Source organism: Homo sapiens, chromosome 7 (genome assembly GCF_000001405.40).
Source record: "Homo sapiens chromosome 7, GRCh38.p14 Primary Assembly".
NCBI classification, from domain to species: domain Eukaryota; kingdom Metazoa; phylum Chordata; class Mammalia; order Primates; family Hominidae; genus Homo; species Homo sapiens.
The window spans coordinates 81470127-82506779 of NC_000007.14; the positions used below are offsets into that span (position 1 = coordinate 81470127).

General features: G+C 35.2%; 2 protein-coding genes, 6 long non-coding RNA genes and 1 pseudogene across 31 annotated transcripts, besides 15 other annotated features; 2 read left to right on the forward strand and 7 right to left on the reverse strand.

Annotated features, from left to right (window-relative positions):
- Nucleotides 8109-9308: an enhancer, noted in NCBI's record as "MED14-independent group 3 enhancer chr7:81107551-81108750 (GRCh37/hg19 assembly coordinates)". NCBI's record gives its function as "activates an origin of replication core promoter dependent on BRD2, BRD4, P300/CBP and CDK7 cofactors, and independent of MED14, by STARR-seq in HCT116 cells {active_cell/tissue: HCT116}" and the evidence as "EXISTENCE:reporter gene assay evidence [ECO:0000049][PMID:35650434]".
- On the reverse strand, nt 45621-91693 carry LOC105369146 (uncharacterized). The gene is made up of 5 exons (NR_136264.1): nt 91588-91693; nt 90604-90825; nt 89994-90139; nt 58303-58450; nt 45621-45646 (listed from the first exon to the last, which is right to left on the reverse strand). It is a non-coding gene; the product is annotated as an uncharacterized LOC105369146 (long non-coding RNA).
- Nucleotides 79436-80000: an enhancer, noted in NCBI's record as "OCT4-NANOG-H3K27ac hESC enhancer chr7:81178878-81179442 (GRCh37/hg19 assembly coordinates)". NCBI's record gives its function as "activates a minimal SCP1, AML or CMV promoter by ChIP-STARR-seq in primed H9 embryonic stem cells {active_cell/tissue: H9 hESC(primed)}" and the evidence as "EXISTENCE:reporter gene assay evidence [ECO:0000049][PMID:30033119]".
- A 14566-nt stretch (nt 91694-106259) lies between the features above and the next one.
- On the reverse strand, nt 106260-221280 carry LOC100128317 (uncharacterized). 2 transcript variants are annotated; one of them, NR_126025.1, is made up of 11 exons: nt 221203-221280; nt 155026-155100; nt 154247-154317; nt 137350-137517; nt 127530-127700; nt 124395-124530; nt 118727-118849; nt 114169-114314; nt 112994-113144; nt 111596-111778; nt 106260-109607 (listed from the first exon to the last, which is right to left on the reverse strand). It is a non-coding gene; the product is annotated as an uncharacterized LOC100128317 (long non-coding RNA). The 2 variants fall into 2 exon arrangements; NR_126026.1 differs by lacking the exons at nt 112994-113144; nt 118727-118849; nt 154247-154317; nt 221203-221280 and adding exons at nt 116821-116857; nt 155988-156090 and having other exon boundaries at nt 124399-124530.
- Nucleotides 140758-141281, reverse strand: DDX43P3 (DEAD-box helicase 43 pseudogene 3; annotated as a pseudogene).
- Nucleotides 152743-153942: an enhancer, noted in NCBI's record as "P300/CBP strongly-dependent group 1 enhancer chr7:81252185-81253384 (GRCh37/hg19 assembly coordinates)". NCBI's record gives its function as "activates an origin of replication core promoter dependent on BRD2, BRD4, P300/CBP, MED14 and CDK7 cofactors, with strong dependence on P300/CBP, by STARR-seq in HCT116 cells {active_cell/tissue: HCT116}" and the evidence as "EXISTENCE:reporter gene assay evidence [ECO:0000049][PMID:35650434]".
- Nucleotides 202635-203168: an enhancer, noted in NCBI's record as "OCT4-NANOG hESC enhancer chr7:81302077-81302610 (GRCh37/hg19 assembly coordinates)". NCBI's record gives its function as "activates a minimal SCP1, AML or CMV promoter by ChIP-STARR-seq in naive H9 embryonic stem cells {active_cell/tissue: H9 hESC(naive)}" and the evidence as "EXISTENCE:reporter gene assay evidence [ECO:0000049][PMID:30033119]".
- Nucleotides 213168-213337: an enhancer, noted in NCBI's record as "experimental_100136 CRE fragment used in MPRA reporter constructs". NCBI's record gives its function as "activates a minimal promoter by MPRAs in K562 erythroleukemia cells, with activity observed for both the introgressed and non-introgressed 7:81312695 variant alleles {active_cell/tissue: K562}" and the evidence as "EXISTENCE:reporter gene assay evidence [ECO:0000049][PMID:34662402]".
- Nucleotides 215049-215098: a silencer, noted in NCBI's record as "silent region_18335". NCBI's record gives its function as "represses an Ori minimal core promoter by ATAC-STARR-seq in GM12878 lymphoblastoid cells {active_cell/tissue: GM12878}" and the evidence as "EXISTENCE:reporter gene assay evidence [ECO:0000049][PMID:35858748]".
- Nucleotides 228884-299921, reverse strand: HGF (hepatocyte growth factor). 6 transcript variants are annotated; one of them, NM_001010932.3, is made up of 18 exons: nt 299758-299921; nt 292581-292746; nt 288566-288678; nt 287063-287177; nt 281994-282121; nt 274874-274994; nt 273227-273345; nt 259479-259653; nt 255764-255891; nt 250619-250721; nt 247106-247239; nt 241355-241393; nt 240021-240117; nt 237164-237238; nt 236161-236301; nt 235521-235627; nt 235264-235409; nt 228884-232631 (listed from the first exon to the last, which is right to left on the reverse strand). In NM_001010932.3, exons 1-18 carry the CDS (start codon nt 299843-299845, stop codon nt 232455-232457), a joined length of 2172 nt encoding a protein of 723 aa, NP_001010932.1. In that variant the 5' UTR covers nt 299846-299921; the 3' UTR covers nt 228884-232454. The 6 variants fall into 6 exon arrangements, with proteins under 6 accessions (NP_001010932.1, NP_000592.3, XP_047276249.1 ...); NM_000601.6 differs by having other exon boundaries at nt 281994-282136; XM_047420293.1 differs by lacking the exons at nt 228884-232631; nt 235264-235409; nt 235521-235627; ... (6 more) ...; nt 255764-255891; nt 259479-259653 and adding exons at nt 271873-272227; nt 272783-272823 and having other exon boundaries at nt 281994-282136.
- Nucleotides 375627-375706: an enhancer, noted in NCBI's record as "active region_26211". NCBI's record gives its function as "activates an Ori minimal core promoter by ATAC-STARR-seq in GM12878 lymphoblastoid cells {active_cell/tissue: GM12878}" and the evidence as "EXISTENCE:reporter gene assay evidence [ECO:0000049][PMID:35858748]".
- Nucleotides 388206-389405: an enhancer, noted in NCBI's record as "P300/CBP strongly-dependent group 1 enhancer chr7:81487648-81488847 (GRCh37/hg19 assembly coordinates)". NCBI's record gives its function as "activates an origin of replication core promoter dependent on BRD2, BRD4, P300/CBP, MED14 and CDK7 cofactors, with strong dependence on P300/CBP, by STARR-seq in HCT116 cells {active_cell/tissue: HCT116}" and the evidence as "EXISTENCE:reporter gene assay evidence [ECO:0000049][PMID:35650434]".
- Nucleotides 454680-454739: an enhancer, noted in NCBI's record as "active region_26212". NCBI's record gives its function as "activates an Ori minimal core promoter by ATAC-STARR-seq in GM12878 lymphoblastoid cells {active_cell/tissue: GM12878}" and the evidence as "EXISTENCE:reporter gene assay evidence [ECO:0000049][PMID:35858748]".
- Nucleotides 476318-973830, reverse strand: CACNA2D1 (calcium voltage-gated channel auxiliary subunit alpha2delta 1). 17 transcript variants are annotated; one of them, XM_011516571.4, is made up of 40 exons: nt 973239-973830; nt 879442-879523; nt 865009-865125; nt 700424-700483; nt 666509-666550; nt 646918-647047; nt 614643-614774; nt 596329-596398; nt 594178-594228; nt 590302-590401; nt 567951-568109; nt 562671-562775; nt 544275-544353; nt 543335-543384; nt 542028-542117; nt 537553-537630; nt 535639-535713; nt 535297-535371; nt 531533-531589; nt 527053-527109; nt 524742-524813; nt 521059-521120; nt 514509-514585; nt 513188-513208; nt 512441-512501; nt 504329-504426; nt 501651-501738; nt 500549-500611; nt 499755-499858; nt 498761-498847; nt 497470-497537; nt 497043-497081; nt 495468-495539; nt 494081-494233; nt 493930-493982; nt 492314-492369; nt 491768-491897; nt 489594-489703; nt 489149-489231; nt 476318-480382 (listed from the first exon to the last, which is right to left on the reverse strand). In XM_011516571.4, the coding sequence occupies exons 1-40, from the start codon at nt 973331-973333 to the stop codon at nt 480266-480268; spliced, it is 3318 nt and encodes a 1105-aa protein (XP_011514873.1). In that variant the 5' UTR covers nt 973334-973830; the 3' UTR covers nt 476318-480265. The 17 variants fall into 17 exon arrangements, 16 of the variants coding, with proteins under 16 accessions (XP_011514873.1, XP_006716181.1, XP_006716183.1 ...); XM_006716118.4 differs by having other exon boundaries at nt 527053-527124; XM_006716120.4 differs by lacking the exon at nt 973239-973830 and adding an exon at nt 940374-940511 and having other exon boundaries at nt 527053-527124.
- CACNA2D1-AS1 (CACNA2D1 antisense RNA 1) lies at nt 539051-559829 on the forward strand. 2 transcript variants are annotated; one of them, NR_110076.1, is made up of 5 exons: nt 539051-539136; nt 550684-550808; nt 550996-551079; nt 553717-553771; nt 557529-559829. It is a non-coding gene; the product is annotated as a CACNA2D1 antisense RNA 1 (long non-coding RNA). The 2 variants fall into 2 exon arrangements; NR_110077.1 differs by lacking the exon at nt 550996-551079.
- LOC124901687 (uncharacterized) lies at nt 624629-641168 on the reverse strand. Its single transcript, XR_007060404.1, has 2 exons — nt 629630-641168; nt 624629-629292 (listed from the first exon to the last, which is right to left on the reverse strand). It is a non-coding gene; the product is annotated as an uncharacterized LOC124901687 (long non-coding RNA).
- Nucleotides 814680-815331: an enhancer, noted in NCBI's record as "OCT4-NANOG-H3K27ac hESC enhancer chr7:81914122-81914773 (GRCh37/hg19 assembly coordinates)". NCBI's record gives its function as "activates a minimal SCP1, AML or CMV promoter by ChIP-STARR-seq in naive and primed H9 embryonic stem cells {active_cell/tissue: H9 hESC(naive and primed)}" and the evidence as "EXISTENCE:reporter gene assay evidence [ECO:0000049][PMID:30033119]".
- On the reverse strand, nt 853139-865002 carry LOC107986813 (uncharacterized). The gene is made up of 2 exons (XR_001745254.2): nt 857474-865002; nt 853139-854982 (listed from the first exon to the last, which is right to left on the reverse strand). It is a non-coding gene; the product is annotated as an uncharacterized LOC107986813 (long non-coding RNA).
- On the forward strand, nt 871141-884221 carry LOC124901688 (uncharacterized). Its single transcript, XR_007060405.1, has 3 exons — nt 871141-871225; nt 879032-879143; nt 884155-884221. It is a non-coding gene; the product is annotated as an uncharacterized LOC124901688 (long non-coding RNA).
- Nucleotides 940179-941666: an enhancer, noted in NCBI's record as "VISTA enhancer hs2419". NCBI's record gives its function as "enhancer in: somite[12/12] | limb[11/12] | branchial arch[9/12] | eye[10/12]" and the evidence as "EXISTENCE:transgenic organism evidence [ECO:0001131][PMID:17130149]".
- Nucleotides 972093-972656: an enhancer, noted in NCBI's record as "OCT4-NANOG-H3K27ac hESC enhancer chr7:82071535-82072098 (GRCh37/hg19 assembly coordinates)". NCBI's record gives its function as "activates a minimal SCP1, AML or CMV promoter by ChIP-STARR-seq in naive H9 embryonic stem cells {active_cell/tissue: H9 hESC(naive)}" and the evidence as "EXISTENCE:reporter gene assay evidence [ECO:0000049][PMID:30033119]".
- Nucleotides 1001416-1002615: an enhancer, noted in NCBI's record as "CDK7 strongly-dependent group 2 enhancer chr7:82100858-82102057 (GRCh37/hg19 assembly coordinates)". NCBI's record gives its function as "activates an origin of replication core promoter dependent on BRD2, BRD4, P300/CBP, MED14 and CDK7 cofactors, with strong dependence on CDK7, by STARR-seq in HCT116 cells {active_cell/tissue: HCT116}" and the evidence as "EXISTENCE:reporter gene assay evidence [ECO:0000049][PMID:35650434]".
- Nucleotides 1034436-1035016: an enhancer, noted in NCBI's record as "OCT4-NANOG-H3K4me1 hESC enhancer chr7:82133878-82134458 (GRCh37/hg19 assembly coordinates)". NCBI's record gives its function as "activates a minimal SCP1, AML or CMV promoter by ChIP-STARR-seq in naive H9 embryonic stem cells {active_cell/tissue: H9 hESC(naive)}" and the evidence as "EXISTENCE:reporter gene assay evidence [ECO:0000049][PMID:30033119]".
- Nucleotides 1036250-1036653: part of an enhancer, noted in NCBI's record as "H3K4me1 hESC enhancer chr7:82135692-82136192 (GRCh37/hg19 assembly coordinates)", that runs on past the window's edge. NCBI's record gives its function as "activates a minimal SCP1, AML or CMV promoter by ChIP-STARR-seq in primed H9 embryonic stem cells {active_cell/tissue: H9 hESC(primed)}" and the evidence as "EXISTENCE:reporter gene assay evidence [ECO:0000049][PMID:30033119]".

Sequence of the window (1036653 nt, forward strand, 5' to 3'; positions counted from 1 at the left end):
AAAATCACAGCTTTCGTGATCATTTAGCTGACAGTTGCTGTGGGAACACTAGGAGTGGCAACTTCCCAGTACAAGGGCGCCACCTGCCTGAAGCAAGTAAATTCCTTCTAAACGGAAGAGAGTTTTTGTCCTGCTGAAACTGAGCAGCTGCAAGCTGGAAGTTTTGAGTCCTCCCATATTAGGGTGGATCAATCAGACTCCATGACTGACAAGAGACCAGCAAGCCTTGCTGATCAAATGAAATGGTATAGTTGGCTTGGCCCTGGTGGCATCTCGGTTTTACATGAAGTGGTTGCACCTACCCTTTTAGGGGAAATTTTATTTCTCATTCTGCTGTCTGAATCAAAGCTGCAAGCTCAATGGAGGCCTTGATTTACAGAGTTTCCTCTAAAGGCTTGGACCTGATTCCCTGATGATTCAGCTGAGTTAATAGCTGATAGTGTCCACTGGGTGGCATCCCCAGTCTTTCCCCGATAATAACTCTGGAAGACCAACTGCAGTAAGTTTCAGAACGAGGGGCTGAATTGAAAGCCATCATCACATCACCGTTGCCTTAGATAATACTTTTAAAGACTATATAATACTTTTAAATAATAATTTTAAAGACAAAATGTTCGATTTTGACTCTCTCTTAGACAATTGCCAATAGCATACCCAACTGCACTGCCACTTGGAAAACTGGCGAACTGTGGCAATAAGCCACAGCTGCCTATCAGATGTTTGAGTTGCTTAAATACCCATGCTAATAACCTGTTCTCTGATAAGACTGGCTGAAATCCAGCTCCGAATAAAACCTGCACTGCCTAGATGACCATGACTGCCAACTAGCTGCAGCATTAAACCGCACATGACAATTCATCCAACATTAGAGACTGCGCACAAAAATAGACTTTATGTTTTGATAAGTTACTGTTGCTTATCAGACTTTTGACTCCTGCTGAAAGATAGCCATTTGTCCAGTGGTAAAGAAGGCCACAGGATGTAGAGCCTATAGTGACCCCACCTGCTCCTGACAGATTGACTACATTGGACTTTTGACCTCCTCTCAGGGTTATCAATGATGCCACACTCATTGCTGTTGACATGTTATCAAGTTACATTATTGCTCTTCTCGTCCAATTGGCCAATTCCAGCCACACTACTATGGCCCTTGAAACTAATCTGTGTCACCTTTTCAGGTTTCCAGGCCATTTGCAGTCAGAAAATACAGTGTCTTTTATCACAAAAGCCAGTTAACAATGGACCAGTAGTCAAGAAATGTCATAGATATTCCACATTCCCTACCTTCCATAGACATCTGGTATTACCAAATGGGGAAACAGCCTCCTCAAAATTCAGCTCAAAAATTTCTGACTCTATCTCCCTCTTCCCCTACAAGTCCCTATACTTAATAAGGCAGTTTGGGCATGAAATAGTCATCTTTTTGAATGGATCATCTCCTCTTAGCCATTTCCTGAGTAATGATCAGGACAAATGGAGTGAATGGTTATATAGACCTATATTAAAGATTCAGGTTCTGCACTGACAGTACTTGGGTTTGATGCCTTCTTCATTCCCTTGACAACCACCCCTTAGGGTTGGTAAATCTCTGGGTGGAAGCTGAGACAAAAAGGGGTTTGAGCACTCAAACTTAATTCTAATTGAGCTATTTTGATTATTGGAACAAAATAAATATCATGACCACTTTTGTGAGCTACCTCGTCTTCCTGCATTGAGTCTCCCTTAGTGACCCATGCAGGCCAAGTTGGGAGATATAATAGATATAATGCCCTTGTCCTACATGTGCCTGACCCTTCTAGATAAAGATCTGGGTGAGAATCGGGGATGACTGGAGAAAAGTTGAATGTATAGCCATTGAAATGGAACATGTGGATTTTTTAGTAGTGGAGGAAGAAAAACCCTGGCACATAGGGAACACCTCAGCTCCAGGAGACTCAGGAAAGAGCAGAACAATTAATGGTCCCTTTTCCCCATAGGTCTAGCACCACAGTGTGGTTAATCAAGAGGCAACTACACTTGACAATCTGAGTCAGTGCTGTGTTTGTCCAGAGCATCCAAGTGCTATGAAAACAGAAAAACTCATATGTATATGGTTTGTCCTCTACCACTCTGCTGTTCTTGATGCCCTAATAGCAGCTCTGGAACATGGAGCCTCATTATGTATAAACAAACCTATGGATCTGCACAAACTTGTCTTAATTTTCCGAATGCTACAAATCCATATGTTTCTCCTGAGGCCCAATCAGCCTTGGATAACACCATGTATGATCATCATGACTGAAGATCTTCGGTGATTCTGCCTATTTACTTACCCAAATCAATGTTATGTGATCCAAGTCAAGTTTAACAGCAAATCCTGAACTGGAATAACCAGTGCCCCTTCATGTAATGTTTGTATACTGGGGAGATTGGCAGTGGAATGTCTCTGGGGGGTGGCTTTTTGGCCCATCTATTGCTTGCTGTAATTATTGACAATGACAGCAAAGATCAACAAGTCAGTCTTAAGTCCCTTGCAGGGCTCTCCATGTGCTGAAATTTATATCATATTCTGTATCCCTTCATCTAAGGCTTTACAGTATGAGCCTTATTGTTTCCAGGTGTAACACTTGTATCTTAAAAACAAAAAACAAAAAACAAAAAATGATACAATTTCAAATCTACTGTTTTCAGAAATCTAATTTGAAAATAATAGTTGAACACTTAATCTTTTGTTCTACCACAGTATTCCCTGTCCTGAGAAATTAAGTAAACGTTTCAAGAAGTAAAGTACATCACATCACTGATTCATTGATGGAGCACTGCAGGGCAAAATGATTTACTGAGATTTTTTAAAAGGGGTGAGTTTTCTCTCTTCTGTCAGTATTGATTAGATTTTCAGAGGGAACCTCTCCTTCAGAACAACTAAGACAGGTTTTTGAGCGACTTCTATCTTCAAGCAACCCATTAAAAGGATTAAGGGAGATAAGAGTAGGGATCTGGGGACTGGGTAATAGGATAACACTCAGGGTATATGTGCCCAGAAGCACAACTATCCAGGCACTGGGGTCCTGGACCCTGCACCAGCAGTAAAAATGGAAGCTTAGTATACAACATGTGCAGCATAAAAAATCAAATTCAGTAGATAAAATTCCTTTGGGAAAACTGATTAACAATATGATGACAAAGTTGCTTCTTTACCTCTTACCTTTGAGAAAGTTATTCCAAGATTGTTCAAAATCAAATGAGAGATAAATGATAAGTAAAATAAATAAAAGAGGAAGTACTTTTTAAACATGTCAGAAACCACGAACCAGGCCAGGCACGGTGGCTCACATCTGTAGTCCCAGCACTTTGGAAGGCCGAGGTGGGCAGATTGCTGAGGCCAGGATTTCAAGAACAGCCTGGCAAACATGTTGAAACCCTGTCTCTACTAAAAAAAAAAAAAAAAAAAAAAATACAAAAATTAGCCGGGAATGGTGATGTGTGCCTGTAATCCCAGTTACCTGGGAGGCTGAGGCACGGGAATCGCTTGAACCCAGAAGGCGGAGGTTGCAGTGAGCCAAGACTGTGCCACTGCACTCCAGCCCAGGTAACAGAGTGAGACTCTGTCTCAAAAAAAAAAAAAAAATGCACAGATGTGCAAAGACTGTTAAAGATTATTGCCAGAATCGAGTTAATTCGACATGGGTATCTAGAATATAAGGTGAAGTACTGAAGATCAATATAAAAATTTTAAAACCTAATTGGAAAAATATGGATGAAAATATAAATCCATTTTTCATGGAAGAGAAAATAAGGATTGCCAAGAAGTATGTTTAGGGTGCTCAACTTCACCGGTAATGAGAAAAATGAAAGTAAAGAAACAATGAAAAATCACTCGATACACATTATGTAGGCAATGAATACAATACTGGTTAAGCCAATGTTTATGAGGATGAAGTGTAAACTTGGGAACATTCTAGAGTGCAGTCTTGAATTAAAGTTGTGTATATCCCATGGTCCTGTAATATCTCTTCTAAAAAAGGTTTCACCAGAGAAATTCTTGGATAGATGCATTAAAAGGCATGTATAGACACTTTATTCAGTATGGTGTGTGTTTAATTGCAGGATCTGTTGCTGTCTATTACTAGGCATTTGTGAATACAATTTGGTGAATGCATAAGAAAGAATATTATATAGCCACAATATTAAAGCATCAATGTGGGTATACATAAAGCAATATGGATGGCTCTTAATAGAATAATTTTGAGTCTGAAAATAGCAACAGAATATGATTCATAACTATTTCATTTATGGAAATTGAAATATACACACAAAACATCATTGTTTATTTTTCAATTTAAGTACCTATATCAATCACATTATAATGAGCCCCTATTGCAGGAAGAAGAGAAGGCATGAGCAATGGGAGGAAATGAAATAATATAAAATAAGAAAAAGGCCCAGTACAGACGAATGATAATTACTTTTTATGAACCAATGAGTTGTGAACTAAATTCATCTCTACTTGAGACCCAAATATGGGTGGCGGTAGGTCCCCATTAAAAGCCTCTCCAAAATTCTTAAATTTCTAAGAGATATGTTAACAGAAACATTCAGTGAGTTAATTCAAATGATTGACTAATTTGGGGACTTTGAGATACTAAAGTGAAGCGAAGGAGGAAGTCTTTTTTTTTTTTTTTTTTTTTTTTTTGAGACAGCCTTGCTCTGTCACCCAGGCTGGAGTACAATGGTGCCATCTTGGCTCACTGCAACTTCCGCCTCCCAGGTTCGAGCAATTCTCCTGCCTCAGTTTCTTGAGTAGCTGGGATCACAGGCATCCGCCACTACGCCCGGCTAATTTTTGTATTTTTAGTAGAGACAGGGTTTCACCATGTTGTCCAGGCTGGTCTCGAACTCCTGACCTCAGGTCATCCACCTGCTTCTGCCTCCCAAAGTGCTGGGATTACAGGCTTGAGCCACCACACCCACCTGGCCAGGAGGAAATTTTTAGTGTTTTCAAGCATATAACTCTCCCAAAGCTGACAAAAGCAATGCTCATTAAGTGGCAAGTTCTGTTACAGTGAGCTCTGGAATATTTTAAAAGATGCCTTAGAGGCTCAGTGAATGAAGCTTTGGTCTCCTCTTTCAAGAAAGCAATTTTGTATATATTTGCTTTAGTAAGATTTAATTTGGCACAATAATCTATCATAAAAAATTATTTCCATTTTATATTTCATTACAAACCTTGAACCATAACTGAATTTAATACTCTGACTTTGGATTACATATAATGCTTTTGTAATATATGAATGTTACCTTTATAATGTCTTCCTATTTTATTTCATCAAGAAAATAATGGCAGATGTAAGCAGTTATTCTTTGGTTTGTGCTAAAAATGGAACACAACTTAGTACTACTTATTATTTTAAAGTGCAAAGAATTATGTAAGGAAGTTATATTTGAATATTATAATAATTTTGTTTTAATGTTTTAGGATTTCATGCAGAAATATGAATCATCTGATCTGATTAAAAACATAGTTAAATTATTACATTTTAAAATCACTTTTAGATTTTTAATATAGCAAATAACAAATTTAAATACTAATTCAAATTTATTGCATTATTTTCTCTTAGTACATGTACTATAACTCTTATTATGTCTTTCATTTCTCTGATGATAATACGGATTTTGGAAAAGTTGTTTCAATAGAAATATAGTGAAAGATATATAAAAACTCTAAAAATTAAATTATTAAATTTAAGATATAGATGGTGGGGATGATCAATTTTATCAGGTATTGAGAATGGGAAGTATTCATTAAACTAGCCCAGCAAAATTCTTGCTAAAACTGGATTAAGTGTGCCAAGGACTGAGCCCAAGGTTGAAACCTAGTTGAGAAGAGGGCTCAGAGGAACCTGACTCGAATTTGGTCAAGGAGAGGATCTTTGTCAGTGATAAGGGATTAGAAACTGATTTGTTTTACGGTGTTCAGGTAAAATGGAACAGTGACTTGTTCAGGTAAAATGGAACAGTGACTCGTTCATACAAAGAATGTTTTCTGCTCAGAAAACAGAAACTTAATGCTACAGTCTTCGCAAGACAGTCTTGGTGCCAGCACGGTCAAGGGTGAGGACCCTTTTCTGGGTTGCAGACTACGAGCTTCTTTTTGTTCCTCATGTGATAGAGAGCAGAGCACATCAAGCTCTTTCCTGACTCTAATGTGGGCATAATACCATTTCTGAGGTGTCTGCCCTCAAGATCTCATCTAATACTAATGTTCATCCAAAGGCCCTACCTCCTAATATCATCACATTGGGAGGAGAGTTTCAACTATGAATTGTGGGGAGACACAAATATTCAGTCCATCACAGAAAATATACTCTAGCTCCTAAAACAGAGGTCCTGCTGCTTTGGATAAAATATTCTTCACATATTAATTCCTTATTTCTGATTCTGACAAATCACTTCTATGTTCATCTATCAAAAAGAAAATTCCCATTGAGGTATTTTTTTTAGTTAAAAAAATGTAGGTATAAAACATTAGATTGAACCCTATGAAGTTTCCAGTAATTGACACATTTTGGCCTACATATAACAAGAAATTTTAACCAACATGGCACATGTATACATATGTAACAAACCTGCACGTTGTACACATGTACCCTAAAACTTAAAGTATAATAATAATAAAATTTAAAAAAATAACAAGAAATTGTATAGGTTTCAATTTAATACCACATGTCCATTTTATAAAGCTGGGAAAATAAGGACATGTGGACAAAAATATTTTTCAGTAATTTTATCTTTTAGTTATAATCACTAAAAATGTTTAAGTATATCTCTTCAGACTCTTTTTCTTTTTATAGAGTTGAGATTATGTTTTATGTTACTTATGTTTTAAACTACTTTTTCTAGTTCATAAATATCTTAATATCTTTTTAAAAGTGTCCCTGAATGTTTCTAGATAGTGAGAAAATATTCCACTGATAGATGTAATGTTGGAGGTTTTGGTTGTTTCCAATATTTTTGCCATTGTCAATGATGCTTCTATAAATCGTTTATATATATAACTGCTTAATAGTTATCCATATTCTTGATCAAATTACTTTTTATATGGTGTCAATTTAAGCTCTCAGTAACAAGATTTTAGAAAATTCAACTTATTATACTTACATCACATGAAATGCTACTTGTAACTTGGTAAAATCTTAAGTGATATTAGAACCAAATTGATGCTTGAATATGCATTGTCATAATTTCTAATGAAAATAAACTTCTGCTGGGAGCAGTGGCTCACGCCTGTAATCCCAGCATTTTGGGAGGCAAGGCTGAGGTGGTTGGATCACAAAGTCAGGAGATCAAGACCATTCTGGCCAACATAGTGAAACCCCATCTCTACTAAAAATACAACAATTAGCTGGGCATGGTGGCACATGCCTGTAGTCCCAGCTACTCAGGAGGCTGAGGCAGAAGAATCGCTTAAACCTGGGAGGTGGAGGTTGCAGTGAGCCGAGATCGCACCACTGCACTCCAGCTTGGTGACAGAGTGAGACTCCATCTCATAAAATAAAAAATAAAAATAAATAAATAAACTTCAAACAATGTGCTTACATTTACTGAAATCTTTGCACATTTCTGTTTTCCGTTATGATTTTTAAATATCCAAATGGTAAAACAGGACATTTTTATCAGTTTCCATATTCTGTGTTTTAAAATTATATTTGTTATAATAAAATAGTAATTCATATCATCCAAGTCCAAATTTATTTATTTTACTGTTAACAACAATACAATAAATATTTATAGAAGCCCAGTATAGTCTGGGAGAAAACAGTTTTGGGTTTTCCTAAATGCTGTCTTCTCTGACGCTGTCATTTGAATCCGCTTATAATCAGCAACCATTCCTTGAGTATCTGCTATGTGAAAAGCACATCTTCTGACTGCAGCTCCATGAGATAAATGTAGGGCAAATGGACAACAAAATTTCAATTGCAATTCCAATTTCGAAGTGAGTATCACAAAATAAGCATACCTCTAACTACCTATTAAAAAGTAATTCAGAGGCCGAGTGCAGTGGCTCCTGCTTGTAATCCCAGCACTTTGGGAGGCTGAGGTGGGTGGATCACTTGAGTCCAGGAGTTAGAGACCAGCCTGGGCAACATGGTGAAACCCTGTCTCTACAAAAATACAAAAACTAGCTGGGCGTGGTGGCAGGCACCTGTAATCCCAGCTACTCAGGAGGCTGAGGCAGGATAATCACTTCAGCTGGGGAGGCAGAGGTTGCAGTGAGCTGACGTCATGCCACTGCACTACATCCTGGGCAACAGTGTGAGAGTCCATCTCAAAAAACAAAACAAAACAAAACAAAATGTAGGGTTCACTTCCAAGATGGCTGAAAGGTACAGCTTCAATCTACAGCTCCCAGCGAGATGGACAAAGAAGACAGGTGATTTCTGCATTTCCAACTAAGGTACCTGGTTCATCTCACTGGGATTGGTTGGACAGTGGGTGCAGCCCACAGAGGGTGAGCCAAAGCAGGGTGGGGTGTCGCCTCACCCCGGAAGAGCAAGAGGTCAGGGCATTTCCTTTTCCTAGCCAAAGGAAGCCGTGAGTGACTGTACCTGGAGGAACAGTACACTCCTGCGCAAATACTGTGCTACTCCCACAGCTTCACAACCAGCAGACCAGGAAATTCCCTTGCTTGGCTCCGCAGGTCCCATGCCCACAGAGCCTTGCTCGCTGCTAGTGCAGCAGCCTGAGATAGACCTGGGAAGCTGAAGCCTGGCAGGGGGAGGGGCTTTTTCCATTGCTGAGGCTTGAGTAGGCAGTTCTATGCTCACAGTGTAAACAAAGTGGCAGGGAAGCTTGAACTGGGTGGAGCCCAGCGCAGCTCAGCAAGACCTACTGCCTCTCTAGAGTCCACCTATGGGGGCAGGGCATATCTGAACAAAAGGCAGCAGACAGCTTCTGTAGACTTAATCGTCCCTGCCTGACAGCTCTGAAGACAGTAGTGGTTCTCCCAGCACAGCGTTCGAGCTCCAATAATGGACAGACTGCCTCCTCAAGTGGGTCCCTGACCCCCGTGTAGCCTGACTGGGAGACACCTCCCAGTAGCTTCCAGAAAGAAGGAAGCTTCCAGAGGAAGATCAGGCAGCAATATTTGCTGTTCTGCAGCCTCCGCTGGTGATACCCAGGCAAACAGGGTCTGTAGTGGACCTCCAGCAAACTCCAACAGATCTCCAGCTGAGGGTCTGGTCTGTTAGAAGGAAAACTAACAAACAGAAAGGAATAGCATCAACATCAACAAAAAGGACATCCACACCAAAACCCCGTCTGTAGGTCACCATCATCAAAGACCAAAGGTAGATAAAAACCACAAAGATGGGGAGAAACCAGCACAGAAAAGGTGAAAATTCCAAAAACCAGAACACCTCTTCTCCTCCAAAGGAGCACAACTCCTCGCCAGCAAGGGAACAAAACTGGATGGAGAATGAGTTTGACGAAGTGACAGAAGTAGGCTTCGGAAGGTGGATAATAACAAACTTCTCTGAGCTAAAGGAGCATGTTCTAACCCAAAGCAAGGAAGCTAAGAACCTTGAAAAAAGGTTAGATGAATCGCTAACTAGAATAAACATTTTAGAGAAATGCGTAAATGACCTGATGGAGCTGAAAACCACAATACGAGAACTTCGTGAAGCACACACAAGCTTCAGTAGCCGATTCAATCACGTGGAAGAAAGGATATCAGTGATTGAAGATCAAATTAATGAAATAAAGTGAGAAGACAAGGGTAGAGAAAAAAAGAGTGAAAAGAAATGAACAAAGGCTCAAAGAAATATGAGACTATGTGAAAAGACCAAATCTATGTCTGATTGGTGTACCTGAAAGTGATAGGGAGAATGGAACCAAGTTAGAAAACGCTTTTCAGGATATTATCCAGGAGAACTTCCCCAACTTAGCAAGGCAGGCCAACATTCAAATTCAGGAAATACAGAGAACCCCACAAAGATATTCCTCAAGAAGAGCAACCCTAAGACACATAATCTTCAGATTCACCAAGGTTGAAATGAAGGAAAAAATGTTAAGGGCAGCCAGAGAGAAAGGTTGAGTTACCAACAAAGGGAAGCCCATCAGACTAACAGCAGATCTCTCAGCAGAAACCCTGCAAGCCAGAAGAGAGTGGGGCCAATATTCAACAATCTTAAAGAAAAGAGTTTTCAACCCAGAATTTCATATCCAGCCAAACTAAGCTTCATAAGAGAAGGAGAAATAAAATCCTTTACAGACAAGCAAATGCTGAGAGATTTTGTCCCCACCAGGCCTGCCTTATAAGATCTCCTGAAGGAAGCACTAAACATGGAAAGGAACAACCAGTACCAGCCACTGCAAAAACATGCCAAATTGTGAAGACCATCAAGGCTAGGAATAAACTGCATCAATTAATGGGCAAAATAACCAACTAACATCATAATGATAGGATCAAATTCACACATAACAATATTAACTTTAAATGTAAATGGGCTAAATGCCCCAATTAAGACACAGACTGGCAAATTGGATAAAGAGTCAAGACCCATCAGTGTGCTGTATTCAGGAGACTCATCTCACGTGCGGACACACTTATGCTCAAAATGAAGGGATGGAGGAAGATCTACTAAGCAAATGGAAAGCAAAAAAAAAAGCAGGGATTGCAATCCTAGTCTCTGATAAAACAGACTTTAAACTAACAAAGATCAAGAGACAAAGAAAGCCATTAGATAATGGTAAAGGGATTAATTTAACAAGAAGAGCTAACTGTCCTAAATATATATATGCATCCAGTACAGGAGCACCCAGATTCATAAAGCAAGTTCTTAGAGACCTGCAAAGAGACTTAGACTCCCACACAATAATAACGGGAGACTTTAACACCCCATTGTCAATATTAGACAGATCAACAGGACAGAAAATTAACAAGGATATACAAGACTTGAACTCAGCTCTGGACCAAGCAAACCTAACAGACATCTACAGAATTCTCCACCCCACATCAACAGAATATACATTCTTTTCAGCACCACATCACACTTATTCTAAAATTGACCACATAATTAGAAGTAAAGCAAATGTAAAAGAACAGAAGGCCCAACAAACTGTACAATCAAATTAGAACTCAGGATTAAGAAACTCACTCAAAACGGCACAACTACATGGAAACTGAACAACCTGCTCCTGAATGACTACTGGGTAAATAACAAAATGAAGGCAGAAATAAAGATATTATTTGAAACCAATGAGAACAAAGACACAACGTACCAGAATGTCTGGGACACATGTAAAGCAGTGTGTAGAGAGAAATTTATAGCACTAAATTCCTGTAAGAGAAAGCAGGAAAGATCTAAAATCGACACCCTAATATCACAATTAAAAGAACTAGAGAAGAAAGAGCAAACAAATGCAAAAGCTAGCAGAAGACAAGAAATAAGATCAGAGCAGAACTGAAGGAGATATGAGGCACACACAAAAAAGTAATTCACAAACTCACAATTTCTTTTTTCTTTTCTTTTTCTTTTTCTTTTTTTTTTTTTTTTTTTTTTTTTTTTTTGAGACAGAGTCTCGCTCTGTTACCCAGGCTGGAGTGCAGTGGCACAATCTTGGCTCACTGCAAGCTCCGCCTCCCGGGTTCACGCCATTCTCCTTTCCCCTGCCTCAGCCTCCAGAGTGGCTGAGACTACAGGCGCCTGCCACCAAGCCCGGCTAATGTTTTGTATTTTTAGTAGAGACAGGGTTTCACCGTGTTAGCCAGGATGGTCTCAATCTCCTGACCTCGTGATCCGCCTGCCTCGGCCTCCCAACACAATTTCTTTAGCACCAGTCTTTAGAAATGACTGTGGGAATAGTTCAATTTATTGAGAAATACCTTTCTCCTCTTGCTTTATTTGGTGTTGTAACTCCTTCTTCTACCTTAGTTATTTCTATGCAGAGGTAATTTTCTAGTTGTAGAGTTAGTCACTGATGGACGCCACCTGATTATAGCAAGAGAAGGACTAGAATCATCATGTTCACTAGCACTAGGTTCTTGTGTCAGAGCACAGGACCAGGTTTCTGGAGGCTTCTATTCTGCCAGCAGAGCACAACATTTTTCAGTCACCAATGTGAGGTACAAAGAATGGGGATGATCAATGCCTTAATTCAAAAGTGTGATACATGTTTGACAATGAACAATTTATAGGTTGAAAAAAAAAAGATGTGGCAAGAAGTTCCATGTAATGAAACTTGAAAGCTTTTTAACATTCTGCTTTATAAAAACAGAAACATGAATCGTATAAAAACTGAACTAGTTTTAGATATTTCTTAATATAACATTTTCAAGATAATTTATGTAGAGCATCAGTCTAAGTGTATATTTACATTAACATGTAATAGAAAAAAGGGGATCAGGTCTGATCATCTTGTAAAGAGTTATGTTGGTGGTTGGAAGCGTGGAATTCAGACAAATAGATTATATTATGATTTGATGACAAATTATTACTTTTCTCATGACATTGTATGCATAAAAATATGCATTGTAAGAAATCTATGAAAAACTATGGGACTTCAATTCAATAGAATTTCTCCCTTAGGGTGGCATATATAAAGATTCATAAGAATAAGCAGAAGTATAGTACGCTAAGAAATGGAAATGTTATGAATTTGTAAGTGAAGTTTCTTTTAGTGCCACTAGATGGCATATGTTAGCTGTAAATCTCCCTTGAATAAAGTTTAAGATTTAACGTGACTTGTTTCCCCAGAGTATCCAACACATTTTATTTTAAATATTAATGGATTTTTATATGTTTTCTCAAATATATGACACTCAATACAATTAATAAATAATTGGAAAAATATCACATGATTATTTTTATATCAAGTTAAAACAAGAAGAATTATGTCATCTGCAAACAATTTTGTTGTCTTCCTTTCTAATTTGAATGTATTTTAGTTCTTTTTCTTGCCTAATGGTTCTAGCTAGGATCTCCAGTACTATGCTGAATAGAAGTGGTGTTAAGAAGCATTTTTGTTTTGTTTCTGGTGGTAGAGGAAAAGCTTTCAATTTTTAACCATTTAGTATGATGTTAGCTGTTGGTTTGTCACATATAGCCTTTATTATGTTGAGGCAACTTCCTTCTATACCTAGTCTGTTAAGAGTTTTTATCATTGTCAGGATGGCTGCAATATGGCGGAGTAAAAAGTCTCAGGCTACACACACTCCCCCCACCCCTTGTAAGCTTATCTAGCAATTATCCATAGACCAGAACATCTTCTTCAAAAGCCCAATATTGGAAACGAGCCTGAGACAATGTGGTACACATACCTAAGTGAAAATTGAGTGAGAAGGGTCAGAAGAATGGTCTCCCCCCCCGCCACCACGAAGTTGGCACAACACTGGTTGAAGAGCATTACCCTGGACCCATAGTTTCTGCAGTGGGGAAAGAGAACTGGAGGCAGTCATTCAGCTTCCCTAGCATTTTGAGATGCTTTCTTTCCAGGAATCCCGCCTGTCTCACCTCATAGGGAAAGAAAAGGGTAAAGGCATGGCTAGACCACCTGGGGTCAAGTAGAAACAAAGAAAGAAGGCAGAGGCCACAGTGACTAGCATATGGATCTGTGTGGCACCTCTGTGTTCACACCAGCTGCGGTGCCCAATCAGAGTTACCAGCCAACTTCATAGCCCACCCAGAAAGCTGAACTGATCTTTTTCAGAAGCACAGTGGGAAGTTCAGCCTTGCTTGAGTCCCTAGATGGCTAGCCTCCATGGCCAGGCACACAGCCTACTCTAACAACCCTGCCCAGGTAGGGAGATGCCCCCCTCTGCGCATTTTGAGAATCACACAGGCTAGATATCTTGGGTCAAGCAGTGGCTCCACTCATCCAAAAAGCTTGCCTTATAATCCTGCTGAGGCAGGGAGACAGCCACATGCATACATTTCTAAGAGGCACAAGGGCTAGACCTGTAAAACCTAGGAGTCCAAAGAGTAAGTAACTTAGCTCAGCCAAAAAGCCTGCCCAACAACCTCCCGTGTGCATTTTGCAGGAGTGTAGGAACTAAACCTGCTTGACGCAGGAAGTCAAGTAGCATCTTGACTCAGGCAAAAGTCCACCCTACAGCTCTGACCTAATGGAGGCAACCCTTAATCACACATTTTTAAGGAGCATAGGCTCTTGTCTTGCCCATCACAAGCAGCAACTTTCAAAGCCCAGCCTGAAGCCCTGCCCAAGTGCAGATTCCAAATAGTAAAATTGCCCAGCCAAGGAATACATCTTCTGACTACCCTGACCAGAGAGCATCACAGTACCAAGCCGGCAACTCTTCCTAATAGCGGAGCCCAACCAGTAGCTTCCTCTAATAGCAGAGCCCAACCATTGGTCTCTGCCTAACCAGTGGTCTCTCTGGACAGCAGAGCCCAGCCATCAGAGCAAAGGCAGTGGCCCAGCCAACTAGAGAAACCACAGCAAGTTCTGCCTGGAGTTGTCAGCCCTTTCAGAATCACAGGCTAGACTATTAGTGAAGGTCTGTTCCTACAATGAACACCTGTAAAGGCCAAACGAATGGACCATTTCTTCAAATGCACAGCAAATGCAAGGACACAAGTATTATAAAGAATCAAGGAATCATGACACCTCTACAGAAACTAATAAAACTGCAACAGCCAGAGGCAAGAAAAAGCTAAGCTCAAGCCCAGGACATATAAGTATAGTGGAGCTCCAATGAAAATTTAATTCTCATGGATGTCAGCTCCACCATGGTCAGGATCTTCATTATAAAGAAGTGAATCCTGGAATCAAGACGTCTGAAATGAGACACTTGATAAACTTGAAACTCAGACTTCTCTGAACTTTGTGGGCCTACAAAAGTGGCCTATTCCTCCCTGTTAAGAACTAGTGCTACCTACTGGCTTGAAGACAATCCCTTGCAATTTTACTTTCAGGTCATTCAGGATGAACCTCCAACTCCTCTCCTGGATATCAGACCAATAACTAGGATCAAGTCAAAATATAACCCAACTGACAAAGAGCTGATTCTATGGGGGAAGGAGAGCTGTGCACCAAAGAAGCTGCAAAACCTAGCTAGAGTGTACCAGCAGAAGCTGGGAGAGTACATATGGGACTAAATCCTGAGGGTGTCCAGGTTGAGGGATCTAGAGTTCTGGAACATAAAATTAATAAGGAAGAATTTATCAATATGAATATTGATTAATACCCTAGCACAAACCACAAGAAACAGTGTTAACATATTCCTGGAATCTTGGAAAAATGAAAAGGCCACACCAAATGAAGAATTATAGAATTCTCATAGCAAATGGTCAAGAAGGGATCAAACAGCTCACAAAAATGAGATTCTAGAGTAAATACACCATATAAGGGTAGAATACTCACCTCCAAGCTGTGTTCCACAGGAGGACCCACAGAAACTGCACTTACTAAATCAATAAGAAATTCATTGGTGAGAGTGGCATCACCATTGAGAACCTCAGTGGTAGCTGTTTTCTGTAGGCCAGGGCTGATAGTAGGAGGGGTCATTATAGAAACTGGGCACAATGATTGCAATGGTGATATTAAGATGCTAGAATGAGAGAAGCCGTGCACTTAAGAGTCATAAATAACGCCTGTAAATCCCAGTACTTTGGGAGGCCAAGGCAGGTGGATCACGAGGTCAGGAGATCATAATAAATAGTCATAAATAAGAAACATCATAATGAGAAACATGGTCAGAATAGCAGCTGGAAGTACCTGATCCAGAGTTATGGAGATTGTTACTAGGACATGTTGTTCCATGTACAAGATTGATGGACAGCCAGTTAGCATATTTCTTTTTTTCTTTTTTTTTTTTTTTTTTTCTGAGACGGAGTCTCACTCTGTCCCCAAGGCTGGAGCGCAGTGGTGGGATCTTGGCTCACTGCAAGCTCCGCCTCCCGGGTTCACACCATTTTCCTGCCTCAGCCTCCCAAGTAGCTGGGACTACAAGTGCCCGCCACCACGCCCGGCTAATTTTTTTGTATTTTTAGTAGAGACGGGGTTTCACTGTATTAGCCAGGATGGTCTCAATGTCCTGACCTCGTGATCCGCCCACCTCAGCCTCCCAAAGTGCTGAGGATTTTAGCATATTTCATAATTTATACAACCAAAAAGTAACTCAAAGATTCATGCTCTAAAGTTTTAGGGCAGCCACTCCAATAAAAAGCCATAATCCCATGCCCAGTACCCACAGCTGAGATAATTTGCAGACCAAGAGCTCATTAACTGAAGGAGCAACTTCCTCGTGAGGAAGAAAAATACCTTTCAACATCACAGCCTGTGTATATGGCAGTAATTGCCCCAGTGTTTCTTTCTTTCTCCAAGGGAATCATAGGCCATTTAATTCTATAAGTGATCAGTGTAAAGGGCAATACCAAACATTTTAAGAACTATTGGACACAGTGCTCAAATTGACATTGATTCCTATGGTCTGAAGCATCACCCTGGCCTCAGATTTAGGACTCATGGGAGCCAGGTAAAATAAACAGAGGCCCAGCCCAAGTCTAGTTCACTATTGGTCTGCTCAGCTCATTTCCCATCTGATGAATATCTCCATAGTGCCCAGATGTATAATTATATACGTGCATGTGGATATACTTGATTGTTGGCAAAATCATGTTAACTCCTTGGCCTATGGCAAAGGTCAAATGTACATCTTCAAAACTGCCCCCTCCATGGAAAAGAGAGTAAATCTAATACAATATCACAATCCGGGGGTAGGTGGTGCATGGCAGAGACTTGTGCTACCTGTAATACACAAAGAATGATGGTGGTGCCCATTCTAGCCCCATTTAAACTGCAAGTCTTTCCTCTACAAAAAGTAAATGGCTCCTAGTGGATGAGAGGGTGCTACCTCACACTCAACCAAGAAGTAGCCCAAATTTTAGCTGCTGGGCTGAGTATAGGAATTCTGCTAGAGTTAGCATCAATATCAATATTAATAAAGTTGCTATCGATACCAATACTGCCTCAGGTAAATGGTATAATTATGGACATTGATTTTGTGAGTGCGTTATTTTTATCCATGTGAAAAATGCATTCACATTCATGGAATAAACAATAATATATATTTATGATGTTGCTCAAGTTTGGGATTAATTCTCTCACCTTCTGTCACAATGTAGTCCAAAGGGACCATGATTGGACATAACATCACATTGTTCCATTATATCTATGCCATCAAATTAATTGTACAGATGAGCAACAGGTAATAATAAAGTTGGAGGCTTTGTAAGACATACGCACATCAGAAGGTGGGAGATGAATCCTACAAAGATTCAGGGGTCTGCCACCTTAGGATATTTCTTATTGTCGTTCCCACAGTTTGGAATATGCTGTATGACATACCCTCTAAAGTAAAGGAAATTTTTACTTTGTACTTCCCACCCACTAAGATGGAAACATGACACCTCGTAATCTTACAGTGTATTTGTTCATTCTTACACCGCTATGAAGATACTGAGATGGGGTAATTTATAATGGAAAGAGTTTTATTTGACTCACAGTTCCACATGGCTGGGGAGGTCTCAGGAAACTTATAATCACGGTGGAAGGGGAAGCCAGCACTTCTTATATGACGGCAGACAAGAGAGAAGTGAACGAAGGAGGAAATTGCCAAACATTTACAAAACTGTCAGATCTCCTGAGAACTCACTCACTATCACAAGAACAGCAGGGGGGAAAACTGTCCCCATGATTCAATCACATCCCACCAGGTTCCTCCCTCAACACGTGGGGATTACAATTCAATATGAGATTTGGGTGGGGACACAAAGCCAAACTATATCATACACCCATCTATTTACCAGGTGACATAAAAAGCTAACAACTTTGAGCAGGGCTTAGAGCAGGAAAAAGCTCTGTACTAGGTCTAGACTGTAGAGTAAGCATTCCTACCTCCTGGACCATATGACCCAGCAGGATTCTATACTACTATAAGAATCCATGGCAAAAAAAGAATTGTGAAGTTAACGAGAAACCTTCATAAAAGAATGACCATGCAAACCCATAGAGCTTAAAGGTAATGGCAAGTCCATGCAATCTGCAGCAGAAAGCCCTCCACCATTGAAAATAAATTTAAAATTTTTTTAAATCCCAGTGTGCTAAAAATAAAGAATTTGATCTTATCATAGAATATTAAGTGACCCTCTGGCCACAGCTACACATCATGAACATTCTATCAGAACAACTAAATCAAAAGTTGGGTGAAGCCAACAACAACTCATGGTAAAACGGAAGTACATCTGGGATCAGGCCTGAGCCGAGCCAGAGGGCACACACTAGCTGCATGCTCTGGTGACTCACACCTCCAGGTTTGCACTAACACCTCTCCCTCAACCTAAGGTTACTTTGGGTGTCCCAGCTGACAGAGGAGGGAAAAGGCTGAGTCTGTTTAATGGGTGAGCTAGCTCAGTATATGGATGCAAACATAAAAAGGACTTTTGCTGCTATAGCTAGGCTGAAAAATCACAACTATTTAGTATCTCCCTCCATTAGTCTATTTTGGATTACTTATACTCTAGGCTAGAACCTCTGGTAAGTTCTCTTTGCTACTATACCACAGTTCTATTTCTGCCCAGTCCTGCTTCTCTCACAGCCTAGATGTTATTACCCCAAACAGACTTCCAGTAAACATCCTGCAAGCAAGTATCTGCCTAAGCACTGTATTTTCAGAGAAGCTGCCTAAGCACTGTATTTTCAGAGAAGCTGACTTAAGATACTGTGTGTCTTGAGACGTACACTTAGGAAAAATTTGAGCAAGTTTGTTTTTTTTCAGTATTGCTACTCAAAATAGCACCAATTTTGCTGTAGAACTCTAAAGTTTCTGAGGTATGTTGGGAAATTGGAATTAAGTAAGCACATGGGATATTTTCAAAATTTATCAAAGGTCATCATTAAAATGGTACAAAATTTTTTATCACTGATTGTGCCTTTAGAAAATAAGAATCAAATCCAGTTTCTGAGTAGTCTAATAAAAAAATCAATCGTTTTGTAACATATTTTATAAATTATTTTATATGAATATCTATTTTAAATACCTTAATATTAGTTATTGAAATACAATCACAATCTAAACACAGTTGGAATCCTCAATTTATTTTCTATTGGTGATTGTCTAGCACTGTAAATGTTTTAAGCAAAACAAGCACATCTCTATGGCATATAAACCTTAGCATAGTTGCAGCAGTAAAATTCAGACCTATCAAAATATGTGACATATTACATAAAAATATTCAGCTATGTGAAAAAATGGATATAGTTTTATTGTTAAAAGCTGTGATTTTAAAAGACCTTTTCAAAGAAAGCAAGTGACATGAAGATATGGTGACCTTTATGCTGGTTAAAGTCAAGTGTCTTCCATTGGCATCACATTCTTTTCTTAATTGTTCAACATCTTGACTTCTCCTGTCTTACTGTCAAATAGTTATTGTATTCCTGTCACTGAAGAAAAAAACAAAAATTTTTCTAAGTTATAAAATTTATTAAAACTTAAATATTTATGAAAAGTTGTTAACATGCTTAAAATATTTTAAAACTGTCTTAAAATTTAAATATTTAAAGTTAAATATTTTTATAAATATAAATTATTTATAAATTAATATAATTAATTATATTAAATTAAAATATTTATAAAATATTTATAACAACTTGAATGTCTGTTAAATATTAGACATATAAAGTTCACAAATAAAAAGTAACAAATTAAAATATTTCATAATGCTAATATTTTGGGCAGATAACTTTTATACTTAATTATTAAGTATAAAAGCAGTATATATGCTTCAAAGAAACCTGATTATGATAAAAACCAGAATCAATCTTTGGCACCACTTTAATCAATAATTAACAATATCACAAATTCTTTATAATATATGAACAAGGAGAGAGGGTGCTTATCACTCTACTCTACTAATGAATTTTCTTGACTCTCCTTCAAGAAATCTGACAAAGTTACCCTGTGCTCTTGAAGGCATAGCTTACTATTATTTTTTTTTTAGAAACTCTCCTCTCTACTGTCAGTAGCATCTGCTGACTCCATCTCCCAAAACCTTGCAGAATTTTCTCATTCAAAGATTAGGAAAGAGGTGAAATCTTCAAGATGATGCAAAGCATACACATAGTAGGTGCACATATATGTACACCCAAACAATGTGATGAATCATTAAAAATAGCCTAATCCCCGTTCACTCATTCATTCAACATATAGTTATTGAGGACATTCAACATACACAACAATCTCTGAGTAGTTGGGATTTCAAAGCTCTGGAGCCGAACTACTGGAATTTGAATTGTCTCTATATTTACCATCCAGGTAACCTCATTCAAGTTACTAGACTTTGCTCTGTCTCACATCCTTACATGCAAAATGGTACTGGTAAATATATTACTTATCTCCTAGGATGGAAGTGATCATTAAATGAGTTTATGCATATGCCTGGCAAGTTAAATTTGCTCAATAGTTGAGAAATGTTTGTCAACTTCTGATAGAAGAGAAGCAAAGAACTTGTGTATAGTGCCTCTTGGGTATAATGCAATATGAAAATATATTAATGTAGGAATGGAATTGACATTTTGATAAATTTTCCGTGGCATACATGATGTTTCTCTAGGTTTGTTTGGTAGCATGTAATAATAGTAAGATGATATTTTTAATTATACATATTTATATTCAAAGTATACCATAAATAATAAGGAGCAGATATACTTTATGTGCTTTATTTTGTTTTATTTACATTTTATTTCTAAACTCAGCCAATGAAATGTTTCTCTTCATCTACATAACCAACTGTTTGATGTTTTACTTCAGCTATCTTTCCACTCAAGGAACAAACAACTCACTCTTCCTATTGGCTCCCTCACCCTCATCCTTATCTATTAGCTCCTGCTTCACTTATTTTATCTGTACCTTTTAGAGTTCCTCTCACTTGTACCTTCTGATGGGTTCCACCTATGCCAATCATAAACCTATCATCAGCACTTGAAAAAGAAGGACATTAAGAGAGTCAATCCCTCTGCATAGTGCAGTGTTTCTCAAGCCTGCTTGCATATTAGAGTCACCTGAGGGGAAAATGGTCTTTTTAACACATCCCACCCCTAGTCAATAAATACTTCTGTTAGTAGTACACAGGCATCAGTATTTCTTAATAACACACATACATCCTATTTACATATGAGGAAACTGACGTTCAGACAGACTAAATGGATTCCCTATGACTGTGTAGAAATTAAAGGATGAGCTGTGACTCCAATTGAGCTCTATCTTATTCTCAAACACTAATTGTTACCTCTACATGTTTATGCCTAAAACAAACCTTATCTATTGTTTACTTCATCTATGGTTCCAGTAAAAGTTTCCCCTTAGCTTATTATACACACATGTGCACACACTCACACATGTACGTGTGAGAGATACCACATCTCTGCTCTACTCTAGAGCAAAAAATATTTTTATAACTATTGCTTAAAATTATATTGTGTCATCCTGCACTCCCATATCTTCCTTCTCTTTTGCTAGAAACCCTCTGGAAAGGACAACTTACACCTGATTACTTATTTCCGTTAAGTCATTAATCCCTTGTACCATGATATTTACCTTCTTAAAGGTTACTAGCAAGCTCTTAAATGGCAAATCCTCTCTTAAATAAACATACTTTGAGTGCCTAGTATTTGCTTTGCACTGGAGATAAACATTCAATTAATATCTCTTACTGTCTTCCAAGAAGTTTACAGTAAGAACGACAAAGAGGCCAATGATATTATATATGGCGATAAGTGTTTGAGGAGTACAGTGGAGAGATGCCCATTCAAGTAAGCTTATAAAGGGGATGTGATGTCTGAGGTACCTTGCTTTGCAAGTAGAAGTTAGCTATTTAAAGAAGAGTGAAAGAGGTCGGAAACGATATAAAGAGAATATGTGCAATAAAGTCCTATGCAAAAGAATAAAGGCATGGCATTGTGACAAGCTTTGTAAGCTACAAATCGTGCTATATTCCCAGGATTAATATATCTGGGATTGTATAGGTCTTAGGGATAATAAAGAACATGCTTGTTTTCATCAACTAAGAATTTGGAATTTGGGCAATGGGAAGTTGGCCCAACTATTTATTTTCTTAAAAACTGGAATATTACCTTCCTCCTCATGGTTTCATGAGTATTACATGTTAGTGTGCTTTTTGCTCACTGGCACTTAGTACCTACTCACACAGTGTGGCTCATAAATATTTTGTGTCATTATACAGTGGCAGTGTAGGCACTATTTGAAGCTTTTTAAGAAAATGTGGAACAGAAACCCTGAGGTCAATTAGGAGCCTACTGCCGTGGCAGGCAAAAGTGATTAATTAAGGCTATTCAAGTGGTAATGGAGATTAATGGGAGATAACAGAATGCAGTTAAATCTACTTAAGAGGGGGTTTGTGAACTTTCAGAATATAGTTTCAAGGAAAATATTTCAAGAATTTATGAATTATTGTGATTAAGAAAAATTAAATAGTGGATTTTTGAATAGTAGAACAACTTATTAGACTTTTAAACAAAAGTATTTATAATTCCTTTAATTAGGCATCTTTCATTAACTAAAACTGAACAATACATTAATTAATCACACCATAATTCTTCTCTCAGCATGGTGAAACTTTTTCCACACTTTGGAAATACTTTTTTAGACATAAGAACATTGATATTATAATGTGCTTCTTACCAGGGTCAATTCTGCATCCATCATGAACTATTCATGGCTAGAGGAAATACTTTACAATTATTATTCCATTTTAAATTTGTATTCCTATATAGAGAGGCTGACATTATCAATGACCTTATAATTCCTAATAGGATTACCACTTTGATATTCACAGGCTCACTATACTAGAATTATTTACAAAACAAGAAATCTGACAACTGAATCAAATGATTGTCTTGTTTACTCCTATTACTCATGTTTTAAGTAAATACACTTACAACATAGAGGATGCTTCCTTATAGTTTCATAGCAATTTACTTGTTGATATTAAAGCTTTACCCAGGCCATATCCAAGACACTCGTCACTATTATACCATGTCTCCAGGGCAGCTAAGAAACATGTGCACTGTTACATTTTTATTGGCTCCATAACAATAGATTTAGAGAAATCAGGCTTGGGCCACATCTCTCCTAAATTGTAGGTCATTGCAGATATGGATAAGGTCATTTCAATGAAATGTTGGAGCATAACCCCCTTTGGAGTGAGTTGAATAGATATTAGAAGGCAAAACAAATTGTATATAGCTAGTCTAGAAAACTCTTTTAAAGGGTATTTACTATGAAAATAACAGAAATGGGTTGGTTGCTGAAGGAAGGAAGGGGGTAGAGAAGGTATTTTGAAAGTAGAATATTTTAAGTCACGTCAGACAATGTGAATAATCCAGTAGAGAGAGTAGAATTTTCCATGAGAAGACCAGAGAGATGGGTGTCCAAAGCATAACCGGAGAGAACAACCTTAGAAAGGAGCAAGGAGTCTTCTGGAATGAGAAAGGTCAGGCTTTGTAGTACTGATGCAGACATGTTTGTAGAGTTGGTTTTAGGAGTCAGGGAGAGTTTGTGAAGCCAATTGTGTCTTTTTTGTTTAGGAAATGTGAGGAGATACCACAGATAAGAGTGAGAAGAGATGGAAGCATTAGAAAACTGTGATACTGTTTTTACTGTAAGGGGTAAAGTGAATTTATGAAGGACCTAAGGTTAGGTGTGTCTGTATTGAGCTGCCATTTGAAGGAATGGTCATCAATCCGAAATGAGTTCAGAGGGCATACTATGTTATTTTCAACAGGAACACACTGCTGCTTAGGTGCAGTCATAGAGCAGACTGCACCTAGTTGGATTTCATCACGATTGAGATTTTTTCCTTAAGTTTTAAGGAGGCTGTTGGGACAAAGGAGTTAAGAGTTTGCAAAGACAGTAATTGTGCTGGACAATGGAATCCAAACCATATAAGAAAAGTGACACATGAAAGAAGTAATGGATAAAGAAAAAGTAATAGGGTCATCAGCTTAGACCCTTAAATAAGCATATAAATATTTTGGATTAAGTTGGGTAATGATCAGAGAATGGGCTCCTTTGTAATCTAGATTTTTTTGACAGTGTTGCAATTACTGATGATGACAAAGTCTTGAGTGAGACCATGAGAATGGATGTTTGGAACAGGGAGAAGGACCAAAGAGTAGGAAGAAAGGAGTTAAAAGAACTGATCAGCCATTATATTGGTTGGTCGTTTTTGTGGAGTTTCAACATGCCAAAAAAACATGCCAGGAAAAGTAGTAGCGAAAAAACCCTGTGAACCAGAAATTAAAGTCATTGATGATTTTGAGGATAACAGTGATAGCAATTAATGGCTGTTAAAATCTGATGATAGATACCTCAAAAGGCAGCAATTTGTGAAGGAAGAAAGAGACATATTCCGGAAGAGGATGAAATGGGGAATAAGTAAGTCACTTATTCCATCTTTAAACTCTATGATATTGGGATGTGTATGCAAGTATGAACACCTCCACAGCAGTGTTCTTCAAGGTAAAAAAATCATTAGTGCAGGAGGTGAAAGGAATAGTATGGTGGGAAACACATATACAAGCATATGTATGTACATATATATGTATGTGCATAATGTATATTAATATGGTGCGATAAATGCAATTATGAAGCATGTATGGGTTTCTCTAGATATATCTAACTTGGTCCAGGTGTGAGATTGGAGAGGGTGGCAGTATAGATATCTGAATTTAGTTCCAAAATATGACAACGGCAAAGAAGGAGAGACAGCTGGGTGAGGTGAAAGGGAAGCTTGCTTGTAAAAAGTCTGGGAGTTTGTACACGGTGCTTAATGCCAGGACTGTGAAACCTCTTTCCCACTGTTCTCCATCTAGAAAAAGACATATATTCTTCATGTGACCCTCCATACTAATTCTCCAAGTTTCCTCTGACTGGTTTAGCTCACTTGTTGTTCTCTGAATTCCTACAGGGTGTATTACATGCTGGCATGCACAGTTATCAGGAATTAATAAACTACCACACATAATTCCCTACAATATTTTTCATATCTTTTCACAACTAAAATATCAGTTCTTGAAGAGTGAAGACCATATTTTGTACTTCTCTAAATTTCTTAAGTAATCCATAGATAACTCTGTAGAGCTCTACAGTTGTGTTGCATAAATACCTGTTGAATTAACCTTATAGATCAAATTGGGTACAAATTATTTTGATATTAACTGGAAAATATTTTACCAACACAAAGACATTGAGTCAAATATAATTTTATGTAAAAACTAATTCTGTAATTGAGCAAAACTATGTGGTTTGGGGTTAATTCAAAAGAAATATATGTTAAATGAATGTTTCAGTGAGAGAAATCCCATAAGACAATTTGGCATACAGTCAATATTTGTTAAATATCTGAGTGTTATAAGGATGAATGGGCATCATAGGTATCCTTAGCTACACCTCTACTAGATTATCTATGTAATTTAATTTCACCTAATATTTTTCAGACTTCAATAGGGAGAAATACAGAACAATAGAAAATTGAATGCCATCTCACTAATATACACCATCAATTGAGTCTCCTACTGATATATCAACATTACTATATTATTTCCCCCATCACTGATGTCACCAATGTCAATCACTTAAAATTGAATTCGCTCTTTCTTTCTTAATTTCCACCTCAACAGAAATGTCTAAATTCTCTCATTTTTGTTTAAGAGTTACCATTCAGTATGACATATTTGCAAGTGCTTGTTTATTGTCTGGACACTATGAAAAATAAGAGTAGCTATTGTAATAGCTATGACATGTTTTTTCTCTTTGTCCTTACCTGATGATTTCCAGGCAGCAAGTTTGGTCTCATGTTTGGTTTGGGATCACTACTCAATAAGTTTCTATGCCCATAAAAAAAATTAAGACATACTGGAAGTATTTATTTTATCCTTTAATACAAATAATATATTTTAGTGCTTTTCTGCATAAATCCTAAATAATTTAACAGTTTAGATTTTTTATAAAGAAGTAGGTAAGCAAATACTACATAATGCTATATTTAAATAGCCCTTACATTAACTGTTGATAAACTTCTATATATAATAAATCAATCATTTTGTGTTCTTAGGTTCAAAATTAATAATTCCAGTTAATATCTTTTCTAGATAGAGATAATGGATCTTGATGCTGCTCTGAGTAATAAATTTATATATTTCATCTTAGATTCTTGAAAAACAAACTGTATTTGTTCTAATTTCTGTGGCATTTATCACCCCTAATCATTATATAAATAACTTCACTTGAAAATAGTAACAACCTTGTAGAATTGGCAGAATACCAGTAGCAGATCCCAGTGTTCATCTATAAATCTGATTTTGCTCTCTGCTATTTCCCCATGCCTAGAAGAATATTATGTAGTCAATAGATATTGTTGAATGAACATAGAGTCATTTTTGAAAATTCCTCTGTTAAAGAATTTAGGAGCAAAATTTAAACTTCTAAAATGCTAATTGCTGTGATCTGAATGTCTGTGTGCCCTATAATTGATATGTTTAAATTGACCCCTAAGGTAATGACATTAGGAACTGGGGCTGTTTGAGAGATACGTCATGAGGGCAGAGCCCCTGTGAATGGAATTAGTGTCCCTTACAAAAGAGGTCCCTGAGAAACCTCTCACCCCTTCAGCATGTGAGGTTGTAGTGAGAAGGCTCTGTCTAAGAGGAAGCGGGCCCTCACCAGACACCAGATCTGCTCCTACCTTGACGTTGGACTTCCCAGCCTCTGGAACCGTAAAAAATAAATGTTTTCTGCTTATAAACCACCTATCTTATGGTATTTTTGTTATGGCAGCCAGAATGGACTAAGGTACCAACCACTATTTTGTGGTTCTCTATGTGAAAATTAATAAAGCATTAAGGAACTCATCTTACTGCCTAAAATTTCTTTCTTTAAAGCATCGACTCTGCTTTTACCTTGGTACCAGTCCAGGCCCTTTGGTCGTGAGACTTGGTTGGCTCTGGTGATGTTTGTGACACTGGGGAAATAATCTTGAAAAAAATGGGAGAACTACAGTAAAAGAACAAAAAACAGGGGTGCAGTATGTTTGAAAAAAGAAACTGAATGCTTATTTTCTGATCAAAATTGTCAAAATTTATCAAAATCAACTCCCTGCTTTGATCTTAATCAAATAGCCTTAAACTTCTAGTTAACCGTCCACATGTAAAAAATAAAACAGTTGCACATAATGCCAATAATAATTTATTTTGAATGTGAAAGTAAAAATGTCCTTAAACTATTTTAATAAAATCCAATAAGAAAATATCAGCTCCTCAGAAAAAAATATTTCAGATTACTCTGCCGTTTCTACATTCAGAAAAAAACCTATGAACATGGTAGATGACACTGGAATATCTCAGGAGAAGTTTCTAGTGTAATAGATTCCATTCTAGTGGAATATCTGGGGAGAAGTTTCTAGATACACTATGGTAGCACTATTATTCTGCAATATTCTTCTTGTCTATTGCACATCCACAGATCTCCTTCCATGATACATCTGAACAAGATTTCATTCAGGAGTTAGTTACAGGGAAAAGGAGGAAATGGGTGCAACACTTACTTTTAAACCTACTTATTACACTTTAATTCACTATATTTTTGGACAAATGGTTCCTTTTTAAAATTAAATAATAAATTGCTTATTTATTCAGACACTTGATATCACCATTATAAATCCAAATATTGTGCTAAGGTATATATCACCTTCAAAACAAAAATTCAAATTTACTATACTATTTCCATTTTACATAAAAGTGGCAGCTTCTCAGTTGTCCTTAATACATTTTTACTTTCATGCTAATACAACTATTATCTTTAGGTTTTATTACTTTACCTTGCAGAATCTATACTCCATATTCCGGGATAAAAGCCAGACTTTTGTTGGTGAGGAAATATAGTAGTGTTCATATAATCCTGTTTCCATTTTTATGCCTCTCAAAAAAAAAATCACCCTTAAATATAAACTAAATTATATTTTATGTATTTCCTTTATATTTTCTTCCATTCATTCTTCTACTGCCAGTTTCAGTGGCGTGTTCTCTGTGAAACATTCCCTGCCCAATCTCTCTGAGCCAGAGTTAAGTATGCCATAGAAAGATATTTAAATTTCAATTACCCTGTCTTTTTACTCTCTCTTCTAATCTATTGTAACCATTCATTCTCCTGAACCCTTTCTAGTCAAGGCTGTGCTCCTGGAGGGTGAGTACTTCTTGTTAGCATTTCTGTATTCTGCTCACCTGGCACAATCTTATCCCTGAAAGCTCAGGAGACATTTCCTGAATTAATTCACTCCTTCTATAATTACTATTGAAATTTTTTCATCTTACCTTTTTGAGACTTCTGTCTATCCTTTGACAGGAAAATATAGGCAGAGGACTTGATCTTATTTAAATATGTACCAACTAAATTTCATCTCTTCCTTTTCTATGGGAATATTAAAAATCTCATTTCTTTCTTTTTTTTTTTCAGACGAATGGTTTTAGCTTGAATCATTTGATTGATCACTTAGCAAAAGAACATTAGCTTTAGAACCAGAAGATCTTGGTTAAAATCATTTATCTAAATCAAAAACACTGATGCTGTTACCTATCTCTCACCATTGTTGTGATTATCAGCACGGATAACATCAGTAAAGCACTTCTTAAAGTAATAGCTGCTCAATGACATTTTCTCCAATCTCTTCTTTCTACTTTCATCCTGCTCTTTTTAAGGCATCGTTGATGGACTTTATGAGCCATGAACAAATTCAAATAGAAACAGCAATTAAAATCTTACTCTTTGAAGAGGCACCATGCAATAGTATAGAGGCACATCACAAAAAGAGCTCCTGTTAATAATGCAGGAATCCAGTTATCAGGGATCCAATAATATGAAATCTTTATTAATACAGAAGTAGTAATCTGAGAAATATAATAAATATGAAGTATTAATAGCAGTACAATGGACAAAACTATAAAGACGTATATGCTGTGTAGAATATCTTGCATATTTCACTCTATTTCTTCTCTTTGAATAATTAAAAACAAATACAGCAAATTACAAGACAAAATAACTAACATCTCTTAATGTCACAAAAAACAAACATCATTGTTTTTTAGAAACAAATGTCTGTTTATAATATTTCTTCTGGCCAGAATTCTTTCTCCTGTCTTGCCTTGTTGGTGAACATTTGTTCATTATAATGGTTATCCTCTACCATTGCTCTTGCAAGAAGCCTGACTTTGGGGTAGAAATTACCATACCCACGCCCTCTTTTCTTATATTTCTACTGTAACATCTAGAATACCTTGCCACATTTACTTCTTTTGTGATTCTTCCTACTAGGAAATAAACTCCTATTAAACAGAACCATTCCTTGCTCATCTTTGTGGATTCTCTGTAGTTCTTGGCACAGAAGACAATAATTAGTGTTGGCTCAACGACAGATAGAATGAATCAGCAAGTTTTTAATAGGGCAAAGCATTATTTCAAAAATGGGTCAGACCATTGTAGCCCTTTCCTGCTTCCTATCATAAAAGCACAAAAAGTTTTTTACCCAAGTAATTTTCCATTACTATCTAATGTGTGACCATTTAAGAAGCTAGCAATACAAAGTTCAACACAGATTTTAATGTAAAGTCCATGACCAAGCAACATTACCTTCCCAGCAGATGGCAGCATAAGATAGGATAAGTTTTGTGAACACTCAAGTACTAGGTGTCTTTTCTTTCCTTCCTTCTTTCTGTCTTTCTTTTTTTGTGTGTGTGTGAGGATGAAGTCTTGTTCTGTCACCCAGGCTGGAGTGTAGTGGCAGGATCTCAGCTCACTGCAACTTTCGCCTCTTGGGTTCAAGCGGTTCTCCTGCCTCAGCCTCCTGAGTAGCTGGGATTACAGGCATGCACCACCACACCCTGCTAATTTTTTATATTTTTGGTGGAGATGGGGTTTCACCATGTCGGCCAGGCTGGTATAGAACTCCAGACCTCAAGTGATCCACCTGCCTCGGCCTCCCAAAGTGCTGGGATTACAGGTGTGAGCCACTGCACCCGGCCAGGTGCCTTTTTTTTTTTTTTTTCAGCTGGAGTCTTGCTCTGTCACCCAAGCTGGAGTGCAGTGGTGCGATCTCGGCTCACTGCACACTCCACCTCCCAGGTTCAAGCAATTCTTCTGCCTCAGCCTCCTGAGTAGCTGGGATTACAGGCATACGCTACCATGCCTGGCTAATTTTTGTATTTTTAGCAGAGATGGGGTTTCACCATGCTGGCCAGGCTGATCTCCAACTCCCGACCTCAGGTGATCTGCCCGCCTCAGCCTCCCAAAAGTGTGTCATTTCTTATGCCAACATAATTCATGAGGCTGATTTCACAGAAATAATAAAAGTAGAAAACAGACCTCTGCAAAGAAGGATCAGTCAACAATGGTAGTAACAGAAAAAACACTACTTATACAATTGAGTGAGAGGACTCCTGATTACTTTGTCGAATTTTGATAGTTGCAGAGATCAGCTACTATAGGACTGAACATTCTGTTTTATACAACAACAAGGGCATGTCTGGACAAAGAAAGATCGAGAAAGGCTCCAGTAGTGTCAGGTGAAGTATTGTGGCCTTGTTTTCTTAAATAAATACTACGCTGTATTTCCAGATCATAGACTAAAAGAATGACAGACAACTTGATCACCACACTTAATCACCTAGCTCTATTTACAGCTCGTTAAGAAATAATACCTGCACTAAGCACAGGTATGGGGAAGAATGTCACGACTAATATAAGTAAAGATACCACAGCCCACACCTGTTTAACTTGCTTTCTCATTCGTTCTTCCGTCCTTCCTTATGTCCCTCCCGACTTCCTTCCTTTTTTTCCTTCTTCCCTTCCTTTCTCTTTCTTTTAATAAATATTCGTTGAGCAGTTACTACATTTCAAGAATTGCCATATGAAGGAAATAAAGAGCCTGACAAAGGTGTTTGTGAGAAAACGTTTGAAAACATACTCTTAGAACATGTTTCTTTCTTCATTGGGCACATTTGGTGACAGCACGGCAGATTAAAACCAAAAAGAGTAGGGGTAGCATTTATTTAAAAGCAACTATTTGTCATGATTGGTGCTGAGCCTTTTAGCTATATTTTTTAGCTATATTATTAACACAGCCTTTTAGCTATATTACGTGCCCATTCTAAAAGAGATGTTTTCAATACCACCAATTTATGAAGGAGGAGCTGAAGCTCTGTATGTTAACAAAAGTTCCATAGCCACTAAGTGGCAGAATTGGTATTCAGATAAAAATTCATGTATCTCCACTAAGTGGCAGAATTGGTATCCAGATAAAAATTCATGTATCTCCAAGACCACGTTCTTTTCAGTGGACTAGGCAACATCCCCCAAAATGAGGATATATGAGAGTTTTGAGAAAACAATCCAATTCCTCTATCAAGGTGTGTAGGCATCATTTTGTAAATCACCATTATATTCATATAAAAGTAACTACAAATTTTCATCCATGAGAATTTAACTGTGTAGAGCAAGTTCGAGGCATTTGAAAATTGCTTAAAGGTTAGTTGAAGGAATCATCCTAACTTCCTGCACTTCACTTGCCTGACAAAAAAGGGTAGATTTCCTGATTTCTGTTTTCTCTGTCTTTTATTTACCTCTCTCTCATATACACACAACTAAAGCTTTTATCTTAATTAATTCACATTTTTTTCATATTTCAAAATCTAAGATAAGTAGGAATATTACATTTTTCACTAGTAATGTAAAAGCAAAATCTTTGTATAGGGATTAAATAGAATATTAATGGTTTATATTTATATAACATTTATTACAAGAGCTTTCATATCTCTTGTTTCATTTAATCCTCACAAAATTCTTTGTACAATACATATAGCTATTCTAATCTAATAGCTTTAGTAATCCATGTACACAGAGTAAATCCATTTACACAGAGTAAATACTGAAGTGTACATTATGTGCAAGCTGGACCCTTTCAGCATATCCTTTTTCAATTGGTGAGTCAAAACATTTTTAAAGAACCAAATTTGAGGATTAGCATTTGATCCTCTCAGCACTTCCATAGCTTATTCCATTATGCCTTTATGTTTTCATCGTTTGTAAACTCTTTGGAGGCCCCAGTAGGTAGTAACCACGAGGGTAAAGGCAAATGCCTGGCCTTATCTCTGGCAATTGCCTGCTGCCTGAACCTGCTACCTCCAGTCTTCTCTTCTGCATTCTATCTTTCACTCGTCTGGTTTAGTTTCAATTATTCATTTACACTTCCTAGGAATCTAACATGGCTTTGTATTGACTACAAAACAAAGTCTAAAACCCATACCATTGACTCTAGGCCTTCGTCAATCTACCAAGTATCTCCCTTTTTGGCCTTGCCTCTGGCCAGTGCTCCTCACATGCTCCAGACATGCTTGGTTTCTTTCCCTTCAAGAAAAGACTATGCACTCCTATATCCATGCTCCTCAATTTCTACCATGTTGAAATGTCTTTGCTTCTCATTCTATCCATCAAAGACCTACATAAAATACAAATATCTCTTCTGGGAGTTTCTCAATATTCTTCAAGTCAGAATTTGCCATGTTATCTGTCCTACATTTATTTACACTTCCTTTACAGCACTTGTCCAAATGACTTGTAATTTGATTAATTGGAAATCAATCTCTATACTTATTATGGCTTCTAAGTCTTTGCATAATATGATCCCTGTCAATCTCTTCACCTCGTTTTATTATCTTTTTTCCAACTCACTTGCCTTACAAGTGAGGAGACTCTTCAAGCCTTGACCATTTCTCTGTCTCTTTGCCGGTCTTTCTGGTTCTACCACTCACTAAGTCTGTGACCTTGATAAAGTTATTTAAACTTCTGGTGTCTTCATTTTCCCCTTTGTAACATGGACAAAAACGGCTGACACTAAATATGATTTAATCAAATGATTTTTTAATGTGGAAATTTTACATATAAATAGATTTATAAAGATCATTTCCATGACTAGGAAGTTTTTTGTCAGATATTAATTAAATTAAAATACTAAAATTTGATACGATTATTGCATCGTAAAATTTCTGAAAGTTATTTTAGATTACGTATATAGAATTATGCAAAGTGTACCTTTTTATATTTACTTTTAAAATGTAACTTAAAACTTTTTTTCCCACAGCTTACAGTTTTGCCTAAGCAGAAAATATGAAGATACTTATACTTGGACAATTGAGCCGTTACTCCTCCCTGTCAGGAACATGAGGAGTGATGAAATAAATGGCTAAGGATTGACAGGACGCTGGTTTTTGTATGTCATCAGACATTTATCTCACCATTAGGTAAATCACGAGTGAAAACAAAAGAATTTCCCATCTGTCATGTGGTCATGCACTAAGCTTCTTACAGCTGTGCACAGTTAATTTGGTTTGATTCATAACCTTAATTACTTAACTTGTTATATTTTACAGAAAAGACAATAATAATAATCTTCCCTGTCATGAAATCTTTCGTCAGTGGGCATTATAGTCTCAGCAGATGTGCAAGGCTATGACCTAGAAGAGTAAAATTTATACTATTTCTACTGGCTTCCAAATTATTTCATTTAATTCTCACTGGAAGAAGATTATTTAAAGGGTTGCAATTAAGAAATTTTCTTTCAAGTATGTCTAATGGATACTTCTCATGATCTGTTTCAAATAGTGGTAAAAATTCTAATTTAAGAAGAAATGCTGGTCTTGCCCATTTGCTAAGAAAATTACTATAAAATTTAATAAATATTAAAACATACTTTTTAAAATATCAGTATAAATAATAAATAAATATAAAATAAATAAAATAATAAAATAAAATATAACATTTTTTTCCTTAAGGAGAACTGTGAATGAGAACTGGAGGTTTGGTAGCTATATCAGCAATCACTTACACTTGATGTTTTCAAACAGTCTTTCTGTGTTTATAATCAATTAATAAACATTTATAAAATAAAATAACAATTAATAAACATTAATATAATGCCACTAGCTATTAATCACATTCTATATTCTGGTCACGGCACCAGGAGAGGCTTCTAAAATAGCTTTTAATAATTTCTATTGAAAATTGGAAACTGAGGTTCAATGGTGGTGAATAACTCAACCCAGTTTTACAGGATCATCTAGTGAAAGCTGGAATTCAAACCAAGACCTGTCTTATTCCTAAGGCCACACTCTTTCTGTTGCACTACTTGGACCTTAAGATTGCTTACTATAAATGTAAAAACTGTTTTGATGCAATCTATGTGAAATTGTTGTTTGCATTTCTTTAATTTCAAAATTTCATTTGAAAACTTTACTTCCCTTTGATTAGAAGGCCTGGTCATATTATAAATGATTGAATATGATTAAAATTTAAAAATTAATATTGTCAAAATTGTTTTCTGAGCCTTGTTACTATAAAAAAGTTAACTGCTTTTTTCTTTTACTATAATATTACTCCTTGAGCTTCTTATTCATTCTTAATCCTATGTACTAATTCAATTAATATATGTCATGCAAATTAGAATAAATGCATGAAAAGAAAAAAAGGAAAAAATATTTACAAATATAAAGACAGAAATTTTAAGCCATTAATTGCACAACTAGTATTTTTCTCGAATGAAAGGTCATTATTTAGGAGATCAAAACAAAATGATCCAAACCTAAAAATTGTTTAAATCTCTTTAATCAGTGACTTGTCTCACTTTGACTATCCACATCATTACACTGGAATGACATGGGGCTTCCTTTATATTGTGTAAAATATTAAGTACACTATTAGTTTCTAGCTTATAGGTAATCTTTAAAAAATAAGTCAATTCTGCTAATAAAAACTAGTGTAAGTAGTGTTCTCTTTTTAATAAGGTAAGACATTATTTTCCTTAAAAATAAACTCTAGCTCTTACGTTGAATGGCCTAGGAAGACTTCATTGAGTATCTTTAGGCAGCAGTCATCAAGTGGAATCAGAAAAGGAAATGTATATCAAATGTATATCAATTACAGGATGTAATTTGCTTATGAAATGACAGGCAGATATATGTCATGCTGGTTTTCCTTGACTTTGTCTACACCCTTTTAAATAGCTCCTTCCACAACTCTTCTCATTTTTTTCTGTCTGTTTCCTTCTGAGAGTCAGATGGACACAAAGACCAATAAATAAATTAATGTAAAATGTGATTCTCACTATTTATTCATGCAGCTTGTTTTTTATAGAGTGGTTAAATGTGAAATAATACACACAGAAATAGTCAAACAGTTGCATAACTTATGTCCCTTATCAAACAGAAGAAAGTGAAATATTTTGAGGGTCACCAAGAGAATTTGTTCCCAATCCACAAATAGAAGGGTGACTTAGCCCCTTAGTTCCCATATTCACAATTTAAGAAGAATGATTAGATAGTTTATAGGTTGAATATCAGAAGTCCCAAGATAAGCAGCAAATATTTCCATTGTCCCCCAGTAGGTCTAAGGGATCTTTTATTGTTGTTTCACACAGGGGTAAATACATACATCATATCTCATCATGCATCTGTCCTGTATGCTTGGCCAGACCAGATAAAAATGGGCATGCTTTCTTTTTAATATGTTTTGTCACAGCCTCTCCAATTTCTGGCATACCATAAAGGTATTATTTTCATCATCATCAACTCATTACATCAATGCTTCTTTACTAATTTTTTCTTAGAAACAATTTGAGGTAAGAGAGGCAGATTTGTTATAATTCTGCTACTACATTTAAAGATATATTATTTAATATATTTTTTATCCCTCTTACAAAAATAATATAAATCAATATTGGATGTCTGGGGGATTCATTTTTCTTTAAAAAGCATGCATGAGTTAATCAAGTTTGAAAATATAGAAATACTAGTATAATGGAGCAAACATGTTCTCTGGAAATAGACATATCTGGGCTAAAATTATGACTTACACTTAATTTGAGCAAGTTAATTTTTTTGTTTGGAACAATGTTGCCTAGTTTGTAGAGTTTCTATGAGGAAGAAAATACCTTATGGAAGTTTATAGCATTCAGTAGGCTAACAATTTGTGACCATTATTATCCACTACTATTATTTTGCAATTTAAGTCTTCATCTTAGGAGAAGACAAAGAATAACAAGAGAACCTTAATTCATGGGTTAGAGACATCAGGTGATCATTGAAATAACCACAATGAGCTCCACTTCCTAGGTTGACAAGGCAGGGTGGATATTAAAGCATAGTTGACAGGAAGTAATATATTTCTCTAATCTCTACAGGTGTTTTGGATAGAGTCTAGTGAATATTAGACTCAGGCTAGCAGATAGTGCTGGTGGCTTCCATGGGTACTCTGACTTCAAAAAAATATCCATATCATACATAAACATTGCTAATTTCTCTTAAATTTTCTTCCTATTCACCATAAATTTTTCTGCCTTTCTATGTCTACTAAAGAATAAAACAGGTCCAATAATATGCTGGTAAACCAACTCTTAAAATGTAAAACAAAACCAAAAACCTGGTATGTAGTATTTGCCAATTTTTGTGACATAAATATTCCCATCATTACCTATTTCAAGCTACCAAATGCTTAGCAACAAGACTACAAAATTTCTGCATGCTTAACAATAGGCTCTCTCAGCTGGGATAAGCCAGCTCCAGCATACTACTGTTCCAAATTATCAGCTGAAAACAAAGTGCCAAGAGTATTTGGTTGTAAATTATCTTATGAGGTATATGTAGTAAGGGTTTGGTGTTTGATGAGTCAAATCAGCCTTGGAAAAGTAATGTGCCTGTGCAACGAGCACAATAGAAGAAAAAACATATAAGGTTACAAAGATATAAGTCTCTGGTGTGTCTAAGCAGCCATAATATCCTCAGGATTCATCTTTAATGTCCAAATTAAGTGAAAAGCACTAAAAATTCCAGTTTTGTCACTGTACGCAGCTCTTAAACTTTTTTTAGTTCTTCACTGATGGTTTAAAACCTTTTCATTACTGATTTGCATCATGAAATATGAATGGTTGAAATAATGAAAAGATTGGACAGAGTTATTTATAGACCTTCTCCTTCCTAGTCTTCTGCTTATACACTGTTTATGTTGAAATCAGAGTAAAAAAACATAGTTATAAACTTTGATGATTTAAATATACCTTTCTTTCATTTTGTCAAAGTGGACATTAGTTCTGGAATTTTTATTACGGGCTCAATTTGCTACATAAAGATAGTTTCAGGAATTTTGATTCATAATTCCTTGGGGATCACATTTGCAGGAAATAGTGTCTAGCCAGTTACCTCATTGTCTCTTTAGCCAATCTGGACTCAAATTGGAAGAGTTTAATTCAGTTCATGAAACATGGCTTAATGTCTTCTCTACCTGCCCTGAGAGAGACCTTTGAATAATCACGTATAGGTTCAAAGACTAAGGTTAATCAGGAGACAGGTATGGGTTCAAAGACTAAGGTTAATCAGGAGACAATATACAACAGTTTTGTTTATTTTGTTTAATTTAGGGTTGGGCTTATTTATCATCAGCTTTTTTAACTAAGTTTTTCTACATTTAAGATAAAAGGATTTCTTTCTATTCTCCTTCCTAGGTTTCAAGGTATTATTTTATTTATTCTAATGTCTACTAGTGCATGCCAAATATTGACATATTTAAGGAATATATTATGTAAAACTTTCCCTGTAGCTATGTGTTAGTGACTTTTACTATATACTAATAGAAACATATTTTGCTCATGAAAACATTTTTTTTTAACAAATTCAAAAGCACTGATAAACTCTTGTTTTCAGTCAGTGTTTTGCAACCTGGATTCCATGGATGGGTTTTACAGGCTCTAAAATTGAATATAAAATTCATACATGTACACACATGTAATATGTATGTGTTGTTCTAGAGAGAGGAGCCATAAGCTTTCATCAGATTTTAACACAGTTCATGAACCTCCCCTCCTCCCAATTATGAACTATCACATACCTTTCTGATAACATATGACATTGGTCTTTGATTTATCAAGTACCATATTTGGCATTGTAAAATGTGCAATGATCTTTATTGAACGCTTTCAGTAGATACAGTTTATGGGATGCTCTAATTTTTTTCTAAAGAAAGTAGAATGAAGTTTTCCTTAAAAAATCTGCATTTATAGTGAATTTCATGCTGAAGTTGTCTCCCGTAATATTTGTAGTGTAATTGAATTTGTTCTTAATTACTTTGAACTTTTTATCATTAGGCCTTTTTTTCCCTCTAAAATTCATAGACATTGCTAGCAATCTGGCTTTAAGAATGTTCTATTTCTGAAATAGACTTTTATAGTTATATTTTAGAAGCAGATAAAATTCTAGCAGTATATTCTAACCACTCAGAAATGTTTTTAAGTTTTCATATCTCATCCAATATTCTAAATAGAAAGATCTGCTTTGTATTAATAATAATAAAATATACAGTCTATAATAATAATGGCTAGGTCCTAACAGAAATTCTCTTTCCCATGATATATCATAATACATATATTCTAATGCACACATTTTAAATAAAATAGATGGTGAATTCTATTAATTATGTATATTTTTGATGGAGCAGTTCATCTTCACATAAAGTACTATTGCCTTGGTTTGGAGCCTAAGTCTTTCATCTGGATTATTAAAACAAGCTCCTAACTCGTTTTGTGAGCACTTTATCTCCATCCACCAATCTTCCTTTCATATTTTCATATTTTTACATCTTTATTCTAAAATCATTCATACTTAGAAATAGCTGATACTGTCACCCTCTCTTGTAATCTTTCTTTAGATCCTCTCTGATTGGAAGACAAAGTCCATCTTCCTTAGGATGTTGTACAGGTATCTTCAAATTTATGCTGTAATAATCCTCCACTTTCTGAACATGAATGTTTATTATTTAAACCAGTTACAGTTGGATATTCCACCATTTATAGTAAGAAGGATTTTCTCTGACTTTCTTAACTTTGTTCGCCAACACCAAGCACAAGGTTTGACCATACAGTTGGGAAATAGTCAGATAGTTGGAAATACAGGTGACCTTTATAACATACTGATATGGTTTGGCTGTGTCCCCTCTCAAATATCAACTTAATATGTTTTGTATCTCCCAGAATTCCCACATGTTGTGGGAGGGACCCGGGGGAGGTAATTGAATCATGGGGGCTGATCTTTTCTGTGCTATTCTCCTGATAGTGAATAAGTCTCACGAAACCTGTTGGGTTTATCAAGGGTTTCCACTTTTGCTTCTTCCTCGTTTTCTCTTGCCACTGCCATGCAAGAAGTGGACTTTCATGACTCTGAGGCCATGACTCTGAGGCCTCCCCAGCCATGCGGAACTGTAAGTCCAATTAAAACCCTTTGTCTTCCCAGTTTCGGGTATGTCTTTATCAGCAGCGTGGAAATGGACTAATAGAGTAAATTGGTACCACTAGAGTAGGGCATTGCTGATAAATACCCGAAAATGTGGAAGCGACTTTGGAAGTGGGTAACAGGGCAGCAGTTGGAACAGTTTGGAGGGCTCAGAAGAAGACAGGTAAATGTGGGAAGGTTTGGAACTTCATAGAGACTTGTTGAATGGCTTTGCCGAAAATGCTGATAGTGATATGGACAATAAGGTCCAGGCTGAGGTAGTCTCAGATGGAGATGAGAAACTTGTTGGGAACTGGAGTAAAGATGACCCTTGTTACGTTTTAGCAAAGAGACTGGCGTCATTTTATCCCTGCCCTAGCAATTTGTGGAACTTTGAACTTGAGAAAGATGATTTAGGGTATCTGGAGGAAGAATTTTCTAAGCAGAAAAGCATCCAAGGGGTGACTTGGGTACTGTTAAAGGCATTCAGTTTTATAGGAGAAGCAGAGCATAAAAGTTTGGAAAATTTGCAGCCTGACTATGCCATGGAAAAGAAAATCCCATTTTCTGGGGAGAGATTCAAGCCAGCTGCAGAAATTTGCATAAGTAGCAAGGAGCCTAATGTTAACCTCCAAGACGGGGGGTGGGGGTGGGGGGTGGTGGGGGGGTGTGGAAAATGGCTCCAGGCCATGTCGGAGACCTTCAGGCCAGCCCCTCCCATCACAGGCCCAGAGGCCCAGGAAGAAAACGTGGTTTTGTGGGCTGTGCCAAGGGATCCCGTACTGTGTGCAGCCCAGGGATTTGGTGCCCTGTGTGCCAGCTGCTACAGCGTGGTGGAAAGGGGCCGACATACAGCTCGGACTGTGGCTTCAGTGGGTGGAAGCCCCAAGTCTTGGCAGCTTCCACGTGTTGTTGAGCCTGCGGGTACACAGAAGTCAAGAACTGAGGTTTGAGAACCCCCGCCTAGATTTCAGATGTGTGGAAATGCCTGGATGTCTAGGCAAAAGTTTGCTGCAGAGGCAGGGCCCTCATGGAGAACCTCTGCTAGGGCAGTGCAGAAGGGAAATGTGGGGTCAGAGCCCTCACACAGAGTGTCTGCTGGGGCACTGCCTAGTGGAGCTGTGAGAAGAGGGCCACCATCCTCCAGACCCCAGAATGTTAGATCCACAGACAGCTTGCACCGTGCACCTGGAAAAGGCACAGACACTTAATACCAGCCCACAAAAACAGCCACGAGGGAGGCTGTACCCTGCAAAATCACAGGGGTGGAGCTGCCAAAGACCATGAGAACCCATCTCTTGGATCAGTGTGACTTGGATGTGAGACCTGGAGTCAAAGGAGATCATTTTAAAGCTTTAAAATTTGACTGCCCCGCTGGATTTCAGACTTGGATAGGCCCTTTAACCCCTTTGTTTTGGCCAATTTCTCCCATGTGGAATGGCTGTATTTACCCAATACCTGTACCCCCATTATATCTAGGAAGTAACTAGCTTGCTTTTGATTTTACAGGCTCGTAGGCGGAAAGGGACTTGCTTTGTCTCAGATGAGACTTTGGACTATGAAATTTTGGGTTAATGCTGAAATGAGCTAAGACTTTAGGGGACAGTTGGGAAGGCATGATTGGTTTTAAAATGTGAGGAGATGAGATTTGGTGGGTCCAGGGGCGGAATGATATGGTTTGGCTCTGTTCCCACCCAAATCTCAACTTGAATTGTATCTCCCAGAATTTCCACTTGTTGGGGGAGGAACCCAGGGGGAGGTAATTGAATCATGGGGGCTGGTCTTTCCTGTGCTATTCTCGTGATAGTGAATAAGTCTCACCAGATCTGATGGGTTTATCAGGGGCTTCCACTTTTGCTTCTTCCTCATTTTCTCTTGCTGCCAACACGTAAGAAGTGCTTTTCACCTCCCGCCATGATTCTGAGACCTCCACAGCCATGTGGAACTGTAAGTCCAATTAAACCTCTTTTTCTTCCCAGTCACGGGTATGTCTTTATCAGCAGCGTGAAAACAGACTAATACATGTACCCAAATATAAATAATGGCTAGTCAACGCTGCATTTAACAAATGTTTAGAAATATTAGTTTTTTAAAGGCTATCGTAAAATATATAGGTGTGTTTGTGTGTTTACTCACTCTCAAGCAAATGTAAGTGATAACCTATCTGCATATCATTTTCCCTTCTTACACAATGAATTAGTTGAAACACAGAATTTCTAAGGTTACTTCTGGTTTGGTTACACTTTTTGCACATATGTCTCCCTGCAGAGATGTGCGTATTATATTAGTACACATATAAATATAAAAGCTGATACTGGTTATGGAGAAAAGATGGACCATTTGCTACAGTCTTTGGTAATAAATTCATAAGTCACAGGTTGGTAATCATTTCAAGACAGTATTAATTGGTTTGCCTCTTTTAGCAAGCCTAATGTAGATTACTAAAGGAAGTATATAGATTAGAATACCCCTTAGCTCAACTACAAATTTTAGAATCCTTTCACATCTTGTTGCAAAATTTGTTTATCTATAATGTTTTATTACAATGTCTTCTGCTTTGCTAGATTTTGCTTTACTAATTGGGAAACTGAATGATGGAAATCCATGTGTTAACATAAATTAGGAACTTTTTTTTCCTCGATGATACAGGCTAAATATGATCTCTCCCAAAGGAGCAAGATCTATTATAGCAGAGAAAATTGACTCAAAATTAAAGAGATGAGGTTCATGTTGAGCCAGAAATGAAAAACAACATTTTTTAACTGTTTGAAATTCTACGATAATACCTTACAATATCACTGACAATATAACTTAGTCTTAGGCAATATTTACCTGACTTATCAAACAATTTTAATATATATTTGTGGAATATGAAAGAAAGTTATATTGTCATATGCCATGGAGTGGGGAGCAGGACTCAGAAGCATTTTGCTGATGACCAGGAGAATATTCATGATTTAAATAATAAATTATAGAGTTTAACTATATAAAATGTATGACTAAAAGCTCTAAAGCAGATAACACAGTTTTAGTGAAGCACTAAATAAGTGAGAATATTTTATCTGTGAGGGTAATTTGAGGAGCACTTTACCATATTAAATACTAATAGTTTTACAAAGTTCATGGGCATCTCAGATTATTTTCCTTTCAATTATTTTACAACTACTTTTTATGATACCTAACACATACACAAAAGTATAAAAATATTACAATAATCCACCAGATAGCCATCATACAATACCAATAGTTGTCAATGTATACTGTTTTATTTAATCTTTATTCTTTCTTACTCCTCTCCACCCCAAATTATTTTAATCCAAAGGTTAGACATCCTATCCTTTCATCCGTAAGAAGTTCTTAATTCTAAAGTATTCAATTTTCTAATTTTTTTTCTTATTCTAGTTTTGTGTTGTCTTATTTATGAAATCTTTCCCTATTACAAAATTAATAAGGTAGTCTCTTAAATTCTTTCTAAAGTATAGTTATTTTATTTATTATTGCCATTTTATGTCTATAATGCATTTAGACTTGATTTATAGGGGATTGTTTCTACTATGTCTATATGCATATCAGTTGCCCAGTATAATTTCTTGAAACTCTCATCTTTTTACCATTGCTCTGTAGTTTCATTTTGACAAACATCATATGACCCCATGAACATTTACAAAATTGAATCATGTATCAGACTGTAAAGCAATTCCCCATCTATTTCAGTTGATTGAAGTCACGAAGGTTATAATCTCTGATCCTAAATAATTATACTAAAAATTGAAACAGATAACTAGAAAATTCTCCATATCTTTAGAAGTTAAGGGAACAGAGAATATTTTAGAATGAATGAATAAAAATACTATGAGATCCAGTTAAAGCCAAATTGAAAGCTTATATATTTGCCCCTAAATGTATTTTTTGCTGGGTATAGAATTCTAGGTGGAGTTATTTTCTTTCTGTTACTCAAACATTTCAATTTTTCTAGCTTCCATTATTTTTATTATAAAGTCAGCTGTCTTGTGAACACTCATTTGAAGGAAATCTTTCCTTTTTTTCCACAACTGATTTTAATATTTCTTGTTTTATTTGGATTTTATGTAGATTTTCTATGTTGTGTTTAAGTATAAATTTCTTTTCATTTTTTCCTCTAGGGAATCATAAGACTTCTTCAATTTACAGTTTGTTATCTTTAATCAATTTTGAAAATATTTAGACACTGCTTCTTTTCCTCTCCCTGTCTCATCTCTCAAGTTAAAATAAACCAGCTCTTCTCTTTCTCAATTTTATGTCCTCCCTCTCCGTTAGTAATTCCCATCATTTTTGTCTTTCCATATCTCATTCTAGATAGTTTCTTCTGACATATCTTCAGTTCTTAATTGTCTCTTTGGCTGTTTCTAATCAGCCATTAAATCCATCTATCAAGTTGTAATTTGTTATTGTATTTTCAATTTCTAGATATATTTGAACTATTTTAACATATTCTATTACCGTTATAGTCTCCAACACCCTAACCAAATTTCAAACTTGGTTTACATTTCATGAGCTTAATAATAATTGAGTTTATGTTTGATAATCCATTACTTATAGCTACTGTGTTTCTGCTTTTTGTGGTTCTGTTACTTCTCAGTTGGTTATAGTATCTTATCTTCTTATGTGCCTGGCTATATTTAATCATGTGGTGTGTCAATTGGATTGAAAAATTATTAGACTAATTGGAAGGCTAGAATACTGTTACTGTGTTACAGGGAAAATTTTAATTTGCTTCTTTGAGACACTTGGTAGAATGACCAGTCCTATACCACCCCAATCAATTTTTTTCCCTGTGGATCAAGAATATTCAAATTTGTATTATACTGATTTTGTATAACTAAGGCAAAACTTCTTGACTATTAAGTCAACCAATGGGAAGGCTTTTCTGTAACTTTTTAAATAAATGTGTTATGGACTGAATGTTTGTGTTCCCTCAAAATTAACATGTTAAAATCCTCACCCCTCAATGTGATGGTATCAGGAGGTGGGACATTTTTTAGGTGATTAGGTCATGAGGGTGGGTCCCTCATGAATGACATTAGAGTCCTTATAAAAAAGACCCCAGAGAGCTGTCTATCCCTCTTTCCACGGTGTGGGAACATAGTGAGAAGATAGCCATCTATTAACCAGAAAAAATACTAAATGTGCTGATACCTTAACATGGGGCTTCCCAGCGTCCAGAACCATGAGAAATATGTGTCTGTTGTTTATACCACCTAGTCTATGGCATTTTTTAAAAGCAGTTTGAACTGACTCAGCCAAAGTGTATATCTTGTCTTCCCGTCAGACTGCATATTTTTCAAAAAAACAAGCTTGTTAAATATTTTATGAGCTCAATATGGTGTTATTTACATTAAAAACCTTTATAAGTTCTAATTTAAATCAAGAAAAGTATACTGTGATGAGAATCAACAGAATTACTAATAATTCTGAACTAAATCTTGAAAGGGCCCATAAAAATGATTAACATTGATATATTTACTTTGATTCAAAATTAATGCTTAATGGCTTCAATAATTTCTCCTTACACTGATGATGAGAATCCAAATGTATTAAAATAACTGTTTTATTGATGTCTTTCATTGCCAAAACACAAGGTTAACTCCTGTGAGAGTTTCCAGGCACTTTCTATGTTTATGACTAATTCAGATGACTTTAGAATTATATTTCATCACTAAGTACTTACTGTAGTTGTAGTTGTTTTTGTGGAAGAAGTTGGCTGTGTTGTGGTCCAGGGAAGGACATGAATTATGACTGTTGTAGTGGCTGACAGCTGACTAGGCTTATCCCACCTAATTCATCAGTGACTTCAATAAGTAGCTGGAAAGTCATAGGGCTCTGAACCCCTTGAAATACCTCATACTGGAAATTTTGTGTGACGGCCAGAAAGGAGGATTAACACCTAGTCTCCTAAGTGTGAATTGATTATTTGTATTTCCTGAGAATGATTAGGTAATAAAAAGGAAATAAAATTACATTATGTATTGTGATTTCGACTGTCTTACATTTTTATTTTAAAATATGTTTCATAATATATTTCCAATGGTTACAAAATATCTCACATGAGTATTTTGTAAAATAGCAGAGAAATAACATTTTTGAAATTATATGACTTACCTCCTACAATTGAATAGCTCAGATGTTCCTGTGGAGAATCTTTGCTAAACAGTTGAGCTGAATGAAAGGACTCAACAGTGGAATAAATTTGAGTTTCCAAATGTGGTGGATTGCATACAGGAGGCTCATCATTCATATTCTATAAAACAAAAATATATTCTATTTCAGGTTATGTCTTAAAAATCTTGCTGTACTTCATAAATTATTTGCCTAATTTTAGATGCATTATTTTCAGCTTTATAACTGCTAATGATTTATTGCTCATCACTTACAGTTCATCTTGAATAATATATTTTAGTGTTTCATCACAGATACTTTCTAGTTTGGGGATACTCAGAAGTAAATTCTACATCTTATTTTTAATTTTATGAATGAGGAATTAATTTTTATTTAATAGATGCCTATTTCCTATGTAATAAGGCTAGGACAGATAATCATGACATTTATGAGATTATTGAATTTTAAAGTTAGATTGGAAACTTAGTGGTATAGACATTATTAATCTTTAAATTATTATAGACAGTATTAATAATTTCCCTTTATTCCAGAAGATACATGACATGAAGTCTCTTAAACAATATCTCAGGAGCATTCACCACCTAAAAGGAAGCGTATTTCACTATTAGACAATCTTGTTGTTAGAAACATTCACTTTTAATGATTTCAAGTCCTTTTTTTTTGCATGTAAACGCAGCATAGATTTTGTTCTAAAGAAATTCACATTCTAGTATATCATGTGACTTGTTTCAAACATACCGATGATTTCAGCAATTAGATTGACAGCGGAATTATATTATCTTTGGGAATGTTTACATTATTTGACTCTAGATTATAGAATCAAAGAGCCTAAGCTTTGACTTTGATACAAACTGTCTGATAAGCTACTTGCCACCATCTTTCTTCTTCCCTGTAACGGACATTGCTAGTCTATTAAAGTAACTGTTTCATTGATATCTGTCATTGCCAAAACATACGGATAACTCCGTGAGAGTTCCCAAGCATTTTTTATGTTTACAACTAATTCAGACTATCTAGAATTACGGTTCATTCCTAAATTCTTACAATAGTTATGGCTCCTGAAGAATATACACAGTCTCAGAGTTATTTTCAAAGTAATACTCAACGAAGACACTACTAATTTTTCAGAATGAAATGTAAAATCAATCCAATTTATGCCCTTGATTTAAGAAAATGAAGTGCCTACTTCAACTTATACTTTCCTTACTTTCCTTAGTAATACTTGAGCATCCTTGGGCTCTTCCTCTTTGAACAGTTAGTTTCTTAGAAGCCCACCTGAGAGTGCAGAGCAAATTCCACTGTATTTTTCTCTCCACTGCAGATGCAGCTTGGTTTGCTGGATTGTCTGCTGGAGGCCATAAAGGACAGTTGCTAATATTTAAACTCAATTTCACTATTTAAATACTGATTCCTTTAAAATTAAGGCATTGTTAACCATATTTCCCAGGAAATGACACATCATTAGTCTCCCTCTCTCCTTCCAAGTATAGCTTAAAAAAGGGAAAGATAGCATCTGTTCATTCACAATATTTTTCATAGCTGCTTTAGTAATAGTACATAATAATAAAACAATTAATATTTATTGAATATCTACCTACATTAATACATATACCACACAATAACACCATGAAAAATATCCTGTAATAGAAAGTGAAAACAGACAAAATAAAATGTGCAAGCTCAAACACAAATAGAGAGAACCTGAAGTCAAAACACATAACTCTACAGTCCAAATTTTAACTGGTGTGCTATACTGCCTCTCTACTTAATACTGCTTTCTACTTCACCATTATCAGAGTTTACACTGTTACCAAATGTTCTGCTTCTGTTATGTGCTCTCAGAAAAAGTCTCCTTTATATCTTAAAAGATATTCTGAATAGTGTCACTTCATTGAAAGAGGGGCATTTCTCAGTCTTTTAAATGATTGTTCAGTTTCCATGCTCTCAAAGCTGTTTCACATCTAACAAACTCTGGTTTTTCTGTTTTATGATTTCTTTATGTTTAATTTTTTTTTTTTTTTTGAGACAGAGTCTCACTCTGCCATCCAGGCTGGAGTGCAGTGGTGTGACCATGGCTTACTGCAATCTGGACCACCTGGGCTCAAGTCGTTCTCCCATCTCAGCCTCCCAAGTAGCTGGCAGCATGCTCTATACCCAATCAATTTTAAAAAACTAAAATTTGTAGAGATGAGGTCTATATTGCCCAGGCTTGTCTTGAACTCCTAGGCTGAAGTGATCCACCTCCGTTGGCCTTCCAAAGTCCTGGGATTACAAGCATGAGTCGCCATGCCAGGCCATAAGCTTACATTTTAAATAAAATTCTAAACACTTTCCCCTTGCTGATCAAATATTTTTTAAATTAACCAGCCATACTTGTAACATTTTAAAGTGAAATTTTAGTTATAAAACACTTTCAAATCAAACACAGGTATCTAGGTTTGTCTATGAAAAGAAAAATTATTGCCCAGTATTTAAACTAAACTCTCATTTCTTCCTATTTGTTTCTTTCCATTTCATAAGAAAGGAAAAATATGTACATATATATTTCAAGAAAATGCCTGTATAAAACCAGATGTGGAAAAGATATTGAAGGCACAAACAGAAAAACATTGCAGAAATCAATAATCAATAGCTATAATAAGATGTGGGTGGAAATTACTGTTAAAATACATTTGTTTATTGTATTATCTTATATTCTGATTTTCCCTGGAGTAGAATAAAAATTTCAGAAAAACTGTTTTCCTTTGGGTTAGAGAGAATTTGCTATTAATATGAACACACACTGAAATCCACTCCATTACTTAAATAACTCTCACGTCCTATAATACTGTTATTTAATTTTGTATTATCCTTAAGATGCCCCTCCCTCTTAAGGAAATGATATTTCTTCCATGTAAGGAATGCTTAGTAACCTTTCTAGGAGTAAGCTGAGAGTTCTTCAGATAACTATATTTTTTGGACCTACTGATCTACATAGCTTTCTTGCTTTGCAGAGTGTGAGTGCTAAGTTATAGAGTTTTATGCTATAGATACGTTCATACAAACTACAGATACATTTCACATACAAACACACACACACACATATATATCTAATGGCTGAGATCCTATGATTACAGAATAATCAAGCTGTTTTAAATCCTCAAAACTGGACATTGGCAGGGTTCCTCACCTCTACAACTTTGCATGATGTGTCTCTTCACAGAAAATTCATTTTACCACTCATTTGCCCACTGGACTTACTCATTCCTTCACCTTTTCCTCTCTCCTGAAGTATTCATTTGTGAAATAAAGCAGATATACTGAACTACTAATACTACTGATTGGAATATGCAGCAGGTCTTCCATGAACAATATATTATAAGACAATATATTATTTAAATTTCAATTGTCTCACACTAAAAAGTCATAGAATAGCACTTATGACCTCTAATGGCTTGATTATGGGGGTTCTAGCGTAGTATCATCACTGTAAGCATAGTGTCAATTTATAAAGAAGCAATGAGAATTGTTTAAGAACAAGCACTTTATGGTTATAAGAACAAGAATTATTAAATGGGAAGAGCATGAGTTAGTTAATTGAATTGAAATTATCCATGGATTTTCTTATGAAGCTTGTTACCTTTAAAACTGAATCCATATCAATACTATGCAGCCATAAAGAAGAATGAGTTCATGTCCTTTGCAGGAACATGGTTGAAGCTGGAAGCATCATTCTCAGCAAACTAACATAGGAACAGAAAACCAAACACCGCACATTCTCACTCATAAGTGGAAGTTGAACAATGAGAACACATGGACACAGGGAGGGCAACATCACACGCCCGAGCCTGTTGGGGGTTGGGGGGGCTAGGGGAGCGAGAGCATTGAGACAAATACCTAATGCATGCAGGGTTTAAAATCTAGATGACGAGTGGATAGGTGCAGCAAACCACCCTGGCACATGTATACCTATGTAACAAATCTGCATGTTCTGCACATGTATCCCAGATCTTAAAGTAAAATTTTTTAAAAAAGGGAATCCATATCTTTAATGAGGAATCAACAAGCCTAAAGAGAGTAAGCATTATTAAAAAGGATAAAGTAGAAGGACAATATCCTTAGTGAGTATAATAATATTCGTTATCCAGAAATTGTCAAAAGACTTTCAAAAATATTTATATGATTATTTATGGCTTTTATTTATTGGTGGCTTCCAAGTTCATCTCTTGACCTAATTTTCTAGACCTGTAATTTTTCAACAATCTTTTTGCCATCTCCTCTATATTTTTGGACTCTGAGAACATGTTGGAAGGAAGAATTATTCCTTCTCCAATATCATTATGACTACCCTTTAAGCTAGTTCTTAACATTAAGCACTAGGAGACTCTGCCAGTCTTGAATCCTCAGTTCCCATTTCTGAGGTGCTGTTTCTATGACATGGGCTTTAATATATTATGCCAATGTTGCTTGCCAGAATTAATCTTGGCAAAAGACCATGATTTCTCTAACTGAATCTCCAGTTACAACACAATATAGCACATCCACGTTTCTAAATGTTCCCAATTAAAATATTAGAACTATTGGTCTGTGGAAAATTGTTTGATACAAATCTACAAGAGAGAGAGAAAGTTTTTAGCTATTTATAACCTTTAAATAATTGGAATTATTAAACTTCTGGAATGCTCATACTCTAAAATTTTGTTACATTTATTTATTAAATAAATTTCAATAACTAAAACAAACAGCCAATTTATCTGGGATATTTTTAAAAACTGTTCCCTATTAAAGAGACATAAATTAAGTTGGAATTATCTTTAATAAGAAAAAGATTTTAATTTCTGTATTGTTATATACTTAGCTAATATATTATACATTTTTAAATATTTATTAAAGAAACCAAAGCTATCTATATTTTATTTTTAATACATGATCTCAATATAGAAATTATAATTTTAATATTATTTCTTATTATTTTCTTCTTGCATTCTGGAGATAGGATAGATTTTTTAAGTGTAAAATTTGTGTCAATTATTAGAATACAAATAAGATAAACTTCTGGACAATTTGGACAGCTAAGAGCCATTTCCTTAATATAAATTTCAGTTAAATGAATTATTTTACATGAACGCTTAGTAGAGTTGAGCCAATTTTTAAATAATAACATGCCAAGCGAAAATGGACACTATATACTGTTTGCTATTACCTGAAGGAGGGTAGTAGTCATAAAATTATGAAGCTGAGAACTCACTCTGCAAGAGGAAAGTAAGAGCCTGAGTACTTGTAAATAAGGCATTCTCTTGCAGAAATGTTTAGAGAAAGTGTGAAATTTTTATATTTCTTTTAACATGATAGACAGTTATTTGTATGAATATTCAATGCCTATTGGGGGTTCATGGACAGACAAACAGGTTTATATATTACCCTTAGTGTTTTAAAATTTTGGCTCTCATAGATTAACAGACTAAATGGTGATAATTTTGGCAAAACTCTTTGAATGTAATATTCTATAAATTATATTACATATAAGTTGGTGACAAGTTCATGAAGCTTTTATTTTGGTCTCTACCTATATATTTACCAACTATAAAAAACAAAATGGAATTCTGAATTTCCCAAATCAGGTAAAATTAGTAAATTTTTCAGTTCATAAAATAATCAACTCTATTAAAGAATCTCACTGTATTTCATGTTATTTTTAACTATATTTGACACCAAATCTCTCAAGAACAAACCCATCTTCAAATGTGAAGAATACTTACTATATATTATAAAGATTACAAACACCATCACTTTTAAATTTATACAATACTAATTTAACATAAAATGATTCTTTACATTTTTGTTAACATAAACTAGTTTGCTTTTATTCTTGTTGAAATTAGTACTTAACCTGGGCAACTTCTATTATTTACAGTGATATAATGTTTTAGTTTTAACTAGAACTTTAATAATCAACATTAGAGTATGCCATAGCGGTTAAGCTCAAGGAGTTTGTTTCTATTTGATAAGATAGAACTGGAAACATGAAACAAAAACGATGTGCTAACTCCAGTGTTACTGTTAAAGTTCAGAAGACACAGTGATAACAGTTAAGAAACAGTTTATAGAAGACTAACAGGCAGTAACATTCAGAATTTACCATAATGTCATATAAATATTTTTGGCTTGTTTACATTTTGAATAATCAGACAAAAATTCTCTAAATTTAGGATTTTATTATATATATTTAAAAATAAATGTATAAGCCATTATTAATTAATGTAAACTCAAATTATTTTATTGACTTTGAAAGGTAGAAGAAATTTAGAGATTTTCTAGATTAGAAGTCATCAACTGGGCTGTACATCAAAATTTGTGGGGCCTTTAAAATGTAGCTACTCAAATCTTAACTATTCATGTCTTCTTCCCTATTTAATTTATATATATATGGAACTAAAGCCTCATCATTTCAAAACACAGTTCAAGTAAAAGTGTTTAACACCAAAAGGCGTTTCTTTTTCTATTGGCATTTATGCTTTTGCACCTGTAGCTGTCTCTATCTTTTGGTACGTATATGCATATTTATATATGTATTTATATACATATCTATGTATATATAATATTATACCTGTTATATTTAGGTATATATTTGTATATCTATATTTATATATGTTTATACTTGTACAAATATATATTTGCACATATATAATTACATATATTTATAATCGTGTGTGTGTTTGTGGTTATAGACACATATGCACATGAGGGGATACTTGGGGATACCAGAGCATAAAATGCTAATTATAATACCTAATTATGTATGTTTAAGACATGGACAGATGAGTGAGGGAGATGTCTTCATGTAAAGGCAAGATAAGTGCTTTTTCTTGTTTCAAAACAAATGGAGAACAATATAGTACATTTATTATTCCTATAAATGAGAATAGCTGTGATCTCTGGTGAAGAGCATACTCTGTGACTTGGAAAGGAAGGAGATCCCAGAAGGCATTTTTGGTACAGTGGTGCACAATCAATCAAACCAAAGAATTCCCAAGTTCCTAAACTGGACATTGGTAGCTTGATTGTTTTTGTTTGTCAATGTAACATGCTCTCTGCTAAATAAAAAAATCATAAATGTAATCGCAGTATTACATTTGTAAGTAATTGTACATATAATCCATAATATAAAACTACCAAACATTAATAATGTGTTTGTACACTTTTTAAATATTGTTCTAGAAATTGTGGGAAAACATAATACCATATGGCAATATGTCTAACTCCAAAAAATGAACATTATAGTTGTGAGATAAAACATTTATATATTAAATCTTTAAAAAATTCTGTATGCTAAATCAATCACCTGAGAGTGTTTTAGGTTTTTAGAGCACAGAAAGAGACAGCAGTTAGAAAAGAATTCTTACAGGAAGTAGAGGAGAAAATACAGTACAGAAATTCATCTTCAGCTAGAAAAAAATTACAATTTATTATTATTTTCTTTTTTGCCATTATAAATGGTCAGATAAGAAAACCTCAAATCCTTTCAAAAATTATGTTTCCATTTTAATTTTACTAAATAAATGTATGTCCAATTGTTGGTTAATGTAAGATCCAATTTATTTCACATAATTTGAGTATAAGAATTAAGTTAGAGATTAGTCTGTTTTTGAATTGTCTGTTCCAGAATTATCTGAAATTCTTAAAAATTAAAAATACCTAATTTTCCAAGGATTCTAATTTTGTAGGCCTATGATGGGTTCCAACAATTTCTGTTTTGAGCAAGCTACTCATCTGATTGTGATGTGCAGAATGTGTAAGATCACTGTTTCAATGAATTGTCCAATAAATACTAAATATGGTTGAGGATTTGATGAAAAATTCCAAGTCTTTGCAGTAGAGTTCAAGATGCAAAATGATAGTTACAGATTCCTAAAATGTTCCAATTCCCCAATTAGATTTAGGTTCAAGTATTTCTATTTGTTATATGAACTTTGTATTTGCCTTTTGTAAAGTGACAGATTTTCCACTATAAACTGTATTTTGTGAGTGCTTTATGGCTTTATTTTTTCTAACACTAGTATGATGGATTATGTATGATTCATTATATGATACAAGTCATGATTCAATTTTGCAGACTAATAATCTAAATCAACAAGAGCTATACTAGCACTACTACTATTCATATGATACATTTCATTGAGTTTACATGAAATTTCAGTAGAGCTGTAAAGTTAACGATTTATTGTCCGCATAAATGTAGCTCTTAGATTTGGGTTCCCATTTTTACTAAGTTAATGAGAACTAAATTTTTTATCTGCGTGGAGAAAATGTTTAGGTGGCAATTAAAAAAAATCATCTGGAACATGCGCTTAAATATCTCTTTAAGTTTTATATATCAATATTTTTTTAAAACCTTTAAAAATCTCAAATGGAAACTCAGAAAAACATGATGATGCTCATCAGATAAAAAGTTAAGAACAGTGGGGGATAATTCTTTAAAATTTGTAATCAAAATACATAATTTTTACTCTAAAATATTCTTAAGTGCGTTGACTGTGTGCACCAGTGATTTCCAAAGAGCAGGTTGTAGTACTATCACCAGCATACATTAATTGAATGAAAGTAATCAAAAAGTCTATTTGAGAATTTTGTTTTTGATGGTAATCAGATCAGCAGCTCTGAAGGGCTGTACTGCTACAAATAAAAAGGTTCTAGTAAAATATTATGATTAATGTGTACCATGGGATCTATAGAATTGACATTTTATGGTCAGGAGAAATTTTTTTTAAAAAAGAGAAATTGCAACTCAAATTTGCAAGTAAATGATAAAACTGGCCAGTGACTTTATCAGCACTTCAATCCTGAGGTTCAGATTTGAAGCAGCAGGAAATAAGATAGCTGAAAACCAGGTACAAAAGGCTGCTTGAAGAAGATTACAGTAGTTTTTAATGGGTAATGAGCCCTGTCTCAAAACAGAAGCAAAAGGTAAGTTCTTTTTGGAAGAAGGCATCCTCAGCTTTCACTCCAGGATTCCCATTAGATCACTCATATGTGAATCAAAACCAAAGATCTCATAGAGGAAAATGACCCATTAAATGAGCATTTGCTAATACAGCCAGTAGGAGTTTAGGCCTCTAAGTGCTTCATATATTTAAATTATTAAGAGATAAATATAAAGTGTTTAAAAAGTAAAACATAGACTATCAGGAAAAAGAAGCAAAGACTATAAAAAATGATCCAAGCATATTTAAAAAGAATTAAACGTAACTTTTAGAAATTAAAAAAAATGGTTTAAAACAATGAATAGGTTAACAGTAGACAAAACGTAGTCGATGAAATAATCAGTAAATTGGAATGTAAATGTAAAGAAATTGCACAGAATGTAGTACAAAGAAATACAAATAAAGAGGAATGATTAAGAGAAATGGAGAATCAAATGAGAGTGTCTCATATCTAATTGGTATCCAAGTTCTAGAGAATAAAAAGGAAGGAAAATATGCACCATTTGAAAGCATGGTGACCATATATTTTCAAGAACAGATAAATTCACATATATAGAAAGCATAATGTACTTCAAACAGTATATCTAAAAATGAATCTATCAGAACACATCATAAAACTAACACTAAAGAAGAAAAGATGTTAACAGAAGTAGTATTTGCCGACTTCTCAATGATTGCTACTATTAATTTGTGTTAATTACATTATCTTTCAAGAATATTTAAAATAAAATATTAAATGAAATAAAAAAGAGTTTATCATTACTATTCCCACATTCTAAAGGCATTTATAAATATTTATTTGAAGAAAAGAAAAAATCATCACAGAAGGAATGTCTGAACTTGAAGAAAGAAGGAAAAGCAAAGAAGTGGGGCAATGTGTTGGTACATCTAAACCTACAACTTTCCATTTCTGCTTAAAATCAATGATAATAAAAATAAGTAAATAGTGTTATTAAAAATACAAACACTGAATACATATTAATCATATGTATATCAAAGAGACAAAGGTAATTTAAGTATTTTAAGATTTTGAAGTTGACTGGGAGAAGCTTTCAATATTTAGTACGAATGTTTGTTAAGCTTTTATACCAGTTTTCCAATTATTGTCTTTCAGCTTTAAATCACTCTTTTTGCCTTGATTGTGAAGCTGGAGTGCTCTAACTTTTGAACATTTCTCTTTACTAAGTGATATAGTTCTAGGCTTTGTGAATAGAGAGTTCTGGAGTTACAGTACCAAGCAAAACCCTCAGAAGTATGCCTCTCTTCCAAGTTTCAATCCTCCTTTTATTATTTTTTATTTTTGTCATGGGATTCCAGTAATCCTCAGACAGTGTCCTACCCACTATCTGCTCACATTCTCCACCTAGCAGCTTCCAAGCAACTCCAGGAAATGACTTCCACTGGTAGTTCCACCTACACCCTCAGGCATGCTCTCAGAGCAGCATTGGTGGGCTGCTTTCCCATCAGTGGACTACTTTCCTGGCAATGCCAGCTGTGTCTTCAGGGTACTCTGTCTGTTTCTAAAGACCAGTTCAGGCCAGAGCCTTCTGGCAGCTTTCTTTACCATGAAGAGGCTGCATGTTCTTGTAGTAGCTACATCCTCCTCCAGAGGTAATATTCTCAGCCTCAGAGAGGGAGGCCCTCTCCTAATCTTACAGTGTTTTCACTGTCCTTTCTTCCTGAGCCTAGAGTTAGTAGCTATTCTTTTATACTTGCTATTTTTGAAACACTTAGTGTTTTCTTATAGCACCTTTGTAATTCATTACAATTTATTAGTTAAAACATCTTTATATTGAGTTTTAAACTGTATATTATTTTATGGTCTGCGTTTTTAAATTGGCAAGTTGCATTTATTTACATTCATTGTGGTGGTTGATATATTTGAATTGACTTGTATAATCTTACTTGTACTTTTTAAGTAAAATTCTTTATATTAAATTTTACCTGTTCAAATGAGTAAGGTTTTTGTCTATTTAATGAATTCATTCTGACTGGTTCAAGAAAAATTTTCAAGGTGACCACTAACTGATAAAAATATAATGTATTATTCTGAAACCAGTGGAGGGAAAGAATAGAAAAGAATTCAGTGTACCAAAAGAGAAAAAAATTAAGAAAAGGAACAATAGACAAAGTTTTTAGAAAGTACAGCTAAGATCATAAAAGTCAAATTCGGATATATCAACAACTAAAATAAATGTAAATGTACGCAGTTGCCAATGAAAAAAATACAGACCACAATATTGAGTTTAAACATTAGACTACAGAGTTACACAAAGAGCGTTTTACATAGCAAAAATATGAGGACACAGAGAGGTTGAAAGTAAAATGAAAAAGGACAGATAGTTGATAAATACAAATGGCAGGCCAGTATTAGGTATAAACAGCATTCATATATTAAAGAATAAAAGAAATGTGGTCATTAAAGCAAATATGCATAGTTTAAACAAATAAGCATAGGAAGAGATGCTCAACATGTTATTAGTCACTAAGGAAATGCAAATTAAAACCATAACGAGATACCACTACACATTTATCAGAATGACTAAAATAAAAATAGTGACAACACCAAATGCAGGTGAGGATGTGGTGGAACTGAATCACTCACACTTTGTTGATGGGTATGTAAAATGGTCTAGCTGCTGGACCAAGCTTGATAGTATAGTCTTCTTATTTTTAGTTTATTTTGTTTTTGGTTTTCTAGTTTCTTGAGGTAGTAATTTAGGTTATTAATTTGAAACTTTACTCATTTTTAGCATTTACTGATATAAATTTACTTTCATGTACTGTTTTAGTTGCATCCCATACTCTGATAGTGAATTCGTATTTACACATTGAAGCATATTGATGATAAATGTTTTAAAATCCTCCTCAGACAATTCCAAAATCAGATTCAACTCAGTGCTAAAGTCAGTTGATTGCTTTTTCTCATTCCATTTGTGATTTTCTTACTTCTTTGTAATACAGGTGATTTTCTATTGTATCTTGAATATTTTCTCTTATATAAAAAGATTCTGGGTCCTAATTAAATTGTTTTGCAGCAACAGCTGTCATGTTTAGGTTTAACACACGGGCATTGCTCACTTTTGTGAGCTGTGTTCCCAATGACTAGTTTAATTATCAGATGCTTTGCAATGTTATTTCAGTCTAGTTTGTATATCTGGTGCCACTGGGACTTTTGCTGTTCACTTTGGTCCTTTCTGAGGTGGTAAAAAGGATTTTCCCACTGGGTGTCGCTCCATCAAGAGGTGGATCTGAAGTCCACAGGGACAAAGTGTCTTTCAAGCCTGATGACTCTGTCTGCAACTTTCTAGTTACTTCCACTTGCCCCAGTGTTTACTGGTGGAAGGGAGGAGTCACAGGCATACATAGATAAAGATGCTTCTTTGACTAGGCACTTTTTATGTTGAAAAGCATTGCTTTTGCCTTTAGGAGACATAGACCACTTTCTGGGTCAGGTCCTTGTTGTACTGAGAATTCCCCCTTGCAGTGTCTTCTGCTGTCCCAGTGTCCCTAGGCAGTGGAGGAGAATCTCAGGCCTATGAGGTTGAAAGGTATCCCAGGGCTGGCCACTTATAGTGGTTGTGTGTCTTTTGCTTGTTCAGCTTACCTGCCTTGTTGTCTCTCTGTAAGAGATCTAGTCGCAAGAGAGCGCTTCTAACAGCTGCTTATTGTTGGTGAAAATCCTGATTAATCCTCAATTTTTTTGGACATTGCTGACATTGTCAGAAGGATTCCCATTCCCTCCTGAGGAGAAATGAGTACTCTGTAGGCTGCCTTCTGTTCCTAGGTTGGGCTCAGGAAATAAAGTCTGGTTTACCTTCTCCTGTTGGGTGGGAAGACGTGAGGTGATATGCCAATATATTGTTCCTCAAATCCTGGGGTTCCAAGAAAGAATATATTCTTCCCATCTTTCAAAGTTCTTCCTGGGTTGCTTCTTGTGTTATTTCCAGGGTTCACAGTTTTGTCTGGCAGGAAAGCAGGGAGAAAATGGACTATGTGATCTTGACTGGAAGTTAACCTGCTCTTATTGAAAAGGTATTTAATAATTAGTCTATTCCTAAAAACTCCAAGACCAGGGAGAAGGCAGAGGTCATAGAACATTATGGACCTTAGGGAGAGAATATTAATTTGCAATTGGTTCCAGGGTTCTTTTTATCTATTTAACTATCTTAACTTTTACAGACATTCACCAAATATTCAATAATCTTTCCTTTCTCTGGAGAAAAGGGAATAAAAAAATCTTTGTTAATTATATTTTTCTTTAAAGTCACAATAAGATTTTCCTTCAAAAAGTTTAATTACACATTATTGTGACAAATGACATATGCTGTGCTTACCAAATTTTTGTGAGACATCTTTATCTCAATATTGTCAGTTTATTTTTGTATGGTACCATAAAATATCTGCTCAACCAGTGAATCTGTCTCAAATGAAATAATGGATCTATGAATTAATCTCATCATTACTGGTTATTTCTGTCATAAGGAGACTATAAAAGGGACATTAATACCCCCCTAGCTTGATGCAGACACTTTTGTGTGCAATCCCACACAATCCTGCTTGGGGCTGCAAAGTAAAAAGAAATTCCACAGAGGGCTGAAAGCAGTGTGGTAATATTCAAATTTTACATAATGTTGTTTGAATTGAAAATAAAGAGGTTACTAAACAGTGCTCAAAGAAATCAGAGATGACACAAACAAATGAAAACAACATTCCATGCTCATGGATAGGAAGAATCAATACTGTTAAAATGTCCATACTGCCCAAAGCAATTTAAAGATTCAGTGCTATTCCTATTAAACTACCAATGACATAAATGACATTCTTCACAAAACTAGAAAAAACCTATTTTAAAATTTATATAGGACCAAAAAAGAGCCCAAATAGCCAAGGCAATCCTAAGCAAAAAGAAAAAAGCTGGAGGCATCATGCTACCTGACTTCAAACTATACTGCAGGGCAACAGTAACCAAAACAGCATGTTACTGGTATAAAAATAGACACATAGACCAATGGAACAGAATAGAGAGCTCATAAATAAGGACATACACCTACAACCATCTGATCTTCCACAAAGGTGACAAAAACAAGCAATGGGGAAAGACTCCCTATTTAATAAATTGTGCTGGGATAACTGGCTAGCCAGATGCGTAAGACTGAATCTGGATCCCTTCCTTATACCATATACAAAAATCTACTCAAGATGGATTAAAGACTGAAATTTAAAACCCATAACTATAAAAACCCTGGAAGACAACCTAGGCAATATTATACTGGACATAGGAAAGAACAAATATTTTGTGATAAAGATAGCAAAACCAATTTCAACAAAAGCAAAACTTGACAAACTTGATCTAATTAAACTAAAAATCGTCCACACAGCAAAATAAACTATCAACAGAGTACACAGGCAGCCTACAGAATGGGAGAAAATATTTGCAAAGTATGCATCTGACGAAGGTCTAATATCCAGCCCCTATAAGAAACTTAAATAAACTTACAAGCAAAAGATAAACAACTCTATTAAGAAGTGCATAAAGGACATGAACAGACACTTCTCAAAAGAAGACATACAAGCAGCCAACAAACACTGAAAAACTGCCAATATCACTGATCATTAGAGGAATGCAAATCAAAACCACAATGAGATATCATCTCACACCAGTCAGAATGGCTATTATTAAAAGTCAAAAAAATAACAGATGCTGATGAGGTTCCCGAGAAAAGGGAACATTTATATACTGCTGGTAGGAGTGTAAATTAGTTCAGCCATTGTGGAAATAAGTGGGGCAATTTCTCAAAGAACTTAAAACAGAATTACCATTTAACCCAGCAATCCCATTACTGGGTATATACCCAAAATAATATAAATCATCCTACTATAAAGAAACATGCACACATACGTTTATTGCAGCACTAATCACAATAGCAAAGACATGGAATCAACCTAAATGCCCTTCAATGGTAGACTGGATAAATAAATGTGGTACATATATACCACAGAATACTACGCAGCTATAAAAAAGAATGAGATTATGTCCTTTGCAGCAACATGGATAGAGGTGGAGGCCATCATTCTAAGCAAACTAACACAGGAACAGAAAACCAAGTAACACATGTCATCACTTATGAGTGGAAGCTGAACAATGAGAACACAAGAATACCAGGAGAAGAATAACAAACACTGGGGCTTACTTGAGGATGGAGTGTAGGATGAAGGAGCGGATCAGAAAAACAATCTATCAGATACTATGCTTATTACCTGGGTGACAAAATTATAGGTATGCCAAACTCCCATGACACACAGTTTACCTATTGTAACAAATTTGCTCATATACCCTTAACCTAAAATAAAAGGTAAAAAAAGAAAAGAAAAGAAAGGAGTTTGAAATTAATATATGCCTAATTATGAGGTTTTTCCTGCCCCCATTGTTTCATTCTTCTACCTGCCTTCAAGATATCATTATCATACCCTAAAATCCTTGACTTGACTACTACACAATGTGTGTCTGTAACAGAATTGCACATATACTGCATACATTTGTACAAATTTAAAAATAATACCATCATCAAATATAACCTTCATCCTGAAACGAGTATTCAATATTGTCTTGCTTTGTTTTAACTTTATAACTTTACAAAGTGTCTATAATGATGTTTGTAATCTTTTGGTACTCGAATTATTAGCCTAATCTTCCCCTTTAATTAAGTCATTAAAAAAAATGAATGGCGTATTGCTAGGTCCCATGCATATTGCTGGGTGTTATTACTGGTCATTTCACCATAATTTCTTCATTTTGACAACTGCATTGCTATTTACCATTGTTTTTACACAACATCAAGATCTTGGGTATTATTTTGTATGGTAGGTGCTAATTTTTAATAAAAATGACTTATCTAATGAAAGAAGGCCATAGCATAACAATGATGACAGTGAGTCATGAATGTCCAATTTTGTGTACTTGAAGTCAACTTTATGAATTAAATGAAAATGTCCTTTCAGGCTTTTGTTTCCAAAAATCTGGCAGAAGCCTCTTTGTATTATTCAGAATTTTTCAGAGAAACAGAACCAATAGGAGATGGGTGGGTAGGTAGATAGATAGAGAATTGGCTCACATAATTATGAGAGGCTGGAAAGTCCCACCGTCTGCTGCCTGTAAGCTGGAGAACTAGGAAAACTAGTGATATAAGTCAGTCTCCGACCAAAGGCATGAGAACCAGGGTTGAGGGGATGGGGTGGAAATCTGCTGGTATAAGTCTCAGAGTCTGAAGGTCTAAGAAACAGGAGATCTGATGTCCAAGGTCAGGAGAAGATGGATGTCCCAGCTCAAGAAAAGAGCAAGATTTGCCCTTTCTCTACCTTTTTTTCTGCTCCGGCCCTCAGTGAATTGGATGACATTCACCCACATCAACAAAGGCAGACCTTTACTCAATCTACGGATTTGAATGCTAATCTATTCCAGCAACACCTTCACAAACACACCCAGAAATAATGATTTACCAGCTATCTGGGCATCTCTTCAACCAGTCAAGTTGACAGATAAAATTAATTATCACAATCTTCTATTACAAAATACCTGAAATGATAAATCTGAGCGTACAGAATTGAATTTACAGGATAGAAGGGGAAGTTTATAGATGTCACCCATGGAGAAGAAACTGAAAGCCAGAGCAACAAGAGTGCAAACTCACTTTGCAAGGACACTAGAGGCTCAATTTGGGCAGCTTTGCACATGGCCCAAACGGTAAAAAGGCTTGCCATTTATGGTTTGCTCAGGGATTATGGGACGCTAGGCATTGAGACTGTGTGAGAAAAGAAGTTAAAACTGGAAAGTCTGTGCAGAGTCACAAGTCATGAAAGCTGGTACTCTCACTGGGACTAGAACTACATACATTCCACAGCAAGAAAGATTTCTCAGCCCAGAGATCTGGTAAGGAAAATCAAAAGTTCATTTAGATAAATTAAAGTCACAAACTTGTGTTTGTTCTGGTACAGAGTTCAAATTTACCTTATTTTCATACTGTGGAAATCCTGATGAAAAGATTAATAAAAAATTTGATTCAGAGTACACGGTATTCACAGAGTGCAAGACAGAAATAAAGGCAAATTTGTTCTAGAGGGATAATTTTATGAGCTAAAAACAATGGGCTTTTTATTTTTAAAAATCCCTATAAGCGCGCAAAATGGTAAAACAGAAGTAATCTTCCAGGAAATAATAGGACTACCTAAAATAGACAATAAATATAAGTATATTTGAATTATACTTATTTTATATTAAGTAAAATTTTAAATATTATAAACCACAAGCAAAGCATAAGGCTATATGAAAAATATAAGATTTGATCAAATGTCATTATTCCTGCCTTATAATTTGGAAATTATAGTAAACACCATGTAACAAATATTTTTATGTAAGGACAGACTTTATGTTAATTATAGTTTATGATCTCACTATTGAACTCTACTCTGCCTTAATAATTATAAACAAATGCAATAAGTAATTTCCCAAATACAGACAATATGGCCTGTCAAGTATCCCTACATAGTGGGAGGCTCTCTACAACTTAGGCAAGATAAATTTGCTACCATTCAACAGCTTTATTTGAAGGAAAACAAACACTAATCTGAACTACCATATAATACAGGAACCAATGAAAGTAATGGAAAGTAATGATCTCTTTCTCTCTCTTTTGAAAATGGGTTTAGTTTGCAAGTAACAAGTCAGGGTAGCCATTTGTACAAAGGTTTGCTAAGAAAACCAGAAATGGTACTTGAATTATTACTCAAATCCTCCCTTTTAATTCGGTTGTACTTTTTGGAAATTAGTTTGAAAGACTGGAATATATCCCTTAACTGGCATAATGGGATTCAAAAATCATTCCTTTATTATGTTTTTCTCCTTAGTTTATGGGATCAATTTTCCATATGGCATTTGTAGTACTTACAGGAAAGTTTGTATTTTGGCTTTCTCCCTGGTAAAACACATGTTCTTGAGTTCTTGGAATCTGATTGAACATCCTCTGTCTCAGAGGATGCCCAAAGGCTATTTTTATGCTATCTCTGGGGTTTATACATACACAGCCTCCAGCCACAGGCTGGACTTTAATTACTTTAACTTAGGAGGGCTTTCCAGCTGAGGAATTCTGGGTGGGCATGGACATAATTTCCCTTTGTCTCTTTTTCCCCCTCATACAGACTCTTCTTTTTAAACAAAATAAAAAAGTAATAATAATGCTTCCCACCCTTGCTTTCATCCTGGCTTCTAAGATTTGCTGCATTAGAAAAACACGAGTAAAGTAGTAAGGATTAAACAACATCATTAAAAATCTAAGCAAATTCATATTCAGGTTCAAACAAATAACAAAAATAAATCTAACATCCTTCTGGCTTTATTTCTGCATTTTCTTGTTTGGGCCAAAGAAGAAAAGAGAAAACTGAGAAAGAAAACTTGCATGTGTATATGTATCCAATGTTGTTGTCATCCTAATGTTCAGAATCTCATGAGAAATCTGTTTCCCTTGCAAGTGCAGTTTTCTGTCTGACACACAGCACTAATATATTAAGATGGTATGAATGTTGACAGAAAGCAAAATGGCACTGAAGCCAACACAAAAGTCTCTGCTAAATCATAATCTGGAATTTCCTTTGTTATGGTCTGGCAAATTTCCCACTATCAAACTGGAGTAAAAATATAATACTACTGGGGATTAACCAGTATTAATTTGTCCAAATCTTTTCCATGCCCCTTAAGTTTCCAATACTATTTATTTATATTCAGCACATGGCCTTGTCTACTTTAATGAATTAATACAGGGCATTCCAGATTAAATCCCCTAATTTTTATCCCCTAACATAAAATTTCAATGACCGTTTGTCCATTTAAAAAAAAATACCATGTATCTATCATACTTTACCTTTTACAGGCACAATTTATCAAGTAAGCCTCATAATCGCTCTAGGAGTTAGATGAGAAACAAAACATTGTTCCTATCTGATGAGTAAGAGAACAGAGACTCTGAGTAGTAAATGGCTTGGCTAAGTCACCAGCCTGGTGAATGAGCAAACAGGTGCCAGCCACAGGCTTCTGCCTACCAGCCTACACATTCTTGAGTCAGAATTTGGGGTTCAAATTTTGTCTCCATGGCAGTTCCTAGACAAGGAACCTCACAGTTACTTTCTTGTAAAATAGAAATGAAACCTTTTTATCGTTTATATTTTTGTAAGAATTAAAGGATATGTTCTATACAAAGTATTTAGAACAGCAACTATATGGTATGTTGTTAATAAATATAATTGTTTTTATTTTTTCCTAAGAAATAATTTTTTCATCGCTTTGTAACCTTAGTACCCCTACTTATATTCTTTTTCTCATTATAGTCTATAAATATCCTTCCTCCTTTAAATATTGTAACTTACTCTCTACCTCAGATCTTTTCTGTCTACCAACATTTTCAGGATTCTTTATTATACATGCAAAAATGAACATTGTTACTCTAAGTATCATCTTTTTTTTTATCCTCTACTGACTCAATTTTTTTCTCTCAAAGAACCATGCATGAATCATGTAACTTTCCAGCTGGAAATGACCTTCCAAGTCATCATCTTTGTTTCACTGATTAGGCACATAGACCACAGAGAAGTTACCTCTTTGTGCAAGAAAAAAGGCACCACCTAAAAAGTAGAATGAAGCCTTGAAACCTAGTCAGGTCTCCTGATGGGAGGGAACAGTGTACTCTTTCACACTCCCACACTCGTTCTGCCTCCACTTATACACTCAATTATCCATCAATTTTTGCCTTTTGGATTTTAGCTCCACTACTCTTCTAAAAAAATAGTAACTTTTGGCTCACTCTCTTCAGAATATAAAACCCTTGACTTCCTTTTACACCTCCAGTTTGCAATAGAATGCACAAAGTTGAATTTACATTTTAGTTCTGATATGCACAGGAGGCAAGAGGGCGGGGTCCCTGGTGAGGGCTCCACCCTCAAGCCTGGAAACCCACGGCCCTAAATAAGAACAGGCATTCCTGTTTTCATGTCCAAATGTTGCCTTTTCCAAGACCACTCTGGCCCACCACACCCCTATCCTGTACCCATATAAACCCCAAGCTCCACTGGCAGAGCAGCAGAGCGGCACAGCAGAGAAGGAGAGAAAAAACAAAGAGCTGAACGTGGAGAGGCGAAGAGGCAACTGAATGTCAGAGACTGTGGATAGACGTGGCTTAACTTCAGACAACACGATTTTGGAGAGAAGCCCGGCCGGAGGCAACCAGGCTTCAGGAAAAGATTATCTTCCCACTCCATCCCCTTTCCTGCTCCCCATCCCACTGAGAGCCACCTCCATCACTCAATAAAACCTCAGCATTCACTTTCCTTCAAGTCTGAGTGACCTGATTCTTCCTGGATCCTGGACAAGGACCCAGGTAACAAGAGGGTAGGGTGAAAAAGGCTGTCACCCTGACTCTCCACTGAGCTGGTTAACACTTAGCTGCCCATGGATGGCAACTGCTAAAAGAGCACTGTATCACCCCTAGACACTGCCATGGGGCCGGAGCCCAAAGTGCTTGCCCTGGCTCCAGCACCTGCTCACCTGTGTGCTCTCCCTCCCATAAGGGGTTTGAGTTAGAAGCAGCCGAGCAAATGAGCCACACCCCTGTCACAAGTCTCTCTAAGGGGTTAGGGAACTCTCCCATTTCAGTTCTTCTGTTAAAATGTACCAAATTTTTAATTCTTATATTACCTACTAGAAATGCTCTACCAAACTCTAATTTCACCCTCTTTTCTCAAATGCACTTCCACCTTTGGTGACTGAGTTCTCTCATTTGGCTTCAATCATAACATCACTGTAAAATCATTTTATAAAACTGATTAATCAATTTAATGTATATTTTTTGAACTCCAACTATGAGACAGGCCCTATGCCACAATAGAAACTTTACAGGCTAGTGGGATTCACTGGTGTGCTGGTACTTAACAACTGACTCAACCCCTTCTCCAAAGAAAAAGAAGTCTGTAATCCATAGAGTTTGCCAAATTCCATGATGTAAATATTTTAAAAATGTTTAAGCTACCAAGGTGTTACTAAATGAAATGTTGGGAAGAGACACTAATAACAAACATTTGCAATCCAGTATGAGCTCTTTCTAACATGCCAGTGAACTTGTGAATATTCAATGGAAAAATCCAAGTAAACATATATTTATAAACTTCATAAATGCTGAGTCTAACTTGGACTTCTTTCACAAGTATTTGCAAAGAACCTAGGTTAATTTTCCATTACAGACCCCCAAATCCTCACAATATTCATCATACATTTCTTTTTCCCTTTGCAGAAAAAAACGCACTAAAAGTGTTACTACAGATATTACTGAAAAGGAGCCATTCTTTGATCTGTGTGCACCTTTTAAAAAAATTATTAAACTTCATTTGTTAGAGCAGTTTTGGGTTCATTGAGCAGAAAGTAGAGAGTTACCATATACTTCCTCTTCCCATACATGCACAACCTCCCCACTATGGATATACTGCACCACAATGGGACATTTGTTGTAATCAATGAACTACATTGACACATCATTACCAACTAAAGTTTATAATTTACATTAGGGTTTACTCTTGGTGTTGTATGTTGTATGGTTTGGGGCAAAAATATGACATGTATCCACCATTGTAGTATCATACAAAATCCACTGCCTAAAAATCCTGTGTTCTCCCAAGCTAAATCATTCCTTCTTCTCCCAAACCCCAGAAACCACTGATATTTTTACTATATTTATAGTTTTGAATTTTTCAGAACATTATATAATTGGAATCATATAGTGTGTGGCCTTTTCAGACAGGCTCTTTTCACTTAATAATATGCTTTTATGTTTCCTCCTTATCTTTTCATGGCTTGACAACTAATTTCTTTTCAGTACTGAATAAAATTCCAATGTCTAGATGTACCACAGTATATTTATATATTCACCTACTGAAGGCCATTTTGGCTGCTTCCTCATGTTGGCAGTTATGAATAAAGCAACAGCAAATATTTGTATACAGGTGTTGTATTGACATACGTTTTTAAGTCATTTGGATAAAATACCAAGGAGCACGATTGCCAGATCATACAGTAAGAGTATGTAAGAAACTACTGCACTCTTCCAAAGTGGCTGCATTGTTTTGCATTCCCAGAGCAATGAATAAGGGTTCCTGCTGCTCCACATACTCACCAGCATTTGGTGTTGTCAGTGTATTAGAATACTTTTCATCATTCTAATAGGTTTGTCATGATATTTTATTACTGCTTCAATTTGTAATTCCCTAAAGATACATGATATTGAACATCTTTGCATATGGTTACTTGCCATCTATCTATCTTCTTTGGTGAATTACCTGCTCAGTCCTTTCCTCATTTTTTATTCTGGTTGCTTGTTTTCTTATTGTTGATTTTTAAAAGTTCTTTATATATTTTGAATAACAGTCTTTTGTCAGGCATGTCTTTTACAAATACTTTCTCTCACTGTGAGTTTTCTTCACTTACTTTTGATATTGTAATTCATAGTAAAGGGAAATTTGATCTTAATGAAGTCCAGATGATCAATTCTTTATCTTCATGTATCATTCCTTTCATGTTGTATAATATCTAAAAAGTCAGTCCCATCCCAAAGTCCTCTAGGTTTACTTCTATGTTATCTTCTAGGAGTTTTACAGTTTTGCATTATATATTTAGAGGTATGATCCATCCTTAATTTTTTGAGGAAAGGCATAAGGTCATTGTCTCGGTTCATTCCTTTGCATGTGAATTTCTGGTTGTTTCAGCATCATTTGTTAAAAAGGCTATCTTTGTATTGCTTTTGTCAAACGTCAGTTGACTATATTATGTGGGTCTATTTCTCGACTGTCTATTCTGTTCTGTTATTCTGTCGTATATTCTTTCACCAGTACCACACTGTCTTGATTACTGTAGATTTATAGTAAATTTTGAAGTCCCATGGTAGTATCAATCTTCTTTCTTCTCCAGTAGTGTGTTGAAAATTCTGGGCCTTTTTCCTCTCCAAATAAACTTTAGAATCAGTTTGTCAATATTCACAAGATAAATTGCTGGGCTTTTGACTGAGATAGCATTGAATCTATAGATCAAGTTGAGAAGAACTGGCATCTTAAAAATTTTGAGTCTTCTATCAATGAACATGGAACAACTCTCCATGTAGTTTTTCTTCAATTTTTTTAGAGTCAGTTTTGTAGTTTTCCTCATATACATCTTATACATATTTTGTTAGATTTATACCTAAGTATTTCATTTTTAAGGGTGCTAATGTAAATGGTATTGTAGTTTTAATGTCAATTTCTACCTGTTTGCTGCTGATATATAAAAGAAAGCAATTGACTTTAATATATTAAACTAGGCTTGGCGCGGTGACTCACACCTGTAATCCCAGCACTTTGGGAGGCTGAGGTGGCCGGATCACGAGGTCAGGAGATCAAGACCATCCTGGCTAACACAGTGAAATCCCGTCTCTACTAAAAATACAAAAAAAAATTAGCCGGGCGTGGCGGCGGGTGCTCGTAGTCCCAGCTACTTGGGAGGCTGAGACAGGAGAATGGTGTGAACCCGGGAGGCAGAGCTTGCAGTGAGCCGAGATGCACTTCAGGGTGGGCCACAGAGCGAGACTCCATCTCCACATAAATAAATAAATAAATAAATAAATAAATGACATATATATATGTATATGTATATATATGTGTATATATATATGTATATGTATATATATGTGTATATATATATGTATATGTATATATGTGTATATATATATGTATATGTATATATATGTGTGTATATATATATATATATAAAACTAGTATCCTGCAATCTTGCTATAATGGTTTATTAGTTCCAGAAGTTTTTTGTCTATTCTTTTGGGTTTTTTTACATAGAAAAATATGTCATCTGCAAACAAAGACAGTTTTATTTCTTATTTCCCAATCAGTATACTTTTTAATTCCCTTTCTTGTCCTGTTGCCTTATCAATGATGTTGAAAGCAGTAGTATAAGAAGAAATCCTTGCTTTATTCCTGATCTTACCAGGAAATCCTAGTTTTCCACCATTAAATATGATGTTATTTGTAGTTTTCTGTAGATTTTAAAAATCAATTCAAAGAAGCACTCCTCTATTCTTGGTTTGCTTAGAGATTTTTATCATGAATTAGGGTGGATTTTATCAAATGCTTTTACTGCATCTATTGATGTGCTCCTGGTATTTTTCTACTTCAGCCTGGGGATTTGATGGATTACATTCATTGATTTATATATTTTGAACCAGCCTTGTATACTTTGGATAAACACCAGATCATGACATATAATTATTTCTATAGATTTTTGGATTTGATTTGCAAATATTTTATTGAGGATATCTGCATCTACTTTCATAAGAAATATTGGTCTGTAGTTTTCTGAATAGTGTCTTAGTCTAGTTTTGATATTAGACTAATTCTGGCCGCATGACACCTCTTTAAAATAAATAGATAAATTGTACCTTTTCACAAACAGAACACAAAATTCTTACAAAGTACTTCTGACAGCTTTGTCCAGAAACGGAACCAGCTTGCACTGTTTGTAGTTAAAAACAAGAGAGGTGCCTGCATATTAACATGACTCAAAATAAGCAATACGTTTATGGTTCTATGAAATTACTGCCAATTATTTTTGCCCCAGTGAGGTTACAGCAAGGGTCAGAAAACTTCTGTTTACAAGGAGGCATATGGTTGTGGGTATAATACTTTGGGACAATAGTATCTTCAAAATTTGACAAAAATTTGTTCTTATAAAAGAAAAAAACTTTGTCATTTATTTTATCAGTAGGTAGATTCTAAATGCTTCATAATATTGTTTTGGGTAGAAAACAAAGAAATGCAAAGCAATCATTTGTCTGTTGTCTTTTTTCTTTTCTCCTTTTTTGGGGGGAGAATTAAAATTTGCAGTCTTAAAAGTAAGACCAGTTTCCTTACTTTAAAAGATCTTAATGTTAGTCCGGTATTAACAAGACATTCATCCTGATTTTGATACCTAATTTATAAAGATCCAACCTATTTCTATTTCCTTTTATCTATCTTCAAATTGGTTCCCTTTCACTACTTGAAGCCTGAATCATAATTTCACCTAGGTCCTATTCTATACTTGCATAATCAAGTTCAAAACCTCATATTGATTTTAACTGTTCTTACTCTTTTTTTTTAATCTCAGGATTCATTTAGTTACAAGTTTCACAAACCTGGCCTCTTTAAAATAAATTTTTTCTATCCTCCAGAGCATTTTGCTTGTGACTCCTTTTTGGCCCATTTGCTTTGTACTATAGTTATGTGTAAGTGAATACTAACTTCTCCGATAGACTGTACCTTGAGAGCATATAATTTGGGGATGTTATGTCTATTAAGTTCTAGCCACTGTATTTTTCCTCTTTAAATTTGTTGAACTAAAATATGACATATAAAATAGATACATGTTGTTTTGAAAGTAAATAATTTTTTTGTCTTGAAAAAGACCAATTGAGTGTTAATGTGAATGTAAAAAAATATAAAACAATTAGAAAAGTCAAGTAGATATTGATGGTCTTAATAAGATAAAAAAAGAGGAATCAGGACGTGTCAACCAAAACATTTTGTTTTAGTTCAAATAATTTCAGCAGTAATATCCCTAAAACTAATCCCTAAAGCTGCCATCCAGAACACTGCAACAGATAATTTTTCCAAAATGTTTTATCTGGGCTGGGCGCAGTTGCTCACGCCTGTAATCCCAGCACTTTGGGAGGCTGAGGTGGGCAGATCACAAAGTCAGGAGTTTGAGACCAGCCTGGCCAACACAGTGAAACCCCATCTCTACTAAAAATACAAAAATTAGCTGAGCATGGTGGCAGGCGCCTGTAATCTCAGCTACTCAGGAGGCTAAGGCAGGAGAATTGCTTGTACCTGGGAGGCAGATGTTGCAGTGAACCAAGATCACATTATTGCACTACAGCCTGGGCAACAAAAGCAAAACTCCATCTCATTCAATCAATCAATCAATCAATGTTTTACCTGTCAAAATGTATGCGTAAGTGGTTAGACCGCTCATTAGTACTTAGATAATCTAAGCCATGTTGTTATACTCACAGTTCCCGATCTTATTTTTCATCTCAATTATCTAATTTTTGTACATTATTTCTCAATGCATGTTGTAAGGAGCATTGCTTTCCCAAGATATGCCATAAAAGTTATTCTATGGGCAATGAGTTTGGAAACTATTATAAACTATTACTCCCAATCTTCTCAGAGAAATTCATAGGGCATAAGTATTAAACACCCTGAGAATTTGATCAGAGGATTTAAAAAATTGAAATTATTGATCTCATACTTTCCTATATATATCTACATTTATCTATCTATCTACCTACCTACTTAACCTATCTACCTACCTACCTGTCTGTCTGTCTACATTATAATCTAGTTCTACTTTGATTAATGTTACTGAATTCTGGCCAGGTTTCCCAAATAACCTTTACAAAAAAGTATGCTTATCATATTAAGTAGGTAAATGCACATGACAGTGTAAAAATTAGAGAGAATTTCAGTCTCTCTATGAAACCATTCAAAGTCGAGTAAAACTCAAGTAGTGATTGTAACAGCTAAAACAATAATAAATACTAAAATGTATTCACTATGTCCCTGGCACTGTGAGGGATTCAAATTTTTATTTAATCATCTGCCAAACCCTTTGAGTAAGTATTCTTAGCAGATGTCACTTGTGAGTAAACTGAGGCCCACAGAGTTAAGTAACTTTCTTAAGTTATTCAGTCCATAAGGAAAAAATGGGAATGTCTGCCAGGTTTACCTAATGCCAGAATCCATGCTTCTAACCATTATTTTAAACTTGCTTTCCAAAATAGAAATTGACTAAGATGACATATGTGATTGCTATGATTTGAATTGAGCCCTTCAAAAATATATGTTCGAGTTTTATCTCCTGATACCTATGAGTTTAATATTTTTTAGAAATATATTCTTTGTGTATGTAATCAAGTTAAGATGAATCATGTTAGAGTAGTGTGTACTCTTAACCCAAAATAATATCCTTATAAGAAGGGGAGAATCAACACAGACAGAGACACACAGGGAGGGCATCATATGACAACAAAGGCAGAGATGACAAAAAAGACAGAGATGGGAGTAATGTGTCTGCAAACTAAGGAATGCCAAGGCCTTCTAGCAACAGCAGATGCTAAGAGAGAGGCATGGAAGAGATTATTCCCTAGCGTGTTCAGAGAGAACATGGCTCTGCTGACACCTTGATTTTAGACTTCTAGCCTGCAGAACTGGAAGGGAATACATTTCTGCTGTTGTAAGCCACCCCCAGTTTGTGTTACTTTGTTACAGCAGCCCTAGAAAACAAACAAAAATAATCAAATACACTCAGTATTTAAAGCTAATAGGATGCACATATTTCTCATATTTTCAGAAATGTTTACAGATCATTAGGAAAGTATTGTTATAGAATATAAATCCCATCCCCAAGATTATAATGCCACGAAAATAATTAAAATTATTTTAAGTTCATGCATCTGAAATAATAATAATAATAGTATGTGAATTATCATTTAGGAAATAAATATACATGCTTTTATTTAAAGATGTGTTATATATGCTTACTTTTTATTAATTTTGCTAAAATTTAAATTAAATAAAAGATTCTGTATTTCTGGTTAATAATGTATTATGGGGAATAAGTCCTGTGATTTATTTTTCCCCCACTTAACAATGGAATAATTTACAGAAGAATTTGAAATTTTCAAGACAGGAAATGCCATTTTATGTCCATTTTTGTCTCTTGGTTTTGTTTAATTATCAAATCTCTCTCTCTCTCTGTAGATACATATATGTATATTATATATATAAATATGCACACGTGCAGATAAACACATATATCTATATGTGAGTATATATTTGTGTGTTTTTTCCAAGAAATACACTGGTTTCTTGTAATGATATATAATACCCTCATATAACATTGAGTCATTAGCCCCAGGTCAATTGTATTCCAGTAAAAATAAAAGATGAGGCCAAATCAGAGACAATGTTCATCTCAAGTAGTTGATTTAATAAATCACTTAATACTGGAATAAAAATGCCAATACAGATAAATTTCAGATTGCACAGATATTTCAATATCATTTTCTGTGATTTTCAAAACACAATATTATCTTTTATTATTGTGGAAGCTGAAATAAATATTTGTTAAAATAAGTAAATATTAAACTTTACCAAGAAACCTCTGGGTTTCCTTATATTTTATCATTTACCAGTACTGCAAAAAATATCAAAGAATTAGAAAAGCACATAGTTTCAAAGAATATTAGCTGGTAAAATTGAAACCTATAATTTTTCCCCAAACCAGTTGCTTATATAAATTTTTACATAATCTTATAACCTAAATAAAACCATGAGAGCATAAAAGAAGTGTCTTGATACTAGAAAAAGATTGCTGTTGCCAGGTGTGGTGGCTCATGCTGGTGATCCCAGCACTTTGGGAGGCTGAGGCAGGCGGATCACAAGGTCAGGAGTTGGAAACCAGCCTGACCAATATGGTGAAACCCCATCTCTACTAAAAAAATACAAAAATTAGCCAGGCATGGTGGCGTGTGCCTGTTATCCCAGCTACTCGGGAGGTTGAGGCAGGACAATTGGTTGAACCCAGGAGGCGGAGGTTGCAGATCACGCCACTGCACTTTAGCCTGGGCAACAGAGCAAGACACTGTCTCAGGAAAAAAAAAAAAAAAAAAAAAACAACAAAAGATTGCTGTTTGCTATAAAAGCATGCAACATAAAGATGGGAAGAAACTTGTGGAAATTCCAACTATTTGGGAAAATCTGACTATCATCCAGGAAATTCTGCATTAGGCAAAATAGACTATACCATGTTGCAGTAACAACTAAAACATGAAATCTGATTCACTTAACTTGGAACAAGGTTAATTCTTCCCTATCGCAATAAAACATGTTAAGAAGCTCACCTTGGAAGAGTTTTCTCAAGGAGTGACTTAGAGATCCAAGTTCCTTTCATCTCATAATGTTTCTGTCTTTAAAAGACGACCTAAAATCACCTTGCAAAGGCAAAGTGGACTTTACACTTGGGTTTTTATTGCAGGCTTGGGAAGGGGCATCTGCTATATCTGAGTCATGTGGCCCCAATCTCACTGAAAAGAAGTCAGAAAATGTAGTATCCCTCTGTACCCATAAAATAAAACAGGATCTGGTAAGCACAAAATAATTTCTCTGTCATTACTTCAACTACATGACTGCAAAGCTGCACGTTTGAGAAAACATCGATAGTCACATTGCTTTTGAATATCAGTGAGGCAAGTCTAAGTTTCTTTTGTGTAAAATGATAGAGAAATATAAGTTTCTCCTAGGTTTTCTCCAGCTCTAGAATTCTCATACTTACTGACAATAAGCACTTAGGCCACAATGCATTTTTTTCTACTCAGAGTTCCTAAGAAATTTACAGATAGATAGATAGATAGATCAATAGATAGATAGATAGATAGATGTGTAGATAGATAGATTGATTTACAGACAGTAATTATGTACTTATTTACTGAATATATACATATATATACATGAAAGAAATTCTATGCTTATTACATAGAGATAAAAGATAACAAGAAAGAATCCTGCCTTCAAGGGCTTAACTACCTCATAAGATAAAGAGTGTTTATTATTATATAAGCCAGAAAGATTTCTGTGACAAAATATAGATGTAAAAAAATCACTGGGACACTGAAAAAGAACAATTAATTTCCAATTTAAATTTCTACTAGAACTGTGATGGGTTTTTTCCTTCTTCTTCTTTTGTTTCCTTCAGCTTGCATTTTTCAAAATTTTTTTCTCAAAGTGTGATCTCACATCTTATAAATAAAATCTGTAGTAGGTTAGTTCTTTATGCTATATTTTTAAAATTTTTAAGTTATGCCATATTTAGTGCATGCAAGAAATTGATTTACAGTTTCAGTTTTATATTAACATAAACAAGTTACGAAACATTATGCTTTTTAAAAATATCCAAGCTTAGTGATTTTTATGCTGAGGCTTTTATTCCATAATCTGCAAAAAATTAGAATATTTTTGAAGTGTTTATCAGTCACACTTAAGTGGTTTCTAGTTTTTGTTTTGATGAGGCAATGACGAAAATCCAATCTTAACTATGTACAAGCAAAAGAACAACAATTTTCATCACTTTCTTCTCCAGCTATGGAAATGTTTCTAGTTTATTCATTTATGGAACACTTGTATAGTGCTTATTACTATGAGCCACTCAGTACTTTACAAATATTTGCTTTTAAAAACCTCATGTCTACCTTCAGGGGTAGGCACTACTATTATCACCATTTTACAATGAGGAATCAAGTTAAGAAAGGTTCAATAACTTGCCCAGCTTCACAAAAAACCTTAAGTGGTGAACCTGGGATTCTTAGCCAAGCATTCTGGCTGAAGAATCTCTGCTCTAAACATCATGCAGTGGTATAAAAGAAATTTGGCAACATCATTGTCACTAAATACATGTGCATATAGTTAATGGCTCTAGCGGTTAGTAGGCATCCAGGTTAAAGATGAATAGATTCAGTATCCATTTATTTTTATTTTTTTGGCATGAAAAGCTTTCCAAGAGAAAAATAGCCACAGACAGACATTCAGCTCTTGGTAATGCCTTCATGCTTCAGATGGTCATTTCTGAATTTTCTAACATCTCTCTGTTAGAAAGCAAAATTCTTAAAATTTCTTTTCCAAAGAGGCAATTTTCTTATAAAACTAGATAAATTTAATGGGGTTGTTGCCATGTACTTTCAGACTAGTTCCTTAAAACAGCAGTCAGTTTTAAGAATTTGACTATTCATAAACACATTCAAAGAAAGACAAACATTAATTTATATCATTGACTCTATTAGTATTTTTAGAGGTAAAAGAAATAGCTTATATTTTTACATGTCCAGTTTAAAGCACTATACTCCTTTTAGTGTTTACAAATAAAGGGCATGTGTTTGGTAACAGTTTCTTTAAAAGAATCACTGAAGTGACAGTGATTATTTAGAAAATATGCTCTAAGAAAATTTATCATGCTCTTTGCAGGAGACAAAAGAGCCTTCCATTTTTTTTAATCCAAATTCTTGTCAGCAAGTACATGATGGGGTAATAGACAATATATGATTATGCTACTTTTTTATATATCAGTAAAGATATTCTTAATTTTTCTTCAGATCTAGGCAGGAGCATTATCGGTGAATATTGATTTACTTACCTTGTGTGTTACAGATACAAAAATTTTGTCTTTGATTAGATAAATGTACATTTCCTTGCAGTTATTTTCTTTGTTTCACAAGAAAGGCCTCCTTCTATGTGCTTTTCCTAATTTACATAAGGTACAACACTGATAGCCAAGAGAAGCCACCAAGGTCACACCCATTTAAAAGGACAAGTTTTTATAACTTTGTAAAAACTTGTTTCAGGTATCAGGACTCAACTCACAAATTATGATTTGATAAGAAAATCTGTTGAAACTTCTTCAGCTCATCTGGTCTCAGAACTATTTTTCAATTTTCCAATAAATTGTTTTTCTCACTTTTTACAAATAACGTGAGGCTCCTTGTCTTGTAACAATGCAACTTGGTTGGATGCTTCTAGTAACAAGTTCTCAACCGACACAATACTAAATGACCTACAGCTTATTTTATTACAATAAATAGTGCCCTTGTAAATATCAGGACCACATTTAATTTTCACTAATGAGCACTTTGTTGAAATATTCAGAATGCCTTGGTGATTTGAAACTAGGTACAATGTAAACATTGTAGTCACTAATTTCTAATCATTGTCATTGCAAAAATGATCTATAAAAAGTTATTTTTTCATATTTCTTTTACAAAAGGTATACTCAAATATGCCAATACTACCTAGAGCTTCTGTGCAGATTTATTGTGAAGTAAACACCATAACATATGTTAATAATTAGCATCTCAATAACAATTAGCAGCTCACTAATATAAAATAAAGCCACAACACTGTCATATTATCATCTGTACTGAAGTCAGAAATAAATCTCACAACAGGAGGAAGTAAACAATACCTGTTCACGAAGTCAACTTACAAAAGTACACTAGCCTGTGCATTGTACCCAGGTTCAAAGCCACTTCTCCCCAGTCATTTCGGGTTACAGCCAGTGAAATGGGTGTGAAATAGCTGTGCATTGGTCTGTAAGTTATGGCTGTTTTCTAAGAGTTCGTAATTTTAGATTCTGAGCCCATTTTCTGCCAAATTTTTTTCTTCAGGAATTTTCTGCTGCTTAGGTGGATGTTAGGCCTCTCTAGGGAAGCTTTGCTTTTGTTTCTGCCAGGAATTCCTCACAATAAAACACCAAGACCCCTTTCCTTTTAACGTCTTGTCTGGGTTTTCCAATAATTTGCAGTGTGCATAATTCAAACCCAATATATTTCCTTTACATTTTGGAGGACGCGTTTTCCCCTTAATTCAGAGCCTAGGCCTAGATGGGCAAACTTTCTTATTGTCTACTCCAGGCTAGCGTGTGAAGGTGTCCTTTCCAAGTTTTCATCCTGAAGGACCTCTTATTTTATGAGGTTCCAACTGCCTGCCCTTATTGCTCCCAAAGTTTTACTTCCTGTTTCCAAGTGGCTGTGAAACCTAAACCTCTTCTTTACAGAGAAGATGCTCTCAGGGCACTTGGCATCATTGAGGAGCCTCTGTTTTTGGCCCCTGAAATATCCCCTAATTTTTTTTGAGGTCACATTTCCACATTAAAGGCTAGTTATATTCTATCATACATTTCCAGGTGTTTTGTGCCAGGAAATTCTTTGGAATATTTACCTTCTAGGTGAAAATGGAAATAAATTGTAAATCGTGTAAATTGTAATACTGCTGATTATGGTGCTCCTGGTGGGGCAGGAAAATAGGGTCTGGAGGCAGGGAACATAAGGCCAATTCACACTTCAGCTATGACAGGAAATATCCTCTCCACAGGGCGAAGGCCAAGTAAATGACTTTGTAACTTTACTTCATCCTCTTCATTTACATAGGGCATACCCCCAAGTAGAGGGTAGTTAAACGCCCCAAAATTCTGTAACAAGGCCTTTGAGCCCCTATGCTCAGGCCTGCTCCCACACTGTGGAGTGTACTTTTCTTTTGAGACAGAGTCTTGCTCTGTCGCCAGGCTAGAGTGCTGAGGTGCGATCTCGGCTCACTGCAACCTCCAACTCCCTGGTTCAAGGGATTCTCCTGCCTCCGCCTCCCAAGTAGCTGGGATTACAGGCATGCGCCACCATGCCCGCCTAATTTTTGTATTTTTAGTAGAGATGGGGTTTCACTATGTTGGCCAAGATGGTCTCGATCTCCTGACCTCGTGATCCGCCCACCTTGGCCTCCCAAAATGCTGGGATTACAGGCGTGAGCCACCATGCCCGGCCTGGAGTGTACTTTCATTTTCAATAAAACCTTTCCTTCCTTCCTCGCTCTGTTTGTGCGTTTTGTTCAATTCTTTGCTCAAGAAACCAGGAATCTGGACACCCTCCACTGTTAACATATTTTGGAGAGCCAGCCAGGAGGAAGAGGTTAGCCCAAAGTTTGGGATTTATTTTTCTCCTTTCTCCTTTTCCTTTCTGCTCCATACAGGGGAATTTCTCTTTCTCTTTCTCTCTTTCTCTCTCCCTCTCTGTCTGTCTCTGTCTCTGTCTCTCTCTCTCTTTTCCTTTCCAACCGGGGATCCTTGGTGGGCAGCGCCTAAACATGGAAGCAACTGCAGGTTTCTGGCCATGGCCAGTGAAACTAAGGGGTTTCCATGCGGAGACGCCTAACTGCCAACACCAGGTTTGCTTAAGGAATCTGGGTCTGTTTGATTTTTGTTTCCTTTCTTTTTCAGTCTTTCAGTGGCTGTTTATAATTGCTCTGCCCCATAGGGGAAAGGACTTTTTAAAAAATCTTTTCTGCAGGTGTTCCCCGATCCCTGCGTGTGGTGCACCTCAGAGCAAACTCACACATGTTTCAGGGGACTTAAACATTCTTTTCTTATGCTAAATTCTTCCCTTGTCATACTCAACTGGCTAAGGACAAAAAGGCCCACCTGGCACCCAGTTCTCATTACAGTTCATGGCTATTCTTACAAAGCTCATAGTATGCTCTGGAGGGGAAAACCGGCACTCGCCGCTGGTGCCCACCTAAGGTCAGATTGGACCCCACAGGAGGACCGTCCGGGGGGCCTGCAGACCTCAACCTTCCCCAAGGGGATGCTCTCTGCTCTCCGCAGAGGTTCTGAGGTCTAGTACTAAGCCCTCCTTAGGATTTTCTCTCATAGTTGCAATGCTGTTTGGCCCCAACATTGTTTGGAATCTGGAGTTTACTGTTGAATGGGAAAGCAGAATGGCATTGCATGTATCCACGCTTTTGTTCTGCGGTTCTAAGCAGGGGGACTGATTAATGTGTGACACCCCCCTTTGGTACTGTTTGGCACCAGGGCTCTTTGGAGTCTGGAGAGGTTTGGCCTTTAAGAATCAAACTGCCAGGCCAGGTGCGGTGGCTCACACCTGTAATCCCAGCACTTTGAGAGGCCGAGGCGATGGATCATGAGGTCAGGAGCTCAAGACCAGCCTGGTCAACATGGTGAAACCCCATCTCTACTAAAAATACAAAAAAATTAGCTGGGCATGGTGAAGCATGCCTATAATCCCAGCTACTTGGGAGGCTGAGACAGGAGAATTGTTTGAACCGGGATTGGGAGGTGGAGGTTGCAGTGAGCCGAGATCATGCCACTGCACTCTAACCTGGGCTACGGAGTGAGACTCTGTCTCAAAAAAAAAAAAAAAAAGAAAAGAAAAAGAAAAATCAAACTGCTATGGAGACTGCTTTACCCAAAAGTTTGGTTCACAGCCTTTATTGGATTATCTACTGGGGCAAAGAAGTAAAACCAGCAAGCTTTTATTGCTATCTCATGGCTAAGGTTCCAAGCCATTGGATCTTCATTTGTGTGTGCATACATGTCTAGAAGTGTTTATTTGTATGTACACTTATTGTTATATGTTTTACCAAAATTGGCTTATAAGTAAAAGAACGCTCATAAATTAAGTAAATAAGTGTAAGCAGTTTTCAAGTTCACGTGACTTAAAGTGTAACTTTACTAAACAAGCTAGCTTTAAAATTATGGGTGGAATAAAAATAGAAATGCCATCAGAATTGTCAGTATACATTTTTGTCTGAATTTTATGTTTGTCTTTGCTAGATATTTTAAAATGTCAGTGTTAATTCAAGCTGGGAGCTGCTTGGGGAAAGCCTGCCTCCCATTCTATTCAAAGTCTCACTGAGATAAATACATATCTGATTGCTTCCTCTGGAAAGGCTAATCAGAAACTCAAAAGAATGCAACCATTCCTCTCACACCTACCTGTGACCTGGAAGCCCCAACTCCCCTCCCACTTCGAGTTGTCCTGCCTTTCAGGACCAAAGGAAGGTTCATTTTACATATGTTGATTGGTGTCTCATCTCCCTTGTTAAAAGTAAAAAATTAAGTACAGTGATTAGGATAAATGTTTGAGGTAAACTTTTTGTGTAAATTAAAATCTTAAAGTTATTCTTAATGCTCATTTAATATCTGGGTCATTTCCAATTAAGAAAGTGTTGTAATATGGGGAAGTATGCTACTAAAATTGTGGAGTTGTTCTTATCTATAAATGCCCATATCTAATAGTTCAGGATTTCTTGCTTTTTAGGGTTTCACTAAAGTTTCAGTTTACTAAGGATAAAATTCTGGTTAACACATAATTCTGTATACAAAATGTGCCAGAAAGAGTTATGTTATGAGTGGAAAAAGAATAATTTTGTCTAATTCAAAAGTTATCTAAAAGTTAAATTACAGATTTAAAAAGGTTGTTTATGAAACAATGTAGTAAGGAATCATTAAGTAAGGGAGAAAGATGTGGAAAAAGTTTATATAATAAAATATTCTTAAGAACCTAATAAAGAATTGGGGACATTTTGCAAATTAACATGTTCATAGTTAAAGCTCTTAGTCTTGATTAAAGTCAAATAAGAAGTATTGTAAAAAATGCATAGGCAGTTTGGCAATTTTTTTTTAATATAGTTAAGCATGAAGCTGGATTTAGCATGGAGCCAAATTTCACATACATGCTTGCTTTGCTTCACACTATGTTTACTGTTTTTCATAGATAATGCTAGAGTACTTATTGGTCAGGTGCCTAAAGTGGATTTCTTGATTGGACAGAATGTATAATGATATTGGTGAACTTAAGAATATTGAATTGTGTGTCAGGAATGAAATATTCATTATGTGGGTTTTGGGGGCCCTAGGTAACACTATAGTCTCCAGGGTAAATTGAGTAGGAAAATTTAGGGTTGGTTTCCTGTTTGTTTTTGCTTCTAGTTTTCATTTGTTTGCTGTTTATTCTCCTCTGGCTTTGCTTGTGTATCCTTATATATAAAAGCATGATGCTTTTTAGTTTCTAGTGGAAGGCTTGTATTTGGTTCTATGAATAGTTATTTTGTTTCCTATGCATTTATAGGGAGTCATCATTTATTCCATTTATCTGGAATTCCCAAGGTACCTTGGTCAGGCCGCAGTAATTAATGGAACACACCAACTTTTTATCCTTATAAACTAACTTTTTAGATTTTAGGCTAATACTTTAAGCATGTTGAGTATACTTTCATAAATAGAATTGGAGTCATATTTCTCTCTCTCTGCCTAATTTCTCCAAAATTTGTAAACTATTTGTGAATATTCTTAATTCATGGCAATATGTTTGTTTGCATACAGTCAAGCAGGGTCACTAAGGCTGCTTAGGGAGAGAGAACTCAGAAACCTGGCATGCCAGCAAAAGGATAAGAATTTCTTACCAGTCAATCTCTGGCCTCTTTCTTTCTGTGCAAACTGGTTAATCACCTCTGTAAAGTTTTAAATTAATTGGTTTAATAATAATGAGAGCTTAAATAAAATATTTTGCCAGAAAAGTAGAAAACGTACTGCCTCTTAGTTCACATGACTTTAGCAGTCTTTGGGAAATAAAGACGGTTTTACAGATTATTGGTAAAATACAATGTATTCAAAATATACACATGTGGTCTAAATTATGTTCAAATATTAGGTTTTCTAAATGCTTTCAGGTCATAAACTGCTTCTTTGGCTTTTGAAAATTGTTTAACTTGCCTGCTTTCCAGCTAGATAAGGCCAGGAGAAACGTGGAGTTGGCCACACTCCTAACTATGCTGGAAATAGTCAAACCTTAGAACACAACTTACCAGGTTTTACATTAAAGTTAAAATTGCTAAGAGTCGCCACTGTAACTTGCAGTTAATACTACTAGAAACAGTTTCACATGCAAGGTGTGTAAAAACAGTAGAATGTATTTTTTCTTTTGTAAAATGTTATAAAAGGTTTTTGCTTCTTTAAAATTTCTGCATCATCATTTTGACAAAATAAGTAATTTATGGTAAGCTGGAATTCCAAAATCAAACTTCAGTTTCAAATTTGTCTTTCTTAATGCCTGGTTTTCTGGATGGATCAGAGGGCCCCTGAAAACATCCAGAAATGAGGTAAACAGGGGTATTTGTCATGTTTAGGTACATGGAATTGCCAAAATGATGTTCAATATTCTTTAGGTTATATTTTTGTGAATAATACTAATATATGTTCCAAAATAGTATGGGATTTCTGAAATAGTATATGCTATCAATTATAATTATGGTTATTATGCTAAGTTATGGTAAACCACAGAAATAACCAAATTTCCTTGTATAAAGCTACTAACTCAAGTAGAACAAAAATTAATTAAACACCAGGAAAATACCTTGTCAGATTTTCATGTTAAACCAGCTGATACTGAAATTGTTTAAATAGTTTATAAACAGTGCTTGATCCTATATTCCTGGGCACATAATTAAAGCTTCAGGTACAGTTGGTCACTTGGTGGGCCATTTAAACAGTTTATAAAGGGTCATTGTCAATGCATGTTTTCTGGTTGTATAAAAGTTTTCCCATGGAAGAGGGCTGATATTATAACAGATTATTATGCTACACTGTATTTTCACCAGGTAAAAAAGCTTTTTATGGTTTGTATCCTCTGAGAACATCGGAGAAAGACTGTCCTTGCCATCCACACTACAACAAAACTTCAGGACCTTGGGCTTTGGGTTCATAGTCTCAAAATTGAGATCCCACCACACTTTTGGAACTGTGTACCCATTGGAATGTATTTTACCAATAATCTGTAAAACCTTAACAAGGGTAAACTTAACCAGGGAAATTTCTCCCAAGAAGAACATGGCATCCTTGATGTGAACAGCCTTTCCCAAGTTCACAGGTTAAGACTTTTACTGTCGTGAAACTCTTTTCTTTGAATATTTTTTTTCTTGCTCATGCCTCTACAAACAAACAAACAAAAAAGCGGTCTGTTATGTGCACTTATGGGGTTATACTTTTATTTGTGAAGGAGTTTGCAGCCAGCCTTATACATGGATAACCTTATCTTTGATAGATAAAGACAAAGGCCCAATGTAGGCAAGAAACTTTAATGGTACATACATTGCCTCATAATCAGTCAAAAACAAAACATTGGTTCACTCCTCTAAACCCACATCATGGGTTAAAGAGTACACTGCCAGGAGGCCTTCACTCTTCTAGAAGGGCATCATTTGTTAGGTCCTTTTTCCATGGTTTAAAGTAAAAGAAGCAATGATTAGAAATGTATACCTCATGATAGGCTCTGTAGCTAATTCTACTTTAAAGGTTATTGTTACACAACAGACTTTGAATTCTCTTGTGAAAATTATGCTAAATAATAGAATTTAGTAAACAGAAAAGTACCTGTGCAGCTGCTGACACTTGTGGCCTATGGAGAAATACATCAAATGCAGATTATAAAAATTCAGTTGTAGAGGATTAATGAAAAGACCACGTAGTCAAGCAAGTAGACTCTTCATTTAGCTCATTCTTTAATCTATTTAATTTTAGGTGGTTTGGTTTATGGGGACCCTGGGTAAGGAACATACTCTGAACTATTGGTATTATCCTCCCAATAGTCATAGTAATAGTCTCCCTGGTGAGCTGTATTCTCTCAAAGGTTTTAAATGCTTGCATGCAGCCATCTCTAGAATGTCTTATGGTCTCTCTTCAATGGGAATGACAAGAGCTGAAAGAAATGTGCAACAGTAAGGACACTGTAATCTATAAATGACATGCTGAGACCAGAAACCCAAAATGATGGTAACTAAGAGTGGTGCTGAGGCCCTAAGTTTTGGTCATACTTTCACCTAAGTGAGAACCTGACCAAAAAGGGGGAATTTTTAAAACAAAAGTCTGGGAGGCCATTGTTTTGGACTCAGCTCATGCACCAGGCCCCAACAGACCAAACCAAACCAAAATGGAGTCTTTGTGCTAAGACTTTAAGGAAACACATGGATTCGAGAACAACCAAGTTTTGTTTTTTCTTCTGCAAATCTTTATAACAAACATTTCTGACAGCATAGGTATCCACCCCCGGAAGTTCCCATTAAATATTTTAAACAAATTCATTTCCTCTAGCCTAGAGACTATCCTCCTTCAGATGATCATGCAACAAAGGTTCCAACCAGTTCCAGGTGAAGACACCACCCCTGGCCATCAAGACGCTACCCTGCCTCCACTAGATAGAGCAGGATGAGTTCTGTGATCCCCAACAGATAGGGCCACTATGCCTCAAGCCAGCATGAAGCAGTTACAGAAAAAAGATCATTGGTCCCTCTGCCTCCCACAAAGATTTATGGGGATCACATCTCTCCGTGGGGAGATGAGGCAGGAAAATAGGGTCTGGAGGCAGGGAACATAAGCCGATTCACACTTCAGATATGACAGGAAATATCCTCTCCATATGTCTGTAGGCCAAGTAAATGACTTTGTAACTTTACTTCATCCTCTTCATTTACATAGGGTATACCCCAAGTACTGGGTATTTAAACGCCCCAAAATTCTGTAACAGGCCTTTGAGCCCCTATGCTCAGGCCTGCCCACACACGGTGGAGTATACTTTCATTTTCAGTAAAACCCATCATTTCTTCCTTGCTTTGTGTGTTTTGTCCAATGCTTTTTTCAAGAGGCCAAGAACCTGGACACCCTCCACCGTTAACACTGGGATCAGGAATAGCAGGAGGCAGCAGCAATTTGTTCTTTCGTAACTTAATTTGAGTTGTCTATAATTTACATTTGAAACAAATTTGTACATCTTACAACCCCAAATGGAGCATCTTAGTGAGTGACATGCAACCTAGATAAGAATAACTATACCAGGCTGCAAGCTTTTTGAAAGTAGATAAGTTAGTTCTCAGAATGACCAGAGGCACCACCATACAGTTTGGCCCAATGTTTGCACTGTATTTTAAAAGTGAGGCTTCATGTAAAAGGAATGCATTGGGCCTTGAAGGATAAGAAGAATACTAAGAGGTACAGAAGAGAGTAAAGGATGCATTAAATTGAATTCAAAATCCAGAGTTCTTAAAGCTGATGCTATAATCCAAGGATGAAAGCAGATGAGTAGATGTCATTACGTAATGACAGTAGCCAAAAGAGATTTCAAATATCCTTGGAAGTCATAGTGGTTAGGAATTGCCTTTATTATAAAACACGTGATATGGCCGGGCGTGGTGGCTCACGCCTGTTATCCTAGCACTTTGGGAGGCCGAGGCAGGCAGATCACGATGTCAGGAGATGGAGACCATCCTGACCAACATGGTGAAATCCCGTCTCTACTAAAAATACAAAAATTAACTGGGTGTGGTGGCACATGCTTGTAATCCCAGCTACTCGGGAGGCTGAGGCAGGAGAATCGCTTGAACCCGGGAGGTGGAGGTTGCAGTGAGCCGAGATTGCGCTACTGCATTCCAGCCTGGGTGACAGAGCGAGACTCCATCTCAAAAACAAACAAACAAACAAACAACAAAAAAACAGGTGATAATTATTTGTAGGGTGAAAGTGGGATGTGTGCTGAACTTCCTTCCTTTTAAAATGTTCCTTGAAAATCTAGTGCCTGATTTTGTCAAAACAAAGGTGTGTGCCACCCAATTCTTGCTTCTGTGAAATATGCATTTTCTAGCAACCAGTTTATCATCATGATGCAGTTTATTACCATGACCTAAGAGTTTTCTTAGAAACATGAGCTTCAGATCAATAAATCAATTGGCAATAACAAATTTGAAGTTGGCAATAGCTAATGGCATCTGTAAAATTTATCTCATTAAGACATGCTAACATACATTTGGAAATTAGTTTATCTGGGAGGATATAGCAGAATCTTGTGTACGTGTTTTTTGGGTGCTATATTAGGAGTCTTTTGTTGTTGTTATTTTAGAAACAAAAGGTAGACACTCTATATCCGAACTGCTTCAATTAAAATTTTCAAGACATAGAGATCATGTGGAGAAAAATATTTAATCACATGGGAAATCATCTATGAAAGATTTCCAGATGTTTATAAAATAATGATTGCTATGATTTGAGATACTTTTCCACCACAGGAATCGTGAGAGTAGTCTTTGTGGTTATGTTTTTGTCAGATGATAGAAGGGTATTGTAACTAAAGGGCTGGGACTAAGGATTGGCTCTACTTTCAATAACTATGCTAGGTTGGTTATTTAACTCTGTAAACAAGAGCTTCTTCACACATAAAATGTGAATATTAATTTGTATGTGTTGCCAAAAACCTTCAGAAAAACCTTGTGCCAATTCAATTTGAATTCCCACAGAAATGAGCTGTCAATTCCCCATACCATTTCCAACAAAAAATATCATCTGCTTTATTTTATAATTCAATACAAAAAAAAATTAGATTGTTTCATTTTCCTTTCTTTACTTGCTAGTAAAGTTGGTAATATTTTTCATATATTAACTTTCAATTCCTGTTGAGATTTTTTCTTTCTGATTATAAAAAACACTTTATTGACTAAAAATATTAATATTTGAAATTACTTTATAAATGCTTCAAATATATTTGTGCTAATGTTTTGTTTCCTTTTTAATTTGCTTTATGCTATTTTTGGACTGAAGACAGGTTAACTGTCTTTGTAGTTAGACCTAGCAATCTTGTCCTACATGAGGTCCCAACTCTCTTAGATGTCACACAGGTTAATTTGCATATAATGAGAATTCATGCTTGCCTTGTGATGACCCTTCCTAAATTAACATTTCATAATTATTTTCATATGTTTCTTCATATTAAAGATTGTTACATATTAATTTTTTATCTTTTTAAAGTAGGAAACAGTGTTCATTGTTTTCCAAAATGGATTCTTATTCTAACTTCATTTATGTAATAATTTATCATTAACCTACTATTTTATATCTTGGATCCTAGATGTACTATTATTTTCCATTGATATATATATATATATATATATATATATGTATCTATCATTTACTAGAAATATATATTTTAATGCTATAACTTTCTAACATTTTTATGTTTGCTAAGCCAAAATTGGTATTTCTCTTAGGATACTTTGAACAGCCATTACAAAATACCATACATAGCATGGCTTAAACAAAAGAAATTATTTTTTCACAGTTCTAGAGGTTGGTAAGTCCAAGATAAAGATCTGGCAGTGTTCAGTTTCTGGTGAGGGCTCTCTTCCTGGTTTGCAGGTAGCCACCTTCTCATTGTGTCCTCATATGGCAGAGAGGGAGAGCAAGCTCTCTGGTGTCTTTTCTTAGAAGGACATGAATACCATCAGACCATGTCCTCACCTTCATTTCTTCCTCTAATCCTAATTACCTCCAAATACAAACATGAGTAATTTCCAAATGCAGTCACACTGGGAGTTATGGCTTCAATGTGTGAACTGAGAAGGGGGGGTATAATCATTCAGTCCATAACAGTATTGAACTTCCATTTATAAATAACATAAATTTTTGTTATTTGTTTATTCTTACAGATAAAATTCATCCATCTCTGCCCTGGCTTTAGGTAATAATACTCTATTGAGTTTACTTTCATATGTCAGCTTCAATCTTTTTTTGAACAAAGTGTAGTATAAAAAATTTTATTGTACTAGAGAATTTTGGCTTCAACTTATTTTTTCTAAATGATGCATTTTGATAACTTCCACCTAAAGTTTGGTTGGAAGTATTTTTAGAGAAAAGGTATTTAAATTTAGTAACAGTGTCTTCAGTAAAGTTAAGCTCACCCATCTGATGGTAGGAAATGTATAGCTTTTTGCCTACTCTCAAGAAATCAAATATTCTTTCCTGAACCAATACTTCTAGTCCCATAAGAGAAAAAATTTGAATGATTTTATACATGAAGAACAGAGATCATTTATTCTTATACCTATTGGAATGTAGGAATTCACACATGAAATGAAAGTGACACTGATAAGTTTGCAGAAGTGCAACTATGAAGGACATCTACTGAGAAACTGTGTCTTAGAGTGTATTGGGATGTATTATTGAAAGCTGGCATAAGGAGAATAGGTTCATTAGCTTATGACATCTTCTGAGTCATGGTTGAAGCCATTCAAGTCACTTTATTAAATTTCTCCCTACAAAGATTTTTGGCCTGGTTTATTGTGTTTTCCAGACATAATAAGCCTAAAGGGGGGATTGTAACAGAGTCATGACTACCACTAACCATTTTAGCTCACTAAGAACACATATGAAAGTGTTCACCATGCAAGAGTATGCACAGGCTCTAAACAATGTCTGTGGTTTTAAATATTTTTTTATGAGAAGTTATTGTCTTTTCCATAGGATCCAGTGTTAGAATTCTAACTGTTCTCAAGTAGCAAAAAGAGTGTAAACAAAATCATAAGATTAAAAAATTGGCACTATCTATAAAGGCAAATTTTCTTTCTATATGCTTCTGCCAATGAAAGTAATGTACAGAATTTTATTGATGTAAGTCTTGAACAAGCCAAGTAAAATATATTCTTGCATTAAAATTTTTTTTAGAAAAACTTAGAATTTTTGCCTCTATACTTCATGTTTGTGAGACTCTGAGGCTGATCTCTCAGAATCTTTATCAGTAAAGAATATTAAGATATTTCTTCCTTGAAAACCAGAGAGGGTGAGAAGAGGAAGACAAACCACCAAAACAGATTAAAATGTATCAAACTAACTTCTTAAAACTCTAGGATATATGTTTGCTTGCTTATGGAAATATGTTTAACCACAAAATAATCCTTCCAACAACTTCTGAAATACAACCAGAGGTATCAGCACTCTTCATCTAAGTTCAGATTTGTAAGACAATCAAATTAGTTTAGAAGTCACACAGGTTAATTTGCATATAATGACAATTGTATCAATGTATGTTACAATTAGAATATTTTTGGACCAACATGCTACTCTCTCAATTTAGATCCATACCCAAGACTCTGAAATGTAACCATTTACAACTTTCCCTCATTTTTATTTCTCTAGAATGTGCTTTCAAAGGGATAACAATGTCACAAGCAGTGACTCATTCTTACCAGAACACTGATGGTCACCTGAGCAGTACCACTTCTCTGTCTGAGGGGGTCAGGGATGGCATCGTTGTCCAAGTCTGTTACTTTTACAGCTATCTTGTACTGTGATTCAATTTCTCTGTTTAGTGAATCTAATAGCTTTATCACTCCTGATGCAAAAATAAAGGGAGACCTGTTATCCCAGGATTAGTAAATATTTTCAATTTATTCTAAAATGTTAATTCTATAAATGAAATCATTACAATAATGAATAGAAATTAACTAATACAAATCAATTCATTATATATTCATACCCCTAAAGTGTAATTATAACAGGTATTAAAGTATGCACTATTTTACTCACCTGTTAAGTCATGTTCTTGGATACATGGAAAAGCACATGTGCATAGCCTTTCTGAAGATCAATATAGCAAAGATCAAAGCTTTAGTGCTTTGCCTTAGGTAAGTAAGAATTTATGGATACAGCTAACAAATCCAGGTGAACATTAAATAGTTCAAGAGAAAGTTTTTAAGATGTTCTCATGATCATAGTTTCTAAATAAAATAAATTTCCAATGAGTGTATATGAGCTCTTTACTTTTATGATTAATTGATGTCAGCGTTTTTACAATACCTGTATCTGGTTCAATGTAAAATTTGGGAGGTGTTCCCAAATTGCCTCCAACAATGGTATATTCCATATTATTAAATGGCCAGTCTGCATCGGTAAATGTAACTTTTCCAACTAGTGTATCAACTGGACTATTTTCAAATACACTGAAGGTAAATGCTGACGCACTTCCAATTGGATTCAGTTCATTTATGCGACTCACCCTTACAATGACTGTAATAATTGCTATGGAAAAGAAAGCACGTAAAAATGCAGCTTAGGCAATAATGTGTCTTCTTCAATAATCCTTTTTTTCTTTTATTTTTTAATTAACACCTCATATTATATATTACATTTATTATATTTTATACTAAAATCTCAGGGCATAAATTATACATTTATATTGATAAGTTTTAACATTAAATTATTGCCTTTTCACTTATAAAGCATTTTAAAATAAGTTTAGGAGTAAAACATTCCATTGATTCTTTTTGAACACTTGTCAAAGCAATTGTCTTTTACAGTGTGTTTATATATAAATGCTACTATTCTGAATTAAAGATCATAGTTTCCAAAATCTGACATACTATTCACCAATTGAAATATAATTAAAATACTTCAGCATAATAATGAAATAAATGCTATTTACTATGAGAATCTGAGTATTAGTATTTTCTCTAAAGTAGAATAAACAAATAATTCCTTGAGAAAGATTTTAAATACACAAGTATTCTAAAAATGTTGATTTTTGACATTGTCTTTTAATAACTGTAATGTGCTGTATTAAACATTTGGGTTTCATTCTCTCTAGTTTGTTTTTATGTAGACTCTCAGTTTTTAAATAGTTGTGCATGAGCACTAAATAGGTTAATATAAGAATATATTGCATACTTTAACAGATTATTGGAATACTTATAAATATGACAAACTTCTCAGATCCAATTTTTAAATGCACTGGGTGTTTTCTATGTCAAACTATTTTAATATTTCAAATTGGTAATTTCTTACTTGATAGTACAGGACTTCCTTCATTAGACACTTTCACAAACAATGTATGTTTGAAATGCACTCCTGCAAAAATAGCATTATCAAAATCTAGATGTCTAGGTCCAATCTGTAGATGAAAAACAGTATATCAATGGTTCACTTTGTTTTCTTTGGTTAAAACTCTCTTTTGTCATTTACATGAATCCAAAATGAAGACATATGAAACTTATATTGGTAACTAATTAGTGAAAGTGATATTCTAGAACAGCACTGTCCAATGGGAATATAACGTGAGCCATAAATGTGTGCCACCTATGAAATTTAAACCTTTCTAGTAGCCATATTTTAAAATACACATAAACAGTAAAATTAATTTTAATAAAGTATTTTATTTAATCAAACATATCCCAAATACTACCATTTTAAATTACAATCAATATCAAAAATACTGATATGTTTACATGTTTGTTCATTCTAATTCTATGAAATTCATTGCTTAATTGAAAACTGTAGCATATCTTAATTTGGACAAAACATATTTCCTGAGCTCAAAGGCATATGTAGATAGTGGATTCCGTACTGGAGAGCAAAGTTTTATATAATATACAACTATAAATTTATTGCAAAACTAAGATGATATTACTGTATATTCTGGAACTTTGTAATTACCATACATTGTAAAAATATGCTAAAAGCAAACGTAGGGTGTCATATTTATGTGCATTTGTTCAGCCTGATTCATTTGTCATAGATTGCCATTTTCTTATACATTCTCTTCATAAACAGTTACTATGATGTGTAAAAAGTAGTCGTCATGAATTTGTGTTCTTTTGAAATGAGTTAGATCTGGGTTAGTATTAGTGGAAATAATCTGTAGGCAGCAAGCTTTGAATTGCCAGCTTCAAAATTATGCGAAAACAGAACTTGAGATCCATTCTGCTGGGAGAGGTCAAAGCATCTCATATTTTTGCTCTTTCACTTTACTCTCCTGGGAAGAATGTGCAGGGCAGGCATGATGCTTTCAGGATCTTTAATAACGTTAAATACAAAGGGAAGTGGCAAGAGTCTTCCCCTTCACAATCCTCAGGGTGGTTGTAGCCTAGAGTACGTCTGGGGCCATCCAAGGGGAGGAGTGGAAAGAATGTGATTGCGTGCTGTGTCTTCAGTTCTTCTGAGGTCTTTTTTGTGCCTCAGCCACATTCACATTAACTATTTTTCTCAACAAACAGCCAATACCTATTAGGGAGGGAAGTTATGTGTAGCAACTGGATGCTGAGTTCGTGCAAAAAAGGATAGGTGAATAAAACTGTTTTCTTAAAATTCTACAATGTTCCCAGTATTATAGAAATCAGAGTCTGTAAATGAATTAGTCAAATGGGGGAAAATAGTTTTTCATCAATGAAGTAGCATATTAAGTGATCTCTAAGGTGCTTTTCAATATTAGAATTCTGTAGTCTATATTCTAAATAGATAAAGAAAAGTAAAGAGAACAATGGCACTGAATCATATATCAGTCAGGAAGTTAATAATTTACACCAGTAATTATTTTGTAAATTTATTGTATGCCTTTTCGATCTATCGATATTGAGAGAATATGAAAATACAGAAATAAATTTAGCAATGAAAAGAACTACAACTACAATAAGGAAATAGCCAGAGGCAGACACAGCATCTATGGAAATTCTGTATGTGTCAGAGATAGCATTAGAAGTCTGTAGAAATATCACTGTGACAGTAGGTGCTCCAAATAGTGAAAAATAATTAATTGCATTCCTACTTTACTGCAGATCACAAAATAAGTTCTTTTACATTTAGAAAAAGTTAAATATGAAAGGCCACTTGTAAAAATATTTACAAGAAAATATAGGATATTTTCCAAAATATCAGAGTATATCACACCAACAATAACAAAACAAGAATGGATAAAGACATGATTATGCTTTTCACACAAAGGAAATACAAATATTTAATGTTTATCCACAGAATTGGTGAATATATGGAATGATGTGCAATCTCATTATCAATCAGGCAGAAACATGCTAAACGATGTGACAGTAGAAGTTATTATAAGAATATTGCTCAAGAGCAATGCATATCCATTTCAGGTGACAGTATAAGCTGGTACAACCTCTTTGGAAAGCAACTTGGCACTAACTCATATAGTTGAACATTTAAAAACATTATAACATGGCAGTTCTGTTCTGGGGGCACTAAGAGAAACACACAAGAATGTTCATTACAATGATACACATAACACACAAAAACCAGGAGGAAATTCAAATCTCTACCAATGGGAGAATGGTTATAGTCACACAATGGAATATTAAGATATATAATGGGACATTACAGCAACTAAGTGACTGATAGGTAGATAGACAGATAGATGATAAATAGATAGATGATAGCTATGATAAACGAGTACTCCCTGTTTGACTCAAACACGTAATGAATCAAATATCAATCACAGAAGACTGCATAGATATACCACGTTTTTAAAGTTCAAGAACTAAGCAAACATAACCATGTTATCTAGTAATATGTACATTGATGACAAAACTCTAAAATCCCCAAGTAATGACAAACACAAAATTCAGGATATTGGTTGTGTCTAGAAGACAAGCAGAGGGATGGCAAAGGGTGGCAGCACAGCTGTTAGTAATATTCTAATTCTGAAGTGAGATGATGGGCTCAGGGGTTCATTTTATTGCTATGCTTTATTACTTGCAAATATGTTACTTATGTTATCTAATATCAAATATTACCTCATAAAATAATAATTAAAAAATGAATTGACTAGTAAAAATATATTGGGGTGTTTTTCAGGTCAATGCTCATTAAAGAGAAATAACCTCATAAAATACATGATTAGTAATACTGACTTAAATAAATATTCATTTTTTATTATTTTATTAATAAGTTCAATATATTGCATATGAAATCATTTGGATTCATTAAATAGTAATTCATTGTTAAACATTACAATTACATGGCTATCACTGGTACCCTGGTGAATATCATTCCTCAATGAGTAAAGGTAAATTTAAAGTTAATATCTACTAGTCTACTAGAGCTGTAATCATTATTTTAACATAAAATTCTTGATGCTTATTATAAATCATAGTTTTGAGTGACTGCTAAGCTCTTTTTATCTCATTAATATAATACACATGCCAATGTATGGCATCTAAGAACAAATGTTTTATTTTTAATTTTTTAAAATTTGTATTTTAATTATGCCCTTTTATGAGTTTAAAACTCAAACATCATTGGAAAGCCAAACACATGTTCTATGTTCTTCTAGTAAATGTTTATTCCCTAAGCATTAAAATTGTGTCAGTTTCTTTTTTTACACACTAGCTTCTTTTCTCTAGCTGCTTTAAGATAAGGATGTTGCCACTTTATGACTCTTTTTGAACTTAATCACCCTTTGAGAAAAATACTATTGTTCTCATTCCAATAATAGTTGGAAAAAAGAAAAAGAGGTTATACCATATGCCAGGGAATTTAATAAAGATTAATATTTCATAATTTTCAGGCAAAGGTAGAAAGCCATCATAAAATACTCTGGGTCAATAGTTTTGCTTCTAGGAAATTTATGTGGCTGGTTTTATGATTTTAGTCAAATTAGAACAGGTCCACTACAAAAATTTTGTTGTTGTTTACTCATGTATTTTGTGTGCTTGTTTTATTTGTTTTCTTCTTGTTAGAGTTGCATGAATAAGGGAGATTCAAAGAAATGTTATTCAGTGCCATGATCTTCATATTCCTAATTGAGGATATTTTTAATGTTTTATTATTTTCAATGTTTATCAGGATACAAATGTAATATATGTAGTTTACAAGTATCTGTTTTGATATTCTAGTCATATCAACAATATATTCTAATTGCAAGGAATTATGAAAATGTGGCATTGATGCATCTGGCAATAATGTTACTAAATCCTGTCAATGTCTTACAAAAATGACTTTTACAGTATAATTTTGTTCATTTTATTTACTCATTCATTCAGTATTTTATTTTTTATTGATACATAGTGTACATATTTTGGGGTACATGCAACAATATATTTGTATGATTTGTAAAGATCAAATCAGTATAATTGGGATATCCATCACCTTAAATATTTGTCTTTTCTTTACACTAGAAATATCCATATTATTTTCTTCTATTTTGAATTATACAATGGATTATTGTAAACTACTGTCACCCTACTGATGAAACACTAGGTCTTATTTCTTCTATCAAATGGTAGATTTGTACCCATTAATTGCTCATTAATAAATATATATATCTCTAAAAACACTGAATATATGTCAGAAACTAGTTTAATAACAGATTTTTTTCTTTTACCATCTAATGGGAGAAACAGATGGAATGTGTGATTAGTGCTATGGTTGGAGAGATACAAAATGCTGCAAGAACCCAATGAGACGTGCCTAATCCAGACAAGAGGGAGAAGAAGTATTAGGGATGGCTCTTAAAAGAAACAATCTCTAAACAAAACCATGAGGGTTATGCAAAAGTGTGTGAGTACTGGGGATACAACATAACAGGAGGAATTTCTAGCAGTATGAATAGCATGAACAGCAGGACAAAAAGGCAGAGGTGAAGGACATCCATTGTTTTAAGATTGTGAAAGTGGTTCTGTGCCTCTCAGCCACAAAGTATAAGACAGAGAATGATAATGTTAGGGGTTTGTGTGAAATGCAACTTGGATAGAGGTCCATTTACAATGAATTCAGTATCAAAATAAGGTAAAAAAGAAGTGCTTGTTACCTGTGTCTACTCATCCAGACCATGTTTGGTTTCTTATCAGTTAATGAAAACAAACTCAACATGGGTTTGAACAACTTTTTTCACACCAATGTTCAGCCATTACCCAGGAATCTTTGTTGAACACAATGTCTAATCTAACCCCACCTATTCTTTTAAAAATATGTGAGTATAACAACATATAGCCTGACTTAGGTCTCAAAATTTATTGGAAATAAAGTTCTAAATTTCTTTAATTGGTAAAATATTTGAGCTATGGTACATCCCAGAATACAGTAATAAAGTATGCATATTAATTATCTTCATATACCATATTTGATAGTTATTGAATATATTTATTAAAAGTAACTATGGTAGTGATATGGACAGGAGGCAGGGAAATACTGGGTAGAAGAGGGTGGTCCCCGGCTAAGGCTACACCCCCAAGCCTGGGACTATGGCCCAAAGTGAGCACATGTATTCCTGTTTTCCCATCCAAATGTTGCCTTTTCCAAAACCATCCTGGCCTGCCCCGCCCCCCATCCTGTACCCATAACCCCAGGCTCCACTGGTAGAGGGGCAGCAGAGCAGCAAAGTGGCTGAGCAGCAGAGAAGGAGAGAAGAAAAGCAGCAGCTGGACATCAGAGAGAACAGCTTGACAGCAGGACTTCAGAGTTCAGTTGGGGCCAAATTCCAGGGGAAGACCACCTTCCCACTCCATCCCCTTTCCCGCTCCCCATCCCACTGAGAGTCACTTCCACCACTCAGTAAGCTCTTCTACATTTACCACTCTTCAGTTCATTTGTGCAGCCTGATTCTTCCTGGATGCTGGACAAGAACTTGGGTACCAAGAGGATGGGTGTGAAAGGCTGTCACCCTGACCCTCCACTGAGCTGTTAAGCACTTAAGCTGTACATGGACAGCAAAGCTAAAAGAGCACACTGTAACACACGCCCTCTGGGGCTCTGGGGTCACAGGTACCCCCTTAGACGCCATGGGGAAGCACAGAGTTGTACTCCTGCCAGTGCCCAGAGGCATGAGTTCCAGCCCCTGCACCCACTCACCTGCATGCTCGCCATCCTGTGAGGGGTTGAGAGCTGAGGGCTGAGCAAATGAGCCACCCCCTTCGCAAGTCCTGCATAGGGGTCAAGGGAATGGTCCCGTTTCAGTAGTTTTGGCACATTCCAAAGAAATAGACAGTATTTTATTATAGAGCCATTTGTTTTAGGAAATTTATAACCTTCCTAGTTCAGTTCCAAAGATCAAAATTGCATTCCAGCATTCATCTCAAACTAAGATATGTTGTTGGTAATTTAAGGTTCAATTAAAAATCCAGGAACAAATTCTGCCATCAGCTATTTGAATTACTGTAGTTCATTAAGAATTTTATAATCATGAAAATAAAATATTTTTCTATCTAAGGTTAATCACAGGGGCACAATCAGAGAGCAACTTAAAAATACTCTCAGTTCATTGTTTGTGAGGGTAAATGTTCCATTTGAAAAGGCATCCACAATCAAATGATACGTTATATTGTTATTGGGAGCAGTTCCATCCTTATCTGTACAAGTTAGAGAGACTAAAAGAGTTTCAACTGGGATGTTTTCAGGATGTTCAATTCTGAAATGAGTAGAATATGGAAAAATGTGGTATAACATGTTAATCTAGATTTATGCAGATGATAATATTTAATAGATGTTTTAAAATGTGCTCATATTTTAAATAGTCACTTCTGCCAATAAGAAAAGTACAGTGTTGATGAAAAATTGTGTAAGATAAGAAATTATTCGGCATCCTTGCTGAGGCTAAGGGAATTGAATTGCTATTATGCTGGATGAATAAGCAGCAACTTTAGTATTATGCACACATATTATCATTGAACAAAATGGAAATTAGTATCTCCGATTAATAATTTTATATTTATAAATGCTAGACCTCTATGTGATCTCTTGAGATTAAATATTCCATGCTTTTTCTTTACTCAGATAATATATACTTGTCTCCCACTTAAAAATAAGAAAACTGAGAACTATTGACTATTAAATTTGATGGTTAGCAGGGACTGTTTATTCTTACCAATATTCCTGTGTCCCTCTACATATCCCAGTTTCCCTACAGCTACTGAAGTAGGCTACGTGAGATGTGCTGGCAAATGAAATGCAAGTGGAAATGCATTATATCAGTTCTAGGTATGATGATTAAAATTTGGGGGTACCTTCCACATGCTGTCTTTCTCACTTCTCTTCATATGGTTGGGAGCACAAGGCAACATACTGCAAAGCCAAACAATTGAGTAGTCTAGGATCCCTGAGTCACAGCACAGAGTGCCACACAGTAGAGCCCACCAACCTGCACTACTCTTTGCATAAGGGGCAAAGAAATGCTTATTGGGTTTAGCCAATGATATATACATATGTTATTTTTTAAAACAGCAATCAGTGGTATCTTGACTAGTACACAAAATTATAATGGTATTTTTCTCTTTTTTAAAAGAATACATCTAATGTTAAGCATTTAAAATACCTTAGAATTAAAATAATAGAGGAATAAAAGGTGAGTTGTCTAATTTGTTAACATGAAAAATGTTTTAGAAACAAAAAATTCTAATACCTTCCAATATGAATCTGTAGACTACTAGCTGGAATAGAAAGTAAAAGCAAACAACTATTGGAGTGGCTACAGAATTCTTCTTTGTTCTTTGGCCTTTTGGTTTTATCAGAACATCTCTGACAAAAAGTTTACAAACAAACTAAAAGTTGATTTTTGAGTATAATGGAGCAATGGCACCATTTTTGTATGTGGATTTTCGACATTTTTTATTATAAAGTGATCAAATATATCCCTGCATTTGTATTTATAAAATATTGTTTTCAGTGGGAGAAAGTAATTCAAGCGTAGACCACCAAAAACCTTTTATAATGTATTATAAAATATCATTTATGCTATGAAAGTGAAAATTTTAAGTAAGCAGGAGCTTTTATTGTTCAACTTGCAGGACTATCAAAATTCTACTGCGTATAATTTATTTTAGGTCCATCTAAATAGTCTTTTGTTGCTGGAAGCACAGACTGCTATGGTTTTCCACAAATTTTCTATATGATATATAATAGTATTGATCATCATGTGATCATTATTAATAACAGATTATCACATGATCTGTTAATTCTGTAATCACACACTGTTGGAAAGAGATATGTTACCAGAATATCAAAGAAGAGTATGTTACCAGATTACTCCTAGACTAAGTTAAGTCTTTTTGAGCCCTCCAGTATTCTGCAGAGAACAATACACTAAGGATCAGAAAATCTAGGTTTCAGGATCCAGCCCACTATGTATTAACTGTGTAAACTTTGTGAGTAAATGAACTCCATTTTAATAATAGAAATAACATATCATACTTGCATTTTAAATTTCTATGTAATTTAAAAGCCAGAACAAAGAAAGTAAGTTTGTATGTGGCTTTAGAGCTATCATTAAGTTAATGTCAGTAAAATACAAAACGAATTATACCCTTGCATTTATACAAATATATGATTTCTAATATAATAGCTCTTTTATCTCCCTGAAAGCATGAGCTAAACAAAATAATCCTTTGGAATCCTTTCTAGCTTTAATTTTTATACTTTTTAAAGAATTAATAAAGCAGATTCACTTGTACCAGGTAGGAAATGGAAAGAGAAGCTGCATAGTGTCTGAAAATAAAGGAAAGAATGAAAGGCTTTGGCTTCATTCCAGGGATGGTACGATGCTTATCCATTTATTTTTCTCCTGCTTCTCTCTGTGCCAAAATCTGAAGACCAAACAATTAGTATCATAACTTACATGTAAATATCCTGCGAGCATTGAGGTGGATTGTTATTTACATCTTGTAGAAATACTGACTGTCCCAGTTGTTGAATGTATTCGCTCATTGTCATAAGCTCTAAAATATAATACCCAAGACTTTGGTGTGCCTATGTCTTCATAATCCAAAGGATAGGCAAGTGTGACCTCTCCTGAACCTAAAAGGCAGGCAGATGCAAATTTTTTCTTTACTCATAAAATGAATAAGTTATAAATTAAAAATAGTGGCATGGATAAAATAGTTCTAAGGATAAAATAAAGGTCAGTCATTGATCTGATGAAACTCACACGCTAGTCACAACTGTGTATCTGTAAGGAATGGTGGTTGGGTAAGTGACCGGGAAAGAGAGAAGTCTTCTTAACTGCATATTTCAGAAAATATTTCATGGGAGGGTCATGGTGGGTGGAGTGGGGAGCACAGAGTGCAGGCTAGGCTGGGTGTTGAAAAATGAGTACAGGAAATCCAGGCAGAGACGACTGAGGTGAGGTGGGGATGTTGAAGAGGGTGTAGGTGGAGTGGGTGACAGTAGGCAAAGAGAAAAACAACAGAAATCAACAAAAAGAAAAACTGACAATGTTTTCATTGGGAATTCCTTTTTAAATAATTTTATCCCATCTATATTTGCAGAGCACGTAACCCTTATGTGAAAGGTGCTCTCTCCTTTATAACCTTGATTTTTAATCTACAGGTAAAAATATAATTGATGGTCATTCTCATTTCCTGCGTTCTTAGTTTCTAGGTATTTTGGTTGTCTAGAGTGCATTCTCTAGCGGATGCATCAGGAAGAACTAATAGGAGATATTGTTTCCCATGTTCTCAAATTTTTATATGCTGCCTTTTATATATGAGGTCATTTTGTTGAATGTAAATTTGTTAAATCACATTTTGTGTCCTCAAGTTTCCTAAATTGTTACTCCGTTAACTTACAGAAAGGATTTATAGAAAAGTCTGTTAACAATGTATTAATATTATTCCCTTGTAGGTGACCTACTCTTTTTGCCTAAAGGCCCAAATACTTTTCTAAAAAATTAACATCTAATAGTTTATTAAAATCTGGCTCAGATTCAGCCATTATGGATTAGTTTTTCCAAGAACCTAGTTTGCCTTTTCAAATCTTTTATTTTAGGAATTTTTTTTGGATGATACCTCTGAGCATTTGTTGTATTCCTTTGCCTTTTGTTTGCTTCTTCAGGAATTTTTAGAACATGACTTAAGGCGTTGGCTCTTCTCTGCCTATCTTCTATAGCTCTCATTTTCTCTTTCATTTCTATTTTAGTATAATTATTAATTTTTTTAAAGTTGATGGAAGAGCTTTTTTTTCTTTCTCAGAACAATTTGAGAGTAAGTAGCTGACTTGTTGCCTCAACATACATTTCCTAATAGCAGGGTATTCTCGAAACAGCCATGGTTCATCAAAATCGGAAAGTTAACATCAATACATCTAACACCAAGACCTCCACTTAAATTTCAGTAATTGTCTCAATATATTTTATAGCAAAAGATCCAGTTCAGAATCACGTGTTGTCATGTGTCTTTAGTCTCCTTCAATATGGGAAAGATCTTCAGTCTTCCCTTGAGTTTCATGACTTTGAACTTTTTGAAGATTACAGACTAGTAATTTTGGAGAACATCTCTCAAGCTGGGTTTGCCTAATGTGAGCTCACAATGAGATTCAGGTTATGTAGCTTTTGATTAAATATCATAGAAATTATATTGTATCCTTATTGAATGTAATCAGTTTGTCTCACTACTGATGAAGTCCATTTTAATTACTTGACTCAGTGAGTATCTGCCAGTTTTCCATACTCCAAAGTTGCTACTTCGCCCTTTGCAAATAACAAGTATTTTGTAGGCTGGGTGCAGTGGCTCACACCTGTAATCCCAGCACTTTGGGAGGCCAATGCGGGTGGATCACAAGGTCAGGAGTTCAAGACTAGCCTGGCCAACATGGTGAAATCCTGTCACTACTAAAAATAATAATAAAAAAAAAATTAGCTGGGTGTGGTGGTGGGCGCCTGTAGTCCCAGCTACTTGGGAGGCTGAAGTAGGAGAATCACTTGAACCTGGGAGCCAGAGGTTGCAGTGAGCTGAGAACACGCCACCACACTCCAGCCTGGGTGACACAGTGAGACTCTGTCTCATAATAATAATAATAATAATAATAATAACAATAATTTGAAAAGAGATACTTTGAAACTACATAAGCATCTTGTTTTTCATCAAACTGTCCATTTATCTTTGTATTTATATCTAATGGACTCATGGACTCTCATTTTATGATTTATAATCTGTATTATTTATTTTGATGTTCAGATTGCTCTAGAATTGGAAAGGGGAACAATTGAAGCTGATTTCTGGCATTTTTGTTTTTGACATACCTTCATCATTCTTCAAGCATGTTCTTGCGTTCTTGCTCGTTTTACACTTTAACTACTGTGGCCTCAAAAAGAGCCATTCCTCTAAAGAGCTTCTATAGGGAAAAATGGTATTTAGAACTCATTGTCTGAGTAATAGCTGTTCTCATGGCTATTCTGATATTATGCTCCTAAGTTCTTTCACTCTTTAAGTAGGGACACAAAATGTATGTATTTATGTTTCTGTGTCTCTGCATATTTGTACACATACAATTACATCAATGTTTGTTAACTACACACACATGCACATATACATAGATATACATGTACAAATATATATATATTTTTTCCATATATATATATGGAAAAATAGAAGTTCATTCTGATGCCTTCAATTTTAATGTATCCCCACATGGTTCATTACAGTTTTCTCATTTTCCACAATTGTTACTCACATCTCTGACAGGAGAAACCATCCTTCATTTATCTTTAGCTTTTTATCAATCCCCTGGTATGTAATTAATCTCCCATCTCTCCTACCATCCCCTTCTCACTGCCAGTTCTGGCACCCTTCTCTCTGTCTTTGTATCTCTCTCTCTCTCTCCCCTTAACTTCTGACTTGCCATACCGAACCTTCTCTCCACAAGTCATCTTCCTTCTCCTTCTCAGATTCTGGCTCTCTACCAGGAGATCTTTTGGCTGATATGATAGATGGTTTGGGTTTAACCCAGCTCTTTTCATGTGTGAAAATGTACATCACCTCTTAAAAAGAGAAGACATCTTTCTTTTCTTCTTCTTGTTGTTTTATATTTATGTCTTTAGGGTTAGAAACTCCAAACTTTTGGCCATGTGGAAGGTAGGTAGAGTTACAAATGTCAAAATCCAGCAGATTGAATTCAAGTGCTGGTTCTGCCACAGAAATCAGCTGCATGAGCTTGGATAAATTAAAATATTTTCCAGGCATCATATGTTATGTGAGAATTAGGAGAGTAAAAACCCAAAGGGGTTATTATGTATGCAAAGTTATTATATATGTGATATATAATAAATATTCAATTTATGTTTACTACTGCTCTGGTTTCCATAGGAAAATTTACTTCTCAGAGAAAAAAAAATCATACAATAAAATCCCAGGGAATGCTATTGTGAGTTCGAATTGTTTGGGAGCCTCCTGGAGCAACCAGATTATACAGACCATTTCCATACTTCTGAGAAGGAAGAAATAATCATTTCTACCTCATGAAAATATGCTAAATATGCTGCTAAATATTTTAAAGATGGTTTCATCTTAATAGAATGATAATCAGGTTTATTTTTCACTAGTAAAAAACACTGTTGAATATATTTTATAAAATCATTCACAATAAAAATATTATTGTACCTTCATTTATAGAAAATTATTTTTGTGTCCCTATAAGTTCATAATGTACCGAGTGCCTTATGTCTCTATCAGTTGCTGTCAACCTGACCAACTTTGTTCCAACAGACAGATTTTCATAAATATTCATAGGTGCATCTGGTATATATCTGTGGGACAAAATGATTTTTTTTTATCAGTCAGTATAAACAAATGTATTTTTTCATTTATGTCACACAGCAAATATTTTACATTTCATATAATATGTATTGTGTAACAGTTTCAAGTCTGGCCTTCTTAATGTTTTTTCATTGTACATTATTAAATCTATTAGAGAATGTTCACATTTTATAAAATGAACTTAAATTTTCTTTTACCTGTATCCTTTTTTCAAGTCTTTCTGCTGATTGGTAAATGCTACTTTATTCCACATTACAAAATACTACAGACGTTTTTGCAATGATTTTCATTATTTTTGTGTTTGGTCATATGTCCATATCAGCAAGTGTTTTTTGCCCAAATTCTCTTAAATACCTACATTGACTTTGCAATATGAACATATCAATGTACATTTTCTAGAATATTTTCATTATTAAAAATAAATACCAGAAAAATATGAAGCTTTGGATTATTCCATCAAAAAAATATTGGTTCTCTTCTGTAGTTTCAAGGCTGAAATATAAATGAGTTGGCTTCCAGTGCATGTAAAAAGAGCAATAAAATACAACTCATCAAGGTTTACTTTCTAGATCACTTAAAATATTTTTAAAAAATTAACAGTGGAAACAATAGCCAAACACTGGTCTTTATCCTGCTATGAGAAAAATTTCTGTGGCTTAATCTTATCATTTAAATATTTAGATTACTCATTGCTTACGTAAGAACAGGACTCTTATCATTGACATTCTGGACGTTGATACTGATGGTGCTAATGCATAACTCCAAAGACAGGTTTTGCCTATTTCTCACAGCAATCACTAAATGGAAATGCTGAAATAAATAAGAGAAGCTATAATGTGGGGTTTTTTTTAAGTGCTTAAAATATTTAATTTCGGCCAGGCACGGTGGCTGATGCCTGTAATCCCAGCACTTTGGAAGGCCAAGTTGGGTGGATCACCTGTGGTCAGGAGTTCAAGACCAGCCTGACCAACATGGCGAAACCCTGTCTCTACAGAATTAGCCAAGCCTGGTGGCAGGTGCCTGTAATCCCAGTAACTCGGGAGGGTGAGGCAGGAGAATCACTTGAACCTGGGAGGCAGAGGTTGCAGTAAGCAGAGATTGCCCCATTGCACTCCAGCCTGGGCAACAAGAGTGAAACTCCATCTCAAAATAAATAAATTAATTAAAATAAGTAAATAAAATCAAAATGGCAATATGTACTTTCTCAATAAAGTTAATCCTGAACTTTGTATGAGAGAACAAAGAAAACGAACAAAGGCAATTTGTTTAGGAGTGAATGGAAAACAGCAAAGTTGACTATAGGAGAAATGATCCTATAATACCAGGGTGGAAAGTATTATTATAAGCAACTAGCCAAATGTCCTGGAAAAATAGTTGTTGCTTTTTTTTTTCTTCAACTCTCACATAGTGGTGTTATCTCACTATGGATAAGTTCTGGCCAAAACATTTGCAGTTTAGAAAGTCATGTTTTAGTTAAGATGATGTTAAAACAAACAAACACAACAACAAAACACAACAACATCAACAACAACAGACAGCCTGATAAGTCTACTACTGGAAATGTTGAGAATTGCTTAAAGAAACTGGAAAACATTTGAAATTTAAATAGTCTCATTTTCCAGGATGATTTGGTAGGAAAAAATGATTTGTTATGTGTTTTCATCTCCTTATACCTCACCCTTCTTTCCAATTATTTGCAAATTTCAAATTTGATCAGGACATTGCAGGGGAAAAAGGCCACACCAGGTCTCCACAATCACATAAAGCCAAAGAGAGAGGCACTTTTTTAGATAATTCAAGACTAAAGAAGTGTACTTTTATTTAATTACCCAGAACATTGCCTCTGTTCCATGCTGTTGAATATGAAGACAATCCCTTCTCCAACTTTTATATACAGCCACAGAAACACACACAATGATTGAAATAATATTTAACTAAGGTCTAATGAAAAAGTACACATAATGAATCACATAAGCGTCTAAATTTATTTTCTTTTAAAATGAATTTCTGCTTGATCTCAGTGAATATGAAAATGCAATTACATAAATTTGATAACTTTTTATTTCAACTTAGATATGTTTTTAAAAATTATTTTATTGAAGGGTATTTAAAGGTATTCATTGTTTTATATTCAGTTTTATAATTAGTCTCACCTTAGGATTTGTTTCATAGTCCAAAAGAGGTTCAGTGGTTTTAGAAATAACACCATTATGCGAATCCAAAGCAAAGTAGGCAGTGGCATTAATTGAAGAATTTAATATTAAAAACTGCAACACACACATACACACACAAACATGGTTAATACATTATTGAGTAAGCATGAATTCTGAACTGACAGCTTTGATGCAACGATTTGGCAAGATGTAAACCAAAATAAATTTTGCGAAGACTGCCTATAAATTAAAATCTGAACTTACTTTCAGTTCCAGACTTCAAAAATAATCTATATATTCTTTCACGTTTTAGTTGTATTTTTTTCCAATGCATTTTATACTAAAATATTAGAGCATTTTTGGTGAATAGCTTTCAATAATTTCATAATTAGTTTACTTTCTAGTGTTGCATTTACAGATTTTTCCAATATTAAAAAAAAGCTGTTCCCTCTTGAATACTCAGGAAGTATATCTAAAGGAGGCACATGAACTGAATTATTTGGAAGAAGCCGTTTGATTCCATCTCTGAATTGATTTTCTGCATGGCAAAAATAAAATATTGCCTTGGACAAAGCTATTATTTTTATGGGCATCGGCATGTTTCTCTCCATTGTTATCAAGACAAATATTAAAGATTTTGAAAAGGATTTCATAAAGAAATTATATTATAAACACTCACATCCAGATTCCAGCTCAAAAAAACCCTGCAATAAAACCTGGAAGATCTGATACCCAATGCCATTTCCAAAGAATGCATAATAGCCATTTTGATGGTCATATTAACCATCTTTCATTTGCCTGTAAGTGAACAACAAAAGTTGGCTTATATTAGACTAAAATCCTCTTAAATGTCCTTATGAAAATAATCTCTTTGTTTTCCCCCATTATTATGGTTTTAGATTTGTTAAACATCATCATTTTCCAAATGTTTGTTTTCTCTTTCCTAATGACTTTTACAATAAAATCTAGATATTACATTAATTTTTGGTAATGGAAACTATGCATGTAAGCACATAATTATAATGGATACTTTTGTAGACACCCATCCTTCACACATATGGACATATTCTAGTTTAAATGCACACACCCACGTACCCCAATATCCTAACTCTATCCTCCCAACACACACACTAACACATTCACACAAATAGATGAGCTGAACCTGATATGCCAGGAATTACATTGTTCCTGTGTTGTAATCTGTCCTCAGTCTGAAATTCACATGAGCAAAAAATGTAATCAAGTGGATTAATCAATATCTCATTATAATCAGGTAACCAGAAAAATTACATATAGACTAAATTCTCCACAGAGCTTTCTCCCAAACTTTAGTTTCAACCATATTCCCAAGTGATATTTATGTGTATCTTTATAGCAAGCATGAACAAACAGAAAAAAAAGTTAGTCTCTTCTATGGAGAATTTGACTCACTAAATTTCGGGCAGAGTATTCCAGTGTATTAATCAGATTTATGATATATTGCATCATCAAGAAAACAATTTTTTTCTTACAAATATAATTAGATTAAAGGTCATATGTATACCAGAAAAATTTCTGAGAAAATACACAGTGATGAATTATCTTAAATTTCTTCTTTACCCCCACTTAAGCTGTAACCATTTTGTCACCTAAAATTTATTCTCTCCTCTTTATGAATTATTGCTAAAACCAGAATTAATATGAAGGCCTAAAATATCCTTTACTCACATTGTATGTATAATAAAGAAAATATGCCTGATTGGGATGAATAAAAGGCAATGAACAATGAAAGAACATTCTATTCATGCTCGTAAATGTCATCAGATAAATGCCAATAGATGTAAGCTCTAGTTTTTCACAATGCTTTCAGACCATTTGAAATCTGTTTCTTTCATTTTGAAGCCAGAGCATTTTAATTCTATGTTACTAGTCCCAAAGGTTTAAGTCTCCTCTCTCACTTCAGTGACTACCATACACATAAAGAATACTTTAATTAACAGCCTGGCAAAATAATATTTTGTGCATTAAAAATTGAGCACTCTTTTGGGTTTTTTTTCTCATCCAAGTTGGGCAAAAATAAATAGATGAAAATAAAAAAACTTACTTCAACTTCCTGTCCTAGATCTGGATCTCTTGAAAGAATCATATATATAAAAGTAGATGCAGGAATGTTTTCAGGAACAGACACTGAAACACCTATACAATTACACAATCATGAACAATAATTTAAATTCAAATGTCTTTCTTTCACTTCTTGCTTCATGCTGGTACCGTAAATTACCATGCTGTATTTTCCTTAAAATGATCTTCTTCATATTTGTTTCAGAGAAACAAAAAACCCCTACAAATACTTACTCCCATTAACATCAACATTTAAAAGAGCCATCATAATTCAGGTTGATATTCCTACCTTTAAACTTTGGGCTACTGTATAGAATGGGATATAATTGCTCAAAGTCAATGGCCACTAAGATATGATTTCTACTTTTATTCTTTTATATTAGGATATTGAAGCTTTTTGTCTCCTTTCACAATCATGTACAAAAAAGTAGAGCACAGCCTGTGAAGACAGGAAGAAATGCACTTGAATTCCTGCTCCATCACTATTCTCACCTGTACAATGGGGATAAAGTACTTCTCCAATCTTAGAGTAGTTTTAGAGATTAAATAGAATACTATACATAACACATCTCTCAAATGCTCAACAAATGCTACTTGCCTTTTTCCAACCATCGCCCCTCATCCTCCTTCCAATGCTACCAACTATGATTCTGTGTAATCCCAAAATCAAATAACATAAATGCACATTTAGACTACTGATAGTTTCTTTACCTGTTATGTGATTCTACGAATACTTTTTTTTAAAAGAAAAAAGGCTTAATGTTTACTGTGCAGCTGAATCTTGGATATCAAATCCAGTGAATATTGTATCACAATCTAGACTGGGTAGTCCTGTAAGGGTCTCTTTACAGGACTTTCTAAGGATGTTATAGAACAACTTTGGTGCGACTAGGACTTGCTTATTTTGAACCTTTGTTTCAAACTGAACATGTGTAGGCAGATTCTCTAATTTAGTGATTTGTTCTGGTTAATTATAGCAACTGGATAATTAAACCCAGTAAATGAATTGAATATGTGTGTGTCAAATCAGCAGCTTGAAAATCATGTCAATGTCTTTGGTAATTCTTGGTCACAGAGACCCACAGAGTTGCCCTACTTTAAACAGAAAGTGACTTCTTGTCCTCGCTTCTCTTATGTCCCAAGGCCCACAGCCCAGATGATGGAAGAGGAAGACATCCCGATCTTGGTACTGCTCTAGCAGTTTATGCTGGTTCAGCCAAGCTTGTAGTAGAAATCGGGTCAAAATGACCTTCTTGAGATCCACGTGTATCTTTTTAAAGTTTACTATAATTTTGGAAGACTGAAAGGAAATTACAAAGAACATCAATTAAATTGTTTCAAAGTGGTCCAAAAGATCATATCTTCACAAACACCAAACCCATTCGTTGGTACCTTGCCAAGGCTCACCTAGGAGACTTTTCTTGGTTAAATTTAATTTCTGTGAACAAATTTCTTTAATATAAACTTCTATTTTTAGATATGTTTATTATTATGTATATCAGAAGATATGTTCTGATTCAAAGTAATAAATCTGTGTGTTGTGCGTTTTGGAACTTTTGGGTTTCCAAAAAGGTGATGTTTCTGAACATTGAGAAGAGATCATTCTGGTGGTAAGAAATAGAGCAGCAATGAACAGGCATCCAGGAAAAACAAAACAAAAAAGAGACTATTTTAATGAAGTTTGCCTTGTTCCACTTGCCCTCAACTTCTTTTTTATCTCATTGCCTCCCAGTTATTTGGGTAGTTTCTCTTAATAGAAATAGAGAAAGAAAAGCAGTAAAACAAAGAAAGCAGAAGGAGTAAAGTCTTTATGGTAGGTGAGCAAGTAAAGTTAGAAATAAATGGAGAGAAAAAAATGAAAAGACTAACTAATAGAGCAAATATAATTGTTGAGATCCAGTGGACCCAGCCAAAATTAAATCAAGCCAATCTATGTTTTCTGAGATCCAATCATGTGCAAAGTCTCAAGTATATTCAAATGTTTTAAAGATTGTGTTTTTAGGTCCTCATGAAAAACACAAATACACCTAAGAGTGAGGTTAGGGAACAGTATATGAGGTTGTGATTGACACAAAGTAGAATAGCATATTTTAACATTTTATCCACAAAGACATACTGATTCCAATAGATGATGCATGCTTTCTTTCATGAGGTAAGTGAAAGAATAAAATTTCATTTACAAAACTTAATTTATCAAACTTTTCAAGACTATGCCTATTGTAATCATACTGAAAGCTACCTCTATATATTACTTTAAATCTATTATAGTTTGTACAACTGAAAATGTATTTTAAGCAAGTATTTTGGAGGCAAGAATAGCAGATGAAATAACTACATACTACTAGGAGTAATGATGACACTTAAGAGGCTGAAATTTTATATAAATACAGCTAGAATTTTTAATTTAAGAAACATTAAAAATGAATAGTGGAGCAGGTTTACTAAAATGTTGGAAAAGAATAATTTATTATAATCATACAAAAATAAATGATTCTATACAAATGGTATATGTGTTTATAATTATCTATTTATATGTGGTATATATATTATTGTATACACCAAATTAAAGGAAATGTGTTTATAGTTTGTATCATGTATCATTTCATGCTTATTATTTTTTGAAGATAATCTTTAATGGTTAGATAGCAATTCATCAAATGGACATAGTGTCTTTTAATCAATTTCCTATTCTTAGACATTTTGGTTATTTCAAACCTTATACTATTACAAACTTTGAACATAAATCTTGATTATATCTCCATTATTTCTGTAAAGATGAATTCAGGGAGAAATACTCAGGTAGAGATTATAATCATTTTTAAAATAACTGTTCATGAAATAGTATTCTAGGTGGTTATTCTAAAATCCCACTTTATGAAAGTGATAATTTCTGTATACTCTAGCCAATGCTGATTTTTTTCCTATTATTTTAATATTTTGGCCAATTTAGTAGGTGAAAATTGTATTTTATTGTTTAGATTTGTATGTGTTTGATAACTTGTGAGGCTACATATCAATCCATATGTTACAGATACAATCAGAATAATTTTGTCATTACTCCTAATACCCTATCTGCCACACACAGAAATAACTATAATTTGAATTCAAATTTGAATTATAGTAACTTTATTTTTTTTCTTTTTAGGAACATGCTATGTCTCTCACTTTATTTGCTTTTATTTACTTCCCATTTATAAAACTAGAAAGCTTAAACTATAATTCCAGTTTTATTTTTAAATTTTATTATTGTCTCATGAATTTTATCAATAAAATTGACTTGTATTATACCTGCTCCTGTTGAAAAACTTGGATCACAGGAAATAGGATCATCTACATTCTCCACAAAAACTGTAAACGTATAGCTGCTGGTATTATTCCCATTATCTGTTGCCTCAGTTTCCAAAGAGTAGATTTTGGAGTTACTTGGGTTGTCAAGATTCAAAGGCTGAAGAAGAGTGATTGTTCCTGTGACTAATAAAAAGAAATAAAATGAAGAAAAATGACCAAACTAAGATAATCAAGCCTATGTTAGCTTATTTATGTTAATGATGTTTTAATTCACTTAACAATATACTTTTTTCATACATGAGAAAAGCAATATTTCGCAATTCTATGTCCATTGGAAATATTTTCTTAAAAGCTTCTGTTTGCTGGGTGCAGTGGCTCACGCCTGTAATCCCAGCACTTTGGGAGGCTGAGGCGGGCAGATCATGAGGTCAGGAGTTCGAGACCAGCCTGGCCAGCATGGTGAAACCCTATCTCTATTAAAAATACAAAAATTAGCTGGGCGTGGTGGCGCCTGCCTGTAGTCCCAGCTACTTGGGAGGCTGAGGCAGGAGAATAGCTTGAACCCCGGAGGCGGAGGTTGCAGTGAGCCGAGATCGCACAACTGCACTCCAGCCTGAGTGACAGAGCAAGACTATCTCAAAAAATAAAATAAAATCAAAAAAAGCTTCTGTTTGCTTTATGGTTACATTGTAAATATAATTAAATATTAAAAATGGTTGCATCATATTTTTCAAGTTTCTAAATTATCATTCATTTACTAAGCATAGATAGCATCCCTACTTAAAAAATATCAAACACAAACCAGAATATTTTACTTTAATTACAACAATAAATGCTGTTTTTCAGCCTGAAAAATTAGTCAAACCATATTAAAATCTTAATCATTCATTGCTTCTGCCTTCTATCTTAACTCAATCTTATTGTGTACAAAAATGAAAAATGAGCTCAAATGTCAAACTTATAAAAAAATGGCAATAACAGAACTCTTTATTTCTGGTACCATCACCTATCTTCCCTCCCAGAATTTCTCCTTTCTTGTTCAAAAATCTTCTACCTTGACCCTACCCTGAATGTCTTCATAATTTCCACAAGGCCTTGTGGAATCTCTTCCAAATTTTCTCTTGCTAGTACATCATTATTTATTAAATGGACTTCTTCTCCCACTGATATTTGCATCTTGAAGTTAAATGCATAAGTTGCCAACGACTTTCAGGATTCAAATAAATTATCTCAAATATTGAATGATTAGTATGATGGCTTTGTAATGTGCCACATTTGCTAAGCCAAACTGTATTTCTCAGAATTCTATTTTGTGTGTGTTTCAGTTTGGTGAGACACAGGGAAATTCTTGGCCAACTTGGAGGGTAGAAGGGTAGCAGCAGCCATTTTGTTTCTTACCCATGTTTTTGTTGATCTGCTGTGTTACTGTTGGTGTGAACTAGCTTCAGCTAAATCTGAAATTGCTTGACCTACTGCTGGATCTTCTTTCAGCTTCTCTGACTCTTAGAACAGGTCTGTATACTCAGCCACGTGATGAAAGGCTCAGCTTCTGCAGAACACCCACACAAGCAAGGTCAGAAGCACAAAGAACTAACATGGGTTTCAGTTGATTCTTATGGGGCCCAGCATATGCTTGTGTGTTCCAGACTACCCTTAACCTCCCCTACTTTGTATGCATCTTCTCTTCCTGACTTCCTGCCTTAGGGGTGAAAGCTTCAGCATCAGACACAAAGCCTTACAGAGACTACTTAACTCACTGCTACAGGGTACTCTTTTTTTTTTTTTTCTTTTTTCTACGAGATGAAGTCTCGTTCTGTAACCCAGGCTGGAGTGCAGTGGTGCAATCGTGGCTCCCTGCAACCTCCACCTCCCGGGTTCAAGTGATTCTCCTGTCTCAGCCTCCCAAGTAGCTGGGACTACAGGCACCCACCACCACACCCAGCTAATTTTTGTATTTTCAGTAGAGATGGGGTTTCATCACGTTGGCCAGGATGGTCTTGATCTCTTGACCTCGTGATCCACCCGCTCGGCCTCCTAAAGTGCTGGGATTACAGGTGTGACCCGCTGCGCCCAGCCTACAATGTACTCTCAGTGGTTATTTTTCTCTGGTTGTACCCTGATTGATAAAACCAGCTAGTGTGACAACCCATAAGAGAGAAATATTTCAGAACAGCAATCCTGTTCACACAGGCAGAAATCTGTTCATAATAAATATCCAAAACCTAGTCATTCTGGAAAAGTCCCAATTTTCTCAAATCAAATTGAGATAGATATGACATTTCATCCTATAATTTATAAGGATGCACAGAAGCATTTGTATTGAGTGCCTCTGAAAAATGATAGTCAGTTATAAAAGCAAGGTATTACATCACCCATTATTTCACAAGAATGTCATTTTCAGAAATAGGAAAGCAGCAACTGTCAAATACCACATGTTTGGGGAATGTTTTATTCTTCAGATTTCATTTAATTTTGAAAGGGCAGTTTTACCAGCCTAAGATCTAATGGAAGTGCAGAGATTAGATAGTGAATGTTTAGCCAAAGTAGGCTAAAAGTATTTATTTAAAACTTACAGGGGTCCAAACAAAACATTTTCTGCTGAGTCTTAAAGGAATAAATGATACTGCTATCTTCATCTCGATCTGTTGCTTTTACTCTTGCTATAATTTCTCCAACAGATTTCTTCTCAGTCACATTAATAGAATCCAAAGGAAATGGCCTTAAGAAAAAATGGCGATAAAAAATTTTGAGGATACAAATTTGAGAATTCTTACACACATAATTGCCAAGTTATGATAAGCTGTAAATAATCTTTTGGATTTATAATATCACCTTCCTCTTGTCAAGAATTTAACAAGTCCCAAAGCTATTCAAATATTGAACAAATCAATTTGTGGCACAAAGTTATTTAACTTTTTGCAAAAGCACTAATTTTTAATCACATAGTCTCTAGCACCATGTACGTGAAAGACATGACATAAGAGAGATGGAAAATGAAAAACAAAATGGAACAGTGCACCTCCATTATTCCAGATATTCAATTTATGGAATAATTGGCAACTGAACATAAAGGACTAAATATATTCGTTTTCATCTTGTTATCTGATATGATGAAATTCTGTCCAAAGTCATCACTTACTAGGGCAAGTTTCCAGATAGTTCTCATAAATATATTGCTTAACCTCTTCAAGTCGTACGGAAAAGTCCTTGATCAATTTCCAAAACATTTCTGAGAGTTACATTTAGTTCTTATTCAGCCTTTCATTCAGGCATCAGACATTTATTGATAACCTACCATGTGTCACTCCAGTTAATGTACATGACTAAGTCTTAGTACTTGTTTAGATCTCACTGCTACTGGGAAACACAAGGATAAACAGCTATAATACTAGGTAATAGATGCTGTCAGTTTGCTGCAAATTTTAAAAAGAGAGAAGACTAATTCTGGGGATAGAAGAGAGGTTCAAGGAAGTCCTCAAAGGAATGTAAATTCAAAGGAAAAGTGAGTGATGCCATCCCTTGGGAAACTTTCTTGATCACAGTAATCTAATGTGGTTTCTCTTCTACAAAGTGTTTTCTCCTTTGTGCCATAATACAATGTAAATTATAATATTTATATTCTGGACCACATTAAATCTTTCTCTTAATTAATTGTTACTTAACATGCAGTATCACTTGAGAGATGAAAAAGGTAGTTCAGGGCAATATTTCAATAATTTTTGCATTGTTTATAATATCTAGCATTAAATTCTACAAAAAAGTAAAATCAATAAGTTCATGCTTATTGAAGACATGAAGGCAGCAGAAAATTTTTCCAAAAAGTTGATGGCAACTCTATTACAAACACAGTTAGGAAAGTGATTCCTACAAATAAAGGATAAACTAAGCTCCAAATTACCTTAAGTTGTTCACATAATATAACTTAAAATGAATTTGGGGAATCAAACAATGAATTACTCTCCTTAGTCATCTGTAGAGATACAACTTAGTGATATAAGGAAAGTACTTGAAAACTATTTTTCTTTTTCTCTTTCATAATCTAAGAAGTATTTGATTCCTCTTAGATTGTAGTAATACATTTCATTACTACATTTTGAAGTATAGAAAAACATCTAACATTCATTGCGTTCATTATCTGCAAACAGTTTTGAATGCTACAACTGTACCTCCAGAGTATGAAAGTAAAATATTTTAAATTAAATACTTTAAGCTTAAGGTCTACCTTTCTCTTTATTTAAAATTAATGTAATTATTAAAAAAGCAATGTAGCAACTATGAATAATCTTCAGCAAAGGAAAAAAAAGATACACCAAGATCTTTTACCATATTACAATGTTGGTAACTTCTAAATTTGCTTTCCAGTATTTTCTAATACATAGTTTACTTTTTATCTGTGTATACCTTAATCATTGATATATAGTCATATATTTTAACAACATCAAAAAAAAATTCTGAGTAGCTACATAATCTTTATTATCATTATTTATAACACAGTCATCCTTGGTATCCATGGGTTTTATTTTCATAGACTTAACCAACCATGGGGGACAAAAATATTCCCTAAATATGGTATAACAACTACTTACATAGCATTTATACTATATTAGGTATTATAAGTAATACAGAGATGATTTAAAGTATACAAGAGGATGTGCATAGGTTATATGAAAATAAAACTACCGGTGTGGTGGCTCACACCTCTAATCCCAGCACTTTGGGAGGCCGAGGTGGGCGGATTGGAACATTTGAGGTCAGTAGTTCGAGACCAGCCTGGCCAACATGGTGAAACCCCATCTCTACTAAAAATACAAAAATTAGCCTGGTGTGGTGGCACACACCTGTAGTCCCAGCTACTCCACTTGGGAGGCTGAGGCAATTGCTTGAACCCAAGAGGTGGAGGTTGCAGTGAGCCAAGATCGCGTCACTGCACTCCAGCCTGGGCGACAGAGTGAGAATCTGTCTCAAATAAATAAATAAATAAATAAATGAAAAGAAAAAAATAATACACCATTATAAAAGATTCTTGAGCATCCATAGCTTTTGGTATTCAGGGGAGTCCTGGAATGCATGCCCCACAGATACCAAGGGCCGACTGTATATGTGAAAAGTTTATTTTAACCATTCTCCTATGTATACACTTTGAAATAAATATGCTCACTCAAATTGAGGCTTCTCATCATTTATGTTTCTAATCAAGATAATTAGTGTCCCTTGACAGAACAGACCTGTTGTATCTGTTGCTTTCAGTATAAGGTGGAAAACCTGGAAAAGAGTTTTTTAAAACTTTAAAAATACTATTTTATAATACATATATACTTTCACAATATGCATCCTGTTAGGTTTTTGTTTTGTTTTGTTTTCTCCACCTAAATATAGCTTCTTATTTTTCTTCTCATTAGTTAAAAGAAATACAAGTGCTTTCTTATTTGTATTTACTTATCTTTCCTACTTAGTTAGATTCATTATAAGTTGCTTCATTTCATATGGAATTAAATTTCACACAAAAGTCTGTGTAGCTTGGCTATATACCTCAATCCAGAAAAAAATCAAAACCCCTCCCAAATGAACAAATTCTAGATTTAATCTTAAACCAAAATATGATGCACTGAAACTACTGACAAAGCAAGCTGATTGATGTTAAACCCTAGAAATAGGAAGATGGGCTACTCTTTGGGATCCATGACACAAGGAATTTCTGAAGAATTGAGAATGTCATCAAACATTGAATATTCTTCTCCTCAGCCTGTCACTCATCTCACCCCTTAGAAACCATTTACTCATATCAGGAAATGCCCTTTTGAAAACAAAAACAAAAACCAAACACCATGGAGGCGGTAAGTATCCACTAAAAACCCTTTTTGAGCAGATATTCAATAAAACTCTACAGCGTATAAGACTCCATGCTGAGGAAAGGGCTGACAATGATTCTACCAAATTTCAGTCCCTTGGATAAGTAATTACATGTCAGATGTCATATAATGAATTGATCAGTTATTCAGTGGAAAGATGAAAGTGATCTTAAAGGACTTGGTAGAAGATAGGTTGAATGTCGGTCAAGGCAGGAGGTGAAGAGGCCCAGGAAGAGTCAGAGATACGGAGCTGAACTGTTTACATGCATGATGTCCATTTATCTTCCAGCTAACCTATCTCATATTGTAGTCCTAATACTCAAGCTGCTTAAAAGATATGTATCATTGACTTCTCCACCATCCTCTAACATACAGCACATCAAATTGAAATTTAAATGGAATTCATTGACTTTCTTCCACCATTTATGTTCTTTCAGGCCAGAAAGTTAGTATCTTCAAATATTAACTCTTCCCTCGAATTATCTTATCAGCAGCAAATTCTCTATTTTTACTCCAATCTCTTGCATTTTCCCCTTCTTGCTATTTTCTCAATTACCTTATTGAAATAATAAATTTGAAGACACTTCTGAAAACAGAAATTTTTTTACAATATTGTAAAACATTATTTTACGATCATAATAATACCAACCTTTATTTCTCGAACTACACACTTCATTTCTATGTGGACAGACTATCTCCAATAGCTGGTTTCTTTCCAGTCAGTTGTTCATACTTACATATCCTTCATTTTCCACTCAGAAAAATCATCCCTGAATGCTTTCCTTAAATTATATTTCTCATGTAAATACCATCTAATGTTCTTCTTTCTTACCATGTTAGTTTCAAATTCACCTATAAGGTTTATGCCCAATCTTACATTGGCTACCTAAGTGAGTTAACACTCTAAGTGGGGTAGGGTGTATGAATCATAATAGTTTCAATATGAAAACTTGACTGATTTAAGTTTCTTTCATTTCTTTGATGTTCAGAAAGATTTAAATTTTAATGATTTACTGATTTGGTTTTCCCAGATTAAAATGACAATTTTTTTCATAAACTTTTTTTGGTAGAACTAAAATGTTAAGACATAATCTCTATATTTGGAGTAACCATAATGATTGGATGTAGGATTTTGGTTAACTGCACAAATCCTCAGAAATGAATGACACAAAATATTAATCTTCCTTCAAAATAACAAGGTGTCTAATTTTTCATGAAGAGCTCAAAGTGATAAAAATTCTGTTTCACTCTGCATGGAAAAATAAATAAACATTTTAATTACATGATATCCAGTATCCAAATCCAGGGGATCTTCACCTCTTAATCTAACAACATCACTTATAGGATCCGTTCCAAAAGAGTTTGCTCCTTTCTTTGGTCCAGATAACTGTGTCTCAATGGTGTACTTGAAGAATAAAATATGCATTACTCGAAACTGAATAAATGAGAACGCATGGAAGATCATTAAGACATGATATTGGGGCAAATATATAGAAAGTTCCCTATTTTCACACTGATTAATTTCAGTTTTTCTTTATGATCTACTAGTATTAGAACCACTGACATCATCTTTTTCAGAATAAAGGAAAAACAATATGGTTGTTTAGCCTATGAACATAACCAAAATGTTTGCTATTTTTTAAATAGAACTGCACAACCCTTTACAGTTTTCTCACATAAGTTTTTAAAAGCTTAATTTTCTTTTTTTTTTAAATGGAGTTTTGCTTTGTCGCCCAGGCTGGAGTGCAGTGGTGTGATCTCAGCTCACTGCAAGATCCACCTCCCGGGTTCACGCCATTCTCCTGCCTCAGCCTCCCAAGTAGATGGGACTCCAGGCACCCGCCACGACGTCCAGCTAATTTTTTGTATTTTTAGTAGAGACGGGGTTTCACCGTGTTGGCCAGGATGGTCTCGATCTCCTGACCTTGTGATCCGCCCTCCTCGGCCTCCCAAAGTGCTGGGATTACAGGCGTGAGCCACCGTGCCCAGCCAAAAGCTTAACTTTTATTAAGTATTTGTTTAATATTAATTTAATTCTGCAAATTAATATAACACTGAAAGAGTGTACAGAATAAACTCACTATCACTATCATTATCATTAAAAGTATACAAAATAAACTCATTATCAGTTTTAAGAAACAAAAGAATTATAATGGTATAAACCCGTTTCAAGTGTTACCATTTCAAATATTAATGTAGTTTATAATTTATCTTATGCTCTTAATATTCCTTTTTATTTATTTGCTACCACTTCTTAGAATAGGTAAAAGTAGGTAAATATAGCCTCAAAAGTATCTGAAAACTATTTAGTTTGGAAGGAGGTAAAATTTCACTGAGGAAAAGTTTAATTACTTCTGTGTGCTTCTTTGTAATCTGATATGATTTCTAGGCTCTAAAAATAGAACTATTTCTCAAAACACTGAATTTTAAAACAATCACCTGTTTGGTTCCTATTATGTTTCTGAAAATGACAGAAGTGGTAATAATTACTGTCAGCTGGAGCACAGCGTTTTAAAAAATTTATTGAAAAGACATCATGTAATGGGAAAGATCTTGTGTTTCTAAACAATTTAATTTTGGCTCGTCCACAACAAAATATTTTTGGAGTATCCCACAGGGATTTTAAATACTTTGACAACGGCACATGTATCACTGAAGGTTAATGGAAGGAAAAATTATCTCTTATAATTGCGAAAATCAAACACCAGGGGTATTAAGTGACTTCCCCAGTATTACAGCTCTAGTTGGTGGTAAAGCCATACGTAGCCCAAGTCATCTGACAACCCCACCGCCATTTGGTGGTGCTCCATTACTTTATACTGTGAGTTACTACATTAGAAGTAGTAAACTATTTCAATGCATGTTCAGAAAGAACAGCTGCAGAGCAAGCATGCTGACTTTTGTAGTCCATTGCATTGCTAAAGTCTCCAAAACAAACTTTATAGATTCTTTTCATTTTGCCAAATCTCTAAGAGACTTCACATCCATGAATCAATTAAGAGAAAAAGCGAGTCTCTTAGGGTTAAATACTTAGTAATTAGGATACTGAAACATCAAAAAATATATAATCACATTCATATGTGTCATTGAAATAGCTAGGAAAGAGAAATAGTTCTGATTAGTTCCAAAAGGCAAAGCCCCAGTTTTGTCTCAGCATTGACATCTTCCTCCCAGTCCCCCACCTCAATTAGAAGTCATGTAATTTTCCTGTATGCCTCAAGAAAATAGCTTCTTCTAAAAATGCCATTTCCAACATTAACATGAATATTGCATCATGGTGGTTGTAAACTTCATACAATCTTTAATTATCAAATTATATTAACTGTCCTTGAAAATTTTTTGAAAAGATTACACTTTACGTTGAAGTGATAAATGCACCTGGCACAATGATCGCCACCTACATTCAGCCTATCACCATTTGCGAAGACCTCATCTGTGGCCGTCACTCTATAAATGGACTGAAATAATGGATAGTCCTCATCAATTTCTAAGGTAGCTGTGAAGCAGAAATCAAGTTGTATCAGAAAATTAAAGTATACTAGGCATTCACTATCTCTTTATATAATAAAAACAGAACAATATTAATTTCAGATTGGATTCTGAGTCTGGGACAATATTTTAATATTTTAAGATAGTAATTTATTTTTTCTCACTTTTGTGTTTTTCCCCCTGGCTTTGGATCATCCTTCCTGCCCTCACCCAGTGCCTTTTCCTTACTTCCTGGCACTATTTGAGGCAACTATAGCTTAATGAAAAAGAACATGATACATATGCTGACAAACTGTCCTATGGGAAGCCAGAGTGGTAGCTTCATAAAATATTTCTGTACAATTTCTAGACCTGATTGGGTCATAATGGGGAGGAACTCTGTTTCTTACAAAAGCACATGTGTGAACAGCTGATTAACATCCAGCTCTCACACACCTCCTAACATCTTCTCAGCCTTGACCATGGGTGAAAAGCTCAATCTAAAATATAACATGGATGCAGTGACTTCAGGAAAGAAGTGGGTAAAATTGTTCCATATGGAGTAATAAGACATTTTAAAATTTCTTATTTCTTACATACAGAAATGTGTAGACCAAATGTATATGTTGTTATAAAAATAAATTTTAACAACTTGCTCAACTAAATTTAATTTTTTCACATGTAGTTATATTTAAAGTTAATGACTAGGTGATTTTTGAGTAGCTAAAGATAATGGTGGTTACCTAGAACCATGTCTCCCAGTATTTTCTCCAAAAACAATACAGAAAAAAAGAAGAAATAATATTAGACAAAAGCCATGCCCTCAGCATAAATTGAAGACAGAATATGACCAAACTTCATCATAACTTTAAGTAAATTTTAACATGTCACGTTTCTATCCCACCATGAGCCCTCGTGGCAAGTCAAGAATGGCCCAGAAAACTACAGGTATGAGAAGAAGAGAAAGCTAACAACAAGCCTAAGATTGATGGGATGTAAAATTATTTCCAGAAAGAGTAAGTCTACTCAAAGTGTAAAAATACAAGCTGGGCATGGTGGCTCATACCTGTAATCCCAGAACTTTGGGAAGCCGAGGCAGGCGGATCACCTGAGTTCAGAAGTTCAAGACCAGCCTGGCCAACACGGCAAAACCCTGTCTCTACTAAAAATACAAAAATTAGCTGGGTGTGGTGGCACACACCCGTAATCTCAGCTACTTGGGAGGCCGAGGCAGGAGAATTGCTTGAACCCAGGAGGTAGAGGTTGCAGTGAGCCGAGATTGCGCCAAGAGTGAAATTCTGTCTTAAAAAAAAACAACAAAAAAAACCACACAAAAACAGAAAATTCTATGATGTTAAAAGTATTATCCATGCTTAGTACTGTGACAGATACATAAATGAATAAAAGCAAGTTTATCATACACCAATTTATATTTTTCTTAAGGACAAATAAATAATAACAAAATTGATTTTAAGATAATAAGCATTTTAAACAAAATAATGAATTAGCTAAAACATCTATTAGAGGTATAAAAACATCTAGAAAAGATTTTGACTCAAATAATCAGAACAGTGAACTTAAATTTAAAAAAATTTCCAATAATTAGATAAATGTCAGATTTTGTGATACTTCATAAACATAGGCCTGAGCTATTGGTTGCAAAGAGAATTATTAGAGGAATAATTAGAATAACTCAGTGCCCTTAATTAAGTCTCTGTTCTGTTACTCTTCAACTTTCTACAATAGTTGTTTCAAACCTTGCCTTTTTGACTAAAACCTCTTACACCTACCCTTCCCCTCTATCTCACTCTTCATAGAGGATCTCTCATCTTACTGCATAGAAAACAGATACCATTAGATCAGTGGTAGCTCACTTTTTCTCATGGGATCTACAAACTCACTTCTGTTGGTACCTTCTTTACTATAAAAGGCAAGAACTTGTTACTAAAGATAATCCTTGTTCATTGGGTGGTAACACACCCTATACTTTCTCAAGGACTTGTCTCTTTACCTCCCATCTTCAGTCACTCCCTCACTTTCTGGGTACTCTCTATTAGCACTTAAACATGCTCAAGTCTCTTTCATTTTAAAAGAAACACCCTTGACCCTAAGCTTACCCTTACAATGTCCATATCTCTCTCTTACCCTTCAGGGGCAGAGTCTGTACATTTCTTTACCCCCTGTTCAGTCCTTAGTTCACACTATTAGAGGTTCTGCCTCTACAAACAGAGGCTATTTCCAGCAAGTCATCAAAGTCTTCCATGCTGCCAGACCCACTGGACACTCAGTGTCCACCTTACTTAACCTCTCTTCAACATTTACACAGTTGACTCTTCCTTCTACTCTTGGCAGAAAAGGAGAATTGCACATCTATAGGAATCACCCCTAAACTTCTGAGTACCTTTGGAAAAACTGCCTGTGAAAATCAAAGTTGGCAAGTTTCTCAAACAGCCATTAAGTTCCCCGATCAGGCAAAGTCCTTATTACAGCTTTCCAAATCTTAACTAACAATTTCTTAATAATCTGCAGTCCTCTCTAGCTACTGCCCTATTCTCTCATCCTTGAGTGTATTTTTTACCTTTTCTTTGACTGGACAGAGTCAGCAGTGGGAATGGAAAACAGGAAGCAGAAGCAGGTGGTTATAAGACTCAAGGGCCCTCAGTGACCCTTGAGGTTTGACAAAAGAAAGGGGCTAGGAATTCAGGAGAGCTCAGAAGAGATGACCTGGAGTCTAACCCCTTGACCAAGAGAGTAAGAAAAAACATGAAGAGATTTCAGTTGCTTATTCATATTCATAGGCAATATCATTAGTGAAAGTGGCTGTGTATGCGTCCATGTTAGTTTTGAAAAATAACTGCACATGGTTATGAGACAACACTGCCTTTAGTAGTGAAAATTTAATAAATAATGACTTTATATCAACAAAATGGAGTAAACATTACATTTCTGAATGTAATCAATGTTCCTGCTGTAGCTTTTAAGGTGATAAATGTAACATTTGAGCACAATGTAATAGAGATGTATTCATGAAAATCCTAGTTTATTTTATAATCAACTTAAAATGTTCTTAATATGGCTCATTTAATGAAATAATTGGTTTTTGTTAGTATGGTCCAAATTTAAAAATGGTAAGTTTTTATTCATTTATATTTTCAAAAGAAATTGATAGTTTACATTCATGATCTTTCAGAGCATGTTTTCAGAGTATTATATATTTTAACTGCAATGATAAAGAGAATTTCTTTTAAGCATACACTCAAATTGAGACTCCCAACTCACTAGTACTTTTCCAGAGATTCAGCTGCAAGTAAAATCTGAATAGAAAAATCTTAAAGCTTCAAGGCATTTCAAATTTATTAAACATAAAAAATTGAAATTGTAAATAGAGACATGTAAGTGTTTAGGAGATACATAGATGGGTAGACAAGATTGACAGATGATTGATTGACTGATTGCACCTGTGCTTTGTTCCCATTTCTCACCTACTTTATTTGTCTTCAGCCTCCTCATCAAATGGATTCTCCATGTTGTAAAATTACTCATGTCTCCCTTTAAAAAGAAATCCAGCAGACCCAACTCTTGCAATCCCATATGATTTTGTTTCTTCATTCTCTCCAACTTTATGTGCAAATTAAAAAAAAAAAAGATGTTTTCTGTTTTTACAATCTCACTAATCAATCTGCTCCATTCTGGCTCCCATCCCTATAACACCCATAAAATAGTTCTCAAACTCATTAGTTGTCACTTTCCTGATATTGTTAACTCAATGCATTTTACTTGTTGTGGAATATAAGACTGCTAACCACTGGCACTCTTGAAACACTATTCTCCTTTGCCATTCATGACATAATTCCCCTTTTTCTACCACCACTTTAGCAGCTCCTTCTTTGTCTCCTTGGCAGGCTGAGTTTCTTCCCCACGTCATTAAGTGTAGGAGTTCCTCAGGGTTGGCCCTCTGCCCTCCTTTCTTCTAATTCTCTACTCTTGGGTTAAGTAATCTCATCCAAATCCATGGTTTCAATTACAAAACATTAATAGCCCTGGGTAAGACCTCCAAGCCCAACTGCTTACACAAATCTATCCTTTGATATAACAAAGGCATATCAAAAAGGACCTTTGCAAAAGTGAACTCTTGATTTTTCTCTCCAAATTTGGTATATTTCTTTCTTTTTTTTTTTTTTTTTTTTGAGATGGAGTCTCACTCTGTCACCCAGGCTGGAGTACAGTGGCACCATCTCGGTTCACTGCAACCTCCACCTCCCGGGTTCAAGCAATTCTCTGCATCAGCCTCCCAAGTGGCTAGGATTACAGGCGCCCGCCACCACGCCCGGCTAATTTTTGTATTTTTAGTAGAGATGAGGTTTCACCATCTTGGCCAGGTTGGTCTTGAACTCGTGACCTCGTGATCCACCCGCCTTGGCCTCCCAAAGTGTTGGGATTACAGGTGTGAGCCACCGCGCCTGGCCAAATTTGGTATATTTCTAAGTTTTCCTATATTTCTTGAGGATTTCCACACCAGTTACACAGATTAGAAAACCCAGTCCCTTCTCTCCTTCATTCTACTAAATTCATCACCAGCTATATTATTAAAATGTCCTAAGATTATCCTTTTCTCATCTCTATCATCTTCCTAGGCCAAACTATACCATTCCTTGCCTAGATGACTGAAATGAACGTCTTCTTTTTTCTACTCTATGGGTCTTCAAACCACCACCCTTCAGCCAAATCTAGACTATTGCCTGGTTTTGTATGCTCTGTAAGCTAAGAATAGTTTTTGTACTTTAAATAAAAATGGTTTAAAAATAGTTTAAACAATCAAAAGAAGTCTAATATTTTGTGACACATGAAATTTATATAGAGTTCAAATTTCAGTATTTATAAAGTTTTAACAAGACATATATACTCATTTATTTATAGATCATATATTGTTGCATTCTTGCTACTGAGTTGAGTGATGGAAATATATGGTGTTCTCATCACCTCAAATACCATGAATTCCAATAATCCAGTTATAACAGCATTCTGAGTACCATATTCTTTTTAATTATCATATCTACCCACCATGGCAAAACAAGAAAAGAAGAGAAAAATAAACTGAATGACACACTTTTAAGGCATGATGCAGTGTGGATTGTTTTGTTTTTAAGTTATGTGTCCAAAAACTGTTTTTATTATGTAATAACATTATAACTTTGATATTAATAAAAGAATACAATACATGTCTGAAAAAAAAGACTAAGTACTCATCCCAGTATTCCCACTTGACAGAAAAACAATGATCAGAAAAAGTAGAAAATTTAAAATAAAATATTTCATGAAGACAGACTTTATTCACAAAAATAATTACCAATGAAACTGCAGTAAAAAAAGATTCTAAGCAGTTCATTAGTTAGCTAAGTAAGGAAAGAGATTTGCTGATGGTATTTAATGTCCCATCCAATAAAGAGAAACTCCAACCCCTCCCAAATGAAAATTCACTCCTCTCATTAGCAGAGCTGTAGTACAAAATTATACCCAATTGTTACTGTTATTATCTTTTAAAAATTTATCAATAAAAATTGTAGATATTTATTTCCTTGCTTATAAGTACTACCTAAATAATAGACTCAATTTATCTTTTGGCTTGCAAGGCCTAAAATATTTACTTTCTGGCCTTTTACAATGCTTGCTGACACCTAAACTAACTTTGTCCCCTTCTCATCTTTCTCTATACTCAACAAGATGGATATATTTGAAACATCTATCAGCTTAAAATACTTCATAGCATTCCCACTACCCTTAGAACCAAGACTGACATTCTTAAAATACTCTTCATTACTTTTCAATTATCATTTTGTACCATATTACTTAGTGCCCTATTTCAATTATACTAGACTTCCCATTATTCTTAGTCAACATGTTCTATGCTGCCTCAGGGAACTTATAGTTCCTTCTGCATGAAATGCTATTCTCCCTCCTCTTGCTTATTTACTATTATCAGAGTTTAGAACTAAAGTAAACTGCCAAAACTTTAGAGAAAACTTTTCTGATATCTCTGACTTGGTCAACCGTTCCACAATCCTACACAGTATTTGATTTTGTAATACAAATGTCTCTTATTTCTATGATCATATTATAATTAAAATTCACATTTATTTTTGTGCATTTTTGATTGATGGCTATCATCCTTACTTTTTTGGAAAACTAAAATACCATTTGAACCTTAAGCGTATTAAAACTAAATTATTCTTTGTAGCATTTTTACAAGTGAAGGTTTAACTTTGTGTATTAAGTTATGAAAACCTTTTATTCATTTTGTTTCTCTCCTGCCTTGCTTCTCTTACGGCAAGTCTTTTGTAGAATCTCTATTGCTGTTTTTAATGTATTTGCTCTCCTACCTCATAATTGTGGCATGAAAATTTTTATAGGGTAAACATGTTTTTCAAATTATTCCTTAGAGAGATTATGTTTTCTTACAAACATGAAGGTCTGCACATATTTTTGTGTATTTATATAAACACACATTATATGCATAATTTAAAGAATCACTGAATCATCTCTCACTGAGGGAGTATGCCTGGCCTCTTTCATTATACATAGCTTTTAGAAGTAAACTATAGGAAGATAACGCATCATACCTGTGCCTGAAGAAAATTTGGGATCAGCAGTACAGTTTGGAGATTCGGGAACATCAATAATATTAATGGTCAAAACATGTCTATAGAGCCTCCCAGTATCAACAATCAGAAGAAACCTTATTGGATCTGTTTCATAATTAAAAATTTTGGTAGCAGTGATTACACCAGAACCTATGAAAGAGATAAGCCACAATTATAATTACCATCAGTACTTAGAAACATAACTTTTATATCTTAAAAGATTTTGGCATTACGGGTTTTAACTCCTTAAAAAAGAACTTAAATTGGAGATTATGTTGGCAACCCAAAGTCACACAATTAACAAGCATCATCTGAATCTTTAGTTGAAGAAAAGGAAAAAAAAAAAAAGGAAGTAGTTCTAAATATATTTCAGTTGCCTCACAAGGAAAATATTCAAAATATGCAAATGATAGAAAATATTAAATATTGACTTATTTTCTTTTCAAAATGTTTCATGATTCAGACTTCTATTATTAGTAAACCATATATGTCTCTTGAAAGTTTTCATCGAAAATCATTTCCAAAGATCACAGCACCATCAGTGACAGAGATCATATTATCATCACAGTACATGCCTACTTTTTATTGAGAGGAAAAAAATTGTCATTTGTTTCTGTTCAATCTCATTAATTATTATGAGTTTATCCCAAAGTCATAAAATAGATTTGACATCATTTTTTTGCTGGCACCTAGATAAACCGTATCACTGAGAATTCTGTTGTCAAAAGTGGCATATTGCCTTAAAAAGGATACTTTTATATGGTACTTATTGTAACAATAATCAATTCCCTACTAGGCCAGACTAAGACCTGGGTGTAAAATAATTAGCTGATTTAAGTGAAGATAAGAAAAGAAAGTAAGGTTGTGCCCCATTATCCATATAGAATATGCTTCAAGACCCCCAGTGGATTTGTAAAACCACAAGGGGTACAGAACCCTGTATATACTATGTTTTTTCCTGTACATACATACCTATTATAAAGTTAAATTTATAAATTAGGCATGGTAAGAGATTAACAACAATAATAATAAAATACAACAATTATAACCGTATACTCTAATAAACATCATGAGAATGTGCTCTGTCTCTCTGAAAATAACTTATATTAATGAAAATAGGCCAGTCACAGTGGCTCATGCCTGTAATACCAAAACTTTGAAAGGCTGAGGTGGAAGGATTGCTTGAGACCAGGAGTTCAAGACCAGCCTGAGCAACATAGTAGGACTCCATCTATACACACACACACACACACACACACACACACACACACACACACACACACACACAAATAAAAAATTAGCTGGGCATGGTGGCATGTGTCTGTAGTCCCAGCTACTTGGGAGGCTGAGGAAGGGGGATTGCTTGACACCAGGAGTTTGAGGCTACAGTGAGCTACAATTGCACCACTGTACTCCAGCCTGGGTGACAGAGTGAGATTCTGTCTCAAAAAAATAAATAACCAACATGATTTTCTGTGAGTAACTGAAACTAGGAAAGTGAAACCATGGTAAGAGGGCCGTACTGTATAGATGAAGAAAAGAATAATACAGACACTAATACACTTTTTAAAATTTTTGTTATTATTAGCAATAATAGGTCCACTTAATCTGGGCATTCTTTAAAGAATTTATATCAAGTTGTAGCAAAGAAACAAATGTAATCATTGAGATTTTTTTTTTTTTTTTGAGATGACATTTAGCTCTTGTTGCCCAGGCTGGAGTACAATGGTGCGATCTCAGCTCACCACAACCTCCCCCTCCTGAGTTCAAGTGATTCTCCTGCCTCAGTCTCCCCAGTAGCTGGGATTACACAGGCATGCACCACCATGCCTGGCTAATTTTGTATTTTTAGTAGAGACGGGATTTCTCCATGTTGGTGAGGCTGATCTTGAACTCCCGACCTCAGGTAATCCACCCACCTCAGCCTCCCAAAGTGCTGGGATTACAGACATGAGCCACTGCGCCTGGTGAGATTCTTTTAGAAAGTCCTGAGTCACAAAAGCTACTGATTAGAGGAAGAATAAAAATATTCTTAATTTTGAGAAAGCCAGTAATATGCATAGGCAATACTTTATAAAACTATATATACTAACTTGTCTTAGCTAATGGATTTAATAGAGACAAAATGTGAGTCTCACTGGAACAAATACATTTCTTACACATTTTTGTAGAGTTTCTTTTTCAATCTTACAAAATAAGAATCAAGCAAAATCAAATCATAACAAAATGAATAGCCCAATGCTGAATTTCTTCCAAACTGAAGTGCAGCTTATATATCCCTTCTTATAGCACAAGAAATAATCTCAAAACGCAATGTTGGATCAAAGCTGGAAGAAAGAGAATAGGTTCAACCACTGAATGGTTATTGATTATGACGTCTTCTATTAAATCTCCTCCAGCCAGATTAAAAGAACTAAAACTTGACTGAATAATCCTGTGGGCCTCCCTTCACTCCCAAGAAAGATTTTTTACCCCTTATATTTAGTGTCAAGAATACTAATTTACTGACAATGTATCAAACAACTTGCGGCACAGCATAAACAGCTGGATTCATCTAGGGAATAGAGGAATAGGCTAACAAGGGAAGAATTTTCTACAATGTGATTGATATGATTTGTGTTCCCACCCAAATCTCATGTCGAATTATAATCCCCAATATTGATGGTGGGGCCTGGTAGGAGGTGATTGGATTATGGGGGCTGATTTTTCCTTTTGGTGCTGTTGTCATAATAGAGTTCTCAGGAGATCTGGTTGTTTAAAAGTGTGTGGCACCTCCCCCTCTCTCTTCCTCTTCTTCGTGCTCTGGCCAGGTAAGACGTGCCTGCTTCCCCTTCACCTTCTGCAGGGATTTTAAGTTTCCTGAGGCCTCCCCCGAAGCCAAGCAGATGCTGCTATGCTTCCTGTACAACCTGTGGAACCATGAGCCAATTAAACCTCTTTGATTTATGAATTACCCAGTCTCAGGTCTTTATTCATAGAAATGTGAGAATGGACTAATACAGTGATACTAACTGGAACATGTCTCTCCAGTGCTATATAGCACTATGACTTTGTAGATGAGTCACCAGGAATAGCATCGGAAGGCTTTGGCATCTTAAAGAAGCCAAAGATAGACTTTGGTTAATTTAGACAACATTGCTAGATTAGGTTTCAGAGGTTAACATAGACTTCCATTGGAATAGACATGAACAAGCCTTTGGAATGCAGCCCTATGAATGAACTCAAGTAATAACAGTAGAATAATTATTCAGCCAACCCACAGAATTTTAAGAGATAAAACAGCGTTGTTTGAAGCCACTATGTTTTGAGGTGGTTTGTTATGCAGCACCAGAAAACAGATACAGGAGGCATGCAGATCTGGAGTTGGGTGAAGAATTAGAAATACAACTAAGAATTTATTAGCATAGGGACATCCACGTGTATATTACATCAAGAGGACCAACAACTAAATCAGGCATAGTCCTTGTGCTCAAGGGATTCAATCAGGGAAATAAAATTATTAAAGAAAAATGGTTTAAAAATACATAAGAGGAGCATATTCCCTGATGCTGAGAACAGGGTAGATGCTGAACTAATGACACTATTTCTGAACTAATACAGGAAAGATGTGAATGAGTTGGTCAGGAGAAGAATAGAGGAGGCAGAAGACATGCTATGTGCAAAGGCTCAGGGGAGAAGAAAGTTTTGCATTGGGAGATGCATATTTGGACTAAAATATAGAACATACAATGGGGAATAGTAACTTTTCAGTCTACAAAGATAAACAAGAGCCACATTTTAAAAAGAATTGTGTGTCAGTTTAAAGAACTTGGATTTTACTTTGGGGGAAAATAGAAAGTTAGCAAAGAATTATAGGTGGTATCACCTATATAGAGACAGCAAAAAACTGTGGGAATATGATCCTGTATGTACATTAGTAAAATTACTTTCAGTGAAGAGAAAATTGTGAAGGAATTCTGAAAGGAAGGGATCAAGTGAGAACGTTGGTGCAAAAATCTAGAAGAGGGGTGCTATGGTTTGGATGTTGTTTGTTCCCACCAAATCTCATGTTGAAATTGATCCCCAGTGTGGTGGTGTTGGGAGGTGGGGCCTAGTGGGAGGTACTGGGGTCATTGGGGTAGGTCTCTCATGCATGGCTTGGTGCCTTCTGTGTGTGAGCTGTCCCTCCCATGAGACTGGATTGGTTTTGAGGGAATGGATTAGTTTCCAGAGGGTAGGTTGTTATAAAGCCAGGATGCCACTCAGATTTTGTTCCTCTTCACACATGCCTGCTTCCCCTTTGACTTTCTCTGCCATGATTTGATGCAGCATAAAAGCCCTCAGCAGATGCCAAGCAGATGCTGGTGTCATACCTCTTGCACAGCCTCCATAAGCATGAGCCAAACTAACCTCTTTTCTTTATGAATAGCCTAACCTCAGGTACTCCTTCACAGCAACACAAAATACACTAAGACAAGAGCTTATAAGGATGTGACATGAGATAGTAATCATGGACATGAGATAAACATACCAAGGATTTAAAATCTATAGAATTTGGTGAATGACTGGAAGCAGAAGGTGTGATAGAAGGAGTCAGTAAGGCATGCCTGTCACAGAGTTTTCTGAAGGGTAGATGGCAGCAAGGCTACCATACATGATGGTGTTTATGATGTCCTGCAAAATAGTAGATGACGACTGGGGGCAAGAGTAGCTGAGGACTACATACCTTAGTGCTTGACTGCATCTGCTCCGGAGAGAGCTGTTTTACATAATTTACACAGAGGTTATATTAGAGGCAGGTTTTTGGAGAAAATAATCTGTGCAGATTTGAATAATTCAATTTAAAATATTTAAGAATATGTCTATAAAGTAGATATATTGGTCTGAAGTTAAGTCATAGTGTTTGAGCTTTGTGTGTGTGTGTATATATACATATTTATGTAATTGAGATCATCAGAATATATATTTTAATTGTAGTTAATGGATACATAGATGGGTTTGTAGTCAAGGGATAAATGCAAGGTAAACTGTGTAGAATATGGATAGAAGAAAACCTAAGTAGACCTGAATAACACAAATATGTACAGAATAAACAGAGGAAAAATTTAGGAGGAAGAAGAGGAGGGAAGGAAGAAGAGATATATGGGGAAAACTAGCAGAGTATATAGTGCCATGAGCATGTTTAAAAAACTAAAGAGTGGTTTTCACCTCTAAATTTTAAAGAGAGGTTATATATAAGATGAAGACTTAAATATGGCATTGTTTTTAACAATAAAAATATTGCTATGTATGGTGGCATGTCTTGTTGAAGTGACCTGTCACAACTCTGTTCAAAAATAAATGGAAAGTGCAGGAGTAAGAAAAATGTAGAGAACTCTAAAAATATTTAACCAGTTAGATGAAATGCCAGATGTTCTATAAAACGTCAAAAAAAAGACAAGACAGTAAAAGAAAAGAGACATAGGGCAAGAGTGAATTTTGTTAAGATAGGGAAGGCTTATAAGATCAGTTGAAAGTTATTGAAAATAATCGGGAGAGAAGAATAGAAAATATAGGAAAAGGGGATAATCAGTGTAGAAAGAAATATGAGGAGTGGGGATATGGAACTCAACCAAACTGAAAGGAATGAAAGTAGACAAAGGAAGGCATGAATCTTCTTTTGCAACAGAAGAGTAAAAAGAAGGAATTCATTGCAAAGAACTAACTATAGGAAATAGCCTAAGGAATTTCCCTCTTGATTGCTTATAATTTTCCTCAAATTTGTAAGCTGATTTTATCTGTTAAGAGAAAAAGGTTTCAGGTGAGTAAGAGATTTAAGATGAGACTGGAGAAATTCTATCATAACCAACTTGGCAAATTAAAGAGAGATCTAACTAGAGAAATATTGAAGAACTACCAAAAAGCATTTAGGGCCAAGCAAAATCTAGAGTGCAGAAGCTGGCTCATGTGATTTTTTTTCCAACAGTATTCATAAGCTTAGGCACATCAATAATTGGGTCTCAAATTGGAGTTTTCATGGGTAAAGGTTACAGAAGAAGTACAGGCCAAATTATCTGAAGATATTGTCCAGGAAGGGTTGAAAGATGGATTATACTGCCAGATTCAGAAGTAAAGAGAAGTGGTAATGACAGAGAGCAAAAGAATAAATCAATGGATTGTTGACGTCAGAGATGAAGCATCTATCCCTTGACTACAATTAAAATGTAGAGATGATAAAATGCATAGTAAGGGTAACTGAATAAAAGAATTGAAAAAGCATTAGGAGTGGGATTCTAAAATTAAGAACATGAAGTAATATTGTTCTGGGTGCTGATGAAGTTCTGACTGCAGCCATGGGAGTGTATGGATGGAAGTAAATGTTCAAGTCACAGAGCTTTAAGTAAGCTTTACACCAAATAAAGTAAAGGACCTGAGAATTTGGAGGGCTGGATAGGCCAAAATGTGAGTATCAAAGAATCCTAAAAGATGGCGGCCGGATCTGAGACAGGGAGAAACACTGTGAGTGATATATTCAAGTCCTTAGGACTCAACGGAGAGTGATTAGTACGGTTTGGTAAGGAGCCAAATATCCTGAGCTTCAATTGAGCAAGGGAGTTTCCAAAGAGGATCGGGGCAATGGTCAAGAATCAGCTCTGCGGAGTGAAAAGAATGCCGACTTCCCACTTCCTGACCCAGAGATATGAGATGTGTGGGAGAATGAATAACATGAGTTTGAGGCATGCTGCGGTCATCCCATAGGACAGCAAATTTCAGTTAATGCCGAGAGGTAGGGAAATGTCACAAAATAGGTTGAGAAAGTAAGGGATTTTATTTGTCTATTTATTTACCATATAAAAGCCATGACCATTTCACAGGACACCACTGAAAGGCATGAGAACGTAAGAAGCTTGAGAGGTTAGTTTAGGGGGCACATATTTTCCATGTAATCAGATTCAGATATTTCAATACTATTAGGTAAGTGTTATGTAAAGAGGATGGGAGGTTCATCTGGGAGTCAGGCCAAGGTTTGCAGTATCACTTCTAGCAGAGGACAAATAGGAAAAAATAAAATAAAAAAATAAAAAGCCCTGGGTCAGAATGGCAGGCAATCAGCCGCCTGAGACGATGGGCCTTATTGCAGTCTAACTATCAGAAATCAGCAACTCTCCTACTAAAGGAAGGTTTCCAGTATCTGACCCTAGTCAGAAGGAAACAGTTGTTCAGATTTTACTCAAAATTTGAGGTTTCGAGCACAGTCCTGTAGACTGAGAGAAAAGGGAGCAGGTGAATCAACAGAAGTTGGAATTGATTTCTGTGGAAAAGACTGAGCTTGTTCTATGTGTGTGGAGTTGTGTTCAGCCACTGGTAAATCATTCAAGTGAGGTGACACTGGGTGGTGAGTAAGATATCAAATTCTTTTTGTTTTAAAAGCCATTTTCTTAAATTTATAAAAATCACGTCCAGCAATATTTTGACATTTTCTGAGAATGCCACACAAATAAACACACACACATTTTTAGAAATATCTGAAATGTAAATAAAACAGCTATGCTACCTTATATCTCATTTCAGAATTAACATCTAATTAAAATTGTATATAACTGTAGAAATCATACACTGAGTAAAAAACATCATAGTAAGGAAATAGGTTGATCCTATGTCAGAGGACATCAGAAACATCATTTGCCTTTGCAATTTAGCATTGGTTGGATTCTTAATTGTGAAAACAAATACTTTTGTGTTTTGTTTTTTTTTTAAATGCGAGACACTGTCCCACTTTTTCATTGAACCTACTGAGAGTCTACCATCCAGCCACCTGGTTAGGCACAGGGTGATGTGAGGAGTACGATGTATTTTCTGCCTTCACGGACTAATGTATTAATACTTCTTCTTGGGAAAAATTCCACTCCACAGTCAGTTCTCAAGCACTGACAATATCAGGGTTGGTAGTCAGCAGACCAGGATTTGTTCTGGAGAAAACTAATGGAGAACTTCACCATCTTTCGCTGTGTTCACAGATCGAATTCGGTTGATGCAACTATCCATCCTAAAGTGTCATCTCTCACTACCATGGGCACTGCAATTCCCCACAAGCACTTTGGAAGAAAACAGGCAAAGTCAACCTAAAATTGGCTCTAGAATTTTGGCTAGGGGTTCTTTTAAAAAGGGGCACAATCTTAGCATTTAATTAGTTAATTTTTAATGTAATTTCAAACAATTAGATTATGAGCCAAGGATGGTAAACAATGCAAGGTAAACAGAGCTACCATATCGTGATTTTATTTAGTGATACTTATCTAGTTTTTAAGCCACATGGATGTAAAACTTAATAAATGATATTATTTATTTTGTTTATCTTCACTGTACCGAAACGAAAACATTTTAAAACAAAAAATAAGTATTAATTATTTTTCTTGAAATTAGTACAAACATATCTGTCTTCACTCTATTATCTTTTTTGCCATAAAGGAACAATTTTTGGTCAACCTTTTCAGAGCTTGAATTTAGGACTATTAAGAAATAACTTTGAAATGTGATGATGCTTAAATTAATTTTTGAAATTCAGTGATGGGGTAGAACTAGGTCAGGAAATTGAAATTTTTCCAATGGTATGAGACCTAGGAGACACGGTGATTCACTTTATTATTTAAACCAAGGTTAATTTTTAGTTTTTAGTTCACTTTATTTATTTAAGCCAAGGTTAATTTTTAGTTTTTATTGTTTAAATGCACTAGAAAGTTAAGTTTGCACAGGGATTGTTTTAAAATAAATAAAAGAGCTATGCTAACCCACAGATGAGCTTTGTTGGTAGTATCCCTTTATTTTCATATAAATGTTTAAAATGTTATCATTGTTATAAAGCAAAATTATCTCTTCCTATTCTAATATTATTATCATATATTTCAGGCATGTATTGGAAAACAAGTGTAAGAGAGGATATAAGAAAATCCTACAGATAATGCATTTGCTTGATTGATTTACATAATCACTGTGTTTCATAATAACTGCTTATGGAATAATGGGAAGTTTTATAAAATGCTGGCCTTGCATATATCTTAGAATGCCAATTTAATAAAGTGTGTTTACATGCATTATATACATAGATAGATGATAGATAGAAAATGGATATGTCCTCTTTCCTATTTTTCAAAGAATATCTTTTTTCGTAAAAAGAATGAGATGACTCTCACGTCATTTTTATGAACAAAAATTTTATGTTTTCAGGAAACAACACTTGTGACAATGTTGTGATATCACAAATATGGGGCAAGGCGGGAATGGGAAGCCCCCTGAGAAATTGTGTTGAATTTATGTGACTATCTGCAGCAAATTTTGACCAAGAAATCTAATGTACCACTTGGGTTCAACAAAATAATTTTCTTCAAAGTCTAAACTTTAAATATGTTCTCACTCATATGTGGAAGCTAAAAAACAGTGATCTCATGGAAGTAATAAGTACAACAGAGGATACTAGAGACTGGGAGGGATAGGAGGAAGGGAAGGAAGGATAGGGAGAGACTTGTTAAAAGCTACAAAATTGCAGCTAGGTGGAAGGAATAAGTTCTGGTGTTAAGCACTGTAGTATGACTATAGTTAACAATAATATATAGTTTCAAAAAGCTAGAAGGAGGATATTGAATATTCCAGACACAAAGAAGTGATAAAGGTGTGAGATGATAAATATGCTAATTATTCTGATCTGATCACTATACATTATATGTGTGGAAACAACATTATGTACCCCATAAATATGTACAATTATTATCTGTCCATTTTAAAAGTAAAATTAAAAAGTAATAACTATAAAGCAAATAAAAATATAAATGTCACAATTACTTACTTGCATCGATGGCAAAATCTTATGTTTTATTCAGAAAACGGTAGACATCTCCCTTTCCAGCCACATCTTTATCATAAGCACGACTTAGTTGTGTTCCAGGGAGCATATTTTCAGGCAAATTCACTGGGTTAATTAAAATCTGAATTTCTGTTTTAATGTGTGAAAACACTGAAGAGATAACACAGAAAGACTTCTTAATATCAAGAAAAATATAAAAATGAACAATTTTATCAATATCAATATTTTATCAATATTTCCATTTATTTGTCTTGATACGTTTCAAGCTGAAACTGGAGTAAAAAGTTTCATCTAAAACTGAGTAAGTTTTTTTTTTCTTTAACATATCAATATTGTTTTTCAGTGATGAATTGTGTAGAACAAACTCGCAGGAAAGTACAAGTTTAGATCCCAGCTTTAATATATCTTTAGTTTATTCCTGTGTTCAACATGAATTTAACAATTATCATGCAGAATGGTTATTTCACAAGCAAATTTTGCTAATTTCTTCCTTCAGTTTATTGACCATTTCAGTGAAATCATTTCACATGCTCACACAAGCTGTATTTTTAAATATGAAGTTTGTTGTATTACAATTTAAAATGCTAATTGAAAAAAATCAAGGAAAACACATCTCTTCTTTAATTTGCTTAATTATTTTCATTGCTTTTCTTTTTATTAGAAAGAAAAGATCTGTTTTTGGTTTAGTTGTGAGTCATTGTAAATTACATTATGCTGTACCTCTGTAGTGGAAAACAGAAATAGGCATATTCTGAAACTCATTCCCAGAATATGTAATATGACTAAAAGGAAATAATATATATAAGAAATATCTAAAACAATAATTTAAATGTTAAAAATATTAATAAACTGATAAATAATATTTTTATGACTTTTTGTTATATAATAAATATTTTTACATAGCAAATTACTCTACAAAAAGAAGACCCTTACAGAAAAAAAATACCAAAAGTAGAATCCTGTCTAAAATAATCCAAGATTAAGAGTTGAGTTTTTTGTTCATTATTTAATATCACTTTCTCTCTCTCTCTCACACACACCAATACACACACACAAACAAAAGAATGAAAATGAGAAAGAAATATTCAATGAATTAAAAGGATCTCAGCAGGGATTCAAATTCCATAACTAACAATTAAACTTAATTTCCTTAAAAACGAATGAAATATCAAATTTGTATAAACCTGTGCATATTAAAATATCTTGACGATGTTCATATTTAGACCAGCTCCCCATTTGCCCTTAGCAACGTCTACAAACATATGCATGGCTTTGGCTATTAATACAAATTCAATCTTTACACAAATTAAGCCAACAAGTCACTACGTTGTTACTCAATATTGAAGTCAATAGTTTTATTCTATTTAATTGAGTGATTATGCACGTAGGTCATATTTCAGCTTCTGTGTCTGTTTCCCGTTTGTACCTGGTGAGAAGATTATCAGCAAGGCTAGGATCATTATATATCAACAATTTAAAATGTAAGTCTTTAGAGTTGACGTGGAGTAACCTATGGATAATTTTTGGCAAGTAGTTCAGGTGATTTAATTTTTAATCCCTGTTTACCTAATAGAAGCTGTTCTGCAAGTAGAATAAAGAATTATTTTTAATATGACTGCATAAATATTTGCAAACCCTGAGATGATTCAGTATTATTTCTGAGTGGGACTAGTTGTATACTCACCGCTCTACTGTTGGCTGAGTAACTCCAAAGTTAAGCAAGACCCACTCTTAGGTAATTTGTAACCTAGCAAAGATAATGGCTGGATAAAAATGGCTATACCACAACAGAGTGGGTAACATGTTTCAGTAAAATAACATGAAAGTTCAGAAGAGTAAGGAAACACTTCCAAAAGAGGACGAAAAGGAGAAACCTTCAAAGAAGTGGTGGCTTTTCAAAAATGAGGCTTTGATGCTTTGAAGCACCAAAGTCTTGATAACAGCATCCTATTAGAAAAATAGTTTTCAGCCTGTTTCTCTCAATATATGTGCATTTCTATATTCATAAATTATTTAAATGCACCACAGCATGGTATATTTTATATGCTCATGAAATACACATGAAAACGAGAATAAATGCAAAAGAATGATATAAATGTGGAAAATATTGTATTACATTATGTTATACCTATCACATCATATTATATTGCAAATGATATAAATATACTACAGTAAATGTTTTTCTATTTCTAAAATGTTACTAATAACATTTTAGATAGTACTTATTACTACATTACTAATTTTCATAATGAGATGACAAAGATAAATCAGTTTTAAAACTCATTTTATTAATTAATTATACAATAAATGTTAAATATTAATCATACATGTATAATAAAGTACTTAATATTTATTTCATAATACTTGGAGTGGAAAAAATTAATATGCTTTATTCTTGTTGAAAACATGATTTTACATTATATGATATTACATGTTCATAGCAAAGATCAAAGTTCAGTTTATGTTCATACTCAGAGGATCTTAAAGATACAAAGGATCCCAAACATCCCTCACAAATATATGTATAAGTAAATAGGAGTGCATCATTTTATACTTAATAAATCATAAACTCATTTTTCGGTTTTATCTATCAACACTGAAAAGTATTGAATATAGCCAGCTGTAAAATATTCTTCATCGTTGATGTCAATCCGATTTTATTTCAAATCAATTGGATAGTATTTCATTTTACATTTTTACTAGTTTAAAACCTACTGACATTTTTTATGTGGAAGATTTTTACACTGATTAGAAAATTCTGTTTTCCAGTACAAGTAGGCAGACAAGTGTTTACGTAGGTGACACAACTGTAGTGGTCTCAAGTCTAGAATGATGGAAACATTTTCAAATAAGCCTCTCCATACTATGAGTTTCTTTCAGATGACAATTGCTTTCTTATTCATCAGTAAATGCCAGAATTATCTTTATGGGACTGATAAAGTACTTATTATTGTCTTTCATGAAGCAATTGTATATTATAAAATATTTTAAATAAATTTCATAGTCTTTATTGTATTATTAAATTGTATTTGTTTAATAATAAATTAACAAAGTTGGAAAACTTGACCTTTTCTAACGGAAAAATATGTAGCTCATCCTTAAATTTGACAATTCTATAAACACGATGCCAGGGAAATAAATATGTAGGGTACAAAATATTTTTATTATTATGCCTGATCTCTTTATAAAACTGTATGATTCTTAGGGATCTGGGTTTTTGTTTTGTTTCCCAAGTATAAATACTTCTGATTTTATTAAAGAAAGTATAAAACATTGAATTCTACATCTTTAAACACTGGTGTTTTAATAAATAGTCGAATCAGTTTGGTCTCTTCATAGTGCCGGTATGTCCAATACTTCTCCGACTAAGTTTTTCTTCATTGGTGGTAAATCAAGTCTGCATTCCGAATTGTAGTTTTCTTCTGGCTTTTTAATAAAATTATCTATCGCTGCTTTCGCTTTTGTTTGCATTGCCTTGCCGCTAAAATTTTTGAGTAATGATTCTAATTGTTCTTGTATTGTTTAGATTGCGGTGTTTGTTGTACTTTGTATATTCTTTATTTTTGACCCACCGCGCGCGACCCATCACCACACCGACAAAGTGGTTCCTCAAAGCAAAACACTGCGGCAGTTCCCGGTAACCAGCAGCCAACCGCCTCCTGGAGCCTATAGGGGCCTCTCCAGCCGCCACCACCTCAGCCGTCCCTATGTCCCTCAGGACCTCTTCGATTCACCTCCTCCGCCGGCCTCCTCTCCGGTGCCCGGGACACTGTCGAGCCTCACCAGCTAGCAACGACCCATGTAGAGGCCTGGGAGGCTTCTCCTTGGAGAGACTTTGTTCCAAAAATAGGCGCGTCCGACTTCGTTCCCGTCCGGCTCTGCACCATCTGACGGTGCCGTTGTAAGACTAGAGTGCGATCTGTGTTTGATGACTGCTTTCCGCTTCTGGCTTAAATTTTCCCATCTTTTCTGTAATAAACTTTATTATGAATATTGCAAATGAATGTATTTCATATATAATGCTATTTCTATAAGTAATTCTTAAACTCTTCGTTTGCTTGCATTAATTCTGGGCAAACAGCCATTATATAAAAATTACCCTTCAATTTTCCCCCATGAATTATCAATTATATTTTCTTTCCAGTAGTCACTTTTTGATGAGACCACGTTTTGCTTAGCGAATGTTTCCTTTAGTAGTTCAAAGAAAGTGATTCTTTAAGTTTTTCATTATTAAAATAGAATATTGCAGATATCATAAACTAAGACATGTTTAAAAACCTGAACTTTCATTCAACTGTAGAGCAAATTTTTCACTCTAAATGATTAATTCTAATCAATTTCTTTATATCCGTAACATTTCTTTACATCTTACAAAAATGTGATAACAAGCAATACATTTTACTTTGTCTTTTATTTCACATCATCTCTTTTAGCCAATTTCCACTGTAGGAAGAAAATTTATTACCTCAGTCAAATGTGAACTTCTGTCTTTTGCTATTTATTTATTGCTGAATTGGTAAAATTTTGTCAGATTCAAAATGTACACATAATTTATAACATTGCTAAAATATTGTATAATTTTGACTTCTTCATGTTCTGGGTGCTAAATTTTAACATTTTGCCACCTGGGATGTATTCATGCTACCATGAGCAAAAAATCTCCAGTGAAAATGTACACTACAGTTAAAATTCATTATTAACAATAGTGCATGTAAATATTTACTGCAACGATTTCTTCTGAATAATTCTGAATGTTGTTTGGCTGACTTCTGGGCAGATCAATTTTTAGCTCCTAACCCTAGAGGTAAGCATGCCCAGTGTCATTTATTTGCCTCAACTGCCTCCGCGCAAACCTTTTTATCCTCATTCTGGCCTCATTGAATTTAAATTTCTTTTTTATTTAGTGAAGAGAGATTTAGTTTAAACAAGATTATATAATACATAAATCCAGTTCAACTGCATTTATATGAAGTCTAAATGATTGCAATATGCTGAACATGAACAAGTCTGGGAGAATTTCTTTGTCCGTGCAGAACTCCTACCCTGCCTTCTACTTGTGAATGTTTGACATGAGAACGCCATAAGAATGCCAATACCTACTTAAATATTAAAGCTGAGTTTTTTCTTGTATTTGAGATTTTAAAAGAATAAATGTAAATAGAAGTTCTAATATTTCCTTCTAGCACCAAAATAGATCATTTAACACATTGCCTTGTGTATAAGAATCACATTTTGGAAAATGCTAATTGATTTAATGTTTATGAACTATTACACCAGTAAATATTTGCTAATTTATTCATTTATGAATGTATATATTCATATAATAAATGGAAGATGAAAAGGGGGAAACGAGGCATTGGTGGAGACGGTAGCACGACCAAAGTAGGATAGCAGGAAAATATTTGTTGTTTAATAAAATTCACAGGCAGTTTTCATTATTCGTTTTTGAGAAAGGCTGCAACATGACCACAAATGCATTTCAGAAAGATTCACATGGAAGGACACTGAGGGTTGATTAGCAAGATGAGAAAATGGAGGAGCAAATAGTAGATTTATAACTTTCTATGTGAGAGGTAATGAGTACCAAAAGCAAGATGTTGTCAGGAACATATAAAGATACTTAAACACTTTATACTTGTAAAACAATCTCTGGCATGTGAAATATGTACTTATATCATAAATAATCATATATACATATAAAGTACTTGCTTTATATAGTATTGCAGTACTATAAAAATGCCTGTGTAAGCTGAAATTGTGTAAATCAATATTAATAATCCATAGGAAAAATCATAATTGTTACAGTATTTTAAAAAAATTTGTCAAAACATACAAATTTTATTATAGCTTAGAAATTGATAGAGGTGATAGAAATAGTATAACAAATATTTAGTTGATACACTGTAAATGAGAATTAAAATGTTTTATTTCTTTGTTAAGAAGGATATTTCAGGAGTAGTTTAAACAGTGCTTGCTGTCCGCTATGGAGCAAGGATCTTTTCTGGGCCTTAGCAAATTATCCTGTTCCTTTCTAGGTTTGGATCAGCTTCCCACATTTTATTATTTGCACTTTCAGTGTTGTAAAATATCTTTGAGATTTCCTTTAATGTGAAGTTTTTTCACAATGTCATTTCCTCCAGGACATCATCATCCTTTGAAGCACAACCACTTACTTAATTTTGGTTAATGTCACCTTCACTAAGTTCTTCTGGCTGCATACATGTTGTTTCTCAAATAGTGGCAGTGCCAATATTCCCATGATCAGGGATTTTTTTTACCTGTTAACTCCATTTATGTTAACTTAGAATCCTGAAAAGTTATTTTCACAGTGTGGCAAATGTTTCTGCAATACTTCATGAATATTACTCAGTTTACTTTCTGAATGTCTTCATGATTTCTAATGCTTGCTTTAAGTGATATTTATCCAGAGATGAGCTAAGGTTAATTGCCTGATCTTCAGTTGTAGTGTCAATGGCTTGTCTGAAAATTCATCTAAAGTTATAGGCTCTAAAAGTTGAAATAATTCCTTGGTCTGTCCACTGACTGACTTAATAAAGTTGCATTTGGTGATAAAATACAATTTTTACATCATAACCTTAAGAAATTCAGGGTGACCTGGAGCATTATCCAGCCATAATAGTTCGTTAAAAGTTAAATTATTTTGGCAACAGTATCTCTCTACTGCTTAGAAAAAGAAGGGTGTATATGATTCAAGGAGTCACAGTGCTAGAAAAATATACTTAATCATACTCACCCTTCAACTGTGGCATCACAAACTACCAAAGAGTGATAGCTTTTATACTTTGATAAAAATAAATTCCACACAGTCTTATTAAACATATAATAAAATAAAATAATCTTCCATATGGCAGTGGAATAGAACTTAGCTTAGATTACCCAGGTCAAGTTCTCAGAAATGTTTGCATTTCAAGAATTCCATGGGATTTCCAGTGTGTAAAGTAGAAATGGTGGGATAAGCTCTCCTTCCTGGACAAAGATCAGGTAGACTTAATGTCCCTTATAAAACATTGGCGTTCCCTAAGCCCAAAATTCCTCTTCTCTAGCCCAACCCATGGCATGTGCAAGCATCACTTGGCCCTCTGCCTTACTTTTTAGGATTTGGGACTGAAGGAACCAGTGTGAATGCTGGCACTCTGGCTTCTGCAATTTCTGTGAATAATAATAATAATGTCCTGTGTATCTGACCCCAAAGTCTTATGTCTTGTACCAGTATACATGAACCTGTGGGAAATCAACCTCTCAGCTTCCAAGTAAGGCAAAATTTCAGACCCTTCACATTTCTTGCCACAAGAAACTCATTATTTTTCTAGTCACCAAAACATATTTTGTGAATGCATAAACCAGCCCCAGGTCAAAACCTGTAGAAGAGAAATCATTTCAGATGTGTGCTATGCCTTGATGGCAGAATGCTACAAACTCCAAAGTCTTACACATTTTCAGGGAAGTGGTAAAGCATCACACTTGCAATCAAAGGTACCAGATTTTTTTTAAAAAAAGCTATTTTATCTATGCACATAGTTTAACTTCCCCTGGAAATCTTTCTTCTTCATTTATAATATGTGGAAAGTTATAATAACTACCTCAGAGCTGTTATGAATATATGAGGTAATGCATAAAAGGAACTAGCCCAATACAGGATATATGAGAAACACTCAACAAATATTTTATATTACTTTAGAGTTACTTAGGATACCTCATTAAATAACTCAAAGTCTAGAATGGAATTTTGTAGACCCTCATATTGAACACCCCCATGGGATTGTGATTTGAATATTTTCGGAAGTAACCTATCCTATTCTGAGTTCTGTTCTCCATCAACACTAGCAGTAAGATTCCTACGTAATGTTATAAAGCTTTCCCTGAAGAATTAAAGCATCTTTACACGTATATATACAGGGACCTCTCATGAATGGTTGGTAACTGGAGATGGTTGCCAGCATGGTGCAATCCATCCTCCATATCCACCATCAAATAGTTGTAATTTACAAACCTGATTATGTCATTTTTATACTAAAACTTTCTTCCTACAGAAGAGAGAGTCCAAACCACTTAGCATGCAGTATTTCACATTTTACTCATTTCTTCTTTTCCCCCTAATGTACCATACATTCAGTGAATTCAATGCTTTTTCATATTCTCTTCCATACTTCCATTACAGATATGATTCTATGCCCAGAAATGCATCTCTCTCATTACTTTCTTGTGAAACTTTACAAAATCTTTAGGAGCCAGATCAAATGTCACTTCCTTAGTGAAGGCATTCATGACTTCCCCGGGATACTTAGACATTCCCTCCCTCTACTATTACCCAAAAGTGTTCTGTGTACTCTCCTATGGCATTTATTCTATGGAGTGTAACACTCTGTTTACATGAATTTTTCCCTATTTGTCTAGCTTGTGTTTGTGTTTCCAGTGCTGAGGACAAGGAAAGGCTTGTTATATATCTAATTGGCCTTTGAATGAATGAATAAACAAGATTTTGTCTATCATATTCTGGATTAAGTTCTATCACGAGTTTTACTCCCTTTGAGTCTTAAGCATGTATATTCTCTTAGAATCTAATACTAAAATCCCAAGCTCTTTGTCAAGTATGTTCTACCAGACACACTGCTGTCCCAAGTTCTTGGAAATGACCATTCTCTCTGCCTGGAAAATTCTTCCCTTAGATGTTCATATGTCTTGGGTCATCACCTCCTTCTAATTTTTGCTCAATTATCATTTTCTCATTGAAATTTACCCGCATCATCTGATTTAAGTAGGAACTCCTCTTTTTTCCCATTCCTTTTTCCCTATCTTATTTTCTTCCATAGAATTTATCATCCTTTAACATACTACGCAATTGTTTAAATTATAATATCTGTTGTCTATGTACACTCACTACTATGTCAACAGTTTTAGGGAAGGTTTCAGGGAAGGGTTGTAGTAGTTTTTTTTTTTTCCTTCAAGGAGGCATTTTCAGTAACTGGAAGAATGTCAGTTTCAATCATTATTGGGAAGAATAACCGTAAGGGACAAACTATGGCAAAGATTTTACATCACATTCTTTCTGAATTCAGTCTCCTATAAAACCTGGCTCAGAGAAAAGTGTAAGGATTCGATTTATGATATTGAAATAAATTTTGGAATGCCTCTAACACAGATTTCATAGTTCTACCTAGGACCAGACAGATAGATTTAGAGATTTGTATGTTTATATAATAGGTGTGTTTGTATGTATGTGAGATATATATGAGGGAACTTCAAAAAGTTTATGGAAAACTGGAATTAAAATACTAAAAATAAAAATATAAACTTTACTTGTCAACATAAGCTTCATCAAGTTCCAGATACTTTTGGAAGCAATAATACCAGCCATTTAGTCCATCTGTAAAGAACTGAGAATTTAACCATGTCAGTACAATCTTTTTTACATTATTAACTGAGGAAAAAAATGAGTGCCCTTTACAGATTTTTAAGAATAGGAAACAGAAAGAAGTCAGAGGAGCCAAGTCAGAACCGTAAGGTGGATGACTAATGATTTGTTATCGAAATTCTCACAAAATTGCTCTTGTTTGAAGAGAGGTATGAGAAGGAGCATTGTAGTGGTGAAGAAGGACTCCCTGGTGAAGTTTCCCGGGGAATTCTTCTGCTAAAGCTTCAGCTAACTTTCTCAAAACACTCTCATAACAAGCAGATGTTACTGTTCTGTGGCCCTCCAGGAAGTCAATAAGCAGAATGCCTTGAGCATCCCCCAAAAATTCTTGCATGACCTTTGCTGTTGACTGATCTGCTTTTGCTTTGACTGGACCACTGCCACCTCTTGGTAGCCATTGTTTTTATTGTTCTTTGTCTTCAGTTCACTGGTAAAGCTATATTTTATCTCCTATTACTACTCTTTGAAGAAATGCTTCTTGATCCCAATTTTAAAAAATTTTCATTAAAAGCGCTGTTCTTGTCTGCAGCAGATCCAGGCACAACAGTTTTAGCACCTATTGAGTGAAACTTTTGCTCAGTTTTAGTTTTTCCACAAAATGTGTGGTAAACAAATTGAGATGTCTATGGTATTGGCTATTGTTTGTGCTATTAATCATCAGTCCTCTTCAGTTAGGTCATGGACAAGATTACTTTTTTTCTTACAATTTGATGTGGATAGTCTGCCACTTTGGGCTTCATTTTCAACATCATCTCATCACTTCTTAAAATGAGTTACCATTTGCAAACTGCTGATTTCTTTGGGGCATTGTCCCTATAAATTTTTGGAAAGCATCAATGATTTCACAATTCTTACACTAAAACTTCACCACATATTTGATGTTTTTGCTTTAATTTTGGTAGAATTCACACTGCTCTTATAGGGGCTCTTTTCAAACTGATGTATTGTCTTTTTCGGTGCCTTAAACTAGGTCCTGTTCAGATATATTATAGCAAATTAGCATGCAATTATTTTGATGCAAAAATATTTTGAAATCCATGCATTGATTTGTCATAATATACAGTTTCCATGAACTTTTTGAAGACCCCTCGTGTGTGTGTGTGTGTGTGTCAGAACTGTCAGACACTTTTGTAAGCGATGAAACCAGCCATTTAGTCCATCCCTAAAGAACTGAGAGTCCTAGGAATCTAACCATGTCAGTGTAGTCTTTTTCACATTATTAACTGAGGAAAAAATGAGTGCCCTTTACAGATTTTTTAAGATTAGGAAACAAAAAGAAGCCAGGGCAGCCAAATCAGAACTGTATATGTGCGCATATATATACAAATTTGTACGCTTATACCAAGTATTGCAAGTATTAACATCTCTATTTAACATTATACAAATGAAATATAAGTAAATAATATATCCAATCAAACATTAAGTCATAAAACAATATTTTTCCCTTTCATTGATTATTTGTTAGCTCCTTCTAAAATATAGCCTAGTTATAAAATAGCCATAGATTTTTAAAGCATCTTTGAATGTCAAGAGCTAAGATAAACAACAGAAGGGCATGCTAAAAACAGTCAATTAATTTGTATTTTCTGGTGAAGCAGGAAAGAACAGAGGAGAGAAGGGGAGGGAAAGGAGATGCCTGGCCCTATTACTCATCCTGAGTCACTGATTGCGTGCCTGAAAAAGTACAGACCTTTCATGGGGAACTCAAGCTCTTTTGAACCAAAGGCTTAAGTAACCCTTGGAGAAAATGGTAGTTTATGCTTTCTGAATTATTATATAATCTTATTACTGGGACAAATTCCCATTCATTATATGAATTCTTTCATATAAGATATCAAACTAACAGATATAGAAAGTTTAATAAGAAACATTGTATTTCTCCCAGTTGATACGTTTATTTAGGACCACAGTATTTTAGCAGTGCTGTAAGACCGTTCAGGTATTTGCTTGTTATTTGGTTGGTCAGTGGGTTTCAATAACTTTGTATTCTAAAATGCCCCCAAACACTTCAAAGAAGCGAAACTTTAAAAAATTGCTGCTAATTTGTCTCTAATGAAAAAAGGTATCCAGTTTGAAAAGCACTGTTTTTGGTTTTGTTTTTCCCTAATAGGGTGTTTATGTTGACAGATGAGGAATGAAGGGGAAAATTGAGGGTAAATGATTTTTTTTCTCTTTTTGCTTTCTTAAAATGTTCTTTTCAAGGTTTAATAATGTATGCAGTTTGGAAAAGTAGTCAGGCCTTGAATTCTTAGTTATCAAGCAGTATATGGATCACACCCAATCAATCTGTCGCAAAATGAAAATTGAACAAAGTTTTGCTGAAATTGAAGTAGGCAGTTTTAAAGGATCAAAGTTAATTATACTCGTCCCTCAAATTCCCAAGGTTATGATAACAAAATAACTCATCAATACTCTTACAAATTAGGCCTGAACATATGAACACAATCTTTGTCAATTTGGTGTCTCTGTAACGAGTGATGAATCTAGCAGAACATGAGGCAAGGTGGCATTGTTTGGAGATGGAAAAAAGAATTATAACAGTCACTTCTAACATTCTCATTTGCACATTAAAAAATCAAGACTACAAGGAAGGTGTGTTGGACATTTCACTCCATTCTTGGAGAACTCAATTTATATATATGGTTTGATGGGGAACAGAACAGGAAGACGGCCAGCCTCTTAGCAGCTCTATTATTTATAGCTTCTCCAAACCCCTCACTTGTCTTATTTTTAAAATGAAGATAATATCAATTTCCTCACAGGTTTTTAAATAATTTACTTATATATAAATACAAACCTATTTACATATTTTATACTATATGTTTATATTTTAAAATTATTCATATTTGTGTATATATATGACATAGACAACAGGCATATGACACCCTTGGCTGAGAGCTATTCAAAATTTTAAACCCCATTGTCTTTCTCTGCATTGTGAGTGAAAACTGCCTCTTTATCTTCCTTTTTATCATCTTAATCTTGCTCTTTGGAGCTACCTTTAAAAAGCTTCATTGCAATTATTTTCATTGTTTCGTGAATTTGAAAAGGAATATCACAGTTTTACTTAATTGTTCATTTGTTCTATTCTCTAGGTTAAATATTACTAAGCCTGTAATTGTTTTTTAGCTGATATAATCTCAGATGCCCTCCAAAATATATGCATGTTTTTGAAAGGCATATCTGTAAATTTCTTAAGTGCAATGTCCCAAACTGTACTTGGTTATTTTGCAAATGGAAGTTGATTGGTTCAGAGTAGTATATAATCCTCTTGAGGTATACATTATACTTACATGATAACAGGGTAAGATTGCATTGACCTTTTATTTTCTACTAACTTTTGTTTGGATACTTCTATAAGAAAGACAAAATGGCTACTAATAATCATATTCAGAGATACTTAGGTTTGAGTCCTAGCTACATAGTCACAAAACTTAAAATGTATCTCATAATGTCTATTATATTATTTGAATAAATGTTGACTTTAAGTCTCATTGTTCTCTTTTGTAAAATAGGTATATAGGTTGTGCTAAGTATGGTGTCTGGTACATAGCACACACATTATGTGTGATATTAGCAGGAAATTATCATTTCTTAATTTCATTTTCAACATTATAAAGTATTCTAAGAAGCCACGTCTTACAGCTAATTTGCCTTTTTCCTTCTTGAAAAGGAACTCATCTTGATAAGCATAGTTTTAAAATACTCCCTTTCTTTTCAGTCAAGGGAATTTTAACCAGTGAAGCCTTTTCCTTGAAGATGGGGAAATCCATAATATACAGGAGATGTCTTTGATCAAACTCAATATTTTCTGCCTTGGCCATCATATATATTAAGATGGCATGGTCACTTTTCTCCAAATGGCATTAACTTTACTTAATCCTTGTTCTTGCAGATTCAAATCCAAGATAGCAGCTCACCCTGCTTACTCCCTTTACCTTCTTGAGAATCCTCTAAGACAAAATAAATATATAATAAAGGCTCTTATTTTAGTAAAACATAATTTGTACCTATCTATATTTATTGCTATCTGAGTTGTCACATTTCCACATCACAAGTACTTCTTGTCTCTGACATAGTTTTGTGATCAAATCCTCGTCATATCCTGTAGCTCACCTTTCAACTCGTCCTTTTAAATGGCTGACACATTTACATTAATACCATACAGCCTACCGTATATTTCTATTTTCCTTCTCCTTAAAACTTCACCAAAATTTTCCCCACCATCCTATAGCTTTTTATATATGTGGATATTTTCTTGATACCAAATATAGCTATATTTGATTTTTTTGTGAGAAAATCTGCCCTTTCTTTTAAATATTACAGGCACGAGCCCAGTATGACTAGTGTTAGTTATTTTCTGATTTCACATTTTTCCAATGAGTATTTATAGAAACTTGTAGATGTCTGAAACATACTTTCTGTCAATTACTGCTGTGATTATTGGTAAGATGACCATCTACTCTATCCTGGCATAATTACCAAGTGTTCTTTCACTCTCAAAATGACTGTTTTGAAGGGTGAATTATACAGTTTCTCTTATTGGAAATATAAGTTTGCTTAGAAATGTTATATCATATTGATAAAACTATTAAAAACTCAATATAAACTGAAGATGTTTTCAATCATATATATAAGATTTCAAGGCTAACTGTCGACATTGTATTTATACTCTGATTTTAAAAAGAGTTCGATTACATATTAATTTTAGTATAAACATTCTAAGGCAAGCAGCCATCAGACCCATTTGCTAATATGTTAATGAGGAAGTGCATACATGTATATTAGTTGCATTATGACAATTCTCACAGTATATGAGGATGATTATTATGGTGTCTATGCATTTCAAGATGTATTTGAGGAAAATAGCCAAACATATACATATGAATGATATGCTAATAATGTGATCATATGATCAATGTTCATATTTAGCAATATAATGTGTTCTATAAGATATTCTCGTAAATCTATATATTTTGGTTTTCCACTAGTCCCAATAACATCTCTGCTCAAGCAGTATAGAACGTTTAGATTTTTTTTTAACTTCTTCCTATTGTTCTAAACCACCTAGGTTATGTATACTGCACTTTCTGTGTCTTTTTCCTGTGGCAACTCCCACTTATCATTAAATACCATCCCCAGATGGAGTTAATTATTCCTTCCATTATCACTGCACTCCCTTCAAAAGCATTTTAATTGCCTGTTGATGTATTTCTTTCCTATCTCAAATTATGAGCACCTTGAAAGCAGAGATCATTCATTTCTATCATCATATTGTATGTCTTGCATACAATATGGAATTCAGTTAATAATGGAATAATATGTGAATGTATGAATTACATGAATGAATGAGTGAATAAATGAAAGTGTGAGTGACTTACTAAATGTGTAATGGTTATGAAATTTAGAGTACAACCAAACGTGAAGAATGCAGCCTTTTTACTTCCTACTTATAAAAATAATTGAGTGTCAGCCAGGCGCGGTGGCTCACACCTGTAATCCCAGCACTTTAGGAGGCCAAGGCGGGCAGATCACCTGAGGTCGGGAGTTTGAGACCAGCCTGACCAACATGGAGAAACCCTGTCTCTACGAAAAATACAAAATTAGCTGGGCATAGTGGCGCATGCCTGTAATCCCAGCTACTCAGGAGGTTGAGCCAGGAGAATCACTTGAACCCACGGGGCAGAATTTGCACTGAGCCAAGATCATGCCATTGCACTCCAGCCTGGGCAACAAGAGCGAAACTCCATCTCGACAATAATAATAATAATAATAATAATAATAATAATAATAATAGTAATAATAATAATTGGGTGTCAAATGGGACCATATTTTGGTATTACAGATTAGAAATCCATTTTCCTCCCAAGAAAAAAAGTGAGCAAAATGATAATAATTAAAATCAGTTTTCACATAAAAATCCAAATTCCTAGCTTCCCTTGGAAAATCATAAGATTTGGCAATACATAGTATGCATTCCTAAATGACAACCATTGGCTCGAGTTAAACAGTAGCTACTTCTTTGAGTACACAGTCCCCATCCCTATATTCTATACAGGATGTCTCATTTATTATTCGTGTATAAATTTGCCACCCAGGATTCAGTGAGTTCTATTAAAGCACTAACGTGGGATTGTTTTAAGTTAAACATCACCAATTTCAGTAAAAATGAGTGACAGACATTTTAGGGAGGAGAAAAGGAATGGAGAAATATGTAAAACTGAGGCATATTTAATGAAAATAATGTAAAAGGCCTTGTCTGAAACTTAAAGGAAGCAAAATAGTGCAATGTTTAAGAGCCTGAATTTTAGATTTGGAGAACTGATCTAGAATTTTGCTAGATTGGACAAACTGCTTAATTTCATAGAGGTTAAGTTCCCTCATTAGAGAAATAGAAGCAATAATAATTATAATAGTTTAGATCTACCTCTTAGATTTGTTGCAAGGATTAAATATAACCATATATATGTAGGCTTGGTTGAGTGTAAAGGTTTTAGACATGCCTAGACATGCTCAGACATTTATGATAGCCTAAGACAAGTCTTATCCTAAGACAAGTCAAAGACATATATAGAGAAGGGCTACAGGAAGAAGGTGAAGGAGAAGGGGGAAGCTTTCTGAGAGACAAGCATCAATGCCTGGAGCCACATCTAACAGCTTCATCCACATTTTGCAACAGTACTTAGTGTAATCTGGACATCCCAAGGGCCTCTGCTGTCTTCCCTTCAAATGTGCATATTCTGTTTAGACACAGCAGTATCTTGCAGATGATTCATTGGGAGATGGTAGGTTTCATTGGAAGTGGTACAATAAAAAGGAGAGATAGTGATACCCAGAAGCTGCCTAGCAGACAAAAGGTAGTACGGCAATAGCAAGTGTCTTCATGAGTGCCAGTGAGACACTTTCAGAAACATGTCTGAGGGTTACTTTATTAGGCAGCTAATATCCTTTGTGATAAGAAGAGGCAAAGGCCAGTAACATTTGTAAAATAGCTACTATGACATTATCTGACAATTGCATTATATAGGTAACAAAATACCAAGTGTGGTATTTTAATATTTGAAGAATTTTCTATGTATTCAGAATCCTCTGTGTAGCAGAGGTAACTTTGCATTCACCAACACCCATATCCTATTCTTCCTGATTCACGGCTACATCTGAGTCCTTTATGTGTGGTTAGTGAATGTGGAAGTGCTGTACACAATTCCAGGCCTGTCACCTAAAAACCTCCAGAATGAGCCTATTAACTCTCTGTGATGATCAGACACAGAACCATCTTCAGTGATCTTTGAGCCCTACTTACTGGGAGAGCCACACAATTTAAAGAACTTTGGTCCCTAAATGACAATGCTGAAAACTACCCATCAAACAGTAACATCTGCAATAGGCTTGAGTGAAAAAGAAATGTCTGTTGTGTTAAGCCACTGGTATTTGGGGGTTACTTACCATAACAAATAAATGTGGTCACCCAAATATTCTGAAATACCATCTCTTCAGGTCATTTCAGTTATCTGAGTCTATGTAAATAAGAAAAAAATAACAGCCAGAGCTAGCTAAAATCAGAAACCACAAGCAGTCTTTGTTCACAAGTAAGTAGTTATTTGATCTGTCCCACAACCATCATTATTTCCAATTTTGCATTGTCTACCTGAGAACTATCAAAAGCACGTCTGTCCTACTCTGTTCCCCATCTGGAAGAAAGTAGACATGTTCAAACTTCCATAGCCATTTCTGCAGTATTGTTAAAAAATCAGTGCACACTCACAAACCTGTACTTTTCTTCCTAAAATAGGGTGTTGACCTCAAACAAAAACAGGTTTAGGCTACATCTACATGGGTGACCATGTGTGGCATAAAATAGATTTTCCAGCATGCGTTTATTTGGCAATGACTTAAAAGTGCAACCAGATGTTTTCATAGAGAACAGCTCTTTTAGCCACAAATGTTTCCAATTTAAATGCATTTGTTTTGACTCTATTTTGCTGCAGATGGAAAACATCCATTTTCTTTCTTTCCATTGGGGATAGACAGTGAACGTTGGCAAATCTCATAGAGAATGATTACCAATGTAGACAAAACTTCGGTGAGAGCTGAATCTCCAGGAGAAAATTTTTAAAAGACAAGTTTGCATTTTAAACAGGTTGGCTCTTTTAAGACCATTTTCCCCCTCTAATTTGTACCATAAGTCTTAAACATCTGTATGTGTTTGAGCCTAGGGAACTTACCTTACTTTTAAGTGATAAGTCAAACAGATCTATTCAGAATGACAGCATAGCTTCCGGGCGTGCCATTGATAGTTACTGCAAACAGATATTTCAGATTTTCTTATCAAAATGTGAATTATGTAGGTGTGCTTTACTAAATTTTCTTGCAATTAGCAGGTTGAAATATTACAGGAATTGTAAATGTCTTTATAAAAATAACAGAAAAGCTTTTCTTATTTTTTCAAAAACAAACTAATGTGTACGTGACAGAGTATAAAATGATCTTGGCAAGAGTACAGATTTCTGTTTTAAGAAGCTGGGAGTTATATTTTAACTCATGAAAAGTAATGTTTTCTTTAACCAAATTATCCTTAACATTTGTTGTTTTAGTTTAACTCTATGATTTCTGAGAAGCTTTTGAAAACAAGAAGATATTTTAAAATTTTATTTCCTGTTTTAGACATTTAAATGAGTAAAAAAGGTCCAAATACTGTTTTGAGCAGTAAAAGTATTGTTTTTCCCCTGGAAGAGTAAAATCTCTGTCAGCCAGACTATAATACTTTCACAGACTGAGCACTGTGATACACATATGCTATTTTAAATGTATAGACCCTGTAAGAAGGAGCTAGAAATGCTAAAATGAATATTAATTTTTGCAGTAGTAATTAGACTGATGCAAGAACAATTGTCTGTTTTTCTCCTATGTCTTCCCACTTGCAAGTATTTCAGTTAAGATGTCATTCTTTGTGGAAAGTATTTACATATATGTTTTCTTAGTTTTTCCTTCTAGATAATATTAACTTTTGTTAGATATCTTTTGATTACTTTATCTGTCATAGATATTCCAATGAATTTTCAGTAAATTAAAGTTCATCTTTTAAAAAACCACTTCACCCACTCTTCAAACTACCTGAAAGAGTTAAGTATTCACCACCTACTACACATAGTCACTTTGGCCTCATTATACAGGATATTGTTCTTACCAATGATTATCTGTTGAGGGAAATCTGGGTTTCTCCTAGACCCCACTTAAAGAGAGGAACACTGTGAGATCTTGGCCCTGTTGCAAAACCTCTCCAGTCATTCTCCCAGTTTGTTATCACTGGGGAAATAACTTATTTTGCCAGACTGCAGAGCTGGACAGGGTTCTAAGAATGTAAAGTAGTCATAGACTGTTTAAATGATCCATTGGAATTGACTGTTGGCTGGCAGAAGTTATCGAAGTTATCTGGAAAAGAAAAAAGCCATGGTTCTCCAATTTTCCCCTAATAGTACTATGTTGTTTAATTTGTAAATTATAATGATAAATAGCAAATATTTTCACTTTACTATTATCTCAATCTGAAATACTATATATGATGTGAGTTTCTAATGGGAGAATAAAAGAGAAGACTATCTGTATTCTACTTGGGCTACATAATTCATGCTACATTTAATTTTTAAAAATTCTACAGCTCTATATTTTTTTCTAAGTAGTTTAGCTTTTTAAAATTATAAAGCATTTTCAGTAGGAATATTTTATACTATCATAAAACATAATTCTTTCTTTTTAAATTCGTTGATATTATATTATGCTTTTGTATGCATTTTTACATTACATTATGCTTAAAAGCATAGTTTTTGTGTTTTATTTAAATTAAATGTCTCAATATACCCTTGCCTCTTTTAAAATACTATTGAATGTTTTCTAACGTGTAAAGAAAGACACTCTCTCCTGCATACACAGCTTGACATTTAGTTTGTCAACTTAATATATGAGAAAAGTGTAAACAGAATATGGAAATAATCACCATAAAATTTTTATTTTTTTAACTATTATTTGGAAATAAAATCAAATTTCTAAAATTATATTAACAAATTAAATATTTACAATTATTTTTCCAAGTATCAGAAGAATTAATGTTCAAGAATTAGCCCATAGAATTAACTTATTTGGTATGGCTTATAAATCAGTTTTCAGATGAATAACATGAATTTTCCCAAGTAATCACTCTTATTGCCATTCTTGTCTTAATGTGAAAATTTATTTTTTTGTCCACTGGTTTAAAGTCTTTAAATGTAGCTAATCTATTTGAAAATATCTTGAAAAATTGCTAGGCCAGTGAGATTCATAAATATCAAGTTACTGTCTTGTGAATTACATTTTTCTTAAAATGTTTGCTTTTACTATTTCACATGCACTTAAGGGATGAATGTTAAAGTTTTTGAACCTATGTATATAGCTTTCAGTTACTTTCATAAATGTATGTGTGCCTTTTTAAAAATCAGAAATTCAAGAGAATCCAATCAATACTTTCTATTACTTTATAGTTACAGAATGTAGTCAGAGTATAGATAAATGCTACTTTGATGATTATTTGCTGCATAGACAATGAAAATCAATGTTTCGTGCTCTATGAAAGTGAAAATAACTTAATTTTAGGAATTTCAAATAAGAGTAGATTTGTGACATAATTTTCCTAAATTTAGAAAGCTATTGTTAAAATATATGGTACAAAAAGTATAAGACGATGAATGTAGTAAACAATAATTTCCTTTCATAAATGATGTCATTGACTTATGGGAATTACTAGGCTGTACATCTGGTACTTAGTGACTAATACTGAGCAATCGAATCAGAAGATCTTAATTCAGTAAAACTGAGTAATCATAAGGATGTTAAGACTTCCTATAACAACTCAATCTAGCCTATGAAAAACATGGTTCTGTAAAATCAGAATACTTGTCTTTGAAATTTATTAATATATGTTTAGCACAATTTATTGAAATCTGTGGAAAACTAAAGTTCCCATTATTCTCATCACAAATAATTACTTAAAATTTAATGTATCAGGAGCCATGAACTAAAAAATATAAAGTAGTCCCTAAAATAAATAAGGTCTGAACAGAGACTCAAGAGGATAATCGAAGAGTCGAAACTTGGTAAACAACAGACTCTTACTTTATGACTAATCTTAGTCACTGATTTATATCTATATTTGTGTAAATTGAACTTTGGCGAAAATAGGATAAATTAATAAGGCAGTAAGGCTTCTAACAGTGACCTTGGGATATTCATTATAATTATGTTCCTTTGTATTCCTTGTCTTGAAAGGGAAGCCACGGGAGCTTATATTCTTGAAATACAGATTTTGCCTAGTCTTTCTGAGCCTTCATTTAACTATACTTTATTCTCCACTCCTAACTCTTTATCCTATCACTTACTTCAAGAAACAAAAATAACAGACATTTCAAAAATACATTCTCAATTTAATGTACATGACATTCTATTCTTGTTTTGTTTCTGCATTAATGAGAATTATTCACTCATAAATCTGTATCAGCTGTTGATGTGAAAATTACTAGAATTTTAAGACAAATAGAGTACCAGACAATGATATACAATTAAAATGCTTTATGATGAAAGCCATAAAATCTTGACATTACACCTATAGATTAATTAGAAGTAATGTAGGTAGTATTCTCTGTATATGCAAATAATTTATGCTGAACATGAAAGCAAATGGTTAGAAATGAAAATGTAATCTGCAAATTGCTAAGGAGATTTGATTTCAAAATCAGAAAGCCTAGATGACCATACTGCTTCCAAATCTGCTCTAGTATTTGCATACCAATTCTATGTATTTGGCAAGTTACGTGATTTCCCTAAGCTTTAGTTTCTTTTTCTGTAAAATGGATATAATAAAAATATCTACCCCAAAGTATCAGGTGAACCAAATATGAATTTATGCAAAGTTCTTACTACAGAGCTAGGCAGATAGTAAGCATTTAATAAAAGGCTGGCTAATCTTAATAAAAATAATACATTGTAAAACAATTTTAGTTATTTTATGTTTTGTACCATCTAGACATGTCAAAAATATAGATTACTATATTTGTTTTTAGATTCATGTGGTGTAATTAGATACTAAACTGCATATGCAGACTATTGTTTATCAACTGAATCTGTCACCATATTCATGCATGTGCTGGGTCTTTTGAAAGACCAATTATAAGCAACAAAAATACAATTTCAATGCTTATGCTTGCATGTTTACAATCTTGTTAGTACTCTGTTAGCAATGAAAATTACAATATTGAATTTGTTAATATGCTGGAAAACCACCATCCCATGTATGTTATTAAAGTCATGTTTAATTGTTTCTCTAAGTGTAAAAGACAAAACTTTTTTCAGTCATAATTTACAGTTTAAAAAGCTTTAATTTGGTATCATGAAAATGAAAATATGGTGATATGTTTTTTAATGAGAAAAGGAGAGAAAGACATAAAATGTAACCAATATGGCTAAATGAATTGAAGTAAAATAAGTTGACATTGTGTTTCATGAATAACAATTGCATAGTAATTAAAGAAAAATAATATTGTTGGTATAATTTATCATCTAGTATGTGGAACTCATGTTTTGACCATTAATTAATTAACTTGTTTTGCTGAAAAATGATATATTAAACTAGTTTTCATTTGAATTTAATTTTGTTCTATTTGTAAATATGCTTGGGATTTATAGTTCTATATAGCTATAAACATTAAGAGTTTATTCTATTCTGACTATAAACCATTTCCAACCTAGTGGTATGTTCTGAGCCATTCCAAACTTAGTGGTGAAAAAGAACCATCATTTTATTTTGCTCATGGATTTTGCAAATCAGGAATTCATACAGGCCACAGTGGAAATTGCTTGATTCTGCAAAAGCATTGGCTTATAGCTAAAACTATCTGGAGGTTTCTTTACCCAGGTTCTAGCGCTGAGATGAAACTAAGAATGGCTTAGCTGGGATTATCAACCAAAGTGCCTGCAGGTGACCTCTCAATGTGGCTTGGGCTTTTCAGACATGAGTCTTCAGACTTCTTACATTATGACTTAGAAATCCAAGACCAAGTTATCTAGGAAACAAGGTGCCTGATCTTTTATAATGGCCACACAAGTCACGCAATATTACTTCTGGTATACTCTATCAGTTACATTGTCATGGAGCACTCAGATTCAAGTGAAAGAGACCTAGACCTGATTTCTTGATGGGAGAAATGTCAAAGAATTTGCCACCATTTTTGAAAACTACACTTGTGTGCCTTCTGACCATAAATTGTTTATGCACATAACACACAGGAAAAATGAACTTACTCTCTTCCAAGACCCTCAAATGACTTGTAAGATCAAGTTCATACTACATAATTTCATTATTTAAATAGAACCAGATACAGTTGAGGCTCCTCAGATGCAATTTTTTTATTATTACAGTTCATTTAGATCCATCTGTCTCCTACCACTACCACATCTGACATTCAATGGTGGGATTACTTCAACAGACATTTTTTTTTTCCTAGAGTGAAAAAGAAGGTACATAAAAGTTGCTTCTAGTTCGTAACAATTCTGTAAACCAGCCAGCCCTACCTGCCATTATTTGATTAGGACCGAGGCCTGCTCCCTGAAAATGATTATCTGCAGCATGTGGCTCCACCTTGCCATTTGTATCATGTTCACATTTTAGTTTACTGCCCATAGACATTTGAGGCTATAAAGGCCTCTTTTTATTTTATATTGTTCACATCCCTTTCAATCTAGGCTGGATTCTACTAAAAACTCTGTCAGTGTTTTATGCATCAGTATAATTCAATTCATTAGGCAAAAGCCATATCTATAAATATCTTTCACTTATGCCTTTTGCTGTCTGTCTTAAGTCCCATTACTGTGTGGGACTGCTGTATGACGAAACCCTTAAGGTTCCTAGAAATCCTATTTAATAGTATCTCCAAGACTTGTTATCCTTAAAATCCTTGGGAGGTCTTATGTCTTCCTGAAACATACTTAAGAAAAATATTTTAACTCATTTTGGGATCTTAACACAGAGTTTTTCTCCCAAACATTGGCTTCATTTTTACCCCAAAGCCATGTTTTCTTGACAGCATTCCGGATCTGATCTTCGTCTTGATGTCTTTCTTTGAGATTCCTCTGCTGGCTGGAAAGACAGTTCTGGGTTCCCTGTGTGTTTTCTCTAAATTCTACTTGAAAACGAATGGTTTGTTCTTTAGTTTATCTCTCTACTCTAAAATTTTAGTATAAGAAGCTAGAAGAAGTCAGGTGCTACCTTTTAACATCATGACTGGAATTCTTACCCATAATAGGGATTCCATTAGGTACATTTCATTTTTTTTAATGTTACTACAATGCAGTGATGTGAAATTTTCTTCTACTGCATGACCAAAGTCCCCTTTCCTCAAGCTTCCAGCAACATTTTCCTCACTTCCATGTAAGCCTTTATGGATAGGTTCCTCAAGGACAGCAGACTTCTAAGTAATTGGTCCCCCAACTAGCATGATATAGGTTTTTTAATGAAACTCCCCTAAGATTTTTGTCCTATTCCCAAATTATCTTCCTGTTTTCTGTTTTTATATAGCAAACCCCCAAACCTTAATGACAAAAACAAACAAACAAACAAAACAAACAAACAAAAAAAACAAGCAATCTTCTCTTGCTCATGGTTCTGTGTCAAAACAGGTGCTGGAGAGGATGTGGAGAAATAGGAACACTTTTACACTGTTGGTGGGACTGTAAACTAGTTCAACCATTGTGGAAGTCAGTGTGGCGATTCCTCAGGGATCTAGAACTAGAAACACCATTTGACCCAGCCATCCCATTACTGGGTATATACCCAAAGGATTATAAATCATGCTGCTATAAAGACACATGCACACGTATGTTTATTGCGGCACTATTCACAATAGTGGGTTGGAACCAACCCAAATGTCCAACAACGATAGACTGGATTAAGAAAATGTGGCACATATACACCATGGAATACTATGCAGCCATAAAAAAGGATGAGTTCATGTCCTTTGTAGGGACATGGATGAAACTGGAAACCATCATTCTCAGCAAACTATCGCAAGGACAAAAAACCAAACACCGCATGTTCTCACTTGTAGGTGAGAATTGAACAATGAGAACACATGGACACAGGAAAGGGAACATCACACTCTGGGGACTGTTGTGAGGTGGGGGGAGGGGGGAGGGATAGCATTAGGAGATATACCTAATGCTAAATGATGAGTTAATGGGTGCAGCACACCAACATGGCACATGTATACATATGTAACAAACCTGCACATTGTGCACATGTACCCTAAAACTTCAAGTATAATAATAATAATAAAATTAAATTAAATAATGAAATAATACAATTAAATTAAATTTAAAAAAAGATTTAAAGACAGTATGGTAGAGAGAGCTTGCCTCTGCTTCATAATATATGCAATCTCAGCAGGAAAAACTGGACTATCTGGGAGTAACTTAAATGGCTGGATTGAAATGATCTGGACCCTTTTTTGTTCATGTATCTTGTACCTGGGCTGGGAAGACTCAAAGGCTAGATTCATCCAGAATTGTTGAGCGGAACTGCTATACAAGGTTTCTCCATTTGGCCTGGCTTTCTCACAGCATGGGATTTTTGGGGTATTCAGACTTATATGATGACTCAGTTCTTTAAAAAGCAAGAGTTCCAGCAAAAGGTAAAACCCACATAGCATTTCATTACCTAATTTGGAAAGCCACATAAGGTAACTTGCCACATTCTTGCATATGAATTAGTCACAAGCCTGAGCAGATTCAAAAGAAAAGACTAGAATCCACTTCTCAATGGGATAAGTGTCAAAAATTATGGCACTATGTTCTAAAACAACCATAATATATAAATCATACATATAAATAATAAGCAAATAATAGTGACTTCTTGTTTTTAGTATAGAAATAACTCCATGTACATATTCTTAAAATACATGCTTCACATATTTATTGTTGGAAAACTGATCTAGATTTTTCTACAAATATCCAACTTAACATAAATATTTCTTTAGTTTATATTTGGTTTGAATATGCAACACAGTCTCCAGGAGTGAGCTGATCAAAATGTGAATATATGGAATAATGTTATACACACTTGCAAATTTATCAGAAAGCAAATTAACTTTAAAAATCCAAAACAATACCAAATATATTGCCCTTTCTTTTTATTAGTCTTTCCAATTAATAAAAGTATAGTCTTCTCTTTCTGACTTATTTAACTATTCCAGTTTTTTATATTATATCTACTTTTTAAAAATTAGAAATTCATACAAGAAATTTTGGACAAAAGTATGTAAGTTGTTTCATATTAATCTTTTAATTAAAACAGCTTTCTGAAAGCATCAGGCAGCTAGAATTTTCAGGGCCAAATACAGAAGAAGAGAAAAGAAACACAAATTGACCAGTATTTTTCTCTGCCCTTAAGATTATACCTAGACCAGCTCTGGTACCTCACACCTGTAATCCCAGCACTCTGGGAGGCACAGGCAGGAAGATCATTTGGGGTCAGGAGTTCAAGACTAGCCTGGGCAACATAGCAAGACCACTTATCTACAAAATATATATAAATAATATATATATTATAATAATATAACTTATATATTATATTATGACTCATATATAAGTGTGGTGGCACACATTTGTAGTCCCAGCTACTTGGGAGGCTTAAATGAGAGGATGGCTTGAGCACAGGAGTTCAAGCTTGCAGTTAGCTATGATCATGCCACCACATGCTAGCCTAGGCAGCAGAGCAAGACTCTATCCTGAAAAGTAAATAAATACATAAAACCGTTTTTTATTCTGAAAGCTGGAGGTGAGAAACTAAGTAGGCAAATGTTTTAGTAGAATCAAAGATTTTGTTAAAGAAGAGGATACTAATAAATCCAACAGATTTTCCGATGAGACTCAGATGTACTACATCACAGGAGTCATAGCACTGCATTATAGAAATTTACCAGGTTTTGGAAGTACCAAAGGCCATATTTGATAAATTTTGCCAAATAAGAAAATGTTATTGCAGAATAGAAAACACAAAAAGATTACAAAACTGAAAATTAAAAATACAAAAACTGGAAAGACAGCTTGAGCTCAGGAGTTCGAAGCTGCAATGAGCTATAATGGCGACACCGCAGTCCAGCCTGGATGACAGAGCAAGACATGGTCTCTTAAAAACAAACAAACAAATATAATACTATAACTGAAACTAAGAAATTAATATGTAAACAAAGTTGAAGAGAGACTTAGTAAACCGAGAGATGAGAATATATCCTACTAAATAAAGCTACAAAGGATGCAAAGTGTGGAAGTTACACCAAAAACTATTAAGCAAACATATAGAAGAGTTTTTAAAAGTCTAGCATACATGTAATTCAGTTTAGAGATGGAAAGAAAGTATAAAATTGAGAAAAAACAATATTTGAAGAGATGACAGCCAAGAATTTTCCAAAACTGACAAAAGATAACAAATTACAAATTCCAGAAGTACTACATATACCTAAGTAAGATAAATACGAAGAAAACCACATCTAGTGGCAAAATTTACATTAGCTTAAAACTAAACATAAAGAGAAACTTTTATGACAATCAGAAAAAATTACATATTAGCACCAAAGGAAAAAAGTCAAAAGCAAAAAAGTCAAATCAGTGACTTCTCAATAATAAAGGACCATCACAGGAAAAGGGAATTACTATATCTTCAAAATGCTGAAAAACATTTTTAAACTCAAAATCTATATCCATGAAGCTTATGCTAAAAAATTGGTCATAATTTTATAATTTTTATGTAGGCAATCTTTTTGCAGAAAACAAAAACCTCAACAATAAAATAGAAAAATATATAAAAGATGACCTTAACAAAAATTATGAATTTCTGTTAATCAAAAGCTATCATTAGATAAACAGACAAGCTATACAGATCAATAGAAAATGTTTGTAATACTCATACCTTAAAAAAGACTTTTATGAATACCCTAAAAATACTCCTAATAGTCAGTGATAGAAAAACAAGCAACACAACCAAAAATGGTTAAAAGACTTGAATAAACACTTCATAAAAAAATATTTTTGGTTGGCCAAAAGCTCATGAAAATGTGCTAACATTATAAGCATCAGGTCAATGCAAATTAAAATTACTACGAGATTTCATTTTACACACAATAAAAGGCTAAACAAACAAAAAGACTGATATTGCCAAATGTGGAGAGGATGTGGAGCAGCTAGAGTTGAAGTGTAAATGTTACACCACCTTTGGAAGACTGGCAGTTTCCTATATGTTAAATAGACACATGACTAAATAATTCATTTCTGGGTATTCACCCAATAAAAACATATGTTCACACAAAGACTTGTGCAAGACAGCCATAGCCATCTTATTTATAATATATATAAAATGGAAACAACTCAAATGTCAATTAATAGAAAATGGATAAATGGTGATATATTCATTTAATGGAATAATATTAAGTGATTAACAAGGAACAAACCATTTATGCAACACTGAGGATACATCTCAAAAACATTATATTGAGAGAGAGAAGGTAAATACAAAAGAATATATACTATGTGATTTCACTTATATGAAGTTCATAAAACAGGTGAAATTAGCCTAAATGGATAGAAATAAGAAAATTTCAGTATTCAGACCTGAAGGAGGATTAGATTATCCTAATCTAAATAAAGATTAGAAACTTTATTTCTTCTTCATCACCCCCCTTTTCCATTTTTAATCAAGTTAGAGATTTTAAAGTATTGCTAAAGTCAGCTGTCCTTTCACCATTCTGTTATCTAATAATAAAGTAGAGCAATAAACCAATTTTTTTTCAAATCCAGTTTCAGAGTGATTAGACAAACTGATCTCACACTAGGAAACAGCTTGAAGTGATGTAAAGTTGGGTATGTAAAGTAGTTTGAACTTAAAAAATTTTTTGTTACATAAATATATTTTAATGAATAAAAAATACAGATAAATGTATAGTCTTTAATCATTACAGAAATTGAATAGGCGGTTAATCCTCCCCTCACTCCCCAGCAAAGAAAACTGCAATTTATACATACTGACACAGAAGTGAAAGTAATGTTTTCCAACTTAGTTTAAGAATGTAGCTTTAATACCAAAACCTGACAAGGACAACACAAGTTCCAAGCCATTCCTCTCGTGAATATAACTTTTTAAAATTATAAGTGAAATATTAGCAATTCACTGATGGTATGTGGGGGCTGAGAGGAGGTATAAAACTACAACTAAGCTGGGTTTATCCCAGGAATATAAGGTTTGTTTAATATTTAAAGATCCTTCAATATAATTCACTGTATTAAAAGAACATAACAGAAAACTCATATTTTAGGTATTCAAAAAGAATCTGGTAATATCTTTTTCATGACATAAAAGTCTTTGTAAACTAGAAATATAAAGGAACTTCCTACAAATGATCTGTAGAAAATGTAAGATTAATGGTGAAATAGTGGAAACTTATTCTTTAAAGTTAGGAAGGAGACAATGCTATCTGATATCATTGCTTCTTATTTGAACATTACTAGATACTTTTCCTAGTCAGTTAAAAAAAAAAGAGAGGTGGTCAAGTGACCATTGTTTCTCTATAGTGTCAAAGCTTTTCTGCAGTATCACAGAAAAATATCCACAATTATCTGAAAATGACATTAAAACAAACTTTCCTTCCAACTACATAAGATTAAACTTCCTTAAAGTATTCAACCAAACAAATGTAGCAACAGATTGAATTAAGGAGCTGATGTAAATATTTCAAATTTCTTCTATTACTTCTATTAAAGAGATTTGCAAAAATGTTAACAATGCCATTCGGCTATTTTTGTTTTGGAAAATATTGTTATTTTCCATAAAATATTTATGAAATATTTATGATAACATATGATTTCATTATTATATTAAATAAACATTTTTAAATAGTTTCTATTTAATTTCTAATACCTTCAATATAAATGAATATAGATATTCATTTAGTAATAATTTGTTGCTTTATACACTTATGATGTGTATATATTTATATGTGTATATTTTATTTCAATATAGTGTGGTAAAATATAAAAATATTCAATGTGGAAATTATGATTTTATGTCACAGAAGAGGATATTCTAGCTTTTCCCATTAAAATATCTTACTTTTAGATTATACTAAAAATTTTTGATTACCATTTTCGAAAATGAATAGGGCCTTTACCTCTAAGACTAGAAACTGGATTTCTTCTTCATTATTCCTCTTTTCTATATTTAATCAGAGGTAGGGATTTAAAAGTATTGCTAAAGTTCTCATAATTTTTAATGAGGTAATTATTTGGCTACCCTTTAAGCATTCTGTTATCTTCATAAGAGAGTAATAAACCAATTTTTTAAAAATCCAATTTCAGAGTGGTTGGACAAATGGATCTCACTTGAGATGATTACCAGCAGGGGAGATATTATTTCAATACAATCAAAGACTACCAATGGAACACATGGAAATATACCCTGCAATTCTTTTAGGTCCTAGTCCTAAGATGTCAAGCAAAATGAGCCAAAGTCTTGAAGAAAAAGAAAAGATGGATTGTGCATGGAGAACACATATTTATTTCCTACCATAAACTAGGAACTGTCCATATGTATATTAATATTGTCAATAACATTATGAAATAGGTGGGGATTTTTCCTGCTGCTGTTAAACAGCAGAGAGTCTGTCACATAACTATTAATGATCCAGCCAGAGAGCAAATAAAAATCTGCCTATTGCTAAGGCTGGTGGCCTTCTAGTTTATCATAAATGCATCATGGTCACAAGAAGTGTTTTAAAGATGGCAAATCCCTAATCATGACACAGTTATTATTCTGCTGTCACTGGAATTATAAACTTAGAAAAGTAGTAACCAGGTTGACACGCCACCTGAAAAAAAATTCAATGTCAGTCAACACTGAGGATCCTTGGTGCCCTCAAAATGATCCATAGACTAAAATATATGAGAACTAGTATTCTAGAAGATATTTCCTTAGCCAAATTCTTGTCTTCTTTCATATAATCACATTTCAGTAAATTTATCCTTCAGATGATCTAATTCTCTCTGGATATATGTGACTTTTCACTTGGGTCTGCAGATTTGGACAAACTTATAAGGGTCATATAATATATTTCCTTTTTAGTTTGTAGCAACTTGGTCAGATTAAATATCTAGAGGTAGAAAATAAAACTAGAAAGGCTTTTTTTTTACTTTTTAAAAAATTTTTTATACTTCGAACATTTTCTCTCATGATTCAGTATTAACTTTCACTTAACAGCAATCTCAAAAGTATGCCTCTTAGTCAGTTCCCTAGGGAAAATGGTAAACCAATAAAAACAGAGACAGTATAATCATTTTTGGCACGAGAGCATAACTTATTTGAACAGATCAGGAAGCATCAATAAAATATAGTGACGCACAAGATAAATGGAAATGTGATATACTGTAGAGTTATAGACTAACAAGTGTCTCTTCTCCTAATATACATGTCAATCTAGCAAGGCGATGGTCTAAAGCTCTCTGATGTCTATCAGGTCACGGGGTCATCCTGGGAAAACATGGTGCAGATTATGTAGAAATCTGTAAATAGAACAGTGCAAATAAAGAGAGGGATTTATATCTTCATGTGTTTCAAGAGATAATGTTTCAATTGGAAAATTATAGTATTTGGGCCTTGTGGGGAATGTCACAGTTTCCGGATTTAAAAAATACCTTTGTTGAAACAGCCATTTATGAAATACCCAAATCCTTGATTTAAAAACAAAAAATAGAAAAACAGAAAGAAGAAAGGAGAGAAAACCCCAGATTTTGTACTGCATTTTTCAGAACATAAAGTAAGAGAAAAATTAACTACACCTTCTGAGATAATATCTGTGTGAAATGTTAAGCCTCAAACCAATTGATTTCTAGCAAAAGGATTAATAGTTGATATGTTAAATTTTCTCTCTATTTCAAATGCTTAAATGTGAAAACATTCATTAATCTTATCTTTGGCAAGTAGATGAATTAAATATATAGATTGATAAATAATGTTTGGCAGGCTCCAATTTTATTTGATTACCATATCATTACCCACAAGACAAATTATATGCTACCATTAAAATATCTGTAATCAAAAAACTTAATAAGTATAAAGTTTATTACATTTATCAGACTTTTTTAAGAAGAAAATCTAAGCCTGAAAACTTTTTAATTATGCATCTTTCCTGAGGCAATATATTATATATATGGTTTTTCAGTTCAAAATGTAAACCCACATCAAGGAACTCTTACTGACTTCACTTCTGAACCAGGCATTTCTCGGCACTAGGAAAGAAAGATAAACAGGATACCATGCCTGCCAGAAGAAAACTTACAGTGTCATAGGAAAATGAGGAAGCAAAAGTAATTTAAATTTACTATGGTAATTTAGGTGAGAGAGATTTGCACTGAAGAAATGTAGTTAATTAAGTTTTTAAATAATTAGAAAGCTCTTCCTTGCGGAAGTAATACAACAGCTGAGTCTAAATGTATTATACTGACTCATCGAATTAGAAATGAAGTCCCTTCCAGGGAAAGAAAACAGCATGAACAAAAGCAGAGAAGTGTGAAATAGCATAGTGCGTGCACTAATGTGTGTGTGTGTGTGTGTGAGAGAGAGAGAGAGAGAGAGAGAGAGAGAGAGAGAGACAGTCCAAGTATGAGGGAAGAGGAAGGGAATAACAGATGATGCAGCTGAAATAGCAGATCATGATGATCTTACGTGATTTTTGTTAATGGATGATACAATCAGACTTATGTTTTAGACTCACTCATTTGTGTGTATTGCAAAATTTTGAGAGGTACAAGCTGATGCATGAATCACATGGGACTCTGCAGTTACTCAGGGATAGGTAATAAGAATCCAAGATAAAGCAATATATATACAAATGGAACAAAATGGGACCTTTTTTTTTCATCATATGCAAGTGATGAAAAGTGTAAGACTTGATACTTAATTAGATGTAACTAGTAAGAGCGAGGGGTAGCCTGGTTAGCTCCCCAATCCCTATCTTAGGTGTTATATAGATGGAGGTATCACTAAATGAGATGGAAAATACAGGAAGAATACTAAGACTTGTGATTTAAAGGAGGAGAGAACAGTGAATAATGATGTGAGCGTGGGTTACATGTGAGACATCCAAGTGATATGCACTGGGTAATTTTATATATTTTTTCTAAAGGTCAAAATAGAGATAAGGTCAAGAAATAAATATCTGGCATAAAAATAAGCCCAGGATTGTTAGCTACAATTTAGAATATAATTAAGATGGTCTAAGAAAAAAAGAAAACTTTTTCTTAAAAAGCTAGTATTTGAAAGGGAGTTCTAGAATGACAACACTGCAATGGAGAATGGGAAAAAATATACATATATATATAAAGCAACCAAGAGAAAGGGTTTCAGAAAACTAAAAATACAGAGTTCAGCCATTGATTTTACATCATGAAAGTTATTGGCTCATGTTCCTTTACCAGGATAGAGTGACTGGGCTTGAAAACAGTTAACAGTTGGTTAAAAAATTGGTAAGAGGTGAAGAACCTTGAAGAATGACTACTGGTCCTCTCTCAAAAGAACTATTCTAAAAAGGGAGGGAGGCAGAGAAAAGAGGAATCCCCTACACCTCCACTGTAGAGGAGGGGAAGAGAGAGAGAATTAGAATTACTTAGAATTTAAGAATAAAAAGAAGTTATTTAGAATAGGATTTAAGAATAGAAAGAAGTTATTTAGATTAGGAGAAACTGTCAATGAAGCTGATAAAGAAGAGAACGGATAAGCAATGGTTTAAGCTCCCTGAGAAGAAAGGACATGGAACCAAGAGCTTGAACACAGAAACTGGCCTCCGTGGGGAAGGCCCCTCAAATTCTGAGAAGAAAAGAAAATATTACAGTAGAGTAACATAGATAACTTGGGCTGTGGGATGGGATTGAATTTGAGTCATATGTGACTGTGCATCTCAATTTTTTAAAGGAAAACAGGAGAGGAGATTAAAGAGAATAGATTTGATTTGGGAGCTTAAAGAAACCAGTGAAAACTATGACAAAGTATGACTGTAGGAAAGAGTTTTCCTTTACCCTCTTAGGCTCTATGGCTGGGCAAGAGAAATAAACTGACAAAAGACAAAATAACAGGAAAGAAGTGTAGACATTTATTTAATGTCTTTACTTGCATATGAAGGGCTGTATATATAAAAAATGAAGAGCCCAAAAGTAGATATGCCTGAGACAGCTTATATACCATTTTAACAAAGAGTGATAAGTTGTGGAGACATGAGAAAACAAATTAAAAGAGAGAGAGATTTAGCTAGGAGCAGTAAATTGGAGGAAAATGACTGGGAAATATATAAGGAAAACTAATTGAAGATAAGGGTTATTTTACTAGATTTGTTTGTACAGATTCATCTTAGCACCAACTCCCCAGCTCCAGTGATAAAACAAATATTCTCTCCTTGGTACAAGGACTTCTTTTTCAGAAACTCATGCCCTACTTTTCGGTAAAAAGGGAGAAGTAAGAAACCCTTTCCTGCATCTATCTTTTCTCAATTGCCTTCAGCTCAAAATAATAAATATACCAAAATGGCATATTTTGGGGTAACATATTCTGATTCCCTTCAGAGCTAAAAGTAAAAAAGGTAAAGAAACATAGAGGCTATAGTGGAAGTGAACTTTTCTATTCTACATTTTTAATTAGAACTTTCAATCCCAATGTCAAATTCAGCATAATTTCAGCACATCTCCCCATTCAAAGGATAATTTAAATAACTCAAAAATGTAAATAAATGACAAGAACTATAAAGATGTTGGTAGAAAAAGAAAACACAAGGCAGTCCAGAGACTATGAGAACTCTTGGAATATCTAAAACAAATGGAATTATGAGAGAAATAGAAAAAGGAATACTACAGTCCTGAAATTAAGAGCAACAGGGCCTGTAAGAAGTTTCATGCTGAGAGTCAATAAACTTAAGATCCTTGAGTAAGGTTTCTCGACTACTAATCATAGTCATTAAATGGAACTTCATTTTGAACAGCTCAACCAGATAGGTCCAGGGGGTTTTACCCTCAGCCTAGAAACCAAGAACTGCTATGAAAGCAAAATGAAACATCTGCCCTGGGAGTTATGCAAATATGGGTGTTGCAGACTAGGAATCATTTGGAAACTCACCTTGAAGTAGCTCTAGAGTCTTGACCAACATACTCCGAGATAAATAAAAGCAAAGATAGCTTTACCCAAGAGTGAAATACAATGAGTACAAAACTCTTCTTGGATTGGTAATGGTGGAGACCATAGCTTTCCAACTTGCTGCACATGTACACACACTGAATCCTAACCAACAGTAAGCACTGATGTAGAGCCCTCAGATGTGCTCCTCTACAGAACATGCCTATTGGAGAAATTTACCTGAACCAAAGCAGAGGAAAATTATAGCAGCTACCTAGATAATTAACCCAGCCCTTCATTTTCAAATATAAATTAGTAAGTAGACAAGGATCATCAGATGAAGAAAAGGACAAAACTAAATGAAAGGAAGCAAGATAAACTGAACTGGAAAACAAAAATAATTCAACAAAGAAAAAAGAAACTTGTTTCAAATTTGTGATTAGTGTAACAATAGATAATTAAAATAATATTAACATTAATATTAATTAAAGGTGTACTATAAATTCTTAATATGTAATTAATATCTAATTTTATAAATAAGAATAAAATGTAATTTTCATAGGCGTCCTTTTATAGATACCATTTGGTAGATAAATAAATTTTGCTACAAGTTCAAAGTGAATTTTTTCTAATGCAAATGGTATTTAAGTATAGTTGAAGCCAAAATATTAATACCTACCTTAGGCAAGATTAGATGTAGGCAGAGAAAGATCATTTATTCTAGCCTGGGTGCGATGACTCACACCTGTAATCTCAGCACTTTGGGAGGCTGAGGTGGGTGGGTCACCTGAGGTCAGGAGTTCGAGCCCAGCCTGGCCAGCATGGTGAAACCCCATCTCTACTAAAAAATACAAAAATTAGCCAAGCGTGGTGGTAGACACCTATAATCCCAGCTACTCGGGAGGCTGAGGCAGGAGAATTGCTTGAACCTGGGAGGCGGAGTTTGCAGTGAGCCACGAGTGCACCACTGCACTCCAGCCTGGGCAATGAGAGCAAAACTCTGCCTAAAAAAAAAAGAATAAAAAGAAAGATCATTTATTTTAAAAGAAAATAACTTTTATCAATATAAAAAAGTCATTAAGATGTGTCCATTTAAATATGAGACTTTTATTACAAGAAAATTTTAGAAGTGAGCAACAACTAATGAGATTAGAAAAACTTAATTTTATTGAAGTATAGATTTTGTGCCCACTTAAAAGAAAGGAAAATGTTTTTAACTTGTGTTTTTTAACAGCAGTTTTAGTTCTATGATAGTTAAGCTCACTTGGAGTAGTAAAATATGAAGCAGGCTGGAATATGAAGATGCCACACTGTCCTGGGTGCTTTTTTAATTTAATTTTATTTATTTTTATTTTTTGCAACACAGAGCGGGCAACCTATGCTACATGTTTTGGCAATGCTATTTTTTGTTACATCTCATCAGGAGGCACATAACATAAGGTTGTTCCATTTTTACTGATGTTAAGATTGATGATGGGGCCTGGGAAAATTCCTGAGACCCAGGTGCAAGCTATACCAATTAAATCTGAATATCCAGAGTTGGTGGTCAGGCATAGTAATTTTTAAAAGATACTCAGGTGATGCCAATATGTGTGTGGCAAAGTTTGGAAAACAAAAGGTCAAAGTGATTCTAGCCTCATCTATTCATTTATATAAATCGCCATTAACATTTAATTCATGGTTTCAGTGTAATGATTAATGCTTAGATTCAATATTCATTAGGGTTTATAAATGATGACTTATCAAAGTTCTATCTATTTCTGAACTCATTAGCTGGACTTCTATAAAGAAATTTTTGTCATCAACTATTTGGTTACCCTATAATACAGTTTTTACAAGAAATCCAGATAAATTTGTTATATTCATGGCTATCTTTTTATTCTAGAAATATACTGGATAACTGTAGTCCATAAGTGACCCAAGGCCTCTTTTTGTATTGCCTACAAGCTGAAATTGCTTTTCATTTAAAAAAAATTTTTCAAAGGGTGTTAATAAAAACAAGAAAAGACTATGCAACAGATAACAGTATGCAGACCTACAAAAGAAATGGAGGAAGAGGAAAGGGAAGAAAAAAGAAAAGAAACAAGAAAGAAGAAAGCAGAAGGAAGAAGTAGAAGAGACTGATGTGAATCCCAAAGTCTAAAATTCTTATTATGTGGTCTTTCATGGAAAACATTTGCCAGTCCCTGGTTTAGAATAAAGAGTTTGTGTCCTTATAAATTCTCAATGGTAAAAATAACCAGTATGTGTGTTTCATGATAAACTCATAATTTTTAACATTGCAGCTATTATTTTTTCATGCTGTATCTCTCTTATATTTTAGTCCAGTAGGAACACTTTCACATAATTTTTAGTTTTGTTTAGTTAGTTTAGTCTTGTGATGTTAACTGGAGTCCAGCAATATTTGATAGCTTCCTTTGTTTCTGGCAGAAAAAGTTCTAGAAACATCTGACCCTTTTCCTGCTCCAGAGCTGGAACCAGCCATTTCATCAAGGAGTCCTCCTTTCCTTTAGTGGGAAATTATATTTAGAGATGAAAATCTGGGTGATAATGGAATACTATGCAGCCATAAAAAGGAATGAGATCATCTCCTTTGCGGGGATGTGGATGGAGCTGGAAGCCATTATCCTCAGCAAACTAATGCAGGAACAGAAAACCAAACACTGTATGTTCTCATTTATAAGTGGGAGCTAAACAATGAGAACACAGGGAGGGAACAACACACACTGGAGCCTGTTGGGGGTTGTGGGGAGTTGGGGAGGGAGAGCATCAGGATAAATAGCTAATGCCTGCGGGGTGTAATACCTAGGTGATGGGTTGATAGGTGCAGCAAACCACCATGGCACACATTTACCTATGTAACAAGCCTACACATCCTGAACATGTATCCTGGAACTTAAGTTGAAAAAAAAACAAAATCTGGGTGATAGAGGCACTAATTGCTAATGAGTTATTTTTGCTTATAGCCTACAATTGTTATTGTTTCTATGCCTTTTCAACAAGTTAGATAATGCATATTTATTTTAGAGATGTAAAATATTAAATGTCTCTGATATTTCCAAATTACATTTAAGTCACTTTATTTTATATTTCCTTTCTCTTATGCTGAAAGCTTAATTCCTAACAATATAAACATAATTTCTTATTTGATTTATTCTATATTACAATAACAGCAACATTATTAATATACTCAGTTCAAATTACCTAGCCTTGTTTTATAGGTGATTCTGTTTAAAGACATCTCATGTAAAATATAGTGTTGATTCATTAACACTGAACTTCTAGCCAACCGCGGTGTAACTCATGCCTGAAGGAAGCCGATGTGACACATCTATTTTCTGTGTATGGCACATCACAGCCATCTTGCAGTCAGGAACATCTGTGTATGACCATCTGTGTATGGCACATCACAGAACATCTTGCAGTCAGGAATGTAGACAGCATTGCGGCACTACGCTTGGGGACCATTTTAAAAGCAAAGTCACCAACAACAAGCACAAGAATGTGAAAATGTGGCATTAAATAGACCACAAAAATGACACTGTTTATAGTACAACAACTGAAACAAGAAAGTAGAGTGTCTCCTTAGTCAGTGTCTACTGGGAATAAGCACCTTGGGCAATTCAATTTTTCTGCCACTCTTACTGTCTGCAATTAACTGCCTGAATGTCTGCAAAGGACTGTGAAAGTTTTGTGAATGTTGATTTGGAGGTTACAAATACATTTTAATGTGTAGGTGGATTCTCAAATATGGAATCTGTGAATAATGAGGATTGGCTCTGTGTGAAAGATTCATAGGTAACATATATACAGAGAAAAAATATGATGCTGGAAGAGTGAGGAAGGGTAATATCAGACTGACTTCTCAAGATTAGAAGCTTTAGCCTGTAGGAATTTTGCCATGAGACAGGAGCATTCAAGGATTTTTAAGCTGAGGGGTGATAAAATGGTATTTCTGTTTAATAATAATCACTCTATATATTGTGGGAAGGAGAGTGGTGAGGCAGAAGTTGGAGACTATCAGACCCCAGCGATGATCCCAGTAAGAAGTCATGAGGCCTCTACTAAGGAAGTGGCAATGGGCATGATGTGAAGGGGGTGGCCATGGCGAGTGCTTCAGTGTGAAGGACAAGAGAAGAGAAATCAAAGATGACCTTCTGGGTAATCAAGGTGCCATGTCATGGGACAAAATTTCAAAGAGTCAGAACCAGTTTCAACAGGGGAAAATGCAAAATTAAGTTTAGCCAGGTTGAGCTTTAGTTGCCTAGAGGTTATCTAGGTGTAAATTTCCAGAAAATATTTATAGATAGAAATCGGTTTTTAGATAACATTTAAGTAATAAGTTGAGGCCTGAGAACTGAATTTAAACAAAACAAAACAAAAATAAAATAAAACTAAGAGGTTAAAGAAGGTAGAATATACCAAAAAAAAAAAAAAAAAAAAATTCAAGCAGCCAGAATGCTAAGAAGGCAAGTAAAAGTAAAACATTTTCATGAAAACTAAGCAAGAGAAAGTTTCAACAACGAAGAAGTGGATAATAATGTTAATTATGGCAAACAAGTATAACAAGATAGGCTTGGTAAGACATAAAAGAAATTTGGCAATTAAAGACATGGTGACTCTAGCAAGGAGAGTTTCACTATAATACAAGCCAGATTTCTTTTAGGTTGAGAGAGAAACGTGGTAAGAAAATCTAGACAACCTATTGGTGATCAAGCACTTAGATTCAAGTACATCATTCAAATTTCAATTCTGCCACTTGAAAGCTGTGGTAGCCTTTGATAATTTGTTCAGTGTCTGTTTTTGTTTTGTCATCTGCAAAACCCATCCAATAATAGTACTTAATATATTTGAATACTGTTTTGAGAAGGAAATAAGTGAATGCATGTGAGGTAATTAGAAAATTTTAAAAAGTTTTTAGCCCAAGTAGAACTAAGATGTGAAACATCATAATGTACGGTATAAAATTTATTTTAAAATGAGGATACTAAAGATGAATATGTACAAGGAATATTATGAAGGCTCTTTGAAGGCATATTTCAAAGGTAAAAATAAACATTGGTTTGTGAAATTGAATTACATAACGTAATTAAACATAAATTAACATAAAAATTAGTAAGATAAATTTCTAGAAGTGATGACCTGAGGCAAAATAAGCACTTAATAACATAAAAAAGATAGACTGTGATAGCATATTTTTCTGATAAACACACTGTCAAAAGAAATACAACAATCCAAAGAGTATGTTGGCATACACACACACACACACACACACACACACACACACACACACAATGTATTTTCTGGAGAAGAAGGAAGGCATATAATCTCTATAAATATCTTTTTGCAGTAGTCTCACTACATACGTATTAAAATAGCCAAAACTTGGAGCACTGGCAACACCAAATGCTGGTTAGTATGTGGAACAAGAGGAACTCTAATTAATTGGTCGTGGGAATGCCAAATGGTACAACCACTTTGAAAGACAGTTTGGTGGTTTCTTAGAAAATTAAACAACCTCTTACCATATATGATTCAGCAATCATACTCCCTGATATTTACTCAAAGGTGTTGAAAACTTATATCTGCCCAAAAATCTGCACATAGATATTTATAGCAGTTTTGTTAATAGTAGGCAAAACTTGGAAACAAACAAGATGTCCTGTAGTAAGTGAATGGATAAATAAACTGTGGTACATCTAGACAATGGAATATTAATTAATGCTAAAAAGAAATGAGTTACCAAGACATGAAAAGGCAGGGAAACTTAAATGCCTATTACTAAGTGAAAGAAGCCAATCTAAGAAAATTACATACTGTATTATTTCAACATATGACATGGAAAAAAAGAAACTCTACAGACAGTGAAAAGAGCAGTGGTTGCAGGGGTTGAGTGGACAAAGAGGGATGAATAGGCAGAACACAAAGGATTTTGAGGGTAGTTAAAATACTCTATATAATAATATAATGGTGGATACATGTCATTTTACATTTGTCTAAACCCATAGAATATATAACACCAACTATGAACTCTGGTGTAAACTATGGACTTTGGGAAATTAGGATGCGTCAATATGGCCTTATGAATTATAACAAATGTACCACTCTGTGGGAGGACGTGCATGTGTGACAGAAAAAAGTATATGGGTAATCTCTACTTTTCTCTCAATTTAACTAGAAACCTAAAACTGTTCTTAAAAAGGTTTTAAAAAAATAAAATTTTTTAAAAAGTGTAGTCCTTGTTTACCATTAAGCAAAAACAGACAGCAGAAAGTTTAATTGGGTTATATACTTCATTTTCACAAAACCAATGTTTACTTTTAACTTTGAAATCATGTTGTCTTCAAAGAGCCTTTATAATATTTCTTGTATATATTCAACTTCAGCATTACCATTTTAAGAGGCATTCTATACCATACATTCTGATGTTTCACATCTTAGTTTAACTTAGGCTTAAAATGTTTTCAAAAGTTCTAAATTTAAAAAAAAAGGATAGATTGTACCTTTATTTGATTTCTACTTTAATAAAAATGTTAGGTTTCATTTATTTATCCTTTAACATCATGAAGTGTTGAAATTTTTTTTTAATGGTGTGGTTTTTCTGGATGCTACATTACCGTGAAACTGCAATGTTTTAAGTGTGAAAGCATTAGAGTTTCAAGTTTGATTTGGCCTGAATGTTTTTCTTTGGCAAACCTTCAACTTCAAAAACATACATGCTTATTTGTGGTTTCTTATGGTTTTGAGCCTCTTTGGGGAAAGAGTTTGGCTTAATATGGTTAAAACTATCTGTGTGGGGTGCTGGCAGGTACAAGGGGAAACACAGAAGAAACTGACTAAACAAAGGATTTTCCAAAGATGTCCCATCCCAGGAGGAAAAAAAAAAAATCATTCTTTTAACCATGTTAAAATACCCATATTAGGTACAGTTCATACTTGACAAAATTGTGCTTAATGTTTATTTTAGCTAGATTTGCCTTGGTATTAATCCAAGCTATTCAGTTTTCTTTTTTTGGAACTTACTGTTAGAATTATCTTTACATTAAAAAATGTCTCCTCTCTCCTAAGCAATCCACAGTTGTCCCACCAAACTTTAAGCTCAATTTTCCCAAATACATAATTATCAGCTTTCTCCTACCATTCCACATCCTCCTACATAAATATATTTTTATCATTATGGGAGTTCAGAATCTTTTTTTATTCTTTCACTATAATAATTCAACAAAAAATGGGGGGGTAGCTAATACATATTGTACATTTTCTGTAGGGATTGGTGACAGACATGAAGAAAATCCATTCAAAGATTCCACTATGGGACATTCAATCTAGAAAAGAGCCAAATAAAAAAAATTTTTTTGGAGATATAATTATAATTAAATTCTTGTAATGAGGCATGGTGAGAGTGATTCATAAGCAGACCTACCTTGTCTAAAATGAGAAAGCAAAGCTAAATTCTGGAAGTAAAAAGGGAAACTGTAGGTGAGAAGACCTTTTAAAACAGTAGGTGCAAAGACCACAAGGAATAATGACCTCAAGTCATTCTGAAGCTATACCAAGGTCAGTAAGGCTGGAGTTAAAGAATTGTTGACAGGTGAAGGAGGTGAGATGATATGTTGAAGTAAATACAGAGATAAAGGTAAGGATTATATCATGCAAAATTTAATACCTATCAAGATAATTATTGTGCTTTTTAGGCACTGTTCCAAATTTACTATCATTTAAACTCATTTAATCTTCACAATAACCTCATAATGTGTATATATTTTTTCTCCATTGTATAGAAGAAGAAACTTGGCACTGAGAGTTAAAAACTTGCCCAAAATTACATAGTTGGTAAGCAGGAGAACTAGGATTTGAAGGGGCTCCAGAGGATGTTTTCTTAGCCAGAGTTCTACAGTCTCACTAGCTGGACTGCTGGGCAATGCTAAGGACTTAGCCTTAGTTTCTTTTACATATACACTGTTCTAAAGCCATTTTTAGAAATGGCATGAAAAGCTACTGAAAACTTTCAAGAAAAGAAGTAATATGATTTTTTTTTTTTTTACTTAAAAAATCACCCTGATGGTTTATTCATGAGTAGAATTAAGGAGCTGAATGTGTCTACTACAGTTACTAGGTGTGCAATAATGGTGGTTTAGACTCGGTTGATGGCATCAGAGATGTAGAAAAGTGGGCAGATCTGAGAGCTATTAAGGATTTAGAATTAAAAATGATTGGTGATTGCTTAGATTTGGGGCAGGGTGATATCATGAAAATCTTTTAGGTTACCCTCATAAACAACTTTCATTCCTACATTATAGAAAATACAGCCCCCTTGCCCAAAAAAGTAAATATACTAACACATGCATATATACATGGCTATTGTTTACATACTTCATGAGACTAAGAACAACATAAAGCACAAGCAATAGACACACAGGGTTCATGGATCTCAACTTAAGAAGTGCTGCCCTATATATCCTCCGCACTGTAGATTACCTGTATCACAAAAGCATCACAGGGTGGTTACAAATTTCTTGAGATGACAGCAGAGTTAAGTTTCAATGCTTAGAGAACACAGCTAGATCACCAGAAATTTGTCCAAATAGTGAAAGCAGAGTGAAAGCAGAGTTGAATGGAAGTTAAGTATGGATCCAATTCAATAGCAGAAAACACCTAGTCTGCCAAGTAAACTACAGAACCAAAATCCAAACAGTATATTCCATATTTAAACCAGCAAGCAAAACTTAGAAATCAAATGCCATGATTCCAGAGTTTGTGTGACTGCTGTGGTAGATACTCATGAAAGGGCATAGCTAGGTGTTCCAAAGTTTTTCTTGACTATTCTTCTAGGTAACATATTTAGCCTAGTGCCATAAATTTATAATCAGTTTACAAAATTCCTTTAAAGAGTTACTAAAAATCTGACTCTCTTTTCTATTTCTACTGTAACTGTCCTATTTCACTAGACTATAAGTTCCATGTTAGCAGGGATATTTGCCTACTTTGTTCACCTCCATGTTGTCAGCATTTAGAAGAGAGCTCACATCACAGTAGTGCCTCAATAATTATTTGTTTAAAAATTGGTAAGTTTCCCACCTTCTTTGTCTTGCGTATAAGCAAACAAAATAGCATCCTGCTCAATCTCACCTTAACTATACATCCTGAAAGTGTCCAAAAGATACAACATGAATAAATACATTTTTGTCTTACCCTTCCAACTGTGATGGACTAAATTATAGGAGACAAATCCTCCTTCTGAGAATAACTATAAAAACTAAATGAAATAGAAATATATCATCTGTTAGGAAACATTAGAAAAGCTACAGTGGCAGACAGGACTTGAGGAGTTATGCTGTAGAGATAGAAAACCACAATTAAGGTAAGCACAACATTTTTCATTAATTTTCAACTCAAAGGATTACACATATGTAACAAGTGCTAGTACAGGCTTATCAATGGCTTCATACTTTTGGAAGGCTGAAGATAGGCAGAAAATAGAGATGAGCAGTACAAGGTAGCCAGAAAATGAAGGTCTGACATCACAGAGAAACCAGAACTGTAAAGACGTGAGCATGACACTCTCTACAACTTTTCCGAATGTACTTCCTGATCCCTATGCTGCATATGGTCAGTGATTAGAAAGCCAAGACTGAAGCAGCAAAGGTACGAAAGAAAAGAAAAAGAAAAAGAAAAAATGCAAACTTTAGCAGCAACATAGTGCTAGTGAGACGAAAACTGGAGCTTAGGGCATTGTAAGACAGAAGATACCTAGAACACAACCCAGACCTTCGGCCAAGACTTCTGAAGGGCCTCATCATAGGAGCAAAAGCAGACAGGATCAGTCATCCCAAGTGCTGAAATACAACTTCAACTCATTTGTTGGTGATCTGCTCCTACTCTTAACAGAATGCTGAGACCAATCAAATCTTTCCTGAAATAAGATAGTGGCACCCATAGAATAAATAATGTTATAAACAATAGTCATTAAGTCAATATAAATACAGACATATCTGGAGGATCAATTAACCAAAAAACAATAAAAAGAAGTGAAAATAAAAGTCATTGGAAGAGTGACTATGTATTACAGTTTTCAAATATAAATTTTAGATGAACAAATCTGTTCAAGAAAATATACTTTTAGAAAAACTAGAGAATTTCATCTGAGAACTTGAGGTCTTAAAAAAGAAACAAGTAGAAATACTAGAATGGCAAAACATAATAATTTCAAAAAAGAACTCAGTGGATGAGGCTTACAGTCAAATAGATACTGCAAAAAGAGGGTTACTAAATTGGAAAACAGGTTGGTAGAAATAGTTAAAACTGAAGAAAGGCGAGAAAAAAGAAAACAAATACAATTGTGTAAAAGATATTTGGATCATAGTAAAAAGTTCTGACATATAGCTAACTGGAATCCCAGAAAAACAAGAGAGAAATAGTTGGGCAGAGGAAATTTTTGAAGATTCTGGCCAAAAAAAAATTTCAAAAACTTAATTAGGTTATCAAACCGCAGAGTCAAGAAACTCTGCAAATATCCAACAGGATAAGTGTAAGAAAGCCATACCCAGCTACATCTTAATAAAACCCTGAAAATCAAAGACAAAGAAAAAAGTCTCAAAGGTAGCCACCATCTCCAATGGGCCAATAATTAGGCTGACTACTGACATTTCAATAGAAACAATAAAAGACAAAACAAAATTGACATTTTAAAATGTTAAAAGAAAATAACTAGTGACCTAGGATATTATCTAGATGATGTCATACAGAGTGTGAAGGGGAGCTATGGGTGGCTATGAGCTGTTGGCACCAGCACTGAGGTTCTTCTTATGTGAAGTGGGTGGCAGCAGAGGCTGGACTTGGTGGGGAGAGATTGTCTTTGCCCTCACAGCACTGTTTATTCCCCAGTGCTTCTGCCCTAATGCACTGCCCACAGAGGGATCACCTGGGGTTGGGTTCTGGCCTGAGACAAGAGGGCACAGGCAGTCCCCATCCAGTTGCTTACTGAGAACAGACATTCTCACCCTGTCCTCTTTTGCATAAACATCCCTTAAATCACTTCCTGGAAGATTCTCTCTTGTCCACCAGCTTCCACAGGAAGGGAGATATTGTCCTTATTGGCTAAGTTTCTATAGAGGAATTACTCTGGCTGGAGAAGTCTAGAGGATCAATACCTACAGACTGCCTCTTCAAGCAGGAATGATAGGAATTTCAGATTCAAACAGAATGGTCCCTGAATACCTATTATTATTTTGTCAGGCTCATGTATAGCTACAATAAGCCTCCCTGTACAATTCAACCATTCATCTTTATTTCATCTGCCTGCATTGATCAGGCAATCCCAGTATCACTAGTACCAGCACCAGGACAAGCTTTAACATTGTGTCCTCTACTCATTCTAGCTGGAAATCTCTCTTTATTGCCCACCTCTGTGCATCGGTGTCATGACCATTGAAAAAGACTAAATGTCATCTACTTCTGCTTTTAGTATTTCCTACTTTCCAAATGAGAAGCCCATCAGTCCCCTCAAGGAACACCAACTAAAGGCTTATGTCAGAAGTATCCCAACAATGTGGTGAGAGAGGTGGCGGGGAATGGTTTATTGGTTACAGGGATTAGGCATCCAGCAGCCTTGGCCTATCTGCCTTTCGGGTAGGATATGGTAGCAAAGTGTTTCAGATTTTAATGGATAAAAACAGCTACTGTTTATGTTGTTGAGGATCAGCTCTTTGATGTGTAACAAGCATTTAGGGCTGAAAATTTGGCTAAAACTCAAGTGCTTCAAGGATGGAGACATCATCTTAATTGGCCAACCTGTCTGTGGAGTTACACTATAGTCAACGTTGAGGTAGCACTGAAATATTAATAGATGCTTTATCAGCAGGAATGGTGGTGTTCTGTGAGAATTCACCTAGTTTGAATACATAGACTGCCAAGTAAAGCTGACAAATGTGGAAATCTGTGGATCTGATAGGCATTTTGATCCAGTTTATAATTCTTGTAGTAAAAGGTACATAATAGCTGTGTATAATGGCGATTTATCACATAGTTACACTTGACAATCTACATCCAGCAGCTTCTCTCATCATCCTAAGGAAATCAGATAGAAATCTCTGTAATGTTGCCGTATCTAATATGAATATTAGTAGTATGTTACTGGAAAAAATGATCCACACACAGCATTTGCAATGGGAAATGAGTTTTGTTCAAATATGACCGCCTTAAATGATACTGACACTCTTCTCATCAGCATAGAATGGTCAGTCCTAGTGAGCTATTCTTAGCTTAGATATCAGCACTTAATTGAAATTTTTGATCAGACTAAAGCTCCTTGTTTTTCAAGGAACATAACAGGGAGATGATAAGAACACTTGGGGGGTTTCAGAAATGTGGTACTCTTATGCCCCTATGCTTATAAAGCCATGCCAGCTGCCACCAGGAAGCCAGAGCTCCTTCAATATTTTCTCAGGACTCTCAAAGGAATAGAAGCTCCTGCTATCACCAAAGTGGTATCTTGGGACCACTCAGGCAGCTGAAGCAGCAGAGGATTCTTAAGGTGATGGTCAGCTTTGGTTTTTGTTTGTTTGTTTTTGAGATGGAGTCTTGTTCTGTTGCCCAGTCTGGAGAGCAGTGGTGTGATCTCAGCTCACTGAAACCTCTGTCCCGCCAGGTTCAACTGATTCTCCTGCCTCAGCCACAGAGTAACTGAGACTACAGACGCCCACCACCACGCCCAGCTTTTTTTTTTTTTTTTTTTTTTTTTTTTTGTATTTTTAGTAGAGACAGCGTTTTGCCATGTTGGCCTCGAACTCCGGACCTCAAGTGATCTGCCTGCCTTGGCCTCCCAAAGTACTAGGATTACAGGCATGAGCCACCATGCTGGGCCTAGCTTTGGATCTTCAAAATGAAACTCTACATGCCTCTGTTATCAAGGTGGAAATTCTATGCCATCCGCCATGGTTTGATCACAAGATCCTACCTAAAGTATAATTTTAAAAGAAAAATATGGCATTACACCCACTGCTATTTGGACCAATTACTAAACAGAATATACAAAATTTTGTGTTAAATTTTTCCACTAGAAACTAGACTGGGGAACATTTTTAACCTAAAGTATATGTTTAATTGCTGGTATAACAAGTGCTATTTTAAGATGTTATAGAAGATTCAGGAAAACCTACTAGAGGGAGATGCTTCTGGGTTATTTTGTTTTGAGATAAGACTTGGAAAATGTGAAATGCCTTCTTAATCAAGGTTTTCCTTGATGGAAGTCCTCAGCCTGAAACACATGTTGATAGAGTCTATTAGGATGAATTTAAGTCAGGAGTTCAACTATAGAAAGTGAGTCAGAAACCTTCAGCTTCAGCAGTGAGTATGTTTTTTGTGTATGTTTGAAGAGAGTAAAAAGGAAGGCTAAGTTTATTTTTGATTAACTCTGTCACGAAATAGGTTGCAGTTTTCATTTGAGCTTTTTTGAGCAAATATCATCACACAATGTAAAAACTATTTTTTATAATCTCTAATATTATACAATGCTATTTCAAAGGAATATGATGAAATATCCATATATAATATGAAGAACAACTTTGTTGTTCATACCTGCATATAAATCTTCTCTTTTGACTTCAGTAGGGGAATGGAATGATCGTTTACTTCCAGTGGGGGAATAGCAAGTATTTTAGCAATAGGATTTATCTTTTATATTTAGCAGTTAGGTATTTGGGGTTTCATGGAAATGTTCCAGAAAATGTCCCTGCAATGTGGGCAGATCAGCTTTAAAATAGGCCATTTGTAACTTTTTTTTAAATGCATGTAAAAATTTATTGCAGATGTTTTTATATGTTCAAAAACAGTTATCCATCTCATACCCTGTGTTATTTTAAAAAATACCCTGTGATTAAAGAAAAAAATGAAGGCAAAGTAAAAATGTTTTCAGGCAAAAAGAAAACAAAAAACAATGAAAGAAAGAAAAAAAAATACAGGCTAGGTGCCGTGGCTAATTTCGATAATCCCAGTAATTTAGGAGGCCAAAGCAGGAGGATTGCTAGAAGTCCAGAGTTCAAGACCAGCCTGGGCAACATAGTGAGACCACATCTCTACAAAAAATAAAAATAATAAAACAAGGAAACTTATTTTAAGCTCTTCAGGTAGAGGAAAAATCACCTGTGATGGAAGCATACAAATTCAGGTACGAATGACAAACATAAAAAAAGGGAAAATAGGCAAATCTGAATATTAATTATGTAAAACAATAATAATCTGAATGTCAATATATCTGACAAAAAACAAAAAAGACAAGAGAGAAGTAAAAGGAAAACTAAGTGATCTAGAGCCCTTGCATTGTCTTGGAAATGATGAAAATACCAATAGACATCACACTGTAGTAAGTCAGGGATATATATTGCTATCTCCAAGGTAACAATCAAAACAAAAATTTAAAGAATGTATTAAGAATAGCTATCACAGGGGAAAGACACAGGATAATTAAAAGAAAACCAATTCTTAACCCAAGATGAAGAATGAAAGAAGGAAAACAAATACAAGAAAAAAGTGATGCCAGGAGACAAAAAAGTGAAATAGTAGTTATAAGGGTAACTTGAAATTGAATTGTAAGTAAATAGTAAGTAGTCCAATGAAAAGGCAAAATTGTCAGATTCCACTAATCAATCAGCAATAGATCAACCAATTAACTTAAAGAATGTGGAAAGAAAGAAATAACAAACTATAAAAAGTATTTATTTAAATAACAAATAAATATGTAATAGCAAAAGCAACTAGCCAGATTTACCTTTCCAAAAGATGAAAAAATTGGTCATTTCTAGGGAGGCTAAATTTAAAAAAGAGAGAAGGCACAAGTTAGTATCAGGAATAGGAATGTGGATATCTCTAAGCTCCTTTTGATATTTAGAATATAATAAAGATTTCATAAACAATATCATGCTAACAAATTTTAAAAATATAAATTCAATGAATAAATTACTGAGACAAAAAAAAGCAAAATTTACCCAAATTATACAAGAAATATGAATTCCAAATTGTATACCTTAAATAAAAACTTTTTCACAAAGAAAATTCCAGACCTAGATGCCTTCTTTGAACTTTTGCAAATATTAAAAAATAAATAACATAAATATCGCATAAACTTTTTCAAGAAATGTAAAAAAAATGGAAAAACTTTCCAACATGCTTTATAAAATCAGCATAAGAGTGATACAGAAGACTGACAAAAACATCACAGGAAAGGAGAATTATAGGTTAAACTTTCTCATAAGCATTGTCACAGAAGTTCAAAACAAATATTCACTAACTGAATCCAGTATATCTACTCATATAACTGAGTATATGTTATATACTCAGCTACATATGTATATAGCCATACAGATATATACATTGCTGAGAAAAATTAATTACCCAGAATGTATACTAGTAATAGATATGCTTAATAATCAGTAGAACATCCATATTTGTTTCCTGGCCAATGAAGTAAGGACTATTATGAGAGGGAACAAAATGTGGCATCCCCTGGAACCATTCTACCCCCACTGCAGCCAACATTGTGTCTAAAATAAAAAGCAATGCCAAATCTCTGGATTGTGCAGGCCAGGATTTTAGAATGTACCCAATTCCCACATGAGCTATAGGGCATTGTGTGGAGGGAGTTCTAGTTTCAATTACTAGTGCCAGATTTGGCAGGGAGTGCAAGACTAGCTGCTCTAAATTCCATTCTGTGTTTTAATCTAAAAAGAAGTTCAGGAAATAAACCCCAAGATTCATGTGAATTGTCCATAGGATTTTAAAACTCACCCTCTACTCTGTGGTCTCAAGTTGGCCCTAACTTGGTTAATTACATAAATACTGATAATATTCTGCTTCACCTAAATGTCAGCTTCACCCAGAGAAACATAGTAGTTTTTATTAATGAGCAACTGAAAGGAATATAGGCCTAATGTATAGGACTTTCACTTACTCATTAATAAAAACTATGTATATTTACAAAAGAAATATACATCTTCTTGGATTAAAATAAGACTGAGAGAAATTATCCAAACCCATGTATAAGAAGGTAAATAAACAGGGCTTTGATACAAATCTGTATCTGCACCTAACAATCAGGTTTCTTCAAATAGAAAATATGGTGGCTTATAAAACTTGCTTTGATATGAAAGGAGTAGCTAATAAAAGGAAAAGAAAAATAATTAAAAGAAGACAGGCTAATTCAACTGGAAGAAAAGAGAAATGCAATTTGAAAAAAAGATTGACATCCAAAGTTTACACTAGAAATATAAACTAGAAAATGATATGCTGAAGAGAATAGTCGATGTTTCTAGAGCTAATTACTCTCTTAAAGAGATAAAGGAGAAACATGTATTAGCTGTTACCAGATTTTATTTTTCTGAAAGAATAGATTGGATTATTTTCCCCCAAAACTAAGACACAGGAAATGATGGGGAAGTGTCTCTTAAGTCTTCATAGTCAATTTGTACCTTGAAACCCTAACACCCCCCACAACCCCCCACCCCGTGAGATGGTATTAAGAGGTAAGGCTCTGGGAGGTGATTAAGTCATGAGGGTAGAGTTCCCATGATGGATTCATGCCCTTATTGAAAGAGGAAGAGGATCTGGTTCAAGATGGCTGACTAGAAACAGCTAGTGCAAGCCACGTTAGATTAGCATGGAAGTGAGGAGGCTTGGCAGCTTTGTGTGCTCTCAATAGCAAAATCCAGCATCACTTGTGTGGGAGGGAAATGCCAGTGGGCCACCTTCCCCACAGCCACCAGTCTCCATTGCCCCAGCTGAGGGGTGCTGCCCTCTCCACAGAAGAGCTACCCTCCCCCTACATGAATATTCCAGCTGCAGCCCATAACACTTCTGAAACTCCAGTCCCCAGAGGCCTGTGACATTCCCTCAGGCTCTCACCACCTAAGTGTTCTGCCTGCTCCTGCCTGAGAGTTCGGATGGTGATCCAGGGACCAACCCATTTCACTCATCACAGCCAGCACCTGAACACTGGGCTAGCCCAACCCTGTTCCAGCGCCTTCATGACTCATACACACTATCCAGTGGGCCATCTAGGGGCCAAAGAACTGAGGAACTACCTACCCCATTCCAACTCAGCTATTAGCTGACCACTTCCTTAAGGGCAGAGCCTGAGGTGGGGCTGACCCAACCAGCTGACAACATCACAACCAACACCCACCCACACAGACCTAACAGTGGAGCTCCCACTTTTAAACAAAGTGGCAATGCTATAATGTTGGAGAACAGGTGAGAAGCAAAGCCAAAAGACCCTTCTGAACATACTCTACAGTCACACTCCCTAGGTGAGCAATAAATCTATCTGTATTGGGCTCAGTGACAAGGTTCTGACCTGAAAGCAATATCACAGAGAGTCACAAAACCAGGTATTTCCCATGGCTCTCAAGCACGTCATGGTCTGGAGATAGCCTACAGTGTATGCCTGAACTAGAAGTCACCATCCCTGGAACAGGGGTGAGATAGGGAAACAGATCACATTCCTGCTTCTCTAGGATGGGGAGCCAGTGCAAATCCCTCACCCTCCCACAGACACCTCGATGTCTTTCGACAGGAGCTGCCTGCAGCCACCCTCATCAGGGTTGGTGCTTGTGCTCACCATTGGGGTATTCGAGGGCAGTTCAGGGACTCTAGCTCTACCCAGCTGTGTCTTCCCACCCACACAGAATAGGAAGCTCAGGGCACTGGGTACTCCACTGTCTAACCCATCACCTGAAACAACAGAGAGCACCTCACAGTAAACAAAAATCCACAGCTGGCTCTTGCCCAAAAGTGCCTTCTACTGGCCTGTAGGTTAAACCACACAGCCCAATATAAAACCTGCCAACAGAAGGGGCGACATACTCTATAGTCACACTCTCTAGGGAGGAAAAGATGGGAAAGAGAAATAAATATATAAGGAAGGAAAAAAAATCCTATCTCTACTAAAATAATTACAAAAATTAGAAGTGCCAGCCACTCCAGAGAAGAAGGAATCAGCAAAAACACTCTGGCACTGTGAAAAATCTGCATGTTGTGAAACTACCAAAGAATCACACCAGCATTCCAGCAGTGGACCTTAACCACAATGAAAACTCAGAAGTGACAGGTAAAGAATTCAAAGCATGGATTGCAAGGAAGCTCAATGAAAGCCAAGACAAGGTTTTAAATCAACACAAAGAAACTAATAAAGCAATTCAGGAAATGAAGGAAGAGATAGATATCTTTTAAAAAAATCAGTCAGAATATCTGAAATTGAAAAACTCACTTAAGGAATTTTAAAATAAAATTGAAAGCTTTATCAAAAGACTAGACGTTTCAGAAGAAAGAATTTCAGAGCTTGAAGTCTTCCAAACTTACCCAATTAGAGAAAAACAAATCCAAATTTTGAAAAACAAACAAATTATTTGAGAAATATGGAATTATATGAAGCAACCAAAACTATGAATTATTGGCATTCCTGAGAAGGAGAAGAAGTTTAAAACCTGGAAAACATATTTCAGGGAATAATTCAAGAAAATTTTTCTAATCTTGCTAGAGAGGTAGACATCCCGAGGACATTTGTGAGACATTATATAAGATGAATATCACCAACATGTGTAGTCACCAGACTATCCAAAGTCGATGTGAAAGAAAAAAACCTTAAAGGCAGCAAGAGAAAAGGGAACCCCATCAGGCTAACAGCAGGTTTCTTAGCAGAAACCATAAAAGCCAGAAGAGATTAGGGAGCCTATTTTCAGCATTCTTAAAGAAAAGAAATTACAACCAAGAATTTCATATCCTGCCAAACTAAGCTAAAGGAGAAATAAAATCTTTTCCAGATAAGAAATTGCTAAGGGAACTTGTTACCACTAGACCAGTTTTATAAGAGACCCTTAAGGGAGTTATTAACATGAAAACAAAAGAACAATAGTTGCTACCACAAAAACACCCTTAAATACATAGACACAGACCCTATAAAGCAACTATACAATTGGTACTACTAAGCAACTAACAACATCACAACAGGATCAAAACCCCACATGCCAATATTAAGTTTGAATGTAAATGATCTAAATGACTCACTTAAAAGACACAAAGTGGCCAAGTTGGATTAAAAAGACCCAGCCAAAGTAAAGGATTGGAGAAAGATCTATCACACAAACAGAAAACAAAAAAAGAGCAGGAGTCGCTATTCTTATATCAAATAAAACAGACTTTAAACCAACAACAGTTAAAAAAGGACAAAGAAGGGCATTACATAATGATAAATGGTTCAATTCAACAAGAAGACTTAACTATGTATGCAACCAATATCGGAGTACTCACATTCAAAAACAAGTAATTCTAGATCTAGGAAAAGCCACAGCGTAATAGTGGGGGACTGTAATAGCCCACTGACAGTGTTAGGCAGATCATTGAAAAGGAAAACTGACAAAGAAATTTTGAACTTAAATTTGACACTTGACCAATTGGACCTAATAGAATACTCCACCCAACAACCATAGAATATACATTTTTCTCATCTGTACATGAAATTTACTGTAAATACCCCATGTTGTCACTTGTAAGTGGAAACCGAACATTGGATACATATAGACATGAAGATGGGAACAGTGGGGGGCACTGCTGAAAAATTACCTATTGGGTACTATGCTTACTACCTGACTGACAGATTCAATCATACCCAAAATGACAACATTGCACGATATACCCTTCTAACAAACCTGTACATGTATGCCCTCAATCTAAAATAAAAGTTGAAAAGAAATCTGCATAGTTAGAGCAATTAGGAAACTATCTCTTTATAGACATATCTAGGCCACTTGATTAGATAAAATAATTCACTGACTTGAAATGGGAAGACCAAAAATATTTAAGTAAAAAATTCAAAATATTACAAGATGATTTTCAAGTTGATATGATAAATATACACGTAGCTACAGACATTGCCTGTGCCTAAAATATGTGTGAAATTAGTTTCCAAGGAAAGGTCTAGAAAAGAGAAACATGTTGAAGTACAGAGGTTAGAGAGGGAAAGACAGGGATAGTTTGACTCCAGGCCTTGGTGACGTTCTTATGCGGGATACATCCTGAATGTGATTCTTCCAAATTAGAAACTTGAAGATGGAGAAGATTACCTGAACAGGGGTTCATTTGGGAAGTCCCTGAACTAATTTTCACTCTTTACGCTATGGAACACAACACGAGACAGCATTAAGAAGATTATGAAGGTGGGTGCGGGCCAGCTATTAGGAGAGAAAAGGAAAATTAATGAAAGAAAACATTCTGTCCCAGAAATCAATTTGAGCCCAAATGTACTAAAGATGTAAAGGAAACAGGCCAGGCACAGTGGCTCATGCATGTAATCCTGGCACTTTGGGAGGCTGAGGCAAAAGAATCACTTGAGCCCAGGAGTTTGTGACTATCCTGGGCAACATAGTGAGACCCTGTATTTAAAAAAAAAAAAAAAAAGTGTAAAGAAAGCAATGGACACATTGATTCAGCTGGGCCTCCCTAAAAGAGTTAAAGAATATAGAGGAATGAAATATTAGAGGTATGAGAGGCATGACCCACTACTGCGAAAAAATGATGGAGCAGACAGAATGTTGCTCAAGGCTATGAAGCCACATAAGCCTTTCAAAAGCTGAAGAAATACACAGACACTGTGGAATGACTAAATCTAGCTAATTAACATGTATTAACTCACAAAGTTATCATTTTTGTAGTGGGAAAACTTAACATCCACTGTCTTAGAATTTTTTGTACATGATAAATACAATTGTATCTGTCAATTAAAATAAATAAAATTAAGAAATGCAAAAATAAATAAATAAATAAAATGTCAGTGTAGAAGAAAAAAATCCTGAAGAAATACAGTGCCTCGGGAAGGACACATTCTGATCTGACATACTGACTTGACATCTTCAGACATTCAGAGCTTACTCCTCGTTCTGACTTGAGCCATGGGGCCCAAGTTCCAAGCATCAGTGGCAGCCTCTGTTCAGAAATCTCCTGAGGACAAATACATATCTGAAACAAATGTGGAAATGAAAGAAAAACCTTGCCTAAGAGGCAGATATATCAGCTGAAAGACTGTGGAAGACATGTCGTCCCTAGAGGCTGTACTCAGCACATTAAGGGGCATATTAAGTAGGAGAGTTCACATGTGCTGGATGGGTACACCTTGTGTAGGCTGGGCCAAAATGCCATTCTCTGAGAAAAGAGAAAGGATGAATCAATGATGTTTCCTGCAACAGAAAAATGCACAATGTCAAATTTATCATTTGAAAGGAGGGTATTCTAATTACATCTTAAGTCTCAAGTGATGAACTCTGGACAACTAACTAGTGCAGACAAAATGGTAGCTATTGAGGCAAAAAAAAAAAAAAACCTTTCCCTTCTGCTCTTATTGAGATACTACTGATTCTCTATTTTATGTTTTGGAATCACTCTGGAGTCCCAGATTTGCCAGGAGTAAATGCTTTAGGGGCTTTTTATTTAAAAGGGTGGACTTTTAAATTTTATTTATTTATTAATTTGATGGATGAGGAGCTGGTGCTACGATCATCTTATCTATCCCACTAACTTTTGAGCTCCTTTAAAAGGCAACACATGAGACTAATTAGGACTCTGAAGTACTGGAAAAATTACAGTGATTTTCATGGAGAAAAGCCCAAAATACAGATGCTTAAAGGTGCTCACATCTAACCAGCCATTGAGAATGTCTTTGGCTGAGGCTGAGTAGAATAAAAAATTAGGGAGATCAGTTTTAGATTTTAATTTATTTGAAGTTTACATGGTAAAAAGAATTTCATTTTGTTCTTTAGTCATTTCTACCCTTTGAACTAGCAACTGGAAACTTGGCCAAAATCAGCCACATAGAGCTCCAGAAAAATTGGCCAAAAATAATTATTACTCTTACATGTTTGTGATAGAGAAAGTTTGGTAAAACATTCATAACCAAAAATAGGACATTAGTTGGAAGAATAATATCCAAGAATTGGTGAATGCATACATATGTATTTGTAGGTTTACATAACTGTACACATAATGTTCTTATAAAGAAGATAGATAGAGTTGGGGCATAGAGAATGATACCCCAAATTATGGTACTCCGGCATGCTAGGCACCTTGAGTTTTAAAAAACTGGAATGACTTAAAAGATGCTTCAGAACCCATAACTTTCTAAACTTCTTTTGTTCCTCCCCCCTATTCTCCCCACCATTAGCAACGGGAGGAAGTCTCTTAATTTCCTTATTCAACTAAAGAAACTTCTCTCCAAAAGAAATGAAACTGTCTTTAATACAACCCCTTCCCCCAGGGATCTCATTAAATAACCAGGAAAGATTAACCACTGGAGAAAAGACTAAGAGAAAAGATTAAAAGTCGCCCTGCTCAGACAGACTTTTCATCTGTTCTCCTGAGGGCAGCACTGAGAGATTATCTAGGGGGCTGTCTGCGTAATAAGAACCTTTGTTCATGGTGAAGTTCCACCCTTCAACTTCTCTAAATTTGCCTCCACCTCCCCCAGAGCTCAGAGAAACTCTTTTCCAAGTCCACTGTCTGTTCCTTGGGCTCTTGCATTTTCCCTGAAAGTTGTTTGTTGCTACGCATAATTACCTACATCCCCCATTTCCCCACTTCCCTATAAGAGAGTATCTAACCTTCAAACATCTGGCCCTTCTTTGAGTCTCGTATTTGTAGGACTCCCACATCCACGTGCATGTAAATAAATATGTATGGATTTTTCTCCTATTACTCTATTGCAAGTTCAGTCTAGTGAATGTTCAGAGAGGACAGAGGGGAGCTTTCCCTCTGCCCCTACGATACACAGATACATGCACGCATACATACACACATACATAGAATCGATGACTCTTAGTGATTACATCATAATTTATCAATAAAGGTTGCCTCAAGGTGAGAAATACTAGTGATATGTATTGTGATTTTTTTTGCTTTCTGATGATTTGAGTTATATGAAAATATGATCAAGAATTGGGCAGAAATAGGTACTGTTTGGGGAGGACTGGATATTTTTCCTGCTCTGAAATAAAAGAGCTCCAAAATTAATTCCTTTGTTTTCTTACCTGCCTCCTTTTGATATATTTGAATAAACTATATATGTATTATCTTCTAAAAGATTACCTACCGTACATATTGATTTTTCAGTGTTTCCCTAACACAAATTTGGAAAAAGAAAAACAGCTGATTGAAAATGAACGTAATAAAACAATACTGACAATAATGGGTAAGATTTAATAACATTAACTTACTAAATGCCAGATGCTGTTCTACAGGCTTTACAAATCCTAACTATTTAATCCTCATCATACCAATATGAAGTTTTACTCTATTATATGAGATTAAGTGCCTTGCCCAAGGCCATGCAGCTGTTTCTGAGAAAATGATTATTAGGGTCGGGACATCATTGTTGCTTTGCACAGAACTTGATCAAAGACATTTCAATTTTCAGAACCTGGCTGGGCATTTCTGAAATGTTTTTCTATGTTTCTTCACTTTTTAATATATTGTCACCAAAAGAAAAAAAAAAAGGAAAATCATCTAGGGTGATTTCAATTTGCACTTGATCTAACAAATTACTAGTTCTGGGATCTTAGCAAGCTTATGAATTTGATATTCATTCCTTCAATAAAAACTTAAGTGCAGGAAGGTATTCCCGGCACTGAGGGTATGGTTGTGAAAAGACAGAGCAAGATATCTTTTCTGGGGATTGCATTCTAGTGAGGGAGATCTATAATAATCAAACAAACATATAAAACAAAGTAATATCATTTTAGGTGCTTAATATTCCTTAGCCTCAATTTTCTTTTCTATGAATTAAGAAATATACTACCGGCTTCAGGGCTGTTGCTGAGATCTAATAAACTAATACGTGGAAAGCATTTAATACAGTAAAAATTGCAGCTCTACTCTGGCTACTATAGAAATATTTAACTTTTGTTTGAATCTTTCTTTGTACATCTTTTTTTCTTCTAAAATAACACATGCATACTTTTTCATTTAAATAATATAAGCGACTTTCTTAGGTATTACACAATAGGACCTCAGTTTATCCTCGAACATCTAGGCCTCCCTGCATTCCCAGTGTTAGCAATAATCTATTCTCTGTTTAAATTTTTGCTTTTATTAGTAGCTTTAAGGAATTTAAGATAAATATTTGCATAAGAAAGAGTTTTTATTGAAATGATCCCAAATCAACATATGCTTTGTCATTTGTAATATTCCCATTAGGGAGTAGAATGAATAATAAATGGCCAGCCAGATGTAGGACTTATTTAAGTACTTAACAGCGAGTTTATATTTGAAGCATTTAGCCATAACCATACTTCAGCTGTGTTTTTGCCTTAAGACACATTTTTTAACTCCATGAATACAGAGAGCTTCAGACATCTCCTCTGACTTTCTCTCTCTCTGGGCTCAAACAGAATTCAGTAGTAGGAGTGTACATAATTAAAACATGGTAAAAAAAATTCAATTAAATTTTGTTTTAATCTGCTGTGAAAAATGGCATTGCTCATGGGGAACTACCTGTAGGTCAATGGTCAGTTTACTATAAATATGAAAACATAGTCAATTGTAAGATATGCCTTGAGGCACTTTATCCTGGTCAGAATTCTACAAAGTACTATAAGCTTATATATTAAACATAGCAGACAATTTACTGTACATTTTTAAAAACAGACATACTAAGGTTTTCTGTATTAATTTAACAGCTCTTTTATGAGACTTAGCCTGTGTCAGCCCATTTTAAGCAATTTACAAATATTAATTCATTTAATACATTGCAAAAATCTAACGAGGATGGTTCTAATATAGACCGTATTTTACAGATAAGGAAACAGAAGCCAGAAAAAAAAGTAAATTTCTCAAGATTGTAGAGCTAGTAAGTGGCTGCAAGTTGGATTCAGCGCTAGCACATGGGCTTCTGAGTCCAAGTTCTCAACCATAGCCCTCTGCTGCCTCTTATTTGAAAAGCATGTGGGCAAAGTAACTTAGGGGTAGTAAAAGAGACTTCAAAGCTGCTTTTGTTTAATATTATAAATTCCTGAACTTTTGCTTTCCCTTACTAAAAATATTACTATTTTCAATAATAAGTAATAATATTTTAAGATAATTCTTGTATTTTTCAATAACTATAATTTGGTCTACTTAGTTACTGAACTCTTAGTTACTGAACTTAGTTCTTAGTTACTAAGTGCAAAAGAAAATGAATTGTAATTCTCTAGGAAGTAAAGATGTAGCCACACTAGGTAAAATGTCCATATATGTTTCATCAGGTGTTTTTATATTCTTAGCAAAAGGTAAAATATAAAAGTTTGATATGTAACACTAAAAACAAAATACATTTTGTGAGACTTGGCAAATAATATTAAATAGTATACAATAATATTCACTTAGTTTGCAAAGAACTTTCGAAAAGAAGATTAGATATACTTGGGTATTGACCTTTAAGTTTCAGGACTTTCTAAAAAAATTGTGTGGCTCATGCTAGTTTCCTAGCAGACTTTATCTATGATGTGTAACTATCAGCAATAACATTACGAAAACAATTGTTTATATTAGACACTAGAGAGTTTTGTAACCCTGATTCACATACTAATTAAAATCTTTGAATAAAAGGAAACAAAAATGTTATGGAGAAGAAAGAAGGCATATATCAGGTAACTAATAAAGAAAAAAGTATTATTGAATAAATTACATTTCACACTAACTCTGGATAATTTTGCCATTTGAAACAGGAATGAAATTGCTATTAACTGTTAATCCCTTTGCATTCTGAGCATAGTAATCTAGATAAACCATTAATCATATGCTGCTATTTACCCCCATTGGGCCATCATGTTCTCCTGTATCATAATCACATGTGATTGTATGGCAAATGCACCAGACAGTGATAACTTAAGCATACCCTTAGAATGACCCTGTATGGCAAACACACCTGAATGTGTGTTCCCAGTTCTGAGCTAGGGAATCCAGGAATGACCAACCCAGAGATTTGCTCTATGAGGAGCATCTGAGCCTCTGTCCTGTACCATGGAGCACGGGCTGGGCCATATGGAGAATCAAGGCCACAAGTTTTGGGTTGACTGAATGGTGCCACGTGGAAGTTGTTAGGGAGAAGGTGCTAAGTGAAAATGCTATATAAAAACTGCGTGCTTTTTGCAAGCAGTTGCAATTCTTCTGCCCCTGCCTGCCACCATCAAGCCATGCGATTCTCCTTTCCAGTCTGCCACCAGTGGAGTCTCTTTGAGATGTAAGCCCCTCTAAAACCCCTCATTTGCTGACTCTGGGTCTCTTTGGCTTCTTGAACCTGGTGCCATCCCCATTGGCATCGATACAGGTTGGCCACAACGGTGATTGACCCTTAACCCAGATCAGCTGCTTGTCAAAACACAAAGTCTTCAGACTTGACCAATAAAATTAGATGGCTCTAAGTGTGGTGGTTCACACCCATATCCTCAGTATGTTGGGAGGCAGAGGCAGAAGGATTGCTTGAGGCCAGGAGTTTAAGGCCAGCCTGGGCAACAAAGCAAGACCTCATCTCTAAAAATAAAAAAGTTTTAATAAAAAAATAAATAGCCAAACATCGTGGTGCACACCTGTTTCCCAGCTACTCAGGAGGCTGAGGTGGGAGGATTGTTTGAGCCCAGGAGTTCAAGGTTACAGTGAGCTACGGTTGTGCCATTGCACTCCAGCCTAGGCAACAGAGCAAGACTCTATCTCTAAAATTAAAAAACAAAACAAAACAAAAAACTAAATAGCTCTATATAGGTACCTAGAAGTTTCATCTTGTGTTCCTTTTAATGTCTATCAAAATTCATCATTATTAAACAGTAGTTGATGAATCTGTATCCCATCCCCTTTTCTAAATTTTTCCCTGAGTTAATCTAGAGTCTGCATGATCAGAGAACAGCCTATTGTACATCATTAGGTGCACAAGTTTCCTGAATTGTTTCTTATGCAACGGTATTAGTTTAGGTTTTAAAATATTGTCAGAAATAGGCCCGTGAAACATCATCACTGCAAGGATTTTGTGAAGTACATTGCTTATTACTTTAAACTGCCTTCTTTATTGGAACACTTAGAACAAATTCATTTCTTGTCTTGGCATCAAAAAGAGCTTTGTCTCTTCTGAATAATTTTTGACACAAACTTTGTGGCTACCTACATTTCCCTCTTTGATTTGTTTGTTAAAAGCTGCCTCTGTTTATCAGGCTAGTATGTTTTGGGGCAGAGTTTTGTGTAGTACCTTCATCTTTGCTCACTGGTGTGCTCCTATCATTGTTTTCTTTTGGAATCACGTTATCCACTTCCCATTTATGTTATTGTGCCAGTCCTGGGGCTCACACTTATCTATGATTGTCTTCCCAGCTCCTCTCAGTTGGTTTCCACTGTGTTCAGCCAATGAGAGGCACTTTGGGAAGGCTGGAGTCCAGAGGCTGGGAAAGGCCAGGGTACTTTTCCCTCTTTCTTTCTCTTTCCAGAGATGCAGTCAGCAACTACATATCTGCTGAGGCCCTGGTTCCTGCCAGAGAGCCCTGCAGTGGTTCTAGCTCCTATGGGAGGATTCAGTCCTTAGGTTCCATTAACACAGCCTTATCACCTTCTTCTTTCAGCTGTAGGATGGCAGCTGTCTCCTGCTGTTGCTAATTTCTGTGTACCTCATCATCCCCTATTTGCCCTCTTCCTCAGTTTATTGCCTGTGTAAACACTCTTTTCTATTAAATTTACTTTATTAAACATGTTTAGACCAGTTTCTGTTTTCCTGGTTAGACCCTGACGGTTATCTTGCGAAATGTCATATATTTCCATATAAGGTATCTTAAATCCTTTTGGAAGACAGCCAGAAGTCTGGATAGATAGGGAGAGGGGCGGAGGAAGATAGAAAGAAGGAGACAGAGATAAAGATGAAAGAAAGTGTGAGACACTATGTAAATATTCTAAGTTCATAATGTTTGTAAATAGATTTCTAGGGCATAATTGCGTTCAAACTTGCATTTCACAGACTCTCTTTGCACTTCATTCAGATTTTTAAATTCATTTTTGCTTTCTTAATGTTACTTATAAGATTTTTTGATAGAATGTTAAGGAATCTAATTTATGAAAATAAATGATTAGCTATTTTTTTCATGACTGTGAAAGTAGCAGTAATCTTTTAAAACTTTCCATTTTTCATTTGGATTTATTTTAAGCATTCTTCAGTCTTGCCTAAAATAACATTTCTTACTTACATACTCTTACACTTTAAGTCATGTTGAAAATTATGTGCAAAATCTGATTTTTTTTGAGAAAGATACACTTGTTTTCCTTTTAATGTCATTAATATTAATTACTCCTAGAAGGCCCTGATATTAACATGTGGGAAGTATAATAGCGATATTATAAATCTGGTTAAACTTACAACAACCTAACAGCTGTCTTATTCCATATGTGCTCCAGATATTTTTCTAGGATCTTTTAATGGGACATACTTGTATTATTATGTATACACACAATTTTCATATGTTTGTTACGAGGTTTTTTTTTTTTTTCTTTTCATTTTTTGGAACATTCCTCCCTGATATACCATATGTCAAGAAACAGACTTGTAATATGTGAGCTATAGCTCTTCAGTGGCAGTCATATGTTCATGGGAGACCTTGGGTTTCCTTTTGTTAAACATTTCTGTGACATTTACACCACAAGCTAAGCTCTCAACAAGCACCCCTGATTTTTTTCCTCCACACAAATCTTTATTTAATGAATATATTGGCAAAGGCAGCTACTCACCACTATGCCCAATATTAATTATCAACATAAAATCAGTAATTATTACTAATTAAAATTTAAATTCTTGAACAAAAACTTTCTCTTCCATCAAAAGCAGGGATAAAATTTCACACTTGGTAATTAGTATTTCTGTTAATAATGATGGTCTTTATTACAACATTTATTATTTTTTCAAAATTCATTAATTTTTCTGATCCTAATTTACTTATGACATATACTCCACTCTCTTCCAGTAAGATTTTTGGTAGAATAAAATTAAGTGTGAAAAAAATGGGGAAAACATTATATTATGAAGTTAAGGAATGAATTTAAGACCACATATATATGGGTTGCCTATCTCTAGATCAACTAATTATCAATATTAAGTGATAAATATGGTTATATATTTCCAGACAAGATCAAAGAATCCAAACAAATATTGTCATTCACAGACAAAAATATGGCAATTCATGTGTAAAGATCTTTTTTTCCCCCAGAATTCAATTACAGATTTACTCTCCATGGCATTTAACAATTGAGAAGGCAAATATTTTTAATTACAAAGTTATCTAAAAATTTATTTTAATTAGTTCAGTTACACCTGTTTTAGCTAAAAATTTCCAGAAGATGCAGAGTTACTGTTTACGTGGTTAATTCTTAAAACATCCTTCTATGTAGAAGATATGATATTAAATCAATATATAAGACTAAGACATAAGGTCTGGACACTTTGCTACTTTTTTTTAATGCTATTAATATTGGACTAGAACATGGCAAATGTATTCAAGTAGATAGTAAACATGCCCATTAGGCTTTCCTGAAACTTCTGTCTTGAAAGAGCCTTTGGCAGTAGCTGTATGGCCGTCAAGACATGATTGGATCCCCTAAGTATATTTCACTCAGTTATGTCGCTTAATTGAAAGTCATATGCTCTATTTAGCAGAAGCGAGGAAGACCAGTCCTCATCCTACTTTAAATTTTTAAGAATTTGATATTTGTCTCAAAGACAATTCAGAACTGATATAGGTAGGCATCAGGCACTAGCAGTTAGATCTAGGTTCATACACAGAAAAAAAGCTTTGAATCTTCTTAAGTACTTTCAGAAAATGTCAAAAGTGTGGACTTTAAAGCACAGAAGATAGGACAGTATGAAAACAAAAAATGAGGAAAGTACTAGTTCTGTATAACTAATAGAATGTCTAATATATATTTCTTATATAAAGAATTGTACCTGGAAATGGTGAAGTAAGCTGTAAAACTGAAAGAAAGATTTGACGCTATTATTTAAATCTACTGGTTTAAATGTTGAAGAACACATATGGAATGCAATCATTTTTGATTAATCAGAATTCATACTGAGATGCCTTTCTAGGCATCTGTCAGTCATCAAGCCCAATCTCAATATAAATCTACTACCAAAACAATAGTGATGCTTTGTTTTTGTCTTTTCATAGATAAGAAATATTTTTCCAATTCACTTGGAGGCTAACAGGTGGTTATACAATAAGTAGTTTGAAGACATGAGAAAATGGCTATTTCACAATATTTAAAAGTTGAAGTTATATGTAAATGTAACTGATATGGGAATACACAGCATGAAAGATAACTAGCAAAGATTAAAAGAAAGTATTAAAATTTGTGAAGATAGAAAAAGAATAAGAAAATTAGAAATAATGTTTGAAGAATCATCTTGATAAATTGTCTTTTATTGGCTATCCCGGGGGACTAGTTCTAGGGATTTGGTATATCATAGAAAGACAGAAGATGATAACTGGCTTGTGATGTTTCCAAAATTAATTTTGGTTTACACTCAAGGCTTTACATGATAGCCACCAAAAAGTACCTTGTTTATTAAGCCCTGCTTCTAAGTGGTTTGAAGGACTAAGAAAATGCAGAACAATTCAATAAACTGTATTAAACTCCTTCTGAAACTGCATTTATTTATTTGTAGTTTTTCTTACAAGACTCTATTTTGTGAAGTAATACCTACTGAGAATGAAATAATTCAAAGTATGTAGGCAGACTATTAAGAAAAGCTAAGTCCTTTGTGTTTGTTTGATGCCACAATTTAAATAGGAGAATTCCTTTAACAGCTTCAGGGGTTGCTATTGTTTGGATGTGGTTTGTCTCCACTAAAACTCAAGTTGAAATTTGATCCCAAATGTGGCAGTGTTGAGAAGTAGGGCCTAGCGGGTAGTGTTTGGGTCAAGGGGGCAGATCCCTCATGAATAGATGAATATCCTTCAGTGGGGGTGAGTTCTCACTCTCATGGGAAAGGATTAGTTCCTGTGAGAAGGGGTTGTTAAAGAGTCTAGCTTCCTTGGTTTCTCTCTCTGGCCCCCTCTCTTGCCATATGATCTGTTTGCACACACCTGCTCCCCTTTTGCACTCACAGTAGATGAGGGCAATATGAGGCCCTCGCCAGATGCAGCTGCCCAATTATAAACTTTCCAGCCACCAGAATCATGAGCCAAATAAACCTCTTTTCTTAATAAGTTACCCAGCCTCAAGTATTTTCTTACAGCAACACTGAATGGACTGAGACAGTAGTGGTGACAGTAAATTTTAAAGACTTCTTTTTGAGACTTCTGGCTTTTTTTCCACTTAAACTTAATTGCCTTGCAGTCAACTTCCAATTATGTCCACCTGATCCTAGTGATTACAAAGTGCCCTACCACTTCACCAATATGTGTTGTCACTAATGATTTTAGTTGGAAAAATAATAACTATGAAATGCATGGTTGTAATAAGGAAAATATTTTATAATTTTGAATTAGTAGTATTACTTTAATTCATCTGTTTTGTATTTCTAGTCTATGTAAACTAGGACCACAGCTAAAATGCAATACCAGCCACAAACTCTTATTCAAAGATTGTACTCTCCCAAAAGACAAAGGTAAGGTAAATCAGTAACTTTAATCACAACATTATCTATGAAGAGATTGACAAATAAATATAAGATAGCTGAATTTACCCACAAAAGTGCAAAATAGCTGTCAGTAGTTCACATGTATGTGTAGAATCCTCACATTTCGAATACCTAACAAAACGTAACTATAGTCCTAAAGTAAATGTTAAAATTAGTTAAAGCTAAAATGTGTGTCTTTAAGCCAAAGTTGAAAGTGTCAGAAAGTGCTATAGGAACTTAAAGGCAAACTCGGTGACTTCCTTTCTCTGAAAGGACTGAAAAATGATTTCTTTGTACTTAGATTCACAGGAGTATATTCTCTAGTTTAAGGCAAATTAATTTAACATTTGATCTTACTTTATGATTTGGTTTAAAATACATTTGTGTATTTTAAATTAACTTATTTGTAAAGGAAATTTTTGTCCAACTGTGGTAATGTTCTCTTCTGCTCTGAAAAGGAAGGAAGGAAGGAAGGAAATTTGAAGTTATGCTAATGAAACAACTTGAAAATACAATATATTTTATCATACAACAGCTTTATATTTGTGCAGGGGAAAATTGTGGCTAAAATATCCCAAAGGTAAACATTAAAGAAAAAAAAAGTTAATTTGTTTCTGCAATTCAACTAGGACAGTCAGAGCAGCAAGCTAATTGGAGTAAGGAGGGTTGCATTGAGGTAACAGTTTTCAAATTTAAAATATATACCTTTCCCCTCTTAAGAAATACTTATTTGTTTGCTGACTTCCTCACTGCTAGTATTTATCATTTTTTTTCCCATGGATTTTTTTTTTCCTTCTTCTTCTTCAGTCCCTTCTAAAAAGGGAACAGGAACTCCATTCTGGAACTGACTTCCTTCACTAGGAGCCAAGAATCTACCCTACGAACTTTCTGGAGGAACTCTCAGTTGCTGAAACGTAAGCTAAAATATAGCAAATAGAGTTATCACTTGTTACAAAAATAATATATAGGTGTTTATATGGCTATACTACAACATTAGCACCACTTCCTAGATCATAGCAATGGAATAGACTGAACATTACTTCAATAACCATCTTAGTCTTAAAGCCAAAATAACTTAATTTTAGAAGTCCTATTTTATAACAGATAAAAGTGCAGTACTGTTGCATTCACACATTATTGAAAGCTACATTTGATTTTATGTCATTCTTTAGAGAGAATTTTACTTTTAGATTTATTTTTTGGAAAAAAATAAAACAGCTGCTTTTAGTTTAAATAGTTTACTCTTGCTGAATGCAATAGCAGTCTAGAAACATTTTTCTTATCAAGGTTTATCTCCACTTGTTAAAGTTTAGAAAAGAGACTGCCAGATTTTCTGCTTCAAAAGCGATAAGAACAAATGTAACTATAGATTCTGCTCATTTATCATTAGTATGTATGGTTTCACAGAACAAAGTAAAAATGCATCTAGCTCTGCTTAGAAAGAAGATACATTTGATTTAGACCAAAAGGAAACATCAGATATTTAATTTCAAAAGACAGTGGTACAGGTTTTGTAGAAGAGGAGAGAATAATTCATAAATAATATAATAATGGAATTTGAAGTATAAAGGTATTGGTTTGAAGTTCACTAGACTCAGGTATTTTTAAGGGTTTGTGGGGAAGACAATGTCTTAAAACAGTCACTTATTATTCTAATGCTTAGGGTTGAAACACAGTGCTTTTTCTATTCAAGAAGATTTGCAAATACTTTTTATACCTACATAGTATCATTTCTAATTCAGCAATTAACATTTACATGCACTTAAATATTGCACAAAATAACTATTAGGAATTATAGGACAGATAGTATAGTCTAGGCATGCTAAACACAGCAAGATAAAAGATAAAAAAGAATGCACAGGGGGATGATATACAAAGATACAAGTAGTCCAAATGTAGTATGATAGGCATTATGGGTGAAAAATGGGTGAGCAATTTATGGACAAGGCACAATTCATGGAGGGAAAAAGACTAGATCTAGGACTTGAGGAAGAATAATCAAGATGATTTCAAGTAGAGAATGAGAAAGGGAGAAGACATTCTGCATAAGGGGCATAAGTAAAGGCACTGAATCATAAAAGGATACCAGGAGTTTGGGAACAGAAATATTGTTTAAATTGGTCATACATCATCAGTTGTTGAAATGGTCTTGTAGGAAACAATGGAGGAGATACAGATTTGAGCCAGGATAATGAAGGAAATTTAACTGAAGCTTTAGCAAAATTGCATGATACATATCTGTAATGGCAAATAGGTCACTATGGCTAAAATATGTGATATCTTTGACTAACGAAAGAAAGCAAGAGTCAGATGAAATGACTGGAAAGATACATATGTAAAAAATTGAGAAGGGTCTTGCAGAGTGTGCTAAAATGTTGTATTTTAGCTGCAGTCAATGGGGGTCCACTGAAGCATTTAAGCTGGGAAATGGCATGATGAGTTGTCATTTGGGATGACTGTGGTGATGCTGTGTAGCATGAGAATGTGAAGGAAGTGAATTGCATAAGACCGGGTCATGTTAATTTTGCCTTCCCATCATTCTTCCTTCCCCTTCTAGTGAAAGGACCTTTTCCTTTCTCTCTTTTTTTGGCTGGTTCTTGGAGCAAAAGGCATCCTATTATGCCTTGGCTAGGTTAATTATCTGGGCTAATTATAGTATTCTTTATCCCCGGCTACAGTGAAAGAATCAGAGATAGGTATGTATCCCTAGTGGGGTTTACCCTGAGATATTTTTTTCAGATGTTTCTTCTGAGGAAGAATGTAGTTTCATTTTAAGTGCAGAGCCACTTGCAACTTTAGAACCAGCCTCGTGGGAATAGCTGGCCTGAAAATTACAGATTAGAACTGAACAGAGGAAAGGAGAAAGGAGACTCCTGATAGACTCTATCCCCATAGTCAGTCTTCTCTGGAACTAGCTCTATCTCATTTCCAAATTGTATTTATGTGATTATAGTAGTTTGAAAGTGGCCCCAGTTCTTCCCCTCCCTTTATCTGTGCCCTTTGCAGTGTGAATTTTCAGCTCCTGCCATCAAAAAAATGGATTCTATTCTCCAATTCTCAAAGCCAGGATAACCTTGTAACTTGCTTTGGCCAATAGAATGAGGAGGAAGTGATCATGTACCAGCTCTGAGCCTGAGTTTCAAGAGGCCTATGACAATCTGTCCTTTTGAAACCCTGCCATTGCTGTAAGAACAAACCTACACTGGCTCACTGGAGGTTGGAAGACCTTGTGAAGGAGAGCTGAGTCATCCTGGCCAGATGGCAGCCGACTTGCCAGCCTACCTCAATTATGCTAGCCCAACCAAAAATATTCAAACCCAGTCCAGCTTAGCAGTTGTGCTCACCTAACCTATAGGCTTATAGGGCAAAATCAATGTTTACTGTTTATATTCCACTGAGATGTAATGGCTATTTCTGACATTGTTTATTGTGACATTATATAATTGACAGTATATGACTGTGACAATATATAATTGATGCGATAAGCCAATACATTTACCCTTTTTAGAATAAATTAGCTGGATGTGAGATTATGAAACAACTAAGTGAATCCAAACATAACCAGTTAGCGAGGCATTTCAATCATCTAGATGAGAGTTCATAGCCTGAAATACCATGGAATGCACAATTATTTAACATTATAAACAAATTAGAGAACCTAAAGTTGCTCTAAAAGAGTATTTTAAAAAACAACAAATGTGATGGGTGATGCACAAAACTTGTTATACAGTTGGATGCAGTCTGGGAGTAAGGGGATATTGTTAAAAATGATGCTAAGATTTCAATTTAGAAAAATTAGGAGTTTGATAACTAAAATGGGGAATAAAGAAGCAGAGCAGGGGACTGAGAAAACATGATCTAAGTGACAAACACAGAAGTTAGGGAAAGAGTGGAATTCAAATGTGTTAGCATTTAATGATTTCCATGGTTATGGAAAGATCAAGTATGATTGAGTCTAGAATGAAGGCATTGGTTTTGATAATTAGAACAGAGTGGTTGAATTTTCCATTGCAACTTCAGTGAAAACAGAGTGGAATGTATGAGAAAATACAATCTGCACCAATTATTAACCACTATTATTTATATTGTATATATCTGTTTTTAAGTATATATGTCTATATTTACTTTGAAAGGAAGGCATACATGTATATTTACTCATTGATGCACTCAACATTTACGTATTGCCTGCTTTTTGTCATGTTGATTGCCAGGGATATGGATAGTGTCTCTGCTGATATTCCTGTGAAGGAGATATTATGTAGACATATATATGAAATATGTAAAAATAAGATAGAAGAAAATATTTAATAACATAAAATATCATATCACAGAGAGAGAAATCATCAACTCTACCTTTCAGAAGGCTTCCTAAAAGACAACATATGAATTGGGTTTTGAAGCATGAATCTAAATTCTCCATTTGGATAAGCAAATATGTGACCATCTAGTCAAAGGAAACTGTTGCCTAAATGGTCATAGATTGTAAACTTGTACTGGGTATGATAATGACATTTCAACAACTTGATTCTGATGAAGCACAAAGTGTGCTGGGAAAGCTGTGATCATTGAGATTGGTGACGAAGGCAGAGGCCAAATCTGCCTTTGTCGCAGTCTCAATGACCACAAAGAGATTTGTGCATTCCTAAGGTTGAGATCTGCACTATAGAGAAGGCTAAGAGTTGAAGACACCTAAAGCAAGGGGGCCGCAGAGTCAGATTTTTGTTTGGAAAGGTAATTCAGAGGATAGTAGAGAATTGAAAAGAAGTAGGGAATGAGAAAAAGATGGTCAAGATAAAAGTCTTTCTAAATATCAGTGACTATTCCTACAAAATGCCATCAAGAATTTTTTGCGTATCAATGTATTAACCATATATGTCTTTACTTAATGCTTTATTTTATATCAATGTGCTTGAAAATTCAAGCTTATTCAGAACAAAACTAATTTCACTATCTTAAAACAGAGTAACTTTATTTTTATGATTTATTCTTACATGACATCTAAAATAATCTTCTGTACTACTAGTGCCAAGTAAACGACTTGGAAAACAGTGCCCTCTGTCATCCATGGTAAGAAAAAGGAGAAGATAGAGTTGAGAGACACAGAGAGAGATTCACCAAGGCCTGATAATTGATTGGGTGATGGTGGTAATGCTAACTTTACATTTAGACACTTCATATGTGCTGAACACAATTGTAAGCACTTCAATATGCTTACAATGAGAGCAGAGCGAGTTGTCTCATTTTTTATGGAATTATCTACAATTTACGAATGGGAAATGCAGCGTAGAGTCTAGTAGAATGGTTCTCAGGTTTCTCATCCCACTGGTTTTCTCTAAAGACTCATCTGGATAAAATAAAGGTTCCATAACATTGTGAATAAGCTAGCATTTATTGGGTGCTATAACTTACTAGTTATTGTAACGGGATTTTGATGGTGTTCGGTGATACTAAGTCCAGGAACAAAAAAAGAACCATAGTCTCCCCTGCTAATAAAAACTAACCTTGGCCTGGTGCGGTGGCTCACACCTATAATCCCAGCACTTTGGGAGGCTGAAGCAGGTGGATCACAAGGTCAGGAGATCGAGACCATCCTGGCTAACACGGTGAAACCCCATCTCTACTGAAAATACAAAAAATAGCCAGGCGTGGTGGCATGCACCTGTAGTCCCAGCTACTCGGGAGGCTGAGGCAGGAGAATCACTTGAACCCAGGAGGCAGAGGTTGTAGTAAGCAGAGATCACGCCATTGCACTCCAACCTGGGTGACAGAGCGAGACTCAGTCTCAAAAACAAACAAACAAAACTAACCTTTTGTCTCCCACTACGACATTAATATCCCTGTGGAATTATTATTAAAGAATGGTAGCAAACTTAGGTAAAGTGCCAATTGATTAAGAACTGAAGTTGTATTATTCCATATCCTAAAGAACTCTGGTGAAATTGAGTTGGAATGTACAGTGTGGACATTCTACCTTCTGCTCATTGATCCATATTGCTTTGTTTTTTTTTCCCAATTATTTGGTAAATATATATTAAAGACTGACTCTGTGACAAGTACTCTGGTTACAAGATCAAAGAAACACCTGTCGACCTTCATGGAATTTATATCCTACTGACGAAAGAGATAATTCACAAGTTAATTAGATATTCCATATGTTAGATGGCCATAAGTGGCTTGGGCAAATACATAAAGCAGTGACAAATGATAAGGAAAGCCAAAAGGCTCTGAATGCAGTTTATAATGGGATGGACAAGGAAAGGTCTCATTGAGAGCTTTGCAATTTTGACAAAGATCTGAAGGAAGTAAGACACAAGATAACCCAGGTAGAAGTATTCTATACAGAGGAAACAGCAACAGAAAAAAATCCCATATGTTTAAACAGGCATGGGGAAAATCCTCTCACCTGAGTAAGGTAGAGAGAGCTAGAACGCTCTGCAGGGTCTTAACCTCTCAGCTACAAAGAGGAAGTAGGAGAGAAAGAACCCAATAATAGCAACTACTTTTTAAGCCATAGTGACTCCATTGGCTAGTTATTGTGGTTTATAGTACATTCAAACTCTGATCAAGTGGATTAGCAACTAGTTCCTCCTTGAGGAAAAGCTAGAAATGAGTTTAACAGGAGCAGGTGTAGCATGAAAAAAGGGCAAAAATTGTTCTCTCCAGTGGCAGTCTTAGATGAAAGATAGGTGAATCGGGGATCTTCCTTCAGATAACTCCAGTTCATGCCAGATTGCATTTAAAAGATTGCTTTTCCAAACTGGCTTCCCTGTGTTATCATCATGTATGCATCCAAATCATTTCATTTATTGCTGAAATAAAGCCAATGCTATGCTTAAATTCAACAGCTGTTTTATAGTATATTATGGAATAACTAAAGATAGGAAGTTTAAACACCATAATAATGCAACTAACAATCACGTTTCCAGAGTTCTCTCACTTAAATGTAATCTTATTTTAATAAAGTAATTGAGTTTCAGTTTATAGAAATTCATACCTTATTTGAAAAGATTTTTATAACAGCATAAATATGCATATAACCAGTAAAGTTGCTCATAAGATGAGAACAACTTCCAAATATAGGATACTGTTGAAATGAACTTACTTCTTTCACTTGAAAGATTATTTCTAACATAAGAAGAAGGTGCTTATAAAAAATAAATCAAAAGTAGCTCAAACAGCAGCAAAATCCAATAAAAGAGACATTTGAATGACTTTTCAGTATTGGATTTACCAGAGCTAGAAAATTATAAACAGAGAAGACATAGATGTCATGAAGTTACACAAGACTCTGATGCCTTAAAAAGAGGCCAGGGGACATTTCCCTAGGTCTTTTTCTTGTGCCCAGTGAAACAACATGCATTGGACCTAAGTTCATAGTAAACTCTGGCAATAACTGTTGGATTATTTAAATGGTCCTAGAGTGGAAAGAAATCTGTCCTGTATTCTCACCTTTTCATGACAATCCTAGAGTAAAACTGGCTACAGTAATAGAGAAGGTTTGGGACATAATTAGTATCATCCATCCATACAAAAATACTCATCCCTCAAAGATGCAGATTTAGATTATTAAAGCTGATCTATATTCTCGCGGTAGATTTGGTAATGTCTTATTCAGTGGTCAGGGTAGGAATCTAACCTCAAGTTAAGTATTCTGTGGTATTTATTTAGCTCTAATTTCTTGAGCACTGACTATTTGCTACCCAAGGAACTAGACTGGGTAGAATAGAAGTTACAAATACAAATTTTACTTTCTAAAAGTCTGTGCTAAAACCATAATTGCACTATATTATGATATGATATATAATATGGTAAAGGCATGTCTAAATTGATATAGCAGCTCATAGAAGGAAGTGACTGTTCTCTCTGAGGAAGTTTAGGAGGGCTTCCCAGAGGTGTCGACAATTTAGTTGTATGGAAAATACGAATATAAGTTTACCATGTATAGAAGGAAGATATAGTAGCATTTGAGAAAGCGATATGCAAAGTTGTGACATGTAATGTTCGGTGAATGAAAATTAGTTCTGCATGATTATAGATAGAGGGGTTGGAGACAAAGGAGTTTAAATGGCTTTGAAACACCGTTGAGTATTTCAGATGAGATCCTCTAGAGAACTGCAAGCCATTGGAGGTTTTTAACTAAATTATTAAATTTTTAGGAAGATGAATTGTGAAACAATATAAAACAAATATTATCTATTATAAACACTTAAATGAGTAACATTAAATGGTTTAATAGAAAAATAAAGGCTATGTTTTTATACAGACATGTTCAAATACTATCACATCCATTTATCACCTTTAGTTTTTAGCCTCTTGAAGTCAGTTTTCTCTTCCCTTTATGAAATGATCACAATATATCTAACTTGCATGACAGCTAGTTCACACAACATTGGGCACAAAGGAGGTGTTCAATAAATATTGTATTACCAATGGGTTTTATTCACACAATTTTTATAAAGATAAAAAACATACATTTAAAAGTCCTAGTATAAATCCTGGCACATATTAAGCATGATGTTTCATTTCCCTTTCTTTTTAAATTTTTGACTGAAATAATTGGATTTTGATACTTATTTTTATAAGAAAAGGCAAAGAAAAATTACTCAGTTTGAAAATGCCATAAGGAAATCTAGGGGATTAAGCAGTGTGATTGAAAGAAAAAGACAATAATATAGTTATGTGATATCCATTCACATAAAAAGCAATAGCTTTCCAGTGGAATGCTGATCTATATAAATATATACACCTAAAGTATAGAATAATTTCAGTTATAGAGGATGGAAATGGTCTGTGAATGTGATCATGGAAAAACATATATGGTAGAGTGTTGAGAGTATTAAAAAAATTACAGAACAATATCTGTAGGCTGATTACATTTTTGAAAAGAAAGCATCAATTATATACATAGAATAGCATTTAAATGATATATGCCAAACTGTTAATATCATCTCTGTGATGATGTGCTGTTTTCAGTTTTACCGTGTACTGTTCTGCATTTCTTACATTTTTTTATATTCATAGGCATGTATTACATTTACACTGTAAATACAAAATGGTAACACACACACACATATACACCTCTCATCAAGCTCTTTATTTTTTGCTAAGCTAATACACAAAAGATAGCACTAAAGAACAAAACACCAGCTCCTTTTACCAAGGACCTAGCACACAAAAATGCAAAGGGAAAGTGGTAGCTTTGCCTTAATGAAGATAAAGCTGACAGTGAGAAAGTCCAGGGGAGGGTAATTGAAGAGATGTGCAGACATATGCCTCCACTCACTCATGGTTACTGACTACCAACGCTGCTGCTGTGTGTGGATGGCAGAGGCAATCTCTGAGGCTTGAAATTAAGTAAATAAAGATAAATTTCCCCTTTTATTACACATAGAATTAGAAGCAAAAAGGATGAGGGACCGTGGTGATAAATAGTGTAAAGCTAAACCTTAGCATATGGCACCTACAGCCACACAGGATATGTTTTTAAGAGACTCCAACCACAGTTAGAAACAAAAGTCTGAATCATTTTTAAATGACAAATTGAAGGTATAAGATTATGAAATTGATTAATATGGAGTCACAAAGAGACTCGTTCTAAATTGCACAAGAAAATTTGGCAATGTTAAGGGGAAAAAAATGCTATTTTTCATGTCCATGAAAACTCAGATTTTCTCTTTTAAACACTTTATGAGCATTTTGTATTTGTATATGTTATCTGCTTAATTTCAAGGCTGAGAGAGAACATTTGGAAAAACACAAACTAAAATTACCTGCTAATCCAATACATCATGTTGAGTTTCTTTTCTCCCTCAATTAAATCTTGTTTTTCCAAGATCAACCACAAAACCCTACCTGCCAAATCCTGCAGGCCCTATTTTGTTCTGTATTAAGTGTGTGTGCATATACCATAGGGTGATGAAATTTTGTTAAATGTGGCAAGAATAATTTAAAATCACTCTTTTCTCCACCTTATGGCTACAGATGCCACATTTTTTGTTCCTTGCTATCCAGAAATACTAATTTTCAATTTTTACTATGTTTTATATTTACACACAGACATATACACACATCACACATATACATCATCACAAGCATTTTCACAAGTAACCCTTAGCAATGTGACATATTTTAATAGCAGCAAAATATATCTGAGTTTATACTATATATTAAGCCATCCTAAAGTCAGATATTTAGGTTGTTTCAGGGTTTGAGTATTATAGAAATGCAATGATAAACATATTAGCACACTTTTTTCTCCGTATATATAATTCTATCCTTAGGCTAGATGAGTTAGCCTCCTCAGCCTTGCTCTCAAGAATCAATAATAGTACTTACGACAATAAATAAGTCTCTGATGCCACTCATCATAAACCAAACCACAGTCATCTGTGAGTGACAGGTTAACTCTAAATCAACACCTCTTCATTTGGAGTTTCCTCCTGTCTGAATTTTAATTTTGACCTCATACATGAAACCACTATTTGTTTTCACATTCCATAGAATCTGAATGCGTATTGTGTGCTGTTACTGATTGATCGTCATGTAGCAGTCTTAGTGTGCCTTCATTTCAATCTTCTGAAGTGTAATTATTTCAGTCAAGGTAGTCTAGGTTATGCCACAGTGATAAACAACACGAATATCCTAGTGTTTTTCAAGACAAAGGCTTATTTCTTTCACACCATTTTCCATTGCAGGTGGAGACGACATGAAAAAAAAAAAGCCATCTTCAGAGCTAAACACATGAAAATTGTAGCTCTTCTTACAAGCCAGAGCAGGAGAAAGTACCCCTATTATCCTATATCAAAAAACCAAAATATAAGAAGTCAGAAAACAAACTGCTAATGATGCTTCAATGACACTTAAAATTCTCATATGTTAAGAGCTTAAATTCAGGAAAATTCTCACATATTGCTGATCACAGCATAAATTCATGCACCCCCATTTTGAAGGCAATCTGGTTATATGTTAAAGAGCTTCAGAAATAATTATCTCCCTTGCTTTAACCCAGTCATTCTTTTTCTGGAGCTTTCAATAAATAAAGCCAGACCTATCTGTCTGGCTGATCTGTTTCAATGACATAGCTGAATTTTTTTTTCTTGCAAAGTTGGGAAAAAGTATTTTAAATTGTATGATTTAAATGCTGTCATATGGAGTATATGAAATTCATTTGGGGGCCCAGAGGACCCTCCAATTAACAGACAGTTACTTGTGATAGGTTGTGTTATGATTCACACATGTTCCTTGCTCTTCTCTCAGGGATAATTACATTCTGGCTCACTGACTCAGGACTGGCCCTGTGACTCACTCTCATCAATGAACTCTACACAGAAGTGACGTGTGTTGCCTCTGGGGAGCAGCTGTAAGTCCCTTCTGCAATGCTGACTGGCAGTGGTCCAGAGTGAGGCTGTTCCCTCAATCTGAGTAAGCAGAGCTTACTACTAAACTCCTAACCGTAGCCTACAAAGCTCTCCATTTATTATCTGGACCCTGTCTATCTCCAAACCTACTTCTAAGCCTCCTCTTCCACCACTCTCCAAATTCATCCAAACATGCAGACCTCCTTGTTGCCCTAGAGTTCTCCAAGCATGCACCACTTCATGTCCCTTATGCTTGCCCTTCCTCCCCATGGAGTATGGTGTTTTGTTTTTTTCCTTCTTGTGTTTTCTGTCTCTGCTCAGATATGATCTCATGAAGAGAAAGGTCTTCCTTGATCATAGATCTTATACCTCAGACTCTTCCTTGGATTGCTTTATCTCCCTACTTTTTTTTATTTTTTAAAACTGTTGTTTTTATTATTTTCAAGTTGTTTATTTATTGCCTAAGTCACCCACTACTGTGTTCTCAATGCTTAGGCAAGTACCTGACACATAACATCTGTTTAATAAATATGTCAAGTTAAATTAACAAATGTAGTTTAGAGCAGGGCCGAATTTCACATTCTTGAATAAACGGTTTGTTCTATTGCTACAAGGAATTTTCATAAATAGCAACAAGCGAAATAATTTAACTCCTTGAAATATATACTTAAAAATAAAGGAGACAGAACACAGATACAATAACATTACCATACCTTTCAAAATAGATATGTTAGATATTTCATCCTAAGATTATGAAACAATGAAAATAAAACATATCATGGTGGAGCAAGATGGAAAAATCTTGGTGAAGAGTATAAATTGGATGCACATCACTTAATAATGATCACCATGCCTAGTTCCTAACTTTTAATTAGCTTGTTGGTAAAATGAAGATATAGAAATATATTAGTCTGTTCTCACACTGCTATGAAGAACTGCCCAAGACTGGATAATTTATAAAACAAAGAGGTTTAATTGACTCACAGTTCTGCATGGCTGGGAGGCCTCAGGAAACTTACAATCATGGCAGAAGAGAAAGCAAACACATCCTTCTTCACATGATTTCAGGAAAGAGAAGAATGAGAGCCAAGCAAAGGGGGAAGGAAGCCCCCTATAAAACTGTAAGATCTTGTGAGAACTTACTATCACCAGTCTAGCATGGGGGAAACTGCCCCCATGATTCAATTATCTCCACCTGGTCCCACCCTTGACATGTGGGGATTATTACAATTCAAGATGAGATTTAGATGGGGACACAGATCCAAACCATATCGACAGATTATTGTGAGATTAAAAATCTATATTCATGGCCAGGCGCGGTGGCTCACACCAGTAATCCCAGCACTTTGGGAGGCCGAAGCAGGCAGATCACCTAAAGTCAGGAGTTCAAGAGCAGCCTGGCTAACATGGTGAAACCTCGTCTCTACTAAGCATACAAAAATCAGCAAGGCATAGTGGCGGGCACCTGTAATCCCAGCTACTCGGGAGGCTGAGGCAGGAGAATTCCTCGAACTTGGGAGGCGGAGGTTGCAGTGAGCCGAGATTGTGCCACTGCACTCCAGCCTGGATGACAATGTGAGACTCCATCTCAAAAAAAAAAAAAAAAAATCTATATTCACTTTTTTTTTATATAGTGTCTGCACATAGAACGTATTCAATAAGTATTGGTTCATTTCTTTACCTTGGCTTATTTATATTATCATTAATTTTAATATATTTTAAATTTTGAACATATAACACATCAATACTTAAAAGTAGATTACCTAATCATAAATATTTTCCAAATAGAAAGTCTATCTAATGATGAAAAAGCATTACGTTATACACTTTAACTTAAAAATTTAACCATTGTAAACTAAAATTCTCTTTCCTCATGAATATATGAAATTCATATAAATTTCTGTAGATTATTAGGCTTTAGTGAGATTTAAAAAATGTATAGCTTACTTTATTATAGGAACATAAGTATGTTTAATTTAAGTTGAAATGGTTGCTAGAAAATGTATTAAAAAATCACTCTACTTTTTTTCCCATATAAAACCCAACTCTCATAATTATCTAGCATATCATCAAATCACATGAGTGTTGCTTGAAATAGTCATGACCAGATGTTAAGTACAGTTTTGTCTTCATAATTTTAACAAGATATGGTTTAGTTTTTTTCTTGTCTTTTAAAGCTCACTGATTACACAATACATTCTCTCTCCACAAAGTATATAAAGTTTGTTCCAACAAAAGTATACAAAATAAAAAAGTAATATATATTTAAAATGAAATTTTAGGACTGCTATCTGCTGAAAACAGTAGAAAATGAAGGTAAGAGGAGAAATTTGGAGATAAAAATTTTTTTCAGTAAATATTCTTATACTCACTCTGAATCACTAGAAATGATATCTCTAATTGTCCCTTTATGTAGCCTGATCCTGTAATTCAAATAAAGTTCTATTGTCATTAAGTGGGTTAAATAATTGTATCAATACTCCATCTAAGGAAGTATACTACTACTTTACCTTTCCACCCTCACCATTTATGTTCTGCTACACAAGGAAAAGAAAACTATATGTCACATTTTCCTCCTTAAAATTATGAAGAATTCTGAATCTTTGGAAAGAATGGAAAAGAAAGTTTAAAGTTTTTCTTTACAAAAGTAAATATCCTTTAGCACAGAGTTAGCTGGTACTCCCCCAAATCCATTCTCTACTAATGTTAGTAATAGAATTCCAAATATTTAGCTGGGCACGTGAAGCCTAAGTCACCCTTTCAGCTAGGTTTGGCCATGTAACTAAGTTCATGGCCACGGGAACATAAGCAGGAGAGCCATGCCTGGGCTCTTGGGATATGTTCTTAAGGAAAGGCTGCACTTCCTTCTTTTCTCTCTCTGGTTGCTTGGAACACAGACTTGATAATGGGTCCTTAAGCACCCATTTTGTACATGAAATGGAGCTGAGTATTGGGAATAATTCAGCTGAGTATTGGGAATAATTCAGTAACAGACAGAATCTGAGTCCCCAGTGATTCCTGAAACTACCGTGTCAACTTGGGACTTCTACCTCTAGTTTGATTTTATATGAAGGAAAAATAAAATTATTATCTTGTATTTTTGTCAATTTAGCAAAACCTAATTCTAACTGATAAAACCACATTCATGAGACTTTCTTTCATATTAATAGCATACTTAATATATATTGCAAACAACAACTCATAAAGGCATAGATAGAATCCCTTAATATCACACAAATGATGTTAAATATTTAAGTGGAGGGAAATTACAGTGATTCAAACTACTGCTGATTAACTAAAAATCTAAAATTAAGATCAAACAAATCCAAGGTCATAACTATTTTAAGAGCTACTTATGTGTACCTTATTCTAAATTTTATTTCATGGGAGAGAAAGCAAAAATATCAATTCATGGTTCAGTGTGTGCACACTAGCAACACTTGATGTAGAAGCTGAAGCTCCCAGCAAGAGAGAACAGCTTGAGAACAATGTCTAAGTGGTTTTATGTGCAACAATGTCAAGCTGTAAGTGGGCTAAGCTCAGTTACAGAGCTGAAATCCTATTGCTTCAGGGAAAGTAGGTTCTCTAAGGTTATCCACTTAAAAACAGATGAAACAGATCTAGAGCAGTGTTTCATGCCCAGACAATAGGGCTGGTAGGAACTAAACTAGAAAGGCAGGACCCAGCCAGCCACTTGGTTGGGATAACGGCCAAGAGGAAGATAAAACTGAAGTCAAACTCAAAACCTAAGTAGGATTTAGCAAAGAATAGAGACAATAGGTAGAACTACATAAGAAAGAACACCATGACAAAACATTGACAAATCACCAAAACAGAACACCATGACAAACACCATTGAGGCCAATAAAACAAAGGGACAAATAAAAACAAACAGCAAAACAAAACATATGAGTATTCTTTCAAAGTAGGACCATGCAATCTCTTTGCTTAAAGCAGAACTAACAATTAGGGAAGAGGTGAGGGTGAGTTCTGAGGTCACTAAAAACCTGCGGTCTGCATCATGGCAGATGGAAAGCCACAGAAGGACTATAGTGTTGGCTGCCTTTTCCACTTGTGCCCTTGAAAGAGATCACTCCGACAGAACAGGTGAGAAGGGCTTGAGGAAAAACTAGTTTGGAGTCAGCTTTTTAGAACACTGAGGCAGTGGAGGGAAATAATGACAGTTTCTACCAGAGCGAATGAGGCAAACAGGAAGAGGAATGGTAACTTTGAGGGCATAATTAGAAGCACTTAATGAAGGCAAGATCAGAAGCACTTAGAGAGCTGAGCTGTGGGGCAGTGGCAGAACAATGGGATGAGCCAGGGCTCTGGCTTTGGTGGTTTTGCAGATGGTACTGCCAGAACTGGAATAGAAACTTGAAAATTTTAGAGAAAACCCAGTTTTAGGGGGAAATGACATGATAGGTGTTTGTAAGATGTAATTTGAAGTACCTATTGGACATCCAGGTGGGTAGATTCACAAAAATTTGTCTTTTTGAGTATACCTCAGAAGAGCATCCAGATACACTAAACTCCAGGCATGATGCTATAAGAGGGTTCCAAAAAATTTAGCTAAAATTTGGGCCATATTGCTATGATGTTACTCAAAACATGAAAGTCAAGATAATACAATTGTACATCATTGACGACATGCAGAAGTGATCAGGATATCTCATTTGCCAGCCCTCTCTCTTCCCCCAAACAGTACTATTTCGTAAAGGAGACTGCAGAGTTTCCACAGGGATCATTAGACTAAAGAGGGCTTTTGTTATATTTTTAGATATGTGAACATCTTGAGAATACTCATAATATTACAAGGTACACAGAGCTTGAAGATTCAAATTAATGAATTAAGGTGGCTGAGAAATATACAAATCACAAGCATGATATTGAGAACGATAAGAACTATTTACTAAGCCTGTAATCAAAATGTACAATCTGTATTTGGGAAACATCAAGTTAGAGTCTCAAACTAGTCTATTTAAGAACTCATCTCACAGGTTGCACAGCCACAGAACATCCCTAGTTCTGTAAAAGTAAGTGAAAGCAATTTTAAATCTGCAAACAAAGACAGTCGTCTAAAGCTGCTTAAAAAATAAAAATAAAATCACCTCTCTAGGGCAGGAACTCTTGCGGGTTTCTGAATTGGCAGGGTCATTTCCCCAGAGGTTGAAAAGAACGGACCTGCACTCATTCCATTTTATGCTACTGCTTGCTTGCTTGTGCTCTTGTTTGATTTGCATTTCAACTCCATTTCTGCCAACAAATGCAGCCCCAGGTTCTCCTTAGAATAACTTCTTCCCGGCCAGGCACGGAGTCAAATTACAAACTGAATTGGGGAAGGAGGCCAAACGAAGATCCACCTTGTCTTGCTCCTTATGTAGGAGTTTACTAGGGCTGCACCTGGGATTGGCTTTCTCTGCCAGGCCTTTTCTATTATCTAATTCAGCTGTAAGGTAAGTTGAGTCTCTCCTTTTCTCTGACAGTGTTTTAAATTTTTTAACTATTCATGCTTTTAAACTCTTCTAAAAGTATTGCAGATCCTTCAGGATTTCGATTAAACTTTAATATACATGAATATGATTAAAAATAAGTAAATAATAAAACTAAGGTTTTGAATGTAAAATAGAGTAGGTCTTGTTCCCAGGACTGGCTCTGCCTCCAGCTATGTGACCCTGGGCAAGTCATTATACTTTTCTGTTCGTGTGTGTGTGTTTGTGTGTGTGTTTGTGTGTGTGTGTTTGTGTGTGTGTGTTTGTGTGTGTGTGTGTGTGTGTGTAAAATGAAGAGGTGATTTTTAACAGGCCTTGGCAGTTGTCAAAGTCTCTGTAATATAGACTTGTAATGTAATGCAAAACGACCCTATGAAAAAGATGGTAATTTTCTTTGAAGGTGTTTCTCTCTTTCATAAAACACCTTCTGGTATCAGCAATAAAGGGCAGGGACCATTACTGCTTTTCTTTGTTTCAGAATAAATTTTGAACTTTTTCCCAACGAAGTCCCTTAGAATTTTTAGCAATACACATTTCTCTGCAGTTCTATTTCTGTCTCACAAGCCTGTTGCTTTTCTTTTTCAATAGCTACACTCCCTTCCCCCATTAAAGATAAATAAATCTCCTCTGCTAAACTGGCCTTTCCCTGCTAACTTTCAACTTCATGGTAAGAAGCAACTCGCCTGTTAGCCAGGTGTATTTAGAGATGAGGAGGCCATGTTCCTTTAGTTGACATCTCAAAGAGCTTTGGGCAAGGCCTGTGTGAAAAGCAGTTTGACCTCTGAATAACTTCTTGCTCATATCCTACCCAGATGATAGCAATGTTTTCTTGTTTAAATAAGTGTTTTCCCTCCCTCCTACTTTCCTGGAAAATAATTAAATCAAATGTCCACGACACAGTATAAAACAAAGGGCCAGGTGGAATTAATATTGAAAATCCACCCCTAAATGTATTCTAATTATGAATTATTTGAACACTTCCTTTTCTCTAAAACGGATGTAGTTTTAGAACCTGCCTATGTAAAGTTGTAATGGTGATTAAATGAGATAAAACAGAGCCTGGAAAACAGCACTGAATAAGCATTATCTATTGTTATTTGATCATCTTCAGATGTAATTAAAAGCTTACGATGAAACATTTGTCAATTTCATGCTAACTAGAGAAATCTTTGTAATTTCATGTGTAAAATGTGCTAGTGTTTTCACCATTTGAGAAACTATGTTATTCCCTTGATAATAAATACACAGACCTCTTGAATCTATTAAGTGTGATAAGACACTTGGGAAAGTAAGAAAGAAGGGGCAAGACTTAAAAGATTAGGAATCTGGAAAAATTCAACAAAGAAAGAGGAAAGATAAAAGAGAGAAACACTAAATATGATTAAATAATTATGTCATAATGGAAGTGTTCATAAAATAGAAAAAAATAATATTCCAATAGGCAGGATTTGAGATTACCACAATGTTGAAAGATTAAGGAAGGATGAACTGAAAAGCACAGTAAAATCTTGCTATATACTCCAGAAGCTATTTGCACTTCTCAGTTAACACTTTCAGATTCTTGGTTGATGCCTGTTTCCCAAACTTGCTTGTATTTATAAGAAGGGTAGGGGTCAAGGTTTATTTATTCACCATGGTATCCCCAGCACTCAGTACTATCATAGTAAATGCTCAATAAACATGTGCTGATTTAAAACAGAAGTGTATGACAGAAGCCAGTGGAAACCACCTCCCCAACACTACTGCCAAAGGAATTTGGAGATGCTATTACTAAAAGAGTAAACAAAAGAGATTATAATGCTATCGTATTTTTGAATTGAAAGAAAACAAGACAAAAACTGTGAACATAATTTCTGACACATTCATTTTAAAAATATTTATCATGTAGTACCTAGCCTAGCCCATGTTCTCCTGGAGCTTAGAATCTAGTAGTAGAGACAATATTCATATCTGTGTATGCAAACGACAATTTAATTAATTGAGGTAAGTGTCCCGAAATAGAAGTGTGTCATCCTGTGCAATGTGTAACTGGATCAGGAAGGTGGGTGGGGGGATGATTGGTGATATTTAAGCTGAATGATGAAGTAGGCATTAGTCAGGCAAAAGCTGGTGGGTGGGGGGATAATTCCAGGCAGAAAGAACAGCATATGCAAAGGTTTTGAGGCAGGAAAGAGCTTCCTGGCCTACTCCCAGAACTGAAAGATACTAGTGTAGCTAGAATATAGTGGACAAAAGGAAAAGAGGTGAGTGAGGAGTTGAACCATCAGGGATAGTTCATCTGTTGGTCAGCTGATAGGAAATCATTGAGAATATTCAAACAGGAGAATAATACAGAGTTACATTTTAAAATGTGTATTCTAGCTAGATGTGGTGGTGCATGCCTAGAGTCCCATCTGCTTGGGAAGCTGAGGTGAGAGGATTGCTTGAACCCAGGAGTTCAATATGGTATTGAGCCATGATGGCACCACTGCACTCCAGCCTGGGCCACAGAAGAGACCCTGTCTAAGAAAAAAATAAATAAATAAAAATAAAAAATAAAAAAAGGATAGAAGGTGGAGAGTAAACGTGGAGAAACACATTTTTGAGGTTACTACAGTAATGAACACAGTTTTGAGATTACTATAGTAATGAAAGTGGAAGAAAATTGTGCCTTGGGCTAAAGTGGAGCCACTGGAGACAGAGACATGTGAGTGATTTAAGATGTATTTAGAAGGTAAAACTTTGGCTGAATGGAGAAAGAAGGACACAAATAGGTTAAAAATGACTTTCTGGATCCTAGCTTGAGCAAGCCCGATGGATGTTCCTTTTATTGAGAAGAAGATTGAAGGGCAAGGAGAGATTGGGGTTCAGTTTTAGAAATGTTCAGTTTAGATGCTGAGAGCACATCCAAGCAGTGACGTTAAGTGCACAGATGAGCCTTTGCTTTTATCTCCACCTGCTTCAGTGCTATCCCATTGAGCTGCTTTGCTGAGATCCAGCCAACCTCCCCTGTAAAGTCATGGTGGTGGAAAGATGCTAAAGCATTTGAAGCTGAGAAGGGAGTTGTGATATTTTAGAGAGCAATTTTAATAAGTACTAGAGCCCTAATTACAGCTTGGTAACTATAGTTAAGAAGATGTTGTAGACTTGAAATTTGTTGAGAGTAAAAATGAAGTGTTCTCATCTCACACATACACGGTAACTGTGAGGTGATGAATATATTAATTAATTTGATTGTGGTAATCATTTTGCAATGTGTACATATATCAAACATCATGTTTTACACCTTAAATATATACAATTTTTATTTGTCAATCATACCTCAATAAGGCTGATAAAAAAGACATTACTGAGGAAGTTTAGAAGTAAAAAGAACAAGAATAAAAATGGGACATTGTGAATGTGGAAGAACTGCATTCTCTGTGCTTGTTAATTTTGGGATGACTCATTGTATTTGGTTTGTAAGTGGATTTTGGAAATACAAGTGATTGTAATTAAGAGGAAAGAGGCTAATAAAGAAGAATAATGCTTTAGATCTTTTTGTTGACCTCACTTCTAAGGACATGTAAATGCCTTCAGAAAACTTCTCCCAGCTCCCCTCAACTTCTTTTTTAATCTTTTTTTTTCCTTTTTCTTCTTTCATTTTTATTTTCTTTCATAATCTTTACGTGTCTTTCTTTTCCTTGGTGCCCTGTTTCTAGAGCTGGAAATTTAGGCAGAGGAGGGGATGTTGTAAACACTAGAAAGATTTTAAAAAACAGGCAATTTTTTTAGCTTTAGTACTGTTAAAATAGGACTACCTTCACAGTTTTGTGTAATCAATTTTGGTTCTGTATTATTGATAGGAAAGTTCCTATAGATGGTACGTATATGTCAAGAAAAATGTGCATCAACTCCTCCTGTCTGAATTTTACTCAAAGTAAGTAGAAAAGAGTAAATCATGTAAAAAAGAAGTTTGATCTGGGAAAATTTTCTGTGAGATGCTTTTGTAGAGAAAACATATTGTACATTATAAAGACATAGAAATCTCAAACCATGTAGTAATAACTGCCTCTCATTTAGAAAGTAAATTTGGAAATCAAGTTTTTCCGGACTGCATTTATCAGAACTCTAGTGTCTTAAGACGAAATGAAATATTGGCTCTGTAATTGTAAGGGGGTTCTGTAATACAGTAAATCTGAAGAATGTCCTCTACCATACTCTCTCATGGAGCTTCAAGACACATATGAGCATCTAAAGGCTCTTAACTATCCCACAGCAAAGTGGCCTGTATAAAGCATCCCAGCATCTCCAAAGCTTACTTAAGCCTTGAACATTTTGTTCTTCTCAGTATAGCTTTTAAGGATCCTGCAAAAGACCAGTTTGGTTAAAGCTTATGAAAGTCATTAAAGAAATATTTCCTTCTTTAGAAAACGTTTGTAGTTAGAGATTCTGTTCTTCTTGTTCATTCACATATTCTGCAACCTTCACTATTGGGAAGTACTGCCTGGTACCTAAACTATCTGATTGAAATGTCAATCTTATTTTTCACAAATTCTTACTTTTTTAACCAAAAGGACCTGAGCATTTCCTCTCAGAAAGACTTTTTGGACAACTGAAGAAACATATTTAATCATATTTGCACCTTCTCTTCTCTAATCTAGATATCTTTAATCACTTATTTCATTAAGTCAATTTTCCACGTGTTACATTACTCATTATTTTTAATAGGATATAAATTCTTTGTTTTACGGCACAACAATATATTTTGAGCTATTACTACATTTAGGTTTTAATTCATCTAAAAAGTCAGAAACTTGAAAACCTCACACTTTTGTAAAGCTTTAAAACTACATGAAAAATAATTAATATGAAAATCCATCTGCCTTTGGTTCACCTCATTTCCTTGCAACATGCTACGCATGTTCATTTCTCTCAGTTAAGAAAACTCATCAAATGAAAACCTCTTGTTCCTTAAGTAATGATACTGTGAAACTTCTCAATGCACAACAGATTGGATATTTGCACGTATATAATGAGTGGACTATTGTGGACTCAGGATATTTTTGCAATAATTTATCCTTTAACTTTATCCTCCAATGTTATGACATCAACCTTTCATGGAAGAATCTTTTTTCCAGATGGGAAAAAGTATTCACTAGCATAATCTAAACTCTATTAGTTTGATAAAACAATATATTTATCCATAAGCAAATTGAAATTTAATTTTTTATTTCTATTTTTAATAACCGCATTGCAAATATAAATGTATAAACTCTCTAAAGTTAATAATTTCTCTTTTCCAGCTGCATTGTCTATTGTATAAATACAATAAAATATTTTAAAATAGCCCCACTTACTAATTCAAATCTAAATAATGCAACTAAATATAAAATCTTAAAATTCTTAATCCTCATTGAGAGTTGCATAATTTTTACAAAAATCCCAAATGTCTTGTTAACATTGATAAGGCTTCAAGAAGAGGGTGAATTATAGAATATTAATAATTATAAAATGTATATTGGATACCATAATATGTGAAGCACTGTACAAAATAGTGTGCAAATATTACTAATATGACAATGCTAAATGTCTTCAAGGAGCTCAAACTCACTGGAGGTGATTGCACATTGAAACAAAGCAGAATAGCTGGGCGTGGTGGCTCATGCCTGTAATCTCAGCACTTTGGGAGGACAAGGTGGGTAGATCACAAGGTCAGGAGTTCAAGACCAGCCTGGCCAAGATGGTGAAACACCGTCTCTACTAAAAATGCAAAAATTAGCCGGGCATGGCGGCATGCATCTGTAATCCCAGCTACTCAGGTAGTTGATGAAGGAATTGCCTAAACCCAGGAAGTGGAGGTTGCAGTGAGCCGAGATCATGCCACTGCACTCCAGCCTGGGCAACAGAGCGAGACTCCATCTCAAAAAAAAAAAAAATTAAAAAAACAAAGCAGAATAAATCGAAACTGATCTAATTCAGTCATACACACACTATTGTAACAAATGAAAAGAAAGCATCAACAATTCACAATTGTCAAATCTTGGAAACAACCCAAATGCCCATCAATGAGTAGATGAAGAAACTGTGATGTGTGTATGTATATAGATGGAATACTATATCTATACATATGGTATACATATATATGGTGAGAGAGATATATATGTGTGTATATGTATATATTTATATATACATATATAGATATGTATATATGAATGATGGAATACTACACAGCCATAAAAAGGAATGAATGAACAGCATTTGCAGTGACCTGGGTGAATTTGGAGACTATTATTCTAAGTGAAGTAGCTCAGGAATGGAAAATCAAACATCGTATGTTCTCACCAATATGTGGATGCTAAGCTATGAGGACGCAAAGGCATAAGAATGATGCAATGGACTTTGGGGGCTTGGGGGGAAGAGTGGGAGGGTGGTGAGGGATAAAAGACTATAAATATGGTGCAGTGTATACTGCTCAGGTGATGAGTGCACCAAAATTTTGCAAATCACCACTAAAGAACTTACTCATTTAACCAAATACCACCTGTACCCCAATAACTTGTGGGAAAAAATAATAATAAAATAATAAAACATTTATATATATATATATATATATATATATATATATAAGAAAGCGTAAGCAGCCACTGCGGCAAGCTGAGGAAATGATGATTTTTTGGATAGGGATGTTGAGGATGGAATCACATAGGAAACCCAGTGACATATGAAGGTTTTTAAATGTTGAAGAAAAGCATGATGTTCATGGGGACTGTTTGAACACAGACATGAAGTTTAAATATGAAGACATGTTCAAAAATGATGAAAATAAAATAATGTTAAGTAGTATTTGAGTGGGATGAGGGTCTGAAGTTGGCTTGGAGTTAGATTGTATGTCAGATTGATAAGTTTTTTGTTTTCATTGGTGCTTTTTTGATGTTATTATTTACTTTTAAAATCCATAAATAAACATATAACCTATGATCCCATACTTCTTTTGAATTATATAAAATAAAATTAAGTTTCTTTCCTTTGCCAGGTATTTTCTGTCTTGCTTAGCTGTTCTTTAGGCAATAATATATTCTTCATAATACTGTAAACTCTTCGCCAATTACTAGAAGTATTCCTTTCATCGTACTTTTAATTCTTGGCTTTTAAAAATAACACGTGCAATCGAGATATTTGTAAATATAAGGGACAAAAGAAAACTATAGAGTGCCAAGAATAAACCTTTTAATGTGAATTATACATGAGAGGCTTGTAATTTGGTGAAAGTGATGTAGAAAACTTTTTAAGGATTGTATAGGTTAAGGATGGCCCCTGTGTAGGAGAATAATAAAATAGAATGGCAATTGAACTCCGGGACTAAAACACAGAGGAAATGCAGACCAAGATGATTCTATTCAGGACACTGACAAATGGTAACTATTTAGAGCATCACAATTTATAAGAGTAAATAAATAAGAAACCAACAAAAATATTTTCTAAGTATTATTTATCAGACCCCAGGTATTTAAACAATTCACTCCCTAAATTTTACTGAGGACCCTGTTCAAATATCTCTTAAAGAAGATTTGCTGGACTATTCTATTTAAATAGCAGAATATAGGTTTAGAATGGAATGGGATTCTAGAAAAGAGAGAAAAAAAGGTCAAAATTTAGAGAAATCAAAAGTTAATATATTTGAAATATTCTTACTGCCACCATAAATGGATAAGTATATATTCTGCTTTAATCACAATCACTTAAAAGATTAGGTATTTTAATATGGGCTATAGAATTAGATACATTAGTCATCACTTGAGATCACTAGCTATGCCAGAATAAATTAGTACAGCAACCTTTTGGGGGAAAAAGGCAGTAAAATACAATTTGAAATAATCAGTGGTGTTATAGAGCTCTCTTTGCTTAGATCATTGAGGACTAGTTCTTCCAATTTGAATTAAATGAATCCATTGGATTCTTATTTATTCTTAACTGAATGCACACTTTAAAGAGATACCCAAAGTGATTCATTAAATAATTTAAAATCACCTTTGTATTATATAGTGGCATGAGAAAGGAAATTAGGTGAAAATTCATGGGAATATTTTGTATATATTGGCAAATAACAACATAGCACCATTCTAGCAAATATGAAGAATAAACAAATAGTTACATTTTACGGTGGGAGAAACTAAAGTACATAGAGATTAATGGTTTACTGAAGACCAACTATATTGCTGTGGATATTAGTTGGAATAAAATAATGATTTTTGTCTTAGTTCTATAAACAAGTTGTATTATAGTTTTTGCAAGAACGTGTATGTAATTTTTGTCAGTGAAGTCAACATTGCTATTTTCTGCATTTAGGCCCTAAGACAGATATAAATATGTACATGTAAATAATCATAACAGAGAAAATAAGCATTTTGATAAAATATTTTATTAATAATAATAATATAATCATGGTTATAAAAATAACAACTTTATTAACTACAGAAAGTTTATAATACAAGTCATAACCACAGTGTTCCCTTTTTTGGGTAAGCATACAGCTATACCACTCAATAGGCAGCTTATTAATTTCCTATTTACATACAAGACAAACAGTCATAGCATCCACAGTATTTCATTTTCAGTTTCCTAAAGACAGAAACTTTCTGTGCAAATGGAAATGAACCTACTTAAAAGTTACACTGTCAAGATATATATGGTCCAAAAAATTTTAACTTTTTTTGTATTAGTAAATTCTTAGCTCCAACCTTAGTTGAATGTTGAATGATAACTTCTTTTTGGACTTTATCATGACAAGTGATTTATTTTAAAATTATGTATTTTAAAAACAAAGGCCATGTACTTTTACCAAAATTAGTTTTATTTTTTAAATGAGTTTGCCTATATGTATGGGATGTAATTAATTATAATAGTATTTTTTGAATCTCAATAAATTGATTTAAGGCTTTTTAGTATAAGATCTTATTAAAATTCTTTACCACATGATCTCTATATTGCAAAACCAGTATTTCTTTTAAAAAAGTTTAAAAACAACAATGAAATGCCTGACAGCAATTTCCCACTTCTTGACAGTGTTCTTTTCAAGAGAATGTTGTGGCTATAACATTCACTTTGTACAGTACCATTGGTACCAACAAGAAATATTCACAGGAATAAGTGAAATACAATTTTGCTATCACATGCCATTATTGTTAATTTTCTTGCCTTCCAGTGTCTCACACTTCCCATAATTTGAAACACTTAGATAGCAAGCAAAAGCCTGTTAATACTAGAAATTGACTCAATAGATTTTACTGAGGACCTGCCCACAGCATATAGGTAAAAGTCATTACACATTTTACAATAAAATTAAAGAAGTATACAAAAGGATTATCATTCCTTCTGCACGGCAGAGGCATTATGAAAAATATTTTAGTTTTACACTTCAATTCCTGGTAGACGTGAGAAAATGTCTACAATTATAACAGTACATAACCATTATTCAAACAGCCAAACCAAAAATTGCATTGAAACCTTCTGATTTAAAAGATCCTTTTGTCAATGACACAAAATAAAGTGGATTGTTGGATTTTTAAAAATGTTTAATGATTTATTCAGCAAAGAACACCTGGTAAATAGTGTCTTCCACCAGCAAATAATGACATGACTCTACCCTGTTCTACCACCTAAAATAACATGGACCTTGTTCATCTAAGTTTCATTGTCAATTCCACCCATGTCCCTCTATCACGAAAGGAGCCTCCCAAAGAGAGAATTACTTTGTACGGTTTGTTTGATGATTTATTGGTGGTATTGTTTTTAGCCTTTAATAAAATGAAAAATACTAGCCTCAAAATGTCTAAATACTTAGCTGTATCTTGTATCTAGCTAATCTTTATCTGTATTTCCAGGAAATTTAGAGGAAGAGTCATTAAAGAAGTATTTTTAAAATGTGAGTATTTAAAATTATGACAATTTTTATAAAAGTTTTACAAATATCATTAATATGCAATAATAAAATTTCACTGGTTCAGCCAGAAGAAACTATGAAATATACTTTATATTTTGGCAATATGCTCTTGAAATTTCTAGGAGTTCTTACTAAAATGGTGTATTATATAAGGAAAATAGAAATACCATCAGATAAGATGATAGAGACCAGCAACTAGTTGGATGTCTTTTTGCTTCCACTTTAAGTTTCTTGATGCCAGCACATATCTTATTATGAAAAAAAAATTGTATAAGCATTTCTGGACTCGCCGCCCTATATTCTGTGGACTAAGCTCTCCATAAACTTAAAACCATTTTAGTCCAGATTGAACAGTACTCTAAAGAGCTGGTAGGGAATTGTTTGGGGACTTGGCCTTGATAAAAATCACTCAAGAAAACTAAGTCAGAGAAATGGGACTACTGGATTCACACCATTCAAAAAATTATTTTTAAAGGTGTTTTGTACAGGAAGATTTCTGCAAAAATTCAAAGCCTATCCTATTACTTTTTGTTATTCTATTTCTCAACAAATACATGATCTTTAGCTAAGCATGACAAATACAATGATAAATATGATAATTTGGCTGTTATACAGAACACAAAATTTAAATGTCTGTTACATATGGCATTAGGAGTGAACTTTGTAAAATGAAATAAGAAAAAATAAACATATCTTGATAAAATATCTGATTCAACAGATTCCACTCTACTTCAAAAAAAAAATAAATGAATACAGAGTTGAGACAAACTAGTTTCTTTCCTTTTACAAGTTGTCTTTTACTTCAAAAAAGCTTTATTAGGCTAAAATCTTCCAGGTTGAGAAAAGTATTTTTATTTTTTTCTCCAATATATACTTTAATGCATGACTTGATGAAGGGTATTTATAAAACTTTGGAGACTTGGAAATTTTCCTCTTAAATTTTTTAAAATTTAAAGGCAGTGAGCTAGAAGCCAATCACAGCAGCAAGGCTTAGATTTAACCTATTTAAGTACATTTTTAATGACCAAAACACTTTTAAACTTCTTCAATTAGATACTGATCTGAGCACTTAAGAAATGCTTTAGGAAAATAGATCTACAAATATCTTGTGTAAATAAGTGGCCTTAAGTTTGGAGGAAACAAATTACACAAATAGAACTATTACCCTCTTTCCTTTAAGAATTAGAAACTACATGAAATAACTAGGATAATGAATACATGTAAACACCTAGATTAGGTGTTATTTAACTCTGGGTGATGGCCACACCTGAAATGCCAACCAAAGAAGATCATCTGCAGATTATGTATGGAGAATTAGCTAATCATTTTGATCTTGCATCATTTTTTAATATTTCTACTGGTCTTTAGAGATTTCTGGTTTTTTTGAGGTAAAACTATAGGTACATACTTCTAAAATATTTAGGGGTTACATTAGGTACACCATAATTTAAACTGTAGTGCATGCACATGTGTACCTAGGCATGTGTACATGGGTATGTGGTTTTGTAAAAAGTGTGTTCGTGTACCAGTATTGCAGGATACATGGTGAAGAGAAATGAATGAACTATAACATATAGCATATGAAATGTAATATAATTTAATATAGGGCTACAATTTAGGGACACAAGGTATAAATTGTTTTGGTGAGGTTAAAATAACATTTAATTTGTGGTTTACTCATTATTAAGAAACCAACATCAGAAAGCAGCTTAGACAGATTAATTGATTTTTTTTCCCATGAAATCTTTATCATCCAGCAAATATACCTGTGTGTTTTTTTAATCCATTCAAGTATCTTCAGGAGATATGTTATTACACTTGCATGTACCTTAATTCACTTCAACATTGACAAAATAACACTGACAAACAAAACAACAGAAAACACCCATAAACATTAATGAGAATTTCAACAAACATGACTCTCCAGTAGTTGTCTTAGGATTGTTGTAAGTGACATTTTAAATTCCACATTCTCTGAAATCTTCATGTAAAAGACAGTTGTATTGGTGGGTGCTTCAGACACACTTACTTCAGCTATGACTGTGGTACCTTATATGTTAAAATAATTTTGTGTATCCATTTTGCATAATATGCTACTCGGACAAAAATACCAGGACGATTTGGAATGGCACATCCACGACCAGGAACAATGACACCAAGAACCATTCTCATTTTATGTTGCTCACAAACAAGTGGGCCACCATAATCCCCCTAGGAGTAAGACATACAAAAACAAAGTATTATTAGGAATTAAAAAAAAGCTCATTAACATAATCATATATAGATTTGCATCTCAGAGATATATACAGAAAAAGAGAATAACTGCAACTGAAATATGAAGATATAAAAATTAGTGTACTAGACATTTGTTGACTTTCTACTGAATTAGCCAAGACTGAGATAAGTACAAAGTTTAAAGTGTTCTATTATGTGTGGTATTCTCCTAAAAATGACTTGCCTTTTCCAAAAGAGTCAACCATCCTTTTAAGTGTGCTTTGCCTTTGTTGGATGCAGACTAACATATAACCATCGGTGCCTATTTAATAAGGTAGATTTGATATTTATTTTGATCTTCTTATGTTCAATATAGGAAATTTGGAACATGTAGAAAAATACAAGTATAAAAGAAAATAACTTGTAATCATATAGTTTTAACAATTAAACTGCATTATATTTTTTCTTATTTCTAAAGCTTTTTTTTTTTGCCTCTCCCAATCCTGCCCTACATGATCTTAACAAGTTAAATAAAAAACTTGTTGTCAACAAAATAATTCTGTTAATTGAAATTGCTTTTCCAGGCAAGGAATATTCCTCCAGTTACTGCTGGTATTAGTAGTTAATATAGTTATAGTTATATTTTATACCCTCCTTTCTGTAGCGTGTCCTGTGATTTCATGGCATTTCTTATATGGTAAGCCTGTTGCATCATCAGATAGAGGAAAGATGAACAGATAGCTTTATTTGTGTTGTGTATATATACATGCATATATTCATTTATGGTTTTATTTATTCATATAAATATAATTATATAAAAATATATAATAAGTAAATATAAATAAACAATGCACATAGTGTTATATGTAACAACTACAACTGTGCTGCACCACTTTCATGAACCATGTAGCCTCCTTAGAATGCAGTGGCTGGCTTTTGGTATCTTTATATGCAGAAGAGTGTTTGGAACTACCTTAATTTTCCCTAAACAGCGATGGGGGAAACCACTGCAAAATTAACTTATGTGATTCAAATGGAAAGAAGAGAGCCATTGGCATTCTGTGATGGGGAAAACCAAGTTAGGGGTAAAGTAGAATTTCACACAGTAAAGAAAAATAGTTTATTCCAAGAGACTATATAAACTATGCCAGTTGAGGAAAGAAAACTGATTTTTAAACAAATGTACTAGTGATTACTGAGACAAACTCCTCAAAGTAATTCACTCTGGAGACTTTCACTAAATATGATGTTACTGCTATTATACAAACATTTGGGAGATATCTCCTTCAAATTTATTTCAGTGGCTAAATTACCTTGATTTAAATGTCAGTGACATATATATTTTTAAAAACATTCTGGAGGATAAATACATTTTTGAGAAGTGGCGGAATCTACTTGAGGTCAAGTCTTATCAATAAAGTTAAAAACAACATATATAGTATACAGATATGAATAATTCAAACTGAAGAGGGAAGTGAAAAATATATAGGTGATAATCCAAATTAAAGGCTATTCTTCAAAAGCAGTTGTCAAATTGGTTTTGGTAATGACAATAATTAGATGATCTGTAAGGTTGGGTCTAGTTAGAAACTTCTGTGTTTCCCGGATGCTTATTGCTTTTTCTTTTTAAAGTATAGTCATTTATTTCTCCTAGTAAATGTTCCCTTGTTATAATGAACAATGGTTTCATTGTTCATGATTTACTAGAAAGGCAACAAATTTGAAACTGGTTATAAACATATAATCTGTTTCTAACCATATCATTTTTAAGCAGTTCTAAAAACTCAGTAAACAGTAAACATTTTCTCTTCTTTTCAGAAATAAAATCTCAGAGCAAGGTGTATAACACTTGCATTTCAATACATATTTATGTTCCATACTTACAGCATGCATTTTCCTACATATCAAAGGACATTTCACTATCATTGAACTCATTTCATCTTTTGCCACACACAGCATTCCACAATCCCACAGCCCTGAAGCTTGGAGAACATGTCTCTCACATTCAAAATCTAACTAAACTAACAGTTTAACAGCTTGTCTATGTAAAATAGGGATAGGAACATTGCCAAGCCGAAATAACAGTTGCCTCACAAATGAAATGTCCAAGCTCGTAAAGTCACAAACTTTGACCTTTAGGCTTTTTAAAATAGAATCTGTTTAAACACATACACAGAGCGAGAGAGCAAAAGAGGGAACAGCTTACCCAAAAAGAGATTTAAAAGTTTAAAGCCAGGCATCTCTGAATGATATAATTAGTGGAGTTCACTTCGAGATAATTTGGGAAGATAAAATAAATTTAGAAAAACATTAGAAAAATGCAAACCATTGATCTAACTGATTTGGATACTTCTCATTTGAATAGCTCTCCCTTGGAGTTCCGGCTCTACACACTTATTATTTTTTGAGTGACAAATGTCATCATAGTTTGCTGCTAATAAAACATTGATTATCTCACTGCTTAGTTGAAAGAAATGCAGAATATTACAGAGTTAATTTTCCCAATTCCTCTTTCCTAGAATAGGTTGGTATACAATATTTTTGATTTGAGAAAAATAAACAGAAAAAAATAAACATGAAACACTAAGCTATGAATCACATACTCCTTATTAAAGAACTTCCTTTTTACCTCACATGGTCCTGATCCAATCTTTTCAGCCCCAGCACATATTTCAGACTCATTCAGAGTCACCTTCCCTCGATGATGCTGGCTGCATTTCTCATTTCCCATTATATAGAGATGTGCCACTCGTAATAGGCCATCATAGTTGATCACTAGATTGATGCAAAAAACATACAATAAGGTGAGAAAAGTAAGAAACAAAGACAAATGTGTTCTTTTTAAAATAAAATAAATATGGCCTCATCTTTTGAAAACTAGCTTACATCCAGTGTAGCCCCAGCCATAAACACTGCAACTGGTCTTTTCAGGAATTGTGCATCCATAATTAGGTAAATCAATCGTACTAACAAAATCATCCAGGACAGCAGGCCTGAAAACACAAAATACAATGGTAAGTACTCTCAACTGGATTCAACACAAAATTAACATATTAAATGTAGTGTTCATGTTTAATATGGCATTTACAGAGAATGAAGTCCTGTTTCTTAAAAAAAAAAAAAAAAAGGTGGGAATGTCCAAATGTAATGATGACATTTGGAATAGGTAGTAAAGAAATGAGTCATGTATTTGCCAATATTTAAGAATAAATGGTCAATGCTATTTTTTAAAATAATTATTTTACATTTGAAAGTTATCAAATAACTGCTGAGTTTCCATTTTAAAACAGACTGATCAGACTGTTGGCCCAATGTTAGTTATTCATTTTTTTACAGTTTTGCAAATACCTTTCTCTCTATACTCACAGAGAGACCCAAACGCACGCATATATACATATATATACAGCATGTAACATATGTTTATAATGCATCTGTATGAGAGAGAACGAACTGCCACACAGCTGAAGAAAATGCTCCAACAATTCTTGTCCAGGTGAAAAATACAAAATCTTCTAAAGTAACTAACCTGGCAAGCTTCATTAAAACCAGATCTGATCCTTCAGGGCCATATACCAGCTGGGAAACATTGAGAACCTGTTTGCATTTCTCATCTCCTCTTCCGTGGACATCATGAATTCCAAGCCAAGCTTCATAATCTTTCAAGTCTCTGTTTTGAAGGAAAAAAATTTAAATGTAAAACATAATAATTCCAAATTCTGTAGTATTATTCCTATCTATTGTTATTTTAGACTATTAAGGCACATAACCTAAATTTAAAATTTGATTCATAGTATAATAAAGAACAACACATTTGTTATGGCAGATTCTGAATACTACAAACATACATAAGCAGAAAGAGGCTTTAAATTGCTGAGATTCTAAATGACTATTTTAGAAACTTGCTTATGCTTGCTAGAAGTCACTTGTGAAAAATGCTCAGGTAAAGCACTTTACATGAATTATAATTTTTTCTGCAAATTTTGCTTTGTTTATGTCAGCTGTGTATATATTTGGTTTGGTAACAGGGGTTGAAGTTTTCTACAAACAAAATCAAAGTGACCTTGCTGAGAAGCAGGAAGGAAGTTTACAAATGCTGCCTCTTTATCTTTTCCTTAGGCTAATTTTCATTGAAAATTATGCCCAGGATGATCCTGAGGCTGACTCTACAGGAGAAAGAAGTAGTGAGGACTGAAAAAAGCCTATTGACAATTTAGAAAAAAAAAAGAATTATATCTAGAAATACAGGGTACAAGTAGAAAGTTGGGATATAAAACATTTACATAATTCTAGCAAAATTTTCCCCAACTGAGGGTAACACTAATTGTGAAAAGAGGTGAACTGAAGTAGTGTCTTGTAAATATCTGTGAAGTCAAAGTAAGTTTTGTAAGCCAAATTCTAAAAATGAAATAATTTGTTCACCCCATTTGTGAATCTCTGTAAAATGAATACATATTATAACCTTAAGAGCAAAGTGGAAGACATACACATTTTAAAGGCTCAAAATAATACTAGTTTTAAAAACACTTTACCGAGAAGGGAAACACTGTCGTGCAGTAAGAACCCAACTCTCCTTTATCAATGATCCTCCGCAGATATGTTTATTTCTGTGAAAAAGAGGAAAGAGAAACAAGTAACATCTGTGCAGAAAGAGTGACTGCCAATTAATGCAAAGCCTGTGGCTCCATTTGTTAAAAATAAATACACTGCAGAGGAAAATATAGAAATTAACCCAACTGGAATAAAATGAGAAGTTCTTTTATCTGAAGGGTGATATTTGGTGATTGTAGCGTTAGCTTTTTTTTCATAATGTGACTATAAATTTATGAAATCAATTTGACTTTTGTGTAGTCTAAAGTTATTACACATCAATAGCCATCCCGAACACACATATTCGTGTGTATGTGCATCTATCCTTGTGAGGAACGTATGTGCTACAAATATAGGATAATTATAATTTCTTAAAAATGTGAATCTATTTTAAATTCAGTGTTTGCTTATTAAAAATGCAAAGTTGAGTTCTTGTTTGAACCCTGAAAACCATCTAGTGGTAGCAATTTTATTCGTGCACTATTTCCTTCTTCTACTACCATTATGTAGTTTTGATATATTAACATAAAATGTAACTGAATCTGAATAAATTACTTTGTCCAGTATAAGATCAGGAATATAATATTTCATCTCTAAAGTAAAACAATTTTGCAAGGCAAATCATTTAGGAAATTGTAAAATATTTGCAGAGTATGATGAGTACTAGTACATTTTTTTGATGATATCCAAAATCTGTAAATCCATTTTTTTTGGCAGAGACATGGAAAAAGCACAACTTTTCATAATTTACATTTCCAAAGAGTACAGATGTTCAGTGCTTCAGAGGGTAATACTAGAAGATTCCCAGACTGAGACCACAGTTATTTATGGCCTTTACCACACAGGAGGATAAGAATATATATTGACTTTTAATTTCTATCCTTTTCAGTATGAGTTTTGGAAGAATAACTAAGCAGCTGTTGTTGCTAAGAACTTGGATTTAAAAAGGAAAAAAACTAAAAATTTACAGTACTCTAATCTGATGGAAAAATAGCTTCACCTGCTTTTCCAACAATGGAGATGACCAAAGCAGTATCCTTGTGAATTCTCTTACTGGAAAAAATAACTTAGAAGTATTAATATATGTCTTCTTTTATCCTCTGGGGTTATAAGATAAGCAAAGAATCACCAATTAACTCAAATGTGGATTATTGAAAGATTTCTCCTTCCTTCCTTCTTTTTTTTTTTTTTTTTTTTTTTTTTTTGAGACAGAGTCTCGCTCAGTAGCTGGGATTACAGGCATGTGCCACCATGCCCGGCTAATTTTTGTATTTTTAGTAGAGATGGGTTTTACCACGTTGGCCAGGCTGCTCTTGAACTCCTGACCTCAAGTGATACACCTGCCTCAGCCTCCCAAACTGCTGGGATTACAGGTGTGAGCCACCACACCCAGCCTCTTGAAAGATTTTCTATAATTAAGAAAATTAAACACTCCAACAGAATTCTAAAGTCTTTACTAAATCCTCATACTGCACACTCAGCTTTAATATTCTGGTTAGTTTCACAATTCTATTTTAGTACTACACACCTAGGACAGCTATACTACAATTATTGGCATAAATATTTATAAAATCTGATAAGCCATTCCTTGAGAAAAGGGTATACTAAAAAAAGAACTTTAGGCCATCTCCTACAACATTGTGGTCATCTAAAGTCATATATATCAAATTATATAAACTCTTGCTTTCCAATAATTGGTTTATTCATAAAAGGACTTCTGTTTCAAGTTGTCTCTATTCTAATGTCACTGTGATTTAATAATAGTAACAGACATTCTTTTTCTCTACTCTAGGAGGCTAGCGGTAAGGGAACAGGAGGGTATTCTAAAAGAGGGGATATTTAGGTTGAAATTTGAAGGAGAAGGAATTTTCAGGCATAAAACATGGAGGAAGAAAGCCACAGTGTGTTGTGGGAACAACAGCATAAAGGCTTAGAGGAAGAAACGTGAGGTATCTAGAAAACAAGAGACAATGTGGTTCAAATTCAATGTATCTTGGGGTGTGTTGCATGGTAAGGTTCTGATAGAGATAGCCAAAGACATAAATATTTTAGCATTCCAATTAACATACAGAATAATATATGTAGTATATGAAAGTTGTAAGATCAGATTTTAAGTTAACTTATATTTTCAGTATTTAATTCTTATGACATAATTATTAAGCATAATTTTCTCTAACAATATGATTTGCAAAGTGATTTTATGTAGAATATGTCATTGATTCTTAAGAGCATTGAGAAATAGACATGTCAAGAATTTTGTATCCCCACTGATTATTATAATATCAAGACTATTTAACTATTGGCCTTTTTGTAAAGATAAAATGCTCTAGAATTTAAAATTACCATTTTTCATTTGATTGACAAGGAAAAAGTCAGAAATTAAAAACAAATATAAATGTTTTGACATGATCATGCATAAACATATTAGAAAATAAACCCATAATATCCTAGATTGGAAATTTAATAACAAGTATCATAACTACTATGGTAATATTAAGGTTTCAATAGGTCCTCCGTATTTTGCTTAATCGGAACCAAAGTGTCTCTTAGAATCAGGGACATTGCCAACACATATGGGACCTTTGTGAAGATTTAAAAAGGCACTACCTCTGGAGGCACAAATTATAGTCCAGAGCTTACAGTCTGGCAAGCAGATGTGATCAGCTTCCTCTTTTACTGCCTCACCCAGGTGCCCTGTGGAGGGTACAACCTTCAGGACCACATGTGTCCATATTTCTGGGAATAGGACTCTCTTGTACATATTCTGGATATGCATGACTTGCATCTATTAATAATTACCTGTATCTCAAACTAACCATCCATCCTATGTTTGTTCGTGTTGGAATCCCATTTACAACTCGCAATTGTTTCGTTTTGGCACAAGATATTACGGGATCTGAAACAGGACCAAACATAACATTTTTTAAAATAAGAATTTGAAATAATCAGTGCCTCTTAGTTTTCTTAAATGCAATGATAATTACACAAATGTAACTATTCTTATTGTGTCCAAAGAACAGTTTGGTGAAAGAGAAGTTTAATATGACCGCAGCATTATATTAAGTCCTTAACACTTGCCATCTTCATCTAAGAAGTTGAGTAACTCAGAAAAACAAATAAACTCAAAGCAGACAGGATTGCCATGAGAGTGACAATGGCTTTGCTCACAATACACTAAGACCAAGCTCCTCAGGTCTAATCCCTCACCACCCTCAACATAAAATAAACCAAAGTTATTTACAATGGTTATTTCTAATGGTCAGTAGAAATCAATAGATTCAGTGAAAAAAACAAAACCAAGCTTTACTTGGATATTACTTCTGAATTTGTACAGTTAGATTGTAGATTTATTCAATATGTCTTACCAACATTTGATTTATTGAAATCATATCCAAATGATATAATTATTATTTTCAAATCATTATGTCCAAAGACATAATATAAAATTTATTGGAGTAAATGTTTTCCTGACCCTCCTCTGTGCTCCTCGCCTTATCCCCTCTACTTCTGCCCATGGTCTAGAATAGATATCCATTTGCTTCCTGAGCCTGGGGCACAGCAGGTGGTATTCTAAATCAAAAACACTTGAGTAACTTCCTTCAGCTCAAGAGATATGTGAAAATAAAATACAAGTGGCCCCCAACAGATTCTTAAACTGAGGATTAACTGAATATCATAGACTGTGTCATCTTGTGCCCACTTGACTGTAGGGCATGCAGAGAAGTTTACAAATAGAGTAGAATAGAGGCACTGAATAACTTTCCAACTTTCAGGTTTCATTCTCCTGAATTCAGCATCCTAATTTTATTAAATCATGGTATATATAAAGGTGGTCCATTATACGCATTGTGCCCCAAATTAAAAGTAAATATAAACACTCTTTTCGAAATCACATATACCATCTTATAGATTTTTTGCAAGAGAATTGAATTTTTATATTCAGTATGCAGTTGCCTTTGAAACTCCTTTACACCTATGCATAGAAAAATATATTTTAAAAAGTAAAAATAAATAGATTAACTTCTTTTTATAATGGAAGCTAATATAGATAATTTTCTTTGAAAGAAATAATGACACTTCTGACACACAGAGAGAGACTCAGAATATACTTTATATTGTGAAATATTACTTACGGTCTAAATTGACTATTGTAGGTGTGGTATCACCTTCACCTGTAAAAATAAATGTATAGATAAATACACAATTCATATATGCATATATCTGTTATATAAAACCAAATATATATTAAAATCCAAGTATCAATGAATTCAGTAATTTACTAAAATTTTTGTTGTTGTTGTTTTGTTTTGTTTTGAGACAGAGTCTCATTCTGTCACCCAGGCTGGAGTCCAGTGGTGCTATCTCAGCTCACTGCAACCTCCCCCTCTCAGGTTCAAGCGATTCTCCTGACTCAGCCTCCCAAGTAGCTGGAACCACAGGCACACACCACCACACCCAGCTACTTTTTGTATTTTTAGTAGAGACGGGATTTCGCCATGTGGGCCAGGCTGGTCTCAAACTCCTGACCTCAAATGATCCACCTGCCTCAGCCTCCCAAAGTGCTAGGATTATAGGCATGAGCCACCACACCTGGCCAATTTACTGAAATTCTTGACATTTTATTCAGAGATAAAATGTAAACTCTTTTGAGTAATTATACATCACGTTTACTGGATAATATTGTAAGTATATGCCCTCTGGTACTAGGTGATATGAGCAGAGCCCTATTTTATGACTGTGGAGGCTCTCAGGTGTGTGTTTTGATGATCATTGGCCATTTGAATTACATTGCCTTCATCAAGGAGCTGCCTCGATCCACCAAGATGTCCAACATCCTACACCATGAACATTCCATTGAATAGCACTCGTGTTCATTATTGTCTACTTGGACTCTTCATATTGATAGGCCATTTGCTTCTGTAATTTGAATCATTTAATTTTTTTTCTGAAAACTTTTAGTTTTATATGGTTAAAGATAATTGCAACTACACCAACTTCATAAATCTCTGCAAGGATTCTAGAAGATAGATATCAATGTCACTAATGGAAAAAGAGGAATAATACAATATAATTATGCTTTGTTGCTTGAATATTTCAAGGGTTGATTTTTCCAGATGCGAGTAAAAAAATATGGAAAAAAGAGAACACTGAAAACTACAAATTAATTCTAATTAAAACCTGTAGCTTACTACTTTTTCATCTCTACTGGGGCTTAATTGCCACAAATAAGAGAAAGTCTTGGAAGATGCAAGGATTTTGAAATACTTATGCTGTAATGAATGAGACACAAGACATTTCCTGGAGCTTAATGTGTGACTATTCAGAATTGATGGCATAGAGTTCAGTCAGGCACTGTTTAGACCCAGATGGTTGTCAATCCCTGGAAATGCCCTGAGCTCAAATAAGCCAGCAACAAACCAATAATGTATATGGATTCCTTTGTAATAGATGCCAATGTGATTGTTATTTATGAGGATAGTTGTGAGAATTAATATATACTTATTTAAGTTCATTTTTCAGATCTAGATATTTTAAATGAATAGGTTAATGGTAAACATACAAAATTCATCATTTCTCTTTCCCTGTAGCTTATCCTAGAGGAGGGTTTGTCAGTCAGCTGAGGTCAGAGTTTTAGTTCATTAAGTATGAGTTAAGATTGAGGCGGACTATGGTAACAAAACTTCAAGGATATTGGTTTTCCACGTAAGTCAAATACTTGAAAATGTTAAATAAGTAGATATTTATTTCTTATTTTGTGAGGAGAAAGACTGGTTATTTGTTCTATCTTGTATATTAAGTCTCTTATTTCTAAGCATTAAGCTAATAGGTCAACAAAATGCTTAGTTAACTCTTGTATCTTACAATATATTTAGTTTTAAAAATTTGTAGATATGGCCTTGCGTGGTGGCTCGTGCCTGCCTGTAATCCCAGCATTCTGGGAGGCCGAGGCGGATGGATCACAAGGTCAGGAGTTCAAGACCAGTCTGGCCAACACAGTGAAAACCTGGATCTACTAAAAATACAAAAAATCAGCCAGGTGTGGTGGCAGACACCTGTAATCCCAGCTCCTTGGGAGGCTGAGGCAGGAGAATCGCTTAAACCTGGGAGGCAGAGTTTGCAGTGAGCCGAAATTGCTCCACTGCACTCCAGCCTGGGCAACAGTGTGGGCAGCAGTGTGATACTCTGTCTCAAAAAAAAAAAAAAATTTGTAGACACTATACATTTTGGGTTTTAATAATTAATAGTAATGTATATGTTTTGCTTTCTCTAATCCAGTATTTCTCACACTTTAGCATAAACTGAAATACGTTTTAAAATTAAATTTCTGGGGATTCTGGGTTGGTGGCCGGATGCATCCATTTAACAAGCATCCTAGGTTCTTCTGTTGCATGCCTGGAGTAAAACTTGAAAAACTACTTTCTATGCCTTTTCCATTTCACTGCCAAATACTATTCTCACTTTTCTTCCTTTACTTTCACCACTGTCTATACTACACTATCTATACCACACTACTTTCAGACTCATGTCTACAAAAATATATGTGATACAATACTTATTTTTTATTGGTTCAACTTAAATTTGAAGAAAGAAAACATGTCAATGATAAAAGTTTTACCTACGGAAGGGTAGGGGTGTGTGTGCGTGTGTGTGTGTGTGTGTGTGTGTGTGTGTGTGTGTGTGTATGGCCTCAGAACCAAACATGGACTTTTTCTGAAAACATAAAGAAAACTTTCTCCCACTCTTCTTAAAGCTTTAACTCAATTTCAAAAGTTTACGAACATCATGTATTTCTCCATGAAGAAATCGATGTTCACATTCTCATTTTATATATTGTTAATATATACATATTACATGATTATATTGCTTTGTAATTATTTCCATAAATGTCTCCCTTCTATACTATGAACTATTTAAAATTAAGAAGAAGTGTTTGTATTTTTATAAACATAGTATGTTATATATGGCTTTGTACACAATAGCAGCTCAATTAACAATAATGAATGAACAAATAAAAACAGAGATGGAAGTTAAGGTTTTGACTCTTTACTATGCAACAGACACTGTTCACAATAGTCCCATATAATAGGTACTTTTATTATAAAATATTGCAAATACAAATATGAGTCCTAAGTGGGTTTGGTAACTTGCCCAAGGTACTTAAAAGTGATGGGTCTGGCATTCTTAGGAAGTCTGGATTGAAGTTCTTAACCACTACGCTCTTGGTAGTTAAGATTTTTCTAAAATAGTATACTAACTGTGTCTGTGTATACTCAATCATATAGGCACCTCTACATTTTTATGTTTGCATATTTGATAAACTTAAAAATATGTAAAATATTATTTTGTAAGCATGTTAAAAAAAAGAATAAAAACCTTTACATGTTTTGTAAAAGAATTTTACAGTGTGAAAATGATTTATACAGTCTCTGCAGTTATATAAATAATAAGAACTCAAATCTTCTAAAGATAAATATTATCACCCTTTCACCAGGGAGAAAATGTAAACAAATCCTGGCTATAAATATTAGTTAGAAAAATGACACTGTAAAAATCTTTATTAAAATTAATTTGTGGTATACATTGAAATAAAATGATTTATCTGCAATAGTATTTAATCAAATACTAGTAACCCCCTCAAGTCTTTCAACAGCACATTACTTTTAGTTTAAAAATATTAGTTGAAAAAATTTTTTGAAAACTTGTAAATTATTAGAGTCCTGGCTCCCTTGGTTTGTGATTATAAATGAAATCACAGTGCCTTGAGATACTATAGGGCATTTCACTCTTAACCATGCATATGTGCTAGATAGAGCTGCTGTGATTTTTAAAAATCTGGAAATCTGTAGAGGAAGCAAAATAACTTGTTTTAGAAGGCAGATAATTGCCTTTTTCCTTCTTCCTACACCATTATATATTCTATGAGCCTCCATTAGTCTTAACCATAGAGACTTAACAAAAACATAGTGCTATAAAACTGTACTTAGAAAAATAATAATCTTTTAATAATTTTTAAATATTTTTGTATGGCATTCTCTGAAAAAGTAGGTGTGTTTCTTTTAGTATTAACATTGAGCCTATGCCAACCTTAATATGGGAAAAGTGAAGAACATTAGGAAAACAAATTAATTTGAAAGGCTATGATCATGGCTGATAAAATGAAAATAAACTTATTAGAAATGCCATTTATTTGCAAACATATAATATATTTAGTTATTTATTATTATACAGAGTTTCCCAACCTATTAAAAATAGATGGAGCAGCTCCAAGTCTTAATTATAGGTAGACTTGATTAACATCATATTTTAAAAGTTTGCCTTTAATGCTAGAATTTCATAAAACATGACTGCTGTTTCCATTTAAGGTGAAATTTACCTCTTTAATTTGACATAAATTCTAGAAAAACACAGACTTCTGTTGTATTTCATTTTTTAAAAGCAACATTATTATTTCTTCAATTTAATCTCTTTTTAGAGTAGATATTTTTGCTGCTGTTCTCAAGGTACTTGCTACTACTAGCTTGTCTCACAAGAAAAACATTCTTAAAACAAAGTTTTTATCGAACTTATAAAAGTATTTCCTTTCTAAAGAGAAGGTGGTTTAACATTGTGGTAAAGGATGTTCGTTGTAAACATAGAGTTACAGATACATAGTATAGTAAAATGGTCTCTTTCTACTGACACAGCTTTATAAAAAGGCTTTTTCACTCAATAACATATTTAAGACGTACTTCCATCTCAATACGTATTACTAGACATCAGTGGTTACCAGTGGAAATGATTTTGCCCTCCAGGGGACATTGGCAATGTCTAGAGATAGTTTTGATTGTCACGACTTGGGGCAGGTGTCATGCTACTGGCATCTAGTGGATAGAGTCCAGGAATACTACTAAACATGCTACAATGCACAGAACAGCATCTACCCCAAAATGTGGGTGTGCGGAGGCCCAAAAATCCTGATCTATGTCAACATTATTACTGCTTTTGATACATTTTATCAAACTAACTTCCAAGCAGGATTTTGAATTCACACTGTAAGTAGCATAGAATTGAGACAGACTGATTACCCAGGTCCTCACTAATACTGGATATTTACAATCATTTTATTTGCCAACCTGACAGGTAGAAGTGACTTCTCATGTCTTAAACATTTTTTTCCTACGAATATGTTTTAATGTCTTTTCATTTATTTATTAGCTATATTTTTGAAGATTTATTTTCTACTTTTTTCTCCTGAATTCTCACATCTTTTTCTTACTGATATCTAGGGACTTTTTAATATGAATTATACCAGACATGTATTTTATATGAACTATGTCAAACATGTATTACATGTTTTTTATATAACTTTTACTTTATACACTAATATCTTTTTAACAAAGCCATCTGGGAATCAGATAACTGGGTGGAAAACTCCAGGCTCTTCTTTAGTCTTAAATTAAAGAACTGAGAAGGAAATAGAAGTACCACTAGTTCAGATCTGCTCACGGCTTTTTAGTGGGCTGGGAACTTTGCTGAGAGCTCTGCTATATTCAGAAGCTGAACAGGTAGTATTGGTATTGGGGGGTGGGGAGATCTTTCTAGCCCAGTCATATTAGAACTGTGGCCAATTAATGCTTTCGGAATCCCAATGGAAATCTTCTGAGGGAAGAGAATCTCCATTAAAATGTTAAAATTTCTTCTTATCTATACGAGAGATGGAGAGAGAGAAAGAGAGACCATGTGGTGTGTCTGTGTGTGTGTTGTGTACATTTGTGTGTGTTGCTCTCTGGAGAGCTTCCTCATTTGGGAATAAATGCCAGACCACCTATATTATTTACAACTTTTAGATGAAATGTAGTACATTTAAAATATTTCACAAGACACCAATCCCTAACTGTACTTACAACGAGAAATAGGGCAATAATCCCAAGGAATGAGTGGATTTCCCGTGTAGCACCAGGGTCCATGAGCATCATCATCTGGATTTCGGCAGTAATTCTCATTCAGCTTACTTGCATCTGGTTCCCAGAAGATATGACTGTGGAAACAACAGGCCTTGCACATCACAAGATGCTCATTCCATCCAAGAGACACAAAATATTACAAAAAGATATAATCTCAGCACATTACTTTCACTGTAGATACAGCATAACCTTTTACTTGGGATGAATTTTAGCTATTTTGTTTGAGGTCTGTTTGGTTGCTACTGTTGTTCCTACACTTTAGAAGCAGATTCTCTAACTTGGAAATATGGAAGAGGGCTCCATAATTGGCATATTAGGTTTTGTGATTTTGCCTCTATTTGGTAATCCCAGTGGCATGGTAATGATACTTCTGTGCATAGAAATAAGAAAAACATTGTCTAAAGCAAGCAGATGGCAAAGATTAAAACTATAAAATACATAAAAAATACAAGCTATTATACAAGTATTTTTTTACATTTTAGATACAAATGAAGCATCACTAGCCATATCACTATGACAGAGTACAAGAAGATATACTGAAATGAATAATGTGTTAATTAAATAATTAAAATTCTAAATTTTACTGATCAGTTACAAAATATTATTTTGACAGATAACCGAGCAATACTTTATTTCTAATTCACATCTTAACTAAATTTATTACAAAAGAAAAGCAAAGATTGTAAATTTACTGTAAATTATTTTATAAGGCCATTTTCATTCATGTAACATCAATATTTACATTTACCTCAATAACATGAATGAAGTCAATTCTACATGGCCACTTTGACTGATCATAAAAGTCATTAAAACTATTCATCTTACTGAACTTGTTTCCAGTTATTAATTGCTACCATGCTTGAATATAATTAATGTGTCATTTTAAATAAAATTTTAAAAAGCTTGAACATGGAAACTTGGACTATATTTCCAGACCAAGTTTCATTTTTCTGGACCAAGAATAACAGTAAACACATATAGTACTTATTACATGCCACATTGTGTTGTAGGTTCTTTGTAGATATAACCTTAGACCAATCTTATGAGATAGTCTTTAAGGTTATGCCATATTACATTTGTGGAAATTGAAATCCAGAGAGGAAAACTAATTGGTGTAATGTCACATGACTTGCAAACACTAGAGCTGGGGTTTGAACCCATGGCTATTTCAAGAGTCAGTGCTCAAAACCGCCATGCTCTGTCTCCTACTTACAAAGTTTGTCCTTAAGCCAAAATGGTACCATGTGACTTAATCCTTGATCAATTTCCTACAAATTGTTTCCAAAAGTCAAACCTAAACTTGATGAATTAAGTATTATTAGAGACCCATTGATAGTTTCTAAATAAATATATCACATATTTTCAGTGGTATGCTGGTAAAAGTTTACCAACTGGTACTTTGAGGTATGTGTACGGTGAGGATGAAGATGAGGAATCCTCGTCTGAAGTTGTTGCTGATTTCTGTAGTGTAAATACTTCTACCATGAAAATTTCAACCTTCTAGTGTAAAATCACTGAAGGCAACACTTTTGAAAGACGATGAGAACAATTCTCTCTCACAAGTCCATAAGAGCAATCCACCCCACCCACCACTGCATGTTTCTAAAAATGCTTTAAAAAATAGCAGTGCTGAAATTAGCATTTATTTTAATCATGCCAATTCTTACTTAAAATTATTTAATAAATCCTTTTAATCCTCAGGATAAAATTTAGATTTCTTAACTGAGCTTACAAGACTCTCTATATGGTGTTACCACTTTGTGAATTCCTTCTCTGTGGACATTGACCAAGTTACATTCTTTCAGTCTTACCAAAATTATTTCCTATATTCAAATAATCTAATGCTTTGGCCTTTGCACATGCAATTTCTTGTGTCTAATGTCCTCTTCCTCCTCTACTTCCCTTGCCCAGTTCCTACTCATCATGTACATCCCAGCTAATTTCCCTTCCTTTAAGAAGCCTTCCTGACCACTTACGTCTGAGTAGGCACTTCTTTGCATTCCCATAGCATAAAATATGCTATCTTTCATAGTTTTCATATGGCATTCCCTGTTTGCTTGCATCCCACACTAGAGTGGGAGATCTATAAGGACAGAAGTCTGCTGCTCTTTGAAGTCCTAGAACTCCAGTGTCAATATAGTAGCCACTGGCCACATATGGCTACTGAGAAATTGATTCAGTCCAAATTGACAGGCGCTGTAAGTGTAAACAGACACCAGATTTTGAATATGGAGCATGAGAATATAATGTAAAAGATATTTTTAATTATTTTGTATTAAATACATATTGAAATGAAAAACTGTAGATACAGTGGATTAAATAAAATATATTAAAATTAATTTTGCCTGTTTATTTTTACCTCTTTAAAAGTGGCTACTAGGAATTTAACAGAACATATGTCGCTTACATTTGTGAGCTGCATTGTCTTTATATTGGAGAGCATTATTTTAGAACTATCCTTTTGTGTGAAGTAAATTAACTGAAACAATATAATCCACTATTGAGTACATTTTGGAAGAGAATAAGGAACTTAAAGTTAAAAGACTGAAGCAAAGTCACTCCATCTCTCTGAGCCCTTAAATTCCTATCCACATATGAATCTTTCCTATAGGATTATGATGGTCAAATGGCATAACTCATGTAAAGCAGCCATGTTATAGGCACTTGATCAAATGACTGTAACTTGTTTTTTCTTTTATTCTAGTGCATATACTCTGGGATGTTTATGAAAAAATCTGCTTTAGGTCACAATTATGTGTCATACTTCTTTTGCAATTTTGTAAACACTAGCACTATTGCTAGGGTTGAGTGGGTGCTACCTTCTCTATGAGTATATCTATGGTAAAAATCTGTAATTCTCTAAAATTTGTAGATTTTTTCAACTACATATACATTCCTGTAATTACTGGAAAATTTTATGTATCAAAGCTACATAAGGAAACCTGTCATTACACATTTTTAATAGTTAAGGTTTAGTATTTTAGAAATTTAAATTATATGAGTGATTATTCATTGATTTTTCATAAACTATCAATTATTAAATATGAAAACAATAATCCCATAACATGCAATATTTCAAACACCAGATTTGCCACTTACTTATACACTGTCTTATTAAGTTATGTAACTATTGTGTCAATGTGACCGTATCCTCCTTGGAGGTTGGAACCAAAACATTATCCACTTTTTGTTGATGTTCCCCATGGTACCAATTACAGTACAGAACACATAGTAAATGCTCAATAAATATCCACTAACTTGAATTGCATATTTAAAAGTTTGCTACATAAAGAAACAATGTTATGATGAGTTGTAAAGAAAAACCAATCTAATGCTTTTATTAGCTTACCATGATATATAAAAGAATAGAAAGAAATAGCAATGTACATATCTAAATACACAGTCTGTTGGTATCACTACATTCTATATATTGAAAGGAAGAAATTTACACACCGATGTAAGTCTTCCATGTTCTTGTCCCACATTGAACATGTTAGTCCAGATCTTGTTTGGGATAAGTTGCCCATATAATTTTTGCCATTCCCACGATAACAATCTAGACATAAAATATACAGAAATAAGTCCAATGAATATCAAGGCAGATAAAACAAAAAGGTTTTTTACAAGTATATGGAATCATGAAATCAACATAAAAATTAAAGTACTTGAAAGGGCTGGGTGCGGTGGCTCACGCCTGTAATCCCAGCACTTTGGGAGGCCAAGGCGGGCCCATCACGAGGTCAGGAGATCGAGACCATCCTGGCTAACACGGTGAAACCCTGTCTCTACTTTAAAAATACAAAAAATTAGCCAGGCGTGGTGGTGGGCGCCTGTAGTCCCAGCTACTCGAGAGGCTGAAGCAGGAGAATGGCGTGAACCCGGGAGGCGGAGCTTGCCGTGAGCCGAGATGGCGCCACTGCACTCCAGCCTGGGCGACAGAGCGAGACTCCGTCTCAAAACAAAAAGAAAAAAAAAATTAAAGTACTTGAAATCTGTACAAATCAAAAATACTCAAATATCTCAGATTAAAAAATCTTTATTTTAAGCCCAGTATCTTCATCAAAATAAGGGCTTATGCAAATTCAAATATAACAAATAATAATTTAAAAACAAAATAATTTAAATGAGTGGCCCTTTGGAACAACAAAGAAATAAGAATTTTTAGACTAACACATGTATTTCCCAACATTTTCTTCTGAAAAATTTCATTCCATAGAAAAGTAATATAACGAACATTCATCTCCTAGTCACATTCCTTATGTTTTGATTTTTGTCTTTTATGACATTGACATTCTGAGTCACCCAAGTCAGCTGTTTTACAAATGCTCTTTAAGTTCATTTTGTTTGATTTATTTTCTCATGAATAAAACCAAGTTAAAGATATTTGACAGGAATATTGCATCAGTGATGCTTTGTCCTTTTTAGAGCATAACATCTTGTGACACATGATGTCACTTTGTTCCATCACTGGTGATGTGTTTGATCACTTGGTTAAGTGGTGCAAAGGAAAAACTCCTCTGTATTTAACAAAAAAATCGGTTGGGGCCTTTGAGTCTGAATAAATATCCTAATGCCAAACAAATTTTCACAAAATAGCTTAGGCATACGTTAATGAATTTTGCATGAACCACTTATTGTCATGCTGATGATAAAATGGTTATTTTGCTATTTCTAACATTTCTTTGTATTTGTTCGTTAGCATTCTTCTGTAAATAAAAATTTTTCCTTTTCCCTTACCCCATTCATTTAGGTATTAGTAGTAGAAGTGCTAGCACTAGCTGTAGAAATAGTAAATTAAATGTTGACCAGTGGATTTTCTTTTTATTTAATATGATATATAATCTATTCCTGTTATTCATTTTGATGCTCAAATTGTTCCAAATTTGGCCAATGGAAGCCACTTTAAACTGACTCCTGGGTCTCTTACTATGCTCCATGAGGTTTTCTATTTCTCTTTTTTTAATTGAGCAATTTGTGTTCTCCTGCCTTAGCCTCCTGTGTAGCTGGGATTACAGGCATGCATCACCACACCTGGCTAATTTTTTATATTTTTAGTAGAGATGGGGTTTCACCATGTTGGCCAGACTCGTCTCAAACTCCTGACCTCAAGTGATCCGCCCGCCTCGGACTTCCAAAGTGCTGGGATTACAGGCATGAGCCACTGCGCCCGGCCATATTGTTCATATTTTTAATCAAAAGAAATGTAGTCAGAAATCAAGTTCTTCAAAAAATATAAGTTGGTCAGGCGCGGTGGCTCACACCTGTAATCTCAGCACTTTGGGAGGATGAGGCAGGTGGATCACTTGAGGTCAGGAGTTCAAGACCAGCCTGGTCAACATGGTGAAACCCCATTTCTACCAAAAATATAAAAAATTAGCTGGGTGTGGTGGCGTGTGCCTGTAATCCCAGCTACTCAGGAGGCTGAGGCAGGAGAATTGCTTGAACCCCAGAGGCAGAGGTTGCAATGAGCCAAGATCATGCCACTGCAATCCAGCCTGGGCGACAGAGCGAGATTCTGTCTCAAAAAAAAAAAAAAAAAAGAAATTTAAAAAGGTATATATATATATATATGTTGCATTGCAAATTTAAAAAGAATTATTCTACTTTTAAAAATATTCTATACTTTTAAATAATACCGAACGTTTTTAAAGTGACTTTTTATATTTAACATTCTTAATTTTTATATGAATGAAAACTGTACATTTGACTATGAAAGGTCATCTGCAAATTTACATCAACGTTAAGATTTTATGCTGGGAAAAATAACTAATGGGTACTAGCCTTAGTACCCGGGCGATGAAATTGTCTGTACAACAAACCCCCATAACACAAGTTTACCTATGTAACAAACCTACACATACATTCCAAAAAAGTAAAGAATGGAAAATACTCAAGAGCCATAAACAAGAAACTAATGAAATTGTCTACTTGCAATGGTGAGTAGAAAGTAGAAATGGAATGGCATGGAAGCAAGAGAAGAGGACACTTCTCTGAATTTACCCTTTCATATAGTATTTACTATTATCCAATGTTAAGGTTTTAAATATTCAAAAACTAATATCCAGAAAGATGAAAATAAAGACAGAAATATGCCTATGGATATATCAAATGTATACCATTAATACAGAGCAAGAAAATCCAGATGATTTTTGGTTACAATTTTCTGACTGTATATACTCTCATTAGAATATATTTTAAGACTGAAATAACTGTAAATACATTTTATGATATTGATATAAATATTTAAATTATATTGTTTACTGCCTTAAGTATACAATATATAGTATATATAATATGTAGTGTTTTATCAACATTTTAAAGAAATTCTGTAATTTCAGTTTTCATTTTTCTTTAATAGTGTTTTTAATATCCAGTTGGAAGAATATTTATATATATATTAATTCAGATGTTGCAAGATTTGAAAAATGTTTCCACTCATCTAACTATATGTAGAACTTATATTTTCTGTTTTATGGAGAAGGATAAGAGTAACATCTTTCATATATATATATAGATAGATATACACACATATAGATATATATACACATATATATATATCTGTGTGTGTAGATTTATATCTATAGAAAAATACCTAGATCTAAGTAGATAGATCTATCTGTAGATATATCTGTATTTGAGAATTTAGGCAAGTTACTTAAATTCCATAAAACTAATATTTTCACCTATGAATGAATGATCTGATAAGCAATAACATGTTTACCCTCCAGAATCCAAAATTTTCATATTCTATTACCTGATCCTTTTTAAGTGACGTATATGTATATAAAATATCTTAATACACACCAAAGGTTTATCAAATAATTGTTTTCCTTTATCACTCACAAATTATTAACAAATGTTCAAGTAAATGAGACAGGAACACAGAAGACTCAGCTGGTACCAAACTTCCCTTAATCATTGGCTTCAACTTTATTTCTAACTGATCCTTAAAGGAACAGTGAAATTGACTGAAAAGGGACTCATCCCCTCTTCCCTCTACAACTCTATTTTCAGAGTTGCTCGTGAAGAATGACACTGTGGAAAAAGTTAAAGGATAGAAGTATGCCTAGGGCAGTAGGTCTATGAGATGGAGCTTTAAATTTGGCTTGGGATTTCAAGGATGATTTAGGGCTAACCACGATCATGACCATCACAATTAAGTCTATGTGAAATAGAACATGATCATTTAAAAAGGATAACTCTCAATTTACTATACATCAGTAATTCCCAGGATTCAACTTTATTATTAATATTTAACAAATTATTTCTTTGAAAAATCTACCTTTTAAAAAAATTATTTTACGTTCATGGGTACATAGGTAGGTTTGTTATATGTAAATTGTGTGTCACCGGGGTTGGGTGCATAGATTATTTTGCATGCATATGCATGCATGTTTCTTTATGGTAGAATGATGTATATTCCTTTGGGTATACACCCAGTAATGGGATTGCTGTGTTGAATGGTAGTTGTGTTTTAAGTTTTTTGAGAAATCTCCATGTGGCTGAATCAATTTACATTCCCAACAGGGGGATATAAGCATTTCCTTTTCTCAGCAACCTCACCATCATCTATTATTTTTTGACTTAAAAATCTATTTCAATCTGATTTTACTACCGCTCCCTGAGGCAGTTATCTTCAATGGCATCTATGTTTCCAAATGCAATGGTGATTTCCCTCAAACCCCACCATTATCCAGCAGCTACACTGCTAACAACCAGGGTCAAGTCACTCCCATCTGTAGTCTGAATTACTGAAACAACCACTTCATTGGTTCTCCTGTTTTAACCCTTGTCAAGAATTCTAGCTATTTTCCGAAATGCAGCCAGAGTGATCCAGTTAAAACTTAGTCAGATTGTGTAATTTCTCCCTTCAGAGAAGAGTCCTAAGAGTCCTTTCTCTTTCAGAGCAAAAGGGCAAACAATTCCTGAAAGGCTGATGCAATTTTAGCCCAATTGCCTCTCTAATCTCATCTCCTACTACTCTTCATCTTACTTATTTTGTACTAGCTATAGTGATGTGCTTATTTATTTAACTTTCCCAGAACTCCCTCATCTCACACCATTTGCATTTGCAGTTTTCTTTATCTAGAATACTCTTACACATATATGTGCATGGCACATGCTGCTCCCTCACTGCCCTTGGGTCCTTCTTATATGTTAAGCAAGTAAGATCTTATAGCAAGTAAGATCTTCCCTGAACATTAAAATATAAAAGAGCAGCACCCCTCTTTTCTAACTCTGCGACATTTTTCTCTCTACTGCTTATGACAAACTACTGTAATATTCCCATTCTCATTTTTATTTTGCTTATTTTCTATCAGTTGAATATTAGCTCCAGGGGGTCAGATAGCTTAGTTTTGTTTACTGGTATATCTCCAAGGCTTAGAACTGTGGCTGTCAGTAGCATACACTCAGCTAAATAAATAAATCTTGAGTGAATAAACATAAGAAAAATCCAGCTTCAAACTTGGTGATTTTGTTTGCAAGCCAGCAAAACCAGTGCAGCAAGAAGTAGATCTTATGCTGTAAAATGTGTCCTCCCTTTAGGCATTTCCCCTGAATTTAATCATGCCCACCCTGCAGAATGTCAGCTATTACCTTGTCCATGTGACATATCACAGTTTGGAATTTGGGAGCAGTAGCCAACTCGGATGTTTGGATCAGTGGTAAAACACCAGGGTGATTCAGACCCATCTGGATTTCGGCAGTAATTTTCTCGTAGGTCCCTATTGAGAATAAGCATGTTAATGTAAATTGCCGGAGTTCTTACGTTGGTGAAGTCAGCGCTATTACATTTCTAGAATTCTAGAATGTATGCATGTTTATAAATAGAGTTCTAACTTTTTGGACTCAGAATAGCTATAACAATTTAATATTCAGTATACATAACTGACTCTGCCCAAATTACTGAAATAAATGCTGTCATATGTTAATATTTTTTTCCTTCCACAGGCCTAGAGTTTCACCCAAACATTACTGCTTCATAAAAGAGAGAAACGGTACCGCTGCATTCTTCTCACTCAGTCTTAAGATTGAGACTCTCAATTGGTACCATTTCAAAACATTGGCCTGTTATTTATTACATGTTCATGGCCCACATATTGTGTAGAAACAACACATATCTCTCTTTGTGGAAGAAAGGTTATTATCAATAGTAATTAATTACTCTCATTTAAAATGGAAGTTCAATCTATTCAAATATGTGCCACAAAAATATGATAGCTATTTTTCCTTGAGTTCTGCATTTCTTTGATTTATTTAATTTGATGCATTGATTTATTTTAATTACAAAGCAATTATTTATTGATTTAGAGAGGTTACCTAAAATCTTTATATATATTTCTGTAAAATTAAGGCCCAGTTATACTATAGAAAAACGAACTATAGAACACATTTTCAATGTAGTACACGTATATTCTTCATTTTACCAGTATTTTAATTAGAAATTTAGAGTTCCTAATAAGAAAAAAATCTATGCTAATATTCTCTGTATGTAGAAGACTTTTAATGGTTTTCTATCAATATAAATAAGGTTCACATTAAATAAAATATGGATTTCATAATAAATAAAATTTATTAAATATGCTAATTTTAAATAAGTAGGTGCTTTCATTTCATAGATTCCTTTTTAATAACTATATTAATATTCAATCTTTTGGAAACCACAGTATTTGTATCACTTAGGTCCAATTAGAAGTACTATTATACAATTATCTTAATATCCAAATGGACCATTCGAAACTGAGGTTTTTTTTTTGTTTTTTTTTTAAACAGAGTCTCGTTCTGTCGCCCAAGCTGGAGTGCAGTGGCGTGATATCGGCTCACTGCAAGCTCCGCCTCCCAGGTTCACGCCATTCTCCTGCCTCAGCCTCCCGAGTAGCTGGGATTACAGGTGCCTGCCACCACGCCCGGCTAATTGTTTTTTTTTTTTTTAGTAGAGACAGGGTTTCACCGTGTTAGCCAGGATGGTCTCAATCTCCTGACCTGGTGATCTGCCCACCTTGGCCTCCCAAAGTGTGGGAATTACAGGCATGAGCCACCGCACCCGGCCGAAACTGAGAAATTTTTAAGGAAGAAGCTTGTGTTGGGTTAGAAAGTCAATAAGTATTAGTCTTATCTCATCAAAGTAAGTCCTGACACAAACTATTATTTAAGGATATGAGAACATCGGCCACCAATAATTAAAGCCACTGTATAGTTAAGTGTTCATAACCCATATTCAAACCTTTAGCCTTCTTATAAAATTATTAACTGGAATAGATGAGACAAGCAATTTATACTTACATTTTTAAAAAAAATCTATGTCAGTATAAAATATGTGTGTTAAATTTTACATGAACTTTGCATACACTTTGGTTTTATTTTCTATTATTTGGTAGAGATGGAGTCACCCTTTGTTGCCCAGGCTGGTCTTGAACTCCTGACCTCAAGCCATCCTCCCGTCTCATCCTCCCAAAGTTCTGGATTGTTCATTTAGACAAGCTAATTAAGTGAAGATCGAGGGCTATCAAAGTCTTAGTTTGGACTGACTTTAACATCTGTATTAGAAGCACCTCAATCAATAATCTAGATTAAGCAAGAATGAAAGTCAAGATTTGCCCAGATATTTTTACTAGGTCCTTACTTTTCACTTGAAGAAAGGATGGTTTACAATTACTAAAGTAAATTGATGATTTTATGATTCATGTCGATTCATCACAGGCAGTGTTGTTCAGTTACAGTGTTCCAAAGATTGCCATTTTTAAGGTCTCAGTACTGGGGCAAGTGGGCAAGTAATATTTCATGTTTAATGTTTAATAGAGACACGTGACCAGTACGCCCCCTCACTACTGGATCACAAATAGTAAATGGTAAATCAATGTCCTGAGAAAAATGTTGAATCAGATTTTATCAGTTTTATAACACCGCACAAGCTTTGTTTCTTAATACTTATGTTTGGTTATTTAAAACAAATAACAAAATTAAGAAAAGATGGCTTAAATTCTACCAAGATATAACAGGTAACTTCTGATACTTAAGCTTCACTTGTGAAGTCTGTGAATTAAATGTTTATATCCATTCTGTTTTTCTTACAGATGAATTTCACTAGGTATCTTTACGTACACAATTTCTTATTGGGTATTACTAGTCATTAGAAGTTAACAAAAATGTGAATGGCAGTGACACTATCTCCTTTGTCCCTTATAACTAATATTTTCTCTGTTTCTTTGTTTTTTCTACTTTGATATGTATTTCTCAGGTGTGAAACCCATGGGTCACGAATAGAGAGTGAATTGCTGTGATGGAAATGAGGGAAATAAACCCAGCATGACAACTGTCAATTTTGTTATTGTAAACTAATGGGAAAAAATCTTAGATTAATATTTACTATTTAAACAAATAAATTACAGAACTAGCTAAAGCTTGTGCATGCACACACACACATACAACACAAATCTCCCCTCTCCTATGGCGGATGGGCCAACTAGTGCTCATAGCTCTTCATTCAGAAATGTTAGGCTGTCTTATTAAAAGCCAATTACATAAAGCCAATATATGTTATTTATAGGTGCTATTTCAGAAAAGCCACTATGAATGATGTGTGTTATTAATTTCAAAAGCAATCACTTTATGTTCCTCATAACAAGGTGGACAATTTAAAAACACATGGCATTGTGTCTGTGCCTGTCTGCAAAAGTCAAATGGTGTGAAAAGTACCCATAGAGAATGCACAAAACAACTATGTAATTGATACTCAAGGGCAGTTTCTTTGGCTTGAGTCATCTACACAATTGATTTGCTTCCCCACTTTTCAAAGCAAATCCAGAAACAACTGAACACATTCATTTAAGCTTTGAAAAATTATTTTATTCACAGATCTTTAAGGCTAATAACTCTTCAGTGGTAGGCCTTTTCTTTCCATTCTTTCGAAAGGAAAAATGTGTAATCCTCCCAAAGCTAATACGAAAATTTAAGAAGGCAGTATTTTGAAACATGCCTGGCTGCCATGACTATTAACTGATTTACTAAACAGACCCAGAAGAGCAAAACTGTGATCAGAAATCCACCTAGGGATGTGTTTCCCAAAGCATAGTGAATCTACCCTCTGGATCTGAACCACCTAGGGTCCTTAATGAAATGCATATTTGAGGACCAAATCCCAGATTAAGAGAATCAAAATCTCTGAGTGGAGGTGTAATCTGCCTTTTAACTCCTGATTATCACTGGGCACGCTGAAGTTTGATCACTAACACAAAATTAGTAAAAAGTAACCACTCTACCTCATTTTCCCCAGGGCCTACTGAAATGTATAACATTTGCCTACTTTACTCACTTGCACTTGAAATTTTCAGGAGTCATGTCATGCTCGTGAGGATACTGAGAATCCCAACGCTGACATGGAATTCCATTCCAAATGGTATTGACAGTGCCCCTGTAGCCTTCTCCTTGACCTTGGATGCATTCAGTTGTTTCCAAAGGAACATCAGTGTCATTCATAGTATTGTCAGCTATTGGCAAAAAACAACAACAAAAAAAAACTTATATAAAATCTTTGAAGATGTCATTTGCCTCTTAGAGTTCATTGGCATTTGTATTAGCAGATTTTTTTTTCTGTTACTTATAAGCTTTTATAATAATTGAGTGGAATAAGAAATTTAACTTAACATTATTACTAACTTCATTCCAATTTTCCTTTCATTCAAATCCTAAATTAGTTTTTTCTTGAAAAGTTACTTAAATGCATTTTACCTCCACATGTATAACTTATATATGCTGAATATATAGTGTTTCTGAAATGACTATACAATTATTTCTAAAATCAGCTTGCTTATAAGTACATACAAAGTGGTAATGAAATTAACCATAATTTTCCTCCAATATAATACATATATTCTGGCCAGGTATGGTGGCTTATGCCTGTAATCCCAGCACTTTGGGAAGCTGAGGTGGGTGGATCACCTGAGGTCAGGAGTTTAAGACCAGCCTGGCCAACATGGTGAAACCCCATCTCTACTAAAAATACAAAAAAAATTAGCCAGGAGTGGTGGTGGCAGGTGCCTGTAATCCCAGCTACTTGGGAGGCTGAGCCAGGAAAACGGCTTGAACTCAGGAAGTGGAGGTTGCAGTGAGCCAAGATCGTGCCATTGCACTCCAGCCTGGGCAAGAAGAGTGAAAGTCTGTCTCAAAAAATAAATTAAATAAATAAATAAATTCTAAGCTAACATGTTAAATATATTTTTAGTCATCTTGTTGACAATAAAGAAAAAATCAGTTATTCCTAGGAAGATCTATCTCCTGCTTTTTTTCCTAGTCCAACTTCAATGCTTACTATACGTCATGAAGATTTGAAACCCTCAGTCACTAAGTAATAAAAGTATAAAATTAAATTTTTACCACAATTTGGTCTCTCTCTCTCTCTGTAATGTTTAGTCAATCAAAATGTAACTCAAAACATTCCAGAGCAACTAAAATTCATATATCTTCTTAAAACATACATGAAAATGTTTATGGTTTGATAAAAGTGTAAACTTCCCAGCTACCTTTACAATCTAAATGGCCATTCAAGATGCCTCTGGATGAAACTCAAGTTGGCAGCCTCTAGGACAGTTTAAGATTTGAGTAAATTTCATTGATTTATCCATTTTGGAATTGGATGTACCACTGTACGAAGGACAGGCCAGAATTAGACATGCTTTCAGTGACTAGGGATGCCTATGAAAGTTTTCTATAGTTAATAGTGTAAATATTTTTAATAGCTTTTAAATTTCATCTAAACACCTCTCTCATACAAACCATTTCTACCTTATGTAGTTAGTTGAATGCTTTATTTCATTGCATTCTATGAGCTAACCTAGGCAAACTAAACAATAGCTTATGTTTAGAGTTATTCTACGAAGCTTTGTGAAGAAAGGGAAAACATTACCTTAATGACTACCCTAATTACTGAAATAAGTTGTACTGTGCAAATTTTCAGTAAATTCCTTTTAAATAACTTTATTGCAGCCCATTTAAAAAGTGTTTCAATGTTTTGTATATCTGCTTCAGAGAATAGAAATATGACTCAGAAATATCCAAACTTAAAAAGAAACTCAAATGAAGATGAAAAATGTTCAGTAATTGACCCATAAAGTGGTAACTGAGAGCTGATAGCCTAGAGAATTCATCTATATTGATATTGATGATATATATTGATTTTAGGAAGAACAAAAATTATTGGACTTGGGGAAATGGCTTGTATAGAAAAAGTTGATGCTGATTATGCAAGTCTTTTATAATTTCAATACTATCCAAAGGTCTTTGGTGAAATACAAAATAAGATGGATTTCATAGGTCCTAAGGAACTATATTTCATCAATATAAATGCCATTAAGTTACTCTATTTCTGACTATTTGAATTAACTGTTAAATGATATGAGGAAACTGAATGTATGGGGAAAGTCTTAAAAGGTGATAACTCTAAAACAGGTACAAGGTCAAGTTTGTACTGCTATATTTCATATCTAGTTATAAAACTGATGGGAAAGGAGACAAAAATAAATGTCCTTGGGCATCTATCAGTTCATTAGCTTAACATGCTAAAAGAAAATTTGGGGGCACAAGCTCTTGGGCAGCAAACTTGTGACCTCAGTCAGGACTAAGTCCTGACAATGGAAGGGAGTTCAGAGTTAGAACAGCCAGTGTAAACACACTTCCACTAATCTCATAGACTTCATTGTCTGCCTCAGGTACCTCAACTCTTTTACTTTCCTACTTAATTGTATGTGATTTATTTTGATTATTTACTACTGAGCCATTCTTCTCAAGCACTACTCTTATGCTGTGCACATAACTCACAGATCCAGTCTTGATGAGTCCAGGTGTCAATCAGTGCCATCTTTGGCTAGATATGGGTCCATCCATTGCATCTCACTGAGAAACTAGTTCAAGGCTCAGTCCATGAAAAATTAACCCACCACTCCTCGGACACAAGTATGATTTGCCAGATACCAATCAAGACAATAAATAAAATGAATATAATATTCAGATATGATTAAGGATTCGAACATTGTTGAAATTTCTAAATATGGAAGCAGCTTCAAAAGGCTGTTTGTTTCCTCTACTATGTGAAGGTAACTTCCTACTGTAAGGATATGCCTGGGTAGGGGTGAGAGAGTAAAATTTTCTGTCTACATTGTCAACGTAAGATTAAATACCAACTATCATTTCTAGAGCATGTTATTAGTCAAGGGTGATTCGAATTTCTAAGTAATTTTTCCAAAAATAACATTTTAAAGTTACACTCTTACAGAAATGACCCATGATAGTTACAATCTGAAGCAATACTTAGACCCTTAAACTCAGACACAAGTGGAAATATACCTTATAAAAATGGAGACAGTAAGGTAGACATAGGTTATCACAATTCATTAAAAAATCAATATTTGGCAGGTGCAATGAGCAACTATAAGCAATCACGTGATAATCAGGAAATATTAAGAGGAATGATAAAAGGTAAATACTGATAAAGGCTAAACATATTCCTAATTTGAGAGCAAATTTTGAAATTTTAAGAACCTCTGTGAAATGAAAGATCTATATTACCAAAACCCCAAGTCAAAGAAACGCCTACTTGCTTTAAAATATACAGGAAAATAGTTCACTGCTGATTTATCCACTAAAACTTCAATGTCAATTCAGACATGCATTGTTAGTGCTAATTCTCTACTTCAGCTGGAGGTTTCCAACAAGATTTAATTGAAGAATCTTTCACTTTTAAAAATAGCAATGATATAAATCTCATCACTTGAGCTATTATGCTGAATAGGTTTTTTTCTAAACTTTCATTAGCATATTTTAAAGCATTTACTATAAACTTGAAAAGTCATTGAACATTCATTTTTTAAAAAGTATGTAAAATCATTAAATAAAAACCCAAATGCTGGCTTTGGATTCAATAATTTAAACTATTTAATATATTTTAATTTGGAGACGGAAAATAAAACCTTTTCAAATTTTTTAAATTATAGAATACAAAGAATTACTGTAATTAATACAAATATAATATTTTACCAAATAAATATAACTTTTTCATTAGGCTTTATTAAGATGTAAAGAATCTAAATAATAACATTATTATTTTTCATCTTTTTAAAAATAAATATCCATAACTTTAAAATGTGTATAACTCTAACAACTTAATAGTTTTATTTTTCTTGTGTTTTAATTCATTGGAAATATTTGTCATTATTTTAAACACAAACTAGAGTATTTAGCTAGTATTTTTCTTTAACTCCAAAGTACCCTCTGAAATCAGTGCATTGTATTTATTCCCTTTGACATTCAACTGCTAGAAGTCACCCCATAAATAAAAACTACATAATTCTGGTGGCAATGTATAGAATAAATAATACAGGCGAATAAAGATATATTAGTACGACAAGGTAACTAAATAGTTTTCATCAATAAATAAGAGTTATTATGAGTCTCCATGAAGCTGTTTAATAAATATCTGATGAGGACCATGATGAATGATTTGTCCATAGACCATTTAACTGTGATATAAATGTTTGATCTTTGCTGCTCACATACTTACTATTCAAACAAAATTAATTATTCCTCGATGGCAGTAAAACAAACTCCTCCTGCAGCCCTGCTGTATAAATATCAAAACTGGGTGTAAAAATAAAACAAATGTTTCATGACAATTGATTTGAAGAGGGCTATTAAATGTTGGGAAAGGCATTCCTTTGTACTTAATACTTAACATGGGACCTGAGTAAGGGAGGGTTTTGAAAAGTCTCCATTGGCCAAACTAAAATGTCAGAAAACACAGAAACATTCCCAAATATCAGCTGAAGTTGATTGTTTAGACAAAGCAACAAGTATTTTAAAATACAGCATCCCCCCATACACAAATATTTTTGCAATCATGTCTACCCAGTTAACATTGAAAATATCTGGAACTCTTCTGAGAGTTCCAACAAAGAAAACATTTTGCCAGGGGTATCAGCAGTGGCTACCCATTGGAAGCAGAAGCAAAGGTATTTATGTAATCATCAGTGGTCTATGAGTAAAGGAATGCTTTCTTTTGATGATTGACACAAAATTTTCTGTTTGGAAATGCTTTAAGTAAAACAACATTTGCTATCGAAATTTTTCACTGTCCTGTTTGAATATGAACAAATACAATGCATGCCTCTTGGAACATTAATTTCACTTTGCTGGTGTGGTTGTGCTGTGATCTGATTGCTACAAAATTTGGAAGTGAATTTTAAGATTTGAACAGATTTTTTTTGAGACAAAGAGTATTCACTGTTGTCTAATTCTTGGTACAACCATCTTGCCTCCCAACAGAGACCAAGAGAACAAGATCACTAATTAGAAAAAAAAATCTGATTACTTCTTTCTATAAAGTGCTAGCCAAAGCCTTGCAGAGAGGCCACAGGGCCCTGATAGAGGTCTGAATGGTAACTGGAGAGGAGGAGTGCATAGTATGTTACAAACAGGGACACCCAGGGCTCTGTGAGCTTCATATGAATGATAAGTAAATGCTTACATCTACGGTTTTCACCAAACCCACCCTGCCCTCAACATCCCCACCAAAAGAAAACCCAGATTTCCCAATGGAGACAAGCTATTGCTTCTCTTTTCCCTATAGCTAAGAATAAGTCAATTCATAGGCTGGTAGACAAATACCCGATAACCTCCTGGAGCAGTTCAACCTAACCCACTGCTTCTTCCCAGCTACTAAAGAGCAACTGAAATAGAATTTACTTTATGAAGGTCCCTCGGGATTGAGAACAGTGTGTAATAAAGCCACTCTCCCATCAACAATACTTGTGCTCTGTGGGCCATGAAGACCAGGATCCAGCTCATTATAAATTTAAAGAGCTTCTTGTTTTAAAATTGACATGGGAAAGTAGTAAAGACCTCCAAAATATGAACCTCAAATTGCTTGCATGTTTGCTTTCCATGTGAAGCCAGGATTCATACCTCAAACTTTTCCCTGGAATTTATCTAAGCTTTTTCTGGTACAAAATGCTCAGGAGACAAGACTTTCATGAAAGGTCTTCAATTCTATAGCCTTATTCTTTAGAAGATGATTTGGAAGAGACATCCAAGTAAAAGATTTTTCCCTTGAAAAAGGGTATTGACGGCATTGTTTTTTTCTGACACAGGACACAAGATTTTATTTCTGTGAATCTCTATTCTGGCCTTGGATAAATTAGGAAAACTCAAAGAAACAATCAGCTTTGTCTAAGAAAGAAAATAATTTGTAAAAATTATTTTGTAATTGTATACAATTTGTAAAAAATATTTTCTCATCATATAAACACACTGAATTTTAAAAGACGACTATGTTCTTTTAAAGTTATGTCCATGTTCATTGGTTACTAAGGGAAAGGATTTTTTTGTATATTTGTTTCCAATGGAAACATACCTATATTAGTCTGCTCTTGCTGCCATAACAAGGCTGCAGATTTGCTGATTTAAACAAAAATAATTTATCTTCTCACATTGCTGGAGGCTAGGAAGTTCAAGACCAAGGTGCTAGACAATTGGGTCCTTGGTGAGGGCTCTCTTCCTCACTTGCAAATGGTCACTTTCTTGCTATGTCCTTACATGGTAGAAAAACAGAATTCTCTCTTTCTTCCTCTTGTTATAAGGCCTCCGATCCTACCAGATTAAGGCCCACTCTCATGACCTCATTTAACATTAATTACCACTTAACAATCCCTATATCTAAATATAGTCACAATGGGAGTTGGGGCTTCAACATATGGATTTGGTGGGAGACACAATTCACTCCAGAGCAATACCTCGAATAGACACCTTAGTTATCAAAGATCTACCCACGTCTCACTTCTAAAGTGTTTCTGGGCACTTAAGTATAGTAGTTCCTCCTTAATTGCAGTTTTGCTTTCTGCCATTTCAGTTACCTGTGGTCAACCGTCATCCAAAAATATTAAATAAAAAATTCCAGAAGTAAACAATTCATACGTTTCAAACGTACACTCCGTTCTATTTTGCCTCAAATGTGACTCATTCCTTTGTCTAGCATTGTATATGCAACCCGCCCATTTAGTCACTTAGTAGCCTTCTAGGTGATCAGGTCAACGGTCATAGTTTTGTAGTGCTGATACCCAAGTATCCTTTATTTTACTGAACAATGGCCCCAAGGCACAAAAATAGTGATGCTGGCATATTGTTATCATTATTCTATTTTATTGTTGTTGTTAATCTCTTATTGTGCCTAATTTATAAATTAAACTTTATCATAAGAATATATGGAGATGATACAGTAAGGGAGCTCAAATGAAGGAGCTGATGTGAGGAAATCATAACTTAGTTGAAATGTGAATGAGTAGCTGCCAACTAGGTAAGGAAGAAAGTAAAATTTTTTGAAAGCAGAAGGCATGGCTGGGGTAAAGAGACTATAATGAGAACATGGAAAATATGAGGCAAAGGAAGAAAATCATTGTGGCTGGAACAGACAGCATGAGAGCCTGGAGAGAAATGTGGAGGTATATGAAGTCACATATAAGGTTAGAAATATAGATAGGCGGTAACAGATGGTTATGTTTTGTCATTGCCCTAAGATCAAAGGAAATCACTGAAGGGTTTTTAATTTATGTGTAGAGGGGTGTGTGTGTGTGTGTGTGTGTGTGTGTGTGTGTGGTGTTCTATAGATGAGGAATGATATACTTTTGAAAACATTCTCTTTTGCAGGGAAAAATAGTGGATATAGATATTTCATTCTGAAGGCCATTCATGTTAAAAAATGATACTCTCTTGGACAAAGGAGACAATGATGGAGTGAAATGCTCTTATGTGAAAGGTATGTAGAAGATAAAATTGACAGGACTTAGTGATAAATCAAATGTGAAGAGTGAAGGAGAAGGCTATATCTAGGATTATACCAGGCTTTTGGATTTTAAACTGGGCAAATAATAGAGCCTAAATCATGCAAAAGAGAGCTTAAAAGGTGAAACAGACCCTCCCATCTCCCCTTTACAGGATTCATGAAGAAAATCAGGGTAAAAGATAATCAATAAGAGAAGAGGCGAGTTTCTGGTGCCGAGGGGCTGAGGGAAATTGGAGTAGCTCATAGGTAAATACTAATTAGTGTACTCTTAAGGGGACCATATCAGTCTTGCATGTTCTGATATATAGCAAGAAGTTGTTCTTAGAGCGTCCTGGGACACCTGAGGTTCCTGAGATCCTTTCAGGGGTCCAGGAGATCAAAACTATTTTCACAGTAATGTTAAGACATCATTTGTTCTTTACACCATGAAACTTTCAGATGGCACATGATATGTGATATCCTGAAAGACTGATGGCAAAAGCAAATACAAGACACCCAGCTGTCTTCATTTAAGGTGCCATTAAAGAAAATTTTTTTAAATGCCAAATTTGTAAAAAGTTGACAATGCCACTGGTTTTACTATTTTCCATTAAAATATATTTATTAATAGCCAATGGCCTTATTGCTATTATAAATGAATTAATAAATGTTTTGAATTTTCTGTTTTAATTTCTAATATAGAAAAACATGGATTCATATAATCCACACAGATAATTTGGGCTTCCCAATAATGTCAAAGAGTATAAAGGTATCTTCAGTCCAAGAAGTTTGTGAACTGATCTAAATACTCAGTGTGATTTCTAAGGGGTATCAATCACAAGAGAGCTTTTAAATTGCCAGGCACCTGTTGGAGTTTACTTCATAAAAATACTAATACTGCATGTTCTTACTTAAAGTGGCAGCTAAATGATGAGAACACATGGACACATAGAGGGGAACAATAGACTGGGGCCCACCAGAGGGTGGTGGATAGGAGAAGGGAGAGGATCAGGAAAAATAACTAATGGGTACTAAGTTTAATGCCTGGGTGACAAAATAATCTTTGCAACAAAACCCCATGACACAGGTTTACCTACATGACAAACCTGCACATTTATGCCTGAATTTAAAACTTACAGAAAAAATACAATAAATTTAACAAACATTATTATTTGTCTCTGAAAAGCAGGAAACTAATATATAGAACCAACTGTTATTCAGAATATGAAGTTATAATCAGAGAAAAACATAAAAAAATCAGTACTTCATTCAAGCACTATGCAGGACTTCCAATTTTATTACATATTCGTGATGTCTTAAAATTCCATGTGCCCAAAACGCTGTTAAAATTTTATACACAGAATATTTGTGGGCTGATGACATTTAGGTATATATCCCCTCCTGAGAAATACAGTGTGAAGGAAGTCTGAAAAGGCCCATCCCAGAGCACCCTGGCACACATTTGTCAGACAATGAGCAACATTAATTCTTTACTTTTAGTGATACATTGATTGTAACATAGAAGCTTGGAAGCAAAGTGACTAGAACACATTTGTAGTTCAGCTTTTGAACAAATAAAAGGAGAGCAGTATTCAAACGTTGGCTGGCAGATGTGAATATCCTAATATTAAGGCAGTGTCATCTTTTTCTTTACTGGTTTGTGTTAAAAATTCTGAATTTTCTATCTTGTTATAGGCCTTGGTCTGTTTTATTCACTTCTGTATCCCCAGCTACTAGAAAAGTGTTTATTTGACATATAATAGCTGCTCAGAAAATATTTATTCAATGAATGCTATGGAGAAAGGGGCAAACAACCCTCTTTGTGTTCTCAACATGCTGGGTGGAATTGCTGATGCCCAAGGCTTTTGCTATCCCTGTTCACTTGTGACTTTCCTTGACTTTCCGGAGAAGAATGAACTTAGATGTGCTATGAACAAGGATGCCAAGCACCTGCATCTCAATATAAGCAGAACTAAACCTGTGATCTTTCTCCTCAAATTAATGCCTCTCTTATATATATGTCATCTACCCAATAATTTTAAAATATTTTAGGCTTTTCTCTCTCCCTATCCCATTTCCTAGTATAACCAATTTGTCATTATATACTGTACATTCCCCCTTTTGATATTGTTCACATCCTTCCCCACCTTGTTTTTCTCACTGCTTACTGCCTTAATCACACTCTTTATTTCTTACTGGCCTGTGTTGTATTTTGTGTTGAATAGTCTTTTATTCTTCACCTCATCATACTTCTCTGAAAGCTTTTTATTCATTGAAATTACATTTTAAGATGTCTTGTGACCTAAGGTTTTAAGAGAAAAATACACACATACAGTGGACACATGCACGTATGTATACACATATATAGTGTATAGAGATACAATTATCAGTACTCCATAAATTATAAACAGCATGAATATATGTTTAATGTATTTTCAAAGATCTTTTTGTTTAGTGTCCCCAGGGTTTTTAAACCCCAGGGCAATGAGCTACAGTAAAATTCAGGTAAAGTAGGAAAGAGCGGCAGTGTGGGAGGGTAGAGGTGTTGACATGCCTGGCTTCTGAGAAACACATGTATCTCAAGAAGGGACCTTTGGGAAAGAATTCACCTGAGAGAAGAAGAGGTGGAACTTGAGCCCCTTAAGCAATCTATGCCCAAAGGCCCCTAAGAGAGTCTTTGTGTTTTCCTGGGTCTCATGGACACCAGTTTAGAGATCACTATTCTAGATCACAAATGAGGTAAGATCCCTCCCTTTGCTTAATTTTTCAGTGTTTCTCATGGCAACTGAATGGGCTACTCTTGGATCTTACTTGATCTGCCTCATATCAACTTAATTTTTCTCAACTTCTTTCAGTTTTCTGTTTTTACCCCATACCCTACCCATATCAATCATGTACCTTGTCTTGAATTACCATACTGCTCCAGCCATCCATCTCTTTACCCCCTTCCTCACTGGCCTAATTGCAACCATTTGCTAAGAATGAAATAAGGATTGTTAACTCTACAATGGAAAGCACCTCTTTGTGGGTGTTAAATAAATGATATTAATTATGATTTTCTAATACAGTTAGTATATGATAAAACACGAGTTTAGAAATTCCCCTCCAACTTTCTAGAGAGTAAGTGACATAATCATTATCTTTATTCTTTGTTTTGGAAACATTGAAAACCCAGAATGAGTTCAGCTGGACTGGACTAAGAGAAAACCAGAAAACTGGCCCAGTTAATGATACGAATAAAAAATAATAATTAATTATCTCTTACAACCAGTACAAGTAAATACATGTGTGGTCCCCCAGATCCCCACCAACTTGTGTACACACTGCATAATCTTCTCCCCTTGGGTATGGATGAAACTTTTGAATACAATGAGAACTACTCTTGTGATTAGGTTATATTATACAACAAAGATGAAGAGATTTTGCATATGTAATTAAAGTCCCTAATCAGTTGACTATAAGTGAATTAAAAGGGAAATTAACCTAGGCAGGACTGACCTAATTAGGTTAGCTCTTTAAAAGAGAGTCTGGAGGTCAAAAGCTCAAAGCAGGAGAGATGCTATCCTGTTGGCAGGAGTAAACTGCCATATTGTAGAGAGGGTTATGTGTCAGAGAAAGTTAGGCAGTCTCTAGAAGAATTAAACTGCAGCCTTAAAACCACAGGAAACTGAATTCTGTCAAAACTAGTGAACTTTAAATGCAACATGGAGTTTTAGATGAGACCTGAGGTGAGGTAGGCACCTTGATCAGGACCTTTTGAGACCCTAGCAAGGAGCCTGCCTGAGTTATGGCTGGACTCCTGACCTACAGAAAATATAAGATAATAAACGTGTGTTGTTGTTAGCCTCTAAGGTTTTGGTAATTTGTTATGCCACAATAGAAAATCAATGCACAATTGAATCCACCACCAAATTTTTGGTTTTGCATTATAGGCTTTACTATATATGTGAACCAAAACATTTAAAAGAATATTCATAAAACATTATCTCTTATGGTTTCCAGAATGTCAATTTTATTTCATCCACTTTAATAGAAGTATCGTCTCTTTATAGTCATATCTATATCTCTTTCATATATGTATTTTTTAAACTAAAAGCTATCCTTTAATAAAATATTTCCAAAATATTCCCAAAGCTCAGAAGACTTTTTAAATTTGAGTGATATAGGTTTGGCTTACAAATTCTGGTATCATTTTTTTAGAATTAACACCCTATAAACTCTATCCTCTGCTTAACAAAGACATTGGAATTATATAGCATGTTACTTGCATAACTAGCCAGCTCCTTTTTGGACAGAAGAGAAAAAAGAAACCTACTTAATAGCTAGCCAGTGTCATAGTCATTCTATTTCTTGCCTCTCTCAGTCTCTTTTTAAAAATACCCTAAAGATTGGTTTGGAACTGAAGAGGAGGGCAACATTTGGATTTCTTGGTGTGTGCATGCCAGTTGGGTGAATATGCAGGTGAGTGTGTATGTGTGTGTGTGTGTCTGTGTGTGTGTGTGTGTGTGTGTGTGTGTGTATAGGTTTTATTCCAGAGAAAATTTATAAGAGTACCTAAACCGGCCAGGCCTGGTGGCTCATGCCTGTAATCCCAGCACTTTGGGAGGCCGAGGCAGGCAGATCACCTGAGGTCGGGAGTTCGAGACCAGCCTGACCAACATAGAGAAACCCTGTCTCTACTAAAAATACAAAATTAGCTGAGTTTGGTGGTGCATGCCTGTAATCCCAGCTTCTCAGGAGGCTGAGGCAGGAGAATCACTTGAACCCAGGAGGCGGAAGTTGTGGCGAGCTGAGATTGTGCCATTGCACTCCAGCTTGGACAACAAGAGTGAAACTCCATCTCAAAAAAAAAAAAAAAAAAAAAAAGAGTACCTAAACCACACATACATACACACACAAAAAATCAGAAGGGAAACAGTTGGTTTATTATACCTAACTGGTGTAGAACAATGGAAAGACTAATACAATTTAAAAAGCAATGAGTGGAACCAACCCAATCTATGCAGAGAAACACTGTCACAGGAGTCATCTTTTATTTTAAAGGACAAAACACATGATTCAATTTCCTTGGAACACAGTGTTTTACTCTGAAAGGCTTCCAGATTCTTCAGTTATTTATTGTTGTCCAAAGTATTAAGAGTTGTCCAAAACATTTCCTTTTATTAGCAGGTCTAGATTGAGAGAGATTTACCTCGGCAGTACCATAGTGTGGATAATATTCAGTTAGGTTTGTTCAGAGGAACTTCCCCATCATTCTGCTATAGTGAAATATATGAAAATCAATCCATGCCCTCTTAATTATATATTTTACTCTAGGTGCTGGTGCCTGATCTTATGTAGGTTATTTAGCTTTACATGTCTGTCCATATATACATAACTTTATATTATCAGGCCAATTTATAACATTATTATACCTTACTAAATTTATGCAATTCTATTGATTTTAAAGAATTTTAATATCCAGTTGAAAAAAATTAGCCCTGTATTCAAAGAAATGAAAACATTATGTAATATTGTTTAAGAGAACAGTGAAAATGTGTGACTTAACCATAGAGGAGAGGACCAAGTTCACAGATTGAAAGGAACAATATAAAACACGTTAAAAAATAGTTTTTATTGTAAATTCAGAAAAGCTAGGTAAGGGCCAGCATGTAGAAAAATGATTGTATGGACTGCTAAAAGACAGATCGAAACAGAATGCAGGCTGGGTACAAAGACAGCGAGAGAGGTAGGGATCAGCTATAAAGATTAGAGACATCTGTGATAAACTTCTATTAGACTCATTATTCTTCACTGCAGCCTCTGTCACTCACCAGAAGAAGTTCACCATCAGTTGAGAGCCCATGTTATGTCTCTGGGGAGGAAAGGTAGGTAAAGGATACAGGATTGGAAGGTAAGGAACTAAGGTCCTAGCTTTTACTCCCCTAATGACTTTGTGATGCTGCACACATTTCCGATCTTTTTCTCTCTCTGTGGTTTTTTAAATTTTCTTGATAACATTAGAATGTTTAGGCTCTTGCCATAAGTAAAAATGTTTTCTATGGATGTGTGTATTTGCATATTTATCACAGTCAAAATAATCAGTCTCCAAAAATGCAAAAGATTGGGTAGGATTATGTAACACATTCTTAAAATATTAAAACCTGCACACATTAAAGCATCAAGTTAAATAGTTGTTAACCTGTCTCACTAATAATCGCCTGCTTAGATCCAGTCTGTGAGAGGAAAAGGAAGCAATAAATTTGACCTTCACTTACCGCATGTTTTAATTGCACAGTACTCCCAGCGGGTGTGAGGGTCAAGAGTATAGCACCATGGCCTCGGCTGGCCATCGGGATTGCGGCAATAATTATCATCAAAGCCCTTGTCGGGATATCTGCAAACCACACCAAGAAAAGTGTCACGTAAATCTGCCTGGAAACACCACCCACCCCTCAGCTCACAAAATAACTTTCCACTTAGGTTGTCTACACCTAGCTGGGGAAAGAGGACGTTTTCTATGTTTTGCCTTACGAGGACTGCTGATCACTGACTATTGAATCTACTAATTTATATATCCCACTAAGGACAGAGTATCATCCCCTGGCTAATAAGTTAGGTCTATGTGGTACCTTTCCACTAGCTGAGGTTCCAAATCGAGTCTCTTTCTCTTAGAACCCACTTAAGGGCAGATTACAAAAACATGACTTCATGTAGAATGCTCATTAAGAAAACAGGTCCTCTTCTAGGGAAGGCTTAAAGTTCAAACTGAAAGTTCAGTTTCAATAGCGCTGTTACTAATGATAACTCAGTTTTGGAAATAGAGCCCTTCGAGGTCATGCCCTCACCTTCACCAGATCATGAGACAAACTTCATCACACTACTTTCTCCACACCCCACCTCCCTTCAAATGAACAGAGTCCTGAATTGGTGACTTGATTTTAATTGCTACCATATCCCTTCTGCTCTCACTTAAACGACAAGACAAGCATTTATTTGGAAAATAAGCTGGAGTTTTAATTTCATTAAAAATAACACCAAACAAAAAAGAATAGAGAAAAAGAACAAAGAAAAAACACCTAACAGCAATTTCCAAAGAAAGGTGGGGGACGGAATTTCCTGTGTAATTATTTGTATTTTTATTCTTTATAATCAAAATAAATGAACTTCTTCCTTTTTTTTCCACCTTAAAAGTTTCATGTAAAATACATGGGCAAAAGTAGACATGATTTTTTTTTTTTTTTTGGCGGAGATGGGTAATAATTTAAGCTCAAAACCTATTCCTGGGGATAAAAGATAGATTAGTTGCCTGACTTCTCCAAATTGGCTTTTTATATGGGCAATTTCAAAACACACCAGGACAAAGCAACCTGAATGGTTTGCTCTACTTTTTACTCCCTATGACCACTACTTATGTCATGCTGTTATGTGTGTGGCCTGCAGTACCTGAGTCTCTGAAGATGCTGCTCCAGAAGGAGATTTGCCTGCAATTAGTAACAATACCTCTAATCACAGCTAAGACTTGTCAAAGTGGTCATTACTGAATTGGTCCTGTGGTTTGCTTTGGTTTTGTTTTGTTTCTGCTCTGAGAGAGAAAGAAGCTTCTTTTTGTGCTTCCACTCTATACCCTGCTGATGATTTTGTGTTCAGTACCATGCTGATTTTAGAAACTCTGACCAGTTGGCTATGTAGTCAGTGTTCTCATGTACCTCATCATAAATCTTTTTGCCCTTAGACTATTTCCTCCAAATATAATGGCCAGAAATTCTGTCAGAAGAACTCCTGAACATTCTGGGAGTTCTAAATGTTATGTTCATGTCCTATCGGGAAAACATAATATAAAGAGAATTTCCACAGCAGTGTGTCATAGAGTGAATAATAGTTTGTAAAAGAATCACTGAAAGCATGATTCATTAATATTTTACCTTTCAGGCAAGAATTTGTGCCGGTGTGGTGTCTGATGATCCCAGCGCTGACAAATCTTGCCTGATTCTGTATGATCCATGAGACCTCGATAACTCTCCCCATTGCAGGTCATGCATTCAACTAATAAAATTAAAGTATGGCATGTTAATTGTTTCTGACAGCAAAATCAAAAACACCACTGTTGCATTTAAAGAACAGCACCTGTTTAGTAAACAGATTTTTAAAAAATCCTACACATCATTCTAACTTTTTATTAGGGCCTAATGTCTATAAATAGTGACATAAACTACTCCCTATAGAACACATCATACAGTTTAAGTGGGATTTTTGTACTTAGTGTCACACAGATTTACTATAGGGCCACGACGCTGTCTATCTATTTTTTCAATAACTGTCTCAAAGGTATCTAGAAAATGGAAATAAAAGACAGATCCTTGGAAATTTTTCCCGTGTTGGTCTAAAATGCAAAGATCTCAGTATCTATTTGTCAGCACAATAGTGTTTCTCTCTCAATTTGCCCTCCAAATACATACACAGGAAATACAAAGTTTAATTGAGTTTGTGTCATACTTTTATGGTTAATGACATAATCAAGACCACATAGATTTAAGAGACTGGCTTCATATAGAAATCTGGTGCAATTCAAAGAATACGGATATTTTTAAAAAATAAATCACAGCTCCTTTCTGTTAGCGAACATCCATGTTGAATAAGCTGGGCAGGTTTACATTCCTGTCTGGCTTAGGATAGAAGATGACCTGCTATTGAACTCCATGTTCCCACTCTTTTTAAAATGTATAAGCTAATGTAATTAGGTAGGCTCTTACTGATGATTTTGTGAGGTTAATTCATTGTTCTCTTCTGGCTGGCCTCTTATGTCACACAGAAAACTGAATCACATCAATTGCTGAAAGTGAGACTTCTCAAACAGACAGGTTGATTTGTAGCACAGAAAGCATCCTGTGGAATAAATCATTGCTTGGCTTTCCTATGAATCAGGCAAACTTCCTTAAACACATCATTTGTATCTTGCAATTACTGATCATCTAACTTTAGCTGAAGTGGGAAGAGGCATCAATGTTTAGTTTTATCCAACGGAATCTAGCCTAATGAGTATTTGTAGTAATTTGGGATTATAGTATTAGAATCATCACTTTTGAATCCTTGATTCTTATAATCTAATAGGGACATTAACTATTAACTTTCTGAAACATGCAACAACTTGGCTTGATCCATCTGCTTTCCTTCATTTATATTAATACATTAGCTAAGAGGCCAACTCGGCTTCCCTTCATTTGATACTGAGATTTTCCAGACTACACCCAATAAGCACCTGAACTGTAAATGAGTGGAGTCCATGAGCATATCAATAAAGGTGCTCAGGTTGGCCAGGGTCATAGCAGTGCTCAACATAGGTGATGCAATGTTACATTTCAGCTTTCCATTTGAATGCTTAACAGGTTCATTTAGGTATCTCTCTCTTTTTTTAAAGAACACAAATTTTGATACCGTCAAAGAAAATGATGCAGCATTTATCGTTATTTGTTCCTTCGTGTTGGATGAAATGTACAATAGAGTACTAGGGTCACACATAAAAGATAAGTATTCATATGTACAATTTCTACTCTTGTATAGTACTCAGGAAAGAGATTACATCTATTATGCCTCCTTCAGCAAATGCAGCTTGTGATAGTATATTCCTTTCTAACGAGGGTGAATAGAATTATTTTCTGGTAATCACTACATTGAGCAGTATTATAAAAATTTTTCCTTGACTTACACATTTTAATGGTTTTAAGAAAAAATAGCTACATGAATGAAACAGATGGTTCCATAAGATGACCACTTTCCATTATGAGTGTGGCAGATCAATGCTTGTTCAAATATGAATGTGTGCAAAAACCTCCTTGAGATCCTGTTAAGAGGCAAGTTCTGAGTCAGTGGGTCTGGGCTGGGGCACTAATAACAAGCTCCCAGGCATTGCTGCTGTTGCTGGTACTTGGACCTCACTTTGCTCTGCAACTTTCTAGATAACAGGATCTATTATAAAAGTTCTGGCCAGGCACGGTGGCTCACGCCTGTAATCCCAGCACTTTGGGAGGCCAAGATGGGCGGATCACGAGGTCAGGAGATCGAGACCATCCTGGCTAACACGGTGAAACCCCGTCTCTACTAAAAATATAAAAAAATTAATCAGGTGTGGTGGTGGGCACCTGTAGTCCCAGCTACTCGGGAGGCTGATGCAGGAGAATGGCGTGAACCCGGGAGATGGAGCTTGCAGTGAGCCGAGATGGCACCACTGCACTCCAGCCTGGGCGACAGAGCGAGACTCCGTCTCAAAAAATAAAAAAAAGAAGTTCTAAGTATTTGGCCGTAATAGTTTTATAAGAGAGACTAGATTTTACTAGGATCTTGAATAGATGAGAGTTGGATAAATTATAAAGGGACAAAATAACATAAAATCAGAAGCATAAGTATACTATGTTGATAGTAAAGGGAAGAGAGAGTTATGATTGCAGTTGTGGGCCTAAAAATAAATAAATAAAAGTTAGCAAGAATAATGTTACATTTTAGAAAGCAATGAAAGTTATTGTTGGGGTGGGAATTAAACATGCCATGATTGAATTGAGATACTTAAATATATTACAGTTACATATTATTTGATTGTTTATACCATACTTTTAACATAAAAGGTATAGGCCAGGTGCAGTGGCTCAAGCCTGCAATCCTAGCACTTTGGGAGGCCAAGGCAGGCAGATTGCCTGAGGTCAGGAGTTTGAGACCACCTTGGGTCTGGTGGTGCGTGCCTGTAGTCCCAGCTACTTGGAAGGCTGAGGCAGGAGAATTGCTTGAACCCAGGAGGTGGAGGCTGCACTGAGCCGAGATGGTGCCACTGCACCACTCCAGCCTGGGCGACAGAGCAAGACTCTGTCTAAAAAACAAAAAACAAAAAACAAAAACAAACAAATAAATATGAAAACATGAAAAGTATCATCTGATTCTTACAGTGAGGAAAACAAGTCTCACAAAAGTTTTAAGAGACTTACCTAAAACACAAAATGTTAAACCTGAGCCAGGAACACAAATCTTCTGACCCATAGTCTTAGTATTTTTTTTGCATTATCCCAAACTGCCTTTTTGTTTTATATATTTTAACTTATTTCCTACATATTCTAACTGGTTATACTTTATGATATACTGATAGCAATAACTTTAGAAAGTTGGTATCCCTACCCTTTTCAACATTGTCCTCATTGCCCTCTGCTTTTTTGTTTACAACAGTTAACTTGCTCTCCTGTTGAAGTCTCATCTATTGGAGGAATTGCAGGGAAAGTGCATGGGAATGTAACTAGATTGGACACCTTATCCAAAGTCAATGGCTGAAAAGTTGGCTGTTTTACCACGGAATCAAGCCATCAAGTTAGTCATAAGAATTATCTCAAGAAAGCCAAATTTTTAACTCATATTCACTTTTCAAGCTTTGGGAATTCTCAGATTCTTCTAATTTTTCTTAAAGTCAAGCAGTTCAGGTGAAACCAAGTCCATGTATTCAAGGAAACAGGTGAACATATAAACGATGTAACAGTTTATATGTAGGAGTGCCCTTTGGCTCTGTCTATTGCTGTCAGTACATTATTTACCTGCTCCAGCAAGTTCTCCTCTAAAACAAAACAAAACAAAACAAAACAAAACAAGCTAACTACTGCCCTAGATAGATCACAAAAACTCACAGAGTAATGGTTTCTGTTCATCGGTTCAATATTTGTTCTAAGTACAGTTCTGGACTGAATAATAGTAGAATACTACAAAAACTGTATATGAATTAGAAAACACAGAGGATTAATTTAACAGCTTTCTCATCATACTAACCAACCAAACTTTAAAAATGTGTTTCATTTTTCTCCGTCATAAAACAGGAGTGATATGAGTATACAGACTAAAAGAGTTATTTTGAAAGTATCTGAATCTATTTTTAATTAGTGTTTGTTTTATTCCATTAAAGACAGTCTCAGAAAAATCCATACAGGTGATTACTTCAACAAAACTGAATGTTTAAAATATAAATAGTCTCACAAATTAACATATATAAATAAAAGTTTGTCAAATAAATTATGAGTTGCCATTTAATCTTTGTAACTTGCCATTTAATCTTTGTTTTTAAAAGTCTTCACACAGAGTATCGAATTATACACATAAACTTATGTCAGTATTATGTGGGATTTTAAATGTATTGTATTTTTTAAAATAATGATTATGGCTTAATTAAAATATATTTACTTGATCATTTGACAATCATTAGAAATGACATCTGTTCCAATGACCAATGATTGTTTTATTTTAAATTTCAAGCAAACGCTAAAGCAAGAAAATGGATTTTGCATACCTCAACTTTCTAAAACTTTTGAATCAAGCACTAATTATTTTCTCTGTATAACTCTATAAGGTTCTTTCTTAAAACTGTCCAATAAAAGTCTACATATTATGTACGACATGATGTTTTGAAGCATATATACATTGTCAGTGGACTAAATCAAACTAGTTAACATATGCATTACTTCACATAGCAATTTTGTGGTAAGAACATTTAACATCTAGTCTCTTAGCATTTTTTAAATGTACAATATAATATTATTATCTATAGTCACCATTCACACAATAGATCTATTGAACTTATTCCTCTTATCTAACTGGAAGGTGATAAATGTGATAGACGAATATTTGTTTTCTTTTGGAATATTGACTATATTTTCAAGTTTTAAATTATAAGAAAATAATATTAATCATTGACTATCAGATACAATTCTTTTAATTTTAAACAAATTTCAGGTGATTATATAGCCAAGTTTTAAGCATAATTACAAAAATTTCAAAAAATATATACTGTTCTATATGTCTTTTTCATTTGAACAGTCTAAAGTTTGATTATGGGTGTTTTTCTTGTTTAATTTTAAATATGCAAAATGACTTTATAGTTGCTACCTTAGCCATAATAAAATAACCTTTATAACTTACCATTTAATTTGTATCCATGGATAGAAATGGCCCATCTATTATACAACTTAAGCATTCTGGATTTTGAGGTTTCCCCCTTATATGTATTTTAGAAGAAATTTATATCATGTCACATTATTTTGTATATTTTATATTATTGATTTTATAAGTCACTCTTTTTCTCTGCCAATGTTTTGACAATGCTTCTTATTTTGGATCTTTTTCATTAAAATCCTGCTAACACATTGCTTGTGTTAGCTGGAATTTAAAATATCACAGTTTAACTCATAGTCTCCAAAATATGTTTAACCTACAGGGCAGATGTTGGTTCCCTTCTCCCACAGGAGAGTTATTCCACTATTGCCAGGCCACTAATTATTTCCAGAAAGAACATGTCTGCAACCTTTGGTGCCGCGGTGACCAATAGCATCATGTGCCATTAATACCAACGAGCAATGCCCTTTTCTAAGGGAGGTGTGATGATCTCAAATTATTAAAGATACTAGACAGTTACATTCTAATGAGATAAGAATAACTGAAAATAGGATTTATTCAAGGACTTCTTTTCTAGCACTTTTAATCTATGTCGCCTAGCAGTCCAGTCCTATGTTAAGTAAGTATATTTTGATGAATGTTTTCCTTATAAACCCGTAGTGGAAAAATCATATTCTCACAAGAACCAGGCAGGTAACGAAAATAGTAAGCTGTTTAAAGTTTGGCCAAGGTACCGGCCTTTGAAAACACGTTTTCAGGTCAAACAAAACCCCTTGTCAATGATTTTCAACCTCAGAAAACTGTAATAGGAGAGATTCCCCTAAAAGTAGGGTTTTTTTTCTTCCATGTGCAAGTTTAAGACAAATATTAATTCGTTCAGACTTATTCATACAAAACAGACTTGTTCAAAACGTGATCATAGAAAAGTTTATTATTTTTAAAAGAAAAGAAAACAATGAAGAGGTTATAGGGAACAGAATATGATATGGAATGGAAAGTAAGAATTTACAAACAGAGATGGAACTGGCTGTAGCACATAAAGTCAAGGATTTCAAATTCACTAACAACAGAAAACAAATCCTTCTCTGTGACAATTAGCTAACAGTAGCCTTTACTTTTTATGTGATAAATATCAACCTAATATTAAATGAATATTTATGGAGGAAATATTTTTAAAAATATTTGGTTAATAACAAACAGGTAAGATATCTTAGTATAAAACTTGGACAGCATTCCAGTAGTCCCCCTCCCCAAATACTCCAAAATCCTAACAATTTTCTAACAGAGTTTCATCCATGTTTCACTTAGATTTTTGGAAATTTAGAGTTTCTGACAGAACTGAAAAATCCGGCTATTCAGTAGCCAGATAACTAAGAAAAATGAAACCACATACAATGCTGAAATGGTTACTCTTCCATCTTGTCAGCCATTCAGTTTTCCACTGCAAAAGTAAGGACAATGCCCTTTTATGCTGTGAGAAGAGCTGAAAACATAGACATGGACTTAAGGTCCATAGACATGCCTTCAAGACAGTTTGGTGGTCTCCATTGCTTTGATCTCTTCAGATCCTATTCTGAATGGTACTCAGTTCCAGCCTACGTGTCACATTTGATTCTAGGCACATTTTCACCAAAATGTGCATGGGGTCAAGCTTCCAGTGATCCCTTCTTATATTGTATTATCTTCTGGGTCCATATACCCTTGTCACACCACTTCATGATAGTTTGGACAGAATTTCTGTGGAAGCAGGTGCTGGTTGAATAGAATTAACATTGCTAATGAAAGGCTAAGCTTCATTCAACTCCTTTCAGGTGCCACACAGTAGTAGATTTTGAGGTATGTGAGCTCAAGACAGTAGGTAAGTAAACCCTCTCTTTCACTTTCCCCAGAGGGATGTCTCAGGCAGTGTTGAAATTCAAACTGATAACTCGCTCTGTTATTTTGCATTAATCTGGTGATAATCCAACAGTTTTAAAAACATTGTATAAAAATGTTTAAATAATTATTTGTAGTTGCATTTGCACGAACAACATATTTGTTATGATTGATTCGTTGCTGTTAACCTTTAATGTGAGTTACAGTTCTACACATAGGGGGAATAGAATGGCCCACATGGCATTCAGGTTTATTTACCTTCTGAACACTGAGGAATGTCACAGACTTCGTAGCGTACCTCTGGATTGCTTGTGAAACACCAGGGTCCCCCTTCTTCCCCTCGAGGATTTCGACAGTAGTTTTCCTGTAGGTCTTTACCCCGATAGCTCGAAGGCAAAAAGCTAGTTTTAAAATGATAATCATTACAGTATAAGAGCATGCAACTTTTTTTTGCCTATTAATTTTACTAATTAGTGGGTATGTTTTTGCTGAAGGTAGAAAAATCCTTTATCTTATATTCCTTCATATATTTTACCTTAAAATTCTGTCATTTTCATCTGTCCTTAAAACGTTTGAATTTTATTAACATCCATTTAGCTGAATTTCCATATTCACCATCAAGTTAGAAAGATGAGCCTGTGAATTTGCTGAGTCAAACATTCTAGAACTGAATCGAAGTTGTCTGAAACATAATTTCAAAGCTCCACTAAAAGATAGCAGGTGATTGAGCAAGGCCACTTAGGACAGAACTGAGAAATCGCTGCCACTGATTTTGAAATCTCACTATTTCTTGCATTACTTATTTGAGATCATTACTTGTTTGTTTATTGCTTTTCTTATAAATAGCCCCCTTTTTTCTGCACAATTGAGAAACAGATTCATGAAGTAACATGAATAAAGAGCCCAGAATCCAGTTAAATCTGGGCTGAAACTTCAGCTCACTTTCTTACTGTGAGACCCCAGTAAGTAATTTAGCTTCTCTCAGCCTATTAGCTTACCTGTGCACTGAGTGTAACCATAACCTTTAACATCTTACACCTTATATGGTTATTTTGAGAAGCTCCAAGGGATAATAGAGTAATTGACACTTAACAAATGCTACCTCTTATTAAGCACACTCCACTTTGTAGTCTGTATCTACTGTGTCCTAATAAAGAACAGAATTGCTTATTCTCTTCAATAATTTTGATCATTTTGACTGACTGGAGCTTAGTGATCCCAGTTTTGGTTTATAATAGTAAGCCATTGAGTGCAGTAACTGCAACACATTATCTTCACTTAAAATTTCTAGTGCCCTACTCTTAGTGTTATTACCAGCATAAAGTATTTTAACACATTAGAAAAGGCCAAGTCTTTTTTATACTTTTGTACTGCTTGTGATATTGGACTCAACAATTAGATATTGCATTTGTCTGCCAGACTTTACACAAAAGATCATAATAAAGAATATACATCTACAGGTAATACCAGTAAACATTTCTTTGAAAATCCAGTTACATTTTTAATATTCAGCTTGTGTTTTGTTAACAGGCTTTATTTCTACTTTTACTGAGACCTTGAGTTCTAAATGGCACTAAAATTAGAGTGAAGTCCAAGGATTTTAGTATCTTAGTAAATACCATTCAAATGTGTTTCCTACCCAATGAAACTTCTAATAAACCATCATTTTTCATGTTGTGACACAAAACAAATACAGGTATGCGTCATGTACCAAGCAATATTTTGCAATGAAATTCTTTCATTTTGACATGAGTGTATTCTAGAGTTAAGTCTTCAGAAAATATAAATTATTGGACAAAACAAATAGTGTAAGAGACTTATTACTAACTAAACATTTTCAGGGAACCAGTGAAGTATTATCCATATTATGCAACTTCAATGCATCTAAGTAGTAATAGTTAATATCCATACTTAACTAGCATTCCTCATATGGGGAAATAGAAATAAGACAGGTTGTCAGACCGTATGACTGACAAAAATTATAATGCAACTAAAATTCAGCATAATTTCACAATTCCTAACAGTAAACTTTTTTAAAAAGTCATTTTTCTTACTTTTAGCTCCATCATTCCAGAATATTTTAATGCATCTTTTGTTTGGGCCATGGCTTACTCACTTTTCTGATAGAATCAAATGTGACTTTTGCTTTATATGTTTTCAAGAAGTCATGCACTAATCAAATTTATTTAAGCAAAGAATACTATAGCTCTCTTTTATGGAAAAGTTGATATGGTAGAGTGGTGAGAAGTTTATTTGTTAATCATAAAACCCATACGGTTGCCCCATATCTATCACCTAAATAGTATACAACCTTAGTCCTTAGACAATTTATTTACTCCCTGGGTTTTAATCTCTTCACTTAGATGAATAATACGAACTATAATTTCCCTTTTTCTATATCATTTTATATATTAAGATTATTTAAGAAACCTAGTAGTTATAGCAAATGTTCAATACACAAATACTCAATATTTATAGTTTGAGAGAGGATTTTTGTCCCCTCTACACATGCACACCGAAATACACAAAGTGATACACCCATATACCTTTCCAGTGGATTTGTAAAGCCAAAAAAAAGCTGTGAGGAAGTAGTGAATTAATAAGTCAACAATTTATTAGGACAAATACAGGTAGAAAGGAAGAGAGAATAATGTAGAAATCAAAAGTAGATATGGCCAAAACACGAATAAAATTCCCCCATTGGAGTTAATAAAATCAAAATGAAGAGAAAAGATGGGCTCCTTTCCACAATTCTGAATGCAATTCATATCAAAAACCTCTCTAGGACATGAAGGTTAAAGAGCAGTCTGGGTCATCTCTTTTCTTCATTCTGTGGTGTATTTTATCTTTTACCTAAATTAACTGTTTTTTTTTGTTAGTGTCCCAATGTATTTCCCCTGCTTTTCTTTAGCACCCCATATTTGACCAAGGGATGAAGCCTAGCCATGCTCTTTCACTTATGTGTGTTCATTCAACAAGTGTTTATGAGAACCCATTACACACAAAGCATGTGCCAGTCAGCAGATTCTGTAATAAGCATTTATTCATATATACACTATTTTTGGTTCTCTGTCCTTGCTGTTGGCAAGGCTTTAAGAGAGACAAGTGAGGAAATGTTTAAAATTGGGTTACATCCAAATATACTTTGAAATATAAACTAGGTCTTCTAGGTGCTAGGCTCCCTTTGTTTTCTTTTAATATTCACTGTGTTCCTAGGAAACTTGATCTATTCCATCATCTGATTCATTAATGAATGCTGGGTGGCCAATGAAGGATACAGATGTAGATATCAGGTCACCTGATTTTCTAGTTAAGCTTCTACATTAATTTCATCATCTTTCATCATCTTTCCATTAAGCCACTAGTAAAATATTTCAATTTAGGGGTCAACAATAAATCATTCCTCCAGACAGAAACATATTTCTTTTTCTATTTTCTGTAAAATTAATCTTTAGTCAACACTTAAAAGTGTTAAACCATCATGCAGATATTCCAATAAGCTGCTAATTGATGAAAATTATGTGTTTCCCTCATTGAATACAAAAAGGGATTTTATTAATATACTGGATCCTCTCGGCCATAAACATCTATATCACAAGGAAGTGTTCATTGGTAAAAGAGCTGATTGGACTAGGAAGCCAGTTCCCAGAGAGATCTATTTCACAATTACTCCTCCAGCAGAGAATCACGATCATAGAAAACTCAGGGTGAAATAAGACCTCTACTAGGTTAATCTAATGCATTCTCCTGGACTAGGGTAGGATTGATTTCAAATGTCATTCCTTTGTTCATGAAAAACTTAGATCCATCTACTTAAATAAAATGTTTTCTTCACTATGCAGGGAGTAACACCATGCAAACTCTCAAAAGAGGACAAAACCAATTATAATTTTTGTTTTTGTAATATAAGGAAAATACTGTGTTTTAGAGGCATTTCTACATAATTGTAAGTAACTAATTTTGAAAATTGTTGTTTTCTGTTATTGAAATGTTGTAGAGATGATCAGCTTGGACACTTACTAGCTAGTGTTAATTAGGCCAAGATCATAGGTTTAATCCCAGTGTGGAGCAACAAACTCTTTTTCTTTCTGTGTTGGTCAATAACTCATCTCTGTTTCCTAATGAAGAATCATCTTGCAGAATTGTGTCCCCAAAATGGAATAGAATAAAAAGTGGATTCAACAAGGCAGTCATCACCACCACTGCAAAAACAAATCACAGCATGGGTTCTACTGACCGGCCAAATGTGTCATGCCCTGAAGTTGTTAAAAGCGCAGGTTATAGAGTGATGGTGACTGGGCTTATATTCTGGCCATGTCACTTCCTAGTTGTGCATGACACTGAAAACTTACTAAGTGTTTTTATGCTTCAGTTTTGTCATGTAGGTAAAATAGAACCAATAAAACTACCCGCTGTGTGGTTCTCATTACAAGTAAATGAGATTAACAAGGTACAGTGCTCAGCAAGGTACATGGTAAAGTAAACCCTCCAATGCATTACTAATAAGGGGAGAGCTGTTTTAAACTACTTTGGTTTCTGATAAAATTGTGTGTGAAATAAGCCTTGACTAATACTCCAGTCAGTATTAGATATCTATGTTTTTCCTCAGTGATGATTAAAACTCTCAGTCTGACGAGCCTAAGTATATTGTGTTTACTCATCTTTAAATAGTACCCATCTGTCGTAATGAACACATTTATCCAATTTGGTCTTTAGGCGATAGGTGAGATGGAAAAGCTGGTCAATCTGAAGCTTGAGCTTTTAGCAGTGGTTCTCAAATTTGGCTGCACTTTGGAATCATGGTGGGAGCTCAAAAAATACTGGTGCCCTATTCTCCCCAGAGATTCTGATTTAATTGTTCTGTGTTGTCATCTTCTAAGTAAGATTCGTCAAGGGCTTGCAGCAGGTGATTTTAATGTGCAACCAATGTTGAGATCCACCAAGGTTAAAGAACCCTCAGCCCTCAGTAAGATTCTCATCTACCTCTGATTTTTCACAATCAACCTCTCCCCCTGCACAGTGCCGTACTTTCTCAAAGACAGGAAGAAGAATCCTTTTAAACGAAGTTTACGTTATTATTTCACAAATACCGAGATCTACAAATTGAGGCATTAAGGTAAGATATTGTTTTGGCTACATTTTATTAACATATTAATTAATCATTTGCTAAATATCAGTCATGAATTCATATAAACCTTGCCGTAATACAATTCAGCAAGTTGGCTAAGTTATTTTAGGATTGTAGAATTATTCTGAAGGACTAATATGAGACTGTTAACATGTAAAAAAGACAGAGGCTTCATCTCTTTTCTTCATACTGTTCTTACCTGTGTTCGTGTGGTATCATGGAACTCCAGGGCTGACATTTGATGCCACTCTTAGTGATAGATACTGTTCCCTTGTAGCTGCGTCCTTTACCAATGATGCAGTTTCTAATGTAGTCTATTGAAGAAAGTAGATAAAATTATTGCAACTATGCAAAACATATGCAGTATTTAAGAAAAAAATTCCGTTCAAACCTGTAAGTAATTAACTCTTGTAAACTATTTCAAATAACATTGAAATTTCTTGCCTAAAGCTTCTACTAGTATTTTCAAAATAACACATTTCTGAATAATCCAAAACAAACAGATGATTGAGAAGTTTTAATTTTGTGTATATATGCATAGATAGCTCCAGAGAGCAGTCGCTGTACTTAACATAGTCTGTATACTCAGCTAGCCAAGCAATTATGATTTGCTCAAATATATAGACCATTTTAAGAAAATATTAAAAACAAAAATTAAATGATTTTTAAAACCTATATTGAATTCAAAAAGTTACCTAAGATAATTAATTTGTCCTTCTTAGTAAAATTGTGTGGATTTTTGTTTATATATGCATATGCATGAGGTAGCTTGCTTATTAGTTTCCATATTTTTGCAAACATTTCCACTGCTGATAGGACAACCAAATTGTAATAACCTATATATTCCTACCAAATAATAGTACATGCAGTTGTTAGCAAGCTAGAAGACAGTTTGAAGTAAGAATGGTGTTATACTAGATCATGAATTATGTTCAAGATTTGTAGTATTATTGAGGTGTATAAAGATTAACTTACTTCTACCATAAATTTATTTTTAATTTTATTTAAACATTTACCCTATTAACTTGAAAACATCTATATATTGTACCAGGTTATGTATCTGAATTTAATAGGACATGGTTGTTTAACATTCTTCAATTATTTCATTTACTTGATTCTGCTTTTGAACAAAGTAAATACCTAGTGAACATAATATCAGACCACCAGAATAGGCAATCAGCAAATAATATGGTCTCAATTCCTCCTTTAAATATTTTTTTCAAGTATATGATGAAACATAGTCCCAACTCATTTCTCCAAAATCTCCATATTTTGTTATCATCAGTAATCATCACTATAATTTAGTTATCCAACATTGTTAAATGCAAAATACTATAGCAAACTCAGAATTTGCTGTAATATAAAGTGTTTTAAACTTTATAATGAAAGAAAGTAGCACTTTCTAAAATGAACATGGAGAATGCCAGTTCTAGGAGATGCTCCAAAAAAATAAAAATAAAAATAAACAGAGGGAGGAAGGGAATCAAGATTATGAAAAGTTTTGAAAATGTTCTCCTTAAAGTACCATACTAAAAATAGTCAAGATACTAGTTTCAACTGTCTTAATGGATGAATTGACTACATAAAATATCTCATATATAGTAGAAAAATCAGTGAGAAAGACCACTCTGGCAGGAAATTACAAACATACATTTCATTATACTTTATTTCATTATGCAATATTTAGGGAGAAGTCAGTTACCTTTGTTTTCATAGAGGTCAAATTCATGGCCAAATTCTTTTTTCACTCCACTTGACATGCTATTGAAGGGGAACCAGAGGCATTGTTTTCTTGCTTTATCAAAAACAAAAGCCCTGAAAAAAATATCAGAATGAAAAGAAGAAATACTACTATTTATACAGTATTTAAAGAATGGGCATATGGTTCATCTTGTCCATGGGCATATGGACAATATAGAAACAAATGCATAATTACATATACATAATAAAAATATGAGTAAAATTTGAACCTACCATTTTGATAGCCAAACAAGAAAGAACAAAATTAAGTTTTTGTAGGAGTAGATTTAAATATCAGATTGAATACTCTTTGGAATATTCTCATGTTATTCCAAAAGGCTTGTAGAAAAATAACAGTTTTAACATGCAAAATCAATATGTAACACAACTATTTAAATTATTTCTGAAGGCTTTATTTTTCTGTAACTTCACAGAAAGTTGGAATATTTTTATCCACACTTGTACAAAATGGTATTATATTTGAGATATTTAAGCTATCTCAATTATATCTGAGATATCAGGAGTAATTTACAAAGTGTATAACTGTAAAAAATATATTCTAAAATGACATTTTCTAAGGTGCATTAGATATATCAATGCGCTAGGGATTCTCCTAAAAAGTGGGATCTGAAACCAAGTGTTTGGAAATTTTTGCATATAATGTAATTTTTTGGTGAATTATAAAACATTGCAGTTTATTAAAAGCTATGAAAATCTTGTTGAGGATAACTATTTAAGCTAATATTTCCTAAACAGGTTTGCTTATATAAGCATTTTTTGTTTTTTTGTTTTTGAGACAGAGTCTCACACTGTCGCCCAGGCTGGAGTGCAGTGGTGTGATCTCGGCTCACTGCAAGCTCCGCCTCCCGGGTTCACGCCATTCTCCTGCCTCAGCCTCCCGAGTAGCTGGGACTACAGGTGCCCACCACCACGCCTCGCTAATTTTTTGTATTTTTAGTAGAGACGGGGTTTCACCATGTTAGCCAGTATGGTCTTGATCTCCTGACCTCGTGATCTACCCGCCTCGGCCTCCCAAAGTGCTAAGCATTTTTAATTTAAAGAAAACTAGTAATATTAGAGAATATCTTTTTGACATAACATCTTAAAGAAAGTTATGAAGACATACCACCCCTACTATTCCTATAGCTAAGTATTATATTGGTTTTTTGTTATTGTTCACTAAAAGAACCTATTTATATAACAAAATGATAAATACGCAAAAAAATGATAAATTTGTTTTTAAGTGATTCCATCTGTAAAGTGGGTGACAGGATTTCCAGTTTGCTGATCTCATTCACTCTTTCTCTCGTTCCAATACAATGACAAATTCTTTAAGAAAAGTGTTTCTTATATTATTTTACACCTCCATATAAAGTGGGTGGAAGCCATCAAATTCCGTAAGTTGCATCTTCTTTTAGGTTTGACTTTTAGAGTCTTTATCTTAACATCGTTCTAGTTGTAATCTTTTCCACAGCTTATTTTGTCTATTTCCTATTTGTTGATGGCAGGAAGGCAATTCTAGTACCAGTTGCCAGCCATGGCTAAAAGAGGAAAGCTTCCTATCTTATTAAGTGAATTTATGAATGAGCTATTTCCTGAAGAGCTTAGAATCAGGCATTCTTGGTCATCTTTCCTACCCAGCAAAGAATAATTTGAATCTCTAGGAAATCAATATTGTTGATAACTTCTCAAGGAAAAACAATATTTAAGAATGTTCCACCTCACACTCATTCACGTCACAGATGGTTTCGCACACTTCTTTGGTATTTTATAAGTGGTTTACGGTATTTTTCATTGTTTTTAAATAATTATGTTTTATATAACATGTCTAGAAACAACATCCTTTGATTCATTAAGACCCTAAGTTCATAGTATCATAGTATGTTCATTCAATTCTATATAGCTAAGATATTTAATAATCCCAAATACATATGTGTGTCTATGTGCGTGCGTGTGTGTGTGTGTGTGTGTGTGTGTGTGTGTGTGTGTGTGTGAATGAGGAGGATTTTACCATTTCTGGGCCAAAAAATCTTGGCTCTAATACATAATATTACCTGTGGTTTTCTGCACAGGTTGCCATAAATTTGGAGAATAAATATAACTCAACCAAAATATGGTAGGAAAGTATGAAATCTCATATATATGGAATATGTGAGCACTTACTAATTTATTAATGTCTTCTCCAGTAAAATCATTTTAGTTCCTAGTAAATAGAACAAAAGGAAAGTTTTTCTTTCCTAAGTATACGGTTGACTAATGTGAAAATTGAATGGTAGCAATACTTTCCTTACTTGTGGGTCCAAGAGAGCTTATTTTCAAAGTTAAAAATCAGCAATGAGGTGTCCTCTCCTTCCCTTTTCCCTGCCCTTCCAGCCCTGAGAGGGGAAAATACAACTCTATCCTCCTCAACTGCTGGAACATCTCCATGAATCTACACAGCTGAGATGTTGATTGAGAGTAGTTGTCTCTATTTCTAACAATAGCAAGGCTTTTATAGGAAAGTCAGGGAATAAAACAGAATTATCATAGGAATATACTTGCAAAGTCAATTCCCACTCCTCTTGCCAGGAACTATCTCCCGGAAATTGGCAGTTTCACTCTAGAAATGGAAAGCAGACAGTCTTTCCTCAACCTAAACCTGATAAAGATCTTTTCTGACCATGCTCTTCCTCTCAGGCCCATAACATTTATTTCTCTGAAAAAGGCAAGATGAAATTAGGACCACTTGCCATGACATTACTAAACCCTGTGGTCACATTATGGGTCACTACCTAAATGTAATTGAGTAGAATTTAATATGTACAGGATTTTATGCATGACCCTGTTAAAAAAAAAAAAAAGATAAAATAGGGAGTGAAAGAGTGGGAAATAAGTGAGGTAAGATAATGAAGAACTAAAAAAATGTGTCTTCTTCTGACAGTTTAGGAGACGATTCGAATGAAATTGTCACCCTCTTAGCCCAAAACAAAGAGTTTTATCTTCTGGGATCACTGGCAAAGTAATAAGGCATCAGTTCCCAACCTTTTTGGCACCAGGGACTGGTTTATTTTTCCAAGGGTGTGGAGTGGGGGTGGGGGTGGGCCGGGGAGCGGGGAATGGTTTTGGGATGAAACTGTTCCACTTCAGATCATCAGGCACTAGATTCTCATAAGGAGCGCACACCCTAGATCCCACTCATGTGCAGTTAACAATGGGGTTCAGCTCCTATGAGAATCTAATGTGGCAGATCCAACAGGAGGTGGAGCTCAGGCAGTAATGCTCACTGGCCTGCAGCTCACTCCCGCTGTGAGGCCTGTTTCTTAACAGGCCACAGACTAGTGGCAGGGGTAGGGGGTTAAGGACCCCTGTAGTAAGGAATTCTTCCCTATGAGGTCACACAGGGACTGTCAAAAGACATGAAACTCTCCATTTAAGTCCCCTCATGCCTCTTTAAATTGCCCCATCAATTTTCACCTGAAACTTTACCATTGCTATCCTCTTCTTTTAAACAGTCTCTGCTGACACCAGTCTCTCTAATTTTTAAACTAATTCTCTCAACACCTTTTATTTAAATCCCTAAATGCAATGATATAATAAAGATGAAGTAAATTTTGGCTGCTGCCCAAATTCTGTTCTAAAAATTCCTCCATTCCTCTTGCAAGGAAAAAAAAAGTTACTCTGAATAGATATTTTAAAACCCAAAGCCAATTGAATTTCATTTTAGTTACTCAAATTCAATTGCTCATCAGATGAGAAAACAAATTCCATAACCAAAGCCACTGTGGATTTTAGAAGGTAGCAGTTTTTGCGCTCTCCCTTACTCAAGCTATGTTTCCATAAACTGAGAGCTAAGTCTTCGTTTGTAGTGAGTTAAATCTAGAGTCAAACTTACAATTTTATGATCAAATCACATTGACTACAACACAAAAGACACATGATTATAATACATGCATGCTATATTTGGAAAATTATTCTAAGAAGAAAATGAAGTAACTTACTTGCAAGTGAATGGAAGTCCTTTATTCCTAGTACATCTATTAGCACATTGGTCTGCAGTATTCACTTTTTTGGTTTTTATCTTCAGTGCTGGATCTATTTTGATTAGGGTAGTCTTTGCTGATTTTTTGAATTCATGAATTGTATTTCTTCTTTTCCTTTGTCCCTCTATTAAATACAAAATGTTTTAAAAAAATAAACATTGGAGAAATGTTTTTAAGGCTCATATATAAAAAAAATCCTAAGGATCATCTACAAGAAAGTGATTTTACTTGACAATATACTAGATTTCCAGGGGTTAGGAGCAGAGTGAGGTAGGGAATAGTTAAGAGAAAGAGAGGAATATTGTAATCAAGGAAAAACAAATAACTTGTCATGTAGAGTCACTCATTTACATTCTTTCAAATTAAGGAGCTTTTAAAAATCAGGACAGAGTTCACACTAAAGAAATAAATAACATGATATTTTCCAAACATCATGAAAGGAAATATCAGTGCTAGAAGCATATCATATCATGCTTTATAATTAAACTTTTCATTTCCTTCTACAATTGGTCCTCATATACGTTATAGTATTTAATGAGATAAGCCAACACAAAGACAGGCGAGAAACGTCTCACTAAAAACTGTACAGTGGACAAATTCTTCTGACCTACTCTTTAAAGTCTTTCATGTTATTCATATTTTAGCCCCTCTCTCCTCCTTTAGTGCATAAATGTTTTCTGTGCTTTTGGACACTATTTCTTGGTATCACCGAACTATTTGTCTTGAGATCAAGCCAAATGCTGTAAATCAAATGTATGTAAAACTTCATCCTTTAATGCAGCAATATCATTTTTCTTCATGAAAATACAAGGCGCCTAGATAGCATGAAGCCTTCTACTGAAAATCTGAAAAACAGAACTAAAACATTCTAAAAGACCTAATCTTATGGATAACTTTAGTGTTTCAAAAACTTGTTCTCTGTATTCTCAATTTGCCCAAAATAGCCCCAATCTGTTAGTGATCAGCATCTTCACAATGCAGATCAAAATGTTTAATAGAGTGCAGCTATTGTGTAATAAGGATAGATGTGCTTGTGCCCCTCTGCCTGTCAATTCTTTTCAAACATGCTTATACCAAAGGCAGTAAGGATACATTCATTTTTCAGCCAAAGAAACCAAGACATAGAAAAAAATTAATTGACCACTTAGAAGATCTCAGATTGGAAACCCAGCAGGCTGACTTAAAAACCACCACTCTGAACCACTGACCATGCCATCTGTAGCTAAGAATGGCTAAGATTGTAGTGGAAATATGGCATGTAACACTTTCCTGAAAATTTGGTTTAGAGCTAGCAGTAGAGAAGAAATGTGGATAGTAGAGCAGGAAATACATTCCTGATCTGAATCTGTGTTGAAATGTGTCAAAAAAGGAGAGTAAAAATTTGTGTGCACAAAATTTGGAAATACAACTAGCAGAGTGAGGTACCAAAAATGCCATCATACTCTAAGTTTGTCAGCAACCACTGGCTCCAGTTGGTTTATGAGATGAGCAGATGCTACTAATTAGTGTCCATCCTAATTTGAAGGCTGCAATAAATTAGAGAAAACACGAGGTCCTCTAAATTTCTGAATCTCTGTAAAACTCCAAAGCACAATCTCCAAAAGACAATACTAATTCCTGCAATGATGCTTTCATTTTTAATTTTGCTTTGCCTTACAGGATAGAATGGCTATGGTACAACAGATACAGTTTAAAAGACATTTTAACATGAAAATGAAATCAACCAAAAATCTGTCAACATGTTATTTATTGAGCATGGACCAAATGCCTTGTACAACACTGGCAATCTTATTGACTTGTCAAATGACTTTTTAATTACCTGAAATGTTAACATCCCAATTTCTCAATCTAAAATATAAAAGTTATGTTAACATTAAACTGTAACCATTAAGTAAATATTTGAAAATCAATTTGGATTTTTAAAAATGTTATAAATACGCAAAGTTTTAGTTTTGTTTTTGAAATTTTATCCTTTAATCTCTGGCATGAAGAAGAAACTGTGATTCTTCCAAGCAAAGAAGGCATAATTCATTTCAAATTTTGATTTCTGTCACAGAACCATGTTAATAGGAGATAAGTTTTTCCATTAAGAGTTTCTCTTTCCTTTGACCTTATTACACTATTTCTAAGGTGCTTTGAAATGCTTCATAGCATAATAGTTTTATAATTTCCTGTATAAATTTGAATGTTTCTTAGAAATAAATGATAGTTAATTGATGAAAAAAATCTATGAAACAACTATTCACCAAAATAGAAGAGTTTTATACACGTATTTCTTAAATATGTGTATAATTATATTAACTAAAAATATAAAATTGAAGTTGGCCTGATATATAATCTATTTAGTATACATGTCTAAGTGTGAGGGAAAAGCCTAAAAATCAAAAAGTCTAAGACAAATATTAAATGTGTAATGTATTTTAATGTATCAAATGAAACAAAATCTCTGGTCAATGCTCTGGTTTCTTTTCTCAATGCCACGCAAAATGAAGGCAAGCCATGAAGAAGATTCTGGAGAGCAGAGGTCTCCGTGGAATTTTTGATTGTATTTAATTCTAAATCTCCTCAATTGTCCTACTGAAATGTGTTAATGTTTTGTTGTACCTCACAAAAACAGTCTACCCTTGCTTGCTGACAAATTTTCCAATCACTACCTTTCATCTAAAGATCGAAAAGCATTTTGAAAAACAAATAAATCTATTATTTCCCTTTACTAGATAACAAATAGAAATGAAAAGCTTGTCTGGGGCTACAAAGCTATCAGGGGCAATCAGAACCAGACACCAGAATTCTCTTCTCACTATTTTGTTCTCATGACATAGAAACTTTCCCTTTTAATTAAGTCATTTATACTAAGCCAGTAACTAATTACTCAAAAATATGAAGTTGGAGCTAATTGTACATCATGTAATCCACACATCTATAAAATTAATTCCTTATACAATAAAAGAAAAATTCAAAACAGAAGTCATTCAAAAACAGCATCTGAAAATAAAATTCCTTTGCTGAAAATAGTTTCAACTTTCTCCTCCATATGTATTAACAACTGATGCTTGTTTTACTGAAAACAGTTAAAAGCCAAGCTTAATTTGGGAAGAAACTCAAAAATATCTTTGGATCAGATTTTTCCCTACTATTTTTTGTGCGTGACTGTTAGCTGAAGTTTATAAACAAAATATTGAAATGAAATCAAAGGGTGAGAGATCACTACAAATTTGTCATGCTTTCCTGTGCTTTAAATTACAACTCCTTTTTCCTCTTCTCCCAGTATGGGAAAACATTCTGGAAGCTATATTTCCTGAAGAACCTGAAGTCCCTGTTTTAGAGCTGAAATCATTAGGATCCTAGTGAAAACCTACACACAGAAAGTAGGGTCAAATGTATCAAGGTGCTTGAAGAAAGACACATTTCTCCCTCTGGTCCCGGCACCTCACACTCATTTCTCTCAGTACCTCATATATTTTCTTCTCTGTGTGGACTAACCATTGACTTCAAAGGAAAATCATGCAAGGAAAGGATTTGCAGGGTGTGGAAAGAAGCAGGAATCTGGCTCCACATATTCTGAGAAACCTATCCACATGATTAGTGATGAAGAGATTCAAGTGGCAAGATGTTAAGATGAAAGTACACAAATAATTAATGGAAGGGAATGGTTGAGACTGGAGATTGTAAACTCTCCAAAGCCAAGAATTTCAAATAGAAGTCTAAATTTTCGTTGTTATTATCTAAGACATGGATTTTTGCAAATCGGCAGTCATCTCCCTTTCTTTAGAGAAGGCAACAATATCACAAATAAAGATACCAAGAAGACAGAGACTGTGTCAGATGTAAATCAAATGCTGATATTTGAGAAGCTGCAGCATCATCTCTTCCAAGGGGATTTACAAAATGAAGTGATGTTCAGTGTGATTTGAGGGGCCTCCCTAGGTATTTTCTTCCTTCTCCTTTCCAGTTCTTATTTAAGGTTTCATTCTTCTAGAAGCCTCATCCTGGCCTCCACCTTCACTGTCTGTTTCTGCCTACAACTTTCCTTCCACACAGGAACTGAAGCAACCACACTGAAGAACAACTTCAATCAAGTACATTTTCAACAAAAAAACTTTCAGCTGCTCGCATGACATTCATTTTAAAGACCACATGGTTGAGCATGACCTTCAATCCTATCCATTCTACCTCATCTTACTTTTCCACTCACAGACAATATTCCCCATCACATGCCCAATACTTCTGCCTCAAATGCTTGCCTTCAGTTGCTGTGTGGGGTCCTTCCTGGGACATTCCTTATACTTACGAACCTCTGTACCTTGGGCCACTTGTGATCCTGTGCTAAGATACTGACTATTCTACCATCCATCTTTTCATATGGACTTCAGTACCATATAACCCCTTCACCTGGTTTGATTCTCTATGCTGAAAATGAACTCTCAACCATAGTACAAAGTATTTCTAACAGGGTTTTTTGAAAATATATCACTTGGCCAAATGATTTTTTTTAAGTAAATTTCAGTTGATTTCACTGCTGCTCGCTTCAATATAAATGAAAAAAGAAAAAAAAAAAACACCACATAGTTCATTCACATACATTTGGGTAGAAATCTCAGCTCTGTCCCTTAACTCACAAAGAAATAAGATAACTGAGGTCTTTGAACCGGCTAAATGAGTCCAATAGTGCCAATCTTATTAGAATTAAGTGAGATGTACTTTACTACTTGGTTCATATCAGTTGCTCAACAAATTTAAGTTCCTTTCTTATTTGTTCATCTTTACATCCCCCACATACTCTTGAATATTAGGTGCTCATTTAATGCTTCTTTTATTACAGAGGATTGGATATTTGTTTCCCATGTAGGTGGGAGTGAATAGAGGGTAATTCTATATAGGCTAACTCCTACAAAGATGGCGGGGGCCCATTATATTGAATATTTCTTAAGCTTTTAAAAAAGTATCTCCATAGTGTATTCTGTTGATAACTGGTTGTCAACTTACAGTATATACTTCTTTCCTAACAATGTGTTATTTTACAATACATACAAATATAAATTCATAGAATAAATAATTATAATCAAAGCTAGTAACAACAAAAGAAACCTCTAAATAGTCAATATTAAATGTCATTTAAAAAAGAACAAACTTTGTGTGTTCTAAGAGGCTACCCATATTTTTTATTTTAAAGGTTATTAAAAAAAACTATCAAACTGGCCATCTAAACAAAGGCGCACCCTCCTTTGATGACAATTTTAGAATTATCCACTTCAGGAATTATTCACAGCATATTTGTAATTCCCAACTGGACTCTCCTTGCCTGCCAGCACTCTTGGGCTGCATTCTGCCTGTACTCAGGAAACACAGTCATTTCTACATTAGGCAAAGTGAAATATAATTACAAATGTATGTCTCCTGCCAAAAGTTCATAATGCATGCCGAAAACAAATAGACACTGCCTACGGTTGATCTACTGTTTGGGTTTTCCACACTGCGTTCCCCTTGCGTTAGCACAGATGAATTCAGGTAACCAGATTCTACTTAAGAACAGTGACATTTTAATCTTTAAAAATGAAAACCCTCAAAATATTAGCCATTATTTCAATTTAAGCTCAAAATCCCCTAAACCAGCAGTCATCTGTGAAGCATTTTTTTCTTCTTCTTCTTGAGATGGAGTCTTGCTCCGTTCCCCAGGCTGAAGTGCGGTGACACAATCTCGGCTCACTGCAACCCCCACCTCCCAGGTTCAAGAGAGTCTCCTGCCTCAGCCTCCCAAGTAGGTGGGACTACAGGTGCCTGCCACCACGCCTGGCTAATTTTTTGTATTTTTAGTAGAGACAGGGTTTCACCTTGTTAGCTAGGATGGTCTCAATCTCCTGACCTCGTGATCTGCCCGCCTCGGCCTCCCAAAGTGCTGGGATTACAGGCGTGAGCCACCGCACCCGACCCTGTGAAGCGATTTTAACATGACACATGTCAAGCATGATAACCTGCTTGATTTGAACTCACTGCTTTTTCACTTCTTCAGAAATCTTACCTAAATGCTTTCAGAGTGACCCTTTCCAAACAGTGTCATTTTCCAAACGGGCCACTTCACAAAATAAAAGAAAACCAGGTGGGTTGAATGATTTTCCTTTGCATTTAGAAAATTCTTGAGTTTTTTAACCCTTGTACCATATCAAAAACTAGATCAAAGGTCTGATAAATGTCATATTTACCATCTCAAAAGATACAGCCAGTTCTCTTTTTTATATTGTAAAAAGGCCATGTCTCCATCTGGGCATTTGTTCCCACTCTTTTATTCCCCTGCGCCTACCCTTGATATTCACTGCCTTCTCCCGTTGGCACCTCAGCCTCTACAATGATACAACAAAATACAGATGTTTCCTCTTGCCCTGATAACAAGAGAAACTTCCCAGAGCAGCAAACGAGATCTCTAAATCTCCAAGCAATATGAACTTTCAAGCAACTCCTCCCCAAACGGCAAATCCAAGGGAGAAAGTGGGAGACAGAGATGGGCAGTTCTGCAGCTTTAATCAAAGTCTCCGTGCACTGCAGTTTCAAAGGGCAGGCATCCGTACCCAGAAAGAATAAGATCTTTAAAAAGAGGCTTTCTCTTTCATTTTTATGATATGCAAATACTCAGAGTTTATTCTGCCTCCTCAAAATGAAAACCTGTACAAAGTCGTAATTTGGCTCCAAATGTTGACTAGGTGATGTGGAGTAGTGCATTATCATGAAAAATTGTTCTCTGGAAAAGGATGACTTCCTGCCGGACTGACCATCACTCTTGCCTCTTCAGACCAGACCCTCTCTTTAGCTTTAAACTTGTCCAAAGCAGCCAAGTTCAGCCAGTATTAGCACTTCCTCCCTATCTCATAATCCACAACTATTAGGCTAAGTGGGACGGGGCTTGGGTTGGAGGTGGAGGGGAGTTGAGGGAAAGTTAATTATCATTTTAAATGCTATTCAAACAACAACAAAAAAGAATGTCAAAAAAAGCATAATGAGAGCTTTTAGAAACCTATACTACATACTGAGTTCAGAAAGGATGCTGGGAATAGGGTAAAAAGAGGGTGTTAAAAGGAATAGGGAAGGTTAGCAGGAGAGTTAAATACTAATACTAATAATGAAGAAGAAGAAGGGAACTAACCTGCATAGGGGATGGCGATGGGGAGCAGGAGGAGATGCAGGAGGACATGCTGCAGCAGCAGGGCTGGCAGGAGTTTGGTCACCCACATGGTGCTGCTGGACGGGCTGGCGGATCCCTCTGGAGGAGATGCCTGGGTGAAAGAATCCTGTTCGGAGTCAGTGCCTAAAAGAGCCAGTCGGCTCTGAGCTGCTTTTTATTGCGATGAGCTAAGTTTGTTGTGTGATTAACTGGAAAGATCTAGGTCTGAACTCCCTCTTACGGTAAGAAACTGTTTAACAACAGCCCTTTACTCTCTTCCAGCCCCCTCCTTTCCTCACTCGCCCCCCCTTCAACAGCACCAAACAGATCCCTGCAACCCCCCCCATTCCCCGCCTCCCCCCAACCCCACGCTTAGGAAAGAAACTTACAAAGAAAAGGTCACCTGGCCTGAGGCCAGCTTCAATTTGGAAGCTGGAGCTCCAGATCCCAGTGGCTCCTATCCGAGTAAGGAAGGGAGGAGCAAGGCTGAGCCCAATGGCTAAATCAAGGCACAGGCAGGGGACCAATTCGCTCAATTTAAACAGGAAAATACATGTGTTTATATATCTATTTGGGAAAAGAGGAAGGGGAAGCAGCATAAGAAGAAAGCGAAGAGCTGTCTTTCAGCCAAATGTGCCCCAGCTCCTAATCTGTCTAGTTTTCCTGCTAGAGCAACTGAGGGATTCAAAACACTGACACAGGTTCTCTAGGGGTTTAGAGACCTGGGAGAGGTGGGAGCGGGGCCAGGGAGGAGAGCCCAGGCACGTCCAGCCCAGGTAGAAAGAGGTTAGTTAAGAAAAGGGTGTGGTATTGTGGGGCCAAAATAAGCAAGCAAAACAAAAGCACGCAGATTGTCAGATGAAAAAATTGCCCCTGCCCCATGGGCTCAGAGCAGGCAGCTTTTTTTTTTTTTTTTTTTTTTTTTTTTTTTCACAAACTGCCAAACTCACGAAATACCACACATTTACCCAAAGTATACAAAATAAACTTGTCTGATCTGACTTTTTAAGAGAAAGTCCAAGAAACAGTCATTGTCCATAGCCTGTCCCTGACAGGTAAATATGCCATGTGGACTTGTACAGGCACACACGTGCACACAACACATTCACACATGTTGGTGTGTATGTACGTATACACTGGTTAGGACTGACTTTCACCGGAAATCCCTCAAGCTGTTTGAATTCGTGAGTACTGAATATGCCTCTCTTTTCCAGCTTCATCTGCCTGTACACGACAGCCAGCTTCCCAAAGTGTAAGTGGAAAGATGAGGAGCTTGTATGGGCATGGGGGGACTCCTAGGTATCAAATCCTTGTGAGATCATTGCCCAGACCCCTCACTTGATTCAGAGAATTTGTCTTTGCACCCAGAGGTGGATGCTCTGGTAACTTTAAGCAAGAGCCTGCTTTATTTCTAATGGATGCTGAGGGATACTTGCCCCTGTATCTCTCTGAGATGGATATTAGTAGAGAACAGTGCCCCTGTCCACAGAGGAAAAGAAAGCAGGCCAAATGTGGGAATGACTAGAGCGGTGGGTAGCTGTACAGAAGTGATTGTGGGGCTGAATTAAACTCATCCACAGAACAGCCTTCCCTCCACATACCACCTTCATTTGTCCTCCAGCTCCCTTACCCCCACTTTCAGGGAAAAACAACCTGCCTGATAAGTCCCTGAGGTTGTGGGATATCTAGAGAAGCTAGGGATTAAGAGAATTCCTTTTGAGGGATCTATTTTATATGACCCGTTTCTATTGCTAATCCTTCTCTTTTATCATTTTCTCCTTACTTAAAAATCATTTGTCAGCCTCTGTCTGGTGTCCCCAGGATCCATTTTACTTTCTTTTTACTGTTCAGTAGACTTTTTGGGAAATCTCAGTTCAATGCATAGCCTGACCGTGACCCTGAATTGCTCCACTGCATCTCTTGTGCTTTATTAGGGTGTAGGGGCTCAGAAAAATGATACCCCAAATGAAGACCTCAGAATCAGCTCTCTCTGACCTTCTCCTGCTCTCCAGTCTCCGGCCCTTCATTCTCCCCCAAGGCGAGGCATAGAAACTAGAATCCCTCTTTCCCAAGGTGGCTCCTAGAAACCAGAACCCTTTTTCCCAAACCAGCCATAAAACCTAAGCATATCACTCTAACACCTCAACTTTCTGTGTGAAATCTGGCCATAAAGACATTATCTGACCTACCTTGTTTGATCGTAGCTCATAAGACCCCATTCCAAAGAAGGTCCTGCCCCATACCCAGAAGGAATGAGTACTGCACAGAGATACCAGGAAGAATCTCACCTTGCCAGGCGTCCCCACTCAGTCTGTTAGCATGAGATCATATTCCTTTTGTCCAGTTGTATTTCTCCACACCTGCCCACACTTTGTTGAACCTAAGCATAAAAATGGACAATTTCTTTTGTAACTTTGGGTCTTTGTTCTAAAGGCTCTCGGGTTGTGTAAAATTATGATCAAATAAATGTGTATGCCTTTTCTTCTATTGATCTGCCTCTTGACAGTAATTTTTTTTTTAGCAAACCTTCAGAGAACAATGGAAAAGTTTTCCCTTGGCCCAACAAGGGATTAAGGCTGTTTTTAAAAGAAGTTAGATTTTTCTGTAAGTAAATTCCTGTAGGTAAGGAAAGAAAAAGAACAGTGTTTCTATTTATTTTTTTCTCTCAGAAAAAAAAACTAGAGTCAGGGTTGTAAATTATTGTTATAAGTTTGGAGCAAAATCCATCTGAGATAAGGGGTTCAGGACATTAGAAAACTGAATAAACTTATTAGGTCACACATTTTCGTGACTTTTTTTACTGTCACATTAAATATGGTAAATACAACTTAAAACCTATATAATTTATATATTCATATTTCTTGACAAAAATTATTTGGTCTTTCTTTACTGAAATTGTTGCTAATATACACTGAGATCTTAATGTATGCTAAGCATCATATTACATACTATTGAAAATTATTTCATCCTTACAGTAAGTTTAAGATTATTAAAATTCTCATTTTATAGTTGAGGAAACATAGTAAGTTATTTTTATTCTTAAATAACTTGCCTAAGATCCCAAAGTAATATTCAAGTGTGAGATTCAGATTAGTCATACCCCATAGGATGGTATAAATTTTTTTAACCCCACGAGGAGAAGAATCACATGTTCCAGAGTATAATCACCAAAATAAGTCTGAGACTGGGTATATAGGAGATCCTCCATAATAATTTATAAAATAATACATAATTTTAAATCTCTCAAAACTATAAAGAAATACTCAAATGAAATTCTAATTATGCTATTAGTTTAGTCATTTTGATAACATATTCTCTTTGTTTTTTCTAAATCATGCAATGTTTTTTTCCCATCATCTACTGATTGCCTTACATAGGCATACATCATTTTATTGCCCTTCACTTTATTGTACTTCACAGATAATGTGTTTTTACAAATTAAGTTTTGTGGTGTCCTCGAATTGAGCAAGTCTGTTGGTGCCGTTTTTCCCACAGCATGTGCTCACTTTGTGTCTCCGTGTCACATTTTGGTAATTCTTGCAATATTTCAAATATTTCCTTATTATTTTACATGATGATCTGTGATCAGTGATCTTTGATGTTACTGCCATAATTGTTTTGGGCACCACAAACCACAACCCAAACTTAATCCATTCATGTGTGTATTCTGACTACTCCACTGACGAGCTGTTCACCCGTCTCTCTCCCTCCCCTCAGGCTTCTCTATTTCCTAAAACACAACATTATTGAAATTAGGCCAATTGATAGCCCTGCAATGACCTCTAAGTACTCAAGTGAAAGGAAGAGTTGCGCGTCTCTTCCTTGAAATCAAAAGCTAGAAATAAATTAAGCTTTTGGGGAAAGGCATGCCCAAAGATGAGTTAGGTCAAAAGCCAGTCCTCTTGCACCAGTTATCCGAGTTGCAAATGCAAAAGAAAAGTTCTTGAAGCAAGTTAGAAGTGCTACTCCAGTGAACACACAAATGATAAGAGAGCAGAGCAGCCTTATTGCTGATATGCAGAAAATTTGAGCAGTCTAGATAGAAGATCAAACCAGCTGCAATATTCCCTTAAGCCTTAAGCCAAAGCCACAGCAAGGCTCTGAACATCAAGCAAGACCCTCCATCAGCAAAAAGATTATCACTCGCTGAAGGCTTATATGATCGTTAGCATTTTTTAACAATAAAGTATTTTTAAGTTAAGGTATGGACATTTTTAAACATAATGCTGTTGCACACTTAATAGTCTGCTGTGTAACTTTTATATGCACTGGGAAACGAAAAAAAAATTCATGTAACTTGCTTTATTGCGATTTTTGCTTGATCACAGTGGTCTGAAACCAAACGAGCAGTATCTCCAAGGTAAGCCAGTACTTCTTAAGTGTTAAACAGTTTGAATAAATCCCCAAAAAATTGTGTCTGAAAAGTTTTTGATAAAATAACTTGTAAAGAGATTACTTTAAGTACTGCAATTTATGTAAATACTTAAATACTAGATGGATACTCATTACCCTATAATACCATTTTAAATCTGTCCTATGATTGAGGGTTCTAGTATCTCATGGATACTAGATGGATTTAATGGAAAAGCCTCTATTACTGTGCTCTTTAAAAGGCTGCTGCTTTAACACGGTATCTTTCTTTGTCTTAAGCCCAGGTTTCTCCACAAGTGATGCTTGTAAGAACGTACGTGAGGAATAAGCTGACATGACCTTATGATCTGTAGATTACTAATGAGTTTTGTGTTATTGAACTGGTCATTTTGTTTACTAAACGCCTGTGATTACTAATGCGTTTTGTGTTCTTGAACTGTCATTTTGTTTATTAAATGCCTGTCACATGCCAGGTGCCATTCTGTTTCTGCTACCACTTGGATAGGCTCAGCTTAGTCATAGGCCTGCTTTCAAATCCCAGCTGAGTCACTTACTAAAACAATTACAAATTGAGGAAGCTAATTTATCGCCCTAATACCTCAGTTTCCCTATCACCAAAATGGGGCTGTATGTGTCAGGTGCTGTACTAAACACTTCATATGTGTTATCTCACTTGCCCTTACACCTTGCCTCAGGAAAAAAAAGGTACGTGTATCTAAGAGGTATATCTTATTATTGTCATTGACTTACAGGTAATGAAATCAGCATTTAGAGATGATAACTTGGTTTAGGTTAAACTGTTAATGAAATGTGATTTCAGGACACCAGCTATCCAGGTATCAAATCACTGCTATCAAACACTATGCCACATTGAAAGAGATCCAGATTAAGAAATTTCCGGCATTCCTTCTCCCTTTAAAATTAGATTATTCTACTTATCTGAATTCTTTAGTAGCCACTATACTTCTATATAATTCTTACCTTCCAAACCTATGAAGGAAGCACTTGTGTAATCTTTGGTATTGCTTACTTTTCCTACAAAACCAGATATTCTCATTGTTTTCCTGTTTGTTGATTCTACCCTCTAACTGGTCATTTTTTATCTTTAGACCTTGCCACTGAATATGTTGACTACCTTTAATGTAGGAAATATTACAAAATACATTACAGTTTGAATCAGACAAAAACCACTTCAAACACATGAAGCAGAAACTAAAATCTATATGACACAAGCAAGCATGATGACATATTTATTTGCAAAATTATTGAAGAGTGGGTACAACATCCATGCAGCCACCTAGACCTGTGATGTCTAATATAGTAGCTATAAGCCACATGTTCCTATATATATTCAAAATTAAATTAATTAAAACTAAACTTTCTCTGTTGTGTTGTAATCACATATGAGTGGCTGGTGGCTCCCACAGTAGATAATGCAGATACAGAATATGTCCATCATTGCAGAAAGCTATATTAGATAATGTTGATCTAGTCTAAGATGATTGGTGTAAATGTACTCTAAATGTGATTATGGGCAAAGCAAGATAACGACTATTAAAGGCATAATTTTAAAAGATACTGAAAAGTTATCTGTATGTTGGTGGCACTTTAGTTTGAAACCCCCCTTTCTTTCTACTAGTATTTTGCAGTAGTATATTATGAACAAGGATAACACGACCTTGATTACTTTGTCTTTTGAACATAAGGTAACAATGACTGAAGATAGCTCCTTGTTCAGAGAGTATGCCAAGCACATACCACAGACACAAGCCCAGAGAAAATGGTTAAAGAAAAGTGTTTTAAAATAGTTCTAACAAAACACCTGTCTACTAAGGAATGTGAAGCAATCTATAGAGTCAAGTATAGAGTCTGTGGGAATTTGGTGAGTCTTTGTCCATTACATAATAAAAATGACCTAATTGAAAGCAACTGACAGGACTTCAGTGCACATTATAGACTTAATGTAAAGGTTTTATTTTTATTAATTCATCATTGATTAACCACTAAAAGGAGTCTAATGGTTACTCAGTCAAATCATAGTCTCAACCACTCACCCGGGACTTTGCCACACTCCCAGGAAATCTGTTGCAGAATTTGTGGTGAGACCACAAAGCAACATCCAGGAAAATGACAGTAACAGTTAAAGTACATCATCACAGGGTAGGAATTGTCATGTGTGTAAAAATAGCAGGGTTATTTTTTTCCTGTAGAAATATGCCATATATACTTAAACAGCATTTTTATATTGTTCACTATGACTATAAATAATAGCAGAGTACATATTAAAAGAAATTCTTCTCAAACAGAAAAGACTGTCATGACTTGAGCTGTGTTTTGCCTTCTGGGAGTAAAGAGAGGATAGGCGTTGAGAACACCAGGAAATCTGAGCTAAAACTAAACTCTGATGCTGCATTTTCAGTTTTCTTTTCTGAGCCACGAGGGGCCATTTTCTGAATCCAGGGGGCCTAGTTAACTAACACTCATCACCTTGTGCTTAGAGGCCAGCTTTTATGTATTTCCAGGTGTTGGCTGTTTTGTTAAATCTGAAGTGCCCCCAAACTTATAAAGCCCAAGCACTCCACACCTGGTATGTTGGACACTGGCATATTAGTAAAATGCATGAATTGGAGGAATCTATTTCTTTTTTCCCAGTTTAGAATCCAACCATGATAAAATCATTAGTGTAAGAACATGGGAATATTCACAATAAGGTACATTTCAAAGTAACTGTTTAATCCATTTATTTTGCATCTTAAAAGCCATGTAATAAAATTGAGGTTTCCCTTTTACTATATGTACATGTTGCATGTTTATTGTGGTCCTGGGGATATCTGAGGGCGATTCCACTTACCAGGTGGCACTCAATACCAGGAATTACATTTCAACCCTGGGAGGAAAAGACTCCACCTGGTGGAGCATTGCTTTTTTTTTCTGTACGGGGCCGAGGGTTGGGGGGCGGTGTTTGTTTCTTTATAATATACTATTCTGTACACCAGTCATCTGGTGCATTGGCCCTTCTTAGGAATTACTTAAAGAGTTATTTAGCTAACGCTGTGATAGCATGGCCCCATATGATACATTAATCTTGCAACATTTTTTAAATGACTGAATTTATATCTAGTTTATCCTTAATAAGATAGTATGCTTTAAGTTTTTTAAGAAGCTTCTACTTAAATTCCTAAACTATGAGCCTGGGAATCCTCATTCTAAATGGGAGGGTTCTTGGCAGACTTCTTACCATTTTCAAGTTTGTGAGGATTTGCAGTTACTGGACTTCTGGAGACTTGACAGAGCTAAGGGACTATCAAATCCACCAGAAACATTGCTTTTTCTAGCCAAGGAACAAAGGATGTGAGGAGGCAAATTCATAGTTCCTGAAATTTTCTATATTCTTTATTTAATCTTGTTTTATTTATATGTTTTTACAACTCACAATAGTGAATATAGCAAAATTATGGAAAATGGCAAGTGTAAAGGACAGATGAAGTATGTTGCCCAATGCTTTAATCTAGTCCTGAATGAAGGGACTAGAAGGGAGAAACATCTCTAGAATGAACCTAGTCTCCTCATGCTGCAACTCCAAAACAGAATTATGCCTTGCATACTGAGTAAGTGATGACATTCAGCAGAACACCCACTATGGAGAGCACCAGATTATAGCTGTCCTTAAACTGCTTGTTTGCTTTGCCCTGATAAAAGAAAAAATGTTCATAGAGTTTTCTAAGTCTCTTTTGTGTGGTTAGTTTATTTGCTTGTTGTATGTGAATAAGAAAGATTACATATGGCCTTCTCTTTTAAGAGTTAAGTAAGAGAATTCTCTTTTTCAGCTATCTCTGTCCAGCCCCAAAATGATGTATTTATCCTAGCATTTCTCACATTTAAAGGTGCACTAATGTTTTTCTATAGTTTTTTTTTTTCTGTCACTTTCCTAAGAGACAATCTTTTACCTCTCCAAAGTGCTATTACATCTTATGGTTATTTAGCCATTGTCCCAAATATTACTTATCAGAAAAAAACTTCGTGTCTTGTTTAATTTTTAATTCAGGATTTCTGTACAATATATAGCTTGAATACCCTACCAATTAACATTTCTTGTTAGGGATTTATTTATTTTCTTCCTGATGTACACAATGAGATAACACAGTGTAGACCAGCTGGTTGAAGTCTTTATTATACCACTTACTAACTGAGAAAACCTGGACAAATTATTTTACTGTATTCATTTGCAAAATGATTATAATAAGAGTTGTAGCAGTTATTTACACTTAAATGTATTACATGTGAATTATAGTGATGATTAGAGAATAAACATGCAAAACACAGATGACATATTTAGGAACACAATACAATTTTATTACTAGCCTTATTAATACTGAAACATTTAAGATAGTCTTTGAGTCATTTAATATCTCAAACAGAAAATACCTAAATTAAAATGCAGAGTGAAAGCATGATCTTGGCATAATGATATTAGGGAATGCCTTAGTGTTTAACAATTATTTAATCCGAAGTATCTGTTAATATTTTACAATCAGTTTTAAGTGAAACTAAACATGAATTTAAGTTTGCTGCATGCATCCATGTGTTAACTAATGCAGGGAAGCAGAAGAAGCCACATAATTCCATGTTATAAAATATTGCTAGTAAAAAATTATATTTAAGTAAAATAATTTGGTATTTTAAAATATAAGAAGTTTTGAGCATACTTAACTTTGCATTGGCATCATTTCTTGATAAATGTCATTAAAATAATTTTCTTGAAGTTCCGTAAGGGGTATACAGCACCCAGGAACTCACAGCATTTGTGTTTTGTACCATTAAATCAGCAAAAAGAGAATAAATACCATCATCCTCTGTCCAAAAAATTCTTATTGACTCAGCTTCTCAATTTTATTAATAAAATGTTAACTGAATTTTCCTATTTCCAAAGAACTCAAGCTAGCCACTGATTCTATTATTAGAGTACATGATTGACTATATATTGTCCACCTTCTGAGTTAGAGCCTATAGCAGTGTCTGGCATATCTTAGTGACTACCAAAAGGTATTTAGCAGTCACTAAGTAGGCTTTAATTGTTTTCACCTAATATATGCAAAGTATTTGATATTTTCATTCAAACAACATTGCAAGGCCGACACAGTGGCTCATACCTGTAATCCCGGCACTTTGGGAGGCCAAGGTGGGTGGATTATTTGAGTCTAGGAGTTTGAGACCAGCCTGGACAACTTCGTAAAACCTCATTTCTACAGAAAAATACAAAAATTAGACAGGCGTGGTGGTACGCATCTGTGATCCCAACTGCTCAGAAGGCTGAGGTGGGAGTGTCTGAACCCAGGAGGTTGAGGCTGCAGTGAGCCATGAATCACACCACTGCACTCCAACCTGGGCAACAGAGTGAGACCCTGTCTCAAAAAAAAAAAAAAAAAAAAAAAAAAAAGATAATAGTAAATTCACTGTTTAATTCCTTTCACACAGACACATATACACAGACACACATCTGTATATACATGCATACGTACACACACACTCACAAGAATGCATAAGTAAAATCTGTTCATCAAAACCACCGTGAATTACTCCAAGTCAGTTTACCACTTAGACTGCTAGATTTATAAGTGACTCAAGGTCTGTCGATTTGCAATAATAGAAATTGAAACTGAGAGCAGAGTTCTACTTTTCCAGCTGTCAAAGATTCCCATTCTCTGATACATATCTTTATATATAATTTAAAGACAAAACCTAAGATCTACGCCTATTGGCATTGTATTGAGATTGTGTTAAGCTCTAATAAATGGCATTCTAAATAGTATATGATTTGTAATAGCAAAACTTATGAGCAATATATTAACATGTATTGACACTAGAATTTATTTTTCATAATTGTAACACCATTCATTAATACATTTATAAGTACATACTTTTAAGTTCTTTTTGAAACATTTATTTTTAGAGACGGAGTCTTGCTATGTTACCCAGGCTGGAGTACAGTAGCTATTCACAGCCACCATCATGGCACACTACAGCCTCAAACTCCTGGGCTCAAGCAATCCTCCTGCCTTTGCCTCCAGAGAGCTGGGACTACATGCGCCTGCCACCTCACCCAGCAGTTTATAAGTTCTAAACGGAATCTTCCAATTTTTGACTTGAAATAATTAGACATTAATTAGATATTACTGTTTCAAAAACAAGTCATGTGAATTTATGTACAAGAGATGTCTATTTCCATAAACCTAAAAGCCCTTTTCTTATGTCATCTTTATTGCTTTATACATCTTTCTATTTATTCATTGATTAAAAACATTTATGAAGTATTTTCTAAGTGCTAAAGATACCATAGTTATTTTATATGTTGTGTTAGGCAGAATAATGTTTCCCAAAGATGTCCATGTCCTAATCCCTAGAAGTAGTGATAACATTACATAGCAAAAGGGACTTTGTATATGTGGTTGAGGTTAAGAACTTTGAGATGGGAGATTATCTTGGTTTATCCAGGTAGGTCCATCATATATGAATACTTTAAGTCAGAGAACCTTTCCCAGCTGTGCTCAGAGAGAGCTGTGCTGTCTGAATAATGGTCAGAGGAATGCAACGTTGCTGATTTTGAAGATGGAGAAAGGGGGCCAGAAGATAAGAAATATGGGCAGCCTCTAGAAGCTGAAAAAGTTAAGGAAACAAATTCTCCCCTAGAGCCACCAGAAATGAACACTGCCCTGCTGTCACCTTGATTTTATCCCAGTGAGATGCATATCAGTCTTCGGAGGTACACTAACAAGGAATACAATTGTGCTGCTGTAAAACCAACATTTTTTGTTTGTTTGTTTTTGTTTTTGTTTTTTTGTAATTTGTTATATCAGCAATTAATACCTACTATCTTCTAGGTATGTTTTACTTCTCTGAATGTTTTGTAAACTCTTTAAAGATAGTAATTAAGTCTTATAGTTCATTATATCTTTCCAAATTACCTATTTCTATGCTTTGCACTTAGTATTAAAGGAAATCTCTGAATGATTGATATAATAAGGAAAGTTTGTTTTTTAAGAAACTATTTGTATTGATTAGGTTACAATGATAATCTTAACCTCACAGTGGTTTTTGCCTTACCCTGTGCAATGATACATTAACTGATCTTTAAGAGAAACATTTTGCAATGTGCTGTTTATTCAAGTAATCAGGAGAAAGCACAAATATTACACTTGACTTTGCAGGAAGATTGGCAAACAATAGTGCTGTTTTGAAAGACAGAGATCTGTATCTTTGAAAAGGGAAGTGGCAAAACTGTCTTTTCCTTTATCTATTCAGATTCCTTAGGAAGGAGGATTTTACAACTGGTATTATCCTTGTTGGAGACTCCTTTATATGGCTGGCACTCCTCCAGTCCAAGTTTATCTGATACCCTAATGCTTCCCGGAGCCTCCTCTGGGATGTAGATCCAAAGTTTTTGTGCAAAATGTAACGGAAAAAATTTGATGTAGCAGTGCAGAAACTTGCCAAATAATTTATTAAGAAGAAGCAGAAAAATAGTTACAGAAATTGCACAAAGTTTGTCAAACAGATGATTTTTGCTAAAAATCCTGGCCACACCCTCTAGAACTTATGGGTGTAAAGTAGGTAATTGAAAATATTTTTATTCCTGCCCCTCTTACCTTTTTAGCTCGTTAACTACACCTTGGATGACTCTTGTATTTACATATCTTATTACATACATAAATCATGTGTTAAAACCCACTCTAATTCTTGCACCTGCTGGGAAATGACATTAATAACCATTGAATGCCCCATGTACTAATAGATATGAAATCATTCAGAGAAATACGAGAAAGCTTCCCCACCTGAAGGGGAAATTATCTTCTACCAATAGGCCTAACAATAATAACCTGAGTAGAGCCACTAGAGATTTTATATAATATATATTTAAAGTTATTTCATGTATTTTTATACTTAATTTTGTATTTCCATTCTTTGTACTGTATTTCTTGTAATTTTTTTGACTCAGTAACTAGAACTCAGTTTATTCTTTTGTTCCTTTTTGCTCAGTTATTATAATCTTTGGTGACCAAAACACTAGTATATGGCAAAACTGAGACTGGAACCCAAACATTCTGCTTCTGGAACCTATTCTATTATCCTTTAGAAAAAAGGACAAAAATAAGGCACAGCAGTCTAGGGAAAGAAGATAAGGACTTTCCTCTCAATTGAACTTGAATGTAATGTAGAAACTGGGGAGAAATCCATCCATTAGTAATAAAACTGATTTCTCTCCATCGGTAGGTGACACCATGCATAAGTCAATTGTTGCAATCATTACTCAGGACTGCCCTATTCCCCACATGCATTGATCTATAATCCCTTTCCATTTTTTTCGAACACTATTAGTTGTTACAAGTTTTTTTGATATTGAAATGAATTATTGATGCTAACATTCTAGCTTTACCCATTGCTGCTAACAACACTTCAACTACTAGTCATTTACCCTCTCTTACTTCTTCAAAGACAGGAAATATACCATCATTCTTGGCAGTTCTTTTACTAAGCCGTTGTATGTTTAGAAAATGCTCCTTCACGTTGATCTGAAATCTACCACCTTATAATGTTCATGTATTTGGTTGTGATACTGCTTTCCAGAGCCAAAGAAAATAAGACTGCTCTCTTTAGAATACGTAAAGATGTGTAGTGCTTCATAGGAGGCACCCTACTCCAGTCCTTTCAATATTCTTTCTCAGCTGTTATGTTCAAATGCCCTTTTAAACCACCAGGTCCAGAAGAGAATAGAACATGATAAACATGATCCACTCCATGCAGAATGGAGCTCTGATTACCTCTATTCATGAGCTAAAAACCAAAGAAATGTCAATTAGATTCAATTATTATAACACAGAACCTGCCATCTATTGACAGGCTATTATATGTCCAAAACTGGGAAAGAACTTCATATAACACCGTATCATTTAATCCTCATAACAACTCCCTAAGGTGGGTACTTTGGGGAGCAAGGCATACTATTTCTATCCAGATGTAATTTTTCTTTCTCCACATTTTGTTCACTGTGGTCTCTCAGTGCCCACTCAGTATCACTTCTTCAGGCAGGCTTGTGAAACTTCTCTTGCATGCTTTGTGGATATTTAGGAACAATAAAATATAAAATGTACATAAATATATTTTATAGCAGTATTAAAATGATGTAGTAAAACCATTCTCACATAATAAATCCTCATAAATGCAGTTATTTAAAAGTGTTATTTTCTCATGTAATCCGTTCTTTAACTCATGCTTATAAGGTTATGTCAGCTCAAATAGTTACATATGATTTGATTATTTAATATTAACAGGTAAACATTTGGTCATATAATTTTTAGCTGTTTGTCAAAACTGAAATCCACAATAATTAGGAAAAAATCATTAAGAGAAAGCTGTTTGGAACATGAAAATTCAAGCAACCATAACAAAAGTATCCATAAATCACAAAAAAAAAGCCTATGAGAAATTTATCCAGATTTAAAAACAAAGATCATTGTTTTTCAACTGGAATAAAATTTAATTATAATACCATAGGATCAAGAGTCACTGTCCAATAATGTGTTTTAAATTAACTAAATGACACCTTACCCTCTTTTTATATCTACTCCAGGAAACCCTGATCTTTATAGTTCACAAAAATATAAACATACTTGTCAGACCTCACTAAATTTATTAAGATCTGGCAGAATGCCTATGCAAAAAAATATGTTTCAGAAGGAAGTTTAAAATGAGTGAGAAAAATAACCTCTTGAAGTCAACCAGCAGAGCAAAGCAGGTTGCAGCTAACTAGTGATATAATGAGTTCCTTTAGTACTTACCTATCATATACTAACCATTTCATTTTTTAAACAAACTTCTAAAACAGATTTGCTGCACCCTGAGTTCTGTTCACTTTGGCAGTAATAAAAATTTCACTGAGATAAATCTGTGTCATGAAAATGAGAGATAAAGATGAAAAACATTAAATACGTGATGCTATCACCTACACTGATACTTTAAATTTGTTTTCACCTGTGTCTTGAATTTATATAGTCCTTGGTTAATCACCTCTGTATTATGCTGGCTTGGCCAACATTAGGCATAAGACAGGGAACCATGGTTACTTCAAAATAAGTAATAAAACAATAGATAAGAAGTCTTTCAAAATATTCATAGAAATAAAATGCATTTGAATCACCATTTATTTCCTTATTTTGTATGCTGACTGATTAGCATTTTATTTGCCCTTAAGAAATTAAGAAAATTTAATGAAAAATACACACATATAAATATATGTTTATATATTCAAGCTATGTGCAGAGAAAAATAGTAAATTCACAAATATTCTTTAAAATAATTGATCATTTTAGTGTCATTATTCTTAAAGGGTCACCTCCCCAAAATTGTATTTCCTTTTATTTCTAAATATTTTAATGTTTAAATATTAAATAATTCGTTAAGAATTTCTGGTGGGGTAACACTTTTCAAAGACAAATTTCTTTTTTTTTTTTAAGTTTTTTTTTTCTTTTATTATTATACTTTAAGTTTTAGGGTACATGTGCACATTGTGCAGGTTAGTTACATATGTATACATGTGCCATGCTGGTGCACTGCACCCACTAACTCGTCATCTAGCATTACGTATACTCCCAATGCTATCCCTTCCCCCTCCCCCACCCCACAACAGTCCCCAGAGTGTGATATTCCCCTTCCTGTGTCCATGTGATCTCGTTGTTCAATTCCCACCTATGAGTGAGAATATGCGGTGTTTGGTTTTTTGTTCTTGCGATAGTTTACTGAGAATGATGATTTCCAATTTCATCCATGTCCCTACAGAGGACATGAACTCATCATTTTTTATGGCTGCATAGTATTCCATGGTGTATATGTGCCACATTTTCTTAATCCAGTCTATCATTGTTGGACATTTGGATTGGTTCCAAGTCTTTGCTATTGTGAATAATGCCGCAATAAACATACGTGCGCATGTGTCTTTATAGCAGCATGATTTATAGTCCTTTGGGTATATACCCAGTAATGGGATGGCTGGGTCAAATGGTATTTCTAGTTCTAGATCCCTGAGGAATCGCCACACTGACTTCCACAATGGTTGAACTAGTTTACAGTCCCACCAACAGTGTAAAAGTGTTCCTATTTCTCCACATCCTCTCCAGCACCTGTTGTTTCCTGACTTTTTAATGATTGCCATTCTAACTGGTGTGAGATGGTATCTCATTGTGGTTTTGATTTGCATTTCTCTGATGGCCAGTGATGATGAGCATTTTTTCATGTGTTTTTTGGCTGCATAAATGTCTTCTTTTGAGAAGTGTCTGTTCATGTCCTTCGCCCACTTTTTGATGGGGTTGTTTGTTTTTTTCTTGTAAATTTGTTTTGAGTTCATTGTAGATTCTGGATATTAGCCCTTTGTCAGATGAGTAGGTTGCGAAAATTTTCTCCCATTTTGTAGGTTGCCTGTTCACTCTGATGGTAGTTTCTTTTGCTGTGCAGAAGCTCTTTAGTTTAATTAGATCCCATTTGTCAATTTTGTCTTTTGTTGCCATTGCTTTTGGTGTTTTAGACATGAAGTCCTTGCCCATGCCTATGTCCTGAATGGTATTGCCTAGGTTTTCTTCTAGGGTTTTTATGGTTTTAGGTCTAACGTTTAAGTCTTTAATCCATCTTGAATTGATTTTTCTATAAGGTGTAAGGAAGGGATCCAGTTTCAGCTTTCTACATATGGCTAGCCAGTTTTCCCAGCACCATTTATTAAATAGGGAATCGTTTCCCCATTGCTTGTTTTTCTCAGGTTTGTCAAAGACAAATTTCTTAAAATTTAATGATTCGATATTTTTAAGAATAAAATAATTTTTTCAATATCATATAAATTATGCCAAAGGTTCAGTAATAATGGTCCATTAAATGTGTTCATAATTAATCTAATTTTCTGCTACTGTGGTTAAAAACATTTATAGGATCTAGTCCTGAAAACATGACATGTAAATTTGCATAAGTTACTGCAATTTAATCTGATTGTTGCTAATTACAAAGGAAAATGACTTCAGAAAACAATAGAGTTTCTTTATAAATTCCTTATTTTGCTTTAATTCTGGCAATAAAAACAAAAGAAACTCAACATTTTTGGCCTCACATTGAATATATTATAACAGCCAAGATGTTCAAGATACAACAGGTGAGACCCAAATGATTTTGGAGACTAAACTATTAAGGACATAATTACCCCAAAAGTTATAGATTAAGTTTCACTAAAATAAAACTTAAATGAAATTAATTAAAATGTAATTATAATTTTCTTCCAAGAGAAATATTGTTTTCCTTCTTGCTAATCTTTTCCAGGTATTGAACTACCGTTAATATTACATTTGTTTCTAAATAGGGCCACTGATTTCAGAGGAAAAAGATCATATATAATAGTCCAAATATTGTGCTGTAATGTATAGAAAGATAATTCCACTTAACTGCTCATATGTAGTTCATGTTGCTATACTTTTTCCTATTATTATTATTATATATTTATTATACTATATATACTTGATATGAAAACACATGCAAATTTATATTTAAAACATCACTTAAAAAAACATTTCAAGGATATTTGGGGCCAAAAGCAAGAATGCTTTACTGTAATTTTTTTAACTTGTTACTTATTTTGAATAAAACTGAAAGGCTAAAAGTAGAATTAATAAGTTAGCATTTAAGTAGGACCCATTTTTTTTATTATCTCTGGCATTCATTGGTAAATGGCAATTTAATTTTTTATCCTATCCCACTAATATTCACCATAAAGCATCTTTATCACTTGGTTTCCACAATATCATACTGTCATACTTTTTTACTATGTGCTTTTATTTTTCTCATTTATTGGATCAGTTTGTCTCCATACACCCTATATTTGGCTACTTGCCAGAGGCAGAGTACTTCATTGTGTTCCTTTGCCTAAACATTCTTCCTCAGAGGGCTGCTTTATTGTCATGGCATAGCTCCTTAATGACAAATAACATTTCATTAAATTATGATTCCTCAGTATTTAACTCAGAGACCCACATATGTTTCAGTCAAATCATCTATATTCATTCATTCTTTCTTTTAGTTTTTTTTTTCTGTGAAAGTTTAATGAGGGCCTATTTTCTGTCAATAATAATTGTAGGCTGTGAAGCACTGGTGAATGAAATAGGCAAAGGTCCCTGGTCACCTGTAGATGATATTTTAGTGAAAAGAGACAGCAAGCAAGTAAATACACAATTACTGAGATTATTTTAGATAAATAGTGCTCTGAAGAATATAAAACACGGTGATGTGTTAGGAGTGCTGAAACAAATAGGGATGGAAAATTTAGATTGGACTAAGAAAGACTGAGTAGGAGAGGTGACAAGAGAATTAAGACAAAATGTCAAAAGCAAATGGTTTTGGGAAATCTGGGATAAGAGCTTCCAGAGCAAGTATGATTTGAAAGGTATATGTCCAGAATGAGCCTGTCCTCTGACTGCACCTTCTCAGTCCCTTCTGGTCGTTTTGATCAATATTTGAATGTCAACCCAGAGTTAGTTTAACAGACCACCATACTAACTTCCTCAAGACTTGCTAACTCCTTTAACATTAAAATGTTTTTTGGTGACATTACCATTTTTCAGATCACCAAGTTAGGAATCTTGAATTAGCTGAGACCCTCATCTTTCTTTTTCATGAAGAATCAGCCAAGATTCTTTTCAGATATGTTTTCTCTCTCCCCCGCCGGCTCTGTTTTTCTGTTTGTTTGTTTTTTGAGACAGGATCTCACTCCCATTGCCCATGCCAGAGTGCAGTGGTGCAATATTGGTTCACTGCAGCCTCGACTTCCAAGCCTCAGGTGATTCTCCCATCTCAGACTCCTGACTAGCTGGGACTACAGGCATGTGCCACCACACCTGTCTAATTATTATTATTATTATTATTATTATTATTATTATTATTATTATTATTATTTGTAGCGAACAGGCCTCTCTATGTTGCTCAGGCTGGTCTCTAACTCCCGGGCTCAAGCAATCTGCCTGCCTCAGCCTCCCAAAGTGCTGGGATTACAGGGCTGCGCCACTGCGTCTGGCCTCTTCTATCTTTTTCTTTCTACTTCCCTAGATGTGTCACCTGGTCCAATTACATGATTTCCTGAAAACATAGTACTTCATCTGTGAAACAGAGGTGATACTCCTAGTGGTAACGTAACTGCCGGAAGTGTTCTTCCTGCCCGTTACAAAGAAAGACCAGGGGAAATAACATGAGTTTTGCAAAGAGGCACACAGATTAAAATCTGGCCCACTGCTTATTAACTATCTCATCAGGACAGCGCCAAACTATTTTAATTTTTGCTTTCTTGCTTTGTAAAAAAAAGAATTCATTAAATAAAATGATGTGCTTGCTTCACAATACTTTTGTAAAGAATAAGGAAGATATCACACAAAAATAACCTAGCATACATATTTAGTGAGTGTTAAATAGCCTCCCTTGTCCTTTTTTATTATGGCACCAAAGGAATTAATATATAGGAAGCACTTTATTGATGATATAAAATATTTTGTAAAACATTTTTCTGTTTTTCTTATATTCCCAGTGTCCCTAACTGATCTAAACCCTCAGCTCTTCCCACTTGAATTTTTCTTTAATTTTTGGAGGCAGCTGTGGTTTGAATGTTTATGTCTGCTGAAAATTTGTATGTTGAAATCCTAACCCCCAAGGTGATGGAATTATGAGGTGGGGCCTTTGGGAGGTGATTAGGTCATGAGGGCAGAGCTCTTATAAATGGGATTAGTGCCCTTCCAAAAGAGGTTCCAGAGAGATCCCTCTACCCATCCACCATGTCAGCACACAGCTAGAAGGCACCCTCTGAACCAGATGTCTGGCCCTCACTAGACACCGAATGGGCCAGCACTTTGTTCTTGGACTTCTCAGCCTCCAGAGCTGTGAGAAAAAAATTTCTGTTGTATATAAGCAACCTAACTCTTGTTATTTTATTAAACCAGCCTGAATGGACAAAGACAGATGCTAAATAAGGAGCTAATCATTCTTTTCCTTAAGATCTCTCATATTGAGCTCAGTGAAACAGGGGCATCAGAGCTTGGACACCAGAGATTTTGCCTAGGATAGATTATGCGGGGGATATAACTGAATATGAAACCATCAAAACTTCATTACACTTCCCATGAATGAGTTTCTAAGAGTGCAGAGGTTCACATGGAGAAATCTGTGACCCCTGGCACCATGCTGTTTGAGTGACTGGTTATTCTGAAAAGACTGCAATCACTGAGCCAATTGGGAGAGCAGTCCTCAGCTTAGTCCTATACACACCACACCACCCATGATCAGGAGCCTGGCAGCTTCTCCAGAAGATTTTGCCAACAGAATGACTATACTATCATAAAGCAGGTCATAGCCCTCAAAGATCAAGAGAAAATCTCTTTTTGAAGCTACCATTCCCTTCACTAGAAGTTCCAGCAAAGAGGAGGTTTTGCTGCAGTTGTTTTTATTTGTTTTGGGTTGTTTTTGCTCTTGCTTTTCTTGTTTTGTTTTGTTTTGTTTTGTTTTGTTTTTAACCAAGTTCAAGGCCAGAAAAGTGTATCACCCATAAAGTAACCCCAGCACTCCATGCCAGAGGAATTTCTGACAAAATGAATGGTTTCAAATACAACAGCCTGCTGACTAAGTTCCCAGCTTGCAACCTCCCTGGAATCTGCAGTCTTGGATTAACCCTCAGCAAAAAAGACCTTCATTCTGGTGTCTTTGCCATATCTATTGTCTGCTCCAATCCTATGAACCCTCTAGGAAGTGTAAGCTAATTTGGACAACTAGATGTGCAGTCATACTATAAAACTATTTTGTTCTACTTCTTCTAAATGTATTTTAAAAAGAACGTAAGGAAAAAGTAGCAAAGCCTCTTTAAAAATCCAAATTCAGAACCAGCAGAAGGAACACAGGAAGCTTTACTGAGTAATTGAAGTGATTACATGCAAAGCACTTTCCCATAATCAGCGAGTTTCAAAGAAGGGCAGAGGGTGATTGACAGTGTTGGCCACCCTTGAAACTACATCCTGATTGGAGAAAATAATTACAAGCAGGGAGAAAGAGACTCAGTGCTCTACATCTCTTTTATTTTTAGATTTAATCTGAGAGAAGAAAGATTATAGAAGAAAATAAAGTTTAGAAAGTTTAGAAATCTTGTTCTTGGAGAATAAGAAAGCAAAAAGTCCCTGCTATACCAACCGCAATAGCTTATTTTATGTTTTATTTTCCTTTTATTCATTTACTGAGCACCTACTATGCTCCAGGTTGTAGAAAAGATCAAAGGATGTTTTGGCATAAAAACATGTGAACTGTAAACCTATAAACAGATATTAAGCTGTCATTGTGGATATAAACTTTTCAAGAAAAAGAGGGTAAAATGACAAGCTAAGATTCCATATCAAGCTTGCTGTCTGTTTGCTGGAATGTATAACTATGTACACATATGTGCAATAGATAGGGTAGAGCAATTTCAGTTGAACCAGACATGGAGTCACTAGACTCGAAGGATTCCAGAGCTCTAGGAAAGCCTTTGAAAGCCACTGGCCTATGAGAAAGTATTAATGCATCCTTGTCTGCTGTTGGTGTTCTGGCCCTTCAAAAGGAGTCAGGCTGTTTTGCTATCTTTGAAATGCTTCCTCCTTTCTTCCTCTGTCTTGTTGAATGCTTCTACCTTGAATTCTTGATCTCTCTCTCTCTTTTTTTTAACAAAAGGCTGCCTGCCCTCTTCCCTGAAGATTCCCAGATTCACATTTATCTTTTGATTTCTCCCAAATGCCTACAGCAAGTGCTAAAAACACAGTATTTGCTTGCATACCATTTTTCTATCACTCAGTGTGTGAATTTCTCATAAGTCCTAAGAAGCTCATGATATACTTACTTACCTCTTTTGGATTTCTTTCTACAAGTGCCCAGCCTTTGCAGTCAGCTTTTGAGGGTTTAAATTCTGGTTCGACCACTTAATTGCCAAGACCTATTAGCAAGCTATTTACCGTCTCCTCATGTCATTTTCTGCATCTATAAAATGATGATTGATAATACTCATATATACCTTATATGGTTGTTTTAAAAGTTAAATAAAATAATGCATACTCGATACAGTGCCTGGCACTCAACACATTTGAACTATTATTATTATTATCAGTATTATAATTATTTTCTCAGGAAAGATTTACTGAGTGGAATTCTGTTAAATAAAAATTAGAATAAGTCTGTTCCACATTCTTTCCCAAGGAGAAAAATGGAAAGTTTTCAGAATGTCACCCATTCACAAGAATGTGTTGCCAAAGCCAAATGGGAGGGAACTAGAAAATCCTGAATGGAACTGGCTAAGCAGAAAGTATTAATATATTAGACTAAACAACAAGCCGGGTGATGTAGGGGAATAAGGCGTTAATATGAAAGCATTGGCTTGGAAATTCCTGGTTACCCATGGTCAAGTTGGATGAGCAGAAAGTGATGCAGCCCAGCTGCCTCCCTCACCACTGCTCCTCCCATGTTGCAAGCACTCTCTTAGGAGAGGCTTCATATCAGCAGCATTTAGTCTTACCTTTAGGTATTCTGTTCCATTTTATGACTAAATCTAAATCATTTCCTAAAATCTTCAGTGGGCTTCGTAAGTGAATTATCGGTGGCAGAATTTAACTGGTCTAGAAACGAGTGCAGAATCTGGGTGTTTTTAGAGACACAGATGCAGGGCTACTCTCAGTACAGAGACTAGACCATTAGTTCCGTTGTGTGCTTTATTTTGGCAACAAAGCAGTGAACTGTGAAACACTGAGCAAAACTTCAGATTGCTACCAAACAGAGAACGTCGTGATTTACAAAATGAAACATTTCATAGATAGTATGCGCAGTGAAGCCTCTTAAAAGGATTCCTCCTTTTAATCATGTTTAATATTTTATTCTTGTCGATTTTTCTAATTTACTTGACATTCTCTCAGCACTCTCGTTAACTACAAATTGTTGGCCATTGGTCTGACATCATCTTCTCTGATTTCCCAATACTCCTCTATGGTAATTGGGGTTTTTACAATGAGCCATCACATGGTTTTATCTGGTAAGTGTCTGTCTCTCTCACTTTAGGCTCCTAGCACGTTGAGGGCAAGGACTTTATTAATCAGCCATGTAATTTTAGTTCAAGGCACACACTAGATGAACAAAATATTAATGTTGAATATACAAATGCTAAATATTTTGTTAATAAAGTTTTGGGATTTTTTTTTTTTTTTTTTAGTATTTCTACTAATTCTCAGGCCTAGGCTTTAGAACTCTTCCAAGTTACTTTCTTAAATTCAGAGGTTTATTCAACATCTATCCCATTTCCAGAAAGCCCATTAACAATGTCCTTAATATGGTTCACCAATAATCTGCTTGCATACAATATTCTGAGTTGTATTCCCTTGTCTGCAAATAGGAATAATTATATCTATTTCTCAGATAATATATTAAAACAAACAAACATGAAACAAAAAAGGAAAGACCAAAAATTCAGGGCAGTAATTAGCTTTTACAAATGCAGAAGTTATTTTTGGCACTAAGGACTAACAGCAAGACAAGCAATCATCTTTGAGAGAGTGCTCACTGAAAGACCACTCCCAGGAGGGAAGATTTGTTGACCATATTTGAACAAACTCATTCTTTTTTTTTGTGGAAAGCTCTAAACCTACCTTTCAGTAAACAATCCACTGAATATGTTAATGAAGATGCCATATAGTAATCTTGCAAAGGACGAAAATAGGTATTTATATATCCAAAAATTTTCAATGGCTAATAATTACCTCAGGCTTACATCATTCAAGATACTACATTAGGTGACCAACAGTTTACTCTAGATTTGGCTGTTTCTCCATTTAGTGTAATTAATTCTGGATTAAACGTCTCCTCTTCTAAAACAATATCCTCTCATTAAGAAGTAGACTGAATATTGTAGATTCTGTGTTTTGAAATGCATTTATTTCCAAGAGAATAATATCATTTGTTTCTAAATATTCTTTGGCTTAATATAATTATTTGATCCTATATAAAATAGAGATAGATATATAAATTTCTCTGTATTGATTGCAGATATATATACATATATATGCTTTCTACATCAAAATGCACAAAATCATTTAAAATTTTCAGATTTATATGCCAACATATTTAGCCATGCCTGTAAGATCCTTTCTGTAATCTGTACTAATTTAAAAGAACTTTAAAATATACATGTTGACAGATTTTATTTTGAGACATGGTCTCCCTTTGTCACCTAGGCCAGAGTACAGTGGCACAATCTTGGCTCATTGCAGCCTCGACCTCCCAGGTTGAAGTGATTTTCCTGCCTCAGCTCCTCAAGTAGCCGGGATTACAGGAAAAGGCCACCACAATTGGCTACTTTTTGTTTGTTTGTTTGTTTGTTTTGTAGAGATGATGTTTTACCATGTTGCCCAGGCTGGTCTCGAATTCCTAAACTCAAGCAATCCACCCATATCGGTTTCCCTAGTGCTGGGATTACAGGCATGAGTCACTGCACCGGGCCAACAGATAGTTTTTTTAAAAAACCGAATTCCCTGATAAACCTTAATCTCCCTAAGTAGCGCCTTAATAAATTTCACATCTTTGTTGTGTAAAAATGCAAAGACTTTCAGGTGAATTTTCAAGTATAATGCAGATTGTCCAGTGAAGTTCATGAGATGCTACAAATGATAAAAGATTTTTATTTAAATTGATCTCAATGAAAATGTAGATGTAGCTTAGAAAATAGTCAAGATGCAATACAAAATAGAAAACTGAATAGAAAAGTTGTGTCCATATTTCTTTATGGCTGGGAAAAATAAATGGTAGTTATTTACTTCAATATGATAGCCCTAGATTGAAAAGGTTAATAACAGATTTTCACTAATTAGACAGTGGTTTAAAAGAATATTTGCACAGAATTTTAAATCCTTGTTTAACCGGTGTTGGTTAAGAAATGTCCTCCAGCACCAAAACATGAAATCAAAATGTAAATAAAAGATCAAAGGCTTTGCACAGCTGGCCATGGTGGTCCCTCAATTCACACCAGGCCTCACTGAGCAGTTAGCAAAATCATGTTTAATAGCTATGCTGAGTGTCAGTGTCACCCTGAAAGCAGTGTAGGTTTGGAGATCAGGGAAGGAAAATGAAAAAGAGGTTATAAAAAGGAGAAGCTGAAACTATCAGCAAAATCTTCAGGAAAAACTTGCCCAAACAGAAAAGAAAAATGATTTTGTCTGTAAAACTTATTTCACCTTTAAGTAGCAGATTTGTTCTGCAGACAATGGTCTTAAATTGTTTCTTAAATTAGCACGTTTTGATTTCTCAAATAAAATCACAGAACATTACAAAGTAACCTTAAATAAGATGTGACACACTGTGCATCATCAATTTTTCTCTTTAAATCAGGCATGCAAATTCCAAGTCATTTGCTAGGGTGCAAAAGTGAATTATGTCTTGCTTAGATGAAATTGCTTAATGCAGGAGTCTTCATTCATGGAATAGTTTCAAAGAACATGATAATAAATATTAATTGAATTCTTCCAGAATGAGATTATAACACAGAGCAACAATGGGTGGATCCCACAATTTTAGAAGTAGCCCGTTCCCCCTCTTCTGTTTATAATGCCCTCTAAAGTCTGTCTATAATACATCTGGTGTTTGTTCTCCTAGACTGAAACTAACTAGTAGACCACCAGTAATTTAAATTGTACCCTGTTTCAAGGATATTTGACATGTGGTCCCTTTGGAAGAACTAATGCAAAAAACTGGCTCTAACCCTGGAAATAAGGTTACTATAGACTAACAGAAGGTTGCAATTAAGTAATATCAAGAAGGTTAACCTGTAAATTTCTCTCTCAAATACGTACTAATCTCATTTGTAAACCATTTTATGCAGTTACAGAGAATGAAAATAATAAGGGTTATATTGTTTAATTTTAAATGTGATTTTTTTTTCCTCTGGAAGGAAAAATAAAAAGAAAATGTCACATTTAGTTAATAGTTACCAGTCTACCAAACACAAATACACACACACACACACACACACACACACACTGAATTTATTTAATGTCTAAACTTTATTATAGATAGGTAGATGAGAGAGAGAAAGAGAAAGATTCTTTCTAAAAACCATGATATGTCTTTTATTTTTATTTAAATGTTTACAAAAATAAAACAGTATATTTTAAGGTCTCCCTCCATCATTCTCCATCATTGTGATTTCTTAATAGACAGGAAAATCAGACTCATTAAAGTATCAGAGGATGAAGAGTTCAAAATTATGTAATTTAACCACTGCACTTCACAGATTAGAAAACAAAAGTGCATATCATTGAAGCGACTTGCTGCAGTGTGCATAGCCAGTCACTGGGTAATGCAAACTAGAAATCTGTTTTTCTGATTCAACGTCCAGAACAGTTTTTTACAATACCATAGTGTCTCTCATAAAATATTCTGCATGTATCTCCATAATTGATAAAATGTGGGCATACTTAACTAGAAGATTAAAATAGTAGCATATAAAACTTGATGACAAACTTTTAAAAATTCTTGTATAATAGTTTCTCTTACAATATTTTACAAATGGATGGGAGAGGCAAAGAGAGTTAATTTTCTAATGGGAAAAAGTAACATTTATTTGCATTAAAAAAAACAGAATCTGATCACTAAGCATTTAACACTTACATATGGTTTAAAGAATTACTTTAGTTTCATGTTGACTATTTAGAATGAAGTGCATAAATTAAGGAGGAACATGCTACTACAGTATGCTATGAATTATGGTGCTGCCTATCCATGGAAGATAGGATTAATAGAAATCATTGTGATATTTTCTTTTTTACCTCTGTTACTCAAAAGAACTTTACAGAAGCACATGCCAAGCTTAAAAAGCAAAATAAAATATAAATTGAACCTCACCTAAAATATCAATTTATATGACAAAAAAGAATTGTTTATATAGATATATAAATATACTGAAAATAAGAAATTTATTGACATAATAATACTGCTGAAGAATTGATCTTGATAAGCACCAAAATTCAGGAAAGATAATAAATATGAATAAAAACAATATTTTGCAAATCCTGTAAGCATGATAAAATTAATTTCCAAAATAGGTCTAGGCTACCTTTATTTTTTGACACAAAGTCATCCTAAAGAGAGTATATCCAAGTTTATGCCAATTTTCTCTTCAAGGTCTGGAGAGAAGGTCTCCAAGAGGGTGAAGTGATAAAGTAGCAATGAAACCATGGAGATTATTGGTGTGATTCATTGCTTTCATTTCTTAAGGCACACTTTTCTCATCTCAAAACTATGGAAACTAATAAATATCTTGCAAAGTTGTGTTGAGTTTCACAAATAATATATGTAAACTGCCTGGTGCAGAAGAGGAATTTAATACATGCTAGCTAGTGTTATTAATGTGACTGGAGAACATAGGCTCAACATAGCATGGGAGACATCTCTGAAATGAAGGAGGAATAGAAGACACCACTGTGTTGCTGAGTTTGGCTCTATTAAACATCAACTTGGCAAGAACAAATATTTTGTATAATGCAGCATTTTTTCCATGCAGGTGCAAATGCCTGATTTATGTATTTATAAATAAATCTGACTTTACACATGGTTAACTATGTAAAATGAGGCTTTTTTCCCAGGGGATATATGATCATGGTATACATACAGAGAAGAAAGCGGGACTGTTGAGAGCCAGTAACAATAGAAATTGTGGAAATGATGATGTCAGGAAAAGCTTGAAATATTTGAAAATAAATTTTAAAAAAACATGCCTAAGCCCATGGTCATAGTTTACTTTTTAAGAAGTAAGTTTAAGAAGTATTTATGTTGCTACAATCAACATAAATATGCAGAAAATAATGTTCTTCAAGCAATTATATAAATGAAAAGGAGTTTAAAACTCAAACTATAGGCAGTGTGCTATCATTTAAATAGCTATACTAGGGTCGGGTGCAGTGGCTCATGCCTGTAATCCCAGTACTTTGGGAGGCTGAGGCGGGCAGATCACCTGAGGTCGGACCAGCCTGACGAACTTGGAGAAACCCCGTCTCTATTAAAAAGATAAAATTAGCTGGGTATGGTGGCACATGCCTGTAATCCTCGCTAATCGGGAAGATGAGGCAGGAGAATCACTTGAGCCTGGAAGGCGGAGGTTGCGGTGAGCTGAGATCGCATCTTTGCACTCCAGCCTGGGCAAGAAGAGTGAAACTCAGTCTCAAAAAAAAAAAAAAAAAAAAAAAAAAAAAAAAAAATCTGTACTGAAGAGATCAGTCAGTAATCATTGGGTAGTGGTTCAGTTATTCACTTGCTATGTGTGGGACCAGAGATAAAACACTAGACCTTAGTTTTATTAACAGTTATCTAGGTCAGTGTGTCTCTAATTCCCCTTTATTTTATTTTACTTTTTATTTTTATTTATTTATTTATGTAGGTAGGTGGTAAAGCCAAGAAATCCTTCCTTCAAAAGATAGCTTATTCACATGCCTACCACTTAAGACAGGCAAAACTCTATCTTCTCTGATTGAAGCAGAAATAATGGCCTGGAAATCCAGTCTTCCAGCTTCCACTTTGCTCTATACTCTATCTTTCTAATGATGTTAAGTGCATCATGGAACCTAATTTAAAAAATCTTTCAAGAGTCTTTTGATAGTAAGAAATATTCTGGTCAAATGGTTTATTTAGAGTGTTCCACTTTCCTCAAGAAGTTATCTCCCCTTTTGGTTATTAAAAACAGGATAATTACTCCCTCCAATTTATTTATAAAATAACAATTTGATATGAGTCATTTACAGTTGTTCTTCTGAAAATACAGCATAGTTAAAAGTAAATAACAATGAGTTTTAAGCTACAAAATCTGGTTTGGTTCTGCTTGCCTCCATTTACAATATAGGTGACCTTGATCAAACCATTTAACTTCTCTGAGCCTCAGCTTTTTCAAGTATCTAATGAATACAATGATCTCTACTTACTTCAAAAACTTGTTGTGAACTTTCAATAAGATAAACATATCAAAGTGTTTGTAATATTTACCTCATTCACGTTCTTTACCACAGCCCTCATTCTTGCAGGTTCAGGTTATAAATTTTTGTTTAATATACAACTTAATTACAGATTTACTTCTCAATTTAACTTTTTAAGAAGTAACTATATTTTTCATAGAATACCAACCTATAGAGTCATCATTAACTATTGCAGAATTTTACATTTGCAATAATAATTATATACTTGGACTACTGATAAAATTTCAACAATGACAGACATACATTCTTTCAGTCCAAGGGAAGAAAATACTCAGAAATGAATAATACATCTAAATGACACAGCTTGTTCCTTTTAGTGGCATCAGTATGGCAATAAGACTTCTTAGGAACCCAATAACTTTTCATACACATGCTCAGGAACACTAAAAATGATATGGAAATAGACATTCACCTTTCTGGCTTTCCAAAGGCCAGGGCTGAGGCCAAAGCCAATAAGCAGATTTTGGACAAATCCAAGGACTGAAGGTGAACTTTGGTGCATCCTTAAATATATTTAATCCCCATGAGTTCTTTCTTGTTTTCTATTTGCTCATCTCTTTATTTTGTCTTATTCGTGTTTTGTGGACATGATTGTCTTTTCAAATATCTTCAAGAGTATTCAGTAAAAACTTATTAAAGTCCGATTCTGTGTTGCAGGCAGGGACTGCTTTACGTGTGTGCAACCTGTGGGTTCTCACAGGGCCCCATGATGGGAAGGAGCAGTTCTTGGTTTAATGCTCTACTGTGGCCATCTTGAAAATTTTACTAATTTTAGAAGGGTCTCATGTTATTATTTTTCACTGGGCCCCACAGATTTTGTGGCCATTCCTGTTCTAAGTGCACTACTCCTTCCTGGGCCAATTTTGTTTTCTTCTTTTCATTGTTTACCTTGTTCTCTCATTTTGATGTTGATTCTTCCCCGCAACTCTTTAGTCATCTTTGGTTGCCCACTCATTTTCTAAGAGTGACACAATAAAAAAGGCTCTTGGAATACCTGTGTTTACAGGGAGAGTTTTGCCTTAAAATGCTAGTTAGAGAACCTTGCCCTCCCTCCAGGGACTTGAAGCTTGCTCCTGCAACATTCAATTTCTCCACAGAACAAATTTCTAATTAACAGTCATATTGATACAATCGCCTTTCAAGTTAGGGTCACTCCAAGGTACAGATGAAAACAGACCTTACTTTATCTTCCCTGCATATAACAGAATATATCTATATAAAATTTTTTCCAGAAAATCCATTTTCTACAATAACCCACCTGCTATTTTATCATCACACATATAAAAATGATTTATTTCAAGAATTAAGCAATATAAAGTGTTAAGGTTGAGTTAGTGAAAGAAATGTTATTTTGAGTAGCTGAAGGAAAGCCACTTTATAAATAAGATGGTTCAGGCAAAAAAAATTATGAGGGAACTTCCAGATAAGATATTTTGGTCTTTATTGTGGACATGATAAAATACTAGCTTCTGTGTGTATCCACACTAGCATATATGGGTACCTCCCTCTGCATATTTTTTTCTTTTTTCTTTTTTCTTTTTGAGACCGACTCTCACTCTGTTGCCCAGGCTGGATTGCAGTGGCATGATCTTGGCTCACTGCAACCTCCACCTCCCGGGTTCAAGCGATTCTCCTGTCTCAGCCTCTGGAGTAGCTGGGATTACAGGCATGCACCACCACTAATTTTTGTGTTTTTAGTAAAGACGCAGTTTCACCATGTTGGTCAGGCTGGTCTCAAATTCCTGACCTCGTGATCCTCCCGCCTCGGCCTCCCAAAGTGCTGGGATTACAGGCATGAGCCACTGTGCCCAGCCCCCTCTGCATATTTTTAATGACAGAAATAACAGGTGCATTGAGAAAAGTAGTGGATATACAGACAAGGCTAGAGATGCTGAGAAAAGTAAAATCACGTCTCACTTTTACCTGTCTTACTTTTACCCATTTCATATTCAAAGTGTTTGTTAGTATTTTAAAATTTGGAAAATATCCGATAAATGCAAGTTTTCCAGCACTCAGTAATTCCTTGCTTGAAAGGGCTCAAAATATTAAAAGTTCAGGATACACCCACAATGCACATGACAGAGATACAATTTAAAATTGTAGCAAAATAATATATGAGCTATTATGGATATCACTGCATATAAAGAAAGACCATATTTCCTAGTTTAGTCCTTCAATACATATTTCCATTGAGTATAATATATATATAATGTACATATAATATATATAATGTATGCATTGAGTTTGTATATACAGATGTATACATATATGTATACATATATGTGTATATATACGTATATACGTATATACATATGTGTATACATATATGTAACTATATATACATAGCTTTTTTTTCTGAGAAGAGGGAAAGAAGACTCAGGGTTATTATCGAATTCTAATTCTCTCATGGATCTGAAACTCAGTAAAGTTAAAAATATTGGTCCTTTTTAGGAAATTAAGAACACAAAGCACTGACAGAAATTGGGATATAGCAGAGGGATACATTTTTCAATTTATTACTGTCACTACTCATATAATTTCATTTTCATCTTCAAGAAAAATATAAAAGACATTTAAGATTTGGAGATATATAAGTTCAATCAATTGATAGCTTTTGCTATTATCTGGCCATGATTCTCAGCCAGAAATATCCCACAGATGTCAAGGAGTCTGTGTGTTCTTTTAAAATAAGGCTATTTTTAAGATTACACATCACATTTACAGCTAGAGAATGCTACTGGCAGGCGTTAAAAGCAAAAAGAGATTTTTGCTTTGAATGCCTCAATATTTAAATTTTAATAAAATTATTGGCAATTTTAATTTTTTATATTTTAAGATACACACATAGTATACAATAATAAATTACCTATGTAGACAAGAAAGATCTATTTATCAAAAGTTCTAGAGGAAGCAACTTCAAACTCTTTTTTAAAACCTTTTTTATTTTTTCCTAACATGATACTGACCTTCATCTACAGCTTCACTTATTTGGCTATTTTTAAACACAAAAATAATACTAGAGACCTTTTCCGATAATATACTTAAGATGTATTTTCAGAATATGTTTGATTGCATATGCAGAGTATTCAGCGAGCTCTAATTTTACATTTATATTTCTAAGAAGCAGCTGTATGAGGATATGTTCCGCATCTGTTTTGAGACAGCTCTTAACAGCGTTTGTAGAAATTAAGAACACAATCCCTGAAGTCAGATTTGAATCCTGCCAGGTTCCATCACAGACCATCTAGGTGACCTTGGCAGTTTACGTATTACAATTATAATTATGAGTTAGTGTACTCTCTTCTTTGGGAGGTTGTGAGGATTAACAAATGTGAAGTACCTAACATGGTGCCTGGCACATGGTAAGACTCAGTAAGTGTCAGATAAGATACCTCTACTGTTGTTGCTGTTGCCACCTCTACTGGGCATTGATCCTGTTTAGATTGGTTGCCCAGCAATTCATTTCCTCACTTTCAATAGCACGCTGGCTTCCTTTCGGGGTAATTGTCATTCCCCACTCTGTGTAACGCTGCTGGGATTGTGAATTCAGGTGCCTGGTTTCCCACTAAGGAAGCCCGTGGGGTCCCTAGAAAAGTCCTACATCAAAAGCTTCCTCTCACTGTCCCATACAGGTCAGAGGTATGAATGTCCCCTAAGCTCACTGAGCTACCCTCTCACAGGAGTTTTAATTCTGAGCATCACACAGATAGGGAACCATTTTTAAAAACAGTCGTTCTTTTGTTTTATCAGGAGTGGCTCTTTGTATCTCTCTCTCACTGAAGGTGATAGGTTTACCCTCTCCACCTTCTCCTTCCTCCTCTACTCTGGCCTGGGGTTAGGGGTAAGGAGGAGAGAAGGTAAGACTCCCAATTACAGTGTTTCAATGTTTTCTGAAAAATTCTGTCTGGTGCAATGATATCTACTCTTATCAGATTATTACATTTTACTCTTATTTCAGTTCAATATTTCCTATCCCTTAAGCATAGTCAATTTGCTTAATTACATTTGTCTTGACCAAATAAGTCTACATGGACCTGGCCATTGACAGGTGAGAAGGGGTGGGAGGAGTTGATGGCAATAGAAGGAAAGCAGTTGGGTATCTCAAGTGCCTGCCACAAGTAAATAGTTGTAAAAGCAAGGACAATGGGAAAGTCAGACTTATTCATGAGAGTGCTAGTGCCCGGGAGAAACTGTTAAACTCTTTCTGCTATTGAGAAACAAGTCACCTTATTATAGTCACAGATAAAAACACAGCAGAAAAGTGGGACTTATTGAATAGCTATCCCCTGGGAGAGGCTGTCAGACTGTTTCAGCTACTGAGACTCTAAAACAGCCTGGTTCCTCTTGGGTCCAAGCTGGTTCTTCAACCTATCCTTTGACTCTGTAAGTTCTCTCATATCTTTCATCACTTAAGTTTTCCGGGTTGAATTCTGTTGTTTAAAACTGAAGACTTACCAAATCACTGCTTTACAGTGAGGTGTATAAGATAAATTCCTCCTAAAAATTAGTGCTAGAAGATTTGTTTTCCTGGCATTCTGTTATGTTTTGCATGAGATCATTTATTCTATTTCTCATTTTGTGCTTTTTCTTCTTGGAAGTTTAGGGCTAGAATTAGTTCACAACTACAGTAGCTATCTTTAAGCATGTATTTTGAAAAAAAAACACCATATTTTTTCTCCCTTTAGTACTTCTTTAACTTTATTTTAATTTTTGATTATGTATTTATCTTTTGTCACAAGTTCCTTATTTTATGCTTAAATGGATGAATAAAAGAATCCAAAACTTAATAAAAACCAATTAAAGATAAAGATGGCACATTTAAAAATTTCAGACTATTAAAGTGTCCATCCATTCTGCTATTCACCTACACATATACAAAAATGAATTACCTATGAAGTATACATTTTTATTCAATGTGACAAATTCATCTTTAAGTTTCTTTTATCAGATTTCTTTTAAATCTGATATTTGCATGTATTATAGGCATGAAGCTTTAGTAAGGCAGATTATCATGAAAATGTACACGACTCTACTTTTCCTTCTGATATTTAATGTCATTGAACGCTTTTCTTTAAACTCTTCAGTGACACTCACTAATGATTAATGACCCACTGACTCGTGCTGCCTTATAACATGAAAGTCACCGCAATGCCTTTTCCCTAGAGAGCAATTATTCTATGGAACAATATCCCTTACCTGGTGCATTGAAGTCCCAAAGGTTGGCTGTTAAACTTGCAGTTGTAATTCGTGAAAAAGTCCAGAATGCCAAGTTTTGAACTGCTGGGGATTTTATGCACAGTTTCATTTTACTAGAAACAACTTGTTTCTTTTCTGCCTTTCCTTGCAAAGATTTTGAATAAGTAGCTGAAAAGGCAGAAACTTGAAATAGAAGTTTTCATATTTAAACCCAAAGTTACCTAACTGAAACCTGTGTATCTTCTAGCTTCTTGATTTGTGAAATTATACTGCTGACTTGGAAATGTAGACATTTGGGTGTTTGTATGTATTCAGATGATCATCTATTTTGATATCCCAATGAGGTAAAATGATTAGAAAAAAGGAGAAAACACAGGCCTCAGAGTTACATTTCAAAGTAGTAGAGAATTTCAATACATAATACAATTGTGCATATGAATCTCTGGGCCTTGAAGTAAAGGATTCTTTCTGAACACTTCTCTTATCTGCAGAATATTTGGAATATTTCACTCAGCATGTACGCAAATAAAGCTACCATCATTAGACGTGTAAAGTCTAAAGAAGTCACTTACCTCCTTGAGGTATTTGATATTGAGGGAGACCTTGCCAGCTTTTCCTGTGCTTATAAAAAATGATAACACCTGTTCAGTGTGAATTAGTCAATTAGGAAAAATATTGCTTTTATGTGCCTTCAGCTATTTTAATGCTATGAATGGTACAAGTAATATTAGTCTTACACAGTAAGTATTTATGGCCTTTTTGGTAAGAAAAACATATCATATTTATTAGAGCACAGTAAAGGATTAGAGCCTATGATATTGATGAAAATCATATGATTCAGAAAATGGAGAAATTATTATTAACTTGCTTGATCATAGAATATGTGGGACAAGTATTTTGAGCTGAGCCTCCAATTACAGTTAAAGTTTGAAAGAAAGGAAAAGAAGGAAGAAGGAAGGCAGGAAGAGAGAATAAGACAAACTTTTGAAGTAGAAATAACATGACTTGTGTAGGATAGTGGATGGAAAATGGCCTCTCTCAAGCTTAAATGTTGGACTATCTTAGAAAGTAGACGTAGATTAGAAAGACCCAGACATCCCAGAAGAAGTGTTTGGACTAGCTAGGGGCTGTGAATATTGACAGGCCACTGATCTGAGGCCAGAGTGGTGGATGATGGAGTGTAGGCAAGGGAGTCATCCTAAAGGCTTTTTTAGTAATTTACTTCTAAGGCGATGAAAGCACGGAGTAGTGAGGTAGCTGCGGGAAGGAAGCAGGGGAGGAGAAGATGAAGGAATGATAACGCTTGGGGACAGATCATAATTAGATGATGAAGGAATAGAAAGAATAAAAGATGGCTCCAAATTTTCTAGTCTCATCCAGATGACTAGAAGAATAATAGCACCTGTGAGAGACACGATGCACTTAAAACTTGATAAATTGAATGTGGTGGAAAGAAAGTTCAGTGGTAGCACCCTACAAGCAACTGGACTCAGGAGAAATGCTCAAAGATCCAAGCCATATATTATGTATGTGTAACTATATACATACATGTATATTATATATGTGTAAATATAATAGAATTATATACATGTATGTGTATATATACACATATATATAATTCATGGATGAGTGTCATAGGAATAAATAAACAGGAAACTGGGAGACCTAAGATAATTTCAGTTTTGATATAAGTAAAATAAAATGCTATATTCAGAAATGTCATTTATTTAAACTTCACATCTAAGTAATCCCAGATAAGTGCCCTTCAGTCTCCTCATCCGTAAGCTGGAAATAATAACCATGGCATTTCCCAACTCAAAAAAAGTATCTAAACTTTTTATCCTAAATATGCATTGTACTTATGTTTTTAAAAATGCTTGTTTAGTGAATCAGTCAGTAAGTAAAAAATGTTTCTGTGTTTGCATTTTGTATTATCTCTTATGATATAAAGATATACATGCAATATATAGAAAAATATATTTAATATAAAACATTGCAGTTTCTAAGTGGTATGCACATTTACATTTGTTACTTATTGCTAACTACCTCGACTAGCCAGCTATGAGGCCTCTGTAGAGTTTTTACTTATCTTACCCTCTATTTTATCCTACTGAAATCTAACATGTCTACTGCAACTCACCACCATTTCCTCCCACTTCTGTCACCCTGGAAGCCCGTGGGGAGCAGTGGAACACAGAGACAGGGACATGTGAAGAAGGGAAATGACTGAGAAGGGTGTACACTGCTACCCAGATCCCATTAGGCTATTAGCAACCAAGTACCCACCAAGCCTCCCGCTGCAATAGAGAGGATGTAGAATGAAAGAAAGAGAAGGAAGAAGCAAAGAGGAAAATTAAGAAGTTAGTAACAACCTGGGCAGCAAAAGGAGGCCCCCATCTCTACAAAAGATGAAAACCAAAACAAAACAAATTGGCCAAGTGCAGTGGCACACACCTCTAGTCCCAGCTACTCAGGAGGCTGAGGCAGGAGGATACCTTGAGTCCAGGAGTTTGAAGTTGCAGTGAGCTATGATTGTACCACTGCACTCCAGAATGGGTGACAGAGCAAGATTCTGTCTCAAAAAAGAAAAAGGAGTTAATAAATCATGGGAGAAAAAGAGAACAAGTCCTTTTCAATCCTCAAGGAGTGTCCTAGAGTCATTCTTTATCACTTTAGCACTTCACTCCTATTTCTGAATCCCTAACAGCTGATACTAGAATTCTGCTCTGTCTCCTCTACCCTCTACCTAAAGTTCTTGCTTTGCATAAACTTCAGGTCCAGGGTATTGAAGGCAGTGCTGCCAGTCCAGAGTTGGGGACGGTTCTTTTTTATCATCATCTATTATGGTCTAGCAGGACACAAAGAAGTGGAACACAGGGAGACCCTTTGTCAATCAAACAATCAATCAATCAGTGGAACAATGAGAAACAGGAGCAAGAGAGATGGTTTTCTGCCCCTCACACTATTGTGTGATCTTCCTGGACTTCACAGGCCATGACTCTGAAAGAAATTGATCTCACTGAAAATGTAAAGATTTTGTTGTTCATTTCTTCTTCTTTCACTACATATGATGCATTTTCAAAAATTTTCAGCACTTAAACCTTGGGAATTATATTTTACATTGTTCTAGTCACAATGTGCTTATAATTTTTTAAATCTTTAGACTAGACCCAGTCATTGATATTTTCTGTTTCCTTCATTTTTAAAATTAAATATTAAAAATCTGCTCTATAATTCTGTGTGGAAGAAAGCCTTGAATCAAAAGGAAATATATTCACAGCTCATGTGAAGACAATATATATATATACATATGTATGTTGATATATATATTCTTGTCCCAACTCTGCCACAATGGCCTTGGGCAAATCAGATTTATTTTGTTCTTTTTAAAGTGTATGCCATCTCTGAAATTCAGTTGCCTCAGTGTAAACTGGGGATAACATTTATCTTACTGGGCTCTTCTGATCTTTAAATTAGGTAATGTATTTGATAACTATTATTATTAGGTGATAGCTTTTAAATTTTACCTTCTTTTCCCTTTTAATGAAAGAATCAGGTCAGGCACAGTGGCTCATGCCTGTAAACCCAGTACTTTGGGAGGCCGAGATGGGTGGATCACTTGAGGTCAGGAGTTCGAGACCAGCTTGGCCAACATGATGAAACCCCATCTCTACTAAAAAAAAATACAAAAATTAGCCAGGTGCCTTTAATCCCAGCTACTTGGGAGGCTGAGGCAGGAGAATTGCTTGAACCTGCGAGGCGGAGGTTGCACCGAGCCGAGATTGCGCCACTGCACTCCAGCCTAGGTGACAGAGCAAGACTCCATCTGAAAAAAATATATATAATAATAATGAGAGAATCACAAATGTTTTGGGATATGAGGTGACTTGGGAGTATGGGATAATAGGTGGGATAAAATCTATTATAGATGGGATGAAATTGGGAAATCAAACCACTTTACGAATTAAATATTATTTAATTCAGAAACTCCTGATTTTATAAATATTTTATAAAATGTTTATTTATTTATATATTTATTTATTTTGGAGACAGAGTCTCACTCTGTCACCCAGATGAGTGCAGTGGTGCAATCTCGGCTCACTGCAACCTCTGCCTCCCAAGCTCAAGCAATTCTCCTGCCTCAGCCTCCTGAGTAGCTGAGATTACAGGCGTGCACCACTACCACCCCGCTAATATGTGTATTTTCAGTAGAGATGGGGTTTCACCATATTGTTCAGGCTGACCTCGAACTCCTGACCTCAAATGATACACTCGACTTGACCTCCCAAAGTGCCGGGATTACAGGTACGAGCCACGACACCGGGCCTAAAAATGTTTTTGAGAAGAGAAAAAGGGACTTTAAGCCAAAATACAGCTGGATAAAAATAGATTAAATAGATGTTTATATCTTCAAATGAGTGGAAAGATGTTGCCATGTTCTTGCACAATAAGGCAGTAAAATCACTACTGTCCCTGATCCACTGTCCACTTGCTAAAGGTAGAACTTTTGTTGTTGCCACCTGCTGTGTATTTACGTAGCATTTTAGTCCCATCGTTAGGACAGCATCAGAGAAACAGATGCATAGGGAAATACCCAGGTGCCTGCTTCTGGGTATAAGAAAAAACAACTAGATTGATGTAATGCTGTCACAAATACATATTTTATATAAATTGTACATATTTTAAATAAATTTACATGTTGTACATATTTTAAATAAATTTAGCTTTTTGTTGATTATTAAAATCACGAGCTGGATACAGTGGTATATGCCTATAGTACCAGCTACTTGGGATGCATGGCAAAGGATTGGTTTAGCCCAGACATTTAAGACCATAGCAAGACCCTGTCTCTAAAAAAAAAAATAAAAATAAAGATTAAAAATAGACATTTAGTTCATCAATGCTAGACTGGATAAAGAAAATGTGGTACATATACACCATGGAATACTATGCAGCCATAAAAAAGAACAAGATCATGTCATTTGCAGGGAGCTGGAGACAATTATCCTTAGCAAACTAACACAGAAACAGAAACCCAAATACCACATGTTCTTACTTATAAGTGGGAGCTAAATGATGAGAACACATGGACACCTAGAGGGGAACAACACACAGTGGGGCCTTTCAGAGGGTGGAAGGTAGGAGGAGGGAGAAGATCAGGAAAAACAACTAATGGGTAGTAGACTTAATACCTGGACGATGAAGTAATCTACAACAAACCCCCATGATACACATTTACTTATGTAACAAACCTGTACTTATACACCTGAGCTTAAAATAAAAGTTAAAAAAAGTCTTTTAAAATAAAAATGTAAAATTGAAAGATTAAGGAAAAATTGACATTTACATTTTTAAATTTATAACATAAAGTAGTTCAATACCAGTCATTTTAAAAATTTACATTTTACATGTTAAATATGTTTTTCAGTTCTCTCACTATATCTTAATAGATTTGGGTACTATATTCATTTTATGCACAGATGAATTATAAATTGCAGTTTTATTCAATTAAAATTTAAACATTTTAGTAATGAAGCAACATAATATTAATATATCTGTATTTTCCGTTTTAAGAAATTTTACCTTATTGTATTTTATATTATTATAAAATAATAAAAATTTTATTTTATTTTTTGAGATGGAGTCTCACTCTGTCACCCAGACTAGAGTGCAGCGGCATGATCTCAGCTCACTACAACCTCCGCCTCCCGGGTTCAAGCAATTCTCCTGCCTCAGCCTCCCGAGTAGCTGGGATTACAGGTGTGCACCACCATGCCTGGCTAATTTTTGTATTTTTAGTAGAGATGGGGTTTCACTATGCTGGCCAGGCTGGTCTCAAACTCCTGACCTCATGATCCGCCCGCCTCGGCCTCCCAAAGTGCTGGGATTATAGGCATGAGCCACTGCACCCGGCCCAATTTTTTTATATCTATAATCTTTATACAGATATTTCTATATTCAATAAACAAGATATATAGTTACATGTTTATTCCTCTGGAAGTTAGTAATATCATTTTTGTCTATTCATTCACATCTTTAGGGAAACAAAGTCATGTTTGTGTTATGATTTCTATCATAAAATATATTGTACCAATTGTTCACAAGCATCCTACTATATTCTCTGGCTACCAATGAGCTCGAAGGGAAAAGATTCGATTTCTTCTGTTCCAGAATTTTGCATATAGAACTCTTTTTCTAAAATATTGATTAATTTCAGAGGCTTAGTCTTAGCCCTGTTCAGAGGTAAAATTAAAAGTATATAAACACCAGACTAAGGAAGAGTTAGTCAAATATCAGCCGAATTCGTAGAGCATCACTTAGTTTCCCTTTGCTTCGTTCTGTGAAATAGGATTGTTAGGAGCAAGGAGGCAGCTCATGGGAAGACAACACATGACCTAGTGAGACAGTGTTAAGCACCCAGATGAGGCTTGGCACTGCCCTGGAAACTGGCGGTTGAGGGCATGAGCATGCGTGCATGAAAACACACAGGTACACAGCCACCCACACCCCCACCCCCGCCCCGACACTTTCCTTCTAAGTGCTGAGAGATGCTATAGCACTGCTCAGAAAAATCCTCTCTGTATTTTCTTCTAATGAAATCATAGTTTATAAATACACCAAGGTGCACATTAACATGAAAAGCAATAGAGTTAAATTATTTTTCTCTTTGGTCCTCCTGTACCTCACTTCATCAAACTGCAGACCCTCAGGACAGTGAGACAGAGACAAGGTTTACTCTCTACACTTGATTGCCAAGTGGACCAGAGGCATCATTTCAGCTTCCTATCAGCTGGTTTATAACAACCTCCACTCAGGTCTCACTTAGAAGAGAACACAGATCCGAGGGAAAGTCATTCTGTTTGGGACATTTTCCAAAACATATTAAACTGAACATTAGAGAAAGTTGTAAAGAGAAAAATTATAGAGACCCAGCTTGAATGCCTCTTTGCTACGCTGCTTTGGGGTTACTGGCAGCCTGCCGGAAGGTACCTTATGTGCTCATGAGAGAGGCCTTCTTAGACGGTTTAAAAACGGCTTCATCTAGACCCAGAATGAGATAATATAAGACTGAGACTTGACTCCCTCAGAAATGAACATTGGGTGGGGGAAGTGTAGCTTCATATGTCATCATACCAGAAATACTGAAGTTCGTTTAGGGAACTTAGAAAGGGTTTATGACAAAAATATATTTACAATGGCATAATCTTCACATTTTCATACTTTCTAAAGTTAGTTTTGCCATGCTGAAAAGAGTCCGGTTTTAACTAAGACCAGAGCAATGACACTTTGCAGATGAAAAGAGAAGCAAGTGATACTGTCCTTAGATTAATCCTGTTTCTCAGAGATTCAGAAGGGAAGATATGCTAGGAGGCATGCCCACAGTGGTTTAAGATGCTGACCTTACCCCACCAGTCTATACAGATCATGTGATCCACCCAGAGTCTTGTGCTCACATGTGGACTGCTTGCTGATACAGCAGGATTATTTTTAAGTATTATTTGATGGTCTTGAGTCTTTTGTTGGGAAAAAAATAAAAGAGTGAGATGGAGAATTCCTCTTTTATCATAAGTAAGGGTATGCATTTCTGGAAGCTCTGACCAGATCACCAAGACCTGAGGCAGTGAAGCTAACCATCTGGAATAAAGTTCCACTTAGCCATCTGCAAGCCACTTAACAAAGACTATTTTAGGCACAAAGTAGCAGCAAATTCTGTAATTTTCATCCAAGAGCCTGCATTTCTGAAATTTCCTCACAATATTTTATAAAGGAAATCAGTCACTGAATGAGTGGGTCTACCCTGTGTCTCTAAAATCCAGTAAATACTAACACCAACTGAAAGTACTGCACAGGCCAGGCGTGGTGGCTGACACCTGTAATCCTAGCACTTAGGGAGGCAGAGGCAGGTGGATCGCCTGAGGTCCGGAGTTCAAGACCAGCCTGGCCAACATGGTGAAACCCCACCTCTACTAAAAATACAAAAATTAGCCGGGCATGGTGCATGCCTATAGTCGCAGCTACTCCAGAGGCTGAGGCTGGAGAATCGCTTGAACCCGGGAGGTGGAGGTTACAGTGATTCGAAATCATGCCATTGCACTGCACCCTGGGAGACAGAGCGAGACTCCATCTAAACAAATAAATAGATAAATAAATAAATAAATAAATGTACTACACATACACACCCACACACACATATAGGACATGGAGCCATTATGAAATGAAAACAGCTAAGGTGAGACTGGGTTCGGCCAGCTACGTGACTTCTAAGAGGCATCACAATTTGACAGGTCTTTTGGGGAGTTCATAATTGAGAAGTACAGAAACTTTATCTGGTCAACACACCATAAGTGGTCTGTAGAAATAGATGCATCTAGCTCAAAGTAAACACTAAATTAGCCATAATGGCAATGATCAATTTACAACAAAAATGCAGTTGCATTTGAGACTGAAAACATCACCCCATGGGACCAGCTCATTTTCTTTCTGTTGTGGACTGGCATGGGGATGCAAATCATAACTTGAAGTGATAAGCACAAAATCAGCATGGGAAGAATTCCATATATCATCTGAACAAGTATACAAATCTGGATCACCAAGGAGTGTACTAAAAATAGATTATCTAGCCACACCCTGTAGATTCTGAGTGGGGCCTAGGAATTGTATTTTAAAAGCACCTCAAACAAACCATTGACATCAGTTTTGAATTGGGGAATGACTGAAAGCTTATCCATTGTGCCAACATCACTCTAGGACAATCAAATATGCCATCTGCACTTTAGAGATATGCCAGCCCTCTGACTAAACAGTTCATATTATCTCCTGCCGCCTGGACCTATGTGAATGAGCACTGCCAGTGAAGCTGTTTCTGGAAATACCTATGGCTGAATAACTTCTTTCTAACCAACACCTTCTTTGTTACATACATTGTTACCTTCACTTAATTTTGCTGCAACCTGTGATCTATTCTGCTTCCTGAAAGGCAGATTTTTCAGACAATGGCACTAAAAAAACAAACAGTAAAACTGGAAATCAGACGTATTTTGGGTTAATTTAAGCTTCAGTGTCAAAATCACTAGGCATATTGTCTTGTATATTGGTTTTTACACTTCAATGTACAAAGGACACTGTTAATTCCAAACATTTGCATAGCCTCTCACCGTTCCTCTTCTTCTTCACGTATCACCTGCCTAGAGAATTGAGATACTTGGTTGTCTAACGGTGGGTTTGCCTGGTCCAAATGTTTCAGAAATTTTGTTAATTTATTTATATCCATTCCCTCATTCTACTCATAGGCACAAGAAGAACATATTTCAGTTATGTTAAAAAGCAAAGATTAATTTTAATAGAATATTTAAAGTGCCTAAATATCAAGAGAGCTGTTAAGTACGTTATTTTAAAAATGGAGACTAATACATGCTTTCGTTTTGTTTTGTTTTGTTTTGAGACAGGGTTTCACTCTGTCTGTCACCCAGAGCAGATTGCAAAGGTGTGATCTCAGCTCAAGGAGTGTACTAAAAATAGATTATCTAGCCACACCCTGTAGATTCTGAGTGGGGCCTAGGAATTGTATTTTAAAAGCACCTCAAACAAACCATTGACATCAGTTTTGAATTGGGGAATGACTGAAAGCTTATCCATTGTGCCAACATCACTCTAGGACAATCAAATATGCCATCTGCACTTGAGAGATATGCCAGCCCTCTGACTAAACAGTTCATATTCTTATCTCCTGCCGCCTCATGCCTCTGCCTCCCAAGTAGGTGGAACTACAGGCACATGCCACCAAGCATGACTAATTTTTGTATTTTTTATAGAGATGGGGTTTCACCATGCTGCCCAGGCTGGTCTCAAACTCTCTGGGCTCAAGTGATCTACCTGCCTCAGCCTCCCAAAGTGCTGGGATCACAAGCATGAGCCATCACACCTAGCCACATGTTAATTTTTATTAGGAAAATACACACGTATGATAAAGAGAAAATGACTAATAAATATTGAAGAAACTATGCTCGTAACTCACCACAGACAATAGAGAGTTTTTAAAAAATGTAAATTTCTGGCCGGGTGCGGTGTCTCACGCCTGTAATCCCAGCACTTTGGGAGGCTGAGGTGGGCGGATCACAAGACTCCGTCTCAAAACAAAAACAACAGCAACAACAAAACAAGTAAATTTCTTAATCTTAAAATGCAGAAGGTCAGGATCTCCCCTTCCCCATTCATGGTGGAAGGTATAATTAGGGTAAAATGTGTTTGTTATGAGGAGGACGATACTGCAAACTCTATTGAGATGTTGTGATGTTCCAACTGGAAAAATATTTAAAATTTCTTCCAGCAATGAAAACTAGGGCAGGCCTACCTGTCTGCAAGGAACATTGCCTAGAGTTTTCATTACTGCATGACAAGCTCCCCTAAGGACCAAGCCACAAACTAGGAGACTTGGCAGATAATTGGAAAAGTTAAGAACATCATGAGAAGAAGAAAGAAGACAATAAGAGACCAAGGTCAGAAGACTTCAGAACACTGGAAAGGGATTCTAATCGAGCCAAACATTAACAATTATTAACATTAACAATTCACATTGAGCCAAACATCAGTAGGAAAAGGAAATAAATGTTTGGTATCATTCAACAATATCTAGATTTCACTAGTATCCTTTTTTTTAACTTTTAAGTTCAGGGGTACGTGTGCAGGTTTGTTATACAGGTAAACTTGGGTCGTGGGAGTTTGTTACACAGATGATTTCGCCACCCAGGTGTTCATTCTCTTTATCTAGTCTGTCACTGATGGACATTTAGGTTGATTCCATGTCTTTGCTATTGTGACTAGTACTGCAACGAACATATGCGTGCATGTATCCTTTGTCATCTAAAATGATTGTCTTCTTTCAAGTAGAAAACTATACCTAAATATCCTGCCAAATATTAAAGATAAAGCTAAGAGTTTAGCTTACATTGTCTACATTTTTTTCTAATAACTAGTCCAGTAATGAAAGTAGTATCATAAACTTCAAATTCTGTCCAATCCTCACCTTAATTTTGCAAAAAGCATCAGTGGTACCTGTTAAATCCCCAAAGGGGGGGGAAATGTTTATTCTATCTCCTCCCTAATTTCACACTTGATTTTTCTTCCCAATTTGATTTGTAAATTGCTCCACTTTTATTCACGCAACAAACTTTTATTGAATAACTACCATAATTCAGACACAGTTAGGTAATGGTTTATCTGCCTGTTAATTAAAGCTTTGCCACTTGATGAGTTCATAAAAAATTTTACCTCCCAGGCTGTTTGATGTCTCTATAATTTTACTAAAGGTCTCTTTACTTGCTCTCATGTCTTACTTCTTTGGTCCAAAAATCAGCTGGGTGCAGTGTCTCACAGGTGTAATCCCAGCACTTTGGGAGGCCAAGGCAGGCGGATTACCTGAGATCAGGAATTTGAGACCAGTTGACCAACATGGTGAAACCCCTGTCTCTACTGAAAATACAAAAATTAGCCGGGCATGGTGGTGTGCGCCTGTAGTCCTAGCTACTCGGGAGGCTGAGGCAGGAGAATTGCTAGAACCCAGGAGGTGGAAGTTTCACTGAGCCAAGATCATGCCACTGCACTCCAGCCTGGGCGACAAGAACTGCACTCCAGCCTGGGCAACAAGAGCAAAACTCCGTCTCAAGGAAAACAAACAAACAAAAAATTAAACATCTACTTTATATTTTAAAATGTAGGCCAGGATTTACTTACTGTCTTAAGCCTTCTTTCCCTTCCCACCCCTTTAGAATATTGGACACCACTTCCTTTGTGCTCTGAATAAGCTCATCTATATTTCTATAATACCTATGTTATATAAATATACCTTTAAATATCCATAACAGACATTATATTTTATTTTCCTAGCTACTTTTTGGAAAATTACTTCTTCCCATTTTCATCTCTGTAGTTCAGGTAGAACTGACTTCACCTCGCTGTTTGCAGGATAGACACATGACCCAGACCTAAGCCAATCATAAAACTCACATAAAAATGATCTAAGTGATAAAAACCAGATTTCATTTTGAAATTGATATGAATGCTTGAAAATAAAAGGTCTCTTTTCTGAAATCTTAATTGCTAAGCATCGTGTAAAATCGAGGGTCGTATATGCCACCATTTGTTGGTGGCAAGCCTGAGAGTGAAATCATTACAGTAAAAAGCAACCAAGAAGTAAAGAGGTAGAGAATGTGTCCTAAAACTATTTGAGTTCCTGAATCTGGCTGTGGCTGAAGCCATTTGTACCCCCAGATATTTAGATGTTCTTGCTAATGAACATTATTCTGATTAAACTAGTTTAGACTGAATTTTCATCATTTGCAAGCAGAAAAGCCTGCAGTAATACATCATGTCTGTTGCTGTAACTATACTATTTGGTCTAAATTGCCTCTTCTAGTCTATGACAGAACTTGGAACAAATTGGGTACTCTTTTGGTTTACCGATTAAAGAATGAATATGAATGAATAAAATAAATACATGGAGGAATATAGAAAAAAGGTAAATTTCTTGTTGTGGTCCCAGTATACCAAAAATTTGGTGCCCTTGTTCCAAAACAAACAAACAAACAAACAAACAGAAATGCCCAATGAGAAAACTGATTAATTATTTCCAAGTTATTGTACTGCACTGTGCTGGTCACAGTGGATCACGATCCCTTGAGACATCCTTTAGATGGCTTACTCAGGTTGAATGGATTTAGGAAATATCTCAGGATAACCAAGCCCTTTATTTACTTCTTAACACCAAATGATATCCTCCAAGTCCTAAAGTTATTTTAAATGGCACATGAGATGGCGTCTCTGTCTGTTCTCTTGAGATCAGATTTCATGGTCTAATCAGACTCACCATTAACAATCTTCCCCTGGACAGGAACAGAGTTAATATAGTGTGATGAGAGAGTGTTGGCCGGTGGCTCAAGCAGCTCTGCAAGTCTGCACATGTGGATTTTATTTTCAAACCTATGATTGATTTACTTTCAGACTGTGGCAAACCCTCCGCTCTCCCACATGATGCTTATCAACAAATGGTGTCTGCTTAACTCATTTATTGAGAAAATGTAACTGCATTTCAGAAATTTTAAATTATTTCCCATGGACAATTTTTGTTTCTCCTACCACAGTGTAGTTCTGCATGTGTAATACACCACCTGATCAAATAGTTACATTAGGACATGTTTTTTAAAATTTTGAAAGTTCAACATTTCCTCTTAATGAAGATATTGACCTGTGTTTACAATTTGATATTCTTATCTCAATTTATGTTACTTATAGCTGTAAAAATAATCGCTCTGAAAATCCATTGTTTTTGAACATTCTCTAAGTAGTTTCTTATGGATTGTAAACTACTCAGATAGGGATGAATGAATATTGAACATACATTTGTTGATTTGACTTAATGACACTTGAATTTGATACAATAATCATCAGTTCACATATTCATATAAGATGATACATATGTGTGTATCATTTCCAAATGCAAACTGCTGGAAGAAGGGAGTATATATACATTTGGAACTCATTTTTCTTTTGATGGTATACAAATTCAAGTTAGCTTGTGTTGGAAAGAAATGGCAGGGGTCGCGAAAAACAGAGTTTCTGAATTATTGCTGTACCTTAAAGTCAAGAGCTAGGATAGATGACTTTGAGGGATACTTTAGAAGTCATTTTATTATTTGAAAACCAATATTAGATAACATAAGAAATCATATAAGACATTATCATCCATAAATTTTCTTTAAATTATTTTTAAATGTACTTGGTGTATGGATTTGTGGTTAGAGTTATGCTGACCTACTTAGTTCCATGTTATAGAACACATGAAATAATATCAGCACTCTCTGTTTCTTCAAAGACTGAAAAAGAAAAGTTACTGGGAAATCATCTCAGCCTGGCACTTTGAGAAGGATATTAAATCAATGTTTTGTTCCATGTTAGTCTCTCTTGTTGAGTCAAATTTTTTGTTATTTGAGTTTGTTGGTTATTTAGTTATTTTGGTTTTCATTGTTAACTTCCATTTCTTCTAGGGCTTTGTAATTATTTTCCTGTACTTCTGCAAAAACACACTAAAAATTATTTGATTACTTTTGTGTCTGTACCCTTTAGCTTTTTGTCTTTATAATTGTGTAATTCTGTTTTCGCATGTAATTTATGTGTTGTAAAATATTTTATCTAAAATTTGGCTCTGCATTATTTATCAATGTTATGTTTTTATATTTGGTTCACCTATTTATGCCTTTAACTCTATTTGTACCTATCAATCTTCTTTCTTTAGATTTTTTCTTGGTCTATTTCTATCTTCTTTTATTAGATGTTTAATTTTTCACATTTATTCTGTATCAGTTTAAGTTGCATGAAAGTATAATGCTATGAAGTTGTATGTAAGCTCAAGTTTGGTTCTATCCCATGTATTGTATATATCATATATATATATGAGATACGTAGGGGCTTCATCTAAAATATTTTTCATTTTGAGTATTAAATATATTTGCATACATAAGCATATACAAGCATATATATGTGCATTGTGCATGTGTATGTGTATATACGTATATATAGTAACTGGATAATTTTTTTATTTCATTGGTGTTATTTGTTCTATACTACATTTTGGACTATGTTATCTAAAAATACTATTTTTAAAACATGTTCAAAATACCTTGAGAGGAAGTGTTACTATAGTGATGTATTTATTCATTTTATATATTTGGATTAGCCTTACTAATAACTATGTACATCTACATCCTTTTATCTACTTGCTTTTTCTCGAGATATAAGTTTCTTAAGTTAGCCTCCTGCTTCTACAGATTTTTTCATAGTTACACTCATGAGAATCTGCAATTCTTGTTTAATATACTTTATTATTTGCTGCATAATAATTAATTCATTTCTCTAATTCAAGAACACTAGTTTTCCATGAGTTGAGTGTTTCCATGTTGAGTTCTATACCTAATATATAGCATTTTTTCCATGACTACTTTAAAGAAATTGTCTTTTCTGTAGTTTTTAGTTTTTAAGATATTTTATTTTTTTCCTAATAGCCAGCCACTTATTTGTTTATTCTCTAATGATATAGTTTTGGTGCTCATTTGTTTATTTTTTTCCACAGTCTCTAATTTATATCACTCTTTTGTTTCATGAGATAATGAAACAAAAAAAAGTATAAATTAGACTTACTTTTTGTTTGTTTACCTGTCTTACTTTTTGTTTGTTTCATTGACTTCTTGTTTTCATGTTTTTTGTACTTCTTCGAGATGTGCAAGTATTTTTCATATAATTTTTAAAAATATTTTGCATAAATCCTATAAGACATTTTTTCCAACACTATATTATATGTTCTTAAAATTGGAGTAGCATTTTTTATGGGGCTCAGGGGGTTATTATTTTCATCTTTCTGATAATTAATGTGGGCAGTTATATCTGGATATTATCCCCTGGATATAGTTTATATAAATTTCCTATAATTATCTTACTTCCTTATCTGAGACCTGCTTGTGTTCACATCAGAACATTATGAAGTTTAAGGGTGATTATTGCTGGCTTGTGTTCTATGTGTAACTTTGTAATTTCATGTTAGATCAGAGCCATGGGTTCATCAGTAGATGCTGCATATTAACATGATTGGCGGATTGGTCTCTGATCTTTTAAAATTAAAGGCTTTATTCCATCAAATTAGAAGTTTTTCATAATGCAATAGGAGATAACATTTGAATTCAATATCAAAGTTAAATCATTAAGGTTTCATTTCCCATGGATTCATTCAGAGAAGCTGAGTTCCACACCATTGCCAATCTTTCCAGCATCATTCCACATGCTCTCTTAGCCAAAGGAGAGAAAGATAGACAAATTATGTAGAGCTCAAACATAGCTTTCTTTGCGGGCTTTCCCTTAGGTACTTGTACAGCTGCAGAGATTCTTGTGTAATTTATTTTCTCTTTTGTGATTCTGATGGAAAATTCTATATTTATTTTTGTTGACCATTATTATTATTTTATGTTGCCTCTGCTGCCTTTCTACCTTCAAGAAGACAAACTCATTCATCTTTAACAAATAATTCTCATGGTGATGATGACATTTGCCTTCTCTTTCCTTTAGTTATCTGTCTGCAGATAGAATTAATTACTCTGGAAATGAGGTTTGCCAATTATTTAACCTGAAATAATCTCATTTTCCACAGCTCAATCAAAATTCTGGGAGGTAAAACTTCTGTAACAAATGTTCTCAGTATCCTCAATGATCAATCCACCAGAATATTCATTTTCTTCTGAAAATATTCATTTTACTTTTCTTAGCTCCATGATGACAATGATACCTTCCAGTCATAAAAAGAAATAGCTTTTTATTTTAAAATGTTTAGAGGCTATGATTTCTGTAAAACTAAAGACAAGGCTCTTTCTTTAGCTTTTGCCACACTAATTTGTCCTGGTCAAGCCAAAATATCATTTTAGTTCATGTGGTACTTAATTGTGAACAGCAATGGCTGGAGGATTTTAAGGGTCACTAGGTCCAGATGTTTGGTCATTAGTCACCACCATATAATCCACCTTCAATATAATAAATATGGATAAAATAAGGAAACACTTCAGCCGTCAACAAGATTAGTGTTCAAGACTAATAGGAGCCTGATTTCTGCTTTTTAACTTTGTTAACATTTAACCCTTTGAGGGCAGAGAATTTCACTTGAAGTAAATCTCTCTCCTCACACACTCTGCTCTTATTTTCTGAAGTTTATATACCTTCATTAATGGCACATCCATTCACCAAAGAAGTGCAGGCATGCTTTTAAGTGTTTTAATACTTTACATCACACTTCATATCTTTTTCTTAACAACATATTGGAATGTTTAAGAAGGTGGTTTTGTTGGACAGTCAGGTAATTGTCTGATAAAGTGACCTATGTCTGTGACTATAGAACAGCCTATTTAAAAGAATTTATTGGACATATTGGGTTGATCTGTACTCCCTAAAACAATAAAAAGATTATTTTAAAAACTTCTTTGTGTGTTTCCTCTTCTTTTTATTTTTATTTTTTGGTATTTGTATAGAAAAAAAAAGTACATGTCCTAAAATCTTCTATCTCTTGTGTAGTATTTCTCAACTGCGGCAATGAAAATAAAACTTGCAACCGTGTGGCGCAGGCTTTAGAATCTGCTACAATAGATGCCATTTCTGTCACTTCTGTAGGTACCACTGCAGTAAATGAAATAGTAATAATACTAACCACGTAGAGTTGTTATTTGGATTAACGAGATAATTTAGGCATTCAATTAATACTAATTTTATTTTTCTTATTTGCATTGATGTTTGACAATATTCTGAGAGATATGTTTGCAAATAAAATATCTACTTCAAAAAGTGGATAAGATTGTTGGCTACAAGCTGCAAAGGATCCTTTTGCTGGTATTTTGGCATTATGGAATGCCTATAATATCTGCTATTTTAAATGTAACTCTTTTGTGGAAACTCGTTTTTGTTATTAAATTAAATATCATCTTGATTCTGGTACTTGGAGAACTTTTTTTCTGTTAAAACAGGCCTCATCCTGAATTATTAATAACTCACTGGAATTATAGCTTTATCTTAAAATAAGAATTCCAAATTGAAAAAAAGGAAAATATATATCTTTGGCTAGTTGATGTTGTTCACAATGCTAATTGTTTATATATAAGCATTCTTAGAAACATCTTTTTTATTTTAGCTTTACTGATCTATAATTTACAGACAAAAATGGTGTATATTCAAGGTGTTCAATATGATGATTTGATATTGTATAATGATCACCACAATCAAATTACTCGACATGTTTATCACCACACAATTACTTTCTTTGTGTGTATGTGTGCATAGTAAGGACACTTAACATCTACTCTCAGCAAATTTCAAGTAAACAATACAGTCTTGTTAACTAGAGTCACCATGCTGTACATTAGATGCCCATAAGTTATTCATCTCGTAATTAAAAGTTGTATACTCTTTAACCAACATCCACCACTTTCCCCATGCCTGAGCCCTGGAAACCACCATTCAGGGTGTAATTTTGATAATAATACAATCGTGTCAGTTGTGGCCTCCTGAGTACCAATTCCTTCTGCTCTATGCAAATGCTCCAGAACCCTAAGCTTGGCCATGTGAAAATCACATATTGTCTCTTCCAGGTCTTTAAGTCCTTTCTTGACATGTCACGGGAGCTAACTGGCAATGATCGGGTGTAAATAATTACTCAACTGAAAGAAACCAGTAGAAAAATAATGGATCATCCATTTCAACAAAAAGTGGAGAGGTCCATTGACTAAATTCCAAAGGAACCTCAGAATCCTTCCTCTTATCATGAATTGTATGGTTTTTTTGTTTGTTTTCTTCTCTATCTACTACTACTTCCTATATCCTTCCTGTAATTTATTATTTTCTTTGCTCCAAAAATAATAACTATCTCATTCCATATGGTCTATTGTGATGGCACAATGCATTTATATGGATAGATAAAAAAGAAGTAATTGATTGCTATATCAATTATATGATCCTAAAAAGGCAAATTTGTATAGGCTGCTATATAATTAACTGCATTATTTATTTTCTATTAAGATGTTTTTATATTTTGCAAACTTAATCAGCTTTCAGTCTTATTTATGCACTGTACTGAATTATTTGTTTTTTTGTTTGTTTGTTTGTTTGTTTGTTTTTATAGAAACAAGGTCTTGCTCTATTGCCCAGGCTGTAGTGCAATGGTGCAATCAGAGCTTACTGCAGCCTCAACTTCCTGGGATCATGCATCCTCCCATCTCAACCTCCCAAGTAGCTGAGACTACAGGCATATTCCACAATAACCGGCTATTTTTTTTTTTTTTTTTTTTTTTTTGTGCAGACGGGGTCTTGCTATGTTTCCCAGACTATTTTCCCAGGTCTTGAACTCCTGGCTTCAATTGATTCCCCCACCTTAACCTCCCAAAGTGGTGGGATTACAGGTGTGAGCCACCATACCTGGCCTGTTTTTTTGTTTTGTTTTGTTTTGAATATATAATATTTATTTTTCAAGGCCATTTATTAATCCAGATACATAAAATAGTTTACATTTAGTATGTGTGTATAACATACACATGGGTAATTACCTATTTTCCACACCAGTATATACATACATGTACATCAATATACAAATTAATCTTCATTTATAATTTATGCTCCCTTATAAATTTGGAAATTAGCTTTCCAATGCTTATATCTATTCCTGTTGAGTCTGGGAACCTTGTCACAATTTATGTATTATGCTGCTATGAGGCTATATATGGAATATATAAAATTTATTTTCAAATGTCAACTGAACACTTTATAGATTTTTATTTCCTCCATCTCTTTCTGTAACCCTGTTACTTAAGTTATTAGTACAGCTGTCTGAGGGATCAGATTTAAGGCCTTCAAATGTTTCCTCGGTCTTAGAACAGATGCCTCAGGAGACTTTCCACCAGAAGGGTACATTGGATTAGCACAGCCTGTTTCTCTACCATATTCTTTAAGCAGAACTGACAGCCTCAAAATAAGAACAATTTTTCTTAGGATGTGTGTGGAATTTAAAGAGAGGACATACTTTCTCCTTACCAGTATGAAGGATACCAAAATAGTTTATCTAGAAAACAATTTCATACCATTCCAATGAATGAAAGGAGGTCAAATGAAATGCATAAATGTGTCAGGCTTCTATCAAATGTAATAGATGCTTACGAAATCAGAAGAGTGTTTTAATGGAGAAGGAAATTAGTGTATCATCTTAGTAGAGCTATCAATCCAGGCATAATTCTTTGGCATATGATAGCAATATTGAATGAACACACTGTGATCTGGTTTTGCCAGAACACATATGTCAATGTTTATTGATTAAGCGGCAGTGAAGTATCATAAGATCTGAGACAGAATCTTCAATTCCTTAGCAGAAGAATGGATTTAGTGAGGAATGCTGCACCTGCTACTTTTCACCAAGTGAGATTTAAGGATTTATTTTTTCTTTTACTCTGAACTGAGTATGTAGACTGGATTATGCCTAAGAATTGGAAGACACAATTCTAAGATGACAGGTAGAAATATGTCACAAGTTATAGAGAGTTAAGATTAACTCATGAAAAATAAATGGAAAAGGTAAGCAAAGTATAAATTATTTTATTGTACTTCTCTAATTGTATGAGAGGGGACATGTGTCTGAATATAAACTTGTGTTTGGACTACAAAAATCTTCATATTTGGCAAAGGAGTTTTTCATCATAGGACTGTAGCTTTTTTAGTCTGTGTTTCTGCCTCTGACTATACATTGTTTATGCACGCACTAGTTGAGCTAATGATATTGTTCAAACAATGAGATATTTTCCTACAGAGTGAAAATCAAGAAATCCCATGCAACCTGCACAGGCATTTTCATTTCATTATTTCAATAGCAACATGTACACTTTGATATCTGGACGGCAAAAAAATGTATCTAATTTTGACTTGTAAAGCATATCTAAAATTTCTGTTTACAAAGCTAAACCAAAGTCAATAATTTTTTTATTATTATTATACTTTAAGTTCTACGGTACATATGCACAACATGCAGATTTGTTACATATGCATACATGTGCCATGTTGGTTTGCTGCACCCATTAACTTTTCATTTACATTAGGTATATCTCCTAATGCTATCCCTCCCCCAGCCCCCCACCCCATGACAGGCCCAGTGTGTGATGTTCCCCTCCCTGTGTCCAAGTGTTCTCATCGTTCAATTCCCACCTATGAGTGAGAACATATGGTGTTTGGTTTTTTGTCCTTGTGATAGTTTTCTCAGAATGATGGTTTCCAGCTTCATCCATGTCCCTACAAAGGACATGAACTCATCCTTTTTTATGGGTGCATAGTGTTCCACGGTGTATAAGTGCCACATTTTCTTAATCCAGTCTATCATTGATGGACATTTGGGTTGGTTCCAAGTCTTTGCTATTGTGAATAGTGCCGCAATAAACATATGTGTGCAGGTGTCTTTATATTAGCATGATTTATAATCCTTTCGGTATATACCCAGTAATGGGATCGCTGGGTCAAATGGTATTTCTTGTTCTAGATCCTTGAGGAATCGCCACACTGTCTTCCACCATGGTTGAACTAATTTACACTCCCACCAACAGTGTAAAATTGTTCCTATTTCTCCACATCCTCTGCAGCATCTGTTGTTTCCCGACTTTTTAATGATCACCATTCTAACTGGCATGAGGTGGTATCTCATTGTGGTTTTGATTTGCATTTCTCTAATGACCAGTGATAGTGAGCATTTTTTCATGTGTCTGTTGGCTGCATACATGTCTTCTTTTGAGAAGTATCTGTTCATATCCTTTGCCCACTTTTTGATGGTTTTTTTTTCTTGTAAATTTGTTTAAGTTATTTATAGATACTGGATATTAGCCCTTTGTCAGATGGGTAGATTGCAAAAATTTTCTCCCATTCTGTAGGTTGCCTGTTCACTCTTCACTCTGATGGTAGTTTCTTTTGCCATGCAGAAGCTCTTTAGTTTAATTAGATCCCATTTGTCTATTTTGGCTTTTGTTGCCATGGCTTTTGGTGTTTTAGTCATGATGTCCTTGCCCATGCCTATGTCCTGAATAGTATTGCCTAGGTTTTCTTCTAGGGTTTTTATGGTTTTAGGTCTAACATGTAAGTCTTTAATTTATCTTGAATTAATTTTTGTATAAGGTGTAAGGAAGGGATCCAGATTCAGCTTTCTACTGATGGCTAGCCAGTTTTCTCAGCACCATTTATTAAATAGGGTATCCTTTCCCTATTTCTTGTTTTTGTCAGGTTTGTCAAAGATCAGATGGTTGTAGATGTGTGGTGTTATTTCTGAGGCCTCTGTTCTGTTCCATTGGTCTATATCTCTGTTTTGGTACCAGTACCATGCTGCTTTGGTTACTGTAGCCTTGTAGTACAGTTTGCAGTCAGGTAGCGTGATGCCTCCATCTTTCTTCTTTTTGCTTAGGATTGTCTTGACAGTGCAGGTTCTTTTTTGGTTCCATATGAACTTTAAAGTAGTTTTTCCCAGTTCTGTGAAGAAAGTCATTGGTAGCTTGATGGGGATGGCATTTTCACTATATTGATTCTTACTATCCATGAGCATGGAATGTTCTTCCATTTGTTTGTGTCCTCTTTTGTTTCATTGAGCAGTGGTTTGCAGTTCTCCTTGAAGAGGTCCTCCACATCCCCTGTAAGTTGGATTCCTAGGTATTTTATTCTCTTTGGAGCAGTTGTGAATGGGAGTTCACTCGTGGTTTGGCTCTCTGTTTGTCTGTTATTAATATACAGGAATGCTTGTGACTTTTGCACATTGATTTTGTATCCTGAGACTTTGCTGAAGTTGCTTATCAGCTCAAGGAGATATTGATTGGGCTGAGATGACAGGGTTTTCTAAATATACAATCATGTCATCTGCAAACAGGGGCAATTAGACTTCCTCTTTTCCTAATTGAATACCCTTTATTTCTTTCTCTTTCCTGATTGCCCTGGCCACAATTTCCAACACTATGTTGAATAGAAGTGGTGAGAGAGGGCATCCTTGTCTTGTGCTGGTTTTCAAAGGGAATGCTTCCAGTTTTTGCCCATTCAGTATGATATAGGCTGTGGGTTTGTCATAAGTAGCTTTTATTATTTTGAGATATGTTCCATCAGTACCTAGTTTATTGAGAGTTTTTAGCATGAAGGCTGTTGAATTTTGTCGAAGGCCTTTTCTGCATCTATTGAGATAATCAGGTGATTTTTGTCATTGGTTCTGTATATGTGATGGATTACGTTTATTGATTTGCATATGTCGAACCAGGCTTGCATCCCAGGGATGAAGCCAACTTGATCGTGGTGGATAAGCTTTTTGATGTGCTGCTGGATTCAGTTTGCCAGTATTTTATTGAGGATTTTCCCATCAGTGTTCATCAGGGATACTGGTCCAAAATTCTCTTTTTTTGTTGTGTCTCTGCCAGGCTCTGGTATCAGGATGATGCTGGCCTCATAAAATGAGTTACAGAGGATCCCCTCTTTTTCTATTGATTGGAATAGTTTCAGAAGGAATGGTACCAGCTCCTCTTTGTACCTATGGTGGAATTTGGCTGTGAATACATCTGGTCCTAGACTTTTTTTGGTTGGTAGGCTATTAATTATTGCCTCAATTTCAGGGCTTGTTATTGGTCTATTCACAGATTCAACTTCTTCCTGGTTTAGTCTTGGGAGGGTGTGTGTGTCCAGGAATTTATCCATTTCTTCTTTATTTTCTAGTTCATTTGCATAGAAATGTTTATAGTATTCTTTGATGGTAGTTTGTATTTCTGTGGGATTGGTGGTGATATCCCTTTTATCATTTTTTATTGCATCTATTTGATTCTTCTCTCTTTTCTTCTTTATTAGTCTTGCTAGCGCTCTATCGATTTTGTTGATCAGCTCCTGGATTCATTGATTTTTTGAAGGGTTTTTTTGTGTCTCTATCTCCTTCACTTCTGCTCTGATCTTAGTTATTTCTTGCCTTCTGCTAGCTTTAAAGTTTGTTCGCTCTTGCTTCTCTAGCTCTTTTAATTGTGATGTTAAGGTATCAATTTTAGATCTTTCCTGCTTTCTCTTGTGGGAATTTAGCGCTATAAATTTCACTCTACACACTGCTTTCAATGTGTCCCAGAGATTCTGGTACATTGTGTCTTTGTTCTCACTGATTTCAAAGAACATCTTTATTTCTGCCTTCATTTCATTATTTAGCCAGTAGTCATTCAGGAGCAGGTTGTTCAATTTCCATGTAGTTGTGAAGTTTTGAGTGAGTTTCTTAGTCCTAAGTTCTAATTTGATTGCACTGTGATCTGAGAGAGTGTTGTGATTTCTGTTCCTTTACATTTGCTGAGAAGTGCTTTACTTCCAATTATGTGGTCAATTTTAGAATAAGTATGATGTGATACTGAAAAGAATGTATATTCTGTTGATTTGGGGTGGAGAGTTCTATAGATGTCTATTAGGTCTGCTTGGTGCAGAGCTGAGTTGAAGTCCTGTATATCCTTGTTAAACTTCTGTTTCATTGATCTGTCTAATATTGACAATGGGGTGTTAAAATCTCCAAGTATTATTGTGTGGGACTCTAAGTCTCTTTTTAGGCATCTAATGACTTGCTTTATGAATCTGGGTGCTCCTGTATTGGGTGCACATATATTTAGGATAGTTAGCTCTTCTTGTTGAATTGATCCCTTTACCATTATGTAATGGCCTTCGTCTCTTTTGATTTTTGTTGGTTTAAAGTCTGTTTTATCAGAGAGTAGGATTGCAACCCCTGGTTTTTGTTTGTTTGTTTGTTTTCCATTTGCTTGGTAGATCTTCCTCCATCCCTTTATTTTGAGCCTATGTGTGTCTCTACACATGAGATGGGTCTTCTGAATAGAGCACACTGATGGGTCTTGACTCTTTATCCAATTTGCCAGTCTATATCTTTTAATTGGGGCATTTAGCCCATTTACATTTAAGGTTAATATTGTTATGTGTGAATTTAATCCTGTCATTATGATGCTAGCTGGTTATTTTGCCCATTAATTGATGCAGTTTCTTCTTACCATTGATGGTCTTTACAATTTGGCATGTTTTTGCAGTGTCTGGTACTGGTTGTTCCTTTCCATGTTTAGTGCTTCCTTCAGGAACTACCAAGGTAGGCCTGGTGGTGACAAAATCTCTTAGCATTTGCTTGTCTGTAAATGATTTTATTTCTCCTTCACTTATGAAGCTTAGTTTGGCTGGATATGAAATTCTGGGTTGAAAATTCTTTTCTTTAAGAATGTTGAATATTGACCCCCACTCTCTTTGGCTTGTAGCGTTTCTGCCGAGAGATCCGCTGTTAGTCTGATGGGCTTCCCTTTGTGGGTAACCCGACCTTTCTCTCTGGCTGCCCGTAACATTTTTTCCTTCATTTCAACTTTGGTGAATCTGACAATTATGTGTCTTTGGGTTGCTCTACTTAAGGTGTTCTCTGTATTTCCTGAATTTGAATGTTGGCCTGCCTTGCTAGGTTGGGGAAGTTCTCCTGGATAATATCCTGAAGAGTGTTTTCCAACTTGGTTCCATTCTCCCTGTCACTTTCAGGTACACCAATCAGACGTAGATTTGGTCTTTTCACATAGGTTTATATTTCTTGGAGGATTTTTTCATTTCTTTTTACTCTTTTTACTCTAAACTTGTCTTCTCTCTTTATTTCATTAACTTCATCTTCAATCACTGATACCCTTTCTTCCACTTGATCGAATTGGCTATTGAAGCTTGTGCATGCGTCACGAAGTTCTCATGCTATGGTTTTCAGCTCCATCAAGTCATTTAAGGTCTTCTTTATACTGTTTATTCTAGTTAGCCATTCGTCTTAACATTTTTTCAAGGTTTTTAGCTTCCTTGTGATGGGTTAGAACATGCTCCTTTAGCTCAGAGAAGTTTGTTATTACCAACCTTCTGAAGCCTACTTCAGTCAACTCATCATTCTCTTTGCAGCTTTGTTCCATTGCTGGCGAGGAGTGTGATCCTTTGTAGGAGAAGAGGCACTCTGGTTTTTAGAATTTTCAGCCTTTTTGCCCTGGTTTCTCCCCATCTTTGTGGTTTTATCTACCTTTTATCTTTGATGTTGGTGACCTGTAGATGGGGTTTTGGTATAGATGTCCTTTTTGTTGATGTTGATGTTGAAGTTAATCCTTTCTGTTTGTTAGTTTTCCTTCTAACAGTCACATCCCTCAGCTGCAGGTCTGTTGGAGTTTGCTGGAGGTTCACTCCAGACCCTGTTTGCCTGGGTATCACCAGCAGAGGCTGCAGAACAGCAAATAGTGCTGTCTCATCCTTCCTCTTGAAGCTTTGTCCCAGAGGGGCACTTGCCTATATGAGGAGTCTGTAGGCCCCTACTGGGAGATGTCTGCCAGTTAGGCTACATGGGGGTCCGGGACCCACTTGAAGAGGTGGTCTGTTCATTCTCAGAGCTCAAATGCTGTGCTTGGAGAACCACTCCTCTCTTCAGAGCTGTCAGACAGGGACGTTTATGTCTGCAGAAGTTGTCTGCTGCCTTTTGTTCAGCTATGCCCTGCCCACAGAGGTGGAGTCTATAGAAGTAGTAGGCCTTGCTGAGCTGTGGTGTGCTCTGCCCTGTTCAAGCTTCCTGGCTGCTTTGTTTACCTACTTAAGCCTCAGCAATGGCGGTCACACCTCCCCCAGCCAAACTGCCACCTTGCAGTTTGATCTCAGACTGCTACACTAGCAGTGAGCAAGGCTCTGTGGGCATGGGACCTGCCGAGACAGGCATGGGAGAGGATCTCCTTGTCTGCCGGTTGCTAATACCTTGGGAAAAGTGCAGTATTTGGGCAGAAGTGTCCTGTTTTTCCAGGTACGGTCTGTGACAGATTCCCATGGCTAGGAAAGGGAAATCCCCTGACCCCTTGCACTTCCCAGGTGAGGGGATGCCCTGCCCTGTTTCAGCTCGCCCTCTGTGGGCTGCACCCACTGTCCCACAGTCCCAATGAGATGAACCAAGTACCTCAGTTGGAAATGCAGAAATCACCCATCTTCTGCATCGATCATGCTGGGAGCTACAGACTGGAGCTGTTCCTATTCAGCCATCTTGAAATGGATCCCAAGAATTTTCTTTAAAGTAACAACAGGCTAAAGTAACAAATAGCAATAATAATCTTATACATGTATATGTATATGTATATGTATAGAAAGACACAATACTTATTGTTAATATGGGTCATTTGACTTCTGATTTCTAGTCCAACATATAAAGCACTTGGAAGTCATCATTATCACCCAGATATGAAAGAGGTTGAACAAACTGAAAATCAACAATTCTTAGCTCAATCAGACAATTGAGGTCACAAGTCAAACTATCCCTTGAAAACTGGAAAGATGGAGAAGTAGATTCAGAGAGTAACAGCTTACCTGAAGTGGAAGCCCAGGAACAGAACCCTGTAACTGGCATCAATATCAGGAGTAACATTTTAAACTAGAAGTGATGAATTGCTGGAGGTAGAATGTAAACTAACTTGAGAGTTAAAAACTCTGAGGTGTCAAAGTCTTAGAAAGACCTTTACATTTTTATGAGTTTTACCTCCAGATCCCCAATCAGGTTCCAACTTTAAAGATTTAAGAAAAATTACCTCTTGTTTTCAGCAGGGTGAAGGGAAGAGCAACTATTTTGGAACATACTCCAAGCTCTCTGTTCTCATCTAAAAGCTATAAAAACAAAATCATGTCATTTTCTGCCACATGGATTGAACTGGAGGACATTATATTAAGTGAAATAAGCCAGGCACAGAAAGATAAACATCATGTTTTCTCATTCATATGTAGGAACTAAAAAAATTGATCTCGTGAAAGTAAAGAGTAGAGTGGTGGTTATCAGACACTAGTGTAGGGGGTAAAGGAGTATGAAGGTTAATGGGTACAAAAATACAGTTAGCTAGAAGAAATATGTTCTAATCTTCGATAGCACAGTAGGACAACTATAGTTAACAATAATGTATTGTATATGTCAAAATACCTAGAAGAGAAGATTTAGAATGTTCCCAACACAAAGAAATGATAAACATTTGAGATGATGGATATCCCAGTTACCCTTATTTGATAGTTTCACATTGTATGCATGTATCAAAATATCACAAGTACCTCATAAATATATACAACTATTATAGCTATTATGTGTCAACTTTTAAAAAGGCCTGGCCCCAAGGAAACCATTTCATCAGAGAATAACTGGGGCTTTGCCAGACCCTAATCAACCAGAGAGAAGGGAAATGCCCAACTCAGGCTCACTAAAAGACTGAGACCTTATCACAGGCTTGTAGAACACCTCCCCACCTACCTTACCAACACATAAATAACACAACTATATAACAGGAATGTAGCTAAAAGAACTACAAGCTCCAGACCGTATTTAAGTAGTCTCTAGGAAAACCTAAGAATCACAGGGGAGGCAAAATCATGGACGTTAAAGAAAATGTTAGTTTCTGACACCAAAGCTATAGCAAAGCTGAACACGGCCTAACCCTCAGACAGAAAAACATAAAACTTCACACTGAAGACCTTTCTATATCAGTTCCTTTTGGCATGTAATCATGTCATGCTTTCAATGAAAAATTACAAGGCATGCTAAAAGACAAAAATTACACTTTGATTAGGCAAAGCAAGCATCAGAAAGACAACCAGATATAGCAAAGGTTTTAGAATGATCACATTGGGAATTTAAAATACCTATGATTAATATGCTAATAGCTCTAATGGAAAAGTAAGCAAGTTACAAGATAATGGGTACCATAAACAAAAAGATAACAATTCTAAGAAAGGATCAAAAGAAAATGCTAGAAATGAAGAGTCCCTTTGATTGGTTCATCAATAGACTGGACACAGTTGTAGAGCAAATCAGTAACCTTGAATATGTGTCAATAGAAACCTCTAAAACTGAAATGCAAAGAGAAAAAAATAATGAAAAAGATAGAATAGAATTTCCAATTACTGAGATAAATACAAAAGGTATAACATATGTATAATGGAAATGCCAGAGAAAAGAGTAAAAAAAAATTCATGTAGTCATGGCTGAGAATTTTCCAAAATTAATGACACCAAGCCATAGATCTAGAAAGCTAAGAAAACATCAAGCCAAACAAATTTCAAAAATTCTATACCTAGGTACATCATATTCCAACTACAGAAAATCAAAGACAAAGAGAAAATCTTAAAGAAGGTAGAGGGGAAAAATACTATCTTACCTACTTTGGAATAGGGATTAGAATTACAATTATATTCAGAAACCTCAGAAAGCATCCAAAGAAAAAGAACATGGAGAGAAATATTTAAAGTATTTTTTAAAAACACCATCAACATAAAATACTGTATCCAGAAAAATTACCCTTCAAAAGTAAAAGAGAAATAAAGAGTCTCTCAGACAAACAAAAATGGATAGCATTTATCAGTGGTAGATCTGCTGTGCAAGAAATGTTAAGAGAACTACTTCAGGGAGAAAGAAATTATATAGAAACACAAAGCTATATAAAAGAAGAGCATTCAAGAAACTCAAAGCTGTATAAAGGAAGCATTAGAGAAAGCTTTATAAGCTATATAAAGGAAGTATTAGAGAAACTCAAAGCTATAAAAAGGAAGAGCATTAGAGAAGGAGTAAGTGAAGGTAGTACAAAATCTTTCATTTTTCTCATTCTTAATTGATTTAACAGATGACATATTGTCCAAAATAATACAATGTACTTGACCATTATAGCTTATGGAAAAGTAAAATTAATGACAGCAAGATTATAAGGGATGGGATGAAAGAATTGGGAAGATCCTGTTATAAGGTACTTGCATTACCCATGAAGCAATATAGTTTTATTTGAAGCTGAATTTGGGTTACTGGTAAATATATGATGCAAACTCTAAGGCAAAAATGGGCTAGCCATTTTACATCAATTAACTTACATATTTTAACCCTTCATAGTAGACATGTGCATTGTTTTATAGATGTGAAATTCAGCATAGATTCAGAAGAAACATTTCAGAAAATATTTTTTCTAGACAGGAAAACTAAGGGACATACAAATTTTCAATTTACTCAAGTACTAAGTGGAGGACCCATAATTTTAACCTCCATCAGCTTTCAAATCCTGTAATTTCTACCACAGGCTCATGATGCTTCCCATTTGTGAGCTGTCATTGAAATATGAACCAAATTGCAAACTCATGATTAAATGGTCAAAGAAAATCGAAGCAAAAGTGATAATACATATTTTTTAAAAATGATACCAATATAAGAAATATGTTTGGAAGTAGCAAATGTCCTTTGCACATTGGAATTAAATAAATGATAGTGATAAGGAGTACATATCCAAAATAGTCCAATTATTTACATTCCAGGAATAGTGCTGTTATCAATCAACTTAAAGCTATAAAACTTTAAAGTTTGGAAAACTGAATTCAATGTCCTAGAGAGGCATGTCTTCATTCAATCTGTCTCTGAGCTAAACATTCCTGTGGTATTTCTTCTTGAGGGGAAAGTCATGACTTGCATTTTCTACCTGCTACTCTGAGAAATATTTCCAGATTGGTGGTCCATGCTTGCAAAATATTTCTCTTGGCCCACAAGAGTTTTAAAAAAAATCACTTGGCAAGATTAAAAGTCACAAGATACTAAACAAGAATACATGTTTACCACATTTTGCTAAGAATTTAAGGGTCCCAAGAATGAAGTCCCCATGTTTATTGGAGTAGTTGCCCCATAACTAGGGCAGTACCCAGTCCACCACACACTTCACCAGTTCTTACTGCCTTTTCCACACTAAGGAAGGCCAAGCAGCAGTTGTCATTTAGTATCTTGTGGTTCTTTCTTTGTTTTTCTTTCTCTGTCTTTTTCTCTTTTTAATTCTGGGTCCACTTCACTCCTTTACATTACAAACCTGGCACCTCAGGCTATTAAATTTGTCCTGAAACTGTATGTCACTATGTCTCATAAAATTTCATATCCAGAACTAAGCACAATAGACCACTTTTAGACCACCCTCTTTGATTCTGATGTTATATTGCTATATAAAAATAAAAATTGCATTACATTTTTTGACATCCCAAGTAAGCTTACAGTGAATTCACCATCAAGTAAAATTCTCAAGGCTGAAGCCCTGCATGCCACACAGCTGGAATTCCTTGAAAACCACCTGCAGACTCAACATTTCCCTACATCCTAGTGGGATACTTGGAGCTCTAGCTAACTGTGAGACTAAACATAAGTCACCCCTGCAATGACCCACAGCTATGTTCTAATAACAGCTTTTACCTTATTCTCACTTGAATCTTTATTCTGATGATTTGATCTTTGCCTATTTATTAATACCTATGCAGAAGCTCCTGCTTTATATTTTGCCATATCAGTACATGTGCCTGGTCCCTACACCCTAGCAGAGTAACTGATACTGTTACTGGCTTTAGACAGCAAGCTTGTGTCTATTTCAAAATGAATCTTATGGCTAGATTTGCCTGTTAGTCTGACATTGCCTTTTACCATTGTTTCTGTTCTATCTCTTGGGTGGATGTGCCAGCCCCTGCAAAGGACTCTCATCCCCCAAAGTCAACCCTGTATCTAGCAGACAGGGCCAGATGAAGTTCCTAGGCATTAATACTTATCTGCATGGTGCTCTGTTAAATATATCACACTTACTTTTTTGTGCAAATAGTTAAGTGATTCTTTGTACTGTAACAGTTAAAATTTGTTTTAATTATAAATAATAATATATATCAGTGGTATACTCAGTAATGTAAGTATACTGTATAACTAGTTTTATATTAGCATAGTGTTACATTCCCAAAATTTTCACAAAAGACCTTTACACGGTTCACGTTTTCCAAATGTTCTTTCCTTTCAATTACCATCAACCTCCATGCTGCTCACTTTAGCACTAAACTACAGCTGATGCTTGGAATTTTTGAACCAAGAACTTTACAAATGTTCCTACCACATTTACCGAAATTCTTCCTTTCACTTTATAAACCCCTTTCAACCTTGATTTAGTCACTCAGCATTTTACTTATGAATTCTAGTTTTAAAGCTTCTGAAATATAGATAATTATCCCCTGATTATCTACAAAGTAAAGCAAACTTGGATAGCGACTTGTGGCTCTCCTCTATAAATAATTCTCTGGGTTAATATTTTAATGTTCAAAGGTAAATTTGAATTGCGGCATTTTAAAACTCTTAGTTACAATTTATTAATCAATAAAATCAAATAGTTCAGGCAGAAATGATAAGAATCTGGTATAAGTGGTCTAACTAAATATTTGAGTTGTAGAATTCACAGAACTTGCTAACAACCCCATGCCACTCCATAGAAGGTACCAAGTTCAAATAGTCCCCTAGATAAATTTTGAAAAACATTAAACTTTTCCAAAACACACACCAGTGGATTTCAACCGGAGGTGATTGTTTGCCAAAGGACATTTGTCAATGTCTGAAAAACTTTTTTGATTGTTACAACTGGGCAAGGTGACAGGAAGTGGGGTTAGGTGTTCCTAATGGCTTCTAGTAGGTACAGGCTAGATATGCTGCTCAACATTTTGTCACACATAGGACAGCCCCTACAGCAAAAAATTATCAACCCCATAATCAAAAGTGCCAACGTTGAGAAACCCTGGCATAGAGAAAAATAATGATTAGAAAGCACATTCTTAGTTTATATTCAAAGAGAAATGAAATTCCAAAACTAAAAACTACCAAAATGGCTATAACAAAATTATGTGTAAAGCCTACTTACAATTGTCTATGCAAATGCTACAATAAAGTATGAACGATTCTAATGCTCTTACTGAAATAATAATCATGAAAAAGGTTTTATTTCATAAGCAGATGGATAATTCAACAAAAGCAATCTGATGATAATATCTCATTTTATTAAACAATAAAAACAACTAGATCTCAATACATCCCAAACAGCATTTCAAAAAAATTAATATACAATTCTAATTTAAAAATTCAATTCTCATGCCTATAATCCCAGCACTTTGGGAGGCTGAGGTGGGCAGATCACGAGGTCAAGAGATTGAGACCATCCTGGCCAACATGGTGAAAGCCTGTCTCTACTAAAAGTACAAAATTAGTTGGGCATGGTGGTGCACACCTGTTGTCCCAGCTACTCAGGAGGCTGAGGCAGGAGAATCACTTGAACCCGGGAAATGGAGGTTGCAGTGAGCCGAGATCGCGCCACTGCACTCCAGACTGGTGACAGAGCAAGACTCTGTCTCAAAAAAAATAATAAATAAATGAATAAATAAATAAATAAACAAGCAATCCTAGTCTAGTGATTGAAATAATCTTTATTAATATGGTAAAAAGCATTTGTGTATGTGTGTGTGTTTATAATTAGGGATTATACTCCATAATGTAAAGTCTATATACTTGATATAAAAACATGCACAAAATCATGTTGAATAATGAACTACTAGAGGCATTTCTGTTAAAATTAGAAATTTAAAAGTGTGAAAATTACCAGTATATTAGGTTATATTCTATAATGTAATAAGACAAGAAAATATGTATTAACATGAGTTTTATACGGAAGAGACAAAACAAGCAGTACCTACAGATAATATTATTGAATGCCTAGAAAATTCAAGAAGATAGATTCCAATGATTGAAAGAATACAAAAAAAATTATTAAAGCAATATTTTAAAAATTATAAATTTACTTAATTCAAGAAATAACCAACTTATCACAAGTTAAAATGCCTTATTTGATTCACACTGATAATCAAGATAATAAGCTTAAAATAGAGGCTATCTTTTGCTTTTGATTACCCACTCTCTCTTCCTCCCCTTCCTATGGCAACATCCCAATTTTATGGTGCAGAACTAAAGATGCCCCTCACATGCTGCTATCTAGATCTTCAGAGTTACTCTGGCCATCTATTTTTCCTAAATTCATTATTTTTCTTTGTTTATAGAGATACCCTATAAAGGTTCAATTGATTTGAAATTGTTTGTTACGGTAATTTTAGTGATTATAACCAAAGAACTAAACAAGTGAGATATGAAGGAGCAAAGGAGAGAAAATTTCAATGACAAAAACAAACTCAAACGTGAATTATTGGGTTTATATTGTGCCTGGATGGAGAGACCTAATCAGTAAAGGTGTAAGTTTTTTTTGCAAATAATGATTACAATTCCATGTTATCACAATTCCGCTATTAGGATGTGACCCTTAACTATTTAATATGGTATTTTATTTTTAAAATAAATTCCAGAAAATAGGGCAATTTTTAGAGGTATAATGCAAAGGATCTGCCTATCAGATAATAAAACAAATCAGATAAGCCCTTTTTATTGCAGGAAGAAGCCAAAATAAACAGAGATGAACAGACATAAAAAGAAATTATAGCAATAACTTCACATATAATAAAATTATAATTGAAAACCTGTAAAAAACATTCAAACAAATGAAGTTAACCCCCTCCCATGTTGCACACACACATACATACACACACACACGGACACACATACACAAATGTATTCCAGTTTGATTAAAGGTTTAGATTTACGTACGAAACCATAAAATCTTAAGAAAATTCAGGAGACTATTTTTATCTATTTTAAGCTTATGATAATAAGCTTAAAATAGATGTTATCTTTTGCTTTTGATTACCCACTCTCTCTTCCTCTCCCTCCTATGGCAACATTCCTACTTAATGTAGGGAGAGTCTGTATTTGTAAAAAGAAATCTAGGTCAGACATTAGAAAGGGAAGGACTGATAGATCTGTTAACATAGAAATATAGAAATAAAAATCCTACACTGTATGACAAAAGTCACCACTAAGAAGGTTAAAAAACATACTTGACAAATGCTACTATGTTTTACCTCATTAATAATCCAAGAATTACGGTTTTAACCAACCAATCAAACTGAGGACAATTGCAGAGGCCTAGTGATAACGACATTCCAAATACTGTTGATATAAATTAGAACATTTCTGTAGCACAATTTGGTAAAAAGATTTTAAATTCTGAGTGCACAACAATTTCTATTCAGTGAATTTATGTCTAGGAATTTTTTAAAAGGAAATAATTTGACAAGTCTGAAAAAACACATCTATGCTTGTTTCTTGAAACATTATAGCTATAATTTGGAAACAACCTGAATGACCATCAGTGATGGATTTTTCATGAACAAAGTATAACACAACCATACAGGAAAATATTATACAGTCATTAAAAAGTTTAACTTATGACTACAGTTAATGAACAGATGTTTAAAAGACAGGAAGTAAAATAAAGCATGTTGTTATATCAAGTGTATAGACTACGTTATGGAGTATAATTTCTAATTATTAAAACAAAGTCTGGAAGAATACACATAAAATGATTAATCACTGAGGGATAAGAAATTAGAATATTTAATTTAGTTTTATTTCATACATTTTTATACTGCTTGAATTTTTCACACAGATCAAACATTATCTTCATCATTGTAACATACTTTAATATCAGTTCAATTGTGAAAAAAAAATTGGTTCAAAAAAAATAATTCATACATTTGGGCCTAATAATTTCACTTTTAATAGTTGATCCAAAGAAAAGAATTCAAAATAAGAGAAGTCTACAGAACTATCTTATTGGATCATAATTTATAATTGTAAAATATTAAAACCAGCTTATATGTCCAACAATAAGAGATTATACCATTTCATAAATATTATGAAGCCATTAAAATGCAATTAGGAAGATTTGCAGAAACCTGACCCAACATATTTGACAAATAATCGGTACAAAAGCAGGATACAAAGTATATGTTTATAAACATTAGAAATGTTTGCATATACATGGTAGATTTAAACAGGCATATTAAAGTTGAACAGCATTTTTGTTACTATGTATATGTGTTTCATAGTTAAACTCTTCATAATATCATTTACTTTATTTCATGAAAAAATTTTTAGAATGAGACATGCTTTGTTTGTTTTCATTAAGCCTCTTTGGCTGATCAGTGAACTCTGAAGACAATCAGTTTATCATTGATTCTATATTGCTATTTCATATCACATCTCACAGTTAGTGATTATGCATTGACTTGTATGTTATTGGCTTACAATCCTTACAAACTTAATTACATATTCGTAAGTTCTATTTTTTTCTCATTTCACTCACTAGATTCTATGTAATGTGAGGACAGCTACTATAAATTACTTACACACTTTTTTTCTTTTTTTTTTGTTTTTCAACTTTTATTTTTGGTTCAGTGGGCACAGGTGCAAGTTTCTTAAATGGGTAAATTGTATGTTGCTGAGGTTTGGTATACAAATAATTCCCTCACCCAGGGAGTGAGCGTAGTACCTGATAAGTATCTTTTCACTCCATGCTATGCTACCGCTGTCCCACCTAAAGTGGTCCCCAGTGTCTATTGTTCCCATCTTTGTGTCTATGGGTATTCAATATTTAGCTCTCACTTATAAGTGAGAACATGCAGTATTTGGTTTTCTGTTCCTGCATTAATTCTCTGAGAATAACAGCCTCCAGCTGCATTCATATTGCTGCAAAGGACGTGATTTCATTATTTTGTATGGCTGCGTAGTATTCCATGGTGTATGATACAGTTTGGCTGTGTCCCCACCCCAATCTCATTTTGAGTTATAGCTCCCATAATTCCCATGTGCTGTGGGAGGGACCCAGTGGGACATAATTGAATCACAGGGGCGGTTTCCCCCATACTGTTCTCATGGTGGTAAATAAGTCTCACAGATCTGATGGTTTTCAAAGGGAAACCCCTTTCACTTGGTTATCACTTTCTCTTGCCAGCCACCACATAAGATATGCCTTTCACCTTCTGCCATGATTGTGAGGTCTCCCCAGTCATGTGGAACTGTAAGTCTATTAAACCTTTTTTTCTTCTTAAATTACCCAGTCTCAGGTGTGTTTATCGGGTATGTTTCAGCAATGCGAAAATGAACTAATACAGTATATATGAACCACATTTTCTTTATCTAATCCATTGCTGATGGACAACTAGGTTGATACGATGTATTTGCTATTGTGAATAATGCTGCAATGAACATATGAGTTCATGTATATTTTTGGTAGGAAGATTTATTTTTGTTTGGGTATATACCCAGTAACGAAACTGGTGAGTCAAATGGTAGTTCTGTCTTAAGTTCTTTGAGAAATCTCCACACTGCTTTCTACTGTGGCTGAACTAATTTACATTTCCACCAGTAGTGTATAAGTGTTCCCTTTTTTTCGAAACCTCACCAGCATCTGTTATTTTTTTTTTTTTTACTTTTTAATAGCAGCCATTCTTACTGGTGTGAGATGGCATCTTATAGTGGTTTTGATTTGATTTCTCTAATGATTAGTGATCATGAGCATTTTTAAATATATTTATTGGCCACATGTATGTCTTCTATTGAGAAGTGTGTCTATTCATGCTCTTTACCTATTTTTTAATGAACTTGTTTGGTTTTTGCTTGTTGAGTTGTTTAACTTCCTTATAGATTCTGGATATCAGACCTTTGTTAGTTGTATAGTTTGCGAGTATTTTCTCCTATGCTGTAGATCTCTGTTTACTCTGGTGATAGTCTCCTTTGAGGTGCAGAATCTCTTTTTAGTTAATTAAATTCCACTTGTCAATTTTCGTTTTTGTTGCAATTGCTTTTGAGGACTTAGTTGTAAATTCTTTGCCAATGCCAATGTCTGAAATGGTATTTCCTAGGTTTTATCCTAGGGTTTTATAATTTTAGGGCTTACATTGAAGTCTTTAATCCATTTTAAGTTGACTTTTTTATATGGTGAAAGGAAGGGGTTCAGTTTCAATCTTCTGCATATGGCTAGCCAGTTATCCCAGCACTACTTATTGAATAGGGAGTCCTTTTCCCTTTGGTTGTTATTGTTGACTTTGTCAAAGATCAGATGTTTGCAGGTGTGTCGCTTTTCTTCTGGGTCCTCTATCCTGTTCCACTGCTGAAAGAAATCAGAGACAACAAAAAACAAAGGAAAAAATATTCCATGCTCATGGATAGGAAGAACAAGTATTATTGAAAGGTCCATACTGCCCAAAGTAATTTACAGATTCAATGCTATTCCTATCAAACCATCAATGTACACCGAATTAGAAAAAACTATTCTAAAATTCATATGAAATCAAGAGTCTGAATAGTCAAAGCAATCCTAAGCAAAAAGAACAAAGCCAGAGGCATGGTACTTATACAAAACAGGCACATGGATTTACACTATTTTCTAATAAATGTCTTATAATATTTCCACATGTACACCTAATATGGTTAGGCTCTATGTTCCCACCCAAATCTCATCTTGCATTGCAATCCCCATAATCCCAATAATCCCCACATGACAAGGGAGAGATCAGATGGAGGTAATTGAATCATAGGGAGTGGTTTCCCCCATGCTGTTCTCACGATAAGTGAGTTCTCAGGAGATCTGATGGTGGTTTCATAAGGGGCTCTTCCCCCTTAGCTTGGCACTTCTTCCTACTGCCTTGTGAAGAATGTGCCTTGCTTTCTCTTTGCTTTCCACCATGGTTGTAAGTTTCTTGAGGCCTCCCAGCCAGGCTGAATTGTGAGTCAATTAAACTCTTTTCCTTTATAAATTACCCAGTCTCAGGCCATTCTTTCCAGCCTATGAAAATGGACTAATACAACACCTAAACAAGATTAATCTCTTAGACAAAATATTAACCAGACAAGATAAATATATTTATAAAAAGAAGAAAGGAGCACAGCAAAAGAAAAAAAAAACTTAAAGCAACAACAGCAACACAGTTAACAGGTACCGTACTTTATTAGGTACCAGGCACTGTGGTAGGCACTTTACATCCATTAACTCCTTTAATAATCGTAACAACCTTGTGAAGTAGGTACTGTTGGTCAACAGTAATTTACAGATAGAAAATACAAAACAAAACAAAATGAGTCACAGAGTTAGGAATCATAGAGTTAGGAAATCTAGATACAAACCCAGGCAGTCTGGGGCCTTCTTGCTCCCAAATCTGCATCATTTACCAAGGGTGTCATGTAATATAGCCCTTTGTTATTGTTATTAAACCATATTTCAATTACCATTATGTAATATATTACATTGAATATGCCATCTTAAAAAAACTCTTGCATATATGCATATATATCACACATAGTGTTAAAACTGTACTATTTATAATTTCTCTAGGCTTTCGTGAAGCACTCACAGGCGTTTATCTCAGAATCCATTGTGATCTATTGAAACTGTAGTTTAAGGTCTAATTAATAATTTTCTGTGAAAAACTATTAGATAGTATTTTTTAATGTGATTCCAAAGTGTCCTTTAAAATGGAGAAGCAAAATTTCACATATCTAACTTACACAGAATTTAGACTATTTGGGTATTTCATCTGTCTTCATTGTTTTTTTTTTTTTTTTTTAATTTGAGACAGACCGAGTAAATAAAACTAGGAATTGTAAGATACGATTGGTCCTTGTTTTTCCTGAACCATCTTAATGGATTCCTGGCAGTGGAACAGGAATTTCCATTATATAGAGGGCAGCAGTCACTAATTCTACTTAAAGCCAACCAACTGAAAGAGTTTGGTCAAAAGAAACATGTTGTAAAGTTGCTTGCAGTGCAGCACCAAAAGTATTTTCAGAGAGACAAAATGATTGTTTTAGCAGGTAGGTTCTTCCACAGCTTGAAAATGTGTTTTTCACTTGTACTTCCTACGCTATTGGTAATTTGGGAACTTTACTAATTAAGCTTTTTGCCTACTGTCAATGCAGTACAAAGTCAAGCTATTAAGCTATAAACTGTAAAAGCTGTAAAAATGATTAAATCATACAGCTTAGAGATAATTCTCTACAAACTTAGGCATAAATTCATAAGTTCTTTTTTCCCATTTTAAAATGGTTTGAGGCTATTGTGTAGCTATAGCTAGAATAGTTTCTATCTAATCTGACATTATTGTATTGTTTTGGTACATTTAACAATAAAGAATATAATAATCTTTTCAACAAACTTAGCATCGGTAGTATGAGACATTAGCAATCTGAAAAATACTCATATTTTAATACCTCTTTTAGGTCAATCGAAAAGAAAATAACGTTTGATTGTTTTGTTATGTATGGCAATTGACGGTTTGTTTTGTTTTTTCTTATTTGAAGAGCTCTGTGCCTTCTATAAAGAGGGACTCATGCTCAGGAATACTCTAAGTATAAGAGAAGATAATACACATAAGGAGAACTATGGAAAGTATAACATAAGCAAGATATTCTTCTTCATCTTTCTTATGGCTTAATTCTTTATTTTTTTGAATTATATTACATATCCCTATGCCTTTTCTTCTGCCTAAATATCAAGCTTCCTTCCCTTCATCCCACATAAGGTATATTTTCCATCAGTCATTAATCATTGTAGCCATTCAATCAGTCTACTTGGGATACGGTGAGGGAACTTCCATCGTATTCACATTTTAAAAAAATTATACTTTAAGTTCTGTGATACATGTACAAAACCTGCAGGTTTGTTACATAGGTACACACGAGCCATGGTGGTTTTCTGCACCCGTCAACTCGTCATCTATATTAGGTATTTCCCCTAATGCTATCGTCCCCAGCCCCTCACCCCACAACAGGCCCCAGTGAGTGGTGTTCCCCTCCCTCTGTCCATGTGTTCTCATTGTTCAATTCCCACTTATGAGTGACAACATGAAGTGTTTGGTTTTCTGTCGCTGTGTTAGTTTGCTGAGAGTGATGCTTTCTAGCTTCATCCATGTCCCTGCAAAGACATGAACTCATCCTTTTTTATGACTGCGTAGTATTCCATGGTGTACTCATCCTTTTCTGTGGCTGCATAGTATTCCATGGTGTATATGTGCCACATTTTCTTTATCCAGTCTATCATTGATGGGCATTTGGGTTGGTTCCAAGTCTTTGCTATTGTGAAAAGTGCTGCAGTAAACATACATGTGCATGTGTCTTTACAGTAGAGTGATTTATAATTCTTTAGGTATACACTCAGTAATGGGATTGCTGTGTCAAATGGTATTTCTGGTTCTAGATCCTGGAGGTATCGCCACACTGTCTTCCACAATGATTGAACTAATTTACACTCCCACCAACAGTGTAAAAGCTTTCCTATTTCTCCACATCCTCTCCAGCATCTGTTGTTTCCTGACTTTTTAATGATTGCCATTCTAACTGGCATGAGATGGTATCTCATTGTGGTTTTGATTTGCATTTCTCCAATGTCCAGTGATGATGAGTTTTTCGTATGTTTCTTGGCTGCATACATGTCTTCTTTTGAGAAGTGTCCATTCATAACCTTTGCCCACTTTTTGATGGGGTTTTTTTTTTCTTGTAAATTTGTTTAAGTTCTTTGTAGATTCTGAATATTAGCCTTTTGTCAGATGGATAGGAAGAATCAATATCGTGAAAATGGCCATACTGTCCAAAGTAATTTATAGATTCAATGCTATCCCCATCAAGCTACGACTGACTTTCTTCACAGAATTAGAAAAAACTACTTTAAATTTCATATGAAACAAAAATGAGCCCATATAGCCAAGACAATTCTAAGCAAAAACAAACAAACAAAAAAACAAAGCTGGAGGCCTCATGGTACCTGACTTCAAACTATTCTACAAGGCTACAGTAACCAAAACAGCATGTTACTGGTACCAAAACAGATATATAGACCAGTGGAACAGAACAGAGGCCTCAGAATAATGCCACACATCTACAACCATCTGATCTTTGACAAATCTGACAAAAGCAAGCAATGGGGAAAGGATTCCCTATTTAATAAATGGTATTGTGAAAACTGGCTAGCTATAAGCAGAAAACTGAAACTGGATCCCTTCCTTACACCTTATACAAAAATTAACTCAGATGGATTAAAGACTTAAATTGTAAGACCTAAAATGATAAAAACCCTGGAAGAAAACCTAGGCAATACCATTCAGGACATAGGCATGGGCAAAGACTTCATGACTAAAACATCAAAAGCAATGGTGACAAAAGCCAAAATTGACAAATTGGATCTAATTAAACTAAAGAGCTTCTGTAGAGCAAAAGAAACTATTATCAGAGTGAACAGGCAACCTATAGAATGGAAGCAAATTTTTGCAATCAAAGTTTTAATTATCTTATGTTTAAACAATGGAAGAAGATATGTTACCAATTCACAATGTAATATTCTCATCATAAAACACAACATATCTAGTTACATTAAACTATCTGTGATTTGATACTTTTTTGGGAGGAAGGTATTTAAATTTATGTCTCATTCCCCAAATAGAACCAGTTTGATTCACAGTAAGAAATATAAGGTAATATTAAAACACCTTTTGGAATCAGAAAGAACGGAGTTCCAATTCTTTTTTTGCCATTTTGTGTTCATGGGATTACTATTAACTACTTAACCTTTCTTAAACATCAGTTTCCTTATCTGTCAAATGGACACAGCAAGAAAAGCTCTTAAATTGTTATGAGGCTCAATATACTGCTGTCTCTGTGAGATGTTTAGTAAACTTTCTATGTGAGATATTTAGTGTGTTTGTTTCTATAACAATTAAACTCAACTCCTCTTTGGACAGCTATTTGGTTAAGTCCTAAATTATCTTCTTTAATGATACCTATATGATAAGAGTTATAAACTTTCTGTCTTAAGTGACCAAATTATATGTAAAACAAAACTTTGAAAAAGTTCAAAATGATATGGTATTGGAGACTTAGATGTATCTCACAGACTAATTTGGATTCATGAAGTTTCGCTTCCTCTTTCACTCCACTTGCAACCAAGAGATGATAACCGAAGAGAGATATAAAAAATGTTTACAGTTTAGTTTATCCTCTCATGTCCTTCATTAACGTACTGTGGGTGTTGTTCTTTTAAAAGGCCAAGGTTCATGGTTCTGTTTTTTAATTGCAATTCAGTCTTTCCTCCTTCTTCCAGGAGCATCGGCTTTATCATTGCTTGTGAGATTTACAGCGCTTCTTTCCATCGTCAGCTTGCTAATAGGCAGTTGTTGAACTCCCCAGAGTCTAAACTAGGAAATATGAGCAGTATGTAATTGCTACAGCTGGAATCGCATTCCACTTCAGAAGCTTCTTAACAGCATTCTCAGATGTGTGAATATCCATTAGTGACCCAAGGGGATTACTCCCTGGCACCAAGTATACCTTTATGAGGGGTCTGGATGATGAGACTTTCCCCTCCCATCAGCAGAAAGTGAGGCGAGGCGAGGGGCTTGGATGTTGGTGAATACAAAAAGATAAATAAAATAAATAAACGTGTGGCAACACAGAATGCTTTTTAAAAAGAATTCAAAAGGAAAATTATAAATTTTGGCCATGGGGTACGTAAGTTGAATATTTATGTTGAGTAAATAGCTAACAAATTTATCAAAACATTCAAGGGCACTAAGGCTAAAGTAACATGACTTGATCTTCCTGTGTCTGTTTATGTGGATGGTAATTGACAGTAAGCAACACTGAACTTTCACTTCCTGTTCACTGCATCTAGGACAGACAATACTGGGAGGATGACTCAGTTGCTCCTGCAGCAACTGCCCTTTGAGGAAAAAGCTTCCTGATTTCACCATGTCTCTTTTAAAATACTTCTACTCTTCCTGCCCACCCCAACAGTTCTGCAGCTTCTCTTTTTGCAACAGTATCTCTAACCACTGTCCTCTAGATGTTATAGCAATCAGAAAGCCTCCCTTTCAGTTTTAAGAGTAAGGGGAAAATGTCTGTGAGTAGACGTACTCATTTTATAGAAGAGGTTCATGAATTTTCTTGCATAAGCCATGCCTGCGTTATTACATTTGCACAATCAGAGGGAAAGACTACTGCATGTTCAAGTAGTAGGTACAGTGAGAGGATCTGCAAAGAGATTAAAAGAGATCTGCTAGGGATTAAATTCTTATTAAATCCATGATATCAGCTAAGTGAGGAAGAAAGTTCATAGTAGAATCTTGGAAGTATCTGGCTACATTTTATATCCTTCACAATTCCTAGTACAAACTTTTGCTTCTCGTAACAATACATAATATGTAATATTTATGTAACAAATATAAGATGTAATAATATATAATTTAAAACTATTATATGTTTTGAATGAATATATGAATGAATGATTTAAGAATTATTTAATTAGAATTAGACATTTCCCAGGCCAACAGTAATGGTTTGTATGGTTCATGAACAGACGGGTATTCAGATTTCATCCATTAGAGAGCGTGTTTCACAATTCTAGCTCCACATTAGCATCACCTAGGGAGCTTTTAAAAAAATGTTGCCTGAGCCTCACCTTGAGAAATGCTGATTTAACTGTTCTGTGATGGGCCTAGCTTTGGGTGTTTATTAAAAGCTCCCCAAATAATTCTAATATGCGGCCAGCATTAAGCATCATTATGGTACCATCCCGTAGGTAGACTCTTAGAATGACTTGTGCACTGTGGGAAATGAAAATCTTTTGCTGATCTATTAGGGGGAGGAAAATATGAGAGAGAGAGAGAGAGAGAGAGAGAGAGAGAGAGAAGAAATACATATATTCCAATTATTCCACATTTTAACACATTTATTCAATAATTGGTAATATGTATTGAGTTCTTACTGAGTGTCACACACTCTAAGTATTGATGCTATAAATATTGAACATAAGCAGATATTGTGGAGCTTATAGTCTAATGAGAAGAAATAGACATGAATTAAATAAAACAGAAATGCCTATAAAATTGTAATTCTGACAAAGCCATCAAACAAAAATACATCATAGGGAAGGAGTTTTTCTATATTCCTTGAGAGGCATGGGTTTCCCAGTGAAGTGATATTTGAATTGAGAATCTAATTACTAGCAAAGATGAGAGAGTAAAGCGCTGTAAGACAGAGGACACTGCATGTGCAAGGGCCCTGAGCCTTCAGGGACTATTCGTTGTAAGAAAGTCAGTAAGGTTGTCACATAGAGATCAAGGGGAGGGTTAGTCTGATACATGCCTGAATACATGGATAAGAGACGTTTCATGCTTGTTGGCCATGTAATGTTAGTTGGTGGAACACATTAAGTCTCTTAATTATTATCCTAAAAGCAGAAGAAGTCAATAACAGATTTTAAGAAGAGGTGAGGTATTATCAAACTTGAATTTATAATAACAATCTATTGAAGAGATTGTATTGGGAGGAGACAAGAATGGACAAGGGAGGCTAATTTGCAAACTATCCAAGTAAGAGAAGATAGAAGCTTGGCTTATGGAGCTAGCAGATCAAATGGAGAGAGGTGGAAGAATTTTAAAGGGTGTTTTAAATATGCAATGTAATGGAGACGCAAAACTTAAAGAAGAGGACAACATTTAAGGAGAAGATGAGAAATATTTTTGTACATAGTAAGTTAGAGTTACTTTTTATTATCCAAATGGAAACATCAAGCAAGCTGTAGGTTTTATGGGTTTGGGGCTCAGTACAGAATTTTTAATTAGGAAATACAATTTTCGGAGTCATTTTCAAATAAAGCAGGTTAATGAATGCCATTGGATGAAGTTTTCTTTCAAGAAAGTACAGAGTTTGAAGAGAAGAGAACCTAGGTCCTGATCTTTAAAAAATATCCAGCATTTTGACCAGAAGGAAACCAGGAAAGCATGGTCTATCTTTACTTCATACTCTCCCCCTTTTATTTCCTCACATTTGTGCATTATGTTATAGAAGTTTCTATGCAGTTGGAATCAGTTGGAACCAAAACTTTGTCAATAATGTCTTTGCTCACAATCAACTGACTTCTCAAATTTTAGATTTGTATGAGTTTTTACAATAAAGATAAACTAAGAAAGACCAATCTGCTACTGAGAAAAATAGATTATTCAAAAGGGTGTGAGAGGTTTCAAATTGTGATGGTGTCCAAGATTATGTGAAAATTAATATGGATGAAGTCACTGGTGTTCTGGTAATTATGTAATAATTGGTTCTTCAAAATGTAATAAAAGGAAAATGGAATCTATTCAAGAGAACTGACTATAGTTAATGACAAAATACTATATATTTTGAAAATCACTGCAAGTGGATTTTAGGTATTCTCACCACAAAAAAAAATAAGTATGTGAGGTAACACTTATGTTAATGTATTAATCTGTTTCGTAAGGCTATCAAGAACTGCCCAAGACTGGGTAATTTATAAGGGAAAAAAGTTTAATTGACTCACAGTTCAGCATGGCTGGTGTGGCCTCAGGAAACCTACAATCATGGCAGAAGATGAAGGAGAAGCAAGGTACCTTCTTCACAAGGCAGCAGGAAGAAGAAGTGCCAACTTAAGGGGGAAGAGCCCCTTAAAAAACCATCAGATTTTGTGAGAACTCATTCACTATCACAAGAACAGCATGGGGGAACCACCTCCATGATCTAAATACTTCCACCTGGTCTCTCCCTTAACATGTGGAGATTGGGGATTATAATTCAAAATGAGATTTGGGTGGGGACACAAAGCCTATCCAAATCAATTAATTAGCTCAATGTAGTCATTTTACAAATATATGAATATCTCATCATTTTGCACACCACAAAAATATCTTATTTGTTAATTTAAAAATAAATAATTTTAAATGGTGTTTTTGATCCATAATTGTACATATTTATGGGGTAGAATGCGATGTTTTTATACATGCATACATTGTGTAAAAATCAAATCAGGATGTTTAGCATATCCATCACCTCATATATTTATCTATTTTTTGTGCTGAGAACTTTCAAAATCCTCTCTTCTAGCTCTTTTGAATTATGTAATGCAATGTACAGTATTATATAATCCTAGTCACATACTGTGCAATAGAACACCAGAACCTATTCCTTCTATCTAACTATAACTTTGTACCCATTGACTAATATCTCCCTATCTTGCCTGCACCCCTAACCTCCCCCAACTCTGGCAACAATTATTGTACTCTCTGCTTCTATGAGATCAACTTTTTTAGATTCCACATATGTGTAAATCATGCCATATTTGTCTTTTTGTGCCTGGTTTATTTCACTTAACATACTGTTCCTCAGGTTTATCCATGTTGCCACAAATGATAGAATTTCATTCTTTGTTATGGATGAATAGTATTCCATTGTGTATGTGTACCACATTTTCTTTTTCCATTCATCCAATGATGGACACACACTGATTCCATAACTTGCCTGTTGTGAATTGTGTTGCAATAAACATGGGAGTGTAGATGTCTCTTTGAAATATTGACTTCATTTCTTTAAAATATAAATAAATTTTAAAAAGAAACCAATGAATCAACATCAGATTTACAGTCATTCATCAGATAAAAAAGTTCATAATATAAAATAAAAATACATAATGCAAAATTCGTATGGTAAAAGCAAATACTATGAAGTTGCTTAAAAATGAAATGGATCTATCTGTGTGTATAGATGTATATTGTAAAAAAAAAAATAGTTACAGAATACTACATAGAGCTGTTTCTCAACATTGGCTCTCTTGACATTTAGGGCAGGATACGTCTTTGCTGTGGGGGTTGTCCTGTGCATTGCAGGGTGATTAGAATCATCCCTAACCTCTACCCACTAAATGCCAGTAAAACTATCCACCATCTCCATTTTTGGTTACAACTAAAAATGTCTCTATATATCACCAAATGTTCCCTGGGGACAAAATCACCTTTGGTTCAGAAACAGAAATAAAACATGATTTCGTTGATGTGCAAATAAAATATCTATTTATTTGTTTTGTACATATGTAAGTTTATTATTAACTGGGAGTCATCAGTACAGTTTAAAGTGCATACATGAGACAATATACCTGAGGAAGGGAATGTAATTATAGATAATGGGGGATATTGAAGAATAAAATTATTCTGGGGGAAAAAGAGAAATAAAAACTGATTTTTAATGATTTTCCATTTTCGTGGGGCTAAATACTCCCACCATGACCAATATCAGCTTCAGTGATGTCACTGAACCCAGTGTTTAGAATAGATTTGCAGACCTGGTTTTCAAAAGACATTTCAAGTCAGCTTTAGCCCACAACTGGATCTAATATATAAGATGATAAAATTAAACCTTGGGAGACCACCCAACTTCCATAAGCTCATAGTTCTAGCAAAGGAAACATCTGGAAAAGGATCTAGATCTTTCACGAGTCCTGTGCTCTATCTAATCACCATGCTAATAAAAGTAATATAGAACAGTGGTTCTCAAAGTCCTGAGACCAGCAGTCTCAGCAGCATTTGCGAAATTCTTAGAAATGCAAAGTCACAGGCTCCTCCTCAGAATTCCTGAATTTAAAAAATCTGGGGATATTCCCCAGCAGTGTATCTTTTAGCAAGCCCTCCAGGTGATTCTGATGAATACTAAAGTTAAAGAACCACAGGCACAGACAATAGTGATATCTTAAGTCACTTGATGCTTTGATGCTTTTTAAAGAATTATCATCCTGTCAGCTGTGCTTCCCATAAATGCTAATCCTAGTAACACAATAATACTGGTCTTTAGGAAGAGCAATCTGGCAGCTTTGTTAGATTTAACAAAGATAAATTGAAAATTTAGAAATGAGTTGTGGTTCTAATTTATTATGCTGACTGTGAAAAAAGAAAGAAATGGTCCCAATGTAGAACCTGTAGCAATGACATTTTAAATGAAGGATAACATACAGAAAGAAACTTAAAGTGCCTTCAAGGTTTAGTGCTTCAAAAAATTTAATTAAAAAAATCCTGTCCACAAATCTATCCTGCTTTGTCCTCAACTTGTTGCTATGGTTTCCCATCTTTTTCACACACTCAGAACTTTAGAAGTATATCACATATCGCACATATTCTCCCTACTAGTATTTTTTTCAGGCTCCCCATTAGAGGATACAGAGCTTTACTCATCCTTATATCCTCTGCAAAAACTGGCAGAATGTCTTTCACATAGTCAATAACTATAATAACTGAAATAAGAAATTCTTACGTAGGAATCATTTCAGAAAGGTGATTAAGTTAATATTTACTTTGATGTTTCAGAACAATGGGAGGCACCCAATGAAAATATTAAAAAAACAGATGGAGTTAACATACCTGGAATACTCACAGCCACATACAAACCTTCAAACAAGTTTCTGTCACAGCTTAGTTCAATCTGATACATTCTTAAATGAGCTTCCTTTGTTTCGGCCAACACATGTTCCATGTATGCCAGCCACTAATTTTAGTGCATCCCCCGCTTTGTTTGTAGTTCCTATAGTTTTGTTGTCCTAAAACTGATAAGCTTTTTATTTTGTATTCATTTAGAAGTCAACCTCAAATATGGAACCATTTTCATATTTAATACGTAGAATTATATATTGAAATGTATTTTTGAAATTTATTCTCTACTATTTCTCGCTCTTTAAAATATTTTAGCTAGATAGAAAAAATACATTTATCTTCACATTTATGTGTTACAGTGTGCATAGACTATTTTGCAGAGAATGAAATGGAAGTTTCTACTAAATTTAGTAAGTGAATATGCGTTCCTACATTCGTAGGTAAAACTATGTACATTTACTCTCAAAAAAAAGAAATAAAATAATTTTCTATATTCAGATACATATGAAATTACAGAAAAGGTGGTATATTTATTTGGGTAGTATTCCACTCTGTAAATTCTTCTACCCTAAAATATACTAAATTATACAGAGGTGGTAAGAAGGAGTGCAGATAATAGAATGAGATGCTTGTAATTGACTTAGTTTTGCCATTAGATCCATGACTTCAGAAATTTGTTTCATGTAGGTCTCAATCTAAAAAATACAGAGATAATAATAATGCCTACTATGAAGTGTTTTTCAAAAGACTAAAATATTGACCCAAGTACAGCAATTAGCACAGGACCTGAGTCAGAGTGCCTGTCTCAACATGTATTAGTTTATTATTAACTGCTATTATTATTGTTAATGCAACTTTTCTTCAGCAGCTATAGCAGCCCCTTCATCTAAACTTAGGTAAGAACATTCTAAGAAGTAAAAATGTAATTATTTGAAAATTAATCATATGAAGAAATTACTGCACTCATTTTAGTTGTCATAATCATATTATAGTTATGTTTTTGCTTAAAGAGTACTTGTCTTTTAGAGAGAGATCAAAGTATGTACAGATGAAATACTTTAATGTCTTGGATTTCCACAAATATACTCTGGATGGGAAGCAATAGATGAACAAAATTAGACAAACTGTTGAAATTAGAGTATATATACGTGTTTTATATTACTATTCACTCCACTTTTACATATATTTGAAAAAATGCTATATTAGTTCATTTCACACTGCTATAAAGATACTACCCAAGACTGGGTAATTTGTAAAAGAAAGGAGGTTGAATTGACTCACACCTGCAGATGGCTGCAGAAGCCTCAGGAAACTAGAGTCATGGTGGAAGGTGAAGGAGAAGCAAGGCACCTCTTACATCATGGTGGCAGGAAAGAGACAGGGAGAGAGAGAAAGATAAAGAGAGAGGAGAGTGCACACGAAGGGAGAAGAACCCCACACTTATCAAACAACCAGATCTCCTGAGAACTCTATACAAGAACAGCAAGGGAGAAGACCACTCCCATGATCCAATCATCTCCCACCAGGTCCCTCCCTTGACACATGGGGATTACAATTCAAGATGAGATTTGGGTGGGGAGACAGAGCCAAACTATATCAAATTCATAATTAAAATAACTAATAAGTGTAAACAAATAAAATACATTTTTTCTCTGCATTAATTATTTTTGCTAGTCTTTGAAAATCTGATTCTCAGCTGCCTAACCTGTATGCCCATGGCTTCAATGACTGCCAAAATACACAAAGTTCACAGGAAGGAAAATAAATGGTTGCTTCTGTAGCTACCACCTAGTAGCAAATAGGTGATTACCCCCCACCCACCCACCCACACACAATTAAAGGGGATTTTTATGGAAATCGAGTATGTTTTATATGAATGAAGTACATTTTTTGTAAATATGAGTGACAACAATACTTTTTTGTAGCTAAAAGATATGATGGCCTAGCAGATTTAGGACACTCTGTATAGCTGGGTGAAGCATATTGATACATTGGTAAGATGGCAAGGAATAAGGCAATTTCAGTATAAAGTTATATCAGAGTAACAAAAATATGCTAGCGGTGACCATATGAAGAATTTACCATGACTATTATAAAAGCAAATACAATTCCAAACTTTTGCAAATCTACCCTTGTGGAAAAGCTTTCTTAGTAACAGATGGGATTTTGGGAAATCAAAGGGGAAACATATGAATAACATTGAACTTTATTTAACCTAACCAAATCTCACATAATTGATATAAGGAAGTTTAAAAATCACCCCAGAATAAATAAATGCATGTCATAAATAAATGTACCATATATATGATCTTGAAATACATTTATGAGATACATTTACATATAAATATATCCCATTTTAGCCTAATTTTTTCAATTTTCCTTATTATGTTTCCATTATTTTATCAGAATAAGATTATTCTTTATGTAGGCAAACTTTCCATGAAATTCATTGCTAAGTAATTGTTGTGGTGGGGAATGTTGAACTCCCAAAGAATTTTTATGATAAAGGGGTATTGTACTTCAAAGTCACTTTTTAAGTGACTTTGGTAAGTGGCGTGTAATTAGATCTACTCTTGCAAGTGTCCTAAACTATTCTAAAATTTTTGGCTTTATCTTTTACAAATATATGACTTTCTGACAACCAGATACTGGTAATTAAATATAGATCCAGTATAAACATGAGAAGTCATAACTCAGAATCATTTTTAAATTAGCATAGTGTACCGTGTATGTATTTCAGAAAACCTGGAGCATGTTAAGCTTTCCCAAAATGAAGAAAACAAAACCACCTTCACTGGACTTGAGATATCTTATTATTAGTGTTATTAGTGTGATGGCTGTTCAACCTAGTGATTAACAAAAGCAATAGAGATAAGCTTCTAATTTATGAAAGCTGAACATTTTTTTAAAAACGTATCCTATTTTACCTCAGAAAAACATCCTGACCTATCATTTAATCCTAAGGATCAGACTATAGGAAAACAGTCATCTCCATTTTTAAAAAGTTTAAATGGGCAATTATTTTTCTTATAAATATATTATACAGCATGTTTTTCAGGCTAAATGTATTGACACTCATGGACATAATTCATGATATTTTTCTACTTAAAGGATTATTTGCATGCAGCTTAATTTATTGAAAAGAATGGACCAAGAAGTCACAGAGGGCTACTATTCTTTTTAACTTGATATTCTTAGCTTATGGCAGAGTTTAACATTCATAAGTATTTTCTTCCAGTGTTAAGTGAATGCTAATGATTTATAAAAGAAAATAAAATATGTCCATATTAGATCACAAGAAAAAATAGTGCTTGGAGTTTTATAATTTGGGGATGCATTTTCTTTTTTCAAACATACAAAAGTCCCTTCTCAACCTACATGTAATCATTATAGGATGATACTCACCATTAACGATAACCTTTGACTTTTGTCATACTCTCAAGTGGTGGGCTGAAAAAACAAGTAGACTTAGGTTGTGACATGATCACATATTCACATATTCTTTTCAGCTAGATATAGGCAGTATAAGTGTGAAGTTACATTCCATTCATCATGATGACATGATGTGAAGGATGCAGTATAGGACCCACACTTCTGAACTCAGTCATTCTCCCCGACGTGGATGCTTCTTGATTTGCGCTCTGAATTACAGAACAACTCTTTCAATTTAGCTGACAAGCTAATTTTAGCAATCCTAAATATACAGTAAGTCCATCAGATGTTTCAAAATGCAATTCAAAATTTCATATTTATTAAAACCCATTATAGTCTTTCGATTTTGTTCTTTGTGCTCAAGTCTCCTGATAAGGATTGCCCCTTTGGGGTAGCCCATAAAATCAAAGCATAACCTTATGACAGAAGGAGGAACTGACAAAGACATGTAATCTGTATTTGTCATATGTGAATTTTAAAGAAATTGGAATCCAAATGTCTTCATTAGATATAAAGTATCTAAGTTTGGAGGACTAGTCCAAGAAATGTTGGCTTCCCATTTGGAAGAAGACAATGTTAGCATATGTTTACCAATCTAAAAACCATGTATTCTATTTATGAATGCAAAAAAGAAAGATTTAATACACAGAACACATTTTCTCATCCATAGTTCTGTGTGTCCCTCAAATCTTACACACACACACACACACACACACACACACACAGACATTCCTAGGATGTTGGCTTCTCCAAATTTTTTTATGCCACAAACACATTTAAGTTTGTGTGGATCTCAAATAAAACATTTTTATCACTGATGTGAGACAAAATGTTATTATTCTGTTTTACTTTCAGAATAGGTGAAGTAAGTTTTTTAATTTTATGCAGCTCTCAATACAGGGGAAAGACAAATGGAATATATTCTTAATGTTTTTACACTCAGATTTTAGAATAATACTTCAAGGAAATTTTGTAAAGAAATTGAACAGAAGCATCACAAGGACTGCGTAAGCTAATGATCCCTAGCCTATATGAGCAGACAGAAAGGTTTTAAAGTGTGCGTTGAGTTAACCAAATGGTATCCACTGTAGCCCAAAGGTTTGCTGCACAGTTTCATATAACAGTTAGCGTAAGTATTTAGTTTTGACTTGTAAACCAGTGAGAAATTAGCTGGGCATGGTGGTGCACACATGTAGTCCCAGCTACTAGGGAGGCTGAGGCAGGAGAATTGCTTGAACCTGAAGCGCAGAGGTTGCAGTGAGCCAAGATTATGCCACTTCACTCCAGCCTGGGTGACAGAGAAAGACTCGGTCTCAAAAATAAATAAATAAATAAATAAATAAATAAATATACCTCTGTGATGGAGAATATTCAACAGATAGTCCAATATGAAATTACAAATGGGCTTTTATATTATTATTGATCAGAGATTTGTTTGTTACTTTAAAAATAGTTTTAACACTGTAATTTTCATTATTTCTCCAAGGTATGAATAATTATTTACTTTTGATATCCACGTGAGTTATAAAGGCAATAGGCATATCAAACATTCTTTTTCATAAAATTAAGAATTCCTCTCCAATCTACGAAATGGGTATTTGGTAAGTCCCTTCCCCAGGGAATATGTTTTATGGTTCAACCCCTGGTGGAGAATGACTATAGATGATAAATTTTTTATTAGTGTTCAAAAGAACATAAACATCTATGAACTGAATTGAAAATAAAGCAAAGAACCGTTTATTTCCTTGAAAAATTTAAAATTATATTGGGAGAAAAATCCACACTTGTTAAGTACTTAGTCTTGTTGATTCTGGATTAGTATCTGTGGTGGCCCCTAATAGATATGTCTGCATTCTAACCCTGAAAGCAGTGAATACAATCTTATTTGAAATACAGTCTTTGCCAGTGTAACTAAGCTAATGATCTCAAGACGAGAACATCCTGTATTATTAAGGTGGGTGGGTCTGGAGTCCAGTGACAAGTGTCCTTATAAGAGACACACAGAGGATAGCATGTGGGGAAATACAGGAGAGGCCAAATCTGAGTCAGAGATTAAAGTTATGCAGTCACAAGCTAAGGAATGCCTAGAGCCTCCAGAAGCCAGAGAGGCAAGGAAAGATTGACCCTAGAGCCTTTAGAGGGAATTCGGCCAGGCTGGCACCTTAATTTTGAACTTCTTGCCTCTAAAATTTTAAGAAAATAAATTCTGTTATGCAAGCCTCCCACTCAGTGGTAATTTATCATGGCAGCCCTAGAAAACTAATACAGTAATTAATTGCATAAATTAAAGTACATTCACCAGTACAGTGTAATTACAGGCCATTACATAGGCACAAACAGGAGCCTTTCCTGTTTTGGTCATCACCAAATGCAGAAAGCTGGGCACATACTAGATGATTAATAAACATGTTGCTGAATGGCATCTATTTTCTGTTAATATCATAATTCATGTAAAGTGAAAAAATGTAAAGGACAGAAAGTAAAGCAAATATTTTACATCTTGTAGCTTTTAAAAATTTTTTTCTTAAATATGATGAGGAAGCACGTTTTCAGGGTTTCTAATGTAAGTTTCTTGGAATCAACAAACCTGAAAGAGAACTTTACACCTGTCCATTGTGAAAATACACTGTGCAATATATGTCATTTTCATGAAAGGAAAAAGTTTCATTTGAAAAGATTGACAGTCTACTATAACTTGCTTTTGCCACAAATCCATGAGTGAAATAGTGCAAGAGCTTTTAGCTGTTTTCCCATAAGGTGAGATAGATACCAAAAAATATAAAATATTGTGTATATGTTATGAAGCCCAGAAAAAGAGCAAATGTGAGCTGTATTCCCTCATTTCCTTAAGAATTAGAACATTAGAAATAAGGTGATTTTACTTATGTGCTTCTTGGTCGGTTTCCTGCCCCTTCCTCTTCCACCCACCCACCTGTATTAGTTTTTTATTGCTGCCAGAGGTAAAAACAAAAAACAAAAAACAAAAACAAAAACATAAACTCTGTTTAAAATAACATTTGATTATTTATCTCAGAGTTTGTGAGTGCTCTACCTTATGACAAAATGAAAGGATCATGGAGGCTGCGCTTATCTAACGTGCCACTGTATTAATCAAAAGATTCTGTTAAAAATAAAGCTTTGGTGCCGCAAAAGAAATAGCGCTAGAATATAAAATTTTCTTTTTAATTCTCAGCAAGGCAATGTACTTCTATAGAAGGGTGCGGCCTTAGAGATGGAGCAATGGTGAGCGCACACTTGGACCAGGGAGGGGAAGGAGTTCTTAACCCTGATGCACGTGGCCCCTGCTGTTGTGTCGTTCCCCTATTGGCTAGAGTTAGACAGCACAGGCTAAACTAATTCCAATTGGCTAATTTAAAGAGTGTGACAGGGTGAATGGTTTGGTGGGAAAAATGGTTATGACAGAGCAGGTAATCGGGATGAGTCAGGGTGGAATAAGTCAGGGTGGAGAATGAGTCAGGATGGAGAATGAGTCAGGGCAGAGCAGGCAATTGGAATGAGTTAGGGTGGAGCAGGTAATCCGAATGAATCAGGGTGGAGCAGGTAATCGAAAAAGGTTGCTTTATGAGGAAGTTAAGTTTAAAAGTAGAAGGCAAACAATTGAACATACTGACATATTGATTCTTTGAAGAGAAATATAGAACTCATATCTAACAATTCCATTTCCCTACATAATTTGCACCAAAAGCTAGTTCCTGAGGCTATTTCTCCAGGTTTCTGACCAGCATGCCCAGTGTATTCTGAAACAGCTGAGAAGCAGACACAAGGATCAGATGGGACTCCAGATTTTCATTCTGTCCAGTACAGCTAGATTAGAAAGCAAAGCTTGACTGCCAGAACAAACTGCATCATACTCTTCCTTCTTCTGAAATTAAATTTACCTTCCCAAGCAGAGGAACAAATAATGAACATGGTAAACTTACCATGGTAAGTTGACCATGGAGAAGAGAAAGCAGAGTGGAAAGCACATACTATGTGAAAAGCAATTTATTGCTTCCTGCAGGAGCACAGCGTTTTATTAACTCTGCTAAACAGTGGGCAGGATCTTGCAAGGAATGGTCTAATCTGATTACAGACATTCGCTAGCTTTTCAGATGATAAATTTTCAAGTCTTTGATGAAACCGCAGGTAATAAAGTTACTTTCACTGGCAGAATAACAATGAGTATTATTTTTGTCAGAATAATTTAATTGGAATAACTTAATTAGCAGATATTTTTGGCCTGTGAATAATGGCAGTCTAAAACGTTATATATGCTGCTAAAACTTGAATAATGTAAGACTAATCTTCATAATAAAGGTGATAAGACAGAGGCACCAGGAAGAACATCTTGATGCCAAAATATGTTAGCTAGCTGGACTTGTAAGAGGTACAGCCTTAGCTATTTTCCGATATGCAAAAATCTGCAGATGCCTATAAAAACTGTAGAACTCCTTTGAAGTCTGTTACTGATTTTAACTTGTGTGTGTGTGTGTGTTGTTTTTGTTGTTGTTGTTGTTGTTGTTTATGAGACAGAGTCTCGCTCTGTTGCCCAGGCTAGAGTGCAGTGGCGCAATCTCAGCTCACTGCAACCTCTGCATCCCAGGTTCAAGCAATTCTCTTGCCTCAGCCTCCTGAGAAGCTGGAACTACCGGTGCCCGCCACCACACCTGGCTAATTTTTGTATTTTTAGTAGAGACGGGGTTTTACTATGTTGGCCAGGCTGGTTTGGAACTCCTGACCTCAAGTGACCCACCTTCCTCGGCCTCCCAAAGTGCTGGGATTACAGGCATGAGCTACCATGCCCCGCTGATTTTATTTTATTTTTCATTGAATGAGAATTTACATATCAATTTATAACATATATTTTATATAATTTATAAAAAATATATTATAAAAGTATAATGTATTTAATCTTCCCCTGAAAACATCACTAATAATCAAGAAAATGCAAATCAAAATCACAATGAGATATCATCTCTCCCCCGTTAGAATGGCTATTATTAAAAAGATAACAAATAACAGATTATTTTTGTTGAGGATGTGGAGAATAGGGACGGTTTATGCACTGTTGGTGGGAATGGAAATTAGTACAGCCACTATGGAAACCAGTATGGAGATTTCTCAAAAAACTAAAAACCATATAATCTAGCAATCCCACAACTGGGTATTTATCCAAAAGAAAAGAAATCAGTATATCCAAGGGATGCCTGCACGCACATGTTTGTTTGTTTGTTTGTTTGTTTGTTTGTTTGTTTGAAACGGAGTCTCCCTCTGTCTCCCAGGCTGGAGTACAGTGGCGCAATCTGGGCTCACTGCGAGCTCCGCCTCCCAGGTTCACGCCATTCTCCTGCCTCAGCCTCCCGAGTAGCTGGGACTACAGTCGCCCGCCACCACGCCCAGCTAATTTTTTGTATTTTTAGTACAGACGGGGATTCGCCGTGTTAGCCAGGATGGTCTCGATCTCCTGACCTCGTGATCTGCCCGCCTCGGCCTCCCAAAGTGCTGGGATTACAGGGGTGAGCCACTGCGCCAGCCTGCACGCACATGTTTATTGCTGCACTATTCACGATAGCAAAGACATGGAATCAACCTAAGTGTCCATCAATGGATGAAGAGATGAAGAAAATGTGGTATGTATACACAATGGAATGCTATTTGGCCGTAAAAAAGAAAAAAATCCTGTCATATGCAGCAAACATGGATGGGCCTGGAGGTCACTATGTTAAGTGAAATAAGCCAGACACAGAAACAAAATTTCACAGGTTCATCCGTGAGAGCTAAAAACATTCACTTATGGAGGCAGAGAGTAGAATGATAGATACCAGAGGCTGGGAAGGTTTGTGGTTGGGAGAGGGGTAAGAAGAGAGGTTGGTGCATGCTTACAAGCATACAGTTAAATAGAAGGTACCAGTTCTAATGTTTGATAGCAGAGTAGGGTGACTGTAGTTAGCAACAATGTATTATATATTTTAAAGCAGCTAGAAGAGAGAACTTGAAATGTCTTCAACACAGAGAAATGTTAAATACTCAAGGTGATGAATACCCCCAAATACCCTGAATTAATCATTATACAGTCTATGCATGCAACAAAATATCACATGTACTCTATATATGTAAAATACTATATATCAATAAAAATAAAGGAAAAATTTATCAAACAGAATTTTGAAAAAGTGGTGTAGTGAACCTATTTACCACCATCTTATATTAATCTTTTTTCTTCTGGCATACTCAGCATCAAGGATAGAAGCATTACTAAAATTAACTTAATTGAACTAAAGACAAAGGAGAACAGTGAATGTAACTTGAAGAATATTAAGGAATGCCTGAGTTTCTGAACCCAAGATTATCCTTATCTTTAAAAGCCAACTACAGGAGTATGATTCTCTTTTACTATTACACACTTCTGTGACAGGGTTGTTAGCACTTGTAGCTACCCAAAAATAATCCCAAACATGATTTCACATAGTGCTGGGAGTTTGACTGTTTGCTGTCAGATCTTTTCTCCATCTTCCCTTGTTTGACTCTATCAAAGGGGACTGATACTCACAATTGTTATTTCCCAGTCTGCTTTGCAACATGGCTGCCCATTGGGTTCAGCAATGAGAAGCACTGCCAGGAGATTGAAGGTTCTTTTTAAGTGAATGAATACTATACTTGAATATCTATTTTGACTTCATAGAGTGAATTAGCTTGCTTCCAAGATACTAATGGAAAATAAATAGTATCTTTATCCTTGTTAATTATTTTAATTTGCTAATGATATGCATTGAATTCTAGTTTAGAATTTATTAGAAGCCTGGGAAAATAGTAAATATCTGGAATAGTATTCTCCTAGAAATGTTAGTATATTGGAGTAAAATATATTAAAATTCTTAGAGGCTAGTCAATAATATATATCCCTATTTATTTCAATCACAAAATAATGTTATAAAAGAGTATAGCTTTCAAATCAGAACAGAGCAAGCAAAAGCAAGTGGTCAAGAAATATTAGCTACTTTTATTCAACTCTTGGAATCTAACATTGTTTATCACTCCCTATATCTCAAAATCTCTGTCACTGACTTTAGTGGGACAATGCTCTTTTACAGTTACCTTTTCTCTGAACTTTCTTTAGAAACCATTTCGCATTTTACATTTTTAAAGTAGTTCATCTTTTATTCTATTTCAGTCTTGCTCTATAACTTATCTTCATGGTGACCCCAGGTTTAATTATCCCAATATGGTTCATACTAGTAACTGCAGAATTTATAATTCCATGCCTGTGCCCTCTTTTGAGCAATGTTAATTGAGTATTAACTCTGGAAATCTGTTAACTCTGATCAGTGAAAGTGGGCATTTAGATGTCTCTGTTACCACTAGGAGTTGCGTTAGATGTTAGGAGATTGTAGAAACTTTAGCAAGATCATTTAGGCCCTCAGAGTATGGCTGGAGATTAAACGCCACATTGAAATGTAGAAAAATAAATAAATAATGGCCACCAATAAAGAAATACTTTCAAAAGTCCTTGTAATGAAAGAAGACATTCAAATAGTCATTAATTTGACAAATTACTTACTGTTTTGTTGCCTTTATTGCTTGGTAGATTATTAGTACTTTGTTCAAATAGTCACTGTAGCAATTATATTGTGTTACATGTATATTTATATATTCATGCTGATTAGATTATGATCATTTCAAAATGGGGATCACTCTTATTCATGTTTACATATACAGTACTCAGTATTACTGCTAGCTTTATAGACACTCAGTTTCAGGAATGAAGTTTTTTATCAGCTAATAAATTTTACAAGTGAACTTAAAGAAGAAAAATCTTAGCTAGAGTCATTAAGAAAAACATTACCAGTTTTCATAGAAGTCTGTATCAAACCGGTTTGGAGGATTGGCCTAGAGTAGCTCATTGATCAAGATTGATGGCCCACAGACCACTCTATGATCCAGAAAGATAGGACCATCATAAGTTTGATTTTGACTAGTTTCTGTATCAAAGGTAGCCCAATTTGGTGGAGGCAAATTCAGCAACTAGAATCATCATGGAATTACATTACATTGGCTGAGGAACAAGGGTATTGATCAGGCTATCTGTTCCTTTAAAAATAGTACCCCAGTCAGCCTATGAAAGTACAGAGTACAGAGCACAGCGTTCATCCCTACAAGCCAAGGAGTTAGATTGTCAATTCAGATGTAGTTTCTGAGTGTAGTTTTAAATCAACAAGGAAATTGCAGTGCCCATTAGGAACTAGTATAAGTTATTAAAGAATTACTAGGAAGATAGGAAAAAACACTGGCTTACTGGGATTTATGTTGTTCGGAATTCAACCCCAGAAACCTCTGTACACAAAAGTTTCAGCATCAAGTATATGTAAACATCTTGATATGAAGCTTTGCTTTCAGATTAAAAGTAGATGTGAATAAACTTGAAATAAACTATAAAGGATGAGAAGTAAATGATAAAACTTTAGAAGAACAAACAACATCAATAGTTTCCAGCAATGTAATTGTTAGCTCCCTTAAGAAATGTCGATATAAAATTATACTCAGTATTCATTGTTTTATAAACATTATTACTGACAGAAAATATTGCTTTTTCCATAATTTCTTCCAACAAGGCAGGATTCAAAATGTGATATATTTGATGTTTTTATTTTCCTAAATATACACCTTTTGTGACATCATAATTTCTTACTTTCTTCTCAGTGTGTGGACTTAAGGAACTTTACTAGATTTTCCTATCCCAACCATAACAAAATTGTAAACACAATGATAAAGTCATTTTATTACTAGCATCTCCTGGGGGGCTTCCTAACTTCATCTGTGTGGAACAGCCTCATCACTGGTATATACTTCTCTTCCTAGAAATCCAACAACACTACATTTGCAGCCTCTCTTGAAATTACGCTGGAATCATATGACTGGCTTCTGACTGTTGAAATGTGGCAGAAACTAATGCTGGCCTTTTCTTTTTTTTTTTTATTATACTTTAAGTTTTAGGGTACATGTGCACAATGTGCAGGTTTGTTACATATGTATACATGTGCCATGTTGGTGTGCTGCATCCATTAACTCGTCATTTACATTAGGTATATCTCCTAATGCTATCCCTCCCCCCTCCCCCTACCCCGCAACAGACCCTGGTGTGTGATGTTCCCCTTCCTGTGTCCAAGTGTTCTCATTGTTCAATTCCCACCTATGAGTGAGAACATGCGGTGTTTGGTTTTTTATCCTTGAGATAGTTTGCTGAGAATGATGGTTTCCAGCTTCATCCATGTCCCTACAAAGGACATGAACTCATCATTTTTTATGGCTGCATAGTATTCCATGGTGTATATGTGCCACATTTTCTTAATCCAGTCTATCACTGATGGACATTTGGTTTGGTTCCAAGTCTTTGCTATTGTGAATAGTGCCACAATAAACGTACGTGTGCATGTGTCTTTATAGCAGCATGATTTATAATCCTTTGGGTATATACCCAGTAATGGGATGGCTGGGTCAAATGGTATTTCTAGTTCTAGATCCCTGAGGAATCGCCACACTGACTTCCACAATGTGTGTTTGTCCTCACTGTGTTCCTTTTCAACTGTGATCTTGGAGATCTTATGTTCAAGATGGCAGCATAGCAGGATGGAAGAGCCTCCACTCCTGGGTCCCTACTTGCCCAACTCATGTCAGCATATTGATGTGAACAAGAAATAAATTTTCATTGTGTTATGTCATTGAATTTGGGTGATTATACATTATAAATACTTGCATTAGTTCATTTGACTTATACTTCCAGCCTGAGTTAAATGTTTTCCACTTTGCTATAGTAACAACACGTTTATATACCTACTATGATTTTTATTTCAGCACCTTATTAGTCTTTTTGTTGTTTACCTCCTCTTTCTCTTTGTCTTTCATAAGTTCCTTAAGGACAAGGACTTTGCAAGACAATGCATATATGGGAAAATGTAGATGCACAAAACATGATTAGTGAATGCATATTTACACTAGATTTTAAAATAGTTATATTAAAAGAATTAATGCTGAGTTTTTGAGATTCTATTAGTCAAATAATAGTTTACATGCTATAGTCCTAAGCCAGGTAGAGAAAGTAGCATGAAATTGAAAAGCAAATTTAAAAAAATTATTATATTCCCTTAACAGTACTATGGAAGTCATATCCTGAGTTGATAGAAATAAGTTAGGCATTACAAAAGTCATCAACTTTGCGCCACATAATTCATTGAATTTCTTCTAGGTATGGATTTTTATAAGGCAAAAATAAAACTTCTACTGTATTTGCTAATACTCTTTTAAAGATTTTAGAGGAAAAAAACTTTTTTTGTATCATATTACAAAAAATGAACTTTGTTTCACTTTGGAAATGAGTACACTCAATAGTACCCTCTCTCCCCAATAACTCTTAGTCATAATAGCAAAAATTGTAACCATATATATGTGTATAGTACATGCATCTGTACATGCAAGTACTTATGTATGTGAGTAATCATTTAAACGCTATGCTCAAAAACAAGAAAAGAAAGTCTTAAATGCCAGAAATTATTAGGATTACTAAGAAACTAAAGAGAGATGATAAAATTAAACAATGACTTGATAACCTAGAATGTAAGTAAGACCCTGACAGAGAATGGTACACAGTGGCAGCACATTAAGTTTCTCCAGACCTAAAGAAAGTAGAGGCCAGAAACATTAAGAAGGTTGGAGCAACTCAGAGTGAGTTTGGCCATCAAACTGTGGAAGATACCTTTGACTGCAGAATTCTGTACTCAGCTAAACCCATTGATATACGGGATGAAGACATTTTTCTAATATACAGGAACTCAGTTTACAACCAAAACACTCCCAAAATACTACTACAGAAATTAGTCCATTAATAATGAAAGTGAATTCTATGAGGAGGTAATGAGTTGAAAAAATGTAATGGTGTACCACAGCCAAAAAAGTAGAAAAATATGTCACCAACTAACTTAGTAACACTTGGAAAAATACAGAACAATTGTATCTTTTCCTGAGCTACAAACACTAGCTATACTAGCTAAAAGCACTAACAAAATAGTGAACATATGTACACACACATACTAGTGAACAAATGATATATACACTAATAGTGAAAATTATATATATAATATATACTGTTTGTTATACAATATATACTATACATATATACTATTAGTGAGCATATATCTATATGTATATATGTATATATATATATTTCCATCATAGCTGAAGTGTAAAAAAAAGAAAATGAAACTTGAAGCTTCCAGAAAGAAACTTAAAACTTCATTCATTCCAGAATGAAGAGGGAATGTAAAGACAAAATGGAAAATTCACTATTTCATGCTTTGAGAGGAGGAATCAGCCCAAATATAGACCCTACATCTAGGAGACTAGAGTTTTAATGGCCAATGGCAAGAGAAAACATGGCATTGGGTCTTAATTCGGTATAAGAGTTGGAAATGAGACTTCTAAATAAAGCTAGGACTTGCAAGTTTTGTCCATTCAAGACAAATAAAGAAGAGAGTCTAAAAAAAAAAAAAATAGCTGTGTCCCAGTGGAATGATAGGGAGCTCTTCCCTATACCAGGGCTTTGATAGCAAAAAAAAAAGCTCACCACCAAAGAAGGTCTTACATGAGAAGTAAGTCCTGCAAGCTTCTATACAACTCCATGCACATGGCACTGTTTAGGTAAGTGAGGAGGGTGGCAGGGGGCTGGGAGATGAGGCTTAGGCAGCCTCACAAATAAAACTTAGGAAACCACAATAAGAAAAACATTTGTCATAATGAAAAAACCAGTAAACAAGGGTCTGTCTAAATGGCCTTATTAGACCCTTCAAGGCAATCTGTCAGAACAGAAATGCATGATAATTTCCTTTCTGCCACAAGCATAAGAAAAAAGGCTCTTCTCTTCGCTGGTATTGAAAGATATTCATCTTAAAATCCCTAAATAATGCTGATTTTTAAAGAAGGATATTGTATTAGTTTTTCAAGCTGGTTGTAACAAATTATCATAAACTGGGGGGCTTCAAACAGCAGAAATTTACTCTCTCACAGTTCTAGAGTCTAGTCCAAAATTAAGATGTTGGTAGAGTCATTCTCCTACAGAAGAATCCTTCCTTGCCTCTTTTGGCTTCTGTTGGTTTCCAGCAATCATTAGCATTCCTTGATTTATAGCAGCGTAACTCCAGTCTCTGCCTTCATCTTTGCAGGGCCTTATTCTCTAAGTCTCCTCTGTGTCTCTGTATGTCTCCAAAGCTCCCTCAGCTTCTAACGAGTTCCAGCATTGGATTGAAGGGCTGCCCTAATCCGGTATGACCTCATAGTAACTCGATTATATCTGCAAAGACCGTATTTCCAAACAAGGTCACATTCACAAATACCTGGAGTTGGGACCTCAACATATCTGTTTGGGGGACACAATTCCACCTACAGCAGACATGTAAATGCTTATGATGATTCAAAAAATAGACATTCTCCTAATTTTCTGTTAAAGATTTCTCAACTTTTCTGGAGGAAAACTAACAATGATTATGAAGGGATGCAAAATCTCATATTCTTTGGCATGACTTCATTTTAAAAACTGTATCCTCAAGAAATAATTAGAAATAAGTAAAAATTAACAACAAATCTATAAAATAGAGTATCATGTATAATAAAAGAAAATCTTTAAATACATATTATTTATATAGTATTAAAGCCTTTAAATTATAGATCAAGTAATTTTAATACATAGTAAAATGCTAATGAAATACTTTAAAGTAAAAAAATAGTTTTTTTGAACTATGATAGTCGTATGTTTAAAGAGGTTTTTCTAGGTGACATTGTTTTTATTTTTTCTTATACACATAATTTTCAAAGTTTTTCCAATGGACGTACACATGTGTTACTTTTATAAATCAGGAAAAAAATAAATAAAACAGTGTTGTTCAAAAACCCACCTGTTCTAGTGGTCATTCCAGCTGCAATGATTTCTTAGCCTTCAGTTATAATAAATACTATCTGTTCATCTGCTTTTTTGTCTTTTGCTTTCCTGAATTGTAATCGTGTCTTTCCTCTGGCTCTTTTGATCAACATTGTTATTGTTTTTCATGTCCTACTGAAATAATAATGTATTGTGTGGGGTTACAGATCTGCTGAAGTACATAGAAAAAGATTCTGCAAAACAGCTACTTAAAAAAATTGCAATGCTACAAAAACACAACACACTCCATAAAACATGCTGAGAAGTTATGCTCTTTCACAGATATTTCAAAGAACCACCCAGAAATGGTAGCAATGCAGCCAAAGCAAAAAGTGTAAGGAGCAAAGAAGAACATAAGCCACAAATCAGAAACTAAGGATCTGAACAGCTAAAATACACCCAGAATTACTGTATTATTTTAATACAATTTTTAAAATGTTTTGTGTTATCCCTTTTTCAATAAAAGTTACAGCCTAACAAATAGACTCTCTGGAGCACTTATTATATGAATACATGTTGTTAAATTTTAAATATTTAATGTCCAATGTATGTTGAGCACTATTGATATCTATCCAGGAAATCCACTCTATTGGCCTGCAACGTAGGAATTTATAATTTCATCAAAACCAACGCCCTGACATTTAGAACAATGTGGGACATGTCTTTATCCTGTTCTGTGCCTCAGGAAAGTTATCTCTTTATATATTTTATCAACCAGGTTCTCTTGTCCTGTGGATCCTAGTTGAATTTGGACAATGCAAGTTACCAGCAGGAGACCAGAAGGGAGAGAGGTCTGGTTATTTATTTCTCCTAACCACCCACGATGGGTCATGGTTTGGCAGTGGCAATGGTCCACTATCCAAGACACAGATACTGTTGTGCAACTTTGATACTATCAACACACCTCTTGAATGTAATCTCTTAATTGTTCCCCATTCTTGCCTATCAAGCCTAGGCGGTTTAAGGGCTTCCCATCAACAATTCTCCTCAGGTGGTTTTCTATCACCTACTTCTTCCCTTTACTCTGCTTATTCCTATGTACGTACTCACCTTAAACTGTTTAAATCCTCCTTTTAATGAACTATCTCCTACCTGGAAAACGTTTGACACCTTAATTTTTACCAAATTTGCCTTCAAGAAATAGACCTTCTAAATTGGATTTGGAACTATTCTTCTATTCAATGGATGCAAAGATTCTCTTTGTTGAAATTAAATGAGACATTGCGAATTTGTGGCTTGCATTGGTATTAGGCTTACTCAAATTATCACTGGTGGTGGCATGGGTGGACGGTAAGGCATTTGCAAAACTTGTGGTAGTGAAGTCTTTCATCACTATGGTGATGATGATTATAAAAACCACATGATGAGCTGGCTTTTTCTGATTAGTCTAAAAACATGAAAAACAAGAAACACACTGAAAGCCTTGAATTCAAAATTCAAATCATGAGTGGAGAGTCAACTGATTTTCAGGGAGTTCTAAAAAATATTAACTTATTTAGCCACAGAGAAGATATGGCTGAATACCCAGCCCAAGGCCTAATGACTAGGGTTAAAAATTCACAATTCCAGTTAAACATGTAACATCTTCAGTCTCTTCTGCCAAGAGCGGACACAGGCTTACTAGGAATAGCACCCTAAAATATGATATGAGGACATTTGGGCAGACACAGAAAGACAAGATAGAAGCCACAGAAAACTCAAATCATTCTCAATAGTCCCTAGAAGAGAAAACTGCCTCTTCCCCCACCTTATCCCCCGAGAAAACAAGCCTCTCCTTGTATAAAAAACCTGTGAATAACTTCACCAATATCAAGGAGCTACAGATTCTCTTAATTGTCTTTTACGCCAATTTTCCTTGCCTCTAGGCCTATAGAAAGACATATTTCAACATGCCCCAGTGTTAGAACTCTAGACTGGAGAGAATGGACAGATGTTTGTACGATTAAATAGATACTGGCTTTTCACTGAGTTTAATTCTTAGAAATCCAAAATACCACTAATATCCATCAATTAGAGCAGATGCTTATTAAAGTAAGATGATAGGTGGTGTCTTGGCCAGAGTCTGTCTCACAGTGGAACCAGTGATCCAGCCTGTGGTTATTTACTTAGCACAAGCATTCACAGTAAAAATTATAACAGTAACTGGCAAAACTGGCCACAGTAATTACCTCACCATGGATAAAGAGATACTATGATAGAAAATTTCTAATGGAAGGCCATATAAATGTGGCTCTCTATCCAAAATAGTACATTCAAGGCAACACTATGCCTCTTGGAGAATCACAGAGATTAGCATTATCATTAACATGTTGAAAAATACAGGATTTGCAATTCCTCTCTTGTCCCTATTTAACTGGTCTCTTTAGGCATTGCAAAATGAGATGGATCATGAATAATAACTGTGGATTTTCTTGAAGATGATCAGAAGCTGAAGCTAAATTCAGTTGCTCTTCTTGATATGATTGGAGCAAATCATTCCTTGGTACCTGATATACAGCTTTTGAACAAGAAATTACTTTCTTTTCAATTCTCATCAACAAAGATAAGTAGAAGTAGTTGAACTGTACCTGGAAAGGGTAAAAGAGTTTTGCTTGCTGGATGTGACATACGGAAATAAGCAAACTTATTGGATACATTGTGATAACATGGCATGATGTCCTTGTAATGGACCAGCAAGATAATCATGGCTGTCCTGGACTATAATATGACAGAGAGAAGAGTTGACATGGCCCTACGGTAAGGCAGCAAACATATGCTGCTGACTTTTCCAGGTACAGATTGATCATTTTTTCTTATCTTTGTTAATGGGAATTGAGCTTTAAAATGGTCGATTTCATGGCACGTAAATTATATCTCAGTACAGCTATTTTTTTTAAATAATAGATTCTGAAGTAGAAAAGGGATGGACAATGAGAATATTCTCCATTTTTCCATCCAGCATCTGGATGGTAAGGAGAGACTTTCTTTCTCTCACTCTTACTTTGGCTTTCTCTTTCCCACTCTTAGAGGCTTTCCTCGATGGCGAATGTGGAACTCCTTCACTCTTAGCCTTTGTTTGAGTTCAGCCAATGTGAGGCCCAGAAGGCAATCATACGACGAAAGGAGAGAGATATCAAGATATCTATTGCCTTTCCTCTCTCCCCTGGGGAATTATAGTTAGTTACTGCCTCTGTTTCTCTATCTACAGCCATAAGCTCCTATCTGGTAACTTCTCTCTCAAAACTACATCTCCCTGTACATTCAGTAACAGCTGTTTTCCCCTTGTGCTTTCACTCTAGAGATTATAATAGGTTCCAGCTGTTGCTAATCTCTGCGTGCTTCACCATGTTTTTGTACTTCCTTAATTCTTCCCACTCTTTTTAAATAATGCCTAATCATTTCTTAAGTTACCTGTTTGAGGCTACCATTTTCTATCAGAAGGCCAGCAAATAGAGAAGGTCTCACGGAGATATGAGAAGGTAAGATTGGCAAAAATACTTTTAATGAGAAAATGAAGCAAACCATATGAATATGTTGGGAAAGAGTGTTCTACACAGAGGCAAGAGCAAACGCTAAAGCCTGAGGGAAGAGTTTAATCAACCAGCTTGCTTAAGAAGCAGTAAAGAGGCAAATTTGGCTGAAGTGAAACAAGCAAGTACAAGAGTTGTAAGAAATAAGGTTGCAAAGAGCATAGGTTCGATGAGATGATGTAAACTAAAGGATGTTGTAGAAATTTTGGAATTTACTCTGAACAATCGGAAGCCATTGGGAGGTTTACGTGTAAAAGTGAAATTATTTAGCAGGATCACTCCAGCTGCTAGAGCTGAACAGACCCTAGAGACAAGTGTGGAAGATATAGCTGCAATAATGTTTCAGTAAATAGGCTAGAGATGATGGTAACTAGGATCAAAGTGATAGCTGTGGAGGTGATAGAAAGTAGGCAAAGTCTCGGTATGTTTTGAAAGTAAAGCCAACAATAGTCGCTTATGAATTGGATAGAGAGTGTGAGTGAAATAAGAGTCAAGAATGACTACAGCTGTTTTGCTTTGATCAGTGGAAAGAATGGATTCACCATTAATTGAGATGACCTTTGAATTATTTCAAAGGAATATAGAATACTCCTTTTACAATCCATACACAACTTAATTCTTCTCAAGAAACATGGTATTTATCGTTAATCTCTTGCAAAATATCCAGCAGGTCCTCCAATAATGTCATTTCATTCAGTGTTGTTTTGTTGTAGCATTGATGAGAAAATTGAAATCAATTTCAGGTGGGAGCCACTGTCTTGTGTGGTTTGCAGTCACCTCGTGTCTGTGTGGGTTTTCTCCAGGTACTCCAGTTTCCTCTCGTATCCCCAAGGGGTACATGTTAGGTTAATTGGGGTGTCTCAGTTATCCCAGTATGGTGACTGTGGGTGTGGGCATGAGTGCTCCCTTGAGGGATGGTGTCCTGTTCAAGGCTTGTTCCCACTTTGCACCTCGAGCTGCCAGGACAGGCTCTGGCTACCCACAGTCCTGAACTAGAATAACTGAGTAAATTACCTTACTTGTTTACACTAATCTTTCTTAAAGGTAGGTATAGCTCACATTTATCTCGATGTTTATTATTAGAAGTCTTTTGGTCTTTAGTTAGAGATTTGGTCATGTTTTTATGACCAGTAATGTGTGGTAGGAACTAAGCTCTTGTTTGTGTCAACCAGCCTATGGTAAAATTAGTTTTGTTATATGTTGTTTCACTTGAAGTCGCAGTTTTCAAGAACATATCTACAACTCTAAGTGAGGACTTGCTGTGCAAATGTGTTATGTATCATTTTGTTACTTTATGAGGACCCTCTAAATAGCAAACTAGTTGACATTTTCACAACTTACTCATTTTAAAAGTACACGGAGGGGGTGATGGGCACACCAAAATCTCAGAAATTACCACTAAAGAACTTATCCAGGTAACAAAAACCCACCTGTTCCCCAAAAACTATAGAAAGGAAAAACAAGAAAAGTACACAGGGTTTTTATATTATTTTCATAATACAATGTAAACCAAAAAGAATTGTTTGATAGCCACTCAGCCTTTAGACTCATTCATCAAAAACAAAAACAAACAAACAAAAAAAAAAACAAAAAAACACATTTCCGAGGAATGGCTGGGACCCTGAACATCATAAAACATACCATCAAGAGTACTTTTTAAAAATTCTTAGTTCGTGTGGTTAGGTCACTGACGTCAAAGCAATGATGTGTCTCACAAGAACAGATGTAAGTTTTCAGATATTTCATAATTGAAATGCATTGTTTTCTCAGTGTTTCAGTTTACAGTAATCAGAATCTGATGTCTATTTTAAAGAACCTGAAACTATTGCTATAAATGGCCCTACAATTTGCATAAAATATCAATGAATTGATGAGGTTAAGGTTCTCTATTTTCTTTTTAAAAAGTTAATTGAACTTAAAAACAACTTTATTAAATATTTATGTAGAGGTAAGTAAGTTAAATGATAAACAAACACTCTCATTCTCCACACATGGATTCATCAAAGTAAAACATGAATGTTGCCTTTAATGCCTCTTAATGCATGCTTTGTTTTGGCTATTTCCATCTGTATAGTTTTGTTTTAGAGAAATACTTAATGACAGGCAACTGAAAGACTAACTTTTTCATATGTCTTTAAAATTTCAAATGTAAAAGTGACACAGGAAGAGGACATCTAAGTGCCAGAAATAAGTGCCAGAGTAAATCTGAGTGCCAGAGTAAAAATCACCATTCCAACCATCACAAAAACATAATGTTTTATTAGGGCTTTAGAATGTAATGCATTTTTGTTGGAAATGTATTAATTTATGTAATTCTTACAATGATCCTATATGGGCCTATCTAATTAATAAGTGTGTATGGAACATCATGACTCAGATTATTATCTATTACATATAATCTATTAAAACAAATCTTCATTTTTACTACATATTCATATCTCTCTAGATATAAAGCTGATAGACCAGCTTTGGATAGATCCTCTGAACTATGCTATCTCACCTAAGAACTGAGTATAAAATGGTAACTTCTTGTTGCTTATTAACCAATACTTATTTAAAAATACAGTCATCAGTACTTCTTATAATGGTATCTGCACATACACTTTATGAATAATAATAGAATTTAATATACAATGAAATCTTGCTAACCTAGGAAGATATAAAAAGCAGATGTGAATGAATAAACGATTTAAATTGCCATTTTAATACAGTTGGTCTCAATAAGCAGCATTTTTAAAACCACATTCATGGGTTCTATAATCAGGTATATTATTAAAATATATATTTATAATTATTATTTACATATAGGTAGAACTCTGTTTTTCAAACTTTTCTGCCCCATTTTGTTGGCACTATTAATTTGCATTGAGTTTTTTTAAGTTTATCAGAAGTTAATTTAAATCTGGTTATCAAATTTTCAGTCTAAATTGATGGAATCTAAATTAATACCAGAAACTTGTTCTCAAGTGTCCTAATTCCATTCCTAACCATCCAGTCTTATTCATAATAACTTTATATCTCTCTTCAATCTATAGATTTATTTTCATATTTATCATATTACCACACACATTAGTCTTTTTACATCCAGTCTTGAATTGCTCTAAGTGCTTCTGCATACTGCAAAGATGTCTCTGAAATCCAAATCTGATGCATTAATTTGTTTTAACCCCTCGGGGATTCCTATTATTCCAAAGATAATATCCAATATCCTTAGTAGAGCTTTAAGGCCCTTTATCTTCTGGCCTCTGTTTATCTTTGCTCCTCATCTGCCCCAAGCTTTCTAACTCCTAGACTCTAAACCCCAATCAAAATCAAAACAAACCCCTCTATTTTTTGCCTCAGTCATACTGACTTCCTTGAACATCTTGCACTTAACTCACACTCCCTCGCTTCCAGTCTTTGCACATTTTTCACCATCCTCCTATCTTTTTAAAAACTGGTTTAGGTGTTCCTTCTGTCAGACGATGTCCTTCCAATGGATTAATCACTTTTTTTTATTTGTTGATTTCCCCTGACTAACTTTAAGTTTCTTAAGTGTCATCCTCATAATTTTATTCTCAACTCTTAGTGTTTTTTCCATGAAAAAATAAAATTGATTCAATGCAACGAAATTAAGTTTCTTATAAAGTGTTTATTTGTAGTTACCAAAAAAAGTTGCTAGCACAATAGAGGATGGACAAAACTTATTATTAAAATTACAATGGTAGAAGTTCTTCTGCTTCACTCTGCAGACCTGCTCTTGCAGCACAATAGTCCCATAACAGAAGCCATGGAAATGATTTAAAACAAAATCAGATTCTTCTTGCATAATCCAACCCCCATAACCTTCTCCCACCCCATCTCCTACCTCTCTCATCCCTGCTCAAACCTCCCTAGATATTTTGCAGTTTTATGATTGTTGGATCCTACCTTAGGGACCTTGTAGATGTAATTTTCTTGGACCTCAATAATTTGCATAATTCTTTCTCAAATAACACTCAAAGACAGCCAGCTACCCTAGACACCTCATCTAAAATATCAAGTCTTTATACATACCATCACTCTCTTACCTCTGATGTCTGTGTTTTCCTAATAGTACTTTTCAATACCTGATATTACTTTACATATTTATGTATTTATTGACTTCCCTAATTAGCTCATTGGTGGCATGATTTGAACTTGTCATATAAACAGCTGTATTTCTATCACCTAGACCAGGGCTTCACACTTAATAGATGTTCAATAAATATTTCTGGAAGGAAGGAAAAAATAAACAATGAAAGATTTTAAACTGTTAATACTTTTTAAAAGTTTATTTGATGCTTTAAACCAATTGAATAACTGACTTAATCATAAAATCGGGCATGCAGTCATCAGTCCTTTAATTAGTCTCAAATAACAGGTTAAATAGTGGATTTGGTGATTACAAATAATCTTGTTAGTATTACAATATATTGTGAATACAGTTATTTATATTATGTTTTAAAATTATAATTATAATACTTGTGTATTATAGACAAAGGATGTTTATTAAGTCCTTGGACATTTTTTCCCAATGTTTATATTTTAACAAAGTTGTCTCTGGGGTATTTACTTCATAAATATTTGAGAGTTGACCACTGCAGACACTGGTGACAGAGTAGGGACTCCAGCTGGGTCAATAATGATACTTCATTCCCCCAACTTTGGTGGTTCAAGTGTTGGCAAGTATCCCAATTTGGCCCAGGCAGAATATTTTGGAAGAATTTTTAAACCGGAGAGGTGGTCTCCGTACTCTGTAGCTTCGGAGGTAGGAGGTTTTGAGTACAGAGCTGCAGATGGCTATTTTGCTCATTATGCAGAGAAGCCCATCTGTAGTCAAAGATAATAAATATGACTCATGGAGAAAAATAGAAGTTTGTGATAGACCAAATCCTACAGGCATTTGTTGTGTGGTTTGAACTGCTCTGACTTTGGAGTTACCCTTGCTGCAGCTTCGATGTTTAGCCCTTCCTTCAGTTTTCTACACTACCGCAATGTATATCTAATATATAGCTTGTTGTTGATTAAGATATTACAAATTGAATTTCTATCTTTACAACTAAGAGTTCTGACTAAGAGTATTTATGGCAAAATGTCTTTTGAAAATATTAGTGTACTTGAACCCTATGAAATTTTATGATGCTGTTAAAGGAAATAGTGCATAACATTTACCTTGCTACCTTAAGTGAACAAATTAAAAAATGGTGTAGATCATGAGATACCATTAGGGCTGGGAGAATTGGGGGAAGAGGGAAAGTTTATATATTGTATTTTTTGTTTACAATAAGCTTTTATTATCCATTTTTAATTAAAGAAAAATACAGCTATTTAAAAGTAACAAAATAAAGTAGACAATAAAGAATCTGTTTACTAATTTAAAGCAATTTAGCTTAGAGAATAATAAGGCTGTATCTAGATAGGCAAACCATGTATGTATATCTATTAGGTAAAATATTGTCTTTAAACTCTTACTATAATGGCAATCTCACTTTGACCCTTTTTAGAATGCTACAAGCCTCCACTCATAATAAGGCAATCTCAGAGGGGTAAGATACGCTTCTAAGAGCAAATCACAATCTTGAGTCAAGTTGTTTTACACATTACTTGACTGTCGGAATTTAACAATGTAAAATAGGATATATGTTGCCAAAGGAAAGGAAATAAAAGTCTTCCAATAAACAGTTGAAAGAAACACAGAGCTAGGGTTACACATGGCTTATTTTGGATAGAGACAAATTTCGGTCCAATATCCTTTAAACTATATTTTGATATGCAGAGAGTGAGGCTGCTAGCTTTGTGGTTCAACTGCTCTGTGGATTCATAACAACTGATACATATGCAAGGATTGGTCAGTACTTCGGGTTTAGAGTCTCATAGAACTAGGATGTGACTTTCTGGCTGTTGGCAATGAATTAACTTCACATAGAAAATATGTGCTACTCCTCATATCAAGCACTTATGGCATGTAGGTATTACTTGAACCAGTTTCTGATTCCACATTGCCTGGATCCTTTTTTGCCAAGTAAATATGATATGTCAGTGGAAAAGGGCAGGACTTTTGAGTCATTCAAATCCGGGTTTTAAATGCTGATTCTGCTAAATATAAGCTGTGGGATTTAGGGGTAACTATTTGTCTTATACTTGTTTTCCTAATATGAGAAATGGGTTACTAACGTGGAACATTCAGAGCTTTTGTTAAATTTAGTATTTTTCTATAAGTAATTAATTTAGCTTTCACCAAGTATCATCGTTATTACTTGTTTTAAGAATATTGTTTACTCAGACTATTAAAGTGCCCTGTAGCAATATGATTAATTCATTTTGAGTACAGTAAAAATTAACATAAATTATAAATTTTCAGAGATGATTTCTATAGGGAAATTACCTGGAACTTAAAAACAGGTGACAGGCCAACAATGGGCATTTATTTGCCCATTGTTGGGCAAATAGAGGCAAGAAGGGACAAGAAGAGGTTCTATCCTCCATTGGATCAAGATCACACTCAATATTTGATCCTTTAAATTCAAATATTTTAGTATATGTTGTCTTCTAGTTTTTGAAACAAGCTTTAGTGAGAAAGTTGTGATCTGTAATACATCCTAGGAGACCTTTAGATCCAGAAATTTTACATAGCATTCAATATTTCTATTAATTAAACTTCAAATATTTATTCCATTGTGCTCTGTGTCTTGGCATTGCAGGACAGATTTCTCAAAATAAATTTGGCCCTTTTATTTAAATTAAGAAAAATTTGTACAAGAGTTTTTTGGAATACTACATCAGGAAAAATAGACACAGAACAGAATGATTATTAAAAATTCCAAATTTTAATGTTAAAAGGTATTAATATCTTAAAATGTATTTTTAAATGAATCATAGTATGTAATATGGAAAAATGTAAGGTCTCATATCTTACAAAATCTCATACAAAAATAGCAATAATAAAACAATAACAATAAAATCCAGATTTGTTTAGAATTTAAGTATAAAAAATTATTTCAAAAATTATGAAAAACTGGAAAGAAGTACAGTTAAAGCAAATTCAGATGATAGCAGTTGACCACACAAAAACGATATGTTTCAAGAGGCTTAGGAATGATCTTGAAATTTTACTTCTAGGATTTTATTCTAAATGAGTTATTAGCTATATATATATATATATATATATATTTATATATATATTAGCTATATATATATATATTTATATATATAAAATTTTATGTACAAAGATGTTTATAAGTGAATTAATATTAGCAAAAATTGAAAACAAAACCTAGAACTTAATTCCAAGAATAGAGAAACGTCTAAATTTCATTTGTTACAGACATAAAATGAATAACATGTTTTTAAAGATCTTTTGGGAGATGAAAATGCTAATGATACAATATAAAAATATGATACCCAGTGCATTTGTGTTAATAAAAAAAAATAAAAGAAAATAGAATGTTAATGAATATTTTGGGATGGTGAAATTATGATTATTTTTCTCTTCTATATATTTTCTATATTTTCAATTTTTAAAAGGTCACATGTTAATTTATAATTTAAATCAAAATAAACATTGAACTAAATAATAAATACATGGCATACATAGTGGAAGAATATGACTGTTTAACTTCCTATATGTGAGGAAGACTATATTTTATGTCTTTTTCTTTTAGTTTATATTATCTTTTACCTATAAAAAATCCAAACAACTAACAAACAGAAAACAACAACATCATCAACAAAAAAGACCCTCTACAAAAACCCATCCAAAGGTAATCAGCCTCAAAGATCAAAGGTAGATAAACCCACAAAGATGAGGAAAAACCAGGGCAAAAATGCTGAAAATTTCAACAGCCAGAATGCCTTTTGGAATCTTAATTTGGTGCTAAATGCCCCAATTAAAAGACACAGCCTGGCAAATTGGATAGTCAAGACCCACCAGTATGCTGTATTTGGGAGACCCATGTCACGTGCAAAGACACACATAGGCTTAAAATAAAGAGATAGAGGGAAACTTACCAAGCAAATGGAAAGCATAAAAAAAAAGGGGGTTGCAATCCTAGCCTCTGATAAAACAGACTTTAAACCAACAAAGATCAAAAAAAGACAAAGAAGGATATAATGACATAATGGTAAAGGGATCAATTCAACAAGAAGAGCTAACTATCCTAAATATATATGCACCCAATACAGGAGCACCCAGATTCACAAAACAAGCTCTTAGAGACCTACAAAGAGACTTATACTCCCACACAATAATAGTGGGAGACTTTAACACCCCACTGTCAATATTAGATCAATGAGGCAGAAAATAAACAAGGCTATTCAGGACTTGAACTCAGCTCTGGATCAAACAGACCTAATAGACATCTACAGAACTCTCCACCGCAAATCAACAGAATATACATTCTTCTCAGTGCCACATGGCACTTATTCTAAAATCAACCACATAATTGGAAGTAAAGCACTCCTCAGCAAATGCAAAAGAACAGAAATCATAACAGTCTCTCAGACCACAGTGCAATCAAATTAGAACTCAGAATTAAGAAACTCACTCAAAACCACACAACTACATGGAAATGGAATAACCTGTTCCTGAGTGACTCCGGGGTAAATAACAAAATTAAGGCAGAAATCAAGAAGTTCTTTGAAACCAATGAAAACAAAGAGACAACATACCAGAATCTCTGGGACACAGTTAAAGCAGTGTTAGGAGGGAAATTTATAACACTAGATACCCACATTGGAAAGCTGGAAAGATCTAAAATCAACACCCTAACATCACAATTAAAAGAAATAGAGAAGCAAGAGCAAACAAATCCAAAAGTGACAATAGACAAGAAATAAATAAGATCAGAGCAAAACTAAAGGAGATAGAGAGATGAAAAACCCTTCAAAAAAATCAATGAATGCAGGAGCTGGTTTTTTGAAAAGATTAACAAAATAGACCACTAGCTAGACTAATAGAAAAGAGAGAAAAATCAAATAGACACAATAAAAAATGATAAAGGGGATATAACCACTGATCCCACAGAAATATAACTACCATCAGAGAATACTATAAACACCTCTATGCAAATAAACTAGAAAATCTAAAAGAAATGGATAAATTTCTGGGCACATGTACCCTCCCAAGACTAAACCAGGAAGAAGTTGAATCCCTGAATTGACCAATAACAAGCTCTGAAATTGAGGCAGTAATTAATAGCCTACCAACCAAAAAAAGCTCAGGACCAAATATATTCTCAACCGAATTCTACCAGAGGTACAAAGCGGAGCTGGTACCATTCACTCTGAAACTATTCAAAACAATTGAAAAGGAGGGACTCCTCCCTAACTCATTTTATGAGGCCAGCATCATTCTGATACTAAAACCTGGCAGGGACACAACAAAAAAATAAAACTTAAGACCAATATCACTGATGAATATCGATGTGAAAATCCTCAATAAAATACTGGGAAAACAAATCCAGCAGCATATCAAAAACCTTACCTACCACGATCAAGTTGGCTTCATCCCTGGGATGCAAGGCTGGTTCAACATACACAGATCAATAAACATAATCCATCACATAAACAGAACCAATGACAAAAACCACATGATTATCTCAATAGATGCAGAAAAGGCCCTTGATAAAATGCAACAGGGCTTCATGTTAAAAACTTAATAAACTAGGTATTCATGGAGCATATCTCCAAATAATAACTATGACAAACCCATAGCCAATATCATACTGAATGGGCAAGAGCTGACAGCATTCCCTTTGGAAATTGGCACAAAACAAGGATGCCTTCTCTCACCACTCCTATTAAACATAGTATTGGAAGTTCAGGCCAGGGCAATCAGGCAAGAGAAAGAAATAGAGGGTATTCAAATAGGAAGAGAGGAAGTCAAGTTGTCTCTGTTTGCAGATGACATGATTTTCTATTTAGAAAACCCTATCATCTCAGCCTAAAAACTTCTTGAACTGATAAGAAACTTCAGCAAAGTCTCAAGATACAGTTGAATTATCAGTGCCTGGTATATAGTACACACTTAATAAGTATTATTCTTATTCTAAGTTATATAAGTTAGAAAGTCTCACTTTACACATGATGATATCAATTTCACCAGCCAAGTCAAAGATGAACAAATGTGTTTTCAAGTGTGTATAAAATATGCGGTTATGTTTTAAATGTTCTCTTCAGCTCTAAAAAATTCTTTCTTGTGGAATTTTTAGGCCTTGAACAGTTCTAGAATATTACAATGTGCTGTCCTCATTTTACTTTCACCCCGGGTTGAGAGGAAATTATTACTCCTTTATCTTAGCCACAGATATTTCCTGGCCTTTGGTCATTTTAGGAATTCTCTATTTTCACAACTCTCACAACAGCTGTTTTTAACAATCTAAGTCTCACACCACAGCCTAAAAACAAACAAAAAAAATCAAGTACAAATTTATCACTAAAACAATTTACATTATTGACAACCCTAAATTTATTAAAATGAAAGAAAGACATCAATGTTACTGAAGACAGCCACAAAGATGGTACTAATTTTAGTCTAAGCATTTGGAAAGATTTTTTTTCTTTAGTTCTGCAGATGCATGGTCAACAGAAGCAGAAAACTCGTTTGTATTTTCCTGTTTTATCTATAGCTTTATAAAGAGAGGAATTCCCATTTTGTTGCCACCATTCAATTTCATGTGGTCAGAGTTGTCAACACGAAAGTTCCCATTGTAATGTTCGTTGTCCTGGTACTAGTTTACCTACAGTTTTGTTCACTCAGAACACCAACTTGCTAGTCTTGCAGAAATAGTTTTTCCAGCACAAAATATAGTCACCTCTGTCTCTGAGAAGTTTGACTTGACCATGCTTTCTTTATCTGCTCTTAGGAAAATCTCTAGAGAGTTGGCTTATTATGATATGGCCCTTTAGATTTCTTGTGTAATTTTTTATTTTTTAAATAAACTTTTTCTTTTCTTTTTTTTTTTTTTTTTGAGATGGAGTTTCGCTCTTGTTGCCCAGGCTGGAGTGCAACGGCATGATCTCAGCTCACTGCAACCTCTGCCTCACAGGTCCAAGCAATTCTCCTGCCTCAGACTCCCAAGTAGCTGAGATTACAGGTGCCCACCACCACACCCAACTAATTTTTTTGTATGTTTTTTTCAGTAGAGATGGGGTTTCACCATGTCAGCCAGGCTAGTCTCGAACTCCTGAGCTCAGGTGATCCACCCTCATCGGCCTCCCAAAGTGCTGGGATTACAGGCGTGAGCCACGACACCTGGTTATGAACTTTTTCTTCCTCATGAGTAGTTCATAGCAGAGTTTAAATATGCTTGCCCATGTAGTATTTAACATCGTATATTGTGATATTTCTCAGGTTTTCCTTTCGTGTGACTTTTTTCAAAAAAATTTTTTTTTCTTTATGTGGTAGTTTATACTAAATTTTCCACAGATTCTTTTGAGTGTCTTTTCACTGTCATAACATGGGCTACTAAAGCCAGTCTGGAGAGTAGGTGAGCCGATACGAAACATAGCATCATTGCTTCTGAAAAGTAAATATAGTGCTGTAAAGAAAGCTCTAGTCAAATTAGCAAATATTTTCCCAATAATTAATTTATTCCTGCGTCACCAACGAGAAAATTGAGGTATAGAAATGCTTTTTATGGTGTTTTTTGTTTGTTTGTTTTTGAGACAGGCTGGAGTGCAGTGGCACAATCTCAGCTCACTGCAACCTCCGCCTCCCAGGTTCAAGCGATTCTCCTGCCTCAGCCTCTCAAGTAGCTGGGACCACAGGCGCCCACCACCATGCCTGGCTAATTCCTGTACTTTTATCAGAGACAGGGTTTCACCATATTGGCCAGGCTGGTCTCAAACTCCTGACCCTTGTGATCCTCCAGCCCCGGCCTCCCAAAGTGATGTGATTACAGGCGTGAGCCACTGCGCCTAACCAAGGTATAGAAATGTTAAGAAATGAGTCTAAACTTATTCAAAAAGAAAGTGTAGCACCATGACCTACTGCCAGGTCTTATCGACTTTGTAAGCTTTTTCTAGTTAACAACTCCCATCAACTATTTCAAGACTATTTTGCTTTCTCATATCTGATCCTATGTCTCTGGTAGATGTTAATTGATCGTAGCACCCTTTCCAGCTGAATCTGAACTTAACCTCTCAATCTTTCTCAGAAGAAATGAGTACAGAGACACTAGCAATTGGCTAGAGTTAGCACCGAAACAGAAAGCTAGTTTTTAATCACAACATTAGAATGCATTCCCTCGCTGAAATGATTTATGTCTTTATTTACCTGTTTGCAAAATGGGAGTACTGGACTAGAAAATCTCTAACATTTTTGCCACACTACAATTTTGTGAAGATCCCAAATCTGTATATTACCAGAAAATATATAATTTAGAAATTCCTAAGTATTTTCCATAGAAAATATATTTGAATTACAGTATGTTTACGATATGAAAGTAGAATTACCCATGAACTTGCATTCATTTTATAACTTTCAAATATTATTCCACAGGATAGAAATTTCTCATGCTTGATCACAGCCCAAAGATAATTATGTCCTGGAAAACACACCGTATCTTTATTCATCTAGAAGTCCTGTCCCGCATGTGAAGAAATAGGGGAAAAAATGAAGAGCCACACACAGTTGAAATAGACCATGCGTCTGGTCTTTACTGAGGCATATTCTCCTGAGACTAACCATTTGATATATGTTTTACAAATTGCATTTTTAATGGAGTATATGAAGTATGAGGTCACATGAAATTCTTAGGTTATTTCTTTGAAGTCTGATGTTTTACAAATAATGCCAATACTGATTTAGGAATCTTTCAAAATTACATAACTGCGGTTTAGTTTTGCTTTTTAACCTAGAGGTATAATCTTTTTTCCCTTTCAAAAGACAATAGCAAAGCTCTGCTCTGAGAAATCTCTCCCTCTCCCACTCCCTTGTTTTTTGGCCAAAATGTGCTCACATCTGTCCAGAGCTGAGGAAGTCCCAGCCACCATGTGCAGTCTTTTGCTTTCAGCCCGCGGCCCAGGAAATTACTACCTGTGTGGGCAGAACCTCAGTGCATAACTGCTAAGTTCCACAAAACTGAGGATTCAGCCAGATAAAAAAGAAAAGAAAAAAAACTAAAAACATTGTTTCTTCTACCAAGAAACCCTCTTTCTTTGAGGTTTCATAGCCCAGGTTACAAACAAAAAAGTGTAGAGTTTGCAAGGTATGTTCCCTTACAAATGAGAAAAACAAAACACCATGGAATATCCTTAATGACACTTAAGACTTTTTTTATTATACTTTAAGTTCTGAGATACATATGCAGAGCGTGCAGGTTTGTTACATAGGTATACATGTGCCATGGTGGTTTGCTGCACCAAACAACCCATCATCTACGTTAGGTATTTCTCCTAATGCTATCCCTCTCCTTGTTCCCCACTCCCTGACAGGTCCTGGTGTGTGATGTTCCCTTCCCTATGCCCGTGTGATCTCATTGTTCAACTTCCACTTATGAGTGAGAACATATGGTTTTTGGTTTTCTGTTCCTGTGTTACTTTGCTGAGAATGATGATTTGCAGCTTTATCTAGGTCCCTGCAAAGGACATGAACTCATCCTTTTATATGAATGCATAGTACTCCATGGTGTATATGTGCCACATTTTCTTTATCCAGTCTATCATTGATGGGCATTTGGGTTGGTTCCAAGGCTTTGGTATTATGAACAGTGCTGCAATAAACATAGGTGTGCATGTGTCTTTATAGCAGAATGATTTATAATCCTTTGGATATATAACCAGTAATGGGATTGCTGGGTCAAATGGTATTTCTAGTTCTAGTACCTTGAAGAATCGCCACCCTGTCTTCCACAATGGTTGAACTAATTTACGCTCCCACCAACAGCGTAAAAGAATTCCTATTTCTCCACAATAATAAAAATAAAATGCTAAGTGAAAGCTCTGTGCCACTTACTCATTTAATCATTACCTCAACCCTATTTGGTACAGATTTTTATCTCCACTTCTTAGATTAAGAAATTTAGGCAGAAAAAAGTTAAATACATTGTCCAGGGTTACAGGGATGAAGTAGAGGTGCTGGGATCTGGCTCACGGTCTCTCCCTCTGGCTCACAAACTCAGCCCCTGGAGTGTGCTGTCCTAATTGCAAATATAGACTTATGCATACATTCAAAATCCTCACAGCCCAACAGAGATTAAGGTGCTATAATTATTTGTCAGTTCTTTATAGGTAGAAAGTATGGAGGAAAAGCCTACTCTTCTGATTGTACGTCATTTCCATACAGTCTTTAGCCCTAAGCAAATGATACTTTAGTAATCTCCTATATCATTCTCTGCTCTGTGATAACTCAAGACTCTCCCCTTTATAATCAAGTTGGGTGACACGTCACTGAGTTTGCCTCTTGCATTCTGTTACTCTCTTGCACATAATCAGATGATTATGTGCCACAGCAGGGACAAAGAATCTGGACCTTCTCTTTCTTATGTGCCCTGTAGTGCCTGACTTTCCAGAGTGTGTTGGATGACTGTGTTCCAGGGGGCTGAGAACCACAGACATACAGATGCCACTTGATAACCACATGTCTTTATTAGCGTTATTATTCCCAGAAAACATTCCCTCCTAGTCAGGATTCTGTTAGACATAACAAAAATATGCTGAGGAATAAAAAGGCAACATTGTTTGGTGATCCAAACTAGCATTCATACATGACCAACTAAAGAGGCAGGATGTACAAATATGATGTTTTCCTATTTTTCAAATGTGGCACTTAACATTTTAATTCCATTTAAGATATCTGAATAATCATCAGGAAACAGTAGCCTCAAAGGATCTAAAAATGGATTTGTCTCAGTAATCTTTGAGTTCTACCCCCTCCCTATCCAATATGGAGGTGTTCTGGCAGAGGATAGTGGCCCATCTTCCAGGGAAGTAGTAGAGAGAATATCTACATTACCATAGAATTTGAATGAGACATCTTGAGAGTCTATCTTATTATAAGCTTTTATATTTCTGAGATATTGGATAGTATTGGTATATTAAAAATGAAAAAGAAGAATATAAATCTTAATTATGGGTTTTACATTATTTAGAATATAATTTAAACCTAAAGCAATTTCCATATGAGCAGTGGTAAATTGAATTAGGTTTTTAAAAAAAAGTTCTTCTGGCTAGATTCCCTGCAGCTAATCTATATGGTTATGCCATGTGGTTAGAAACAGGAAACACCTGTCTCCCTGCTTGCTAGCACTCACTTAACATGATCCCTGGCAAAGCAGTTTTTTCAGCCCCACTCCAATTCACCAGAGGTCATTTCAATATGGACTATTTCAACTTGTATTACAAACCATCAGTGCTTAACAATTTTCAAGCACTTTCTGGATATGAATCATTATATAGTCACAAGAGGTTTTAAAATTATTGTCCTGAGGTCCTCTGAAAGAGATCATTTGCAAATTTCAAATTCATTGGGATTTCAATACATAAAATACCTTATTTTTATGTTTTTATTGTCATAGAGAGAATATATCTCACCTTGCAAAATGGAATGTGTATTTCAAGTTCTTTGTTTTTAAAAAGCATAAAACGTAAAATCTATTGTAAGAGTTTCAAATGTCAGCACAGTAGATTTGCGTTAGGGCTTTCAGTTTTTTGCTCTTTACAGTGCTTCAAAATAGAAACCTCATATTTAATACCCCATTCAAATTCTGGCTTTGAATTTTGTACTACAAAGTTTGACAGCTATCACCAATACAGATGCTTCAGATATGCTAACAATTTATGCTTTGGGAGTGACTTTTTTTTTTTTAACATTACCGTAGTTTCATAATTGACAATATGCCTAGGTTAACCATGGTAAAAATGAGGTTGGGAAATTCCTTTACCTCCCTCTGCTTGTGATTGTACTCATTTCTAAAATAAGGGGATGAATAAATAGACTCCTCCCCACCCCCAACTTGAAGGAGTTAAGAAACAACTATTGACTTAAAAATAGCAAATTGCAGAATGCCTATTATAAGAAATATTCCACAATTATTATACCATTTAGTCACTCTGTAGAACTACATGGCTGTTTGAGAGAGCTCTTTTCACCCCACCCCTGAAAATTTTCTACCTGTGCACCAGACAAAATTATTTTATATCCGCAGTAAATACAATGTAGCACTGGCTTTAAATCACTATACTATAACTTGCCTCTGAAATTATAATCTGCTACATGTCATGTTTTACATCCTCCTCAGTTAAAAAGTCAATTTGACAGAGAGACAACATAACAGCATGTTATGAAAGTGAAAATTTTTAACATAGATGAAAATTTGGCAGTTTACCTATAAATGTGTTTTGGTCTATCAACTTACCTTTGCTTTTTTATACAGGGATAGAACTGACTGATTAAATATAGGTTGACCAAGCAGACAATAAGGCAAAAGACAAGACTAACGTATGATTATGTAGGTAAAATTAGAAATGCTGGCAGATATGCCCCCACCTCCATCTTTCAGACCTACAGAAGTTTTTGGACAATTAATGCTCTAATAATGAGGTTGGTGCACAGTGAAAAGAGATTTGGAGGGTAGCAGTTGCATTGTGTCAATAACAACTGCCAGACATGAGTTCTCTGGGCATAAGTTGTACTTATAGAAATAGGCAGCCATATGTCAAATTTTCTAGAAATCTCAGTCTCTCTCAATGGAGATGCCTCTTGAGATACAGGGAATTCTTCCAGCTCTAAATGTATGCTATAGTTTTAAGAAATACATTACACTTTGAGGGTCATGTCACTACCAAGAGAACTATAATTTAGACCACAGAAAGCTTAGGAGAACAAGAGCAAGGCTTTTTTCCTTATATCAAAAACTAATCAATTCCTACATAGAAATTTCTCATAATTGAAATGAATTCTTGATCTATCCCATACCTCATTACTCCAATGTGGAGATACAAAAGGAAGCTGGAGGAAAATAACCCCCTTACACATACAATTTTAATTTTAGAAAAGGAAGGAAAGAAAAAAGAAAGGGAAACAATACAATTCATAAGGCAATTGAGATGAGATAGAACTTCTTAGATTATTGAACACATTTTGATGCATTTTTCTCAAGCCATTGACTTTTGAAAAACTTGGGCCATCTTCCCTGGCTAGAGATTTAGTAACATTCTTCTGCTATAAGCATTCACCAATCACTGGATAAACAAAGACACAGACATAGCTAACTTATAATATCTAGTCCAAGAGGTTTTAGAAAGATGTTTTTAGGAATATATTGGTATGAGTTAATTCACTTTCTAGGTAAGGAAGTCAAAAATTGGATAACAAAGATTTGATTAGAAATTTGCCCCATAGCCACACCTCTAATCTTTTCTGTTTTTCTCTACCATTTCTCAAGCTGAGTTCACAGGAGGTAGAAACTCTTTTGAACTCCTTTGAGTATGGGAATCTCCATATTGATTTTTACTTTACTAAGTAGATGGTTCTTAAGTTTTAAGAATCTGCTTACTTTTTAAAATAATCTGATCACTTTTGAGATTAAAAAAAGGCAAAACATTTTCTCAGTAATTTAAGCAAAGCTGGCAAGTTAAAATCCTAGTTATATATTACTGAAGAAATTGGCTAAAATACTTCATGTTGTGATTTCAAATCCAGAATGAAATCTACCATGGCAGGAAACTGGGGTGGGGGCTATGTAAAATATAGTGGAATATTTTAGTAAGACCTTAAGTGAGGTAAGAAAGGAATGGGCATCAGTCATATGGAAGGAGAGAGAGAACATCATTAAAAAAAAAAAAAGGAAAATAAATGTCCTCTCATAGGCAAGGTTCTAAAATTACTGAATCCAAAAATACCATGTCCTGTGAAACTCTAATAGGTGAATTATCTGCCCTATGCTGAATAAAGGTCGTGTGTGACAAACCCACGGCTAAAATCATTCTCAATGAGAAAGAGTTGAAAGCTTTTCCTTTAAGATCAGGAATAGTACAAGAATGCTCACCCTTACCACTTCTATTCAACATAGTACTGGGTGTTCTAGCCAGAGCAATTAGGCAAGAGAAAAAAAATACAAAGTATCCAATTTGGAAAGAATGAAGTTAAATTTTTTGTTTACAGATGACATAGTCTTATACATAGAAAGCCCTAAAGACTCTGTCAAAAACCTCTTAGAACCAATAAATGAATTCAGTAAAATTGCAGGATACAAAATCAACATACCCAGTAGCATTTTTATTCAATAAAAAACTGTCTGAAAAAGAAATTAAGAAAGCAGTCCCATTTACAATAGCTACAAAAAATAAAGTAGAAGTTTAAGAAGGTAAAAGATCTGTAAGCATTGATGAAGGAAATCAGGGAAGACACAAATAAATGTAGAGAAATCTTATGTTCATGGATTGGAAGACTTAATATAAAAATGTTCCTACTACCCAAAGCGATCTCTACATATTCAATGTAGTCGTTATAAAAATTCAGATGACATTTTCACAGAATTAGAAAAAACAGTCCTAAAATTCCTATGGAACCCCAAAGACACTGAATAGCCAAAGCAAGAACAAAGCTGGAGGCATCACACTACCTGACTTCAAAGTATACTACTAAGCTCTAGTAGCCAAAACAACATGATCTGGCATAAAAACAGACCGAAGAACCAGAAAGAAGAGCCCAGAAATAAATCTACACATTTATAGTCAATTGATTTTCAACATAAATGCCAAGAATACACAGCAAGGAAATGACAGTCTCTTCAATAAATGGTGTTGGGACAACAGAATATCCACATGCAGAAGAATGAAATTGGTGCCTCCTCTCACTTCTTATACAAACATCAACCCCAAATGGATGAAAGACGTAAAGACCTGTAACTGTAAAATTTCTCGAGACAAAATATCCATTGCATTGGTCTGGGAGATGATTTTTTTTTTTTTTAGATATAACACCAAAAGCAAAAAACAAAAGCAAAACCAGATAAATGGTATTACATTACACTAAGTAGCTCTGTACAGCCAAGGAAACAATCAACACAGTGAAGAGACACCTTATAGAATGGGAAATTATATTTCCAATCTGTTATGTCTCATAAGGGGTTAATATTTAAAATATATGAGAAAATCAAATAATAGTAAGAAAACAACTGAATTAAAAAATGGGCAAAGGATCTAAACAGACATTTCTCAAAAGAAGGCATACAAATGGCCAATGGGTATATGAAAAACTGTTCAATATCACTAATCATTAGAGAAATGCAAATTAAATCCACAATGAGATATCACCCAACACATGTTAGGCTATTAGAAAGAAGATGAAAGATAACAAGTGTTGGCAAGAGAGTGGAATAAAAGGAACTCATACACTGTTGATGGGACTGTAAATTAGTAGAGCCATATGTTAAACAGTATGGAGCTTCCTCAAAAAAGTAAAAACAGAACTACTATATCTTTCAGTAATCCCAATACTGGGTATATATCCAAAGGAAATGAAATCAGTATGTGAAAGATTTCTGCACTACGATATTCATTGTAGGATTATTCCCAACAGACAAGCTATCAAATCCACATAAGTGTCCATGAATGGATTAATGGATAAAGAAAATGTGATATATGTCCACAGTGGAATACTGTGAGTTGTTAAAAAAAAAAAAAAAGATATCCTGTCATCGTTGATAACATGAAGGAAACTGCAGGATGTTATGTTAAGTGAAAAGTCAGGTACAGAAAGATAAATATGGCATGATTTCACTTACATGTGAAATCTACAAAATTTAAGTTCATAGAAGTAGAGAGTAGAACGGTGGTTACCAGGGGCTGGTGGGGGAGAGATGGAGAGATGTTGGTCAAAAGATACAAAATTTCAGTTAGGAAGAGTAAATCCATGAGATATATTGTGTGACAGGATGGCTATAGTTAGTGTAATGTACTGTATTCTTAAAAATTGCTAAGAAACTACATTTTAAGAATTTTTACCACAAAATAATAAGTATGTGAGGTAACGTGTATATTAATAAGCTCAATTTTGCTAGTGCACAATGTGTGCATATTTTAAAACATGTTGCACACAATATATACAATTTTTGTCAAATAAATAATGTTTGCATGGGCAGAGGCCCAAGACTGGAGATAAAACTGGTTTGTACTTTAAAGAAAAGAGAAATGAGGAAAGCCTGAACCTGTAAGCACATCCAAAATAACTCAGGCTGTAGCCCATTTACCCCAGATCAGTAAGATTCTCTCCCAAGTGCCAACATAAAATGAAATTTCCTAAATGCAACCTGGGGGTAGTGGGCATATTAGATCTGCCTTATATTTGAGTAGGTGAAGTAAAAGTTGAGACTATAACATTAATCTAGGAGTAAGGTTTTTATCACAGGAGTTACCATCAATGCCTGATAAATTATTGAATTAACATTGGCGGAATACACTAGGATTGGTAAACATAGGCACATTGTTTCTTATAGAGTCTCCTAGTATAATGAGGTTCTGAATCACTGGTTTTCTTAATTCTCCATCCATTCAGTCAGCTGTCTCAGTATACTTCCCAGAAAAATGAGGCAGAGCTTTTATCCCCAGTTAAATTATTTGAAGTCAGTTTCTTTTTCTATTAAGGAATTACGTGTCATGCAATTATAAAGAAAGTCCATTTGTTGAAAAGATAAACTTTAGAGTTCACTTGACGTAGCTTTTTGGAGAATATTTTGCTTTTTCCATTGGCTGTAAGGCCAATAGTACAGAGTCTCCTGAAACATTTAGAAGTTTGTTTATGTAAACTGACACTCTAGAAGGGGAGATGGGAAATAGACAACATGTGAACTTCCCAAAGCTGGAAATAGTCTGCAGAGTGTATCAGGAGTTTATACATCAGATTCACTACAGGCAGGAATCAGAGGACCTCTGGGAACTCTGAAGCCCTCTTGAGAAGATTACTTTAGCTCAGATAACCTCAAAACTGAAATGTGGATTTTATATTCATTTCTTGTCTAACACAGACAACATCAATAAAGATATACCTTGTCAAAGATGATGTCAGCCTTGAAGACAAAGATTTGACATGATTTCAAAGAAATGTCTTAGAGAATTCTGGGTTTCCTCGGCACAAGCCATGCTTATCTTGAGAAGTGGCCATGAAAATTCACTGTTTGTGTTTGTTAATGCATACTTTTGTGAGTCTGGATTTTCTGCAGCCTGCTGTCAAAGAGAAAAATGGTCAAAATTAATTGTCAATAATTTCAAGTGTATTGCCATGTGAAAGACCACTCACCAATTCAAAACACTATTTATATTCACTACAGTAGTCTTCATAATAAAAGATACTAGGAACAAAATTAAATTTTAATTTATATAAGTTAATTATATAAAAGTTAAATATAGCTCTGTTTTAAAATGAAATAGATATGTTTGCAGTAAACTAATTAAAGACAATTTCTGAAGTATAATTTTAGGGTTTTCATTTTGTGAAAGAAATTTCTAACGCAATAAGATGATTTCAGGTAAACTTAAATGTAAGTGTTGATATGTATTGAATGAAGCAGCGATAGAAGAGGATGATAGATTTCTTTAGTCTTAAGTCTATGGCTCTAAAAGTTTGAGTCACTTTTATATGGTTCACATTTGTTTATATTTTTCAATAACTAGCAATATATACATGCTACATGCAGGTATTATAAGTTATTTAATTTTTTTGATGATCAAGTCTTCTGAATTAAATCATTTAAAAAGAAGACTGACATTTTTATGTCCCTTTAAGATTGGAGTCTGACCTATTTCCTCTTAATTGAATATATTCTTTGCTTTTCATTTATGGATAAGTACATTTTAAAAATATATATTGTCTTTGAAGAATTATTTTTGTATTTAGCTCCCACTTATTCACCATATTTATTAAAATTGTTAAAATGTCTCAAGATTCATCTGCTATTTCTTTTAATTATCCTGTTCTTAAATATTTTATTTTTATATACTGAGAATATGTCAAGTATTTTAGTCATTTTTATATCTGAGAAGACCTTACAGTAGTTCTCAAACATAAATGACATTCTGGCTGCAAATGAAATTCTTATTTTATAGCATTTTACTCTTAACATGCAGTGAATTCTATGATTTCATGTTCTATCACTGTCTTCAGTTTCAGTCTGATTTGTGTTTAATTTCAAATAATTTTTGCCCTTTTAAAAACTTATATTGTAGAATAATATAAATAACATTTATATTGTTTTATTTAATGCAGAAATATATGCCAAGTTTTACTAATATTTCATAGCCAAAATTCATTTTTTTGCATAGTTGGGTATGTTTTGCTAACAGGCTGAAGGTTTTTGTGTTTGGTCTTGTTAGAGCATTCTTTATGACTTTTGTGTAATTTTAATACTTTATCAATAACTACTATTTACAAACACTTTTTATAGCTTTATGGGGTAAAAATGCCACTTTGTTACATGGATATATTGTGTAGTGGTGAATTCTGTGCTTTTTTGCATAACCATCGAAATTACTTAGTGTACATTGTACTACTTAAGTAATTTCTCATTCCTCACCGCCTCCCACCCTCCAATCCTTCCAAGTCTCCAATGTCTATTATTCCATTTTCTATGTCTATAGGTACACATTATATAGTTCCCACTTACAAGTGAGAACATATGGTATTTGACTTTCTGAGTTATTTCAGTTAAGATAATGGCCTCCAGTTCTATCCATGTTGCTGTAAAAGACATGATTTCATTCTTCTTTTATTGTTTTTTTATGGCTGAGTAGTATTCCATGGTGTGTGTGTGAGTGTGTGTGTGTATATATATATATACATATATATCCTCATTTTCATTATTCAGTAATCTGTTGATGGACACTTAAGTTGATTCCATATCTTTGCTATTGTGAATAGTGCTGCTATAAACATACGGGTGCAGGTATCTTTTTGATATAATGACTTATTTTCCTTTGGGTATATACCCAATGGTGGGATTGCTGGATCAAATGCTAGATCTACTTTTAGTTTTTTGATAAATTTTCATACTGTTTTCCTTAGAGGTTATACTAATTTACATTCCCACTAACCGTGTGTAAGCATTCCCTTTTCTCCACGTACTCACCAACATCTGTTATTTTTTGATGTTTTAATAACAGCTATTCTGACTGATGGCATCTTGATGTGGCTTTAATTTGCATTTCTCTGATAAGTGATGTTGAGCATTTTTTCATACCCTTGTTGGACATTTGTATGTTTTCTCTTGAAAAATTTATGTTCATGTCATTTGTCAATTTTTTAATGGGGTATGTTGTTCTTGTTAAATTCCTTGTAGACTCTGGATATTATTCCTTTGTTGTATACATAGCTTGCAAATATTTTCTCCCATTCTGAAGGTTTTCTGTTCACTCTGTCAATCATCTTATTTCCTGTGTAGAAGCCTTTTAGTTTAATTAACTTCTTCTTGTCTATATTTGTTGTTGTTGTCTTCTGAGATTTTCGTCATAAATTATTTGCCTAGGCCAATATCCAAAGGGTTTTTCTTCGCTTTACTTATAGAATTTTTATAGTTTTAGGTCTTACATTTAAACCTTTAATTCATTTTGAGTTAATATTTGTATATGGTGAGAAACAGGAATCCAGTTTCATTCTTTCGCATATAGCAATCCAAATTTCCCAGCATCATTTATTGAATTCGGGTATCATTTACCTAGTGCATGTTTTTGTTGACTTTGTCAAACATAAGTTGAGTGTAGGTGTGTGGCTTTATTTCTGGGTTCTCCAATCCATTCCCTTGATCTATATGTCTATTTTTATACCAGTACTATGCTATTTTAGTTATCATAGCCTTATACTGTAATTCGAAGTTAATGTAGGGATACTTCTGGCTTTGTTCTTTTTGCTTAGGATTGTTATGGCTATTGGGGTTTCTTTTAGGTTCCATATGTATATTTAGAGTGTTTTACTAATTTTGTGAAAAATGATGTTGATATATTTATAGGAATTGTATTAAATATGTAGATTGCCTTGGGAAGTATAATCATTTTAACAATATTGATTCTTCAGATCCAGGAACATGGGATGTTTTTTCATTTGTGTCATCTATTAATATAATTTATTTTATCAGTGTTTTGTAGTTTCCTTCTAGAGATCTTATTTTTTACCTCCTTGGTTAAATATATTCATATGTATTTTATTTTCTCTTTTGTAGCTATTAAAAAGAAGATTGACTTCTTGATTTGGTTCTTAGCTTGATTGTTATTGGGATATAGAAATGCTATTGATTTTTGAATGCTGATTTTGTATCCTGAGACTTTAGTGAAATCATTTATCAAATCTAAGAGTCTTTTTGAGAAGTCGTTAGGGTGTCCTAGGTATAAGATCATATCATCACTACACAGATAATTTGAAGTCCTCCTTTCCAATTTGGATGCCTTATTTTTTCTTTCCCTTGTCTGATTCCTCTCGATAGGCTAGTACTATGTTGAATACGAGTGGTGAAAGAGGGTATCCTTGTCTTATTACAGGTATTAGGGGGAATGCTTTCAGCTTTTCCACAATCAGTATGAAGTTGGATGTGGGCTTGTTGTATATAACTTTTATTATTTCAGGAATGTTTCTTATATACCTAGTTTGTTGAGGGCTTTCTAAAAAATTTCAACGGTTTTGGGGGTACTTTTTAAGTTCTTTAGTGGTGATTTCTGAGGTCTTGGTGTGCCCATCACCTGAGCAGTATACACTGTATCTAATTTGTAGTCTTTTATTTCTCATCCCCTCCCACCCTTCCCCCAAGTCCGCAAAGTCCATTACATTATTCTTACGCCTTTGCATCCTCATAGTTTAGCTCCCACATAAAAGTGAAAACATACAGTATTTGGTTTTCCATTCCTGAGTTACTTCACTTAGAATGATGGCCTGCAGCTCCATTCAAGTTGCTGCAAAGGCCATTACTTTGTTGGCCTTTGTATTTTTTTTTTAACTGAGTAGTATTCCATGATGTATATATACCACAATTTCCTTATCCACTTGTTGGTTGATGGGCCTTTAGGTTGGTTCCATATTTTTGCAAACTGCAAATTGTGCTGCTATAAATATGCAAGTGCATGTGTCTTTTTCATATAATGATTTCTTTTCCTTTGGGTAGAAACTCAGTAGTGGGATTGCTGGATTGAATGGTAGTTCTACTTTTAATTCTTTAAGGAATCTCAATACTGTTTTCCATACAGATTTTAGTAGTTTACATTCTGACCAGCAGTGTAAAGGGGTTCCTTTTACACCACATCCACACCAGCAACTATTATTATTTTATTTTTTAATTATGGCCATTCTTGCAGGAGGAAGGAGGTATGTCACTGTGGTTTTAATTTGCATTTCCCTGATAATTAGTGATGTTGAGAATTTTTTTCATCTATGTTAGCTGTTTGTATATCTTTTTTTTTGAGAGTTGTCTATTCATGTCTTTTGCCCACTTTTTAATGGGATATTTTTTTCTTGCTGATTTGTTTGAGGGCCTTGTAGATTCTGGATGTTAGTCCTTTGTCAGATGCATAGTTTATAAATCTTTTCTCCCACTCTGTGGGCTGTTTACTCTGCTGATTATTTCTTTTGCTGTGCAGAAGCTTTTTAGTTTTAATTAGGTTCCATCTATTGCTTTTGGGTTTATTTATTTATTTATTTATTTATATTTTTATTTTTTTTGAGACGGAGACTTGCTCTGTCACCCAGGCTGTAGTGCGGTGGTGCAATCTCTGCTCACTGCAAGCTCCGCCTCCCGGGTTCATGCCATTCTCCTGCCTCAGCCTCCCAAGTAGCTGGGACTACAGGCACCTGCCACCACACCTGGCTAATTTTTTGTATTTTTAGTAGAAATGGGGTTTCACCGTGTTAGCCAGGATGTTCTCCATCTCCTGACCTTGTGATCCGCCCGCCTCAGGCTCCCAAAGTGCTGGATTACAGGCTTGAGCCACCGTGCCCAGCCACTTTTGGGTTCTTAATCATGAATTTTTTGACTAAACCAATGTGTAGAAGAGTTTTTCCAATGTCATCTTCTAGAATTTTTATGATTTCATAACTTAGATTTAAGTTGTTGATCCATCTTGAGTTGGTTTTTGTATAAGGTGAGACATGAAGATCCAGTTTCATTCTTCTACATGTGGCTTGCCAGTTTTCCCAGCACCATTTTCCCTGCTTTGTTTTTGTATGCTTTGTCAAAGATCCATTGGCTGTAAGTATCTGGCTTTATTTCTGGGTTCTCTATTCTGTTCCATTGGTCTATGTGCCTATTTGTATTCCAGTACCATGCTGTTTTGTTAACTGTACTCTTGTAGTATAATTTGAAGTCAAGTCATGTGATGCCTCAAAATTTGTTCTTTTTGCTTAGTATTGCTTTGGCTATGTGGGCTCTTTTTTAGTTTCATACGACTTTTAGGGTTGTTTTTCTAGTTCTGTGGAGAATGATGATGGTATTTTAATGAGAAATGCATTGAATCTGTATACTGCTTTGGGCAGTATGGTCATTTTCACAATATTGATTCTACCCACCATGAACATGGGATGTGTTTCCATTTGTTTGTGTTGTCTATTATTTCTTTCAGCAGGGTTTTGTAGTTTTCCCTGTAGAGGTTTTTCACCTCTTTGGTTAAGTATATTTCTCTAAGTTTTCTTTTCTTTCAGCTGTTGTGAAAGGGGTTGAGTTCTTGATTTGATTCTCAGCTTGGTCGCTGTTGGTGTATAGCAGAGCCACTGATTTGTGTACATTAATTTTGTATCCTGAAATATTGCTGTATTCATTTACCAGTTCTAGGAGCCTTTTGGATGAGTCTTTAGGGTTTTCTAAGTATACACATATTATCAGCAAACAGCAACACTTTGACTACCTCTTTACCAATTTATTTCTTTAGTCTAATTGCTCTGGCTGGGATTTCCAGCACTATGTTGAGTAGAAGTGGTAAAAGTTGGCATCCTTGTCTTGTTCCAGTTCTCAGGGGGAATGCTTTCAACATTTCCCCATTCAGTATAATGTTGGCTGTGGGTTTCATGTAGATGGCTTTTATCACCTTAAGGTATATCCTTTCTATGCTGATTTTGCTGAGGGTTTTCATCATAAAGGGATGATGGATTTTGTCATATGCTTTTTCCGTGTCTATTGAGATGATCATGTGATTTTTGTTTTAAATTCTGTTTTTGTGGTGTATTACACACATGATGTTAAACCATCCCTGCATCCCTGGTATAAGACCCACTGATCATGGTGAATTATCTTTTTAATATGCTGTTGGATTCAGTTTGCTAGTATCTTGTTGAGGATTTTTGCATCTATGTTCATCAGGGATATTGGTCTGTAGTTTTCTTTTTTGTTATGTCCTTCCCTGGTTTTGGTATTAGGGGATACTGGCTTCATAGAATTATTTAGGGAGGATTTCCTATTTCTCTATCATTTGGAATAGTGTCAATAGGATTGGTACCAGTTCTTCTTTGAATGTCTGATAGAATTCAGCTGTGAGTCCATCTGGTCCTGGACTTTTTGGTGGCAGTTTTTTTTATTACCATTTCAATCTCACTGTTATTGGTTTGTTCAGAGATTCTGTATCTTCCTGCTTTCAGCTAGAAGGGTGGCATATTTCCAGGAATTCATCCATCTCTAGGTTTTATAGTTTATGCTCCCTTGTAAAAGTGTTCACAGTAGCCTTGAATAATCCTCTGTATTCTGTGGTATCAGTTGTAATACCTCCTGTTTCATTTCTAATTGAATCTTATTTGGATCTTCTCTCTTCTTTTCTTGGTTAATCTCACTAACGGTCTATCATTTTTTCTTCCCAAAACAACAGATTTTTGTTCATCTTTTGTATCTTTTTGTTTCAATTTCATTTAGTTCTACTCTGGTTTTTGTAATTTCTTTTCTTCTGCTGGGTTGGGGTTTGGTTTGTTCTTGTTTCTCTAGTTCCTTGAGGTGTGAGCTTTGATTGTCTACTTGTGCTTTTTCACTTTTCGATGTAGGCATTTAATGCTATGAACTTTCCTCTTAGCACTGCTTTTACTGTATCCCAGAGATTTTGATAGGTTGTGTCACTATTATTGTTCAGTACAAATAATTTTTTAATTTCCATCTTGATTTCATTATTGATCCAAAGATTATGTAGGAGCAGCTTATTTAATTTCGATGTATTTGTATAGTTTAGTAGGTTCCTTTTGGAGTTAATTTCCAATTTGATTCCATTGTGGTCTATGAGAGTACTTGATAAAATTTTGATTTTCTTAAATTTATAGAGAGTTGTTTTGTGGCCTATCATGCAGTCTATCTCTGAGACTGTTCTTTGTGCTGATGAAAAGAATGTACTTTCTGCAGTCGGTTGGGTAGAATGTTCTGTATCTGTTAAGTCCATTTGTTCCAGGGTATAGTTTAAGTCAATTGTTTCTTTATTGACTTTCTGTCTTGATGACCTGTCTAGTGCTCTCAGTGGAGTATTGAATACTTCCACTATTATTGTGTTGCCATAGCTCATTTTTAGGTCTAGTAGTAATTGTTTTATAAATTTGGGAGCTCCAGTGTTAAATGCATATATATTTAAGATAGTGATATTTTCCTGTTGGACTAATCCTTTCATCATTATATAATGTCCCTATTTGCCCTTTTTAATTGTTGTTGCTTTAAAGTCTGTTGTATCTGATAAAAGTATAGATACTCTTGCTCACTTTTGTTTGCCATTGGCATGGAGTATCTTTTTCCACCCCTTCACCTTATGTGAGTCCTTATATATTATGTGAATCTCTTAAAGACAGCAAATACTTGTTGGTGAATTTTTCTTCATTCTGCCATTCTTTTAAGTAGAGAATTTAGGCCATTTACACTCAGCATTAGTATTGAGATATGAGGTAGTATTCTATTCTTCATGCTAGTTGTTGCATGAATAACTTTTTTTTTCATTGTTTTATTGTTTTACAGGCCCTGTAGAACATGCTTTAGGGAGGTTCTATTTTGGTGTATTTTAAGGTTTTGTTTCAAGATTTAGAACTCCTTTTAACATTTCCTGCAGTACTAGCTTGGTAGTGGTGAATTCTCTCAGGAATTGTTTGTCTAAAAGAGACTTTACCCCTCCTTCATTTATGAATCTCAGTTTGGCTGGACACAAAATTCTTGGCTGATAATTTTGTTTCAGGAGTTTAAAGATAAGACCCCAATTCCTGCTGGATTGTAGGGTTTCTGCTGAGAAATCTGCCATTAATCTGATAGGTTGTCCTTTAAGGTTAATGGAGGAGACCACCCCTCATATTGTCTTATGCCCAATTTCTGCCTCCAAAGAAAGAAGAAGTAAAAACTAAAATGCAGAAATGAAATCCACAGGCAGACAGCCTAGTGCCACACCCTAAGCCTGGTTAAAGATCGACCCCTAACCTAACCGGTTATGTTACCTATAGATTCCAGACATTGTATGGAAAAGCGTTGTGAAAATCCCTGTCCTGTTCTGTTCCATTCTGATTACTGGTGCATGCAGCCCCCAGTCATGTACCCCCTGCTTGCTCAATTGATCATGACCCTCTCACGCAGACCCCCTTAGAGTTGTAAGCTCTTAAAAGGGACAGGAATTTCTCACTTGGGGAGCTCAGTTTTTGGAGACGTGAGTCTTGCCGAAGCTCCCGGCTGAATAAAGCCCTTCCTTCTTTAACTCAGTGTCTGAGGAGTTTTGTCAGTGGCTTGTCCTGCTACAAGGTTGCCTGATGCTTTTGCCTCACAGTTCTTAAGATTCTTTCCTTTGTCTTGAATTTAGATAACCCGATGACTATGTGCCTAGGTGATGATCTTTTTGTGATAAATTTCCCAGGTGTTCTTTGAGCTTCTTATGTTTGGATGTCTAGATCTCTAGCAAGGCCAGGGAAATTTTCAATTATTCCCTCAAGATATTTTTCCAAATTTTTAGATACTCTTCTTCCTCAGCAACAACAATTATTCTTTGGTTTGGCAGTTTAACATAATCCCAGACTTCTTGGAGGCTTTGTTCATTTCTTCAAATTCTTTTCTCTTTGTGTTTGTCAGATTGTGTTAATTGGAAAGCCTTGTCTTCGAGCTCTCAAGTCCTTTCTTCTACTTTAATTCTATTGTTGAAACTTTACAGCATAATTTGCATTTTTCTAGGTGTGTCTTTTATTTCCAGAAGTTGTGATTGTCTTTTCTCTGTGATATCTATTTCTCTGGACACTTTTTCAACAATATTCTGTATTTTTTTAAATTTCTCTAAGTTAGTTTTCACCTTTCTCGGGTGTTTCTTTGAGTAGCTTACTAATCAACCTTCTGGATTATTTATCTGGCAATTCAGAGAGTTCTTCTTGTTTTAGATCCATTGGTGGAGAGCTACTATGATCTTTTGGGGTGTTGTAGAACCTTGTTTTATCGTATTACCAGAATTACTTTTCTGGTTCCTTCTCATTTGGGTAGACTGTTTCAGTGGAAAGATCTGGAATTCAAGGGCTGCTGTTCATATTATGTTGTCCCACAAGGTGATCCCTTGATGTGGTGCTCTCCCTCTTCCCCTAGGAATGGAGCTTCCTGAGGGCCAGACTGCAGTGATTGTTATTGCCCTTTTGGGTCTAGCCACCCAGTGAGCTACTGTGCTCCAGACTAGTGCTGGGGAATGTCTGCAAAGAGTCCTGTGATGTGATCCATCTTCAGGTCTCCCAGCCGTGGATATCAGCACCTGCTCTGGTGGAAGTGGGAGGGGAGTGGAGTGGCCTCTGTGGGAGTTCTTGGTTATAGTTTCGTTTAGTGTGCTGGTTTTCTTGAATGCTAATTATGGTAGCAGTGAAGTTGTCACACAGACAGACTCAGGACCTTTGGTTATTCAGGGTGCTGCAGGCTGTGGAATTAGCGATTGTTTTCTCCTTCTTTGGAGCAAGGTTGTTCTGAGTTGCTGTAATGGCTTGGGTTGGTTGGCCTCCAGCCAGGAGGTGGTAATTTCAAGACAGCACCAGCTGTGTTAGTAGAATGGGGATATAATCTTGCCCTACTTTGGCCAGGATGAGTACTTGGGTTCCTCACGTGATGGGCAAGACCATAGAGCTCCCAAGAGTTTGTCTTTTGTCTTCAGCTACCAGGGTAGGTAGAGAAAAACCATGAAGTGGAAACAGGGTTAGATGAGTCTAAGCTCAGATTGTCCTTGAGCGGGGCTTGCTGCAGCCACTGAGGGAATAGGAGGGTGGTTCTTAGGCCAGTGGAGTTACGTTCCCTTTGGGGATTATGGCTGCATTTGCTGCATCATACAGGTCACCTGGGAAGTTGGGGAAAGCCAGTTATGACAGGCCTCACCCAGCTCCCATGCAGCCAGCAAGGCAAGTCTCCCTCCCACCATGCCCCGCTAACCACACTGACTGTATACCCAGACAGCTGGCCAGCAATGTTGAGATCTTGCCATAGTCTACAAGCCTCCCCAGTGAGAAAGCAAAAAGGGCTCTCAGATCTCACCCCTTCCTGCCTGCCTTCACTGTTGGCTGTGGCTTCTGTGATTATATCTGCACTTCCCATTCATCCTCACAGGATTCTGTTCAGGAAAATTTGTGCTCAATTGAAATAATTATAAAGTTCAGCAATGAGATTCCTTCACCCTCCAGGTCCTCCCAAGTTCCACAGTCTGCCTTCCTTTCCACAAGGACCTCTGTGAGAAAAGGCCAGGAATGACTTCCCTGAGTTTGAGCTGGGGACCAGGAGTTCCTATAGGGCTTTTCCTGCTGTGGCTTCTACTTTTATGTTTTTCTTGACTCCCTAAATCTGTTTCAACTCTAGGTAAGCTTAAATCTGTGAACCACAAATATCTGAGACAGGTCCCAGTCAATTTTGAAAGTTTATTTTGCCAAGGTTAAGGGTATGTGCCTATGGCACAGACTCAGGGGGTCCTGATGAAATGTGTCCTGTGTGGTAGGGGCACAGCTTAGCTTTATACATTTTAAAGAGACATGAGATATCAATCAAGATATATAAGATGAACATTGGTTCAGTCTGGAAAGGCAGGGCAGCTCAAAGCAAAGGTGGGACAACTTCAAGAAAGGAGGGGGCTTCCAGGTCATAGGTAGATAAGACAAATGATTGCATTCTTTTGAGTTCTGTTTAGTCTTTCCAAGGAAGCAATCAGATATGCATTTATCTCAGTGAGCAGAGGGATGACTTTGAATAGAATTGGAGGCACATTTGCCCTAAGCAGTTCCCAGCTTGACTTTTCCCTTTAGCTTAGTGATTTTGGGGTCCCAAGATTTTTTTTTCACAAGTCCTTCTCCTATGATCTATATTTTCAGTTTCCCCAGTTGGGATGTGTGTTTGGAGGCCAACTTTTCTCCCTGTCACACTTTGGAAACTCAGTTTTTCAGCTGTCTCAGAGTTTGCAGCAGCAAGCTGCTTCTTTCAGAGAGTCTGTGAATTTGTTCTATTTTCCTGGTATGTTCCCATGATGGTTCTTGGAGCAAAACTTTGGTGCACGTATGTATTAGTCCGTTTTCATGTTGCTGATAAAGACATACCCAAGACTGGGTAATTTATAAACAGAAAGAGGTTAAATGGACTCAGTTCCATGTGGCTGGGGAGGCCTCACAATCTTGGCAGAAAAAGAAAGGCACATGCTACATGGCATCAGACAAGAGATAAAAGACAGCCAAATGAAAGGAGTTTCCCCTTATGAAACCATCATATCTCATGAAACTTACTACCATGAGAACAGTATGGGGGAAATCGCCCTCATGATTGAATTATCTCCCACCAGGTCCCTCCCATAACACATGGGTGGAGGCACAGCCAAACCACATCAACATATATTTAAAATCATTATATCTTCTTGCTGAATTGAACCCTTTATCATTATATAGTGATATTCTTGGTTGCTAATTATAATCTTGACTTCTATTTTGTCTGATATCAGTATAGCTGCTTCTGCTCTTTTTTGGTTTCCATTTCCATGGAATGTTGGTTTTCATCTCTTTATTTGTAGTCTTTGTGCTTCGAAAGGTGAAATGTGTTTCTTGTAGGCAACAGATTGGCCATTTTGTTTATTTGTTTTGTTTTGTTTTGGTTCATTCAGCCACACTATGTCTTTAGATTAAAGAGGTTAGTCCATTTACATTCAATGCTATTGTTGATAAGTAAGGACTTGCTCCTGCCTTTGATTTATTTGTTTTCTGATTGTTTTGTATTCTTCCCTTCCTGTCTGCCTGACCCCTCCCTCCCTCCCCTCTTTCTTTCCTTCCTTCCTTCTTTCCTTCTTTCCTTCCTTCTTTCCTTTCCTCCTTCCCCCCTTCCCTCCTTCCCTTCCTCCCTCCTGCCTTCCTTCCCTCCCTCCCTCCCTCCTTCCTTCCTTTTTTGCTACCTACCTTCCTTCCTTCCTACCTTTCTCCATTTATGTGAAGGTGGTTTTCTCTGGTGGTGTGTTTTAATTTCTTGCTTTACGTTTTTTTCCTATCTGTTGTAGAATTTTTGATTTGATGATACCATGAGGTTTACAAATAACATCCTATAACCCATTATTTAAAACTGATTATGATATAACACCAATTGTAAAGAGAAAGTAAATAACATAAAAGTAAAAGAAAACTAATGAAAACTCTACGCTCTAACTTCAACTCTTCCTCCACCTTTTAACTTCTGTTGTTTCTATTTGTATCTCATTATACTGTCTATGTCTTGAAAAGTTGTTGTAGTTATTTTTGATAGGTTCATCTTTTAGTATTTCTACTCAAGATATAAGTAGCTTACACACCACAATTCAGCGTTATAATATTCTGTGTTTGTGTACTTATTATTACCAGTGAGTTTTGTACCTTTGGATGATTTCTTATTGCTTGTGAATATCCACATCTTTAACATTGAAGAGCTCCCTTTAGCATTTCTTAAAGGACAGTCTGGTATTGATGAAATCCCTTAGCTTTTGTTTGTATGGGAAAATTTTTATTTCTCCTTCATGTTTGAAGGATATTTTTATGATATATACACACACACACACACACACAGTTTATTTTCCTATCACTACTATTTCTTACTCATTATCACAGATTCTCACCTATATATTCCAGTCACTCAAAACCACAACTTACCTGGCATGTAAGTTGTAACTCAGATGATCGTGTCTGCCCTATGTTTCAGTTTCCTTGGCACTGATTTGTTTATACCAGGGATCTCAGAAAAATAATTATGTTGACCCTTTCCTTTGATGATCATTAGTTATAGATGATAAATTTTGATATCTAATTTTTATCTCACCAGCAGATTGCACTACTAAGCAGCACAGTTAAATGGCCCTGTGATCCATTACACCATCACAGACTTAAATGGTATTATGTACATACTGTAGTATAGTTCTAACCTAATATCTTATTTCTTTACATTTTTACATAAAACCAAAATAAAACAATTGGGAATCATAAGATTTTAAGTTTATCTTTTTATGTTTTTCTCTTCTTTTAAATCTCTGGAGTTGGCAGAAAGATGGCCGTCTAGATGCAGCCAGGAGGAATATGTACCACATAGGGACCAGGACACTGGAAAGACTGGCACACTCTGAGGAGATCTTTGGAGGGAAGACATTGAGAGTAAATGGAGAGAGGACACAGGTGCTGAGCTGAAAGGGAAGGAAGCTGGGGACACTGCACGGGGCTACCATGCACTGGGATTTGTTCCTGGCCCCTAATGATTGCTGAAGAGGGGTGAGTTGAGCACATGAGGTGCAACTCACTCTATCTCTGTGGTATGGTTTGACTGTGTCCCCACCCAAATCTCATCTTAAATTGTAGCTACCATAATTCCCATGTGTTGTGGGAGGGACCCCATGGGAGATCATTTAATTGTGGGGTCAGTTTCCCCCATATTGTTCTCATGGTAGTGAATAAGTCTCATGAGAAATGATGGTTTTATAAGGGGAAACCACTTTCATTTGGCTGTCTTTTCTCTCTTGTCTGCCACCATGTAAGATGTACCTTTCTTTTTCCACCATGATTGTAAGGCCTCCCCAACCACGTGGAACTGTGAGTCCACTTAACCTCTTTCTGCTTATAAATTACCTAGTCTCAGGTATGTCTTTATCAGCGGTGTGAAATCGGACTAATACACAATGGATCTCTGGAATCCTAGCAGTAGGACATCTCACAACCACCATGGACACTTGAGTTGACAGGGACAGCTGCTTAGAGAGGTGTTAGGGATGCATTAGTCCATTTCATAATACTAAAAATAATTGCCTGAAAGTGGATAATTTCTAAAGATAAAAGGTTTAATGGACTCACAGTTCAGGGATGGGGAGGCCTCAGGAAACTTATAATCATGGCAGAAGGAGAAGGGGAAGCAAGGTACTCTCTTCTCAAGGCAGCAAGAAAGAGAAGTGCCAAGTGAAGGGGGAAGAGCCCCTTAGAAAACCATCAAATTTTGTGAGAACTCACTATCATAAGAACAGCATGGGAGAAACTGCCTCCATGATTCAGTGACCTCCACCTGGTCTCTCCCTTGACATGTGGGAATTATGAGAATTACAATTCAAGATGAGATTTGCATGGGGACACAAAGCCTAACCATATCATTCTGCCCCTGACCCCTCCAAAATCTCATGTCTTTTTCACATTTAAAAAGCAGTCATGCCTTCCCAACAGTCCCCCAAAGTCTTAATTCATTTCAGCGTCCAAGTCCAAAGTGTCATCTGAGAGAAGCCAACTCCCTTCTGCATACAAGCCTGTAAAATCAAAAGCAAGTTAGTTACTTCCTGGATACAATGGGGGTACAGGCATTGGATAAATACAGCCATTCCAAATAGGAGTTATTGGCCAAAATGAAAGGGCTACAGGCCCCATGCAACTCCTAAATCCAGTGCAGCAATCAAATGTTAAAGCTCCAAAATAATCTGCTTTGATTCTATGTCTCACATCCTGGTCACACTGATGCAAGAGGTGGGCTCCCACAGCCTTCAGCAGCTCCACCCCCATGGCTCTACAGGGTATAGCCCCCTCTCCCAGCTGCTTTCATGGGCTGGCATTGAGTCTGCAGCTTTTCTAGGTGTACAGTGCAAATGGGTACAAGCTGTTAGTGGATCCACCATTCTGGGGTTTTGCAGCTCCACTAGGTGGTACCCCCACGGGGACTCTGTTTGAGGCTCTGACCCCACATTTCCCTTCTGCACTGCCCTAGCAGAGGTTCTCCATGAGGGCTCCACTCTTGAAGCAAACTTCTTCCTGGCCATCTAGGCTTTTCCATACATCCTCTAAAATTTAGGTGGAGGTTCCCAAACCTCAATTCTTGACTTCTGTGCACCAATGGGCCCAATATCATTTTAATAAAGAACCAAGCTGATCTGAAAGAGGTGAAAAACTGAAAAAGTCACTTTAAGAATGCATTCTCAAGTATTAACAGCAAAATCGAGCAAGCTGAGGAAAGACTCTCCAAGTTCAAAGATCAGTTCTCTGAAATAGTCAGACAAAAGCAAAGAACAAATATTAAAGAAGAATAAACAACACCTCTGAGAAATACGAGATTATGTAAAGAGATCAAATCTATGACTCACTGGCATCCCTGAAAGAGAAAGTAAGCAATTTGCAAAACATATCTTAGGATATTGTAGATGAAAATTTTTCCAATCTTGCTAGAAAGGCAAACATTCAAATTTAGGAAATGCAGAGAAACCTTGTGAGATATCTCACACACACACACACACACACACACACACACACACACACACAAAATCCCAAGACACATAGTCATCAGATTCTCCATGGTCTCAATAAAAGAAAAAATGTTAAAGACAGCTAGAGAGAATGACAAGTCCTCTACAAAAGGAAACCCTTCATGCTAACAGCAGACTTTTTTTTAGCAGAAACCCTGCAAGCCAGAAGAGATTGGGGGCCTATGTTCAGCATGCTTAAAGAAAAGAAATTCCAACCAAGAATTTCATATCCGGCCAAACTAAGCTTCTATAAGCAAAGGAGAAATAATAATCTTTTCAGATAAGCAAATGCTGAGGGAATTTGCTGCCTACCAGACATGCCTTACAAGAGGTCCTGAAGGGAGTGCTAAATATGGAAAAGAAAGATCATTACTGACCGCTACAAAACACACATAAGTACATAGACCATTGACATTATAAAGCAACCATGCAAACAAGTCTGCATAATAACCAGCTAACAATATAATGACAGGATCAAATTTGCACATGTCAATATTAACCTTGAATATAAACAAACTAAATGTCCCCATCAAAAGGCACAGAGTGGCAAGTTGGATAAAGAAGCAAGACTCAACAAGATGCTGTCTGCAAGAGACCCATGTCATGAGCAATGACACTAATAGAAAAGCATAAATCTTTTTTTTTTTTTTTAGACGGAGTCTTGCTTTGTTGCCCAGGCTGGAGTGCAGTGGCATGATCTTGGCTCACTGCAACCTCTGCCTCCCAGGTTCAAGTAATTCTCCTGCCTCAGCCTCCCAAGTAGCTGGGACTACAGATGCATTCCACCACATCCGGCTAATTTTTTATATTTTAGTAGAGACAGGGTTTCACCGTGTTGCCCAGGCTGGTCTCGAACTCCTGAACCCAGGCAATCTGCTCACCTAGGCCTCCCAAAGTTCTAGGATTACAGGTGTGAGCCACTGCACCTGGCCAACAAGCATAATTCTTTCTCTGGTATATTAAATATTTCACTGTGGTAGGATCTATTGCTGGGGAGTTAATATAATCCTTTAGTAATGTCATAACCCCCTGCTTTTTTATACTTCCAGAATTATTATGTTTGTTCCTTCACACCTGGAGAAACTGTCACTTCTTTTTACTTTGAATTTATTTTTGTTTGAAAGGACATTTTTCTCTTGTTGATATGACTGTAATGTATATTTAGTAGGGCCATTTGGCTTTGCTTCTGGGTGTTTTCAGTGGCAAAGTCTATGTATGAATTCCTTGGTTATAGATAGTGTTAGTGTGCTGGCTTTTTCAATTGCCAATAGTGGTAGCAGTATACTGGGAGTTTGAGCAGGCCCATGGGCTCCCACAAAGCCAGGGTGGCACAGGTCTTGAGAAGCTGAGACCGTCCTCCACATGTTATCTTCTTTGTTTTCTTAATTATGATCTACTCATCCATTTACATGTCATTACACCACTACACTAAAATAATTTCTTAGATTTGTTTTCTACTTGATTGATTTGATTTCTAAAGTGTCTATTCTGCTAATTACAGTATAGAATATATATTTTTATCCTGCTACTAAAATTTTAATTTTGTTAAAATTATTTTAAAATGTCATCAGTGAATAATGATTGCTTTATAGCTACTTTTTCAATATAAATACTTTTCCTTCTCTTAATTCCCATATTGCACTAAGTATAACCTGCAATATAATATTGAATAAAAGTCATAAGAGAAGATATTTTTGTCTTGTTTCTAAACTTGGAAAGAATTTAGACTTTCACTATTACGTATGATAGCTGTAGGTTTTTCAAAGTTATCTTTTATCATATTGAGGAAGTTTCTTTGTGTTTCTAGTTTTCTGAGAGTTGTTATTATGAATAGTCTTTGTATATTATGAAATATTTTGTCAACATATACTGTATTAAGATAATAATTTGAGGTTTTTCATTTATTACTTTAATTTGTTTTTAACATTTTAAATTTTAAAAATATAAAACTTTAAAAGATAAAATTTTAAAACTGTATAAGATTCTATATGAGTACAATATGATTTGATATATGTATACATTGTGAAATAATTACTATATCATGTTAACACATCCATCATATCAAATAGTTACATGCCTGTGTATGTGTGTGTGTGTTAAGAACACTTAAGATCTGCTCTCTTAGAAATACAGTATTATTAACGATAGTCACCAGAATGTATACTAGATTTCTAGAACTTCGTCATCTTATAACTGACAGTTTGTACCATTTGAGAAATATACTTCCTTCCCCCAAACCCCAATTCATGGCAAGCAGTGTTCTGCCCTCTGCTTCTAAGACTCCTACTTTTTAAAATTCCACATATAAGTGGGATCATACAGTATTTGTTATTCTGTGTCTGGCTTATTTCACCCAGAATAATATTCCCAAGGTTTATCCATGTTGTCACAAAGGACAGGAGTTTCTTTATTTTATGGCTTAACAACATTCCATTGTATTTCTATGCCATATTTTCATTATTGATCTGTTGAAGGGCACTTAAGTTAGTAGCATACCTTTTTTCATTTTTTCTTTTTTTTATTATACTTTAAGTTCTAGGGTACATGTGCACAATGTGCAGGTTTGTTACATATGCATACATGTGCCATGTTGGTGTGCTGCACCCATTAACTCTACATTTACATTAGGTATATCTCCTAATGCTATCCCTTCCCCCTCTCCCCATCCCACAAAAGGCCATAGGAGACTTTAACACCCCACTGTCAACATTAGACAGATCAATGAGACAGAAAGTTAACAAGGATATCCAGGAATTGAATTCAGCTCTGCACCAAGTGGACCTAATAGACAACTACAGAACTCTCCACCCCAAATCAACAGAATATACATTCTTTTCAGCACCACATCGCACTTATTCCAAAATTAACCACATAGTTGGAAGTAAAGCACTTCTCAGCAAATGTAAAAGAACAGAAATTATAACAAACTGTCTCTCAGACCACAGTGCAATCAACCTAGAACTCAGGATTAAGAAACTCACTCAAAACCGCTCAACTACGTGGAAACTGAACAACCTGCTCCTGAATGACTACTGGGTATATAACAAAATGAAGGCAGAAATAAAGATGTTCTTTGAAACCAATGAGAACAAAGACAAAACATACCAGAATCTCTGGGACACATTGAAAGCAGTGTGTAGAGGGAAATTTATAGCATTAAATGCCCACAAGAGAAAGCAGGAAAGATCTAAAATTGATACCCTAACATCACAAGTAAAAGAACTAGAGAAGCAAGAGCAAACACATTCAAAAGCTAGCAGAAGGCAAGAAATAGCTAAGATCAGAGCAGAACTGAAGGAGATAGAGACACAAAAAAACCTTCAAAAAATCAATGAATCCAGGAGCTGGTTTTTTGAAATTATCAACAAAATTGATAGACCGCTAGCAAGACTAATAAAGAAGAAAAGAGAGAAGAATCAAATAGACACAATAAAAATGATAAAGGGGATATCACCACCGATCCCACAGAAATACAAACTACCATGAGAGAATACTATAAACATCTCTACGCTAATAAACTAGAAAATCTAGAAGAAATGGATAAATTCCTGGACACATACACCCTCTCAAGACTAAACCAGGAAGAAGTTGAATCTCTGAATAGACCAATAACAGGCTCTGAAATTGGGGCAATAATTAATAGCTTACCAACCAAAAAAAAGTCCAGGACCAGATGGATTCACAGCCGAATTCTACCAGAGGTACAAGGAGGAGCTGGTATCATTCCTTCTGAAACTATTCCAATCAACAGAAAAAGAGGGAATCCTCACTAACTCATTTTATGAGGCCAACATCATCCTGATACCAAAGCCTGGCAGAGACACAACAACAAAAAGGAGAATTTTAGACCATTTTTTCTTAATGTAGGTCTTATCACTATAAACTTCCTTCTTAGAACTGCTTTGCAACATATCTTAAATTTTGGTATGTTGTCTTTCCAATTTTGTCTAAAGATACTTTTTGATTTGCCTTTTGATTTCTTTGACCTATTGATTATTCAGAAGTGTTATTTAATTTCTACATATTTGTGAATTTTTCAAGATTCCTTGTATTATTATTTCTAATTTTATGCCATTGTGCTCAGAAAAGTCACTTGGTATGATTTGAATCTTTTAAAATTTGTTAAGACTTGTTTTATGGCCCAATATATAATCTATCCTGGATAATGTTCCATATGTGCTTGAGAAGAATGTGTATTCTGCTGATGTTGAGTGAAACGTTTTACATATGTCAGTTAGATCTGTTTGGTCTACAGTGTTATTCAAGTTGCTGTCTTCTAATTGATTTTCGGTTTAGGCAAACTACCCACTGTTGAAAGGGGGATATTGAAGTTTCCTGCTATTATTACATTGCTGCCTATTTGTCCCTCCATTTCTGTTAACATTTGCCTTAAAACATTAAGTATTTCACTGTTGGATGAAATACATATTTAAAGTATTTAGGCCCTGAGTTACAGGGACTTTAGGTGGGAATCACAGTAGGTGTGACTCCTGGGTCCCTTGGTGGATGGTCCCTGCTACCAAGCAGGACCAAGGCCAAGTGGAGATATATATATATATACACTTAAACTTTTATGTTATCTTGATGAATTGATCCTTTATTATATAGTGACCTTATTTGTCTCTTATGACAGACTTTGTCTGAAAGTCTATTTTTTCTAATAAAAGTATAGCCAACCCTTGTTTTGTTTACTGTTTTTATGGAATATATTTTTCATCCCTTCCCTTTCAGCCTACGTGACCCTAGGGCTAAAGTGAGTCTCTTGTAGGCAACATATTTTTGGACTTCTTTTTCAATTTATTCATCTACTCTCTCTTTTGATTGGAGAATTTAATCCATTTACATGTGAAGTAATTATTAATAGTTAAGGACTTAACTATTGCAATTTTTTCATTCTTTTTGATTGTTTTGTAATATGTTTGGTCCTTCCTCTCATCTTCCTTTGTGATTTGTTGATTTTTATAGTGGTATGCTTTAATTTCTTTTTCTTTATTTTTTGTAGATCTGCCAGAGGTTTTTTTCTTTGTGTTACCATAGGGCTTATACAACACATCTTACAGTTATTACGTTTTATTCATGAATCTGCATGTTTATTCCTTCTCAAGACTTGAGAACTTTTCAGTCAGTATTTCTTTAAACTTTCTGCTATTTCCTTTTCTTTTCCTCTTCTGGTGCTTTCATAATTCATATATATGAAGTCCTGATGGTATTCCATAGGTTTCTTATGCTTTCTTCTCTCTTTTTAATTTCTTTTTCTTTCTCTGACTGGCTAATTTCAAATGGTGGCCTGTCTTTAAGTTTGCTATTTTTTTCTTCTTCATGATCAAATTTTCTATTAAAGCTCTCTATTGAATATTTAGATTTGTCCTTGTATTCTTTAGCTCTAGAATTTCTATTTGTTCTTTTTTATGGTTTAAGCAGTTTATATTTCTTAAGCTTCTCATTTTGTTTATACATTCCTTTACTAATGTAATTTAGTTGTCTGTGTATTCTTAAATCTCACTGAGCTTCCTTAAGGATGATCATTTTTAATTCTTTTTCAAGCAATTTATGAGTCTCCCTTTATTTGGAGTTCTGATGCTAGAATTTTATTAATTCCTTTGGCTTGTTTGCCTGATTCTTTGCTACTCATGCAGTCTTGCATTTGTGTATGTTTACATGGAGTAAAACATTTCTTTGTAGTATTTATGACTGATTTTGGCAGGTAAAAGCCTTCTCCTGGTGGGTCCCCAGGCTGATAGGATTGCCTCTGGGATCACAGTTGAGTGGGGGTGGGATCCAGGCCAAGTGGCTGCTGCTGAGTCTGCAGCGGGGTCTGTGGTTGGTGCTTGTCACCAGGGGTTGAAGTAGATATGGGTCCTATGTGGTTCCTTGGTGGACTAGACTGTCACCCAGGTCTGCAGGCCTGTCTCTTGGGGCACAGATGGGCATGTCTCCTTCTGGGCCTGTAAGTGGACAGGACTGCTCTCAGACCACAGCTAAGAGGGGATATAGCTGAGTTTTAGGGCCATTTCAGTTGGGCCTGAGTTACAGGGCCTTTAGGTGGGAATCACAGTAGGTGTGACTGGGTCTCTGAAACTATGGTTGGTGAGCCTGCCACTTGGGAGGGAGTGGGTATCCCTTCTCATGGCTGTGGATTATTGGTGCTGTGGAGATATATAAACAGGGGACCTCTTATTCTGTCATCTGGTTGATATCACCCTTTTCTAATTTGTTAATATAGTTGTTTACATTTGTTGATTCCTGAATATAAAACCACCCTTGAATTCCTGTAATAAACTCTACTTAATCATGAGGTATTATCCCTTTTTTGTAATGCAAGGTTTGTTGTGCCAGATTTTTGTTAAGGAATTCGTGTCTGTGTTCATAAACGTATTGGTCTATAGTATTCTCTATAGTTTTTACATGTATGTGTGTGTTATAATCCTGGTAAACATGAATTTGTATTAATATCTCTGACTTCAATCAAGTGCCAAAAGATTTATTATAGCTTTCTGCTCTTGATTATCTGTAACTTCCCTCTTCATCAGTAAGAAACCACCCACCACTTTTCATATGTATTTCTTTAAAAGTTCATTTTTGTCTTTAATGTTATAGTTTAGAGTCAAACATAATTTTCCAAGGGTAATTAAGTCAGTTTCTCCCCACCTCCCGTTTAGGGTGACTAAGTATTTTTAAATACTTGTGATAGAATTATCTTCATTCAGTTCTGGAGTATCTCAATATTTTGGTTAATTGTTTTAAAATTTATGTTTCTACGTTTACATATGTTAAATTTAACCATTTGAGGGGTGTAATTCTATGGCATTTAAATTTTTTAAATTTTTATTCATATTAACTTTTCAGAGAGAGGGTCTTTCTTGCTATGTTGCCCAAGCTGGACTTGAATTCCTGGGTTCAAGCAATAACACCTGCCTCAGCCTCCTGAGTAACTTGGAGTACAGGCATACACCATTATGCCTGGCAAGTTCTATGGGTTTTGACAAATCTGCAGAGCCTTGAATCCACAACTCAGTGCTATATAGAACAGTTTCCCTGTGTGTCTTTTTCATGTTCAATCCCCCACCCCATTCAATCAACCACTAGCAACTACTGATTTGTTTTCTATCTTGATTGCATTGCCTTTTTCAGAAGATCATATTAATGTAATCATATAGTAGGTAGCTTTTTTCTGTCTGGCTTCTTTTACTTAGCAAAATGCATTTAACATTTATCCATGTTGTATGAAACAATAGCTCATTCCTTCTTATTGTTGAGTATTATTGCATTATTTGTTTCTCCATTCTTTTGTCAGAGGACATCTTGGTCACTTCTAGTTTTAGTGATTATGAATAAAACTGCTATAAAAGTTTTTATATGTGAACATAAGTTTTCAAGTTACCTGGAGGAATACTTACAAGTATAATTGCTGGGCCATATGGCAAGTCCATATTTAACAACAACAAAATAAAAAAAACACAAAAATGGCCAAACTGCCACCCAAAGTGCATGAATCACTTTGAATTCCTGTAAGCGATAAATGTTCTATATCCTTGTCTGCATTTGGTATTGTCTGTTATTTAGATTTTAGTTATTTTAATGGATGTTTAGTGGCATCTCATTATCGTGTTTGTGTTTTTGTTTTTGAGACAGAGTCTCCCTCTGTTGCCCAGGCTGGAGGGCAGTGGCGCAATCTCTGCTTACTGCAACCTCTATCTCCTGGCTTCAAGCAACTGCCCTGTCTCAGCCTCCCAAGTAGCTGGGGTTACAGGCATGCACCACCACGCCATGCTAATTTTTGTATTTTTAGCAGAGACAGGGTTTCATCATGTTGGCCAGGCTGGTCTCAAAGTCCTGACCTCAGGTGATCCGCTTGCCTCGGCCTCCTGAAGAGCTAGAATTACAGGTGTGAGCCACTGCGCCTGGCCTCCAATTATTATTTTAATTTGCATTTCCCCAATTACAAATGGCATTGAATATCACTCCATGTATTTTCCATCTATGTTTTTGAAGTTCTGTTTAGATATTTTGTCAATGTTTTATTGGGTTATTTTCTTCTGATTGAATTTTAAGAATTTTTACATATTCTAGATCAAGTTCTTTATCAGATACATGATTTGAAAATATTTTCTCCCAGTCTGTGGTTTGTCTTTTTTTAATTTTTTTATTTTTATTTAAGTTCTGGGATACATGTGCAGAACATGCACATTTGTTACATAAGTATACGTGTGCCGTGGTGGTTTGCTGCACCTATCAACCCATCACCCAGGTTTTAAGCCCCGCATGCATAAGCTATTTGTCCTGATGCTCTCCCTCCCCTCGCCCCTACACCAACAGGCCCCAGTGTGTGTTGTTCCCCTCTCTGTGTCCATGTGTTCTCATTGTTCAACTCCCACTTATGAGTGAGAACATGCGGTATTTGGTTTTCTGTTCCTCTGTTAGTTTGTTGAAGATGATGGCTTCCAGCTTCATCCATGTCTCTGCAATGGACATGATCTCATTTATTTTTGTGGCTGCATAGTATTCAATGGTGTATATGTATGTGGTTTGTTTTTTAATTCTCTTAGCAATATCTTTCATAGATTGATTTTTAAATTTCTATTGATATCTACTTTATTTTCTTTCATGGATGTTGCTGTTGGTGCTGTCTCTAAAAACTGATTGCAAAAGTCATGAAGATTTTCTCCTATTAATTCTTACATATTTTATAGTTTTATGTTTTACATTTTGGTCTATGATTCAAGTTTTGTATGATGTGTGAGTTATGTGCTGGGGCTTATTTCTATTTTTGTCTTTTTCACATGATTATTCACTTTTTTCCAACACAATTTGTTGAGAAGACTACCCTTTCTTCATGGAATTACCTTCGAAACTTTGAAAAAAGGAGTATAGTTGTGTAGGTCAATTTCTGGGCTTTCTATTGATTTTTATGCATGTGTCTATCTTTTCTCTAGTCCCACATTGTGTTGATTGCTGAAGATTAGAGTGAGTTCTCCAATTTCCTTCTTTTTACAGAAATGTTTAGCTAATAATCTAGTTAGTATCTACTAAAAACATACTGGTTTTTTAATTGGGATTGTGTTGATTATATACACCATATTAGAAAGAATTAAGATCTTAACAGTATTGTGGTTTCTAATCCATAACCTTGACATCTCTCTCAATATATGTAATTTCTTTAATTATTCTCATCCATGTTTCATAGCTTTTCATATGAAAACATAATTTATTAGATTCATATAAAAGTGGTTCACTTGGGGATGGTTATTGTGGATTTAAACATTTTATATTCCAAATGTGAATTTCTGGTACGTCAGAATACAGTTGACTTTTGTAAATTGAACTTGTACCTGGCAACTTTAATTAGGCTCATGGACTACTCCCAGAAAAAAGAAAAAAGTAGATTCATTGGGAATTTCTACACAGAAAATCATGGTATCAGATAAAAAAAAAAAAAGAATACTTTTATTTATTTCCTTCTAACCTGTATGCCTTTTATTTATTTTTCTTGCTTTAATGCACTAGCTAGGACTTTCAATATGCTATTGAGTAGGAGTGGTGAGAGAGCACATCCTCTTCTTGTTCCAGATCTTAAGGAGGAAGCAATCAATCTCTCATTATTAAGTATAAAGTTTGCTGTACACTTTTCACAGATACTCTCTACCAGGTTAAAGAGTTTACTTTCTACCACAGTTTGCTGAGAGTTTCCATCATAAATGGATATTGCTTTTATCAAATTATTTTTTTGCATCTGTTTAGATGATAATATAGCTTCTCTTATTTAGCCTATTACTATGATCAAATTCACTTATTGACTTTCAATATTGAACCAGTCTTGCATTCTGTAGATAAAGTACTAGGTCATGATGTGTTATCCTATTTATATATTATTAGACTAAATTTGCTAATAATTTGTTAGAAATTTTTGTGTCGGTTTTCATGAAAGATATTAGCCTGATTTGGGTAATATGTTGGACTCATAAAAGGCTGCAAAGTGTTCCCTCTGATTCTGTTTCCTGGGAGTATTTGTATAGTACTGGTGGTATTTATTTTTTAGTGTCTGATAGAACTTATTGAAATCATTTGGTCCTAGAGCTTGATTTATAAAGTTTTTACTACAATTCAAAAGACATACAACTATTTAGTTTACTACTTTTTTGATAAGCTTGAGAGTTTGTATTTTGTGGAATCAGGCCATTTCATCTAAGTTATGGAATTTATAAGCATAGATTTTTAGTAGTATTTTCTTACTATCTATTTAAAATATCAGTACTGATATCTCCGCTTGATACTGGTAAATTATGTCTCCTCTCTTTTGTCTTAGTTAGCTTATCTAGAGTGTAAACTTCAGCTAATAAAGCAATGCAACTTATGAGAGGTACAATGAGAAATAGAAAGTGCATGTTAAGAATAGGAAATTTTGATTTATGTTTTTTTCCTTTGCATATTAAGCAAGAGGACAACTAAAGACACACATGGAAGACCAACATAATATCTTTAAGAAGGTAGACAAAACTGATATACATAAAATTCTGCACCCTACATGAATAAATTAATTATCTCCTTTTTGGGGGTTCCTGAAATAGACACAAAAATTTACCCTATATCGCTTCATTGAGATAACTTCCTAAAAATCCAAGCTAGTAATACTACTACATATAATATTCTCTTACTGCATTGCATAAAAACTAAACATTAATTAATGACAAATATCATAACAGTGGTAAATCCTAGTAATTGTGATCTTATTAGATATTAAGCAATTTGCAAAAGAAACTGGAACCTTCTGCTATGTAAAACAAGGCAAAATCAGATATAATCAATCCTTCTAAGATATATTAATTTCTCTTTGAAACATCATCAATTTTAAAAGATGACTCCACTGCATGGAACCATGTAAAAATTGCTATGTGTTAATAATGTCATGGGATCCTTGGGGTGTTGCTTGACAAACCAGAAACCTCTGTGGCTGGCAGTGCCTCTGCTTGAGTTTTGTTTGTGCCTCCTGGTCTCGTTCTGCCTACTTGGCCCAGCAGGCTGTGCTTGGCTTGTGCTACTGGCCCAGGTCCCACACCTGCCAAGGACAAGCCAGGTGTGGAGCAGTAGGGGATGTGTGGGTGAGCAAGTGTGGGGTCTGGCCACTGTGCATAGCCAAGCACGGCTGTGGTGGGGCAGGCAGCTCCAGGCGCTAGCACAGCTGCCAGCTCCTGCAAGGCTGCAGCTGGACCAGAGGTACCACAAGTGGCTTCTGCTGTGGGCACCAGTGTCTGGACAAGGGGAAAGTAATGGCACCCAAAAGCTTAGAGATGCCAGGAACTGCAAAGCCCCAAAAAGGATATTACAGCTGTCGCAACCCTGGCTTGGGGAGCCCTGATGTCTGGGCTCCCAAAAGGGCTGAAGCTCTTCTCTCCTTCTCATCCCCCGCCACGTGGGGAGTGGAGGATGTGTTTCAGCCATGTTTGGGTTACAGCTCTTTCTGTCCTACCATTCAGCATGTCCTGAGTTCTTGTCCTGTGTCCATGGAGAATGAGGTATGTGGACAACTGGAGGGGTGAGCAAGGTGGAGAGGAGCTTCATTGAGCTACAGAATAGCTCTCAGGGGGCCCAAAGTGGGTAGCTCCTTTCCATAGGCAGGTTGCCCTGATAAGTGTCCAACTCTCAGCAGGGAGGAGACCCATAGTAGGTAGCTCCTTTCCACAGGCAGGTCGGCTCAACAAGTTGAGGAGACCCATAGTGGATAGATCCTTCCTGAAGCTGGTAGTCCTGATGTCTGTGTTAGTCTGGCTGGGTCCAGGGTTTTTATGGGCTCAGAAGGGAGGTGGTGTGTGCTGACTGGTCCATGGGCAGCCATGGGCGGCCATGGGCAGGCCTGGAAAAAGCACCATAAGTTTTCTCTCTGGGCCGTGGATTCCACCCAGAACTAGCAGCCCTGCCCCCAGGCTTTAGGCCGTCTCTGGCTTGAAGGTGGTGCTCACCAGGTACCCACCCCTTTCTACCCAGGAACCTGTCTGCCTCCTGCTGCCATCAACATTTTGTCCATGGTGCCTGGCTGCTCATGCTGAGGGGTGCCTGCGGGCCCACACTAAGCTGTCCTCAGCATCCTTCCTGTTCTTGTTGGTGCCCAAAGTCTGGAGGGGGCCAAGGCAGCAGAAGGCTGGTGTTTCAGCACTGCCCTGAGTGTGCAAACTCCTAGCTGAGTCATGACAGCGCCCAGGTTTGACCACAACTTTGCTCCAAAATCAGAGGGGTTACTGGGAGCTGGGGAGCAGTGGGAGCAGGCATTTCCAAGCCTGTGGGGACAGGGGTGTCTTCCTGGGCCCCTGAGAGCACAGGGATACCTGGGTCTGGAGCTGAGGCTGGGCAGCTGCAGCTGCACCCAGGAGTGCAGGGCTTCTGCCACACCAACTCAATAGGGGGTAGGGGTCCCACCTGTTCCTATCTCCTGCTGGCCTGTGGAGCATGGAACCTAGGCCATGCCTCCTGTGCTGCAGCGGGCATCTTCACAATGGCTGCTCCATACAGGCCGCTGCTGCCATCAATAATGAATAGCATAAATCAACATTTTTGTTTCTACTTATAGTTTTTTTAAGTAGAAAATTAGTGCAGTTCCTTTGGTTTGTAACACAAATATATGTCTTCTGTATACTTTTTATAGAAATTTCTATCAATATGCACATATATCAGAGAATGCTTCTGGTTTGCTATCTAATTGTTATGATGCTCTGAGATTATTACGGAAATATTGGGGAGAAGTAACTAAACATTCTGTATTCCACAACTTATCTAATGTTTTTATATTCTTATTAATATTGGACTGGGAGAATTGGCAATTTACAATTTTTTTCCTTTTTAATAAAATTAATAATTAATGAAGAACCATTACTAACTTGAGGTCAAACTATTTCTCCAAGTACATTTAATTCCACACACTGGAGAATGAAAAATTTTAACACTATCAAACTCTTCTATAACACCTGTAATCAGATAAGCCATTTCCCATATGTTAAGACTTTTTATTGCACGGAAGATGCTACTGAAGAAAATATCTCTCTCAAGCTTGCCAGACCTTTGTATGCCTGAACACAGTTGATAATAATAGATTAATTTCATGTTTCATACACTTCAGAATGAATTTTCATTCTAATTAACTGCAGTGTTTTTCAATGAGTTACCGGCTTATTTTGAAAGGTTACAAAAAGCAGAGTTAATTGAATAAGGTGTGGTTATAACAAATAATTCAGATATTTACTATTATCACTATAAGTGTTAAAATTGAGTAAAAAGGTAACACTCCACAAAATAGAATATTAAGGGATTCATGTCCATTTAATATATAAATTACAATGATTGCCTCATTAAATTTTCCTTATACTTCTTTGCAGCCATTTTCATCCTGCAAATTTGTCAGTTCCATTTCTTATGCAAATTTGCTGAGAGTATAAAAACACATATTTGCTTCATAAAAAAATTGAACTTATTTTTCTCTATAACTTTATCTTTCTACTATTCATCGCAAAACACATTGGCTTAACTAGCAACATAACTTGTTTTTAATGTCTCGTCTCAATTCCTGGTTAATTCATCAAGGTGGCTTCTGTCTCTAACACTTAATTGTAATCGTCATTAATTAAGGTCAGTTGTTTGCTGTTTTGTATCTACTTTGCTTAATCTCATCAACACCATTCAGCTAATATGTCATTGTTTGATTTTTCTTCTTTTTCTCCCACTCCTCCTTTCTCCTCTCCCTCTTTCTTATGATTCCTCTTCCTTCTCTTCTCCTCCTCCTCTTTCCCCCACCCCACCACCCTTGAGTGAGATATCCTTCTTTTCTTGTACATTGCTGCTGCTGGGCATGAAATGAATTTGCAATGAAAAGTTACAATAATAATTATCCAGTCTTTAAGCAATTTATACACTATGGCAAAAAAAAAAAAATCCCAAAGTGTGTAAAAAACAAAACAAACTTTTCATATGGCTCAAATGCCATTTCTGTATTTTAGTTGAAACAATATGTCTCTCCTAAAATATATTATAAAATGAACTTTAGTGATAAATTAACTATGTTGCTTAAAGGATATAAAATGAATGGCTTCTTCTAAAATGAAAATGAATACATACAACAGAGTTGCTTTGTTAATTTAAACATTTTAAAGGTAATTTTTCAAACTGTTTCAGTGGCCTGGAGCCAAATTTTATGCTTCAGGTGAACAAAAATCTATCCTTTCCAAATGAACACTATGGACTGGCAGTTCACTTAGAGGAAAGAAATGTTTAATGTATTTTCTTTGCTATAACTATCAATAATGATATAGATAAACTATAAAATATAAAAAGAACCCTTTGTTGAGAATAAGCTTTGCTTTACCCCCCTGTTAAGATAAATGCAATTTGTACTTACAGAAAAACAAAAATTTAAACTAAAACGTAATACCATGTCACATCGGTTTTAAAAGGCTTACTTATGTCTCAGCCATACGGTTGAACATCAGAAAAATAATGTCAACTAGATATATTATTTCAGCAAAAGACAAACGTGTGTTTTTGTTTTCTGGCTTAAAATATTGCTGTTCTAAATATTTTTCCCTCAAAACTCATGAATATACCATATATCTAAAATAATACCAGTGAATTTTGAAACTGTAAACTATTCAGTGTTTGAATAAATTAATAATGAATCTCAAAGAGTGGAATAGATCCATATACTATATAGCACACAATTAACTCTTCATAGGCTAATAGTTTTTGAAACTATGAAACTGGATTGTTTTCCTATAAAACTTGATTATTTATTTTATAATTGGATAGAGAAATTAAGATCTAGTAAAAAATAGTCATCAAGATTTGTTGGGAATTAGTATGTAAGACCAGGAGACAGTGATTATATCTTTATAGCAGCAAATACAAAAATGCTTGGCAGTTTCAGTTGCAGTTGAGTGGAATGGATTCTAATGGCATTATTTGCCTTGGAATCTACAGAAAGGAAATGCATTATTTGAAAAACTGATGAATAGAAGAAATGAGGTCAAGGCTTTGGGCAGTGAAAGGGAGGCCTCTGAAAAGAGTTGAAAAAGGAAAGTGTGGGCCAGATCAGAAGAACAATGCAAGTGTTATGTTGTATTCTAAGAAAGTGTAATGCTATATCAGGGTGACTAGGGGGAACAAAGTTGGTGAACAACATGAGTACTCCCAATTCAAATTAAATTTACAAGCCTAGTTTTTGATATGTAGATTCTTAAAAACGGAGGTAAAGAAGCCAAGAACCAAACAACATAGCCCAGACTTCTGTTTGTGATTGATCTATGACTGGATCGTTACGAGTCAATAACATCAACCAAAAAATAGTTCCTTCCTGGATAAAAATCCCATATTATTTAATAGTCTCTTCTTTTTCTTTAGTGTTCTATACAGCCAAAATACTATTGTTGAAGTTATTTTCATTTCTTGCCCTGTGGAAAAAGCGATATTGTTACACGGGTAATTATCATGTTTAGTTTCAAAAATAAGTTTCTATTGTATTTCTTTTGTGTTAACTTTTAAAATTAGTAATAACTGACATCTTTATCATAGATTTTCTTACCAACCCAAACACACACTTTTTTATGCGTTCATTTACTTTGTTTTTTTAGTAGCATTTTTAGATTTTTTTTTCACATTTTCTTTAGCTGTTTGTTAGCTGTTTAATCTTTTTATTCTTTGTGACATTTTGTTGGATATTAAAAGACTCCTAATATTGCATATTAATTTTCTACCCACGACTTTACTGTATAACTTAGTGTTTATAATATTCTCTTCATTTACCTGATATAGTATCAAAAACAAGTAATAAACTTACCTTCTTTCCAATTTCTGTAATTCACTTCTTTCTTTTCTCATTGAAGTTGCTATTTAAATAGCAACACTCAAAGTCACTCTTGAGCTAAGGTGTCTTGATAAATTCATTAGGTCATTTTGGAATTTTTTTTTTTTTTTGTGAAAGCAGTATACTTTAGAATGCTTTGAAGTACTAATGAACAGAATGAATGAAAGCATGCCTAGGAGGGGAATGCCTGTGAGAGAGTTCTGAAACAGAGCAATTGACTTATGTGGCCCTGAGTGTTCCAAGAAATGATGTGTTAACCTCATTTTACCAATGAAGTAATCAAGGCAGAAGCAGCATCAGCCTTTTGTTCTTTCCTTTGTTTTATCTAACATTGTTTGGTTTGCTGTCTTTCTCTTAACCGGTTTCTGATGTTGCTTGAGGTATTTAAGCTGCTCTGGCATCAAGTTTCCCTTTTCGATGGTCTTCCTTTAGTACTAAGGGCTAAGTGTGCTCATCTTCTCAAATATATTATCAGTTAGACTTGGGGGTCCACTGTCCACTTGGTTCTAGTGATCACTCATGTTAATCCTGAAGTGATACTAACCTCTAAATCTAGTTAGTCTCTTGGCACAGCAGGTACACTATTGACCTCCCCTTTGATATGTGTCACATATGGGACAGCATAGTTACAACTTGGTGCAAACTGAGAGCCTTGGCTGTTGCCAACACGGAGATCAGAAAATTTCTGAATGGGATGCAAAATGTGGTTGAGATTATAGCACCAGCATGCCTCCTGAGGGTTCACAGTGGAATGAAGCAAAGAGATCCTGTAGCTGAGGCTGTAGAAAGACATGCTGTATTAGGAAACAGCTATGTGCCTCCGTCCCCGTGCTAGAGTTCAGCTTTTCTGGTGGGACTGAATCCCAGTCCAATATCTTATGAGCAGCCACCTCAAAGGCAAAACTTTCTAATGTCCACATAACCTACTAGTTCCAAACCTTCACTACATATTAAAATTCTCTGGGAAGATATTAAAAAAATTACACATGGCCAGGCATAGAGGCTCACACCTATAATTTCAGCATTTTGGGAGGTCAAGCAGGGAGGATCACTTGAGTTTAGGAGTTAGAGACCAGCCTGAGCAACATAGTGAGACCCTGTCTCTACTTAAAAAGAAAAAAAAAAGAAAAAAAGGTGAGTGTGGTGAGGCTTGCCTATAGTCCCAGCTACTTGGAAGGCTGAGATGGGAAAATCGCTTGAGCCCAGCAGGTCAAGGCTGTGTGGTTGTGTCACTGCACTCCAGCCTGGGTGACAGAGCGGGACTCTGACTCAAAAGAAAACAAACAAACGCATGTCTAGGTTTTAGGTTTCAACTATAAATTAGCAGTTCCTGATTTCATTAGCAGGTTCCACAACTGTGTAGTCAGTCTGAAAATCACTGATATTACTTGGCTGTAAAATATCATCTTTCTTCTTTACTTTTCTAGCTGGCATTCTACCACTCCATAGACACTCCTGGGTACCTATGGTCCAGAATAGCCTGGGTCTATCAATTCCCTTTGGCCATTGTTCTTTGTATTACCTACTTGGTAGATGCTCCACTGTTACCCTGGCCCACCTAATAGTCTATCCAAGTCTGGTAAATTGTTTACTGAGCTATAAGGAGTAAGCATAATTCACACTTAAGTCACTTACATAGGTAGTTAGTAACAAAGCCATCCCAGAAACCAGGTGCACTAACTTCTAGACATCTGTTCTTTGCATTTTGTCTGAATGCTTTTCACTTATTTCATTATTTACTTTACTGTGTTCTGGAGTCTTCCTCTTTCCCGACATTTGGGCCTAGTATACTAACTAAATATAGATTACTGATTTTTTAAAGTAGTTTTTCCTTTGTACTCATATCTCATTTTAGACAATGCTAAAAAGATCATGATTCATTATTTTACATAGTAACTAACATCTGGAGTCAATTAAAATGAGTCTAACTCGTATGCCACATGGTACAGAAGCTGGATGAAGTTTTTTATTGAAGCTAGACATTGGTAATGTAATATGTAATGTATATAGACTCTATCACATTTCATTCCTCATGTCTTTGGACTTAGGTGCTATAAGAAGGCATGACCAGATGATGAAAAATTATGATGTCTTTAATTTTTTCAAAGAAATAACTGTTTTGCTTTCATCTAGGTCCCCAAAATTGTGCTTTAAAATGAATTACGATATGCAAATTATTTTTCATACTCCAAGACTGAAAGGATACTGAAATAAAAGCAAAAGTGTGACAGTGTTGCATACTGATGTTTCTCATAAGAATCATAGTTCTTTTATTTTTTTTCTTTCTCTTTAAACCATCAAGGAACAAGCAAGAGGCCATTTATTGCATATATATTGTGGCTGATAATCAGTATTTCTATTTTAGGAATAATCTATTATACTTAGCTGGGAAGGAAAATGAATCAATTTAATTACATGGGCAAAAAAATCATTCCTAAAAATCATGTTACTCTAAATTAAGCATCATACTAAATATGCACATGAAATTTTACAGTTTGACACTTTGCTCACTAAAAAACTTAAAGTGGTGTCATATATTTGGCCTATAACAAATAATAGCAAATATGCTATCATTCAATATTGTATTATCAAATACAGTTGGACTAAAATGAAAGAAATCATAACATATTAACCTATGTTTTAATCTTACAAAATCACATTCTAATTGCATTATATATGAATTTCAGAGACATTCTTAGACTTTTATTTTATTTTATTTTTTGAGTCTTGCTTTGTCACCCAGGATGGAGTGCAGTGATGCTATCTCAGCTCACTGGAGCCTCTGCCTCCCGGGTTCAAGCGATTCTCAGACCCCTGTCTCCTGAATAGCTGGGATTACAGTCTCACACCACCATCCCTGGTTAAGACATTCTTAGACATTCAAGCTGCAAATAGAGCCTCAGATCACAGTTTCCATGCATAATATTACATTAAACTATTTAGTAAGGACTCCACTCTTATTCATATATGGCAGTTTAAATAGTGGAGAGTAAAATTTTACCTACCACATATAATTGAGAAATGGGATAGAGATCATTAGGAAAGAGTGAGCCTAAAATAGAAGTTTCTTCTCAAGAGAATATTTTAAGTATAGGTTACTCTAATTTTAATTTAGTATTCTTTTCTTTTATAAATAAAATTTACTCTTTTTATCCCATTTACTCCAGTCAGTGTGTGATAGCATACTCAAATTTCTTTTACCTATAAATTTATTTAGTATCTTCACACTACGGTTATACCATTTATTTATATACCCTTAATATGTGTCATATAGGTGACAGCATAGTTGCAACTTAGTCCAAACAGAGAATATTGGCTATTACCAACATGGAGAGGATCAGAAAATTTCTGAATGGAATGCAAAATGTGGTTGAGATTACGGCACCAGCATGCCTGCTGAGAGTTCCTGGAGGAATGGGGCAAAGGGCCCCTGAGGCTGAGACTACAGATAGACAGGCTGTATTGGGAGAAAGCTACGTTTCATGGTATCAGATTCCTTCAACAAGTACAAAAGTGTTAAAGTGGGACCCAAATTGACAGAGGGAGAATCACCAAACTCCACTTGAGAAAAAACACTGTACATTTCCTATGGTTAAAGTAGATAGCATAAATTATTCCATCAGAGAGCATACTTACTGCAATGGAGGCAATGGCCCAGTGTCTTGGGCCAGACATGGGAAACTATGAAAGCAGATGTCAGTGCTTGGAGCAGGCATTACACTGCTAGATACCTCCCGTTACCACCCATTTTTTTTAATCAATAAGAGAAGCAAGAGAAGAGTCCTAAGAGCTCAAGCTTTAAGCCCTTAAGAACCTGAGTTACCTTGTATTAGCCAGATACTCATTTGTACTACAAGACACAAATTGGGATTTGTGAGTTAAATTTCAATTAGGTAGAAATATAATTGCAAAGGAGCACACTGAAATTGGGTCCATTTTGTAACCACAACTATTTAAAGCATATTATAAATTCTGAGTGCATTGCCCTACTGCCTTCTCACATTCAAGGTCACCCTTGATAAGTCTGAAAATTATTATAGTCAACATGTATTAACAGCTTATTAGGGCTAAGGTATAGTCAGCACTTCAAGGTCTGAACCATAAAAGATAGAAACTATTATTATCCTTATTTTGTGGTAGAAGTCATTGAAGTATAAGTTAAATAAATTTCCTGAATCACATGTTTAGTAAATTGCAGCATCTGAGTCTAGAGTTCTTTAATACTACATTTCACAGCTTCCCAGGGCAGTCATTTTCTTGTTGCTTTTTGTATAACTTAAAAAATGTCTTTAGAAACTTTGAATATCTTCTTATCTCCACTGTTCTGAAGTTAAATGCATATATGTCTAATTATGACTCTTTTTAAATTCAAAGTGACAGGACTGTTGTGGGCTCTTTTATTCTGAAATTTGTTTCTCATATCAATCTGTTTTCTCACATTAATTTGTCTTTTTTCTTTCTTTTGTGGAAACCCTCAAGTAGCGAAATAATGGGAGCTTAATTCTGGGGTGCAAATGTCTACACTAGAAGGTTTCGTTATCCCATTTTTTCCCTAATTTTTTTGAGCAAGAGAATAGTCGAAGTGAGAATTGACTAGATGAAGCCTTGAACAAATTACAAAACTTAGTGACTTTCAAAACTGTAGAAACTTCTTTTTTCCATGTCTCTTCACTCTGGAATGCAGGCTGATAAAGCAGCCATTATCTCAATGTTGCTGTCTGTGGCTGATGGAAGGAAGGTTCTTGAAGGGCATCAATTACATGATCTTGCCTGAAAAGGACTTCGCATCACTTTCTCTAGCAATTTGTTGGCCATAACTAGTCACATGGTCCTACACAATTATATCAGTGAATTAGTTTGGGAATAAATATGGATTGCTTATGATTTGCACATCCAGTACCAGTGTTAGCAAGTTGTTATTGTTATCTAACAACAGTTACTCAATACATACACAGTCACTGAATTTCAGCCCTATTTTCCATTTCTATGTTTTATCATACTGACTGATTCTGAGATTAGAGCTTCTCTGAGGTCTTCTTTTGTGCATTAGTTCCTACTTTCTTCCTTATAGCATATATCTTCTAGCATATGCTAGCTTGTAGCTTTTCTGCTGATTTCATCCAATGATTCATTCTCAATTACCTTCTGTGTTCAACCAGTGTTGATCTTTCTCCCTGGTCATAACAGTCACTTTTTACTTTCTGTTCTCCTTATCTTACATCTTTCATTCTTAATTGTAATTCTAGTGGAATCTTACAAATAATGGGGCAAACTATATGTATTATCTGCCATCATTAATATGAAGCCAGGTGAGAAAACTGGTTTTTCAGTCTTATAGTTTATTCATATATTGAGACACATCTAAATATATGAGGAAAAATACTTTAGACGTTTGAGATAATCTTTCCTCCTGAATCAAAAGTATAAATCTGTTCTTATTAGATTTAAGGAACAAGTATAATATCAAAATTTTAAGCTTTGATATTACAGTGGGATTTAAAAAATAGCTAGTTCTTGTCTTGAGGAAGTTCAGGATTTATCAGAGAGGTAAGATACACAAATATAAATATATAGTACTAATTTAAAAACAGTATATAAGTAGTACAGTATTACAAAAGATGGAGAAATTCTTTTCACCTCATAAATGCAAAAAGTTCATGTAGGAGAATATTTAAAATGAATATTCCCTCTGTTCCTTACCCACCTCACTACCCTTTCCATATTCTACTTTTCTTGTTTTGCCAATTCATCCATCTAAACTAAATGTATGATACATTTAATTCTTTCATAAGAAATTTGAGAAAATTCCTACTTAGTGCTTAGGATTCATTTTAAGCATGGCTATTATAGGCTGAATGTTTGTGTTCCCCCAAAATTCATATGTTAAAACCCCAGCCTCCACCAACCCCCTACGGTGACGGTATTAGGAGGTAGGGCCTTTGGGAAGTAATTAGGCTTAGATGAGCTTATAATAGTGGAGCCCTCATGAATGAGATTAGTGCCCATATCAGTGACTAGAGAGAACCTACTTCCTCCTCCTGCCCTCCACCATGTGGAGATACAAGTCGGTAGTAGTCTCCATCCCAGAAGAGGCTCCTCACCAGAAGCCAACTGTGTTGGTAACTTCATCTCAGTTTTCCAACTTTCAGAACTACAACAAATATATTTCTGCTGTTTATAAGCCACCCAGTCTGATAATTTATTATTGCAGCCTGAACTAAGTCAGTGATCTAAGACCTTAGACGCAGTTTAGTTATAGAACTTACCTAAGAAGCAAGCAATTATTTATGCATACACATGCAAATTAATACCTTTTTAAAAGACATCTGTTATGTCCTTTAAAAAGCTGTATGCGTATGAAATTTGAATAAATAAGATTGGCATAAAAGAAGGTTGAAGGGTCCAAAGATTCATTAGACTAAAGATAAATTTGTTGCCAACTTTTCACTTTCCTGACCTACTACATCTAAGGGTATGACTTCAAGTGGTGTTTATATATTGATGCCAAAATCTATATTGTTTCCTCTGAATTTTCTTGCTGAGATACAGACTTTTATATCCCACAGCTGCTCTATACCTTTTTATCCTTATAGACTTCTAAAACCCAATCTTGCCAAATAAACTCATTATTTCTCCTCCTGAATGTAGTCCCTCTCTTAACTTCCCTTACTCAGCAATGGCTCCATCACGTATCTGGAATCATGGTTAATTTCTAGATCAAGTTGTTTCAGTTAGGATTCTTTGGCTTCAAGGAATGGCAAGTCTGACTAAAATCTGAATAATTCATTGTGCTATCTAATAGGTTATACTTTCAATTGTCTCTACTCACCCCATTGGTGAGGGATGACTCCTATTCATCCCTAGGATTTCTGCCCTAGGAATATGGAAATTGCTGAACATACAATACCTAACAGTGGAGAGATGAGATTGACAGCAAATTATACTCACAGTTTGGGGAAGAAGGACTCTGGACATCATTCAGGTCCACATGGGGTTGCATTCAATGACAAAGTGAACAAATAGGGTTTGTGGGAAGCTTTGTAGTACAGTATCAAGAGCGTGCAGTTCCTTCTAGTTTTGGAGGGAGGATGTATTTGGCTTTTTCGAACAATTCTACTGGGCTGGCAAGGAAGTGAAACCCATTACTGTGAGATAAGCAAGAATGGTGCCTGGTTCATTGGATATGGAGGTGACCAGATTCCAAGAGCAGAGCAGAAAAAAGAACCTGTGTTCAGGCCATGCATGGCTGTCCCAGTTTCAGATGTCAAAGTGGCATATAATATTTGGAATTAATTTTAAGCCTTACACTACAGTTCTTAAGAATTGTTTTCTGGCGGGGATTTCTGGTGGTCTCTCCTAAGGAACAAATGTTAGAGACTTTAACCACATTCTGAGAGCTCCAACCACACATGAGTGTTTCCAAATTCTTCATGTTATCAGTCTTTCAGTATTAGCCTTAGGCCCTGATCACCTGGCCAAAGAAACCAGTAACTACTAGCCAATGTACAACCTGATCTCAGGCCATGACTTCCAGGTAACAAGGAAGATAAAGCATAGTGCTAATTGTCCCACTTACAAAGGGTATTTATTTTATTCATTTTATTTCACAGCCAATCTTCAGTGGGACTTAATACTGTAGAAATCTTCTGTAAGTAATGCTAATGAATTACACAGAGCTATCTATAGTGGTTGTTGTTATTTGTCCTCTTTGAACTGGTCATAAAAGCAATCCATGAAGCCCTAATTAGGATAACTAGAGAGGGCCATGAGTAGGAACGCTAAAGTCGGAGCACCCAGCTCATGCAACTGATTTGTGCCTTCAGGGTGTTCTCAGGTCTAGTCCACATACCACAATTCCACCTTAACTGTGGAATGCTATCAGGCACAGTTGACCCCTTAGTAAGCTATGAGAGATGGATAATTTTGGACACATAATCAATTTGTGTCCCAGACACACATTTGACTTGCAAGATTATACATTTCATTTCCTCCATAGGCTTTGTTTTGAAATCTATGTTGTCTGTTTCTTTCTTAGTTGTCTCCCAATCCCCTTCAATAAGAAATAATTTTTTAGCTGAAAGTTAAGTGCCTCACTTAAATACCGTATTGTTCTCCTACTTGGGAAAATAATCTCTACAAAGAGTCTATTAGATGCAAACATTTTGAGCTCCAATTAATACATAGGTTTGTGAGGTTGAGTAGCGGAGGTACTTGCACTGATTGTGTAATTGCCCAATAGGCTCTTTCTGCCCACTGCACAGACAAAATTAGCTCACTGAGACAATGGTATTTCAGTAAAGAAAGGCTTTAATTGATGCAAGGCTGACCATACAAGAGACGAAGTTATTACCCAAATCAGTCTCTCTGAAAGATCAGAGGTGAGGGTTTTTCAAGGGTAGTTTGATGGGCAGGGGGCTAGGGAATGGAGAATGTTGATTGGTTGGAAATGAAATCATAGGGTATAGAAAATGGTCCTCGTGCACTGAGTCAGCCACTCGGCAGGGGCCACAGGACTGGTTGGGTCATAGGTCTGAGTGAAGTCAGCTGGTTGTCAGAAATGCAAAAATCTGAAAAAAAAAAACTCAAAAGACCAATCTTAGGTTCTACGATAGTGATGTGATGTATAGGAGCAATTAGGGAAGTCACAAATCCTGTGATCTCTGGCCATTTGACTCCTCAGCAGTAAGGGATTACAGAAACTATGCCTACATCTTAGCAGACTTCAGGTTCCTCATAACCCTAACCTTATAGCTTTCACCAGTTTTATAAAGGCAGTTTAGTTTAGGGAAGGGCTATTACCATCTTGCTTTAAGGTTAAACTATAAACTAAATTTCTCCCAAAGGTAGCTTGGCCTATGCCCAGGAATGACCAAAGACAGCTTGGTGGTTAGAGGCAAGATGGAGTCAAATTTCTCTTAACTGTCATGATTTTGCAAACACAGTTTCAATTGTATCCTGGACTACATGGAACTTTGTCATGTTGAGGGTACCATTCAAATCTGACAGTTATTAATATAAATATTTTGGAACAGCGTGTCTAAAACTTTAGTCTCCAGTATCAAAAGAGGCTATTCAAGCATTTTGTGTTTTTAATTTCAGAGGGTACTTTTTTTTTTAAACGTTAGAGGTTCTACTATAACTTATACAAGAGCTAAATACTAATAGAAAGTTCCTGAAGTGGAAGTTCTGTGCATTTTTGTGAAATATTTTGTGAACATTGTCATTTCCATGGTGTTTATACTTTTTTGCAACCCAATGGCAAAAAGGGGCATGAGGGGAATTGGGAGCCGCCTTCTTGCTCAGACAAATAAATGTTCCAACCTTAATCTAGTTCTTTCAACTAGATTTAGAGAAGGGACCAAATTTTATTAATTTTTTTAGCACTCAACAATTTCTATTTGTGTGTGTGTGTGTATAATGTAAATATTAAAAGCTTGCTGAATGGATATATAAACAATAATAAACAATAAGAATAAAATATAGGAAGAATTTCAGCCAGGAGTGGTGTCTCATGCCTGGAGTCCCAGGATTCTGGGAGGCCGAGGAAGAGGACAGCTTGAGCCCAGGAGTTTGAGACTAGTCTGGGCAACATAGTGAGACACTGTCTTTATAAGAAAAAAAAATTAACTGAGTGTAGTGGTGAATGTCTGTGGTCCCAGCTGATCGGGAGGCTGGGGCAGGGGGATCACTTGAGCCCCAGGAAGTCAAGGCTGTGATTACGTCACTGCATTCCAGCCTGGGCAACAGAACAAGACACCCATCTCAGTAAATAAATAAATAAATAAATAAATATATAAATAAAGTAAAACATTAAAAGAAAAAAATAGGAACAATTTAAGTATAAGTTTTTAATAAATCAGCCATGGCTCAGTTTTATTAAACTTCAACACGTGCTTTCCAATGGCTATATTTTAAAAAAAACTATAATCTTAAATTCTCATATCTCATTATACTATTGTTGTTACAAGTAATAGACTGACTTAATAAAATGATCTCCTTATCCATGATAATGGATTTAAAATTTATGTATTCATATCTTATGATCCTTGTTAAACTTCACTGTCAAGTAAAATACTATACAGTAACCTAATTCATGCTTTGAATACCTATTTTATCTAGGGACTTGTTTGGCACTGGATCACATATATAAGCTTTTATCTTTGGATCACTACATTTTAACCATAGTACAGAGATATTCAAGAAATGATTTTCCTATTTAGTTACCACAAAGTGTGGGAAGGGATGGATAAGAAGAAACAGAGTCAAATACATATTTTTACACATCTGTGGGAATTTTTATAGACATTAACCAGCAAGCAAATTCATGGCAGTAGGACGATGTTGTACTGGAAATAATCAACCCACAACGTGCTCCTGGAATGCACTGATAGCCTGTACTTCTGGGAGCATCTGAACTGCTTGTTCTTGAATTAGAGCCACTTAGATAAAATTTAAATACTGTAGTATTTAGAAAATATTTTGTATAACATTTACTTCATTATTATATGTGCACATTGAATGTTTACTTTAAACTAACTTGGGTTCTGGGATTCCACCATATGGAATAATATGGTGCAATTACATGCCATGAGATGTACATGATTTAACACTAGGTACAAAGCCAACCTCTGGAGAGGTCCACAGATAATTCTCCTCACTCAGTTGTATTCCTTTCCCTTTCCCACTACAAGAGGCGACCTAATTAAATTTCGGAATATTTATAATAACTGACACGATAGCACTTACTATATGCCAAGTATTATTTTAGCCCTTCTACGTTTATTAACCACTTAATCAAAGCAACTCTGTAATGTTGAGTACTGTTATTATATTAGTACTATTATTCTTTCGACTTCATGGTGGCTTGGAAAGAGTAAGTAAATTGCCCAGGCTCACAGTTCTAATAACTGAGAGTAGTATGGGAGGAGATGATGATCACACTAGGGGAGTGTTAATGGAAATGTAGAAAACTAGACAGATATCCAATATAATTTAGAAGTAAAATTACTTGGCTCTAAATAGGATCTTGGTAAAAGAAAAGGGTACGAAGTACAATAATTCCTATGCTTTTGGCTTGAAAATTCTGTGGATGTTGGTGTCATTTACAAAGTTGGGGAATGGGGAAGGAACTCTTTTAATGGAAGGGACAGAATGTGAAGTGGTGGAAGATACATTGCAATAAGAGTTATGTAGGGACATGTTAGATTAGGGATGCCTTTTTTTTTCTAGGCTGCATTCTAGCGGGAACAAACTGAAATGGACACTTGCATATAGGTGGTTTTTTGCAAAGAACTCTCAGGAACAGTACCTGTGAAGGAAGAAAGCAGGATTGACAAAGAAATTGGTGATGTACAGCTGAAACAGAGGCGTCAGTCAATCTCATGGGAAACTGGAGCTGGGATGGCCCTCCAGAGATGGGCTGAATTGAGACATGTTACCAAACCTGTCCTTCTGTCCCTTTGTCCCTCTGAAGTGGGTATTACTTGGAGAAAAGCAGCTTCCTCCACCCCAAAGTAATTTCTGGGGAGAATCTTAGCTATGAGCCACAACTAGTCGACTCCCCTGGAAGATGGGAGAATGAGTACCCCAGTTTTGAGGCACACTCAGGTGGAGAAATCAAATTGGCCATCTACTATATCAACTTGGATGTAAGAATCTGGACATAAGGGAAAAAACAAGGTTGGAGATATAAATTAGGGAACTCATAATAAGCATTTTCCACTCAAATACCATAATGCCAAGGGAATATGTATGGTGGGTTGAATTGTGTCCCCAAAAAAGAAATGTCCAAGTCCTAATCCTTGAAACTTGTGAATGTGACCTTATTTGGATAAAGGGACTTTACAAATGTAATTAAGTTAAGGATCTAGAGATGAGATTAGCCTAGATTTAGGTTAGAACCTAAAATCAATGATACATGCCCTTATAAAAGACACAGGAGGAAAAAACACAGACAAATGGAAAAGGCCATGTGAAGGCAGAGGCCAAAATTAGAATTAACTGCTACAAACTGAGGAATGCCTGGAGTAACAGGCACTGGAATAGACAAGAAAAAAATAAATTCTCTCTTAGAGGCTCAGAGGGAGTGTGATCCTGCTAACACCTTGATTTTGAATTTCTGACCTCCAAAATTGTGAGATAATATACTTCTGTTGTTTGTAAACTACCACTTGGTGGTGATTTATGGCAACCCTAGGCAACCATGATCATATGTAACAAACTCCCTATGCCTAAGGGATAAAATGATATTGAGAAGCTAATTCCCTATAAGGATAATAACAAAGATTTATATACTACTAAGGAAATCACTGGAAGAAATTATGTTGTTATTTGTGAGATACTTAAGTTAATCTCAGTAATATTTTGTATTTCTCTTTAGGAAAATAGGAAGTTCAAAGCATTAGTGAAGACTACTTAATATTTTATTTTTATATACATATCAATCCTACTACATGAAGGGCACACTACTAAACTTTCATAATGCATATTTAGGAATAGCCTGAAAGAGAAATACCAAAATAAATGACAACTTGAGTCACTGAGAACTTTGAAACCCTAGGAATAACCCTTGGTAGGTGAGAATAGAATAGGGTTCAGAGGGTTGATGGAATTTTCTCCAGGCTCACCCTACTCCTCCTTTGCAATCAATAACAATACAAGGAGAGATTAAGGAGGAGGTTGCCCCTGAGTATTCACTTGTGTAAGCACAGGGGTATAAATACTTCATTGTTACAAAACTCAGGCAAGACAATAGCACTGATCAAAATGCTCCTGATTCATAATGAGTGGTTCAGTAAGACTTCAAGCTCTCACTATCCCAAGAGACAAATACAGAAGGGTTTGAGACATGTTAGGATTATAGTCTTTCCTTTGGATTAGAGGGAGTGACTCAGACTGGCTCAAATCAGCAGCAATCTAGCTTATGAGGCCACATCACACCCTAAATGGTATCCCCTGGGATGGAGTGGCCCTGTGACATCACTAATTATATAGGGATTAATAAGACATGTACTTGGGTGTTCAGGAACACACACTATGGTTTGAAAGCACAATTTTAGGTTTTTTGGGATCAGCTTGAAGCTATGTTTTCAGATTTAGCTTAACCATTCTCTCAGGCTTTTTTATTCATGAATTTCTTGATTCTCCATTCTTGTTTCACAGCATTTCTTACTTCTATTTATGAAACAGAATAATAGTGTATGCAGAAATCTTTTACTGAATTATATAGTTAATAATAATTTAGGGCTATAGTTTAGGTCTTTTGGTATTATACTTCCTTACATATGGTATCTAATATGTAATTTATAATATAAATTGGCTGAGATTGCTTTACAATTTTGCTCTTTTCTTCAATTTAATGCCATTTGAGTGCAATGATTTTTCACCACAGAAAAAAAGGTTGAGGTATCAAGGCAGTAAAGGATTCAAGCTTTAAAGAAACATTTTCCACCGTAATTTTGCCTAGTTACAGTCCATGTTGTATTAGTCACAGTTGAAATAGAAACAACTGGGCCAGGAGCGGTGGCTCAGGCCTGTAATCCCAGCACTTTGGGAGGCCGAGGCTGGCGAATCACGAGGTCAGCAGATCGAGACCATCCTGGCTAACACAGTGAAATCCCGTCTCTACTAAAAATACAAAAATAATTAGCCGGGCGTGGTGGCGGGCACCTGTAGTCCCAGCTACTCAGGGGGCTGAGGCAGGAGAATGGCGTGAACCTGGGAGGCGGAGCTTGCAGTGAGCCGAGATGGCGCCACTGCACTCCGGCCCGGGCGACGGAGCGAGACTCCGTCTCCAGAAAAAAAGAAATAGAAACAACTGGACTTGAGACTTTCTTGCCCTGTCTGTATTGCTCATCCTAATTTTTTTTAAAAATCGAAATGTGTTGATCCTTTCCACTTACTTTCCTTTCTTTATCTAGTGACTACTTTTACTTGCTTACCATCAGTTGTGAGACACTTAATGTCTTTCTTGAGGCTCTGCTGACTCTAGAATTTAGGAGAATATAGGAAGTCCATCAGTAAACTTAACGGCTCAGTTTTAATTAAAACTTTCTCTTGAATTCTGATTTTGCATCCCAGGTTTATTTTTTAAATCATTATACCTTTCTTATTTAAAAATGATCTACCTGATCTGCCATTTTCTCTTTGTCCTGTCCCACTTTTACTAATCCCAGAATTCTGATTCAAAAAAACAATTTAGGGATAGATTCTTGAGTTACAGAGGAGACAGTCTGAGATGCAGGTTGACATGTCTTATTAGGTTTTCCTAACCTGACATGGGGTTGTACTAAGTGGAATGATGTTCTATTAGAAGGAAAAGTAGAAGAAGCCCTCCGGAAGATGTCACAGCTTAACCATTATTTAAATTGAGATGGAAATTTAATTGAAAAATTAACCAAATGTTTGACTACTTGAAGCATTCTTGTTATTCTGGCAATTCCAGAGACAGTATGGTTATTAGGAGATTAGGTTCTTATTTTACTACAAGTTGGTATTATTTATTAAGCTCCTATTTTATGCCTGTCCTATATCATTAGTAATTGTTCCCACCATATTGCAAAGAAAATGCTGTGACAATTTACAATTGCAGATTCTGATCCCCTAAGCTCACACTAGTAAAAATTAAAGCTACAGTTGACACTAGGTTTTTTAACATTCTAAAGTTCACACCTTTTTTTTAAGTATGCCACATTTTCATAGATTGTAACAGAGATATGTTCCAAATATCTCACTTGGCCCAGAGCGGAGTGTCTAGTAAATACTTGGGTTTTCTTTATTTCCAAGCTCTCCCTGTTTGTTTCCTAAAAGGAAGTAATTTAATATAAATGATATTTAAGATGATTCTGGCAAACATTCAAACTCAAATCTATGTTGAAAAACAGAGGAGAAAATGGCCCAAGCACTCAGAACACCAGAGAATGCTCTAGAGGAGTGGTAGCATTTACAGTGGGTATTAAAATATTGGTAACAGTAGAAGGGAGTTTAGGAGAAGGCATTGTGGGAGTTGTGTTCAGCCGCAAAAGAAAATGAATTAGTGTGTTATATTTGAAAAACTTTAGGTAATTTGGTAAGGTTTAATTTAAAATGGCATTTTTTTTTTTTTTTTTTGGTGTTGGGATAGGAATGAGGGGAATATGAAGTCATAAGTAGCGAGAGGCCTGCTTCTAATTGGTGTCATATGTCCTACTAAGGCACTTATATTTTATTTTATAGGCAATGGGGAGTCACTGAATATTTTTTAAAGGGGGAAGATGTGATCAGAGGTAAATTTTAGAAAATAAGTACGATGGGGGTGGGTTGAAGTGGAAAGAAACCCGAAGTAGGGAAACCAGTTGGGAATCATGTAAATGGTTGGGCAGGAGTTGACAAAAGTCTGAAGAAAGAAAGTAGCAGTGGGTGTAGAAAGTAGTGGGAAATCAAAAGGTATTTAAGGTGTAGGCTTGTCAGAATTTGGTCATTTAATGACACTAAAGTTTCTAGCTTAGCTGACTTTGCCGCTTTGACTATGTCCTGAGATACAGAGGGCAAAAGGAGGAAGAGATATTGAGAAAGATGTTAGTTATTTTCTAGGTATGTTAGATTAGTCATATATTTAAGACTCCTAGGTATGAGTATCCAATGACGATTGGGAATTTGGACCAGAATGAAGATAGGAAACCATAACATTTAATAAAATCATATAGGTAAAGAATTTATAAACACCAATATTTAAGGGGCAGATGAGTCGGACTATCTTGAGAAGAGAGTGAGTGAGAAGGCAGTGAAGCTCTGGGACTTAGAGAAGTCTGAGTTTTCAGAGGGAAACTGACAGAATATATTGAGATTAGAATGAGCAATTAAGAAATCATCCAAAGCAGTTTTGGAGGAGAGGTTGAGATGAAATTTCAGGAGACTGAGGACTAATGAAAAGGAGGACAAGTAGAAATTTAGCAGAGAAAATTAAAGGTTTTTGATGAAAGGAAATAAGAAAATGGTTGAGGTAATGCATTTTTGTTGAGGGAAACTTAAGTATTGGCCCATAAGTGAGAAGAAATTTCTTCATTCATACCCTCAGCTGTTAACTGAAGTCAAACATTCTCCCAGAGCTAACATTGCCATCTGCTTCTCCACTACTTAGTCTGTATATACTGTGCTCCAGATGTCAAATTGTTGCTGAGATTTGGATGAAGACACCCAGGGCAGTGTGAATCGTCCATCCACCTTCTTCCCAGCTCAGTCGCTAAACCCAGGTCACTTCCTGTCAGGTTCTTTCCTTCCATCTGCTATCAACTCCTTGTTACCAAGATCTTTTTATTGCATAGTGCTTTTTTAGAGTTAGTAATATATGCCTCTTCGTGCAATTTTTGGATGAATACTCTCCCAATGGTCTCCTGCAACTTGCACTGTGTTTGTGTTTCTCATCATTATATTTCCAGTGCCCAGAAGAGAGAAAATTTTGAGATCTTGGTAATATTTGTTATACCTTAGAAATCTTCTTCAGATCGTGTTTCTCTAGGCATTCCTAAAATCATCAGCATCAGAATGATTAAGTTTCTCAGTTAAGAAAGAGGCCTGAGTGACTATTAGGTAGTGACTATAATCATTGTTATTATACATATATATTTATTGAGTGAATAAAATAAATCAGGCAAGAACAGAAACTTTGAGGTGTCATACAACATGCCCAAGTTGGGGAGCTGGGATATGTCCCCAGGCAATCTGTAGAGACAGGAACTTCTATCATGTACCACAGTCTCTTTTGCCTCAGTCAGATTTTTTTGAGGGCCTGTAAATTAAGATGAGCAGGCAGCCTGCAATCAATCCGAAATAGTCATCTTTTAAGTGGGATTTTAAGTTTTGATTAGCTTTTTATTGTGTCAAGAAATAGCCATTATTTAATTAAAAGTGATATGTAAAAAAACATATTGTCAAGTCATGTAATTTTCTAATTTTATTCTGTTGTTTGGATACATAAATGTCTGTATTTCATTTACCATAAGAAAGAATCTGATTGACAAAGTTCTTTTTGTTTGATAATATTTATAGAAATCTGTGGTGCAACTATATAAGACATTTGATGTTATTAATGTGACTTAAATAGGAATAGAATGTCTAGTAAAAAGAATTATCCTAATAGTGGTCCTAAATATCAACCACAATCAATGAGAATTTTACTGATTATCAGGTATGTCCAACTATAGAATCCGGATCCAAAGAGAAAAATGAATAGAAAAGGCTTCAAAAATAATGCAATCAAAATGGGATTATAGAATGTGTTTTAAAATATACTCAATGTGTTCATTTAAAATTGAAACAAAAAATTTTATGAAGATACTTATAAAGTACAATTCAGAACCATCCTGCCTCTGAATCGTCACTCCTGTCACTTAACATCCTCCTGGCTAGTGTAACCCTGGCTGCAGGAAACACTCGAGATTCTGAATTAATTAGAGTGGGACCTAAGTATCAATATATAAAACAAAACAAACCAACAAAACTCCCAATAAGCATTTCTAACATGCTGTCAGTGTTAAGAATCACACTGAGTGTATATATTCTTGGGCAGCAGCGACCCACCCATCTTTGCATTTTCTTGTCTTCATATCCTGAACACTGTACAAAGGCTCATTCACAATATTTCTGAAGTGCAATTTTTAATTTTCTCCTCTGGATTTGCCCCGTCTACCTCACCAATGCCTTGGGCATCCTCCTTTCTCCCCCGAACTTGGGGGACTGCACTGCTAGCCAGGATGCTAAACTTCAGAATCCTGAGAGTAATTCTGTTTCCCCCCTTTTTTTTTCAATATAACCAGTGAATCATAAAGTCTTCTCCTTTTTTTCTTCTAAATATTTCAAAGATCAGTCCACTTTTCTCTATCTACCTTCCTACCAGTTAACAAAAGTTTCACACCTTGATGGTAGGCTCCTAAGTGGTCTCCTTATCTGTGGTGTTCTTCTATCAATAACACGTATTTCACCCAGAGCGGTTGTCCTAAAACGCAAATATGATCATACTGTTCTCTGCCTAAAACTCTTCAGTGGCTTTCAGTTACCTAAATACCCAAATGTGATTCAGAGAGAGTTTCAGGCCCTGGTTCTTCATCTCTCCAGCGGCATCTTCCACTTCATCTTCAGTTGCCCATCCCTTCAGCCAGACTGAACTGTCACATTCAGCTACTTCTAGTTCCCTGGGTGCATCTCTTTTCACACAACTCTTCTCCATTTCTTACAGTATTGCCCCCTCCTTCCTTCAGCTTAAGACCATGACAGCCTTCTCTGGCCAGCCTAGTCTTGCTAGGTTACTTTTCTGTAAGCTCCTATAATAACATTTATTTCCTACACAATAGCACTCATCTCACTATTGTAAATATTTATTATATTTTCAATATTCTCAGCCAGTAGTCCCTCAAGGAAAGGAACTATTTTTATCTTGCATAAAGGGTCCACATCTAACACTTCAGTTGAATAAAGAATAAATGCATGTTTCATGGAGTACACATAGACACAAAGGAGAGAACAACAGACAGTGGGCTCTACTTGATGCTAGAGGGTAAGAGGAGGAAAACGATTGAAAAACTACTTATCGGGTACTATGCTTATTACCTGGGTAATGAAATAATCTGTAAAACAAACCCCGGGACATGCAACTTACCTATATAACAAACCTGCGCATATACCCCTGAACCTAAAAGTTTAAAAATAAAAAAAAATTTAAATTACACACTAATGGTATAGTGATATAGTTTGGAGATCTGTCCTCTCCAAATGTCATGTTGATTTGTAGTCCCCGGTGTTGGAGGTCAGGCCTGCTGGGAGTTGAGTCATGGGAGCTGATCCTTCACGAATGGTTTGGTACCCTCCTCACGGTAATGAGTGAATTTTTGCTCTGTTAGTTCATGCGAGAGCTGGTTGTTTAAAAGAGCCTAGCATCTCTCTTTCTCTTGCCATGTGACATGCCTGCTCCCCCTTTGCCTTCTGCCATGATTGAGCAGATGCAGATGCTGGTGCTATGCTTGTTGTACAGTATGCAGAACCATGAGCCAAAATAAACATCTTTTCTTTGTAAATGACCCAGACTCAGGTATTCCCTTATACAACACAAAACAGATGGATACATGTAGATAATTAGGATCTTTAGCGCTTCAGCCCAAAATGAAGACTGTATTAGGAAGATGATTGTCATGATAACAATTCATAATAATGTATGGCATTGATGAGGGTTAACACAATGCTGGGCTCTATGCTAGATTATTTACATTAATTTTATCACTTAATCATCATGGCAATCCTTCAATGTTGTTACTGTTATTTTTATTTTAGAAATGAGGAAACTGAGGCTTTCAGATATTATGTAACTTGTCCGTGATTCCATAGCTAGTAAGTGGTGAAGTCAGGTTTTAAATTGAAGCAAGGAATTCCAGTGACCACGTGGCTACACTGCACTCACAATGTGGACCAGGGTAGTACTATAGTTCCTGGATTGAGAAATTTTACAGGTCACTATAATTATAAAATAAAAAAGAAGGGAGGGTAACAGAAGTAATGACAACTAACGTAAGTTTGCTAACTGAAGTAATGACAAGTAACATAAGTTTGCTAACTCTTTAATTTGCTGTTTACAATAATCAGTGATGCCATACTTTCACAAAACGTCATTTTTCCTCAAACAGGGGAAATAAGAATATCTGGAAAAGGGAATTCCTCCTAATACAGAAAATTGGCAACCTTGCCTGCATTTTACTCCGACCTATACATACATTGTCCTTATATCAATATGTTGGAGAGCTGGAATCACTGTCTCTAGGGAAGTTACTAACAGTCAGCCAACTTGAGTTCCTAGTCCAGTTTTGGCAAAAGGAGCTGGTGGCCTTGGACAGGACTTAACTCCTCTGGGCTGCTTCATGTGAAAAGAAAGCACTTAGAATTGCATAAGCTCTCTGTCTTATAATGCATTAGCTATTTTTTTTTAAATCTTGAGCATTTTTTTTCATGGAAACTTCATACTACAGTATAAGAAATGTTTTAAATCATTCACCCTTCCCATATAAGATTCATGATGAACTTATTTTTTAGATAAAAAAAAAAGAAAATGTTTCAAATGACCCAAAACTATTAGATAATAAATCATTTGGGGGAAAATTCTACACATCTAAGAAAAGCCAAACTTTGACAAAATTTCATGAGTATACATTTTTAACATATTAATAACTAAAGTATACAGTCTGATATTTGGGTCCATGTTTACATTTTATGCAAAAACTTCCTAAACTTTCATAATAAATGCATTGATGAAGCATTTTATTAAATGTGGCACATTTGACAACTGGCATATGCTGAGTGAGTTTGTTCATCTCTTCTTATCGCAATAGCTATGAACCTACTTTAATGTGACATACTTACTAAATTGGGCAAGTTATATTCATTTTCAAATTATGGTAGTGATATTAAATTTTCTTCTCATACATTTTTAAACAGTCCACTTATTAAATATAAAACAGCATTTTTGAGTTGTATAGCAATTTATAGGAAAGTATATAGGTGCTCTGGTGGATAACTCCACTTTGAGATACAAAAACATTTAGGAATTGAGAAATATCCAAGAACTTGAATTTATTAGGACCTCATACCAATAATTAAAAATTTTCAGCAGTAGTGAAATCTGGTGGTCAGAGGTAATGTGTCTTAAAGATCTAAAATTCTAAGAAGACCTACTTGAATATAACGCCAAGGAGAAAAGACTACCAATATATGTCTGTGGATGTACAAATAAATAATTCTAGGTTTATAAATCTAGGAAGTAATAGGGTTAATAGGCAGGGGTGGATGTTTGATTGTTCAGTTTGTTTTAGATAGAGGTGTTCCAAATGACTTTAGACCAGAGGGAAAGAAGCCTGCTGAGAAGGGGTACGGAATATGCTTGAGAAAGAAGAACTGATGAAGCAAGGTCCCAAGAGAAGAGGCAGGAGTGGGATCAAAATGATTGATAGAGGAAATGAAGGTCTCTGGGGAAAGAAAATTGAAGAGATAAATTGGTATAGAATGAATCCAGATGTTCAAAAAACAAATGTAATCTACGTTACACTTTCGTGTAGTTTTTTTTTTTTTTTTTCCTTTCCTGTTAAAATGTCTTTATCAGACATAGGGGTCAGATTTTCCAGTAATCACCATCACGGGTACCCACATACTACATTCCACCCATACGTAGGTATTTTTCAAATTCTCCAGAGGAAAAAAAGATGGTAGGCCTACGTTATACTAGATTCCATATAACATCAGGCTCATCAGTTTATCACGTGAGCATAGGAAGTCAGGTTGTAAGCTGGTATAAGTGTAAAAGGAATCTAATAGGGCTTTTAGGGAAAATTCTTTATACTTCATTGCCTCAGCTGCTGTTCAAATGTTAGATGCATAGAAGAAAAGCACATTTCAGATACTCTAACTTGTTTCTTTCTTTTAACCTACTTTTCTGAGGTCTTTAAAGAAACATGGAAACATTAGGGAACTTTTTTTTATAAAAGAAGTCCAAAGTCTGATGAAGTACATTCCTAAGTGCCTTGATGGAGAAGGCATGTTAGAAGGTTAGACTTAAGTAAAGGCATCGCGAGTGAATTGACAGTCATCCCTCTGTGCGTGGGGGGGATCAGTTTCAGGATGCCCACGTGTATCAAAATCAATGCATACCCAAGTCAAGTCTGGAAAGTGGCCCCGCAGAATCTGAGTATACAGAAAGTAGGCACCTGGTATATGTGGGTTTTCCATCTTGCAAATACTGTATTTTCAATCTGCATTTGGTTGAAAAAAATCCACATATAAGTATATCCATGTGGTTCAAACATATGTTGTTCAAGGATTGACTGTATTTGTGTGAGTTGAGGTTTGTAATTGTAAAAGCACTATTTAATCCCAACTTTTATTTCCACAATCCAGAATTCTCTCTTAAAATTATTTATGACAGAGCCATCTGTCTCTTCCAACTGGATCTTTTAAAAAGCAGAAAACCCAAACCGCGTGGTGACTTTAAATGATAAACTTTTATTCTGAATATACTGTTTTTGCACAAGATTTAACACAACATTTTCTGGGATTATAAATATTTTATAACAGTATTATACAAATTTTTACAAAATGTTTTTATCAGGCTAGGTAATTTTCACAAAAGTGTCAAGAGAACAAAATAAAGGGGAGAAAAGATCTATTGTTCACAAAAGCCAGTTGGCCTTTTGCATGAATGCACACCATTTTAATAAAAGTATTCCTAAAAGCATGATCCGACACTCATACAACACAACAAAAAAGACAGCTTTACTAGGTCACATTATAAACTCAACTGGCATCTACACAAGACAGTATCCCATTAGTTTCAGTGGAATTTGAGATAACTGTGTGAACTAGAAATAAGGTAGATGAAGAGTTGTCTAATTCTTCAAAAATCTGGAATTTTTTTCAACACTCAAAACATTATATTGGTTTGCTCTTTACAGAAATGTACTGTGAATATTGACATTCTGCTATGGGAAACAATACAAGTTTAGATGAAAAAATATTTAAAATTTTGGGCAAGTGAAATAGTTATTTCATTCTATTCTTTAAAAAAAGTAACAACATCCATTTTGTTTCACTAGGTCAGACTATACCATTAAACATTTGAACGTCTAACATGATCAATGGAATAGATTCAGAGTTTTAAATGAAGACAAAATCTTAAGCTTTGTTGGTCACAGACAAAGATTTAAATGAGATTTAAAATACAAGAGAGCATCAAATAAGCAAGTAACACTTGGGTTGCAAAGGTCACTTAAAAGGGATACTGCCTATTTGAACCCGATAAGTCCAGTTTTAAAGTTAATAAAAGGAATATTATAGGAAAACTTACAAATGGCAGGAACACTGTTTTTTGTTTTTTTTTTTCCCAAGTTAAGCAGTAACACCTCAAGCATTAGAAACATGAAAAAAGATCATACTAAAATCTTATAGGCCCAGGACCTAAAAATCTCTTCAATCAAACTTGCTAACTATGTCATGTTAAAAACCTGTTACAAATATGGACCACGGTTGGTGTTTGGCAGTAATGCTGGTTGTTTAAATGAGGAAAATAAAAAGAAATCATTAATGCAAAATTCTTTCTTGTTACTCAACACCATTGCCAAGCTCACTTGAACTCTGTTTTAGTGACTAACTACACTAAGCCACATGAGTATAACAAAAATTAGTTAAAGCAGTGTATAAACTTTTTTATTGATCTGTTGTACTGTTCAGTCGTTGGAAATCAATATTAATAACAGGCTATAATTTAAGTTCTTGTCAATGTAACTCAGAAAAATACTAAATGTAATGTAATAATTTGATGGGATGAGTGTTACTGTCTTAAAAAATATGCTAAAAGCATGAAGACTAATATTAGTCATGGGAACAACTTTTATTCAGCTTGTTCTTACCCAATTTGTAATTGCATTTATGGTTGTCATAATATATAACTTTATAGCAGAAAATAAAGGTTTATAGCAAAACTCATGCATATAAATATATTTTGATGGCAACAGAAATTAAATAGGATCCTGCCAAGAGATGCCAAGTTTAACCGCGATTAATACAATAACAATGTAATTGATGAAAACATATACTCGACATTAGCCATGAAAATATATTTAATAGATTTTGAACATAATTTTAAGGTAGTTTGTTGTATGCTGGAAGCAATTCAATTGTTTTAATGTGCATTGTTTATATACACAAACTAACAATTTTATATTTTGATACCCCCTTCCCAACACTATCATGATTTAAGATAGTCTAGCAAAAATTGAACAATAACTTTTAAATATTTAACAAACAACATGATTAAAACATTGTTACTAGAGTGAGAAGTTTTTTTCCCCACATATATTTTAAATCACTTTGGTGTTTTCTAAAATGTCAATACCAGTTATGAATGACACTACAAAATCACAACAATGCATTAGAAATGGTAACTGATGTCAACTCTTAGAACAATAGTTGGCAAAGTGATTCCATTTCCCCCCACCTTTTTATTGAAAAAAAAAATCTTGAAATGTACACAAATGGTACCTAAGGTATATTGGTGGTGGGAGGGAATTACAAATGTATGCAAAGCTAAAAACAAAACAAATGTTATCTTTTAAGCTACGTTAAATTATTGGTTATATCTTTGATATGTGGAGCATATTAAAGCATGCTGGATAATGTTAATAACTTTGACTTAAAAAGGATATGTAAGAAAATTTCCAGCATATACACATACCAGTAATTGGCATGTTCCAAAAAAAGAAAAACTGCATTTTATCATAAAAAATATCTACATACGTTCAGCCTTCAGTAAAATTATTAACTATTCTTAGAATTACACATTCATAGTTTTTACCTTTTCTTCAAATACTGTTTGCTCCAGAAAATAATTTTTAAAAGCATAAATAATCTGCTACCATATTAGTCTATAATGAAATATCTGATTTACTACACTAACCATTTTCACCAATGAGGCTGTATAAAAAACAACTTTTATTATTCACAATCAAGTATTCATGTGCATACATAGAGATTCAAGGTTTCCTATTTGTTCAGATTATTGTAAAACCCTTATCAACTTGCATGGAAATTTTGGCCAAACGATCATACCATTTAAAATGGAAGGGCAAAAGCAGCAGTAGCAGGAACTTTTGGATTGTATGTGCTACTATTGAAACGAACAAAGAGGAAACCTAGGATGAATCTTCATTGAGAACATATATGTACTTTTCAAAAAATAAATGTGTCAAATCTGATTTATGTACTTAAAATATCTGTACATAGGTTATCAGGCGAAAGCATGAATCTGTATAAAATTCATTAATTCTCATTTCACCATTTATCTAACCCCAATCATTCAGCATTTACATTGCACAGTATATTCAGAGTAGTTTAACAACATTTTAAAGATGACTTAAGTGCATTTACACTGCAAGGTTCAGATTCTTACATAACAATATCACTCAGTTAACTTTTCAATGACTACACTCTACAGTAAGAGAAAAAACAACTGAAAAGTTAAAATAGCAGCAGCATCATGCAAAATACCCTTGGTAAACCAAAGTTCATTTATCACAAGAAAAACATTTCCCCCTCCCCCCTGACAAGCTTTTCTTAGAGCATTTTTAAATATCTGGCTAGCACTACATAACTGTACTGTGAACAAAAGGAACATTACATCAAAGCATTTATTAAGGGCTTGCTTACATTTATGAGGAAATATGTCACATATTCTAATTTCTCCCTCAAGCACCTTTAGTTTAATAATTTCTTAGTTACTATTTTCAAACCATCAATTCATTACCCCATCAAAATTGAATTGGTCATCAATTGTGTTTTATTTTTGGCAAAGAAGCCGTTCTTCATAAGGCATTTTATTCATGGCAAATTTTTCATAGAAAATTAGCCATTATTTATATTTCAACAATTTAGACCAATGTTAATTCTCTCTTTCTCTATATATTTCAATAATTGCTACTTAAAGCAGGAATTAACTTTTCACAGAAGAAAAAGTGAAGGCAAAAATAATTTCTTTCCCCTTAGAGATTTTCTTAGTAAAATTGCAGCAAGTCAAAATTCCAGGTCAATATCAAGACATTTCTTATGGTTCATTAACAATTGTATGGGGAACCCTTTCACATGTAATCACCAACAATGCAACAACAAACTCCCAAATTTTCCAATAGAGGACACGTATAGGATTTTGCTTTGATGTTACACATAGATGATGCAGCATTCACACACGTTTAAGGATCTGACACCCTGACATGCAGCCAGTGGGTGCCTTAGGAGTCTGCGCCTTAGTGTTATGCCATGGAACAGGCCCAGCTAATGTTTGTCTGATTTTATAGCTGACCCTACGTTACTGTAATTGAGGGCAGGGCTCATGTTTTGGCAGGGTCTGGAGTTTAACTATGCAGATTTGGTTTTTAGAAGGTCATAACAGGCGGTGTGTGCTGCCAGATACCAGCCAAAGTAGTAGAAACTGGATTCCAATGATATACCACAGGGAGGGATTTAATCCAGAAACACCACCACAGTCAGTATAATCCTCCTGTTGTTAAAAAAAAAAGAAAAGAACAGAAAAAGAAAAATCTAAAAATCTTGAAAAATATTTAGTAACACATCTTTCAGAGTAATCCATATTTAGTTCACTTTCTGAACTTACCTTATAAAACTGCTGTAATTGAAATCCAAAGAAATTACTTTCTCCTAGATTTTATCATTGAGGAATTTCCCTAGCATCATTTGACAAATGCTTTAAATTTTTAGTTGTAGCTTTTGATGATTATGAAAGAAAATAATAAATGCTGTTTGAATAATATACTAATTTTAAAGAAAAAACTTTCACAGTATCAAAAATCCTATATATTTATAAATGCAAGAAATAAATGTAAAATTTAATAGTAGGTTTTATAATTCCCAAGAATTATGATTTTAGCAACTATGCTCCATATGGTAAAGTTGGGGACTGGTAAAATAAATACATTTCCATTTCCCATATTTCTTATACAATTTATAAGGCTCAACATAGAGTGCAATCATAGCATCTGGACCTTCATCAAGAATTAAAGTAAAATGGGAATAATGTATTTGAACCATTGTTTATGTTGGTTCAAATACATTATTTGGACACATATAGGATTTTGCTTTGCAAATATATATCCAAAATAGAGAGCTAAGCTAGGAAGAGATTTGTCTTGAGACAACCAAGAAATATTAGAATGAATATACTCCCATTAACTCCCCACAGTCTAGTGGTAGCTCATTTAGTTCCCTCTTAATGCAAAAGTATTATTCATCTTTTATTCCTAGGTTCTATATTTGATAACATTGTCCACATCCTTTAATTCCTTTTAACATAGTGAATTTCATTTTTAAAAACCTCCTTATTATTTTTAAATTTTATTTCAATAGATTTTGGGGAACAGGTGGTTTTGGTTACATGGATAATTCTTTAGTGGTGATTTCTGAGATTTTGGTGCACCTGTCACCCAAGCAATGTACAATGCACCGAATGTATGTAGTACTTTATCCCTTACTCCCATTCCTCCCAAGTCCCCAAAGTCCATTATATCATTCTTATGCCTCTGCATCCTTATAGCTTAGCTCCCACTTAGAAGTTAGAACATACAATATTTGGTTTTCCATTCATGAGTTACTTCCCTTAGAAAAATGGTCTCCAACTCCATCTAGGTTGCTGCAAATGCCATTATTTCATTCCTTTTTATGGCTGAGGTGTATTCCATGTTGTATATATACCACATTTTCTTTAATCATTGGTTGATGGACATTTAGGTTGGTTCCACATTTTTGCAATTTTGAATTGTGCTGCTATAAACATGCATGCGCAAGTGTCTTTTTCATAAAATGACTTCTTTTCCTCAGGGTAGATACACAGCAGTGGGACTACTGGATCAAATGGTAGTTCTACTTTTCATTCTTTAAGGAATCACCATACTGTTTTCCATAGTGGTTGTATTAGCTTACATTCCCACCAGCAGTGTACAAAGTGTTTTTTTTTTTTTTTTTTTTTTAACCACATCCATTATTTTTTTATTATGGCCATTAGTGCAGGAGTAAGGTGGTATCACATTGTGGTTTTAACATGCATTTCCCTGATAATTAGTGATGTTGAGCAATTTTTCATATGTTTTGGCCATTTGTATATCATTTTTTGAGAACTGTCTATTCATGTTTTTTGCCCACTTTCTGATGGGATTATTTGAAAGACCATATATTTAAACATCTTTAAAGAATCTGCTAATCCAAGGTAGATGTTCTAAGAATCAAAATAATAGGTTGAACAATTTTCTTTCAGGATAATTTTACAAAGATTCTAAGCTCCCAAAGAATAAGAACTTTGGCTCTTTTTGTTCACCAGGATTTAATACAGTGCTGCCACACAGTAAATAAAATTATTTCTTTAATTGTATTTTAAGGCAGCAGAACTATTTTGTTAAGAAGAAAGAAAGCTGGGAGAAAAGAATCTATGAAAAAATTTTAGTTTCAATCAATTTACATCCCAAATCTAAATAGAATCATAAAATAATCAATTCTTAGTCTTCATCCTCTTTGACCTTTCAGAAGCATTTGACAAATATATGACATTGTCTCCTTGAAATACGTTCTCATGTACCTTTGGCTAATGTACTCTTCTGGTTTTTCTTGAAACTTGTTTGTGTCTCTCTCCTTGGCTTGACCTCCTTTCTTTCATGCTCTCTAAAATGTTAGACTTTTCCAGGTGTTACTTCTCTCTCCTTTCTTCTTCTTCCTTTACACTTTGTTCCTAGATGATCTAATCCCCAGTCCTATGGCTTTAATTTCATCCGTTTCCTAATAACTCACTCTTTTGTATGTTCAATCCTGTATTCTCCTCTGGTCTGTGTATTCATTGATCTCTACCTTTCTCCTCTTGTATGTCTCATAGGGATTTCAAACTTGACTTGCCTTGCCCCTAATATAATTCTTCTGGTATCAGTAAATATCTGGTACCAGTAAATAGCATGGCATGATCTTGACCTCCCTGGGCTCAGGTGGTCCTCCCACCTCAGCCTCCCAAGTAGCTGGGACTATAGATGTGCACCACCACACCTGTCTAATTTTTTATATTTTTTGCAGAGTGGGGGTTTCAGCTGGGAATCCATCCTCTAACTCTACCTTCAAAATACATCCCCAAACTTACTGCTTGTCACTACTGCAGGTCCAAGTCACCATTACTTCTTGCTTCCACTTTTGCAAAAGCTGTCTCACTTGTCCCATGGCTTCTACTCTGCCCTTTTATAAACGCTTCTCCAAAAAGCAGTCTTCTTAACACCACACATTCTTTCACTCCCTGCTTGACATTTCTCATCATTCTCAGAGCAAAATCTACATTCTTTATTGAGGTCTACAAAGCCTTATGAGGTCTGGAGCCTGGCTGTCTCATCTTCCCACCTTCTCCTCTCCCGCCTACTCACTCTGCTTCAGTAACACTGGCTTTCTCTGCAACAGGCCAAGCTGTTTACTGCCTTTGCATTTGTTCTTTTTGTTCAGATGCTTTTCTCTCCAGGTAGGGTAAACAGATAAAAAACAGGGTACCAGTAACAATTGAATATCAGATTAAAAAAAAAACAAATACTTTATATAAATGTATTTCATACACAGAAGAGTGGCTAGATACATAGCAACGATTTGATAAATGAAGAGTAGGTACTCAATAAAGCAGCACACATGGACTGGTTAGAAACACTATGAGGTATTAACTTAAAGAAGTCATTGTCACTTAAACAGGAGTACTCCCCAGTTATGATTAAGTGTTAATTTGAATAAAAATTACCACACAAGACCCATTTGTGTATTAATAACATATTTTGTCATCTTTATACTCTACAAATGTGTTATGGAAAGAAAAATATTCTCTTTGGCCCTTATTTCACTGTTTTTATTTTTATATATAATTTTTGTTTAATTTCCTCTGTGTGATGATGAGATATGTCTGTTTCTATTTGGGAGGTGGTAGTTTAGATAAGTTATTTGGGCTCCCTGTGGTGTGCATGTCAGTTCACACTGAAAAATGTGTCTTTTAAGTTTCCTGATCATGTCTTCCCAAGCATTTTGCATGGTGCAAGTCCATGTAATGTATTTCATAGAATCATTTCAAGTCTTATTATGGCATACATTCTACACAAATGCACTGATGTGGGAGGAACTCAGCATTATTTCTGTCCTATAGAGACTGAAATCCCACTGACACCATGACCAGATATAATAAATCGGTCTGATTTTTAAATGATTATTTAAGTAGAAAATAACAGATTGGTACTTTCAGTTTAGAACATTAAAATGGAAAAAGAATGCAGTGCCAATATTATATATATATTTATTTTAAAATATGATAAAACTAATTTTATTAGACTTCCTTATAGGGGAACCTCCCTTAAAAGACTGTGTTATTAAAGATATCAACTAAGAATTCTTTATTCCTTTCTCATTACTCTTTAAAAAATCTAAACCATAGTAAAATTCATATGGTTTTTGCCCCAAAGTTTTCTTCATACAGCATGCGTTACCAGTGGCTAAAATCTTTTGAAGTTACTGTTGCTAAACTCTTACTCTGCCTTTCTTTCCCCATTCAGAACCTGGGACAACTAATTGCATACAGTACAAGCTTAATAATTTTTAATTTATTAAATTTAGAAGTACATGTTTCAAAAGAAAATGTTCTGGTCATTTGGCTAAAAGGTTTTTGATCTTTTTTTCTGAATTATAGCCATCATTTAATTTCCTTCAAAATGCAAATCGCTGGTGAAGACAGCCATCAAATCATGGACTAACTTTTGAATTCAGGTAAGTCTGTACTAAAGTTACCACCAGCAACTTTGAAGACAATCTATATTTAAAAATTTTTAGGCATGTAGATACTGCATAATAATAGGAATAATGCCCCTAGCAAATAATTTGTTCTCCGACATGTCACCTTAACACTCTTACACATTAACTCGTGAGATAGGTAGGTAGTAGTATATTTATTCAACTCTTTAAATGTAGACAGATTATGTACCCAATAATATGCTTTATAAATTGGGTTTGCATAAAATAATAAATTTCTCAATGGACAGAATTGGCTTGCTTTACTTCTTTGATTAATAAATGTTAGCTTTTTGAGTCTTCATAAACTTGTTATCAAAAAGTCTTGTTTGAACACTTGAGTTCTGATGAAGTCCTCATGGTATGGAGCTTCATAACTGTTTTTGTATAATCTATATCCTTCCGGACTCTACCGGGTATAAGGGCCCCTTGGTAGGCTTTGGAGATTATACTACCATTCTACCTTGCTTGTGAGCAGAACCTAATCCAACAGAAATTGCTAGTTTTAGCCAGACTACATTGGAGCATAGACCATAACCTTTATGGTCCTTAATGTGGGAAACAACTGCCAACTAACATTTCAGTATTTTTTGTAATGATTTTTTTCAACTTAATTGTTTCAGAGAAAATAATACTTCCTTTGATATCATTATATCAACATTCAAATAGCACTAAGTGGATTCACTGTTCTATACAGATAACTGTGTTTTTAAATACTGAAAGCATATTTTGTTAATGTAAAATATACATCATCGATATTATGTATTCCTTTGATACAATAATATAAAGGAATCTCAAATGTTTTCTTTTTGGAGATCAGAAGGATATAGATTATACTTCTACAATTATGAAGCTCCATACCATGAGGACTTCATCAAAACTCAAGCAAATGAAAAAGCTAACATTTATTAATCAAAGAAGTAAAGCAAGTCAATAATTGTCCATTGAGAAATTTATTATTTTATGCAAACACAATTTATAAAGCATATTATCTGGTACATAAATATCCTAGTTGAGTCCATGGTGATATATAATTATTGCCATGATAGATTTATAATTATAGTTCAAGGAAAGTACCATAATAGGAAAATGTTATTTTGGTGGGGGGGGGGGGGGGTGGTGGTCTTAGGTTAAAAAGATTTTAAAGTCACTGTTGCTATATATATATATATATATATTTTTTTTTTTTTTTTTTTTTTTTGGAAATGGAGTCTAGCTCTGTGATCTAGGCTGGAGTGCAGTGGCACAATCTCAGCTTACTGCAACTTCCACCTCCTAGGCTCAAGCAATTCTCCTGCCTCAGCCTCTGGCGTAGCTGGGACCACCATGCCCAGCTAATTTTTGTATTTTAGTAGAGATGGGGTTTCACCAGGTTGCCCAGGCTGGTCTCGAACTCCTGACCTCAGGTGATGCACCCACCTCGGCCTCCCAAAGTGCTGGGATTATAGGCTTGAACCACTGCACCCAGCCGTTGCTATAAGTTTTTAAGAGAAAGGTAAAAAGAGAGCTGGCCTACTCAAGAGCAATACTTACATATTTTTTAGTGTAACTGATAACCTATAAATCTTATCTAAAAATTCTATGATTGACAGAAGTAAGCTTTTGAATCAAAAGGGAAAATAAGGACAATTATAGAAATATAATTTGATTACACTTTTCTTGTGTAATGGTTGACTACCTATGAACTTCTTTCAGGAATTAATAATAATTCAAATAATTGCCTATATATCAATTTTTAAAATGTGTATATGAAGATATTAAAGCAACGTTTCCTTACTTTGGCGTCTTTTGCCATGAAAACTATTCTTTTATTATGCCAGAAGACTTGTGGTTATTTTCTGAGACTCCCTCTGCTATTCTACTCCCCACCCTCTATCACCCCTGCCTGTGAATTCACTCCATTCATAGTAATGGCCACATCTCCATCTAGTGGCTTCCTAATCAATGACTACTTGGAAACCAATGACAAACACAACGAAAGTGCGTGCTCTAGTAATACATCATGATGATTCCAGAGCATTAGAAAAGAAATTGCAAAACAGTAAATGAAGAACTAAATGCAAATCCAAGACCCAAAACATCTCTTTAGTAGTATTGAATAGAGAACTCAGAAATTTCTTAAAAGGTTAATTAATAATTTTGGGCTAGATAATGTATATTAAATAAAATGAACTTAGAAACTAGAAGCACTTATTCTAAAATATTTCAATAAGAATATTTTGAGAGTAAAAAATCTAAAAAGTTATTTAAGTCAGATTTATTTTAAAAAGTAGAAAAATCTGAAAGGAATTGAAAGAGTGCATTAAATTTGTGTTAGCATCTTTTGTAAATAAATTGAGATAACCACCTCTAAAAATTGTCATTAGGTAGTTCTCATAAAATACCATGAAGCCTGTATATCTGTCTCTGTAATGACAATTTTTACACAAAAACTTTATGAAAAATGATTTTTACATAAATATTGAATATGTTTCATTTAGGATTAGAAATGTACATGCCATTTGAAATCAGCTATTTACAAAACAACAACATTGGTCCTGAGATTTTAATAACCTGGTTTCAGGAACATTAATATCGCAGATTTAGGAATATGGGTGATTTTCTAGAATTTCAAGCCAAAAACAAAAACTAAGAAAAATTAGAGAAAGTGACTGACCATCCACACCACATGAAAACTTGCAGTAAAATGAAGATAGGAGCTGACATCATGGTACAGGCACGACTCGTTGTGCACTTAAGTTGATCCTATTAATAACGGGCAAAGTAGCAAGTATAGGAAAAGGAAAGAAAACACAGAAGACATACAAGATGAGATTTCATGCAATTTGCTGGCAGTTAACGTGAGTCTCCATCCAGAGCAGATTCACAGTGACCATTGCAAATAAGCATTACCAAAATAACTCCACTGCTAAAGAAACACAAGATATTATTAGCACACCAAGCTACTGAGCAACAGTTGTACTTTCACACACAACCCATTTATAGGAGCTTCAATTGCTGAACATTTTTGTCTTGGTCAAATCCTTTTAATGGCTTGATCATAAGATATAGCCTCCTAGAATAATATTTTGGGCAATAGGCTTTTAAGTCACTTTTCAAGTTCATCTGAATTTAATATTTCTAGTGTCAAAAAACTGGTGACAAATAGTTGATGAGCGAAGTTTCTCTAATGAGTGACATGACCCTTGGCCCTTCATAAAACATTCTTTGGGGGAATAATTTTACATGGGCAACGTGCTGAAGTTGCAGTAGACAGAATAACAGGAGTCCGCCTATCTGGACTTAATATATCTTAAAAAGAAAAAAAAAACGCTTAGTTGCAATGTTGAATTACTCTCCCTAGCAAGGATCAATAATCCCTCACAGAGATAACTGGGATTGACTGGCTAATACATCTTTCATTTTTAGTCCCCATTACTGATTTTATTACTTCTTTGTGCTATTTTTAATTTATATTATCTAATTGCATAATATTATCTGTGAAAATGTTTTGTCCTTTCTGGGACAAATGCAGCTATGTATTTGAGTAGGTAAACTAAATAACTCAAATAATTTATGAGATAATGCTTTACAAGTTTGGATATTCATTGGTGTGTGCACACACTGAAGAATCAGAATTAGGAAGTATTGTATTTAAAATTAGTTAAAAAGAGGTAGACAGAGATTTTTATGTAGACTTCATCTTTGAGAATAGATTAATATTTCTTAAGAATTTTAAAAGCATAAAGCTAATGTAGTACATACTGATGACATATTACCTACCTTGTATATAATCAATACACAGTAAATCAGAATAGTATTTATTAGAGAAAGATAGCTGAACTATAGGAAAAGTAGTAAGCCATCTTTAAGTGACATATATTAAATATGATTTGTAATATTTTATCAAACCCTATGTAATTGACCTGGTCTAGTTTCAAACACTAGAAAAAGAAATTAGTACAATTAAAGGAAATAATAGAAGTCTAATATGTGATAGCATCAGAAACCATCCAAAAGAAACTAGAACTCTGTAATAATAAGACAATGGCTGTATAACAGGTTTTTCAATTCACACTAGAACTCTGTAATAATAAGACAATGGCTGTATAACAGGTTTTTCAATTCACTGAAGACAAATATAACTAACAAAAATATAATAAAATTAACTTTTATATCTTCAGGATTGGAATATAAATGGAGGCAACAAATATACCATAATTAACATTTACTATGAGTTAAATTGATTGGAATTGTGTTTGAAAGCACAATTTCTGTGGGAAGGACATATAAAAGAAGCAACTGTCAAGTTTATGCTAACCATGAAAACTACTGAAATGAAAAAAATCTACCAGCAAGTATGTCATGTTAATGAGAAAAACTATGGTTAAGACATTACGTTTGAGTTAAAATTGCAATTTGTATCCTTGAATTCTTGCGGACAGTGACCATTAATTTATAGTATTTTAATCCAGTAGAAGTGTGATCTTACCAAGACATTGTTATCAAAGCAGACATCAGGCCCTTTTCGGTATCTGGGTTGCTTAACCATGTCACAAGGATTTGGACCGTCAGCTAAAAGAGACTTGTTAAGGAATCTCATGTTAGTTTTTTTCACATGATTAAAAATAAATACAATGCAATGTATTTCCCAAAACATGTGAGAGAGATAACTTATACATCATTACTCTCATCCAACACAATTCAAGTACATAGGGATTTAAAGAACTAAATTGTGAATTATCCTTTTCTGGGGCATGTGTAGCATAATTATTCTTGACATTCCAACCAAATTTTGAGTGAGGAATCGATTCTGCCTTTGCGAGGTGATCAGAGCAGTCTAATAGTTTTCTCTTTATGAATATAAACAATGTGACAAGATTCAAAATGCATTAAGATGGTTTTCCTTTCCAGATAGCTCTGATGTCAAAGGATACAAGTCTGCTCCGCTTGTATGAGCAGTCGTGTGTCACATGGACATGTCCCTTTGCTCTCAACCATTATGAATATTAAGTTGGTGTTCATAAGCTTTTCTCCATGAAAGATTCTGCAAAATAAATATGGTATCATAGAAAATGAGTATCTTTTCCAAAATAAATGGAAATCTTTCAAAGATTCTTACATATTAAAATGAAAGACAAAATATGACATCTGAAACAGAAACCATTCCCAGCACAATAGGAGTATGATTTTAGAAGAAAAAAATGCTTCATTTATTAGCATGAACGTATTACCTATGTCAAATGAATAAAAAAATTGCAATATATGTTTTATGTGTGACCATTTTAAAGTATTAATCCTCATTGCAAAATAAGCACAATTTAGTTGTTGATGTACATAGAAAAAAGTTTTTCTTTACACATACAAAGAATTGTGATGCTTATGCCAAAGTTGCCTTATTTTACAGATAACACAACAGGGAATACAAAAATGTCTAGGCATCTTGCCCAACCTAAGGGCAGAGAAAAGTCTGGAACAGTGCTATTAAGCAAACTTTCTGTGAAGATGGAAAAGTTGTTCGCACTGTCCAATATGGTAAATACTAGCCACTCGAGGGTATTGGGCACTTAAAATGTGACAAGTGTGACTGAGGCACAAAATTTTAATTCTAATTAATTTAACTGTAATTGAAATTTCAATAGCCACCTATAGGTGGTAACTACTGCACTGGGCAACACAGACATGGACAGAATCAAGGGTTTTGAATTCCATCCCCTGTTTTGTCCACACCTTAAGCTGCTCTTACTTTAGTAACCAACATAAAAAATGTAAATATATCACTAAAAAAGTAATTTCTTTATCATTATACATTTTGCAGAAAAGTGGGATTTTCTTTTTGCCCTGTTAAGCTTTGATTTCCATAAAGCAAATCAAAAGGAAAGTATGATGCAATTTAACATCTTGGTTATACTGACCTTCTTCACTTTACAATTTAACTTACTTCTTTAAGCACACCAATTGCTCTTGCTGGATGTCAATTAATAAAAGGCCAATGTCTGTGAAACTCTGATGTATCCAATAAACATGCCACAATCCCATTTCCTGAAGTCCATAGCCTGATATGCTAATCTCCTCTAAACAAGACAGTCTGCTTTTTTTCTGAGTTCATGCTTGACTCTTCCTTCCCTTTCCTCTCCTCTTTATATACTCTACCTCCTCCTTGGAGATAGAGGTCTGCTAAAGAAAGTCATAAAACATACTGACCACGTCTCCTAAAAATTCATGATAGGTTGCTTAGCCCCTCTTGCAAAATTTTTTTTTTTAACTATTCTGGCACTTTCATAATCTCAGATTACCTCACCTCCTCCTATTTCTTCTTCCGCTATGGTAACATTTCTTCTAGAATAATCTTCCCTCCACCTCTAAAAACAAAGTGTCTCTACTCTGTGCTTTGTAAGCTGTGACTTGCTGCTCTCCTCTCAGGAATCCTGTGGCATTAATTATTACTTTCCCCTCAAAATCCCCATCTTGCCTTTCTCCTCTACCCTCATTACAACAAAATTAAATTCTCCATCTCTTTTTAAAAGATATTTTATGGATACTGACTAACATTAACCATGACCTAAAAAAACTGTATTTTTCCCAGTTCCTTCAAATTCAAATAAAGATAACATTCAGTTCTTCAAGTCAGAGAAGACTAGAAGTAAAAACAAAACAAAACAAGACTTTTTTTTTGTAAATCTGTTTAGTTACTATATAGAAAAATAAATAATATTTGGCTTAGAATTATTTAAATTACTAATATATTTAATAACTTTATATTAGAAATTTTTAATATGGGTTATTTTAGGAAAAAAAGTTAAAATATAATCAAATTTCTCTATGTTCTGCCTAAAGAGAAAGGAATTATCTTGATCATGTAATTATTATAGTTGAAGAAATAACAGCTTATCAAAGTTAGAATTTTAAAAATTACAAATTTTAAAAGTCTACAGAGAAACTAAAGATTGCTGACATTTTCAGCTTAAAACAATTACTCACATCTCTGACTCCAACACAATTTTCAGTTTTTTCTGTAATGATTATAACAGTATATACAATTTCTTAATGATTATAACAGTATATACAATTTCTTAATGAAATAGGACTACTCCTGAAATAAATAAATTACCTGGAACAGTTTCCACAGTCTAATACACCACTGAATGATTTACTGTCGTTATCGAAGAAATACTGGGTTTGTTCAGTAATGCAGCTCTGCTTGGACAGGGAGGCCGTGAAGTCATCATCCTCCATCTCAACTTGGGTGGCGGGGGACGGTGTAAAAACAAAGAACACCATTAGGAGGGGTCTCTGTAGTCACTCCCCTCGAGTCTTCACTTCTCACAGAGCAAAATAAACGTATAAGACCAGGACCCCTCGACTGGCTTGTTTACTGCTGTGTAATATCGTGGCAGCCCGTAATAGATGCCTGATAAATATCAAGAGAATAAATGAATTCAAATACAAGATGGCTATGAGATCAGGCCCGTGTGACCTAGGTAATTTCTAAAACATTAGGAAAGGTTGGACAAAAAGTTTCTAGCTCTAAAATTATGAGATGGGTGACCTGTTTTCTCTTTCACACAAATATTCTCTGAATTTGTTGAACTTCAAGCACATCCCAAAAGAAAATTTTTATTGTTATGGCAATGACAAGGTCTGAGCATTTACATACCTGCCTCAAGGAGTCGTGGAAAGGTCAAACTCAAGAGAAACTGCTGTAGAATAGACCTGAATTTTTCAAATAAAAAAAAAATAAACATCTAGGGAAAAAATGTGTTTTTACATGTACCCATACACATAAATACTGTTTCCCTTTATCTTTTTGGGAAAGAAAGTCTTGGAGTGTTTTTATTTAAGTATTTTCAAAATTATATAACACATTGTAACCTTTTTGTAATGTGTAAAAGAAGTCATGAAATCAGAAGTGTTCAGATCTTGTTCAGGATCAAGTGGGACACAATGTGTGAAGAAACCTAACAGGCAATGTTATCAAGCAGAAGAGTTCACTCTAAGAGGGAGAATGTCTGTTTCAGCGCGTAGGTTTTCACATTCATTACGTCTCCTTATTTTAGTTTTTAAAACCATTTGTTTTTTGGGTTTCCCCCGCCCCCAACAAAGAAACAATGCTGTTTATACCATGGGTTTGAATTTGTTAACTATTTACTTTGTAATATAGAATATATTTGTAAATATGTAATGTAACTTTCATGAAACAAAATATACATATTAGAGAGATACAGCACATTTCAGTTTTACAGTAACTGACAACTGAGCCAAATTTCTAGAACTGAATTTAGTTTAAAAAAAAGTGGGGGTGGGAGGGGATATAGGATAAAGCCAAGTATTTCAGGGTCATGATGAAATTTTAAAAGCCTACTGAAATTAATATATAAAATCACATCAGAAAATACCATTTTTCAGAATAAAACAGAATTTTCTAAATCTTTTAAAAACTCTCAAAATTTTAAAATCTTTTTTGCTGCTTTAATGATATAGTCACTTAATTTTAGCTGGGCAAACCTCAACATCAAATGAATATTGTACATTAATCTACATGGAATAGGGCTAACAATACAGTGTGATGATACAAAAAAAAAGATTAGAAGGGAGAGAGGGAAGAGGGAGATCATGGATTCCAGACGTAACAGGAGGTTTAGTTACAACTAAACAATGAGAAATGTGATCTTCCAGACCTTCCACAGTGCCACAATTGACCATTTAAATGTCTTATTTTCATAGGTTGTAGGGTCTACAGGTGAGGGTTGAGGGAGGTTTGGAAGGTAGCATCAGTGAAAAGAAATAATTAGATCCATGTCGGCAACCTGATGCCCCTAAAACAATACTAGTCCTTGTATCAATAGTAAAGAGGTAGAAGGTTGCCATCATGCCATGAATTTGATGCATGTAGACATCCAACTGGGATATTAAAGACAAATTGTAACTTCTTACAGATCAATACACCTAAAAGAAATTAGTGTAATGTTTTTATAAATATTTAATACAAATGAAAAGAGTTTCAATAGATATGTAGAGGAAGGAAGACTCTAAAGAGGCTGAAGTTTACATCCGCATAACATTGTTTTCATATGAGAAACTGAATAATGGTAACTTTATAGTGTTCACTTAGGAAAAACTATAAATATTACCAATAGGTGATGTAAAGAATGAAAACAACTTAACTCCCTTAATAAAAATTTGAATATCCCCTAAATCCATATTTTCATCAGATGCTTTTTTATTTTACAACTTCTTTCTTTCATTACCAATAAAACTAAAATTTTGACTTACCAGGCAGCAGCAGTGGCCCACCAGCCAATTTGTAATATGTCTGCTACTGATGGCTATAAAATAAAATAATAAGGTCATTTCAGTAGTCTACTTGATACTGAGGACACTTGAGTACCCCTTGAGAATTGATTAGACCGTGGATATTACTGACCACATATGCTGAGCGATGTCCTGCTCCTTGTTTTGGTGCAGCACCGGGCTCACATACTGACTGATAATCATAAGATTTGTTAAAAGCATAAACTGATATATTAACCAGGTGTCTCATCAAGCTGGGATCAATCTCTCCAAAAAATCTTCCAATCTGGTGAAGAAAAAAATCATAAAGCAACGTGCACTTAAAATGTAAGCCAAAAATGAACACGGGAATCACCACTACAGTGAAAAGAAATAATACAAAGAAACTGAACTACAACTGAGGAGCTTAAAAACAAAAGCAAATGAGAAACGTGTATATGACACTGTGAACAAACTAAAATGAGAGTAAGTGTTCTCATTACTCAGTGGGGCTGTGTGATATTTTATTTGTGGAAAGAATGGACACACATTACTAAGCATTAAATCACAATCAAATGCTTCCCAGATGAATAAAACAGGGCCGGGGAATGGAGAGGTATAAGTGGAAGGGTACAAAGAAGCAGTTATGTAGAATGCATAAGCCTAGAGATTCAACATACAACAGAGGACTGTAGTTAATAATACTGTGTTGTCTACCAGAAATTTGATGAGAGTAGATTTTAAGTCTTCTTACCATACCGCAAAAAAGGTTAACAACCTGAGATGATGGATATGTTAATTGGCTTGACGCAGTAATCACTTAACTATGCAAATCAAAGCTTTTTTTTGTACACCTTAAACATATACAATAAAAAAAAGATCAAATGCCCCCCTGGGGAATGGAAAAGTGGCATAAATGAGAGAGCAGGCTGGCCTAGAAAACGAACTTGTAGGGGCTGTGATGAACTGGAACAAGTCCCATCTAAAGGGGCAATCATGAGTGAATCAGCTCCACCCCATAAATCCTGTCATCCAGAAAAAAAACAAACAAAGCCCAGGGTTGAGATATTTTTGCTTTGTTTTTTCAAAAGAAAGAAGCCAGGAATGCAGATTCAGAAGTGAAATTAGTTGGCATCTACTTCAAATTTGTTAAAAATAGCCTATGTGCTGCTCATTTGCAGGTTTGAGACTAGAAATCACATCAGTTTTAACAAGCTATATATTAAATTAGATACCATCAACTGACAAATGTTGAAGTGAAAGTTTTCTAAATATCAGAAAGATTAAAAGTTCATGTCATGCTAAAATCCTTAACTGTATGTTTTAATGATACCAGTACTAAAATGTAAAATCAAATAACATAAAAACTAGACTTAGCATGCATTTCTTAATGGTTTACATAACATTAAGCATTTTACAAATTATTGTATGACAGAAATAAAACAACTCATCGATTTCTAAAACACTGAAAGAGGTTTTGTAATGTTGATCCGGGAAACACACTTTGGAAAGCCTAATTCCCTCTTATTTGAGGTACATACCTGATTAGTATAATCATCATGATTTGCCATCAGAAGAAACCCACCATCATCCAGAATCACACAATCCATTACCTATCAAAATAAAGTGAACAGTTAACACATTTTTAGAAAGGTTAGGAGGCTGCATTGTCTTTACCCCATTATATACATGATTAGAGCAATAAAAATAGAAAATTTTAAATGCCTATCTTCTCTTGAACATATATGTTCATTAAATTCTGGTGAAATAAAGGCATGCATAGATTTATATCAAACCATCAGGCTTGATAATCCAACACCAACCATCCACTTGAGACTGTCAATTCAGTCTGAACAAATCAGAAGAGCAAATTAGAAATAATCTTTTTACCATTTCCGGGTCATCTAAATGATCCAGAAAACTGGATAGAGAAAATTATTTAATAATGAGTAACTGATTTAAACACATACTTAGGATTTTGACAAAAAGATATTTTAAAAAAATATCATTTTAGTTGTCCTGTTTCACAGACTTAAAACACATCAGTACTATAAGACTATTTATAATTATTTCATATTTTAGATTAAAAATATGTAGTTGGATAATTGGAGATTTAAAAGCAAAACGCAAAACAAAAAATGTCCATGGTTAATACTTACTTCACCCTGAAACACAGGATAAATTCCCACCTAGTTTAAATCATGTTTTAATGTATGAAAATCAATATAATAATTTGTATTGAATAAAAATCACAAATAAAAACATGGTTTTCAAAGTTGAGGATGTAATGCATTGCATTTTCCTAATGTGGAAGCAGTTTATTACTAAAATATTTGCTCTTAAAACAGCTACTGCATAGTCTATGTGAAATAGATAAGTTACAAAAATCATTAAAATTATTGGCTCATAATTTCACAGGAGTAGGAGTGATAAAGACGATATGAACCCCCTGCTTCCCTTGGAGATATACAGACACACAAAAGAGGACTGGAAGAAAATATTGTTTCATCATTGTTATTCAATTTTTAGAATTATTTATCTAGTATCATTCTTAGAGCATCTTCAACTTTTGAACAAAGTTCACATTTCCTTTTTCAATTTCTCAAACAGAAGTGAAAGTAATACAAGACACCTTAAAACTCAATCCATGTAACTATAACTTTATAATAAACTGTAATACTTCCAGGTTTAGTTAAAACATTTTTCCTGTAACTATATAATACAGTGTGAACAAATTTAGAGAAAGTGTGATAGGTGAGAGAAAACTGCATTGATAACCAATAGGGTTGCTTTGGTTAGAAACTTCCTATCCAGAAATAGAGCTAAAGATAAATATGTACAAAAGAATGTAACACAGTTGAGACCGAAGAGAACCATCATATTGACATGACCATTTTTTTACCTTCCAAGGATACATACATATTTTTAAAAATTCAAGCACTTTACATTCAAAATCAAAAGCATACAAATTCAAATGAATATATTATTTCACATTTCCATAGAATTTTTTAGCCTTTGATTAAAAAATTCCTGCATATTTTTTCATCACTATAGTCTTAGCAAGAGTAACACAAGGAAATATTGTACTCAAAAGTGATTTTAAATAGTTTTCTTACGTCACTGTTTCTTTTGCAGTCACAAACTGGACCAGCACACTGAAAGACAAAAATGCGATTATCACCTCACTTTTAAAAGTTGGATTTTAATTATATTATTACCATGTTATAATTAGAAATTCTGAAATAATTTATCCAGTAGAAAAATAAGATTAAACAGTCTAGTCTATAAGAAACAAAAGTTTTATCTTATTAGACAATGTCAATCAATATATAAACTAGCATTGCATGTTATAACCTTGAAATACTTCTATTACATATTGACTAATTTAAACAAAAAAAGCTTTGAAAAAATAGGAATTCAGAATTCTACTTCAGTGTAGTGGTATTGAGAATGTATTTGCCACTGTATAAGGACCTTATATTTTTTTCTATTGAATTTTGAAAACATTAAACATAGCATAAGAATTTTTTAAAAATATCTTACCGGATCTCTGATTGAGGTTTTGGTGAAATTCTCTATCCAGGAATTTACATCAATTTTAATTCCAACAACTGAAAAATTAATTTGAATTAATTCAAAGGTATAATTAGATGTAATACAACCTTTGCAATATGACAGTTATTTTGATAGCAAGTATCAGACTATAGTTTATTACAGAAGTTTTAGTTTTGTGTTCATTAAGAAATAATGCTAATAGCTCTTAAACTATTACATAAATTGTAACATATTCACAAAAGAGTGTATTCATTAGCCACAACCTGACCAATTAACTAATACAATAAGCTAAATAAAAAACAGTAGTGTCAGGAGAGCCTCATAAACTTGAGGTCATTCAAACGGTATATTTTAAGATGTTTCCCTAACCCCACCAGTGCTTGCAGTAGGTGCTTAATAAATCTTTGCTGAAAGAGTGAACAGATGAATGGATGAGTAGGTGGGTTAGTAGGAGAGTGGGTGAATAAATGAATGGCTGAGAGAATAACTGATTTAGTAAGTAATTGAGCAATTGAGTGAATGAAGGAATAGGTAAGTGAGTTAGTGAGTAAGTGATGGAGTGAATTCATGTAATAGATCCGCTGATGGGGTAAAGCTGTCCTCAGGAGCAGGAAGGCTCAAAATACTCTCCTTTAAAACTTCAAACACTGAATCATACAATCAAAAAAACTAATAGCTTTTACTTTATTGTATTCACTCACTCTAGCCCACTTCCGATCCTCATTAATGCTCACTTTTACTATGTTTGTTTACTTGCCTATTTTTCCAAAAAGTCATTTTTCTATATATTTTATAGCAAGTTTTTAACTGAGCCCTACCTAATTCACTTTAACAGACGCCTACTAGAATATAGTATAAATATGCCATATTTATCTTTTCCCTCAGGGCTGGAAACTTAACTTTTTTGTACAAATATGTAACTCCTTGGCCATATAACTTTGTACGTATTTTAAAGTATTAAGAGAGACTTCTGGAGGTGGGTTGCTAATCCAACATTAAAAATTTTGATTATTATACTAAATTGATTCCATCAATTTGTGTCAGAGTATAAACATACACACTGTTTTGAAAATTCCTCAAATCTATGTAGTATCAATTTGATTTTATCCCAACTTCAGAGGTAACTAGTCATATTTTATTTAATTTTTTTAAGTGTGCATGCCTTTATTTTGTTTGACACCTTTTGATGACCTTCTTGATAAACATTGCCAGTTTATAATATAAATGCCAAGTAACATTTAATTTTGATTGTGTTTTTGTATTTAATATTTATCCTTACCTGCAGGTTTAAGAAGTTTCCCTTGAATATATATTTCTACAGCTTTGCTTACCATAATGCCCGATTCATAGGCACCAGGTCCACTTTCTAAAAAAAAAATAAATAAATAAAACACCTATCAAGATATATTGAATAATAATATTGATTTTCCGTCATTAGATACAAATGGATAGTATTTTGCTTAAAAATTCTAGCATCTACAAACTATAAAATGTTTGTGCTCTCCTTCCTCTCTTCTTCCGTTGTATACACTAGGCTAACTGGTATATCCATGAATTGGTTTGTATTAATTGATTCGGGGACATTAATTAGCTTGGTTGCATCTGCTTTCACAACATAATGAATACATGCCAAATCTCTACTTCACAACATTTGTTAAAATATTAAGTAGTTCTGCTGAAGTGAAGTGGAAAGATTGATCCTGGATGCATAAAACTGACTTTGTCTTTTATAAGACGTATGTCACTGGGCAAAACTTTGAAATTCTCTGAACTTGTTTCCCCATTTAGGAAAATGAAGGTAAATACTACCTATGTGCAAAGATGTTCAGGGATTAAATTACAAGGTTTTTGGGAAATAAGTCAATAAAATATTTTAAAAGATAAGCTATTATTAATTGTATAATTATATTTTATAATACTGATAAAATGTAATTAATCAATGGAATTACTCTATTTAATTCCTTAAATGTTTTTCAATACATTTTCAGTTGTAATATGAGGGATTATCTACATGTGTTTCTATTTCTTATGCATGCCTAACAGATATGCTATCTCTAAATTACTGGAAGACTGTTTGCTGTGTATGCATTTTGCTTCTTCAACTAAATGATGTTTCTTTTCTATTTTCCTAATGCCTTGCAAATACTCTATTTTTAATGATGACTATTCTGAGTAGTTAACATAAAATGTAGTGATTTGGGGGGAGAGCAGATAGTAGCAGTAATTTATTATTTAAAAAATTGAGAAAAGCTGAATTCCAAAGCAATACTTACTGTTAAAGTAGGGAGCAGTGAAAACATAGTTATCATTATCTAGGCTCCTTTTATAGAAGCTGTCCTCATATGTCTCTGGGTTTTCTTGCCAATTTTCTCCAGCCCTAAGGAGGAAATGGCTCATCATTTGTATTCTTTAATCTACCTGATAACCTACTTTATCCTATGTGGACTTGCTGAGCTTTACAGATACGCCTACATCTCAGGTATGTCTAAAGAAGTTAGTGGTAATTGATAGCATAACTGATACTCATTACTGAGCAATGCATCAGCATAGCACTAAATTAAGAATCAGAAAAAGCTAACTCCTAGTTTTACTCCGTTGTTTACTAGTCAGGTAACAGGACAAGTAAGTTAATAGGTCAATTAATGTTAGTAAGCATTGGTGCCTACTCAGCCTACTTCATGGACTGTTACGAAGATAATAGAGATAAGATGCATCAAAGAAGAGTGAAAGATAATAAAGTGCTACATAAATATTGCTGATTGGTTATAATCATTGTGTTCATTTCACTGGTTTAGCTTGTATCTACAAAGAGAAAAATCTCTTTAAACGTCTCTTAAATGTTGTAATAAACATATTTGGCAAGCAAAAACATCATTGAAGAATTTTATAATGTCATTTTTCAGAGAAATAAAATCTTTTAATAATGTAAATACTGTAAACAATGGCTCCAATGTAATCTAATGGCAATCAGTTTATTTGAAGAATGGCTTCCTTAAGCAGTAATGTACAAATCCTTGGCGCAGTCTTTTGTAATGTACTTGTTTTTACAGATGTTATTTGAACTTACTCTTTGGGATAAACTCTGGTAATCCCACCATCAGTCACAACAAATCGTGCTTTCACTCCCTTGCTGAAACAGAAGACAAAACAAGGAAATGTTCTATTGAACATATTCTAAAAAACAAAGTTAGGTGTTGGTGATACAAAGAGAAGTAAGTTTAGGAAGTAAAGGAAATATATCAATAGATACACAACTATGTTTTAATAATTTAAATATCTATTAAATTTGTACTTGAAGGATGTTTAAGGAAGACATCTCATAGGAAATAATGACTGAGGTGCATTTTGAACATGGAGTATGAATTGACAGCAATGACACAGAAAGCAGGAAGGTATCACTTGTAGAGAGGAATGTATACATAAGGGAAAGCTACCAGAGATGGCTGGTGTTTGGTATAGAAAAAAAACGTAAGACAAAAGGAGAGAAACAGTAAGAAGTAAAGTTTCAAGTGCAAGTTCCTCAATGGTCAGCTAATGAATGATTTTGAATTCCATCTTAGAGAGCTTCACCTGTATCTTGAACTTAGAACTGCATTTTAGGAGTTAGATTCTGGCCAATATGAGTTGTATGGAGAATTGTCTAGAAGCTGCATGTGGAGGAATGGAGAACACTAAAGGCAGAAAAATCAGTTGCTGTGATTTCTTAGAAATGGGATCTTAGGGCCTTCATTATGAGGTAGAGAAGAAAACATTGCTAGGAGAAATATTTAGCATTTAGTGACTGAAAATGGGGTGGAGAAGAGATTTTAAATAAGAATCATACTCAGATTTTCTCAACTGGATGTATGGTAATGCTATTAGAAACCCAAATAAACACTGACTAGAAATCCTACTTTAGCACAAACAGAAACACACAATCATGCCCATTTAATTTGGTGTATTCACCCTGAAGTGTATGTGCATGAAAAGTTGAGTAATAGCAGACATTAGTACTGAAAAACACCCACAACTGAAAATGCAAGTTGTCAACAACTGTATAGTGATTTTCTTGAGAAATATTAAACATTATTAATGAACTGTAAATTTATGAGATTCATACCCAATTTCCACAGGAGAAACTAAATTGAAATGCAGAATACATATTTTTATTAATAAGAACAAATACTTACATATTTTTCTGCTTACTCCAGTAATTTTGGACAAGTTCATTTGTAAAGCCTGCATCAAGCAAGACTCTATTAATCAAATCCGCGTTACCTAACACAGAAAAAGATCATCAGTTACACTCACATTTCTAAAATTATGATCATAATGAAAAATATATTTTCTATTTCCAAAAGCAATTTAGAGTAGATATTTCTATGAATTTTAAAATATATTCCACATTCATTTTCTTTGTAATTTTAATATTGTTCATCTTGCCTCACAGTTTTTCAGGAAATGAATGGATTTAGTAGTAGAAAAATCAATTCTAAATGAGCCAAATTATTTTGTAAACTTTATCAAAATAAGAAATAAGCTATGTTAAGAAACAGGAAATAGTCCTTCTTTTGTGTTTTTGTTTATTTCTGTATGGTAGCATGGCGATTCCCAACCATCATAATTTTATGACAATTTAATGTATACACACATAAAATTTTATATATGTATATAAAATTTATATATATAGAAACAGAACTACCACTGAAATTATCAAGTAAAAACATTCAACAAAAAGTTACTGTCTACTTTCACTTTCATTTGTTATAAGAAAAGCTATTTTCATTCTTTTCTATCACAAATATCAAAACATAGGATAATCTTGGAGTAAATAAGACTATGAAAAATTCAGTGCCGCATATCGAGGAGCAAGGAATGGAATGAGCATCACAGAGCAGTACAATCCCAAGAATGTTTTTGAAATCTACTGGTATTGGTCAAAGAACCAATACCTAAGTAGATAATAGGTTGTCATTTCTAGAATAACTGAAGTGCATATTAGCCCAAGTTTAAAGATAATTGAGGAAACAGGTGATGAGGATCAAAGGCCAATTATTATGTATTCTTAAACAAAAACCTCTGCCTTCTTCCCATTCTCCTTGTTCCTCTAAACCCATTAAGCTCTGAAATACCCTAACAGGTACCCTCTGAAATTGCACATTTACGACAAAATTTGACTTTTTCAGATAAAGAATATATGTTCTTAACATCCTATTACTATACAACATGGTGGTGAGATAGGCTGGAAACATTTTTGTTGCTTTTAATTATTTTAAGTTAATATATCTTACACCTGGGATTAAAGGATCAATGTAATCCCTATTTTGGAGTACATTTTAATTCATTCTAGACACTCTTTTTTACTATATTGTTTTAGAAACTGAATCATTTAAAAAACAGTTCATTTGGAAAGTAAATGTTCTAATTGCCTCCAATCCCTTTAGGTAAAACAAAATAAATAGATACAGATATAAAAAAGAATGATTCCAATTTTCATGGTGTTCTGAAAAGTTATATGTTAGGAAAAACATTTCTGATAAACTCATTTTTGCAAGGAATATGAGAGTGTTTCATAATTTTGGTATCCAATTAAAGGAACATTCAACAATCTTATTACAGTTCTCTCTTGGAAATGCCTAGTACTCATTAATAGGAAATAAACAATGACATAAAATAACATTTCAAAGGCACTGGCTCAGTCTCAGTGAGCTTGCACTGAGTAGAAAGGTTTGGAATCATCATGTTAAGACATGATCAATGTAAACTCTGGCTCCCATGACAGGTTTTCAGAGTGGCTCACTGAAGCCGCTAACTAATCTGTGCTAAAGTGAAGGAGCTAGGAAGTTATTTCTTCTCATATGCAATAAATCGAAGTTAAGAGTCAGCTTTAAGAAAGCCTTTGCCTTTTTGATAACTGATAAAGTGCTTTGACCCTTCCTAATAGAAAGATAAATAATTGAAAAACAAAAAGAAGGGAGGAGGAGAAGGAAAAGGAGGGAGGGAGGGAGAAGAGAACAAAGAGACTCCTCTTTGAGAGAGAACCAAAAAAGTCAATTATGTGTACTTATTCTTTTTTCAAATTTTATTTATGAAGATAAATTTTGCCATGAATTTGGTTTTCCTCTTATTTCCCATTTGTACGGTATTTGTTTTGGTAGTGCTTTTATAATAAATATTTTTAGAAGAAAAAATGATTTAGATTTTTTAATGATTTAAAAGCCAAGAATCCATAATTTTCTATTAAGCTTAGAGTATGAATGATGCAAATTTACCTGAAAGACAAATATAATGGTTAAAAACTAATTACTAATTTTCTGTTGTCTATTTTAATTTGATTTACCTCATAAATGAAAAATTACAGAAGCATAATTTTTTAAGACATAAAGTTAACTTGTGATCAAAATAGAATGTCAGGAAGGAAGAAAATCATTAAGTGATATTTCTTTATACTTCGGTTTTTATTCTACCCATATTAAAACTCATTATATTATTTGAAGCATATAAATAAATTTATAAAAATGTACGTTTTCCTCTACCAGGCAAAATGCTATAAAAAAACCTTCAAAAGATCATTCAAAATTAAATTTCCTAAATTTGAGAGGAGCTAACATGAGCGTGCCATATTTACGTTTAACCATTTGAAAGAATATATTACCTTGTTTTGAAAATTTGATTTAACTAAATAATGAAATAACATTTCTTTAGTTTGCAAAATTAAGGATCAAATTGTTACATTTTACTATTAAAAAGTTGTAAAGTAAATAAACAACCAGCACAATATAAAGTAATATGATTATCGTATCCTATGATATACTATAAACCAATAGAACCACACTCAAGCAATCATTTTGAATTAATGCATACTTACATGATGGGTTGTTTGGAGTTTTTCTATCAATAAACTCGTTGAAATTTAAAAGAAATTCAGTGTTATTATCCGATATTTTCAGGTCATTGCAGTAATCTCTGAAAAAAAAACATTTTGAGATATTAGATATTAAAATCAAAACTTTACAGGGTAATTAAAGGTAGTGAAAACACTATTTTTTTTTTTTATTAGCCACAAGACTTTGCAAACTATTGAGCTTCTTGTTACTTCCATTTCCTCACTTCTATAATGGACCAATACTTTACCAGTAAGTGGTGATTATAGGCAATATGAATTAAACGTTTGGCCTTTGGACAGTAGGTGCTCAATAAGTTTTGGTGTAGTTATACTATTATCATTGTATATCTTAGATTTAGGAGTCTCATATAGCAATTAAAACAGAAATCTTGGGGCATCGGGGGCAAGGGGAGGGACAGCATTAGGACAAAAACCTAATGCATGCGGGGTTTAAAACCTAGATGACAAGTTGATAGGTGCAGCAAACCAACATGGCACGTGTATACCAATGCAACAAACCTGCACGTTCTGCACATGTATCCCTGAACTTAAAATAAAAAAAAAATTGCCTGGAGTTACACACATATACAAACACAACTGAGTGGACATAAAGCTAGTGAAATCTGAATAATATCAGTGGATTGTGTTTATGTCAGTTTCCTGGTTGTGATACTGTGTTAAACTTATACAAGATGTTGCCATTGGAGGAAACTGAGTAAAAGGTATATAGGTTCTCTCTGTATTATTTCTTGCAACTGCATGTGAATCTATGACTGTCTGAAAATAAAAATTTAGACAATAAAAAAGCCCAGAAATCTTAAAGTTCATTACATGTTAATATATTTTAATAAAATATTACCATTATTTTAAAAAATATTTTAAAAAGTGGCAATGTTTTACATATTTGCAAATTATCTTTAATTCCTGACAAGAGAAGACAAGCATGTCTCTGCAATCAATTGCAAGAGTTTGTTTTGGTCTATACAGAAAATTTGTCCTCACAGAGACGAGAGGCTTGTTTTTCTTCAGATATTGCGGCTGTTCTGTTTTTGATAACATACTGAAACTTGTTTATTTGTAATTCATTGATGGGTAGTTGTAACATGGAATCTGAAACAATATTAATAGTTTTTTTGCCTTCTGTTACATTAAAATTCCATATTCTTTCTTATACTTTAAATGAATCTTTTAAGCATCCGTGATTTTGTAAAATCATAAACTGGTTATTTAGAAAATGAGTTGTGTACAACTTCCAAATAATGACACATTATACAATATTGAAAATTTACACTCATTATTATCTTCAACTAAGTAAGTATTGGGAATGAATCATGTATACAACTTTCCCAAAATTCTAATTTTCGTTGGAAAGCTCAGTTTCTGTCATTGGCAGCAAATACTCTTAGTTGTTTTCTTCGAAGTCAAAAGCTCATCTGATTTATTTTTGAGAAACTATCTGCTGGCTATCCAAATCTGAATAACCATAGTTCTGTAATTTGTTCTTTCAAGTAATGTTACATTAAAAAAAAAAAAGCAGAAAGCACCTTGTTCACTTCCTAACACAATCATACAGGTCCTTTATTTTTTTGAGACATCCAAGTTACTCTGGGATGCAGTAGCACTTCTAGTTTTATCACATATAATATTAAAAGACATGCACTCAAGGGGAAAACTTCAATAAAATTTATAATTCTGAAATCAGGTAGCGTGATGTCTCTAGCTTTGTTCTTTTTGCTTAGGATTGTCTTGGCTATATGGGCTCTTTTTTGGTTCCATATGAAATTTAGTTTTTTCTAATTCTGTGAAGAAAGTCAATGGTAGCTTGATGGGTATAGCATTGAATCTATAAATTACTTTGGGCAGTATGGCCATTTTCATGATATTGATCTTCCTATCCATGAGCATGGAATGTTTTTCCATTTGTTTTTGTCTTCTCTTACTTCTTTGAGCAGTGGTTTGTAGTTCTCCCTGAAGAGGTCCTTCACACACATCCCTTTTAAGTTGTATTCCTAGGTATTTTATTCTGTTTGTAGCAATTGTGAATGGGAGTTCACTCATGATTTGGCTGTTTGTCTATTATTGGTGTATAGGATTGCTTGTGGCTGGGCACAGTGGCTCGCGCCCATAATCCCAGCACTTTGGGAGGCTGAGGCAGGCAGATCACGAGGTCAAGAGTTTCAGGCCAGCCTGGCCAAGATAGTGAAACCTCGTCTCTACTAAAAATACAAAAAATTAGCCAGGCATGGTGGTGGGCACCTGTAATCCCAGCTACTTGGGAGGCTGAGGCAGGTGAATCGCTTGAACCCAGAAGGTGGAGGTTGCAGCGAGCAGAGATCATGCCATTACACTCCAGCCTGAGAAACAAAAGCGAGACTGTATCTCAAAAAATAAAAAAAAAGGAATGCTTGTGATTTTTGCACATTGATTTTTTATCCTGAGACTTTGCTGAAGTTGCTTATCAGCTTAAGGAGATTTTGGGAAGAGACAATGGGGTTTTCTAAATATACAATCATGTCATCTGCAAACAGAGACAATTTGACTTCCTCTCTTCCTATTTGAATACCCTTTATTTCTTTCTCTTGCCTGATTGCCCTGGCCAGAACTTACAATACTATGCTGAATAGGAGTGGTGAGAGAGTGCATCCTTGTCTTGTGCCTTTTTCAAAGGGAATGCTTCCAGCTTTTGCCCATTCAGTATGATATTGGCTGTGGGTTTGTCACAAATATCTCTTATTATTTTGAGATACGTTCCATCAATACCTAGTTTATTATGAGTTTTTAGCATGAAGGGGTGCTGAATTTCGTCGAAGGCCTTTTCTGCATCAATTGAGGTAATCATGTGGTTTTTGTCATTGGTTCTATTTATCTGATGGATTACAAGGCTACAGTAACCAAAACAGCATGGTACTGGTACAAAAACATATAAACCACTGGAACAGAACAGAGGTCTCAGAAATAACGCCACACATCTACAACCATCTGATTTTTGACAAACCTGACAAAAACAAGCAATAGGGAAAAGATTCCCTATTTAATAAATGGTGTTGGGAAAACTGGCTAGCCACATGCAGAAAACAGAAGCTGGACCCCTTGCCTACACCTTATACAAAAATTAACTCAAGTGGATTAAAGACTTAAATGTAATACCTAAAACCATAAAAACCCTAGAAGAAAATCCAGGCAATACCATTCAGGGCATAGGCATGGGCAAAGCCTTCATAACTAAAACACCAAAAGCAATGGCAACAAAAGCCAAAATTGACAAATGGTATCTAATTAAACTAAAGAGTTTCTGCACAGCAAAAGAAACTATCATCAGAGTGAACAGGCAACCTACAGAATGGGAGAAAATTTTTGCAATCTATCCATCTGACAAAAGGCTAATATCCAGAATCTACAAAGAACTTAAATTTCCAAGAAAAAAACAAACAACTCTATCAAAAAGTGGGCAAAGGATATGAACAGACAGTTCTCAAAATAAGACATTTATGCGGCCAACAAACATATGAAAAAAAGCTCATCACCACTGGTCATTACAGAAATGCAAATCAAAACCACAATGAGATAACATCTCATGCCAGTTAGAATGGCGATCATTGAAAAGTCAGGAAACAATAGATGCTGGAGAGGATGTGGTGGAATAGGAATGCTTTTACACTGTTGGTGGGAGTGTAAATTGGTTCAACCATTGTGGAAGACAGTGTGGCGATTCCTCAAGGATCTAGAACCAGAAATGCCATTTGACCCAGCAATCCCATTACTGGGTATATACCCAAAGGATTATAAATCATTCTATAAAGACACATGCACATGTATGTTTATTGCAGCACGGTTCAGAACAGCAAAGACTTGGAACCAACCCAAATGCTGATCAATGATATAGACTGGATAAAGAAAATATAACACAAATGCCCCATGGAATACTATGCAGCCATAATAAGTTCATGTCCTTTGCAGGGACATGGATGAAGCTGGAAGCCATCATTCTCAGCAAACTAACACAGGAACAGAAAAACAAACACCGCATGTTCTCACTCATAAGTGGGAGTCGAACAATAAGAACACATGGACACCAGGGAGGGGAACATCACACACTGGGGCCTGTTGGGGGGCAAGGGGAGGGAGAGCATCAGGACAAATTTCTAATTCATGTGGGGCTTAAAACCTAGATGATGTGTTGATAGGTGCAGAAACCACTACAGTACATGTATAACTATGTAACAAACCTGTACGTCATGCACATGTATCCCAGAAGTTAAAGTAAATTTTTTTTAAAAAGTGTATATATATATATATATACACACACACACACACTGTTCAAAACAGCACATATATATATATATATATATTTATTTATTTATTTATAATCAAGCCCATAAAGGGCTTAACATATGTTAATTGAAGTGGACATTCATTGGCCTGTCCCACAAGCCAAATACTCTCCCTTCTCAAGTACTTTCTCCTTCCCTAAACACGTAAGTAAATTTCGATCTTCTAGTCAGCTGTATTGATATCATTCAGCTATAAAAAAAGTACTGATACGTGCAACAACATGGATGAACCTTGAAAACATCATGCTACGTGACATAAGGCAGATACAAATGGTCACGTATTGTATTGTTCCATTTATACGACGTGTCTAGAACAAGCACATGGCCATAAGAGACAGAAAATAGATTAGTGGTTGTTTGGGTCTGGGGAGGGTTGGGGAAGGATGGGTAGGTAACATTTAAGGTTACAGATTTTCTCTTTATGATGATGAAAATGTTCTAAAATTAACTCTAGTGATAGTTGTACATATATGTAAATATATTTTAAAACTTTGAATTGTAAAAAAAAATATGAAATGTGACACTGACTACAGAAATGGTTCATACACTAATACCTGCTGGATTAAACAAAATCCACTGCCTATGAATTAGGAATTAGAATTGAGAGATATATCTATCTTTCTCTATGTATCTGGATTCTACCCTAGTTTCCACCTTGTCTTATAGTGAAGCTGAGAAAGCCAACATGCATAATCTGCTACTTAATAACTGGGAGAGACAAGGGAAGAAACTGTAGACAACAACACAGACCTCAGATGGAGAGTCTTGCCAACATAGCAGGCCTAATTTCAATCTCTTCCTAAATTGTTTGCTATGTTAATATTCTGCGGGACCCTGTTTTTGTTGTTTTTGTTTTTTCTAGCTAATGTTCTCCTTAATACTGAGAAAATTCTTTCTAGTTAAAGTGGGTTAAAGTTGTTCTCAGTAATTCAAAGTAACTTGAAATTAATTAAAGTGACTTGTGTCCAAAAACTACTAATAAGATTGCAAGTATTATTAGTGATACAATTTTTAAGAATATTCTTTATATATTTACAGATTCTCCAGTCACCAAGTATTTATTCAGCACCTACTGTGTGCCAGCAATGGATTCACTATTGGGTATTGAATGTTAAGTCAAATAGACACAGTCATGGTCTGTTGAGGAAAGTAAATAAAATGTGGCCAGTGCTCCCCAAGAGAAATAGAGAATTCTATGAAGCAGTCAGGAAGGATGCGTATACCAGTGAAGAAAGGAAAGAAATCCCCACATTGAGGAATTTTTAAGTTGGGATTTCGGAGGGAGCGGGATGCATATGTATGTATGTGTGTGTAGTCCAAAAGGGAAAAGAGAATTAATGGAAAAAAGAAGGTAAAACTAAAACCAAGCAAAAAAAAAAAAAAAAAAAAAAAAAAAAGAAAGTGCATTTAGGAACTGAAAGACGTTAGTATGGATGAAATTTAGAGTACGGGTAGGGAAACTTTCCCTGACAGGGCCATGTAGCAAGTGATTTAGGCTTTTGTGGCCCATAAATTCTATGACACGACTACTCAACCCTGTCTTTGTAGAAAAAGCAGCCAAAGACATTCCAGAAACAAATAAGCATCACTGTGCTCCAACAAAAATTTATGTTTAAAATTGATAGCTGATCTACAGGATGTAGTTTGATGGTCCATAGTTTAGAGTGTGGGGGACCACACTGGTACACCAGGACTTGGTGGAAGAGCATTTGAAAGCTATAATATAAAGCACAGATAATCATAAAGACAATATACAATCACTGGCTCGTATTTAGCAGATGAGAAATATGATTTTTTTCACATTTTAGAAACTCTCTGGTTACAGAACAGAGACAGCATTAAGAAATACAGGGTAAATATGAAAGTAGGGAGATCAAGTAAGAGGCAAATGTAGTAGTTTAGGTGAGAGAAGGCAGTGACCTGGATTAGGGCAGAGGCAGCTGAGATTGACAGATACACTTGATACTCATACGACAGAACTGGCAAGACTGGTGATTGATTAGAAGTGAGATACAAGAGAAAGGAAGCAGAGAAGGACAACTAACAGGTTTCAAGATTGCTCGTTTGGGAGGATGGCATTTTCTCCTCTGAGGCAACATAGGTAGAACTTTCCAAAGGAAACAATTATTTATAAGATGCTAAATCTGAAGCACATTGAAGAGATACTCTTGTCTGGTTTCCATGAGATGTGTCTCATATTGAAATATGTAAAGTCTGGAAATAGATATAATATAGGATTAAATAATATAATGCAATATCAATGAAACACATATGTCTTTGTCTCTAGATATTTATGGCCATCATATAGATTTGGGAATTATGAACCTAACCTGTAGGCAGAGAACACATGGGTGGCTTGTGGTCTGAATGCAGTCTCAGGTAAAAAGACAGCCTAGGCTAGCATCCTTTGCAGCCTTCTTATATGAGTGATCAGCAGAAGAAATGAAACTCATGAAAGAGACAGTGAATATGCAGCCAGAGAGGGAGTAAGAAAAACAGAATAGTGTGTCATCAAGCAAGAGAAAGCACACTGTCAAAGGACAGCGTGATCAACAGCGTCACACACTAAAGGAAATTCAAGCAAGAGAAGCTTCTCAAGGATACGGGCATTCAAAAAGCCAAGAATAGGCTTTGTTAACAGAGATTTTTCAAAAAACCCATATTCCCTACGTTAAAGTAGAAACAATTCAGAAATATCCTTTTGCAAGAATTAAAGGGTAACTCAGAACAATTTATATGCATCTTTGAGTTTTTGGAATAATTTAAGAAAAGTGAAAAATTAACAATCCAAGCTTCTATGTAAATTGTTCCCAATAATTTGGCCTAGATTAATAGGAATTATATTTGAATATTATATGTGTCTGTCATGGAATAGGAGTCAAAAACTGAGGAAAGAAAGAAGAATAAAGAACACCCTGGGACTACTGAATAGTTTCAAATAATTACAAGAAAACTGAGATGGAGAAAAAGATGTACATGCGTGATGAAGGGAGATTATATGAGAGATAAATAAAATTGGGTAGAAAGAAATGAGGTGCATCTAAAAAGCTATGTAAAGCAATGCCACTGTAAACATGTTCTCCCAGAAAGTTGAATTAGACCATTAAAAAAATCCATTATTATGTTCATTCTACCCCTACGTGTATAGATACACATAAATATTGGTACATATATGTGTATATATGTGTACATATGTGTATATACATATTCACAGGTAAAAATACACAATTTTCTATTACTGTTGGAAGCACTGTTTGTTCTACAAGAGCAAAGCCTATGTCCATCTTATTCCCATTGTGTCCCAGAGTCTACATTGCTTAGCACATAGTAATTGCTTTTTTTTTTGAGATGGAGTCTCACTCTGTCATGAGGCAAGAGTGCAGTGGCATGATCTCAGCTCCCTGCAACCTCCGCCTCCTGGGTTCAAGTGATTCTCCTGCCTCAGCCTCCCAAGTAGCTGGGACTACAGGTGTGTGCCACCATGCCCAGCAAATTTTTGTATTTTCAATGGAGACGGGGTTTCACCATGTTGGCCAGATGGTCTTGATCTTTTGACCTTGTGATCCACCAGCTTCGGCCTCTCGTATTTGAATGAGTAAAGAAATGAATAAATAAAGATTTTGTTTCAGTTTTAAAGTAATTATTTCCTTTGATTCCATAATGTGATATGGAACTAACCCAGAGCAGTCTTGACTCAATTCTGAACTACTGTTGAAGGCCTAGCTACTGATAGAAGATGTATCAAAAATACAACAAAACCAACCTTGGTGCTATGAATGTATAGCCAGATTCTTCAAAATTATCTGGCTTCAGGGTTTCCGAATCTGCAAAGATAATGTTACAGGATTAGATAGGTAATTCAGAGTATATATCCAGAGATTCTATAACAATAAGAAGGCATGAGAAAGATTACCTAATAAGAAAAATTGAAAATAGAGTACTTACATCCTAAAATTGAAACATATCAATGAATATAAATGTCCTCAATGCTTCCCAAAATAATAAAATTATAACATGGATTAACTTCATAACATGGATCCCCACAGTTATTTCAAAGAAAATGCTATGTCTATAATTTTCTGATCTAACCCTACTATAACCGAATATCTTTTAAAAAGTGATTGATATGAATGTTATACCAGAGGTATTTTAAAGACCAATTATTTATATAAAGTTTACCAATATTATGATCCAGAAAATGATGTTAAAAAACTCATTAATGCCTTTAGTGAGTTAATAACATTCCTCATATTAGGTATGAATTAGTAAGTGGAAGGATACAAAACAAAGCTTCTTAAGTCCAAGAAAAAAACTTGAATGTGAACCAGCTTGCATATGAAAACACAGCATATTCTTTCTACCATTTTTTTGCTGCTAAGTTTTGAGTGATCATGAAGGAAAATTTAGCAAATGAGAAGCACAGAGGATAATATCCAATAGGAAGGAAAATATCAGTGGAAATGTCAAGTGTACTAAACAGAAAGAAGTTGAGCAACAAGAAAATACTTGCCCTTCATTTTGCCCTTTTTTGCTGTGAAAATCCATCAGAAAGAGAAAGCAGGGAAACAAAAAAAAAAGAGGGTAAAGCAAAGGGGGTCATAAACAATATTTTATTCAATGACTTTCTTGAATAAAAATATTGTGCATAGATCAAAGGTTCATTTATGTACAGCTGTAGTCTGAGGAAAAAAAAGACATATTTTGAAGACTGGATAGTATGTCCTATCAATTATAACTAGATTACCCTCTCTGTACTGTGGTTATTTCAAGGGTCTGTTTTGCAAAGTGATTAATGCAGGTGTAATACCAATGACGTCAGGCTATAAACATAAGCATTTACTAATCAAAGACTCACGAGTTATCCCCTCATTTATCAATTGAAGAACTAGCTCATGCAGAATTGCTGGTTGTGAAAAGACCATCATATCTATCTATCAAGTGAAAGTGGAAATATAAATGTACTATGTATAATGCACAGTGAACACCAGGCCTGATGCGGGCAAAAAAGAACTGACAGAGAAATGAAAGAAACTGTAGCTTACTTTAAGATCAGATGTAAAATATATACGTATATTTTTGGTATTCTTTTGTATTTTACTTCATCCTCACAGAAAAATTTAAGGTTGTTAGCAATAATCGGCAGTGTGCAAAGGATATGATGGTCATTTTACTTTACAAAATCTAGTCACCCAAAACAAAATAAACAATAACTTGAAGTATGCACTAGTATTAATTACTCTACATTCCAAATGAGGCTTAAAAAAATTAATCCATTTGCATTACTGAGACATTAATTTGGATTACGAAAAGAAAGTTAATTGCCAAACCAAAGCCAAAGACCAGTGCAATTTAATTTATTCAAAGTAGAAGAAGATGTGAAGCACAATATTATTCTGGCCAAATGCAAAATAAATAAATAAATAACCAGAAACAAATAAAAGGAAAGAAAAGGAAAAGCTTTACTAGCACAGTGCCATGAGAGTAGAGACTATGTTGATAAGTAGCATGTGAAACATTTTGCTCCAGCTAGCAGACCCTTAAAACGACAGCAACAGGACACAGCACTGCAATGATTCTATGAGCACATAGCAAGGCAGGGAAGGGTGGTGGGGACTGCCAGTGAGACTGGAGTACCTGCTCATATTCTATCCATGTAGAATATTTCTTGTTCCTTGCATGTTTGGAATGGGTTAGAATCATTGCTGTAGATTTGGTAATAACACCTACTAAAATATTTCATAAGCCTTGGGTATTCCAAAATCTAGACGTATTTAAACATCTGATACTAGGAGATAACAAATGGACCCTGAAGTCACTTTCACAGTACTTACATCTGGCCTGAGTTATTGTCTCTTCTAGTTTGGCTTTTATATAGTAAAAACTGTAGGTTGGTAATACCAAGGCCAAACTGCAATAGAAACAAGAGAAGCATAAACACAAACAAACAAAAATGAAACATAACTTAAAAAAAAGACACATCAAGTTCATGGGAAAATCGAAAGATCTTCCTCATGGGAAGGAAAAGACATATTACTTTGACAAGAAAATGCATTCAGCAAATACAGTACTTAATTTCAGTCTTGCCATCCAGAGTCATCTAGCTCTCTACATTGTAGGGAATCAGAAGAGACAAGTGGAAAATAAGTTCCTGAATGAACCCATAAATTAGCCAAGGAAGGAGTGTCATGGCCCCCTACTATGTTTCCAGAAAATTATATTAAATTACTTTGAATTTTAACAAAAAATTGAAGAACATTAGGGGTATGTTTAAACAAGGTAAATACATAATACCATTTGGACACACTTCCTTAACGTATTATATATAATGTTAAAGTGCTTTGTATAAAATGGACACTATTAAAATACAAATGGAAGAGTTACTATTATCATTACTTTTTTTTTTTTTTTTTTTTTGGAGACAAGGTCTCACTCTATCCCCCAGGCTGGAGTGCAGTGGTTTCGATCATGGCTCATCACAGCCTAAATCCCCTGGGCTCAATCGATCCTCCCACCTCAGCCCCCGAAGTAGCTGGGACCATAGGCACATGCCACCACGCCCAGCTAATGTTTGTATTTTAGTAGAGACAGGGTTTACACTATGTTGCCCAGGCAGTCTGCCTGCCTCAGACTCCCAAAGTGCTGGTGTTACAGGCATGAGCCTCCACGCCTGGCCATTATCATTACTATTGAACAATGCATAAAGTCATCTAAAATATATTCTTTTGAGGGATTAAATAACCACTATTTTAAAACTCTAATCCTTGGGCAAGTTCTCTAGTACTAGTCTACTCATAGGCAAATTCAGATTCCTTTACTGCACTAACAGAAATTGTTTGCTAAGCTCATTAGTTTATACCCAATAGTAAAACTAAGTCATAGTATTTATTTCAAGTTTATTTACTGTGATTATTCCACATTATTTGGAAGATTGTTATTAGATGTAATAGGAAATGTGTCTTGAGTTTTGTAGTTAACAAGAGCCACGGCGCTACTCTAGTCTTACGGTAGATGTCCAAAGCAGAGGAGGGTTCCAGTGAAAATCTTAGGCCAAATTCAGAATGTTTTAGACACAAAAAATGTCAGACAAGCTGGCCATCAAAACTTGCCTTAATGACTGCCCAAAATAAAAAGCTGTTAGGCAGGTAATCTTACTTATTTTGAAATTGCCAATTAATAAAATAAAATAATAAAACACATCAGAATTGTTAAAGGATTTCAGAATTTTATGCACTTTCCAATAACACAACTGCATATGTGTAATTCTCCTATTCTCATGCTAATACTCAAATGTAGGACATAACTTTTCCATATCCACATGTGCTATGGAGCCACATGATCTTTGCTATGCTTTGAATATAGAAGAAAACTTGTGAACAGTGGGTTTACCTCTAAAATGCCCAATCTAACTACTTTCCAAAAGTAATACTTGTTTAATGTAACCCACTTGGTCACCTTCAGCATCCACTTTTAATAGCTAGCTCAAATTTTAGTAATGTGCAGGAAAAGGTGTGTATATCTATGCTTTTGAGTATTTCCAGGCATGTGTAGATCCTTTAATTAATTAATTAATTTTTAATAATTTCAACTTTTAGATTTAGGGATTTGTAGATCTTCTGAATCACTTAAGCCTCACGTAGCCCCAGTTTTGGGACTGGATATCCTAACATCATTATATATTTTTATGGACAATATAGAATAGGGAAAAACATAAAATTTCAAAATTTCATATGACTATAAATATTAAAATTTCACTCTATGAAAAGGAAAAAAAAAGCAAGGGTTTATTTGCTAAAATTTAATTATACAATAAAGATAGCAAAATGAATGGATGCTTGTTACCTCCAATTCCCAAATCTTTCTCTATTATTAAGTAATTCATAGACTTTCCTTATGGGAAAAGGTCAGGGAAATAAAATGTTATGTAGACTTAATGAAAATTTCTATATTCATTTTATAGGTAACTTCCTTTAAGTGGAGGCAGAGATTAAAATTAAAATAAGCAGTGCAATCACTCTGACAGCAAGATGACCTTTCATGATTCACTTGCCATTTACAAAATGTACAGCAGAATTACTGAGCACTGAAGATTGTCTCCCAGAAATTCTTCTCAAGGGAAATTAGGACATTTTTATTGCCCCATCAGCATTTATTGCTAAGAGAAACTTCTAATTAAAACCGATAACATTATATCATACAACTGCTAAAGTGTCACTGGATAAGCTTGGGTTACATCTAATATACCATAAATATAGTATGGAAACCCATGAGGAAGAAAAGAGAAGTTTTAAAACTAGCACATCTACTATGCGTTTTGTTGGCCTGTAAGTCTTTGATTGTTATTAATAGCTACAGTCCGTTCTATAGAAAAACATAGCTATACTTAATTTAATTATGTCCATCTCAAGCCAAGTTAATTTTTCAACATATAGTCAGATAAGATCTTTATCAACATTCCTAGTCAATGGTGCTGTCATATACAATGTTTGCTGTCTCTGTCCATATAAAACTGATAGACCAAGACTGCTTTATTTCCTTCTAGAGATTAAAGTTTAATAAAGCAAGTGGCCACCAGATGAATAGTATAGCCCAGGCAGTGTTTTGTGACTGACAGAAACATGGTTAACTGAGTTAAGTGGACTATAACACACTTTTCAACTCATTTATCTCCATAAAAGTAAATTATTCTCTAAAAAAAGAGAAAGCATCCTATTAAAATAATTTATTACATTTCAAAATATGGTACTTGGATCAAGACTTAAGAAGAGAGAAATCACCAGATGAAAATTTTGTATCTCATTCATGAAATCAAAACATATCATGTTTTTTCCTTCAACTTAGATGTAACATTTTGTTCTAAATTGCTCTTTGTGAATTTGTACAGTGATTCAGAAAAGTATTTCCAATGGAAATAGATTTAATCTGGCCCAAAGTTGGAGACTTGGAAAGCGAATGTGTGAGGAAACGCAAAGGTGGGAAAGTTGGGGCCTTGTCAGAGAACAGTGATATGTATGGTGATGGAAGTGGCAGAAATGACAGGACAGATACATTGGGTTAGAAATGTGTGAAGGGACTATCAGACTTGGAAGTTCAAATTAAACTTGATGATGAAAATGGAAGGAGACAAAAGTTTTGTCAACAAAGAGTGACATGAACTCGAGAAAAGAACATTCGCCTGCTCACACTGTGTATTATCACTGGGTGCATGCGGAAAAGAGGTTGAGCATAGAGGCCATTTGTGAGACACGTAAAACACCCCAAAAGTGTCCTTATAACTGTAGGAGAGCCAACTATCACATTGTAAGGGTCAAAAGAACCCAGTTTTTCTCAGAATTTGTTCATCTAAGCAACAAAGACACAGAATGCATTCTCATACGATGCCCTGATACTTTGTTTTATCATAAAATCATCTCTCAAGAGACAGACCTTCAAGATTTCCTCTCTTTTTGCACCTTTTGACAAGTTAATCCAAAAATTGAAAGGTGGCAATAAGGAAGAGGGAGGAAAAAGAGTAACTTGTGTATACACATAAAGATTGTGCATGTATAAAGAAATGCCTAGAAATTAGAGATAGGAATCAGTTGATAGAAAAAAGTAAAATAATTAAAACAGCCATTCTGGTGTTTTGCAATATGCTCTCCTCTTCTGTCTATTCTACATGCAATCCTAGGAATACTAAAGGAGATAAGTTCCTATGATAATAACATAGGCTCCCATAAAAGCTTATGTGTATGTTCTGGGGAGTTGGTTTGATTTTTATTAGGAGAGAAATAGTTGAGTTCACCACAGCCTACATATTAACTGTATATTAATATGTAGTTAAAGAGACTTCCGTACTTAAATATTGCAATGGAAGTTCTGTACACCACTATATGAATTTGAAAGGATGAGACAGATTGAAAATTTCTTCAGTTGGAAAATTCTTCCATTTCTCCAAATTGAAATTCTTCAATTCTGTGAATATTTGTAGAGTGCCAACTATGTGCCACTGTCATACAAGCTGATGATTCAGAAGTAAATAAAGCAGGGAACAATCCCTGCCCTCTTGGAACTTACTAGTGAGAGAACAGATGATAATCAGTAGAAATAAGTTTCTCTATATATGTTTCGTGTGTGTGCATGATGTTAAATTTCAATAAGGGTTATGGAGAATATGAAGTGGAAGAGGGAGATAGAGTGTGGTGAAACATTATACATTTTAAATAGGATCGTTGGAGAAGGCCTTTCTGAAGAGATGAAAAGTAAGTAAAGATGGGAAGATGAGGGAATGAGCATGTGACTGTTTGGGAAAAGTAATTCCAGGCAGAAGTAATTTCATATACAAAAGTTCTGAGGCAGATGGGTGCCAGTGTTTATGTTGTGTGGCAAAAAGGACAGCGTGGCTTAACCAGGGACTTTTCAGTGGAGAATCTGGAAGATAAATTCACAGAGCTGACGGTCAGTAAGGTCAAATGATTTACGCCACTGATGGCCGTGCCAGACTTCGGGTGTCAGACTGAATGAGGTAGCAAATTTACTGGTGGGAGTTGAGTAGAGAAATGAAACAGTCTACTCAAGGGTTAAGATCCTTCTTGTGATTGTGTTGAGAACAGAAATAACGATAGACGATGGAGATACAGATGCAAGTAGTTATGTACTCTAATAGTGGGAGTTCTTTCTGACCACTTCTATTTTTCTCCGTGAAATGGAAAGCAAATTCATCACCTGAGCGAAAATGATGAGACAGTATTACAGGTTTGGAGAGTGAAGTGATCAAGAGTCATCTACGAGAGTCCTAAAATTACAGGATTATGGATACTGCCAGCTACCGCTAAGGCCCACTTGAGGTTAGAGGTCATGAATTTTAGGTGATATGTCAGCTAGTGAGCATTTTACTTCAGTCACTTTTAGCTGTATGGGTGCAGTGTGGTGTGGCTAATAATTTGAATTTAACCAGGACTGGTATTTTGCCAAATTGCTGTATGCCAAATTCAACTATGATGAAAGGAGTTGGTGGTGTGCACAAGACAGTGAAAGACCCAAGGAATTTCTGCTAAATAAAGAAGGGCACAAGGACACAAAGAGGGCAAGACAGCAAAAAGGGAGAAGGGATTGATGGATTTCATGTCTTGAGTCAAGGATTACTGCAGTTGGGCTACTAGCAGGAGAAGATGGAAAGCTAAAATGTGGTAACCTGAGAGTTGGATGAAAAATTCTCATGTAAAGACTATGAAGGCATTGCAGACTTGACACTGTAAGAGCTGCAGAATATGATTTTGGAGTCAGTGACTAAGGTAGGGGGGTGACAAGATCATTAGAGGAGAGAAGGCCAAAAGTAACAGAGCCCAGGTATTAGAAACATCATCTATGTCAATGCTACTTAAAGTGTTTTCCATGGACCTAGCCAATTTGCAAACTGTCTATTACAAGCCCGTGATAGCAAAATACAGAAATTGGGAGAAGTATTTAGAAAATTTTATAGCAATGTAACAGACTAATTTTATGTCTGTGAAATATAATAGTAAAAATTTTGAGCTTATGTTTTTTCTTTTAAAGTTTATTTTATTAAATAATTTTTATTTTTCTTTACACCAGTGTGGGTATGGCATCATTTGCAAAACAGTGAACTATGTGAATGTAGGAGAGAGTGACAATGAGCCAGGAGTTGAAATCTTTATAGGAATGAGAGGGATGTGACTGTTAAGAAGGAGGAATAGCAGGTGGTGTGGTTTGGTGTCATGAGATTAAAAGATGGGAATTTCAGAAAGGAAAAAAAAAACAGAATGAGTAATGACGACACACTCATATCACCCTCAGTATTCTAAAGACTTCAGAGGAAGCAGTGAGCTCAGAGGAGAGTTAGAGCAAGAAAGTGAAGGAAGTGTTGAGCAAGTGTTGAAGAATGGAGAATTACCAAGAGATTACTAGGTTTTAGGCTGTCCAACTTTCCGAAGCCCAGCCAATGGGAGGAATCACAATATTATAGAACTGATACTCATGGAGGTAAATTATATCAACTAAACATGTTATATCAGATACCACAATGATGAGATAAGCTTTATATTTTAGTTAGTTTTCAACTCAAATGTACCTAATGTAAACTAAACAACAACTAAAAGAGGAAGTCAGTGAAAGTGAACCCTACATATTATTATGGGTATTTGTCAACATTTCTCATGTAAAAATACAAAATATATATATTTATATCACATAGGTTTTCATTTCTAAATTTTATATTACTAGAGTTTTTCCATCTTTTCCATTTTAAAAATTAGTCTATAAGTTTAGTATGTTTTCATGTTGGGAACTTTTCTAGTGAAAATCACATGAAAATTCACTTGTGAAAATGCAGACTTAATATTAATCCATTGGAATACACAATACACATAAAATACAGTTAATTACCTGTAATCTGTGCCATTGACAGGTGTCCATGTGTATGTCCTGTTTCCTTTGTCAATATATCTCTAGAAAGAAGTTTAACGTGGTTATTATCACTTTACATTTTGTATGAATATATACGAAAAGTAAAGCCGTAGAATTTACTTATAAATTTTGTAGTCATTTAATACTCATCTTTACAAAGGTATGATCTATTTTATTCTATATTTATTTATTTTCTGGGTGTGTCTAGCAAAATTTTTGACAGAAACAAATGTAAGTGAAAAATCTTTATAGTTTATGCCAAATTATTATCTTCAAAACATTGAAAACAGTATTTCCTGAAAAACAAATTTTAATAATGAAACAGGACTATGAAGTATTTAGACAAGGCTCGGATATGTCCATACTAAAGTATGTTAAGAGTAATAGGCAACATCAGGACATTAATGCAGTGTGTCTAGATCCAAATTTATGATTAGCATATGACTGTTTTTATGAAGCCACTATTATAGCATTATTATGGTATCATAAGAGGCTACTCAGTATCACTGAAGGTTAGGACAACATCTAATAAACCCACCAGGGAAAGAAAATACAGAGCTAAGGAAGTTCATGCATGGCTCTATCTTTTATACATTCTGTCTTCCATTAGGTATTGCGATGGCACATGTATAATTTTTTTTTTTTTTTAGACGGAGTATCGCTCTGTCACCCAGGCTGGAGTGCAGCGGTGTGATCTCGGCTCACTGCAAGCTCCGCCTCCCGGGTTCATGCTATTCTCCTGCTTCAGCCTTCCCAGTAGCTGGGACTACAGGGGCCTGCCACCACGCCTGGCTCATTTTTTTTTTTTTTTGTATTTTTAGTAGAGACGGGGTTTCACTGTGTTAGCCAGGACGGTCTCGATCTCCTGACCTCGTGATCCACCCGCCTCGGCCTCCCAAAGTGCTAGGATTACAGGAGTGAGCCACCGCTCTCAGCCGCTGGCACATGTATAATTTTTAATTTGCTTAGTTATTTTTGAGTTTCATCATTCTCACCAAAACAGTAACATGTATTGAAGTATTTCTTGGTATCAGGCACTATGCTAAGCACCTGTCATTCTGTCACTTAGTCCAACCACTGGAGTATATACTTTTATATCCTGCAATTTATTGATGAAGAAATAAGTGTTAAAGAAGAGGTAAGGTGCTTAAGTTGGCAAAATATATAATGCCAAATTCATGTTTGTGACAACTACACAATGAATGTGTGCGTGTTTGTGTGTGAGCATGTGTGGGGTGTATGTGTGGCAGATGGAGGGGGGAACAGGGTTGTGAAGAGGGCTTTGGACTAGCAATATTCTTAAAAGAATTAGAAGAAACAATGCTTATATATTTGTTACTACTCATAAAAAAACAGGGCAAGCAAGTGTTGGTCTGCAAGTTATAAATAAAATACAGTATCAGAAAACAGTATCAGAGCAGAGAAATAAAAATGTAAGTTTTTTCAATATCAGTAGCAGAAATTATAATCTTGTTCAGTCTTCAATTTGTAATAAAATAATCAAACGGACAATTTTAAACATTATTACTAATTTTTTAGTCAAGAAATCTATTTTTCAACTGCTTTTGAAGTTTGAAAGTATTCTCAGATTAGCTTCTTAAAAAAGTCATTATTCAGTAAGTTTATCCTTACTAAATTCTACCATCTTTCAGTAAATTTTCTGCATGAAATAGTACAAATGAATTCTAGTTTTAGCCCAAGCATATAGTTATAAACAAAGGACTGTTGATGGAGTATGCATAATAAATACAAACTATTTTCAGATTCCAACAAACCAGATTCACTTGGGCATAAATTAAGTTGAAAAGTTCTAATTCTATTTTAAACTTATTTCAGTAGTAATACTAAAATCCATAAAAATGCAGTATCATAAGGGTTAGCATATGTGCATTAAAAATTTGATTCATATAATTTCTCATTTATTCTATACACTTACAATTTTTATAGAATAGTAAGACTCATGAAAGACATGACCATGAAAAAAATGTTTACAAATTAATTTCAGACAGATTGTAGTGAAAAATATTCAATAAATCAGGTGTAAATAGAGGTTCTGTGGGAAACATTTCCTAGGTGAGGAATTTCAAATTACTTGCAACTCATTATGCCAAACATTGTGAAATGTGCCAAACTGGAGATTCCTAGCTCATCAATATGGAACATGGTACAAGAAAGGTTCTATAATTCCTACAACAACCACAAAAATGAACTTCAAAGTTAATAGCTAACCTAAGCCTGTGGAATTCAGCTACTTTGGCTAAACCAAATAACACTATAATGTGAAGGTTACTATCACATCTTAAATATCTCTGCCAAACCCCTTACATAGACCATATAGATAGAGCTTTTGAAAGATATCACCTTAAAATTAGAATAATACGTATGCACAGTGTTGTAATTGTCTATAAAATAGTGAATAGTGATAAAAATTATAGTCATTCATAGAATAAATAACTTTTCTTGAAATACCAATATACATAGAAATCTGGAGTACAAGGCAATGTAGTAATTGAAAATTAGCAGTTATATCTATTTACAATAGTGTGTTCATCAGAGACATTTTAAAATTCTAAGACAGGAAAATATAGTCTTTAGGTGAATATTTGTCAAAAAAAGTAATTTGCAATAAATTGAAGGAAGAAAAATATCAATGGGAGTTAATAGAATATTACTTTGTAATCTGAGAAAAGAATGTGCAAAAGTCTAAGCAAATAGAGTTGAAGTTTCAACAAAGACTGAAAGGTAAATATACCTCCCTTTGCGTTCTGTAATAGGGACTCATTATGATATTAAAATGAGAAAGGCCATGTGCTAATGAAGGATCATAGTCAGATCCTAGCTCACCTTCCACCTAGGGAAGGATCTGATGAGGAATTTCAGAGGAATGTAATTCATCTAGAAATGATGAGATTGTGAGGAAAAGGATATAGGTTATACATAAAAGCTTAAGTTAAAATTTCCAGGCTCAAAAGCTTCTGAGACTTACATTTTTCAAATACTCAAATGTATAAATGTCTGTATGTACTCCACATCTGACTAATAGACATAATCCTCTGACTGATAATAGATATACTCCAATATGATAATAGACATAAACCAATTATTTGTGGGGGTAGTTGTGTTGTCACAGGATTTAATTTCAGATCTAAGTGCTGGGAAATTTTAAAGTGTGTAACTAGTAAAAGAAGATAAATCAAGCCAGAAACAAGTAAACAAAAAGCTAAAAATAAAAATAATTAATATGTGGAACTCAATAATTAGAATAAAAAGGCAAATCATGTAAAACATATAGCTATTAAATATTAACTTCAATTTTGTAACATTGGCATAGTGTAAAACAACATGGCAACATTATATTGTGTATTCTATTTCTCATAAAATATGTATGTAAAATATAATTTCAAGAATATACTGTTAATGTATAAGAAAACATCAAGAAACCTAAAGCAATAGTATTTTATAAAAAGAAAAAGAGGGTTAAAAATATATCTTAGTGAAAATATCCCTCCAGCTAAGAAGTGCTTTAAAAAGAAAAATTGTTTCCTAGAGATCTCCCTGTTTTATAAGTAAATAGTGGATTAATAGAAAAAAAGGACAAGTTACCAATATCAATTATTCTTGATATAATTTTTATTTAAGAATAAGCTAGAATCAATTCTTACCTCATCTTGAGATTTAACCAGAGTTCTGAATGTTTTTTCTCCACTTTCCCCATCAATCATCTTATTTCGAATCTAAGAGTAAATGAAACAACTACTTTATTCCAGAAACAAAGCTGACCTGCCAAAATATGACTATTAACATGGTAGTTTTTCAAGTTCTTTACCTTATTTAGAACAAATAAAATAAAAATAGGGGGTTAGTTTTACCAGTATCTGCAGTTGTTCTCAGGGAATTTTTTTAAGTTACCATATTATAGTCATTTTACATTATTTTAAAATAATAAAACACCCTTAATGAAATATTTTCAACCTGTTGGTAGTTTTTGAAACGTAATTAATAAAATGTTCAATTATATTATGGCTAGCCACATTGGAGTGGAAAGTAGTCATTGAGACATAGAAATGTATATGTACAGAATTACATATAACACGGAATGCTTCAAATTTCTGCCTTACACAATGAGTTTCATGTGAGAAAAATATTTTTAAGAGGACTCTTTACACTTTTTAGTTTGTAATTCTTATATCTGGGTACCAAAAAAATCTAAATAAAGGACAGAGAAAACTATAAACACCTATTTGGATTTAGAATAATAGAGTTGAGTCTCCTTCAGTAGAATACTCCAAATCCTTAAAAATATGCAAGGTCGGCCAGGTGCAGTGGCTCATGCCTGTAATTCCAGCACTTTGGGAGGCCGAGGCGGACAAATTGCCTGAGGTTGAGAGTTCGAGATCAGCCCAGCCAGAATGATGAAACCCCATTTCTACTACAAATGCAAAAATTAGCCAGGCATGGTGGCAGGCGCCTGTAATCCCAGCTACTTGGGAAGCTGAGGCAGGAGAATGGCATGAACCCAGGAGGTGGAGGTTGCAGTGAGCTGAGATTGCGCCACTGCACTCCAGCCTGGGCGACAGAGCGAGACTCCACCTCAAAAAAAAAAAAAAAAAAAAGTGCAAGGTTACATTATCCACTAAATATTCCAGTCGACTGGCAATTCTCAGAAGTTTCCTCAACTTATTTTTTATAACTCAACCAGTGATTTACATGTGGCTTCGGGAAGCTGCAAATGATAAGTAAACAAACTTGGTGTGATTAAAGGAATAATTTGAATTTGAAGAACACGAATGTTTGATGTATCTAATTTAGTTCAAATATTTGGGTCTTAAAGGAAGGAGTAGATAACAGCTTCTAATGTAAGTTGAGTGTGCACTTATGAGGAGCTCAAAAATAATAAAGACTTTACCATGAACCAGGCCTTTTGCTAAGTCCTTTCTATATATTATTTCATTCAATCACTATTACTGATTGATTTAGAAGAAACTGAGGCTTGCAGAATCTAAGATCATTTTGGTCACTCACTGGAGTAAGAGTCCAGACACCAAGCTTGTCCCCATTACTTTATCCTACTTTATTATGTCAATTACTTTACAACAAATACTATTAATCACCTAAACACCCTAACACAAGGCCACCGTCTAGGGTAATTATAATAAATCATTAAATTCTATTGTTCTACAATTGAAATGCAGTGACAAGTTATAAAAGAAACATGATGGCATTTGCAAGGGAGTTAATCCATCTGGAAAAATCCTAAAAATCTGTAATCTAGAATGCAAGAGCCAAGTTCTGCTACTTATTAGCTGAAGAACTGTAGAGAAACTATTTGACCTCTCTGTACCTCAAATGTATCATCAGTACAACAGATATTATAATTTGAAATAAAAATACCTATTTCCAAGCCTCTTGAGAATCCATGACTAACATATATCATATAATGTTATTTATTATATATTTCTAATATTTTTATTATTAATATAATACTCTCATTATTATGGAAGACTCTCTCAGAGGAGGAAATATGCAATTTTGCTTTTGAAATAAAATAGATTGCCAAGTAAAATGTATTAAGGCAAACATGACAGCTTCTACTCATGCTATTTCTTATGTGTTTGGGTGGTTGGATTCCTTCCAACTTTTTTTTCAACACTATAACAACATCCTCCATCTCTATGATTTTTACTGAAGTTTACAAGATACATTTGTATTAGAATAGTGAAAATATGTCTACCTTTAGGAAGAGAAAGAAGACTAAGGTCGAACCCAACTTAAACATTTATTCCTTTTCATATGATCTTTTGGATAGGAAAACCTAGGATCTAGAAAATTTTAATGACAAAGAACATTCATCTTTGTGTATACAGTATCAAACAGACAAGCTAACACATTGTAGCCGTTCAACAGATACTTGTAGAATGAGTGCATACCAGCATCTGACCTGAGGAATTGTTTAGTCTTACTGATTCCACTCACCTCCACTTTAATATCATTCTCTAACTCTGCATCAAGGAAATCCAATGTTACTGGCTCCTGAGATTTGGGGTTCTACACAGAAAACAATAATAATTAGGTACATGTAACATTATACAATGATGCTGTGTATAAAACAATTTAACGGGTATTTATGAAATTGTGCAAAAATTACCTAGGATACAATAATTGTATAAAGGTATCTTCTTTCATATATATTTTATATATATATATAGCTTATATATAAAAGCTAGAGATTGAGCTTTAAGTGCAGGAAATCTTAATAAGCAAGTGAAGACAGTGTCATTTTGAGTGCTGTATTTGATACTGCATTTATATTCACAAGCTCTTTGGGCACATCACTTTTGAAGAACCATTCACAACTTTCTTTTCATTAATTAGCATGGGAAAGGGGCAAAATATAGCCATTTGGATGACTTATTTGGTAATAAAACAATGGCAACATGTAAGCATACTTTTAAAATTTGTAAAAAAAAAAAAAAGTGTATGAGAAAATGTTTTAAAATTATGTCTACACTTGCCAAGTAAAACATTCTATTGGACCTGTTCTTCCTTCTGAAAGTATATAAAGAAAAGGTGCAAGTTTGCTTCATATATTTCAATCTAAGAAATTTTATATTTTAATAATTCAAATGACATCAGAATGTATAAGATAAATTTTGTGGTTGTCATAAAGATTTTAAGATTAGCTATTATAATTAAAGTCTTACTAGGATAATAACCCCTGGGTTCAATGAATACTATTTCCTATTGCTTCTTCTTGCTGGTGTATAATAATAAAGAAAGAACACTGGGGAATAAGATAGATTCTTATTTATTCATATCATTATATAAAATGATACTGTTAGTCTGGCAAATTTACCTCATATGATATTATTTTAATGTCTCAATTGCAAAATGAAGATTCATTGAACTATTTGATAAACAAAATACAGTCAATTCCTCTATAACTTCCTAAGTAATGTAACATGTCATACTAAAATTTCAAAGCTTACTAGACCAATAAAATCATAATAGGTATATGTAATTTCATAATTGCAAAATTTTAGAAACTGAATTTTTAATTTTTATTAAAATATTACCTAAATCTGATAACTAGATTCCAGTAACAAACGCAAACTATGCTGGATTAGTGCAAAGGTCACTCAAACTTTAATAATATAAGCCTCACAGACTCTTTCAAAAGATGTTCAAATTATCACCATTTTAAGCACTGTTTTAGGAAGAAACTTCCCAAGGCAGTTGCAATAAGTAAAAATGTACTAAAATTAAGCATATCTTATCAAGATGTTGAATGACATAGTATACACGGCATGTATTTACTGACAAAAATGCCTTCCTTCAAAGAGTAATTCCACCTAAAGATGAAAATTTTTGATTCCTATGGTTTTTGATAAATGAACATTCTTAAAGGCAAATTTTAAAAAATAGCCATGTCTGGCACTTTAATTGAAAAAAATATTCACTGCTTAAGTACTCTATCACTACAATCAGAAGATTCTAGAATACTGAAAATAAGTATTAAATTTTTCAAAGGTGAAAATGCTGACCAGTATTGGTAAGATACTGATGACATCTTACTGCGTGAAAAGGAAATACTCATTTGAAATGCAGCGTATTTTAAAAGAATAAAATAAAAGCCAATGTTGAAAATTCTTCTAATTTCTTTGTTTAAAAAATGAAACCTAGAAAACCCCTAACAAAAGGATACTCTAAAGTTTACAACATTATTCAGAATTGCTCATTTAATGTCCCATGAAATAAACTGTCCTCACACAAACACCATCATATCAGCATTAAAATTTTAACAAACTCACTGCAAAGCAAAGTCAAAATAATGAAAATAATAAAAAGTAAACAGAAATAAGAGTATTTATCTTACATGCAATGGATAATGCATAGCATGACCAGACCCAAACAGCATGCATGGAGGAGGCATTATCAGGAAGAATTGGCAATATGAAGATCATGTCCCAATCCAGCATACAAAGACACAGAGAAGAAAATGAAATCATAAAAGAAAAATCTCAATGCATAAGTTGTACTTTTAATATAGCAATCTAGCTGACCATTTTTTAAAAGATTCACCACGGGCATGGTGACTACAAAATTCAAAAGCATAATCTTTCAATAAGAAAGCACCAAGAGAGGCTGAAGAACTGGAATATAGTCTCTGCACACCCATTGTTTTTGTCTGATATTAAAATACCTAGTATTTCTCATTTGCAAAATTTGGTTATCAATGGAAATAAATACCACACCATTTGTGGAAACGAAAGAATGAAATGTTAACAAATTTTAAATTGAAATAATTACTAGATAGTATTACAAATGCTACTTAGTTCAAAAATAGCCTTCAAATTGAGGAGTCTTGTGTGGTTGCTAGTTTGCCATTTAGAGTTTTCTTAGAATGAAAACAAAAATAAAACAGACCATTTTCAGGTTGTTTATTTTTTAATTATATTGTTAAGAGTTACATGCAATATTTGAGGCTGCTGCAAAAACAAAAATTCACTAAAATGCACATGACTGCAAAAGTATAAGATAATACATAAAAAGAAACATGCAAGGACAGTAACAAAACAATTTACTATATCAAGAAAGGCATAAACATAATTTTAAACTTTATAGGAATTATAAAAGATATGAAGACTTTCATATGCAACAATAGGAAATTCAGTTTGTTCTAAAATTCTAGCACTGGAAGAGAGCTAAAGTTTCTCAACTAGGGCAGTGGCTCTGCACTTTAGACCTCCATGGGGAGCTTTAAAAACTATTTAGAGGCCGGGCACAGTGGCTCACACCTGTAATCCCAGCACTTTGGGAGGCCAAGGCAGGTGGATCACGAGGTCAGGAGATCAAGACCATGCTGGCCAACATAATGAAACCCCGTCTCTACTAAAAATACAAAAATTAGATGGGCATGGTGGCCAGCACCTGTAATCCCAGCTACTCGGGAGGCTGAGGCAGGAGAATCATATGAACCCAGGAGGGAGAGGTTGCAGTAAGCCGAGATTGCGCCACTGCACTCCAGCCTAGTGACAGAGTGAGACCCATCTCAGAAAAAAAATAAATAAATAAACAAAACAAAACAAAAACTATGTAGAGGCCTGGTCCCATCACTGCCAAATTAAATCAGAATTTTCAGAGGATGAGGCAGGGGACTGACATATATATATTTAATTTCCTAGGTGAATATACTGTGTAGGATGGAAACTAGTGACTAGTTCAATTCTCCTGCTTTTCAGATGAAGAAAATTAAACACTACAGGATTTAGTGGAGTGCTCAAGAACACAGTGTTGGCTTTCAGAACCAAACTAGCACTCAATTCTACTAATTCACAGCTTATCCATCTCTTAATAACATATTACCTCTTCATTTTAATGTCACCAACTTATTTATTTACTCATTTTGTTTTTGAGACGGGGTCTCGCTCTGTCACCCAGCCTGGAGGCAGTGGCACACTCTTGGCTCACTGCAACCTCTGCCTACTGGGTCCAAGCGATTCTGCCTCAGCTTCTTGAGTGGCTGGGACTACAGGCATGTACTACCATGCCTAACTAATTTTTCTTTCTTTTTTTTTTTTTTTTTTTTTTTTTTTTTTTTTTTTTTTTGTAGAGGCAGGGTTTCACTATGTTGGCCTGGCTGGTCTCAAACTCCTGACCTTGTGATCGGCCCTCCTCAGCCTCCCAAAGTGTTGGGATTATAGGCATGAGCCACCGTGGCCGGCCTTAATGTCACCAACTTTTTCAAAGAAATGGTAGGCTTACCTACACAATCTTAAATAATGTTGAACATGCTTTGAAATTCTGAAATTCTCTTGCTAAGCTATAGGAAGTATCCTTTTATGTTGATTATTAATAGTTTTACTGTGCATTTAGAAATATTGTATACATGTGATAACTGAAGTTTTGTTGCCAAAAGGAAAAGCTTTCGCAATGAGTTTACCAGGTAATAAAAATTCACTACTTATTTGCACTTTGGTACATTTTTAATTAGCTAAGGGAAACTTCTTTAACTTCTAACCCAAAATTACACTTTTTAGAAATTTTGGCTTAAAATCTGTGGCTTATGGAAACTGTCATATAGGAATTGTATTTTATTTCCACGTAGAAGTCAATTTACAAGCAAATTGTTAGGATCACATGAATTTGACATTAATTTTACAATTTTAATAACAAATTTATTTTTAGAAGCCATCTCGTTATGATTTCTCTGATTATTAACTTGATTCCATAATTGACTTTGCAATCTTTGGTTAGCCAATACACACCCTCTACCATCATTAATAACATTTTTGCTCCAGCTTATTAAGAAATGATGCTCATCTCATTTCATGCTCTGGAAGCTTGATGTCAGGAAAGGCAGCTTTAATTATAAGCTTTAAGAACAGAAGCTTAATCCCAACTTGGATTTAGCAAATTTGAAAGCACTGTTAAGGCTACCTTCATTCACAGTTACCTGGATATTGGGTCTCCTTTTTCTTAAATTAATTGTTGGTATACCTACACCAATAGGCTGAAGCAACAGAAAAATGGTAATTCATCATAGTACATGTCAACATAGGTACGGGTTCTATCCTATAATCAATTTTCGTCAGATATTTCCTTGATTGCAAAAAGGTCTAAATGATAGAATTCAAAATATTTGGTAGGTATGGAGTTCATGAGTCAATAAAATAAGAATGTAAAAATATCTTCAATGAATACAAACTGTTACATTTTTAAGAAAAATGACTATTATTTTTCTTTTTCTAGAAAAGTACGTATTTGGGAAGTGGGAAAAATGGTTGTTTGTCCCAGATTACTTTTCCATTGATTTGACAAAAAAAAAAAAAAAAAAAAAAGAGAGAGAGAGAGAGAGAAATAACAATTTTCTCAAAAAATTGACCCAAATATAAATATTTTTAATGTCCATCCCTCAATTCATATGTTGAAATCCTCATCTCCAGAGATGATGGTATCCAAAGGCTTTTGGGAGGTGATTAGGTCTTGGTTGGTGGGTCCCTCATGAATGGGACTGGTGCCCTTGTAAAAGACGCCCTAGAGAGAGACACGTCTCACCCCTTCTCCTCCATGTGAGGTTAGAGTGAGAAGATGGCTGTCTAGAGGGAGGCAAGCCCTTACAGAACACCAATCTGTCCAAGCCTTCATCTTGAACTTCCCAGTCTTCAGAACTGTGAGTTACTAAATTCTGTTTATAAGCCACCCAGTCTATAGTATTTTGTTATAGCAGCCTGAATGAACCAAGAAAATTGTACGATATTAAAAAGTTTTAACGTTTCATATTTGTGCCTTTGTTTTCTGAAGTGATACCAAATGTTATATCTATGAAACTAATAGAGAATGTAACCATAACAGTGTAGATTTATTTTAAATATTAACTTCTCAAACATAGATTATGCACAATTTCCTATACAATACATATTTCTTAGAATTGAACAAAATGAGATATCTAATTAAGTAGACCTAACCTGGCTACTTCAATGACACAAAACGGAAGAAAGTTAAAATCCATTTTGGAATAAAGCAGAATACATAATTCAACATACGTCAAAATGTGGTCATGCTGGTAAAAGTACACACTGAGAAAATGTTATGAATCCTTAAAAAATTAAATATGTGAAAAGTCCGTAGCTATTTTATGATATTCTGGGGGCTTTTAAAGAACACTCATCTTCTACAAAAAAAAAAAGAGGAATACTTGCATAACATTAGACTTTCACCTTGTTAAATAATAATGGCTGCTATAGATATAGCATTATTTTTCTTCACTTGTATTAATGAATTTCTGATAAAATAATTAAGATTTTGTTAGTATACTGTTACCATATGTTCCTTTGTATTTGTTGATTTCTAAAGCAATTATCTTATACTATATCATCCTTTTATGAGGTCTTGTATCAATCTGTATAGCGTGCTCCTTTAGCCACTAAATGGAATCATAAATGGAAATCATAATATTTACTGAATTAATGATGAGAATTCATAAGCATGAATTTCAGAAATAAAGAATAAATTGATGTTCAGAATAATTTCTTTTTCATGGTGTTCTGAAATAGTATTTTTGGAAATGTCTTTCTGTTACATATTAATATTTGCTTTAATAAAATCCAAATATAAAGATATGCAAAGCTAATTTATAATATGGAAGAAAAATATCAATTGGGCTTTAATGAAGTTGCTAAAGAATTTGTTTTCTCTGTAATATTATAAATTTTAGTGAATTATTTCAAATACGAGCCAAATATAGGTTAATGTCATTCAAATAGTAATATTTTCTACATAAATACTGGTTATTAGTAGAAGAATGTAGAAAAGGAAAAAAACTTCAAATTATTACTTCTCTTTCACTATGAAAACTGCCTAAATTGTTACAGCCCTTAGATGGTAGATTTATATATATAGATATATAGATATATATATATAAATCATATATGCATTATTGTACTTATTCTTCTGTCTATGATATATGTTAGTTCCTTTGGGTAAGGGTTAAGGTTTATAATCACAAAAGTAGAGATCCTTCACACCCTTCATCACATTACTTTTTTTTTTTTTTTTTGAGATGGAGTTTCGCTCTTGTTGCCCAGGCTGGAGTGCAATGGCGTGGTCTCGGCTCACTGCAACCTCCGCCTCCCGGGTTCAAGAGATTCTCCCTGACTCAGCCTCCCAAATAGCTGGGATTATAGGCATGTGCCACCACACCCGGCTAATTTTGTATTTTTAGTAGAGACAGGGTTTCACCATGTTGGCCAGGCTGGTCTCCAACTCCTGCCCTCAGGTGATCTGCCCGCCTGGGCCTCCCAAAGTGCTGGGATTACAGGCATGAGCCGCCACGCCCAGCCCACATTACACTTTTATTCCTTTTGAATTACTTTAGTTAGGGGAATTTAATTGAAAATACACTGGATATACAAAGCCCAAACAATAATACTTCAAAATTATAAAAAAATTTAAGATATAAAAAGTTTTCAAGCTATAGCAAAATCATAGGATGATTAGCCAAACATAAATTACTCTTTTAAGAGGAATTTAACAGGATATGCTTTTAAAGAGCTGTGGTAGTTTAATAATAATATGAAAAAGTACTTATGCAACATTTATATTAAAACAACACATTTAAACATAACTAGGGTGATCAACAGCTACACGTGCTACAGATAATTATGTGATGAATTTGATATGGAAATACGTTCCAAAGTCAGATAAACTAAAATAGACATTAGTTATAAAATGTAATATTATTTAATGTATTAAAATATATAATTAATATATTACATTTAATGTATTTTTGCATTCAATATCAATAGTTCTCTTATGGATTTGAACCATATTTAAATAACACAAGTTTTTGTGTGAGTATGTTCACACACTTGTGATATATTCTAATATATGACTAACATTAACTATCCATGACTCGGGAGAAAGTAGTAGTATGCATAAGTCTGCATGGTTTAAAGGATCTTCAACATTATCTTCAAAGTATAACAATAACTAAAAGGATGCTTCTAAAGTTACAATTATAAGACGTCTAAATAAATTTTGCTATTAATGCCCTGTGAAACAGTTCATGAAGAGTGAAATGAGTTGTACAAGGTAATTTGTGAAAATATCTTGTATCTTGAGAAAATAGGCATAAAAATTAGGATAATATGGTTCATCGATGGCATTTTATCTCTTTCAGATTAACTTGCTGATTAATAAATACTTCCCATTTCTGAAGCCCATCACATGGATTTTACTTATACAATCTCTTACATCTGTTTACAGGCCTGTCCTAAAGTAAAAGGAAAACCATTCTGGGAGATGGAAAGCAGAGTTAATTACTAGAAGAGAAGGGCAATAGAAAATGTGGCCTGGACATAAATAAACATTACTAATATTTATCAGGTTCACACTCCTGTCTGGAGCAATATCCTTTTTATCTTACAGCCTTAAAATCAAAGTCAGAAGTGGGATGCATGAAATTGAGGCTCAGTGGGTGATAATGGCTGTCTTTGAGATAAAAATGTTGCAGCTAAATTGGTAACAGAAAATGAAAACTGCTTTCACACTTTCATATAGTATCATGTGTGGTCCTTGTCATCTAAGAAGAGAGACGCATTAGAGACTGTACTTTGATATTTAGTGTTATACGGTAAATTTTAAAACAACAATCCTATTAAGAACATTAATCATTAATTCTACAAAACACTAATCACTGTAAACAAATTATATACTGACCTTTGGCTGAAGATTTGGATGTAATAAAACATAACCATTAGGATCGATTGCAAAGTAATACCCATTGGGGCACAGCTGGAAAAGAAAAAAAAAAAAAAGCTTGGATATGCCTGAGTCACAATTAGAAATCTATATTCTTTTAAATACATAATGTATTAAATACACATTGTATAGCATGTTGAAAGATAACATGGAATCATTTTATTTTAGAGATGCTTTTAACCATTTAGTTCCTTTGCTAAGATAACTGCCCATAATTTTTGAGAATTACCTAAGTGCCAAGCTAAGTTAGTACAGAGTTCTAAACTAGAAAGGGTATCAAAAGAGCAAATTTCATCTTACTGTAAAACGTGGTGTCAGTCTTTTAATATCTTCCAAAGACACATCTACTCCCATCACACCAAGAATCAGCTGGTTCTATAATAAGAGGGCAAAAAATGGCATTTTATGTCAAAAATTTACGTATTTTTACACAATTATCATATGATCATCTTTTGCTTGCATTATGGTTATATTCCACATTAGTTTAAATGTATATATAGGGTGAAGCACTCTCAGTGTCAATTTACAAGGATTCTCAGCTTTGTTTCCCACAACTTTATCATCATCATTTAACTTAGCAAAGAAAATCTAGATAATTGAGGCTAAAATATATAAAGGATAAATAAAAATGTTTGACACTTCTTGTACCCTTTTCTTCTAATATTTATTTTCACTGCTATTGTACGGTCAGCCCTTATAGCTGTGTGTCTATATATGTGAGTTTAGATTGACTTTATGGTTTACTATAATTAAGAAACCACAAGAATGTCCAGCTTAAAGATTATACAATATAGAATAAGAACACATTGGATTTTTGCTGCAGATAGTTCCTGTGTATGTAACTATCCTAAAAGTATGTGACCATATTGGTGATAAAATCCTCAAAACACTATTTCTAGTCACTGCTAATAACTTCTATATACCAAGCAACAGGCATCATAGTTTTAGGTGCAAGTAGAGGAGGCTTGTGGCAAACTGCTATCATAATCTTCTATGGGACATAAAGATGGAAATTGTTTTAAAATTTTGGGTCCAAAATTGTTGTTTCAAATGGAATTATATAAATTATAAAATAATAAGCAAAAAATTATAAAATCTAGTAATTACAAAAACATTTAAACCTTGTGTAGGCACAGATAGAGTAAGAAAGTTGTATCAACAACTATGCTCTTTTCCATGAACCAATCCTAGTCTGAGCAAAAACTTCCCAACTGAAGCAATCTCTTAGTTCACAGTGAGATCTGTGAACACGTATGAGAAAGTGAGAGTTACTCTTTTATGAGTTACAATATTTAGAACCTGCAGATAGTTAAGAATGGTAATAGGCCCCCAAAGAGAAATAACTGTTTTCTATGGCCACCTTATTAACATAAGGAGTTCAACTGAGATATATAATAACTGATCAAACAATGCTTAAGTGCAGCAGACGTCATGAAACCATAAACTGGAAATAAATATCTACTCAAATCAAGTATATCACCTACATTATAAAATCAGTTTCTAGTATTAAAAAAGTCTTAACTTCAAAATCTCAAATTCCTTCTGAATCAAGCTAAAAAATTGGAATGCAATCCTATTTAAAATCAAAAGCATTTAACAAATAATAAGTACAAGATAAATAATTTTTAGAACTTTTAAATAGGCATTTTACTGCATTGACAAAAAACCAGTGCTATAAAAATTAAGCATTCTATGAAATTATTCTTCCTGTATCCTAAAAATAGAAAAAAAAAGAGAAATATTAATTTAAATCAGATCCTTAAGTTACAAGATAATTTTTAAAAAGCTATTGTTTGGGAGTTGGGGAGGAATGATTTAATATACCAATGTACACCTGATACAAACATCGCCATGCTTTTGGTCTTTGGATTTTTCTTTCTAAACTCCATTAATAGCTCAGATGGATTCTTAAAATGTGCACACAATATTACTGTCCATTTATCATATAATTACTCCCAGAGTCTGACTCTGTGTTCTCATCAGGTCATAGTTAAGTGGAGTTAAGTTGAATCTTGGCTCTAGGGCAACAGAGAGTTTGACCTGCATTTCCTTTTTCCCAGGTGGTTATCGCATAGGCAGCTGTTGCCTTTGACCTCTGGCCTCACAAGACAATTACACTGCATGTATTTTCTTATGGAAATATCTTATCCATGTTGAGCTTCAACGTCACAGTTTGTCATTTATTATTATTAATTTTATCAATTAACTTTTAACCTTTAAGTTTGTCTTATTTTCAAATTGGCCGGTTATGTTGAAGACCGGAAGAGTTCCAGTAATGACAAGTCCCAGTTCCTAAAAATAGATTCAGAGAGAAAGGGCAAATTAAAATTACAATTTAAGCTTTGTCAGAGTGCACTAACCTTTGATATCTGAGATTGCATTTTATAGTTACTTTATAAAGAGCCACAAAAACTAGTAACTCATTTTGAATATCTATTAAAATTTATTTTTAAAATATCAAGGAAAATATCTTGGAAATAATTAGGACCTACTAGGCACCTACTGAAGCATGCAACATTTAAAATAATCCTCTAAGATAACTTCAAAAATAATCAGCTTACACAAATAGTCAACAGCCTGTATGCATTTCAGTAACCCTGTGTCCTCCCCCTTTTTCATAGTGATAGTTCACCTAATATCAGGGCCTCCATAAGCAGAGTGATAATAAAATATTATTTTAAGTGATTATTTAGCTTCCCTTTTTGTAGCCTTATTCTTTATTTTTTATGCCCTAAGCCAAAGACTTCATGCTAAATGAAAAATGTGCAGTTGAATAACATGATAAATAAAAGAAACATTCTATTGATACTGCATATCTGGGATATTCTAAGTAAATGTTACGCTCTTCAGAAGCAGTACTACTTTTCTAAGTAGACCCCAAAATAAGCAGTACTTTTTGACAAGTAAAATTATGAAGAAAAGACAACTGCAAGCATCAAATATAAAAGTCTAGTCTGAAGAGTTTAACATAGTAGAACTAATGCCATCCTATTAATCAGCACATAATTTAATACATTAAATGAATCCATACAGATTAGTCAAAATAAACTGATTTTCAAGTCAGAGTTTGCTTTTGTTACTGACATCTATATCCATTATAATTTTAACCATTTCATGTCAAAACTACATTTAACAAAATCACTCTTTAAAATAATTTTTATTGTTTGAAATTTTGAATTTGCTAAATGAGAAATTATTATTAATCTTCTCACGAATAGTGATTCCAAATCCAAATCTCAAGAACTCAGAACAGAGTTCTGGAATCAGAACCGAGTTCATAAAGTTGGATTTGGAATAATTATTCACTAGAACATTAAAAATATTTATTAATATCAGGGAGCAAATGTTGTGGTATCAGGTTGTGGTTCATAATTGTGCACATAGGAGGCCCAAATTCAATGGGAATATGAATGAATTAGGGAGGAGAGACAATAATAGAGAAGCTTCCAGAAGACCAAAATACCAAATTATTTGCAGCAAATAAAACTAAGGAAACAACCATACATATTTGGGTGCATGATGATTGATATGGTTTGGCTGTGTTCCCACACAAATCTCATCTTCAGTTGTAGTTCCCATAATCCCCACGTGTTGTGGGAGAGATCCAGAGGTAATTGAACCATGGTACGGTTTCCCCCATGTTATTCTCGTGATAGTGAGTAATTTCTCACGAGGTCTGATGGTTTTTAAGTGGCTTTCCCCTTCGCTCAACACTTATTCTCTCTCCTGCTGCCTGGCGAAGAGATGCTTTCCGCCATGATTTTAAGTTTCCTGAGGCCTCCCCAGCCACATGGAACTGTGAGTCAATTAAACCTTTTTTCTTTATAAAGTACTCAGTCTTGGGGATTTCTTCACAGCAGTGTGAGAACAGACTCATACAGTGATAGACACATGTTGGCGCTTATAAAGTCCTAACCAAGAACATTAGACAATGAAACATCCTTAATTATATAAATTAATGCTTCCAATGAAAACCTCCCACCTCAATAAAGTCAGGCTATAGATTAATTCGTAAAACTGGTATCCAAAAGATAATTTAGTAAGGATTTGGTGAAGTGTCTGTTAGAGCTATAATCTATATGCATGGTTTTAAAAATGCTACCATGGTTTAAGACAAGGTAGATATGGATGTAATCATTTCCTTTGCATTACTTTTGCATTTATACTGCATACCATAATTTGCTTCTAAAAATGGTAAAATGTAGCCTAAAGTGAGTTACTAGATTACTAACATATTAAAGATAATTATGAATGAACTCATTTGGGCCCAACTTGAATTTTTTTCTCATTTACTAAGCAGACCAAAAACTTGTACTCTACTCCTGAGTACTGCACATGTCTCTAGAAAATAAGAGAGAAATAAAACAAGATTTCTCTACCCTGGAATTTTAAAAATATTTTCTAGAGCCCAACTCTTGTCATATCTCTTTTTATAAAGAGCTTCACTTTGTCTCCTAATTAAAATGAACTCTCCACAATATTGTCCTAATCTCCCCTTATTACCAAAAATGACCAAGGTATCATTTTTTTGATATACTCAGTGCTTCCCCAACTTTTATGCTATACCCCATTTTTATGGTTTCACTTTTCACCACCAATTGCAAAAATCTTACACTAATATCAGCTAAAATGTCTCCATTTTCTTAACCACAACCCACTTTGCCCCCAATATTGGCTTCATTTTGAAGTCAGAATTCTTTTTCTCATTATATCCATTATATTTCGTTTTGAAATATATTTACCTTTTCCTTTTTAATATAACTGTTTATTTTTGACCAACATATATTTTTAATCTGCTGTGTGGAGAGATTATAAACAAATAACTAGGAATATATGAGGATCACTTTATCATCTTCAAAACAGTAAAAATAACGCTATATGTGTCCAATGAATAGCAAATTCACGTGTTCCTTTTTTTTTTTTTTTTACATTCAGTTTCAGCTTATAGCACAGCACATTTAGAACCAACATTTCCTCCTAATGTCATTTGTGCTATCAGTAAGAACCTTACCAGCAATGCAGACATGCTGGCTAATGAACTTCCAGTCAAAGGAAACACAACAGGGCATAATTATTGACTCCTCCTATCATACACTGTCCTGTGATGGATTTGAAAAGTGCAACATTTTGACCACAGCTTTGGATCACTATGTGACCTTAAGTAAATATGTGATGTCTAAAAGGAACACTGGACAGTAATTTTAAGCTAGGGCTTGAGGTAAGCAAGCTTCATTTTATCTTCCTTAGCGTGCAAGGCTGCTGTTAATAGTGCCTATTTTTCTTCTAACTTCCTGTATATGTTTATTTTCTAAAAACCAAATGATAAGTAATTCTAAATGGACTGCATTTTGCCCTATGGGTTCATCATTACATTTGGAAAAGTAGTAAGAACATATCACTGAACTCCAAGTAGGGAAAAGGGTTACTGAATCAGCATTTATTTTCAGGTCTTATTATTTTGATTCTCTCCAAATATATTATTTTAGTAAATTATTCATAAGTTCTTCTCATTAAGACTAAACATAAGAATAAAGCTTAAGTGCGATGATTATTATTTATAACTTTCATGTCAGGAAAGTAAAAATTACATTTAAAAGATTTTCAACTTTGGCCCTATTGACATTTTTGGAGGGAAAATACTTTGTTGTGTGTGGTAGGCATTTTCCTCTGCATTACAGGATTGTTTAACAGCGTGCCTGGCCTCTGTCCACTCAGGGGTGTCCAATCTTTTGGCTTCTCTGGGCCACACTGAGAGAAGATGAATTGTCTTGGGCCACACCTAAAATACACTAATACTAACAATAGTTGAGATTTTTAAAAAAGCAAAAAATAACATAATGTTTTAAGAAAGTGTACAAGTTTATGTTGGGCTGCATTCAAAGCCATCCTGGACCACAGGTTGGACAAGCTTGCTCTAGATGCCAGTAGCAACCCCTCCCCTCAAGCCATGACAATCAAAAATGCAGATTTTTTCCAAATGAACTGTGAGGGGCAAAAAGACCCCCTTGTTGAGAACCACTGCTTTTAAATATAATGACATATCTTTACTAAAATGTCAATTGTGCGATGGACAATTTAACATGTGTTTGTTATTTCACACCAGATTTGATCGCCTCAATGACGTATTTCCATAAAAAGTATGAGGTTGAATCTAGCACAAAAGATTATATTAATACATGAAGAAGTTTGTGATGATTTCAGTATAAGGTAAAGTTTTTGCCTATCTAATCGCATGTACTCCTGAGTTTTAGCAGATCCAGCTATAGCTGTGGAGGCTAGACATGCTTCTACTAGCTCCTCTACTTTAAAAATACTTTCTTCAAAATTATTGTTCTAACTCTGCAAAAATAGATTCTAATTCACAAAGACTTTCATCTTTTTTTTTACATTAACAATTAAAAAACTTATTGAAATGCCCATGTATTCAACATTCCAGGTTGGAAATTCTACATTCCCAATGAAGGGATCAAGTAGACAATAAGCTAACACTTTGCATTTGTAGTTTTCTACTACATACGAGTCTATGTTTTTATGTAAATTATATAAATTCTAGGAAAGAAGTCTGTGATAGAAGAAATTTTGGGGAGGGTTTAATGAAAAGGAAAACAGAGACATCATCTAGAAAGAAGTAGAAATCATCTGTGTGCTTTTGTTATGACAGTCTTTGACTGAATAGCTCAACCTCTTACCAATGCATCCAGGTACACATTTGTCCATTGGACTTGCTTAGCTTTGTCTCCTGCTAAAACCATTGGTCTTCCCAAAACATCCAAATATTCCTGTTTATGGGAAAAAAAAAAAAAGTCGTGGTTAAAACTAGGAATGCTGTGTTGAAATAAAAATTACAGAGAAAAAATATTCTAGAGTTAAAAATGAATATAGAATCAAAATTATTGACACTGAATATATAATCAGTTAATTTCTATTTTGGGTACTCCATAGGTGGTATGGCTACGTTATTTTGAATGAACAATATTTGACTTACATTATTTATACAATATATCTACCCCAGTTTTTTTCTAGTAACAATCAGAGCATTGTTTTTCTGTGTTACAGCCAGTAAGTGAAATACGTTCCCTGTGAATTGTTTCATGTTAATCTAAACTATTTAAGGCTCTGTGATTTACTGCGTGGAATTGCACAAATTTAAAATCATACAGCAGCCACATACTTTCTTTCATATCACAGATTGTTTGGCTGAAATTCAAAACTACATTTAAACACATCAAAAAATAAAGGAAATACTGTGCCAAATCTAGACATCAGACTCAAATGCAGCTGCTGTTTCATTTCAACATTCAGTGTATTCAGTATTCACGTCCACAAATGCCATGTTATTTATGCTAAATTTTGACTTCGTTTATTTTGTAGATCTTCAGCTATGTTTAAAAAGGAGTAGCAATTTTCATAGTAATTTATGATTATTTAAAAAGAATAAATATTTAAATTAACTTAATTACTACATTCTACAAAAAGTTATTTAACAGGCATGTTTTCAAGTGAATGATGTTAGAAAAATCATCTCCTTGTTGTAACTTTATTTTAGATTGATAAATAGATCCACAGGGGTTATTTGGGAGGTATTTAAGTTCCAACTAGGTCCCTGTAAAATTTGTCCAGCATAATTAGTGTTTAATTTTATACACAGTACCTACAATTTGAAGAAACTTTTAAAAATTATTTGTAGTAGACTCAAGTTCAAATTACATGAAATGTATTTTTAGAAAATTTGATTTTATTTATTTTCTATGATGTTTGTAACATCTGAAAATAACAATATACTCATTTTATTAACCTGAGTTTTGGTTATTTGAAAACACTTGCAATGTTAATGAAATAAAACCAATGTATCAACAAGATACTCAGTATTTTAATATAGGTGTAATATTATAGATCTTTTCATTCTTGCTAATTTTCTCCATATTGAGCATATTTAAACCAGAAAAATATCTTTTACTTGAAAAAAATAATTTAAACAAGTTTTAAATAATCATACCTGAGTATTGATTCTTATTGCACCAATGGAAGGAATTTCATAATAATAACCTGAAATATACATATATGTTTTTATACATAAATGTTACTTTATAATAAAGGGCCACAAAATTATTTTATTTTATAAATATTTTATAAAGAGTATTTTGAAAACAATATATTTCACTTCAAAACTGAGCTAATACTGAAATATCAAAATTAAGGATGGTTAATGAATCTTCACAACAAACACACAGGCTTTGTGAAAAATTTCATTACATTTCTTAGTTACTATAAAATAGGTATTCTTCTATGAAGGAATAGGAAACATGGTATCATTAAAAATATTTTTTCATTGGATAAATTATTAAAGATGCATGATGGATAATTATTATATTTATATAAAATCTTTGCCTAAATATAACTTTCAGAAAAAATTTAAGTTCTTTTTGTTGCCATGGTATCACAGTTCATTTCTCAAATTAACATATGTTTTTCTCAGTAACATCATTCTTTCTGAGTGAAAATATGAGCTCACTGCAAATATTTGAATTATCCTGGAATGTATAAGGTAATATTTTTCAAAAACAGTAATTAAACCACTCAGAGAAAAAAATATGTATGTCATACTCTCATATTTAAGCTTTATGAAATTCAGATATTGTTTCATTCCTAATTTTTCATTTAAGATTATATCTGATATATATCATTCAGTATAATTCAGTGTAATACATTATTTTATGAATGTGGAAATATAATCAGATATCAGAATTTTCATATAATGTAATGCCAGTGTCAAAATTGGTATGTGTTTTCTCTATAAAAACATGTTCAGAATCTTACTCTTGTCTGATTCCTATAAAAGTTAGCTACAATTTTAGCTTATTTTAAATAAGTACACCTAATAACAACTACCAAAATAGTTTTTCTTCTAATTTATTAGAAGAAAACAGATTTGTTACCTTTGTTTTCACAGGCCATCCACTGAATAGGTCCTCTGTCATAATTGTGTTGACCAACTGAAAACGTGAATACACGTACCTGGATGAATTGAAAAATAGGTATTCATTAGGCTGAATAAAATTTAATTCAATGGCAAAATAAAACAGCTAAAATTTCTATTGAAAAGAGTGCTTTCCAGTTGAATGATATGACAAGAAAAACTGAGGCCAGTAAAGCCTTCAGAAAGAGACCAGAGGAAAATCACATAACCTACTGTAAACACAGACTCCAGTTGCTACATTTAAATTTGTACCTGAGTGTCATGTTGCATATTCCAATCCTCAGGCAGGAGTATGACTAATGTTTCATTCATAGAAAGTACATCTTTCATGGCCAGACGCAGTGGCTCACGCTCGTAATCCCAGCACTTCGGGAGGCCCAGGCGGGCAGATCACCTGAGGTCAGGAGTTCGAGACCATCCTGGCTAACATGGTGAAACCCCGTTTGTACTAAAAATACAAAAAATTAGCCGGGCCTTATGGTGGGTGCCTGTAATCCCAGCTACTCGGGAAGCTGAGGCAGAATTGCTTGAACCAGGGAGGCGGAGGTTACAGTGAGCTGAAATTGTGCCATTGCACTCCAGCTTGGGCAACAAGAGCGAAACTCCATTTCAAAAAAAGAAAAAAGAAAGAAAGAAAGAAAAAAGAAAATACATCTTTGAGGTCCAACCTCACTTCACCTGTCTCACCTGGTTATATATGTTATCTACATAGCTAGTCACTGCAAAAAAAGCTTATTTCCCTATTTCATAGGTATGTAGTAATGAAAAAGTATTCAGAAAGGTCATTGTACTTCAAAGTTGCTTAACACAATTAAACTTTGTGATGGTTTTCACCATGGAAATATTTGGGATGCACACATATAATTATGTTGTTAGTATATTACTTATTTTCTATAAAAGTTGGCTGACACATATAAATAGATATTCTAAGCTCCTAGGATTTTTAAATATAATCAAAATATTGACTGTTCCTAACATGCTATAAAGTATGCAAATATTTTAAAATCAATAGAGAGTTTTTATAATTTATTTATTGAAAGACATTGAATTTAAATAATAGTGTGAAAGTATAAAAGGTAAATTCCATGAGGTCAACCTATACTTAATAAAATTATTTTTACATATATATTGATTTTTACTAATTTAGTAATCTAAGTAAACCCATACTCTCAGCTCAACATTTTAGCTATTTCTAAAAATAGACATGCAGAAAATCACTTTTCCATGAGTTCAAATTCCAGTTTGAACTATGTTAAGAGCTTTTCCCTAATTCATGTTGACTGACTATTTGAATGGACATTTTCTAATTGTTTTGTATCTTTTAACTGTTGCACATGATTTCAGAGTACAAATCTCAAAAGAGATTTCACATCTGTTCTCTGTTCTTTCACTGGTCTTGGCCACACAGATCACATTATAACAATCCCTGCCCCCAAAACGTACATCAGGGATGTTGCTATTTCATTTGTAAGGTTTTAGGTGAGCCACTCTTACATCATCCAGGTTTGCCTTAGCTGGTTACGTAAGAGGCCACATGGTGAACATAATCCAAGCTTTAAATACTTCAAACTGTAAGAATAAATAATTGTTTCTAAGTGAATGACAGAAGTTGGTTTTTTTCTCTCTCTCAATCTATCTTTCTCTCCAGGAATTCCCAATCAAAATGCAATGGTTTCATTTTCTTTAATTCATCAGTTAGGTCATTTTTGGGTCTGTCTATAAATTTCAATGTAGGGTTACTGCTTACAGAGTTGAGCTTCTAAATGGAAATATTTTTATAAGCAGGTTGACCACCCTAACTGATAATTCAATTTAAATGCCATACCCTAAACAATCATCAAATGAATTCAAGTCAGGGAAAAAGTCCAGATGCTCCAGGAAGCACTGGGGGATCTCTCTCATAACTAACATTTGAACCCATACCTCAAATTTTCAACGGAAGCATGGCTTTGCCTAGAAGTTCCTGTTACCACAACAATCATCTAGTAAAACATTTTTCATAAAATACTTTTCAGTAAAAAAATAAACAAGTAAGACTATATGAATCTTATATCTATGTCTCAGAAAGGCAAGCACTTCTAATAACATCGAGGCTACACTCAGATCCACACATATGATTATTTGACTGATGTTATCATTCAAATAGTCCAAATAAACACTAGCCGCCCGCCCCCCCCCCCCAAAAAAAAAGCTTGTTGCTTTATTTATTTTGCTATAAAAGTTTCACTTAACTTCTACGTGTTTGCTTACATGGACCCCTCAGAGGTTGTCAAAATTAAGGTATTTGGGATCAGGGCTGGGGTAGTGCACATTCTGTCAGCTTTAATTATAATTTTTGAAACACGCCAAACTCTTTTGTAAACCTCTTTGTTCTTTTTCTTGCATAGGTTCTTGGCTACTTAAATGTAAGCTGCATTAACTAACTGAATCATTCCCATGTCATCAATGTATAATTTGTACCCCTTTTCTCAATTTTCATTTGCCTTGTTGTAGAGATTTTTAAAGACATTATTTTCCTGAAATTTTATTCCAAGTGTTTACTAAAATCCTAATTGCAAATGCAACCTTCTTTATAATTTATACAACTGCTTTACCATTACAATATTTACGCAATCTAATATACCCAAGATTATTTTATCTTGGTTTTACGTATATGTATGTATATATACACACACATACAAACACATATGCACATAGGTATTTAATGATTTTATGGATTATATAGATTATCTTAGAGCTTTCTATAATGATCTTATAAATATATATTCAGTTGAGAAGAAGTTTAATATAAGTCATTCAAAACTTAGGATCTATTGTAGTGCCTTACACACATTCTTTGACAGTAAAAAATCAATATAAAAAAATTTCATTCCCTAGCGCCATACCATTGTTGAACTTGTTTTTTCTTTGTACATTTTAGCTAATTACATAAGAATTTTAACTTCACTGATTTCATAAACTTTCACATTACATATTGTATAGTGCATATAAATAATGTATTGGTTAAATTTAAAAGAACTTTTGTGTACACAACTTTCCACTTGGAATTGTAAATGGTTTCATTCCTCCTATTCCATACTATGCTACTGCCACCATGTGGAATAGTCAATGAACTAAATTCCAGATGCTAAAGTCCACAGAGATGATTGATACCCTGCTTCTTCAGATGTTTTTTTTTTACTTCTTTAAACTTACAGTTCTTGTTTAACCTTAATTTTGGAGTTATAGAAAAATAAAGTGATTCCTTGAAATATGTACAATTTAAAACTTAAGGTAAATTACCTTCTCAAAGATGTGTATTTGTACAGTTCTTTTAAGCACATTTGCATGATCTTACATAAAAACAAAATGACATACAAAAATAACTCAAAATGCTTAACTAGTAGTCACACAAGCTAAATATTTCATCTTAACTCTCACTCAAGCAAATCACTTACATTAGAGGAGGTCTACATCCAGGCTAAGGCGACTTTTGTGGAGAAAAAATTCCTTTACTCATGCCTAGTAGTATATTTATAATCACAACACTAGGTTCATATAACAAATGCACATGAAAACTTTTCTGTTGTGAGTAAAATGTTCCTAGAAAAGTAGCTAATTGTTTCTCAACATATATGATTTTATGTAGGCTCATCTTTCAAAATGTTTGCTTCTATGAAATTTTCATCATAGAGTCACACAAGACATATACAGTAACAGATGGCTTTGACAAATATTTTTCATAATGCTGGAGTACAGGTCTTCAACAGAAATACTGTGGGAAGCTAGTATTGAATAAACGTTGGATTGGGCTTTAAAAGTTCCAAGATTATACAATTTAGCTTCTATTGTAGTGTCTTACTCATAAATGAAAACAAATGTTTGTTAAAAACAAGTGAATAGATGCTTGAGTGGTTTCTACTTCTTACCAGAGGGTAAGAAGACTTTGGTGTTATCCAACATATCAGTAAGTTCATTACAGTATGTGGTAAGAGCAGGACCAAAACTGGGCTATTAGTGTCTTGCATTTTGCAATTTGGGCTGTTTCACTATACTTACATCATCATACATTCTTAATCTTTTTATTTAATATTAAATAAGCAGACATCCTTACTGGAGGTAAACAACTTTTTAGGCAAAATATACTTAGTACACTTATTTATGTACTATATTATTCCTTGAAAATAAAAAAAATTCTTATAATTCTGGATTCACACATAGTTATATAATTGTAAAAGCAATAGTAATTTGGGGAGCAGACTTAATAAAATTGAACTTAAATCCAGGTGTGGTGGCTCATGCTTATAATCCCAGCACTTTGAGAGGCTGAGGTGGGTGGATCACTTGAGCTCAGGAGTTCAAGACCAGCCTGGGCAACATAGTGAGACCCCCATCTCTACTAAAAATACAAAAATTAGCTGAGCATGGTGGCTCACGCCTGTAATCCCAGCTACCCTAGGGTGCTGAGGCAGGAGAATCGCTTGAACCCAGGAGGTGGAGGTTGCAGTGAGCCTAGATCACACCACTGCACTCTGTCTGGGCAACACAGTGAGTGAGATTCTGTCTTGGTGGGGTGGGGGTGGGGTGGATGGGGTAATTAACTTAAAAATTAAATTCGTGGACAGGTGCAGTGGCTCATGTCTGTAATTCCAGCACTTTGGGAGGCTGAGGCAGGTGGATCATGAGGTCAGGAGATCAAGACCATCCTGGCCAACATGGTGAAACCCCGTCTGTACTAAAAATACAAAAATTAGCTGGGCATGGTGGCACACACCTGTAATCCCAGGTACTTGGGAAGCTGAGGCAGGAGAATTACTTGAACCCGGGAGGTGGAGATTGCAGTGAACTGAGATCACACCACTGCACTTCAGCCTGGTGATGGAGTGAGACTCCGTCTCAAAACAAAAAACAAAAAACAAAAAAAATTAAATTCCTATGGCTTTTTCATAGTTATAAACTTACATAATTTTACTTTTAGTTGTTTCAAAACTATTTTTCTTCTGAAAGGAACATTATAATTCCAATAATTAAATTTGGTATTACAGCTCTGGCCTACTTGATTTGAGAAGACTTTTAAGTAAGAGCAGTTTTGGCTATTTACAATGTATTACTGATTTGTTCCTTATATCCCACTGATTTGTAACTTTATCCTACAGTTCTGACTTCTGCTAATCTGTTTTTGTTTTGTTTTGTTTGAAAACTAAAATACTTGTCTTCAATTAAGAGTTTTCCAAAGCCACAGGGTCAACCTATTTTAAAAAGCCATAGGAATTTGTTTCCCAGCAGAACCCAGTTACTGGAAACTGTCACCTCAACAATTATCAGTTACCCAGAGTTCAACTTTAATTTACAATAGGCAAATCTCCAAAGAATAATGGAAATTAGTCTATGAAGAAAGCCAATAAAAATAAAATAAAAACTTCAGCCTTCGAATCATGTTAGAAAAATGAAGTCAGAAATAGGTTATATTAATCTACTCTGTGTACTAAAATTTTTGGCATTAAGCCTATGAAAATACTAGATTGGATGGAATATTTTAGGGTAAAATTCTAATGTGGTTTCCATAATTCACAAATACATCAGAATCCAGAGCATTTGACTAGCCTATATCTCCAGTTTTATAGCATTATGTAATAAATAAAAGTGTCCAAATTCACCTTTCACACTTTATTTTATAAAGCCCAAGGATCTGAAAGTTACTTGCAGCCTGCAAAGTTTTGGTGATCCACCTTAGCCTATGAAAGCTGTAAGGAGCAGATCCCTGTGGGGAAGTCTTGCTGTCTGACTTGAAGGCAGGCTCCTGGGTGGGCAAATTATGATTAGCATAGCCACAGAGCTGCTCAGAGAAAGACACAGACAAATGGCCAGTCAGGCGCATTCTGCATGAGGTTACGGAATTCAGACTGTAGATTACCATCTTGACTCTGCCACTTAGTAGCCACATGACTTTCAGCAAGTTACTTTACTTTTCTGATTTTGCTTTTCTTATTTCCAAAATGGGGGTGATGGTGATGATGATATTATTATTATATAATATGATTATTCCAGTTGTAAGTGAAAAGTAAATATAAGGCATTAATATATGGAAATTGTAAGCTCTGTAAGTATTAGCTATGGTAATGAAGATGATGATGAAGACAACAATGTCTTTTATAGTCAAACTATTAGTATTAAATGATGTAATATTTTCCATTAGTGGGTCTTTAGCCTTTTATGCCTCAAGAGGAACCTAAAATAACTCAAAATAACACCTTCCTAGATGAGCAAATTTGGTGAGCTTTATCATACTTAGCAACAAACTCTAATGAAAAAGGGTATTTTCTAAATGCCATTATGTCCACATAAGATATATCTATACGAAATTTCCTGTATTTATTGCAAATTTACAGATATGACCAACATATGTGCTAGAGTGTCTGACGGAGAGAAGAATTTAATCGATGTCTGTTGAATTCGCTCAAGTAAATAAAACAGAAAAACTGTTTTATAAACGGCAACAAAGTGCAGTAGTCATGTAAGTTTTGCACACACATTCACAAAGAACCAAGCTAGTGTTTCTCTTGTGTGTCTTACCTGTGGGTGTATGACATATTTTCATACTATGATATTTTTAATTCACTAGCAACTATAATGAATCATCCTAATAACATCAGATTATAAGGAAGTAATCTGAAGTTTCCTTTTTCTCTATATGCATTTAGTACTAGATAAAGGAAGAATAAGCTACGGGCCCACTGAATTTCCAAGCAACTTGCAGTTCTGCAAAGAGTATTATCAGCTGAGAGGTCAGAATATAAGCTGTATGGTGATTTATTTCAGATGTTTCTCTTGGGAAATGTCAAATACTTCACTGACACTGATAATGAGAATGCTCATGAAAAACTATGTGTTAGACTGATTAGAGTGAAGGGAAAGGTGCCATCACTACATTTTTTATATAAACGGAAGTGTTCCCTACTTATAAGATGACATATATAAGAACATCTATAACAGTTTTATTCCACATTCCAAATTTAGGAAAATAATGTTGTTTTTAATGATTTCCTTCTAAAAGAACAAAGCTATTTAATTTTTCTAACATTTATGAATTTTGTATAGATTAGGAGCATATTTATTGCCTATGTACTGATATGACCAACATATCTGCTAGTAATGAGCACCTACCATGCATCAAGTACTGTGCCATCCTTTAAGAATTAATTCATTGGTATGTTTACAAATGTATACAACTACTTCGTGGAGTTTATATTAGAGAGGAAGGCTCCAGATAAAAAGCAAAGAAAGCATTAAAATAATTAAAAAATGGTAATCTGAGGGAAAGAAGACCAGGAAGAAAGAGGGTGCTGAAATAGAGAATGATAAAGGGGATGTCTGGGGAAAGAGACAACTGTAGAAAGGTTGACTGGGGGAAAATCCCTCTGATAAGATATACTGTGAGCAGAGTTCTTAATCAGAGAAGAGAGCAGCAGAAAAACCAGCAAAAAGTGCCTTTCTGGCATAACATTTTAACACAAACAATGGGCAATCTCAATTCTAGGTAGTAAATTTTACTTGGAATTTCAAGTGCCATTTCTGTGCTATAAAGTTTACATCATATCATATACTCTGTGCATAAAGTAATACTTAACCTCATTTTTCATTCAGTTTGTTTTAGATATTAAAAGGACTTTGTAAAATGCATTAAAGTCATATTATTCAAAGCTGAAGATGTGCCTGGTAAAATATTCCTTAGTTTGAGGGACTGACAACACTAATTTTACTCTATGAGAAACAAGTGTAAATAAATGTTATCAGAGACAAGAACACACACACACACACACACACACACACACGTGCATAAAACTTATCTTTTAAATTGATGATCGCTCTACTAGCTGGGCATATTACATTGTAGTTATTGTTTTCAGCTTCACAGTAACTCCAGAATAAATACTTGGTTTTTATGAACAAAGGTAGAGCCCTATTCTAAAGCTAAAAATTTAAGAAGCTGTTGAAAGCATCAAAATATCTGAAACAAAAGTTTTTAGAAGCAATCCATGTGTTAAATAGAATTAAATGCTACAAGTTAAATGTCTTTCATTATCATATATTTGAACATTTCCTCCAAAGGCTTTACTTTTGCATGAAGAAGCCAAGCAGAGACATTAGATATGCAATAAATTATTTTCCATGGATTATTTTCCTTACTATCTGTTGAAAAACTGACAATGTTCACTCTAACTACATAAAACACATCTGCATATTCAGATATTTGTAACTTGGTTTAGATTTTACAAACTATTGACCATTTCTAGTTTGGATCTGAGAGCAAAATAGAAAAGACTTTCTCAATCATTTTTTAAAGTGAATTCTTTAAAATAAGTACGTTAAGAATAATGCATTCTCAAAAATGGATTTATTGTCAAGTGATTATAACTTTAGATGTGCATTCTTTATTTTGAAAGTTATTTCATATCATATGCTTTTTTCTCATTTGTTCTCATTCAATTTACTAGTTATTTTGAAATTTTTATTAATTTGAATGTTTTTTCATTTTTTAAATTAATTCTGAGAATTAAAGAATCAGAGAACTATTTCCTTACTGGCTAGGCAATCTTAAGTATGTATTGCTAAGCAGTCCCTTGGCTATTCTATGGAAAATAAAATAATTTTGCTAGCCCTGGAAATTATCTTTCAACTCTGTGTCTGGTTTTACTTTCCTTTATTCATTTGTTTGGACTACGGGATAGAGTTCATTTTAGTTTTGGCACTATTTTTAAGGAGGTCTCATGTACATGGGTGAGCCCTAAGGAATGGCAATGCTGCAGGTAAAGATTATAAAGCAAATGTATTTTAATTTGGAACAGCTGTGTGAGGAGATTAACATGGATCCTGTTTTAAAGCTATACCTATCTATAATCAGGTAGATTAATTCCCAAGAGTAGCACATTTCACAAAAGAACTCAAACATTTTGTTCTAATTCTCAAACCTTTTGGCCTCATTAAATTGTGCTGTGTATCTCCTGCAGCCTCATTCATCAGCTCTCCAATTGTAACTCATCAGGCCTACCTGGATTGCTCTGAAAGATTTCTGATTCATCTAGATGAAATATGAATGTAAATGAAGCATTCTGCAGCCACATTAGTATTAAACAAGAGGCTTGGGGGAAAACAAAGAGTTAGGTTTTTTTTTTTAAGCTCACCAAACTTTCTTTCAAGATGTTGTAATTTTTCTGTATTTCTAAATTTTATTACATTATGGTAAGAACTACCATCCTATGGTGAGATCTACCATCCTAACACACATTTAAATGTACAATGTATTACGGCTGATTCTAAGTACAATGTTTACAGCAGATCTCTGGAGCTTATTCATCTTGCTTAACTGAAACTTTATGTCCACTGATTAGTAACTCCCCATTTCTCCCTTCTCCCCACTTCAGGCAACCACTATTTCACTCTTCGAATCTATGAAATTGACCATTTTTGATATCTCATGTAAGTGGAATCATGCAATATTTTTTGATTGGTTTATTTCACTTGGTACAATGTCTTCAAGGTTCATCCAGGTTTGCACATATTGAGAATTTCCTTTTATTTATGCTGAGTAGCATTGCATTGTATGTATATACCACATTTTCTTTATCTATTCATCTGTCAAGGAACATTAAGGTTGTTTCCACATCTAGGCTATTTTGAATAGTGCTGTAATGAATATAGAAGTACTCTTCAAGATCCTAACTTCAGTTTTTTTTTTGGATAAGTATCCAGAAGTAGGCTTTCTGGATGCTATGGTAGTTATATTTTTAATTCTTTGAGGGACCTCCATATTATTTTCCGTGGGTGCTGCACAATTTTGCCTTCTCATCAACATTGTGCAAGGATTCCACCTTCTCCACATCCTCCCCAACACTTGTCTTTTGTTTCTTTGATGACAGCAATCCTGACAGGTAAGAGATGATATCTCATTTTGGTTTTGATTTATATTTCCCTGATGACCAGTAATGTACATTTTTTCATGTAGCTATTGGCTACCTCTATGTCTTTTCTCCAAAAACATCAAGTACTTAGCTCATTTTTCAATTGGGTTATTAGAGATGTTTTGCTCTTGAGTTGTAGGAGTTATTTTCATATTTTGTATACTAACCCCTTATCAAATATATGGCTTGTAAATATTTTCCCAATTCCAAAAGTTGTCTTTATAGCTCTGTTGATTGTTTCCTTTTCTGTGGACAAGAGTTTTAGCTTGATGTAGTCTCACTTATTTTTGGATTTATTACCTATGTTTTTAGTGCTGTATCCATGAAATCATTACCAAAATAAATGAATGCCATGAAGCTTTCTCCCTGTTCTCTTTCAGGAGTTTTAACATTTTAGGTCTTAAATTTTAGATTTTAATCCATTTTGAGTTGTTCTTTGTGTATGGTGTCAGATAAGGATCCAATTTCATCTTTATTTGCATGTCAATATTCAGTTTTCCAACACCATTTGTTGCACAATGGGGAAACCATTATGTATTGTTTGCACCCTTATAGAGGATCAATTGGCCATATATCCATGGAGTTATTTCTGGGATCTCTATTCTGTTCCAAAGGTCTAAATGTCTGTCTTTATGCTAGTGCCCTACTGTTTTGATTACCAGAAGCTTTGTAATACATTTTGATATTAGGAGGTGTGATGCCTCCAGCTTTAGTCTTGTTTTGTTCAAGATTTCTTTGGCTATTTTGTGGTCTTTTGTAGTTTTATATGTATTTTAGAATTTTTTTCTATTTTTATTAAAAATGCCATTGGGATTTTGATGGAGGTTGCAGTGAAACTGTAGATCACTTTGGGTACTATGGAAATTTTAACAATATTAAGTCTTCCAATCCATTAACATGAGATGTCTTTCCATTGGTGTCTTCTTTAATTTCTTTCATCACAGTGTTACAGTTTTCAGTATATAAAACTCCTTTGTTAAGTTCGCCTCCTTTGTTAAGTTTATTCCTAACTGTAGTATTCTTTTTGGGTCTATTGTAAATGAGATTGTTTTCCTCATTTTCCTTTCAGGTAGTTAGTTGTTAGAGTATAGAAACACAACTGATTTTTCAAATGTTGATGTTGTCTCCTGCAATGTTACTGAATTTTGTTTATTTGTTCTAATGAGCTTTTTGAAGTCCTTTAGTGTCTTCTATATTTAGATCATGTCATCTGCAAAAGGAGACTATTTATTTCTGCTACTAATTTCTAGTTTCACTCCACTGTGGTCAGTAAGGAGACTGGGTATGATTTCAATCTGAATTTGTTAAGAATTTGTTGTGACCTAACGTATGATCTATCCTGAAGAATGTTCCATATGCACTTGAGAAAAATGTGTATTATTTCTATTGGGTCAAATGTTCTCTATCTGTTTAAGTCTATTTGGTTATAGTGTTGTTCAAGTCCTCTGTTTCCAGATTGATCATCTGTCTGGCTGTTCTATCCATCACTGAAAGTGAGGTATTCAAGCTTTCTAGTATTATTGTATTGCTGCCTATTTGCCCCTTCAGTGCTGTCCATGTTTGCTTTATATATTTAGATGTTCTGATGTTGGGTGCATACATCTTTGTTATATATTATTGCTGGATTGATGCTTTTATTATATAACATCCTTCTTTGTCTCGTGTCAGTTTTTTTTTTTTTTTTACTTAAAGCCTGTTTTGTCTGATATAAATGTAGCTATCCATACTTTCTTTTGGTTATCATTTGCATGGAATAACTTTTTTCATCCCTTCACTTTTAGCCTATGTGTGTCCTTAAATCTAAAGTGAACTTCTGATAGGCAGCATATAGTGTGGTTTTGTTTTTTATCCATTCAGCCACTCTGTGTCTTTTGACTGGGGAGTTTAATTCATTTACATTTAAAATTATTATTGATAAGACAAAATTTATTAATGTCATTTTGTTATTTTCTGTCTTATTTTTCTTTTGTATTTTCTTTCTTCCTTTATGTTTGTCATTTTGATATTTTAAAGTTACATGTGAACTTATTTAAAAAAAGTTTTTTTAAAAAGTTGCATTCAAACATAGAATTTTTAAGAGTACTGAGCATTTATATTTTACTAAATCTATCGAATTTCATTTTTACACATTGGCCATTTGAAAGATAGTATTTCTGTGGAAAGTGAAATGCTGAGTTGATAAACGTATTATGTAACATTAATTTTGTGGCTCTGGAATTAGTACTGCATGCACAACTTTAGATAACAATAAACAATTATCTTTGTTATTAATATCTGTGGGCTGCAGATCGCTCACACAGGGTGGGTGTGTGTACAGCAGGCAATAAAGTTAGAACATGTTCCTCAATTCATCCACACACATTTGAAGCCATATTTGAAGATGGTGAAAAATATATAATGTACATATGTACACTATTTTATGTATATAAGCACTCTACACATACACATATGTCCTGGGCATAAACAATTACTACACAAATGCTGTTGTTTTAATAAAATACAGGTATACTCAAAAGTATAACTGAATTAAAGGTGGTTGTCTGCTATCATTTATACTCATTATTAGTGGACACAGAACATGCAAATACTTGTTTTCATTTATTTGTGGGATCTAAAGATCAAAGTAATTGAACTTCAGGAGATAGAGAAGAGAATAGTGGTTATCAGAGGCTGAGAAGGGTATGCTGGGGGTTTGTAGGGAGGTGGAGATGATTAATGGGTACAAAAAAATAGAATGAAAAAGACCTAGTTCTTGACAGCACAAGAGGGATATAGTAAATAATAATGGTACATTTAAAAATAATGAAAATGTATAATTGGGTTCTTTGTAATGCAAAGGATAAATGCTTAAGGGGATGGGTACTCAATTTTCCATGATGTAATGTGATTGCATGCCTGTACCTAAATATCTCAAATTCCAAGATGAACGTTTTATTCATTTAACATGGCCTTCTCACATTAGAAAATGTGGGATGTCATTTAACTTCACAGTGCATATGAAATGTGGGACAGCAATGTTTCCAGAAATTAATACCTACTTGTCAAATTCAGAAACGTGTTCCATCTCTCTCTCAATCCCTCCTCTTTTCAAGATCTCTATCAATTAGCCTTTCTCAGTTTTGTATCTATAAGCTTTCCTTGTCTGAGTATCCTTTCATTCATCTTTAGCCTATAATAATGTATAAGGTCTTCTATTGTAAAATAATATGCATATAATCATATGTGTGTACAGGTATATCTCATTTTATCATGGTTCTTTGTTGCATTTTTTACAGATTGGAGGTTTGTGGCAACCCTGTATCAAGTAAGTCCACTGTTGCCATTTTTCCAACAGCACACGCTAACTTCATGTCTCTGTCACAGTTTAGTAATTCTTAGAATAGTTTAATCTTTTTCATTATTATTACATCTGTTATAGTGATCATTATATCTGATACAGTGAATATAGTGATATCATACTGTTATATTCAGTGGTCCCTGAAGCTGGCAGAGGTTGGCTCATGAGGTGTAAGGAAAAAAGGCATCTCTATAACATAAAAGTGCAAGGTGAAGCAGCAAGTGCTGATGTAGAAGCTGCAGCAAGTTATCCAGAAGATGTAGCTAAGATCACTGGTGAAGGCCACTATAATAAACAACAGATTTTCAATGTAGAGAAAACAGCCTTGTATTTGAAGACAATTTTATCTAGGACTTTCATAGCTAAAAAGGAGAAGTTATTGCCTGCTTCAAAGCTTCAAAGGACAGGCTGACTTTCTTCTTAGTAGCTAATGCACTTGGTGACTTTAAGTGGAAGCCAGTGCTCTTTTACCATTCCAAAAATCTCAGGGTCCTTAAGAATTATGCTAAATCTACTCTGCTTATGCTCTGCAAATGAACCAACAAAGCCTGGATGACAGCACATCTGTTTACAGCATGGTTTACTGAATATTTTGAGCCCACTATTGAAACATATGTTAAAAAAAAATTATTGCTCACTGACAATGTAGGTAGTCGCCCAAGAGCTCTGATGGAGATTTACAAGGAGATTAATGTGTTTTCATGCCTGCTAACACAACTTGCATTTTGTAGCACATGGATCAAGAACTAATTGTGACTTTCAAGTCTTATTAATTATTTAAGAAACACATTTGGTAAGACTATAGCTGCTATAAATTGTGATTCCTCTTACTGATCTGGGAAAACCCAACTGAAAACCTTCTAGAAAGATCCACAATTCTATATACCATTACAAACATTCGTGATTCATGGGAAAAGACAAAAATATCGACATTATCGGGAATTTGGAAGAAGTTGATTTCAACCCTTGTGGATGGCTTTGAGGGGTTCTAGCATTCAGTGGAGGATGTAACAGCAGATGTGGATGTGGTGGAAACAGCAAGAGAACTAGAAGTGGACACTGAAGATGGGCTGAATTGCTACAATCTCATGATAAAACTTGAACAAATGAGGAGTTGCTTCTTACGGATGAGCAAAGAAAGTGGTTTCTTGAGATGGAATCTACTCCTGGTAAAGATGTTGTGAACATTCTTCAAGTGACCCAAAGGATATAGAATATTAGATGAACTTATTTGATAAAGCAGTGCCAGGGTTTGAGAGAAATGACTCCAAGTTTTAAAAGTTCTGTGTGGGTAAAATGCTATCAAATAGCACTGCATACTACAGAGAAATCTTTTGTGAAAGGAAGAGTCAGTCAATGCAGCCAGCTTCATTGTTGTCCTATTTTAAGAAATTGCCATAGCCATCCAACCCTCAGCAACCACCACTTTAATCAGTCAGCAGCCATCAACATTAAGGCAAGACCCTCCACCAGCAAAAATACAAAGACTTGCTGAAGTCTTAGATGATCGTTAGTGTTTGTTATACATTTTGTGAATTAAAGAATAGAGTATTCTTTAATTAAGGTATGTACTTTTTTTAGACAAAGTGCTATCACACAATTAAGAGACTACAGTATATAGTAAACATAACTTTTATACACAATGGGAAAACAAAAAACTTGTGTGACTCACTTAATTGCAATTTTCACTCTATTGTGGTTGTGGTGATCTGGAACCAAACCCTCAGCATCTTTGAGGTATGCCTGTGTGTGTGCGCACAACTTGACCCTGAGTTAACTGTCTTATTCTTCTCTTTTATTTCTTAGCAAATTTGCCATGATTTAAAAAAGAAAAACAGCTTATATTTATATTCCTACTTCCTCATTCCTCATTTACTTCTCAACCATCTGTTGGCTTTTGCTCATATCACTTTATGTAAGAGAGGTCATGCCAAAGCTATATACATGGTTCCTTGTTCCTGGAGGGGATATCCATTTGAAACAGATATAAATATGTGTGGATATATATATATGTATGTATGTATGTATGTATGCAGGCTTTTATATATGTATTACTGTGTATCACAGAACTTTGTTATAGCCTCTGAAGTTAGAAAAACAAACAATATAATATGCAGTTCCAAGAATATTTTAATTTTTATGTTAGAGACAAAATTAAATGAAACATCACCACAACTGAATGTTAACTACTTAATTTTCACAATTGCCTTGGCATTAATAAAGGTTATATGTTTTCAGGAAAAATGTGTGTGTCCTTAAAACACAGCATCAGTATGTTAGCAGACAAAGAGCAGGACTGTTGAAGTTGAATATAACTTGATTTATTAGTTTTATAAAAGTACATGTGATATGAATCTTTTTATCATGTGGTTTATCTTGTCATGAAATGCAACCTTTGTTTAAAAAGTTGAGCTCCTGTAAAAGGTGACTGGAATGAGAAGCTGTATTTCAAGATAATGATATTTAGATTGGACATTTTTAGGATCCATACATAGAAAAGAAGCTTTAAACCCATAAATTCTTCACTAATTCAACCAACTGAACAATTTGTGAAAATAGTGGATGGAATACATTTACTTTCCTTATAACATAAAACTTTGTGTGTTTAAAAAAAAGAAAAAGATCAAATTAATGATATGCCTCCAAGACACTATGTGTTAATCCTGGATGTATAGAGAATTCCGAAACAGGAAAAAAAAAAACAAAAAACACCACATTTCTGAATTTACATGAAAGCAACTTGTTCTTATTTATATACTTTTAGTTAAATCCACCTGAAAAAACCTTTATACTCTTTTAAAATCGGATATATCTCATGCACAAATTTGAACACAGAATGTAAAATTCATTGCCATCTTTGAGTCAAAAACTTTTCATTTTTGAAATAAAGTATGTAGAGGTGAACAAGATTCCTAGTGGTTGCTTTGGATGATTACATAATGAAAGGAAAAAAATGATTTATTTACACTTAGTACCTATTAAAATGATATAAGTAGTGGCTTGCACTTATATACTTCTATCACAAAATAGTATACTTAAAATTATGACAAATATAAGATGCTAAAAAGTCCCTTCCAATTATCAGAGTAAGATTAATTTGTAAATTTTTGAGATAGTACATTTTATATTAATAGAATTGAATTTTGTGTTAAACTTTTGTTATATTTGAGTTCTTCAAAATAAGGAAATGCTAGATTATTTAAAATATGTGAAAGCAGCATATTCCTTGCCCCCAGTTATATTTTATAATTATAAATCTGTCCTGTAACAGCACTCATGCTTCCAACCTCTGTTACGTATTCTCAATTTATTTGTTGTGATGTATTAGGAACTATCACTGGATCTGTGCTCTGGGCTGCATGCCTAAAGTTCACAGTTAAACAGGACACTGTCCCAATACTGTAGATTTTTTTTTTTTAATCCAGAGAGGAACAGAGGAGAGATGCCATGGGTAGAGTACAGAGTGAAGGATATGTATATGGCTTTGCACAGTGTGCTATGGGATCAGAGGCCAAGCATCTAAAGGAGCCTACAGTGGCAAGGAGGTTCAGGGACATCTTCCAGGTGGTGAGGATTACCCTGAATTTTGATTAAGGAGTAAGAGTTATTAAATAAAGATATGCACATATTAGTTAATGCATCTGGATATTCCCATTCATTTCTGATGATTTCTTTGAAAGAAATATTCGTAGAATCTAGTTATCACTTGAAAATATTCACAATCTATTAACAGCTCAGTTCATTTATCAACTTTTCAAAAGTGGTTCCTCTATGCTATTAAAATCACCAGATGCTAAACAAAAACCAAAAGATGTACCCTTAAACCTTACATTAAACTGTATGACACTGTAGTACATGCAGTAAGCAGAGTTTAATTAATTTGAAATTATATGTGTATTATTTCAGTCTTTTGATCATTTTCAAATACTCATAGGCCGAAAATTTTAGCACCTAGAGTATCTTAAAGGGTTCCAAAAATTTTCATCAAACTGTTCGCCATTATTCACAATATTTTGTCACCAAACCATCTGAACATATTCATTTTTGTCTCGCTTTTCAACACCCAATCCATGTGTGTTCCTCAAGCACATATAAAACAATCCATTAGAGCTAGCAATAACCACACCTTTCAAAATGGTGAAAATTCCAATCAGAAGCAAAGTGAATGGGCATTTTACCCTGCAGAGTCTTCTTATATATAAATGTATGATTTTTGTAGAAATTTTTGAAACACCAGAAAGAGTTTATAATTTCTCATTACTTTTTAAATGAATCATTAGCATTTTAGGAAACCAGGTTGAGAATCACAGTATTCTTACAAAATGTGGAGTGTTGGTCAGAAAATTGAAATAAGCTGATAATAGGACGGCTAGAAAAAGTAGTTAGAGTTTTGATTGAAGCTGATATTCCTCCACAGTATCAGGTTCAATGAGGTCCCTCTCTGTAATACTCTTCCCTTATAGTAAAACATACATTCAAATATATTCCAACTACAAACACTAATCTTCACAGTCTTCATTTGCTTATGAAATGCTTTCTTTTAATACATTATACCTATAAAAGGATTTGTCTTCATCTTTTCTTGAAAGGAATCAGTTTTCAAATGAGGATGTAGTTTTTGCTGTTGTAAACTGCCTTTTTGTAAATTTACAAAACAATACTTAGACATTTTTTGAGTATTTAGGAAATTTGAGTATTACTGCAATCTTTAATAATTAAATAATATAATAAATTTTATCCAATAAACCTTAAAGTTTAAAATTTTTCCTATTTTACCATTCCTTTGATTTCTCTATTTTAATAACATTTTATTTACAATCTATGCATAAGAATAAAATAGGACCCATACATATACTTTATTAACATATTAGGCATGAGTTGCTTGTGAATATGATATAAATATTATACTTAACAGCTCTCTAATACACCTATTAGTTTATAATCTATGATTCATATGGCTTTATAATTGGCACAATCAGGTTTTAAATCAAAAATTCTCCCCTCACTACCACTACCCACTATCTCTTTAAAAACCACCTAGATCATTATTAAAATTTAAATATTATAAAATTACACTCACTTTTTTATCTTTATTGTATTTGTTAAATATCTCCTGGGCTCTCTCTTCTCCTCCATCCGTGAATAGCATAATAATCTTATTGCAGTTTGCTCTGGAAACATTATACTGTTAAAAACAAAACCAAACAAAACAATATGCGTATTATTCACAATAAAAGAGAAAATAAAGCTATATGGAACGAGCATGAGCAGGTTGCAAGTAATTAATGAAATATCTGCTCACAAAATATATTCTAAGAACTGGTTCCTGGATCAGTTCAGGCCCACCCCCTTCACCAGGCCTTCCCCTCACCACCCAGATAACCATAAGTCTATCTCACTTCCTTCAGTCTTTGATCATACGCCACTTTATCATGAGGTGATTACTCACAACTATGTTTTAAATTGCAGTCTCCCTCCAAGATAGTATGTTTCTTCATAGCATTTTACTTTCTTTTATATACATATTTTATTTTCTTGTTTGTTTATTGTTGGTATCCCCCAACAGAATGTAAGCTACATAAGGGAAGGAAGCTTTGTCTTTTTTGCTCAAAGACTTCTTTGTCCCTCCATAGAAGACTGCCTAGCACATAATAAAATCTCAGTAGTTTATTAAAAAAATGAGCTTTTAATAAATGTCAATTTTATGCACATATGATTTTATAGTATAAACAAAAAATAACATTAATTTAAAATGTGTATCTTCAATCCACTTTCAAATAAGTGTTTTCTTCCCTCTTTATTCATTCTACTTTATTCACTTCACATGTTTGAAATCACAAATCCTAACACTGGTCACCTAAAATGCAATGCTCTTTTGTTCCTTTGTAAATGCTGATACCTATTCCCAGGATGTCCTCTTATCCTCTCTCAACCAACCACACATATTCTAATCCTGAAAGACTCAAGTCCATGGTAAATCTTCTTACACTTTAAGGTCTCCAAAAGAGTTAGATATGGGAGAATGATGGATTAGCACCAAAGGGCCATTAAAATGAACAATTAATTTAGAAAGCTGGACTTCTCCGAGGTCCAAAATTATTATCTTAACTTTTCTACTGTTGTGAAATGTGTTTGCTTTAAATGCTGAGAATAAAAGATCACACTAATTTATGAATGCTCAGCTTCTTTGAAAATGTCAACCCTAGGTTCAGTGCTGTCCAAAAGAAATATAACATGAGCCTCATATGGAACTTTAAATTTTCTAATAACTACTTTAAGGGGAGTAATAAGAAATATCTGACATTAATCCTAATAATATATTTTCTTTAACCCAGTCATCCAAAATATTAATCAATATTAGGTATCAATCAATATTGAGATGTTATACAGCTTTTTCTTCCATAAGTCTTCAAACTTCAGTATGCATTTTATACTTACACAACATATCATTTCAGATCAGCCACCTTTCAAGTGCTCACTAGCCACCTGTGATTGTTGTTACCATATTGTACAGCATGGCACAGCCCTGGCTTTTAAATGACTAATATTTTTTAAAAATTATTTTTTCTTTAGTGTTCTAAGTCATTGAAGGTCCATGCTCTACCTTATTTTTTCAAAGAAGATAAAACCCATTTTCCCTTGTGAAAATTAATAAATACAACGTTTTTCTTTATTAATGAAAAGATCCTGTTTCAGGTCATCTCATTCCATGGACTCAGCCATTAGAACATTGGCAGTAAAAGCTTTTAATCAAACATTGTGAAAGCACAAGTATTAACTAATATAATTTGTCACTTTCAACATGGCTGTTATCTTTGAAGGTAACCTATCTGAAAATCTGACTACACAAAAAGTTGCCTATTTTATCATCAAAATAGTTTTGTGAAACATGCCTCAAATCCCTTAACTAAAATTAGTTTCTCTAGTGATTTGTCTTTTTTATCTGCATGTGTAAAATAGTCAAAATAATATGTACCTAAAGAACTATCCTGTAAAAATGTTAAACAAAACCATAGGACATGGTTTTGTTTTTGAAGTACTGAAAGTACTATTATTGGATGCAAATATCAATGTAAATCAACACATTAGGTCTTGCTGATCATTTGTATACTTACGTAAATAAAATTATAACAACATTTCCCGAGAGAGAGATGTTAGGGCATACACAAAAGAAGGAATATGGGGAAAATAAAGAAATTGTTTTGCCTTCAACATGATTTTTCCTAGGAGTAGCCTCTCAGGACTTGTGGTGGAGCCAAGTACATAATAGCAAATTTTCCATGCATTTGCAATTATCTAAAGAATCACACAGCGACAACAATTAACTGGCTTTGAACAAATTAAGCCAAAAAAACAAGATTGTTTCAATAAAATTACAATTAGTAGAGTTGGTAACTTACTTTAATATGGTAGTTTGCTGTATTTCTGTGTGCCAGTATATAGCACAGCATCTATCATATATACACTCTATATAAAGTTTTTTTGAAAAATGCATATATATGGTAATATTTTATGAAATGGTACCTGAAGATTAATTCAAATCTAAATGTAAGTTTTACTTTGGGACTGATATGTCTAATGCTATTTAATACTTGCTTCAGTGATCTTAAAGGTAAATGCTGCGAGGACAAAAAAAAAACCAGAATGGCATTTGAGCAATAAGATGACTGGAAGTGTTTGAAAGAAAACACAATATGCTTCAAATTATTTTAACATAAAGAATTTCAATATATATGTGGGATGTATGGAAAGTAAAACACATTAGACTTACTTAGGGAACAACTGGGACCATATTTTAAAAATCACTACAATTGTAGCAGTTATAAAGGCAGCAGGAGAGGCCAATAGGAGTTAAATCATATTTTATCAGCAACTAGTAATAAATCTGGAAGTTAATGTGGCCTCTCTAGTGAGGCTACCTCTGAAATTGTACTTTACACTTGAAACTCCTGATCATTTCACAACTGAAACCTAAACAGGAGGCAATGAAGTGAGGGGAAAAAAAATACTAAGAAGAATAATTAAAATGCCAAGATCAAGGAAACTCAATTATTGACTTAAGCAAAAAATAATTTTTATCAAAAACAACCATATTCCTTTACTAGAGGAAGGATACATCTTAATCTAACGGTTAATTACAGTACAATTTTGTAGTTTTGAGCTTTTAATTTTTATTAATGAACATACAACATTTAACAAACATATGCATCTCACCACACATTATTTCCCTTGGAAATAGCAGGGCTGCACATCTCTGATTTTCTGTCTTCTTAATCTAACGGTGTCTATTAAATAACATGACCTCAAATTCAACATATCTGAAACTGAGCTATTTCTACCCCCACATTTCCTCTATGTGTGTTCCTGTGCAATCATCTACTTACTAGTTCAGTTCAGAGAATGTAGAGTCACCTAAGCCCCTCTCACTCTGCAACCCAGCCCACACCACTTAATCAGTTCCCATGCCATGCTCCTTAATAGCTCCTCACTTCTATTCCCACACCAGCATCTCTACGAATACCTTCCTTAACTTAGAACACTCCAAGGCCATACTATAAAGTTTTCCTTTGCCCCTAAACACTTCCTTAACTGATACCTCATGGCCTTTCCATTTCCATCAAGTTCCTATATTGCTCATGTCCCAACTATGCCAGCCATCTGCAATTTTTTACTGTGCTATGTTGTGTCACACTTCTGTGATTTGTCTAAAATATGCTCCTTTTTCTGAAATAATTTTCCCTTCCTCTACCTACCTAAGTTCTAATCATTCTTCAAAACCTCATTTTCACGGAAATGCCACACTTTTCCTGACCTCCTTTGAGGAGCTGGGCCCATCCTCTGTGCTGTCCCAGGGAACACGCTAAATATCCTGTAATGGCACTTGCACACTGTTCTGTGGATGATGATTTAGCACTCAGAGCAGCTGGTCCTGTTTACTTCTATAATTCCAGCACCAGCACTATGACAGGAAATGGTGATGCATTCAATAAATTTTGGCTGAATGAATAAATGAATCACCCAATTGGATATCTCAAAAACTATTTAGAATATTCACTCAGGAACAACAAACTCATATTTGCATAAAGATCAAATATAAGAGTTCATTCAGTGATTCAGCAAATATTAACAGACATTATGATCTGACTTTTTACCAGATGTGGGCTAGTAATTACAGCAATAATGACCATGACTCCAATACCACCCAGCAACCTACACCTGCGTGTGGTTTGCTACATGCCAGGTTCCGTGGACAATCTTATGCACAATTCTCTGAGGTACATGTCATAGTGACCTCTAATGCATACAAGTGGAAACCAAGGTGCAGAGAAGTAAGGTTCCTACTCTCAAACATGATAATAATATTGCCTAGTAAGAAATAAAATAATTGAACAATGGTCCCTGCTTTTAAGTAACTCAAAGTGAAATAGAGGGCAAGGCAATTTAAAAACACTAGTCCACAGTATGAGACACACACTATAAGGCTGGAAGCGGTAGCTCATGCCTGTAATCCCAGCACATTGGGAGGCCAAGGCGGGTGGATCACCTGGGGTCAGAAGTTCAACACCAGCTTGGCCAACATGGTGAAACCCCGTCTCTACTAAAAATACAAAAATTAGCTGGGCATGGTGGCGGGTGCCTGTAATCCCAGCTACTTGGGAGGCTGAGGCAGGAAAATCGCTTGCACCCAGGAAGCGGAGGTTGCAACGAGCCAAGATCGTGCCACTGCACTCCAGCCTAGGTGACAAGAGTGAAACTCCATTTCAAAAAAAAAAAAGACACATGCTATAACATGGGGCAATAAGCACGCCAGTATCTGACAGTCTAGACACTGATGAGTGATTGTGGGGAATCCTCACTCAGAAAGAATTCCTGCTCCGGGAGTTGCATTTCTGTTCATCTTAATGTCTACCATTTGGAACTTTCTGTACATTTTAGGAACAATTTAAAGACCCAAACTAGATGTTTAAAACTAAAATGTTCTCAGTAACCATTTGATGATTGAAAGTGCAAGGTTACAGATAAATACTGTGGTGATTGAGATAAGAAAAAGTAATGATATTCTATATAGGCCAATTAAGTTTCAAGTGCTTATTCAAAATTAAATTATTTCCTTATAAATTTTTTTAAAACATAGATAAAAAATATCAAAAACTTAAAAATCTACATTTTAGATGCCTTTTGAATTTTAAATTCAAAGATAAAAATAGTTCAAAGGTTTCTTCTGCCTGCACACATCTGTGTTTTAAATAAATGAAAAACAGCACTATCTAATCCCAGAGAGTAGTAACTATCAGAATATTGAAATTCAGATACTACAATTGAACAACAACAACAACAAAAGACATAGCATGATACTTACATTAAGCAGCTGTTCAAAAGCAAAACTAAAGCCCTTCTTATAATCTGTAATTCCTTTGGCTGTGATATTATTCACCGCGTCTTTCAACACTTTTTTATTTCTTACATTTGCTTGGACAAGGTGCTGAAAACAGCTTACATCCTGAGCATTGCTGTTAAACTGCAAAAGATTAAAAAGTAAATATATAAATGAACATTAAAATCAACCATATAGTTTTCATAGAATTTGTGTTTGATACTCCTAAACGGTATTGCATTGCTTACTCTTTCAAATGGAAAAGTGAGTAGGCTGGTGACAAAGGTGCATTAAGAAACCAATGGCTATTTTCATCTGAGCTACCAACCCATACTGGAACGCTGAGTCTGCTGCTTATATTCCCGAAGCCTGCTTTCCCTGCTTATAAATTTGAGAATTAAATTATATGACATCCCTTCTAGTTCTCAAATTTAATGAGCATGTAGAAAAAATAATCCAAAGCAATGAAATAGATGCAGGATCCAGAAATGATATGGGATGCTTGCCCTGGTTGTGTGGACATGTTAAATATTTTCATTGCCTCTTATTAGGAAAGACTGGTTGGAAAAGTAATACACTGAATAACATGAATCAATGTTTAGTCATTTTGAAATCTGATGGTACTGTCTTTCTACAGAGGCTAACAGAGGAAAGCAATCTGAATCAAGAACAACTGGTAGCCTTTTAGAAATATCACTTTAGAGGTTACTAAAGAGTGCCAGGGGAACCTTGGAGGCAAGGTGATGGAGCCCTGAACAGCAGAGAGGCTGTGGGAGAGAAAACATCAACTCCAACGATAACTGCCCAAAATGGAAAATTTAAGAACGATCATCAAAGTAACTTCGTCAACCCCATAAAAAATATTCACATCGTTCCCTGGATATTTCCAAAAAGAAAGAACAATAGGAATGCTGCAACAAAATCCAGGATAAGAGGATGAGTGGAGTCATCCAATCATTTATTAACTCTGTAATTTGTGAAAGTTATTCAGGCTCTTGGCACCTAAACTGTCACATCTGCAGAATGGGAATAATAAAAAAAAGCATATTTGCCAGAAAAAAGGGACTGGCCAGATAAAATGTTAAAGATATTTTCACATCAAAAACATATACTTATTTTAATGAGTGGGTCATAAGTTATTACATATTCTTGCAAATATAATTCATCATTTTTTTCTCTGAAGATCACTGAACGTAATTATAAGGTACATTGCACAGTTCATCAGTTTATTAAGCAAATATTTACTAGCAGCCTATTATATGCCAAGAATCATGGCAGGTAGTAGTTTTATGCTTTCAGACATAATTATCTGCACACACAAAAATACCATAAATATATAAACAGTTATATAGTGTCTACTATGTGCTGCATTTACTACATATTCTACAAATGTAAATCATTTCGTCTTTGCAAATGCTCTGCAAGATAAACATTATCATTATCCCCATTTTATCTACGAAAAAAACTCATCCTGCATTGCCTCTCAATATAGTATAATAAATTATGATTCATTCTATAAAGCAATATAATATTATGCTCTAGAAGACAATATCAGGAGAGGCATTTCTAATTTGGACTGCAAACATTTGAAAGAAAATTCTCCTAAGAAAAGGCATTTCCTGTGATTCCAGAGAAATGTTCCAGTGAAGAGCACAAAGGAAGAACATTCCAAGCAAACAGAACAACATGTGCAAAGGCCCTCACATGGAGACAAAAGAAGCCTTTTTAAGAAAACATAAAGAGAGTGAGTTTAGCTCGGTCTCATAGGAGGACAAAAGACATAAAATGAGTTCAGAGAGGGAGGCAAGGGCTAGATCATGTGGAGTCTAATGGAAATGCTGAAGATGATTTTATTTTCTGTGAAATGGAAAGTCACTGGAAGATCTTAAGCCAAATGTAAAATAATTGAATCTGGAATTTTAAGAGTGCATCCTAGCTGCTGTGTGGAAAATGGACTTGAGATGAGCACAATATAAAGCAGGGAGAGTAATCAGAAGGCTTTGCAGTAACCTAGCTGAAAATACATAGTGGTTTTGTTATTTGTGGAGATGGTTAGAAAGGGAAGAATTCAGGAGGTATTTCTGAGAAAGAATCAAATAGGACTTGGTGGTGGATTTAGCAGGAGGATGCATAACAGAGCGGTATCTTCAATAACTGCCAGGTTTCTGACATGGGCATCTGGAAGGATAGAGGACTGGAGGGATGACTGGTTCAGGGATAATTGAGGAATAGAGAAGAGAAGCACAGAGTTCAATTTAGGGTGAGGTTTCAATACATGTGAGATATGCAAGTGTACATGTCAAGAAATGATAACATTTAAAGCATGAGGCTCAAAAGAAGTCTTGGCTAAATAATTTATTCAAAAAAAAAAAAAAAAAAACAGAAGGCTTCAGGAAAAAAAAATGGTTTAAAGCCATAGGAAAACAAAACAAAAAAAAGTAGAGTAGAATAGCAGTCCCTGAGAAAACTAAGTAAGAGCAAGTTTCCATGGAAACAGGAGAGAAATCAGGAGATTGGACTGTTTTGGATGAGAGAAAAATGTGTCAAAAGGAAGACACTGTGTGGAGACAGGGAAGATGGGGACTTAAAACTGCCCAGTAGGGCCGGGCACAGTGGTTCAGACCAGTAATCCCAGCATTTTGGGAGGCCAAGACGGGTGGATCACCTGAGGTCGGGAGTTTGAGACCAGCCTGACCAACATGGAGAAACCCCGTCTCTACTAAAAAATACAAAATTAGCCAGGTGTGGTGGTGCATGCTTGTAATGCCAGCTACTCATGAGGCTGAGGCAGGAGAATCACTTGAACCAGGGAGGCGGAGGTTGCAGTGAGCCAAGATCACGCCATTGCACTCCAGCCTGGGCAACAAGAGCGAAACTCCATCTCAGAAAAACACAACAAAACAAAACAAACAAAAAAATGCCTGGTGAACTCATCCACATTATGTAGGCAGCCTTGGGTTGGGGGGGTGGGGAGGGCAGAACGAATGGACAGCAGGAGCATCTGAATGCAGGCAAATCTGCAAAGTGCCTTGGCTGGATGCAGAGCTGGAAAACAGGGTGGCATCTGTAGGGTAGACTGGGGGTCAAGAAAAGTCTATTTTAAAGCTAGGGGTCACTCAAGCATAAGAAGACTGGTGTTAAAGAGAGAAGGAAGAAAAAGATGCAGGAAATAGAAGAGAGGTAAAAAATAAAGCTCGTCGAAAGGTAGGGACAGATGGATCCAGGTGACACACAGAGGAATGGCCCTTTAGGAAAATGCACATCAACTTCATTATTCTAGGAAAGAAGAGTGGAAGCTGACCGAGCCAGGTGGTATGTGGATTTGGATGATGATAGTTACTGTCTGTGGCATTTGTCTCCTTTAACAATGAGGCAAGATGATCAGGATAATGAGAGGAGAAGGAAGGCTTAGAGAAAAGAAAAAACAAGAGGTAAAATGTCCTGCACAGATAGTAAGTCCTTTTTCATGTTTATTTTGAACAAGACTTTCATGAATATCACCAGTGTGAGAATAAAGTTCCAGTATATTTATTTACTGTTTTCTATAAATTCAAATATTGAAAACTGAGTATCTTCAGGTCCAAATGACCAGTCCCACTGCCTCTTTTATCACTCTTCTATTCTTTGGTTATTGGATGCAAGCTTATTCTACATGTTCCATTTTCAAAACAAATAAATGTTAGCATTTCCCTGTATTGGTAAGTAAAAATACAGTTTGCCAATACATTAATAGTAAAGTGACCTTAGAGAATTATTAGAAATGGTTACAGGAAATATTATTAACTGACTTATTTAAACCATGAATCACCATAAAGGTACAAGTTATGCAGAAATTGAGCACTGAATAATGTATTGCTCAGAGTCTTTCAGTTGGCCTTGACCTGCTTTTAACACAGAAAAGTGAAGCATCTCATTAAGTGACTTTAACACAAACTGATTAAATGTAAATTCATTCATTAAATATATATTCAGTAGTGTATAACAGAATTACTATAATTGCACTCATAGTAAAACTCACAAATAATGTACAGAAAGGAATAACTTACAAAGTATAACTCCCTATAGCAAATCTTACTCTCCTAGGAAAGTGATGAGAAATTTGAAAGTTTACAATCAGATAAGACTATATTTCACAGATATCTTAGACTCATCAGCTTATATCGTATTATGTATGTTTTAAAAATAGGTTAATTTTCATGGGCTGAAGTGGCAGTCTTTGATAACACGTGCCTACATACTAATTTAAAACCACATATTAAAAACCTTAGAGCAAAAGTGTAATAGCAAATATATTACAGAACTTTGAAATGGTATATGGCGAGTGAAAAGAGATTGAAGGAGCTCTGATTTTTTCATCAATTAAGAAAATACTTCTTGTAAAAGTGTGTATTTAACATGACAGAGTCAGAAATCCAAACTAACATCACATTGATTCCTTTTCCAATCCCAGAAAATTCAACTAAGTAGGTCACTCATTAGAACTGCTGAGGACAATTTCTGTTAGCCTGTTTAGATAGGAAGGCACGTGTGTTAACATGGGCATCTGGGGTAAAAATCCTGGAGGGTTTGTATTTCTACTCCAGCATTGGGGCATTCTTTCCTTTGCCCTTCCACATCTCTTGTTCCTTCTGCCAAAAACACTTTTTCCCACTATATGTACTGTTCCTCTGCCTACAATACTTTTTCTCCCTTCTTCACTCAGTCCTCATGAAAGTTTTCATGACCTTCCCTGACTAGATTAAGTCACCCAATACTAAGCTCTCTTAAATCTATCTCTTTTTTACAGAGCACCAGTTATAATTTCATATTTCTCTGTATCCTAGCTTAATAAATAGACCCCTCTATTGGATTATTAGCCCACATGGCCAGAGAATATGTCCACACCACCACTGCATTTTCTGTACTTGGCATGTAATAAACATGCTATAAATATTTACTGAATAAATGAATAATGGATAAATGTTTAAACTCTTTGGATGTGGACTTTAAGAAAATTAGAAGCCAGTATAAAATGTTGATCAATAATCAAACTATGGAAATTAGAAGTCAGTGTAAAATGTTAATCAATAATCAAGCTATAGATTTATAAGTAGATGAATTGCATCTTAGCTCTGCAATATGTTGTTAAACTTGTACATTCAAAAGTACAAATACTCTGTCCAAATAGACATTAAAATACTCAAATAAAGATATACAGAACATCTAACATAGAGTCTGACATACAGTAGATGTTAAATGGCAACTCTATTGTTTTAAAAATTATTTTAGTAAAAAGGATTAGGATACTCAGTACTAAAATTAGAACAGATTCCTAATTCATAAGATTCAGATAAACTGCCTCAGCTGTATTGAGCTTGAAATAAAGTTCACTAACAGGATGATACAAGTGTCCCTCAAACATTAGTTTGGTGTTTGAAACAGTTTCTGATAAAACTATGATCAATGCATTTCAATACTTCCAAAGAAACTTCTTATTAAATATCCCAGTCAGGTACACAAATTGAAAGATGCTTTCCAGTCAAAACAAAGTATCAGTATCTCAAATGAAATAACCCAAGCTTTTGGTTTTGTAAAGGCAGTCTCTATTTTTGCTCTAATTTCCCCTGCTGAATATGAAATCATTCCATAAAATATTTCTGAGAAGAGGGACTCTGCTTGTCATCACATTATGTCAGGATACAAACAATGAAATATTCCTGTTGCCTTAATACACGCTACAAGTCAAAGAAGCAGAAAGTTACGGGAAGTGCCCTTTGTCTGGAAATGGCAACTAGAACACATCTTCTTGGAGTACCAAGTCTTCCTTTGAATGGTTTAGTGCAGTCAAGTAGTTCTGCACTGGAAACATTAAGAATTAATGACAAAAGACATTCTTAAGGTCACATATTCTACTTGAAACTTCAGTGAAAGAGAAGTAGCTCATTTATTATTTGCCCACTCAACCTGTCTTTTTAAAATTATTTTTAGTTTTAAAAATGAGAAAGGGTCTTACTATTTTGCCCAGACTGGTTTCGAATTCCTGGCCTCAAGTGATCCTCCCACCTTGGCCTCCCAAGCAGCTGGAATTACAGGCATGAGCCACTGTATCCAGCTCTCAACATGTCTATTAATTCGCATCCCTTCCCCTCAGAAAGACCGTTCTCCTATGTATGGATTCTAAATGTTTAAAGGCAGGCTTTCTTTAGGGTACTTTGTACATTGTTTAGTCCTAAAGCATTTTTAAGAAGCAAAAATAGGACACAACTATAGTTTCTGAAAAAATTGTTCAATATTTATTACTTAACATGTCTTAATGTTTTATTTTCTCTATTTCTGGCATGTAAAATAAATAATGGTGCAAAATTGTTGGCTCAAGCCATGTAATCATCAGCAAAAATAATAATTCAAATCCAGACCTGACTGCTTTGGAAAAGGATTTTTTAAATTAAAATAATATTAGTACACTTATTTACACAAGTTAACTATGATGGATAACATACACAACAAATTTATATTTTGTAAGATTAAATAATTTAAATAAGAAACAATAAAATTTTGCATATTAGTAAGTACAAACACAAATTATGGTATCAGACACTATCCACATTTTGGCCACCAGATGGCAATGCAGGAAAATAAAAGGAAAATGACCAGAGGCTGTGCGCTCCAAAATTTTGGCTGTGCTTGTTTTATGTACTTATTCCTATTTTTAAAAAACTTTCAAAATTTATTTTGATTTTCATATTTTTCATAGTAGATTTGGACTATAAGAGATTATATGAAAATGATTATTCTAAAATCCGGATAAAATAGCTGATAACATTTATTCTTACATATGTGGATACATTCCCAGTTAAGAGTTATTTCTGGAAAACTGATAAGAAATAAGATTTATAAAGTGGCTGTTTAGAATTCAATGTCTGGGTGAAATGTTATAACTGCAGTCAGGACTTTGGTTCATTTGCTACTGTGACTTAGCTGCATTTTTGTATGTTTAGTATGTCTTTGAATTTCAGAAGTCAATAAATGAATAGAAAAGCCCAGATTAATAGAAAAAAATGCTTTCTAGGTTATCTGTTACCAAATTACTTTCCAAAAATTTTGTGCCAATTTAAAGTATATATGTGCTAGTTTCACTGCAGCCTCATAAACACTTCCCATTTTTTATTTGCTGAACTGTAAATAAAAATATTTCAATATTTTAACTATTTGAATTTGATTGCTAGCAAAATGACCCTTCTCATATATTAATTTTTGTGTAGTTCTGTTTTTCCAGATTGTTGCTTACTATTTAATCTAAACCTATGAGCCTATTCCTTTACTATTTCTTAAAAGAGTTTTGTACTTAGAAAATCAACCGTCTATCAGTCAGGAAATTATTCATCTGTAACCTTACTGATGTTTCATGGGTTTTGGTATATAGTCATGGTGGAATTTAGTTTCCCCAACACTATGAGGTGATAACAAAATTAGGCAATTTGTTTTTACAAATAGCGAAATTTCCCATTTATGATACATTCATTCATGATACATTCCTTACAACAAATTAAGATTTTGAATACATTTCTGTAATTTTTTAGTCCTTTGTCCCTCCGTTATTTCATGAGCTTGCTTTTTAATATGAATAATTTTAAAAAGTATTAGCTAACATGTATTGAGAATCACCTGCGTGCCAGGCTAAACACTTGATATCCATTAAGTTGTTTAACTTTCAACAAGCTACAGTTTTAGTTTTAATAGGCTTCCCATTATATAGTTGAGGAAATGAGGTGTACGATGTTAAAGTGTTCAGAGTCAAACAGCAACCAAGATTCAGAGCTCAACCCCAAGCGCAAATTCCCTGACGCACTTTTCTCTAAGGTCTTTAATCATTTTCAATTACAGTTTAATAACAGAGGAGAAAGCTACCACATCCCGTCATGTGATATTCTTCACAACTGTCTTCCTACTGCAGTAACTTTAGAAATTTTTGTCAAATTAAAATTGCTCTCATGAGTAAATTAGAAAAACTGCTATCTTCACATGGGTATCCTTTTCATTCCAGGAAAAATTATTCATTAATTCCAAATATCAAATCTTTTAAATATATCTCTCACACTCTTTTCTCTATCTTTAATATAGGTCCTAAATATATTACTAAAAGTACTGCTAGTTAATTCATGACTTTTGCTAATGTTGTGAATGTGATTTTAATTTCTGTCGTTAATCCCTGTCCAGGGAAAACTAGAAGGTATGGTCACCCTCTCACAGTCAGAGACATAAATATCTTCACTAATGACACTCATGGAGTTGGCCACTCCACTCTTCAAGTTGACGGTGCTGTTCCCAACAGTGGCTGCTGGTTTGCGGTTTCCTTGGTCCATTGTATAAAAAAAGAAACATATTGAGAATGAATTATCTCTTCTTTAATCAATTTAGGAAAACCAAGTCTAGTCCAGGCCTTGCCTCTAATAAGCATTACAGCCAAAACTGATTCAATTATCTCCCCTAAGCTGCAGATTGCTCCTTTCTGAAATAAAGGGTTTTTCTAGATTAGGTGGAAAGCCCTTCAAATTCTAAAATTATATAATTTACATCAGCTAGTTTAACAATCAGGACAAAAATGTAAATATGGAATAAATTCTGTATATGTCTAAAAAATGGCACCAGTAGATAAAATGGAATACAATTCCCTATAATTATAAAGACACGAATTGTGTTTGCCTATAAATGTAAATCATCATTCATCAAACATTTCAATAAATATTTTCATTTTTAAACAAATATTTCAAACAACTCAAATCATGATGTAACCTATATTTAGTCTGTTTACCTTGTTGAAATCTTGGATGGATTTCTGAATAAGTCCCAATTACCATTTTTAATATATTCTTTTTATATTTTGATAGAGAAAATTTTATAATTCTCTAATCATATTCATTTAAAAACATTTGAAGCCATTGAAAGTATGCTGTTCTTTTACTTGAAATGTAAACTGAATTTAGGATCCCCCTGCATCTCCACCTGACATTTCTGTCTTCTCAACCATCTCTTAACCAACCACTGTGCACTCCTGAGTCCACAGCACTTTTCCAACTGGAAAAATGGGCAGCTTTCTTTCCCACTCCATCATTCTCCAGGTACAATAACCTTATCAGTATTATTTCCATTACAAATGTTTTTTGCATAGCCCTCTAGAAATTTGAATGCCAGCTCCTGAAGACAAAACCTTAATGAAATGATGAAACAATCACATACTGTCTGATCTGGTCCCCTTTACCAACACTGTGAAGCAGACATGACCAATATGTACAATATTTTCATGATACCTGAAGCTGAGTACTTGGAAAATTCCCTAGTTGAAAAATAAACTAAAACAGATGGCTCAGTTTGCTTGAAGAACACAATAAGAATGGCATACATAACTAATGTGTTTGTAGAGCAGAGATACTACAATACTGATCATATGAGTGAGGATGACTGGCCACATAAGAACACAAAGTTAACTTATCACTGATTGAAACTGTTTATAAAATTCTGACATCCATCTAGTACATTTTTTGTTCAGCACTGTTCTGATTGACAAAAGGTAGAGTCAATTCAAGAACCACCACTACGTGCCTTGAACTACTCTATGTACAGTAACATTAGTACAAAAAAGACTCTCTCTATACTCAAAGAAGCGTACATTCTTGGAGAGGAGGGAATACAGAGATATAGAAAATAACAAACATATGTAAAATATCAGGTGAAGAGAAATGATAGAAAAAATGAAGTGACGTGAAATATTAAATAAACGAAGTGGTTGAATAACTAAAATCGGAATGCTGTCTGAGAGACAGTAGTCAGGGAAGGCCTCTCTATCACGCAGTATTTGAGCAAAGACCTGAGCTGGGGGAAGATCTGGGGGATGATCAGGCAGCTATCTAGGCCTGGAAGCATCCAGATTCATGTAATGGTAAGCAGAAGTAATTTCTCATCTGTACACATCTACAAGACATTCACTAGACAGAAAGGATACATCCGCCTTTTAAGAAAGTTTATTCACATCACCAATGAATTCTTATAAACATTAAATTGTATCTGGGATGCAGAAACAGCTGATGACAGTTATCAACTAGGGTTGAAGGAATTATATTCAATTTAACTCAGTTCCACTGAGACAAATTATATACATCTGGAAAACTTAGAGCATGATTATGATATAAATTAATGACAAAAAGATAGGTAAAGAAGATACCTATCAAACTACATAGCAGGAGAGATTTCATAACATTTTAAAATATATTTTAAAGTGTGCAATAAACATGGATTACTGAACAAAACATTACAAAGGTGAATTAGTTGTAGAAAAAATTGCCAATATTTTTATTTGAAGTTTAGAACTTATACAAATTGTCACTTTATGAAAAATCTCTTATACATTAACATAAGGTAAAAATATTTTCATGTCTTAGCATATTAGTTTTCAAGCTATAATATATACATCGAAATTCTCAAAATGCTTTTTTTATTCCTCTAGGAATTTGATGAAATAGATTTTTATTCAACAATTAAGATTGCAGTGTATGCATTTTACAAATAAGTTCTCATAGTGTCAATTTACATTTGAATTTCTTTTGAATTTTAAGCCTACTAAATAATTAAGAACAAATATGATAGTTTAATTTAATTTAAAGAACTCTGAACAATTCTCCTACATCTATTGCTCAGGCCAGCCCAAGTCACTCTCTTTACCTACACTCAAAATTAAATGAAACTATAATTTAAAAAATTTCATCTAATAAGTACTCACATACATGACATCTTTTCCTAGTCCTTCAAGCCCCATCAAATAAGTCAATAACTTTTATAATTCTAAAAACAATAGTTCAGTTTAGAATAAAATTATTCCCTTTGCCTCACCCTGAATATTACTTTGCTGTTTCCTTTTTACATATACGACGAATTTCTAAGTGCCAAAAACTTAGTGTACCATGTAATTAATGGGAAAAAAATACTTATTGTACTTGTCAACACCTTCTTATAAACTCTCTTTATATTTCCAAAGCAATTAAGTTATCTTCTGGCAACTCATAAAAAAAAAAAAAAAAGAAAAATCCTAAATAACCTTGGCGGCTTTGCCCTGCTATTATAACAACTAAATTTGTCCTTTTCTTTGATCTTTTCTTACTGTCCATAATTTCTTTATGTCTTTTAAATGAAAATACTTTTATAAAGGTCCCATCTTTACCTAAAAAAAGTGCATAAGAAGATAGAATTCTTCTTCTTTTAACAAATTCTCTTAATTCCATTTCTTCCTGTTTTAAGACCTCCTCCCATCCCCAAAGAAACAAATGTCTACAAAATAAAAATATTCAAACATCCATAGTATTAAGAATTCTATAATTACCAAGCTCTTAAAATCTGAGTCAGTGAAAAACATGATTATTTACAACAAGCCCCAGTTAATCATCTGCTGAACTTGCTAAAGGTACCTCTTTAGTATACTGATTTCCTCTTCTATAATGACGCAAAGCCCGCCAGTTGTACACACAGTTAACAGTAATGCGATAAAAACCCCTGCACAGGAATCACCCGGGGGACTTTCCAAATGCAGATGTTCTCCTTAGCTCTGGAGTGCAGCTTGAGATGCTGCATTTGTACCCATTGCTTAACAGAGCTCCCAGGCAAGGCTCAGACTGCTTGGCTACAGGCCCCACTTCGATGGCAAGAGAATAAACTGCAGTCTTCTTGTTGACATAAATGAGCAATAGATCAACATAAAGTTTTCCTGAACTCTAGATGGATGGCTTTTGATAAGACAAGAAATTATTCTCTTAGATTTGTCACAAAACTGTATTGACATGGCAAATATCTTTTATTTTCTTTGAGCTCTGGCAAAAAGAGGGTCTGTTTTCTAAGAAACTTTTAGCACTGGGGGATAGAAATTGCTTTTAAGTTCAAATTGTGCAGCAATTTACAATTGTACTCATTTTCATAGGCTGAGTAGCGAAGTTCCTTATCTAAAAAAGCCAACAAAACATGTCCTTGTCTAGGAATACATTAGGCATATTTTAGAAGGAAATCTGAAATTTAAAGCACATAGGAAATGGAACAATTGAAATCATCTCTTACTTGCCTACACAGTGCAACTCCATATTTAAACAACCTCCTGCTCTGGTATTAGTTGGTGTTAAACAATCAAGTCAGGAACTGAAATGTCTGAGATTTTATAGCAGTTGTAAGCTAACAAGTAAGCCTCCTACAGTGTCATAGATAAAAGGCAGAAAAAATACAAGCCCTCTGAGTCAGAGACAAAGAGTTTATTACTCATAGCAACAGAGGAGCAGAGTAACATCTTTGTTTGCACAAGCTGCCCAAACCTCAATTCCCACAGGATGACAGGAGGACAGCCAGGGGTCACCTGCATAGGTAGTGAGATGGGTTTCCAGCCAGGAGTCCCAAGATGAGGAAGTCCCTGATCTTATACAGGGGCTTCTGATGGCCCACACTCATCCTCCCCTCCAGAGAGACACAATAGTTTAATTACTCTGCATTGAAAATCTCTTCGGGAGAAGGAGAAATCTCTTTACTATCCTGGAATGCAAATAAATCTGAATAAATTGGCTGTTAATGCTTAGACTTAAATGTGAAAGATTCATAAAGAAATGTCTCCCAACAGTTGGTGGAAAAATGTTGGAAGATGACACTAAATAACAATAATCATCATCATAATACATGATTACAATATATAAGCACTTTACATGTGACATTTCACTTGGTACTCAACAACATTTCAGCAAGTTAAATTATCCTGTCCATTTTTAAGATAAGGAAACTGACAGAAGCCCTAGGTTACTTGTGTAAGGTCATAAAACTAGTAGTTTCCAAAGCTGCACAGTTATTCCTATGCAATTCTACCAGTCCATCTAAGAGACAGGGTTGCCTGTGAAGAATGAGTCAAACCAGATGTGAGCTTACTAACACTGTCCATGCAGGGATAACGTGTTGGCAGGATCATTCCATCGCGTTGCTCTTTACTTGATATAAACCAACATATATTGGCTCCTTGAACCGCATACTGTGGGAAGCAAAGACTTTTACAATCTTTAGAATACCATATTCAGAATTATTGTTTATATAGACAAATAATAAGCACAGACCTGTCTCACACAGAGGTCTGGACCCAGGAAATCTGCAGGCTTTTATAGCAGTTGCATTTAGGGAAAAGCTTCCAGCTGGGAAAGGGCTCACCTTCCTTTCCAGCCTCCTATTTAGCTATGGTTCTTCACTTTTGACTTTGTACTTACATTTATAAACTGTCACTTCTAGGACTGCTGCTTAGCGACTACAATCTGGACAAAAGGTACAACTAACTTTTTAAAAAGTTATTTCCTACAAGCAAGAGCAAAGATATAAGGAATTATATTTTGATTATTTTTTTTTCTGGTAAAAAATCAAAGACAGTATTTTATAATGACTGTGAATTGGAAAAGCTTCCACGAGGAAAACTGACTCAAAGATCCTTAACATAATCATAACATGTGCATCTAATTCTTTAGTAAGAAATGTGTGGTTTTATTAAAAGACATGAAGATCTCCTTTGGTTGTTAACTTTTAGCATATTGTCTGCAATCCATATACATTTTCCCATCATCCTCCACTGGCTTGCAGTATTTTACTCCTAAAATGTCAAACTCCCTCACATTCATAAACAAATTCAAATCCCTGTGTCAACACTTGAAATTCTGCCTGCAAATCAGAACACGCTGTGATTGAATTGCTGCTCCTATCATCTACCACTGACTCCTATCAAAGCATATAACTGGATTAGTGGGAAAACAGCTACATTATGCTTGCATTTCAGCTTTGCTAACAGCAGGCTTCCTTTCTGCAACAAAGAACAACCCTGGAGATAGTAGAAACACTCAGAAATGATGCAGCGTTAGTTCTGACATCTTATACATGATTTAAGCATGAAAAATTACTGTTATTTTTAAAAAGAATGAAAGAAACTTAGAAAAATAACCCTAAAAATGAGAGGCTACTTGATTTTTCTGTTTGGTGGCTTCTGGGCAACTTTGGGAAAGTGTTAATATAGATTGCATCCTGAGTCTTTGGATGACCCACATTCTTTTGGGTATGAAGATAAAGAGAAATGCATGAGGTCTCTAAGGAAAAATTACGGTCAAAGTTAACTATAGAACCACTCCCTCCTTCCTCAGTGCCTTATTACTATGGATTCCTGAAGTTACAAAAGCTAAAGGTATATTGTTGCTTTCCTGGACTTTCAAACAGCTTTAGAGAGAAAATAAAATACACATGCACACATGCACGCACACATACAACTTGACATTATAAATATATTTTGAAGGTTTTTTTCCTGAGAATTTCCATATCAGTAAATTGTTAAATCTGTATTTAATGAGAAGGGCCTATATGTTAAAGATAAAAATGTAATTTTACTTTTTTCTTACCAGAATGTTGCATAAGAATCAATTCTCTTTACCTGTATCAATTTCAGACAGTATATACTCAAAATAAAGCAGACTAACTCATAAGACTGAAAAATTTCTTTAAAATTATGAATTTAACGTGGTTGACACTAAAGATTATATATAATGTGGTTGACACTAAAGATTATAAATGCAAATAAGAATATATGAAGTTTCATAAGAGCAAAAGATACACGGTAAAGAAAGTAAATAAATATTCCTGAAGATTTAGCCTCATAACTTTTTGGTTAAATCTAGAATCATGAATGAAGATGGCTACACTCCAGTTCTTTCTCTTTTCTTGGAAAAATTGCTAAGACTTTTTCTACTGTTTTCTTATCCGCAATATTAAGAATAGTAGTATTATCAACCTCACAGGGTTGCTGTAAAGACTAAACAAATTACTATGAAAAACACTTAGAACAGTGTCTGCCACTTGAACATTGCTTTAAAAAAATTAAATGGCCTGTAATCCCAGCACATTCGGAGGCAGAGGCGGGCGGATCACAAGGTCAAGAGATTGAGACCATCCTGGCTAAGAGGGTGAAACCCCGTCTCTACTAAAAATACAAAAAAGTAGCCGGGCGTGGTGGCGGGTGCCTGTATTCCCAGCTACTCAGGAGGCTGAGGCAGGAGAATGGCGTGAACCTGGGAGGCGGAGCTTGCAGTGAGCCGAGATGGCGCCACTGCACTCCAGCCTGGGTGACAGAGCGAGACTCCGTCTCAAAAAAAAAAAAAAAAAATTAAATAATTACCTATCAATTATGATTAAATAGAAGGTTAATGCACAAATAACAAAAATAATGAACACGTGTTTACTTTGGATTTTATTTGTACTGATTTTCTGAGGAGCAAATCTATGTCTCAATGTAATCACTTAAAATTATTTAGTGAGTTTTCAATCATAAAAATGTATTAATGATTATTTTGAAATAATAAAATTAAACAAAAGTGTACAGTTAACAAAACTTCAGAGTGTAGTTGACAAAAAAATGATATTTTTATAGTAAATAAGAGCCATAAACAAGTAAATAAGTAACCAAAACTAATTAAGCCTAAGGAGGAACTAGGAGCTGGGACCAGTAATACCAGGAGCTGAAACCAGTAATACGTATCTCCAGAAGCAGAGTGGAAAGTCACTATGACCTCATCTTTCAAATGTCTTCCTGATTATTTATCTTTTAAGTTCCATTAATTGTGCGTGTTTCAATATTACTTTTCTGCCCTGTTTATGACATATTAATGGAGGTATTTTAATAACTTTTAACTTGAGGTACTGAGGTGCATACTTCCAGGTGAAATGTATTCCCAGTTTTTCCTACGAGTAATATATTCTGTTTTCCCATATGCTTTTAGCTCACACATTCAAACCACACCAAATGAGTACACCCAGCTTAGGATTTACAAAGAGCTGTCAGTGCATCAGTAAAGTCTGTATTAACCTGGTTCACAGAAACCACAAGAAGATATCCTGCAGTTGTGTTTCTTAAGAAATTAGTTAACAATTTTCTTCAAATAAATACACGTTTAACAACATATTTTTTTTAGGAAAATCAATGGCCTTTAAAACTGGCAGGCTTTAAGAATCCCAATGCCCATTCTAAGTTCTTTAGGAAATAAATGTTAGTTGCTGACTAAATGTTGACAGTATAAAATTCATTCAAAGCTTGCTTAATCAGAAATCATTTTAAAGCATTTTATTGATAGCATTATTCAGTTTCTAATCAAGCTAGATGATATTGATGCCCTATCCATTTTTCCATTCATGTCAACCCAACTTTTAACTGCCTGAGATTGCAGGGAACCCTCTGCTGTTGCACATGGTGGTCTGGGAATGCCAGAGAATTAACATTACTTGGGAATAGTCATCAACTTTATATACTCCAGCATATTTTTCCCCTTGGAAGGGATAACTCTAATTCATGAAATCTATACTTATTCCCAGAGAAATAAGCTGCACTCACTCACAGTGGAAACTTGTTTGAAGATGAATCATTTATTAATTCTCTGCCTTGTTTTAATTCCCACATTTCTCTAAGTCTTTCCTAGAGTTACTTTCCAAATAAACCATTTAAGCTTGAATCCTTGTCTCAGTGACTATTCTGGGGAAAATCAATCTAAGCAGATACCAACCAGTGTTCTTAGTAAGCAGACCTTCAGAATGGGATTCCAGAACTGAATCATTTCCTAAATTACATACGGCAACAAAGACCCTATTTGTACCTGGGGGCACAGTCATCACTGGAGTCAAAAAACTCCTCAGATGCTATGGCAACACAATTGCTAAGATTTTCATCTGCAGTGATCAGAATAAAATACTGATTAATGGGGATGCACCTAGCATTTGAGAGACATGGGGACAACAGTAATCATAAAACTATGAGTTGGCTGGTTGTTGAATTTCACTGAAGAAAATGATAGCCTTATGTCAGCCAACTATCAACTAAGGCCAAAGTAAGAAAGCCAGAAAACCTGTGTGGCAACTAATTAAAAGATTCTCATTTCCCATTTTGGGAAGGTCAGCATGTGCTAGAAATTTGGCTCAGAATTTTCTTTTGAGAATCTCAGAATTATAAAGTACGCTGCATTCACAACCTTGGCAGCTTTCTATGCAAAAGTCAGAACATCAATAGGCAAGGAGAAGCACCCTTTGTACTAGGATGAGGACATCTAAGTGGACTTCAGAATATAAAATTCTGGATTCCCCTATACCCTCTGGACAGGCAAAAGTAACCTGTGACCCTTAGTTAGAGGGCAGTAGCTTCTGCGTTCCTAGAGACCATAAAAGATGATGCATACTTTCCTCATGATCTGATCCTATCTCATCTAATGGCTTTAGACAACAAAAAGGCCAAGTACCATTTGACCCAGCCATCCCATTACTGGGTATATACCCAAAGGAATATAAATCATGCTGCTATAAAGACACATGCACACGTATGTTTACTGCAGCACTACTCACAATAGCAAAGACTTGGAACCAACCGAAATGTCCAACAATGATAGACTGGATTAAGAAAACGTGGCACATATACACCATGGAATACTATGCAGCCATAAAAAATGATGAGTTCATGTCCTTTGTAGGGACATGGATGAAGATGGAAACCATCATTCTCAGCAAACTATCGCAAGGACAAAAAACCAAACACTGCATGTTCTCACTCATAGGTGGGAATTGAACAATGAGAACATTTGGACACAGGAAGGGGAACATCACACACCAGGTCCTGTTGTAGGGTGGGGGGAGGGGGGAGGGATAGCATTAGGAGATATACCTAATGCTAAATGACGAGTTAATGGGTGCAGCACACCAACATGGCACATGTATACATATGTAACAAACCTGCACATTGTGCCCATGTACCCTAGAAGTTAAAGTATAATAAATATGTGTGTGTGTGTATATATATATATATATAATTTTTTAAAAAAAGGAAAGAATCCCAAAAGGTTACATGACAATAAACCTACTCAAAAGTTAAAAAAAAAAAAAAAAAAAAAAGGCCAAGTATCAACACGGCCCACCTTGAAAAGTACAGTCTCTACTCCAAGAAAACAAAAGAAGATATTTAACAAAAGAGTTGCAGGATCTGCCTAATATGAACCAGAAGATACTGAGATAATATGCCAGGGAATGGATGTTTAGGGTTATTGAGGCAAAATATAACTGGCCATCAATATGTTGTGGAAAATAAGTAACCTACAATTAGAAAACTCATGGACTCCTATACAGTTATAAATGGCATGGCTGGTTGTCCAAAGTCCTAAAAGGATCAAGATTAGAAGATGTTCCTCATACATAGTTTTGGAGAAGCAACATGAGGATGGACCTATGGAGGTAGGCATGAAGCATAAAGATGTCTTTGTTTTGCATCAATGTGTGCTAGAGAACATTCGTCACAGAAAAGGCACTAAACAATTGGGTAGATAAGATGATCTGTCCACTGGAGATCATCCAGCTCTGTATGTGTCAACTGTACTGCTTGCAAAATAGGCCCATGAATGGAGGAGCTTGATAGTAGAGAGAGAGGATACACATGGGCCTAAAAGCTCCTCCAGTTTGATGCAACTACTGCCACTGGTAAATAACCAACCCACGGGAATAGTGTGATGCTGAGTCCTCATTATAGTACCACTTCTCAAAGAAAGCAACCAGCAACTCGATGTAAAAAATTATTATATTGCATTTTACCCCCTTGGAGAAGGGGTCAAATTTGTTTTTCCTATTATGGATACAAATTCCAGTTATGGGTTCCCCTTTCTTGTTCACAGATGAGGTGTCATCAAGTATCACTAATCCTCAGGTTCACAAATACTGACTGATTTATCGTGGGATACTGAATAACATCTCAAACTAAGCAACACATGTTATAGTACAGGGAGTCCAATAATAAGCACATGACCACAGGACTCACAGGGTCTACCATATGTTGCATCACTAGAGGCTGCCAGCCTGATAACATTGGGACAGTCTCCTCTAAAGGTACAACTAAGGCTCCAGCTTACAGATGAAAATCTGATTTGGGGATGTTGTCTTCAAAATGCGATATGTATTTTGAACCATGGTGCTATGTGCTGAAGCCAGCTTGTAACTGCTAATAATAATTTTTTAAAAATGGTTGAAATTTTCACGAAACTTAAAAGCCAGTTAACCTCACATTGGTAGCTTAAAATTGGTCATAGTGGGAATATTTGCATCATGAAAATTGGCAAATGCTACACATCAATTTTCTCCTCCACCCCCCTGGCTTTGCCCCTAAAAGGCAGAATGTATCAATATGAAAACCAAGGGGGTAAAGTAGGAAAGTCCCCTCTTACTATAATTAAAAGTGACCCACTTGGGAAAGGTGTACTTCTTGTCATTGAGACTTCAGGCTCCACTGAAATAAATGTTCTGCTTTCCAAGTGTGTATGTGTTGGGGGAAAGGGGCAGGTAATGCAGTGCTCCTATCAGGGTCCCAGAAAGAATTTAACTAAACCTAAATCTATAGCTACTATCTGAATATGCTTCAATTCTCATGCCAGTAGACCTACAAGAAAAAAAAAAAATAAGTGATGCTACTGGCAGGGTTCCAGTTGACAAGAGGAATATCATGGGTGTTGCTGCTACATAATGGTAAGAGGGAACTTGGGATTCGTTCAAGTATGTCTGTGGTTGGAGATAACTGTGAATGGACAACTGCAGAAACCACCATTTGAATGGGCACAGAAACCATGGATTCATAGGCCCCAGGAGGAGTAAGAGTCTGGTTCCTCCTATCAGGCAAGCCACCAGCACAGGAGTTGGCCAAGGCTGCAGGGAAATTAGGAAAGGTATTAGAGGAAAGAAAAGATGAGTATGAATTATGTCCTTGGTTCTAAATCTAGAAGTCCACCATCCTGATGTTCCATGTTTCTTTGTTTAAAGATTGTGACCAGTCTCCATCTTTAAGAATCATTGACTGGATAGACTGGATCCTGGGCCAGGCTTCTAACTACCAGCACCTACAACTTTTTGTTTCAGTACTCCCTCTTGTGCCCAGTCTGTTTTTCCCACACACAGGGAAGGCTGCTACCTAAAACCTCAGCTCCTTTGCATTTGGGGCAGGTTAACTCTGAAGTGAATATTACGTATGGCTTCCAGAATTCCTCAGAGAATTAAGTTCCTTTAAATTAAAGTAAGATTCTGTCATTGTTTCCTTCCATCCACTGCCTGACTTCTTTAAGTAGTAGTGTTTCCTGTGATCACCTCCCAAATACACTATTTATATTTGAATCTGCAAGTGAGATTCAGCTTCTCGAAGAAGTCAGAATAAGACATTCACCACATTGAATATCTGCTAGTTTTATATAAATTTCACCTAGATGTCAAATCTGCACTGGATTTAAGACTTTCTCTTTTGCTATGCCACAGATAGTATTTTTAAAGAACTATCCCAATGGTTTGTTATGAACTATATGTTTATATACAAATAAAGCCAAATAAGTATCTTTCCTGATGATCTTATTTGAGAGATCAAGTATTACATTCTACTTGTTTGCATTCTGTTGAAATACGTAGTGAGCTGACATACAGGGTCAGATAGATTGTAAAATCAGACTTAAATGAATCAGAGATCTTATGCAGTATCAAGTTTTAATAAATAATGTTGAGAATATGTTGAGAATATAGACAAGCTAAAGGACTTCTGAAGGTTCAGATGAAGTAGATAGAGGCCTCACACGGAGGAGGGCTTCCCAGCTCCTCCTTCCTGTGCTGAACACATTCTTCTTGCCCACATGAAGGGAAATCACAAAAAGAGTTTCACAGGGCTCCTTGTAAATTATAAAATACTTACAGTTTATTCCCCAGAGAATTATATCACCTGTGAGAGTGTTTTGCCAGGAACCTTGCCTTATAGGTATCGTGTTTTCCTATACCTACTCTTAGGCCGCGATACACCACTAAAAACATTTCAGGGATAAATTCTCTTCCTCCTAGTAAATATCAATAATCTAGCTACCTGGAGCTTCAGGTGAGAAGGGACTAAACAAAGTCTCCTGCCTTCTTCTTTCTAGTCTCCCTTGGTGAGTAAATCAATTTCAGACCAGCTACTTTAACTTCTTCCTCCCAAGTCATTTCAGAGACAGATCCATTTTTCAATACAAAATAACCCTTACCACAAATTCCTCGTCTTCACATCTCTATGAATATATTTACCTCAAGTGTAAATATATCTTCCAGAAAATGGCCATGAAATATTTTGCCTAAATTCTATGAATTAAAATGACACATGGTAACATTTGTTTGTCTTATTTCATTTGCTTCATAGTTCAGTACTTTCTAGCTATGAGTAGGAGGGTCTATGATGGTTCTGAGGAGACTTTAATAAGAGCACATTCAAATATCTATTGGTTTTTATGTTAACAAGAAAAACATACTATAAAAACATAATACATTATAGATATGTGTCCAAGATGAAATGAGGATGATAATGAATAGAAAATGCCATATAATCATACTGCCAAGTTGCTATTTTCTAGGAGTTTCAACGGTGTCCGTGAGTAAAGGGGCTCATATTACTTATTTAAGCTCTTCTGAGTGAAGGAGGATATGTGGAATGCTTTTTATTTATAGTCATTACTTCAATTACTTTAACCAGGGATAAATTCTTAGAAACTCAAAAAGGCTCCTGGCATAGAATTATAAGAAGATCCACGCGGCACTATTCACAATAGCAAAGACTTGGAACCAACCCAGATGTCCAACAATGATAGACTGGATTAAGAAAATGTGGCACATATACACCATGGAATACTATGCAGCCATAAAAAATGATGAGTTCATGTCCTTTGTAGGGACATGGATGAAGCTGGAAACCATCATTCTCAGCAAACTATCGCAAGGACAAAAAACCAAACACCGCATGTTCTCACTCATAGGTGGGAATTGAACAATGAGATCACATGGACACAGGAAGGGGAACATCACACACCAGGGCCTGTTGTGGGGTGGGGGGAGGGGGGAGGGATAGCATTAGGAGATATACCTAATGCTAAATGACGAGTTAATAGGTGCAGCACAGCAACATGGCACATGTATAAATATGTAACAAACCTGCACGTTGTGCACATGTACCCTAAAACTTAAATTATATATATGTATTATATATATATAATATATATATATAATATATATATATTATATATATATTATATATATAATATATATATAATATATATATATAATATGTATAAAAAACCTTAAAAAAAGAATTATAAGAAGATCAGTCGCTAAAATAGGACAGGTCAGTAAGATAGTCTTGCAATATATCAAAAATGTCTCAGCCTCTATAAGATAAAAGTATAAAGTACCTAAAGTCAGGAGAAGATAGAAATTGCAAATTTAATTCAGGAAAATGCAGTCATCTTATACTTACTGAAGCTACATTCACGAAATCATCATCTGAGAGGGTTTCTAACATTTCGGAGACAGATGTTCGGATCAGTTTAAGTGTCAATCCACTAACACTTCCACTCCTAGAAATAGACAAATGGGTCCATACATGTTACTCATCATGTATTTAATCAAGAACATCATAAGGAAAGATAATGTATGCACTGACCCTAGATCTTTTATATATTATTTAAATAATAATTTTGCCCTTGAAAATCAGTTTAAAAAGTTACATTTTTTGATAGAAGTGGAAATTATAAGAAATCCTGCCTTTTTTTCCTCCCAATATCAGTATGTGTACATTTCTAACTGAAATTATCAAAATTACATGTTAAGTGACAATTAAAAAAAAATATGGATACTGATGGTATAGTCACTCATTCGGTTCTGTTAGCCAAGTTAGAAGAGAGGAGTAGAGAGATTAATAGACATAGTCATTGCTCCAGGGAACCCATTGTTTGACTTGATTAAAACAATAATTATAAATCCACATAACAATTATGATAACAGATTTGCAAGAAAATGCCTTGTTCTGCATCCTAAAGTAAATATCCTCTAGAATTTATTCTTCATTTTTCTTTCCTCTACATATTCTACAATACTTGGTGACTTCACCTATGTGCAGGGCTGGCTCAACTCTAGGCAACTAACCCCCACTTCTACATCTCTAGCTCCCAACACTTTCCTGGTTTTATCCTTCGAGCTGCCTGCTGAACCACTACGACTGAATGTCCAAAATGACACATTACTTCCAAACATATTTTTCATTCCTATTTATGTTCTTGGTACCAAAGAGTCTATGTCTCAGCCATCCAATTTGTTCTTCCCTCTCAACCTTCCTGTGCATTCAGGCAAAATCCCTTATTCATTCCACTTAAGTGTTCCAAGGCTATGGTCCCCTCTCCATCCTCACTCCTCTCTGGCTCAGTCTTCATTATACGAAGATGCTGAGCTACAGTAATAGCCAGTCAACCCAGCAATTAGTCTCCTTCACATGCTAACAGGTGAAAGTTCTAGAAACACATCCTGACCTAATATTTTTAACAGCTCATAGATACCGACTAAATAGCCAGAAATCTCAATAGCCCTGTATTCCAATCCTTTCATTTTGGCATTTTCTCTCTCTCCTCCCTGTAACCACCCAACAGGTTCTTCCTGCCCGCTGCACTAACAAAGACCATGGCATTGCAGTAAAGAAAGAGTTTAATTGATGCCGGGCCAGTCATGCCAGACAGGAGATGGTGTTATTACTCAAATCAATCTCATCAAAGGCTCGGAGGGAGATTAGGGATTTTTCAAAGACAGTTTGATGGGCAGGGGACTAGGATATCAGTGCTGCTAACTGGTTGAAGATGAAATCACAGGGGTGTGGAAAATGGCCCTCTTGTGCTGAGCCCACTTTTGGGTGGGGAGCACAGGATTGGTTGAGGCACAGGTCCCCGTGGGACCATCTGCTAGAAATGCAAAAGCCTGAAAAGATATCTCAAAAGCCCCATCTGAGGTTCTAGAATAGTGATGTTATTTACAGGAATAATAGGGGAAGTTGCAAATCTTGTGACCTCCAGAATAATGGCTAGTAATTATTTAACTACATCTACATCTTAGTAGAATTCAAGTTTCTCTTATCCTATAATTTGGTAGCCTTTCATTAGTTTTATAAGGGCAGTTTCGTTTTAGGGAAGGGCTATTATCATTTAAACTATAAACTAAATTTCTCCCAAAGTTATCTTGGCCCACACCCAGGAATGAGCAGCCAATCAGCCTGTGAAGCTAGAAACAAGATAGAGGCAACCATGTCAGATTTGTCTCACTGTCAAAATTTTGCAAAGGCATTTTCAATCCTCTACCTCCTCCATAAATGTCCCCAGACTTACCTGTGCAGCTTCACTTCTGGCAATTCTTCCACCTGAAATTCCACTGTCTTTCCTCTCCCCTCCCATGCTTGCCTTTGAAAATATGAGCCATGAGGATTCAATCCCAATTTTATCTCCTTAATGCTTTCCTGATACATTAAATCAAGTTGCTATCTCTTATGTATTCCTTTAGTGCTATGTCATACTTTATATCTATTAATTTCTACAATTATTTTTGTTATTTGTTAAGGTCTAGTTTACCTAATACATTTGAATTATCTTTGAGATCAGGTACTATGTCTTTTTTTTTTTTTAATATACTTTAAGTTTTAGGGTACATGTGCACAACGTGCAGGTTTGTTACATACGTATACATGTGCCATGTTGGTGTGTTGCACCCAGTAACTTGTCATTTACATTAGGTATATCTCCTTTTTTTTTTTTTTTTTTTTTTTTTTTTTTGAGACAAGCTCTTGCTCTGTTGCCCAGGCTGGAGTGCAGGGTATGAACACAACTCACTGTAGCCCCCATCTCCTGGCCTCAGGCATCCTCCCACCTCAGCCTCCAAAATGTAGCTGGAATTACAGGTGTGTGCCACCATGCCCAGCTGGTTTTTCTTTTGTATTTGTTGTAGAAATGAGATATTGCTTTGTTGCTCAGGCTGGTCTCAAACTCCTCGGCTTAAGCCATCCACCTGCCTTAGCCTCCCAAGTGATGGGATCACAGGTGTGAGTAACCACGTCTGGTCTCAGTAACTATGTCTTAATCATCTTTGTTTCTATGTTACTACACTGTGTGTAGGAAGACCTCAATACATTTCTGTTGAAAGAATTTTTGAAAATAGTATTTAAATTTCATATACACTTTCAAGTTTGGGATATAAATTTGGCTTCTATAGATTTTGAAATGACATTATTTCTGGATATTATTATACATCCAACAGGATTATAATATATTGCATTAATATATTGATTTATACTTAAGAAGAATATCAAGGATTAGCATATAAGATCCATAATTTAATTAAAGTAACATGAGGCTTAAATGCATCTTAAGAAATAAAATAAGAATTAACATTTAAATTACATTTGTTGAATTCATTTATCTTCTCTTTCTCAGACTGGGTTATGAGGGTTTGGACAACTAAATTAAATTGGTTTACTTGAGCTTAAAATGGGGAAAATTCAAATGTTAATACTTGCCTGTGGGATTTAGCTGTCCCCAAATTACTAGATTTTGTTTCTTCCAATGAGACAAAGATTTTTTTTTTTTTTTCCTCAGGGAAAAACATGAGCATTTCTTCTCTTGAGGAAAAACATGAGTAACCTAAGCATTTTACACTTCATGTTTATTTTAATTCCTTGATTATTGCTCTTTAAAAAAGTAAATCTCCATAGCAGGATATAATCTTTTCAATTTCTACATCTTCAACCTTATTAGAAAACATGTACACTTGCAAACATACACATATATCTTGAATTGAAGCACTATAACAAAGAGACCAACATAAAAACTCAAGGAATTATTTTTTGTATATCACCATTTCACTTTTAAAAGTCCCAGATTTTTTTTTTTTTCTTTTCTGAGACATTGTCTCTTCACCCAGGCTGGAATACAGCGGCAGGAACATGGTTCACTGTAACCTTGATCTCCTGGGCTCAAGCAATCCTCCCACCTTAGCCTCCCAAGTAGCTGGAACTACAGGTGTGAAGCTACCATGCCCGAACAAGTTCCAACATTAACTTATTTAATATATTTCATATTTAACATTATATGATATGTAATATTAATATATGAATATCCATATAGATTCTCTTCATGTTTAATTAAATAATTTGTTTTATTATTGTCTTGATATGGCTTCATTGCCTGAATATAAAAGTCATCATAATTTTTCTTTGTTTCTTTTTTAACCTATCAAACCTTTCTTAGTCCCACCATACTACTGTTATCTACAAATCCTCCCATATTCTCAATATATAAATAAGTAGTATTTAACAACTCACACATCCACCAGAATAAGCATGTCTTTAGGAGATGCAGCTCCTTGGATGTACCTGAAACAAATATTGTAATAAATGCTTTTCTCTTCCAAAATATCAAACACTGATATTTGTTGAATTGATATTTACTGACTCTGAGACAAGGTTTTTTTCCCCAAGCAAAGACCCACTTCTATCTAAGTAGACAATGGTTTTCCATTCATATTCTTCAATGTCAGTTTGATAAAAGCAATATCCAATATAACAATAGAGATGTCAGAAGCATAATATTTAACATTTTTTGATATTTATAACAGAAGATGAAGAAACATATTTTAACTTTGAGAAGAACATTTTTCCTGGAAAAACAATTATCTAAACTCCAATTGTTGACCACAGGTTTAAAAGTCACTTTAATGAAAAATAGACTATCATATTTTTAAATGTAAAAAATAAGCACAAAAAATAGATAAGTTGCTTAGGAACATCAAAAAGCAATATCAACAAAAAAGAAATATAACTGGCCAATAAAGAGATTAAAATTAGGCAATATGTGATGTTATTACCAAGAACTTCAATGGCTCTCAAACTTTACAGTGTTTAAGAATCACCTGGGGAATCAGTTCAGAATATTAATTTCCAAATTCAACCCCGTGGAATCAGAATCTCTGCATTTTAAAGAGACTCTAGAAGAGATTTATGCAGATGGTTCAGTGGTTGTGGAGAGAGATCATCTTGATTGTGTATGACTGACCCAAAAGCTCACTCACGTTGCCTGGCCACCGACTGGAATGGGGCCTGACTTCTCCGACAGGAAGGGCTGCACCTGACATCAATTTTTTTACTTATTTCTGAAGCCATCACTGTAAATGTAACTTCTCAGGAGGCTGCCAGTTAACTTTCCAATTAGTTTTCAGACAACATACAGCACAATTAGTTCTATGTGTTGAGGAAGCAGTTGGAGTTTGTAACCTGCACCCTTGCTTGATAAGAAGGTAAAGTGGCAGAGTGGCAGGTGAATTTTCATGGACAGCAAACCTGGCTGATGCCTAGTATCTTAATGCTGGTCCAGGTATGCCACTCAGTGGGAAGATAAGAGAAGACAGGACATGTCTGCCTCTACTGATTGGCACCCAGCTTCTAAGTCTCCTCCAAAACAACCAATTCCTGAATTAAAACAAGACTATATATTAGTTTTTAGCTCCACTCAACAGCCCCATGGCTCCACAGGAAGAATATGTAAATTAGTAATAATTGTCACTATTAAACATGGTTGGTGTAGACATAAATTGCTACTGGGATATTTAAAAGGACATCTAAAAGCCTCTAAATACAAGTCTTTGGAATCAAACATTATGCTCTTGCAATTTGTCTGAAGCCTAGAAAAAAGTTAGAAATAACCTAAACGTCCAATAATAAGGGATTTCATAAATAAGTTTCCATATAGTCTTCATTCAAATGATGGTATGTGTCTTTTCTCATGAATATGTACTCAAAAGTTATTGATATGAAAAGTGTGGGATACAAAGCACTTATACTGTATATGTGAACTCATTTCTTAAAATTCACACATTAAATACATTTTTAAAAAGCAAATAAATACAATTAATAGTTTTAAAAAACCCAAAAATAGTTGTTTTCCAGTAAGTCCAATTACAAATTATTGGTATTTTTCCAGTTTTATGTTAGGAGAACAAGTTGCTTCAGTAGTGAGGAACAAATAAGTCTTCATTTTGGAAAAAAAATTAAACCTAAGCTATATGAATATAACTAGGGGCAGCTTTTACCTTGGGGCCAATTCTCATTAGTTCACTGCCAGAGGCAAATTATCTCCTACTCTATCTCATCTCTCTGTTGGAGCTCTACTCCAAGCAAACTGGATCCCTGCCATAGAAATCCATACCAGCTAAGAGGTGTAGTACTGAGATTAAATATAAAACTTAAAGTAGTCCATTTGAAATGAATGTGATAAATGGGTTCACCTATATTAATTAGCATTACCCACTTGAACTCATCATTTTCATTTACCTTTACCTATATTTACTTATTTTTAAAAATCAGATCACTTTCAATAAGTAGTTAATACTCATCCTAATAATAAAAAATTCTGACTTTTTAGCAAATATATATCTTCTTGCCTATTTTATCTTTTCATGGCTAGCTAAAAATTCTTACCATGGTCTTCTGCGTACATCATAAAGGTCAATCTTATTTGGAGTTCTACTATTATCAACCCATGGTGAAGCTAAAAAAAAAAAAAAAAGAGAGATATTAAATCAAAATATTAGATATGCTCTAAAAATAATGAGACTTTAAAAATCACAAAAAGCAATAGATACATAATTTCACTTACGTACTTCAATGTTCAAATGAGAGATATCATTTTTAAGCCCTTATATTGCTTTAACATGGAAAACAACACGGCAGTACAAAAAGGAAATCAATGATAGTCGATTCTCTTTTTACGAGTTATTTCAGAAATAAATTTACACATACAGTTTTTCCGGGTGCTAACTTAATATGTTTTAGTAGGTGTCCAGAGGTTATAATTTTTTTCCTAACAGAAAATTTATGTGCCACTAATGAAAATTGTGCTTTCAATTATTTCCTCCTTATATTTTCGTTCAATGCCATATTCTCTTGGTCTATATAAGACAGCTGTTTTTCTTGGGTTTTTATGTAATAGCATAATTTTACTCAGTCCATGGTAAAATAACTAAAAGGTCAGCTATAATTAAAACAACTCCATAGAAAGCTGTTTTCTTTAAATTTATTGTAATGATGTGAAGTAATTCAAGCGCAGATTCAACAATCTTGTATGACTTTCACAGCCTTTATCTTTTTGCAATAATCAGAAATAACTTCATCTAATTGTATTGATTTTTAAATGCAATTAATTTAAATCTATTCTAATTAAATTGATACTTACTTTAATTAAAATGCTTTACAAAGCTTTACATGCATGCACACCTTAGACCTAATGAAAAAAATAAATGCTGATGAATTGGATGATAATTTCATGCTGAAGTAGTCCCCGTACTTGGACATGTTTAAACATATGACTCCTGGGCAAATGCCTAGTTCATATGACTTACGTTCCCCAATCAATTTCGCTTTTCTGAGAAACTGTGGAAATTATGAAGAACTTTACTGAGAGTCAGGTTTATTAGCCAACTAAGATAATTTGGCCAATTAGGATATGTCAAAAACTATATACAATGAAACTCTTCCTTGACTGTGAAATTTTTTTCTTATTAGTAGCTATATTAAAAAATGATTTATTTGTTCTAAATGACTAATCATATTTACAAAGAATAGTAAGCTTAAATATAGCACTCTTCCAACCATTATTGACACAATCAATGTAACTGAAATGGTGAGTTTACTGCAATTTGTTCAATTTGCACTTGCAGAAAGTGAGAGTCTGCGATGTAAAATAATCCTTTTTGTGTGTATGTGTGTGGTAGCACTAGAATTAAGTAACAAGCATGCTGATACACACATCAGTTCACTTTCATTATCCCTCTATGATATCTGACTCTCCAAGATAGGGTCTTAGTAATACCTAAAATTTTATAGAAATTGTATCCTACTTTCAGTACCATGCTATGCTGATAATACATTTCCTGCCACTCAACTCCAAATGCATCCTTCTACCTTGCCCTATGAAAATGGATCTGGGCCCTTTCAATACTTTTCCTTTATCAGATGGCACAATTTCAAGGTTTGCCTGCAAATGATGCAAGACAGACACTGAATGAGAAAAAGGATTTTTCTTCCTTGTTCTGGTTTGTTTGCTCACAGGCTCTTGCAGCATGTGCTGCTGTCTGGTGTCTGTCTCCTGCACTGTCTGTATATTCTCCAGAGCTCAGCTCCTACAGTGTTGCAGTTTCCCCAGATTGCCCACTTCCAGCAACATGGCCAGCTTCACCAGGCTCAGGCTCTAATTTTGTCACCTGTACCCCTCCAGCCCCGCCCCCTGCCCCAGATATTTTTGTAGAGGAGAGCTTACAAGGAAAGACCTGGAACCTCAGAGGGTAAATTTCCAGCAAATCCTATCAGTGTGGCATAACAGTGACTTCTCCACCTTGGTGGGCCATGACCATGGCCTCTACAAGATGTTAACCTCAGCCCAGGGGAACTGGGGGATTAGGACCTCTGCCTTGGGCACTCTATCTCAACCCTAGAGGCAGTTGTTATTACACATTATATAATATTATATCGGATATTCATAAATCCTTTAGAGTTCTCTGTACTTCTAGCCAATCCCTCATTACTCCAATCCCTACTGTAGATAATTTTTTATTGAAAAATAAATTTTCCTTGTTCAAAATGCTGTATTTTTTCTCTCTTCTGATTGAACCCAGACTGACACAAAGGTAGATGAGAGAAGTGATTAGTTACCACTGCCAATATGACAGCAGCAATCCTGAGTTAAAAGTGGTCTGCAACGAATCTGATAAACAACTTAAAGAAATTGGAATTTGAAAGTTATGTTTCAATTAGATTTTTGAATTGTTTACCGATCACATTCATCTAGGATTTCTGTTGTCACTACCATTGCTAATTGAAATTAACTGTGATATATATTACTATATTCCATAAAATGTATATCTTTAAGGAAAGAAAAAAGTTAAAAGGCTATAATTTACAGTATGAGCCAGACTATTACATTTTAATATTGTTTATAACCTTAGGTGGTTTATATTTCAAAATATTAATAATCTTCTCTTAGAGGCTTTCTGAGATATTTACTCTTAGGTAGTATCCCTTGATTAAACCAAATTAAGATATTAATGTTATGGTAAAATTGAACAACATAATTTCTTCTGTGATATTACTAATTCCCTTGTTGTAAAATCCCATCATGTCATTTAAATAGTTCATTCCTTATATAGGCTCAGAATTATGAAAGATCAAAGAGTAAAAAGGCTAATAACCATACAAGTTAATTCCCTGAAATAATCAGTTTCATAACCATGCACAGTGAAAGCTGCATGTTTAGAAAGGGAAAGAGAACTTCCAAAATTCCTGTAAAAAGTGAAATGTTGCTCAGTTTAGATGACTTTTTAGTGTTTCAGGAAGATTTGGGGATGGGCAGAAAAGAGAACTGAAAATGACAGTTCACAATGTAGACGTCTCTTTTTTGAATGTCATCATTAAAGGTGATAACAATGATTTACAGGAATGTTTTCCCCTGATCAAAAATGAACTGTTAGTGTGTCCTTTACTAAATCTACTGGTCTACCATTTACTTCACCTGATACATAGGATGTGTTACGGGTGTTATCAAATTGTTGATTTAAGCAGGTATTTACTTGTGCATTAACTCAGAATACTGATATACGTAATAGGAAAATATTCTTGAGAAAGTACGCAGATTTTAGTGCCATTTTCTGGTTAACATGGTCTAAAAATAATAGCGAAGTACCCCTTTTTTTTTTATTTCAGCTGCTAGGAAAGAATAAAGCAAATAATGATGCATTGAGGACTGATTCTCTCGGTAGAAACATCAAATGACAGCTAATTGCATTTCCCAATTAAAAAGTTCAAATGTATTTTTTCTAATCCTAAAAACTTCACAGTCTTAGTCTCATGATAATTTTAAAAAGTAAATTTCATATACTCAACAATGCCTTTAAAAGTCACTCCTGGTCCTTTGCCTAGATCTAATTGGTGGACCATTATTTTCGGTTTGTCTCAATCATCTCCTATAGAGTATTAGTCATGGCTCTGAACTGCAAGCCAAGATAATCAATTGGGACTATTTTCAAGCCCAAATTATTTCACTAAATGTGTACTGCATAGCTCACAAAATTTCCATAAATTTCAGTGTTGCTCAATTACTATCATCCCAGAATGGATCCTCCACAGTCCCTAATTTGCACCATGGCTCCAATAACCAAGTTCAGGGTAGATGACTGTCATTAGAAGAATGTGGATTATACCCACACAAAGGTGCCAAAAAATCTAGGAAAGCAAATAGCTGGCCTTTTCAGATTTTGAGTTATCTGCTCCCGAATAAAACTTTTAACCTGGGAAATACTTGACATACAGGAACAAGATTCTATGTTACCCATGGTGGCACAAATGCCTTAATGAAAAATCTGAAATCTTTTGTATCTTAGTATAGTAAAGTACTTCTAACTCAAATAACAGGCTAAGTTGCGCAGGGTGTGGAGAGTGGTAGTGCATGGATAGATTCTGCTCCAGGCAGTTATGCAGTCTTAAAGCTGGGAGATCTTTTGCCTCCTTCAGCACTTGGATTCCAAGGGCATCCAGGACATTGGGCTTGCAGCTGCTAGATGGAGGGAGGAAGTGTGGAGAAAGCAGTCTCAAGTCCTAAAAGTCTCAGGCTGGAAGTGACACATATTACTTTCACTCATTCTCTATTGGTATGAACTTGTCATATGGTCCTACAGAGACAAAAAGGTGGGAGAAATGTAGTCCCTGGCTAGGGAGTCTTATTTAAAAGAAAATTTCCCAATGGAATGGGAAGACAGAACTTTGGTGGACAGCTAGCAACCTTGGTCACAGGTACAAATGGACAATTTAAAAATGAGTAATATCCAGTACCTATTTGAACATCAAATTTTCTGTACTCAGCAATGTCTTCAAGTAATCCACCACAGAGATGACGGAGATGAGGATAAGCTAAATTTAGAATCTAACAAATAAATAAAACATACCAGTATTAAGAATTATTTCTAGACTAAATTTTAGGACTGAAGTGGCTTGCACAAGAAATTTACTGATGAAAAGAACAACAACTAGAAGTCATCTGGGCATTGTTGTTGATGTTGTGTTACTAACGAAACCACAAACCTGATCTGCGGCAATGCTGTAGTTGAACCCTAAAGCAACTTTTGGGCTCTAAACCTGCACCAGTAACAGCAAGCAATAAAAGCTGTTTAGCCTCAAGCACACCCCTGCAGATGTGCCAGAAAGTGTTTTAGACAAGATAGTTAATCCTAGAGAATACTACCAGAAACAGTGAGATGAGCTAACCAAGAAACGTAGCTTTATGCAAAAGAAGGATATCTTTGTATTTCTTGCCTGATAGAATGAGATAGGGTGAATGGGTCAGTGATTGTTCTGTATTTCTCACTCTCATTTTGCAGATGGGAGTTTTTATCGTAGTTACCCAGCAGACATGACCAATGAATATTATATATTTGGGCAGCAATGGGAATAGGGTAGAGAAAATAACTGGCATAATTCTGTATTATAGGTAGTCAAATGAGGAAACATCCTACCTGATGGAGAGAACTGCGTGTGACCCAGAGATCCTGGATTTTATTCATTTGTTGAGACTTTGAATCATCTATGGGGAGGAGCTGAATATGTTCTACACGTGGAAAAAAATGGTATGCACAGATACTTGAAATGCCAGAAGAATGGCCTGTAACAGGGCTTCAATATGCATTTCCTCCTCCTTCCTTCTAGTAAGAGTCCTCAAGACTGCCCTGCCAGAAACTATACTTTTCAGTTTCTCCTGTCATGATGTAGCCATGTGATCAAATTCTAGTAGATAGGATGTGAGCAAAAGTGATATATGCATGACTCTTCAATCACTCTTGTTGCCTTCTACTAATTTTCCTGTCTTCTTTTGGCCTCAAAAGTTTTACGGTGGTATTGAGCCCATTTTAATCAGACAGATGAGGACAACAACCTAAGGAATGGCAGATAGCTGAAACCTCAGTTGCTGGACAACATCATGGACCAGGGTTACCCTAAGCACTGATTTACCTATTCGGTAGGAATTTTTCCTCCGAGTATTTTTTAAATGTTTCCTTTGTTATATATTATTAAGTAATTGAATCAGTACCTTGATACAGGTCAGGACTTTTCTCAATCATGCCAACATGGGTCAAGCATTAAAGCTTTGAGAATGCAAAGGAGGCAAAACCTTCATGTGGTGTCTTGAATAACTGATGGAGTACAATTGGAATGTTCATAATACAAAGAGATGATGAACACTTGAGGTGATGAATACCCCACTCACCCTTATGTGATTATTAGACATTATATGCTTGTATCAAAATTATATACCTGCTATGTGCCCATAAAAATTAAAAATAAAAGTAAAAAACTTTTTAAAAGTCTGCTTCACTGTATTGCTCTCATTCCCATGTATTTTTAGGAGAGTATTATTTTGTCCCCAGGAAACTGCTTATTGCTATATAAGACTTCTAGTGAGTCCCAAATACATGGTCCCAAGTAATCAGTTACTTTTGAAAAATAACAATCATTCCCAGATGAAATTTTCAAATGCTGAATGTCTAAAGCTTTATGGCTTAGAACCATCAAGGAGATTCACAAGCAGAAGACAAGACAGGAAAGCAAGCATTCCAGGTGAGTAAATATTAATATGAAGAGTCCATTCTGTTGTCATTTTGAAATTGTCTTCCCTGGTTGGACCTAGCCTAGTGTAGAAATTAAAATCATGAATTTGGGAACCAGCCTACCTGGATTTTTCACTGGGTGCATGAATTTGGATAAATTAACTTTTTTTTCAGTAAAATGGGACTAATAATGCCACTTACTAGGATTACAGCTAAGACTTAATGAATTTTACACATAAACACTTAGAACCATAGTTGGCACAAAATAAGCACTCCATTTACAGATACCTGAAACAGTACCACTGAGTCACTGGAACTATAGATTATAGATATTTAAAAATAGATTTTTATAAGATATGCTTAGATGTTAACCACTTAACATGTTCCTGTGACTGGGGCTTGAACATGATACTATTTTCCCATCCCATTCCACCTCCCTGATGCAGGCTGGTGTTACACAGTCAATAAAACTTTCTAGGAATCTAAAAACTGACTTCATGATATTATCCTCAGAAACCTCATGGAGAATACTGACATAGATGAGAGGACAGGATGGGCAAGATGTGCAGACAGGGACCTAGAAAACAGTAACTCTATGTTCCTTAACATTCTCCAACTGCTTGTTCTCCTTGTTTCATTTTTATTTAGAAACTGATCCTCTAAAATTCTACTCTAAAACTCTCTTTCAGTTCTAGTACTTATGATCTTGACTTGTTTATCCAGCTTAAAAAAATACCTATTATACACTATATGCACAGAACTGTGTTAGGTGATACGAGGCATACAAATATGTAATTAACTATTTCTCACTGCATAGATTGAAATGGTTTTTAAAATGGCATATGCAAAATAAATTCTGGAAGAAGGTAAAATTCACTATCTATTGTAATATACATAAAAACAAAATTATCTGTGAGAACAAAATAAAGAAAGATTGCTTTGGGGGCAAGTCTTCATATGTTGGTATTTTATTTATTTTATTTTAATTTTTTTGAGATGGAGTTTCACTGTTGTTGCCCAGGCGTGAGTGCAATGGTGCAACCTTGGCTCATTTGAACCTCTGCCTCCTGGGTTCAAGTGATTCTCCTGCCTCAGCCTACCGAGTAGCTGGGATTACAGGTGCCCACAACCACACCCGGCTAATTTTTGTATTTTTATTAGATACGGGGTTTCATCATGTTGACCAGGCTGGTCTCGAACTCCTGACCTCAGGTGATCCGCCTGCCTCGGCCTCCCAAAATGCTTTGATTACAGGCGTCAGCCCTCACTCTCGGCCTGCATTTTATTTTGAATGAATGATAAGATGCACACAACCAGAGATGGGCTCTAGGAACTAGGCACATAGAGACACGAACACAAAAAGGCAGATTTGTAGAATTGAAAATAAAACAAAAAAATTAAAAGTGGAGAAAATATAATACAGGGGTAAACAATGAAGTTTGAACTGTACATTAAGAGATAAAACTGGAAACGTAGATTGAGTTAGAATCTTTGGATGGTCTGAATGTCATGGTAAGAGAGCCAGATGCCATTAACTAGACAATGCCAGCTTGTATAATTCACCAGACAGCTGATAATCTAACTCTACCCCACATCACTTTTATTACTTTTTTATTTTTTGAGATGGAGTCTCAGTCTGTTGCCTAGGCTTGAGTGCAGTGGTACGATCTAGGCTCACTGCAACCTTTTCTTCCCAGGTTGAAAGCAATTCTCCTGCCTCAGCCTCCTGAGGAGCTGGGATTACAGGTGCCCGCCATTACGCCTGGCTAATTTTTGTATTTTTAGTAGAGATGAGGTTGCACTATGTTGGCCAGGCTGGTCTTGAACTTCTGACCTCAGATGATCCTCCCTCCTTGGCCTCCTAAACTGCTGGGATTACAGGCATGAGCCACTGTGCCTGGCCCTCCACATCATTTTGAAATAATTTTACTAGCACTTTGTTTGCATTATATTTTAATGTGTTTACAAGTTTTCCTTTTCATCCACCTGTGAACTCCTCTAGAGAAAAATCTTCTCTTACTGGTATTAGAATCCTCAGGATATCTCAGTTTCTTCAGAAACAGAAGTTCTGCCTTGTTCTTATCAGTCTTTCCTCCTTCGTCCAGACTTAATTACACTGATCTAATCAAATAATTTTGAATTTTAATTTTGTTTCTGGGCAGTGAGTCTCGGTATTTAGGATATTCAGATCATATCACTATATTGGTTGGAGAGTGACTTTGATATTTCCACTGTAATATTTCCAGAATTTTTTTTTAATTAAGTTCTGGGGTACTTGTGCACAATGTGCAGGTTTGTTACATAGGTACACATGTGCCACGTTGGTCTGCTACACCCATCAACCCGTCATCTACATTAGGTATTTTTCCTCATGCTATCCCTCCCCTAGTCCTCCATCCCCTGACAGACCCCAGTGTGTGATGTTCCCCTCCCTGTGTCCATGTGTCCTCATTGTTCAACTCCCACTTATGAGTGAGAACATGTGGTGTTTGGTTTTCTCTATTTCCAGAAGTTTTCTCAAACTTCTTATAAACAATAGGCAGAAACCCATACACAGATACATGGTATTACAGCTGAGGATAAATCACCATAATTAAAAAAAAAAAAACCCTTATTACAAAGTGGATTACTGGTAATACTGAAGATGCCAGATAACACACTTAAAGCATTTTTATTTAAAGGGGTATCTGTCTGTCAGCAGGAGTAGCAGTCAACAGGGAAAAGTCGGGTAGTTAAATGAAATACTCAATAAAGTAAATGGTACACAAACATTTAATCCTTTAGATGTCCCATAATGCAGTCATTAAGTGACTTGGAAATAAGCGTGAGCACAGTAAGTTCTATGAGGCAAGTGTTGGGGAGGATTTACTGGGAAATGATGTTAGATATGTGCTACACAGACAAAAACGTGAAGTCTGACAGAGAAACATGTTTCTTATTTTTGTAAGCAAATAAATTCAATTAGATGACAATAATGACATTGCTAAAAACATAAAACAAACTATGATTCTACAGGAACAAGTTTCCTAGTTCTGTAAGTGAAAATCTTAGATGATGGTGATAGTGATAGATTTCTTTAAAAGTTTATATTTAGCATATCTGAGAAAGTGCTTGAAACATCTGAGTTTTTGACAAAAAAATCTTTTTAATTTTTCATAATCAAGTATACTGAACATAAATGAATTACACAGCAAAGATGTTCTATGCATCTAAAAATGAATGGCATAAGTACAGAAATTTGGTAACACAGAAAGAAAAAAGAAACAGATTGAGAGATATATCTTAGAAGTTGAAAACAGCTAAATTTTTTTAGCAATACTTATTTACATATTTTGCATATAATGTTATCCCCATTCAAATTACAAATGGCTCTCATTTTCATATTACCAACCTGTTTACCTACTCTAACCTGTGAGCAATAAAATCAATCATTTAGTCAGTTTAGGTATGACTGCATCCTTGGTTGACCATAAGGTGAACAATTATTACGACCATTATCTGTGAAAAATAAGACAGATTCAGGTAAGAGATAAGGTTATACAAAATGCAACAAAAATGCTACAGAATTGCCTTCATAATCATGATGAAATCAGAATTTTAAAACAGTATGTCATCCTTTTGTGTATGTGTAAAATGCATCCCCACACAACACAATTGATGGATAGTATACAGCAAAGAAAACCACGTAATATGAAACCAGTGCTTGAGCGTAAACAGAGCTATTTGTACCCTCTTGTCAACACCTCAAACTTTACTGTTCTAAGTTAAACTCATCACTTTTCTCCCAAAATAAGAACTTTTGATTTTTAATTTTGGTAAACAGCTTTGATATTCTCATCCATTCAACTTAAAAAATGATACTCAACTGACACTCTACATCAGTCATTAAATTCATGTTTTTAAAAAATAAAGTCTGATATCATCATTTCTATTTAAGAATTAATTCCTATTTGATCCCTTTTTCAGATCTTTAAAATTCCACATCTGACCATTAAAATAGCATATCTTCTGGTCAAGCTTCCCCAAGTCTTTCTCCTTCTAATCATAATATTAAGTGCTTTAATCATTGCATTACAGTGCCCAAAATGTTTGTGGTACTTTGCCTACACATTAAATCCCAAACCATTCTGACATTCAAGGCGACATATTCTACCATTAATAAACCTTTTGATTCAATATTACTTTTTCTATAACAAACTATTGGATTAACTGACCTCACTAGTCTCCAGCAGTGGTTATTCATCTCCTTATATTTTTATTTTATGCCATTCTTCCCTCCAGAAACATTTTGCCTTCTCTTCTTCATTGACTTGGTTTTCAATCCAAAGTTCATAAACCTCTTATATGACTCTAATCCATAATTACCTCTTCTTTTTCAAAATTTCTATAGCAAATCTATTGCTATTCTATTTAAGTGACTTGGCATTTAGTCATTTAATAATTTGTATTGCAATCTAAATTTAAGATGTATTTAATTTAGATGTATAAGTTGACTACCTAATTAAATTTAAATTTTCTAAAAGGCAGAAACAACTTGTTATTTTAAAACACAAATGTCCATATAGTAACCATAGCAGAGATGCTTTTTGTTCCCCAATATCTGTTTTCCTTTTCTTACTTAGTACAGCCCCCTGCCATTTAGCTGGATATATGGCCATTTTGAAGGTAACTATGACCAAGAGACCACTAAATTCTGGCCAGAAACAAATGAAAGAAAATGCTTTATGTGATTTCCGGGAAGTTCCCTTAAAAAGGGGGCAAAGAAGAATACCATTCTTTGCTCCTAATAAAGAGCACAAGTAACAACAATAGACTCTAAGGCAGAGCCCATGCTCAGAGAATGACAGAGTAGTGAGATCTGGGTGCAGACCCCTTATTTGTGTAGTTTCCCTACCTGCCCCAGTCTACGTTAACTCTGATTGACATGAGTAAAAACCAAACTTCCATAGTGTTAAAAATCACTATTATTTTGGATTTGCTTCAACTGGTAGCTAGTAAGAGTCCTAACTAATACACTGGACTTTAATAATTATTAGCATAAAATGTAATAAACACTTCAATTTAAAGTTTATATAATGATCAACAACTATATACATTTATAGTTGAACTATGTGTCCATAAACAAATGTTAAAGTAAAAAAAAAAAAAAAATCAGGCATTTTTAGAGAAAACCAAAAGCAGTACTTCTATAAATACTATAAATGTTGAGGCTCCACTGGTATCCCATTTTCTTCTAGTTGGCTAAAAATAGATCGAACGCTTCATTTATGACTAAACTTTAAAAAGTATTCTTTGGACTACCTTATCATCTGCTATTTGATGCTTAAAATATTCCTAAATTATTGTTCAAAAAGTGGTACACAATTTAAGAGCTATTGGCTACCTGTATGGAAAAAAAAAGTCATTCCATATACTTTGTAAGAGATTCTTTTGCATTTTATTCCAGCAAAATCCTAGCAGAAATAGCAACAAGAAGATGTCTCTCAGAGGTCTACTTTACATTAACTTAATACACATTAGGTTCCTTTATTGTAATCTCATAGTTTTGAAATTAACAAACGAGGCAGGGCAGAGAAAGAACAAATAATAAGACATTAAGTAAACGTCATACGGAGATGAAGTAGATTTTTAGTTTTCTCCCTTTTTTAATAAATACAACTAATTGTCTAAAAAAAAGAGTAAGTGCTGGCTACATTGGCATTTCAATGAACCACTGATTCCTAATAACAATCCCAATTACTGCAACAATTGGTACAATTTCAGGAGATATTAACAGGTGAAATGACCAGTTTGTACCTATGGTTTTTATGATGCATAAGAATTCACAAAGTTGATAGCTATTGAAAGCAGTTTTTAATAGCTTTAATTTATATAAATAAGTTAAGAGCTTCTAAAGGAAAGAACTTGCAAGATAAACTGATTTTCCAATGAGCACATATTCAAGGAAGACATCATTAAATATGAGTTCCTAATCATATCTATGTCATGAGCTAGCTGTATGACTAGGGCTAGTCATTCTACTTATCTTGCAAAACAAAGACTGTGGATGTAGCAAATGCTACAGCAGGCTATAAGCAGATAAAACTAGTGCTTGCTTTAGAAATCATTTTGTTCAATCATCCCAAGTTACTGATGAAGAAACAGGTACAGAAATATAATATGACTTAAAAGTACAAAGTGACGGTGATGACAGCTTTTATAAGAACCTAGAACTCCTCATAGTCTACCTGCCTTCCAAGAAGGAGAGGAGAAAGAGGAAGAAGAAAGAGGGTGGAGAAAGAGGAAAAAAAGAAAAAAGAAGAAGTGAGAAGAAAAAGGACAGACACCAATGATTTTCTTAGCTTATTTCCATATACATCAATGAAATTATAAAGCAGGTTCATGTTCAGTCCAAGGACAGACATTAAGAGTTTAAATCTCCATTAATTACGGAACTACTGTTTTGAGTCAGCACTGCATAGGTACCTTTATATTACGCTAGCTCTAGAGATCTCACTGGAAGTCAGTGTTTCTATGTATTTTAAATAATCTGATAAATGAAAATCATGAGAGTACTCTAACTTTCCCCTACATCTGGGCAATATGCTCCAAACAGATTTAATGCTTCTTATTCTCTTAACAATTATACCATCTAAGCATTGTTATCCTCCTTGTTTCACAGCTGAGGTCAATGAGGACTTTCCAAAGGTCATCATCATACAAAGTATACTGGTGGAGGTGGGGTTTATATTCTGGCTATCTGATTCAAGAATATAATTACTGTGGAATCTAAAAAAGTCTATCTTAGCTGGGTGTGGTAGCTCACACCTGTAATCCCAGCACTTTGGGAGGCTGAGGCAGGTGGATCACCTGAGGTCAGGACTTCGAGACCAGCCTTGCCAACATGGAGAAAACCCGTCTCTACTAATAATACAAAAATTAGCCAGGCATGGTGGCATGCATCTGTAATCCCTGCTACTTGGGAGGCTGAGGCAGGAGAATCGCTCGAACCCAGGGGGCAGAGGTTGCAGTGAGCCGAGATTACGCCACTGCACTCCAGCCTAGGTAACAAAGTGAGACTCTGTCTCAAAAAAAAAAAAAAAAAAGTTGACGTCATAGAACACAGAGTCTATAATGGCGGTTACCAAAGACTGGGTTGGTTACAAGGGAGGAAGAGATGGGGAGATGTTGGTCAAAGGACGCATAATTACAGTTAGAGAGGAGGAATAAATTCAAGAAATCTATCATATAAACGGTGACTTTAGTTAATGATGATATATAGACCATAATAATAACTATGTTAGGTGAGGCTTTGTTAATTAGCTAGATTTAACCATTCTACAATATGTGTGTGTATGTCAAAACTTATACATATTATCTTTCAATTTTTAATTTTTTTATTTTTAATTATTATGGGTACATAATACTGATGGGGTTAAAAATATATATGTGTGTATATATATACGTATATATATGCGTACATATGTATAGATGTGTGTATATATATACATATATGTACACCTATATATATATACACACCTATATACCTATATATGTATATAGGTGTGTATATATATAAAAATAAATTGCTCACCTGCCTCTTTGTATGTGACTCTGCTTTAAGTAGCATATTAATAATCAACAAGGATATTTTTTAGCTTCTATTGTGAATCAGAAGGTTCTAGTTCCTGCAAAATATTTTATTTTCAATAGCTCTGTGGCAAGTATTCACTTACAAAAATAAAAATAGGTAGCTTACAGAAGTTAAAAATGAAAATTATAAAATTCTATATATCTGGACGAATAGGCTTTGCTTGATCTTTACAATACTGTGAAGTAATGGGGAAGCTGACTTTCCCATATTACAAATATAGAAACTGAAAGCCTGAAAGACAAGGTTGATGAATTTAGCAAAAAGAAATACAAGACAATCAGTTAACTTTGAATTTCAATAAAAAATAAATACCTTCTTAGCAAAAGTGTATCACAAATATTGCATGAAGCATACTTACACTAACAAGTTATTCATTGCTTATTTGAAATTGACATTTAATTGGACATCTTTTATCGTATCTGGCAGCCCTACAGAAAAGTGACCTAAGGCCATCAGCTACAATCCGTCTCCTGACCAGTTTCACTACGTGGTGTTATTGCCTGACTTTATGGCTCAGTCATGTTTAGATTCCTTCCAGAGTTCTATTTCAGTTTCCTTGTCAACTCACTGTAAGCTTCAATTATGTTCTTTAATGTCTGAGATAAAGAGAAAGCTGCATTTAGGCAAAATTATTCTAGTTGACATGCACTATTGTAGAAATGCCTACTGTTTCCTATTTTCAAAGTACTTTTCATCATATTATCTCATTGATCACAATAACCCCCAGGGGATAAAATGAGGAGTTATTAATGTTCCACTTTTTCAAATTTAATGATTAGGTCTCAGAGAGTTTAGGAGACCTACCTAGGTTCTCACAGCTAGCAGGGAGAGCCTAGCCTGAGGGTCAAGTCTTCCATGTAAAAGTTCAATTAAGTAGAAGTAACATATGTGCTGTTGCCATTTATTGTTAAGATAATTAAAATACTAAAAGACTATTTTTGACCTCTGGTTTAACATACAGTAAACAGGGGTGAGTCCTTCTATATTATTTTGCTTCTATCAAAATGATATGATCAGAGAAGTATATATAGTCTCCCCAAAAATTTTTTAATCATGTCATTTCAACAAAGCTGTGTTTTTGTGTTAAAAACACAGTCTTACAAAAACAGAAACACAATCGCCCACTTTTAAAGTTATGACATTGTCTCAATGTCTTTACTAAATACTTGGTTATATTATATCATTACTGTCATAAAGAGCAACTCAGTAACAGATTCACTAAACTAAAATCCATTCAAGTGTATTCCCTAGCAGTCAAGTGGGCTATTTTAATGACCTTCCTGTAACAGGTAAATGAATTCAGCCTGTTATTTGGTGAGTCATTTTGCTTGCCAAACTCTTACTTAAAACCTAGGTATTGTGAGTGGGCACATGGTTGCTTCCACAGCTAATGTTTTGGAAAGACTAGTGCAGGACTTTTCTTGGTCACTTTGCCAGCCAGAGACCTCTGGCCAGTGACACCCCTGCCCAGGCCTTGCTTGGGTCCGGGTTCACCGCAGGAGACACCCCATCTACTGTGCCTGCTGGTCAGCACCCGGCCTGCACTCCAGCGTGGTTCCCACAGCCACTGTGACTGTGCACCCAGCCTCTGGTGGGAGGGGGTGTGTGAGCAAGTGAGTGCAGGCTCCGGTCCGCCATTCCAAGTGCTGGCACAGAAGCGGGCTCTATGTGGGGCTTGTGGTTAGACCAGGCATGTCATAAGTGACTCTCATGGTGGACTCTGGCACCTCAAATGCGGAAACGTGGTGGCACCCAGGCAGGGGTGCCCCTGACCCTGAAGCATGTGTTACAGCATGCTAATTAGTTCTTTAAGTCCCGCCATCTGCAGCCTAATGGATGGTGGCAGGTTAACAACTCTGTCAGTCCCTTGCTCCACTCTGGCCCACGGCTCTGGGGCTGGCTCAGCCCTGCCACTGCTTCCTGATGTATGGGGCAGCTGTCCTCCACCAGCGGAGGGCAGAGGACCATAGTGTTACAACTTTCTTTGTACCCACATTTCATGGGTTCTTGTCACACTTCCAAGAAGAATGAGGTTACGCAGACAACTGAAGGGTGGGGAGAGCAGAGAAGAATCTTATTGAGCAATGAGAAAGCTCTTAGAGCAGAAGGAATGTATGGGTCATCCCTCTACCTGATGTCAGGTGGTCTCTTACTCAGTGTGGTTGAGTCTGGGGCTTTTATGGACTCAGAACGGGGAGTTCATGTTGATTGGTTTGTAAGTATGCAAAAAGGCTAAAACAAAGGCACTTCTCAAAGGTGGGCATGACAGTGTAAAAAACCAATTAGGAAAGGGTACGTATATGTAAAATAGATGAAGGGTGGGGATCAATCAGAGGAAAGCACATCAAACAAGAAGGGAGGTTCTCAATCTGGTCTGAGGATTTACCCAGGACTTATAGCTAGGCTTTAAACCGTCTTCTGCTTGAAAGTAATGTTTCACTGGAAACCCGTCCCATCTTCATAGATTTTTGTCTGTCTCCTGCCTCTATCAAGACCACATGAATTCTGCTAAATATCTAAATATGTTTTCCAAAATGAAGTGAACAAATGTCAACACATTTGAAAATATATGATTAGCATCAAAAAATTAAAGCCATCATCCCTCAATTAGCATTTGAAGTTAAAGAATTACAGAATATGTTTTATTAGTAATTTTTAAAGTTAACTGCTATTTGTTAAAAGAGCCATTTTTGAAAAGGGTTCATAATACAACTTATCTTTCCATCCATCTCTTGATCCCCATGTTTTCTCTCCCATTTTGCATGCATTCTTTCCTTCCTCTCCTCTTCTTGTTTTTCTCTTGTAACCCTTTTCTCTCTTCCTCTATATCATCATTTTCTCTCCGATACTGGGCTCTTGACTGCTCATTATCATCCTAATTTTCTTTTAATTATCATTTCCCTCTTTCCCTTACTTATATATGGAATATTGTTATGATAAAGGATATATGAAAAGACTTGAAAGCTACATAATGCTGTAAGTTACTGACAAATATATTCTTATATTTGTATATTATAGGATAGGACATCAGATATCTATTTCCTATATTTTAAATTATATCAGGTCTTCTAATTTATAATTGTTTTATAAGACCTGATACAATTTTAAGGTTTATTACATCAGGTTTATTATGCGCATGAGCAGTGTTGTCTTTTTCCTTTATGTTGTCTTATATAAGTATTATATAATATAATACTCAAATTTTAAGTCTTCTGATAATAGTATTTAACATGTTAATAAACTAACAAGATTATGTTTAGAAAGGTTCTACTAAAGTGAACAATATTCCATAAAGGGAAAATTCCACTATTATAATGATAAACTATGTAATATATTCCCATCAGATAATAATACAAATATTTAATTATAACTCATTTTTTCAATATTTAAATCAAACTTGGCTTTTCCTAGTGTGTTGGACTTATGCGGAAAAAAATTATTACTGATTTTACCATCTGGCATCTGCAACCCTGCAGAAGTTATATGGTTTTTACCTAATTTGAGTACCATTCAGTCCATTGATACCCAGATACTTTCATTCATTGCTATAATATTACAATCCAAACTTATATATTTTCTAATTTTTATTTCACCCTTATTTACTGCTGTGACTTTTTATATGAATAACTCAATTTGTTAAACATGTTTAGGACACCCAAGTCTCAAGAAGAATTATGCTGTTTAAGGTCATACTGTAGCAATTTAAAGCCAAATTACCTAGCACGTATCCCATAACTCAGATCATGTTTGAGAAAGAAAACGCATTTTATGTTTTTCAGCTTGCTCTAAAAAGTGGAGAAAGTAAAAAACACCAGTAGACATTTCACTTAAAGTGTTTTCAATAGGTTTTCAGGATGTCCTAGGAATTAATTTTTCATTTTGTTATAGAAATTACTATTTCTCCTTACTCTTTTTATAATACATATTTATAAAAAGATGTTTTCACTTTAACATAAAATATATTCATCTTCATTGAGTATGTATGATCACTGAGATGCACTCAGAAGTGATATAACCTGACACATAAGAAAAACTCTATTTTCTTTGTGATTTCATTTTATTTCTTGTCCTACTCATTTTAACAGATCCACGTCTACTGATTAAACACATTAAACTTTTGTTACAAATTTCAATCAATTTATAAAAATTCAATTCAATTCTCTAATGTGACTCACAGCTTGGTGCATGCTGAGCAGTTGGGCCTTTATCTCAGAGCTGTTTTAAGATTGATGGTAATTTCCTGTTCCAGGTATATACCTAAGGATACCTGCTCATGGTCTCACAGCAGCATGGCCTGATTCCAGGTACCAATAGCTCCACAACTGCTCCTTAGGTATTTCAGTTTAAAGTGACTGTGGTCAATCCAAAGCCATGTAAAGAGGAATGTTCTTTCCTTATAAAAGTAGTGTGATATAGTCATATTTTTCTTACAGTATCAGGGAAGATAACAGAGTATTCTCCAGAAACATTGAGGCTGGAACTTGACAATGATTGAATCACTAAGCACCTACCTGGATAATATCGAGCTAGGCCAGTGGCACTGCCAAAAACCTGCCACAATAATGAAGGGTCTTCCTCGCGATTCTTTTTGAAAACTTCATCTAAGGCACTTGTCCAGTTGAGTTCATTTAACACAATTGTTGCTAACAAAAAAGAGAGAAACCATTAATTAATTCAAATTTGTAATTAAAAACTGAATGTCTTCATTTATTTACAAAATAATATTAAATATGTTCATTGTTCTACCTATAAAATAACTCTAATCCAGTAGTTATCAACAAGTTTTCGACACTTTAGAGGACAGTTTGACTGGATCTACTACCAACATGTACATAGTATTCATCGAAAGATGTTTTTCAAGAGGTTTATACTCTGGAGAGAATTTCTGAAAACAAAACTTTGTATGACAGTGTCCCTACTGACATTTTGGCCTCGGTTATTCTTTGTTGTGAGGTCTAATCCTGTGAAAATGTTTAGCAGCATCTCTGGCCTCTATCCACTAGATACTAGTACCTCCCCACCCCCAAGTTGTGACATGCGAAAATGTCTCCAGACTGTCAGATGGCCCCTGCGGGCAAAATCACTCCTGCTTGAGAACTACTGTGACACATAGAATATGAGGAGAAATGAGTGGTATTCCTTTTTATCCTCAGAGGTAGTTCTGAGGAAACCTATGGGGCACCTTAGGACAGAGTTTTAAGACCACAGTAATCAACTATTGATGACTCTCTGCGGCAGAGCAACATAAATTAGCCTGCTACCTTAAAAAAAAAAAAAAGAAAAAAAGTCATTGGGCATAGCTAATTAACTATGTTTATACAACAAAAATGTACATATTTTAGTAATGGGAAAATTTACTCAGAGGCTTGACAATATCCGTGTTAGAAACAAACTAGTTGACACTTTATCACTACCTTCATAAACAATAGTTTTTTTTTTTCTCCTGGTTATTTCTATTAATAATTAGAGCATGGTGCCGATAAGGGCCAGGTGATTGATTTTGATACGTATTTATAACTAGAAACTAATCTTGGATAGGTATTACAAACATATACCACTCATTACAATGAAAGAGAAGCAATTATAATGTAGGATATAATATGGGTTAAGTGTAAGATATAATATGGGTTAAAATAGTGCATAATTTATAACTGACCCTTCATGATCATAACTTCTCAAGTCTAGCATACTAAAAATTTAATTGGCCTAATATAATTTTCCCTTTACACAAAAAAAGGCATAATTTTCTATGTAAAATATACACCATGTCCCCAGAGATTAGCAGACAGGGCCACTTTGCATTTGACAATCTCTGACCAAGCCTGAACAGTGGAAATGTGCTTAGGATAAAGACTGGAGATACAGCTTAACGTCTTTCTATTTTTTTCTGTGATGACAGCAAATAAAAGAAATGAATGCCATCATGGTTAAATCATGCACAAGCCTTTTTAAAGGTAAAATTAAAAACAGCGCCTGTGAAACAAGATGCACGGCCTATGTGTTTATATTTTAAAGTTGTATCATTTACCAAAAAAGAAATCAACAAAAACAAGGTGATTGTGAAACTCTTCTGGGACCAGCATGCTAAAGCAGTCCTCATTATTGAAAACTAACAAGATTTTCATCTTTATGGATGCGATTACTTTCAAAAAGATCAGTTGTGTGTGTGTGAATATTCATGAGCTGCATCAGATCCATCGTGCATCTGAGATACTAGAGAATTCATATTCAAAAGCATGATCCAATGAACACTAAGCAGCCAGTTATATGAGAATTTATATTCACACAGATAACCTGAACTGATACCCACTATTCATGAATATTTATATCAATATACAAAATAGCATAGAAAGAGGAACATTGTGTTTTCTCTTAAACATTTATGACTTTTATAGTAACATTCTACTAAACAAATGTTTATTTATGATCCAGATAGACTTCATTAATCCCCAATCTATTCTATCTCTTTAATTTCCTTGATTCTTTCATTCATATTAGGCAATAACATCTAGTTATTTTTAATAAAGTTTTATTTGTTTTTAAGGCTGCTAACTTTTTCTTAGTTTTGTTTGATAACTCAACAGCTACTAAGTATTGGGTACTGACACACTGATTGTGAATTATACTTTTATAAACTGAGGGAAAAAGTCAAGCTCTACAATATTCCTATTATCCTGGCAATATGTTTTAAGATTTCCAGTTGATGCTTTGAAAATTTTCTTTTTCAGACAAGCCATTACTAAGGTAGATTTCAAAATATTTCTCTCAAAATGTGTTCATCTACAAATGAGCAAATCATATAAAGAATTCCCAGACTAGGCACTAGAACTGATTTTAAATTTGACTCAGAATGAAAGTATTGGCATTGCACACCTATCACATCAGTACGGTTTATAAATTTGATATACCCAATGTGTAGTAAGATGTAAGAATACAGACACTTCCATGTGTTAGTATATAGTTGCAGGGACTTTTAAATGCAACCATTATCCTATTAGTCACAGTCTTTTTATGGATGTCTAGAAATCAAAATTCAAAGACGATCTGCCATAGGAATGCAAAATTACTACAGCCTTTGTAGAGAGCAGTTTGACTGGATCTACCTAACAACATGCACATCGTGTTCACTGAACAATGTTCTTCAAGAGATTTATACTACGGAGAGAATATGTGTCTCCAGTTCTTCCTCAGAGTATTATAGAGCAAGAATCATTCATTCAATTCCTTAAAATACCAAAACTAGAAAGTAGGATAAAACTGCTTCACTAGGAAAGTTTTTTCTCAAATAATATTGAAAGCAGCTAAAAAAAAAAAAAAAATGGAAAAGAAAATATATAAAGCATCAAAGCCAACAAGGAAGAATGAATACTATTTTAGACCTTGGGTTATCTGCCTATATTTTTCTGATCCACATTATGCATTATATTTGACTAATAAACCTATATTACTCTGGTACCTTGAAAAGACCAGACTTTTTTTCTTCTTAACCTTATAAAATTAAATAGCTCATCCAAGATTACTAAAGTGCCCAACATTTCTCCATTTTTATGCTATTAGCACACTCAGGATAAATAATGCTGAAATAAAAGGGTAATCTGTAGATGATAGATAATATAACACTAAATGCACAATACCGGCCATGCTAAAACAAGTTTATGTCATTTCCTGGATACGAATTGTGCTCTGCCATTTCCATTGTATTTATACACACATTATCTCTCTCTCTCTTCCCTTGTCTCTATCTCTCCCCAGGATGCCCCTTAGCCCCTATCTCTGTTTCTGTCTGTCTCTCTAAATATGTGGGTAGAGTTTATTTAGGAAGTTTTTTTTGTTTTGTTTTGTTTTTTTGTTTTTAACTATTCTGGTTACAACCGGGTAAGTCAAGTGCTTTTTAAAGTTAAAAGTTGTTTTTCAGGAGATCTTTTGTTTTATATTATAAAGAGTTTATGTGGTTATGCTGGTGCCTTTCTCTATTCTTAGACAGTATTTTTAGTCTCTCCTGTTTTCCTGACACTGTAGTTCTTAAAAAATAAAAGGTACAAAACGTCATTTTTTCATAACAGGAAAAATAAAACAAGGCCAAATTCCTTGGAAAATTATTTTCAGCAAATATTACTCTAGATTATGAAACTGTATTTTTCATTCATATAAAACCTAATCTCAAAAAATAATTGTGGAACTCTGATTTACTGAAGTTCAATAAATATCAACAAAATTCAACAAAAAGTTTCATTTGTCATTGTATATCACAAAGACTTTAAAATGCAATTATTATTTTATGTCATAATCTTTATTTGAATGTCAAAGATTTTATTTAATTGTGGAAATATCAATGTAAATTAGTAGCCAAATAATGTTTAATATAAAAATTCCAGAATAAATTTTCTTTACGAAAAAACTTAAAATATTTTTGACCGTAAAAATCCTTTGATTTGGCAAGATATATTTAATAATATGTATAACAGGTGAATGGTATTCTATAAATTGGTATTATTTAAAATTATATTGTATTTTATATTCTCAATTATATATTCTATGATCTTTTTGGCACAGGGACTGGTTTTGTTAAAGACAATTTTTCCACAAATGGAGGTGGGACATGGTTTCAGGATGACTCTGTTCCACCTCAGATCATCAGGCATTACTAGATATCTCATAAGGAGCATGGAACCTAGATCACGCACATGTGCCGTTCACAACAGGGTTCATGCTCCTATGAGAATCTAATGCTGCTGCTCACCTGACAGAAGGCAGAGCTCAGGAAGTAATGCTCTCCTGCTGCGTGGCCCGGTTCCTAACAGGTCAGGGACCCAGACCGGTCCATGGCCCAGGGGCTGGGGACCTTTGTTCTATATGATATTATTTATTATATATTGACAGTTGCCCTCTTTTTCCTCCCTACCCCTGACAAATAGTAATGTTTTACATTCACATATACTTCCAGTTTCTTGCTTCAGATGAGATTAGAAGTACATGAGTGTTCAATATTTTTTCACTATAGAAGACTGCTCAGTGACAATCTAGCCTTGAACCTACTACCAGTTGCTGACAAATTTAGCTAATTGTCTTAGATTAGGAGTAAAATTAGTTCTCATTTTCTGTCAACTTTTAAGAAATGAAGATCTTTATCCCTGTTAGAAAATTCGATTTTGTAAAAATTAAGTCTTTTATAGATGTCCAAGGCCAAGCCTACTAAAAGCAGTGAATGCTTGGAAATCAAACCTTGACTTTGAGGCCTTTATTCTGAACGGCATAATAGGATTTCACTGATAATCGATTCAGAAAGCCAAGCATACATCTCTATTCTTTGTTTACTTAGTTTTAAAAAACTGGCCTTGGTGTCAGCAATTCTCCCTTTTAGAGTATTCTATTGTTCAGTCTGGATTCTCAAGAGAAGAAAGAAAAATCTAATTTGTAACAGCACAAAAGAAACCCCTTATATTTGCTGCTAATTCTTCTAAAAGACACGACTCTTCTATCTATATCTTGTTTATGACAAGGAATACAGAATATTTGACGAGCTCTGAATCCAGTGTTCTTCTGCAAACTTCAACCAATAAAATGTTGCACTATTGCTCCCTCTTAAGTTTGAATTAAGTTTGTATTAAGTTTGAATACATTTTCTTGATTTATTCAGGGTCCAAGGCCTCACCATACATTGATGGCACCATATGACTATTTGAAGAATCTTACTGTTATTTATAATGTCAACTACAGCTTTTGTAACAGCTTTGAGATGTCATTGACATATAAAATAGTATAAAGTATGAAATGTGATGTTTTGATACACCTGTATGTTGTAAAGTAATCATCAAAATCAAGTTAATTAACTTATCCATCACCTTTACATAACTACCATTAGGGTGGAAGTTGGGGGAATTAATTTAAGATCTATCCCTCCTAGAAAATTACAATACAATATTGTTAACTATCCTCGCCATGCTGTATATTAGATCTCCAGAAGTTACTCATCTTTTAAAACTGAATCTTTGTACCCTTACCTATAGCTTTCTAATAAAGCAGATTTATGCAAGAAAAAAAGAGAAAAACATTTGTTAGGACTTACTGAAAATATAAAATAACTCTAATAAGTCTTTAAGAGATGTAGCTATTAAAGATATGTAAGGGACTAGATACTAAAAATTATTTTTGTTTAACAATACCAAATATCATACAGTTAAATAAGAGAACAAGCAAAAATGTTTACCATTTCATGTAATTTATAATACTATTCTATTACAGCCTTGCATTGAGATAAAAATTAGCATGTTATTTAAACTATTGTTACTAATAGTTTAGTACTATTTTATATTTAAGTACTATTTTATATTTAAGACAGTATATTTAATACTGTCTTTGTGACAGTAAATTTTGTCTATATTTCATTCTACATTTTGGCACTCTTTGGGTTGGGCAAATTTTCATTTTAGTTTTGGAAACTTACTATTCCTTAAACAAGCAAGCAAGGGTTTCAAATCTAGTTTTTAATGCCCTTAAATGTTACCTCCTCCACACCTTTAATTTTTGGACAATCATAGAATATTAGAAACTTTGTTTAGTTTTAGATTCAACACTTATTGTAAGTATGATTCTAAACAAAAGATATCTTTTGTGGCAAACGTTCATTTCACAACATATAAATAAGGTAGTCATTTATATGTTGACTACCTTAAGAAAAGTCATTTATATGTTGACTACCTTAAGAAAAGAGCTGCATTATCAGATAAGCTGAGCCAGATGTCACTAATTTTATTCACCAACCCTAATCTCTGAAAAGAAAGATGTTAATAAGAAGAAACCTACTGATCTAATTAAGTGCACAGGGAAAAAAAGAATCCACTTTAAGGAGTAGACAGTGTGCATAAATATTAAAATGAATGAATCTTTTCAGTGGATTTGGCTAATGGAATCTCATCTAATCCCAGTGTAAATGAAAGATGAATAAGGTACAGGGAGATGGGAAGACCAAATCTAATCTCTCTAATCATGTCTCGGGCACCAGAATCCACCTCGCACTGAGGATGGGAGAGCAGAAGGCTCCAAGGCACACAAGGACCTTGATGAGGAGATAAGCCTTATTCCTACAGTTAATTTGGTACAAATATGAAAAGGCCCTTGTCCTTGTCAGTTGTCTAGCCCCTGTATTACTGAGATTTCTGGCCTTGCCCCCTATCACTTTAGTTTCCTGCGGATTGAGCACCTGGCCAATGCCCAGAACACAGCTGTTCTGCTTTAATGAAATCTGCACGCTGTGGAGCACAGAGGAGGAGCTCAGAAGAAATCCACTTTATTATTAAAGAAAACAAGGGTAATGCAAGGGGAATAGAAGACACTAGTATCTAATATCATGTCTACTAATTGAATGATTTAATGTCACTTGAAATAAAATGATAATTGTAAGATTTGAGGAGGGAGAAGGGCTGTATTTTGTATAAGAAACCTCAGAAATATAGGAGCCCCAAGGTCAAATTATTGTTTTATCCTTTAAGCATTCTAAGCTTTTCTCTCCTTAGTAGTATCAAAACCAAATAAATTATTAATGACTTTGATAGCCTAGAATCACAATCACTGGCACAACATACTACTTAAAACAAATCATTTAACTTCTTGTGCTTCTGTTCTATTCGTCTAAAAAAATGAATATAGCTATACTAAGGATCCTAGACAGCCTATAGGGTTGGTGTGAAGGTCAAATAAATTTATGAATGAGAACTGAATTAGCAAGCATATTTTTATTCCAGTTCTTTCCTCAGCTAGATTAAAATACTGTACGGTGCACATCTCCCTAAGTGTCTTACATAGACAACAACTTTTGACCTGTCAGCATACTGTTTTAGTCCAGTCAGTAATTTCCTCTTCCTTGAACAAAAACACATTTCTTTTACATAGAGCAATTAGAATGTAAATCTGTTTATGTTGTGTAAAGCAATATTCCTTCTGCTTAATCTCCTAATTTATTTAAACACTCACATCATAAGATATTCTTCATTAGAATCAGCTAGTTGAAAATTTTCATTTCAAATTTAGGAACATTATGTAATTTGTAAAATAAAGTAGAAACTTTAGCATAATTATCTGAAGAAAATACAATATCTTCTATTGATAGTACTTCACAGTCATTTTTTTTTTCTTGAGACAGAGTCTCATTCTGTCGCCCAGGCTGGAGTGCGGTGGCACAATCTAGGCTCACTGCCAAGCTCCGCCTCCCGGGTTCATGCCATTCTCCTGCCTCAGCCTCCCGAGTAATTGGGACTACGGGCACCCACCACCACGCCCAGCTAACTTTTTTTTTTTTTTTTTTTTTTTTTGTATTTTTAGTAGAGACAGGGTTTTCACCATGTTAGCTGGGATGGTCTCCATCTCCTCACCTCATGATCCACCCACCTCGGCCTCCCAAAGTGCTGGGATTACAGGTGTGAGCCACCATGCCCGGCCACTTCACAGCCATTTTTATGAGAAATTTTAGTATTTGTAATTAAATGAGTAAATAAATTGTTAAATTTCTATTCTATATTTTAGAGTAATATTTCAGTAAATACATAGCCTGCTAAACTCTCGGTAAATGAAAACAACAAGAAATACCCTAAAGATCTTTCATTTAGACCTTAAAAAGAGAAATAAAATGTGTGCGTTTAAAAAAACATCAGAAACTCTGAGAGCAGAGAAATGAAGCCGGAAGCCATAGAAGAATGAATATGCAATTAAGACCAAATTTAAAGGACTCCAAATTAAAGTGTGTGGTTTTTTTTTGTTTTGTTTTCATGCATACTATAGATTTTCTTTCTGGTGAGGCCTTTTTCTAAGTGGTATTTTTAAAATGAGCATGTGAATGTATGTAATGTGTGCAAAAACTATTCTCACCCATTATCCACCCTCTCACAGACTGCACGTCTTTCTGTCAGAAGTAACCACTTGATCTTGGGAAAGTGTTTTACCCTCTCTAAACCTCAGTTTCCTCACTCGTACAGTGGGGATAATAATAGCATCTGCATCACAGGGCTAGTTTTGAAGATTATACATACTTAGAATACTACTTGTCATTTAGTAACTGCACAATAAGTGTTACCTGCTCTCATCATTAATCATCATTATTTTCTCTGTCTCCTAATACTCAGCATTTAAAATATATTTTTAATTTATCTTGATAAATTCTGATCTGACTCCTAAAATCCAAGTATGAGTGACTAAAACCTAGTATTTTCTTTTTCCTCAAGGAACTTTTGCCCTTCTTACCCCAACCCCAGTAATGTCCAACAACACTACTTAATTTTCTTGCTATGAATCTCATGAAGAAAGGTTAATAGTCTATTAACCTTTCCATTTCAATTGCTATAAGACAATGGCAAACTGAAAAAAGATTTTTAATATCTTATGTAACTTGGTGAGAAAATAATTTTTACAATGGCATATTCCAAGTGTTCCAGAAAGCAAACCACACTGATGAATGCTGCATTGAATACAGAATAGTCGCACTAAGATTCTAGTAAAAGAAATGAAATTATATCAGGTCTAATAGGCATAACAGACACCACCCACACATACACAGGCACACACACACAAAATTATGCACATACAAGCTCCTGTTAATGCTGAGAAGAAACTCTGGCTGAGAAATACAGACCAAATTAGATAAGGGAAATCTCTTGGCTTTGCTGTGAGACTGCCCAACTGCATAAGAAATTTAGTGTCTCCATATAAATCTGGACTGCTGAATTCACAAAGAAGGATCAAAAGTATTAGAAGTGACTAATGAGATATGGTTGAAGAAGGATAACAAGGCTCCTGGGGACAAGGGTGATATTGTCAATGAGGCACACACAGCTTGGTACTCAAGGGTTTGTGTCAACCAGTTTTAGAGCAAAGAGTTGCCTGGTGATTTTAAGATGGAAAGATCAGATCCATTGAAGCACAGTACATAGAAGTCGGCTATAATCAAGAACAGTGACCCGTTGGTTTAAACATGTACTGCTTCAGAATGAAAAGAAAAAAAAAAACTATATACATCTCAGAAATTGAACTACAGATTAATACCGAATCATAATATATAAAGGTATGAATGAACTCAAGCACTATTTCTAAGACAACATGAGGTTAATATCCTTGTATCTCTAGTTGCACATGTATAGAGATTGTCCACATATACATGTATGCATACATACATGCAGAACATTACATGTTTTACGTACACAGAGAGATGGACATCTGTATACAAAAAAATCAATATTGTTAGTATTCAGGATGCCTACAACATAGTGAGCATGACTTGTTTAGATTTTAATGTACTCATTAGAGTTGACACATTAAATTTACAAGTCCTTGCTCGTGTATTACTCAGCAGATCTTAATACAGACAGGAATCTTTTTCTCTTCCAATAAATCATGTATTTTTAATTTTCATTCACAACTCAATATCCCACAAAACCTTAGATTTTTCAAATAGATTTAAAAAGCTCAAATTATTCTGACATGATCAAAACATGTACCCATAAGACTTTTCTAAATGACTTAAAAGTTTTCCAATCTGACAAAAGATAATAGAGGATGGTAAACAACCAAGTCATGTCGGTTCTAATGCCAGTGTAGCTATCCTCGTTTCTGCTCCTAGCCGTACTCTTGGGTCTTTTGTGTAACCTTTAAATACCCTCCCTCCCTCTAATTCCAGCTCACTTCCATCCATTCCTCCTACTGCTGCCACAATATTCTACTTGGCAAATGTCTTCCCTAATTAAAAGTATTTGTTGGTTCTCCATAAAAGCTGGTCTTTTATGACTGGCTTCCATCCATCCTTCTGGTGTCCTCTCCTACTGCTCTTTCAAACACAACAAGCCCAAGCCATAACAAGACTTTTGCCATTCTCAGAGGATGCAAAGTTTACTCCTGCCTCAAATGTCATTCTGTATGCTGTCTTCTCTGTCTGGACTGAGTTTTTTCCTATGCCTACTTGTTAAACTTCTCCCTTCTTTTTTATTACAGTTCAGCATCACCTGCTCTACAGGGTGTTCCTCGATTTTCCCCACACCATCTCCCCTCACCCAGCAGAGTATCAACTCCCTCCCCACTCCTTATTTTTTTCTATATTCTTCTATTAAAATACTTCCTACGTTTCACTATCTTTATGTGTGTGCCTTCTATTATACTGGGTAGGGTAGGCACCACGTTATTTTCCCTGATGCCTAGAATATAGTGAAAGAGGCAATGGGATGTGACAAACCTGTGTTTAATGCACAGTTGTACCACCTTGAGTAAACTATACAATTGCACAGACTTCTAGTTTTCAGGAATGAGGTGGAGAAAACATTATGTACAATAGCTAGGGTTGTGAAAATTAAAATATGCTATACTTAACGTATAACAGGCACGCCATAAACAGTAATAACTAGTATGTTTTGGTACATACTAACAATATCTATTTGTTAATGAATGAAAGAGTGTGTGAATATATGAACTGTACCTCTCTGTTGGATATTTTTAAGTTGGAAATAATTTTCATCATATCTGACCAAGTACAAATGGTAGAACATTTCCTTTTCTTTCCTTCAACCAACAATGATAGGCGGTGGATGGGTATCATCTGAATCAGAGAGATTTCATCCATTCAAATGTCCATTTAATCCTGTTTTTAGTTTAACTTCAAGTTCTGTGATAAAATCACCCCTTTTAATGGAGATGTTCTGAAGAGCGTGGTGTAAATACTGGCCCAATTTTTAGATAAGTCCTTTAAGTCAGTGAATATCACTATGAAGCTTCTTGTTAAGTATTTCCCAATGTATGTGCTTCATTTTCTAATCATCTCATTTCTGTCAGACATTCATCCAATAAATATTTACTAAACACCTATTATGTGTCTGGAACCTTTCTAAGCTCTTGAGCACGAGAATAGGCACACTTTTTCTTAAAGAACCAGGCGGTAAATGTTTTAGGTCTATGGTCCACATGGTCTCTGTCACAACTCCCTTTACAGCAGTAGCACAAAAACTTCCTTAGACAACACATAAACAAATGGGTGTGGCTGTGTTCCCATAAAACTGTATTTATAAAAACAGACAGTGGGCCATACTTTGCAGACTCCTATACCCGAGCTCCAGGGCCTATCAAGACAGACAGGACTTCTAACACTTTACTGGAAGAGAAACACAATAAACACATAAGTAAGAACATCATGAGTGCTCTTTAAAGAATTAAATCTGGAGATGCCATAGAGATTGACTAGGTGGCTACCGTAAATCAAGTTCTCAGGAATATCCTCTCTGAAGAACTGTATTTTAAACTGGGATTTTAAAGACAACTAGCCATGGAAATATTAATATAAAGCATTTCAATAAACCAGTAGACACAATGATATTGACAAATAGGAAATACCTAGATATCAACATGATGGTATGATCTAGTATGATATTGCAAGGACAAACTCTCAATATCAAAATATCCTGCAATAACAAAACATCCAAACAGATACAGATGGCACAAAAGAGTATTGTGACAGATTACAGTTTCAATTTTTTACTGTAATTGATATATCCTAGAAAGAAAAAGGTCTAACTCCAGCATCATATTTAATCATTTTTAAAAATCACTATTTAATAATTCTTCATAAGGCTCTTAAAATTCAATTTCAAATAAGTTGTGATCACTATTTTTGAAGATACTTTGAGTCTAATTGAGAAGACACATAGATAAAGCATCTAAATCAAATTTTGCTTTGCATAACAGACCCTATGAGTAACACCTGCCTATCAGAAACTAAGCAAAGGTTTTGAGGGGCAGGGTAGAAGTAGTGGTCACAAAAGATTTTCTGAAAGAGGTGATAAGCAGTATTAAAGAAAGGGCAGAGAGGTAGTAGAAGGACCGCATGCCTGATCCAGTGAACTCGCTGTACAGGCACACAGGCAGAAATAGACATAGGGCATTCTGGGAGTTGAACATTGTTCAAAACAGCTGAATGGATGAGGAATGTGGGGCAATTGCAGGGATGTTATTAGAGAGACATGATTATAATAATCTAGGAATACTAAAGTTAAAATAATTATTCTGAGAATTACAGAGGGCCATAATAAGCTGAAGTATGAAATAATCATATCTGCAAAAGCCAGCCAGATGTGAATAGAGAAGAGAGAAAGCAGGTACCATCAGACTGGTGAGGAGTAATACCATTCTGAACTAAAACAGCGGTGGTGGATATAGAGAGTGGAAAGAGATTAAAAAGATGTTGAGAAAAAATCTACAGGCCACAGTAACAAATGTGGGAAAGGAGAAAACAGGAAGCATGGTTTTCTGACTTGGGTTCTTAGTGTTATTAACAAAGATATGAACATTGGAAGAGAGGTACACTTGGGGACAACAGTGATACATTCAATTTTGAACATAACGTGAGGTGCTTCTGAGATATCCATTAAACCGCGTTGTTTAAAAAAGGCAATCAGAGTAGTCAATCTGCATCTTAGCCATGAAGTGTATAAGGAAGAATCAGATTTGGGAATCATGTTTCAGTGACAATTCAAAATATTGCTTGACTAAAATTATCACTAAAATGACACCAATAATGTCTATGAATCCTCAGGTTTAAGAGGCAAGCAAGGACAGGTCCAGTAGCTCACGCCTGTAATCCCAACACTTTGGGAGGCCGAGGCAGGCAGATCACTTGAGGTCAGGAGTTCAAGACCAGCCTGGCCAACATGGTGAAACCCTGTCTCTACTAAAAATACAAAAATTACTCGGGCATGGTGGCATGCATCTATAGTCCCAGCTACTTGGGAGGCTGAGGCAGGAGAATGACTTGAACCCACGAGGCAGTGGTTGCAGTGAGCCGAGGTTGCAATGAGCCGAGATTGCACAACTGCTCTCCAGCCTGGGTGACAGAGCAAGACTTCGTCTAAAAAATAAAAAAAATAAAAAAATAAAGCAAGAAATAGGAATCAGATAGAAGTTGCTAAGAGGAAGCAATGTAGACCCAACTCTCACAAACAAAAACATAATTTCCCATTAAAAAGTGATCAGTGACTGGTACACTTTAACATTGTTTTCATTTAACTAAAATGGCAAAATGTGCCTTTTGCATTAAAATAAATGTACTGATTATAAATTCCATGTATCTATATAAAACTCACTCTATCAAGAAGAGATAATATGAAGGATGTTGAAACCAATACAAACCCATTATTTTCTAATGCATTGTTTTATTTGCCTTTTTCAAAATCATTATTGATGTAAATCATGTACCCAGGGATAGAACGCCTGCATATCTTACATGTACAGCACTTTGACTAATGCTTGCTGTGCACTTGGAGAATAAGCAATTTCCCTGCTGCCTCCATTAGAATGATGAGGTAATCTACTGTGCCTTTACACTTACAGCAAGCCTCAAGAGACTGAGGCTTGATGATTACATGGTCTTATAAGGCCATAAAGTTCTACCACAGGAGTCATATATGTATTATAAAGATACTTCAAATTGCTGACATAGTCTCCTCACCATCAATGCGTGACTCTTCTGCAATTCACTTGCACCTCTGGCTTTCTGAAATGATTTAAAACTGCATCAGAACTCAATGCATGCATGCCAAACATCATCATCAGAAGGCAGGTCTGACAAGATTTAATTACTTAGAAACTTATCAGATTTTTAATCCTCAACAATAAAACTATAAATGACTTTTCAGTAAGATGTAATACCAAAATGCATATTTCTCAAAACACAAAATTAGACATGTTAAGAATAAACTCAATTTAATTTTAAACCAGTAGTTACTCTGATGTAAACATTGATGTTATACTGAAATGAATTTTACCATTCTTCCCAAAACGCATTTGCCTTCATATTAATCTTACTCATGGTTTTAAAAGAATCCTTTACTTTCTTGTCAGTTTGCATTCTGTATCAAACTGACGGAAGCCAAGATCTTTCACATTATTTGTCAGTTTCACTGCCCTTTCCAAATATATCTGTAGCAAAACCTTTTCATTTGTCTGATCCAGTTGAAAATCTTTTATATTCATTTTACTGAGACATCAGTCTTCAATTTTTCCCTTCCATTCACTATTCCTAGATGTGACACTTCTAACAATTTGTAGTTAAAATTAAAAGCCAGTACATTTTATTACTGTTTAATATATTCTTTCTTTTTCTATTTTTAAAATTACATACTCTAAAACAGGTAGCAATACCTTCTTTTTTTTTTTTTTTTTTTTTTTTTTTTTTTTTTTTTTTTTTTTTGAGACGGAGTCTCGCTCTGTCGCCCAGGCTGGAGTGCAGCGGCGGGATCTCGGCTCACTGCAAGCTCCGCCTCCCGGGTTCACGCCATTCTCCTGCCTCAGCCTCCCAAGTAGCTGGGACTACAGGCGCCCGCCACTACGCCCGGCTAATTTTTTGTATTTTTAGTAGAGACAGGGTTTCACCGTGTTAGCCGGGATGGTCTCGATCTCCTGACCTCGTGATCCGCCCGCCTCGGCCTCCCAAAGTGCTGGGATTACAGGCGTGAGCCACCGCGCCCGGCCGCAATACCTTCTTAAACAGGAAGGTAGGAGTGTGTGTGAATCACTGTAGGAATCAGATCATATTATTCTGTTCTCTATGTAAACTGATGTGTACTTAATACATGTACAATTAATGACATTTACATCATTTAAAAAGTAGTTCTACATGGACACAGGGAGGGGAACAACACACACTGAGGCCTGTCAGGGGGTAGGAGAAGGGAGAGCATTAGGAATAATAGGTAATGCATGGTGGGCTTAATACCAAGGTGATGGGTTGCATGTTTACCTATGTAACAAACCTGCACATCCTGCACATGTACCCTGGAACTTAAAAAAAATAAGAAAAATAGATTTCAAAGGAAAAAAAAATTTAGTTCTGATACATCTACACACTGCAAAAACCTTATATAATTTTTTGTGTGTGTGTGAGGACAGAAAAAAGTGAGTTTTTCAGGCTTTTAGAGATTCCAAATGCAATGAGATTGAATTTACTGTTTGTGTTAGTCTCAAAGGGGCTTTTCCTTAATGCAAATTTATTTTCTTGATTCCAAGGGTATGCCCTGTGATCTTTTCTACTTCTTGAAATGTCTTATTATTTCATATAAAGTTTTTTATTTTAAATCAAAAATCAAATTTTTTATCTAGAATTCACATCCTTTATTAAAATATAATAAATCATTCACAGGTATTATTAGTGTTTTTAGAGCATAAAGATGTGTTCATTAAGATGAAAACTTTCCTGAAACCCCTGGATGTTATTTGTTATGTCCATTTCTAAACAACTTCCTTCTTTCAATTTGTTCAGAATAAGTTGAAATAAATGCTATCAACGTCAAAATACAGACTATCAAAGTGTACTTATTTTCTAGCTTAAGAAACTTTTATCTGGAATTTGAATCAATGCACAGCTTGCTGGAAAGATTTCTATGCATGAAAGATATACATATATGAAGTGTATACACATGTGTATTTATGCCAAGTAAAACAGAGATTTAGTAGAAGATTTGAAATGGTATTCTAAATATTTCAATTTTGAGAATGTTACCCACAAAGGTATATTTTATTTTAGACCAAGATTGATTTCCTGAACTTTTTAACTTTTTTTTTTTTTCTGGCAAATGCTGTAATGCTATTTTCTAAGTAGAGCTTAGAAATGTTTAATTGTACAAATTTTTGAAATGTACAAATCATAGTAAGACCATAATTTTGTGGATAAACTCTTTGAAATATAATGGAATTAGAATATTTGGCAATATTTCATGCTGAAATCTAGAACTTACTATTTATACCAAACACAAATATAGATACAGATCTGCCAAATGTGTAAATGTCATATTCCTTTGTAGACTTTTATCCTGGAGGATTCTTATTTATATAAGATATTATATAAGTAGATTAAATTTGTAGTCACCACACACTAACATAAAATGAAAATCTAAAGAAGAAAACAATTCTGCACAAGTACCAACTGTATATTACCAACAGAATTTGAAGTTTGGAACCAAGTGGGTGGGTATTGGTTAGAACAGACTTCTCAACATTCCTGTACCAAAGTCTCCAATATTATCATTAATATTACAATATAGCAGAAGGTCTACATTTGGCATGGCCAAAGTCTTGGGGGAGCACACAGGTGATGATGGGTGACAAATGCCTTCTACATTATTTACCTAGAAATTCAACAAATGAAAGTCAGTAAAACGTTACATGACAGATGGAAGTAATAAGACAAATGAAAATCTAAAAGTTCCAAAGTAAAATTTCCAATATATTTTAAAGTATACTTTATTGATAAATTGAAAATCAACAAGGCACATAATAGTCATACTTAGTCCATTGATAACCTCTAATTTATTTTCGGTTTCCATTTAGGTTTTATCCTTTGTGATCTTAATGAAAAATATTTCAATTAAGGTGAGTATAGCAATGCTATAGTTGCAGTAATGGTATTAGAATATGATACATAGTTTCCCATAATGCAAAAATGTCTTATTTTATTGATAGTTTAAATATGCTTCTTTCCGTTTTTTACCGCAATCTACCAATTCAGGTTAAATTCAATCTCTTAATTTGATTTTGGCCTCTAACCTATGATTATATAGTACATGTTAGTTCAATTATTTTTGTCATAAATTAAGTGGTGTAACTGTATCAGTAGGAAAGGTTAACATCACATACTGTGGGTCACAGATTTTGAATTTTATATAATAAATTGGAGATATTATTTCAGCATATAAGATTTATGTATTCAGGTAATATATTGATCTGTGGACATGGAAAGGAACAAAAATGTAGACTTAAACTATCAAGAGCCTAAAATCAATTTCTCCTCCAACCTCCTAAGAGAGTAAGCTGTGGGTTTTTGTTTTCCCTAACCTGCCATTGTTTTAAAATCGGGACTAAAGAGAAAAAGGATAGAAGATTGAAAATAAGAGAAGGGAAGTAACAGTTCTATTGTGCAGCTCCTGAAAATCTGATTGAGAAAGGTTTTAAGACTTGAAAAAAATAAGCTTTAAAATTTATTTTAGAGATAAAACTTTTAGATAAAAATTTTGATTTTGAAACATCTTGGGGAAAAAAAATCCTGAGAAGCAGAGGAAGCCAGATTTAAATCAATTCATTAGTAATTTTATAAATAGAAGGATGACACAAAGATAAGTAAATGAATAATATTTCAGGAAGATTTAAGTGGAAATACCATATTTGTTGTGTGTATTTGAGATATATATATACACATGCATATATACATATATATACACACACACACACGCACACACACATATATAATTTAAGTAGGTAAAAACATCAAAGTAGTTGGTTTGTTGCTGTTTTTCACTCATCCTACAACCCACTGCTTGCTGCTGGTGGAATTCAGGTGTGGAAAGTGGGGCAGTCTGCAGTATGTTTTCATTCAACGAAGGAACTTAGACTGATGGAGATTCCATCTACAAGGTCATGGGGCAGAAAGAGAGTTCCAGAGGGCCCTGTGCTGGCAATTAAATCCACCAGCTTGAAAGTCATACATGTCACTTCCACCTATAACCAATGGAAAAATGTCAACCACATATTACCACCCTGCTGCAGGTTAGAAAGGGTGCATAATCCTATGTGTTGAAAGGAGAGATTCAGATTCCTTTGAGCAATGAAGTATCTACTAAGCCTTGTCACAGCACAAAACACTAAGATGTATTCATGAAATGATTATTTTTAACTTCATTACAGACATAACCTATATACTAGAAAATCCGTGACTTTTAATAATTATTTATGTGGATAAACAAAAGAGGAACAACTTGGCCAGGCGCTTGGGCTCATGCTGGTAATCCCAGCACTTTGGGAGGCTAAGGCAGGCGGATCACTTGAGGGCACGAGTTCGAGACCAGCCTGGCCAACATGGTGAAACCCCATCTCTACTAAAAATACAAAAATTAGCTGGGCATGGTGGCAGGCGCCTGTAATCCCAGCTACTCAGGAGGCTGAGAGAAGAGAATCGCGTGAACCAGGAGGTGGAGGTTGCAGTGAGCTACTGCACTCCAGCCTGGGTGACAGAACCAGACTCCATTTTAAAAAATAAGGAATAATCTAACAAAAAAACAGAAAGTCTGGAATGTGTTTAGAATTACCCATGTTGTTCTAAATGAAGCAAAAGGTCTATTTTAATTAAGAGAGGAGAAAAGATTATGTGTTGAAAGTCTTGAAAGGCAGAGAAAGGAATATTATAACACTGTGGTTATGGCATTTTTTTACATAGAGTCCTAATGGCTACTTTTGTACATAATTCTTAATGTCGAGTTTTACCGAAGTACTATAATACTCAACAAGACACATGATTACCAGTTACTCAAATTTACATTTTATGTTAATTTTTTATTATTTGTACAAGTTAATGCCAGTTATAAAATTAGATGCTTGCCAAATAAACATTTGTGTGTGTATATACATATTCAGATTTTGATAGAATGCATAAAAATAGAAGTCAATTTTAATCTTAGCACATCCTTTCTGAGAAAACTAAAAACAGTATATTTAATGCTCTATGAGTAAAATATATTTAACTCCCCAACCCGAATATGTATAGTTAATTCTACTGATCCATAAGAACTGGCTTTATTGTGGCCTAATGATAGTTTTTATTATTGTATTTTCATAAACTTAACTGAACTTTATTTAAAAGATTATAAACAAAAAATATACTTTATTACACACAGAGGGAGGCTGCATATTCATAACTTGAAGGCCATCAAAGTGAATAATTTCATATTCAAATTTTCAGGTTTTGTCTATTCATTAAAATATAAACCATCTCAAAATCAGCTACTAAAAGTTTTATTCACAAGCTATTTAGAATACTGTAATATTTGTGCTAAAAGAACCATGAAAAGAATCTAATTAATTAAATTAATTTGCATTTGAGCAAATTTAATTAATTGTATAATTCATCACGTTTTCCGTTATTTTAATACTGACTTTTTTAATTTAATGAATAAATGAATGAAAAGAGGATGTTTATATGTACACAGTTCCATGTTCAAGAACTTGTATTAACAGTAGATGACAACATTCTCATTAGACAGACTAAACAAAATGATTTATACTTGTTTTCTTATGAAAATGAAGCATACTGATAAATAAAATTAGACTGATTTTGGTTTAACCATCATCTAAGAGTGATCTAGTCACCTCATACATGTTTTCTTTTAATCCACATTACAGTCCTTTGAGGTATTATTATAAATATTATATTCTTATGAAAGACAATTTTGTCATACTATTTTTACTTAAGGACTGTTTATTCAAATGTTCACTGAATATCACCGTTTTCCTTTTATAGTTTAAAAATTTTATTTCTTACCCCTTATTTTTGGAACCATTCCACTTATGTTTAAAAAGGCTATCCAGTTCACACTATATTACTTCTTCCCTGACTTTTCCACTTTTAAAAGCCTTTGAGGAATCTTCAAAAGCAACCCACAACATCCTTTAAAAAATAAGTATGAGACAATCAACTAATAGAGTAAATATGAACTCCTATGTGAAAATTTTAACAGTACGATACGATTTAAGAATACATGTTGTAATTGAAGTGATGTGACTACAATATATCAATAGTATTCTTCATTAAAATGATTATATATAACACTTGCATGGTCTTTTAAAATTATAGATGACTGCCTTTCAATTATACCATCTAGACATTAGAGGGAAGATTCTATTTCTCAAATATTCTTGGAAATCCTTATTTTGAATTATACTTGAAATTGATGACAAATATTTTGGACCCTTCAGGAATTATCTTATTTTTCAAACAGCTATAACTCCTCTAGAATTAAGTCCGATGAAAAACACTGTCTTATTCTTTTTAAAATATGGTAATTATTTTCCCTAGACTAAAAAACTGTTACTGAAGGTAATTTCAAAAGAGAATTGTAAGGTTAAAATACCAGAAATAGCATATATGCAAAATTATTGTGTCAATCTTATTCTCATTTAAAATACTAAGAGAAAATGATTTTATATAATTTAAAACTTGGTTAATTTGAGAATACACAAACTGTTAATAATGAATGACAAATACAGAGGATAATCAATTTTATCCATTTACCCTTCTATCACAAATGAGAAAATGTTGGTTATATATCCTAGAAAATTAATCAAACCAGTTTTTGTCTTTTTTTTTTTTTTTTTTTTTTTTAGCTTTGAGGTGGAGCTGAAAATTTATGACGGTCACAAATTAAATTATTCTGGAATTAATGATTTTCTCCTCCAGGTCAAAAAATTCCTCTGACTTATAAAAGGTGTAGATTAAATAGAGGAGCCATTTTGAGTATAAATAATACTATCTCCATATAAAATTTGTTTCTTTCAAATATGAAGCCTTCCACCAACGGCCTGTATGACTCATCTGGGGACTTCTGCTCTATACTCAAAGTGGCTTAGTCACTGCCAATGTATTTCCATATGAGGGACGATGATTACTAAGGAAATATAGAAACAACAACTGATCTTCACAGACTTGGAAGTGTAGTAATGGCACACTTCTTCAATCACATGGCAATCTAGGTGAATACAAGATAATAACTGGCCCCAGTGTCCATGACGCCTACATGAACATCCACACATGTTCCAGTGACTGTCATTTGAAAGAAGCAAGCAAAAACAGAGCCACCTTTTTAGAAGACTGAAACAATATTAGCATGGCCTTTAGTACTATTTTATGATACTCTATAACTCAGGTAGTATTTTTTTAAAATAACATTATTCATTAAACTAAAATTTACATATAACTTCATTTGATCTAATGACAAATGTTGACTAAATCCAATCTGAATGTTTGCATATCTCATAACCCGGTATCTTTAAAGTCTGATCTTCGAATTTTGAGACAAAATAAACATGAAATCTTTATAGTCCATTTAAAATCTTTGTCGTTTTAATAAAATTTTAGAAATATCTTTTAAATGCCTTTCTACCTCTAGGGAGAAATCGAGTAAGATTTTATCCACGAAGTCAAATGCCAAATGATTAAAAAATCCTCATCTCAAATTCCAGACCCCCATTTTTTTTTCCAGTTGTCAATCCCTTTTTAATTTGCTGTGAACAGTACTGTCAGCCTGTTTTGGAAGCTATTTTAATTTAAGATTATCTCTCTTCTTCAACCTTTGAATGGCCTGTCATTTGTTATACGCATCATAAAAGCTAGCCAAGTGCACTTCTGATTTCCAGCTGTCAATTTATAGAGGCACTGAATTTTGCACACATTCTTTTTCATGTCTTCCCTCTGGGTTTCCTTTTAATTTTTTTTTTAAACAGTAAATTTTTATTTGTATTCCCTACTAAACAGTAAGAAAAAATAAAGCAATAACTGGATTTTTTGCAAATCCCTGAATATTCTTATTCCATAATAGACTAAAAAAAATCACAATATTTTCTTTAAACATTGTGCCTAGGTAATTGTGAAAACCAAATGGAAATGAAGAAAATCTAGTATTGTAAAATACTTGAGCTCCTTCTTAAGAAAAGGCACTGAGAAATATCAGCTCTGAGAAGTACTTGTGGAAAAATATATGATATGATATTCCTTTCTGACTTATGTGCACACACTAGACAGTGTGCTAGGATTTATGTGATCTGCATGTGGGCATTGTTCTCCTAATTAGATAGAAAACATGGGTTCAATACCAAGATTAACCATATATGCTGACATAGATTCTTAAAAACTTGAAGTACTCTTAACTCACTGAATGTCCTCCATGAGGCTTTCCTAAGAACAGCAGAATTTCCTTTGGCTGTTTCTTATATATTTGGCCAAATATATAACATGAGATAAATTTGTAATGAAATATAGTACAAGAGATACAGAGTAAAACATTAAAAACTATCCAACATTTTATGCCTTGATTTTGGCAGACTTAGTAGTGTCTACTAAGGCTGGCATGAAGCATGTAAGATTCAATCATTCTCCTGTAGTACCCTAGGTAGTTCTGGGGAGCAAATCCAAAATGCTCCCAGGGCCATGGAAGGAATGGACAGGAAGTTTTCACATACAACAGAGATGTGTGTTGCCTGGGTCAAAGGAACCAGAAAAAAACAGAAATCCAAAACAAAGAGTCAGCATAAACTAGCTACAAGGCCCGCCATCTACCCAGCCCTGCCCTAAGTTATCCAGACAGGTAACGACTAACCATCCTTGTTCTTCCCTTCCTCTCTCTGCTTCTCCCTAGTTTGGGCAAAATTCAAAGAGCAGCTATCAAAGCCCAGCCTCCACTGAAGGCTTCCATTAGCTCTTCACTAAGGTAGGGAAGAGGAGTTAACACTAACACAAATTTGGAAATTTCACTATTACAATGAAAATAAACTTTTTTTTTTTTTTTTTGAGACAGTCTCGCTCTGTCACCCAGGCTGGAATGCAGTGGCACAATCTCAGCTCACTGCAACCTCCACCTCCCAGGTTCAAGCCATTCTCCTGCCTCAGCCTCCCGAGTAGCTGGGATTACAAGCACACATCACCACACCTGGCTAAGTTTTGTATTTTTAGTAGAGGCAGGGTTTCACCATGTTGGCCAGGCTGGTCTCGAACTCCTGACCTCAGATGATCCGCCCGCCTCTGCCTCCCAAAGTGCGGGGATTATAGACATTAGCGTCCGCGCCCAGCCGGAATTTCTTAATTGAGACATTTTTATTGAGATTGTTTTTATGTCTAAAGGTAATCTAGATCATTTTGTTATTTTGAATCTCCAGGAAAGTCATCCTTATCCAGGGTCACTCACTGAAAAGGTTTAATAGGCTATCAAAATAAAGTTGGATTTTCACAACAAACCACGTCACATTTGTACAAAGTGATTCATACAGAAAGCAAAGTGAGTTATAAATGGTATCAAATTTAGAATATGCCCATTTCTTAATATACAGCTATCTGAAAAAGTGATTATGTGAATTAACTGAAACATACTTGTGAGAGGTAAATGTTACATAGTCACATACATATATGAAAAATATTGGGTAAAACAAATTTTATTTATTCCTAGCAGAATTTCTTTGACCTTTTAAGGGTTAGTGTGTACTATGAACCTCCAAAGAAGTAGCTATAAAGTATAGCTACTTACAGATATCCTCATATCTGCATGTACTCAATGAAAGAGAAGGATTCCTCTTCATCGTAGAAGGCCACCAACCCTTTCAGATTGAGGCCCGCTTTTGTGACCTCATTTAATCCTAATTACTTCTTAAAGTCCCTACCTCCAAGTATCACATCACATTGGAGGTTAGAGCTTCAACATATAAATTGGGGATGGAGGGAACACAATTCAGTCTAAAGCAATTTACAATATCTATAAAGCTATTACTAATTGGTCTGCTGTTCTGTGATCTGAAATGAATTAAAAAACCACTATCTATATGATAAGAATACTGTATCTTTGGCATTTGGGTTGATAAGTAGTCAATATTCTCTTATCAGAAAGTCAATAGTATATTGTTCTCTATGAATATGCATGTATTACATAAATGTTATTTTAAAAAGATAGTGAAAGTAAAGGCCATCTTTACCTCAGAAGTAGAATTGTTTCTCTTTGTGCCAAACTTATTAATTATGGTCAAATTAGCCTAGCTTAAAATTTATATTCTCTAACTCAGGCTTGTCCTCAATGTCTTATGATGTTCTTACCATTTCCCTGCTCGCACCTAATGAGAAACAATGTTAATTATGTAAGCTAATCACTTTATTACAATAGACAATCACTTTGTTACAGAAGCAATTGTACTTTTTAAAAAGTGCCCTTTCTTAGCACTTAATCAGATTTCTGGTTGCATGAGTCAGAATCAAGACTTTATAATTTAAATAGCTCTTTAAAAGAAAAAAGGAAAAGCTACTCTGCTAATATCAGAACCATGACAACATTTTACTGAAAGTTCTTTAAAAACATTCACTTTTTTAGTCATTTAACATACAACTCTATATATTATATATAATGATGTACTTTCCAGAATTAAAGAACCCTTTTTTTTGCAAATTATCTGGTTTTAAAAAATCAATAAACACAAAACTTAAGAAGGTCCTACTGATGAAAACTCTTTTATGATTCTATTGTGATCCAGATTCACACTTGTGACAAATACCAAGCATAGAAAACAATTACCCTGAAAAATACCAGTGGGTTGGAAGTGTAGTGGATTTTTCAGCTCTTCATCTGAGCACTAGATATGTTAGGAAATTTGTCACGGTGAGGATATTCATATATGGCAGCTCATGTAAGTCATGTCCTGTTAGACTAATCAGCAATTTTAACAAGAATGAGTCAGCATCCTGTAAAATTTAGAACAATTGGTTGAAAGCCTGTTTTGATTTCTACCATGGTAACAATGAAACTATCAAATAAAAAAATATTTTTTGGAATTATTTGACTGTTGTTCATGAAACAAGTTTGGTATGGTTTAGATTGGAGGAACATGGTAATATTTTGAGTTAGTGAGAAAAATTGTTCTGTTTTATTCATCTTAACTTTGCTATTTGGGGATTTAAAAATAGGAAGACAGAAGCATTTCCTATTAGATAGATTCCTTGCATTACTTACTGCATGCAATCCTCACTGCACCCTAACAAGGTATATTCACCTCCTTTGATTGTAAAGAAGTTGAATATGTAATTCAGCAATAAAGCCAGGACTTGCATCCACTTCTGTTAGGTTCTATATTCTTGTCCATGATCCATAGCTAAACCCTGATGAAGTGAATGACGTCGTTTTTTACCCCAGGATTGTACATGTTTAAAATTCTAGCGTTTGGAGGCTCAGATTTTTTTGTATAAATGTGTTATTTCAGCCTACCTGTCCATCATACCTCCTGTTCTTATACCTTTTATGCCTATTCTTATCAACATAGTATCCAATGTCCACAACTTTTTCATAAAGATGGAAAAGATTACAAAATTCTTCCTCCAGAAAACATCCCGCAGCTTTCCATTTATGTTATGGATTGGATGTTTGTATACTCCCAAAATTCATATGTTGAAGCCCTAACCACCAATGTGATATTATCAGGAGATGGGGCTTTTAGGAGGTAATTTCCATGAGGTCATGAGTGTGGAGCACCTACAATAGGATTAGTGGCCTCATGAGAAAAGAGCTTGCTCGCTCTCTCTGCTAGTGCAGAAGAGGTCATGTGAGGACACACTGAGAAGACCCAGGAAGAAAATTCTTACTGGGCACCAACCTGCACCTCGATCTTGGACTTCCTAGCCTCCAAAACTGTAAGAAATACACGTCTGTTATTTTAGCCTATCTGTCTGAGATAATTAAGACAATCTCAAAGTAAATATCAGAGTCTTTGCAATCGTCCATAGGGCTGTGGCTGACATGGCGTCTGCTGCTACCCCTGCTCCCCGTTCGCTTGCTAACTCTGCTCTGGCCACAATGGTCTCCCTGCTGATTATGAGCCCACCATGCTCCTGCCTGAAGATCTTTGAGTTTTCTGTTTCCATGGCCACAGCCTTCTTACACAGGTGATTTTTATGGCTCACTTGCTCACAAACTACAGACTTCAATTACAAAATTGCCTTAGCCACAAGGCCTTCTCTATCTACCCATTATAAAATTTCACTCTTCTCTCTTAACCCAGGCACTATCATTAACCTCTTCTCTATTTTTATCGAGAGCACTCATTACACTACGATATACACTATTATTTTAATTGTTTGTTTTACACTCCACTCCCCTCCAATAGAATGCAGGCTCCATGAGTACAGAGAATTTTGACCATTTAGTCAGTGCTATATTCCCATTATCTGGAAAAGTACATGACATACTAGGTCCTTAATAAGTATTTGCTAAATGAAGAAATGTGTTAAAGGCAAAATAAAGAGAACATTTAATATTTTTCATTCCTATGATATATATTTTAACATACATATATATTTGAAGTTAGTTTTAATTAATAAAATTTCACTTGATGATTGACTGCTTCTGAGGTAATTAAATGGTAATACCATGTCTAAAAAAGCTATTTTCCTAGTTATGATGAACTTTTCCTTGATATATATATATACACACACATATATATATGTCTGGGTATATATATATATATATATATACGTGTATATACGCATACACGTATATATATTCATATATATGTGTATATATGTATATATATATTCATATATGTGTATATATGTATATATATATTCATATATGTGTATATATGTGTGTATATATATATATATATTTTTTTTTTTTTTTTTTTTTGAGACAGGGTCTCACTCTGTCACCCAGACTGGAGTGCAGTGGCACAATCATAACTCACTGAAACCTCTGCCTCCTGGGCTCACATGAACCTCCAACCTCTGCCTTCCAAGGAGCTGGGACTATAGGCGCATGCCAGCACCCAAGGCTGTTTTTAAAATTTGTTTAGAGAGACAGAGTTTCACTATGTTGCCCAGGCCAGTCCCTAACTCCTGGGCTCAATCGATCCGCCCACTTTGGTCTCCCAAAGTGCTGGGATTACAGGCATGAGCCACCACACCAGGAGGAGCTTTCTATTCCAATAAAAGATAGTAACAGTTTTTATCAAGGTATAATTACAAAATAGATATTTTTCTTAACACATATAAATATAATCCATATTATTTTGTTATTGAAATCACAGAACAAATGTGATTTACTTTCTAACATATTGTTTTTTAAACTAATCCATCAATAAATCAAAATATTTGTTAAATAAAATATGCCAAATACAGGTCAAAATATTGTACACTTCCAAGTTAACTAATATATATCAACTACTATAATCAATATAGTTTGAAAGAAGATAATATTTCAGAAACAAAATCATTATAAGAAAAAATAAATATTAACTCTATAGTTTCTGCCTAATATCATTTTTCATTAACTTTTAAAAAATCCACTTTGGTTATAAACCAATTACATCCTAAGTAATCTACCCTACACATATTAATCATTGTAAGTAACATCAAATAATCATATATCTCTCGTGGATTGCATTTCCTTTAAATCATCTGTTATCCAAAGAATAATTTCACTCTTTAATTTCAGTATTTTAAAGTTGCTCTCACGTCTTCTCATTATTTCAAAGCTAATTACAAAGAATAACATTATACACCAGAACTGAATGGTCTACCAAAACCATGAACAAGTTTCCCCTCTTACAAAATATATTTGATGACGCAGTATGACAAGCTAGTATCACTCCACTGAAGTATTTTCACTGAGACTATAATTTTCTCAAAAATATGCAGATACAGACTTTAGAGCACAACTATTCCATCTGAATCAAGCCTTTTGCCCAAGAACACCAAACACCTTAAAGAAGCATTGTTTTCCTCTGCCTTTTATACAACTATCAGATCTATGGATTTAGCCTGATTTATGTACAGCATGCCAGTCAACTTGAATACTAACTTTTTTACTCTGTTAAAGGTATACTACCCACACTGGTTCTTGGAGTAACAACAAAATGGGCTGTTTACAACAGCTAAATGTAAACTATTAGCAAGTGGTGGACCTTGTTGGAACAGATTAGTTACTAAAATTTACAGGAGATTATGCAATTGTCCAGAAAGACTGCAAGCACCTTTTTCCTCTGCAATTTTGACACTGATGTCATCTAAGATACAGCGGCTATATCTTTTAAGATAACACAATTGAATATCAAGATAAGTTACAAGGATAATGTCAGTGATTATTAGCTTAAATTACAAAAATCAAGCACTTTTAGTAAAGCATATGAGACATCAAAAGATAATACAACTCATGAAAATTGTCTTCTTTTATCAAAATGAAGATATCTTCATGATAAAAGTATGTTAGGTATTTTTACTTCTAAAACGTAAATAATAATTGCCTTACTTAAATTATAGGGTAAGTATAAGGACAAAAGTATCTGGTCCCTGAAAGCTTTATGCAAGTTGGGGTTTCTTCCTATTATTTTCCCTCATTAATGTTATTCTTATAGAAATATAATTATACAAAGAACTATCAATACAAATTTCCATTTAAAATAATTATACAATATTCTATGAAGACAGCCCTACATTGAGTCTAAAGTGATTCAAAAATTAATAAAGTTCTGAGATTAAAAACAAATTAACTCAGAATATTCAGCCCTTGTTTTTACTAAGTTATATGCTTGTCTTGTATAATTCTAAGCAGATAAATTAGATCTGAAAATTAAGTATGGTTTGGGTGTCCTCTAAAAGAAAAGGAGCAACCAGTGAAATTCTCAAAAATGGAGATTTTGAGATGGGGCTCTAATTAAATACAGTACTCTAAAACTTTAAATATATCATTGAGCAGAAATAATCACATTTCAATTCAAGGGACTTTAAAAAGTAATCATCTTTGTGAAATTAGAACACGAGGTTTCTTATGAGAGTGTAGCTACACAACTGTCTTAAAATGAAAAAGGCTGTTTCCTTCAGTTAAGCCTTCAATTAAAGTGCATTTTCATATTCATTAAACTCAGAAGCCGAGAACAATCCTCTAAATCGGATATGTTCCCACACACCACATGAAGAATACTGGTAATTATTAAATTTTCCAGATCTTGTGGACATTTCTGATTTCATTCCTGTCATTTATTCATGCAGCTTATAACATTGGACATGAATTTTAAAGGAGTACAGGCCAGGAAAGGTTAGAGTCTTACTGATGAGATTTCAGCAAAGATGAAGATGCCAATATTAAGATGAATGGGACTAAATAAATAATCCAAAGACAGAGCTTCTTTTAATTATGACATATCCCAAAGAATGCCTATGACTTCTGAAAACATATTAAATATTTTATTGATTCTCAAAATGTTAAGTTGTATTCTCTGAGACTATTAAAATTATCTGTAGCTATTTACAAATAGTTTATTTTAAATTGGAAAGAAAAACATTGTTTACACAAATTAATTTGTGTATGTAAATTGTAGCATACTAAGATATATGTATGCCTATGTAAACATTTTTAAAAAAATTTTTTAAAAATTTACGTTCAAATTTGTGAGTCAGATTTCATATTTGTTCTAGCATACAACAGATGGATGCTTAAGTTATAAAGTGATTTCAACTCAGTAAAGGAAGCAAAAGAGTAAGAGAATGCAGATTCTAATGCAAAGTAAGTATCTTACTGCCTCCTGTGGACAATTCTGGCTCACATATAACCAAACAATAACCTATAAACTTGTCCAGACAATCTGTCTTGACTACCAATACTAGACAGAGAACATTAAAGTAAAGAGGGCCGGCGTGGGGGCTCACGCCTTTAATCCCAGCACTTTAGGAGGCCAAGGCGGGTGGATCACGAGGTCAGGAGTTTGAGATCAGCCTGGCCAACATGGTGAAACCCTGTCTCTACTAAATACAAAAAAACAAACAAAAAAAATTAGCCGGGCATGGTGGTGCATGCCTGTAATCCTAGCTACTCAGGAGGCTGAAGCAGGATAATTGCTTGAAGCTGGGAGGCAGAGGTTGCAGTGAGCTGAGATTGTACCACTACACTTCAGCCTGGGCAAGGGAGTGAGACTCCGTCCCAGAAGAAAAAAAAAAAAAAAAAAAGAAACAGAAGAAAAGGAAGTAAAGAGAAAGCAGCTAGTGTTCTGGCCACACCACATTTATTTCAGGCACACTGGTTTTGGCTTTAACTTCTTTTACACATCAGTCTTCTACGTAAATACATGTTGTAAACAAAATGTTCATAGAGCAAAGCTATTAGAAAATCACTGACTTAAAATATCTTGTGGACATTTATAAATTACTAAATTTAGAAATAAAAAGCCTCCCAGATATCAACAATACAAAACCCAATCATAAAAGATTTCTAATAAATGAACAACATTCAAGTTGGCTTCAGTTTTCTTCAACAGAGTAACGCAGGTTGAAAAGCAGTGCCATGATGTACAGAGTACTGACAAAAAATATTTTGACTCAAAGCTTCTATACCCAGCCAGTTTTTCTTCCAATTGGAATTCAATAGAAAGATACAGAAGGAGATTATTATTTTGTTAACATATCCAACAAACAACAGGTGATAGATCTGAAACTAAAGTGGAAAATATATTATTCAAAAATTGAGAAACATAACCATATAGCTTAGCATTGTCTGAACAGTTAGAATAATGACAAAAACAATTACAAATATCAAAAGTAACTACAGAAAAATAATACAATGGTCAAAGAAAAAATATTAATATATGAATCCAAATCTCAAGTGATTTTAAAAAGGGCTTGGAATTAATAGTCTCAGTTGTATTGTAAAGAAGTTAAATTATGTTTAAGGCTCATGTAAAAAGAAACTATATCTATACACACACACACATATATATACACATACAACGTTTCTATTATTATATGTAATTATAGGTTTAAAATCAAAGAATTGATAGGATGAAAACAGTGGTACTTTTAAAACACTTAAAAGGAGAAACAAAATAAAATAATTTGATCAAAGATAAAATTTATAATAAAAAGAATCATATATGCATTAAAAATTGTTTTTAAAACCAATAATCTCAAAGTGAATAAAAAAAAAAAGCTCATATACAATGTGAGTCCCTTAATCTTGTGAGTCTAAATAAACTTTAACTGTAAATAATAACAACAACAAACACTTACATAGCACTTACTATGAGCCTGGCACTATTATGAGAATTTAAATACATTAAACTTGCTTTATCCTCAAAGGACATTTCAGGATACTAATCTTATCTCCATTTTACAGATGAGAAAATGCCTACTCAGAAATTTGAAGGATTTGCCAGAGGAAATAATACTGCTAAAATTTAAATTTGGACACAGGTAGTCTGGTTCCAGAACCCAGGCCATCTGGATAATCTGGATTCCAAATACACTCTACCGCGTCTCAATTAAGAGGAATACAAGAAACACGTTCTTTACAATCGCAAGCAGTTCTTTCCCCTTACCCTTTACTATGTGAGAAGGCAGGGAACGAGGTGCAGGATGGGGTGGAGGGATGGGTTAAAGAATAAATAATATGGAAGACCAGGGATATGACTGAACAAATACCCTGTTTCTGGTCACAGTTCATTCTCAGACATGATAGAGCTGTCTTTTGGAAAATTCCTAGTTAGAATTCTCAGGCTCTGCTCTGATTAATGCAAAGCGTGTCTCTAAAAAACAACACCTGCGCAAGCTTCCGCCACTATTTTCCTAAACACTTTTTTTACCCCATCCCTTTTTCACAGGGAAGCCTTCTCCAACCAATATTTCCAGTCACAGCTTTTCTAGTTTTTAAGGTCTCTTCCTTTTACCCAAGCACTTCTTTTGGCTGGAAGCCCACAATACATTGAGAGGAAGGTACTCTTTACCTATATCCTAGGGTAAGGCAGAAAAACACAGACCGGGAGGGAAAAAGAGAGAGAGACTGACAGACATGAGAAGTCATAAGAACTGGAAAGAATCTGAAACATACAATTTTCTCCCTTTACCCATTTATGCAAGAATATTTTTGCATGTGTGTATAATACAGCTGCACAGTTTTGGCTTTTGACAAATATATCTATATACTTTGTAAGTTATGGGTGGCAACTGGGAAAGCAGAATTATTTACCAAACATTAAGTTAGAAGGACCACTCCATGGATGCAGGCTGTCCTACAAATATTCGTTTAGTGAGGGTATACTCACATAAACTGTTCATGAAAATCAGATTGATTCTTTCACATAAATCAGAGTTTACCACAGACTCTTATATGACAAACAAAACAATGTCACATTTGCTCTTTTTTTTCCCCCTCAAACATGGGAAACATAAGACAGGCGAGAGCATGGTATTCCAACAGATGTTAACATTCTTTTACTTACAGCCCTCATAGATGTCAGTAGGAATATGGACTGCTGCGTGCTGATAAGATATTTGTCGTCCAAAATTAGCATCTTCAATGAAAACAGGTTTTATCCTCTGGCTGCCTGGCTCACTGTCATTTTTCTCAGGCTATATAGAAAAAGAATAAACAGAATATTACAATTTTTGCTAACATAAATATTTTCACATGCACTTCTTTACTTGCCAAATGCATATTTTTCAAAAAATAAATCTACAACAATTGTTTAAAATATAGTACCTTGATAGCATTGGATACACAAATTTCCATTCAGGTATTAGCACTCACAGTATATCTTTATTGTATTATTCACATTATAACTAACCACTCTCCTGATTTCCTCAATGTTGGAGTCATTCAGGATCATCTTTGGGGGACGAGGGAGACCAGACTTCCACACATATAATACTTATTAAGATGTAAACTTAAAGAATTGGATAGGCCAGGCCCAGTGGCTCACGCCTGTAATCCCAGCACTTTGGGAGGAAGAGGGGGGCAGATCACTTGAGCCCAGGAGTTCTAGACTAGCCCAGGCAACACGGCAAACCCTTGTCTCTATGACAAATAACAGAAAATTAGCTGGACATGGCAGCACAGGCCTGTAGTCACAGGAGGCTTTAGGTCAAAAGATCGCTTGTGCATGGGAGGTTAAGGCTGCAGTGAGCCATGATCACATCACCACACTCTAGCCTGGGCAACAAAGTGAGACCCTGCCTCAAATAAATAAACAAACAAACAAACAGACAAATAAAATAATAAGAAACTAGAGAGGTGCCTTTAAATACAACCTAACTAATATTATCCACTTGAAATAAATTTCACAATTTATTTAACTAAATTTATATTGTGCAGTTGAAGATGATTCTTTGACAAATAATGGTACACGTGACAGAAATAATATGGCAATGAAGGATTATTTAAATCTCATCCTCTTGCTTTTTGCATGTTTTTCAGGTATATCAATTTTTGTTTTAAAAAAGAAAGTATGCTAGGAAAGAAGCGATCTATTCTAACTCTAAATACAATTAAATCCTAATTTCAACCAATTTGACTCTTGAGGCAGGAATGAAGATCCAATCAATAATGATTCAAGAAAACCCCTCAGGAGTCTCAAGTCAAAGATTAATTTTCTATCTATTGGAACTATACTTTTGATACTGAATTACCTGGTTGCCTTCCCCTGGTAACAAACTAAGAATTTCATTCATTTATCCAAAATGCATCTATAACATTTTTTGATATTTGTGTTAAACTTTTTTTGTTCAGTCAAAACAGGTTTTAACTCTACCCTAACTGTATTTGTTTTTAAATGATATGAAGTTTAAAAATTACGAGTTAAGTAAAAGTGAAAAGAGAAAAAATCCTATTTGTTTTGGGTAGAAACAGGTAGAGGGAGAAATGAATGGATGTATACATAGCAAGTGTTACCAGTATTATTCCTGGCTTTGCAATTTTAAGAAATAACTTGTGCTTTCTGGTTTTTCCAATAATACAATGAGAATATATTATATTTGTGATAAGAATAAACTATTAAGGTTTAAGTCTTTTCTATTAATATTATAAAGCTTGTCTTACATAAAAATTACTTCTGTTTCCTCTGAATCCTCTCACACTTAACAATTAGCAGTTTTAAATTCATCTTATGGAGGCTCTTGCTCTTTTAAATAACCATATAAATGGCTTTTAGAAATAACTTTAAAATAATAACGTACTTCTCAACTTGTAAAATCATGTATCAAGACTCCTTAAGGTACAATTGTTAAACATATTTTAAAAAAGAATAATAGTGCTATTTCCATGGTTCTCCTTTTCTAGTTTATATAAATTAAAATAACTTCATAAAAAGATGAGAATTTCTCAATTGAACTCATTTATTATCTTTAAGCTACTGGAAACTACTGTTCCTTATACCATCATACTCCATGTCTTTACTTATCTTTATATATTATGGCAGTATATTTTTAATTGAAATACAGTAAATATTATATACAAAGGACCTGACTTTTATGAAAAAGGCTACTTAACACAGAATGTCTCATGTAGTAATTAACTATTTCAAATAAATTCTCCCTCTGAAACAAAGAATTCCAGTTCTTCAGAACACATACAAGAAAGAACATCTATGTCTCCTTCCAGTGTTTTCTTTTCAAAATATATCTTCTGAAGTCTACAGACCACCATATACAAATGTGTACAGAGAAAATGAGCAAGTGGATTCTGAAATATATTCAAATGCATTTGATAAAACGAAACTGACACATGAAATGCATAATTCTCAGACTATTCTTCTCAATATAATTTCAGCTATTAAATAATAGATTAGATCACTCAGAGACAGAGATACAAGCTAATGTTGGATGAGGAGGTCATTCAATTTTACAACCAGTGCATATTAGCAAATTTAATTTGGAAAGTCATAATGATAATTCTTTGACAGGTACAAAAAGCTCTTGCAAATTTAACATATTTGTCTCACCCTTAGAACTGATATTTATAAAAAGCATTGATTTTTAATATTTTGTTCTTTTTCATGTTAACTTAAAAAATATTCCTACTTATAGCAAAATATTCAAAAATTAAAGTCTATATATTTTACCTAAATTGCAATGGAAATTTACTTAACTATTTTGCACAATTCAGATTTGCAAACTGATAAACTTTGCTTGCAATCATACTATGGCTACGTTTATGTCCCCAGTTCTGTATTATTTTTGTGTGCCACAAAGTTGTAAAATAATTAGTTGATATAGAATAAAATGGCTCACTAAAACTCTCTATGGAAGTATCACAATTTGTATTTCTATCTCACTAGTAAAGGAGTTAGATCAACAGTCTTGGCTAGGTCCAGTGGCTCATGCCTGTAATCCCAGCACTTTGGGAGGCCCAGGCTGGACAATCACTTCAGGCCAGGAGTTCAAGAACATCCTGGACAACATAGTGAGGCCCTCATCTCTACAAAAAATTTAAAAATGAGCCTGGCATCGTGGTATGTTCCTATTATTTCCAGCTATTCAGGAGGCTGAGACATGAGGGCCTTGAGCCCAGGAGTTTGAGGCTGCAATGAGCTATAATTATGCTACTCCACTCTAGCCTGGGTGACAGAATGAGACTGTGCACGCACGCACGTGTGTCTGTGTGTGTGTGTGCATGTGTGTAGGATCCTGTGTGATGAAACAAGCCTTGCATGCAATTCTCCAATATGTATGTATGTACGTATATTTTCAAATTTCAATCTCTAAATACATCCTGGTTTTTTGTAGTTTTTGTACAGTTGTTATTTACATTAGGGCTTGCAGCTTTTACAATACAGATATTACTGATTTTAGAATTTTTTAAAGTCTCGATTACTATCCTCAATATCAATTTTGGATATGTAATATGCCTTAAGGCATGGCATCACGGTCCAATGTAAAGCATTATCAAAGATAGGATGTGTTATATTTAAGGTGGACTTTCATACAGGCATCAAGTCTGAATATTCTGGCATACTGGGATACTGGATCAACACTATGGATTAAAAAGTAAAGTTTAGGCCAGGCATGGTGGCTCACACTTGTAATTCTGGCACTTTGGGAGGCCAAGGCAGGTGGATCACGAGGTCAGGAGTTTGAGACCAGCCTGGTCAACATGGTGAAAACCTGTCTGTACTAATAATACAAAAATTAGCCGAGTGTGGTGGCACATGCCTGTAGTCCCAGCTACTCGGGAGGCTGAGGCAGGAGAATCACTTGAACCTGGGAGGCAGAGGTTGCAGTGAACCAAGATTGCACCACTGCACTCCAGTCTGGGTGACAGAGCGAGACTCTATCTCAAAAAAAAAAAAAAAAAAGAATGTTTAAACATTACTTTAAACATTACTTTTTAATATACAGTATTACATTACTCTGTTATGGCTAGTTCAGCATTGGAATTTAAGCATCCTGTGCTGCTCTGCTAATTAAAGATTGTTACCAGGTCTGACTCACACAGAGGAAAAGCCTTGTGATTTTTTGTTTGTTTGTTTGTTTTGTTTTGAATCAGGATCTTGCTCTCTTCCCCAGCCTGGAGTACAGTGGCACAATCATGGCTCACTACACCCTTGAGTTGCCAACCTCCTACCTACCTCAGCCTCCAGAGCTGCTGGGACTACAGGTGCATTCCATCATACCCACCTAGGTTTTTTAATTTCTATTGTTCAGAGCCAGTGTCTTGCTATGCTGTCCAGGCTGGTCTCAAACTCCTGGCCTCAAATAATCCTCCTGCCTCAGCCTCCTGAGTTGCTGAGATTACAGGTGTGAGCCACCACGCCCATCTTGAAAAGCTTCATTTTTGGTAAATCTCTTGGATCAATGAGAATGAAGACTCAACAGAATTGCAGGTGATGATGCCCAAATAAAGAATGAATAGAAAGAGGTGTGGAACTTTCATCCAGTCAGTTGTTCTAAGTCAAGTTGGAAGGCCAGGTTGAATATTAAATGATGAATCTAGTACAATGACAATAAGAACATAACTGAGCCTTCTGATTTCATTGATTTAAGCTGCTATTTTCTCCTATGACTTAGAGAAGTATTTGGTAGATGAATAGATTTAGAAAGTGTATGAGTTGGATGACACTGAATATGCACTTAAGGACTTACACATAATATTTGTACTTTTACTGAATCATAACAAAAAATAAAATTTTGAAATTATGTATTTAATGAATAGAAATATTGTTCTTGCAAAAAAACATATGAGCTTAGGTAATATATTTGATGAAGAACAAATTATTTTATGGATTCAGAAGATTATGCCCATTCTTCAGGTAATAAAAATATTGTAACTCCTTAGATTTACTCTGGAAAAACTGTAGCATTGATTCTTCAGAAGCAATTTATTTAACATACTAAGAAAAGAAAGTTTTAAAATTAACATGAAAAGTAAATTTATAACATCAGTGGCGAAAGAAAGGTGAAGAAACAATTCTAGTTTTTAAAGATTAGATTCAGTGTAAAGTCTTCATGTATTATTCTACTAATAATTATGATGTATAAAAGAGAAGAAACAGTCTGAGATATGTAGATTTTGGGGAAAAGTGAAATCACAAAGCAGCTGAAATTGAGCAGTAACAAAAAGAAAGTTAAAAAACACTGTAGGGAATATTAAAACAAAGAATATATAAATTTTCCAAATGACAGTGAAAGATAAATTAGAACTAAATTAAGTTAAAATGCAATACTGATCCCTGCAATAACTTGTTTATTAAATTTAAAAGACAAAATTGACATTCTTCAAATAAGATTAAAGTCGCTGATGAGGATTATAATGATGCATTCAAAAGATCTGAAATACAGAACCTGAGGACATCCTTGAAATAAAACTGATGTAATTTTAGTTTGCATGATGAATAAATTTAGTTTGCATGAATGCCCATGAATTGCCTATCACAAGACCTAGCAGGGAGTAAGGCGAGCCATTAGCAATACAATACAGTTGAGTATGATGGAAAAGAGTTGGAGGCTGATTTAAATTCCATATGTAGTATGAAGTTTTCAAATATCCAGCATCAGAAAGGGATGTAATACAGTGCTACAAAAGTATACCCATATCTACACATTATATCTAAATATGTAACCTATATTTTGGGAAGAGAGTGATATTTATCTTCTGCTCAAGGATTGTAAAAGGCACTATGTGATTTTTACAGAGTCTGAAAGTTCAACATAGCACTCCCCATGGAAACCATGTAGTAGCATGCATTATATTATAAAAGGAAATGTTTTAAATGAAGTCATTCTACTTCTAAAAAATTAAAAGAATTTTTTATATTATGATACACAAATATACTTTTCAAAATATTGCCAGGGCAAATGAGGTTTAAAACAACCTACCACCTTGAAAGGTACGAAGATCAATGATATTCTCTTGATACCTGAGGCAAAGACTGGCTAAAGTCATACAACTAAGATCTAATTTAAGAGATCACACAGTAGGACTCCAGGTTCCCACCATAAATGCCACTAATCCAGGACGACTGGGAACCCATGTTTAAACCATCTTTGCAAAAGGAGCATGTGCCCAAGTGTGTAAAGCATTAAAAATATATCAGGACAGGCTTGAAAAATTTTGGAAAGCAGCCCCAAAAACATAAGGCAGAATTCTTAGAAGACACTGAGTCTAGTCTACCTTTTTATTGGTTTTATAGTTTCTCCCCCCAGTGATTCCTGAGATGGCTACATTCCATACAGAGATGCACACATTAATTTTAAGATATTCATGGTAAACATCACTGGGAATACTGGATCAGATCAGCAGAAACTTAGGACTCAAAGTTTAACAAGCTTATACATCACCCACGTTTTATTTTGCCTACTGCAAGAACACTGTAACCTCACAACTGTCAATGATAAAATTAGTTGGATGAAATATAAGCCAAATGCATCAAAATTAAATACGGAGAGAATAATGGATAGATGTAATAAATTCAAATTTTAAATCAAAACTGTCTCCAAAATTTTACCCTTAAGTCTCAATTTACAGCAGCTCCTTCACAGGCCCTCTTCTTCCTCATAGGTGCCCACTGCCCAGGCAGCACAGCATGGTGACACAGTGTTCCAGCTCTGGATCATACAGACTGCACTGCATTCACTTCCCTACTCTGACAAATCCAAAATGTGTAGCACTGGACAAGCAGCTTAAGCTCATTAAATTTTACTTGTTTTGCCTGAAAAATAAAATAATATATGTGCCACAAAGGGTTCTCGTGAATTGTAAATGATACATAAAGTTATAGTAATAGCTAGTATATATTATACATACTTATTCTATACTAGGTAGTAAATAGACTAGGTAGTATGCTTTAAATGCTACCACTTAGTAGAGAATAAGCATATGTATATAAGCATATATCATACAATCAGTATATATATGTATATATAATATATGCTAGCTATTATTACCCAATCCAAACGTATCACATCAAAAATATTTAAACCATTTATTTTAGAAGCAAAAAGAACCAAAGCAATTATGGATACAAAGCAATTAATATTCTACCTGTATGCCATCCTATTCAAGGATTCAATATTGGCCAACATCAAAAATTGAAATAAAGATTGCAAACTGTAAGGTAATTTTTTAAATGTTAGAAAAGAAACCTATGAGGCAGGAGAATAGGGTTTAGAGGCAGGGAACCTAAGGCCAATTCATACTGATTTTCTAGAACTAAATCAAAAGGAAAACTCAACTTTCCACACCCAAGTAACAAAAGGATCACAGACTACTTCCTTTGCAAAACCCTCCACCCTCTTCCCAGGGCAGAGGCAAAATGGAAAGTACCTCTGATTGGTCCCCTCCCACAACCAATCAGACTGGTCACAGTCTTTATTTGCATAGGAGTGTAACTTTGTAACTTCACTTCAGCATCTAATTGGTCCCCTTCAGCAGCCAATCAGACTGACTGCAGGCCAAATCTTCTTCTGTAACTTCACTTTCAGCCTCTGATTGGTCACTTTCTGCAACCAATCAGAATGGTTGTGGGCCTCTACTTCATTTACACAGAGTGTAAACCAAGTAAGCAACATGAAACCTCTAGAGTGTATTTAAACTCCAGAAAATTCTATAACTGGAGCTCTTGATCCACTTGCTCAAGCCCGCTCCTACTCTGTGGAGTGTACTTTTGTTTCAATAAATCTGTGTTTTTCTTTCATTGCTTTCTGCATTTTATCCAGTTCTTTCTTCAAAATGCCAAGGACCTGGACACCCTCCACCGGTAACACCTAGACTCTGATTCTTTCTTCAATAATTAGACTTCATCAATGTTTGATACCTAAAAGTGTAAAATAAAAGTTACATACTATAAGACAGCTTTTTAAAAAAAAAATGCTAGAAAAGAAACCTAGATTTTTCCTTTTTCTTTAATAATTAGATTTCATTGCTGTTTGATGCATATCCCTACTAGCTTATTCTAGAACCAGGTTTATTTATTGCTATAAAGTAAAATATAATCATTAAAGATTGGGCACTGAAAAAGACATTTAGATAGGAGATTATGTTGGAATTAATTTTAATGTAGACAAGACTCTGCTGCTAAGAGGAAAATAAATAGCAACGTAAATATGCAAGGGAATTCAGCAGACTAGCCAAATGTCCCAGACAGGAGAAATTTTGAACATGATCAATAAAATAAAAAGGAGCAAATAAATCAACTCAATTTAATGACATGGGAATTCTAGGTTGAACTTACTTCATTTGAATTTTAGACAGATCTTGGAATTGGGTTAATAAGGCTTTGTAATGATCTGCTTTCTTTTTGCTTACTCTGGGAATTAAGAAAATAGCACAGTTTGCTGGCACAACTGAAGTCTTCTGAGGAATTTGCTTCACTAATCTTCAGGGAATTTAATGACTTATTGGGTCAGATGTCTTTTGAAACCTAAACTAGGAATCCAAATAAATTTCAAAACTAATGATAACTTGAATTTGGGTTTTCATAGATAATTGTTACATTGCTAGCTTTTTTTTCCCCTCAGTTTATTTTAACATCTACTTTTTCTTTAAAATCTGAATAAACAGAGCCAGAAATGATGGCAAGTGCCCGTAGTGCCAGCTACTCAGGAGGCCGAGGTGGGAGGATACCTTGAGGCAGGAGTTTGAGGCCAGTCTGAACAACATAGTGAGACCCTGTCTCTAAAATTAAAAAATAAAATTGAACATATGAAACCTATAATGATATGAAAACAATCTTCCCCGTTTGTGTTTGCATTTTTAAAATGTGTTTTGAGCATTTAACTTTGCTTTGTATTTTGTGCATGCATTATCTTAAGGTTTTCATACAAAGATTAAATTCATGACAATAAAATGAAAAATATCTCAATATAATGCCCTTTCATTATTAACACATTCAGATACACAAACACGCTCCATTTGATGCTAAGATCACTTCCACTTAAGTTGTAATGATATTAATAATTAATGTTTTTCACAATTACATTCATTAACATTTCTAGACTGCCCTCTATGATCCAGGAAATGGTCTGTATGTTTTATATGTGTTAATCTAATCTTTATAATAACTGAGGTTGCTATTACTATCACCTCCATTTTAAAGACCAAATAACTAAAAAGCAGAGAGATTATGTGATCTTGCCAATATCACCCAGAAATGGCAGAGCTAAGATTTGAATCTAGCTAGCACTCCAGTATATAATCTCAATTATCACACTCTATTGCCTCTACTGTATAACAAGGCATACAGCAATTGTACATGTATGCCTTGTTATTTAGAAGAAACAAAAATAGAGTTTCATGTAGAAGTATTTGGAAATAAAACATTGTCTCTATCTTAAAAGACTTAAGCAACAGATGACATGATTCATTATACTATTTCTCTCTTCTGTATATTTAAAATCTTTTTCCTGATAAAAATAATCTTACATTGAAACATTATGCTCATTTGAATGATGTAGGCTCTTTGGAAATAAAACTCAACTTTTTTTTATTAATACTATATGTAGAATAAGAAAGTGAAATCCGCCCAATTTCCTCAAAGAATTAATGTCTGCAGTGTTTTCGAATAAACACAAAAATTGACCCAGCTGGTCTTAAAGCTTGAAACTTGTATTTATCTTCTCTGAATTCCTTTCTCAGGAAACCAACCATCAGGCCTCCAAGGAACTGAAACTCACCAAATCACCACATTCAGACAATGAGACACCAGACCCTCTCCTAATTCCTGTTTTTCCTGCATATAGCTACATTCCTTTCATGCTATATAAACCTCCAATTTTAGTCAGTTGAGTAGACAGATTTGAGACTTATCTCCCATCTCCTCAGCTGCAACACCCAAATAAAGCTTTCTTCCCTGGCAATATTCTTTGTCTCAGGGGCTGGCTTTCTGTGCATCAAGCAATGGGACATAGACTGAACCCCTGGTGTTTTGTTAAAAGAACTTGGTTCTGATGGAAGAATATAATACGCCTGAGTTCATGTTTCACAAATATTCACACTTGAAACCAAATATCTTGATACTTACATCACTTGTAGTAATTACAGACAAATATTCTAACTGCACTGCTTATTCTCCAATTTCAATTAATTTTGGACCTAGGGAAACTACATTGTCTGTTTTAACTCTCCTCTTAGTCCTGATGGCTGTCCCCAGGGACAAAACAGAGAAGATGAGACAACACTGTCCACTGCCACTCTCATCTGCATCCAATCCCATTAGATGAAATTAAGGAAGCAAATGTCTATCTTAAACATTAATTCAAATATCATCCATAGTAAAAGCTAGCTTTATTATTTCCTCTCTTCATTTTGCTTCCACTAACCTTGAAGCAAAATTAACATTTTCATTTCCACCACGCTTACAATATAGCACCACTTTAAAAGGTGAACACATCTTCACAAACACTATGAAAATATGGGTATACAAATTTAACAAGCATTATTTCAGCAATTACTGTATACTATAAAATAAACTAAATATTATTTCTACCTCAAATCACTAAAACTTTAGTAGAGAAGATCAAACCCTGTACACATATTCTATTGTATAAGGTATTATACCATTAAAGCCAAAAATGCATTACAAGTTGCTTAGAACGCTCATAGGAAGGACTACCATTTGCTACCTACAAAAAAACAAGGAAGGTTTAAAGAGAGTTATTATTTAAATTGGGTTTTTAAGTAAAGCACTTGATTGGAGGAATTGTATGGTATCATGATCAGGTAATTAGCATGATTAGTCATGTTAATATTATCTAGGATAAGTTAACTGGACACAGCAAAGATTTTCTTACATATCCAGTAAGGCCATATGTGCCTTCTATCCTTCCATGAGAATCACGGCTCATCCAATAATTTATCCCAGTTATACCTGCATAGTTTGTTTTGTTTTCTGAGGTTTTTTGTTTGTTTTTGAGACAGGGTCTCACTGTCACCCTGGCTGGAGTGCAGTGGCACAATATCAGCTCACTGCAGCCCCGACCTACTGGGCTCAAGCAATCTTCCCACCTCAGCCTCCCAAGTAGCTGGGACTACAGGTGCACCCCACCATGCCCAGCTAATTTTAGTTTTTTTTTTTTTTGTAGAGACAGGGTGTCACCATATTGCCCAGGCTGGTCTTAAACTCCTGGGCTCAAGTGTTCTGCCTGCCTCAGCCTCCTGAAGTGCTGGGATTACAGGTGTGCACCACAACGCCTGGCCGCTACCTGTGTTTTTAAGTTTCAAGAGGAAAATCTGTTTAAATGACTAAAGCCATAATTTTTATATTATACAATCGTAAGGAGACATTAATTCTATACTTAATTTCAGCCACTGCTTTAGCTAAACCTGGCTGTATTTATTTTATAGCCACAAGGTGAATATAAATAGCATTGCTCTAAGTGGAGGAACGTAGATAACTATAAAATGCCCTTGAGGAATTGTCTTATACCAGAGTCCTTGAAGAGCATAAACTTTCCCACAAACTGACTAATTCGGATGCAGCTAATAGAAAGCTTTCACTCTAAAGGAAGCATTGATCAACTTTAAATACTTGTTTTACCTTGGAGGCCATGCATCATCATTATAATGAACAAAATCAATAGATTACACTCGAATGTATCCTTCTTTCTACACAAACATGATCCTGGTGCTACACCAGCCTAATAAACACGAAAGAACAGTAGAAATCAGGAAATTCCAAATTTTGTCCTGATGCCAACATGTACTAATCTCATGACCTTCTTTGTATGATTTACTTCTATTATGAAGGCTGCTACTACTTCATCTCTACTCATATCCCATACTCCCCTCCCCTGCCCCCACGTTCCCCTGAATGCTGGTGTTCTGAGGAGTCTATCTTGTATTGTCTTAAGGTATTTTTTTTAATGTTGTGTAGATGTGTGAAGCAGGCTGAAAGTAGACAATAAGGAGTAGTGGCATTACAGCAGGCTGCAGAATATGTTATATCCAAAGGTATTCAAATTCATTTTGTTTTTAGCTTTGTGTAAGCATGCCAAAATTTATCTGTAGATGAATCTGGCCTTACTATATATGTAACTTCACACTTGCTCAGGAAATTTCAGCCACTTGTTTTCAAATTCCCCTCATAAGCTAAACATAAAACTCTATTCTAGGCCACTCTCCTAAGCAACCAAACTAAATACTTAGCTGCCTACTAGAAATCTCCTCTTGAATATCCTTGAGCAAGTTTTTGGTATAAATGTTCTTGACTTTTAAAAATCTTTGTCTGAAACACTGCAGGCCTTCCAAATCTACAATTATATACAGATTTCTTGGCAGACCTGAATGTTTCCTTCCATTAAATCCTTGATGATTATATCTGATACATGTGCTTTGACTTGATCTCTGGGAAGACAGGACTTATGAATACACCTATGAATTCTGACCTTCATATTTATTAACTTTGTTCCCACATTTTTTACTTTTCTGGCATTTGAAGAGTACTTCTCAAACTTATTCTGAGGATTATTGATAAACAATTCACATTGTCAAATTTGTTAGTTTCTCCATTGAGAATTTTGTTTCAGTGGTTTTCATTTTGATGGTTTTAGTCTACTTTTTATAGATCATTGACTCTTTCTTTGGGGACAGTAAGCATATATTCAATGTTGTTTTTCTGCCTGACATATCTGAAGTAATACTATCTTAGAGAAGAATTTTCCTCTGTGTCTTTAATACTTACTTTACTGTTACTGAGTATCTCATGGATTTCTCCATTGACTGGATTTTACTTTATTAGTCTTAAATGAAGAAAGGCCTATCTAGTCTCAAGACTGGGAAGTAGTCTTTCTTCCCCAAGTGTTTGTCCTTGGTGCTGTCATATTTGTAACTACAGAAGTGCTAATGATATAAAACATTTGGTCCTGCCACTGGTCAACAATAGGGCAAGCGTTTTCTTCAAGGTATGTATTTCATTGCCAATCCTCTAGATTATAGAGACCTACACAAGTCTGGACTAAGGTTGGGATAGTAGGGAAAGGATCTCTCTAAAAATTAAAGTATGGGGAAGTAATTCTAGAATATAACTATGACGTGTTCTTAAACTATACTTCAGAACATTCCTTTTACAGTTGTGTGAAATGAAGCTTTAATATGAACTTAGATTTATTGGGAAAGAAAGTTTGAGTGATTACAATGTGTACTCGATATTGTAAGAGTTACATCAGCTGCTATAAGTGCATAAGAGCTGCTCTCTGGGAACTTATACTCTTGAGGGACCCTAAGATAATAATTCACAAAGATTGGCTGTGCCTTCAAGAAGGAGAAACTTTCATTTCACTGCCAAACATTATATGTTCCGCTTAGGGAAGTTACTGGTAAAGTTTCTGCACGGTATTAAACATCAAAAAAAGAGTCAGTAATAAGTGACAAAGATCTTGACAATGGAAAAAGATATATGAATATAATGTTTATAAATTTATATAATAATGTATCATAATTAAATGCATTTAAAATTTATAATCATAAAATGAGATAATTTCAATAGCTCTTAAGAACATATTTGAGACCAATGTCTAAACTTAGATGATTGTATTAGAGCAGTGAAAGGAAATGATTGATATGAGTACTAGGAAATCCTGGAAATGATCACTAATCTACTAGTCTTAGGAGTTGGAAAACAAATCATCTCCAGCAGAACTGGTGAAAAAGTTAAAATAACCAGAGCCTCAGGATTTATAATCTTTTAGTTATACCCAGGAGGTATAATATTTAAAATAGAAACTTTATTTAGTGCTTGTTTTTTTTGTTGTTGTTTTTGTCTTTTTTTTTTTTTTTTTTTTTTTGAGACAGAGTCTCGCTCTGTTGCCCAGGCTGGAGTGCAGTGGCACAATCTCGGCTCACTGCAAGCTCCACCTCCCGGGTTCACGCTACTCTCCTGCCTCAGCCTCCCAAGTAGCTGAGACTACAGGCGCCCGCCATCATGCCTGGCTAAATTTTAAAAAAATATTTTTTAGTAGAGACAGGGTTTCACTGTGTTAGCCAGGATGGTCTCGATCTCTTGACCTCGTGATCTGCCTGCCTCAGCCTCCCAAAGTGCTGGGATTACAGGCATGAGCCACCGCGCCGGCCAGCTCTTATAAACTAAATTTGTCCTAAGGTTACATTTGTATTTTGAATTTCTTTACAGTAAACTGCAGCCTAACTTAGTATGTTAACAAACTGCAACCTACTTTAAAAGTATATTCTTGTAACTAATAACTGAGTCTCAGCTAATCATAGCAGCTGAGTTTCAGCCAATCACAGGCTGCCCACTGATCAGATTATGTCCACAGAAGGCAAATGCTACATATGCCCAAGTAAGGTAAATGCCCAGCTATCACCATGCCCAAGTAAGGTAAATGTCCAGCTATAACCAATCAAGCTGTTTCTACACATCACTTCCTTTGTCTGTCTATAAATACTGCCTGGCCATGTTGCTGGGTGGGGCTCTGTCCTAATTTTGAGTACTGCCTGATTCATGAATCATTCTTTATACAAATAAACTCGGGTAAATTTAATTTATCCATAATTTCTTTCAACAGCCCTCGGATATTAATCCCCATTGAAACATACTGAGGACTAAATTTATTAATAATGTTATCCCAGCAGTTAGTATGCCAATTAGCCCCACTGTTTTATTAGTTGATGTAGACGTATGAGATTGTAAAGTTACATTTTATAATCTCAAATGACAAATTTTTAATGAAGAATATGACATTGTAGAATTTGAACAATAAAAATACATAGCTAAACTAGCATGTATAAAAGTGAGAGCAAAGAACAGTGATAGTAGCCAAATTCAAACAAAAACAATGTGATGATATGATTTGTGAACACCTGATATATAAAATACCAGCCAACGCATATATAAAGTTGTAAACAAAAGATCCAATTAAATCCACCCTGTACTGCAAAACTTTTGGTGAGGGTGAGTAAATTTCATCATCCATAGGAGTCTAACTTCATGAGATAAGTAACAATCTTTTTTTAAAAAAAATGTAAATACTGAAACTTGTTAACTAGAATATCAAAGTACAACATGTATTTACAGTTCTTGACTTTCACTGTAATATAGTAAATATTTCTATTGCAGAAAACAATTTGATCATTAGTTATCAAAATGCATTAGGAGATATTAGAAAAAACTCAGTACAGCACCCAATTTTATATTCATTTTACTATAGAAAAATTATCTCCCCCAAAGGGTTTGATTATATTTAAAAGATAATAGTCACTCAGATGAATGAGTAGAGTGTTTGCACTAACTTTAATATGTCAAGAAGAACAAATTGAAGATATGTGCAGAAACTGCTAATTAATGATCTCTCAATTACTATCCCTTCTCTCTTTAGTAATGTAACTCTACATGTTAGTTGGGTATGTACACATGGGTCAAGGGTTGGGAGGAAAAGTACTCCATATCCTCTTGCAACAAGGCAAGGCTGGTCACTAAGTTGTGGACAATGGGCACACATAGAAGTGATGTATGCAAACTCTGAGACATGCCCCTAAAGGCAAAGGGCATGTCTCCCATTGTCACTTGCCTCTCTCCTCTAATCTAGAACGCAAAAAGAATCATGGATATTGGAACACCGATCTTGGAGCACAACATGGAAGAGCTACACTGAGGAAAGCAGAGAATGGGGAGAAGAACCTTGAGGGCTGGAAAGACAGGGAGTTGCTGTATTAGCCAGTGTATCCAGAATGTTCCTAGAGAGGAATCAACTTCTGTCTAATTTAGGCCACTTTTACTTTAGGTATCTCTCTAACAGACAAACTGATATACTAATCAATACAACATAATTTGTTTTGATTCAAGGTTTAAGATCTTATAAGAGCATTAGCATTATGTTCTAAAGCACTCTGAGCTTGTCCAATGAAAAATTTTCAGTATACAATAAATTATCATATAGTTCTTTACAAATTCTCAGAAAAATTCACATGAAATATTCCAAATACAGAAAACTGAATGATGTCACAAGGATCAACTTTGTATTTTACACTCAGGTTGATTTGACATGATAATTTATTGGTTTTTTATTTTATAAAGCATTCTACAAGTAGAATTATATTTCCTCATGTGATTTCTCCCATTTTTTCTCTTAACAAATTACATTCTTGCTTTACTTGAGCAATGACAGCCTTAAACATGGCCAAATGCAATAAATATTTACATACTGCTTACGTATATCAGCAATATTCAGACTTGTGTAAAATAATATTTTACCCATTATTATGAAATCCATATTAATATACAGATTTCACAGATATGTAAACAACCTCACTTTGGCTCAGAAACTTTCACAAGTCAGTGAGCCTGAAAAAACATGGGTTTCCCATGTTGAGGGCAAAATCTGAATACTGGAAGACAAGTAATCAAAACAGTGAAAAACTATTTGAATGTGTTAGATTATCTTTTAATATAATGCTGAGCAGCCTGTGAGGAAATAATGTCTCTGTACCTTAATGATGGTAGAACTTGGTCTGGTCCTTTTTGTAAGTGATATCGCACTATGTATCAAAATTCATTAAAATGTCAAAAATTACCACTTTTGGGAATCTATCCTAAAAATAAGTTTAAAACTTTGAAGAATAATATTTATGTGTAAAGATGTACTGATATTTATGTGAATACTCACAAAGGAAAATTAAACTCCAAGGTAGAAGTGGAGTTAAATGAATTGTGTTATATCAGCTCAAAAGAATGATCCAACAACTATTTCCCAAGATAAAAAATGATTATGCCACTTAATAACTTGTGTACTTAAAGAATCATGCAGGGCCGGGCACGGTGGCTCACGCCTGTAATCCCAGCACTTTGGGAGGCCGAAGCGGGTGGATCAGGAGGTCAGGAGATCGAGACCATCCTGGCTAACACGGTGAAACCCCTTCTCTACTAAAAAATACAAAAAATTAGCTGGGCATGGTGGCGGGCGCCTGTAGTCCCAGCTACTCAGGAGGCTGTGGCAGGAGAATGGCGTGAACCCAGGAGGTGGAGCTTGCAGTGAACCGAGATCGCACCACTGTACTCCAGCCTGGGCGACAGAGCGAGAGTCTGTCTCGGAAAAAAAAAAAGAATTATGCAAATAAGTAAACATATATGTTCATGAGAAAATATTAAAAATGTAACAAAAAACCAACATGCTTATAGTAGGGTAAAAGTCATGAATGCCATCTTCTTCCCTCCTTTTGACTATTAAATTCTATAATGTGGTCATATTCTTTATCCATTTAAGTATATTCTTTATGTATAAGTATATATTTTCATTAGAATCTAAGAATATCCAGAACTGAAATGAACGTTATGGATCACCTATTCATCTGTATCATGTCTTAGATGAGAGAATAACAGTTCAAATTTTAATAGGTGTTAAAGCCCTAGGATGACTATAATTTTAGGGCTGGATTAGGGCATGAATTATTCTGATTCCTATTCTAGTTCAGTTTGCACGAAACAACACTCTTTGCGAATTATTCTGATAACGTTATTGTTTGTATATAAAGCAATTGAGTTTTCTTCAAATGCTGACCATCATAGTTTTAAGTTTTAAATTTAAATGTGGACATTTTACTATTTATAAGGCTTTAATTTGCTAAATTTCACCTCATGGCAGAAAACAGAGAAGGAATCCTTATCCTAAGCATAAATATATAACCCACAGTAGTAGTAGATACTATTTTTTTAGATGAGAAAATGGGAAAAACAAGACAAGTTTAATAAGTTCACTTACACATTTTTTTCTCTCTCAAGAGACTTTGATTTAAACATTTGAATGAACATTAGTGAAGGCAAACTATGTAACAATATTAGAACAACTGAAGTATTACAAATAGTAACACGTGCACTTTTCCACTTGTAGTGGACATATATGCTCAAATGGGCAACTTTGAAGCATTGATTGAAACTGGAGTGATAGTTACTAAAAAGTCATATTGACAATTTACATATTATTGTTAAAATCTTGAACAAAAGAAAATCACCAATTTCAATGTAAAATAAAAATTACTTTCTAAATAATGAGCAAACCTAAATAAAACTGTTTCACATATAAATGTAACTTCTTTAATTAGTTTAGAGAAGAAATACTTATTTGCAGTATTGGTTTCATTATCTTTATGCAATCCTTAATTGGAGGATTGCACGTCAATGCCATTCACTTTATTCTAAGGCTTTGTCATCGCTTTACAAATTAAATATTAAATAAATGTTGCAATTTATGTACCAGGAAGGTTGATGAAGATTTTGTATATATTTTTAAATAAGTTTAAAAATATCAAGTGCTAATTATAATGGTGAAACTAAACATCTCTTCAAAAATGGTACTTATTTTGATATCAATAAACCATTAAAACATTTTGTTTTAGTTGACAGTTTGTACTTAATAAGCCTCCTACATCATTAAAATAATATATACAATCATGACAAGAGGAAAGATGTCATGGGAACGCCACCTATGTCTAGAGGAAAAAAAATACTTTTTAAAACACTCTTAGCTCTTCAACTATAAACTGGAGAAAATAAAACCTTCTTCATTAACAGTATTGTAGGAACTAAGTAAAATAAGTTGTGTAAAGTGGTTAGTAGTATGGTTTGAGATGGTGGTGGTATAATTTGTTATAATTTGGGAAACTGTGACATTATCAAGCCATTATGTGTTTTCTCATTTTTTAAGACCAGATAGACTTGTTTTATGTATTTTTTCATTTTCTTCTTTTAAATAGCTGGAAGAAAATTCCATATAATAGTATATAAATACAATTATTTTGATTCGGATGAGAAATGTGTGAAAGACATGTAATACTTTTATTATATTTGTTTGCTATGTTTACTGAAATACCCCAAGCTCTTAAAATAACTAAAATATAGGATGAGCTTAACAAATAATTTTATCTTAAGAAATAAGTATACATAGGCATTTTTTTGATCTAAGAGTCAAATACAAGAATTTTAAAAAATTAAGTGTAACCTTTATTAGATAACTTCGCAACTCTATTCACCAACACTAAGTAATAAATGTGTCCTCAATGTCTATCCAGATGTAGCAATATTAGAAGTAACTGATTAGCACTAAAATAATCCATGTTTTCAAGTCATTTAAATGTGTACATTAGAGTCATTTATTTAAAAAGTCATATGGAGCAACTACTTTGTTTCAAAGACTGTACAAGCAGGGCAGGTTGTTGCACAGCTTCTGGGGTGTCATTCATATTGTAGTTGAAGTAAATGGTTCTCCCTGGTGTGCAAAGTTTAAGTCAAAGCAGATAGGCGTGGTGACCCTGGTGACAGGAGCCAGGATACAGAAGTAGATGGGATTGGATAGCTATTTTCAATATTGCTAATGGAGTCCAGAGTATCACAGTTGGTACAGAGGACTGTGGTCTGGAAAAAGTGCAGTGAGGGTTCAGATCCAGAGAAACACATGGAATTTTTACTTAGGAAGATGCCAAGAATAAGTTGTTAAAAATCACAAAAGTTCTTCATTATCTCGTATCTAACTAGTATTTTGCTCATGCAGTCTAACATTGTCTTAAAAACTAAAACTGCTAGCTCAATTTATTCTATATAAGGCCAATCATTTTACTATAATTTTCTTGGAATTTAATGGAAAACATTTAATACTCACATCGAGATCATCCTTTGCATTGTAGTAGACAACTTCATTGCTCTACAAAAAAAAAAGAACGCTTTATTGATTTTAATAAAAACAATACTGTATCAAATACTGAATACATTTTATGCATATTATAAAATAAACTCCTTGTCATCTTTCTTTCACAATATATTCCACAATGATCCATAAGGATTAGCCACTATTTTTCCAGGAACATATTAAAACCGTTTATCAGTGATATTACATCTTGCATTGGGAAAAAGATCCCAGTGTAAGTCTGAGACCCATTTGTCAAGAAAAAAATAAGTGAAAAATTGGTAAGTAAAATAAATTATAGACAAACACATATATACACTGATATATTAATACACAATGAACAGGATAATTCAAGAAGCATGTAAGATACGTGTCTTAATACTTTGTTGAAGCCATGATTTTTATATACATACACAGAGTGTTGAAATGATTCTGGAGGAAATGTGCATCTATACAATATTGGCAGAAATTTACTCATGGAGTCAGAAAAGAAATGATGAGCACCAGGGAATTCAGATAGTAAAAAATATCAGATTATCTCACACTAATACTCTCATATTCTAGCAAAGTGGTGAATTAGCATTGGTGTTCTAGCAAGAGTAAATATATATGGATGACTCTGCTAGCCATCAGTTTCCTGAAAAATACCATAAATATAAATTAGGGCTACAAACTATGTTAGAAAGGAAAAATGGAAATGGATTAATAAAATGACTGTCAGGAATTTAAAACTCCTATTCTTTGTGTCTCTGAGGCTAGTTCTATGTAGTGTAAAAATAATCCACTTAGACTGATTTCTCTATCTTATTCCAAACTGATTGAAGATATAGTTCATCTTCCACATGTCTTCAAGTAGTAAACTCACTACGATGTGAACACATATTTTTCCCTGCCTCTTAAACATCCAAAAACATAGATGCTGTAAAATTTTAGGCTGACGCGGTGGCTCACGCCTGTAATCCCAGCACTTCGGGAGGCCGAGGTGGGTGGATCATGAGGTCAGGAGATCGAGACCATCCTGGCTAATACAGTGAAACTCCGTCTCTACTAAAAAAAAAAAAAAAAAAAAAAATTAGCCGGGCGTGGTGGCGGGTGCCTGTAGTCCCAGCTACTCCGGAGGCTGAGGCAGGAGAATGGCATGAACCCAGGAGGCGGAGCTTGCAGTGAGCTGAGATCGCGCGACAGAGCGAGACTCCGCCTCAAAAAAAAAATTTATTAAAAGCAAACATATAATACACAATTTTTAAAACGGAAATTACTTGGGAAAAGTTCACTAAATTAGTGCTTCTCAGTGTATTCCCTTTCCCCCTCCCCGCAAAAATCACTACTTCTTCAAGATATTAATGGATGTCATGTGGGCAAAAGCATTCCATGATCATATGACTTTAGAATATAATAAAGTTAAAATTGTCTCTTTTCGGCAGAACTTCACAGAGACAATGTATAACTGTACATTATAAATCTCCAAGAGGAAAATACATTGTGTTTTCTCAGTTTATTTACCACAGAAATCTGCCTGTTTTTGTTTGAGAAACATACCACGAGACTGAAACTCTAAAATATAGGTCTCCATGAAGACCAAACAAACCAAAAATGATATAAATATCACAGCATATGAATCATAATAGAGACTGAAACCCATGAATTTGAATTTCATTTAGAATCACTAAAGTTTTACATTATTTGATTTTCAAAAGAATTATTCAGTAGCTAAAAATTTTAACATGCATAAAAATTCTAATTCCTGAAACATTTCTTATAGCATTAGTTTTGTTTTTTTTGTTTTTTTTGTTTTTTTTTTTTTTTGAGACAGAGTGTCGCTGTGTCGCCCAGGCTGGAGTGCAGTGGCGCGATCTCGGCTCACTGCAAGCTCCACCTCCTGGGTTCACGCCATTCTCCTGCCTCAGCCTCCAAAGTAGCTGGGACTACAGGCGCCCGCCACCATGCCCCGCTAATTTTTTGTATTTTTAGTACAGATGGGGTTTTACTGTGTTAGCCAGGATGGTCTTGATCTCCTGACCTCGTGATCCGCCCGCCTCAGCCTCCCAAAGTGCTGGGATTACAGGCGTGAGCCACCGCGCCCGACCTTATAGCATTATTTTTATAAAAAAGCAGAGCTCATCACATGTGCAAAGCAAGACAATCTTCTGAATCCACCTGAGACCCAAACCTAATTACTAGTTTATTGATCCTGCTTGTACCTCTGCAGTTTATACTTAGGAGACGATTTTCAATTTAAAATGTGGATTCTACGAAAAGTTAAAGCACTGAATAAGTTCATCTTCATTTTAGACTTTATTTTCTGCCATCTGCTTGCTTATATTAACAGAATGGGAACACGTAGAAAACAAGGTGAGGCTGCATTGAATTTCAAGCAGTTCAACATCGTCATTTTCAACAGATACTCACTAATATCTATATGCACACACTGTTGTGCCAAGAAAGGCAAAAAATAACTCAAACCTATCAACTCCTACTCTTTTGGTAAAATAATGGATACAAATCAGTTGCATAAAACAACATATGTATGTAGGATTACACTTGGTCCATGGTACTAGAATTAATGATTAGTCAATGTATTTCCTAGTAATAAAATATAAATAAATAATCATCAAGGCTAAGATTAAGAGTATTTCACCTAGTGTCAGAAGGGTTACAAGTATGATTTTTTAAGTGCCAGTATTGATATAAACTAAGTATTTTGATCCTGTTAAGAGCTATGCATGAAACTAAAATTAAGTAAAATTAAGAATTAAAAAGATCTAAGTTTATTTGAGAATTTCCCAATGGTTTTGTTTCCCTTTTTTGTGTACTACATTCTACAAAATCTGTTACTTATCTCTTCTTTCAGAATGAGGGTCCATGGTACAATGATGAGCACTCTAAACTCTGAAACTCTATGTTGCTTTTAAAACTGTCATTGAAAAGGTGCATTTCAAAGTTCAGTTAAGTGTTAACGAATTTGTACAAGGCTTTCTGGATTCTGGATTGCATATAATTCCAAACGCTGAGTTTTTAAGTAAACTGAAGAAACAAATATATATTAGTTATAAAATTATATTGCAGGTCAAACATCCATACTCATCCATACTCCTTTCTTGTTACTAAGTATTTGACATTTCCTTTTTTTTTTTTTTCTTTATTGAGATGAAGTCTCGCTCTATCGCCCAGGCTGGAGTGCAATGGCATGATCTCGGCTCACTGCAAATTCTGCCTCCTGGGCTCAAGCAATTCTCCTGCCTCAGCCTTCCTAGCTGGAATTACAGGCATTTGCCAACACACCTGGCTATTATTATTATTATTATTATTATTATTATTAACGGTGTTTCATTATGTTGTTCAGGCTGGTTTCGAACTCCTGACCTCAAGTGATCTGCCTGCCTCAGCATCCCAAAGTGTTGGGATTACAGGCGTGAGCCACCATGCCCGGCCTTGACATTTCCATTCTAAAAGAGTTCTTTCTCAATATATCATTCATTTATATGGTCAAAATATCAATGAAAAAAACAAAACTGACTTTTTATAGAAAACAACAAAATGAGAAAGCACTTACTCAAATATGCATGCTTAGACAGGCTGTCACATTTTAAGAAGAGAACGTAGACCTTAGTGGAATTTGCAACCAATTATGTCCCATACCGTAAAACTAAATTTCTTCTTCACCAATAAATGGGATATTGCTTTTGGCTTAGGAGCATTTTTACAAACCTCATATGATAAATATGCTTTTCTTTCCCAAACCCCAAATTTTCATTCATAGCATATACATTTCATTATTCCCTTATTTCATGAAACAGAAAAGCTCACTTGATCAATTTTAATAAGAATAAATTTATACAGGGCATCAGGAGTTGGAGAAACTAACTCTGCATCTGCTCTGTCAACCAAATCCACCTCTATGGAATATGACCTTAAAATAAATGCCAAATATTCAAAGAGCACTTAATTTATATCACCACATCAAAATATTTTCCAAGTCTCAGTTCATATTTTCTTATAAAAAAAAATTGCAATTGGCTGGGCGCGGTGGCTCATGCCTGTAGTCCCAGCAGTTTGGGAGGCCGAGGCGGGTGGATCACAAGGTCTGGAGATCGAGACCATCCTGGCCAACACGGTGAAATCCTGTCTCTACTAAAAATACAAAAAATTGGCAGGGCGTGGTGGCGGGCACCTGTGGTCCCAGCTGTTCGGGAGGCTGAGACAGGAGAATGGCGTGAACCTGGGAGGTGGAGCTTGCAGTGAGCTGAGATCACGCCACTGCACTCCAGCCTAGGCGACAGAGCAAGACTCGTCTCTAAAAAAAAAAAAAAAGAAAAAAAAATTGCAATTATTCGTTTGTGATTTTTGTTTGAATGCTTTCAGAATTATTTGGCTCAGAAACAATTTCAACTATAATTTTGAGAAAAATCATATTTTGGAGAAGCAGTCATTCTCTTTCCTATCAATTCATTTAAAGCTATCTTTTTGCTATTTAGAAATATATATTAAGATATGTCCAGCTATGTTAACTAAATCAGTCTTTCACTAGGAGTTATTCAAATCACTGAGTCACCACAATATATCCAGAACCAATCTTAACAGAATTGGGAAAGGACAATTCTTAGGAATAAAAGATGATTCACACCAAATCAACTAAATTCTGTTCTGATGCTTTTATAGATATGAGTTTTACTTAAAATGAATTCTGTGCTAATAGAAAATTAGGGGAGGAAATTTAAAAAAAAAAATGAAGTTAAATGCCTTAAGTGGGTAAAATTAAAGGAGAAGAGGAAAAAGTCTCAGCTGAATTCTTTCTCCCTTAACCCAGTCTCCTGTTCCCATCCCACTTAGACTTTGTACAGGGAGATTTTGGGGTTTCAACAACAATCGGGGGAGCCACACCACTCATTCAACAATTATTTTGGCAACCTTCTCCGTGCTACGTATTGGAGAAACGAAGATGAATAATATCTACACCCTGACCACAGGGAGCAAGTGTTCACCCTACAACTCGTCTGTGGCAAGGATCTGACCTCGTATATATGAAAAATATCTCATTATGGTTGGATGACATGACCACATAAACTAAAGCTTTCTCAGTTTTCAAAACAGTTGAGAATTAACAATTTTAGATAGTCAAGACATTGCCCGTCTGTTGATCAGTTTGAGCATATGTGTTTCTTTCTTAATCATTTCCCTGTCTTATCACTAAAAATTCCCTCAGTCCCTTCTCTAGAAAGTACAGTTATACCAGTATCATTTAATACTTTAATTAAAACTATGGCATATAAACTAATTACCATGGGAACAAATGATAGAATAGAGTAATCTTGTTTCTCTATTATCCTTCAGCCTAAATGTCTTTATGCAAATTATTAAACAACATCATCTTGGAAGGTTTCACACTCAAATACACAGGTTTTCAGTGGATTTCAAGGCATTATGTGCAGTATGATAGAATAAAGTCAGCAACAGCTTCAAACTAGATTCAGGGATTAAACCTTTGGAGAGCTATTTTTCATAATTTAAGCGCCACCAGATGACAAGAACAAATTGTTTTCTTTCTGATTTTTAACCATGCAGTTTAGTTATTTATTATCTCCTTGAAACAAATTTGCCCAAATGGTCCATGCTAATATAATACTGCTGCTTACTGAAATTTCAAACATCCCCTAGCAAGTTGAGAGATAAATTACTTTAGTCCCACATTGTCTCTTGGGAGTCAAAAATTAAATCTGAGCAAAATAGACCTTTCCATCTTAAAAATGTATATTGTGAGTGACAGCCCCTTGCATGCCACTTGCTCACAAATGTGGGCCTCTGATGAATAGATTATGCTAAAAATCTGAGGCACACATGCAAAGCTTCCCCATGGAACTAAGATGTTGCCAGGAATAAGGCTTAAATATTGCAACTGAAAATTAAGATTTTATAGTCAACAATTAAAATATATGACACATTCAAAATTCAAATAGAGACTAACTTCCTGTCCAATTTACTAATTCTCTTTCTTGGCTATACTCAGCTCTGCACATGATTCACAGCCTGACAAGTTTTGGGCAACTGTACTGTCTGATAAAGTCACTTTTACAAAATATTGCAATCTTATTGTCATTTTTATCACTCCTGAGTTCCAAATACCAAGTCAATTGGTTAAACATTGTAGATACTCTTCATTAAAAATAAGTTATGTTAATGATTCATGCCAGCCAACATCTACACTGTTTAGCTAAAATCATTTATAGCTCAAATTTTCTGGAAATACATTTGTAGCAATTTGACTTAGCAACCACTGCTATTTTGTCCATTATCAACTGTTGTACCTGGGATGAGTTCAACCAACAGCACTGTAACACTGTGTGAATAAAAGAACTTAGGAACATGTATGTGTGTGTATGGCTGTCTGTGGGTGTCAGTGGTGAGGGGGGATATGAATGTGAGTAAATCATTTTCAAGACAGTGCTCCAGGAAAAAAAGTATTTTTTCCTGTCATTATATTTGTTTGAAGTTTGGAAAACATGAACATATTGAGAAAGTATGTAATTTAGAAGATGAAAAGAAAAAATAAAGATGGACACAAGACCATCTAGAGATAAGTGCTACCATATAACTGAACTGAAGACGTGATAAACCTGCATTCATATTATGTGACAAGAGACAATAAGATAATTGATATAAAGTGTTAAGTACAGTGCATGGCACACAATATATGCCCCGTAATTGTTAACTACTTTTTATATATGAAAAATATCAGGAATATACATCCATAGAATTTATCAATTAACTTTAGTTAATACCTACTTATACATGAAGTAAATTATAATTTTATTTTCTTAGATCAGTTAGGATGCAATGTGTCTTTTAAGTGCTATCTTCAAAGATTCCACATAGCAGAGTGGAGAAGAAATAAAATTACTAGTTGTTGTCATGCTTTTTAATCTGATAAACCAAATGAGATGATTTATAAGAAAGCCTAATGCAAATGGTAATTAATTGGAGTGGAAGGGGCTTATACGCATCCTGTCCACCAAATGTGTTGCTGTGCTCCAGACCTGTGTGATTCTGTAACTCTCCAGTCTACATGTACACCTCCACATATCAATCATCATTCATTACTGCCTATAAAAACTTTCACCTTGTATTAATCTAAAAGTTTGCTTGTCCATCCCAACATCCAAACTGCCCAATCTTGCTGGAGAAAATTACACACCAGTAAATCAGGAGTTTCTATGTTTTAAAAACTCTAACAAACATGTAGGGTTCTTTGGTAAAATGTTTTTCTATTCAGAAATCCTATAGCTTTTCAGAAACTGTTTATTCACCCAATCTAATCATGTGATTCTGTCTGGCTAGTAAATCACATCACCCCACTTATCTGATGACACAAATTAACAAGTACCTAAATATATTCAAAAACTGTATTCCATCTCTCTATTTCTTTGGGTGTAATAGGTCTAGGAGTAGTTACGGTCATAAAAGCTGAGCTGGTTACAGCCTGAATCCTTGAGGCTTCCTTCATCTGTTGGCTTCTTGGTGATAGGAAAAATCATTTTTTTTTCTTAAGCTAGTAAGAATTTGGTTTCCAACACAATCGATAGTACTGATACTAATACCATACTTCCTACAATGTTTTCTTCGAATCTGATTTTCTATTACTAATAGTATTATTTGCTTAAAGTTTAATTTTTATTTGTAGCTTTACAAAAATTTCAGTGTTCTAGAAATAACTCCTAAATCTGTGTCCTAGATGCTAGCTCCTGCTGATTCATTAAGAATTCCATTTCTTCATCATCCCCTTTTTCTCCCCTGTGTATCCATCTTTTATTTAATCACATTCAGGTAATTTGCAAAATGCAACTAAGAGAATTTGTGGAATAAAAACTCAGATGTGTTCTGGCATGAAATATTTTTTCACCTAAAATTTAAAATTCTAGCAGAAGGTTAAAAAAAACATCAAAGAAGCCAAGTTCAATGTTTCCTTAGCTCCTATATAAAGCATTTTAATATTTTTCTAACATTTCTCTAATGAACTAAAGGTCAAAAATCACCTACTGCCAACTTAATATTTTATAAGTGGTATATCAGTAATCATTACCATTTTTAAAATGATGGATCAATTTTTTTACATCAACTCTTCACTAGCCTTTAAAATTAGTTGCATAATAAAAAATCAAATAACTCTACATTTTGATTGCATGCTTGAATATCAGAGTTTTATTTAAAAAGATTAAAGTAAAATGATTTTGCTAGCGTGGTTCAATAATGTATGGATTATAATGAAATCATAATCTGTTCCTTCTTTGAATTCTCAGCATTCTTTCATACGAATAAATAAGCATTGAGCTTTGTACACATGCTCAGCCTGATTTAGGTTAGAAACCTAAACACATGTGTTTTTTGACACCCTGATTACTAAAGATGACCCAGTGAGTTAAATATTCTCAATGTCATTTTATGTATTGAAAAGCTAAGACTAGCAACAGTTAAACTGAGTCTTCTTATCCTCAATCAAATACTTATACCTCCTGTGTACTGCTATTATGAATGCAGACATGACCTACATCTTAGAGACAGTGAATTTTATATATATATAAAATATAAATTATATAAATATATAAATTATATAAAATATATAAAATAAAATAAAAAATAAAAATATATAAATTATGTAAAATATAAATTATATATAAATTGTATATAATATATAATTTATATATTATATATTACACATTATATATTATATATTATATATGTATTATATATATTGCATATTATATATTATGTAAATTATATATAAATTACATGTATAATTTTTATATATGTTTATATTTTATATATATAAAATTCACTGTATAGATACAGAATGTGTGTATGTATGTATATTCTGTATATATACAGAATGTGTGTGTATATATGTGCGTATATATAAAATTTTTACATATAAAATTTATATATGTAATTTATATATTTTACATATATTATAAAATTACATATAAAAATTTTATATGTAAAAATTTTATATATATGCACATACATACATACACACACATTCTGTATATATATTATACACAATTTTATATATATATACACACACATATATACCTATATGTACACCCTCTAAATAGTTTACATAATAAAATAGTTAATCTTTGAGACACATTCATTCACTTTATCCATTCTTTTAACTTTGTCTTATAATCTACATTAAAATATAAATTTAAAATTATTATTAATTTATTTCGCTTACTGGAAGAACAACAAAAAGCTAGAAAATAATTTTGGCCTTTTGTAAGCTTGCTTCTGTTACTTTTGCCACATATCACTTTACATTTCTTCATCCGGTATTTTCCGTTGCATAATTGTAATATTTTAGTCTGCTTATTTTTTCAGTTGTCATTATGGTGCCTGTAAATTAAAGTATCACTTCATAAGTTGTCCGGCATATTAACCAATCTACAAGCCAAAGCCATCTAAGAGGAGTGGTCACATCGAAAGATAATAGATCCATGTGTCTTTACTATGTTTAATAACCTAACTGCAAAGATACTCATGTACTACAGCCCAGAGCTGAACTATCATGCTGGTGACACAAATGGAAATACCTCCCTAGAAGAAAGAAACATTCATGACGTTCACTAAAAGGAACTGCTCATTTCTTCTACATATATATATACGTGTGTGTGTGTGTGCGTGTGTGTGTGTGTAGAAGAAATGATATATATATATCTTTACATATACATATTTATATTTATATATATAAAGATATATATTTATATATATCTTTACATATACATATTTATATTTATATATATAAAGATATATATAAATATATATCTTTATATATACATATTTATATTTATATATATATAAAGATATATATCTTTATATCTATATATATATCTTTTACAGGTAAGAAGATTAAGCTACTACAGTTTGAGTAGAGACAATGTTCTATTGTGCATATACTCAATGCTAGCAGTGTCTGGAATGCTGTATGAAGTGCTACTGAAAGGGCTGATAAATGATTAAATGAATATGATAGGCCTATGAGCAACTATTACAAATTCGGCCAGGCGCCTTGACTCAGGCCTGTAATCCCAGCACTCTGGGAGGCCGAGGCGGGTAGATCACCTGAGGTCAGGAATTTGACAACAGCCTGGCCATCATGGTGAAACCCTGCCTTTACTAAAATACAAAAATTAGTTGGCCATGGTGGCACACACCTGTAATCCCAGCTACTTGGGAGGCTGAGGCAGGAGAATCACTTGATCCCAGGGGCAGAGGTTGCAGTGAGCCGAGTCAGCACCACTGCTCTCCAGCCTGGGTGATAGCAAGACTCCCATCTCAAAAAAAAAAAAAAAAAAAAAAAAAAAAAAAAAGCAGCTATTAGAAATTCTAATAAAATAACAAGTACACACACACATACCTGCACACATACACATAATTCATAACAGTCAAAAAAAAAGTGTAGAGCTTTACAAAAGCTCGAATAAGTTAAAAGGTAGGCTACTTTCACTCTCATAGGAAATCAAGGAGAAATTCCAAGTAGACTGATTTCAGAGTTCATTGGCTCTTGAACTTCAAAGGAGATCAATTCTTATTAAACATTAAGAGCTATATCAATTTATTTATTCATCTGATAAACTTTAATAGGAATCTGCCTGTAAGCTATTTTGGTGTTCCAAATGATATCAATAAATATATGATTTAAACTCTATGAGAAGAGCAAAGGTAGAATATGAGAAGGTAAATATATTATTTTCCTCAGGCACCAAATCTCCCAGAAACCTCATTCCAGAACTGAACAAACACATTCATAATGCTGTGGAACTTGCTTTAATCTCCTTTAATCTGTAATTCCAATGAATCTTTAGATATAATCATCTAAAGCATTAAAATTTAATCTTCTAAAACATTTCATTTCTTATGTTTCTTCCTATTGACTCAGACACCCCACAGATCTTCTTGACTCATGATCCAGGTCAACAGCACTTGATCATAATATATGATGTCTTAGCAAGAGAGCTGTTAATTTGTCCAATGGTAATATTAGCCCTTCCTCTCCAGATTAATCATTATCAACTCCAGATTATTATCCTACTAAAACAAAATATGAGGATTAACACTATGGTCAGTGAATAACTTAGTTTAAAATAATCTGTTCAAAATTGGAGCCTCAAAGAACATTAGGTTGGTAATCACTACATCAATTTCATTCATCTTTCATCGGGCTTATAGGGATATGTAGGATAGGAAATAAAGGTAGTACAGGGACATTTATTATGTGTCTATTATGAAATAAACATTCACATATATACAGTACTCCTTGCTCATCCCCAGGAGAAACATCCAAGACGCCCCAGTAAAGGCCTGACACTGCAGATACAGATAATATTAATATGTATACAAACTTATAAGGTTTAATTTATATATTAGGCACAGTAAGAGATTAACAACAATAATCAAATAGAATAATTAACTTTATGCTGGCATCACTATTCTGTGAAAGTGGTAACAGCTAAAACAAATATATCACTGTTCAGCTCGGATAGTGCATTATGTTCCTATAAGGCAATAGTCTTAAAAGCAAGGCTTGTTAAAGTAGAAAGGAGATTTGTAAGTTTCAAAAACAGATGATTTTACATATAAGACAAAACTAAGAAGTCTAAATGATGAGGCATAGTTAGAAAAAAAAAAAAAAGTCAAGGGATGTTCCTCCCTATTAGAAAAAGGAATATTGAGAATTTCCTAAATTGAAAGAGCAAAAGAAAAGCTGAAGGAGAGAGCTAAAAGTGACATGTATATGGACTGGCTCCAGTTATAGGTAGGAAACAGTGGGAGAGCAAAGGAGGTGTGTTTGGGAGAAATTTGCCACATTTTCTACTAGGAGTCTGGAATAAAGACTTTTCATTATTAAGTAAAATAAAGGTGCATCCAGGAAGCTTTCTTTGCCAGAGAAAACTCCCCAGCTTCCCTGCTTCATGTCAAAATTGGACAACCTTGTTTTTTGTTTTTTTGGAGATGGAGTTTTGCTATTGTCGACCAGCTGGAGTGCAGTGGCACAATCTCGGCTCAGTGCAACCTCCGCCTCCCAGGTTCAAGTGATTCTCCTGCCTCAGCCTCCCGAGTAGCTGGGATTGCAGGTGCCTGCTACCATGCCCAGCGAATTTTTTATTTTTAAAAGAGGCAGGGTTTCACCATGTTGGCCAGGCTGGTCTCAAACTCCTGACCTCAGGGGATCCACTCACCTCAGCCTCCCAAAATGTTGGGATTACAGGCGTGAGCCACTACACCCGGCTGGACACCCTTCTTAATGCCTCTCATAGAATCTTCTTGTATTTCCCCACTCTATAAATCAGAGAGAAGAGTCACTACACATCACTGGTTTGTTGTATTGATGAAATGGGCAAGTATCTGGGTCAAGGATCGGCTGCATTCCCTGCCTCAGTCTGTGTACTCAGCACAGCATAGTGTGATCACCTGCCTGAGCCCTGTGAGAGACTACACCTTAGCCATGTTTGAGCTCAATGCCTGGCCCATCACAGCTTAGATGTCATTAACTACTAAACAAGCCAGCCTCCCTCATAAGGTTGTTGAATCATCTGATGAATTATCTTAATATTCCACAGACAAGATGTTCACTGACTGGTTTTTAACACTGTCCTAGGTTTGGTTACCTAGAAATAGACACTGAGACTAGGATTTGAGCATCATTTATTTGGGAGGTGATCCCAGGAGACACCAATAGGAGAGTAGAGAAGTGAGACACCAAGGCACACAAGCTGTGGTCAAGAGCAGGTAGACAACTGGGGCTGTTTCCCTAGGAACCCTGGGGAGGCTATATAGAATTTCACTCAAAACGGTCACATCCAAAGAATGAGGAGGCTCAGGTAGTATCCACCCATACCAACTGTCACTCGGAGTGTTCACTCCTGCTCATTCTGGCCACCTGAGAAAGCCCTCAAGGCCAAGATGTGCAGATGCTTAGAGGAGGAAGCTATAAGAGTATGTGCTTGGCCGGGTGCTCACACCTGTAATCCCAGCACTTTGGGAGGCCAAGGCAGGCGGATCACAAGGTCAGGAGATCGAGACCACCCTGGCTAATACGGTAAAACCCTGTCTCTACTAAAAATACAAAAAAAAAACAAACAAACAACAAAAAAAAAAACATTAGCTGGGTGTGGTGGTAGGCGCCTGTAGTCCCAGCTACTCAGGAAGCTGAGGCAGGAGAATGGCGTGAACCCGGGAGGCGGAGCTTGCAGTCAGCCGAGATCGCGCCACTGCACTCCAGCCTGGGCTACAGAGCAAGAGTATGTGCGTGTCTCTGTGTGTGTACATGTGCGTGTGTGTGTGTGCATGTGTGTGTGCATGCACTGAGGAGATGTGGGCAGGGAACCAACAGCATCTACTATAGGCATGCAGTGAGTGTTTTAAAATGCTTACTGAGCACATGGCTAAATGCTTAAACGGCTTTAAGCATTGACTAGTTAGTAATGTGGCTTCCCGAGGCTTTGGTTCCTCCCCTGTGACATAAACATTCAGTTGACAAATACGGTCTCTAGAATCCTTCCACCTTTAAGGTTTGGTGTTTCCACTAACTGCTTTGCTTTAGATCAAATTAAAAAAAAAAAACAAAAACAACAACAAAAAAAAACACCCTAGTAGCTGGGTTCATCTACTTTTTTTTTCCCCCCAGTAAGCCATTATTTTGCTTCTCATGTGAGCACCCAACAGAACTTAAAGAGCCATCTCTCTTATTCTGAAAACAAAGCAAAGCTTTCCCTTAAAAAAAAAAAAAAAAATTGAAATCTCTAGTACATATTTTTGTAGAAGCATGTAAAACTGTAAAAAAGAAAAACCTTTGCATCATTTTTTTTCTATCTTGAAAGGTCAAGTTAAGGTGTATTCATTTATTCCTGAAAAGTAATGACTATGTTCCAAGGATAGATGTTTGCAATAGAAACATCCACAAACTAACCTAAATCAACCCCTTTGCACCTACCAAATACAAGCTGGCAATTTCCCCATTATGATATAAATTACCTGCTACAGATCAATTGCTGCTCTCTTTCATTAATATAATTAAATGACATTCATTTGTATTTAACTGAAGTAGAAATCAGTGTTTTTATAGGGCATAGATTACAGTTTAAATCTGTACTGCTTCTTTGTAAAAAAATTTTGTTAACAGCACAAAGAAAGGAAGGCTGTTGCAGAAGGAAAAAAAATGAAATGGCTTCACACATTAAAGAAGCACATTTGAATAATATATAATTGCTTGGAAACAAAAATTTCTAATAGCTTATGTTTCATTACCCTAGTTTTAGTAACTGTATTTAAGTTATATTTCAAATAGCTTTTTAAATTCAAACTGTTTACTGATTCAGAGATAACCTGTCTTTAGTTAAAACATGCATAATTGTTAAAATGTTAATTTCTGAAAGCAACAATCCAAAAGATTCTCAACAAATTCAAAAGACTCTCAACATAGCCCTAGTTAAATTGTATTCTTTATTTCATCTCTTGTCCAAATTTAAAAGAAAAAAGTAAAGGAGAGGCAAGGAAAGGGAATTCTGTGGACCATGCTTCATTCCTCAGGCATATTTTCATAGGAGTTATTTTAATTTCAAAATGCATAATTGTTTAGTAAATGCAATCTTTTCTTTTCTTTAGAGTAGTAAATGAAGATCTGTATACTTTTCCAAAAAATTACAGACAAAGTTGTACCAAGGAAAGGCTGAATCATGGCAATACAGATGCACTGAATGTCAAATTTAAAAATCTACATTCTTTTCCTTGGTGCAATTCTTAGTCCATGGTTGCTAACAAATCAATCTATCCTAAGTTGTTTTGGCTTCTCATTTATCAATTAGGCAAAGAATTCCAAATTCAGAGCAGTATAAATGAAGAAATTTGGATGGTTTTTAAATAAGAAATTGAGGTAAAAAGAAGATAAACTGAATAGCTAAAGAACTAAATAAAACTACTTCAGTCATAAGAGGCTGGTGTCACTTCGGTGGAGAGCAAAAATACTGCAGAGAAGCTGAGCCAATTACAGAGTTGTCTACATTTTCAACTGTGATTCCAGATGTGTTATGGAACAAAGGAACACATCAACATACTCATCTTTTGATCATATTAACTTCTTTCTAGCACGTAAGAAACTCAGTATGAAAAATATTTTACATTTAAAGAATCAAGCAATTTCAAAGTTAATATCCAGGTGAGAAGAATAAAGAGAATGTATTAGCACCTAATTAACCTTTACAGACACAATTCCCTCTCTACAAAACTAGAAGGAGGTATTTTTTCCTCCAACATGTTGTATATTTTTGTCCACTTTCATGGACTGTTTAGTAAAAACATAGCAGATCTAGAAACACATAAGAAGAACAAGTGAACTGAAAGCAGATCAAGTGAGATTATATCTAAGCTTTATATTCCAAAGTTAAATGTATCAAACTATATATTTACAGAGGACAAGCTAATCCTAAAAATGATTAATCAATGCTTATAAGTATTAATATAATAATATGCCTTCCATTTACCATCATGTAAATGATATGAAAACCACATTTATATTAATATAATTCGCCTATTGTCTAGAAATTGTTTAGAGACTGCCCCCCCACCCCCCAAAAATAAATTAGATCTTAATATACAAAGTTGAGCTCAGGCTAAGAATTTTCTTAAAACCTTAAGAAAAGGTTAATACTTGAGAAAAGGTAAAACCTTGAGAAAATATTAATACTAATAGGTTTATCAGGAAAAATACAGGACATCCAATTAAATTTGATTAGATGATGAATTCTTTCTAGTAAAAGTATGTTCCAAAGTTCTACAAAAGGTATAGTTACTTGAAATTCAAATGTAACTGGGAATCCTGTGTTTTTCTGTACTAAATCTGGCAACTTTCATTTATGAGATAGTATTATATCATTTATATGGATTTTACATTATTTCTGATAAATTTTAAAATTCAATATTGTTGCAGAAATTGGGGAGGGGGAGAATGCTACATCACTAAACACTAGCTTTGAAATTAAGTCAGGAACATGATCTTAAAGGAATGACATCAAAATTGCAAACAGCCCCAGTCCTTAGAAAATGTAATTACCCAGAAAGGCCAAGGTGTATTTCTGTTTTTCAAAACTGGAGTAACTCTTTAGTTAAATGCATTATATGTTTCGATGGTTACTTCCAATTTTACATATAGAAGAATTATTGGGCATTGTTCATTTAATTTCTCATTTTGAAACATACTAAGGCAATATCAAAATGGCTGCATTGGTAATTTAGTAATTTATTAACTTTCGAGAACATTCATAAGAGGGAAACATGGCTGTAATATCTGCCATCCCACTGATCACCTAAGCTGATTTCTGTGAACTGATCAGCCAGGCAGTAACATTCAAAGTAGATTGTGCAATCCTTCTAAACTTGCACACTAGATCAAATGAAATTACTTTCAGACAGGCACTATTCTTAATGTCAAAGGTATATGAAAGGCTGAGACCTTGGCAAAACCTACAAACTCAGCATTTTAAGTGATCCTTAAATAACTGTTTTCCTTTTTGAAGTTTTCTTGCCACCAGTTATTCTGTTGAGATGACCAGGAGCCTAGCTCTCTCAGGAATTAATGAAGAATTAAAACTGAGATAAAAAAATCTGGACACTAAAAGCAAACTAGTTATATATAAACAAAACAGGAAACTTGAAAGAACTAGGTGGCAGATTATATATGATTAATAAAATATTTTTTAGATCTTATTTCTAATAAGTTTAATCATTACAAACTCAAATTCAAATTTCCATTAAGTAGAAGACAAATGCCCAATTGCACAATCTAAAGTTGCTCATGGAAACATTTTTCTCCAGTCTTCATTTAAAAGACCCTTGGATCTAAAGTGGTATCTAAAATTGACAAATTATGTAATAGAATCTCTAACTATATAATATAAATTTATTTGTGACAATCATCATGACTACGAATTCCAATGCCTTAAAGCTTTTAACTATAGCTTCGTATGACTACTTCTTGATGTTTAATTGACCAGTCATTGATTTATAACTGGATTATGTATAGGGATAAAGAAAATTGTTTTAAAATGTTCTGATGAAAAGTTGTCAAATTCCTCCCTCCACCCACCAAACCTTACCAAGCATCATTGTTCTAAGATATACAATTCTACCCTTAGAGCAAACTATAAAAAAAAAACACCCATTGAACAGCACAGTTAAAAATAAATATTTCAATGATAATAGTTTTAAAGAAAAACACTTAGGAGGAAGAAAAAGATAACTGTTGCAGAGCTTGTAATCCTGTAATTAAGCATTAAATCTTGTGTTAAGCTTCTTGACAGACTGGGAGAAAAGGAAATCATGATCACTAGCATGATTCTCTGTATGTGATGAAAAGGATAAATGAGATTTTTTGCCATGAGCAATAAGCTTCTGCTTATAACCAAAGCCTGTAGGACCGTGAAAAACATAATGTGTGTAGTTCTCAACAAACAGAAAAAGATGCTTCACATAACGTCTGTGTGTCTCACCCTGCCCCATATATCTGCATATGTAATGATTATCTATATTTGTATAAAAAGCAGACAATAGTCTAATATCACTTTTAATTTTTTAAATATTTGTCAGCAGAACGCTCAAATGCTTCAAGAAGTATGTGAGTTTTGTACGTGTACAGAGAACAAAGAACCTGAGATAACTGGCACTCAAGTTTCCTTCCATTAGTAGAAAGGTATGGTATGTACTGTTCTCACTCCTAAGTGGGAGTTGAACACATGGACACAGGAAGGGGAACAACACACACCAGGGCCTGTTGTGTGGTGGGGGACAAGGGGAGGGAACTTAGAGGACTGGTCAATAGGTGCAGCAAACCACTATGACACATGTATACCTAAGTAAAAAACCTACGCATTCTTTACATGTATCCTTGAGCTTAAATTTAAAAAAAGATATGGTATGCACACAAAAAATACATGCTCACGTAAATATTGAAGAAGAGTATTGTACTGAAATTAAAGAGGTATAAAATTTGATTCAGAAACTGAATGCCATATTCTGTTTTCAGATTGTATAAATCTTTGCCTTTTATAAAAAATGAACACTAGTTGGTCTTTGTAGAGTCATTTCTAGTAAAACAAGGTATAAGCAATAATGATAATGTGGTATCTATCCATTTATTGATTCAATATGAAAACTATCTGATATGGTTTGGATCTACGTCCCCACCCAAGTCTCCTGTCAAATTGTAATCCTCAGTGTTGGAGATGGGGCCTGGTGAGAGGTGACTGGATCATGGGGCAGTTTCTTATGAATGGTTCAGCACCATCTCCTTGGTGCTGTACTCATGAGAGTGAGTTCTCAGGAGAACTGGTTGTGTAAAGTGTGTGGCACCTCCCTCCTCCCCTTTCTGTCTTGCTCCTGCTCCCACCACAGGAGATGCCTTGCTCCCCCTTGCCTTCTGCCGTGATAGTAACTTTCCAGAGGTCTCCCTAGAAACCAAACAGATGTCAGCATTATGCTTGCTGTACAGCCTATGGAACCATAAGCCAGTTAAACCTATTTTCTTTTTAAATTATCCAGTATCAGGTATTTCTTTATAGCAATGCAAGAACCGACTAATAGACCATTTCATACAGTACTCACCACAAATATTAAAAAGATATACATTATTACAATTTGCAGATGAGGAAACTGATGTTCAGGTAGGTAAGCCAATGTCTCAAAGTAAGTATGTACCAAAAAAGAAATCTGAATCCAGGTCTATCAACCACAAATGCTCAAGTTACTTCCTCTAGAGCAAATTTACATTTTCATTTACTAATATAACACTACAAATATACCATACATTTTTTTGTGTAAATAAATATATTTATAAACAAGCATATCTAACTATAAGAATAATAAATCCTAACTCTCTCAACTTCTGTATGAAAAGGTTCCCTCCTGGAGCTTCCCAGGTGGTATTTTTTGCTATTAGCAAACAGAAAATTGGTTCATCAAAGCTAGATTTGACTCTAAAGTGGTCTCTGCTTCCGCAAATCTCCCTACTACTAGCCAACCAAAGCATAATGCTGATGACATTTTAAAAAATGACAAAGAGTGAAAAGGTGCAGAATATAAGATGTCATCAGCATGAAGAAAGAGTATAAAAATTACTGTCTTAATTACTGTGTATTTTGCAAAGAGCAGCTGAAACAGACAACTACAAGTTGAGGAAAAACACAGTCAAGTAGTCAGTAAAATAATACTAAGAAATATATCCTGCATACTAGTCAATGTATTCACTTTGATACTTTTAATAGTCACACATTGATATTTTTACTTACCCTCTCACCTAATTCTTGTAACACTCAATTTACTAAAAATTAAAAAGTGGGTTTAGAATTACAAATGAATTTTTATATCACCATAAGATTTGGTGTTAGCATATAAGGTCTAAAATATTTGTACCTGAAATGTAATTACATAATATTTAATGGCATACTTTTAAAAAATAATTTTAAATGAAATATGTTGGTATACCATGTGATTAACTTAATTTTCCATGCTTTTACTTTAATTCAGAAAATCTTGCTTTTAAATTTAGTTACAATCAGTGTCATCATGGCTATTTAGTTACTTGTTTTGTTGACTTCTCTTTACTCTAGCTTTCTATTTACTTTTGGTATCAGTTATCCCAGCAGGAAGCCCTTTATAACCCAGCTGTGGGCCACAAATACGGCTCCAAGGGAGCCTGAAAGCAGTTAAACTACTGCTATAGATCAGTCTTTTCCAAGGGAGAACGTGATAAATCAATCTTGAAGCAACTCAAATAGTTCTCTCTGTGTAATCAACTTTTGCTCTACATTCGCAAGTAATATATTGTTAGTCCACTTATTTTTAAAAAAGAAAATTATATATCCTCCCCATTTTATTTGACTGTATATCTTTAAAAGTATATAAATAAGAACTATAATTTTAGTATAATAGTAAATAAATTTATTTTCTTTTAATAAGAGAGATCAATGTGCATAATATCAAGTATAATCAAGATATTAAACGTTTTTTTAAATCTTTTTCTTTGTGAACAAGTAAATTGAAATGAAAAGCTGAGTAGATTTAACTTTTTCTTGAGTTAAATGTGGTTGAACTTTTTCTCAAAGGCCCCTGTTTATAAATGCATTATTAATCTGTCATGAAAGTTGCTTAAATGTTTTAGTTTCCACATTACCAAACTGACTAGCATCAACATAATTAAGTAAATTTCCTATCAAACCACACAATAGATGTTTTATATTCTTTGAAATAAAAATATTTTGATGAATTTAATTTGCTCAACAAGTAGCCTTGAATCTTACATCTTCTAAAGGAATGTAAAGCTGTTGGAGGATACGGCTCCATGGCTCTCTCAGCCATAGCTATGAATTATGGTACAATTGCCTGTCTTTCTAAATTCACAAAGCTTGCAACATGGCCAAGCAATGCTTTTGTAGCTAGACCTTGGCTTTTCTTGTCATGCTGTTTTTACTGTGAGTCAACAGAGCATGGCTCAAGATAATTTATAATCATCAATGAAATATCCTTGACATTTTCAGAATACTGTGAAAAGAAACAAAATCAAGTAGGCCATATAAAGCCCCTACACCAGAGAATCCCATGATCTAAATTTCTACAACGTTCTCTTCATGCTTATCCTGTGGGCAGTTTGATGAAAATGGCTTATAATGTGATTTTATTGATATGTGGATCAAAATTATTCATGTCTTTTTCCACCATATCCATGTATTCCACCATTTCCCATTGCCACCACAAATAAAGACTTGTGAGACAGAAGAAACTTCGAGGATTAAAATCCAGGTTATTAAATTTATGAATCAGAACGTCAGAGAAAACCTTGTAAAAATAGAGACAATTCTGGGAAGCCTCAGGATCAACATCTATGATACTAAAATAACAGAAACACCAATACTCTTTGTCAGGTCATTCCATTCCCTCCTAGCCAAAGAAGCAGGCTTACGTTATCTTGAATATATGATCTAGTCATTTTCAGCATAGGACTTTGAAAAAAGAATTTAGCAATAGGGCCACACAGATAGTTTAAATTTATTACAACTTTCATTCTGTAATCTACCCTCTCCTGAGTGTAACTAATGCTCTTTGTTTCAAAACCCAAAATGCTCAGAACATAAATACCTCAGATTTTCAAATAAAAGTATGAAAAGATAAAATGTATTAGATTTCACCAATTGTTGAGTTCTAAGGTAACAAACTCCAACATTTATAGAAACACTAAGATTGCAGTAATGATTTCAGGACATTTCTAGAGCTTAAAAGTCATGCTGAATAAACATATATGTTTACATATATATATTCAGCATAGCTGAATATATATACACATACAAATGTTTACATATGAAAACATGTTTTCAGCATGCTGAATATATGTAAACATATCTATTTTGATAAACTGGATATTTATCAGAATGAATAAATTGGATATTCATTTGAGAAATTATATTCTTGCTTTGTACAAACATATGTAAACTATATATATAATGTTTATAATATATGTTTCCATATATTTGCATAAAGCAAGAATACAATTTATCAAAATGGATATTTTTATTCTGTACTGCCCTCCTTACTTAATAGTTCATATGTATTCACTTTGCAAAGCTTTAAAATTATGTTCCAATAGGGAATTAGCACTTTTGCTAACACAATCAGTCTCAATGAAATGTATTGGCAATGTGTATGTGAAATGTGTTTGATAATGACAGGTTGCTATATACCTTGCAGATTCCACTACAAAGCAAACAGGGGAAATGGAAACCAAGTTAAAAAAAAAAAGAAAGTAAATTTGATTGCCAATAAAAGTTGAGTTATGTTTGTTTAGCTCACATGGGAATATCAGTTTGTAAACAATGTGACATTACTCATTGTCCTTTATTTAAGCCTGAGTCTACTCAAAAGCCTCAGTGAAGTCTTAGGTGAATAATTTCAATTAAGTATCAAAATAACTTGTGCTACTGGAAACAATATTAGTCCTATTTTATTGATGAGGAAACTGTGGCTTAGAGGTTAAATAATTGGCTGAAAGTTACACAATGGAAAAATGACTAAATTTCTGTCATCTTGGCTGGAGGTCCTACTTATTAGAATATGTTACTTCTACACATGATAGTTTTGATACTTACTTCATGGCTCAAAAAATAAGATAGACTTTATGTTAAACAGCAAATATCCTATTTAATAGAGTCAGATGCACAGTAAATTCTATGTTGTATAATCAATATATCTCATGTGCAAATGGTAACTTTAGGGTATCTGTTTAAATATCAGAGTATTTTCTGCTCTCTGTATTGCTGTACTGGTTTACATCATATTTTCTTTTCTTCATATTTTCTAATAACTTAAGACCAGAATTTAGAATAGCTAGCAGGTATCTAGGGGATAATCAGATGCTGCATATATTTTCAGGAACACTTATGTTGACATTGCCTATTTTGGCTTTGAAGTACAAGCTAATTGTACTACCTGCAGCTTTCTACTTTTTCCTAATAACTTCTAGCTAAAAGTATGAAACAAAATAAATCCCAGTAAGAAAGCAAAAATGGTAATCATCAAATTGCAAGACAAACCATGACTTAATCCTTTTTACCCTAAGTCTTATCAACTGCTTGAATGCTAAAAAAACTGACTGGAATGTTTGAAAGGAAGCACACTTTGTAAGATATTTGAGACTATTCATCAAGTTTCCAAGCTACCTCAGCATCTTCTCCTTTTAATCTTCCCTATATTCCATCAAATCACTAGCTTATTCAGAGATTCAGGAATCCGTCCATATCCATATTTTTCAAAAGGTGAAAGAAGAAAAACTAACCAAACACATGAGATCCTAAAATAAAAGGAATAATACCCATTATTCTTCAGTCTCAGATAAATTACAGATCTGTTCTTCAAAATGGTGATGAGAGATCTCCCCAAAAAGTGAAAGAAAATAAAAGATAAAGGGGTTCAGAATCTGATGTTATGAACCGATATAAGTTGACAAGGAAGTTGCCAGAAAACAGAGAAAAAAATCAGGTGAAAATAAGAATGGAGAAGAAAGACATGTACACAGCCAAAGCACAGATGCATATGAAAAGGACATTATTAGTGACAGGCTTTAGGAAATCATGCAAAATGAAATGTTAAAAAAAAGACTGTAATAAAGAGAAAATACCAGTTATAGAAAACAGAAAATGTAGCTCAATTAACGTGATGTTCCTGATGAAGAGAGAACATACACACACTCTCAAAAATATGCAGAAACATTATATCTCTGAAATAAAATTAAAACTTTAATATAAAGACACCAAACAATCAAAAATAAGATGTACAAGATGTATTATTCCTACTTCAATCTCAAGAATGAAGAATGTATCATTCGGAAACCAGTGGGAAAAAAATCAGTTCAATATAGGAGGAGTCTATGAACTGGAAACAGACTGATTTCAGACTTCCTACTAGCCTCTATGAATGACAAAAGACAGTGAAGCAATGTCCCAAAATTTTGAGGAAAATAATACATAATTAGCCAGGGCAACCTTCAAGTCCAAAATGAAAAGGCCAGATATTCTTAATCATACAACAACTCAGATTAGAGCATTCTACCACCTCCTTGGTCAACATACTTAACAAAATCCAATCAAATTATGAAATTAAAAAGAAAAAAATTAAAAAAGAAATAAAGTAATGAAGGGGCTATCATAAAAGTATTGCTGATAAAATTTAATCCATCAAAATATAAAATCAGTATTAAATACTGTCAGAATTTTTATTATTATAGAACATAAGACAAACCTTAATGTAAAAGTAATAATTTAATAAGATTTGGGAGATATGTGGAAGGTGAGAAGAAATGCTCCATTACCTAGGCTGGAGTGCTGTAGCACAATCACTGCTCACGCCTCCCAAGTAGCTGGGACTACAGGTGTGTGCCACCATGCCCAGATAATTTTTTAATTGTAGACCTTGTAGAGACAAGGTCTCCTTACGTGGCCCAGGCTAATCTTGAAATCCTGGGCTCAAGTGATCCTCATGCCTTGGCCTCCCAAGTGCTGGGATTATGGGCAGAAGCCACCACACCTGGCATTTTCTACTATTTTATAAAATTGTTTCTTAATTCCAAGAAAAAAATCTCATCATTCTCTTCTATTTAACTGACTAAAAATCTTATTTGCCTATGTGTATGCTGGGTCACTATTGTAGGGAAAAAATATCTTTTCATCCCATTTTAGGTTCCATAGCTGAGACTCCTATAATAAGAGTTTAACAATAGAAAAGCTATACATTTACTTAATATATGTTTTATGTGACACGAGAGCCTTCATAAGGAAATGAAGACCCAAAGAAACAGGGCACCTTGTGTATTTTTTATGCTAGGTTTGATGGGCAAGTAGATAGTTGTGGAAAAGTCTGATTGGATTAAAAAAGCTTCATCTGATGGAGATAAGCTGGGGGAAACTCAGCAAGACCTGTTTGTTGAGATTTTTCTTTGTATCCCTGTATCTTCAGAGATGAGGATGTTCCTTTCCTTCCTTTCTCTGAGGGTTTTATGGCTTCAGGAAAGAAAGACATGAGGGAAGGTCAAAGAGACCTCCCTGCCCCCATGGTTTTCTTTGATTCCTTCAGCTTAAAATATTTTGGGGTAGCATGTACTGAACCTCATTATTAGAATTCTATAAAACAATTTTGTGGATACCAAAGAATAGTGGAGTGGATTCCGATTCATAATTTGATTAATAATCTCAAGATTATGCTGCCTGCAGGATATGAATGTTTTCTGGGGAAAAATGTTGTTAGTGGAGATGAAGAGAAATGAATGCTTGCTTGGTAAATTTTGGAGTTGGAATTGACAAAATTTGCAGATTAACTACATGTGGAGTTATGGCAGAGAAAGGAATTAAGATTACTCCTGAATTTGAGCTATATTAACTGGAGGAGAAAGTGATCCTTTGAGATGCAAAACTTAACAGAAGATCAGGATGCTGATGGAGAAAAGTAATAGAAATAATAGTTCACTTGCGAATGTTAGTCTTGACATGCCAGTGAGACAGGTAAATGAAAACAGCAAGCATGTCATCGGATAAATGAGCCTAAAGCTCAGAAAAGAGGTTTGGGTGTTATTACATGTAAATCCAACAATATGGATCAAGTGTCCTTGGAGGAATATGGGCATTAAAGATGAGAGGGCAAAGACTGTGCCCTAAATTTAGACAACATTAAAGACACAGAGGTACTGTAAAGGAAAAGGTACCAATAAAGACTGAAAAGGAATGGGTAGTGAAAAGTAGGAAATCAGGGAAAGTGAGGTTTCCTGATAACTAAAGAAGTGTTTGAAGAAAGGAAATACAGTAAGTGGTGCACTAAAATGATGAAAAGACATGAAGTGTGAAGATAAATAGAACATGCTCATTCGATTTGATGACATAGAGGTAGTTGTTAACTACAAAGAAGAGCTTCACCATAGATGAAATTTAAAGTCAAATTGGAGTGGGCTGGCCAGTGAGTAAAGGTGAAAATGTGAAAAATGCAGAGGTCCACATAACTTTTGGAGGTTTGCAGTATAAAACAGCAAAGAAATGTGGCAGAGCTAGAAGGGGTAATAGACTTTTTTTTTTCTTTAATGTTGGAAGATACTGGAGCTAGTATGTATGTGGATGAAAAGATAAAGTGAAAAAACTTTTTGATTAACGAAAGAGAAGATAGCATAAGAAAGAAATCCACGGCTAGGCTGGTTTGGAAGGTTGTAAGTTGATGAGACTATCCACAGAAGGCATGAGCTTTAAAGGAGGAGGTCATTTTGCACAGCAGGGGAGAGCTGGTCATTCCTTTCAATTCCTATAGCATTTCTTTAATATGTAAACAAATCCAGTACAGACATCCAGCTACAAACTTCTTAAGAACTTGAAGAAAAATGTAGATGAATATTCTTTAGTATTTCTTCTTTTTTAAGAGACTTTAAGTTTAAATGACAGATCTCTCAAAAGCATCTTCTTTCTACTTAGAGACATCTTTTCTGACTAAGCTTCTGGTTGCAATATCCACTCTCTCAACCCCAATCCAGACCCTTTTCAGTACTCTGGACAAATATTATCTCTCCATTGAAACCAGTCTACTAAGCCCTCAGTCCCCGGGGTCAGCTTTCCTGGGTAGCTCCCAATGTCAAAATGTATTCCACTAGTGACTGCACCCCATGCCTATATTAATCATCTGTGCCTTGTACTTTGCTTCCTTATTTTAAAGCTTCAATTTTCACTGTAGTGTCAGCCCTTTAGGAAGAAAACTCTCAGGCCAGGCCTTCGAGTCCTGGAACATTTCCTCTTTCCCACAGTAATATTAACATAGCCATTAATATATCTATAACTCCACCAAATTGAAATTATTCCAGCATCTGATGTTATTCTTCATACAAAAATTATCTCTGGGAATACAGTGATTTCCCTAGGGTTCTGTTCTGAAGGATTGACAATAAATGGAAATATATATTAGTCTCCACATTTTCCAACTTCTTTGAAGAAATACATCTGAAGGGAGATAGTACCTCTATATTAAAATTATCATTTTTAAAGACTTTCCAAAATTTTAGGCATATTTGTATAAATTATCTCATTTAATTTAAAAACAACTTTTTGGAGACATGAAAGTATATAGCAATAGGTCCCCTCTAGGCTAAACCTGAATGATAACAATATATGTTTGGAGATGGCAAGTTATCAGGAATGTCTTTTCATGCATTCAGTTCCTGGAGGTCAATTGATTATCATTTCCTAAAGAAGGAGAAATACATGGACAAGAATGCATACAGACATTGAGAAGATGAGGGTAAAGTAAGAAATAAAGACACACAAAGAAAGGCACTTCTGCCTTTAGAGAGAGAATGATTAAATAAATGATGAATGAGCCGTTTTCTTCAGAACTTTGTGACACAGGTAGTATGAGAAAGAGCTTCAGGTCTCTTATTAAAAACCTTTTGGGTTGGAAATAGGGGCACTCACCCCATTTTTGCATAGAGCACATTGAATCCAGCTCAAAGACTTCACACTTTGGGATGTTGCAATGGCAAACATAGTACAACAGTAATAGGAGCTGGCAGATGCTCACTAGACTAGGCAAATATCCATCAAGAGACTGTGCCAACTTGCTTGTGAACACCTGAGACAAACCCTGGGGTTTCTAGAAATATCATCCTTGGAAGAGAGATAGTACTCATAGAAGCAGAGAAAGACAATTATCAAGCATCTTGCAGTAATAATTATGCTGCTGGAGATCACAGAGCCAAGAGTTTTTAGATTAAAAAAATTAATATTCAAATAGGCTATTATTTTGCTAAAAGTGCACAGCAAGTTGTTGGCAGACCTAAAATCTGAAGTAGATTTGCACAACTCCAAGACTGAGGCGCCATGACTATACCAAAGCTGTGTACAGATATATTCAGACATGTAAAAGTGCAGTTCAAATTTTCATTATCTCCACAGTAATATTGTCAATAATGCTTACAAGCAAAAACAGATATCCTAATACTACAAGTAATTATTTTTTAATTAAAAAATTGTATATAGGCCACTCTGGCATATATTGGACTAGACTATGGTTTTCTTAGTAATGCATTAGCCACGGTTTTATCCCCAAGAAGTTTATATTTTAGCAGTTAAAAGTGAAGAAAGGAAAACTACACAGTGAGCTATACTTGAATTAAACATATATTGGGCATTGGGGAGCATATAAAACAGAAATAACATTGTTAGACAAAAAATCTAACATTGGTTGATCAAAAATATGAAGAAATTGGAGAAAGAAGAAATTTCTAGGCAGAGATTATCAAAAGGTCTGAAAGTGAAGAAAAGAATACTGTTCTAGGGAAATGTCCAGTCATTTACTCTGCTTTGAGCTTAGAATTTCAGGACAGGAGTAATAGCTGCTGGAGAGATTATGCAATACAAAATTTAGGAAAGGCTAGATGGGGCCAGGTCATAAAGGGCTTAGTATACCCTAAATATATGCTATTAATAAATGGAGAGTCACTGAAGATTTTTGAACAAGGATATGAAATGGATGGAAATACGTATATGGAGTAAATCTTCTTAGATTATGCATTAAATGAAAATTGCAGTAATTTGTAATGCTTATGTATTTTTTTCTTAATTTTTTTATTTTGCAGTTCAGAAATACAGTACACTCCCATTTTAATGCAAATAAGCAGTATACAACAATTTTAATAAAATGTAGCTCAAGTTACGGAGAGGCTAATGAAATTGGAGTTCAAAAACCCTCTTTTGACAGCTGCAATTCGGTACCAGCTGGTGGCAGTAATCTACTCCAGACTAAACATCAATGAGGATGATTCAGCTCTGCATGGCTGAAATTTTTAGGACATTGGCAGCAATCCCAGGAATCTCCCAATAATTTAGCACTATTTTCATCATCTCAATCCCAGGATATTGAAGCAGCGGATTGGTCCTGAAAATATAGAGAACCACCTTCTACCTCCCCATTTCCTAAGCCAAGGGTGTTTGTCCTCTTTTAACTTTTCCCTCCTTTCCTGAGAGGAGAGGGAAGGAAGAGAAAGAAGGAAATTTACCCAGCCTCATTTATATCTACATGTACTTTATCACAGGACATATCATCATGATGTCTGACTGCAGGGGCTTCCACTGTACTATCACGTACTATTGTCATTTTGGCTTTAATAGAAATGGAAAGTGAGGTCAGTAAAATCATTAGAAAATATTAAAAATTGTTAACTGTGAAACCAGTGTTTTTGACTAGGTAATTAATGATTAAATATTTTGCTTCTTTTCAATATAAAAAACAAAAGAGATAGGTTATCACCCAGCATAACTAACAATTTAAAGCCCATGGTTAATATTTTTTATGCTGGTGTTGTAATACTCTTACCATGGCATTTATACGTATGCATGAACAACAACAGTAAGGCACACAAATACGCCTGACTCCTTTACATTACATTGGTTTTCCAGAATTTTGGAGTAAATGAGCTTTGCATTATGGCTTTTAATCTATCTTTATGATGAAGATAAAGTCTCAAGACTCTTAAAAAGCCGTAACAAAAAATTGTTTCCCTACATAGCAGAAATGTTGCAAAAACATTAAAATATGCAAGCTCTTGATTTCAAGAGTGTTTCAACCAAAGGTGGAAACTAAGAAAGACTAAATAAAGCCAGAGCCTAAAATCATTTTGGTGATCTATTAAAATTCACTTATTTATTCATTAAGACAATGCTACGCTCTCACTTTTTATCCCTAAAAGTCAGTTCTTTCAATATCCAAGACCTCATACCAAGTGACTGTCTGTCTTCGATTCTAAGTAAAACAAATACAGTGTGTTTTCCCATTCCACATATTCAAAAATGTTTCTGCTACAATCAATAAAAACGATGCAATTTCATGAAATGAATAAGGATAGATGAAATGATTAAATACATAATGCCGGTGCCTATTAGTTTAACTCGCATAAACACAAAATTTAAAATATCAACATTTCAAAATATGATTTGGCAAAGTAATTTTAATATTATAAAATTAAAGCTATAACTGGAGAACTAAATTAGCCTGACGGACACTCAATAACGTACAACTTCACTAGAAACATTTTCACCTTCTAATTTACTTTGTGAAGCTGAAGCTAAAAGGGACTCTTCAAATGTTTTATTTACCGGCCAATTTCTAGACGTCTGTACTCTGCCTGCACAGTAACAAGCTGGTGCTAATAAGCCATACATAAAGATCCTACTTATTAAAATACAAATTAGACACCCCTTATGTTTATACATGTGTAAGTACAATTAATATTGCAAGCTTCCTTGGAAACAAAATTGCTTTAGTTAACCAACCATTGCAATGCAATCAAATGAGATTTGAAATGCAATTGGAAAAGATCTGTTTGGTAGAAATAGCAATTATTTCATGCAGAACAATTAGCTTTCCAAGCTCTTTTTTGCTTCTCCCACCTGCCCTTAATAGAATAATTTGTCCATCATAAGTGACATGAAATGTCACCTTTAACACCCATAAATTGTATGGAGACCTAGCAGGCAGCTGGTAGACATAGCTTATTTACAAATATTAGTTTGAACTTGTAAATGCATGACCACATAAATCTTAATCCATTTAGGGTGTACGCCCTTTGTTCCCTCAATTGTGTATTCAGTTGGGAATTGAATGGAGCTGAGAGAGAGTGTGAATTGCATAAGTCCTTTGTTGTTGCCAGCATATTAGTGCTTTGCCTTTTGTTCTTGTTGTTCATGAGATTTCTCTACATTACACAGTAGGGAAGGTTAATCAACATTTTGCCTAAGTAATATTAATGAAACTTGCCTACTTACACTTGAGGGAAGAATCAGAATATTACATTGCTCTTTGAAATGTTAATGTACCTTTTAGGAAATTATGTCTGCCTTCTAAATCATCTTAGTGTTAAATTATTAAAGGATGGCATTAAAGAAATATTGCACAGATGCACATTGTTAAATACCTTAAAAGATAAAAGAATTATAAAGTTTAAAAGAAGGACCTTTTGAAAGATGATAAAATTTATCTTCAAATTAACCATTTTTAAATGTTTGGTTAAAATATTGAGAAAATTTACAATTGTTTTGTGTGCTTTCACAAAACAAGAGATTTAATGTTAATGATTTATAAGTTTCAACCACGAATTTGAACTGTATTCTGCTCTGGTCTTGAAGGATTTATTTAACCTTGCTGTATCTGTGCACTAAAGCACCACCTAGTTTATTAGGAACAAAAAAAAAGCTGAGAGGAATGTATTATTTTTGTACTTTTTACTTATTTGAGTCTTAAGATTAGATAGTCTTCATTGAGGTTCTATTCTCCAAGCACAAAAACGACCACTATCTAAACCTTCTATCACTCTATGGCATTTCAAAGGGAAGGGCTATCATAAAGACTATGTATGGCTGCCAAGGTTAGATATGGGAAATAGCAATTCTCAATGTGCAAACTGTGACAGACCTGTGTCCTGTCAACATCATTCACGGTCCTTCAGGAAGGATGCTCAGGAAATGAGTTGACAGGACTCTAAGTGGTCTAACTTGTTTTCCCTTTAACAGTCTCTTTTGATGTCAATCAGTATGTCAACAGGCCCTAAATAAATTGTGAGGTAACCAAGGGGGAAATTAGGAACAGAATTTCTTCAAGAATTCTCCCACATGGTGACCACCATTTGCTAAGAATTCCTAATACTTACTGGGCAAATAATTCATTTTCTATTTCACCATAGAAGATTTAGTAATGGCTTTTGTATTATTGTGGGACTGATTTGTCCTCTTGCACAATGTTTTTTTAGCAGTACTGCTACTTGGATAGAGGCACCAAAAAAGTAGAAAATAAGGGTTACATTTCAAGATAATTTTTTTCACTTTTTGACATCTCTAAGAATACAGCATACAATTGCTGATGCATCATAATTTAAGTGGCTTTTTTGGTGGGGGCTTGGGGGAGATGAGGTCTCTCTCTGTTGCCCAGGCTGGAGTAGTACAGTGTCATGATCTTGGCTCACTGCACCCTCCACCTCCCAGGTTCAAGTGATTCTCCTGCCTCAGCCTACCAAGTAGCTGGGATTACAGGCATGCACCACCACGCACAGCTAATTTTTGTATTTTTAGTGGAGATAGGGTTTCTCCATGTTGACAAGGCTGGTTTTGAACTTCTGGCCTAAAGTAATCCACCCACCTTGGCCTCCCAAAGTGCTGGGATTACAGGTGTAAGCCACCATGCCCGGCCAAGTGGCTTTTTCTTAGAAATAACTAAAATAAATAGAATGACTAAGTGCCTTACAATTGATGATTTACATTCAATAAAATATGGTAATAGCAAACTTGAATTTAGAGTTTTTGTATTGTGTTTGTGTTGTGGTTACCCATTACCTCAATATAGAAAACAAAATAATTGCCAAATGTTAGTGTTAATGAGCCCAATATTAAAGAGTTCACAATGTCTAGGAAATGAAACCTTATGTCTAGAAATTAATAAATAATAGTTAAATGAAACAACAATGATATAGGCATTACTACAACCCTACTTGCCAAGTTATTTTTTTCCACATTATTGCTCTTTAGAAAAGTGAAAACAACATACAACTAATAAATGACTACTTAAAATACTACCAAATGAATTTAAGGCAAAGAAAAAGGGTGCTTTGAACAGGGAATGTATAATCTATATATTTCAGAGGCTGAGTTTGTGTGTCTGTTTTGAGTTCTCCGAATTACTGAAGATTCAAACTAAAACAGCACCAAGGGTATTATATCTATGCTAGGCAGAATACATGATCTAGCCATACATCTATTATGACTTTACACTGCTTTTACCATGCACGCTTTATGTTGTGGGACATAAGGGAAGAGTAATTTATATTTAATGTTGTTAATCAAACATATATTTAGCTAGATTTGTTTTGCTGCTTTTTCCCTATTTGCAAAAACAAAAAAAATCGTTTTTATCTAAAAGCAACTAAGTATATTGTAAGCCTCTTCATTCACTAGATGAGCTTACAGTTTGCTCGATGCTCTAGGAGCTTATGTTTTTAGCTTAATCATTGATTTTTTCCTTAATATATCATGGATAGCAAATTGATCTTTATTAACCTGTGTATGATAAAGGTTGTAGACAAAGCCAATACCTACATAATATTAATACCAATCAAGTTAAGTGATATGATCAGTTCAGTAGAGAATCAAACAAACTGGCAGTTGTCAAATAGAGTCTCTCATTAGTAGACTGTTTAAAATATATAAATAAGTGATAAACAGTAAAAATAAATAATATCACAAGTATCAAGAATGGAAGACTATTATATACATGAATTAAATATCATTTAGTGCATTTTCCTTTGATATTCAACATAATCATAGAAACACAAAGAAGTGCTAATTCTTAAACCTCAGTTTAGTGTCTACTGAAGCACAACTACATACCTTCAAATTTGAGACTTTTGCTTTGCAAAGAGTACAATTAAGCTGTCGCTCACATTCTAAACCTATTTTAAATGTGGGAAGGTAGAGGGCAGTTGTTTACATCCCCAAAATGAGTTGTCTGGAAGTTTTCTGTGATCAGAAATTATAAAGATTTTCTTTCACTACAACTGTAATCACTCAAGTATGTAACAGAAGTACTTTCTGATTATTAAGGAATTTTTTTTTTTTTACTGTGCCCCTTGGCTATAAGAGGATAGATAAATGATAGATATGCAGACCTTACCACAAGGAGAATTTCTGCTATTTCTATAAACTAGTAACTCTTAGTTCATAAAACAAGTTTATTAAGAAAAAAAAAACATGCAACCGCTAATGTCAGCTGACATTTCTCAAAGTAGGCCAGAGTAGAAGAGAGATTACTTCTAGCTAAAGTGAAGCAAATTAAATTTTAAGAAGTTGAATATATTCATTCTCACTTTCATCATATTGCCCACCATCAAGGTGATTATAATATGTATACTGCTTCTTACAAACTCAAAGTAGTTAAAAGCAACTTTTTCCAACTTGTATATTCATAATATCGACAAAAATTATTCAGATATTAAAATTTAATGCTATTTTTAATGTATTTTATAAATAATGTACCTTTAATTATGGGAGAACATTTCAAGGGTTTTAAAGGGTTTTTTGGTTTTTGTTTTTTTTTGGTAATATGGAACATAAAGTACATTTTGGCTAACTTAATTGGCCCTGATTACCCAAAAGCAATTTATTTAAAAAGCAACAAGTATGATTATTTTTAATCCCACAACATCATAAGATTCCATCATTAAAATATATTTTAATATGCATGTAATTATCCATACACAATATGTCAAGCTATTTAAATCAAGTAGTTAAAAGGGGTTCTTACTGCAAAATCTTCTCTCCACTGGTGAGCTGCTTGAACTTTCTCCGCTTCCAATGCCAGGCGCTGAAAAACAAACAATAAATCTTAGAATTCAAATGAACACGTAATATGGAATTGTTATATAAAATGCTTGCGCTTTCTAATCAATTTTGAGGACATAAAAAGCAGAAGATGATCCTTATTTATGATTCATAAATTCTAAATCATTTAGTAATCTAACCTACTAAAGTTGATGTTTGTATATTTACTCTTCAGCAATATAAATAATATACTATTCTTGAATACCATTAAGTTTGTTACCTCTGCCATCATCAGCTATAGTGTCCTCTATGAGTGCTTTCTTTCAATGACTAATACTTCAGTTTTTAGAAAAACACTTAAGTATACTAATTTTCATAGAATCTTATTTTTAGTAAATACCTTTGGAGCATACATTTCTCTTAAAAAATGACATTGAGAGATTAATATGCACTAAACAATATACTAGGCACCTTCTTAAATGCATATTGAGTTTTTACCAAAAGCCACAAAAGCTGAAATAACTTCCCCTTTGATGAAGTACATCTTTAGTAGTTCTTTCAGCGATAATCTTTGATAGAGGATTTGTGCATCTTAAAATTGCTTTATTTCACCTTCAATCGTGTATGCTAAAGTAGTTAAGAATTATAAGCCAATTTATTTTCCTATAGCACTTTCGAAATGCTATTCCATTAAGTTCAGTGGGAGATGACATTGCTAGTGTCAGCCTGCCAATCACTTTTTATAAACTTTTTTTTCCCCTATTCCAATAGCTTTTAGACTTTTCTCTTTGTATTTTTCAACTTCACTATGATGTTCTCCATGTGATAGGCTTTCATAAGACAGTGACATTTAATGGTTAGGAACACAGAGTTGGGGACCCGACTGCCTAGATTTGAATATCAGCCCTTGCAAACTACTAGCTGTGCAACCTTGGGAAAAGTTAAGACTCTTCTCCCATTCTCTCATGTGAGTAATGTGAAAGCCTGCCTCATGGCTTATTGGAAGGACTAAATGAGTTACAAAGTGCTTAGAACAGTGCCTGGCACAAACTAAACAATATATATGTCAACTATCAACTTCAAAGAGTAATGGTTCTGTTTTCTCCCTGGATCCCCTAGAGAAAATAGTGCAGTGTTGAGTTTATTTGTGGTTTGCCTTATGCAGCTAGAAGATAGTGATAAAACTGAGCAAACAGAAAAGTAAATATAATAAATATACTAAACTCACTTATTAAGGTATAGAAATTATCAGGTTAGGTTTAAAAAATTACAAATCTCAGAGTCATTTATTGATTCATGCTGTTTGTGATCTATGAACTATTCCTTAGCGTAAGTTCTTCCTGTGGAGGTCCAGTCTACACTGGATAAACATCCTTCTAGACCAGTTTTTATATTAATGTATTGGCTTCTATCCCTGTGATTATAATCTATTCATTTTTCTAAGCTGTTGCATAGGTTTTATCAGTGACTCTATAATATTGCCTAGTGGGAGATCTCAATTTAAGAGTCCCAAAGCTAAATTTAAGTGAAAATCTATCATAGTGTGCCAAAAGGACAATGGTTTTGTTTTTCACTACTAGGTAGAAATGGAGTATATAAGAAGCTAGGAAATGTTAGAAATTGTACCACATAGAGTAACCAAAAGGCGGCTCCCTCTCCCTACAAAAACAAAAAACTAAGCAGCAAAGCCAAAAGACAAGCATATACATTTCAGGAACACTGCATCATAATACTTTTAGAAACTCAACTTCACATGAAAAATGAAGCAAAACATGAATAAAATGGCAAAAGGAATGGAAATGGAAGCAACTCTTCTATAGAAACACTTCAGTATGGGAAGATAAGGAAAGAGAAGATAGAATGAGAAAATAAGCATGAAGGCTTTTTCTTTTTTTCTTTGTTTTGATATAGGGTCTCACTCTGTCTCCCAGCCTGGAGTACAGTGGTGCAATCATAGCTCCCTGCAGCCTTGACCTCCTGGGCTCAAGTGATCCTCCCACTTCAGCCTCCTAAGTAGCTGGGACTACAGGTTTGCATCAAGAAACCCGGCTTTTTTTTTTTTTTTTTTTTTTTTGGTAAAGATGGGGTCTCAAACTCCTAGCCTCAAATTATCCTCCTATCTCAGCCTCCCAAAGTGCTGGTATTACACACATGAGCCATCCTGCCCGGCCAAAGACATGCCCTTGACAAAATTTGCAATGTAAATCTTCCCCCATTTAAAAAAAAAAAAAAGCAGTATAATAATAGTAACTAAACTTTTACATGTATGGGCAAAAAAAAAATTCTGGAACTTAAACAAAATTCTGAATAAAATACTAAACCTTTTTAGATTAAGAAACATTAGAACTCTAAGATGTCTTTGTGTCTTAGAGAAGAATATTAAGTTTTTTCTTCAGAATACACAGGAAGATGCTGTTTCAGCAAACAAAACACACTAGTGAGCATTCACCCACAGGGCTATGCAGTTTCCAAGGTACCAGCTGTTAACTCTACCAGATCTTTCCTCCTTGGGAGTGCATGAGAAAGTGCAATTCAACTGATCTGACCCAGAATCACGTGGCTTATGACATGAACATAATCCATGTTTAGTAAGTTATAGTGACAGTAATCATCACAGTTAACTATTTCCAGAGAAACAGAATAACAGTGGCAACAAACTATAACACAATTCCCTAGGAGGAAGATAGTCCAAATCGGCTTTATTTATATGTATTTTGAACACTAATTTTATAAAGTAAATGCCCTGTATTGCAAGACTCTGAAAATGTTTTTAGAAAAATAAAGGCATGAAGTTATGTATACCAAAGAAGTTATGTATTTTAAAAGGCTGGTCTGAAGCTTGAAAGTTGCTAAATTTCATATCCCCAGGTTGGAATTTTAGAAATATATAATCATGAAAACTCTACTCCTGTTAATTTCTTTGTTCATGAAGAAATTAATAAATATTTTTACCTAGCAAATTTCATGACAAAGCATATAATACTAAACTTTAGAGACTTAGTCTATCTCGGGACTAGAGTCAACAGTCACTGGGTGGTGCTACAAACCAGCCGGTCATTACTTATAGAAAACCGACATGTCTTCTAGACACTTTAAGCCTTTAATTCACTTCTGTTTTGGTCAAATGACATTTTATTTTTAAAGCTAATGAGCTACCATTAAATGGCACCGGTGAATTGTGTTAAGGCTGTCAAAGGCCAGGCACATGGCTCATGCCTGTAATCCCAATACTTTGGGAAGGGGAGGTGGGGAAAATCTCTTGAGGCCAGGAGTTCAAGACCAGCCTGGGCAGCATAGTGAGATCCTGTCTCTAAAAAAATAACACAATTAGCCAGGCATGGTGGCACATGCCTATCATCCCAGCTACTCAGGGGGCTGAGGCAGGAGGGTCACTTGAATCCAGGAGTTCAAAGTTACAGTGATCTATGATGGTACCACTGCACTGCAGCCTGAGCTATAGTGCAAGACCCTGTCTCAAAAAAAAAAAAAAAAAAAAAAAAAAGACACAAAATACCCAATAAAATGTGAGTATCTGCTCAACAGAACATCCCTGTTTCCATAGTTGGCTATATAAGTATATCCTGTAACAATAACTTACTTCAGAAAAAAAAAAATAAAAAACAGAACACTTTTCTGATTTATGGCACAGCATAATATAGTATCAGACCTTAAAACCAGACTGAGCACCACACAGAAATAAAAAACCTGGATTACAATGAATACCTATGAGAAAAATTTGAAGCTTAATTCTGCTAATATTACGATATTCAGCAAGGTTTATTAAATGGCTTTATTGTAACTGAGATACCACATGTATATATGAAAATCCTTTGGATATCAAATAAGTATTTATAAAAAGTAATAGATGTGTTAAGAATGTATACATCCCTACCTACTTATTGGTTTGAACATTTAAAATAGAAAATCACTATAAAGGTTTTAAGGACTTACAACTATAACAAAATAGACTTGACCCCAGACTTTCTGACTCCAAAGCTTATGCTCCTTCCACAAGACCATTCTTTAGATTCCTATAAAACTCATCAGAGTATATATGAAGACAGAGTAATATCAAAACCAAAACACTAGAATTCAATTTTAGGTTAATAAAAAAATCCCCAGCAAGGTTTTAGAAATTACTAAAAAATGAAAAACAAAGCCAGCAGCAACAACAAAAATCATATTTTAGTTGGGAACCATCTTTACAGGTCTTGTCCTCAAATCCTGGGAGATTATTGCTAATCAGTAAAAACGCTTTTGCTATGCAGTGGTCTGCAGGGAGAAGGATAGAGAATGAAGAGGTTTTATCAGATCACAGAAAGATCAGCTCCCTTGAAAGTCTATTCATTCTCAACCTTTACTTTTTGTCATATCTTCATCTTTTCCATTAGCGTTGAATTCTGTCAGGTGATATAAACTTCTATAAAAGCAGTATTATACAGTATATAAAGATATAATTCTACTATCCTAATCAATATCCACATATATTTTTCCAAAAAAAAGACTATTTTCCAAACATGTAAGTAACTTGCTTCCTAGATTGCAAATTTATTGCAAGTTAAAGATAAAATTTGCTTTCTGAAATTATGAGAAATTTTCTTTTGATAGCTTTAAAAAAAAATCATCAGGGATCATATAACAGTTCAGTTACACTCCCATAATGTTGGTACTCTTGTTTATATACAAAGATTTGACTTACAGACACCATTTAAACAAATATCACTAAATTTCAAAACAATTTCTTCAGCTAATGTAAGTCAAGATTTTCCTTTTTAATAAAAGGTAATAGAGATCTACAACAGCTAATCCAAATAAAATATGCATGTGTTATGTGATTAATCTTCAAACAGTTAACACCCAATAAAGATTAGCAAATTCTTGTATTATACCTATGTTGACAATTCAATTATCACTCTAGGAGTTTCACCTACTATCTTCATCAAACGGTTCTTAGCATATCAAAAGGATCAGGATAATCATTTGAATTTTCTAACAATACCTACTGAAAATAGCAGACTTAGGTGAATAAACAGACTTCAATGTTCGAAAGAAAAGCCTACAGATACAATCAATTACTTTGGATCTATGGTACAATGAACATGCACTGGTAAATCAGACAGATCTGGTTTCCAATTCTGGTGCTGCTTTTCACTAACAACAAAATTTTGGTAATAAAGCTAACAATTTTGCATCTAGGATTTTCTTAACCTTACATTTTCTACTTGGCATTCTACATATCTAGCATAATACAAACTCAGTAAAGTTTTGCTTCCGTTTGAACCTGACAAACATGAACCCGTAGAATAGGCTATGTCAGAACTATAATCACCAATGACCTCTTCAACACGTACATATGAGCGAAATAAATGAAAAAAAATCTTAGTAGACCTTAAGTTTTCACTGTATTTTACCCTGCAGGAAAGCTCTGGTCTATAAAACCATAGGGTAACCAAAAGCATATGCAATTCAGGGAATACAACAGCTCAGTTCAGTAAAATAAGTTCAATTTTATTTTATTTTTACCACAAATAGAATAAGAAAGCAGAGAAGATCATTGTGTTCTGCCTGTGACACCTTATTTTTTCTGAAGGGCAGAGAAGGGTATAGGCAAGGTGTGACATTTCTTCAGCATTTCTTATGCTGATAGGAAGTCTTGAAGACCTCAACAGACATAACAGCATAATACTTCCATGAATATTGAGTATAATATTCCATCTCAAAGGTAAAATGTTCTTTTTCCAATAACCTTAACTAGATAATGGGAAACAATGCAGCTGAAATTCATATAAACATGTATGTTCAGCAGAATTCTACCAAAGGCTTCTAACAATTTGTTATATCCTAGTGAACAAGGATTTTACTAGGAAAATCTTCATGTGCAGAGAAATTGCTCTGTATGTTTAAATCACATGTGCTGTACTTACAGATTGTTAAAAATGTTTCTATAAAGAAATATTATTAGTACTCTGAAAAGGTTCTGTTAGCTAAAGAAGCCAGGCTGGAAACTGGGATTTGAGGATTAAAAGTTATAAAATGTAAACAGACTAACCAGGATGAGTTAACTTTGGTACATTTCAACATTTGATAATTGTAGCAACTAGATAAATACCCTGACTAGGGGGAAAAGTTATTTCTAGGACAAGAAGCCTAGTGTGTTTGCTTCTATTCAATAAATATTTACTAAGGCTCGTTATATGCAAGTTCACAGAATAAAAAATATAAGACATAGTTTTATCAACTATGCTTCTAAAGGGACCTTATATTCATATACCATATACATCATATACACTCACACATAATATCATGTGGTGTTTTACAGATGCTTTCTCAATAGTTAAACTATACATGCTTTATTCATTTTACTTTATTTCAGTGGCCTCTGCCACATGGAGAATACATTTTTAAAGTACTGCTTCTATCATGATGCAAATATCTCAAAGGACAGGAAGGATCCTAAAAATAGTGTCATTAGCCAATGACAAGATTTAGCTACAGGTCTCTATTTTTTTTTTTTTTTTTTTGGCGGGGGTTGGGGGGCGGGCTGGAGGGTATTGGGGAAGCTGAAAATACTGAAAAGCACAGAAATAGTCTCGAGCCTACCACCCCAGAATTCACCTTGATCTTTATATTTGCTTTATAACTTTATGTAAGAAAAAAAAGTATTACAAATCACCTTGAAGTTCACCTTATTCACCTCTTCTGACCAATTTCCCTACACAGAGCAATCACCATAATAAATTGATCTATAACCTTAGGCATTGGTTGGAAGTGTATTTTTAAAAAATATGTAAATATCATCTGATATTGGTATTGTTGATTCTCCTTGCTAATAGGCTACATGCAAAGAGAAATTCCACAAGTTTCATGAGGAATGATTTATCTAAGAAGAAACCCATCACCCTTTCAAGGTTTGGATTGAACAAACAAATTACAATCAATGGTGTATGAGAAATTATTTGCTGAAGGTTTTGGAAAGTTAAGATAATATCTGGAGGAGGACAAAACCCCTCAGGGAAACTAAGCTGGAGCCATTTCTAAGATTTTTTTCAGCATCAAAATGTTATACATCAATTGCATATTTACTAACAGAATGTAGAATAGGTATTATTTCTTAATACAAACCTACCTATTCCTTCACTCCATCAAGAGACCATCAATCTTTCTTCACAGGCACTCATGATGCAATTTGAAAGATTCTAAATCATAACTTAAGCAAGGCAACTTAACCAAAGACATGTTGATCCCCTCTCATTATTGTGCTATAGGTTAGCAAGCCCACCCTTATAAAGATGACTAAACACTGTTTATATGTTTTACTTATGCTTGCTAAAAAATTTTTGCAGCCACATTACAGATAAATCTTATAATGTACAAGGTATAATGTAAGGATACAGATTAACTCTTTTTGATAGCTATCATTTTCTTACAACTGATTTCATGCCAGATTATGGGAAATAAAAATCTCATAATACAAATACAATTTCTCTTTCTAGCCTAAGCTTTAAGGGAGTGTAATATATGCAAAACATATAAATAAAACTTGCTGAAATAAAGCCAGTCATTTATTTTTCGATCTGTGGCCAAGTGAAAAATAAAACTTTCGCCTCATAGCTTCTGGAGTGTGTCCTATAGATTTCAACCTGATCTGCCATATTCATGAAATACTTCAAAATTAACCACAAAGCTTCAAATCTAATCTTCAGAGATGTAATTATTTCCAAATAAATTGGAAGACCCTTGAAATACAGAAGGCAGGGTAAGGGAGATATCATCTGGTGAGAACAAAACTCCTTTTAGCAGTATGAAAATAAATAATACACAACAATTATCATACCTTCTTTTGGGTCTACAGCGCAAAATAAAAGGTTGTCCAAATGAATATAATTTGCAGCTCTACGTTTTGCCACCTGCAATGAATTACGTGTTGAACTTGTTGAACACACCTGGACCCCATGAAAACCCCTCCAATCCCACCATCATCCAAAGATTCTGATTCTATAGCTGGTGTCATTCCTGAAAATCTACGTTTAATATATTACACCTTTTCCATAGATAAACCTTGAAAACACTCTTCTAGAGGGTAATATTTTGGAGCTATTAGACATATGGATTGAGTTACTTTTTAAGAAGCACTGTTCTAAATAGCAATATAATTATCCTGAGACAACAAAACAGTCCATGCCCTTCACTAGTTCTATAACCTCATGCTATCATGGCCCATCATGCTATACTCAATTCGCCCTCCCTCTAAATCACTAAATGTGCGTTCATCCAGTGCAGGAAGCAGTTCTTTCACATCTGCGCACCTCCAGTATCTTATACAACGTGCAGAACAGTGTAGGCATTCAGTAAGTGTGTATGGAAATGTGGAAACAATCATTTCCAAGCATTTTCAAGGTTGTATCAACATCTATAACTAGGTTCACCAAGTCATCGTCATTCAGTATTATAATACTTTGACATTCTGTGACTTTCTGGCCACAAAAGCTGTCCTCCTACACGACAAGCATACATCACCACCTAATTCTTAAAAATTGCTAGATTAACTCAACACTACCTGTCACTTAAAAAGTAGTAGAATATGGCTAGGGAAGTGGCAAGGATACACCCTAATCCATGTAATTCCACTCTGGGGTCTTAGAATTTTAGATTCTAAAATTCTAAGACCTTATTCAGTTACCTTATTCTCTACATGTTGACTGCTGCAGATTCAAAAACCCAGGAAGGAATCACTGTGGAGAAGGGAGAGAAAATGGACTGTGGAGAGGAAAAAAACAAACAGAAAAGAGGACCATTCCTAATACTATAGTCCTGCTGATAATCTAGTCTAAAATCCCACAAAATTAAGTCACAACATCAAACTATTTACATTAGGAGATCATCCACTCAGAGAATGCAAATATCTCTTCAGCTTGAGAACTGCATTCTGGTATGTCACACTAATTCCAAAGGCCTTCAATCACTTTGCATAACAACCAAATTGCCTACAAATAAACACCAACCTAAGTTGCCCTAAAATGGTTGTTTTATGTCCCATGTGACCGCTCCTTTACATATCTAGCAATTATTTTTTACTACCATGAATAACTAAGGAAGCATAATATAGTAAAAACAGCTCTGCCACTTATGACCAGCAGCATATTAATAACTTTTACCACAATTTCTCAACTATAAAATGAGAATTTTAGTAGTGCATATATCATTTTGTATTATAAGGGGTAAGTATGATATGTGCTTAGTATTCAATAAACAGAAGCTATTATATATTAAAAACTAAGGGGGAGAAGTTAGACTCGTCATAAAGTCAATAAACTGAATTCTTAAAATTATCACCAAAAAATATTACATACACCTGAGAGAAAAAAAAAGCCATCTTAAATTATTTCCATAATAAAGTTATTGGAAAGGGCATACCTTCGCTGAGACTAGAAACTTCAGAATTGTTTTGACCATATTAGTCCTCTGAATTAGTCCCAATTTCAATCACCATATTGAGAGAAATTTCTCCTCGGGTCCCTCATGTTTCTGCATGTCACATGAACAGAGGCAAAGAGAGACTAGTTTTTCAAGAATGCATAGCAAACAGCCTTGGAATATAGAGATAGTGTCTCCCTCCAGAGCGAGGGCAGATTTGTTTCTTGCCCCAAAAAATAAAAGTGATCCTCTGAGGCAAGTGCGGTGTCCTGGCAGACCCCTTTAGATGACTGGGGTTTCCCAAACTCAGGGTTCATCAGCTGTAACACATACCATTGCATACACCATAGGCCCTTGGGTCATTCAGCAGCAACCTCACTGGGTTTGAGAGTCCAGAGATACTGATGCGAACACAAAGCTCACGCTACCTACTGTGCCATGAGGCATAAGGTCCACTGTGTCTGAATCAGGGTATCTCCTGCATCTGTGAAATTGTGGTCGGCTAGCTTATTAGGTTGCAATTAGGGCAAAATCTCAGACCCTTTACATTTCTTGACACCCATGTTGTACTTTTTGTTGTTACGGTTTCTAATTTGGTCTTGAAAACTCTATTGAGAGTGGCCAGAAAGCAAGAAAGCCACTCTCTAGGAGAGCCCTGATGAGGCGCTGGGTTGTGAGGAGGAATTAGTCCTATGGGACGGGTAAGATACAATGTGGAGGTGAAACTAAAATGCATAAAACAGAAGAAATGCATTACTTACAGATCCCAGAGAGGTTGCGGGGGTCAACAGGAGGCCAGTGGGAAGTCTTGAGGTGACAGGGAGCTCAGCTAGCAGGTGGCAGGTGGGGGGAAGAGGGACAGAGAGAAATAGAGACAGAGACAGGCAGAGACAGTGAGGAGGATCTCTGGGACTATGCCTTTCTTAAGGTGCTCAGGCTTTCTCGCAGGTGTTGCAGATTGGCTAGTTTGAAGAAAACATGCCAGAAGGGGGAACTTATTTATGTAACTCTGGTGTTGGCCATTAGGTTTATCATGGTCAGCAGCTGTGGGGCATGTCGGATTTTTTTTTTTTTTTTTTTTTTTTTTTTTTTTTTTTGCGTCAGTGAGATGAGAAACAAGAAGGTCATATCAAAAACGACTACGAGGGGAAGAGAAGTTTTAACCAGGCCGAAAGTAATGGGGTATTACTGGGTTTGAAACAACTTATGTGAGGCCTAGAAATGGATGTCAAGGCAGTAACCATGTTAAACAAATTTATGACACACCATGTCTGGCTGAGCCAGCTTGTCAAAGTGTTCACTGATCCATCTCTCTGGCTTCAGACTCTCACTATCATTTAACTAGTGTCATCTTTATTTTGTCTTCAGCAATTCTTTGGTGACTCTGCATTTTGGACCTTAAGAGTCACGATGTCTTTAGAACAGTACTTCTCAAAGTGTGCCCAGACCCGCTGGGGCAGCATCACCTGCATCTTGTTAGACATGCAAATTCTCAAATCTCTCCCTAGGTCTACTGAATGAGAAACTACTGGAGTGGGCCCTGTGAATCTATGGGTTAACAAACATCCAGGTTATTCTAATGTGCATTGAAGTTTGAGAAGCACTGCTCTAAAAGAAAACTTCACAGCATCGTTCAAGGAAAAGTTTTAGATTATCTTAAAAAAGCAAGCTCTCATATCTGAGGGAAATAAAACAACAACTACAACTTACGTGTTCTAAAGCTCTTTTGAAAAAATAAACCTTGTAAAGGAAACAGAAGTCACTGGAATGATACCCATTCAGAAATTTAATTGTAACTTATTCTTTTAGTGATTATTGTAATTTGATGAACTTTGTCTCTGAGCCAATTAACTTTAATGTGAAAACAGTAAAATAAAAAGGAAAAATGATATTTGCTTTTTAGACAAAATATGTAAAGTGACAGCATAATATATTATTACAATCAAATGTATATTGGAAATGTTATTAAATCCTCAATAAAATGTCCTAAAATTTATTAATTTGCATTAACAAAATTTCATTTTGTAATTGTCTAAAATTATCTTTTCTAATTTTTTTCTTTGAAATGTACTGTGTATAGTCTTTATAATTCTCCTTTCCCTTCCTTTTTTCCTTTCTTTCTTGGATGGAGGATGCTCAAACTTGCTTGTCCTTGTGAGCCCATTACTCACAATTTGCAGGAATTTGTGTAGGCTTCAGGATTTCATTTTATTTTAGTATTCTGGTTGCCAAATGCATTAAAGTTTATAAAAGGTAGAAGGAAGAAAACTGCTATACTCATAAGAAAATGATCAAATCTCTGTAGGAATTAGGTAAAAGAATTAAACTACACAACCACTTTAAAAAGGAAAAAATATGGAAAGGCCCCATCTCACTATCAGATTGTTGCATATAAGGTTCTGTCTTTACAAAAGTCTACAAATATATCAAAGTTCATGTGGGTCTGATTATTCTACCAAAATAACAAAAACAAAATGTAACTGGACATGATCTAAATTGACATAATGAACAAAAAACTGTAAAATGTAGTATAATAGGGTAAGAAGTACCTTTGAAAATTATTTTTGGTACTTTTTTCTGCGTTTTTTTTTTAATTTTAAGAAGGAATAAAAGGTAAATCTAAAAATCAACTCTTCAAATAATTTAATTGGAGATAAGAATACAAAAATTTAATATACATCTGACAAAAGAACATACTTTACAAATCTTTTCATTCACATATACATGAATAAGCTTGCATATGCATATATGAAATGAGATGAATAAAAATTGATTGCCCAGGCACGGTGGGTCCCACCTATAATCCCAGCACTTTGGGAGGATGAGGAGGGCGGATCACGAAGTCGGGAGTTCGAGACCTGTCTGGCCAACATAGTGAAACCCCGTCTCTACTAAAAATACAGAAAATTAGCCGGGTATGGTGGTGTGCTCCTGTAATCCCAGCTACTCAGAAGGCTGAGGCAGGAGAATCACGTGAACCTGGGAGGCGGAAGATGCAGTAAGCGGAGATTGCACCATTGCACTCCAGCCCGGGCAATAGTGTGAGACTCCATCTTAAAAAAAAAAAAAAAAAGTGAGGCGCAGGAAGGGTAGATAAAATCAACAAAACTTATTTTGACCTCCATAGTGAAAACTAACTTAAAAGGTTTATTTTATCAGTAAGGACCATCACTTTTCTCATATATTTTTCAACATTTTACAATCCCTAGAGTGTTTATCATTATATTGACCTTGTCATAATCCAAGAGTTTTAAAACAGCCTGAATGATTAACTTTCCAAATCACCTGGCAGAGAGATATCCATTATCTTACATTGCCCCCAAACTGGTCTTAAATAGGTATTTAAGATGGGCAGATACTACACATAAATTTAAAGAACTAGAAAATGCAGTACTGTCCCAATAATACATGGTAACTAAAAATATCATCAAGTTTTCACTTCAGTTATTCTGAATATAATTCTCAATTTGGTTTTTATTTTTAGTTAAAATTTTGTACAATTAAGAATATAAGAAACCATAAAACACATACTGACTTTGAAAATATGGGTAGAGGAGAGTTTTTAAAATTTCTCTGAACTTCTGGTTCTTCTTCTATAAAATGGAGAGAAATACCCATTTCACAGAATTTTTTAGGAATTTTTATAAAAAATTGAGAAAAACATTGCAAAAAGAAGAGATTTTTGCAAAACAGAGTAGCGACATCTTATTCAACATTAGCTATTATGAATGAAGAAGGAGGAAAAGGAGGACAGGGTTCTTTTATTTTATGGAAGGTCTAATCAAATAGGTATGTATGACTGTGGTCAACGTACGTTACGCTCCCAAGATTGTGTCAGATTCTATCTGGTGAACCACTTCCAGTCCTTTTAATTTTGCAATAATGATTTGTCATCTCCAGCTCTGCTCCTCCCACCACCCACACTCTGACTCTTCTTATATCAAAGGGGATTCATTTCCAGTTATCTCAACCTATTCTTTGACTGGTGGTAAACTATTTATCATTCCTGACTTGTTATATTAATTTCCTTTTACCTTTAAATAATTTACCTTTGAGTTTAATTAACTTGCACAGGCTGCCAATTCAGTGAGTAGGATGGTTTTAAAAAAAAAAAAATGAAAAGTGTGATCTTAGACGGTAGGCAAATTTTCTGTTTTGCTAACGTTGCTGTGGAAACATCGGTTTCCTCTTTTTTTTTTTTTTTTTTGTTAATACATGGAGGGGGATGGATGTATCACATTCTGTGGCAAAGAGTGTACTATATGCCCCTCTCACTTTGTAATCTTTCCTCCTAGGAGTTGGAAAATTACTATGATGTGTAAATCAATCAATCAAATTTGTAAAATATAAATTTACTTGGTTTCTTAAATGGCAGAAACATCATCCACTAATAATCTGAAAAAAATATGCCACCTCTGTTTTCCCCTTTTTCTAGAGAACATGATTTTTTTAATGCTGTAAAATATTCAGTAGCTCTTTAGTTTTTATTTTAATTTGAGTAATACTATTATTATTTCTCTTCTTCTTAAGTGAGTTTTAATGATTTCGGTAAAAGCTCCAGTAACTGACATTATCAAAGATTCTTTCAATAATTCTCATACTATTATCCTGTAATTTTCCACTCACGTTTTTTAGATATAAAGCTTCTAAGCAGTGACAAATTTTAAGCTCTCGAGTCTCAAGTACAAAGTTCAAGAAGCCTTCTTCTTTTCCTTTTTAAGAAAAATTAAAATTACATTCATTATACAGTATACATCATGTTATTAAGAATAATGATGGTTAAAATGTGTATGTTTTACAGTTTATGAAATTTCTTTTACATATGGTATCTCAGTTGAACATCATAATGAGAAATAAAGAAGGGCTGATATATTTTCACTACTTACTCTTTACCAAGCACTTTACAGAAATTATCTATATTTCCTACAAACTTAGTACATACTCCCATTAGTTCCATTTTACAAAGGAGTAAACAGATGTTATCGAGCTTGAGCTCCCTTAAGTCACCAGCTAAATGGTGGACCAGCTGGAATTTAAATAGAGGCTACCTATTCCAGAGTCCTTGTCTCTACCCTACCTGATGAAAGAAGTTATACAACTTGCTCTCAACATCACGTAAGTAGGAGACAAACTATGAATAGGAGTAATTTCTTCTCATTCTACATACAGTAGAGCATACCTATGGATATGTGTCAAATAACCAATTAAGCATTTGAAAAAAGTCTCCCTCAGCCTTTATTTAATTTGTATTCATTTTCTAAATTAGTAGCATCCTTTTACATCTGGTATTTTTTTTGTCACTACCCCACTGCATTCCACCACTTCGCTGCAGCATTCACAGATTGGAACATTAGGCCAAATGGAGGTTAGGGCTGTGTGGCAGAAAGCTATATAAACATTACCCACCCCGATAACTCAAAAGGAGCAATGTTACTATCAATAAGAAAAATAAATATCAACAATGGAACAAAGGGTCAGACAAAAAAGAGAGGGGGGGAGGGGGAGGAGGAGGGGGAGGGGAGGGGGAGGGGGAGGAGGGGGAGGAGGAGGAGGGGGAGGAAGGGGAGGGGGAGGAGGGGGAGGGGGAGGAGAAGAAAAGACCAAAAGTGCAGTGTAAGGGTAGGAATTCCTCTTCAGAAACTCAACTAACTGTTAGTTCTTCTGGAGAATTTCGTGATATCTATTATTAAAAAGGCAAGCGAAGGGCAAGGACAGTGCTTACTTTGAACATATAGACTGTATTCACTATGGGAAAGTTTGGAAGAGCAGATGAGATGTTCTTTTAAGAGATTTATTAATATTTATCCAGGGTATCTCCATGCATTCAAGAAACTAATTTATACTAAAGAAAGGGAAAATACAGGCAAACACATTTGATTTAAAGAAATGGGCCACACCAGGCATGGTGGCTCACACCTGTAGTCCCAGCACTTTGGGAGGCCTAGGCAGGCGGATCACCTGAGGTCAGGAGTTCAAGACCAGCCTGACCAACATGGTAAAACCCCATCTCTACTAATAATACAAAAATTAGCTGGGCGTGGTGGTATACACCTGTAATCTCAGCTACTGGGAGGCTGAGGCAGGAGAATTGCTTGAACCCGGGAGGTGGAGGCTGCAGTGGGACAAGTTCGCGCCATTGCACTCCACCCTAGGTGACAAGAGCGAAACTCTGTCAAAAAAACAAAAAAAGAGAGAGAAGGAAGGAAGGAAGGGAGGGAGGGAGGGAGGGAGGGAGGGAAAGAGAGAGAGAGAAGGAAGGAAGGAAGGAAGGAAGAAAGGAAGGAAGGAAGGAAGGAAGGAAGGAAGGAAAGAAAGGTGGGCCAGATTTGAGGAAGGTGGGCAAGGTTAATTCTGAGTGAAACCTCTTAAATACGCCCCCTGATTGTCTTTATCCCAGACCTCAAGGACTCTTGAAAGAAAACACTAGAAGTTATTTCACCAAAATCTTTGTAAAGGACTAAAATCACAAGGAAATGACACTTCGATGTATGTTACAGAGCAAAGTTAAGGTTGCAGGGTATTTACTTCCTGCCATTGGCATTATGGGGGCATAGACCATCCATAGAAGGCTCAGAAACACCCCAGACCTGACAGAGGTACGAGGGCGTTACCATGTATACAGATAGTCTCAAAGAAATATTTTTAGGTAAACAGCTTTTAAAAGTTTATTATACACTATTTTATCACCTAGCTAGGTAACATAGATGGAACACGTTAGGACAAAAGAAATAGAAGGTAAGATTTCTGGAAAAGCAATCTAGTAGCAATTATAATAGCAAACATGTATAGATCTATAATATATGATAGTATGATATGTCCAAGAAAAAGGCACTGTGGATTTAGACACAGATTTGAATTCTGAATGTGGCTTTCCACTCATTACATATAATCTCTAAGCCATACCTTCTTCTAAAAAATAACGATAACAATGTAAAATATTGAAGCTTTAATGTCACAAGAAACATAAACATAAACCATCTGATGAACCATAAGACTCATTAGTATTCAGTGACTCTAGATCTCTAAACTTCTTTTTTCCTTCCATAATGCTTGATCCATTTTTAAGGCTGCAAATGATAATAAATGATTTTTTAAGATCCATGTATCTAAACCTCACAAATATCTGGCTTTTTAACAAATATCAGTCATATAAAATCTGGCATTTGAATTGGCAAATACTAAAAGAAACAAACAAACGCTATTTTCAACTGAATATTTATGAAATCTGTGTCTCTACCTTCAGTCAATCCCAAAGGTTGAAGGTAAGTACCACAATAATCCACATAATAAATACATTTATTACTCATTTGCAGTTTAAAACTGTACAGAAAAATTTTAAATTGGAATCCTTTCAAGCAACACAGAATCACAAGCCTAAAAACAATCTAACCTATAGAGTAGGCATGGAAAAAATGTAAGCTGATTTAAATTCACCAAAAAGTTAACAACAGAAATAAGGACAATGTACAATAGTATTTATTACTCCAGCAACATCTGTAGATAAGATTTGTTAGCATTTTCAATTACAAGATCACAGAAGGTCAAAAAATAATCACATACATGGATAAACATTGCCAAAAAAAAAGATATTAATAGTCAAGATTTCTGAGGAAACAGCTGATAGCCATCAATGAATTAGAATTGATTTAATAAATTAAATCAGTCAACTTGGTTTAATCAATTAAATCAGTCAATGCAGATTTATTCATCACCTACTTTCTATATGTAGAGTTTGACTTTAGGAGCTGTGTAGATTGCTTTGATAATTGAGAGCTAAATTTGGGCTACTGTAACAGAAATACCATAGACTGGGTAACTTAAACAACAAGCATTTATTTCTCCAGTTCTGGAGACTGGGAAGTCCAAGATCAAGGCATTGGCAGAGGCAGTGTCTGGTGAGGGTCTGCTTTCTGGTTCATAGGCATACATATGTATGATAGTAAGATATATCCAAGAAAGAGATGTTGTGGACTTAGAGACAGACATGAATTCTAATTGTAGCTCTTCCACTTATTATATCTAATCTCTATACCATATTTTCTCCTTCTATAAAATAGAAGCCTCAGATGACAGAATTGGTGAGGGAGCTCTCTGGGGTCTCTTTATAAGAGCACTAATCACATTTGTGAAGGCTCTGCCCTCATAAACTAATCACCTTCCAAATTCCCCACTTTCTAGTATCATTGCCTTGGGGATTAGGTTTCATCATAGGAATTTTGGGGGACATAAACATTCAGCCTCTAGCATGATTTAATCAGAGAAAAATATCACAAAGAGAAATATAAAATAGACCAAAGTATACTAAAGATTTGTAAAGAAGGTAGGAAGCAAAAAAGGAATTTAGCAGTCAGGGAGACTGTAATATCTGGTAGGTGAGATAATTTAAGCAAAATAATAAAGTAGTCATATTTAAGGCATATTTTACTTTTTTGGCTGATTGAATGTTGACTAAATTGATGTAGCAAGAATCTGTCTAAATAAATCGGTAATATAATATTAAAAAGTATCATCATGGGAACTTGGTACAATGTCTATCTACTAAATAACCAGTGAAGAAAGTTAAGTTTTATGCTTATACACTGCTGATGGGAATGTAAATTATATCAGCCACTATGCAAAGCAGTTTGGAGTTTTCACAAAAAACTTAGAACAAAGAACTACCATTACACCCAGTAATCTGATTTTTGGGTATATACCCAAAGGAATAGAAATCATCCTACCATAGACACATGCATGCATCTGTTCTTCACAGCACTATTCATAATAGCAAAAACATGGAATCAACTTAGATGTCCATCAACAGGAGACTGAATAAAGAAAATGTGGTACATGTATATCTTGGAATACTACGCAGCTACAAAAAAGAATGAGATCATGTCCTTTGCAGTGACTTGGATGGAGCTGGAGGCCATTATCCTAAGTGAATTAACACAAGAACAGAAAACCAAATACCACATGTTCTCACTTACAAGTGAGAGCTAAACACTGAATACACATGGACATGAAGAAGAAAACAGTAGACACTGGGACCTACTTGAGTGTAGAGGGCGGGAGGAGGGTGAAGATAGAAAAAGTACCTACTGGGTGCTATGCTTATTACTTGGGTGGCAAAATTATCTGTACACCAAACTCCCATGATATGCAATTTATCTGTATAACAAACCTGCACATGTACCCTTGAACCTAAAACAAAAGTTAAAAATAATTAGGCCTTAAAGAAGCAACCAATGTCAACACTATGATGAAAATGGTATTTGGGCTGTAGTATTCCATTCTTCTTCAAAGCATAAGCACAGTATAAATGAGATTACTTAGTGGGCAAGCAGTAATAGAGACTCATGTGTGGGAATCTAGAAAGACTCAGCAGGCTGCAGTTGTGCCTAAATTTTTCCATTTAGCTGATAGTGCTCTAAGTTTCTCTATCTAAGATTCACTCATTTGGCCCAAATATGCATTACCTATTCCAAAACTGCTCTTAAATACAAATATCTATGGAAATAATCACGATGAGAAATTTTCTTGGCACTAAATTTACCATGAATTAATTTATTATATCTTTCATAGATTGAAGATAAACAAGATACTAGAAAATGAAAAATTTTGGCAAAGGTTAAAAACAAAGGAGAATAGAAGAATTATTTTAAAATAAGAGATACCAACTGAATATGGCAAGTCTGAGTAAAGACTCAGAGGAGTGAATACTGTGGAATAATGGAAGAGTATAAAAGAGCTTGACACAGAAAAGAATACATAAGGGAGAAGAATACGGACAAAAAAATTTGTGTAAGAAAAATTTCAACTTTCATTCATTGTCACTGACTTTTTTACCAGGCTAGTGCTGGAAATAGATTAAAAATGCAAAGTAGCTGCATTAAGATTACTCATGATTTTGCTTTAGGAAAAAAATTAAACTAATTGTAAAAGTTATTAATAAAAGGTTTACATTAGATAAATGAAATGATAGGAGCCACAAACGTTATTATGCTTATATTTCAAAGATAAGTGATTTAGAATTAGTTTTTCATTTCAAATAATTAGGTAACCCTACTTTGCCTTGAAACAATTCTGTTATGAAGTTTGCAACAGAACTGTGTAGTATTCAATGATGAGAAACTGTCATTTTGGGCCTCTTTAGTGAAGGGTTGTTACGAGTCAGAGAAGCAAAGTTTTATAATTGAAAGTAAACAATCTTAGTCACTAAAATGATATTGTTATTCACCTCCACAGAAAGAATCATCTCAACAGCAAGACTGCATTACTCTTGTTCTATGCATGAGGAATTTAGTTTATCAATTAGTTTTTCTTTATCCTGAATGTGAGCCAATGTTTAATTGCTTCATATCCATAATTGTATTAACTATGAATAAATTGTTTTAAGAAAAAAATCTGCTCCGTGGCACAAAGGAGATTAATTACTAAAAGACAATAGCAATTCTTTGCTATCAATCAAAGATGCAGAATAGCATGGCTACCTAATGAGGATTCAGCTTCATTAACTTTCCTCAAATCTCATTTGTAATATGAAACATCACCATATATTCAATTCCCAGAAAGATAAATTTAATCAACCCAGTAGTGTGTGGATTTGTTTACACCACCCTTACCCATCATCCAACTGCAATTCCAAGTCCTTTTCAAACTGTAATACTTTCATACCAAATTTTTTTTGATAGAGCTTTGGGCCATTTTCAATAAAATAATGAAATCCTCCCAATATCCTTAAATCCATCACCATTTCCTCTTGGTATTATGAAAAAAAGAAATTCATAGAATCATATATTGTTAGAGACTGGAAGGGATCTTAGGAGTCATTGGATCTATCCCTATCATTTTACAGAATGACAAACTAGATTACTTAAAGAAAATTTCTCTTTGAGCCTTGAAAAGTCAACAGGAGCCATCAAAAAACATTTTTCTTAAAAGGGAGAGAATGCCATTGAATGACACTACAAAATTACAAAATATGTTCCATTGTATATGTATAGGTAAACAATTAACTTTTAATAGGTATACTGTTAATGGGGGCAATAATAAACACTATGCTGATAAAGAAGATAAAGGTCTTATGTACAACTCAAGAACGTCTATAATCTGTAAAGATTTTAGCTTTTCTCTCATCCCAAACTCACAATCCCCTTATTACATAATTATTTATACAGGATTTATAAAGAGAAATCAAAGAGTTAAGGGATCACAAAATTAGTAATTTGCCTTAATCATTATTAGAAAACACGTGCTTACTATACATTTATTGATTGTACTTTTTTAAACTTAAGTTACATCTTTGCATCTATTCAATATAATAATTCTAGCATGCTTACTTATTCAAATATAATTTATTTCCAGTCTGGGAAATAATTTTTCAAAAGCGATTAGTTTAAAAGATTTTTGTAGTATTAGCTTTCTGATAAAAGCTTTGAGAATTTCCCAGAGCAATCTGAATTTATCGAGCTGCTTTTCAGCAAAAAGGTGTTTAATTAGGTTGTCTCACACTTCTCTAAACCTGAAAACCTAATCACCACCTTATAACTCAAAGAACACAAAGGCAAGTTGCTTTGACAATTACCCCGTGTAAAATCTTTGGTTTTTCCTTCTACTCATTCCTAACTTCTATCAGGAAGAACTTTGACTTTACAAATGTTTTATATATTTTTAAATCAAAGGAAAAGTTAAAGAAAAAAATCAAAGTCATAACATGAATAAATAATTTCCTTCCTCTCTTGTTAGAGGCATACGTGTGTATGTGTTCATATAATCAACTGCAAGTATAAACAGACGTTTGAAAGCAGCAAATCAAAAACCATGAATAAAGTAAATCAAAAAAAGAGAAAAAGTGAATTATTTTATTAATGAATATATTTCAAAGAAATAGGCTGTAACATACAAGCTTAATGAGATACGCTTTTCTCTCAATGAGGTTTCATATTCATCTTAGAAATACAAAGAATGATTATTATCATCTATTGTGAGTGTAAGCACTCTATCATGCAAAGAAATCTCACCACATACTGTGGAAAACTTCTTAAAGTTGTATTTTCACAAATTCATGCATCTAAAAAAATGTTTGACTCTTCTCTATCCCTCTTTACCTTACTCTGTACTATCAGATACATAACTTTAGGCATGAAAATACAGTTCCTGCCCTCAAGAACTTTCAAATTTAATGTAAAGAAACAGAAAATGAAAAAAAAAACCTAAATAGAATGACTTTGTGTCCAAAAGTCATTTCATATTCAGTAAGATTCCAAACAAGAAAACAAGGTGGATATGACATAAAATCACTTAGTGCTGAGTGCCAAGCATTGTATTAGGTAATTTCACAATAACTCTATTAATAGGTATTACTATCACCATACTAAATGCTTAGAAACTCATTCAGAACAGGCCCCAAGTTATCTAGTTAACAAAAAACAGGGGAAATATATATATATATATATATATGTCTATATGTCTGTGTGTGTGTGTATGTGTGTTTGTGTTTGTGTGTGTGTGTGTGTGTGTGTGTGTGTGTGTGTGTGTGTGTGTGTGTGAATATAGAGACAGGTAAAAAGAATCAAGGGTCAATCCTTGAGAAATATCTGTGTATAAAGTAGAAAGATCAACAGAATCAGTGAAGAAAACAGAAATTAAGAATTCAAGATGTGTAAGTATTAAATGAACTCTCTTTGACTGAGCCAACTGCCTGGCAGATAATCCTATGTCTTCTATGCAATACTCTCTGTTGATTCTATGTAGATTTTCAAATGCTATTAACCTGAGCAGCTGTTCCTTTTTTTTTTTTTCCTGAAACATCTAACTTTTCTTCTGTAACTCTAACTAAACACACACACACACACACAAACACTATACATTTGATCTCCGTACTTTGAGATTGCTCCAGAATATATTATTATCTTGCATAGTACCATCTACCTTGACTTGTACAGAAAATATTAGATGGTTAATGATATTTTAGTCATAATTTCTTTAAAACAAAAAGTTATTTTATGAAGGTCGTCTTGAAAGCATCAGTTAAACTGGAACTAGATCCCATTTGTTCTAATTCCCAGTCCCCTTTGTCTGATGCTTCTTCTGCTAAAATACATTGGTAAGTGATGTGCTGTTCTCAAGGGGTCGTACAAGGATTTAGCCGAAGCTTTATAGTTAGCTTTGGAATGAGAATTGCACTTTACCCGGGCTTCAACCCCTCATAATTCAAGTAAATAAGGCCAAACAGGTACGATAAATAATTAAATACTATTAATGTTAGACACAGTTTGAAATTTTTCTGAAGATACTTTGAACAATGCACATTTACAGATTACCTACTTCTTAAAATTACTAATGGCAACATCACAATAAAAAATTAATAGCTTCTATCATGTGTGTCCAAAATAGTCCCGGGCAAACTGACAAATATCTGGGATATTTTAGCAGTTTTTGGAATTAACAATAATTGCTATCATTGTAGTTTGCCAAATCTTTTGAGATGCGTGGGTTTGTGGAAATATATTTAAGTCTAAAAAGATTAAGCGTGAACCAAAATGAAATGTCTCATTTTTTAAGTAGATTTAAAAATAATTAAATGAAACATTTATTACACTTGAGCACACCATAATCTATGGAAATGCATACTATATTGAAGTGAGTACAAAAAAGTTAAGGCATTGCATTTTATGGTTAGATTTTTCCGAATCACTTTTACAATGTTTCGCAGGTTTGCTGAAATTTATCTTCCCCCCAACAAGCGAAATTCAGTATTTGAAGAGTAGGCATTATTGAAAACAAATTTGTTTAACATAGTAGCCAGTTACATACTTGATATGTTTTGTGTTTGTCTTGATTAGCTGCTTTACAACCTGAAAATTCATTTTGTGGTGCTGAATAAAATCAAAGAACGTATTTACTTACAAATAATGGCTTTCAAAACATTCCCTTTATCTATTATGCATATTTTATCAACTTTATGTCATATTTTTAAAAGCATCATATCTGTATAATTGCTTTCATGGTGCACTGGAATCCCACTATAATAATTTTGGCATCAAAATTATAAGGCTACATTGTTGTTCTGGTAACGAATCTCCTTAAAGGAAGTAGTTTGTGTTGAATTAAATTTCTAAAGCTAAATGACTTTATTAGAGTAAGATTTCAAAGTAGCTGCTAAAAGCTGTGTGTATTTCTACATGAGTTGGCATGAGCCAGTGACAGAGTGTGAATCATTCTCCCATCAGCTGCTCCGTAGGGCTGGGTTATCAATTATCATAAGCAACCTCCAGTTGGTAGTCAAGCTATGGCTCAAGAGCTCCGGTGACTGTCTCAACCCCACCCTTGAAGATAACAAACCTCATTTTGCTTTGTGCCAAAAATGACAAACTCCTGCATGTTCATGCAGGGATAGCAAAATATGTCCTTATTTCTTATGCTGGAATGGCAAAAAACAAAACAAAAAAGTTTCTTCTCTTAATGATTTGTGTGTATGCTGGAGTATGCATATGTAAATACCAAGCAAGAGTTGAAGTAGTTACATAGTGGATCTCACATCCACTTTTCTTTATATCTTCACTTTTTTTAATGAATAATAGCTATTAAACTAAAGTCCAAGCTGAAACATTCTAAGTTTTAATGAGAAGAGAGGGCAAACAATACTCTATCATGTTTTCATTTGACATTTATATATATTACGATATATTTTAATGAAAAATTAATTTTGAAAACATCTTCAGATTTGGGGAAAGGGCAGCAGTAACAACAATGTCTGGCAAAGGTCAGATCAGGGAGAAGAGATAACAGTAAAATTATCTGTGAGGAAGAACTGGAAAACCTACGATAAGAAATAACTCTCAAGTGCATTCTAGAATGAAGTAAGAGTCTGTGAAAATACTTGATAATGAAAGGTAAGCAGTATTGTACTTTCACATCTATCCAGCACAAGAATGGGGGGCGGGGGAGATAGAGACAGAGACTGAGATTCCAAGTAGTCATATGAAGATAATCGTAATAGGCACAGACAGCACTTTAAGTTGCACTCTTTTATCTTTTACAGAAAATGTTTCATGTGCAATTCTGTTTCTCTTTCTAGTGACATATACTTAAAGTATCTTTTCAGATTTATATTTTATCTCAACTCAATGATTCCATTACCAATTAATTTTTGTTTACAAAATTATTTAACCTATACTCTGTTAATGACACTGCAATTAGTACCAGGGATACAGATTTAAAAGAGAGTCCCTAGATTATAGAACAGTCTCATAAGGGAAATAGATGAGACCATCACTATCTGGGTTGATGCGTGATGGGATGGAAGTGAGTGGTGTGCCGTAGAACACATAAGGTAACACTTCATGTAAAATGGGGTGGGATATGGTATTAGGGAAGGTTCCATTGAAAAGGTGATTCCAAATAAAGATTCAGGAATCACCTTTGGTGATGAAGGAAGGAGGTCCAAAGTATATTGATACAGCACAGATTGGAGATTGGAGGGATAGTGGTGAAAGATGAGGGTAGTTAAATAGGAAACAAATATTCTGTTTAAAGATCGTGCTTACTATTAGAACTGGATTTTTGTTTTTAGGTCTGTAGAATATTGTAGGGACAAATAAATTGCCTTTCTTCTTTGCCAGGTGAAATCTCCTGTCTCTAACCCAACATGTTATCTCTCCCAGAGTCTATAATTTCCTAATCAATTTCATGTATTTAAAAAAAAAAAAACCCTCTGGCCTAACAAAATCTCTACCAAATTGAAACCTTTCAACCCTTTCACAGCTTGGCCTGGCTCACCCTGAGAAGTTCACAGAATAATCTGCACCACAGAGTCATAGCTCTGTGACTACCATCCCACACTTTTGCAACTCTTAATGACTGGATCAGAGGAGGGAGGATAGATAATGGCAGAAAGGGTCTTAACTCAGCTGCAGAGAGTTACACTTTGCAGTGGGTGGGTGTAGAGAAATTCTAGTGCTGACTGTCTCCTGGAAAGCTTTTGCAGTTCTGCAGAAATTCCCACTTTGGGGTTATCTAAATGTAGTCACTGAGCAATTGTGATTCCTTCCCCAGCTACTCAGTGAGCCTGTCCATAAAATCTGGATTCTACTAATTTACAACCACCTCTTTTGGTTGGAGACATCTTGATCCCCCTACCCACAGCCAACCAACTATCCTCTTTGCTTTTTATTACATAGCTTCAAAGTAGAAGATTAGCTAAGGTTAGAACTAGATTTTGGAACCATTTTGCAAGTCCATATACATGGTCTAATAACTCTCTTTAAAGTAAGGATGTTTGGCATTCATAACCACTAGCTTTGGGGCCTAGCCAAAATTTCCAGACAGGAAGAGTGCCATGTTAACAACCAGTTTACTACACTATGAGGTTTGGATTTTGTCATAAAGACAATGCTAGAAGAATTCTATGGGGGATGCTTGAAAAGGCAGACTAGCTGGACACACCTGAGGTGGGGATTCCTGTTGGATAGCTACTGCATTGCTACAGTAGGGAGAAAACGACAGGATCACAGATCTAACTAGTGCCATTAGGAATGGTGCTGTGGAAAAAGATTCAAGAAATACTAAGGAAGGAGAATTGAGATGATTTAGGCTTGGAGCTTGTTGTTTTAGTTGGTCTGTTTGTAGATTTGTTTGCCTTAGAGGAAGCACAAGAGAAAACAGGGACAGTTGATGGAGGGGAGCAAAGTCATTAGAGAGTAAGGAAAAAGACTGAAATAACAAGAGAAGATTGTTAGACTTGAACAAAATAGACTCCGATTTATATTTGTCAGAAATAAGAGAGATAGATAAAGACGATTCAGGATGAGAATAGTCTGGGCAAAGAAACTGAGGTAGTTCTCATCTGGTACATTTTTTTTTTTTATATATGTGAATAGAGGATGGTTGCCTTAAAATGAAAGAGGATATGGTAGAGTGGGAGAAAAGTAATACAAATTTGAAATAATACACTTCTTTGGGGAATTGAGCAAGGGAATTATCTAAGAATAAATAGATTTTACACTCTTCAATTTTCTGAGGAAAAGTATCCTTTTCTCATGTAATTTTTTTAAAGTCAAAGTACTGAATAATAAGAATCAGTGAAAAATTGTGGCTAGTTTAAGCATGTTGCTATCAAATAAATGCCTTAATTGTTTTGACACAGAGAAGAAAATGTGTCTCCAAGGTTACATCGTTGGATATGAAAATTTATAGAAAAATTAATCTTTACTAAAGATTACTTAATTAGGAACATTGTTATTGTGACAGAATATATTATATAAGAGTATTCAGAAACAAAACCTAAGGTTTAAGGAAAATTTATGAGATGAATAGGAACAGGAAATTTTACATTTCACCCTATCAGCGGTTCTCTGAATAATACATCTGATGTTTTAAGCACTCCAGAATACATTTCCAAAATAAACTGATTTTTCTAATTCAAGATTATTAGAAATGTTTAAAATCATGTATGTGCTACAACTTTGTAACTATAAATCATAACATAAATGTAAGGCATTATACCACAAAAACTAGAATTGACAGGCATATAATTTTCTAGTATATGGGGCTGAGAAATGAATTACAAATGGTCTTTTTGTTGTATGGTAGAAATCACTTTTAATGCAGTGTGATGTGTCACAAGCACTAAAGAAATAACAAGGCTTTGATAATCCTGGTCATTCTCCATAAATTCTGTTGTTACGTGGCATGTGCCTCAGGGACGACACAGACAAGTTACCAGTTTTCAGAAGAATTAAACATTCAGCTACAATTACTTTTAACATAATATGCATGAAAATAACATTTCCAAGAAGAAAATTAAGCATATATTTTCTCCTTCTAATGTCTTTTTTAAACTATACAAACACACACACACACACTACCATGTGTTTTAATTATATCTTATCTTGCTATCCCATCAGTTATATTTATGGGAAATGTGCATATATATGACATTATGCACACACACACACATATGTCTACCTGGAATAAAGGCAAAATATATGCAACACATTTTCCACATTGAAAAATACTTGTATTAAATGTCAGGATCTTTCCTGAATTCCAGGTACAGAGAGAGGAATCCCAGTCCCTGACTTGAATGAGCTCATGGTCCCAGGAGAATGCCATTCATTTCTATACCCCCAGTATAAAACAAAAACAACAATAAATAGATGTTATTTGCTGTAAACCAGGCACTGTGCTCAGCACTCTACAGACATAATATTTGATCAGCACAACAATCCTATCAGTAGGTGCTATTAAGGCCCATATTTTACAAATGAGGAAACTTAGTTAAAAACCTAGAGAAGCAGTAGGATGGGAGGAATAAGTTACTGGAGCACAAAGTACTATGCTCCTATTTTGGCTTGGCTAGAATTAATCTGTGCTGAGTCTGGGCAAATTCTTTCCCCTCTCTCTGAGTCTCATTATTTACCACCTGCAAAATGGACTCATGGAGCCTTGTGAGCTACAGGGCTCGAAGGCAGTGATTTCTTTGCTGCATGTTAGAAAGACTAAGAGAGTTTCCAAATATTAACATCGTGATACCATGCTGGGATCCCACATCACTTAATTCAGAATGTCTGAGGGTAGAAGTCAGGCACCAGTTTTTACGCAGCACTTTTAATGGACCTAGGTTGCTATCTAACTTGGTTTAAGAATAGGAAAACAAGTGGGCCCCTTCTATTTTACATTCAAACACAAAGAGATATCTGGAACTTTTTTTTTTTTTTTTAAGTGGATACCCTTGCTTTCTGGAATTCCCATCAAAGAAAGCAAAGGGCTTATGGATAGGAAACCTAATAAAACCTTAATCCTCTACTCTATTAATACTATGCTGCTCCAGTTAAAGCGAGAGTTTGTGACCTTCCTTTTTATTAAAAACTAATGTGACACAGTTTTTGCAGGTTTGAATTACCCATAAGTATATACACCCCATCGTTAAGACATTTTGGCTTTGTGAAGAGTTTCACTTAATGCTCCATATTGGGGTTATAATTGTGTATTCTCATTTTCTCACATTTACAAGGAAGAATTTGGATTTCCCCTGCCTCTGTCTTTATGGAATAGCCAAGATGCTGACACCTTTCCTCCCAGACACTTATGATTCTAGTTTATAGCTGTAATAATCACAGGCATTGTGTCTCTTGTAATATCCACTTGTTCAAAGAGTAAAGTTTTATTTACATACTTTTATTTTCACATATTTACTTTGCTTTCACTGGCCTGTATTTACCTATTAATTTATTTGCATTACTGAGTTAATTACATATTGACGATTCTATGTGTGTTCAGTTTGTGAGCATAATCTTAATATTTGTTGTGTTACAAAGGCTCACAATAAGAGCAGAAAAAGATATATTTTAGAAATATTAATGAAAAGAAAATGCCTTAGTGGATTTTATTACAACGAATGTTAACTATTATAGTAATTCAATTTGTTTCATCATAAATGAACACAGATTTGGGGGCTCCAAAACACGTAAAAAATGTTTTGCAGTAATTCATCTTAAAAGCTTTTATTCTTTAATAAACTATGCTGGCTTTGTGGGAGAACTTTATATGAGTTATTTCAGTATACAGAAACAAAGATTCTAATTGCTTCTGAACACTTCATCTTTAACCCTATTTACATTAGCAGAGAGAAATTAGAAATTGATTAACTTTTTTCAGCCAAAAAATATCTTCAAATTGAGTTTTCTTCTTTGGCAGTTTCTTATGAAGTTATACATATTCTCACTTATAATCTAGCAATTCTACTCATAGATATATAACCTCCTCATTCCAGCAAAGTAAAAGCATATGTCCATAAAAAGAGACATACAGGAGAAGTTTCACTGCTATTTATAATACCAAAAAAATGAGAAACATGAAGGTACATCATTACGAGAATGGATAAACAAATTGTAGTATATTCATATTATGGACTACTACTCATCAATAAAAAAGAAGAAATTCTTGCCACACACAAAACACACAAATGAATCTCAAAAGTATGATGCATTGTGAAAGAAGACAGATACAAAAGGAATACATACTGCATGGTTCCATTTTATGAAGTACAAGAATAGGAAAAACACACCTATAGGACAGAAATTGGAATAGCATTTTCCTGGGTTGGAGATAAACTATAATTTTTCCCTTGATACACAAAAATCTCTAAATATGTGTGCAAACACACATATACGTATGTATAACAAAGCCTGCAGCAAAATATGGTATAGAAATTATTGATATCTGTTTAATACTCTTAGCGACTCAAGTAGAATATATTGTTTAGCAAAAAAGCAAGGTTATCCAACAGAATTTTTAGTGTAAATAAATATATCACATATATAAATATATAACATTCACATACATATTTATAAAATGTATACTCATGCATCATAATATTAATTGAAATATACCTGTGAATAAAATAATGAGATCTTTTTATTTTGGGTTTTAAAGCATTCTCTATTGTCTTTTCAGTAATACGCATATATTTTTACTTAAAAAGGATATTTCTATCTTAAAAAAGAATAAATATAGCAATTGAATTTAGCCTTATTAATTACTTTCTTCTCTCTAATGAAGAAGGAACATGAATTCTGCAAATTAGTTGTATGTTTTTGAATTTATACCATGGTACTCTTTTTTTGTGTTTTCTGTTCATTTATTTCTTGAAATTTTTTATAATCCTTTACTTTGATCCTTCAATATTTTACTCTTTTTGTCAAGTTGCTATTTTGTGAACACACCCTATTTACAAGCTCTTCCATGATTCTGGACAGAACTCAGGCCTAAAAAAGATTCTAAACACCAAATATGCAAAAAGCACATTCCAGGAGAAATGATATGTGTGAAACCATAGAGTGATTTAGAAATGTGAAGCTGTTTAACATATCTAACTGAAGCCAATTACACAAGAAAGGCAATGAGATATGCAGCTTTTGAGACAAGCAATCTTATGACTGGAGAACGATAAGGCATGCGTGTGCATATATGTTATGCATGGGTAACAGAACTGTGCACTTTATAAAGGGTTCCTAATAAAACAGAGTTTTAAAATAATCTCAAAGTGTATATGTTTATTGATTATTCAAGTATATCTACTGTTAGGTGACTCTATTCATTTCTAGTACCTCTTGTTCATTTGCTCAACAAATAATAGATGTGATACCACTAGATACCAGGTAGGGTATTGGAAGAGGTGTTTGTGACAGCAGTAGCTCGACAGATCTTATTTGCACTAAGGAAAAGACATAGCAAGCAAGCCTGTGTGCTAAGCACAACCAAGGAGAAGTTGAGGGTGTTAGAAAAGGAAGGTTAATGATTTAAGGAAAGAGAAGTGCTCACTAGTGACACTGAAATCTCAGAATTTCAGTAAGGATGTATCACATATAATCTGCTTTTGGTTCTCATGCATCTAGTCACATTTTTTTAATCACTTTAGAATGTGTACCTAGTATCACTTACAAAAATACTTCAAACAATACATTAGGTGTCTGGATAATTTGGCCAGCATCATGGGCTCACAAAGACCACTTAGCAAATACACTGGATTATCAAAAACGACACTAAGTGTTGGACAATGTTGGTGACTGCACAATGTTGATTATTCAGGTCCCCTTTACATGCCCAGGTGCACTCTTCCCCCAGGTGCAGTGTTAGCTGCAAACAGTTTACAGCTGCCCCTTCTCTAAAGAATGACCCTCAGCTGAACAGAGGCTCCTCAGAGGTTTTGCTACCCTTCGCTAGTCCCCACCTCTTCTCCCTGGGGCCTACAGCCAATGATGGATTCTAGCAGGAATACAAAAGGCTAACCCCTAACCATCACTGATGTGAGACTGATTTTGTAGTGCAGTTCATGCTAACCATTCCTCATGGGATCAGGCTGAAAGGAGTGTTCTGGCTGAAAGCTTGTTCTTGCTTAGCTCTTTCTCTGGCTTCCCACATTCCCTTACCTGTTCTTCCTGAGTACCCTCTGAACAAACAAGAAATTCAATTTCAGGCTCTGCTTCTAGGAGGCCTGGACTAAGACAATGATACTGTCCTGTAAGGAAAACGGATGGGCCACGGTCAAGAACAGGCTGAGGCAGACATCTGATCCAGCAAGACACAGCAAGTTTGGAGTGCGGGCACACAATTCCACTCATTATATAACCAAGCCAGGTGAGGTGCATTAGGTGATCACCCATGTGAGTTCGTACTTGGCTTGGAGCCACTATTGTATGTACAAGGTATAACTACCCTGCTGACGCTGTACATACGGCTTGCACCCAGGCGCGTACCCATGACTTGCTGGCGCCCAGAGAAAGAGTAAAGCCATGTCGAAATTCCCTACGATTCCTCAAGTGTTCTTTCAGCTGCCCACCACTCGTTCACCCACTCCCCTCGGTCCTCAGCTTGGGCTGGAACCTGACACTTGGTATAGCCAGCAGGATACTGAGGAGAGTGAGCCTTTGGTCCCCACTGATTCTGAGTCAGCCATGCAGCTGAAACATTGGTTGTGGTGGCCGGTGGCAGCTTACTGCTCGGATGGGATCCAGTGGAAACCTGGGCGGCAGTAGATGGGTCCCCCGTGAGGATGGAGAAGGCGCTGAAACAGCTGAAGTACAGAGCACCAAGAAGGAATAAGCCTTTGCTGGCAGAGTTGGATGTGCATTTTTGACCGCGGTACAAGAAGTACACACTCAGCCCCTGAGGGATGCAGCGGAGGTAAGGGCACTCCAGGTGCTGGTGGGCACCTGGAGGCCTGGCTACAGAACTTGGAAAAGGTATTAGAGGTTGCTGTGAATGCAGGCCTGGGTCCGTTGTCTCAGTCGGAGACCCCATTAGGTCTGATACAGAGGAGGCTGTTGGCAGAACCAAGGGGTCCGCGCTGTAAAGACGGGGAAAATGCGCCACCTCAGAGGTCCTCCCAGAGGAGAAAAGGGACCCTAATGAGTGACACGCTGACAGATGTGGATAGATTTGATTTTGGCCAGGTTGACAGAGAGAAAATAAATAAGCAGCCCAATGAAGTACTCTTAACTTTGTGGAGACAGTTGTCCCCAGAGCAGCACTTCCAGAAAATGCCCAAGCGGGAGAAGGACATTGCTGTGCAACCCGGTCCCCCCTAGGTGCTTCAACTCAAAGACTACGTGCTGCAGCCATGCAGGGAGTATAAAGCCTTTGCTGTTTGATGAGGGACCTGGCTGAAGTGCCCGGCTTGCAGGGATACCTGACAACCAGAGGCCACGTGTGGAGCTGACAATCGACTTGTACCCCACCAACATACAGAGAGTGCTGGTGCTGGTAGACACCAGCACGGATACATTCTGGAAGTAAATATTTTACACAGCTTGGTAGCTGTGCCATCTATCGTGGACTTGATGGACCGCTTGACAGTACTGGGACAGTACCACTGTGTAGTGGACTTGGCCAATGCCTTCTCTTCCCGAGAGCCAGGAATAGCTTGCCTTCACGGGAGGGCGACAATGAACTTTCACAGTGTTGCTGCAGGGCTATAGCATAGCCCCACCATATGTCATGGTCTTGTTAATGATACTATGCTAACCTCTGATTGTCTTGCAGATTTAGAAGTGGCAAAGCTCCCCTTGCCTAGAATTATGATGGTGCGGCTGAGACCACCTTCCAGGCAGCCAAACGGGCTATTCAGCAGGCACAAGCCCTACGGGTAGTTGATCCAGGGCACCTATTTGAGCTGCACGTGCATGTGACCACAGATGGTTTTGGCTGGAGTCTATAGCAGCGCATGGAGTGCTTGAGAACACCAGTAGGCTTTTGGTCTCAGCTATGGAAAGGAGCTGAGCTCCATTATTCATTGACAGAGAAGCAGTTAGTAACTGCATATGCTGCCCTTCAGGCTCATGACAGCATGGCCGGATGGGCTACAGTCATCGTGCAGACAACTTACCTAATAGCAGATGGATGCATTCATGGAAAATGACCCCCCAAACTGGGACGCACAGACATCCACTTTAGCAAAGTGGGGCACCTACTTGGAGCAGCCAAGTATGCTGAGTACAAGTCCCGTAGCAGCAGAGTTGCAAGAGATCTTGGGACCTGTAGTCCTAATGCAAGATAAGGCCATGGGGCCTGAGGCACCCCTAGACCTCAAGCCTTCACCGTTTAAGGAAGGGCATCCTCCATTCCCTATGGGGCATAGTACACAGATGGGTTTAGCCAAGGTGCTACTGCTGCCTGGACTGCTGTTGCACTCCAACCTAGTATTGACACCATATGGTTTGATACCAGGTGTGGACAAAGTAGTCAATGGGCTGAACCTAGAGCAATGTGAATGGTGATCACCAAGGAGGTGACAACTATGATAACCTGCACCGACAGCTGGGGAGCTTATCGAGTCTTAGCCTTGTGGTTAACTACCTAGAAGTTACAAAAGTAACTAGTTGGTCACAGGCCCATATGCGGCCAGGCCATGTGGCAAGACCTAGGGGAGGAAGGATGACCTTCTCCAACCAGGTATGCGGATGAACGGTAACCTGTTGCTGCCTGCCCCAACACCCTTAAAGGTAGGGAAATAAAAACCTGGCTTAATGTATGAAGCAACATTAGGGTAAAGTCACCATGGGGTGGTTGCCTGCCATAACCTGGAGTTGTTGTTCCCTGTATTACTGCTGTGAACTCTGGGTCCAGGATTCCACCCTGTGGGCACATCTCCTCACTAGAAAAACTCCCTCAGCCTAGGGAGTGGAATGTAAGGCCTATGTGTTAAACCTGTGTTTCTGGGACCTATGTGCCCAGAGCCTATGCATAAGGCTTATGTGTTGGACCTGTGTGTCCAGGGCCTGTGTGCCCAGAGCCTATGTATAAGGCCTCTGTGTCAGACCTGTGTGTCCAAGGCCTATGTCTGCCTTGGCCTAGGGGGTGGAGTGTAAGGAAAATGGATATGCTGTGGTCAAGAATAGGCCAAGGCAGACATCCAGTCCAGCATGACTCAGCGAGTTTGGAGCACTGGTGCACAACTCCACTCATTATGTAACCATGCCACGTGAGGTGCATTAGGTGATCACCCAAGTGAGCTCATGCTTGGATCGGAGTCACTGTTGTCTGTCAAAGGCATAACTACCCTGCTGACACTGTACATGCAGCTTATGCCCAGGTCGGCTTGCACCCAAGTTCATGCCCAGGCTCACTTGCATCCAGAGAAAGAGTAAAGCCATGTCAAAACTCCCTATGATTCCCTGAGTGTTCTTTCAGCTACCTGCCACTTGTCCACCCACTCCCCTTGGTCCTTAGCTTGGGCTGGAATCTGATATTTGGTGTGACATGCCCCAAAATTTATATAATGATTTAAAGAATATAGATTTATATATGTAACACATAATTATTAAAATCATATATTTGCAATGTGTTTCTTTATATATTCATATGAAATGAATATTTTGAAGGCTTGGGGGGAATCTTTTGCTCATTAAGTCTGCTCCTATTAGAGTAGTAATGGGGGCAGTACCTACTGAATCTTACTCCCTTCCAGCTAAGTATTATTCCCAACTGATAACTCTTTCCCTGTCTTTTAAGTTTCAACAAGTAGGACAACATATGTTGTCTTTCTATTGTTGACAGAGGACACAGATAAAATAAAGAAATTACCTTTTTAAAAAAAAATTAGAATACACACACACACATATTTGCTATATTTTCCCGTCAAAAATGGTTACAATCCAAATAGTCTAAGTTATTAGAATATCCTAGAAGAATGCAGATACTGTAGCCCCAATTATTTCTACAGTATAAGTCATTTTGAAGAGTAGATTTTGCTATTTACGTTTTCCAAGATTACACAAATATAAATTCAACTCATGTAATGCATAATTGCTGACCATTTGAAGTATTAAAAAGGTAACCACAGAGCAGTGATACACTCTGAAATAATTCCCATTAAAAAGACTGAACCAAGTTAAACTGATTTGCTCCAATTATTTTTATTACATACACCTTTTCTAATCCTTTTCATTTTGATAGATATATAACTTAAAAATTTTTTTGTTAAAAATGTTTTGTTAACTAGTTAATTAAAAGTTAAAGAAAAAAACACAAGAATGTGCTTTTATCTGGAGGTTTCCCATTAATCTCTAAAGGACAATTTGTTTCTGAAGTATATGATTCTTCTATTAATCATGACTTTAAAATATGTACTTAACAAAATATGACTTGAATGTAAATGTTTTGAGTTTCTTTTTTCAATTTCTTGAATTAAATCCTGAACTATTATTTCTGAAATCAAATTTACAAGCTCAGTGTGAATCAATTAACTGCACTTAGATCATACTTCTTAGTTGTTGGTAGATAAATATATATATATATTTGTCGTTGTTGTTTAAAGGCTATATTTTTGCACAGAATGACTGTTTAAAAATTTACCAGTTTTTAAAATTATCTTTCATGAATGAGAAAGGTAAAAGAGCTAAGTATATAATAACCATGAAATCAAACATTTATTATACACTAATTGTAATAACTCTTAACAAGTAACAACCATGCATATTTTACTTCCTACTTCATCAAATGGTAGCAATACTACCACTGCTAAAACATTCAGTAAACCAAATTAGATACTTAGGAAACAAAATAATTAGCTGCACTCAGATAAAATATTAAAAATATGCCATAAAAGATGCAAATTTAATTGCAAGAACAGTTTCTATTCCATTTCTTCCAGCAATGCCTGAGGCTTATTATCTTTTTTCTAGGTCTCAAAATGGCAGGAGGTAACCAATGCTTTTGGTAGTAAAATATAATAGCAGGATCCCAAATTTAAAATAGGATAAAAACTATTTTTCCAATAGTGGCATTACTAACTTGGAAGAATAACAACTAACAGGATATACAGTGAGAGATATAGATATGTTTATATGTGTATGTGTTACAACTAAAAAACAAAACAATAATGAAACTTATGTATTATTTTAACCATCCTATATATAATATTCTTTAGAGAATAAACATCTTTTTTTAACCATATAACATTAGACTCATTTATAAAGACAAACAAAAACAAGGAATACATTTATTGAATGGAATTTAAACATAGTTATAAAATTGCAAAAACTCCCTTTCCTGGTAGGCCAGGTGATTGTAAATGTTCGCAACAGGAGCATTACAAGATTTTTAGGCAGAACAAGTCCTCTTCTATGGGAGTATCCCTGGCCCCACCCACTAAATGCCACCAGGTTTCACTGTGACAATCAAAACACCCTCACATATTTTCAAAAACTTGGGGTGGGGAGCTGGTAGGTGTCAGAGGGTATTATATCAGCCCCTGGCTGAGCACATGATCGCTCCCAGGTCTCAGAATGGAGCAGGCTGAATTCAGTAAACATGGTCCTACCATAGTAGCTCTGTGCTCTTAGAAAAATTCCCTCTCTATGCCTCAGTTCATGCTTCTGTAATATGTCTTTTTCTTAGCAATTGTTTGCAAACCTCCCAGAATCATTGTATGGGACAAATGAGACATTCACAATAAAACAGCTTTGTAAAGTATCAAATGCCATCCAAAAATTATAACATTTTGTTTCATTTAACAATTATCCTATGCTGTACTTTTCATGTTTGATTAGAGAAGATTTGAGGTTAAAAAAAAAAAAGTATGCATTACTGTTTAATTTGGACACAAGTATACTAATTTGGAGGCTGCAGTTTTTTCAGTTATCAGGACAGAGGCAATTTTAATCTTTGACCCTGTGCTACGGCCTTAATGAGGCCACATAGTCACCTGCTGGTAGCTCCAGAGGTGAAGAAAAAGAAGCTGGTACTTAGTAGGAATTTAATAACCTCTTTAGGTTTTGTTCCAAAAAATTCAGTCTTGTTTAAGTGGAAGCAACAACAATATGCCCATTTTAATTTAATTCTATAGATTTAGGAAATTACAGATTTTCCCATTCCATAGATTTGTTTTCAATATTTCTAAACACATATATATTGAAAAACATGCACAGTATATTGCTATAGAGGGTATACAAAACCCTCCCATTTCTTCATTACTGAAGTTGAAAGATCATTGCTTGCTCTCCTAAGAGGCTTATAAAGCTGTCTAACTTTTAATGGCAAATAGCAACATATCACATTCTGACTTGCTGTGAACTTGTGCCATATACCTTAAGGGTGAGAAAAGGTGGCTGTCACTTTATACAAAGAATGGTGCTTCTATAATATAGTGACAGAATTCACAGTGCAATGCATGATATTGCAAGAATTACTGAAAATGACTCAAATTTAGATTTGATCCTTAAAATTGTTTTTTACCTTTTAAATGTTTAATAAATATGCATTATATAAGTGTATGTATAAATATATGTATGTAAATAATATACATTAACGATAGTACTTAGGTTCTATTTTCTACAGGAACTCTTATTTCATAGCATTAACGACTTGATATCATTAATAGTTTGTCAGAAAGCTATAGAATTTACATTAAAAAATATTCAGGCTGATTGTTCAATTTACCAAATATGTTTGTTGCTATTTCTGCATCACAGAGGCTATATTCAAATAGCCTGAAATCAAATATAAAATTATAATTAGATTAACAACTACACAGGTAACTTCCCAATGTGTTTTTAAACAAAAATAAATCACTTAAGATGAGTGACATTATTCATATTCTAAATCTACTATTCATATAATTCCCCTTAAATTTGCTTCTGTAACTCTTGTTAAAAAGTACTGAAAATGGTTTTAGAAATATCTTTACTTTATCAGATTTATAAGCATTCATTATCATTATCAAATTTTATCAGTTTATATTTATCCAAGAAAAGCCCCAGTACACAACGTTTTAGTATGGAGGAATAAGTTCAAGAGTTGCATTGTACAACATGGTGACTATAGTTAACAATGTACTGTATTTTTGAAAACTGCTAAGAGAGTACATTTTGTGTTCTCACCATAAATGAATGATATGTGAGGTAATACATATCTTAACTAGCTTGATTTAGCCATTCTACAATGTTTACATATTTCTAAATAATAGGTACATAACAGATATATACAATTTTTATTTGTCAATTGAAGTTAATTGATTTTAAAAAGAAAAGCTCAGCTTATATATAAAAATGATTTCCAGTGATTGCCTTACAAATATAATTTCCCATATTTTACATCAATGAAGCAATTCCAGATTCATACACATTCCAATTCACACACATCTACACTCACAGCGTCTCATGCAAACATACACACAGAGAGCTTTTTAAAATAAAACCTGCAGAGTACATTTCAACCAAATATGTCTGGGGGAAATTAAACTGGGAAATGGAGACCATTCATGGAGTCTCAGTGCAGTAGCAAACTCTTCACTTCTACTTATTCATTCTGTGAAAGCCGTCATACATCTATGTCCACTGATCCACTTGCATTTGGCATAGGGGTTGGTAGATTATTTATTGAAGGGATTTATGTCAGACTGGGATTAAGATGTCCTAAGAATTCCCAAGTGTGCAATTCATCACAACACAATTTAGAGAGTGAAAAGAGAGCCACAATAGACCTTGGTAGCAAAGTGGAAGTGAGTGATAGGTGAACCGAAGCCCCCAGCTTGATCTAAAGAAAGCAGACAACATATACCAACGGTGTCAATCAAACCGCCTCATAAGCAGCCCCATGAATATAAAATAGGGAACAAACAGATTGGTTTTTCTTTCCTTGTTCCCAACAGTTATAAGAAGATAGATTCCAACACTAATGAGCTTGTTTTTGTATATATGCCAGGGAAGTTCTATCTCTAATTTTTTCTTATAACCAAAGAAACAAAAACACGCATTTTTCTGAAATAATGGAGGTTGTGAAATATTTTATTTTTGCCAAATTGTTCCCCTACATAGCCGGTGCCACATTTTTGCGCTGTGTGAATCAAATAAATCTTGCCTCTTTGTTTCTAAAAATTAACAAACTGAAGTATATTTTTGGTACTTTCAGACCCACATTTATAACACAACCTAAAACCATCCCCAATCTAAGTGTGAAACTTAAATCATCATGTTAAACTTAGATTTAAAAAATTAAAAAGAACTGCTAACAATAAAGCAAATGTCACTATGTACCAGAATTCTTTGTGGAGGTCAGTAGTCAAGTTAGTCAAATTTTCTCAACTTAAATATAAAAGCTATATTTTTCACAGAGGCTATTATTGATAAAATTATGGTCCCCAACATTAGTGCCTGGCAAATGGCTTGCACTATAGAAGTATTTGTTGAATAAATGAATTGAGGGTAATTAATAATAAGTTCATTGTTTTATTTATTAAGATTAGTTCAAAACAGTTCTCCTTAAAATTATGCTGAATTTGTAATAGTTTGAAACTAATTCTAATCTTATTTGAAGTATGCCTCATTTACTCTATTTATTGGTCTGATATGTTATGAATGTATTGGAAAATGTCACTTTCGAAGGAATAAACATCTCTGGAAAAACGGTAACAATATTGACTCTTCAGGTCTCTTGGATTGGATTTCAGCTAGGAGGTGGGAGTTCAGACTGTCTCCCATGCCAGAGAACTATAACCAGTAATTGTTAACCTTGATCTGTGACTTCAGCAGTAAGGGGTCATATGAGCTGGGACTTAGAGATAAAGTTTTAGATTATTGGATGGGTGTGTGCAGGCTCTTCAGAGGTTACTGGAAATTGCACTGTGTCTGGGTAAAAGGGAGACAACCAGACTCCTTCATTTGGAACATGGATTTTTGCAGAAGTGTCTGTTAGTTCAGCATAAGTATCAAGGGATTTCAAAACATTCATGCCTTCTGAGCTAGTAATTTCTCTCTGTTCCTAGGAACAACTCCAGTTAGGTAAGGGGAAACGTCTAATGCACAAACATGTTCAACAAAGAATTACCTCACCATTCTCCTGTTGTTTCCCTTTTTTCTATTAAATTTGAAAACAAGAAACTTATGAAATAATATAGAAATGCTCAACTCATGTTTGTTTAATGAATGGGTTAACTGCTTAATATGTTAGGACTAGAACAGTAATAATATATGCAGTAGAAAAAAATACCTGAGGTTTTTTATGTGCTAGGCACTGTGTTAAGAGCTTTAAAAGGATTTTCCCATATGATGTAATCTTCACAGACGTGCTATAAGTAGACCTATTTATATAAAACATTATTGTTTATATGTTTTCATTTTCTATCTGCACAGTATCTCTTCTTTGATAATAGCACCTCAATTTTTATGGTGAGGCTCCTTCTAGAACACTCTCAATCAATTTCCCTTGGGACAGGGGGATTCTTTTTAATAAAAGTTCTTTTTTTCTTTTTCAAATATTATTTTAGGTCCAGGGGCACATGTGCAGGTTTGTTACATGGGTAAATTACATGTTGCGGGGGTTTGGTGTACAAATGATTTTGTCTACCAGGTAGTGAGCACACTACCCAATTGGTAGCTTTTTGACCCTCACCCTTCCCCCACCCTCCACCCTTAAGTAAGCCCCTATGTCTATTATCCCCGCTTTGTGTCCATGTGTACACAATGTTCAGCTCCCACTTATAAATGAGAACATGCAGCATTTGGTTTTCTGTTCCTACATTAATTCACTTAGGATAATGGCTGCCAGCTGCATCTGTGTTGCTGCCAAGGACATGATGTTGTTCTTTTTTATGGCTGTGAAGTATTTCATGGTGTAGATTTACCACATTTTCTCTTTCTAATCTACTGTTGATGGGCACCTAGGTTGATTCCATGTCTTTGCAATTGTGAATAGCACCACAATAAACATACAAGTGCATGTGTTTTTTGGCCAGAATGATTTATTTTCCTTTGGTTGTATACCCAGTAATGAGACTGCTTGGTCAAATGGTAGTTTTGTTTTAATTTCCTTGAGAAATCTCCAAACTACTTTCCACAATGGCTGAACTAATTTACATTCCCACTGGCAGTACATAAACGTTCCCTTTCTCTGCAACCTCACCAAACACCTGTTTTTGTTTTGTTTTGTTTTGTTTTGTTTTGTTTAATTTTTAATAGCATCCATTCTGACTGGTATGAGAGGGTACCTCATCGTGGTTTTGTTTGCATTTCTGATTATTAGTGATGTTGAGCATTGTTATATGCTTGTTGACCACGTGTATATCTTCTTTTGGGAAGTGTCTGTTCATGCCCTTTGCCCATTTTTTAATAGGCTTATTTGCTTTTTGCTTTCTAAGTCCCTTATAGATTCTGAATATTAGACCAGGGCAGGAGAATTTAGCCAGAAGGCATATAACCAGGACTAATCAACACTCTATCATCTTGATCCAAATGATGGATATAAGAATAATCAAGGGGCCCAATAAAGGTTGCCAGATCTAGCAATTAAAAATATGGGATACCTAATTCAATTTGAATTTCAGACATAAAATGAATCATTTTTTAGGTTAAGTGTATTCCATGCAATGTTTAGGTCACACTTTGTTTACAAAATGATTCATTGTTTATCTGAAATTCAAATATAATTGATGCATTGAATTTTATCTAGCAATCCTACAAGGGGCAATGTTAAGACTCAATCCAAGACTTATACTCAATCATTGACAAGAAGTATTTCATTTTTTCCTTGCAGTAGATAAATTTGTAGAACATAAGCCTATAGTTACTATGTGCTATCTTTTATTCAACATGGGGAAATTCAGCCTGGGAATAAAACTTTCACAGAGAATAGCAGAGTCAAGGTTCATGTGAGCAGATATGGATGCATTTTATGTCATTTGAGCAGATATGGATGCAGTCATGGCTGAAGCCATTTGCCCTTTAGACTTTGTCTGAACTGGCACAATTCAGTTTATGTTACAATACATTTTTTATTGAAACATAACTTTTATTTATGTCACATGGGACTGAAATATGCTGGTATAATATGCCATTATTATCCTCATAAATGATGAAACAAGTATTGCCTTGATAGATTTAAGGTTTCAGAGCAAGTATGTGGTGGATTTGGGAAGACAAGAAGTCTAGGTACAATATCCTAGTTCTTTTTTTTTTTTTCTGAGATGGAGTCTCACTCTGTCACCCAGGCTGGAGTGCAATGGTGCGATCTCAGCTCACTGCAATCTCTGCCTCCCAGGTTCACACAATTCTCCTGTGTCAGCCTCCTGGGTAGCTGGGATTACTGGTGCCCACACCACGCCCTGCTAATTTTTTGTATTTTTAGTAGAGACGGGGTTTCACCATGTTGACCAGGCTGGTCTCCAATTCCTGATCTCAGGTGATCCACCCACCTTGGCCTCCCAAAATGCTGGGATTACAGGCATGAGCCACTGCACCTGGCCCAATATCCTGGTTCTTAAGTAATATTCTAGAGTGTTTTTCAAAAAGACAACTATATAATATGATAAACTGCAAGTAAGTCTTTAAAAAATATTTACACACACACAAACAAAAAGAGAGACAACCTCTTGAGGAGCTAGTCTTGTTGAGGCTGGCAGAGTACAGGATCCCTTGGGTATATTCTTAAGGCTGATATATCTAAGGTCAGACAAGGTCATAACACTTCCAAGTAAAACAGAAGAAACTCAGCTCTCCTTCCTCACCTGTTTGTACTTCTATAAGGCTGTACTTTTTCTTGCTACAAAACACCCACTAGATTTGAAATGCAAGCTCACTAAAAGCCAAAAACTAAAACAAAACCTGCTTTCAATTAAATAATAGAATAATGCACACCTAAAATACAAATTTGATTATGCCACTCTCCTGCTTACAGGCAAAGTACACTTTCTCTATGTTGAATGTAAGAATTTTAATTTTCTGACCATTGTTTACTCTTCTGTCCTCATCTTTTGTCAATCTCTGCTGGCACCTGGCTGACTTGTCACGCTGAAATTCTGGCAGCTGTGTACAGACTCAGGCTTTTTTTTAGCCTCAAAATATCCTACACTGTTCTGTGTACCTGGAATTCCCTGCTTACCCCTTTTCCACCTGTCTTCATCTACTCAGGCTACTATAACAAAATACCACAAACTGGGTAGCTTTTAAGCAACAGAAATGTATTTCTCACAGTTCTGGAGGCTGGGAAGTCCAAGATCAATGCACCAGGAGATTCAGTGTCTGGAGAGGGCATGCTTTCTGGTTCATAGATGGTGACTTCCTGCTGTGTCCCCACATGGTTGAAGGGACTAGCCAGCTTTCTGGGGTTTCTTTTATAAGATTACTAATCCCAGTAGCCAGGACTCTACCCTCATGACCTAATCTACTCCCAAAGGCCCCACTCTTTAATACCATCACCTTGGGGATTAGGATTTCAACATGTGAATTTTTCAGGGGTGTAAGAATTCAGTCCATTGCAACACTGGAAAAATTCCTACTCACATTTGAAAAGTAAACTTACCTACCTCTTCCGAGAAAGCCTTTCTTAATCTATTACAACCCTTCCTCAGTTGGTGAGATAGTGCTCTTCTATGTATGATACAATTCAATAGTTAAGATGCCTATTTCATGCTGTATTGTACCCTCTCATTAACCAGTCATTTGGTGCAAGTTTCCTTCGGGGAAGGAGCAAGCCCATGCGCAAGGTGGCTTTTTTTTTTTTTCTTTTTGGCTTGAGACCATCAACTGTTAAAAATCCCAGCAGCTGGGAAAGTAAGGACCTCAATCCTCAAAGAAGGTTCTGAGTGAGCAACATAGCACACAATATCCAACTTGGAAGTTATGGAAGTCTGGAATAAAACTATATCATCAGAAATCAGAAAAAATACTCTATAACTTAAAATAATGGGCATAGTTAACACATCCATTTAAAATAAAAAGCATTGTAAATGACTGCAGCCAATCCATACATACAATGGATTCTGTTTACAATGTATCAAAATTATTACTTGTAGCAAGTTAAATATCAAGAAAATCAATTAACTCTTCATTTCCTGATAAGTCTTGTGACCAAAAATAATTTACAAACCTCCAAAAAGTTAAACTATTATGAAGTAATCTAAATAATATAATTCATCATTTCAGCTTTATCAACAGTCTCTTCCTTTTGGTGAGACATTAACAAAAAGAAATATCATTTAAGTCAGCATCTCAAAGAACAATTAATTCAAATAAAGTTTAATGAAAGCATTTAGCCATATGTTGAAACCAACCCAATAGTCCCATAGAGAGTTTTTGGCTAAACAGAGAAATTGACCCTCCTGGTCTTAAAGCTTGAAATTTACATTTGTCTTACATGAGTTTCTTCCTCAGGAAAGGAACTTCAGGCCTCTCCAAAAAAATGATGAAAGAAATGAAACTCACCAGATACCACACCCAGACAAGACAGACCGCTCATTCATCATAATTTCTTCCTTGGCCCTCCATTATTCCTGTTTTCTTACATATTGGTTCATTTCTTCCCTGCTATACAAAACCCTAGTCTTATTAGTCAGGGAGATAGGTTTGAAGCTGAACTCCCATCCCCTTGGCTGCAGCATCAGATTAAAGCCTTCTTCCTTGGCAATACTTGTTGTCTCAGTCATTGGCTTTCTGTGCAGTAAACAGCAGAACGCAGACCAAACCGCAGGGTGTTTCAGTAACAGTATCAGAAACATAATAGCAAGCAAGAAATCTTGTAATTTCACTCCAAATAAACCATTCCATGAAAATAAATATGATTTCTTAGAAACTTGAAATATGATTTAGCAATAAATATTACCTAATATATAATATAATTAAGCTCTAATGTAGGTCATGTATGAGTTCTTTTATAACTATTTTTTAAATTTTTCCTGTTACACTTTATTTATCATGTTCTAATATATTAAGCATTTAAAATAATTTTAATTAATACTTCTTTAAAATTCAATGCCATAGTCTTTTAATTGTTTCATATTTCTTATTGACCGTGATTTCTTCTTTTATGCCAAAATCTCCTTGACAGGAATTATTTTCTTAAATCACTAAAATTCAGAATTTGCTTTACCCAAAAGAATGTTTTTCAAATTAGTTCTACCAGTATTTTTGCATCTTGTTTTTATACTGAGATGCATTTATTCTGATATGCCATAGAAAACTCTATGCAAGAAAAATATTTCCCAGAATCCAATTCAATTTGACATGAAAAAAAGACACAAAATAAATCTTAATTGTGCCTCAGAAAATAATCTTAACTAGTCAAAAATCATTTTGCCTCTAACTGAGATCTTTCTGCTCAGTTTACTCTGTCACTTTATCACAGATTTCTTGGCCATATTGTCTAATTACAAAACCATGGCTCTTGTTTCTTTATACAGAGACTTGTAAATAGTCAACTCAATGGAAAAAAATGCATCTTATAAGCCTGTGGTAGAAATAATTTTTCACAAGTGGTATGTCAGTTCAGCATCAATTTGAGAAGTTCCCAAGCCTAAAACAATCCAATGGAGAGCTCATAAGAAACTAGAAATTAGAGCCCACCAAAACAAAGATTAGCAAACTATTTTCTTGTATAGAACAAAGGCATGACTTTGCAAAGCACTGTTGCATTAAAATTCTGTTCTGGAAATTGTTTTTATTCACCTGACATTCACTCCTCTTTCTGTTTTCAAATATTCATTATACTGTTTAACTTTCTCACCACACAAAGCAAATCTTTCTGGACAGAGTAATGACAATAGAATATGAAGCAGTTTATCAAAATCAATTTGGTTTGCTACATATTCATGAGATATTTTATTATAACTACTCCAAACTTTCCTTTTTTCAAAAATCAAACTGCTGATTTATTCTTTTTTCTGAAGCATTCTGAAGCTTAAAGCATCACCATAATGAGATAGTTTGCTCCTAAGAAGGGTTCCATTTTGTCAAGCATTTCAGCTATCCAAAGACCAAGACGCCTAGCAAAATCAAGTAGCTAAAGCACAATGAATCCAAGAGGAAAGACCAAAAGGACAGAACGTCCTAGATAGCAAAGAAACATCCATAAATTTTTTTTTAAAAAAAGTAAATATATCTGTCAAAAAAATAGCTATACATTCTAAACTTGATCTTCAAATTGCTGTTAAGCCTAAATCCAAAAAAAAAAAAAAAAAGAAAGCTGGTTAATCCTCCAATAATTATATTTTCTACAGATACAGTGTTGAAGATGTTTTTAATTACATTATATGTCATTCTTTTTATGTCAAACCAGTGGAGAATTAATGTATAGTTGCCAAATTTATAAGGTGCTGTTTCCTTTATTTTCATAATGTCTTTGACCAACTCCATTAACGACAGAAGCTCAGGATCTTTTTATTAGTATCATCTTTCTGACTGACCAAGCTTGTGAGTAAATTTTTAATTTGTTTCTCTCAAGCACCTTTTTCCTGGACCCTTAAAACAATATACTTTGAATTAATTGCAAGTCATACACACAAGGTGACAGTATCCTGAAGCTGTAAGATTTAAAAGAGGACAATCAACTAATAAAGATAAACAGAAAATAAGATGTTTTACTTCGTGTTACATTGATGTCTGTTGCATCCTGCCTTTTTAAAAAAAAAATATATATATACACACATATACACACACACACATACATATATATATATATATATATATATATATATATCAGGAAAACGACTATGTCTTTAGGATATAAAGAAATTTCACGGCTATGTCCAAATAAATTCAATCCATTTCCAAAGTCAACTAAAAAGTTTTTTTTTAATGAAAGAGAAATAGAAAATGTCAAGTAGAACTATAATTTCAGCAGTTATACAGCAGTCATTATACTGTTGCCAAAAACTGAAGATCTATCAACATTCATGGCACAGTTTCACACACACACACACACACACACACACACAATCTTTATCATCATAATTGGTATAGGTCTAACTTAATTTAAAATAAAAACAAAAATAAATTTAAGGTTATTAAAATTCAGAATAGTTTCAGGGGTAAAATATACCACTAATACTCCATTTTGAAAACTACTTTTCAGCTAGTTTTTCATCATTCTGTCACCATCATCATCAGTGACCTACCTACATGTACTGAAATTTTTTTTTTTTAATGTGGGAGGCACTATGTAGGGCTTCACCAAGACTACATTATTTATTTATTTATTTATTTATTTATATTTTTATTTTTTTGAGAGGGAGTCTCGCCCTGTCGCTCAGGCTGGAGTGCAGTGGTGCGATCTCTGCTCACTGCAAGCTCCGCCTCCCGGGTTCATGCCATTCTCCTGCCTCAGCCTCCTGAGTAGCTGGGACTACAGGCACCCACCACCACGCCCGGCTAATCTTTTGTATTTTTAGTAGAGACGTGGTTTCACCGTGTTGGACAGGATGGTCTCGATCTCCTGACCTCGTGATCCACCCGCCTCAGCCTCCCAAAGTGCTGGGATTACAGGTGTAAGCCACCGTGTCCGGCCGACTACATTATTTATTATTTAACTCTCAGGAAAACGCTTTCAGGCAGACACTATTTTTATTCTCACTTAAGATGTAGGAAAACAGGTACATAAGGAGGCTCGCTCTCTTATTCAAGTTCAGACAACTGGTAAGCAGTGAGCCTAGAATCAATGAAGACAGTTTCCCTCCAGACCAAGAAGCAGTAAGCCTGAAAACACAGCTTCTCTTAGGAAACAGCAAAGTGATTTGCAGACTTTATTCCAGATTGTTTTCTATTTGATAATATGTCCTGGTAAAAATAATGACACCTTACTATAAAATAGGAGTGTAGAACTTGTCTACACCACATATTTGTAGATTTTTTTAAAGTTATAAATTGATTAATTACCAGGAAGGAAGTACAGAACCAAGATGAGTGATCTAACTTCTAATATTGACTAAAAATTTCTTTTCTCTGTAGCAGCTGAGGAATAGCCACAACATAAGTTGTGTGTTGTGATACTATACTAAAACTCAAGAAATAGAAGTTTCTTAAAGCTTGTAAAGTTTAGTGCAATGTGGAATCTTAAACTCTATCAATAAACTTTATTCCTTTATTACATTAAAACACACTGATCTATCTACTCATGCATTAATTAAAATATCAAATAGTTATGTATTTTCATTAATTTTTAAATATTTCTATATTATCAAAATAAAAATATTAGCCTATATTTAAGAGAAATGAGCATATGTGGCTAAGTTTTGCCTAAATGGTCTTCATGGGATCCTCCATTTAAAAGGCAGCTTCTTTTCTATATTCTGTGATGCAAGTATTAATTGTGAATTATAAAAATTTATCAAAAAGATGTTATTAAAATTAATTCACTTGTACAGTGGTATAGCCTAAGGAATTTACAATGGTCTGAGGTAGCTACCTAATAAACACTTGTCTAAAATGCATTAAAAGTCTTTGGGATTGCAATGCCTTGAGACCTATACAATCTGAATTCATGCAGAAAAAAGTGGCACAGGTCAAATCTCTGCTACTTAGTAGGAAATAATTTGATAGTTTGTATTATTGACAATCACACAACAATATAGCATACTGCATAAAATTATTTTACATATTTTCTAAACTTGGAAATAAGCATAATTGGTTCTACATAATTTTTTTTCAATTTCTGTATCACTTAAATGAAGACATCATGATCCATTCCACATCTACATTTCTGTTTCCAATATTAACAAAAAATCATTAACTTAAGAATTTTTGCTGTTTATGTGTGACATTTAATATATAAGAATTAAAAGGCTATCCATTATCTATTGTATTTATTTATAAACAAAGAATTGTAGTCTAATTCTAGGTGACATTAAGTTGTGTTTTAACCATTTTAGAAAGATTTTCAAAGGAATGTCATTTTCTTTGAAGAGCAAAGACCTAGTCTCAGCTTTCTGAAAAGTTTAATAAACTAGAAAACTGTCATAATAGTTAAAATAACTTTAAATTTATACATGCTTAAACAAAAATTACAAGCTTGACTCAAATTTCAATTACATTTAATTATGAAATATCTAAGCACATTTCTCATCTATGCCTTATGATTTAGTTTTATCTTATTCTGATGAGAACAACATTTAAATATCAGTAGTTACAGGTACCTACCAAAGAACAGCATATTCATGAAAAATATTTGAGAGTTAGAAAAACACCTACAGGTTTTCAACGGATTTTATACTTAGAATCTTTATAAAATTATTATTTCCCTTTTGCATGATACAAAGATTATTGTAGATTCACTGTTTTTTTCCATTAAAAATAGAAAGTATAGCTTTTGACAACAGCAGAAGTCACAGGCATTAATAAAAAACTGCATAAAATTAGAAATAGTGATACTTGGTTTCCACTTCAAAACAGAGGGCACGCAGCAAATCTTTAAACATGTCAATATCTGTTAACATCTACGAAAATGTTCAGGCATTGTTGTCAATCAATACAAAAAATAATCTGAAAATAAGATACTTTTGAGAACTTAATTATGTAGGTCTGATGGAAATCAATAGATTGACGGTAATTATTTTTTTTAAATCCACAAGATGCAGGAGTTATATTCAAATATCAATGTAAATCTACTTTAAGAAATTCGCTGCTTGGGTTTAGGTGGATCTTTACTGTGTTTGGTTGAAGTCAAAGCACATCTTTATGTTATAGATGACAATTTTGTTCCACCAGCATTTCTCAAATGTTTTGGTCTCATGACTCTTTTACATTCTCAAAAATTACTGAGGACCCAAAAAGCTTTTGTGTATGTGACTTATAGCTAGTATTATTTACTGTATTAGAAATTAAACTGAGAAATTTTGAATTTACTATTTATAAATCATTTAATAAAAATAACCCCCTCATATGAGTAATAATATATTTTAAGGAAAAATAACTGGAGTTTTAAAATAAGATGAGTGGCAGAGAGCTATAGTTTGAAAACAAATAAATATTTTAATAGCCATTGCAGATAGTGCTGGAAAATCTTTTGTGATGCTACAATAAAACTCGAGAAACAGAAAAGTTTCTTTCTTTCTTTTTTCTTTTTTTTTTTTTTTGAGATGGAATCTCACTCTGTCACCGATGCTGCAGTGTAGTGGCAAGATCTTGGCTCACTGCAACCTCCACCACACAGGTTAAAGCGATTCTCATGCCTCAGCCTCCAGAGTAGCTGGGACTATAGGCGCGTGCCACCATGCCCGGCTATTTGTATTTTTAGTAGAGACAGGGTTTCACGATGTTGGCCAGACTGGTCTCAAACTCCTGACCTCGCATGATCTGCCCACCTTGGGTTCCCAAAGTGCTGAGATTACAGGTGTGAGGCACTGTGCCCAGCCCAGAAAAGTTTGTTAAAGTTTTTAAGGTTTTGTGCAATGTGGAATCTTAAATCCGATCAATAAACTTTTCATTCTTTGTTACATTAAAGCACAGTGGTCTATCTTACACATGGAGTGTATATTCTACACACATGCATGATTTGTACTCTGCCGATCCACTGAAAGGGTTTTGGGTACTCCTCAATGTCCTTGGACCACACTTTTGCGAACTGTGTTACAGTGTTTTAATAGAGAAAAATTTTTAAACACTCTTGCATTATACACATATCAAAAAAATATGATGACTCAGGACTGAATATTACACATAAGACTCACTCCAAACACATTTTCTACAGTAGATTCTCTAATTCCGATTGAGCTATGACCTGGCTTTAGATTTCCAACCTCAGCCGGGGGCGGTGGCTCAGGCCTGTAATTCTGGCACTTAAAGAGACCGAGATGGGTGGATCACTTGAGGTCAGGAATTTGAGACCAGCCTGGCCAACATGGTGAAATCCCATCTCTATTAAAAATACAAAAAAATAGCCGGCGTGATGGCAGTTGCCTATAATCCCAGCTACTCAGAGGCTGAGGCAGGAGAATCGCTTGAACCAGGGAGATGGAGGTTGCAGTGAGCCAAGATCCCACTACTGCACTCCAGCCTGGGCAACAGAGTGAGACTCCATCTCAAAGAAGAAAAAAAATCAGTTCACTGTTACCAAAAAAAAAAAAAACACTACGAATTCAGATAGCATATTAAAATGATTTCAAGATAAGTAATAAAATATTTTCTATAATATTTCTTTTTGGGTAAGTAATGATGATTTTGACATGAAGAAAAAAACTCAGTCTGAAAACTGAGCAGCTTTTGTGACTAGTCTATCCGCTTAAATAAAAATGAAAAAAAAAAAGAGCTTCCTTTTAATCTATATAATACCAAAGGTTTTTACCAGTTTGTAAGAAACACTAGCCCTAATTAAAAGTAGGTCACATTCTTTTAGGTGACAGCAGAATATTGTTAAAAGAAAAAAATAAGCAAAATGGGGTTTCTGCAGGAGGCAAAGAGAATACATCTGTTGCTCACAGAATCCAAATAAACAGCCCAAACATGCTGTTCAAAGTGAAGACAGTAGAAAGTGGAAGCCCCAAGAAGAGTTACTACTGTATGGCAGGGATTTAGATGATGTTCAGCCAGAAATGAGACTTCTGAGAAGGAATTTCTAGGATAAAATGCCCAGAAGCTGATCTGATCCACAGTCAGTTGAGACCGGGGCAGCCAGAAAGAACTATACAAGACTATAGCCATATTACATACTTACCTGTAACTGCAGTCATATGGTTTTCCATACTCTATGCTATTAGAATACAAGGAGACTCAGGACAAACAAAACTAGCTTGTCCTGTTTCTAGCTTGAGCCACAGGAAAGTCTTCTTAAGACCAAGAGTATTGGGAGCAAATGAATGAAGGTTGTTCTACTCCATGGATCAAATGAACTTCCTAATTGTAACAGAAGAGCTATCACGAATGCTTTCTCCTCTTCGAAGACTTCCCTGCCATCCTCAAGACACATAACTGCCTACTGCTTTTGACTTTCTAATACAACACTTTTTTTTCCTTTAACATGGGCTATTATAATTTATTATAAAGCTGAGCTCTTGAGGGCAGGAATCTTTTCTTTTCTTATTCATTTTTTTTATCCCAAGCATGTAATATAGTACCTACCACATACTAGGTACTAAATAATTATAATAATTGTTTCTTGAATGAATGAATATCCAAATAAAATCAAAATTAGTTTTTTTTCCAGAATATTATATCTTTAGCTTTATTTTTTCTTTCTTTCTTTTTTTTTTTTTGTTTGTTTGTTTGTTTGTTTGAGATGTAGTTTCACTCTATTGCCCAGGCTGGAGTGCAGTGGCATGATCTTGGCTCACCGCAACTCTGCCTCCTGGGTTCAAGGGATTCTCCTCCCTCAGTAACTGGGATTACAGGCACATGTCACCACACCCAGCTAATTTTTTTGTATTTTTAGTAGAGACAGGGTTTCAACATGTTGGCCAGGCTGGTCTCGAACTCCTGACCTCAAGTGATTCACCCACCTTAGCCTCCCAAAGTGCTGGGATTATAGGCCTGAGCCACCGCGCTCAGCCAGTACTTTGCTTCTAATGTTTTATCTTAAAATGCTAAATTACTTTAATCTTGTTCTAAAAGAAGTTTTGTACTTCCAAAGCATTGGATTCCAAAACATAAAACCTCCAAAACGTGCTATACAATTTTCCATTCTTCTCAATCTGCCAGTCTTAAAATTTGTTTCCCCAAGGTATCCACTAGGGTTGAAATTAAACATACTATATATTATTTTAAAAGTCATAAGTTTACTTATCCTAGCAAAGCGATTGACATACAGGTAATTTTCTTTTCTCTTTTACTTTTGGCTGTAGAAAGCAGGAAAGACAGAGAGCATCAGGGCATCCTTGCACTTTAGATGCAATGACATTCGGTAAATCATACCTCAAAATGGTAATAATACATCCTGTTTCAGGCTGTTGTATGGATTACAGTAAATTCATGTCAGGCATCTGGGTCATGTTCAGAATACTATCAGGCCTTTTGTGTTGTTTTTTACATTTCCTGGCTAGTCCAGGACAGCATCATGTCTCACTTAAACCGCTGCAATAGCTTCTAATTGGCCTTCCTGATTTCACACTTGTCACCCCAGTCTCCACAAAGGAGCCATAATGATGCTTCTGAAAATGTAAATCAGATATGCCACGCTCCTGCTTAACCCCATCCAATGGCTTCCCTTGGTCCTGCCTGTTAGGGCTGACATGAAGACTCCACCCCACTCCAATTTCATCTCCTGACGTGACATTCCTACTACTACATCACCAGCCTCCTTGTGGTGCCTTAAACATGCCAGGCACGATCCAGCTTGGGCCCTTCCTACATCTAAAGATCCCTTGCCTGGAACGTGCTTCCCTTCACTTTCATTACTTTAGGCCTCTGCTCACATACTTCTTTATCCTCTCAGCCTCATTCCAGTCACTATGTTTTATTCACTACTATTTGCCCAAGATCGACAGCAGTGCCTGATACACTGTGAGCCTTCAAAAATATTTGCTGAATAAATAAATAAATATATTATTGATAATAATTCCTTAAAATCCTAGTTAGCATGCAGGAGAACTGTAAAATCATGGGAAAACATTTTTCTTTATCAGAAACTTAAAAATAAGAATAGCTAATATTTGGCCGGGCGCAGTGGCTCACGCCTGTAATGCCAGCACTTTGGGAGGCCGAGGCGGGCGGATCACAAGGTCAAGGAAACAAGACCATCCTGGCCAACATGGTGAAACTTCGTCTCTACTAAAAATACAAAAACTAGCTGGGCGTGGTGGCACACGCCTGTAATCCCAGCTACTCAGGAGGCTGAGGCAGAATTGCTTGAACCCAGGAGGCGGGGGTTGCAGTGAGCCAAGATCGCACCACTGCACTCCAGCCTGGCAACACAGCGAGACTCCGACTCGAAAAAAAAAGAAAAAAGAAATAAGACAGAACTTATTTCTCAGTCAGCCCAGACTTGATAGCTCATAATGGTCTGAGGAGATGTAGCTCCCTGTCTTAACAGAAACTGTGTGAACTGCTCCTGTTCATCAATCATGTAGTGGCTGTTTACTCGTCCCCAGGCCACATGTCTCTCCACATAGCATCTGGGTCTTCCCCTCAGCAAAGCCAAAATGTGCGATGACAGATGAAATTTCTGCTTTTATTTGGATGTGAAATTCAAACCTAAGTTGGAATGCCCCACTGTTGGAAAACAAACTTAAATCATTCATGAGGCATAAATTTTATGTCTAGTTTATCCAATTGACCAAAAAAAAATACATCAACTATTTAATGATCATGACGTAAAGGTAACACTTGGAATTATATAAACTATCATTCTCTTTCTCTCTCAACTTTTTCTAAGGGTTTTCCCATTTACACATTATTTTTTGTCCAAGTGATCTTACTACTTTGTTGAGAAAAAGGGTCAAATGTAGAAAATAAACTAAAATGACAGAAATATTAGGAAAATTAAGAAACAATAAGAATTATGAACAGAAGTGTTTAACAAAGAAAACATTGTACAGACTTTGCCAATTATGAAATTAAATCACTCTGGATGCAGCAAGGAAATAAAGAGAGAAATTGATAGAGTAGAAATTAAGAACTAGGTTGATTGCCCTGACAAAGGTAGCTGAATAACTTTAATTCTCTGTACTTCAAAAGACTTATTATAAAATTAATCTCACCACGTAGATTATCCTTCCAACTCAAGTTCATTGAATTGCGGTGTTAAATCTGAAATTCTACCTACTACCTACCAGAATAGGATTCAAGAATTCCAACAATCTCTAGAAAAAATATGCAAAATTTTGTGCAGACATTTAATATTCATTTTACTCAGAAAAGTTGCACATCTTATATGAATTTTTCAAGGCAATTTATGACCCAATACAAATTTAGAAAAAGCCTATTCAATAGAATTGGCATGAATCATTGATATTTATATATTTTACACATATAAGTTTATATGGAAGACAAGTTTTGTAAAACATAAGACCAAGACTTTTCTTTTTGGGACGAAGCCATCCTACTACCTAGAGGAATGTCTATCCAACCTCTATTAGATGGCAGTCTTAAAGTTGCTGGTTTCAGTCATTTTTTGAAGGAAGAGAGGTATTGCTTCTGATCCCTATTCTCTTTTAAAATAACAGAATTTCTAAAATGGATGTCAATAACCCATTTAATTGAATATCAATGCATATTAATCATGTTTTTCAATGCAAATGAAAAACTTTATTAGGACTAAGGCCTGTAGAGAAACTAAAAACTAAAAGGATAATAGTCATCTATTCATTACTCAAAATAAAACCAATTCCAAAATGTAAAGTCCATGTTAGGAAACCTAACATAATTGTATTTTAATTATTTTTTTTGAAATGTATCAAATAGGAAATCATTTAAAACAAATGTCCTAGGTAGTTGTCAAGTTTGCTTATTAAGTTGTCAGCCCTTCTTGGACTTCTTTTGCAAAGCACAGGTGAATAACCATCTTATTTATGGCAAAGTAACTGTCATAAACCAAAGACTCATTGACTTTCATTGATTCACAAAAGTACTAACAGCTTAAAATGTACCCCCAACATCACCACGGCCACCTCTGCTGCTCTATAGCCACCATTTATTGAGGGCTGACTCAACTCTGCTGGGCATTTCACATCTGTTTTCTTATTTGTCCTCACAGCAACCCTTCAAGAAAAATATTGAACTGGAGCTGCATTTTAGATGAGGTAAGCAATTATGACATAGACTTCCTTCCTGGGATGAACACTTTTCCTATTACCCATCCCTTCTAGAGAAAGGGGAGGACTGATTTAACTTTGTAGACAGGTGTGCAGGCTCTGAGATATTTTGCCATTCTGCTAACATACTGACTCTTCAGAGGGATCGATTAAAAAGCAATTGAGCCACAGAACCATTGGTGTCGGCCTCCTGAGTACAGAAGAGGAGGGAGCTCATTCAATCGTGCATTATATTAGAAATTAGAACTGATCCATAGATGAAAAAGCAATTAATATCCTATAGGAAGAAGAAATAAATACTATGAGATCAGAAGAGATTGATCCTATAATATTAGACCTAGAAAGTATCTTAGCGACTGTTTTTCTTGCATCCTTCAATTAAAGGCTATATTTTATATTTCTGTACTTTATTATCTACTAGATATTTTCAACATTTCCTTCTAAAAGAAGAATCAGGTGAATCAGGCACTGTGCCCAGTTTAACTTGTACTATAAAAGCTGGGGTAGAAGGCCTTCCCTTTGCCTTATATAAAATACAGAAAAATATTAGAATTCCTATTTGCACAAGGACAAACAATGATTTTATATTACCTTGGCACTTATTACTTATCCAAAGTCATGTTAGTAATTTAAAATATGTTTTAAAATCTTGGATACAGATTAGTACAACTGAAAGGTGTTATTATAGAGATCAATATAGAGCCTAGAATATATAAAGTTGAAAAATAAAACAATAAAATGGTATCCATTCCCCACTATGTGAGTGAGTTCAAATTTATCCATTCTCAATGAGTTCAGGAATTTCAGTCTGAAAGAACAAGTCTTCAAGGTTGGGAAGACTTGAAAACAAATCTGCTGAAACTATTACTATGGTCTCAAATGATTCACAGAGAGCAGAAAAGAGGCTTTAAGAGCCGAGATACACAAGTGCAACTGATCTGAAAGAAATAGAAAATAAATTGTATAATGACAAAGTTGACAACTTGGTAATGATTTTGGGCAAGGCTCTACACTTTGGGCCCTGAGAAGATAAAACAGAGTCATGTATCAGATTAGTGATTAGTTTAGGAAGCTATTAAAATTTCTTCCAACTCTGAAAATATGGACTTATCAGTAATAGTGACTAGTTTGGATTCTCTGGATAAACATGTCCCTAGAATGTAGAAGGGAAATTCCTTGGACTAACATAGCTTAATAATTGCTTGATAGCAGTACAGCCGAGTAGTTAAGAGAGTTACTCTAGACTTGATTAAACTGACTTCTGCTCTGCTACTTATTCCAGGTTCATAAACCATTGTTTGAAACCTTAAAGCCAGAGATTTTGCAATTTGGATGTTTTTTAACTTTAGAAAAAACTACAGTGAATAGTCTATATATTTTATTAACATTCCCAGTATCCAATACTCAAACACATTATTTCTACAGTGACTATTCATACTAAGTATAATAAATAAAGGCTTTATATATCCTCACCTCAATTTAGGTCAGATTGTTTGCCTCTAAAATAGCTCAAGTCTGTGGAGGGTAGAATTCTAAAATGAACCCCAAGTGTACATGTACCCCCGGCTGTACATGTCCTTTATAACAATCCCCTACCCTAGAGTGTGCGTGGGGCCAGTGAATATGATGGACATCATTCATGTTACATTATATGGCAACGGCAAAGGGATTTTTGCAGATGTAATTAAGGTTCCTAATCAGTTGATATTGAGTTAATAAAAAAGGAGATTATCTCAGGTGGACCTGTGCTAATCTTATGAATGCTTTAAATGAGGATCTAGTAGTCAGAGACTATAAGGAAAATAGGCTTTCTCCTATTGACTTTACAGAAGCAAGCCACCATGAGTTTTACAGCTGCCAAAAAGTAAATTTTGCCAACAACCCATAAACTTGGAAGAGGATCCCAAACCTCAAATAAGGTGATAATAGGCTGCCTGGTGAGACCTTGAGCCGAAGATCCTGTCAGGTCATACCCAATTCCTGACCTATGGAAACTGTGAGGTAATAAATGGCCATTGCTTTAAGCTGACAAGCTTGTGGTACTTGGTTATACATCATGGAAATGCATGGTAATTCAATCCAAGGTTAGATCACCTTTTGTTAACAATTAGTTACAAAAACATTTTAGTTCTTAGAGATTTCTGAATTTTGAAATTGTGAATAAGGAATTGTATGCCTGTGATTGTATGACTTCATGAAGTATTTAATTGCTATGAGCTTTAGTTTTCTAATCTTTGAAAGAGAGGCAGTAACAACACCTACCTCACAGGGTGGTGGTGAGAACTTAATAAAATAGTGTATATAAGATACTTGATATAAAACATGAAACCACCATCCCACTGCAAACGTTTTATTATTATTATTATTTTCTACCCTTTGCTCTAAACCAGTGATCTCAACACTATAGCTACATGTTAAAATCACCAGGACAGCTTTAAGAAATAGCAGTGCCTGTGCCCCACTCCATATCAATCATACTGGGATCTCTGGTTGCAAGACCAGTACCAATGCAGTTTTAAAAGCTCCTAAGATGACTCTAATGTTCTCTAAGACCCTAAGATGACTCTAATGTTAGCTTGAGAATGACTATTCCATATATGTCACAGAAAATCTTGGCTTTTTAAAAAATTTGGTAGCATTTAATGGGTTTTCTGAATAACACCATCAAGAAAGGGAATATTCAATTTTTAAACAAGCTTTGCCCTCCACTTTACATAATGAATTCTTTCCATTATATATCCCCATTAGATTAGTCTAGTAGATATGGGTTTACTAGGTAGCTTCTTACAGTGTAACTCCTTTTGGAGAACTGACAAATCACAGGCCTGGCTCCCAAAACAAAAGACATCAAACCTTGTATCCCAAATGCACCAAACGCAAGGCCCTTTCAGAGCACCTCACTTTCCTTGTTCCCTGCATAATGCTCCACTTGATTTCTACTCTAATGAGACTGAAGATAGAATGCACACTGGTCAAACTATAAATAGCAGTAGAACTCTGACCCACAATCTATGAAGCAACCAACCTAGAAAGACAATTTACACAGAATAGTCAGAGCTCGATCACAGACTGCCAACTCCCAATTTTATTATTTCTTATTTTTTTGGTCTCTGCTTCCAACTCAGAACCAACCAGAAAATCTAATATGCTCCTCAAACTAATCACATACCTAGTTCACCTCCTAGGTGAACTAGTTCATGTTCTCATGCCAACAATCCCAATCAGAGCACACGTAGAGCCTTCTTTCTCTGCCTTTCCCACACTTCTGGTTTACTTTTTTTATTTTTATTTTATTTTATTTTATTTTAATATTGACAGGGTCTCACTTTGTTACCCAGGCTGCTTTCAAATTCTGGGCTCAAGTATTCCTCCCTTCTTGCCCTCCCAAAGTGCTGGGATTACAGGCATGAGCCACCATGACCAGCCTCCTGCTTTACTTTGAGTCTCTACCAAATGCATGTGATGATGGCTGCTATGGAAAGCTTTGAATAAACTGCTCTAATTTGTATGGTTTTATTTATAATTGCCACAAAAATGTAGGTGAAGGAGGAACATGTTCTTATAAGCACAGCTCCAATTCCTGTTACACATTTTTATCTATTCATGTAATTTAACTGTGAATGTTTAAACTTTGTGTTGGAGTATAATATCCAGAAAAGTGCACATTAAGTATAAAACTTGGTGAATTTTCACGAACTGAAACACCTGTGTAATTAGCACCAGGTGAAGGAACAGGTTGTGACTAGAGTCCCTCCTTTGTGCTCCCTTCCAGGCACCACAGCCTCCCCAAAACAGGTGACCACTATGCTGACTTCTAACATCACAGAGTAGATTGGCCTGCTTTATATTTAATTGAAATGGAATCAGAGAATAGTATCCACATTTGGTGTCTAGTTTCTTTCATTCAATGTTATGTTTCAGTTTTGTCCTTACTTTTGTATGTTTTCCTTGCAATGTGACACTCCAGTGTAATGAATGCTTCACAATTTATATTGGGTTGTTTCTAGTTTGGAGCTATGAAAAATTGTGATGCAGTGAACATTCTAGTACATGTCTTTTGCCAATCTGCACATTTCTGCTGGAAATGTATCTAAGACTGCATATGTTTCACTTTGATAAATATAAAAATTATTCTTTAATTTAAAAAAACGCGCAAGAATCATGTATTGGTCCTCAACTAAAACTGAAGAAGGAATTTGGTAGCCAAATGGGTGCAACCTGAATCCTGTATTTTCTTTCATGGTAATGCTATTTTAAAATATTGCATTAAAAATGTTTATCCTACAAAAAACCAACATTGCAGATATTATGCCATTTTCATTTCTTCTAGAAATACACAGACTATCTTATGTAAAAGGTAATTTACATCTACTGGAAATATACATATCTCTGAGAATACCAGTATAAGAAAAGCATCCTTGGCTTTCTTTTTGTGTAATATAAAAAGAGAAAGAAGCTTGGATTTTAGGAAGGCTTGAACTAAGCATGACAAACTTCTCCCTTATATAAGCTGCTTGAGGCAGGCGCCAAGTCAGATTCATCTTTATAGTCTCACATCTGTACCTCTGATACATGAAGGGTTTGGCTCAATGTTTGTGGAATAAATGAATCCTCAAAAAGCCATGTCAGCAAATGTTCCTCTTGAAATGTTCTTTTAATGAGCTGGTATGACACTTGATAAAATTCATTAAATCAGACTTCCTCGCCCTTCCTTTTGTTGTTTGTGCTTCAGAGCTCAGCACTGGGAACCTGCCCTCAAGTCCTCCCCTTCCAGGGAAGGCTGGAAAGGGCTTGAACCAAAAGAGAAAAGAAAGCAAATGTTTACATTTACCTGCTCTGGGAACACAGACTGCTCACCTCAGCATTCAAATAAGTGCCCTCCAACCCCAAGGTGGGATGGAGAGAGATCCTGTTGTATTATGAATGTTGCTACTATAAGGCATAAGAAGAAGCAATAGGAAACACAGTTGGGCCACTGAATCTGGCAGCTTCCAGAGGCCTCAGAACATTCACATTTGCAGCTGCATTAACTGTGCTTGTTTAGTAGCTGACATTCACCATTCACATTTTCAAAGAGCTATTTAGATCGAATTTCAAAGGTATGTTTTGAGGGGACCAAACACATAGCACCATGGTAAGCTACCTCAATTTTGTAGATTTTTCATAAATTGCCATTAAAAAAAATCACATTGTATAGTAAGTAGAAATCAGCCTCAGAGGAAAAATGTACTAGATCAGATTTTTTTAAAAACTGCCCTTACATTTATTATGCACTTTCCCTCTTCACCTCACCCATCCCATATGGAAAGAACAAAATCATAAAAACATTAAAGAAATAGTATCACCCCAAATTCCACCACTGTAGCCCGATAAATGTTTACATTTTTTCCTAATTCTTGTAAAGTCTTTGTTCAAATGCACAATTAGAAAAATAATGGTAATCATGATATTACAATTGATCTGAAGTCATGTTATGTCATAGACATTTTACATTTTACTCTTCCCCAAGGAACACTGACCATATTATAACCAAGTCTTCATAATATTAGTTTTTAAATTATGTAATACCCTACCCACAATAAACTGTCATTCTATTTTATTACTCTGTGACATTTTGACCACAGAAAGATTTTTACTATTCCATCTTTGTGGCTTTTTAGTATTTTTCCTACTTTTAAAATTATTTTCTGAGAATAAATACTCAGCAATAGGAATACGAGCCAAAGAGTATGTGTATATTTATTGTTTTTAAAACAAATTTACTTTCCAAAATAATTTTTGCCAGTTTTACAAATTTAAATAGTCAGAATACTAAAATGTGAAGAAATAGCACCCCAAATTAGGAAACCATTCTAATTTGGCTTATACCCATCACATTGCTAACCACCATCTATAAAGATTTGTCTGGATAATGCTTTCGTTAAATGATGCATATTTTAAAGTAACAAATGTTCGCCTTTTTGTACTGCTGGCAAGTCAGAAAAATCATCCATTTTCAACAGTAGATTGAGGTAAGATTTCCATAGAGAAAAAGAGTAAAAAGCTAAACTTAGTTGAAAATAGATCATATGCCATAGTTTGTACTATGGGCTTTCTCAGTATCATCTAATTTAATGCTGCGAAGTAAATAATAATTGCCCCTGTTTTTACAAATTGAGATTCTAATATTAAGACTTGGTTGGCCGGGTGCAGTGGCTCACGCCTGTAATCCAAGCACTTTGGGAGGCCGAGGTGGGCAGATCACGAGGTCAGGAGATGGAGACCATCCTGGCTAACACTGTGAAACCCCGTCTCTACTAAAAATACAAAAATTAGCCGGGCATGGTGGCAGATGCCTACAGTCCCATCTACTCGGGAGGCTGAGGCAGGAGAATTGCTTGAATCCGGGAGGCAGAGGTTGCAGTGAGCTGAGACCGCGCCATTGCACTCCAGCCTGGGCAACAGAGCGAGATGTCTCCAAAAAAAAAAAAAAAAAAAAAAAAAAAAAAAGACTTGCTTGAGGTCACATAGATTTAAGGTAAAACACAGATCAGGTTGTTTCTACTAAAACATTCTAAATACATAAAAAATTAATAAACGAATTACACAGATACTCCAGGATTGCCTTCAAGCAGACGTGTCCAAACGTTGAAAATCAGCTAGCAAATTTCTTATAACGGGGAAGTAATTAACTGATTATTTGGGAGATACTGTACTTTTTCTGACTTTGGGTTAATTATAAAGAAGAATCACTTCATAAAACTTATTTCAGGTGAAAGAATTAATTATAAAGTGTTATATAGTGATGGCTACATAAAACTATATTTCAAACATTATTTTATTCTTGACATATTACTATTTTCACAACATGAACATTTCTACAATGTTCCACCAGTGTTCACAAATATTATTTTCCTCTTTTTTGTCAGTTTATTGCTGAAAAACAGTATACATACAGAAAAGTGTATAAATTTTAACAAGGTAAACATATTCATATGATGCATTCACATCAAAAAACAGAAATTACCATTATCCCAGAAATCATGCTTTTAACACCAGAGATTAGTTTTGCCTTCACAGATTTTTTTTTCATCTAGCAAAGCTCTGATAAATTCTGTGACCTTTATTGAAGTATTCATTTAATTTCTGCTACCTCTTCCATTTCTTCCCTGAAGACAGAAGTTTATCCCATGAGATCAAGTGAAGTACACCAGATGAAAATAGTAATATCAAATTGGCACTAGTAGGGACAACCTTTGAATACCTATCAGTTGGCGCATACTATACAGGACCTTTTTTTTTCCCCACTCTTACAACCACATCAAAACTAAAAAGATTATGTTTCCCTAAAACAACTCGCAGAGAGTAGTTATATTTGCATAACAGGATTTATTCCTGCTTAGTTCACTACCATCTGTTTTCATATTTTAAGTCAAAAGATTTATATATTAAACAATCTTATATAGCTTTTCACATGCTATTTTAGAAGGCAATTGGCCCAAATCCTGATTATTTTTTCTAAGTATATAAAGTTGTTTCCATAGGTAGGATACAAACCCTCAAACTCAACATCTTTTTGATATAAATAATTTAAAGCCTTATCACAACTGTGAAAAGAGCCACTACTTATCCCATTTGTGATAAATTATTAATTGAAGTATGCATTCAAATGTACACTTCCTGATAGCAACTTCTTTAATCCTTATGTAGAACATAAAACACTAAACAAAGGAGAAAAATCTTCAATAATTTACTTTTCTCTGAAATTTACATTTCTCTGAAATGGTTCAAGATGCTTCCCCTAATGGAGGATAAAATGAATTATGTGTGGAACTAGATAATTATTGTAATGAAAATGTTAGGATTTAACTATCAAAAGCACATACATAATATATGCTGTGTCACATCTTCCTATATTAATAGGTTTTAAATATTAGATTATTTATAATTAAGATTCAACAACCTAAAAAATATATTTTTTACTACCTTACCCATACATCTAAACTAAAATGTCACAGAGGGTAGGGTAAGGAAAGTAATTATGCAGATGTTATTCAAATCAGCCTGAACAGTTACCTATTTACATAAAAAATTGGATGTTTGACTTTATGTTGATTAAATAAGCAACTGATGTCTTTATTGCCTCTGTAACAATTTTATGATTTTTAAGCCACAGCCTTAGAATTTTCAAGAATATCACTTTAGAAAAAAAATAGCTATTCTTCCATCTTGACAACTTTATATCATTTAACCACAAGGGGGCCGTAGCTATCTTCTTTGAATTGTTTAAGCATGCCAGGAAGCAGATAACATTGAAAATAAAATCAATCCATTCTCAAAAATTAAGTAAACATAAGAAAACAATTAGGAACATACAAACCTGATTTTTGAAAGTAAAATGAATATGAAACACATGGGTTTTCCCCATACATGTTACACATTTGAAGCAAGATACTTTTCCCTACTTCTGTCTCCAAAACAGGCGTATCTCTGTACCTTCTGAACTCACAACAGACTTCTACCTTAAACAGAATTAGTATTAAGTATGATCGTTTGTGAGAATTATTAATAAAGCCACTATTGTTCAAGTGCTGCGATTTATCACTTGGGAAATAATAAATGCACCTCCAGTCTGTGCTAACCTGATGACCTGAGGTGAAATTTGAGAATGAGTAAAATTACCAAAATATGCTCCCCTGGCTAAGTGAGCACACTAAAAAAGGAAAATAACATCTAACAATGATATGCTTAAATTATGTTCTTTTTTTTTAAAATTAAAATTACAAAACAGTTGGAATGGTAAACTATACAAAGCAATAAACGTTTTGTTCAAATATTCTCTCTGGTACATTCGGCAAAATAAACTCCTCTCTGCAGATAAAAATATAACATTTGTCTTCTGAAAGAAATATTCCACACAAGTGCTAGTATAAAGTAGAACTAAACCAGCTGTTCCACCTGTGGCCCTGTGTTAATACTTTAGTGCCTTCAAAGATGTTATCCAGAATCCTCACCAAAGGCAAATGAACTTTCCCTGATGGGAGGGGCAGGCTGCTTCTAAAGCACTGGCCACATTATGAATTCACACTATATCCAATGATCCTTTTAAATTTCCAGTCGCTCATGCCATCCTCACATTATCACTTTAAATTTTGTTATACCAAGGAAGCAAAATGTTGATAACAGTAATAATAAATGCTGGAATAACAGAAGTATTCATCCTTTTAACAATATTGATGCAAGTTCTTAGACTCTTCTAATTTTAAAATTTCATGCCATATCTTTCATATTCATTCTCATGTTTTTATAATATCTGGATTTCCTTCATTTTTTAAAGATTTTTCCTCAAATGCCAAGCACCATTGTCTAACTACTCTGGTGGTTGGAGGATATTTCGGCTTTGAGATAACATTATGACAAGCCAACTGGACAATACAGAAGAGGACAAGAATGGCCTGGATGTAGTCCTAAAATGTTACAGTGTATGAACCCCAGTAATGTCTCTGTACTAAGGAAATGGATATTTCCATGACTCATTCCCCTCATTCATCTAATGGAAATGTACTCATCACCTGCTCTATATGCGGATGACTATGTGCCCATGAACTGTGGAAGAGGTATACATAAATTAAGCCTATTAACCCTCCCCATATTCTTATGTGAAAAGCCAAGGAGTGAACAGAAATGAGTAGGCTAACATTTGGCAAAATTCTCAGTTACACAGCACTTCCTTGTCGAGGGAAACCAATATTTGAAAAGAAAAAGCAACCACGGAGAAGAGAAAAATCCTCTCTAGAAACTCGTAACAAGTTACCAATAAATAGCGAATTATAGAATGTGAAACCCAACTTCCTAGGCCAAATGTTATTTTCTGCACAAATTTTAAAAGCCTTTGGATCCATTCTGTTTTAGGGTGGCATAGGCTCAGTCCATTCCAATGGAAACCAGAGGGTGATTCCAGGGCCCAACCTATATTAAAAACAGTGGTAGTCAATAGTATAATATGGCATCTGTATTCCAAACTGATAGGTACTCTAGACATGCATAACTAATGCACAACAACATCTCTCCTACACGTTTTTCAAAAGACCTTCAACAAGTTGCACTTGACATTCACAAAAGAGCACATTCCCTGTGATAGTGCTATTTCTCTCTTTAGTTTTAAATTAAATGTGACATTCATAATTTAATCTCTTCACTAGTCAAATGTATATCAGAAAAATTGACTTAGAGTAAGCATTTTCTTCACTGATTAATATTAGAATGGAGAATTCAACCAAAGCTATTAAAAGCTTTTGTCCCTTTCTTATTAGTAGTGTTTCTTACATTGAGCTTTTTATAAAAGCCTATAACTTGATATAACAAAAGTAGAAGAAAAAACAGTATTTTTAAGCTCTATTTCACCATGTTCTTAATATTTCCTCACTTACGGCAGATTTTCATGCCATAAAACTAATTTACCACCTACTGTAGGTGATATTAACTCTAAATTTTAAAATTGTATGAAGACTGAAATAAAATAATAAATAATCCAATTACTAGGAACTTACTAAAGAGACTCTCCTTCCTCAACCATGGTTAAATCCATTTACATTTCTAACTCAGTATTTTAATCCAATTATAAATAAAAATATCCTTTAATGGATCCACTTAAATCATAAACCAGCACTTGTAAAATTAAAAATTACCACAGTAATTCTATAACCTGGTACTTATTTAAAGTGTCTTTTTTAAATAGCTGGGTATTTACCCAACCCTTATATAAATTATGTAAAAAGTAAAGACCAGAAAAAAATATGTTCTAAATTCTAAAAAAAATTTTACAAGTCTCCCACTCTTAATACATTTCAAAATACTAAACTAATGATAATCATTTTCCCCCTGACATTTTCAATTTGAATAAAGACAGGAAATAAAAAGACAGTCTAATAACTAAAACTTCTAAAGCTAGATCAGCAAATTTTTACTGAACATAAGGCATCAGAGTGATGTGTTATTGGCAAAACATACAGACACACACACAGATATATACTTATATCATGTTTTCTAGATTGTTTTTTTTCCTACCTCCAATCTTCTGTGATTTTGTTCTATTGGGCTATACATCAGGTATGACTAGGTTGTCTCAAACCTTATTCGTTTAAGTACTTCTTATTTTATAATCAAATTATGGGCAATTTATAATCTCACATTAACATTTTGATCTAATTGGATTATTTTCTGAAAGCAAAGTACAGATTGCAAGCTAAAACACACATTAAGTATAAGCATTTGCAAAGATAGGACAGAGAGTCTTGAAAGAGCTTAATTTCAATATGCTATAACCTATAAGTAACTTACAAAGTGTATTCAAATATATATTCAGTACTTCACTATGTGTTGGTCACTATGTTAGTTGCTTTGTTATATATTAAAAAGAATCAGATACAAAGGCATCAAACCATAAAACACATTAGCACAAGTTATATGTGTGCAATTAGTAGCTTACCTAAAATCTAAAGATGTCAATTAAAAACTAAATATAAAGAATAAAGTACAGTTAAATGACATAAACATTACTACTCATTACTGTTACTCATGGTTGCTTATAGTTACACAATATTTTTTTCCACACACTATCTCATATATATTACAATCCAATTTCATCCCCTCAACATCTTACATGTTAAATAAAATAGATACTATCTTCTATTGTGAATGAGGAAATGAAAAGATAGAGGTCCTGAAACTTTGTCACACAGAAAATCACACAATAAATTCATATAAGAGGGGAATAAGATTTAAGTTGTCTGTCTTCTAGTAGTGTCCCACCACTACCTCACATGTAACATACCCACACTTTCTCATGCTATCACTAGCGAGGGGATTTATGCTAACCTTTTGAATGTGTTCTTATTTTTGACGCCTCAATTTGTGAACCAATCATCTACAACATAGGGGAGAGGCAAAATTATATCACACAAGTAGACATTCGCAAACACATAATGAAGTTACTAATAAGTCACATTAAAAATGGTCCTATTAAAAAGTGAACAAAGGACATGAACAGACACTTTCCAAAAGAAGACATATATACGGCCAACAATCATATGAAAAAAAGTCCAAAATCACTAATCATTAGGGAAATGCAAACCAAAACTACAATGAGATACCATCAGAATGGCTATTATTACAAGTCAAACAATAACAGATGCTGGCAACGTTGCAGAAAAAAAAGAAACGCTTATGCACTGTTGGTGGAAGTGTAAATTGGTTCAGCCACATTCAGTAGTAACTGATCTATTTGCAAGAAGAATCTATGAGGTTTTTTGAGAAGAGGAATCTTGGATCTTGACTTAGACACTTTTGTATCGTCAGTGTTATCTGTATGTCTGTTACACAGAAGTCACTCTTAAATGTTTATTGAAATGAAAACTGTCATCACATAATGCCACACCTAGAGTTGGCTCTGATGGATCTGTCCTTGCAAATAGACTAGATATTGCTTGGGAATAAACGGGGCAATTGGATTCCTTCATTTTATTATTCTCAAAACTAATCACAATATCTGACCCAAGATAGATATGCAACAATCTTTATTGAATGAAAATAAAATCATTGAGTAGATGAATGGTATATTGGGATATGGGCATTTTGAGGTAAGTAATATATTCAACTGATGAAAAGAAAATAGCAACCAATAGAAACTAGTAATGACTGTGCTTATCTTTACAATGAATTTTAGTTACATTCATTTCTCCCTTTTTCTCTAATATCTTTAAGAAAAACAGAATATTATTTTAGAAATACTACTATGCCAAGAAAATAAGAATATGAATCAGTACGCTCATTGGTAAATGGCTAGATCTTATTGCCCCCAAATGGCAAAAACTTATTCAAATAAAGCTATATATGGAACCAATACGATAAATTTGGTGGTGTACTGTTCTAAAAAAAAAAAAATCAAGCCTCTATGAAGGCACCATAAGGAAATCAGAATTTTAGCTCCACACAATCATGATTTGACAATACTTTTTAAATACTCAGCAGACCCCACGTCCCTGAAAAAATCCCACCGCTATAGTAATGCTTCCACATTTCCTTAAAGTTTCTCATTAGTAGTGATAACAATAGTAGGTAAAAATAATTGTGCTATTTAAATGTATTTATTGCAGTAAATTTATTGTTCTCTTTAAGAAGCACTTTGCGCTTCAAAGCTTTTCACTAGAAAGAGACAAGGAATAATATTATCAATATCCATCATAAAAATATCAAAGCCCCTATCATTAAAGGTAGTGGAAGAGTTGTCCACAGAAATAATACTGAAGCCTAAATTGTCATGTAGCCTAAATGTCTCTTTTTTTCATTAGATTAGGAGTCAACTGCATTTTCCTGACTAGTGAATTACTTTGTAAAAGGCTGGAAGGCCCCATTGGAGGTCATTACCCTATCTGCAGGGTCTACTGGAATTTGACTCTGTGCTTCTGATGTGTATACATACACATTACCACCCCAACAATGGGACTCGTTTTCAGGTTTTCTACACATTTATGAGATCTCAGCTTATAAGAGTGCTCTTTCCATGGTCTATGGTAAAAAGATTAGGACATTAAGTATAAAGAAGCAATAAATAATGTAGATGCTATTTGCTTAGCTAAGAATTGACATATTAGAAATGAATATAGCACTAAGATTATTGTGCAAAAGAACAGTTATGAACTACAATTTTAGACTCACTTTAGGGCATCTATGGAATAAGAAAAGGATCCTTGACTTTGGAGTCATACACACCCACGTTTAAACCCCATCCCTGGCACTCAGGCATACCAGTTGCATCACTGGGACCAATTAATGTCTATGAGCCTTGGTTTCCTCCTCAGTAAAAATAACACTACTGAACTCATAAGTTTATTTTGGTTATTAAGTAAAATAATATCTCTCAAACAAAGGAAAAGGATCTCAATCTATGTTATATCCCTTCATCTTCTCCATTCTGCCATCATAGATAAGCTCCAGCAGGAATTGAATTTCAACCCTGATCTAATAATCTCATTTTATATTTTGGATCTAAATCTATTATGTGAGTTTAAAAAACTATTAGCCTCCTTTCATAAGGACATGAATCATACATTGAGTTTTAAAATCTCAAAGTTTAGAGGCAAATACAAGTGTATTACTGACTTGGCAGTATAAATACATCAAAGAATTCTCACAAACCGTATCTTTTATATTGCTTTATGTACCAATAATTCATCAACTAATTTATTTTACTAAATTCTTAAAACACACCACTTATGTTTTACTTAAAAGGTAACTTTAGGCCAGGCACGGTGGCTCATGCCTGTAATCCCAATCTCAGCACTTTGGGAGGACGAGGCGGGCGGATCACAAGGTCAAGAGATCGAGACCATCCTGGCCAACATGGTGAAACCCTGTCTCTACTAAAAATACAAAAATTAGCTGGGTGTGGTAGTGCACGCCTGTAGCTCCAGCTACTCGTGAGGCTGAGGCAGGAGAATCACTTGAACCCGAGAGGTGGAGGTTGCAGTGAGCCGAGATCGTGCCACTGCACTCCAGCCTGGGCGACAGAGCAAGACTCCATCTCAAAAAAAAAAAAGCAACTTTAAGGTCTTACTTTAAAGGTGTCATAAAGTATAGTTATGGAAATATTTTACGATTTTAACTGAATGGAGAGTATACAAACCTAGGGATCTCACTCAGTCCTTAAATCATCTTTGAAGTGGCATCGAATTCTCAGTGTTAAAATTCTACCAGTTGTATGTAGGACTGATATAACTCATGTGTATTAAAAATAATTTTTAAGATTTCCTCAGTAGTTATGACCCTGATTACGAATCAGACACCTTTGTAAGATTTACTAATAGTTTACATTAACAGATTATCACTTATTAAAAATAAAGCCATGTCTTCCTATTTCAGTATTTGACCTGAATACTTTTTACTTTTCTATATTTTATTCTCTACACCACAAGGTAACTGCAGAGAGAATAGTGCTAATCTGGACTATATTTTGCATTAATTCAGGGACTTTTGAAGCCACACTGAATTGCTTTTTCAGACCTGCTTAAGGTCAGACAGCTGAGGAAAAGCCAATACCCCACAATGAAATCTCAAACATCCTGGGAATACTCACTTCAAATCTGTGGGATCAATTTGGGGATTCATGACAAAAGGAGTCCCAAGAGATCTACTTATACCATCACCATCTCACATTTCAGATCCTAATCTCCTAATTATTCTAGAGTGCTTGATGGAGAAAGAAGCAGAGGGGGGAGGAAGAGAAAGACAGTATGTATATGTTTAAGGATGCATGGAAGGGAGGGAGGGGGGAATTAGGTCAGAAGGGTTAATTCTGGGCCCAGTCACATATATGTAATTAATTTCTATGTTTAGTGCAAATACGACTGTATCAACAGTATTAATTTAATATAATGGCAAGGTAAGAGCAGGAATATATGCTACTATTTTTAATTCCTAGGCGGTAAATTTGTGTCATTTTTCACAGTATGGTCCTATTGAAAACCTTAACACAGAGAACATATTACTTTCTGGACTATAAGAGCCGACTGATGATGACACCTCTTGAAGTCTATTTAGCCATTTAAATATTAAGCTTTTAAAATCATTCTCCAATAAACTTCCTAAATTGTTTCACTCGCATAAGAAGGATAAAATATATCCTCAAAAGAATGCTATGAGGCTTGCTAAGAGGGGGAAAAAAGTGAAAATGCCTAATGGCATACATGACTTAGGTTAGGGATTAGTTGACATTATGTAAATCTGAATATCATTAAAGTAACAGTAAATGAATTTTATCGCCAAGAGTAAGAACCGTATAAGGGAGCGTATAAGAACAGTATAAGGGAGTGTACAATACATCATACTAAAATAATTTTTAATACAATATATTTTAATCAATTCTCTAGCCTATCTGAGACATATTCAGAAGAAAGTAATCTAAGATGTAAAACTGAAAAAGAAATTAACACAAAGCTAACTATATGGAGCAGCCACAGCAGTTCTCACAATGTGAGAATAAACCTGTTAAAGTCTCATATTCAACTTCACTACAGCTATTTTACCTTTCAGTCAAACAAAGAATTTCATTTGAGAATCTTAAGTAATCTATACTCATTTCTACCAGTAAGATTTTCTGGCTGCACATTTTCAAATACAGTCAACTTTTTCTTGCTCATATGCTAACCGGCATTCAGTCTTTTATAGCAGTAATCACTGAAAGAACACACTTCTGTCAAATGCAAGAGATCTTATTCAGAAAATCGAATAACACAGAAGAAATATTCATTATATGATATAGAAAATTTTCCTTCTCCAAATAGAGTCACTGCATTGATTTTTTTCTTGATTTGTTTGTTGTCTATTACACACGTCTACACATTCCAAATCAATTTTATGAGTCAGACTCAATACTGAATTTATTGCAGAAAAATTAAATACTTTGTAAGAGCAAGAAAAAATGTATTTTGTTTACATTTTATTAAAATAAAGGGTATGCCTTAGAATCATATTTAGTGTAATGGTTAGGAAATAATCATTGTACCATGAAAGTTTATCTTGTTTTAAAACCATAAATCAGGCTGTCCAGAAACTTTTTAAAGTATTCAAAAACTGTACTTTCAACTCTGGACAGTTTATGTTATCAAAACATTTTAGCATATGTTAAACAGATATTTGCATTCCAAATATCTGTTTAAATTCTGTATAAAAAACATTTTAAACTGAACTGTTCTGATATTTTGTTTTATAATGAAACCAAGCCTTTAAAGATGGTGTATAAAGCTAAACTCTTCTTTAACTTTTACCTCTGTTTTGTTTCAAGTTCTCTCCATCCTGCTACTGCATGCTCCACTATCCCACCCTTCAGAGGCACCATTAAGAAACAATTTTTATTTTCATACAAATTTCTAAACAAGAAAAGAATCCTGGCTGATTTTAGCTACAGATCCTTTAAAATTCAATTCTGCAGTAGGGTTTATGCCTTATAAATATTTTTTAAAGATGGTTGACATATGATTGACTCTTATATTTTTCTACAATAGAGACACAAAATTCTCAATTATACCCGAGTAACTATCCAAATATTTACTTGCTATTGTGAGTAGTTAATATTAATCAATTTGTTATAAAAGTAACCAACAATGACTAAATACTTGTTATTTGACAAGCAAACGTGTTTTTGTTTTGGTTTTTACACATATTATCTCTTTTATTCCCCACAACAAACCCATGAACAAGGTGTTGTCACGATCCCCCTTCAGAGGTGAACAGGCTGAAGTACAGGGAAGCCATGTGGCTTACCTATACTCCCACCATGCTACATGGGTGCAGACAAAAGAAAACACATGTAGTTTTCTTACTACATGTAGCGAATCCCAAATTCTTCTTCTTTATTCTATATAACCTAAAATAGTGAAATTACAGAACTATTTACATTTAGCTCTAATTTTGAATTTTTAAAAATGGTTAGTGGTTCTTTTACTTAAAGGTCAAAATTTCCATTTTCCAAGGTGACCAGAAATCTCATACTGCCTTCATAAAGAAAACAGGGACCAAAGACTTAAAGATTTTCTGGGCTGAGCTCACTCTTTCTTTAACAGATTAATTTAGATGTAGAAACTCTTTCAAACTTCACCTTGATTTGTATCTTTAAGTGAGAGGGGAGTTTTCATTCATTAGTTAATGTGCACATTAATGAGATAATTTGTGGGTTTTATTATTTCTTCAAAGACATTAAACTTCTCAAGGGAAAACATTTCATGGAAACAACATGCATTCTTGTTATTAAAATTTTCATTTTAATCTCGATAAATAATACTTCATATGTAGCTTCATTTATTAGGATTTTAATCAGCTTTTAAGTTCAAATCCTTTATGACACTAAAGGATGAGTTATCTAAACCTACCCAGAAATCATTTTATTTATCAAGGGCGTTTCTATAATCCCATAAGACAAAACGAAGGAAGTGAGCATGAAGAAGCAAGAAATCTAAAATATTAATCATATTGCATTTTAAAATGTTCTTTGCAGCCTCTTTTTTAGGTGTAAATTGGATGTTTAGGCTTAGTTTTGGTTTTCTACAGTAGACCAAACAGTGCTAACCTGTGTTAAACTGAATCAACTAATAACTTCTAAGAGGTATGCTGGAAAACAAGTGGAAGTGAAATAATATCATGACCTGACGTCTTAACATCAGTTAAAATAAAAGGAAAATAAAATTAAGCAAGGGGAAAAAAAGCAAGCAAAAAAACAAAAAAAGCACAGAATGGTTATGATTACAAAAATAATCACCACACAAAAACAGGTCACATGAAGGAAAATTATTCTCAATAAGAATAAGCCTCATTACTTAGGAATCCTTGATACAGTGTCCTCTAAAATTTTCTCCATGGACAGTAGTGCTTAATTTTTTTTAAGTATCATCACATCCTTCATGTGATGTCACTAAGGCCATTTAAAAATCTGTTTCCACAATCTTTCCCTAACAGTCCCAACTTTCCAACTTTAACATACTTATATAAACACAACTACTAGTATTATTTTAAAATGCATAATTTTAACCATATTCCACTGCTGCAGACAATTGCAATGTGCTTTCCATCAAAATCACATGAATTATACATAGGAAAAAATCTTTGATCATTACTGCCTCTCACACTTGGGAAAAGTGGAATAAAATAGATGTAGCAACAGCTCAGAGCCGATTTTCTAACAAAGCATAAAGCTTCCTCCACCATATATGGAGCAGCACTGACACCAAACAAGAAATACAATGTCTTGCTTGCACAGCAATTCTGTGGCAAACACTATGCCAGCCATGGAATATTAAGGTTTCATAATGTCAGTGTCTACTGTCTTCCTCACATCACTGTCATCACAGGTGAGGCAAAAGTCTCTGAATCCCCTTGGGCTTACAGCTTACTCTGCCCTGCACTGATGCATAATTTGCTTTGGTCTTGAATACATCCCTGGATAATTCTTTATTCTTGCAGAAGTCTCCCCTACACAATTGAAATTCGCCTTTAATGGTTTCCAAGAGGACAGAACTCCTCGGTTTGGTGTTTCCAAAGATGCAAAAAAACTCTAAAAATGGAGTAACTAAACACAGCATATGATAAAATTGGTGAGATTATCTGTTTTATGAATACAAAAATACAACCCCAAATTTTCCTAGAAGACTTTCGTAAATATTCAGTAATCTAAAATGTTGTAAATTGATTGTCCAGACACACACAAAATGTCTCTCTCTCTCTCTCTCTCTCACACACACACACACACACACACACAGAATTTAGAAAACTGGTTAGTTTTGTAAAATTCACTTTAAAGGGAAGATTGCCAATTCTCCATTTTGATCTAGGAGAAACTGGTAACATTAAAGATACATGTATGTTATGGTTTCTTATAAAAGTCATGGTATCTTCACCTTCTGGCGTAACATAAACTATTGATTTATATTTAAACATTCTTTCAATGATAGTTTGTAGTTTATTATAAGCATTTAACTTAAATTTTTTCTATATGACTTCATAGTTATCAGTGACCTCACCTCATTAAAGGTCTGACATTCTATTGTCTATGTATAGAGATCATTTGTATTCTGTCATAATAATCCCTTCATAGACCTAAACCTCTGTGTCCAAGTATCCTAATAAATTGCTAGGTTTTTTAAAAGACACCAAAGAATATTCATTTATTTTATAAATGCCTCATGTTTATTGTAGAAAAAAAACTAGAAAATACTGATAAGCAAAATAAGCAAATACTCTATAGCCCGCTCAGTTAATATCTTAAGTACTGTCTTTGCATATATAGATATGTATATATCTATATATATATCTTTATATATTTATGCATATGTAGAGATACTAATATATACATTTAATTTATACATATCACATTAAAAATATACTTGTGCACCTGTTCTTGCTCATATGATAGCAGAAAGTGAATGTAGTTCATCTCAATAAATATCTGGCACCATAAACAGATCATATTTCATTAACCAATCTACTATTATTTGAGAACTGAACATCTAAGAAACATCATAGAACATTTTTGGAAGTGCATGAGAAGCATTTAATTTTAATAAATACTTTATGAGCATAAATGGGACAAAGCCTCTTCTTTAAGCCCTGTCTGATCTGTGAGTGTATGAGTGTAGGTGTATGTGTTTGTTTGCAGAGTAGGGAGAATGTTGAAGGGTAGGGGGCTAAGAGAAGAAACTTTCTTCTTTGATCAGCTCACAAATGGTTGAGATACCTATAGAAGTTCACCCAATAGCTAGTTGTTCTGTAAAAGTGTTTTACACTTAAAAGCAGGAATATTCAGATCATTCTGAACTTTATGAAAATAAAAAACTATATTTGGCTGATGATATAGACATAGGCATGGGTGTGAGTGAGATGGAATTTAGGGGTCCTTTTGGTTAAATTCTGTCAGTATTGTATATCAACATATTATTCATTCTTACCTCTCTCCCCACCATCACCCCACAAATACACACTTAAAGAAGACACCCCATATCTAGGGTCTTCTTCCACTTCTCCAGGTCCATTGCTTATCCACCAGTCTCCAGCTTTGAGAAGAAGGGAGGTCAAAATGTGCTGGACAGAGTCCAAGTAGAAGTCTTCAGACTGTCAGCCATATTAGCTAGCTTTCTACTTTTCTAGGTCTTTTGGGGATTTTAAAATAGAAATTTTGATTATGAAGTGGGGAAATACAATTACAGTAAGTAATGTATTTGACAGTAAAAGCTTTACCAATATTCTTTCTATTGTATTTAACACAGATGTATGGCTCTGGAAATGAAAATAGAAAGACCCAGGCTAGGCACAGTGGCTCACACCTGTAATCCCAGCACTTTGGGAGGCTGAGGCGGGCAGATCACTTGAGGCCAGAAGCTTAAAACCAGCCTGGGCAACATGGCAAAACCCTGTCTCTACAAGAAATACAAAAATTAGCCAGGGGTGGTGATGTGCATCTGTAGCCCCAGCTACTTGAGAGGCTGAGGCAGGATGATGGCTTAAACCCAGCAGGTGGGGGCTGCAGTGAGCTGACATCATACCCCTGGACTCCAGCAAAAGAGCCAGACCCTGTCTCAAAAAAGAAAAAAAAAAAGGAAAGAAAATCAAAAGGCCCAATCCTTCTCACAAGACCCACTGAGGTCTGTCCAAAGTAAATCCAAGCATGCATTGCTGAATCAGCTAGTGCTTTATCATGAAAACACAGGCTTGTTTTGATTTGATGACATCAGGTTGACAAAGTCATTTTTTAAATATTTTAACTACAAGGAAAGAGCCTCCATAATAATTTTTATCCAGTTTTTAAATTTTCCTTAAAACAAATTAAACTGGTAATGTTTTAACATTATCAATTCACTATTCAGTAAACCCAAAATTTGGAAAGAAAAAAATACTGTACCACAAACAAATGTGAATTCTATGAAATACTGAAATCTGGGCAGGGGACGGGCGAAGTCCCTTAGCCTTCCTAACAAAAACTTTAATATCTGATTAGAACAAGCCAAGTTATCCCTATTTTAGGGAAATGAAACCAGGAAATAACACAAATGCCAGGACTAAGCAATAGGCATTAAACAGCCAGTTATACTGCCACCTATCTACCACCTTTAAAACACTGGGCATGCCAAGCACAGAACATCTGCAGATATTACAGAGGCTCCAGTGGTAACTCTACTGGAGATTTTAAGTTGCCATAGGTCACAACTATGTGTATAAATAATAACAATAATAACCATAATAAAATGATAATAATAAAGTACTTCATGCATAAGGTTAATGATGCCCATTCAGCAATCAGGCATTCACTTTGACTGTTTTTTCTAAATTGTTGGAAGATTTCCATAGATCCATTCATGTCTCTGTGACGGTTCTTTTCCCTAGGCCCTCTTTTTGGAAGACTGATCATTGGAGATGAAGGCCCTTCTGCTGACCTGAGAAGAGAGGACAGCTCTTTAACCCACACAGAAACTACACCCAGGGGTGACCCCATTTGAACTGTGCTGTTGATTTTCCCAAGCACATTGTTTCATAGTCATTTAAAAGAGGATTTTAATAATCATGAAAATATGAAAGAGAATATTAAAATCCAAGAGTTTTCTTATTCATAGGCTAATACTTTGAAGAACAAAGTGATTTATTTTCAGACAACTGAAAGTAACCTTGCAAACCCAAGTAATATTTTTCTTGCACCTATTGCCAATTGAAGAATAATTTTTCCATACTTTGAGCACAACACAGAATGCAGCTGCATCTCAAATTATAAAACAGAGCATTGATGCAGTAGATCAAAATCCTGCTATAGTACCATTGGGGAAGAATAGATGGTTCTTTGGACACAGTGATCAACAAACACCTATCCTAAACATGCTCTAATGAGAGAAAGGCCAAAAAAAAAAAAATGCCCTCTTGCAGCTGGGCGCGGTGGCTCACGCCTCTAATCCCAGCACTTTGGGAGGCCGAGGCGGGCGGATCATGAGGTCAGAAGATCGAGACCATCCTGGCTAATACGGTGAAACCCTGTCTCTACTAAAAATACAAAAAATTAGCTGGGCGTGGTGGCAGGCATCTGTAGTCCCAGCTACTCAGGAGGCTGAGGCAGGAGAATGGCGTAACCTGGAAAGCGGAGTTTGCAGTGAGCTGAGATCGCGCCACTGCACTCCAGCCTGGGTGACAGAGTGAGACTCCATCTCAAAAAAAAAAAAAAATGCCCTCTTAAAATTCAACATAGATGTTTTCCCAAGGTGTCATGGGAGCACAAAGGAGGAGCACCATACTCAGTAGATGTAACCGGGGTAAAAGACACTAGGAAATACTTCAAAGAGACAGTTACTCTAGAGTTGAGTCTTAAGGAATAAATGTTGGCTAGGCATTCAAGGAATATAATTAGTCAAAGGATTCTGGGTACATGGACTTGTAGAAAAAAAGACTTAGGATAAAATAAAAAGCACACAATAATCCGGGAATGGAATTCTTTGCAGGATCATTTGGCTTGGTTAAAAAGCAAATGTAGGGAACAAACAAAATGAGGCTGAAAAGGTGTTCCAGAACCAGATTATGAAAGATCATTTTGACTGGCTAAAGAAAGACATTTCCTTGGTTCTTAACTTCTTCATATGTTAGCATTATCTTTAACACATCATGTTCAGCATTGCTAACCTCATAGTTACAAAATGGTTGGAAATAAACCTGAAATCATCCTTTTCATCCGTCCAGTGGGAGAATAAGGGTCATATTCTCACAACCATCAAACAATAATACTGAACCCACCTATTAAAATACCCTTGATGTGATCTCTATAATCATGCACGCATGTTGTGCTGATTGGCTTAGACAGATTTTATCTCAGTCCTGAACCAATCAGAACCTATCCCTGAAGCTGGGCCTAGGATCAATCCTACATAATCCTATCTACATTTTATGACAGTTACAGTATGAGAGTTTTGAGAAGGGGGGAAATAGGAAAATGATTGGTGAGTAGGTGTCTTAGTCCATTTTCTGCTGCTATATTAGAAAACCATGGACTGGGTAATTTATAAAGAACAGAAGTTTATTTGGCACACAGTTTTGGAGACTGTCAAGTCCCAGAGCATGGTGCTAGCACCAGCGAGGGTCTTCCCATGGTGAAGGCAGAAGCAAGCAAGTAAACAGAGAGAGGCACCAGTGGCAGGATTTGTAATAACCCACTCCCATGATAACTAACCCATTCCTGAGACATTGACATTAATCCATTCATGAGGTCTCCACCCTCATTGCCCAATCACCTCTTATTAGGCTCCACCTCCCAACAGTGCTACATTGGGAATTAAGTTTCAAACATAAGAACTTTTGGGGAATACATTCAAACCACAGTAGTAAGTAATGGGCAAAACTGTCTCTACTGCTCTTCTGCAATTCTCCTGCATTTTAAGGAAGCTTTATAATACTACGTGGAGAGAGAAAAGCATAATCCTATAAAAATAAATTCTCATTGTAGGAAAGCATTTTTGTTTCTTAAATAACATATAAAATCTTATATAATTTCCTGTGGATATATCCTGAAATATCCTTTTAACTTCATCACATAAGTAGGTACATACAGGCAATTCTTAGGGATCTGCACCTAGTGGCTTTAATTATCTTTTCTCTGAGGAGATTCACTATTCTAGTAGGAGTCTAAGCTTCTATTGTTATTGCTTAAGCAATAATTTTATGTGTTAGCTCTCAAATTTTAACAAATACCAACTTCTAACATCATAATATAGTAACTTTATTTTAATTTAATTTCTTACTTAGCATTTTGCTTTTAGTACATAGCATTCTTCCAAGAAATTAAATAATGGCCCTTTTGTCTGTTCTTCTTTTCTTGAAAAGATTTCACAAGAGTTCTGGTTTACTGGTAATTTCAAATACCTGTCACATGAAATAATTGCTTTCTATCACTAGCATTTTTCCCAGACTATCAGCAATCAAAAATCACTTACAGTTTGCCACAAGAATATCTCAGGACTTGATTTGTATCATTTTTAATAACCTTTTCCCATATATTTTCAAAAATTAGAGAGTCTGTTGTACATATTTATCTATTTATTTGAATAAATAAAGCCAAAAACTATAAGAAGCAGTCATATGACACATAACAAGTCAGATATCTGTATCTGTATTCAAAAATCTTCTTTAAGCAAGGGAACATAATAATGAATGCTGTTCTCATACTCTCCTGTATCTCCCATCTCTCAACGCCATGATGTAATAAGAAGTTACTGAACAGTATTAAAGCCAGAAATCACCTGCTTCTGCCACTTGTATAATTTCCACATTTTTAAAAAGCCTGTAAAATGATCAATTCACTACCACCTAAAATAGGTTGCTGCTGTGATATCTGAAAACAGAGATTTTAAATCCTGTACTAAGAACAATCACAAAAAGAGACACAAAACTATGTTTTGGGTACTGGAAATTATCTATATCTTGATAGTAATTTGTTATACATTGCTGTAGGCTTCTGTCGAAACTCACTGAATTTCAAACTTAAGATTTGTGCATTTCATTGTACATTCATGGTACCTCAAAGGAAATATTTACATACACACATATATAAAATAATTTAAGAGTACAATGTATTATCATTGTGCTGTGACAACTAGATCCTTGTAAAGCAATTACTCCACTGGTTATCTGCCCAAGGACAATATGGGTGTGAAAGGATTAAGCTGTAATGCTTTTTTCCGTTGCTTTTCTAGGTATGTAAGTGATTTGATGTTATTATGCCCTCTGTTCTTTTCATTTTCAGAGCCATACATTGAAAATCTTTTTCCAGCTTTGTGTATGCCATACATTAGATTCATTAGAATAACTCCCAATTAGAAAATATCAAGTAGTCCATTAGTGGTTACATAGCTTGGAAGGAGCAGGAGATAGGATGCAAATCTGGACCTATCTGATGACACATCCTTAGCTTCCCATGGGCAACCTTTAACATTTTTTGTCCATAAACAGTTATGAGTCGCAGAACTACAAGGGACATGCAAGATAAAAAGCCTAGTGATTATCACTTTATTTCTCTATGATATATGTACTTTGGAATACCCCAATCTGTGTCTTTCAAAATACAAGAGATTTCAATTTTTTATGTCATTTACTATATTTTATTTATTAGACAATATAACAATGATTGTTTTCCAAAAACATCCTACCCTATTCTTCTTGTTTTAAAATGAGAATGCGAGTATGCTTTGCAAGGGGCAAAATAGAAACTAAATTTCAGTAAGCTTCTTCCCTTTGCAACAATAATAATAATAAACATTTATTTGAGTGCTGATGATAGGCCAAGCATTTTGCAAACTGCTTGATGTAATCCTTACAACTATGCTCTGAGGTAGTTATGCTTATAGCACTCATTTTTCCAAAGTAAAGAGAGGTGAAGTTACTTGCCTTTCAGTAACAGCTAATGAGTAGTGGAGCCAATATTTGAAAACTGGCAGGCCTGTCTGGCCTTATCACAACTATACCATCCATACTCTCTTAATTAAACATGCATTGGCTCATTTATTAAGCATATATTTATTGAATGCCCGCTGCACTCATCAGTAGAGACTTAGAGTTCCTGACCTCAAGGAGTTACAAAAATAGTAGGTGTTACACTACTAGAAAATGTCACTGCCATTTGATAAGAACTATGCTATTTAAGCAAGAGGAGGAAACACTTGGCCGGGCGTGGTGGCTCACGCCTGTAATCCCAGCAGTTTGGGAGGCCAAGGCGGGCAGATCATGAGGTCAAGAGATCGAGACCATCTGGGCCAACATGGTGAAACCCTGTCTCTACTAAAAATACAAAAATTAGCTGGGCGTGGTGGTGCGTGCCTGTAGTCCCAGCTACTCAGGAAGCTGAGGCAGGAGAATTGCTTGAACCCGGGAGGCAGAGGTTGCAGTGAGCCAAGATCACGCCACTGCACTCCAGCCTGGGTGACAGAGTGAGAATTCGTCAGAAAAAAAAAAACAAACACTTAACCCAGACACAAATTGTGGTAGCTGGCAGGGTGGATTGAGGGAGAGATAAGAGAGGCTAAAACATACGAAGGTTCTGTGGAGAAAGCCCAATTTTAAAGAATGAGAAGTTAACCAGCTGAGGAATAAAATTAAGGGTGTCCAAAGGTCAGGGCACAAAGTGAACATTCAGGGAAATGGAAGTGTGAGTGGATTATAGAGAGGAATGGCTGGAGAAGAAGGGCTTATACTGGATTTGACTTTCAAAATAATTTGGATTTCATAACAAAGAGAATGAGAAACCATTACAGAATTTGGGATAGAAAAAGTGATAAGTTTTGAATCTGAAAAAGATGATTGGCAGTAGTATGGAAAATGAATCAAATCACAGGGCTGTGAGAATCTAAAGCAAGAAGACAGAAACACAGACCAGAAATGATAAGCGCATCATGTGAGGCAGGCATAGGGCCATGGCCAGACTTCTACATTTTACTGAAAAGGAGATCCATGAAGAGAGAAAGGAACTTTGTAATTAAGGTATTGTCATACTGCATGTATCACACAATGTTCAAGAACTTTCATCAAGGGCATGATGAGAAAAACTGGCTCTGGAAGATGGTTTCAGGTTACAAGGAAATCTAAAAGATACCAATAAATATTTTGATACACAAAAGTAAGATAAACTAAAAGAATCTGAGAAGTCTTGAGATACCGGCATACAAAATAAATGAACATTAATGTTAATGATCTTTCATGTTAAATTCTTATATAACTTTTTGTTTAATAAATGTCATGGTCCTATATAATGTGTTTTTATGATATTACATGATTTTTACACTAGAAATAATGTATATATGGTCTTTATTCTCCAGAAACTTGCAAGGTCTCAGAGCAGATTACCTGAAGCTACTGAACCTTGAATTTAGTATGTTCCCACATGGCTAAGAAACATGAGGTCAAAATATTTTTTAGATGGCAGATTTTTTTTGGAAAGAAATAAACTCTTTTGTTTTCTTGACAACACTGTTTGATGAATAGCTTTACCCTCCCCTAGATTCTGTGCTTGAGGAGTGTTTCTATTCCAACTTAAAAACAAAGCATTAAAAGTTGATGCTACCAATAGATTACTCATCTAATCTCTGATTTACCGAAAATAAATAGTAAACATATTTTTGCTTCACTACATACTAAATAGGGTGCCATCGAATTATACATCATTAAAAGTTTTAAAAGATCACATCTTCCCTTACCCCAATCCATCTCCGCAATTTGGTTAATTCTTTTTCTGTCCTTTCAAAAATAAATATAAAACAAACAAAATAACTTAACTTTCAGCATAAATCCTGTGTTTTCCCGAATGTGCTTAGTAGGAAAAAAAAAGTATACTACCATATGTTTGTAATTGTAGGGAGAAGGAACCATAAAAGGTTACTTGTTTTCATATACCTTTTATTGGTTCACTTTGCTTTAAACCTTTCTTTGTTTTGCTCTATTATTTTTTCTTCCAGCTTCACTGATGTATAACTGATAAGTAAAAACTGTACATATTCAAGGTGTATATTATGATTTAATATATATATATTATGTAATGATTATGACACTTTAATTAATACATCCATCATCACATATGGTTACTATTAGCAGCTTTTAAGTGTCACCCTATTATTTCTGTTCCTAATTCTTAAGCGTCGTTTTGGTGGAAACTCCTAGTGGTAGGAGGAAGAAATAAAAGCATTTACATCCCTTTAGGTTGTGTGGCCTTTCTTTGCCTAAATAAGCATATCATTTTCTGAGTTAGCAATATGGTATCAGTTATATGTTTTGAAGCAATAATCATCAAAAGTATGACATTTTATGCAACACTGTTGATACATATAATCTTCTGCTATCATTCATCTTTTTGCTCTAACATAGGTAGGGAAAGTCTAAAGGCACAGGTTGTGAGAGAAAGTGGCTTCAAAAGATCTCATAGGGTACAGTTCATTACCTTGTTTAATTACCCACATTCCAGAGCCAGTCTTTCACCTTTACAAACTTAGATTCTGGTTTCATCAGTACTCTTGGAGTGGACATCTCCCAGATGTAGATATAAAATGTATTCATTTATTGCCTTTAGAAAAAAATCCAAACTCACAGATCTGCAAGGTTCTAGTCAGTCTGATCTTTCCCTAGCTATTCGGCTTCATCTTATGCTGGTGTCCTTTAGGTACTCAAATCCTAACCTGTTCTGACCATTTGGATTTCTCTGCTTGAAAAACTGTTTTCCCCTCACTTGCTAAACAAAAGTTCCAAGCCTTTCATATCTAGCTCAAATGTCACCTCCCGACCACCCACACTAAACTGCCCCTTCCCTCTTCCACTAGTTCTCTGCATCTTATCACTATGTTCATTTCCTCCACTGTGTTTTTCCCAATGTGAGTGCATCTTGTCTGTCTCACTACTCTAGAATACAGGCTTTTTGAGGACAAGCAACATGTCTGTCTGTTCTTTGACGTATGTATCCCCAGAGTACATAATAAAGCTAGCTCCAAAGGTGAGCACTTTATAAATATGTCATGTGAGAAAGAATTAACTCAGTTAATAATTGGTATACCAACACAGTTGGCATAACAGAAACTGTCAATTATTTACAAGAAAATTCATTCCCTTAATTTTCATAGATGGCATACTCTATACATTATCTGCCTGCAGGCAGAACTTCTTTAAAAGCCCAATGATAAAAAGAAAATTGTTTTTGAGCCTGGAATTAGAACAAGAGGCCTTAGATTGACATAAGAATTAATGGGAACAATCAGAATATACTGATACATCCAGGAACCTAAAAGTCAAAGACTGATAACTAAATACTTTCTTTAGAGGTAATGCTTGATTGCTCACTGGCAATCTTCTATGATGTCCCTTCTTTCCTTGTTTGAATTACTGACCAACTGCCCTACAGCTTACTACTTTCATGCCCTAAGTAAGTTAATACATTCAGTCAAGTTAGTGAAATAGTCATTCTGGGTTAATTAGGATCATGTTTCCACCTTCCAGTGTGTGTATGTGCCTGTGCCTGTGCAAGTACACACACTGAGTGACAGAAGCCATGAACTAAAGTTTGACTATCAGGCCGGGTGCAGTGGCTCACACCTGTAATCCCAGCATTTTGAGAGGCCAAGGCAGACGGATCACTTGAAGTCAGGAGTTCGAGACTAGCCTGGCCAACATGGTGAAACCCCATCTCTTAAAAAAGAAAAACAAATAGCCAGGCGTGGAGGTGGGTGCCTATATAATAGCCGGGCATGGCGGTGGGGCGTGGCGGGAGGCTGAGGTGGGAGAATTGCTTGAACCTTGGAGGCGGAGGTTGCAGTGAGCTGAGATTGTACTACTGTACTACAGCCTGGGTGACAGAGTAAGACTCCATCTCAAAAAAATCAAATAAAATTAAATAAGTAAAGTTTGACTATCAGAGTTTGATCTTCTCTCCAAGTTCTTGTGGAATGATTCCATTCAAGCTGCCAGGTACTAAGAATATATAAATGTCTAAATTTATTCTTACATTGTACAATTCATTGTGAGTATTATCTAATACTTTTTTCTAAAAATCACATTAAGTTTGGCCATAGAGAAATACTGGTTATGAAGAGCATGTAATCATTGCATGCCTACATGGTGTAGGAAAATACAGGCACACACTGATATTTTACATGTATAGTGTATACAGCAAAGAGAGAAAAAAGAATGGTAATACAGAATTATGAGAATTGTTTTTAAAGTATATTTGAATCTTTACTAATGACTTTATTGTCTTATTTAGAAAATATGTGACTTACAAATTAAAGCTTAAGGACGAAGACCCTTAATGGAACCATTCATTAGAAGATGCTATCATATTCTGACAAAAGGAAAGCATGAATAACTAAAATAATACGAATCTCTAAGGCATTTAAAATATGAAGCAAAAAAATTTTAGGTAAGATACATTTCACAAAAGAATTTTTGACTTATTAATACTTGGTACTTTCTGTGAATATACTATTGTCACTGGAAATAATATATACTATAGTGAGTTTCAAAAATGTAACTACTTCACCTAAACTATGTGCTGAGATTTCATTAGAGATGGTATCAATGGTGAGGATGGCAGGAACAAAACTAACCTGAATTATTACAATTTGGAAGTGGTTTGTTTTGCTCCCAGTACTATCCAGGTTTTGCTACACTGGCTTCATTTTTTGTATTTGTGTCAAGTTTTAACATTTTTCATCATAAAGAAAAATAAAGTTTCTGTGAGTTTCAGTCAAGAAAATAGTTCATTTTCCTCTCCTTTTATGAGACTCAGTGTGGTAGCTTACATAAGGCATTTCAGCTGAGCAAACCAGCTCTAGTCAGCTCTTCTCCTCAAAGGGACTGGCACAGAATACAAGACAGGATTTTGGCCCCAAGCCCACAGCAGTCTATATTTTTACCACTAATCATATACATTACCCCTGTCTTGACACTGAAAACACACATTCTGTGCCAATCATCTATTTTCAGGGAAAAATGCATACGCATCTTGGGATAATTTCCATTTACAACTGGCAATTCAATCCACTGAATCAAATTGTACTCGTTTTGATTCAAAGCCAATGTGGTAATGCCTAAAGTGTGAATTACAGGCACTGGTTGCAACAATGAGATCACAATAAAGAAATACAGGAGTTAATGAGAGTAAGAATTCTATACTCCAACACTATGTAAACCATAAAACATTGTCAAAATGGAATAATCATAAACATCTCTCCTCCTTTTGTGGTGTTATAATATCCTCTCTTTCATGACATTAAGTTGGTGAGATATAACAATTGTTAGCAATCTGGACTGGTTCTCACATTTAAAAAAATACTGGTGTAAGAAATTTGAAAATCTAGGAGCTCTGATAAAAGCTTGGCTGTAAAGTGAAAGAGAGAAGAAACATATTAGCTAAAAAAGACTACAGGTTTTAATCATATTTATTTTGTTTGTAGATTTATCTTATAAAGATGGAGGAGATTAGAGAATTAATAAATGCATAAACTTTGAGGCAGGAGTCAGTAACGTGGAAGAGAATAGAAATAAAATAGAAGCAGTGATTGCTGGTGGAGGGAGACCCCAGTGTTGGAAGAGATGGGAGGCAAATGCTTCTGAAAGCAGGTAAAGCCATTTGCTTCTACAGAAGAAAGGACACTTTTTCTGGGACTGGAGGGAAAAGAGCTACAGGTGGATACAGATAAAATTTGAAGATACAGGAGTTCAAAGAGGAAGGAATGAATCCAGCACTCCACTCTTACGCCTAAAGTAAATCAAATACTATCCATTCTAAACAGTATGTGCTCACAATGCCTTTTATTCCTTCCCATTTCCTTTATAAATTACAGTTCTCTTTTTCACCTACTCCTTTCTCCTCAGACAGAAGGCAGCAAAAAAAAAAAAAAGAGCTTTAGTGACCTCAGCCAAATAAATAGTTCCTTGGCCAGTCTGAAAACATGTAAGGCCGTCTAGTTCAATGGAAAAAAACTGTACACATTGTTGTCCTTAAAAAGAGCTTCAATTCTTGAGTATTCCTGGCAGGTCCATCATCTGAGCCCTCCAGCCTTACATAAACTTTATTGAGTCAGACGGTATATAGAACTAAAGCTCCCAGTTCATAACCACTAGTACTCTGACAAACCAAGAATTTCCTAGCTTAAAACCTTGAGCATCACTCTAAACAGTTGTGCATGGCAAGATGAAATACATCACCAAGAAAGCTCTTTTCAAAGTATTTAAATATTAATCATGCCTCTGTCTTCAAAAGACGATGTTCTCCCTTTTTGGTCAATAATCACTTATCTGACCAACCAAAAGAATACATAAGCCAATACTTTTGAAAATGTGTTTTCTGCTTATTAGAAGAAGGTTAAAATTTCTTTCTTTCTTTCTTACTTTTCTTTTTTTTTTTTTTTTTTTTTTGAGACAGTTTCGCTCCGTTGCACAGGCTGGAGTGAAGTGGCACAATGGCCCAGTCTCAGCTCCCTGCAACCTCCGCCTCCCAGGTTCAAGTGATTTCTCTTGCCTCAGCCTCCACAGTAGCTGGGGTTACAGGTGCACGCCACCATGCCTGACTAATTTTTGTATTTTTAGTAAAGACAAAGTTTCGCCATGTTGGCCAGGCTGGTCTTGAAATCCTGACCTCAAGTGATCCACCAAATGGCCTCCCAAAGTGCTGGAATTACAGGCGTGAGCCACCACACGTGGACAGAAAGTTGTAATTTCTTAAAAAATAAAGTCTTACATCTGATTCCTGAATAAACAATGAGATAGATAGATAGATGATAAAAGACAGATGAGAGATAAATAGACAGACAGACAGACAGACAGATATATAGGCAGGCCTTTTATGGATTGTCAGCTTGTATCCAAGAAAGAACCATTATGTATGGTCTCAACCCAAATTGTTTAGCTTGTAATAGGGTTAAAATGTAAAATTTAGTTTTTAAATTTTATTTTAAATTATAAATATTTTAGTGTCCTTCTGTATATAAGTATACCTCATTCGTGTCACATTTGTTATTTGGAATACTAATGAGCAGTCTAAAGCTTTCATGTGAATCTCTCTGAAATATTTCTATGGTAACACATTTGAGTTATTAGGGCTATAAGCCTGAATTTGAATGTGATATTAACTATATACTACTTTCAGGCCTAAATACTACAGAGTGATGAAAGAAAGCAGAAAGACATAATTATAAACATCCAGGAACACAAATATTGGAAGGATAAAGCTCTGCAAAATTAGGCTTGGCTTGGGTCACATGCTCATGCTGACATAGGTGGGGAGACAGGAACAGGGGCCCTTCACTGCATAAACTGCAGTGGTTAAGAGCTCAGACTAGAGCCCTATTGGTTAGGTTTGGTTTGACTACTGACTAACACTTATTAGTTATTTTATAACCTTGAACAAGTTACTTAACCTCTGTTTTGTTTTTGAGGATCTTTGTCTCTAAAATTGATATAATTATAGTAGGTATGTTGTAGGGTTGATATAAGAATTACGTGAATTAAAACACTTAGGGCTGGACACGGTGGCTCATGCCTATAATCCCAACACTTTGGGAGGCTGAGGCGAGTAAACCACCTGAGGTCAGGAGTTCGAGACCAGCCTGGCCAACATGGTGAAGTCCATCTCTACTAAAAATACACAAATTAGCTTTGCATGGTGGTGGGCGCCTGTAATCCCAGCTTCTTGGGAGGCTGAGGCAGGAGAATTGTTTGAACCCAGGAGGCAGAGGTTTCACTGAGCCAAGATCATAGCATTGCACTCCAGGCTGGGTAACAAGAGTGAAACTCCTTCTCAAATAAATAAATAAATAAAACAAAACAAAACACTTAGAACAATGCCTGGCACTTAGCGAGTGTCATGTATAGTTATTATTAACAATATGATCATCAACACCGTTATTGATAATCTCACTAGGATCATATGTAATACAAGTACTTTTTCCATAAGAGGTGAAAAGAAATACCAAGTAGGCAAAAACAAGTTGTTTACTATAGGGAACTAAAGATTTCCTTGAGGAGTAATGCTATAACCAGGTCATAATGAGCATGTAATTCAAGCAAGACTCAATTACACATGGTTAACCCTAAGCAAACTTTTGAAATATGACTTTAAAGACATCAGCCTCTCTAGTATCAAATGACTATATGGTAAAATTTCAGTAAGAGTTTTACATATGGCGTCCCATCCTTTATACAAATCATGTGAGTAGAAGTTATTTCCACTAGTCTACAGCTGAAGAAATGGCCTTAGAAAGGTTACATAACTTGCCCAAGGTTGCTCAGTTTAATAGAAACAGATTTTGTCTTAAGGGCTTCAACAGCAAAGCCTGTTTTTAACAATGACATCAAAAATATCTCAAGGGGAATATTAGTTCCAAAAGGCATTATAATGAACTAGACTCAACAAACTTAAATGGTTTTCTAAATGTAGGATTTTGCCATATCTTTTATATATCCAACGGTTTAATGACTCTATGAGGAGATATATATATAAAATAAAATATGTCCAAAATACATTGGACCACCTTTTTTTTTTTTCTTCTTGAGACTGAGTCTCACTCTATTGCCCAGGGTGGAGTGCAGTAGCGCAGTCTCGGCTTACTGCAAGCTCCGCCTCCTGGGTTCAAGTGATTCTCATGCCTCAGCCTCCCAAGTAGCTAGGATTACAGGTGCCCACCAGCACGCCCGGCTAAATTTTGTATTTTTAGTAGAGACAGGGTTTTACCATGTTGGCCAGGCTGGTCTTGAACTCCCGACCTCAAGTGATCTGCCCGCCTCGGCCTCCCACAGTGCTGGGATTATAGGCATGGGCCGCCGCACCCGGCCTGGACCACTTTTTATAGTGTCTCCCAGAACCTGGATGCTATAGAAGACACTTTGGCAAACCCTGCATTGTGTTATAGCCTTTCCTCTCCTAAGTAGCACGTTCACATGACTGTAAGATCTTATCTCCAAACTTCCCATCCTACTCTTTTTTGCTCAGAGGTGAATCTAACATGTAGCCCTTTGCCATGGTATTTCCATTTTAGTAAGCTTTCCTTAGTAAAGTCTGCTTTCAGGTACCATTCAATGAGATAAGTATTAACGAGAAGGCGTGTTGTCTTTTTAAGGATTCCTAATACCACATCATAAAGGCAGTCACTTCACCTAGATATAAGGGTAGTATTCTACTTATGCATTTCTAATCTAGGATAAGCAATCGTATCGCAAAGATTATAACCAACATATAGGGTGAAATGGAAATCTGAAATGGATAAAAAATTTTCATTCTAAGTGAAAAAATTTGGAATTTTTTTTTTCAGTGTTGGTAAAGCCTGGTATCCTACTGCTACTTTACTTTCAATTACTTTGGCATTCCGTGTTAAAATGGGTTCATCTTTCTTTCCTGAATGACTTCTTTGGATGTAACACTAAGTTCAAATGTTAATGTGGGAGCTGACAAGCCTGTCCTTTCTCCTGAAGACTACAAAGCATGTGATGTTTCCATACTGACAAATACCAGGAATTAGTGAATGTTAACTATTGTTGTTGTTGCTATTATTTTTTATTATTATTTTATCATGTAAGGCTCACTGACTTATATGCAACCTCTGGAAGTTTCATATAAAAAATAAAACACAAGGCTGGGTGTGGTGGCTCACGCCTGTAATCCCAGCACTTTGGGAGGCCGAGGCGGGCAGATCACGAGGTCAGGAGATCGAGACCATCCTGGCTAACACGGTGAAACCCCGTCTCTACTAAAAATACAACAAATTAGCCAGGCGTGGTGGCAGGCACCTGTAGTCCCAGCTACTCGGGAGGCTGAGGCAGGAGAATGGCGTGAACCCAGGACGTGGAGCTTGCGGTGAGCCGAGATGGTGCCACTGCACTCCAGCCTGGGCAACAGAGTGAGACTCTGTCTCAAAAATCAATCCATCCATCCATCCATCAATCAAACACTAAAAGAAAAACAGATATGTTATCCTTTTACATATGTATAGCACCATGCTGAGAAAAGTGCTTTGGTCACTGGCTCCAGATAAACAGAGAAAGCTTTAGCCTACACTTGAAAAATTAAACATGAATGGTGTTATTTCTAGAGCATTGCCGCCAACTAAAAAAAAATTCACTTTTGTATTTTTCCTTTTAAAAAAATACATGAGATTGACCCAGTCAGGACTCAGAAAATGATACCCCAAAGTATGATGCCTTGGCATGCTGAGTATTTTGAACTAATGGAAATTGGGAAGGTCTCAGTACCATGTTTTTCTGACCTTCACCCATCCTCCTGTCTCCTACTCATATTTCTCTCATGAAACAAGCCATAAAAACCAGAATTCCTCTTCCCCAAGGCAGTTATTGAAGCTAAAATTTTTCTCTCCCAGAGCAATCATGAAACCTGTAAGAGTCACACTCTCTCCTTCCTCCCTTCTCCCTTTGAACACCTTCATTCAAAAGGGGTCCTGCTCCATACCCAGGAGTAAGGAATGCTACACAAACAGGCCAAGGAGAATCTGAGCAAATGGGCCTTGCTGAGTTCCCACCTTGGTCTCTCACCATTAGATCATGCCTTTTTGTCCAATCGTATTTCTTCATGGCTGTCCCATTCTTCATTGAACCTAAGCATAAAAATAGACAAGTTTCCTGGGTCTTTGAGGCTTCATTTATGAAGGCTCCTATGTCACATAACACCACTTTTTTTTTTTTTTTTTTTTGAGACAGAGTCTGGCTCTGTCACCCAGGCTGGATGGGGTACAGTGGTGTAATCTCAGCTCACTGCAACCTCTGCCTCTCAGGTTCAAGCAGTTCTCCAGCCTCAGCCTCCCAAGTAGCTGGGATTACAGGTGCGCACCACCAAGCCTGGCTGATTTTTTTGTATTTTTAGTAGAGATGGGGTTTCACCATAATGGCCCGGCTGGTCTCGAACTCCTGACCTCAAGTGATCTGCCTGCCTCAGCATCCCAAAGAGCTGGGATTACAGGAATGAGCCACCACACCTGGCTAAAACCTTTATTGAATAAATTTGTTATGCTTTTCTCTTATTAACCTGTCTTGTTGTAGAAGTGTGGGCTATAACCCTGGTGATGAGTGAGGAAAGATATGACATACCTCTGCCCCTATAACCCTATCCACAGAACTAACTCTGAAATTATAAATGAATGACTTTTTAAAAAATGAAATAAAAGTGATTATTCCAACAGACTAGTAACATATTCCACTTAGAGATAACTTAAAAGAGACATTAAAATGAAAATAAAGGTATAGATATACTTTTGTTTTGTTTCGTTTTGTTTTGGTACCATCTGAATTATTATCCATCATTATTGGCCATTTTTCATGGTGAGGAAGAAAAAGGCAGCAAAAGCAAAGGTATGTTTGATTTTCCTCTAAATGATATGAATAAAATCTACATGGGTATGGCAAACAAATTAGAGAGAAGATTACCCCAATCTCTGCAAAATGAAACATGCTACAATATGTTTTTTCCTCCAAGACTGAGATAAGGCTATAAATAAACACATAATATGGGTTTTTTTTTTCCTCTGAAAATTTGGAAAATATTCTAGTTTAACATGATTATGTAGGCCGTCACCGTTTTTAAAAATTGCATTAAGCCCATAAACTCATTCTAAATTGGCAGATCTTTAAAAAGGATGTTTATGTTTACAGATTCTAATGCTTTTGAGAAAACAGACACCCATTTCCATTTCCTTTGCTTCTCAACACATCATGCTGGTGACAGATGTTTCTGAACTGTTTCAATGTCCCTGTCTAAATAGAAAATGCACACTTAATGATACCCATGTGTGTATATTTCTATTTCTAGTCTTATCTTTATATATCTACAAAAGATTGTTCCCCTTGGTAATTATAGTCCTATTCAATATTAATGAATTATTGGCAGAAAGTCACTTTTTATGTATATATCTACACACAAAAGATCTGTTTTTGTACATTATGATGACTATAGATACTCACTTATGTTTGCTTGTAAATGTAAATGGTCACAATGTTTTATATATTTTTCTTTTAAAAGCTTAAACTTCATATGCTTATTTTCAAGGCATATAGTGAAGGTATTGTTTATTGTGAGAGAGTAAAAGAAAAGCAGCTTAGTGTCAGCTCTGCTGTCTCTGACTAATCTGCAAGCCACCCACTTTAATGGCTCTTCATAAATAATTCAAATTTTAATTATGCTGCCAGCCTCTGACCTGAAGAGAAATGAAGAAAGAAAAGGAAAAGAATGGGCCAGGGAAAGCATATCAGTTGAATCAAATTGTGCCTACAGTAAATGACTTTGTGTCTCACAGCTGCACTTTCCTACTCAAGATGCACCTGCTTCCTCATTTGCGATTTTTAAAAATAATATTAGTGTCATCTAGGATACACCATTTATGATTATTTACTTTCTCTATATCTATCATATTTACAAATACACACTTACAGATGAAAATATATACCTAGATTATAATAGAGTCCCCTAATCAGATATCTCCCCATTGTTTCCCATTTCAGACTCTGTTCTGTCTCCTAAAAAGTCACTGGGGTTCATCATAATATCAGGCATGTTCATATCACTGCAATGACACATCAGGTTTCTGTTATATTAAAAAAGAACACATAAGTCTTCGTCCAAACCCAGGTCTTGTAAGTTATTGTTGGAGGAACTGCTGCCAAATGAATGGCTGGCTGAATAGATTTAGGAAAATCGAACTGCATCTGTCACACAGAAAGCTGGCCAAGGTAGATCTGACAGGCGATACATGGCTGAATGATCTCTTCCCACCTAAAAACATCTTTTAATTGCATCAGGTCTCTCAATCCACAGTTGAGCATCTGCTCATTAGAACCAAAGCACTATTTCTCAGATTGAAATGCTGAATCTCACTGTATAATTTTCTTCTAAATATTACCTTACAATTTTCCTAAAGCAAGCAAACCCAGTCATATTTGATGTAAGATCTCTGGGGCCAAATCTAATCTATGCATATTAACAATTTTTCCTTTCTTTTTTTTTTTTTTTTTTTTTGGTGTCAGTATAATTTTTGTCCTTCTATTTATTTAACAAAGAACACATTTGGATTTCATTCAAGAAATCCCCACATCCCATTTACAATAGGTCCTTTTGGTTTATTTGGAGGACTCACAGATATATTTCCAGAAGTTGATTTAATCTGCTCTGAGTTCCTTTTTATTTCTGAATAACTACCTTTTACAGCAAACCCCTGTGAAAGATTTGGAAAATCTATCGGACTTTATACAGAAGTATTATTTAGCTGTCTCGAAGATGAATTCATCTTAAAATTATATCATTCTTCAACCACTTGCCATTATTTGCAGCCCATTTTCTGTTTGCCTATACCCTAAAATTTTGACTTTTCAATCATTGCCCTCTTTATTTTCCTCCCCCCTTATCCAGGGTTTAATTTGGAGAACTGAGAGGCAATAAAGAATCTCTTAGAATCTATATTTTTGGTAACTTATTTTATTGGTCTAATCTCAATAAAGAACCTATATTTTTGGCAACTTATTGCTCCAACTCCGTCTGTATGATGATAAAACAGTTAGATGGAAACACATTCTAGCTCATTAAACTGTCTATTTGATCTACAAGATGGCAAATTTATTTGTGTATATGCATCTTTATAATGTACCATTTCTTATAAAATTATATCAAGACAGTCTTACAGGAGCCATTCAGTTACCTTGAAAAAAGCCACAAAAGCATTTTTATTCAATAAACCAATTTGGAAGATGAAAGAGAAACTGTCTGGCTTTTAGACAATAATTAGGTGTGTCTTCTTTGTCTATGTGAAATCTAGGTTTTGATTTAAGATTGACAAGTGCAGGGTGCTATTTGTTATCAAGTGGACAGGCTACTTTGTAGGTCACTGCTGTTCTAATCTATTTATGTTTCAACCAATTAAGATAAGAATATGCTTCTCTAAGTACTAGTGAGTTAGTTTAGCAGAAAATTTCATGAAAATGGTTGTAAATTTACATGTAGAAATATAGCAGTATGGAAATCAACTCATAAGAAGTATTTTATGAAACCCTAAATGCAGTAGGTCAGTGCTTCCTAACAGAAGTCTACTGGCAAGAAAGGTTTTCAACTCTTTTTTTTTGAGATGGATTTTTGCTCTTGTCACTCAGGCTGGAGTGCAATGGTGTGATCTCGGCTCACTGCAACCTCCGCCTCCCGGTTTCAAGCTATTCTCCTGCCTCAGCCTCCCGAGTAGGCAGGATTACAGGTACCTATCACCACGCCTGGCTAGTTTTTGTATTTTTAGCAGAGATGAGGTTTCACAATTTTGGCCAGGCTGGTCTTGAACTCCTGACCTCAGGTGATCCGCCCACCTCTGCCTCTCAAAGTGCTGGGATTACAGGGGTGAGCCACTGCACCCAGCCTCAACTAATTCTTAACAAAAATGTGTTTGACCTTTTCCTATGTCCAGCTAAATTGTAAGAAGAACTGTACTACCTTAAAGAAAGCCGAATCTAAAAAGTATTTGATTTGCTTGTCATATCCATTTCAATCACAGGACAAACTACTTCTGAAAAATTTTTATCCATCAAAAAATCTATTGGACTCTATGCAAAAGTCTCAAAGATTAATCTATCTTAAAATTATATCATTCTTCAAGCACTTGCCTAGAAGTTTTCAATGAATGTGTACAGAATATAGCCTTCTTAAAACTGGCAAATCAATTTAGATTCAAATAGATTCAAGACAAATATCACAATCCTAAAATGACTCTTTATAAAAATAGCATTTATTTTTCAGTGAAAAATACATTTGTGAAAAAGGCTATACTATGGTTTTGATTTAAAGGATAAGCACTTTTTATATGTGCATTTGTGTGAGTGTGCGTGTATAAAATCCCTTTACTTACATTTTGCCCATTTTTCTTCAGATTGCTAATCTTTTGCTTATTGATCTGTAGGTCTGACTTTCTGATATAAATACAACCTTACAGTTCATAAGTGTCACAATTAGTTATGCCCCAGAACCAAATGAAAAGAAATTCAAATCAGGAAAACAGCTCAGAATAATTTGTTTGCTAACGATTCATCTGAAGACTTTCAATTATAGTACCTAATTGTATAATATGGTATTACTGTATACCATTATTGAGTACTCATCTATTTCTCCCATTAGCCTGGAAGTTCTAATAGGGTTCTAAATAGAATCCTTCTTTTTATAACTGTCACCTCATACTTTTCCTCATTTACAACAGCAAACATGATTATCTTACTGAATTGAAGAAACGAAAGCTTTTGAAAGCCCTTAAACCTACAAACTCGGCTGGGTGTGGTGGTTCACTCCTGTAATCCCAGCACTTTGGGAGGCCGAGGTGGGCGGATCACGAGGTCAGGAGATCAAGACCATCCTGGCTAACACGGTGAAACCCCGTCTCTACTAAAAATACAAAAAGAAATTAGCCGGGCGTGGTGGCGGGTGCCTGTAGTCTCAGCTACTCGGGAGCCTGAGGCAGGAGAATGGTGTGAACCCAGGAGGCACAGCTTGCAGTGAGCCAAGATCGCACCATTGCACTCCAGCCTGAGTGACAGAGTGAGACTCCATCTCAAAAACAAAACAAAACAAAAAAACCTACAGACTCTACAAGCTGCCTATTTAGGGAACAAAAATAAATAAAGAATTAACAATTATTTTGCTACTTTTGGTAAATTAAGTTACTTAAATATTTTACATAGGCAGAAGAAAAATCTACGTTTGGCATAAAGTTGTTTTTATCCTTTTACACAAAAGTATTTGCGAAATATTAAGTGGAGTTTAGAAAGATTAAAATTGTTCAAAGAACACAGTGCAATAATTGCATCAAAGTTAAAATTTGTCTTTTTTAAAGGAAGTTTCACGGTAAATGTCTAAGATAATGTTTCAATATTAAATACTCAGCAAATACTTAACTGAGCATAATATATCACAGATATGATATAACCTTTAAAGGTTCTTTCACAAAAATAAATAAAACAGCCAGCAAAGGTATTACGGAGAGAACCTGAAACATACTGTTTAACGTTTATTTAATTACAAAAATTTACTGGGGGCAACCAAGTCACTCACTCTCCCTCTAATTACACGCAGTCCTTTTTTTTCTTCTCTTCGCTTCTTCTTATTCAACCAAAACCAGAAATATCAAAACAGAAGAGTTAATTATTGGGGATGTGTGGACCATGGTTGGGAAAAATGTTGAGAAATTATTTGGGCTATGTGGAGCAAGCTGTCTTGCATAAAAAGCTATATTGGGCTCTAGAGAAAGTGAGAATGGAAAGAATTTGAGAGATACCTGAGACCAAAAAAAAAAAAAAGACACAATTAAGAATGTTGAATAGAATACAATGACAAGAAGCCTTTCCAAGACAGTAAATCCAAAAAGCCTGCTAAATAGCATAAGACAGGAAAAAGATAAGGAAGCAAAGGGTGGCTGGGAAGCTTTAATCCAGAGCTCCCGATGTACAAGAGAGGCTGGCAACAGGAAATTGAAAAGACAGTGGTTCTGGCCAGAACAGGAGCAGATGATGAAATGGCATAGAAAAATTGATAGGAAATGCAAACAGTTTTAAAAAGAAAGTTGATGCCTCTCTTGTATACTCTTTCTTGGTTATGCAAACCTGAAACCTAGATGTCTTCTTTTCTATCAATGCTCACCTTCAGCGACGCAACAAGACCTACACATAGTCCCTCTTTCCTATATCTCCCATCGCCTCTATTTGCAGAACTGTTTCCCTTTAAGCTGTCTTCACCATCCTGAATTTCTTTAATAGTCTCCTTGGTAGCTTCCTGCATCTGATTTTGAACCCCTCTGACTCATACACCCCTTACAGCTGCCAATGTAAATTTACAAAAATACCAATCTTATTCTCCTTTTTTCATACATTTTACAGACAAGCCATAGAATTCAAATCCAGATGTGCCCACTCTTAAGTGTAAAGGACTCCAAGGGCAGATGCTATACAAGACCCTTCATTACTGTCCTCTACCTACTTTTCCAGCCTCATGTCTCACCATTTTCTTCCTGCTTCATAACTTTGCATTGTGTACCACCCGAAATTCTCTAGAATATTCTCTTTACCTAAGGAGTCAGAGAATATAGATGAGTTTAAAATTGATATGCTTTATCATCTATATGCTTCCATGGTACTTGTGCATCTACAAGAATTACTTGTTTATTTGACAATTTTCCCCACTGCACTGTGAGGTCCTTAAGGCAGACACTGTCCTTCAACTCTACATCCTTTGTACCCAGCTTAATGTCCAAAACATAAGAGGTACTTAGTAAACATTTTCTGAGTGAATGATTGAGGCATCAGCAACACCAGGAAGAAAGTGGCAGACAAGAATTAACCCCTTCATTTACATTCTCTCTTCTTCCAATGTCACAGCAATTTTTTCAAGCTCCAATTCACTTTTCTTATTATTAGAGTGCTTCAGTAGATGAACAATGTTACCAACAGTCAACACAAACTTTACTGACATATTCACAAAAAAATCATCTCTAAAATCACTCCAATGTTTTTCTATGTTGTAACAGCAAGCAGCATTGGAGGCTGAGGCATCTAAGATACAAAGAGAATACAAGAAAGACTCCAATGCCTTATTTTGTTATACAGTTCTGCATCATTGTTCTGCCCTTCTGGTTTCCATATCTTGAATTCCAGCTTTATAGGCCCATAACTTGGCTTTCTATCTAACTAAATTCTTCAGCTGTTCTCTCCTCAGCTATCTCTGACATGCACTGTTAATCTTTGTTTTTGTTTTTTGCTTTTTTAGTATTTATCCAAACATCTTCATGCTCTTGAGTCATTGGCTATTCCCCAAACCCAAAAGGTAGCTATTGTCATGACTTCTATTACTATAAATTAGTTTTGGCTAATTTACTTACCCCTTTACTTCATATATATTGAATCATATAACACGTAGTCTTCTCCATCTGGGCTCTTTGGCTCATCACTATTGTTGTGAGATATATAATTGTTGCTACGTACAGAAATATTTTGTTCTTTTTATTGCTGTGCAGTTTTCTGTGTATGTATACACCTCGGTTTATTTATCCAATCTTTCGTTAAAGGACATTTGGGTTGTTTCCAGTTAAGGACTATTGTGAATAAAAATGTGTATCTGTTGGGAGACATGTATTCATTTCTGTTGGAAATATCCTAGAAATTGCTGGATTGTAGGGTAGGTACTGCCAAAGAATTTTCCAAAGTGGTTTCTGTGAAATGGATATCCACACATCTAATGTATTTAAGTTCCAGTTTCTCCATATGCTAGCTCCTCTCTTCTATCCAAATTTTAATTCTTGTTTTTTAAGTTGTGGTCATTCTAGTAAATTTCTACACAGACTCTTTCAAAGTCGTCATTACCAAACTCCTATTAACCACTTCTTTGGATTTCACTCATTGTTTAACTTATTTCATTATGTCCTTTGTCTAACTACTCTTATGTCCCATTTCAAGCTAACTGTATTTTCTCCATAATCATCTTTCTTGAACTGTATTCCTTATTTAACTACAAACTACTTCTTTATCCAAACTCATTCCTGTGCTGCATCAGATGACAAATGAGTGTCATAATTCCCATGAGACTCTGGCTCTATTTCATTCTTCCACTCTATAAATACAGTGTTTTAACCCCAGATTCAGGCCTCTGCTCTGGCTTTTTTCATGTCAATTGTCACCTAAATGAAAGTACATATCCACTACCATCCTCTCTCTCAGAAGTGTCAATCTTCTAATTCCATTTGCTGTTCGACAGCTACAGCAATAGAGTCTACCATCACCTCAAATTCATCATGTAGAAAAGAAAAGTACCACTTTCTCTAGAAACTAGATCCCCTCTAGTCCAAATACCATGATGTACACAGTCATTCAATCTGAAGACCTGAGTCATTCATTTTTACTCTTATTTCTCCCCTACATGCAGTAAATGAATAAATTCTCTTGATTCTTTATCAAATTTTATTTCCTTTATCATCTAAATATATAGTTATTTCATTAAAATAGAACATTTTTAATTATAATTGTATTCATTTTCTACCATCCACAAATGAACCCATTATCACTTGTCAAATTTCACACATGCTTGCTAATTTCTAATTTATTGATTGTGGTTCTCAGACTATCATCAATACCACCACCATTAACAAAGCATATCATCATGCCATATTTTTGAATAAATATATTCTCCCTTTTGTGTGTGAAAAATAGTACGTTGTTTTATTATTTCTATTTGGAAGTTGAGAAAAAATAAGCTTTAGATGCACAGTTATTAATTAGAGCCAAGGAGATAAACAGGCATCAAGAGTAAGGTAAATGGCTAGACCAGCAAAGCAGCTAATTACAATGGAAAACTCTAATAATCATTTTCCTCTTTCCTGAATCGATTTCAACTTTTTCAAAATAAATAATATTTATAATCATAGACAATAGATGATGGATAAATGGCTAGACCAGGAAAGCAGCTAATTACAATGGAAAACTCTAATAATCACTTTCTTCTTCCTGAATCTATTTCAACTTTTTCAAAATAAACAATATTTATAATCCTAGACAGTAGATAATGGACTAGCAATCTAAACATTACTAAAAAAAAGGAAAAATAAATTTACAGAAGTCAAAGCTCAATTAAGCAGAAACCCAAAATGAGTAATTTATGAGAGAAAACTTCTGACAGATTTTTTTCTCTCAATATAATCTCTAAAAGACAGATATTCTATAAAACATAAATAGAATCTAAATTGTAGTATTCCAGCTTTTAGAAAGGAAGAATTCTGACAGCAAGAGTATTGGAATATATGACAAAAATATAAAATAGCCTTTATTGAGGAACTTTTGTACTATAGGTAGTCCAGTGGCGGCATCAGTCATCCAATAGTAATAATAGTTGTAGTCATGTGTTCAACACCCTCTAATATGCCAGTGAGAAGCTGGAAAAAATTACTGTAGTGGCTTAAACATATGTCTACAAATTTGATACATCTTCCTTCAAGTGGTCGGCTGGATACAGCAACTCACTTCTCACAAATAGCATAAAGTAGAAAGGATAGCACGCAACGTAAGAAACTAGGTTGTAAAAGGTAATGTGAATCCCTCCTTGTACTTTCTTGAATTGCTCACTGTTGGGGAAGTTAGCTACCATGGTTAGGTGTTGTGGAAAGAAGCCCAAGTGGCAAGGAACTGAGGTCTCCTGCCAATAGCCATGTATACAAACCACCTTAGAAGTGGATCTTCTGAAAACAAAAGAATAAAGGTACTACTAAGAAAATTCAAAAATCAGCGTAATATCCTAGTACTTCTTTTGGTAAACTTATTTCTGAATGTTTCCGTTTGTTGCTATTATAAATAACATTGTTTTCTTCATTTCAAAAAAAATGTGCACAGTGAAAATTTAAAAAGTAGATCTTGCAGCACCAGGTAAGCCATCAGAGAAGCACCACCTAAGAAAGCCTGAGAAAGACTCATTCAGGTAAGCCACTCCTAATTTCCTGACCCATGGAAACTATGAGATCAGAAATATTTGTTATTTTAAGCCACTTTATTTTGAGGTAATTCATTATATGTAGCAATAAGGAAACGTACCAATAAAGAACTAATACTACTAACTAATAAACAACTTTGATATTATGTTCTAAATAAAATCACAAAATAAAGTTAAATAAATAAAATAAAAGTGAGATGCCATTTGTTATCTACCAACTTCGTTGCCTAAAAAATAATATCCAATATTGAAGAGGAGATAGAAACACACTATCATAAACTGCTAAACAATTCCAGATGGATAATCTGGCAAGCTCTATTCATAGTTTTTAAATAATAATAATATACCTTTTGATATAGCTCAACTTTGAGAATTTATGCTAAGGAAATAAGAAATTTGTACATCTATTTCTATATAAAAATGTTTACAGGATTGATATTTGTGGTATTAAAAACTGGAGTTCTTCTAAATTAGTCATAGGTACTGGCATATACATACGATGTTGCCATTATGATTCTATTTTATATATTATTTATTATGTATTATTGTATATCTTCTCTATAATATAATATTTTCTATTTTATTATTATTTTTAGAAACAGGATCTTGCTATGTTGCCTGGGCTGTAGCTATTCACAGATGTGATCATAGCACACTGAGGCCTTGAACTCCTGGCCTCAAGTGATCCTCCTGCTTCAGCTACCCAAGTAGCTTTGACCACAGGAGCACCCTACCATGCCTGGATTATTTTATTTCATTTTTATATTTGATGAAATAGGAAAACATTCTGAATATATTAATTGCAAATGAAGGGTATAATTCCAATTTAATAAAAGTTGTGTGCGTATGCATGCATAAGTGTGCAGATGTATTTGCGCCTGCATACAGGTGCACGTGATTATGTAAGAATAGAAAGAAGAATGAAAATAAAAGCTTCTCGATGTTAATAATATTTATACCTGGGTGTAGAATTAAGAATATGCTTCATTTTCTACTTTGCACTTACCCATATTATCAGTTTCTTAACAATGAGAATGTAATTTTTCTACTGAAGAAAATAATCCCAGTCATTGTAACACACTGTGACTGCTGTTCTAGAAGACCATATGTCATTTGACCCCTGGCTACCCCTCTGAACTCTCCTTATATACTCTCGCACTTGCTCATTAAGCTCCAACCACAGTGACCCTCCTGATCTTGGAACTCAAACAGCTCCCTCTGTCACAGAGCCTGCGCACTAACCCCTCCTTTTCCTAGAATGGCATTTTCACATCTTCTCATGGCTCCTCTCACGACTGTATCTTCCTCTCCAGTCACTGAGAGTATCTTTTGACCACCAAATTCAAAGCAGCCTGCCTTGGCAATACATTAAAAACTATGTTTCCCAGATTTCCAATCTTCTCAGTACTTTTATACTATAAAAAGTCTATTATTTTCTTTATTGCATATTTACTTTAATTTGTAAACATAAAATTACCATCTGGAAACTTGCCTGTCTTGGTTACTACTGTATCCCTAGTTCCTAGAAATAGCAAAAATTCATGAAACGTTTTCTTAATAAGTGAGTCCTAGAGTGAATGCTTCATTTAAGTTGCTGACCATCACATATTCTTTACACTGTCTTCACTCTTGGGTTATAGACACCGCACACTCTAATTTTTCTTCCTACATTTCTAATCAGTACTGCTTTCTCGTTCACTGAGTCAATCACTGTTAGATTATTCTTATTTAAGTGCAAAAAGGGGAAAGCAATGTGGGGAGCACCATATCTATATTGAATAATGTACAGGGGCTCATATGAATACAATACACTTCCACACTCAAAAGAACACTAGATTACAAACTCTATGAGGGGAGGCAATTCTTTTTTGTTGGTTCTAGCTCCTAAATCAGTGCCTGACATACATTAAGCACCCAATAGATAAATATGTGTTCAATACAGGTATTTATGAATGAATGAATGAATGAATGAATGAATGAATAATGGCCAATATATTTTGTTCCATGCATCATAAAAATGACATAACTTAAAGGAATAAAATAAAACAAGCCAAATTTTATTATCTGCAAGGTCACACAGTATGACCTAAAGCATGTAGCAACAAAAGTATACTGAGTGAAAATTATTTGCTCATGAACCAATCTCATATGCAAGCACTAAGCAAATTTGATATGAAATATATAGACTGCTTTACAATGCACAGCTTTTTCCATCAAGCAGCCAGCTATCCGGTGATGCCAATTAAATCACAGCATAAATTTATCACTTAAATTTATTAGTGATAAAAGATCAAAATTTACTTAGAACCTACAGCAAGATCCTTGCCTCTGTCATGTAGTTCCCTAAAAAAGAACTGGAAACAATACCACATTTGAACTGTTCTCTCAAGTAATCAGAATTTCAATACCACTCCCCTGTTTATAACTCCTTTTTAAAATTCAGATCCATCTCAGAGCATGTGCCCAGCAGTGTTTGCCCATTATTTAACACTTTCTTTTTAACTTCTCTGATCTTCTTGAATAGATACCACAGCTGTTCACCCAAGGTGAATGTGAAACCCCCTATCAGATTGCTCGCTGATTCTATCAGTCCCAAAAGCAGATCTATCATTATCTCTGGAAGGGGTCTTTCTGCAGAGAGCCCAGAGTTTGTGTATGCTTTTAGTATACTCTCCAGCATGACAAACACCATCTATCTGGCTTTACACTGTCATTTCCACTGAAAACCTGTAATTACTTTCCACAAGCAACACTTCATCCTGCCAAGCTGATTAAAGGCAATACGCACAGGAAGGCAAAGAGTAGCAGCGCTCAGATATCAAAACATTTATCTTATAAGCAACACTGCAACGGCATGCACACAGTAAGCACTAAATAATTGTTTTTAGATATTACATTTGCTCTTTGACAGACAATATAGTTAATGATTTTCTCATGAAACATAATAGTCTCTTAAAGAGTGAATAGGGCAGATCAAAATGGACTTCTGAACTGCCGTTTATTTAAAATATTCCACCATAACGGACATATCATTCCAGGGTCTTCACTCTCACCATCTAGTTTACATCTACACCAAATAAGTTAATTACTTAACTATTATCATTTCTTGACAGGCAAACCGGTAGGCAGGTACTTTTCCTATCATATTCTTTAACTGAGTTGAATCTACTTACTTTGGCTGATTAGAGCCATCAGGTTTCTGCAGAAGAGTGTTTGGAGACAGCATCAAGAAGTATTTAATTGCAATTAGATAAACTTTATAGTGGACACTTGTCACAGTTTTATTTATTTGTTGTTGTACATTAAAACATCTTTCTATATTTGGGGAATTTCCCAAGATATAAACTATGTTGAAAGTCAATGTTCACATCCAAGTAGAGAAATCAAAAGCTTGTTTTCCCTACTTCCTTCGCACCTGGGACTTGGCCAAACAGTTTCATTTAGCCAATCAGATGGACCTGCCTTGGATTTTTAATCCTAAACTAATGACGTAGAGAAGCAAGGATAGTGACAGACCCACCCTGGCCGTGGCAGCAACATCAGGGCAGCAATAGCCAGTTTGTTTTAGGGGCAGAAATAGTAGCTCCAGGTAGCAATGTAAACTATGTTTCTGTTCAGGGATGGTGGCAAGAGTGTCCTCCCCAGTCTGGCTCTTAATGTGATTTTAAGTTTAGTTCTTAATTCTGTGAATTAGCCAATATATTCTTTCAATAAATATGTCTGCCATTTAAGTCAGCTTGTCACTCTATTATTTGAAACCACAAACACTTACTGGGACAGCTTTCCAGTAGTGGGTACTTTGATGGATACATTGACATCCATCTCTCCCTTTTTCTTTTTCTTTTTCTTTTTTTTTTTTTTAGACAGAGTCTCATTCTGTCGCCAGGCTTTAGTGCAGTGGTGCAATCTCGGCTCACTGCAACCTCTGCCTCCTGTGTTCAAGCGATTCTCCTGCCTCAGCCTCCCAAGTAGCTTGGACTACAGGCAACCACCACCATAACCAGCTAATTTTTGTATTTTTAGTAGAGATAGGGTTCACCATGTTGGCCAGGATGGTCTCGATCTCTTGACCTTATGATCTGCCTGCCTCAGCCTCCCAAAGTGCTGGGAATACAGGTGGGAGCCACCCTGCCCAGCCTCCATTTCTCTTTTTTTAACATCACTTTATGTTTGGCCATTTAGAGATCGTTCAAAACGCTAGCAGCTAAAACACAATGGTTTTGTTGGACAGACTTTTCACATTTATCTGTGTAGCAGTGTCAGTCTAACTCTTATTTGAATATTTAATTGCGTTTTGCCTTTTCTTTTGGAGGGGGATGAAGTCTCGCTGTGTCGCCCAGGCTGTAGTGCAGTGGCACAATCTCGGCTCATTGCAACCTCCACCTCCCAAATTCAAGTGATTTTCCTGCCTCAGCCCCCGAGTAGCTGGGACTACAGGTGCCCACCACCACGCCCAGATAATTTTTGAATTTTCAGTAGAGATGGGGTTTCACCATATTGACCAGACTGGTCTCGAACTCCTGACCTTGTGATCTGCCCACCTCAGTCTCCCAAAGCATTGGGATTACAGGCATGAGCCACTGCGCCCAACCCCCTTTTTTTATATTATACAACAATGGCTATAGACTGGAAAAGTAAAATTGCTGGTACTTGGAATAAAACCATGAATGTGATTGCCTTAGTAGGGTTGTGACAATGATAGACCTAAAAGAAACCAGTCTATCTTCAACCTCAACCGGTTGTGTGAGGATACACACACACATACACAAAAATATGTTGAGAACATATAATTGAAGATTGTCATAAAAAAATGCATATTTGATTTTTTAATTTTTTACTTTTATTTTTTTTTTTTTGAGATGGAGTCTCGCCCTGTCGCTCAGGCTGGAGTGCAGTGGTGTGATCTCGGCTCACAGCAACCTCCACCTCCTGGGTTCAAGCAATTCTCCTGCCTTAGCCTCCCAAGTAGCTGGGACCACAGGCACATGCCACCACACCGGGCTAATTTTTGTATTTTTAGTACAGAGAGGGTTTCACCATGTTAGCCAGGTTGGTCCTCGAACTCCTGACCTCAAGTGATCCAGCCACCTTAGCCTCCCAAAGTGCTAGGAGTACAGGTGTGAGTCACCACACCCAGCCTATAACTGAATTTTTAAAAAATAATTTTTAGCTCTCTGACAACAAGGCTCCTCTCTCCTTTAACATGTATGTTAACCTTCATTTATTCAACTTTTGGTATGATTCCCATATAAAAATAGGAGATTGTCTGTATCTATCAACTTCTTATGTTAATACAATTTATTCAAAAGATGGAAGGCAATTTATTTATTTGAAACATCACTGATTACCTAATATACTTATATCAACAAACAAAATTACACATCTTCCTGGCTGGGCGCAGTGGCTCATGCCTGTAATCCCAGCACTTTGGGAGGCCAAGGCAGGCAGATCACCTGAGGTCGGGAGTTGGAGACCAGCCTGGCCAACATGGCAAAACCCCATAACTAATAAAAATACAAAAATTAGCTGGATCTCAGCTACTCAGGAGGCTGAGGCAGGAGAATCGCTTGAGCCCAGGAGGCAGAGGTTGCAGTCAGCCAAGATCATACCACTGCACTCCAGCCTGAGAGACAGAGTGAGACTCTGTCTTAAAAAAAAAAAAAAAAAAAAAAAATTACATATCTTCCTGACAAAAAGAAACTTCCAATCTTGAGTGGAGATGATAAGTTCCAAAAATGGTTACCAAGTCTGTTATAAAACTCATGAACCCTTTTATTTCTTTGGAGTAAGAAATACAACAATTCAAACAGAAATTAATAATAACCTACAAGATTGTAATTGAATCCCCACATTTTTAGTTCTATTAGTTTTATTCGAATAGAGGATCCAAAATTTAAATTAAACCTTAATGGCATCAAAGCAGATACAGAGGGGTAAGACTTAAAATGCAAGCACATGTAAGGGTCTACTCGTTCAGCACAGACACTCCTGTTGAAATGTCAACAGAACACATGAATTGGTTCTCAGTAATTTCAAAGGCTTCTAGGAACCTAAGCAAAACCATGTGACTTCTCTTTCAGCTTCTGGCTCCCTTAAAGCTTCCAACCTTCCCTCAGCCACCCATCCCAGCATTTCATCCAAGGAAGCTATGCAGAAAAGTCAGTGCCAAGGTTTTCTCTTCCATAAAAATTTCACTGTATTTTGCAGGCCAACTACATGGTCAGTATTTGGAGAAAGAATAGAATTTTCTTGTTAAGGTAATTCCATTATGACTAATAGGTTCAGAGGGGCAATAAACTGAAATGAATATGTTCTGCAAAAGTATGTGGATAGAGGGTTCTTTCTGCCCCTCCTCTATTTCAGGCTGCAATGCATCCATTTCCATTAATAACTGGAATTTATTTATTTATGTATGTATTTATTTATTTATCTGAAGTTATTACAAGTGGTATAGCCCACTTCTGAACAGTTGGCAATTCAAATTTTAGGGAAAGACACATACTGCAAATTAAGAGGCCATCTATAGAATCTGATTATCAACCAGTCTGTAGTTGTTATAATCCAAAATGACTGGCTAATAATGTTTTCTCTAGGGCATTTCTTCATCATCGACTATTAATACTTCTAAATCTCAGTGACAAAGACCTCTTCCCCAAGTTTATATTCATCTCAATGAAGATAAATCTGTATAGGACTAAAACTAAACAGATTCCTTAAATAATATCCAGTCTCTTCTTCTAACCTAACTTTTCATAATTGCTCTCTCCTTAGACTGCAGGGTTCCCATAACCTACTGCTCCTTTAATAGTTCCTTTTAATAACTGATCTGTTGTTAAGATTTGAAAAAATTAGGTCTCCCTGAATAAAATCATAATAAGTATATATACCGCTTATTATTTGTACTCTGTAGCTTTAGAGTTATTTTTTTAACCTAAAATGTAATTAGATTGTGTCTTACCACAAGACTAAACTTGGTCCAGGTAATTTTCACACAATCTGGTCTCTCTGTTCACAGCTTAAGTGATCAAAACTAATTGGACCTAAATATCTGTAACAATACAAAAATGATATAATTGCATGCTATTTTCTATGTCTTCTCTTTTAAGTGACAAGAAAAAAAGGCACAGTGATTACACAAACAAAACACTTTTTAAAAACCTGGTATTGATTTATTTAAAGTAAATCTTGTGAATCAAAAAGAAGGACTAAAAATATATTAATTTTCAAATGAACAATGTATTTTATTTTGAATCATAAGTGAAAATACATGTTACTTGTATGATATTTTATTGTTAGATTTGGCTAGTTTCCATTTCAAGACATTTAACATATAAAAATAGTATGTGTGCATGCTCATGTACATGTACATATATATTACATATGACAGAGAGGAAAATTTGAGTGACAAAAGTACTGACAAATTATAATTTTCAGAATTCCAGGACAAAAGAGCTCATAAGGACAAAACACGAGGCTCAAGTAATTAATAAAACAGTTCTGTGGCATTTTTTGTTTATGCTAATATCTTCCCAAATGACACTTTGATGTGTGCCATCTTAATATATCCTGAAGAGCACACAGGCCTGTCTTCCTACTCCCAAGCTGTAGTCCAGCTCTGGAAGAAGCTAATGATCTTCACCATTACATGAAATTTACATTTTTTAAATTTAGAAACCAATTTAGGATCACAGATTCTAGAATTTTAGCGTTAGAAGCTTTTTATGTAATCTCATCTACCCCTTTTACATAGAAACCTTACTTATTAATTATTTTAATTTAATTTTATTTTTTAGAGACAGAGTTTTGCTTTGATGCCCAGGCTGGAATGCACTGGTATGATCATAGCTCACTGCAGCCTTGAACTCTTGGGCTCCAGTGATCCTCCCACCTCAGCCTCCTGTGTAGCTGGGACTACAGACACGTGCACCAGTGCCTGCCTGGAAATTATTTATTTGTCTGAGGTCAAACTGCAAGTAAATGAAGAACCAAGACACAAATTTAGGCTCCTGATTTGGAATCCATTTTAGTGTATTTCCACAGCAGCAGGTATATCATTTGGGTTTCCTTTAGCTGCAAGTAACTGAAAATCCAACTCAAATTGGTCTGATCATTAAGGAATTTACTAAACTGGAGAACAAGGAAGTCCAGATGTAAAGTGTGATTCAGTGTTAGTTGACTGACCACCTCCACATCAGCATCAACTAATCAAGTCCTCCATAATTTAAAGGCTCCTCTTGTTCTCAGGAGACTCTGGTTTGGGGCCAGTGGAAAAGAGAGATTTTTCTTCCTCACACCACTACTGAAGAGACTTGAGCTTTGCATTGATAAGACTGCTCTTGAACCAGTTTTTCTAGACAACAGAAGACCATGTGTTAACCAACGGAATCTTGGGTTTTTATAAGAACAAGTCATTGTGTCGAGAGACGCAGTCCCATGTCAGTAACTGGTCAGTGTCATCCAAACCAGATGGATGCTACACAAAGGAGAGGGGTGGACTCACTGTTCAAGAGACAGCCACAATGTCCACTACACAAGACAATGTGGACATATAATTTTTTCACCCAAATTCTTACCAACTAACTGTCATTCCTTAGAAAGTGAATATTCTCAATTATATGGAGTTTCACATAGATTAAAAAGCAACATTATGCCAAAAAAATTCTGTCCTCTATAATATTTATAAAATTCAGAGTTATGCCTTGCCTTTCATTTTATCTGCACAAATATTTCTATTAAAAAATAGTTCAAAACACTGTAAGCATATAGCGGGATATGATAAAGATGCTATTTTTATAGAATTTGTATCAATGTTAAATGTAAGAATGAATATAAATATCAAATGTACGTGTCATTATGAACTTTCATTTAATAGCTAAAATGATTTATAAATTTAAAATATTATATTTAAAACTCTCTGATTCCATTCTAAAATTGACAATTCCCTTTATAAATGTAATGTCATACATCCTGCAATAACTTAGGATGTTTTTCATGATAGCAATTTTGAAAATCTTTCATAATATTGTAAATATCAAGAAAACAAAGCAAAGAAAAAAAGAAAAAAGAAAGAAAAAAACTCCATGTGCCAAAGCTAAATCTAATCTGTTGGCCAGGCACAGTGGCTCATGCCTGTAATCCCAGCACTTTGGGAGGCCGAGGTGGGTGGAACACTTGAGGTCAGAAGTTCAAGACCAACCTTGTCAACATGGTGAAACTCCTTCTCTACTAAAAATACAAAAAGTTAGCTGGATGTGGTGACCCCCGCCTGTAGTCCCAGCTACTTCGGAGGCTGAGGTAGGAGAATCCCTTGAACCCAGGAGGCGGAGGTTGCAGTAAGCAGAGATTGCACCACTGCACTCCAGCCTGGGGGACAGAACCAGATTCTGTCTCTAAAATATAAAATAAAATAAAAATAAATCTAATCTGTTATTGCAGTTATGTTCGGATCCACCGAGTGATCTAGGGAAGTTGGGGAATATCGGAATTGAAAATACCCAGTATGCTCCCAACAAGTTCCAGGGAGAAAAATCTATGTGAAAGTTGTAACTGATGCATCCTGATCCATGGGTTGACCCCTTTGAGACAGGTAAGAGCTGTGGGCAGGAAGGTTAGCAGGATTTGTGAGAAAAACTCTTAGCAGAAGGAGGGCGTGTCTGATTTCCCAGTATACTTAACCTAAGTAATTATCCTATTTTCTTATATTTATAACTAGTTCATATACTGCCAACAAATAAAATGATGTTTTCATAATTCCATTTTATTAAACAAAGTGTTGTGTAAATAAAATTGTAAAATGTGGGGGGGGGAATCACAGAGGGTTATCTATAAAAATATCCAAAACAATAAAATTGATTCCTAAGTAAGAAGACATCTTTGAGGATATTTCTGATTTGTTTTCCTTTAGTTCAAATTTATTTTATGTGCGTGTGGCAGGGAGGGTGTGGGAAGGGGCACCTCAGGTACACCATGCACATTCCTACAATACATTACAAATTTAAACGCTGCAATTCGCCTAATATAAGAATCAAATTAAATAAAACTGGTAATGCCATGGCAATGGTGACTATGCATTCAGAATTTTTCAAATATTTTTAACTTTATAATAGAACCTTCATTTAAACATCTGAATCGAGAGACAGATTTTGTTTCCCACGCTCCTTACAATGTATTATAAGAAATCTGCTACTACAATTGTATTTTGACCATATTAGACCTTCCCTGAAGAATACCAATCTAACTGCGGCTATTAAAAAAAAAAATTGAAGTTAAAAAAATTTCATTTCAGAAAATAGTGTACCTATCTTTTCCATTCTGTGTTCCAGAATTCAACCTGAGTTTTCTCAAATTGTTGTTTTATGAGACATTTACAAAGCTGTCTTCCACAAAGTTTCCTTCTAACATTAGAAGAAGACAACTCAATGCTTATTATATGCAAGGCTGGGCAGGTGAACAGTGAAAAGATAAGCCAGGAAGGATCCAGCATCTAAATAGCTTATGATTTTATAGAACTTTAAAATTTACAAAAAAGCATAGATATTTATTCAAGTATTAAAACATATAATCAAATAGCATAAATGTTGATAGAGTTCCTAACAAGCAATTTCATATGGAGATTAAAACATTAATGGAGAATTTTAAGTGAACGGTATCTGTGAAAATGGAGAGCAAGTTCTAAGGACTTAGGAGTAAAAATGATATGGTCTTGGAAGAAGATGATAGGAGGAAGATTCTTATATACTAACAATCACCATAAAGAATCTCTATTTTTTTTAGTAACATAAGGTCACACATGGACTTTGGGACATTAAATTGCATAAGGGAAAAATAGCATTAATGCATGTAACTAGTACAATAATGCAAAAACTAATGAAACAGAGCTGAACATCTAGAAACAAATTAGCAGATATATAATTTTTTAAATAAATGAGAACATGATTCTAGAATGATCACTTAACTATTTGGAAAGAAAAATAAAAAGATGCCCACCTTGCAGCATGTAAGCCCATTCATATAGATTAAGAGGTTAAACATGAGGGGAAATAAATCAGAAAACAATGAAAGCATAAATTAAAAGAAAAGGAAACAGCTCAAGTTAGAGATGGTCTGTTTAAGCAAAACTTCAAATATAGAAACTACAAAGAACTGGGTGTAGTGGTGTGCACCTGTAGTCCCAGATACTAGAGAGGCTGAGGCAGGAAGATCACTTGAGGCAGGAGGTGGAGGCTCTACTGTGCTATGATAACCACTGTACTCCAGCCTGGGCAACATAAGAGCCTTCTCCAAAAAAAAAAAGAAAAAAAAGAAAAAGGAAAAAAACTATAAAGAAAAAGGTAAATCTACACAAATTTAAAAATAAAAGATAAAAGCAAACTGAAATAAATATGAGCATCACGTATCTTGTATCTCCAAGGGCGAGACCATGCAGGTTAATGTAGAAACTGGCTTAGAGGTTTAACTGATACATTAAAAAACCACTGGAGTTTGCCCAGGTATTTACTATTTTCCCTCTTGTTGTGAGGGTTAATACAGTTGTCTTAGTCCATTCAGGCTGCTGTAACAAAATACCCTAGACTGAGTCATTTATAAACAAAGAAATTTATTTCTCAGTTCTGAAGGCTGGCAAGTTCAAGACCAAGGCACCAGTACATTCAGTGTCTGATGAGGGCTTGCTCTCTGCTTCAAAGATGGCACCTAGTTACTGAGTCCTCACATGGCAGGAGGAGCTGAAGAGCAAGGAAGGTAAACTCTCTCCTTCAAGCCCTTCTGTACAGCGCTAATGGCATCCAGGAGAGCAGAGCCCTCATGACCTTATTACCTGTGAGAGGCCTCACCTCATAATACCATCACCTTGAGGGTTAAGTTCCAATATAGGAGTTGTGGAGAAACATCAACATTCAGGCCATAGGAATAGTATATATGTGGCTTGGGTTGTCTTTGTAATGTACATAAGACCCTGAGAGGTCCAGCCCTTCAGAACTTAACAAAACTCAAATTTTTACGCATCCATTTTTTTTTTAAATAGCCCCAACAAACAGATTTTTAGCCACACAGGAGACTGCCTCCTTTGTGTATTCCTTAAAACTCCACCCACATCTACTAGCAATAGATCAAATAAGCCCGGGGCGATGAAAATCCCAAGGCCCTGCTGCCATGCAGAGCTCTTTGATCCACAACCACCCCCAGTGCTGCTTAATCACTGCACATAGACATGTAAGCCTCCTCTCTGATTCCCCTCTTCCCAGGAGCTCCCCTTGCCCTCCTCCTCTTCTCGATGGTGGTCATGGCCATAAGCTTCCAGATGGCTTCATGCTGTGAGAGACTTCCTCGCTCTTGCATTCCTGTTCAAGGGCTGCCCAATAAAACCTGTTTTGTGGTAATGCCTCTCATGGTCATATCTTTCCTCAATCAGGCCCCAAATCCTTTGAACCCCCTACACAGCCCAACCCTGTGCAATCCTGCAGTCCTAGCCAAGGTACCTTTCCCAGACTGAAAAGTGTCATGATATGCAGTACGTACTCTTGAAATAGTTATTCCCTTATTTACTTATAACATATAAGTAACTCTGAAATTCTTCAGCTCTTAAATGAAGTACGTAACTGTTATAAAAAAAGTAAATGCTGAGCAGGGGGTGATAAGGAGGTGTCAGGGCAGTACTATCCATATATTATGGTAGCTTTGGGTTGCAGCACATTGGCTGGATCCACTATGATTAGTGGACTATATGTAACATTTTAAAATTGAACCCTTTGAAGAGTAAATGTGAGTAGCATATATGAACGCATGGGACAGGACTTTTCCTGGTAAACTGGAACATATGGTTACCCTAATTATTTTGACAATGACATATTTAAAAACTTGATACTGGAGGCCATGGGACCCTCTATGAAAAACACAGGTTATGAAGACTCTTTCCTACTTGGTGATGTCTTACGTTAAAGTACGCAACACTGGCACAGCTGATAAAATACAGTTGGGGGTATGCACATGAATGAATCATTCTATTATTTGTAGATCAATGATTAAAAAGCCACAGATGGATTCCAGTGAATTACTCCTGAGGAACTGAAAGCATTTTCTTGGGCTATCCAATGGCAATATTTGTTGTTCTCCTTTTCCCTTGTCTCTTCTTCCTCTCTGTCTCTGCTCTGCCACGCCCCCTTGTAATACACCACTGTTTCGTACTTTTTCTCCTTTTTTTCCTTCTCTCCCATATCTGCTTATTTAACATTTGTGTGTCTGCCAGTAGCTTTTATAGATATTACTTGCTATCTAGGGGCTTTAATCACCTAGACAGCAACATAAAGTTGTTTTGGAAGAAAGGGTCCCAAGCGATTGAGAAACACCCTTTCTCTGGGAAGTCTGTTTTTCCTGTCTTATCACTGTCCCTGTTGGTGCTTGTCCTCTGCTCTCTTACCCTCATACTCGCTATTTTTCTTGCTGAAAAAGAAACAGATTTATAATCACTCGCAGGAAACTCTGATTCTCACATATTTACTAAAACACACACACACCCCAAAACTACCTACTCAAAATAATTTTAAAACTCATTGAAATGGACACAAGGTTTATCCAGGCAAAAACAGATATACAAGTATCTTATAGCTTTTTATAATCTAAGCAAAATACAAAGTTGTACAATCTTTCCAAAGTGATTTTCTGAAGTCCTGTTTCTAGCTTGGTTCATTGTCCTAAGTTTCCCTACTTTCATATTCTGAGGCAGACACTGATTATTGACGTAGCAAAGCCTGGTGGGAGAAGGCAGATTAGATCATGTCTCAATACCTCATCTGGTCTTAAAAAGCTTTAGTTTATTCTCACACAAAAAAAGAAAGAAAGCAAAAAGAAAAATGTTTTATTTTCTTTTTTTTAATCACCAATTGGTTTTTGCTTCTTTAGCCAAGTTACTTTGTCCCCATGCCTATTTAAGTGTGTGGAGATTTTTCCCCCCATTTACAAAGATGAAATAGACTCCATGGGCTGCTTGGAACACATTTAACTTATCTATAGGTTTCAAAAGCACAGCAGGTCCAGGGCATGAAAAAGGCAGGCAGGTGCTCTTTGCATCCTGCACCATTTAACAAGCACGCACAGATTTAAAGAGTAATTTCTTCTCTTCTCAATCATCAGCTGATCTAATTTATAGTTCATTTATTATTAATTATCACTGTCTTCACATTCTTTTTAATCATATATGTCTCCAACCAAGGGTAATGACAATTAGCGCCAATGTATTATTTTTCCTTTTCCTGTAGAATTCCAGTAAGTAACTTCAAGTCTAATTGCACAGTCCCTGACATACAAATATATTAGCATGTGGTAAATCTAGCTTAGACTTTTGGCTTCTTCTTTTCTTTCTTTTTTTTTTTAATACACTAGAGTCCCTTGTTTATTTCCAAAAACAAATTTCTTAGTAACTTAAATTATATTTAGGCAGGCAGTTTTAGCAATAAGGTCACTGGCCTCAAGGATGGATGTTATCCTTGGCTGGGATGTTCTGGAGAAATAACCACATTGAATTCTATTATATCTCCTCCCACATGCACCCCAATGCACAGTTGTGTTTGTTTTCCATTTTCTTTCTCATACACAACATCTGTCCTATATGCTTCACTGCACTGTTTTTTAGTGAAGAAAATGCAGCTGAGAAAGGAAATGAATATCAAATTCAGAGCTCCCAGGAGAGGTGACCCAAATTCTCAAATGATAGCATTATGATGCACTTTCTACTTTCAGATCTGGGATACCATAGTATGATTCCTTAATGATTTAAATGTCATGTACTTTGGCAAGCTCTCTCTGACAACCCTTTTAAAAATGATGCAGACAATTAAAATAATGAGAGAACAAATTATCAGCCATCTAACAACAAACATAAAAGTATAAAGCTCTGAGAGTTACAAGGGCTAAGAATAGGGCTTGTTTATCTCCTTACTTTTTTTTGTTTTTTTTTGAGACAGAGTCTCGCTCTGTCGCCCAGGCTGGAGTGCAGTGGTGCGATCTGCAAGCTCCGCCTCCCGGGTTTACACCATTCTCCTGCCTCAGCCTCCCGAGTAGCTGGCACTACAGGAGCCCACCACCATGCCCGGCTAATTTTTTTTTTTTTTTTGTATTTTTAGTAGAGATGGGGTTTCACTGTGTTAGCCGGGATGGACTCGATCTCCTGACCTCGTGATCTGCCCGCCTCGGCCTCCCAAAGTGCTGGGATTACAGGCGTGAGCCACCGCGCCCGGCCCCAAGTTTTTTATATAAAGGTCTTCAAGTGCCATAGAGTAAACTTTCCTGCAATTCTCTTCTTAGCATCCATTCCAGTATTAAAACTTGTTTTGTTTTTCAGTATTTCTTAAAAGATGTTATTATTTGTGACTCCCTTTTATCCTACCCTTGTCCTCTAAAAGTTATATTATGAATAATTTTAATAAAATTACAGGAAGAGAAGATTGTTTGGGGCAGTTAAGGTAACTGAAGGGACTATAGAAGGAGCACTCACATTAAAAGATGTATTATTTTGCTTCTATACACACACACACACACACACACACACACACACACACATTTGAATGCTTAGCTTCTTTTAACAAAGAGTTATTGAATTGATACATTCTGTTGAGTCATCCAGGCAGACTAAAAATTATTCCTGCTAAAATATTTGTATCTCACAAGGCATACTTGTCTCTGAAGACACTGATTTAATATTCCATATCTGTAAGGAATCTGATGCTAATTGAGCAGGTTTTCTTCTAGTATTAATTTTAATTATTTAGAACAGCATGAAGCTCTTCGTAATTTCCCACCTGACAACTGGGACCCAAAAGAACAGCTGCCTATGGTTTTATGCTCCTATGAGCATGCTGGATATCAGAGTCAATAAGTTTAGGCATGAATTCTCTGTGTGTTCCATTGAGGTTGTGAAAATCAAGCCTTTTGGAGGAGTTCAGAGGAAACCTGCAACTGAGAATGATGTCCATGCCACTGTGCAAAGTGTTATGACAGTCATAGATCTCAAAGGAGCTACAGGAAGCGAGGCTCCCTGCTGTAATGAACGCAGCCCATAGTTAAATAATAAATCACAGTCATGTATCTAGTCTGCAACAGCCACTACCTATCAGAAAGTCACCATGACCACATAGTGCAAATATTTAGTTCCACACAGTTATAAATCTGGATGGGATCCAAATAAAGTAGTTATCTATTTGTCCTTTATAAAACAGAAAATGAATGCTATTTGTTTATGGTGAATTGAAAGTCAAAATATTTGAATTTATCAAATGCAAAAAAGTACAATAAGACCTAGTCATATACCTCCACATTTAAATATACCCCCCAGCATGACTTTAAGAATCAAGTATCCAACATATACATAATTTAGTACAAACATCTTTTGACACCTCACATTTTTTTCTTTTGCAAAAGAACAAAAGGCTTCTTGTACAAACACACACCATTGTATCTGCTCTCAGATATGCCAATTCGCAATACAATGAACAAGATGAATTATTCATTTGACAACTGAAATTGTTTGTGGACGTAAGTTTGCAGAGGCCTAGAATAAAAAGGTAGGTAAAAATGGGACTAGAATTGAACACAGTAAAAAGGCATTAACCATTCCAAATAATTTAACCAACTACATAATTAATTTCTAACTTCAAGGTATGATAAAGGTCTTTCATTAAAAAATTAAATATGACTCTCACTGACTTAAGGCATAGAGGGAAAAAACACCATTTAACCTAACAGAGCTCAAACACAGTTCATTTATCTTGAATCTCTATCAACAAATACTTGGCTCTGAAACCTCACTCATCTTTGAGAAAACTCTAATATTTACGGCCTTTTTAAACGTGACTGAAAAGGGAGGAACTTGTCTTTCTAATGTTTATATCCCTAGTAGTTGGCAGAGTGCTTGGCATATGCCAGTGATCAGTAAATATTGTTGAATGAATAACCTTATCAATGGCACCAGGTATAGGGACATGACATACTGTCCCCAAGACAAGTATTTTCCACTGAAAAGACTGCCTCATCTTACCCTTAACTTTTTTGTTGCTGTTGTTCACTTAAAGTAGAACCTACATTACTGTTGTGATTTCTGAAGTTCAAGCTGAAGGCTCTTTAGAACAAATTAAAGCAGAGAGAGGCTAGAAGTTGAAATATCATTTCAGAAGTTGTTCCTATTAGGTTGGTGCAAAAGTAATTGCGGTTTTTGCCATTACTTTTAATAGCAAAAACCACAGTTATGTTTGCACCAACCTAATATATTCCAGGTAAGAGTTAATGAAGTTCTGAACTAAGCGAAAGGAAGACTAAAGGACAGAGGCAAGCATAATACAGGAAAAATCAAAAGGATGCCTCAAATATTTTCATGAGGAGGTAAAGGAGGAGGAGGCATTAATTGTTGTTATTTTAATTTTAGGTTATGGCAAAAATAGACAATTCGACAAGGAAACAGGTACATCTTTCAGCAGTAATATACTAAGTTGAAATAAGCACAAACCTAGACAAGACGTAAGAGTCCAAGCTAATCTTTGAGGGTAACACATTGTTTTATATAAGAAAGCAATATAAATTCATTTCCAATTGCAAACAGTTTCATTTTATTTTTTATTAAATCATATTTTCCCCATATAATATAGGTGTTCAATTTAAAAGTCAATGAGTACTACAGGTCGTATATTAAAAAAAAAAAAAAAGCCATGAATTTTTTTTTTTGAGAGGGAATTTCGCTCTTGTTGCCCCAGCTGGGGTGCAATGGCATGATCTCGGCTCACCACAACCTCTGCCTCCTAGGTTTAAGCGATGCTCATGCCTCAGCCTCCCGAGCAGCTGGGATTACAGGCATGCACCACCATGCCGGGCTAATTTTGTATTTTTAGTAGAGATGGGGTTTCTCCATGTTGGTCAGGCTGGTCTCAAACTCCCGACCTCAGGTGATCCACTCACCTCGGCCTCCCAAAGTGCTGGGATTTCAGACGTGAGCCCCCGCACCCAGTGAAAGCATTATTTTTAAAAAGCCTGCCACCTTCCCCACTCTTAATTCACTTCTAGAGCCAGTCATTTTCTACTTTCTTTTCTTTTTTTTTTTTTCCTTTGAGACAGGGTCTGGCTCTGTTGCCCAAGATGGAGTACAGTGGTGCAATCACACCTCACTGCAGCCTCAAACTCCTGGGCTTAATGGATCCTCCCACCTCATCCTCCAAACCCCATCCCCTACTATCTGGGACTACAAGTGCAGGCCACTTGTACATATAATTCTATATCGATATAGAATTATAATTCTATATCGATATAGAATTCTATATCTATAAAATTCTATATTATATATTTAAAATATTCTATATATAATATATATACTATATAGAATATAGTGTATATATAATTCCTTTATATATAGTATATATAATATATAAATATACATCTATTTAGATATATAGATATCTTTATACATCTATTTAGATATATAGATATCTTTATACATCTATATCTATCTACATCTACACTAGATATATAATATCTAGATATATAATATATAAAATATATATTTTTATTATATATATTAAATATATAATATATAAAAATATATTATATATATTTTTATATATAGATAGATCTATATATAGATAGATCTATATATGTGATATATAGATATATATAAATATATATATTTATATTTATATATACTAGATATATAATATATAAAAAATATATATAAAATCTATATTTTTATATCTATCTGTGTGTGTGTGTGCATATATATATATTTTTTTTTCTTTTTTTTCTTTTTGTAGAGACGTGGTCTCACTATGTTGCCCAGGCTGGTCTCAAATTCCTGGGCTCTGGTGATCCTTCTGCCTCAACCTCCCAAAGTGCTGAGATTACAGGCGTGAGCCACTGCACCCAGCCCAGAGCTAAATGTTTTCAGTTATGTTAGCTATTTTTGTTATATACTTCCATTTTTAAATATAACACTCTAAAACTGCTATACATTTTTAAAATTTAGATAATATCCACAAAATTGTTTTATCAAAATACATATTTATTTTTCTTTTGTTACTTTCCCTTCCCCACTACAAACACACACATACATACACACATGCACGCACACACACACACACACATTTTTCTCTTCCTCAATTTTTCCAGTTTAGCTAGTGGCAACTTTTAGGTAGTTCTATAATTCAGTGCTGACATAATTATGATAATGAAAATATTACTCATAGCTAAGCAATGTAGTGTGCTGTGACACTTCCTTTATTTTACAACTTATTGATTTCCCTGGAGTTATACATTCTCAGGTTCTCTAAAGGAAAACTTAGTCACTTCAACAGGATCAAATATATTCAGCAATCCATCTGCCTCATGTTTTCCTTGGAGACATAAGTCCTGGATAACTCCATCACCCTGCACCTATTTGATGGGATTAAACTCCTTGCTTGCTGCTCTGCTGACATCAGTAATTGCCTTGCTTCTTCGTTTCCAATTTCCTGTTTCTTTAAAACAATCCATGTATTCCTTTTACTGTTTGTTTCCTTGTTTTGTTGGAGCACTTCCTCCAGTAGCTTCCTGAGAAAAGGTGCATCGGGAAAACAATTTTTTGAAAATTTACGTGCTTTACCTTACACTTGATTGATAATTTGGATATACAATTCTAGTTTGGAAATTATCATTTCTCAGAATTTTTAAGGTATTTCACATTGTCTTTAGCTTCCAGTGTTATTAAAAAGTCTACTGCCTTTTTGACTATTATTCCAATGTACTGTCATTTATCTTTCTCTCTGGAGCTGTAATATAATTTCTTCAGTGTTCCCAAACCTCTTGTCAACGTCCTGTTCATTATTTCACTTCCTACTTATGATGTCTTTCAATCTGGCTTCCAAGTCCATTAGTTATGGGAAATTATACATGGGTATATATAATTTAAATAAACAAATTTTATATGAATATATGAGTAAGCATTCTTACTATATACAAATATATGAGAATCACAAATACATATGTATGCATATATGTATATGTGAGTATATACAAATATATACACACACACACATACACATTAAAAAATAATTTCTTCCCCTTGATTTTTTTTCTTTCTTTTCGGAAACCTTATTTTATACTTCATAGACTGATCTAATTTCCTATGACTTTATCTTCTATTTTTTATTTCTTTGCCTTTTTTCTAGGAGAGTCTCCTTAACTTTACCTTTCTTCACTTCTACTTAATGTTGCAGTTATGAATTTTTATAAATTATCTCAATGGCCCTTTTATATAGCACTCTAAATCTTGTTTTACACATGAAAGATCTCTTATCTAAGGATGTATAATATCATTTTTTGAAGTTTTCTTCAGTTTCCTGCATTGTCTCGGTTGCCTCTGTTTTTTGCTTTTGTCTTTTTTTTCTTTTTATCCTGTTTGTCATTTTGACTTTCTCATTAAGTTCAAAGCTTTCTTCAATCATACATAATCTTTGTTTATCCATATTTAAGAGTAAGACTTTGAAAAGCTAGTTGAAAGCCCATTCTGCATGGGCAGGTTTGCTAACAGGTAAGTAGGGTGTTCAGTTGGTGACCTGGCCATTTTGTTTGCAAATCCCAAAATGTCAGTCTCTGAAGAGCTCCTCTCTTGTGCCAATAGCTGCAGAAATTACGTTTACAAACTCCTTTCTAATTCTAGGATTCAAGAAGGGAGGAGCCTGGGTATCTCACACCTCAAAGAAGAGGCTTTATTTAATTCTAAAATAGTTTCCTGTTTTAGAATGATGCCTCATACATCTCTTAGCTCCAGCTATCTCTGAGTCCAGAGCTTCTTGGGTTCAACCCAGGGCTGAGTTCAGTATGGGAAGGATCTGGGAATATAATTTATTTTAAACACTTTCAATGAATCTTTATGTTTTCAGCTATATTTTGCACCCAGCTTTTTAAAGGCAGCTTGTGGCTCCTGTTTCTAAAATCTTCCAGAGATATGAGGTGCAAATGTGATTATTTCCCAATAGAAATATTTATTATATATTATCCCAGTAGAGGCCCTTAGCTTTTTGCTCTTTCTGCTCTTAGAAGACAATGATCTCTCTTCTGGCTCTACAATTTTGTTAGCATTTCTTATCTGACACTATCTTCTCTTTTATCATCTTTATCCTCACAGATTTAAGTCTTCATTTTTCCTTTATTTTATTCCAATGGGGCATTTGAAAGAAAATAAAGATAGATATGCTTGTTCAAGCCACCATGCTTAATCAAAACTCTAGTAAACTGAACTATTTTAACATAACATAAATTGTTCGGCTATATTTTAATATGGCTAAATATCTAGTCAAGATATTCTTATTTCTTACTACTAAAAGTACTTAAAATTGACAGTAAAAATAACTTGGCCTTTATTACATAAAATTCAAATATTTTTGGTTTGATGTAGAAGTCAGCTGTAACATAGATGCAGGATGGAAATTTTAACTTGATATTAGGCTCCTTTATCACAGGTCTTCTCTTGAATCTAGGAATTCGGTTATTCACACTTGCAATTTCTATATGGTGACATGACTCATCATTTATTTTTACTATAATTAAGTTTTCTGCTGCAACAGAAATATGACTTTTTGTACTCTGAGATGAGCTATTTTATTCTGGAAGGAAAAATAAATTTCACAATAAAAAGCAGATTGACTAATGGTTAATGATAAGTCATGTCATTAAGTATCTCCCAATGTTAAAAATATGTCATGAGTCATGAAATCTAGTAAGCTAAAATAATTACAGAGGAATCCCTGCAACAAAACAGATGATAAACCAAATTTAAAGCAGTTATATATCTGAAGCCCAACCATGTAGAAGAAAATTTAAACCAACAGCCTACAAAGTAAGTATCAATCTTATCATTCTGAAACTTTGTAAAGGAATTACACTAATAAATTTGAGTTAATTTTTTAATTTATATTTTTCTAGCTACATTTTATGTTGTTAAAATGTTTTACTTTTACATGATATATCCAATTTATAAACATCTACATGACAAAAAAAGAAAGTTAAATCAGTCCAAGACATATCAACTGCAGAAAACTAATACAGGGCTCATAGTTATAATTTGTCAATATTTTACTTGCTAAGTTAAAAAGGAGAAAGACAAAAGACTTGCCATCTAATTATTAATTACACAAAAATCTTTCAGGAAAGGAAGTGAAACTTGAGACATCGTTTTTGGAGAACACCTATATTTCCAATACTTCATTTTGCCCATTTCCTCAAATATTCTATAAAGGAAAAAGAACCTTAAACATAAATGTTAATGTAAAAGGTTTCTTGTTACAGTAAAATAACAAAGTGGGGAGATATTGATCAAAAGGTATAAAATTTCAGTTAGACAGGTGGAATAAGTTCAAGAGACACAAGGTGAGTATAATTAATAACAATTTATTGTATACTTGAAAATGTCTAAGAAAGTAGCTTGTATTTTTTTTTTTTTGAGACAGGGTCTCACTCTGTCGCCCAAGCTGGAGTACAGTGGCGCAATCACTGCTCATTGCAGCCTTGACCCCCCAGGCTCCAGCGATCCTCCTGCCTCAGCCTCCCCAGTGGCTGAGATTACAGCTGTACACCACTATGCACTATACCTCGCTAATTTCTTTCTTTCTTTTTTTTTTCTTTTAAGAGATGGGGTTTCACCATGTTGCCTAGGCTAGTCTCGAACTCCTGAACTCAAGCGATCCTCCCATCTCAGCCTCCCAAAGTGTTGAGATTACTCAGCCTCCCAAAGTGTTGAGATTAGTGATTTATAGTGTATAAACATAAATGAGTCACTATTGCTATAACACAGGGCCAGTTTGTGACAAAAAAAAAAGTGTGAGGATACTGGGTTAACATGTAGATTCTGATACCCAAAGGACTATAAATCATGCTGCTATAAAGACACATGAACACGTATGTTTATTGCGGCACTATTCACAATAGCAAAGACTTGGAACCAACCCAAATGTCCAACAATGATAGACTGGATTAAGAAAATGTGGCACATATACACCATGGAATACTATGCAGCCATAAAAAATGATGAGTTCATGTCCTTTGTAGGGACATGGATGAAATTGGAAATCATCATTCTCAGTAAACTATCGCAAGGACAAAAAACCAAACACCTCATGTTCTCACTCATAGATGGGAATTGAACAATGAGAACACATGGACACAGGAAGGGGAACATCACACTCTGGGGACTGTTGCGGGGTGGGGGAAGGGGGGAGGGATAGCATTAGGAGATATACCTAATGCTGAATGACGAGTTAATGGGTGCAGCACACCAGCATGGCACATGTATACATATATAACTAACCTGCACATTGTGCACACGTACCCTAAAACTTAAAGTATAATAATAATTAAAAAAAAAAACATGTAGATTCTGAAGAGGAAAAACTATTTCTGTAAGTGACCCCTTTAAAATGGGATTAACATCTCAGAGCATTTCTGACATCCGAATCAGTTAGCTCAATGTGTCTGCTAAAATTTTGCAGCCTTGGGCACTATAGCTGTTACAAGTAAGTGAAGCTTTATGCTACTGCAATTAATTAGCAGAAAGACACCTAATTATAAACCTCTTAGAATAGCAGGAAGGATTTTAGAGAAATTTAGACCCAAGATGCTTAATTGCACATTTTATTTAAACAAGTTGTATGTCTCCTTTTAAAGCTATCTGTTAAACTCCTATTCACTTCAGTATGGACTGATTTAAAATGCAGCTATAGCATTCCCTGACCCCATGCCATCCCACAACAAAACAGAGTTAATCATTCTCTCCTATGTATTACCACTGTATGTGGACATTCTTTATGATTTCATTTGTTATATAGTATTCTGATTAATTGCATATGTAGGTGAATATGAATTTTTGCCACTCCAACCTGTAGGAGCCTAGCAAATAGTTGGCATTCAATAAATAAGAATCTATGAGATTTAAAATTAAAAGGATTTATGCATGTAGTTGGTGACTGCCTATGTATCTGCAAAAATCATTTTAAATGTCAGGGTTTAGGATACTATTATTTCTCATTAGTAAAAACTCATATTGGCGGGGAGTGGTGGCTTATGCCTGTAATCTCAGCATTATGGGAGGCGGAGGTGGGAAGATCGCTTAAGTCCAGGAGTTGGAGACCAGCCAGGGAAACATAGTGAGGCTCTGTGTCTACCAAAAAAAAAAAAAAAAAAAAAAAAATTAGCCAGGTATGGTGGCACACATCTATAGCCCCAGCTAATCAGGTGGCTGAGGCAGGTGAATGAATCCCTTGAGCCCAGGAGGCTGAGGCTGCAGTGAGCAAGGTCGTGCCACTGCACTCCAGCCTGAGCAACAGAGACCCTGTCTCAAAAAATAAACAAATAGAAAAAACTCACATTAAAATGTATTACCCTATTTAATAGTATAACAACAATCTTGATCATTGATCTGTAACATGAATGTCTCCTGGCAGCTAATACTAAGATACCACACCTGTTAATACTTCCTTTGTGGGGGGAGATGTTGAATGGCAAGCTATCACTTGTTTTCAGTTGGTAACTTCACATAATTAGAAGTGTGTTTCTTCTAATATTACCAATGCTGTTGCACAATAGAAAGAATGTATACAATTTGTAGACTAGCAGAGTCAACATTCCTTTTCAAAAAAAATTTTTGTAAAAAAGTCATTGTAATTATAGAATAAAAAGGGTTTCTATTAAACAAATGAACAAACAGAATTCTAGGATACAATGGCTACGTTTTTATTCCTGAGATCACCTTTAGCCTTTTTAATGTAGTTGTAGTCTTTACCAATATCTGTGCCTTATAACATTGGCCAGCTTATTCTATATAGCACATTTTCTTGGGAATGTATTATATTTCAGATGCTGGAGGCTGTTAATAAAGATTTTACTATAAAACAAAACGACTAATAAGCAATCTTAATAAATAATTATGTATTCATCCACCTTCATAAACAAGAAACAACCTTAAGTTTCCTCAATTATTTTCTTGTAATACGGATATATAAGAAGCAGAATTTATTGCCAAGGGGTGGTTTTAATTAGAATCAAGTAGAGTAAAATTGAAATTTTAATAATTTTTTAAAAACCTTTCCTCATTAAATATATTAAAACAAAATTATTATGAAATACATCACTAACTAGAAAATGTTATTCAAAAACTCTTCAATACAAAAATGTTTGCAGCTATTGTAGAATTATACACACCGACTGGTAATTATTGAGTAATATTTAGTATGAATTTTTAAAATGCTCCAGTAGCAAATAATGACTCTAAAAACTAGTATCATGTAAATGTTTTCCACCAATAGGGAATCCCAGGGCAATGCAGACATTCCCATCTACCACCCAGTTCTTTGATTTCTGAGTGTACTAGTATATATAAAAGGACTAGAACTGTAACTGCCACTAAAAGATAACATTACAGAGTGGCATTATGAAGTCATCTGAGATTCCACTGTCTTCTTTCTTCTTCTAAGCTTATATATTTCAGAAACATAATCCAGGTTTTCCATTCTTTTCTATAATATTGTTAACATCTGAATGACCGTATTTACTCTCTTTACTTAAAATTGGTGACCAGAACTTATGAATAAGTTTCCTTTCTTTACTTTAAATTTCATATTTATAGTTCAATCATACTATGAAATTTATTTTTAAAAAGAGTGCAAATGTCTTTTTTTTTTTTTTAAGAGACAAGGGTCTCACTATGTTGCCCATGCTGGAAAGCAATGGCTTTTCACAGGCACACTTCAGCCTCTAACTCCTAGGCTTGAGTGTTCTGAGTAGCAGGGGCTATAGGCGCATGCTACCACACCCAGCTCCAAATGTCTAATGAGGCAAGTTTATGTACATATAATTCAATTAATAAGTAAAAATAGGCCGGGCACAGTGGCTCACGCCTATAATCTCAGCACTTTGGGAGGCCGAGGTGGGCGGATCACCTGCGGTCAGGAGTTCAAGACCAGCCTGGCCAATATGGTGAAACCCCGTCTCTACTAAAAGTACACAAATTGGCCGGGCGTGGTGGCGGGTGCATGTAATCCCAGCTACTCGGGAGACTGAGGCAGGAGAATCCTTTGAACCGGGGAGGCAGAGGCTGCAGTGAGCTGAGATCACGCCATTGCACCCAGCCTGGGTGAAAAGAGCGAGACTCTGTCAAAAAAAAAAAAAAAAAGTAAAAATAATAGTAAATACCAAGTCATTTTTTACTCACCTGGTTAATTGGGAAAAAAAAATTCTCTGCTTATCATACAAACATGTTGTTAACATTAAAGACATACTATGTACAAAATGAAAGTTGATCATATACCAAATTATTCTCAGTAGGTTTTTTTGTTTGTTTTGGGGGGTTTTAGGGAGAAAGTAGGTTAAAGTGGAAACTTTTACTTTCTCATTATTGTTTTGGGTATTTTGCAATCAGCATTTTCTCAGAAAGAACAGTGAAGATAGTTTTACTTAAAAAGTTAGATGAGAATGGCTGGGTGCGGTGGCTCACGTCTGTAATCCCAGCACTTTGGGAGGCAGGAGTGGGCAGATCACTTGAGGTCAGGAGTTCGAGACCAGCCTGGCCAACATGGTGAAACCCCATCTCTACTAAAAATACAAAAATTAGCCAGGCGTGGTGGTAGGCACCTGTAGTCCCAGCTACTGGGGAAGCTGAGGCACAAGATCACTTGAACCTGGGAGGCGGAGGTTACACTGAGCTGAGATCATGTCACTGCACTCCAGCCTAGGCAACAGAGCAAGACTCTATCTCAAAAAAAAAAAAAAAAGTTAGATGAGAGTAGAATGCATAATTTCAAAGTGTCTTCACTTCACTATCACATCTTTCAAACTTCAGTTTTATTATATGAGTAGCAATCAGATAAACATAATTGATTTCTACAGCCCTAAATTAATAGGATTATAGAAAATCAGAAAATATTAGAGAGCTTATAAAGGGAAAAAACCTATATTTTACTCATTAACCAACTTATTCATTCAGTAAATATTTATAGAACACCCACTATATATCAGGAACGATGTTAGGCCCAACAGGTATGAAGATAAATATGAACTGAAATGGGCGCGTATGGATTTTACCAGTTAGGAGACAATGAAACAAACAAAAACTTGAATCATGACCGATCTGTGATCATTGCTCTGAAGATAATACAGGTAGGTGTCTCTCATTCAGAATAACAATAGGGGTGGGTGTCTGATTTAAACAACATCGTCAAGCAGGCTATTTTGATCTTCACACTGAGACCTAAGGTAAAGAAAGAAAAAGTAAATAAAGCACGAAGTTAGGGAATTTTTTTTTTAAGTAAAGGGAACAGAATGTGCAAATACTCTCAGACAGCAATAAAGATAAAGAAGGCCTGTGGACTGAAGCATTGTAATGGGTAAAGAGGAATTAAATCAGAAAGGAAAGGACAAACTAGATCATAGAAGGACTCATAGCCCTTAATAGGATTACAGATACCATTTTAAATGAATAATATTTTATACGTAAAAGAATGAAAATTTGAAAAGCTCTTTCATCATGTAATATACAAACCATGTTGTCCACATAAAACAAAAGTAAAAGCCATGAGTAATTCATATAAAACTAAAGGTTATCAGAATATATATGAAAAGCCTCAGTAATTTGCTATATTTGCTACCGTAAGTATGCAGGAAAGACCATGTTTTCACAGTAATTATTTCTAACTCCTAAAGTTTAAACACGTCAACCATGTTTTCCAACTTAAGGACATTATTAAATGATAGTCAACCAAAGGAAGAAGGCTTCTTAAATTAGAATACTTAGAATAGTGAGGTTACAGCAATTCAGAATACTGAGAATTCAAATCTAATCCACAAATCTGTCTTCTATAATAAAAATAAATAATGTAAAACTAAAATATTATAAATATAATAATCTAGATTTAGTATTTACTTTCTAAAATTAAAATATGCGTGAAACTGATATAGTCTCATTTTTCAAAACAGTCTGAATACTTTAATATAAGGAAAAACTAGGATCTGTATTACTGGTGTTAGTGATTATAATGAAGCAGTTGATAACTTCCAAATTTAAATTTCACAAAGGAAGATTTGTTAGGTTGATAAATAACATCCAAATGTAGACATTGCAATTTAATTAACATATTACAGTTTCATTGAATTTGCATAAAAGTTGAGATGGTAAGAATGTGAATGACTAAAGAAAGGTTTGCTATCTTTTTTTAATTTATTTTTCTTTTTGATGGCGGGGGAGGGATGGAGTTTCACTCTTGTTGCCCAGGCTGGAGTGCAAAGGAATGACCTCAGCTCACCGCAAACTCTGCCTCCTGGGTTCAAGCAATTCTCCTACCTCAGCCTCCCAAGTAGCTGGGATTACAGGCATGCGCCACCACACCCGGTTAATTTTGTATTTTTAGTAGAGACGGGGTTTCTCCATGTTGGTCAGGCTGGTCTTGAACTCCAACCTCAGGTGATCCGCCTGCCTCAGCCTCCCAAAGTGCTGGGATTATAAGCGTGAGCCACCGTGCCCAGCCAGGTTTGCTATCTTAAGAGAGTAACCCAATGTCTTAGGGTGATCATTTTTCTCTTATAAACTTGATGAATCAAAATATAAATATATACATAGTACAAAATGTAAATGTTGCCCTAACCATACACAACGAAAAAAGAGTTGTTAAGAGTAGCTTGATAATGATCCTTTTTATTCCCACCAACATAGATGGTAGAAAATTTGATACCTAATTTTCAAGTATTTCAAATATGAATTCTTTTTTAAATAAATTTTCTTACATAAATAAGGGATGTTTGCATTAAATTGTGTATTAATTTTGGTAAATAATACACACACACACACACACACACACACACACACACACACACACATAGAGAGAGAGAGACAGAGGCTCTCCCAGGCTGGAGTGCAGTTGTGCAATCTCAGCTGACTGCAACCTCTGCCTTCTGGGTTCAAGAAATTCTCCTGCCTCAGCCTCCCGAGTAGCTGGAATTACGGGTGCCTGCCACCATGCCTGGCTAAATTTTTGTATTTTTTAGTAGAGATGGGGTTTCACCATGTTGGCCAGGCTGGTCTCGAACTCCTGACCTCAGGTAATTCACCCACCTCAGCCTCCCAAAGTGCTGGAATTATAGGCATGAGCCACCGCCTGGCCTACGCTTTTATATTTTATAGACAGAATATATTTAAATTTTCTTTCCTAAATAATGTTCCATGAACCTATAAACTCTATTGAAATAACAAAATCTACATATAACTGTACCCCTTATTAGAGTTCTAGATTTTGGGGGTTTTTGGTGATTTTTCATATAAAAAATGTTTTATGTATTAATAAAATTTCCATTTATGTAATTGACACATAAATTTCTAAATGGTAACCCCTAATGTAGGCAAAGTGTGAGAGAACAAGTACATCCAAACATTAGACCATACTTTCACGGCCCAATTTGATGATGTGTAATAAAACGCCTTGAAATACACAAATCCTCATCTCCATGATTTCTAATTCTTTTTTTTTTTTTTTGGAGACGGAGTTTCGCTCTTGATGCCCAGGCTGGAGTGCAATGGTGCAATCTCGGTTCATGGCTGGCGACCTCTGCCTCCCGGGTTCAGGGGATTCTCCTGCCTCAGCCTCCCCAGTAGCTGGGAAACAGGCATGCACCACCACACCCGGGTAATTTTGTATTTTTAGTAGAGATAGGGTTCCTCCATGTTGGTCAGGCTGGTCTCGAACTCCCGACCGACCTCATGTGAACCACCTGCCTCAGCTTCCCTAAGCGCTGGAAATACAGGCGTGAGCCACTGTGCCCAGCCTACAGGATTTCTAATTCTTAAAATTTATTCAAGCAATAATCCTGAATTTCAGAAATGACTATGTACAAGTCATGCATCCCAACAATAATTATATATGTAGACAAATATAAGCTAAATATAATTGTCTACTAAAGGGGAATAGTTAAGTAAATCCTAGAATGTCTAAAAGATAGTTTATACAACCGTTAAAAACCATGTCACAAAAGAAGAGTTAACATAGGAGGCATGATGATATGTTGGAGAAATGACACAACATTTGGTTTGTTTTTTCTGTTTTTTTGTTTGTTTGTTTTTTGAGACAGAGTCTCCCTCTGTCGCCCAGGCTGGAGTGCAGTGGTGCGATCTCGGCTCACTGCAAGCTCCGCCTCCTGGGTTCATGCCATTCTCCCGCCTCAGCCTCCTGAGTAGCTGGGACTACAGGCGCCCGCCACCATGCCCAGCTAATTTTGTTTTTGTATTTTTAGTAGAGACGGGATTTCACTATGTTAGCCAGGATGGTCTCTATCTCCTGACCTTGTGATCTGCCCACCTTGGCCTCTACTAAAAATACAAAGTGCTGTGATTACAGGCGTGAGCCACCACATCCGGCCAACATTTGGTCTTTAAGACCAAAATAATTATTATCAAGACAACTATATTACTCAAAGCAAGTACAGATCCATTGCAATATCTATCAAAATTCCAATGTTATTTTTCACAGAAATAGAAAAAAAAATTCTAAACTGTGTATGTAACTAAAAAAAAAAAAAAAACTCAAGTAGCCAAAGCAATCCTGAACTAAAAGAATGAAACTGGAGGCATCAGTACCTGACTTCAAAATATATTACAAGGCAATAGTAACCAAAATAGTATGGCATTGCTATAAAAATAGACACATAGACCAATGGAACAGAACAGAGAACTCAGGAATAAATCCACCTGTTTACAGCCAACTGATTTTTTACAAAAGCGCTAAGTTGAAACTGGGCCCCTATCTTTCACCATATACAAAAATCAACTAAAGAGGGATTAAAGATGTAAATGTAAGATCCAAAACTATAAAATTACTACAAGAGAAGATAGGGGAGACACTTCAGTACATTGGTCTAGGCAACAATTCTAAGGCCAGGACCTTAAAAACACAGGCAACAAAAACAAAATTAGACAAATGGGACTATATTAAACAAAAGCTTCTGCACAGCAAAGAAAACAACAGAGTAAAAAGACAACCTATTGAAGGGGAGAAAATATTTGCAAACTATTAATCTGACAAGGGACTAATATCAAGGATATATAAGGAACTCAAACAATTCAACAGTTAAAAAATGGGCAGAGGACATGAATAGACATTTCTCAAAAGGAGACATACAAATGGCCAACAGGTATATTAAAAAAAAGTTCAACATCGCTAATCATCAGGGAAATGCAAATCAAAACCACAATGCGTTATTATCTTATTCCAGCTAGAAGGACTATTAATAAAAGGACAAAATGTAATAGATGCTGTGAGAATGTAGAGAAAAGAGAACTCTTATATACTTTTGGTAGTAATGTAAATTACTACAGCCACTACAGAAAACAGTATGGAGCTTCCTCAAAAAACTAAAAATTGAACTACCATATTATCCAATAATCCCATTAGTGGATATTAATCCAAAAAAAAAAAAAAAGAAAATCAGCGTATTAAAAGGATACCTGCACTCCCAAGTATGTTGCAGCACTATAACACAATAGCAAAGATAGTTATCAGTCTAAGTGTCCATCAGCAGATGAATAGATAAAGAAAATGTGGTAGCATATAGACTTAATGGAATACTATTGGGCCACAAAAAAAGAATGAAATTTTGTCATTAGCAGCAATATGAATGGAACCGGAGATCATTACGTTAAGTGAAATAAGCCAGAAGCAGAAAGACAAATATCACATGTTCTCATTCACATGTGGATGCTAAAAAAGTTTATTTTATGGAGGTAAAAAGTATAATGATAGATAACCAGAGGCTAGGAATATTTTAGGGGAGGGGTGTATAGAGAGGGGCATAAAGACAGGTTGGTTAATGGGCACAAACACACAATGAAAGAGAAGGAATGAGTTCTAATGATTGATAACACAGTAGGGGACAATAGTTAACAACAATGTATTGTATATCTCGAAATAGCTAGAAGAGAGGACTTGATCAGTTCCCAACACAGAAACGGAAAATATCAATGCGACAGACACCCTAAATACCCTGACTTGATCGTTACACATTCTATGCATGTAACAAAATATCATGTGTACACCGTAAGTATGTACACATATTATGTAATGACTCAAAAAATGTTAATGTTAATTTTTTAAAAAAGAATTGCTATTAGTCTCAAATAGTCCTAACTCTACCACTAATTAATGTTGCAATCTTGGGTAATTTATTTATCTGAATTTCAGATAACTTCTCTCTAAAATGATAATTGTGAAGAATAACTTATGAAATTCATTTGAATTAAGACACTGTATTTTGTAAGAGTCTCATGCACACATTCACAGGCATACAAAGTATTTTGGCATAACAATGATTCTTAAAGTAAATATATAGAAATAATAGGATGATAATAAAGGGAACCAAAAATATTTCGCTCCAAAATATACTTCTTTGACATATTTTGATATGGCTATTCAGAGGGTCTACAAATTAACGATAATCCTGAAAGCTGTCTTTTGTCAAGGAGACTTGCTCTGTTTAAAAAGAATCTTATTAGTGAAATAAACAATCAAGATTGTTCTGGGGCCTACACCTTACCTGCAGATCTAGGAAATTAACTCAACCACAGCCTACCATCCATTATTTCTCAGAGCTGCTACCTGTGAGGTTTCATCTACATAACAAGACTACCTTTGCCCCTTTCTCTCCTATAACCTGTCTTGCCATGCTCCAAGTCCCTATACTTTTTATAACACAAGATGGTATAAAAACAACAACCATCTGGCCTATTCCTTGAGTTTTCATATTTTCTATGATGCTCATGCACATGTGTGCACAAATAATAAATTTATATGATTTTCTCCTATTAATTTGCTTTTCGTCAGTTGATTTTCATCATATCTATAGAGGGCAAAGGGAAGGTTTCCCTACACTTTTGGTGCTATGAGCAACGTAACCAAAAGCTCTTTTGAAGCTCTTTTGAAGCTGCAGTCGAGGGAACTCAGAATCTGTCAGGCTGACAGAAAGGTAAAAATTTCTTACTAGTCAGATACCCAGGTGTCTATCTGTGGAATCCAATTGAGCAGATAGTGACAGTTACTGTTTTTCCTTTTCCAAATTTAAGATTAATGAGAGAAAAGCATTTATACAGACTAGTCTTAGGTTCAGCGACTCTGGTATATATTTTGGAATATTCATATTGTCTGATCCTTTTCCTCCCAGAAATAGTCATGTGTTTTCCTTTGTCTTTGTTTTTTGTGTTGTCATAAAGTCCCTTTGGTCTTGTTTTATGTCCCTGAGAGTCTACCTTGTCATCAAATGGAATCACTATTTTTTGGTCTCAGCCATCCAGATGGCATGATTTTGGGGTCATGTCTGGTAGCCAGCGTGAAAGAAGTGAGAACCCTAAGACAAGTAAGATTTTAAGCAGCACACTCTTTGTTCTGAATTTGCCAACCTCTCAGGTGAATATGTCTTAAGAAGAAGTTCCATCCCTTTAAGAAGAAGGGGATTTTGCTGTCTCAAGAAGAAATTGTGTCTTAAGAAGAAGTTCCATCCTCTAAAGAAGAAGAAGGAGATTTTGCTGTCTCAACTTTTACTACATGGTTAGATCTGGGAAAGTCCAATTGCACATGGACTATCCATTGTCACAGATTAATGGGTTAGTGACTGGCAGCTTCCCACAAATTTCTGAGAGACTGGAGACATCGTATGCAGAAATACCATCCTTAACCTGTGGCAAAAAGAGACTTCTGCTATCCTAATCTATTTCTGGGAGTGAATTTTCTGGAGGATCATGAGGCCTGCATCTTCGTTTTTAAAATGCCACTTATATCCATGGTGTGCTAAACCTGGAAAGTTATCTCTGGGACTTTCCAAGTAAAAGGCTTATTAGCTTGAGTCATTAATAGAATAAATAAAATTGGCTACATTTAAAAGAAAACCTTTTAGTGAGTGTTTCTCTTCACCAGCTCTCTTACTGGTATCTACGAAAAAATACAAAAAAAAAAAAAAAATAGCCTTAAAATCTCTCTTGGCAAAAACAACAAAAAGGCAGACAACTGATTTAAATTAAAATTAAAATCCTTTGTGTTCTCAACAGCCTGCTTTGGTTTCTCCATGGGATCTGCAAAAAAAGCACTCCAGCCTGTGGCCTAGTGGCTAGGGTTCTATGCTCCCACAGCTGCAGCCAAGGTTTGAATCTCATTAGACACTCAGAGAGATGTGGATGTAAATTCCTTAACTTAGGAGAAAAAATAAACATTTATAAGAATTATATAATTCTTTTTTTAGGTGTGGGAATAGAGTCTTGTTCTGTTGCCCAGGCTGGAGTGTAATGGCACCATCTCACTCACTACAACCACTGCCTCCTGAGTTCAAGGACTTCTGCCTTGGCCTCCCAAGTAGCTGGAATTTACAGGTATGCGCCACCACACCTGGCTAATTTTTTTGTATTTTTAGTAGAGACAGAGTTTCACCATGTTGGCCGGGCTGGTTCTGAACTCCTGACCTCAAGTGATCCTCCCGCCTCTGCCTCCCAAAGTGGTGGGATTACAGGAGCGAGCCACCATGCCTGACAAGAATTATGTAATTCTTATAAATAACTATATAATTTATAAATTTATAATTCTTAAAATAATTATATAATTTATAAATTTATAATTCTTATAAAGAATTATATAAGAATTAGTTTGAAGTTTTGTAACTTTTGACATTTTGGGGTACCCATTTGTTATAGATCATTTTCCCCTCCAAGGAGGGCTATTGCTCTCCTGTTCATATCTATGTCCCTTTCTTCTTCTAGCCATCTTTGGGGGTGGCTCTTGATCTTGTTAGGACTGCTTCTTTGCATCTCTTTTGAGATACCTCTTGCATCCTTGCTTAGTCATTAAAGACTTACTGGTTTTGATTCTGAGTCACTTGGTAGATACCTTCTGTTTAAATGCAAAGAGGGATAAAAAATATTCAAAAGCTGGAATACTGGCAGTTTGTCCCAGCAAAAACCTGATGGTGAAAGATTTGAAAAGATTTTACAAGAGCTCTATGGTCATCAGCTTAATTAAAAGCTGACATTCAAACTACATATTTTTTAAACTTCTCTGTTCTCTTTTGGATCCTGTTTCTCCCACAGGAATCTTTTTCAGTGAACTAAAACGCCATCCTAATTGTATGTTCAGTCCCTCTGTTGACTTCCTTTCTTATTGGCAAGATTTTTGCTTAAAGAAAAAACTAAAACTTCATTGGCCTTTTGCGAAGCTTGAGATGTATCCACACTGGCTCCTCTTGGACTCAATGCTCCATTTGATTCTTCCCCTCCTTTGCCACCTTCAGTCTTCTACCCAGTTCCCTTTAATCATTGATTGTTCCCCCTTCAAACCCATATTTCTTCCATTGGGTCAATCAATGGATAAAAATGTACTGAAAAGAAACATGAGAGTTACGGTTGTCACATAAAGGGATCAAAAAGGGACTTCTAGGAACGCTGATATGCCTTCAAAACACAGCGAAGGTGCCATTGTCTCCTTTTTGGGTAACCTATCTTCCTCATAGAGCCCCAACAGTCACAAGTAGGTTCAGCCCTAATTCATTCATGGGCTCCACCCTGAATTCGGTAATCTAGTTAATTTAAGAAACAGAAACTTAAAAAGCCACCTGTTCAACTAAATGGATCTTCCAAATACAACTCTCCAATATTTTGCTGCCCATTTTCAAACTTCTTGTAAAAAAGATTTACACCTATAAGAAAACTCTCCATTTGTAAGGGAATCTCCCTCTCTACACCAAAACCACTGGAAACCCATACCATGGGAAAGGCATTCCCTTAAAAATTTCCATAACAAACTTTTGTTTAAGGTATTTTTCCTGGCTATGTGTCTTAAATGGGCCTTTACCTATGCCCTTCTTTGTCTTGGCAAATAATGAAGTTTACATACAAGTTCTCTGTCTTTGAGACAGAAATTTTCTCTCTTAATTCACCTAGGGCCATCCCTTTAGAAGTGCAAGTTTAAGGTTGCCTAGCTAACAGTTGCATAGGGCAATGAAACAGGTGATCTGAAGATTGATGGTCTAAATCGGGTGGAGAAGGGCTATTTGGAAGTTGGCAAATGAGAATTTCAATGAAAGCTGCAAGATTTGATTCTGTGTCTCTTTATGTTATATGTCTATATCTGTTATGTATATGTGATATTTCTAAGTGAACCAACATAATCTTTGGTAAACAAAGCTAGTTTTAAAATTGTTGGTAAAGGCCAGGTGCAGTGGCTCATGCCTGTAATACCAGCACTTTGGGAGACCGAGGCGGGTGGATCACCTGAGGTCAGGAGTTCAAGATCCACCTGGCCAACATGACGAAACCCTGTCTCTACTAAAAATATAAAAATTAGCTGAGCATGGTGGTGGATGCCTGTAATCCCAGCAACTCAGGAGGTTGAGGCAGGAGAATTTCTTGAACCTGGGAGGTGGGGGTTGCAGTGAGCCAAGATCATGCCATTGCACTCCAGCCTAGGTGACAAGAGTGAAACTATGTCTCAAAAAAAAAAAATTGTTGATAAAATGGAAAGTCTTCAGAACTATACTAAATATAATTCAGACATTTTTGCCTGGGTCTACTGGTTAGCCAGGTAATTTAAGGTGTCTGAGCTACAATTTTTAAGGCCATGAAACTGCTGCCTCTGTAATATTTTTTATGCTTGTTTAATTTCTCTGTAATCTAAAGCTGTAAACGCTGGCTGCTGGATTCTTCCAAATCCCTGTAAATATCTTTATGTGAGCTTCTATCTTTGGTTTTGAGCCTCTGGATGCTGGAGTCTGGAGAAGTGGCCATAGTAAGACCTGGAAACACATGTGTGTCCATGGCACGTGGCCCACCAACTGCCATGTTCACACCTCTGTCCTCTGTCCTGGGTTGTAAACCTGGTATATGGATCCAGGACCCAGATAGTCCCTGTTCTTCATACCTGTCCTGAATGCCATGTGAGTACTCAGAACCCAGGGCAACTGGGGAAGACATTCGCAAGGGTACCTGTGTCATAGTTGCAAAATACTTTTCAGTAAAGTCTTTAAGGCTTGTTATGTGAAATTAAGTAATAGTCATAAAAATGTCTGTATCATTTCTAAGTTAAAAATACTATAACATTAATTATTAAATATAACTCTAAATTTATATGCTTTAACATCTTATTTTTATATGGTATAGAAAAGCTAAATATATTTAGATCTGTCAATTAAAAACTAGGAAAACATATCTTTCTTACAAATTATGAAATGGTTTTCATCTACAAACACTGATATGAAACAGTTCAAAATTACTTCCTAGGTTTTCACTAGAAATTAAGGTTACTAAGAGTTAATATTTAAATTAATATAATTAAATCTATTAAATAATTCTATATGCAATGTGTACAAGAAAAGCAGATATATTTTTTGGTAAGAAAAGTTATAAAAGGTATGAGGATGTATGTGTATTTGTTGAGAAAATAATTTTGTCTAGTTTAGAGGTAATTTAAAGGTTGCTTTAAAATTAAGGGAAAAATGATGCAGACAAAACTAAATGGGCATAGAAAGTTGAGGGAAAAGGAGAATTTCAAATTTTATGCGGTTAAATGGATAAAGTTAAATAAATTTATTAATATGGTTGTTAAATTGAGCCTTCATATCAAAAACACATATTAATGCAAAGCTATAATTTGTTTTTTTCTTTTGAATAAGATTTTCATATACTATTAATAAGAAATAATAAAAGACTTGGGTTTACCTTTTAGGAAAACTTCAAAAAAAGGGGAAGGGAGAGAGAAACAGATTCTGTGTGACTCCTGCTGTCTTTACTAGGTCTTTTAAATATTTGGAAAGTTTGAGTCCCCTCTCTATCAAACAGTAAAGGTTTTTGTTTTTGAAATCTTTTAATTATCACTTTGGCTAAATCAATGACTATTATTTCACAATGACCTGTGATCCTATTTTTGATAAAGTGTTTTAAACCTCTGACATGTTTAATAGGCTTCACAGAATAAAATTTTAAGTTGTAAATTAAGTGTTCTGACCACAAATTAGCTTTGGGATGTTACAGAGGACCCCTAAGGCATCCAAAAGAGAGACAATCCGGCTTATTTGATTTATTAAATTGTATAGACCACACTGTCAAATAAGAAATGATGTTTAATCTTCTTTGAGTTATATGTGTATAAATTAATATGTGTCCAAAATTTGATGAAATTCCTAAATATCTGATGTGTTAAATTTCTGTATGCCACAGAAAATAACAAAAGTCCTTGTTAGTTCCATCTTTAACCATGGTCATTTTAAGTCTTGTTGTCATAATAAATTGCTTATTCTGATGCTTTTTGTCCATAAAAGCTTTTTGCAAATCCTAAAATGGTATGTCTTCAAGGAGGTTCATGGAAAAGACTACAAGTATTCTTAAATACACATTTCTGACAACTTTTTAGATCATACAAATGCACTAGGTAAGAATTTCTAAAACTCCAATACAAAAAAAGAAAAAAAAAACTAGACTCATAAAATTGCTAACCTAGTATCAAGCAGAACAAGAATTACATTTAGCTGAACTGATGGAGGACAAAACTAATTTTTTATCACTGTTTTTGACTGAAACATTGTTGATGCTGTTTACTTTTTACAGTTCTTTTCCACAATCAAAAAAAAATCTTTTTTCTTTCAAGTTACTTACAGCTTGTAACAATTGGGTAGAATAAACTTTTGTGAGCACAATTTAAACATTTACCTTTCTACTGCTCTCTCCAGAATTTGGAAGTTATTTATAAATATTCTTATTTTATAGCAATATAGTTATTTGTGTAAGTTCAATAACAATCTGTTTTATTTTGTAACAGGACACAATTGAAGACACTGGTTATTTTACCCAGGCTTTGACTAGAAAGACATATTTTAAAATGTGACCAGTCTGCTTTGAAGCACTGGGACTGACTTTATAACACCAACAGACTTGGAAAAAGACTGGCCCAGGTACCTTGCCTACACAGTTCCCTTAAAAAATTCCCGACCTTGTTGTGATAAGTAAATTATGTCACTTTCTGACAGGCCCCCAAGAACCTCAACATATTTTAAGGACCTTGAGAAGAAAGAAATTTACTCAATTCAGACTGGTATTATAGACACAGTCTTTGGCTTGGCTCTAAACCTTAAGTGATTTTCAAAAGTCTAATATGAAATTTCATATGAAAAAGTTACAGCAAAGTCAACTTATGGCCTATATGACTAATCATTATCCTTGTTGCACTTTAAACAAATAATCAGGCCAAGGTTAATAAGACTAAAACGTATTTTATAAATAAATTGGTCTTACTATAGCATACCCGTTACTAGTTTCCAGCTCACTGAAATTTTTCTTGTTTGATTTTGAGATTTTATTATTACCTGCAATCTGGACTGAATCTTAAATTTTTAGTCCCCTGTGATTCTCCAATCTACTGTTTCCAATTTTTCATCCACCATTCTGACTTAAAAATCACTAGAAATTAAAATTGTGCTTTTGTTAAAGCCCTACAAACTGGAGCTGGACAATCTGTCATAAACTTTGGGAGAAACCACTATAGCCACTTATATATAAACAGTCTTCATGACTATTGAAGTAGACTCAGAAAGTTAACTGAAACTTTTTTTTTTTTTTTTTTTTTTGAGACAAGAGTCTTACTCTGTCACCTAGGCTGGAATGTGCAGTGGCACGATCTCAGCTAACTGCAACCTCTGCCTCCCGGGTTCAAGCAATCCTCCTACCTCAGCCTCTCGAGTAGCTAAGATTACAGGTGTGCACTACCATGCCCAGCTAATTTTTTTTTTTTTGTATTTTTTGCATTTTTAGTACAGATAGTGTTTTGCCATGTTGGCCAGGCTGGTCTCGAACTCCTTAACTCAAGTGATCCACCAGCTTCGGCCTCCCAAAGTACTAGGATTACAGGCATGAGCCACTGTGCCTGGCCTTGAAACTCTTGATTTGAAATACAATCCAAGACTGTGGATTCCCACTGTGCCCATTTAAACCGAAGATGCTTCAAATTCTAAAAGTACTAATTTACAGATGAGTCCAGACATTAGCCTTTGTTTTTCTTGTTTCCATAGAAATGCCTGTTATTAACGATCCATTTAAGTGCATCGTATGTACAGTCCTGGTTTGAGAGTCCATCTGCAATGCAACGTCCTAGAATAAGAAATAACTGTTTAATTGAACTGATCTATCCTCAGGACTAACAGACTGATTCAAGAGGATATGAGCTAGGTTTTCCAATCTACCTATTTTTTCTTCTTCTTTGTCAATCTATCTCACAATCTCCAACCCAAATTTCCCCATAGCTACCAATCTTTGATTAATATGTGAATCTTTGTGAAGATAAAGTTTCAAGTGGGAGACTAAAGGAAACCAAAAAGATTTCACCCTCAAATATATTTCTTTGACCTATTTTGAGACGGCTATTCAGAGGGCCTGCAGACAACAATAGCCCTAAAAAGCTGCCTTTCATTAAGATTTGCATCTGTTGAGAAAAATCTATATTGGTGAAGTAAACAACCAGGCTTTCTCAGAGGCCCTACTTATCTGCAGATCTCAGAAATTAACTCATCCACAAGTTATGCTATCCATTCTGTCTCAGAGATATTATCAGTGAAGTTTCATCTGCCTAATGAGACCACCTTTGTCCCATGCCTTCCATTCTCTCCTAGAGCCAGTCTTGCCATGCTCCAAGCTCCTACTCCTTCCATAACCTCAACATGGTATAAAAGCACCAACCAACTGGCCCTTTGAGTTTTCATATTCTGTATGACTTCTCTGCACATGTGTGCATGTTAATAAAATGTGTATGCCTTTTCTCCTTTCAATGTACCTTTTGTCGGTTTTCAGCATACCTTTAGAGGGCAAAGTGGAAACTTTCCCTTGGTTCTTTCAATATACACCAAAAATACAAATCATGGTTATTTATGGGTAATAGGATTTCGAGTATTTCTCATTCTCATATTTCCTACATTGAACATGTATATTTTGTAATTTAAAATATATTACTCCAAAATCAGCACTAAAAAATAAAATCATATTGCATATCATGTCAATGATTTAGATCAATCTTTTTTTAATGCAAACTACTGTAGTAAACATTCTTTTTGTACATTTTTACATATATCCAGTGCTTCTCTGGGAGAATATATACCTTTCTAAAAGAATCACATGAATAAATAATGCTTAAGCCATTTACTTTTTCAATCGCAATAATGTTTGGGTTTCTTTTATATCTGAATCCCAAAGGATCAAAGGTTGCTAGGGTAGATAAGTAAATACTTTGGTTTGCTTGATTTAATTTTTTTCTGTATTTGCTATACTGGCCATCTTAGCTCAGTTGAAAATTGAAGGAAAAAATGAAGTTATATTTGTCTTCATTAAGTTTTTATAGACACTAAAGGAACTCAACTTGTATTCACAATGCTGAGAGCATTTATTCTTCCAGTCAGCTGTATGTGTTGGTCATTATCGAATGTGAGAGAGCCAGAGAATATTGTTTTCATTCCATTCTTCCAAACACCAGGATAATGAAACTTCTGGCAAAAACAGTATTCTTATTTGTTCCTATAGTCAGCACAGCAAACAAATGTTTTAAATATCAACAATATGTGGGAAGAATTGCAAGAAAGTATAACATTAGTGAGGTGTGCTAACTATTAGTAATCTTACAGCTCCTGAGAGAATTATTTCACTCAAACGTTTGCATGCCACCTTTTCTATTTAAAAAATAATAAAATAAAATCTTATTTAATTTACATTGTTCATATTTGGATAAAAAATATTTACCAATTTTAATTGTGATTTTCAACAGCAGCCCTTCTCTCCGGACTAAAAAAAGACCCTGTCACTGTAGCAGCAGTAATAATGATATTTTAATATGATACAAAAATGCCTGAGATAAACTTATCCGTCATTATGCCAATGAAAATGTGATAATTCAAAGCAGATATGACTGCTGTTAACAGTGGCTTCAGCAACCTGTGTTTTACCACCCCATATCATATCATATTCCAGTGTTAAAGAAACAGGGACCAAAAACTTCATCTCTCCTGCTCTAAAAGTTAAGCATATTATCTTTTTTTTTTTTTTTTTTTTGAGACAGAGTCTCACTCTGTCTCCCAGCTACTCGGGAGGCTGAGGCAGGAGAATTGCTTGAAACCTGGGAAGCAGAAGTTGCAGTGAGCCGAGATTGTGCCACTGCACTCCAGCCTGGGTGACAGAGTCTCAACAACAACAGCAACAACAACAAAAAAAAGGAAATAACGTGTCGTGTCTCTTAAAGTTGTATCAATTGGATTTAGGAGGGCAAGAGAAGTAGGGAGAAAGGAGCATCAGTGTAGAGATACAGTGCATCTTAATTTGCAAAATAGCTGGTACCATATTTAAACAGTAGGGTTATTGAAAGACTAAGGAAAGAATAGAAACCATGATGAATTCAAAAAGCACAACTTTCAAATGATCATGTACAAAGATGGAAAGAAATACAATAAGAAAAAAAAGCAACAGCAGCAATTTTCTAAAACAATAAATGGTAAGTTGGAATAAATAAAAACAAGTTTTTCAGTCATCAAAGTAAACATCAATGGATTGAATTTTCTCATTAAGAGACAGAAATTTTCATATTGCATCAAAAATTAAAAGCTACATATTGCTTGAAAAGAACAGCACTAAAAGAAAGTTGAAAATGTTGCAAATAAAAAGAAAGGTATGCCAGAAAAAAAATCAGGTAAGATAACACTAAAAGACAAGGTGGTTTTTAAAAATTAACCTGCTACATGCAAATTAAAAATGTCATCCTCTACTGATAACATGAAGAAGGGGAGGAAATCAGAATTCTAGAAAAATAAATCCTGAATAATAGATAAGACAAACAGTATTGTATTTCACCACACAACCAATTCTACACACAGTGTAAATCAACTAATGCCCGCTAACAGTAGAATTAATCAAAATTTAACTTGATACTTTTTTCTTAAGAAGTTTTAGTTAATCACTGCTTACATTTTGCAAATACTGGGTTTGGCTAGAAATTAAAATTAATTCCTTAGATCAATGTCACCAGGTGTTTTTTTTTTAAATATTATTTGCTTTAAAGTATGGGAATTCTAGGCACCAAAAAATTCAACAAAAAAACCTTCAAAAATAAAAAATCTAATATGTATTTTACTTGACAAATGATAAGTTTGCTTATGTTTTAAAACCTATAATTATAAATTTTAAATACAATCACTAAGAATTCCTAAAAGACACAGATAATAAATAAGGTAGTTTTAATTATTTTATATAGTAACTACATAAGAATTTAAAATAACTGTTTTAACAGTATTCAACACTGTTCTAATAACTGACAGGACAGAAGTGTTCCTGAAGTCTCTCACTGAATAGCATTGCTTGTTTGTACTTGGGTGTATGTCCTTGATAACTCGATTATTTCCTTTCATTACTTACTGCCTTTATAAACATTAATAAAATTATTTCTTCTCTGACTGAATTTTTTTTAAAAATCAAATATTTTTACCCTTGCCAGTTCTAACTCTAATTCTCCTTTCTCTCACCACTCCCAAATTCTCACAAAGAGAACAATCCGGTTCCTTAAAATAAGACATGCTTATAAGATTTTTCCCTCTCTGATGAGAACCAAATATAATAGAATGATGTTCTATCTGAAAGAAAAGAAAACTAAAGCTATTCAATCAGTAGCTAACATATAAATCAAAATATCTGTATATTAGTCTGTTCTCATGCTCCTAATAAAGACATATCCAAGACTGGGTAATTTATAAAGAAAAGAGGTTTAATGGACTCACAGTTCCACCTGACTGGGGATGCCTCACAATCATGGTGGAAGGCACAGGAGAAGCAAAGGCATGCCTTACATGGTGGCAGGCAAGAGAGATTGTGCAGGAGAACTCCCATTTATAAAACCATCAGATCTTGTGAGACTGTCACTACCACAAGAACAGTTTTGGGGAAACTGCCCCCATGATTCAATTATTTCCACCTGGCCTCACCCTTGACACATGGAGATTATAACAATTCAGGGTGAGATTTGGGCGGGGACACAGCCAAACCATATCAATCTGATTCAGTAATACACTCTTAACACTAGAAAGTAAATCAGAAAAGGCTGTACAAATGTCATCAAAGCCATGTTAGGCAGACCCCAGTCTTTCACTGGTTAATGTTAGTTGAATATTACCGAATGAGTAAACATTAACTATACCATACATGTGATTCTGCATTTATATATAAGCTACCAAGAGTACCTAGAAGTCTTTTGGGGCTCACTGCTTCTTAAAATGCATACATTATTTTCTTTTTAAAATGCTGTCACTAAATTGAGAAGTAGGAAATTACTACTGTCACACAAACACAACAAAAATGTACACTGCCAGCTTCCTCTGTAATGGATGCCTACTTATGTGGCAATTTAAAACACAGGCAGATCATAGGGATAATTCCCGTGTGTGTGTACGGCTGAGAGGAAAAGTATGGCCTGCCTTGACAGAGACTGCTTTTAAGTCTTTAAACTGTCCTCCTTCCAGTATTTATTCAGTATGCCTTCTATGCAGCTGAAAAATGTTGTTTCAAATCAGTGAGCATGTCTAAAATACTTAAGGAGGAGCAGCTGAGAATCTTTGCGGTGACTAAAACCTAGTAACTTTCCTCAGGACAGGCATTAGGTACCACTTGCTGCTTCTTAATATGCTGATTTAGCCTCCAACAGTGACAGGGCAATTGGTGTGAAATGTCAACTAAGGACTGGAGACTACTATTTAGAAGAGAAATTTGATCATGGCAGCATAGCAACACCAAGCAGCCCTGATTTTCCTTGCCAGATGACTAGCAGACATTTGGCGTCATTTAAATTAAAGAAAGAGCAATCTCCAAAAGATAGCTTCATTTGCAAAATTATAAAGCTCCAATAAACAGTTATTTGGGGAAAAAGAATGACGGTGAATACATTAAACATCTGTAAATTTAGTGAAGAATGAAAATCCGAAGAGAGTTTTCCCAAGCTCTTTGTACTATACTAGATCAACTCAGCTGACCTCCATGGTTTACTTTGCCCTCTCATATGATGCCTCTCTCCTTTCTCCTTTAATTGTGTAAGAGGTCTTGTATTTTAACTATATACTTACCCTCCATTTCTCACTAGTTGTAATTAAAAGTTGGTTAAATAAGCATGCCTTATGCTTAGAACTTCAAATGATATACTTCACTTTTCAATTGCCTACAACCTATGCTTTAGAAGCTAGCAAAAATCACTTCTTGAAATACCAACAGACCAGAATGATTTTTTTGAAAGCTTGCTAGTCTCATTGCTAATTAAAAAAGTGAATGTCTGCATGGTATCTAAGCTCAAGTTCAGAAATAAAAACTATTCTAATTAATTTTGATCTTTATGCAACTACATATGCTGTAATATCTAGACCAGAGTTTCCCCAAAACACTCCTAAAATATACTCACTTATGAGTATAAAAGCCCCAGCACACTATGTGGCTTGCAGATACTCTAAAATTCTTGTTTTTCACACATAAAAAACTAAGTAATTACAGTGAGATTAACAAAAACTCATGGATGTTACAATCTCCATCTCCATTACCAAATTCACCACACATTTTATGTAAATACTTAATGCAAGTAAGTCTAGAGAATAAAAAGGCTAGACCCCTTCTCCTTTGTTCTCTCCATGCCTTCTTCTCTTTCAATCCTTCTCTCCTTTTACATAAATTGTAACAATTAAAATAAGCTACCATTATCACTTTTCTATACCACATCTGATGTAAAATAAAACAGTAATACATAATCTCATTTAGAAACAAAAATGCCAACCTAGAACTACATGACCTCAGATAATATACTTAAAACTTTTTCATTCTATACTTCTTGGCCTTATCATATCATGTAATAATAATGAGAAGACAAATAGGAAAGGCAATAGAAAGAGGAAGAAGAAGGGACAGAGGAAGAGGGAGAAGAAGAAGAGAAAGAGTAGGAAGAGGAGAAGTCAGAGAAAAGAGAATTAAATGGAAAAATCTGTGTAAAACACTAGGCAGAGTGCCTGACACATGATAAGTGCAAGGCAGAGTGAGGAGATATGCTGCCAGAAAGCTTGGGAATTAAATGGATCTGGATACAAATACATGGGCAAAATATCTCTATAAAATTGAGACTATCAATACCAAGTATAGAAGTATGTTGAAAGGATTAAATGAGTAAATACAAAAAAGTCCTTAGTACAGTGTCTAGTATATCAGAAGCACATAAAAAATTGTTATTAAGACCTTCTATTTTAAGGTCTCATATAAGATACTTGATATTTTTAGAACATTTTAATATTTAAACTAAAAACATAATTACTCTCTACTGAGAAATCATGAGGATTAATTTCATTTCAATGGATACAATTTTTGAATCAAAATACAGTTGTTAACAAAGACATCAAAAATTATACATTATATTCATCTTTTTATCTAAACTAAAAAATACCCATTTGAGAGGTAGAAATTGATATGTGCAGTCACTTAATGAAAATGAACATTTCTGCAAGAGTCAAACTTGTTACTATCAATGACAAGCAAAAATGGCTATTTGAAAATCCACATTTTAAAGAAATGTTCTGAGCACATAAATATAACACTTGATAATTTATTTAGTTATTTTTTTGTTTAAGAACCACATTATGTTGTTGTGCTAGAAAAAAAGTGGCACAGGCAGTAAGATATAGGGCAATAAATTCTCTCTAAACCCTCTTGTAGAAAATGAGTCATTATTATTTATTATTAGACCTTTAAGTTGACGGACCTAGAATTTCTCAGAAAAGACAGTGTAAACAATCAGGGGTGACTGGTTCACAATAGACCAACATTTATAGGAGTAGCTGTAATTGGGGAGTAATGAGTCCTGAGACTAAATGAATAAATTAACCAGAGAAGGAGTAGACAGTCTTTTGTAACTAATGTCTCAGCTGTCAAGACACAACTTGGTTTTTGCTCTTAACTGGGCCTTGACAGCGTCAGCTCCCGTAGAATACAAGGACTGCCAACAGCAGGAGCACTCATCCACACTGCGGCCTGTTGGCATGCTGCCTGTGGCTGGATAATACATGCAAGATAGAGCATATGAGCTGGTATCTGGAATCAGTAACTGCAACTCTGAGGCTGATTTTTTTTTTTTAAATAAATCTGGAAGACAGATGTTTGCCCCAACCAGCCTGTTAATTCTGAACTGATTATGTTGCCAACAACAAAGGCACTAATCTGCAGAGAAAAGTATGAGTTTTTGACATTATTATAATAATTAAAAATATATCTATCATTTAAAATTAAGTCCTACTTACAGAACCATATTTAACTTATTATACTGAGTCAAATGTAACTTGGTCGCTGTCATTTAAGTCTATTAGAAATTCTGTTATTTAAAAATAAACAAAAAAGAGAGAAGGAATTAATGGAAGAATTAAAGATTTCTATTTTGTTAAAAGGAAAACAAACAATAAATAATGCACCATCTGTGGTTTTGAGGGAGACAGGGTCTCACTTTGTCACCCAGGCTGGAGTGCAGTGGCACCATCATAGCTCACCACAGCCTTGAACTTCTGGGCTCGAGTGATCTTCCCATCCTAGTCTCCTGAGGAGCTGAGACTACAGGTACATGCCACCACACTTGGCTAATTTTTTTTTTTTTTTTTTTTGAGACAGGGTCTTGCTATATTGCACAAGCTGGTCTTAAATTCCTGGCCTCAAGCAATCCTCCTGCCTCAGCCTCCCAAAATGTTGAGATTACAGGAGTGAGCCACCACCTGACTCCCATATGCTGTTAGACACTACAATTTCACTTACATGACTTAAGTATAATAAAGCAATCAAAAGTTTTCTCATATATGTGTAAAGATGTGCTATAAACAGTATTCATATCACCCACATAAAAAATAAACTATCAGTAGGAGATAGCTAAATAAATAATACATTCACAAAATTGAATACTATAAAATTAGTAAACAGATTTTATATAAGTTAATGGCTTATATAAAGCCATTTATATATATATAAAGCCAAAAACTTATATAAAGATTTTATATAAGTTAAAGTCATCTATGACTTAATGAACCTTTTAGCTCTAGCTAAAAGCACATTGTTGAAAAGCACAGACATAAGTCAGACATACCTGGGTATAAAACTTCCTCTACCTGACACTTGAGAGTGAGATGGGTGCTGGGCGCAATGGCTCACGCCTATAACCCCAGCACTTTGGGAGGCCGAGGCAGGCAGAACATTCGAGGTCAGGAGTTCAAGACCAGCCTGGCCAACATGGTGAAACCCCGTCTCTACTAAAAATACAAAAATTAGCCCGGCATGGTGGTGCGCGCTTGTAACCCCAGGTACTCGGGAGGCTAAGGCAGAAGAATAGCTTGAACCTGGGAGGTGGAGGTTGCAGTGGGCCGAGATGGCACCATTTCACTCCAGCCTGGGTGACAGAGCAAGATTCTGTCTCGAAAAAGAAATAAAATAATAAAATAAAATAGAGTCTTACCCCCTCCTCAAAAAAAAGTGAGATGGCTTTCGCCTCAAAATGTAACAGATTACAGACTGTAAGAAGACTGTATCTTATCTTCAAACACAATAACATATCTTCCTCATAAGGTTATTCTGAAGATGAAATTTGATACTGTGTATAAAGCACTTCCCACAATGTCTGGCAATAAAGATGGCTCAGCAACTGAAAGCCATCATTATGCGCCAAAAACACTAAGTTGTGAGGAATTGATGATAGCTCCTACCATCCCCAACGCCCCCCATGCACATACATACAAAATGAGATATTCTTCTAAAAAGAATGCCAATCAAATTTTAGTGTACACAGGAGAGAGAAAAGAAAACATGTTTCAATTAGACAAGGACACAGATGTTAGGAATCATTTCTTAAAAAACAAGCTAAGTGGCCGGGCGCGGTGGCTCACGCCTGTAATCCCAGCACTTTGGGAGGCCGAGGCGGGCGGATCACGAGGTCAGGAGATCGAGACCATCCCGGCTAAAACGGTGAAACCCCGTCTCTACTAAAAATACAAAAAATTAGCCGGGCGTAGTGGCGGGCGCCTGTAGTCCCAGCTACTTGGGAGGCTGAGGCAGGAGAATGGCGTGAACCCGGGAGGCGGAGCTTGCAGTGAGCCGAGATCCCGCCACTGCACTCCAGCCTGGGTGACAGAGCGAGACTCCGTCTCAAAAAAAAAAAAAAAAAAAAAAAAAAAAACAAGCTAAGCAACAATAATGGGGTTTTACAATTGTGGAAGCTTAATCACTAAAAATATTTGAGAAAAGAACTGCCAACTCCCTTGCCTTGGTGGCTTAGACATTCAACTGCAAGAGATGAAAAGACCAGAAAACTGAAATTCCAAAATTCCCAAATTCCATCAAGATTTATGATTTTGGGCCGGGCATGGTGGCTCACACCTATAAGGCCAGTACTTTGGCAGACTGAAGTGGGAGGATCCCCTGAAGTCAAGAGTTTGAGACCAGCCTAGGCAAAACTGGAAGATCCTGGCTTTACAAAAAAAAAAAAAAAAAAAATTAAAATTAGCCAGACATGGTAGCATATGTCTCGCTACTCAAGAGGCCAAGGCAGGAAGACTGCCTGAGCCCAAGAGGTCAAGGTTGCAGTGAGCCATAATAGCGCTACTGCACTCCAGCCTAGGTGACAGAATGATACCCTGTCTCAAAAAAATAATAAAAATAAAATTTAAAAAGATTTATGATCCATGATACTTTAATTAAAGTGACAGAGCATTTCATCATTCTAATGATAAATCGTATCAGGAGATTTTTTAAAGAATCATAGAAATCTTATCTTGCGAATGCAGTTTTTGACTTTAGAAGCTTTAAACAATTATGAAGAACAGATGCAAAGAACACCTGTGTATATAAAAAAGCCAGGATGGGTTTGGGCATCTCACAACGGGCTTCTACCTTCATGTCATTCAGTAAAAGTTAGCAAATGAATTTACAGAGGAAGGTTTAGAGTTTATTTCATTCTGTGGGGAGATAATAAGGGGTTAACAAGGAAAAGGGAAAACTAAATATCAAGAGATTAAAAAACAAAGTTAACATTTAGGAATCAGAACACCACTTTTAGTCCAACTCTATAAATGGCTAAATGTTGTTTAATGTTACCAAACATTACTTGATCAGATTGTCTTTGAATTTATGGGATACCATGAAGTTCTCTTTAAAGATTCCATTATGTGAAATAAAGAGGTTGGCCTTGGATCAGCACTGTTTCTCTATATTTACTTTCACCCAAAACACTATTAACTAGCACATTCAGATCAGAGCATTTCTGTTGAGGCGAGCTTGCTATGTTGTTAAAAAAAAAAAAGAGGTGAAATGACATACGGATTTTTTTCTTTTTTTGCCTCACTTTGGGATTATCTTTCAACAATCATCAAGGATTTCACAGACTCTCAAGTCCCCAAGTAAAGTTTGATGACTATCATCATAGAAAGAACACTGTACAAGTAGCTGAGAATCCCAAGTTCTGGTTCTAGCTCTACCACTAACGACCTATGCGCAGGACCAGCCAGCTTTGGTGGGTGTGAGACCTGTGCAGTCAGACGAGGCTGACTGACTCAGTGAGGACTCCACATTCAGAAGGACCCCATGTTTGGTTTCATTCTCTGATGCTGCCATTTTGAAATTCTAATAATTTCTTAACAAGAGCCTCAAATTTACATTTTGTACTAGGCTCTACAAATTGTGTAGTTTTTGCCTGTGTGAGTTTTGCAAGCCACTTGAGCTAATTCTCATTTTGCTCAAAGTAATTACAAACCCAACACTCCCTTTCCCCCATGCTGCATTACCAGAACATAAATTTTACATTAGATAGTGCTTTCTGATCCTAAAGCCAACTCAAAGAATCTCATTTCCAAGAGATTTCATTTAGAAGACAGAGCCTATCACTGTTGCCCCAACCCTTTCCTTGTCTGAACCTTCCATTAAATAATTAGGTGCCCTCTACCATTAATTGTGCTTTCTATCTTAAAGGTATATTTGATTACCACATTTTTTTCAAAAGTGCCTTTGTTCAAATACTCATTTAGTGCTGACACTACTCCATGGAATGTGGGAGGAAAATGCACTCTCTAGCACTGAGAGATTTAAAACAGAAAGTGTGGTTGGCTGGGCATGGTGGCTCACGCCTGTAATCCCCGCACTTTGGGAGGCTGAGGTGGGCGGATCACTTGAGGTCAGGAGTTTGAGACCAGCCTGGCTAACATGGTGAAACCCGCATCTCTACTAAAAATACAAAAATTAGCTGGGTGTTGTGGTGGGTGCCTGTAATCCCAGCTACTCGGGAGGCTGAGGCAGGGGAATCCTTTGAACCCGGGAGGTGGAGTTTGCAGTGAGCCAAGATCGCGCCATTACACTCCAGCCTGGGCAACAAGAGCCAAACTCCAAAAAAAAAAAAAGAAGAAGGAAGGAAGGAGTTGTTTTAAAAAAAAAAAAACTTCACTGCTAACCTTTAAATAATACATTAATCAGAACAAAATGTTACGAAAATTAAAATGCTGAGTGCGGTAGAGAGTATAGCACAGTTACAGGTATATGGATCTGTCTCCTTAGTGTAATTCAAGAGGTCGTAAACACAGCACTTAGTGTTTCACCATCACTTCTGTTTGGCCCCAAATTCCTACCATTATAATTATTTTAGACTTAAAAATCCATAAAGATGCTGCTCCAGTGTGTAACGTAAGAGAGGAAATGTGATGGTGTATCTGGGGCTTTCCATTTACCACATTAACAAATGATATCAAGCAGGACAGGTATCTCCCACTTAAGCAGTAATCTGCTTCAGAAAAACCTGATGTTCTGAGTGAAAATTCTGATAGCCTATTATTTATTAAGTGGAAGAAAATAGAGCGTTTTTATATCAACCTAAACCCCTCACAACCAGCTTTTAACCACCTAAAGAAAACAGTAAAATAGACACTCACCAAATGCCAAGGTGCGTGGACAAATGTTATAAACCATATATTAAGGTGTAAAGGGCTACAAGCATCACTTCCTGCTCATACAATGAATAAGATGTTAACATACAGTGTCGTAGGCCCTACTTGGCCTTTCGCTGTCAGCAGAAAACATGCACATCTCCTTAGTTGGCACCTGCACTACATTTCAAGGCATCTCCACATGATTCTGATGTTCTACTAACTGTAATGTAAATCACATGTTATTTTGTTAAAAACATTGAGATTGGAAGATGTAAATGTAAGTAGGTGCCTTATAAGCATCAGCAAAAAGCAAAACAAGAAACAAAAACATCTTAGTGAGAGCTCAGTCTAGCCTGTGGAGATTGGATTTCAAAAATCAGGAGGCAATCCACTGGGCAACCATTCACTGGAAAAATATTCTTCAGGTTATGTCTGAATTTTATTCGGTAGCTAAACTAGCTAAACTACACTCTAGGTAGGTGTTACAAGCTGTAGGGCAAGCAAAATAAATGACGTTGCTGACTTTAAAAGACTTGAAAATAATGGTACTATGAGAGCCCAGTAGAGCATTAATATGGCTTTTTTAGTTATAATAAGTACATGCCAACTGGACAGACTGCTTTGATTTAACTGGACAAATGACAGACAAATAAATTTTGGCTAAGATTATTGAGATGCCATGGAGCTGAGAAACATGATGCAGCCACCTAAAAGTTAGATAACATAAACACAAGAATTCCAGACCAAATCTCTCACTCTATGTAAGATTTGGTGAAGTCATTTAATCTTTCTTAGTTTCAGCTATGTACTGTAAAGATTAGATGAGTTAATGTTGTAAGCTTTTAAACAAATGACAGGACACACAAGGGAACACCAAGTATTTTTGTAGATACAGCAGGTCCTCGAATAATGTCATTTTGTTCGATATTGTTTTGTTATAACGCTGATGAGAAAAAATGAAAATCAATTCCCGGCCAGAGCACTGTCTGTGTGGAGTTTGCATGTTCTCCCCATGTCTGGATAGGTTTCCTCTGGGCACTCCAGCTTCCTCCAGCATCCCAAAGATATGTACATTAGGTAAACTGGCATGTCTCAATTGCCCCATGACAAGTAGGTGTGGGTATGGGCATGAGTGCACTCAGTGATGTGATGATGTCCTGTCCAGGGTAGGTTCCCATCTTGCACCCTAAGCTTCTGGGAGAGGTTCCGGTCACCCAACACTCTGAACTGGGATAATTAGGTAAATAATTATCTTACTTGTTCATATTAATCTTTCTTAAATGTACGTATAGCTCACATTTATTTCAGTGTTTAATAACAGAAGTTTTTGGTGTTTACGTAAAAGCTTAGTGATATTTTTGTGACCAAGAATATGCCATAGACACTTCACATTTGCTTATATCAATTAGTCAGTGGGAAAATTGGTTTGTTATATGGCGTGTCATTTAAAGTCACAGTTTCCAAAAACCCATCAATGATGTTAAGTGAGAACTTACTGTATACACAGCTGGGTTTGAATTCTTTGCCAGCTGTGTAAGCTTGGGCAAATTATTGAACTTCTCCAGGCTTTCATTCTCCCATGTGCACAGTGAAAACAACTATATGTACTTTGCAGAACAGAAATAGTGTTAGAAATATATGGAAAGTGCCTAGCAAAGCATCTGGACCATAGCAGACAGTCAGTAAATGCTACTGATTAATTTGCCCCTTACTAGTAAAACTCCGAAAACTTTCACTCTTCTCCATCTAAGTAACCAGCTCATTGACTCATGCCTCTACCTTGTTTTTACCCAGAACACTTAACTTCTTAAATTTCTGTCCCTTACCACAACTTCTTGTTTCTCCACTGTTCCTTACAAACTTACACTTTATCCACATAAAAATGTCTACTACTTACTTGAACTCTTATTTCTTGACCATTATCAGATCCTATCTAACGTGATTCCTGGTTTCAAATACTTCAACTACCATTGACTATTCTCAAATATCCTTGATGTTTACAAAGTTTACTTTGCCAATCCTCAATCCTAGATGGATTCAACAGTCTTTTTCATTCTATTAAGTTTGTGCAAAAGTAATTGCAGTTTTCTACTCTTCGTATTGCGCCAAGCCATATTAGAGAAAGCTGATTTGATATGAATATAACTGTTACATTGAAAGGTGGGGCTCCATATAAAAAATGCCAACAGAAAACAATATTTCCTTTCCTCTCCTCTGCTTCTTTAAAATGAATTTTCTCTAGACCATCTTCCATAAAACTCATATTAAATCCTGAAAAAGTCTTAACATAGACATCAACTGATGGGATATACATTGTAATTGAGAGTTTGCCCAATTTTGTTCAGAGAAGCAGTGGCCTAGCTAAAACCACATTTCTTATCCCCCTTGCAGCCAAAGGTTGCCCAGTGAGATAGACACAGAAGTAACAGAGTGGGATTTCTGCAAATCTCTTGAGTTGCCTACCTACGTATATCTTATTACAGGAGGAAAAATAAATCCACACTCTGTTTAAATCACCCTTTTGTTGTCTTGTCTATTAATCATATTTGAACACAACATTATGCCTTTCAGGTTCCCTAATTTTTCCATTCACCATTGTATATAAAAGTGTTACTGCTAAAAGCAGTCTCAGTTAATCAATTAAAATATCTAGTCTGGAATAAAAATCAAATGTCTAAGCTTAATGTAAAATTCATTTAAAATCCCATTACCAGGTTAGTACTGCTTCAGACCAAGAAACTTCAGATGGAGAATGTGGTAGAGGTCTATGGCCACTCTCTGAGTTTTTCCTCCTGATTTCATCTTGACACTTCTTAGCAGCTCAAACACGGTGATTTCAGCAATGGCACTAAGAGAAAGTTGGCAATGGATGGCTTTTCTTGACTATAATTATGTGTTGTTACTCTCTGGGGCTGATCGATGTTCAACACTGACTTGTTCCCTTATTAAGATACTTTCCTAGTTGTTTGGAGGTACCCAGGACATTCAATTGCAATGTCATGCTTCTGAGGGTCATTTAAACCCCAGCCCCTCAGCTCCCATTTGACAGTGTATTTCTACCCTCTTTCTGCTAAACTAGTTTTGTTCCCGGAGGGAAGCCCTGTTGGGTCCTATCTGAGACCAGCTCCATCTCACTGCCTTGTTTTTATGTAAGTTTGTGCCCCTTGATGCCGTGTCTCATTGCCCTGTCACTGGGTAAACATGTCGAGCCTTAGCACTTCCCTTTTAACATCCACAGGCATGTATCAAATCCAAATAAATAAAAGTAATCTCAATTTTGCAAAACAATTAGTGGATTACCTAATCCCTTCACCACTCAGACTCAAAGGCCTGGATAATTTATACCCTCCAGATAGATTCTGGATTAATGGTCAAAATATGCATATCCACATAAACACACAGAGTTTTCAGAAAGCTCTTTGAAATTCATATGTAGCTTGGGCCTCATTTTTATTGGGCCTCATTTTTAGAACATGAGGGTGTTTTATATCTTCTGATTGTTCTCAGTGTTAGGAAGGCCCTAGATTTTATTCCTCAGTAATTTTACTTACCCATAATAGACTCCTTTCACCTTTTCTTACTTTGCTCTCCCAAATCTTCAACAAAAACTGTCTTTATTTATATCTAATAATATTCCTTCTGTCCCAAGTGAAATATTCCGCCATCTTTTCAAAGAAAATTGCATGACCTCGATCTTCTCTGTCTGCTTTTTCTGGAATCATCCTTCTACATTCAGACTATTTTTTCTTATTTTCAAATTTCATGGATTTCTGCTTTTCTAGCTATAAGCATGCTTATATGTCCTCCAGTCTCAAAAATAGACAAGAAAGAAATACATTCTTTAGTAGTACTCCACATTTTCCTTCACTGTCCTACCAAACTTCATGAAAATCCAGATAAATTTCTTGCCAATGTCTCACTTTCCAATAACTCCTTAACACTACAGTCTTTATTCTGTTCCAGTATATTCTATTGAATCTATTCTCACAAAAGTAAATCAATGACCCCTAATAGCCAAACATGATAAATTTTGTATTCTTCTTTGAGTCTCTAAAGAATTTCAGAATTCCTTCCTGGATCCCCTTCTCACTTCTTTGTATCTAATTTTTCTTGAGTTTCTTTCCACATTTTTTAGTTAAAATCCCTACAGATAAAGACCAGAAAGCTACATTTTTCTAAAATGTTACTGGCACTGCTGACAAATAGAAATGATATAGAATGACTGGCCTAAGAGTTAAAGAAAAAAAAAACTATTTGGTTAAATAACAATCATCTAGCACTTCCAGGAAAACAAAAACAAAACTTACTTTAAAAATCACTTGAAAACATTTGTCATGTTCCTTTTTTTGTTATCTAATCATAAGCTCAATATCAAGGTTGAATTAAGAGTTGGAGTATATTACAGTATTTAAAGCTTCAAAATAGATTGGAGCAGCTTTAATTAAAGTTACCAGGACAACCAGAGGGAGACAGAATATGCCATAATTGGAAAATGTCACCAGAAAAATTTGTTTATTATAACCTTGATCCTATTTTCTTTGAGCAAAATGCCTAGAGACCTTCATTTACTGAGTAGATCCCCTTGGCTGGGCTGGTTGGTGAACAATGAGACCACAGATTTCATTTATCTCCATCTCTCAGAAGGCCGCATTGGAGGTTGGATTGCTTTGTTGAAAAGCTTTCTCCTGTAAATTGTTCATTAACACTTGCAGATATTTCAGCCTAGTTCAAGCTGAAATGTATGTTCATAATAATGTTAAATGATTATATCTTTTTTGCTTCAAAACATTGTTTGATTTGAGATTGCTTAAGAATAATCCAATGATATTAGTTATATAATCATTGCAGGGAGCCAGTTCCTGAGATATAGACGTAGCAAATGTCAGAAAAAAAAGTCATTTAGCAGACACATCTTGGAAATAAAATAGTTCAAATTATGAATGTGGGTTTAGAGGGGAACAAACTGGATTTTAGACAGAAGTCATAAAGTTGAATTCTACCACTACCTCATGCTATCTACACAGTCTTGGATAAGAACATTGGTCTTCTGAATTTCCTCATTTATAAAATAAGAATGTATAAATGTTTAATGTGTCTACTTCACAGAGTTTCTGTAAGGGCCTAATACATAAGAGTCATCAGAATCATAACATGATTTTATATAGTAACAAGCCCCCACCCCCAACAAAAAAAAAGCAAAATTGCTATCAAAGAGATAGCAACTAAAAGGTTTTGATATCGTTTTATCTTTCAGCTCTTCATAAGGCTGGTAGATGGAGCTGATCAAAAGACAAAAGCACAAATGAGTGTAAAATAAAGTTGCAATAAGTAGTTTAGAGTCAAACATATAAACAAAAACAAGCTAGCACATAAGGCAATAAGTTAAATTGACTTTTTATTCAAAAATATTATAAAAGATAGGATTAACAATTTAATCTTCAAATACATAAAATCTGTGTTCATGTATGCACAATAACAATTACTGCAGATACTAAAAAGCAATAATTTCACCAAAAAACCCTCCACTTTTTAACTTCCTTTTTTCAAAAACCTGAATTATCAAAGACTGTTAAGTAATTTCTTTAGTAGGCTTATAAGAAAACAACCAGCTACATTTATTTTTCTTTCACAGTGTTTACATTTATATTTTCAAAGATATCTTATGTTTACTGAAGAATAATGAAGGTTTTAAAATTTTCCAAACTCAAATAAAAATGAAAATTGTTTAAATACCATATATTTTCTTTCACTAAATCATTCTTTTGAAAATGGTTAATTGATACAGGATTCACTGAAAAATTAATAGCCTTCCAGAATATTCTATTATCTAGATCATCGAATGCTTATTCAGCATGGATGAATAGAACTTTACAAAATACTACTTAGCTTCATTTCTTCCTTTGTATAATTATACACTTCTTTAGGTCAAAGGATGTATTTATGTAATAAGTAGGAATGTAGATCTTGAAGCCAGACACACCTGAATTTGAATTTCACAATCAAATTCACATTCAAATTTCACATTCTTGCTGCTCAAAGTATAGTCTTTGTACCAGGAGCATAAGCATTACCTTATGCTTGGTGGCTTATAAGAAATGTACTATCTCTGTCCTGATCTACTGAATAAAAATCTGCATTTTAACAAGAGCCACGGGTGATCTGCATGCATATTAAAGTTTAAGAAGCACTGGCAAACATTACTTATTAGATATATTTCCTTGGGCAAGTTTCAGGAACTCTCAAAGTCCCAGTTTCTTCATTGAAAAATGAGACTAATAATGGTGTCTCTACCATAGTATTATTATGGGAAATAATTAGATAATGCTACTTAGTAACCACTCAATAAAGCCTAACTGGTATTAAATTTTATCATCTACCTTAGATTTGTATATTCATGATGTTTTCCACTGTATTTACCTATAAAATTACATTAGTGTCCCACCCAGAAGAAATAAAGCTCCTTTAATCCAGATGTCTCCCTGAGTATAAGCCTACAACTAAAATAGAAGCAAATTAACAATGCCATCTTGCATTCATTTACAATACAATGTAGCATATGTTCTTCATTAGCCTCAAAATATTTCTCTTTGAAATAATGTTTTATATTTTTGTGGAATCAAGGAAGTTAAGCAAAGAATTTAGTTTGAAAACAAACATGAATCTGTCTCCCTGAAATAAAATTGAACTATTCTACACTTAATTAGCCATTGTGTCTTCAGTATTCTGTCATCATGTGCTTAAGATATTCTACTGATCCCTCACAAGACTCAAATAATGCACCAGGTGTCTTGAGCTTCCATTCCAAATGAGAAATAAGAAAGAAAGTCTCAATAGAATTCTATTTTAATCCAATTAAGGCAAGACACACTATTTCATTCCACAACCTTTTTTAAGAGACTATGATGTCCAAATTACCTGCTTCCTACATCCAGAAGAAAAATGTAGACTGATAAAATCAATATAAATCGAATCATTTTCCACTGTCACCTGAATATTAATCACTTCAGTAGATAGCACCTTATTTTTATTAGATAAGTTTTTATTACAAACATTTACTTAAATAAAAAAGGGTATTCTCTCTCCAAAATTGAAGATAATAATGTTTTCATTTTCCAGTAATGAAAGTTTATCTTCCTATGAATTACTCAATTACTATTTTTATTTATTTATTTACTTATTTTTATTTTTTTGAGACGGAGTCTTGCTCTTTCGCGCAGGCTGGAGTGCAGTGGCATGGTCTCAGCTCACTGCATCCTCTGCCTCCCGAGTTCAAGCAATTCTCCCTGCCTCAGCCTCTGGAGTAGCTGGGATTACAGGCACCTGCCACCACACCCAGCTAATTTTTGTATTTTTAGTAAACACGGGGTTTCACCCTGTTGGCCAGGCTGATCTTGAACTCCTGACCTCAGCTCCCACCTCGGCCTCCCAAAGTGCTGAGATTACTGGCATGAGCCACTGCATCTGACCTCAGTTATTATTTTCAATGAAATGTTTCAACCTCTAGCAACATGGTGTAACAAAAATTCCAACCAACATACCTGCTACACTACAACAATATCTTGGATATTTGAAGAAGCATAATATAAAGAAAGAAACGAAGCATAGAAATAAAAAAGAAATATAAAGAAAGAAAGAAAGAAAGAAAGAAAGAAAGAAAGAAAGAAAGAAAGAAAGAAAGAACGAACAGAAAATTTTTGAGGGTCAAGATATTTATAAAAGATAGTAAACAAAAAAACCTGAACAATGAGTATTAAGCAAACAGGAAATTCAGAGTTGTATTGAGATAAATATCCATAAATGTACTGAAGTCTACACAATAAGAGGAACCAGGCGGGGTGCAGTGGCTCATGCCTGAAATCCCAGCACTTTGGGAGGCCAAGGCAGTAGGATCACTTGAGCCCAGTAGTTAAAGGCTTGCCTGGGCAACATAGGGAGACCTCATCTCTACAAAAAATTAAAAAATAGCCAAGTGTGGTGGTACATGCCTGTAGTCCCAGCTACTTGGAAGGCTGAGGTGGGAGGGCTGCTTGAGCCCAGCAGGTCGAGGCTGCAGTAAGCAGTGATTGTGCCACTGCACTCCAGGCTAGGCAATGAAGTGAGACGCTGTCTCAAAAACAAACAAAGAATAAGAGGAGCTAAACTGAAGCTCCAGCATTATATCTAACAAAAGATGTATAAGAAGTTTATGAAAAAAATTTTTAAAGTTTATCAAATGGTATAAAATACTGCTAAATAAGAGATACTATTTATAAATAGAAAGACAAAATATAATAAAGATATCAATTCTTCTCAATTTGGTCTGAATCAATATAATACAAATCAAAATCCCAGTAGACATTTTCCTGGATAATTATATGCCAAATCTAAAATTTAGATAAAAGGTAAAAGTTTAAGAATACTCAAGATTATTCTGAAGAAGAATATAGTGAGGGACTTAGCCTATGTATTTAGTCTGTTCTCACATGGCCAATGAAGACATACCCCAGACTGGCTAATTTATAAAGGAAGGAGGTTTAATTGACTCACACTTCCACATGGCTGGGAAGGCCTCACAATCATGACGGAAGGCAAAGGAGGAGCAAAGTCACATTTTACACAGCGACAGCAAGAGAACATGTGTAAGGGAATTCCCCTTTATAAAACCATCAGATCTCATGAGACTTACTATTACGGGAACAGCATGGGAAAGACCCGCCCCCATGATTCAATTACCTCCCACCACATCCCTCCCACAACACGTGGGAATTATGGGAGCTACAATTCAAGATGAGATTTGGGTGAGGACACAGCCAAACCACATCAGCCTACTAGATATTGAGCTGGACAACTGGAGTTTACTAGGGGAAGGCAAACTAATTTATAAATGCCCTAGAAAAATTCCTTGGAAAAAATAATTTGAAATGCAGACTAAAATTATATACTCATATAACTTGCACGTGGACTAAACACATAAATGCAAAAGACAAAGCTTAGAATCATGGAGAATGAAATAAATTATGTGTATAACCTCAGGTTAGCCAAGGTTTTCTTAAAGAAAACACTCTACAATACTAATAATTAAAAGAAAAGTTGACTTTGCAATAAAATTAAGATGTTTGCATCATATATAACTAAAATGAATTAGCATCAGGAATACATAACCTACAAATCAATTTTTTAAATGTACAAAAAAATTTCACTGAAGAGGAAACAAGAAAGGTAAATGAATATACAGCAAGATGTCTCCCTCATTAGTGACAAGCAGAGGTAACATTTACACCCATTTGATTGCCTATAATTAAGAAGTGTAACACTTCCACATGTCGGCCAGAATATGTATCAATGTGGGCTCATATATAACTAGTGAAGGTCTGAATTGATACGATTATTTTGGAAAACAATTGTCATTTTATAAAGCTGACTGCGAATACCCTACAATCTAGCAATTCTACTCTCCTGTATTGACCCTACAGATATTCTTACACATAAGTACTAGGAGACTTGTTCAAGAAAATTCAGCAGCACTATTCATAATAGTATCCATCTGGAATAATCCAAATAATAATTTACCCACCTACAGAGACTAAATGAAGAAATTGAGATACATCCTCATAAAATATTTAACTGAATAAAATGAATTAAATCTAAGTGCAAACATACATATAAATCATACAAACACAATGTTGATGGAGAAAACCAAGTAGCTGAAGATTACATACAGTGCAATATGAATTTGATAATGCTAAAAAGTAAGCAAACTAAAGAATAACTTGTTTAGCAAAGCATTTTTGTGAGGGAAAACTATTTTTAAAAAGAAAAAAAATGGTAACTTGAATATCTAGCATTTTGGCCACCTCTAGCAGAGAGGAAGGGTGATGGAATAAGAGACTATACAACTAAAGAGGATGATAATATTCTGGGTTTTATGTTGTGTAAACATGTTCAATTATTATTATGTATCATGATGTACATATGGATTTAAACATGTTCAATTTATTATTATGTATCATGATGTACATGTGGATACATATACATATAATCAATTAAACACAGATTATTAAAATATAATAGTAATATAAAATAAACATAATTAGAAATATTTTGGGGTTTGCATTTAAACCATGATATCTCATTTTTTATGAACATATCAGATGAACACAGTTACTAAGAAGAAGAACGCATACCAAAACCCCTCAATAGAGCATGAAAATTAAATAATAGATAAGTAAGGAAAATAATAAAATGAGCAGATCCAATTTAAACTCACCACCAGGGCTTTAGATCTGTTGCTCAGAAGTTTCTCAATATCCCTGGCTGCAATTTCTACCAGCTGGCGTGCATTATTTGGTTCCACAGTATACAAATCTTGATATTTCTCATAAATCTGTGTGAAAGAAAAAAAAAACTAGTAAGAACAATAGTTACTTATTTGGCTTACAAGTTCCCATTGGAATGTATTTAAAACTATAAACAACTGATTAGAAACACCACCCTGTTCTTTATCTTGATCTTTTTGGAGTTTGAGTGTGTCAGGAAAAAATATGTAAATATAAATTTGCTCTAGGACCACCAGCTTGCCAAAATATAGGTTATGTTAACAGGTTGTAAAACATCTTGTACCACAGTGGTTTGTACATGCAATTTTGAGGCTTGATGCTGCACTCTCCAATCTCGAAACTGGGTATTATCTGTCATCAGCATCGTAAGAGAAAGGGTAGCCATCCTAGACAACAGAAGGCGAAATGGAGCATGGGAGGTCAAACCTGGAGGAGTGTGGAAAACAAAGGCAGGAGGAAGGGTTATGTGCTACAGAACGGAGAGAGAGAGAATACATATAAAGCCCCTGCTAATATTCATCTAGATAACAAGAGGAGCTTAGGAGACAGTTCACATATAGAAGAGATGAAGGTCATTAAGGTTTTGGTTAGAACGGTAATGGAGTATTTTTTTTAATCAAAGTAAATGTTGCTGTTAGTTTTTAATCACTGAATTAAAGTATACTGAATTTAAGCTAGGTGCCAAAAGAAAAATTTGACTACCTTTCTGGCTCACCTTAGTGTCTATGGAAGGATTTCCCCAGAGTGGCATAAGTTGCACCTGTCTTACACAGCCTGTACACACTCAGCAGGAGAGGAAGAATTAAAGAAAGGGGGGTTGGAGGGGAAGCAGTCACAGTGTTTGTGGCTGGAGGGCTGAGATGAGAAGGAAATCCCTCATGCATCCAACAGATGGGGTGCACATGCATGACTAAACCATCTTTGAAAGCCAGGACCTGGCAGGTTTTTACTGTCTTATGAGAAGTGAATCCAGGCACATACAGGAATCAGTTCAACCCTGCTTTTTTCTGGCACAACTCCAGCATTCTGCTTTACTACCAACAGGTTCTACAGTATGATCCCAGCTGCGCACTGATAACACTGGTGAATACTGGCTTCAAATGGACACAGATACATACTAACATTTATTGACCACAGAGCATATTAGTTTTACATGGACTTATAATTTTTTATTTGAAATAAAAATTAATTTGAAATTAAAATTTATTGGAATTAAAATTAATATTTTGTAAAGATTTAAATCAATTTTTGCTCCTAAAAGTGACTTATTCACACTATGAGATTTTACCATACTCATGTGAACTTTGAACTTATAAGTTTTCACTCAAAGTACTCAAGGCACGTTAATTTAGTGATAAAATCTCCATATTTGGATTCATCCAGGAGTCCTGCATTTTACTGGATTGCTTATGCTTTCTGCTAAGAAGCAGATTATTGAATTCTGTTTTTTAAAGACCCATATCATCCATGAAGAACTTCATCCAATGCAAAGCTTTCTCTTTCATTTCAGACTAAGATAAGATTTAGGAACATTGATTAATTGATTTGAGGTACAAACAGATAAACCACAACATCACTTTAATTGATCCAGGATATGTAGTTCTTTGCAGTAAAACCAATAGAGCTAATTGGTGTGAAATGTAGTGTGCATTGTACCATTAATACCTTGTTCATTTCTCTATGCAGTCTAACCTCCTTCCTGTGGTATAGGGAATACAATATGCTTCATAGTTGGTGGGGATTAGTTCAGATGTGCAATCTATACTTCAGGTAATATCATTTATTAAGTCTCTACATACATGTGCCGGACATATTAATTACTTGGTGCTTTAAGGAATAAATAGATTATAAATCAGCAGAAACTATTTCAAGCATATAAGTATCTTCTCAAATATATAAATTTATATTCTCTCAAATTTTCCTTTTAGGATAATTTTTAAATACTTAACAAAAACAAGATGTAACTCACAAATAAATGTGAAATAAATTAAGTCAAGAAGTTAAAGTCTAGAACCCCTAGTGTAAATATCTGGCTGTATTATTTTATATATAAAACCACAATTGAATTGCTTTCTTTGGTAATAAAAATAAATTAAAATTATATAACTGCCCGCCAAAAAAACTAGCTCTTGCTTCTGGTTCCAAAGACTACAATCATCTTTGTTGTCATGACAGCTATTGCAAAGCTCTCCTGATATATGTTTAGTAAATAATTTTCAGAATAGAAGGTTTCATATGGATTTTTATGATCACACAATATATTTTCATAATATGTGTATATTTCTAACTCTTTCCATCACTAAGACATATTTCTACAATATTTCATATATTAATATTTCAAACATATCTTGAGGTATCTTTTCCTCTTCTTCAGTTTACTGTTTTGTAAATAATTATCTGCTTTGCCATTTTGTCCAATTTCTTTCTCGAAGGAAAAACAGCATGGTGGAAATAATACGAGTTTTTGGCACCAGACAGAGTTACATTTCAATCCTGTCAACTCTTCACATGCTGTGCAAAACTGGCCTTCGTTTTTTCTCTACTAGAAAGAATGTAGCATATAGACAGACTTAAAAACAGGATACTTTTCCTCCTGATACACTCACATGCTTTAGTTTCCCTAAAGTTGAAGTTCTCCTGCTGCCACCCTGACATAAGTCTTAACAAAAAGAATACTTGTCACCTGTACATTCTTTCTTTCCTACAATCTTAACCAACTGGCTTTAATGTACTTTCATTGTAACATTCAAAGACCAAGTTTCTCTGTGATGACAACCTAGATTATGGTTTGTGAGATAGCCAAAAAAACCATAATCTATGTTCTAAATATCTTTGTTCTAATTAACATATGTTAATTATGCTAATCAGCTATGTTAACATAATATATGTTCTAAGTCACTTTGCTCTAATTAAGTCTACAGTTCCAAGATAATCATCACAATTATACATTTTAAAATAACTTCAAATTTAATATCTAAAAAATGATATTACTCAATGATATAATTGCTTAACAAAATTCCTAAAGAAACCTCTTGGAAATCATAATACAGATGCCCCAGAAATATTTACTCAAAACTAAATATGCTTCCAAACTTTTAGAGGACGTAAAAATTTTTTAAATTTTTTATTTAAAAAAAAAAGTTTTTTAGAGACAGATCTCACTTTATTGCCCAGGCTGGGGTGCAATGGCTATTCACAGAGGCAATCCTAGCACTCCTGGTCTCAGGTGATCCTCCCATGTCAACCTTCCAAGTAGTTGGAACTACAGGTGCATGCCACTGCACCCAGCTAGATCATTATTAGCAATCAATGTAGGCAGCTACTCTATATCACTTTCAGGTGTTTCACATACATTATATTATTTATTCACTTTAAGAAATCTATAATATACATTTAATTAACCATTGTATTAGTGAGAACAATGGGATTCAGGCTTCAGAATATCTGGAGGGAGTCTGAATCACACTTCATCATAAAAGAGCAAACCAATGTCTAGAGCAGCCGAAGGTGAGTGGTAATGTGGCATATTTAGGCAAAGTGAATCTTCAATGCCATTCTATGTCCTAAATCTTCCTTGGCTTCAGCAGGACATGGAAATTTAAGAAAGCCCTTTGAAATGAGCAAGAAAGGAACAAGGGTCGGTATGTCTGCTAGGAGATAGGCTCCGTGCAGGATCAAAGAAATTCTAATGCAGAGGCTGAGAGATGGAAAGTGGGAAGCAGACACCCAGCTGAAGGATAATGGTAAAGAACCACCTACAGCTGAGGGGCCCTAAGCAGGTTGAGAAGATTGGCCAAGTTCTAAGTAGCAGTCAAGTTCACTATCTATATCAAGAGAACAAAAGCAAGCAAATACACCAGATACCTTGTCATATAAGTTTCTCCCTGCGCCCAGGCATGGAGAAACAAAGTAAAGAAGATTAGAGAATATAGAAAAAGAGTTAGAACTTACTAAATCCTTAGTTGACCACAAAAGGCTGTTTTGATCTGAAAGAGGCTAACCTTCAAGTGATGAGATTAATTTTTCCCTCTCCTAGGAAAGAGAATGTCAGCTCATAAGCAAGTTAAGTTCCCTAAAGAGAAACAGTCAAATTTCTGCATATTAAATCTTAGGTATGTAAATTTTGACAACCCCATTTCCCAATACTTGCACCTGTACTTTCCTTCCATGGAAATTGTCTTGGACAAGCAATCAAGATTTCTGCCATATCCACAGCCATCTTTCTGAGGGACATTTTCCCTTTGACAATCCCTGATGAAATAGGAGCTCCCTTACACATGGCTAGAAATATTCTAATGTATGGCCTTGTCTTTGACTTCTAACCAATTGTATCAGGACTTATATTAGACCTGCAAGAAGTTAACTTCTGAGTCAATGGCATGTAACGAGCCAAATATAAAAGACCTGTATAAATAAAGATAACGCACTGAGCCAATCAGATGCTCTCACCACAAGATGACAGTTGGATGAAATAGCATGGATCAAAGGTTTAAGTAGAAGTAGAACTGAAGAGACTAGTGGGAGGAAAACAGTATTCAGATCTACTGAGCAATAGAATTGGTGGTTATGATAGACAGAATAATGGCTTCCCAAACATCCATATCCTAATCCCCAGAACCTGTTAATATGTTGTTACATAGCAAAAGGGAATTAAGTTTGCAGATGGAATTAAATTTACTAATCAGCTGGACTTAAAAGAAGATTACCCTAGATAGTCAGAGTTAGCCAATGGAATCACAAAGGTCCTTAAAAATGGAAGAGGAAGATGTGACTAAGGAAGAGTAAACTAGGGAAATGGCAGCATGAGAAGAAATCAGGCCAACACTGCTGGCTTTGAAGACCAAGGGAAGGAGAAATGAGCCACAGAAAGGACTTCTCATCTCCAGAATTGTAAGATAATGAATCTGCATTGTTTTAAACCAATAAGTTTTTAGTCATCTGTCACCATAGCAATAGAAGACTAACATAATGAGTTAGCTGTGAAGAGCTCCCAGCAGAGTCAACAATAATAGCTTCTGAGGCTGCCTTGCCTCTGAACTGCCCTTCCTCTGACCAAACTATTTTCTAAATAACTTGAGTTCTTGCTGAAAGCCAGGCTCCTCCTGAGTTCGCTTAATTTGGCTAAGTTTGTTTTTTGTTTTTTTTTTTTTTTAATAGGATCTCACTATGTTGTTCAGGCTGGTCTTGAACTCTCAGGCTTAAGCAATCCTCCTTCCTCAGCCTCCCAAAGCGCTGGGATTACAGGCGTGAGCCACAGCACCCAGTCTATTTTTTTTTTTATAAGTAGATTGATAATAAACTTTCTGAGTGATTCACTATTCCTAATAATGAAAAATTCTAACAGAATCCCATGTCTGAAGTTGTGATTAACATTATTTATTTATTATAACTTTGCATTTTCATTTCATTTATCATTAGATTCTGATGAATATGAAAGATGAGCTCCATTGTGAGCAACATACAATTTCCATTAGGCATCAGGAAATAATGAAATTAGTTCAAGGATACCCATTATTACCTTCACAATTGTGTGAGGTTCTAAGAAGAAAGATGACAGAAAAGCTAAAAATATCGAAATGAACATACATACATACATTGTATAAAACTAGACAAACTGGATAAATAAATATCATCCTACCTCAAAATAATGAGAAGTGGGATTAAAAGAAAGTGTTACATTATATTTCCCACCATCATTCTAATTCCACTCTCTATTGGGTAACAGGAGTAAATTCAATATCTTCAATACTAATGAAGGCAAGAAAAGGGATTCATTGTCACCTCTGCTGCTTCAGATACCCACAAAATCAATTTCACTTAATTTTAGTTGAATTTTGCAACGTGGGATGGTTTGTCTGTGGGTTATACATTTTTTTTTCCTTTATTAAGTATTCCTTGGGCTTTCGAACTACTTGTTCCCTAGCAACTAAGAATGTCTTCTTTCTAAAAGGTGTATTAACAGAAAAGAATGATATAATGTACTTTCTCGGTCACTTTCAAGGATCAAAGTTCCCTTAACTAAACAAATACTAATGTAGTATTTTTCTATATCATTAAGTCTCTTTTTTCTTTATCATAAGTCTCCTCATCATCTAAGCTGGCCATCACACAGAAATGTTGAGAAATGTGAAGATTCCTTCACCTAAGGTAAAGAGTAACTAGTGACTGTAGATCTGAATTGATGTTAGAATATACTTTAACAACAACAAATACAATACAAACAAAACCTCCTTTTCCCCATGAAAATTAGCTGTTTTAACAAAATGAATTTTGCCATAAAAATTATTTAATCATTTCTAATTAGTCCCTGATCTCTTCAACCTCTTCCTTCCCTTTGATTAAAATAATAAATGATGTAATCTACTAAATAAAAATCAAGCTTTTAAAATGTCTTACTCTTTAGCATATTGTCGATTGTGTTTAGGGCTGCTGGGTAAAGAACTAATGCAAATACCAACTGCTAAAATGTATTAATTCAACTTAGTGTGTGCATTTATGAAACTATAGGTAATCATTTTACAAGATGCATGACACTGTATTAATGTCATTTTTAAAAATCACATTTGAGCACGGTGGCTCACGCCTGTAATCCTAGCACTTTGGGAGGCCGAGGTGGGCGGATCACGAGGTCAGGAGATCCAGACCATCCTGGCTAACACAGTGAAACCGCGTCTCTACTAAAAATACAAAAAAAAAAAAATTAGCCAGGCGTGGTGGCAGGCACCTGTAGTCCCAGCTATCTGGGAGGCTGAGGCAGGAGAATGGCGTGAACCTGGGAGGCGGAGCTTGCAGTGAGCTGAGATCGCGCCACGGTGCTCCAGCCTGGGCTACAGCGCGAGACTCCGTCTCAAAAAAAAAAAAAAAAAAAAAAAAAAATCACATTTGATTCTCTGCATCTTCACTCTAAGTAAATTATGGCCTTTTTTTTCTTTTCCCTATAACCTAGCTTTTTGAATTGGGACACTACCTTTGAAATTTTTTATGACTTGATATTTCTATTTTGCTACTTATAAGCATGTGCAAACATCAAAGATATATAATTTATATACGTGTGATGTTTATTGAGTATTTTCTATTCCCCTTCACCACAAGGTAAATCTCAAGAAGACAAAGATTTTTGTCTGTTTTGTTCACTGGTACGTAACCAGCGCATAGCACAGTGCCTGGCACAATCAATACCAATTGCATGAATTAGTGAATGGATACTGATTCTCTGTCAGGCTTTGCTGGGAATGTGAATAATGATTTATAACAACTTCTTCCCTGTATTTTAAAATCAGTATTTATTTTAAACCTAAAAAAATCATGGTTAAGTAAGATGCTATGCAGTTACATAATAGACTACAAATACAACACCGATACAATAATTAAATTCCAACAATAGAATAAATACACAAATTAAGGTAATGATCAGTGTGAGGAAGAATATGAGTGTTCCAATGAAGAGATATAGAAATGTATGCTGTCAGAATTCAGAGGAAATTAAGATCACATAGGATGCAATAGTCACATAAATGAAACTACAGCCACGTTTTGGAGGAAACGTGATTCAGTAATGGATGAAAGAGATCAGAATGGGTGTAATACAAGGAGTTATGGGAAAATAAAGAGTGAAAGGCAAATTGAGACATAATTATGAAGGATGGTAAAAGGATCCTTCATATAAAAGGATGGTTTATATCTTATTCTCTAGTCTACCCAACATATTTTAGACTAGTAAACTACCTAGCTCAGAACTTCTAGTGGCTATCACAGCAATTAGTACATAGGAAGAATCTGAATTATAAATTTGTTTACTACAAACACAATCCAAACATATATATACACACACATGCAATTATATACATACCACATATACACACATATATAAATGCATAATTTGGTCATAGCCTCAAATTTATAGTGCATAATTTTCCAATGATAACTATATCAAACTAGCATTCTAATACCAAACTCACGAGTCTCCCTAGCCACTCTATTCTTTCTATTTGCTGTGATACAGCTTCTTAGCTAGGACTATAGCATTTCAAATGGAGCATCGTCTTTAGAAGGATATTTAGGAAGAATGAAGTCACAATTGGTGAGCGTTCTGCAGCACACACTGCTACTCGCCCTAGCTCCTATTAACAAGAACACGATGGTGATGCTTCCGAGCAATATATTAAAGACAGAAGAAAGAAAAGAACAAGTGACAATCGCAAACAGGCCACTTAATTTTCTCCATGTTATACATAGAACAGGTGATTATATTTAACCAGAAGTGCAGGTTGTCCCTAGAACAGAAAAACTAAACTATAACAAAGACTAAAGAATTTTTTGGTTTTTAGGATAAACGCATTTGACACAAAAAGTAAATTTTAAGTTCATGTTTAAGAATACTTAGATTCAAAACAAGGAAAACATTAACATACACAAATAACAGAAACTCTCTACCTGTTTTTTTGTTGTTGTCGTTGTTTAATTCTGGAGATAATTTATTAACCTAGCCTCTCTTTTTCCATATCTGAAGCTATATATAAATTTGAATACACATTTTGGCCAGAAAATTCATATGCAATTAGAAGTGAAAAAGATCATACTAAATTCATTAAAACTAAATTTAAAAATAATTAACCATAGGCTGAGTGAGCTGCCTGTTTAATGTCTCTAACCCCAAACGACCTAAATATATTTCACTGCCAATAAAACAATTTTTAAAAGCAGCCCAGTTTAATTTGCCCATAACTGTCATATCTTATTAACAAATGGCTTTTCTAAAGCAAAACTGATATGTACCAATGCTGATACACAATTTTACAAATTTATATTCATTTAAAGAATTTCATACACTCAGATTCTTCAGTTCTTCTTGAGCAGTTTTTCAACCTTAGTACAATTGACATTTTACAGATAATTCTCTGTTGTGAAGGGATGTCTCATGCATTGTAGGATGTTTAAAAGCCTCATTGGCCTCTATGCCAACAGTATGCACGTAGCAACCACCCCATGGCCCCAGTTATGATAATCACAAGTATTTCCATACCATCCCATGCCCTGAGTTATGATAATCACAAGTATTTCCATACCATCCCATGCCCTGAGTTATGATAATCAGAAGTATTTCCAAAGATTGCCAAATGTATGCCAGGGCACAAAACAGCCCCTGGCTGAGAACCATTGCACTAAATATATGTTTAGAGTAACAATAAATAATAACATATCCCTCAAGTACTAGCATAACTTCAGAAAATGTTAATTAACGGCCGGAAGAGAATGGGAAGGTAAAAGAAAAAACGTTTTAATATCTGTTGAGAAAATATTGAAAGTCACCCTAAAATTAGAAATCCCCTGAGTTTATTCTGTGTCTTTGAAAATGAATGTAATTAACCACTGTTTAAACAAAAATAGCTTCTTACTTAAAAAACTCCAGTGCAGCAGGGAGGCAGGGGGAGGATGATGGTGAAGGGAAACCATACTCTCTGCATTCTTTATAGTGCTATATTCTGCAGTCAAAATAGATTTCTTTCTACTTAGGACAAAAAGAGCAAATCCAGGAGTATAAGATAATTTTAAATTGCCTACATCGTTATGGTGCTGATTTAGTTACAGCACTTAATTGTTGAGGAAAGTAAGGCAACTCTGAATAAAAGCAAAACATATGGAATTAATAATAAATAGCTGTATTTGTTTATTTAAAGTGAGAAAGCACATAACTTCTTTAAAATTTTATATTGCCTTTTACCCTCAAAACAATTGTGTAAAGGGAATTCTAATATCTGATATTCTAATATGGCTTCTTTCAGCACTCCCGGAAATCTTTCTTGTTGCCTGCGCGTCTTGCTGATTCCCTAGTCAGGATCACCAATGATTAATTGTGCTCTGTTTTTGAGTATCTCCCTCTGTAAATATATTAAACTCTCCGCCACCTAGAAAAAGAATATTCTATTTACATGAGATGACATGACCACAATGTCAAAGAGTAAGCATTAGTCTGAATTACTAATGAAAAGAAATTCTTCACTCAGAACGCTTATGTAAATACTACCTTAATTGAGAGTGTTGAATGCTCAATATTTATACACATTTCATATTTACATCTTTGAGTAGCATATTGAAATGTAAAGGTATTGGTTTTGAAACTTTCACTTAATAAATCATTAACAATGAATCAAAAGCCAGGAAGTTCTATGGCAATGCCACTGTAGAATGGGCCTACCTTCAAAAATAAGCTTCCAGGAAAAATTTAATCCACACATTATTCTAAACATATTTGCAGATGCTATCCTAAAATTTTAGAAATTCAGACAGTTTACCTTTAAGAAGAAAGCTTCATAACAACAATGTGACATGCACCATTTCAAATGGCAATGGTAAACATTTCATTAACTTTAAAACATTGTTTACAGGAATATTAAGACTATTTAATTTTTAAAAATGTTATCTATTCATAAATATGTGATGATCAGCCTTGCCATTTGCCAGTGCAGTAGCTAAAGGAGTGTGTGTGTGTGTGTGTGTGTGTGTGTGTGTGTGTTTAGAAATATATTTCAAAATATTCTATAATTCAGATTATTAAAAATACATATATATTTTTCTAAATTTGGGGACTGTTTTCCTATTTTTCTGTCTAAAATGTTTTAAATGTGTAAATACAGCTTCCATCTCTGTTAATACAGCTTTAATACATTTTTATATATTCAGATAATAATACATACAAGTGAAGACTGCTCTTGTCCTCCACTATTGGTTCTGTCCCCTTCCATTGTGACAGAATTTTAGTGGGGCACATGGCTGCTCAGAAAAAGGCTCCACTTCTTTGACACTTTTTGAGTTAGATGTGACTAAGTTCTAACCACTGGAATGTGAGCAAAATGTCTTACTCTTAAATGACTGGATATCTTCTCTCCAAATCTCTTTCCCTTTACATGACAGCTGGGAAAGAAGAGCAACTGGAAGAATCATTTTGCACCCAGGCATGGAAGCCCCATGCTAAGGATGGCAGAGTCACCCTGCCAGTCCTAGATGGCTTACCTCTCAACTGCTATGTGGCAGAAAAATACATGTTTAGCTTGTATCTTTGTCATACTGGCCCAGCCTGTACCCCAGCTTATACAATGTCACCAAGTAATATGACAAATGAATGACATTTGTTGAGTTCTCACTATATGTCAATAAATATTTTATACAGATTGTATCGTTAATCCCAACAACTCCATGAGATTAAATAACTTGGCCAGATCCTAAAGCTGGCAATTGGCAGAACCAAGGTATAATAGCCTTAGGGATTTTTCAGAGGGATATGCTATAATACTCCATTTAAAGTATTATGGGTTTTCTTCAGTTAGAAGACCATGAAGAAAAAAATCAGTGAAAACTTACTTTCTGTACCATTGTTAGCAATTATTTCAATGGAAATACAAACAAACCATTTCTGTGCTATCAACAGAAATGGGAGGTTTTAAATTATGCATGTATATTATATGTTGACATTTCCTTACACTCTTTTCTTTTTGAAAAAAAAAATCAAATGGAAATATTCAAGAGTAGATCATTGTTAGTGGCAGAGCTTTGGCTTCTTCTAATTTATATCTTTTATAAAAAGAGCATTAGCATAATCTGATATACTCACCTTGTTTATGTGGGGATTTGCTTATGTTTTCAAGGTACAAATAAGGATAAAAAATGCTATTAACATATGTTCTAAAGCATACAAGAAGGTGTTTCAAATTTCAGAGTTGCATCCAATTTAATAGTTGTGTAACTTAGAACAAAATTTTAACCTTCTCTCAATTATTTTACCCATCTTGTGGATGAGCATATACAACTGATGGACATATGTATTCTCCAAATGGTTCAGTAATGGAATAATCCAATAAGAGACATCTTAAAAGTCTAATGCATCAGGGACAATAGTCCTAAACAAACCTATTCACTCTTGATCTTTAACAGAAGACAGGCAGGTAACCTGGGAAAAATCTCACATTTGTAAAGTTGAAGCACTGAATGTATTTAATAATATTAGCAACTTTCCATGGGCTACTATTTTAGGATACAATAAAGCAATTTTCACTAAATTGCAAAAATATATTACTATTTTATTTTATTTTATTTTTGAGACAGGGTCTCACTCTGAAGCCCAGGCCGCAGTGCAGTGGCATGATCACCAAAAATATATTACTTTAGCTGTGGTGCCTGTGTTGGTTCTTGGCCTTCATGTAAAAAGCTAATTGTACCCTGTGAATCCAATAAAAATGAATGTAATTTGTAATTTGAAGAACCTTCATTTCTACAATAATAAATTTCTAACTGGAGCCCTGCTAAGCTCCTGTATTTATTCAACTTCTGGTCCTCACCATATATCCAACACCCCCAATCTCAGCTCAAAGTTCACTCTAAACTCTGACATCCTTCAGCAAAAGGAATGAGGCAATACGGAATCATCTGTCTGTGTAAGATGACACTCTTTGTGTGCCCTAGTACTTAAATTCTATTTCCAATAATGAATTCTGCTCTAATACTCCTCCCACCACCCCAGTTACCTAACACATTATTCATTAATTTGGAATTTTTCTGTGACCGTAATGAGGTATGTATCCCATAAACAGAAAATTAGAGATTTTCTTTCATCTTTTCCATTCTATTTTGTTATGTTAATTCAGTCATTGATTAATTCATCAATATCTATACTCTTCTTAGTAATCTATCCTTCATAAAGCATAATAGAAACCAGGTGAAAATTCTTTTTGGTTAATGATTCATTGCAAAAAAGCAGATTCAGAAAAAAAAAGTTTCACATATTAACACCAAAAGGAACAATGAGGCCAGCCAAGCAAGTTGTTTTTTAAGGCTGGGGAAGCACTCACAGAGTAAGGGAGATGCTCCCAAGAGCAGCTTATTTTTAATCTCCATCTGTCGATAAAGACAGTCATATAACTTCTCACCAGAACCTGTACTTTCTTTTTTTTCTCATTATGATTAAATAAAATCTTTGCTCTCAATTTAAATAGTATCTAAATGAAAATTAACAAAGAAGATTTGGTGGTACTTCCATAAACTCCATGACTTTCATAGAGGCTCACTTACTACCTACACACTTTCATATTCTAATATAGTTTCCCACAGTGAATCATTGCAGATCCCAAGCATCGGCACACAATAACTTTCAAGTTTCTTTGCACTAGTAATCGAGATTTTTTTTTTATCAACAGAGTGTCAGTTCTCTGAGGAGAGGAATACTGTTTCTTTGTTTATCCTTGGCAGCCTGCACAGTGTCTGGGACATATTACGTGCTCAACATAATACACTGACTAGAATTAAATCTGATCATTGTTATTCGCAGGGAACACCTTTCATTTCCAAACGTATTCCTTATCTCACAGACACTTAGGTTTGTTCAACACTCTCTACAGTTGTTTTATAAAGAGATTCTGGTATAATTTTTTGAAGTTTGTGTGTATTTGGTTTCCTTAAGAATTTCTATTAATACATAAAGTAACCACACATTCCAGTTTCTCATATATATTTACATGATAAAAAGTCATGCTATATATGAAGCTGCTTTTATACCACTTTATCTCATTGACTCATCACATTTTTGGAAAATAAAAGGCCTCATTGCATCACTAACAACACAAAATGAGAATATTTTCAAATGTATTATTTACATTGAAACGAAAGTAGTGGGGCCCTTAAAAAGTGACATTTAATTTTTAATAAATCTTACAGAACCTATACATGTAAATGCTCTTACCCATGGAAAATAATCTAGTTAAGATGCCATACAAATATTTATATTGCTGTCACTCAAAAATCACTTTAGAGTGACTTTCATAGCTAATTCATAAGTCACAAGAAAAATCGTCTTTTATAGAGTCTCCTTATCTTGCACCAGAACCGTTATTACTGATCTCAGTGACTATCTCTAATCTCTAGACATGCCTGTAAACACTTTTCAAATAATTTTTACCCTAATAGAATGAATATATGTTTTCACTGAGGATATTCAAAAGAATCCATCACAGGAGTTCAAGTCACCACTGTATGAGGGATTATTAAATATATTCTGAAGAATGGAAACATTATAATAGTAAGTACATGACTTCCCTATTTAAATTTACGGAGAGTATACATAACACGCAGACTCACTTAAGTGAGACCTACGTATCAACTGCAAAGTGTGCTGAGAAAGTTTCCTTAATTTCTAAGGATGGCATTTCCTGTTCACAGTAACTAGCAGTACCAATGGTTTCTCTCAGAATTTCACCACCAGATCCACATGAGAAATCATATCCCATTTGTAATATAGAGACACAGTTTCCTAGAAGATAGAACTGCATTCGAATTAATGAAAAGATTAAGAAATCTCTTTGGTGGATTTTACTCACATCAACAAGCTGATTGACTCCACTTGCTGTTTTTGCCAGTGTGACAAGGTCTTCTTGCATCTTATCCACCCATGATTTGATACTGCAGAAATCAGAAAAGATTATGTTCTATCAGATCTCTGGCAAATAAAAGTCACATGCTGATATTTTATATCCACGCTACAGATAATTCATTAAAATGCCCTTAAATTATTCCTCTCCCTCCTAGCACCGACTATGTCCACCCTTCCACTCCAGCTTTAAATTGCAAAAGCACTGAATCCTTAGTGTGCAGGCTTTCAGGATGCTGAAATGCCTCCAAATCAAAGGAGAAAAATGACATTGATGTCTTGTCCAAGGAGAGTAAACAATTTGCTTATTTTGAATTAAAATTCCATTAAATAGCTATTAAACATTCTAAACTACAAACTTTATCTTTTAGCTTACAAGTCTTCTGAATATAATAGTAAGATCATACTAAATGCAGACCATTTGTAAAATGCAAGAATAATTCCACCAGCCAGGTGGAACATTCAACAATTTGATGCATTCCCTTCTAGTGTTTTAAAATTCATTCACATAGTTGAAAGTATGTTATATAAAATGCATATCTCTTTTAGCTTTATAACATATGATACATACTTTCCCATGACGTTACATTTTGTAAACATTTTATTTTTAATGGCCACTTAATATTCCATTATCTCTATATTCCATAATATACTTGATTATCCTCCTTTTTAAAGAGAAATTTAAGATATCATCAGCTTTTAACCACTACATACTACACCACCACAAATATCTTAGAGCCTGAAGCTTAAGAATATTTTATTTCCGGGCCAGACACGGTGGCTCACACCTGTAATCCCAGCACTTTGGGAGGCCGAGGCAGGTGGATCACGAGGTCAGGAGATTGACACCATCCTGGCTAACACGGTGAAACCCCGTCTCTACTAAAAATACAAAAAACTAGCCAGGCTTGGTGGCGGACGCCTGTAGTCCCAGCTACTCAGGAGGCTGAGACAGGAGAATGGCGTGAACCCAAGAGGCGGAGCTTGCAGTGAGCTGAGATCGCGCCACTGCACTCCAGCTCGGGCGACAGAGTGAGACTCCGTCTCAAAAAAACAAAAACAAAACAACAACAACAAAAAAATTATTTCCTTAGCTAGACTCTTAGATTTGGAATTACTAGATCCATTTATATTTGGAATTACTGAATTTGGAATTACTAGATCCAAATAATTACTGGAATTACTGGATCCAAATTTTAAAGCAATAGTTTTGATCATTACAATTATGATCGAAGGATTGATCTTTTTCAGGTATGCAATGGACATCTTAAAATATAAGCTATGGATGTCAGGATATTTTAGAAGACCCTAAATCCATGTTCTATCTCACTTTTTCCTGGTATGAGAGATATTACCAAATAGAACCACACAAACTTCCCCATTCATATTAAAATCATTTAACTTGTATTCCTCCATATATTTCACTTATTCTTCCTCAGGTTGTAGACCTAAAGCATGTATTCCTTTTTGCCAAGGCAATTGTAAAGAAACATTAGTAAGCCAGTAAGAATGCTAGATGATTTATATTTGAATTTGAACTTTTCTCTACATATCTATATATAATTTCAATAATGGAGATTTAACTGTGTATGTCTTCTCTTCCTTAGGGAAGAATTCCAGTAGTATAAATATAAATTTTTTAAAATATAAATGTAAGTAGTATAAATATATATTTTTTCAGATAAATTTAAATATAACAAAATATGGAATAAAAATATAACATGGAAGAGATTTAAATGACATGTAAGAGAGCATTTAAAAGAATGATGAGCTGATAAGAGAAAGAAAAAAATGGAAAGCCAGTTATAAAAAAGGATGAAATGCCTTAGAGGAAAACACAGAGGCTTGACTTACATATGAAACAAACTAGTTACTAAATGGAATACATTAAAACTAGGAATACTTTAGCACATATGAAAATAAGGAAGAATACTTATTGAACCACGCTGTATGAACAGGATAGAAAAAGGTAAATGAATATCAAGAAACAAAAACAAATAAAAGGGAATAATGTATAAAATAGAGAAAAATTGTTATAATAACATTTTAACTAGTGCTACTTATTAGCTGGTGCCTATATTTGAAAAATATTATAAGTAAATATTCTTAGTAAACATAGTTGTGCCCCATTTTTATATTAAATACAAAAAATTATAGTAGGGTACAGGTAGGAGCAAAAACCATTGATCCAGTAATTTCCTAATTTAGATGAGACTATCTCATTTCTCTAAGCAGGTGCTGAACAAGTCCTAGAACCTACAAAAAATGAGTCATCTCTTCTCAAATATAATTTCCAACACTGACAAATAATAAGACACGTTATACATCCCTTTAGCTCGAAACTGAGAGGCAAAGAATATATATGTAAAGAAGTGAACTTAACTCATCCCTGAATTCTGATTTATACTAAACTGACCCAAAACATGTATTCTAACTTGACACAAGTGCACTGTCACTTCCAGTGTTCATTTAGGTGAGCCTGTTTTGGCTGAAAAGCAATTCAGAACCCATCCAGTCTTCCCTACCCCACTGACAAGCTGTTAGGAACACTTTATAGGAGCAAGGATTATTTTTTATAAATATGAGGTGTTAACTTGGTTTTCTGAAATACTTAGGCACTCTGCCTTTCAACCTGGAATTAAAAGGTTATAAAAAATAGAAAATAAGGAAAGGTCCCATTCATCATGAAAGTAAAAAATTACTCAAGGGAAAACACTCATATGAGCAAAAATTTTTTATCAATCTTTCTCTTTCTTGGTAAACTGTCAAGCACAAATATGTAATCGCTAAGCACTGTTTTATTAAATTTATCCAGAAGACACTATAAAATTTGGGGGAAATTACAGAGGATACAGCTTTTTCACATAATAAGAAACTAACATAGCACTCCATTAGGAAGAATTCATTGTTGTTCTTTGTTAATCCATTCAACAAGTACTAGTAACTGCTGGAAAAGACACTAAAAGATGGAGATGCAGGCTGGGTTTAAAAATGGGTCTGGGAGGAAGAGAGAAAACAACAACAAGAATATGATAGGAAATGTTTGAGGAAGCAGAAGAGAGCCAATGCTTAGTAAGTAGTGGTATGAGACGGTTGATAGAAGAGGCTTTCTGGAGTAGCAGCTACTTGAAGTCATATTTGAAAGACAAGTGGAACTTGACAAAATTGAGCAGAGAGGGAAGTAACAATGAAGGCAAAGAGAATGTAAGACATGATGTGTTCAGTAACTTCAAGAGATTCAAATGACTGAGTCCAAGCTTGGTTCAGCAAAAGGTATGGAATGAGGGCAGGAGTGATAGGGAAGAGTGATAGGCCAGGCCAAGGGTCTTAAATACGATTCTGAAACATTTAGGTTATATTCTCAAAATAACGGAGAGATATTAGAAAATGAGAAGTCAGAGAGTAAAAAGATCATGTAAATGTATGTAAACATGATTAAATAATTTCCCTGACACTGAATGGATGGTAGCTTAAAGGGAGAACAGAAATCACAAAGACAAAGTCTAGTTAAGAGGTAAGAAATGAGATGGACTCAGACTAATTCAGTGGTGGTGAAAGGGATAAAGGGAAAAGAAGGGGAGGCCAAGTACAAGGAACTAGCTCAACAGAAATTCTGAAGGATGGACAGTAAGACTTCATGCACTGTTGGATATAGAAAGTGAAGGAGAGGAAGAATATGGGATGATTAGGGAGTTTCTCAGGTAGAGGATGATGGGAAATTGTGGTATAGAAAGTAAGTATAGGAGAAATAACAGTTTAAAGGGACATTGACAGGTTCATTTTTATTGGTTCGATTAGAGGTGTTTGGGGGAGGCTCAAGTATAAATATACACTAGGCAATTGAATGGCATGGGTTTAAAGCTCTTGAAAGAGAAATCTCCATAGAAATTAAAGATCAATGTATAACTCCCAAAGGAGAGTGTACAGCGAAAGGAAGGAAATAAACAGTAGTGACAACTCTGGAAAGGTACATTTAAAGAACAAATAGAGGAACCTGAGTAGTAACTAGAAAAAGGAATCCAAGAACAATGGTATCACAAAAGCCAAAGAAGGGAGAAGTTTCCAAAGAGAATAAAGAAGTATACAGTCATCAAATAAGGTGAGAAATTTATCCACCTTATCTTTGAGGAGAATGATACATGGAGAATGAGGAATCAGTGCTCCTTTTGGTTTTTAATAGAAGTGAGCCTATTTCTATGCAAAAAGAGAAAGGCAAGTAGAGAAGGAAATATCAAAGATTCAGGAGAGAACATGTAATTTATTGACAATGATGGGGTACAGGAAATGCCACCCCCAAATAGGGCACCTTGGCATTTAAGAAAACAGCAAAAGCAGGAAGGTCTTTCTGACCTTCTCCCACCAAGCAGACAATAAAGCCTAGGAAGATCACTGTCTGACCTTCTCCCTCCCTTCTTCGCTGAAGACTCTCATGTGGCGAGTGTCCTGCCCTATACCAAAGGGAAGGAACATCACACAGAGAGTCCAAGAAGTACTGAATAAACAAGTAGATCATACCCTTTCATCTTCCAGTCATACTTCTGCAATACTGTCCATAAAAACATATAGTTTTCCATAGGTCTTTGGGTCATTTTCTGAAGGCTCCTGTGTCACATAAAATTTAATTCACATGCTTTTCTCTTGTTATCTATCTTTTATTTTATAGGAGATCTCAGCTGTGAATCCTGCAATAGGTAAGAAATCTTTTCTCCCCTACAACAGTCCTTTAAAAGGCTCCAGATATTTTTTCTAGTTTACCCCTCTATTCCAACATGAGAATGTGGAAGTGGGGGATGAATTAAGAAATAAGTAGAACCAAAGAGAAATCTAATCCATGGCTAGAAGAGAGGATAATTCTTCTCTGGAAAATGGAAAGAGAATGCAGATTTGAGGTAAATGGAAATAACTGGAATAACTAGAACAAAAGTTGAGACAGTTTTACTTACTGCTCTCTATTTCCTTTGTAATGAAGGAGGACCAGTTATCTGTTAAGGGACAAGAAGTAGGTATTAAGGCAGACAGTTGAAAAGAAAAATGGGAGGCTTAAAAAGAATAGCTGGAAAGTATTTAAGGACTTGGCACTATACCGGAGGTCATCAGTTTCCACCGGTACTAGTCAGTATGGCTATGTGAAATTCTTACTAGTACTAGTCTGAAGAGAGCAAGTTCAGAGAAAAAAGACATTCAGATGAATGTGGGGCAGATACCAGCAGGTGAAAAAGAAAAACAAGGAAAGGCAAGTTGAAAGTCCTGACAATTTCAAGATCTCCACACATTCTAAATTAACAAGGACTACTAAAATATTTGCTAAAATGTTATTATACTGTATTCATAAACAAGGCTTATCTCTTTATATCTTTTTCTATGGAACCAAGAATTTTATCATAATATTTATAAGAAACTGTGAAAATACCATATTACCAGATTTCAAATTTTTATTTTTTGCATTTTTTGCCTGATAACTTATGAATATGCTGCAGAGACTAAATGAGGAGGGCTGAGTATACACATCACACTTTAAATCACCTGACACAGGCATTTTTAAAAGAACAAAATCCTAAAATCATTGTGAAATCAAATTGCTCTAAGAAAGTTTAATAGTTTGAAAATCTTTCTCTTAGAAATAAATATATACAATCTTTGGCCAGCTCAAGAAAGTGCATGGCAACTCATGTATATCTGGTTGTACAGGTATAATAGACCTTGACTAATAGGTACATTGTTTCCATGAGAAAATACACAGAATTTTTCAAATATGCAGTGGCAAGAACACACTTAACACTGCTTGTTAGAAATGTATATTCCCTGACTTCAAGTCTCCAACAGTAACAGAAGTTTCAGTGTTATAAAGACAGGACTTAAACATGATAGCTAGTCAGAAGAGTAAGAACAATGGATGGTACTTGTGAAAGAAAACGATGAGAAGCTCCAGAGTTTCCGTATGCAGTCAAGGTACATATGCAACAGGACTATGTCTTATCCTTTTCCTAACTAGTGTTCATCACTGCTCCACTGCCCTCTTGAGACCCGTGCTCCTATGGCTCCTATGACCATATTCCCTGGTCTCTCTTCTTTTATATTATTATCATCTGACTCCTTTTCATTTTCCCAAAGCCAAATATAGTCATTTCTCAGCATCTGTCTTTGATTTTACCTGCCATTCTCCTTCCTTACTTCTCTTTTTCTACTCCTTCTCCATATATAATCTCCATATATAATCTCCATATATAATCTCTAAATCTGAGCTCCAGTTCTATCTTAACTACCATTTGATCATTTCATCCAGATGTCCTACCATTCCTTTCAAATATGTATAAAATTGAACTCAATATCTTCCCCCCTCCCCATACTATAAACCCTCTATGTCCCTTCTCGTTGTTGGAAAATCATCTCCCCAGTCATCAGGGTCCATACCATCTTATCCCTCCTCCAGTCCTTTGTTTAATAGTAGTATCTCAGCATTTTTCCAACACAGAGCTAATAGCCAAATGCATTGAGACCTTATTTTATACCATCTCTATGCTAAAGTATTTAATATGCATTCTCTCATTTAGTCATCATAAAAACTAGGGTTCGTCTTTCACTGATGAGAAAAACTAAGAGATGAAGAAAATTTAGAAAAGGTAAGCAACACAGCCCCGCTAGCTTTTTCCTTTCAAAGACTTTTTAATCCAACCAACCTCACACATTTCCATGCATGTTGACTGTCCTTTTCCACATTCTGCCTTTGCTCTGTATATAACCTCTACCTGGAATTAATCTCCCACTTCCATCGCGAATGGATAAATCACACTAATATTCTAATATCACCTTTCACAACTTCCCAAACTAAAAATATTCTCGTCTCTCCACTAAACTTCAAAAGTCCTTTAATTGTGCTGTGCGCTTATTTCCTTATACTTTCAGAATTAGATAAATATACATTTATTCTCATTTATCAATACATTTCCAAAATTTTTATGACAGTGCTTTGAATATAGCAGACACATAAGTATTTATTGAATAGAAAAGTAAATTGAAATGAAATGCAATTGCACTACCATTTTTTTAAAAAAAATAGCTATCTTTATTTAATGTTTGAATGCGTATCTCTCCGTAATCCACATCAGAAAAAAAAAATGAACTGCTGGACCCATGCATCTGTAAATAGCATCCACTTTTCAACAAGTAGCAGATTATCAAAATTTAGACTTGATACTTTAAAGAAATGATTAAACCTCTAGAGTGCATGCCTTAAAATTCCAAATATTTTGTGTGTATTAATTGTCATAGAAAAAAAGTCTTATAATCCTTCTCTGTCCCTTCAATAACTCATTACAGAGTTGACTGGCAGTACAAGGTTTCTAAATGTTTGGTGTCTACAAATTCAATAAAATTTGAAGCAGTCACTAAAATATCTCTTAAAATTGAGGCAAATATTTTATTGAATAATTGAAAAAAATCTTTTATATCCTCTACTTCACTTTATTGTACAGAAACAGCCCAAATTCTAAAAATAAACATATAGAATATGCAGATTTTCATTAAGCATGAGAGAAAAAACTTGCCATTCAATTAATATTGTTCCTTTCAAGGTTGGATTTGTCTGTAATGTGGCTTTCAAAAGAGTAGTGCAGTGTATAGTTCAGTAAACTCTTTATTTTCAAAACGAAAAAAATATGGTAATCCATTTCATTTTGTGTGCATGTGCAAAACAACAAATTCAGAAAAACACAAATTACACTTTGTGTAATCTACTGTAAAAGTATAACAGTTGAGTACAAAGTGTCCAGTGTGCATAGTTATCTATTTAATTGTTTTAAATCCTAAGCTAAAGAGAGAATTTGCCTGGTTGGAACAATGCAGCCAAAATGATAGCTAAGAATTGTTATAATAGGTCCTATCCAAGATTAAACTGTCTTTCCTTCCTATATTTGATGTGGATAAGTCCTCTGGAAAAAATAATAATGTGTGTAAACAGATTTGTAAGAAAAGAATATTGAAACAGACCTTTTTTTCCATGCCCTTCCCAATTTATTCCACTAGCAATTGTCACAGAGACAAAGAGGGAATGGGAACTATACCACAGAGAAAATGGAAAGGAAGAGGGCTTGTTGTGGGGTGGGGGGTGGGGGGAGGGATAGCATTAGGAGATATACCTAACGCTAAATGACCAGTTAATGGGTGCAGCACACCAACATGGCACATGTATACGTATGTAACAAACCTGCACATTGTGCACATGTACCCTAAAACTTAAAGTATAATAAAAAAAAAAAAAAGAGGGCTTGTTACAGTAAGGGATTTATAGGAGGGATAGTGGGAAAGTGAGATGTCTGTACCACTCGGAGCCCTATCCTAAGGCAGTTCTCTGCTTTTTGCCACTATTTTTAAGAAATCGTTTATTTTTAACCGAAGCAAATAAGAGACATAGTTATGCCCTGTGGAGCTGGGGAAAAATTTAAATATCAAAAGATCTAACAAACTGACCACTTCAATTGTGTTGATGCATAAATAGCTTATCACAAATCTGAAGTAATAAGTTCATATATTTCAAAAGTCTAGTGTTCCACTTGCTATAAATACCCTACCAATGCCAAACTGTTCCTATTTTTGTTATATAATAAACCATCCACAGTGTTCCTGTAGTTGGGTAAAAATAACACAAGTAAGCCAAAGATTTAGATAACCTAGACATGAAATTTCGCTAAATATGCTTTTCTTATAACATGGATAAGTATACAATTAATTGTTTTGGTATAAAGGGAGTGCTTGTTATCTACATTAAATCGTAGGATTGTTTGTGAGATGGGTGTCATGCCAGAAATGTTAGTTAGTTCCTGAAATTATTCTCAATTTAAACCATTTTCAATAACACTGCTGCTCTGTTTTTAGAAAGCTGTTTCAACTTGTGAAGTGCTTTAGTATTCCATTTTTGACTAGAGTAATCCTGTAAGAAAGGCAGAAAAGGATGTACTCATGCTAATCAGTGGAAAGGTAAAGTACTTGAGAGTAGGAAAAAAGACTATCACTAAACTCTGATTCCTAAGCTGTTCATGTTTCTCTGCCTTCATTTTCTGTTTTTTTTTTCTGCTCGTGTGTGTGTGCGTGCATCTGTGTGAGTGTGCAGTTAATCCACATTACAAATTTCATATTCATAGATCTCAAAGGCCATGAGATCTACTTTTGTTCATAAGATCTTCTTTTCATGAGATCTAAATTTATTTTCATGAGATCTTCTTTTCCACTATCTTGGATTGATTTTTGTTTTATCCAAGTATTTTTTTTCATCTTTTCTTTATTTTCTTCCTCAGCTGCAGCAATTTGCTTCCAGCTTCCAAGACAACAAATAAAAATTATACTTTGGGGTTGATAGTAACATAGTTCCATGGATTAGCTGGGGGAGTGTTCTCATACATGAGATTTGTTCCCTGAAGCCTTGAGGGTTTTGTTTTTTATCCTTCCACATCACAATTAGTTACAACCTCTAGCATAGTCCCGGGTAGCCTGATGCCAGCCGAGGTGTCCCACGTGGCCACACAATCTGCTGCTGGTGTTTCTATGAACCAAATGAGCTAAAATTCTAATTGCTCATTACAAAATCTCCATTCATTTTATTGAAGATCTTTCCCTTTATGGTTTATCTGTGATTTTTCTCAGTCATTGCAAATTGTTCGCAAAATTTACTTCAGCCTAATTCGAGCATGTATTTAATTATTATTTAATTACCATGATATTACTTAATGTCATGGTAAAAATTTCCTTATTTTCTTTATTTCTATGAATTATTAGCTGATCATTCATAATATTTCCAATACTATAAAATCCTCCAATGCTTACTACTTTTGGATTCTAACCTAAATGGTGAATCTACTTCCCCATATAGATCAGTATCTCCAGTCCAGCGCACTGAACTGTTTTACAAATATGTCAGCTTTGTCATGCTCTTTAAATACGTTTTCTTTCTACTAAACTGAAATCACCTCTCGAATCCTCTTCAGCTACTGAAAATCACCCAAGTCTGGGCTTCAGGTCCCTCTTCTGGCCAATTCAAGTCCTCAAACTATCATAATTTTTTCTTTTCTCTGAGTATCTAAAATATGTACAGCCTGTCCTACAAAATGTTACACATACAGACATACTGTTTTATATCAGTGTTATTTCTCCAACAATATTTAATTTCCTTGAATGGATGGGCCATAGCTTATCATGTTCTGAAACTATCTAGCACAGTTCTGAACATACAGTGGCTACTTAAAAAACAACAGGTAATATCTATTGAGCACCTATATGTCAGGAACTGTTCTAAACATGCTTTGTGAACATACTCTTTAATTCTCACAAAAATCTATTGAGGTAGATACCGTTATTAGTCCTACTTTACAGATGAGGAAACTGAGGCATAGAGCGGTTAAGTTACTTACCAAAGGACACAAAATTAGTAAGTGGCAGAGCAGTTTGCCCTGAGAAGCCAAGAATGTATAACTCCATTAATAAATGCTAACTGGTGCCATGATCTGATTCATGGTTTGGTTTTCATTGTTAAACCACCAGATAGTAGCCCTCAACTCTCCTCTCATCAGAACTTGGAGATACCTCTTGTTTTCTAGTTTATAGACTGTCATAGCCCTAGGTTCAAAGTCTGTTTCATTGATAGAAAGAAAATAACATTTGCAGAAGTCTTTCTTTACATGGCAAGAAAAAAGGCTGTTACAGTTAGAAAATGAAGATTTAAAAACAAGAATACCTAAGTAGGTTCTTCCTTAAGACATCTCAGTGGAAATACATGCATATTAATAATTACCTAAATGCTATAATTTTTCCTCACGTTACATTTTTAAGTTTTCATCAGTATTTTCAAATTAAACAAGTACCATTTATTTTACTTACAACCAGAAGTTGTACTACTTTCATTAACATAACAAGACATCCTCAGTGTTATGCATTAGGTCCACAGCAATTGATTCTGATATTATTTATAACATGCAAACAGACTTGACATACAATAGCAGGTTAGGTGGAGAGACAGCCCTGATATGTTTATGAACATAAAATATTCTAAAAGCAACATTAAGTCCTTCAATATGCATAGAAAATATGACTATTTCAGCTGGCCTTCATTGTTTTTATGATGCAGGTTCAGATATACAAACAAATGTATGAATATAAAACCAGGACCCAAATTGACTCATGTGGCACTTCTTTTAAATATAGCCCATAGTGTAATTTGCTGACAGCTCTTCTAAGACAGGGTTTATTTAACAATCAAAAAGCTGTCAAAGCAAATATATTAACTTGCAAATTAGAAAGACAATAACTCTCTTTCTGAAAACCATCAGAAAAGAATATTGCCAAGTTAGTCCATCTTCAACTTTTTTATTTTTTTAACATTAAGTAAATGATTCTAGAGAAACAGGAATGAAGCCTTCAAATATGAGATGGTAAACATCTTTCTAGCTCAGAAAATATATTGCAATTTAATTGCTTTCAACCTTTTTGTCCTCACAGAACACGGTTCTCTTTGACCCTCTTTGCCTGAGCAGCATATACATTGCCCTTATGTTCCCCTCTGCTGGTCTGAGCACAGTGAACATTCTAAACAGAAGATTGTTTCTTAGATAGGAATTACAGCCAGCTCCCTTTCCTAACCTGCTCAATATAAATGAAAACCTAAACTACGTTTTTTACCAAACTGTTTTTCACCATTAATGCAGTAAAAATAACAATGAGAATTGTGTTTAAAAATAATGTTTATCAAATGGCAAAAAAGTTACAATTTTGAGCACTATCCAATAACCCCTTTCAGAAACTGTGAACCATTAGTGCAAAGTTTATATAAATGTCCAAGTAATACAGAAAAAGAAGTCATTTTTAATTTCTTGGTCATGTTTTCAACTATTTTTTAATTTGAATTGTTAAATGTTTCAAATTATGAAACATTTGCTAATGTTTAAAAAAATTATATAATTGCGATCTTTAATGTATTATATGTTGAAAAGCAGGTCAAAATCTAGGCAATTAAATTTTTTAAAATATTAAAATATTAGGCAGAAAAAGCACTTTGTATAACTAAATCCAATAGAAGCTTGCATATCATACGCTCAGTAGATTAAAAACATGCTTTAAGACATGACTAATGTACGTACAGTTATTGGAGAAGGCTTTTTTAAACATTTTTCTAGTTAAATATTTAGTATCATATAATTTGCTAATACTAACAAAAGAGAAAAATCACAGTTTTAGCTATATTCTCTCTTATGGGGTAGCAAATGTCAAGATGGTTACTGGAATTTAAATTATTAACATAAAATGTGAAATAAACACTTTAAAACACAATAGTTGATCTCATGAAAAGCCTCATTTGTGTTGATGTTTATATCTTTCATATTTCAAATAATTATTCCATAATTAGAAGCAAAGACTTGAAAACTGAATCATATTCAATCATCTCAGATACAGGTAGGAAGCATTTAACAAGCTCCGGTGAAAAGAGAATGGTATTTTAGCTTGAGGTCCCTGCTTAAGATGGCACGCCCATGTAACTCACCATCTTTATGAAATATAAAAGAATCATGAAGCAGCCAGTAACATGAATTAAACATCAACATTCCAAATGAATTGTTGCAGTCTCCCAATTTTTTTGTCATTATTAGTCATTCTGTTACTGTTCCTAGTGCTCCATTTAGAGCACATCCCAACGTAGATTTCAACAAGCAGTTTTAAAATGGACCACCCTGTATTGTAACGTTAAAGTCTAAAGATTTCTGAGGCTAGATCTGTGAATCATATGTGATTCAGCAGCCTCCCACAGGCCTGACAACCCTTATATTCTCTCTCAAAATGTTCCTTCTGTAGAAGAGAGGCTGAATGGACTCCTTTATCACCATTCAGGAAATACAAAAGGACTTGAGCACATGCAATCCATTAGAATTCACACTACCTGTTTTAGGTCACCTGCAGTAATGGAGGAAAAAAGGCCCTTCAGTGCATCTCCTGCTGTCTGCAGAACTGTCTTTTCAACTACCCTACATGTATTTTCCCAAAGCTCTGGTTTATCCTCTCATGTCTCTTGATCATATCAGGGAAATAGTGGCCTCATACTCATTTGTATCACCGTTGGACATCTTGTAAGCGAACCTTGAACTGAGATTATTTCTCCAATTACTGCAAGTAATAAATAATATTTTCAAATACTTCCAGAAACTGCAGAAGAAAACATCATGGTCTTTTAGTCCAGTTCTTAATAAATGGAAGCCTCCTTTATACATTACACATGAAAAATTATCATGGTAATTCTCTCAAATACTTCCTGCAATGGGCATTCATTACCCTACTAAAAACCTTTTTATTTAGGCACAAACTGTCAGAAAGTTCTGCTAGGTGCAAAAGAAATGATGGTATAATTGTCGTATGAATTGTCAGGCAACCCCCTGAAATAAGACCTATTCTTTACATACACTTCTACATTGCTTAATTTTTCAATGATTATTATCACTTTGAAATGCCTAAGTTATAAAAATTTCAGAAAAGAAATTAAGTGTCCTCAGGCATCCAATTTCTAATGCCTACCAAAAGAACACATAAAATAGTCTCTTATAATTTATGCAGCTGACTTAGTTATATATGGTCATCTGACTACCATAGTTTTATTTATTTGTCTCTTTTTTTTTTTTTTTTTTTTTTTTTTTTTGAGACGGAGTCTCACTCTGTCACCCAGCTGGAGTGCAGTGGCGCCATCTCTGCTCACTGCAAGCTCCACCTCCCAGGTTCATGCTATTCTCCTGCCTCAGCCTCCCCAGTAGCTGGGACTACAGGCACCTGCCACCACTTCCGGCTAATTTTTTGTAGTTTTTAGTAGAAATGGGGTTTCACCGTGTTAGCCAGGATGGTCTTGATCTCCTGACCTCTTGATCCACCAGCCTCGGCCTCCCAAAGTGCTGGGATTATAGGCGTGAGCCACCACGCCCCGCCTGTTTGTCTTTATCCTTAGATTTAACTAGAATGAAAGGAGTGAATAAAAGTACATGCATGCAAAGGGCAAGGTGAGACTTTTTATCTTGACCTTATTAAAAGAAAAGCAAATCAGCAACTAAGGGCGAAATAAGTAGTAATGATAATAAACATCTTACATATGTTTTGGATAAATACTTTCTGACCAGGTGGTGTTCAGGCAGCACTAGACATACTAAATTCTAGGACCTAGGCTTGGAGTTAATGGATGGACTGGGTCTGATTCTCCAGCCGGGTTCTTCAGACTATAGATCTAAGGAGAATCAATAGCCAGTGTCCAAGGACAAAGCTGAAGCCAAGAACCAAACAAGTAGCCCAAAGGAATATGATTCAAAAAGGTTGGGTGAAGGCAGGGCCCGGGGGCTCACACCTGTAATCCCAGCACTTTGGGAGGCCGAGGTGGACAGATTGCTTGAGGCCAGGAGTTCAAGACCAGCCTGGCCAACATGGCAAAACCCTGTCTCTACGAAGAAAAAAAAATAGCTGGGCATGGTGGCTTATGCCAGCTACTCAGGAGGCTGAGACACAAGAATCACTTGAACCCAGGAGGCAGAGGCTGCAGTGAGCAGAGATCATGTCATTGCACTCCAGCCTGGGTGATAGAGACCTGTGTCAAAAAGAAAAAAAAAGTTTGGCAGAAAGATTGCAGGGTTCTGGCTAGGGCACTGCAGCTGGAGACAAGAACATAGCAAATGTCAAAGATAGAGCAAATCAATTGAGAACTATGGATCTAGCTCAAGAAGTTCATAGCATGATTAAGGACCTATTTATAGAGTCCCTGCATTGTTGTCCACCTGTGGATATAAAGGTAAAAGCCCTGACTGGTTAAGAGAAATGGTCAAAAAGTTTTGTTTAAAGACCTCCACTCTGTATGTAGTTTCTTGCCCTGGGATACCAAACTGCACCATGCTAAATGCCACTAAAATGAGAAATTAATCTGGTTTTTCTTATTTCTGTAATAAAACTGCTATCTAAGAAGTGCATAATATGCTTCTTTTATGTTAATGCCAGGGCTCGAATTAGAATCTTATTCTTGACCCTCCCAATCAGATTCTTCCTGCTAGATTTTTCAAAAGCACATGGAAATCACCTTGGATAAATTCAAGCATAGTGTATATACTTTCCATCCAAAGAAAACTTCTCTGTCAGGACTGTGCGAAAAGGTTTCTAATTGCCATCCCAGCTGGTCTTGTTCCCTGTGTTCAGTTTTCTGATGGGACAGAAGGGAAAGTTTATGGAATGAATGGGCAGACAATAGGATTAATGCAAGAGACTCTGTTGTGTTCATCGCAATGTCTTTCCTCTTCAGTAGAGACATTCAGGGAGGGCATAAAGCTAGGAAACCCAGGGGAAATAACACATTCCTGATTGACCAATTCTCCCTCAATTTATAACACAGCCACCTGGCACTAGATAAGACTAAAAAAGGGAAAATAAAACAAGGAATTGAAAGAGATTCAGATAACCCAAAGGAAAACAGATTGAGAGAAGGCATGAGGGACAAGGACATCTGGAAGTTGGGAGAAGTGGGGAAGACAGTAGAAAAAGGAGACTAGAAAGGAACGCACATTTTAGAAAAAGGATGTGGGGTTTCCCTTAAAAATGAAAATTTACTTTTGCACATTAAAAAAAATTGGCCTTCCACCAAAAACTGTAAACAATGCACTATCTAATGCACTACTGTTCAAATATTCATTGCAACTTTTAAGGTATACAATTTTCAGTTCTCTAGACTAAAATGACATAACCTTTAACACATATATGATGAAACATATGATTACTTTGGTTTATTTTACATGGAACTGTGAAGACAATTCTCTTATAAGACTATTTTTATTCAGAAGAAAGTATTTTTGTTTACATTCAATTTATTCTCAGGAAAATAATGTTCATTGATTTTCATTACTCAAGAATACATCCTTTCATTGTGAGTAAGGGATTCAAATAACATTGATTTTTGTGGTGTAGACCAATGACAGATCAATGAATAGATGGTGTTTTGTTTATAGCAGTCATTGGGTTGGCTACATAGAGAAATGAAGTTCATAATTGTGCATCTCTACATTTTTAGCTACGCTTTTGAGCCTTTCCATGAAAGACACATTAATTATTTCATTTATCTAAATACTGAAGAGCTATACGTTACTTCTAAATATTAGGTAGTCATCTTTCACATTGTCCTGAAGTGTTATAGGTGGCTAATTGGAGAGATTTGAAGACAGCCTGAACTTATATTGCACAATTTGCATGACCCTCCTAGTTATTTTCTCCTGAACACAGTTAGATGACAGACAAGAATATTGGGTACTCAAGCTACTACTGGGAGGAGGTCTTTGTTGTTCTCTATCATTCTGACAGGGGGCCTCTTTACTCCCTACTCTCTTAGCCAGTGAATGGAGAAACGTTAGCACTGAGAGCCTCAAAAGGGAAAAGGAACCAAATGGCAAATAATACCAAAGCCAACTCTCCTCCTAGACCACTCGTTGCTACAGCACAGATATATAGGCCCATATACTCACTTTCACTTTGGGGAACAGAATGAAATTTTGGTCTTGAACTTGTGTCATCCGTAGTATTTGACACCGTCATTGAAAAGCAGTTCCTTTTATTCTAATATAATGTCAACTTTTGTTCTAGATTTGGGGAGTATATATGCAGGTTTGTTATATGCGTATATTGTGTAATGCTGAATTCAGTCTAGGGTACAAATGATCCCATCACCCAGGTAGTGAACATAATAGCCAATAGGCGGTTTTTCACTCCTTGACCCCCTCTCTATCCCAACTCTAGTAATCTTTGTCTATTATTTCAATCTTTATAACCATGTGCACCCAATGTTCACCTCCCACTTATATCAGTGAAAGGATGTGGTATTTGGACTTCTGTTCCTGCATTAATTCTCTTAGGATACTGACCTCCAGTTGCATCCATGTTGCTGCAAAAGACAATTATGTGTTCTTTTATATGGCTGTGAAGTATTTCATGGCAGGTATCACATTTCTCTATCCAATCCACTGTTGATGGGCACCTAGGTTGATTCCATGTCTTTGCTATTGTGAATAGCACTGCAATGAACATACGAGTGTATTTGTCTCTTTGGCAGAATGATTTATTTTCCTTTGGGTATATATATCCAGTAATGGGATGGCTGGGTTGAATGGTAGTTCTGTTTTAAGTTCTTTGAGAAATCTCCAAACTGCTTTCCACAGGGGCAATTATGGAACTAATTACCATTCCCACCAATAATGTATAAGTGGCCCCTTTCCTCCACAGCCCTGCCAGCATCCACTGGTTTTGACCTTTTTTTTTTTTTTTTTTTTTTTGACGGTGCCTTGCTCTGTCACCGAGGCTGGAGTGCAGTGGCATGAAAAGGGCTTACTGCAGCCTCGACCTTCTGGGCTCAAACAATTCTCCTGCCTCAGCCTCCCAAGTAGCTGGGACTACAGATATGTACCACCATGCCAGGCTATTTGTTTTTTAATTTTTTGTAGTGACAGGGCCTCACCATGTTGCCCAGGCTGGTCTCAAACTCCTGGGCTCAAGCAATCTTTCCACCTCAGCCTCCCAAAGGGGTAGGATTACAGCATGAGCCACCATGCCTGGCTGATTTTTGACTTTTTAAATATCCATTCTGACTGCCGTGAGATGGTATCTCATTGTGGTTTTGATTTGCATTTCTCTGATGATTAGTGATGTGGAGGGTTTTTTGTATGCTTGGTGGCTAGAAAAGCTATTCCTAACAGTGTCTGCTCTTTTTTCTACCTACCATGCTTTCTCTCCATGCCTTTGTATCTTGTCTCATTCCTTTAAGCACCAGGTCAAATGTCACCACCTCACAGAGGAATTCTCAACCATACTACATAAATTCATCACTTTTCCCTGCTTTCTGTCCTTCACATCAGGTTCCTATTGTTTCTTCAGACACTCACAACCATGCAATTATTATATTTGTCTATTTACTTGTTTTCAGCCTCTTTTCTCCAGAATGTAAACAGCCCAAGAGAAAGTGTTTTTCACCAGAAGTCAAAAGCACTTATCTTTGCACTGAGATAAAATAGTTGCCTAGATAAATATTAAATGAATAAAAAAAAGATGACTCTTTGAGGCAAGCAAGCAGAGTAGTCAAATTGGTATATTAGCAAGGCGTGATGAACAAGGTTTCTACTGGAAAAGCATGGACTTTTTAATCCAATAATTTCTCTTTTTTTCTTAACTAGTAGAATGGAGAGGATATGGGTAAAAATAATCTTAGCTGACACAGAGACCATAAAGTTTCTTTTAAAGTTATGTGCAAAAAATTTTTCTATTTGCAATATCTGAATTTGTATATAAAATGTCCACAAAACTGTTTCATATGGAGTCAGAAAAAAAAAATAAAAGGATCACTGTTTCCTCATAAAATTTCAAAATTCAAGAAGGGTGAAGCCATCGCATTAGCAACCTCAATGTAATCAAGAGTAATGATCTCTGGGCTCTGTCCCCCGACACCAGCTTTGATCCAGCAACATACTTAAAAGAGGCACTGCCACCACTGCCAGTTTGCTCAGCTACCTACATCTTCAACTGCCAGCATCTGCTTTGGTTATGGGAATGCTCCTCGTAGCAAGCAGAAACTTCAACCCAAAGGATTGTAGAAGTATTTCCCTATGAAATTCAAGTATTGGCACTAGAATAAATGTTTAGATTCTTCAGAGAAAAGCAGCCAAACAAATTGTGTGGAAATATGCAGAGGGTACTATTTAACATTATATGGCTTTGCCAATTGCTAAAATTACTTTTAAAAGCTCATTAAGTTCTGTGAAGCAGGAAAATAATGACACCATAGCTGATCTCTCATTCAAAGTCATAAGTAGATTCCTAAATGGAAAGGAAAATAGAGTATCTGCATTTTTAGACTTTAAACAAATCCATGTACTATTTTACTTTACTTTAAATTTTTGAGACTATTAGTTCCAAGAAATGTATTATTTCACATCTTTTATGTATGTTTTAATCTAACCTCAATTTCCCAGAGTTGCTAAGAGACTAGAATTCTATTATTGAACAAAAAATAAAAGTAAATTAAAATAAATTACAGCCATAGGAACTTGTTATTTGTAATACCTACAGCCTAACATATTCCTCCTTTTTCAGAAATTTCCAGATACATCACAGTCATAGTTATTTACATTTCAACTATTCCATAAGGAGTCTCCATAAACTAATCCTCCTACACTTCCAATGCTTTCTTCTATCAATATTTTTTCTTTTGCTATACATAACAATGACTCTTGTATCATTCTCATTCCAGAATAACCTAAGTTCATCTTAGATCATTCTGTATAAAATGAAGAAGTTTGAAATATTTTTAAGTAGAGAATGTTACTAATCATATACTTTCCATTTTTCCAATTTACAGACACTTCACTTCCTATTTTTTTCTGCTGGGAATGTCTCTTCCTTGAAAGCTCCTTTCTAGAAAATTTCCAGTCATCTTTTAAGGTTAAATTTAATAGTTTCTTCTCTGTAAATCCCTTTAGGATGCTATAAAATTTACATACAATTATCAAAAAGAGTTTTGCATTTCATAGTAATTATTTATTTATCAAACTCTCCATTAAACTTTAAGCTTCCTGCAGACAGTGACAGTGACTAATGCTTAATACATAGTAGGAATTCATTAAGTGTTTAATGAATTAATGTTAATTCTATTACCTGAATAACTGTCTTTGCCACCCCCTTCTCTTTACATTTTACACTGCCACTGCTTGTAGGGACTTTTTCATCTAGTATATGGACTACTGCAGTTTCCAGCTAACTGGTCAATCTGATCTGGCTTCCTCTGCCTCCAGTACTTCAACAGTTCTTTTTTCAGAGTAAATATTAATGGATGATAGTTTGCAGTAGCATCAACATTACTTTTCTGAATGTAAAATTAATGTGTATATTCATTACATCACAAGAAATTGTAAGAAGTTATTCTACTACTAAAACAGGCCAAGAAAAAAGACAGAAAATAAGCTGATTTCACCTATGACCATAAGCAAAATCCTATATAAAATATTGATAAGTCAAATCAGACAGACATTTTCAAAAATAGTATATCATGACCAAGGAATAGTTGTTTTAGGAAGATATAGATATTTCACCTTAGAATAGCCCAGTTCCTCCATAAATTAAGAGTGAACATCAACAATTTAAATAACTTCTCTGAGTCTGCTTTTATAGGTTTGAGAAACTGAAATCAATTAAAACAAAAAGAAAACCATTCAGAGCAATGCCTGGAAGATACTAAATAAACAACTATGATTAATATTTTATTATTTTCAACTTGTAATGTAATCCTGTAAATTAACAGATGATGGCAAAAGCGGCCTAATCATTTCAATAAATGTCCCCCAAAATCTTTTTATTAATATTCCATTTTTATTCTTGCTAAAATATTAGGGTGTTAGAAAGTTCTTTAACTTTCACATTATCTACCATAGAGATATGTGAAAAAAATACTTAATGTTAAAATCTTTAAAATATTCCACTTAAAGACAAAAGGAAGAATGTTCACTCTCAATTAGTCCAATAATGCTATTACAGAACTCATAGTTAATGTACTAGGACAAGAAAATAAATACAAGGTAAAAGCTTTGGGAAAGAAAAGAACAAAAACTTTTATTATGTAGCAATATGACTGTCTACATAACAATCTAAATAAAACTGATGAATTACTAAATTAAACCAAGGTTAAGTATGAAATTTTGGAAAATCAATATAAGAACTGTAAAGAAATAAGTGGAGCAGTATACAGAGAACTAGAAATTATCAGGAAAAAATGATTAAAATTAGTGATAAGAAACTCAGCCTCATTAATAACCAATTAAATAATTAAAATACACAAAAATATTTTATTACAAATCAGATAAACAAAATTTTTTAAATATTGACAAAACTGGAAGAGATAGGTAAATGGAGGGATGGATGGATGGATGGATGGATGGATGGATAGAAATAGAGATATACAGATATAGATACAGAAATAGATATAAGTAGATACACATACTCTTTGAAAGCAAATCAGGAAATATTGTTCAAATATTTTCAAAGTGAAAAATACCTATTCTCAATTTATCTCTAGGTTTCTATCACAAGAAAATGCTCAAGAGTGTTCACTGAAACAGTATTTGTAATAGAAAACAAATGGAAGAAACCCAAATATTACCATCTATGGGAACTCCTTAAACAGTTTATGGTACATTAATTGCATGAAATACGCAGTAGTTCAAATATTGAATTAAAAATAAAGGATTTTAAAATAATTAATGAAAAGATCCCAAGAACTTTAGTGAAAAAGCAAGTCATAATAACAGACTTATCCAAATGTATATGTAAAAAAATAAATATCTGATTCTATATGCAGTCACACAAGGAGCACTGTAAGCAGTGAACACTACTGAAAAGACACATGTGAACTGTTAATAATAAAACGGGTAGTGTAAGCAGGAGATGGGTTATAAGGGGTGTCCTCTCTAGTTTATTTTGTATATAACTTATTAGCTGCTTGCATCTTTTGCAAAATAATGCATAGTAATGTAATGAAAATAGAAATATTAAAGGCTAATTCACACCTAGTCACAGAAAGAGTGTACTAATTAACATGATTTAGAGTATTTCTCATTTAGTAAGGTTATAGCAAAGTGATGGGTAAAGTTCATGCGCTCTGGGCTAGACTTGGGTTTTAATTCTGGTGTGGCTGTTTATGAGACGATGTGAGACAGTTACATCATCATTTTAAAAATTAGGCCAGTAATGGCACGTAATTCACAAGGTTTTTGTAAGGATTAAAAAAAATCTTATATAGAAAATGTTTAAGGCAATGTATGGTACGTAATAAATATTTACTAAGTTTCTGGGGTTGCACTACAAAGTCTAAAATGCTAAGAGTTCGAGCTTAAGGCTGACAAATAAAAGTATTGCTAATCTACAGCCCTAATTTTATTTTATTTTATTATTATTATTATTTTGCAACAGAGCTTCTCTCTTGTTGCCCAGGCCAGAGTGCAATCGCACAATCTCGGCTCACTGTAACCTCCCGGACTCAAGCGATTCCCCTGCCTTAGACTCCCGAGTAGCTGGGACTATAGGCGCACACCACCATCCCCGGCTATTTTTTGTGTTTTTAGTAGAGATGGGGGTTTCACCATGTTGACGAGGTTGGTCTCGAACTCCTGACCTCAGGTGATCTGCCTGCAAAGTGCTGGGATTACAGACGTGAGCCACCATGCCCAGCCAGCTTTAATTCTTTTAAGAACCAATAATTATTTCCATTAGAACAGCTGTGCTCTTGATATAAAACTCTACCAAAAAATCATTTATTCTAGATGAGACTTTAAAAAAACTTTTCACTTTAATGAAATTCTATGAAATGTTTAACATGCAATTTCTTTAAAAGACTATAGGCCTAGTATGTTGTACAACTGTTTGTCATTTTCATGCTTTTAATTCCCTTCAGTATTTTTTCTATATTTAATAAACATTCTGTTATTAGAAAAAGAAAATGAAATTAACTAAACTTCAATTTCATATACTGAACAAACTAATATAATTTGAAGCTTAAAAACTGTAGATTATTGGATTTGGATATTATCTTTGGTATGTATTTTTGTATGATACAAAAAGCATGCTCAACTACAAGCTTAATTAACTTACATATAAATTCTGTTCCAAGGCAACATCCCCAAAATTAAAAATATAGCAAACAAAAATATTAGCTCAAAAATAAGCTATAAACTTCAAAATATTGTGTGGCTTTACTGTAGCGTTTCCAAAACTACCAGGTAATTTTAACATAAATATTCCTCCAAAAACCTGTTCAATCCTCTGGAAATAAGTATGAGATTCCTCAGTGCATTTAAGATATGAAGGAATTCGTTCTCTAATAAGTCACTTACAAAACTGAGTAGTACAAAGAAAGCAGAAATAAATTCAATGAGGCAAAATCTAATATTGTATAAAATTTTGCAGTATATTGTTATGAAGCAGATTTTTATTTTCTAATCTTACCTAAGACATAAAAGAGAATAATTTTATTCAAATTTAGAATAGGGTTTGCAGAGAAAAATCTTGATAATTGCTTATAAAATCTTCAATTTTCAAAATACATGATATCACCCTGTTTTTTGAAGGACTTGCAAAGAATCTACAGCAATGGATGATTAAGTATTACTATGTGTAGAATCAAGAGAATGGTTTACAGTTTCCTCTAAATATTCTTATATTTTACTATCTTAAGGTTAAAATGATTAATAATATGAATAAACACAATATCAGGCCAGGTGTGGTGGCTCATGCCTATAATCCCAGCACTTTGGGAAGCCAAGGCAGGCGGATCACTGGACGTCAGGAGTTCGAGACCAGCCTGGCCAACATGGTGAAACCCCATCTCTACTAAAAATACAAAATTACCTGGGCATGGTGGCACACGCCTGTAGTCCCAGCTACTCAGGAGGCTGAGGCACAAGAATCGCTTGAACCCAGGAGGCAAAGGTTGCAGTGAACCAAGATCATGCTACTGCACTCCAGCCAGGGTGACAGAGTGAGACACTGTCTCAAAAAAAAAATTGAGTATTGAACACATTTTAGAATTATCAGGTTCTACCTAGACTGCCTTTATCCATTTAACTCATTTAGTGTTGGAAAGAATCTTCTAATTGAGGTTACTAAAATCAAAAATTCTTTATTGTTTTTCTAATAACATAGTAATATGTTTCTCATCCTTTAAGAAAAACCACACGGTCCACAAAAACACTCCACACACTTATAGACTTGTTGATTAAACTAGCTCCCGTCTGTTCCTCAAGCAAGCCTCAACCTTTATAATTCATTTTTAAGAACTTAATTTTCTGTGCTGTCAATTCCCCCTTTTTAATTGTTACAGGATCTCATACATAATGCACAATTGTATTAAAACACATCGTACTGCCTTGTGACATAGCATAAGTTGTCAAGTAAAATGTAATAATCTTTGACCTCCACCCACCCATTGACTTCAATAAAAAATAAAAATTATGCCTACAATCTGGCTAAAAGGGCTTTTAGACTGTGGCACCAGTAACTCCCTAGCTAATGTACAGAACACTGAGCTCCTTAGACACTCTCCATTCTGTTACAAATATTTTCCTATTGTGTTTTCAAGGGTTGAATGTATAAATAGTTATTTACAGAATAAATCTATGCATTAGTGTATCTCCAAATAAGTTCAGTGTGATCATACATTTTAAAACAAAAATATGCAATTGGTGTTTCACTTGCTTCTATCTAGACAAGTGTACGAAAAAAGTAAATCATAGTTTCAAACAATACAATCAGGGCAGTATTTTCTAAAGAAAACCATCCTGAAAATGGAAGGCTATTTAACAAAAGTTGTGTCACCCATGGGAAGGCTTCCTTCTGTTGCCAGCTAAAGGTTGACATGGGTCAGTCCGCACGAAACCAGACATGAACAACATTCAAGGCAAACCAGTTCCAATATAGCTTACTTGCCAGGGAACATTACACTTCCTCTCCAAGACAGTGTAAATGTTTTAAGGTCAGAAGAACACAATGCCTGTCAAAGTGTTTCATGTATGTTAAAAAGACAGGTAATTTAGGAAGAGTCTCTGACATTTAAAAGGGAGTCATGCTTTCACCATCTCCCCCTCCTCCAACTTGACACCTAATTAAGCATCAATACAAAACAATATAATTGACCAGATGTACTAGTCATTAACAGGAATCACCCATTCTCCTATCAAATCAGAGCGTACAGACACGGCTCTATTTGTAATAGGTTGACTTAATTGCCTGAGAATTCCCCAGAGAAATGTACAAATGGATCAAGACATCTCACACATCCACACGCACACACCCCACAGACAAACACATGCGCTCCTCCTAAGCTTTGATCCATGCTTTTGTCACTGTTTCATCCATCTTTGCAAATGAGAATTTATGGTGGCCACAATCAGTACTAGAAGATCAATTAAATAAATGGAAAAATAAATAAAGCCGAATGAAAGGTACCAGCATTCAGATTTAGCAACACCTTAATAATAAAAGCTTTTTATACAGCAGTGCTTTGCACAATGTAGTTGCTTAAATTTTGTTGGTAAAAACAAAGCACATACCTGCTTTGAAAATTTAAAAAAAGAACACACTAAACAAACAAAAATGCCCCCCAAAAAAAGAAAAAAGACTACAAAAGAATTCTTTCCCCTGGCAACACCCCTCTTGGATATGTAGATTGTATCTGCTGACTACGTGGCTCAGTTTTCCCTTATTAAAACCTATCTCAATAAAATCATTTTGAAAGTAGAAAATAAGGGATCTCTCTAAAGGATTAAGTACGTAGCTGGATTTAGAATTCAGAAAACAGATTCCAGTTTTCTAATCCCCAACAAGCTAAGGGCACTAATGCGAAGGAATATAAGAGATTTACTCCCAAAAATATCATATTGGATCTGAATTTCAAATGAAAAATTGGCACTCCCTCCTGGAGTCAGAGAGATAGAAGAAAAAATGAGCAGAAACAATACAGAAACACAACTTTCAAACAGAATGTCCCACCCTCACATGCCCCCACCAACATACACACGCATGCACACACACTGAAACACTGAGGTCTTTCACTTTTCTATCTGTCTTACCCCATCACCCTCAGGCCAGTGGAGAATGCAGTCACTGGTGGCTGCTTGCATTTCAGGTTCTAGAGATGACATTGTCATGGCTTATTCCTGGGCTTTTTCCAGTGCCATAGATTTCCCAGCCACATCACCAAATCCCTCCTGTTAGAACTGCAGGTGCCAAGATCAAATTTCCAGCCACCCTGATCACAAGAGTATGGGGGTGTAGAAATGGGGAGTGTGTGTCCAGTTCTAACCTCTTCTCATACAAAATGTTCCCAGTTGGTTACCCCAGCCCCATGGCGCCTCTTTTCTCCTATTTTCTTGGAGTACGTATTATCTACACCACTCATTGGTCCACTTAATCAGGCACTGCTTTCAACACTTCTTACAATTCTGTATTTTTTTATTACAAAGTTAACGAGCTTTCTGTGTGTATTTTCTCCTCCATAAAGAAGTAGATTTTTGAGGGCAAGGCACGACCTGTATTTCTTTGTATTTAGCACAGTGCTTAGTAAATATATTCAATGCCCCCCAAATATTATTGATTTCATTGTAGACTGTCTTAATTGCCCACAGCCCCAAACAGCATGTCTTTGAGGTCTCTAGGGTGAAAATCAGTTACTGGTGATTGCCTCGGGCTCTCCTGACTCCAGGAGGAAGCTTAATGACTGAAAACACATTGGCTGTCCATCAGTAAAACAAGACCACGTGTCACTGTGTTTCTGTGTCATCTAAAGCTGGGGGATAGAAAATAGGTGTTCCAAAGGGCATCTTCAGGGCCTTAAGCCCCCTACCTCTTGTTAAATATGAGAAGTCTGTGCTTCTTTTCTCAAAAACATACACAAAAAAAAATCTGCCTGGTGTCCAATTCATCAGCCTGGGAGATGGGTAAGAAATGTAGTTAGATCCCAAACATGGCTAAATCCTTTAAAAACAAATTTTTAAATTACTAGGAGCTTTTAATGGATATTTATCCGTCTTGCCATATGACTAAGCAGATGAACAAATACCTATCACTCACACACTAGAAATGAAACAAGATTTAATGCACACAGCACCAATCATACATTTCACTCTATTGTTATCAAAATTACAAAACAGCTGGGAACCTGACAATGACAACCTAACACTCATGATTTTAGATATTGTCCTTGCTTTACTTCCCAAATAGGAGGCTAATATTCTCTTTAAAGGGAAACAACCATGAGATAAAATATAACCTTTGAATATGAACTGTGTATTTTTCTCACAGTAAGTAAACAATAGATATTCCAAAACAGCAGGCATCTTATTAATTCAGTAGGGTCAGCAATGATTAAACTCTTCTCATCTGAAAGGAACAGTTGCACACTTCTTTTCCGAATATACATCTCTGTATATAACTTTTAAAAATTCATGTGGGTTAGAAGCCTGGATCTGTGTATGTATAGAATTTCCATATAGTACCAAGCTTGATTAAATTTTCCCTTGCTACTAGCCTTCTCAGAGACTAGCAAATAAAATATTTGGCTGTGAACAGCATTTCAGCTCACCGTTGATGAAAGTGAGCTGTACTGAGCAATGTCAGCTTTATACTTTTAAGAAAATCTTTTAGGCGATGGAGGAAAACAGAAACAAAACCAACACTACTTTAGAATAAAATGCTGAACAATGAAATGGAGGGTTATTAATTCTCTGCCACTTGAAGATTGTTTTCCACCCTTCAGCATGCTGAGATAATTATATACACATGACACTGTATAATACATGCTGTTTGCCTACTTCAAAACTGTTCTCTAATGCAAGGATTATTGATAGAAGCTTCTTGTGCATCATGTTAAAGGCACAAAAAATTACCTAATTTCCACTAGAGCTAATCCATTATTCAAATTTTGTCAGGAAAATCTGGATGAATTGTGTAAAACTGCCAGGTTCCATTCCTAATAAAAATTGATTCATTTTTATTGGGGTCATACAGTCAGCTTTTAAAATCTAACATCTCTTCTTTTGCCAAAAAACCTAACATTCCAGTTATTGATTAAAGCTTCAGAGTTGCTTTGGAAGGTATTAGATTTTCTTTTCTATTTAGATCAGAATTGTTATATTGGATCAATGCAATTGTAACCATCTGTAGGATTCAACTCTCCATGCTGGCATGTCTTGTCCCCTATTTTATTTTCAGAGCTAGTATAGCCACTATAACTTTTAGTAATTCTAACAAGAATGCAGGCAGAAAAATCTAATAAAAATTATGAGAGGAATTATTTTGGCTTTTTCTCCCTAAATTGAAATATTTGCCTCCTTCTTTCTGGGTCAAGGTATACTCCCTCACCTTCCCCTGCATAATGGAAGGATTTGATCATCTTACTCCTTGACACTTGAAATATTGATTGGCCCATGAATACTAATAATCAAGAGTCACTGTGATTAGAGGTTAGGAACCCTTTAAAGGACAGATCTTTTTCTTGCACTTTCTGCCCCTTGCCACATGATCATAAGGCCTCGACTGAAACGTTCCCAATCTCTTTCTCTTCCTGGTCCAAAGAATTTGCATAGAGAGGAAAGCCCAAGTCCCCTTGTGAACCTAGCTTTTTCTTTCTACGGTTGATGTTAAAAACAAAACAAATTCCTAAAGGTCATCTAAGTCAAACCTTCATCCAAAGGATGTAGTCTAAATATACTACATTTTGGCTTTATCTTCTCACTTGGGAGTTCAGGTCTCCAGAGTCAGAACTGGGATTCCTATCATGTATGGCCTGTATGATCCTGGGCAGGATGCTTTGTCTCCTTAAATTTGTATTTTCTTTCCTGTAAAATATAGCTACTTAGCATTACCTTTCTCTTAGGAATGCTGTGAGAAGTAAATAAAATAATGGATTAAATGGGTTTAAGAATATTAAGGCTGGGTGTGGTGGCGCATGCTTGTAATTCCAGCACTTTGGGAGGACAAGGCAAGAGGACTGCTTGAGCCCAGGAATTCAAGACCATCCTGGGCAACATTGTGAGACCTGTCTCTACAAAAAAATGTTTTTAATTAGCTGGGCGTGGTGGCATGTGCCTGTAGTCCCAGCTACTAAGAAGGCTGAGGCAGGAGGATCATTGGAGCCCAGGAAGTCCAGATTGCAGTGAACCGTGTTAGTGCCACTGCACTTCAGCCTGGGTGGCAGAGCAAGACCCTATCTCTGAAAATAAATAAATAAATAAATTTAAAAAATATTTACTATAGAAGTGCTCAATAGCAGTTATTGTAACTATATTCAACATTATGAGTGATTATGAGCTCAGTTTCTTAAAAATTATATTTTGTTATTGTTTTTTAACGATAGAATTTCTTTTGAACCATACTGTCTCCCTATAATTTTTGTGCATTACAGCTATCTCTACATTTCTGATGCTTTCATTATATGCCTAATTTTGTCATGAATTCTCCAGACTTGTTAAAAACACCAAATTATTAGTTACTCTTCCTAGACTGTGATTTCTTAATACATTAGCATCCTAGTTATCTCCTTAAAAATAACCTAACTTGCCAATAAATTTGTTAAATAGAATTTGACTCTGAGACCTGAAGCCACCATTGAAGATGTCCTCTGGCCAGAATGAAGTTCTGTATTTGTCAGGATGGCAATTTCATATTCATATTCAATTTCACTTCCTAGGTTTTAAGTTATATTGTTCTTTCTGCTGCTGCTGTTGCTACTGTATGTGTGCAGGGGTTGACTCGTGTGTGTGTGTGTGTGTGTGTGTGTGTGTGTGTGTGTGTGTGTGTGTGTTATACTCGGGAGCTGCATCTAAGCCAGTTCTCCTCAACTCTGTATTATAGATTTTAAATTTAATGTAAAATTATATCTGTCTCTGTTAAATTGTGTTTTTTAAACAGGGGTGAGAGAGGGGACTGGGAGAAGAAGTGGTGCCTTTTCATGTGTGTGGCCTATAGTAGTTCTTTAATTCAGTTTCTCAAATGTTTCCCCAACCATTAGCATTATAGTTCATTTGTAAGCTTTAAAAATTACAGATTGTCTGATGCAACTCCATATCTACTGACTGACGAATTTCAAAGCATAGATCACAAGAATCCATGGAAACATAATTCATAATTTTTTTCACCTAAAGTTTTTAAGCCCTTCTCCCTAGAAAAATGTTTCAAAGACAATCTTGATAAATCATAGAAGCATCTAAATATTTTTTACCATTTAAAATTTGAGAAATATTTTAACAAATACAAACATATTTCTTCATTATCACTTGTAACAATTTATGAACTATTTGTTTTAGAAAAAATGATTATTTTTATCTAACTTAAACTTATCTGAACTTCTCTGAAAAGGACATTTAGGAAAACGTGGTCTGTGTGTCTATACTTGTTGTCCTGGGATGCATTCAAAGATTACTGACTACTCAGACAATTGTCTAAAATTTCAAAATTAATACATATCTTGAACCACTCACTAACTTTTTAAAAACACAAAGTTCTGTTGATATGTTTTGTTTTAACTATGGTAAGAACTGGAAATAATTTGTTTTCACCTCTGTTTCTTGACTCTTTCACTGTAAAGAGTGCCAACTCATTCCTTCTATGAAATCTATGGGAATTATCTCATGTGTACTATTGTCCTCTCTTCCTATATATATCCATCTTTCTTTCTCTTACCCTTCCTCCAATCTTTGTTATAATTTATTTTTAATTTTTACACTATTTTCCATTAAAAATAAGTAACATCTTAATATTGGACTATCCATAGGCTTTAGGCAATATTTTTTACTCCCTAAGTATGAAAAGTAAAATAAATTAGTGCCTTGCCACATCCCTTCATCATCCCATAACCCACCTTCTCTCCACTATAGCATTACTTTTAAATTGTCAAGTTTATTACATTTACATTCTATTTTCAAACTATAATTGTCTCCTATCACAGTATCCATGAAGCAGAAAGTTTTGGCATTAAAGCATGGTTCATTTCAAATCTCAAATTTTCTCACCTCCAAAGAAGATGATAAAATTAAAGTAGGAAAATTAGTTTTGTGATCAACTGGAAAGGTAGAAAACATCCAAAACATGTACAACAACTCAAGCCTGTGCTTTCATGTAATTCATAATATCAACTTTATGTCAATACTTCCTTTATACCAGAGTCTAGACATAGAGGAAAAAATCCTATGATTGATAGGTAAAAATATCCTATGATTAAGTTTTATATGTTTGGAGAATTGATCATTCAATTTTTGATGTGAGTGATTCCAAACTATTATATAATAAAAAGTCTGCTCTAACTCTAGACATTCTGCTAGAACATATTTTTATAGAGACAGGCGGCAAGTGAGAGGGAAGGGCCTCCATTCAATAAGCATTTTGACTAATTTCACAAAATTATATATTTTGTGAAATATATAATTAAAATTTATATAATTAAAATTTCACAAAATTATAAATTTTCACAAAACTTTATAACCTCCCAACTACTCATTTACTGTGTATGTGTATGTGTGTGTTTGTTTTGAGACAGAGTCTTGCTCTGTCACCCACACTGGTGTGCGGTGGCATGATCTCGGCTCACTGCGACCTCCGCCTGCCAGGTTCAAGCGATTTTCATGCCTCAGCCTACCGAGTAGCTGGGACCACAGGCGCATGCCACCACACCCGGCTAATTTTTTTATTTTTAGTCAAGACGAGGTTACACCATGTTGGCCAGGCTGATCTTGAACTTTTGGTCTCAAGTGATCTGCCTGCCTTGGCCTCCCAAAGTGCTGGGACTACAGGCATGAGCCACTGCGCCCGGCCACATTTATTATTAATGTGTATAAATATGTCCTTGACGGCCGGGTGTGGTGGCTCACGCCTGTAATCCCAGCACTCTGGGAGGCCGAGGTGGGCGGATCACGAGGTCAGGAGATCGAGACCATCCTGCTTAACACGGTGAAACCCCATCTCTACTAAAAATGCAAAAACAATTAACTGGCCGTGGTGGCGGGCCCCTGTAGTCCCAGCTACCCGGGAGGCTGAGGCAGGAGAATGGCGTGAACCCGGCAGGCGGAGCTTGCAGTGAGCTGAGATCGCGCCATTGCACTCTAGCCTGGGCGAAAGAGCGAGACTCTGTCTCAAAAAAAAAAAAAAAAAAAAAATACGTCCTTGACAGCAACAAAGCTATCTAGATTCCATGATCCTATAGAGAATATATTCTCAAATTATTTGTGACTACCTTTATCATTAGCTTGGTGAAGAGCAACGATATTTATGAAAGACAGTTTAAAAGACATTCCTCTGTTGTCTAATTATATACAGAACAAAGCCATGTTCTTGGACCACAATGTCTCAAAACCCTGCAAAATTACTTTTACTAAGTTTGGCTTTATTATTTTACCCTTACCTCTTATGGGAGGAAGTTTACAAAATTCAATCCTGCAGTTATGAATCTTCAATAACTCAAGTATTGAAAATTTATGGCAGGGCTGTCTTTCTCATCTTAAGCACCAGGAAAAAATACTTGAGCTCCCTTATGCAATTAGTACACTATTTCCATATATAAATTGTACATCAGATTTATTCCCTTCTTACTTTGGCTGGTAGAAAACTCAAGAATAAAATTCTCAGGTCAATTTTTAATAGCTATGTAACATCCATGGTCTACATATTTGCATTCAAACAACCCCGGCCTCTTATTTGCATTTGCCTTTTTCCAGTCTTTACTTTTGTACAGATTTTATTTCCTATAGTTTTATATTCATAGAAGTGTATAAATAAATACAAAAATATTTATAGATACTGCATATTTCCTAATAGACCTATTTTACCCACTGACATATGAGACTATTAAGAAAAAAACATATCAGGGAGGACGTGAATCTTCGTGACTTGAAGGAAGCATCCTCAACAAAGATATTGTGAATCCCAAAGTAAGAGAAATAAAGTTCAAATTGAAGCAGGGTTACAGACTGTACAGAGTTCCAGTGAGAAAGGATTATGATAAATAACTGCGTATAGGAATTCTTTTCAATTTAAGGAAATTTCCTGATTTTCTGATGGCCAGGGTTTTGTCCTTTACCTCTAAAATTTACTAGAACTAAAATGAAAGTGAGACAGAAGCAACTAGTCCTTCCCAAGGCTTCTCATCCTGGAGTTCTCTGTCAAGTGGGTTATTTTGACTGTAAAGCATTCTTTTGTTTTCTTTGTCTGAAGTCATTCCCAGATTAGTTTGTGACTTGCTTGAGCATGTTTCCCAGCAGTGATCTTGGGCTGTCCCATTCACTTCTGACCTGCACCTGCTCTTTTCAAGTATTGCACCAAGAGTAGCTGAGGCCTAAACAGAGGCGTGCTGGCCCATTCACAGAGACTATTCAGAGAACTGCTAGGGGAGGGGAGTGGGCAGTGGGCGGGATGGCAGTCCTCCAGAGAAAAAAGGAAAGTGACCCCTTAAATCAGAGAATGACCTTTTATTTGTTATTAGTTGTCTAAGTAAGTGTAAGGGGACCACCTCCTCCATAATGCGCTTTGTGAAACGGTAAATGTTACATGGCCTAAAATGGTGCTTCTGAAAAGATTAGATGAATTATTGGTATTTAAAACTAATTAAGTGACATGTTCAGATATCTAGACAGGGCATAAAATCTATTATATAACTGGTGTTCAAAAACATTTACTGTTTGTTCCACAAACAAGAACGTAAATGTATTTGGAGACATTTCTGCATGAAATATATCATGGTAACAAGGGATTTACAGAACACTTACTAAGTTTCTCACTAAGGTTTGACATTCAGCCATTCAATACTTCTGTTGAAATGGTATTGTGATTTCTTCTAAATCTTCAGCTCCACAGTTGTAAAAGAAGGACTCACACTTATATTTTATCTAGTAACCTAAAAGTCAGCAGAAATTTTAAAATAAACCCACTAGGTATATTTACACATTTGCCGTTTAGAACACAGCCTTGAACAAGAAAAACAGATCATAAGTCATGTTAGGTATCTGTCTGCACTAGACAAGTTTACAGAAATTGTTCTTCAGTTTCTTTTATTGAGATTTTTGGGCCACTAATCTGTTCCAAAAGAGAAAAAAACTGGCCCTGAGGCTCAACTTTTCCATCCCAAGGATGCTTGTAGGCAAGACTGCCAGCGGTACCACTGCCACTCTGAACTAAAAACTGCTTGCCATTCAATTATTCATATTCAGCCCTTCTAGGGGAGAGAAAGCACTAAAGAGAAATAGAGCAGCAAAAATGTAGACATAGAAAGTAGGAAGAAGATTTGTAATAGTTACATGGGAAAAGGGAATCACAGAAGAATGATGTTATTTAAAATAGGTGATAGAACAGACTCAGGAATTCCAATAAAAATGGACAGTACCCTTGGTCTTCATACATACAAAATGAAATAGTGGCAAATATGCTCAAAAAGGTACACAGTTCCGTGAAATGCTGAATTACCTGATCCTCTCAGAGTAGGAACAAGCCCAGTATTTTTAATGCTTTTGGTTTATCACCTGAGCTGTGCCAGGCACCCACCTCCACAGGAACTTTTATCACTTTGCCTACATTCTCCTATTATGAGTTAAGTATATTTGATACCAATGTTTATTTACTAATATACACATGCTAGGTGACTATTTTGTTCAAAGTTCTTTCCATATAAATTAAGATTTCCAATACTGACAGTAGCAAACATTTATAAAGTACCTCTTCACACTGACACATGTAGATTATCAAAATTTTACACATTTGAAAAAAACAAATAATTATTTAGAACAAACAAGCCAAAGCAGCTGCTGCAAAAATATGTGAGTCTATATGAGGTACATTTCCACCATGTAAAGTCAAGAGGCTGTTGAAAATAAGAAATTGTGAGAGATACAGAAAAACTACCTCCTTTTCGGTTATAGTATATACTGAAACCTCTCATTTATCACATTTCATCTGACTAAAACCAAGAGAATTAAGGTGACAATTGAAGACGTCACCAGGGGTATTTTGGTTTTGGTTTGAATGCTGTAGACTGAATTGTCTCCCCCAAAAAATGTGTATGTTGAAACCCTAAACTCCAGTGTGTCCGTATTTGGAGAAGGGGCCTTTGCAAGGCAATTAGGGTTAGATGAGATCATGAGTATGAGGCCCTCATAATGCATTTAGCAGCTTTATAAGAAGAGAGAGAGAAAGACTGTTCTTTCTCCAGCATGTGAAGACACAGCATGCAGGTAGTTACATGCAAGCCACAAAGAGAGCTCTCACCAAAACTTGAATGAGTCGGCACCTTATTCTTGGACTTCCAGCCTCCAGAACTGTGAAAAATAAATGTCTTTCATTTAAGCCACCCAGTCTATGGTTTTTCTTATAGCAGCCTCAGCAGAGTTGTAAAATATTTTGAAATTAAAAAAAAAATCACTGGTAAAGGAGAAGTGAAGAAGAAGAAGAGGGAGGAAAAGTGAAGTGAAGAAGAGGGAGGAAAAAAGAAAAAACTTTTGTCTGGAAAGAACTTGTTTTATAATGTGAAATAAACATTTTGTTAAATGCTAAGGATAAAAGAAATGTAAAGCTTGTTTGTCTTGTATATAAATGACAAAAATGGCACTTTTCATGTAATTTGAGATCAGTAGACGTTAGGACAGAAATCAACAAAAAATATATCTCACTGCCAAAAACAGCAGAGATGGAGTTCTTTTTTACTGAATGTTGATGCAAGACACAAGAGAAAACTTTGGGGCATGATGTAAGAATCAATTAATGCACATAAATGGAGCATAAATCACATTAATGTATTGCAATGCTCTTGCACACTTTAGCCCCTACTGAAACACAGGCCTAATATAAAAGCTTTCTCCTCTGTAGGCATTAATGACTCCCTCCCCTTCCTTGTCCCAACATCTTTTATGAAACTTCACCACTGCACAAGACAATGAACCTAAACTCCAGCCTTCCCTCTGGATTGCAAGCTACTGGAGGAGCACGATTGTATGTTGCTCAGCTTATGCTGTGCTCGTCTGTCCCTTTCTGTCCCTGCTACTGGCCATCCAAAGAGGCCGGAATCTTCACTCCCACTGCTGGAATAAGAAAGTTCAGAATGTCAAATTGAAATGGATCATAACTTACTACAGAAGGAATTATTAGTTATTTAGAGAAAAAGACTTTCTCATACATACTTTTTCTCCCACATCTCCACCTCCATCCTCTTTCCCTGATGCTTACAAATGTCTTCCACTGATGCTCATGACGATAAATGAACACAAAAGTCTGGTGATAAAATATAGTTGAAATAGTCCATTGTAACCCTATGTGGTACAATATGGGTTAAATTAGCTCTACAAACTGGTGTGGGAACCTGTTGTTTTAATGCTAACATATTGTCTGTTTTCCAAAACATTTTTGCAAATGTATTTTTGGAACACTACAGCCAGATACCACTTACACTAGTACAGTTTCAGACATTATATTTAAGGGGTTTTTTGGTTGTTTTGTTTTGTTTTGTTTTGTTTTGTTTTTTTGAGACAGAATCTCTCTCTGTCGCCCAGGCTGGAGTATAGTGGTGCAATCTCGGCTCACTGCGACATCCATCTCCCAGGTTCAAACAACTCTCCTGCCTCAGCCTCCCGAATAACTGGGATTACAGGAACCTGCCACCATGCCCAACTAATTTTTGTATTTTTAGTAGAGACGGGGTTTCACCATGTTGGCCAGGCTGGTCTCCAACTCCTGACCTCAAGTGATCCACCTGCCTCGGCCTCCCAAATTGATAGGATTACAGGCGTGAACCACCATGCCCAGTCTATTTTTATTATATAATATGAGCTACATTCTAGCATTAATATTTAGGTTTAGAGTTGTAAACGCATTAGAAATGACTGAACTAGAATTTTTTTCAGGTAATTTCAAAATATTTTTGGTTCTTGGAATGACTATGCATTCTTGGAATCCGCAAAGTGCCCTGGAGACCACCAGCTACCATTAAGTAAGCAGCAATTCTGCCTGTTGAAATGACAATACCCACTGCAATAACTGCATTCAGCAAGGGGAAAAAAATACTATAGTACTGCATATTCTTCCCTTTTAATCAGGCAGATTCTCAACTCTTACTTTGAGCTGCATTCTCCTATGGACACTTTTACATAAAATACAACCAAACATCATTACAAAGGTCAAAATATACTTTGGAATACATTTGCACATGAGATTGAGGGGAAAAATTAGTTTTTGTTTCAAAATTACATTTTAATATACTTATCATAGCCTTCTAGAGCCAAAGAAGTGCCTATTAAGAACTAACACTGGCCAAGCACTGTGGCTCATGCCTTTAATCCCAGCACTTTGGGAGATCACCAGAGGTCGGGAGTTCGAGACCAGCCTGACCAACATGGAGAAACCCCGTCTCTACTAAAAATACAAAAATTAGCCAGGCGTGATGGCGCATGCCTGCAGTCCCAGCTACTCGCAAGGCTGAGGCAGGAGAATCACTTGAACTCGAGAGGCGGAGGTTGTGGTGAGCCGAGATTGAGCCATTGCACTCCAGCCTGGGCAATAAGAGCAAAACTCTGTCTCAAAAATAAATAAATAAATAAATAAATAAATAAATAAATAAATAAATAAAATAACTAATACTTAGCAAAAACACACAGTGCAAATATAAATAGTGAAATAAAATACTGCCCTACATCCATTTAAAGACTCTATATGCAAAAGTATCAAATTCCTTTTTATTGTAAAAATATACTATAATAATTTAGCTTTTAACAATCAAGTAAATATAATTACATCTAAGCAACAAGATTAGCACCCTCTACACACATTCTTAATGTATATAGTATAAAGTGGTGGCAAATGAAATATATTATCTATAACATGGTTAAAGAGTTGTTGACTGTTTAATTATTAATTATTATACTTAAGACAGTTCTTTGAGAACAATTAGGTCATTTCAAATGGTCATATGTCTTTTATAAATCATTAAATGCCCTCACTATGATGGCTGGTAAATTAATACATATTGCTAGTCCTTTCCCAAGCATTTTAAAAAAATAAGTAACCATAGAAAATAGTACTAACAAAGGCAGAAATATGTTGTGATGTATCTCTTGGAAATAAGTAAGTGTGGCTCTCTTATTCTTCAAAATTTAAAGCATTCTTAGTTGTTATTCCAATTCCTCCCCCTTTAAAAAAAGAAAGGCATTTTCTTGAATACTGTTCTTTATGTGAAAGTTAAGATTAATACTGGATCAGAGAAGATCACATATGAGTCAAAAACAAAAACATACATGTTTAGCAATATTGTTAGCTGCTTTTGCACTGCCAAATTTAACGTGTCTTTAAATTCACAAATGTTTAATCATGCTGGGAAGTGCCAAGGGTGATAAATTTTATTTATGAAGTTATAATATATTGATATGATGTTCTAACAATGAACAGTACCATGAAAACACCCGATTTTATGATTCATTTAGAATTGTACTTCTGAGACACACAAAATGACCAAGAGCACAATAGTAATAGTTGCTTATTTTCTTAGCTAAATGCAAGTAAAAGTGGCAAAGGAAATTAAAGTACATTAGAATAGCTTAAGTGTTCAGGTTCACAGTGAAGTTGTGCCTGTTCAAATTTAAATCTGAAGGCCGGGTGCACTGGCTCATGCTTGTAATCCCAGCACTTTGGGAGGCAGAGGTAGGCACATTTCTTGAGCTTAGGAGTTCTAGACCAGCCTAGGCAAACATGGTGAAACCCCATCTCTACAAAAAATTAAAAAATTAGCTGGTCATGGTGGCATGGGCCTGTAGTCCCAGCTACTTGGGGGCGCTGAGAAGGGAAGATCACTTAAGCCCACGAGGTTCAAGCTATTGCACTCCAGCCTGGGTGACAAAGTGAGACCCTGTCTCCAAAAAAAAAAAAAAACAAAAACAAAAACAAACAACAAAAAAAACAAACTACATCTGACCTAATCTCTTCAACTCCAGATCTTCCTGCTGGCAGGGTTGGCTTCTTCTTATATAAAAACAGGAAAGAAGTACTGACTTTCTATTTACAAATTCACTTGAATGCTACAAATTAGTAAATATTCTAGAAATTTTATTATATTTCACAATCAAAGGAGATCATGGTTTATTTTTATTTGGTTTGGTTATTTTACTAGCAGCTAAATGGACATGTGACAAACTACAGAACAGATGGATAAGAAGATAAAATCCAGATGTTTTGACCACGAATGCTCTTTTCTGAGAGCAAAACTCACAAAATTGTGAAAATAAATTCAGGTTGATTTTTCGTTTTTCACATTATTGTCCACTTCAGATAAGATCCAGGAAGGTCATAGTATCTCTGCTGTTAGCAGCTTTAGGGGACATGAGAGTGGCAGGAGAATATAATCAAGGGGGCAAAGGGCAAGCCAGGTGCTACAAGGAGCACCAAACTTGCGGTTCCAGTTGCTTCCCCAGAGTGGGATTTTGATTTCATGTGAGGGGAAAAAAAGTTTGCTTAAAGTTTATATGAGGTCCTGTACAGTGTGCACCTTCTGCAGACGAGAAAAGAATGCTTAAGTTTACTGTAACAGCAGTATGTTTAAGATCTCTCCTTAAGATTTTATCCTCTAAACTTTTATTTCCAGAACAAAATGAAAAGAAACCCTGCAATTAAAACACATATATTAAGGTAGGCCGGGCACGGTGGCTCACGCCTGTAATCCCAGCACTTTAGGAGGCCGAGGCTGGCGGATGACTGGAGGCAGGGAGTTTGGGACCAGCCTAGCCAACATAGCAAAACCCTGTCTCTACTAAAAATACAAAAATTAGCTGGGCATGGTGGCACACACCTGTAATCCCAGCTACTCGGGAGACTGAGACAGGAGAATCACTTTAACCTGGGAGGTGGAGGTTGCAGTGAGCCGAGATGCCGCCACTGCACTCCAGCCTGGGCAACAGAGCGAGACTCCATCTCAAAATAATAATAATTAGTATATATATATATATTTATATATATATATATATACACACACACACATTATGTGTATATATGTAAAGGTATATGTATGTAAAGGTAAACAAGAAAACAAGGATGGGAGTTTTTTTTAGTCCCTTTTGTTTCTTAGAAGTTTCTTAATAGCCAGTTTTTTTTATAGAAAGTTATTATTTTGACTGTTATCTCTGCCACCCTGCAAACCTCTTAATGCATGCTCAAGATTAACGAACTTTGAATGTTCATGTTGATAGTATTTAACAAACACTTTGATCCCAATATTCATTTACGTATTACGCATGCTCTGATTTTCATAAAGATGTCCTGAGTTCTTCACTTCCATTCTTAAATATATATTCTGTTAACAACACAGCATTTAGAAGTACAGAATGCTAAATGGTATGAGGTGTTATCTCTACTGAACTGAACTCCTAGTCTCCCTGCCCCCTGACATTTCTAATCAGGAAGCTGGCCCACTTAGCTGATGTACAGATTCGATGCCTCATTCTTACTTGATGTATGACCATAGAAATTCCCCATCTCTATTAGAAACCCCCAGTCTCTGTTTCCCCATCTTTAAAACACAGTTAACTGTATTTAATTTCCTGGGTTATGGGGAGAATAATATGAACTAAGGTATATATCCTTAATAAACTTAAAATAACTGAGCAGAGTGCCTTATACACAATAAACATTCCCATAAATAGATGTAATTGTTTTGAAGTTAAAATTCTGACGTGTTTGTTTAAAGTCTCCATAAGTTAAAATTTATTGATAAGTTAAATATATCTCACGTGTTCTTTGTGTTGTTACTTGAGTTTTTAAAATTGCATATGCAACATGAGCTCAGGGGAGAAGACACTTCCAGTCTGCGGAAGTTTCTCTGAGGTCTTCAGGGAATAGGACAGAAGAAGCAAAATAAAGATGAGCTCATATTCCAGAAATCTGCAAAGGTTTACAGAAAGGGCAATGTAGGTGTGGCTCATTTGAATGACAATCAGTAGAACACTCTACTCAAAGTCAGTGAAATTAGCTGTAGGAATAAGATTGGAGACAGCAATTCCTTTCTAAGGTCTTAACCTTCCTCTAACAGAAAGTGGAGTCAATAACGTATCTGTGTTCAAACCTTTGTATTTCTTTGGAGTAAAAAGAAAAACCTCTGACGTGATCATTATACACTGTGTACATGTATCAAAATATCACATGTACCCAAGCAATATGTATAATTATGATATGTCTATTTAAAAATTTAAAAAAAGAGAGAAAAGTCTCTTGGGAAAGTTGGTATTCTCCCTGCTCTCAGGTAATTGAGCAAACCTGGAGTTGAAATAGGGTTGAAGCTTGAGAAGCTCTTTAGGGATTTCTTAAGGCAAATCTTAAGAACTAAAACATCAACAAGAAAAGTCAATTATCGAAGAAGCTAATGCAAAATGACTAGCAAGAGTGTAAAATGCTACTTCTAGAAAAGTGGTTTATGGAGCCATTACTGTGGATGTGTATGGTTCCAGAGATCCTAGGAAGCCCAGCCCCCATACCACCTATTCAAACGACTCATGTGATATATTTTTTCCTTGCAGTGTTTACCATTGGTTATGGAACAGCACCACCCTCACACACATAAAAATGTACAAAGCTCTGTATCCAATATAGAAAACATGAATTACTGAAGAGACTAACAGGGTTATAAAAATGAAAAAAATTTTTTTAATCTTTTCAAAGAAATTATATTATTTTTAGAGAAATTTTTCTTTCATGATATAGTAGCTCCATTTACTAAGGGTAGTTTTATTTAAGGCTCATGCTATCTTGACATTCACCTCCTTTTTTTCCCCATGAAAAACATAAAAGAGATTTGGGTTTTTTCCTCCTTCTAAGGTAGACAGTGTGGAAAGGCAGAAAAAAAGGCCAAAACTCTGCCAAAAAGCTGTACATCTAAGCAAGACAACTGGCCCATTAACAAATGTCTCCATCAATATCTTACCATCTGCTGTTTGTACTGTACTTGTCAATATTGAGCATCACTCACAGTTCATGTGACCATATAAAATCTCAGAAAGCACAGAGTACCAAGGTGGGAAAAAAAAGCAAATTCAAAGATGGTTTTAGAATCTGACAACACATTCACCACACAAGTATATAATTAGATGGAAACAAGTTATGTACTTTGCATGCTTTATGTGTCAAAGGAAATTCCTCATAATTTCTAACAGTAGATTGATTATGACTGGCAAACCATGCAGTGCAGTCTCCACTTCTCCCTCTGATTCACCTGACTTTTTGCCCACTCATCTAAATCAGAAGCTCAGATTACCAGATTAAGCTGCTTAAATTCAGATCAGTGAATTTTAATTATTCATGTTATAAAAGGATACTGATGTTGTGGCACACTTAGATAGGATATAGCCCAAAAATGTTACACTGGTTTTATTAATAAATACCTTAAATGTTTTCCAACAATACAATTTTTTTGTCTTTTATGTTTTGTTTCTTTGCACAGATTCAAAGGAAGCAGAAAGCAGGAGTTGTTTGCAGAGGTACAATTGATAGTCCCATGTGACGGAATTTAAAGGGGACTGGAAAGGGGATTCCTTAAGGGAGATCTTAAGAACTAAAACATCAACCAGAAAAGTCAATTAGCAAGGAAGCTAATGCAAAATTAGTAGCAAGAATGCAAAATGCTTCTTCTAGAAAAGTTGTTTATTGAACCATTACTGTGGATGTGTATGGTTCCAAGATCCTTCCCAACTTTTGTCTTTCTGAGTTTGACATAAACTTTCCTATTTCATTAAATATTCCTTCATTTGAAAATATTGCTGTGAAGAGTGACACTGATAGTGGCAAGAAGCAGACTAATCCCTAGGCAGACAGGGGCAGGTCCCTGGTGAAACCAGACCTTCAAGCCAAAGACACTTTAAAACCTAAAAGCCAAGCTACAAGTTAAATCCATGGACTGGATTAAAACCCTCTCTTCCCATGTGGCACACTTTCCTCTGATTGATCCTTACCCTTCACTTAGTTTACATAAACCTACCCTTCCCTAATTGGTTTTTCATGCTGTCCTGCCAACCTTTGAATGATGCCTTTGTTTTAGCCTCTTGCATACTCACAAACCAATCAGCACGTGCTCCCCCATTATGAGCTCATAAAAGGCCCAGACCCAGCCACACTGAGAGAGACAGACCACCCAACTTCAGGTGGGGGGCCACCCTCATGTCCCCTTTCTGCTGATAGCTGTTCTGTTGCTCAGTAAAATTCTTCTCTGCCACACTCAGCCTTCAGTTGTCGGAGTAACCTCATTTTTCTCAGACGCGGGACAAGAACTCGAGAACCATCAAACATGGGTACAAGCCGTAATGCAGGGGGGCTGGGACACACTCTGCCCAGCCATGGGCTGAGCTGGTATGCAAGCCAGGCAAGGCCCAGTGGGCTGAGTGAGTGTAACACCTCCTGTGGCAGGCCTGGGGCCAAGCAAGGCCTAGGTGGGGGCATTGCTGGCCACAGAAGTCCCTGACTGGCAAAGTGGCCACGAAAAATCCTGCATCAACATGTTCAATCATTAACAGTTTAGAATGAATGAATGTATTAACATGATTGGAGAATAGATAGTATATGAACACTAGGTACCTTGGGGAAAAGAAAATCATTGGGTCTTTTCCCATATCAATACAACAATTCCAATTAGAAATATGTTGCTTTGGATTTAAATGCTTGAGTGCCTCTATAAGGCATTGGGAAAAAAACAGACAATAAATAAATTTATTAGCCCTAACCCTGAAAGATACAGTTATCCCTTTCCTACCTAATATTCTAAATTTAATTTTGCACACAGGTTATAGGTAATTGGTCTTCTAACTCAGTCCTAAAAAATTCAAATACAATAATAAAGAGACAGAGAGAGAGGAAGGAAGGAAGGAAGGAAGGAAGGAAGGAAGGAAGGAAGGAAGGAAGGAAGGCAGGCAGGCAGGCAGGCAGGCAGGCAGGGAGGGAGGGAGGGAGGCAGGCAGGAAGGGAGGGAGGCAGGCAGGGAGGGAGGCCGGGAGGGAGGGGCAATAACACTTTAATTGCCTTGAAACAGCACTTGCATATAAAAATTGTAGCTATATACAAACATGTAGGAGTTTAATGAAGTAACAGAAATGAATTTCATCTTGCAATAGGGAAACATTGACCTCTTATACAAAGAACAGCAGTAAGCATGCTCTTGAACGTAATGAATATATGATCCATGCTGGAGGCAACAGAGGTCTGTGCAAGTTATGCAACAGCTCAAATACCACTACTGTATCCATGTTAACAAAAATATAAACAAAAATAAAAGCTAATAAGATATATATTGAAATTAGAAAATGGGATTAAAAATAAAATTTAAGCCCTTGGCTGTTTTATTTCAATGTAATAGCAGATATAAAAGATGCAGTTTCTCTGCATTCTTATATTTTAATATAACAAACACTGAGAATTGAAAATATGCTTCCAACAATTAAAATCCACCTATACAAATATCTGTCCCTACCAGTGACTAAGCTCTCGGGTGTGGCTACTAAATGCTGCACTGTATTTATACTAAAGCTTTCATTTGCATCTTTATGATATAAACAAGACAGGATAAAACTCTTAAAACATTGTAAAAAAATTATTCCTAATATTCGAAAATTTAAAATCATCAAACAAATGTGTAAAATAATAACATTTGAGTTACTGATATATATAATTTGCATACATTGTTTTATTTACAGATAAACAGACACCTCATAGACTTCTAGTGTAGCATCAGTGAGAAACTAGCAGCAACAACCCTTTGTTGAAATGAGAATTAGGGAGCAACAGAAAGGTGGAGTGAGAAGAGGCAAAGAAAAATTTGCCCAAGGTCAAGTTGAGAAATAAACAAAACTTTATTGAGACTGTGCTGAGAATATGCAATGCAAATAAATAAAGCATATTAAGTTCGCCAATAGAGGCAAGTAAAAGGTAGAATGGGACTCAAAGGAGGGTTTTATTAACTCTAGGTTGAAAATGGAGGGGGAGGGGTCAAGGAGGGCTCCAAAAGACACATTTCTTGATACGTCTACCTGCATTTTAAATCACAATCGAGTGATTTTTATCTTATTCCTCATTCTTCTTTATAAATCTTATAGAGCTTAGAAGAAAAATGACAAAAAGGAAAAAGAAGAAAGAGAAATCTAGATGAAGGGAGGGAAGAAGGGAAAGTGGGAGAAAGAAAAGACGAAACAAAGGAAAAATAGGAAGAAAAGAAACAAGGGAGAAAGGAAGGAAAAATAAAAACCAAATTTTCTCTGTATTAAATGAAATCTATCATCATAGATGATAGGTAGCTAGACAGACAGATGGAGATGGATAGATACAGCCAGGTTATCAACAGCCAAGAGCAGTACAAGTTTGCTTCAAAGACATTTTTTGAGAGTTGTACCTTGTATTTGAGACACAGAAAAATGAATCATTCCTGAAGCGGCAATAAGCAGGTGGTTTATTTCGGGTAAGTTTTTAGGGGCTTTTTTGGTTTTGTTTGCTTGTGTGTTTTCCCAGAATCTTGTTTCATAAAGATTTATCAAATTCAGGATGAACTCCACCATTAGAAGTAAAAGAACCAACTGATTTTCTGTGAGACAAAGAGAAGTGAAGGAGAACAGAAGAAACAGAGGTTCAAGGCAACTTCAAACTTTTATTAGTGAGAATGTACATAAAGCCATAGCTCTCCCCTCTGGGTTTGACTAAAGTGAACCAACTCTTAGATACAAATGTGCTGCCCCAGATGGAGGGCCTTTCTCTAAAACACCAGCTTCATTATTTTTTTATACTTCTTTTACCATCAGCCATAATAATAAAACCTAATGACAATTTCAATAGTAAAAATTAGCATTTCCCATATTTGTTAGTTGCTACTATCTCCTATATTTGCTAAGAATTCTGGTAAACAGTATACTTTTGAAGCATCCTATGGGCAGATAATATAGTCATTCCACTTTGCAGATCTTTTCAAAAAAATGTATCAAATGCCTGTTATATGTTGAGTACTATTCTAGACACTAAAAACACAACATCAAATTAAAAAAAAAACACAAAAAAACTCCAACTCTGATGGAATGTATGATATGATGGAGTAAACTGAGCTAGAGAGAAGTAAAAGATATTTTCCTGGTATTGCACACCAAGTAAGTGACAAGGTCAGTGTCAAGCAGTCTGATTCCAGGACAGCTTCCCTTACACCATGTGGTTTGCTGCCATGGAAGCTAATGCATACTTGCCAGGGGTTATCCACGGCATTCTGCTTTTCAGATTTTAATTTTAACGCTTTGTATTATATTAGTAGTAATTCAACGTAATGTAGTTACATATTTAAAAACCCTCTAAGCGCATGTCTCATATAAGCATGTAAGGCACTTCAATTACTATAATTATTTCATTTAAATTCATTGATAAAATGTGTATTCTAAAAGTGACTGAGGAACTGAATTGAATATTATGCTGTTCATGGATATGAACAATAGCTGAGCACAATTAATAGTCTATTTGGGTACAATTAATAGTCTGAAGGAAGTTGGACTAACAGGCATGCCTACCTGCATTTATAATACAACACTTCAGACCATGGTCAATGTTTAGTATTATAGTAAGTATGTATTTTCTCAGCCTATATGCTAGAAATATTTTCTAGCATAAAGAACACAATAATTGGAATCAAGCAGACTGCTCATTTAACTACTTTGAGTCCCAATCATTGGCATAAAAAAAATAAAATGGGCATAAAACACATTCCCAACATTTGTTTGATAGGCTTAAGGGAGATGATATATGTGAAAATCCTATGCAGACTACAGAATGCAGCATCCTTTATAATTTTCTCTTTTCAGCATTACAGAATTGTTTGGACTTTCTAATATATTTTATTACTTTTAGTAATTACCAGTTAAAATGTTCCTATGCATAACTCAAGATAAAAATAATTCGCCCTTAAACCAACCTCAAGGTTTAGTAGCCACTTTTTTCTGAGTTGAAATTACCTTTTCAGCTTTCATAGAGGCCTTTTATTCTCTCAGCTTTCTCTTTCCAGGCTGGGTGCAGTAGTTCACACCTGTAATCCCAGCACTTTGGGAGGCTGAGGCAGGAGGATCGCCTGAGCCCAGGAGTTTGAGACTAGCCTGGGCAACACAGCGAGACCCCATCTCTATAAGAAATAAAAAATTAAAAAATACATAAATAAGATTTCTCTTTCCAAATCCAGGTTTTGTGTAATTTCAAGCAATGTGGAATTCCAGATATAATCATATAGTTCCATAATCTGGCTCTTTAAAAATGAAGGAGAATATTTGGATAGTCTTAAATCACCTAAGGTTTCTTAATACTAGTATCTGTCAAGGTTAATTCACCACTCTGTGGCTACACAATATATGTCTGCCCTAGGGACTCCTTGTACTAGCTACTTCTTTACGTCTAAATAGCTATTGCTCAATTTGTAATACTGCCCCTCACTTCTATTCACTGTCTGTACCCTTTTACATGAAGCTCATTATTATCTTGAAGCTTGACTTTCCTGGCAGTAGTCCTTCTACTTCTTATATCCAAATAATGAAGGAAATCTAACTATAATGAAACCAAGGCCTAAATTACTACTCAAAATATTAAAGTGTCTGGACCCACATTGGCAACATAATAAGCATGGAAGAAATCAAGTATATGTAGACACAAAAGTTTGCTACCTCCTCATTGAAAAGAACTAAGGTTCCTTTCCATTCATATTCCTTAACTGAAAACAAAAGTCTAACAGAATTCCAAACTAGAGATTAAAGTCCAGTCACATCTTTCCAACCAATTTCTGACACTGTGAATTGAAATGCGTTTCTTTTTGAACTTATGCATTGATTTCTTCATGTCTTTCACCTGTTTCTAGGTTTTTCATAAAAGTTGCATGGTCCTCCCCACCCCACCTCCATTCCACACCGAGTACCAACCAAAATCATTTGGTCTTGGAACCAAAATCCAGGAGGCTTTCATCACTAACTCGCTTTCCCCAAAAGGATTCTGGCTTTTGTTTATCATCAGTACTTGGTCTTTCTCCAACTAACAAGCTCCCTGCCCTCACATGTATAACCTGTATCATTGTATTTGTACTTATAACCTGTATCATTGTATTTGTACTTAAAATAAAAAAATTGAATATTCTTATATGAATCTAAAAATATATTTTTATTTTAATATACCTATACTTGGTATATTTCAGTCTTCTCTTAGCTCTTTATTCTTCTGACATTCTTTTGGTCCTTCGTTTTTTTTCTTTGAATATACTTATCTAACATATATTTGTGTTTATGAAAGTATTTTTATATTGCAAGTGATTATTCTTAACAATATTCATTTTGCCTAGAATTGAGCATTTAAAAATACAGAAGTCTATGCTGACAGAGTACACAAAACAGTGAAGAAATACAAAGGCAAATCAGTGATTAAAATATAATGCAATAAGGATTTTCATGAGGTATCTGCACAAGGAGCAATATCAGTATAGAAAGTAGCAACTGATTCCTTCTGACAGCCAAATGTATTGAGCATATATTGCCATATTAACGAATGTGCTAAGCACATATGACCCATTTAATCATCGTTACCATGCTCTGTGATAGGCGCTGTTATAATCATGAGACACAGAGAGGCCAAAAAACAGAGCTAACACCGTAGCAGAGTCAACATTCACACTGCTTATTAGATAAAACTTACTAGATAAAACTCTGAAAGACTAAATGGCTCTTATTAGACAATAAAAGGGGAAAAGAGCAAACTGGGTGCTGGAACAGAATGGCCAACACCCAACAGTCATGAGTATATTAAGAACCTGGTGAGAGATACCAGTGGGATAGGATTAGATAGATGAAGAGAGTGGCTAAGAATGAGGCTTCATAGACAGGCTATGTCCAACTACTCTTTCGTCTGAATATCTAAAGATGAAGTCACTCCTTAAACATTTAGACTGTATGATGCTAAGATTAAACTACAACTATTAAAGAAGGAAGGGCTCAATAGCCTTAGAGCCCCAGTCCTAACATTTAGGGGAGAGACTAAAAAAGTAAGGAAGAAAGAACACAGCTGGAAGAGAAAGATCTCAATTTCTTCATGATTTTTATTGCAGCAAATCAACAACTTTACTACTCCCTATAATTTAACAGTCTTTGCCACAGTGAAGACAAACATCATTCCATTCAGGAATGTGTAGCAACAGAATTCTCAAATCAGAAAAAAGAATGAGTTTTATCTTTGAAATTCTTAATTATGTGGTGAGTAAATACATATGTGTGTATGTGTATACTCACACTAACATATCCACAGAATTGAAATGCTGTTGTTACACACAACAAAAAATAAGTATCAGTTTACAGATGCTTTGTTCATTTCTGAGCGAGGTCTCACTACACTACCACTTCAGTTTCTTTTCTTTCTCCTTTTTTTTTTTTTCAGATAGGGTCTTGCTCAGTTGTCCAGGCTGAAGTGCAATGGCATAATCATAGCTCACTGCAGCCTCAAACCCCTTTGCTAAAGGGGCCCTCCCACTTCAGCCTCCCGAGTAGCTGGGACTACAGGCGTGCACCACCATGCTGGCTATTTTTTAAAATTTTTTGTAGAGATGGTGGTCTCAACATGTTGCCTAGGCTGGTGTCAAATTCCTGACCTCAAGAGATTCTCCTGCCTCACCCTCCTAAAGTGCTAGGATTACAGGCATGAGCCACCACACCCGGCCCCATTCTCCCCTTTTTTTTTCCTTCCTTCTACCCTTCTTTCCTTCCTTCCATCCTTCTTTCCTTTTGATATTCCTTTTACTCTTTCATTCTTTCTTTTAATTATAAGCTGAGGTGATTTTTATAAGGGAACAGAGAACCTTCTACATTTGAATCACCAATTCAAAGTAGATCAACACACTCACCAAAATCTGGCTGGTTTGTGATTAGTATGAGATGAAGTTTAAAGTCTCATAAAAATCAGAGTCAGCACTAAAAGGAACTCTTGTTTCCACTCAATTCTATTTCTGTATTGTAACTTAGCAAAAACTCTGTTTTATTGGGAGGCCAAGGTGGGCGCATCGCCTGAGGTCAAGAGCTCAAGACCAGCCTGGTCCACATGACAAAACCCTGTCTCTACAAAAAATACGAAAATTAGCCAGGCGTGGTGGGGGATGACTGTAATCCCAGCTACTCGAGAGGCTCAGGCAGGAGAATCACTTGAACCCAGGAGGCGGAGGCTGCAGTGAGCCGAGATCGCTCCACTGCACTCCAGCCTGGACAACAGAGCAAGACTCCATCTCAAAAAAAAAAACAAAAAAACTCTGTTTTAAATAGCTATGTAGAAATTCAACTATTTTCACAAGATAGTAAAACAATTTAGAAAAAAAGTTCTTAACAATGATAAAACAATGATGAAACATCGTTTACATTTCCCATTTATAAACAAGCAGACAGGGAGACTGGCGAATCTTGTATTTACAGTTTTAAATCACTTCCTTTTTATAAACAGATAAAAACTAATTAGAAGATTCCATCTCCCTCCCACTCCCCACCCCCCCAGCCCCCACCCCCACCCCATACACACACCTTCGTTCTTTCAATTTTATACCTTCCATCCCAGAAAAAAAACTAAACAGTTCAAAATGGGGCACTTGGGAGACATCACTGCAACTGACCCCTACCTTCACTACATTAAAGGTGCCTAAACTATAATAGGAAATCTTCTACATTTAAGTCGCTAATTCAAATTCTTCCAGATTTCCAGGTTTGTAGCATCACACATTCATTTATTCAGCCAAATTTGTTTAGCACCTACCACAGGCAAGCTACTCCATTAGGCATTAGAAATAAAAAGATAAGATCAGATAGTTGTAGATATGCGGCGTTATTTCTGAGGGCTCTGTTCTGTTCCATTGATCTATATCTCTGTTTTGGTACCAGTACCATGCTGTTTTGGTTACTGTAGCCTTGTAGTATAGTTTGAAGTCAGGTAGTGTGATGCCTCCAGCTTTGTTCTTTTGGCTTAGGATTGACTTGGCGATGCGGGCTCTTTTTTGGTTCCATATGAACTTTAAAGTAGTTTTTTCCAATTCTGTGAAGCAAGGCATTGGTAGCTTGATGGGGATGGCATTGAATCTGTAAATTACCTTGGGCAGTATGGCCATTTTCACGATATTGATTCTTCCTACCCATGAGCATGGAATGTTCTTCCATTTGTTTGTATCCTCTTTTATTTCCTTGAGCAGTGATTTGTAGTTCTCCTTGAAGAGGTCCTTCACATCCCTTGTAAGTTGGATTAAAAACAAGCAATGGGGAAACGATTCCCTATTTAATAAATGGTGCTGGGAAAACTGGCTAGCCATATGTAGAAAGCTAAAACTGGATCCCTTCCTTACACCTTATACAAAAATCAATTCAAGATGGATTAAAGACTTAAACGTTAGACCTAAAACCATAAAAACCCTAGAAGAAAACCTAGGCAATACCATTCAGGACACAGGCATGGGCAAGGACTTCATGCCTAAAACACCAAAAGCAATGGCAACAAAAGACAAAATTGACAAATGGGATCTAATTAAACTAAAGAGCTTCTGCACAGCAAAAGAAACTACCATCAGAGTGAACAGGCAACCTACAAAATGGGAGAAAATTTTTGCAACCTACTCATCTGACAAAGGGCTAATATCCAGAATCTACAATGAACTCAAACAAATTTACAAGAAAAAAACAAACAACCCCATCAAAAAGTGGGTGAAGGACATGAACAGACACTTCTCAAAAGAAGACATTTATGAAGCCAAAAAACACATGAAAAAATGCTCATCATCACTGGCCGTCAGAGAAATGCAAATCAAAACCACAATGAGATACCATCTCACACCAGTTAGAATGGCAATCGTTAAAAAGTCAGGAAACAACAGGTGCTGGAGAGGATGTGGAGAAATAGTAACACTTTTACACTGTTGGTGGGACTGTAAACTAGTTCAACCATTGTGGAAGTCAGTGTGGCGATTCCTCAGGGATCTAGAACTAGAAATACCATTTGACGAAGCCATCCCATTACTGGGTATATACCCAAAGGACTATAAATCATGCTGCTATAAAGACACATGTACACGTATGTTTATTGCAGCACTATTCACAATAGCAAAGACTTGGAACCAACCCAAATGTCCAACAATGATAGACTGGATTAAGAAAATGTGGCACATATACACCATGGAATACTATGCAGCCATAAAAAATGATGAGTTCATGTCCTTTGTAGGGACATGGATGAAATTGGAAATCATCATTCTCAGTAAACTATCGCAAGAACAAAAAACCAAACACCGCATATTCTCACTCATAGGTGGGAATTGAACAATGAGATCACATGGACACAGGAAGGGGAACATCACACTCTGGAGACTGTTGTGGGGTGAGGGGAGGGGGGAGGGATAGCATTAGGAGATATACCTAATGCTAGATGACGAGTTAGTGGGTGCAGCGCACCAGCGTGGCACATGTATACATATGTAACTAACCTGCACAATGTGCATATGTACCCTAAAACTTGAAGTATAATAATAAAAGAAAAAAAAAGAAATGAAAAGATAAATAAGACATTCATTTATTCCCTCAAAATGCTGACTTCTAGAGACTGGAACTACATCAGTGAATAAAAAGGCAAAAGTTTCCATCCTAGTAAAACACACATTTTAATGGGGAAGACAGAAAATGTGACAAATAGGTAAACCATATAGTGTTTAGTATTTACATGCATAAGAAAAAAAATAAAATTGGGAAATGGGATAGAAAGCGCGAAAGCAGAGTTGTAATTTTAGAGAGGTAGACAGGGTTTAGTTTCTTTTTTCACAGAACTCAGTAAAGAAAGGCTATCTTTTCCTAAAAACTATGGCAATACGATGTGATAAATGCTACTAACTGATTGACAAAATGTGAAGATTACATGATAGAGCTATTGATTGCTGGAGAAATCACAGAGGGAAGAAATCATCTGAATTCTGAAAGAGAAGATGACATTCACAAGGAGGCTGGGAAAGAATAGGCAAAGGAACAGCATATGCAAAGTCAGAGAGGCAGCATTTGGCAAATAATTGCTATTTATCAGCAGATAGTAGCAATTACCATAAAATTCAGAACGTACCATGTTCCAGATACTTTCACACATCATCTTTATTAACCCTCACAATAAATCTGTGGGCTTATTAATATTATTCCTATTTTTAAAATAAGAGCAAGACCAGAATGAAGATAGAAGGAGAGACTTGAAAAAATCTGTTGAAGTGGGCCAGGTGCAGTGGCCCATGCCTGTAATCCCAGCACTTTGGGAGGCTGAGGCAGGTGGATCACAAGATCAGGAGATCGAGACCATCCTGGCTAACATGGTGAAACCCCATCTCTACTAAAAATACAAAAATTAGCCAGACGTGATGGCGGGTGCCTGTAGTCCCAGCTATTCGGGAGGCTGAGGCAGGAGAATCGCTTGAACCCAGGAGGCGGAGGTTGCAGTGAGCCCAGATCACTGCACTTCAGCCAGGGCAATACAGCAAGACTCTGTCTCAAAAAAAAAAAAAAAAAAAAAAAAAAAGAAGAAGAAGTAAAATAGGTTGAGGTTAAAGAGTTTGAATATTATCCTTTAAACAAGTCAACTGAATGTTTTAAAATAAAGAGGGGACATGATCAGAAGTTACGGGTTTTTTTAAATTGTAGACTGTAGTGTGGAGAACAGATCATTGGGGTTGGGAGGCAGAATGATAATAGATTATTATTTATAATAACGAAAGGCTATAATTTAGTTAAAATGTGGCAAAGGCTTGACCTTAGCCAGTAACAGTGGAAAAATTAAAAGTAGGATAAGAAAAACCTGGTAGCCAACTAAATTTGGGTGGAAGGGGAATGGAAGGGCATAAAAAGGGGAGTATTCAGCGAATTCTAAATGTTCTAACTTAGAATATCTAGAGGGTGACACTATTAGCAAAGAAAAGAAAGGTAAGGGGAGAAGACTGGGAGAAGAGAGGACGGAGATAAAAAGGGGTCTAAGTTTGAACTTCTTAAATACATCTTGGTGATACTGAAGTCAAGAAACCCAGTGGGCCTGAAATGATGACCAGACTGATTAGAGAAAGATTTTGGAGGTAATACATTTGAGAATTGTTAGCAAGTATATCTTTGTATTAGTTAGAATTTTTTTGGTAGCAAAAGACAAAAAACTCAAATTGCTTATACAAGTAATGTAAACTCTTTTTGGTCGGTTGTAAAGTCTCTAAAAGTAAGGTGGACTTTCAAGTGTAGTTTAGTTAGGACTCCAGTTCTCTTTCTCTCCAATTGTTCTCAACTTGTCTTCTTCCTTGTATCATGTCATCATGGTTTCACTTAGGGTAGCAAAATCATGTAGCAATCCCCAATTTTATATCTGCATCCCACAAAACCCAGAAAAGAAATATTCTCTTTGCTACTTACTGAACAATAGTGCTAGGCATCTTTCTAGAAGCACTTGGGTGTCACACCCACCACTGTCAAGGTTGAAGAGATTTCACTGATTAACATGGAATCAGCACCCCTACCCCAAACTATATGGATACTACATCATGGGGGAAGACCGGAATTAATGCTGGGGAAGCAATCCCAGTGTCCTCCTCAATCTCCTTCCAAGGCTGACAGTGGCTAATTGTTCCACTACGTAGCAGGATGAAGTTTTTATGAAGTCACATCTGAAAGACAAAAGTATTTTTCTACAATGGACAAACTTTTTAGGATTGAGCTTCCAATATCATCCAAATCCAACTACACTTCCTTACCAGAGGTAATGACAAAGTAAATATTCAGGCTATATGAGAAACTATATTTAAAATGTAAGTAGTGAATAGTTTTCATAAATGTGAACGAAGAAAATCTAGCAGTGTTAACTAAGAATTCACTTTCCTCTTCCTCTATCTGCCTCTCACCCCAATCTCTACAGCAACTCAGTAGCCAAAGGACGACACCAAGGAACACAGACCAAAGAGTCAAAATCTTGGATGGGAGTTCTAAATAAGTTCTGGAAACTCTGGAGCCAAAAGAAAGACAGGGAAAGAGCCGATAAAGCCCTATCACCTGCAGGAAACTTCTGGTTGCAATGAGGACACAGAGTGACATGTGCATCCAAGAGGGCACGGCAGGAACATGGAGAGCGAGGGATCTGTAGTAGGGACAAAGGTCAGAACAGATTGGCTTCATTTCAAAGGATGCTAGATGAACCCTTTCTTTCCGAAGCCTGGAACTGTTTAGGCCTTCCCCAGATCTTAATTGACACCCCTGGTTCAAATAAGTTAGGGAAGAATCCTTAAATGAGTTTAGGTGAATTGTTAACTAGCTTAAGTTTTCTTCTGAGATGGTTAAGAAGGGGTCAAGGTTGAAATGAAGCTCAACTGTGGGGGAATAAATTTAGTTACATTTCTTGCACACTTGTTTTTGTAATGCATTAAAGAATTTTGTTTAAAGCAAAACTCTAATTCCACACTTGGCACCATTTGGTAACTTTTTAAAACTAACTCATTATTTCAGACCCCAGTCAATACTATTAATTTTACAACTGCAGAAAAGAAAATCATAAAACTGTACCCTGTGTCTCATGCAGTGTCACTCTGTAGTCAACAAAAAAGATATTTGCTGGATCAGTGAGTCGAGAGAGAGAAGTGATTTGCCAAATATGGCCCATTAGAGTACTAAGAATTTAGGGTTAGGTTTCAGCATTTGTTGCTGTCATTCAAGTACTAAATTTATATTTACTTGGGACAGTGCGTAGAGTTTGAATAGCAGAATCTAAAGCATGTAAGACACTTTCCTGATTTAGCTCATTTTGAGAGTTATTCTCATTGAGCTAGAATGTTTCAAAAATGGTTAAATACAACTTTTTTGGTACTATGATAACTTTTGTTGAGGTAAAATGAGTTAGCAAATAATACTGATATTCTCTTTATCATTTTTAAAATTATCTAATTACTCATTTAGAAGTCACTGTTCTTGGGATTTCTGGACACAAAACATGCTCAGTAATGGAGGACAATAAATGCTCTCAATTTACAAGTGAAGATGTATGCCTAATTAGACAATAGTAGTAACATAAAAAAATAGATGGTTAACACACTTTCTTTTTAAATGTATGTATCAAATCTGTTAATAGCCTTAGAATGGTCTTTTACTAATAAAAGGACATAAAATTAAGGTTTAAAAATGTAGATATCTAACTAAATTAAGGCATTCAAATGAGCTAAATTTATACCAATGGGATCACACTTACAAATCTGGGAGAAATTACTTTACTTCTAAGTAAAGACATTGCAACATCCCTGGGAAAAATTAACACTGATCTTACAGGAGGCTACTGAGTAGGAAAATGAATGACAAAGTCTAGGAAATCATACTGTGGCTGAATGATTAACAGAAATGCATCTGTGAAAGTTAGAAGGAGATTCCGAGGAATGACAAGTATACATAATATATGTACTTACATATTAAAAAAATGCAAATTATCATGACTGTACAATTGGAACTACTTTTCAAGTGTGGGGATTATAGTTTGAGTGGTGTCTGGTGGAATACATTCTCCAACCCATCATCAAAGTGTGTCACATCCTCACTCTTTCCACTTTGGGTTTATAGTTTAGATGCCTGTGCTACATACAAAAAGAAAAGAATGTATTTTTGAGGAGCCCTGGCTCAGAAATCATAGCTTTGGTGTTCATTTTACTGCTTTTGGGGGACAAATCTTTTTTTATATATATACTTTAAGTTCTAGGGTACCTGCGCACAACGTGCAGGTTTGTTACATATGTATCCACGTGCCATGTTGGTGTGCTGCACCCATTAACTCGTCATTTAACATTAGGTGTATCTCCTAATGCTATCCCTCCCCCTCCCCCAACCCTACGACAGGCCCCGGTGTGTGGTATTCCCCACCCTGTGTCCAAGTGTTCTCACTGTTCAACTCCCACCTATGAGTGAGAACATGCGGTGTTTGGTTTTCTGTCCTTGCAATAGTTTGCTCAGAATGATGGTTTCCAGCTTCATCCATGTCCCTACAAAGTAGGACATGAACTCATCATTTTTTATGGCTGCATAGTATTCCATGGTGTATATGTGCCACATTTTCTTAATCCAGTCTATCACTGATGGACATTTGGGTTGGTTCCAAGACTTTGCTATTGTGAATAGTGCCACAATAAACATACATGTGCATGTGTCTTTATAGCAGCATGATTTATAATCCTTTGGGTATATACCCAGTAATGGGATGGCTGGGTCAAATGGCATTTCTAGTTCTAGATCCCTGAGGAATCGCCACACTGTCTTCCACAATGGTTGAACTAGTTTACAGTCCCACCAACAGTGCAAAAGTGTTCCTATTTCTCCACATCCTCTCCAGTACCTGTTGTTTGCTGACTTTTTAATGATTGCCATTCTAACTGGTGTGAGATGGTATCTCATTGTGGTTTTGATTTGCATTTCTTTAATGGCCAGTGATGATGAGCATTTTTTCATGTGTCTGTTGGCTGCATAAATGTCTTCTTTTGAGAAGTGTCTGTTCATATCCTTCACCCACTTTTTGATCGGGTTGATTTTTTCTTGTCAGTTTTTCTTGTTTAAGTTCTTTGTAGATTCTGGATATTAGTTTTGGGGACAAGTCTTTATCTGTTTCAATCTTAGAATTTTTTTGTCTCATTAATTTGTTAATTTTATGCTTTCCACTTTCTTTTCAACTTTATCCAGATAATTCCTCCCAAAAAATAAATATTCAATAACTATAATGAATCAATGTATGTTTTAGTAATTTCATATGATAGGTCCACATATATAAACACTATCATAACAATTAATTACCCTACTTACTACCCCTCTATAAATATGATAAAGAGGCCTTACTGGCAGATCTGTTAATGACAGTTTTCTGTCCCACCAAAGAATGTGATTGATATAGACAAAGAGTTGCAGCACGGCTCAAATTAACAACTGCCTGACAGGTGTCTTCAACTCTGCTCAAGTGAATTCTGTGACATCTGCTTACCAGAGAGCACACATATAAGGTGTGTGAGCTCACTTTGCTAGACTATGAAAATGCATTTGAAATCCAAAGAGGAAGTAGAAAATGAATTTGACAACCATATTTGAATATCTTTCCTTGGGTTAGAGCTTCTCATATCACTAAATAAGCAAAGTAAGATATGAGTACACCAAATGACTCATAATATTTCTTTACTTCTATAAAATGTAATCCTCTATCTCTCAAATATTGAAAGACTACTACTGTTATTTATTAATTGATTTTTTTCTTGATGGTCTGCACATTGGTCACAAAAATGTCTAGTAAGAGCAATGCTTGCTAAAATTTTTGAATGAAGATTCCTTTTAACAATGATACCAATTTATGCTATTATAAATTCATGAAGATTTCCAAATACAATTTATTAGTAACAACAGCATTGACATACAGTTGGAAAATTGCAAAAATTATTATTTTTAGACAATTTAGGTGGGAGAAAGATAAATAAGACACAGCATCTGCACTTTACATACTATAGTGTATTAAATAAGAGTTCTCTGGATAAGTGTTAATTAATGCAACTCTATTCCTGGGGACTAGACACTGTAGAACATAGTATTTGTTCAATAAATCATTTTTGAACAAATAATCATTTCTATTGAACTGATATAGCCCATCTATCCCTGATAGATTAGGGATTCTATGCCTAATAGATATAGCCCATCTATCCCTGATAGATTATCTTCTAAAATACCTAGAAGATATTCCTCCTTCAATAATCTTCAATGGCTCCCAACTTCCATCAGAATAAAATATATTCTTTGCATTAAAAGGACTACACAACCCGGCTTGTACTTTCTTTTTTTTTTTTTTTTGAGACTGAGTCTCACTTTGTTGCCCAGGCTGGAGTGCAGTGGCATGATCTTGGCTCACTGCAACCTCCGCCTCCCAGGTTCAAGCAATTCTTGTGCCTCAGCCTTCTGAGTAGCTGGGATTACAGGCACCCACCACCATGCCCAGCTAATTTTTTTTTATTTTTAGTAGAGGCGGGGTTTCACCATATTCGCCAGGTTGGTCTCGAACTCCTGACCTCAAGTGGTCTGCCATCTCGGCCTCCCAAACTGCTGGGATTACAGGTATGTGACTCAGTGCCTGGCCTTTCCTTTTACTTTCTTTTTATCTCCTCTCATATCCCTTTACACAAGGCAGCACAGCAGAGTGAGAAGAACAATGCTTTTGAGACCAGAATGGCTGCTGGGACAGTACACGAAACCTGACTTACTAATGTATGATACTTTGTATGACATCTGAATATATGAAACTCTTTGAACCTCTCTTTTTACTAAATAAAGGTAATTAATACCTGGGGGAAGTTGTAAACATAATAATAAAGATACACTTAGCACATACGGCACAGAACAGATCCTGGACATGTACTCTGATACTGTTGAGATAACTTTCTCTCTTTTTTCAATCAAGTTGTATACTTTCTACTTTTGTTTAGTGTTTTCTTCCTTCTAACCTTGGACTGGAAAATCCACCCTATTGTACTTGGGCCTAAATCCTATTCCATTCTGTAAGTCAAATTGAAAGCTACCATTTTACATAAGCACCGTATTCAGGTACCAGGCAGTTGTAAACACAGCGTAGTCAACTAATTACAGATGGTCCCAAGAAATTTTATGTACACAGAGAAGACAATTTAAGGCAATTTTAAGCTACCAACAAAGCTTCAAAGATACTAAAGCTTTAAGAGAAAAGACGTGATGGGGAGGATGGCAAACCAACAACACGGTTAACTTCATAAATGTCATAGCTTCTGTGAAGGCTCTGTGACCTCATGAGCCCAGAGTTGTCACTCTTTTTTTTTTTGCATTCATTATTGAACTATTGTACCTAGCTGTGAGGCACACACAGCTTTGAAATATTAATTATTTCTTTGGCTATATCTATAAGTTCCCCAGCTTGTAATTACTTGAGAACAAATAAAAGGCCAAAATCCATAGTCTTTCCAGTGCCTTCTATATAGTAGGTATTCAACCAACATTTGAGTGACTATTACTTGTAGATTATCAGATACTGAAAGTCTTGTGACTTTTTTTCAATTATGTTAGTACATTTTAAAATGTTTTTTCTGCAAGTCATGCAAGCCAAATATATGTGGATGTAAATAATTCTGAATGCACCTTACAGAGTTCCCCAATTTTTTAAAGGTCTATTTCTTCTGGTAGCCTCTTAATACAGGAAACTGAAATATGAAGAAATAAAGTGTGGTACCCAACATGATGCAAGTATTGGCAAAAGCAGAAACTAGTTACTGTTAGGTTCTCCTATTCAGTGATTCTCAACTTTGGCTACACACTAAAATCATCTGGGTAAATTCTTAAAAATACCAATGCCAGGCCAATTATCCTCATCTCTAGGGTAGGGCCAAGGCGCTGGTAACTTTTTTAAATTCCCCAGGCGATTCAAATGTGTATCTGTGGTATAAAGCCACTGTACCTCTCGTAATTCCAATGTACAATGTGATTGCTGAGAGTTCCTGAGAAAATCATTGCCTAAGGTCTCTTTCGCACACTATCGTTTTCTGGGTTTTAAATACAGTCATGCAACACTTAATGATAGGGATACATTCTGAGATATGCATTGTTAGGCGATTTTGTCATTGTGCAAATATCATAGAGTGTACTTATACAAACCTAGATAGCATAGCCTACTACACATCTAAGTTGTATGGTATAGCCTACTGCTCCTAGGCTACAAACAACACGCTACGGTACTGAATACTGTAGGCAACTGTAACATAATGATAAGTGTCTGTATATTTAAACATATGTCAACATAGAAAGCTACAGAAAAATAAAGTATTATAATCTCATGGGACCACTGCCATATATGGGGCCCATCATTGAATAAAATGTCATTATTTGGTGCATGTATTTGAAACCGTGCATCTTAAACTATTACACTTACTTTTCTCCTGAGTAGCATGCTTTAGATAAACCTCTAAGTAATAGTTCCTCTAGTTTCTTCAGAAACATAAACACACATGCAGAATTTTAGTAGAAAAAAAGATGCTCTACTTTATTACAAGAAAAGGTATGTTTGTGTGATTTGAGACTTTTACAATATCTGCTTAGGTTGTGTAGGGGAGGCCCTAAAATATACCTTTTCATCCTTTCCTTATGAATCAATCCATCATAGCGGTTTACCTAATCCATTTTTATTAAATATTGTTTATCACTTCTGTACTGCTATCTATCCAACATCTTTCATTCTGATTGGCTTAGCCTTAAGAAAAAACTAACGCATGTTAACAGGCAGTAGAAAAATTACCTCTTTCATGAGCTCAGTGGTCTGAAGGTGCACGCTACATCAGGGGTGGCTGATGCCAGGTGGCTGGCTTGCGACACTTAGGAAGTCCCTCACACCTGTCAAGGGAGGCAGACTGCAAGAGAGAAGGCGAGTCTGACTGAGCAGGCGCGTAAGGGCAAATCCTGCTCCCAACTGCTGCTAGCAGAGCTCTAAAAATAAAGCGACAAAAGCACGGGGAAGGCAGAATGAATTCTTAACACTTGTACTCTTCTATTTCTGTCTGTTACGAAGCAGGTGATCTCAGTACCAAGCGATGAGTCTTTTAACTTTCTATATCCCTCACTTTCAGAAATGATCCTCATGACTGCATTCATTCCAGCTGTTTCAAATTCATAATCATAAAAGGAATCTTTTTTAATCTTTCGAGACTGCCCTCTCTCTCATAGGATTACATTCTAAAATAAGCTTCTTTGATATTCATTTGCCTATTTCACTTTGAAGATATTTTTTCACATGTATTATTCTGGAAAACAAAATGTTTATTCCTTTAATACTTTATATATTCTTTGAGAGAAGCAAGAGTTTTAAAAGCCATTCCTTTATCTAGAGAGTGTCTTCCAGGTAACAATCACTAGCCTAGAGAAAGTGAAAGTATGAACTTGTTAGCAACATCTTTTAATGGCCCTCCAAGTAAGGCCATATTTATTATAAATGTTATTTTAAATAATCTGGTGCCTGAGCAGCTCTGCGTGAGAGGGGAATGCAATGTAGTGGTTGAGAGAAAGTTTGAAATCAGATAGACCTGAGTTATAGCCCTGCCCCACTATTACTGTCTATATAGTCCAGAACAGGTGATTTATTAACTGCTCAATACTTCAGTGTCTTCATTTATAAAAACGAAAATAACATATTTCCCTGTTTTATAGAATTGAGACCAGAATTAAATAATATAAGCAAAACACTACCATACTGCTTGGTATCTAGTACTCAATAGATGACACCAATTATTATTATTGCTAACAACAAATTGTTAACCAAATAAACAGCTGATGATTCAAAAGATAAAGAAGTAATATTATTTAAAATATATTGCTGACATTTTAAAATAAGCACCTATATGTACATCCAAGAATCTAAAACCTCAAAGCCTATTCTCCATACAGGTATGCGGACACCTTGCCTCTTCCCATTCTTTCTGGTATATGGAGCAGAAGAACTAGAAGTAGAAAATATCTTGGGGAATTTTTCCTGAGTAGCAGTCTTCACTGGAGACACTTCTGCATTTTAAGGCATTTCTCGCAATAGGCATGCACAGGACATGTCTAAATTTGCTGAGAAGTAAAAAAAAAATTCACAGCAATTCAGAGTACCTCAGGATGTTAAACTCCTTACCTCAAGCCAAACGAAAACTAAATCTCACACACACACACACACACACACACACACACTCCCCATTATCTGGATTTGCAAATCCCCAAAAAACCCTCTTTCATAGTTAATCATTACCACTTTACCTAAATCTCAAATGGTGCTGCTGAGCTGCCATCCACATAGGTGTCACCAAACACATGACAAGTCATTTTTAAATATAAACTTTGATCAAGACACCAGGCCTGTATATATACTTCAAAACATCAGGTACATAATAAATATATACAATGTTATCTGTGCATTAAAAACACAAAAAACAGGCCATATCTCACATGTATTTGTATCTAGACACTTTGATCAGTCTTCCAAAAACTGTTCAGGGCTTCACTTACATATTTGTAACTGTGTTCAAAGCTATCAGTGCTTGTAACTTTTTTTTTTTTTTTTTTTTGAGACACAGCCTTGCTTTGTCACCCAGGCTGGAGTGCAAAGACACAACCTCAGCTCACTGCAACCTTTGCCTCCAGGGTTCAAGCGATTCTCCTCCTTCAGACTCCCGAGTAGCTGAGATTACAGGCACGGGCCACTAGCCCATCTAATTTTTTGTATGTTTAGTAGAGATGCGGTTTCAGCATGCTGGTCAGGCTGGTCTCGAACTCCTGACCTCAAGTAATCTGCCCGCCTCAGCCTCCCAAAGTTCTGGGATTACAGGCGTGAGCCACTGTGCCCGGCCTAGTGCTTGTAACTATTTAAACCATTTCCTCTGATTTGGTTCTCAAAGAATGTGGAAATCATTTGTTAGTCTCTTGGTAACTGCTCAGTTTATTTCTGAAAGATATACCAAGAATTGATGATTTTCTAATCAGAAAATATCACGATCTGATCAGAAAATCATCAATTCTTGGTCTAAGTGGTGAAAATTATGCAGAAATCTATGTTAAAAAGTACTTGATATTCAAAAAGTCTATTTAGAGTGAACATTATACATCTCCCTTGAAATTATCAAAACATTTTGTTAAATTCAGAATTAATTCAGAATTAATAACAGAAACATTTCCCGTTATTTTTCTCAAATGACAAAAGGAGAAAGCTCTAAAGTGTTTATAAGCCATTCAAATAAGCATTAACAGTTTGTTAAAAGTATTTAGTTTGCTAAATTCTCTTAACTGTAATAATTTAATCTTAAAAATTAGAGAAGTACTATTATTTGAATTAGTCCCATATCTATATATTATTTCTATGTTTTCATGTCGAACAGATTTTGATAAGACTACCTCAGTATTTCTCATATAACATCTCCAAGTAGTTCGTAATTGAACATTTCTTAGTCAATCGCTTTTAATCTTTTATATTTTGTCTGAGGAACAATTTTTATATCTGTGCAAAAGAAACTTCATATTAATTTATTAATTTTTCATCTCTAATATTTAACATTTACCCAAGGAAAATGGGTTATCAGCAAGTTTATTTCTACTCATGCCCTGGTTTCTCTGCCAAAGAATTGTTGTGTCTGCATTTTCAGGCCAGGGCTGTGAAGTGCCTCTTCAGAGTCTTCCCACCTCTGCCTGGCTGCAGAGCTTCACTCTCATGACCCACATCTCCCTGGGGAGCCCCAGGACAATGGCTGACATTGGGTTTGGCTCTCAAGCCCCATCATTCCTTAGGAAAATAAATGGACTTGTTCTATTATTCATACTTGGCAGAAAAACATTTGTTGAGATATTACCATTCTTTCCCAAACAGCTCCATTATAAACAATGAGTCTTAATTGCAGTCAAATCCTTTGTAAAGACAAAGTAATTTAGGAAAAATATAAAGCTTTTAAGGTGGTAGATGTAAATACTTAATGTGTTAATTATTGTTAAAATGAGCCTATAAGTGATCTAAGAAACAATCTTGTTCTATTGGCTTTGTTTCTTCAGAGACTAAATACTGCTTGAACTATGATGGGAAATGCTTATTAAATTATTTGATTAATATATACACACATATATACTCACTAATACAGAATGTAATATATATATAAAATGAAAATATACCATGAATTATTTTATTAATGATATACTATCCTGAATAAAAGTTTAACTAATGAAGTACTAGAATAATAATCTGAGATGTAATAATAATACAGTCAAAATTTTATTTAGTTGGTCAACAAATAAACCTGGAGGCTATTTATGTAGCAAAATCATAGCATGCAATTACTGGTGTCTGCACTTCATCACTTCTAATGATGTCCAAACTTCATTTCAATTACAAGATGAGCTCAGAAAAAGCAGTCCTCAAGCAGCCCATTCACCAACCTAAAGGCAAGATTAATGGTATAAATTCCAAGATGATGGCTTACTGAAAAAGATGAATAGCCTGATATCACATGTAAACATTGTGCTCTACAGTCTTCAAAGTATTCACATATACATTGCCTCATTTGAAAGTCACAACAACACATGGTGCTAGAGAAGAGAGTGAATTTGAATGCATTTTACTGATGAGGAATAGAGACTCAGAGATGTTTATTGCTGTACCCAAGGACCCCTGGCTAGTATGAAATGCCACAATCACATCTGACCCCACACACATATTACAGAAGTGGTTAAGGAAACATGAAACAAACGTGGCGAAAGAAATAAATAGTGGGAAGACCTACTAAACCTAACTATGGACAATAATCTATTGCATACTAATTTGTGGGAAGCAAGAGCAGCAGTGAGTATTAAAAGCATGTATAGAGCATTCCATCCAGGGAGGCCAGGGTAAACATAGTGTCAAGTCCTGAAAGAGAAGGCACACCACATTGATTCAGGCTACAAGTGATTCTGATCCATTCGAAGGAGGTGTATGTGTCCAGAATGTTTATTGTAAAAATATCTTCTTCAAGAAGTTGAACTTAACACTCAACAGCCAGCACTAACAGCTCAAAGTGAGCCTGGACTTTGATTCTACATGTCCATACACCCTAGAAGTGGACACCTCCGTAAAATTGACTGTTTAGTGCACTGGTTATAGCTACTCATTCATACTTATAATCACATCATTATCATTCTGACAATGCACATATTAACAAATTCATATTATCTTAACTTAAAATGTCCCAAAATAGAAGGAACTATTCTCACATTACCTTATTTAGGGGAAGAAGAAAAACAACTTTCTAAATTAGCTCCCTTTTTTATTAAACAAGTCTTTAAAAGCCTAACGTTTCTCTTTATTTCTTGGGAAATCTGTCTGACAAGAATTATCCTATTCACCCATTACACATTTTCCAAACCTGGAGCAGATCCCCTGTGGTTGCACCACAGAAGAGTACAGGAAGACACATCAGATACAAATCTCTTTGTCCAAGAATGCTAGAAAAAATCCCTAGGCATGAAGTCTGCAAGTTGCATAAAAATACCTGAAAATGGCCTGGCATGGTGGCTCACATCTGTAATCCCAGCACTTTGGGAGGCCGAGATGGGCGGATCACCTGAGGTCAGGAGTTCCAGACCAGCCTGGCCAACATGATGAAACCCCGTCTCTACTAAAAACACAAAAATTAGCTGGGCATGGTGGTGGGTGCCTGTGGTCCCTGCTACTTGGGAGGCTGGGGCAGGAGAATCACTTGAACCCAGGAGGCATTGCAATGAGCTGAGATCACGCCACTGCACTCTAGCCTGGGCGACAAGAGTGAAACTCCATCTAAAAAAAAACAAAAAAAAACCCTGAAATTTTGGTCTGTAGGACCTAATAAACAGGCAACATTGCATGTATTCTCGCTCTGGTCAGGTAGGTTATGTATGACTCTTACCCAGTCATAGGCTGTGTGCCACATAAGACTTTGAATTTTGTCTTTAGCTTAATGCACTGCATCTTTTTTTTTTCTTTAATCAGGCTTACTGCTTTAGATTTAGATTAATCTTAATTTAATTAATGTATATTTTCTTATAAGAGAAAAAAATGCCCAGAAGAAAAGCAAGATGGATGAATCAGTGTGTGTAGATCAGTATGTGTACACATAGCCAGTAAAAGATCATATTTTGGAATCCAAACACAGGAAAGATTGAATACTAAATAAAGGAATTATTTTAGAATTCCTTTAGAATTACAGGTGTGAGGTGGCTCACACCTGTAATCCCAGCTCTTTGGGAGGCCAAGACGGGTGGATTGCTTGAGGTCAAGAATTCAAGACCAGTCTGACCAACATGGTGAAACCTCATCTCTACTAAAAATACAAAAATTAGCTGGTCGTGATGGCGGGCACCTGTAATCCCAGCTACTCGGGAGGGTGAAGTAGGAGAATCACTTCAACCTGGGAGGCAGAGGTTGCAGTTAGCTGAGATCGTGCCACTGCACTCCAACATGGGTAACAGCGCGAGACTCTGTCTCAAAAAATAATAATAATAATAATAATAAAGAATTTAAAAATCTCATTTAAAATGTAATCATTGTAATAATTGTGGTATATGACAGTATGCTCCACCAGTCCTTAAATGACTGAATAGTGATGTCATGAGCATCCCAACAGAGCAGCAAAAAGAAGGTAATGATGTCTGGATTCGTTTGCTCAGGCTACCATAACAAACTATTGTCAACCAGGTGGCTTAAAACAACATAAATGTATTGTCTCAGGGTTCAGGACACTAGAAGTCTGAAATTAAGGTGTCGGCAGGGTCATACTCCCTCTGAGAGCTCTCAGGGAAGATCTGTTCAAGTTCTCTCCCCTTGCTACTAGTAATTCTTTGGTGTATGGCAGCATAACTCCAGCCTTCACATGCACTCTCTATTTATAGCAATGATCCTGTGTACATGTCTGTGTCCAAATTCTTCCTTTTTATAAGGACATGCATCATATTGAATTAAGGGCCCACCCTACTCTAATATGATCTGATCCTAACTAGTTACATCTGCAAAGACCCAATTTCAAAATAAGGTCACATTCTGAAGTACTGGGGGTTAGAAATTCAACACAGGAATTTTGGGGGAGCACAAGTCAACCCATGTGGGTACTCGACAGCAGTCTCATATGTAATGCCTAAATTAGGATTGTTCTTGATATTAACGGTTTGCATAACTTGGCTACTTACAGCTGTTTAAAACTCTTAAACTGCTATTGTGGAATATAATACATAGTAATTATCCCATTTCTTAATGCACGTAAAGGAAAGAGTGATCCAGCATATGAAGAGGCAAGAAGTGTTTCTCAGTCATTGTGGTTTATTCAAGTTAATACATCTACAATCTACATATATGTATAGAAGTTGATAAATATATAGTTTCACTACATGTTACATATACACATTAGTAATATATAATCCAAATTTCCTAAAGATCACACCATATGGCAGATGTATTAGTGAGATAGCCTCAGCATAGGGCCACCACAAAATCTGTTGTCTGACCTGAACAGTTTTGAGAGTGAAAGGGCACTATTAACAATTAGGCTAGACTACAGGCAAAAACCAGAGGATTCACAGATCTCCAGGAACAAGGGAAATTTACCCCTGGACATTTGACTGTACATTACATAATTACACTTCCTGCTTTACCAAGCACTAAATTTAACAGCTTAATTTAGAAAATAATTTGAACTACCCAATTTACCTGTTTTAATAGCATACTCGTTATCAGGAATTAATGAATAAAACTCACTGATGTGACAAAACTTTAGCAAAATGCAAACACCACATCAGGATTATGAGAATCAGCCAGAATTGGACACCACTGGCCACGGAAACATGTATCATGGGTCAATTTACTATGCAGATTCAACTAGATATCTGCATTAAAGTAAAACCTTAGATCAGTGGTTTTCAACCCAGGGTGATTTTGCCCCTCACATCCAACATGACAGTAAACAAAGGGGAAGAGCCGAATTCAAATAAAATGATAGTAGGTATAGAATACACGTTTACCAAATTTGTCTGTAGTAGGAAAGGTAAAGGCAAAGATCCTTCTGCCCATTTATAAATATTGAGTACCTATAAAAAGGGGGAGATCAGTGTGTGAAAAATGCATTAGATTTTGCATATAGTGAGAATGTAACATATTTACGTTTTGTAAATAAAATGACATACAAAAAAAGTATTATGGAGAGGACAATATTAAAAGGAGACACTAACCACATCAACATGAGTCTTTCTAGTCTTTCCTAAGACAATGTATTAGACTGTTCTCAAGCTGCTATAAAGAACTGCCCAGGACTGGGTAATTTATAAAGGAAAGAGGTTTAATTAACTCACAGTTCCACAGGGCCAGGAGGCCTCAGAAAACTTACAATCATGGTGGAAATGGAATCAAACACATCCTTCTTCACATGGCAGCAGGAGAGAGAAATGAGTGCCCAGCAAAGGAGGAAGTTCCTTATAAAACCATCAAATCTCATGAGAACGAACTGAGTATCATTAGAATAGGATGGGAGAAACCAGCCCCCTGATTCAATTATCTCCACCTGGTCCCCCCTACCACAACACATGGGGATTATGGGAACTACAATTCAAGATGAGATTTGGGTGGGGACACAGCCAAACCATATTAGACAATAAGAGTAGAATGCATCTGAAATATTTAAGAGCCTCATTAATGCCAATCAACTAAAGAAGTTAAATATTGTATTATTTCTTCTTTGTAGAAAGAAGAAAAAGAAGCAGAGATACTACTTTTTGATAGAATAAAGCAAAAGATATTACTTTTTGATAGAATAAAGCAAAAATAAATAAATAAATAAAGTAACAGAGATTCTGGGCTTCCATTTTCCCTCATGTAATAGCATTCCCTCCTCACCAATGTAGACAGTGACCACTGGGATTTCTGTTTCTATAATACACCACTTTGTGGTGTCATTCTTGTAAGTGCACTGTCCTATAAGACAACAAGCATTATCCATTTACAGAAAAAGTAGACCAACAGAAACACCTGGTATTCTTTTCATACTCACCAAGATGTTTTTGGTGTATCAGAGTTCAGGCCAGCCCTATAAAATTTCAGAGCCACATATAAGACTAAACATTAGGCTGGGCACGGTGGCTCACGCCTGTAATCCCAGCACTTTGGGAGGCCGAGGCAGGCGGATCACGAGGTCAGGAGATCGAGATCACGGTGAAACCCCGTCTCTACTAAAAATACAAAAAAAAAATTAGCTGGGCGCGGTGGCGGGCACCTGTAGTCCCAGCTACTTGGGAGGCTGAGGCAGGAGAATGGCGTGAACCCGAGAGGCGGAGCTTGCAGTGAGCCGAGCTCGCGCCACTGCACTCCAACCAGGGTGACAGAGCAAGACTCCATCTCAAAAAAAAAAAAAAAGACTAAACATTACATGCCTAAAAGTAAAGCGTCACACTGTCATGAGCCTGTCCCCAAAGTAATTTTACTGTTTTGGGGTCTCTGTAATTGTACCTCTCTGAAAAAAGCCAAGCACTTTCAGCCAAGAAAAAAAAATCTTCATTAGTTTACTATGCAGCTTTCCCAGGTGAAACAAATACCCTTAGCAAGAGTGTGTGTCCATGTTAATTACAGCTTGCCCACAGGCCACCCTGGCAACTGTCCAGCCTTCCTGATATCTACAAAGCATTTTATGCACTATGCACATGGGCAGGATAGATAGCCTAATTTCCGCTCCAGACCCAGCAGGAAAGAACAGACACTAGTACCTTTCTGCTAAAGACATGTTTCACTGCAAAATTTTCCTTCAGGAAATTCACAGATCTCCAGGAACAAGGGAAATTTACCCCTGGACATTTGACTGTACATTACATAATTACACTTCCTGCTTTACCAAGCACTAAATTTAACAGCTTAATTTAGAAAATAATTTGAACTACCCAATTTACCTGTTTTAATAGCATATTCGTTATTGGGAATTAATGAATAAAACTCACTGATGTGACAAAACTTTAGCAAAATGCAAACACCACATCAGGATTATGAGAATCAGCCAGAATTGGACACCACTGGCCACGGAAACATGTATCATGGGTCAATTTACTATGCAGATTCAACTAGATATCTGCATTAAAGTAAAACCTTAGATCAGTGGTTTTCAACCCCGGGTGATTTTGCCCCTCAGGAGACATCTGATGATATCTGGTGACATTTTTTATTGTCATGACTTGAGGAGGGATTGCTTACTGGCATTTACTATGTAGAGAGAGGCCAAGGACGCTGCTAAAATCCTACATTGCACAGGACAGCGCCCCCCGCCCTTCCACTTCAAAGAACTGTCTGATCCAAAATGTCAATAGTCCTGAGGTTGAGAAATTCTGCCTTAGGTTATGTGAGAAAAATTAGTGGTTTTGCATTAATTGTGTGTTAATACTATGTTCCATAGATGCATTTTAATAGACATTAATAGTTATGTTCAGTCAAGTTTCTCTGATACGATTCTCCTACCTTGTCAAAATTATGAATTGTCACCAAATACTACACAATGAAGTACAAACAAGTTCTATAAAATTAAAATAAAATAGTCTAACATTCATCATGCTGTGTCTGAATTTAGGAGAGATGAAGGACTGGTCAGAAATATAAATGACCAGCATTCCTGATATTTTCCTGGCATCTACAAAATGCAAAACTAAATTACATGTAATGTTAATTGAGGATTCCAAAGATCTTTTAATTTCCAGTTTTCATGCATTACCAACTCATGATTTTTTTTCCACCCTTAAATATGAAACTTGCACTGCTTTTAACCTACCACATTACCAAGGTCAGAAACAGAACCACTCTCATTGTCAGATAAAAGCATGAGAAAAGTATTCACAAATGTACTTAACTAGACATAAGGTGGAAATCCAGTTCTGTCTCTTATAAAATGCTAAAAATCTTCTCTATGATACACTTTAAAAGGAATAATTGCTTTAAATGTTTTGAAGTCCTTGCCGCATTATTTATAAACAACAACTTTGCAGAGTACTTGCCTGTGATAAATTTGTATTATGTTTTACGTGGATCAAATTTTTGACCTTCAATTCAGAATGACAAAAAATAGAAAAATCATAGCGAGCAGGAAAAAAAAAAAAATAAGGCCACACCTTTCTCTAACATTGGTTGTTATTATTTAGTCCTTTATGGATAACACATAACCATCTTTTACACTTCTTCAAGTCCATATCCTTCAAAACATCTTTATTCTTCTTATCCTAATGTTCCATCCCTCAATCTAACACACGGGTATTCAGGTATCTACAATTTTATTAAAAAGCCCTTGTGCTTTATTATTACAAAATACAACATACAGGGCAGTTTTTTCCTGACCATGCTCAGCTTATCAGAACTACTTTATTATGCACCACTGATCTCTATTTAAAATGATGACTTTGTTTTATAACAGAATCTAATGTTCTAAGGAGACAGTTTCTGATGTTAGAAAGGGGAAAACCTCAGGAAGCATTCTTTCAAAACCTGCTCCATGACTTTATGCCAAGACATTGGTAAGCAAACTTTCAGAAGCAGATATCCCAGAAGCTCCTCTTCTGAAACAGTGTTTGACAGTAGCAATCACAAGTCAGAACAGAACTACGAAATAATTACCTTTTAAAAAATACAGTCTGCATTTAAATGGTCTACACAGCAGAGATTTATCTGTGCTAATAAACTCTCTTTAAAATGACATCACTAGGAAGATTCTGCTTATCCAATGGTTTGAGACAGAAGGGTTCCTTTGAATTTTAGAGGGGAGAGGGCTCAAATCATGGGTGATACATAAAAACAAGAATTTGAATTTGATCAATCAAGGAAGAGCGTTTGGGCACTGATACTCCAAAAAAGAATAAACATCATGGGAGAAGGGCAGGGAAAGAGAGGCAGATGAATACAAAGCCACATTTCATCACAGTTGATGATTGCCTCCTGCACTATGAAGAATGCTTATATCCCTTTCAAGGTGCTTACCTCCATACAGGGCTTGCTCAGAACTCATCAGACCACAGATGCGCCTTAATTCACCATCTCATTGCAAATGAGGATGGTCAGGGAAGATAAAGAGAAACACACAGAATCTTATTTCAGGACTATCTGAAGTCTACAGAATGATCTTACAGATAATTTGGAATCAACAATTCTGGTCTCCAAAAATTTCCCATGATGCAATAAATGTTTTGGTGGTTTCATCCATTTATATTCCTTAAACATACTTCGTCTTTTATTCCATGGATCCTTGAGAAAAGGCCTAACCATCCCCTAAGTGAAGCTGTTCACAAAGAAGAGAATACTTAATTTTTAAATGTGAGGTTTATGAGGCAACATCTGGCTTTAAATGCCCATCCCATATTTTTACCCAAATGGCAAATAAAGTAATTAAAATATTCATGTTTAAGGGTCATCTTGCCAAGATACATTAAATGATGTGCACATAAAATGTAATAATAATTAATATCTTACTGCAATAATTAACTATAATGGTCACCAAGGTGTTGGACAATTTCTATTGGTAAGATTTCAGCAGCTATCTCTTAGAATCATGGCCTCTGAATTCTCTTTCTTGAAGATTTTCATCCTTGATGAATAACCTCCATGATGTTATTTATAAGGAAATTTATCAATAACGTATTTGTTGTGAGCTTTATCCAGAAAATCACTTAAAAGGGAAAAGCTACTCTAGGAAGTTTAGCAAGAGTATGTCTAGCACTATTTATATTGGTATTCTTCTTGACCTGACATTGTAACTATTATCTGGGAGATGCAGCATCTTTGTAAAAAGATCTAGTTCAATTCAATTCGTTTTAAGTGACCTACTGGAAAGCAGAATAAGGACCCCTCAAGAGAGTCTTGAAACACATAACTCTGATTTTCTAGGAAACTAGTTTATCTCAACAGTCTGGAAAAACTCCATAGAAGTTCTTGAGACAGCTGTTCCGGAAGAAGTGTATAGTGACAGATATAATGTAGTAAGGACTGCATGGAAAGGCATTTAAAAAAATAGATAACCTTGTACTAGTCTTTTGATATAATTTATGCCTTGGTTTCATTAGGTAAAATCCTACGTGCAACACAGAACATCATTGGCAACAGGCTGTCAGAAAAATCTCCAATAGAACAGAAAATAAGCAAAAGATGCTTTGTCAAGAAAAAAAAAAAATTTCCATGCATTTTAATTCCAGTGTGCACAGATGCCTGGAAAGAAACTAAGGTCCACAAAATGAAAAAGCTCTGCAATTCTCACTATTTGCTAACTGAACATCTGAACCAAACTTAAATGACACACTCCATTCCTTGAAAACTTTTAATTGCCTTTTGCAAGAATATATTGTTTAATTCTGGATGTGTTTCAATACAGGGAGAATTATTTATACTTTTGTACTTTCGCAGACACTCTGAGATCTGAGTTATCAATGGAGACTTTTATATAGCCTCAGCCCCATAGGCCAAATATATTTTAAACAGATATATATATATACATATATATACACTTTCTTTAACGTAGAGAGAACTCAACCTGCCCCAGGCATGCATTAATGTTTTTATCTTCATTCTTGGAAATAAAATCTTTGTGGATTAACAATTTTACATACATCTGCTTCTTGACTATATACAAATAATCTCAGAAGCCATCAAAAGGGAATAGCTACCTTCAGATTAGCTGATTTACTGAAACTATGAACAAAGAGTATGCAGTCCTCCTTTTCACTGCAGTATCAAAATAGTTGGTTTGCTGAAAGCAAGTGTTTGAATTCATGGCAAATAGTAAATGTTCTAAAGAGAACACATTAAAAGCCAAATTTGCTTATGAGCAACAAAATTCTGGCAAGGAACTACAGAGCTTGTAGTTCCTCGTCAAATAGCAGGCTTCCTTCAAACCAAAGCATTACGATTACTTTGAGGAAAAGGCCATTGCGATCCATAGCTAAAATAGAAAGTAAGTGTTAAAGTAGAGCCTATCACTTTCATGTAAAATCATTTAATGTGAAAATCTTCTATTGTAGTTTTTGTAACGCCATTTTCAAACTGAAAACGGTAATTTAGTTATGTCCTAAATACTCAAAGTAAACTAGAGCTATTCAGATTATGCTACTCTGAGGCTGCTAATCTGGGAACTGTGTCTACCAGTCCACAAGAAAAGTGCACAAACTGGGAGTGTTTACACACTTTTAAAACAGTTTGGAAAGAGTAATTTTATGGCTGTGGAATTTAAGTAAAAGAAGGTTTATAATATGTATATCTTTTTAAATTTCATTTTTCTATTAATTGATTTTCATTCCATTTCACAAAAATATACCTTTGCAATGGATATAAAATTTACAAAATAAATAAATCAGCCCTACCCCTTTAGCACAGTTAGTGTGAAAAGCACTAAATTAGACACTTACTCTGACCAGTGTTCCCTGGTGCTAGCAAATTAATTATTGCTAGACTTATAACAAGAAAAATCCTGAACAAATCAGACAACCAGCAGCACTCTGAAAATAAAATGACTTAGGACATGCACAGGCTGAGCAGGGAAGCACCTGTATGGAGTATATGAAGGACCTACTTTTTAAAGGAAATTTACTGAGCACCCAGTACATAAGCAGTATTAAAAAGCACGTCATCGTTATTTTTTTCTTTGAAAAACAGAACTCATAGCTATTCACCTAAATCTACTCACTGAAATGAAGAAATCATTAATACTTTATAACTGGGGCGTTAGAGGACATTACCATTACATACTGATTCAAATGAAAAATCAGATGTTGTTTAGGACTGTAGAGTATTGGCTAGTTTATGCAGGCAAATAAATGGATATTTTTCAGGAAAGACCCAAGTATAAACCTTAATTTGGAAGGATCATAATCCTTTACATTTCAAAAGAATTGTTTTATAATTTTTCTACATATTTATTGACAATAATGGTATAAATTGGCTTAAACCATAGCAAAGAGAATTCTTCTTTGCAGAAAGTGAAAAGTTCAGCTAACTAATGATGACAGCACCCTTAATGACTAGTTAATGAGCTACTGGAGTTTACTTTCCTTATAGGATGGATCAGAACTAATGTGACCCAACACAGTTTGCCTGAAGGCAAAAGAGTGATGGGTCATCTGATGCTTCACAGCATTTCCCAAATCTGTGAGCACGTAAAGTAGGAAAGAAATGAGCATTCACATCTTTTAGTTTTTGGTGTATTTGTGATTGCTGTCTAATATAACACTTGTGGTAGGCAGGATTCTGAGATGATTCTCATAATTCCCACTCCTGCAGAACCCATTCTCCTTGAGTGTGAGTGGGGACCATGATATGAAGGGATGTCACTCCCTTAATTATGTGACGTTATGTGGTAAAGGTAACACGATTCTGCAGATGGAATTCCGATCTCACATCACTTGATTTTCAATGAATCAAAAAAGGGAGTATAATGAATGATCTAACTTAATCAGCTGAATGCCCTTCAAAGGGGTATTGAGCCCCCTTTCTGAATGAAGAGAGTTTCCCTCTAGTCTACAAGAAATAAACTGCCATGTTGTAAGAGGACCTTTAATAGGGCCTCAACAACCACACGATTTTGAAAGAGGAGCAGGAAGTAGCCCCATACGGGAATGCAGTCCAGGCAACACCTTACTGCAGCCTTGTGAGACTGAACAAGGGGCCACCACGACTCCTCAGCATTGAAACTGTTAGATAATAAATGTATATTGTTTTAAACCATTCAGTTTGTGGCAGTATGCTACACAGAATAGAAAATACCAAACCAAAATAAATAAATAAATAAATTTACATTACCAAATTTTAAACATGAGATTCAATTTTTTTTTTTTTTTTTAAGAGACAGAGTCTTGCTCTGTTGCCGAGGCTGGAGTGCGGCTGCTGGATCATAGCTCACTGCAGCCCCAACGTTCAGGCTCAAGTGATCCTCTCACCCGCATAGCTGGGACTAATAGGTGCATGCCAGCACACCCAGACAATTATTTAATTTTCAGTAAAGGGAGGTCTCAAACTCATCCTCCCGCCTCAGCCTCCCAAATTGCTGGGATTACAAGTGTGAGCCACCGCGCCCAACCCAGGATTCATTTTATCTTTGCATAAAATGCCTTTATGAAGATTCTGTTTGGGGCTGGGCGTGGTGGCTCACTCCTGTAATCCCTGCAATTTGGGAGGCTGAGGCAGGTGGATCACCTGAGGTCGGGAGTTCAAAACCAGCCTAGCCAAGATGGCGAAACCCCGTCTCTTACTAAAAATACAAAAATTAGCCGAGCATGGTGGCACATGCCTGTAATCCCAGCTAGTAGGGAGGCTGAGGCACGAGAATCCACTCAAACCTGGGAGGCGGAGGCTGCAATGAGCCAAGATTGCACCACTGCACTCCAGCCTGGGTGACAGAGCGAGACTCTGCTTCAAAAATATATAAATAAATAAATAAATAAATAAATAAATAAATAAATAAATACATAAATTCTATTTGGTTTGTTTAGATTCACTGAACCTTAAATTAGTCATCAGTCTTTGATTTCCTCTGTATAATCTGATTCACATCTTTTTTGTATCCACGTTGAGGATCTAACATGTATTTCTAACTCTTCTCATTTATTCATGCCTCTACACTAGGAGGAAAACTCATCAACTGGCACAATAAACGGCCGCACATAAAAGACTGCACACACCCCTCTTCTATACTTTAAAATGCCTTATGAGCTCAGATACAAATTCTTGAAAAATTAGAATTGATACTTTAAACAGCATAATGTAATTGATTTTTACTTTTCTGAAAATATTTCATAATATACATTTATTACTCAAGGTAAACCATGATGATATGTGTGTTGCTCATCTTAGCAGGAAAAAAAAGTGCCATTCTATATTACAAGTAGTATGGTAATTATTGCTTATGTATCTTTAACGTTACAATTTTCCGTTTGCAAAGATTACTAGAACTAATATTGTCAAGGGAGAACACCTAGGGCCTCTTTCACAGAACTAAAATCATCAGGGACAATGGGCCACTAAAATTATTTTTCTGCACACAAGGCCAATTTTTCTGAAAGGTCAATGACTTCATTATATACTACAATATACCCCCCTACCCTTATTCAAGGTTTTGCTCTCTCTCTTTCTGGGGTTTCAGTTACCCGCAGTCGACCAAAGTCCAAAAGTGCTACAGAATTAGAGAGGGAGAGAGACCACCTCCACACAACTTTTATTACAGTGTATTGTTATAACTGTTCCATTTTATTAGTTGTTTTAATCACCTTTCTGTGCCTAATTTATAAACTGTATCATAGGTAATGTATACATAGGCAAAAACATAGTATATATTTTTAATCAGTAATATACGCAGTTTCAGGCATCCACTGGGGGGTCTGGAAATGTGTCCCTAGTGGATAAGGGGGAACTTATCTGTACTTGATAAGTCCTTCAATCAGATACAAAAAGAAGCTTGGTGCCATACTATGCCTTAGCACAATTTGGATGGTAGCAAAATGTTTAAAAGAGAGGAAAACATCAAACTTCATGATTTTTGCTTTCAGAAAGGAGAAACTTAAAACAGTGGGAAAATAAACTTTTCAGGAGCATAACCACAAGCATGGGAGTGCTCAAGTACCAAGAAAGATCTAATTTATGGTCAATAGATACATGAATGACAATTCTGTAACAACTAAAACCAAGTTTTTAAGAAATAGGAGGTGAGCAATTATGTGTTGGATAGTGCTAAAGCCAGAAATTCTTCCTTACAAGATGTTACGAAGGTAGGTCTTACATCTAGTTAATGGTGGAAGCAAACAGGAACCCATGTCACCTGATTAGACTGTTATCCTGCTTCTAATCAGAGTATATTTGTTCAGTGCTTTCTACATGCAGTGTTTTACATGAATATTTTTAATCCTTACAAGAACCCTATGAAGTTTTATCAATGGGAAGGTTGACTTGTTCAAGTTACCCAGCTAGTTGTAGAGCTGAGCTTTGAATCTGCACTTTTAACCAACCATGCAAGTTCCATGAAATAATTAAACTCTGATGTTCAAAAGCATCAATTTTTTAATGCAATGACTTCTCTTCTATGCCATTAATATGGTACTAGTTATGAACCATTTTGAGGAGAATTAAAAAGTCACTCAAATGAATATCTGTCCTCTGTTTCAGATGAGGAAACCTGATTAGAAAGGCAGCAACCCAAGGCCAGATGCAATGGCTCACGCCTGTATTCCCAGCACTTTGGGAGGCTGAAGCAGGAGGATCACCTGAGGTCAGGAGTTTGAGACGAGCCTGGCCAACATAGTGAGATACCAAGACTCCGTCTCTCCAAAATATTTTTTTAAAACTAGCTAGGCATGGACAACAGAGCAAGATCTTGTCTTTAAAAAAATAAAAAATAAATAAAAAAAAAACAAACAAAAAACAGAAAGGCTGCAACCACACCATATATGATCACTTTTTAGAATTGTAATTACTTGATAGTCACATACAAGAATGAAGCTTTAATGATATTCAGCATAGATCCAACATCTAAATCCATTTAAATTATAGGAGACCTGTGTAACTTGACAGGAATCTGTACTGATTTAGTGAACAGAAAGGATATGGAGCAAACAGCCATCTTCAGCTTCAGACAAAAGCCATGACACAAGCATAAAAAATCTTAAACATAACCTCAGGACGATAAGCAAGGAACCATCTGTTGCATTTTATTTATTTATTTTATGACTTGGACCTCCCTTTCCCACTCCCATTCCAGAGATTTTCCCCTAGTGTTCTAATCAGATAAATGTGAAAAGCATAAGAGAAAACAGTAGTCTTTACTAATCTCCATAGATGCCTCCAGGAGTAGATTAGAAAATCAAGAAAAATGTCTAGTTCTCATGGCTCCACATTAGAATCAGAAAAGATGAAAGAACTAACACTTTTCACCCTTTGCTCAATAAATTCAGTGGAATATACATAGACAAGTACTTGATGGCCTCTCATTTAAGCCTTACCATTTCCCCTAAAAGGTCCGGTATGTGATACTCTTTTACAGAATATGAAATGAAACTGAAAGAAAATTAACTTTCCAAGATCACACAGGCTATACCAGAAGCAGGGTTCAACCTTGGGATTCTCTGACTCAAAATCCTGAATATTCCCACCATACCAGATTGCCTACCTTGAGTCCTCTGAACTACCATAGCATAGACTCATATGGTTCTGGCTTTACTTAAGTATCTATCAACTTAGCAATTTTTGGGAGTTAGTAGAGCAATACAGAACCACTGTGGGTTTGAAGATGTGAAAGAGTAGGATCACAGGATTCCGACTGGACAAAAAAGTAAAATAATCAGCAGTTATATATCACATCCACTTTGATGTTTCAGTTACTCCTAATAAATTTACAATCTTTTCCATGGATGATGGCATTTCTGGATACTACAAAGCATTTTCAGGTTTTATAATGTTTTCTAAATGTATATATTCTATGTACATGTAGCATATCTGAATCTGCATGTATATTTTCTTCATATCTTATAACTTTCACTTGATATAAATCATTATAATATATATTTGATGTTTATTGTGTAATGTGTATTATATGTATGCACACATCATATAAATATGTACATATCTGTGTATGTGACTGATGTATGTGTTTCTCTGCAATTAGGGTAGATATATAGAGGCAACAGAAGGAAGAAGGAAAAAAAAATCGATTCTGAGTAGCCTGCTGACCCCAGGTTTTGGCTCCCTGTGCATATTACAAGAATAGAGTCCAGGAGCCAATTTACTTCACATGTGGAAAAACCCAAAAGCGGTAGGACCAAATCCAAGACTTGCAACCTTCAAATGGCTCCTCTGTCACAGTCATGTACAGCCGGGACTCAGCTGGCCTTTAGATGCCACACAGACAGGTTGTGTCACATCTGATAAGTTAAGGAGATGAATGACCTCATATAATTATCACGCATGATTTGGTCTGTGATGAGTTACCATTCCCCTATGTTTATTCATTACCATCGAGCAAAAATATAAATTTTAAACAATTACTCACCAATAGACCTTGACACCCATGTATCAATCCTCTGGGAACTAAGCTACCCATTCACAATAAAATTTTGCCTCATAAAAATTAATGCCAATTTCTACACTTATATCGACAGGAAAATCAGGTGTTTGGACTGACAGCCAAGCAGCTAATATGTTTAATTTAGAGCAGTCTGCACAGCCTCCATTGTGCCCATCTTCCTGAGGCTTCATATGGCCCATTTGTTTAAGTCCCCCAACATTTTTGCAGATGTAAATTTAAGTCAATTCTAATAAAATGTCATGACAAAGACAGGGTGGTATTTTTAAAGTGACAAACTTCATAAAAATTTTACACATTCTTTTCTATGGCAAATGTCAAAATGACTGCTATAAAAAGGCCATGTTGGCTGGGCGCAGTGGCTCACACCTGTAGTAATCCTAACACTTTGGGAAGCCGAGGCAGGCAGATCACCTGAGGTCAGGAGCCCGAGACCAGCCTGGCCAATATGGTGAACCCCGTCTCTACTCAGAATATAAAAAAATTAGCCAGGCATGGTGGTTGGCACCTGTAATCCCAGCTACTCAGGAGGCTGAGGCAGGAGAATTGCTTGAACCCAGGAGGCGGAGGTTGCAGTGAGCTAAGATCAGGCAGTTGCACTCCAGCCTGGGTGATAGAGACAGACTCCATCTCAAAAAAAAAAAAAAACCAGATTCCTGGCATTGAAAGCTTGCTGCTTCAATGGTTATCATCAAGTTGTAATCATTAATCATTAGTCATGGTATTAATGTATTGGTTAATCTAAAACATCTTTTATCCATAAATCAACTCCAAATTTGCACCAGAAATTTTATTTCAGTGTTTGATTTCTACCAACAAGAGAACAGTGTTTATGAGAGGCTCAACTCCATTTATATTGCAAAGTGAAGGGCTGGAGTTAGATGAGTGTAACTAACCATCAGCTGGATGAGTCAAGTAAACGCTGGCCTTTTTCAGTACGCTCTTGGCAGATTTTTGCCAACTTCTGTATTGGTTGCGAAAAACGCAACTGGTCTTGATTTTACTATCCTGCACTTGCTCAATTTGTAGGGTAGTCTGGAATCATTTCTATAAACATCCTGGATAGATTGCATTATTAACTTTCAGATATTCTGTTTTGGGGCTAAAAACTCACATCTTTGACAATGAGAGGATATTGGTGGTAAAGCTATGACTTTTAAAAATAGATTCACTCTCTGTGGCACAGTTCTCCTACAACAGGTGCTGACTGAAATGTCACAACAAAGCACATCAAATGCTTTGTGGTTCTGCTTTCTTCACGGTCTCTTTTAGGACACTGGTTTTGTCCTTAACCTAGGGATGGAACAGTTCACCCACCCTATTCCACTTACACTCCACCGCATCTCTTTCCCTTTCCCTTTTATGATGAAAGACTGCACAGGTTTTAGGAGGAGACATTTTTAAGACCTGCTAAGCATCCCTTTTTCCATTCATTTTAAGTTTTTCTCATGGCCCAAATGGTTATATATTAGCACAATAATCTAGCTCACTAATCCATAGTCATCAATTCGTGATCTCTTAAAGGCAGAAAAACCACATAAGGCACACATAATGAAGCCTGGCTATTAAACAGTCCTTCAAAGTTCCCCACGCATTCTTTCATTTAATCCTCACGATAACATTGGATGCAGGAAGCAAAAATACTATCTTTGTTCTACAGATGGAGAAATCAAGGCTGAGAGTTAGTTATGTTCTACTTTACATGACTCCTCTCTCTCAATCTTATTGCTGGAATATGCAGCCAGGCGAGATAATAGATGCTAAGACCTCAAAGCTTCTGCAAAGGGCAGCAAAGTTCAGCAGGTAAGTGTAGGAATCTAGAATTGAGCTGCTTGAGATCAAATCTGAACTCCTAAGGAAATTCAAAAAAGTTCTTCATACCCTAAACTTGTTCCCGCATTTACAAAACAAAGATAATAATAATACTTATCTCCGAGGATTGCCTTGAAGGTTAGATGGATTAAAAAACATGAGGCCAGGCGCAGTGGCTCACGCCTGTAACCCCAGCACTTTGGAGGTTGAGGTGGGTGGATTACTGAGGTCAGGTGTTGGAGACCAGCCTGGCCAACATGGTGAAACCCTATCTCTACTAAAAATACAAAAATTAGCCGGGCATGGTGGCACGCACCTGTAATCCCAGCTACTAGGGAGGCTGAGGCAGGAGAATCACTTGAACCCAGGAGGTGGAGGTTGCAGTGAGCCGAGATCACGCCACTCCACTCCAGCCTGGGCAACAGAACAAGACTCTGTCTTAAAAAAAAAAAAAAAAAAAAATTGGAGAGTACTAATTAATAGTGCCTGGCATACAGAAGGAGCTCAAAAATGTCAGAAAACAATATTATTGTAATTGAAGAATGATTGTTAGTAATTATTACTGTTCAGACACTGCAGGTGGAGACACCAAAATTAGTTCAAACTGTGAATATCTATGGGAGAGAAAAAAGAGCAAAGTCACAAAAGGGAAATAAATAGCCCACCCTAACTCTTCTTATCTCTTGCCACAAACCGCAAGCATGGTTTTTCCACACTGCAATGGTACCAATGAGATGAAGACTGATTCTTAGATCCACTGGCATTTGCAATCCTAACCATTCATTCATTCATCTTGGAAACTCAGGAACTGCCGTGATGGCAAGTGCCAGTAATTTCCAGACCTTCAAGAGACCTGGGATGCCTCAGTGAGGTTTAACCAAGGATATGCTTTGCAGGGATATTCTGTCAGTTTTTTGTTTGTTTATTTGTTTAGAGATGAGCCTATGTTGCCCAGGCAAGATTTGAACTCCTGGGCTCAAGCGATCTTCCTGCCTCAGCCTCCCCAACAGCTGAGCCTACAAGCGAGCCCTCGCCCAAATTCCAGTGGTTTTTTAATCTTCTAGAGTTTACTGTTTTCTTTTCTTGACAAGGATCTGTTTCGACCAAAACTTCTCCCTTCTACTGGGGGCAGGAAGCACCAATAGAGTGGGGCAGTAAACCACTACTATCTGCTTAAAATTAATGAATAAGTAATGCTCAATTGCCAAAGGAAAGAACTATTTGTTCTTTTATCTGTTTCTTTTTCAATGATATTACTGGAAGATCTTTCTACCACAAGCACCACACACTTAAAATCTAATGACATCGGCTGGGTGTCGCGGCTCACGCCTGTAATCCTAGCACTTTGGGAGGCCAAGGCAGGTGGATTGCTTGAGGTCAGGAGTTCGAGACCAGCCTGACCAATATGGTGAAGCCCCATCTCTACTAAATATACAAAAAAGTTAGCCGGGTGTGGTGGCGTGCGCCTGTAGTCCCAGCTACTCAGGAGGCTGAGACAAAAAAATCACTTGAAGCCGGAAGGCAGAGATTGCAGTGAGCTGAGATCACACCACTGCACTCCAGCCTGAGTGACACAGTGAGACTCCATCTCAAAAAAAAAAAAAAATTCTAACGACATGTTATAAAACTACATGAATCTTTAAGATGATAATCTCTCCTAGGAAAGAAGTAAATGAAAAATAAAGACAAGTGAGAACCAAATGTTGCTGTGTCCAAAGGTAATATAGTGGCAAACTGGAGTCTTGTTACTACCACTGAAAGAAAAACTCTAGTCCATTCCTCTCAAAATTTGAATATTACTAATGTGTATGTATTACATTTCTGAATTATGTCATTCCTTCTTGAGAATGGAATATGTAATTTAAATCATTCCTCTAAAAACATCTCCAGTAAATTAAAATTATATCTATCCTGTATTCCAACCATCTGCTTTAATTCTCAAGGCTGTTTCATATTTCAAAAGTTACTTTGTAAGACATTGTGTTTAGTCTTGATCCCTTCCTCACCTGCCTCTATCAGAACATTCATCCATCAATCATGGCATCTCATTGCTTTCATCTCTCTGACATTTGGTCTTCTCCCTCTGAGATACTGGAATCTCCCTTCTGGTAACACTATTTAGTTGTCTGTACAGCCTTCCACACCTTCCCCACCCTTCTCACCAGAGCCTTTTTCTGAGAATCGGCTCTTCCCCTATCCAGGGTAATAGCAACTGGCCTTTTACCATGTAATACCTCCTAAGAAGACTGGACCAGATATGGTGAACTAACCCAAGCTCAGGCAACCAGAGTCTCTTTTCCAAATCCCATCTCCTGGTCACAATTAAATGGACTGTAAGTGGCCATCTGGCCCACATTCAGACTGTCAACACATCTTCTTTGGGAGGTTATCTTTAGGACTAGAATTCTACACTCAAGCTGGTTCAAGGCTTCAAAGGAGAAAGCATAATCCCTCGCAACCATTCAACACCATGAGCACTGGAGGCAGATAATGCCAATTTATAGAGAAAGAGAAGAAAGAAGTGACACAAAGAAAAGCAGAAAATGACTTGAGAGATTATCATGATAGCAGTCTCACCTTTTTCTGCAGTTGTTGGAACATCCTTGACCTGAACTCCCATGATGGATCATCCAGCTCCACTACCATTTAAAAATATTTCTCTTTTTGGTTTAAGATAGTCCTATGGTTTTGTACAATCTACAATCCCAAACGGCCTAATATTAACTTACTATTTATTGTTTTTTCTTAACTTTTATTTTTAAGTTGAGGGGTAAAAGTGGAGGTATGTAACATAGGTAAACTTGTGTCATAGGGGTTTGTTGTACAGATGATTTCATCAGCCAGGCATTAAGTCTACTTAATTAGTTATTAATTAAGTACTTAATTAAGTACTCATTAGTTATTTTTTCTGATCCTCTCACTCCTCCCACTCTCCACCCTCTGAAAGGTCCCAGTGTGTGTTGATCCCCTCTATGTGTCCACGTGTTCTCATTATGTTGTTCCACTTTATAAGTGAGAACATGCAGTATTTGGTTTTCTGTTCCTGTGTTAGTTTGCTAAGGATAATGTCTTCCTCTGAATTTACTCTATTATCTCTCACTTTCCTCATGTCACCGAATTCCTGGAAGAAACAATCTGCACTTGTCTCCATATTCTCAACTTGACCAACTCCTCAAGCCACTGAAACCATGCTTCTGTCCCTGACACGCTACTTAGACTTCTTTCTTTCATCAGTGGCCTGATGACTTCCTTTAAGGGGTCATCTAGTTTGACCTCTCCACAAAATGAAACTGTAAATCAAGGCCCTTCTTTTGAAACTCAGTGTCTATCTTAGTAGATTATAGATAAATATGAGTTAAATAAATGAAAAAAATCCTTCTTCTGCCTTCAAAAGTATTGCTCTCTGAATTTGTCTCCAAACTCTCTTCAGATACTTTTTTTTTTTTTTTTTTTTTTTGAGACGGAGTCTCACTCTGTCACCCAGGCTGGAATGCAGTGGCACAATCTTGGCTCACTGCAACATCCGCCTCCCGGGTTCAAGTGATTCCCCTGCCTCAGCCTCCTCAGCAGCTGGGACTACAGGCGCATGCCATCACACCCGGCTAATTTTTTGTATTTTTAGTAGAGATGGGGTTTCACCGTGTTAGCCAGGATTGTCTCGATCTCTCCTGACCTCATGATCTGCCCACCTCGGCCTCCCAAAGTGCTGGGATTACAGGTGTGAGCCACCATGCCCGGCCCAGATACATATTTCTAAGGGCCTAACAGACATCTAAAAGACACTGCAAACTCCAAATGTCCAACGATCAACCTACTCCCACTCTCACAACATCAACCTGCATTCCTCCTGTGTTCTCTAGCCTACAAAATTTAATGACACATGATCTACATGTTAGAGATCTAAAAGTCATCTCCAATTCTTCTTCCTTTCCTGATTCCCCAAATCTCACAACCACCAAGTCCTGAAATTGTACTTCTACTTCATACCTGCTTCACCTTCTCACTGCCACTAATCTTTTTGAAACCTCGGGCATCATCTCTGGTTCAGTGAATGCTGCAATGGTATACTAACTAGTCTCATTGCCTCTGCCTAATATACTGGCCCGCCTTAATCCATCTTCTACATATTATGATTCAAACCTATTACTTTTTTTTTTTAATTTAAAAATCTCAACAGCAACACAGGATAGAAGACCAAATTTGTGTTGGTACACCAAACAGGGCTATTGCAAATGTCGATGTAATATGAGCACTGCTCATCCCCTCCTTGGGTCAGGATGCAAGAAATTTATAACCAGACTTAAGCCAATAGCTACCAACATCACTTCCAATTGACAAGTCCAATGCCTAACAAAGAACAGACCACGTTTCTTTAGACCATGCCCCTTCAGTATGCAATGTACTTTTTCCTTGGTCATGCTCTGATGTATCCCAGTGTTCCATAGTCAGCTTGGAGTTGCTAATGTTTTCCTTAGGGACTCTCTTCCCTCAGTTTGTATTCTCAACATGTAGCTCAGCGCAGTACGTAATTTGCACTGAATAATAATCATCATCACGTTAATTGTTGAATTAAATTATATTTGGTGTTAAAAAATATTTGAAACAAGAAATATTTAAAAAGGCAATATAAATTAAAACAACTTCAAAAATAAAATGTACTATTTATTTAGAAGCCTAGTTTTAAGTATACTACCTAGAAGGCTGCTTACCTGCAAGTTATTTCTTTCTTGTAATCTAATGAAAAAAATTTTCTAACAGAATTTCTTTCTTGTTGATTAGCACTTAAGCTCTTAATTAAATGTTATACTAGTGTTTCTTATCCAATAAACCATTTCCCAGAATTTCATAAAAACTAAGAATTTTTAAGTACTTATGTTCTGAGATCTAGATAATTTTATTGTCTTTGGTCTCTAAGGTGAATTTCCAAATGTGAATATTTAAGTCTCTAAAAATGATTATTATGTTTAGGAAGCAGCATTTCCAATATAACCAAGCTCATATGGGAAATGAAGAAAACAGAAGCATTAAGAAAAATAACCAACTGCTACCTTTAGTATCTTTAATGTAATTTTGCACCTCATAAATCTGAGGGCTCTTCTCTCTGCCCCACTTACACATCCATCACTCCTCAGAGTATTTTCACCACAATGCCTGTTGCTCACTTTTTAAAAACAAGAGATTTTTGCAGTCTGCCTGAGCCCATTTATTTCATTGCACCATCCCTCTTGTAACTCTCAAAATATGGCATTATTAATATTTAACCATCCCTTCACATAGTTTGACAGTATGCACCTTAGAAAAATTTTATTAGCTCTTTCCCCTCTTTTCCCTAATTATCCCTAAGGTATTGGGCAAATATCAAAAGAAACAATTCTCTAGACTTGCTTGACAACTTTGGTATGTGTTGATTACATATTACAGGTTTATCTGTATATCAAAATCCCTCAACAATTTCTCTTAGAGAGAAATGTCTGGTGATAACAGGAAATCTGAAACAGGGAGCACAGATTGAAGTGAAAAGGACCTGAAATTGAGGTCTGATCATGGGTAACTTAAGAGAAACACATTTTAAAATTTTTCATTTGATTTGATGTTATATACAAATAATAATGTTATGGTTAATAGTAATTATATGCATGTGTATGAAAGAGAGAGAAACCAGAATTTATTATTTGAATAAAATAACATTGGAATTGCTTTCCATCATTTGCCAGAAGACCACCATAGCGTATTTTTAATTACACAGAAAAAAAGAGCTTCAAATAGACAGTAAGATTATCCCCAAATCTGAAGCATTTAAAATGGCCAGCACCATTATTTTCTACTGCCACCAGTTCAAGTTTTTCTTCCATTTATGATACAGAATTTTAAATGTATCCTAATTTTTTAAATCCACAGAGCATATGGTTAAAAAAAATCAGCAGAAGCAAATGTTAAAATAACATTTAGCCAGAAATATCCCACATTCATATTCAAAGAGAACTTCAAATATTGCTTTATATATAACAGCCTAATTCTGAATTATTGAAATTAACTATAAAAAGTGTGCCGGTTTGTTGAGGCCACAAAGTCAATCTTTTCCTCGTTCATAACCTGTACAAACAAGTGGCAAAATATAAAGGAGCAATGACCGCTTTCTTTACTCATTTTTAAAAACTGCTAAGAGTAGCTGATTCTATGTACTGAATTACTACAAAAGATGTAAAGCCTACAAAGAAGGGATATTTAAGAGCTTATATTTTACAAATAAAAATTTTAAACCTGTGCACATTTGCCTTCATTCCTAAAATATCACACCACCAAATATGTTTAATTCTAAATTTCAAAGTATATCTTATCTAAATGAAAGAAATAAAACTGCTTAGTATGTAAAGAACTTTTAATAGGTGCCAACATTTCAAATGGTATAGTTTCTTTCTCACACTTGTTTAAAAGACAGCAAAACTGTCTTTAGAATCACTTTTTTAATTACTTGTCAATTATGTTAGTAACCCGTCTCTATAGGACTTGAGCATTTTCAGGCTGCTTGTGTATGCAATATCTCATTTAATTGTCTTGGCAAATCATTCTTAAATGCTGGTGTTATTAAGTTAGATTTAATCCCTGAAAACAGTTGTGGACTGACAGAAGACCTAAGGTATGCACACTTGTTAATAAACTTACCTTACTGAGGTTTTTCTACTCTGTCAATCCACTTAAAGTTTTAAAAATATGTATGGACATACACACGTATATATGTGTATTTGCATATACATAAAATACTATCTATTAAATAGAATACTATATAGTGACACAAACTAGGAAAGTTATCTAATTATACGATGTTAATATTTTGGACTCTCAAGGAAAAGGTAGTAACATAGTATTTTTTCACAAAGTGCTGCCACTTTTACTTAATTGACATTGAGGTCAATTGCCTTTTTCTTTCAACTCTGTAAACAACACTACGCAATCGTTTACATGTTTCAGTGCACATACAAAAAAATGAATCCTGTGTAAGCTACATGGTTGGCCATCACAGCCCATTCCTAGTTTACTGGAAAGCAACTGTATGAAAGCCTTGGGAACAGTCGTGGTACTGCTCACAGATAGTTCATGAAAAGAAAGACTGGTTGACACAGTTAGTGACACAGTGCTTGATGCACACTGTAAGCCTTAAGTAAATGTGGAGGCGATATAATAGAACAAAGTTTGTTCCCCATGGAAAGCAGCTGACCTGCTTTTTGAAACACTACCACAGACAGCTCTTTTAATAGAAATAATGGACCGTTGTCATTTTAATAACAATAAAATGTTACTTTTTTGAAATACTGAAATTCTGATTTTTTTCCCAAAATGTTATGTATACTTACGTTAGAAATGCTTATGTCCATACATATAAGACATTAAATGAGATCAACAAATTGCATGATTTGCCTAAGATATGTTTCATTTTACCCATTTAAATCTCCAATTTAAAGTTATAAATAGCTTGAAGACATGTGCTAGGAAATTCTTGGAAACTTGCATCTATATTGAGAAATAGGGAAATCAAGAGAAACCTTAAGAGGTGCTTTATATAATGATACTCCAGAGAATATGTAAATTATATAGTTTGTTATGAGCACTATTGTAAAAATTATTTGTAAAATTTCTCAATGCATTATTGTTTATGAATATATACTCCTATATATACTAAATTTTAGCACAATAATAATTTCCATATGTTATGTTTTTGTAAAAATTTACTATGTGTAAACCCTAGAAAGAAGAGTATTTTATTGTTAGTTTTATCAATGTTGGAGAAATAACAGAAAGATGTCTACACAGTCAGTTTGTTGTGAAGAAAACAACTGTAAAGCTCTTATCTATTGTCAAAATGAACCACCTACTTTATATTCAAATTTTATGTATATTTATTAAATTAAATTAATGAAAGCCATGGGAGGGGGAGATAATAAAGGCACATTTCATTTCCCTTTAATAAACCATAATATGCTTAGATTCTTGTATTTTCTTACATTTTTTTCAAAAATTATATCCATTTCAGTCTGCTTAATTTTCATTCAAATGCCAATCCAAATAGCTACACATATAGCTATGTGTAACATTAATAAATTTAACATAATATTACTACTTACGTGGAAAAATATATCTATTGTTGCATATTTTAAAACATACATCTGTGGAATAGTAAATGTTATATGGTTAAGCCGATGAGAACAAAATTAAAGACTTGAGAAAAGTTTATTAATGTTCACTGTTTCAGGTTTTATTTTACATTTAATATTTTATCTCATAATTGATCATATGGCACATTTCCTTGTGTATGTAAAATGTAAACAGAAACTGCTGACTTCAAGTGAGAATAATTATGTCACTTATAATGCATGGAACAGATATCCATTACAATATCCTGACATACAAAATTTCTCCTTTATAGCCTTAAATACAAATTTCTCTAATAACAGGAAAAAAAAATATCCTAAGTAATTAAAGCCAAAAGTACTATACTTCTATGAGAATTTATGCTTATTTCCTGTGGATATCCACAATTCTTAGTTTTATATTTATACCATTGTACACTTTATATTAAAATCCCTGTATACCAATAGGCTCTCAGCCAATTATTGTAGACTGACTGGCATTTTGATGTGACTGAGATAAAAGTTTGATATTAACAGTTATAACTATATATTTTTTAATTGCATTTGTAAATAGATTCTAAAATTAAGGACAAATTTAAATTACCATTATAATACTGGCTATCACACATGTAATTCTAAATATTAAAATAGAAGTCTTTTAACATGTGACAAGAAATTATTTCTAGAAAAACGGACAACTACCCTTTTTGAAAGCTACATTTTAAAAATACCAATACGACATGTGCATACTATAGCATAAAAATGATATATTTTCCATTTATATATCAACCAATACACATTATGTGGCTGCTACCATATCATGTATTTATGTTTCACACCTTAGGGAGACAAACATTTCCAAAAGAAACACCTAACCCAGAGAAATAATCATATCAAAATTTCCTTGTCTGAAAAACATCTATTTTAGTGTTAACTCTTAGAACAGGTTAACTACTACTTTAATCCAAAAGAAAATTTATATTAGAATGTATGTTAAACAGGAGAGCAAAAAATGAAAGAAGATACTTAACTGACACATCATTTGTTTTACCATAATAGAATTTAAGCCCTTCACACAAATGTAAACACTCTATATTTTTAAAAAAAAACTTTGAACTACTAATTCTAATTGAAGTCCAACTCCAATTAGTGCATAATTAATTTTATAGTGTGTGATGGCATGCTCTTCCTCTTCAGCTGATAAAAACTTCTTACATTACTTTTTCTGTGAAAAATGAAACTGGCAAAAAAAAAAACCCAAAAATATTTACTAATGATTCCGAGAGAAATTTACATACAGAAGCATAATAATTTGCCTTTATTGACACTACAGTCTTTGCACTCAGTTTTTATAAATTTGAAATTTTCCCCCAAAGATTTGAGATTTGTCCTGATTAAACAGTGCATATGAATTCTTTTCTCGAAAGAAAAGCAAATGGCACATCTTTATGAAAAATATTGCATTTTTTAATTTCATAAAGTTTATTCAGAAATCTAACATGAAGTACAAATGTCAACCATCAGTTCTTTCCTCAGAAGACAGTGTTACTAACTTTTCAAATGAAAAACTGAAGATGCAGAAGGCTTCCAAAAATATTGTTAAGATTACCTACAGGAGATTGACTTCGCTCCACAAAACCTTTTATTAAGTATTTCATTCATTAAATAATCAATGTCTTATATAATTTGAAAATATCTTGAATTTTCATCGTTAAAAAAAATTTCAGATCCTTCCAAAGAAAAGAAATTGTGATGTCCTACTTCCCATTTTAACCCACTATATATACTCTTTCTTGTGTCTAGTAAATTTCTGACCATGAAAATTGATTTACTTATAATTTTAGGAAAGCATTATTGCAGATGTTCTTCTTAACAATAAGGATTTTTACATTAATATTTTACCACAGTATGTTGAGGAATAAAAGGTTGTATTTTGTTGTAGTTTTCCCCAATGGTATGATGATGTATCCCCTCCCATGATAAAAATATTGATAAATTGTCAGTTAAAAACAACACTGTAAAAATGAGTAATCGGAACACATTTAGGAAGTGATTGTTTTTTAAAGAGCCACTTATTTATTTGACACAGAATGCAAGCGACTCATTTGAGTTCTCACTTTACAGGCCAAGCAACAAACAGACTTAAAAAATTAAATGGAAGTGTGATGCCTTAATAAGAGTAAATAATTCTGAAGCATCCTTAGGGTGATTCTTACTCTTTTTATGTTTAAAAATATCTGACTGGAACATCCTGCCAATTAAACGAAGATCTCCAGATGGCATTTACCCTTTTGCTTCATAACAAAAAGGATCTGCAATCAGTTTTATGGAAGATTATCTAAAGAGGAACATTACTGTAACTCAATGACAACAAAAATTAGACACTCCCCTTCTCCGGGATAGAATGTGCATCCTCCAGATTCTTGCACTGACACCTAAGGTAATAAATACTTAAAACTGAATCTTAAATAATAGCCGCAGGATTTCAACCGCTAAAGATTCACTGTTACTTTCCACCAAAAACTCCTGTATTCAGCACTCAGCCAACAAAGGACAGCAAGTAATTCCCAGCAGCATAAATACCGGGAAAGCTACCTTGGGCTTTGTTTTTGTTATGTAAAATGCATTAAAGTGACTCATCCACTTAAGATTACCTACCTTTAGAAGCTTTAAAGAAGCTCCAAGAACCAAAATAAATGCTTTCCCAGAATGCCGGATAGGCTATTCGGTGCATTAAAAAATATGTATATATTTATATGTGCCATTGAGTTTGATTCTATTTTGCTAAGAAAGGAGAGAATTATTATTTTTCATTCCCTTCCTGTGGTGTGACTATAGCTACCTATAAGCCCTCTATTTCCAGAACAGCAGCGAGGTTTTTAAAAGTTATTTTAGAAATGGTAAAAATAAAAGAAAATTTGTAGGAGACTGGAAATAGTCCCTCCTTCAAAGAATAGGCTCTATTCATTTGAAGAACAGGGACCGCGTGTCTGCCGACACTTAGATGTTTCAAATAATGGGTTGGGGAGGTTGGATCGCGTGGTCCCAGTACCTGCGAGCCCCCTGCGTGGACAGCACGCTCGGCCGCGGGGAGCCAGCACGCGTCTAATCGGAAGGCTGTCAAGTGCATCCAGTAACGTGGGATAAAACGAGTTTGGGCACTACAGCAATTAAAGAGCATCTCCGAGGCCAAGTGCGGGGGAAGTCCACGCTACCTCGGCAAGCCTGAAATTACCTGTTTGTAAATTACCCAACCAAAACATAACTTTTTATTGAACTGGGTTGAATCAGAGCGGGTGAGCTGGCTGGAAACTTTTTTCCCCAGTACGGCTGCACTCTGAAGTCTAGAGAATCCCGTTAGAGACGGGCTGAGACGCCGCGAGTCGTCGGCGGGCGCTTCCCGGGACAGTCGGCCCCCAGTGCCCGGCCCCGTGGAGGCGCCCGAGACGCCGGTTCGGGACGCATTCCAGCGGCGAGCGGCGCGCACCGCCTGCCCGGCGTCTCCGCATCCGAGCCTGGCTCCCCGGCCGCTCGCTCCCCACCCCCACGGGCGGAAAAGCCCCGCGACTCGGGAACCGACCCCCACCCCCAACTCCCGCGGCGCCCCTCGGCCGGCGCTCCCTGCCCGGCCCGCCGACTTACGTGACGGCCGAAGGGAACGGCTCCTCCGACGAGGGGCCGATGAGCAAAGATTGGAAAAGTGTCAGAGTCAAGGCCAGCAGGCAGCCAGCAGCCATCTTCGCGATCGAAGATCAATGCCCCCTCCCTGCCCAAGCGGGGGAAGGAGCGGCGCTGGAAACCGCGGGCGGAGGAAGAGCAGCACACGCCGCCGGGACCGCGGGCGTCTGGAGGGCTGGCTGCGCCCGGGGCCCGAGGCGCGGAGCCGCGCGGGGGACGGCAAGGGCGGGAGCGGACGCCGAGGAAGGGGCGGTGGCGGGCGGACCCACTAGCGTGCGTCGGCTGCTCCGCGCCGCGGCCGCCTTGCCTCCGCCGCCATCAAGGGCGACTTTGGAAACAGACCTCGGCGAGCCCGCCGGCGCTCGCGCGCTCTCGCTCTCCCTCTCGGTTTCCTCCCTGATTTATTCCCCCGATTGCCGAGGCGAAGGCGGAGGCGGGGGCGGGGGCGGAGGAGGGGTGACGGCGCTGGAGGGTGGGGGTGGCTGCAGGAATCGGGGAATGGCAGGCAGAGAGACTTGTGGAAGCGAGAGGCTCCGTCTGGCTTCTTAGGCAAGTCAGAGGGAGGCGGCTGGGGGTGGGCAGCGGGAGGGCTGGGCGTCAGAGCAGTCGGGCGGAGACGGGCCGGGAGCAGCCCTCCATACAAGGCAGCCAGGAACTCCCAAAGTCGGCGCCGGCTCGCTCCCGCCGCCCGGCGTGCGCAGGCGGAGCGGACCAGCCCCGCGGGGCTCCCGGGGGACGGCCAGCCGCCCAGCGGGCATCCACAGGCTGCAGAGGCTCCAACCCAGGACTTGGCTCGCGTCTTCGGGGGTTATTTTTGCACATGCAGGCAGCGTTCCCCCCCAGCCCTACTCCCAGGCGCAGAATCCAGTGCCTGCCTGGGAATCGTGAAGTGATTTGACAACAAATGTAGGAGGGGTTTGTATTGCATTTTAAAGCACCACTGTTGACTCTCTACCAGGTGGCACTATATGCCCGCGTGTGCCATAGGTTAGAGCCTCTGCCGGGGCTGGGTGCCCTTTGTGCCAGCGGTCCCACGCCCAGGTACTGCTCGGCTCACCTGGCGAGGACAGAGCCTCAGGGACCGGGCTGTGGACGGACAGAGAAGTACTGACGCTGTAAAATCTTCCCAGCCCTGTGGTTCCATTGGACAGAGGGGTGGAGGGACGAATTCTGCATCTAGGGAGGACAGTAGTAAGAGAAGCGCTTTGCAGCATCCCAGTTGGGACTACCTCCAAAAGGGTCCTAACGCCCTGCTCTGGCCACTGGCCTGCCCTGCCTGACAAGGTTACCGCAGGGTGAGCTCACTTTTGTCAATGCGAAGGCATGAAAAGGGTAAGCAGCAGGAACAGGTGGCACTCTGAGAAATGCGCCTGAAATGTAGAGGAGGAATTAAGGGAGGGGGAGAGAGCTAGGGAGTAGCAATGCCGGACTGGTTTTATCTCCAGACTCAGAGGAAGCAGTGGCGGGCTTTCTCCTTGAAAAGACAGGGTCTGCGACTAGGCCTCTCCCGCCCAACACAGGCCTCCTACAAGAGGGCCCTGGTGGGCCAAAGATAGAAATATATTCTTGCACACCTTAAATTCTTAAGCTCCCTCTAGTAGTGTATGAGAATACTTTTGACATGACGTGCAGAGAATACAATTTGTGATGACTATCCTGCATATGCAAAAATTCTGTAAGTATCGGGGTGGCTGTCAGATTTTTAATTAGCCCGTTCTTATTTTTAGGAGATGCTTCTGAAAGAAAAAGACCCTTATTAATTCGAAATGAATTTTCCAGCTCTCTGAAGGCAATCTCCCAAAACAAAGACTAATAATAATACTACTACTATTAATTACTGGCCAAATTTTAAGAGCGTGTGTGATTTTATGATGCTTAGCCTGGTGAATTTATTTTTCCTTCCCACTTATTTCTCCTTTTTTTAATGCCTTATTTGTTTTCTTTATGTTCTTCGCATCTCTGTCTTGCTCTTTGTTTCTTTCTACTCTGAGTGGCCTCACAAAAGGCACCCCACCGTGACTTAACTTAGTTTGTTTTATGCTAGGCATGGATACTGTGGCAGCAGGAGCTGCGCAAATGAGGGATGAAGTGGGATGTAATGGGATTGAGAACTACAGCTCAGGAGGGATATTTTATATAACTGAAGATAGCATTCCACTCCAAAATTAGATAAGTAAATAGTCAAATCCATCATTTCTTCCATTTTTAATAATTCAAAAGCAGACTTTCTTCCCCAGCATGAGGACTAAGAAGAGCAGAATTAGAGATGCCCATTATTGTCTATGTGATATGTTGGTATCAATAGCCTCACTACCTAAAAATACCATTGTTATATATTCTGTCAATTATTTCAACATCAACTCCAGACTTCCCACTATGGTACACTGTTTCCAATTTTATATCTTTAGGAGAAAGGGCTTAAAGAATAAAAGAATGTAATAAGCTTGTAGAGAAGGTAAGTCAGCCTTTATTATTAACTTTGTTGGCCTTTGAGCCAAATCTCAATTTCTTTGGATCACTCTGTTGAAGCACTGAGTTCTCCAATATGTGAAGCTGTTGAGGAAAGATATTGCTTCTACAATTCTTACTGAAAGGGTTGGTTATCATCTGTGAGCCTAAATCATTGTTTAATACTCTGTTGCGAGGTTTGCTATTAATTGCTTTTTACCAATCTAAACCTTCTTATTGAGGATATTCAAAATGTGGTTTTTTTTTAAATGTATGACAGCTAAAAGAAGACCATTTCCATAACATAGCATTAGGTTTCTGTTGGATTAACTATACCCATAACAATGCATTTTTTCAGCTCAGTTCTGTTATTTTGGAAAATTCCCTTAAAATCAGATTATATCCCATTAATCTTAATAAAATTTTGCTTAATCACGATAAATTTGCTGTTCAACATGTTGACAAATCATAAGGATTGTTGTTAAGCTGTTATAGTAAATGATGTAAATGTGCAGTAAATACAGTTAATATATTACAGGTTATAAATGAGCAAGAAGTCGCAAATCAGTATCTACTATTCATTTAAGAAGAAATATTTTAATTAGTAAGTTAGTGAAGTATTGCAGGAGATTTTTGCATTTAATCATTTCTAGAACAAAGTTTAAAGAGATTTAATTCATGCAAATCACTGACCTTTACCTACAACAAACTTGCGATTGGCACCTTTTGGCTAAATCTCAGTTTTTAATTCATATATTTAATTTGTTCATATACATTTCATTTTTTAGTAACTAAAAGTGAATAAAGAACAATAAAAACTTGATTGCCATGAAATGTTTATTCTTCCTTTTTTTAGGTGATACTGTGAATGTTGGCAGCATAAAATTATGTTTTTGTTGTAGTTTTTATATGAGTATATGTATGTACAAACATTTTTCTGTGATTTTTTTCAGTAAATCAAATCTAATTTCTTCAACATTTTGCCTGAAAAAATGAGACAGAGTAACCTAATTGAAATTATTTAATCTTTCTCTCTTTTTGTTCTCATGTACAAACAGGCAAACCCAAACACTGAAAAGGAAAATAATTATCCTTAGCCAAAAAAATTTAAAGGAAATAATTAACTTTCATATTACTTTCCACATCTTAAGAAAACTAAGGTGAAAACCTTGACAAAGGGCCTTATTTGCTTGTATGCATATAGGTGTATATGACTCATCTCTGAGATAGACATACTGTTAAGAGTCATAATCAGAAAAACTTGTGATTTGAGATGGTACTATGCTTCCATGCACACAAAGATGTGTGCCAGAGAAAGTGAAAAGTAAAGACAAATGGAAAGAAAGCTTCAACAATCTTACTTCTTTGGGGAATACTTTCAAGAGACAGGAATAAGAAAGCAAGCAATTCAGAAGTATCAATGCTCAGGAGAATGGTTAAAAGAGTGTGTAGTGATTTTTAAGTCAAGAGTTTATATTTGGCATTTTTAAAGTGAAGTGGCACATTGAAGCCTGCATAAAAAATAAAAAGCATAGAAAAGGAACTATCCTAAACTAATAAACAAGGTAAAATATTTTCTACAAACAAGACAACTATTTAGAAAAAAATTTGCCTTGACCCAAGTAATACAGCTATTGAAATGATAGGGCATTGAATTTCTGATGAAAGAAATACCTTTTCTAAAGAGATGCATAGTAACATTAAACAAGTATTTATTGGAAGTTTATTATTTGTCCATCAGAGTCCCCATATTGGCAAACTTATGCTAGTTTAAATATTTAGAAAAAAGTAGCTGTTATATTTTAAAATACCATCATGTCTTCAAGCAATAACTTCAATATTATTTTATTTTGAATCTCTAATCATAGAATTTTTCTTTCAATTTCTTTTTCTTGTTTTATTTTACTCTTTCTCTCCCGTTTCCTCCATTAAACAAACACATTCAGAAAAAATCAGGGCCTACAACATGACTTCCTATTTAAACAAAACAAAACTATTCATCTCTAAAATCTGAATTTCATAGCAAGATCTTTCTTCACCCCATAGAGTTGGAGTCGTGTTTTTTTGTTGTTGTTGTTTGACTGTGACAGCACAAAAGTATATGGAATCCATTTATGTAGGCCTACATAGACTAAGGGAAGTAGAGAATTCAGTTATTTATCCAAATATTCACTAACAATGAAAATGCAATAGGAAGTAATTAATAAGCAGTAGATGGTGAAAACTGAAATAGGAAAAACTAATAACCCTTTACAGTTTTTTTAATTTTATGGATGCAGCCTGCCATGAGAGGGGAAGAGAAAGATCTATTTATATTATTCTTCTGATACTAGGGTTTTTATTTTGTTTTGTTTTGTTTTTAGACAGGGTCTCACTCTGTCGCCCAGGCTAGAGTGCAATGGCATGATCTCTGCTCACTGCAACCTCTGCCTTCCGGGTTCAAGTGATCTCATGCCTCAGCCCCCCAAGTAGCTGGGATTACAGGTGCCTGCCATAACACTCGGCTAATTTTTGTGTGTGTGTGTGTATTTTTGTATTTTTAGTAGAGACGGGGTTTCACCATGTTGGTCAGGCTGGTCTTGAACTCCTGACTTCAAGTGATCATCCCACCTCAGCCTCCCAAAGTGCTGGGATTACAGGCGTGAGACACCGCACCCAGCCAATACTAGGTTTTTTATATTCTTTAAACACAGTAAAACACCTTTGTAAGCTAGCATTTTTCTATAAAATTTGGATATGTTTTGGATCAAACTGACTTCCTGAATAATATAACTCATTATAGTAGGCTACAGATAACATAGTCTATTAGATGAGTGTCCATAGAAGCACCACAATATGATGTTGCTAGGGGTTTCTCCCTCTGAAGTAATGAGCATGGGAGAGAAAATAAGACAGCAGTTGGCCAGATGCGGTGGCTCACCCCTGTAATCCCAGCACTTTGGGAGACCGAGGCAGGCAGATCACGAGGTCAGGAGATCGAGACCACGGTGAAACCCTGTCTCTACTAAAAATACAAAAAATTAGCTGGGCGTGGTGGCGGGTGCCTGTAGTCCCAGTACTCTGGAGGCTGGGGCAGGAGAATGGCATGAACCCGGGAGGTGGAGCTTGCAGTGAGCTGAGATCACGACACTGCACTCCAGCCTGGGCAACAGAGTGAGACTCTGTCTCAAAAAACAACAACAAAAAAGACAGCATTTTATTTTTGTGGCCACATATTTTAGAATGATAGAATTTAAATGCCTACCATTATCACAAAGAATACATGACTGGATGGACATACTAGTGAACTTACAATTAAAATACTATATTCTTTTGATAGGTGAATAAAATAGAGATCATGTTGTCTATCACACATGGGAGATACAAACTTTTTAAGTTTTGCATTTGGGAATATTTGACAATCAACATACAGCAAATATTATCCAGTCATAGTATTTTCTTCAAGATGTAGAAGGTAGTGGAGTATAATTCCTAAGGATTCCTGGTAATTTAGGAAAAAAAAAATACTGTGATACCTAATCACCTGAAGAATATTGTTGTTATCTATCTCATGCTTTATCACGTTTTTGTAATCAAATTAATAGTATTTCAACATTTCATGCCTTTAAAATTAAGGACAGGGATTTTAAACCATTTTGTTGTAAGGATAGCTTGTGTTGTATAGTTGGAATTCATATATATTGATTTTCTTTTTCTTATCCACAATTCTTGAAGTTTTACTCTAGGGTGACCCATTCTTTAATAATACAGTTCTCTGAGAATGTCCATAGCTATCTAGAAAAAAAGAATTGATTTAATAAATTTGCCAACCTGGGTAAAGATGATCCAAACAAAAACAGTAAACTGGGTCTTGAGTTTCAAGTGGAGTGTTTTTATTACGTGGGTGTTGCTACAAGCCTTTCTGTTACACAGAGATTAATCTATCTTTTGCCAAGATGTTCACTTTTGTGGATATATTTTATACTATCAAGATACTGGCAGATTAATATTCAGTTAGTTTAAACCAAACAACCAAATGCATAACTTTAAAATGTCACCTAACTCCAAAGAGAGGATATTTATTATATTGAATAACATTTAATCATTTAGCTGTCATTAATAATGATCTTAACTTTAATTGTATCATTTCACATATGATTAGCAGTCATTATTTGTAACAAGGGCAAGCATGTTTTGGCTGGGAAGACTGTGTGTATATTCAGTCACCTTTGTGTTTTTCTCTGTTAGTATCAGAAAATTCCTCATATTCAAGACCTAATGCTTTCCAGATGACTTGAGTACTTTCAGATTTCGTATGTTTTAGATTAAATATACATTTCCTTTAAATTTCATTTATATTTCTCAAAATATATAAAACTTTCCCCTTTCAGCAACAACAATACTTATCAAAAATGAGCTGTCACGGTAAACCTAGTTACAACACCATATCCACACCTCAATTAAAGCCTTGACATCAATGTTCAGGAACAGAACCCAGTTCTGCTGTTTCTCCTTTTCTTCCCAGTTAACCAGCCAACTCACTCCACCCCTTCTCCACCCCTTCTTTTTATCTTTTTCTTCTTCAACAGGCAATAGTTGATTGTCTTTAACATATTACCATAGAAGAGACTTCTTTTTTTTGGTTTTTTTTTTTTAAGTAGTAAAGAGAAAAGGAAGTAGAAAAGTAGGGAAAGCAAAGAGAAATTATCTAGAGGAGAGAAAAATGGAAACATGAAGGAGGGAACAATATGAAACAAAGGATGACTTTGTTCATATAACACAGACAAACACAATGCAAAGAAGAAAGAAACCAGAGATGGAAATGTCAAGGCCAAAATTGCTTGAAAGAAACTGGAAGCATAAATGAGACAAAAGAGTAGGGCAACTCAATTTACTTCAGTATTCAATCAACTGAAATTTTTATTGCTAAGCAAATACATAATCTTCAAATCTCATGATTTTACAAGAAATATAAATAATCATTCAACGTTTTTGTTCTAATTTAAAAGTAAAACAGGTTACATGACGTTAATATTTAACACACCTCCTTTGTATGTGTGGCGGGGGGAGGGGGCATGATTTACGCTCACTGCAGCCTTGACCTCCTGTGCTCAAGCCATCCCCTCGCCTCAACCTCTCGAGTAGCTGAGACTACAGGCATACGCCACTATGCCCAGCTAATTTTTGGTTTGTTCTGTAGAGACTGGGTTTTGCCATGTTGGCCAGGCTGGTCTCAAACTCCAGGCTTCAAGTGATCCACCTGCCTTGGTCCCCCAAAGTGCTAGGATTACAGGTGTGAGTCACCATGCCTGGCCTTTAAGCACTTTTTTAAGTAAAAAAGTAAATGATATTTAAAGCATTACATAGATCCAACTACTGTAACATAAGTTTGCAAATTCCCTATGCGTTCAATGTTAGTTGCAAATCTATATCACTTGACATGTAGAATATTTATATGAACTAGGAAAAACATCATACTCTATTACATATCAAGTGCTGATTTGTATATAACAATTTTTTAAATACATTACTCGTGAACTTTAACCTACATTTTTATAATTTTCAACTTTCAGAATCACTTTTGTCTCCCTATACCTTCTTCAGAAAAATTCATAAACAATAGGAAAGTGTAAATGGAATTACAAGAAAGGGCAACAGTGACTTAGCTGCTTCAATGATTTTGTTCTCACCTGAAAAACTGTTCACATTTAAAAATGTTCAGGATCCCCAGACTGTGTCATCTGTCTTGGGCTCCTTCCCATGTCTTATATCAGTTTGTTCTTAATAAGAAAACTTGAACTTATTCATGTATTAGGCTTGTGTCAAATACTCAAATTACTGATCTCAGATTTTCTCTTGGCTCTTAAAATTAATCATTACACAAACTCCTCTGTAACTAAGGATAACTATGTTAACATACAGTGGTGTGTTAGACACAGGCATATCTCTTAGCTATGGTATTTATCAAAGAGCAGACCTAGGATGTTAGCCCAGGCACACTTCCTTGGGTAGCCTGACTGTTAACCTCTGTGCCATATGGTCTTTCTGCTCTGAATATTTAGTAGTTCAGACATTTAGGCAGAGTTACTCAGTCTTCCTGAGCCTCAGTTTTTAATTTTTTTTAAATGGGAATAATGCTGTGATACAGTTTTTTTAATTTGTTCTTTTTAACAGCTTTATTGTTTTTTATATATAATTAACATATTATATATCAATTCACCCATTTAAAGTGTACATTCTAATGCCTTTTAATATTATAGAAAGATTTTCACTCCTATTTGAAAAGATCAACCATTAAATATTTGAACTGGGATTGGATTTGATGAGACCTACATGTATTGGCTATATAGACATGTGCCAAATAGAAATTCAATTTAACATTAATGTTAGACAAACTTTAATGACTTTGACCCTTAAGTCTTTCTAATTCCTAATGACAGGGTTTTTCCATATATAAAACCTTAGTCTCTCTTCTCCACATTGTCCATCTTGAGCACGTAATCACTATTTAAAAACTTGTATTTAAACTTACATGAAAAAAATACTAATCATTAGATCCCACATGATAGATTCATATAAACATAAAATTATAATTTAGATTGGCACATGTACCTATGTTTTTATTTGTGCCATTTTTATCATTTATGTATATATATGGAGTTTATGTTGTCATCTTTTTACTTGTGCAATGAAAATAGTATTTATGACATTGAAGTATGTGAAGCTGTAAATGGCATTTGTATTCATAAGATACATCGACTGTGTTTCTACATTTAATCACTGGCTAGAGCTATTTATTGCTTCGTGTACTGTTCTTCCATAAACAGCAGTACCTCAGTAGGACACCTTCATCTACTGACTCTTTTTCCCTTTCAGTGTAGATCAGAAAAACAGAAACATTTTATAGAAATAAAATATTGTCACCTTAATCAAGTAAATAAGCTTTAAAAATCTAAATATGGAAATACCAGGAAAATCAAATCAATAAAATCTATAACTAAATACATTTCATTGTGGCATTTTCTATTAGATCCTCACATATACAGATAGGTGAAGAATGTGTCATTTTATTTCTCAATGAGATATTAAAACAACTACCTGATTTTTGTGCTTTCTCTCAAGAGAATTCTTTAAAATTTAAGTAAAATAAATTTTAAAAACTACAATAGTAACAGTAATCCACAGGCAATCAACAACTTATAAGATCTGTTTCAAATGACTATTTTTATATCTGTGTTTTGAGACATATGATGTATTTTCTCATGTAGATTTTAATTAGGAACCTGAGCATGCATTTAAATTTCTACTTAGTTTCAGTCACTGGTTCTAGAATCACCACCTGTAGTCATGGTGTCTAGTGGACTTCAAATAATATGTAAATTAATAACCTTGGAAATATCACTTGATTGATGTGGGCTGGCGGTCATTTATTTTCATTAATAGCATAAGGGTGATTTACTGTATTTCACTGAGAAAAAAAAAGCCAAGTCTGTTTCACACATGTAGCACATTTGTAAATGCATAGCGGAAACCTAAAGAACTCATCATATTGCCTGATGCAAACTAGAAATTTAGTTGTGTATCTTCCTTTTTTTTTTTTTTTTTTTTTTGAGACAGAATCTTGCTCTATTGCCCAGGTTGGAGTGCCGTGGCATGATTTTGGCTCACTGCAACCTCTGCCTCCCGCGGGTTCAAGCAATTCTCCCACCTCGGCCTCTCAAGTAGCTGGTTTTACAGTTACCTGCCACCATACTCAGCTAATTTTTGTATTTTTAGTAGAAACAGGGTTCTGCCATGTTGGCCAGGCTGGTCTTGAACTCCTGGCCTCAAGTGATCCACCCATCTTGGTATCCCAAAGTGCTGGGATTATAGGCGTGAGCCACCATACCAAGCCTTCGTTGTATGTCTTTATTCATTCATTTATACATTTACTCTTTCAGTCAGCCACCTATTCACTTTGGATTAATTATATAGTCATTTGTTGCTAACTTACTAAGAGCCAAACATTATGATAGGAATCATGTGCTTCATAAAGTTATATATATATATTTGTACTTACTACCCACAAATTGGGTTACATTTGTGTGTTTGTATATTATATATAAATGTTATATGAGACAACTTATTTTCCAGTCTTAGGATGTGATGCCCTTTGCTATTTAAAAAAATGTTTTAAACTTGAAACTTGTGTCTAGAATTCCAAGTCAAGAACCCTTGTAAGTTACATTGCTTGGGAGAATGTAAAATGGGATAGCTGCTTTGGAATAGCTTAAATGTAGAGTTATCATTTGACTCAGCAACTGAACTCCTCGATATTGACCCAGGAAAGAGAAAAACACGGGTTTACACAAAAACATGTACATGAAATGTTAATAGTGGCAATATTCATAATAGTAGAAACAGGCCAAATGTTCATCAGTTGATGAGCAGATGAATAAAATTGGTGTATTCATTCAATAGAATATTATTTGTCAATAAAAATGAGTAAGTTACTGATACATGCTACAACATGAATAAACCTTCGAAACATGTCAAGTGAAAGAAGCCACTCATGAAAGATCACATATTGTATAATTCTATTTATATGAAATATCCAAATTAGGCAAATCCATAGAGAAGAAAGTCAATGAGTGTTTGCCTAGGACGGGAGTAAGGTGTTAGGGGAAATGGGGAGTAACTGCTAATAGGTATGGGGTTTCTTTTGGGAGTAATAATATGTTCTAAGATTGATAGTGGTGATGGTTGCATAACTTTGTAAATACACTAAAAGCCATTGAATCATACACTTTAAATGCATAGTGCAATTACTAGACTGCAAATCTAGACAATGTTGCCTTTATTCAAGTACCTGGGCCATAGTAGGCACACAATAAATATATAATGAAAGAAAAAAGGTAAGTAAACAAGCCAGAAGCATTACACACAAGAAAAATTAACCAAAATTTGGTATTGGATCTGTTTAAACTCAATATAACTGAAATGAATTCTAATTACCCTGCTAAGAGCCAAGATTGATTCCTGGGAGGGGTAGATTTGTAGAGATGGGGGCTTGTCTTCTTCTATTGTTTCAAAGGACATATTCAGCCCAGGAAAATGAGACAGAGGCTGGACTGAGTGCTGCTGGTAGAAGATGACAGGAAAAGGCTTTAGTTGTAACTTTGAAGCTACAGTCCCACTCATACATATTAGTGGTTCTCCAGCTTGAACATGCACCATAAACACCTGGAAGACCTGTGAAAACACAGATGACTAGTGCCCGAACCCTGAATCCCTGATTCAGTAGGTCTGGGTGGGGCCCAAGAATTTACATGTCTGATATATTTGAAAGTGATACTGATTCTGCTGGTAAACGGACTACACTTTAAGAACCACTTGCATATATGTATGTTATTAATAAAATAAATGTTTACGAATGGGATATGATGGGAGGTGAGCTAGAAAAAAGGAGAAAAATATATAAAAGGAAATAATACACTGAAAACAAATTTGTAATTCAATAAACAAACTCAGAGCAAAGCTTCTAACACTGCAGATCATCTTGGCACATGGTGGGAACGGGGATTCAGTGAAGTGAGCTTTAGCATCAGGTGTTCCTGTTAACACCACTTTCTGAGTTAAATCCCGTCAGGTCTGCTGCTCACTTTCATGTATAAAGGCCACTGATGCTGACATATACCAAAAATAGCTCCAGCAACATGAGAAGCAAAGTTGGAAGTCCCTCTTCAGTGTTAGAATCAGGGTGTCAAAGACCACATTCTTCCCAAGACATGTACCGTCAAGGCCATCTTCTTCCCCACTTGGTTTAAAACTCTATTATCAATGTTATTATGTTGGGTTGGTAATCTTATTATGTTGAATATTATGTTACTCTATTACCAACGTTATTTTATTGGGTGCATTCAAATGCACAAACCATCTGGGCAGAAGCATCTCTCCCATAAATACAAATATCCATTTGCCATTATCAAGTATCAGTTTATCACCTGGGAAGGAGATTTCCACGCTCTATTAAGCCAAAAGTTATTTTGGTTTGGGTAAGAAAATCAGTATAGATTTGATTTAATGCAAATATTTCACTCTAAAATGGAATGATTAAGATATTTTATTTAACTTACCACGCAAATCATTTAGCAAGAAAAAATAATCAGCAAGAAAATATTATGAGTACTTTAAAAACAGTCTTAGATGTTTCCAAGGCTACTTTATGAGATATTAAAAGACAATTTCATCCATTTTGATAATTTCCAGTAGGACTGAGCTTCATATGGGTTGCAGAATCCTTTCCGGGAACAAAAGCAAAAAATAAGCAAAACTATTTTAGTTAAAAATAGGAAATGGTTTTAGGGCTTTTTGGGCAGAAAAGTAATCTGGGTACTCCAAAGAAAATGTGGTATGGAAAGAAAAATAATTCAATACAGAAAGTGTAGAAGTGTAATTCAGTCTTCCTCTTCTTTTTATTTTTTACTTTTTTTTTTTTTTTTTTTGCCGTAGGGTCTCCCTGTGTTGCCCAGATTAGAGTGCAGTGTCACGAACACAGTTCATTGCAGCTTCAACCTCCTGTGCTCAAGGGATCCTCCGGCCTCAGGCCCTCAAGTAGCTGGGACTACAAGTGCGCAGCACCATGCCTGGCTAATTTTGGAGTATTGTTTTAGTAGAGACAGCGTTTCGCCATTTTGTTCAGGCAGTCTCAAACTCCTTAGCTCAAGAGATCCACCAGCCTCAGACTCCCAGAGTGCTGGGATTACAGGCATGAGCCACTGCGCTTAGCCCTTCTTCTTCTTTTAACTCTCTAAATTTCCCAAGGAAATCTGTATCATCTGGAGACAGATGCTTTAATTCTGTATTTCTGTTATGTCAACTAATATGCATAAACGGATAGGAGCACTAGTGCAAACACTGCCACTGGTAAATACATGAATTGGGTTACTGTAACATTTGTGATTTCCAATTAGAATTTTGTAAACGTAATGACTTTTGAAAACCATTTCCAAAGCCACATATATGCAATATTTTACTTTACAAGAAACATTGCATCATGACTGTAAATATTAGATAATTCTCTGTTAACTTTCAGAATCAGATTATGTGAACTGGCAAGCCAATTATTGGGTTTAAATTAAAGTATAATCAACATTATTAAACTACCTTGATACTGTTAAGGAAATCAAGCCTCTGAAATACATACCTACTTTAGTAATAATTTATAAAATGAAATAGGTTAATTCTTGTCATCATATGCTCAATATTTTCAAGTGTTATCACCCATAGAATTTGGTTCTAATTATACCACTCTTATATAAAACTGTTGCAAACAGTCATATGTTTTTACATTTTTTCTCATTAATACAAAAATAGTTCCATTCTTGGAGGTAATTTGACGAGATTAAATTCACACATGCTTTAATGTAACCAAGACCCTTAAAAATAAAAATGGATTGAGGATCATGCTAAATTATATCTAACAATGTATTTTACCTAGTACTTACCTTTAAAGGAATATTCAACAAACTGCTGAACAAAATAGGCAAATAATGTTTCTGTACCTAAATAACTACAAATTTTAGCACTGATTAATATAGTCTCAGAATGAATTATAAGCATTAACGCTATGGTTTTTATAAATTTTGGTATCTTAATAGGGGAAAAATGAACACATTCTACAGTATTAAAATTTTTTTTTAAGATTGAGATTTTTCTTCTGATTATATAAGTAATTCTTTATTAGGTTAGCATTGACTTATTTGACAAATAAACCCTTAAACATGAATGGTTTAACACAGAAAAAAAAAATAGGTTTTGCTTACTATAATGTAGTCCAATGCAGGCTTGCTTGACAGCAGGCAGATTTCTCCTAGTGGTAATTCAAGGACCCAGGCTCTTTCCTCCTTCTGGCTCCTCTGTCTCTAGGGCCTTAACGTTCTTTGCATCCAGATAAAAGGAGAATGGGGGACTGGACAAGGAATATCCACTTTTTAAATTGTTATTATTATACTTTAAGTTTTAGGGTACATGTGCACAACATGCAGGCTTCCTACATATGTATACATGTGCCACACCGGTGCACTGCACCCATCAGCTCGTCATCCACACTAGGTACATCTCCCAATGCCATCCCTAACTTCTTAATGGCTTGAAACCTGTCACTTCTACTCTCATTCTCTAGAGGTAAACTACTCAGTCATATAGCCTCACCTAGATGCAAATAGAGGTTGACAAATGAAGTTCCTGCCTAGGCAGTAACTTCCCATAAATTTGACGACTCTGCCACAGACTATCCTCTGACAACCAAATGTTGGTGCTTCTTTCTTCCCACACGTAGAACATTCTTCTTCCTTCTAAGCTAAGTTCCTATCCCATCTGTATTATGTTAGTCCATTCTCACATTGCTATAAAGAACTACCCAAGACAGGGTAATTTATAAAGAAAAAAGGTCTAATTGACTTGCAGTTCCACAGGGTATACAGGAAGCATGGCTGAGAAGGCTCATGAAACTTACAATCATGGTGGAAGGTGAAGGGGAAGCAAGCACATCTTACCAAAGTGCTATACAATCCCAGCACTTTGGGAGGCCGAGGCAGGAGGATTGTCTGAGCTTAGGAGTTCGAGACCAGCCTGGGCAACACGGTGAAACCCTGTCTCTACTAACATACAAAAAATTAGCCAGGCATCGTGTTGTGCGCCTGTAGTCCCAGCTACTCGGGAGGCTGAGGCAGAAGAATTGCTTGAACCCGGGAGGTGGGGGTTGCAGTGAGCCAAGATCGTGCCACTGCACTCCAGCCTGGGTGATGGAGTGAGACTCCGTCTCAAAAAAAACAAAACAAAACAGATCTTGTGAGAACTCATTCACTGTCTCAAGAACAGCAAGGGGGAAATCTACCCCCATGATCCAATCACCTCCCACCAAGCCCCTCCCCCAACAATGGTAATTATAATTGGACATGATTTATAATTTGAGTGGGGACATAGAGCCAAACCATATCACCATCATTTTATCCAGCTCCATGTCCAGGATCTCTACACAATGCACAGTTCTCTCTACTTCATTCACATAGGGCCCCGCATGTTCCTGTGATAGCTAAAGAACAAGTTTCCTGCCCATCCCCTTACTACACACCTGCAGTATAAAATTTGGACAGTGTAAGGATTGCTGCCACAATTCTCATTTGCAAAAGAACCAATGGTATATAAATACAAAATTTACTGTTTCTCAGCAATGACAAAATTTTGCTGTTCAGATGTGATGACGAAAACTTAATTTTGAAGAAGTTCTACAAAGCCTTGACTTATCTCTCTGAGATTAACTTTCTTATCTATTACCTTTGATGGCCTCTGGTTCCAATTTATGGGAGTTTTGTCTTTGTCTGTTATCCTCCGTGACTGCTTCTAAAGTGCACAGTGAAGAATATTCCCACTCTAGTGAGCAGAACAGTAGTCCCCTCATAAAAGTTTACATCTGAATCCTTAGTACCGGTGAATGTGTCATAATATAGCAAGGGAAAATTAGGATTGTAGATGAAATTAAGGTTGCTACCTGACCTTGAGATGGGAATATTATTCTGGATTATCTGGCTGGGGTGGGGGCCTGATATAATCAGAAGGTGGAAAAGAGAGGCAGGAAAGTCAGTGTAGAATGATGCAGCTTGAAAAAGACTGGACCTCCATCTCTGGCTTCTAAGATGAAAAGGTCACAAGCTAAGAAATGCAATGTTGTCTAGATGCTGTGAAAAGCAAGGAAACAGATTCTCTCCTAGAGCCTCCAGAAGGTATGCAGCCCTGCTGACATTTTGATTTTAGCTCAGTGAGACCTATTTTGGATTTCTGACCTCTGGAACTAAAAGATAATACATTTGAGTTGTTTTAAGTCACTATACTTTCAGTGATTTATAATAGCAGCAGCAATAGGAAACTAATGCAACCTCCTTGGAAGCTACACAGATTTTTGGATTATAATCTCTATTATTGCAAATTTGTGGGGATAGAGACATATATATGTGTGTGTGTGTGTGTGTGTGTGTGTGTGTGTGTGCGTGTGTGTATATATATATATAAAGTTGTAGTCTTTTTTTTAAGGCCAGACTCATGTTTTGTTTAGTTCTTAACAATAGGATTATCTTAAAATTTAAAGCAGGGATGTCCAATCTTTTGGCTTCCCTGGGCCACATTGGAAGAAGAAGAATTGTCTTCTTGGGCCACAGATAAAATACAGTAACAGTAACAATAGCTGATGAGCTAAAACAAAAAATCGCAAAAAAACTCATAATGTTTTTAAAAAGTTTATTCATTTGTGTTAGGCTGCATTCAAAGCCGTCCTGAGCCACATGCAGCCCACAGGCCATAGGTTAAACAGGCTTGATTTAGAGGCTTCTAATTACTTTTGTCAGTACCAACTTACAATAACTATACTCAAAAGTTTTTTCCTAGACGTAATACTCAACTTGTCTTCAGGATTTTTTTTCTTGCGATCCTCTCTCTCTCTCTCTTTAATATTAGCTGCTTTAGAACCATCTGAAAGTATAAGCTTATTTGGGAATGAAACCCTCTTAAACTGATGTTTATCATAGGCCTGAACTTTTCATCCCATTCTTACATGAGCCCTTCTCTTGTAACACTTCATTAAGTCAAACAAGAATGAAGCAACTCACAGCATCTTCATTATAGATTTTTTTAAATATCTCTTTCTTTATACAGAGTTATAGGTTTGGTAGTGATGTAGTTGGCTTATTAAGTTCTGCTGGTGACAATTTGACCAAATGTTTTGACACTCCATAACATGCATCCCTAACTTTCTAGTCTGTTACATCAATTTATTTGCAGACAGTCTCCTAACCATTGAACCAGTACCACATGCTTTAGGTTTTTGTTCTGGTAGCAGTCAGTTCAAAGAATTAATTTCTGTATGAGTTTGAGAATGTTAACTGTTGTTACAAATAAACCGATGTGTTTCAACGGCTCAACGAAATGGGCATTTACTTCTCACTCTATGAATAGTACGATGTGGAGATTCATCCAGATGTTTGTTATGCTAAAAGCATAGCAAAGTTTTCAATAGTTTCTCCATGCTGCAGGGACAAGGAGTAGAGTTCTGGAACTTTCATGAAAGACATACATTTAAGAACCCTAGAGTGGCCGACTGTAGCGGCTCACGCCTGTAATCCCAGCAATTTGAGGAGGGTTGATCACTTGAGACCAGGAGTTCAAGACCAGTTTGGCCAACATGGCAGAACACTGTCTTTTCTAAAAATACAAAGATTAGCCAGGCTTGGTGTCATGTGCCTGTAGTCCCAGCTACTTGGGAGACTGAGGCACAAGAATCACATGAACCCAGGAGGCAGAGATTGCAGTGAGCCGAGATCGTGCCACTGCACTGAAACACGGACAATATAATGAGACTGTCTCAAAAAATAAAATAAAATAAAATAAAATAAAAGCCCTATACTGTATGCCCTCAGCAAAGGGGAAATCCAAAAATAGACAAAATATTATCGAAACCTTAACCCAGAAGTCACTGCTCATGGAAAAAAGATTCCATCAATCCTGTGGCCCTAAGTTCCCTGAATCTCAGAGTGATCTGCAGAAGAGGGCAGAGAAGAGAAGAAATGCCTTCTTTGTAAGTGACTTTGCATAAAAGCAACTCACAGAATTTTTGCTCACATTTCAATGGAGGAAGTAGTCACATGGCGCTGTCTGTTTGCATGGGTTTGCCAAAGTCAATTCTATACTATGGGAAGAGAGCTACACTTCTGTTGTTCAACAGTTAGCTGTCTTTGCTGCTAATACATACTTATCATATACGGGAAATAATGTTTTTAAATTTTTCTTACTTATAAAGGATTTGCTTACTAGAACTATATCCTCAACCAAGATAGGAAACCAGTGCTTTTGAGGTAAGACGCTACCTCCTGGCAGGTGGAGTATCAAGCACAAAATGTTGATTAGTTAGAGAACTGAATGCTTGAATACGTGACCAAGATAAAGGTCAGGATCACAAACCTACCATTTACCAAGATCTGCAACAGACCCTAGGAAATAGCACACACACACAAGCACACACATGCACACGCACATGTACACCTAGTACAATGTTCCCTATCTTCAAGGACTTTAAGATTTGGTTGAGGAAAAGGATTAAGCAAATAACCCAATTAAGTACAGAAATTGAGAAGTGCTATAGATGAAAAGTATAAGGTACTAGGAAACAGTTAAACAGCAAAACTTAATATTGATTGAAGAATTAGTAAATAGTTTCCTGAATGAAGATATCCAGAAGAGGAAAAACAGCGAGGTGAAGAGTGCGGTAAAAAACATTCCAATAAAAGAAAAAACTGTGGCACATGCCTGTAATCCCAGCACTTTGGGAGGCTGAGGTGGGTGGATCACGAGGTCAGGAGATGGAGACCATCCTGGCTAACATGGTGAAACCCCGTGTCTACTAAAAATACAAAAAAAAAAAAAAATCCAGGTGTGGTGGCGGGTGCCTGTAGTCCCAGCTACTCGGGAGGCTGAGGCAGGAGCATGGCGTGAAACCTAGAGGCGGAGCTTGCAGTGAGCCGAGATCGCGCCACTGCACTCCAGGCTGGGTGACAGAGTGAGATTCCATCTCAAAAAAAAGAAAGAAAGAAAAAGAAAAAGAAAAAAGAGAAAAAAAAGAAAAAGAAAAAAGAAAGAAAGAAAAATGTGAAGCTGAAGCAGATTTTTTATTATGATCGAATGAGTTAGCTTGCAGCAGACCGAAGTTTATTTTGAGAACAACTAGAAAAGTTACATAAATATTAAAAGGCATCAAAGTTCTGTTAAATCAATCAGGGTAAAGGGTCCAGAGGTTTGGAGAAAGAACTATAAAGAAGTGCACTAACATTCCTAAGCAAAGGTCTGAGAATATGGCTTTGCCTGGGCAAAAAGATCACCGCTGGAGGAAAGAGATATCTGGAGAGATTTCAGTGGTCTTGCAAGGCTGAAGTAAAAGAAAAAAGCAAAATAAAGAAACGGTGGTACAAAGATCCTGAGAGAAGAGAGACTTGGAGAATTGTACCGGACACATGGTCAGTTTAACAGGTTATGAAGAAAGTTTCTGAAAAGCATAGCAAAGTTTTCAAGAGTTTCACCATGCTGGGGTGTACAAGGATTAAAGTTATAGACCTTTCATGAAAAGGGCTAAGACATAATTTTAAGAGCCCTAGTGTTGGCCTGGCGCAGTGGCTCACACCTGTAATCCCATCACTTTGGGAGGCCAAGGTGGGCGGATTACGAGGTTAGGAAATCGAGACCATCCTGGCTAACAGGGTGAAACCAGGTCTCTACTAAAAATACAAAAAAAATTAGCCAGGCGTAGTGGCGGGCGCCTGCAATCCCAGCTACTCCAGAGGCTGAGGCAGGAGAATGGGCTGAACCCAGGAGGTGGAGCTTGCCATGAGCTAAGATCACGCCACTGCACTCCAGCCTGGGCGACAGAGCGAGACTCTGTCTCAAAAAGAAAAAAAAAGGGGGGGGAAAAAAAAAGGCCCTAGTGTTACCAGTGGGGGTTGGGTGGGGGTCTTACTAGGAGTTGTCCAGGTTCTTGGCATTTTGAACAAGGAATTGGACAAAATGCACAAACAAAGCAATGACAGAATAAAACAATGAAAGCACAGATTTATTTAAACAAAAGAACACTCCACAGGGTACGAGTCAGTTTGAGCAAGAGGCTCAAGAGCACTGGTTACAGAATTTTCTGGGGCTTAAATATGCTCTAGAGGTTTCCCAATGGTTACTTGGTTTACACCCTATGTAAATGAAGGAGTGGCCCCACAACCAGTCTGATTGGTTGTGGAAGGCATCCAATCAGAGGCTGAAATGAAGTTACAAAGTTATAAGCTATGCAAACATCTGATTGCTTGTGGGAGGGGACCAATCAGAGGCTGAAGTGAAGTTACAAAGTTACACCCCTATGCAAATAAACAATAGGCCCCTGACCAGACTGATTGGTTGTGGGAGGGGACCAGTGAGAGGTGCTTTCCATTTCTCATCTGCCATGCAGAAAGGAGAGGGCTGCAAAGGGAGTACCCTCTGTTCTTTTGTTCCTTGGGTGTGGAAAGTTGGGGTTTTCCTTTTGATTTAGTTCTAGGAAGTCAGAATGAATCGGCCTTAGGTTCCCTGCTTCCAGATTTCATTCTTCTGTATGCCCTCAGCAAAAAAGAAATCCAGAAGTAGACTAAATATTATCAAAACCTTAACTTAGAAGTCACTGATCATATTAAGGACACAAGCCTCAGTATATCTTCCTTGAGAAAGAAAGGGGAGGATAATATAATTTGAAATTTCTATTGATTTTTATGCCTAATGTCTAGCAGTTAGTCACATATTCTAAACATGCCAAAAAACAGAATTATATGATCAAACATTTAGAAAACATAAGAAATCAAAAATGGACTTACAGAAATCCAATTAGTGGAAATAGCAGATAAGGACATCAAAATAATTATTATTAAGATATTCAAGAAAAGAGATAAAAATATGGACAAAAAAATTAAAAAGGTGGAAAATTTAGCCAGAGAGTTGAAAACAATTTTAAAAAATCTAATAGAACTTTTAGGGCTAAAGAATAGCTATATTTAACAGCAGATTTTCCTTGCGAAAGAGTAGGGAATTTGAATATAGTTCTATGAAAAACATACTATACTATAATAAAGAGAGAAAAAAAGAAAATTACAGAAAAGTATGTGATAAACCTGTTGGAAAGAATGAAAAGCTCTAACATATGTGTAATTGGTGTCTTGAAAGGAGATGAGAGAGAATGGCGCAACAGTGGAGAAAATGGTGGAGAATTTCTAAAACTGATGAAAGAGGCCAGGTCAGAAATTTGGGAAGTACAGTAAAATTCAGTATAAATAAAAAGTAAACCATAATGACATGATCAAATTAAGCCCATTATAATTAACTGCTGAATACCAGAGACAATGAGACAATTTTGAAAACAGTCCCATAAAAAAAATAAAGAGCCAGACAAGTAAGAATTTGTCAAGTTCCAGAAAAACATATTTAAAAATCATTGTTCTTAGACTTTAGTTAATTAAAAAAATGATAATTATAATAATAAGAGGAATGATTCAAAACCAAGCTGCAAAAGGAAGAAATAGGCAAAGTTATTCAGAATCTTGGAGACCATATTTAGGATTTTAGATTTTATCTTCAGGTAATGAAAGCCTTTGGAAGACTTAATAGGGGAATGACATGATCAAATATGCATAATTAAAAGCTTACCTTTGCAGTTCTGAGGAGAATGGATGGGGATGGGGGAAGAAAAGGAGTGGGAGACCAGGAATCTGGTCACCATAACTAGGAGTAAAAGGTAATAAAACAAACAGAAGAACATTTGGCATAGCTATGACTCAAGTTTAGAGAACAACAACAAGCAAGGCTGATTTGATACTTGGTCTCTACGTGTTGAGTGAGACCTTGTAAAATATAATACCTCCAACCAATGATTGTTGGAATATAGACAAGACTGAAATTACTGGACGGGGTCCAATGATCGGTGGTCAAATCTAGAGTCTCCACTCTACTGCCCAGGCTGGAATGCACTGGCACAATTATAGCTCAGTGCAGCCTTGAACTCCTGGGCTCAAGTGATCCTCCTGCCACGGCCTCCTGAGTAGCTGGGACTGTAGGCATGCACCACCTCACCCGGCTAATTTTTTGATTGTAGAGATCAGGTCTTGCTATATTGCCTAGGTTGGTCTGGAAGTCATAGGCTCAAGTGATTCTCCCACCTTGACCTTCCAAAGTGCTGAGATTACAGGTATGAGCCACCACACCCAACCTTCAGTTATCAAATCTGTGGATACCTAAAGTTTGCCAAGGTGAGGACCTGGGAATTTGATACTGCTCATATACACTGAAACAATATTTTGTCCTTTGTTGTGTTTTTATCCAGATAATTTTAGAGATGTTGATGCTGCATATAGTCATAATAGGGATAAAAATTCTAACTGTGGTCATGGAAGAGAAGGAAACTAAGATTTGCCAAGCACTTACTAGTGTCAGGCACTGTATTATATGTTTTATATATTTCATCTCATTGAATTGTCACAATGACCTTGTAAAGCAGTCTTGTTCCCTTTATACAAGTGAGAAAATTGAAGCTAAATTTAAGTAATTTGATGAGAGTGAAAGAGTAGTTAAGAAAATTGTTTAGGAAGGCACAGCTACCAAATGGCAGCTGGAAATAAACCGTGTTCACTGACTTTGAAGTCTGTGATGCTTCCACCATAGCCTTGCTCTGCAAAACCCTTTAGATCTTTTTACATCATCACTCACACTTTCAGGTAAGGATTTCGGTTTTACAAAAAGTTGAGCAGGGAAGAAAGTAACCAGTACTGTCCCAGGAAGTGGGATCAAGGTGCAGAGTAATAAAAGGAAGGCAACTCAGTTTCAATGATTATTCTGATCTTTTTTTTCCCAACTTGGTGAGTCATAGATAACTTTGTTTTACAATGACTTCTATTAACTGGAACAATAAAATATTAATAAGCATATATAATTCCATAGAATAAGATCATCACAATGATATGAGAAAAAAGAGATAGTTACAATATCTAATGACATTTTGGAGAAACATAGTTTCTTAAAATTTTTCTTTGTAAGTATGTAATTTTCTCTGTGTACAAATATCTAACCTTGGCACTGCCCCCCATCAGTTTTCAATTAAGACTGAGCTGAAAAATATGGAACATGGTATTACCCAATTTTATTCTTTAATGAAATATTACATGATGCATGGAAAATCCTATGCATCACATAAGACTTATTGTTTCTTTGGAAAGAATATGAAGGAACTGAAGAACAGTAATGCGTGAAAATGCATTTAATAAAAGTGACCCGATACCTCTGCTACAGGTTCCAAGCTCAGTATCTCATAAAGGATGACTACTACTCTTGAGAAGAAGCAGAAAACTGCAGAATTTCTTAAAAAGTAAAAGTAGAGAATCAGATAGACTTTTAATTACATAGCTCCTGAAACAACAGCAAAATCCCCATAAACAATGTAGTTGTACTTTAGGAAAGACTGAGGGTGGTTCATGGAGGCTTTGAGAGATAGGGTCAGAAGAATCAGCCACTCATTATCTGGGGACCATGATTCTTGAACACTTTAGATAGCATGGTGTTAAGCAATCAGCCTGCCTGGAATGGAATTAATATTTCTGCTCTGCTACCTACCAAATGTGTAACATTTTCAAGTTTATTGGAATTTTATATGCTTCAGTTTAGTAACGTAAAAAATAAAAATAGTGGTGAAACCTATCCCATGAAGTTACTGTAATGTTTAAATGAGTTAATAGATGTAAACTAAAAATATTATCTGGAAAATAACAACCACTCCATAATTGTTAGATACTATGACATCACCACCACCACCACCACCACCACCATCATCATCATCATCATCATTTTAATCTTATGGTTAATGTATCTTTATGATCAACATTTCTCTGTTTTCTGCAACTTTATCTTTGAGATGTCCATTTTGCTCAGACCACTTAACCATTTCATTTTGTCTTAGTCATTATTTTCCCTTTTAATTTTTCCATGTTTTTCCTTTCTTTCGCCCTCCCTTCCTTCCTTTCTCTTCTTTATAACTCTGTTATTAATTATTTTAAGTGTAATATTTGATACATATAAAATAATACTTATAACAGATTATAAAGTATAATAAATAGTCATAAATCAACCACTCCCATATCTACCACACAGATGAGGAAATAAAGCATCACCAGCACTACTTGGAAGCCCCTGCTTGCCTTGTCCTTGTTCCATCATCTCCCTTCATTTCCCATAAATTCACTAATATCTTGAACTTTCTCATTATCAGTATTTTTAAAATATATAACCATTTTTATCTCCTATGTCTGTATTCTTAATCAATGAATTGTTCAATGTTGCATGTCTTAAAACTTTATGTACATAAAATTTTTCTTTTATAGTCTTCCATGTCGCATTTTCACCTCTATCTTGTGATTCCAAGGTAGATCCATGCCAATTTTAGCTGTAGCTCTTTCATTTTTATTGCTTACTAGGATTCTAACATATAAATTCACCACAATTCTTTTTATCAATTTTATTGCTAACAGGTCTTGGTGTAGTCCCTAATTCTATGCTGTCATCAACAGTATTTCTGTGAACATTCTTATGCCTACTTGTTGGTTTGCATGTTTGAGATTTTCCTTAGGATACAATCCTATGAATGAATTGTTGGATAGTTAAGCATTCTCATCTTTACTAAATATTAATACCATTAGACTATTTTCTATGGTAACTATCATGCTCTACATCCCAACTAGCAATGTATATGAATTTGGTTACTCCAGAGACTCATTTGCACTAAATAGTAACTCTCTTTCTTTTTCTGCCTAGCAAAAACTTAAAATGAAATCTACTTGGAATTCAGGACATAAGGGCCTATAACATTTTGCTGGTCCTGAAAACATTTATTTTTGGGTTTTGTTTGTTTTGTTTTTTTATCACAGTCAGTGAACAGTTTCTTCTTTAAAGCTTCCAATCTTATTACAACTTTAGTAGATGAGAATATTGAAAGTAATAATTTGAAAAAAGTTCCAGCAACATAATTGGCCCTTACATGCTGAACACCTTAAAAAAAAAAAGTTATAACAGAGTGGGCTATTATAGCTAAATGATTGAAAACATATCATCTCTGTTGACCTGATTAATCCGTGAAGATGTTGACAAGCTGAAAGAGATTCTCTTCGGGAAGGTTAGAGACCAAGGATACAGAGATTAAATTCCTCCAGCTTGATATCTTGGGAATGGTATTGAGTCATGCTGGCAGAGCTTGGTGTGGAGGCTGACTTGTCTCAGGCAGTTCGTGTTCTATGGCTGTGCAATTCCAATGGCAAGAGCTAAAAAAATCAGATTAAATAATTTGCACTTTCTTTTTTTAAAAAACTATATGTACATACTTATATGTTTCTAATAATTAAATGCACAATGAAAAACAAATGTATTTCACTGTATTTAAGATCACTTGTGACAGAAATTCCCTTAGCTTTCTATGTTAGAAATATAGTTTGATTCCATATGCAAAATTTTGAGAGAGACTCTTTTCGTCTTTGATAATTGCAGTATACAAAATTCCCAATGGAGAGGGTTAAAGTCTTTCTCTTTCTCTTTTCTCTCTTTCTATATATACATATTTTATATATATCATATATATTTATATATGTACACACAAGTATATACACACTAGAATATACTTATATATATACTAGTATACGTATATTTATATATACATGTATATATAAGTTTATATGTATACTTATATATATACATAAATATAAGTATACATATATTAGTATAAGTATATATACACTTATATATACACATATATACATACACTTATATATGTATATATATACGTATATATACACACACACACAAATATAAATAAATATATATATAAAAACGTGGGGGGTGGATAGATGTAGATTGCTTGGGAAGCAAGAAGTCTTGCAAAAATTGTCGGGCCCACAGAAATTCCATTTGGGCTGCCAAATTTGCATTAGTCCCGCCCACAGTTTGAAATGTCACCCCACCCTCTCTTTGCCATCTGCACCACCACCTACTGAATCCTATGTCTCTAGTCTTAGAGAACAGAAGCATCTGCCTATGACAGGCACATTCAGAATTGCCCCCCAAACAGATTCAAATGAAAATCCAAAAGATTTATTAAAGCAGAGTCAGAATATATATATGTTTTTAGAGTCAAAGCTTTACAATTATAAGGTTTTCAGTCTGGTTTATTATTTCCTGATTTCTTCTACGTTATAAGCGTACAAATAGAGGATATTTTTATGACAGATCTAAAATCACTTTGATAAATTAGTAACATACAACCTCTGTAAATTTCTTCACTTGTTGCTAATTAAATGATGCAGCTATTTTTCTGCTGAGTACTTGCCATTTATTAATTTATTCATCTAGTACACATTTTTGAGACCATAAAGTGTTAGTTAGAGAATCAATACAGTATGTTCGCACTACTTCTGAAGACCATGACCTAGTGCAGTGCTGTCTAATAAAAATATGATGTGTGGCACATATGAAACATTTAATTTTCTAATGTCATGTTAAAAAGAGTAAACAGGAAAAAGTAAAATTAATTTTACTAATATACAGTTAGTTGTCCCTCAGTATCCATGGGAGTTTAATTCCAGGACTTCCCGCAGACACCAAAATCCACAGACGCTCAAGTCCCGAAGTATTTGCATATAACTTATGCATATCCTCCTATATACTTTATTTATTTGTTTTTTTGATTGTTTGTTTTGTTTTGTTTTATTTGACAGAGTCTTGCTCTGTCTTCCAGGCTAGAGTGCAGTGGTGCGATTTCGGCTCACTGCAACCTCTACCACCTGGGCTCAAGTGATTGTCCTGCCTCAGCCACCCAAGTAGTTGGGATTACAGGCATGTACCACCACATCTGGCTAATTTTTGTATTTTTAATAGAGACGGGATTTTGCCATGTTCGCCAGGCTGGTCTTGAACTCTTGGCCTCAAGTGATCCACCCGCCTTCACCTCTCAAAGTGCTGAGATTACAGGCCTGAGCCATTATGCCCAGCCTCCTCCTATACACTTTAAATTATCTCTAGTTACTTATAATACCTAACACAATGTAAATGCTACGTAAATAGTTGCTATACTGTGTTGTTTAAATAATAATGTTAAGGAAAAAAGGTTTGGATGTGTTCAATACAGATATTTTAGATCCACAGTTCATTAAATCCATGGATGCAGAACCCACGAATATAGAAGACTGACTGTACTTTATCTCAATATATCCAAGATTCTATCATTTCAACATGGAACCAATATAAAAATTATTATTGTGATGCTTTATGTTCTTTCTTTCTGGCACTGTTTTGGAAATCCTTTTCATATTTTACAGTTACAGCACATCTCAGTTTGGATGTGTTCCTTGCAAGTGCTCATTACCCAGATGTGGTTAGTGACTGCTACGTTGGACAGCACAGGCCTAGCAGATAGATGATATTCATTCACTCTTTCAGAGCGAGGCAAATGGCATGCAAATAAGTACTCAATCAAAGTGTGATGAGGGGCTGTTTACAGGGACACTAGTTAATCTTACGAGACTAGAAAAGCTTTTCAGAAGAATTTTAGGCCAAGGATTAATTGAGAAATAGGAGTTATATTCGCACAATAAAGAAGCATCAGAGAGAAAAAGGCAGTTTTCCAGACCAAGCAAACAATATGTGCCACTTTAAGGCGCTGAAATAAGTCCAATATAGGAACATGTGCAATAGATCTAGCAACTAATTATATATAATGGATTGACGTTCAAGATGCAATGGGAATATGGAGAATCAAGGATGCTGGAGTTAGGAAAGAAGGTAAAAATTTAACCAGGACTTGAAGAATGAATGGGAGTTTGTGAAAAGGATTAACAGGATTGGGAAGGAGAGAGGGTTTCCCAGGTAAAGCTTAAAGTTATAAATGAGCAAGGCAACATGGAAAATTTGAGATCGCTCCTTTAGGATGAAGATGAGAATATTTGTGGTAGTAGCAGGAAATGAAACAAAAGAGCAACACTGGGGCCAAATCACGAAGGGTCTTCTTTGCCAGGATCATATGAACTTTATGTCACAGATGACGAGCTCCTATTGAAGAGTAAAGCAATGCTGTGATCAGGCTGGTGCAGCAGAGCCTTCTCTCTGCATTGGAGAGTCATTATCATATTCTTGCCGTGGTACCCTGTTACGTCTAGGACTGTCATCTTGTTTTTACTCACTGTCTTCTTGCTTTTTCTCACTGTCATCTTGCTTTTTAAATTCCTATGGAAACCTGCCTTTTGACAATAGAAACCAGTACCCTGGGAGCTGGACATCTATGATAGCATCGCATCATGTTTGCAACCTATTGCTTGGATCTGATCAACTTTCAAGTTCTCCTGTTAAAGGTAAACCCTTTCTTTACCTTGCTGCAGCTCTGAGCACTCCAGGTGGGAAGGTTGGGATCTTAGTATGCTAATGACAGTTTAAAGAATTTGGAACAGTCTTTTCTTTTTCAAAATTACCTGGAGTTTAGACAATTGTCTCACAAGACACTAAAAAATATCCTGCTTTTGTTCTGTAGGACACTTCTGAGCAGGTACTTCTTTCTCTTTCTTTAACAACCCTAAGCCCCTATAAAGAAAATAGTATTGGGAGAAGATTATAGAGCATAGAAAGATAAAAGAGAAAAGTGTATTAACATAGTTTAAAGGATTATTTTACCTATTGCTTGTGCAAGGATGTGTGAAAAAATTAAATTCTTTTAAATACACTGTAGGCTGCTTTGAACATTGATTTTTGTCTCATTTATTCATTGATTTAAAAATATCTACAGGCCAGGTGCAGTGGCTAATGCATGTGATCCCAGCACTTTCGGAGGCTGAGGCGGGCAGATCACCAGAGGTCAGGAGTTCGAGACCATCTCTACAAAAAATACAAAACAAAACAAAACAAAACAAAAAAATTAGCTGGGCACGGTCATGGGCACCTATAACACCAACTACTCAGGAGGCTGAGGCAGAAAAATTGCTTGAACCCAGGAGGCAGAGGTTTCAGTGAACTGAGATCATGCCACTGTACTCCAGCCTGGGTGACAAGAGTGAAACTCCATCCCAAAGAAAAATAAATAAAAATATCTACTAAGTTCCTACTAGGCCCAAGTGCTATATTCTGAGTGCTGTATATATAGTGATAGACAAGACAGATAAGATCCCTGGCCTCAATGAGAAAGGTGCTAAGAAGAAAAAATAAGACAATGGGATATTGAATAGAGCAGTAAGGATGCTTCCTTTCCCAAGTTATAGAAAAAAATAACAAAAATTTTAGTCAATAAGGATATTGATTATCTCATACAACATAAAGTTAGGGGTTAGAAGAGTTCCAGGGTAAATAATTCAAGAACTCACTTACTTCATCATTTACAGGAATTCTTTATGCTTTGCCATTTCCAACATGTTGGCCAGTCCTTTTTGCCCGCATATCCTGAGGACTCCAAAATAGCAGTCTCACGGGTCATTTTCAGACAATGATACCCTGGTAATAGGAAAGGCAGCATTCTTTTTAAGCAGTGAGATACATTTTTCTAGAAGTGCAATGCCCTGGCCCCCACTCAAAACATCCTCTGTATTATATAACATGTTTATTCCTAAACCAATCAATTGTTAATAGTCTGAGACAATGATGAATGCCTTAAAATAATCAAGTATCTTGGCCGGGCGTGGGTGGCTCATGACTGTAGTCCCAGCACTTTGGGTGGCCGAAGCAGGCGAGTCACTTGAGGTTGGGAGTTGGAGACCAGCCTGGCCAACATGATGAAACCCCATCTCTACTAAAAATAGGAAAATTAGCCAGTCATGGTAGCACTTGTTTGTAGTCCCAGCTACTCAGGAGGCAGAAGCAGGAGAATCGCTTGAACCCGGGAAGCGGGGGGTTGCGGTGAGCTGAAATCACGCCACTGTACTCCAACTTGGTGACAGAGCAAGACTCAGTCTAAAACAACAACAACAACAACAAACAAAAACTATCAAGCATCTTGCTTTGGGGTTAGAAAGGGTCCAGTCTCCCTTGAAGATCTTGTTCTTCTAGGGGATGTGAATAATATCAAGGTCCTATCATCAAAGAGTGGCTGTAGAATAAGCAACGAAAAGTCTTTGCTACAGTGAGTGGTTGAATTGGAAGGAGTGGGAGATCTGAGAAATCTTTCTGAGATAAAATTGAACCAAGATCTAACTGATGAGAAAGACACAGCCATACAGCAATCTGGGGGAAGAATATTCCAGGCAAAGTGAAGAGCAAATGAAATGGATCCAAGATGGGGAAAAGTCTGATGTGCTTGAGGAAATAAAAAAGACAGTGTGGATGAAGTTCAGAGAATATTTGGGAAAGTGGAATTAAAAAAAAAAAAAAAAAAAAAAAAAAGGACCCAGAAGCAAGTACTAGCTCAATCTACACAGTCTTGTGAGCGACTGTAGGACGCTGAGTTTTATTCTGTTGAAACTTAGAAGTCATTGGAAAATTTTTAAGCTGGAGATCTTTTTTTTTTTGAAACAGAATCTCACTGTTACCCAGACTGAAGTGCAGTATTGAAATCATAGCTCACTGCAGCCTTGAACTCCTGGGCTCAAGCAATCCACCTGTTTCAGCCTCACAAATGGCTGGTATTACAGGCATGAGCCACCATGCCCGCCCAAGCCAGAAAAAAATGTTAAGCCATTTAAAAACAGTCACTTTGGTTGCCATGTAGGAATGAGCCACAGTGAGGCAAAAGTAAAAACATTTAAGAAACAAATGTAGCAGAACAGGCAAAAAATCATCATAGCTAGTACAAAAACACTGTATTAAAGATGGCAAGGAGATGCCAGTTATATTTTGGGGTATTGCTGACATGACCTACCAATGGTTTGTTTGTCAAGGATATGAAAAGAGACAGAAATAAAATATAAGTTTTGGGTTTAGAGCCTGAGCAATTGAGTTGATATTTGCACCATTAACTGAAATGGAAAGTTCTTGAGGAGAAACTGGTTTTGTTGGGCTGAAGAAAATCAATAATTCTGTTTTGGACATGTTGAGTTTGACATTCCGATTACATCCTAGGAGAAATATGAATACAGAATTGGCCAGCGATCTGGACAGGGTTTTCAGCCAGAGACAATTTGGGTAATTATAATATGGATTAGATTTTAATTTGTGGGACTAGATGAGATCATCTAGAAAAAGGGAGATGGAGAAGAATTTCATCTGAGAACATACTAAAATTTACAGTTTTGTCCTATGAATCAAGATTAGCAAAGCATCCTAAAGAGGAACTACCAATAAGGTAAGAGAAAAGCCAGGATACTGGAGCATCTTGGAAATCAAGAGAAGGAAGTGTTATATGATTGAGAGGTAGTCAACTGGTCAGTGCTGCTGAGTGATAGAGTGAGAGAAAGACATAGGCTTTGGAAAATGGAAGTTGTTGAAGACTTAGATAATAGCCTTTAACTTAGCGAACTCTGTGTAAATAGTTGTTGAGTTAAAATGCTATTCTGGTCTGTCTTATTTTTTTATCTCAACACTGTCCCAAATTCCAATTATGATAAATATCTAAAATATAAACATTTTTAATACAGCATAATACATATTTTGCTTTAATGTGGCCTTGATGATTAGCCATTCTTAAAAAGACTTGATTAAACATATTGTTGGGCATAATTCTCCGAAGTTCTCTTAGATTTCTGTACATCTTGCTAGTGGAGGAACTTATAGCCTTTGTTCTGAACTCTTCCTAAAAATGTTTGTATAGGGAACAACCCTGAAAGATGAAGATGGTGTCTTCTTCTGGAGAAAAAACATGTTTGTTTATTGTTGTGTATAAATATATCTGATGTATTCTATATATGGGGGAAAGGCCAGTCATGCTTATTGTCCATTAGAAAGGATCTGTTTCCTAAGCTCAGAATTTCTCTCCAATAACGTAACCCACTACATGTATGGATAGCATCTATCCCATTTCTTTTTTTTTCTTTTTTTTTTTTTTTTTTTTTGAGACAGAGTCTTGCACTGTTGCCCAGGCTGGAGTGCAGTGGCACCATCTCGGCTCACTGCAACCTCCGCCTCCTGGGTTCAAGCAATTCTCCTGCCTCAGCCTCTCGAGTAGCTGGGATTACAGGTGCACGCCACCAGGCCCAGCTAATTTTTGTATTTTTAATAGAGACGGGGTTTCACAATGTTGGCCAGGATGGTCTCGATCTCTTGAGCTTGTGATCTGCCCACCTCGGCCTCCCAAAGTGCTGGGATTACAGGCATGAGCCGCTGGCACCCAGCCCATCTGTCCCTTTTCTAATCTGCCTGTGGGAATTGGCGTATAGGCCTAAAATGATAATACTCTGGTATCAGCTAATACAATGAGTAATAAAGTTCTTTTTTTTGGACCTAGGAGTCTCATGTCTTCCGTTAGCAACCAAAAATTGTGGCAAGCCAACATGATAGCTTGCAAGTACAGTAAAATTTCCCATCCTTGGCAGTACTTGACACATAAATGTATCTCAGTGATCTAAGCTAATGAAAACAATTATTTATTTTCAGCTTATAATATTTAGTCTCCATAATTATTCCATTACATAGTTGTTGCTGTTGTTTTTTTGCCCTGTGACAACTTAAAACATTGTACACTTTCAAGCCTTACCTATATGACTTTGGCTGCTATTTCCACTAGGAAAGGAACTGTTCCTTGTGGACATTTGGTATAAAGAGGTATCTTGAACAGACATAGAGTGAATATTATAATAATATATCTAAAGATCTCCACAGTTTCTATCAAACTTTACAGCTCATATTCTACTTTTTTGTAACTAGAAATAGAAATGGAATTATGATGTTTTGAAATTGATACACTAGTTTCTGTGAAAAAGAAAAAATAAGTACTGCCATTGTGTTGTAACAAATATTGCTTCTGTAATACATGATAGTTTATTTTCTCCTTCACACACTCAGAATAATAAATTACAGAGCTAGAAGAATCTCAGAGAGCATGATTTCTAATGCCTACTTTTACATATGAAGAAAGGAAAACTGAAGCATTAGTTGCTTAGTTAGTTATATTACCAGATTGAATTTAGACTTCTGATTGTCAGCTAATTTTTCCTGTCACAGTGTTTTATATACCTATTCCCTCTGAATTCTGTCCTCTGTTAATCCCTTAGTGTGAAGAAGGAGGAATGTTCTGAAAAACAATGTATAGTGGCAAGAGAAATAATGTGGCAGATAAATGAGCCAAAAAGGGTCAAGTTTATGGCTGAGGTTCCTCAGTCACCAATGGCCAGCTATCACCAGCAAATTCTACTAAAAACAAAATGAACAGCCCAAACTGGAATTTGTAAATTTGATCACTTAAAACAAATCCCATTGACCAGAAATTCAGAGAAATTGTTACGAGCAAGTCATCAACAAATTAGCAATGCCAGACACAATTTCAACATCCATTTATTCCTTTAATTAATTCCCCAGGCAGGTCAACTGAAAGAATAAATCACATGAGTCATTTGTCATTAAGTAGGACAAAAGCTCAGGATTTTGATTATTTATATACATACGTAGTTTTTTCCTTTGCAACATATTTTTTAGGCATTACATACATAGAATAAGAATCCTTCTGCAACTAGACATACAGCAATACTTTTTAATAGATTATAAATCAATTTTAGATTTCATCCAGTTTGTCTATGTTTAATTTTCCCTGCAGAGAAGGTACAAATTTAAAATTTATATCTTATACAGAGTAACATTCTTATTTGTTTATTTAATGGTCTAAGATTGATTATATTTCTTCTTTTGAATCTATTAAAAAGTGAACAAACCTCCATTTCATTTTTTCCTTTTATGTGTAATCTTGTTTACAACTCTATGTTTGTTGAGCCCACTTGATTTTAAGAATGATTGATTCCCTATCTCCAACGAACCTTGAGAATTTTGTTTAAATCAACTCCAATGAGCTTCTGATTTTCCTCTTACTTAAGGGCTATAAAGCTGCACTGTCTAATCAGCAACACGATTTATATCTAACAAGTTCTTGATATTTAGCTGGTAACTGGGAAGTTTATTCACTGCCATCTAAGTGGTGAGAATTATTTTTACTACATCAATCATTTCTATGGTTAAATGAGAAGCAACAGCATGGCGAGTCTGAGCACAGCAGTTAACCGCTGTTAAGACAGAGACATTTTTTTTTCCTTTATATTTGCCTCAGCATTATGTCCTAGTGCTGGTTAAGCCACTTCTGGTGTTCTGGAGGGTTATAAGACTTTTACATGGACTTAAATTTGTGTACTTAAGAAATCATTGGCAAAGGAAAAAAACTTTTTTATTGAAACCAACATATACTTAAACTTATCCTCATTTGTATAAACAGTTTATCTTTTAAAAATATGCAGAAAAAATTGCCACGTTGCCTGTAACTGAAACTGAGTATATTAACATGCTTTTTCCTAAATATGCCAATAGATGCCAGTTATTATTTAATATGTGGGTTTCAGTTTCATGGCACAGCTATCTTCAGCTAAATATAGCTGTGCCATGAAACTGAATCCCATGTATTTATGAGGAGACAAACATGCCAAAATGGACTTCTTATGAAGAGGTAGTCCATTAAAATGAATCTCTGTAAGGTTACTATACATTATCTTTATATCTTAAAAGCTGTGACAAAAAGTACAGTGTTCTGTTTTGTGAGCTTAATTCAAAGGCTTGTTCATTCTATTATTGGTCTTGTAATGTCTCCTGCTTTTATGATTGTATTTTGGTGCCTCTCTCCAATGTAGTCTTGCCTGTTTGTCATTTCTTTGTTACTGAATATAAGTGAAAATGCCATAATATTGTTCTTCTGATTTTATTTAGGGAAATTTTGACTCACTGCTTCAGATTTTATATCCTTACTCCCCTCTCAGCTGCTGTGGTTCACTCATGTTGGCTTTATGCCATTACAGTACCAATAAAAAAATTGTGACAGCATTATCACGAAGTGATGTTGTGTATTTGTATTTATATTTTTATATTTCTTGATATTACTTGCTGTTGTTACATTGAAGTCAAGCCAAGAAGGGTATTGGATTGTTAAATTATGGCTAATCATATTACTAAAATGTTAATAAGTAGATAAATATATAGCACTTAATCAAAACATCATTATTCACTTATGGAAATTTATGTAAGTGCTTTTTCAAAATTAAATGATCAAAGGAATTCACTAAAGTGGGGGTTGTGAAGTTATCTTAGTAAACCTGTTTATAATTGAGCAGGACCTTTTAATAGATTAACTGTCCTCAACAACTTGCTTTATAAACATAGCTTAATTTATTTGCAATAAACTATAGACAAAAATCACATTTACCTATTTTATTTGAATTTACTCACCAATATGAATTTCTTTTCAAATGTAAAGCAATTTATCATTACAATCTATAATTTGCATGCAGACATTCTATTTGTTACCTATCCTGTTACAAATGGCCTTCTTCTCTTCAATTCTCACTTAATAGTCTGTCTTCAACAGAGCCGTAAAAAGAATTTTCTTAAATTGCAGGTCTTATATCATTATTCTATTGCAAAACATTCAGTGGGCCCCAATTTTCCTTTAGAGCAAGGATAAACAGGTATTCAGAACACTTCACATTCTGGATACAACCTTCTTTGCAAAACTTATCCCTCTCTTTATGCGTTCATGGATTTAACACTTAGCAGAATTAAATTGTATGATATTTATTTGTTTTTTTAGACAAAAATACATTTAACTATTTTAATTATAATTCATCTTATTTAATAGTAACTTTTAAAGTTTTTGATGATGTTATGGACTTATAAGTTATCACATAGTCCTTTTTAATTGGTACATATTTTTTGATTACTAAGAAATTTTGATCTGAGCTCAGAAAGTTGTCACTTACTTGATATGACGTAAGTGGCAAAGTCAGAAATAGAATCTCCATCTTCTGATATTTAGTCCATTGGGTTTGGTTTCCAGTGGCTTTGGTTTCTTTCATATTACCAAGCTGCTTCAATATCAGGTTATCATTCAGCAACATCAATATTATTGTTACTACATAAAAAGCAAAGCAAAGCAAATAATAAAACTATAATGCAAGTTATTACATAAATATTAAATATTATTAAATCATTAAATAATAATTATATAATAACTATATTAATATAACTTTTATAAAATAGAAAAAGCAAATATGAAAACTGAGATAAAATATATGAGTCAATTCTTTTCGTACCTGGGACAATATTATATACACCATTTAGACATGATAAAAAATTGAAAATATTGTGATATGTTGTAACAGTTTAGGAAAAAGGATATTCATACATGTCATATCATTGGAGAATTTTAAGATTGTATGAATCTAAGATAGCATCTAGAAATGAATAATAGTAACCAAAAATGGGTATAAATTGCAAGATTGCTTTTTTTTTTTTTTTTTTTTTTTGAGACAGGCTCTTGCTTTGTCACCCAGCATGGAGCATAATGGAATAATCACAGTTCACTGCAGCCTCTACCTCCTGGGCTCAAACAATCCTCCCTCCTCGGCCTCTCAAGAAGCTGAGACTACAGGTGCATGCCACCACACCCCACTAATTTATATATATATTTTTTATAGAGATGGAGTCTCACTATGTCGCCCAGGCTGGTCTCCAACTCCAGAGCGCTGGGATTACAGGTTTGAGCAACTGTGCCCGGCCCCAAGATAGCATCTTAGTAGATGAGAGCTTGATAACATTAAACTATCTCTTGTTTCCAGGTAGCAGAATTAAACTACTTCTAAATAATTGAAGTAAAAAGTCTTCTAGTATAGCAGACCCTCTGTAGTGGGAGTTTCCATATCTGTGGATATGGAGGGCTGAGTCTACCAGGCAATTTTATATGAGAAACTGGAGTATCTGTGGATTTTGAACTCTGCAAGAGTCCTGGAACTAATCCCCTTCAGATACCAAGGGATGATTGTGTCTATACTGCAAGACTTGAAATCCTGCCTGCACCACTTATTGGCATGAGATCTTGAGCAAGTTACTAAACCTTTCTATTCCTCAGTTTCCTTATCTATAGAATTAAGATAATAATAGAACTTACCTCATAGAATTGTTTTGAGGATTGGATGATTTTATTCATGGTATACACTCAAAATAGTTCTGGACACATTTAAGGAGTTCATTTATGTTAAGTACTCTGAACAGTACCTGGTTCAGTAATATTAGCCATCACCATCATCATCATCAATATGTTCATCATCGAAAACAATAATAAAGAGCCTATGAAGTAAATACTTGTAAAATTTGGAAAGGAAGCATATTCATGGAATGGTATACATTTTCCGACAGCAGTTTCAGGTTAAAAGTAAAAGAGCCAAGGGATATCCAGCTGCATCAGTTTAATTAAGTCGGTTTAAATAAATCTGATATAAATTAGCCATAAGTCTAAAATGGAGACACCAAAGAAGTCAATGAGCATTTGTGACACTTACAACAGTGAACTTGGGATTTATTATGAATTATAATCAACTTAAACATTCTTCATAAGTGAATTGCCAGAAAATTTCTATTCTGTCACCAAGTGTGTGGTTCTGCTTAAGAGTTTTTTTTGAGATGGAGTTTTGCTCTGTCACCCAGGAAGAGTGCAGTGGTGCAATCTTGGCTCACTGCAACCTCCACCTCTCGAGTTCAAGCAACTCTCCCTGCCTCAGCCTCCCAAGTAGCTGGGATTACAGGTGGGTGCAACCACACCTGGCTAATTTTTGTATTTTTTTGTAGAGACGGGGTTTCACCATGTTGGCCAGACTGGTCTCGAACTCCTGACCTAAGGTGATCCACCCTCCTCAGCCTCCCAAAGTGCTGGGATTACAGGCATGAGCCACCGCACCTGGTCCTGGTTATGCTTAAATTAACAGACATCATACATTTAAAATAAGTATTATTTTTAAAATTAAATCTATTAGATTCATCTAAGTAATAATAAATAATCACATTAACTGAATGTTAAAGTCTTAGCTTTTGGGTTATTTTCAAATAACTTGCTTTAAATGTAGGTAGCAAAATGGTTGCCACATTAAACATGTAGAAGAGCTGTGATTTCTGGTTAGCTGGCTGAAATCAAATCATCAACTCATCTCTGTTTATAAATTGTCTCAAGTATAAGTATGGATATTTTTCTTATAGTAAAATTCTGTGAAGATAAATAATGGTTTTAAATGTAATAAATTGTCATATATTGATTAAATGAAGTCTTTTGCAGAAATATTTTCACATGAAATTGTGGCTATGGTTCTCATTTCACCCTCTAGTGGTCTTATGACAATACTGCATTTTCCCTTTTTAGTCATCTCATAGTTGGTTGTACTTTCTTTGGTTAACACTTGTTTTACAGCTCAATGCTAAATGACTTAATCACATCTCTATATTAATGCATTGCTGTTGTTGAGTCTGTGCTAAAATACTGCTCTTAATACAATAGAGAATAATGGGTTTATTTTATTGTTTTCATGATGTTAATAGAATCAAGTCACACGTCCTGTCATCTACTTACTCTTTTCTATTAAGGTACTTTGGTTAAATGTTCGATATCTCCAAAATACGCTCTAAAAATCCTCATGGAGGGAAAAAGTAATTGGCAGTCTTCAGAATCTCATTGATTTACACTCTTCCCTCATCTGCAAACCAATTTAAAAATCATAATAAAGTGGTAAAAGATTATGGACCTGACAAAAGAAGGATAAACTTACACATTTTACTAATCCTATCTGGAAGCTTGAAATATACATCAGATTTCTACAAGATGGTGAAAGAGGAAAAACATGCTATGTTTGTTTTTTTAAAAATGTTGTTCTAAAGCTCAATCATATGTGTTAATATGATACTGCATATTTTTCACCAAAAAGTGAGGTAAGCAAACAATAAGTAGTCTTACCTGAATTACATGGATCACTGACAACAGCAATGAATACTTGTAAAGGTTTGCAAACAACCACACAAGTTAACTTTTCACTAAGACCCTTTGAGGAGAATATCAGTCTGTAAGAAAATTTTTTATTTTGCAAGTAACACTTTTTTTCCCCAATAATATTTTGGGAAGTCTGAATTTAAGCATTTACTATTTGTTATTTATTTATTTTAGAGACAGGGTCTTGCTCTGTCACCCAGGTTGGAGTGCAGTGGTACCATCATAGCTCACTGTAGCCTTGAACACCTGGGTTTAAGTGATTCCTCTGCCTCAGCCTCCCAAAGTGCTGGGATTACAGGCATGAGCCACTGCACCTGGTCACATTTACTATTTGGTAGTATCATTGATAACTACATTTTTGGATCACTTTATCTTCTATCATGCATATACATATTTGTTATTTTCCCAGTAAGACTAAAGTTTGCCCTGTCTTCAGTTATCAGATGGTAAGTGATAGGTTTGAGGTTTTCTTGGTTTTCTTATGATGTGTTTGCTATTCTGATTGAAGGAAAATTAACTATTGCCTACAGATTGTACAGTTACTGCACAATGATAATACTTGGAAACTACACGTATTTAATCACATAGAAAACTATATGTATTATTCCATTTTATGTGCCACAGAATTAACATATGGCCAAAAAAAAATTTTTTTTTGAAATTAGTTGGATTTTTCATTCATTTGGATGTTTATTTATTTATTTATTTTTATTTTTATTTTTATTTTTTGAGACGGAGTCTTGCTGTGTCGCCAGGCTGGAGTGCAGTGGTGCGATCTCGGCTCACTGCAACCTCTGCCTCCCGGGTTCAAGCAATTCTCCTGCCTCAGCCTTCCAAGTAGCTGGGACTACAGGCGAGCGCGACCATGCCCAGCTAATTTTTGTACTTTTAGTAGAGACGGGGCTTCACCATGTTGGCCAGAATGGTCTCGATCTCTTGACCTCGTGATCCACCCGCCTCGGCCTCCCAAAGTGCTGGGATAACAGGCATGAGCCACCACGCCCAGCCTGGATGTATATTTAATAAGAGTTAAAACAGATAAGACCTTTGCCCCCAGGAATCTTCTTTCTAGTCTTCTAGAAAGATGTAAAATAAATAATAATACACATAAATATATGACTACAAATATCTTCAGTGAAGAAAAAATAAGAATATAGTGAAGATCAGAACAGGAGTATGTGATTTAGATTTTGGCATGTAGGAAACACTTTGCTGAGGAAATAATATTTAAGCTGAAACCTGAAAGATAATTCAGAGTTAGCCATATGGAAAGTTGGGAACAAGCTTCCCAGGCAGCAGAACTGTATGCTTAAAAATTCTAAGGTAGAAAACAGCTAAAAAGTGAATTACCAAGTAGCATTTACTATAATTCTGTATACTACAAAACTATACTTATATTCTGGTTCTTTTCCTTTGGTCATTTTTTGGTCTACGGAAAAACTTGTTATTATCAAATAATTTATTCATAATAAATATCTGTGTTAACTGGGTATCTCAGTAAATGAAAATTAAGATCAGCACACATCTATGTATATATACATATATATGGAATAGGCATGGCTAAGTACTCTAAGAACGATTTCAACAATTTTTTTATTCCTTAGAAAAAGAATGAGTGGTATTGACCTATTTTGCATATAATAACATTCAAAAGGATCTCAGCAGTAGGCGTCTCTCTCTCTCTCTCTCTTTTCTTTTTTTTTTCTGTTTTTGAGACAGGACAGCTCTGTTGTCCAGGCTGAAGTGCAGTAGCCCAAACCATGGCTTACTGCCACCTTGAACTGCTGGACTCAACCTATCCTCCCACCTCAGCCTCTCAAGTAGCTGGGACTATAGGTGTGTGACACCACGCCTGGCTAATTTCTGTATTTTTTGTAGAGACGGGGTTTCACCACGTTGCCCAGGCTGGTCTCCAACTTCTAAGCTCAAGGGATCTGCCTGCCTCGGCCTCCTAAAGTGCTGAGATTACAGGTGTGAACCACCACGCTGGCCAAGGCAACATCTTATAGATAGTAGTTTTTTTGTTTTGTTTTGTTTTTTACAGGGTCTCACTCTGTCACCCAGGGTTGAATGCAATGGCACAATCATAGTTCACTTTAACCTTGAACTCTTGGGCTCAAGCAATACTCCCACCTCACGCTTCCCAGTAGCTAGGACTCTGGGCATGTTCCACTACTCCCAGGTAAATTTTAAATTCTTGGTAGAGACGGGAGTCTCATTACATTGCTCAGGCTGATCTCAAAGGCTTCGCTTCAAGTAGTGACGTTCCTGCCTTGTCCTCCAAAGGACTGGGATTAGAGGGATGAGTTGCCCCCTGAACCTAGATTGTGCTCTAGATTGTCCAGAGCATTAATCTGTTATTTTTCTTTTTGTTGGGTTTTGTTGTTTATTTTTTTCCCCTCTGTTCACTATTAAAGTATAGGACATTAATGATTCAGTAAAAATGTAAAGAAATGCCTATATCTTTATTACCTGGTGTGATGGTTAATACTGAGTGTCAATTTGATGGGATTGAAGGATGCAAAGTATTGTTCCCAGGTGTGTCTGTGAAGGTGTTGCCAAAGGAGATTAACATTTGAGTCAGTGGGCTGGGAAAGGCAGACCCACCCTTAATCTGGGTGGGTACCATCTAATCAGCTGCAGGTGCAACCAGAATAAAAGGAGGCAGAAGAATGTGAAAAGACTACAGTGGCTTAGCCTCCCAGCCTACATCTTTCTCCCATGCTGGATGCTTCTGCCCTCAAACACTGGACTCCAAGTTCTTCAGCTTTGGGACTTGGACTGGTTTCCTTGCTCCTTAGCTTGCAGACAGCCTGTTGTGGGAACTTGTGATTATGTGAGATAGTACTCTTTAATAAACTCCCCTTTATATATACATCTATCCTATTAGTTCTGTCCCTCTAGAGAACCCTGACTAATACATCTGGCTAAAGTAACAACCTCAGCTATTATTTTTTAACACTTCCCTGTAAGACTTGAACTATAAGGCCAGGTAAATTCCCAAGATGGCAAACCGCCATCTTGGAATCTTAGGAGCGACATCCTCAAAATTTTTTAGAAGCAGATGATTGTTCAGTGACCAGCCCATTCCTTCTCACTTCTTAAAAATAAAGGAATCAAAATATAAACAAGAGCTTGTTTATCTGATCCTTTATACAAGATACACTATGAGTAAGGGTAAAACCTATGTCCTGGTCTTATTTTACACCTGTTGTCATAGCTTAATTTTTAGTGATATTCACTTTGACTTTCAAAAGTGTTCCAGTTTAAGACAATAAATTATATTGTCATTTTGCCTATTAGATCTTCAGTATAATCCATTAACAATAGCATGTCATACTGAAACCACCTAACCACTATTAGAAGTTGCCCAGTACCAGACAGAATTCTTAGTTGCAAGACTTGGAAACTCTTTGTGGAAAACATAAGCAAAAAATGAATTTCTTGGAGGCATATGGGACAACTCGCTGTATGCAGAGAAAACTGAAAAACTAGTGTCCCTTTGCACCAAAACTAGAACAGCTCCTGGAGATGAGCTAAGAGAAACTGTTGAACAGCCTATTTAGGGTGCCACGAATTGAGACATTGTGCCTCAGAGTTTCATTGTTTGTGACATTCTGCTAAGGTATCAGATTTAAAGACAGGGCATCTGATTGGTCTTGGGTCAAGTGTTCCTTTTTTTTTCTTATTTATTTATTTATTTATTTATACTTTAAGTTCTGGGGTACATATGCAGAACACGCAGTTTTGTTACACAGTTATACATGTGCCAAGGTGGTTCGCTGCACCCATCAAACCATCACCTGCATTAGGTATTTCTTCTAATGCTATCCCTCCCCTAGCCCCCCACCTCCAACAGGCCTTGGAGTATGCTCTTCCACTCTCTGTGTCCATGTGTTCTCATTGTTCAACTCCCACTCATGAGTGAGAACATGCGGTGTTTGGTTTTCTGCTCTTGTGTTAGTTGGCTGAGAATGATGGTTTCCAGCTTCATCCATCTCCCTGCAAAGGACATGAACTCATCCTTTTTTATGGCTGCATAGTATTCCATGGTATATATGTGCCACATTTTCTTAACCCAGTCTATCATTGATGGACATTTGGGTTGGTTCCAAGTCTTTGCTATTGTGAATAGTGCCATAATAAATATATGTGTGCATGTGTCTTTATAGTAGAATGAGTTATAATCCTTTGGGTATATACACAGTAATGGGATTGCTGGGTCAAATGGTATTTCTACCTCTAGATCCTTGAGGAATTGCCACACTATCTTCCACAGTGGTTGAACTAATTTACACTACTAACAACAGTGTAAAGGCATTCCTATTCTCACACATCCTCTCCAGCATCTGTTGTTTCCTGACTTTTTAATGATCGTCATTGTAACTGGTGTGAGATGGTATCTCACTGTGGTTTTGATTTGTATTTCTCTAATGACCAGTGATGATGAGCTTTTTTTCATATATCTGTTGGCTGCATAAATGCCTTCTTTTGAGAAGTGTCTGTTCATATACTTTGTCCACTTTTTGATGGAGTTGTTTATTTTTTTCTTGTAAATTTGTTTAAGTTCTTTGTAGATTCTGGATATTACCCCTTAGTCAGATGGGTAGATTGCAAAAATTTTCTCCCATTCTGTATGTTGCCTGTTCACTCTGATGATAGTTTCTTTTGGTGTGCAGAAGCTCTTTAGTTTAATTAGATTCCATTTGTCAATTTTGTCTTTTGTTGCCGTTGCTTTTGGTGTTTTTAGACATGAAGTCTTTGCCCATGTCTATGTCCTGAATGGTATTACCTAGGTTTTCTTCTAGGCTTTTTATGGTTTTAGGTCTTATGTTTAAGTCTTTAATCCATCTTGAGCTAATTTTTGTATAAGGTGTAAGGAAGGGGCACAGTTTCAGTTTTCTGCCTATGGCTAGCCAGTTTTCCCAACACCATTTATTAAATAGAGAGTCCCTTGCTCATTGCTTGTTTTTGTCATATTTGTCAAAGATCAGATGGTTGTAGATGTGTGGTGTTATTTCTGAGGCCTCTGTTCTGTTCCATTGGTCTATATATCTGGTTTGGTACAAGGACCATGCTGTTTTGGTTACTGTGGCTTTGTAGTATAGTTTGAGGTCTGGTAGCATGATGCCTCCAGCTTTGTTCTTTTTGCTTAGGATTGTCTTGGCTATACAGGCTCTTTCTTGGTTCCGTATGAAGTTTAAAGTAGTTTTTTCCAATTCTGGGAAGAAAGTCAATGGTAACTTGATGGGAATAGCATTAAATCTATATATTGTTCTGGGCAGTATGGCCATTTTCAAGATATTGATTCTTCCTATCCATGAGCATGGAATGTTTTTCCATTTGTTTGTGTCCTCTCTTATTTCCTTGAGCAGTGGTTTGTAGTTCTCTTTGAAGAGGTCCTTCACACTCCTTGTAAGTTGTATTCCTAGGTATTTTTTTCTCTTTGTAGCAATTGTGAATGGGAGTTCCCTCATAATTTGGCTCTCTGTCTGTTATTGGTGTATAGAAATGCTTGTGATTTTGCACATTGATTTTGTATCCTGAGACTGCTGAAGTTGCTTATGAGCTTAAGGAGATTTTCGGCTGAGATGATGGGGTTTTCTAAATATACAATCATGTCATCTGCAAACAGAGACAATTTAACTTTCTCTTTTCGTTTTTGAATACCCTTTATTTCTTTCTCTTGCCTGATTGCCCTGGCCAGAAACCCCCAATACCATGTTGAATAGAAGTGGTAAGAGAGGGCATCCTTGTCTTGTCTTCTGCCAGTTTTCTTTCTTTTTTTTTTTGAGATGGAGTCTCGCTCTGTTGCCCAGGCTGGAGTGCAGTGGTGTGATCTTGGCTCACTGCAAGCTCTGCCTCCTGGGTTCATGACATTCTCCTGCCTCCTCAAGTAGCTGGAACTTCAGGTGCCCACCACCATGCCCGGCTAATTTTTTGTATTTTAATAGAGATGGGTTTTCTTTTTTTTTTTTTAGCCATTTTTTATACTTTTTATTATTTTATCATATACAGGTAGAGAGAAGAATGTAAGTAATTCCCATAATAGTGCCGTAAGATTGTAATGGAGTGATTAATTTTATTTGGTATAATGAGTAATGGAACACATTTGGATCTTGATCTTAAAGAATGAGTAGGACTTTGTCAGTTAGGTTGGAAAAGGACAATTCTAGTTAAACAAAAAGTTCATTCTGCATTTCTACTTCAACAAAAGTAGGTCATCGCTTTTCAAGCTCCCAAGGCTAACATGACAGCAGGTTAGCACCATCTCACAAGTCCTTGTCAAGAATTTGCTACCATGGGAAAGAATCTTCATGTCAAGAAACTCTCCCTTAGTCAATTTCTTTTTTTTTTCTTTTTTTTTTTTTTTTTTTGCAGGATGGTCTCAATCTCCTGACCTTTTGATCTGCCTGCCTCAGCCTCCCGAAGTGCTGGGATTACAGGCGTGAGCCACCGCATCCAGCTATTGTACTGGTTTTCAAAGGGAATGCTTCCAGTTTTTGCCCATTCAGTATGATATTGGCTGTGGGTTTGTCATAAATAATTCTTATTATTTTGAGACACATTCCATCAATACCTAGTTTATTGAAAGTTTTTAGCATGAAGGCCTGTTGAATTTTGTCAAAGGGCTTTCCTGCATCTATTGAGGTAACCATGTGGTTTTTGTCATTGGTTCTGTTTATGTGATGGATTATGTTTATGTATTTGCATGTGTTGAATGAGACTTGCATCCCAGGGATGTCGTCGACTTGATCACGATGGATAAGCTTTCTGATGCGCTGCTGGATTTGGTTTACCAGTGTTTTACTGAGGATTTTTGCATCGATGTTCATCAGAGATATTGGTCTAAAAATTTTGTGTTGTTGTGTCTCTGCCAGGTTTTGGTATCAGGATGATGCTGGCCTTATTAAATGAGTTAGAGAGGAGTCTCTCTTTTTCTATTGTTTGGAATAGTTTCAGAAGGAATCGTACCAGCTTCTCTTTGTACCACTGGTAGAATTCGATTGTGAATCCATCTGGTTCTGGACTTTTTTTGGCTGGTAGTCTATTAATTACTGCCTCAATTTCAGAACTTGTTATTGGTCTATTCAGGGATTTGACCTCTTCGTGCTTTAGACTTAGGAGGGTGTATGTGTCCAGGAATTTATCCATTTCTTCTAGATTTTCTAGTTTATTTGCGTATCGGTGTTTATAGTATTCTCTGATGGTAGTTTGTATTTCTATGAGATCAGTGGTGATATCCCCTATATCATTTTTTCATTGCGTCTATTTGATTCTTCTCTTTTTTCTTCTTTTTTATTCTGGCTAACAGTCTACCTATTTTGTTGATCTTTTCAAAACACCAACTCCTGGATTCATTTATTTTTTGAAGGGTTTTTCGTATCTCTATCTCCTTCAGTTCTGCTCTGATCTTAGTTATTTCTTGCCTTCTGCTAGCTTTTAAATTTGTTTGTTCTTGCTTCTCTAGTTCTTTTAATTTTGATGTTAGGGTGTCAATTTTAGATCTTTCCTACTTTCTCTTGTGGGCATTTAGTGCCATAAATTTCCCTCTACACACTGCTTTAAATGTATCCCAGAGATTCCGGTACATTGTGTCTTTGTTCTCATTGGTTTCAAAAAACATCTTTATTTCTGCCTTCATTTTGTTATTTACCCAGTAGTCATTCAGGAGCAGGTTGTTCAGTTTCCATGTAGTTGTGCAGTTTTGAGTGAGTTTCTTAATCTTGAGTTCTAATTTGATTGTGCTGTAGTCTGAGAGAGTGTTATGATTTCTGTTCTTTTGCATTTGCTGAGGAGTGTTTTACTTCCAATTATGTGGTCAATTTTAGAATAAGTGAGATGAGGTGGCTTGAAGAGTGTATACTTTGTTGATTTTGGGTGAAGAGTTCTGTAGATGTCTTTTAGGTCCACTTGGTCCAGAGCTGAGTTCAAGTCCTGAATAGCCTTGTTAATTTTTTGTCTCGTTGATGTGTCTAATATTGACAGTGGGGTGTTAAAGTCTTCACTATTATTATGTGGGAGTCTAAGTCTCTTTGTAATTCTCTAAGAACTTGCTTTATGAACCTGGGTGCTCCTGTATTGGGTGACTATATATTTAGGATAGTTAGCTCTTCTTGATGCATTTATCCCTTTACCATTATGTAATGCCCTTCTTTGTCGCTTTTGATCTTTATTAGTTTAAAGTCTGCTTTATCAGAAATTAGGATTGCAACTCCTGCTCTTTTTTGCTTTCCATTTGCTTGGTAAATATTCCTCCATCCCTTTATTTTGAGCCTACGTGTGTCTTTGCATGTGAGATGGGTCTCCTGAATACAGCACACTGATGGGTCTTGACTTTTTATCCAATATGCCAGTCTGTCTTTTAATTGGGGCATTTAGCCCATTTACATGTAAGGTTAATATTGTTATGTGTGAATTTGACCTTTTCATTATGATGCTAGCTGATTATTTTGTCTGTTATTTGATGCAGTTTCTTCATAGTGTTGAAGGTCTTTACAATTTCATATGTTTTTGCAGTGGCTGGTACCAGTTGTTCCTTCCATGTTTAGTGTTTGCTTCAGGAGCTCTTGTAAGGCAGACCTGGTCGTGACAAAATTTCGCAGCATTTGCTTGTCTGTAAAGAATTTTGTTTGTCCTTCACTTATGAAGCTTAGTTTGGCTGGATATGAAATTCTGGGTTGAAAATTCTTTCCTTTAAGAATGTTGAATTTTGGCCCCCATTCTCTTCTGGCTTGCAGGGTTTCTGCTGAGAGATCCACCATTAGTCTGATGGGCTTCCCTTTGTGGGTAACCTGACCTTTCTCTCTGGCTGCCCTTAAAATTTCTTCCGTCATTTCAACCTTGGTGAATCTGACGATTATGTGTCTTGGGGTTGCTCTTCTTGAGCAGTATCTTTGTGGTGTTCTCTGTATTTCCTGAATTTGAATGTTGGTCTGTCTTGCTAGGTTGGGGAAGTTCTCCTGAATAATATCCTGAAGAGTGTTTTCCGACTTGGTTCCATTCTCTCTGTCACTTTCAGGTACACCAATCAAAAGTATATTTGGTCTTTTCACAAAGTCCCATATTTCTTGGTGGCTTTTTTCATCGCTTTTTATTTTTTTTTCTCTAATCTTGTCTTCTCACTTTATTTCATTAAGTTGATTTTCAATCTCTGATACCCTTTCTTCCACTTGATCGATTCAGCTATTGATACTTGTGTATACTTCACGAAGTTCTTGTGCTGTGTTTTTCAGCTCCATCAGGTCATTTATGTTCTTCTCTAAACTGGTTATTCTAGTTAGCAATTCATCTAAACTTTTTTCAAGGCTGTTAGCTTCCCTGCATTGGGTTAGAACTTGCTCCTTCTGCTCAGAGGAGTTTGTTATTACCCACCTTCTGAAGCCTACTTCTGGCAATTCGTCAAACTCATTCTCCATCCAGTTTTGTTCCCTTGCTGGCAAGGAGTTATGATCCTTTGGAGGGGAAGAGGCATGGTGGTTTTCCGAATTTTCAGCCTTTTTGCACTGGTTTCTCCCCATCTTTGTGGATTTATCTACCTTTGGTCTTTGATGTTGGTGACCTTCGGATGGGGTCTCTGAGTGGTGTGCTATTCCTTTCTGTTTGTTAGTTTTCCTTCTAGCAGTCAGGCCCCTCTGCTGCAGATCCGCCAGAGTTTGCTGGAGGTCCACTCTAGAACCTGTTGGCCTGGGTATCACCAGCGGAGGCTGCAAAACAGCAAAGATTGCTGCCTGTTCCTTCCTCTGGAAGCTTCGTCCCAGAGGGGCACCTGCCAGATGCCAACCAGAACTCTCCTGTATGAGGTGTCTGTCAGCCCCTACTGGGAGGTGCCTCCCAGTTAGGATACACAGGGGTCAGGGACCAACTTAAGGAGGCAATCTGACCCTTAGCGGAGCTTGAACGCTGATCTGGGAGGTCCACTGCACTTTTAAGAACTGTCAGGCAGGGACGTTTAATTCTGCTGAAGCTGCACCCACAGCTGCCCCTTCCCCTAAGTGTTCAGTTCCAGGGAGACGGGGGTTTTATCTACAAGTACCTTACTGGGGCTGCTGCCTGTTTTTCAGAGATGCCCTGCCCAGAGAGGAGAAATCTGGCAGTCTGGCCACAGTGGCCATGCTGAGCTGCGGTGGGCTCCGCCAAGACAGAAATTCCTGGTGGCTTTGTTTACACTGAGAGGATAAAACCACCTACTCAAACCTCAGCAATGGCGGACGCCCCTCCCTCAACCAAGGTCGAGGGTCCCAGGTCAATCTCAGACTGCTGCTGTGCTGGCAGCGAGAATTTCAACCCAGTGGATCTTAGTTTGCTGGGTTCTCTGGGGGTGGGACACATCAAGCCCGACCACTTGGCTCCCTGGCTTCAGCCCCCTTTCCCGGGGAGTGAAGAGTTCTGTTTTGTTGGCGTTCCAGGTGCCACTGGGATATGGGAAAACAGTCCAAAGGGCCACCCAGTTTTGTACTTGAAACCCATGGCCCTGGTGGTGTAGGCACTGGAGGGAATCTCCTGGTCTATCCGTTGCGAAGACTGTGGGAAAAGCACAGTATCTGGGTTGGAGTTCACCCTTTCTCCTGGTGCAGTTTCTCAAGGCTTCCCTTGGCTGGGGGAATGAAATCCCTGACCACTTGCACTTCCCAGGTGAGGCGATGCCCCACCCTGCTTCGGCTCGCCCTCCATGGGCTGCACCCACTGTCCAAACCAGTCCCTATGAGATGAACCAAGTACCTCAGTTGGAAATGCAGAAATCACTCATCTGCGTCAATCTTGCTGTGAGCTGCAGAGACTGGAGCTGTTCCTATTCAGCCACCTTGCCAGTGTCCTTTTTTTTTTTTTTTTTTAGATGGAGTCTCACCCTGTCACCCAGGCTGGAATGCAGTGGTGTGTGATCTCAGCTCACTGCAACCTCCACCTCCTGGGTTCAAATGATCCTCCTGTCTCAGCCTCCCGAGTAGCTGGGATTACAGGCACCTGCCATCATGCCCAGCTAATTTTTTTATTTTTAGTAGAGACGGGGTTTCACCATGTTGGCCAGGCTGGTCTAGAACTCCTGACCTCGTGATCCGCCCACCTCGGACTCCTAAAGTGCTGGGATTACAGGCTTGAGCCACCACACCTGGCCAAGTGTTCCTCTTAATGATAGGGAAGGTCGAGCACTTTAATTGGCAATTCTGCCAAATGATATACAATGGGAAAAGTGAAACAGAATTGAGATAGAAGGAAAGGTTGCTGGGCAGGAAAATCACAAAGTTTCACCACCTATCATCAGGTAATATTGAGGATTTATCTCAGGGGAGGTTTCAACTGACATGTATGATGCCGTACAGTTGAGAAATCCTCTTTTAGAGACTTGAGTTCATTCTTAAGACATAGGAAGACTTTTATATTATCATTTTAACCAATTGTTTAAAATTTCTACTCAACTTACTTTCACAAAATCCTCAGGTAAAAGTAAAGAGGCATATGATGAACAACTGCTCTTTGCAGGTAAACAAGTTCATCTACTTTTAACTCCTCCACATCTTGTTTCTGTTTGGATTTGTAGAAGTAGTAACTGAGGAAACACACAAAAATATTAAAACAATGTTTGAGATCCATATTTCTCAATCTGGCATTTAATATTCTTCACAACTAAACCCAATCCTATTTTTCCAGCTCTATCACACCTACTCAGATATCCTGGGAAATATATCTACTCATCAATTCCAAACATCCACAATGTTTTCGTGATCCACCCGCCTTGGCCTCCCAAAGTGCTGGGATTACAAGCATGAGCCACCGCGCCTGGCCCAACAATGATTTCTTGATCCTTTGCTTTGTCAAAACCACCTTCTCCTTATCATATGCAATTGTGACATATCCTTCAAGGGCCAGCTCATCTTATACTTACAGTGAATAAATTTATCTTGCTTTCATAGGTCAGAAATATCGATCTTATGTTGTAACTTTTCTGGCAATTTCACTGTTTTGCATAAATTGTATTTCATGTGAATATGTCTTATACTTCCAACAACATCATACACTTCTTAAGAAGCAGAAATTATTTATCATAATTTTTTATATCCATAGCAGTGTGCCTTGAGATTTGTTAATTGAATATGAGTGTAAGTTTTAAGTAGCAATGACCAACTTCCACAGATAAACCCAAATAATTGCTATGCCCTCTGCTTTAAAAAAATGTTAAAAATAACTTTCTTACTATCTTTAATACGTTTATTCAAGAAAGTTTCCACACCTTTAAATAGCACTGGGTTCTTAGCCAGTTAGACCAATTAGCTCATATCCATTTATAGATTCAAAATGAGTGCACTCTTCTTGCATGACTCTAGTTGATGTAATTAAATGTCCTTTTATGACCTGAAAACCAAAGTGATGGTAATTTAAACAACTACAAATCTTGAAAATTCATACATTGGTATCATTCAATTAATTTCAATGTTTACATTAAACATAATACAAAATAACACATTCCTTTAGTTCCTTTATATTAAACTCTGTATATTGGTCCTGATTTTCGTACAATATAGACTTGCTGACAGATCATCAAGCTTTTGGCTGGTTTTATATAAATCTTTGAAAGAGTTTGAAAAAAATTCAACAGCAACATACAATTCCTTTACTAAAAACATCTATTGCTCTTTCAAATTTACTCATATAATTACCGCCATGTTAGCCTCATGTTCTATGACTTTTGCTAAAAGATGGTATTATAGTTTTATAATTACTGATTTCTTTCTGTCACCTGTAATGGAGTTGTTTTGTGCCGGAAAAACCATTAAACACAGACTGTTAAAGGATTTAACTAAGCTGGCTTTAAAAATATATATACGTCACCACTTGTCTTTTGCTCTTAATTGGTAAGTCCAAACCTTTACAGTAGTAACTTTAAAATGACATTAAAAATTCTTTAAGTTTTTACCACTAGTGACTAGTGTTTGTTTACACATGCCATTTCCATCCCTTCAAGAATTTTTCAGTTAAAGTTTATAATTTTTCTGTCTAAATTAAGATCTACAGATTTTTTGAAGCCGTATGCACTTATTTGAACATCTAGTCTAACCAATCACTTCACATAAGCATAGCTCTTTGTGAGTTGACATATACACATGAAACTGTTCCAAGCTGTGGCATTGTCAGGTCAGGACTGCATCCAATTCTCTGAATTTAAGTGACAATGTAGTTATTGAAAGCATAGTGTTCATTTAGTCTTCTATAAACGCTAACAAATATGCTTTAAAAGTCCAAGGTACCATAATGCCCAGAAGTGTGACCAGGATCACACTGTAACTACCCCAGTATTTATCAAGTGTAAATATTAATACATTGTAGAAAGTTTCTATATCCACAAACATGTTTAAAAAATCTGTGTTTATCTTTTTTCATGGTCAACAACCTCTCAAATATAATGTCTTGTTTTAAGGGAAAAAAGCATTATAATATCAAAAATAAATATAACTCTCTGTCTTGGTTCATTTTGTGTTGCTATAAGAGAATACCACAGACTGGATAATTTACAAAGCAAATACATTTATTCCTCTTAGTTCTGAAGGCTGAGAAGTCTACTATTAAAGTGCTAGCATCTGGTGAGGGCCTCCTTGCTGTATCAACCTATGGTGGAGGGAGAGAGGGTGAGAGAGCACAAGAGAGATCAAGAGAAGAGGCCTCAGAACTCATTTTTATCAGGGACCCACTCCTGGTATAACAAAATTGATCTATTCATGAGGATAATTGCCTGTGAATGATCTCACTTCTAAATATTGTCACAGTGGGAACTACATTTCAACATGAGTTTTGGAGGGGATATTTAAACCACAGCACTCTCTAAACATGACAGTATCCTTGCTAAGTCTCCCGAAGTTTGTCCAAGTGGACTTTGTGCTCCTTTCATGATACCTTTCTGCACACATCTCTATGACAGTATAATTGGTTATGACTTTACAGTAATAACAGTAAATCATGGATTTGATAAGTATGTACCAGACAGTTTTGTTCAGTTCCAAACCAACAAACACACTTCTAAATGGACTTGATCTTTACATATTGTATTAGTTGGTAGGGCTGTAATAACAAAGTGCCACAGACTGGGCGGCTTAAACCAAAGAAATTTATTTATTTATTTATTTATTTATTTTTTGAGACAGAGTTTCACTCTGTCACCCAGGCTGGAGTGTAGTGGCAAGATCTTGGCTCACTGCAAGCTCCACCTCCTGGGTTCACGTCATTCTCCTGCCTCAGCCTCCCGAGTAGCTGGGACTACAGGCGCCTGCCACCACGCCCGGCTAATTTTTTGTATTTTTTAGTAGAGAGGGGGTTTCACCATGTTAGCCAGGATGGTCTCGATCTCCTGACCTCGTGATCCACCCGCCTCCGCCTCCCAAAGTGCTGGGATTACAGGCGTGAGCCACCACACCCGGCCAGATATTTATTTTCTCACAGTTCTGGAGGCTGGAAGTTCAAGATCAAGGTGTTGGCAGGTTTGGACTTACCTGAGGCCTCAGTAATGTTAGATTAGGACTCACCTCAATGAACTCACTTAATCTTAACTCTTTAAAGGGATTATTTCCAAATCTAGTCATATTTTGAGGTACTGGGAATGAGGGCTTCAACATATAAAAATTTGGGGGAGTAGGGGTGGGAGGGGAACAATTCAGTCCATAATACACTGTGTCACTAAGCAAGAACAGTGGGCAAGAAAGCAAAGGCAAGTTATTTTGAAATCATCACACCCATGTGTGAAAATTTCCACTACACCATGGCTGAAGATGATGCAAAGTTTATGGCATGTAAAAGAAAATAAGTTTTCCCATATAATTGGAATTTATCACCCATCCATACTTGCTTCATCAACTTTTTACCAGTAGATCCTTTTACTCTTTAGCATAGGGGTGCTCCAGGTGCATCACCTAGCATAGGCGTTTCCAAACTGTTTTGTGGAATGCTCTGTGATTCACAAATTCTTGACGTATATTTCACTTTGAATATATTTAAATTTGCACACAAATGCATTACAGTTATAAAATAAAACTAAAAACAGCTCCAATTGGAACAACAGTGGAAGCCAATCATACATATAATGGGTGCTGCTGGGCTCAAGTCATCCTGCCACCTCAGCCTCCCAAGCAGTTAGGATTACAGGCAGGTGCCATCACACATGGCTATTTTTTTTTTTTTTTGTAGAGACAGGGTCCTGGTATGTTGCCCGGGCTAGTCTTGATCTCCTGCCCTCAAGCTACCCTTCTGCCTCAGCCTCCTAGGGTTGCTGGGATTACAGGTATGAGCGACCATGCCCAGCTACTTTGCATGGTTTTTTAAAAATAGTTCAGACACTGTGCACTTTTACTCATGTAAAATCACATAAGGAGGCACCATCCACGCCAGGCAAGTTGTGGGTACATTTGCCCGAGGCTTATTCTCATGACAGCACTCCAGACAATTTTGACTGCATTTAATAAGTGAATATCTTCATGATTTGATACTTTGGTTATTTTCAGTGTTAACTGTCATTTGGAGGGAATCTCGTATGACATGTATACTCATATTTTCTTCTGATTGGACAAATCCCAAATCCTTCTGCTTTCTGGGATCAGCATTAATTTTAATACTTATAGAATAGCAGAATGAGTCCCATCTCTCGTATTATGACTAGCATCCCAGTATTTCAGGGGAGAATGGATAGGAATTAGGTTACTTTTATTTTATACCTTAACTTTGGGCTTCACTTCACCTGCTCCACCATTTTTTGGATCTCATCTTGCTCTACCCACTTTGCCTCAGGCTGAATACTACTTCAGTTCTTTATTTCTCCAAAGCACTGCTTAAAAAAATTTTCTTGTAAATAATTTTACTAAAGTCTTGCTGATATAGATTGGCAATCAGAAGCCTGCTTGGAACACAAACACAAAAAAGCAAAAACTTCAAATGCAATGCTAGACTTCATTATTTTTGGATACTTAATCAGTTCTTTCTATGTAATTTCTTATTGGTCTTGGAGCTCTGTGTACCCACAGCCTTCTGCTGTGCGCCTGGGGCTTTTGTCTCTTTTCTCCTCATAGCTGTACTCCCCTGACTCTATTTCAAATTCCCTCAGCTGGACACCCTCAGTCCCTTGAGTTATAATTAAACAATTTCTCTTACTTTCTTGGCAGAGGAGTAGTTCCCTCTTTACTTTGTTCATTCCTTCCCAAACATACTCTTGGTGGATCTTGGCTTTAATGCCCAAAGGGGTTCTTTACTTCAAATAGGGAATAGAAATTGCCCCAATTTAAACTATGCCATATTTTTTATAAGGCGGAAAGAACTTGCCTATTGTTTGCTATAAAGAGAGTTCTTCTTTTTCTTTTTTCTATTCATTCTTTTTGGTGATGTTGAAAAAATTACCTATAAAAACAAGCTCTATATTAAGAATAGAAAAACGCAGGCTGGGTGCTGTGGCTCACGCCTGTAATCCCAGCACTTCGGGAAGCCAAGGCAGGTGTATCACCTGAGGCCAGGAGTTCAAGACCAGTCTGGCCAACGTGGCAAAACCCCGTCTCTACTAAAAATAGAAAAAATTAGCCGGGCGTGGTGGCACGCTCCTGTAGTCCCAGCTACTCAGGAGGCTGAGGCAGAACTACACAGAAGGTGGAGGGTGCAGTGAGCCGAGATGGCACCACTGTACTGCAGCCTGGGAGACAGAGTGAGAGTCCATCTCAAAAAAAAAAAAAAATGCAGAAAATATAACAATGTATATAGTTAAATATTAACCTCAAGATAAGTCATATTATACTATATTATCTCAACCTTCAAGTAGTTATTGAACATATTGAAAGCAGTATATGAAATTTATGATTTGTGATTAACAGAAAAAAAGCATTTGCGTAAGGTAATTCAGAAAGAGGAAATCAAAATGGTTATAATTTGGTATGGGCATTTTCCTTTTATGTTAGAAAAATTATATATAATTATATACATAAAATATATACAAATTATAAAAATATTTTAATATGTATATGTGATATAAATTTATATTTGTTAATTATATTGATGTTATACAAGTTTATATTTACATTATACAAGTTATATAGTAAATTATATAATTGTTATGATTATATATGTATATGAGAGGTGACAGCGTGCTGGCAGCCCTTGCTCGCTCTCGGCACCTCCTCAGCCTTGGCGCCCACTCTGGCCTGTTTGAGGAGCCCTTCAGCCCACCCCTGCACTGTGGGAGCCCCTTTCTGGGCTGGCCAAGGCCAGAGCTGGCTCCCTCAGCTTGCGGGGAGGTGTGGAGGGAGAGGTGCGGGTGGGAACCAGGGCTGCGCGCAGTGCTTGCGGGCCAGCGCGAGTTCTGGGTAGGCGTGGGCTCCGCTGGCCCTGCACTGGGAGTGACCGGCCGGCCCGCAAGCCCCGGGCAGTGAGGGGCTTAGCACCTGGGCCAGCAGCTGCTGTGCTCGATTTCTCGCAGGGCCTTAGCTGCCTCCCCGCAGGGCAGGGCTTGGGACCTGCAGCCTGCCATGCCTGAGCCTCCCCCCACCTACCGTGGGCTCCTGCACAGCCCGAGCCTCCCCGATGAGCACCGCCCCCTGCTCCAAGGCGCCCAGTCCCAATGACCACCCAAGGGCTGAGGAGTGTAGGTGCATGGCACGGACCAGGCAGGCAGCTCCACCTGCAGCCCCAGTGTGGGATCCACTGGGTGAAGCCAGCTGGGCTCCTGAGTCTAGTGGGGACTTGGAGAACCTTTATGTCTAGCTAAGGGATTGTAAATACACCAATCACCACTCTGTATCTAGCTCAAGGTTTGTAAACACACCAATCAGCACTCTGTGTCTAGCTCAGGGTTGGTGAATGCACCAGTTGGCACTTTGTATCTAGTTAATTTGGTGGGGACTTGGAGAATCTTTATGTCCAGCTAAGGGATCGTGAATGCACCAATCGGCACTCTGTATCTAGCTCAAGGTTTGTAAATGCACCAATCAGCACTCTGTGTCTAGCTCAGGGTTTGTAAATGCACCAATCAGCACCCTGTCAAAACGGACCAATCAGCTCTCTGTAAAACAGACCAATCAGCAGGATGTGGGTGGGGCCAGATAAGAGAATAAAAGCAGGTTGCCTGAGCCAGCAATGGCAACCAGCTCAGGTCCCCTTCCAGAAGGTGGAAGCTGTGTTTTTTCACTCTTTGCAATAAATCTTTCTGCTGCTCACTCTTTGGGTCCACACTACCTTTAAGAGCTGTAACTCTCACCACGAAGGTCTGCAGCTTCACTCCTGAGGAAGCGAAACCACGAACCCATCAGAAGGAAGAAACTCTGAACACATCTGAACATCAGAACGAACAAACTCCGGACACGCCACCTTTAAGAACTGTAACACTCACTGCGAGGGTCCGCAGCTTCATTCTTGAAGTCAGTGAGACCAAGAACCCACAAATTCCGGACTCATATATACATACAAAATATACAGAGAAAGCCATATAGCTATAGAAATATATACATTTTTTATATTTCATTGTAAAAAATATGAATAAAACCTTTGTATGTTTTATTGAGCAAAATTAAGTAGTTTAAAAACATTGGAATTATTCTTCATGTCTCTATTTCACATTGCTAAGCCTACTCCTCAGTAAATTATTCATCTCTAGCTAAAAAATATTTCTGGAATCTGCTCCTTAACATGATCTCTACTGCTACCACCTGCAGTGGCTCTTGACACTACCTGCAGTTAGGCCAAACTTTACAGGCTCAGGGCCGAGTTCTCCACAAGACTTTCGTTATTTCAGACACCAGCCACACGCTCAGAGGTTCTTAGGTTCACCCTCACTTCTGACCAACTAGCAACACATTTGAAGATTTCTACACTACCTTTTCAGGCTTCATAATTTACTGGAACATATTCAGGAAAGGACTATACTTCAAATTGCAGTGTTATGATGGCAAAAATAATATAAATTGGACCAGCCAAAAGAAAAGACAGACAGGGTAAGATCTGGGAGGATCCCAGATTAAAGCTTCCTATGTCTTCTTCCTGTGAGTCAGTACACGTCACCTTCCTAGCACATCAATGGGTAAAAATATGTACAGAATATTGTCAACCAGGGAAACTCGCCTGAGTTTTGGTGTCCAGAGTTTTTACTGGGGTTTCGCAATAGGCATGGATAATTGAATTGTTGACCACATGATTGAATTCAACCTTCAGCCCTCCCTTCCTCTAAACGTTTAATGGTAGTTTAATGGTAGGCCCCTAGATAGTTTAAATCAGCAAGAATGAGTCATCCCTGAAATTGGAGTTAGACATCTATTGTTTTCCTTAATTGACAGTATTAAATGTGTCAGATTAAGAAGAAACAGTCTGAAATATTTTTTCACCAATTAATGAACATATAAATGGCCATGGACCCAATTATTGACTAAAATAACACATTATTAAAACAGTAATTTATCTTTGAGATAAAATATTTCTCATTTCAACTGCTGGATTGAATTATCACAATAGTGTCATGAGATGATAAGGTGAAACATTTAAAACGTTTGTTTTTGTAAAAGAGTAGACAGTAAGTACTTTCAGCTTTATGAGCCATAAATTCTCTGTTACAACTATTCAACTATGTCACTGCACTGGAAAAGTAGCCATTAGCAACATGTAAATAAACAGGTGTGATTATCATTCAATACAACTTTGTTTACCAAAATAAGCAGCAGGTAGGATCTGGCTTATGGGTGATAGGCCAATAAAAAAGGATATGGTGGTAACTGTTATTTATGTCAAGCAGAATTTTCCCAATGCAATGCTGAAAAAACTACTAAAACAAATTGGATGCTAAAGGTTATATTGTTACCAAAACACCAGGTATTCGACCCAGGTCCTGCTGCTCACGGCACAGAAAGCCAATAACTAACACAACAAGTATTGTCAGGGAAAAAGGCTTTAATGAGATCACCTCGAATCCATCTCCCTGACCAACTAAAATTGGGGGTTTCTATAGCAGGGAAAAAAGTGTAATTATGTGTGGGAAAACTGGAGCTAGGAAGGGTAAGGAAGAGGAGTTGGTTAACACAAAGCAAGTGGTCAGTTAGGAAAGCAGGAATTAGGGAAGGGTAAGAAAGCAATCACGGGCCGGGCACAGTGGCTCACGCCTGTAATCCCAGCACTTTGGGAGGCCGAGGTGGGCGGATCACGAGGTCAGGAGATCGAGACCATCCTGGCTAACACAGTGAAACCCCGTCTCTACTAAAAAACACAAAAAATTAGCCGGGCGTGGTGGCGGGCGCCTGTAGTCCCAGCTACGCGGGAGGCTGAGGCAGGAGAATGGCGTGAACCCGGGAGGCGGAGCTTGCAGTGAGCCGAGATCGCGCCACTGCACTCCAGCCTGGGCGACAGAGCGAGACTCCGTCTCAAAAAAAAAAAAAAAAAAAAAGAAAGCAATCACGACTAATGAGGGGTCCAGCATCTCATTGTCTAGATGTAGCAATCTGGTGCCTTGCAGTTCTTTGATACATTTTGAGAACTCCAAAGGTCATTTCCTGAGGAAGAAACTCAGATAACACAAAATGTAAGTTTCAAGCTTTAAAACCTGAAAGGTCAATTTCTATGTTTATCCAAAAAAAAACTGTCTATGGGATTATTGAGTTGGTTTCAATGAGACTTCCATCTACTCATCAAAGAGTCTCACTGTCCTCATGGATACAATTTTATAGTAAATACAAGTTACATATTAGAACACATAAAATAAATTTGTTTTTGGACTTCTGTTTCTAGTAAAATGGAATAGATTTTTAAAATATATTTCTTCCACTAATTACAGCTAAAAATTCTAGACATTATATATAAAATAAATAATAAGACTCTGAAAGGTAGAGAAAAAAAGGCAGACAACTTAGAGGTGCTGAAACCAGAGAAAAAACATGATAGTAAATTCCCTGAGTTTTCTTTTGGCCTCATGTATCCCAGACAAAATGCTGGAAAAGTGACAAACTGGAAATATAAATAGGGGCAGACAAAAATACCCAATGAAAGCCTGACCTCTGTAGCCAATTGATCAGGAAATGGGAGGTTTAGCAAGAAGGAAATATTTTACACAATAAATAACTGCTCTACTCTGGCTAAACACCAGAGAAATAACTGTGGCCCCAATCCTGCCCTCCTTGACAGCAAAGGCTAAGTGGGAAGCCTAGAATTATGCCGTTCCTTACCCACCTTCCTGGACAGTGTCAGAGAAGGCCAAGTAGGGAGCTAGGATGTTCTTCCCCACTGGGCAATAAGAAGTGCCCATTCTCACAGTGTCAGTGGAAATCAAGTGGGGTACACGGTCTTCCACCTCATGCAGTGACTAGGTGGCCTTTCCCCTCTTCACCAGGGTGGGGTCAGAGGAGGACTAATGAAGAATCAGGACATATTCCCTGACACCAGAGATAATGAGGCCACTTCTGCCCTGCTGTCAGTGGTGGGCAGAACTCCTACCCTGACCAGCAGTAAGAAAGCACTCCTACCCCTCCCAGTCACTGTGGTATCAGCAGAGGGATCATGCAACATGGTATCAGTAGAAGGGAGCCAGTATTCCACCTATACCCGGCAGAGCAAAAAAATGTGTCTTCTTTAATCTCAATGAAGGCTGAGAGAGAACTTGGACTTCCACCCCTACCCGGCAGTAACAAGGTAGCACCCCTCTCTTCCTCTGCTGCAGCAGTATCAGAGAAAGCCAGCTATGAGAGATTTACATAAAATCCAGAGTCTCATAATGTGACTCACAAAATATCCAGGTTTTAATTAAAAATATTATGTTATCATTCCAAGAAAAAGGAAAACCACAATTTGAATAAAAAGGAAAAATCAATACATACAAACATTGAGATGACAAACATGTTAGGAATATCTGACCAATATTTTAAAGCAGAAATTTAAAACATGTTTTAACAAGCATTACAAATATGCTTGAACCAAATGAAAATAGGAAGTCTCAGAAAAGAAATAGAATATGACGGCAACAAAATACAATGAAAAAAAAAGAACCAAAGGGAAATTCCAGAACTCAAGCATGCAATAACTGCAATAAAAACTCAGTGAGCAGAATCAACAGCAGAATGGAAACAACAGAGAGAAAATAGATTTTTTAAAAATTGACAAGACTGCAGAGACCTGTGGGACAATAATAAAAGAGCTAACATTCCTATCATCACTCTCCAGGAAGGAGTATACAAAGAGGGCAGGACTGTGAAAGTACTCAACAATATGATGACTGAAACTAGTATAGGTACCTAGAATAATATGAAACTCTGAAGATTCAACAGTATAAACAAAACGAAACAATTGGAAAATGAACGAAAGGCATGAAGGCTAAATTAAGGTAAACTTCAGGAAGTTTAATGCCCTGACTATTGGAAACAGAATGACCATAAACCAGAAAGAACTCTTTAACTTATTCAGGTTAATTGGAATTTTTCGAGCTTACGGAAAATTTACTGAGTGAACTGTACCTCCATGGAGCAACTAATAAGGAGAATGTGCTTGTGATGCAAATGGCTATTTTTCTGCATAACAATTACTTCTGTTAACAATACATTTAAATGGTGTGTTTTTCCTGGGAATGATTTCCTTTCAGAGGAGGATCGTATTTATTGAATATAAAAGGCTGATGACAATAGCAAAAAGAACAGTGGTTCCAACCATCACATCTTTTTTTTTTTTTTTTTTTTGAGACAGAGTCTCGCTGTCTCCCAGGCTGGAGTTCAGTGGCACAATCTTGGCTCACTGCAAGCTCTGCCTCTCGGGTTCTTGCCATTCTCCTGCCTCAGCCTCCCCAGTAGCTGGGACTACAGGTGCCTGCCACCACGCCCTGCTAATTTTTTGTATTTTTAGTGGAGACGGGGTTTCACCGTGTTAGCCAGGATGGTCTCGATCTCCTGACCTCGTGATCCGCCCACCTCGGCCTCCCAAAGTGCTGGGAATACAGGCGTGAGCCACCGCGCCCGGCCCAACCATCACATCTTGATATGACTTAATGGGGAAAAATTTACCAAGACATATTTATTTTATACATGAATTTCCAAGATTGCATGGCACAATTCTGGTTTTATACCATCCATCAATCAATGTAAATGCACACCATTGCTAACGCCTACATGGCTGGGTAATACTTATGGGGAGTAGCTACTAGTAATGTTTTATTTAACCCTGACTTCTTCGGTTAGATTCAGCCATATATTTATTTCTACTGGCAACTCTGTATAGCAGCCTTAAGAGTCTATGGGAAATAAGTATTTGAATTTCACAATATGTATATATGAAGCTAAAAAATTCCTCAAAGCTTCTCTGACAATGTTCTCAAGGTTAGGTTACCACGTGGTTATTTATAATTCAGCATTTTTTTATTTTGACAGGGTCTCACTCCATTGCCCAGGTTGGAGTGCAGAGGTGGGCTCACAGCTCACTGCAGTCTTGACCTCCTGGGCTTAGGTGATCCTCCCATCTCAGCCTCCTGGAGAGCTAGGACAACAGGCACACACCACCATACCTAGCTAAATTTTTGTAGAGATGGGGTTTCACCGTGTTGCCCAGGCTGGTCTTGAACTCTTGGACTCAAGTGATCTGCCTGCCTCGGCCTCCCAAAGCACTGAGATTAGGCATGGGCCACTGTGCTCAGCCCTAGAATTCAACTTTAAACGAAGAATTAGTTAATAAATATGCTGATAGTCATTATTTATAATAAATGGTGGAAGTTGGAAATATCTATCATATGTATGACCAAAGTGTATGTTTTTTAAAGACAATCACTATCCTTTACTCATCTCTATATTTCCCTCAGGGCTACTTATAGAATTCTATATTTACTAGACCTTCAATATATTTGTCAAATGAATGCGTGAGTGTGAATGATGTTTATTTTCCTGAAAATATTTGTCCCAGACTCAGCTACCATTTTTCAGACTATATTCTGCTTTAACATTTACTATTGAATTTAAAAATAACTCACTGATTACTATATTTTGAGTCTTGATTTAAAAACACACACACACAATTGGGAAAGCAAAAAGCAACCCTTGACGTCCTGAAACCAGCGTGCCACTCACAAGAACTCTTGTCAGAAGCTGACCTGGTGCTCACAGCTAGGCTGTGCTGCTGTTCTGTTGAATGTAAACATTCTCAGATTATCAACATCAAAGAAGTTTACTCTGAGACCATGATAAAGTGTGGCAAAACAAGGCCTCTTCACAATTTTATCTAAATAGACAAAAAGGTCACTGTGTCACCCACAAACTACCAAACACTTCCATTTCCCAGTAAATATAAGCAAATACAAATGACTGTTTTTTAAAAAATCAATTACAGCTTTATTCTCATTCTAGTTGCTTTTTCTATTTCTCTAAAATTTATTGAGATACTGTTATGGGGATCTCTGGGGTGTCGCTTTTCTGGCTGGAAACCTGTGGCTGGTGGCGCCTTTGACTGAGTTTTGCTCGGGCCAGC

Excerpts from the sequence above, each read along its gene's own strand:
- HGF (NM_000601.6), bottom strand. The coding sequence starts at position 299,845 with ATGTGGGTGACCAAACTCCTGCCAGCCCTGCTGCTGCAGCATGTCCTC. Across the intron at positions 287,178-288,565 it reads TGACCTCTATGAAAACAAAG|ACTACATTAGAAACTGCATC; the intron begins GTAACTGACTTC and ends TTTCTTCAATAG. Across the intron at positions 259,654-273,226 it reads CTGTGCAATTAAAACATGCG|CTGACAATACTATGAATGAC; the intron begins GTAAGTGAAGGT and ends TTTTGCCAATAG.
- CACNA2D1 (XM_006716118.4), bottom strand. The coding sequence starts at position 973,333 with ATGGCTGCTGGCTGCCTGCTGGCCTTGACTCTGACACTTTTCCAATCT. Across the intron at positions 527,125-531,532 it reads AAAGGAGACCCAATATCCAG|AACCCCAAATCTCAGGAGCC; the intron begins GTAACTGTGAAT and ends TTTTCTGTGTAG. Across the intron at positions 480,383-489,148 it reads GCTTTGATAACAATGTCTTG|GAGGATTATACTGACTGTGG; the intron begins GTAAGATCACAC and ends TTTTAACAACAG.